Raw genomic sequence first — 1,014,121 nt, 5'->3', positions numbered from 1 at the left:
ATGTGTTTTAACTGTGGGGGGGGGGGGGTGGGCTATGTGGGACACGACACTGATCACCTCTCCCGATTACAGGGAGCTGTGATCAGTGTCAGTGTCAGTAGGCAGAATGTCGAAATGCTTGTTTACATCAGCATTTCCCCATTCTTCCTCTCCGTGAGACGATCATGGGTATCCCCACCAACATCGGGTCCACGGGACCCGTGATCACACTCACAGAGCTTGTGGCGGGCTCGCATGCGATGACATGGCGGCAAATTTAAAGGAACATACCTATACGCCCATTTTCCCGTTCATGCCATTGTGTTGATGTATATCTACATGCGGCAGTCGGCAAGTGGTTAAAATTGCTGCAAGTACAGAAACTTGTTGGTCTGGCCAGAACACCGGTGAGCTGATTACCTCCTGTAGTGAACTGACAATGTTTTCTCTGCTGCACTGAAATCTCAAGAAATGTTGTCAGCCCTGCCCATTAATTCTTTGCAGGACTACAGAACACAATATCCTAGCATCATCTCAATAATATAAGGAGAGGTGTCATGTAGTCCAAAAGGGAAGAATTCAGGCAGAACTAATATCATTGCTGCAGAGGCAGCATTGCAGCTCACTATAGGAAGTTAGAAGCTTAATGGATTTTAGGCAGTTCAACAAGTACTTTTCTGTATTTTTCGGATAGTGTTAAAAAAATCTAATATATATCCACAACCACTATCTTTCATTAAAACCCATCTGAAGTCGTATACCTTTTTTCTCTTTAGAGTTCTGTGCAGGAGTGTGCCAATGTGCTTTTACCAGGCTTAACCTTTCTGGACAGTGCTGATACCAGATTGTGGGCACTGCGGCCCCAGTGCCACTCATCACTGTTCCATCCATGAGTGCCTCCTGAGGCAGCCACCTTATCTGGCTTCATGGAACAAAAGGCCCTAGTTGGCTATAAAATAAAGCTTGTTCCATAGTTTGGCTTTAACAAAAATGTAATGACCATCTAGATCTATTTATGCGTCAAGGAGGCAAATGGGCAAAGATTTATGAAAGGCTGTGGATACTTAATTTCTTCTCACGTCATGGTTGAAGCTATGTATCCAGTGGTTATAATATCTATTGTGGCAAATATTGATATGATTAGATTTGAAATGGGTCTATTGAAAGAGACGATGCCTTTGCCTACTAGTACTTTGTCTTTATGTATAGTATAACATCTGGAAGGGCTTTGCAACATGTTGAATTTAAGTAAAGTAGACTACCTCCCTCCCTGGGTTATGGCAAAGACTTATACAACTGAGCAAAAGGGACCATAGAGACTGGAGTGAGCGGGTAGCAGTGGAGATAATAACAGAAAGGTCTGGGTTACCCAATAAGTATGGGAAGGTAAGGGTAGGGATACAGAAGTGTGGGGAAAGTAAAATGAACAGTAAGAAAAAGAGAAGACAAATAGTAAAGAAAGTAGGGGTAACCCCCCTGCACTGGTTTAACCTAGGCCAGTTAGTTTTAGATTAAAATGTTAAACTCAACTCTGGCAGAGAGATGAGACCCCTATGTGGAGAACGCGGTCATGGTAGGAGAGCGGAAGCATAGTTCCACCAAGTAAATCTCAGAAAAATTTAAATAAAAAAACAATAAGCAGCAGAAGCAGAATATAGCCTTCAAAATCATAAAAATAAACAATATTAACATGAACAGTTGGAGGTGAGGCACCTCTAAGTAGCACAACAACAGAGACATAAGGATTCGGGGTATGAAGCATTGGTACCAACACTACCATTATGCACCTGGTATCCAGGCTTTGATAAAACATGCTCTCTAGGTTTGTTTGTTAGTGGATAGTTCCTTCAGGGAAAGACAGGCATTCAAGTGTAGTAGGCTGGTTCCGATCTGTAGAAGTGGGGAGGTGGAGGGTCCCAAGGTGGGGCAATAGTAAGGTGGTCATGAGTAGAGATGGACGAACTTCCGACGGGGCGTTTTGCGAAAGTTCGCGAACCACAATGTTTGCGGCGGGCCCCATTGACTTCAATGGAGGGCGAAATTTGAAAACCTACAGGTCATATTTCCAGCCACAAATTAATTACTAGCTGTGCACACATAGTCCCACCACATGGCCACTGACATAACACATGTATGCAGTGAGTCTGGGATCAACAACTACAAGCATTCTTTTTTTCTATGTGAAATTTTGACAATTCAGGACTCAGGAGTGCATGAAGGCAATGGAGGAGAGGAAAGGTCAGTAAAGGCTATGAAGAGGGTGCAGAAGATGATCACCAGCACTGTGATATAGAGCACTGACACCAGCACCGTGATAGAGTGCACTGACACCAGCACAGTGATAGAGTGCACTGACACCAGCACAGTGATATAGAGCACTGACACCAGCACTGTGATATAGAACACTGACACCAGCACTGTGATAGAGTCCACTGACACCAGCACAGTGATATAGAGCACTGACACCAGCACCGTGATATAGAGCACTGACACCAGCACCGTGATATAGAGCACTGACACCAGCACCGTGATATAGAGCACTGACACCAGCACCGTGATATAGAGCACTGACACCAGCACTGTGATATAGAACACTGACACCAGCACCATGATAGAGTGCACTGACACCAGCACCGTGATATAGAGCACTGACACCAGCACTGTGATAGAGTGCACTGATACTAGCACCATGATAGAGTGCACTGACACCAGCACCGTGATATAGAGCACTGACACCAGCACCGTGATAGAGTGCACTGACACCAGCACAGTGATAAAGAACACTGACACCAGCACCGTGATAGAGTGCACCGACACCAGCACCGTGATAGAGTGCACCGACACCAGCACCGTGATAGAGTGCACCGACACCAGCACCGTGATAGAGTGCACCGACACCAGCACCGTGATAGAGTGCACTGACACCAGCACCGTGATATAGAGCACTGACACCAGCACAGTGATATAGAGCACTGACACCAGCACAGTGATATAGAGCACTGACACCAGCACCGTAAAAAATTCCTGTGACTCAAGCGGAAGGTATATGGTGGTGGTGGTGTTGGTAGTAGTGTCTTTGGGGGTGCACATAGCAGAGACTGAAGAAGAGGGTGCAGATCGAGAGGATGATGAGGGTGCAGAAGAGTAAGGCTGAGTGAGCCACTCACCCAAGTCTGGTGCATCCTTTGACGCAATCGCACTCACCTTCTGCAATTTGCCACTTTGGCTTAAGTCTGTTGCTCCTGCCCTACCCCTACCACCCTGCGGAAGAGCCTGCCTCATCCTCTGCCTGTCATTTTTTTAAATGACCCTGTGACAAAAGTATTGAGATTAGTGCAGTATATATGTGGAAGAAGGTATATATTACCCCGCCTCAATATGTCGTTTTGGGGGCCACTGGTCTATCACACCAGTTATAATACTTTTTTTTGGATTGCGTTTGTCACTCTTTGTAGTATCGCTGCAGAAACGCTCAGCAGTCACAAAGCTGCACAGTGGAAACACACTATACTATGCTTTCTATATGTGAAAGTATTTTATACGTGTATTACACACCTATATACTGCACACCAAATAGTACACCTATACCAGTCCTTACAAGCACCTTTGTGAACTGAGTAGCTAGTGATGTGCAGACTGTACCTCAGTCCCTACACTGATAAAGAACTGCTGCAGAATAGGTCAGCAGTAGTGCACCAGCTCCCTATATATTGTACAGCTATACCAGTCCTTACAAGGACCTTTGTGAACCGAGTAGCTAGTGATGTGCAGACTGTACCTCAGTCCCTACACTGATAAAGGACTGCTGCAGAATAGGGCAGCAGTAGTGCACCAGCACCCTATATATTGTATAGCTATACCAGTCCTTACAAGGACCTTTGTGAACCAAGTAGCTAGTGATGTGCAGACTGTACCTCAGTCCCTACACTGATAAAGGACTGCTGCAGAATAGGGCAGCAGTAGTGCACCAGCACCCTATATATTGTACAGCTATACCAGTCCTTACAAGGACCTTTGTGAACCAAGTAGCTAGTGATGTGCAGACTGTACCTCAGTCCCTACACTGATAAAGGACTGCTGCAGAATAGGGCAGCAGTAGTGCACCAGCACCCTATATATTGTACAGCTATACCAGTCCTTACAAGGACCTTTGTGAACCGAGTAGCTAGTGATGTGCAGACTGTACCTCAGTCCCTACACTGATAAAGGACCGCTGCAGAATAGGGCAGCAGTCAAGTATAATATTTTTTCTATATTTGGAAGAAAGTATATTATACATGTACAACCCTATATACTGTACTACACCTATACCATACCAGTCCTTAAAAGGACCTTTGTAGACCTAATAGTAACAGCTAGTGATTAAACTGACTGTCCCTGCTGCACTGACAAAAGACAGGCTGCTCCAATCACAAGCACAGCAGTGCATATAACCCTATATACTGTACACCAATACCATGTCCTTAAAAGGACCTTTGTGGACCTAATAGTAACAGCTAGTGATTAAACTGACTGTCCCTGCTGCACTGACAAAAGACAGGCTGCTCCAATCACAAGCACGGCAGTGCACATAACCCTATATACTGTACACCAATACCATGTCCTTGAAAGGACCTTTGTGGACCTAATAGTAACAGCTAGTGATTAAACTGACTGTCCCTGCTGCACACAGCGTCCTGTCCCTCTCTGCACTGACAAAAGACAGGCTGCTGCAACAATCACTAGCACAGCAGTGCACTCAACCCTATATCCTGTACTACACCTATACCATACCAGTCCTTAAAAGGACTTTTGTGGACCTAATAGCTAGCGATTTGTGTCACTGCAGTCTCTCCCTGCTCCACACAGCAACCTCTCCCTATAATGACACAAGAAAGAATGTAAAATGGCCGCCAGATCAGGTCTATTTATAAGTTAGGGGGAATGTCCAATTGTCCATGTGCTGAAATGTCTCCATTGGCTGTCCTGTACCCCATGATGGATGTGTCATCATGGGTCAAAGTTCTTTCACACTGTAAACATATAAGTCTGCCGGGCAATAGTCTGCCGAACGGGGAATCGCGAACACGCAAAATTCTCCGCGAACCGACCGCCGGGCGAACAGTTCGGCCATCCCTAGTCATGAGGTCATCTCCTTTATATTTTGAGGAATGTGAACATGTATGCATTTAATTAGCAAGTATCCTGAAGCATCAGTGGACACGATTCTGATAACGTTTATAGATGCAGTGTCCTCTTTTAGGAGTGTCTCTAGGCAGTGTGGTTGAGAAAAAGGTCCATTAGTATGGTCTTCCATTCACCCCAGGAATGGCTCTAATCTATGTTGTATCAGGTTGTTAGAAAGTTCAAGTTATTGGTTTAGTCATACATATCTTTATGCAGAGCTGTAACAGTTTGTGTATTTTTGTCAACAGTTATGATGAAGAAGTGTTGGGACCTGAAGGCCTAATAAAATTCCATTGGAGGTAGATGTTTAAGCTGGTCTAGGGCAAGAGTTGCCATGTCCGCTAGGTTGGGTAATATTTGAAGGTCTATTTGTAATATTCAGGGGATGAGGGGTGTTAATCTCTAGCCAACCGGTGAAAGGATGTCTGGGGGAGAAAATTTTGGTGGCTTCATGGTTCCCTACCTACACGGATATTTCAGTATTCCGAAATGAGTTTCAAGGCCCTGCTTTAAAGGATTTGTCAAAAACTGTCTCTTGTGTTTTTTTATTTATTTACACTTGGTGAATGGGTAGGGGTACAATGTACCCGATACCCATTAACATGGGGGGGGCAGGATCTGGGGGCCCCTTGTTAAAGGGGCCTTCCAGATTCTAATAAGCCCCCTGAATGCAGACGCCGACAACCCCATTTTGGGGACGAGGCCTTTGTCTTCATCAACATGGGGACATGGTGCTCTGGGGGGCACCCCAAAGCACCCCCCCCATGTTGAGGGCAAGTAACCTGGTAGGGTTCGGGGGGTGCTCGCTCTCCCCCCCCCACCATTCCTGGCCTGCCAGGCTGCTTGCTCAGGATAAGGGTCTGGTATGGATTTATGGGGAGACCCCACGCCAATTGTTTTTTAAATTTAAAATCCATACCAGATCTGAAGGGTATAGACTGTGGGGACCTCACACAGGTTTATTTCATTTTTTTCATCTATTTTGCCAGGCGCCACCAATACATTAAAGCCGCGAGCAAGTTTAAATGACATTTTTTCATTTAGAAATGTCATGCTGCGGCATGTTCTGTACATTGTACAGATGCGCCAATTTACAGGCAGACTAAGTGGACCCCCCAGGCACAATATTTAAAGGAACATTACATTTTTTATTGTTTCACTTTAAGCATAGTTAAAAATCACTGCTCCTTTAAAAACAGTCATTTTAAAAACGTTTTTTTGCATTGATACATGTCCCCTAGGGCAGTATCTGGGTCCCCATACACTTTTTATGGCAATAACTTGCATATAAGCCTTTAAAATGCAGAGTTTTGATTTTTCATGTTCGTGTCCCATAGACTTTAAGGGTTTGTATGTTCGCTAAAACTTTTTGCCTGTTCAAGGTGCGAACTGAACCCCGGGTGTTGGGCCCATCCCTATTCAGTAACAATGACTTTGACTGTGGGGTGTAGGTCCACTGTGCCTGTTGCCTTATGCCGCGTACACACGAGCGGATTGTATGGCGTACTTAGTCCGTCATACAATCCAACGGACAATCCGTCGTAGTTTCCACTGAACGGACTTGACCACACACGGATACACAAACAGTCCGTCGAAAGCTTGCGCGATGACGTGTACAGCACGTACGACGGGACTAGAAATAGGAAGTCCAAGACACAGCAAAGCACCCTTCCGCCGTGTAAATCCTTTCTGGGCATGCGCCATTCTTAGTCCGTCGAACTAGCATACTGACGACCGTATTGTCCCCTGAAACCAAAGTACGACGGACAGATTTTTGGAAAATCCGAAATTCTTAGTACTCCGGACTGCACGCTGAAAAAGTCCGCTGAAGCCCACACACGAGCGGATTGTCCGCTGAAATGTGTTTCAACGGACTAAGTACGTCAAACAGTTCGACCGTGTGTACGCGGCATTAGGGAGTCCTCGTATTCTATTGTTTTTACGGTGACGCCAGTTTTCAAAATTATCATGCAGTAAAAACAGAGTTTGCAGCTGAGCCTCGTGTTTTGTAACGTATTTTGTTGTGAACTGGTTTAGGCTTTAAGTTCACATCTGTCAATTTAGACGTTTCTTCAGTGATTTGCTGCAAATCCTGTATTAGTGCCTAGATTTCTCATTTATACCCCGACTCCAGATTATGTATAAAGCTTTCCATTTCCAAGCAGGTGGATAAGGTTTTAATGTTTTCATTCTCTAGAGGCTGTATATATACAATTTGATAATACTATTGGTTTTTTTTCATGAACTAATAGTTTTTTATTGTAACTAATAGAATGGATTTACAATCTATATATACTTTTACACTGATATAAATAAAATATCAAACTTCTTTTCTGTCTTATCGTGTATTCATATTTGTTATTCAAATGAATTTGAACTCATTATACTATACTTACAGTATAATACAACATAGCAGGTGAGACACTTTCTAGGGGTATCTTTTTTATGTAAATGTATTGCAGGACTCTCTCTACATATGGGTAGAGGAATTGTAAGGAAAGGCTTGCCAATAGACGCGATGACTCCTCTGGACAGACTTCTGTGCACAGGCTAATACATGTTCCCTTTTATGCTCGCAGGAACTGGACACTGGCTAATGCATATTCCTATGCCAGTGCTCTGGAATGGATCAGTGCTGCTTTGTCTTAAGCCTCCTGTGTAGCCTGTGACCCTGTGATTCTGTATCCTGATTCCAGTTGCTGACCTGGCTTGTCTTGACCATTCTCTGAACTCCACCCGCACCGGCTTTTCCCCTGACTTCTGCTTTTGTCTACTCCATTGGCTCCTGCTTTACTGATTAGTTCCAGACCTGGCTTCTTTCCTGACCATACTCCTGCCTGTGCCTTGTACCTGATCCATCCTGTCTGTGTATGACCCGGCCTGACTGACTCTGCTACTCTGCTTGCTGCCACCAGTATCGGCTGCCTACCAGCTCGCCTGCTTGCTGGAGCCATCTGACGACTTTACCTGCCCAGAGTGGACACCTGTCCTACTGCTAACAAGACTTACAGGCACTCGTGCCACTCTGTACTCCTGCCCCTTCTGTCTACATTATCAGAGGCCCTGAGTCAGAGGTAGGTAGAGGGAGATGTCTTCCTCATCATATCAGGCTCTACTACCTGGTACGTGATAGGGATGAGGGTGCAGGATACTCCAAAAACACATGCAGGTGCCATAGAACAAATTTGCAAGCAAAGTTCTGTTCCAGCAGTATTTAATCCTTCAGTAGCAGTCTCCAGTAATGCTGGAAGTAAAGGGGTCCAGCTTATCAGAGACTCTATGCAAGCAGTCACAGTCCTTGCAGCAATCTCTGACTTCAACCCTCAATGTACTTGCACACCTGTAGCTGTGGCTAAAGGTTTTAGTCATGATGTCCAGAAGAAACTTTCCAGCCAGCTTCATTGCAACACTCTCCAATTAAAGAATCTTCTCTCTATCCCAGCTTCCACAGGTGATGTCTTCCAGCAAGTTCCTCTAAAATCCACACATGCTGAGTCCCAACAGCAACAGCTCTACCTGTAACACTCAAGCTGCCTCCGAGGGGGTGGACCCCAAGAGACAGAGCTCTGATCAAACCTCCCCAAACATTTATCTTCTCCCTAGCCACACCTTCTGGCCTCTGACCTCACATAGATTGGCTGAGGTCAGATAAATATTCATAACCCAGTGGCTAACCCTTCTACTCCTATTTCTGAAAGCTTCTTCCAGAGGCAGGCAGGAGAAATGAACAATTAGGCTTAGGGATAGATATGACCAGACCTGCAAAATAAATTGTTGCTCAGCTGGGTACAGCAGAGCCAAAAAACGAAATTAGCCCACCTAGGGCAGGGGCACTACATTACAGCAAAAGCTGCAAATAGGTTTCAAAGGCAAGCCACTTAATGGCACAACCCAAGATAGCCATTGGGAGTCCTATACAGTGGACATACCAGTCTTCAAACAGGCTTCCCTAGAGGCATTAAGTTAGCAAAACTCACCTGGCTGCTTTATTTACTTTTTAAATAAGAAAGTGAGTGGGTGAGCTTATAATCACAGTCTCACTCCTCTGCCCTGAAATTCTGCTCCTCAATTTAGCAGCTGCAGCTAAACAAGCAGCACCCGGCTACATGAATACAGTATATACACAGCTACAACATGCATTGAAAGTGTTTTATGATTAAGGTCCAACAGTAGGCACAAAATAGACAAAATTGGCAGTGCCCTGACTCCATTTGGCACTGCAAGTTTTAATGGCTTGTTAAGTCCAGGGTTTAAAGGCAGAGGCTGCATTAGTTACCTTACTCCTCACTGCTGCAGGCCGCAGTGCTTTCCTCTTTTCCCTGTGCTCTGGGCTGTGGACAGTCCCTCTGCATCCTCAAATATTAATGTATTATTAAATACAGAGCTGCATTCATTTATGTCTGCCAGGTGTTCAACTTTAGGGGAGGGTACATTGGGTAGGTCTGTGCCTATTAGTTGTCAGAGGCAGCTTTTTCTGTATAGTTATTGGTCACACCTAACATCAGTAGAGAAGAAAGGCCTGGGAGCAGGTGGACTGCGAGGGAGCTGGCAGAAGGCCGGCATGACAGTGTAATAAGGGAGAGGCAGGGGTTAAGTTGGAAAGGTTTGGGGCAGTGGGCAGTGAGTCATGGATGGGAGAGGTATAGTTTATTTAAGGGGGAGGTTTTTTTTTCCCGGGCTAAGAAGAAACAGCTAGTGACCAAGGTAGGAAGATTATTTATTTGCAGGTGCTGGGTGTGGACTTTGTCATGGCAGCAGTGAAGTGGCAGTAGTGGTGGTCTTTGTGGGTGGTAACTGACCCATGGATATGGAAATATGGGGGGACTCCGAGGTGGTATGGGCTTCTCCCCCTTTTTGGTGTACAGTTAATGTGGGTTAACTGAAATGGTATGGTAACACTGCGAGTAAGAGTTGTCTTCGGGCTGGATATCACGGCCGTAGGCCTAGTATGGTAAAAGGCCCGCAGTGTGGGATATGGATATAAGTTCATTGGGGAAGTGTCTTCAAAGACCACCGGGTGGAGATACTGAAGTTTGTGTTTGTTGTTGGATATAATGTTAATTTATATAATTATGAATAAATGGCGGCTGTGGCTTGTTTATACTCCAATTAAAGTGTGGCCTCTTCATTTTAAGTTAAGTTATAAAGTCTTGGGGTCTTGGAGTAGATTGGTCAGCAGTCTGGGGGTAGGGTGAGACATCTTATTTACACTGGTCATGCAATCATCTCCTAGACACTTATTTACACATTTTCATAATATTCTCAGGCAGGTTGGAATCTTCTATGTAGAAGCCATGAGTGTAGTAAAGGAGTACTGCTTTCAGTGCCAAACATCGCATGCCTTTGTGCTTCATTGATGGAAATCCAACCCTAAGGCTGCTTTCACACTGGGGCGGGAGCGGCGTCGGCGGTAAAGTGCCGCTATTTTTAGCGGCGCTTTACCATCGTTTTAGCGGCGGTCTGCGGGCGCTAGCGGGGTGGTTTTAACCCCCGCTAGCGGCCAAAAAAAGGTTAAACCCGCCCGCAAAGCGCCGCTGCAGCGGCGCTTTGCCGGCGGTATTGCCGCGGTGTCCCATTGATTTCAATGGGTAGGAGCGGTTTAGGAGCGGTGAATACACCGCTCCTTCACCGCTCCAAAGATGCGGCTAGCAGGACTTTTTTCACCGTCCTGCCAGCGCATCGCTCCAGTGTGAAAGCCCTTCGGCTTTCACACTGGAGTGAAAGGGCCCGGTTTTTTCAGGCGCTACACAGGCGCTATTTTTAGCGCTGTAACGCCTGAATACCGCCCCAGTGTGAAAGCAGCCTAAGAGTGCCTGTTCATCTTGTTAAAAATAATTTTCTTTCCTCTGTATCACTTTGCATAACGCCTATGATATAAAATATAGCAAAATATTGTGAAAATAATAAATTGCTATTGTTATTGTTATTAAAGTTAGCAATGGTTATTCATTTTAGTCCTATAAAGTATCTAGTAGATATCTAGAGGTGCCTGCATGTACATATTTTACAGCGCAACCTAATGCCGTGTACACCCGAACGTTTTTTCCATCAGAATAAACTCTGATGTTTTTTCTGACGGTGTTCCGTCAGAGTTGCGCTGAAACGGATTTGTCTACACGCAATCACACCAATGTCTGATCGTTTAGAACGCAGTGGCATACAGCACGTATGACAGGACTAGAAAAAGGAAGTTCAATAGCCAGTAGCCAATAGCTGCCCCTGCGTTTTTGAATCAGAGGAAGCTCAATCCTGTGATATTGAAGGTGAACAATAATATCTAGGCCTCTCTTAGCAACATCCTTAGCAACATCTTGGGAGTATTCCGGTCAGGCTTCACGAGGTACATTACATCTACAGCAAGGTCATTGTTCAACTTTGGTCAAAGCTACACAGCTTGTTTTTATATACAGACACCCCCAGTTTTTTAGTAAAGGTGAACTATGCCTCATCAGCGCCCATAAGTTCCGCCTCATCAGTGCCCATAAGTGCCACCTCATCAGTGCCCACCAGTTCAGCATATTAGTGCCTATTAGTGCTACCTCATCAGCGCAAAAAATGACTGAGTTACAAAATTTACTGACAGAAAAAAAGTAAAGAAATTTTGGTCTTTGTTTTTTTTTTTTTGTAAAGAATAAAAAACCCAGCAGTAAGTAAATGCCACCAAAAGAAAGCTCTATTTTTGTTAAGAAAATGATAAAAAAATTGTTTGGGTACAGTGTGACTGCACAATTGTCATTCAAAGTGTAACAGTGTTAAAAGCTGAAAAATGGCTTGTGTGGCAAGGGGCTGTGTCCTGCTTCCACTTGTTTAACCACTTGAGGTCCGGGCCATAGCCGAATGACGGCTACAGCACAGACCTCAATTTCCGGAAGGCCGTCATAGGACGGGGAGCGTGCTGTGATCACTGAGTCACTGAGACTCGGGTGATCATCAATCCGAGTAAGGGGCCGGTCCGGCCCCCTTACCATGTGATCAGCTGTCAGCCAATGACAGCTCATCACATGATGTAAACAAAAGCTCGGTAATCGTTTTTTTTCTCCTCACGCTGACAGTGTGAGGAGAAAAAAAAGCCGATCACCGGCTTATGTTAAAGGGACATTGGTCCCGAAGAGGAAGGAACACAGGCACCTCATCTGTGCCAATCAGTACCCCCTGCCAGTGCCACCTGTTATTGCCACCTGCCAGTGCCCACAGTGCCCACCAGTGCCACCTATCAATGCCCATAAGTGCCACCTATCAATGCCCACAAGTGCCACCTATCAATGGTCACCAGTGGTGGCAATCAGTGCCACCTATCAGTGTAAGCAATCGGTGCCCATTATTGCCACCCATCAGTGCCCATCACTGCCACCCATCAGTGCCCATCATTGCCACCTATCAGTGCCCATCACTGCTACCTCATCAGCGTACATCAATGAAGGAGAAAAATTACCCGTTTGCAAAATTTTATGACAAAATATAAAAAAATATAAAAAACATTTTTAAATTCTGTCTTTTTCAATTTTTTACTAAAAATAAAACCACGGAGGTGATCAAATACCAAAAAAAGAAAGCTCTATTTGTGGGGAAAAAATATAAAAATCTAATTTGGGTACAGTGTTGTATAACCGCGCAATTGTCATTCAAATTGCATCAATGCTGAAAGCTGAAAATTGGCCGGGCAAGAGGGGGGTAAGTGCCCAGTAAGCAAGTGATTAATCATGCAGCTGAAATTTTTAGATACCCTATTTTATCGAAACAGCGCAACTGTTCTTTATTGTATATATGTATATATGCTAGTTATGATAGAAAAATGACAAGTCTTTTGTACACCTCAGTATTCTGTTATACAATGCAGATTCAATATTTATTATTCATTTGTTTCGATATTTATGGCGGTTGAGTTTGGGGTCACTGGGTTGGTGAAGAGAGGTTTCCATTTATCCAGCTTGCTTTTTTCAGCTTGGCACTTAGCGACACAAGGCTTGCACAAATTTTTCTCATCTACAAGATGAAGATTTCCAATACATTGGATGACCTCATGTTGTTCTGTCTCCAATTCTTCTTTTGTTGGCAATATAGGATTTCTCTCAGTGTTTAGTTTCTTTAATTTCGGCAATTCAAGGACACCGGGGGGCACTTTAGTAAGCTTGTTGTCAAACAGGCCTATCTCTTCAAGATCTTTAAGGGCACCTATTGCAGTTGGTAGAACATCAATAGCGTTAAGACCAAGATTAAGTTGACGAAGTTTCTTCAGCTGGTTCAGCGCCATAGGAATACCTTTTTCTGTGAGTTTGTTGTTGCTAACATTGAGGTAATGTAGATTTTGAAGCTGCCCTATAGATTCTGGAAGTTTCTTAATCTGATTGCTATGCAGGTCTAACAAGCGAAGGCCTTCAAATTTCTGTATCCAATTAGGCACTTTCTTTATAAAATTTCGACTAAGATCCAGTTCTACCACATCCAAGAGCTTCAACAAGCATTTAGGAAAGAATGAAATCCCCCTCTTAGATAGAACCAGCCTTTTCTTGCCATCAATTGTAATACGGATGGCTTTCTTAGCAGCTTTAAGGGTAATTCTTTTACCCCTGCGGGGACGTTTTCTTTTTCGCATTGTCCTGATCAAAGTAAAAAGGGAGACCAAAAACACTTAGAGCATCTAGAATGATCTAGAAAAACAGTTCATTAACATAAAGCCCCCGTTCACACCGGTGCGACTTGTCATGCAATTTGGACCCTATTGTCAGAAATAGAACTGTTTAAATCGGTGCGACACCAACTTGGCGGTGCCGCACCGATTTGAAAAAGTAGTTCCTGCACTACCTTTGGCGATTTCAGGTGCACAGATGTGAGCCAAGTCACACCTGAAGTCGCACTGACATGCGGGTTTAAAATTGTGTGATTTCAAGTGAAGTCGCACAATTTCAAAGCTGCATTCAGGCCGCGTACACACGGGCGGACTGTTCGCCCAACCTTGTCCGCTGAACAGTGTTTGGGCGGACAGTCCGCTCGTGTGTGGGCTTTCAGCGGACAGTTTCAGCGGACAGTTGGACGGACAAACTCTTTCGGAAATTCCGAAAAACTGTCCGCTGAAACTGTGTTTGAGCGAACAGTCCGCCCGTGTGTGGGCCTGTCCGCTGTACTTTCGAAATGAGCGGACTGTTCCCGCTCGGAAAGTCCGCCCATTTCGAGCGCGTGTACAGGTAGGCGGGGCCCGCGAAGGAGACGTCGCGGGCTCCGCCGCCTGGAATGGGCTTAAAGGGGAACCCCAACGCCGAAAAAAATCGGCGTGGGGGTTCCCCCAAAGTCCACACCAGACCCTTGTCCGAGCACGCTACCCGGCCGGCCAGGAAAGGGGGGCGAGCGAGCGCGCCCCCCCTCCTGAGCCGTACCAGGCCGCGTGCCCTCAACATGGGGGGTGCCTTGGGGAAGGGGGGGCCGCGCGGCCTCCCCACCCCAAAGCACCTTGTCCCCATGTTGATGAGGACAAGGGCCTCTTCCCGACAACCCTGGCCGTTGGTTGTCGGGGTCTGCGGGCGGGGGGCTTATCGGAATCCGGGAGCCCCCTTTAAGAAGGGGGTCCCCGGATACCGGCCCCCCACCCTATGTGAATGAGTATGGGGTACAATGTACCCCTACCCATTCACCTGTGAAATAAAGTACAAAAAAAAAACACAACACAGGGGAAAAAATATTTTATTGCACAGCTCCGGGGGTCTTCCGTCTTCGGGGGTCTTCTCGCCGGACTCCTCCGCTATCTGTGTGTAGCTCTTTTACTAGCGGAGGAGTCCGGCTTTCTTCCTCCCCGCCGCCGGCCTCTTCTCCCGACTTCGGGGGTCTTGTCCCCCTCTTCGGTTCTTCTGCCGGGCCACCGCGCCTTCTTGTAGCTCTTTTACAGGCGGTGGCCCGGTCTTCTGTCGCCGCTGTCGCCGCCGACTTCCGTTCGTGTTCTTCTTCTTGTTCTTCTTGTTCTTCTCCAGGAGATGTTGACACGTCGCTCCCTCCGGCCGGAATGCCAGAGCCGCGCTGTGCGGTCACTTATATAGTGACAATGGGGCGGGGTCACATGGTATATGTCACATGGGTTGGTCACATGGGTTGATGTCACATGGGGACTATGACATCGTAAGGGGGCGGGGTCACCATGTGACCAACCCATGTGACATATACCATGTGACCCCGCCCCATTGTCACTATATAAGTGACCGCACAGCGCGGCTCTGGCATTCCGGCCGGAGGGAGCGACGTGTCAACATCTCCTGGAGAAGAACAAGAAGAAGAAGAAGAACACGAACGGAAGTCGGCGGCGACAGCGGCGACAGAAGACCGGGCCACCGCCTGTAAAAGAGCTACAAGAAGGCGCGGTGGCCCGGCAGAAGAACCGAAGGCGGCGACAGAAGAACGGAAGGCAGCGGCGACAGAAGACCGGGCCACCGCCTGTAAAAGAGCTACAAGAAGGCGCGGTGGCCCGGCAGAAGAACCGAAGAGGGGGACAAGACCCCCGAAGTCGGAAGAAGAGGCCGGCGGCGGGGAGGAAGAAAGCCGGACTCCTCCGCTAGTAAAAGAGCTACACACAGATAGCGGAGGAGTCCGGCGAGAAGACCCCCGAAGACGGAAGACCCCCGGAGCTGTGCAATAAAATATTTTTTCCCCTGTGTTGTGTTTTTTTTTTGTACTTTATTTCACAGGTGAATGGGTAGGGGTACATTGTACCCCATACTCATTCACATAGGGTGGGGGGCCGGTATCCGGGGGCCCCCTTCTTAAAGGGGGCTCCCGGATTCCGATAAGCCCCCCGCCCGCAGACCCCCGACAACCAACGGCCAGGGTTGTCGGGAAGAGGCCCTTGTCCTCATCAACATGGGGACAAGGTGCTTTGGGGTGGGGGGCCGCGCGGCCCCCCTTCCCCAAGGCACCCCCCCATGTTGAGGGCACGCGGCCTGGTACGGCTCAGGAGGGGGGGCGCGCTCGCTCGCCCCCCTTTCCTGGCCGGCCGGGTAGCGTGCTCGGACAAGGGTCTGGTGTGGACTTTGGGGGAACCCCCACGCCGATTTTTTTCGGCGTTGGGGTTCCCCTTTAAGCCCATTCCAGGCGGCGGAGCCCGCGACGTCTCCTTCGCGGGCCCCACCTACCTGTACACGCGCTCGAAATGGGCGGATTTGCCTCCTCCTTACGTGGGCGAGTCCGTTCATTTCAAAAGTTGAGCGAACTGTTTGGCAAACAGCTCGCTCAAACAGTCCGCTCGTGTGTGGGCAAGTCCGCTCATGCAAATTTTGAGCGGACTGTTTGATGAAACTGTTTGACGAACAAGGTTGGGCAAACAGTCCGCGCGTGTGTACGCGGCCTCAGTGTGAACCAGGGCTAAATCCACTTTGCAATGGTCTTTATGGATCTGCTTAGTTATTACACATTTTATACTGTTAAAGAGGAAGTAAACCCTGATGGGTTTACTTCCTCTTTGATTCCCTGCAAAGGTAAAGCATAATGGACTACTATGCATCGCATAGTAGTCCATTATGTGTCACTTACCTGACACAGGAGCCAGCGATGTCACCGCTGTCCCCTGTAGTCTGGCGCATCCATCTTCTCGGTGGGTCTCGCCGCTCCCCCGCTGTCATTCAGCGAAGCCGCGATGACGTCACTCCCACGCATGCGCAAGGGAGCCGCCATGTGCGGCATATTCGCCGTTGACGGTACCGCGCTCAGTGCACCTGCGCGCCGCTGTCTACAGCGCATGAGCCATAGACAGCGGTGCCTGTCTTTTGGCAAATATCTCCTAAACCGTGTAGGTTTAGGAGATACTTCTTGGACCTACAGGTAAGCCTTAATCTAGGCTTACCTGTAGGTCAAAGTGTGTTGTAAGGGTTTACAACCACTTTAAAGCGGAGGTCCACCCTAAAATGGACCTTCCGCTCATCGGAATCCTCCCCCCCTCCGGCGCCACAATTGGCACCTTTCAGGGGGGAGGGGGGTGCAGTTACCTGGATAATCCAGGTAACTGCACCCACTTCCGGGATAGCTGTCTGCGGAAAGGGGCGTAGATTACGCCCCTTTCCGCAAGTGCCCGCCCCCTTCCGCAAGTGCCCCGCTGCCTGCTGGGAAACACACAGATCCCAGAGGCAGCGGGGACCGTCCTTATTGCGCAGCGCAACTCGCGCATGCGCAGTAGGGAACTGGGAAATGAACCTGAAAGGCTCCATTTCCTGATTCCCATACCCAAGATGGCGCCGACATCGCGGGCGCGCTGGACAGGTAAGTGTCACTATTTTAAAAGTCAGCAGCTGCAGTATTTGTAGCTGCTGGCTTTAAAAAAAAAAAAAAACGCGGAGTCCCGGTGGACTCCCGCTTTAAGCAGCCTATATATAATCTTTATTTTTGTTCAACAAGCGGGTTGAAAAATGGACTCAATTCCCTAATGCACACATTTGATGTGGATGGGGGAATCCTCCCACTGAGCTATTGTATTGTATTCCCCACCAGTAGAATACAATGTCCAGCTTTGCCAGCTATAGTTGATCAGTGGATTGACTCCTGTACAACCACCCTGCCCAAACATGGATTCAAATCCAGCTGGTCCCTGCTGAGCTGGGCAAATTTTGATATATGCAGCTTTAGTCCTGGTTCACACGTATGCGACTCAGGAACCAGCTGAACTCCAGTGCAGGTTCCCCCATTACAAGTCACTCGCCGGCGTTTCACACTGACATCTGCGTACCGCTGCGGGTGTCAATGTAAAATTAATGACACTCCCAAAGCGGTTCGCAGATCATGGTGAGAACTGTCAAATGGTGCAAGAATCAGATCACATAGGTGTGAACACCCATACAATCCGATTCCAGTGCGGGCCAAAAAAGGGTCCTGCACCATATTGGTGCGAATGCCATGCGATTTCAGCCATACAGCAATGTGGTACAAATCGCATGTGATGTTTGTGATCGCGCAAGTGTGAACCCAGCCTTAGTGACAACACTAATTATTCATTATTTATTTAGTCTTATAACTTTGCCATTTATCTGAATTCCTTTTCTGCTTACCTCTCTAGTAAAGCCAAACTCAATGTTCCTGTTTCTATCCTACAGCCGAGTATGGGGCCACCTTAGCCTCTGCAGTTGCCGTGGTGCTGCACATGTGATCAACAAGAACACCAGCCATTGGAGGGCTTGAAAGGTTGGTTGAGAGCCAATATAAGCATACTATCAACTGTGACAGTTAAGCCCCGTACACACGATGCGAAAATCGTATGAAAAATGCCGATTTCGAATCGATCGTATGATAATCAGATCGTTAGTACAAAGCTTTCGAGAGCCGATCAGGACAGGTCATCCGATATGATTCTATCGGACACAAATTTGTTTAGTACGATGTCAGATCGTACGATTTTCATTGAATCAGTACAGCTGTCATTCAAAAATGCAATACAAATGCATTACAACACATGAGATCACTTCCGATTTTTTATTCTGTCGTACGAGAATTTTCGTGACTTTAGTAAACTCATCAGATTCAACGTGAGATTAGCATGCAAAAAAAATTAGTCCGATAATCGCATTGTGTATACCGGGCATTAAAGTAACTGTTAAGCCCAAACAAACTATCAGATTTTCTGCTGATTTTTTCCTTCAGATTTACCAAAACCATGTAGTAGAAGGGCCTGCCTGATTGCATACACATTGAAACTCCTGAGGTTTGACCTCATATTATATGGTTTTGGTAAATCTGAAGGAAAAACTCAACAGAAAAACCGATAGTGTGTATGGGGCTTTATTTGAAACATTTTAAAATGGTGTCTTTATTTCCTTGTAGCCTAGGTTCACACTTGTCCGGGTTGGGAATGCTCACAAAATCACATGTATTCCCGACCCCAAGGCGATGCTCCTTAGCAGACTTGTGGATGTTCCATTAATTCTTAATACCTGATCACCCCCACAGATCTGCAAATGCAACTTGGTGTGGCGTGATTTTAAACCACAACTTTTTAAACGATAAGGCAGTGACTTATTTCTTTGCGTTTCTGTGGGTAGGGCAGTGCATTGAAATGAATGGGTTGCCCATCCACAGAACGTAGGTCGCACAAGTGTGGACGTCATGTAAAGGGCTTGTTTAGGCCAGCCTATAATCTGAAACGCAAGCAGGCTGGTGTCCATGGTGGAGAGGCAGTAATGATGCTTTACGCCAATGAAACACAAGGCACTGTTTATCTTTTTTATTTTATTTATTTTTTACTTTATTGAAGTGTCACAAAATGACGGCGAAATGAGTGCGGTGAGTTGCTCTGTATAAAAATGCAGACATGTTCCATTTGTATGCAGCATGCCGCATTTCACTGCATTTTGGTGTCAACAAGGCTCAGCAAAAACAAGTGTTTTCTTTTTGTCCTGGCTTTTTCAGTTTGCATTTTGTGTGACGAAGAACAAGTCACCACAGATGGTGTGAACGAGCCTTAAAGAGTAACTCCGCTTTTGTTGAGAAAAAACATTCTGCCCTGGGTGATCTATGCAATGATTTTAACAAACTTCATTGCAGATTCCTACCTTTTGTTATTCTGAAGAAATCCCTGTATGTTTGTCTGTGTCAATGGGTAAAATTAATGTGAATGGAGGTGATTCCATAATTATCAATCAACTGCTGCACTTGCAGAGGATGCTCAAAATCTGACTTGAATCTTAGTGCAGACTTCTGGGAAAATCAGTGAGCCAATAACACAAGCAGGAAATTACATTTCTGAGGGGCGTTCTGTATACCATCAGTGTACAGAATGCCTCCAGGTAGCTATATTGCATTTTACAGAAAATTAAAAAGGTCATTTTTAATAGCATTCAATTACAATATGACTTGCGTAACAACTGTATACACTTTATATACAGTGAAAAAGTATTCATACCCCTTGACATTTCCACATTTTGTCACGTTACAACCAAAAAAAGTAAATGTATTTTATTGGGATTATGTGATAGACCAACACAAAGTGGCACATAAATTGTGAAGTGGAAGGAAAATGATAAATGGTTTTCAATTTTTTTAACAAATAAATATCTGAAAAGTGTGGCGTACATTTGTATTCAGCCCCCTTTACTCTGATACCCCTAACTAAAATCTAGTGGATTCAATTGCCTTTAGAAGTCACCTAATTAGTAAATAGAATCCACCTGTTTGTAATTTAACTTTAACTGTTCTGTGAAACCCTCAGAGGTTTGTCAGAGAACCTAAGAGAGCAAACAGCATTATGAAGGAAGCAAGAAACACACCAGACAGGTCAGGGATAAAATTGTGGAGAAGTTTAATCACTTGACCACTGGGCACTTAAACCCCCTTAATAACCAGACCAATTTTCAGCTTTCAGTGCTCTCACATTTTGAATGACAATTACTCAGTCATACAACACTGTACCTATATGAAATTTTTTTCCTTTATTTCACACAAATAGAGCTTTCTTTTGGTGGTATTTAATCACCGCTGGGTTTTTTATTTTGTGTGCTATAAAAGAAAAAAGACTGAAAATTCTGTAAAAAAAATTATTTTTCTTCATAAATTTTGGCCAACATTTATACTGCTACATATCTTTAGTAAAAATAAGTACAAATTGGTGGATATTATTTTGTCTTTGTGAAAGTTATAGAGTCCACAAGCTATGGTGCCCCAAAATGACCCCTTTTTGGAAATAAGCCATTCCAAGGTATTTAGAAAGAGGCATGATGAGTTTTTTGAAGTTGTCATTTTTTCCCACAATTCTTTGCAAAATCAAGATTTTGTTTCCTTTCTTTTTTTTCTTCACAAAATTGTCATATTATCAGGGTATTTCTCACACGCAGCATATGCATACCACAAATTACACCCTAAAACACATTCTGTTATTACTCCCGAGTACGGCGATACCACATGTGTGAGACTTTTACATAGCCTGGCCACATACAGAGGCCCAACATGCAGGGAGCATCATCAGGCTTTCTGGAGCACCCAGGCCAATTCTGACATTTCTCCCCTACATGTAAAAATCATCATTTATTTGCTAGAAAATGACATAGAACCCAAAAAATTATATATGTTTTTTAGCAAAGACCCTAGAGAATACAATGGTGATCGTTGCAACTTTTATCTCGCACGGTATTTGCTCAACAATTTTTCGAACGCTTTTTTTTGGAAAAAAACAGTTTTGTGCTTTAAAATAAACAAAACAGTAAAGTTAGCCCAATGTTTTTGCATAATGTGAAAGATGAAGTTATGCCAAGTAAATAGATACCTAACATGTCACCCTTCAAAATTGCACACGCTCGTGGAATGGCGCCAAACGTCGCTACTTAAAAATCCACATAGGCTATGCCTTAAATTTTTTTACTGGTTACATGTTTTGAGTTACAGAGGAGGTCTAGGGCCAAAATTATTGCTCTCGCTCTAACGTTCGCAGCAATACCTCACGTGTGTGGTTTGAACACCGTTTTCATATGTGGGCGGCACATACATATGCATTCACTTCTGCATTTTACTTCATTTACTTTAGTTTTACACTTTTTTCCCCAAAAATAAATTTTTTGATCACTTTTATTCCTATTATAAGGAATGTAAACATCCCTTGTAATATGAATATGGCATGACAGGTCCTCTTTACAGTGAGATATGGGGTCAATAAGACCCCACATCTCACCTCTAGGCTGGGAATCCTGAAATAAAAAAAAAAAAAAAAAAAAAAAACGATTCTGGCTTCAATCATATTGGCGAGCCGGTAGAAGCACCGGAGGGCGGCGGGAGGAGGGCGTTCCCTCTCACCTCCCGTAAGAACGATCAAGCAGCGGAACAGCCGCTATGATAATTCTTATGGTGTAGGGAATCGCCGGTCGAAAAAGCTGATATCTAAGTGATGCCTGTAGCTACACTCATCATTCAGATATCCCCGCACAAAGTCAAGGACAAGCTACACCCACAGTCAAGCTACACCCATCACTCGGGGGGTGAATACAAATGCACATCACACTTTTCATATATATATTTATTTTGTAAAAAATATTAAAACCATTTATCATTTTCCTGCCACTTCACAATTATGTGCCACTTTGTGTTGGTCTATCACATAAAATCCCAATAAAATACATTTGCGTTTTTAGTTGTAACATGACAAAATTTGGAAAATTTCAAGGGGTATGAATTTTTTCTAACAAAAGGGGTGTTACCCTTTAGCCTCATCTCCATAGCAGGGCAAGGTGACAGTGCCTCTGTGCTGCCTTATACCTCATACCCAAAAGTTCTTGTTGGCCATAGAGAAGTAAGGAGCTTTGTGGGGAACACAGTTTCAGCACCTCCAGCACTGAATGTTTATAAATGCAAAAGGTGATGGGGTGTGCTGGAGGGTTTTTTGATGCTGGCTACTAGGGCATCTATTTTGCTGGGGGATCTATTGTTGCAGGTGGGTTCTATTGTTGCTGTGAGGGATCTACTGTTGAGGGAGCGGTCTCCTGATGCTGGCTGCTGGGAGATCTGTTGTTGGGTTGGGGTCTATTGTTACTGGGGCATCTAATGTTGCTGGGGTCTAGTTTTACTGGCTGCAGGGGATCTATTTTACTGATTTTATTGTTATCATTATCACATTCCATACACATTAACGTTTTACTAAAAAAATATACATCATAAAAACTATCAATAAATGGTTTATTGTTGTTCATACTCAATCACTATCAGATTCACTTTCTGTATTCTGCAATAAAAACCTGGTTGATCCTGCTGCTCTCTATCTCCCCCTTCTGTTCATGTCCCCAATTCAGCTAGTGATTTTGCTGCTGTGGTGGCAACTCTGCACATGCTCAGTTTTCAGTGTGATTCCATGCTGAGCATTACTACCCTATCACATCTGAGCAGCCCATGTGACTATAGAGTCACCCATGTAGGTATATACACAGTGATAAATGACATCCCACTCCCTCTCTCCTCCTCCATGCCCACTAACCATCTAAACACAGTGGGGTGGGCTTTTACATGTAGATTAATGGTGGCTTCATCTCCCTCTTATTCTAAGGCTGGAGGGGTGTGACACTGTCTGTGACTGTCAGAAATCCATCCACGCCTTGTTATTTCCATATAATAATAAAGATTTGATTTCAAATATATATTTGTATGCCAATATAAAACAGTTTATTGATATTATTTATTCTTACGCTGTATTCCAAAGGCTGTTTTTTTTGTTGTTGTTATTTTGAACATGTGACCAGCAGCAGAGGACTGGAAGCTCCTCATGCTTATGTTTTCCTGCAGACAGGCTGGGAAAGAGGTGGGTCATGTGACAGCTGTATATCAGTTAGGAAAAAAGTTATTTAGATTTTTTTTTTTAATTGAAATAATTACAGTGCCATCATCCATATATAGAAATAGAAGGGGCAATGTAAATAAACAGTGTAAGTTCAGTATCACTTTAATACCACAAAATGATACTCGGTTCTATATTTTCTAAAAAGGGAGGTAGTGGAAGGTGGGTAAGGGGCGAGACCAAGAGATGGTGTTCATACATGGGTAAGGGGTGGGACAAAGATGGTGTTCATAGATGGGTAGGGGGTGGGACAAAGAGATGGTGTTCATAGATGGGTAGGGGCTGGGACCGAGAGATGGTGTTCATAGATGGGTAGGGGGTGGAACCAAGAGATGGTGTTCATAGATGGGTAGGGGTTGGGACCAAGAGATGGTGTTCATAGATGGGTAGGGGTTGGGACCAAGAGGTGGTGTTCATAGATGGGTAGGGGCTGGGACCGAGAGATGGTGTTCATAGATGGGTAGGGGTTGGGACCAAGAGATGGTGTTCATAGATGGGTAGGGGTTGGGACCAAGAGATGGTGTTCATAGATGGGTAGGGGTTGGGACCAAGAGATGGTGTTCATAGATGGGTAGGGAGTGGGACAAAGAGATGGTGTTCATAGATGGGTAGGGGGCAGAAACAAGGGAGAGTGCCTGAACCTATTCTATGAGAAAAAAAGCCCTGCCATGACCATACCAATATTGATTGATGGCTTTCTAGTTTACAGATATCTCCGCTTCTGTACACATGGTGGACCTTTGTATAAAGGCCCCAGGGGCTCTGTCGTATTATTATATAATTTAGTTGTTTTTTTTTTTTGCTTTTTTTTTAAGTGTTCCCAGTCCAAAAAAGATAAGAAAATTAGGCGTTGAAAAGACAAAACCATTTCTCTGCCACGGAAATTGTATGTAACTGTGTCTTGTTTATTTTATATCACACCATAAAGAGAAATAATTTGCCATAAAAACGTTCGGGTTGTAAGATGAGGGCTTCCTGTCTGGATGTAGAGGAACAAAAAAGTCAATGAAAATTGGATTTTCTATCAAAAACGCCATCCAACTTAGAATTACATTTCTTTTCTTGTCTCATAAAAATGTGATGAAGAACAGCAGAGTGTTCAAGCTGTGAAGTCTTATAAAAAAAAAAAAAACAATAGGGTATTTTTTGGATAAGGAAGGGGCTGCTGGTGCATGCAGATGCTGTGTCTGGGTAATGCAGGTATGCATAGGCCCCCTACCTCTCACTAATTCTTTGTGGTTCTCATCTGATTTAAGAATGAAAATGAAAAGGAGGTCCCGGCTGCTCCCCAGTTTTTAAAGGCTACACATCCTTACATAAGTTTGCATCTCAGAACTTCAGGAAATGTTTTTTAGGCTTTTTCCATGTTGAGTATCTACTGTGTTTCCCTGAAAATAAGACCGGGTCTTATATATATATATTTTTTTTTGGGGTTATGGCAGCTAGGTGCTGCCATAACAACGATATTGTCCTCAAAGTGAGGACGTACATCGGCGTGCGGCAGTCTGGAAGTGGTTAAGGCCCTCCCACTATCATGTTTGCCCACACCCACTTTTTGCAGTGGCGCACTGCATGCGTCGCAGGACACTGCTTTCCCATCATGCCCCTCATTCTCAAGCTCAGAAGTTTATAGGTACGTGCTGTATGTATGGACTCTGCACAGTACCACTTCTCTTGTCTAGTATCCTGGGTTAACAAAAAATCAGTGAGTGTGCTTCCTTCTACAAGATGGTGCCCTTTTCACCTGCCCAGTAATATTGGCTATTACAGTGCACCACCCTGTGATAGGCAGTCCAATGGCAGAGAGCACCGACAGCTGTATTCTGGGGTGGGGGGGGGGGGGGCTGTCCCCTGTCAGAACACAATAGCACAGCAAGGAGATCGCTGTACCAACACAGTGATCTGTCAGGTTTTTTTTTGTTTTTTTTCCGTTCCGCCAGTAGCAGGTTTTAGACTGGACAATAGCAAACCTCACTGTGCAATGTTCATAAAAACTGGAAGAAGGCAAAACTGAAATCAGGTTCATTTTTCAAGAGGATCAGAGAAAATAGAACTAAGTATGTGATTGCTTGATATGAGCAACACATAGCTTTTCCATTTTCCAGTCTTTATGAATTTGGCCCAATTTTTTTTTGTTTAAAAATATATGGCCCTGGGTCGGCGCTAAGGGGTTATACTTTCAGTGTTTAGTTAACTGCTTATGAACCGCCCACCGCACATTTACTGCAGGGTGGGTCCAACTGCGCAAAACAACATACCTGTACACCGTTTCCTCTTCTGGGTCTGGGGCGCACACATGTGTTTGGATACAGCGGGAGCTACTCAGCAGGTCAGGCGGACACCGGGGCCTGCCAATTGTTCACTGCCTATGTAAACAAGGCAGACTGCCGTTCTGTCAGAGAGGAACAGAGAGATCTTGTGTTCCTGCTAATCAGGAATGCAGATGTCTCTCTTACTCCAGTTAAACCATCCCCCACAGAGTTGGACACACAATCCCGACACGTTTTAACCATGTATAGAAGAGATCTTTCCCCCAGAAGAAGACCTCTATTATATATGGTCGAAACATGTCTGGCTTGTTTCAGTATGAATATATATACCTATATCATGCTATGTTTCCTATGTTTACTCAACAGCTGTATCATTATGTATTTATGTTAGCCTCATCCACAGAGCTCATGTTTTAACATATACTAATGTTTGTGTATGAATACTTTTTGTAATAAATATATAGTTCTTCAATCCACTTTGAATTTTTTGCTGCAATACAAAACCCCATGGGGAAACCTTTTCCAATTTACAGCTTATTTTTTTTACTGAACTCAAATACAGTCCATTAAAGTGGTTGTAAACCCTTACAACCAACTTTGACCTACGGGTAAGCCTAGATTAAGGCTTACCTGTAGGTCCAAGAAATATCTCCTAAACCCATACGGTTTAGGAGATATTTACCCGAAGACAGCCACCGCTGTCTACGGCGCATGCGCACTGGGCAAGCCGCAGATCGCGGCGATATGCCGCGAGTGTCGGCTCCCATGCACGGGAGGGACATCATCACAGCGCCGGAGCCACGAGACCTGGAAGTCGCTCCGGGATCCATGGCAGCGGCGAAGAGGAAGACGGAGGACCGCTTCGGGGGCTTCGTTCTCAGGTAAGTTATTCATAATGAGCTAGTATGCTATGCATAGTAGCTCATTATGCCTTTGCCTTACAGGTGTGTAAACAAGCACTGTGTATTCTTCAGTAAAAAACATAACTAAATAAAAATCTTCATTTTTGGTCGGTCATTTACACCTAAATGCACGCAAATGCGCACGTATCACTTTTTTTTGCTTGCAATTGTGAACATTTGTGTGTAAATTTCCATTAACATATTGTGAATGAGAGAATACATTTGCATGAAAATACATGCAAATACATACAAAAAAATAAGCGGCTGAAAAAATAGACGCTCAAACTGGAGTATCGTGTGCAAGAGGCCCAAAAGTGTCACTTCATGTCCAATTTGTCCACCGGAATGTCACAGTCCAGCTAAAAATGATCACCGCCATTACTAGTAAAAATAAAAATGCCATAAAAATATCTCTTATTTTGTAGACGCAATAACTTTTGCGCAAACCAATCAATATATGCTTCTTAGGATTTTTTTAACAAAAATATGTAGCAGAATACATATTGGCCTAAATTGATGAAGAATTTTTTTTTTTTTTTTTTATTGGATGTGTTTTATAGCAGAAAGTAAAAAAAATATATATTATTTTTTTTAAAATTGTCGCTCTTTTTTTGATGATAGAGCAAAAAATAAAAACCACAGAGGTGATCAAATACCACCAAATGAAAGCTTTATTTGTGGGGAAAAAAGACAAATTTTGTTTGGGTTTGCTCTAGTTTTGTACATATTGGGTACACCGTTGCACGACCACCCAATTATCAGTTAAAACAATGCAGTGCCATATCACAAAAAATGGCCTAGTCAATAAGGGGGTGAAACCTCACGGGACTGAAGTGGACAATGATTTGTAGTTTAGACTGGAGAAGATTTGGATCTTCAGTTAATTGCAGTTTATGTCCCCATCGGAGGAATATTTTATCACTCGCTGTACTGTATACTGTATGCTGGTCACCAACACAGGTAATCTCTCCAGTGGGGACACGTTCAGCATAAGAAACACCATTTTAAACCAGGAAAGGAAATTGTTAGAGCTCCTCAAAGTTTTTTTATTGTTTTTTTTTGCATTCTTGACACAAATAGACAGAGATTGTAATCCTTTCCCACTCTATAATGAATTTAAAAGTATCTAATTTTTAAGAGCCCTATTCCAGTAAATAGACCAACCATGATTAAAAAAAAAAAAAAAAAAATGTGACTCTGGCTGCAATACTTACCTTCTATCCAGCACTTTCCTCTGTAGAATTATGATAATGGCCATCTTTTCAGCTGAATGATGCCTAAAAGATGCAGGTGAAGAGAATCCCTTGTGATGCCCTGATCTCAGGGGCTGGATATAAGGCAGGTAGCAAGAGCCAACCAGCTTCATGTGTGTCCAACATCCGATCCAATGTAAATAGCAGTTTCAGTATTAAAAAACATGCAATGATTCTTAAGCCCGCCATTACATAAATAGATCTCGAGGCCACCTCAATAAGCAGGCATTGCAGTGAATGGGGAGACGGCAGCACAACTGACACCACCTAAACCTTTGGCGTATATATGAAGATAGGGATTATCTGGTGTTGCCCACTGAATTTGGAGCTGTATTGAAGACTCCGGCTTACTCCTATCCCTGATCTTCTACGGAGCATATATGGTGCCAGTCCATGCTCAACCACTGGAATTCAAGCCACCGCTCCACACTTGTTATTGAAAAGATCTGGAAAATTATTATCCAAGTCCACATTCATCCTAGGCTGGCGTTTATCTGCACCCCCATCCTGACAGTTGCCTCATCTGCTCATCACATGGAATTACTTTGTTTCGAGCTAAATTATGATCGTACTTATCCTTCTCTCTACCCCTGACGAAGGTGTTAAACTGGAAACGCGTCAGTACCAGGGATTACCATCCACTGGAGAGTACTAGTGTCATTTTTATGTACTGTTATACTTTGCTGTTTTTGTGTTTGTCATATGTACTTAGACTCTAGACGTCTCTTTTTATGTTTGATCATTTGTTTTGATCTGGTATCATTCTTTTTCATGTAATAAATCTTTTTCTACGCACCACAGTGTCTGTGGCCTTTAAAGTCCTATTTAAGGGGGAATATCCTTTTTGTTCTAACTCTTAAGCCTCGTACACACAATCAGATTTTCAGCAGACAAAACCTCTGACTTTTTTTTACGAAGGCTTGCCTACAAACAGCAAGGAATTGTCGGCCAACAAACACGAACGTAGTGATGTACTACGTGGTTTTTCAGATCTTTAGCACCACCCTTTGGGCTCCTTCTGCTAATTTCATGTTAGTAGAAGTTTGGTGAGCGTTGATTTGCGCTTTTCATTTATTTTTTTTTTCAGTTAGTTTCTGAATGGCTGTTCATCAACCAGACATGTTGCGGAATCGAAGGAGATAACGTGTTATTTATTATTGGCCTTGGCGATATTTCTGTGACCCAAGTCCAGTCCAGGAAAAGGAGGAGGATTTCTTAGATCAAAAATTGGTTGCTTTATTAATCGTGACCAATTATGTTATATGCCGTTGCTGCGGGAGTTCCAGGAGAGTAATCCAGATGATTTTCAGAATTATCTCTGGATGATGGACCCCTGCTTTCACCAACTCTTGGCATTGTTGACCCCCTGTATTAAGAAGCAGGACACATGCATGAGGCTTTTATTTTATTTATTTTTATTGAATAATGATTTGATTTGTTATATTTTCAATATTTTTGGATGCATAGAATGCACTTTTTGGTTATCGTATTTATCGGCGTATAAAACGCACCCCAAGTTTAGGAGGGAATTTAAGGAAAAAAACTTTTAGGGGGGAAGTTTAACCACTTAACAACCGGCCCATAGCCGAATGACGGCTACAGGGAGGTTGTTTAACTCTGGGAGGCCGTCATATGATGTCCTTCCAGAATTCCGCTCTCGCGCGCCCCCTGGGGCGCGCACTCGAGAGCATCCGTGGACCCGGCGCATCACGGATCACAGTAAACGGCCGCTCATCGCGGTCGTTTACCACATGATCGATTCATCAAATGACGGAGTGATCACTTGTAAACAAACCGGCGTCATGTTATGACGCCAGTTCCTCCCTCCCCCTCTCTGTACCGATCGGAACAGCGGAGGGGGAAGAGATCGGTGTCAGCAGCGATGTGGGCTGCATCTGCAGTGCCCACATCGCTGCTCACCGAAATTTAACCCCTCAATTCCCTGCCAATACGCTGCAATACTCTGCATTACTCTGCATTACTGTGCAATACTGTGCAATACTCTGCATTACTGTGCAATATTCTGCATTACTGTGCATTACCCTGCAACACTTTGCAAAACACTCTGGAACACACTGCAACACTCTGCCAAGCTCTGCAACACCCGCCAATACCCTGCAACACTCTGCAACGCTCTGCAACACCCGCCAATACCCTGCAACACTCTGCAACACCCGCCGATACCCTTCAACACTCTGCAATGCTCTGCAACACCCGCCAATACCCTGTAACACTCTGCAACACCCGCCAATACCCTGCAACACCCGCCAATACCCTGCAACACTCTGCAATGCTCTGCAACACCCGCCAATACCCTGCAACACTCTGCAATGCTCTGCAACACCCGCCAATACCCTGCACCACTCTGCAATGCTCTGCAACACCCGCCAATATCCTGCAATGCTCTGCAACGCAATACTCTGCAACGCCATACTCTGAGATACCCAGCCATACTCTGATATACCCAGCCATACCCAGCCATAGTCGGTGATACCCTGCAATACCCAGCCATAGACACCCCCCCTCCCCCCGCCCTCCGGTGCTTCTACCGACTCGCCAATACGATCAAAGCCAGAATCTTTTTTTTTTTTTTTTTCAGGCTTCCCAGCTTAGAGGTGAGATGCGGGGTCTTATTGGCCCCATATCTCACTGTAAAGAGGACCTATCATGCTATATTTCTATTACAAGGGATGTTTACATTCCTTGTAATAGGAATAAAAGTGATCAAAAAAATTTTTTGGGGGGAAAAAAAGTCAAACTAAAATAAATAAAATAAAATGAACAATAAATTTTTTTTTTTTTTAAAGCGTCCCTGTCCCCATGTGCTCGCATGCAGAAGCGAACGCATACGTAAGTCCCGCCCACATATGAAAACAGTGTCAAAACCACACATGTGAGGTATCGCTGCGAACGTTAGAGCGAGAGCAATAATTCTAGCCCTAGACCTCCTCTGTAACTCAAAACATATAACCAGTAAAAAAAAATTAAATTGTCGCCTATGGGGATTTTTAAGTAGCGACGTTTGGCGCCATTCCACGAGCGTGTGCAATTTTGAAGAGTGACATGTTAGGTATCTATTTACTCAGCGTAACTTCATCTTTCACATTATGCAAAAATTGGGCTAACTTTACTGTGTTTTTTTTTAATTTTAAGCACAAAACTGTTTTTTTTCCAAAAAAAAGCATTCGAAAAATTGCTGCGCAAATACCGTGCGAGATAAAAAGCAATGACCACCATTGTATTCTCCAGGGTGTTTGCTAAAAAAACATATATAATGTTTTGGGATTCTATGTAATTTTCTAGCAAATAAATGATAATTTTTACATGTAGGAGAGAAATGTCAGAATTGTCCTGGGTGCTCCAGAACGCCTGATGGCGCTCCCTGCATGTTGGGCCTCTGTATGTGGCCACGCTGTGTAAAAGTCTCACACATGTGGTATCGCCGTACTCAGGAGTAATAGCAGAATGTGTTTTGGGGTGTAATTTGTGGTATGCATATGCTGTGTGTGAGAAATAAACTGATAATATGACAATTTTGTGAAAAAAAAAAAAAAAGTAAAAAAAATCTTGATTTTGCAAAGAATTGTGGGAAAAAATGACAATTTCAAAAACTCACCATGCCTCTTACTAAATACCTTGGAATGTCTTCTTTCCAAAAAGGGGTCATTTGGGGGGTATTTGTAATTTTATGGCATGTTAGGGTCTCAAGAATTGAAATAGGCCGTCAGTACTTCAGGTGTGATCAATTTTCAGATATTGGCACCATAGCTTGTGGACTCTATAACTTTCACAAAGACCAAATAATATCCACCAATTTGTACTTATTTTTACCAAAGATATGTAGTAGTATAAATTTTGGCCAAAATTTATGAAGAAAAAATTACTAATCTGCTAAATTTTATAACAAAGAGACAAAGAAAAATTCATTTTTTTACAGAATTTTCTGTATTTTTTCTTTTATAGCACAAAAAATAAAAAAACGAGCGGTGATTAAATACCACCAAAAGAAAGCTCCATTTGTGTGAAAAAAAGGACAAAAATTTCATATAGGTCCAGTGTTGCATGACTGAGTAATTGTCATTCAAAATGTGAGAGCACCGAAAGCTGAAAATTGGTCTGGCTATTAAGGGTGTTTAAGTGCCCAGTGGTCAAGTGGTTAAGGAAAAAAATGTACATTTAAATGCCCATCAATGCAGCCTTGTCAGTGTCATTTGCAGCCTTGTCAGTCATTTGCAGCCTTGTCAGTGTCGTTGCAGGCTTGTTGTTTAAAAATGGCGCCGACGAGCTACAGAGTGGATGTCCTGTGTATCTCGGCGGTGCTCGGTAGCTCTCGGCCGTTCTCGGCGGCTTTCGGCTTTTTTGGGCCACACTCGGCGGCTTTCGGCTTTCCGAAAACAACCGAGAGTGGCTGAAAGCCGCCGAGAACGGCCGAGTGTGGCCGAAACTAGGCGAAAGCCGCAGAGAAGCTCACAACCAGCGGGGGGTCGGTGTAGAACATGCTCCCACGATTTTCCCCTGATTTTAAGGGGAAAAAAGTCTGTGTTATACGCCGATAAATACGGTAAGTTCTATTGGCAGATAGCATGTCTAATTTTTTTTTTTTTTTTTTTTTAATGCACAATAAAAAAATGTAGAGAATAATACTTGGCTCCATCAGTATCACCAGAAAAGTGGCTTCATTATTATCCCATTAAAGAAGAAGAGAATATGCGCTGCATTTCGAGATTTCAAAAATTGCCACATCACAAATGTTAATTCTCCATTACGAACGCTAGTTTACAAGACCGACCGCTTCTGGCTTGTCCTTGCTTCCGAGCATGCTCATTTGTACTTTGGACTTTTGTCTGACGGACTTGTATACACACAATCGGAAAGTCTGACAACAGAAATCTGTCCGCGAAAAATGTATAAGTCTGCCATCCAACATTTGTCTGCGGAAAATCCAACAATTCTCCGATGGAGCATACAAATGGGTAGATTTTCCGCCAACAGTCTGTCATCACACAATTCCTGGAGGGAAAACCAATCGCGTGTACGCGGCTTTATAGTGTGTATGGGGTCTAAGCCTGTCCAGCTCTAACTAAACAGTCAACAGAGTATGATCCCCTTGTCTAATGCAAGTTCCAGCATACTAAATCACAAGTGTTATGAAGACATTTGCACTTTTGCTAGAGACCTCCTCCAAAATTAAAAACTAATTATATATACAGCCTTTGATTGAGCATTACAAATAAAAATATGAGATTAGGGATACCAGAAACAAGAAATAAATACCTAATTCCCTATGAAGGTCTCTGACCAGACGCTGCCATCTGGTGGTGAACACAACTGAATGGATCTTGGTGCTTTGCTTTTAGCAAACAAAATATGATTCTTTACTCTATCTACCTGTCTGTCTATCTATCAAGGGTTTGCCATCAACCATTACTTTTTTTTAAGTGACAAAACAACATGACAAAATGTGTGCATGAATAGGATTATGAATGAACTGGGGAAACCTGGGATGAAGCAGAAAAACATGTCCTGTGGCACGCCATTGCAAAGGGTGTCATTGTCAGTTTGCACTTAGCAGTGGGATTGGCTTAAAGAGTAATTATTAAACAGAATCTGAGCCCAGTCCCTATATACATTGCATGTTTATGCCATAATCTTTGTACCCATAAACCACTCCTATTCACTATGACAAAGCTGACAATCTCACAGAGAAACATAAGACCCCTTTCACACTGAGGCGTTTTTCTGGCGCCTTTGCGCTAAAAATAGCGCCTGAAAAGCTCCTGAAAATTGCTTCCCATTAATTTCAATGGATGCTATTACACTGGGGTGGTGAGCTGGCGGGGCGGTAAAAAAAGTCCTGCAAGCAGCATCTTGGAGCATATTTGGAGTGCTGAAAAAAAGAGCCTCAAAAACGCCTTTTGGCTAAGATCAAGTTTAGTATCTGTTCTTATCAGTTGCCAACAGAGGCGCTGTTCCATCCCTAATAGAGAGGGTTTGGTCAGCACTCACCGATGGTGTAATTAGCATCCGGAAGAACGGTTTCAGTAGGGGCCACGTCGTGCCACCCGACAGTAAACTGGGGGCCGATGCATGGTTGTGTCTGAGCCATCTGAAAGGATGCTCCTGGTGAGGATGGGTGCTGTCACTGGTCTGACCCAGAGGGTCGAGTACCTGGCCTTTTGGCCTGGATTGGGGTAGTTCTAGCCCTGGACAGTTTTTCGGGAGGGAATACCGGCTGCTCCCTACGTGGGGGGGGGGGGGAGCGGTTAGTACTTCCTGAATGTAATTAGGAAGGAGTGAAGGGAGCGACGGTGGAGCCTGATGGTAAAGGGCCCTCACCAAGCTTCCTGATCTTCATGCCTTCCTGTCTAGGGTGGGGGCTGCTGTGGTCCGGACCATGGGTCAGGGCGGTCTTGAAAGCCTATGGAGTATGCGCCCCTGGAGTGGCAGTCCAGGGGTGCCTAAGAATCACTGTGAGTGAGGGTCACTTTGATTTTGGGCACCAAGGTCACTGCACCATAACACGCTTTTTTAGCACCTGCCTCTTGGGCCGGGCCTTTTGGCTGGAGTAATTTTTTATTCCTGGCCGGAGGGCCTGGTCATTGTTTCACACAATGACCACCTTTTCACTCATCTCTCCACTATCCATTTACCACTTTTTATTTATTTTCAGTGTGTGTTTGTCACATCTTGTTTTGTCACTTTGCACGTTTGCTGTGATAAGTAGGGTCACAGGTCCCAGGGCCTGTCCTGAAAGTCTGGGGAGGGGGTGAACATGGCCTTCTGGCTTAGTTCGCCCTCTTCCTTAGGGTTGGGGTCTCCCTTTGGGGGAGCCTCACCTAGTATTTGGGTGGGTCTGTCTCGGCAGACCTTCCAAAGAACGGGGTCTGACTGGTTTCGGCCAGGAAGACCAAGTTTTAAGTGTCCTTGTCCCTGTCAGGAGCTTAACGCCCCAGGGGATTCAGGACAAGGCCCTCTGATTTTAGAGGGCTTGTGTACCCGTCTGCACTTTTTTGTGTCACTCTTTATGTGTGTGCACATTTTTTATGCACCGGGTGAAGTTTTTGAGTGTGTTTTGCACGCCACACAGGCTTTCAAAAGAAAAAAAAAAAAAAGAAGAGCCTCAAAATCCCCCCCCTCCATTGAAATGAATGGGAAGTGTGCAGCAAAATGTTTTCTTTTAGATATATGACTTTAAACCGCTAACACAGCAAAAGCATCACAAAAATGGCCGATGTTTTATGCGCAGTTTTCAAGCGCCTCAGTGTGAAAGGGGTCTAAACCTCACGACAAAGGGTTTTTTAAATATAGCATTTTCAATTACATATGCTTTTCTGCACAAAATATATCACTTTTTCTGGCTGAGGCTACCTTGTACCTTGTAAAGGCTGGAGGTGTTTTACCTTCATACATTCATACATGAAGGTAAAAAACATTCAGTATGCAGCCAGGAGTGGACTGACAACTCATGGGGCCCCCGGGCAATAGGAGATTATGAGGCCCCCAGGCAATCAGAGATTATGGGGCCACACAGTATACACACACAGTATACAATCACATAGTATACACATACATGTACACACAGTATACACAGACATGTTTCTATTGGCTGAGAAGGTACTGGAGAGGTGGGGCAGCTATAATCTCAACATTTTTACACCAAAAGGATGTCAGTAATGGACATTTCAGAGACAGATGTAAAAAAAAACACAGATTTTTACATACTGTCCCTGGTTTTACTGAGGCTGGCAACCCTGATGGGGCCCCCTTGTGTCTCAGGGCCCTCGGGCAGTGCCCAAGTGGTCCAATGGTCAGTCCGCCCCTGTATGCAGCTCCCTCTGAGCCCCTCCTGATACATACCTAAGCCCGATCCCAATCCAACAATGTGCACAAGACCCAAGGCTCTCCCAGGTCTCTCCCTCCTGACTGGCTGAAATGCAGCAGCAGGAGCCATTGGTTCTCGCTGCTGTCAATCACAGTCAGTGAAGCAGGAGCAGGGGTCGGGATTGAGCAGCAACTTTCTTTGTCTTATGGACACAGGAAGCAGCCTTGGGAGCAAGTGCGTATGAGTGCCCCCACAGCAAGCGGCTTGTTATGGGGGCACTCGGCAAGCGGGAGGGGCCCAGAGCACCGTCAGGGGACCTGAGAAGAGAAGGATCGGAGCTGCTCTGTGCAAAACCTCTGCAAAGAGCAGGTAAGAATTACATGTTTGTTTTTGTTTTTTTATAATTTCCTTTACAATCACTTGAAAGTGGAACTGTGCTCCCTCAATCAACATTGACCATTATTCTAGTATTAATGCTTTTGCTGCTATGTGAAAAAACAAATACCCCCCCCCCCCAAAGAAAAATAAGCCCCCGTTACCCTGTTTCTGCACTTGACATTTTCCACATTTTGTTATGTTACAACCAAAAACGTAAATGCATTTTATTGGGATTTGATGTGATAGACCAACACAAAAAGACCAACTTGTGAATTGTGAAGTGGAAGGAAAATAATAAATGTTTTTTACATTTGTATTCAGCCCCCTTTACTCTGATACCCCTAACTAAAATCTAGTGCAGCTCATTGCCTTCAGATAGTCAATCTAATTAGTAAATTGAGTCCACCTGTGTGTAAATTAATCACAGTATAAATACAGCTGTTCTGTGAAGTCCTCTGAGGTTTGGTACAGAACCCTAGTCAACAAATATCATCATGAAGGCCAAGGAACACACCAGACAGGTCAGGGATGAAGTTGTGGAGACCTTTATAGCAGGGTTAGGTTATAAAAAAATATCAGAAAGAGTGTAACACCGCTCAGACTGTGGATAAAGATTTCCTGGTGGGTGCTGGCCCCGGCTCACCAACCGCAAGAGTAATTGAAGAAAAAGGAGATTGGTCGCACATCATGGAAAGGAAGAACTTCTGTAGAATAGTTACTTTATTCTCAAGGTGCCAAAGGACATAGACAGGACATTACAGGAACACTGTGCTTGTTCTTGTGGACAACAGTCCGCTGACCCCCCCCCCCCCCCTTTCCCCTGTAAGCAGAGAGTAAGTACAGTGCCTTGCGAAAGTATTCGGCCCCCTTGAACTTTTCAACCTTTTGCCACATTTCAGGCTTCAAACATAAAGATATACAATTAAAATTTTTTGTGAAGAATCACCAAAAAGTGGGACACAATTGTGAAGTGGAACGAAATCTATTTTTAACTTTTTTAGCAAATAAAAAACTGAAAAGTGGTGTGTGCAAAATTATTCGGCCCCTTTACTTTCAGTGCAGCAAACTCACTCCAGAAGTTCAGCGAGGATCTCTGAATGATCCAATGTTATCCTAAATGACTGATGGTGATAAATAGAATCCACCTCTGTGTAATCAAGTCTCTGTATAAAAGCACCTGCTCTGTGATAGTCTCAGGGCTCTGTTGAAAGTGCAGAGAGCATCATGAAGACCAAGGAACACACCAGGCAGGTCCGTAATACTGTTGTGGAGAAGTTTAAAGCCGGATTTGGATACAAAAAGATTTCCCAAGCTTTAAACATCCCAAGGAGCACTGTGCAAGCGATCATTTTGAAATGGAAGGAGTATCAGACCACTGCAAATCTACCAAGACCTGGCCGTCCCTCTAAACTTTCAGCTCAGACAAGGAGAAGACTGATCATAGATGCAGCCAAGAGGCCCATGATCACTCTGGATGAACTGCAGAGCACTACAGCTGAGGTAGGAGAGTCTGTCCATAGGACAACAATCAGTCATACACTGCACAAATCTGGCCTTTATGGAAGAGCGGCAAGAAGAAAGCCATTTCTCAAAGATATCCATAAAAAGTCTCGTCTAAAGTTTGCCACAAGCCACCTGGGAGACACACCAAACATGTGGAAGAAGGTGCTCTGGTCAGATGAAACCAAAATCGAACTTTTTGCCCACAATGCAAAACGATATGTTTGGCATAAAAGCAACACAGCTCATCACCCTCAACACACCATCCCCACTGTCAAACATGGTGGTGGCAGCATCATGGTTTGGGCCTGCTTTTCTTCAGCAGGGACAGGGAAGATGGTTAAAATTGAGGGGAAGATGGATGCAGCCAAATACAGGACCATTCTGGATGAAAACCTGTTGGAGTCTGCAAAAGACCTGAAACTGGGACGGAGATTTATCTTCTAACAATGATCCCAAACATACAGCAAAATCTACAAAGGAATGGTTCACAAATAAACGTATACAGGTGTTAGAATGGCCAAGTCAAAGTCCAGACCTGAATCCAATCGAGAATCTGTGGAAAGAACTGAAAACTGCTGTTCACAAACGCTCTCCATCCAACCTCCTTGAGCTCGAGCTGTTTTGCAAGGAAGAATGGGCAAGAATTTCAGTCTCTCGATGTGCAAAACTGATAGAGACATACCCCAAGCGACTTGCAGCTGTAATCGCAGCAAAAGGTGGCTCTACAAAGTATTAATGCAAGGGGGCTGAATAATTTTGCACGCCCCACTTTTCATTTTTTTATTAGTTAAAAAAGTTTCAAAAATCCAATAGATTTCGTTCCACTTCACAATTGTGTCCCACTTGTTGGTGATTCTTCACAAAAAATAAAAATGTCATATCTTTATGTTTGAAGCCTGAAATGTGGCAAAAGGTTGAAAAGTTCAAAGGGGCCGAATACTTTCGCAAGGCACTGTATGTACATTCGATGATGGTCTTGGAGAGATAGATTGTGTCTGCTATTTATGTGCATATTACCATATTTATCGGCGTATAACACGCACTTTTTTCCCCTTAAAATCGGGGGAAAATCATGGGTGCGTGTTATACGCCGATCCCCCCGCCGATCTGCCGATCTGCGCTGTCTGTGGAGCACCGCCGACATTTACCGAGCTGAGCCGAGTGTACTGTGTACTCGGCTCCGCTCTCAGTCACGCCCAGTCCCGCCTCCTAGCCTTTACGTCCCACCATTGGCCTGGTGTTGTGTCCATCACAGGAGCCAGGACAAGGGGCGGGTCGGGGGCGTTACTGCGAGCAGAGCCGAGTAGCCGAGTACCCTCGGCTCGGCTCGGTCTATGTCGGCGGCGGGAGGAGCCAAAGATCTCGACGGCGGCGGCGGGAGGAGCCGAAGATCTCAGCGGCGGCGGCGGGAGGAGCCGAAGATCTCGGTGGCGGCGGCGGGAGGAGCCGAAGATCTCGACGGCGGCGGCGGGAGTAGCCGAAGATCTCGGCGGCGGCGGCTGGAGGAGCCGAAGATCTCGACGGGGGCGGCGGGAGGAGCCGAAGATCGCGGTGGGAGGAGCTGAAGATTTCGGCGGCGGCGGTAAATTTAAAACTAACCATACTGCAATTTTGGGAAAGGCTGCAGAGGGACAGTGGAAGGCTGCAGGAGGACAGTGTAGGGCTGCAGGGGGACAGTGTAGGGCTGCAGGGGGACAGTGTAGGGCTGCAGGAGAACAGTGTAGGGCTGCAGGGGGACAGTGTAGGGCTGCAGGGGGACAGTGTAGGGCTGCAGGAGAACAGTGTAGGGCTGCAGGAGAACAGTGTAGGGCTGCAGGAGAACAGTGTAGGGCTGCAGGGGGACAGTGTAGGGCTGCAGGGGGACAGTGTAGGGCTACAGGGGGACAGTGTACGGCTGCAGGAGAACAGTGTAGGGCTGCAGGGGGACAGTGTAGGGCTGCAGGAGAACAGTGTAGGGCTGCAAGGGGACAGTGGAAGGCTACATTGATGGGCATTTAAAATGTAAGGTTTTTTCCTTAAACTTGCCTCCTAAAAGTTTTTTTCCTTAAACGTCCCTCCTAAACTTGGGGTGCTTGTTATACGCCGGCGCGTGTTATACGCCGATAAATACGGTATATACTATTAGTGTGCCATCATTCTGTGGGCTTTGTCTTTCCTCAGTGGTTGTCAAGCTTTGTAGCCCCTGTAGCCCCTATGTCCGCCCGGGAGACCACTGTTGTAATTAATGCACTGCTTTGTCATGTGAGAATTTTTTTATTTTATTTCTGTTTTTGATTATGTTTAGTGAACTATAATATAACTGTTTGATCCTGAGGAAGTGGCGCTATCTGGGAAAGGCATTGACAGTTAACATGGGAAGGATGCTCTGCTAAATATCGCACATTAATCTAGGAAAGCTTGTAAACTATCTTGTCATTCCTCATTGATGTGTTGTCTGTGTCTAGAAACATTGTTTTTTTAAGCAAGTTTTGTATATTTTTGGTAATTAATTATTAATTGGGTAATAAAAGTAAATGTGAATAAACTGCATGAAAGTTTGGTGTATGATATACCTTAAAAATCTGATAATGTTCCTCTATTTTGGTGTAGTTTAAAAATGATGGATGAATGGAGGGATGGGGGGAGTTTGCTTTGAATATTAAAAATGAAATACAGTTTTTGGTTTGTGATGCGCAGATGCAGTGTGGTTCCGCTTTTAAAAAGAACTTAATTGAAACAAGCAACTATTAAGGTAATGAAGAATTTGGTCAGGACTATGTAATATACAACATAGTGTATAGAGTGCTGTGGACAAGAGTAAGGCAGCCCATTAATTAGCAGACATGTGCACACTGAAATATTTTGTTTCAGAATTTCATTTTCATCCGAAAAATACATTTATTTAGTTACTCCCGAAATTTGTTTTTATTTATTTTGTTTAGTTAAAAAATGCATTCGTCCAAAAATCAGAAATAATGAAGGTCGAATCTGTCATTGCAGGCTTATGGTGTCTGTCGAATGTTCTAAGAAGATTCAACGGAGCAGCTAAACTGTACGATGCTGCAATTGTACATTTCCAGCCGAATGTTCCGCCTACAAGCTATAGTAGAATTCTAATTTTGTATGACACTAGTAATAATTATATTTATTCATTATTATTACTAGTCAACCAACATTAGAATTATTCTATAGCCTATGAGCAGAGCATTTGACCATAAATGTCCACTCGTGGTGACTGCTTCGTCGAATCTTCATGTCGAATCTTTTCTCTCATGTCGAATAATCTTGGACTAATAGAGTTAGGTTAGGCACATTCAACCTTTTTTGCTATTGTCTCTATAATGTTGAATCTTTCTCTCTATGTCAAATCTTTTCTCTCTATGTAGAATCATTTTGGACTAATAGAGCTAAGGTTAGGCACATTCAACCACAGGTTCGATGGACACAGATCGCTATTGTCAGCGTCATGTCGAATCTCCTATCTATATTGAACTGTTGTCACAACGAAAATGAAAAAAAAGCATTTGTTTATATTGGATCTTTTGGTTTTCGGATTACACTTACACAAGGATAGGGAAAATTGTAGACACTCACTCAGGATGGACTGGTGTCTTTATTCAACCTTACTAACTATGTAACTATGTAAGTTACATAGTTAGTAAGGTTGAATAAAGACACCAGTCCATCCTGAGTGAGTGTCTACAATTTTCCCTATCCTTGTATATTGCACACTCACATTGGTCCCTACCCTCAAGGAGGCCATGATCCCCATTCATATACTAGGGTCAATTTTGGACAGAAGCCAATTAACCTACCTGCATGTCTTTGGAGTGTGGGAGGAAACCAGAGTACACAGAGGAGACCCACGCAGGCACAGGGAGAACATGCAAACTCCAGGCAGGTAGTGTTGTGGTTGGGATTTGAACCAGTGACCCTTCTTACCGCTAGGTGAGAGTGCTAACCACTACACCACTGTGCCACCACCAATTCTGCACGTTTGTTATCGTTTGTTAACGATAACGAAAATACACGAAATTTGGACGAAAATGCATTTGGATGAAAATAAATGTACATGTCTATTCATTAGTATTTTTTTTTTCATTCATCCAGCGAGGTAACCATATTCCCCTAAGCTCACATTTGAGGTGGATAGCGAAATCCTCCCTGCTGAGCTATTGTATTCTGACAGCAGGGAGAATTCCCAGCCCTAAAAATTCACTGATAAGTGCCGCAGGGTAGCCTGTGGCGCAGATCAAGTGGGGTAAATCCAACAGGGTGCTTGTATAGAAGTCAGTCAGCATACTTTATGCTACCGGTGTGTTGTGAGTTTGGGTTTAGGTCAGATGTGTCTTCACTGGAAGCTTCAGAAGGTTCCATCTATGCAGCAGCTCCCTAGGGAGTCATTGTTACAATATAAACCAAACAATTTAACAACTAGAAGCCAGCTTAAAGAATGTTTTCTTTTAGAGGCACGAGCAAGCAGCAAAAAACAGACTGCCCTTTAGGAGCCACACAATAAGTGCTGAAGGGCCGCATGTGGCTCCAGGGTTGCAGGTTGGACCCAAAGGCTTTAAGGACTTTATTTACCTATTTTTATCTTTTTCATGAAAAAAAAAACATACATAAGTAACATTTTTCCATTTGCAGCTTTTTCCTAAATGACCCAGCCCACTAAAGAGAGCGTAAACTGTATAGAAAACAAAGGTTTTGGCTATGGGTAGAGCTCCAAGAAAAATAGCTCGGTGGTATTGTGTGTTTGTGTATATAATGTTTCAGATTCTGGAGATGCTCAACTTTAATTATGACAGAATATCAAGAGATATGAAAGAATTTTAAAAGGATAGACAAGGGTTGGATGCAATCTGTCTCGTGCCTACAGAGAGCAGGCTGGGAGGACACGAGAGAGTGACAAGTCTGTGTGATGTCAATGCAGGCAGAGAGGAGGGAGAGGGGTGTTTGTTTAATGCCCGGGATAAGTATTGCAGATCATAGAAGATGTCATCTAACATGACAGATGAAAAGCCTTCAGCAGATGAAAAGCTGTGAAAAGCTCAGAGGAAATCTCCAGTAAAATCTGATACAGAGAAATGAAGCTTGGGGTTGTCAGAAGACTTTAGGAAGAACTATGCTCCAATACAAAAGCAAAGTCATGTAGTTAAAGTGGAACACCAACCAAAACATCAGGCTGGAATCATTCCTTTGGGTTTTTGTGCATTTTTACCATATTTGTTTCTCATGGAAATCATTAGAAAGGCATGAAAACACAGCAGAGCTTTTTGTGTCAACGTACATTTTAATGCATATTACAACATGGATTATTATGTGCATGTAGCACTTCTGATGTATAGGCTCTCTGGTTCCTTGTGATAACAACCCTTCAAAAGATGTTTATTTGGGCAACACCCCACAAAGCAAATAACAGCAACAATAAAAACATATATTGGGTACCCAGAACTTGGTTTAAGGGGGGCAAAGTCTATACCTCCTAGGCCCTGAGTTAAGGGAGTGCCCTAAACTTAATATATACGTACATTGTGGCTAAAAGTCACAGTCCCTTCTTATGACCCTCCCATTGGTCAGTGGTATAACGAACGTTGACCGGCGTTGGGGCCCAACACTATGTTGGAGCGCTCTTTAGCTTTTGTAATTCCAAATGAGAAAAGTAGAATAATTCTGAAAACAAAGCCCTGTCATAATATGGTGGTGGCAGATGGTGGCCAGAGGCCTCTCACCACTTGTAAATTTTCCTCCCTCTCTGTAAGTCCGGAACACTGGACGCATGAGAAGGTTAACTCTTGTAGTCTTTGTGGGCAATGGCAGCAGCTCTGAACTCTGTAGCAGCAATCTGGATGAAGCAATAGATAGATATCCCAATACAGATATTCTCTCTTACTGCTGGGCTTTGAAGTCCTAAGGCAGTGATGGCGAACCTTGGCACCCCAGATGTTTTGGAACTACATTTCCCATGATGCTCACCTACACTGCAGAGTGCAAGAGCATCATGGGAAATGTAGTTCCAAAACATCTGGGGTGCCAAGGTTCGCCATCACTGTCCTAAGGTGATGCATTCCTAAGGTGATGCAGCTTTTAGGTCCCACCTTGGCAAGGAAATGAGAAACTGTCTCTTACCAATCATGTTGTACAGTCCTCCACCTGCAACTTCATGGGTCTCTCAGTTCAAGGGCATGGTCCCCTGTTGCTTTTGCAACAGATTGGCCCCAATGTAGGCTAACCATGCCCACTGAGTATGGTACCCATATCAATATTCAAGGAGACATCAGTCACAGTCTGTAGTCAAGAGATGTGAGACCCAAGGTTCCCAGATTTTTGTGGTGCCTTGTCATTAGTTTTTGGTTGAGTCTAATGCACTCTAATTTTAACTTCTGGGTAAAAGTTGTCATATATTCATGCTTTAGCAATTGTTTGTTTTGTGGATATCAAACTGAGTTAAATAGCGAAAATAGGTGCTTTGAAATACCCTCTGGTTTTAGAAGGAGGAGTGCATCACTAATGCCACGCACACACGATCGGAATTCTCGTCGGAAAAAGCACTGATGGTTTTCCTGTCGGAATTCTGATGGAGTTTCGCTCAAAATGTCTGGCCTACACATGGTCACACCAAATTCCGACCACCAAGACAAGTTCAATACCTAGTAGCCAATAGCTTCCATCTCGTAGTTGAATCTGAGCATTCCTGAGTTTTTGCGTGTCGGTATTGCATACACACGATCGGAATTTCCGATAGAAGGTTTTTGAAAAATTGAGGACATGCTATCAAATTTTTGCTGGCGGGAATTCGGACACACGGTCGCATTTTCCGATGAAAAGCTCTCATTGGTCTTTTGCTGGCCAAAATTCTGATCGTGTGGATGCGGCATAAGGTTTTTTTCAGAAGTGGTCTGGTTCTGGTTCTTGGTAGCTGCGGAAGCAGGTTGGGCATAACCACAGACCACATGGGCTGGGCAGCTAGGTACAAATTACCACCAATGAAGGACTTTGTAGCTAGTTTCAACAGCTGATCTATTCCAGGTGAAAAACTCAGGGGTTGATTTACTTAAGGCAAATAGACCACGCACTTTGAAAGTACAGCTGCTCAACAGCTTAGCAAATGAGGGGAAACTCTACTGACTTTCATCCAGGGCCGCTGATAAGCCAGTACAATTGGCCCTGTTGTACCGGGCCCAGCCAGCAGGGGGGGCCCGGGCAATCTGAGCAGAGAATGATAGAAAAAAAAATATATATATTTCTCCAGCCAGCACGAGATGAGTCTGCCCACCGGAGAGGTGAGGAGGGGCAGGCACCACTCAGAGGCTGGAGAGGAGGAGGAGAACACTTTCCAGACAGTAAGTAAACTGAAAGCAGGGGTTGCCTTCAGTTTAACAGCACCGACGGCAGGTAGCCTGCATGTGTGACTTGCTCACATTCCACTCACATCTCTGCTCATGTCCCTTGTGTCAGTGAGGAGAACAGCACCATGGAAGCCTCTCCTACACTGCTATCTACAGATTTCTGCCTCCCAGCAGGATGTCAAACCAATTGGTCTGCTGCTCTGTCATTCAGAGCTGCACCGCCTCCTCCTGACCTCCAGACTGTGCAGGAAATACAATGTGCAGCCTGGAGATTTAAATGTCTGCTGAAGCAAGAGTGGTAAGAGCCAGTGGTCTCACTTGTTACAGCTGTACACTCAACCCTGTTTACCATCAATGGTGTACTGTGATGGAACATGTGAGCAGAGGGGTGCACTGAGGGAAAACGTGTGTAGCGATGACACATATGTACATAAGGAGAAAGCAATGGAACATGTGTACAGTGATAGAACATGTGTGCAGAGGTGTACAGTGATAGAACATGTGTGCAGAGGTGTACAGTGACAGCACATGTGTGAAGAGGTGTACAGTGACAGCACATGTGTGAAGAGGTGTACAGTGACAGCACATGTATGAAGAGGTGTACAGTGACAGCACATGTGTGAAGAGGTGTACAGTGATAGAACATGTGTGCAGAGGTGTACAGTGACAGCACATGTGTGAAGAGGTGTACAGTGACAGCACATGTGTGCAGAGGTGTACAGTGATAGAACATGTGTGAAGAGGTGTACAGTGACAGCACATGTGTGAAGAGGTGTACAGTGACAGCACATGTATGAAGAGGTGTACAGTGACAGCACATGTGTGAAGAGGTGTACAGTGATAGAACATGTGTGCAGAGGTGTACAGTGACAGCACATGTGTGAAGAGGTGTACAGTGACAGCACATGTGTGCAGAGGTGTACAGTGATAGAACATGTGTGAAGAGGTGTACAGTGACAGCACATGTGTGAAGAGGTGTACAGTGACAGCACATGTATGAAGAGGTGTACAGTGACAGCACATGTGTGAAGAGGTGTACAGTGATAGAACATGTGTGCAGAGGTGTACAGTGACAGCACATGTGTGCAGAGGTGTACAGTGATAGAACATGTGTGAAGAGGTGTACAGTGACAGCACATGTGTGAAGAGGTGTACAGTGACAGCACATGTGTGAAGAGGTGTACAGTGACAGCACATGTATGAAGAGGTGTACAGTGACAGCACATGTATGAAGAGGTGTACAGTGACAGCACATGTATGAAGAGGTGTACAGTGACAGCACATGTGTGAAGAGGTGTACAGTGATAGAACATGTGTGCAGAGGTGTACAGTGATAGAACATGTGTGCAGAGGTGTACAGTGACAGCACATGTGTGAAGAGGTGTACAGTGACAGCACATGTGTGAAGAGGTGTACAGTGACAGCACATGTATGAAGAGGTGTACAGTGATAGCACATGTATGAAGAGGTGTACAGTGACAGCACATGTGTGAAGAGGTGTACAGTGACAGCACATGTGTGAAGAGGTGTACAGTGACAGCACATGTATGAAGAGGTGTACAGTGACAGCACATGTGTGAAGAGGTGTACAGTGACAGCACATGTGTGAAGAGGTGTACAGTGACAGCACATGTATGAAGAGGTGTACAGTGACAGCACATGTGTGAAGAGGTGTACAGTGACAGCACATGTGTGAAGAGGTGTACTGTACTTCATATAATGGGGGCCCCCTGTGTGTCCTGAGAACAGTGTACTCATAATGGGCGACCCCCTGTCATGTCATGTGGATGGGGGAGATTTAAAGCGGGAGTCCGCCGGGACTCCGCATTTTTGTTTTTTTTTAAAAGCCAGCAGCTACAAATACTGCAGCTGCTGACTTTTAAAATAGTGACACTTACCTGTCCAGCGCGCCCGCGATGTCGGCAACCGAAGCCGATCTCTCGATCGTCTCTCGGGTGCTGCCGCCGCCATCTTGGGTATGGGAATCAGGAAGTGGAGCCTTTCGGCTTCACTTCCCGGTTCCCTATTGCGCATGCGCGAGTCGCGCTGCGCAATGAAGATGGACCCGCTGCCTCTGGGGTCTGTGTGTTTCCCAGCAGGCAACGGGGGACTTTCGGAAAGGGGCGTAATCTACGCCCCTTTCCGCAGAGAGCTATCCCGGAAGTGGGTGCAGATACCTGTACTGTACAGGTACCTGCACCCCCCTCCCCCCTGAAAGGTGCCAATTGTGGCGCCGGAGGGGGGGGGGGTTCCAATGAGCGGAAGGTCCACTTTAGGGTGGACCTCCGCTTTAACTCTTTATATTGAGAGACCCCTGTGTGTCTTAACTCACTGGGAAGCAGCCAGGGTTGGGGCTGAAGGAGGGACCAGGGGCAGGACCAGGGGTGGGGCTGAAGGAGGGACCAGGGGTGGGGCTGAAGGAGGGACCAGTGATGGGGCTGAAGGGGGCCCCGTCAGGTGGGCTGTAGGGGGCCCAATGATTTCTATCAGCGGCCCTGCTTTCATCATCCAATAATGTGCACGCAAAGAAAATCTATTGGGTATTCTTTGTAACATGAAACTTTGCCTCATATACTAAGCTCTGAAGCAATTGTATTTGCATAGTACAATTGCATTTTCAAAGTGCACAGTCTATTTGCCTTTACTAAATCTACTTATTGGTCATACTCCAAATTAGTTTCCATTCAGTGTTCCCTAACGTGGTTTCCAAGTCCATGTCCTAATTATGTACATAATTGTGGGATGTAAGGGTTGATTTCATCTGTAGCATACTGTACAGGATGGAGATCAGTCCTGGGGAATGTGGGTCATCTTTGAACTTTAATTCGAATGGTGTAAATGATAGCCCATGGCTTGGAATACAAACATTGGAGGAAATTGTGATGCTTGATTTGTAGGGAGCAAAAGATTACATATACATATATATATATATATATATATATATATATATATATATATATATATATATATATATATATATATATATATATATATACATCACACACATTATGTATATATATAGACACACTATATATAAATGTATACCCACATTTTATATATATAGTTTGTACAAAGGTTGTCGGTCGCATTCGGTGGAACGCACGCTGTACACAACGAGGAACCACGAGCATACCACAAAACGATCTGATAAGTGAGCAGCCCCAGTGCCAGGTCGGGCACTGAGTAATGTAAGCAGCCATTTGGCTTTATGTTTTTTAAATTTTCGTTTTAAATAAACAGTATTATGCTATGAGTCCGTATCATATTCCATGTGAGCAGGCATTTACCTGCACAAGCTCAGCTGACTATCTTTTTAATTAAAGTAGTCATTACAATCTGGTAAGGAGACTACTGTATCTTCACGATTGGGTGTCTTCATGCTCAAATCTGTGGTGAAGGGATTTTTCACTAATTTCAGAAGATCTCATTGTATTCTGGCAAATGGATTAAGATGAAGTCTATCACCTGTGGAGTTTAATCACTGCATGGACTTTGACTATATGTGTTTCTCCAGTATCTAATTGGGACTATTTAATTAATTATTTTTGCAATTGTTTTTTGTTTATTATTGTATGTATAGTGGGTTGGTACACCACCCCAATCAAATATGGGTGTTATTGTAGTATTTTTTCACTTATTTAATATAATGTTTAAGATATGAGGTCTTTCCTCTTTTTTTTAAAAAGCGCCCCTATTGTCACCAAATCCCAGCGAATCAAGTTTCTTACTATAGATCCTTTCTAGGGAGGAGCAACTATAAAATTATTACAATATTAGTTTGATAATTAGAGTATTCACAATCAGTATCACAAGTTATTTTAGTAAGTGGTGTGGAGTTTATTTGGAGCTGTTATCAGATGCATGCACACATCTACATAAAGATGGCCTAGGATATAAGAAGATTACCAAGACCCTGAAACTGAGCTGCAACACGGTTGCCAAGGTCCATATAGTGGTTTAACAGGACATCTAGGTTCCACTCAGAACAGGCACATGCTCAGTGTCATATCCAGAGGTTGTCTTTGGGAAATAGACATATGAGGGCTGCCAGCATTGCTGCAGTCGTCAAAGGCGTGGGGGGTCAACCTGTCAGTTCTCCAATCATATGCCCCACACTGCATCAAATTGGTCTGCATGGCTGTCGTTCCAGAAGGAAGTCTCTTCTAAAGTTGATGCACAAGAAAGCCTGCAAACAGTTTGCTGAAGACAAGCAGACTAAGGACATGGATTACTGGAACCATGTCCTTTGGTCTGATGAGACCAAGATGAACTTATTTGGTTCAGATGTTGTCAAGCATGTGTGATGGCAACCAGGTAAGGAGTACAAAGACAAGTGTGTCTTGCCTACAGTCAAGCATGGTGGTGGGAGTATCCTGGTCTGGGGCTGCATTAGTGCTGCCAGCACTGGGGAGCTACAGTTCATTGAGGGAACCATGAATGCCAACATGTACTGTGAGATACTGAAGCAGAGCATGATCCCCTCCCTTCAGAGACTGGCCTGCAGGACAGTATTCCAACATGATGACGACCCCAAACACACCTCCAAGGCGACCACTGCCTTGCTAAAGAAGCTGAGGGTAAAGGCGATGGACTGGCCAAGCATGTCTCCAGACCTAAACCCTATTGAGCATCTGTGGGGCATCCTCAAATGGAAGGTGGAGGAACGCAAGGTCTCTAACATCCACCAGCTCTGTGATGTCATCATGGAGAAGTGGAAGAGGACTCCAGTGGCAGCTTGTGAAGCTCTGGTGAACTCTGTGCCTAAGAAGGTTAAGGCAGTGCTGGAAAATAATGGTGGCCACTCAAAATATTGCCCCTTTGGGCCCAATTTGGTCATTTTCAGTTAGGAGTGTACTCCCTTTTGTTGGTATATATATACATATATATATATATATATATATATATATATATATATATATATATATATATACACATTTTTGTAAATATTTTACTATATCTTTTAATGTGACAACGCTGAAGAAATTACACTTTGCTACAATGTAAAGTATTGAGTGTACAGCTTGTATAACAGTGTGAATTTACTGCCCCCCCAAAAAAATAACTCAACACACAGCCATTATTGTCTAAGCCGCTGGCAAAAAAAGTGAGTACACCCCTAAGAGAAAATGTCTAAATTAGGCCCAATTAGCCATTTTCCCTCCCTGGTGTCATGTGACTCGTTAGTGTTACAAAGTCTCAGGTGTGAATGGGGAGCAGGTGTGGTAAATTTGGTGTAATCACTCTCACTATCTCATACTGGTCACTGGCACCTCATGGCAAAGAACTCTCTGAGGATCTAAAAAAAATTGTTGCTCTACATAAAGATGGCCTAGGCCAGTGATGGCGAACCTTGGCACCCCAGATGTTTTGGAACTACATTTCCCATGATGCTCAAGCACTTTGCAGTGTAGCTGAGCATCATGGGAAATGTAGTTCCAAAACATCTGGGGTGCCAAGGTTTGCCATCACTGGCCTAGGCTATAAGAAAATTGCCAAGACCCCTTAAACTGAGCTGCAGCACGGTGGCTAAGACAATACAGGATTTTAACAGGACAGTATCCACTCGGAACAAGCCTCGCCATGGTCAATCAAAGAAGTTGAGTGCACGTCATATCCAGAGGTTGTCTTTGGGAAATAGACGTACAGTATGAGTGCTGCCAGCATTGCTGCAGAGGTTGAAGTGGTGAAGGGTCAGCCTGTTAGTGATCAGACAATACGCAGCACACTGCATCAAATTGATCTGCATGGCTTTCATCCCAGAAGCCTCTTATAAAGATGATGCACAAGAAAGCCCGCAAACAGTTTGCTGAAGACAAGCAGACTAAGGACATGGATTACTGGAAGCATGTCCTGTGGTCTGATGAGACCAAGATAAACTTATTTGGTTCAGATGGTGTCCAGTGTGTGTGTGGCAGCCAGGTGAGGAGTACAAAGACAAGTGTGTTCTGCCTACAGTCAAGCATGGTGGTGGGAGTGTCATGGTCTGGGGCTGCAGTGCTGCCGGCACTGGGGAGCTACAGTTCATTGAGGTAACCATGAATGCCAACATGTACTGTGACATACTGAAGCAGAACATTAACCCCTCCCCCCTTTGGAGACTAGACAGTAGGGCAGTATTCCAACATGATAACTACCCAAAACACACCTTCCAAACAAGGCAACCACTGCCTTGCTAAAGAAGCTAAAGGTAAAGGTGATGGACTGGCCAAGAATGTCTCCAGACCTAAACCCTATTGAGCATCTGTAGAGCATCCTCAAACAGAAGGCGCCCACACCACAGGGAAACAAGTACCCACCAGGCAGATACTGGGGACCTACAAGAGGCCGCGTTTGTTGCAGGAGCCAAGGAAGCAGGTGGGAAGGAGAAAGGGAAGGGGGAGGAGAGAACTCTCCTCCCCTCCTTCCCCCCTTCCCTTTCTCCTTCCCACCTGCTTCCTTGGCTCCTGCAACAAACTAGACATGTGCAAAAGGAAAAAATTTGTTTAGTTTTGTTTCGTTTTAATTCGTTAATTCATTAATTTCGTTTAGTTATATTCGTTAACTTCCTTAAATTCGTTTTCGGATTTCGTTTAGTTTTCTACCAAATTCGAAAAATCGGCCACATTCGAAAATATTTCAACCAAATTTGAAAATATTTCTACCGGATTCGAAATGATTTCAACATGATTCGACATTATTTCAACCACATTCGAAAATATTTTGTGACCCGACTTTAGGGCCATGTATCTCGGGGTCACTTAGTGCTAGAAACTCCAAATTTGGATATGTTGTAGTGCTAGTACTATTGTGTTTGCATACCAAATTTCTAGCTATAAGTGACCCCGAGATATGTGGCCCCAAAATCGGGTCGCAAAATGTCATTCTCTGCTCTAATAACTAATAACATTTTGTGACCCGAGTTTGGGGCCACATATCTTGGGGTCACTTATAGCTAGAAACCCCAAATTTGGTATGAAAACACAATAATACTAGCACTAAAACATATCCAAATTTGAAGTGTCTAGCTCCAAGTGACCCCGAGATACATGGCCTTAAAGTCGGGTCACAAAATATTTTTGAATACGGTTGAAATAATGTCGAATCATGTTGAAATCATTTCGAATGCAGTTGAAATAATGTCGAATCATGTTGAAATAATTTCGAATGCGGTTGAAATAATTTAGAATCATGTCGAATTCATTCGAATTCATTCGTTATTTTTCTTTCGTATTCGTTGTAATTTGTTATTTTTTTATTCGGACATTCGGATGCATCCGAATGTCCGAAAGATGCAAAATTCAGCCGAATTTCGATTCGTTACGAAACGAATTGCACAAGCCTACAACAAACGCGGCCTCTTGTAATTCCCCAGTACCTGCCTGGTGGATACCTGTTTCCCTGTAGTGTGTGTGCCTTTAGCATTGCAGCGTGGTCCACATCACTGGGCACCAATCGTGGGCATAATCTCTGGAAGCTAGGATGTACAGATGTCAGTGGTAAATATAAAATTTCTAGATGTAATTTACTTTTGGAACTAATATATCTATTGGCTTGTCCTAATATATGTTTTTAAATATTACATAACTCTTTTTAGAAATCTGTATATTTTCCCCCTGAAGGAGACCTGTACTATATGTGGTCGAAACGCGTTGGGCTCTTCTTACATTATGTTCTACAGATACATGGCTATTTTATAATGTTCATGGTTTTGATGTAACATTGAATTGTTTCAACACTGTACAAACTGTATACTATGCATGTCTTCCACTTTTGATTATAAAGCTCATGCCTCGATTGACATTGTTATCTTGTTCAATATTCCTTTGCTAATAAACTATTTTTTATAAAATATTTCAAATTTTTTGCTGCAACACAAAACCCCACAGGGACATTCTCCATATGTTCTACTATATTGCTATAAGGGCGTGCAGCTAAATCCTTGCTTACTTACAGTATCACATTTTTGTTTCTTAATAAAAGAGGGACCTTTTCTAAAAATAAATAAATCTGATGAATGTTGTGTGATGCTTTAGAAATGTATTCATGTAAACTTCTAAAGTTACTGAAAGATCTAATTTAAATTGTATCTATACCGTAAAGCAGTGGTCTCCAAACTGTGGCCCGGGGGCCGGTGGCCTCCCTTTGCTTGTATTTATCTGGCCCTTGGGGCAATTTTTCATCCTCTGACTCCAACAATAGGGCATAATTCCCCCCACTGACACCAACAAAAGGCATAATTCCTCTCAATTACACTAACAATGGGGCATCGTTCCTCCCAATGATACCGACGATGAGGCACAGATCCTCCCAGTGACACCAACGATGGGGCATGATTCTTCCCACCCAACGAAAGCAACAATGGGGCACAGTTCCTCTCACTGACATAAAAAAAGGAGCATTGTTTACTCCCACTAATGCCATTTTCTGCTTCCATTGTCCACATTCTGGCCTCCCTGAACTCTAAAGAACCATAAACTGGTCCTTTGTTTAGAAAGTTTGGAGACCCCCGTTCTAAAGCAACAATATATTGCAGTTTACCATGCCTTAGATGTGGTGCCTGATTTTCAGACTTTTTTCAAACTTGTTTCTTTTCACCCTTCTGCTAGGACAAGATATGACCACGCAACCCTGCCCCTCTTCTATTGTCAATAGCATGACTTGGTTCTGTAATCCTAAGGAAAAAATGGAAATTGATAACAGTCAGCACAATCAGAGAGCACAGGAAGCTATCAGCTCAGAAGAATTCTGGCAGATCAACAGGTATTTTTGTAACTATTGAACAGATATAACACAACTCTTTCAATGGTATAGTTACCAGACCAAAATAGAGCCGGTAAGAGAAGTTTATTGTTAGGGTGTAAATACACTTGGTTAATTCACCCACCTGATGTGTTTTCCATTGAAATAAATATAAAACACATGAAACTGCATATCCGTGCCCGATGATGCATATTTTTACTGTACGTTGTAATACACTTTGGGGTCAAATTTGGGAGGTAAATAACAGACAATAAAATGCAGTAAAATAGCACTTGCGGTAAATTTTTTAAAGTGCAATTCACTAAGAATTTTGCTTTAAATAAGAAATGCAATATTTGTTTGATTGAGTAGTAATTACTGCATTTTTTCATGAGGTAATTTACGGCATAGAGCTAGTTGCTAAGGAGTGGGTCGGGAAGCTTGTCCTTAACAATGGACGGTTTCCCGCTGACAGCTGGATGTAAAAAAAAACATGCCGGCAATTAAAAATTCTGAAAAAAAAAACAGCGTAACCCCCCCCCCAAAAAAAATCCAGACCCTTATCCTGGCCTGTAACTGGCAGGTCAGGAAAAGGGGGAGCGGGGGGGCTCACTCGTCCTCCTGAACCATACCAGGCCACATAGCCTCAACATGGCCACATAGCCTCTGCCCTCCACCCCAAAGCACCTTGTCCGCGTGTTTATGGGGACAAGGGCCTCTCCCCCACAACCCTGGGCTGTGGTTGTGGGGATCTGTAGGCGGGGGGCTTATTGGAATCTGGAAGCCCACTTTAGCAAGGGGGCCCCCAGATCCCGCCCCCCATGTGAATGAGTATTCACAGTCACCCAAAAAAGTGTTGAAGTGAATAAAGACAGTACCAAAGATTTTGACAAAAATCCTTTATTAAAGATAAAAAAAAACCTGTCCCCCGATGTAGATCCATCGTCAATCATGACACCCGCCGCACTGCCGACCTAAAAAAGGAAGAAAAAAATCTCTGCTCGTCACGAACGCTCCAGTGATCTAAGTGACTCTGCGTGTGAAATTTCTTAAATAGCTATGAGGCGGGGCCACCCAGGCTGCTTCTGACAAACACTGCATATGATATTGGCATATAGGCAGGTGCAGTCTACTTTCTCCACTGCAGGTGGTGCTCAACCACAGCGTCCTCAGTGGTTTCTTGGGACACTAGGGAAGCGATCTAGTTGGATGCTATCGCCCCATGTGACTCTAGTGACCATCTTGGGTTAGGTATAATCTATTTAAGACCCTGGCTCCCGGGCTTGGTGTGCACTTTGCATGTGGGTAGTGTAGGGATAGCTCACCCATCTGTCAGGGACAGTATAAGTGGTAGGAAGAGGTTCCAGATGAGTAAGGAAAAGCTGGAAACCTCCCCTTTTGGGCACAGACCGGCCAAGCCTTGTTCCATCCCTCAAGACAGATGCTCATAGTGCATCCAAAACCTGCTGCTACACTGTTTGTTGCAACATACTGTGAGTGCGCCTGTCTGGGTTGTTATCCCTCTGGGTAGCTTTACTTGTTTGAACTACATTTACAATACAGTTCTATTACTGCATCTGGGCTCGCTGCATGCTGCACCACCCCACATGTGGCATAGTCATCAGGATTTGAGCCTGCGTGGGGAGACCTTTTCGTTGATGCGTATCATGAAGTATTTACATGCGTGAAACACTGAAATGCGTTTTGATGCGTTTCTTTTTATTTCAATTTCAAGCAAAAACATAACAGTGTTACTCCAGCCCAACAAGCATGTTAGCAGCCATTCAGAAAAGAGGCAATCTGGTTATATTTGGATCTAAGAAGCTGAGAAACTATAGAAAAGTTTTTCATTAAGACCCGAGATAATCTCTAATGTAGCAATGTGGTAAGCTCGGGTTATTTCCGTCCCGCCTTTGACAGCAACCAAAAGCAAAATGCAAAGAGCGCGCTTTCAATCCTTCGAAACAAAAGAGCAATCATTACCCGGAGCCAGCTACCAAAGCCAAACCGTCTCGTCAGTGTGATGATTGCTGCTAAAGACGAGCAAGAAATCAATCCTGTAAGTCGCTAACATTTGAGTTCTCTGAATGAAAGAGCACGATGTAACGGGGTGATACATAAATTAGAGTCTACACAATTAACTGACTGACAACTTTAATTCCTGCATAGCTGAAGGGGAATTTCCAAATGTAATTTCTTTCTAATTTCCGACGGCTCAAGTTTTACTGCCTGCCTGCTGAATGATAAAAGGAAGATAAGGATAATGATAATAGGACATTTTACTAGACTTGTATACTGATAGTGCTGTGATTAAAGCAGTTTTCTACTTACCGCCAGATTCAGACATTCGCCTCGTCAGCCTCTTTAATAATTAAGAGTATACAGGTTTATATCCAACAGGATTTAGGTTATCATATTATTACTTATTGTTACTTATACCTTATCCCAAACCATATCCAATATTGGGAAGAATACGGGCTGGTACTAACCAGTGTTAATTCCGTCGACTAAAACATTTTAGACGACTGAATATTATTTTAGTCGAATAAAATACGACTCAAACTAAAACAACTGAGATGACTAAAATATGACTAAAACTAAAATTGTATTTTAGTCAAAAGACTAATGCCCTGTACACACGGTCGGACTTCCCGATGGAAAATGTGCGATCGGAACGTGTTGTCGGAAAATCCGATCGTGTGTGGGCTCCATCTGACTTTTTCCGTCGGAATTTCCGAGCAGGATTTAAAATTTTCCGACAACAAAATCCGATCGTTTAACCACTTGCCGACCGCCGCACGACGATGTACGTCCTATTTTTGAAGAGGGATATCTCGATAACGGCAGCAGCTGCTGCCACAACCGAGATATCCATCTCTTCAGGCGGCGGTCGGCTGTACGATAACGGTGGTCTCCGCGGCGGATTCGCTGCGAGATCACCGCTATCGGCGGCGGGAGAGGTGCCACCCCCCCTCCCGCCGCCCTCCCGCCCCTTTCCGCCGCTTACCGGAGCCGTCGGTAGCGGCAGAGGCGATCGGGTCCTCTTCCTAGCTGGGCATAGAGACAAGTGAGGCTAAGATGGCCCCCACTCGTCTCTATACCATAGGAGGGCGGAAGCGACGTCAAAACGTCACTTCCGCCCATACCTCTTAAAGGTATATTTTTTTTAAATGCCAGATTTTTTTTTTTTTTTTTTTTTTTTGCATTTTAGCCCAAATATAAGGTCTTTTGACCCCAGATCTCATATTTAAGAGGACCTGTCATGCTTTTTTATATTACAAGGGATGTTTACATTCCTTGTAATAGGAATAAAAGTGATCCATTTTCATTTTTTTTTTAAAAACAGTGTAAAAAAAAATAAAATTAATTAAAATAAATAATAATACATTTTTTTTTTTTAAAAACACCCCGTCACGACGAGCTTGCGCACAGAAGCGGGCGCATACGTGAGTAGCGCCCGCATATGAAAACGGTGGTCAAACCACACATGTGAGGTATCGCCGCGATCGGTAGAGTGACAGCAATAATTCTAGCCCTAGACTTCCTCTGTAACGCAAAAAATGCAACCTGTAGAATTTTTTAAATGTCGCTTATGGAAATTTTTGAGGCTAAAAGTTTGACGCCATTCCATGAGCGTGACATATTCGGTATCAATTTACTTGGCGTACCATTACCTTTCACAATATAAAGAAAATTGGGCTAATTTTACTGTTGTCTTATTTTTTTATTCAAAAAAGTGCATTTTTTTCCAAAAAAAGTGCGCTTGTAAGACCGCTGCGCAAATACGGTGTAAAAAAAAGTATTTCAATGACCGCCATTTTATTCTCTAGGGTGTTAGAAAAAAAAACAATATAAAATGTTTGGGGGTTCTAAGTAATTTTCTAGCAAAAAAAACTGTTTTAAACATGAAAACAGCAAGTCTGAAAAAGAGGCCTGGTCCTTAAGTGGTTAAGTTCCGATCGTGTGTAGACAGTTCCGACGGACAAAGTGCCACGCATGCTCAGAATAAATTACAAGACAAAAGCTATTGGCTACTGGTCCATTTATATTCCCGTCGTATGTGCTGTACGTCACCGCGTTTCAGAAAGATTGGATTTTCCGACCACTTTGTGCGAGCGCGTGTATGCAAGACAAGTTTGGGCCAAAATCCGTTGAAATTTGACTTCAAAATTAACATTAGTCTGTAGTGCATGTTCATACCTCTATGCCATAATAAATAACATATTCGAATTTTCACTGCAGCAGTATATAATGAGTTTGGAGATTGTAGAGAAATGTTAACTAATGCATTACAATTTAATTACACCTATTAGATTTTAGACAACTAAAATTAGTTTTAGTCAACTAAAATGTACTGGACATTTTAGTTGACTAAAACGTAAGACATTTTATTCGACTAACATGTACTGGAGATTTAGTCGACTAAATACCACTAAAACAATTGCAGAAGACTAAAATGGGACTAAAACTAAAATGCCATTTTAGTCCTAAGTGTACACACAGTCTGACTTTCCGGCTGAAAAAGTCAGACGGAATCATTTCATCTGATATTCTGATCGTGATAGGTGATATAGGGCACATAATCCTTGATAGGTGATACACCCATTTTAAAATGCACATAATCTAAATAAAAACCTACTGGTATACAGACCTATTGGAGGAAATAATTGTTTGGTGCATGTCGTAAGCCCAAAGCGTTTAGTGTATCAAGACACTCTTCAGGGGCAGTTTTGCACCAAAGTCTAAAAAAGAATAAGGATCAAATGAGTAAATATTCAATGTGCATTGTTATAGGGAGGGTATGCATATAGGGGAGGCGAAAGGCCATTCATCCACAATGGATACTCACATGCCAATAAAGTGTGAACCCCATGAGGTCCGTAGTCACAGGCCACCAAATGAGTCAAGTCCGGGAGCTGAGGGAGGAGCTCAAAGAGGGAAGGCCAGGCGCACAGAGAAGTCCCCATATAATAAGTGTGTCCACACTGGGGATAAATAGTGATAATGATAATTAATTGGAGTAATATAAAATATGTGTAAAGTGTAACTAAAAAGTTACTAAAATGCAAAATCGCAAATATGAATATAAGTACCATTGTGGTGAAATGTCTGAAATGAAAGGAGGAAAAGAAGAGGAAGAAAAAGACAAAAAAGGAAAAGGAAAGTGAAAGAAAAAAGAAAAAGAAAGCGGACCCGGACTTGACTCATTTGGTGGCCTGTGACTGCGGACCTCATGGGGTTCACACTCTATTGGCATGTGAGAATCCATTGGGCATGAGTGGCCTTTCGCCTCCGGTATATGCATACCCTCCCTATAACAATGCACATTGAATTTTTACTCATTTTATTCGTATTCCTTTTTAGACTTTGGTGCAAAACTGTCCTGAAGCATGTTTTGATACACAAAAAGCGCCAGGCTTACGACACGCACCAAACAATTATTTCCTCTACTAGGTCTATATATCAGTAGGTTTTTATTTACAAGCTCTGTGATTATGTGCATTTTAAAATCCATGTAGCACCTATCAAGGATTATCTGCTAGACATGTGCACACTGAGTGCCTGACTTAATTTCGGAATTTCGTTTTCGTTCGAAAAATAAATGTATTTAATTACTCCCGAAATTTGTTTTTATTTATTTTTTCATAAAAAAATTGCATTTGCCCAAAAATCCAAATGAATTAAGGACGAATCTGTCATTGAAGGCTTATGGTGTCTGTCGAATGTTTAAAGAAGATTCGGCGGAGCAGCTAAACTCACTGTATGATGCTGCAATCATACATTCCCAGGCGAATATTTTGACTATAAGCTATAGTAGGGTTCTAATGTTGTAAGTCTTCTATGGGGGTTTTTTAAGGCTATTTGCATTGCACACAGGTCATGTTAGCATTAGTATTAAGAAAAAAAAAATTAAGAAAAAAAAATGCCAGGGGGTCCCCCAAAATTCCATACCAGGCCCTTCGGGTCCGGTATGGATATTAAGGGGAACCCCGTGCCAAAAAAAATGGAGTGGGGGTCCCCCTCAAAATCCATACTAGGCCCTTCAGGTCTGGCATGGATTTTAAGCGGAACCCTGCGCCCAAAAAAAATGGCATGGGGGCCCCCCCTCAAAATCCATACCAGCCAGACCCTTACCCGAGCACACAACCTGGCAGGCCGCAGGAAAAGAGGGGGGGGAGAGACCGCCCCCCCCTCCTGAACCGTACCAGGCCACATGCCCTCAACATTGGGAGGATGCTTTGGGATCCCCCAAAAGCACCTTGTTCCCATGTTGATGAGGACAAGGGCCTCATCCCCACAACCCTGGCCGGTGGTTGTGGGGGTCTGTGGGCGGGGGGCTTATCGAAATCTGGAAGCCCCCTTTAACAAGGGGACCCCCAGATCCCGGCCTCCCCCCCTGTGTGAAATGGTAAGGGTACCCCTACCATTTCACCAAAAAAGTGACAAAAGTGTTAAAAATGACAAGAGACAGTTTTTGACAAGTCCTTTATTAAAGTCTCCTTTCATCTTCTTTCTTCTGGTCTTCTTCCTTTCTTCATCCTTCGGTTTCTTCCTCCATCTTCTTCTTCCTCTGATCTTCTTCTTCCTCTGATCCGCTTCTTCTTGCTCCGGTTTCTCATCTGGCATCTTCCTCCACAGCGTCTCTTCTTCGTTCTCGGACTGCTCCGCACAATGGGAGGCTCCCGCTGTGTGACGCTTCTCTTCTTCTAACAGCTCTTATATAACGGAGGGCAGGGCCACCCGGGGACTCCTCCCCCTCTGATGCACAGTTCCATGCCGGACGAGAACAACGGAGCAAGAAGAAGTGGATCGGAGGAAGAAGGAGATGGAGGAAGAAACCGAAGAATGAAAAAAGGAAGAAGACAAGAAGAAAGAAGATGAAAGAAGGCTTTCATAAAGGACTTGTCAAAGACCGTCTCTTGTCATTTTTAACACTTTTGTCACTTTTTTGGTGAAATGGAAGTACCCCCTTACCATTTCACACAGGGGGGAGGCCGGGATCTGGGGGTTCCCTTGTTAAAGGGGGCTTCCAGATTCCGATAAGCCCCCCGCCCGCAGACCCCCACAACCGCCGGCCAGGGTTTTGGGGATGAGGCCCTTGTCCTCATCAACATGGGGACAAGGTGCTTTGGGGGGGATTTCCCAATGTTGAGGGCATGTGGCCTGGTACGGTTCAGAGGGGGGGGATGCTCTCTCGTCCCCCCCTCTTTTTCTGCAGCCTGCCGGGTTGCGTGCTTGGATAAGGGTCTGGTATGGATTTTGAAAGGGACCCGCACGCCACTTTTTTTTTTTGGGGAAGCGGGGTTCCCCTTAATATCCATACCAGACCTGAAGGGCCTGGTATGCTCTTGAAGGGGAACCCATGCCTTTTTTTCTTTTTTTAAATTAAAGTCGCCTGGCCTGCTGGTGACTTAAAGTCGTGTTGTAAGTTGCCTCCCAAAGTCGCGCTGGAAGTTGTGTTGCCCCTGTGTGAATGGACTGTCAATGATACAAGTTCAATAGACACAGATTGTTATTGTCAGAGTCACGTCGAATCTCCTATTCTATATCGAACTGTGTCACAACAAAAACAAAAATAAAGCATTTATTTATGTCGGATCTTTTGTTTTTCGGATTCTGTGCTTTCGTTATCGTTTGTCAAAATGATAATGAAAATACCTGAAATTCAGACGAAAATGCATTCGGACGAAAGCGAATGCACATGTCTATTATCTGCCCTGTATCACCTGGGGGCTTGTTACTCTGTTCACAATGTATCAGTCATGGTGTGTATATGATGTGACTGCTAATCCATACTTGGATAATTATCATGTTACTATGTTATTGTTTACCAATAAAATGGTTTTATATATTGGTGACTGATCCTTTGGCCTCACTTTCTCACCTCATTCAAAGTCCCAAAACCCCTCTTTTTCATATTTATGTTCAGAGACATCTACATTCTCATATTAAAAAATATTAATATAAAATATTAATATTAAGCCAGTTTTGTGATCCAGTTGCACCTGACAGTCAGCATAGCAAGGTCAATGACCCTACTGTTGTCAATTGCAGTTATGCAATAAAGCTTAGTAGAAAGAGTATAGTGGGCGTGGCGCTGCTCTAAAAAATTAGAAAGTTCTAATATTATTTTTACTGACCTCATATACCAAATAGGATAGGATAGCAGGCGCTCGTCTCATGCATTGCTGGGGTGTCGATGCTCGTGCCCAGCGGTCGCAATGAGGGCCCTTACCAATCCCCAACAGATAGATTGGCAGGGGGCAGGCCCCCTGAAATACTCAGGGTCAGTCCAGCTGGGGCAGTGGAGTTCGGGTGGAAGCTGGGGATGGAGTGTTAGGCTGTCGAAGTGCTTTGAAAGTAACCCCCTAGTCTGGGGGGTGAACTCAGGCCTGGGTTCGGGTGCGAATGGGACCCTTCTCATGACACACAGAGGAATCCTGACCAGGAGGCATGGGAACAAGGAGAGGACCGCAGGAGGACACTGCCTCACAAATCTCCAGGGAGGAAGACAGCCACGTGGGCTGGTGAGTGACACACAGTTGGGAGGGTTGAGAGGCAGGCTGAGAGGACTGAGTCAGAGCAGTTTGGGATGGATGCAGAGTCAGTCAAGAGGACTGTGGTGGAAGGGCAGGAGAAGGAGGCGGCTGCAGCCAGGTGGGCTGGCAGTGCCTGAAGAGGTGGTACTGGGAGCAGTAGCCACAAATGGAACATCTGTGCACTAGGACTTTCTTTGCTACACCAAAAGAGCCTTGGGTCCCTGCCTGTAAGGGGCATTTGCTATTGGTCTAGTTGAGCTTTATTAGACCATCCAAACAGTGCCAGCTGATCCTGGGTGTTGTAGTTCCATGAGCAAGTGTTGTGCTGGAGAAGAAGGAGTAGAACGGAAAGCAAGTTTGTGCAGGAGGTGTAGGAATGTATACTGTGCGTATATAGTTGTCCCTGAAGACCTTAATACACTGATCCTGGCTGTGTAGGGTGGGGGATCCCATTCACCAGTGGCTCCTACGGTGGTATCGCTACAAGTGGATGAAAAAGTGCCCCAAGGCTGGATAAAAGCAAGCAAAGGGTGGCATCTGGCCCCGGGCCACAGTTTAGAGACCACTGAGTTGGGCAATGAAGCAGCATCACTACACATCATCTTGCTGTTGCCCCCTGTCCACCTGCTCTCAGTACGAGATTGAGAATACTGCACAAAGCAATAGAGCCTGATGGCCCAGTAGTGCTGCCACCCCCTTTCACACCCAACCTCTTACTGCGCAGGAGATTACAGGAAGCTAATAGGATGGTAGATTGAGGTAGTTAAAACTTTAATATATTACAGCTTGTAAGTACTTAAATGTGGTGCATTTTTGTAGGGCTTTTTACTTTAACTTTAACCTTGGTGATACTTCCAGTAACACACTTCTTGACCTCTTCCATGCATTCAGAGTCCTAGTACTATTACAACGTATTCTCCCTTCAATGCATCACGTTCTTTAATAGAAGGAGAGTGGATGAATGACAGGATCTCCGCCGCCCATTCCCAGAACAGAATGCATTGTGGCAGAACAGTGGTACAAGGTCTCTGAATGGCAGAGTGGGCAGGCGAGTGGTGCAACTCTTCACACTAACAGCGGCTTCTGGTTATCCATACAGCACCGGAAGACAGCTGCTCGGGGGAATATCTGGAGCCTATGAAGTCAGCATGAAGGGGGGATTTTTTCAAGAAGCAGCCTGCAGGACATGGTATACACATTATTACATTTAAAGTGTTACTAAACCCACAACAGTAAAATCTGTTTGTATATGCAGTAAAGCATGCTTGTTATTGTCACTGTGGAACCTAAAAAGGTTAATCCTCTGCATTGTGTAAAAAGGCTGTTTGATCCTGTTTCTCTGAGGGTGTGTCAGTTGTGCCTGGGCACAGCCTAATCCCTCCACATGCATTATCCAGGGGCGGCACCAGGTGGGTGGTTGGCAATGCCAGTGGCCAGTGTAAATGCCCCATTATATTAAAGGCTAGGTTCAGCTGTAGGAACACATTATACCTGTATTTAGGGTATAACGTAATATATGTTCCCAATCAGAGTCTCTTCCCTCTGACAGCAGGTGGCAGTCATGTGTTTTTGAGCTTTGGGGTGCACACCCTAATGAAATAGGCTGCACACACCTATGGATCCTCCCCTTCTTCCGCTGTCCCCAGTCCATCTCCTGATAGTACAGTGCCTTGGGGGCATTCTGCACATGCTCAGTTTGGTGTGTATTGCTAGGGAGCTTTTTGTCTTGGGAGGGTGTGTGTGATCAGCACAGGGAAAATCAGCACTGTCCAGACAGAGGGTCAGGGGTCCTGCCAACTTATAGGACAGTCAGAGTAGAATGAAAATTCCTACAAGCTTTAACCAGACACTGATAGTCACAAGACTGCTATATACTGCTGATGAGAAAATGAAGCAGTTTATATTTACTAAAGTAATTTCATGTCCATGTTCTGTGTACTGTGGGAGACCAAATATAGTGAATGCAGGGTCCTGGGTTTAGTAACACTTTAATTAATGTATTTGGTGCTGAACAAAAAAAAAAAAATCAAACTTTTGCTTTAAAACAAATCATACTGCATTCTAAGACCAAACAATTATTGCTTTGTATTTTTTTCATTTTGCTAAATTATTTGATATTGCATCAAAGCTTTATTTCCTAATAAACATATACATCACAAAGAGATAGCCTTTCCATTGTTTGAAGGAAAGACAACATAGGAAAGGGTAGACTCCTGCTCTGTCCATCAAATTGCTAAATTAAAACACAAGAGCATGACGGTGAAATGTTAATATACCATGAACTACCGTAATGAAAATGTAATGCAAATGTTATGAGTGATTTCAGAAAGGTCATCGTTGGCCCTGTGTGACTCTTCTCCAATGCAAGAGTGGAAGTGGCTAAATTAAGCTGCCATTTACAGATCCGACTCCTGCAGCAGATGCTTAAAGGCTATCTATTGTAAATAAAATCAGATTTTTTTATTATATTTTCATTTATTTTATATTTTATTCTGTATTTTATTTAGGTGTATTTTTATTTAGGATGGTGGCCAGCAAGCCAGAAAGAACAGTATCCAGTTTGAAATAAATCGATCTACAATATTAAGCAGTGTCTGTGCAATACACCAATGATTGTGGATGTACATTTAGCCTTCGGGCATAAATGAAGAATTTGCATTGCTTCATCCACCATCCATAAATGAAGAATGATCCACTTATTTTTTGGATTTGTGATGGAATGAGATGTATGAATAAATTTAGTTCTAAGAAGGTTCTGCTGTACAAAATATAATTCTGTTATAATAATAATAAATATATTGTATTAATATTTCGTTTTTAACAGCATTCACAGCAGATGATGAGCCACAATAAAAAACAAACAAAAAAAAACTCCATCTCATACACTTCTTAGGACCTGTAGCAGTGAGTGCCTTTGCTCATACAAGCAATGCTGTGCTTTCTGGTAAGAGAGCACAGCACGAGTGTACACTTTACCATTCATGTGGGAAACTATTTAATTTTTATTATTAGTTAAAGCGGATATTCAATGTGATTCTTGAACACAGGGGACCCTTCAGCAGGGCCGGGACAAAGTCATCTAGAGCCCAGGGCGACCATATCAAATTGCGCCCCTGTTGGAAGTGAACAAGAAGTAATGTTATATATCTAAAGTTCTACACATCTGTTTGTACAACCGAACTCAGCCATATTGATATTTGCAGTCCCACATGTTTAAAAGGTATAGAGGAATGTGGCAACAAACAGAATCTGTATAGCAAAGGAGTTGTCTTCAGCCCACCTGGTGTGCACGAAGCTTCAAAGAGATTGATGACGAAGACGGCCCAGCGCACATGGACTGCAATACTGTCCACAGAAGCCAATTATGGCAGGACAGTCAGTAATATAAGGAGGGCTGTCATGTGAACACTGATTGGTCCAAAGCAAATGGGACTGGCAGTAGGATGTGGTTTGAATGGTGTGTGTTTATCAAAAAAGGATTTCATCAAAGAGAGCTGTCTCTCTGTTTGCTGCAAGAGCCTGCCATGTGGTGATTCGGCCTACTCTGGGTGATGGCTCCGGCCTAAATCTCATGGTGAAGGCCCTCTCCTGGTCTGAGCCTAGCCAATGCAGCAAAGCCTCACGGAGGACTGTATGATAAGTATCTTTCATATTCTTGTATTATATGTTCTGATTGTAAGCTTTGTGATATTGTAATGTCTTTTTAATACCTTGTTAGCATCCCTAATTTCTTGGAAAATAAATAAGATAGTGTTTTACTAGCAGCAATGTGTGTGTTTTCATAAGTAACTTTATATCAGTGTGCCTAGTAGGGTTTTATAAACTAGAGAACTATGGGTAGAGACAAGGTAATAATAGTTTGTAGAGCACAGAATGTCCTTCAGCCCCCCCCCCCCCCCCATAAGTATTAGCATTATGTGTAAGCCAAAAAAAAACTCCCTTCCAAAAAAAAAGTATACTAATAAGCATGCTCAATTGCTAAGAATAAATTCCCCCTCCTCTCAGTACAAATCCACCCCCCTCCAGAAATTGCCCCACCGAGCAGAAATCTTTGCCCCCTATTAACCCAGCTCAAATTCTCTCTACCCATATGGCTCTAGCACAAATCCCCCCCCCCCCCACAAAAAAGTCCCCCCTCCTAGCACATATCCCCTAACCCTCTATTTACCCATCTAAGCACAAATCCTCTCCCCCAGTCCAAATCCCCCCTTCCAGCACAAAGTCCCCTCCCCAATCTGGTACAAATCCCCCCCCAGCACAGATACCCCCAACCACACCTACTAACACAAATCCTATCCCCCCTCCCAACACAAATCCCCCCAAATCACCATTCCTAGCACACCTCCCTATATTTGCCCTCCTAGAACATTTCTTACCCACTTCCTCCCCCCCAAATTCCACTTCTCAACACAAATCCCCTCCCCCATATCCTTGTGGTGCCCCCCACTTCACATGATACCACAGTGCCCAGGGCAACCGCCCCTCCTGCCCACCGCGATATCAAGCCACCAGGGGGTCATCCATCCCTGCAGTAAATATACCGGACGCCAGGTCCCATAGGGTCCCATAGGGAGTGGCCGGGAACTAACGTAATACCAGAAGTGACGTAAGACTGGCGGAAGACGGCAGACGGACATTTTACTGGAGATCTGTAATTTTTTTATATGAAATGTGAGAGTCTTATTTAACTTTTAACAAATTCAGCTATTTATTGAGATACTACACTATTGGAGGATCCTTTTCCCTTCTTTATTCCTTTTTGAATGAGTGATACATCATTGCAGAGGAGGTGACCTGGCGTCCAGTATAGTTACTGCAGGGATGGATGGCCCCCTGGTGGCTTGATATCTGGGTTCACATCATTTTGCCAGAGAAGTAAAAGCGTGGAAGACCCCCTGGTGGTGGAGAACAAGATAAACAGCAGAATTCCCATAGTTTGATGCGATTCTCACCTCCACCATGCGAGGTGGAGGTGAGAGTTCTGAGAGCCCAGATTTGGATCTTCCTGATTATTTTGTTCTCTTCTATGTGTGGGAACCAGCTTTTTCCATATATACACTGAGACATCTTTTTGATTTACTATTTGAGAGACTTTTCATACCCGAATTGATAAGATGATGCATGTGTTTTATAGTATTTAGAATTGCTATATGCTCTTTTACATCATTTAGAAACGCTACTAGTGACTTACTCCGTGTTGCCTAAAATTATTTATATATTCTAGTTTATTTTTTATATATTACACATTATTTGCGCAGCATCATTATATACTTTATTTATCTATGTAGTATTATGTGAATACTATTAGACCCTGCTGCATATTTATAGCACTTTAGGTGTATTTATACGTGTACACTTTATATCACTTTGAGCACTTTATTACTGATAATAGCACTTTATTATTGATGATACTTACTTATTTGTAGTGCACTGTTTTTTTTTGCTATTAGCACTGAAAACAATAATAAAGTTATAAGGCCTTATTTATTTATCTATTATTTATTTATTTATTTATTTTTTATTATTTATTACACGTAGAATTTCCTCATTTATTTAGTAATGCAAAGGCTATCTACACACATTGTATCAATATCTACTACCTGCCCTGACCTCCAGCTTGTTCCTGGTTATCTATCTCTGCTACCCATCTTGGTCTGTGGCTTGTTCCTGGTTGTCCATCTCTGCTACCCATCCTGACCTCTGTTTTGTTCCCACTTATCCACGTCTGCTGGCCACCCTGACCTCTGGCTTGCTTCTGACCATCCATGTCCACAGCCTGCCCTGATCTCTGGACTATACCCAGTGGCCTTTAACTCACTTAGAGCAGTACCTGCACACAGCAATGCTCAAATGGGGTAACTGCTAAATACCACCTGAATCTAACTTCCAGCTCTTATCTGTTTCAGAGTGGTCCTTGTCCTATTTACTGGACCTTCATCTTCCTGTATGCTCCAGGGTGGCTTCTGCTCCAATAATCCAGTTCCCAGGTCTAACCTGTCCCATATTGCCCTGCTCTATCATGAATCAGCTGTCAGCCTACACTGCTTAGCTAAGCCTACCTCTTCTCTTTAAGTGGAGTTCCAGTAATTTTTGTGTTTATTAAAAGTCAGCAGCTACAAAAAGTGTATCTGCTGACTTTTAATAAACACTCACTTGTCCCAGGATCCAGCACTGTGGCCGACTGAACCCTCGGTTCTCTCTGTTGCCTCTCCCCGGTGCGTTACAAGTGTGGACACTTGGCTATGATACATTACGGCTTCACAGCTGTTTGCGGACTGCTCATGCACGAGTCACGCTGCGCCTCCTCAATGGCCGGACAATCTTCTGGGATCTGTGACGTGTCCCAGAAGATTGCAGGGAGGGAGGGGGAGAGGAGAACCTCCACTTGAGTCACCTAGGTGGCCCAAGCGGAAGTGGGAGCAGGTACCTGTCAAAACTAGGTACCTGCCCCCCCCCCCCAATGTGGCATGTAAGGGGGTCATGAGTGCTTAAAGCGGAACTTCCATGTTTGGGTGGAACTCCGCTTTAACAATGTGGCTAGAGGTTTCACATTGGCATAGTTGGCATCCTGACAGTGAGTTATTAAAACATTTTTTATGTCTTTTATTTAATAATGATACTTAAAATTTCCAGTAACCATGACACTCAAAGATTTCTGTACTTTGCATATAAACTCCCAACAAATGTATTTTTCTGTGATGCAGTTGGCTCACTACTGTTTCCAGCATCTGTTACCAGAACACCAGAAGTGCTCATGTGGCTGTATGTGGCAGATTTTCCCAGTCAGCGCTCAGGACATAGGATGTGATGTTAATATAGATATCACAGAGCTAGAGTACAATTAGCACTAACAAAAATTGGTAATATGTATAAATGGCTGGTAGAGGATATTTTTTTTTCAACAAAAGTACAGGTTCAATTTAAATCCTTCAGCTCCAAGACCTGTATACCCCTTATGGGTGAGATCAACTTTTACATTGCCGATATGGGCCTGTGGATTCAGTATAAATGTTATCATTAAATAATACCAAAGTAAACCATACTGCATATTGGTTTTATTTCAGTAATAATGTGTATTAAAACAATTTAATATAATTAAAGAACACCTTTTTCTTTCTTTTTTTTTTCAAAAGTTCTGCTTCCTGAAAAACTTTTGGTGATTAGAAAAGACCCCTTCAAACTGAATACAATTCAAATTTTAGAATGACTGTATCCAGTAAGAATCCTGAGAAATATGAAATGAACTTTAGTATTTCTGAAATACTTGCATGCGTTCAATAGGATTAAAAGTGTTTTACTAATTTTCGTTTGTACCCCAATGTCTGGTGCAACCTGCTGCAGGGTCCAAAAATAGACAATCTGCATTTATGGAGTCAAGTTGTCCTGATGCTCTTTTTTCACTGTGGTAAAGTCCCAGTGAAACCGTGTACCATGTTCATCACTGAATGCAACTAGATTTCTAGGAATAAAGTCCAAGTGTGAATGCAGCAAACAATTCTTCAGAGAATTCTTGCACCTCATGGTCTTGTATGCTGTAAGAGGTTTGTCAGCCAGCTGAATGTAGTTTGGTGCTCTGTAGTTGCCAAGAAAATTCTCAAGGGCATCCTTTTTCAGGCCCCACTAACAGATCTTTTAACCACTTGGTATTGATCATGTATCTGATTTTTGGACCAACAAAAATGCCCTCCTTAACCTTGACATCAGTTATTCATGCAAACAGCTGTCTCAAATAAAGAAATCCTTCACCTTCTTAGTTCCAAAAATGTTTCACTAATTTTATGTGAGATGGAGGAAAAAACATCTTTGCTGCATCAACAAGTAGGTAATGTGCCATGTTTTTCTGTCCTGGAACCAAAACTCTTTTGTAGTGACCATTTCTTTTTAATGTAACATGACTGTCTTGCATGACAGTCTCATTCACATATGTAAAAATAGTAAAAATAGTACTTTGTAAATCTGAGCTACATTCCTACATTCTCCATCTCCACCAGAGGCGTAACTAGAAACTTCAGGGCCCTGGTGCAAGAAATCATGAAGTTGAGGGGGGGGGGGGGTGTCATCAGTGGCAGCGGTGGTGTTGAGGGGGGTGAGATCAGTGGTAGTGGTGGTGCTACCCCCTCCCACCACCACCTCTGCCGCTTACTGATCCTATCCCCCACCACCACAGATCTCATCCCTACCCCCCATCACCTCTGTTACAGAGGTGATGGGGGGGGGGGGATGGGGATGAGATCTGCGGTGGTCAGGCGCATGCGCGGCAGCTCCGAAGATAGCCGCTTAGACTCGGAGCTCCGTCCCACCCTGGCAGTACGGGACTAATAACGGCGCCCAGAGAGCCAGCAATCGCACGGCGATACCTCCGCAGAGTGACGGAATCCCCGGGGATCTCCCTCCACTTTCGAGGCAGCCCGCTCTCCTCAAGAAGCAGCGAAAATGGCGGCCACGCCTCACCGCTCAGACGCGGCCTACTCGGCCGGGACACAGCTGGCAGTTTCCCCCTCACCTACCCAGCAACAAACGACAGGTACCGTTCATTCTGACCTGGCATCCCCAGCCTCCACAGTGTCCCTACTGGAGCAATCCTTCCCAGATATGGAATTTCCACCCTTAGGAGCCGATCCCCGGTCCCAACACCTACTACAGCCTGGGGATTTGGGCCTGCTGCAGCCGATCAATATGGCTGAACTCTTTGCTAAATTTGCAGATCTTTTGGACAGGGGCTTACATAATACGGCTAACAAAATCACAAATGACATTAAGGCAGACCTCCAGAACATAGGATCTCGCATAGAGACTATTGAATCCAATCTGGATGCCACCATTGCTAGAACAAATCAAAATTCTGCTTGTATACAAGTTTTACAAGAGCAATTAGAAACTGCCAACGCCAAAATAGACGACCTTGAAAACAGAAATAGGAGATGTAACTTTAGAGTCAGGGGACTCCCTGAATCTTACAAGGATGTTCCTGGGACCATACAGGCCTTCATTAAAGCCCTTCACTGGTCAGGATTGCTCTCTGTCTCTCTCCCCCCTTTGGGGCTGAGATTAGGGAGGATTTTGTATTTTTTGCGGGTGGTACTAAGTCCCACCCTGCATCGGGGGTCATGCTTGTCCCCTATCTTTTCTCCTCTGTCATTTTCTATTCCTTTCTCCTGCTTACTTCCTTCTCTTTCTTACCTTTAGAAGTCGACCGGAGGGTGAGCACAAGATCACCACACCTGCACGCTGAAGTCACCAGTTGGTCTGTTGTTTTCGTGGACTATGAGACCACGAATGGTAAGTGCCTTTGTTTATCGGGGACTCCTCACTCCTCTGCTCAATGGCGGTAACTGACCCAGATAAAACGCCCCTTAAGCTGATTTCTCATAATGCCCAAGGTCTAAATTCCCCGGCTAAACGTTGGAAAATATTTCAACATCTCCATTCCCAAAAAGTTGATGTAGCACTTGTACAATAAACCCACTTCCCTAAACGCTTCCATCCTTCCTTTATTCACTCCAAATTCCCTTATTTCTGGCTGGCTAGTGCAGATGATAAAACAAAAGGGGTGGGTATATTTTTTTCACATAGATGCAAATTCTCCTTCAAATCAGAACCCAAAGACCCAAAAGTTAGATATATTCTAGTGATAGGAGAACTGGACGAACACCTATACTCATTCGTTTCATATTATGCTCCCAACAGGGGACAATATGTTTTCTTTAAGCAACTGCTGGACACCGTATCACCTTTATTAGAGGAGACTGTAGTTTTTGGGGTGACTCAAATACGGCATTTGACGTGGGTCTGGACAAAGCGTGCCCGCCGGATAAACGCCTTGTTCGACCCACTAAACAAAGTCTGCGTGTAGCCAAACTGATCTCTCAACACGGGCTGATTGATATTTGGAGAGAAATGAATCCATCCCTGCGGGACTTTACTCATTTCTCCAATCCCCACCAATCTTTCTCGAGAATAGATCACATCTTGGTCACATCCCCTACCATTCCGTTGACAAACAGAGCTTTCATTAAAGACGTGGTCTGGTCAGACCACTCTATGGTGGTCTTGACCTTCCAATGCCCTGGGGTTGTTAAACCCAATAGGAGATGGCGCCTCAAAGAATCTATTTTGAGTGATCCTAGTACAAAAGCAGAGATTGACCTCAAATTTAAAACTTATTTCCAAGTCAACGACACCCCAGAGGTTGGACCCTCATGCCTTTGGGCTGCTCATAAGGCGGTACTCAGAGGGCACCTTATCCAAATTGCATCCCAAATTAACAAAGCACAAAAATCCAAAATTGCCAGATTAGAACGGGAATTCGCAGCTTTATCCAAAAAGCATAAGGCTCACCCCTCTGAGGTTCCCATGTCGGCCCTGGATGAAGCCTGTACTGCTCTAAACTTAGCACTCACCACTAGAGCTGTAAAATGGGTCCGCTGGAATCAATCCCGATTTTACTGTCAAGGTGATAGGATAGGCACGTTTTTAGCACATAGACTTTCCCCAAAAAGCAAACCCACTGCACTTCCCAAAATCAAAATAAACGGTAGTACCCTATCCCAAAACCCCCAACGCATAATGAAACAATTCCATTCCTTCTACCAATCCCTCTATAGTAATAAGGACTGCCCGACGCAAGCGAAGGATCGATCAGTTCCTAAACACGGTACAGAACCCAATCTTGAAAACTACACACCGCCAGATTTTAGATGCCCCCATTTCACAGGAAGAAGTCTGTGCAGTGATCAAACGATTAAAGTCCCACTCTGCTCCTGGCCTGGATGGCTTCTCTGTACCCTATTACAAATCCTTCTCCACCACTCTAGCCCCATACCTGGCTCGATTCTACAATGAGCTCAGGAGAGGGGGTTCCTTAGACACCTCTTCTAATATGGCCTATGTAACGGTTATCCCGAAACCAAATAAGGACCCTAGCGCAGTATCCAACTATAGATCGATTTCCCTTATCAATAATGATCTAAAGATTCTGACTAAAATCCTTGCAGATTGCCTGGCCTCTTTCATTAGTCTATACATCCATAAAGATGAGGTTGGCTTTATACCAGGGCGACAAGGCTCTGACCAGACACGTAGAGCCATTGACCTGATTTCCATTCTAAATTCTAACTGGGATAAGGGGGATCCAAGACAAGGCTGCCTTCTTTCTCTGGACCTGCAAAAGGCTTTCGATTCCATTCACTGGCCATTTATTTTTTCAACTTTACAGCGTTGGGGATTCGGAGAACCCTTTCTCAATGTTCTGCGGGCTCTCTACTCAACCCTCTCAGCCCAGGTGCGTCTGCAAGGATTCTACTCTGAATCTTTCCCCATATTGAGGGGGACAAGACAAGGATGTCCCCTATCCCCACTTATTTTCACCATAGCAATGGAATCTTTAGCAATTTTTATCAGGAATGATCCTAATATCCAGGGCATACCATGCGGCTCACAAACCCACAAATGCGCATTATTTGCGGATGACATCTTACTTTTTGTCTCCTCTCCCCTCACATCTCTCCCTAACATTTGTCGCCTCCTAGATGACTTTGGCTTGGTATCTGGACTCAAGGTTAATTATAACAAATCTCAAGCACTTAACATTAATATTCCGGGCTCACTGCTCTCTAGGCTCCCGGAGAATTTCCGGTTTTCCTGGAATGACTCGTTCATCACATACTTGGGGATAAAACTGGCTCCGAGGGTGGATCTCCTCTACCAAGCTAATTACCAACCACTATACAAAAAACTAGAGGGGGACCTCTCAAGGTGGTCAGGGCTTCCCATGTCCTGGTTAGGAAGGAACAATGCAATCAAGATGACCCTACTCCCGCGTATACTTTATTATTTTAGAACCCTTCCGATCCCAATCAATAAAAGCCAGCTTGGGCACTTCCAAGCCAGAGTCATCAAATTCATTTGGGGGAAAGGCGGCCATAGATTAGCCAAGTCTGTCTTATATAGATCCAGGACAGAGGGGGGGCTGGGTTTGCCAAATTTGCTCTGGTACTTCCAAGCAACACAACTTTCACAGCTCTCCGGGATCTACTCGCGCTGGGAACACCCTGACTGGGTACACATTGAAAGGCTGTCAGTCCCACGTCATACTCTGGACTTCCTCCTATGGAGACCCAGAAAATCCAGACCCCCAATTATGTCACCGACGCTGTCTCACTCATTTACTTTGTGGGACTCCCTAAAAAGTAACACACACCTAATCTCCCCCTTAGAACCCTTGAAACACTTATTACACAACCCAGATTTCTACCCAGGCCTAGACATCAGAGCATTCCATTGGTGGCTGGACAAAGGGCTCTACAGAATAGGACACTTTCTCAGACCTTTGGGCCCTCTAACGAAAGCGTTTTGTGTGAGTAAACTGGATATGCCCAGGTCTGAATTCTTTAGATTCACACAGATTTCCGCGTTTCTTCACAAAAAATGCAGGTCCCTCCCGGAAGGCCCGCAAATTACCCCATATGAACAATGGTGTGGGCAGGGCATCGAGCAGAGGGGTGGGATCTCACTGATTTACAGGGCACTATCATCCAAACAGTCCAAAACCTCATACATGCTGGCCTGGGAAGGCGATTTAGCCCAAACTTGGAACCTGGAGACTTGGCAAAGGAATTTTTCCTGCTCATACAAGGGCATCTTGAATACCGGTCTCATAGAAGCGAGCATAAAAGTTTTCACCAGATGGTACTTAGTACCCACAAAATTGGCTAGCATCTTCCCAACAGCATCTCCTCTTTGTTTTAGGGGCTGTAACCTTAGGGGTGACATGTTTCACGTTTGGTGGTCCTGTCCCAGGATCCGTAACTTTTGGCGTAAAATTTTCTCCTGGATCAGCATAATCACCTCACGGCCTATTCTACCATCTCCCCTCATGGCGCTCCTCAACTTCCCAATCACGGGAGCGTCCAGGATTACACAACGCCTCATCTACTTTATCTTACTGGGTGCCAAGCTCACCCTGGCAAAAGCCTGGAAGACATCTTCGGTGTCACCCAGATTAGCTAAGAAAAAAATTTCTTGGATCATGAATCAAAAAAAGATGGCCGGTATAATCTTGGACTGTTCCGAGAAATTCCATCATACTTGGGAACCTTGGGCTTCTTTTGTTGGAATCACCCTTCCGCACTGATCTCGTTTACACTCCTGATTGACGCTTACCTCTCCGGACAACCTTCTTTATCTTCTTCCTACTTTTATTTTCCTCTCATTTTCACCCCTTTTCTCTTTCCTCCTGTTTGCTTTCCTTTTTCTCTTCCCCCTTTTTTCCTTTTCTCTTATTCCCCCTCCTGTTGGGGGCGCTTCCTTTTGACGATTGAACCCCTCGGGGTTAGGTCACGTTATACGTGATGGTTTCTTGGTTTATACCCTGAGGGGAAGTTTTCTTTTGTTTTTCTGTGACCTTTTTTTTGCCTTTTTGATAGCTTGCGCATAACACCTGGTCTGCACACAGATGCATGCTTCCTAGTTCTCATCTGTTATGTTTAAAATTCATGGTCAGCATAGGTGGCTGAACCAATCCTCCTGCTGGGGGGTTGGGGGGTTGGGGGGAGTTGCCCAGTCGCAGTGTGTTCCCATTTGGGGCGGCGGGGCGTTCTTCCCTAGGCCAATCCCAACCCCAGGCGGAGGATGATAACGAAAGGCCTCCGGGTGCCCACAAGTTGGGAGGCCCCGTTGTCCTTTTATTGATTATGCTGAAGTAATCACATGCTATTAGCCTCAGTCTGGTTTGGTTATCCTTTTGTCTTTTATATTGCACCAATTGTCCTTTACCTGCTTGATGTATCCGACTTCATGGGGGCGTCTTGCCCTGCTGTATTTCTTTATCTCTATGTTTTGTAATCTGTTGTTTTTATAACAAGAAAAAACTATTGAAACGAGATCTGCGGCGGTGGTGGGGTGGGATCAACAAGAGGCAGAGGTGGTGGAGGTTGGGATCGGTTGCACTAGCAATTTGTCACTTACTTAAGAATCGATCCCCCTCAGAAATCCATCACCTTGCCTCCAGGGATGTCTTTGGCTCATGGGGACTCACAGAGGAAGAGCTCCTCTCCTTCACTTGATTGGTGTCAGCTGGTCAGCTGACTTTCTTTTTTCTACATCTACCCCTCCTCCCTACAATGGATTCTCTGTCACTGGAGTGGAGATAGATGGGGTGGTTTAGACTAGTCTCAGCTCTGCCTCTCCTCAGGGTCAGCTGCCAGTAGCCGAACGAATGAACAGACGTGCCACGGGGCTCAGCACAGCACAGCCATGATGGACAGGATGGGCTGAGTTGGGCCCCTCACACTGGCCGATGAATGGGCGGGCATGCCCAGTCACAAGTGCGACTGCTGCAACCCTGATCTCCACAGGTATTCCAGTTGTACTTGGTGTACTGGATGTGCTTCAAAAACAGTTCCATGTTTTTTTCCTATGTTTATTTCGGGTATGGAGCATAGCCAACAGGTATTGCAAATTGCAAAACCAGAACATTTTTGTAAAATGGTATGCGATAAGCATGATAGATTAAATTCAAATTTTATTTTTGTGATTAGCAGTCAAAGGTCTATAAGATACACCATAAGGTATTTAGTAAACAAGATCTTTGTTGTCCAGTGTTATTTTTTTCTATTTTTTTTGTTTATATTAAACTTAAAGTGATGTTTAGTGATGTCTTTTTTTTTGTTCAAAAATAACAAAAATGTTATACTTACCTGCTCTGTACAGTGCTTTTGCACAGAGCAGCCCAGATCCTCTTCTTCTTGAGTCCCTTGCCGGCACCCCTGGTCCCTCCCTCCTGCCGATTGCCCCCACAGCAAGCAGCTTGCTATGGGGGCACCCGAGCTGAGCCGCTGTTTTGTGTGTCCATTCAGACACAGAGTTGCAGCTTGGCCCCACCCCCTCACTTTGAGAGCCAATGGCACCCGCTGCTTTGTCTCAGCCAACCAAAAGTGATGGTTCTGCTGGCCAGAGAACCTGTCGTGGTCGGAGGTAGAGGGGAAGCTTATGCCACTAAGGGCCCATCCTCCTTGTTACCAGGGACACCATGAGTAACTAAAGCAAGTACCAGAGCAGTATTCTCACCAAGAGGGGATGGTGAGGAATTGGGAAAATTCGGCAGGTGTTAAGCCAGGGATTCAGCCAACAGAGGTGACGCTTGTAGAGCAGTCTTGTATGCCAAGCCAGGGACTGAGCATGCCAATGGGGTAATGCTTAAGGAGTATCAGTGATTGCCAAGCTGGGAACCTAGCAGGCAAGCAGGGGTGACGTTTGAGGAAGATACTCAGTGAGAAGATTAGAAGAGCTAAGGAGATCCAGTGGCAGTGGATCAGCGGATCAGCAAGTCTAGGTGATAGACCTGGAGCTCAGTTGAGTGAAGATCGAAAGAGGAGATTGTAGAGGAAGTAAAAGAGTTTTTTGTAACCTTTGTTAGAAACTGTTCAAGATTGTTGCCATAGGAGACAGCCTGTCTACACATGCAGATGTTGCTTCTGGTTGGGTGCCTTTCCTTGCATGGCTGCCTACCTTTAGACGTCAAGGAGTCTGCCAATGACATTGCATGTACTAAAGGGTGTCCTGGCCCTAACCCTCTCTCCCACAGTTCTGTTTAAGAGACAATAAATCTCTTTGCATTCAAGAAGTGTCTGGCACCCATTAATCTGCCTTGCATTGCCTTGTAGCCCACTCTACATAGAAGGATGTCAGCTATCCCAGACTCTGGAGGTGACCATTAGGTCTAGAGAGGCTCAGGAGCGTGGGATGACGTGTGGAGGTGGAGTCAGGAGGCGTGAGTGATTGTTTGGAACTTATGAGATACTGCTCAATTTATTCCATGCTTCATTACCTTTTATGCTCGTTTTTATTCAATAAAATGTGAGTGCAATTTTGGAAAGTGGCTTAGTGCTTTTAAACATTCTACACTATTGGCGATTATTCCTTTTTCCTGAGAGCTGTACAGTATGTAGGTACTTCCTCTAAAGGTCCATACACACGATCAGACTTTTTGACAACAAAGATGCAAATGAGCTGTTTTGGAGCAACATCCGACCGTGTGTACGCTCCATCGGACAAACTTTTTTGGTTTTCATCGGACTTTTGTTGGCTGTGCGAACGGACAAACTTTCTGGCAACAAAAGTCAGATGGAGCAAAGTCTGATCGTGTGTATAGAAAACCATAGGACTTTTTTACAAACAGGCATGCTCAGAACCAATGCAAAAGATCAGACAACAATACAGAAGTTGACCAGGTGGCGGTAAAGAGCAGAAAAACCACATGATTTGGTGAAAGTTGGCTGAAAAAGTCCTGCTGTGTGTATGCAATACAAGTTCAGGGCCGACACCCTTTGTACAAAAATCCAAGGGAAAGTTTGTACAAAGTCCTATCGTGTGTATGAGGCTTAAGGAAGTATACCAGTAAAAAGGATCTTTGTGGAGAACCATTACCTGGTGTGCAAGAATAATTCCCACATGCTATATTGACTCTTTGTGGGTCTCTAATTAAGGTGAGTGTGCATTTCACCAGGTGGTGGAGCACTATACAATGGTGTGGTGGAGCATATAGTGCAGTGATGGCGAACCTTGGCACCCCAGATGTTTTGGAACTACATTTCCCATGATGCTCAGGCACTCTGCAGTGTATTTGAGCATTATGGGAAATGTAGTTCCAAAACATCTGGGGTGCCAAGGTTCGCCATCACTGATATAGTGGATTTAACGATTAAAAGCAGATTGTTTCCTCATGAAGAAGCACTATTGGAGCACCTTTCTATTGGACTGTTGGGACTTTTTCTGTACATCTTTTTGGATAATATTACAATTTCTATTATTTTCACAGAACTTATTCCAGTTAAATTATTTGGCACTTTGTTATGTTGGTATATGGCAGTCATCGCTACTGAAGAATTGATGACAGTTTTACCAATTTTTTTATTTTAAGTTTATTATTTGGGCAGAGCAATCACATATTGTGTGGGAACACATTTATTGATAGCAGCAGCTTTTAGTTAGAGGTTGGCGTTAAGTGGCAGCGCACAGCACTCTCATTACTTTTTTCAATGAAAAATGTAAGTTGTCCCACAGTCCCTTTTAATAGTTCACCAAGGCAGCAGGTGGGTCATTTACAAATATTCCTACACACAAACAAACCTCCCAATCAGTACTTTAAAGATGTGAAATGGCCAAATGAACCTCGATGATGGTCGTGTTTTGAAAGGGTGACCTACACTGTTCCTAGGGGACCCTTCTTCTAGAAACACTTAGGCTAGGTTCACAATTACATGAATTGGATGTGGGTTTTTCTGCATCCAATTCACATTACAGAAGATTGTGACCACTGCCAGCTCTCAATGGAGCCAGTTCACACAGGTCCGGGGCGGCCACGGTCCGGACTTGGAAAGGGTCCTCAGCATCTTTGGCTTCGAATCAGGTGGAAATTCAGGCAGAAATTTGGACCTGATTCGCACCTGAATCGATGTACAAGGTTGCACCGGACCCCCTTGTGGTGAGTCAGGGCACCAAGTGCGAAACCAGCCTTACTCATTTCTGTTAGGTATATGGGCTGGTGTCAGGGGCTACACAACTAAGGCCCTCTAACCACAGATTATGTCTTGCAGATCATTAACATTTGTAAATATCCAATCCAGACAGATATTAATCCTCACTTATTAGTTCACTGATCAGTGCAATAAATGGAAAGCAGACTGGTTACTATGGATTTACCATACATGTCACCGCTGTGGTTTGCTCTTCCTTGCTGAATATGCCCAATTGCTTTGCTAATTCTCTACAAATGAGACATTTGTGCAAACTTGCAGAAATGATCGTTTTCTCCGTGTGACATCTGTCAATCAGCAGAGGCCACATTTCCACTTACATGTCCCTTCTGTCTAGAAGAGGATAAATTATTCATGAAGCATGTCAATTTCATGTGGATGGGCTTGCCTTTCCTGTAGGAGAAGGCTTGTCTTCTTCTGTGTCCGTCAAACTGCCAGGTTAAATAAAACACAGGAGCACAACTGTAGAATAATAATATAGAGTGCAGTGCCGTACTGAAAACGTAATGTAAATGTTATGAATAATTTGGGAAAGGTCACTGTTGGCCCCGTGCGACTCCGCTCTAATCCAGAAAGTGGGTAAATCGATCTGGCATTTGCACATCTTGCTCCTAAAAGTTGTATATTTTATATTTTATATTAAATTTCCTATTTATTTAAAATGTAAAAAAAAAAGTATTTTTTTTAGGTTGTATGAATGAAAATGTATACTTTATAAACTTATAAAATGTATAAATCAGCTCAATACATTCCTGGTGCATCAAAACGGAATGTTTACAAAGTCTTCCCGTTTGTTTTCTTTGGAAAGCAGCCACAGCCTGATTAAAAAAGTCTGTCTCCTACCAGCATGCTATGGAGGATTCTTACTCTATTTGTGGAAGCAGAGATCCCTCTGCAGAGGCACGATTTACCCTCTGCTTAGAGCTGGAGGTCTGCAACAGCAGAGCTCAAGCTCCCTGCTGATTGGAGAGCTATAGCTCTGAATCACCAGGGGGCATGTTGGACCTCTGTAGAGAGATCACTGCTTCCACACAGGGAATGATGGGTAAATCTGTGAAGAATATGTCCATTAATAGAAAAACATCACTAAATCAAATGCTTCGAAGCACTATCCTAATCTATTTTATTATTACTCCATGCTTTGTTCAACACAGACATTTTCCTTTCCACCAGCTGAGATCCATAAAAAAGAAGAAAAAAGACCAATATGGAAAATGATTTTATTTCTGAGAGATGATACAGTTAGTGTGACAAAAATCACACCTTGTAAATTTTGTAGTGCTTTTTACATTTTTTTTTATTATTAAAAACTTTGGTGCCCATTTTTTCATGTATTCATTTATTTGAAGAGAGATCTGTCATTTCATCCAGAATTTACAGTTTTTTTTATTTTATTTTTTATTTTTGAGTACAGTTCAATTACCACAGAAATTCATTATATATTAGTCTTTGTTTCATAAATATACAAGTAAAATATATAATATATATAGCCTACAAGAGGTTCAGAGCTCTGCTCTGACCTATAACATGTACAAATGGAAAGATTTCAGGATTTCGGAATGTACATCAAAGTGTACCTGTCATTAGTGCAGTGTGGGCTTAACCATTTTGATTGCTAAACCAGGGCTTGTTACAGTTAGGCCTATCGTTTCACTAGTAATTCTAAGGCCTGTAGTTATTTCTTAGCTAACTGATTGTTGATTGGCTGAATATTGGTAATGTAGGCAAAATGGCTACCTCATCTGTAAGCTCATGCCTGTGTTTCAAATCTAAGGCCTTCCTTCTTCCTTAAAGAGACATTGTCACCTTTACTATACAGGACAAAGTGACGTCTCTGCAAAGGCCTCTACCAATCTCCTTATACTCATCTTATCTGCACTGTTTGCTCCTCCTTCCTCCATCACAGCATGTGCCGATATTGTCAGTGATGTGAAGGAACAGTAGTGTGACCTCAGTCATGTGACAGTCCACAGGCCTAGTGATTGGCTGCTAAGCCTAGGCACTGTCACAAATGAGGTCACATGCTTCTCCATATTGGAAACTATGGATTGTGTTCCCACATTGGATGGAGGAAGTTAGTATAAGTAGGGAAGGGATTCTTTGCAGGTGCACTGTCCCTTTGCCCTGCATGGACAAGGTGAAATTGCCTCTTTAAAATAAACCTGTGCTTTGCTTATGCAAATCAATTTCTAGCCACCATGCTTACCTTTACTTTGCACCCCACCACTTGGGCTGACCACTGTGTATGCTCCAGTGTGCAATTTAGAGTTTACACGAGGCACAGAAATCACTCCCTGGCCCTATGAGACAGTGCTTAAAACACCAATCATGTGAAAGGTGGGGATAATGAGTCACATGACCCCCATGATCTGATGTTTCTAGGGGGGTTTATGGAGCAGCCAAGGAGCAAGGGAAACATGGGTATATGCATCTGGTGGGACTATCAAGAAGATAAACCATTTTTGTTGGCCCTGCATGGGAAAAGCCCAGGTGTAATTCAAAGGCCAATTCTACAGTTGATCTGTCCGTTTTAGGTGAGCACTTGTGGATTAAAACACCCACAAGCTTCCTGTATCTCAACACTCCATTGGTGAGGTTTCTCAACAGTAGTTTATGTCTCTGTCCATTCCTATAAGTTCACAATGAAGATATCACTCTCATGAAGCTGAAACCCTATATACATTATGTAGGCAAAGGGTTGTGTACACCTGGCCATCACACCTACACTATAAAACCAAAAGTCTCTGGATACCATATTGGGTTCCGGTGCTTCCAGAGAAAGTGAATGCCACATCATACAAAATCAATCACAAAGCCAACTCCATAAAGACATGGTTTCATGAGTTTGCTGTGGCAGAACTTGGGTGCTCTTCAGGAGCTCTGACCTCAACCCTAGTGAACAAACTAATTGTGAGTCAAGTCTTCCTGTCAAACACAGTGCCTGATCTCACTTAAGTTCTTTGGACTGAATGGGTATAAATTCCCACAGACATCTCTAAAGTCCATGGTTTTAGAAAAAGATGTTCAAGAAGCACCTATAGATGTGATGGGGAGGTGTCTACAAATATTAACCACATATTATATCCCTTTATACTTCATTAATCAAATCAAGAGAGTGTACTTGGGTAACTGGGTAGACCTGCTAGTTCAGGTTAGGTATTCTTGTTAACATGTTCCATGAAAGATATGTAAGGCTTTCATGTGATTCCATCACCCTGCATTAATGCAAAACTGAAATATCACTGAATCACACACCTGTCTTTTGGTAATGGCAGAGACAAGATCATCCAGTTAGATTGGTTAGCGGTTCCACCACTGAGTCTAACAAAACAAGCCAGAGAATATGATTCTTTCATAATGGTTGGTGGGAAGTGGTTGAAGCTGGGAGCTCTACAATAAAGATATCACTTCCAGAATCTCCAAAAGATATAAAAAGCCCAAACCCCACCCACTTCATCCTAAAATATCAGTTTCCTGCAGACTGATTATTTTTGTGCTTTTCTTTTTCTGGAAATGTATCTATTGTTTTTTCTCACGCATACCGTATCTCATTATTACAATTTTCTTACAGATTTTGTATTTCCCTCAGAAATCAAATTTTCTAGTAAGATCTTTCTTTTCCCTTTGGATTTTTTTCACTCTCTTCTCTCCCTTTTAATATCAACATTTTCGGCTTTGTGTTACGGCATGTATGCCTAGAGCTACTTTGGCTCCAAGCAGCGCAACATTATAGAGCTTGCTGTAAGGCTTTTCAATTTTCTACTGCGATGGTTTAATCGCCCTCAGTGGAAGTCTTGAAGGACCATCTCCCAGCGTTGACTGATGGCTGTGGTCTCGCACGGGTTGATTACGATCTCGCGGTTGTTCTCATCTGCGTCGCCAATGATTTCCGTATCCAGGCAGAAGTGGGAAGCCATATGTTCAATGTGAGAGCCCACTTTACTCCATCGCTGACAATAAAAAAACAATAAAGAAAGATCTAACTAAACAGAGAATGTACATGCTGATTGTACATATTAAAGTAACCCCAATCACTAAAATATCATAGAAGTATTACCATGTTAATGTAATTTCAAAACAAATTCCTCTATATATTTAAATCTCCACCTTTCATTAAAATAATACATGGTGATTCTGTCATGAAAGTCTTTACTCAGATATTTCCTGTCATAAGGTAACAACGCTCTTTGCCTCTTTCCCAAATGTGCTCCTGAATATGAATACAGGCTTTGAATGGACGCTACAAGGGCCATCACACATTATGCAGGCATGGTCCACTGCTGGCACAATCAGGTAACCAGCCCATAAAAATGCCATGCAACCATTGCTCAAATGCATGTAGACAGGAAAAAGCTAGAGTGCCTGGAGCCTTAAAGTTCCATTTTTAAAAAAAACTATACAGTTACTGTATAAAGTGACATGGAAGTAAATTATTAATTTCACTATTTTTGATTACTAAAACCAGGATTCAATGATAGAAATGGGAAGATCACACACTGGGGTTCATTTACTAAAGGCAAACTGACCGTACACTTTGCAAGTGCAGTTGCGCCAGAGCTTAGTAAGTGAGGTGAGGCTTCTCTTTGCAAAGAATACCCAATCACATGCAAGGAAAATAAAAAAAACTGAATTTTTGCTTGCACATGATTGGATTATGAAAGTCAACAGAGCTTCTGCACATTTACTAAGCTCTGGAGCAACTGCTATTTGTCTTTAGTAAATCAACCCCACTGTGTCCACTTAAAATGTTTTTCCTTTGTTCAAACAGAAGGCACAGAATGCAAGATAAAATTCTGAAACACGTACTGCTGCACACAGTGTTTTGCCACAGAGCACATGTAATTCTCATTTTAGAAATTAAAATAACTTACTATTTACCAGGCTTTAGAAAAAAGAAACTACCATGTATTTTTTAGCAAATACACACTTGTCATTCTCAGTAAAATATTTATTCAAAGCTTTGATGGGTCTGTCACATTTTTACTTGTTGCTTTATATTCTGATTATCGTATTTGTACACACAGATGTGTTAATGTACCCTCTAGTGGTTATCTGTATAGCAGCGCCTTGGATTAGCAGATTAACAGATTTTAGTTTTGGATGGAGGCATGAAGGGCTAGATCCTATGCCAAGTATTTATTGGCAAAGTGACACATTCTCCTTAAGATAGGGCAACATAGAGAAATAAGAATCTGGCATGGTGGCTGCAAAAAAATACCTGCTTCCCATCTCCCTCTTTGCAGGTCAAGAGGACCACCTGCGTTCCTGGAAATAAGGTGTGCACAGACAGACATAGACCCTGCTGGCTTATCTGCTGAACCTGAGTGTAGATCCATTCCTGCAAAATACACAGAAAGTAATATTATTAGTTTGTTGTTGTTGTTATCATCATCATGATCATTTTCAATCCACTCTGTGCATAGAGTAACATGGAGCTCTACCTTGGGGATACAGGCTTGCATGCCTGGTGTGCTGGGCTGCTTATTTCCCAAAAAGGGCAGGTGTTTTTATTTTTTATTTGTTCATTTTTTTACCTTAATTTGTAGCCCTAATATTGCTATGAACTGTCTTTCAGTATTGCACTATTGAGATCTTTAGTGGGCATATTCAGTACTATGAAGAGATTCCTGGGTGACTTCAGCACTTTGGAGAGCTCAAGTGGGCAGATTCAGCACCCTGGAGACCTCCCTGGGCAGATTCAGCACCTTGGAGACCTCCCTGGGCAGATTCAGCACCTTGGAGACCTCCCTGGGTGGATTCAGAACCTCGGAGACCTCCCTGGGTGGATTCAGCACCATGGAGACCTCCATGTGTGGATTCAGCACCATGCAGTCCTCCCTGGTTGGATTCAGGACCCCATGAACATCTACAAAAATAACATTTGCAGATTTGCTAGTGGTGATAGTTATGGTTTGTTAATTAGGGTTACAAAGTGTGTGAATGAAGGGGAAAAAATTGCATTTGTTTTAGACCTTTTAGGACATGAAGCTCCCCAAGTTCCTTTTAAAGTAACAGATGGACCATGGTTAAAGAACAAAACGAGCATTACTGTAAAATGGGCATGCCAGAATATAAATCTGAGCTCTGCCTTTGCTGGCTTGGTCTTAAAGCTTCAGTACATAATGTGCTACTATTCAGGATCAGGAATGTTCCCAGTGAAAGCTAAGGGTGCTCTCACACTAGCAATGTGCCCCCTGGGCTGGTTCGTTTGTGTGCTACAAGTGCTCTGAATCATGCCCAGTATTGGTTAATTGTATTGGACCCAGCACCACATGAAAGAGGTGCTCTCGGGTTCGGTTCACATGTGGTCTGCTTAATTTGCTTAAGTATGAGTGCAAACCATAGCGAAGCTCATTTCTCTCCAAAGAAAGCTGAAGCAGGCATTACTGTTCTGTTTAGTAGAGGAGTGTGCCTGGGAACCATTGTAAGTGTAAGTACTGCCCTTCATAGGTAAGTGTGATTGCAGACCAATGGGGGAGGGGCGAGAACTGAACTCGGGGGTGGTTCAGTTTAACCGGCCCCAGTGTGAGTGCACCCTAAAAAGTCAATACCATCCTGTATGTTTATTCAAACTGAAGTATGATTTGTATGACGCTATGAGTATAAAGATTTGAACCCCGCTTCATCTTCCTGAAATGACCACAGAAGGAGTAACAATGAACAGTGAGCCCACATGGATGTTTAGCTATGTGCATGCCTAATGTATGTCATTAGGAATAGGTAAATTGTGTAATTTAAAAGCGTATTGGATTTCATCTCCCAGTGATCGATATTATTATGCCACATTTAATTGCTGAGCTATTTTTCTAATTGATTTGTAAATCAATGAGAACTACTTATGTCACGTGGAAGATTGAAGCATACTTTAATTAAAACCAAAGTGTCGATATTAGAAAAAGAGGGTATAAAAAGATGAAACTACAGCTTATCAGAGGAATTGAAAGCAGACCCCCCCACCCCCCCAAAAAAAAAAAAGCTATGACAATACAATAAAATAGCTTTAGCTGAAATACATTCAATCAAGAGCTGCGTCCCATCATTATTCTACTTTTTGCTACTAGATGGTGTCAGTCTTTAGGGATGAATGATGGCCAGTGTCATTCAAACCATTTCCATTAAGAATAGGAAGCCACTGGACCTGCCCTTTGACCCTGAGTCATACACACTGCCTGGGCCAACTGCTACTTTACTGTAGGGAATTCACATGTCATTTTGCAAGCACCATTCATAGCAGCAATAAGGTCCACCTACTACCAAAAGGAGCTGTAACATGGATTACATGAAACAATATTTGCATCATTTTAGAGCGATTATAACCTGCCCATACCCAAAACATGACCTGCAACTCTAAGCGAAGCCATAATAAAAAAAAGTCTATTACAGTTGTCCTTTCAGAAACTTTATAAAGATACAAGGATGCATTTCTGACATAATATAAACCGAAAAATACAATTTCAAAAAAAGAGCTCCACCTTTTGTCATTAAAAAGGTCCTCCTTAATGTACATCTAAAGGTTCCCATACAACAGCAAATCATAGGTGCGTGCAGCCGACATACACTCACACTCACGCTCTTATAAATAAATGTAAACAATGATTTTAAAATGTATTAAAACATGGACATGGATGTGTCAGTGGAGCAGTGGATGGTATCAGTATAGCAGTGGAAGGTGTTAATAGTTTTTTATTTATATTGTTGTATTTTTCTATTTATTACAAATTTTTAAATATTTTTTTTTACAATATTCATTTTTTAGCATTTATTAATATTTAGGGAGTGGGCTTTGGTGAAATATCAGAGGTCACAGACCTCTTCTTTGTCTCACTTTTGAGACAGAGAAAGGAATTGAGGACAGAGATTCCCCAGTCTCTTTCTCTGCAGCCTCAAATGCACTGGACAGTGAATGAAGGGGAAATGCTCTGGGCTGAGCGGCTTCCTGTTCATTCACAAACGGAAGCATAGTAAACACAGTAGTCATTGAGAAGTTGTGTATGCTTATACAATGTATTTTTCAAGTGCAGAGATTTAAAGTGCAAAAAGTACTCTGTAAACACAGGTAAATGTCGATATACAGAAGCATTGACATTTAAAAGAATACAGCTGCATGCACCCATTTTCTTACAGTGCCTTGTAAAAGTAATTAACATGGATTGTTTGAGGATTTGCATCATTTAATTTATAGAACATGCGCACACCTTTGAATTTTTTTTTTTATTGTGAAGCAAACAACAAATAGGACAAAATAACAGAAAAAATTAGCTTAACTATTCACCCCCTCAAGTCAATACTTTGTAGAGCCACCTTTTGCGGCTATCACAGCTCCAAGTCGCTTTGGATAAGTGTCTATGAGTTTGCCACATCTTACCACTGGGATTTTTGCCCATTCCACCTTGCAAAACTGCTCCAGCTCCTTCAAGTTGGGTGGTTTAGGCTTGTAAATAGCAATATTTAAGTCTGACCACAGATTTTCCTTTGGATTGAGGTCTGGGCTTTGACTAGGCCATTCCAACACATTTACATGTTTCCCCTTAAACCACTCAAGTGTTGCTTTAGCAGTGTGTTTGGGGTCATTGTCCTGCTGGAAGGTGAACCTCTGTCCTAGCCTCAAATCACACACAGTGTGGTACAGGTTTTGCTCAAGAATATCCCTGTATTTAGCACCATCCATCTTTCCCTCAACTCTGACCAGTTTCCCAGTCCTGACTGCTGAAAAACATCCCCACAGCATGATGCTGCTGCCACCATGTTTCACTGTGGGGATGGTGTTCTTTGGGTGATGTGATGTGTTGGGTTTGCACCAGACATAGCATTTTCTTTGATGGCCAAAAAGTTAAATTTTAGTCTCAACAGACCAGAGCACATTCCGCCATACATTTTGGGACTCTCCCACATGCCTTTTTGCAAAACTCAAAATGTGTCATTTTGTTTTTTGCTGAAAGTAATGGCTTTCTTCTGGCCACTCTGCCATAAAGCCCAACTCTATGGAGCATATGGCTTATTGTCGTCATATGTACAGATACTCCAGTCTCTGCTGTGGAACTCTGCAGCTCCTCCAGAGTTACCTTAGGTCTATGTGCTGCCTCTCTGATTAATGCCCCCCTTGCCCCGATCCGTGAGTTTTGGTGTGCGGCCATCTCTTGGTAGGTTTACTGTTGTGCCATGTTCTTTCCAGTTGGTTATGATAGATTTGATGGTGCTACGAGGGATCATCAAATATTTGGATATTTTTTTATAACCTAACCCTGACTTGTACTTCTCAACAACACTGTCTTTTACTTGTTTGGAGAGTTCCTTGGTCTTCATGGCAGTGTTTGGTTAGTGGTGCCTCTTGCTTAGGTATTGCAGCCTCTGGGGCCTTTCAAAAAGGTGTGTATATCTAATGACAGATCGTGTGACACTTATATTGCACACAGGTGGACATCATTTCACTAATTATGTGACTTCTAAAGGTGATTGGTTGCACCAGAGCTTTTTATGGGCTTCATAACAAAGGGGGTGAATACATACGCACATGCTAATTATCAGTTTTTTATTTCTTAAAAATTAGTTTTATGTATATATTTTTCTAATTTTACTTCACCAACTTAGACTATTGTGTTCTGATTCATCACATATAATTCAGATTTAAAAAAAAAACATTGAACTAAAGACTGTAATGTAACATGTAGCAAGAACCCCCGAATGAGCGGCTGAATTGATTGGGCTTACCGTTACCTTCTTCACCTCGATTTGTGACTAGTGGTTGCCTTGGTAGAAGGCCCAGAAACTTTAGAGACTGATGACAGATCCGCTTAAAGGAGATTTTTATTTACAAAAAACGTAGTTAACGAACAGTCTCTTAGTATAGGATCAGAGGGTTAGTAGGAAAGTTCAGGTATTCTTAGTGTCAAAGTCAATGAATGATAAAGAACTCTCTTACTTTGACTAAATCCAGAGAATAGCCATTCACAGCTGGATGTTCACTCAAGTTGGATTGTCCCTCTCTCACAAGGCCTAGCAACCAACAAGGTGCTTAAATCAGGAACAAGTCTCTGCCACAGAAGTTGTTGTAGAACATGTAGAAATAAGTCTCTGCTACAGACGTTGTTGTAGAACATGAAGGAAACTAGAACTTGTAGAACACTCGTGTGATACCTTGATCTTTCAGCCAGTTTGGCGATACCCAATAGATTGGATTCACTTAGGTCCTTCAGCCTCACCAGGCTCTTGCTAAGAAGCCAACCCATACGTGGCCTTCTTCTGAAGAGTCCTCCCCTGGATAGCTATGAAGTTGCTGGGCCTCTCTAAAACCTGAGACGGCACCGGACCACCTCAGAATCCTTTCTTTAGTTTCCCTGTCTCGGGCTAGCCAGCCCCAAGACATACAGTCGGGTGGATCCGCATCCCAGGCCATAGCCTTCCTGGGGGCTGGTCAGGAGGACCAGGACTATGGAGTCAGAACATACTACTGGACCTTAACTCTGAACCACATGAAATCTGCATCTTAAGTACCCTCTCCCAGAAACAACAGCGAGGGTAACACTCCCACTGGGCAGGCTCTGAGAAAAAGTAACCTTAAAGCACCCAACCATACTGTGGTTCCATCTCTGCCAGAAGAGACAGTGCCCCCCGGTGGCCAGACTGAACACCCTATAGTCCAGTCAAACTGATGCTGAGGTCAAAATTTGGAATAATTATACCCAAACCAAACTGCAGTTCAGGTGTAACATTAAATTTCAAAAACATAGCGCATGCTTTTCAGGAGACGGCGCTACACACAAAATAGGTAAAAAGCCAAGGGGGGGTGAATATTTGTGCAAAGCACTGTATATAGTGGGTTGTACAAGTGACCCGCGACTGACCTTCCAGGCATTGTAAAATGCCTGGAATTTTATTCCAAGCATATTTTCAGCCTCCCACTGTCTGTGTACATTGCTTAGTCTGCTTAGATTCATAATCATAGATTCATAGCCACAGTCACACAGGAGATATGTGTACACCAATATGTCCTTGCTCATTAAAACCAAAAGAAGAGTCGCCACTAAATGATCACCATCAATCAGATCTGAATATAAGGGATATTGAACAGCAAAAGTGAAGTAAATGAAAATCAAAAAATCTAAAATAGGGGTTAATATCCAAGGAAAAGCCAGAGTATATGCTTTAAACATCAATAATCCAAACCATTGGACCAAACAGGAACCATAGAGGAAGAAACATTCAGGGTTCCAATATAGCTGGGGAGGATGGGTGTATGTGATTAAAGCAAACACTTTCCCCTGAATGAGCCAAGCAAAGGTTTGTTTTAAACTTTAGTTTGAAATTTAATTAAATTTTTTGTAATTTGTAAGTAGTCAGAATATCTTTTCCACGTAGGTTCTGTGTGAGTTCTCCCTCTCTGGTAAGTGTCTAATTTCCCCGTATGAGAATTGCGAAACATTTTATTTGCCATGTTGTCAGCTCAGGTTTTACAATGGCTGCTGCTATCTTACAAATGTGACAGCTTTCCCGGGAATGACTGTGATAAATGGCCAATGAAGGAGCATTTACTGAAATGAATTCTTCACACTGATATCTCCGCACAGTACGCATTACTTCGGCTTACATTTACATCTGTGTGAAGAGAATGAAATGAGAGGCTGTCCGCTGAACTTGGAAGAATAAAGAGATCTCATTATCTCATATAACTCTCACATCTGTATTCTTTTAGCCAGAAGCCAACAGAGTCACCAAGAGGCCCTTGTGAAACACAAATTTTTGTTTCCTCCATTGAACTACTGGCCAAGTAAAACCCTTATTCACTATGTATGGATTGACAGATTGAACAGGTTGTAAAGGGCAGTGTCCAAGTTAATGTGACAGTGGGGAGAGAACTCAGCACCCATATAAAATATAAATGTGCTCTTATGCCCCAATGGGGTCTTTGTGCAGCTGCATAGTCTGCGCAGATGCTAGATCTGGCCATGCTTGTACCCATCACATCAATGGATTTTGTATACTCTAACCAGAGCTATATTGACCATAATGGGACACTTGGGCTAGTGCCTAGGGCGTATAATCCTGTTTGTTCCCTAATCCTGTGTACTCCTGTATCTGTGTTTTATAAAACAAATGCCGATTATACCTGATTTCAGAGTGCCACTCAGCACTCACGTGACCATCCGGCTCTTCCATCTCCCGATATGATAACTAGAGTGAGAGGGGCCAAAAATCTCCCGTTGACGTTAGTTGGGAGGAGAGAGGAGAAAGCTAGCCGGTCACATGAGCGCAGAGTGACACTCTGAAATCAGGTATAGACGGCATTTCTTTTTATAAAACACAGAGACAGGGACACACAGGATTAGGAAACAAACAGGATTATATAAAGCATTAACATTCATTTCAGCAACAGGAGGGGGGGGGGGGGTGGTTGGTGGCTGACACAGAGCTGACAGGCAGGGAGGGGAGGAGGTAGGAGGACACAGGAGAGAAGAAAGGAGAGCTGCGGATGATGGAGTATATACTGTGGTTAGTTTACAGAGGGGAGGGCAGAACCAGGCAGGATCAGCCAGGTATTTCAGGTGATTGCAGGGCCAAATTACACAGCACCACTGTGCTCAGGGGAGGGCTGGCAGCCTTAGGCCTGGGGGGAAAGTCCAGTCAAGTGGCCCATTGAACCACTTAATCAGCTAGGTGAGTCCGCTGGTGGGGGGAGGGTGTTAGGTAAGTCCGCTGGTGGGGGGAGGGTGTTAGGTAAGTCCGCTGGTGGGTGGGTGGAGCATTTTAGATAAGTCCACTGGTGGGGGGAGGGTGTTAGGTAAGTCCGCTGGTGGGGGGAGGGTGTTAGGTAAGTCCGCTGGTGGGTGGGGGGAGCATTTTAGATAAGTCCACTGGTGGGGGGGAGGGTGTGGATAAGTCCGCTGGTGGGGGGGGGGGTGTTAGATAAGTCCGCTGGTGGGGGGGAGGGTGTTAGTTAAGTCCGCTGGTGGGGGGAGGGTGTTAGATAAGTCCGCTGGTGGGGGGAGGGTGTTAGATAAGTCCGCTGGTGGGGGGTGTTAGATAAGTCTGCTGGTGGGGGGGAGGGTGTTAGATAAGTCCGCTGGTTGGGGGGGAGGGTGTTAGATAAGTCCACTGGTGGGGGGAGGGTGTTAGATAAGTCTGCTGGTGGGGGGGTGTTAGATAAGTCTGCTGGTGGGGGGGGGGGGGGAGTGTGTTAGATAAGTCCGCTGGTTGGGGGGGAGGGTGTTAGATAAGTCTGCTGGTGGGGGGGAGGCTGTCAAGTCCTCTGGTGGGGGGAGGGTGTTAAGTCCACTGGTGGGGGGGAGGGTGTTAAGTCCGCTGGTGGGGGGGAGGGTGTTAAGTGCGCTGGTTGGGGAGGAGGGTGTTAGATAAGCCCGCTGGTTGGGGGGAGGGTGTTAGATAAGTCCGCTGGTTGGGGGGGAGGGTGTTAAGTCTGCTGGTGGGGGGGAGGGTGTTAAGTCCGCTGGTGGGGGGGAGGGTGTTAGATAAGTCCGCTGGTTGGGGGGAGGGTGTTAAGTCTGCTGGTGGGGGGGAGGGTGTTAAGTCCGCTGGTGGGGGGGAGGGTGTTACGTCCGCTGGTTGGGGGGGAGGGTGTTAGATAAGCCCGCTGGTTGGGGGGGAGGGTGTTAGATAAGTCCGCTGGTTGGGGGGGAGGGTGTTAGATAAGTCCGCTGGTTGGGGGGGAGGGTGTTATGTCCGCTGGTGGGGGGGAGGGTGTTAGATAAGTCCGCTGGTTGGGGGGGAGGGTGTTAAGTCTGCTGGTGGGGGGGAGGGTGTTAAGTCCGCTGGTGGGGGGAGGGTGTTAGATAATGATCCTGAAGCAGGTCTCATCTTCTCTGCAGACTGCAGCGAGCCACTGCTCCCCATAAGCCCAGCAGGTCACGTGTGACGTGGCGTTCTTGACGCCGGGCGTCCCCTCCCCTGACGTGCCACACACCTGGCCTGCCTCTGAGACTCCTGGGAGGTAGGAGTTGTAGTCTGCTGTGCTCACACCAGGGGCGTACCTAGAGCATTTGGCACCCGGGGCGGATCCTATATCTGGCACCCCCCCCCACCATAAAATGTAAAAACACCCACTGTGTCCCCTGCATACCTCTGCATCCTTCAATATCTTTTTGTCACTACTGTGTACCCCCCCTCTCCACAACTGCACCTCTGGACCCCTTTAAATTACACTGCACCCTGTATCTCTGGACTCCTTTACATTACACAGCACCCTGCACCTCCGGACCCCTTTACATTACACAGAACCTTGCACCTAAGGACCCCTTTACATTACACAGGACCTTGCACCTAAGGACCCCTTTACATTACACAGGACCTTGCACCTAAGGACCCCTTTACATTACACAGCAGCCTGCACCTCTGGACCCCTTTACATTACACAGCAGCCTGCACCTCTGGACCCCTTTACATTACACAGCAGCCTGCACCTCTGGACCCCTTTACATTACACAGCTCTTGTACCTCTGGACCCCTTACTTCCTGACCCCTTTACATTACACAGCTCTTGTACCTCTGGACCCCTTACCTCCTGACCCCTTTACATTACACAGCCCTTGTACCTCTGGACCCCTTTACATTACACAGCACCCTGAACCTCTGGACCCCTTTACATTACACAGCCCTTGTACCTCTGGACCCCTTTACATTACACAGCACCCCGCACCTCTGCACCCCTTTACATTACACAGCCCCTCACAGCTCTGGACCCCCTGCATGTTACACAGACCCCCTACAGTGCAGACCCCCCTCCCTACCATACAGACCCCCATCTACAGTGCAGACCCTCCTACAGTACAGACCCCTCCACCCTACAGCACAGACCCCCCTACAGTACAGACTCCCCTACAGTACAGACCCCCCTACAGTGCCGAATCTTCCCCTACAGTACAGACCCCTCCCCCTACAGTGCAGACCCCCCTACAGTGCAGGACCCCTTCTACAGTGCAGGACCCCCTACAGTGCAGGACCCCTTCTACAGTGCAGACCCCCCAACAGTGCAGGACCCCTTCTACAGTGCAGACCCCCCTACAGTGCAGGACCCCCCCTACAGTGCAGACCCCCTCTACAGTGCAGGACCCCTCTACAGTGCAGACCCCCTCTACAGTGCAGACCCCCTCTACAGTGCAGGACCCCCCCTACAGTGCAGGACCCCCCCCTACAGTGCAGACCCCCTCTACAGTGCAGGACCCCTCTACAGTGCAGACCCCCTCTACAGTGCAGGACCCCTCTACAGTGCAGGACCCCCCCTACAGTGCAGACCCCCTCTACAGTGTAGACCCCCTCTACAGTGCAGACCCCCTCTATAGTGCAGGACCCCTCTACAGTGCAGGACCCTCCCCTACAGTGCAGACCCCCTCTACAGTGCAGACCCCCTCTACAGTGCAGGACCCCCCCCCCTACAGTGCAGACCCCATTTACAGTGCAGACACCCTCTACAGTGCAGGACCCCCCTACAGTGCAGGACCCCCCCTACAGTGCAGACCCCCTCTACAGTGCAGACACCCTCTACAGTGCAGGACCCCCTCTACAGTGCAGGACCCCCCCTACAGTGCAGACCCCCTCTACAGTGCAGACCCCCTCTACAGTGCAGACCCCCTCTACAGTGCAGGACCCCCCCCCACAGTGCAGACCCCCTCTACAGTGCAGGACCCCCTCTACAGTGCAGGACCCCCTCTACAGTGCAGGACCCCCCCTACAGTGCAGACCCCCTCTACAGTGCAGACCCCCTCTACAGTGCAGGACCCCCCACAGTAAAGAACCCCCCTATGGACCCATAATGTACCTTGAGCCCAAGGCAGTGGCATTGCAGGGGGAGGTGCGAGCAGCAACCGAGTGGAGTGACATCTGTCGGCTCAGTGATCCAGGACCCGGCGCAATAATCCCCTTCTCTCTGTGGTCACGTGACTCACGTCGCGCCGTTCTGATCAGTCCCGGCAGCGGCTGTCACTCACAGCCGAGCAGAGTGAAGCCGCCTCCCCCTCCTCCTTCATGTCTACACAGTGCTGTGCATGGAGGAGGGGGAGGCAGCTTCACTCTGCTCGGCTGTGAGTGACAGCCGCTGCCCGAGACTGATCAGAACGGAGCGACACAACCACAGAGAGAAGGAGATTATTGAACCGGGTCCCGGCTGCCCGTCACAGCGTAAAAAAAGAAATGAACAAACGGCCAGAGGCTGTTTTAAACATAATGTAGGTGCCGGCCTGGGGGGAAATTTCCACCCTGCCCCCCGGCCCAGCCCGCCCCTGACTGTGCTGTATAACATGCTTTAAAGAAACAGGATTCTTTTATTTTTTTAGGGTAACAAATGCTTTAAAGGAGGCATTATCAAGCCTTTAAGTCGAGTCCCAATATTAAAAATGATACTTACCTGCAGTAGTGGAGAGCATGCTCTCTTGAAAGCATCTTTGAAAGCTTTCAAGTTTGGAAGCTCAGTTTTCTCCTTTTGGGGATCCTCAGACAGTTCTCTGAATGGGCTTCTCTTTACTTCCAGCTACGTGGCCCCCAGCATTATACAGCTTCTTCCTCTTGGTCCTGGGTGAAATACCCCTCCCCCCAATGGCTCCTCAAGACTATATGATGCAGGTATTGGTATAGTTCTTGCAGTGTTGGGTGAAAATGAAGCAAGGGGTGTTACTCCATCTTTTGCTACATTCTCACATAATGCCTCTTCTGTCCCTCACCTGCTATCAATATCCAATGCCTAGTGGGACATGTCTTCGTTGAGCATCTGAACTCACAGCTCATGTAAGGATTCAACAAGGCATATTGACAATGGATGGGGGGTGGATATTTGGATATCCGACATAAAAATATAGAAGCTGTAAAATATTTTTATTTATTTTTTCCTTCTTCTGTCAATAGCTGAAGGATAAATTAGGCAAGATAGCGGTAAAGGGAGGGGTACAAGGGGTGATGAGAGAAATCAGAAGACTATCTATAGTTCAGAAACATGAAACTATCTCTCTTTTGTCTTGGTTGATGGTCTGTATTTTAAAAAGTATCTCTGACAGAGATTTATGAAACACACTCCATGCTGCCTTCAATATAGCATTGTAGCAGTATTTGATCATATAATCACATGACACATGGAGTGGAGCAACATTTAGATCACTTGGATCAGCTTTATTATTGTGACGTGCAACATAAAGTTTACCGCTATAATATTACAAATGGATATAATATTGCAAACATTATACAAGTGCAAATATTGCAATAGTTGGTTGTACAGAGAGGTTTAAAAGAAATTTCCTAAAAGCCTAGGGATATAGTTCATTAATATATTTGTTCTCTCTGGGACCATAAAGGTTCTGATATCCACACCAGTTCTCTAAATGTAAAATGTTAAATGAATACGACAATGGTTAACCATAATAACATATTGGTGCTGCAAAACTCTACCCGGTTATCTTGGCCAGCCTTTTTCAACCAGGGTGCCTTAAGGTTTCTTCAGGGGTGCCTTGGCAAGATGCCTAAAAATGTTTTAAAAATTGTATACAAGCGAGGGGGTGGATGAAGCCTGCCTTTTAGTTACACAAAGCCACAAACTTTCATTATGCACCAGTATGACTTTTCTAGACACTAGCATCCTAACAACCAATGATGAATTCATTTAATAAGGAGGATGTCTGTGGTCTCCACAGCATTCTTGTTTGACCCTCCTGTACCCCTCTCCCTCAGCACTGGGGGGACATTAGCTGGCAGAGGGAGAGAAATTGAGGGAAAAGAAAAACATTGGAATGTTAGTAAGTACCAGTGTGAAAAGTATTTGCTTTGGAAGAATAAGTCAACTCTAACGTTGGGTGTCCTACATGTGTGGATGTTGCTGCACTGTGTAAAACTATTAGAATCTTTTTTTTTTTTTACATTTTCGATCGAGGTGCCTTGAGACTATCCATAATTTTAAAGGGTGTCTTGAGATCGTCTATAATTTTAAAGGGTGCCTCAACTAAAAAAAGGTTGAGAAACACTGATCTGAGTTTACCATTTTTGCTAAACACACTGACAGCGTTAGATCATTATGAAGCTGATGACCCCTCTCATCTGACTGGAGGGAAGTGTGGCCTGTGATCTTCAACAGTATACACAATATCTCACAAAAGTGAGTACACCCCCTTACATGTTTGTAAATATTTTATTATATCTTTTCATGTGACAAGAAATTACACTTTGCTACAAAGTAAAAGAGGGCTAGGCAACCCGGGGCCCTCCAGCTGTTTTGGAACTACATTTCCCATTACTCCCAGAGGCATGGTGGGACTTCTGCTAGAGGGCCCCAGGTGTGTGATGTAAAGTAATTAATGTACAGCTAGTATAACAGTGTAAATTTGCTGTCCCCTCAAAATAGGGCAACAATTCTTTTTCTCAGACCCTCGGAGAGTTCTTTGCCATGAGGTGCCATGTTGAACTTCCAGTGACCAGAGAAAGAGAATGAGAGCAATAACACCAAATTTAACACACCTGCTCCCCATTCACACCTGAAACCTTGTAATAGTAACGAGTCACATGACACCGGAGAGGGAAAATGGCTAACTGGGTCCAATGGGTTCCAATTTGGACATTTTCACTTAGGGGTGTACTCACTTTTGTTGCCAGAGGTTTAGACATTAATGGCTGTGTGTTCACTAACATCCACCAGCTCTGTGATGTTGTCATGTAGGAGTGGAAGAGGACTCCAGTGGTAACCTGTGAAGCTCTGGTGAACTCCATGACCAAGAGGGTGAAGGCAGTGCTGGAAAATAATGGCGGCCACACAAAATATTGACACTTTGGGCCCAATTTGGACATCTTCACTTAGGGGTGTACTCACTTTTGTTGCCAGAGGTTTAGACATTAATGGCTGTGTGTTGAGTTATTTTAAGGGGGACAGAAAATGTACACTGTTATACAAGCTGTACACTCGCTACATTACATTGTAGCAAAGTGTAATTTCTTCAGTATTGTCACATTAAAAGATATAATAAAATATTTTAAAAAATGTGAGGGGTGTACTCCCTTTTGTTAGATACTGTAGATTGATTCCTGAAATTCAATGACTGTCTATATTCTAGGGGTCAAGTTGTATGTTTCCCATATCTTCTCTGAGTCCCTGGAACAAGGATTTCATTAGAAAATAGCTTGCTAAAGAGGTAAATACTCTTTAACTTTTTTAATATTCTATATATTTTTTATATATGCAATGCCTCCCTTTTTGGAATAAAGTATAAAATACAGTTTTTTTTTCTTTTTTTTTTTAAACTAAACTACCCACAAATACAAGGTTACAGAGTTAAGCCTGGTATACACAATCAGATTGTTGGTCAACAAAGCATCAGACTTTTGTCGGAAGGCTGTGTGCCAGGATCTCGTCTTGCATACAAACGATACACAATTGTCGGCCAACAAACACGAACGTAGGGACGTACTATGAGGAATTTCAGCTCTTGAGTGCCACCCTTTGGGCACCTTCTGCTAATGTGGTGTTTGGTGAGCATTGATTTTAAGAATGGTGTTTGTACTATCAACTTTTGTGTGATGGACTTGTGTACAGACTATAGGAAAATCTGACAACAGACCATCGTCTGTAGGAAATTTACTAGCCTGCCATCTAACATTTGTTGGCAGAAAGTTGAACAATTGTCTGATAGAGCATATTACGGCATGCGCCGTAGACAGCGGTGCCTGTCTTTCGCCAAATATCTCCTAAACCGTGTAGGTTTAGGAGATATTTCTTGGACCTACAGGTAAGCCTTAATCTAGGCTTACCTGTAGGTCAAAGTGGTTTGTAAGGGTTTACAACCACTTTAACATCTCAACATTTTTGATTTCTCATCACAATCTGTTTTAGTGAAAATAATCCCCAGAGCAAAGAGAGACTGTGAATCTTCTCTGTGGGAACACATCAATAAAGACTTTACCTCTTACCACTTTATCCAAAAGTGATGTTTTTTTACATCAAAGTTTACTATAAGAAAAAATTGCACATATACATGGAAAAGAGTTCAGTTACAGACATATGCTGTGTATATGCTACTAAATGTCAGCAAAATAGAAACAAGTGAAACTATGCCTTTTAAAACAGTGGGTAGAGATCTATCAAAACAGCAATAGCAAATGAGACTACAGCAATTGCCTGAAGCCTCAAATAGATAACGTGATCTACCACCAAAATCTTGGAGTTTCCCATATAGAATATTCAGAGAGGTGAGAAAAAGTAGAGATAAGAATGTAGGAAGAAAGATAAAGGACAGGGGGTTGTTATATCCTATAGAGGTGTCATGAGGATTTCGGGGGTTTGCTATGAATTCCCAGAAGTCTTCTAGCTACGGTTAAGCGAGTGTTTGCCTGGGTTTTCAAACAAATCCAGGTATATCATTACACTGATTCAATCTGTAAAAAAGGTTGCGAGGAGTCATTCCAAGGTACGACAACAGAGATAATAGTGAATGTGGGTTATCGTAACTCAAGTTTTAATCGTTCGTAGTCCTGAGAGTATCGGAAGACAAACCATGGAGACCAAGTCTTATGGTAACGCTTGATAGCTTCATTGGACTGGGCTACCGTGTCCTCCATTTCACAGATGAAGGCCACCTTAAGTAGTCAGTCTTTCCGTGTGGGGATTTTTGTTGATTTCCAGAAAAGCGGGATGAGGGAGTTATGCCGCGTACACACGACCGGACTTTTCGAGGGACTAGGTCCGACGGTCTTTCAGACTGACTTTCGGCGGAGTTCCGACAGACTTTCCGAATGAACGGACTTGGCCACACACAATCACACCAGTCAACGGACAAGTCGACGGATTCGAACGTGATGACGTACGACCGGACTAGAATAAGGAAGTTCATAGCCAGTAGCCAATAGCTGCCCTAGCGTTGTTTTTTGTCCGTCGGACTAGCATACACACGAATGGATTTCTTGGTCTGGCGGAGTTTCGGTGGAAACATTTAAAACATGTTCTATTTCTAAAGTCTGCCGGATTTTTGGCAAGCAAAGGTCCGATGGAGCCCACACAAGATCGAATTGTCCAACGGACTCGTTCCGTCGGACCTTTGCTGTCAAAAAGTCTGGTCGCGTGTACGCGGCATTAGCCACATTAATTAGGTGTCTAGAGAGGGGATTTTTGTACTTCTTAAGGGAAAAGTTTGAGATGTGAAGCAGACAACAAGCTGCATTAAGCTTAAGATTAGTCTCCGTGATTCGATAGTCTCTTTCACTTTGGACCAGAATGGTGTTAACATTTCACAATGCCACTAAAGGTGTAGCAATGTACCTTTTTCTTTGTTACATCTCCAGCATAGATCTGATGACTGGGGGTACCATTTGTGGATTTTTTCTGGGGTGGCGTACCAATGAGTCAAAATTTTATATGCAGTTTCCTGCATCCGCGTACTGAGAGAAGATTTATGTGACAGGATGCAAGCTCTTTCCCACTGGTGATCCGAGATCGGTATAAAAGTGTTGTTTTTAGTGGAACAATCACCTGTATATTTTTTCCTTAAAACGAGATAAGCGACTTCAAAATTTGAGTTTCTCAGAGTTCATTTTAAAGGCAATGATCTGGTGAGGGTATCTGTCTTCCTGCACATGGGGTTTACATTGTTGCAGAGCAGAAACAGCATTTATCAAATAGGAACATCGCAGCAGATCCATCAGACACACACAAAGCAATAAACGTTTATTGAACGGCTCTGCATCGGCTTGCGGCTGACCTTACACTCGCACCTCAGATGAGCCAGGCAATCTGTTCATCTGCAGCCGCAAGTAATGGGAAACTGGAATTAAACGTATGGCAGTAACAAGTCTGTCTGATGCAGGTTAGTAAATAGAGGATGTAGTGCTGACACAATATATTTCCCATTTTATGATATAATTGGAGGTCAGGCTGAGCTGCGGATTCACTTTATGTGTCAGACAGAGATGCAGCACAACACTTTTGATAAGTATACCTTATAATTCTGCCTTAACTCAGCAGTACACCATGCAAGGGTTTGGGAAATAAAACAGAATCAGCAGTTTCTCGGCCAGTTTAAAAACACCATATTCTTTCTATATCTGGACTGTTTATCTACTGAGCAGTGTATGGATTTATAGCAATGGACACAGGGTTCAGGGAAGTGATAAAAGCTGCCTAATCCATACCCCAGTCACTGACAATTCCCTCATGCCTTTTTTACACCTGAAGCAAAGATGCCCAGACCTAATTTACTGGTGCTAGATTGAGTCAGTTTACTTGGAAATAACGCTATGGCAAATTTTTTATCATAAGCTGGCATGCTGTAAAAAAAAGAAAGAAAGAAAAAAAAAAAAAAGATTTTTGGTTTTTTTACGTGTGTAGCACCCTCTACATAGGTAGGTGCTAGAGAGAGAAGTTTGGTAGGTTAGGTAAATTTAGGCAGGCCTGGCGGGCAGTAAGGACTGTATGTTTATATTTATTGTGGGCTGGGAGAGGCTCAGAGCAGCAGCTGGTGACTCACAGGCAGCATCACTGGGACCTCCCTCTTCCTTCTGGAGGGTTCTGGAAAGAGAGGAGAGGTTGCGCTGTCTGGGGTACTCTAAGGAGCCCTGACCAATCCCCAACTTGGATTGGCAGGGGGCAGGCCTCCTTAAGTACCCACTGTCAGCCCAGCTGGGAAGGAGTTGGTCAGAGCTTGGAGATGGAATGCTAGGCTGTCAGGGCTTTTGAGGGAGCTCCCTAGTCGGGGGGGGGGGTGACCTTTGGCCTGGGCCTCGGGCGCGGATAGAGCCATTCAAGAAAGCGTGAATGTTCTGGACAGGAGGCACAGGAGTGAATCTCCAGGGAGAGGAACAACTGGTCGAAGCCAGGAGAGGGCTGGTGAGTGGCATGCACAGTCGGGAGGACTGGGAGCATGCAGTCTGAGATGGGTGCAGAGCCAGCAGTATGGACTGTGGTGTCATGGGTAGCGGAGAGGGGCAGCTGCAGCCAGGAGGGCTGGCAGGGCCTTAAGATGGGTTATTGGGCTTAGTAACCGAAGTTAGGGCAGCTAGCACCAAGAACTTTTCGTTGCTACACTAAAGAGGCCCGCGTTCACTGCCTGCAAAAGGCAGTTGCTAAGGAGTAATAGTATGCAGTAAGAGTTGTGCTGGAGGAAGAGCGACCTGTATATACCAGAATGCATATAAGTTGTCCCAATTATTTGTTCTAAATTCACTGGGCATCCCATACATCCTCTACCCTATCCAGGTTTCCCCTCAATAAAACATAAAAACAAGCACATGGTGTTGAAGATCTAACTGGTGTTGAAGACCTACTGGTGTTGAAGACCTGGTGTTGAAGACCTACTCAAAGAAGTGGGTCAGGGAAGAGGAAGAATATGTTTATGGTGGTAAAAATCTACTCAGGGAAGTGGCAGAGTAAGTTCCTAGTGGTGAAGATTTGCTCAGGGAGGTAGTAGAATAAGTTCCTGGTGGTGAAGACCTACTCGGGGATGTGGTAGAATAAGTTCTTTGTGATGAAGATCTGTTCAAGGAAGTGGTAGCCTAAATTCTTGGTGCTGAAGATTTGCTCAGGGAGGTAGTAGAATAAGTTCCTGGTGGTGAAGACCTACTCGGGGATGTGGTAGAATAAGTTCCTTGTGATGAAGATTTGCTCAAGGAAGTGGTAGCCTAAATTCTTGGTGCTGAAGATTTGCTCAGGGAGGTCGTAAAATACGTTTTCTGTCTTCGAGTGTCTGAGAGGTGAACACCAGGCTGGGCAGGGTGACAGGTGGGTCACATCACTTAGCAGCCCCTACGGGGGTACCGCTACATATGTAACAGTTTTTAATTGTTATTTGATTTTTTAACAGTGCAATCCACAGTGACAGCTGCAGCCTGCATAAGGCATCGAAGCAGCTGAAGATGGCATGCTTTTTGTAAATAAGCCTCATGTGATCAATGTGATTTGCTGTCATGGTGATCACATCGTCAAGAACCACAATGACGTTGTGTCTTTGATTTACTAAAACTGGAGAGTGAAAAATCTGGTGCAGTTCTGCATAGAAATCAGCTTCCTGTTTTTTTTGTAAAATCTTTATTAAATAATCTGAAGTTAGAAGCTAATTGGCTACCATACACAGCTGCGCCAGATTTTGCACTGACTCTCCATTTTTATTAAATCAAGCCCTGTGTTTTTAACTTTTTTCAAATGACACACACAGAAAGTGAGAGCAGGAACCTTGAGGTGCCTGTGCATAGCATTAGATAGCTCTTAAAACCTGTGGAGCTCTAAACAGTGTTGAAAGTTGAGATCTGGCCCAGTCCCACTTCATTAATGGTCAGCATGGCTGTGTAGTGTTCTTAAAGAACCAGTGAGATGTAGGAGACAGCAGTGGGTGCAGCAGAGGTCAAGTTTGTGAACTGCATCTAAGACTTGCATAAAAGTGTGGAGGATTTGGAGCACCTTTAGTTGCTTGCTTTCCAATTCCATAGGTAGAATAAGTTCCTGGTGTTGAAGACCTACTCAAAGAAGTGGTATATGAATTTCCTGGTGGTCAACAACCGCTCAGGAAAGAGGAAGACTACATTTATGGTGGTAAAAATCTACTCAGGGAAGTGGCAGAGTAAGTTCCTAGTGGTGACTTTTTTCTCAGGGAGGTAGTAGAATAAGTTGATGTGGTAGAATAAGTTCCTTGTGAAGAAAATCTGCTCAAGGAAGTGGTATGTAAGTTCTTGGGGGTGAAGATTTGCTCAGGGAGGTCGTAGAATAAGTTCCTGGTAGTGAAAACCTACTTGGGGGCATGGTAGAGTGGTGATGAAGGTCTACTCAGGGAGGTGGTCAAATATGTTTCTGGTGGTGGAGACCTACCAGGAGCTCCCACCACCTTTAAAGACACTTTCGAGCAAATGCCAGGAATGCAAATGGAGATCCTTTAAGGAGATTTTTAAAATAACTTTCCATAGATATTCTCTTTCTATGAACACCTTTTCTACTTATTTATATTTTCTTGTTTTATTTGATTTTGGAAGCAATTTCGCTTAATTTATGTTTATCACATATCATCAGTTGAATATTACACTAGGATTAGTGCTCATGGAGGTCCTCCTTCTTTGGACACTTTTTTAATTAAAACTTTTTGTTTTATATGTTTTTGAAAGCAATTTTACTTAATTGGTGTTTATCATTTATCACTAGCTGAGTAATATATTAGAATTAGCGCTGTGTATTATTTTTTAAAGTGGTTGTATAGTAAATTTTTTTACTTTTACCTACAGGAAAGCTTACGGTTTAGGAGATATTCCCCTCGCAATGCGCCGCTGACTGCGGCGGTCATGCGTACGGGGATTCTCAGCTGAAAGTCCGGCAGCCCTGTCGGAAAGAAATCTCCTGTGCGCATGCGCGGGAGTGACGATATCGCGGCTCCGGCCACTCACAGCGCCAGAGCCGTGATACCCAGAAGAAACACAGAGGGAACATGTCAGCTCCCTCAGCGTAGATCGGGCCAGATGTCGGGGCCTTGTTCTAAGGTAAGCATTTCATAATGAGCTAGTATGCGGTCCATACTAGCTCATTATGCCTTTTCCTTCGCAGGTCAGGAATAAAAAAAAAAAACTTCAGCAGGTTTACTACCGCTTTAATGCCAGAAATCGCAGATTTAATTTGGGATCAACTCACTTGATAACAGAACTATATTTAGTTCTTGAATGAAAATTGTAGTCAATACCTGAGATTTTTCGGGTACCCCTTTAAGGCTGCTACAAGGTACCAAGTTTAGAGTAGGAGCATCCTCTCCTCCGGTCTTCTGGGACTCAACACATCGCTGTCTCTGCCTGATTAATCCTGATTTCGATAAAGGTTCTGTTGGAATTCTGCAAAACAAACAAGTTCCATAAAGAGCTATAGATAGTGTAGACTCTGTAGAGGAAAGAAACTGGTTTATTGTGAGGTCAGCCATAAATGTCACAATTTTGTCTAGTGTTATGTGTGAGCAATATGAACGCTACACAACTCTACAGAAATCTTCCTGAAACCAGATAATGAATGTTCTATATTCCCTTATGTGAAATTGAGACAGGCCATTGTTAAACCAAAAAGAAAAATGCTTTTGGCTTGTGTTGATAGGCAAACACAGCTTGCTTTTAAATTTAGTACAGAGCACTTCAGAGTTCATTCTGACAAATGGATACAGTAGGTGCATTTGACTTCTTTCAAACTTCACCTGCTTCAAGCTGTTTTTGCATTCCCATGGACTTTTATGGGGAAAAACACAGTTCTGGAGTGAACAAACGCCTAGTGACATAGGACCTAAAGCTTCTTTGGCAAGGAAGATGACCCTATTTTTTATTTTATTTTTTTTGCTACAGGTAAGTAACAGTTATAGGTCTTGTCCCTCTCTGAACATTTTGCTGACCAGTGAGGGAGAAGTGTCAGACTGATGAGCTCATCCCCGTCACTCTGCTCTCTCCTTCTATCACCATGTGCCTTGTTGGGCACTGCAGCACAACAGATTGTCTCCTTTTATTGCCTTGTTGCTTCTCCTAAATTCCCTTAAAACTGAACACTCTAAAAGGGAATTTCCGCTTTGCTTAATCCTTCCCCCCCAATATATTTGCTACTCTGTTCCGACTGAGTAGGTGATCGGAGCAGAAATTCAGCCCCCCCCTGCCCCCCCGCCTGCAGTCTCCTAGAATATGTCACAGGTGCCAGGAGACTGCGGGTCTATTCATAAAGTGCAGCACGACTTGTGCATTTGCAATGCGAACCTAGCTGTAAAGCCACAGGGAGTGTCCTTTTATTAAAAGTCAGCAGCTACAGTGTTTGCTAACTTTTACATATTTTTTTTTACTGGCTGAAAAACCTCTTTAAGCTAAACAAAAAAAAAAAAAGAAAACACTTTTTTTATGATATATTTTAAAATCAGCCAACAAATGCTACCAATACATCTACAAATGTAAGCAGCAATACATAAATTTTTTTATTTTTGGGCTTGGATACACTTTAAAATTCGAAAGCCGCCGGAACACAGTTGAAGTCTATGGGGCATTAACATGAAAAATTAAAAGTGCTCATTTTAAAGGCTTATATGCAAGTTATTGTCATAAAAAGTGTTTGGGGACCTGGGTCCTGCCCCAGAGGACATGTATCAATGCAAAAAAAAGGTTTTAAAAGCTGCAGTTTTTTCGGGAGCAGTGATTTTAATAATGCTTAAAGTGAAACAATAAAAATAGTGAAATATTCCTTTAAATTTTGTCTATAGTATGTCTGTAAAGTGGCACATGTTTCCCATGTTTACAACAGTCCAAGAGCAAAATTACATTTCTAAAGGAAAAAAAAGTCATTTAAAAGTACTAGCGGTAGCGCCGGCAGCTATACGGAATTGTCGGGTCTCTGCAATACTCATAAAAGTCATTGAAAAAAATGGCCTGGGGTTCCCACACAGTGCATTACCAGGCCCTTTGGGTCTGGTATGAATATTAAGGGAAACCCCGACCCAAAAAAACGACGTTACGTAACCAGGTGACCCTGCCCCCTCTGACATCACAGGGAAAGCCATAGGGAAGTCCCCGTGCGTCAGAGGGGGTGGGGTCACTGGGTGGCCCTGCCTTCAGTTATATAAGAACAGTCAGAAGAACAGAAGCGTCACACAGTGGGAACCTCCCATGGATGCGGATCATCCGGTGAACGAAACGGGGAAGAAGACACCGGAGGAAGATGCGGACGAGAAGACCAAAGGAAGAAGCAGAGTATCGGAGGAAGAAGAGGAAGAAGCGGGGGAAGAACAAGGAGGAAGAAAACCGAATGAAGACCAGAAGAAGATGGAAGAAGAAGCGGGGAAAGAAGAAAACATTAATAAAGGAATTGTCAAAAACCTCTCTTGTCTTTTTTAACATTTTTGACACTCTTTTTGTGAAATGGTAGGGGTACATTTGTACCACATTACCATTTCACACAGGGGGGACTGGGATCTGGGGGTCCCCTTGTTCAAGGGGGCTTCCAGATTCTAATAAGCCCCCTGCCTGCAGACCCCACAACCACCGGGCAAGGGTTGTGGGGATGAGGCCCTTCTCCCCATCAACATAGGGACAAGGTGCTTTGGGGGGCGCTGCTACCCCAAAGCACCCTCCCAATGTCGAGGGCATGTGGCCTGGTATGGTTCATGAGGGGGGGTGCTCTCTTGTCCCTCCCTCTTTTCCTGTGGCCTGCCATGTTGCGTGCTCGGATAAAGGTCTGGTATGGATTTTTGGGGGGACCGCACACCATTTTTTTTACATTTTGGTTCGGGGGTTCCCATGACCGACAATTCATTATAGCTGCGAGCAGTTTTAAATTAATTTTTTTCCTTTAGAAATGTAATTTTACTGTCAGACTGTTCTAAACACGGGAAACATGCACCACTTAACAGGCATACTGTAGACACCCCCCAGGTAAGAAATTTAAAGCAATAATACACTTTTATTGTTTCACTTTAAGCATTATTAAAATCACTTCTCCTGAAAAAACTGCTGTTTTTAAAACTTTTTTTGCATTGATATGGGGCAGGACCGAGGTCCTCAAACACTTTTTATGACAATAACTTGCATATAAGCCTTTAAAATTAGCCCGTGTTCGAACACATTTTTTGCCTGTTCGCATGTTCTGGTGCGAGCCAAACGGGGGCTGCCACAGACTGTCATGCAACCATCATTAATGGCAGACCACCAAACAGCCAGTCCCCAGTGTAGCTCTGCAGTTTTGGTTGTTAGGAGCACCAGTGTCCTAATAACCAATGGTGGTTGCATGCCCCAGCATCACAGAATGGAAGTTGAACTTCCTTTGGCCAGACCCACAGCCTGCATCAGCTGCACTCTGATAGGAACACCTGAGATAAGGGAGGACTCTGATGGGGACACCTGATGTAAGGAAGGATTCAGATGGGACATCTGATGTAATGGGGCACTCTGGTGGGGATGCTTGAGGTGAGGGGGCACTGTGATGGTGGTTTATTTTCTTTTAATAGGCATACATTAATTAGTCATAGTACAAACATGAGATAAGGGCCTCTGCTGGAAGAAAAGTTTACTGACCCCTGTTGTAGAGGATGATAGGATGTGCTTGAAAGAGCCCACTGAAAGTTCAAAGTCTAAAGAGAGCAATCCACACATCAACATATTGGAACTGCTCTACTGAAACATATGTGCACATTAATTATTCTCAAGTGAGTACATTCTATTCTCACTGTTTTTGCTATGTACCAATTAAACAGAAACTTTGGCTTACATATAAGCAATTGAGTGTACATACCAGCATCCAAATGTGCCCAGATTAGGCGCTGGCATGCTTAGCATAAGAAATTTGATATTCTCTAATGTTTTGGGTCTATCTGAAAGCTTTTTTTTTTTTTTTTAATATGTACATCAACTAAATTGCACAAAATGCATACTGATAACTCATATATTAAAGCGGCTGTACCCCTAAAAAAAGGGTCCTGTTCCATAGTGCTGTTGCAGTGTAATTTGTCCATTTATTTGATCTAAAATACCTGGTTGATCCTGCCTGTTTCTGTGTCCCTGTGACTGCTCATCCATGATACCGTTGTCATATTACCTGCCTCCGTCAGCCTGTTGTCCTCTCCCCCTCCCTCACTGCCTGTCATTTTGAGTCTGTAGAGAGAGCCAATCTCCTCCCCGCCCCTCCCCTTCCCTCTCTTCCTGACACTATTCTGCTGCAATATAAATCCCAATTACCTGTGTACTCTAAGTTTTAGCAAGATCTAAAGTACTGTGTGTCAGTTTTTTTGAATTATCACCCTAAATGCCTTCTTTCACAGTGCCACTCTGCGGTCATGTGACTTCCCTTTGGTGGTCGGCTGACATCAGATGGGACTCTCAGCCCATCCCACTGCTCTTAGCTATGACTAAGCAACAATGATGTTGTGAAACGTGTCAACTGTTTGTCCTGCTTCTGTTGTCACATGAACGTTGACTATTCATTACAATAAAGGCTTTTATCGGAGTGCAGCTGTCCAGAACCCATTTGTATATAATATGCTGCTCTCCTCAGATCGGGGAAGGAGAGCAGAGTGCGGTCATGTGACCGAAGAGCAGCGCTGTGAAAAAATTTATTTGGGATTATAATAAAAATGAAACTGACACACACCAGATCTTGCTAAAACAGAGAGAATACAAGTAATTGTCTTATGTGACTTCGCAACCACTTTAAGTTGGTTGTATATTTATATAATAAAGGAGAATGTAAAAATCAGTATAAGTAGAAACGCCATGGTGCACACTGGTCTGGGGCTGTCACAATATATAGGCACAAATATACTGCCATCAGCCAAGACAGGTGCCCACATACCTCCCAACATTTTGAGACGGGAATGAGGGACACCTACTAGCAAATGTATGTTGGCTTATGACACGCCCCCCGCCACACCCCCTTAAAGGAGAATTAACCAAAAAAAAGGTTAATCAAATCCACAAGGTTTTTTTTTTTACCACTACTATTCCTTTATATTGGCTTTTGAAATGTACAATTGCGGCAATTTAGAAATTGGATGAAAGATTTAGCACTGAGGAACACTTTTTGAAAGGAAAAAAAGTGATTTTTATATACAACTATATAGATCAGAACAAAATGAGGAACAAATGAGGGGAAAAAAGAGACAGAGGGACATTGGTCCAAATCACGGACAGTCCCTCGAAATCAGGGACAATTGGGAGCTACATGATTTAATATGCGGATCGGAATGGAGGCTCCAATGATAAGACCCGTACATGTCATGCTCATGCAAGCACATAGTACTGTAGAAAATGTATAGAGGAAGCAGAGCAGAGGCTTCAGTATGTGCTGGGTAGAACAATAATAACTGGTACAGGCCTTCAAATGTTTCCTTGTCCCTCTGGAAACAAATAGCTGAAGACTTGGGCCACCCCCCAAATCAGAGGTCATTGTGTGACCTACTGAAATAAGCTGGTTTGCACACCTCTAATCCTAATGAGCAGATCTTTGATTTATTTTCAATTTTTATGAGAAATCTACCTGCATATTGCCAGCAAAAAAGATCAGCATGTCTTTGTTGTGTTTACCACCTGTGTAAAGGGGCTTCTATGCACATCAGATGGGTTTTGCTTTCTGATATAATCAATAGGAAAGCAAAATCTACTTGAAGCAGGTGAAACACAGGTCAAAGGATGTCAATTGCAGTTCAAATGGTCCTACCAATAAATTCCAAATGCCACTGATACAGGCCCATATACTGTTGTAGCATAAAAGGGTGGTGTGCCTTCAAGTTCACCAATGAATGCCCATAGATGATAAACTTTGGCCTTTAAAGGAAACCCCATGATGGGGGCTACCACTGCTGTATTTTTTCTGAAAGCTGGAAACTTCATGATGAAATGCAATATAAAAACATTATTGATTTTATTGTATTTTCTCTATTTTATTCGTGACCTTTGATCTGCATATGACATCTGTTAAAACAACCTTTAGATGAGGGAACACAGCTAAGAATGTACATTGATCTGCACATGTGCTGCAGGCAGTGTATACAAAATAAAAAGCATAAATGGTGGTGTGCCATCACACTAAGCAATAGATGTCTATAAATGACACATTTTGGAAAAAAAAACACTATGATGGGGGCTGCCACTGCTGACCCTTTTCTGAAAATTCTACTTCTCTTGCTGCCATTGTAGTTAAAGCAGTTCAGCAGCCATCTATTAACAAATTAAAGTCAGCAGCTACAAAAACGGTAGCTGCTGACTTTTCATAAACAGACACACCCCTGTCGCAGGATCCAGCAATGTTCTCTCCCAGCTGGTTTCTTCACCAAGCTTCGGTCCCCCTGTGGCATACTAACTGTGGGCAGCTGGCTGTGAATGCTTGCAGCTTCACAGCCGGCTGCTCACTGACCTGTGTTGTGTTCCAGAAGGCTGCAGGGGAAGGAGGGTGTGAGCCATCACGGCAATCTGACTGGATGTGGGGGAGCAGGTACCTGTACCCTTTAATGCTTTCCAAGTCACTGATCCAGGGGAAGTATACAGGTCAAGAGTTCCAAATTTCCTTAAACGGACTGCAGTTTCCAGGTTAATGAAATGATGTAGCCAAAGCACTGGGAAACACTTTTTGATAGATAAATAATGCATTTTATATACAACTATATAGATCACACCAAAATGAGGGACAAATGAGGAGGAAACTGGAAAGAGAGACAGAGGGACTGTTCCGAATGAGGGACAGTCCCTTGAAATCAGGGACAGTTGGGAGCTATGGCACAGGGATATGCAATTAGCGGGCCTCCAGCTGTTGCAAAACTACAAGTCCCATCATGCCTCTGCCTCTGGGTACCATGCTTGTGGTTGTCAAAGTCTTTCTTTGCATCATGGGACTTGTAGTTCTGCAAAAGCTTCAGGTCCGCTAATTGCATATCCCTGAGTAGCATATCCAGTAAGGCTGAAATAAGCAAAACATCCACACTGTCAGTCTATTCTGATTCTGATGCTGTTACAATTCCTTTAAAGACAGCAACACATAAACTCCATTGATGCAGCTGACAATTTATCCTCTCAGTGGGGAAAAATCCTTCTTGATTCGATCAGTGGCATTCATATTAATTTCCTGGATCAGTGGCAGTCATATTAATTCTCTGGATCAATCCCTTTGATGGATCCTACTAACTAATTATAGCTGGAAGTGCTATTTCTCATAAAAAAGGTGGATGGGCTCCAGTCTAAGCAAACCTCACTATAGCTTCTAACGGTAGAGCTGTTTGATAACTGAATAAAAGATAATAAACTCGGCCTTTGGAATTGGGAAGGATGTGTATATGTAAATTAGCTCAACTTTAACCACTTGAGCCCTGGTTGCCATTTAAAAATCTCATAGGGATAGTGATGGCTGGTCTCAGCAGTTTCTGTGGCCCCTTTTGGTTTTATTGTTCAAAAATAAAATAAATTAATTAATTATATATATATATATATATATATATATATATATATATATATATATACACATATAAAATGGATGCGTGGGGGGGGTTGTCATCATGGACAGGTCTATCTATCTTCAGGCTAGGTTCACACCACAGCGATGCGGGAACGCCGCGAATCCGCTGCGTTTTCCCGCATCGCATGACTCCCGCCGGCAGTTCACACTGCTCTATGCGAACGGCTGGGAGTGTCAATGAAAAGTTAATGACACCCCCAGATCCGTCCGCATATCGCAGTGCGATCTGCAGACTCGCACAGGAATCGGATCGCATGGTGTGAACACCCATGCGATCCGATTCTGTTGCGGACCAAAAAAAGGGTCCCGTGCGAGTTTGCTGCGGGAGCGATGCGAATTCAGCCATACTATCTGTATGGCTGAACTCGCATCGCTACGGAGATCGGATGTGATTTGCACTGCAGTGCGGTGAGAATCACATCCGGATCTCCCCCCGCAGCAGTGTGAACCTGGCCTCAAGAACAATTTGGACTCTTAGCCCTGTACACATGGTCAGACACTCCGACAACAAAATCCGTCGGATTTTGTCTGACGGATTTTGTCCAAAACTTGTGTTGCATACACACGGTCGGAGAAAGTTGTCGGAAAATCCGATCGTTCAGAACGTGATGACGTTATTTCATTACGACGGGACTCATTCAGGCTAGTAGCCAATAGCTTTGGTCTAGGAATTTGATCTGAGCATGCGTGGCACTTTGTCCGATCGGAATTCTCTACACAAAATCGGACAACGTCCGATCTGATCATGTTGTCAGAAAGTTTTATAGCCCAGCTCTAAAACTTTTTCCGTTGGATATTCTGATGGAGCCCACACACAGTCGGATTATCTGACAACACGGTTCTATAGGACATTTTCCGTCGGAATGTCCGACCGTGTGTACAAGGGATAAAAGATTGTACATTCTATTGATGGAGTGAGTTAAAATGTCTAGCCAGACTAGTGTTTTTGTTGGTCCTGATATCTGAGAAATGGTTCCTCATTCTGTCACTTAAACGTCTCGTAGTTCTACCCACATATTGGATGTTGCATAGATTGCAGGTGACTAATGCCCCGTACACACGAGCGGACTTTTCGACATCCAAACTCCGACGGACTGAGTCCGGCGGACTATCCGATCGTGTGTGGGCTGCAACGGACTTTAGCGAAGCTAAAGTCTGACGGACTTTAGAAATGAAGCATGCTTTAAATTTTCCCGACGGAACTCCGCCGGACCCGGTCCCCTTTGAAAAATCCGCTCGTGTGTGTGCTACTCCGACGGACTAAAACCGACGCTAGGGCAGCTATTGGCTACTGTCTAGGAACTTCCTACGTCGAATCCAGTCGTACGTCATCACGTTCGACTCCGTCGGAGTTTGGTGTGATGGTGTGTGGTCAAGTCCGTTCGGTCGAAAAGTCCGCCAGAACTCCGTCGGAACTCCGGCGGAACTCCGGCGGAACTCCTTTGGAGGTTTGTCAGACTTAATCCCTCTCGTGTGTACGGGGCATTAGTATACCAACTGTATAATTGCAGTGGAAAAGCCATTTGAACAAAAAATAATGGTATGGGGTCTCCCAAATGATTGCAGAAAGTCCATGGTGGAGGATTAGAAATAGAGAGAGTGGGAGATATCATGTTTCTATGGTGCATGCCCTCTTGGCTACAAATCTGACATCTCGACCCAATATCTTGTGGTACAGTAGCTGTTATCCCTGTGTTAGATAATGAGGGGTTGTGTGAATAAATCAGTCCTAGATGATCTCCTGGTGTAAAGGTGAGCCTGTCTTACATTAGAATTCTTATAGCCACATTCGCAAAGTCTTGTTTCCAATGAGAGAGCTTCCCTATCAAAATCGCTGGGACTGGAGCAATTACCTCTGATCCTGATTAACTGACCATGTAGCCTTAATGGTGTGTGTGGGGTGGCAACTGGATGCATGTAAGAGTGCATTCTTGGATTATGTTTTCTTAAGGCTGCCATTTATCTAATTTCATGCACATGGATATGCTCCATGATGTGTGGCTTATACACCTTTTCCTTTGACATGAAGTTGATGTGTTAAAAGCAGAAAAAATGGGCATCGTAGTTTGTTGTGTATGGGGCTACATACCTGCACATCAGACCCATGCTGACCTGTGTTCACAGCCAAAAGTGCCTATAATGGTCACATGAGTGATTGCCTACTATAATGAATCACATTTTCTTTTATATCCTGTGGGTGGCTGAGTGAGTGTGCATCGCTAACCTGCGGAAGAGATGGCAACAGGATGCAGTATAGAAAGAAGGCAAGCCAGCAGAGGCAAAGTGATGATTTGGGCAAGGTTCTGCTGGGAAACCTTGGGTCCTGCCATTCATGTGGATGTTACTTGACACATACCACCTACCTAAAACATTGTTGCTGACCAAATACACCCCTTTATATAAAGGGCATTGCCTGGTGGCAGTGGCTTTTTGTTAGCAGGATAATGTAACACCATGCACCTACTGGTTTGAGGAACACAAACCATGAGGAACACAAACCAGGAGCCTGAGGTGTGGACATGGCCTTCAAATAAGGGCGGCACAGTGGTGTAGTGGTTATCACTCTCACCTAGCAGTAAAAAGGGTCGCTGGTTCAGATCCCAACCACAACACTACCTGCCTGGAGTTTTCACGTTCTGCCTGTGCCTGCGTGGGTTTCCTGCCACACTCAAAAGACATGCAGGTAGGTTAATTGGTCTCTGTCCAAAATTGGCCCTAGTATTTGAATGGGGACCTTGGATTGTGGGCTCCTTGAGGGTAGGGACCAATGTTAGTGTGGATTGTACAGGGATAGGGACAATGGTAGAACTCGCTCAGGTTGAACTGGATGGACTGGTGTCTTTATTCAACCTTACTAACTATGTAACTATGTAAATTCTCCAGATCTCAATCTATCAAGCTGGAAAAACTAGTGCGATAAATAAATGCCCCACTTTGCAACTTATAGGACTGAAATGATCTGCGACTGATGACTTGGTGCCAGACACCACAGCATACCTTCAGAGGTCTAGTGGCATTTATGCAGCGACGGGTCAGGGCTGTATTGCCAGCAAAAGGGGGGCCTACTCAATATTAGGTGGGGCATCATATGGTTATGGCTGATTGGTGTATAAATATATCCTAAAAAAAAAAACGATTTCCTCCCAAAATGAATTCCCAGATCCCAACAATGATGTCGAATGATCTGGATGACATTTCCGTTCACTGCAGGCATCAAATGCTAACGTAATGTAATGAAATTTTATTTGTGATTGGAAAACCTGTGAAAAATTTGCCATCATGCTAATTTGTGTCCTCTTCGATTTTATCCTTTTTTTTCATTTTTTTATTTAATGCTGCACTTGCAATTCATCCAAACCACTTATTTCCCCTGCGCACGTCACAATGTAGTGTTGAAAGGGGAATAAATCTCTCCTAAAGTAAAATGCATACGTTCACGTTGAGCTTTCCTATTCAGCTACATTGCATAAGCCACATAAATGTGATATTTTAATGAGCAGACTGTTGATTATATTTTACGGTAATTATATGGGGATGTACAAATTAAACTAAAGAAATAAAATTATATGTATCCAAATTTTCTACAAATAGTACAAAAAACAAGGGAGATTTTGTATTAATGTTATTATTGCAGTGTGCTCCATTAACCTTAGGTTTGACAGGTAGTGAGTGACACCTGCAGAACTCTGCAATCAATTTGGGGTTTGCTTAGTCAAGACACCCCGCACTACACCATGACATAAAACTCTGCAGCCTCCCTTACAGAGCGATTGGCAGGCAATGCAGAGTGACCAGCCGTTCCAGGTTTCCGGGCACAGTCCTCAACTTTTAGAGCTGCCCCCATGAAATAAATCCAGGTTTTGTCCCCGGTTAAAAGAATGTGTCCCTAATTTCTTTCCAGCTTTAATAATAGTGCCCAGCCTGGGCAGCTGCCGGATAATCAATTTTAGCAACATTTCTGTGATTAGTCTGGAACAGGAGGAGGAAAGAGAGGGTTGTGTCTGCTCCCGGGTGTGTCCAGGGTAATTGATGATGCCACTTGCCTATATTCTGTGGTTTTCACCGCTCCTCCCCTCGAGGCTTGTGCACACATCTCTACACGGGTACGGTGACAGTACCTCTTTAAGTAGGACTTTTGCTTTTAAAAGTTAAAAATAGCCGACAGGCTCAATTTGCACATGTAATCTGGATTCTGCTGTTTACTTTTTGTAGGCTTCAAATCCACTTTACAGTTCTCAACTTTATTGTGTGTGCATTTACCAGCGATACTCCTGGATTGTACTCATTTTCTGAAGTGTTCCTGTTTAACGTTACAACTGTATCACATACATTTTTAATGTCGGCCTCTCGCTGCCTTTACCGATTTTTAGCAGCTGAAATATTTTGTGCATTGTAGGAAAACATTAGAGCTGCATTGAGTGAAGCTATCCTCGCAAAAATTTTCCGTAGATAGAAATTATATGTGTTACTTGTACAGTACTAAGAAACTGAAACCACCCAGACAGGGTCGGACTGACAACTCATGGAGCCCCCGGGAAATAGGAGATTATGGGGCCCCCATGCAATAGGAGAAGATTATAGGGCCCCGGGCAATAGGAGATTATGGGGCCCTCAGGCAATAGATTAGGGGGCCACACAGTATACACACACACACATACAGTATACACACACAGACACACAATATACACACACACAGAATACACACACAGAATACACATACACACACTGAAAAGGTACTGGAGAGGCAGGGCAGCTATAATATTGGGATTTAAAAAAAAAAACACAAATTTTTACATACTGCCCCTGGTTTTATTGAGGCTGGCAACCCTGATGGGGACCCTTGGTGGCATGGGGCCCTCGGGCAGTGCCCGAGTGCCCAAACGGTCAGTACATTTAAAATGTTCACAATGTGAACTGTTTTGTGGGCATCCTGTTTTAAAGAAAGATTTAATATTGATGATTGAAACAAGACTTTCTCCAACAGGGTTCCATGAAACCCAACGGCCCCTCCAGAGGTTGCTATAAGTTCCTTGAAGAGCAAACAGTGATGGATTGGTCTCCTTTCTACACAGACTAATGTACATGGGCACCTTTCCACCTATTATTAATGTAAGGGGCCATTTCCTCCAATGATGACCAACATAAGAAGGGAACTCTTCCATTGACCACCAGTGTATCGAGAACTTATCGATTGACCACCACTGCAAGGAGGTAACTTATCCGTTGACTACCAATGAGAGTGGAGAACTTATCCACTGACCCCTAATGTAAGGGGAGAACTTATCCATTGACTACCAATGTACAGAGGGAGCTTATCCATTGACCAACACTGTAAATTTGAAATTTATCCAATGCCCTTCTACACTGATCATCAATGAAAGAAAGATCTTTTCATAGACATCCAATGTAATGGGGAATTTCACGATTTACCACTAGGTAACTTTTAAAGTGGTTGTAAACCTCAGTCGTGGAATCTGAGCAAAGTGTGTTTACTTATATGTAGTGTTTACTTATCTCTCTCCAAAGCTCTGAATGTTGTTTCTCTGTGGTGCTTTGTTCCTTTATTATCAGCATGAGTCACTCCTAAGAAGTTTTACGGACATATGAGATAAATTTGTGTCGGGAGTGAGAGGGGGGTAGCTCAGTAGACAGTTCTTCTGCTGTGTGGAGAGGGCGTGTGCCTTTCCTTCCTCCAGTCAGGTCTCACACACTATAACTGCAGCCTCTCTGCCCCCTTCTCTGTGTTCCTGAAAAAATTTTTTAACACTTTTCTGCCCTTTTGAAGGAGTGTAGGGAAGAGGAGGCTGCAGATAAACAGGTAAAACCTATGCACGAGGATTTGTTTAATCTCTGTGTATCATCTGAGACTATTCACTTCACTGGGTACACTTTAAAGCGGTAATAAAAGTTACACAGTCAGGCTGAAAATACATATGTCCATCAAGATGAACCAGGAGACAAAAAAACAGTACAATGATACTCCTGCATCCTCAGAACCGCAAACCACAGTTGATCCAGGGGAATCCCCCCCAAAAAAAAAAAAAAGGATGATCCAATAACTAGCAATAAAAAACATTTTTCCTTATCCCCAAAAGCAATGCTCCAGTGTTGGCTTCTTATCCTTTCTCTGGACAGGTTTCCTGATAGCGGCAATGGCGAACCATGCCTGCGCTATGTTTGTAGTCTCCACCAGTGGCACATGTGATCGAGTGACAACACAGGAGCACTAATGGGAGACAGTTGTCATCCTATAACAGAAAATGCCAGAACAAGGCATGGCAGGATCACCAGATATTTTGTCACATATTCTGTGCATATGTCAAGGCCAAATAGGAAAAAAAATACAGTACATCTTGGCAATACATGGACATTTCCCAGTGTATTCTTCTTTTAAAGTCGATCTGCCAGACTTGCACTCAGCAACTAATATCTATTGTAAGCTGACAAAACACAGCACTTTTGTAGACTGAGTGGTGTCAGGCCTACCTAGTTGTCTTTGATAAGCTTCTCAAACCCACCTACTCTCCCATCTCCGCAACATAAAGGCTAATGATTCTCTAATACCAATATAAGGAGTAGGAGGACTAACTAGACTCCTTTAACCACTTCACACCCACACTATAGCCTAAAGACGGCTGCAGCATGGGCTTAAAATACTGGGAGGGCGTACATGGACATCCTCCCATTCTTGCAGTGCCTTCGCTCCCCCTGCGAGATGCGGGCGGCACGCTCTCTGATCACCAAGTCCTTGGGACTTGGCTGATTAAAGTTCGGAGTAAAGGACCAATCACGGCCTTTTACATTGTGATCAGCTGTCAGTCAATGACATTATACATTGTAAAGAGCTGCCTAAACTGTTTGCGCTATATAAATCGTGTATAATAATAATAATAATAACAGAAGCCTGTTATCTGATTTTTTTTCCCTTATGCTAACAGCTTTTACAGAAGCAGATTGTCGGCTTCTGTAAAAGGGACATTGATCCCACACAATGCAAACCAGTGCTGCTAACCATCGCCCACCAGTGCCACCTACCAGTGCCCATCAGTACTGCTAACCAGTGCCCATCAGTGCTGCTAACCAGTGCCCATCAGTGCTGCTAACCAGTGCCCACCACTGCCACCTACCAGTGCCCATAAGTACTGCTAATCAATGTATTATTTCATATATATTCACACACACATATGTGCGCTTGTAGCATGGACTTCAACAATACATAGAAATATATCAGCTTGGCACCACATGGTAATCTAACAAAATTGATTAATACATTCTATACATTTCTATATATACATATGTCATCTAGGCAGCAAATTGCAAAGGAAATAGGAATGATATAAAAGCAGTAAAAACAGGATTTTAATCAATCCAAGTCATCATCTACAAATTAAATGTGTTTTTACTGCTTTGTAGGGAAAGGTACCCCTTCTCTTAGCCCTTGTGCGCACTGTCAGACATTCCGATGGAAAATGTCCGATCGGACCGTGTTGTCGGATAATCTGACCATGTGTGGGCTCCATCAGACTGTTTCCGTCGGAAGTTTTAGAGCTGGGCTTTAACATTTTCTGACAACATGGTCCGATGGGACTTTGTCTTATAATTTGTAGAGAATTCCGATCGGACAAAGTGCCACGCATGCTCAGATCAAATTCCTAGACCAAAGCTATTGGCTACTAGCTGCCCCACAAGGTTGTTGTGTGAACTGCTGCTGCATCACATTACCCCAAGTTTTCCATTGCCTCTGACTCTGTGAATTATTGCCCCCGCATAACGCTACACCCCACCTACTATCAGTAATCATTGAGCCCTCCCTGCGCCCCCTCCTGGCAGCAGAACACAATAGCACTCCAGGAGGGATTCCCCCATCAACAATGACTGTGTTGATGGGGGGAAACAAGTCAAGCGACTTTGTTTTCTTCCACCTATGGTGGAAGGAAAGAAAATTGAATAATCTATTGGCTGCCTAAAAGACAAAGTCTCCTGCCTCTGCTAGAAGAGAAGAGGGTGTCCTGATTCGGAGGCATTCACCACTAGTGTGGAAACTGATCTGTCTGTTTTCCATGTCTGTTTCAGAACATTAACAGGTTTTGAAGACTATAGAAAGTTGCCCATCACCAGCTGCTGAATGCAAGTGGTGATCATGAATCATTAACTTGCAATACCTAATATTTATTTTAATAAAAAGAAATAAAAAGCAGCATGTTTATTCTTTTTTTTTTCATGGTTTAATACTAATATAGCAAAAAATAATATGATTTATTCCCTGAAACTGGTGTTCTCATCATGAGCATGTGGCCTTGCTGAAAAATGCAAGAGCTTCAATAAAGTACATCCAGGAATATTATTTTACAGGTCACTGAACTGGCACCATTAATAATGTACTGAAAACAGTGCAGAGTACAAGCGCCAGGCAGACACTGAACTGTTATTAATGTGGACAGAGAGTCTGCTTAGTTTAAAAATACACCGCCAGCTCTATATCCAGAATATCTATAAGAATGAACATGTGAAGCAGATAATTGCTTATAATATTTATTGCAATGGTTGCATCTGAACCTGTTTATTCTGCTGTATTATTTAACCTATATACACTATATTACACACACGTGAACATTAATGGCATCCCAGTCTTAGCCCGTAGGGTTCACTATTGAGTTGGCCCACATTTTGCAGCTATAACAGCTTCAACTCTTCTAGGAAGGCTGCCACAAGGTTTAAGTGTGTCTATGGGAATGTTTGACCATTCTTCCAGAAGTGCATTTGTGAGATCAGGCACTGATGCTGGAGAGAAGGCCAGGCTCGCAGTCTCCTCTCTAATTCATCCCAAAGAATGGGGTTGAGATCCGAACTGTGCAGGCCAGTCAAGTTCCCCCACCCCAAGCGCGCTCATCCATGTCTTTATGGACCTTGCTTTGTGCACTGGTGTGCAGTCATGTTGGAACAGGAAGGGACCATCCCCAAACTGCTCCCATAAAGTTGGGAACATGAAATTGTCCAAAATGTCTTGGTATGCTGACGCCTTAAGACTAGGGGACAAAGCCCAAAACAACACCACACCATAATCCCCCCTTCACCAAATGACCAGTGCACAAAGCAAGGTCCATTAAGACATGGATGAGCAAGTTTGGGGTGGAGGAACATGACTGGCCTGCACAGAGTCCTGACCCCTGACCTTCTCATCCACATCAGTGCCTGACCTTACAAATACGTTTCTGGAAGAGTGGCCAAACATTCACATAGGCAAACTCCTAAACAATGTGGACAGCCTTCCCAGAAGAGTTAAAGCTGTTATAGCTGCAAAGGGTGGGCCAACTCAATATTAAATCCTACGGACTAAGACTGAAATGCCATCATGTGTTTGAAAAGGCAGACATCCCGATACTTTTGGTGATATAGTGTATGTCCATGTGCTTTATAAAGCTCTAAACCCACCGAAAACGAAAAAAATAAATTTTGCTTGGCACCATCAACCTGTTGGCAACCTCACAAAGGCAACAGTCACCCAAAAGTAAAATTTAAGTTGTTGTAACTGCACTAAAGGCTTCCTCTGCTGAGTGACAGGTGCTCTTTAGCTGCAGAAAAATCTGATTTATACAAGATTTATAGCTGGGCTTCGATAAACACAGCTAATCGTTAGCAAAATGCAGTGACCTCTTCCGTACAACACAAAATCAATGTGAATGTAATCAAAGGGACTTACTGGAGTTCCGGGTAAACATTCTCCAAATACCACTTAAACGGTCTGCATTTTAAGCTTCTCCGCAATGATAGTCTCTTCTGAATGCTGGAGAGAGCAAGAGTGAGAGGAAGGGAAAGGGAAGAAAAGGGAAAGAAAAAGAGGTGAGAGAGACAGCGGGGCAGAGCAGTCAGGGGAAGAGATAGAGAGAGAGAGATGGGGGTAAAGAGAGAGACAGGAGGGGAGAGATAAAGACAGGTAGAGGGAGAACAAGTAAGAGAGAGATGGGGTGGTTAGGGGCACAGAGGGGCAAATGTAGAAAGAGAGAGAGTGAGAGAGATGTAAACAAAGAAAGAAAGAAAAAGGAGAGATGCAAAGGGAGAAAGAGGGAGTGGGGGACAAAAAAGGGGGGGCAGGGAAGACAGAGGAGGGGGAGACACAGGGGGCAGAGAAGAGGAAGACACAGGGGGGGCAGAGAAAAGGGAGACATGGGGGGCAGAGAAGGGGGAGACATGGGGGGCAGAGAAAGGGGAGACACAGGGGAGACAAACAAGTGGGAGACACAGAGGATACAGAGAAGGGGGAGATATAGTGAGGCAGAGAAGTGGGAGACACATTGGAGAGAGAGAAGGGGGAGAAACACGAGGGACAGAGAAGGGGGAGACACAGAGGAGAGAAAGAGGATGGGGAGCCACAGGGGAGAAAGAAAATGGAGAAACAAAGGGGATAGAGAAGGGCGAGACACGCGGCGGGAGGAGCAGAGAAGGTGAAGACATGGGGGGGGGGGGGCAGAGAAGGGGGAGACACAGTGGAGAAAGAAAAGTGAGAGACACAAGGGGATGGAGAAGGGGTAGACACAGGGGGAGCAGAGAAGGTGCAGACATGGGTGGGGGGGGGGGGGGCAGAGAAAAGGGAAACACAGGGGAGAGAGAGAGAAGGGGGGCAGAGAAGGGGAGACACAGGGGAGACAGAGAAGGTGGAGATACAGGGATGGAAGAGAAGGGAGAGGCACAGAGGCATAGGTGGAGAGGGATGGGATAGAGAAGGAGGGAAAGAGACAGAAAAGAGGGATACAAAGTGAAGCAGAGGGAGAGTGATGGGGTAGACAGTGAAGGAAATAGACATAGAAAAGGGAGACAAGGTGAAGCAGGGTAAGAGACAGGGTAAAGAAAAGAGATGATTAGGGAGAAGACAAAAAGGGGAAAGTGACAATAACAAGAGCGAGACAGTATAAGGAGAAAGGAAAATAAAGAAATAGAAGGAAAAAAAGAACAGAAGGGTATGCAAAGGCAAATAGGAGAGAGATGAGTGATAAGAAAAAAGATGAAGAGAGAGATAGACAAACAGTGATAAACAGAAGGAGAAAGAGAGAAGGAAAGAGATGGCAGAGAGGTAAAGTGACAGCATGGGGGAAAAAGAAAGGCCGCAAGAAAGTGTGAGAGGCAGGAAAAAGACAGAGAGACAAAATGATTAGTATGTGACCAGAAGACAGTTGAAAAAACATTACAAATAGTTCATTCCACCATTCTGACCACATTGACAGGTTCATTATTTATAGGAAGACAATGGTGCTTATCAATCTAAAATCACAACAAAGAAAAATTAAGCTTGTTCTTCGAAGGGACTCTGACGGATTATTGTTTTTAAACTGCCCATGGTACTTCAGGTTAGTAAAACATGGAGCTTGGGAACAGCTGGGGCAGCACAGATGGGTATATGGCTTGCAATCATTTTTATTCATTGTAATAAATATAGTAGAGCACTATACAGGATAAGTTACAACCAATGACTGAACCAACAGTACAGGCAAATAATAACAATGATTTGTATATAGTGGAAATAAAAGGTATAGTTAGAATTGCTGATACCTCTAATATATTCACAGCATGCAGATGGCATTTGATGATTTATATGTAATGCAATAAATCTGTATTAATGTTCACTACCAAAGTGCATAGAAAGGACCAGTAAAGTGATCAGGAGAATACATAAGAGAAGCTAGTGTAGCATGAAGTGTTGGGGGGTCATGCAAGGGAAATGCCCAGGGAGACCCAACTCCAAGAATACACCACTCCACACCACACCACTAAATAGTCAGCAAAGTTCAATCAAAGTCAGAGGCCATGTAGTACATGATCCAGGGCATTCAACTTTGTTGAGTTTATGCATAGACTCTTGAAGTACAGCTGAGAGTTTCTAATTTGTGAAATACCAAGACATTTTATTTTTGACCCATGTTACAGTTGCCATTTTTGAGTTCCATGTTTTTGCTAAATCTGCTTAGCTGCAATAAAAGCAAAATGTAAAAGTTTTAACTAATCTGTCCTTGACCAAAGTCTAGAGTCTAGAGGACGCTGGATACATTTTAAACACCACTTAAGTCTGGGTCGCTCCCTGCTGTCGATTCGATATATAACTTTGGCTGCGACCTGTTCTGGGTTGGCCTGAAAGATTGAACCACTTAGGATACTTTTCACTCCTCTTCCCTTTCTTTCTCCCTAGGCAAGCTCCCCTCTTTTCCTCTCTTCCTGATCTTCTTCTTCCCCCATTTTCCTTCTCTCCTCTCTTTCTCTTTCCCCATTCCCTCCTCCTGGGTGTACAACTACACAGGCAACACTTTTTTTCCTGTGGAATTGTGTTATGTGACCTCAGGGTATTAAATTAGCACACTTTTTGACCTTGGTACAACCTGTACATACCTCTCAAACACAAGCTATCTGCAAATCGACTCCTTTCAAACTAGACTGTTAGTATATTTTAATTTGATCAATGCTTGCAGCCAATTAGCTGCAGCGTTGATTACTGTATTCTGACAGCAGAGGGGTCCCTCTTTCAGAATACAATAGCGCAGTGAGGAGGATTCCTCCATCCACCTTGAGTGTGTGGATGGGGGAATCCGATTTTTTTTTCATCTTTGATTTTGTTAATTCCTTAAGTTACACTGTTGGCTATTACTATAAATGCTGGGGCACCAGAGACTGGTATAGCACACGGGACTGGGTGGAGCTGGGTATGGTATAGGGTGGCAAACTGCAAATCAATGTAATAAAGATGGAGAGACTAGATATAGGTAAAATCTATGTCTGTGGCACTTGAGAGTGCTACATGTAGGTCAGGACACCAGAGACATTCATAACGAGGGATATTTACAATTATAACAGCCTGCCATGCTCCTGAAGACTTATTGGTCGTAAAACGTGACAGAGAAACAGCCGCCGATGCCAAGGTGAAATTAAGTTTGTTTGCTGATTGTTATCTCGGTAATTGACTTGTGATGAAAAATACGGCATGCTATTTAGCATTACATGTTACTAAGAAGACAGCTTAATTGGCTAAAATGCATAATAATATTACCACCGCGACTCCGCGCTAAACGTGATAGCAGTCTCAGGAGACTGCGAGCAGCGGATGCTGAATTATTTATTTATTGCCTGTACGGGTTTTAATTAAAAATATTCAAATGGTTAAAAATTCCAAGAACGATGGGGAGCCGATCTCACTGGCATATAGAAGTGAGAATAAATACTGTACATCTGCTGTTTTATTTCAAGTTCATTTAAGTCAATTAAACGAAGTATAAAACATATCCAAATGATACATATTTCCTTTTTTATTAGGAACACGAGTACATTGGCTGGGGACATGGCCAGTTTTGTGCGGCATGAATTAATTTGTTCCTTAACTCTGAAATGTCATTTATTGTCAAGGCTTGGATTGTTGTTCTATAAAGCATGGAGCGTTAAGAGTCATTTCAGTCCTATAACATTTTCTACCCATCCTCCATTCTCTCCATTATTCACCTTTTTTCCCTGGCTTTTAAGAACTTATGTATACAAGCTTTGAAAGGCAAAGCAAGGCAATGTAAATGTAATACATTGCAAAGCAGCACAAAGGAATGCATTTTCTCCAGATTTTGAGTAATGTGAGCAGTTCAAGTGGATCTCAACATGACCACCGAGATTGTTCAGGCATAACTTTTTTTTTATCCAACAAAAAAGTTTAGTAAATTAAGGTTGGTATACAGCCATTTTCAGTGTTACATTAGGAGACATATCCAAGAATGTATAGAACAAAACAGGTCACATTGAACTCTGCACTCCCACAACATAGAATCACTTTGTCTTTTTTGTTTGTTTGTGCTGTTCCTCACCCCACATTTATAGTCCCAAAAGTCTGTTCATGACCAAGTCCACTGGGGCAAGCCCCGATGTATCCAGCCATGGAGCCCATAAACTCTCATATTTCTGTGTACTTCCCCTATGCTGGTAAATAATGTTATCCAAATGCAACAGTTCTCTGATATTATGAGTCCATTCCCTTACTGTTGGGGGATTCTCTGACTTCCAGTGCACCATGCTCAGTTTCCTGGCCTGGAAAAGCACTCTATGAATGGCCTCCCTGGTGTACATCTCCCATTCATATTCTTCCAGTACTCCCTTTTGATTCCAAAGGTAAAGTTACTTTAAATACCAAATTTACAGTATTCACCACTCCTGCCCAATAAGTATGCAGTTTGGGACAGCTCCATAAGAGGTGAATAAGGTCGCCATGGTCACGTTTACACCTGGTGCAAGTGGCCTCATCCTGCAAATTCATCAGCTGTAGTCTATGCGGTGTGTAATATACCCTTAGTATGATATACAGTTGAGTAATTCATTGAGCTATATTCAGTGAGCAGATGCCTATTGCCTGGAATATCTCCTCCCATTGCTCCCCATCCATCTGGCCTATATCTCTCTCCCACCTCTTCCTCACCTTCAGGGGATGCTGCCCCAGGAAAGATTGTAAAAATATGGCATAACATTGAGAAATAAATCCCTTTTAGGATGCAGCATCTCTGATGAGGCTAAACACTGGGGTTGTTAAGAGATGCTACTCTGATGATCTACTGTGTACCTTAACCGTATGCTAGAGCTGTGAGTAATAGAAATGCATTGAAGTCAGAAGTTTGTATTCCGCCTGCAATGCTACGTAAAGCACCGTTTCAAAATATGTGCTTGAGGTATGTAATCCCATAGGATTTCCATCTGGCCCTTGCCTGCAGCTTGGCCAGTTCAGTGTAGGTGTCGTTAAGCCAAATGGGGCTATACTCAGTGTATCCATCAGCCTGCTGAATGTATTTGCACTTGTTCCACACTTTTTGAATGAGATTGTATGTTGAGTACTTCTTATACGGCTTGGCAAAAGCTAGAGCTTCCAGTGCCGTTGGGATGTAATCTCTACCTATAGTGTACAGCATGATTGCCTGGGATGAACTAGCCGGCTCATTTGTGGGCTCCCTATCTGTCCTGAAACTTCCAATAAGGTGTTGCAGATGTGAAGCCTAGTAATACAAAGTCCCAAAGACCCATCGTCTTTGGGTCTGTGGAGGTATTCTAATTTGATCCCGGGTGATCTATCCTTCCAGATCAAAGTACAGAAGATAGAGTCAACTATTCTAAAGATTTTTAAAGGGCAACCACTGGGGCATTTTGAAGACATTAAAGTAGTTGTGCCATGAGAATCATTTTTATCAGGTTCACTTTGCCAGCCACTAATATGCAGAGGTTGTTCCATGTTTTGAACCTTTCCCTAAACCTTTGAAGTAAGGGTGAGATGTTTAGATGGCTAAAATGCCATGGAATGGAGGTAATCTCGATCCCTAGGTACTTGAAGGATGCTGTAATAGGTACTGGACAGGAAGAGGCCACTGATTGTGTGGCATCCCCATCTGTCAGTAGTAAGTAAGGCAGATTTTGACCAATTGATATGTAAGCCAGAAAAGGTATCAAATTTTATGTTGAGTTGTCATGGCCTCGCACAGGGAAGTGTCAGTATCCCAAAACATGAGTAAGGTGTCATCAGCATATGCCATTACTTTCTCCTGCAGGGTGCCATAACAAAATCCTGTAATATGTGGGTTAGCCCTGATCTCTATGGCCAAAGGCCCAATAACCAGTGCAAAGAGAAGAGGGGACAACGGGCAACCTTGCCTCTTCCCCCTACTCAACGCAAAATCATGTGATAGACAGCCTAAGGCTCTTATAGCAGCCCGTGGCCTACTGTACAGTAGACACACCCATAATGTGTAGATCGGGCCAAACCCAAATTGCCCTAGCACAGCCCACAGGTAATTCCAGTCTATGCTACCGAATTCCTTTGTGGCATCTAGCGACAGCAGAGCCCTGCTCCCTACATTATCCGCAGCGGACTGCAGATTCAGGAATAATCTTCTTAAATTGATGGCTGCAGATTTATTGGGCATAAAACCTGCCTGATTACCATGTATAAAAAAGGTAATAACTTTATTCACCCACATTGCAGCAACAAGATTAGTCCATTAAGGAGTAATATGATGTTTGGTTTTGCCATGGATGGTGGAGGGACTCCACCCTCTAGTGCTGCATTAAACACCCAAAGCAAATGTGGTAGCAAGACAGCGGAATACGGTTTGTATATTTCAATAGGGATCCCATCCTCTCCTGGTGCCTTACAGTTGGGAAATAAACCTACTGCCTCCTGAAATTACTCCACTGTAAGCGGGGCATCCAACCCTTCTTTCTGGATAGTTGTCAGTTTAGGGAATGTCAAGTGATGACGGTATTGGTCCAGGTCTTCCTGCACATAATCACTGCCAGTACAGTATAGACCTTCATAGAATCTTGTCAACTCCTGCATAATTAGCTCAGGAGAGCTGACTAGGGGGCCAGCCCGGGACTTTATTGCTCCTATATCTGGGGACCTCCGGTGTGAGTTTGCTATTCTTGCCAGCATTCGTCCAGTTTTTTCCCCTTCCTCAAAAAATGCCTGTTTAGCAAAAAACCTCTTCTTCTCAGCCGAGGAGAGCACATGCTCATAAGCTGATTGAGCAGCCTGCCATGCCTCCCTAGCTGAGTCAGAAGGGTCTACTATGTACTGTTGTTCCAGTGCCCGCACTCTAGATTCCACCTCAACCTTAAGGGCTGATGAGGCTTGTTTGACTTTGTAAATTTCTGCTATCAACACACCTCTCAAGAAAGCTTTAAATGCCTCCCATTGTTGTATGCACAAAGCCTCCAATCCTGATATGTGAAAAACTCATGCATGCTCCCCTCTATTTTATCAGGAGATTGGAACAGTTTCAACCCAAATGCATTGAATTTCCATGGGGCTTTAGGGAGTGAAGTGGGTCATAAAACCATTATGTGTACTATCAATGGGGAGTGATCAGACACACTACGGAGTCTGGAATTCCAATTTAGACACATACGGGAGCATGCATAAGTTACCCACCCCCAAGTCAATTCTGGACAGGGTACCATGAGATGTAGAAAAGCAGGTAAATTGTTTGACATTAGGGTTGCGGTGGCACCAGATATCCACCCAGCCTACCTCTTGCAACAACCTCACCAAGGGGGTACCCCCAGAGAGGGCAGAGGTGCCAGGGGCCGGGTTTCTATCCAACATAGGATCCAGACAACAATTTATGTCCCCAATGACAAGCAGTGGAACATCCGGCCTATTATCCATGTAGGAAAATAGGAACCAAAGTACCACTGCCGTGAATGAGAGAGGAATGTATACACAGGCAAGGATACACGTCAAAGCACCTAACCAACAAAGAATAAGCACAAATCGCCCTTCCGGGTCAATTTTACTTTTGAGCTCATGGAAGTCCAAGGAGCCATGAACCAAAACACTCACTCCCCTGGAATAAGAGGTGTGAGTGGAGTGGTATTCTCTTCTCACCCAGTTGTTCTGTACACAACTCACCGTCTCCTCAGTCAAATGCGTTTACTGAAAACAAAACCAATTTTTCAGGCACATATGTATCATGGTTCTTTTAAGAGGTGTAGCCTCCTCACATTCTAGGACACTATAGGAATCCCCAACATTCAATAAGGTAAGTCATCATTGTAAGCTGGTGCGTGATTGGCAGTCCAAAATACCATCTGGATACGCAATGTCCTGAGTGTTTCTCGTGTCTTTTATATTGGCCAACTATATCTTCATCTGGGATAACAGCACTGAGGAAACGGCAGCTGAAGAAAAAGAAAAGTTGTTTGCAAACTGCAAACCAAATTAACCATTGTTCTTCCTGCTCCACCTATAGGGCAGAACAGACCTTTGCACCTGCAGTCAAGCGCTGAGGCGCATAGGAAGTCAAAGATTGTAAATTCACAATATGATTTCTGAAGCTCTCATCTTGATCTGTTGAATTATTATGTCCCCCCAGCCAGAAGTTATCTGTAAATCAAGTGTAGAGATTTCCCTCTCCATAATAGTAAGCAGTGAAGATGGGTCACAAATTTCAGCAAAGTGCCTGGGATTTGACATCAATCCTCCGTCCTTCTTGTCCCCATTGTTTCAGTGTTTGCTCATTGCAGTCCAGCCAAATGGATGCATCTTTGGCTGATTCAAAAAATTGTGCCTGTCCTCTCACGGTCACAGTTTAGCTGGATACAGTATGGCATATGACAACTGTAGAAGCCTGAGTCTGCATTTCACATCAAAGAATTTGGCCCTGGTGCCATTATGTTGTATATTAGCATGTTCCCTTGCCTGTCACAGCACCGTTTCTTTGTCACAGTAGTGAAGCAATTTCGCCAGCATGGGCCTGGGTGGCCCCCCAGGTTGTGGCGGGCGAGGTGGCACTCTATGAGCATGTTCCACCGCAAACAGGGGGGAAAAGACATTCTTACCAAATATGTCAAGCAACCAACTTTCCACGTATGCAGTAGGGTCTCTGCCTTCCACCTTTTCAGGCAGTCCTACTATGTGGATATTATTATCCCAATTTAAAAAAAATAAATAAAAAATCCTCAGTTTAGGCCGATTTGCATTCTTCTACATATTTTTGGTAAAAAAAAATCACAATAAGCATATATTGATTGGTTTGCGCAAAAGTTATAACGTTTACAAAAAGGGGATAGATTTATGGCGTATTTATTATTTTTTTTCTACTAGTAATGGCAGCGATCTGTGATTTTTATCTGGACTGCAACATTGCAGCGGACAGATCGGACACTTTTGACACTTTTTTTAAACCATTGACATTTATACAGCGATCAGAGCTATAAATAGCCATTGATTAATATATAAATGTCACTGGCAGGAAAGTGGTTAACACTAGGGGGCGATCAAGGGGTTAAATGTGTTCCATGACTGTGTGTTCTAACTGTGGAAGGATGGGACTGACTGGGGGAGGAGACCGATCTGTGTTCCTATATACTAGGGCACGCGCATTGGCTCCTCAGTGACGTGGCAGGGTGCCCCTCAATGCCGGTGGGAAGCTGAGGATGTCACATGACACCCGCCCAGGATGGGAGATCCCATCTGCGAACGTCATTTGGCAATAGGCAGAAAATGAAGTGGTTAATTGCATCCCAGTCTTAGTCTGTAGGGTTCAATATTGAATTGGTCACCCTTTGCAGCTATAACAGCTGCAACTCTTCTTGGAAGGCTGTCCACAAGGTTTAGTAGTGTGTCTATGACAATGTTTGACCATTCTTCCAGAAGTGCATTTGTGAGGTCAAGCACTGATGTTGGACGAGAAGGCCTGGCTCACAGTCTCCACTAATCCCAAAGGTGTTCCATCAGGTTGAGGTGCAGGCCAATCAAGTTCTTCCATCCCAAACTTGTTCATCCATGTCTTTATGGACCTTGCTTTGTGCACTGGTCCAAATCATTTGGTGGAGGGGACATTATGGTGTGGGGGTTGTTTTTCAGGGGTAAGGCTTGGTCCCTTAGTTCCAGTGAAGGGAACTCTTAAAGCGTCAGCATACCAAGACATTTTGGTCAATTTCAGGCTCCCAACTTTGTGGGAACAGTTTGGGGATGGCCCTTTCCTGTTCCAACATGACTGCGCACCAGTGCAAAAAGCAAGGTCCATAAAGACATGGGTGAGCGAGTTTGGGGTGGAGGAACTTGACTGGCCTGCCCTCAACCTGATAGAACACGTTTGGAATAAATTAGAGCGTAGACTGAGAGCCAGGGCTTCTCGACCAACATCAGTGCCTGATCTCACAAATGCGCTTTTAGAAGAATAGTCAAACATTCCCATAGACACACTCCTAAACCTTGTGGACAGTATTCCCAGAAGAGTTGAAGCTATTACGGCTGCAAAGGGTGGGCCAACTCAGTGGTGAATCCTACAGACTAAGACTGGGATGCCATTAAAGTTCATGTGCGTGTAAAGGCAGGCGTCCAAATACTTTTGGTGATATAGTGTATATTACAATCTGGTTGTACAGTCAAATTCGGATTTACCAAAGCTATGTAATATGAGTGCCTGAAAAAAAGAACTAATATTTTATGGACTTTGCAAGGCACATGAGTACTCTGTCTAAAAGATAATAAGAATTTTGTATTTGGTTTCCACAAATTAGCAGAGATTAAACAATAACGTATATATAGTACAAGGATCATTAAAAAATATATGATATTAATATGGCCCACACTGCCTGATCACTAACATTCTCCAATAAGGCTTATAATTATGTATATAGTACTACAATATAAAATACAAAGCCATTGATTCCGGTATTCAGTATAGGAGATACATTCAATATATTGGGTTATATCCCAGGAATGGTGTCAGGCGTGAGGGTCCAGATTTTTATCTAGCACAGTTGCTCGACATGTTCCACGCTAAAATAGCGCTTCTTCAGGAGAAGTTCACACGTAGGATTAAAATTAGCGGTATGTAAATATTTGTCAGCTTGCTGGTAAGCGAGCGAATAGCACTATAATGGTGTTGGTGGTGGAGGGTCAGTTGCAAATTCACACTGCCATTAGACCCCTCTTATCCAAGAATAGGATTCCACAGGCATCAAACCAATAGTAAAGAAAGTGGCATAGGGTTGGCGCATCGATCAAATATCCCAACGACAATATAACCACATATATTGCGATCTCCTGTGGGGGAGCAGAGGGACCCACTGCGACCCGTTTCTAAGCGTGCCTGACAAAGCTAAACCTAAGGCCATAGGTTGTATGTGGTTATATTGTCGTTGGGATATTTGATCGATGCGCCAACCCTCTGCCACTTTCTTTACTATTGGTTTGATGTGGAATCCTATTCTTGGATAAGAGGGGTCTAATGGGGTCTAATGGCAGTGCACATTTGCGCCACCAACACCATTATAGTGCTATTCGCTCGCTTACCAGCAAGCTGACAAGTATTTACATACCGCTAATTTTAATCCTACGTGTGAACTGCTCCTGAAGAAGCGCTATTTTAGCACGGAACATGTCGAGCTACTGTGCTAGATAAAAATCTGGACCCTCACGCCTGACACCATTCTTGGGATCTAACCCAATATATTGAATGTATCTCCTATACTGAATACCGGAATCAATGGCTTTGTATTATATATTGTAGTACTATATACATAATTATAAGCCTTATTGGAGAATGTTAGTGATCAGGCAGTGTGGGCCATATTAATATCATATATTTTTTAATGAACCTTGTACTATATATACGTTATTGTTTAATCTCTGCTAATTTGTAGAAACCAAATAAAAAATTCTTATCATCTTTTAGACAGAGTACTCATGTGCCTTGCAAAGTCCATAAAATATTAGTTCTTTTTTTCTTGCAATCTATATCGGGACGTTGGCACATTCAAAATGGTCTGTTCGCAGTGTCACCCTGCGATATACACGTTTTAAATCTCACACTTTCTAATTCTCGAATATGAGTGCCTATTTAACCTTTCAAATCAGATAGTATCACATGAGGCAAGCCTTTGTATTACAGTGGTGTGAAAAAGTGTTTGCCCTCATTTCCTGTTCCTTTGCATGTTTGTCACACTTAAGTGTTTCGGAACATCAAACCAATTTAAACAATAAACAATTGATGAAAGCTCAATGATAGAATGGAGTAATTTCTTCCTTGAAAAGGGTTTTGAGTTATTGGAGTTTCTTCTATTGCGTAAGCAAAGGAAGATGGATGTTTTGGACTCTCAAATTAAAGAAATCACCAAAAATTTGGAGTCTCACAAGGAGAGTGAGGAGTTTATTAAATTGTCTGCTGAACTTAAGAATAAACTTATCAAATGGGATTTAGAGATCCAAAATAAGAAAAAGAAAAAATTTGTGAGAGATCTTGATGACTTTGGAGGGGGTAACATTTTTAAGTGGCAAGCAGCCTCTAATTCAGCTACTAACATTAGTCAGAACCCCACAGGTGAGACTAATAAAAACACAGAGAAAGGCCCTCTGAGTGTAGAGCCTATCCATACATATGCTTCACCCCAGCAATTTAGTCAGTTTCCAACACAGGGGAACAATTATGCTCAGGGAAATGGTAGGAGGGGTAAAAACAAACGAGGAAGAGGTAGAGGAGAGAATCGGCAATCATGGCCTATGAGGGATAATCATTATCCCCCCTCTCCTCATTATATAAATCAATCTAATGATTGGAGGACGAATAACCAGTATGGGGAGGGAGGAAGTCAGCAGAGAGGAGGGAGACCTTATTTTCCCCCAGAAAGACCAATACCCACCTATAATAAATATGCACCATTAGCTAACCAGGCACCTTATGGAGGAGGGGATTTTCACAGGAGGCAGGAGCAAGTTCCACCAGTATACAGACCCAATGTTGGGGAATGGTGGAGACAACCTCCTCCTCACACCCCACCCAGTGCGGGTCCTCTCAGGAAACGAAAAGAAAGAGAGGAAAACGAGGGGGTAGGCGACTACAAAAGGCCAAAACCCCAATAGGTATTGGGATCTATAACCTGAGTGGTATTGCATTAAACACTGATGAAATAAAAGTATTAGACAGAGGCTTGAAATTTGCACCCGTAAAAAATTTAAACAAATTCCAGACATATGTGAGTCTTCAGAAATATGTTAGGACCTTGAATATAAAAAAATATTTTTTGTCTAATTCACGTGTAGGCCCCACACGGGGTGGGGTTGACCATTCTAATTTACTTAATAAGTCAATTTTTAACCCTCCTAATGTGGAGAATAAATATATGGAAGTATTTAAAAATATGGTCACAAAAGATCTGGAAGAATTAAGGGTTAAGAAAATTATGGATCCCCAATATATCAAGCGAGGTATGAAGTCTCTAGAAGCACGCAAAGAGATTGTCATAAGGCCCGCAGATAAGGGGGGGGGGGTTTGGTAATTTTAAGTAAGGAGTATTACCAAAGGGAGATGTCCCGACTACTAAATGATGAGGATACGTACAAAATCCTAAATAGAGACCCAATGTTAATGTATAAAGATGAACTGCATTCCATTGTAGAAGATGGAAAAGACCAAAGGATCTTATCCAAAAAGGAAGCAGCATATCTAGACCCTTTGTTTTGTAGAACCCCTATAATATATTTTCTCCCTAAGATCCATAAAGACAGTACCAATCCCCCAGGGAGGCCTATAGTGAACGGTATTGATTCTGTATCTGCTAGATTGGGTCAATATATTGACTTTTTTCTTCAGCCTTTAGTGGTGAATACTCCGGCATACCTAAAAGATACTAAACATATTATACAAATTTTAGAAGAATTGGGATGTTCCCCTTCCAGTATCTTGGTGACAGCTGATGTAGGCTCCCTATACACCATCATAGGTCATGATGACGCTATGACCTCAGTTGAGTGGGCCTTGTCATCATCAGCATTGTCGGGTAGACATCAGGAATTTTTGCTGACTTGTTTAAACTTTTGCCTGAGCCGAAATTATTTTTGGTATGGCAAGGAGTTTTATTTACAGACCAGAGGGGTTGCGATGGGAGCTTGTTTTGCTCCCAGTGTGGCCAACTTATTTATGGCCCACTGGGAGGAAGAAGCAGTTTTTAAACATCGCCCCCCAGAACTGGTGTGCTACCGTAGATTTATAGATGATCTTATTTTGATTTGGGATGGTACTAGATCGTCACTCGATATTTTTATTCAATCATTGGATTCCAATGATAGGAATATTTCGCTCACATGGAATGTGAGTCAAGATCATATAGTCTTTTTGGATCTGGAGATCAACAAAGATTTGGGTAACTTCAGGTTGGTTAACCATTTTAAACCTACTGATCGTAACGCTTATATTCCCCTGGGGAGTTGTCATCACCAATCTTGGTTGTGCAACATCCCCAGGGGACAATTCATTAGGTTACATCGTAATTGTTCGAGGAGTGAGGATTACATATCTCAATCCGATGTGTTGATCTCCAGATTTGAACAAAAGGGATATGATCAGTTGGTCTTGAAGGCAGACTTTGAAAAGGTCAAACAGATTGATAGGACTACTTTAGTCTCCAGTCAACCTAGGGAGACTAATAATAGTGAGCAAAATTTTAGAATGATTTTAGATTACAATGTTCAACACAAAAAATTCGAAAAGATAGTGTCTAAACATTGGTCCATTTTAAAGCAGGACAAAATTTTGGGACCCGTACTACCTACTCGTCCACAGTTTATTTATAAAAAAGCTCCCTCTCTGAGGGACCGTCTTGCTCCCAGCGTTCTTAACCCCCCTATTCCATCAGAGAACCGATTGTTCTCCTTTTTGGGGGGGTTTTATGCTTGTGGGCGGTGCAAGCCGTGTAAGCATTCTAAAGTCAACATTAAGAAACGGAAGAAGTTTCTGGCCTCTGCAACTAATAGGGAATACGATATTCGGCAATTGATTACATGTGACACGATCGGAGTGGTTTACATGTTAGAGTGCGAATGTGGGTTACAATATATAGGACGCACTTCTAGACCTTTACATGTGCGTTTAGCAGAACATGTAGATAATATTAAAAAAGGTCTGAAAACCCACAATGTGTCCCGACACTTTAAACAATTCCATCAGCAAAACCCTAAAGGCCTAAAGTTTTGGGGGATTGAGAGGGTCACAAAACATTGGAGGGGGGGTAATTTCATACGCCAGTTAAGTCGTAGGGAATCTTACTGGATACATGAGACCAATGTATTAATGCCTGGTGGATTGAATGTCGATTTTGATATTAACTGTTTTATTACTGATCGATGATTTTATTGTTTACTTTTTATTGTATTTTTAGTACTATTTAATTTATTGGCTGCAGGTGATGTCACGTTGATATATGTGTATTATACACATTTTAATATTCTTAATTGTTTTTGAATATTAAGTTCGAAACACATCTTTATTTGCATTTTGTAGGAGGTGGACTTTGTAAACTCAAGTTTGGATAAAAAAGTTCATGCTTTGCAATTTAAAAATGTGTTTAATAATGGGGTTCTTTTGTATTGGTACCCATTAAGCAGTTTTTATTTATTTGATTACATTATATACATAAGGGGAAGGGATTCATTGTGGCAACGGCGATGTTTGCAAATATTTATATGATTCCTTTTTTATATTCCGCTCGTTGCTGTGCTCATTTGCATAGTGCGGATAGGCATGATGGGATGAGCCGTTACCATGGTAACGTTTGTTTAAATTCACAAGGGCTTCCCTGAGGTCTTTGCCTGTTATCGTGTAGATTCGTACTACACGACAGGATGTGTTGTTACCTTGGTAACTTTCGTAAACATGGAGAGGCTGTCCGTCACGTCGTGCTCACCGTAAGCGCACTATAGGAACCCCGTATTGTCTATTCATATATCGGGTGTCACGTAGTTTCCGTGTCCGCTGATGAAGTCCCGCCCATAGGGACGTAACGTACGGACGGAGATCACGTGACGTCACCCGCGGTCATTGATCATTTTAAAGATCGTATGAAGCTTCGTTATTGTAAGTGTGTTTTTTATGTATATTCATCATTACAACGTTTTTCTATGGAGAGCACTATGGCCTGTCTTTCTATCCACATGGTCTGAGGAATTGTGAATACTGCTATATACCGATCCAGTGTGGGTATTCCACGAACGTGTCAGTTTATTTGACTCTGAATGGGAGAAAGCTGTGTTTTCGTTTGTGAATCGGTCGGATATTGTCGGAGAGGAGTACAGCGATTGGATGAGTTGATATTTAAGTGCATACGACCCTCTGTAATTTAAAGGGTCCATACGATGAGGTGAGCAGCCAATTTTACCATTGGTGGTGGTCCCCCCCTTGGCACTAAGTCACTTTATGCATGAACTGACTGTATACCACTGAAGATTCCTCACGTGGACTTTTTGACTCAAAAGCTATCTTTGGACTTTTTATTAATTTTAATATGTTAGTAATCATTTTATTTTAGTTAGAGCGCTGTACCATCTGTTTGATACAATTTAAACAATAGTCAAGGACAAAGTAAACACAAAATGCAATTTGTAAATGAAGGTGTTTATTATTAAAGGTGAAAAAAAATCCAAACCATCATGGCCCTGTGTGAAAAAGTGATTGCCCCCTAAACCTAATAACTGGTTGGGCCACACTTAGCAGCAACAACTGCAACCAAGCGTTTGCGATAACGTGCAATGAGGCTTTTACAGCGTCCTGGAGGAATTTTGGCCCACTCATCTTTGCAGAATTGTCCTAATTCAGTTACATTAGAGGGTTTTCAAGCATGAACGGCCTTTTTAAGGTCATACCACAACATCTCAATAGAATTCAGGTCAGGACTTTGGCTAGGCCACTCCAAAGTCTTCATTTTGTTTTTCTTCAGCCATTCGGTGGTGGACTTGCTGGTGTGTTTAGGATCATTGTCCTGCTGCAGAACCCAAGTTCGTTTCAGCTTGAGTACACGAACAGATGGTCGGACATTCTCCTTCAGGATCTCTTGGTAGACAGCAGAATTCATAGTTCCTTTTATCACGGCAAGTCTTCCAGGTCCTGAAGCAGCAAAACAGCCCCAGACCATCACACTACCACCACCATATTTTACTGTTGGTATAATGTTCTTTTTATGAAATGCAGTGTTCCTTCTACGCCAGATATACTTGGACACACACCTTCCAAAGAGTTCCACTTTTGTCTCATCGGTCCACAGAATGTTGTCCCAAAAGTCTTGGGGATCATCAAGATGTGTTGTGGAGAAATTGAGACGAGCCTTGATGTTCTTTTTGCTCAGCAGTGGTTTTCTCCTTGGAACTCTGCCATGCAGGCCATTTTTGCCCAGTCTTTTCCTGATGGTGGAGGCATGAACGCTGACCTTAACTGAGGCAAGTGAGGCCTGCAGTTCCTTGGACGTTGTTGTGGGGTCTTTTGTGACCTCTTGGATGAGTCGTCGCTGCGCTCTTGGGGTAATTTTGGGCGGCCGGCCACTCCTGGGAAGGTTCACCACTGTTCCATGTCATCCATTTGTGGATAATGGCTCTCACTGTGGTTCGCTGGATTCCCAAAGCTTTGGAAATGGCTTTATAACCCTTTCCAGACTGATAGATCTCAATTACTTTCTTTCTCAATTGTTCCTGAATTTCTTTGGGTCTCGGCATGATGTGTAGCTTTTAAGGATCTTCTGGTGGACCTTACTGTGTCAAGCAGCTCCTATTTAAGTGATGCCTTGATTGTGAACAGGTGTGGCAATAATCAGGCCTGGGTGTGGCTAGAGAAATTGAACTCAGGTGTGGACAACCACAGTTATAGTATGTTTTAACAAGGGGGGCAATCACTTTTTCACACAGGGCCATGATGGTTTGGATTTTTTTTCACCTTTAACAATAAACACCTTCATTTACAAATTGCATTTTGTGTTTACTTGTGTTGTCCTTGACTATTGTTTAAATTGGTTTGATGTTCCGAAACACTTAAGTGTGACAAACATGCAAAGGAACAGGAAATGAGGAAGGGGGCAAACACTTTTTCACACCACTGTACATAGTTGTTGGTATAATGTATAAGAGGAGATTTCCCTTAATGGGACACAGACAGTATAAATCAGGGGTCTCAAACTGGCGGCCCTCCAGCTGTTGCTAAACTACAAGTCCCATGATGCATTGCAAGGCTGACAGTTACAAGCATGACTGCCACAGGCAGAGGCATGATGGGACTTGTAGTTTTGCAACAGCTGGAGGGCCACCAGTTTGAAACCCCTGGTATAAATAATTAAATGTTTTCTTTTATTTTGGTATGACTTAATTCAAACCTCTGGCGGGTTTTTTTAATTACAGACATACTGTACTTTAACCCACCAAGTATCCTGACATTGAAGATGTTTCTCAGATAACAGCAGATGCCTTTTTTAGGGGTCTATTTAAAAAAAAAATGCTGTCTAGATCCCTCAAGTATGTCACAAATAATCACCGTAATGTGTTTATTTCCTATGATTGTCAACTCAATCTAGTAGTTATAATGCAGTTTTTTCCTAAAATATCTCAATCAAGAAAACACTACATTGTGGCCACTAGATGGAGCTGATAATTATAGGAAACACAGTACGATAATTGTATGTGGTGACAATGAGAATGCTTAGAGCTTTGTGTGCCGGGCAAGACAACAGCATTAAAGGCTAAAGCGACATAATAAAAAAAATAGCAAACTTTTAGCTTTTATGACAAAAAAAAGAACTGTGAGCTCCCAGCTAAAAATTGGATCCTCTGTCCTAACCATTACTTTCAGACCGGTTTTCTCCCACAGAGGCCAACAATCAGGAATCATTTAACTGCTGGCAGGATAATCTTGCCAAAAAATATATGCCGCAAAAGTGGTATCCCTCTCCTTTGGCTGCATACAATATTTAAATAACCTTCACTGGTTGCCACCGGGAATCTGTAGGCTTCATGTGTGCAGAAGGAAATATTGGAATGGGGACCTGACCGTGACTGATGATTTTGCACACTGTGATTCACTGCAGCTTTAGTGGAGAAGTAGACATCTGAAGACTTTTTTTTTCCATTATAAACCCAGCTGTCAACCGAATCAAAGAAAAATATAAATGATTAAATCTATGAGCGTATGGATCAGCAGAAGAAACCACAGAGCGTAGTATAGTCATGTCTCTACGTTAAAGTGTCACTAGACCTACATCACAAAAACTATCAATAAAATGTCTATTACATGTTATTCCTACTCAGTCAGTATGAGGTTTGTTTTCTATATTCTGCAAAAAAAACCTGGTTGATCCTGCTGCTCTCTAGCTTCACCTTATGTTCATGTCCCCAATTCAGCCAGGAATTTTGTAGCTGTGGTGGCAGCTCTGCACATGCTCAGTTTTTAATTCACATCACATCTGAGCAGCCCATGTGACTATAGAGTCACATATGTGGGCATATACACAATGGTAAATGACAGCCCACTCCTTCCCTCGTCCTCCATGCCCACTAACCAGCTAAACACAATGGGGGGGGTAAGATATTATAAGTAGTTTAACCACTTCCCGACCGCCGCACGACGATGTACATCGACAGAATGGCACGGGCAGGCATAAGGGCTTACATGTACGTCCTTGCCTGCCCGCGGGTCGGGGGCCCGATCGGGCCCCCGCCCGGTGCCCGCGGCGGTCGGTATTCGTTCGGGAGCGATCCCGGATGAGGGGACGGCCATTCATTCATGGCCACCCCCTCGCGATCGCTCCCGACGAATGAAAATCCTCCGTGACATCACTTCCTCTCCTGTAATGTAAACACAGGAGAGGAAGTGATGTAATCTCTCCTCCGTGTCGGTATTTTTCGTTCCGACACCGAGGAGAGAGGATCGGTGAGTTGCACCAACACGACACTACACAGTAGAACATGCCAGGCACACTCACACCCCCCCGATCACCCCCCCAATTACCCCTGCCCCCCAGTCACAGTGACACCAATGTCATTTTTTTTTTTGCATTGGTGTCATTTGTGACTGTAATAACTGTTAGGGCAGTTAGGGTTAGCCCCCTTTAGTTCTAATGTACCCCCCTAACCCCCCCAATAAAGGTTTAACCTCATGATCACCCCCCTTCGCCAGTGTCACTAAGGCTGGGTTCACATTGCAGCGGTTTATGAGAACGAATGTGATTCGCACCGCACTGCAGTGTAAATCACATCCGATCTCTGTGCGATTCGAGTTCAGCCATACAGATAGTATGGCTGAATTCGCATCGCACCCGCCGCAAATTCGCACGGGACCCTTTTTTTGGCCCACAGCAGAATCGGATCGCATGGGTGTTCACACCATGCGATCCGAGTTTGCAGATCGCACTGCGATATGCGAACTGATCTGGGGGTGTCATTAACATTTCACTGACACTCCCAGCAGTTCACATAGGGCAGTGTGAACTGCCGCCGGGAGGCATGCGATGCGGGAACCCGCCGCGGATTCGTGGCGTTCCCGCATCGCTCCAGTGTGAACCCAGCCTAATAAGCGATCGTTTTTCTGATTGCTGTATTAGTGTCACAGGTGAAGCTAGTTAGGCAGGTAGGTATTTAGGTTCGCCGCAGCTTTTTATAGCGCCAGGGACCCCCATATACTACCGCATAAAGCCCCCTGATTGCCCCCTAGTTAACCCTTTCACCAGTGATCACCATATAACTGTTACAGGTGACGCTGGTTGGTTAGTTATTTTTTTATAGTTTCAGGGCACCCGCCATTTATTACCTAGTCTCACTAGTGTACCCCTAAATTTAGGGGTGTCTACTTTCCAAAATGGGGTAATTTGGGGGGGTTTGTGCCATCTTGGCATTTTATGGCCTTCAAAACTGTAACGCCCTTAGAAAGCCTGAAGGCGGTGCTTGGTTTTCGGGGCCCCGTACGCGGCTAGGCTGCCAAAAAGTCCCACATATGTGGTATCCCCGTACTCAGGAGAAGCAGCAGAATTTATTTTGGGGTGTCATTTCACATATGCCCATGGCATGCGTGAGCAATATATCATTTAGTGACAACTTTGTGAAAAAAAAAAAAAAAAAAAAAGTTTGTAATTTTCCCGCAACTTGTGGCAAAATATAAAATATTCCATGGACTCAACATGCCTCTCAGCAAATAGCTTGGGGTGTCTACTTTCTAAAATGGGGTCATTTGTGGGGGTTTTGTGCCATCTTGGCATTTTATGGCCTTCAAAACTGTAATAGGTAGTGAGGAGTGAAGTCAAATATTTACGCCCTTAGAAAACCTAAAGGCGGTTCTTGGTTTTCGGGGCCCCGTACGCGGCTAGGCTCCCAAAAAGTCCCACATATGTGGTATCCCCGTACTCAGGAGAAGCAGCAGAATTTATTTTGGGGTGTCATTTCACATATGCCCATAGCATGTGTGAGCAATATATCATTTAGTGACAACTTTTGTGTAAAAAAAAAAAAATTTTTTTTTTTGTCATTATTCAATCGCTTGAGGCAAAAAAATAAAATATTTAATGGGCTCAACATGCCACTTATCAATTTCCTTAGGGGGTCTACTTTCCAAAATGGGGTCATTTGGGGGGGTTTTGTACTGCCCTGCCATTTTAGCACCTCAAGAAATGAGATAGGCAGTCGTAAACTAAAAGCTGCGTAATTTCCAGAAAACGTACCTTAGTTTGTAGATGTGACAACTTTTGCGCAAACCAATAAATATACAATTATTGACTTTTTTTTTACCAAAGACATGTGGCTGAATACATTTTGGCCTAAATGTATGACTAAAATTGAGTTTATTGGATTTTTCTAATAACAAAAAGTAGAAAATATCATTTTTTTTCAAAATTTGCGGTCTTTTTACGTTTATATCGCAAAAAATAAAAATCGCAGAGTCAGTCAAATACCTTTAAAAGAAAGCTCTATTTGTGGGAAAAAAAGGACGCAAATTTTGTTTGGATACAACATTGCATGACCGCGCAATTACCAGTTAAAGCAGCGCAGTGCCAAATTGTAAAAAGACCTCTGGTCATTTACCAGCAAAATGGTCCGGTCTGAAAGTGGTTAATGGAGGCTTCACCTTCCTCTTAATCTAAGACACAGTCTGGAGGGCCATGACACAGCCTGTTATTTGTACAAAATAATAAATATTTGATTTTAAATATATATTTGTATTCCAATGTAAAACAGTTTATGGATATCAATTATTTATTTTTACTTTGTATTCCAAAGGCTGTTTTTTTTTTTTTTTAACACGTGTCCAGCAGCAGAGGACTAGAAGCTCCTCCTGGTTATGGTTCTCTGGAGACAGGTTGGGAAAGATCTGGGTCATGTGACAGCTGTATATAAATTAGGAAATAGGTACTTAGATGTTTTTCTTTATTAAAATAATTACAGTGCCTTTATTCATATACAGAAAGAGAAGGGACAATGTAAATTACACAGTGTTTGTTTAGTACCACTTTAACCCCTTGATGCTGGGAGGCCGCATACTTGTGTGAATTGCTGTCACTAAAGATGAGCCAAGAGCACGCTCCCAACACAGTTAATGGAGCCTAACCAAAAGCTCCCGAACGCTGCTTGTGATCAGGAGTCTTCAGATTACGTGACCCCCATGACAGCCAATCACGACGGTCTTGTGATCTTAAAGAGGAAGTAAACCCTGATGAGTTTACTTCCTTTTTTTTCCCCTGCAAAGGTAAAGCATAATGGACTACTATGCATCGCATAGTAGCCCATTATGTGTCACTTACCTGACACAGGAGCCAGCAAAGTCGCCGCTGTCCCCTGTAGTCCGCCGCATCCATCTTGCTGTGGCGTCTCGCAGCTCCGCCGCTGTCATTCGGCGAAGCCGCGATGACGTCACTCCGGCGCATGCGCACAGGAGTCGACAAATGCGGCAGCTCCATTCTTGGAACTGCCGCGCTCAGTGCGCCTGCGCGCCGCTGTCTACGGCGCATGCGCCGTAGACAGCGGTGCCCGTTTTCGGGCAAATATCTCCTAAACCATATAGGTTTAGGAGATATTGCTTGGACCTACAGGTAAGCCTTAATCTAGGCTTACCTGTAGGTCAAAGTGGTTTGTAAGGGTTTACAACCACTTTAAGCCCCACCTCCCAGCATCATAAACCTCTTAAAGGACTGGGAGGTGCTGGCGCAAAGAGGTTAATGATCCATTGCTAAATGTTTAGTGTCCTGCAGTTTAGTCACTTGTCTACATAACACTTAATCAGTTTTTCTGATAGCATAGATTTATGGCAAGGATGCAAGTGTATCAGCTATGAAAGTACGGTTCCATAGCCATCTACAAGGGCATCTGGATAATTTGTATTTTGTTGTGACATAGTTCATTGTTTTAGACTCCAGAGGACAGTCATGTGTCTACATTGTAAAGGCATAACTCCATGTTTGGCCCTTTACAGAATAGTCACGTTTCTGCTTTATGGAGGAGGCAAAGTTGAAGGTTTAGTACAAACAAAAGGCCACTGCCCCCACCTATAACTGGCCTTTGAAGCAAGAAGCATATGGAAGGTCGACACATGTCAAACAAAACCAAGGAAATTCCCAGCTAAACTTACTGACCAGTTTGGCACTAACCAAATAGTTCTAACAGTATGCATTAAAACATGGGTTTAGTTTGCACACAAAACACCCCTGTTTTAATGCATACTGCAAGACAGGATAATTTGGATGGTTGCAGGCTGGTTGGTAAGTTGAGCTGGGAATTTCCTTGGTTTTGTTTGACATGTGTCACCCTTCCATGTGCTCCTTGCTGTAAAGGCCAGTTACAGGCAATCCCCAGGTTACAAACAAGATAGGGTCTTTAGGTGTGTTCTTAAGTCTAATTTTTTTGTAAGTAGGAACAGGTACATTTTTAAGTGTAGCTCCAGCCAGAAAAATTATTTTAAAGTTTTTTTTTATAGCATAGAGAAGGGTTAACACCCTTGTAACATTTGTTTTGCTGTCTGTGCCCCTGTTTAGAAGATTTCACCTCACTTTCGGTCCCAACGAGGATTGGATTTTGAAAATTTTGGGTTATTAGGGAGACAAGGATTGGTGCTAAAGCTTCAGTGGAGACATAATAACTCTTACTGGAGTGGATTTCCCTTCCTATGGGTAGATTTCCTCTCACTTCCGGTAGTCTCCCTCTGTTTATAAGTAGGAGTAGTTGTAAGTCGGATGTTTGTAACCCGGGGACCACATGTATAGGTGAGGGCAGTGGCCATTTGTTTGTACTGTTGGAATACTGGTGAGGTGATGCACTGGACACCTTCACTGCCATTGTACTATATCCTGGGTCTCCAGTGCTCCCCTGTGCCTTTAAGGAGGGATGTGCATTATGCATGTGCTTCTACTATGGAGGTTCTCAAAATTTATAGAGTTGGAACTGCAGATAATACTGGGTTGCCGTGGAGTGGCTCTGCAGCTTACCCATGTATTTGCAAATGTGTATAAACTAAACCCTTGTTTTTAAGAATACAGTTGGACAGGATAATTCAGTTGGTTGAGGCTAGTCTGCAAATTAAGCTGGGAATTTTCTTGGTTATGTTTGACATAGTTGCAAGATTAAAGTGATTGTAACGTCTAGTTTAAAAAAAATAAAAATAACAAACATGTAATACTTTCCTGCTCTGTGTAGTGGTTTTGCACAGAGCAGCCCGGATCCTCCTCTTCTCAGGTCCCTCTTCTGTACTCCTGGCCCCTCCCTCCTGTTCAGTGCCCCCACAACAAGTAGCTTGCTATGGGGTCACCCGAGCCGAGTCACAGCTCCCTGTGTCCATTCAGACACAGAGCTTCGACCCGGCCTTGCCCCCTCGCCCCTGATTGGCTAATGGACTTTGATTGACAGCCGTGGGAGCCAATAGCACCGCTGATGTGTCTCAGCCAATCAGGAGGAGAGTCCCAGATGGCTAAGACACTCGTGGACATCGCTGGAGAGAGATGGGGCTCAGGTATGTATTAAGGGGTATTGGGGAGGCTGCTACACACAGAAGGTTTTTTAACTTAATGCATAGAATGCATTAAGATAAAAAAAAAACCTTCTGCCTTTACAATTCCTTTAACCTCTTGCAGGATAGTCATGTGTTACAGAGGAATAACTATGTATAACCTACTGCAGGATTGTTATCTTTTCTGGTAGAAGGGGATTATGGGAAAGATTGCAGAGGTAGCAACATGTGTTACCTTGTTCACAATAATAGTGCTGGGGACAACCAATGCCATTTCAAATCTTATATTCTTCTAAATCCACAGAGGATATGGATTTTAAATCCTGAAGACTCTCTTAACTCTGGAATGCGACTTGATACAATATACTGTAAATCATGTCTCTGTAAATGTGTGTAATGCTATAGATTGGGTCATTGATCATATATACTCAAATGTATAGTGTGCCTTCAATACACCTGAATTATTTATCAAAGGTACTATCCTGCTGTCACAGCTGCCTGCAATGTGATGTAGAAAAGAAGAATTGGAAGTAAAGCTATATTGCGTTCTACTATTTGAAGGAGATAATGGGGTCAGTGGGGACATTAATAATCAGTGCAGAAGATTCTAGTTCAGTGAGGAATGCAGCAGGAAGGCAAAGAGGGAGTAATAAGTGAAACACCAGTATGTTGCAATGAAAACTGAGGTTAAGCTGGAAATGATCTTGTGTTATTTTGTGATGAATTAGCATTAGATGCGGTGTGAATTCACACTGAATTTGCTGCTGATTCGGCCCAGAATCTAAATTGAATCACGTCCACACAAAACCGATTGCGGGGTGTATGTTAAGTTAACGACACCCCACAATTGGTTTGCAAAACGCAGCAGAATTTGCAGAATCGAATCACATAGGTGTGAACAGCCAAGCGATCTGATTCTGATGCAGACAAAAAAGGGTCTGGTACCAGTTTGGTGCGAATGCAAATCAAAGGCTCAAATCGCATCCCACAGACACTGCATGTAATTTGCACAGGAATGTGCTGCGATTCTTGCGTGAATTACATGCAGTGTCTGAACCGCAGCAGTGCGAACCCAGGCTTAAGGTCTTATGGAAGGGACTAACACTAAGGTGCCCAAGCTGCAGCTGGAAGGCAAAATGTCGCCTCTTTGGTGCTTGTATGGTGCTTGGACCCCAGTGGTCTGTAGTGAGAGCATGAGCATTAAAATGTTTGTTACCCTAACACTTCCAATTTCTGATATGTGGCTGATGTACCATGTACTTGTATCAGAAAGTATCCTGTTCTCTTTGTATTGCATCCTTTTTGTGAAATCCCTGGTGTTCCTGCTAGTTCCCTTGCTTTCCTATTAAAAACTGACCACGCTAAGCAGGATAACGCACGATGGTCAGTTCATTAGCTGTGCTGGGAACTTAGCCTGCTCTCCTCCACACTTGCCCTGACATGCCCCTGCTGCACAGCAATTCACTGGGAAGCTCAGTGTACTGCTGTTTCTCCTTCCCCAGCTCTTATGCAGCTGATAACAGAGGAAATGTTGATCATTTATAAAAAGGGAAAATAGGTATGTATAATGTTTTTTTTTTATAGCTAACAAAAATGTTTTGCTTTTCATTTCTATTTTAAACTGAATGAGTTATTTTACAAGGTGATCGTTTACAATCACTTTAATTTGCAAAGAGGTAATAGCAGTTATCTGTACTAGCTCCATGTAACATGCCCCTAGTCTATCATTATCGCCTGCGGAATATCTCCAAACCCAAAGGATGGTCTCCAGTTTACACCCACACAATCATTTTCTCTAGTATGCCTGCAGTCTTTGCAGTCCTCTCTAGAATTACACACTTTATGTTGAACATTATAACTTCTAAGTTGAAAACCACTGGTCTAACCAATGAAGCAGAGACACGCGTGTCAACATATCACCACCTCCTATAAATCTTAGCTCCACCTAACTTTTATAAATCAACTGTAAAGCCCCATACACACTATCAGATTTTCTGCTGATGTATGTCTTCAGATTTACCAAAACTATAATGATATGAAGTCAAACCTTAGGAGTTTCAATTTGAATGCTTTTCGTTTGGCTTTCGTTTCATTTGTTTTTTTGGGGGGTTTTTTCCGGGTAATTCGTTATGATCGCAATTCTTAAATTCGTAAATTTGAAAATTCGTAAATTCAAAAATTCGTAAAAATTCGTAAATTTGTAAATATTCTTAAAAATTCGAAATTTGAAAACCCAAAAATCTGAAATAAACTAGCTAATATTATCTTAACTATTACTAGCTATTACATTATAGGTATTGGAATTTCCTTTCAAATTTGGCTGTTAGTGAATGTAACAAATACAAATTTATACAAAGTTACCATATATACAAAATAACAAATGCTGCTTCTAAACAAATGGAATGGAACAAATTAATAATAATAAATAACAATAATAATAATAAAAATAAACTTTTTATTATTATTATTATTTATTATTAATTTGTTCCATTCCATTTGTTTAGATGTGACATTCGTTATTTCGGATAATTCGTAAAGTTGGATAAATTTGTATTCGTTACGTTCACTAACAGCCAAATTTGAAAGGAAATTCCAATACCTATAATTTAATAGTTAGTAATAGTTAAGTTATTATTAGTTAGTTATTATTTCAGATTTTCAAATTTTTGGGGTTTTCAGATTTTTGGAATTTACACATTTTTTGAATTTACACATTTTCGAATATTCAAATTTACGAATATTCTGAAAAGTTTGTTAAGCAGGTTTTCGTTAATTCTGATATTTCCAAATTAAGGAATTTGTCGAAATTTGTTAAAAAACGAATTTGAAACTAAATAAATTGCACATATTTAATGATAATATGGGAGACAAATACAGCAACAAACACACTCCTTTCCAAAACCAACAATCTCTCGTCACATTCCAAGCAGCACTGAAAAGACCTGGACCAACTCTTTCCCCAGCAGGAAGTCATTCAGGCATCCCACAGTGGGGATAACCTGAGAATGCAACAGAGCTAGGACAGAGCTAAAAATTTTGTGTGCCCACCTCAAAGTACAGATATTGTATATGCAGGGGGTTAAATAGGAATGTGCAAGTAGACATCCTTGATGACTATAGAGGCCAGAAAGTTGTCCATCAAGAGGGAAGAAATGACTAACTTGGCAGATTGCATATGGAATTTTTGAAATCGAAGGAACCTGTTGAGAATATTTAAATGCCTCCTTTTGCCTCAGAGACAGCGGACATGTTGGAGTAGAACCCCTGAAACTCCCCTTTTATGGAACTGGGGCAAAGACCCTTAGTGAAAGGAGTTGCTGGACAGCGGACTAGAGATCTACCCACTTTTGTGGGGAGGGGGGCAAATTTAGAGCATGAAATAGGGTGGAAGCAAGAACCGAAAGTCCAGTTTGTAGCCCCTGGATGAAAAGTCTGAAATGTCCTGTGTCCAAAAGTCTGTGAAGGCCAAAATATGGCCCCGCACTGTGGGGTGAGTTTGTTCCTAGATTTGAGGGGCTTGGAGGTCCAGGTCCTACATCAGTAATTAGATTTTATTTTTAACAGAAATGAAAGGAACTTTTCTTTGTCTGAAGAATTGAAGACATGCCTGCAGGAGGTTTCACCTTTTTCTTCAGGGGTAGGAGGGCACTTACTTACTTACATCCCATAATTTCCTTCATGTAAGTATCAAGAAGTCACCAAGCAGATGTTCTCCTTCAAAGGGCATCCTTGTGAAGCGCTTCTTGTATGGAAGTTCCAAAGACCATTGCTTTAGCCATAGGATCCTCCGCATGTGCACTAAAAGGAGGATCATTCTGGGTATTTGGCAAGGTGTATCTGCCAACTTAGCGCACGGATACGGGCAAGAGCTCCTCTACGTGGAGAACAGACAAATCCATTAGAATGGATACTGCATTATTTCCTTAGACCAGGCCGCTAATGTTTGACAGACATAATCACAATGGCAGGTTGCATAGAAGGACCAGCTAGAGAAAACAATGCCTTGAATGGAGCCTCTAATCTCTTCTTCACAGGGTCCTTGAAAACAAGGACATCTTCAAAATGGAGTGTGGAGGTCTTGTGAGGGCATGCAATGGCTAGTTCCATGACATGAACCCTTGCTAAAGAGGGTATTGCTGTATCGGTAAGCAGAGCATTTAGGAGGGACAAAAAGTTTTTAAGGATAAGGCCAGTCACTATACAGAATAGGCTCTAGGTGTAACTGTACAGGAAATGTTTTGACAGGCCAAGAGCTTTTTTAAGTAACTGGGTCTGTGCAGGCTGCCCCAAGGCAGGGCAGGTGTGCACTGTGTCAACACGTAGAGAAACGGTATTCTTAGGTTTGGGATAGATATCAACTGATTGGGTATCCTTCTGTGAAGAGTCCTTTGAGGCACATGAGGAACTTTCCTCCTCCCCCTTTTCAGGTAGCATAAAAGCTGTAAGAGGAAAATCAAATATGGACTCTGGAAGAGAGGCTGAGACAGCCTGCTTCCTGCCACTCTGATCTGAATCTTCTAATAGGGGTGACAGCCTTCCCATAAATTCAGCCATAGTGGCTGAGAACTCCTTTCTGGACAAAAGGAGGAGAAAGGTACACCAGATTAAGTCCACAAGGCCTCCAAAGAGGGCAGCAACTCAGACTGGAGACAGTGTTCGGGAATATCAGACTGTTAGGGAAAATGCTACAGTCCACATTAGCTGAGTGAGAGCTGGCAAGTCCCAGTGACCCATTCCCCTTGTGTGTATGATCCACCATGTGAGCTTTTATCACACCAGGGGTACTCAAGACCTGTACTGCAGAAAAGTAAGGAGTTGGGCCTTCTATGACCAGGCAGCAAGGCCAAAAATAAGGCAAAGGATCACTGTGCTGTGTAGCCAGGAGAGGCAGGGAATAGGGGCACTAGCCAAATGCATATTCAGGTGGAATGAATGATGTGCATGTACAGCAAGTCAGAGGTGGAGGCTGCACAGACTCAGAGGAGACAGCCCAATCTGCAGAGGAGTGAATGATACACATAGAAGGGAAAAAGTATGCAAAATTCAAAAGTTCAGTGTCTGTTTACTTACTTCACGAGCTTTGACCAAAAGAGGTACAGAACAGTACTCCATAATAACCTCACAGGGACTGAAGTTCAGCCAGATAGGGCTACAGCCCCGACTTACTCTCATGGTCTTGTGGACCCATCAGCTGAGGAACAGATGTTAGGGACTAAGTCCCATCCAGGCCTTTGCCTCCCAGTGTGTTTACTCTGTAAGGGATGTAAAGACATAGGGTTCCAACGGCAGCTGGACCATGGCCCTGGATCTGTACAGCATCCTGCGCACAACGTGTTTCTCTATGTGCCTAGGTGTGTGACAAACTCAGGATTCAAAGTACTGTTACACGTTATCCCAACATCTTCTTTCAGGTGTGGTCAAGGTTACAGTCCCCCAAGGCGCAGCCAAGGAGTCAGCTGATCCAACAAGCTGCAGGATGAAATCTGCAGTGGCTATGAATAGCTTGTGGACTTGTTAGAAAAATGTTAATGCAATAAATGACAAAGGAAAAAATAAAATAACAAGAAAAAGGTTTGCTTCTCTTAGAGAAGAGAAAAGACATCTCTTACTAAGGATTAGGGATGAGCCAAACACCCCCTGGTTCGGTTCGCACCAGAACCTTCGAACGGACCTAAAATTCGTACGAATTTTAGAAACCTATTAAAGTCTATGGGACTCGACGTTCGAAATCTAAAGTGCTAATTTTAAAGGCTAATATGCAAGATATGCAGCAGACAACGCCAGTAATAAGGGGTATCTTCAGGTGTATATTGTGCTGGAGGCACAAAACACCCACTTTAACTCCTGCAGATGCCTGTATTAGAGAACACCAGCAATAAAGGGTAGATACAGGTGTATATTGTGCTGGAGGCACACAACACCCACTAACTCCTGCAGATGCCTTTATTATAGAACACCAGCAATAAAGGGTAGATACAGGTGTATACTGTGCTGGAGGCACACAACACCACTTTAACTTTAAGATGCCTGAGAAAAGAACACACTGTCCCTGCCTATCTAGCTCTTTCCCTGCACGCCGGAACACACTACACAAGGCCGCCACGCTGGCAGCCTTATATAGTGTGGGGCGTGTACTAAACCCCCTGAGCTATAATTGGCCACAGGCATCCTGCCTGTGGCCAATTATGGCTCTCCTCGCTGCCGGCGCTTTGACTGGCCAAGCATGCGGGGTCACAGTGCATGCTTGGCCAATCATGAGCCAGCAATGCACTGCGATGGCGTAGTGCATCGTGGGATGTTCGTGCCACACGAATTTGGTGCGAACGGTCCACAAAGTTCTGAATTCGCCGAACAGACGAACGGCCGATGTTCGAGTCGAACATGCGTTTGAGTCGAACACCGAGCTCATCCCCACTAAGGATATTAGAAAACAACATGCTTGCTGGAAGTTGGAGGGGTTATGCTAGAGCTGTCCTTACAGCTTTGTCTGCCCAAGTCCAATCGCCTGAAGGTCGCTGAATAACCCCTGGCCATGAAATATGATCTTCTGTCCTGTAACGTATGGTTAAGAAAACAATTCTCTTAGGAGCTATTTAAAGCCATTTAAAGCTATTTAAAATATAAAAATATCTTAAATATGAACTTCACTCTGGTTTAAAAAATAAATAAAGGTCAACACCTTCAAATACTGTAAACATAAACACTTTCCATCCATGGAGTCCAGTGCTGTCTTCTCTGCAGTCGATTCTTCACTAGGTGCCACCATTTTGGATTTGGAAGTTGGATGTGACTTCCTGATGTCTCACAGCTAGCTCCCCACTGCGCATGCATGAGGCATAGCAGCGCTGTGGGACTGGTCCACATTGAGACATGTGACGTGCCCCAGGAGGCTGCAGGGGGAAACGGCCAAGAGGACATCATTTTTTCATTCTTGCCTAAGTGAGAATTTGGGAAGTGGGGGCATGTACTGTGCCTGTCAAAAAAGTACTTGCTCCTCCCCCCAAAAATTGAATTGTGTAAGGAAAGAGGGGAGGAGGAGTTCAAGCAGTACTTTAAATTTTGAGTAAAGTTTCCAAGAGACTCATGGGCGACTCCCTTGCCAATGGCTTGTACACAAAGCAAGTGTTTTCAATAAGGTTTTAGTCACTGAACTGGGGTAAGTGTGCAAACAGTAAATGGTCAAAAGTTTGTGGACACCTGACTATCACAGCTACTATATGGCCAAACGTAAATGGACATCCCTCCAGACTACTGAGTTCAGTTGTTTCTAACAAAGGATAATTTAAATTCTACACCATATGAAGACATTTTAGAGAATTGTGTGTCTCCAACCTTATAGCAACAGTTTTGGGAAAGCCCTTTTTGTTCCTGCATGACTGTGTCCCTCTGCACAAAGCCAGCTTCATAAAGACATGGTCTAACCTATGTGGGGTGAAGGCGCTCAGTGGGCCTGCACACATCCCTGACTGCAATCCAACTGAACACGTTTGGGATGACTAGTGAACCAGGTCCTCTCACCTAACATCAATACCTGACCTCACAAATGCCCTTTTGACTTAATGTGCTTATAACACTAAAAAGTAAAAAAAAGTATCCTTTTCTATCATAGCAGGTAAAACAGCACAGTGCATGCTTGTGCTATCTAACCTGCCCCTCTGGAAGCTGTAAAAAATCTGACTGATCCTGACAGTTTCTTTTCTGCCCCCCCCCCCCCTGTAAACTGACCGCGGTTTATCATGACTGCTGAGGCCTGACACCCTGGTCAGTTTATGTGCCAGGGGGAACAGCTCTCCTCTGTCCTCTCCCCCTCCTCTCCCTGCCTGTCAGCTCTGTGTGTCTGTGTGAGCTGTCTCTGCACCCCTTCCTGCCACTATTAGTAGTACATTCAATTTTAACAAATGGCACTGCCTGCCCCTCTCCTTTATCCAGCGGTAATGCACAGTGCAAGTGTTTATTGACAACAAAGCCTCTATATACATTTTTCATATATCTTCAGGCCGGTCACGTGACTCCTGGCCGCTCTGCTGCTCTGATCCAAGGGCCTCAAGAGGGGCTGAGCAGCCAGCACGTCTGTCACACGACCTTCTGGCTGACATCAGAGGGAGAGCTCAACCCCCCCCACTGTAGCTCAGGGATCGGAGTAGCAGAGCGTCCGGGAGGCCTGAAGATCTGTAAAAAAAAAGTATTTAGAGGCATCTATTTCAGTAAACACTTGCACTGTGCATTAATGCTGGATAAAGGAGAGGGGCTGACAGTGAATTATTTTGTTAAGGTTACAACCACTCCAAAATCTTGTGGAAAGCCTTCCCTTCCAAAGAATGGAGGCTGTTATAGCTGCAAAGGGGGTGGGCAAGTTAAATATTAATGACTGTGGTTGTAGAATGGGATGTCCATCAAGCTCATATAGGTTTGGTGGTTAGGTGTCCTCAAACATTTGTCCTATTTAGCATATAAGAACCCAGTAACTGACTTTGGACAGACTGACTCTTTTAGTTAAATTTGTGCAAAGATTTTAATATGGGTGAAATAAATACATTTGGGTCAACAAATATATAAGCATAATTTGTATCCTTTTAGTGCAATTGAATTCTTAAAACACCAACAACAGAAAGTAAGGGTGATATTTTTGTTTCCCGTCAGAAGTTATTATGAAGTATTTTAAGCTCTGCTCAACTGTGTGAAGCTTAATGAACACAGTCCATTAAATCTAATGTAGACATCAGCTGTAAGTGGGTTACAACCTGATTGTTTGCAACATTCCAAATACTTTTACCAGTGATGTAATTCACAGATAATTGGCCTTGCCATCTAATTTATGAATATGGGCTCTCTTGCTTTATTCTATTACCTGGGAGCAATTTGCACAATTAAATCATGTAATACGGTAAATGGGAGCTGTTTGTCTTCGTTTCATACCGCGCTGATGACTAGAAGCACACGCCAATACCTTGGAGCAAATAAAGTACAACAATGCATTATGGGATATGGAGTGGACATAAAACAATATAACATCATAAATTCAAGAGGTATTGCTTAAAGGCAAAGTCCACCTTTTGAAAAAATTTGATAAATTCACCCACTTTAATAAAAAAAAAAAATTACATGTTTGCATTGAAGCCTGCAGCAAGCACATTACAATTGTGGTCAGTGTGTCGTGGGTGCAATGTATAGGCTCCTGCTTTGTTTATATCCCAGCCCCAGGTCAATACAGATGGACCTTCTGTTATGGGGCCAGAGGAAGTAAATATTACGCTACAAGGGGCAGATGAGACTTGTAGCATTCCATTTCAGTTGATATGACTGTGTGGGCAGAGCCACGCACAACTACTGTATGCTAAATTCTTCATTTGAAGTGCTCTAGAATTTCCTGGTAGAGGGCTGTGCTGACTTTGGACTTGATAAAACAAAGTGGACCAACACCAGCAGATGACAAGGCTCCCTAAATCATGACTGACTGTGGAAACTTTACACTGGACCTTGTGCAACTTGGATTCTGTGCATCTCAACTCTTCCTCCAGACTCTGGGACCTTGATTTCCAAATAAAATGCAAAATTGTCTACAGTCAGTGATGATTTGGGGAGACATGTCTTCTGTTGGTGTTGGTCCACTGTGTTTTATCAAGTTCAAAGTCAGCACAACCCTCTACCAGGAAATTCTAGAGCACTTTATGCTTCCATCTGCTGACCAGCTTTATGGAGATGCTGATTTAATTTTCCAGAAGGACTTGGCACCTGCCCACACTGCCAAAAGTACTAATACCAGGTTTAATGATCATGGTATCACTGTGCTTTGATTGGCCAGCAAACTCACCTAACCTAAACCCCATAGAGAATCTGTGGGGTATTGTCAAGGGAAAGATGAGAGACACCAGACCCAAGTTAAGATCGGAGCACCATTTTCCACCCTCAAACCTGCTACCCCAGGATTATTTAGAGACAATAGCTTTCCACCATATTATTGAGGTGTTGATGTTTAATTTTATGAACACTGATTGATTTATCACTTAACGCTTGCCATATAAGTTTTTCATTTGTCTTGGATATCGTTCAACACAGTTGCAGTTTGAAGGCTTTTTGTTATTTGCATGTTTTGTTTTTAGTGCCATCTTGTGCACAGTTCTGTTATTTTTTATTTTACAACTTGTGGCATATAGGTTACAATACCGTTTATAAACAGCGCAGCACCATTCACTATACACACAGATACAGTTTCACAGTCTATGCAGCCTGGTGCAGCAGTCCTGTGGTTTGAAGAAACTGCACTGATCTTTGTCTTCTTTCCCTATAGGTGCCAGAATGGTTTAGAGCATTCCTGATTGGTCAGGATGGACATCAGCCACAGATGCAAATGCAGGGAGGAGGGGGGTGTTGGGTTGAGTTTGGAAGGGGTTTCTTCACCTTTTTATTGGTGAATTTACAGTTTAAATCAGTTTAAATCTGCAAATACACCAGACCCAACAATGCAGACCGCTGCAAAGCAACTTGGGTTTCCATAACACAGTGCAGTGCCACAGACTGTTTGCCTTCATGCCACACCATATTGATGCAGTAATTCAACCAAAAATAGCCTTGACAATGTAAGAATACTATACTGTACATGGACATACTTTTTAGTAAGCCAATATTTCTGTATTAAAAATCCTTTTTTTTATTGGTCTTATGTAATATTAAAATTGTATGAGATATTGAATGTTGAGTTTTCACCATCTGTAAGCCATAATCATCAAAATGAAAAGAAAAACATAAAAGAGTTTCACTTTTTGAATTGAATTTCTGAAATAATTAAATTTTTGATGATATTTACATTTTATGAGATGCACCTGTATCTCTTTACTTCTATCTTCTGCATCACCATCCTTATGGGAAAATTGCTGGAATCCAGTCCATTGCACGAACGTCCTCTTGCATCATGGGCAGAAGATGGGGGTGAGGTCAGAATAAACCCTAACTTTTTTTCTTACAGGCATGGGTGTTTGCAGAATAATTTTAAGGTAATCTATGCTCTGCCTCCTTTCAACAATGTCATGGGGGGGGGGGAGCTTAGCTGTGACTCACAAGTATTTATTTTTAAAGGGGCAGACTTTATTCCAGGTGTGTGCTACGTACAGGGTGCAGATTCCAGGTGTGTGCTATGAAAAGGGTGCAAATTCCAGGCATGTGCTATGTACAGGGTGCAGATTCCAGAGGTGTGCTATGAACAGGGTGCAGATTCCAGGCGTGTGCTATGAACAGGGTACAGATTCCAGGCGTGTGCTATGTACAGGATGCAGATTCCAGGCATGTGCTATGTACAGGGTGCAGATTCCAGGCGTGTGCTATATGCAGGGTGCAGATTCCAGGCGAGTTCTATGTACAGGGTGCAGATTCCAGGCATGTGATATGTACAGGGTGCAAATTCCAGGCATGTGCTATGAACAGGGTTCAGATTCCAAGTGTGTGCTTTGAACAGGGTGCAGATTCCAGGCATGTGCTATGTACAGGGTGCAGATTACAGGCGTATACTAAGCACAGGGTGCAGATTACAGGCGAGTGCTATATACAGGGTGCAGATTCCAGGCGTGTTCTATGTACAGGGTGCTGATTCCAGGCATGTGCTATGTACAGGGTGCAAATTCCAGGCATGTGCTATGAACAGGGTGCAGATTCCAGGCATGTGCTATGTACAGGGTGCAGATTCCAGGCATGTGCTATGTACAGGGTGCAGATTCCAGGCATATGCTATGTACATGGTGCAGATTTCAGGCATGTGCTATGCACAGGGTGCAGATTCCAGGTGTGTGCTATGTAAAGGGTGCAGATTACATGCATGTGCTTTGTACAGGGTTCAGATTCCAGGCATGTGCTATGTACAGGGTGTAGATTCTAGACGTGTGTTATGAACATGGTGGAGATTCCAGGCGTGTGCTATGTACAGGGTACAGATTTCAGGAGTGTGCTATGTACAGGGTGCAGATTCCAGGTGTGTAGTCTGCAGGCGTGTGCTATGTACAGGGTGCAGATTCCAGATGCGTGCAGTGAACAGGGTGTAGATTCCAGGCATGTGCTATGCCAGTATGCATCCTCATGCTCCCCACAGAGTTCTCTTCCCACCACAGAAGAGATCTGTCTAACTCACAGTGGCAGGTCCGGCTCCTGGCACATGCTTCTGTTGATACACGCTGCAGGCTTGAGCGGCTGTGGATAACTGCCCCGCCTCCTCTTCTGTTGTATATGCAGAGCTGGGAGAGCAGGAAGGGTTTTGTGTATACTGACTCCTGATGTTTGAGGCCAGCGTTGGCTAAACACCGGATGATGAAAAGCTCTGCTGACTGAAACCCACAGTGCAATCTTCATTCTTGTGCCATTTGTTGGTACATGGAGAGCATTCCAGCACCCGGCACTGGCTGACACTCTGTGTGCTGCACTCGGCTGATTAGTGTATGTGTACCTGGGCACCACCCCTGTGCCTATGGCGGACACCTTGCCTATACCTAATTCCAGGGTAATGGATCCTCCTCTGTGTTTTTTTGTTTACCAGATCGAATTGGATTGGAGGTAGGCAGGCGTAAATGAACACAAGTCCGTGTACACCCCCGCTGGTCCATAGAAATACATGGAACATGCAATCAGGACCACCTGAAAAACTGACAGATGCACCTGATTGGATCACCAGTGTGAGGGGACTTAAGCAAACTGGTGTTCTACAGATACCACTCAGGAAAAAATAATGAATTTACTTTGTTGACCTCTTCTTCAGCATCATATTTCAATTGCGTTATGTGGCTGCAAGAATAGAATTTGATCAGTACCTTCAGGTATGAAGGAGTATGATATTCACACCCCTTCTTCACATGTGACAGTGCTGATGCTTTGTGATTGGCTCATGGAGATAGCGAAAGATTCCTCAGACTTGTGCAAACAATGACTAGAGTGACACAGAGCTTACACAGGGCTACCTCTCCTTGCTCATGGTGGCAAAACAAGCAGTGGGCGAAGTGAAAGGAAAAGGGAGTCCCGGAGCAAAAATAAAAAATAAGCGGAGGAACAGCATGTCAGAGGTGGACAGTAGGACAGGCAGTTACAGTATAAGGTATCAGTAGCCCTTTAAGGCAGGTGGGGTGGCTAGGGGCTGGGAGGGGTCCCGGGAAGTTTAGGGGGGAGGGTAAGCAGTGAGCAGCCAGTCGGGAGAAGAATGTTAAAGGAGAAGCTTCCCACCCTCCCTATGTTTTGGCGGTGTTCCAATTAGGCTGTCATGGCAGCCTGGCAGTAGGGGGGTCTTTGGAGGAGGAGAAAAAGTCTGGAATATAAAATGGTTGGGACCCATCTGTGGTATGGGGTTCTTGGGTACATTCCAGTAAACGAGGGGTTTAACTAGGATTGAGTAAAATGTAGGTCACTGTGGATGATGAGTATGGTATCTGAGTCGGTGTTTTGCGACTGGAGGCCTAAGTTGGAAAAAAGTTTGTCGCAGTGACCAAGTTGTGTGTCATTGCCCTCAAAGACCACCAAGGTTTAGATACATTTTGGTTGATGGTTATGTTAAATATGTTATTTATCTGAAGTTACATATTTTTTAAATAAAAGTAATGGTAATTTAGGGGTTGGAGGTTATGGTCTAGCAGATTGGGGTAAGGCTGGAGGTTATCTGTCCTTCATATGTCAAGGAATATTTGCTGCCAGGGACAGGGCATTAAAGTGAAACTGTTGTTTTGCCTTACATGAACAAAGCATAGGTTAACTTTATGCTAAGCCAGGCTAGAAATCATGCATATGGCCCAGATGAGAGTAATTTAGGCAAGAATAAGCAGACCTCCTCCTGCCAATTGTTCTTGGTAATAGATTTGCCCATGTATAGTTAGTGTTGGACTTGGCTGATCATATTTTGGCTGATTCTTGCTGAATCTGCTAAACACTGAGCTGTTTGTGACCTTGCTAGCACCACTTGGCTTGATGACAGTCAATTGAAAAATCATAGGGGCAAACAGAATTTGTTTTAGCCAAGCAATGACTACATTCAATCAGATGTAGTCACTGTTTGTGTATTCAAGAAGTCGTAGGTGCCGTGGTTGCGTGAATACATTAGCAGGCAGTGCACATTTCTCCATTTATGCCATTAAAATGGATGTAGAAATCTATTGATTTTCTCTCATTCAATCCATGTAAAGTTAGCGGTGTATGGCTAGCATTATACCTTTACAGGCCCTTTGTATTCAATCTTGCTCAATCATTTTGTAATGTTTAACTATTGCAACCATTGCTTTTATGGTTCACCACCTTGGAATCTTGAAAAGTAAGCAGGAGATTGCCAATGTGGTAAGGTGGAGAGGAGGCAGGGGGACAGCAGGTGTTCTAGCTGCCTGGAAATTGCCCCCATATCTATTATATTCATCATCATATTCTGAATGTCCAGCTGTCTTTACCCACCAACCTGTGTATTCATATAGGCTGATGGCCAACCAAAGTTGATTTGCAAATTATCTTCTTATGTCGTGGAAATTCTGAAAGCAAACTGGTAGGGGGTTCATAGAACTTCAGATAATTTGACAGATAAAACAGTTCACATATGAATTTAGACTGTGTCTTTAGTTGGGCTGAGTGAAACACATGTTTTAATTCACCAAAATTTGGGAGAAAAGCATTGGAGTCCATGGTAAAGAAGAAGTTAAGCTTATTTTGAGGGGTTTTAAGGATAAAATGGGCTTTACATGACTTCTGTGCTTTAGTGAAGCTCCTTTACTATTCAGTACCTGTCTGTGGGCTGGGCTAGGTGTCAGTAATGAAAAGACCCCAGGCGAAACATCTTCTATGAATTTTCTAGTTTATGCAAAAAATAATAAACATTACAACAATGCACTAGTAAGCCCCTAAGTATCTAGAGACAGTATGGCACTTTTACTGTGCTGTAACAAGTTCAATATGCAGAACCTACATGTGCAGTGTGCTCAAGGATTGCTCTTTAAACAGGCCCTCACCCTCTTACATAGTTACATAGTTAGTAAGGTTGAATAAAGACACCAGTCCATCCAGTTCAACCTGAGTGAGTGTCTACAGTTGTCCCTATCCCTGTACATTGCACACTCACGTCAGTCCTTACCCTCAAGGAGCCTACAGTCCAAGGTCTCCATTCATATACTGGGGCCAATTTTGGACAGAAGCCAATTAACCTACCTGCATGTTTTTGGAGCGTGGGAGGAAACCAGAGTACCTGGAGGAAGCCCACGCAGGCACAGGGAGAACATGCAAACTCCAGGCAGGTAGTGTCGTGTTTGGGATTTGAACCAGTGACCCTTTTTACTGCTAAGCGAGAGTACTAACCACTACACCACTGTGCTGCCCTACATGTGCTTGTGACAAAAAAATAGTCACCTTGTCAGTTAGGAACATGGTGTTAGATATTGAGAAAAAAGGAGCATTAACCCTTCATGCAAATGGGCAAAAGAAATGTTTGTATGCCACTGACATGGCTTTATTTATCAACAAAGCCATCTATCACCATGTTATTACCAACATGGTGATCAAAATTGATGGGGCTATTAAAGAATATCTAACTCATATACAAATCTGTATTATATTGCAGCTTACCAGCCCTTAGATGTGGTGTTTTTTTTGTTGTTTTCTATGGACTTTTCTTTCCTTTTCCTTTATTTTCACCTGGTGATTCTGCAAATAACACACATCATGTCCTAGGATGGCTCACTCTCCCACTGTATCTTTGGAGAGAGTCGTGGTGTCACTATAAACATGTCTTCCTTTGTTTGTATCTTTTAAACTGACATATACATTATCTCACAAAAGTGAGTACACCCCTCACTTTTTTGTAAATATTTTATTATATCTTTTCATGTGACAACACTGAAGAAATGACACTTTGCTACAGTGTAAAGTAGTGAGTGTACAGCTTGTATAAGTGTAAATTTGCTGTCCAGGTGTGTTTGGGGTCGTTATGTTGGAATACTGCCCTGCAGCCTAGTCTCCGAAGGGAGGGGATCATGCTCTACTTCAGTATATCACAGTACATGTTGGCATTCATGGTTTCCTCAATGAACTGTAGCTCCCCAGTGCCGGCAGCACTCATGCAGCCCCAGACTATGACACTCCCACCACCATGCTTGACTGTAGGCAAGACACACTTGTCTTTGTACTCCTCACCTGGTTGCCGCCACACACGCTTGACACCATCTGAACTAAATAAGTTTATCTTGGTCTCATCAGACCACAGGACATGGTTCCAGTAATCCATGTCCTTAGTCTGCTTGTCTTCAGCAAACTATTTGCAAGCTTTCATGTGCATCATCTTTAGAAGAGGCTTCCTTCTGGGATGACAGCCAATTTGATGTAGTGTGCGGCGTACGGTCTGAGCAATGACAGGCTGGCCCCCCACCCCTTCAACCTCTGCAGCGATGCTGGCAGCACCCATGCGTCTTTCCCAAAGATGACCTCTGGACACAACTCTGAGCTTATGCACTCAACTTCTTTGGTCGACCATGGTGAGGTCTGTTCTGAGTGGAACGTGTCCTGTTAAACCGTTGTATGGTCTTGCTGCTGCAGCTCAGTTTCAGGGCCTTGGCAATCTTCTTATAGCCTAGGTCATCTTTATATAAAGCAACAATTCCTTTTTCCAGATCCTCAGAGAGTTCTTTGCCATGAGATGCTATGTTGAACTTCCAGTGACCAGTATGAGAGAGTGAGAGCTATAACACCAAATTTAACACACCTGCTCCCCATTCACCTTGTAACACTAACGAGTCACATGACACTGGGGGGGGTGGCTAATTCAGCCCAAATTGGACATTTTCATTTAGGGGTGTACTCACTTTTGTTGCCAGCAGTTTAGACATTAATGGCTGTGTTGAATTATTTTGAGGGGACAGAAAATGTACACTGTTATAAAAGCTGTACACTCCTTTACATTGTAGCAAAGTATAAATTCTTCAGTGTTGTCACGTGAAAAGATATAATAAAATATTTACAAAAATGTGAGGGGTGTATCGGAGATACTGTATTACATTCTTGTTACTAGGTTTAGATATGATTTTAAGAGACTAACACATTTCACCCCTATATTGGAGAAGTTAATATACTTGTTTCTCTGATGGTCCATGACTCCTATCTTCCCTTTGTTCTAACTATAAATACCGTACTGGTGACCCCACAATAGGGATAAAACTTTTTTGAGGAAGGGAATTTAACAAGACACGTAGCTACTCATTAAAAGTAGAAGAAAAGAGGTTTAACCTTAAACTACATAGAGGGTTCTTTACTGTAAGAGCGGCAAAGATGTGGAATTCCCTCCACAGGTGGTGGTCTCAGCGGGGGGCATTGATAGTTTCAAAAAACTATTAGATAAGCACCTAAACGACTGCAACATACAGGGATATACATTGTAATACTGACATATAATCACACACATAGGTTGGACTTGATGGACTTGTGTCTTTTTTCAACCTCACCTACTATGTAACTATGTATGTAACTATTCATTCTCTTTTAGACCGTTCAGCATGCAACACATCTGGAAGTGTAGGGTGCCTGTGTCCCCCAACACTCTGGGTGAGTCCTGTAGTGACCCATGGTTCAGAGAATAGGTCCACAATGTGCAGCTAAAGGCTGCATTAAATGCAGATGAAGGCTGCAGCACTGGAACGTAGGGAAGGCAGGAGACACAGGCCGCTGGAAACATGACTATAATAAAATGCGGTGGGGTCAGAAGCATCTGTGAATCCTTAAATGACATTGCTTTTAATACGGTAGTGTAACAAGAGCTATGATGTGCCATGGTAACAAAAAGCTAGAGACATTTGAATGTCTGATTTGAAAGACAAAACATAAAGGTCCTTTTTACCATCTTACTGAATAAATACTTAGGAGTCTTACTCTTTATTCTATAAAAGAGGCTGGCAGTTCTGTAGATACATACTCTCCATAGGGTCTCCCTTGGGCGGCCGGGCGTGCTGCATAGTAATGGTTTTTGAATTCATCCATCCATACCTCTGCCGTGCGTTTGGTGTTCCTGGAGGGTGACAGAAAAGCACTTATCAGTAATGTTTGCCTTCTATGTCAAAGTTGTCATTGCAGAATACAGACAGCCTTGAAATTACAAACAGATTCACAGTCAGAATAAAATATTTTCACAGCTCCCCACAATCCAGAATAATAATGATGAAAATAAATTGTAACTCCACCCCTAAGGTGATGTTTCTGCTTTGGATGGAGTGGGGAGGGTTTAAACCCTAGATGTGTCTTTAAAGCTGTCAGGGAATCCAACAAGGGAAACCCACCCTATCAATGATAGCCTCAAATTGGAACTTAGGCTATGCTATTGTATCACTGTCAATGCCATGTCCCCTCATATATCCCTGTGTGGAATCACTAGAGGGCACAGGAAACATTATCAATTTACTATAGTAGATTCTTCAAAGGACTGTTCAAAGGATTCACTTACTCCACTAATAAAAGCCACTTGCTGAAACAGGCTGCTCTGGGGATGGGTAATGATCATCAAATACCACTACTGGTGAGATGCATACAAGCGAAGAACCTTATTTTGTGCAGATGATCTCTAATAACACTTTCTATCACAAGGACTAGTAAGGTAATGGACGGCAATTAATTGTAGCACGACCCCCTTGGGGACTGCTTGGATTTACCTGCTCATCTGCATCACCATGACCCTGTAAACATTCCAACCCACCTGACACTCTGGGTTCAGACATCTTTGCACCACCTTGAAGTAATAAGTCAAACAACTCAGTGCGCTTACATTCTATCAACATTTACTGTGTACTTTAAAGAAGATCTAGTTGCACAGAAGAGGTAATCGATCAGCTGAGCTCTGGATAACAGTCCTAGCTCAGCAGAATTCCTCTATAATAATTCAAGTTAAGGCAGTTTGGCAATAACAACATATTATATACAAATATGTACAATACCACTTGAACATGAATACCACTGAAAGGATAAGCAAGAGTTAAGAATTAATTCTGGCAATACTTCTAAAGGGAAACCCAGGCCGGCCTATTTAACCTGTAATCCTAATGAGAGATCAAGCAAACAAGAATGGTATGACTGCCCTTTAAGCAGTAATGACAGTAATGTCCCAGTTGCAGGCCTGATGATCTTCACCGGCAGTCAGAGCTCATTAACTATATCCAATAAGGTGCAGTAACAAGGCAATAGTATTTATTGGGGTTGTTGAGACTAAAGGTGTCTATGTACAGTGTTCAAATAGACAAGGGAAGAGGATGCGTTGGCAGCTGCTTTGCTAGTACCCTGAGCCTGGGTGAGAGAGAATGAGGAGGATGAAGAGGGCTTGGTCATCCACTCTACCAAGTCTTCAGCATGATGCGGCTCAACCCATCCAGCTGCCAAAAATAAGGACAAGCGTGTCCCATGGCCACGTGCTGATGACGATGCACCGCGTCCACGACCAGCACTGTTGTCTCTAGTCACAGTGCCTGCTTGCCCTCTTTTATTGGCTTGTGCCTGTCTGCCTCTCCTTGTTGGCCTTCCAGACATGGTAATGGCCTGCAGGGAGATGGGAAAACCAGCAATGGGGTAGTGTATATTGTGCAGGAGGCACAAAAAACCCACTAACTCCTGCAGATGCCTTTATTATAGAACACCAGCAATAAAGGGCAGATACAGGTGTATATTGTTCTGTGCTGGAGGCACACAACACCCACTAACTCCTACAGATGCCTTTATTATAGAACACCAGCAATAAAGGGTAGATATAGGTGTATACTGTGCTGTGCTGGAGGCACACAACACCAACTAACTCCTGCAGATGGCTCAATTAGAGAAGAGCAATATAGGTAGCTACAGATGTATACTGCGCTAGAGGCACGCAACACTAACTCCTGCAGATGGCAGATGGCTCAATTAGAGAACAGTGACAAAGGGTAGATACAGGTGTATTCTGCGTTGCAGGCACACAGACAACACCCAGTCACCCACTAACTCCTGCAGAGGGCAGATGGCTCAATTAGAGAACTGCAACAAAGGATAGATACAGGTGTATTCTGCAGTGCAGGCACACAGACAACACCCAGTCATCCACTAACTCCTGCAGATGGCAGATGGCTCAATTAGAGAACTGCAACAAAGGGTAGATACAGGTGTATTCTGCGGTGCAGGCACACAGACAACACCCAGTCGCCCACTAACTCCTGCAGATGGCTCAATTAGAGAACAGCAATGAAGGGTAGATACAGGTGTATTCTGTGGTGCAGGCACACAGACAACACTCAGTCGCCCACTAACTCCAGCAGATGGCTCAATTAGAGAACATCAACAATGGGTAGATACAGGTGTATACTGCGGTGCAGGCACACAGACAACACCCAGTCGCCCACTAACTCCTGCAGATGGCAGATGGCTCAATTAGAGAACAGAAACAATGGGTAGATACAGGTGTATTCTGCGGTGCAGGCACACAGACAACACCCAGTCGCCCACTAACTTCTGCAGATGGCAGATGGCTCAATTAGAGAACAGAAACAATGGGTAGATACAGATGTATTCTGTGGTGCAGGCACACAGACAACACCCAGTCGCCCACTAACTCCTGCAGATGGCAGATGGCTCAATTAGAGAACAGCAATTAAGGGTAGATACAGGTGTATTCTGCGGTGCAGGCACACAGACAACACCCAGTCATCCAGTAACTCCTGCAGATGGCAGATGGCTCAATTAGAGAACTGTAACAAAGGGTAGATACAGGTGTATTCTGCGGTGCAGGCACACAGACAACACTCAGTCAAGCACTAACTCCAGCAGATGGCTCAATTAAAGAACAGCAACAATGGGTAGATACAGGTGTATACTGCGGTGCAGGCACACAGACAACACCCAGTCGCCCACTAACTCCTGCAGATGGCAGATGGCTCAATTAGAGAGCAGCAACAATGGGTAGATACAGGTGTATTCTGCTTTGCAGGCACACAGACAACACCCAGTCGCCCACTAACTCCTGCAGATGGCAGATGGCTCAATTAGAGAACAGCAACAATGGGTAGATATAGGTGTATTCTGCGGTGCAGGCACACAGACAACAACCAGTCGCCCACTAACTCCTGCAGATGGCAGATGGCTCAATTAGAGAACAGCAACAATGGGTAGATACAGGTGTATTCTGCGGTGCAGGCACACAGACAACGCCCAGTCGCCCACTAACTCCTGCAGATGGCAGATGGCTCAATTAGAGAACAGCAAAATGGGTAGATACAGGTGTATTCTGCGGTGCAGGCACACAGACAACACTCAGTCGCCCACTAACTCCTGCAGGTGGCAGATGGCTCAATTAGAGAACAGCAACAATGGGTAGATACAGGTGTATTCTGCGGTGCAGGCACACAGACAACACCCAGTCGCCCACTAACTCCTGCAGATGGCAGATGGCTCAATAAGAGAACAGCAACAATGGGTAGATACAAGTGTATTCTGCCGTGCAGGCACACAGACAACACCCAGTCGCCCACTAACTCCTGCAGATGGCAGATGGCCCAATTAGAGAACAGCAACAATGGATAGATACAGGTGTATTCTGCGGTGCAGGCACACAGACAACACCCAGTCGCCCACTAACTCCTGCAGATGGCAGATGGCTCAATTAGAGAACAGCAACAATGGGTAGATACGGATGTATTCTGTGGTGCAGGCACACAGACAACAACCAGTCGCCCACTAACTCCTGCAGATGGCAGATGGCTCAATTAGAGAACAGCAACAATGGGTAGCTACAGGTGTATTCTGCGGTGCAGGCACACAGACAACACACAGTCGCCCACTAACTCCTGCAGATGGCAGATGGCTCAATAAGAGAACAGCAACAATGGGTAGATACAGGTGTATTCTGCCGTGCAGGCACACAGACAACACCCAGTCGCCCACTAACTCCTGCAGATGGCAGATGGCCCAATTAGAGAACAGCAGCAATGGGTAGATACAGGTGTATTCTGCGGTGCAGGCACACAGACAACACCCAGTCGCCCACTAACTCCTGCAGATGGCAGATGGCTCAATTAGAGAACAGCAACAATGGGTAGATACGGATGTATTCTGCGGTGCAGGCACACAGACAACACCTAGTCGCCCACTTACTCCTGCAGATGGCAGATGGCTCAATTAGAGAACAGCAAAATGGGTAGATACAGGTGTATTCTGCGGTGCAGGCACACAGACAACAACCAGTCGCCCACTAACTCCTGCAGATGGCAGATGGCTCAATAAGAGAACAGCAACAATGGGTAGATACAGGTGTATTCTGCCGTGCAGGCACACAGACAACACCCAGTCGCCCACTAACTCCTGCAGATGGCAGATGGCCCAATTAGAGAACAGCAGCAATGGGTAGATACAGGTGTATTCTGCAGGGCAGGCACACAGACAACACCCAGTCGCCCACTAACTCCTGCAGATGGCAGATGGCTCAATTAGAGAACAGCAACAATGGGTAGATACAGGTGTATTCTGCGGTGCAGGCACACAGACAACACCCAGTCGCCCACTAACTCCTGCAGATGGCTCAATTAGAGAACACTCAGAACAGCAATGAAGGGTAGATACAGATGTATTGTGCGGTGAAGACACACAGACAACATCCACTAACTCCTGCAGACGCCGGAACACTACACAAGACCACCGCGCTGGTGGCCTTATATAGTGTGGGGAGTGTACTACACAGCCTGAGCTATAATTGGCCACAGGCATCCTGCCTGTGGCCAATCATGGCTCTCCTCGCTGCCGGCACTGTGATTGGCCAAGCATGTGGGGTCACAGTGCACGCTTGGCCAATCATGAGCCAGCAATGCACTGCGATGATGCAGTGCATTGTGGGCCGTGAGCGCCACGCGAATTTGGCGCGAATGGCTCACAGAGTTCTGGCTTCGCCGAACGGGCGAACAGCTGGTGTTCGAGTCAAACATGCGTTCGACTCCAACACCAAGCTCATCCCTAGTGACTATCACCTGATGCAGAGCACAAAGTGAGAGTTGTCCCACTGCTGAGTTGATGCTGGAGAGATGTCTGACAAACAGCAAGCAGTGCTAGGCCCTTCTCGGCCAAGTTGGAATGTTGTACACCACGTGGTAGGCCGCAGCCTCACTCTCCCTGCATGGAGAGGCCCGTCACACACAAGCCCCAGGAAGAAGAAAGCGTGGGACGGGTCTCTGGCCTCTTTTATAGCTTTTACCAGCAATCTCCCTGATAGAGAAAGGTCCCTGGGATATGTAGTCCAGGTGTATATTCATGCTGAGAGATTTCCATTCTGAGGAACTACTAATCCCACAATCCCTTTGGTTTGGCTCACAAATATGATGTCAGTTAGTGACACTTGGCACTAGAGGGGCAATACGATATATAGAAATGACAGGGAATCGCCATACCTTGCAATTGTAGTCCACATTGCTACATCATTTTATTCCATCCTTCGAAATATTATCAATTTCAATTGGCAAAGATTGATTGTGGAACTGTGACTTATCATGAAGGCAAACCTCTACTCTGGCAGAGAAAACAACATGATCAATGCCTTTGTGAGGGAACTGGAGTGAGTCCTAATTTCCCAAGAGATGGTACAGTTCTAATGCCTTTAGCAAAATCAAGGCTGTTTCAATAGATTATGTTTAGTTTTTGAGTAAAGGCCAAGAGTTCCCTAGAAACTCTGAAACCCAACACACCCTGAGTTGAAAATGATGACCAGTTACTTGGATGTGGGCTCTGACCTGCCCCTCCCGAGCCACATTATTTTTTTCTTTGCCTGCTCACCGCAGTGATGAGCCAATAAGGAGACATAGAAGGGATTGTGCACAAAAGCTAATTGCATGTGCATAAGAGAAGGCCCTGGTTTTGAAGTTCCTGGGATGCTCTATGGCAGCTTTTCTCAGATTTTTTGCTACAGAGCAACCCTTGAAATAATTAGATCTCAGGGAACTCCTGCTAAAATGGTCAGATCTACAGCTCACGGTCCATAATTCAGTCCACACCAGTGGTGTGGTGCACTGGAGACAGGCCCACTTACACTGGTGGTTAGTGGAAAGAATGTTCAATACAATTTTGGCCAGTGTAGTGCCTCCATGGTCACTGGCGCCAGCAGTAACATACCTGGAAGACAAGAGGAGAAGCTATTTGGAGAAGCTCCCATACTGCTGGCTCTGCGGAGCAGGATTGCCATAATTATACAGAAACCATCAGATAGAAGATCACTCTATCACTGCTTTTTGCTCAAGCAACCATAACAGCCTCTGGATGAACCCAAGCATTCCACAGAATCCTGGTTGAGAAAGGCTGCTTTATCTGAATCCCTGTGCAGGCACCTTGGCTGCTATGATACAAAAGTGTTGGTTTTTGCCGGTAGTGGGTTTGCAGGGTATGCTAATTGCCTGTGTGAATGAGGCAGATCTGGTCATACATGTCTCCTCTCTTCCTCTGGCACTACAAGTAGGGCACTTAAGATGAAGGGTGTGACTGTTACTCAGCTCTGCAAGGAAAGGGCACTGGAGGGTAGAATCTTATTTATGCTATGAGAATAAGGTATTGCCAAGCAAAAACTAATTAAAAATGAAAAGACAGAGCAATACAGGACTAAATGGAGAAAAAAAGGTGTGATACTTTAATTAGGCTTTAAGACAAAGTGTAATATTTTTGAAGAAATATTGACAATGTGTAGCATATGTTAAACGGTGGAAGGCGGTGGAGCCTCACCGTTACACGCAGGAAAACTTTGCATGAGATCTGGAAGTTGGAATGTAAATGAGCGTTTCTTCATTAGGCATGCACCTGCTGTTCACTCTCTCAGAAATTAATTATGGCGGGATACGGGAAGATGGCAGAACACTTTCTCCACTGTGTCACACTCACAACACCTGCCATGCAATCTCTGCATAATAATATCTTCTCCCCCCTTCCTTCCAACCTTTGCAGGTGGGCTAGAGAACAGGGCCAGGTCAGGAGAAAGAGCTTCAAAAGAAAAGTTGTCTTTTAGTTTTCTCAATCATCTGTACCAACATAATATTTTAACAAGAAAGCTTGGTTTTGTACTTTTTTTTTTTTTATGCGATTTGGGTATACATGCAGAGCTGCTTTAAAGTGGTTCTAAAGGCAGAAGTTATTTTTTTACCGTAATGCATACTCTGCAACTAGCACCCCCCAGACCCCCTAAATACTTACCGAACCTGATCTCAATCCAGCGATGTGAACAAGAGCAGAGGCACTCTCTCCCTCCTCATTGGCTTAGACACATCAGCAGGAGCCAATGGCGCCAATACTGTCAATCGCAGCCAAAAAGGAGGACGGGGGCGGGGCTGAGCTGCGCTCTGTGTGTCTTATGGGTATTTATATATATATATATATATATATATATATATATATATATATATATTTTTTTTTTTTAGCATACTGTCACTAGTCAGTTTTCCTGATTGCTGCAGCACCATTCATACTGCTCTGGTAACAGTATGCACAAAACAAAAATGTGAAAAAAAAACATTCTTATTAAAACTTAAAATTACTCACCTTACATTCTTCTTACTAAATACATTGGGGTTTCTACTTTCCAAAAATAAGTTATTTTGTAGGTATTTGTGCTGTCCTGGCATGTTAGGGCCTCAAGAAATGGGATGGGCCACCAGGATTGATCAATTTTCAGATATAAAGCTGGTAAAATAAGCATTGAAGACATCACCCTTTTTCTAGGTAAATATATTTCTAAAGGTGCTATTGACATGAAATTTCAACTTCACCACATGTTGATAACAACCCATGCAATCCACACATACAAAGAAACCAAAACAAAAAAGTTCAGAAATTAAGTTATGTGTAATAAAATGGAATAACATAGGGACAAAGTATTGAATACATAAAGAAAGTGAGGTGCAAAAAGGCATGGAAAGTCAAAACACCAGCTGAAATCTATCAGTAATTAGAAAGCAATCCTGCAAATTAATATTAGCTGGTTCAGTCACAACTGATGGCCTGTAAAAAGGTGTCACACAAGAAACATCTCGTGATGGGTAAAAGCAAAGAGCTCTCGCAAGATCTTGGCAACTTTATTGTTGAAAAACATACTGATGGCTACAGAAGGATTTCTAAACGTCTGAATGTTCCAGTGAGCACTGTTGGGGCCATAATCCAGAATTAAAAAGAACATTTCACCATAAATCGGTCACGACCAGGTGCTCCTCACAAGATTTCTGACAGAGGAGTGAAAATAATTATCAGAACAGTTGTCCAAGAGCCAAGGACCACTTGTGGAGAGCTTAAGAAAGACCTGGAATTAGCAGGTACAATTGTTTCAAAGAATACAAAAAGTAATGAACTCAACCTTCATGGCCTGTTTGCACTCCCACCACACAAGACTCCATTGCTGAAGAAAAAGCATGTTGAAGCTCATTTAAAGTTTGATGCGCATCATTTAGACAAGCCTGTGAAATACTGGGAGAATAAAGTCTGGTCAGATGAGACCAAAATTGAACTCTTTGGATGCCATAATACACACCATGTTTGGAGGTCAAATGGCACTGCACATCATCCCAAAAACACCACCATACCAACAGTGAAGTTTGGAGGTGGGAGCATCATGGTGTGGGGCTGTTTTTCAGCATATGGCACTGGCAAACTTCATATCATTGAAGGAAGGATGAATGGAAAAATGTACCAAGACATTCTTGAAAAAAATCTGCCGCCATCTACCAGGATGATGGAGATGGAAGAGAGGGTGGACATTCCACCAAGACAATGATTCCAAACACAAAGCCAAAAGCCAAGGAAACTCTCGATTGGTTTCAAAGAAAGAAAATAAAGCTGTTAGAATGGCTCAGCCAATCACCTGACTTGAATCCAATAGAAAATCTATGGAAAGAAATAAAGATCAGAGTTCACAGAAGAGGCCCACAGAGCCGTCAAGATTTGAAAACGGTTTGTGTTTTGTTCCAAGTATTAAATAGATTTCAGTTAGCGTGTTCAATACTTGTTCCCTGTGATATTCTATTTTATTACATAGAACTTCATTTCTGAACTTATTTGTTTTGGTTTCTTTGTTTGTATGGATTGCATGGGTTGTTACTGACATGTGGTGAAAATGTCATGTCAATAGCAACTTTAGAAATAAATGTACCTAGAAAAATGATGATGTGTTCAATGCTTATTTTCCCCGCTATATACAGTATCTCACAAAAGTGAGTGCACCCCTCACATTTTTGTAAATATTTTATTATACCTTTCATGTGACAACACTGAAGAAATTATACTTTGCTACAATGTAAAGTAGTGGGTGTACAGCTTGTATAACAGTATAGCTGTACCCTCAAAATAATTCAACACACAGCCATTAATGTCTAAACTGCTGGCAACAAAAGTGAGTACGACCCTAAGTGAAAATGTCCAAATTGGGTCCAAAATGTCAATATTTTGGGTGGCCACCATTATTATTCAGCACTGCCTTAACCCTCATGGGCATGGAGTTCACCAGAGCTTCACAGGTTGCCACTGGAGTCCTCTTCCACTCCTCCATGCTCAATAAGGTTTAGGTCTGGAGACATGCTTGGCCAGTCCATCACCTTTACCCTAAGCTTCTTTAGCAAGGCAGTGGTCATCTTGGAGGTGTGTTTGGGGTCATTATCATGTTGGAATACTGCCCTGCGGCCCAGTTTCCGATGGGAGAGGATCATGCTCTGCTTCAGTATGTCACAACATATGTCATGTTGGCATTCATGGTTCCCCCAATGAACTGTAGCTCCCCAGTGGCGGCAGCACTCATGCAGCCCCAGACCATGACACCCCCACCACCATGCTTGACTATAGGCAAGACACACTTGTCTTTGCACTCCTCACCTGGTTCCCGCCACACAAGCTTGATTTCATCTGAACCAAATAAGTTTATCTTGGTCTCATCAGACCACAGGACGCGGTTCCAGTAATCCATGTCCTTAGTCTGTTTGTCTTCAGCAACTTCAGGCTTTCTTGTGCATCATCTTTAGAAAAGGCTTCCTTCTGGGATGACAGCCAGGGAGACCAATTTGATGCAGTGTGCGGTGTATGGTCTGAGCACTGACAAGCTGACCCCTCACCCCTTCAACCTCTGCAGCAATGCTGGCAGCATTCATGCGTCTATCTCCCAAAGACAACCTCTGGATATGACACTGAGCATGTACACTCACCTTCTTTGGTTGACCATGGTGAGGCCTGTTCTGAGTGGAACCTGTCCTGTTAAACTTCTCTATGGTCTTGGCCACCATGCTGCAGCTCAGTTTCAGGGTCTTGGCAATCTTCCTATAGCCAACACCATCTTTATGTAGAGCAACAATTCTTTTTTTCAGATCCTCAGAGAGTTCTCTGCCATGAGGTGCCATGTTGAACTTACAGTGACCAGTATGAGAGAGTGAGAGTGATAACACCAAATTTAACACACCTGCTCCCCATTCACACCTCAGACCTTGTAACACTAACGAGTCACAATTTGGAAATTTTCACTTAGGGGTATACTCACTTTACTTTTTTAGAGCAAATGTACACTGTTATACAAGCTGTGCACGCACTACTTTGCATTGTAGCAAAGTGTCATTTCTTCAGTGTTGTCACATGAAAAGATAAAATAAAATATTCACAAAAATGTGAGGGGTGTACTCACTTTTGTGAGATACTGTAAATACCATAGTTTATAGGCTCTATAACTTTCACACACAAATATTATACACTGATTTGTTTTTTGTTTTTGTTTTTTACTGAAGAAATGTAGTAGAATACATTTTGGTCTAACTTTATGAAGAAAGACTTTTTTTTTTTTTTGCAAAATTTTATAACAGAAACTAAGAAAGTTTTGGTATATTTCCATTTTTATAGCAGCATATAAAAAACACAGTGGTGATAAAATACTACCAAAAGAAAACTCTATCTGTCGCAAAATAAAATGATAAAAAATTTAATTTGGGTACAGTGTTGCATGACCGAGTAATTGTCATTCAAAGTGTAACAGCGTGAAATCTGAAAGTCGGCCTGGGCAGGAAGGGGGTGAAAGTGTCTGGTATTGAAGTGGTTAATGTTATGCTCTATTATTATTGTTGCTCTTGTCTATCTATTCTTTTACTAGCTGAAGAAAGTGACTATAAATAAAGACAAGAGTATTTGCATGAGGAGACAGATATGAAGTGATACGATGTATTTAACCCCTGTCAAGTGGCCTTATGAAAACGTATTGATTTTAATCTTGTAAGGCGAGATAAGAGCAGAAGAAATTGTTTTCTAGATGCTGTTACTTCTTAATTAACAATGTCACAGTGTGTGAAAAATCAATTTCAGAGCTGATTCGACACAGCGATATGCCGCACGCCTGCAAAGGCAAATAATACACAGCTGCGTCCCCGGGCGCTGCGCTCATTACCAGGCAGAGGTAGTAGTGTACCTACTTGATGTACGTGTTGGCGTTGCCCTCAGGAAACACATAGGGATGCTTCTTTCGAAACACATGACCCACCCGACTACATGGGATAATCTCCAGACTTCCCCCGCACATCCACACACGGAATGAGATCTCTGCAAAGACATAAGGATATATTTTAGTTAAAATGCAAAACAAAGCATGTACAAGCAGACCTGTCACCAGATTTATTTTTTCATATTCAGTCTATGCATTCCAAATAGTCTGTCAGTGTAAAGCCTCGTACACACGATCGGATTGTTGGCCAACAAACCCGTGGACAGGGGCGGACTGACCATTCAGCCACTCGGGCACTGCCCGAGGGCCCCCGGGCCACTAGGGGGCCCCATCAGGGTTGCCAGCCTCAGTAAAATCAGGGACAGTATGTAAAAATCTGTGTTTTTTTTACATCTGCCTCTGAAATGTCCATTACTGACATCCTTTTGGTCTAAAAATCCAGAGATTATAGCTTCCCCACCTCTCCAGTACCTTCTCAGCCAATAGAAACATATCTGTGTATACTGTGTGTACATGTACTGTATGTGTAACCTGTGTGATTGTACACTGTGTGTGTGTGTTTGTGTATACTGTGTGGTTTTGCCTGGGGGCCCCATAATCTCCTATTGCCTAGGGGCCCCATGAGTTGTCAGTCCGCCCCTGACCGTGGAATTTTGTTCGAAAAGTGTTGGCTCAAACTTGTCTTGCATACACACAGTAACACAAATGTTGGCCAACAATTACGAACGTAGTGATGTACTAGACATGTTTTTCAGCTCTTTAGCGCCACCCTTTGGGCTTCTTCTGCTAATTTCGTGTTAGTAGAAGTTTGGTGAGCGTTGATTTGCGCTTTTCTTTTCGCATTTTCATTTAGCGCTTTTTAGTTCGCGGTTTTCATTTCATGCTTTTCAGTTCGTTTCTGAACAGTCGTTCGTCACCCAGTCATGTTGTGGAATCGGAGGAGATAACATGCTATTTATTATTGGCCTTGGAGTTATTGCTTTGACATTATTTTTTTGGTTGAATAATGATTTGATTTGGTATATTTTCTATATTTTTGGATGCATAGAATGCACTTTTTGGTTAAGTTCTATTGGAAAATAGCATGTCTAATTTTTTGTTTTTTTATTTTTTTAATGCGCAATAAAAAAATTGTGTAGAATAATACTTGGCTATGTGTTTTACTTCAAATGACAGTTTGGGAGTAGGCAGTTACATTTAAAAAAAATACAATGTAAAATTGACAAGGAACACCAACATAGTTGTATTTTTGTTCTTAAAAACTACAGGATAATGGTGTTGTGGTAACTTGCCCAAATAAAAAAAAAAAAACAACATAATATTATTCTTGATATCACTAGAAAAAAAAAGCCTTTGAAAATTTGTTTGCAATAACTCCATCAGTGTCACCAGCAAAGCAGCTTCATTATTATCCCATTAAAGAAGAAGAGAATTGTGCGCTGCATTTCGAGATTTCATAATTTACCACATCACGAATGTTAATTCTCCATTACAAACGCTAGTTTACAAGACCAAACGCTTCTGCTTCTGAGCATGCGTGTTTGTACTTTGGACTTTTGTCTGACGGACTTGTGTACACATGATTGAAAAGTCTGACAACACACATTTGTTGGCGGAAAATTTGAGAACATGCTAGCCAACATTTGTTGGCGGAAAGTCCGACAACATCTGTCCGATGGAGCATACACAGGGTCGGACTTTCCGCCAACAAGGTCGCATCCAACATTTCCCGTCGGAAAATCCAATCATAACACAGCGCTCATTTTCTGTTTAGAAAACAGTACAAACTCAAAGAGGACAGCTAATCATAGGCGGAGGTGTGCCCAGCCCGGCAGCAGCACATATACAAGGGGGTGGGTATACATGTGGCTGCAGCCGCTTTGACAGCTTCCTGGTGGGCTAGCTTAGACAGGAGCGGACTTGTGTCTGACCATGCCTGAGCTCATCCCTGGTAGTGTTCACAAATGTCTGACACAGATTAGCCCCACATGTCTTCTCTTTCCTTATGACCCAGCCTGATTACTGGAGGAGAAGAAACTGAGGAAATGCTTTCTCCTGTCTGCAGCAAACTGATTGCTTCAACCTAAGCAAAGTCACTGGACAGAAACTCAATTATTTATTTTAAATGATAACTGGCAGAGATTTTTTTAATAAACTGTTGGTGTATATTATAATTATTATTAGCAATTTATATAGTGCCAACAGTTTACACAGTGCTTTACAATGTAAAGGGGGAACAATGTAGAGGGTATAAAAAATAGACTTTACAATCACTTTAACCCTTTTGCTGCCAAGCCATGTGCTCCATTTTTACCCTCAGGTGGCCAGACCATTTTTGCAATTTTTCCTTTGCTTTTTTATTTTTCACTTATAGCTTTCAAAGTTTGTAAAAGACCCCAAACCATATATTTTCCAAAAGCACATGGCCAGTAGAATAAAAAGAAGGTGTTATTGTTGATTTCTAAGGTGCCACGATATTTGCGCAAATGTTTATCAAAACAATATTTTTACAAAAGATCCACTAAAATCATGTCTAGCAAGTAAATACACAGCACATTTTACAAAATTCCAACTAAACATAAAAGCTTAACCTGTGTGAGAGAAAATAAATGTCAAATATTTGTAATTTTTACATTGCGCATTTTTGCAAAATGGTGAAAATCGAAGGTAAACAAGAATGTAAATATCCAAATTTCTCAAAAAAAATCATTTTCCTTTTTCCCTTACAATTTTCAGAATTTGTGAACAACCCCCAAAACCATATATTTTCTGAAAGCACACGATCTCTAAAATAGACCCCGCGGTATTTACGCAAATGTTTATCAAACCAATGTATTCGCAAAAAATACACTAAAAGCATTATTACACAGATAATTTTATAAAATTCCTGCTAAATCCCTACTAAATATAAAAGCTCAACCTGTATGGAGTTAATAAATAACAAAAAAATTTAATTTTTACACTGCACCTTTTTGCAAAATTGTGAAAATCAAATGTATGCAAAAATGATCCAAATTTCTCTAACAATCTGAAGGTTTTAATTTTTCCCTTACAGCTTTCAGAATTTGTGAAAGACCCCAAAAACCATATATTTTCTGAACGCATATGACCTCTAGAATAAAAAGAAGGTACTAGTGATTTTTTAGACCTCGCTGTATTTGCGCAAATGTTTATCAAACCAATATATTCACAACAAATACAGTAAAACCATTAGCAGCAGATAAAACACATCTAATTTTACAAAATTCCTGCTAAATCCTTGCTAAATATAAAAGCTTAACCTGTAAGAAGTTAATAGATAACAAATATTTGTAAATTTTAAATTGGGCCTTTTTGCAAAATGGTGAAAATCGAACATATCCAAAAATTTCTCTAAAAATCTTGAGGTTTTCATTTTTCACTTACAGCTTTCAGAATTTGTAAAAGAGCCCGCAAAACCATATATTTTCTGGCCAATAGAATAAAAAGAACAATATTTGCACAAACAATACACTAAAATCATTAATAGTGTACATAAACACAACATAAAACTCCTCCTAAATTGATACTAAAGCATCGTTTACATGTAGTGTACACCCATGGAGGACCATGTTTACCCACACAGCGATGCACAGATGTCTGTGCATCCCTGTACAGACAGTCCCATTTACATCAATTGGGATGCAACGGCTGCACGGCTTAGCTGTTGTTCCCAATCTGACATCTGTGTGGGTGTGGGTACATGACCCCGAACGCAGACAGTGTGAGCTGAGGGATATGAATGTGGACCTACATGGATGTAAAATTGGGAGCAATGGCTCTGTTAGTGCAGGTGCTACATCCCAAATGACATCAAAGGGACGGCCCTGCACAGATATGAACGTAACACCTGTGCATCCCTGTAAAGGTATGCTGTGTATGCCCTGTGTGAACAAAGCCTTAGGCCCCTTTCACTCAAGCAGACGGATCGGGTCTGAATGTCCGTTTTTCAGGTGGGCTCAATCGGACCACCCATTGTTCTCTATGGAGAGGCTGATGTAAACGGACATGTGTCCGTTTACACCCGCCTGCATCCAAACCAGTCCAGTCCGTTAAAAACAGACGGATGAGGATTCCATTCCCCATCCATCTAGCAGATCAGATTGGATGGTATCAGATGGAAATGGGCAGGCGGTCCATTTCCATCCGACCGCCCCATAGAGAATAGTGGGCTGTGTCCGTGTCCTCTCTGCATCAGCGGAGCGGACCTGTCATCCGCCTGCTCAGCACTAATCAGCGGGGATTAGACACTGAGACTCTAATTGGCTTGAAAAAAAGGTTGGGTTTGGGGGGCAGAGCACTGTTTCCCGAACCCACCCACTTGCGGCAATAGGGAATTAATATTCACTTTTGTCTTCCGGTTTCTTCTCCTGGCCAATTAGGACGGATCGGGTTGGCCGGGAGGAGAAGCTGAGGAAGCCGTGGAGGGGTGAGTGCAGGGGGGACCACCATAGTGGAGGGCTCAGTGCGGGGGAGTGGGGCAACTCTCACTGTGGATGGGTGAGTGCTGGGGGAGGGACCGTCACTGTGGAGGGGTGAGTGCGGGTAGGGAGGTATGTTTGTGGTTTTTGTTTTGTTTTTTTTCTATTTAAATTTTTTTACAGTTATTTTTTTTTGGGGGGGGGAGGGGTCTTTGATGAGATATCAGAGGTCTAAACTAACCCACATATCTTTTTTTTTTTTTGAGACAGAGAAAGGGACTGAAGATAGTCCCTTTCTCTGTAGCACTTTACATTAATGAATGGAACCTGTATAGGGATTCAATTCGTTCATAAACTGACAGTCTGATACATTGTAACACTCGCAATTACAATGATCAGCTGTCAGTGGATATAGGAGAGATACTGCCTATATCCATTGTACTGGGGGGGGGGGGTTGGTAAATACATGTATACCAAACCCCTCAAGCCCTAACTTCACCTCCACCCGCACGACCCCCACCCGCCCCGCTCCTCAGCCTGACAGATTGCTGTGATCAGTGCAGGGAGAAGCTGCAGGCAGCAGGAGGGAAGGAGGGGTGCCGCTTGGAGCGACCATAGATCAGGGGTGCGGGGGCATTATGGGGGGGCGATCTGAGTGATGGGGAGACACATCTGGATCCCCCCCAAGCCCCATGCAGCACCTGAAGCCAATGGGAGTGGCAGAGGAGGGATGTCAACTAATGATGGTGGGGGATTGGGCTGGGGGGGTTGGATTGGGTAGAGGGGGGTAATCAGTGCTGGGGGGGAGAAGGCGTGAAGGGAATAGTAAAGGAGGGGGGCAGTTTTAGAAGAATAGGATCGGCAGGAGGTGAAGTGGCTGTGGGCAGGGAAGTGGCGGCATGGGCGGGGGTGGGCGGTCACATTAGGGGTTAATAACCCTGACCAGCGGGTGGTCGCAGATCAGAAATATAACATTGTTCAGCAGAGTCTGCCGAACAATTCTAATATAAGCTTTTGGTCATTGAAGTGACCATAAGCTTAAAGAACAGGGAGATATGAGATTTACTAAAACTGGATCACTCAGAATCTGGTGCAGTTGTGCATGGTAGCCAATCAGCTTCTAACTTCAGCTTGTTCATTTAGGCTTTGGCAATAAAACCTGGAAGCTGATTGGCGTCTATGCAGAATTGCACCAGATTTTGGACTCTTATGCCGCGTACACACGATCGCACATTCCTTCAACAAAATCCTTGGGATTTTTTCCGACCAATGTTGGCTCAAACTTGTCTTGCATACACACGGTCGCACAAAGTTGTCGGAATTTCCGAACGCCAAGAATGCGACGAGCCGAGAAAAATGAAGTTCAATAGCCAGTGCGGCTCTTCTGCATGATTCCAAGCATGGAATTTTGTGCGTCGGAATTGTGTACACATGATCGGAATGCTTTGTTGTTGGAAAATTTGAAAACCAGATCTCAAATTTTGTGCGACGGAAATTCCGAATGAAACTGTCTGATGGAGCCTACACGCGGTTGGAATGTCCAGCAACAAGCTCCGATCGCACATTTGCCATCGGAAGTCCGACCGTGTGTACGCGTCATAAAGCTTTAGTAAAAAACCCCATTAGTGTTTTAATTGAGACAAGTACACACTATGGAGGGATATGCTTTGTTCATATTTCATGTGTAAGGTTTACAACTACTTTAAAGCTGGTACACACGGGCCAAATATCGGCCAGTATCGCTGGTTCAACAGAAACTGTCAAACATTCAGCCAGTGTATACAGCAGCCTGTCTGACAGGAGCCGGCCTAACATCCTTTTAATATTTTTCATTGGTAGCTTTAGCAAAATAACACCTTGTGATCCTGATATAAAGGTCCTTGTTCGGACATTTCTTGTTATACGGTGATAACACTTTGTCCTTAACTGCAATTGTACAATCGGCCAAGTGAATGCAGATTGAGCAGTTCAAGTTTCAACCAACAAGAAACTTGCCCCAAGAAATACCACGCAGCCATCAGAAAATCAGCAGTATAAAAATGAAAAACTGTATTTTATTAAAGAAGAACTAAAGGCAAAACATTGTATTTTTTATTTTGGATAGAATAAGATAAGATAATAATCCCTGTCGGTTTTTTTGCCATTCGTCATACTTTGGGGAGATTTTCCTTCATTTCCTGTCCCATCGCCAAAACAAGAAGTGAGAGGAAATCCCTCCAAAGTTTGGTAATCTTGGGGTGTCCCCACCCCTAGTATGCTCATTGGAGGATTTCCCCTCTATTACTATTCTGGTGTCAACCAGGTGGGTTTTAATTTTATTTTCACTTTTTATGATACCAGTAAACTAAATGCCAATCAGGATTTCTGTATACCAAGGGGTTAATATAGAATGGTTCTAAAGGTTCTAAATGGTTCTAAAGGCAGAAGCTTTTTTTTATCCTAATGCATTGTATGCATTAAGATAAAAAAAAACTTTTATGCGCACCAGCCCCCCAAACCCCCTACCAATACTTACCTAATCCCCATCTCAATCTAACGATTTTGCACGAGACCCTTGGCTATCCGGGACTCTCCCTCCTGAATGGCTAACAGCATTGGCACCCACTGCTGTCAATCAAAGTCATTGAGCCAATAAGAAGAGAGGGGGCAGGGCGGGGCCAAGTCGTGTCTGAATGGACACATAGAGCAGTGGCTTGGGTGCCCCCATAGGGACATAGGGCCCCCATATGAAGGCAAGCAAGTAGCTTGCCCCATAGCAAGCTGCTTGCTGTGGGGGCAATTGGCAGGAGGGAGGGGCCAGGAGCTTTGAAGAGGCACCCGAGAAGAGGAGGATCTGGGCTGCTCTGTGCAAAAGCACTGCACAGAGCAAGTATAACATGTTTGTTATTTTTAAACAAAGAAAACCCAAGACTTTAATATCACTTTAATAATGTTTTCACACAAGCAGTATTAAACCCAAAACTAAATATATAATATATTGCAGCTTACCAATCGTTAGATATGGTGGCTGCATTCGTTATTTTTTTTATTTTTATTTTTTAAGCGTTCCCTCTGTTTTCACCTGATGATCTGGCCCGTAACATACTTCCTGTATTAAAGTGCCCCCACTCTGGATGAAGGAGCACAAGGGGCACATTTTGACAGCAGCACTGTTAATCTGGGGGGGGGGGGAGTATTAGATGTACTAGCAAATGTAGATACACTAACAAATTGAAGCTGAAGTCCAGTTAATACTTTATAAGCAGTTGCAGAAACCCTTTTTTCTTTTTCGGATAAAGGGTTTACATAAATAAATAAAACATGATAATTGTAAGCACCCCTGGCAGTAATAAATGGTTTGTTTCAAACCTGTAACCGCTACATCTGCTTGATCTGTTGAAAAACAACAGACTTACTAGCCAGATCAACAGGTGAAAATAAAGAAATAAAGCCTTAAAAGAAAAATAAGAATTGGTAAACTGCAATACAGTAAATGTTTGCTTGTGGGTTTAATAGCACTTTAGCACAGCTTTTACCCAAAAGCCACACATTTTCCAAATGTATTAAAAATGCTAATCTTGTGATAATGTTGTGTGAATATCGGGTAAAAACAATAATAGACCCCTTAGGGCCTTTTTCACATGAGCTTTGTCCACTCCATTCAGCAGAGGATCTGTGAGTAGGTCCCCTGCTGAATCCAAGCTGAACTGGATGGAGGTCATTTTTCTACATCTGTGCCTGTTCACTTTGTGTTTGCATTCACACAGCGGGCAGGGACAAACCTACACAGCGGGCAGGGGCAAACCTACACAGCGGGTGGGGGCAAACCTGTGGTGACCCTATAGGAGGCCAGATGTAAAAGGACTTGTGTCCAATTACATCAGGCTAACTCCAAATGACCTATCATGTCTAGGTCCACATGTGGAGGTAAGCAGGTGTAAATGTACAGGTGGACCTGATCGAAAAGTTTGTGTGAAAGGGCCCATACTTCTTTGGGTGATTGGTGGGCAATGCTTTGTAGCCAGAATTCCAAATGCTTTGAGAAAGCAAGCTAACTGCACATGGAACAATCATTGGTTGGGTATGTTTGTCGCCTTATTTAGTGGGATCAGCAATAAAGAAGATTGTCCCACATTTTTAATCTCTTTCTACGGTTACATTATTATATACCAGAGTCAGTCGTACAACTACCTGGCCCACAAATGGTGTGCATTCCCTATATAAATTGTATTCTGCAGCATCTGTTGATACCAAATGAACCCATGCCTTACAGAGGAAGACTAGGATGATTGTATTTCGACTTACTTAACCTCTATGATTTCTGCTAAAGACAGGCTTAGCCCTTGTACACACGGTCAGACATTCCGACAACCAAATCCGTCGGATTTGGTCCAACGGATTTTGTCCGAAACTGTTGTATACACACGGTCGGACAAAGTTGTCAGAAAATCTGATCATACTTAACATGATGACATTATTTCGTTAGGACAGGACTACGTTCAGGCTAGTAGCCAATAGCTTTGGTCTAGGAATTTGATCTGAGCATGCGTGGCACTTTGTCCGATCGGAATTCTCTACACATGATTGGACAAAGTCCGATCGGATCATGTTGTCTGAAAAATTTATAGCCCAGCTGGAAAACTTGGTCTGTCGGATACTCCGACGGAAACAGCTCACACACTGTCGGATTATCCGACAACAAGGTCCTGTCGGACATTGTCCATCGGAATGTCCGACCGTGTGTACAAAGGCTTATACAATCTATAAAATCTTTCCACAGGGCCTGTTATACCCCTCAGCGTCTGGTCAATATCTACCCTCAATCAGACCCCTTGTGCACGAGATGTGCCACTTCCCGCGGCACCTTCTTACACATGGTGTGGTCTTGTCCCATGATTCGACCTTATTGGGAGTGGGTGGTTGACACGCTTAATGATATGTGCGATCTGGCTTTAAGGCAGGACCCTGTTGCTTCTGTTGTTAAGTCACATGGAGGACGTGGAAGTAGATAGATATACTAAGTTTTTTCTTACCTATGTCTTATTTTATGCAAGAAGAGAAATCCTGTTGCATTGGAAGCTACCCACACCTCCTACTACATTCACCTGGGGGAAAGAAATCAATTCAGTTTTACCACTCTATAAAATAACAAATGAAAGTAGGAATTGTCCTAGGAAATTTGATAAGGTGTGGTTTACCTAGATAGTTGTGTATGGCCAGGATGCTTTAGATGGAGTATGAACATTGTCATCACTTGTCCTCCTCCCTCTCCTTCCTCCCTTTTCCTTTCCACCCTATAGTGATCTGTGCAGCTCAGGGCTGGGGGTATGGGAACTCTCTGATAATAAATATACACTAGAAGTTTACCAGGAAACCTAGACCATCCTAACAGTCAGGCATTCCCAATGCCACAGCATCATGGAATGGGTGGGACCAGTCCTTCATGCTGCGGCATTCAGAATGCCTAACTGATAAGAACACAAAACAGGTTTACAAATTCTGGTTTACACTATTTTACACATCTGTTAAAGCAAAGTATATTATTTCAGGAGAAACTTATTTAATAATTCAAGTTCTGCTCTATGGCTAGGTCCAGAGTCTACCAGCTCTACTCCCTTCCTTGCAGCATTGCGCCTGCTAACAGCAGACAGGTCCTCTTTACCAGAGTAATACGCGGTCTTTGTCAAATATCGGTTTTAGTCCCTATTTAAGCTCAGCCATGTCTTGTTCGAATTAGGCGAGCCAGAAAAATATCAGATTCCTGTGTCCTGAGGATTAAGAAGGTTGTGTAACATACGCCAATCCTGATCGCGGCTAAACGAAAGTCACTGAGGCGGCGGCCCCTCCTGACTGCAATAACACCTTATCTACAGACACAGAATGATTCCTCCCCTTCCTCCGCTCATACATTGTATCAAAGAGCAAAAAATTCTTTGAAGTCAGGGGGAGAAAATCTTCCATTAATGAAAACATGTTTCTGTAAGCTTGTGGCACATACAGTACATTGGCTGCTGTATAACACAAGGCTGTAATAAGTCAGATCGGAAGGGCAGATAGTGAATAGCGATATAGATACTGAATTCCATTTTATTTTTTTATATATTATTATGATATGACATGACAGCAGATATACTACTGTATAATACTGAAAATGTTTGGTTCTTCATGACTAGGGTATTAAATATGGCTTTTGCTTAGAAACTGCTATACCAAAAACCCCACCCTTCTGGTATAATAACCACACCACACTAGTTGTGGAGTTAAATTGGCCATAGCAGCCTTTTATTAACCAAAATATATAAATAACAAATTATTAACAAATAATTAACTGATTAATAACATAGTAACCTGAACACACAGTGTATTAAAGAATGGAACCACAAGGTCCTAATAGGCATCAAAGCCAAGACAGTACCTGCGTGTCACTTCTCAGGCCTCTAGCCACAAAACCACCAACTCGGAGACAACTCGCAGGTACACATACCCTAACAGAGAGCTGTGCCTCAGACGGGTCCCTACCCCATACCTTTTGTACCCATCTGAACCTAAAAAAGCCTTGCACCCCGCCAGTCGACATACCCGGCTCCTCACAACCCAATTCCAAACCCAAAATACCCACCAAATGCAGGGCAGGAGGGTGGGAAGTTGTTTCCTGCTTGCTGACCTCTGTCTGAAGACCACCCCCATCCGGTTAACCATCCACTTTCCCCCAAAGCTCCACCCCAGCCATGACAATGCTCCAGTTAGACCTACCGCCTTGCTTAACCAGCAGCAGCTACAACTTATATTACTCCTCCTATACCCAAGCCCCTTTAAAGAGGAAGTAAACCCTGGTGGGTTTTACTTCCTCTTTATTTCCCTGCAAAGGTAAAGCATTATTGGCTACTATGCAGTGCATAGTAGCCCATTATGTGTCACTTACCTGAAACCGAAGCCTGCAATGTCACCACTGTCCCCACTAGCAACGAGCATCCATCTTCACTCCTCTTCCTACCAGGACCGAGATCTCCGGCTCTGTGACTGGCCGGAGTTGCATGATGTCACTCCCGCACATGTACTGGGAAGCTGCCATTCATGGCATGACCCCTATTAGAAACAGCACGATCTGCCCTTTCTAAAGTGTGCATGCGCCGTAGACATCGCTCACAGCTTTTTTTTAAATATCACCTAAACCATGGCTGTTTAGGAGTATTTCCAGCACCTACAGGTAAGCCTTAATATAGGCTTACCTGTAGGTAAAAGTGATTACAGGGTGTACAACCACTTTAACCACTGTCCTCCTGTCCCTCCGTCTATTTTTTGTGGTTTTTCTCCAGGCTTCTCTTTAGGTGCTAGTGGGCCCTTTCAGCAGGACTGTTATTCCTAATAACATACAGTATATTGGTCCTGACTCATCAAGCTGCAATAGCACTAAAGGAGTGCTAAATAGCATTGATTGAAAATTGATATATGCAGTTTAGTGCACTTTAAAGTTTATCTAAAGCTCAAACCTTTTTTATTTATTTCGTTTTTTTTAAGCTTTGAGTAGAGTGGTAGGCATTAGAAACACTGTCAAGTTTTTATTGATGTCTGTGTATGTTTAAGTGAAATTCACCATCTCTGTTTGTTCTGGTGACCATTGTCAATGGGACAGAAATTAATAGGAAATCTAACATTTTGAGTCAACAGAACAGGAACAGTGGAGAATCTTCCTGTGAAGACACTTTTCCTGTGATAACTATCTTAAAAGGAAACTCCCCTTACTTTGAAAAGATTTTCTCTCAATTCCTGTTGTGTCCCCCTACATTGGTAGTCAGTGGAGAACCCCCCCCCCCCCCATAGTGGTGGCCAGTGAGAAGGGCCCCCCTTACATTTGTGGTCAGTGCAGAATGGCCTCTTATTGGTCAGTGGGGAAGGATGCCCTTATGTTGGTGAGCAATGGAGAAGGGCCTTCTATATATATAGGCTTTGAATGCCTCCCAACTCTGAAGAATGTCAGGGTGCTGGTCATGTGTGGTAATAAATTGTTTGTTGAAACTGCTTGTTTAATAGAGGTGTGAGAGGGAAAAGAGGTGAAGCCAGAAGGCATTGAGTTTCCGGGAGACTCTCGGCTAAGTAGTAGGAACTGTAATGTCTAGGTGGATCATTAAGGGAGAGTGATCATAAACTTCTTGAGGAACATATTTAATATCCAATATACTGTATATGTAGGATGTTAATTTTGGAGTGCCTAGGGACGAATCTGTTCTTGACAAAATGGCCCTTTATATTGGTGGTCAATTGAGAAGGGCTTCTTTACCTTCTTGGTTAGTGAAAAGGAGATACTTACATTGGTAGCCAGTGGAGAAGTCTTCTTACAATGGTTGTCAGTGGAGAAGCACCCCCTTGCATTGTTGATCAGTAGACAAGGACTTCCTTTATGTTGGTAGTCAGAGTTGAAGGACTTCCTCTTACACTGGTGGTCAGTTGAGAGGAGCCTCCTTAATTTGATGGTCAGTGGAGAAGGGCCCTTACATTGGTAGTCAGTCTTGTATTGTCATCTTACAGTGGTGGTCAGTGGCGAAGAAATTCTTTACATTGGTGGTCAGCCGAGAAGAGACCCTGACATTGGTGATCAATGGAGAGTTACCCTTTTACATAGGTAGTCTGTAGTGGCCCCTTGGGCTGTGCTGGAGTAGCTCCTCACGAGATTTGTAATGCTCAACGTTGCCACAATTTCACTGGGTTTAACCATAACTTTCACTCACAATATTTAATTTTTATTTATTTTTTTCCAATTCTGTTTTTATTTTCAATTATTATAAAGCATTATACATAATTAAGCAATTTCATACATATGAATATATATTGCTTGCATATATAATAATCACGTTTATTATTTTATTTCCTCTTCCCTCCCTCCCTCCCTCCCTCCAAAGAGAAAAAAAAAAAAAAAAAAAAAAAAAAACAATAAGGAGGAAAAGGGGAAGAATATATATCTGGTTTCTCCCCCTCCTCCACTTCTCACTCCTCTCTCCTCCACAAGTCCCTCCCTCCCCCCTCTTCCCTCCTAATTCCTCAGTCCTTTACCAATTTCCTATGCTGACTCCAAGGAGTCCAGACCGAGAGACACCTTTCATATGTATCTAATTCTTGAGCTAAGAGTATCTCTATTCTCTCTATGTTATCCATTTCTAAAGCCCATTCGTTTATCGTAGGGGATTGGGATGATCGCCAGTGCCGCGGTATCACAGTTCTTGCCGCCGTCAACCAGTATCCCAGAAGATTCTTTTTAACGTTTTTATATGTTCTTGGTAACATAGAAAGAAGGGTGACTTGTGGTGTATTTGGAATTACCTCCCCAGTGATTGTTGTATATAATTGCATAAGCTTTTCCCAAAATCTGAAAATTAGGGGGCATTCCCACCAGATGTGGAGCAATGTACCCTTGTCTCTATGGCACCGCCAACATATATCTGATTTTTCTGGGTATATACGATGGAGTGTCACTGGGCTCCAATACCATCTTGAGAGCAATTTATAATTCGTCTCTTGTGCTTTAATCGACGGTGATAAACAGTGAGTGAAACTAAATGCCTTCTCCCATTCCCCAACCGTAATCTGAGCGCTGATCTCATTAACCCATTTGTTTATATATTCTGGGGGCTCCGGGTGATTTTTTAATGATAAACATCTTATACAGTATTGATATAACATGCTTTGGTTTCTGATCTTGTGTCAAGAGGGTTTCAAGTTCTGTTAAATCTCTACCCAGAGACTTATTTGAATGAATTGTATACCAAAATGACCGCAACTGCCAAAACTCCAACATTTGCATAGGTGATGGTCGCTGTGTAGAGAATAGATTTAATAAAGACGGAATTGTCCCCTGGCTTAGAATATTGCTCAATCTATAATGGGATTCCCTATTCCATATAAGAAAACTTGTCCTATTTAATGCCGGTGGAAAGAAAGGGTTGCCAAATAGAGGTGTCATAGGTCCTTCATAGGAGGAAAGTTCCAATTTTATAGCTGTTTTTCCCCATATATTCAGCACATGGGATGTGAGGGAGGGCATAGACTCTTTCAACTCCTGATTTAAATTGCTATCAGACAGATCTAACCATGGTAACACCTTTAAATCCAGTTGATTTAACCCTTGTTCTATTTTTACCCATTGTTTGGTTTCCGAGCAATAAAACCAGTCTACCAGTCTAGTCAAAACAGCCGAAACATAATAATAATATAAATCAGGTGCACCCGCACCTCCTTTTGTTTTAGGTAATGATAATAATTTCTTTTGTAATCTTGGTTTTTTATGTCCCCAAATAAATTTTGTAAAAGCCGATTGCAGAGTGGAAAAAAATGATCGAGGGACACTAATTGGGATAGTTTGAAAAAAATACAGAAACCGCGGTATTATATCCATTTTCAATATATTAATCCTCCCAAACCATGAATATTGCTTAACATCATATTTTTTTAGATCTTGTAGGGTACGTTGCAGAAGAGGAACATAGTTCATTGAGTATAAATACTTTGAGTCCGGGGTGATTTTAACACCTAAATATTTTACAGCTACAGGGCAAATCCTAAACATAAAATTGGCTCTCAACCTTGCAACCTGTTCGGGTATGAGCGACACGTTGAGAATTTCTGATTTTGATACATTTACTTTAAAATTGCTCAATTTTCCAAACCGCTGGAATTCAGCTAACACAGAGGGAATTGCAATGTGTATTTTTTTTTTTAAACCTTTAATTCTGCCTTTTTATGTGGATTGTGGGGGTCTAATTAAGTGGACCTTACTTGTGTCTGTTTACCACTTCCTTGCCCCTTTCCATAGGCATAAACACAGGCATAAACACAGGCAAATGACTGGCCAGGCATGCATCTAGAAACCACTGTATTGTGCTTCACACCTTCTGCCAAATGCAACTTTAAGTGTTATCTCCTCCGTATGGAACAAAGAACAAAGTAGCAAACACGAGTAACTTGGAATGCTTTAAAAAGTGCGATAGTGTAGAAGGAATAAAGAGCCTTCTTTCATCTGATGCCGACTTCTGCAAAGAAAAATGAAAAACAAAGGTGGAAAAAAAAAAGAGCGCTGTTCCCGCCAGAGGCCTGAAATTCAATCAGAATATTGACTGTGCGAGGGCCTAGCTCCAGATAACACATACATAATAGCTTTCTGCATCCCAGAGGAGGACACATTCACTTGATGAGTCAATAAATTCCCTAGGAAAAAAAAAAATGCAGGAGGTAAAAACTGATTAGGAGGGCTGAGATTTTCATATATTCTGCTGTTCTATAAACCAATTTGTCACTCTCAATATGTCTGCTGCCTGTGACGAGGACAGTGGCCTATTTTCATTAGTCAGGCAGCGCACATCACTGCAGTGAGATGTGTAAATATCTGCAACTACAAGACATGTTTGATTTACAAAGTTCTATATAAAAAACATTTCAACCTATCACACATTGGGGATATATGCGTGTGTTAGCTGTTGGTGACAGGTACACAGCAGGAATTGTAATCATAGTAAATCTATGGCTTTCAAATATTAGAAAAACAATGTTAAAGTGTATCTATCCTTATAAGATATGTTAGAAATTTATATTATGTTGTGTTTCACCACCAGTTTTTCCACAACAAAATCCTAAAATTCAGCACCCAGGGCTTCCTAAGGATGACCCGACAGCGTTTTGTTACCCTTCATGCAGCAGCAGTGTTGTCAATCTACCATGCACGCTTCCACTGTGTGGCATCAGGGAGCTCTGCCCATACATAACTAATGGAGCGTTAAAAGTGTAAGCCAAGGCAGAAAGTAAAAAATATATTGCATATAGTCTTGCAATACAAGGGCATGTTCATGTTTTATTCTTTTTTTTTAAATTCTTTATTTAAGGGTATGCAACATAACACAGTAGTATGACATGACAGCACAGTCCTGACACAGCATGCCAGCAGTGGAATTGGAAATAACATTAGTTGTTAGTAATCAAACTATATACTGTAGCGCTTGGTTGCTACTAGTAACTAACATCGACCATGTCACCCTGCTGCCAGACCTCCATCTATCACTTCTGAGACAATGAACAGTCATTTGCGTTGTTTTGTTTTATTTATTGGGGCATATGACGTGGTTGGAGAAAAGGAAATATGGGATGCCCATAGAACAATTGCTTTGCCCTCATAGCTAAGAATTAGAACAAAAGGTTGAAGCTTGAAGTACTGATGTGCACATAATATCTATAGTTACTTCCCCTGCATAACACCATGCTGACTATTACTCCTCCTCTACGTATCTTCTCCAGACTGTTGCTCCCAGGACTTCTACCCTCCTGCACAATCTTCCACTGTAGATCATTACTTTTCCTGTCACATCATCCTCTTTTGACAAAAGAGACCACTCTGAACAGTCCCAGTTGCTGGCTAGAATTGGTTGCACTGTTACTAGGTCAGGGGTCTACAGTACCTCTCCCCGGTGGCCTAGTAATTTAGAAGAATGTGCTGATTGGTGGACTACTATTCCCAGATAGTTCGGCCTACAAATCCTGTGTCCTCAGGCCGCAGCAGTTTGACACTCTCCCCATAGTCTCTCCTCTGGCCTCGCACCCAGTTCCCCTGGCATGCCTCATCCAGAACTCCACTGTGGTCCACTCACCGACCTCCTCCTGCCCCAAGTCCATGATGGGGAACTTTAACTGGACATATGTTCCGACAGCTTCTCCTCCCTTTCTGTTCCAGAACACTTCATCATAGATCATGTAAAGATGAAGCTCCCTCCCAGCTCTCCCGGGCTCCTCTGCTATGCCTCGCACCCCCCCAGATGGGGATCGGGCCCCTGCCTTGTACTCCATTCTCCATGTCTCCTGGCCCCCCAAGATCAAAACAAACAGGCCTAGCCTGAAGCATAGGCCTGCCCGAATTTACCTGCACTGACAGTTTCCCTTACAAAATCCTCACTCTAGCACCTACCTATGGTAGAGCGTGCTACATTACATTATGTCAATTTGGTGATAAATCATTTCAAACAAGTCAGGGTCATATTCAATACGAAGTAAGACATAACCACGTGTAGATAAATGGTTGTAGGAACATGGCTCCCATGTTCATACTAAGAGGATCAGATCACCTATAGGCACGTATCAGTTGTAAAGTAATGGCAAGAAAATGCTAAATATTTATCCGAAAAATGAAACATGTCCCAATACAGCCAGCGCGTATTGTCTTACTCTGTCTTATCCCTGAGGACCGCAGTGAGGTGTTTCATCCATTGGATATCGTCCACCCTGGCAAACCATTGTGTTATAAGGGGTGGGATTTGTTGTTTCCACATACTGGAAATAAATGCCCTAGTGGCATTCAAAAGATGCTTCAGCAAGGATTTACGGTATCTCTTACTTGACATAGGAGTCAAATTAAGAAGCACTGCAGCAGGGTTGTCAAAGAGAGAGTAGTCTGTAAGTTTGTGCACGATTTGCAGTAACTCTCGCCCCAAGAGGCGATTCTTTAGACAGTCCCAGAAAATTTGAAATATAGTGCCATTCTGGGTGCCACATCTCCAACATAATGGGCTGTGTCCAGGGAAAAGGGATGCCAATACAGCAGGGGTTCGGTAGCAGTGTGTCAAGATTTTGTAAAAGGTCTCCTGATATTTGCTACAGAGGGAAGATTTGTGAGCAAAAATAATATTCGGTTCTTTTGATCTTCTGAAAACGTGGGAAACGTTTAGGTCTCTTTCCCATTTGAGCAAATATGGTGGGTCTTGGTGAGAAGTGACTGTGAGTAAAATACAGTATGAAATGGAGAGAGATGTCCGAATAGGCCCTTCTCCCAAATAAAGGTCTTCAAATGAAGTAGGTTGTCTTTGAAACCCAGACTGATTGGGAAGGGATTGAAGGAAGTAGGTTAGTTGTAAAATTTTCCCCTGGCCCAAAGCTGAAGAGTTGAAAGAACCAAACAGTTCCAATGGGCAGATCCAACCAGATAGACCAATGAAGGATGAAGCTCTGTCTAGGTTCAGATCATGTTGGAGTTAAAAGGCTCTATCAGTCAGAAGGAAGTCTGAGTGACCAATGATGGGAGTCAATGGCGAGGGGAAGCTGGAAGTTGCTGTCAGTTTGTAATATTTAGAATGTTCTATCAAGGTGGATTCAATTAAGGAATGGGGAGGCACTACTCGAGAGTGGTGGACTCCTGTCCAAGGAAGGCTGGCTAGGGAGGCAGTCACTGATTCTTGTTCCAAAGACACCCAAAGTTTGTGAGAGGCGTGTCTACACCAATCCACCACTCTGGTCATATGGACCGCCATACAGTATAAGGCAGGGTCTGGGAGTCCCACACCACCCCTGAACTTAGATCTTTGCAAGAGTGCCCGCTTGAGAGGGGAAGGTTTACCTTGCCAAACATATTGGATGAAGGCTGCTCGGATCTTTTGAAAAAACTTTCATGGCAGTTTGATCGGGAAAGCTTGCAGGAGATATAAGAGACATGGTATGACATTCATTTTTATGACGTTACATCTGCCAAACCAAGAGACTGCCAAGGATTTCCATTTCTCTAAATCTGCAGAGAGGGTAGCCAATAAAGGTTGGAAATTATATTGGAAAATAAGTTGAATATTGGAAGGGATTCTAGTGCCCAGGTACCCATTATCTCTGACAACATTTTTGTGAACAATTTTAGTTCGCAATTAAGTAGGGAGTTGGGCCTATAGCTGGCGAAGAAGAGTGGGTCTTTGCCTGGCTTTGGGATGACCGAGATGCTTGCCCTTAAGAGGTCTGGAGACATGACGTTGCCCTCTAAGATGGCGTTAAAAACCTTGGAAAAATGGAATGCCAATTGTACACAGAAGACTTTGTAGTATGGGGTTGTGAAACCATCCTACCCCGGCACTTTTCCTGCTGGTGATCCAGCTATTGCGTCCAAGAATTCCTCTGCAGAGATACAGTGGTGTGAAAAAGTGTTTGCCCCCTTTCTAATTTCCTGTTCCTTTGCATGTTTGTCACACTTAAGTGTTTCGGAACATCAAACCAATTTAAACAATAGTCAAGGACAACACAAGTAAACACAAAATGCAATTTGTTAATGAAGGGGTTTATTATTAAAGGTGAAAAAAAATCCAAACCATCATGGCCCTGTGTGAAAAAGTGATTGCCCCCCTTGTTAAAACATACTATAACTGTGGTTGTCCACACCTGAGTTCAATTTCTCTAGCCACACCCAGGCCTGATTATTGCCACACCTGTTCACAATCAAGGCATCACTTAAATAGGAGCTGCTTGACACAGTAAGGTCCACCAGAAGATCCTTAAAAGCTACACATCATGCCGAGACCCAAAGAAATTCAGGAACAATTGAGAAAGAAAGTAATTGAGATCTATCAGTCTGGAAAGGGTTATAAAGCCATTTCCAAAGCTTTGGGAATCCAGCGAACCACAGTGAGAGCCATTATCCACAAATGGCGAAGACATGGAACAGTGGTGAACCTTCCCAGGAGTGGCCGGCCGCCCAAAATTACCCCAAGAGCGCAGCGACGACTCATCCAAGAGGTCACAAAAGACCCCACAACAACGTCCAAGGAACTGCAGGCCTCACTTGCCTCAGTTAAGGTCAGCGTTCATGCCTCCACCATCAGGAAAAGACTGGGCAAAAATAGCCTGCATGGCAGAGTTCCAAGGAGAAAACCACTGCTGAGCAAAAAGAACATCAAAGCTCGTCTCAATTTCTCCACAACACATCTTGATGATCCCCAAGACTTTTGGGACAACATTCTGTGGACCGATGAGACAAAAGTGGAACTCTTTGGAAGGTGTGTGTCCAAGTATATCTGGCGTAGAAGGAACACTGCATTTCATAAAAAGAACATTATACCAACAGTAAAATATGGTGGTGGTAGTGTGATGGTCTGGGGCTGTTTTGCTGCTTCAGGACCTGGAAGACTTGCCATGATAAAAGGAACTATGAATTCTGCTGTCTACCAAGAGATCCTGAAGGAGAATGTCCGACCATCTGTTTGTGTACTCAAGCTGAAACGAACTTGGGTTCTGCAGCAGGACAATGATCCTAAACACACCAGCAAGTCCACCACCGAATGGCTGAAGAAAAACAAAATGAAGACTTTGGAGTGGCCTAGCCAAAGTCCTGACCTGAATCCTATTGAGATGTTGTGGTATGACCTTAAAAAGGCCGTTCATGCTCGAAAACCCTCTAATGTAACTGAATTAGGACAATTCTGCAAAGATGAGTGGGCCAAAATTCCTCCAGGACGCTGTAAAAGCCTCATTGCATGTTATCGCAAACGCTTGGTTGCAGTTGTTGCTGCTAAGGGTGGCCCAACCAGTTATTAGGTTTAGGGGGCAATCACTTTTTCACACAGGGCCATGATGGTTTGGAATTTTTTTCACCTTTAATAATAAACACCTTCATTTACAAATTGCATTTTGTGTTTACTTGTGTTGTCCTTGACTATTGTTTAAATTGGTTTGATGTTCCGAAACACTTAAGTGTGACAAACATGCAAAGGAACAGGAAATGAGGAAGGGGGCAAACACTTTTTCACACCACTGTAGGTGCCGATATCAGCTCAACCTTCTCATCAGTGAGTGAAGCCTGGAGGTATGCATAAATCGCTGCAGACTTCTCCAGGGTACAAGCCGTGGCTGGATATGAATGTACGCTATAAAGAAAAGCGTAAAAATCACGGAATGTCTCAGCCATCTCCGGGGATGAATTAATTTTGGTACCCGAAGCAGTGGATATAGCTGTAATGTAGAGTGAATTGCATCGGGTTCATATAGCATTTGCCAGAGACCTACTACACTTATCTCCAAATGTTAGAATGTTCTATGTGCCTTCAAAAGCTTATTTTTGGCCTCTTAATTGTTCCCGAAGCCCATTAAGCTATGCTTCTGCAAGATGATCAGGGCAAGATTTATGTTGTTTTACAAGGTCATGCAATTTGGATAATAAACTGGTTAATGTTTTCTCCTTGTCTTGTTTAACTCTGACCATGTTTAATGAGAACTCCTCATGTATAGCACTTGTGTGCTGACCAAAGGAGAAGAGGGCTAGATACTGAGTCTTTATTGGTCTTGTAGAAAAGTTGCAGTTCTCTCACGACATCTGTTTTAATGTCAGGGTCCTGGAGAAGGATTTGGTGGACCTAGGCATCCGGTGTTGTATAGCTTATTCCAAAGAGAATAAGCAATATTGCCAATGTGGGCACTGAAAACTAGTGGAATCATGGCATGAGAGACAAGGAAAAAGTCTATCCTTGAATATGATCCATGGGGTGGGGAGAAAAAAGTGTAATCCTTTTCCTGCGGGTGGAGAATACACCAAATATCAGCCAATTGATAGCAATGTAAAAGTTCTTTAAAGCGGAGGTCCACCCTAAAGTGGACCTTCCGCTCATTGGAACCCTCCCCCCCTCCAGCACCACAAATGGCACCTTTCAGGAGGGAGGGGGTGCAGGTACCTGTATAGTACAGGTATCTGCACCCACTTCCGGCATAGATTCTGCAGAAGGTACGCCCCTTTCCGCAGAATCTACGCCCCTTTCCGAAGGTCCCCCGCTGCCTGCTGGGAAACACATGGATCCCAGAGACAGCGGGGACCATCCTTATTGCGCAGCGCGACTCGCGCATGCGCAGTAGGGAACCGGCAAATGAAGCCGAAAGGCTCCACTTCCTGATTCCCATACCTAAGATGGCGGTGGCAGCACCCGAGAGACGATCGAGAGATCGGCTTCGGGTGCCGACATCGCGGGCGCGCTGGTCGGGTAAGTGTCATTATTTTAAAAGTCAGCAGCTTCAGTATTTGTAGCTGCTGGCTTTAAAAAAAAAAAAACGGCGGACTCCCGGTGGACTCCCGCTTTAAGTCTAGTTATGGATTTTTGAGATAGGGCTTAAGAACCCATTGATGAATCCTTATGTGGGTCGAGAGTAAGACTGAAATCTCCACCTAACATGAGAGTACCCACAGAAAAGGAGTCCAAAGAGGAAAGACACGACTCAAGCACTGTGAGTTTATTTATGTTTGGTAGATTAGGGCCCTTAACATTCCAGGACAGCAGTTTCAATGTCATCCTGAAGAAATCGGTCCTAGCTGACAATTCTTATGGATGTGTAGGAGGAAGGAGGAGAGGAGTAGCACTAAAAAAAGGGGGGGGGGAGGGGTAGGATAGGTGAGTATAAGGAGGTGGAAAGAAGGGCCAAGAAGCAGTGGAAAGAGATCAGATAGGAAGAAAAAAAAAGAGCAGTGGCAAGCTAGTAGAGATGTAAGAGAAAGAAGATCAAGGAAATGGAAAACAAGAACAAGTACTAAGACTCCACATGGAGATCAACTGCTGTCTTGGGCAGATAAGGCCTAGTGGGGGAAGAGGTAAGGCACTTCAAGGGATGAGCTCCTGGCCACGGACAACTCCCGCGAAGCCCCATATCATATTCCAACCTAAAACAGATCAGCCCTGGTGTGTGATCCTCTCAGTATGACTAAGGAGAGATGAATAGCGGGGGAGAAACTTTTCCTTAAAAGGGATAACATGTAGAGTCCTAACAAGGAAACAGCTATCAAACAGCATAGACAAATAATTTAACCTGCTGTCCCATAGCTATAAGAAAATGTAGTCCGTCCAGGACCATAATCAAAAAGCAAGGAAATGCCCAGGCTTTGGCCATGAACCGTAGTCAAACAGGGATGGCCAAAGTCAGGAAGGAAATGCAAGACAATGTTCCCCAAATGTTCATAAAGCAAACGGTATTCCAGATCACTGGAGGTCTGTCAACGGAGTGGTCTTAAGCAACCCATCCCTAGACAAAAGGCCTGGTGACTCACGTCAACATAACCTGAAAATATAAGTACATCTACATCAAAAGCCAACTATCGGGGGAGAAGAGCTCCCAAGGAGTGCTAAGCAAAGCACCTATCCAGGTTTTGAGCCTGTCAAAAAACAAGGGGGGATGTACCCCCTGTTTACACTCTTGGGTACCTGTATAAAAAGAAAAACATGCACAGATATTGTTGAGTGTATATACTTTGTAACAGGAACCAACATTTAAGAACATAAAAACACTCCGAGAACTCCCCATCCATGCTATATATAACTATCTTTTGTTTCATTGGTATAGGGACTATAGCCTGTGAGAGCTAGAATGCAATTTGCCCCAACGCTAGCTACACCAGCCCTCCCGACTGTCAGAGAGCACATTTACCCGTCATTCTCTCACTGCCTACAGAGGGTAGAAGGTCATGGCAGCAACCAATATGGCAAACTGATCTCTCTATACTGAGATGAGAACAAAAAAAACACAAAACCAAGAGTTTACCATCATCCAGACGGGGAGACATCCCCTGTTGAGTGTCCAGTCTGATTGTCACCTGTCAATCAAGGTGACCGTATCTGTTATGAGACCACCAAGGTGAGTAGAAGTGAGAAAGGTGTGGGAAGGGCGGAGATAGATTCAAAGATCTTGCAGGCGTATCTGGGTCGGTTATTTGGTGTCCGTCCATTGTCCTTGCAAAACTGGACTCACTAAGTGTGAGCCTATGGCACAAGTGAACTGTGAAAGTCTCTGGAAATCATGGATGAACGTCAATGTAGACTTTTAGGATTCACAAGGATGTTGTTGCACTCTTTGCTGGGAGCGATGATTTTTGTGCGATCTCTGTTGCCTGCTGGTTGCAGGGGTTGTGGCGTTGGTGTTTGTTGGTAGAGTGAACGCCAGCCAGTAGGGAATGTTTTATCCTTTTTAAAACCACTCAGCTCCTAAATCCTGTTGTGGGCTGACAACACACTCAAGAACATTACTGAGTTAATTGTCTAGTGTCAGTAGGTCCATTGTGCCTGTCCTTATATATGGTGCATGGTGGTGGCGTGTGTTTCATGCCACTGATGACATAATTTGTGCCAAAAAGCATGAGGCGGAGCCAGAATACATGCCACCACATATGTGCAAATTGCCGCGGCCATGTATGATTCTGGTAATGTGAAGTTGTTTGCTTCGATCTGTAGACTTTTGAGACCCACACTTGCTTTCTGCTATTCTTTGGGAAGATCACCTTTCCCTTCTGCTCTTCATTGGGACTTATATGTTTTCTTCTTATGATGTTTATTTTTATATCATTTGAAATATTATTATTGGCGCAATTTAAATGAGGTGGTGCATCACATTTTGCATGTTTTATATACAGTATGTGTATAATATATTAGTATGTGCATAATTTATTAATTATTTCACTTTTTATTGGTAGACATATTGTTATAGAATAATTTTCAGCGCTGCGCTTGTCATATATTAGCCCTGCCCTATATCTAAACTCCTCAGTAACTCCCATGCTCAGATCTACCACATAAAGGCTAAATCTCATACTAAGAGCTACAGTAAAGGTTATTTAGCAGCTCAGCTTAAACTTCTCCCCCTCACTGCAGTCACTTAATAGTTAATCATTCAACTACTAACAGTGACCCAGAAGCTAAACTCACCCTGCTCCTTCCTCCTAGTAGTGACCCAATATCTATACTTAAAGTGAAACTTCACTCTCTCAATCAATATTGATTATTTTTTATCCTCATGCTGCTAGCATTAGTAAATAGATAGGAAAGTATGTTATATTTACTTGTTTTAAACTTTTTTTTCTACATTTCTGCAGTTACTTCCTGTTTTCTTGCTTAGGCAAATTATGTCAAACATTCCAGGAGTCTTCAGGAGGGGAGGAGAGGGGGGGGGGGGGGGTTTCTCAGCTAAGCACACTCTCTGCACGCATGCTTGAGCTAAGGGCAGATGGATTCCAGGAAATAAATGTCACATGAATCATGTACCCTTACTCAAGATGGCCATAGCCAGAAATGCTAGGGGGGGGGGGGTTGTTTTTCAGAGTGATTCATTAAAGTGGTGGTAAAGCCTCAAGGTTTTTCACCTTAATGCAGTGGCGGCTGGTGGTATTTTTTTTTGGGGGGGTTGCAAACAGTAACCCCCTGTCAGTCAGTCAGATGGGTCTGGAGCCTTTACCCCATCTGGCGGGCAGCGATTCTCTCGGGCGGCAGCTACACTTGCTCGGCAGCAGCTTTCCCTTCCCCTGCTCTCCACGGGCATTGCGGCGGCTTCCATTTCCTCCCTTCTCATTGGCAGGCAATTGGGACTCTTTTCTTTTTGGCCAATCGAAAAACTGGTCTCAAACCTGCTTCTGATTGGCCGGATTGAGGATCAGTGTTTCAATAGCGAATATTCATTTGCTGTTGTAACACCTGGGTGGGCTTGTGGCGCAATGCCCTGCACCACAAGCCCACCGTATTTTGAAGCCTTTTAGAGCCCCCCCCCCCCCCGTTACTGTAATTCACAAGCCGTCCTCCCGGTGGCCGTGGATAGATTAATTCATAGCATAAGCTCTATCTATTCATATAGGGGGTGGCGTGGATAGAAGGGGCCTCAAATAGACGGACAGCCACTTCCTAGAATACATTAAGGTGAAAAAACTTCTGTGCTGCAACTCCCCCCAGACCACCCCTCCTTTTTATTACCTGAGCCCGATCTGATCCAGTGATTTGCATGGTCGCAGTGGCTCCAGCTGCTGTCTCTATCCTCATTGGACAGATTGATGCCAATCAAATACTGTGACACGGGAGTGAGGCGGGGCTGAGTCCCGCTGTCTGTGTTAAATGGACGCAGCAACGGGACTCTGGAGCGAGCCTGCACAGGTGCCCCCAGGGAAAACGGATTTCTGTGGGGTCACCCGATAAAGAGGAGGGGCCAGGAGTTCCAGTGGGGGACCCCAGAAGAAGAGGAGTGGGGCTGATCTATGCAAAACCATTTCACAGAGCACGTAAGTAAAGGCATGTTTGCTTTGAATATTAAAAATTAATTAAATAGCGTTTTTTGTTTGCGGTGCTCAAATGCAGCGAAGAGCCCCTTTAACTCTAGTCTCCTTTCTACACTAACTAAACACTGCTCTCCCTCCCAACAGTGTCTCAGTAGCTCAGTTTACCCTGCTCCGCCCTCCCAGCAGTGATTCAGCAGCTAATCTCTCCCTGCTTTCCCCTCCCAACTGTAGCTCAGCAGCTCAGCTCCCCCTGCTTCCCCGTCTCCCCCCAATAGAGCATCTGCTCTACATTATAGATAGAAAGGCTATACGGTGACTGAGTTGCAGAGCCACAGAAAGGGTTTTTCTTTCAAGACAGCCCTACGAGACTCTTTCTCAACCCACCCAATCAGTACTCACTCACCTAATTGGAGGAAGATTTCCTCTAATCATAAAACAGGACCTCAGTTACACACTATAGTGGAAGGAAATGAGCCAAATCACAGTAAGAATGGTAAGACTATGGCCACCAAGCTGCCACGCTGTTCATTGTTTTATTAAATAAGCCTCATAAATCCTCTCTTTCATTTTATACCATTATTAATGGCTTTTTTCATCTGATTTGAGCTACTGAGCAAAAAAGAAAAAAAAATGGCACCTATCTTGGCTCTTGGAATGCAATTGCGGTGATGGTACCAGCGCGCGCTGCCATATAATGGAATGTGTCAGCGCCTAAACTCCTGGCTTGTTCTGGCTCAGTCATGCAAGGCCTCTCATCCTGACACGAGCCACGCTTCTGTTTTTTCACTAATTCCATTTGTATTGTCACTTTTCTCAGACAGATATGGGCGGCTATTGAATTTTCACCTCATCTCCATCTCATTAAATCTCTGAGCTCCGCTAAAACGTCATACGCAAATCGCCTGCTGAACACGCCAAGCATTTCTGACAGAAACTCACAGAGGGCAGGCGCTGAGTCCAGGTCGTGTCATATTAATAAAGCTGCAAGTTACTTTAATATTCTAAGTTCACACATGTCACAATCGACATTGCTAACAGTGTTATACAGCTCATCACAGGGGTCTTATTAAAGGTACATGAAACAATCAATCCACCCAAAACTTGTATTTTGATATTTTTGGTAGATGCAGGAGAAAAGAAAAGAAAAATAACTGCCCTCTAAGAACTGCAGGCAAACAGCTAAATTGTATATAATAAGCGACCACCTTGTTACCCTACAACTTAGATGAATGAAAATAGAGCTGCTGCCATGAGAGAAGTAAAAGTTGTTATCGATCAAATGTTGACCCCTTACACAAATTTTATAGGGCAAGACAACGCTTGTAACATACACCACCTTTAAATTAAATTATACAATTTACAAACAAAATAAATAAATAATTAAAAAAACTGTATGTAATGACTCCACATATTTTTTGTGCTCTGAATTTCTTCCTAGCCACACATGCTCAGAAGAAATGCGTTTCGTCATACACGTGTGACGTCCTCAGGAGCCTCTACATCTATGACAAAACACGTAGGGTGAGACTTCCAGTTATATCACTTCTGCTTGGCTGTAACGCACGCTGGAAGGCACTGGAGGTTTATAATTTCAATGCAAAATTGAAATACACACATAACGGCTAGTTATAGGTTGGGGCGGTTGCCATTTTTTGTACCATGGGTTGAACTGGGTGCAGAGACGCACTGAGTGCCATTGTGCTTCTGCTGGGCATCACATGAGCTCCCTCCAAACATACCTGCCCTTAAAATGGTTGTAAAGGTAGAAGGTTTTTTTATCTTAATGTAATCTATGCATTAAGATAAAAAGCCTTCTGTATGCAGCAGCCCCCCTCAGCCCCCTAAAACTTACATGAGGTCCATCTAAATCCAGCAATGTTGCACGAGAGACTCGGCTGTCTGGGACTCCCCTCATTGGCTGAGACAGTATTTGCTCCCGTTGCTGTCAAATTCAGTGAGCCAAAGAGGAGAGAAAGGGGGCAGGGCCTAGCCGCAGCTCCGTCGCTGAATGGACACAGGGAGTTGTGGCTCGCCTTGGGTGCCCCCATAGCAAGCTGCTTGGAATGCATATAAGAATACATGGCATCTCATCATGTGCCAAACTTTTACAGCGAGGTATTATGCGTTGTGATAGCATTGGTCAAATTGCGGGTTATAACAGACATTATCACTAGCACTATAATATGAATAATACTAATAATAATTATTTGATCCCCTGCAGTTTGCCCACTTACAAAGAAATGAAGGGTCTATAATTTTTATCATGGGTGTATTTTATTAAAAGAGACAGAATACCAACCAAAAATGCAGAAAACAACACATGATACAAATGTTATAAATTGAGTTGCAGTTCAGTGTGTAAAATAAGTATTTGATCCCCAAGCAAAACATGGCTTAGTACTTGGTGGAGAAACCCTTGTTGGCAAGCACAGAGGTCAGACGTTTCTGGTGGTTGGTTTCCAGGTGTGCACACATCTCAGGAGAGATTTTGGTCCACTTTTCTTTACAGATTTTCTCTAAATCCTTAAAGTGTAAAAGTAAACTCCCCTATCAGCCAAGGAAGCTGCCATCTTTGCCTCTGTTTAATCTACAACTGCCATGATGCTGCGCATGCTGGTCACTCAGCTGCACCGTATCCTGGAACATTATGCTTGTGAGCTTCACATGCCCACAAGCAATATGGAAAATGCCACAACAGCATAATCTAAGTTTCTTTTTGATATAAAAGTGAACATTGTGCGCAAAATTTTTATAAACAAGTGAGTGGTATATGTCATGACCTTAAGATATGCAAAGATAAAAAAAATATATAAGGGACAGTGTAAAAATAAAAAGTAAAACAAATAAGAAAAAAAAAAGTAATGCACCCTGTCCCTCCGTGCTTGCGCGCAGAAGCGAATCTATACGTAAGACGTGCCCGCATATGTTCAAACAACACATGTGAGGTATTGTTAGAGTGAGAGCAATAATTCTAGCAAAAGACCTCCTCTGTAACTCAAAACTGGTAACCTGTAGAAATTTTTAAACATCGCCTATGGAGATTTTTAAGTGTCAAAGTTTGTCGCCATTCCACGAGCGGGTGCAATTTTGAAGCGTGACATTTTGGGTAACAATTTACTCAGCGTAACATAACCTTTACAGTAGAATAAAAAAAAGTCGGGCTAACTTTACTGTTTTCTTATTTTTTAATTCAAATAATTTTCCAAAAAACAAATTGCAAAGACCGCTGCACAAATACGGTGTGACATAAAGTATTGCAACGACCACAGTTTTATTGTCTAGGGTGTCTGAAAAAAATATATAATGTTTGAGGGTTTTAAGTAATTTTCTAGCAAAAAAATAAATGATTTTAACTGGTAAACACCAAGTGTAAAAAATAGGCCGGTCCTTAAGTGGTTAAATTACACCTATGATAAAAAAATGATAAACCCTTCAAATGGGTAAATGTAAAAAATCAGCAGGGGATCAAATAATAATTTTCCCCACTGTAGATAAAGTGCCTTAGCACAACACAACACAGTGGTGTGAATGTTTTGTACACTGGAAAAATAATGAAATGTGGTTTCATGCATTTAAGTGCATTTAGAGCTCATTCAAAATAAATAGGCCGTCTTAACACATTATGTGTCAATGCACAGAAATGTAAGTGTTATGGAGTTAATAGTCCCATCAACACCAAGCTCATTAAAAAGAGTGAAGGAATGGGTTGTATCTTATGCTTAAAAGTAAGTAATAGGTGCATCTCAAAAAATTTGAATATCATCAAAAAGTTAATTTATTTCAGTAATTCAATTTAAAAGGTGAAACTCATATATTATAAAGATTCAGTTCACACATAGTGATATATTTCAAGCATTTCTTTCTTTTAATTTTGATTATGGCTTACAGCTAGTGAAAACCCAAAATTTCGAAATGTTGGCTTACCGAAAAGCATGCCCATGTACAGTATAGTATGCACTCAATACTTAGTCGGGGTTCCTTCCTTTTGCATGAATTACCACATCAATGGCATGGAGGCGATCAACATGTGGCACTTCTGAGGTGTTATGGAAGCTTTGATAGCGGCCTTCAGCTAATCTGCATTGTTGGGTCTGGTGTCTTCATCTTGACAATACCCCACAGATTCTCTATAAGGTTTAGGTTGGGCAAGTTTGCTGGCCAATCAAGCACAGTGATACCATGATCATTAAACCAGGTATTGGTAATTTTGGCAGTGTTGGCACGTACAAAGTCCAGCTGGAAAATGAAATCAGCATCTCCATAAAGATGGTCAGTAGAGGGAAGCTCTAGAATTTTCTTTTAGAGGGCTGCGCTGACTTTGGACTTGATAAAACACAGTGGACCAACACCAGCAGATGACATAGCTACCCAAATCATAACTGACTGTGGAAACTTCACACTGGACCTCATGCAACTTGGATTCTGTGCCTCTCCACTCTTCCTCCAGACTCTGGGACCTTGATTTCCAAATGAAATGCAAAATGTATTTTTATCCAAAAAGAGGATTTTGGACCACTGAGCAACAGTCCCATCCATTTTTTTTTGCTTGAGCCCAGGTAAGACATTTCTGACATTGTTTCAGGAGTGGCTTGACACACGAAATGTGACAGTTGTAACCCATGTCCACAATACGTCTGTGTGTGGCGGCTCTTAAAGCACTGACACCAGCCGTAATCCAGTCCTTGTGAATCTCCCCCAAATTCTTGAAGGGCCTTTGCTTCACAATCCTCTCAAGGCTGTGGTTATCCCTGTTGCTTGTGCACCTTTTTCTACAACACCTTTTCCTTCCATTCAATGTTCCATTAACATGCTTGGATACAACACACTGTGAACAGCCATCTTCTTTAGCAATGACCCTTGGTGCCTTCCCTGCCTTGTGGAGGGTATCAATTACTGTCTTCTGGACAACTGTCAAGTCAGCAGTCTTCCCCATGATTGTGTAACATACTAAACCAGACTGAGAGACCATTTGAGCCAGGTAAGCCAATCAGTAAAATTGTATGAAAAATACCGCTTTCGATGTAACCGTACTATAATCGGCTCGTTAGTACAGAGCTTTCGAACGTTGATCAGGACAGTTCATCTGATATTATTTGATCAGACATGCACAAAAATATTTTTTTGTACAATGCCAGATCGTATGATTTTCGTTTAATCAGTATAGCTGTTGTTCGAAAATGCAATACAAATGCATTACAACACATAACATCACTTCTGAATTTTTAATTCTGTCACATAAGAATTTTCGTGACTAAAGCAAAATCATCAGATTCGATTTGAGATTTGCATGCAAAAAAAACGAAGGATCATTTGTCTGATAAGCTTGCCGTGTTTACCAGGCTTTAGAGTCTCAGGAAACCTTTACAGGTGTTTTGAGTTAATTAGATGATTAGAGTATGATACCATGAGTCTACAATATTGAACTTTTTCACAATATTCAAATTTTCTGAGATACTGGATTTTGGGTTTTCACTAGCTCTAAGTCATAATCATCAAAATGAAAAGAAAGAAATTCTTGAAATATATCACTCTGTGTGTAATGAATCTATACAAGGCTCTGTTCTTGGACCCCTTCTGTATCTACACCTCCTCCCTTGGTCACTTGATAATGCCCACGGCTTCTCATACAACTTATACACCGAAGACACCCAAATCTATCTGTCTACTCCTCACCTCACTCCTTCAGTCTCCTCTCGCATTACTGACTGACATAGCATGGATGTCGGACCACTTCCTTAAACTAAGTATCTATAAAACTGAGCTATTAATATTCCCCCCTGCACATGCCCCCCTCCATGACTTTTCCATCAAAATCAACAATGCAACTATCAGTCCCTCCCCTCATGCCAGGGTACTAGGTGTAATCCTAGACATTTGTCATTTCAGCCTCAAGTTCAATCCTTGTCAAAAGTTAGTAGAATTCACCTCCGTAACATCTTTAAAATTCTCCCCTTTTAACAAATGAAACCACCAAGCTCCTCATTCACTCCCTTGTTATCTCTCGTCTTGAATATTGCAACTCCCTTCTCATTGGCCTACCTCTCCACAGGCTATCTCCTCTTCAGTCTATCATGAATGCTGCTGCCAGACTTATACATCTTACCAACCGCTCAGTGTCTGCCAACCCTCTCCTCCAATCCCTACACTGGCTCCCAATCACCCAGCGAATTCAATTCAAAATACTAACCACAACATGCAAAGCTATTCAAAACTCTGCTCCGAGCTACATCACCAACCTTGTCTCCAAATATCACACAAATCGTCCTGTCCGCTCTTCTCAAGACCTCCTTCTCTCAAGCTCTCTCGTCTCCTCCTCCCATGCTCATCTCCAGGATTTCTCTAGAGCCTCTCCCGTCCTCTGGAACTCACTATACCTCCACCTATCCGGCTATCCCCTACTCTTGCTACCTTCAGGCGATCCCTGAAAATCCCTGAAAACTCATCTCTTCAGGAAAGCCTATCATGTCTCCAATTAATCTTTTACTACTTCCATCAGCTCATTCCCAACAGTTATAACCTTTTGTACCACCAGCCCCACCCTCCTGTATTTTATTGTATTATAACTGTATTGTCTCCCTTTTATATTGTAAAGCGCTGGGTAAACTGTTGCCGCTATATAAATCCTGCATAATAGTAATAATAATATACAATATATGTTTTACTTTTTTAATTGAATTACTGAAATAAATTAACTTTTTGATGATATTCTAATTTTTTGAGATGCACCTGTAGATCAGACCAAAATGAGGGACAAATGAGGAGGAAAGAGGGAACGAGGGACTTTGTTCCAAATCAGGGACAGTCCCTCGAACTCAGGGACAGTTGGGAGCTATGCAGATAAAGTCTCTCTTATGCGGCGTACACACGACTGGACTTTCCGTCAGAATAAACTCTGACGGTCTTTACAACGGAGTTCCTACGGAACAGACTTGTCTACACACGATCACAGTTAGTCAGTTCGTTAGAACGCGATGGCGTACGACGGGACTAGAAAAGAAAGTTCAATAGCCAGTAGCCAATAGCTGCCCTTGCGTCATATTTGGTTCGTCGGACTAGCATACAGACGAACAGTTTTCCCGATAGGAATACATTTTAAAAATGTAAAACATGTTCTACTTCAAAGTCCTTCAGACTTTTTGAGAAAAAAAAAGTCAGCTGAAGCCCACACACGATTAGAATATCCGAAGAAATGATTCCGTCTGACCTTTTCTGACGGAAAGTCTGGTTGTGTGTACGCGGCATTAGCGTGTGAAACAAACTGCAATAGAGAAAAGCAGTGGAAGCGTGTCCTATGACCAAACCCATCACCACCATCATGGGTTCTGTCAAAGGTCAGGAACGTGAAGAGTTTGTACCTCTTGTATAGTCTTGTAGCGCCTGCCAGTGACATTGGTTTCCTATCTTAACAAACTTCACTCCATTGCCTGCTTTGTACTCAAGCTTTCTGGACTTACAGTTCAATCTCAGCTTGCTGATAATGATTGCTGACCTCCCCCTCATTCCCTGTGCAGGTTTTTCTAAAATCCCATACCCTCACACCTGTGTCCTAAATATCTGCTATGCTCATGTGACAAAGTTTCTCCATTTCTGCAGTCCTAACTCCCCACATTAGGCCAAAAGGCCTCGCTTTCCCCTCACAATAAGCTTGCTATCCGTCACATTTAATATTTAGGAAAGCATAGTTGTCAAATAATCATTGACTGAAACAAATTCCTCTTCCTAATGATGATATAATGCATGCTGAAACAAATGTTACCATAACTGGCTTTTTAGCTGTATTTTATCTGCGTCAATACCATTTTCTATCGCAGCGAGATTAGCAAACCAGTTCAGGATTGCCCCAAGGAAACATATTGATTAATGTGCACCAAAAATAAAAAGCCATTTGAATTGATTTACCTTTTTCATAAAGTCAACAGCATGATTTATGTATTTTCTATACTTGTAAAATTCCCACATACCTCTTGGTAAATAGCAATCTGTTTAATGAGCTTTCACAAGACAGGGAATGAATATTTAATAATTCATTTTTTACGAGAGCTTTGAATAACTTTATATTACGTTTGCATATTTACAGGCTACAGACTATGATTACTCTTGTTAAACAGCAATTTACTCTGCAAAGTAGAACGGTAGTTACAGTTACTATGTTGTATCATACCTGAAAGCCTTTCTATTCTCAAGGTAGAAATGAAAGAAATGCAGCTTTCTACTTTACACTACAAATACCAGCATAGTACCTACTAGTAAACAGAGGGGTATACAACCCCAATTCCAAAAAAGTTAGGATGCTGTGTAAAATCCACATAAAAACAGAATGCGATCATTTGTAAATCACATAAACCATTATTTTATTCCCAATAGTAAACATATCAAATGTTAAAACTGAGAAAATGAAACATTTAATGAAAAAAATAAGGTCGTTTGAAATTGATGGCAACACATCTCAAAAAGCTGAGACAGGGCAACAAAAATCTGGCAAGGTAAGGGATACTAACATTGAAGAGCTGGAAGAACATTTTGCAAGAAAATATGTTAATTTACAACAGGTCAGTAACATGATTGGGTATAAAAGATGCATCTTATGCATCTTATAGAATCAGTATCTCAGAAGTAAAGATGGGCATAGGTTCACTAATTTGTGAAAAGCTGCACCTACAAATTGTCGAACAATTTCAGAATAATGTTCCCTAATGTAAAACTGCAAACTCTTTAAATATATAATCTACAGTACATAATATCATCAAACGATTCTGAGAATCTGGAGAAATCTGTGCACAAGGGAAAAGGTCGAAATGCAATATTGGATGCCTGTGAACTTTGGGCCCTCAGGCGGCACTGCAATAACATGACATGACATGACATGGTTCTGTGATGGGCATGATGGGCATCACTGCATGGGCACCATCCAGAAACAACGCCCTCTTCTCTGGGCCAAAGTTTATTAAAATGGTCTGCTGCAAAGTGGAAAACTGTTCTGCGGTCAGACAAATCGAAATTTGACATTCTTTTTGGCAACCATGGGTGCCACATCCTTCAGTCTAAAGAGGAGAGAGATCTTCTGGCTTGCTATCAGCTCTCAGTTCAAAAATCGACATCTCTGATGGTATAGGGGTGCATTAGTGCAAATGGGCAGCTTGCACATCTGGAAAGGCACCATCAATGCTCAAGATACTGTATATCCAGGTTTTAGAGCAGCATATGCGCAAAGAAGAATGAGACAATATTCCTGTCCCAAAATTCCAGCAACTGGTCTCCTCAGTTCTCAGATGTTTACAGAGCTTTGTTAAAAGAAGAGGGGATGATTCACCATGGTAAGCATGGACCTGTTAGTGATTCAGTTTGCATTCACTTTAAATCACCTCTAAGCCATCTCACCTCTTTTTCCCCAAAAATAATTTTTTTTCTAATCTTTTATTATGAACGAGAACTCTCATTAGTTCTAATAATATAGATACATACCTCTAATTCCTCTCTAAATTTTCTAATGTCCTTCATGCTATACAGTACCTGAAAACTGGCCCCATATTTTAGATGTTGCCTTAAAATATGCTCTTACTGGAAAAATACTATATTAGCATCAAGTGTTTTTTTGTTTTGTTTTTGTTTTTTTGCAATTTGTATACACCTTAAAATGTAATTTGGTTTTGTATGAACTGCTGGGCAGTGTACCCCAACAATTGTTTTAGTTTTTGAGAGTATGAAAGAAATAAAACCCTTTTCTGTTTTTTTTTCCTGTTCTACTTGCGAGATTTCCTTTAATTTTTAGCCCTGGAGATGCAACATAAATGAGAGCAACTCTCCCTAAAGTGAGGGGAATTCACATATTAGACTGTTGTCACTAGGAACATTTGTCCCCAATGGACAAATAACCCCCACATCTTGATCTGAGGGTTAGGCTGATGTTTGGGGTTTAGGGTGAGGGTTAGGTTGAAGGTTGGGGTTAAAGATGAGGGTTAGGTTGATGGTTCGGGCTAAGGATGAGGGTTAAGTTGATGGTATGGGTTTAGGATGAGGGTTAGGTTGGTGGTCTAGGTTTAGGATGAGGGTTAGGTTGAAGGTTGGGGCTAAAGTTGAGGGTTATGTTGATGGTCAGGTGTAGGATGAGGGTTAGGTTTATGGATGGGGTTTAGGATGAGGGTTAGGTTGAAGGTTGGGGTTAAAAATGAGGGTTAGGTTGATGATTGGCGTTTAGGATCAGGGTTGGATTGATGTTAGGGGATTTAGGATGAGGGTTAGGTTGATGATCAAGGTTAAGAATGATTAGGGTTAGATTGATGGCTGGGCTGGGGTTTAGTACTAGAGTTAGATCAATGTTACTCTTGCAGCTTGATCTACCTTTTCAGAACACCATGTTCCTCTAATAATTAAAAAAGGGTTCAAGCAGGTACCTGGAAGTGCCTATACTATATTGTGCACAAGCAGATAGCTATAATGACCACATATTCTCCTAAAGAGTCACTTTGCTTTAACAGATTGACTTGTGGTTCCTTTCCACTAAGAATTTAAGGAAATCCATGGTCACCGAATACACTTTATTTTATAACACCAGCATTGTAATAACAATATAAACAATAGTTATATTTGATAATCTAAAATAATAAAAAATATAAGTAGGCTAGAAATAATTGAAATACAATGCTTTAATTAGGTTGGATGGGTAAGATTTCATTCGTTTCTTACCAAAATTCTCTCCTCCCCAGATGTCCATGGCCGTGTCATATTTCCCCAAGTGAATAAACCAGGATTTGTCGATTACAAATAGACCTCCGGCTATGACAGGAGACCTGTGATTTAAGGGTAGAGAGTTGCATTAATCATTCATGTTGGAAAGAACAGTCAACTGTGAAAAATCTGAGATATTCCAAGCATCTGCCCACTTGCATCCTTTTCGTTACCTTTAAACCTATCTGGCATTTTGTAAAAATACATGATTGATATACTGTACATCTATAGGAGCTGGGGTTTTTTTTGTCAAAGGATTTGCTATTTTGTCACACAAGTACTGAACTTTACACAGCCCTGCCACACAGCACATTCAGGTACAGGCAGTCCCCAGGTTACAAACAAGATGGGGACTGTAGGTTTGTTCTTAACCACATCAATACTTGGCACTTAAACACCTTCCTGCCCAGACCAATTTTGAGCTTTCAGCGCTGTCGCACTCTGAATGACAATTGCGCGGTCATGCTACACTGTACCCAAATGAAATTTTTATCATTTTTTTCCCACAAATAGAGCTTTCTTTTGGTGGTATTTGATCACCTCTACGGTTTTTATTTTTTGCTAAACAAATAAAAAGAGACCGAAAATTTTGAAAAGAAATATGTTTTTTTGTTTCAGTTTTAAAACACTGTAAATAAGTAAGTTTTCTCCTTCACTGATGGGCGCTGGTGGGGCGGCACTGATAAGGTGGCACTGATGAGGTGGCACCAATGAAGTGGCACTGATGAGTTGGCATTGATGGGCACTGATATGTGGCACTGATAGGCGGCACTGATGGGCGACACAGATGGACACTGATAGGTGGCACAAATTGGCACTGATAGCTGGCACGGATTGGCATGGATAGGCAGCACGAATGGGCATGGATAGGCGGCACAGATGGGCATGGATAGGCGGCACCAATGGGCATGGATAGGCGGCACAGATGGGCATGGATGGGCGCTGATAGGCGGCATGGATGGGCACTGATAGTTGGCATTGATGGGCACTGATAGGTGGCACGGATGGGCACTGATAGGTGGCACGGATGGGCACTGATAGGTGTTGCTTACTAGTGTTGCATACACACGGTCGGACAAAGTTGTCGGAAAATCCGATCGTTCGGAACGTGATGATGTTCGTTCGTTACAACGGGACTACATTCAGGCTAGTAGCCAATAGCTTTGGTCTCGTAATTTGATCTGAGCATGCGTAGCACTTTGTCCGATTGGAATTCTCTACAAACGATCGGACAAAGTCCGATCGGATCATGTTGTCGGAAAATTTTATATCCAGCTCTCAAACTTTGTTGGTCGGACATTCCGACGGAAAAAGCCAGATTGGAGCCCACACAGGGTCGGATTATCTGACAACATGGTCCGATCGGACATTTTCCATCGGAATTTCCGACCGTGTGTACAAGGGCTTACAGGAGAGAATTTTCCTTCCTAGTGGTAGATTTCCTCTCACTTCCTGTTGTCTCCCTCCGTTTGTAAGTCGGATGTTTGTAACTAGGGGACCGCCTGTAGTTGACCTCACTTTCACTATTAGGCTTCATGTACCCCGTGCCTACATTTACTCAGCTCATTACTCTCTCTTTATGTCAGCACATGTAAATACAACAGAGTCTGACCAGCTCCTTACCCCTTAGTGCTGCTGTTAAAGGGGGTAGTAGAAAGCATGTATCAAGACAAATGTGAGTACCTCCCTAATTGCATTTAAAATGCATATAATAATTTCTTAATGAATAAAAGAACTGAAATAAATGGTGTTTCTTTTTTTATATATATTCACCTGGAATTCAGTTTAGGGACTCAGAATCACACAAAGTCTTAGATTATAATTATTTTATACCATTTATACCAGATATCGGACTCACTTTATTGGCTCTGTAGGATCTGATCGTTTAGCTTTTTGCTCCACAGAGAGTTGTTCCCATTTAAAGTGCAAACTCCAGTCAAATCCTGAAAAAAACAGAGCAGATAATTATTCTTATTATGATTATTTCCAAGTATGGCAAACATGAAACAAACTGTATATTGATTTTATACCAGCTTTACAATATACTGCTGATTCCTCAAGATTCCATGGCACGTTATTTTGCAGGTGTAAAATACCCCCTTTCAGGTCAATCGCTCTGAATATTGTCTCATTGTTCTGACAGTGTACAATTAAAGAGAATGTGCATGAATTTTATTGGCTCATCACTATGATGACAGCCTCTCCGAACATGAAAGAATCAGAAGTGGGTGAAGTCAGGTTTCGGATCATGGGAGTTTATTTCAAATTGAATTTTATAGTGTCATATCATTATAGGTAATGTGAAAGAACCCACTATGTCACATCACTGGTGCTTTATTACATTTCCCCTTTGTTTGGGTTTACTTTAAAGCGGCATTAAACTCAAAAGAAAATTATTATATTGCACCTTACTAAATCTTTTATGCGGTGGCTGCATTTGTTTTCTTTTTTAGGCTTTCTTTCCTTTATTTGCACCTACAGGGCTTACAATCATCAGCTTTAATTTATTCCTATAAACCTTTATCCCAAAATAAAAAAAATCTGTTGCTGTACCTAGCTGTGTAACTGCAGTGTGAGCTGGTGGTTGGCTTCAATTTGATAGTGTATCTAAATCTGCTAGTCCATCTAACTCTCCCACCCCCGATGACAGCTTATATTAAGGCTTACCCTAGGTTCTGGAAATATCTCCTAAACCTCCGTGGTTTAGGAGATATTTACAATAAAGCTATGCGCCAACGTCTATGGCACATGTGCACATTAGAAAGGGCAGATCGTACCGCTTCTAAAGGGGTCATGCCTTTGCAGGGAAATAAAGAGAAAGTAAAACCCAACAGGGTTTACTTCCTCTTTAGCCCCATACACACTATCAGTTTTTCTGCTGAGTTTTTCCTTCAGATTTACCAAAACCATATAATATGAGGTCAAATCTTAGGAGTTGCAATGTGTATGCAATCAGGCAGGCCCTTCTACTACATGGTTTTGGTAAACCTGAAGGAAAAACTCAGCAGAAAAACTGATAGTGTGTATGGGGCTTTTAAGGTCATAGAGTGGACTAGTCAGTCTCTAGACCTTAATTCTATAGAAAATTTATAGAGGGAGCTGAAACTTCGAGTTGCTAAGAGACCTTAAGACCTTAAGTAAGCCAAGAAACCTTAAGGATTCAGAGAAGATCTGTAAAGAAGAGTAGACCAAAATCCCTTCTGACATGTGTGCAAACCTGGTAACCAACTGCAATAAATGTCTTACCTAAGTAATGTTTTGCTTGGGGATCAAATACTTATTTCTTGATCATACATCACGGGACACAGGAGCTTCATTACATAGTGGGTTATATAGGCACCTCTGGTGATTGGACACTGGTTGACCCAATTAAAGAGAATTCCTCCCCTATATAACCCCTCCCATTTGGGAGGCACCTCAGTTTTTTTTCGCCAGTGTCTGGTCGATGGTCACGTAAAACTTAGCTCTATGCGGGTCCCGGCGAGGGCCGAAGGGCTACATCAAACCGGATCCATACCTCGGGCCGATATTTGACTCCCATGATGGTATGGTACCCGGGCCTCGTCTGCCGAAGAAACGAGGTTCTGCCTGTAAGTCCTCTCCATTGGAAGACTGGGCTCTGGGACAACCAGACTTGGGGTACTGTTGACTCAGGGCGCCCGTAAGTTTCTGGCAGAGCTTTTTACATGGCCCAGGTAGGAGGATCTTTTCGTAAGAACCCCAGATACGCCTGAAGGTTGGCTAACAATACCCGCCGTGATGGGTGAAGGCTGGAATTGGTCTGAGATCAGCAATTCCTGCGGCGGGGACAGGTAAGGGAAGTCATCCTATATATTTTTAATATATGAATGGATTTCTTCATTGTGAGTAGTTGTATGTCTTACCTGGTTTCCACCACTAGATGGAGTAAGAGCAGCCTGATGCATACTTACATGCCTTTCAATACAAACACGCTCAGTGAATGCCTGGTTCTCCAGCTACTCACGTCTCCCTTACAGTTCCTGCCACAAGTTAAGGTAAAAAGGGGTCCCATGCAGGTCCAGGGGTCCCACGTTGCTCCCTTTGGGTTCTCCTTCCCCCCCCCGGATCCCGCGGTCCTCGTGCACGCGCGCAGACGCTTGCACGCGCGCCGGGCGCGCTCCCGGCCTAATGGAGGAGGGGGGGGGGGGTGTGGTTGCCAGCTGTGCACGTTTAGTGTGCTCAATGCTGTAGTGCAGGCGCCAAACGGCCGTTTTAAAAAGCCCAGAGCGTCAGGGGACTGTAACTGGACACACAGGAGCTGTGGGCTGTAAGCATCCGTGTGGGATTGGATCCAGGCAAACCTTAACCAGTTGCCGACCGCCGCACGCCGATGTACGTCGGTAGAATGGCACGGGCAGGCATAAGGACATACATGTACGTCCCTTGCCTCCCGCGGGTCGGGGGCCCGATCGGGCCCCCGCCCGGTGCCTGCGGCGGTCGGTTTTCGTCCGGGAGCGATCCGGGACGAGGGGGCGGCCATTCATTCATGGCCACCCCCTCGCGATCGCTCCCGACGAATAGAAATCCCCGGTGACATCACTTCCTCTCCTGTAATGTAAACACAGGAGAGGAAGTGATGTATTCTCTCCTCCGTGTCGGTATTTTTCGTTCCGACACGGAGGAGAGCGGATCGGTGAGTTGCACCAACACTCTACACACACAGTAGAACATGCCAGGCACACTCACACCCCCCCTTTACCCCCCGATCACCCCCCCAATTACCCCTGCCCCCCAGTCACAGTGACACCAATGTCATTTTTTTTTTTTTTGCATTGGTGTCATTTGTGACTGTAATAACTGTTAGGGCAGTTAGGGTTAGCCCCCTTTAGTTCTAATGTACCCCCCTAACCCCCCCAATAAAGGTTTAACCCCGTGATCACCCCCCGTCGCCAGTGTCACTAAGGCTGGGTTCACATTGCAGCGGTTTATGAGAACGAATGTGATTCGCACCGCACTGCAGTGCAAATCACATCCGATCTCTGTGCGATTCGAGTTCAGCCATTCGCCGCACCCGCCACACCCGCCGCACCCGCCGCAAATTCGCACGGGACCCTTTTTTTGGCCCGCAGCAGAATCGGATCGCATGGGTGTTCACACCATGCGATCCGAGTTTGCAGATCGCACTGCGATATGCGAACTGATCTGGGGGTGTCAGTAACATTTCACTGACACTCCCAGCAGTTCGCATAGGGCAGTGTGAACTGCCGCCGGGAGGCATGCGATGCGGGAACCCGCCGCGGATTCGCGGCGTTTCCGCATCGCTCCAGTGTGAACCCAGCCTAATAAGCGATCATTTTTCTGATCGCCGTATTAGTGTCACAGGTGACGCTAGTTAGGCAGGTAGGTATTTAGGTTCGCCGCAGCTTTTTATAGCGCCAGGGACCCCCATATACTACCGCATAAAGCCCCCTGATTGCCCCCTAGTTAACCCTTTCACCAGTGATCACCATATAACTGTTACAGGTGACGCTGGTTGGTTAGTTATTTTTTTATAGTTTCAGGGCACCCGCCATTTATTACCTAATAAAGGTTTAACCCCCTGATCACCCGGCGGGTGTCATTTGTGACTAATAACTGTTAGGGCAGTTAGGGTTAGCCCCCTTTAGTTCTAAGGTACCCCCCTAACCCCCCCAATAAAGGTTTAACCCCGTGATCACCCCCCGTCGCCAGTGTCACTAAGGCTGAGTTCACATTGCAGCGGTTTATGAGAACGGATGTGATTCGCACCGCACTGCAGTGCAAATCACATCCGATCTCTGTGCGATTCGAGTTCAGCCATTCGCCGCACCCGCCGCAAATTCGCACGGGACCCTTTTTTTGGCCCGCAGCAGAATCGGATCGCATGGGTGTTCACACCATGCGATCCGAGTTTGCAGATCGCACTGCGATATGCGAACTGATCTGGGGGTGTCAGTAACATTTCACTGACACTCCCAGCAGTTCGCATAGGGCAGTGTGAACTGCCGCCGGGAGGCATGCGATGCGGGAACCCGCCGCGCATTCGTGGCGTTCCCGCATCGCTCCAGTGTGAACCCAGCCTAATAAGCGATCGTTTTTCTGATCGCTGTATTAGTGTCACAGGTGACGCTAGTTAGGCAGGTAGGTATTTAGGTTCGCTGCAGCTTTTTATAGCGCCAGGGACCCCCATATACTACCGCATAAAGCCCCCTAATTGCCCCCTAGTTAACCCTTTTACCAGTGATCACCATATAACTGTTACAGGTGACGCTGGTTGGTTAGTTATTTTTTTATAGTTTCAGGGCACCCGCCATTTATTACCTAGTCTCACTAGTGTACCCCTAAATTTAGGGGTGTCTACTTTCCAAAATGGGGTCATTTGGGGGGGGTTTGTGCCATCTTGGCATTTTATGGCCTTCAAAACTGTAACGCCCTTAGAAAGCCTGAAGGCGGTGCTTGGTTTTCGGGGCCCCGTACGCGGCTAGGCTCCCAAAAAGTCCCACATATGTGGTATCCCCGTACTCAGGAGAAGCAGCAGAATTTATTTTGGGGTGTCATTTCACATATGCCCATGGCATGTGTGAGCAATATATCATTTAGTGACAACTTTGTGAAAAAAAAAAAAAAAAAAAAAAGTTTGTAATTTTCCCGCAACTTGTGGCAAAATATAAAATATTCCATGGACTCAACATGCCTCTCAGCAAATAGCTTGGGGTGTCTACTTTCTAAAATGGGGTCATTTGTGGGGGTTTTGTGCCATCTTGGCATTTTATGGCCTTCAAAACTGTAATAGGTAGTGAGAAGTGAACTCAAAAATTTACGCCCTTAGAAAGCCTGAAGGCGGTGCTTGGTTTTCGGGGCCCCGTACGCGGCTAGGCTCCCAAAAAGTCCCACATATGTGGTATCCCCGTACTCAGGAGAAGCAGCAGAATTTATTTTGGGGTGTCATTTCACATACGCCCATAGCATGTGTGAGCAATATATCATTTAGTGACAACTTTGTGTAAAAAAAAAAAAAAATTTTTTTTTTGGTCATTATTCAATCGCTTGAGGCAAAAAAATAAAATATTCAATGGGCTCAACATGCCTCTTATCAATTTCCTTAGGGGGTCTACTTTCCAAAATGGGGTCATTTGGGGGGGTTTTGTACTGCCCTGCCTTTTAGCACCTCAAGAAATGAGATAGGCAGTCGTAAACTAAAAGCTGCGTAAATTCCAGAAAACGTACCTTAGTTTGTAGATGTGACAACTTTTGCGCAAACCAATAAATATACAATTATTGACTTTTTTTTTACCAAAGACATGTGGCTGAATACATTTTGGCCTAAATGTATGACTAAAATTGAGTTTATTGGATTTTTCTAATAACAAAAAGTAGAAAATATCATTTTTTTTCAAAATTTGCGGTCTTTTTACGTTTATATCGCAAAAAATAAAAATCGCAGAGGCAATCAAATACCATCAAAAGAAAGCTCTATTTGTGGGAAGAAAAGGACGCAAATTTTGTTTGGGTACAACATTGCATGACCGCGCAATTACCAGTTAAAGCAGCGCAGTGCCAAAGTGTAAAAAGACCTCTGGTCATTTACCAGCAAAATGGTCCGGTCTGAAAGTGCTTAAGACACCTACTCAGCATCAGGTTGTGCAGTTAAGCATATATTGATTTATTGTGAGACTTTAAGCACAACAAGTGATTGCATTTGTACTAGTACCTCTGCTTTGTAGCTTAGGACTATGTCTCCTCGTAAGAGGATTTCAGGGGCAGGTAATAAAAGCACTGGCAAGTCACCGCCTAGGTCCAGGGGTTCCAAAAGTGCCTGTGAATTACCATCCCCCTCTGCAAGACTGGAGCCTGCCTCTCATAACGAGTCAGTGCACCTGTCAGGTTTGCAGCCTCTCCTAATGTCGCAGCCCCGGTTTATATCACTGAGATTCCCTTAGGGCTACATTGGAGGGTTTTGAAGGAAGGATCATTAATTTTATTTTTGCTTCCCTAAAAGATAGCAGGAAAGGGGTAGATCCCCTCCCTCTGCTGAAATCCCTCTCTCAGATAATTGTTCTGAAAATGAGGAGGGATCCCTATCTTTGGATAAGGGATCATGAGCAGTCGGATAAGTCAGAGGAAGAGGAGATAGTCCCCTCCTCCCAGGCACTCAGAAAGCAGGTGCAGTATTATACTGAATTGGTGCGTACCACATTCAGAATGCCGGCTGCTGAAATCGCTACATCCTCTGTCTCTTCCCTGGGAGTCAGGAAAGCCCCACAGACTGCTTGTTCCATCCCAATTCATCCTTTAACGGATAAATTGATGTATGAGGACTGGGGACATCCCGATAAACTGTTTACTCCTCCCAAGAGGTTTTCTATGCATTATCCTGTGGAGGAAAGTTTCACCAAGAAATGGGGGGTCCCATCTGTCGATGCGGCGGTTTTTTGTGTGAATAAAAACCTAGCTTGTCCTTTGGATAAAGCGCAGGTATTTAAGGATCCAGCTGACAAGGGGCTGGAAACCTTATTAAAAGCCTCCTTTTCCAGGGCCGGCGCTGTGGTGCAACCTACAGTCGCAGCCGTGGGGTTGTGTCAGTTCCTCACGGAACAAGTTAAACAGATGTTTGAACTCCTTCCCAGTGAGGAAGTAGAGAAATATGCAGAATTGCCTCACATCTTGTGTTTCATAACTGATGCGATTTTGGATTCTGTCCAACAAGCATCACGTTTGTCCCTCATGTTGGTTCACATGCGAAGGACCCTATGGCTAAAGAATTGGGCTGCTGAGATGTCATGCAAAAAGCATTTGACTGGGTTTCCGTTTAAAGGGGAACGTTTGCTTCTCGTAGAGAGAATGGGGAGAATTAGATAAATCCGTCCAAAATATTTCGGGAGGTAAGTCTACACTCCTTCCAGTCAAAAAGAGCAAACGTCCTTCATTCAGGCGTACTCTTTCTCCCGAAGCATCAAGCTCTAAACAGTGGGGACGGCCTTCCCAGCCCTCCGCTGCTAGAAAGCCTCAGGGCCGAGCCCAGGGACAGAAAAAGACTTGGGGGCGAAAGCCTGCCAAGCAGACCCCCAAGACCTCCTTGTGAAGGGGCGCCCCCGCTCGGCCGAGTGGGGGAAGGCTCCTGCAATTTGCAGGCGCCTGGCGGGAAGAGATTCAGGACAAATGGGTGATCTCTTCAGTATCTCTGGGCTACAAGCTAGAGTTTCAGAAGATTCCACCTTCTCGTTTCTAAGGTCAAGGATCCCCAAGGATCCGATAAAGCAGAAATCGCTATTCCTGGCCTTAGATCAGTTACTATCCCAGGGTGTGATAGTAGAAGTGAGCCCGAAAGATCAGGGTTCAGGTTTACATCCGAATCTCTTCACCGTTCCAAAAACAAACGGAAGTGTCAGACCTATCTTGGATCTGAAAGACTTAAACAGTTTTTTACATATCCAGTCCTTCCGGATGCAGTCAATACGCACTGTGGTCTCCTCCCTGCAAGGAGGAGAATTCATGGCATCAATAGATATCAAAGATGCATATCTCCATGTGCCAATATTTCTCGCACACCAGAAGTTTCTGAAGTTCGTGGTAGAGCAGCGCCATTTTCAATTTGTGGCCCTGCCGTTCGGCCTAGCTACGGCCCCCCGAGTCTTCACGAAGATTCTAGACCCTCTCTTAACAAACCTAAGAGTTCAGGGCATAGCCGTCATGGCTTACCTCGACGACTTGCTTCTCGTAGAGAGAACTACAACGTGCCTGAGTCGCAGCGTCACCAGAACGCTAGAACATCTAGGGCGCCTAGGTTGGATTATAAACCTAGAAAAGTCGTCTTTGCAGCCGACCACCAGGTTGGATTACCTGGGTCTGATTATCGACACCGCTCAGGGCAGGGTGTTCCTTCCAGGGCCAAAGGCCTTGGCCATTGGAGATCTGGTGCGCCTGATTTTGGGCAGAAGATCTTCCTCCATTTGCTTATGTATGAGACTATTGGGAAAAATGGTCGCCTCATTCGAGGCCGTCCCATTCACCCAGTTCCACTCAAGGCCCCTGCAAAGATGCATCCTTGCGATTTGGAACAGGAAGCCCCAATCCCTGGATCTTCCTATGCGTTTATCCCCTCGGGCACGCAAAAGTCTTGTCTGGTGGTTACAAACCAGGAATTTGCTGAAAGGCAAAACTTTTCTTCCCCTCTCATGGAAGATTGTCACAACGGATGCCAGCCTGACAGGCTGGGGAGCCGTGTTGCAGGGAACATGCTCGCAGGGAAAATGGTCTGCGACTGAAAGTCTGCTGCCCATAAATATCTTGGAGATTCGGGCAGTTTACATGGCACTCAGAGAGTGGTCTCACAGACTGCGAGGTTTCCCAGTTCGGATTCAGTCCGACAATGCCACCGCAGTGGCTTATATCAATCACCAGGGCGGTACCAGAAGTCTGGTGGCCCAAAAGGAGGTGAATCGCATACTTGTCTGGGCAGAAGAGCATGTTCCGTGCCTCTCTGCAGTCTTCATCCCAGGAGTGGAGAATTGGCAGGCGGATTATCTCAGCCGCCAGCAGTTGTGCCCAGGAGAATGGGCTCTGCACCCCAATGTGTTTCGAGACATATGTTACAAGTGGGGCACTCCAGACGTGGATCTGTTTGCATCCAGATTCAACAGGAAACTGGACAACTTTGTGTCAAGGACAAGAGATGCACTTGCTCAGGGGTCAGATGCTCTGACGGTTCCCTGGGATCAGTACAATCTGATCTATGCCTTCCCCCCGAGCCCGCTGCTATCGCGGTTCCTGGGAAGGGTCAAGAGGGAGGCGAAGTCGGTCCTTCTAGTGGCCTCGGCTTGGCCCAGGCGACCATGGTTCGCAGAAATCATGAAGTTGGCAGTGGGCAGGCCATGGACCCTCCCTCTCCGGCCAGATCTGCTCTCACAGGGTCCAATTTACCATCCTGCTTTACGCAGTCTGAATTTGACGGTCTGGCTGCTGAGACCCACATCTTGAGAGGCCGTGGTCTTTCGGGGCCAGTCCTTTCCACTCTGGTCAATGCCAGAAAGCCGGCCTCCAGGCGTATCTATTACAAGATCTGGAGGACATATGTTTCCTGGTGTGAACCCAGGAGATGGCATCCTAGAAGGTATGTCATTAGCAGAATCTTGGCCTTTCTCCAATCAGGCCTTGAAATTAATTTGGCCATAAGCACCATCAAGGTGCAGATTTCGGCCCTATCGGTCTTTTTTCAAAGACCGCTTGCATCACATTCCCTAGTACGGGCTTTTATCCAGGGGGCTATGTGGATAAAACCGCCAGTCAAACCTCCGGTATGCCCTTGGGATCTGAATTTGGTTCTCTCGGCCTTAGAAGCCCAACCATTTGAACCTCTGCATCTGGCTTCTTTAGCTCTCTTGACAAAGAAGCTGGTTTTCCTAGTAGCCATATCCACGGCTAGAAGGGTATCAGAATTGGCAGCTCTTTCCTGTAAAGAGCCCTATTTAATTATCCATAAGGACCGAGTGGCTATGCGTCCCAACAGGTCCTTTCTACCTAAGGTGGTTTCAGGTTTCCACCTGAATCAGGATATAATCCTACCATCCTTTTTTCCAAATCCTCAGTCCACAGAGGAAGAATCCTTACACACTTTAGATGTGGTTAGAGCAATCAGTCTTTATCTTCAAGCTACTGCTCAGATAAGAAAAACTGACTGTTTATTTATTCTGCCAGAAGGCCCTAGAAGGGGTCAGGCAGCGTCAAGGTCCACTCTCTCAAGGTGGATCAGACAGGTTATTTCTCAGGCCTATGACTTAAAGGGGAAGATTCCTCCTTTTCAGGTGAAAGCGCACTCTACTAGGGCTGTAAGTGCTTCTTGGGCAGTGCATCACCAGGCCTCCCTGGCTCAGATCTGTAAGGCTGCGACTTGGTCATCAGTCCACACATTCACCAGATTCTATCAGGTGGATGTCAGAGGGCAAGAGGATATCGCCTTCGGGCGCAGTGTACTGCAAGCTGCAGTTTAGGTCCTCAGGTCCCTGGCGGTCTAGATTTATGATCTGTGTCTCCCTCCCCTCAACCTGAGCATTGCTATGGGACATCCCACTATGTAATGAAGCTCCTGTGTCCCGTGATGTATGATCAAGAAAATGGGATTTTTATATACAGCTTACCTGTAAAATCCTTTTCTTGAGAGTACAATTGGGTTTTACGTGGTTTCTTATTGCTTTGCTACAAAACTGAGGTGCCTCCCAAATGGGAGGGGTTATATAGGGGAGGAATTCTCTTTAATTGGGTCAACCAGTGTCCAATCACCAGAGGTGCCTATATAACCCACTATGTAATGAAGCTCCTGTGTCCCGTGATGTACTCTCAAGAAAAGGATTTTACAGGTAAGCTGTATATAAAAATCCCATTTTTACAAATATATCCCAAATTACATGACTTTATTATAGTATTTACCTCTTGTTAATATACCGAGAAGCCTAATTTCCCACTTTTATGCATCTTACTTAACTACAAATCTATTGTATGACTCTTTTTACTGTATTGTATTCAATAAAATATTTGAAAAGACAAATACTTATTTTACTCTGTGGACTGCAACTTTATTTATAGCATTTGTATCATATTTTTTTCCTGATTTTTGGTTGATATTCTGTCTCTATCATTTAAAATACACCTATGATAAAAAAATGATAGACCCTTAATTTCTTTGTAAGTGGGAAAACGTACAAAATCTACAGGGGATCAAAAACATCCAGTAAAATACACGCTACTTAATAACACATCTTGGGGTTAATTTACTAAGATTGGAGAGTGCAAAAACGTCATCATGTTCAATTACGCTATGACAAAAAAAAAACTGGAAGTTGACTGGTTTCCATGCAGAGCTACACCAGATTTTGCACTCTCCGGTTTTTAGATAATCAACCCCCTTCTTTGCCATTTCTAATTGGATACATATTTTACTGTATGCATTGTTGTTGGGCGTTCATCACTGCTACATTTAGAGCCCCAAGACTTTTTTACATGTTAGAGTTTATTGACGAATGGTAGTGGTTGAGGAAATCTTTTATATTTAACAACCTTGATTCCTCCTTTTCCATTTGAGATTATTCTCTCCATTTCTTTGCTTTTTTTTCTCTTTATCTCTTTTTTAAGCTTTCTCTGGATCACTTACTTCCAGATCTCCTCTTTCTGGCTGATGTGAGCGAGAGCTGGTGTTGAGACATGTATATGTTCTGACACAAAGTCACTGCAGTGCAAGCATCTGTTTAATGCGCACCCCAAGGCCTAACCCTGCTAACAGATGTTGATGGATGGTCTTCAGTTACTTTCCTGTAACTTGCAAACCTGACCTACAATCCTGCCCCTCTCTTACCAACCCAGCTTGCCTTGGGATCGGTGTTATCTTCTTCTTATCTGTTATCGACCTTAGCCTGCCTTCTGCCTATGATCTTGCTGCTTTGTTGACTACCCAGTACCAACGTCTATACTTCAACCACACTTTTAAACTATTATCCTGCTTGCTACCATCAACTTGCTTTCCACCTGTTGATCCTGGTCAAAACCAAGACTATTATGCAGTGTCCTTGCGCCACCTCTTATTCCTTGAGCCAAAAATTTTTTTTATGCAACTACAAGCTCCAGGTCATTGAAACTAGACATAAGTGTTGCCTCAAGTTATTCACTTGGCACTGGTGTCACTCCCCACCACCAACTGCATTTTTTTTTGGCTGGAGGTGTAGGAGACTTTTCCTTGTCTACCCTTTTCTTTCTTTATCTCTCCCTTCTCACTTTTTGCGTCTCGTCTCATGCCCACCATCTATCTTCAACTCCCTGTCAAGTGCTAATTCCCATGTGTCAAGTGCTCATCTTCATGTGATTTTACAGGGATACGAGCATAGAAACCTAACCAAACAAGCAAGAATGCATGCACGAATGAGCATTAGCGGATATTAGTGCACACATGCACACCCACAAATCCTGGCGTCCAGCGGCCTATTTAAACTCAAGGTCTGCCTAGCCTCATTGTTGGTTTGTCTTCAGCTCTAGTTCCTGTATGCCGAGTTCCTGAAAGTCTGCTACTTTGTTCCTGACCCAGCTACATCTGACACTATCTGTGTCTACTGCTCATTTGTGTTATCAATCACGGCTTGGACTTCTGACCACGATTGCGCCTTCTGACTTGGTATCCTGCCGCCAGCATGTTACCGACTCCTACCTGTTCCTGACCTTGAAATTGAGCCTAATCCTACACTTGTCTGCCTGGCTGCTACTGAACATAGCTGGTGACCTGGCTCCACACTGCTGCTGGAAGGACTCCTGTGTTTCCAAGCTCAAAGTTCCAGCTTCCTGGCACCTACCCTAGTAGTCCCCATCTCCACTACCAAGGGTGCTTGGATGGGAATTGCGCAAGAGGCCACCATCAACATGCCAGGCTCCATGGTCAGTTATGTGATGCCCTCACAGAACTTTCTCTCCCTTCTTCCTTTTGATACCCTCTCTTCCTTTCCCTTCTCTGTCCTAACATCAAACCCCTAACCAGACCCCCCCACCATCATTTTTTTTTTTTTCTTGTTCTCCTTTCCTCTCTCTTCTCCTCTTCCGTCAGTTCCTCTCTCTCTCTCTGGTCCAAGTCAGCTAAAAATTGTGTCCAGCTCATCTGTAATCTCTTTGCTCTTAGTTCATTATACACACCATTTGTTGGGAGCAGATGTTAGTGTTTTGCCCTCAGCTTCCAGAGTTCACTGAAGCATTTGATTAAAAACTAAATCTTTCTCAAATCAGTAAAACTTGCTACCTTGAGGGAGAGCCCCGACTAGGACATAAAATATAGTTTATGAGCGAGGTAATATTGAGTCTGTTTACGCTTACTCCATTTTAAAGTTCATAGACTTGAGGACTGTCATTTTCACCCTGCATTCACTAGTTAGTGAATTGCTGAACTGGAACAAGCTTATGGAATGTTCTCACCTTCTCCACATCAATAGCTGCATGGTTGTTCCAAGTCAGTACCTCATTAGTTGGAGAAGCCAATGTCAGGTTTACAGCTACAGAGCCTGTATGTTTAGGTCAGTAAAGGCAGATATCATATGGAACAGAACCACCAAGCATGTTCCTAATTACTAATTGTTTTTGGTATATAGACTGTTGACATCAGCTTCTGAAAATGTTAGTACTCTGTCATGCTAATCCAATGGATTCAATTCTTTCTTAATAGCTGGCCTAGAACATGTATGCAGATTATTGTTAGATTTAGCCCTGCATTTAATTCTGCATGCAGATTTATTTTCAGAGGCGTTTGACAGGTGGTGAGGAGGCGATGTGACGGGCGATGTAATGGGGCATTTGCAGTGCTTTCCAATAAACCTAAATAGGTTGCGTAAGGCGGGCTTGGCGCCTGCCAATCATGACATGTTGGAAAATGTTTACTATGGGAGCGAAGCATCGCAACTGCGGCATATGAACACCCCTGTTAACTGCCATTGCAGATTAAGGGAGGGGTGGTTATGGGAATCCCTCCAACCACTAGTATAAATGAGGCCAAGGGGTTTTTGCCAAACAATCAATTTGATTACATCTGTATTTCACTACAGGAATAAGAACCCTGGAGTGTAGTTGATCTGTGTACTTTATAAAGCCTTAATAAAGTGTACAGTAAAACCTCAGATTGAGAGTAACTCTGTTTACGAGCGTTTCGCAATACAAGCTGTTTTTAAAAAAAAATCCTGATTCGGTTTGCGAGCGTTGTCTCACAAGGCGAGCAGGATTCAAGCCTCTGGGGTGTGCTGTACCGCATTTGGCCAGAGGTGCGGGGGTGCCAGTGATGCTCAGAGATGCTCAGAGCCTCTCTGTGACATTCGGAGCCAATTGAGGACACACAGACACCCAGAAACACTTGGTTCTCGAGTGTCTCCGAGTGATCTCTGAGTGTTCCAGAGTATCTCTAGTGCCCTCCCACCTTTGGCCACATGCGGTACTGCATAGACAAGAAGTGGCTGTGGAACGATTTATCTGAGTTTCCATTGATTCCTATAGGGAAACTCGCTTTGATATACAAGTGCTTTGGATTACAAGCATTCTTCTGGAATGGATTATGCTCGTAATCCAAGGTACTACTGTATGTAGAAATACATCTCCTGCTAGCAGCCAAGATAAATATTACTAGGTTATAGAAAATCACAGAAACCCCCTCCATATCTAACACAATTGCGGATCTTAATCAACAATGTGAATTGGAAAAGCTAGAAAAAATATGGTCCCATTGGTTGACGCACCCAAAATGTAAAGTTCACATGTGAATTGTTCTGTTCTAGATTGTTCTATACTGTTTTGAAACATCCAAACTTGATGTGCTGGTGACCCATCCCCTTACCTCCCACATTCCCTATTTCCCCTTCCCCTCCTATAACCCCTTTTCCCTTTCCCTTCCCTCCCCCAACCCTCTATCCTATCCAGGGCTTAAGTCCTGCAGAAACGCATGGGAATGGAGTTCCTGTACTTTTTCCACAACAGGAACTCAGTTCCCGTTAGCAGCCACGTCCTGCATGACTTTGAAGTATGCGAGCTGTGTGGCAGTTGCTACACCAGCAGCCGCCGACACAGCTCGCAATAGTAAGTGCCGCACGCCAGGGGTGGACTGACCATTCAGGCATTGCAAGTAGGGGGCCCCATGACAGCTTCCTCTTTGATCTACCTGTCAATCACAGCTAGCTGATGGGTAGATCAGGTCCCTGCTGCTAAGAGATTGTATTTAGTCAGACCTCTCATGATGCGCTCCTCCCTGCTGGCCATTTCTGATTTTCTGTCTCCTCGTCTCGCCCCCCCCCCCCCCAGTCTCCTGCATACTTGCTCTGTGTGTGCCACTGAATCCCCCCCTCCTCTATCTTCAGTGCCATATGATGAGAGAACCCGGAGGAGGAGCACAGCTATTCTGCTCACAGGACATGCAGGGAGAGAGGTGAGCTGAGAGAGGAACATCAGTTTGGGGTGGTAAGCTGAACACAATACCTGGCAAAATTGAATGCCAGGAGGGAAGTTTATGTGGAAATATGTGAAGGGTTGGAATAGCAGTGAGTGTGTGTTGGAGCCCTGCAGAGTTTTCAGCCCCCCAAGCTAACATACATCTCCTAAGCAGGGACACATCACTATCTCCCCAAGCATTCTGTCCAGATAATGTGCATTTAATTTATGACCTTTCCGTTTAACCCTGTGTTGTAAACTCACCACATAAACACTCTATATACAAAATAACATTTCCCAATAAAGATCAAAACATGATGTTCACATTTGCATGGAAGCACAATTGAATGAATGCTGATTATTCAGAGAATTACCCTATTTATGTTTATTTTTTTATGTACTAACAGTTAAGCTTCATACACACAATATGAAAATTGGATGAAAAATACCACCTTTGAAGCGTTCGTGCATATGAGCGTATCATTTTTTTATTTTTTTTTGGTGGGTGAATGGATCTTGGGTGGGAGTTCCCACACTTTTTCCCCCAGGACTTGACCCCTGATCCTATCCCTCTACATTCATACACTAAATGTAGAAAATGTAAGCACATGTGTCATTACATACATTAACTAACATAATCATATATGTTGCTTGATCGAGATGAGCTAGACTCACTTAAATGCTAGAACCTCTGTTTTTTTTTTTGCACCTGGACTGTTTTACTATCCTTTGTATTAAAAACTCAATAAAAACCTATTAAAAATAAAGTGTATGTACAGCTGAAACTTTTTTTTTTCTCAATTTGGATGTAGTGGGGAAGGGGTATAATACCTATAAAGATTATTATTAACCTGAATAATGTTGCATTTCCCTACTTAAAGTAGTTGTAAAAGAAGAAAGCTTATTATTCTATGCATGAAAGTAAAAATTATTCTGCACGTAGCCCCCCCCCCCCCAGCCCCCCTTATACCTATCTGAGCCCAATCTCAATCCAGCATCGTGCACAAGAGCAGAGGCTCTCTCGGCTCCTCCTATTTATTGGCTCAGACACAGCAGTGGGAGCTATTGGCTCCCACTGCTGTAATACATAGCTAGTAAGGAGGAAGTGGGGGGCAAGGCCAAGCAACACTCTGAGTGTCTTATAAACACATGGAGGTGGCCTACGATCGAGTACGCAGGTATGCTGTGATAGGAAGTGGCTTCTTTTGGTGAAAAACCAGGAGAGCAAAAGTCAAAACCACCGGCAGAAGAGGAGGATCGGGGCTGCTCTGTGCAAAACCAAAATCATATATATATATTTATGGCTGGAGCCCTATGGCCGATATGTATCTGAACAAAACAAGCTTATCATGAGACACCTTATATGAAATGGACCTGAAAGTGTGCCTTGGTCTAATGGACGGTATACCAAAATAAGGGGGCATACCCAGTAATTAGAATAAATGTGATTGAAGAGAAATGTTATAGATAAATGCCCTAAAAAGGGGATGGGAGGGAGGGTATTGCGCACCGGAAACCGACAACTACCACAGGCGAACGGGCTGGTTAAATACCCCCCCGGGCTCCTCCCATAAATTCAGGCCACCATACTGGCCTTCTTACTTATGGCTGGAGCCCTATGGCCGATATGTATCTGAACAAAACAAGCTTATCATGAGACACCTTATATGAAATGGACCTGAAAGTGTGCCTTGGTCTAATGGACGGTATACCAAAATAAGGGGGCAAAACAGTCAGGTAGGGATAAGAGTTTTTATTGTTTCCTGGTTAATCTTTATTGAGCCAGTTGAGTGAATGCTCGTGACATCTCTACCTGTGGGTTAGGGATGTACCGAGTGAAGCAGGCCGACTTCCACCTGCCCAACCTTTTGATGACGTGGTCCGGGACCCCATGCCGGGATGCGGATGAAGCTGCTCCGATGCGGAAGGAGTGGCCGGAATACTCACTGGGATTGAGGAGCAAGTTGCGGAGGAGAATCCTGACATGCTTAATGAATTGGTGGTTAGTTAGTGGTTTGACCGGGAAGGGTAAAAGAGGGCTAGAGTCCGGGAGCTCGGGTAGCTGAGAGAGAAGCTGTGTAAGCACCGCGACCGGGCACCAGGCATTGTTAGTTTTGTAGAGGTGAATGTCTACGCCGGTGCCTGTCTGCTGGGTCTTGGTTATCGGGAGGTGGAGGATGAAATGGTCCTGGTGACGGAGCAGATGACGTCTGCGGAGGACTGGGCTGTGTGGGCTGTTGTGAGGGAACTCACCGGGCCGAAGGAAGCCATAGAAGGCTAGGTAAATGGCTGCCTGTATGACCAGACTGGGGAGAGCACCGAAGGGGTAGCTGGTGAGTATGGTGGACATGTCCCTGAAAATGGAACTGGTGATGGGGAGCCGTTTGACTTTCACTGGCGGCTGTTGTTTTTGGATGCCGCGTAGTATGGCTCGGACAGCGTGGGACGAAAAAACAGAGGGATTGGTAGGATCCTGGATTGAGAGGAAGTGCTGAACGCCAGCTAAATATAAGCGGATGGTGTTAAAAGACAAGGCCAGTTGGTTGTGGCAGTACGAGATGAAGGCTAGTATGTGTCTAGCATCTGTGGGGGTGCCTACTGTGGAGGCAACCAGAAATGTGTTGAAGGCCTTCCAGGCTACCTGGTAGGCTTTCAGAGTATTGTCCGATAAAGAACGGTTGATGAGCTGCGTGGCTCCTAGTAGATGCGGCTTTAGTCCAGGGTCAACTGCGACCAATGCGGGATAGGAGCTGATGCGGTATCTGCACTGGGAACCTGTAGAAAGAAGGACCGGAAATTAAAACGGGACAGGGCGTCAGCTGCGAGGTTATATTTCCCTGGGATAAACATGCAGACAACGTTAAATTGGTGCTGTAGCGACAGCTGCACCAGCCTGCGTAGGAAGGACATCACGGAGGGAGATTTAGACCTGCCTTTATTGACAATTTCGGCTGTGGCCTGATTGTCGGTGGTGAAGCCTACCGTTTGTCCGGACCAGGTAGGGCCCCAGAGCTGGGCGGCTGCAACCATGGGGTAGAGCTCGAAGAGTGAAGAGGATTGACTAAACCCCGGGATCCTAAGAATTTGAGAAGGCCAGGGTCCGGCGAACCAATGGTGGCCAAAAATTGCTGCAAACCCTGTAGAGGCCGCGGCATCTGTGACTACCTGTGGTGAGAGAGGTGAGATGCACGGGATGAAGAGAGAGATGCCATTCCAGTTGGACAGGAACTCGTCCCACATTGCCAGGTCTGCTAAAGCTGCGGTGTCTAGGCAGAGGATTTGATCCGGGTCTTGAGCCTGAGACAGGTAGACCAACAGACGTGATACAAAGGAACGGCCTTGTGGAATAATGCGCATGGCATAGTTGAGCATGCCCAACAGCGACTGCAGCTGTCTCCTTGTACATCCTCTGGTCCGAGTGAATTCGTGGAGTGCCGCCTTGATGCGGGTTAGTTTGTCAAGGGGCAGGCTGGCTTTCATGGAGCTGGTGTCTAAATTGACTCCAAGGAAGGTGATTGAATGTGCGGGTCCTTCCACCTTATGTTCAGCGATGGGAACATTGAGGTTCCCAAAGACGGTCCTTAACTTGTCGAGATCCCTCGGAGGTGTGCCTGGCCGTTCTATCAACAAGAAGTCGTCTAGGTAGTGGATAATTTGCTGACAGCCGACCTTGTGTAAGAGAATCCACTCGAGGGACTGAGCGAACATGTTGAACAGCCACGGGCTGCTTTTGGAGCCGAACGTCAACTTCGTAGCGAAGTAATATTGATCCTTCCACTTAATCCCGTGCCAGCACCAGAGGGACGGGTGGATAGGCAACAGTTTAAAGGCGTCAGATATGTCCGCTTTGGCCAGCCACGCACCTGTGCCTACTTTAAGGATGGCCTGAATTGCCATGTCCACGGAGGAGTACTTTAAGGAGAACTCCTCAGAAGGGATCAAGGAGTTTAAGCTGGGAATGTGAGAAGAACGAGGCGCAGACAGGTCATACACTAAACGGTTTTTATTGGAAAACTTGCCCTTGACAAGCCCAATAGGGCTAACTCTCCACATATTGAAGGGGGGCTGAATGAAGGGGCCTATGACGAAGCCTCGATCCACCTCGTTCTGCAGCAGCAGGTCGATGGCCTGTTCGTCAGAGGCTGCTGAGCGGAGGTTTCTGCACTCGTGGGTTTGGTGGGGTAGGGAGATGAGGCCGGTGTGGAAACCTGAGGTGAAGCCACCGATGAGGAAGGTGGCTAGTGAAGGAGTGGGGTGCGTGTTGAGATAGAAGCCCAGGCAAAGCACATCTATACGGCTTAGTCAAGAGCCTTTGTGCGCTTTGACCTCGCACAAATTTCTGGGGTGTGCCCTGTGGCATATAACGCAGATGTGCAGTAGACGGCACTGGCTGTAATTGCAAGAACCATAGTTAAAGTTATTGCAGATGGCCGCACCCCCAACGGTTCGGACCGTGCGTCCAAACTTGTCCACCTGGTTCTTAGGTGCCGAGCCTGATGGGCCTAGGGCTGCGGCAGAGGTGGAGGGGAACTCTACTGGGCGACTAGCCGGTATGTTGGCGCACCAGGGAGCGGTATGGGTGGAGGACTGGCAGATGGCACACAGGGGTGAACGAAGGCCGGCAAAATGCCGGCAGAATAGTTCCGTATCCATAAGGCTCCAGTCTGTGGGTGACTGGAACTGTGCCAGTTTGGCGGCTGCTTTCGCTGAGAAGGAACGATGGTAATCGTAGAAAGCAAAGCCACCATATTTGTATCCCAGGTCCACCACCGTGTGGAGATACAAATCTAGTTCTACCCTCCTGGCAGGAGAGGCTGAGCAAACGACATCTCTCAGCGTTCCAAAGGCTAGGGTAAACTCGGGGATGGATAGTTTACGGTTCAGCCTGGGGTCCTTAGCTTTGAGGACTACTGATACATCCCCCCAGGTGTAAGCCTTATTCTCTGCCAGGTCATGTACTGAAATGAGCAAGGAGGCAAGGTTAACATCCTTGCCGTCCAAGATGTCCTTCCTAATGCTGGCCGGCACCAGATGTGCTGGACAGACCACGGGACATGTGCCTTCGGTACCTGTTGGTAGTGGAGACGGGACTGAGTCCGGAACCGGGGTGGCTGTGGCTGGGAGTGTTTCTAAGAGGGTCACTCTGGTTTGAACATCCGTGACCGAGCTGGATAGAGACGACACCATGGCATGTAGTTGGCCTATGGCCGTTGAGATGGACTGCAGAGTAGCCTGAGGCGGGGTACTAGGCCCGGCGGTAGCTGGAGGGGTAGAGAGGAGCCTAAACAGCTCTGCTTTCCTAGCTGTGGCTGGGAAGGGGATGCCCCTGCGTCTGAGCTCTGCTGTCAGCCTAGGGATAGTCCAGCCCCTGAAAGACTGTATGCTGTCGCTCACTGAAGGCGGGCGAGGTGACAGGGGGGCAGTAAGGTCTTCGCTGCCGAGCTGGGACATGGCTCCTGATGGATCGTGTCCTAGGAGTGATGTCCTATCTCTTTGGGGAAGATAGATGGACGACCGGAACCTATAAAGGATGACAAAGTCAAGACTGTTTCTCTATTTTCCAAGTGAACCCACCTGTTGCTGGGTACTAAGGCGGAAGCGAACGCGTATACACATATATATTGACGTGTGCCTTAGCGTACATACATATGTGTATCGGTCCGTCTCGCTGTCGCCTTTTCCACTCCTAGCCCTCTTGTTTTTTTTGTTTTTTTTTTACCTGAGAGACAACGTCCAAGCTGGTGCAGGGTGGACCTGCTAAAGTTAGACTGACCTGGAGAGAGAAACAACAGATGATAATTGTTGAAGGAGCCTAACAAGGAAACTGACAAGCGACGTAAGCGGCTGGCTAACACAACTGAAGTGCACCGGTGAGTAGATATTTCTTCGCCACAATTTCTAAGTCATCGCGCCGTTATTTCCCTCATACTTTCTGTTTTCCTTTTGGGGTTTCCTTCTCTTTTTTTTTTTATTTTTTTTTTGGCCGAACGCCAGGCAACCTGTGGAAAAACGAATGAAATGTGGCTGTTCCCTCTGGGGCACGCCGAACCGTATCGATGCATCATAGATGCTACTGGATTCGGGTCGGGGCGCTATAAGTGATCGTGAGATGAAGTATGGTTGCCGTGACAGAGGCACCACTGGTCGTGTCGCTAGCACGACTGACAACAGCACGGACTCTGGAGCACGTACTGAAATGTGGGAAATAACCTGGGGCGAACCGGAACGAATCGGTGCATGCGATCGTGCGACTGGATTCGAACCGGAGCGCGGAATGTGACAGTGAAATGAACTAAAGGACTATTGTCATGACAGAGGCCTGGGACGGCCGGCCACGGACTGAGGCTGGAACCGACCCGGATTTCTGGAGCATGCACTGAAATGAGGCCGAAAAACCTACAAACCTGGGACCGTCCGGACGAGTCGATGCAAGTGAATGCGATCGGACTCGAACCGGGCGTACTAGATGAGGATGAAAATGTTTCCCATGGTAGAGCTACGACTCGGAGAGGACGCGACTCGCGACCGTCAACGAACGGGCTCTAGCGCATGTACCGAAATGAGGCCAACGCAAACTGGGACATGTCGATCGAAACCTGTGCGTTTTGACAAAGCGACTGGTATTGATTCGAACGTGATAGGTGACGTGAAATGACTCCCATGACAGGGCCCGGGTTGGAATGGTAACGAACGGGCTCTGGAGCATGTACTGAAATGAGGCCAAGATCCTTGGGATACGTTGGTCGAACCTGTGCGTTTTTATTTGAAAAGACGACTGGTATCGATTCGAACATAGTAGGTGACGTGAAATGACCCCCCCCCATGACAGAGACCCGGACGGTTGGAGCGAGCGGGCTCTGGAGCATGTACCGAAATGAGGCCGAGTACCTAGGGGCACACCGGGACGAATCGGCGCATTTAGTTTATGCAACTGGATTCGAATCGGAGCGTAGTAAGTGACAGGTGAAATGAAGAAATGGCCTACGTGAGCCAGCTTGTGGCAGAGGCACGAGTCGTTGTGCCGTAAGATACGACTGGCAACGATATGACTGCGGCACACGACAAACAAGATTTAGACAACCAGCTACTAACATGGTATTACAAGCAATATCTACCGAACGACGCCCGTGAAATGAAGGGCGTATGTGGACATGTGCGTTTTGAGTGATAACAACCCGGTATCATCACGAACGATATGACATTTTTGGGGTTTTACGACACTCAAACAAAAAATGGAAAGGAAGGTCAATCGAGACCCCTACCTGTGGCAGTCGAGCCAGCGAGATTGTACAAAACCGGACGGAACACGAGCACTGCGAGACTTCCTAGAAGGGAGACGTTTGTCCGAATGGTAATCAATGGTGATCAACACGCGCTGTCGGCCTAGTGACGTGGTATTGCGCACCGGAAACCGACAACTACCACAGGCGAACGGGCTGGTTAAATACCCCCCCGGGCTCCTCCCATAAATTCAGGCCACCATACTGGCCTTCTTACATATATATATATATATATATATATATATATATATATATATATATATATATATATATATATATAGATATTATTTAGCCTTACTACCAGGATGCAAAATGCAGGGTATTTTTTTCTCCAAGGCATTCATACATGGTTGTGTAACAAGAAGCCATGTTTGTTTATAAATCAGTATGCTATCTTTAATATTATAATTTGCTGGTTTTAGATCAAAGAGAATTTTAAAAAGCCCTGCAAAATGAAATCAGCTATTACAGAGGGAATTTTAAGTTATTGATAGATACGTTTTAAGGAGTCCAGTCAATTAAACAGAAAGGGTATTAAATTAACTATAACATGATGTTAGAGAATGAATTACTATGAATTAATGAAAAAAATACTGTGCAAACCTTCTTATCTGATATATAATATAAAGAGAAGAGAGGGAGAGAAAAAGAGAAGGGGAGAGTTTGATTCTTATGCTGGACATACACTAGTGAATACTAGATACTAGAGAATATTGGTATGAACATTTCTATGAAAATTCTTTTAATAATTGGATAAATGTAATTCGAAAATGTCACCTGTATTTAACATCTGATTTTAAAATTAATATAATTCATGAATGAAAAACACATAGGCTACCCACAAATTTGTTTGAGAATTTTTTTTCATCCTGCTTCTTCAAATTTTCTCATGGTTAAAAATGAACATAGATTTGACCCCACTAACGATTTGAAAATTTTAAAAGAATATTTCTAAAATAAAATGTATACGCATGTAGCACCGTGCTCCTGAAGAGCACGTGCTATGTTTTTGTCAATTTAAATGTTCCTAAGACCATAGTTGGGTTTTAGGGTTAATTGTAGTAAATGATGGTCTCAGTATCAGTTTGGCTGGACTGTATTGTGTTCTGCCTGGCAATAGGTGTGGGTGTCACCTTTGGCCGGCATTTGAACGGAGTTCGGTTGGACGCACTGGGTGCCAATCTTTCTCTGAACCAATCAGTGGGTGCATTGTCTCACTGTGTATTCTGGGAAAGGGTACTTAAGGTACTGAGGTCACATGGCTCGAGGTTCCGGTCCAGAAGTATGTTTTGACTCCATGGTCCTGGTGCTCCTGACCAGCCCCCAGGGGCTCTCATGGCCTAGGGTGCGGATCCATCCGTTTCTGAGTCTCGGGGCTGGCTAGCCCGAGGCACAGTAACTGGAAGGAGGGTTCCAAGGTGGTCCCGTGCCGTCTCGGTTTTGGAGAGGCCCAGCAACTGAAAACACAACCAGGGGAGGACTCTTCAGAAGAGGGCCACGCACAAGGCTGGCTGCTCAGCAAGAGCCTGGAAGCTAAGCTGGAAAGGACACCAGGTGAATCCACACTCGTACGGTATCGCCGGACCGGTGCAAGATACTGGTACCTCAGTTCTCTAATTTCATCCTTCAGTTACAACCAAGTCTGTGAGAGAGGCTTTTCATTCTAAAGTTCTACAACCAAGTCTGTGGCAGAGACTTTGTTTTATATGAATCACCTGTCGGTTGCTAAATTCACCAAAAGGGGATTTATCCGATAATTGTAATATCCAGTTGCAAATGGCTATTCCCTGGATTGCATAGAGAGAGACATTCAAGTGTCAGCACTTCCAAGAGTACCTGAGCTTTACTACCTATACCCTCTATTCCCTACTGAGAGACTGTGTTTTGTTCAACGTTTTGCAAATAAAAAAAAAGTGGATCCAGTGTCAATCTCTGCAGTTCATTGGGCCATCTACCGTGGGAAACCCCTAGACGCACACAAAGTCAAGAAGGTAACGGTAAGCCCAAAAATAATCAGCCGCTCCTTCGAGGGTCAGTGCTACACGTGTATGGCCAGCATAATCCTTTCAAACTGCATGCAGAACTTTTCAACTGCCCAAGGGCCGTAAGAAAGGAGTATTAGGACCATGTGTTGCTCAGAAAGGGGCAATTTGTCATTTGTAGACAGTCCCAGATTTAAAAAGCAAAGGAGGTAGGGCATAGCTCCTAGTGGGTAGGAACTCTGTTGTGGGAGGGGTCTGCAGAGTGCAGGGGTGGGTCAGATCTACTGAAATATGATGCAATCCTATAATCTAGGAATGACTGCATATGTATCATTTATCTCACCTCCTCTCAGGTCCGACGATGCAGCAATGTAGGCAAATGTGTCCAGGTTTATGATGTCAATAACAGGACTCACCACACGGGTCGGGTTCTAAACAGAAAAATACATTCATAAGAACTCAGTATTCCCACAATACTTTGTGCCTCTCCTAATAAGGTATTTAAGGGAAGAACCATTTATGTTGCCCAGAACAGACGGGAAAAATTTTTCTAGTCAACACTGGTATCATGAATGGGAGAAGCTGCATTTTTGCTGTGTAGGTGAGACAATTTTTGTTTCAAGCACTTTGATAAATGAGGGCAAGTGTGACACAGAACCACGTTATCTATTTTGGATCTAATAAGAACTGTCTGTGTTATTGATACCAACCAATCAGCTTGATTATTTCATGTTTCTGGGGCAGACTAGAAAATGAAAGGAAGACACTTATCACTGGTTTTACATTTTCAGACAAGTTTGTGACAACTTTTTGCTGCCTTCTTTGGTTCCTCCATTTCCCCCTCTTTAACATGCTAATAAATATTTGAAATACACATACCATACTTTAGTTCCAATGACATCATCATTGGGGTTCTCTGCTTCTATATGCAATGCAGGCAAATCATGGCTGGTAGGAGTGGCCAGCAGGGTGCTGTACATAGCTCACAGAAAACATCAAAGCACCCTGCTTCAGTCCTCCTCTCAAGCCCTTAGCCCTGATGCAATCAGTAAGCTCGTTCTTGGAAGGAGTTAACCAATTTCCCAAATGCCTTGATAGGCAGGTGTCAATCTGGAGGAGTGGGTAGTCCTAGGCAGACTGTATTTGTATGCAGACCGCACTAGGTAATGCCCACATATGATGCTGAGCCTCCATGATTAATATGATTAAAGGAACTGAAGGGTGGGCCATGGACAGTAAAGCTGGGAAAGAAAGAAAAGACTAGATGATGCCGGGCGTCCTCTAGTCAGGAAATTAGACAGGCCCTGTCTGACTTGCAGCAACTTCTAATGCACATTCTGAGAATCTCACAGTGAGGGAAAATCTCCCCTTCCCCTCCCGCCATCTTCCATTGCTCTCTGGGACTTCCCATCCCACTGGACAGCCAAGCAAAGCCAGGATCGGCTTTGCTTGGCTGTTCGTAAGGCCCCTTTCACACAGGGGCAGTGCAGGCGTCGGCGGTATTTTTAGTGGCGCTTTACCATTGTTTTAGCGGCGGTATGCGGGCGCTAGCGGGACGGTTTTACCCCCGCTAGTGGGCTAAAAAGGGTTAAAACCACCCGCCAAGTGCCGCTGCAGCGGAGCTTTGCCGGTGGTATAGCCGCGCTGCCCCATTGATTTCAATATGTAGGAGCGGTTTAGGAGCGGTAAATACACCGCTCCTTCACCGCTCCAAAGATGCGGCTGGCAGGACTTTTTTCACCGTCCTGCCAGCGCACCTCTCCAGTGTAAAAAGCCCTCCCGCTTTCATACTGGAGTGAAAAGGGCCGTTTTGTTCAGGCGCTATTTTTAGCGATGTAGCGCCTGAAAACCGCCCCAGTGTGAAAGTGGCCTAACGGTAAACCAGAAGCGATGACATGATATCACTTTCAGTTTACTTGGGAACCATTGGCGCCAGTTTTTAAAAAAATCAAAAGCATTCAAAAACACAGATCTTGGTGTTCTGAATGCTTTCAAGTGTAGAGGAAGCATTTGGGGTTTGTATAGACCCCAGATCTCTCCATAAAGAGTACCTGTCAAGTGCTTGTTGCTGTCACAAGGATGTTTACATTTCTTGTAACAGCAATAAAAGCATACCTCCCAACATTCTGAAATGGGAATGTTGGACGCCTATTAGCAAAAGTATGTAGACACAGGACACAACGCCCACTGCCACACCCCCTTAAAGGAGAATTGTCCAAAAAAATGATTGGTTAAACCCACAAGTGCTTTTTATCACTATTACTCCTTTATATTGGCTTTTGAACTTTACAAATGCAGCAATTTAGAAATTGGATGAAATGTTTAGCACTGGGAAATACTTTTTGATAGATAAAAAGTGCATTTTATATACAACTATATAGATCAGACCAAAACGAGGGACAAAGAGGAAAGAGTGACAGAGGGATATTGTTCCAAATCAGAGACAGTACCTCAAAATCAGGGACAGTTGGGAGCTTTGTAAAAGTGATAAAAAAAAATTAAATAAAATTAAAGTAACAGTGTAAAAAAATAAATATAAAAAATTTTAAGTGCGCGATCGCGCATGTCAGTCCCGCACGTATGTAAACAGCAATCGTCCCACACATATGAGGTATCATGGGCAGTAATTCTAGCACTACATCTCCTCTGTAAATCTAACATGGTAACCTGTATAAGCTTTTAAAGCGTCACCTATGGATAGTAAAATTGACAGTTTGTCGCCGTTGCACAGGCATGCACAATTTTAAAGTGGCTGAGATGGGACAAATTTACATGGGGGGGGGGGGGGGGAGGGCATCCATTTTTAATCTTGCCTAGGGCAGCACAAAACACATGCTGGCGGTAACGATCTCCCAAGTAAAAGTTATCTCTTGTTTTCTCACCTCTTTAATACGTTGCAGGAGAGGAGGGAGCCAGTCCTTATTGACTTCACAGTGGCTGTCCAGAAAGGTAAGAACTCCGGCTTTTGCGATGTCTGCCCCTCGGACTCGGGACCGGATCAAACCTGTGCGACAGAAAACTCCACTTAGCAAGGTCTGCATATATAACATAACCCCGGAGTCATTTAAAACCCAACTGCAGCCAAAACTTTTTGAATATTGTTTAAGATAGTGTGGGAAAGGGTTTTCAACTCTGTAACATTTTTACTGTTGTTTCTGTAGCCATTGAATAGATTTTCCCTTACTTGCATTGGAGTCACCAAGACAGGAAGTGACCAAAATCTCCAAAAAGAGCACAGACAGCAGGAATATTTTATCTGGAGTTCGGCTTCAAAGCTCATTTCATCTTCAGACAAAAACATTTTTTTTAGATTTAGACTACTTTGACAATGCTCCCTTGAAAAACACGGGAAAGCGTTTTTCCTGTGTTTTTATTGCATTCTGGTGCGTTTTGCAAATGAAAAAAAAAGAATGTGGGATTTTAAAAAAATGCACCAAAAATGCAACAGTGGGTGCGGTTTTGCCACATTTTTGATGCGGTTTGCATTAATTTCAATAGGAAGGCACATTTTTTTTACCGCACAAAACATACAGCAAGGGGGATTTTACAAAACGCAGTGGACATGCAACTGATTAGTGTGGAGAGTAACGTAGGATTTCATGGTCATGCGTTCATTGTGAAAACTGATAAGTGTAAAAGCAGTCTGAGGGTTGGTTCACACTAGTGTGGGCTGTGCAATCCGCATTTACTCAGGTACGGCAGCTCATTAATTTGAATGGGCTGCTGTGCTGCGTGAACTGCAGAAAAAAGGTGCGTGGACCTTTTTAAAAGTGCAGCCGCAGGTAAACCGCATGGCCTTTTTGATCATGCGGTTTCCCTGTTGTTCCCGCAGCTGCGATCACACTGCTGGCTGAGATGCATTGGGGTGCCATTCAGAATGAACAGCAGCCTTGTGTGTCTCGCTAGAGCAGTGCGATTCAGCTGCAGGTGGTTGCGTGAATCGTTGCGATACACGCAACTAGAACACACAGTATGGGCTAGTGTGAACCTAGCCTTATGCCCCGTACATATGGTCAGACATTCCGACCACAAAATCTGTCTGATTTTTTCCGACGGATTTTGGGCGAAACTAGCCTTGCATACACATGGTCGTACAAAGTTGTCGGAAAGTCCGATCGTTGGGAACGAGGTGACGTTCGTACCGTACGATGGGACTACATAGAGGCCAGTAGCCAATAGCTTTAGTTTCCACATTTTTTCTGACCATGCATGGCACTTTGTGCATTGGAATTCTCTACGCATCGGAAAAAGTCAGACTGGATTTTGTTGTCGGAAAATTTTAGATCCAGCTCTCAAACTTTTTCCGTCCAATAGAGCCCACACACGATCGGATTTTCCGACAATATAATCCGATCTGACTTTTTCCGTCTGAATTTCTGACCGTGTGTATGGGGCATCTGAGTGCGGAAGTGTTAGCCCCCGTACACACGGTCGGAGATCCCAACAACCAAATCCGTTGGAGTTATTCCGACGGATTAATTCCGGAAGAGGTCCGGAAGTGATGTTGCACACACATGGTCGGACTCAGTTGTCGGAAAATCCGATTGTACATAACGTGATGACGTTATTTCGTTAGGATGGGACTACATTCAGGCTAGTAGCCAATAGCTTTGGTCTAGGAATTTGATCTGAGCATGCGTGGCACTTTGTCCGTCAGAGTAGGCTACACATAATCGGAGTATGTCCGATCGGAGCATTTTGTCGGAAAATTTAACCGGCAAGTTGGAAAAGTTGATCCGTCAGATATTCCGACGGAAACAGTCCGATGCAGACCACACACAGTCGGAATATCCAACAAGACGGTCCGATGGGAAACATTCCGTCTGAATCTCCGACCGTGTGTACAAGGGCTAAGGGTTAGAAACTTGGTCTGTGTCCCCATAGAGAGATTTCTTCTCATTTGCTGTACTAGTGATATACATTGGTAGCATTAGAACTTTACTACTGCTGGATATATGATTGAGCTGTGCCTTACCCTATTATTGATTTATCATTATTACAAAAAAAACAAGATAACATTTTTTTCCTATTAATGGATAAAATACTGTAACAACCAGATATTTTCCTTGCAATCATTTTTTTCTGCCACTACAAATCTTCAGTTTGATGGCCAGAATTTGACCCATTTCCCCTGTGCCAAGATCATTCTGAAACCAGGGCAACCTATTACTCCTATCAACATGCTCTTTGCCAGGACATGAACTTATTGGCTTCGTGTGCCAGTCTCTGCTGTACAGAGATTGTAAGAGGCTGATACCAGGTCAAAGCAGGAACTTACACTGTTTGCTTTTAAAACAACACATTAACATTTGCAATATGGCCCGAGACATGTTTCAGGGGTCCAGCCCCCTTTGTCAAGCCCAGGATCAATATTTGACTGCTGGAGGCCAGGAGTTGCAAGAATTTTTGGAGATTTCCACCCATTCCCTCCCCTACTGCAATTTCCATCGGAAAGCTTTACACATGGACACTTTATATACTGTGAGGAGTGCTGTTTAAGGGGTGCATACAGAGTGTGCATGCCTATATGTATTAATGTGAGACTCTGATGGGGACCCTGATGTAAGAAGGGGCTTTGTTGGGGATTTTGATGTAAGGGGTGCTCTGATATGGACACTGATGCAAGGAAGACTCTGATTGGGACCCTGATGTAGGGGGACTTTGAAGGGGACTCTGATGTAAGGAGGACTCTAATGGGGATCCAAATGTAAAGGGAGGGCTCCGATTGGGACCCTGATATAAGGGGAGCTTTGATATATGGGGAACTGTGACGTAAGGCGGGACTCTGATGTAAAGGAGGACTCTGATGGGGATCCTGATATGTGGGGGGGGGGACGCTAATAGGAATCCAGATGTAAGAGGGGGTTCTGATGGGAACCCTGATATAAGGGGGATTTTGATGTAAGGGGGGACCCTGATGTAAAGGAAACTGTGACGGGGACCCTGATGTAGAGGGGGATGCTGATCGGGACTCTGATGAGGATTTTCTTGCGGCCTGCAAATATTTGTAATATATACTACCGTATGTGGCCCTCGTAATAAAACGTTTGCAGACCCCTGGCCTGGAGCATAGCTTTAAAAGCTGCCCGCTGCCACCAAAAATGTAATTTAGTTAATAGCTGTCACTCTTGTCAACTTTCCTGTCCCTGGGAAAGGCAACCCATCCAAAATAAATTGCCTGCCAATGCGCCTTATCATTCTTAGCCCTTGTACACACGGTCGGAGAATCCGTCGGAATGTGTCCTATCGGACCGTGTCATCGGATAATCCGACTGTGTGTGGTATGCATCGGACTGATTCCGTCTGAATATCCGTCGGACCCAATTTTCCAACATGTTGTAAATATTTCCCGACCAACTGGGCCGGTCGGACATACTCCGATCATGTGTAGCGAATTTTGATCGGACCAAGTGCCACGCATGCTCAGATCAAATTCCTACATCAAAGCTATTGGCTACTAGCCTGAATGTAGTCCCATTGTAACGAAATTACGCCATCATGTTCTGAAAGATCAGATTTTTCGACAACTTAGTCCGACCGTGTGTATGCAACAGTTTCGGACAAGATCCGACGGACAAAATCCAACGGAGAAAATCCGATGGATTTGGTTGTCGAAATCTCCGACCGTGTGTACAGGAACTTAAAGTGGTTGTAAACCTCAGACATTAAACCTGAATAAAGGACATCTATCTATAGTGTGTACTTGTCTTAATTAAGAGCACTAAGTGTCATTTCTGTCTGCTGCTTCGTTCCTCTGCTATCAGCATGAATCAATTCAAGTTTTCCTGACACCAAGAGAAAAATTGTGACAGGAGAGGGACCTCCAGCTGATTGACAGCCTCGACTCTATTCCTGTGTGCTGTATGAAGGGATGTGTCTCTTCCCTCCAATCAGCTCTCATTGCTCTGCAGAGTGTGAATTTAGCTCTCCACCCTTTTTTCTGACAGCTCAGACAAGCTTAAAAAATTCTGGACTTTGAATGGATGTAGAGAAGAGAATACGGCAGATAAACAGGTACAACTTATCTAGAAGGATTTGTTTAATCTCTGTGTATCACCCGAGGATAGTTCCTTCACTGGGTATATGTAAAAATCACGCATGACTCTTTTTGTAATAAAAAAACACACAGCAATGTGAGTCTTTGTGCTGGTGGGTTGTCTTAGTGCAGCGTAATGCTATTCAAAATGAAAATCCTATTATGTGCGTTGCCACTCATTGCCTTATACTTTTCCTTCAAAACTCCTTTTTATGCCCTAAATTCCTGTGCTGCCTTTGCTACATCAGCGAGACAGACACAATGGAAGCCATGTTTTATCGCTGTTCCGCTTCCCCTGCACTTTCAGACTCCATAGCAGTCACATATAATTAAGCTCTTGATTCATCTCTCTGTGTTCACTATAACATTATAAAACAGAGACCCAAGCGGTAAGCCGTGTATTTACAGCGACTGTTCTCCAGCTCTATTTATCGAGGTGTATTTTATAAAAACAACTCGGGAGCTATGAAACTTTGCTAGAACATAAAAATGACTTTTAAATTTCCGAATTTGCAAGGTTCGGAGGTAATACGCTTCCTCCCTGTACTTTGCCATCTCAGCAGGACTTGAGGGAGAGGAGGGATTCAAAACTTTCATCTCAACCATTCGTAATGGAGATTTAATGTATAAACTGCATTTTGTGGGACAATAAGGCGCTGCGCTGGATGAAAAAAGTGCTTGTAAAACCTCAAACGCAATTGTTCATATATGATTTTTTTTTTATATGTGAGCGTTTTATTATAATACATTTATTGATGTTATGCAAATACGTTTTTTTTTAGACGACGGAATGCCGGGTGGCCACTTTTCCATGCTGAACGTTCAAAAGTATTTAGAAAAAAAGCACTTTGTTGTTTTTTTTTTTTTTTTATATGAGCCGCTATATTTTCTTACTCTTGCATAATTAAAATACATAATCATGCATACAAAATACCTATTTATATATTTAAATTTATACATATTTATTGATTCTTCTTTAAAGGAATCTTCCGGGTTTATTGATCTCACACTCTTTTTTTTAACTAGCATATACATTTTTGAAAAAGTCCTTTTTATCATTTTAGTAATATATAAATGATCTGGCTAAAGCCGGCCATAGACATTCGAATCATGTATGGGCAGGCTGAATGCACCCAGGATGATTGATCAATCAATTTGGGTACAACCTGCTTGTCAGGTTTTACATGCTATTATTGCTAGCGGCTGTTATAGCCGCTAGCAATAATCACTGTTCTCCCGACAGGCATGGGGGAACACACAATGACTCCAAGGGAGGGATTCCCCATCAACCCGTGGTTGCAGGAAAAAAAATTGCTCTCTATGGCCAGTTATGTATTATTGTGCAAAGAGGATGTAGCGAGGAGCGAGTAGACATTGTCAAAGCCACTTGTCCTGGAGAGATAACAATTGTGTTCAGGTGTAGTACTGTAATCTTATCAATGAGTCCATGAGCCGTCACCCATTGAGAACTTGTCTGCCATCAAAAACATGTTTGTGATTGACAGAGACAGGACCACTATTAGAGATTGTGGGGCCCATACAGCCTGCCTGCAAGGGCCTCCGAATCCCAGTCGCTGCCTTTATATACCTCATTGCACATGCACAGTAATCCCACCAACTGTCTCTCCGAGCAATTAAATAAAATTTCCTTGGGCCCCATCAGTTCAGCAGCAAGGACCAGGGATAGAGAGGAGACTATTTACACATTATCAGGAGCAAGCCCATGTGCTATGGCTCCCAATGATTCCATTGAAGTTCTTCTTTATCATTCTGCCCTGGCTTTAATGTAATTCTTAGGAGCCCCCCAACCATTTCTCTTTTTGTCCCCAGGCCCTCTGCCGAACGAATGGCCTGGGCCACCTACAGTAGGGCCAACTCTATTGACAGCCCTGGACAGAGGTGTCCTGGTAGGAGCCCCCCACTGATCTTCTGGTCTACCAGCACTGCCAATCAGTTCTGAGGCCAGAACTCAGTAATTCTATTAAACTTTCTTTGGGCCCCACAGTTTTCCTATGGAACCCGTAATGAGGTTGGTGATGTTTGGACACTGATGGGACTACATGGACACTCCGTTACGGCCCAGGAACCAGCCATACATCTAGGAGGGCTGAATACACAGAGGCGGCAGCGTGCAGGGAGTGCATGCTGGATACTCCCCTCTGTGAGCATGGAAAGACAATTTGGTGCTGTTCAGCTTTGTCCAGGAGTGTCAGCGAGTGCTGAGATTTATTGAAATTGTATATATGAGTAGCACTGGGATTTTTTCTATATAAAGCTATATAATAATGTAATGCTATTAGATTAGTATTTGGCTCCCTCTAGTGGCCAGAACATTTATACTTTTTGGGACTTTGTTTACACATCAGAACATGCTGTAAAGCATATATATACAGGAAGTGACTTAAAGTTTTATCTGGAAAAGACTTACTTACCCACAGTGCCTCACTTACCTACCCATGAGGTAAAGTGGAAGAACTGCATGCTGGGTAGGGAAATAAAAGGCCAAGCACGGCCATGATTGCTCTCTTCTTCCTGGGACGTGTGACCTGCCTGTAGGGACCTGTGTGGGAGTGTTCTGAAGAGTGCAGCCTGTTCTACACAAAAAAAAGTGGATGCCACTGGAGAGGTGTTGGACACAGAGTGCTGGGACAGCGTGTGACTGGGTCAGAGGATCCAGGAAGCCTGAAGGAGCCTGCCAAGAACTATCGTTCATCTGACAGAGAGGTACGGTGTGTCGGAGCCCCTAGAATCGGGACTGAGATCACAGAGAAGCAGCAGTACCATTGTCTGGGCCTGGTGTGGTGAGAGGGCTGTTGCCCAGAATTTATATAAAGCACTTAAAGTGCTTGTAAACCCTTACAACACACTTTGACCTACAGGTAAGCCTAGATTAAGGCTTACCTGTAGGTCCAAGAAATATCTCCTAAACCTATACAGTATAGGAGATATTTGCCCGAAGAAAGGCACCGCTGTCTACGGCGCACTTAGCACGGCATCGTCAATGACGAAGATGTCGGCTCCCGTGCGCGGCGGAGCTGCAAGACCCCACCGAGAAAATGGATGCGCCGGACTACAGAGGACAGCGGTGACTCCGCTGGCTCCTGTGTCAGGTAAGTGACACATAATGGACTACTATGCGATGCATAGTAGTCCATTATGCTTTGCCTTTGCAGGGAATGAAAGAGGAAGTAAACCCATCAGGGTTTACTTCCTCTTTAACAGGATATAGACTAGTTACACAGTGCTGCTGAGATCTGCATTTCCACAGAACAGTCTCATTTAATTAGACTGTGTTCGTCAGGCCTTAAAGCCTGTACTCCACTAGATATTGACTGACGGTCCAGGTGTATTCTCACAGTAGGAAGTTATAAGTGTGTTGCATGATTGGAGTTGCTGTTATCCACTACTTAATGTTACTTTACCATCTGCTAACCCTCCGGAATACAAATACTGCAGTATAATGGCTAGCTGAAGAAAGAAGACAAGAGACTATACCACTCATTGTAAGGCCTTGTGTTTCTGCTACATGCAAAGGACTGCATTACACCACAGGTGGACCTCTTGATCAATTATACAGTGTTGTATTGTTTTAATAACATTGCATAGTGTGCTGCGGGTTTAGTGTGTCTGCATGGCCGTACTGGAAGAAAGAAAGTGCCCAGTGTCAAGGTCTTATCACCCTGAGCATTAGTCCAACTTGGAGACGTTCCTGCAGGAGTCATTTAAGTAATTCTTGAGTGATAATTATTTACACACACTTAGTTCATTATTGTGTCAAGTCTGTATACCAAAATTGTTATTGTCATTACTGTTTTAGACCAGCTTTCAGTAAACTTACAGTCTTGTTAAGGTATAATTGGCATGAGGCTTGTTTATTCTTATACCCAGGTAATAATAGAGGTACAAAATATGTATGTTGCTATTGTTGGGTTGTTCCTGGTTATTGGGTTTTCACATCAACCCTGTTACACAGCTGTGTCAAGTGGGTTGAGCCAATTCATCGGGGGTGGAAAAGCAGAGTAAAGGCCCAATAAATTACCAGCAGCTCCTTAGGGGATCAGTGCTACATATGGAACTTGTATCCACACCCACCCCCATACCGACAACACTACGCAGCACATCCCTATGTCACTCACGCTAGCCCCCAGTCCCAGCGGCCTTCCCGATCAGTTTTTTGCCTGATTTATACAGTCATCTATATATATATATATATATATATATATATATATATATATATATATATATATACACATATATATATGTGTGTGTGTATATATATATATATATATATATATATATATATATATATATATATATATATATATATATATATATGTATATATATATACCGGTATATATATATATATATATGGAACTGTATTATCTACAAATTAATTGAACACTTACAACTATATGGTTACACATCAGGGCTACATTGAATTACTCATGGAATACCACATTGATCTTAAGAGCAGCAATGCTATTTGAGGACGGTCCAAATTTTTGGGGGGCGAAAAATACTGAACCCCCCCACCCATCAATTGCAGCCTCACTGTGCCCATAAAATGCAGCCACTTGTGCCCATCAAATGCAGCCACTTGTGCCCAAACGCAGCCACTTGTGCCCATCAAATGCAGTCATTTGTGCCCATCAAATGCAGCCACTTGTGCCCATTATATGCAGCCACTTGTGGCCATCAAATGTAGCCACTTGTGCCCATCATATGAAGCCACCTGTGCCCATCATATGCAGCCACTGTGCTCCCCCTGCACGCGTGGCTCTGGTAGCACCGAAGCCCCCCCCCACACACGGCTCTGGCAGAGGGGACTTACCACAGCAGCTCCTCCAGCATGTCTCCAGCGTGTCTCCTCCGTTCCTCCGCTTTTCTTCCTAAGCGCCAGGCATCCAATAGGGTGGCCTTGCGCTTTGACCAACCAGCAAACAGGTCTCTCCTGATTGGCAGGGAGGAAGGTTAGTGTGAAAATAGCAAAAATGTATTTGCCATCGTAACACAATTGGTTGGGATCAGGGAGCATTCTCTGTGCCTTGAGCCCATCCTATTTTGAAGCCTATTAAAGCCTCTGGCTCTAACCAGGTGCTTCAATAAGTATCACCCCCTCCCAGCCCTGCCATAGGAATCCACGCGTCCTGAAATGGGCCGGGTGCATGGATGGGGGGGCGACACCCATGCGCCCACAGTGCATGGACCGCAACTGATTCATACACATAATGGGCCCGTAATCGATTTTTTCATAAAATTGTTTTTCCACTGTGTTTTTACTGTGTCTTCTTGAAACATACTCTGTGAGCTCTTGAACCTCCCTTTCCCCCCTTACTTCCTTTTTCTTGGAACAAGCCGTGCTCGTTGGTTGCAGTCATGTGGACAGCTATATGCCCTCTGCACATCTTATAGTCCATAGTCCCTAGTCAATTTTGGGAGTGAGGAAGAGAGGGTGGATATGTTCTTACATACAGTAGGACCATGGAGAGTGAACATAGCCCTCTCAGGGCTAGTTGACACCATAAAAAGGCACTCCAGATCCAATCTGAAGATGTTTCTGCATGCACGTTTTTTAACGCTTTCCAGTGCATTTCTGGTGCGTTTTGATGGGTTTCCGGATGCATTCCAGGTGCTTTTTTTTCTACTTTTTTCCTGTTTTTTTTTTTTCACTATATAGGGTCCAGTGTGTTTTTTTTATGTGTTCCAGTGCATTCTAGTGCATTTTTGATGTGTTTTACTGCGTTTCAGTACAGTCCAGTGCAGAAAAAACATGTGCTACTTTTTTTTTCTGGAATGGGATAGCCCTGGAACTGACTGCACTGGTGTGAACTATGCCATTGAAAACCATATAACTCACTTTCCATGCATTTTTGATGCAGAAAAAAAAACGCACTGTACTGCATGTTGTGTGAACTGGCCCTGAGCTTACCTGAATTGATTTTGTTTTTTTGTTTGAATTGATTTATTTATTTTTTATTGTCACTTTAACTCTTTCATATTTGATCTTACATTTTTTCTGTCTTTTTGTTTTGTATTTACCATTAATGTGCAAATACTTTCTTTTTTTTAAATTGTTCATTCAATTTTGTAGTATTGCAATAAATTTATGTCAGAATGTAAAAAAAGCCTTCATTTCTTTTGGAATGCCATGTACAAGGAACATAATTTTAGTGTCACTGTAAGCGGTGACTGGTTTGGCGGTATGACGTTTTTACTGCAGTGACACATATGCAAATTCGAATGTCTCTGATTTTGACAGTTATATACCATTACTTAGAAAATTGTTCAGAATTCCTACCTGTTGTTTAAGAGTCCATTAAGCTTTATAAGCAGCAGTCATAGGATAGCGGGCCCTGAATGGAAAGAGACCAGGGCCCAAGATACACCTCATCTTCCACTGTAGGGAATCTAGCAACAGAGGCACGTACAAAATAAAATGGATGTACATCCTAACAATAAATGTCTCTTATTTGCCTTTTTGTCTGTTAAATATACAGCATATCTTCTATACGGATGTACAGAGTTGTTATGTTAGGACAGGAAGTGTGTTACTGGCAGGACCATCCATAGGCATACATCTATACACACATATATACAATCAGATACACGTATACACACACTCAGATATATACAATCAGATACATGTATACACACGTAGCGCCGGGTCCTGACGAGCATATGCCATATGTTTTTGAAAATTAATATTCCTAAAACCACAGTTGGGTTTTGGGGCTAATTTTGCTAAATTATGGTTTCAGTACCAGTCTAGCTGGATTGCATGGGCCCCCTTTGGATGCGGGTGTAGCTGTCACCGCCAGCAAGTATGAGAATGCAGTTTGGCTGGGCATATTGAGTGCCATTGTTTTATCGGAACCAGCCCAGTGGGAGTGTTTTCCTACTGTGCATTCTGGGAGGTGGTATTTAAGGTACTGCGATCACCTGTTTGAGGGTTCTGGTCCAGAAGATTTTTCTATCTGTTTGGTCCTGGTCCTCCTGATCAGCCCTCATGGCCCTCCTGGCATGGGGTGCAGATCCATGCAATTCCAGGCCTCGGGGCTGGATAGCCCAAGGCGAAGCAACTGCAGGGACAGGCCTGAATGGATATGAAGCCTTAATGATCCAAAGGTGGTCCGGTGCCGTCTCATCTAAGGGAGAGGCCCAGCAACTGGAGAAGCAACCAGGGGAGGACACTTCGGGAGAGGGCCGTGCGTACGGCTGGTTTCTCTGAAGGAGCCTGGAGGCTCAGTTGAAGGAGACTTTATGGATCCACATTCATACGGTATCACCTGACCGGCTGAGAGATACTGGTATCACTGGTACCATATGATAGTTCTCTAAATTTGTCTACGTCCCTCAGTTATATCCAAATCTGTGGCAGAGACTTTTCCTTAAGTGTTCTATATCCAAGTCTGTGGCAAAGACTTTGCTTTACTTAGCGCCCTACCGGTTGCTAGGCCTAGTGAGAGGAGGTCTATTGTTGTGAGAATCCAGCTGTGAAAATTTCTCTGGATTTCTTCTATAAGAGACTTTCTATTTTTGTAGTCCAAAAGTACTTGAACTTTCCTCCTAACCCTCTACCCTCCATTAAGAAACTGTGTTATCTTCTAAATAAATAACCTAAAAGAAGATCCAGTGTCAGTTTCTGCATTTCTTTGGGCCATCTACCACGGTAACCCCTAGACGGAGATGAGGTCAAGAAGGTAACGGTAAGCCCAATAAAACCAGCGGCTCCTTCGGGAGTCAGTGCTACACACACATATATACAAACTCAGATATATACAAACAGATACATATATACACACTCAAATATATACAGTCAAATACATGTATACACACATATATACATACACTCAGATATATACAGTCAAATACATGTTTACACACTCAGATACATGCATACACACACTCAGAGATATATAATGTACATATGCTCAGTTATATACATGCACACACACATATATATATATATACATACACTGACATACATACATGCACTCAGATACACACAAACATGCATAGATACACTAGACACAACCACAACATGCTATCAGATGAAACCATACATATGAAGCCTGGTAATGGGCAGCCAGCTTCTCTCCTCCCCTCTCTTTGTTGCTGTTCCCACACTCACAGCCCAGTCCATGCAGCTCTTTCCTCTTCATGCCCACACTCACAGCTCTTCTCCACTAGATCGGTCTGTCAGAGTCAACAGTCCTGAGAGGGCTCCAGTAGCCGGAATTCTAAGCAGAGCATCGGCCACTGTAGCCAGGAGGTTCTGCATCCCTCCACAGAGGCAAACAAGCCCCTTGTAACTAGGTCTGTTTGCATCCAGACAACTACAAATATGTAAATATAGGTGACATTTGGATACATGTAATAGATGCTAGATTCTGATTATACTTTCATGGGAGTGTTGGAAGAATTTTTGAGGGTTCCCTGGTGTCCGGGTGTCAGGAGCCAGAAACCCGGACAGAGGATGTAAAAACGCTATACAGAGGTGGCAATCCTATATAGGCCACATGTAATCTGCTCACATCCTGGAACACATTACCATGTTTTGACCTGCAGATACCATCTTTCAATTATCTGCCACATTTTGTTGTTTTCTATATCTGCTGCTTGAAATAAAACCCACGCTTATGGAAGAAGCGGTGTCTGGTGAGTTCAAGCTATCTGATAAAGACTGTCCGCTGTGATTATATCTGCTTATACAGGCCAGGCATAGAGGTCTCAGCAAGGGATAAGTCACTATTGCAACAGTTGGAGTCAGAATACCTTACTAGGTTAAAGAAAAAAGAGGAGGAAAAATGCACTAGAGTGCATTAAAAACGCATCAAAAAAGGCACTGGAATGTATCAAAACGTGTCAAAAACACACATGCGGAAAAGCAACTGGAATGCATCCGGACTGCATTTCTATGGTGTGAACTGGCCCTTAGGCCTAATATGTTGCATAACTATTCACTCAGCACAACTTCATATTTTATAGTTTATCAAAAATTAGGTAATATATTGCATTTCTGTGCTCCAAATGTAACTTTAATTGCACTAATATAGTGTTATATATAAAAACTGGAACTACCACCATTTTATTCTCCATGGGCTCGGCTTTCAGAAAAAAATATTGTAATGTTTTAGGGTTTTAAGTAATCTTCAGGTCTAAAATCATATTGTAAACATTTGTGCAGAAAAATGCAAAAACAGGTTGGGCAGCAAAGGAGTTAAAAAACCAATACCCAAACCTTCTTCTATTCTTTATAAAAGTTTTTTTTTAGGTTTTGGCTACAGTGCCACTTTAAATCTTCCTGTTAGATGCTTGAAATACACACAAGAAAACTCCAGAAAAATAAATAAAGTCTGCACCAGCTATGAAAGTGACACTTGCCAGAGAACAGAGAAGCGCAGGAGAAGGCCTCCATCATTTTGATAACTAATTTAGCTTGTTCCACTGAGAAGAATCAGACTATGAATTTTAAGCAGATTCTGATCTGCTTTAGTGCACATCGGAGGCGAAAATCTCAAACCGTCACAAAAAGTTCCTTTCAAACTTCCCCTGCTTACAGAACCAGCAGAGACAGGCAGATACATTGGATTAGGTAAGATAACTTGCTGCATAAATTGGTAAAGAAACTGCTGTAGCCCTTCACTAAGTAGACCTATTTATTTAGAAGGATTTTATGACACCCTTCCAAACAAAGAGCTGCATTATGTAACAGTATCAGTATTGACAGAAATGCTATAATATGTATGTGTGTGTATATATATATATGCCCAGTGTCAGGACAAGGTCTTCCAGTGCTCAGTACGAAGATGCCCCAACCCCCCTGCCTCAAGGTGGAATAGCAGGTGGGGTGTGATAAATTGCAATAGTGGTTCGCATTTTATCCTGCAAATAAATATGTGGCTCACGATCATGTAGAAATAAATGCCCCAGCATCAGTGTGAGGGAAAAATGCCCCTGCATGTGTGGTATCACTAGAAGGAAAATGGTCTATGGATTGATTTGGTGGTGGTTTGAAGAGGGAGAGGAGCTGGAAGGGTGTGGGCTTTGTGGGGTGCATTAATCTAGGGGCCTTGTGTGGCTCTGAAGGAGTAAGGCCTCATGCACACGAGACGCAGATGAAACAAAAGCTGAAACGCGCGTTTAGAAACGCGCGTTTTGCCGCGTTTGCATGTCGCGTTTAGACGCGTTTAGACGCGTTTAGACGCGTTTGCGTTTAGACGCGTTTATAAAGATAACATCATGTAGACCCTCCCCAAGCTCTCAAAGCATTTTTTTTAACTATTTCTGCTATTTTGATCAGAGTGAGCAGCAGCAGCATAGAGAGCAGTTGTACACTTGCATTTGCCGTGTCACTTGCCACGGCACCTGCCACAAGTTGTGGATTGTCCACTTGCCACGTCACTTGCCACAAGTTGGGGATTGTCCACTTGCCACATCACCTGCCACGTCACCTGCCACAAATTGTGGATTGTCCACTTGCCACGTCACTTGCCACATCACCTGCCACGTCACTTGCCACGAGATGTGGATTGTCCACTTTCCACGTCATCTGCCATGCCACCTGCCACAAGCTGTGGATTGTCCACTTGCCACGTCACCAGCCACATCACCTGCCACAAGTTGTGGATTGTCTACTTGCCGCGTCACTTGCCACATCACCTGCCACGTCACTTGCCACGTCACCTGCCACAAGTTGTGGATTGTTCACTTGCCACGTCACCTGCCACGTCACCTGCCACAAGTTGTGGATTGTCCACTTGCCACGTCACTTGCCACAAGCTGTGGATTGTCCACTTGCCACATCACTTGCCACGTCACCTGCCACATCACTTGCCACGTCACCTGCCACAAGTTTTGGATTGTCCACTTGCCACGTCACTTGCCACGTCAGCTGCCACGTCACTTGCCACGAGATGTGGATTGTCCACTTTCCACGTCATCTGCCATGCCACCTGCCACAAGCTGTGGATTGTCCACTTGACACGTCACCAGCCACATCACCTGCCACAAGTTGTGGATTGTCCACTTGCCACGTGACTTGCCACATCACCTGCCACGTCACTTGCCACATCACCTGCCACAAGTTGTGGATTGTCTACTTGCCGCGTCACTTGCCACTTCACCTGCCACGTCACTTGCCACGTCACCTGCCACAAGTTGTGGATTGTTCACTTGCCACGTCACCTGCCACGTCACCTGCCACAAGTTGTGGATTGTCCACTTGCCACGTCACTTGCCACAAGCTGTGGATTGTCCACTTGCCACATCACTTGCCACGTCACCTGCCACGTCACTTGCCACGTCACCTGCCACAAGTTTTGGATTGTCCACTTGCCACGTCAGCTGCCACGTCACTTGCCACATCACCTGCCACGTCACCTGCCACAAGTTGTGGATTGTCCACTTGCCACGTCACTTGCCACATCACCTGCCACGTCACTTGCCACGAGATGTGGATTGTCCACTTGCCATGTCACTTGCCACGTCACCTGCCACGTCACTTGCCACGTCACCTGCCACGTCACTTGCCACAAGATGTGGATTGTCCACTTGTCACATCACCTGCCACATCACTTGCCACATCACCTGCCACAAGTTGTGGATTGTCCACTTGCCACGTCACTTGCCACATCACCTGCCACGTCACTTGCCACAAGATGTGGATTGTCCACTTTCCACGTCACCTGCCATGCCATCTGCCACAAGTTGTGGATTGTCCACTTACCACGTCACCAGCCACATCACCTGCCACAAGTTGTGGATTGTCCACTTGCCACACCACTTTCCACGTCACCTGCCACGTCACCTGCCACAAGATGTGGATTGTCCACTTGCCACGTCACCAGCCACATCACCTGCCACAAGTTGTGGATTGTCCACTTGCCACGTCCCTTGCCACGTCACCTGCCACAAGTGGATTGTCCACTTGCCACACCACTTTCCACGTCACCTGCCACGTCACCTGCCACAAGATGTGGATTGTCCACTTGCCACGTCACCAGCCACATCACCTGCCACAAGTTGTGGATTGTCCACTTGCCACGTCCCTTGCCACGTCACCTGCCACAAGTGGATTGTCCACTTGCCACATCACTTGCCACATCACCTGCCACAAATTGTGGATTGTCCACTTGCCACGTCACCTGACACAAGTTGTGGATTGTCCACTCGCCACGTCACTTGCCACATCCCCTGCCACAAGTGGATTGTCCACTTGCCACATCACTTGCCCCATCACCTGCCACAAGTTGTGGATTGTCCACTTGCCACGTCACCTGACACAAGTTGTGGATTGTCCACTCGCCACGTCACTTGCCACATCACCTTCCACAAGTGGATTGTCCACTTGCCACGTCACTTGCCACGTCCCCTGCCACAAGTGGATTGTCCACTTGCCACGTCACTTGCCACGTCACCCGCCACAAGTTATGGATTGTCCACTTGCCACGTCACATGCCAGTCACCTGCCACAAGTTGTTGATTTTCCACTTGCCACGTCACCTGCCAAGTCACTTGCCGCGTCACCTGCCAGGTCACTTGCCACGTCACCTGCCACAAGTTGTCTATTGTCCACTTTCCACGTCACTTGCCACTTCACCTGCCACGTCACTTGCCACAAGTTGTGGATTGTCCACTTGCCACATCACTTGCCACCTGCCATGTCACTTGCCACAAGTTGTGGATTGTCCACTTGCCACGTCACTTGCCACAAGTTGTGGATTGTCCACTTGCAATTGCAATTGTTTAAAATATTTTTCTAATGGTTTTTCATCATTTGCAATCATTTTTGAGATTTTTAATGTAAAAAAAAAGGTCACCTTTAAAAACGCATATAAACGCAAACGCGGCTAAACGCGGTAGCGGCGTTTTGCCGCGTTTTACCGCGTTTTGCCGCGTTTTGCGTCTGAAACGCAGAAATTTTTGTTTCTGAACGCATTTTTTTGCTTCTGGAAAAACGAGATTAAACGCAACTGCATAAAAACGGAAAAAAACGAGACTGTGTGCATGGACACATAGGATAACATTGAATGAGTTCAGGTGCAGTTGAAAAAACTGTCCAACTGCATCTGAACGCGCGTTTAACTGCGTCTCGTGTGCATGAGGCTTAAGGCTTCATTCCCAGGTGCAGCCAGGGGGTAGTAAAACCAGGCGGTTGAGAATTGCTTTACTGCCCCCAGACCTTTACACTAACTCCTGCTCATAGCTGTATACATGCCACAGCAAAACGTAAACAGCATATCACTTTTAATGGATGTTGCTTCCACTGGACGTAACTAATGCAGTTCTATGGTTCTGCGCCACAGCCATGTGCAATGCACATGATTTTGTCGTGGTAGTACAGCAGTACTACTCCTTTATATCAGGGTCCCCAGAATTCCCCTCTACATCGGAGTCTCCCCTTTTAATTAGGGTTCCTGAAACTCCCCCCTTACGTCAGGATCCCCAAAGTCATCTGTCACATCAGGGTCCCTAGTCTTTCCCCCTTACATCACAGTTCTCCCCTTTCATTAGGGTCCTCAAAGTCCTCTCCTTACATCATGGTCCCCAGAGTCCCTCCTTTAAGTAGGGTCTCTAAAGTTACCTCTCTTACCTCAGTGACTCCAGATTGCCCCCTTAAATCAAGGATACCAGATTCTCCCCTCCTTAAATCAGGGTCCCCAGAGTTATCCTTTCACATCAGGTTCCCCAGAGATCCCCCTTAGTTCAGGGTCCCCAGAGACCCCCCTTAGATTGGGGTTTATAGAGTTTCCCCTTAGATCAGGATTACCAGACTCTCCGCTACTTAAATCAGAGACCCCAGAGATACCCTCTCACATCAAGGTCCCCAGAGTTACCCCCTCACATCAAGGTTCTCAGAGATCCCCCTTAGATCAGGGTCCCCAGAGATCCCCCTTACTTCAGGGTTTATAGAGCTCCCCCTTAGATCAGGGTTCCCAGAACTCCCCCTTAGATCAGGCTTACCAGATTCTCCCCTTCGTAAATAAGGGTTACTAGAGCTCCCCCTTAGATCAGGCTTACCAGAGTCTCCCCTCCTTAAATAAGGGTCCCCATGGTCACCCTCTAACATCAGGGTTACCAGATACCTCTCTTGTTAAAACAGGGTACCCAGAGGTACCTCTCACATCAGGGTCCCCAGAGATCCCCCTTAGATCAGGGTCCCCAGAGATCCCCCTTAGATCGGGATTTATAGAGTTTCCCCTTATATCAGGGTTACCAGATTCTCCGCTACTTAAATCAGAGTCCCCAGAGTTACCCTCTCACATCAAGGTCCCAAAGTTACCCCCTCACATCAAGGTCCTCAGAGATCCTCAGAGATCCCCCTTACATCAGGGTTTATAGAGCTCCCCCTTAGATCAGGCTTACCAGATTCTCCCCTCCTTAAATAAGGGTCCCCATGATCACCCTCTAACATCAGGGTTACCAGATTCCTCTCTTGTTAAAACAGAGTACCCAGAGATCCCCCTTAAATCAGGGTCCCAAGAGATCCACCTTAGATCAGGGTCCCCAGATAACCCCCTTATATCGGGGGCCCCAGGGCTCCCTCTTAGATTAGGGTCCATTTTGCCTTGTGATGCAGTGGGACTGTGCTGGAATACTCGCAAAATGCAGTCCCACCGCATCTAGTGTGAACCTAGCCTAAGGCTCACCTTTTGTTTGGATGCACACGTAATGTAATTAGCTGATTCATTCAGAAAGGTCATTTGGGCTTTAATGCCATCCAAAATTCAGGATCAACTCCAGAGACTAGTTCCGAAGGTTGTCACCATCAGGGAACCCATCACGAGAGATGTCCTGAAGCTTTTACATGTGGTACTCCATACACTAGCAGTGATACTGGAACTAATTATCTGAGTTTCCATTCATTCCTACGGGGAAACTCGCTTTGATATACAAGTGTTTTGGATTACAAGCATTCTTCTGGATTGAATTATACTCTTAATCCAAGGTACTACTGTAGACAGAATGTGGCTGCAAAGGGGCCGCAGGAGGTAAGCAGCAATGAAAAAAATGTGACGTTTATTTTCATGGCAATTTTCTTATAACGCAGAGCAAATCAAATGTCATTCAGTTAGGCGTGTTCATCTTTTTTTATTTTCTTGTACCTTACATTGTTGCTGAATTTTTGTTGCTAAACTGAGCATCAAGCACCCCCCCTGTGATGCATTTTCTTCCCCCCCCCAAACAAAGGCGACGCTGCTTGAGACTAGACCGATAAAGTACAAACAACTGTCACTTGTGTTTACATGCATAATTATTACTTTCCAGCCTGTTGGAAGAATTGAATTCAAGCCGTCTAAATTGTTTTTACTGTGGGCTAGATCATCCGGCGACAGCTTTGATCTTGTCTCTACATGAATCATCAGCCTGCGTTTCTTCCTTGCCATGACAGATACGCATGAAATCCGCTGCAGACATTCACTCATTTCGCATTACGGGGTAAAGCAGGCCGACGTAATGTCACACACTAACAGGAAATCCGGCACTGCTCTATTACCGCCAATCCGCCTTGTTAGCGCTGTTTTTTCCGAAACAGAAGGAAATTGATTTTATATCAGGGGCCCAGAAATTGATGGATGATCCAAAACCTCTAAGAGGAATAAAGCGTTGTATTTTACAGCGGGTGCTTTAGCCTCGCCGCATAATGGAATGAGAGATATACAGTGCAAATTACATTTTATACACTGCTAAATTCCCCATACTTCATTTCCACCAGTAAGCCCTAACAGGAAGATAAAAGATATAAGTGGTCTTCATTCATTTCAGGGGACGGGAATGTGGCTTCTTCCTGTTCTTGAGTGGAGGAGCAAAAGCAACGTGAAAATGACCACAAAATAATATTAAAAAAAGAGCACTATATACAGTACAGGGTGGTTACAATTAAATGGGAATTCAAAGTTTTTTTTTTCAGGAGTGCTGTTTATAAATGACACTTCACCGTGATCAGAGTTGTCATTGGACAACCCCGTTCACAGTCACGATGTACAGAGCCAATCAGAGTTGGTCTGTACCTTGTAATCACTGTGAAACAATCACTTGCCATTATCAGTGTAACCACTAGTAGTGTTTACAAATGTTTAGTCCATTCACCTTCTCTGTGAAAAGGCTAAACATCAGGAAGGAAGAACAGCAGATTGAAGGTATACAGTAGAGCTGAACGATTCTGGATAAAATGAGAATCACTATTTTTTTGCTTACAATAAAGATCATGATTCTCGGGGTAACATCATCTTTCACATTACACAAAAAAAAAGGGGTAACTTTACTGTTTAATTTTTTTTAAATTCCTTAAAGTGTATTTTTCCCCATGAAATTGCATTTGAAAGGCCACTGCGCAAATACAGTGTGGCATAAAATTTTGCAATGACTGCCATTTTATTCTCTAGGGTTTCTGCTAAAAAATATATATAATGCTTGGGGGTTATAAGTAATTTTCTAGCAAAAAATACTGATTTTAACTTCAACAACAAATGTCAGAAAAAGGCTTAGTCTTTAAGTGGTTAAACTGGCCTCATTTCCAGACCGAAGTTCATCCCTTTGTTTTAAAAGAACCAAATGATACAATGTTTATAGTTATCTCTAAGCAATTTTGTCCGAGGCTCCTTTTTTTATTCTTTTTTTTTTGACAGCTTAAGATCGTGAAGGGGGTTGAATGGAGATTTTTTAACGATTAAGGGTCCTTTCACACGGGGCGGATCAGTGCTGATCCCCCCCGTGGATATCCGCTTGCTCAGCGGGGATCGCCGGAGCGATCTCCGCTGATTAGGGAGATGACAGGTCTGTCTCTGCACACAGGGACGGACCTGTAACAGTGCCGCTCTCCCCTATGGGAGATCGGGTGACGACGGACCGCAGTGTCTGTCGTCACCCGATCCGATCTGATGATGGATGGAAAAATAGCTTTTTCCTCCGTCACACTTTTTCGGATCGGAGCGGGTCGGATGTCAGCAGACATGTCACCGCTGACATCTGACGTTCCATAGAGCTCTATGGAGTATCCGTTCAGGTCCGCCTGAAAAACTGACAGGCGGGCCTGAACGGATCGGTAGTGTGAAAGGGGCCTAATCGTGCATCTCTAGTATACAGTAGGTGGGGAATCTTAAAGGGCCACTGACCACCAATGATGATGGGATCATTTTTTTAAAGAGAAGCAGTGTTTAAAGTTTCACTGACCATTAGTGCTTGGGTTTTGTGGGGTGGGGGGATTAAAGTGCCACTGAACCCCAATGATTGAAAAGGTAAACAAATAAAAGTTAAATATAAACAAACTATTATGTTTTTGATCTTTTTTTTTTTTTACTTTGAATAGAAACAAATAAACCTGTGGTTAATCACTTTCAGACCGGACCATTTTGCTGGCTTAAGACCAGACCACTTTTTGTGATTCGGCACTGCGTCGCTTTAACTGACAATTGCGCGGTCATGCGACATGGCTCCCAAACAAAATTGACGTCCTTTTTTTCCCACAAATAGAGCTTTCTTTTGGTGGTATTTGATCACCTCTGCAGTTTTTATTTTTTGCGCTATAAACAAAAATAAAGCGACAATTAAAAAAAAAGCATTATTTTTTACCTTTTGTTATAATAAATATCCCCCCAAAATATATAAAAAAAACAGTTTTTTCCCTCAGTTTAGGCCGATACGTATTCTTCTACATATTTTTGGTAAAAAAATCGCAATAATCGATTATTGATTGGTTTGCGCAAAAGTTATAGCGTTTACAAAATAGGGGATAGTTTTATGCCATTTTTATTGATAATAATTTTTTTTACTAATAATGGCAGTGATCAGCGATTTTTACTGTGGCTGCAACATTATGGCGGACACATGGGACATTTTTGACACGTTTTTGGGACTATTGTCATTTTTTACAGCAATCAAATGCACTGATTCCTGTGTTAATGACACTGACAGTGAAGGGGTTAACCAGGGGGTGGCAGTGTAGGGGTTAAGTGTTCCTAGGGGCATGTTACTAACTGTGGGGGGGCTGGGCTTTGTGTTAGTGAACACTGATCTCTGCTCCAATCACATGGAGCAAAGATCAGTGTCACTTGTTGCTAGGCAGAACGGGGAGATGCTGTTTACAACGGCATCTCCCCGTTCAGCCTCCCCATGAGATTATTGCGGGTATCCCCGCGGTGATCGAGTCCGCACGACCCGCGACCGGACTCACGGGGGTCCCGACCGGCATGCGAGCGCGCCACCGCCGGCACGCACCCGATGGCAGGGCGGCATATAGAAATGTACCTGTACGCCAATATGCCTGCCCGTGCCATTCTGCCGACGTACATTGTCGTTTGCCGGTCGGGAAGTGGTTAATAAATACCACCAAAAGAATGCTCTGTCTCAAAAAAAGATATAAAAATAATATGTGTAAATTGAAAACTGAAACTGAAAAGAAAAGACATGGTCACCCTGCACCCTGCCATTTCAGGGCAAAGGGAGGAAAGAGAGGGTGTGTTTAAAGCAGTAGTGAAGGCTGAAACATACCCTACAAGGCAAAGGTATAATAACGTGAAAAGGATAGGGTGGAGTTGCTGGGTGACAAAAAATTGGCGGATAGAAAGGCACAAAATAAGATTCCATTTATCACCACTTTTTCTGTGCAGCATCGTAGCATTAAGCACCTAATACAAAAGCACTGGCATTTACTAACGAGTGACCCAATTCTCTGTGCCATCCTACTGGAGAAACCACAGGTAGTGTTCAAGGGAGCATCCTCTTTGGGCAATCGTGTTGCACCAAGTGTACACGATCTCCCGAGTACTAATAGGTGTTTTTTTCAGAATCTTAAAGGATACTATAAATGTAAAAACTGCCAAGTTTGTACCCTAAATAGGTGTAAGGACAGGAAGATTACCAATTTCGTTTCGACTAGTACATCAAGGTCTTACGAGGTCGAAGCCTTCATCACCTGTTCATCTGAGGGAGTGGTATATTTGATACAGTGCCCTTGTGGCCTCCAATATGTCGGGAGGACCAAAAGGGCGCTGAAGGTGAGACTTAACGAACACATAGGGAACATATGTTTGTTAAGCATCCAGTGTCACGTCACTTTGACCAAATGCACAATAGGGACCCCTCCAATACTTTATATATGGGCATTGACAAGTATAGGCCCCATTGGAGGGGTGGGTCATTGGTCAGGGAGATTTCAAGACAGGAGATGGTGTGTATATACAAACTTAGAACTTATGTCCCATATGGCCTCAATGTGGATACGGATGTTAACGCATTCATTTTTTCGTTATCTTCCTTCCTTTGGGATAATTGATATAGCTATCTGAGGTATATTTGTATTGTACATTGAAGGCTCTAGAAAGATCTTGGTCTATGATAAATGTATTTATTATATGCTTTTGTGAGCCCTCCCTGACGACCTGTGCTCTGGGCCAATGGTTTTTCTTTTTGGGGGATCATACCTCGTGGGACACTATGGGGACAAAGAGGGATAGTGGGGTTATACCCCTATGGTGTTTTTGAGAGGGGGTTCACTCCTCCATATCAATTTAAAGCTATGGGTGATTGAAGGTGACTATTTAAAATTTGTCAATTTTTCTTTATCTGAGTTAATATATAATCAAGGATTAGTGAATAGAAAGAAGTATATGCCTTTGGACATGATCGAACTAATTAAATTGCGGAAGGTGGAAAGGTTGCTTTGATCCCATTTTTTGGAGTGGGTATATTAAGGAGTTATGTATATGAATTTCCAGCTTAGTTTTGGTCCTGTCTTCACCCTTTAAGGGGATTTATTTTATGTATACATTAATTATGTATACAATTTGGTCCATTTGTTGTTTGAATTTAGAGGGGTGGGATACTGACACTTACTCCTTTTGCGTTTTATTTAGCCGTATTTTAATTTATTTTTGTCTGTTTATCATGGGCTGCCCCATATGGGATGTGGACAAGGGAATCTTTGTGTTGATTGGGTGCATTGGGAAGGTGCATCTATGGATGGGAGTGAGGCCCGGATAGAATGTTAGTTCATGTGGGTCGGGTGCGGGGGACCGGGAATTAGCGGAGTGCGCCGCATGTTATTGGTCCTTTGTAGTGTTGTTAGTAAAGCGGAAGTTATTACGGGCCGGATGGAACGGACCGGAAGTTTAGATAATGCGGTGGGCCGGAAGTTGAGCGCAGTACGCTGCGTGTTGTTGGCTCTCCGAGGCACTGTTGTCAACAGTGGAAGTGACGTGGACCGGATGTGACAAACTGGAAGTGGGGCAAAGTGTGCTGCGTTCCATTGAATGTTATCAAGAGATGGGGTAATCCCTGTATTGGATGAAAACTAGACTTGGCCACTACGAAGGTTTATATTGGCCCACTATTTGGATTGGATGGAGGAGTGAACTTGGGAGGCTTCTAGTGAAAAGGAGGATCTGTGTATATGTTTACTAATGAAAACGAGGCCTGGTTTTGGCGGGAATAGCCGAGTGCCCAGAGCGAGGCTTGGAGGGGTAGTGGCATTATAAAAGGAGGTGATGTAGCGTGCCGCTCGTGCCCCTGGATGACGCAATTTTGTTGCGAAACGCTTATGGCTGAGCGATGCGCCAACGTTACCTCGTGTTCGGTGTTCAGGAAGGACGGGTTTGTCCGTGTGCGTTCGGCCGGGGCAACAGACTTAAGGCTCAGAAATTCCATTCACATTAGCCTTCCAAACGTATGAGAGGTATTCTGTGAAGATGTATCCAGCCTTTTGTACATGAAAACGGTGGTGCAAAGCGATTAATAAGGATTCCTTTGGAGTGGGGGACGATTACATACCTATATGCTCATTGTGACCCTCTGTAGTGGGGGGTCATGAATTTCTGGTAAGAAGTGAATTCAGATATATGGTGGTGGATTGAACACTGTTCATCTATGGAGGATTTCCTTTAATCTATTACAGCAGGACTGTTTCTCTGTTCATCAATTTCAATTTTTTATGGAGACTTTTTTGTGTTTCACGGGGTGTTTTAGCAATTGAATTAACTAAATCACGTTATTTGCATTATTCATCACTGAGGTTGTGTTCTGCCCACCTGAGGGTAGGACAGAAAGAATATTACACCATTTGTTTATGTATTTTGGTTTATATTTTCCCCATTGGTTGGGGGTATAATAGAATTGTGTTTATTGTCACATTATCTATATTTACACAGTAGGCTTTTGCCTCATTATACAGTGCACTCAGCGCAGCTTATTTTCTTTTTTTCAAAGGTATAATGTGCTAGTATGCATCACATTATGAAAGACTTACTTATGAAAGACCTACATACTTACTTACGCATCACATTATGAAAGACTTACCTTGAGGAGGCGAGCCCTCCAGCGGCATGCTGTCACTGCTGTCACAGATGCTTAAATCCTCACACTGCCTTCCTTCAGGGTTCACAGGCTGCAATGGCTGAGCCGTGATGACATCACTCCCACGCACGCATAGCACAGGGCTCTGAAGGAACGACGCGGGTATACTGTTCCTTCAGAAATCATGCGCCAGTGATGTCACTGGCTGCTGCTCCCCAGAATATCTCCTATATGGTGCACGTTTAGGAGATATTCATTCTACCTACAGATAGGCTTTATTATAAGCCAACTTGTAGGTTAAAATAACATAGAGCATTTACTACCACTTTAAAGCTAACCTGCCACACCTCCACTCCTTATACTTGGCTGCCTCTAGTGGGCAGTGATTATACTGAGAGAGGTAGATTTAGTGACATAGGGGACAATACCCACCGTTAGTTCACATGTCGGAGACTCTGTCTCACGTCATCCCAGGCCAGTTGAATGCTGGGGACAGACTAGAGAGCATTGGACAGAACAGGACAGTGTCAGGACAAGGTCATCTAGTGCCCAGGGCGAACATACCAAACTGTGCCTCCCCTTCAAGATGTATGAGCTTTATATGTCAGCAAAAAATCTCTCTATACAAACACTGAGCACTAATCTGCATGCTTACCCCCTAAGCATAAATTCCCCCTCCTCCCAGTACATTTCTGCCCTCCTGCTGAAATCTTCCATCTCACCACTAATTTTTGCCCTCCTCATCCCTTAAATTCCCCTAGCTCAGCCCCCCCCCCCCACCACCCAAAAAAATTCTCCCCACCTAGCACAAATCCCCCCTAAAATTTTCCCTAGTACACATCTTCTCCCCACCACTTCAAATCCCCGCTCCCTGGACAAATTCACCCAATTCCACCCCATAGCACAAATCTTCTTCGCCATCCTCCTCCCAACACAAATTCCCCTAAATCACCACTTATACCCCCCCCCCCCCCCACTTCCCCTCCAAGAACAATACTTATCCCCTGCAGCCCCCCAAATTCCCCCTTCCAACAAAAATACCCTCCCCCTCATCTCCTTGTGCTGTCCCACCACCTCACATGATACCACAGTGCCCAGGGCAGCCATCCCTCCTGCCCACCCCTTGTCCCGGCCCTGAAACAGGAGCAGGATAAGCAAGGGCTAAAGACCTCCCAGGCTGGCTGAATCCCACATTTAGATTATATGCACATATGCATTAAATATCTGGTTAATTTCAAAAATGAAGTTCAGCTTTAATTAATATTTATTAATAATTATTTACTTATTAGACACTCTTATCAAGTGTTAACCTTTTCAAATCAATTTTTCTTTATATTTATATATTGCACAGGATGCCAAGAATTGGCCCTGGAAAGTAGAGAAGTGACGCTATTGTTTGGGTTATGGATCACAAAAGAAACAGTTTTTGAGTACTTACTAACCCGTGCCGGGTCCCAGGGTGATCTGTTAAAGAGGGAAAACTGATTTGAAGTTTTCCCAGGATTATTAAATCCTGATATGAATCCATCCCAGAATCCAGAGGCTTTGAGAGGAAAGAGCAGCCTCGAACCCTGATAATAGGTACCGTGGACCTGAAAGGGTTAACCCATCTGCAAGAGAGGTCTGAAAACAGCAGGAAGCAGCCAACAGGTGTCCATAAGGGCTTGTGTGGAACAGGACACAGATGTGAAAGAGCTGTGGGCTGTTTGGCTGCTGAGACCTTTTCTGAACCCCTGGAGCAGGTGGTGACTTTAAACCCTGTTGTGGGACACTTTTTTTTAAAGACATGACTGGTTAGTGATTCAGATCCCCAAAAATCACAATATGTATTTGGTAGCAGCCATAGAAGGTGAGAATTGCAGCAAAACGTTTTTTGTTTTGTTTTAATATTTTTAAATTTTATCTTTTAATTGGCTATTCATTTTTACTGAAGTTTTGGTTTAATAAAACTGTATTACACTTTAGTTTAAAGTCATTTTATAGCTGTTCCAAACACTTTCTGCCAGGATAAAAATTCTTCTGGGCTTATCAACGGCTCCAGAACAATTTTCCCACATTCATCGGATCTCCTTTCTTTCATATAGTTACATAGTAGGTGAGGTTGAAAAAAGACACAAGTCCAACCTATGTGTGTGATTATATGTCAGTATTACATTGTATATCCCTATATGTTGTGGTCATTCGGGTATTTATCGAATAGTTTCTTGAAACTGTCAATGCCCCCCCACTGAGACCCCCGCCTGTGGAAGGGAATTCCACATCCTTGCCGCTCTTACAGTAAAGAACCCTCTACATAGTTTAAGGTTAAACCTCTTTTCTTCTAATTTTAATGAGTGGCCACGAGTCTTGTTAAACTACCTTTTGCGAAAAAGTTTTATCCCTATTGTAGGGTCACCAGTATGGTATTTGTATATTGAAATCCTATCCTCTCTCAAGCGTCTCTTCTCCAGAGAGAATAAGTTCAGTGTTCACAACCTTTCCTCATAACTAATATCCTCCAGACCTTTTATTAGCTTTTTTGCCCTTCTTTGTACTCGCTCCATTTCCAGTATACCCTTCCCGAGGACCGGTGCCCAGAACTGGACAGCATACTCCAGGTGTGGCCGGACCAGAGTCTTGTAGAGCGGGAGAATTATCGTTTTATCTCTGGAGTTAATACCCTTTTTAATGCATGCCAATATTCTCTTTGCTTTGTCAGCAGCAGCTTGGCATTGCATGCCATTGCTGAGCCTATCATCTACTAGGACCCCCAGGTCGTTTTCCATCCAAGATTCCCCCAGAGGTTTTCCCCCCAGTGAGTAGATTGCATTCCTATTTTTGCCACCCAAATGCATTATTTTACATTTTTCTACATTGAACCTCATTTGCCATGTAGTTGCCCACCCCATTCATTTGTTCAGATCTTTTTGCAAGGTTTCCACATCCTGCGGGTAATGCCATGAAATGTTTTTGGTGATTAGCCCATACCTTCCCTCTGGTCGTTGCGTAAGCACTTCACTTTGGGTAACTTGCAGAGAAGTCGGCAGTCATCGGCTGTCAAGACAGAAATAGACAGAAATAGGTGAACTAGTGAAGGAATTTGGGGTAATCTTCATTTTCAAACACTGTAATCATCTGCTTTCTCTTCTCATTCCCTTAGAATTTTTCAATTCATTTTGTATGTTAATGTTTTTTGCTGCTGCAATACAAAAGTGCAAGATTTCAAAATAAATGCCTTCACTGTCTTTGTAAATACAGAGGGTGGGGGGTTTGGTGTTGGGAGGGGGTTAAATTGTTTCATCTTGAAAAAGAAAATAACTTTTTTTAATGACAAAATCATCAAGGAACCTGTGTTTGTCTTAAAAAGAAACATATGTACTACTTTATTTTAAAGTGGTTAGAAAGACTCAAGGTTTTTTATCTTCATGCATTCTGGTTCTGTGCAGCAGCCCCCCTAATACTTACCTAAACTTGATTATCCTCCAGCGCTGTGCAGGGGGGCCTAGGCTCCCCAGGGACTCCCCCCCCCCATTGGCTGAGACATCAGCAGGAGCCACTGGCTCCCACTGCTGTCAATCATAGCCAGTGAGCCAATGAGGATGGAGAGGGGCAAACCTGGTGTGTGAACTGACATGCAGAGCAGCGGGTCAGGAGCAAGCCTGCTGCCTGGGTACCCCCATAGCAAGCTGCTCGCTCTGGGGGCAGGAGGGAGGGGCCAGGAGCTCCGGCAGGGGACTTGAGAAGAGGAGGATCCGGGCTGCTCTGTACAAAACCACTGCACAGAGCAGGTAACATGCTTGTTATTTTAATGTAAAAAAAAGCGTTAATATCACTTTAAGTATAGACAGGTCCATAGTGAAAATATAAAAATTGATCTGCTCTGTAAGGTTACAAAAGCTGATGTAGCCTAGCTCTGAGGAAAGGGGTGCGCCCCCGAAACGTGTTGGCTGTACCGCGTGTTCTGTGCATGTCCATGCATTGTTTTTATGGCCTTTTGTCAGTTGCGTTTTGTGAGTAACCACTTTTAAATAAAACATTTTTATTATTAAATTATCTTGGTAATGCACTAGGTGTGCGTGCCTTCCATTTCTATTTTTCTTACAAAAGCTGATGTGTTTAACAATAAGCTAATGTACTGCTGTAACAAGTATTTCTTCTTCAGTTCATTGCTAGTTTAGGATCATAACAACATTATATGTCTTCCTAAGAATTTGGGTGACAGTAATAAAGCCTGGTACACACATGCTGATTATCAGGTGGTATTGACTGGTTCAACAGAAACCGGCTGACATTCGGGCTGTGTGTACACCAGCCTTGCCTGCTGGAAAACCAGCATCTGATAGGCAACCGACTGGTGCTGGCAGCCAATGGCCAAATCAGTGTTTTCTGGTGGGAGGGCAGTCTCCCATCAGAGCACAATGGCTCAATGGCTGTACTAACATTGTCAAGTTAGTACAGCGAGCTCCTCGGTCCTCAGCCAGTGGGCTGAATGAAAATAAAATGGATAGTATGTACCTGGCTTAAGAGTATCCATCTGTAGGATGAGCGAAGTCATTTCAGAACCATGGAGAGTGTATAGGGACGGTTCATTTATTCATATATGGGAAAATTCTACTACCGTTGTAGGAAGGAGCTCAACTCGTAAGGGTGTGCTGCACATTGCAGTAAAGAGGATCTTTAGCCTGTTCCAAAAAAATAAAGATCACCAGCTACAAATCGCCTTGGCAATCCAACTAAAGTGGGAGTGGATACTTACCAAAACAAGGTAAAACCCCACCACCACAGGGAAAAAAAAATAAAAAAGGGCCAAAAGTGTGTGTGTGGGGTGGGTACGGAACATGAACAACTCAGCTCAATCAGCTTAGAGAAACCCGATAAGCCAATCCATTAATTAAATCCATATTATATCAATTATTTAAAGTTTAAACGCAAAATATTTTTATTAAATTTTTTTAATTAAAAACCCTGTTTTTTGCTGTGTGTGTCCTCTGGGGAATGTTTCTTTTCACTTCCTGTCCAAGTGATACAACAGGAAGTAAGAGGAGATCTCTCCAAAGCGAGAGAACATTTTCTCTTTGACTGCAGTCACCATAACAGGTTTCCTCGATTAACCCTTACCTCTTGTTCCTGTGACAAATCAATAATTGTGGATTTCCCATCACTTTCTGTACTGTGACAATGATCACCAAGACAACATAGAAAGTGAATCACTCCAGCAGGGGCACAGACTGGAAAATTGTCAAGAAATACATGTATTTTTTTTAAGTTAGAGCTAAATACACAGTTAAAATGCATCTATGCAGGGCTGGTGCTACCACTAGGCAAACTAGGCGGCCGCCTAGGGTGCCCTTCTGCCTAGAGCGCCCTGCCCTACTCTGTTCTCTCTGCAGCAAGCAATTAAGTCTCAGCATCAGCAGGCAGCTGCCTCTCTTTTCGCACATAGTGTCAGAGGCGCTGTGGAGTACTATGTCTATGTCCCAACTCCCAAATGAATAGAAACAAGCAAACATTCATTGATGGGCGCTGGTAGGCTACATTTGATGGAAACTGGTAAGGCTACATTTGATGGGCGTTGGTGAGGCTGCATTGATGGGTGTTAGTGAGGCTGCATTAATGAGTGCTGGTGAGGCTGCATTGATGGGCGCAGGTAGGCTGCATTGATGGGCACCAGTGAGGCTGCATTTGATGGGCGTTGGTGAGGCTGCATTTGATGGGTGCTGGTGAGGCTGCATTTGATGGGTGCTGGTGCGGCTACATTTGATGGGCACTTCATTAAAAAGGTGGGGTATACATGGGCAGGGGGGAGGAGGTGGAGTCAGGGGTGGAGCCAAGGGGGTGGCAAAATTAGGGTTCGCCTAGGGTGTCAAAAATCCTTGCACCAGCCCTGCATCTATGGGAACTGCTTCTCCTGCCAAATGAGGTGTACTTCTGCACAGTGATGAACCAGGCACCCCTAGCAGACAGCACAGACAGAACCAACCTTGACTTCCACTGCAGCAACATCACGGCTTAGTCAGGACCACACCAACCTGCTAATAACAGGGCACACTGAGTCATGTCCCTGGTCACTCTGCTCTATCCTCCTCGTGGCACTCTTCACGGTTACTGTATGCACACTGCAGAACATCTGAGATTGTCCCTTCTACTCTCAGAGGAGCACTATGCTGTAGAGAAGTATCCAATGCACTCTTTGTGGAAGCAGTAGTCTCTCTGCAACACTCTACCATACCCCCTGCTGAGTCACAGCTAGAGCCTAGCAATTAGCAAAATGTATTGTTCCTTGCTGAGCGGTGAGCTCTAGCTGTCACTTAGTCGGGGGCATAGGCGTGCGCAGGGGGTGTGCCAGGCACACTCTAATCACCAAAGCCCCCCAACGGGGCTCCTAAAATTTTTTTACAAAAATAAATAAAAGAAGTGAAAATAAAAAACTACTGACGCCATCCACTGCCCTACTGACAAGTCCACTGCTCTACTAACATCGTCTATGTTTTAATACATTTGGGGTGCATACCCTGATGAAATATATTGCGCACACCTATGGTTGGGTGTGTAGAGAGGCAGCTGCTTCCATGGTCCTTCTCACTGGTGTGACATGCAGGGCACATGATTTTCTACTCTCACTTGGGCTGCTTTGCTAACGAAATAATAAGACACTTGGAACCTACTGATTCCCTGCACACTGAATTTATATGAAGCATTTCCCCTAAAACCCTCATTGGGCATTAAGGGCATTTCCCACACGTAGTCTGATGACCACAATGTTCAGCAGCTATTTAGTAAGCTTCAGTGGATAATTACTAAGCATTTAGTAAGCATCAGTCTCCCCGAGTTTGCTAAATGACTGCTGAAGCTGACTAAATGTTTGTCACGGCCAGCGCTTCCATTATCATTTGTATTCAACACTCTCACACTGGAACTAAAGGGTGCTTAGAGGGCTTCAAGAAAGCTGCTTGACTCTTTTCTAAGTGATGGTTTAATGGTGATAAGCTGCTTGATTTACCCCAGTCTGGATTGGGATCGGGACAATCAATGGTAAGCATATGTTTACAAAGGATCCCTGATCTGATGGGCAAACCATTCAAGGACCCAGCAAAGAGGCCTAGCTAGCCATTTCATACAGATACAGATTTCTGTGGACTAAGTCAAAGTATACCATGCAAAGGATGCCATGGTGCCACATTGATTGGTGGGCAAGGAGAAAGATAGGTGATCTTAAAGGTCATGGCTTACCGTGACACATACCTTCACATCATCCCCTTCCGTTGCAGCTTTCTTTATCTGTTAGCATAACATCTTAGCCCTTGTACACATGGTCGGACATTCCGATGGAAAATGTCTGATCGGACCGTGTTGTCAGATAATCCGACCGTGTGTGGGCTCCATCGGACTGTTTCCGTCGGAATATCTGACCGACAAAGTTTTAGAGCTGGGCTATAAAATTTTCCGACAACATAATCCGATGTGACTTTGTCTGATCGTTTGTAGAGAATTCCGATCAAAGTGCCACGCGTGCTCAGATCAAATTCCTAGACCAAAGCTATTGGCTACTAGCCTGAACGTAGTCCCGTCGTAACTAAATTACGTCATCACGTTACGAACGATCAGATTTTCCGACAACTTTGTCTGACCGTGTGTATGCAACACCAGTTTCGGACAAAATCCGTCAGAAAAAATCCTTCGGACAAAATCCAATGGATTTTGTTGTCGGAATGTCCGACCGTGTGTACAAGGGCTTAGAGCTGCAAAAGAAAAATGTGCCCCTACAAGATGTTATGATTACAGGTCTGAATGTGGAGCAGGTAGCAATATATTGCCCAGCCTGTGTCACTGACTATGGGTCCCTCTCCAAGCCAAGTCCCAATTTAGAAGTATTTCCAATCAGAGCTACCAGCCCAACATATCTTTTTTTTCAAATGTTTTATTTAGTTTAGAATAAAAGACAAGACCCAGAGGGCCAAGGTAAGAGAGTAATACAGCAGCCCAACATATCTAATCAGTAATAACCTAGTGGGCAAATGGTCCCTTGCCACCCAGCCCTGTTTTTTTTTTCCTTGCATGTCCCCCTCAGATCTACAGCGACTGCACTTCCAAGTGCACTTTCAGTGCAATTTCAAATGCACTTTGCACTTGTAGTGCAAAGTAGTTTTGCCTTTCGTAAATAACCCCCTATGTCACTTACAGCCACGGAAGTCCCGGAAGGCCAGAAAGAGCCTGGAATCATCCCTATAAGGCAGGGAAGAGGACAAAGAAAGAGGGCATCGGGAGGAGTCTGTTATGGCCTGTGGCCTGGTCGGGAACCTGGAGACTGTGAGTACTGCAGGAACCAGATAAAGTCCCTGAAATGTCGGCTGCCCCTGTGTCATTAGCCATCCTAGTCCAAAAGGAGCCAGTGTTAGAGGAGGTGCACCCCCAGGTGAGCTGGACAGGGAATGCAAGGAAAGGGCCATTGATTGGGGTTCTCTCAGATTGCTGAATTTGAATCCCTGGAGAGACTGGCGGAGTGGTCATCCCCTAGTGATAGTTTAGTGAAGGAATGAGAGATAGGAGGTTCCCAAGTCCTGCAAGTCCAATCTGAGAGTGGAGATGGGCCAGAGTTAGTGGTGGGACCTGAAGAAGCCGCAAGAGCCCTTGTCAGCCACAGACAGCTCTTTTTACACAGACCCTACATATTGTCAGTGAGTTGTGAGGTCCCAAGGTGCCTGTGTCCTGCCGGGAAAAGGAAGAACTAAGGAGCTGCCCAGGTTTTCCCCATTCCATTGGGAGTTACAGAGAAAGGTTGCTCTGGAGTGGGGTCTGGATTACCCATATGTCCTTCCCCAGATTATAGGATGTTGTTGAGAACTCCCGGGGAGAGTGGGAGAATGACATGCTCTGGGACTACTTGCACATCTCCAAGCCCTTTTGGGTGCCAGAGAGCGAGACCTGGACCTGTTTTGAGGACATTTAGCAATGGCAGTTGGGGAGAGCAATCTACAGAGATCGGGTGCTTATTGTGAATACAGGATAGCCTGCGAAGAGCCACTCGGCCTCCACTCAGGAGGAGGGGGGGATAGGAGGAGACTGCCTGACAGTCATTTTTATGCGTGAGCAGACTGTAAGGGACTACAGTTTGCATAAATGTTAAACATGACCATGAACATGATGCATTTTCCAGAACCGGTCAACCACCATAAGGATAATTGTGTTGCCCTGGGAGTTGGGTAACTCCACAATGAAATTCATAGACAGGTGGGTCCAGGGCCTTTCTCCATTGAGTATGGGTTGTAGGAGGCCTACTGGAAGGTGTTGTGCAGTCTTACTCTGAGCACACACAGAACAAGCAGTTATGAAGGCGGTTACATTAGCACATAGACTAGGCCACCAGAATTGTTGGGAAATGGAGTTGATTCTTTAAAGTCTTGGGAGAATGGTAAGTCTGGAGCACAGCAGTACAGATACTCTCAGGGACAAAGCAGCGGTCACAAGGTTTCTCAGGAGGAGCATGGACCTAAGCAGCAAGAATTCTGTCACCCAAAGGAGAAGTGGGACTGGTGTGGACCGTAGCTAGAATACAATCAGGAGGAATCACAGGAACCGGAACCGACTCCATTTTGAAGTGGAGGAAAATTGTTGTGAGAAAGCGTCAGCCCTTATATTCTTAGTACCAGGTAAGAACGAGACAATGTAATTGAAACTTGACGAGAAAAGAGTACATCGCGCCCTTCTGGGAGAGAAGCATTTAGCCTCAGACAAGAATGTGAGATTCTTATGGTCAGAAAGAATGAGAACTAGCACAGTGGTACCTTCAAGGAGATGTCTCCATTCTTTCAGAGCTAAAATGATTGCTAACAGCTCTCTGTCACCAATCTCGTAATTGCACTCCGCAGGTGACAATTTCTTGGAAAAGCTGCTACAAGGATACATAGTGCTCTCAGAAGTAGACAGAAGGGCGTCAACTCCAGTCTCAGAAGCATCAACCTCAGGGATAAAAGGTAACGTAGGATCAGGATGTGCTATCACAGGGGCAGAAACAAATGCAGGCTTGAGACTGTCAAAGGCCTTAATGGACTCCGGAGACCAACTCTGTGGGTTATCGTCCTTTCTAGTCATATCAGTCAGGGGCTTGACTGAATAACGAATAATAGTTAGCAAAGCCAAGAACTTGCTGCAGAGGATGTAAACCCACAAGTCGGGGACACTGTAGGACCGCTGAAAGTTTCTCTGTGTCCATCAAAAAAACAGTAGTTTGCTCTTTATTAGTTTCTAAAGCACACGACAGACATCTGTGTGATGGTTCTCCAGGGGCTTGGAAAATATGGGGATATCGTTGAGATAAAACCACCTTACATAGCTGCACAAATCTCGAAAAACATAGTTAAAGCGGAGGTCCACCCTAAAATGGACCTCCGCTCATCGGAATCCCCCCCCCCTCCGGCGCCACAATCGGCACCTTTCAGGGGGGAGGGGCGTGCAGTTACCTGGATAATCCAGGTAACTGCACCCACTTCCGGGCTAGCTCTCTGCGGAAAGGGGCGTACGTTACGCCCCTTTCCGCAAGCGCCCGCCCCCTTCAGCAAGTGCCCCGCTGCCTGCTGGGAAACACACAGCTCCCAGAGGCAGCGGGGACCGTCCGGATTGCGCCGCGCGGCTCGCGCATGCGCAGTAGGGAACCGGGAAATGAAGCCGAAAGGCTCCATTTCCTGATTCCCATACCCAAGATGGCGGCAGCACGAGCGAGCGATCGGCTTCGGGTGCCGACATCGCGGGCGCGCTGGACAGGTAAGTGTCACTATTTAAAAGTCAGCAGCTGCAGTATTTGTAGCTGCTGGCTTTTAAAAAAAAAAAAAACGCGGAGTCCCGGTGGACTCCCGCTTTAATAGATTCCTGGAAAACTGCCGGGGCATTACAAAGGCCAAAAGGCATTATGAGGTACTCATAATGGCCTGTTCTGGTATTAAATGCAGTTTTCCACTCGCAGCCCTTCTTAATCCTCACAAGATTGTATGCCCCTTTCAAAAGAAGCTTCGTAAAAAAACGCTCCCTTGAAAAACTCTGTAATCAATGTAATCAGATAGGCATTCTTAATCATGAAATTGATACCCCTATAATCAATACAAGGTCTCAGTTCACCACTCTTCTTCTTCACAAAGAAGAAACAGCACCAGCAGGAGATGAGGATTTGTGGATGAAACCTCGAGAAGGTGCGTCTGCAACATACTCCTCCATGGCCTTATCCTCCAAGACCGACAAAAGGTAAATCCGGCTATATGGGGGTATGGCACCAGGTTGAAGGTCAATTGTGCAATCATATGACCGATGTGGAGGCAAACTACCGGTTTGACCTTTGCTAAAATCGCAGTACTCCTCTGGCAGGGAGGAGAGTGAAGAGGTGCACAGGACCTTGGCTACTTTCAGGAAGCATGTCTTACTGCATTGTTGCGACCAGGAGAGAACCTTAGCATGGAGCCAATCAAAAGAGGGGTTGTGCCTCTGTAACCAAGGATAACCAATAACAAGTGGAAACTTAGGTGAGGAAATAACTTGTAATGTAATTATCTCATGATGAAGAGCCCCTACGGCCATGGACAACAGAACGGTCTCATGAGTCACATTGGCAGGCTGTAGAGGTCTCCCGCCAAGAGCCTCAAAGGCAAGTGGAGTATCACGCAGCTGCAGAGAACTTGAGTGCTTCGATAAAAAGGCAGCATCAATGAGCAGGCCTGAAGCCCCAGAGTCGATTAGAGCCCCTATCTCGATGGACGACTCAGTCCAACAAAGGGTAACCGAAGGGAAACCAAAGGGAAACCGAAACCAGGGGCTTATTCTTCTGGATAAACTGGGGATGAAACAATGCCACCTAAGGTCTGTCCGTGACAGGACCTTGAGGTTCGGGCGTTCCCTGGACAGGTAGGACAAGACTTCAAAAAGTGACCTTCCTGGCCACAATAAAGACACAATCTCTCCCTCCTCCTAAGGGTTCTCTCATCTGCAGAGAGACGCATGAAGCCCAAGTGCATGGGTTCACCTTCACTGACCTACTCGGTACCAGGAGGCATGGGAGGTGAGGGAGGCAAGGGTGGGACTGCAAATCTTGGAGACAAATGTACAGGAGGTTTCCGCAAGCGCTCTCTCTGAGTCTGGAGTCAATGAGGATGGCAAACGTGATCAACTTCTCCAGCTCAGTGGGTATATCTCGGGCTGCTATCTCATCCTTGATGGTATCCGAGAGACCATGAGAAAAAGCAGCCACGAGGGCCTCATTGTTCCAAGCAACCTCTGCTGCCAGAGTACAGAATTCAATGGTGTAATCTGCAACAGTTCTTGTACTCTGCTTGATGGAAATGAAGCACTTGGAAGCAGAAGTGGATCATGTGGGAACGTCAAATACCCTTTTAAAAGGAGCCACAAACTCAGGGTAACTCAAGACAACAGGTTTTTCCATGTAACATAGAGGGTTTGTCCAGGCCAAGGCTCTCTCAGAAAGCAAAGATATCACAGAGCCTACTTTTCTTCTGTCTATGGGAAACGCCTGGGGCAGCATCTCAAAGTATATCTCAACCTGCTTGAGAAACCCTCTGCATTGGACTGGATTGCCCCCAAATTGCTGGGAAAGCAGAGCGGAACCAGACATACCTCTTTTAGAGGTAATACTCAAGGCATGTGCCTGCACAGAGACTGGAGCCGCAGCAGGGATGGCCTGAAACACAGGTTGTACCAGAGAATAGGGATGAGCCGAACACCCCCGGTTCGGTTCGCAGCAGAACATGCAAAAAATGTGTTCGCACACGCAAACACAGTTAAAGTCTATGGGACACGAACATGAAAAATCAAAAGTGCTAATTTTAAAGGCTTATATACAAGTTATTGCCATAAAAAGTGTTTGGAGACCTGGGTCCTGCCTCAGGGGACATATATCAATGCAAAAAAAATTCTCTGTATTCTCTGAACAGAAGCATATATACTATACGACCTGCCCTATATACTCTGCAGAAAATTGGGCCTTAGGTGTTGGTGGTACCAGAACACTGTAACCCCTCACAGATACTCTTGTTGGGTGCAGGAATGGGCCCTGCTGTGAAATATTAGATCTAAAATTGTAATTACAATACAGTGCAGCCGTAGTGCAGTTGCTACTACTTTTCTGGTGGTGTACACAGTACACAATACAATGTTGTGTGGTGTTGCAAAACAAAATATACATCATGTCTGGAAGGCCACGTGACATCAGAGGGAGGCGGGGTTGCCCGTTTACGTGACCAAGTGGCCCCACCCTCAGCTATAGCTGTCTTCAGAAGAAGCGTCACTCGGCGGGAGCCTCCCGCGGAGGCGAAGCTGTTGCGGCTTTTTTTTTTTTCCGCTGTTGTCAAACCCAATGACGCAGGCGGCGGGGGGAGGGGCTGATCCTACATTTGGCATCTATGGACGCTGAATGCTGGACTTGGGAGCGTGCCTGCAAGGTAACCCCACAGGAGAACATTTCTCCTAGGTGGTTAAACCCCTGCCACGCCACCTTAAAGGAGAATTATACAAAAAAAAAAAAAAAAAGAGTTAAACCCACAAATGCTTTTTTTTTTACCACTACTATTCCTTTATACTGGCTTCTGAAATTTACAAATGCAGCATATTCGAAACTGGATGAAAGGTTTAACATTGGGAACCACTTTTTGAAATATAAAAAGTGCATTTAATATACAACTATATAGATCAGACCAATATGAGGACAAATAAGGAGGAAAGAGGGACAGAGCGACTTTATCCACAGAGTTCCCATTTTAAATCTGAACTCGCAGAGTTCCCATTAACTGTAAGGGGGAACTCTGGGGACTCTAACATAAGGTATGCTTTGGGAACCCTAATTAAAGGAGGGACACTGAGAACCCCAATATACGGAGAGAACTCTAATGTAAGGGGGAACACTGTGGCCTCTGGTGTAAAGGGGAACTCTGATGTAATGGGTGCTCTAAAAACCCTGATTTACCTTACTGTACTTACTCAGAGGCAGGAGAGAGAAAGGGGGAGACTTCAGTCAAAGAAAGGGATGGATGGTGAGCTCACTCACCCCTTGCCAATCAGCACCTCTCATCCAGATGTATCTGAGGCTGCTGGACTTCAAACTTACAGCCCACACTTTCCTTTACTGAGGCACAGAGCTGGGGTTTGGAGTGTGGGCAGACACAGAGGGGTAGGGGTGGGAAGAAGAGGTACAGATTGAGCCCTCTCTCCCATCTGTCTGTATTTGGGGGGAGGGGTTGTTAGTGCTGGCTTTGGGCAGCATAAAAGAGTGTAACAGACACTCTTGGCTTAGACAACTGCAGCCAGCATCCCTGCTAGGAAGCCATAGTCTGGTCTGAATAATATGTCTGGGTTTCAGGCAGTCTGAAACTTAGACGCATGATTTCAAACCAGAACTGTCTGGATGAATCCTGGACAGGTGGCAACCCTAGGGATGAGTCATAAGAGGGCCAATGAGAGATGCAGGGGCTGCAGAGCTAGGGTTGCCACCTTTTCTTCAAGCCAAACCCGAACACTTTATGGGTATTCTTTTTTTTTTTTGTAGAATAAACTATACATATATTTTGCTATTAAATAACATTTCTAATCATATGAAGTTACATCAGAGTCCACAGAGTTCCCCCTTTTATATCTGAACTTGTAGAGTTTACTTTCACTGAAAGGGGGGACTCTGCAGACTCTGATGTAAGGGCTAACTCTGGGGAATATGACATAAGGGATCCTCTGGGAACCCTGATTTAAGGGGGGACACTGAGAACTCTGATGTATGGAGCAGACTCTGATTGAAGGGGGAACACTGTGGCCTCAGGTGTAAAAGGGAGCTCTGATATAAGGGGTGCTCTGAGAACCCCGATTTACCTTAGTGTACCCACTCAGAGGCAGGAGATAGAAGGAGGAGACTTCAGTCACAGACGGGGATGGATGGTGAGCTCACTCACCCCTTGGCAATCAGCACCTCTCATCCAGGTGTATCTGAGGCTGCTGAACTTCAAATTTCCAACCCACACTTTCCTTTTCTGAGGAGTGTGGGCAGACCCAGAGGGGTAGAGCCGGGAGGAAGAGGTGCAGATCAAGCCCTCTCTCCTCTCCCATCTATATGTGGGGGGATTGTTAGTTCTGGCTTTGCGCAGCATGAAAGAGAGTGTAATAGACACTCTCAGCTTAGACAACTGCAGCCAGCAACCCTGCTGGGAAGCCATAGTCCAGTCTAAATAATGTGTCCGGGTTTCAGGCAGTCTGAAACCTGGACACATGATTCCAAACCCGAACTGTCCGGGTGAATCCTGGACAGGTGGCAACCCTATGCAGAGCTGGAGGCATGCCTCTGTGTTTGTGTAGATCCAGGAAGTGACCAGGCAGCAGCTTCAGCTGCCCACGTTAATATGGCTGCAGCCAGACTCAGTGGAGGGAGATTTCTGCAGCATATTTGGCAAGTACAGAATCACAGTATATATAAAATAATATGCAAAGTGATTGGAGGGAAGCTTCAGAACGGTAAAGATGTTTTTATTATGTCAATTATGTGAGCGGACTGCAGTTCCTGCTTTCACACTGTGCGAAAAAATCTTGAGATATTTCATGCTTTTCCAAAACGTGTTTTGCACTTGTGGTGCCTTTGTCAAAGGCACACCAAACACAGCAAGCAAGACACAGGTTTTTACACGCAGCATAATGCTTGCTTACAAAAATGCACAAAAAAGGTGCAAGAGTTTCATTTGTCACACATAGGGAAGCCCACTGAAATGAATTATCTGCCTTTTGCGTGAAGCAAAACAATGCACAAAAAAGCGATACCTTTTCCTGCATACATGCAGTGTTAAGCCCCATACACACTCAGATTTTCTGCAGATTTTTTCCTGCAGATTTACCAAAACCATATAATATGAGGTCAAACCTTAGGAGTTTCAATTTGTATGCAATCAGGCAGGCCCTTCTACTACATGGTTTTGGTAAACCTGAAGACAAAAATCAGCAGAAAATCTGATGTGTGTATGGGGCTTTAGTAAGCCCTGAGAACCACAGAGCTGCTAGTCTGGTGTAGGGTAACAAATATGGAAGGTGTATATGAATGACACTATCACTATTTGTCTATAGAGTCCTCTGCTTTAACACCAATTCTGATGTGTCCTATTATTATTACAGATTTTTGCTTGTTATATACAGTACTGTATCTACGAAACTGCTATGGAGCATTTTCCTGAACAAAGCAAGGACTCCACTGGCACCTCCAGCTATATAGAATTACATGTTCTGATTTATTACGCAGGGTAAAGTTGTTTTATATGACTCTCATAAATCACGCCCTCTATATAGCAAGAGCATTTTATTATTTCCTTCTGGGCGTGACAATGGAAGAGGTGTTGGAAATGGAATTGTTGTTAGGTGTATTAGGGGAACATTAGACGTTTATGATGATTTATGGGTATCACATAGATAAAAAAAAAAAATTCTTTACATACATTTTTTTTTATAGTTTAGAGGGACAGCCAATTAACCACTTCCGACCGCCTCACGCAGATATACTGCGGCAGAAGGGCACATACAGGCAGATTAATGTACCTGTACGTTGCCCTTTAAGTGGTGGCTTGCAGGCGTGCGCGCACCCACCGGAAGCTCCATGAGTGTGATTGCAGGTCCCGCGGACTCAATGTCTGCTGGGATACCCACGATCGTCTCACAGAGAGGAAGAACAGGGAAATGCTAATGTAAACAAGCAATTCCCCATTCTGCCTAGTGACACTGACATGGATCACGGCTCCCTGTGATCGGGAGCGGTGATCAGTGTCATGTCACACACCCCTCCCCCCACAGTTAGAATCACTCCCTAGGACACACTTAACCTCTGCAACGCCACCTAGTGGTTAACCCCTTCACTGAGAGTCACATTTACAGTAATCAATGCATTTTTAAGTGCACTGATCGCTTTATAAATGTGAATGGTCCCAAAATCACGCCAAAAGTGTCCAATGTGTCTGCCATAATGACGCAGTCCAGATAAAAATCTCTGATCGCTGCCATTACTAGTAAAAAATATATATATTAATAATAAAAATGACATAAAACTATCCCCTATTTTGTAGACGTTATAACTTATGCGCAAACCAATCAATAAACGCTTATTGTGATTTTTTTTTTACCGAAAATATGTAGAAGAATACGTATCGGCCTAAACTGAGGAAAAACTTTTTTTATATATTTTTGGGGGATATTTATTATAGCAAACTGTAAAAAAGAATGTTTTTTTTTCAAAATTGTCTTTTTTTTGTTTATAGCGCAAAAAAATAAAAAACGCACAGGTGATCAAATACCACCAAAAGAAAGCTCTATTTGTGGGGAAAAAAGGGCATCAATTTTGTTTGGGGGTCACGTCGCACAGCCGTGCAATTGTCAGTTAAAGTGACGCAGTGCCGAATCGCAAAAAGTGCTCTAGTCTTTGGCCAGCCAAATGGTCCGGGGCTTTAGTAGTTAAAATACAGCTTTCAAATGAATGAAACAGAATTAAAGGAGACACTTAAGCTCTTTTGGCCATTCTTCTCCTGTGGGTCACAGGGGTGCAGTTAGTGCTACACTCATGTGACCCAGGTTCAACTGACAGTAGGCTAAATCCCGCTGTTAGCCGACAGCGCAGAGCCGATCCAGGCTCTGCAGGGATCCCAACAATAATTTCGGGATCCACTCAGATGTCTGATCAGCAGCCGGCTCAGGCTCTCAGCTAGACATGTGTAATTCCGGATAATTCGTAACTTCGGATAATCTTGTATTCGTTATGTTCACTAACAGCCAAATTTGAAAGGAAATTCCAATACCTATAACTTAATCGTTAGGTATTATTAGTTATTCTTTATTTTCTGATTTGTGCTATAAAAATACATTGATTACTGTAAAAATGTCACTAAGAGGGAAGGGGTTAACACTAGGGGCTGATTAAGGGGTTAATTGTGTTCCCTAGTGTGTGTTCTAACTGAAGGGGGGAGGGGACTGTGTAGAGGAGATGACAGATCGTCTGTTCATACTCTGTATGAACAGACGATCTGTCTCTTCTCCCCTCAGATCCCGGTTTCCTGTGTGCCCCAATCGATCGCGGGAGCCCGGCGGAGATCGCGACTGCTGGGCACTCACATCGGCTCCGTGGGCGAGCAGGGGGCACCCCTAGTGACCACGGACATTACATAACGTTGTTTCGCCCAGCCGTGCCATTCTGCCTCAGTACAACTGCAGCGACTGGTCGGTAAGTGGTTAAAATGTTACTAAACCCAGGACCCTGCATTCACTATATCTGGTCTCCCATAGTGCACAGAACATGGAAATGCAATTATTTTAGTAAATATAAACTGTTAAATACCGTATTTCATCAGCAGTATAAACAGTAGCAGTCTTGTGACTTCTATCAGTGTCTGGTTAAAGCTTGTAAGAGGGGTTTTCATTGTACCCTGATCGTCCTATGAGGCTGCAGGACTCCTGACCCTCTGTCTGGACAGTGCTAATTGGCCTTGTGCTGATCACACACACCATCCCAAGAAAAAAAAAACCCTAAGGCTCTGTTCACACAGGGGGCGACTGCGATCCGACTTCAGGTCGCTCTAGGTCGCCTCAAGTCGCCTCCAAGTCGCGCTGTAGAAAAATGAATGTGAGTCAATGGAGCTGTCTTAATATACGCTACTGCAGTAGCTCCGACTTTAAAAGTAGTACAGGAACACACTATCAGATTTTCTGCTCATTTTTGTCTTCAGATTTACCAAACCCATATAATATGAGGTCAAACCTTAGGAGTTTCAATTTGTATGCAATCAGGCAGGCCCTTCTACTACATGGTTTTGGTAAATCTGAAGACAAAAATCAGCAGATAATCTGATAGTGTGTATGGGGTTAAGCCCCCTTTCACACATACGACTTGTTCCATGATTTTGGACTGCAAAATCCCATAACAAGTCATTCTCCATGATTTTGAATGACTACCATTCATATTGGCATGACTTTAAGTCGTGCCGACTTCAAAGTAGTTCCCGCACTACTTTTTTTCTGAAGTCGGATCAATGTCGGATTCTGTATTAACTCATCCGATTTTGGCATGCAACTTCAGCATAAAGGGGAACTCCACGCCAATTTTATTTTAAAAGAAAAAAACAGCATGGGTTCCCCCTTCATGAGCATACTGGGTCCTTTGGTCTGGTATGGATTTTAAGGGGAAACCCACACTGAAAATGCTGCATGGGGTCCCCCCCAAAATCCATACCAGACCCTTATCCGAGCACCAGTCTGGCCAGTCAGGAAAGGGGGTGGGGAAGAGCAAGCACCCCCCTCCTGAGTCGTACCAGGCCACATGCCCTCAACATGGGGAGTGGGTGCTTTGGGGCAGCGGGGACCCTGCCCCCCACCCCAAAGCACCTTGACCCCATGTTGATGAGGACAAGGGTCCCTTCCTGACAACTCTGGCCGTTGGTTGTCAGTGTCTGCAGGCGGGGGGCCAGGGTTGTCGGGAAGGGGCCCTTGTCCTAATCAACATGGGGGCAAGGTGCTTTGGGGTGGGGGGGCGCAGGGCCCCCTGCCTCAAAGCACCCACCCCCCATGTTAAGGGCATGCGTATATAATCGTATATTGATTGGTTTGCACAAAATTTTTAGCATCTAAAGATTTTGGGATATATTTTTTTTATTGTTTTTTTACTAGTAATGGCGACAATCAGTGATGTATAGCGGGACTGCCATGTTGCGGCAAACATTCTGACACTAACTGACACTTTTTGGGGACCAGTGACACTAATACAGTGATCAGTGCTAAAAAATATGCTGGGAAGGGGTTAACATCAGGGTCAATAAAAGGGTTAACTGTGTGCCTAACCAGTGTTTTACTACACTGTGTGGGAAGTGTTTTTACTAGGGGAAGAGATGGAACCATATCCCTTGAAAAAATTGAATATATTGTAGCTTACCAATCATTAGATGTGATGGCTGTATTTGTTTTCTTTTTTTAGGCCTTTTTCCCTCTGTTTTCACCTGGTGATCTGGTCAGTAACACACCTCTTGCATTAGCGTGCCTCCCCACTCTGGATGAAGGAGCACAGGGACACAGCAGACAGCCGCACTGTTAATTTGGGGAGGGGGTGTGTTCGTTGTACCGGTAGATTTTGATACACTAACGAATTGAAGGCAAACTCCAGCTCACACTGCAGTTACACAAACAATTACAGCAAACTTTTTTTATTTTTATTTTGGGAGGTTTTATGTGAATAAATTAAAACTGATCATTGCACCCCTGTCAGAAGTAAATGGTTTATCTCAACACTCTAAACAAATACATTTGCAGGAAAGCTTGTTCTGTTGAAAAAAACAACAGACTTACTGGCCGGATCACCAGGTGAAAATAAAAGAAAGAAGGCCAAAAAAAAGAAAAGGAATGCCATTATCTAAGCCCTTGTACACACGGTCGGACATTCCGATGGACAATGTCCGATCGGACCGTGTTGTCGGATAATCCGACAGTGTGTGGGCTCCATCGGACTGTTTCCGTCAGAGTATTCGACGGACCAAGTTTTCCAGCTGGGCTATAAAATTTTCCGACAACATGATCCGATCTAACTTTGTCCGATCATGTGTAGAGAATTCCGATCAGACAAAGTGCCACGCATGCTCAGATCAAATTCCTAGACCAAAGCTATTGGCTACTAGCCTGAGCGTAGTCCCGTCCTAACGAAATAATGTCATCACGTTAAGTACGATCGGATTTTCTGACAACTTTGTCCGACTGTGTGTATGCAACAGTTTCGGACAAAATCCGACGGATTTGGTTGTCGGAATGTCCGACCGTGTGTACAAGGGCTAAGAATTTCCAAGCTGCAATATAATACATGTTTGCTTTTGGGGTTAAATACCACTTGAACCAAACCCTTGAAGTATATTTAAAACTGATAATTAAAATCTCATATACAGTATGCTTTAACAAAAAAAATAAAAACCGCTGAGGTGATCTAATACCACCAAAAGAAAGCTCTATTTGTGGGGAAAAAAAGACGTCAATTTTGTTTGGGAGCCACGTTGCACAACCCGCGCAATTGTCAGTTAAAGCGATGCAGTGCCGAATTGCCAAAAGTGCTGTGGTCAGGAAGAGAGTAAATTCTTCCGGGGCTGAAGTGGTTAGCTGATACTTTCCCAGTCATGCAACACTACCCAAACTAAATGTATATCATTGTTTTTTATTTTACACAAATAGAGCTTTCTTTTGGTGGTATTTGATCACCACTGTTTTTTTTTATTTTTTGCAATATAAATGAAAAAAGACCAACATTTTGAAAAAAAAAAAATATATACTTTCTGCTATAAAACATACAATAAAAAAATAAAATAATCACATTTCTTCATAAATTTTGTCCAAAACTTATTCTGCTACATGTTTTAATAAAAAATAAATAAAAATCCTTATAAGTGTATACTGATGTATTGTTTGCGTGGAAGTTATAATGCCAACAAACTATGGTATATATACTGGAATTTTCCAACAAACTATGGTATATATACTGGAATTTTTATATTTTTTATACTACTAATGGTAGTGATCAGCGACTTATAATGGGACTGCAATAGTGAGGCGTGAAATCTGACACTAACTGATGCTGGGGAGGAACTGACTAACTGCCACTGATATCACCAGTGGCATTAATACAGTGATCAGTGATAATACTGTACACTGTCACTGTACTAATGACACTGGCTGGGAAGGGGTTAACATCTAGGGCGATCAAAGGCTTAAATGTGTGCCTAACTATGTGCCATGTGTGTAAAGTGTGTTGTTTTCACTACTAGATCTCTCAATTTCTCATCCTTGCTTTGTATGAATGGGAAACTGACAGATTGCTCACTCTGTACAGAGCTCTGTGTTGTTTACCAACACAGGGCTCTGGGCTGTGATTGTACACAGCCAATCAGCAGATCCCAACTGTGAAATATAGGCCGGGACTTCCTTGCCCTAAACCCGGCAGTAGGCAATGAAGTACATTGCAGGTGGGCAGGTGGGCGATCGCCAAGTGGTTAACTCAGCCAAAACTGGAATAAGGTAGTCCTATCCCAGGGCTGCTTCATGCACACGCTGGGTATGATCATCATTCCAAGCTGCAAAGAAATGGGGGACTCCTTGGTGAAAGGCATTTAGAACTAAATAGTCTTGTTACACTTTCCAGTTTATTAAATTTGTTATCTTTATATGCTCTTATTTAATTAACCACTTCAGCCCCAGAAGGTTTTACCCCCTTCATGACCAGGTCCTTTTTTGCGATACAGCACTACATTATTTTAACTGACAATTGCGTGATCGTGCAGCGCTGTACCCATATTAAATTTACGTCCTTTCTTTTCCCACAAATAGAGCTTTCTTTTGGTGGTATTTGATCACCTCTGCGGTTTTTATTTTTTGTGCTATGAACAAAAAAAGTGACAATTTTGTAAAAATTTGGAAAAAAATAGATATATTTTTTTTACTTGCTGCTATAAAACATATCCAATAAAAAAAATTAAAAAAGCTAATTTCTTCATTAATTTAGGCCAATATGTATTCTGCTACATATTTTTTGAAAAAAATCCCAATAAGCATATATTGATTGGTTTGTGCAAAAGTTATTGTGTCTATAAAACTATGGGCTAGATTTATGGAATTTTTTTATTTTATTTATTATTTATCAGTGATTCTTAGGGGGCTGCAAGTGATTCTCTGGGGAACAAGCGGTGGGTCCCTGCAGACATCGCGTCTGCCAGACCCACTAATTGGCTCCCCCTCTTGTCAAGCAGCGCGTGCCCCCGCTGTCTATTGCATTAATGGCGTACAGGTACGTTGTTTTGTGCAATAGTGCCGCCCTATCAAATTATATCTGCAGTGGGCGGTCTTCAAGAGGTTAAATGTTATATAAATTTAGATTTTAATTAAGAGTGTTTGTGTGATCTCTCTTTGCACATCTCAAAAAAAAAACAAAAAGGTAAACTATGTCATTATCATGATAGAACAGTACTGTAGATTATGGAAATGGAATCCTAACATTGGTATTTTACAGGAAGAAGATCCCAATGTGGATAAGGTAAGAAAGCAAACAAGGGTTACTTTTACATTAGCAATGAATAGTATAATAATATTATCTAATGTAGAGCATACTTCCTAGCTTTTTGAGATAGGAATGAGGGACATCTTTTAGAAAAAGTATGTAGGCATAGGACACACCCCCTTAAAGGAGAATTATACAAAAAATTAGGGCTGTTACTGATTAAAATTTCCATGTTCGATTATTCAATTTTTTAAATCGATTAATCTACTAATTTCGAATAATTATAACGCACATACAGATCCAACTACTTTTAGCTGACCTCCTGGCATTGCAACTCTGCATTAGTCAGTGATAAATGTGGTATACACTATATACAATCACCCGACACTACTTAGTTTCCACAATCCATGACTTAACTTCACAGTTCACACAAATACGTTTTAAATTCAAACTGTAGCAATTTTCCCACAGTAGCGGGACAATCCCTCCACCTCCGGTCTGACTAATCACTCTCACCTTATGGCATGGACCCCTGTGCAAAGAGGTGATCATGCAAGTGGGTATCAAAAGGGTTAACACGGACCATAAATTTCTCTCATGTCTCCTTAGATCTCAGCAAGGACGCCAGGTCATGGGTAGAAAGAAAAGATCTAAGTGCTCACTGCTTAAGTATAAGATTTAATTTTTGTGTTCAAACACAAACTACTCACATAAAGATGATAAAAACACGGCATGTAAAGCCAACAAACGTGTTAGTTCTGTAGGGCAGCAGCGGGTGACGTCATGCGTAGCTCCTCCCCCGTGCGCGTAGCGTTTAATCAGAACTTCGGCGTCACCAGACTCCTCCCCCCTTTCCTTCGTTAGCAGACGGAGGCACTTGGGGAAGGGGGGAGGAGTCCAGTGACATCAATGTCTGTGACGTCACCTGATCTCTGACAGAACTCCCTGAAGATCTGGAAGCCGACGGAGAAAGAATTTTGATCGATCAAAAAAAATGAATCAATTAATCAAGGAATTAATCTTTAATTTCCACAGCCCTACAAAAAATTATTAGTTAAGCCCACAAGTGCTTTTTATTTAACCACTATTATTCCTTCATACTGGTGTTTGATATTTACAAATGCAGCAATCTAGAAATTGGATAAAAAGGTTTAGCACTGGGAAATTTAAATGAGGGACAAATAAGGAGGAAAGAAGGACAGAGGGACATTGTTCCAAATCAGGGACAGACCATCAAAATCAGGGAAAGTTGGGAGCTATGCGTAGAGTAACTTAATATGTAAAGACGGATGTCCTGTACATTGGCTGAACTGATGGCAACGAGATGAGTGTTTTAAGCCTCTCCATGAGTAGAAATGACTTCAGGGTAAGAGACATTTTTACATTACACATTTAACATCTGCCTATGCTCAGTATTCCAACGTTGTCACCTACTAACCAGATCAATCATTCCTATGCTGATTAGGCCTAATACACTGAAATCCTGCCTTGTGCTGGGTCATCTAAGCCATCAAAAGGCTCCCATGTGGCTTTAGAAGCTCTGATGTTGGATTGATCACTTCACTTCCTAAACATACCAGTTTACTATACAATAACCTCCAGCCTTGCAGTTTCCTAGAACGATCAGAGAGCCTATCTGCAATATCATTCTACAGGCATCTACAAGCCGTTAAATTTCTGTACTGCAAGTACGGACGGGTCAGTTGGCAAGAGCTCCGCCATAACGCCCATGGTCTCCATCTGTTTCTGAGCTGTTCTGTGCAGATGGAGTCAGCGATCCAGGCAGATGTCCTGCTTTCCAAACTCAGCGTGTGACGTTGGTGGTCCAGGGATAAATATACAGAGAATGCAGCACACATGTTCTATTACCCTGCAGGATTAAAAGCAATTTTACTGCTCCCAAGCGCTGTCAGCCGCACAATACAACGAATGAATAGCGAATACATTAAACGTACCTATTTACCACGAATGGACAGATAAAACACCCTGGGGTTGCTCTAATCTTTCTGTAATGATTGATATACTACAAGGGGTCAGGTAATACTAGGAGGTCTGGCCTGCAGGATCATGTTATAAAATGACCAGCCACATTTGTGTTTAATGAACAATCTATTTGATATCAATACAATGGAACTATATAATCTTTCAATAAAATATTTGCCTTTTGCTATTCATCTTTGCTACTGTGTATGAAGATACTGCTGGCTGTACTGAATAATTAAAGTGAACCTGTCACATCAAGATCAAGAACTGAGATAAGCCAAAGTCAAAGCTCTGAGGCAGAACAGAGTTGAACATTCCAAAGAGCATATGGCTTTATATTTTATTAAAGGCACTTCCAAGGTGCTTCTATTCAATGCATATACAATATATACAATATATAATATATATATATATATATATATATATATGTACTGAGCAAAATTATAAACGCAACACTTTTGTTCACAAATCTGTCTAAATCTGTGTTAGTGAGCACTTCTCCTTTGCCGAGATAATCCATCCACCTCACAGGTGTGGCATATCAAGATGCTGATTAGACAGCATGATTATAAAATCACAATAAAAGGCCACTCTAAAAAGTGCAGTTTTATTTATGCCACAGATATCACAAGTTTTGAGAGAGCGGGCAATTGGCATGCTGACTGCAGGAATGTCCACCAGAGCTGTTGCCCTTGAATTGAATGTTCATTTTGCTACCATAAGCCGTCTCCAAAGGCGTTTCAGAGAGTTTGGCAGTACATCCAACCGGCCTCACAACCACAGACCACGTGTAACCACACCAGCCCTGAACCTCCACATCCAGCATCTTCACCTCCAAGATCGTCTGAGACCAGCCACCCGGAGAGCTGCTACAACAATCGGTTTGCACAACCAAAGAATTTCTGCACAAACTGTCAGAAACCATCTCAGGGAATCTCATCTGCATGCTCGTCATCCTAATCGGGGTCTTGACCTGACTGCAGTTCGTAACCGACTTGAATGGGAAAATGATCGCAATCGATGGCGTCTGGCACTTTGGAGAGGTGTTCTCTTCATGGATGAATCACGGTTTTCACTGTACAGGGCAGATGGCAGACAGCGTGTTTGGCAACGTGTGGGTGAGCGGTTTGCTGATGTGGATCGAGTGGCCCATGGTGGTGGTAGGGTTATGGTATGGGCAGGCATATCCTATGAGCATGGGTGCATTTTATTGATGGCATTTTGAATGCACAGAGATACTGTGATGAGATCCTGAGTCCCATTGTTGCGCCATCCATGACCATCACCTCATGTTGCACTATGATAATGTACAGCCCCATGTTGCAAGGATCTGTACACAATTCCTGGATGCTGAAAACATCCCAGTTCTTGCATGGCCAGCATACTCACCGGACATGTTATCCATTAAGCATGTTTGGAAGCTCTGGATCAGCGTATATGACAGCCTGTTCCAGTTCCTGCCAATATCCGGCAACTTTGCACAGCCATTCAAGACGAATGGACCAACATTCCACAGGCCACAATCAACAACCTGATCAACTCTATGTGAAGGAGATGTGCTGCATTGCGTGAGGCAAATGGTGGTCACACCAGATACTGACTGGTTTTCGGACCCCGCCATCCCCCCTAATTACACATTTTAGAGTGTCCTTTTCATGTGGCCAGCCTAGGGCAACCTGTGCAATAATCATGCTGTCTAATCAGAATCTGGATATGCCACACCTGTGAGGTGGATGGATTATCTCGGCAAAGGCAAAGTGTTCACTAAAACAGATTTAGACAGATTTGTGAACAATATTTGAGAAAAAAGGCCTTTTGTGTACATAGAAAAAGTCGTAGATCTTTGCGTTCAGCTCATGATATATGTATATATACAGTGAGGGGAAAAATATTTGATCCCCTGCTGATTTTGTACATTTACCCACTTACAAAGAAATGATCAGTTCTATCATTTTAATGGTAGGTTTATTTTAACAGTGAGACAGAATAACAACAAAGAAAATCCTGAAAAACGCATTTCAAAAACGTTATGAATTGATTTGCATTTTAATAAGTGAAATAAGTATTTGACCCCTTTGCAAAACAATACTAAGCAAATGGTCATTAAATAGTAAAATCAGTTCCCCATGATAGAAAAGAAAAATGTCTTATTTCGAGAATCAAGTTAAAAAGTGAAGTGAAACCATATCCAACACCTTCTGAAGTAACCATGTAGTTGCCAGCAAAGTGCTCAGAGGTCAGCCATCCCAGTGAAGTGAACACTCACAAGAGATGATGGCTGCCATTACAACAGCTAATGCGCCTGTTTCCATGTATCAGTCATCCAGTGGAAATGTGAGGATTGCACCCAGTATCTCCGTCCAGCGACACTCCTTGTCAGGATCAGGATAGGGTAAATGAAGCTCACCAGGAGCCAACATAATCCTCATAGTGTAGTACTTTAATATGTATATGTGTACAGCTAAAAGCAATCAAATGTAGAGTAAAATCCTTACATAGAAAGCCACTGTCAACCTGGAGTCGAGCAGCGGCGTGACGTCGGCACTAGTGTCTACTCCCGATGCGTTTCGTCCAATAGGATGTTATCAAGGGGTCCTGATGACTACTGAAAGCAGATAACTCAATGCAGTTCAATACAAGACATAAAAATACATGAAAGTGTGGCAGAACAGAGTGTGTCCATCATTTGAGTCATGCCTGCTGGCAGAGACAGAGGGCACAGAAGAGGTTATTTCCCTCCTTTGAGTCATGTCTGCTGTCCTCCTTTTGTTTCATTCCAGTTTATTTTTTTGCACCAAAGCTATAGAAAGACATCACAGAACATAGAGCGTGCATATGACTCACTAACTGCTGCCTGAAAGTAATAAATATAATTTTTTTTTTCCGGTGCCAATACCACATTCACACAATAAAATATTCTAAACTGCAACCCTGCCTGTCAGACCAATCCAACCAGGTCTTCATTGTGTTCCATAAACAGCATGTATATTGTACTGTGTACAAGGCTTTAGGCAGTGGTGATTGAATGCACTGTATTTACTAAAGTATAATTACCAATCCCTAGCTAATCCCTAGCTAATGCCAGTTCAGATAATAAAGTTTTAAAGGTGTACTTACTGAATATGCTTTTTTTATTATTATTTCAAATAATTTAGGCTTACAAACATGACTGTGAAATTATTAAAATATGAAAACATTATGTCTGTCTGAGACTTGGCTTGTAATTGCCTCCACAAGCCAACTAGATTTTCTAATGTATCTTTTTAAATTATTAAAATAATTTTACCTCTCTCTACACTCGTATATCTAGATAATCACTTTCTAATTTTGACTTTGTATTTTACCATGCTGAAAAGTGTTCTGAAGACTTTTACAGAGCATTTCAATGAATATATTGTTCTATTTCTTATTTCCTGTCTGTAAATAGTGTACATACCTTACAAATGCACAAGTTCACACAGTTCTGCGCCCCTGTGATCCAGATTTAGCTAGGTCTGCTGTCAGCTCACGTCACAGAGCCAGTCCAGGCTCTGCCGAGTTCCCGACAATAATGTTGGGAATCACCCAGATGCCTGACTGACAGCTGGCTCAGCCTTTCAGTGGACTGCTGAGAGCCTGAGCCAGCTACTCTCTCCCCCTCCACAGTCCAGTGTTACAGTAAGAGGAGAGACAGAGTAGAGAGTGGTAACTGACAGTGGACTCGAGAACTGAGCGATCAGTGGTCTTTGATTACTCAGTTCTTGGTGTAGAACAGGTAGGGGACAGCGGCAGAAGCCATCTAGGTAAGTAGGTATGCTTATTTTTTTATACCGCACTTATCTTTTAAAGCTGGTCATACATGGCTCGAATTTTACGCTGCTTACTGCTGAATCAGCCAACATTTGAGCCATAAGTGGCCATCGGCACCACAAAAGTCGATTTCAAAATCAAAGTACCTAGGAGAAAAATTGCCCGCCGAACAGTGACTGCATCCGATCAGGTATTCAGGCATCTGCTGGTGCTGCAGTTGTCTGCATATAATAGCCAGCAGATTCCTCCATGAATACAACATTAAGTTCTAAGCATGCCTGGATACTGTAATAGCTATGTTCACCTTTGGGTCATGTTACACGTTCCATCCATATCTGTAATGTTTCTGCATCCTCTCCTGTGACAGCGGGCGGGGAATCTTTTCCCTGCTCCTGCTGTCACAATCTAAAAACAGAGTGGCCATGTGGGGCTTCGCCAACATGGCAGCATCATTCATTCACAGAGTTCTGTGAATGAAAGATCGACTACGACTACCTTCAGCCACTGCGCCTAACAACTTGACGTTCTCAATGGCATCCTTGTAGTTCATTAATTCATTAATTCTTCCTGCAATTCAGTAACTTCCTGCCCATATCAGAGGTACCGGAAAACAGTGTACTGAGGTTCTGCAGGATCCTGGAATTGAGCTTGAAATCTGCTGATCACATTTATTATTATTTAAAAAAATGTTTAAATAAAAGGACCTTCTCCTTTAAAGTGGCTGCTTCAACATTTACTGCTGCTGAAGAGGGGGTGGGGAAGCAACAGGAATAAAACAGCCTGTGCCATGGGAGCACAGATTAGGGAAAGAGAGAAGAAAACAGAGGTGACAAGACAAACTCTGCTGCCAGAGAGACAAAAAGAGTTACATTTACAAGTAAAGTGTCTTATCCTATTATCCTGATTTTCTCTCCTTCAACAGTTTGAGCCGTAATACTGTCAGCTACTGCAGCCTTCCTCTCTAGCTGAGCCAAGACATGCTCTAGGCTGGAAATGCACAGAAAGTGACATAAAGGGGTTGATTTACTAAAGGCAAATAGATTTTGCACTCTGCAAGAGCAGTTTCTCCATAGCTTAGTAAATGAGGTAAGACTTCCCTTTGAGTACAATTTTTGCTTGCACATGATTGGATGACGGAAGTCAGCAGAGCTTCTGCTCATTTACTAAGCTCTGGAGCAACTGCACTTTGCAAAATGCACAGTCATTTTGCCTTTAGTAAATCAGCCCCATAGTTTTTGAGACCAAGGAGAGGGGAAGAGTTTTCAAAAAGAAAGTGACTGCTTTGGGCTTCAACAAAATGGCAGACTGCAGCAAGAAGAAACAGGAGCAATGCTGGGGGCATTATACATCACACACTAAATTTGGTAGCACAATTATTATTCTGGAATGTATTTTTTTTTTTGTTAAAGAACATTAATTGTTATCAAACTATTATGGATAAAGTTCCACTTTAACAGCCATGACAAAAGGAACCAAATAAAAGAAATGCACTATTAAGGTCATACATACACTTTAACGTGTATGGTATGACATCTATCCATTGTAAACACAGACAAAAACAGAGCAAACGTACAGTGTATCTAAAGGCAAAACTTTTTTGTTTTGGAAAGAATAAAAAAGGGTTAGAACTTAGACCATTGTCACCATCATCGATGGAAAAATCCAAAATTGATGACAGTTGTACAAGATGGAACTTCCCTGATTTTGGAGAGATTTCTTCTCATTTCCTTTTGTATCTACAAAACAGGAGGTGAAAGGAAATCATCCTACACGGGATGGGAATGGGACATGAATGGTGAAAAAACAAATATCATTTTAATTATTTCTTACTCTAGCTAAACTGGAAAATAAGTTTTAAAAAACTTTAACCTAAACTCTAAAAATGTAAAAAAAAATGGCAGCTCATCCTGTACTTTATGGATACAGGTAAAAAAATTACTGATCCACTTTAAATAAACATGTAGAAAAATGTAAGCGCAAGGGGTACTTTAGAATTTTGTGACAGGTAAGATTTGCAGATCTCACTTAAAGTGGTTGTAAACCTCTGGCAAGAAATATGAACAAAGCATATCCCTCTATATAGCATATAGTTACTCAATTCAGAGCACTAAATGTAATTTTTCTTAGCTGCCTTGTTTTGCTGCTATCACTTCTGACAGTTTTTTCTGACACCAATAGATATAAAGGTGACAGGGGATGGAACTCCAGAACACAGTCTGTGATTGACTGCCTCAGCTTGGTTCCTTTGTGCTGTGTGAAGGGGGTGTGTCCCTTCTCTCCAATCAGCTTTTAGAGCTCTCCCCACAGATCTCAAGAATCTAACTGTAGCTCTCTGTTACCTGCTTTCTGAATGCTCAGACAAACTGTATAAACTCTGGACTTTGAACAGCTGTAGAGAAGAGATAGCCACAGATAATCAGGTACAACTTATGTAGGAGGATTTATTTAATCTCCGTGTATCACCTGAATCTAGTCACTTTCAGCTAAATGTAAGGGTTTACAACCACTTTAACCGGTTCCCGACCAGCGCACGACGATGTACGTCGACAGAATGGCACGGGCAGGCATATTGGTGTACAGGTATGTCCAATCTTCAATGCCACCCGCGATCGTCTCACGGGACGGCTGAATGGAGGAAATGCCGTGTAAATTGAATTTCTCCATTCTGCCTAGCAACTAGTGACGCTGATCTCTGCTCCATGTGATTGGAGCAGAGATCAGTGTTCACTAAATGAAAGCCCAACCCCCCCACAATTAGTAACACACCCCTAGGAACACTTAACCCCTACACTGCCACCCACTGGTTAACCCCTTCACTGCCAGTGTCATTTACACAGGAATCACTGCATTTATATAGCAGTGATTACTGTATAAATGACAATGGTCCCAAAAATGTGTCAAAAATGTCCGATGGGTCCCCCACAATGTCGCAGTCGCAATAAAAATTGCTGATCGCCGCCATTACTAGTAAAAAAAAAAAATAATAAAAAATTATTAATAAAAATGCTATAAAACTATCCCTATTTTGTAAACGCTATAACTTTTGCGCAAACCAATCAATAATCGCTTATTGCGATTTTTTTTACCAAAAATATGTAGAAGAATACGTATCGGCCTAAACTGAGGGAAAAAAAAGTTTTTTTATATATTTTTGGGGGATATTTATTATAACAAAAAGTAAAAAATAATGCGTTTTTTTCAAAATTGACGCTCTATTTTTGTTTATAGCGCAAAAAATAAAAACCGCAGGGGTGATCAAATACCACCAAAAGAAAGCTCTATTTGTGGGAAAAAAAGGACGTCAATTTTGTTTGGGAGCCACGTCGCACGACCGCGCAATTGTCAGTTAAAGCGACGCAGTGCCGAATCGCAAAAAGTGGTCTGGTCTTTGACCAGCAAAATGTTCCGGTCTGTAAGTGGTTAATCTTAAAGTGATATTATAGTTTTGTTTTTGTTTTTTAAATAACAAACATGTTATACTTACCTGCTTTGTGCAGTGGTTTTGCACAGAGCAGATTCGATTCTCTTCTGGGTCCCCTGCTGGCACTCCACCTCGAACAGTGACCCTAGAGAAAGCCGCTTGCCCTGGGGGTACCGCTGCGTGCTCGCCCTGAGCCACTGTTCTATGTGTCCATAAGACACATAGAGCTGTGGCTAGGCCCCACGCATTGCTCTCTCCTCATTGGCTCACTGGCTGTGATTAACAGCAGTGGGAGCCAATGGGCTCCTGTTGCTGTCTCAGCCAATGAGGAGGGAGAGTCTCGGGACAGCCGAGGCTATTGTGAACAACGTTGGATGGTAAAGAGTTTAGATGAGTATTGGGGGGCTGTGGGGGTACTATACACAGAAGGTTTTTTTACCTTCATGCATAAAAATCTTTATCCTTTAGAACCACTTTAAAGCAGAGAGTTGTGATGTAAGACTGCTTCATTGATTTAAGATATTAGAGATAGATTTCAAGTGTAACGAAGCGTAACATTCTTTTTTTTAGTTTTGTAGTAGAGTAGAGAGGAATTAGATCCCCTGTTTTTTTGGGGTTTTTTTTTTTGTTTTTTGCTGTCTGTGACCCTATTAGAGAGATTGACCCTCTCTATTTGTCCTGTTGACCATTATCATTGAAAATAAAAGAAAATCCCATATTTTGGGTTGACACCAGAGCAATAATAGAGAGGAAATCTTCCAGTGGGGACACTAGATCTGGTGACCCTGGTGACACATGGGGGTTCCCTCACTTTGGAGGGATTTCTTCTCACTTCCTGTTTTGGCTATGGGACAGGAAGTTAGGAGAAATATTTCTTAACAGTAGATGAAAAAAGCAAAATAAAAACAACAACAGGGGTTATCTCAGAATGAAGCCATTTATTCAATGACTCAATATCTTGGAAGATCCCAGAACACTTTCCTAAAGGCTGTGATGTTAGTATGCAGATATAACTGTAAATGGGTCCGGTGCAAACTCAAAACACACTGACAATATTATATTCTTATATATTATAGTATGTCCATAAAGATACAAAATATGCGGTCCCAGGAACCCCAAATTTTTAAGTTATAGGGATTCTTAGCGGGAAAAAATAGATGAATGGTCGCACACTCCAGATAGATGCCAAACTTTAGTGTAGTATATCAAAAATAAAATCATAACAGCACTAGGAGATAAAAATGTTAACGCGTTTCACACAGGTAATAGCGACTAATCATAAACCATTATTATTACACCATTGTTATGATCAAGCGATGTGAAACGCGTTAACATTTTTATCTCCTGGTGCTCGCTCTGCTGTTATGATTTTATTTTTTATATACTACAATAAAGTCTGACATCCATCCGGAGTGTGCGACCATTCATCCATTTTTTCCTGCTGATCTTAGAGGTGAGCCGGGTGGGCAGCTCTGCCTTGGATGCTATATAAGGCGTGCAAAACCTACACCTTGAGCCATTTTTTCTCATTATTGGACTATAGGGATTCTTAATATATATCTATAGGGCAGGTACCCTCACATCCAAATTTTTAGATGACCAAGAAGAAAGACTGACATTTATACCACTAATGTGTTTTCCTATGTAGCACTACCCCGTAGGAGTTTCAGATGAAAGGGATCCCCCACTCCTGCACAGCCAGGCACACCGAATCTGTCTCACAGAATCAGAGAATAGTCCATAGCTGTTTTTTTTTTTTATTATTATTTCTTAAGAGGTTAATAACTTTATTTGGGATGGGAGGTTATGGGATGCCCACTTGACTTGAACAAGATCTTCAGGGACAACTTCCTATTTACAGGCTCTTATATACAGCCTCCTATATACAGCTCAAATTTCTTTAACCTTCCACCTGCCTACACTTTGTTCCTTTCTTCCTCTGTACAGCTCCTGCTAATTCACTCTTGGTGGAGCTGACAGGCCTATTGTCAGTTTAGTAGCAGCCCATTACAGGCAGGAACACAAAGTCCCTTAAAAATAGCACAACTGGAGTGAAACAGCTACCCTTGTGACCACTGTTTCCAGCACCACTTCTTCAGGCAATGCCAGCCCTCCTGGCTGCCTCTGCCACTTTCACCAGCCCTCCTGGATGCCTCCCTACACCAGTGTCAGGGACTTACTGCAGAAAGATGGAGGTGCGTGCACACGCACACGAGTAGTTCCAGTCCAACGAGGGCAGCAGCGTGTGTGTGCACGCATGCGTGGGAGCACGCACCAGATGCGCGCTCGCTAGATGCTGCTGGGCCTTTAAAAGAACAGCAGCTGCACTTGTGCAGTGCTGTTTGATCTGCAGCTTACCGTGTCCTGAAACAGGTACCTGCTATCTGATTATCTGTATTGACCCGGCTCTGCTGACTTACCTGATATCTCCAATCCTGACCTCGGCTTGCCTTGACTCTGCTAAAGACTCTCATTATTGATATCCTGTTTCCAACCACTGCTTCTTCATCTGATCCTGCTCCAGCCTGCTGCCTTGTTCTGTCTGATTACCTGTTTTGACCTGGCTTGTCTGACCCCACTCCAGCCCGCTACCTTGCTCTGTCTGATTAGCTGTGTTTGACCTGGCTTGTCTCACCCTGCTCCAGCCTGCTGCTGATCCTGCACAATCCAGCTCACCGGGTCGCTGACCTGCATCTGCCTCTGCTGTCATCCACATCCCGGTTCTTCCTGGTGGTTCATCATCTGCCCGTCTGTGCCAGCTACCACAGATCTCACAGGCACTCCTACCTCACTGCGCCCTCGAGGCCACTGTCCCAACTCCAGTGGCTTCTGAGACAGGGCTGTAAGAGAGGTCTCCTCCTACAAATCAGGCTCTACTACAAGGTACGTAACAACCAGTCTGCCTGACTGACTCTTCCTTAGCCCACCCGGCTGACTCAGAGATCTCACAGGGAAAGAAAAGAAGACATAAGTACCCTGCTGTCTTCATGGGAGTGGAGGCTACCAAATGTTGCCCATTTGGTAGCCCACACATTATTGCACTACTCACTCAGTCCTCTCTTGCTTCCGTGCATCCAGGAAGACTTCCTCCTCTGGATTCTTCCAGCACCCAAGCCCCGGCCCAAGGCAGGAAACCCCCCCCCCCACCAGACTAGGGGGCACCCCTGAGGGCAACTGACAGCCTCCTCAACACTGTATCTCTATCTTCCACCCCACTGCCTCTGCTGGCATGGCCCATGTCTATTTAAGAGTTGAACTCAGTCCACTGCCAGCCCACTATATTTAAGGCAGTTCCTCCTAACCCCCACCCTCTGGTTCCAGAAGATTCTCCAACCTTCTAGATCAGGGGGAGGCATCACACAGCTGCCAGGATGATTCATCCAGCCCTGAACTCTAATAAACCCTGACCCAATCAAGACTCACCAGCTTAAAGCGGGAGTCCGCCGTTTTTTGTTTTTTTTAAAGCCAGCAGCTACAAATACTGTAGCTGCTGACTTTTAAAATAATGACTTACCCGCCCAGCGTGCCCACGATGTCAGCACCCGAAGCCGATCTCTCGATCGTCTCTCGGGTGCTGCCGCCGCCATCTTGGGTATGGGAATCAGGAAGTGGAGCCTTTCGGCTTCATTTCCCGGTTCCCTACTGTGCATGTGCGAGTCGCGCTGCGTAATAAGGATGGTCCCCGCTGTCTCTGGGATCTGTGTGTTTCCCAGCAGGCAGCAGGGGACCTTCGGAAAGGGGCGTAGATTCTGCGGAAAGGGGCATAGCTTCTGCAGAATCTACGCTGGAAGTGGGTGCAGATGCCTGTACTGTACAGGTACCTGCACCCCCCTCCCCCCTGAAAGGTGCCAATTGTGGCGCCGGAGGGGGGGAGGGTTCCAATGAGCGGAAGGTCCACTTTAGGGTGGACCTCCGCTTTAACTACGAGTCTGAGTATGGTTTGCCTAAACTCACTTCTAGAACACTACTACAGGGTGCTACACCTATCAAACATACAAAAGGTCGATACAAACTTAGCACACTCTCCCGTTCCAATTTTTAAAACTATATCTCTATTGGCTGACCTCCTATTATAGTCCCTATTTGCATAAGAGTACTTTGCATATTCTCAGATAAGAGTCTTAGGCCATTCAAAAGAAAGTCTAGATTAACCAGCTCAAAAAATGGGCCCACGGCCCACAAAAAATAACGTGGCATAAAAATTCTGTCACTTTTATGTTAGAAAATCCCTGGTATGTGTTCAGTAATATATGCAACACATTTTTCCAAGTAAGTTAATTAGAAAAAGTTGTAATTGTATATATTTATGGCTGAAAATATAAAAACCATAGTGTTCCAACTAATAATGAGCACGGCTTAGATAAAAAATTGACAGAATTACCGCAGAACCGCAGCCACTTTATTATAATGTATAATAAAATATACCTTGATTGCCTTTAGCTTTATTGTGGTACATCTAAAAATAAACCAATAAAACTGGAGGTTCCCTATGTTCATAAGACTAGATATTAATTGAATATACAGAGGGGAAAACAGAAGAAGAAATAGGCCGCGTACACACGGGCGGACTGTTCGCCCAACTTTGTTCGTCAAACAATCCGACAAACAGTCCGCTCAAAATTTGCATGAACGGACTTGACCACACACGATGAACGAACAGTCCGCTGAAAGCGTGCGCGATGACGTGAACGGCACATACGACGGGACGAAAAATACGACGTCCAATACACTGCAATGCAACCTTCGCCGTGTAAATCCTTTCTGAGCATGCGCGAAACTTAGTTTGTCGAACAAGCCTACACACGAGCGGACTGTCCGCTCAAACCAAGTTTCAGCGGACTGTCTTACGGGAATTCCGAAAAACTTTGTTCGTCAGACTGTCCGCTGAAACTGTCCGCTGAAGCCCACACACGAGCGGACTGTCTGCTGAAACACTGTTCAGCGGACAAAGTTGGGCGAACAGTCCGCCCGTGTGTACGCGGCCTTACAGAAATAAAGAGTGAATTTGGGCAGCACAGACAGACCTACAACCCCATGAAGACTGTGGGGCCCTCGAGCAGGGCCGTCTTTAAGGCAGGGCAAAAGGGGCAGCTGCCCTGGGCCCTGTCATTGTTTTGGGGCCCAAAACAGCTGCCTCATACTTGCCAACTATCCAGGTTTAAATAACCTTGTCCCTTGAAGTTTTATTCCTGTGCTGCTTCCCAATATCTCAGTGTGAAGTGCTGGTACTAATGCTGCCCAGCTCTGCCCTATTGTTGTGTGCAGATGGCTCACCTGCAGACCCTGTGTTTACATGTAAATAACCGGCATTCATATGTAAATAGCGGTGACAATACTGATTAAATAGCTGCGGCTGGTGGCATTGATGTGTAAATAAAGGCGGCATTCCTATGTATATCATGCTCCCCTGCTGTGAGGAGGTGATGTGCTGTATCCTCTAGCAACTAATCAGTGAGCCGTAATGTGTGGTGTAACCTCTAGCAACTAGTCAGTAAGCAGTAATGATATGCTGTAACTGCTTGCAACCAATCGCAATTGCTGCCTGATCTGATACGGAAAACTGATTTGAAGTCAAGCTGCTATTTATTATATGTCTCAGAGTAGGTGGAGAGGGACATTGCATGGGGGGGGGCAAGAAAATGTTTGCCCAGGTTCCAATCTATATTAAAGACATCCCTGCCCTCAAGGACTTTCTTGTATAGTGTCCCCAAGCGAGAATAACGAACTCCCAGAGACTCTCTGCTTTCAGTGTGAACTTCACTGCCATAAGGAGGAGAATAAACTCCAAATTCTAAAAAAGTACTTTATACAGGAAAATAGCTGCAGTACCTTATACAGAATTTCACAAAGACCAGAACCATTATTTACCGACTGGGCTAAAATTTATATCACTCAAAAATATTAAAGGGGAACTTTACTCTTTTAATCAGCATTGACTATTTTTAATTCTTTTGCTGCTAACATTCGTAAATAAATAGGAAAATATATAATATTTAATTATTAATTACTAAATAACATTTTTACATTTCTTCAGTTACTTCCTAGTTTCAAGGCCTAGGCAAATGATGTCATAGATCTCAGGAGTCTTCAGGAGGGGAGGGGGGGGGGGTTTCTCAGTTGAGCACACCCTCCTGCCTGCATGCCTGAGCTAAGGGCATATGGATTCCAGGAAGTCAATGCTACATGAATCATCTGCCCTTACTCAAGATGGCCTCAGCAGAAAAGTGATTTCTCAGCAAAATGAAGCATCAAGACATGGATGGATGAGCAAATTTGCTTTGAATATTAAAAAATAATTAAAGGGTGTTTTTTGGATTGTGGTGTTCAGATACAGTATAGTTCTGCTTTAATAAACTGTTAAAAATTGGTACAAAGTTCCCTTCAAAAAATAGAGTGCAGTTTGACCACCAGACAACAAGCCTGCATTCCAAAGAAGACAAGCTCCCTGTCTCTTGATTGAAATCAAATTGCCTGGTGTGATTATTATTATTTATTTATGGTACTTATATAGAGCTGTCAATTTACGCAGCGCTTTTACGTATACATTTACATAGTTACATAGTTACATAGTTAGTCAGGTTGAAAAAGGACACAAGTCCATCCAGTTCAACCACAAAAAAATAAAAAATAAATAATAATAATATCATATAATCCCATATACCCAATTATATAACCACAGTTGATCCAGAGGAAGGCAAAAAAAAACAGCAGAGCATGATCCAATTTGCTAAAGCAGGGGAAAAAATTCCTTCCTGGTCCCCCGAGAGGCAATCAGATTTTCCCCGGAACAACTTTACCTATAAATGTTAGTGCCCAGTTATATTATGTACACTTAGGAAATAATCCAGGCCCTTCTTAAAGAAATCCACTGAGATGGCCAGAACCACCTCTGCAGGGAGTCTATTCCACATTTTCACAGCTCTTACTGTGAAGAAACCTTTCTGTATTTGGAGATGAAATCTCGTTTCCTCTAGACGTAAAGAGTGCTCCCTTGTCCTCTTCGTTGACTGTAAGTGAATAACTCCCAAGTTCACTATATGGATCCCTTATATATTTGTACACGTTGATCATATCCCCCCTTAATCTCCTCTTATCAAGAGTGAATACATTTAGTTCCTCTAATATTTCCTCATAGCTGAGCTCCTCCATGCCTCTTATCAGTTTGGTTGCCCTTCTCTGCACTTTCTCCAGTTCCCAGATATCCTTTTTGAGAACTGGTGCCCAAAACTGAACTGCATATTCCAGATGAGGTCTTACTAATGATTTGAAGAGGGGCCAAAATGATATCTCTCTCTCTGGAGTACATACCTCTCTTAATACAGGAAAGCACTTTGCTCAGCTTGGCATTGCATGCTATTATTGAGCTTATGATCTACCAAAACTCCCAGACCCTTCTCCACTATGGATCCCCCCAGTTGTACTCCCCCTAAAATGTATAATGCATGCATATTCTTAGCCCCCAAGTGCATAACTTTACATTTCTCAACATTAAACCTCATCTGCCACATAGTCGCCCAATTATACAGAGCATTGAGGTTGGCTTGTAAATTGGAGACATCCTGTAAGGACGTTATTCCACTGCATAGCTTGGTGTCATCTGCAAAGACGGAAATGTTACTTTTGATCCCGGACCCAATATCATTTATAAAGATATTAAAAAGTAAGGGTCCCTACCCTCAAGGAGCCCACAATCTAAGGTCCCTAACTCACATTCATACACTGGGGCCAATTTAGACAGAAGCCAATTAACCTACCAGCATGTCTTTGGAGTGTGGGAGGAAACCGGAGTACCCAGAGGAAACCCACGCAGGCACAGGGAGAACATGCAAACTCCAGGCAGGGAGTGTCATGGTTGGGATTCAAACCAGCGACCATTTTTAATGTAGGAGCAAGTAGAAAAAATAATAGAAGGAGAGAAGATGAGGAGAGAGATAAGAAGATGAGGGGAGAGATGAGAAGATGAGAGAGGAGAGAAGAGCAGGGAAGAAGGGCAAGTTGGAAAAGGGGGGAAAAGAGAAAAGAGCAGAGACAAAAACAGAGGGGGGAATGAGGAGGGAATGAGACAAAATAGCAGGAGAGGAGTGAAAGAGGAAAGGAGGAGGCTTGTAGAAAGGAGAAGAGGGGTAGGAATGGGGGAGGAGATGGGAGGATGATATAAGATGAATGAGTAGAATATAGTGGAATATGTGGAAGAGGAAGGAAGCAGAGGGGAGGAATTAAAGAGAAAAGAAGAATAGAAAAGGGAAGAGTACATTAGTGAAAAGGGAACATATAACAGAAAAGGAGAGGACAGGAGGGGAGGATAACAAATAAAACTAAAAGAGAGGAGAGTTGAATGGAGAGGAGTGGAGGGAAGGGTATCAAACAAGAATAGAAGAGAGAGGATGTAAAAAAGAGAGTAGAAATAAGGAGAATAGAAAGGAGAGGAGGCAAGGGGAGGATATACAAGAAAAGGAAAGTAGAATAGAGAGGAGGGGAATGGAAGATAAAAAAAAACGTAGAAGTGAGGTGAGTAGATTGGAGGGAAGGAGGTTGGAGAATATAAAAGAAATGGAGGTTAAAAGGGAGGATAGTAAACCAGAGAGGAGGGGAAGGGAGGATATAAAGAAAAAAGTTATGTCTCTTTATACTACCCCAACGGCAAGAATACGAGTCAACGGCCACCTGTCAAATGCCTTCCCCATCCGAAATGGGACTAGACAAGGCTGCCCTCTTTCCCCCATTTTATTTATCTTAACACTTGAACCCCTCCTGAGAAGGCTCCAAAGTAACACAGATATTAAGGGTGTGCCAGTGCCCGGACACACCCTTAAGTTAGTGGCCTTCGCGGATGATATTCTGCTATTTTTAAGTGACCCCTTGACTTCAATACCAAATTTGCTCAAAGACTTTGAATTCTTCGGCCGAATTTCTAACTTAAAAATTAACTTCTCAAAATCAAATACCCTTAACATATCCCTACCAAAGGAGTTAGTCACACAATGTCAAAATTCCTTCCCGTTTACTTGGAAACAGGATGCCATAACCTACTTAGGGATACAACTGCTCTCGAAACTCCAAGATTTATTCTCAGCTAATTTTCTTCCTGTGTCCCGTACCATAACTGCAGATTTACGCAATTGGGATAGACCCCACTTTTCTTGGTTTGGCCGGGCAGCCATTCTTAAAATGAACGTACTCCCACGGGTTCTCTACCTCCTACAAACTATCCCAATCCAGATCCCTTCCTCTTTTTTCCTAACTCTTAAACGCGCGTTCACTAAATTTCTTTGGAATCACAAACGTCCCAGAATAAATTACACCCAGCTTACGAAACCTAAAAACAAAGGAGGAATTGGCCTTCCGGACCTAAAGAATTACTCTTTAGCTTGCCATTTAGTTAGAATAGTGGACTGGACAACACATGAAACAAATAAAGACTGGGTCATATTAGAGGACTCATTTTCAAACATCCCACTTAAATCCACACCATGGATCTTTCCCTCACATATCCCTAAAACATTAAAAGAACATCCTCTGATCAGAGCAACGCTAAATATTTTCAGGGAAGCGGTTAGGAGATTTAAAATTTCCTCTAACCCAGGACCTTTAACACCTCTTAGGCTTAACCCCGCTTTTCTTCCCGGCATGTCCAGAGATTTTCTTAAAGAAGTATGGCCTTCTCAGGATATCCAAGCCCGTCAGTTCTTCAGAAATGGAGAACTTCTAGACCACATCTCTCTTCCCACTAACACGGAAAATCTTCCTATCCCTAGGTGGACTTATTTCCAAATACGACACTTCCTCAGGGGCACAGACCGAGATGCATCGCTATCTAGACAGCTGACTCCCTTTGAGACTTTATGCTCTCAATCATCACCTCAAAGACATTTAATCTCAGCAACCCACTCTTTACTCTTCTCATCTCTCTCCCCGAAAGAAGGAAAAGCCTGTCAAGCATGGGAAGGGGAACTTCAACTACACTTCCATGAGGAGGATTGGGAAAGAATTCTACTGATTGCTCATAAAGGTTCCCTAAATGTAAATATCTAAGAAAACAATTTCAAACTCCTCTCCAGATGGTATCGAACACCTGACATTATCCACAAATTCCACTCGGAAGTTTCAAATAATTGCTGGAGGTGTCTCAACGAAGTGGGGACACTCTTACATGTCTGGTGGACTTGCCCAAAGCTCCAACAGTTCTGGACCCAGGTACACGCCATAACCTCTTCAATTACGGGCCTTAACATAGAATACTCCCCAGGTCGCATGATATTCCACCACACACACACCCCTGCACATATTTACAGAAAATCCCTTAGCCTACATTTACTTAACGCCGCCAAGTTGTGCATCCCAGCTCACTGGGGTTCCTCTGACATCCCATCCATTCGCGAATGGCTCCATAGAGTGGAGAAGATAGCTGAGATGGAAGAGCTCATACACACAGCAAGGGACTCCCCACACAAATATGCCCAGACTTGGGAAAAATGGACGCACTACTTAACCAATAGGCCGTTATTTAATGATAATAGTGCTGTAGACGCACACAACGCATCTACCTAATCTACCACTTCGCTCCTTCTTTAAGATCCTCATAACTAACTCTGAATGGAAAACACCTCACATCCTTACATATAAAGAGAGAGAAGTCCAGACCAGTACAACTTATCCATATGCCAGATATCCATTTTCGTACATCACTCCATGCACTTGGAGCCTGGGGGAGACCGAGGAGATGCCTCCTTGCCCCATCCACTCTTCTTACCCCTTGCCCTTCCCAACCAACTCTTCTCCCCACTCTTCTTTTCCTTATCCCCCCTTCCCCTTTCTTTACTTCTCTCTCTCTCCTACTATTCCCCTATTCCCTCTAAACACACTCTTCTTTTACTATGCCTTCTTACTAGTCATGACACTACAGATACAGACGTCCCAAACCAATGGAGAGCTAACCGACGACATACGACATTGGAACTATACCCCCGATTTAATTCCCGACGATCACATCTATCGCCCACATGTGACAACCCCTAATACAATAGATATATCCATGCCGATTCATACCCCATTAACAGACGTACACCTCCAACAGCTTCATCTATACAGTCACCTGTTGCTCCAAGAGCCACGATGAGAGACCATTATAATATCCTCTCATATAAACACTATTTCAGATAGGGCTTACCCCTACCCACTTAAGAATTCATAGAGAAAACCATGGCGGTTGTTAATGAAGAACTCTCTGTATTCTGCTGTTGTCATATGTATTGCATACATTATGTTATTATGTAACCCCATGTTACTGTTTTTTTTTGCGAAACTTCCAATAAAACTTTTATGGGAAAAAAAAAAAAAAAAAAAAAAAGGTGAACTGAAGACAGGAGAACCTACTTTAAAAGAGGGAACAGTAAGTAAAAAAACACAGTTTTTTTTTTTATATTTATCTCTTAAAGTGGTTGTAAACCCTTACATATGCCCAGTGAAGAGACTGCCCTCAGGTGATACACAGAGATGAAACAAATCCTCCTACATAAGTTGTACCTGTTTATCTGCCGCCCCATCTCCTCAAAGTGCAGAGAAGCAAAGTAGTAGGCACAAATTAAATGCAGGGGTTGATATACTAAAACTGGAAAGTGCAAAATCTGACAGCTCTGCGTAAAAAGCTTCCAGTTTTTTTTTGTCAAAGCTTAAATGAACAAGCTGAAGTTAGAAGCTGATTGGCTACCATGCACAGCTGCACCAGATTTTGTACTCTACAGTTTTAGTGAATCAATCCCTTACAGCTCTTAGCTGAGACAAGTATACACTATAGAGGGACATGCTTTGTTCATATTCATGTATGATGTTTACAGCCACTTTAAAGTGGCTCTAAGGCCTTAAGGTTTTTCACCTTAACCCCCCTGGCGGTGTTCCCGAGTCTGGCTCTGGGTGAAAATTTAGAACCATTAGCGGTAACCCCGAGCCAGACTCGGGATCGCATTGCAGGATTCACGATGAGTATGCTTACCTTATCCCCTGGATCCATCGATGTCTCCCCGCAGTGCGAGCGACTCGTCCTCCGCTTGATCTATCACGGAGCCGATCTCCGTTCCCTGCAAGCGTTGCAACGCATGGGGACAGAGAACGGCGCTAAATTCAAAAAGTGAAACAAATACATTACATACAGTATAATGTAATCTTACAGATTACATTGCTGTATGTAATTATTTCACATCCCCTTTGTCCCTAGTGGTCTGCCCAGGGCCCTGCATGTAGTTTTATATAATAAAAACTGTTCTTTATGCCTGGAAACTGGAGATTGTCCATAGCAACCAAAACTGTCCCTTTACATCAAAAGTGATTTTAGATCAGCTAGAAAACAGCGATAATAAATTAGAATCACTCGCAGTATTGAGCGATATCGATTTGTGGGGAGATCCGTCATCAAATACTGAAAAGTAATGACAGTGACAATTCTGCAACTGAGCAAATTTCTGTGTTTTTGATTTGTTTACATTATTGAATCATTTTTATTATTATTATATTATTATTTGATATAATTATGTATAGTTATTTATTATATTTTAATTTATGATTTTGTTTTTCAAATTTTATCATACCCGGGATGTCTACTAGACTCTGGTTTGGACAGATTTAAGTGAGTTATTCATAAGAATTACAGGACTACAATATAAGACGCCAAATTTCCATGCAAAACATTGTACCGCTTTCAGCACCTAAAATCTGACATAATCATAGCACCAGGGAGGTTAATGCATTCCTCTATACCAGGCATATGCAATTAGCGGACCTCCAGCTGTTGCACAACTGCAAGTCCCAGGGCTGTCTTTAATATAGATTGGACCCCAGGCAAAAAATTTCTTGGGCCCCCCCCCTCCCCCATGCAATTTTGCTCTCCACCTGCTCTGAGACATACAATAAATAGCAGCTAGACTTAAAATCAGTTTACTGTATCAGATCAGGCAGCAATTGCAATTGGTTGCCAGTGGTTACAGAATATCATTACTGCTTAATGACTGGTTGCTAGACGTTACAGCACACATTACGGCTCACTGATTAGTTGCTAGAGGTTACAGAAAATGATTTCTGCTTGTTAATTGGTTGCTAGAGATTACTGTTAAGTAATACTGCTCACTGATTGGTTTCTAGAGGTTACAGTACATCATCTCCTCACTGCAGGGGAGCATGATACACATATGAATGCCACCTTTATTTACATATCAATGCTGGTAGCTGCATCTATTTACTTAGTAATTCTGCCAATATTTACATACGAATGCTGGGTTATTTACATGTAAACACAGGGTCTGCAGGTGACTCATCTGTACACAATAATAAGGCAGAACTGGCCAGCATTAGTACCATCAATTCACACTGAGATATCAGGACACAGTACAGGACTAAAACTTCAAGGGACAAGGGAATTTACATTGGGATAGTTGGCAAGTATGAGGCAGCTACTTTGGGCCCCACAACAATGACAGGGCCCAGGGCAGCTTCCCCTTTTGCCCTGCCTTAAAGGCGGCCCTGACAAGTCCCATCATGCCTCCGCCTCTGGGTCATGCTTGTGGCTGTCAGTCTTGCTATGCCTCATGGGACTTGTAGTTCTGCAACAGCTGGAGGTCCGCTAATTGCATATCCCTGCTCTATACATTAGGGCAAAAACCTTCTGTGTTGCAGCTCCTCCCTAGACCCCCCCCCCCCTTCTGCCCCCACACCTTCCTTACCTTCTTTCCTTACTAAGCCCATTCCGATCCAGTGATGTGCACAAGTGCAGCAGCTCCTACCGCTGTCTCTCTCCTCATTGGACAAATTGTTAGCAGCAGTGGGGTGGGGCTGAGTCGCACTCTCTGTGTCAATGGAAAGTGGCTTTGCATGGGGGCACCCAATGAAGAGGAAGAGCCTGGAACACCAGCAGGGAACCCCAGAAGAAGAGGATTGGGGCTGCTCTGTGCAAAACCATGGCACAGAGCAGGTAAGTATAGACATTTTTTATTTAAAAACAAGAAGCTTTATAACCACTTTAACTCAATAATGTTGTAGGTTCCTCTTTATATTATTCATATTCTCCTACATAACCATATAATAAACATGGCCCTGTCCCCTTACCAATTCCCTTATGGAGAAAGAGGCAGAGATAAAGAGAAATATCTTGTGGTTCAAACACTGGCATAATAGTAGTTCATTGACTTTCATGACTTTTCATCACAGACTTAAGAGGTATTTAATGAACTAAAAGTTATTAAGCTCATCCATTTTTCAGCCTCTTCCTTCAGAGGAACATTTGTCAGAGTTTTCTATATAGCCCTGCAATCTTTTACTGGGTAAATGTAGCTAAAAATTCTAATTGTCGGGATCTATTCTAGCTGTAAAATGTAATCAATTATTACCTTTCCTTCTCCAGCTCGGAGCAGGAAATATATTGGAGAGCAGAGGAAAGGGGGGAACGAAAGCTTGCTAGTTTACAGAAAATTATTATTTCAGAGATTTTCCTGGCTAATTTAATAAAACCAGAAATGAGCAACAGACGATGTTCAGTAACCCATCGCAACCAATTCTAGACTGCAGTTTACTGCTGTTGTATTTGACAGTGGAACAATGATTGGGTTCTACTATTAACTATAATTATAATTTTAACAAATGTGTATTTGAATAGGCCTGGTAAACAACCCCTTGAATGGCACCGCACAGATGACACCTATTACCAAATCCAGAAAGCACCTAGTACAAGCTAAACTTCTTCTAACCAATGCTAGCCTTCCATTATATCCTCATTTTCAGGCATTCCTCCAACCCATCTTTTTGCAGCAGTTTCTGAAGCTTCCAACTAAGTTAGAAATAGTTACATAGTTACAAAGACACAACTCCATCAAGTCCAACTTATGTCAAGTTAAGATTGGTACATTACATTTTTGCATTGGGAGGCTTCCAGCTTTGTACTTACCAAAACCAAGCGGTTGTAAAGCATTGTCCCCCTGGAGTCACTATCCCTAACCTATCCTTACCATTCACTCCGAGGATGGTCATGAACCAGAAAGTTTGGTAGCAATTATTAACCATACTTCAACCACTAATGCTCTTGACTGTTATTTAAAGGCTGCCTTAGTCACTATTCAAAACCCACTCAAAAGTGAAATTGCCCCAATATTACTCAAGTCCATGCTCAGCACCAGTGGAGGCTGATGCTCAACATTTTGGGGGGGGCAGCAAACCACCCCCCCACTCACACCACCGCTAGCACTAACACCCCCTTCCCCTGTGCGGGAGAAGGACGGGAGGCCATGACCGAACCCTTTCCCCACAGGAGACTGACGAGAGGCCACGATCTCCCCCCCTCCATAATCGTAGGCCTTACCATAAGGAGGCAGATGGGGAAGAATCAGGAAGACAATAGCAAATATTCATTCACTATTGTCACACAACTGGGTGGGCTCACCCTTTTTAAAAGCCAATTAGAGCTCTAATCGCATGCTAAAAAAAAACAAAAAAAACATTGGAATTCATACGCCAGGTGCCCCGCATGTAGATTAGGGGCCTGGGCACATGGATTGGGGGGGTGGCTCCCCTGCTCCCCTAATGGATGGACCGTCACTGCTCAGCATACTTGTTTACATGCATCACTTTCTAGCTGGTCAGATGATTGAGGCTTTGTTCTGCCCCTGCAATGATATTGTTTGCCATTTCTGAAATCAAGGGAGAGATTTTCTTGCTTTTCTGTGCTAATTTATTTGATTAGGAAAGTGACTCGGATTCACACAGAAAAGAAAGTTTGACCTAACTGGGACAATAACCTCAACCAGAGATATCAGATTGTTTCATTCATTTTTGAGCCAGTCCACACTCTATCATGGGTGCTAAATTGGTGGCCCTCCAGCTGTTACAGAACTTTAAGTCCCATGAAGCTGACAAGCAAGGCTGACAGTTACCAGCATGACTCCCAAGGGCTGAGTTCCGCAACAGGAGGGCCACAGGTTGAGCACCTATGCGTATAACTGAACTAGGATGAGTCATGCAAATTGCATTTGCAAAACGCATTGGTAACTTGAAGCCCTGAGCATGTAGGTTGTGTAGCATCCTCTAGGGTGCTACTATAAGTAGTGCAGGTAAATTATAGTCTGGCTCGGGACTAAGCCTGAGCCATGAAATCTGGGTCAGGGTTCATTAAGCCCCATACACATAGATTTTCTGCTGATTTTTTCCTTCAGATTTACCAAAACCATGTAGTAGAAGGGCCTGTCTGATTGCATACAAATTGAAACTCCTAAGGTTTGACCTTATATTATATGGTTTTGGTAAAAATGAATGAAAAAATCAGCAGAAAATCTGATAGTGTGTATGGGGCTTTAGAGTTCAGGGCTGAATTACTCAACCAAGCAGTTCTCTGATGCCTGCCCCTGGTTCTAAAATGTTGGAGAATATTCTAGAAATTAGTGGGCAGAAGCTAGACAGGTTATGTTGCATATTTAGAGGGCCAATCCCTAAGAAGTGGGCCTGGCAGAGAATTAAGTGAGCCCTTAAATAGACATGAGTCATGCCAGCAAGGGAGTCAGGTGGAAGATGGAGATGCAGTGCTCAGGAAGACTGTAGGTGGCCCTTAAGGGACCCCAGACGGGGAGGGCTTTACCTCAGTCTAGAGCTAGGGTGGCTGGTCTGGAACTATCTACCATAGGAGGCAGTTGGAAGGAGGCTTTATGGAAAGGTACTAGGAGCAAGGAAGGACAGTGTGAGTAGATCAGCACGGTGCAGGGACAGAAAAGGGGAGAGACTGCCAGGTCTCTCTTGAAGACAGTGGTGTGTTTAAGTCTTCAGCATTTCCCTGGGAGATCTCCGCTGTGTCAGTCAGGAGGACTGGTGCAGTGTGTCAGTCGGGTAGACTGGGAGGAAGAAGCAGCCAGATGGGCTGGTGAAGTGGCAGCCAGGTGGGTAAGCATTTGCTGCAAAAACTAGAGCTGGGACCAGTGTTCACAGGGGAGCTGAAGGTGTTTCGGGATGCAGATCACTCTACATGTGCTACTCTTCTAAGGGACTGAGCATTCCTAGCCTGCAAGAGGCTGTTGCTAGGCTAACAAAAGACTGTTCGTTCTTAAAGGAGTGAACAGAGTGGAGCTGTGCAAGGGATCAAGTTTTGTGCAGGAGGATTAAGTGGAAGCCGTAAATAAGGAGGACGTTTTCCCTGGTTCTGTTTGTTACTGTCAAGTTGGGCATCCCATAATTCCCATCCCCATACAGGTTATTATCCCCTAATAAAACAACATAGTTCAAGGACTGGTTCAAGTCGAAGATGCTATGTGCCTGGCTGTGCAGCAGTGGGGAAACCTGATATTTGTAACTTCTATGGGGGTAGTTCTACAGTAGTATATGACCTGGAGCTGAGTGAAACTAGGAGGAGGGCCAGAATGACTGTGGCCTACAGAAGAGGTGAAGTATTAGTGGGTGATCTAGAATGATGCAGGCTGCTTAGCAGATTGAAGAGTTCAAGGCAGAAGGTGTGTCCTGTTGTTTTGGTTTGGGGGAGCCTCCTACTTTCTCAAGGTGCTGGGGTATTTGCAGTGATTTTTTGGGGTTTTATGTTGTTAGCTTGCCATTCAAGTTCTTGGTCCTTTTATTTTCTTGTCATAGCAGCATGCAGGGTGTCTATTGGGTCTTTCAGGGTGGTGCAGGGTAAAGAATTGTGGAAATTGTGGGTTGGGCCCATCTGAGGTATGGTTGTCCCTTCCTAGCAATAAGGTGGTAACATCAGGGTATTAATTAGGTGGTATCTGATAGTACATAAGTGGTTAATTGTCCCTGAGCCAGTGTAGTTGTAGCTGGGGGCCTTTGATTGGGTGGCAGATACAACCGGTTAATCGTGAGTATATAGGCTTTCAAAGACCTTACACCTTATTTTCTTGTCATATCAGCAGGCAAGGGATCTATTTGGGTCTTTGAAGGTGGTGCTGGTTAAATAATGGTGGAAAATTGTGGGTTGGGCTCATCTGAGGTATGGGTGTCCCTTCTTAACAATACAGTGATAACATCGGGATATTAATTAGGTTGTATCTGGTAGCACGTAAATGGTTAATTGTCCCTGAGCCGGCGTAGTTGCAGCTGAGGGCTTTTGATTGGGTGGCAGATACAACCGGTTAATCGTGAGTATATAGGCCTTCAAAAACCTTAGACCGAGCATAAGCTGAGGTTGGTTTTATTAGTTATGCATTGACTGTATTATATGCATTAAAGTTGTTTTCTTGTGAATGTTGTATTTAATGGTTTGTAATAAAAGGCTGCTATGGCCATTCAACTCCAAATAAAAATGTGTCGTCTGGTCATTTTGGAAGGGGGGGATTGGTCAAGTGTTTAATGTTTTATAGATAATCAGAGCCTCTGCATTCTGCAGGTGCCTCAGTCATGTGCTTCCTGTACAGATCTGGACTTCATTTTCAATATTAGATTTTATGTGACGCTATTGGCATTTGCAAAGTATTAGCAGTGCCTTCAGAATGTGAAAACTTTGAGAATTTTTGTAAATCCTAGGAGGTATAACAGAATATTTATTTTACTATTATAGTACCATACCACAATGCATGTTTTAAGCCTATTAGATGAAGCAATGAAGATGTTAAACTTACAATTATCGCTGAAGTCATCCACAAGTATTATTTCATGGATAAGGTGCATAGGTGTTCTGTTTAACACACTGCAAAAAGAGAAAAAAAGATGCTAGTTATTTTATTTCAAAATATCAAATATCAGTAGTAGTAGTAGACAGTTACATAGTTCCATGATATATTGGGTTTTAGTGCCAGGAAGATATTGGCAATGTTAGTTTTTTTAGAGAGAGGCGCCATGCCATAAATTCCTTGAACTCAAACACACTTAACCTTGTTTACAGCTAATTATAAATTGGGGTGGTTATCATTTTTGTTTTAAACACACTAAACTACACTGTAAGGCCTCTTTCACACGAGCGGACCAATCGAGTCCAACTGTCAATTTTTAGGTGGACCCAATGGGACCATCCATTACCCTCTATTGAGTGGTGGGTTTCAATAGACATGTGTCCGTTGACACCCTCCAACATCTGATCCTATCCACTAACAACAGACGAATGCGGATCCATTCCTCATCTGCCTAGTGGTCTGTTTACATCTAAACCGCTCTGCATAAGCAGAGCGGACATGGACAAGCCACCTGCCTTCTCCAATGGGACCAGTGGACACATTCTACGCTAAGCAGGTGGACTCTTGGCAGAGTCCACCCCACGTGGAAGGTGCCTAACTCTCTCAATAAATCGGTTTGTAACCCTAACAATGCCTCTTCATAAAAAAAAATAAAAAACACTAAATCACACTCTGCCCCTTCCTGTAATTCAAACTCTAAACTAGCAATAACCGTCTATGCAAGCCTAATACTAACTCTAATGACGTGTACACACGATTGGGCTTTCCGCCTACAAAACTGTGGATTTTTGTTCGAAGGATGTTGGCTCAAACTTGTCTTGTCACACAAATGTTGGCCCAAAATTCTGAACATGAGAACGTGGTGACGTACAAGATGTACGACGAGCTGAGAAAAAGGAAGTTCAATAGCCAGTGCGGCTCCTTCTACTTGATTCTGAGCATGCGTGAACTTTTGTGCGCCGAAATTGTGTACACACGATCGGACTTTCCGCCAACAAAGTAAAGTTGGCTGAAAATTTGAGAACCTGCTCTCAAACATTTGTTGGTGGAAATTCCCACACCAAATGTTCGATGGAGCATACACACAGTCGGACTTTCCGACAACAAGCTCACATCCAACATCCCGTGGAAAAGTCAGTCCGTGTGTATGCGACATAAAACTGACCCTTCGTGTAACCAGAACCGTAACCCTTACCCTAACACTACCCTCATACTGGACCTCAAATTGAACCTACCTGTAAGCCTTAAAATAAGCCTGACACTAACCATCTCTGTTGTAACATTACACTAATCCTTAAAATATCTCTCTCTGTAAACCTAATGCCGCATACACACGACCAGACTTTTCGACGGACTAGGTCTGACGGTCTTCACGACGGACTTTCGGCGGAGGTCCGACAGCTTTCTGAACGAATGGACATGGCCACACACGAACGGACTAAGTCCTTCGAAAGTCTGTTCATTTTGAATATGAGGACGTAAGACAGGACTAAACAAGGAAGTTCAATAGCCAGTAGCCAATAGCTGCACTTCGTCGTATTTGGTCCATCAGACTATCACACAGACGAACGTTTTTTCCTGATTTTTAGTCTGTCGGACTTGAGTCCGTCGGATAGCTTTGAAACATGTTCTACTTCTAGGTCCGTCTGTTTTTTTTTATAAAAAATGGTCAGACTAGCCCACACACGATCATATTGTCCGACGGACTGATCGTGTCGGACCTGGTCTGCCGGAAAGTCCATGCATTACACCACCCTGATTGCAACCTAGGCATTCGTTCCTGGGTGCACCCTGCCCTAAACATATATATGCTAGATTCACCATCCACCCCCGTCCAGCCACAGCAGCTGTCAGTCTCTGGATGTTGCCTTCTGTCTGCCCCTAAACACAGAAGCCTCATACACCTGGGCTAAATTATCAGTGTGCATGGGGCCTTTAGGTCTCTTTCACACAGTCGTTGAAAATAGGGGTCGCTTTCCAAATGCCTAGTAATGTCACTCAAAATGGTTAAAATAGGGAGCAGACAGAGGTGTTCACACTGCAGCATTAGCGTTGCCTCACGTTGCAGAGAGGTAAAAATAGAGCTGCCTGCAAAGTGTGGCAGGTGTTGATGCTTCGCAACTGGCTCCATTCACTTCTATTGAAATGCACCACAAGCGTGCTGTAAATGCACTGTAAACATTCCTATGGCATTTACAGTACATTTATGGTGTGGTTTCAAAGCATTAAAAGTGATCATTTCCCATATTAGCCTTGTACAAAAAAAAACACATCTCACGGGGGGGCGCATTAAAGTAGTTGTAAACCCTCCCCAACTTTGCCCCATGTAAATCAGCATAAAAAAAACCCTAATGAACACTGCTTGTAGATATCTCCTTACTTGCTTATTATTGTTGTAATCCTTGTTGTTTTGTAGAATGAAGTCACTGAGCATGCACAGATCTCCCCTGATTTAAGGCACACTCTCTATGTCTTATCTATCTGTTATCAGGAATTCCTATGGCACACAACACTGAACTCTGCTAATCACTCAGAGCTTCCTCCTACACACCATGTGACCTCACATACAGTCTAAACTGCAGCCATTACTGCAGTCTTATCAGCTGAAGCTGATAAGTCTGACAAAGGGAAAAAATTAGACATTGGCACAAGTAAATACTATGAAATAAACAAGTAAGCTATGAACAGGGAAGCAGGGTTGCCATAGAAACGTTGGATTGAGAAGGAGGCTTGGTTAACAGTACAGGAAGTGCTCAATGTAAGGGTGGAAATACACTCCACTGTGGACTCAGAAAACAATACTTAAGATGGCCCTGCCTAACCCCTGGAAACAAGTTTTTTAAAGTTTCTTTAAACAGTAAGTAATATGTAATTTGGGCTGGATTACAGTGGCTATAGTCTGATAATGACTTATTATAATGGACTAAATGGAAAGAAGCATCAGAGTGGGAGAGTTTACTTGCTCTTTAAAGAGTGTTGCTTAATACAACATGAATGCCATATAACACATCCAAAATGCTCTTTAAAGGAGGAGAAGTACAGCCAAAGCTTGTTTTGATGTACTTCTCATGTGGAACACAGGATTGCAGACCATTCTGCACTTCTGTGACCCGTTTTCAGCAGACAGAGGGCTGAAGCCCACTGTCAGCTGATGTCACAGAGCCGATCCAGGCTGGAGCAAGATCATGACAATATGGTCGGGATCTGCCCACATGTCTGGACCAGCACCCAGCTCAGCCACTCAGCGAGCCGCTGGGAGTCTGAGCCCGCTACTCTCGCCCCTGTCCACAGCCCAGCATTCCAGTGAGTGTGCGGGGGGGGGGGGGGGGCAGAGCAGATGGCAGTGACCAATGGGAAGCCGGTGACTGACAGTCACTGCTCTCTGCTCACGGAGCTCTGAGATTGAGTGATCAGGGGTTTGATTGTTAGTTTTTCAATCTTAGAGCCAATGTGGGAAAGATTTTGCACTGGACTGATGCTGCATCCACCTAGGTAAATATGATTAAAAAAATAAATAATAAAATCCCATACTTCTCTTTTAACGCCATAAGTGTGTTACTACGCAATACGGCTGCTTTAAAATGCAACACCTGTCTGAAAGAGACCTTACTGTACTTTTTTGTCTGATGTTTATACCTCTATGAAAAAAGTCTATCTTCACAATTAATGCTTTTTTGACTTATTGCAGATTAGCAGTAACTCAAATAAAGCTGATGCTGTGATCCTGGGACATAGATTGGGTGAAATACTGTATAAACGGCAACAGGTCCTATTTGCCAGGACAGTTGACACATACTATATTTACCACCCTAAACATTTTGTCCAACCTGTAAATTATTGCATTAATTATTGTACAAAGTCACTTCAAATAAAGAACGAAAAGTAGTGAAAAACACTTGTGGATTTAACTAATCACTCTTTCATATTAATTCTACATTGTTCACATAAATGGAGTCTTTTCCCTACGTTATGCTAAGTTGTAGCCTGGGAAGAATACATAGACTTCAATGTATATTTACCTCTACCAGTCTCTACCTAAAAGAGAAAAAAATTACTTGGGATGGGAAACAAAACGATTTTCCCCAAAAGATAGTTATTTGGATTTATCCCTATAGTCTCAGCAGCTATGGGTTAAGGTTAGTTGATGGTGTACAGAAACACACCGGCTCCATTCTGTATCCAGCAGTCCTACGTATAGGCCCTTAGTGCCATGTGATGAATGCACAAACCTGTACATTTCTGAACATTAGCAGATCAACTTGCCTACTGAATTAATTTTAACTTGCCTCTAGCCACATAACTCCCGCTTTACCCATTCACAGTGCCGGTATGAGATATGTGAAATATTAATTGTACTGAACAACAAAGCCAAGACGACTGCTAAAATAGGCAATTTTCCTTATCTGCTTCCCCTAGAACAGCACGGCGATAAGCAATACACCAAGTTGACTTTAATTTCAGCACGAGGAAATAATCATGTACATTTACTGGCGATAAGCCAACCTTTTCTGTCTGTGCTTTCAATACCTTCTATTCCCAAAAGCGGTATTATCAACCTAAGAAAGATAATACAAATGGCTGGGTCTGACCAATCAATAGGCACATTTAAATTATCCAGGGAAACTAATTAGGTCACAGAAAGTGTGACATATGTTTAAACATATATACGACACTGTATACACTATATGAAGTTATAAAAAATAGAGTTGCCTAAAACATTTATACATTTTAATTAAAACTCTACATTTATTAAAAATGGCTATCGAGGCCATGGATAATGGATATTAAACTGCTGAGCAGAACATTGCTCTCCGGTCTTGGATTGGCTATGGCCACAGCTTGGACAAGCCTATCTACAGGGAAAGGATGGCTTTGGATTAGCTGCATGCCGAGGCTGACTTTAAACCCACTCTACCACTTGGGGTTGTAGAGAGAGCTGGACAAGGATAAGACCTTTCGCTGGCCACCCAGGGACTACCTGAGATCCAGTGACCAACTTCCATGGCTTCTTGTCCATCCCTGTCTGTCTTATTGCAATTGACCTACGGCGGTAAAGATTAAGGCCCCAATGCCTGGTTTATAGATTTTGTTCCACTAGCCAGTATACAGAGTGCACAGGTCATCTTCATATCAATTGTGTTGTTGTGCTGTGAACTGGCATTGCAATTGTTTTCTTAATCAGTTTTTTTCAATAGGATTTATTCCTTTTAATAGCTTCCATTGAAACGTGCAGGGTAAGAGGACCCAAACGATCCAACAGCTCATCCTGGAGTTGTACTACTCTTATTTGCACTCACTTGGTTTGTTATATATACAATTTAAAGCATTTTGTTCATAGGTGTGGGCACGGGGTGTTCCAGATGTGCCTGGGCACACCCTAATCACCCCGTGCAACAGGGCTGCTGATAAGTCAGAAAAGCTGGCCCTCTTGTACCGGGCCTGGGTCCTATCAGTTCAAAAGAGGAGCAGGAGAATGGGCTGTGCTGCCTTATTGCAGACACTGATCGACTTGTTACTCCACCTTGAAGTGATTCCGGCTTTTTCTCCTCACCCTCCCTATGCTGCAGGGGGGTCAGTTCTAGTATCTGTGCCCCAATCCCCCTGCTGTTTAGGCCCGCCTGTGTGCCCCTTTCAAGCACAGTGTTGCTGGCATTCCTCCTCTTCTCTCCCGCTGGCACCTGCTGTGAGAACACAGGGGAATGGTTCAGGATGGAGAGCAGAGAAAGGGGGCGATAAATAAGTCATTTACCACCCCTTCTTTTTCTGAATGTACACAGTGAGCGATCAGTACCGATCACTCCTGTGTCCATTCATTGGTGAAGGGTAGTAGACTGTGTTTACTATTCTTCAGTTTGTGAATTAACAACAAGCCTCAGAGTGCTTCCCCTGAATCTATGTCTTCAGTCTCTTTCTCGGTCCGTAATGTGAAACTTTAAGGGTCTGTTTAAACTTCCTGGTTTTTCAACAAAGCCCCCCAATGAGGCAGTTAATAAATGCAAAGAATAAATAAATATTAAGATTCTAAAAAAAAAAATTAAAAAAATTAAGGACTCATTTACATGTGTTTTGCTCTCTGTAATTTCTGCCCTGGCTGTAAAGTGTAGCGCACCCCACGTAGGAGCTACAAGTGAAATGGGATCCTCCACCCTGCACAGACAGGCACACTGAATTTTCAAAGGTTCCCAGAGTCAGAAAACAGTCCAGTGCTTGTTTTTGTGTTTTTATTGAGGGGATAAAACTTGAATGGGAGTAGGGTATTATGGGATGCCCACTTGATATAGAACAACTCTTCGGGGACAACTTTCCTATGTACACTTGCTTTCAGAAATCCTAACTGGCACACCAATCGTTAATCTGACAAAAAAAGCAACAATCAGATTTTGGAGGAAAAGCCCTTTACAGGCAGAGACCCCTGGTCCCTTGGGTTGTGTAACAAAATACAGTGTCCAGCTTACATCCCTGTGGCTACCGATCCCAGAACCACCTTTTCAGGCACTGCCAGAACCACCTGGCTGCAGCTGCCCCTTTCAATAGCCCATCTGGCTAACTTCTCCTCAGTCCTCCCAGACTGACACACTTACCAGCCCACCTAGCTGACTTCTCCTGGAGACCTCCTGGACCTGTTGACTCTCTCCTGCTGTCCTCACACCTGCTCCTGTGCCTCCAGAAAATGAGTCCTCCTTGTGTTTTAGAGGGTCCCTCCTGAGCCGCAGGCCTGAGGTCACCCCCCCCCCCAGACTAGGGGGCACCCTTAAGGGCCACCGAGAGCCACCTTAGCACTCCATCTCGACCTTCCACCCGACTCCTCCTACTGGCATGGCCCAGAGTATTTAAGAGGTCCCACCCCAAGCAGCTCCTCCTAACCTTCCATCCATTCTTCTGGAAGCTTCTCCAATGTTTCAGCAGTTAGGAGGAGGTACCAGAGATCCTGTTTGATGAGTCATCAAGCCTCCCTGAGTCACTCATCCCTGACCCAGATTCAACCCAGCTTGGCTCTCGGCTAGACTACATGTACCTACACTACAGCTTACCACTATGTACACCTAGCACACAAAGCTAGAGGATAGCAGAAGCTTAGTATAGCAGCCGTGCCATGTGTACACTCCTAGCCACTGCCTCTATTGTTCTGTATTTGAGCTTTGAGGTGCACACCCCAATACAATAAGCTGCACCCACACAGGGCCGTCTTTAATATTGATTGGACTCTGAGCAAGAATTTTCTTGGGCCCCCCCTCATGCAATTTCACTCTCCACCTGCTCTGAGACATACAATAAATAGCAGCTAGACTGAAAATAAGTTTACTGTATCAGATCAGGCAGCGATTGCGATTGGTTGTCATTGGTTACAGCATATCATTACTGCTTAATGCCTGGTTGCTAGAGGTTACAGTAATATATTACGGTTCACTGATTAGTTGCTAGAGGTTACAGCAAATGATTTTTGCTTGTTAATTGGTTTCTAGAGATTAATGTGCAGTAATACTGCTCATTGATTGGTTGCTAGAGGTTACAGCACATCATCTCCTCACTGCAGGGGAGCATCATATGCATATGAATGCCGCCTTTATTTACATATCAATGCCGCTGGCCGCAGCTATTTACTTAGTAATGCCACTGCTATTTACATATGAATGCCGGTTATTTACATGTAAACACAGGGTCTGCAGGTGAGTCATCTGTACACAACAATAGGACAGAGCTGTGTAGCATTAGTACCAGCACTTTACACTGAGATATCGGGACACATCCAAGGACTAAAACTTCAAGGGACAAGGGAATTTAAACTGGGATAGTTAGCAAGTATGGGGCAGCTGCTTTGGGCCCCACAACAATGGCAGGGCCCAGGGCAGCTTCCCCTTTCGCCCTGCCTTAAAGACGGCCCTGCACCCACATATTTTCAATAAATGCAGCTAACAGAATGTTGTTCACACTGCCTGTGCTGCTCCCAGCTATCTCTGTGGACCACACAACTACTTCCTCCTATGTTATGGAGATGAAGAGAGGGGGATGTGTTGTATCCTTTACTACAGTGACAGTACTGCTCCTCCATAGATACAGTAGAATGTGTGAGTGTTGTAGTCCTAGAACAGAAAATGTGTTACTGGAAGGATTACCAAGTGAACATATAGGGAACAAGCCTGCTGCATTTCACTGGCATTCTTTTTGAAAGGAATTCCAATGCATTAAAGTAACGCACATGTGCTGCAGTATGCCACAACATATCATAGTACATAGAGGTGCGTTATGTTACCAATGTTGCATGTGATTTCTGGGATGTTGGTGCATTGGCAGCCCATTATATTCAATGTAAAACATGCTAACGCAACATAACGTGTTAATGCAATGCAAAAAATCTAAATGGTCCCTTATGGATTTACTAGCTGCTACCACTTTTGATCTTATACAGTGCCTTGGAAAAGTATTCATACCCCTTGAAACCGATCACATGTTGTCATGTTACAATCAAAAATGTATATGTAATTTGTTGGGATTTTATGTGATAAACCAAAACACAAAGTGGCATATAATTGTGAAGTGGAAGGAAAATGATAAATGGTTTTCAAAATAGTTTACAAATAAATATCTGAAAAGTGTGGCGTGCATTTGTGTTCAGCCCCCCTGAGACAATACTTTGTAGAACCACGTTTCGCTGAAATTACAGCTGCAAGTCTTTTTGGGGATGTCTCCGCCAACTTTGCACATCTAGAGAGTGAAATTTTTGCCATTCTTCTTTGCAAAATAGCTCAAGTTCTGTCTGATTTGATGTCGAGCGTCTGTGAACAGCAATGCTCAAGTCTTGTCACAGATTCTCAACTGGATTTAGGTCTGGAATTTAACTGGGTCATTCTAACATATAAATATGCTTTGATCTAAACCATTCCATTGTAGCTCCCGCTGTATGTTTAGGGTTGTTGTCCTGCTGGAAGGTGAACCTCCACCCCAGTCTCAAGACTTTTGCAAACTCTAACAGGTTTTCTTCTAAGATTACCCTGTATTTGGCCCTATTCATCTTCCCATCAACTCTGAACAGCTTCCCTGTCCCTGCTGAAGAAAACCATCCCCACCACATGATGTTGCCACCACATCGCGTTTAAGTTCAATAGCCAGTAGCCAATAGCTTCCGTCTCATACTTGCTTCAGAGCATGCGTTGTTTTTGGTACGTCGGAACAGCATACAGACGAGCGGTTTTCCCAAAAAATATAGAACATGTTCTCTTTCTAGGTCCGTCATAATTTTCGACCATAATAAAGTCCGATGGGGCATACACACGGTCGGAATATACAATGAAACGCTCCCGTCTGACTTTTTCTGTCGGAAATTCCGACCGTGCATAAAGGGGGCTGAATACAAATGCATGCCACACTTTTCAAATATTGATTTGTAAAACATTTTGAAAACCATTTATAATTTTCCTTCTACTTCACAATTATGTGCCACTTTGTGTTGGTCTATCAAATCAAATCGCAATAAAAATACATTTTGTTTGGTTTTAACATGACAAAATATGGAAAATTTTAAGGGGGTGAATACTTTTTCAAGCCACTGTGTCAAAAATAGCATTGTATTCAAACACAGTGTCTATCTAAGCTATCCATCTCCACCATAGCAAAATGTTTCTTTCTTTAGCACAGGTGCTTTTTAAATGTCATCATTTTTTAGATACGATAAATGGGGAGATTTTTGCCTGGTATTCAATGCTTCTCTAAAGCTGATTTTAAACACAAAAATTCTAAATCTCTGTCATTTTGTCCTCATCGGCAGAACCCAGCAGTGAGCCTTGTCTATTGTTTAAAAAAGTAATTAGAAAGCTTTTAGTTGAAAGAAAAAAAGGAAAAAAAAAGATGCTGCGCTGTTCATTGCTCGATCCATTTGATGTTTTCGTTCAGTGCCTTGCAGAGCACACATCAGATGGCGGTGCGTATTTGTCGGCCCTCCAGGACGCAGCGATGAGACGGGGAGCTGAGACGGACCATCTGCTTTGATGGGTCGGTGAGCTGTCAAGTGACGTCATTCCTCCACACATCACAAAATGAAGGGGACGCGGGTTACTGGATGGGCGAGATTTACATTATTCTATTTGTGGCTGATGGAAGATTGTCAGTCCCTCGGGGAGGTTATATTTTTACATGCTTTCAGAGAAACATATGTTTGGTATTATAGTCTTCCTGTTATTTCTAATCCCCAGGAAAAAATGGGACTGCGCAATTCTGATTAAGAATTTTGTTTTGGCTGACTTATAAAAATTAGACTACAGAAATCCGGCTTTGTCCCCCCATTAGGCATTTTCACAGTGCTTCCCCTATGACCATAAATCTTTGTGACCTTAACATTCAAAAACTGGGCATTAAATTAGGCTTGATTGACACTAACGTGTTTTTTGATGCATTTTGCATTTTGCAGAAATGCAGGGAAATTTTTTTAACATGGGTTCCTATGGAACACGTTCACATCAATGCATTTCTGTGCACCTGCGTTTTTGGAAAGGGTCGGGACTTTTTTCATGCAAAATGCATCGTTTGGCATGTAATAGAAGTCAATGGACCTGCATCAAAAAACGCAAGTACCGCGTTTTACCGCGTTTTTACCACGATTTTGCCGTGATTTGCATTTTGCGTTTTTTTTCACTGTATATAGCTGGTTGCTAAGCAACCACAGTGTAAAAAACAAAAAAAAATTTAAAAAACGCAAAACGTGGCAAATTCACGGTAAAAACGCGTGTCCAGAACGTGACAAGCAAAAGCACTGCAAAAGCGGTCAAAAGCAACATGCATAGATGTGAATCGAGCCTAAAGGAAGATAAAATGTATATTGTACTGTATACCATAGATACAGTGATTTTAAAAGCAACACAAATAAATATTATCAGAATAATTTTAACCCCATGATGCTGACATAAAACAAAAATGCCTAACTGCACTGGGCTTTTTGCCATAGGGCCGCATATTTGCATACCTTCCCTTGTGCTGGCAGTGCGCCACACAGCCCTGAGAGCTCCGGACCCCATACTAACCACCGGGACCCAGAACTCCCGATTCTGGGTCACCTGATCACTGTGGTAGCCTATGATTGGCTACCACAGTGATCAGTCACTGTGAAGCCTGCCCCTGTGTTTCTCTCTTTGAATGAAAGAGGAAAGATGCACTGTATACAATGTATTTCTCCTTGCAGAGAAAAAAAAAATAGCATGTATAAAAACAAAACAAAAAAAACAAAAAATCTACTTTGATCAAGGTTTGATCTAGGTCAGCACCAACCCTTTCACACTGGGGCAGTGTGGGCGTTAGCGGTAAAGCGCCGCTAAATTAAAATGCTGCTAGTGGGGGGGCACTCTTAATCCCCCTGGGAGGGGTTAAAAAAGGGTTAAAAGCACCCGCTGCTTTCAAAGCAATTTTACAGCGCTTTGAAAGTGGCGCCCATTCATTTCAATGGGCAGGGCCGCCCCAAAGATGCTGTTTGCAGGACTTTTTTTTTCTGTCCTGCAAGCGCACTGCCCCAGTACGAAAGCACTCGGGCTTTCACACTGGGGTTGCATGAGAGGCAGTTTTCAGGTGCTTTACAGGCGATATTTTTATCCCAAAAACGCCTGTAAAGTGCCTCAGTGTCTGTTTTCTTGTCAGGTTGGATGGCAGGCGGGTGTCAGTGAACACATCTCCGCTGACATCCGTCTGTCCATACAGGTCAATGGGTGGCCTGCTTGGATCCGCCTGAAAGATGGACAGGTGGATCTTTGCGGGCTGATGCCACGTACACACGACAGGACTTTCCGGAAGACTAGGGCCGACGGAATCAGTCCGTTGGACAATTCGATCGTGTGTGGGCTAATTTCACATAAAAAAATCCGACGGACCTAGGAATAGAACATGTATCAAATCTGTCCGATGGACTCAATTCCTATCGGGAAAACCGTTTGTCTGTATGCTGGTCCGGCGGAAGCTATTGGCTACTGGCTATTAAACTTCCTTTTTTTAGTCCCGTCTTACGTCATCACGTTCAAAATGAAGGACTTTCAAACAGACTTAGTCCGTTCGTGTGTGGCCAAGTCCATTCGTTCGGAAGGTCCGTCGGAACTCCGCCAAAAGTCTGTCGGGAAGACCGTTGGACCTAGTCTGCCGGAAAGTCCAGCCGTGTGTATGCGGCATGAGTGTCAGTGTGTTTTAGGAAGGAACTAAAAAAAAAAAAAAAGAAGAAGCAAAATGTGCACTATTGTTTCTGGGCTGTACTACGGGCACAAACAACATACACATATGTGGTATCGCTGCAATCGTCACGTCACTACGATTCTGCCCTCAATCTCAAAATTAACTGTAATCACAAAACGCAGGTGCAGCTGTCATTATTTTCAATGGAACCTAAAACATGGTTCCGTTTTGCGGCGATTGTCACACGATTTACTGTTCGGCAAATCACATTGTGTCACCGAAAAAAGGACAGGAGCTTCTTTCGCGGGACAAGCTTCACACGATATGATTTTCTGCAATTGTCATGCGGTTTACTGTGTGGCAATTCACATTGCGTGAAGCTTGTTGCCCAAAAAGGGGCAGAAGCTTCACAAGATGCGATTTGCCATGTGACAATTACAGCAAAACCGCACCACATTTTAGGTGCCATTGAAAATAACGGCACCTGAACCTGTGTTTTGCAATCGCGGGCAGAAACGCAGTAATTCTGCCATGATCCCAAAATGCCCAGGTGTGAATGGAGCTGCCCTAGTTCGCACATATACGATTCAGGATACAAACTCACAGATTCGCATAACAGGCTAGATATTATGAGTTCCTATTGAGGTGGTTCACGCAGATGCGATCCACACGAATTGTGCTTTGAGGGCCTAAAGGGTCCTGTGCAAGTTTGTAGCGGTGCTATACAGACTCACAAGTGATGGAGTAGAGTAGTATGCGGCAATAAGTGCTCAAATAGGATTGTTATTGCCAGTAGTGTTTGCATTGATGTCAATGGGAGGCGTTTTTGCATTGAAGTCAATGGGAGGCATTTTTGCATGTAAGTGAATGGGAGGCATTTTTGCATTTAAGTCAATGAGGCGCGATTTTGCATTGAAGGCAATGAGAGGCAGTTGTGGAGATAGAAAGCAACAGAGAGACAAAATCACACCTGTACTGAAAACGCACAGAAACTGGAATGACATTGCGATTTCAGTAAACATAGGTGTGAAATATAGGTGTCAGAAAGCAATTTCTAGTCACCATGGCAACCTGGCACCTCAGATTTGTCAGGCCCTGCATTATCATGACCAGTAAACTGTAAAAATGAGAAAATATGAAAAATATGAAAAAATGAAATGTTAAGTGTTCATATTACATAGTTTTGGTAAACTAAACTTGATTGTTTCGATTGTATGGTGTAACTGTAAAACCTTAGACGTGGGAATTTTAGTGGTAGGAATCTTCTGATTACCAGCATTCAGAGGTATTAACTTTGCTACAGCCTCTAATCCTTTAGTAAATAAACCCCTGTGTATGTATACCCGGGCTAAAGTAATCTAAGATTTTCCCAATCCAAGAACATATTTTATTTTGATTTTACATATAATCCAACTTCACTCTTCTATCCATCACTAATGCATCTGACTCTGTAATTGTACATTGCACATAATTGCTCCGATTACTTACTTTGCCAATGTAAAATGCGAAAACAACACAAGCTCCACTGCATTTCATTAACAGAGCGGGAAGAAATTTATGGCGCACGGGGGACGTATAAATTTGACTCGTATTTTATTATATTTCGGTCTGCTTGGATGTAAATATTACATAATTTTCAAAGCAGAACTCTTTGAATTGTTCCTGGATTACAAACCCAGCGGGGGTTGTCGAACTTGTAATTCACGCTTAAAATATATACATCTTTCATCAACTGCTTAAGTGTAAAAATCTGTATTTTAGTCTGAAATTGCTGTCGTAAAATTTCTTACCTCTATGATGCTGTTCAACTGCTGGTCTCTAGCCACAAACAAGCAGGGAGCTTGGGTTTTTTTTACAAGCAAGAGATCAGGGGTCAGCAACCTTTTCCACAATTTATAGACATTAGACAACCAAGTGAGCAGTAGAGCACCCTAGAGCTCAGATCAGCCCCAATCCCGGTACCCTCAACCCTCAGACCAGCCCCAGTCCCAGGACCCTCAGTCCTCAGACCAGCCCCAGTCCCAGCACCCTCAGTCCTCAGACCAGCCCCAATCTCAGCATCCTCAGACAAGCCCCAGTCCCTGCACCCTTAGTCCTCAAACCAGCCCCAGTTCCAGCACCCTCAGTCCTCAGACCAGCCCAGTCTCAGCATCCTCAGTCCTCAGACAAGCCCCAGCACTGTCAGTTCTCAGACCATCCCCAGTCCCAGCACCCTTAGTATTCAGACCGGCCCCAGCCCCAGTCCCAGCACCCTTCGTCTTCAGACCAGCCCCAGTCCCAGCCCTCAGTCTTCAGACCAGCCACAGTCTCAGCACCCTCAATCCTCAGACTATCCCCAACACTGTCAGTCCTCAAACCAGCCCCAGCACCCTCAGTCCTCAGACCAACTCTAGTCCCAGCAACCTCAGACCAGCCCCAGTTCCTGCAGCAACAGAAATAATACATTCATACATGTGTAGCTGATGATTCCACTAGAAGAAGGAAAAGGAGCGGGCTTCTTTGCACAATGATGTCCGCAGCTCAAGGTGGGCCTACACTGGTGTGTAATCATGCATTGGTGTGCTGTTAATTGCAAATAATAAATATTGATGAATATTGATGAAATTATCTACGTAGTGACTCTAATGCCGCGTACACAAGATCAGACTATCCAGTGGACTCCAGAGTCCGCCGGACAATCCGCCCGTGTGTGGGCTCCGGCAAACTTTTAGAAAGGAGTTTTGACTCAAAATTGTCCGCCGGACTTCCGCAATCCGGCCGTCTGTGCGCTAGTCCACCGGAAAATGAAATGAACAGACTTGCCCACACACGGTGAAAAGTACGTTCATTTTGAACGTGGCTCCAGGTAGACGGGACTAGCGCAGGAAGTCAATGCCCCCTTATTAAAGGGGGCTCCCGGATTCCTATAAGTCCCCCACCCGCAGACCCCGACAACCAACAGCCAGGGTTGTCGGGAACAGGCCCTTGTCCTCATCAGCATGGAGACAAGGTGCTTTGGGGTGGGGGGACACTGCAAATCACCCCCCATGTTGAGGGCACGCGGCCTGGTGCGGCTCGGGGGGGGGGGGTGCTCGCACGTCCCCACCCCCTTTCCTGACTGGCCAGGCTACATGCTCGGATAAGTGTCTGATATGGACTTTGGGGGGAACCCCGCGCTGTTTTTTCAGCGCAGGGCTTCCCCTTTAAGTCCATACCAGGTGACAGGGCCAGCGAGGTGTCAATCTCGCCGATGGAGGTGGCGACATTGACTTTCTTCGGTAGTCCCGTCTACCTGGAGCCACGTTCAAAATGAACGGACTTTTCTCCGTGTGTGTGCAAGTTCATTTCAAAAGTCCAGCGGACTCCCGCCCAAAGTCTGGCAGATAGTCCGCTGGAACTAGTCCGCTAGAAAAGTCCGGTCATGTGTGGACAGGTCCGCTCGTTCGTAAAGTCCGGCGGACCTCCGCTGCAAAGTCCGGCATTTTGTTCGCCGGACTAAGTCTGCAGGATAGTCCGATGATCCACGGTACAAGGGTAAGGTTGCCGACCTTATCTTGCCGTCGCAGAGGGAGCAGAGGATGGGACATCTCTGGGAGGCCTTGCAGAAAGGTCTGTGCAACGCGTTCCCAGAGACTGGGAGGTAACAAACTACTGGTCCTGGACAACGTGTTGCTGAGGCATCGGTCAGAAGGAGCGGTGGAGAAGGTGGCCTTCTGACCGATGCGTTCAGACAATTTTTTAGTCTGCAGCCCCAAAGTATGATCGGTTCCAGCAACCATCCCCAGCGTCCAATTTACATGGTGCAGGAATACCTAGGGGCAAGGTCAGACTTGGACACCTTCCCCACCGAAAATCCTCTGGCTTACTGGATCTTGAGGATGGATCACTGGCCAGAGCTTGCACAGTATGCAATTGAGCTACTGGCCTGTCCTGCATCCAGCGTTCTTTCGGAATGCACCTTTAGTGCTGCTGGTGGCTTTGTTACCGATCACAGGGTGCGCCTGTCCACCGACTCAGTTGATCGACTGACCTTCATCAAGATGAATCAGTCTTGGATCACCCACAGCTACCAAGCACCTGAAGCTGATGTAACCGAATAATTTTTTTTTAAATATCACATCCCTTCAAGACTGCCTATGCTGATGCTGAGTGACTGTCCTGTTATGTTGATTGTCTATAATCTTCCTCCTCCGCTGATATGTTGGAAGAACATTTTTGGTTCTGGGTGATGCCACCAGTCCTATTTTTCAGCCCCTGTTTAACAGGGGCGTTTAATTATAATTTTTGATGCAATGCTTTGCAGCAGGGCTCATTCCTGCACTACAACTAGAATATAAGGGAGAGGTTTCAGTGTCGTGGCACCAGCACCAGTGCCTAAGGCCCTATTTTTCAGCCCTTGTTTAACAGGGGCGTTTAATTACAATTTTTGATGCAATGTTTTGCAGCCGGGCTCATTCCTGCACTACAACTAGAATATATGGGAGAGGTTTCAGTGTCGTGGCACCAGCACCAGTGCCTAAGGCCCAATTTTTCAGCCCTTGTTTAACAGGGGCATTTAATTACAATTTTTGATGCAATGCTTTGTAGCAGGGCTCATTCCTGCACTACAACTAGAGTATATGGGAGAGGTTGCAGTGTCGTGGCACCAGCACCAGTGCCTAAGGCCCAATTTTTCTGCCCCTGTTTAACATGTAATTACAATTCTTGATATAATATTTCACAGCAGGGCCCGTTCCTGTGCCCCCCGAAAGTAACTGTTGTGGCACCAGCACCATCAAAGGCCCAATTTTTCTACCACCACATGCCAAAAATGGCATGTAATTACAATTCTTGACATAATCGTTCACAGCAGGGCGCTCCAGCGCCAACCAAGAGTCACTTTGAGGGCTTACAATGTTGTGGCAACACCAACACCTTGTTCCGCCATTTCTGCAGAGCATATAGAGCAGGCCCCTACTTTCAAACATCCAACTTACAAACGTCTCCTACTTGAAAACGGAAGGAGACAACAGGAAGTGAGATGAAAAAAGACGGACGGCAAAACAAATTATACAGGGGTGATAACCCTTCCCTATGTTTTCCAAAAAGCTTAAAATAGATTTTTTGACTGGAGCTGCACTTTAAAAATGTACCAGTTGAAAATTACAAACAGATTCTACTTAACACAACAAACCTACACAGTCCCTGTCTTGTTTGCACCGCCTGTATACTGCTGTTCTGAGTATATAGGGCCTGGGGGCCACACGTATTTCCTTTTTTTATTATGGGTACGGGGTTCCCCTTAATATCCGTACAAGACCCAAAGCGGCTGGTAATGGGCAGGGGGGGCTACCCATGCCATTTTTCTCAATGATTTTCATCCATATTGCCGGAACCAGATATAACATTAAAACCGCAAGCAGTTTTAAATGACATTATTTCCGTTAAATGTAATTTTGTGCAGGGACTGTTCTGAACACGGGAAACACGTGGCACTTCACAGGCATACTATAGACACCCCCCAGGCACGATATTTAAAGGAATATTTTTTCACTTTAATCGCCATTAAAATCAGTGCTCCTGCCAAAACTGACATTTTTAAAAACATTTTAGGCATTGACCCATGTCCCCTGGGGCAGGAGCCAGGTCCCCAACCCCTTTTTAGGACAGTATCTTGCATATTAGCCATTAAAATTAGCACTTTTCATTTCGAACGTTCGAGTCCCATAGACTTCAATGGGGTTCTAAAGTTCGTACGAATTTGGGGTCCGTTCAAAAGTTCTGGTGCGAACCGAACCGAGGGGTGTTCGGCTCATCCCTAATTGTGTATCATCACCGTGCTCCAAAACAGAAGGATGGCCGCTTACCAAATGTAATGATCCCACCAAGAGATCATATAAGTGTATTTTTTTCCCAAATCAAAAATGTATTATTTTACAAAAAATATATATATAAAATGAAGCACAGACGCAGTCCTTTAATGCCGCGTACACGCGATCGGAATTCCGGCCAGAAAAAGACTGATGAGAGCTTTTCTTCGGAAAATGCGACTGTGTGTATGCTCCATCGGAATTTAGCTGTCCGAATTTCCGCCAGCCAAAAATTGATAGCATGGTCTCAATTTTCCCAACGGTAATTCTGAACGCGTGTATGCAATTCCGACACGGCAAAAATCATGCATGCTCGGATTCAACTATGAGACAGAAACTATTGGCTATTGAATTTCCTTTTTCTAGTCACGTCGTACGTGTTGTACGTCACCACGTTATAGATCATCGGAATTTGATGTGACCGTGTGTAGGCCAGGCAGCTTGAGCCGAATTCTGTCGGAATTCCGTCGGGAAAACCATCAGAGCTTTTTCCGATGAGAATTCCAATTGTGTGTACGTGGCATTACAATAAAATAAATCACATGCTTCACATAAAACACTGTTTTCGCAAAAAACACACATATAAATCATATTAATGTAGCATTACCCCCATAGGAGACAATGGATGGGATGGGTCCTCTGTTCTGTGCCTCAACCCTCTCAAGAACCACAGCCCCCCGACACACCAGGTGGACTCAGTCTCAGCAGGGTTGCAAGCCTGAGACTGAGAGTGAAGACAACCAGGGGCAGCGCAGGACCACGCACATCACAGATCCTACACCACTGATCACTGAAGGATTTAAGGGAAAGATTGAGGGGGGTCCCCTTTTACAGCAAGCCTCTGCAACAGCATCCTGGGATCTGGTTAGAGGGTTATCAGCACATTATTGACACTGCTAGCAGAAACTGAACCACTGAGAGCAGGACACAATTCTACCAAACCTATACTGTACCCATACCAACCCTATACTGCTGTTATACCAAACTGCATTTGACCCACATCCAAACTACACCGGAACCACACTTATATTGCACCTTGACTGCATCTTTACTGAAACTATACTGCAGGCTGGCATACTAAAACTACTGTTAAGTGCACCATTGCTTTTTAAAGGTTACCAACGATAGCTGGCAGAAGAGCAACATTAATGACTACCCCTCCAGCAAAACCATAGTGCAAGTTTCTTTTGATCCCTTCTCTGCCTAGGCCTAGCATACCGTATTTATCGGCATATAACACGCGCCGGCGTATAACATGCACCCCAAGTTTAGGAGGGAATTTTAAGGGAAAAAACTTTTAGGAGGGAAATTTAAGGAAAAAAAACTTACATTTAAATGCCCATCAATGCAGCCTTATCAGTGTAATTTGCAGCCTTGTCATGTAACCTTGTCCATCATTGCAGCCTTGTCCATCACTGCAGCCTTGTAATGCAGCCTTGTGCATCATTGTCCCCTTGTCAGTGTTCATTTCAGATTTTAAAAATGGCGCAGCTGAGATGTCCTGTGTATCTCGGCGGTGCCCGGTAGTTCTCGGCCACCTTCAGCCGTTCTCGTCAGCTTTCGGCCGATCTCGGCCATTCTCGCGGTCTTCGGCCGCCGAGAAGGGCGGAAGGCGGCCGAAAGCCGCCAAGAACAGCCGAAGGCGGCCGAAAGCCGTGAGAAGGGCCAAAGGCGGCTAAAGAAACAGGGGTGGTAGGTTGCGCTATGGAGCTTGTATGTAAATATAAAATAAAAATGAAATAAAATAGGTAAGAGCAGCCTCTATTAGTATCCACCTGGTGGGGTGGGGAATGTTAAATAGGGGGTTGCTGTGAATAGATCTGGCGCTATACCTATATGTAAAAGTATGTCTCCAGGGACTTATTGGTAAAATAAATTAAAAGTGTTAATTCCACCTAATATATAAGTGACAATGTGCAATGTGCTGTTCTGATACAAAGGATGAAAAATGTAAGGAAAGAATATAAGAAATGTATAAATAAAAGTATTTACCACAACAATAGATATTTGCCAGCGTGCTGGCTGTAGAAATATAAATTGAAAATATGTGCAATGGAAGACTCAAATTTGTGGTCACTTGTTAATGCCTTAAACATATAAAGTGCTGGTGCTAGGTCTAATTAATATATTAGTGACAATGAAATATAAATATGAAATATCAACGCAAAATTAACCATGCTAATTAGTTTAAAGTGCACTAATGTGACGGTAAAGTATATACACGCAGCAAGGAAAATATACAATGAATAAGTGATAGATGTCAATACATCAAGATGACGTCCCAGTGACGAAACGCGTAGGGCGTGGCCTATCGAACACACACTTTCAATACAGACGGCGTGGAAGCCGAACGGAACGCTCGCAGCAGCTTCCTTACTTCCTAAACAGCAACTATTTATGCCATTATCTCTATCTAAAATTGTGAGTAGTTTTAAATATTTGTTTAATAAACTAATTTCCATACGGTATCACACTATGGATGGTCCTCTCTTTTAATATATATACTGTGGCACACTCCACCTGGGAATAACGAGGGATCCCCAGCAGCCCACTAGAAGCAAGCCAGAGAGCGACACAATAGCTTATATTGTGAAGGCTGATCCACCCCGGATGGGGTCCTTTTTCTGGTGAGAGTACAACCTAGAAGTGTCCACAATGCATGAAGAATAGATTTGGATTTATCACATCCCTTCCTCTTATCCACGGGACTAACCCCATTAATCGCACTGCACCAGAGACCTTTTGTTCTATTTTATATATTTTTTAATTAATTTTTTGGACAAATATCCAATATTTTTACATTTAATTTATTTTTATTTTTATTTTTATTTTTATTTTTTACCTTTTCCCCATTTTTTTCCCTCTTTTCTCTTTTTTTTTCACTCCCATTTTTTGGCATGTTCCACTTGATGTATTGACATCTATCACTTATTCATTGTATATTTTCCTTGCTGCATGTATATACTTTACCGTCACATTAGTGCACTTTAAACTAATTAGCATGGTTAATTTTGCGTTGATATTTCATATTTATATTTCATTGTCACTAATATATTAATTAGACCTAGCACCAGCACTTTATATGTTTAAGGCATTAACAAGTGACCACAAATTTGAGTCTTCCATTGCACATATTTTCAATTTATATTTCTACAGCCAGCACGCTGGCAAATATCTATTGTTGTGGTAAATACTTTTATTTATACATTTCTTATATTCTTTCCTTACATTTTTCATCCTTTGTATCAGAACAGCACATTGCACATTGTCACTTATATATTAGGTGGAATTAACACTTTTAATTTATTTTACCAATAAGTCCCTGGAGACATACTTTTACATATAGGTATAGCGCCAGATCTATTCACAGCAACCCCCTATTTAACAAAGGCGGCTAAAAGCTGCCCAGAGCTCAAAAATCATGCAAAAATCGCGGAGGATCAGCGTATAACACGCACCCTCGATTTCCCCCTGATTTTAAGGGGAAAAAAGTGTGTGTTATACGCCGATAAATACGGTAATTACCATTAATGCACTTCGGCAGTATAGTCTCCTGTATTCGGTAAGTCAAACTTTATTCCTGCCCCCTGTGCACTTTAGGTTTCCTTGCTAATTTTTATGCTGATCCAGACGCTAAATGTCATGCTTATTACTAATCACTCTGTATGCTAAATTGCTAAATTGCATTATTGACCTTGTTAATCTATTTTCATGCTTACCTCATTACCCACCATATCAGGTGACAATATATTAAAGTGGTTGTATACTCTTTTTTGTAACTTTTACCTACAGGAAAGCCTATAATAAGGCTTACCTGTAAGTAAAAAAAATATCTCCTAAACCTGTACGGTTTAGGAGATATTCCCCTCGGTATGCGCCGCTGACTGCAGGTATCCGGCAGTGGCCGGCGGCCGGAAAGAAATCTCCGGCGCGCATGCGCGGGAGTGACGATATCGCGGCTCCGGCCACTCACAGCGCCGGAGCCGCGATACCCGGAAGAAACGCCGAGGGAGCATGTCAGCTCCCTCGGCGTGGATCGTGGCAGATGTCGGGGCCTCGTTCTAAGGTAAGTATATCATAATGAGCTAGTATGCGGTGCATTCTAGCTCATTATGCCTTTTGCTTTGCAGGTGTTAAAAAAAAAAAATAGCGGGTTTACTACCGCTTTAAGTTTGCTTTTACTGATGCCGCGTACACACAATCAGAATTTGTCAGAAAAAGCTCTGATGGTTTTCCCGACGGAATTCCGATGGGATTTCACTCAAGCTCTCTTGCATACACACGGTCACACCAAAATTCCGACCGTCGAGAACGCTGTGACGTACAACACGTACTTGAAAAAGGAAGTTCAATAGCCAGTAGCCAATAGCTTCCGTCTCGTAGTTGAATCTGAGCATGTGTGAATTTTTGCGCATCGGAATTGCATACACACGAACGCATTTTCGGATAGGACCTTTTTCTGACCGAAAAATTGAGAACACGTTCTCAATCTTTTGCTGTCCAAAAAGTCTGATGGAGCATACACGTGATCTCATTTTCTAACCAATAGCTCTCATCGGTCTTTTGCTGGCCGAATATCCGATCGTGTGTATGCAGCATAACTGTTTCAATGGTTTTCTTGGACATAGTAATATTACTGGTTACCAGATATTACTTCCAGTGAATTTCTGTGGTAGTGCATGCTTTGTACACTTAACCTGGTGTGTCAGAGTGGCTGAAGTTCTTATGGAGGTTGAGGCAAAAAAACAGAGGACCCATTTTAACCAGTGACCCCTATGGGGGTAGCGCTACACAAACCCAACAGAGGATCTGATCCTTTCTACGCTATCCAAAACGAAAAAATAAATAAAAATTGGCTATACATCCATAAAAACATACAACAAATATCTGCTGACCTCTTTATTTGTACAAAGGTTAATTACTTTTTTCTTCTTATCAGTTCCTGAAAAGCTGTCAAATAAATGGAGACATAAACTGACAATTTGGAGAAAAATGGGAGATGAGTTTATGCAGCGCATATTGTAATTTTAAACCGAGAAGGATAATTTGTCCTCCCACATCTTTCCTCTGTGATTTGCTGGGATGAAATACTGTCAGATGATCGCTTCAGAACAGATGCTGTTTATGCAAATGTGCCGTGTTAATAACAATATCAATCGAAGAATTAAATTCCCTTTTTTGTAGGAACAATGGGGGAGAAGTATTAGCACCCTTGGTGTCTTCCATGCTGATGCATTAATTCTCTTGTTGTCTATAAATATTATTTCTTTTAGTCGCTTTCTCTGCGGCCGGTGGTTTGTACACGCTAATTACTCCGTTGTATTTCTTAGCAGGGTGGATTATATGGCCTGCCAAATAAAATCATTTGCCTGTTTCTGAAGTCCTGATCAATAGTCAGTTGACGAACCTGAGATTTACAAAGAGCTGGAAAGGCCATGACCACCGGTGAGGGGCTATTATGTGTATATTGAGGTCAGTGAGAGCATTTGCTGTCAGCAACCTTATCTACGTCACTGTCATGGTCCTTGGTAGACATGCAATTTTATAGCGGCAAATGATGTGAAAGAAAGAGACCTGTAGGATTTAAATAGAGGATAATAAAAAGAATTGCTAAGCATTACATGTACCTGGTCTCTATGCTGGACTTTCCCTGCCAAAACTAGGTTGATAAAAATATTTTGCCTATATGCCCTGACAAGGGATGAGGTTCAAGTCTGCCACTACCATAGGGTTGTGACGAATCCCCGGTATTTGTGAAGTTTGCAGGTATGCTACATGAAATAAACCACAGCCCATAATGTAGTGAATAGCTTTCCCTGGTTACAACAGCCAATGATTTGAGGTAATAGATAACCTAGCCTCAGGGGTATGTGCTATACATCTCCTGCTGGGTGCCCCAGGTCTCAAGGCCTCTGCACCTGTCCTGACAATTCACTGCAAAAATGTGACAGTGTCCTGTCAAATACTGTCCCCCGTCGGATAGTGTGTGCTGTGTACTGCGCATGCGCAGTACACATGACAAGCAGATTACGAAAATATCCGAAGATGAATGGTGCCGTGATTCCAGGTTCAAGCCCCACCATCCAAGTGGACATAGAGTCAGAATAAAAAGATCCGAGCGAAGCGAGGCTGTGCCCGAAGCGCGGCGAGCAAAGCCCTCTAACTATGTGCAGCCCTATGTCCACTTGGATGGTGGGGCTTGCATCTGGACTCACAGCGCAGGCGCCGTTCATCTTCGGAGATTTTCCGAATCTCCTTGTGCTCCGTACTGCGCAAGAGCTGAGCCTGCGGCGGACAGTAGCTGATAGGAGGACATTTTTGGACAGAACACCAGTGTGCAGAGATGCCAGTGCTCTACATTCCAAGCCATCATTTTAGCTGTGGGCAACATTGCCAGTCCCCAGCCTGTCTCTATAACCCCATACACACTATCAGATTTTCTGCAGATTTTTTCCTTAAGATTTACCAAAACCATATAATATGAGGTCAAACCTTAGGAGTTGCAATATGTATGCATGGTTTTGGTAAATCTGAAGACAAAAATCAGCAGAAAATCTGATAGTGTATATGGGGCTTAAGTGTATTCACAGTGGCCAACAAAGAAGGACTCACTATTCAGCAAACAGAAGTTCGTTTGGATGAAGTGACATGTACATGTTGGAGTTGCATCATTTTCTCCTCCTCCAGCACCACCCACATACAGAATATTGCCTTTACAAGCACATGAACTTTAGTCTGTAGGGTTCAATATTGAGTTGGCCCACCCTTTGCAGCTATAACAGCTTCAACTCTTCTGGGATGGCTGCCCACAGGGTTTAGGAGTGTGTCTATGGGAATGTTTGACAATTCTTCCAAAATTTATGAGGTCAGGCACTGATGTTGGACGAGAAAACTTGGCAATCTCCGCTTTAATTCATCCCAAAGATGTTCTATCGGGTTGAGGTCAGGCCAGTCAAGTTCCTCCACCCCAAACTCGCTCATCCCTGTCTTTATAGACCTTGCTTTGTGCACTGATGTGCATTCATGTTGAAACAGGAAGAGGCCATCTCCAAACTGTTCCCACAAAGTTAGAAGCATGAAATTGTCCAAAATGTCTTGGTATGCTGATACCTTAAGAGTTCCCTTCACTGGAACAAAGGAGCCAAGCCCAACCCCTGAAAAACAACCCTATCAAATAATTTGGACCAGTGCACAAAGCAAGGTCCATAAAGACATGAATGAGTGAGTTTGGGGTGGTGCAACTTGACTGGCCTGCACAGAGTTCTGACCTCAACCCGAAAGAATACCTTTGGGATGAGTTACAGAAGAGACTGCTAGCCAGTCTCTCATCCACATCAGTGCCTGACCTCACAAATGCGCTTCTGGAAGAATAGTCAAACATTCCCATAGACACACTCCTAAACCTTGTGGACAGTCTTCCCAGAAGAGTTGAAGCTGTTATAGCTGTAAAGGGTGGGCCAACTCAATATAGAACCCCAATGGACTTAGACCCCTTTCATACCACGCCACCCATAGCGTCGGCGGTAAAACGCGCTATTTTTAGCAGCGTTTCTACCGTCTGATTTGCAGTGCATTTCGGCCTCTAGCGGGGCACTTTTACGCCCCGTTAGCGGCCGAGAAAGGGTTAAAAATGCCGGTAATATGCTGCAATAGCGGCATTTTGCCGGCGGTATTACAGCGTTGCCCCATTGATTTCAATGGGGAGCAGTGGTGGAGGAGCGGTAAACACACCGCTCCTTCACTGCTCCAAAGAAGCTGCTGGCAGGACTTTTCCGCTGCAGTGTGAAAGCCCTCAGGCTACAGACAATGGTGCAGCTGTTTTAGGGCAGATTGCAGGCGCTATTTCTAACGCTATAGTGCCTGCAAAACGCACTTGGTGTGAAAGGGGTCTAAGCCCCTGTACACATGGTCGGTGATTCTGCCAACCAAATCCGTTGGATTTTGTCCGTCGGATTTAGTCCGACGGATTGTGTCCGAAGCTGTTGCATACACACGGTCGGACTAAGTTGTCGAAAAATCCAATCTTTCAGAACGTGATGACGTAATTTCGTTACGATGGGACTACATTCAGGCTAGTAGCCAATAGCTTTGATGTAGGAATTTGATCTGAGCATGCGTGGCACTTGGTCCGATCAAAATTCGCTACACATGATCGGAGTATGTCCGATCAAACCAGTTGGTCGGGAAATATTTCCAACATGTTGGAAAATTGGGTCCGATGGATATTCGGACGGAATCAGTCCGATGCATAACACACACAGTCCGATAGGACACATTCCGACGGATTCTCCGACCGTGTGTACAAGGGCTAAGACTGGGATGGCTGGTGTCCCGAAACTTTTGACAATATAGTGTATGTTCCTGCTAGTGGGAACAGGAGTGCTATAAAAAATAGGCGCTGCTCATTCCTAGCAGTTTGACCAGCATGCTTCTGCCTGCTGAGCTGCTCACAGAAGAAGAGATCAGAAGAAGATTCAGTATTAGTCTAAGCAAAAATTTGAGTAGTATGGTATTATACTGGACTGTTGGAAAGGGTACTTGGGCTGCTTGATGTATTCATCCAATGCTGCCTGGGCTGTGTCTGATGAATTCGAATTTGTGGTGGGGGTTTAAGATTGAGCAGCGTCTGAGCAGCATCATGCCCCTAATATTTTACATAGGGTGGTATATTCTGAACCCTGCATGTACATTACACACACCTGACCCTTGCAATATGAACATTACACACACCCCTGCCTTATATGCATTACATACACCTGACCCTTTCACTATATACACCGGACCCCTGCCATATGTACTTTCGCATTGTACATTACAAACACTTGACCCCTTCCTTTTGTACATTACACTTACCTGAACCCTATCTTATTTACAGTACATGACACACCTGACCTAAATGTTATACATCGGACTCTGTACATTACACACTCCTGATCCCTGCCCTATGTACATTACCCACTACTGACCTCTGCCCTATGACCAATACCCAAACCTGACCCGGTCCTGAGTTTATCACATACAACTGACCCCTGCTCTATGTTCAATACACATACCTTACCCCTTCCTTATGTACATCACACACACTTGGCCCTGCCTCATGTGCGCAACACACCTTGCCCCTGCCCTATGTACTTTGCAGCTGACCCCTACCCTATGTACAATACAGAAACCTGACCCCTGTACTACATATATTATATTGGGGGTTTAAAGTGATTTTCTAGGATTAAATGCATATTATACCATGTGTGCAAAAAGAAATAAAAAATAATTACCAGTAGACAGGTGGTTATTCCCTATAATCCTGCCCTTACCCCACTGGGCGTTAAAACTCCTTTGGTCACAAATGTCCCTGGCCCCTTTAAGCTCTTTCTTAAAGGTCTCATTTCATCAGTGCTCCACTCTATGTTCTTCTACAGGATTTTGATAAAGTGGAAGCTGGAATCAAATTAGGGTTAAAGAAAAAAATGTAATTTAATTCTTATGGATGACTGAATTATGATTAGATTTCACTTAACAGCCATCTATTATTTTTCTAATCTGCACACATTTGCTATTATATAAAGGCAGAACTTTCAAGCGAGACATTCACTACGACATTTTTTACTACATTTGTCAAACGAGGCAAAATATGTTGACATGTGACTTTAGCAGTTAAAAAAAAAATTCTATTTTTTGTACACTGGAAGGTAGGGAGGAATTTCTCTGCATGCCAAGATGGGGGAGCCTCTGAAATCCATGGAGGGGTTGTGTTTATGCACATTGGAGTTCCTTTTTGTTTAGTAGAGTTGCTGTACACTAGGGGCACATTACAGAGTCCAGTGGAGTGGGCATATAGGTTGGGTGCAACGTGGTGTGTCGGTAATAACACACGCACAGTCCACATGCAATGAAGTACTGGTATTGGAATTATGCAAAGACAGTTCACAAAAAATCCTGAGGGAAACAGCCCAACCGTGAACACTCACTGGTCCAAAGAGAGCAGCTTTCGACCAAACTGACAGTGCCGGGTTAGAAGGGACAGAATGCGTCCTGGCCATCTCATGCCCAAGTGGGAAGATGTTCTGAGCGGTTGCGTGCCCTACGATCTCCCTCCTCATCAGGTACCTTTCCACTCGTTCTGTCTATACCAGATGGGGTACCTGTTCCTACTCTACCTATTCCCAAACTGCGTGCCAAACCTGGGGGCCAGGGCCTTAAATAGGTTCTGAAAATAAATAGAATCCTCGTACCAAAAAAAATTTTTGTGAATAAATAAAGGAAAACTAAAGCTGCTATCCTTTGTGCTAGATATAAAAATTCTGATTAACTAAATTGGTATTACCGCTCAGCAGTGATAAACACCATGCTCACAACATTGACAACAAATATGTGTTAGCAATAATGAAGACGCCTCCTGAAGACGTGATACGAAACGTACGTCGTGGCGCGCCTGGTTACGCAATTCAACCTTTACATCCAGTCACTCTTGTTGTCGGCGGGTAGGGGTGGAACGCACGCCAAGGAACAATCATACGCGGAGTGGATTTCCCATCCAAATATGAGCTCAATAGCCCCAGTGTCGGGCATAGGCACCTTTGAATGTAAGCAGCCACTCTGCATTTGTTTTTATTTATTTTATTTCAATAAATGGGATTACACTATTTAGATCTTTGCATCCTTTTTACATACAACTCCAGTTACCCATATTGGTGGAGAGGAGGTGATCATTTCCTACATGGCCCATTCTGTTTATGGCAGCAAGTGATCTCTTGCACAAGGCGTACTTGACCTTTTTTTTAATCATTAAGGTCAACAACTTCTGGTAAGGAGACATCCATCCCAGAGCACTTTTGGGTGTACAGTGCAGTCGGTGGAGGTGGTCCATCTATATAGCGGGAAGCAGCACTTCTCTTTGCGCTTTGGATTCAAATTTTGCACAGTGAATTTTTTTCTTTATGATTGAAGATAATTTAAGTCTAGGACTTGCAAAGCACTGATGAATGCACATTTCTAATTGTTATCCACTATTTATATATATATTTTTGTAATTTTTTGTAATGTTGATGTATTTGTGGCTTTGGGTGCTTCAAAGTCATTATTGCTAACACATATTCATTGTCATTTGTTGTGAGCATGGTATTTATCACTGCTGAGTGGTAATACTAATTTAGTTAACCAGTGCCCCTCACCATATTTATCTTTAATAGGTTCTACCTGTCCCAAGATGGCTGCTAGAGTCACATGGTGTGGCAGCATCTGATTATCTGGCTTCCCCAGTGATCCAGGTAACCTTATGCCGCGTACACACGGGCGGACTGTATGGCGTACTTAGTTCGTCATACAATCCGACGGACAGTCCGTCGTACTTTCCACTGAACGGACTTGACCACACACGGATACCCAAACAGTCCGTCGAAAGCTTGCGCGATGACGTGTACAGCACGTACGACGGGACTAGAAATAGGAAGTCCAATACACAGCAAAGCACCCTTCCGCCGTGTAAATCCTTTCTGGGCATGCGCCATTCTTAGTCCGTCGAACTAGCATACTGACGAGCGGATTGTCCGCTGAAACCAAAGTACGATGGACAGAATTTCGAAAAATCCAAAATTCTTAGTACGCCGGACTGCACGCTGAAAAAGTCCGCTGAAGCCCACACACGAGCGGACTGTCCGCTGAAATGTGTTTCGACGGACTAAGTACGCCATACAGTCTGCCCGTGTGTACGCGGCAATAGAAGAACCATGTCCCTCTTGACTTCCTCTCTAACTGTCATGCTGGTGCAGATGAGTGCCACCTACAGTGGAGAAAGTAGACTGCACCTACATACGTGCACTTTATAACACTTGTGGTGAGGGGTAACATTGGCACAAAATAACAGGGTCTATCTTATGCACATTGGAGTCGTTCCTCACACTCAGAAGCATCCTTTAACACACTGGGAATTCTCAAGATGTAAATATATTTGCTTTAAAGCAATTTATTCATTAAAGCAGCGCACCCCAACGCATGATATTTGCAAGAGCTTTGTCCACTACAATGTATTGTGTTAAAAAAGCATAACTTCATCACACTGTTGTGCACAGTGTAATGCATGTTAAATTGTGCATTATACTGAGTGTTACCATAAGGTATGAATGGGAAAAGACCATAAACAATGTGCTACTTTACAATTCTTTTAAAACTTTTTCTTCCTAAAATATTTCCCCTGTATATTGTTTCCTCTTCTAGCTGTTCTTTGTTTCAATATCACAATTGTCATATTTTATATATGTTTATTTTGTGTTCCATTTTAGCCAGTGTCCTTGAACAGCGATTTTCTGCAGGTCTTTATGTGTGCTGTGGTCAGTAACTCTCTCCCATGAGCGGAGTACTGTCAGGCCATAATGATTCTTCCTTGGCTGCCGAGTAGGCACGCTTTTTGCTATTCTTGTAATATTATGTGTATCGCTTTATAGTTCTTTTTTTTTTCTTATTGCTGCTGTGAATTTATGGACATTCTGCAGTCTTTCCATAGTATATATATATATATACTATGTGTGTGTTATTTATATATATATATATATATATATATATATATATATATATATATATATATATGTGTGTGTATATACTTTTTTTTCAAGATATATTAGGTGTAACATACTGGTAGAAGTTTAATCATACTGTGTTCCAATTACCTCTTTTCCCCCCTTTCATTTGTATCGCTAGACATGTATTCATATTAGAAAGAATATATGTAAAGAGGTAAGGCTATATCCAGGAAAAAAGTTTCATTGCAATCTATTTTCTGTAACCCACCAGGGAAATGTACAAGAAAGTCGTTTTCCTTGAGAATATTTTATTACATTTATTAACAAAGGTAGAACAAGCTCTGTACAATACGTCTATGGCTAAACGATAGAAGGCGATTTATAAAAATGGAGTGCGTGGCCAAAACATCCCATTAAAGAAAAAAATCTGGTTTTGTGTGGTTGCTGGCAAGTTAACCACTTCAGCCCTGGAAAAATGTACCCCCTTCCTGACCAGAGCGCTTTTTGCGATTCGGCACTGCGTTGCCTTGACTGACAGTTGCGTGGTCGTGCGGCGTTGCACCCAAAAAAAATTGACGTCCTTTTCCCACAAATAGAGATTTCTTTTGGTGGTATTTGATCACCTCTGTGGTTTTTATTTTTTGCACTATAAACAAAAAAAGAGCGACAATTTTGAAAAAAGGCATTATTTTTTACTTTTTGCTATAAAAAATATATAAAAATATATATAAAAAAATATTAATTATTTTTCGCAGTTTAGGCCGATATGTATTCTTCTACATATTTTTGTTAAAAAAATCGCAATAAGCATATACTGATTGGTTTGTGTAAAAGTTATAGCGTCTACAAAAGACTTTTACTAGTAATGGTGGTTTTTATCAGGACTGCGACATTATGGCGGACACATCAGACAATTTTGACATATTTTTGGGACCATTGGCATTTATACAGGGATCAGTGCTATAAAAATGCATTGATTACTGTAAAAATGTCACTGGCAGGTAAGGGGTTAACACTAGGGGGCGATCAAGGGGTTAATTGTGTTCCCTAGTGTGTGTTCTAACTGAAGGGGGGGGGGCTGTGTAGGGGAGATGACAGATCGCTGTTCATACTCTGTATGAACAGACGATCTGTCTCTTCTCTCAGACAACCAGAAACTGTGTTTCCACACACAGATCCTGGTTCTCTGTGTGTCAGCACCAATTGCGGGAGCCTGGCGGTGATCGTAACCGCTGGGCACTCGCGTCGGCTTCGGGGGCGTGTGTGCCTTTAGTGGCCACAGTGCGAAGCGACGTAACATAATGTTGTTTTGCACAGCCATGCCATTCTACCGCAGTACAACTGCGGCGGCTGGTCGGCAAGTGGTTAAATAATAATATGAATTCTTATGTTTCTTGGGCATCAGTTTTTTTTATTTTTCTAGTTTGGGGCATATCAAAATGGTATTAAACCAAACAGCAAATATATATTATATTGCGGCTTACCAATTCTTAGATGTGGTGGCTTCATTCGTTTTCTTTTCTAGGCTTTCTTACTTTTATTTTTACCTTGGAATCTAGCCAGTATGTTGTTTTTCAAAAGAACAAGCTCTCTTGCAGTATGTACCGGTTACAGGGATGAGACAAACCATTTAACATTGTGAAACATGTAGTGTTTCTCCCATACCCCAGTGTCGTCACATGCTCACTAGCGAGATCCCAGAGCCAAATACCTCCATCTCCTCCAGCCACCGAGAGGATCAGCTGGCTTCCTCCAAGGTCATTGCGGTTACCGCAGCTGCACATTCCGCTCAAACAGGACACGCCAAAGACGTTGGAGACCAACCTGGAAGATCTCATATCCCATGAGCCTGCCATCCCTTACTTTGATGTAAGTGTTCGATAACATATCACTGTAACACGAAACCTTGCACTGAGAGGCGCTTTTCTGTTTTTTTTTTCTTATTTAACATTGCCAGGGGTGCCTACAACGATCAGTTTTATTTATGTAAAAACTTTATCCCAAATTTGTTAGTGTATCTAAATCTGTTTGTACATCTAACACTCCCCTCCCCCTAGACTGATAATGCTTCTGTCCAAATGTGCCCCCCATGTTCATTCCTCGAGAGTGGGGGCACTCTAATACAGGAGGTGTGTTACTGGTCAGATCACCAAGTGAAAACAGGGGGAAAAAAAGCCTAAAGGAAGAAAACTCATGCAGCCACCACGTCTAATAATTGTTAATCTGATATATAATACATGTTTGGCTTTTAAGTATTACCACTATATAATATTGTTCATGGATATATTGTTTTTTTTATATGCTGCCACCAGATGGTGATATTGTACACTTTTTATGCTTTTCAGGCTCCTAGCTCCTGTTTTGTTTATAAGCTAACAATGCACAGCCAAATGATTCAGAGGAGTGACTCCTTCCACCTCTCCATCTCTCTGCCTTTTCAGATGGACTGCACCTAGTTCCCATAGGGACAGGCAGTTTGAAAGAAATCTTTTCACTTTTGGATACACAACGGGAAGTAAGAAAATTTCTCTCCAACGTGAGAAAAAAAACCCTCTTAATTGTCATTGGAACAAGGGCTGCTACTGGAAAAATGTCCCTCTATGCTTGTGAAAACTGTAAAATTTGGGATCATCCCATTGCTTTCTCCCCTGGGGACAATGGCCAAGGGTCAAGGGTGAAGGTAAAAGAAATTAAAAAAATAAACATCTCTATACTTACTTGCTTGGGATTGGGCGCGAACCTCATCTTCTCGGCTCCCCCTCTGGCAATCCTGGCCCCTCCTCTCCGTTCAGTGCTTCTCATGGGGGGCACTCATGTGTGCTCGCTCCTGAGCTCCGCTGCTGCATCCATTGAAAGAGACAGCGGGACTCAGCACCACCCCCCACTCCCTCATCACAGGCTTTGATTGACAGCACTGGGAGCCAGTGGCTCTCGGTGCCCCAGCAAAGCCAGCAAGACCCAGAAGTGAGGGGAGAGGAGAGCTGCACAGCGCTAGATCAAATGAGGGCTCAGGTAAGTAAAAGAGAGGGGGATGCTGCTGCCATTTTTTTTTTTACCTTATTGCAAGGAATGTATTAAGGTAAAACATATTTAGGCTTTAGAACCACTGTAAGCAAGGCTCTAATTTATTCATGTGCAGTACTTTACTGCTGGTCTGAAACTGTATGTGATGGATTCAGTGAGGGACCAGCTGAACAACCAGAGCATAGCTTAAGTATAGCTTAATGGGACTGACCATCCATTACAGAAGTGGTTGAGAAGACAAAATAGGAAGAAATTAGACACAACAGAGCTTGTGGATACACAGAAAATGGGAGATAAATAAGCCCCGCCATTGGTGCCCATGGTTTAAAATAGTTCCATCGCTGGTATAGGTGGAAAAAAATGAAGTCCCATTGTTGGTGTTAGAGGGATAAAAACGGTCACATTGTAAGTGTCAGTGGGATAAAATAAGTCTTTTCGTTGGTGGTGTCAGTGGGATAAAAAAAAAGCCTCATCGCTGGTGTCAGTGGGCTAAAATAAGTTTGAACGTTGGTGTCAGGGGGGATGAAAAGAGTCTCATCGTTGGTGTCAGTGGAATAAAATAGGTCCTGTCATTGGTTTTAGTGACAAATATACTTCACACAGTTGGTGTCCATATTTACTTACTTATTACAATGCCCCCTCACTGCTGCCCCTTGCTAGAAGCTGAAGCTATATTTTGACATTTGGGCTGAGGATCACTCTGCCTGACAGTCTGCCATAAGTACCGGATTGGAGCACAGAACATCCCAGCACTTGGCGTGTCAAAAAGATTTGAGACATTTACTGCAGAACGTGGCACCACATCCAATGATAATTGAGCAAAAACAAGAAAAATAAATGACTTTTAAGGTTGCCACTATAATCCCAAATTGGAAAGAGAAATGGTCTCACATTTTACAAAATATATATAATTTATTGAAATCACATAAAAAAAAACACATGATAAGGGGAAAGAACATGAATATGTCTCATAACAGAGAACAGATCAAGAAGCTGAAACAGGAAAACTGCATGGATGACTTGGAGAATGGTTACAAAGTAGTCCTAGAAGGTCCCTTCTGGCTAGAATCCAAGCATACAAAATCATAGTGTTAGCGCCAATGGATCGCTACGCGTTTCGTCAATAGCTTCCTCAGAAGGCCCCATTGAAACATGACAAGAAAAGGAGGAGCATCCATAGAAAAGGAGGAGCATCCATAGAAAAGGAGGAGCATCCATAAAAGGAGCATCCAGAAAAGGTGGAGCATCTATAGAACACAAAGGGCTCAATTTATGCAGCAATGCACCATCATAAGACGAGAAAATAGTGCAGAGGAGAAAAAAAGATAGAGCAAGAAAAATCAAGCTTTAAGGCAGGAATATGCAATTAGTGGACCTCCAGTTGTTGCAAAACTACAAGTCCCATCATGCCTCTGCCACTGGGTGTCATGCTTGTGGCTGTCAGAGTCTTGCTATGCCTCATGGGAATTGTGGTTCTGCAACAGCTGGAGGTCTGCTAATTGCATATCTCTGCTTTAAGGAGTGTAAAAACAGCCTATATTGAGGAGCCTGAATCCAGATAGATGGCAGCTTATGAAACTTGTATATAATAGATATTGCCAATGGGCAGACGTTGATGGTAATCACGCAGCCCTAAGGCCGGCATGTAACGTAACCTATGGCGGTCTGTCCAACTGATTTCCCCAAGATGAAAGGGGGATTGGAGATAAAACGCTAAGCCCTCTGCAAAGAGGTTTGTGCTGAAGTGCCGGTTCTGCGCTGTGTCAGACGTTCCACTGCCTACAAAACATCGGTTATTGCCTCAAACGTGAGATTGGTAATGGCAGCCTACACATTTCTTTGCATACAGTTCATATAATGTAAGCTTCAGCATTCTTAATGTTTACACTGATTTTTTTTGAGAATTTGTTATTTCTCCATAAAAAAAAAAAAAGGTTGGTATTTGTCACTGAGATGTATTTTATCAGTGTTGCTCTTTCCATTCTTTTTTTCTTGTGCTAATTGCTCAGTTTTTCTCCCAACGCACAGGCTGAGACAGCGCAAGGGAAAATGTCACCTGATCCTTTTCACAAACTGTCACATTCCCCACCACCCTCAACCTAACTGTCATTGCGTTGCATTTTCTTTCTTTCTTTTTTTTTCTTTTTTCCATGTTGTATGTTAATTAGCAGCCTTTCAAGCGATAGCCTGCAGTGTCACCTCTAAAAAAGGTAACTTCAATAAAAGTTTCTTATGTGCCTCGCTATCTGGAAGAGCAGGGCTCCCCCTTGTTGCAGCATAGAACTTACCTCCTGATGGTTCTCAGAAGCGTCGATCTCGCCTCGTTGTGAAAAGTAATAATGACGCTTGTGGGTGGAAGATCCGATGAGTAGTGCAATTCTGTACATCTGAAAAGGAGAGAGAAAGCAATTACGCTGTAAGTAAAGCCATCATAGATTTACAGCTCATCATTTCCAAACATAACTTCTGACTAGTTAAAGTCCCATTTATCTCTCAGCAGTAAAGCATCCTCTTTCTTGAAAGGAAACAATTTTCTTACTTTTTTTTTGAAAGCTAGTAAAGCTAAAGTTTAATAGACTGCACTTAGTGCTTACAGCCCAAAAAACTTTTTTGTTGTTTCATTTTGGTAGAAAAAGGAAGAGATAGAAAATGTGTCAGGTTTTTATTACTCTCTGTGTCCCCTGTAGGAAGATTTACCCTCACTTCCTGCTCTGGTGACAATCATTACCAGCACAGGAAGTAAGTGAAATGATTCCAAAGGAGACAGAGACCGTAGTAAAAACCTACAACAATCTACTAAAAAGTGCAGATTCCCCTCTGAGTTCCTGTTCCCATCACTATTTCTCACCATAACAATAAGTAAGGGACACAGACAGCAAAAATTCCCCACTCTACCTATTTAACTCCTTGAAACCGGTGATGTCGGCCCTTTAAGGGGTTTAGAATGCCAGGAGGCAGGGCTGGGCTTATGGTCATGTGACCGCTGTGATTGGCTATCACATGATCAGAAATGATCAATTGCAAGCAGCAAAGGGAGCTTTCCGTTAGCCGCCGGTAACTGTGCTGGGAGTGCATAGGGCGTGCACTCTCGACACAGCTTCATTTACGCTATTGCATGCAAAAGTGCAGCCGATTTCTGCCAAATATTCGCAAATATGTGACCCACCAAGAGGTCACATATTTGCATGCACTCGGCGCAAAAAAGTAAAATATAAAAGTGTAGGTTGGAGTTTCACTTTAACAGTGAAGGTGCTTACATAACAGAACTGTGCATTCTAAGGCTTTTTGTACTGTGGTCTCCAAACTGTGGCCCGAGGGCTGGATGTGGCCCTTCGCTTGACTTTATCCAGCCCTTGTGGCACTATTCCTCCCAATGACACCAATGATGAGGCACAATTCCTCCCATTGATACCAATGATGGGGCACTGTTCCTCCCATTGACACCAATGATGGGGCACTGTTCCTCCCATTGACACCAATGATTGGGCACTGTTCCTCCCATTGACACCAATGATGGGGCACTGTTCCTCCCACTGACACCAATGATGAGGCACAATTCCTCCCATTAATACCAATGATAGGGGCACTGTTCCTCCCATTGAGACCAATGATGGGGCAGCATTCCTTCACCAATACCAATTATGGGAAACTATTTCTCCTCCTACTGACCACAGGTACTATGTACTTGTTTTACTCACTGACCACCAAGCCTGAAACTTTATTTACATTAACTCTGGGGCATTTTCTAGTTCCACTGGCCACAGTCTGGCCCCTGTAATGAGGTATGTTAAACCGGTCTTTTGTTTAGCACGTTTGGAGACTCCTTGCCTTGAGGATATAATGTGATCCCAGCCTTCCTCCAACATACTGAACTAATACAGTTTCTGCTGTCAAAATCAAAATGCATGCAGCAACCCACTAAATATAAACATAAAATAATAACATAAAAGTGAAACTTTGTCCAGTCATTATTCTCTTCTGTCACTTCCACTCATCGTCAATAGGACAAGTACAGGGAAAGCTAAAAACGTATGCCACGTACACTCGACCGGACTTTCCGGCAGACTAGGTCCGATGGGATCAGTCCGTGGGACAATCCGATCGTGTATGGGGTAGTCTGATAATTTTTCGGGGAAAAAAATCAGATGGATCTAGAAATAGAACATGTTTCAAATCTAAAAATAGGGAAAACCGTTGGTCTGGGTGCTGGTCCAACGGACCAAATATGACGCAAGGGCAGCTATTGGCTACTGGCTATTGAACTACCTTGTTTAGTCAGTTTACGTCATCATGTTCAAAACGAACGGACTTTCGAACAGACTTAGTCCATTCGTGTGTGGCCAAGTACGTTAGTTCAGAAAGTCCGTTGGAACTCCACCGAAAATCTATCAGGAAGACCATCGGACCTAGTCTGCCGGAAAGTCCGGTTGTGTGTAAGCGGCATTACAGTTGTAGAGGGGAAATCTTCCTAATGGGAATGTCTGGTATAGTGACAACTGGAAGAATTAATGCACACCGGACATTATTATAGCTGCAGTTTTTGGCATAAGATGTTTTTTTTCTACAGCCAGTAAACTCCCCAGCAGTTTTCCTATGTGTTCATGGACACATAGGCTTTTATCAGCATTTTTTGGCAGGGGTGTTTTCTGGCTGGAAAAAAAAAAACTCCAGAATTAGTGGGTTTTAAGAGATTTTCAGCTGTAAAAACGTTTTAAAACTTTGAAAAACATGTCAATTTGGTGTTAATCCACATTTTTGAGCCATAAGCTTATGTAAAAGTAATCTTTTATAATCTTTTGTTAAAAAAAAGGCTACAGTTAAACAGAAACTGAAAAACGCTACTGCAAAAACGCTGCAAAATTCATTCTACAGCTACAGCTTTCTACAGCTAATGCTACTGGCATTTTTATTTATGTGTTTTATTTATGTCCAGTGTTCATGAGGCCTTAGGGTGAATTCGCACTACAACGGAGACCCACCAGAGCTCTCCATTGCCGGCTGCAATAGGGGGCAGTGTGGTGCAGGATAAAGCGCCTTTTTTTTGTAAACACTTTAGTTGAAGTGTACGAAACTTAAGGCCTCGTGTACACACAATAAGAAATCAGAAGTAAAATTTTATATGATGAACGATTGGCCGATTATCATTAGTATAGAACTTTCGATAGCTGATTCCGACTGATTTTCGGACGACAAAACCCAAAATCGCAAGCTATCAAATTTTTATCGCACTTGAACACCTCTGATTTTCATTTAGTAAGTTCAGTTTTCATCTGAAAAAAAACTTTACCGCAGTTTTTTTGGAGAATGGTGGTGCCCTTTCTAGCCACTGGGTCTTTTGGATAGTTTAGGTCTTTTTTGAGAGGGGGTGCCCTTTTTTGGGATAAGTTAGGTCTTTTTTTGGAGGATGGAGGTGCCTTTCTTGTCCACTGGGTATTTTGGGATGCTTTAGGCCTTTTTTGAAGGGGGAGAGGTGCCCTTTATGGGTCTTATGGGATACTGTAGGCCTTTTTCAGAGGGAAGGAGTGCCCTTTTTGCCCACTGGGTCTTTTAGGACAGTTTAAGCCTTTGTTTGGGCAGGGTTGGCCTCACTGACAGTGAGAAAGTTTACAGCATTGTTGTTTGGGGGAGGGGGAGCCCTTACTCCGGAGTCCTAAATCACACAACTTTGTGCACCAGGGGGCCAGGTACTGCTTGTCTGTTCTCTGTAAAGGGTTAACTCTTCTTCCCCACATTACATCCAGACTACGCATGCTCAGAAACAAAAGAATATATTACAAAACAATTCAAAACATTACATCACTTCTGTAAGTTGTATTCTGTAATACAACAATTTTTGGAAGTTGAGTTACCTCTTCACATTCAATATGAGACTAGCATGCAGCAAAAAACGGACGATTATCCAACCAATAATCTGTACCAGGCTTTACACTTCATTCACGGCAATGTACCACAGCATGATGTGCTGAGCTACCGTACATTGCCAATGCGATTTGACATGGTGCAGACATGCTGCATTTTATTGCAGCATGCTGCAGCGCAGTCCCAGACAGTGTTGCAGTGTGAATGTATAGATAAAGGGCAGGTGTGTCTGGAGGGAGAGTGGGACAGTCTAGGGACATCATTAATACCTCTTGATTGTAGCTGGTGAGGGGAAGAAGGAACTTCTCTGCCTGTAATCAGCATAGCTGTCTGGAGTGAACCAATAGTGATTGGCCACAAGCAATTCTGATTTATCCCCCTCCCGCCCGCCGTATAGTAAAATGATGGTAGACGGTATCCCCTCTCATTCTGGGATGATGTCATATGACGCTGCCCCAGTGTCAGCACTCTTGCGTGCCAACTTGGGCATGCCTTGTTTTTTAGCAAAAAATTAAAAATCCAGTGGTGATTAAATACCACCAAAAGAAAGCTCTATTTGTGGGAAAAAAATATATAAAAATTTCCTTTTGAGTACAGCTTTGCATGTCCGTGCAATTGTCGTTCAAAGTATGACCGCACAGAAAGCTGTCTCAGCCTATCAGTAGGTGTGTACTGGATGGCTGAGGGGATCATGGACATTGCTGGAGAGAGAAGGAGGTCAGGTAGGGAATTGGGGGGTGCTGGGGGGGGGGGGGGCTGCTACACACAGAAGGTTTTTAATCTTGCATTAAGATAAAATGCATTAAGATAAAAAAAACCTTCGGCCTTTACAACTCCTTTAATGCTTGCAATTCCATTGAATACAATTCTTTTACTTTGCTATTCCCATGACAGGAAGTGATTAGGAAATGTCCCCAATGTTAAAAAATATTGGCTGGATTTCAACCTTCTACTGAAAAATTCAGCTGCGGATTCTATCACCCCTGCTTTCACCTCATGCAGGTGATGAAATGTATTTCCACCTCTCCTCACAGCTGTGATGCCAATCCTCACATAGCTCGCAGGTTTAAAAAAACAAAGGAGGGAAAAAAAACTGTTCAAAACGAAAAACTGAAAGTAGTGAGACAATTCCCCCAGGCCAGATTGGCATGGTAGATGTCAGGCCCAGCTCATGACAGTATTTGTTGTATAACCATCAAAGTTTTCATTTAACGTTCTTTCAAAGCTTTGTGGTTGCGGCATCTAAAATTGACTTCCTTCACATCAAAGCTTTTTGCATGGAGCAGCCAAACTAATCTTCTTTACACAAAGAAAAATTTTCTTAAATATTTTATTACTTTCATCAGTTCGTTTGTGTAGCTTTACGAATGCGGCAGCGTCTTACCAAGGAAGATCAGCAACTTTTTAATTATGACATGAGCTGGTATAATGGATTCCACCAATGCTGTGTGTCAGTAGCAATGCTAATGTTTTGCTTATTTCCAAAGGCTGCCAGTCTGGTTAATATTTGAACATCAGAAGGACAGAAGGTAACTTTGGATGTTCTCTCACCACTTTCTTGTGCAATCTTTTTTTATTGGCACAGACAAGCATAGTACAGATATTGGTGGAGATGGTCTTTTTACAGGTTGAAAAGGGGGCATCACACCCACAGTTAGTACTACACAAGTCACAGTTAAATGATTCACAAGATCATAGTGATAGCATTTGAAGTAACACATAACAATTAAGTTACAGAACATTAACAACAAGGGCGTCAGGCCCTATAGGAGAAGAACAGTGAGGGTTACCGGGCATAAATAGGCCCTAAACCAGACATTCCAAAATCGGTAGGGTGCAGAATTAGCACTAGTGATATATACCAAGCAATAGAAGAGAGAAAGTGGGGGTAAAGTAGGAATTGGGGATTTATAGAAGAGAGCGCAAGGACAGTTGCTCACATCTGGGACAGCTACAGGCCACAGCCCTATAGAGGCAAGAGGGAAATTATGACTCTAGCAAGGTGGAATCGAAGCCAGGGGGTATGAAGTTATCTACATGTGGCTGTCAAATCCTTACATGCTTAGAGACTTTGTCAAGCAAGGTCACCTCAATTTTGCTATGAATCATGGCATGTGTTATTCAGTTATACATTTCCATATTCATAGGACCAAGGTTTTTCCAGGCCCTGGCAATGAGTTGTGACCTGCAAGAAAAGTTTCAATTGAGCTCTCGTAAGATTTAAAGAGCAAAGATTCAGGAGCGCAAATGCCAGGTCCGGGTCTATAGGAGTGCCCATCAGGGTTGAATGTATCTGAAATATCTCAACCCAGAAACACTGTACTATTTGGCAGGACCACTAGATGTGGGCATGTGTGCCCCTTTCTTTACTTTCCCGAAAGCTGGCTGGGGGATAATTAGGTACAAATTTAGAGATTCTTGCTGGGACCAGATACCAGCGCATTAAGATCTTATACAGTAATTGGTCTCTAGTGCTACTATGTTCTGAGAAGATGACTTAGTTGTTACCCATATCTCATCCCAGTCTTCCTGCTTCAGGTGTAGATCAACGTCAGCTGCCAATTTAGAGTGTATATAGAGGAGGAGCAAAGGATGTTGAGTTAAGGTGAGAATATAATTTGGGGCATACGGATCTGAGGAGCAGATGCCCCCAAAAGGTTGATAAGGGAGGAGTGTGTCCGGACATAGGGTGCAAAAAATTAAATACCTGGAAGTTATGAAACAATTCTGATGTTGGTAGCTGGTGTTGTTCTCGGAGGGTGGGAAAGGATTTGATACTAGTAGCCATAACCAAATTGCAAATGTTTTTTCTAAACGTAGATGTCTCCACAGATGGAATAAGGTTGAGTCAGTATACAGTTGAAGGAAGGGTCCCCATAAAAGGATATGAAAAAGCAGTGTAGATATTAATTGAAAAGGGTCTTTAAGCTGTAAATTAACTGGACTCCTTACAAACTTCTGTTCCGACCATCTGAGCCGATGAAGGTTGTCAATATTTATCGGGTCTATAGCTATAGCTGCGAGTCCTATCTATACAGCGGACTTGTTAGTGGTATGGTACAGCATGATTTGGGCCAGCTGGGTTGCTTGTTAATATTTGGCAAAGTTGGGTACTCCCAATCCACCAGAAAGTTTGCCACGCATTAGTACTTTTCTGGGGAGTCTATGTTTAACTGTGACTCCACATATTTTCTATGAAGTACCGTAGATGTAAACCCTAACTAGATGACATTTAGTTTGTTAAAAGCAAACTGACATTTATTAAAAATAAAATATTAACATTCACCTATTTTCATATTGTGTTGCATCTCATTGCTGCTGACCTACTGCCACTTTTATTTGCAGCAAGGTGAGATATGCCTTTGTTATGTACAATCACCACTCTATCCAAAATAAATAATGTTTGGCTGAGGTTCCACCTTAAATGTTGGAAACCGGTATTCCGGTTTTGACTTATTGTAAGACATGTTGACAGTTAGAGATGTTCAATGACAAGTCTAAAAGGATGTAAAGTGAAGGGGAAAATAACATAACACATATTTTTGGAGCTTAGACAGCTCTCATAAGATTGGGAACTTCCTGTACATTCAGTGGGTTCTCTGAGTGAGGCATATAAGTCTCAACTCCATCCTTCTGCAGACACAAACTAGTCTACATGCCTGAGTCTCATAGCACAAGCTAAGAGGTCTGAGACATCCCTCTCCAACCATCTTTGACTCCTTCCCAGGGCCTAGAACCAGAGAAACCCCCTTCTGTTTTCTGGTGTGTCTGCATTTGTGCATCCTTTTCACACCACACCCAGCTCCTAAATTTCCAGCCTTCCCAACCACCGCTCACTTTATTGCTACACAGATTCTTTTAGTAGTACACCTGAGAAAAAAAGGAGTCACAGACATCAGAGTGCCCCCAACAAATTATCCCACTCAATGTGGATAATGACAGAACTCTGGATGGCCGCACTCCAATGCTAAAACTATGCTTTATTCAAATAATATTTAGGACACAGAAAATGACATCACAGCGAAAGATGCTAACAGCTGACGCATTTATCAATAAGGCTAGTGCTTACTCATAGCTGGTATTAAATTATCCCACTCCTTCCCCTGAGCAAGCCATATACAAAGAATCCTGCTCCATCATGTCAGGCTAGGTGCAGATAACAAGTAACAGTTCAGGTGTGCTGATTATACAAAGAGTTCAAAGCACATACCATGAGCAGGTCTAAGCAGAGCAGGTCAGCTGGGACTTGTAGTACACCGCTGCAGACGAAGGTAGGTGATTGCTGGACCTTGTAGTTCACTGCTGTAGATGAGGGTAGATGAGTGCTGGACCTTGTAGTTCACTGTTGTAGATGAGGATAGATGATTGCTGGACCTTGTGGTTCACTGCTGCAGATGTGGGTACTAGTAGAATCAGGCAAAGCGTAGTCTAGGCAAGCTGGGTCATACACAGGTAGATCAGAATCCAAACGGTACAGAATCAGAAGCAAGCAAGGAAGGTCAAACAAGCCGGGTCAAACAAGAAAGTCACAGAGCAAATATCAGCTGGATCAAACACAAGTGAACTCTAACACGAGCGCTGACTGAATGCTGATACGGGTGATTTAAACGTGAGCTGGCCAATCACTGTTGTTTCCCAGACACAGGCTGTGTCAGGTGAGTTGTGCTGGGTCCTAAAGGGATTCTAGTACTGACAGTACCCCCCCTTTCTCGAGGGGTTGCTCCTGCACCCCCAGGCTTACTTGGATAACGGAGATGGAACTTCTTCTTAAGTCGATCAGCATGAAGATCACGAGCTGGTACCCAAGATCGATCCTCTGGGCCGAACCCTTTCCAATGAACAAGATATTGTAAGGAATTGCGCACTCGTCTGGAATCAAGAATAAATGCCACTTCATATTCTTGACTGTCCAACACATCCACAGGTTCTGGTTCATTTACTAGGAGGCTGGAATGAACAGGTTTCAACAATGAAACATGAAAGACATTTGGAATGCGCATGGATGGGGGCAGTTTTAATCTGTAGGACACAGGATTAACAATCTCCGAGATTTCATAAGGCCCGATGAATTTTGGGCCAAGCTTTTTAGATAGAACATGCAGGGACAGATTCCGAGATGATAACCACACTTTGTCACCAACTTTATATTCTGGTGCCTTTGAGCGCTTCTTGTCAGCAGTTTTCTTAAAAGCCTGCACAGAGCGGGAAATAGCATGATTTACATCGGACCAGATTTTGGAGAAATGTTTAATCGTGGTGTTGGCATCTGGAACATCAGAGGGCGGAAGATCAAAGGAGCACACACGAGGATGCAACCCGTAAACACAAAAGAAAGGAGAGGTCCCTGTAGATGTGCTGGCACAATTATTAAAGGCAAACTCTGCCCATGGAAGGATGTTGACCCACTCCACCTCATCTTTGGCCATCAGACAACGTACCATCTTCTCTAGAGTCTGATTAGTCCTTTCTGTTTGGCCATTAGTCTCAGGATGATATGCTGAAGAATATGATAATTTAATCCCCAACTGAGAGCAAAGGGCCTTCCAAAACTGAGCTATAAACTGAGAGCCACGGTCAGAGACAATGTTAACTGGTGCCCCATGGAGCCTGAAAATGTGCTTAATGAATAAAGATGCCAGTTCTTTAGCAGATGGAAGCTTCGGAAGCGGAACAAAGTGGGCCATTTTACTGAACCTGTCTACCACCACCCAGATCGTGGAACATCCCTGGGACAGAGGCAAGTCTGTGATAAAGTCCATAGATAAATGGGTCCAGGGACAGGTAGGTATTGGTAGAGGACGAAGGAGACCGGGGGGCTTAGAGGTACTGCTCTTGCTTCTGGCGCAAACTTCACAGGCCTGGACGAAGGCTAACACATCCTGCCTAAGCGATGGCCACCAGAGGTTGCGAGAGACAATCTCAAAAGTTTGTCTAAACCCTGGATGTGCTGCAGGTTTTGATGCATGTACTTGTTGCAATACCTGCAAACGAAGAGCCAGGGGCACAAAGAGCATACCAGGGGGAGTGGAGGGAGGGGCTTCAGCCTGTGCTGGTAACAAGGCCTCAGAGATGTCAGTCTGGGTAAAAGCCAAAATCCTATCCTCAGAGATAATGGGTTGAGGAGGAAGCGGAGGAGGAGACTCTGATAAAAAACTGCGAGACAAGGCATCGGCCTTAATGTTTTTTGGACCTGGTAAATAAGAAATTGTAAAGTCAAATCTGGAGAAGAACAATGACCACCTGGCTTGACGCGAGTTCAGTCTTTTAGCAGAATGGATATATTCAAGGTTTTTGTGGTCAGTCAGAACTATGAATGGATAGCGAGCTCCCTCCAGCCAATGTCTCCATTCCTCTAAAGCTAGCTTTATGGCTAAAAGTTCTCTGTTGCCTATATCGTAATTGCGTTCTGCTGGGGAATATTTACGGGACAAGAAGGCACAAGGGTGGATGGCAGCACTTACAGGATCTTTTTGTGACAAAAGCGCCCCCACTCCTACTTCAGATGCATCTACCTCTACAATAAAAGGTAGCTCAGGAACAGGATGGCGTAGAATTGGTGCAGAGGTAAAGGCTTTCTTTAACTGGGTGAAGGCTGCCTGGGCTTCAGTAGTCCATTTAAATGTACTAGGAGTCTTCCTGGTGAGAGAGGTGATGGGATGTGCAATGGTGGCAAAGTTCTTAATGAATTTTCGATAGAAATTTGCAAAGCCCAGGAAGCGTTGAACTGCCTTCAGGTCTGAAGGTGGTGCCCAGTCTAGAATGGCTTGAACCTTGGCGGGGTCCATGGTGAGGCCTGTGTCAGAAATTAGATAACCCAGGAAAGGTACTTGTTTAACATGGAAAAGACATTTTTCAGGCTTTACAAAAAGGGAGTGAGTCTTTAGTAGGGCTAATACCGAGCAGACATGCTTCTGATGTGTTTCAAGACTGGGAGAGTAAATCAAAATATCGTCTAAATAAACAAGCATGAAGCGACCCATCATGTCACGGAAAATGTCATTCATGAAGTTCTGAAAGACGGCTGGTGCATTCCTGAGGCCGAAAGGCATGACAAGACATTCATAATGACCATCCTTGGTGTTAAAGGCCGTCTTCCATTCATCGCCTGCACGGATTCGCACCAGATTATAGGCTCCCCTTAAATCCAGTTTGGAGAAGATTTTGGCTCCCTGGATTTGAGAGAACAACTCTGTGATGAGAGGGAGAGGATACCGATTGGGAATGGTTATTTTATTTAGGCCTCTGTAATCAACACAAAGTCGCAGTCCTCCATCCTTCTTCGGGACAAAGAAGCATCCTGCTCCTGCGGGAGAAGTGGAGGGACGGATGAAACCCTTAGCTAGGTTTTCCTGGATGTATTCTTGCAAAGCAAGATTCTCTGGTTCAGACAGTGGAAAGACTCTCCCTCGAGGAGGTGTAGTGTCAGGCAAGAGGTCAATGGGACAATCATAACTGCGATGAGGAGGTAAAGTGTCAGCAATTCCTTTAGAAAACACATCCCGAAAGTCCTTATAACAAAGTGGAATCTGTTCTATTCCCACTTGACAGGTATCAAGTCGAACAGGGTGCTGGATGCAGCTCTTTTTACACTGATTGGACCAAGCCAGAATATCTCTTGTTGGCCAGTCAATTACAGGATTGTGCTTCTGAAGCCAAGGAAGGCCTAGGATCAAAGGAGTGGATGGAGAGTCAATGACAAGACAAGAAATCTTCTCCCAATGCAAAGCCCCTAATTGTAACTGGAAAGGGTTGGTGGATTGGAGCACTAGGTCTTGTGAGAGAGGCCGATTATCCACAGAGATCAGGCGGACTGGACAATCTAGAGCATGAGTTTCCAGGGACAAAGAGGTGATCAGAGTTTTATCAATAAAATTCTCAGCTGCTCCAGAATCCACCAAGGCCAGCAGTTCATGAGCCCCTGTCCCAAAGTGAATGACAGCGGGTAAAAGTATACGATTGTCCCCCTGGGGAGATGAGAGTAGACCTAAGGTGACCTCCCCGCAATCACCTAGGTCCTGGCGTTTCCCGGACGTGTAGGGCACGAACGGAGCATATGACCCTTGAGGCCACAGTATAAGCAGAGTCCCATATTACGCCTGCGTTTGTGTTCCTGGGCCGATAACCGGGTGGAGCCTAACTGCATAGGTTCTTCCTCAGATTTGGCACTGGAGATGGAATAATCAGGTGGTAAGGAAGGTATACAGTTTGCCACAGCCATCGTTTGTTCTCGCCTCCTCTCTCGCTGGCGGCGGTCAATTCTAATAGCTAGACACATAGCCTCCTCCAGTGAGGCTGGATAGGAGAAGTTGACCAGAGCGTCTTTAATCGCATCTGAAAGGCCAATTCTAAACTGGCTGCGGAGAGCTGCATCATTCCAGCCAGATTCCGGGGCCCACCTGCGAAACTCTGAGCAATACATTTCAGCTGTGGTAGTTCCTTGTTTTAAGTTACGCAGGGTCGATTCTGCAGTAGCAGCACGATCTGGATCATCATATAGCAACCCAAGGGCTTCAAAGAAGGCATCTACTGTTAGTAAGGCTGGATGGTTAGGTTCCAGGTTAAAGGCCCAAGCCTGGGGGTCACCCTGTAGTAGAGAGATAATGATTTGAACCCTCTGAGTTTCAGGGCCAGACGAGGATGGCCTCAACTTGAAATATAATTTGCAGCTGTTTTTAAAGTTGCAAAACGCTTTACGGTCACCAGAAAACCGGTCGGGCAAAGGAATTTTTGGTTCAGATGGAGTTTTAGTAATAGTGGTAGTAGAAGGAGATTGCACCTTGGTGAGCTCTGTGGCCATTTCCTGAACTTGATGCGATAAACGGCAAAGTTCTTGTGTAAACAACTGAGCCTGTTCAGGATTCATGATAGGTTTCCCTTTATGTATTGGCTCGTGTTAATGTCAGGCTAGGTGCAGATAACAAGTAACAGTTCAGGTGTGCTGATTATACAAAGAGTTCAAAGCACATACCATGAGCAGGTCTAAGCAGAGCAGGTCAGCTGGGACTTGTAGTACACCGCTGCAGACGAAGGTAGGTGATTGCTGGACCTTGTAGTTCACTGCTGTAGATGAGGGTAGATGAGTGCTGGACCTTGTAGTTCACTGTTGTAGATGAGGATAGATGATTGCTGGACCTTGTGGTTCACTGCTGCAGATGTGGGTACTAGTAGAATCAGGCAAAGCGTAGTCTAGGCAAGCTGGGTCATACACAGGTAGATCAGAATCCAAACGGTACAGAATCAGAAGCAAGCAAGGAAGGTCAAACAAGCCGGGTCAAACAAGAAAGTCACAGAGCAAATATCAGCTGGATCAAACACAAGTGAACTCTAACACGAGCGCTGACTGAATGCTGATACGGGTGATTTAAACGTGAGCTGGCCAATCACTGTTGTTTCCCAGACACAGGCTGTGTCAGGTGAGTTGTGCTGGGTCCTAAAGGGATTCTAGTACTGACACATCACTACTTCTAATGAAAGGGTCTACATTGAGAAACCACTGGTGTTAAAGCTTACCAGTGTGGATGCTGTTATTGCCCATGGCAGTCTTATGGCCTGAAAGTGTAAAGGCCTGACAATTGGCCTTCTGGGGCCTAACCACCATCACATATGATAGGGCACCCGTTTCCCAATACCTGAAAGCTTTGCTCCATTACAGCACTGGAGTCAGGAAGAAAGACAGAGATGGGCGAGTATATCTTGTCCTGAATGTGCAAAGTGGCAGTGTCTCTTGGGCAACGTTACTGTAAGTGGAACTAAACCCATGTGCCGGTAATGTAACTGTCACATTGCTCATGCTCTCAATCAAATTGTCAAACCATCAAATGGCTGGCATCATAACTGATCACATGTGAAACATCATGGCAGTTGAAGATCAAACAGAGGTCAAGGTGGCAGCTTTCTTGGCTGAAAACAAAAGTAGTATTTAGTTCCGCTTGAAGATTTATCATAAGCAGGTCACAAACACGTTTTGATCAGCAGATCAGGTACACAATTTTAGCAACAATATAGGTACTCATCAATGGTCAATGCCCACCTTTTTATTTGCATGACCATTTTTCTCCAGAGAAGTCACCACAAACACATATGGTTGCCCTTATTTGCTCTCTCTTTCTACTCAAAACAGAACCCTTCTCCTTAGTTGCTTCCACTGAATGAACTCCACACCTCATCAAAAGAAGCTTTTTTTCCAGACTCGAGAAAATGTTCCATCAGAGTACAGAACCTCCGCAGTGGGAAAGTAAGGTCAAGTCTCTTGAAGACCCTGTACCACTTCCTTACACTGTAAACTTTTGTATCCCTCTTTCCATCACAATTGAACAAAATCCTGAGTTCTCTGTGAGCTTGGCCCAGCTATTGCAGCAAATAAATTGTTAGGCTTAAAACCTTCATCAGTATGATGTATTTAAAGAAAAGTAACCATTCCCGCTGATTGTTTTACAAGCGGAATTACCTCCGCGCTCGCTGACAGTTACATAAATGTGTCACAGAGATATTTTTTTTTTCTAATTTGTTAAACGACAAAACCTCATTATATTTTTATTATCACAGTTTTCCTTGATCGCAGCAAATTCACACTGCGTTCTGCTACGATTCCACTGTCTATTTATGCAGCTTTCAATGCCTATTTTTAACATTGTTACAGCTGCAATTCTTGGCATTGTGCTGTGCGTTCCTATACATTTTAATGTACGTATTGTAAGAGGGAGCTGTCAGCTTGTTTCTTATTAAGTCTGCGGATAAGTGATCACCGTGCATTATAATGTAATGTGTCATAATCGCTCCAGAAAAAAATAGTTCTACCTGAGTGTGAATAATGACATCCATTCAGACTCTTTTCTTATCGTTTTATGATTTTTTTCCACTTTCCACTCACATTTGCAGCTTGGTAAAGCTTGGCTGTCCTTACGTTACAAGACATTTTTTTACAGGCTGGATAATGATGATAAAGTGGCTTTTGACAAGAGTTAAAACATTTGGTTTTGCTGATAGAGTTCACTAAATACAATATGATACATTGGCACAGTCCCGTGAAATTTGATATAGCTGCTTTATAGATATATCAGCTGCTTTAGTGAAATGGAGGACACTGTTATTAGGCTAGCTTAGACCATCTTGCAAAGCTGCCCTGAGACATGTATATACAGTAGATCCCAATCTGGGGAGCATATAAAATATACATAAAGTATATAGTCAAAGGTTTGTGGACAACTGACCATCATACCAATTTGAGCTTTTTGTAGATTCTATTCCATAGCCATTAATATGGAGCTTACTCCTCACACACTTTCACTTTGTAGTTACATTTTCCACTCTTCTGGGAAGGCTTTGTGAGGTCAGGCCCTGATGCTGTAGAAGAAGACCTGGATCTAAATTGGCATTCCAATTCATAGTATGGTTGAGGTCAGGGCTCTGTTCAGGCCACTCAAACTCCTCTGTGCCAAGCTCATCATGTCTTTATAGAGCTGGCTTTGTGCAGAGGGACACAGTTACGCTGGACCAGAATTGGACCTTCACCAAACTGTTGTCACAAGATTTAAGTGCACAATTTGTCTAAAAGGTCTTCATTTACTGGAGCATTAACAAATATCTTCACTGGAAACACCTAAATTCAATTATTTGGAGGGGTATTTGCATTCTTTTCGCCTATTTGTATAGATCAGCCTTTCTCAACCTTTTCAACACAGAGGAACCCTTGAAATAGTTCTCCAGTCTCGGGGAACCCCTGCTAAAATTTAGAAATCTACAACTCATGATACATTAGTGTGATGGTCAGTGGGAAGAATGGTTCTTACACTTGTGGTCATTGGGAAGAATTACCTCCTTAGAGATAGCTAAAAAGATCAATGGTGTCAGTGGGAACTTATCTGAGAGGCAGAAATGGACCAATGCTAAAGGAACCCCTAGCAACCTCTGGAGGAACCCTAGGGTTCCATGGAACCCTGGTTGAGAATCACTGGTATAGATGATGGTCAGGAGTCTACAAACTTTAGGCTTTATAGTGTACCGTAAAGAAAACTTGTTTATAGTATACGAAAAAAAAGGGAAAAACTGCGCTACGGAATACAAATGGTATTGAACGGAAGCTGCAATTCAAATGTACACCAAGAATACACCAAACAGAAATAGAAAAAAGAAAGAACTGCGCTAACCACGAATACCCAAAGTGAGTAGGGTATGTATATGTGCCAGACCCACGATATGGGTCTTAGTATCTTAATGTCTCCAAGACCACCTCCAAAATATAGTGCAAACCATATACAAATAAGTGCAATTTAAATACAAAAACAAACCATAAATGCGTGTCAATAGTGTGAGTTCCCCAAACACAATATGAGTATATCAAACTCAGTGCATATACCTCTAGAAAATAAAAAAATAAAAAAATAGAATAGAATATGAAAAAAATGTTTGCAATTTTTTACATAAATGAACTATCAGGAAAAAAGATTGTATTTAGAGACACTCTATATAATGTCCATATAGTCATATATCAAAAAATAATAATAGAATGTCCATATAGTAAACAAACACCAGTGAAGTAAAGCTTCAAGTGGAGTACAGCAGTGAAGAACAAACTTCAAACAGCTGAGTTATAAGTACACAAATTAGAATCTTCTCCAAAGATGTACTGTGCTTTTCCCATCACCGAATGAGTGAATTGGCTCCTTACCAAATCCAAGCGATCCCCCGTTACAGAGGGTCACCACAGGCGACAATAGTCAAAGGATATCCGGATAGCGATTCCTCCTCAAGCGATCCTGAATCTTTCACGCGATAGGGTTATGGCTGTTATTCCACATATCACTCCCAACTCAACGTGGTATCACATAGGGAAAAACATAGGCTCCAGATAGTGTAAAACCAAATGACTTTAATTTGCAAAAACGAACGTATACACTTACATAAAAGACTTTAAAAGCAGGTTCAAAACAGAAGCGTGCACCGGCCGGATGCACGCCAACGCAGAGACCGACCCGTCCTTCCTGGTCCAAAAAGAACGAACACGACTGGGGTGACATCGACACGTTCGCACCGCCCTACGCGTTTCGTAATAATTTACGTCGTCCAGGGGCACGGGCGGCGTGCGACGTCACCCCTTTTATAACCATCAACTTAACCAAGCCTCGCTTTGGGTCAGCGGCCATCTTAGATATCACTTAAGCATTAGGAATCAATGACCATGGGCCAAGCCTCACTATCAATCACGAACGTCAGATGTGCGTATCCGCAGCGAACGTCCTATGATTGTAGACCATACCTCGTTTCCATACGAACGTCATATGGTCATAAACCAAGCCTCACTTCCAGGTAATGACCCTATTGGAAGAGAGACGTGGCAAATGCCCTCATTTTAAAATACCCTTCCTATGTCCAGAAATAGGGCATAGTGTAGGTCAAAAAGGAGGGTAAACTAAAATAAAAAATCAATAAAACGAAGAATAATAATAAATAATAATAAAATAAAACAAAAAATAAAATGAAGTAAAATATCGCAAATTGGTATAGAGATACACCAAAAAATTATGCGTTTCTTGATGTATTTATATGTCCATCAGATTCAGTTAAGAACTGGGGCTACTGTAAACATGTATTTCAAATACCTTACTGACTCGCGTATTCCCCAGAGATTAGCCTAGGGCATCCCAAACAAATATCAAGGAATGCAATTAAACGTGAATCCCCACATCTAGAGGGCCGCCAAACCCAAAGCCAGGCCTGCCATCCAAAAGGGGCCAAAAAAGGAGAAAAACAAGGATATGTTCTACAATAATATGTACCAAAATAAACAGCAAGAAAAAAGTACAGTAAAATGGTATTTCACAGTAACTGATACAAGAACCGTGGTAGAGAAGCATTATATCAAACAGGTCACCTCAAGAGTTATTAATAAAGGCATTTACATCGGTGTCCACATTAAGGCCAAACGGAACATATGTTTTTAATTTATGGATCCAGGCCATTTCGAGCTTGGATATTTCCCTAACCAGGGACCCTCCCCTCCAGTGGGGCCTATATTTGTCTAAACCGACAAATAGGGTGCCTGATGGGTCTCTCTTATGTGTCTGGTCATAGTGTCTGGACACAGGGTGTTTGTCAAACCCACGTCTGATGTTGCCTATGTGTTCGTTCAACCTGACGCGGAGTGCCCTCTTGGTCCGCCCTATATACTGGAGGCCACAAGGGCACTGTAAAAGGTAAACCACAGCCTCCGAGGAGCAAGTAATGAAAGACTCTATTTCGTATGTTCTAGAGGTGCTTGAGGATGCAATGCTAGAAATCTTAGAGCCCCTATGTGAATTCAGGGTACAAACCTGACAGTTCTTACATTTATAGTAACCAATTAAATTTTGAAAGAAACATCTATTGGCCCTAGGCGGGTCTTGTACACTGGGGGCAATCTTGTTTCCCAGTGAAGAGGCCCCTTTAAAAATTATTTGACAAATTTTTGACAAACACCCTGTGTCCAGACACTATGACCAGACACATAAGAGAGACCCATCAGGCACCCTATTTGTCGGTTTAGACAAATATAGGCCCCACTGGAGGGGAGGGTCCCTGGTTAGGGAAATATCCAAGCTCGAAATGGCCTGGATCCATAAATTAAAAACATATGTTCCGTTTGGCCTTAATGTGGACACCGATGTAAATGCCTTTATTAATAACTCTTGAGGTGACCTGTTTGATATAATGCTTCTCTACCACGGTTCTTGTATCAGTTACTGTGAAATACCATTTTACTGTACTTTTTTCTTGCTGTTTATTTTGGTACATATTATTGTAGAACATATCCTTGTTTTTCTCCTTTTTTGGCCCCTTTTGGATGGCAGGCCTGGCTTTGGGTTTGGCGGCCCTCTAGATGTGGGGATTCACGTTTAATTGCATTCCTTGATATTTGTTTGGGATGCCCTAGGCTAATCTCTGGGAATACGCGAGTCAGTAAGGTATTTGAAATACATGTTTACAGTAGCCCCAGTTCTTAACTGAATCTGATGGACATATAAATACATCAAGAAACGCATAATTTTTTGGTGTATCTCTATACCAATTTGCGATATTTTACTTCATTTTATTTTTTGTTTTATTTTATTATTATTTATTATTATTCTTCGTTTTATTGATTTTTTATTTTAGTTTACCCTCCTTTTTGACCTACACTATGCCCTATTTCTGGACATAGGAAGGGTATTTTAAAATGAGGGCATTTGCCACGTCTCTCTTCCAATAGGGTCATTACCTGGAAGGGAGGCTTGGTTTATGACCATATGACGTTCGTATGGAAACGAGGTATGGTCTACAATCATAGGACGTTCGCTGCGGATACGCACATCTGACGTTCGTGATTGATAGTGAGGCTTGGCCCATGGTCATTGATTCCTAATGCTTAAGTGATATCTAAGATGGCCGCTGACCCAAAGCGAGGCTTGGTTAAGTTGATGGTTATAAAAGGGGTGACGTCGCACACCGCCCGTGCCCCATGACGACGTAAATTATTACGAAACGCGTAGGGCGGTGCGAACGTGTCGACGTCACCCCCAGTCGTGTTCGTTCTTTTTGGACCAGGAAGGACGGGTCGGTCTCTGCGTTGGCGTGCATCCGGCCGGTGCACGCTTCTGTTTTGAACCTGCTTTTAAAGTCTTTTATGTAAGTGTATACGTTCGTTTTTGCAAATTAAAGTCATTTGGTTTTACACTATCTGGAGCCTATGTTTTTCCCTATGTGATACCACGTTGAGTTGGGAGTGATATGTGGAATAACAGCCATAACCCTATCGCGTGAAAGATTCAGGCTTGAGGAGGAATCGCTATCCGGATATCCTTTGACTATTGTCGCCTGTGGTGACCCTCTGTAACGGGGGGTCGCTTGGATTTGGTAAGGAGCCAATTCACTCATTCGGTGATGGGAAAAGCACAGTACATCTTTGGAGAAGATTCTAATTTGTGTACTTATAACTCAGCTGTTTGAAGTTTGTTCTTCACTGCTGTACTCCACTTGAAGCTTTACTTCACTGGTGTTTGTTTACTATATGGACATTCTATTATTATTTTTTGATATATGACTATATGGACATTATATAGAGTGTCTCTAAATACAATCTTTTTTCCTGATAGTTCATTTATGTAAAAAATTGCAAACATTTTTTTCATATTCTATTCTATTTTTTTATTTTTTTATTTTCTAGAGGTATATGCACTGAGTTTGATATACTCATATTGTGTTTGGGGAACTCACACTATTGACACGCATTTATGGTTTGTTTTTGTATTTAAATTGCACTTATTTGTATATGGTTTGCACTATATTTTGGAGGTGGTCTTGGAGACATTAAGATACTAAGACCCATATCGTGGGTCTGGCACATATACATACCCTACTCACTTTGGGTATTCGTGGTTAGCGCAGTTCTTTCTTTGTTTATAGTATAGTGATGCACATGGTTGGTCAGATGAAGCCCTAATTTATTATATAGATTATTATAGACCAGAGGTTAGAGTGACGCTATCTTCTCCTATCCTATCCATTTATGGCAGCAATCTGATGCAGACAACTGATCCTCTTCCATTCCTCTGACCACCCTCACTTTACCTCTCATCTGTGCAGGTAGGTGCCTCTGGATCAAATTCAAACACAACAGGCATTTCTCTTTTTGATGCTGAACTATTACTGAACTTCATATGTGGCACCACAGAATACATTGATGAGAAGATAAGCATCTTGCCCGAATAACAGGTATGCTGCCAGTTTCTGGTTGGATCCCTGATGGACAAAGTACCTTCCTACTCCACTCTTTCCACATATTTCTGCTGCTCCATCATAGTGTTAGGCTTCCTCAGTGGCAGGGCCAGATTTAGAACTTGGGGGGGGCCCAGGGAACCTCAGGTTTGGGGGGCCTCTCTTACACAGAGTTGGTTTACATTCTCAGTGACAGTCACACATTTTCAAAATGCATGACACAATGTAATTTTGAGGTCACACATGTACACACGCAGTTAAGCGTCCAAGGCCTCACCGGGCATGCATTAGTACAGGGGTCTATCAGCCGGCTGGAGTAGCCATATAATCAAAAAACAGTATAGAGAATAAAGTATAAAGAATAGTCCTAGCCACTGCTAAACTAGCGGTGTAATGACCACAAACAGAAGTATCTGGAGCTGTAGCGTCCCAGCAGATCCTGTACTTATGCATGGCCGATGATGTCTTGGACACTTAAATTTAGATATAGACTCTTTTTGATACTGACATGATACGTTTCTGGAGAACGAATACCATTTTTCCTGTCTAAAGCATATGTGAATACACATCACAGTCAAATATACAGGCTAGTGGCCCTTGTTTTGGGTGTTCATATTTGCCTGACGTGGATGTCGATCTCCTGGCCTGATACACATGTGTGGCTCTGACAGACCAATCTCTTTCTCCATTTGGAGGGACAAATCTCGCCATGCTGTTTGGGTGAAGCATTAACATTTGGGATTTAAACCAGTTTTGGAAGTTTCAAGCCCTTTTGGCCCTGAAGAAGATCTGCACTGTGTTTATTTTAAATGCGTTGGACTCTCTGTCTGTTGACAGTTCTGGGCTTTTTCTCTCAGCTGTTTCCATCCCTGCCCCCCCAACATACATATTTTTTTTATTGTCACCTGAATGTCGTTCATTGTTATACATGTTAATAAATTTGTACTTTTTTACAATTAATGTTTGTGGTCCTTTCAAAATCCCAATTTGAAGAACTGTCTTTTTACTTGTTGACCTGTTTATTGAAGATTTGTCTTTTGAGTACTAGTATAGAAAGGGTCAAGCACAGCTTATTATTATTTCATATAATGCAGTGGCATTTTTAGTAACGATCTTATATTAGTTCTATTTTATTCAGTGTAACAATCTTATATTATTTTAGTTTATTTAGTGTAACAATCTGAAAAGGAAATTGGACGGATCCTAGACACCCAGGCAAGGTGATGTCCTGTATGTTATAGGTATTCCAAATGCACCACGCTTGATGCTATGGTATAGATTCTATATCACATTTCTCCATGTTGTACTCCATATCACAGGGGTGCCATGAGATTCTACCTTGCCTAGGGCACCATTTGGCTTCAAAAGTACCTTTTTTTTGTTGTTTGTGCATCTATCTAGAGAAAGACTCAAAATACAAAAAGATCTCTCAAAAGTGGGGGAAATTCCCTCTTAAATCTGGATTCCAGCAGTAAGAGTCAGCGGATCCTTGCAGCTGGGATGACCGGTGCATGTGAATAGTGAAGGACGTTTAGCCTGTACAAAGTATTGACAGGCTAACATTGGCCATTGCTGTTTGAATATATAGTGGGGAAAATAATTATGTGATCCCCTGCAAATTGTAAAGGGTCTTTAATTTTATCATAGGTGTATTTTAAATGATAGAGACAGAATATCAACCAAAAATCCAGAAAAAACACATGGTACAAATGTTATAAATCGAGTTGCAGTTCAGTGAGTAAAATAACTATTTGATCCACAAACAAAACATGACTTAGTACTTGGTGGAGAAATGCTTGTTGGCAAGCACAGAGGTAAGACATTTCTTGTAGTTGGTTACCAGGTTTGCACACGTCTCAGGAGGGATTTTGGTCCACTCTTCTTTACAGGTCTTCTCTAAATCCTTAGGGTTTCTTAGCTGTTACTTGGCAGCTCGTTTCAGCTCCCTGCATACATTTTCTATAGAATTAAGATTTGGAGACTGGCTAGGCCCCTCCATGACCTTAATGTGCTTCGTTGTTGCCTTGGTGGTATGTTTTGGGTAATTTGCATGCTGGAAGACCCATCCACGACCCGTCTTCAGTATTCTGGCTGAAGGGAATGGGTATTAGGGAATGGGTGTCAGAGCCTTGATGCATCTGACTGCATTTAGCCCCGGACACCAAACTGCAGGTAACTGCTTGATGTATAGCTACATGCAAACAGTGATGGCCACTGTCAGCCTATGAATATTTTGTAAAGGGATGAGTGGCCACTGCTATTTGCATGCACCTCTCATTTCAGCTGCACAAATCTGCTGATTCTTGATAATGGTATCTGGTGAATGCGGCTAAACTGCAATGTGAAAGAAGACAGTTGCCAAAATGTATGTTTTGGTACCAAATTAAAGTTTCAGATTTTCCCTAACTTACAAGGACAAATAGAAGGGGTGAATCTATATTGTAACAAAGGGTCTACCCCTTCTCAACTGTATCTAAAAAGATTTGCATTGCATATGCTCTTAGCTAGCTCATTCTGCTCTGACCAATCCACGTTATTTGGACTCTTTGGAACTCTACTCATTGCATTATCAAAGCACTAATTCACACACCTCTTTTATATACAAAACCTACTGCTATAACAGTGTCTTTGTGGTTAGCACTGGGGTCTTCTGCTCAAATACCAACCGGGACACTATCTGCATGGTCTTAGCACATTAGCCTTGCGTTCGTGTGGCTTTCCACAGATACTCCAGTTTCCTCTCACACACTGAAGACATGCTGGTAGAATAAGTGGCTCCTGTCTAAATCGGCCCTAGTATGTGTGTATTTATGTATTTGAGATAAAGAGGTTGATGTAAATGTACAGTATGTAAAACACTGCATAAACTGTCAGTGTGATATACAGGTATATGCCTATAGTAAATACAATCAATTGGCAGGAAATATAATGTTAGATATGATTTGGTTACTTCAGTGGTAACGCTTTTATTCATGTCTTCATGCCGTCGATTTGGACACCACTAGCTAGAGTCAAAGTAGGCCTAAGCCCTAACTGGTTTACACTTCATTTTCCAAAGAGCTGAGTATCATAAACAGTTACCATTTTTTTTTATAAAATACAAATTTCATTTTTCTTTCTCCTATATTCCATTTCAGTGCTGCTGATCCCCTCCAGCCTCTTTCAGCACATTCCTGTACACAAGCACTCACTCCAATGTTGGCAACACATCATTGCTCTGGACCAGTTTCCTGATAGTGACAAGGTGACCAACATGTGTCAGCACAGCCAGATGTAGTATCCGCCAGGAGGAGGATCAGGAGACAGTTGTCACCCCATAACAGGAAGTGCATAAACCTGGACTTTCATGGCAGGATAGCAAGGTATTATTTTAATGAAAGCTGCAAATTTAACATGTGAAATAACATGAATATGTGAAAGCTTATATGAAATTTTACGGCTTGGGTTTACATTTACTGTAAAAGAATAGATGATGAAGAATCAGAAAGGACTAAAAAAGGTTACAGAGTAGGCAGTGTATGGGAGGAAATGAAGATACATTAAAGGGACTTAGAGCACTGAAATGTATTAAAACAGAAGATTCATTATTTTTGACGGGAAGAAAAATCAAGGCTATAATCAGGAGGGATGCAGGAACATAAGGCAAGAACAAATGAAAGTTTATCCAAGACCAGTTCTCTGTCTTCATAAAATGTAATATAAATTATGAACTTCTCAAGTCACTGCGTATTATGCAAATACAGACTGTGGAGATAAATAGCTGGGCTTCCCAAAGACTTTAATATTGGTGTCTTATCAGGAAAACATGGTTTGTAGATCTGTAGTTGTCCATTATTAACCATTTACTCAGTACCACCTTGGAAGTGTTAAAGTGGAAGTAAACTCCCCTATCGTTTTCAGCCAAGGAAGCTGCCATCTTTGCCTCTGTTTAATCTTCCACTGCTATGGTGCTGCACATGTGATTCGTTATGACACCAGCCATTGGATGGTTTGATAGTTTGGCTGAGAGCACAGCCAATGTGCAGTTAGCATTCCCGGCATGCCTTTTTTTTTTAACTGTTTAAATCGATGGGTTTACTTCCAATTTAAAGCGGTAGTAAAGCCCGGCAGGTAAAATGAATATCTGCAAAGCAGTCTGGGAGATATTCACCCTGACTGCAGCTGCTGACATCACCAGCGCATGTGCTCTGAAGATCCGGTATACCACGTCGGACCTTCAGAACTTCTTGCAGGAACTGAGGGCTCCTGCATGGATGAGTGGGAGTGATGTCATCATAGCTCCAGCCCCTCACAGAGCTGGAGCCCGCAAACCAGAAAGAAAGGCCAGGGGAAGATGTCAGCCCTGTCAGTGTTGACTGCACGTTACTGGAAGGACTTAGGTTCTAAGATATTTCATAATGTACTACTATGTGATGCATACATTTCATTTTCCAAAGAACTGTGCATCACCAGTATTGCCAGTAAACTCTGCAACTGATCTTTTCCCCATTACTAACTTTCTATGCCTTGTTCTCTACTGCAGACAACCATCTTGGTGGTAGGACCATGCTTTCGCATGTCAGAGTCGTTCCCACTCCACCCCTCCAATGGCCAGTTATCTCACAACTGATTGATAAATAACCAAAAAGCAGCATGATGGGGTTAAGGAAGCACATATGCACAGAAGGGATGAAGTAGAAGCAGGGAGATCCTTGCACTGCAGGCCCTTGGGTACAGCTTTCTCCCCTACAAGAAGAACAGTGAGCTGTACAGTAGTGATATCACCAAATCTCACTCAAAATCTGGAGAGATGAGCAGAGTAATGCCTTAAATCTTAAATTCCACACTGTAGATATACGTTAATGGGCTCAAGGTACAGGAAGTGCATTGCATATTTTCAGGAGAAATTCAAGACAAAATGTACCAAATTTTTTGCACCATAAGATGCACCCCCCCCCCCCAAAAAAAAGGGGTAAAATGTCCCTGCATCTTATGAAGCAAATACTGACCCCCAACCCCCCCCCCCCCCCATCGCCACATCAGAATATCCGCGCCCGGCCTCTCTGTGGCGGAGAGATGACAGGATGTTAGGTGGATACTTGCAGGGGCATATCATGGGGGAGCAGGGGGAGGCGGTCTGTCCCAGGTGCCAAAACATAGGGGTTGTCAGTGGCATTGCTATGGGGTTGCGCTCCGAACCCAGTTCAGTTGACACCCGCCAGATGTGACATCATCCCGAAAGCAGCAAGAGCCCTGTCTGATTATTTTTTTCAGTAACACCCCCCGGCGCCGTGGACTGGTCCAGTCTCACTTCCTGTTCCTTCCATCAGCAGCTCCTGTCCCCAGTCCTCCTTCCTAGCTGCTGCCCAGGGGTGTATCTGAGGCTGAGAGCCAGCCAGCCAGCCAACCAGAGGGGCTTGTGCGCTGGCATGGTATCCACTGCCCAGTCACCTGAGTTGTTGTGATAGAAGAGGCTGAAGAGATGTTTGTGTCTGCCCTGCCACCATGAGCTGATCTGGGAAGGGAGGAGGTTGCTGTGTCCACCACCACCACCCAGGTATAGTGTAGCTGAGCTGATTTGATACCTATAGTAGCACCACCTATAGTAGTAGTATAATATAAAATATTTTAGTATACCATTTGGTTCAGAATATTTTATTTTCTTGTTTTCCTCCTCTAAAACCTAGGTGTGTCTTATGGTGCGAAAAATACGGTAAATATTTAAGAGTATGGTTCATACACAGGCATAACATATCTAGGTGTTGCCTATAGAAGGTAAATCTTCACTTGAGTTCAGGTCCACTTTAGATGTTAGGCCTCATTCACACCTGAGCGTTTTGTAGCTTGAAGCCTGAAGCCACAAAACGCTGGAGGCGAAAAAATCTATTATTCTCGATGGAGATGGTTCACATCGCCACTCCAAAACACCTGAAGCCAGGAGCTCCAAAACTCCTGAAGCTCAAACAAGTTCTTGGACTTTTTTTAGGCAGAATTGGGTGTTTTTCTGTTTTTTACATTGGTGACCTTTTGACCTGTCCAAAATTGCAGCAAAAACACTTCAAAATCGTGGCAAAAATTGCGGCAAAACGCAGTAAAATCGCGTGATTTTCCGCTTGAAAATGCTACGCTCAGGTGTGAATGGAGCCTTAGGGTTAATTAAATGGGAAATGATCAGGAACATTTCAGTGTCTTTCTTGTATCTGTACATGCTCCCAGCACAAAAAAGCCCCACTCTTATGCCCTGTACACACGATCGGAAATTTCCAACAAAAAAACCGTGGATTTATTTTTTTGCGAAGGATGTTGGCTCAAACTTATCTTGCATACACACGGTCACATAAATGTTGTTGAAAATTCCGAATGTAAGAACGCATACAAGACAGAAGACAAGCCAAGAAAAAGGAAGTTCAATAGCCAGTGCGGCTCCTTCTGCCTGATTTCGAGCATGCGTGAGCTTTTGTGCGACGGACTTGTGTACACACGATCGGAATTTCTGACAACAAGTGAAGTTGTTGGAAAATTTGGGAACCTGCTCTCAAACATTTGTGCACAGAAGTTCCGACAGCAAATGTTCGATGGAGCATACACACGGTCGGATTTTCCGGCAACAAGTTCACATCGAACATTCCCTATCGGATAGTCCGACCGTGTGTACACGGCATTAGAACTGCTAAGTAGAGCTATTAAATGATAGTTCAAATTTTAAAGCAGAATGAAATACTCATGCTGTTCCTTCAGAGTCCTGTGCTGTGAACAGCAGCTCCCATGTGCATGCAAAGTGACATCGCAGCTCGTCCAATTAAAGGGCTGGAGCCCACCAACCCGGAAGGAAGACCAGGTGAAGACAGAAGCCTGGTCAGCAGTGACAGCGCGCCACTGGAGCGCTTAGTTTTAAGGTAAGTTTCACATATTGTGTTGGTATGTGATGCATTTTAGCACATTAGAATTTTGCCTTGCATGTTTATTTATTTTTATTTTTTTTAAAGCCTTTAAGCACGTCAAGCGTTTGAGCATTAATGGATTACATTGGCCAAAAAAGTAATTGTTTCTGGCCATTGAAATGCATTAACACTTGTACGCTCCAAAATGCGTCTAGCGTTTAGATGTGTTTATGTATTTTTTTCTGTTATTCACCTCCTCTCCTGAACGTGCTTTTGATGTGTTTTTTTTTTTTGTTTTTTGGGGTTTTTTTAGCCTGTAAATTTTCCTTTTCCAATCTTTTCACAAGCTTATATTGAGGAAAATTTACAGGTTGAAAAAAAGAAATTGTCAAATGCCTGTACAAGTGGTATTTTTTAAAGCCCAGCATGCATAAGGCCTTAAAGTTACTGAAAGGTCCACTTTCAGCAGATGCTCCAAAGCTCTATTTCAGGCAATTACTAGCTGATATTAAACTAGGTCAAGCATTGAGTGAACAACCCTTGCAGATACACGAGACTTAGCATGTATATTAAAATGCCGTTTCAGTGATTTCTCCCCATTTTCTTGGCTCAGAGCACATTCTGCATCCCAGTCGAACCTCTCCTGGGAGTACTGCTTGCTGACTGTAGTAATTCCATCCAAATTGCCTTTTCCCCTGCAATTATGCGCAGGTCACACACTAGAAATTAAATTGTTGTAACTGATGTAGAATTTATTAATTAGACAGCTTAGAAATATAATAATATGGGTTTTCCAAAGAAGGGTCCTGATCTAGCAGAGGAGCCGGGTCATGTTTTAGATGCAGAACTGTCAAAATGCAGCCAATTATCACTAGGCCTTTGGTTATGTAAGCAGCACTGGAGGGAGATGGAAAGCAGTGTTTTCTCCCAGGGGGGTTAAGTGTTTCAGCCCTTATGAAACGATTTATTTATTCATCCCTGAAAGACTGTTAAGTATGTTGACAGTTGCCCTAAACCGAGACTGCAGAACAAATACATCTCAATTCCTTTAAACTCTGAGTTCCATTGCACCCGTTTTATTTGCAGAAAAGTATAAATTCTTACATATAAAGTGGGGAAAATAATTACCGTATTTGATCCCCTGCAGATTTTGTAAGTTTGACGGGTCTATAATTTTTATCATAGGTGTATGTTAAATGATAGAGACAGAACATATCAACCAAAAATCCAGAAAAAAAAACACAATACAAATTTTATAAATCAAGTTGCAGTTCAGTGAGTAAAATAAGTATTTGATCCCCTACTAACCAACAATCATTCTGGCTTCCACAAACTAGCTTCTGTATTTGCTCATGTGGTACACAGATTAGTTCTGTCAATTTAAGGTGCTAATAATGACAACTCGTTATGTGTATAAAAGACACCTGTCCATAGAATCTCTTTCTTCCATTCAACCCCACGGGGATCCATGGGCAAGACCGAAAACTGTCTAAGTACATCAGGGACAAGATTGTAGACCTGCACAAGGCTGTAATGAGCTACAAGACCATCAGCAAGAAGCTCGGTGAGAAGAAGACAACTATTGGAGTGATTATTCCCAGATGGAAGAAATACAAAATAACCATCAATCGCCCTTGGTCTGGAGCTTCATGCAAGATTTTGCCTCATGGGTTAAGAATGATCATGAGAACAGTGAGTGATCAGCCCAGAACTACACGGGAGGAGCTTGTAAATGATCTCAAGGCAGTTGAGACCACAGTCACAAACCATTGGTAACACAATACGCCTACAAGGTCCCCCTCCTCAAAAAGGCACATGTACAGGTCCATCTGAAGTTTGCCAATGAACATCTAAACGATTCAGGGAAGGATTGGGAGAAAGTGATGTGGTCAGATGAGACCAAAATTGAGATCTTTGGCATTAACTCAACTCGCTGTGTTTTGAGGAAGAAAAAAATGCTAACTATGACCCTAAGAACACCATCCTACAGTCAAACACGGAGGTGGAAACATTATGCTTGGGGACAGTCTCTCTGCTAAATGTGCAGGCTGACTTTGCCCCATTGGGAGCCAATGGGCAGGGCCATGTGTTGTAAAATCTTGGATTGGAACCTTCTTCCCTCAGCCAGAACACTGAAGATGGGTCTTCCAGCAAGACAAAGTCCCAAAACATACAGCCAAGGCAACAAAGGAGTGATTTAAGAAGAAGCATATTAAGGTCATGGAGTGGCCTAGCCAGTCTCCAGATCTTAATCCTTTATGGAGGGAGCTAAAACTTCGAGTTGCCAATCGACAGCCACGAATCCTTAAGGATTTAGAGAAGATCTGTAAAGGAGAGTGGACCAAAATCCCTCCTGAGATGTGTGCAAACCTGGTCACCTACTACAAACAATGTCTTACCTCTGTGCTTGCCAACAAGGGTTTCTCCACCAAGTACTAAGTCATGTTTTGCTTGGGGATCAAATACTTATTTTACTCACTGAACTGCAACTCAATTAAAAACATTTGTATTGTGTGTATTTTGGTTGATATTCTGTCTTTATTATTTGAAATACACCTATGATAAAAATTACAGACCCTTCTTTTTTTTTGTAAGTGGGCAAACTTACAAAATCTGCAGGGGATCAAATATTTTTTTTGTATATACAGTATCTCACAAAAGTGAATCTCACATTTTTGTAAATATTTTATTATATCTTTTCATGTGACAACACTGAAGAATTTGCTACAATGTAATGTAGTGATTGTACAGCTTGTATAAATTTGCTGTCCCCTTAAAATAACTCTGAGCTTGAGACTGATAGATGGGTTCGCTGGCCGAACACTGTCCCTCTCTTACCACCACTGTCTTCTCTTCCAGACCCCCCCTGACACCCCTAAACATTTTGTAAGGTTAGTGCACTCTATTTGTGTCGCTGTACTGTGGACTATTGCACTTCATTGGAAGTCCCCGTCTATACCCTTAGCACAGGTTCTTTCAAGTATTGACCAGGTAATGCTGTCCGAAAAGATCTTTCACACTCTGCATGACTCTGAACACATTTATGACCTGAAGTGGAACCCATGGTTCCTGTTTCGCTTACTGAAGTGATCGCACCTTAGGTTTTTTTATTTTGCTTCTCTTCTCTGTTTACATTTTTTCCTCTTTTTCCTTTGTTTCTCTCTGACTCTCTTTTCCCTCTCTCTCTATCATGATCTTTCTTTGTATTTTGATTATGATGGTCAGCTCATTTAACGTGTCACTCTCTTTACTTTTATAACCTGTTGTTGGATGTAAGACCCATACAGCTATTCAGTTATCAATGGTTTGTCCTGCAGGGTTCTGTTATTTGTTTATCACCTTTTTTGTAACCTTGTCATCCAACTTCCTATGCCAATGTTGTAATATGATTCCTTTTGCTGACTTTGTATTTCTGTTAATAGCTTTAATAAAACCCTTTTTTGAAAACAAAAAAAAATAACTCTGAGGATGAGCCAAACAACCCCCGTTTTTGTTCGCAATAGAACTTGTGAACAGGCAAAAAATTTGGACAAACACACAAACCCCGTTAAAATCTATGGGACACGAACATGAAAAATCAAATGTGCTAATTTTAAAGGCCTATATGCAAGTTATTGTCATAAAAAGTGTTTGGGGACCCGGTTCCTGCCCCAGGGGACATGTATCAATGCAAAAAAAGTCACCCGTTTTTTCGGGAGCAGGGATTTTAATAAGTGAGACAATAAAATGGGATATTCCTATAAATATTGTGTCTGGGGTGTGTCTATAGTATCCCTGTAAAGTGGCACAGTTTTCCCATGTTTAGAACACCAAAGCAAAATTACATTTCTAAAGAAAAAAAAGTCATTTAAAACTGATTGTGGCTGTAATGAATTGTTGGGTCTTGGCAATATAGATAAAACCCATTGAAAAAAATGGCATGGCCTCCGCCCCCCCCCCCCCTCCAGTCCATTACCAGGTCCATTGGGTCTGGTATACATATTAAGGGGAACCCGAACCAAAAAATAAATAAAATTGCATAGGGGTCCCCCCAGAATCCATACCAGGCCCTTCAGGTCTGGTATGGATATTAAGGGGAACTCTGCTCCAATTTTTTTTTTAAATGGGGTAGGAGTCCCCCCAAAATCCATACCAGACCCTTATCCGAGCACATAACCTAGCAGTCCACAGGAAAAGAGTGAGGATGAGTGAGGATGAGAGAGCGCCCACCCCTCCTGAACCGTACTAGGCCACATGCCCTCAACATGGGGGGGATGCTTTGGAGTCACCCCCAAAGCATTGTGTCCCAATGTTGATGGGGACAAGGGCCTCATCCCCACAACCCTTGCCTGGTGGTTGTGAGGTCTGCGGGTGGGGGGCTTATCCGAATCTGGAAGCCCCTTTAACAAGGGCTCCCTACCATTTCACAAAAAAGTGTCAAAAATAGTAAAAAAGACAGGAGACACTTTGGGACAAGCCCTCTATTAAAAAATAAAAATGTCTCGCGATGTAGATCCATCTTGCCCGACGAGCCGGAAAAAAAAGCTGCAAACAGCTCCGGCTCCATGAGAGGATCCCGCTGAATGACGCTTCTTCTCGGTGACAGCTGAGAGTGGGGCCACTCGGTGACGTAAATGGGTGACCCCCCTCTGACACCACATGATGTGGCCTGGTACAGTTCAGGAGGGGGGGCGCTCCTCGCCACCTCTTTTCCTGTGGCCTGCCAGGTTGTGTGCTCGGATAAGGGTCTGGTATGGATTTTGGGGGACCCCTATGCCATTTTTTTTTGTTTGGTGCAGAGTTCCCCTTAATATCCATACCAGACCCGAACTTATGCTCGGGCCGAACCGTTCGCCCATCCCTATAACTCAACACATAGCCATTAATATCTAAACTGCTGGCCATGAAAGTGAGTACACCCCTAAATGAAAATGTCCAAACTGGGCCCAAAGCGTCAATATTGTTTGTGGCCACCATTATTTTCCAGCACTGCCTTAACCCTCTTGGGGATGGAGTTCACCAGAGCTTCACAGGTTGCCACTGAAGTCCTCTTCCACTCCTCCATGACGACATCACAGAGCTGGTGGATGTTAGAGACCTTGCGCTCCTCCACCTTCTGTTAGAGGATGGCCCACAGATACTCAATAGGGTTTAGATCTGAAGACATGCTTGGCCAGTCCATCACCTTTACCCTCAGACCCAAAACAGGGTCATCCAGCATCCAAGGCAAGGATCTAGAATTGTACCCCCCTCCCACACTATTAACAAATGTCATAGAATGGGTGTACCCCCACCCTGCCTCCCCCAGGTATGCCTACATTGCGATCTGCATGCAGTTGCACACCAAAATGAAAAAACTGCAATTTTTGTTTTCATTTGAAGCTTTAGTTCCATTTGAATTTGCAGTATAAGTGACAGTGGTGGCCCGTCCACTGGGGGCACACAACCTATCCATGCCTCCGCCCCCTGATCTACATGCAGGGTGCCGGACGCATGGATTACAATTTTTTTTTTTTAAGCATGTGATTAGAGCCAGAGGTTCTAATAGGCTTCAAAAAAGGTTGGGCAAAAGCCCACCCAATTGTGTGACAATAGCAAATGAATGTTATAACACTGACTCCCGGCCAATCAGAAAGCAGGTCCTGAGACCCGTCACCTGATTGGCGGAAAGGAGATCCAGATTGGCCACCAGGAGGAGGAAGGAGGAGACGCAGAGGAAGCTAGGAAGTAGCCACCCGCAGTCCGGAGAGAATCCTGGAGCGCTGCCTGCGAGATGGGGGGCGCCGTCCGTGACCGGACCGACTGGGGGGATTGGCAGGTAGCGCAAGGTGGATCGTTTAAAGCCCCTCCCCCAACAAAAAAAAACAGCCGCCACTGATAAGTGAGATCAGTAATCCTGATCTGTTAGGCGTCATTATTCTTTTTTTCAGTTTTTGATGCTACAGGTTCACTTTAAGCAACAAGGAAGGGTTTTTTTTTTTGCATTATAGCTAAAACCGAAGCTTCATCTAGCCTTTCATTCAGCATACTCATAATTATTGTGTGTGACAATTACATCCAGAGTAATTGCAACTTAATACCTCTCCACAAGTGAAAATTGCAGCTTTTAGCTGGAAAAGCGTTATAATAATGAACAAAATCCCTTTAGTGATGAGGTTTTTACTACCTCCGGCAAGTGTTGCCTAAACCGCTGACTCCGCACGGAGTGCAATTGGAGGGGCCTAACTGCCATTATGAAGCCGCGGAACACTAAGGAGATTATACGCAACTGGAAATATCATGCTTTTATGTGCAAAGTTTTCTAGGCAGAGGTCACTCACAAACAGGCAAAATCCCAAAACAATTTGAGAATTCCACAAGCTTGTGCTAGATTGAGTATCTTTTCTAGCCCTTTTTCTCCACCTGATTCCCCAATACAAGATTAATAATAAAAAAAACAAAAAACCTCCTTTACATATATGGATGGTGCAGTACCCCTAATCAAACTGTCTACAGAACAAGCATCAGGAGTCATTAAACCATACCGCACAAGTGAGTCTGGCAGAGATAGTTGATTTTCTCAGAATAAACTGAAGATTTACATGTCCTCAGCCACATGCCAAAATGTTCTCATTTGTATCTGATCCAAAGTAATAACCATTGAAAATGTTTGGCTGGTGCGGGCATAAATCAAGTACTCATGTAATTTGTGGAGCTGTAGCTAGCTGTATTTCAGCAAGTCTCTCATGAGTAATTAAACTAAGCTGAACAGGTGTATGAGCGAACAATGGGAGACAATTTGCTCTCCCAAGGTATCATATATGGAACATTGATGACAAGGATTTGTAAGTCTGCGGTCAATGCAGGACTTTAAATTAGATACATCATCAACGAATTGTAAAAGAGCTCCTTTTGTAATCATAGCGTAAGGTAGACATTTTATACACTCACCCACCACTTTATTAGGTGCACTTGTTCAATTGCTTGATAACAAAAATTGGTAGTCAGCCAATCACTGGCAGCAACTCGATGCATTTAGGCATCTAGACGTGGTGAAGATGACTTGCTGAAATTCAAACTGAGCATCAGAATGGGAAAGAAAGGTGATTTAAGTGACTTTGAACATGCCATGGTTGTTGGTGCCAGATGGGCTGGTCTGAGTATTTCAATAATCGTTGATCTACTGGGATTTTCATGCACAACTATCTCTAGGGTTTACAGAGAATGGTCCAAAAAATAGAAAATATCCAGTGAGCGGCAGTTGTGTGGATTAAAATGCCTTGCTGATGTCAGAGGTCAGGGGAGAATGGGCAGACTGGTTTCGAGATAATAGAACGACAAAAGTAACTCAGATAATCACTCGTTACAACCAAGGTGTGTACCACCTGAATGAACAACACATCGAACCTTGAAGCAGATGGGCTACAGCAACAGAAGACCACATCGGGTGCCACTCCAGCTGCGACATTCAGATGGTAGGGTCCGAATTTGACGTAAACAACATGAAAGCATGGATTTATCCTGCCATGTATCAACGGTTTAGGCTGGTGGTGATGGCGTAATGGTGTGGGGGATATTTTCTTGGCACACTTTGAGCATAGTTTAAATGCCACAGCCTACCTGAGTATCGTTGCTGACCATGTCCATTCCTTTATGACTACAGTGTCCCCATCTTCTGATGGCTCCTTCCAGCAGGATTATGTACCATGTCAAAGCTCAAATCATCTCATCACTGGTTTCTTGAACATGACAATGAGGTCACTGGACTCCAATGGCCTCCACAGTCACCAGATCTCAATCCAATAGAGCCCCTTTGGGAGGTGGTGGAATGCTATCATGTCAATATGGATGAAACTCTCTGAGGAATGTTTGCAACACCTCGTTAAATCTATGCCACAAAGAATTAAGGCAGTTCTGAAGGCAAAAGGAGGTCAAACCTGGTACTAGCAAGGTGTACCCAATAAAGTGGCTTGTGAGTGTATATGCATTAAAGTAAGGGACTTTTCTCTCACTTTCCTTACTTGTAAGTTTGCTTAATGTCAGTGACATAGAAATGTTTAAAAAATAATTACACTCATGACATATTTTACATAGTTACATCTTGACTGGGCGTCATAGGATGTCCTTCAGGATAACATGCCGCTGCACGCCCGTGGGGGCACGCATCACGGCGATCGGTGGAGCGGTGTGTCAGTCTGACACACCGCAACACTGATCTCGGTAAAGAGCCTCCAGTGAAAACCCTACAGATCACACTGAGAGGATGTGGTTGGAAGCACCTTAACAACCTTAACGAAAGCAGAAAATTTTATTTTGCAGCAAAAATTCTACAAGGAGGGTGAGAATACACGGCACATGCTGGCTAAGTCCAGTAGAGGCTCCTCCTTCATAGCTGCTGTCCAGGATGTCTCAGGTCAGGTGGTGAATGCCCACTCTGAGGTGATGACGACATTCCTGGCCTTTTATGAAGACTTATATTCCTCTAAGGTCTCATCTGCTCCCACTGCTATCCAGGACTTTCTCTTAGGGTGTACTTTGCAACTCTCTCAGCCTGATAGGGATAAGCTAAATGCCCCTCTCACAAATGACAAATTACTGAAGGCTCCGGCCCTAGGTCAACTGCCTCCATCTATGATGGAGGCTACCATAATTCTTAGACTTAAGCTGGGCAAAGACCCCCTCCTTATGGATTTATACTGACCCATTTCATTGTTAATGACAGACGTGAAACTTTTGGCATGAGTGTTGGCTATTATTCAAAAACTCAGGGTTTATTCCCTCTAGGTCAACAGCGTTAAACATAAGGCATTTATTCCTCAACCTGCAGATCCCGGTGGATAACCCTGGCAATAGGGCGGTGCTATCACTCAATGCTGCCAAAGCTTTCGATAGCATTGAGTTGTCGTACCTGTGGGAGGTCCTGGAGAGGTTTGGATTAGGGGATAACTTCATCAGATGGGTCCAGTTGCTCTACAGTCCCACTGCTAGGCTACACATTAATGGTGATCTCTCTGACCCTTTCCGTCTGTACAGTGAGTGTAACTGCTATTGTTGCTGCTGTTTTTATTTGCTATATTAAAAAATACTACACTATGACTACTACACTGTCTCCTGTGGAGTCATTTTTTACATCCTAGTTCCATCATGAGCAGCCACAGCCACGTTTTTTTAAACATGTATAGCGCCTTACCCTTTATTTCAATATTTTACATACTCCATTATGGCGTAACCCTTGCTACACGAAACTACATAAAATTAGAGGGATTTCAGTCCTGGGAAGCCAAGGGTATTCGCTACATTTCCCAACTCTATAATCAGACCATTTTTAAATCTTTCATGGACTTACAGGAGGAGTTTGGGCTGCCAAAACACAATTTTTATAGATATCTCAAACTTTGGCATGCTTTACAATCACAGGTACAACAGTCCAGGTTAGAACTCATAGAACATTTTTTAATAACTGACATTCTCACCACAGAATAAAAGGGGCATGATCTCACAGATATATAGTACTCTCTCCTTGAGGTCCCGGAATGCAGCTAGACTACTGTGTAGACATAGGTGGGATTGGGGGTAAGGACTGGCAATTATGTTTGCAGTCTATGCCAGCCATCTCAGTCTCACCCTCTCTCAGCTCTCTCATCCTGCACAGAACCTACCATACTCCGGTGATGCTTCATGGATGGGGGGGGGGGGGGGGAGTCCCTTCTGTGCCCCAAATGCAAGGAAGCTAGTGGGGACCTCATACATTTGCTGTGGCACTGCCCCAAACTCTTCAGACTCTTCAGGAAAGCTGTAACCGATATCATATCGTCTGTTTATCAAATCACTGTTCCGTTACACCCAGTTACCTGCTTAGTAGGCGCGGTTGATGAGGAATTTTTTACCCCTCCAATTAATGTGGCAGTATTGAGATTACTGTGTATTGCCTGCAAGCAGATAGCTCGTTTATGGCCATCACTGCATTGTCCAACAACGAAACAGTGGATTGAGCAGGTAAATAACATTCTCATTAAAGAAAAGCTAATGTATCAGCATAGAAATGCTGCTAAAAAGTTTTATAAAATATGGCAACCTTGGCTAGACACTCCAGGCCTAGCACCCTCCCAACTAGTCCTCAGTCGACTTCTTCAAATGTAATCTTATAGCTCCTTGAAACAATTGCTAATTACTCTCACCATACCACAACAATTTGTAAGCTTTAGGTTTGATCACGGAATTAACAATCAATCTAAGTATCCACTCTCTCACTGGCTGGCTAACAGAGATAACCGTTGTAATCCCGTTGTTATGATAAGAATTTCCAGTTAGTTTACCTTCCCGTTGGAAGGTATTTAGTTCATCTACAGTACTTTTGCTTATTTGACTATGATTGTGTCCACTAATCTGTTGTCCGCTCATCATTAGAGTGTACAGTGATAAAACCTGGGAAGGGGTACATCTGTCATAAGTATTCTCTGCTGTGAATGGAAATGGCATATCTTAGCTTTACGTACCCTGAACCATCTCCTGTATAATATACGGTTTAGAATGTATGCGCTGATGATATTTTCTTCTGTGCTATTCTTTTTGTACATCTGATCTTGTGACACAATAAAAGCTTTTTTTTCTGATTTAAAGAAAAACATTGCTACTTTTGTTTCTACTCTATTTCAAATGGATGAGCTTTGATCTGCATATGGCAGGGGTGCCCAAACTTTTGAGGAGTGAGGGCCACTTTAGCGACTTGGTAACTGGTCATGGGCCACAATGAGCAGAGCTGGCAGATAACAGGTCTGTGTGTCCATTCTTCTTATGCAGAGCAGACACGGACACAGCCCGCTCTATTCTATGGGCCCTCCAATCTGTCCAGACAGAAGGGGACAGATCCCCCTTTTGTTTTTTAAGTGGACCGGATTGGAGATAATCAGGTGTAAACAGTCCATTTACATCTGCTGCTCTATAGAGGTGAATGGAGGGTCCGATTGGGTCCACCTGTAAAACAGACAGGGGAATCCAATCGCACCGATCATGTGAAAAGGGCCTAAGGCTGCTTTCACACTGATGCACGGCGGTTTACCTGCATCTCAGCAGACCCCAATCTTCACTTCTTCCTCTGGATTCCTGTAGGTATCGGTGGCTGCTGCTGTTCCCCAGGTGGGTATGACTGGTAGATGCTGCTAGCTGTCATACAGAGCTGGCTGGTCCTGCTTGCGGGTACTGCTGGCTGGTCCTGCTGGCGGTTACTGCTGGCTCTAGTTCCAGCTCTGTCCTTCACATTGATGCTTGGGGATCAGGAACCTTCAGATCAGGCATGCAGACCTGCCATCCAAGAGCAGGAGGTGGCGGCGGTTGGGAACCCCTGGCATATGGTGTCAGTTAAAGCAACCCTTATTAGCGTTCCCTAATCAGCCTAGTTAACAGCTTCTTCCCCTTCTCCCCTTAACTACCATTTTAACTGAGATCATTTTTCAGAGTGGTGGCAATGATACCCACATGACTGAATGAGCTCTTACTGATATACAAAAAACTTGTATAATGTACAATAAAACTATTAGGTAACAAAGAAACTAACATTAATGATTGATATTTTTTGCTTCTGTAACTGTTAAGATATGTTTTACCTTATGGACATCTGTATATGACCTTTTACTCTGTCATTTCTAATTTGAATACTTTGTATTATTTTGTCTACTTGTCTCAATAAAAATAAGACTTAAGAAAATTGCATTGTAGAATAATATACAGCATAAGGCAAACTTGCGAGGCAGACATGCCAGCAAAAGCTGACAGTGTAAAAAAAAAGTGAGGCTGTCATCAAGGACCCTCCATATGTGTTTCCTCATTGGACTTCATAAGGAGCTCAAATTAAGTCAAATGACTGCCCTGATGAAATCCAAAGACAAAACGTGTAGGATGAGTCTTTAGTACAATTATATGTTTTTTAAGGCGATGGCATTGCATGATTCATTCCCAGATAGCAAGTATAACTTGCCAGAAATTTGTGACAGTGTTGAATTGTAAGTCTGTTAACTTATTGCACATTTTCACTGGTAGGTTGTACACTTGCAGAGCACTTGAAGCAGAAGTTATAGTTGATAATTTCCCAATTTGTAGCAAACTTGTTTGGCAAGTCTCTAGCAAGAGCAAAGTTGCAGTGGTGAGTCTACAGCAAGAGCTCTGCAAGTCTACAGCATGAAAATTCAGCCACAGTGACCCCTGTGGTGGGATGACTATTGCACAACATAACTGAACCAGAACTTGCAGCAGACTTGAAGAATGTTTGCAAAGAAAGTTCATCTGGAGTCATGCAATGTGAACTATATATATATATATATAAAACAATGAGCATAATGTACTGGCAAAGACCAATTCCTCTTGATAATTCTATTTAGAACATTTGGGCAAATCACCTATTCCAATTCGGTTGTAACCAAAAAAATATTGCATGATGGCATGATTTCAGGTAAAAGATCCTTTTTCAGATACAACTGTAAATAAATCTTTTAAAATGATCATCATTCAACATTACAATCCACGATCTTCACCTTTTTTATTTTTGGATTCGTGTTTATCTTGCTAACACATCATTTGCTAATTAACACTGATACATCCGCAGCCAGGAGACCCAATAATTACTCTGTTTTCAGTGTGACTGTGATGCAGACACATAGAGGTCTGGGCAATTATCATAATGACCCCATGATGCAGTTGTATCTTTTACAATATCACATTTTAACTTTTTTTCTTAATCAGTTGTATTTTGCATTTTGTTCAGTGATATGGCTCTGTATTACACAGATTTCTGTACTAGTTATAAAGCCGGAATGAAAATGTTTGCTAATTAAACTGTGCAGCTTGATTATATGTAGTTTAATTTGTCTTGGATGCTTGTTGGGTTATCCAGGGGGGTGGGCCATCTCTATAACTGAGTGTCCTTAAAATGAAAGGCTGCTTTAATAACTGTCCCAACTTTAGGAATGACAATTGGGAAAGGGGGAGCAGATGGTGATTTAAGGGGGTGGGGGCTATCAGTCGCCAATGCTCCATCAGACCAATAACTCTACAATCACAAAAGCTCAAGCTCCTTCCTGATTGGAGAGCTCTAGCTTTGACTCATCGGGGATGTGCCAGACCTCTGCTGGGAAACCACTGCTTCCACACTAAGAGGAAGCGTCCTTCTGTCCAGCATGCTGAAGACAGGCTTTTCTACTCAGGCTGTGGCTGCTTTCTAAAGAAAACTGACTGTAAGGGCTAGTGATGGACGAACTTCCGACGGGACGTTTCGCGAACGCGAAACGCGAACGGACACAAACGTTCGCGAAAACGACCGTTCGCCGCGGGCTCCATTGACTTCAATGGGAGGCGAATTTCGCAAACCTTTAGGTCGAATTTGCGGCCACGGGGTAATTATTAGGGGGTAGCACGTAGTCCCACCACCTGGACAATAGCATAATACATGTATGAGGTGAATTTGGGATCGATAACTACAAGCATTTTTTTTTTATTTGGGAAATTGTTCTGACAATTCAGGACTATGGAGCTAATGAAGGCAATGGAGGAGAGGGAAGGTCAGGGACCAGGGTAGGCAAACAAGAGGGTGCAGGAGATACAGAGCACTGACAGCAGCACCGTAATACAGAGCACTGACATCAGCACCGTGACATACAGCGCTGACAGCAGCTCCGTGACATACAGCGCTGACAGCAGCTCCGTGACATACAGCGCTGACAGCAGCTCCGTGACATACAGCGCTGACAGCAGCTCCGTGACATACAGCGCTGACAGCAGCTCCGTGACATACAGCGCTGACAGCAGCACCGTGACATACAGCGCTGACAGCAGCTCCGTGACATACAGCGCTGACAGCAGCTCCGTGACATACAGCGCTGACAGCAGCTCCGTGACATACAGCACTGACAGCAGCTCCGTGACATACAGCGCTGACAGCAGCTCCGTGACATACAGCGCTGACAGCAGCACCGTGACATACAGCGCTGACAGCAGCTCCGTGACATACAGCGCTGACAGCAGCTCCGTGACATACAGCGCTGACAGCAGCTCCGTGACATACAGCGCTGACAGCAGCTCCGTGACATACAGCGCTGACAGCAGCTCCGTGACATACAGCGCTGACAGCAGCTCCGTGACATACAGCGCTGACAGCAGCTCCGTGACATACAGCGCTGACAGCAGCTCCGTGACATACAGCGCTGACAGCAGCTCCGTGACATACAGCGCTGACAGCAGCTCCGTGACATACAGCGCTGACAGCAGCTCCGTGACATACAGCGCTGACAGCAGCTCCGTGACATACAGCGCTGACAGCAGCACCGTGACATACAGCGCTGACAGCAGCTCCGTGACATACAGCGCTGACAGCAGCTCCGTGACATACAGCGCTGACAGCAGCTCCGTGACATACAGCACTGACAGCAGCTCCGTGACATACAGCGCTGACAGCAGCTCCGTGACATACAGCGCTGACAGCAGCACCGTGACATACAGCGCTGACAGCAGCTCCGTGACATACAGCGCTGACAGCAGCTCCGTGACATACAGCGCTGACAGCAGCTCCGTGACATACAGCGCTGACAGCAGCTCCGTGACATACAGCGCTGACAGCAGCTCCGTGACATACAGCGCTGACAGCAGCTCCGTGACATACAGCGCTGACAGCAGCTCCGTGACATACAGCGCTGACAGCAGCTCCGTGACATACAGCGCTGACAGCAGCTCCGTGACATACAGCGCTGACAGCAGCTCCGTGACATACAGCGCTGACAGCAGCACCGTAAGCAGCCCCAGGAGGAAGTCAGCACAGCACAGGGATGGTGTGATCCCCTCATAATAAGAACCCCCAGGAGGAAGTCAGCACAGCACAGGGATGGTGGGAGCCCCTCATAATAAGAACACCCAGGAGGAAGTCAGCACAGCACAGGGATGGTGGGAACCCCTCATAATAAGCAGCCCCAGTAGAAATATGACACCGCTCAACCTCTTCAAAGAGGAGGGTAGGGGCATATAGTACGGTGTGCTTTTTTGGGTCAGGGAAGTGAGCCAAATGAATTAAGAAGGTCTGTGTGCTTGATTCCAAAAATTGTTTATAGACATATACATGGTCTACTGATCACATGTGTTGAATTCCTCCGAGATCCATGCCTCATTCATTTTTAGAAATGTGAGGTAGTTAACACTGTGGTGAGCTAGGCGAGTACGCTTATCGGTCACAATCCCCCCTGCTGCGCTGAACGTCCTTTCGGACAGGACACTGGATGAGGGGCAAGCCAACAGTTCGATTGCAAATTGGGCAAGCTCTGGCCAGAGGTCAAGCCTGCCCACCCAGTAGTCTAGGGGTTCATCACTCCTCAGAGCGTCCACATCGGCCGTTAACCCAATGTAGTCGGACACCTGACGGTCTAGGCGTTCCCTGATGCTGGATCCGGATGACACCTGTCGATGGGTCGGCTGAAAGAATGACCTCATATCCGAAGTCACCAACACATCTTCAAACCGGCCTCTTCTTGCAGGCGCTGTTGGATTGGTACCCGCAAATCCTTCTCTGGGAGTGGGAATTGCTCCTCTGCCAGCGCACGCAAAAGCAGAATGCAGCATTTCTCGAAGCAAGGCCTGGAAGTGCTGCATTCTGACAGCCCTCTGCGACGGCGGTAACATTTCCGCCATTTTGTGTTTGTACCGGGGGTCTAAGTACGTTGCCACCCAGTACTGGTCCTTGACCCTCATGCTTTTTATACGGGGGTCCCTATTAAAACACTGGAGCATGAAGGCCCCCATTTGCACTAAAGTGGAAGCGGTGTGGTGGCCTGGCTCCTGCTCATCATCCAGGATAATGTCGTCCTCTTCATTCTCCTCTCCCCATCCTCGCACAACAGGGATCCCAGAAAGGTTTAAAGCATGCTCTTCTTGCTCCTGCTCATCCGCCCCGGCACCATCCTCCTCTGACTCCTCATCAGACTCCTGTTGTTGACTTGTCTCAGATAGAGTAGCCCCCCCTGGGAATTCATCCAGCATTGCGACTTCCTCATCTTCCCGCTCCTGCTCCTCCACAGCCTGATCAATGACACGACGCAATGCACGCTCCAGAAAGAAGGCATAAGGTACCATGTCACTGATGGCGCCATGGCTGCGACTGACCAGTTTGGTGATCTCCTCAAATGGCCGCAGAAGTCTGCATGTGTCGCGCATGAGCAGCCACTGGCGCGGTGAAAAAAAACCCAGCTCCCCAGAACCGTTTCTTTCGCAGAGTTCATACAGGTAGACGTTAACTGCACGTTTCTGCTGGAGCAGCCTATCAAGCATATAGAAGGTTGAGTTCCATCGCGTCGGGCAATCGCAAATAAGACGTCTGACCGGCAGATGGTGTCGCCGCTGAATGTCAGCAAGGCGAGCCATGGCCGTGTAAGATCTTCTGAAATGGGCCGAGATTTTCCTTGCCTGCCGCAAGATGTCCTGGACCCCAGGGTATTTGACAAGGAATCGCTGCACGACCAAGTTTAAGACGTGTGCCATGCACGGCACGTGCGTGATTTTGCCCTGTTTCAATGCGCTAAGCAGATTGGCACCGTTGTCACACACCACTTTACCAACTGTCAAATTGAGCGGTGTTAGCCACTCATCTGCCTGTGAACGCAAAGCTGAAAGGAGTGCCGGGCCAGTGTGGCTCTTTGCTTCCAGGCACAACAGACGCAGCACGGCATGGCAACGTCTCACCTGGCATGTGGAATAGGTTCTGGGGAGCTTGGGCGGTGCAGTGGAAGAGACGCTAGCAGCGGAAAAGGAGGAGGCAGCTGAGGAGGAGAGGGAGGAGGATGGAGTAGGAGGAGGAGAAGAAGAGTCAGGCCTGCATGCAATCCGTGGCGGTAAAACCAAATCTACACGGGTGCCACGGGTTACATGCTTGACGGCCGTCAGAAGGTTCACCCAGTGGGCAGTAAAACTGATATACCTTCCCTGCCCGTGTTTGCTAGACCACGTGTCTGTGGTCAGATGTATCTTGGCACCGACACTGTGTGCCAGAGATACATTCACTTGCCGCTGAACATGGCCATATAGCTCTGGGATGCCCTTCTCTGAGAAATACTTCCTTCCTGGGACCTTCCATTGTGGTGTTCCAATGGCCACAAATTTGCGAAAGGCCTCCGAGTCCACCAGTTTATATGGCAGTAGTTGGCGGGCTATGAGTTCTGACAAGCCAGCCGCCAACCGTTGGGCAAGAGGGTTATCCGGCGTCATCATTTTTTTACGCTCAAACATTAGGCCCACGGAAGCCTGCCTTTTTGCAGAAAAATGTGAGCTTGGCGTGATGGAAGGTGGAGTGGAGGACAATTGTGAGGAGAGAGGAGAAGGAGAAGTAGAAGACGAGGCTGGACGGTGAGAGCCTGCAGTGTGGCTTTGTGTGTTCCGTTGCTCCCACTGGGCTCGGTGATGGCTGCTCATGTGCCTTCTTAAGGCGGTCGTCCCTAGGTGAGTATTGGGCTTACCGCGACTAACGCGTTGACTGCAAAGATTGCAGATGGCAACGCTATTGTCAGCAGCGGACACGTTAAAAAAAGCCCACACTGCGGAGCCATGTGCCGGTGTCCTGGGAGCGCCAGATGTGACCGTACATGGTCGATGACTCGCTCCTGATACATTTGCAGTCTGCTTTGTCCCTGCTGTGCAATGTAAGTCATTGCTGCTTCTCCTCCCTATCTGCTGGTCCATATCTCCCTCTGAACTCCCCTCCTCTTCCTCTCTTGTGGGCACCCACGTGACATCACTAGACACGTCATCATCAACGTCACCTTCCCCACCGCTATAAGTAGAGTAGGCAGCAACACCGGGGACCAACCTCCTCCTTGGGCTGATCTGGGTACTGGCGTCAGACTGCTGAGTAGCGCTTGTTGCTACCTCCTCTTCCTGATCCAATACCAAGAGTGGCTGCGCATCAGAAATGTCCTCTTGATATGGATCGGAAAATAATTCCAGTGACTCAAGCGGAAGGTATGTGGTGGTGGTGGTGGTGGTCGTGTTGTTGGTGGTAGTGTCTTTGGGGGTGCACATAGCAGAGAGTGAAGAAGAGGGTGCAGATCGAGAGGATGAGGAGGGTGCAGAAGAGTAAGGCTGAGCGAGCCACTCAACCAAGTCTGGTGCATCCTTTAAAGTAATTGAACGCACCTTCTGCAACTTCCCACTTTGGCTCAAGCCTGTTGCTCCTGCCCTACCCCTACCACCCCTGCGGAAGGGCCTGCCTCTTCCTCTGCATGTCATTTTTTAAATGACCCTGTGACAAAACTCTTAGTCCCTATACCGCTGAAGGACTGCTGCAGTATAGGTGAGCGGTCAGCAGTGGTGCACGTCAACCCTATCTATTGTGGACCTATAGCGGTCCTTACAGAACAGCAGACTGTACCGCACTCAAGCCTATGTACCGTAGCACCCTATACCAAGTTACCAGTCCTTATAAGAACTTTTGTGGACCAAGCAGGTTGTGTATTAGTGTTTAGCAGACTGTACGTCAGTCCCTATACCGCTGAAGGACTGCTGCAGTATAGGGCAGCGGTCAGCAGTGGTGCACGTCAACCCTATCTATTGTGGACCGATAGCGGTCCTTACAGAACAGCAGACTGTACCGCACTCAAGCCTATGTACCGTAGCACCCTATACCAAGTTACCAGTCCTTATAAGAACTTTTGTGGACCAAGCAGGTTGTGTGTTAGTGTTTAGCAGACTGTGCGTCAGTCCCTATACCGCTGAAGGACTGCTGCAGTATAGGGCAGCGGTCAGCAGTAGTGCACGGCAACCCTATGTATTGTGGACCGATAGCGGTCCTTACAGAACAGCAGACTGTAACGCACTCAGGCCTATGTACCGTAGCACCCTATACCAAGTTACCAGTCCTTATAAGAACTTTTGTGGACCAAGCAGGTTGTGTGTTAGTGATTAGCAGACTGTACGTCAGTCCCTATACCAATGAAGGACTGCTGCAGTATAGGGCAGCGGTCAGCAGTAGTGCACGGCAACCCTATGTATTGTGGACCGATAGCGGTCCTTACAGAACAGCAGACTGTAACGCACTCAGGCCTATGTACCGTAGCACCCTATACCAAGTTACCAGTCCTTATAAAAACTTTTGTGGACCAAGCAGGTTGTGTGTTAGTGTTTAGCAGACTGTGCGTCAGTCCCTATACCGCTGAAGGACTGCTGCAGTATAGGGCAGCGGTCAGCAGTGGTGCACGTCAACCCTATCTATTGTGGACCGATAGCGGTCCTTACAGAACAGCAGACTGTACCGCACTCAAGCCTATGTACCGTAGCACCCTATACCAAGTTACCAGTCCTTATAAGAACTTTTGTGGACCAAGCAGGTTGTGTATTAGTGTTTAGCAGACTGTACGTCAGTCCCTATACCGCTGAAGGACTGCTGCAGTATAGGGCAGCGGTCAGCAGTAGTGCACGGCAACCCTATGTATTGTGGACCGATAGCGGTCCTTACAGAACAGCAGACTGTACTGCACTCAGGCCTATGTACCGTAGCACCCTATACCAAGTTACCAGTCCTTATAAAAACTTTTGTGGACCAAGCAGGTTGTGTGTTAGTGTTTAGCAGACTGTGCGTCAGTCCCTATACCGCTGAAGGACTGCTGCAGTATAGGGCAGCGGTCAGCAGTAGTGCACGGCAACCCTATGTATTGTGGACCGATAGCGGTCCTTACAGAACAGCAGACTGTAACGCACTCAGGCCTATGTACCGTAGCACCCTATACCAAGTTACCAGTCCTTATAAGAACTTTTGTGGACCAAGCAGGTTGTGTGTTAGTGATTAGCAGACTGTACGTCAGTCCCTATACCAATGAAGGACTGCTGCAGTATAGGGCAGCGGTCAGCAGTAGTGCACGGCAACCCTATGTATTGTGGACCGATAGCGGTCCTTACAGAACAGCAGACTGTACCGCACCCAAGCCTATGTACCGTAGCACCCTAGACAGACCAAGTTACCAGTCCTGATAAAGAGCTTTGTGGAACAAGTGAGTTGTGAATGATTAGCAGACTGCAGCAGAAGGGCAGCAGTCAAGTATAATATTCTTTCTATATTTGGAAGAAAGAATATTATACGTGTACAAGCCTATTACCGTACCACTGATACCAGTCCTGAAAAGAACCTTTGTGGAACTAATAGTAACAGCAAGTCTTTAAAATTATCCTCACTGCCTGACACACTGCTTCCTGCCTGTCCCTATACAAATTGGCAAAAAAGAGTAGGCTGGAACGATTAGCTGGAACAGCTCTTTTGTGGACCTGATAGTAACAGCTAATGATGATGATGATGATGATGATGAAGAAAGACTAATCTGGCTGAGCTGTCCCTAAAATAGCAGCATACAGCGCTCTGTCCCTTTATCTAAACTGACAAAAGAAACTCAGGCTGCTGACCTAACACCTATACCAGTCCTGAAAAGAACTTTTGTGTACCAAATAGCTAGCGTTTTCTCTGTCCCTACTCCACACAGGATCCTTTCCCTACAGTGACAGAAGAAAGAATGTAAAATGGCCACCGGATCGGGTGTATTTATAGGTTAGGGGGAATGTCCAAGTGTCCATGAGCTGTCATGTCTCAATTGGTTGTCCTGTAACACATGATAAACGTGTCACGAAAGGTTAAAGTTCTTGTATACATTAAACACGTAAGTCCGCCGGGGCGAACGACGGAAAAAGGCGTTCGAACCCGCGGACGGCGAAAGTCGGAAATTCGCCGCGAAACGACCGCCGGGCGAACCGTTCGGCCATCACTAGTAAGGGCCAGTTCACACTGGGATCATAGAGGAACATGACTAAACATGTGCGGTTTGTTTAGTTCAGAATTAATATTCGGACAAATTATTTGTTATTCAGAGACTCGGATATATCCGAATACCCAAATTACAATATAAACTAATTTTATGCTCCGAATAACTAAATGAAATTCGAATCTAATTATACATTGAACTCCAGTCGAATTCTAACTACACATACTGCTGAAATCAAAGACTGCGTGTTGTATAAGCCCTTGTACACACGGTCGGAGAATCCGTCGGAATGTGTCCTATCAGACCGCGTTGTCGGATAATCCCGTCGGAATATCCGTCGGACCCAATTTTCCAATTTGTTGGAAATATTTTCCGACAAACTGGTCCGATAGGACATACTCCGACCATGTGTAGAGAATTTTGATCGGACAAAGTGCCACGCATGCTCAGATCAAATTCCTACATCAAAGCTATGTCTGACCGTGGTTATGCAACAGTTTCGGACAAGATCCGATGGACAAAATCCGACGGATTTGGTTGTCGAAATCTCCGACCGTGTGTACAGGGGCTTAGAGTACCATTTCGAAATAATGCTGTAATAATTTTAATAATTTTTGTTAAGCAAAATGTGATTTAACCACTTCATCCCTGGAAGATTTGGCTACTGAATGCCCGGGGCATTTTTTGCGATTCGGCACTGAGTCGCTTTAACTGACAATTGCGTGGTCGTGCGACGTTGCAACCAAACAAAATTGGGGTCCTTTTTTCCCACAAATAGAGCTTACTTTTGGTGGTATTTGATCGTCTCTGGTTTTTATTTTTTGCGCTATAAACAAAAAGAGAGCAACAATTTTGAAAAAAAAAAAACAGTATTTCGTATTTTTTGCTATAATAAATATCCCCATTTTTTTTTTTAAAAAAAGCTATTTTTTTCTCAGTTTAGGCCTACATACTTTTGGTAAAAAAAAAAATAAAAAAAAATCGCAATAAGCATATATTGATTGGTTTGCACAAAAGTTATAGCATCTACAAAATAGGGGATAGATTTATAGCATTTTTATTATTATTTTTTTTTTTACTAGTAATGGCGGCAATCTGCAATTTTTATTAGGACTGCGACATTATGGCGGACACAACGGACACTTTTGACACATTTTTGGGACCATTGGCATTACAGCAATCAGTGCTATAAAAATGCACTGATTACTGTAAAAATTTCACTGGCAGGGAAGGGGTTAACACTAGGGTCGATCAAGGGGTTAATTGTGTTCCCTGTGTATGTTTCTAACTGTAGGGGGAGGGTACTGGCCTAGAGGAAATAACAGATCGTGGTTCCTAGCTATTAGGAACACACGATCTGTCTCTCCTCACAGAACAGAACAGAGCTTTGTGTGTTTACATACACATGTCCCTGTTCTGCCTCTCATGCCCGCGATCGCTCGTAGCCGGCGGTCATCGTGACCGCCGGCCACAAGCATCAGCAGCCCCGTGCGTGCCTGCTATCCCAAACCCGCAAGCTGATGTATAGCTAGGATGGCTCACGGGATCGTGCAGACCTGCCGCAGTATAATGACAGCAGTTGGTCGGCAAGCAGTTAATCATTTAATGAAGATTTTTCTTTTGCCTGTTTTGTCTGAAATAACTAGATTAATTAATCAAAACGAAACAAATTTTTTTTTTTCATCATGCACATGTCTAAACACGACGCACATTCCTTTGTGATTCATTTGCATGGACTATAATCTCAATGGAACATTACATTTAACCGGCCCCCCCCCCAGGCCTATGGGCGAATTACGTCTCTCGTCAATACGGGTGGATGTCATATGACATCCTCCTGGATTGCGAAGCACAGTCACAAGCGAGCTGTCACAAGCTGCATCCACTGGAGCAGCTGTTGACCAATCCCTGTACTGGTCTGCTACCGGTACCATGTAACTGCTGTAACCAATCACAGAAGGTCACATGACAGTTGTAAATAATTGATGGCTTATTTTACAGCCATCAATTGTGTACAATTGTGCTGCTAGCTGTGATTGGCAGTGATCACATGGTACAGACTGGGCCAATCACGGCCCATCTGTGACATGTGACCAGCTGTGGCCAACCATAGCTAATCCCAGCAAAACAAACTAAATGAATCGATTTCATTCAGTAAAATGCTTGCATATAATGAAATTCATTGCTATATGCAAACATAATGCGTAACCAAAAAAACAAACTGATTACTTCCCCGGAGTAGTAATAGGGTAACATTATATTGCTCTGCTCAAAGTGTGTTAAAAAAAAAGGAAAAAAAAGTATAAAATTTGTATTCACTTTTTTTTTCGTTCTGTCACTAGTCAGTGTCCCTGATCACTGTCAAACCCATTATATGATGACGCTGTACTACACTGGTGACAGTGGCGGTCGTGTAAAATTTTTCCTTTTTCAAAGTATGATGACAAAAAATGACAACTTGTCATGCCTCTTACTAAATACATTGGACTGTCTACTTTCCAAAAAGGGGTCACTTTGGGGGCAGTTGTACTGTCTTGACGTTTTTGGGCCTCAAGAAATAAGATGGCTGTCAGTATATCAGGATTGATCAATTTTCAAATAAATACCATAGTTTGCAGACTGTATAACTTTCCTACAGACTAAATAATATACACTGATGTGGGTTATTTTACCAAAGACATGTAGCAGAATATATTTTGGCATAAATTCATTAAGGCCTCTTTCACACTGACGTCCCGTTCAGGCCCGCCTGTCAATTTTTCAGGCGGACCTGAACGGGTGCTCCATAGAGGTCTATGGAGCGTCGGATGTCAGCGGTGACATGTCCGCTGACATCCGACCCGCTCCGATCCGAAAAAGTGTAACGGAGGAAAAAGCTATTTTTCCATCCGTCTGCGGAACGGATCGGATGACGACGGGCACTGCGGTCCGTCGTCATCCGATCTCCCATAGGGGAGAGCGGCGCTGTGACAGGTCCGTCCCTGCGCAGTGTGCAGAGACGGAGCTGTCATCTCCCTGCTCAGCGGGGATCGGCGGAGTGATCCCCGCTGAGCAAAAGGATATCCACGGGGCAGATCAGAACTGATCCGCCCCGTGTGAAAGGACCCTAAGAAAGATTATTCATTTGCTAAATTTTATAACAGAAACAGAGAAAAACATTTTTTTTTTTCAAAATTTTCTGTCTTTTTTTGTTTATTTAGCAAATAAAAAAAAACTGAATGGTGATTAAATACCACCAAAAGAAAGCTCTATTTGTATGAACAAGATTCTTAAAATGTAATTTGGGTACAGTGTTGCATGACCGTGCAATTGTCATTCAAAGTGTGACAGCGCTGAAAGCTGAAAATTGGCCTGGGCAGGAAGGTGGTAAAAGTGCCTGGTATTAAAGTGGTTAAAGAACTCACCACACCAAATCACATAGTTCTGCAGTACCATGCAATTTGGTGCCTGCAAATGCACTGCATTTGTGATCTGCACTTGGAATGCCTCAACCAGTAGTGGCTGCTCCATTAGGGGCCCAGTGGCACTGCCCCCCCAATCCATGCACCTGATCCCTAATCTACATGCAGGGCGCCGGATGCATGGACTTCAATGTTTTTTTTTTTTTTTGAAGCACATGATTATAGCCTGGGGTTCTTATTGGCTTCAAAAAAGGGTGGGCTCGTGGTGCAGAGCACTGCGCCCTGAGCCCTCCCCCCCAGTTGTGTAACAATAGCAAATTGATATTGGCTATTGTCTTCCTGATTCTCCTTCCGGACAATCGGGAAGCAGGTCCTGAGACCCGACTGGCTGAGAGGAGAAGTGACCATATTGGCCACTGATGAGGAGACTGAGGAGGAGAAACAGGCCCGTAACCTAAATAGGGAAAGTGCGGGGTTTGCTGATCAACTGGGTGATGAGGGGCTGAATGACTGACTGAACAGGGGGGCACAGTTATGGTTTGTTTGTTTGCCGGACAGGGCCATCTTTAATGTGGGGCAAAAGGGGCAGCTACCCAGGGCCCTGTCATTGTTGAGGGACCCAAAGCAGCTGCCCCTCTCTCATCCCCAATCCCCCCTCTCTCTCTCATCCCCAATCCCCCTCTCTCTCTCATCTCCAATCCCCCCTCTCTCTCATCTCCAACCCCCCCCTCTCTCTCTCTCTCTTATCTCCAACCCCCCTCTCTCTTTCTCATCCCCAATCCCCCCTCTCTGTCATCCCAATCCCCTCTCAACCCCAAACTCCCCTCTCTCATCCACAATTCCCCTTCTCTCATGCCCCCTCTCTCTCGTATCCCAATCCCCACTTTCTCATCCCCAATCCACCCTCTCTCTCTCTCTCTCAATCCTCCTTCTCTCTCATCCCCAATACCCCCCTTTCTCACCCCCTCTCTCTTTCACCCTCCTCCCCTTCTCTCTCACCCCCTCTCTCTTTCACTCGCCCCCTCTCTCAGAAAGACAAAACCAGAGAAAATCCCCAGCTCAACTCAGCAACCCTATCTCTTCCATCTCTCTCTCCCACACCCCTCTCTATCTCTCTCACCCTTCTCTCTCAAATCACACTCTTACCCCCCTCTTTTTCAACCCCCTCTCTCACCCCTCTTTTTTTTACCCACTTCTCTCTCTCTCTACCCCCTAGCTCACCCTCCCTCTATCTCTCTAACCCCCTACTTCCACTTCCCCTTTCCCTAACCTAACTAAACCCACCCTCCTTGACAGCTGTAGTTCCACGGGTTTCTTCACATCTTCACTATCCTGGCCATGCCTGCACATCAGTGCCCTATAGAATTCTATATGGCTGTGTTCAGAGGCCATTGGAGATGGTCTCATACAAGTCCACAGGGCAGTACTGAGCAGCACAGGCCGGGATAGTGTGGACCAGGCTTTCTCAACCTTTTAACCCTAGAGGAACCCCAAAAATAATTTTCATGTCTCAAGGAACCCTAAAACCAAATCATCAGGGATCAATAGGAACGATGCTCCATATATTCGTGGTCAATAGGAAGAATGTCCCCCTTAAAGTGGTGTTTAGAATGCCACCCTTAAAGACAGCTAAAAAGATATTTGGTGTCATGCTGCTGACTTTGCTAAGTGGTGCTGAACATTAAACTCTGTAAGCATCATCAAATAGGTGGTTCATCAGCCACAGCTCAAGGAACTCTTAGATACCTCTGGAGGAACCCCAGGGTTCCACAGAACCCTGGTTGAGAATGGCTGGTGTAGACTCATTGAGCTGGATGTAAACCATGTGTAGCAGGTGCAGTCTACTGTCTCCACTGCAGGTGGCGCTCAACCACAGGGAATTGTGGGGTCCAACACCCCACCTACAAGCAGAACTGTGGCAAGTGTCTGTGAATGGGTAGGGTGGGTTTGGTTAGGTCAGGGGGAAGGGGCAGAATAGATGAATGCATTTTGTTTTGAAGTGCTGTTATCCTTTAAACCAAACACTGCAATAAAAACTCTATATGGTTGTAGATGGTACTCTAGTCTATAGAATCCTATAGAGCTGTGGGCACTGTACTAAAAATGTTTTAAACTTTAAAAGTCTCAGCTGTGTCCACCCTGGTTGTAACCGAGGTCGGCGGTGCAATTCCTCCTCTCTCATGCTTCTCGGAAATTGAACTGACACTGAAAGCCAGTTGGACCTCAACACATAAATCACATCCTGCAGACTCTGCTTAGTGGCCGTGGAATTGAAGTCATTTTGTTTCATATCTGCTTTCCCCTAAAAGAAAGCCTCGCAGCTCTCTGGTAATAACACCATTCATAGACTGCACTGTCCAATCTTCCCTCTGCCGCTTTCCGCTAATAAAACTTCCACAAGAGGAGACGTAGATGACTTTCTAGAATGGGTACAGATTTCAATCGTGCTGTCAGCTCATTCTGTGACCCCAGGGCAAGTCGTGCCGATTCTGCGGGGATCATAAAACAGATTTGTGCTTCTGCCGCATTCCAGCATGTATGCACAAAGGAGCCAGATTTCATCCTAACTACACAAAAGTTAAAAATAAAGCCCGTCTCTGTTTTAAATAAAGACATAGGGGGAGTTTAAGAAAAATAAAGCATCCAGATTTTAGCGCAGGTGTGCGTGGCAACCAATCAGCTTTTATCTTTAGCTTGTCCAGACAAACTATGAAAATGAAATAAAGAATCTCATTGGTTGTCTGCTCTAGATTCTACCTGTTCCAATTTTGATAAATCGCCCTTAATGCGCCATAATGCTGATGGATTTGGCAAGTTCATTTTCTGGTACGCACTTCTCTATACATGTGCATTGCCAAAAAAATTGTTCGTTTTTGTTTCATTTGTTTTTTTTCGTTTTGCGGGTCATTCGTTATGATCGCAATTAGTAAATTCATACATTCGTGAATTCGTACATTCGTACATTTGTAAATTCGTACATTTTTAGATTAGAAAATTCAGAAATTTGAAAAATGCGAAATTCGAAAATCCGAAAACCCGAAAATTAGAAAATCTGAAATAGTACCGTATATACTCGAGTATAGGCCGACCCGAATATAAGCCGAGGCCCCCAATTTACCCCCAAAAAAACTGGCAAACTTATTGACTCGTGTATAAGCCGAGGGTGAGACATGCCTGTCCATCCCTGTGTGTGTGTCCGTCCATCCCTGTGTGTCCGTCCATCCCTGTGTGTCCGTCCATCCATCCCTGTGTGTGTGTGTGTCCATCCATCCATCCATACCTGTGTGTGTGTGTGTCCATCCATCCATCCATCCCTGTGTGTGTGTGTGTCCATCCATCCATCCATCCCTGTGTGTGTGTGTCTCCATCCATCCATCCATCCCTGTGTGTGTGTGTCTCCATCCATCCATCCCTGTGTGTGTGTGTCTCCATCCATCCATCCATCCCTGTGTGTGTGTGTCTCCATCCATCCATCCCTGTGTGTGTGTGTCCATGTGTGTGTGTGTGTGTGTGTGTGTGTGTGTGTGTGTCCAGCCTACCTGTGTCCCGAGCCTGTGTCCCGAGCCTCCGTCCCGTGCCTTGCCTCCTTGCCTCCGTCCCGTGCCGTGCCTTGCCTCCGTCCCGTGTCGTGCCTTGCCTCCGTCCCGTCCCGTGCCGTGCCGTGCCTTGCCTTGCCTTGCCTTGCCAGGATCGCCGCTCTTCGTCGGCGCCTGTAAAATTCAAAAGCCGCGCCTCCGCCTTCGCCTGTGATAGGCGGAACACTGAATTTCCCAGCAGCCTGTGTTCCGCCTATCACGGACATCGTCTCATCCTCGTCCGTAGTACGAGGATGAGACGATGTCCGTGATAGGCGGAACACAGGCTGCTGGGAAATTCAGTGTTCCGCCTATCACAGGCGAAGGCGGAGCCGGAGGCGCGGCTTTTGAATTATAGAATGGCCGCTGTCTGTCTGCTCGACACGCTGATCGAGCAGGCAGACAGCGATGACTCGAGTATAAGCCGAGGGGGGCACTTTCAGCCTCAAAAAAGAGGCTGAAAATCTCGGCTTATACTCGAGTATATACGGTAACTAACTATTAAATTATAGGTATTGTAATTTCCTTTCAAATTTGGCTGTTAGTGAACGGAATAAATACGAATTTATCGAAAGTTACGAATTATCCGAAATAACAAATGCCGCATCTAAACAAATGGAACGGAACAAATTAATAGTAATAATACAACTTTTTATTATTATTATTATTTATTATTATTAATTCATTACATTCCATTTGTTTGGATACGGCATTCATTATTTCCGATAATTCGTAACAGACACAATTGTATTTGTTACGTTCACTAATGCCGCGTACACACGAGCGGACTGTATGGCGTACTTAGTCCGTCATACAATCCGACGGACAGTCCGTCGTACTTTCCACTGAACGGACTTGACCACACACGGATACACAAACAGTCCGTCGAAAGCTTGCGCGATGACGTGTACAGCACGTACGACGGGACTAGAAATAGGAAGTCCAAGACACAGCAAAGCACCCTTTCCGCCGTGTAAATCCTTTCTGGGCATGCGCCATTCTAAGGCCGCGTACACACGGGCGGACTGTTCGCCCAACTAAGTTTGTCAAACAATCCGACAAACAGTCCGCTCAAAATTTGCATGAACGGACTTGACCACACACGATGAACGAACAGTCCACTGAAAGCGTGCGCGATGACGTGAACGGCACGTACGACAGGACGAGAAATACAACGTCCAATACACTGCAATGCAACCTTCGCCGTGTAAATCCTTTCTGAGCATGCGCGAAACTTAGTTTGTCGAACAAGCCTACACACGAGCGGACTGTCCGCTGAAACCAAGTTTCAGCGGACTGCCTTACGGAAATTCCGAAAAACTTTGTTCGTCAGACTGTCCGCTGAAACTGTCCGCTGAAGCCCACACACGAGCGGACTGTCCGCTGAAACATTGTTCAGCGGACAAAGTTGGGCGAACAGTCCGCCCGTGTGTACGCGGCCTTAGTCCGTCGAACTAGCATACTGACGACCGTATTGTCCGCTGAAACCAAAGCACGACAGACAGAATTTCGAAAAAACCGAAATTCTTAGTACTCCGGACTGCACGCTGAAAAAGTCTGCTGAAGCCCACACACGAGCGGATTGTCCGCTGAAATGTGTTTCGACGGACTAAGTACGCCATACAATCCGCTCGTGTGTACGCGGCATAACAGCCACATTTGAAAGGAAAATCCAATACCTATAATTTAATAGTTAGTAATAGTTTAGTTATTATTAATTATTATTTCAGATTTCTGAATTTCCAAATTTCCAAGTTTACTAATTTACGAATGTGCAAATGTACGAATTTACGAATGTACGAATTTACAAATTTTCGAACATCCGAATTTTAAAATATTCCGAAAAATTAATTAAACGGGTTTTTTGTTAATTCGGATATTTCCAAAATGATGAATTTGTTGAAATTCGTTAAAAAATAACAAATTCGTAACGAAACGAATTGCACATGTCTGCACTTCTCTATCTGCTGACTTGCAAATAACTCTCCAACATGTAACCCTGTAACCCCCCCCCCCCCCCCCATAGAACACATTATTTACTGTTCTCCAACCTATGTTCTGGGGAGTTAATGCATGGCAGGAAGAAGTGACCACCCCAAAGGGTATCGGTTGATAGGCAGCGGTTCAGGCCCCATACACACTATTCGATTTTCTGCAGATTTTTGTCTTCAGATTTACCAAAACCATAAAATATAAGAGCAAACCTTAATGCCCTGTACACACGGTTGGGCTTTCCAACGACAAAATCCGTCGGATTTTTTCCAATGGATTTTGGCCCAAACTTGTCTAGCATACACACAGTCGCACAAAGTTGTCGGAAAATCCCATCGTTCTGAACACGGTGACATAGAACGCATACAACGGGACTATAAATGGGCCAGTAGCCAATAGCTTTCGTCTCGTAATTTATTCTGAGCATGGATGGCACTTTGTCCGTCGGAACTGTCTACACACGATCGGAATTTAAACGATCGGATTTTGTTGTCGGAAAATTTTATATCCGGCTCTCAAACTTTATGTGTCGAAAATTCCGACGGAAAAAGTCCAATGGAGCCCACACACGATCGTATTTTCCAACAACAAGATACGATTGCATATTTTCCGTCAGAAAGTCTGACCGTGTGTACAGGGCATTCGAGTTTTCATTTGTATGCAATCAGGCAGGACCTTCACTACATGGTTTTGGTAAATTATTTTTGGTAAACTGGTTTTGCAGATTGTTCTGCACTCCTGTGACCGCGGGCTTCAGAGGCGTCACAGAGCCGGTCCAGGCTCTGGCAATATCACGACAATGGGATTCGCCCACATATCCGCTCCCGCCCCCTCCACAGCCCAGCGATCCAATGAGCATAGGGGGGCAGAGCAGAGAGCTGCTGACTGCCAGTCTATGGTCATAGAAGAGAGAACAACACTATGTTGAAATCTGATCAAATATGGCTTCACGGATTAAACATTTTCTACCACCTAACTCTGATCACTCGCTTCCCCACTTGCAAGAACATACAGTCCCTGGACTTCATAACAGATTTTACAAAAGTGTCTTTTATGCATTCTAAAAGTGGTAAAGAATGTACCAAATTCATGCCCCTGTCTGGAACTTGTGCATGTCATTGGCTCACGCTGCGCCAATTTTCACTTTCAGACACTTTCGCAAAATCTGGTTGAGCTCGTTTTTCGCTCTGCACTCCAAAAATTAGCTCCGCTTTTACATTTAGTGCATTCAGTGTGATACAATGTAAGAGTGACGCATTTTAGAACAACCTGAATTTGGTGCACAAGTCGTTGTCAGAACCAAAAGTGTTGCAAATGCTTCGTGTATTTTGCGCAATAGATTCAGAATAGGGATTTGCACCAGAAAAGTGGCATAGCAGCTTTATTGAATTCCCCCCAATTTGTCTCCCGGGCCGCACATACAGCGGCTGTGTCTACTCCTTCCTCCTTATTCCCTACTCCCCTTTTTGCTCTTTTAGCCCTGGTTCACAATTTAACTTGCATGTGAATCGCACAGGAACTGTACCGCATATGCAATTCACATGCAATTTAATGTGGTGCAATTTGAGCCCATTCATTTGACATGAGCCCAAATTGCATCGTGCAGGCACTTTCTTTTGTGCCGGAACCTGATCACGTGGTTGTTTTGTACCATGTGATCTGGTGCAGGCAAACCACTGCATTTGGGGTGCCGTTACCATTGTATGGACACCCACAGCGCATCGCAAACACAGTGTAATTGTAATGCAGTGCGGGAAACCTGTGCACCGCACTGCATATGTGTGAACCTAGGCTTACTGTTGCCTTCCTTTTTGTTCAATGAAAGTAACCACCACTGCTACATGTTTGTGTGCAACACAAAGATGACCGTCATCTGTATGATCACACTACTAAATGGCATTTGCTTTCATAAACTATAATTTAAACCACTTATACTCAGGATCTGTGTAGATAAAACACTCTGAAATGACCCCTAGTAGTTCTAGTCATTGCCATCTTGAGTTAGAGTTGATGATTCATGTAGCATTGACTTTCTGGAATCCCCCTGCCCCTAGCTCAGGCATGCAGGAGGATGTGCTTAGCTGAGAAAGTAGCTCCTCCGGATGAAAGGGAAAAAAAGCCATTTAAGACTCCTGTAATGTTTGACATAATTTTGGTCTAGGCCAGAAACAAGAAACATGTAATATACCTTCCGAAATACACTATATTGTCAAAAGTATTGGGGCACCTGCCTTTACACACACATGAACTTTAATGGCATCCCAGTCTTAGTCCATAGGGTTCAATATTGAGTTGGCCCACCCTTTGCAGCTATAACAGCTTCAACTCTTCACGGAAGGATGTCCACAAGGTTAAGGAGTGTGTCTATGGCAGTGATGGCGAACCTTGGCACCCCAGATGTTTTGGAACTACATTTCCCATGATGCTAATGCACTCGGCATTGTAGTTGAGCATCATGGGAAATGTAGTTCCAAAACATCTGGGGTGCCAAGGTTCGCCATCACTGGTCTATGGGAATGCTTGATCATTCTTCCAGAAGCACATTTGTGAAGTCAAGCACTGGTGTGGACGAGAAGGCCTGCCTTACAGTCTCCACTCTAATTCAACCCAAAAGTGTTCTATCGGGTTTAGGTGCAGGCCAGTCAAGTTCTTTCACCCCAAACTCACTCATCTAAGTCTTTATGGGCCTTGTTTGTGCACTGGTATGCAGGCATGTTGGATCAGGAAGGGGCCATCCCCAAACTGTTCCCACAAAATCATGAAGTTGTCCAAAAGGTCTTGGTATGCTGACAACTTAAGAGTTTCCTTCATTGGAACTAAGGGGCCAAGCCCAACCCCACACCATAATCCCCCCTCCAACAAATGATTTGGACCAGTGCACAAAGCAAGGTCCATAAAGACATGAATGAGTGGGTTGGAGGAACTTGACTGGCCTACACAGAGTCCTGACCTCAACCTGATAGAACACCTTTGGGATGAATTAGAGCCGAGACTGTGAGCCAGACCTTCTTGCCCAACTGCGCTTCTGGAAGAATGGTCAAACATTCCCATAGACACCCCCCTAAACCTTGTGGACAGCCTTCCCAGAAGAGTTGAAGCTGTTATATCTGCAAAAGGTGGACCAACTCAATATTCAATTCTACGGACTAAGACTGGGATGCCATTAAAGTTCACGTGCGTGTAAAGGCAGGTGTACCAATACTTTTGACAATATAATGTATATACTAAAGCTGGCAACATAAGGAATAAAAATAGTTAATACTGATTGAAAGAATTTATTTACGCTTTAAATCCTAACTTCATGGCATCTCAATTAAAACATTGCAAGCAGATTTATACTAGTATATTAATAAGCCATAAAATTTAGCATAAGAAATACTGGAAATAAACTGTATGTGGGAGGTATGGGCACATATAATGAAGCTATCATCCCTCTGTTTTATTCATAATGCGACGGCGGACATAAAATTACAGCAACAATTATAAGAGAATTTGTAGCCCAGTTATAAAGAAGGCTCAGAAATTTCCTTCATAGGTCTAAATACAGATCCTCGCTGCGGATGGCCTTTCCCTGCTGTCTCTTCTGTTATGTTAGATCGCAGCGCTCTACACTTACAGTCCGCACGCTGGAGAGGCGTTCAATAGTTTCTGGTAAAAATCAATTCTCCCGGAAGTCAATCTCCATCAGTCTGTCGGTGGGAGAGGAAGTGTGGAGTGACAGCTCTGTTCCCGAGATGTCTCTGTTCTCTTCCTCTCTCGCTCGGCTATCATCTTTCTTCTTCCCCATCCAAGGTCAGCAATAGTTTAAATCTCTATCACCATATAATAGATACGGCACCAAGAGAGCAATGCTTCTTTCACAGACCCATACTTCGTCCTCCGGCAATTCCTCAGAAAGGATGGAGAAATGTGAACACTCTTCACAATGTGGACACATAGAAAGACTTTTTGCTTTTTTTTTTTCACAGGAATTAAAGGAATTTATTTTTCCATTACTGCATTTCGAGGCCAAAATTACAATATATGTGACAAAACCATTAGGTTACCCCCCGTATCTGTAATCTGAATCTTGAAGGCAATTCCTCTTGTGTTACAGAATACTATTGTTATGCCTTGTACACACGGTCAGAAATTCCGACTGAAAATGTTCTGATCGGATTATATTGTCGGAAAATCCGATCGTGTGTGGGCTCTATCAGACTTTTTTCTTCGGAAATTCTGACGGGAAAAAATTTGAGAGCAGGATCTAAAATTTTGCAGTCAAAAAAATCAGATCAGACTTTATCCGTACGTTTGTAGAGAATTCCGATCGGACAAAGTGCCACGCATGTTCAGATTAAATTAGGAGACCAAAGCTATTGGCTTAGCCTTTACGTAGTCCCGTTGTACACAACAAACGTCATCACGATCGGATTTTCCGACAACTTTGTCCGACTGTGTGTATGCAACACCAGTTTCGGACAAAATTAGTCGGAAAAAAATCCGACGGATTTTGTGGTCGGAATGTCCGACCGTGTGTACAAGGCATTAGTCGTTTGTTCCTGCCAGTAGATCTGTTCTTTGGTCCCCTTCCTGTAATAGGGTGACAACGATGTCCGTTCTGCAGTGAGATGGTACAGCACTCTGTGGGATGGGTAGTCTACAGATAGCCGTACACAGCTCATTTTCTTTTGCTTAGCTTTTGAGCAGGACAAGAGAAAACCAATTGATTCCTCCAGCCATGCCAACACCGTGGATGGAGGAATCACCACTGGCAGCTATTGTATCCAGCATCCCTGGTTCCTGTGGCTGTAAGATTATGCAAGCAGTGACTGCATCTGATCCAGCACTGCTTGGTCCATAACTGTGCAACCGGGTCAGTTTTAAATTGACTTCTGTCAGGTCAGGGGGTGCCAGCAGGGCCACCCATAGTTTGAATTTGGCAGATTAACCACTTGCTTACTGGACACTTAAACCCCCCTCCTGCCCATACCAATTTTCAGCTTTCAGCGCTGACGCACTTTGAATGACAATTGCGCAGTCATGCTACACTGTACCCAAATGAAATTGTTATAATTTTTTTGCCCACAAATAGAGCTTTCTTTTGGTGGTATTTAATCACTCCTGGGATTTTTATTTTTTGCTAAACAAACAAAATGTCCAGGCTCTGGAGGGATTTTGACAATATTTCAGTGATCCACCCACCTCCTAGAGCGTGAAACCCTGCGTTGCCCTCTCCCCTGCCTGCTGCTGCAATGAGCACTGGAGGAGCAGAGTGGAGAGCTGGTGACTGACAGTCCGAGAATTGAGTGATCAGCAGTTACATGGCCGCTCAATTTTTGACATTAGATCCGATGTGGGCCAGTTACAGCATCATACCCATGATGAAGCACAGTGGTGACTGTTATAATATATCATTTTTTTTTTCAATGTTCATATTTCTGCTTTAAACCAAAATTCAACTAACACTTTAACCACTTGCCGACCACTGTCAGCAAATATAGGTCGCAGAATGGCACGGCTGGGCAAAGTTACGTACCCATACGTTACTTTGAATGTGCGCCTGCGGCAAGATCCGTGACCGTGCTTGCAGTACCCGCGGATTAGATCGCCGCAGGGATACCCGCAACCGTGTCATGGAGCTGAAGAACAGAGTTCTCCCAGTTCTGCCCAATGACAGGACACTGATCGTCTGCTCTGTCATCGGGAGCAGCGATCAGTGTCACGTCACACACAGCCCCTTCCCCAGACAGTTAGAAACACTCCCCTAGGACACACTTAACCCCCTCCCCGCCCCCTAGTGGTTAACCCCTTCACTGCCAGTGACATTTTTACAGTAATCAATGCAACTTTATAGCATTGATTGTTGTATTAATGCCAATGGTCCCAAAAATGTGTCAAAATTGTCCGATGTGTCCGCAATAATGTCACAGTCACGATAAAAAACGCTGATCGCCGCCATTACTCGTAAAAAAAAAAAATTACTAATAAAAATGCCATAAAACTATCCTTCATTTTGTAGACGCTATAACTTTTGCACAAACCAATCAATAAACGCTTATTGTGATTTTTTTTTTACCAAAAATATGTAGAAGAATATGTATCGACCTAAATTGAGGAAAAAAATTGTTTTTTTTATATATTTTTGGGGGATATTTATTATAGCAAAAAGTAAAAAATAATGTGTTTTTTTTCCAAAATTGTCGCTCTTTTTTTGTTTATAGCGCCAAAAATAAAAACCGCAGAGGTGATCAAATACCACCAAAAGAAAGTTCTATTTGTGAGAAAAAAAGGACGTCAATTTCGTTTGGGAGCCACGTTGCATGGCTGAAGTGGTTAAAGTGGAATTCCAGACTGTTACCTACTCCCACCTCTTTTAACTCCTGTTCTAAATATCCTATAAAAGGAAGATGTCTCTACTCACCTATTTTCAGTCCGCTCTGGTCCAGCCATATGATCTCTCCATCGACCGGCTTCGGTAAAGAGGAAAGATCACCGACAACTGTTGAATCGTCTGAATAATGACATCACCCATAAGGCCCGTACACACGGTTGGACTTTTTGACAACAAACATGCAAATTAGCTGTTTTGAAGCAACATCCGACTGTGTGTATGCTCCATCGGACAAACTTTTTCTGTTTTCATCGGACTTTTGTTGGCTGTGCGAACGGACAAACTTTCTGGCAACAAAAGTCCGATGGAGCAAAGTCCGACCGTGTGTATGCAAAAGCATCGGACTTTTGTACAAGGTACAAACACGCATGCTCAGAACCAATGCAAAAGATCAGACTACAATACAGAAGTTGACCAAAGGTGGCGCTGGAGTCATTGAACGTCCTCTTTTGAAGTGGCGTCAGTACGTTGTGACGTCACTACGTTCGTTTTTGTTGTCAAAAAGTCAGATCGTGTGTATGCAATACAAACTTGTGGACCACGCCCTTTGTACAAAAGTCCATGGGAAAGTTTGTACAAAGTCCGATCGTGTGTATGGGGCTATAGACTTACTATGTGGAATCTGTTGTTGGCTGTCCCTCCTATCCCTTGAAGCCAGAACTTGGAGCCATTCACATGAAAAGACAGGAGAGCCCTGAGAATAAGTATAAGCATCTTCCTTCTTCAAGGCAGTAAGAACAGGAGTTAGGCTGGATTCACACCTATGCATTTTTAGTGCTTTTTGCATTTTGCAGATTTGCTCTACAGAACGTGTTCTATTGGAAACCATGTTAAATGGACTGTAGTGCAAATCTGCAAAATGCAAAAAGCACTAAAAATGCATAGGTGTGAATCCAGCCTTAGAAGAGGGTAGGAGACGTGGTGGCAGCTGGGCCAAAATCCTGTCCATCTCTGCCATAGCTGTTGATTCTTTAGGAGCATGTAAAACTGCCTGCTTCTTCAACTGCCGACCCCCCATTAATGTCCGAGATCCCCACCCCTCCTTAAGTAAACTACCAGACTCCTCCTTTCCTGCTTTTCTCAGCCAATCCTCTCTCCTTCCTGCTTCTACAACTTTAACTTCCTTAACCCATTCATTGCCTCCCCCTTCTCACTCTGTCATGCCAGCCCTTCACCATTTCCATTACATTCCTATCGATCCGGGCCTCACTGATGGATCCACCACTATCCAACCTAAACACAATAAGTAGGAGTCATCTTATATCACTTTTATACTTCACTGAATTTATTGCAATATGTTTCCATTTCATATGTAGTGTACTTTTTATAATAATGAAAAATGTTAATGCAAAAAGAATAAGCTGCTTATCCAAGAGTCAATAACTACCACGCCACATTCATCTGAATAAAACAAATGATTTCAAATAAATACATATTCATTCATTATGCTATTATGTTGAGTTCATTTTCTTGTTCCCAACTGACTTTGTTTGCTGGGCCGCGCACATACAAATTAAACGAATGGTATCTCAAATTCAACCCCAATACAAAAAGAATCTTATTAGAATATTCATGAATAATCAATAAAAAATGAATGGATCCGAATCAATTTTTACAATTCATTATTTTGTTATTTCGAAAGCTTCAAATATTAAAAAAAGGATCAAACTATTGAATCAGGGCATCCGAACGAATACCAAGTAATTTGTTTGTTTCGTTATAATTTATGAAACATATCGACCAGAAATTGTGTTTTTGGCAATTTGCCAATAGGGAAAAGGGTGCCAATAATGGCGCTGAAAATGCATGCGATTTTGCCACGTTTTTTTCTGTGCTTACGGTCTGTTTTTCATAGGTCATGTGTCCCAAAAACCACATAAAAAAATGTAACATGGGTGCATTATTACTACAACGGAAGGGAAAGGGATCAGTGTGAAGACATACATAGAATTTAAAGGGTTGCAGTTTTCTTGAGCTTTTCTTGTGCTAAAGGTGCCAGCAATGGACAACAATAAATTCATATTCATTTAAATACATGATATTAATTAAAAAGTCGAATATAATACATTTATACATAAAAATATATTTTTTTTTAAACTGCTAGTTTCGGTTGCGCCAAGTACATTCTGGATTTTTGGAAATATCCATTCTGTGTGATTTAGAAATTCAGATTCTGCAGATAAGAATTACAAATCCAGAACACATATACAATACAAATTGTAACTTTGTATTTAACTGATTTGCACACCCTGATATATCTACCTGGAGTTTCTGATAGAAAACTCAGGACCATTTAGTTTGCAGCAATGGGGTGATGCGAAGTGTTGGGGTGCTCTGACACAAAAGCCTATGAGTCAGAGATCTTGCTCGTGGCAGCTGTCTGCATTCTAGAAAATAACTTATTTTCAGCCGAATGGAATGAGCATAAGACATGACAGTAATGGAGTTTTACAACCTATCAAAAAGTACAAATTACTTTGCCTGCATCACAAATCTCCGGCTGTAAAATAAGGAACTAAATGGCAAACTAATGTCAAGTGTTACATGGGAGGAAAAAGCAATTAACAGCAGCAGCATGCAGGGTTGTTTAAGGAGAAACTGAACGAGAAAAGCAACAAGAAAATATCAGGTAGCGGCAGAGTGGATTATAACCGATTCATCTGGCGTCAGTGGCAGACTGCAAAGTGCAAGTCCAGCTATGAGATGGGGAAGATTGATGCCTCTGATAAAAAGGAATAGGACTATTTATAACAAATCTCTCATGTATCTTTTTTACAATTGTGACAGCAATCAAACCATCATGTTTCTTGAGAAAAAAAAAATACACTACAATTTCCAACCTTCAATTATATTAGTAAAAGGGATAAAAAGTAAAGTGGTTGCTGCTAATATGGTTGCTTATAAAGCCACACAATTGGGGCTGGTAGCTTTTAGCACCAAAAGTGATGACAATCCGATCATATGTGGGCTAATCCGATCGTTTTTCATTTTAAAAATTTGATGGACCTAGAAATAGAACATGTTTCAAATCTGTCCAACGGACTCAATTTCTATCGGGAAAACCATTCGTCTGTATGCTGGTCCGACGGACCAAATACGACGCAAGGGAAGATATTGTCTACTGGCTATTGAACTTCCTTTTTTAGTCCCGTCTTACGTCATCACGTTCAAAACAGACTTTCGAACGGACTTTGTCCGTTCGCGTGTGGCCAAGTCCGTTTGTTTGGAAGCCCATCAGAACTCCGCTGAAAAGTCAGTCGGGAAGACCGTCGGACCTAGTCTACCAGAAAGTCCGGTTGTGTGTACGCGGCATAACTCTAATGGTGGACATACATGCTTCAATTTCTATATCTGATCGACACGCAGTTCAGTCAAAATTACTAAATCAGAAATGCTCAAACTGTCAGGGCAGAAAATTTTCGCATCAAGATGATTCTGTCATAAATTCAATTGTATTCTGATTGTTTGGATTATGGGGATGCGTGATGCAAACAGAGCTGTAAAGGATAATTTATGATGTCTTCCAACTAATAATCGGATTCCCAGAGAGAAAGAGCTGTGGGACCAAAAGGCTGCTTTCCAGGACTGTGCACCGAGAGAATGCAGGGAGGTCAAGCCTTGAAAAGTAGACCCAGAGCAGGGCAGCCTACCTTATGCCTGATTCCACTCAGGAACTGCGGCTTAGCTTCTATCTACATCCACCCGACTATGGGAACGGCCATTGCCAGAACAAACTGTGTCTGAGAGTTAGCACCTGAGTGGTGAGAGGCCTATTGGCCACGATGTGGTTTGGCTAAGGTATCTAACATTGTACGTAAAGAGAGGAATTCTGTTGAAATTAATTTCTTTACTCTGTTAATTACAAATTTACCATTTGGGAAGCCAATGTTCCTGTTACTATCTGAGAACTAGAACAACCTGGGTCTTTAAAACTCTGGGTCTAGTGGAGCAGTAGGAGCAATTAAACGGGTGTCCTGGAAAGTACAGGAGCAGTGTGACCACATGCAAACAGGGGTATGTCAGAGTCGCAGGATCTAAGGAGCTGCCTGGTCTTCACCAGAGCCACTGGAGTTGTGGATGTTGCGCTGCTAGGCAGGCCCCAGGTTGCGGCTCTCTAACAAACCCATGTAGGCACAGTGCCAGTAAATAGCACACAGGATGGACTCAGGGCACACACAGGATGCAAGAACCAAAGGAAAGACTACAGCAGCTAGCAAGAAGAGACACTAGGGGGAGGACTCAGGGAACAAGCGTGAAGCACAGGAGAGTGTGGAAAGCTGGGTAATAGCCCAGAAAGAGATGGGCACAGCAAGCAGGAATAAAGGGCAAAGCAAAACAACAAAAAACAATGCTGTGGAGAACAGCAACAGAAAACTAAGGGATACATGGACAGAAACCCAAGGAAATATAAGAGCTTGGCAAGAAGGAGAAGAGTCACAGACAGAAAAAACACACAGAATACAAGTGTACTGAAGGAACAGCAAACGCTAGAGAAACAGGGAAGTCCAGCTTCAGCGTGGAGACAAGTTGATCAAACACTAACCCACAGATGCAAACGCTTAATACCTAAGGTTCAGCGTGGATTGGCAAGAACCTGAGCAGCTCGAACAGGGGCTAAATCCTTGCACTGGATCAATGCACACAGAACCGTGACAGTTTTACTGAGATGTAGGGACCCCCTTTGTGTATGAAGAGGATCACCGCTCTCCCACCCACCCCAGCTGTCAGAAAGTTTGAAGCAGCCCTGCCTAGACCATGCCCTTTGATGCATTTTGCCCCACCCACTGGGGCTTCATCATAGGACTACTCCTGGGGGAGTAAAAAGGAAAAATAACACAATAAGGGAGCCCCCAAAGCTGCATAACCCATAAGTATACAACAAAAACACAGGAAATTTCCCCAGGGTTTTTTTTAGCAGCAGAGAGTTGGTGTGAAAATAGTTGATGTAAAAAAATAATTTATTTGACAAACAATAGTAATTCCAAATGAACAATAATACATCATCCATATAGGTAGTGCGACAAATACAGACATGGAACATCACTCATAGCAAAAAACTCTATGTACAAGCATGGTTTGCCAATTGTATTCGTAACATGTATCCACATGAAAAACCCCGATGCATTTCGACCCTTGCGATTTCCGGTCTCTTCAGGGGGATTTATATTCTAGGGAAATGTCAAAATATCTAATTAAAGACTTTGGACAATATAAAAAAATATATATAGGTATAGTATTTCAAATTAAGCAAAAATATGTCTCCATGCATATAGAGATATAGTTACCAATGGGTGTATGAGGACATGAGGACGTGTCGCATGAACCGGCATTGCAGGATTATAGCCATCCAGTGATCCCATCGCTGCCATATGTTCCCCCTGTGCCCTCTGGGTGGGTGCATAGTCCACTGAGCTTACAGGGGGCCACGTTTTGGGACCCAGAGAGGAGGATGGGGGGTAAAACACCTGCAGATGGACATGCAAAAAACTTTTTGTAAAACATCATTAAATAATATTAAATATTAAAGGGAGTATATACAAGTGCTTGGCAGTTATAGGCTTATTACTTGGTAATTAATGAATTCATATTGTAAAAGAATTAAACTAGTTATATATAGCATAGCGTCGTTTTTTCATTAGTTATATTAATTATAAGAGGGATTAGCTGACAGTGAGAAAAAGTGGGTGAAGGATAGGGTGTGGAGATGTGATGGGTGAAGTGAAAATGCATGATGTGAGGTACACTGATGACGGGGCAAGAGGGGTGTGAAAGTGAAAACAAAACCAAACTACTGAAAAAGAAAACTGAAACAACAAAATTGGAAGTGTGAAAAGAATAATGCATGCGTGTGTGTGTGTGTGAGAGGGAAAAAAAAAAGAAAAAAAGGTGGACACTTGAATAAGATGGTGAAAGTGAAATGGATCAAGGTGCCAAACATGAGTGATATGACACTGAATGCTGTCTGCATAAAGTGAGAGAGTAGAATTATGATTATATTACTAAAAAATAATATTGTGTGGGTTAAGTAGTAATGTTAGTAAATGAATGGGTGTCGCATAAGTACAAGGATTACCCAGTAGTGATGGACGAACTTCCGACGGGACGTTTCGCGAACGCGAAACGCGAACGGGCACAAACGTTCGCGAAAACGACCGTTCGCCGCGGGCTCCATTGACTTCAATGGGAGGCGAATTTCGCAAACCTTTAGGTCGAATTTGCGGCCACGGGGTAATTATTAGGGGGTAGCACGTAGTCCCACCACCTGGACAATAGCATAATACATGTATGAGGTGAATTTGGGATCGATAACTACAAGCATTTTTTTTTTATTTGGGAAATTGTTCTGACAATTCAGGACTATGGAGCTAATGAAGGCAATGGAGGAGAGGGAAGGTCAGGGACCAGGGTAGGCAAACAAGAGGGTGCAGGAGATACAGAGCACTGACAGCAGCACCGTAATACAGAGCACTGACATCAGCACCGTGACATACAGCGCTGACAGCAGCTCCGTGACATACAGCGCTGACAGCAGCTCCGTGACATACAGCGCTGACAGCAGCTCCGTGACATACAGCGCTGACAGCAGCTCCGTGACATACAGCGCTGACAGCAGCTCCGTGACATACAGCACTGACAGCAGCTCCGTGACATACAGCGCTGACAGCAGCTCCGTGACATACAGCGCTGACAGCAGCACCGTGACATACAGCGCTGACAGCAGCTCCGTGACATACAGCGCTGACAGCAGCACCGTGACATACAGCGCTGACAGCAGCTCCGTGACATACAGCGCTGACAGCAGCTCCGTGACATACAGCGCTGACAGCAGCACCGTGACATACAGCGCTGACAGCAGCTCCGTGACATACAGCGCTGACAGCAGCTCCGTGACATACAGCGCTGACAGCAGCTCCGTGACATACAGCACTGACAGCAGCTCCGTGACATACAGCGCTGACAGCAGCTCCGTGACATACAGCGCTGACAGCAGCACCGTGACATACAGCGCTGACAGCAGCTCCGTGACATACAGCGCTGACAGCAGCTCCGTGACATACAGCGCTGACAGCAGCTCCGTGACATACAGCGCTGACAGCAGCTCCGTGACATACAGCGCTGACAGCAGCACCGTGACATACAGCGCTGACAGCAGCTCCGTGACATACAGCGCTGACAGCAGCTCCGTGACATACAGCGCTGACAGCAGCTCCGTGACATACAGCACTGACAGCAGCTCCGTGACATACAGCGCTGACAGCAGCTCCGTGACATACAGCGCTGACAGCAGCACCGTGACATACAGCGCTGACAGCAGCTCCGTGACATACAGCGCTGACAGCAGCTCCGTGACATACAGCGCTGACAGCAGCTCCGTGACATACAGCGCTGACAGCAGCTCCGTGACATACAGCGCTGACAGCAGCTCCGTGACATACAGCGCTGACAGCAGCACCGTGACATACAGCGCTGACAGCAGCTCCGTGACATACAGCGCTGACAGCAGCTCCGTGACATACAGCGCTGACAGCAGCTCCGTGACATACAGCGCTGACAGCAGCTCCGTGACATACAGCGCTGACAGCAGCTCCGTGACATACAGCGCTGACAGCAGCACCGTGACATACAGCGCTGACAGCAGCTCCGTGACATACAGCGCTGACAGCAGCTCCGTGACATACAGCGCTGACAGCAGCTCCGTGACATACAGCGCTGACAGCAGCTCCGTGACATACAGCGCTGACAGCAGCTCCGTGACATACAGCGCTGACAGCAGCTCCGTGACATACAGCGCTGACAGCAGCTCCGTGACATACAGCGCTGACAGCAGCTCCGTGACATACAGCGCTGACAGCAGCTCCGTGACATACAGCGCTGACAGCAGCACCGTAAGCAGCCCCAGGAGGAAGTCAGCACAGCACAGGGATGGTGTGATCCCCTCATAATAAGAACCCCCAGGAGGAAGTCAGCACAGCACAGGGATGGTGGGAGCCCCTCATAATAAGAACACCCAGGAGGAAGTCAGCACAGCACAGGGATGGTGGGAACCCCTCATAATAAGCAGCCCCAGTAGAAATATGACACCGCTCAACCTCTTCAAAGAGGAGGGTAGGGGCATATAGTACGGTGTGCTTTTTTGGGTCAGGGAAGTGAGCCAAATGAATTAAGAAGGTCTGTGTGCTTGATTCCAAAAATTGTTTATAGACATATACATGGTCTACTGATCACATGTGTTGAATTCCTCCGAGATCCATGCCTCATTCATTTTTAGAAATGTGAGGTAGTTAACACTGTGGTGAGCTAGGCGAGTACGCTTATCGGTCACAATCCCCCCTGCTGCGCTGAACGTCCTTTCGGACAGGACACTGGATGAGGGGCAAGCCAACAGTTCGATTGCAAATTGGGCAAGCTCTGGCCAGAGGTCAAGCCTGCCCACCCAGTAGTCTAGGGGTTCATCACTCCTCAGAGCGTCCACATCGGCCGTTAACCCAATGTAGTCGGACACCTGACGGTCTAGGCGTTCCCTGATGCTGGATCCGGATGACACCTGTCGATGGGTCGGCTGAAAGAATGACCTCATATCCGAAGTCACCAACACATCTTCAAACCGGCCTCTTCTTGCAGGCGCTGTTGGATTGGTACCCGCAAATCCTTCTCTGGGAGTGGGAATTGCTCCTCTGCCAGCGCACGCAAAAGCAGAATGCAGCATTTCTCGAAGCAAGCCCTGGAAGTGCTGCATTCTGACAGCCCTCTGCGACGGCGGTAACATTTCCGCCATTTTGTGTTTGTACCGGGGGTCTAAGTACGTTGCCACCCAGTACTGGTCCTTGACCCTCATGCTTTTTATACGGGGGTCCCTATTAAAACACTGGAGCATGAAGGCCCCCATTTGCACTAAAGTGGAAGCGGTGTGGTGGCCTGGCTCCTGCTCATCATCCAGGATAATGTCGTCCTCTTCATTCTCCTCTCCCCATCCTCGCACAACAGGGATCCCAGAAAGGTTTAAAGCATGCTCTTCTTGCTCCTGCTCATCCGCCCCGGCACCATCCTCCTCTGACTCCTCATCAGACTCCTGTTGTTGACTTGTCTCAGATAGAGTAGCCCCCCCTGGGAATTCATCCAGCATTGCGACTTCCTCATCTTCCCGCTCCTGCTCCTCCACAGCCTGATCAATGACACGACGCAATGCACGCTCCAGAAAGAAGGCATAAGGTACCATGTCACTGATGGCGCCATGGCTGCGACTGACCAGTTTGGTGATCTCCTCAAATGGCCGCAGAAGTCTGCATGTGTCGCGCATGAGCAGCCACTGGCGCGGTGAAAAAAAACCCAGCTCCCCAGAACCGTTTCTTTCGCAGAGTTCATACAGGTAGACGTTAACTGCACGTTTCTGCTGGAGCAGCCTATCAAGCATATAGAAGGTTGAGTTCCATCGCGTCGGGCAATCGCAAATAAGACGTCTGACCGGCAGATGGTGTCGCCGCTGAATGTCAGCAAGGCGAGCCATGGCCGTGTAAGATCTTCTGAAATGGGCCGAGATTTTCCTTGCCTGCCGCAAGATGTCCTGGACCCCAGGGTATTTGACAAGGAATCGCTGCACGACCAAGTTTAAGACGTGTGCCATGCACGGCACGTGCGTGATTTTGCCCTGTTTCAATGCGCTAAGCAGATTGGCACCGTTGTCACACACCACTTTACCAACTGTCAAATTGAGCGGTGTTAGCCACTCATCTGCCTGTGAACGCAAAGCTGAAAGGAGTGCCGGGCCAGTGTGGCTCTTTGCTTCCAGGCACAACAGACGCAGCACGGCATGGCAACGTCTCACCTGGCATGTGGAATAGGTTCTGGGGAGCTTGGGCGGTGCAGTGGAAGAGACGCTAGCAGCGGAAAAGGAGGAGGCAGCTGAGGAGGAGAGGGAGGAGGATGGAGTAGGAGGAGGAGAAGAAGAGTCAGGCCTGCATGCAATCCGTGGCGGTAAAACCAAATCTACACGGGTGCCACGGGTTACATGCTTGACGGCCGTCAGAAGGTTCACCCAGTGGGCAGTAAAACTGATATACCTTCCCTGCCCGTGTTTGCTAGACCACGTGTCTGTGGTCAGATGTATCTTGGCACCGACACTGTGTGCCAGAGATACATTCACTTGCCGCTGAACATGGCCATATAGCTCTGGGATGCCCTTCTCTGAGAAATACTTCCTTCCTGGGACCTTCCATTGTGGTGTTCCAATGGCCACAAATTTGCGAAAGGCCTCCGAGTCCACCAGTTTATATGGCAGTAGTTGGCGGGCTATGAGTTCTGACAAGCCAGCCGCCAACCGTTGGGCAAGAGGGTTATCCGGCGTCATCATTTTTTTACGCTCAAACATTAGGCCCACGGAAGCCTGCCTTTTTGCAGAAAAATGTGAGCTTGGCGTGATGGAAGGTGGAGTGGAGGACAATTGTGAGGAGAGAGGAGAAGGAGAAGTAGAAGACGAGGCTGGACGGTGAGAGCCTGCAGTGTGGCTTTGTGTGTTCCGTTGCTCCCACTGGGCTCGGTGATGGCTGCTCATGTGCCTTCTTAAGGCGGTCGTCCCTAGGTGAGTATTGGGCTTACCGCGACTAACGCGTTGACTGCAAAGATTGCAGATGGCAACGCTATTGTCAGCAGCGGACACGTTAAAAAAAGCCCACACTGCGGAGCCATGTGCCGGTGTCCTGGGAGCGCCAGATGTGACCGTACATGGTCGATGACTCGCTCCTGATACATTTGCAGTCTGCTTTGTCCCTGCTGTGCAATGTAAGTCATTGCTGCTTCTCCTCCCTATCTGCTGGTCCATATCTCCCTCTGAACTCCCCTCCTCTTCCTCTCTTGTGGGCACCCACGTGACATCACTAGACACGTCATCATCAACGTCACCTTCCCCACCGCTATAAGTAGAGTAGGCAGCAACACCGGGGACCAACCTCCTCCTTGGGCTGATCTGGGTACTGGCGTCAGACTGCTGAGTAGCGCTTGTTGCTGCCTCCTCTTCCTGATCCAATACCAAGAGTGGCTGCGCATCAGAAATGTCCTCTTGATATGGATCGGAAAATAATTCCAGTGACTCAAGCGGAAGGTATGTGGTGGTGGTGGTGGTGGTCGTGTTGTTGGTGGTAGTGTCTTTGGGGGTGCACATAGCAGAGAGTGAAGAAGAGGGTGCAGATCGAGAGGATGAGGAGGGTGCAGAAGAATAAGGCTGAGTGAGCCACTCAACCAAGTCTGGTGCGTCCTTTAAAGTAATTGAACGCACCTTCTGCAACTTCCCACTTTGGCTCAAGGCTGTTGCTCCTGCCCTACCCCTACCACCCCTGCGGAAGGGCCTGCCTCTTCCTCTGCCTGTCATTTTTTAAATCACCCTGTGACAAAACTCTTAGTCCCTATACCGCTGAAGGACTGCTGCAGTATAGGGCAGCGGTCAGCAGTAGTGCACGTCAACCCTATGTATTGTGGACCGATAGCGGTCCTTACAGAACAGCAGACTGTACTGCACTCAGGCCTATGTACCGTAGCACCCTATACCAAGTTACCAGTCCTTATAAAAACTTTTGTGGACCAAGCAGGTTGTGTGTTAGTGATTAGCAGACTGTACGTCAGTCCCTATACCAATGAAGGACTGCTGCAGTATAGGGCAGCGGTCAGCAGTAGTGCACGTCAACCCTATGTATTGTGGACCGATAGCGGTCCTTACAGAACAGCAGACTGTAACGCACTCAGGCCTATGTACCGTAGCACCCTATACCAAGTTACCAGTCCTTATAAGAACTTTTGTGGACCAAGCAGGTTGTGTGTTAGTGATTAGCAGACTGTACGTCAGTCCCTATACCAATGAAGGACTGCTGCAGTATAGGGCAGCGGTCAGCAGTAGTGCACGGCAACCCTATGTATTGTGGACCGATAGCGGTCCTTACAGAACAGCAGACTGTAACGCACTCAGGCCTATGTACCGTAGCACCCTATACCAAGTTACCAGTCCTTATAAGAACTTTTGTGGACCAAGCAGGTTGTGTGTTAGTGTTTAGCAGACTGTGCGTCAGTCCCTATACCGCTGAAGGACTGCTGCAGTATAGGGCAGCGGTCAGCAGTAGTGCACGGCAACCCTATGTATTGTGGACCGATAGCGGTCCTTACAGAACAGCAGACTGTAACGCACTCAGGCCTATGTACCGTAGCACCCTATACCAAGTTACCAGTCCTTATAAGAACTTTTGTGGACCAAGCAGGTTGTGTGTTAGTGTTTAGCAGACTGTGCGTCAGTCCCTATACCGCTGAAGGACTGCTGCAGTATAGGGCAGCGGTCAGCAGTAGTGCACGGCAACCCTATGTATTGTGGACCGATAGCGGTCCTTACAGAACAGCAGACTGTAACGCACTCAGGCCTATGTACCGTAGCACCCTATACCAAGTTACCAGTCCTTATAAGAACTTTTGTGGACCAAGCAGGTTGTGTGTTAGTGATTAGCAGACTGTACGTCAGTCCCTATACCAATGAAGGACTGCTGCAGTATAGGGCAGCGGTCAGCAGTAGTGCACGGCAACCCTATGTATTGTGGACCGATAGCGGTCCTTACAGAACAGCAGACTGTAACGCACTCAGGCCTATGTACCGTAGCACCCTATACCAAGTTACCAGTCCTTATAAGAACTTTTGTGGACCAAGCAGGTTGTGTGTTAGTGATTAGCAGACTGTACGTCAGTCCCTATACCAATGAAGGACTGCTGCAGTATAGGGCAGCGGTCAGCAGTAGTGCACGGCAACCCTATGTATTGTGGACCGATAGCGGTCCTTACAGAACAGCAGACTGTACTGCACTCAGGCCTATGTACCGTAGCACCCTATACCAAGTTACCAGTCCTTATAAGAACTTTTGTGGACCAAGCAGGTTGTGTGTTAGTGTTTAGCAGACTGTGCGTCAGTCCCTATACCGCTGAAGGACTGCTGCAGTATAGGGCAGCGGTCAGCAGTAGTGCACGGCAACCCTATGTATTGTGGACCGATAGCGGTCCTTACAGAACAGCAGACTGTACTGCACTCAGGCCTATGTACCGTAGCACCCTATACCAAGTTACCAGTCCTTATAAGAACTTTTGTGGACCAAGCAGGTTGTGTGTTAGTGTTTAGCAGACTGTGCGTCAGTCCCTATACCGCTGAAGGACTGCTGCAGTATAGGGCAGCGGTCAGCAGTAGTGCACGGCAACCCTATGTATTGTGGACCGATAGCGGTCCTTACAGAACAGCAGACTGTACTGCACTCAGGCCTATGTACCGTAGCACCCTATACCAAGTTACCAGTCCTTATAAAAACTTTTGTGGACCAAGCAGGTTGTGTGTTAGTGTTTAGCAGACTGTGCGTCAGTCCCTATACCGCTGAAGGACTGCTGCAGTATAGGGCAGCGGTCAGCAGTAGTGCACGGCAACCCTATGTATTGTGGACCGATAGCGGTCCTTACAGAACAGCAGACTGTAACGCACTCAGGCCTATGTACCGTAGCACCCTATACCAAGTTACCAGTCCTTATAAGAACTTTTGTGGACCAAGCAGGTTGTGTGTTAGTGTTTAGCAGACTGTGCGTCAGTCCCTATACCGCTGAAGGACTGCTGCAGTATAGGGCAGCGGTCAGCAGTAGTGCACGGCAACCCTATGTATTGTGGACCGATAGCGGTCCTTACAGAACAGCAGACTGTACTGCACTCAGGCCTATGTACCGTAGCACCCTATACCAAGTTACCAGTCCTTATAAGAACTTTTGTGGACCAAGCAGGTTGTGTGTTAGTGTTTAGCAGACTGTGCGTCAGTCCCTATACCGCTGAAGGACTGCTGCAGTATAGGGCAGCGGTCAGCAGTAGTGCACGGCAACCCTATGTATTGTGGACCGATAGCGGTCCTTACAGAACAGCAGACTGTAACGCACTCAGGCCTATGTACCGTAGCACCCTATACCAAGTTACCAGTCCTTATAAGAACTTTTGTGGACCAAGCAGGTTGTGTGTTAGTGATTAGCAGACTGTACGTCAGTCCCTATACCAATGAAGGACTGCTGCAGTATAGGGCAGCGGTCAGCAGTAGTGCACGGCAACCCTATGTATTGTGGACCGATAGCGGTCCTTACAGAACAGCAGACTGTAACGCACTCAGGCCTATGTACCGTAGCACCCTATACCAAGTTACCAGTCCTTATAAGAACTTTTGTGGACCAAGCAGGTTGTGTGTTAGTGATTAGCAGACTGTACGTCAGTCCCTATACCAATGAAGGACTGCTGCAGTATAGGGCAGCGGTCAGCAGTAGTGCACGGCAACCCTATGTATTGTGGACCGATAGCGGTCCTTACAGAACAGCAGACTGTACCGCACCCAAGCCTATGTACCGTAGCACCCTAGACAGACCAAGTTACCAGTCCTGATAAAGAGCTTTGTGGAACAAGTGAGTTGTGAATGATTAGCAGACTGCAGCAGAAGGGCAGCAGTCAAGTATAATATTCTTTCTATATTTGGAAGAAAGAATATTATACGTGTACAAGCCTATTACCGTACCACTGATACCAGTCCTGAAAAGAACCTTTGTGGAACTAATAGTAACAGCAAGTCTTTAAAATTATCCTCACTGCCTGACAACACTGCTTCCTGCCTGTCCCTATACAAATTGGCAAAAAAGAGTAGGCTGGAACGATTAGCTGGAACAGCTCTTTTGTGGACCTGATAGTAACAGCTAATGATGATGATGATGATGATGATGAAGAAAGACTAATCTGGCTGAGCTGTCCCTAAAATAGCAGCATACAGCGCTCTGTCCCTTTATCTAAACTGACAAAAGAAACTCAGGCTGCTGACCTAACACCTATACCAGTCCTGAAAAGAACTTTTGTGTACCAAATAGCTAGCGTTTTCTCTGTCCCTACTCCACACAGGATCCTTTCCCTACAGTGACAGAAGAAAGAATGTAAAATGGCCACCGGATCGGGTGTATTTATAGGTTAGGGGGAATGTCCAAGTGTCCATGAGCTGTCATGTCTCAATTGGTTGTCCTGTAACACATGATAAACGTGTCACGAAAGGTTAAAGTTCTTGTATACATTAAACACGTAAGTCCGCCGGGGCGAACGACGGAAAAAGGCGTTCGAACCCGCGGACGGCGAAAGTCGGAAATTCGCCGCGAAACGACCGCCGGGCGAACCGTTCGGCCATCACTATTACCCAGTCATAATCATTCCAAAAGCTGCACTTACCAAGCACTCCATCAGTCTTGTATTGGTGTATGACAGCACTACCAGGGAACACCTCAGGATCTCCTGGGAGCTGTGGAGTTTTAAAGTATCTGCATGATTTGTCCATTGTCTGCAGGTGTAGGACCCCACCCAATCCACCCTCCCACAGGTCTACAACACCAAAAGGGCGTCGTCCGCATGGTTCCCTCGGCGTTCCGGAAGGCATAAGCCCTGGCCTAAGCCATCGCCTCCGACGCAAAGGCGCGACGTCACTGACAGTCCGGTGGCGATCACGGAATGCCGCCGGCACGGAGAAAGCCCCCCACAGTGGCCCAAAAAGGACTCAACTGTAGGGAAACAAACATTGGGGAGAATCGCAGATAACATCTGCGTCTCCCCACCATGCCGGGAAGCGGGGCGGAAAAGAGGCACCCCCCCAGTGACGTGGGGCTGAACAGAGCGGTTTGCACCAAGCGGATGGGAAAAAAAAGATAGAACACTGCAATGCATGCAAAGTAGTACAAATAAAATGATTTACAGATAATCATATGTTAATATAGGTATATTTTTGGTAGAAGGAGCCAAAGGCATATACAATGCCATCAATTACATAAAAAAGATGGAGGGGGAGGGGGAGGAAAAGAAGATAACTTTTTGCACATCAAGGGAAAGGATATACTCCTATGCTCAAACAGGGATTCCACTTGTCTGAGCTCAAATGCAGGTGCCTTTCATTATAGGCTATTACGCTTTGTATGCGTCCCTTTGTCACCTCGAGGGTGGCTGAAGGAAAAATGCCTGCATTTAGATTTCTCCAAAATTTGGCAGTATGTCTTGGCTCATATTGGGGCTCACATGTGTTAAAAGGGGAAAGAAGTGGGTGTTTAGCCACCCAATTGGTATATGTAAAAAGGAAAAATAACACAATAAGGGAGCCCCCAAAGCTGCATAACCCATAAGCATACAACAAAAACACAGGAAATTCCCCCAGGGGTTTTTATCCCACTCCCTGGGGGAGTGGGATAAAATGCATCAGTAACATGGTTTGGTGGATACATCTAGGCTGAGGCCACATCAAACTTTCTGACAGCATGGGCTTGATGAAAGAGCAGTGATCCTCTTCATACATACATGATCTACTCTCTAAATCAGCACATGGATGCCGCCACCTTTTTATCTGGAAGACCTGGCGAAGAAGCTCCTCACTGCTTATGAGTGGCGCAGTGAGTATTATCTATTGGTCACAATGTAGGAGCACCCTGTTAGAGACTTCATATTCTAGAGAGGGCATTCTCCTATACAGTTAATTATTTAAAGTGCTGTGATCTGATGCTGAGGGAGCCAGGATTTGATATTTTGCTGACCTTGTATTTGTTACATTTTCCTAACCCAACCCTACTCTTTACAGGGCTTTTCATGTTAATAAAGATGATTCTAACTGTTCCAAGTGTTTCAATATTTTTCAAGGCCAAGGTACAGGACAAGTCATCACTGGAGCAGGGTAGATAGACCCACTCAATCCAGCTGCTCCTGTGGGGGTAGTTTTACATAAGCAACATTTTATTACAAGCGATATTCAGTCATTTCAACAGCACCTCCATTGATGTTGTAGAACAACTTGGTTTTTGTAATCAGACCAGATTTCTTCATTAAGTGGGAAATGTGTCCTTTTTTTAATGCAGGACTTTGTGCTCCGCAGCCTGCATTAAGCTGACGGCATTCCACGTAATGTTTTGCAATCTGTCTTGTCTATCTCTCTATTAACACGAATTCCCCAGTTACCAGCCTTCAAGTAAAATACAATCTGGTAAAATAGTGTGAATAATTGCAATACTTAGCAGCTCGGCTTCTAACGCACATTGAAAACATACACAAATTTGCCAGCTAAATGAGTCCATGAAAGTGCAGCATCTGTGCTAGGAGAGAAGTTGGGAGACTATCTGCCTTAGTTGAAAATATTCTGAAAACGTTAAAGCAGACTGATACTGCATGCACTTTGCCAGTACCAGTATACAGGCCCAAAGTCAACTGCACCTAGTTAGCTACAAAGGCCAAGGAAGTCTTAACAGTCTCCAGTCTATTTTTTTGGTTTTGGATAATGTATGGGAAGGGTTAGAACCTTGGGGAGATTTACTAAAACTCTAACATGCAAAATCTGGTGCAGCTCTGCATAGAAATCTATGGGCTTTGCAAGTTTTTTTTTTTGTCAAAGCTTAACCTCCCTGGTGGTATGATTCATTCTGGTTTTAGGTGCTGAAAGCAGTAATTATTTTGCATGGAAATTTGGCGTTTTATATTGTAGTCCTGTAATTCTTAGGAATAACGCTCTTAAATCTGTTCAAACCAGAGTCTAGTAGACATCCCAGGCATGATAAAGTTTATAATATAATAAATAATAATAAAAATTATTCAATAATGTAATAAAATTCTAAAAAACACTGAAAAAGGGACACTTTTTGGTTGCTATAGACAATCTCCAAATTTCAGGCAGAAAAAACTGTATTTATAGTATAAAAGTGCATGCAGGGCAGTGCACAGACCACTAGGGACAAAGGGGGTGTGTATTTTTTAATACAGTACTGTAATCTGTAAGATTACAGTGCTGTGTGTGTTTTGTGTATTTTTACTCTTTTGAATTTGGCGTCGTTCTCCGCTCATGTGCGCCGTAACGTCGCAGGGAACGGAGCTCGGAGGCATTCGGCACTGTGAATCGAGCGGAGGACAGCTCGATCACACAGCGCGTAGGACTTCACTGGATCCAGGGGACAAGGTAAGTAACTCTCCCTGCATCCAGCGATGCGATCCCGAGTGTGGCTCGGGGTTACCGCTCCTGTTAGTAAAATCCCAACCAGAGCCAGACTCGGGATTACTGCTAGGAAGTTTAAATGAACAAGCTCAAGTTAAAAGCTGACTGGCTACCATGTACACCTGCACCAGATTCTGAGTCCTCCAGTTTTAGTAAATCTCTCTCTTGGTGTTCCCATTTAGGGAGAATTATCTTCACTTCATATTACTTCCTAATCCAAAGCACTGGCTACTCTAAAAAGGTGTAGGCAGGTGATAGAGCAGGTACCCTTTAAGGTGCATCCTCCCCCTGAGAGAAGGCTGTGCGTTTAGGCAGGACCAGGGAGGGAGGTGGGCAGACTGCGGAGGAAAAGAAAGAGGCAACATCTGTCTGAGTTCCTGCTGAAGGCATTGTGCTCTGGGGCTCCCCATCCTAGCCAAAGAGATAGAGGAAGAAAATCTTAGAAGCTGACATACCTCTGTCCCTCCCATTTCCTAGCCCAGGAAGAACATCAGGCCTACAGGTAGCGAGTTCTTTCCGCAGGGGCATGAGCAGCCACCAGCAGGGCCTGGGACCAAGGGTTTGTTTACTGTTGGAACTGTGTTGCAGTCTGCAACCCATTGAAGCTATGTGATTAATTGAGGCTTTCAAGTAAAGAACATTAACCACTTCCAGCTTTGTGGCACCTTTATTTGGTTAGAATGCAGCACTGAAGATAGTGAGAGAGAGTTTTACATATGTCACCGGGCTGTCAGGCCTGAGGAAGGTGAGGTCAGCATCTGGAACCCCTGGAAGTGAGGGGGCATAGCCGTGCAGCCAGGAGGGTGGACAGGGGGTCAGTCTACACCCACCACCCACACATTAGGGAGAGTCATGGACAAAGGTATTGTATTGGCCCGAAGGTCGCTATTCGTTGGGGGTCGGCTCGGCTGATCGCTATGGCCATACATGAGGTAGTGCCAATAAAGGTAGTAGGGGTTACAGAAACCTCATTAGTAGCTCTCCATAGCAGTGTAAATTTCAGTCCCCATACTGCTAAAATGCCAATTTAGTTCAGGGTTTGCCTTTTTCTGTAGTAGACCTCATAGCCAGTGCCTTGACACTGACATGAACTAAGCAGCAACATGACGCAGGATTATCAATATTATAGATCAATAATACTTTTTTAATTTTTAATTTACATTTTCATAAGATCCTTTTAAGAATTTTCAGCCCTCCCGCTGCCAGTGTACACAAAGCCAAAGCCATAAAAACATGGTTTGATGAGTCTGTTGTAGAGGAACTTGAATGGCCTGCACAGAGCCCTGACACTGACTGTATTGAACACATAGGGGATGTATTGGAATGTAGATTGTAAGCCAGGTCTTCCCATCCAACATCTGCACTTGAAATCGCAAATGTTATTTTAACTGAATGGATACAAAGTCTCACAGAAACACTCCAAAATCTTGTGGAAAGTCTTCCCAAGAGAGTGAAGTCTGTTACGGCCACAAAGTGGGGCAACTCCATTTATTTTCCCAAGGTTTTGATGTCAAACAAACTGATATAGGTGTGATGGTCAGGTGCCCATTATCAGGGCTGGTCTCAGCCCTTCCTTCTCTGAACTGGTAGCTCAGCTGTCGGCTAATTGCCAGCTCCAATCTCCCCACAGATACTCACCTGTTGATGATATCCTGCTCACCAATCCTGCCTACTTAAGCCGTTCAGCCCAGAGGATCTCTGCCTTCGCCTTGGTCAACATCACAGAGATGCTCTCCTGCATTTCTGTTAAAAGACTTGTATGGCTGACATCCCTTCTGGCTCCAGATCCTGCTTGCTGTTTTACTACACTCCTCTCCAGCTCCCTGACATATGGCTTGTCTGACTATCCATTCCAGTTCCTGAACTCTGGCTATGTTTTGACTATGTTTGTTCTATTTACTTTTATTATTAAACAAGTGTGATTTAACTGTACTTCTGTGTCAGCCTGATTTCATGGTTTCTAACACCCACAAACGTTTGACCATATAGTATAGAAGCAAACCTCACACCTTGTGACCTCCTGTTTGTGATTAGCTAATATATAGATACGCTATATTTCTTATTTACCTAAGACAGTGATGGCGAACCTTGGCACCCCAGATGTTTTGGAACTACATTTCCCATGATCCTCATGCACTCTGCAGTGTAGCTGAGCATCATGGGAAATGTAGTTCCAAAACATCTGGGGTGCCAAGGTTCGCCATCACTGACCTAAGACATAACAAAACAATAATACATTGATTTAATTCTGAATATCACATAAATGTATAACACAAAACAATATATATGCAAACAAATGAATTCGTTATTTTTGGGTTTACACAAAGGTGTCCACAGCCGTGGCTCCTACTTGTAGCTGTATATTGCAGTCAGCTTTGGCAGAGAAGTGCACTTGTAGTGTAAGAACACTCAACACAGTAGAAGGAAAGTGTATTAAAACTGGCACAGACATACAAGACTGCCATAACCGATATTAAAAATACACAAAATGATATACATTTTCACAATGTAAAGGATAGATCCAGCCAAAAGGTTTGTGTTAGAAGCATGAATAATAAAAAGCTATTACAATTAGGAAGTAGAAATGTTCCCCACCCCTACCTGAGAACTAAGATAAGATGATGGCATCGTTCTGCTTTTGCAATCTTTATGGTTAATTTGTAATAAATATGTGCAACTGTCTTACAGAAGTGTACAAGCCCAATTAGAGTTTAGGATGCAGGATGTGCCCTCGTTGCTTCAAAGCTTGAGTCTGCAGAAGTGACACATTTCATCTCCTGAGATATGCAATTCCCAACAAACACTTTGATTTTGTAATCTTTTTTCAAGCAGTACTTGAAAGGGCATCTAGTTACTTGCAAGTTTGGTAACTCTGGAAGTTAAATAAGTTTTTTTTTTTTTTCAGACCTACTGCTCTCATTCTAACTGTTCTAACTGGACCCTCTTTATGGTCTTTAGGACTCCAGATATGGTATAGGAAGAAAGAAAGACTATACAGTGTAATATATGAAATTACCTTATGTACCACAACAGTGCATGCAGTGTCGCTCACAAAACAGCATGAGACACGTGAGCACCAGTAAGAGCCGTCACCACACCAACCGCCATCCACATATGGCGAACACTCACCGTCACATATGCTGCCCAAACATTAAAAGAGAAGTATGGGATTTTTTTTTTTATCCCATAATCATTCTTACCTAGGTGGATGTAGCATCGGACCGATTCTGCATCTGTCTTCCGATGCCTCTTCACTGAGAACCGAGCCACCGAACTGCTCCGATGGCTCATTTCTCTCACCTCCCCGAGCGCAGATCTGCTGCCTGTCAGTCAGCAGCTCTCCTACTCTGCTCCTCCACACTCATTGGAGCGCTGAGCTGTGGAGGGGTACGGAGCGGCTGTTTCAGCAGCTTGCTGAGAGGCTGAGGCGGCTATCAGTCCAGACTCCTAGATTCGGGATGATGCAGTGCCTGGACTGATCTTGGTGACGTCAGCAGAGAGCGGACTTCAGACCGCTCTCTGCTGAAAAACAGGTCACAGGAGTGCAAAACGAATTGCACTCCTGTGACCCATAGGAGAAGCCCAGCCGAATGAGCTCAGGCTGGACTTCTCCTTTAAGCAGCAATAAGGCTATTGTAAATTAGCCATGCAGGCATCACTGAGATCCTTCCAATCACAATACAGGTGCCTCAGGGATGCTTCCAACAGGAATGCAGGTTATGCTAGTATTCTTCCAATATTCTCCAGGGAGGACAGCACAGAGGCTCTCATCCATCACATGTCATAAATCATAGACAAAACATGCCATAAAGTGTAGTGTTTTGTTAACCACTTCCCACCCGGCCAATGCATATATACTGCCGGGTGGGAGCCGTCTACTTCTGATAGGACGTTCAGGAACGTCCTTCAGAAGGAGCGGGATCGCGCGCGTGCGTGCCCGTGCAGCGGCGCGATCCCGATGTGCTCGTGTTACGGCACATCTCAGATCGGCAGGGGGGCTCTGTGATTGGCCCTCCTGATCACATGACGGCCGTGTCAATCACGGCCGTCATGTGATGTAAACAAACAGCCGGTTGCTAGGCAATCGGCTCCTCCTCTCCTCACACAGAAGTCATCGCTGAGGAGAGGAGAGCAGATCGCTGCAGCCGGCTGATGATCAGTGAGTATGAGCTGTTTTTTACAGCTTTTTACTCACTGATCACCAGTCTAGTGTAATACACACAACACACCACACAGTATAAACACAATGTCCCCACATATGTCCCCATAACACACATGTCCCCAAAACATACATGTCCCCAAATAATAAAACACATGTCCCTAATAATAAAAACATGTCCCCCACATATGTCCCACTAAAATCACATGTCCCAATGATTATCTGCACACATATGTATGTGATCACCTGCACACATATGTACATGATCATTTGCGTACATATGTCCGTGATCACACAAACCAATTATTATACACTTAACAGAATTTTTTTTACCAAAAACATGTAGCAGAATACATTTTGGCTTAAATTTATGCCAAAATTTGATTTTATTGGATTTCTTTTAAAATAGAAAAAAGAAAATATTGTTTTTTTTCCAAATTTCTGTTTTTTTTGCGCTTATATCGCAAAAAATAAAAAACGGAGTCGGGAATAAATACCACCAAAATAAAGTTCTATTTGTGCGAACAAAATGATAAAAATTTCATTTGGGTACAGTATAGCATGACCGCGCAATTGTCACTGAAAGCGCTAGAGCGATGAAAGCTGAAAATTGGGCTGGGAAGGAAGGGGGCGAAAGTGCCTTGTATTGAAGTGGTTAAAAAAAAAACTGAAAAAAAAAAAGGTCCAATGCAGTAAGAGCCTCATAAAAACGTAACCAAAAATGACAAAAAGGCAAATAAAAACATGTTACAAAACGTCAACACTCACATATATCGCCACCACCGAGACATCCAGCATGGCAGTGCAGCGTGTGAAGCGTGTCTAGCTGCCCAGCACTTGACACGCTGCGCCGCCATGCTGGATGGATATTGGAAGGATACTAGCATGATCTGCATTGTGATTGGAAGGATCTCTCTGACACCTGAATCGTGACTGGAAGGATCTGTCTGACAACTGCATCCTTGTTGGAAGGATCCCTGTGACACCTGTATTAGGATTGGAAGGATCTCAGTAAATCCTGCATGATTAATTCACAGTAGCCTTATTGCTGTCTAATGTCAGCATATGTGACGGTGAGTGTGCGCTACATGTGGATGGCGGTTGGTGTGGTGACGGCTCTCACTGGTGTTCACATGTCTCACCCTGTTTTGTGAGTGACCATGGATGCACAGTTGTGGTATGCTTTGATCTGATCCATTTTATTGTAGCTCTGGCTCTATGTTTAGGGTTGTTGTCCTGCTGGAAGGTGAACCTCTGCCACCGTCTCAAGTCTTTTGCAGACTCTAACAGGTTTTCTTCTAAGATTGCCCTGTATTTGACTCCATCCAACTTCCCATCAACTCTGACCAGCTTCCCTTTCCCTGCTGAAGAAAAGCAACCCCACAACATGACGCTGCCACCACCACGTTTCACAGTGGGGATGGTGTGTTCAGGGTGATGTACAGTGTTAGTTTTCCGCCACACATAGTGTTTTACTTTTAGGCCAAAAAGTTAAATTTTGGTCTCATCTGACCAGAGCACTTTCTTCCATGTTTGCTGTGTCCCCCACATGGCTTCTCGGAAAAACTGCAAATGCAAAAACTTCTTATGGCTTTCTTTCAACTTCTTGGCACACTTCCATAAAGGCCAGATATGTGGAGTGCACGACTAATAGTTGTCCTGTGGACAGATTCTCCCACCTGAGCTGTGGATCTCTGCAGCTCCTCCAGAGTTACCATGGACCTCTTGGCTGCTTCTCTGATGAATGCTCTCCTTGTCCAGCCTGTCAGTTTAGGTGGACAGCCATGTCTTGGTAGGTTTGCAGTTATGCCATACTCTTTCCATTTTCGGATGATGGATTGAACAGTGCTCTGTGAGATGTTCAAAACTGTGGATATTTTTTTTTTATAACCTAACCCTGCTTTAACATTTCCACAACTTTATCCCTGACCTGTCTGGTGTGTTCCTTGGCCTTCATGATGCTGTTTGTTCACTAAGGTTCTATAAAAAAAAACCCTAAGGGCTTCACAGAACAGCTGTATCTATACTGAGATTAAATTACACACAGGTGGACTCTATTTACTAATTAGGTGACTTCTGAAAGCAATTTGTTCCACTAGATTTTAGTTAGGGGTATCAGAGTAAAGGGGGCTGAATAAAAATGCACATCACATATTTATTTGTAAAACATTTTGAAAACCATTTATCAATTTCCTTCCACCTCAAAATTATGTGCCACTTTGTGTTGGTCTATCACACAAATAACAATAAAATACATTTACGTTTTTGGTTGTAACATGACAAAATGTGGAAAATGTCAAGGGGTATGAATTATTTTTCAAGGCACTGTATCACTGGTTCTTAGTGATTTGCTGCTTAGCCAGTGACCACTATCACAAGGGTTGGGAAACGAGTCCTCAGCCTTGTAAAAGCGTGACCTGAAGCTGCACCTTGGAGTACAGAGAATAAATCCACCTGGCCCTCATAACTATCTAAGTGCCAATGTATAAACATTAGGTCAAGCATTGTCCAACACTGAAAATAACATTTTTGAACAACGCCTTTAATACAAACTTAATGAGCATTGATTATTGGTCTGTAGGGCCTGAAGATTTCGATGTTAAATTGCTTGCAGTGCCGGAAGCCAGAGATAAAACAAAGAAACGTGACCTCATTGAAAGACCTATTCCACCAGCTTCTCAAGTTCGGTCATCGCTATCAGCAAATCAATAGCATGTAAAGATTCCCAAAGTAACTTTCTGTCAAGCAACAAATTCATTTAACAATCAGGAAGCAATCAATACATCCTTCCATTGTAAATATTTACTGGCTTACAGCAAAGAGCATTGATCTGCTCCAGTTTACAAATAAAAGAAACTCAAAGAGAACATAGCATGTAATGGACAACAATTTAATATGAAAATATGCAAACAAAACTGTCTAAAAGGGGATTTGTGGGTAAATGGCATTTTTACATACCTAGAGGTTAAAAGAATATTGTCTACTCTAATGGTGGTTCAGCAAGGCCATTTAATACTTGACCTGTAGATGAAAGCTTGTCCTGCAAGGCAAGCAGATGACAAATGTCTAGGCATCAGTATTGCCTTTGTCTGCCTGCAGTTGAGGTTTCCATATTATTGACTTACCATGATTTGTTTGCCCTGTGCCTCTGTGTTGAAGAAGCCATCTTTGTATGGGCAGGGTTTTGTTCCCTAATGTCAGAGCTACCTTGCAGTGCAGATCCTCAGGTACAGCTTCCTCTCCAGCAAGGAGAACAGTCAGTGAGCAGCACAGTAGTGATATTATTCCATCTGATGAAACTAACAGTCAAAGGAAGCAATGCCTTAGATGATTTCACACTGCGGTTATACACAGTGATGGCCCGTCCATAGAGGGCGCTACCTCCCTTATCCATGCATCTACATATTAGGGCGCCGGACTATGGATTCTAATGCGGGGTGGGTGTTTTTTTGAAGCACCTGATTAGAGCTAGAGGCTCTATTAGGTTTCAAAAAAGGGTGGGCTCAGAAGTTTGTCTCCAAACTTTTCCAGTCAGGGGATAAGAATGGAAAACTGTTGGCCAACCTGGTAGCAGAACCCTCACTCCAAACAATGATTCCTAGAATCCAGACTCACATGGGTGATCAAATTACAGACCCTGAGGGCATACTAAAAGAATTTCACCTCTTCTATAGTAAATTATACGAAGACCCGAACCCCACTTCTACCTATGCCATACTTGATGTTTTGGGAGGAATCACTTTGCCTTCTCTCTCTGAAGAGGACAGAGACACACTAGATAAGCCCCTAACTCGCCTGGAGATAGAAAGTGCGATATACTCCCTACTTAACGACAAATCCCCGAGTCCGGACGGAATGGTACAAGACACACGTGACTTTACTGGTTCCCAGGCTCACTCAACTTTTTGAGGAGTGCCTAGAAAACGAAGAGTTGCCAAAAAGCATGCATCAGGCACACACTGTATTGCTACCCAAACCGGGAAAAGACCCCCTCTGCTGTTCATCCTATAGGTCCATCTCCCCACTGAATTATGACCTTAAGATACTCACTAAGGTGCTTGCCAATAGGATTATGCAGGTGCTACCGTCCCTTGTCAACATGGACCAGACCGGTTTTATTCCTGGCAAATCCATGGACATAAATCTTAGACGAGTCTTCACCCATCTCCAGCTTCCGGCTGAGAAGAATGCCTCTCGGGTCTTGGTATCCCTCGAGAAGGCATTTGACACGGTCAGATGGTCATATATGATGCAGGATCTTGAGGGTTTCAGCTTTGGCCCAAGCTTTCGGAAATGGATCAGTCTACTCTACAAATCCCCAATGGCTGATATTAAACTGAATGGTAAACTTTCACCCTCCTTCCCAATTAGGAGGGGGACGAGGCAGGGGTGCACTCTCTCCCCTGCAATGTTTGCCCTGGTGATGGAGCCTCTGGCAGAGGCCCTGAGGAAGTCAGAGGTGGTGTCTGGGATCCGGGCCGGATCAATAGTTGAGAAATTAGCACTATATGCGGATGACTTAATCCTCTTCCTGCGAGATCCTGGCCCCTCACTTTCAGCGGCACTCCAGATTCTGGACCGCTTTGCTACTCTTTTTGGCCTCCACACCAACTGGAGCAAGTCACTAATTTTTCCCATAGATCCAGGGGCGAGACAGCAGAGTAATTCCAATTTACCTCTACAATGTGCAAATACCATCAGATACCTAGAGATCAATATCTCTCCCAATACCCAGGATTTCAGTAAGCTTAATCTGTCCCCGATACTGCAATGGTGTAAATCTAAACTGGAGGCTTGGCCAAATCTCCCACTAACACTTATAGGAAAAACTAATTTAATTAAAATGAAACTACTCCCGGTGCTATTGTATACTCTAAGGCATTCTCCGGTCTGGATACCCAGAACCCTCTTCCGACAATTAGATTCCCTAATAGCTTCCTTTCTGTGGCAATCGCATTCGGACAGATTTAGCAGGAAAAAATTCTACGCAGGCCCTGGACACAGACTGAAGTCTATGGTAAAAAAAAATTTGCACATGCATAATCTGGAATCGTTTAGAAGAGAAGAGTGGTACCTGGCCTAATGTAATTTGTAACATTATTACCAGGCATTGGCTTTTGCCGGGTCTGTATTATTACAAATTGGTATGATCAAGAGGTAAGGGTGGGTATTTGGTGCACTTGCAACAACACAGTTGGGTACTGTCCATGATAGTTTATTTGCATTGGTAGTTCATTTTTCAAGCTTTTGGGGGCCCATCCCAAACATATCGGTCTACTGTTTGGACCAAGAAAAAGTAGGTACACCCCAAAAGGTTGTCCTGAAAAAAAAAATGTCATTCGTGCAAATAACAAAAAAGTATCATGGGCAGTACTCGACTGTGTTGTTATGACAAATATAATACATAAATGCATTTTTAACAATGCTAATAGTGTTTTTTTCCCCCCAACACTTGCTTACTGTCCCTTAAAACTGCACACAAAAAGATTGCTGTCTGCACTTTTTACTCATCGGTACTCCACTGTTAGGCAAAGCACTTAAATGCGCCACCAGGCTTTTATCAACAACAAAGACCCCTGGAATAATGGCGATGCCACTGAACGCTGAATATCCTGTTACTACGAGTCATTCCTGGAAGTGAGTTTCTGCCAAGTGACATCCTACTCCCAAGGGCACCTTTTTTATTTTTTGTGAAAGACGGGACTGCGACTTGGAGACGGTGTCTAAATAACAGGAACAAGTGTGCATTTGTAATTAGCGAGCAAGGAAGATTAAGTCTAGTGGCGAGGCAGTCGATGTGGAGTACTGGGGGGACGCGATTGTTTTGCCAAGCTGTCTAAGTGCCTGCGCTGCTCCAGATGTCCGCAGCTATTTGCAATTATAGCTTCTGATAAAATAAAGCTGCTTTCATGTGTAAATAGCCTGACTCTCAGAAGGAAGGAAAATGCAGAAGCTTCAAGGCTAGAGAACAAAACAATGCAGAGAGAAAACACAACACAAAATGTCTTGTGCGCAGCGCTATTGTTAAAATGGTCATTATTTCTATAGCAGCGGCGCGGCCTGCAGCCTCTCACTGTGAAGGACAAATTTATTACATGAGCCGCTGACAATACTTACATGTCAGGGGAAAGAGGGTATTGTAGGATGTGAATACAATGCTATATTTTCATTTATGTAGAGTGGTGACATTAAATTGCCAGTGCCGGTAGCATATTTCCGTTAGTGTGCTAATATTCCGTATCTGTATATTCAGAGAGCAATTATTATTGGAAGAGTAACAATGGTATATATATATATATATATATATATGGGAAAATCAATTCTGACATTGTTCTGTTATGAATGCCATGTGTCCCAGAAATACTCTGCACTGCGGGAGGACTCTGTCCGCTCCTCGAACTCTCCTCTCCTGAAATACTCTGCACTGTAGGAGGACTCTGTTCGTTTCTCTAACTCTCCTCTCCTGAAATACTCTGCACTGTGGGAGGACTCTGTCCGCTCCTTGAACTCTCCTCTCCTGAAATACTCTGCATTGTGGGAGGACTCTGTCCATTTCTCTAACTCTCCTCTCCTGAAATACTCTGCACTGTGGGATGACTCTGTCCGCTCCTTGAACTCTCATCTCCTGAAATACTCTGCACTGTGGGAGGACTCTGTCCGTTCCCCTAACTCTCCTCTCATAAAATACTCTGCACTGTGGGAGGACTCTGTCCGTTCCTCTAACTCTCCTCTCCTGAAATACTCTGCACTGTGGGATGACTCTGTCCGCTCCTCGAACTCTCCTCTCCTGAAATACTCTGCACTGTGGGAGGACTCTGTCCGTTCCCCTAACTCTCCTCTCCTGAAATACTCTGCACCGTGGGAGGACTCTGTCCGCTCCTCTAATTCTCCTCTCCTGAAATACTCTGCACTGTGGGAGGACTCTGTCCGTTCCTCTAACTCTCCTCTCCTAAAATACTCTGCACTGTGGGAGGACTCTGTCCGTTCCTCTAACTCTCCTCTCCTGAAATACTCTGCACTGTGGGAGGACTCTGTCCGTTCCTCTAACTCTCCTCTCCTGAAATACTCTGCACTGTGGGAGGACTCTGTCCCTTCTGCTAACTCTCCTCTCCTGAAATTCTCTGCACTGTGGGAGGACTCTGTCCATTCCTCTAACTCTCCTCTCCTGAAATACTCTGCACTGTGGGAGGACTGTCCCTTCCGCTAACTCTCCTCTCCTGAAATACTCTGCGCTGTGGGAGGACTCTGTCCCTTCCGCTAACTCTCCTCTCCTGAAATACTCTGCTCTGCTGGAATACTCTGTCCCTTCCTCTCTCTGGCTCTTCTCTTCTGAAATACTGATCACTGCTGGAGGACTCTGCTCCTTCCTCTACCTAAGGCTTCATGTACACGGGACGTTTTTACAGCCTCTCCTGAACGATTTAACTTTTTTTTATCATTTTTCCCCCCACAAATAGAGCTTTCTTTTGGTGGTATTTGATCACCTCTACGGTTTTTATTTTTTGTTCAATTTTTTTTATATTTTGTCATAAAATTTTGCAAACAGGCAATTTTTCTCCTTCATTGATGTACGCTGATGAGGCGGCAGTGATGGGCACCGATAGGTGGAAGTGATGGGCACTGATGGGTGGCAATAATGGGCACTGATTGCTTACACTGATAGGTGGCACTGATTGGCACCACTAGTAAGCATTGATAGGTGGTATTTGTGGGCATTGATAGGTGGCACTTCTGAGCATTGATAGGTGGTACTTATGGGCACTGGCAGGTGGCAATAACAGGTGGCACTGGCAGGGGGTACTGATTGACACAGATGAGGTGCCTGTGATGCTTCCTCTTCGGGACCGATGTCCCTTTAACATAAGCCGGTGATCTGCCAGCGTGTCAGCGTGAAGAGAAAAAAAAACGATTACAGAGCTTTTGTTTACATCATGTAATCAGCTGTCACTGGCTGACAGCTGATCACATGGTAAGGGGCCAGGATCGGCCCCTTACTCAGATTAGTGATCACTCGAGGCTCAGTGACTCGGTGATCACAGCATAGAATGCATTAAGATAAAAAAAATCTTCTGCCTTTATAACCATTTTCATTTTGATTCAGAGCTGTTTTCATCTCCAGCTGTGTTTGCCCCATGTTGGTGCTATATATCCACACTCTCAATAGTGGCTCTTTACAGTACACAATGTGACAGCATGGTTCCCTGTCATGGTGTATGTGGCCCACAATTCTCAATTAGGCAGGTTGAGGGGCTCCAGAATTTGGAGGAAACTATTTTTTCAGTTTCCTCCATGGTTCGTAGAATCAGGTTTGGGACCTGGAGCTAGGAGATTTCACAGTGATCCAAGTGGGAGGAAATCTACAATCCTGGGATCAGGTTTTAGGAATAGCCAGGACACTGATTGTGTGGTGTGCAGGGTTCTGGGATTTTTGTAGAGTCGTCGTCCCCCCCCCCCCCCCCCCGGAAACAGATTTCTGTGCAGGACAGACTGGGGAGCAGCCATTTGCTTGTATGATGAGATTTAGTTTATGTGACTATGGACTTTGACTTATTCTGTATGAAAGTCAAGTGTCTGGGCAGCAGTAGTCCTTGTAGTTAGATGCCCAAAGTGGCAAGAGTTTATTTTCTGTTTTTGTTTCATCTTGCTGTTTTGACCCCTGCACATTGTGAACACAGACTTTGTAAGTAAACCACACTTTCACCAAGATCCTGCTATCTTGCTGCGCCTTTTTCACTGTGCTGCAACTCATGCAGAGAGCCACGCACAACCAGCTACTGAGCTAATTCCTCACATTCCCAGAATTTTGGCAAATCCTTTCCCACAATGGCGTAGTAGTTGGGGAACCATACCCACCTGATGGCACAGATTACCCAACTACCAAATGACGCCATTGTGGGAAAGATTTTTCCAAAATTCTGTTCAAACACTTAAGTATGGTAGCTCATGAGTAGTGATGTTTGTTAGCTCCAGTAATGTCTTCAAGACTTTAGCTGTTATTCGTGGGTTCTTTTTTTATCTCATTGAGGCTAGGTCCACACCTACTGTATGTGAATTGGATGCGGGTTTCCCCACATCCAATTCGCATAGCAGAATGTGACCGGCTCTCTATGGAGCTGGTTCACATATCTCCGGGGCGGCTGTGGAGCGCACTGCACAGAAACACTGTGTGCCTTTGGCTCCATTTCAGGGTCGAATTCAGGCACAGATTCAGTCCTGATACGGAGAACCGGGACGCACGGCGTTCCTGTGCAATCCGCAGCTGGTTCCAGTGTGAATCGAGCCTCAGGATTCTGCATTGTGCTTTAGGAGTCATCTTGGTTGGACACCAACTTCTAGAAAGCGTAGCCACAGTACTGAACGTCCATTAATAAAAATTATCTGTCAAGTGAAGAATGCCTAAACACTTTGAGATCGCTTTGTGCCCCTTTCCAGCCTTATGCAGATCAACTACTCTTGAATATATGTCTTCAGAGAGCACCTCTTTGTGATACATGGTTCACATCAGCTGATGCTTCTTATGAACAACACTCTTAAAATGTTTGAGTGTCTTTTATTAATCAAAGTAGCTCTAAACCACACCGCAAACTCATTTTAATAATTGGACTCCAAGTGTGCAAACTACTGACTCCAATTAGCTTTTGTTGAAGTAATTCTAGAAAGTCTATAGCCCCGTACACACGATCGGACTTTCCAACAAGAAATGTTCGATTTCAGGCTGTTGTTGGTAAATCCGACCGTGTGTACGCTTCATCAGACAATTTGTTGGGGGAAAGTCCGACAACAAATGTTGGCTAGCAGGTTCTCAAATTTTCCACGGACAAATGTGTGTTGTCAGATTTTCCGAGTGTGTGTACACAAGTCCGTCGGACAAAAGTCTAAAGTACAAACACGCATGCTCAGAAGCAGAAGCGGACGTAAACTAGCGTTCGTAATGGAAAATGAACATTTGTGACGTTGCAAATTATGAAATCTCCAAATGCAGCACACATTCTCTTCTTTAATGGGATAATAATGAAGCTGCTTTGCTGGTGATACTGATGGAGTTATTGCAAACAAATTTTAAAAGGCTTTTTTTTCTAGTGATATCAAGAATAATAATATTTATTTTTATTTTTTTTTATTTTTATTTGGGCAAATTACCACAACACAATTATCCCATAGTTCATAAGATCAAAGATACAACTATGTTGGTGTCCCTTGTCAATTTTACATTGTATTTTTTTAAATGTAACTGCCTACTCCCAAACTGTCATTTGAAGTAAAACACATAGCCAAGTATTATTCTACACAATTTTAGAATTAAGAAAAGAAAACAAATAAAATTAGACATGCTATCTGTCAATAGAATTTAACCAAAAAGTGCATTCTATGCATCCAAAAATATAGAAAATATAACAAATCAAATCATTATTCAACCAAAAAAATAATGTCAAGGCAATAGGCCAATAATAAATATCGCCAAGATCTCCTTAAAGAAAAAAGTACACAAGTGAACAATAATAAAAACAGGAAATCAAAAGAGGGAGCAATAATTCTTGACTATAATAGTCAATACAAAAGTATAGAAAAAATAATCAATAAGCATTGGCACATTTTGTTGAACGACAAAGATTTACATGAGGTTTTACCACCTAGACCACAATTTATATATAGACGTGCCCCAACCTTAAGGGATACGATAGTGAAAAATATACCAGACCCACCCGTAAAGAACTTTACGTTCTTTACGGGAAAAGGGTTCTATCCGTGCAAGAGGTGCTTTGCATGCACAAGAGCAAGTAAACCTAACAAAGTCTTCCAATTCTCGTCCACAAGTACTGGCAACACACACAAAATTAAAGACTTTATATGTTGTAACACAGAGGGTGCCGTATATGTCCTAGAATGTAGCTGCGGCCCCTAAAGTTTTGGGGCATTGTCCCCTATGCTAAACACTGGAGAGGTGGGCACAAAGTGAGGACTTTGAGCCAGATAGAATCAAAGTGGATATTTACCCTTGACACTTTTGTCCCTAGAGGATTGAATGTGGAGTTTGATTTGAATTGTTTTATCAGTAATTTTTAGCGCCCCTTTACCTAGTTCTTCATACTTCTCTCTCCCGCATGATAACTATGTTACATATTTAAATTTTTTAATATTTTTATATATAATACGAGATTCTCTCCTCGTATATAAATCTAGTACATTTCTGATGTTATATGCTCATGAGTATCTAGATGATTTGTAATGTATACGTCATTTCCGCGATCCTCCCCTTTTTTCATTATTTTTAATTGGTTTTAAGTAAATGCTTTTAGTATTTTGGGGTAGTTATTGAATTTTAAATATGGTGGCCTATTTTAGGCCTCCTATACATTATATATATATATATATATACGTTTTAAGTATGTTTTATACATATGCCACCTTTTTTATCTGCTTTTTATATTTGCCTTTGCTATTCAGTTTAGCTAATTTCATTTTATTGCTTTGATTTAGAAATCTAAGTTAATAAAGTGATTTAATAGCATCAAGAGCAGTATATGTTTAAATGTGTTGAAATAAGCCCACTATTGAAGAAACCATCATTCGATAAAGCTTTTTTGCCTCAGGGTATGAACAGATCCCCACCACCAAAGTAATGGCTGCCTCTGAGATAGCCCTGTAGTCTCTAAGAAAATGGCCGCCGGCGTAGCCCTGTATTTCAGTATATAGGGCCTGCCTCCATCTTTGGTATGAGAGCATATAATGTGGTGCCAGGCTAATAGTCTCTGGTACAATTTTATAGTATTATGGACCTGGCGCTTCTATTTATCTATTGTTAGTAAAAAAGTTTTCTATAATTAGTCCTTTTTTTTCCCTTTTTTTCCTTTTTCTGTCCCTGCCCGCTCCATTTATTATAAGCTTCGAGCGCGGCGTGAGAGGTAAACAGAAGGCGGGACATTTTATATCACAATTTTATTTTTTATATTGCATATTTTAGTTGTTACATGTTTTTTTCTATATGCACCTGAATTTACTTATCACCGTATCACTGATGTTGACACTGGAGTTATGCACAGAGGCACTTTGAATCAGTTGATTTTATGCAATGCACAGATGCACTTTTAATGCAATTCTTTCAAGCACTATTGCACTTTTTGTTTTGATATTATTATTTTTGATTGTGTATTACTGTTCGTTTATTTGGTATTGAGGAAGCGCAACACACCTACCCCCCTTTTTTTCATTTTTCACAGTATTGAGAGCCAACTCATATAGTGTTTGCTGCTCCCGTCAGAATAGAACTGTGCCTTCTAATTAATTTGGCCATATAGCGCGGGAGCCTTTGAAATACATATTCAATAATAAATAACATCTCATCCGATTCCGCAACATGTCTGGTTGACGAACGGACGTTCAGAAATGAACTGAAAAACACGAAACGAAAAACGCAAAAAGAAAAGCGCGAATCAACACTCAAACTTCTACTAACACAAAATTTGAATAAGGAGCCCAAAGGGTGGCGCTAAAGAGCTGAAAAACCAAGTAGTATGTCTAGTATGTCACTACGTTCGTTGTTGGCCACCATTTGTGTGACCGTGTGTATGCAAGACAAGTTTGAGCCAACACCCTTTAGACAAAATTCCACGGTTTTGTTGGCCAACAATCCGATCGTGTGTACGAGGCATAACAGTTTACTTACTTTTTCTTCCAGCACTGTGAATGTTTAAAGGCCAACTCTGGGCACAAAAAAAGTTTTCCCATGCAGCGGGGCTGTGCCCACATTGCACGGGTCAACTGCATGTTTTGTCCAGGGAAGAGGAGAAAGCTGTATATTCACCCAATCCTTTGCTACACCGGCAAACACCACTCCCCCACTATCCAGTGGTGGACTGTTCCTGACATCCTTGCAGCCAGAGTAGGTCTATGGGTGTGATGACATCAGGAACAGTCCACCACACAAAACCAAGGGGGGAGGGAGCAGGAGACACAAGGACCAGTCTTGTGTGGGGAGGATCAGGGGATCAGGTAAGTAAATCTCTGTTCTTTTTTTGCCCAAAGTCGGGCTTTAATGGGTGTGCTTATCCATTGTTGTGACTCAGATGAGAATTAGATGACATTTTTACATACTTTTTCATATATATATATATATATATATATATATATATAAAATACACACACATACACAGTTGAGCTAAAAAGTTTGCATGCCCTGGCAAAAATTTGAAATTTTGGCATTAATATTGAAAATATGACTGATGATGCCAAAAAAACTGTCTTTTATTTAAGGATAGTGATCACACGAAGCTATTTATTATCACATAGTTTTTTGGATCCTTTTTAAATCGTAATCATAACAGAAATCACCCAAATGGCCCTGATAAAAAGTTTACATACCCTGGAATGTTTGGCCTTGGTACAGACACAGAAGGTGGCACACACAGGTTAAAATGGCAGTTAAAGGTTAATTTCTCACATTTGTGGCTTTCTAAATCACAATTAGTGTCTGTGTATAAATAGTCAATTAGTTTGTTAGCTCTCACATGGATGCACTAAAGCAAGAGCCCCAGAACGAGGAGTAGCTTGAGCGAGGAGCAGCAGCCCTACCTCGGGTCCCCTTTATCTGCCTCCTAAAGTAAGGAGGCCTCTGATCGCCACTGTCTCCTGTGGGGGGGGGGGGGGTGATCGCCGCTTTCCTGTCTGTCTCCTGCTTGGTGTTGGTTTGTCGCCTCCCCAAAATATTGAGCACCAGCCGCCAGTGGTTAGAAGCTCACAAGATTTCTGGCAGGATCAACAGGTAATGTTTTGCACTTAATAAAAAGATATAGCACGATGCTTGCAAAGGTATGTTTACCAAAACAAAAATAAATAAATAATAGAAGTTTACTTTTAGAATTTGCTTAACGTCTGTAATTTTTTTTATCCTATCCAAAACAAACAAAAGTACGGCTCCTTTCACACTAGTGGTGCCATATGCCCCCCCACCTTTCATATAGTGGATTACGTTTCAGATGGTTAGTGGGTGTTTAGAAGGTGATACTTCCACCTCCCGATGTCTACTTATTTTTTTACCTTTGTTTTTTTTTGTTATTGCTATACGAAACAATTATCTAGCGTGGCTGCGCCACAACTGCAAGAAAATCGCTTGGCTCATGCTTAGGGTGCGGCCACATTCAATTACATAGCAGAGTTTAAAAATCTGCATGTAGGGTTAAAGTGTGAGCGCCATGCTACAAAACATTGCTGCTCTGAGCAGCACAATGTCTGCTTGTAGGCGGGCAGTTGGGGGCCTGTAAAAACATGGATTAACGGTCTCTTTTTACTGCCCCCGGCTGTCTGTGTGAAAGGAGTCTTAGGCTTAAAAAATCAATTTACTTCATTATTACTTATATTTTGCAGTATAGATAATATTCCATATTCAGCCCCTCCATCCAGAGGAGCTTACAGTCTAATGTCCCACCTGCAGTCCATCCGCTGCACTTTTTCTGCTCATTATTGTACATGGTTTATCCTAATAAACGCTACATGCTTGTCATATTGCATTAATTTATTCTGTGTTCAGAAAAATCCATTTTGCAGATTTGCAATTAAGATTTTATAGTCTCTCCCGTGTAGTGATGAGATCGGAGCATGTCCATCTGTGCCTCGGCTAGATTACAGCTCTTTGGATAGTTTGCCTTGTAATTTGTTTTTACAGTTGCACAAGTTTTTTTGGGCAGCGCGTACGGGCTTGGATGGGCCCGAGGCTATTAACAGCCTCTGTTATGAGGCAAGAGGGGGACACATTAATGGAGAGGGATTTCATTTGCCAATTAATCAGAACTGTACTGCAGACAGTGCCCGATCACAATATGTAAATATGGAAGCATTTCTGGCTGACTAATAAAAAAGAGAGCTATAGTATATACATACATTATTTGTTCATTTATTATGTTCAGGATTAAAAATAAATTGTCAAAATGAATTATTATTTTTTAGCTAGTAAATATGAAATAGCACATTTTACTAATTCACATTTACATTTATAGCCAGCAACAGGAGCTTAAGACGAATTTTTCATAAGTTATAAAATTCATAGCTGCTCTGTTGAAGGAAAACATGTATACAGAGCTCAATAACCCTAGCTCCAATTTATAAACAACTAAAGGAGCCCATGGAATGACACATCCACCCCCCCTCCCTGCTCATTTCATGGTTATAATATGGAAGTTCAATCAGGGAACATATGAGAACCTGAAGGTATACAGTTTCTGCTATCCTTTCTGTTTAGAAAACCCATAGTACTCTGAATCCCGTGCCACTGATGCACTCTGTTTCAAATGTTCATTTATAAACAATTTAACACATAGCAACATCATTATAAAAATGTAAATATTTACAGCTGACTTTAAACCACTTTCCTACTGGGCACTTTCACCCCCTTCCTGCCCAGGCCAATTTTCAGCTTTTAGGGTTGTCACACTTTGAATGTCAATTGCAACACTGTACCCAAATGACATTTCTATAATTGTTTTCGCATTAATATAGCTTTCTTTTGGTGGTAATTAATCACTGCTGTGTTTTTTATTTTTTGCTAAACAAACAAAAAAAAGTCATTTTTGGAAAAAACAAACAAAACATGTTTCATCGTTTGTTATAAAATGTTGTAAACAGATAATTTTTTTCCTTCACTGATATGTGCTGATGAGGCTGCACTGATGGCACTGATAGGCGGCACTTATGAGCACTGATAGGTGGCACTGATGGGCACTGATGAGGCGGCACTAATGAGGCAGCACTGATAGGCAGCACTAATGGGCTACGATAGGTGGCACTGATAGGCACTAGTAGGCAGCACTGATATGCGACACTGATGAGGAGGCACTGATTGGCAGCACTGATGGGCACTGTTGGGACTGCACTGATAATCAGACACTGATTTTAAGTGTACATGTCCCTTTAACACAAGCCAGTTATCGGCTCTCTTTTTCTCTACTCACGCTGTCAGTGCGAAGAAAGAAAAAGCTAATAACCAGCTTGTGTTGACATCCGTGATCAGCTGTCATTGGACACAGCTGATCACGTGGTAAAGGGCCACTGTGATTGGCCCTTTATCTCAATCTGTGCTCAGCTGAATCCGAAGCATTCGGCAATCACAGAGTGTGCCGCCCATGCGCCACAGGGGGGAATGCGGGAAGCATGATCACCGAAAGATGATCAAAGTAAGCCCGCGCTGTAGCCATCATTCGGCTATAGTGCAAGCGGGAAGGGGTTAATAGGATAAGTTCACATTTCATAACCTGAATATGAGTGTAACATGTAGTGAGAGTGAATTCCCCCCCAATCCCCGTTGTGACAGCAGACCAGGGATCTTCTCCTCATGTCTGTTGCCACAATTACAAAAAGACGTGGCCGCGCAGGGCTCCACCCACCCACCCGACCGCGTCACTCATTTATAGTTCTCTGTGAATCGAAAACTACAAGGCCAATGAACAACTATGGCTTTGTGATCAATGTCCGATGTATTGGCTTGCTCAAGAGCAAGCCGATACACTAATGCCATGTAAACACGACCGGACTTTCTGGCAGAAAAGGTCAGACGGAATCATTTCATCGGATATTCCGATTATATGTGGGCTTCGTATGACTTTTTTTTAAAAATTCTGACGGACCTAGAAGTAGAACATGTTTTAAATCTTTCCGATCGAATCAATTTCTATCAGGAAAACCGTTCCATCTGTATGCTGTTCCGACGGACCAAAAACGACACAAGGGCAGCTATTGGCTACTGGATATTGAACTTCCTTTTTCTAGTCGTACGTCATCGTGTTCTAAACTAACGGACTTTGGTGTGATCGTGTGTAGGCAAGTCCATATCAGAGGAAGTCCGTCGGAAAAGACCGTGTGTACGTGGCATAACAGATCTGCTGGAGACCTGCATGGCATCAACGACCTGCAAAAAAAAATGTGCATTTATTATTTTTTGTCAAAAGGGGAACTTATGTTGCGTCGCTTGGCCCTGTGGCCACTAGGGGCACGCGCATGCACCCGCTGCACACCTCCCGAGCCAATGCGAGTGCCTGGTGGTCACGATCCCCGCCAGACTCCCGCGATCGCCATTGGGACACGGAGAACCAGGATCTGTGTGTGTAAACACACAGTTTCCAGTTCTCTGAGGGGAGAAGTGAGAGATCATCTGTTCATACAGAGCAAAAACAACGATCTATCTCTTCCCCTACACAGTCCCCCCCCCCCTTCAGTTAGAAACACAATTAACACTTCATCGCCCCCAGTGTTAACCCCATCACTGCCAGTGACATTTTTACAGTAATCAATGCATTTTTATAGCACTGATCTCTGTATTAATGCCAGTGGTCCCAAAAATGTGTCAAAATTGTCCGATGTGTCCGCCATAATGTCGCAGTCCCGATAAAGATCGCAGATTGCCGCCATTACTAGTAAAAAAAAAAATTATAATAAAAATGCCATAAAACTATCCCCTATTTTGTAGACAAACCAATCAATATATGCGTATTGCGATTTTTTTTTTTTTTTACCAAAAATATGTAGAAGAATATGTATCGGCCTAAACTGAGGAATTATTTTTTTTATATATATATATTTTTGTGGAATATTTATTCTAGCAAAAAGTAAAAATATTGTGTTTTTTTTTTCAAAATCGTCGCTCTTTTTTTGTTTATAGTGCAAAAAATAAAAACCGCAGAGGTGATCAAATACCACCAAAAGAAATCTCTATTTGTGGGAAAAAATAGGACGTCAATTTTGTTTGGGAAAAACATTGCACGACCACGCAATTGTCAGTAAAGCGGCACAGTGCCGAATCACAAAAAGTGCTCTGGTCAAGTAGAGGGTAAAATCTTCTGGGGCTGAAGCGGTTAAAGTCTAATTTCAAGCGTTGTGGATAGACTTCATCTTTAGAGTTGTAACTAACGCTGTGTGCTTTAGAGCCTTTTCTCACCGAGCCGGGGGGGGGGGGGGGCGTCGGCGGTAAAGCGGTGCTATTTTAGTGACACTTTTAGCGCCGCTTTACCATCGTTTTAACCCCTCAAAAAGGGGTTAAATCTGCCTGCAAAACACCACCGGAGCGGCGTTTTGCCGGCGTTTTGCCGGCGGTATCGCAGCGCTGCCCCATTGATTTCAATGTGGAACAGCGGTGGGGGAGCGGTGAGTTCACTACTACTTCACCGCTCCAAAGAAGCTGCTGGCAGGACTTTTTGTGAAGCCCTGCCAGTGCACCGCTATTTTTAGCGCTGTAGTGCCTGAAAAATGCTGGCGGTGTGAAAGGGGTCTTACTGAAAGGAGTTTTTAAATAGGTTTAAATACAGACAGAGACCAACCAGTAATTTGTAGGGAGGAAGAGAAGGGTCTCTGTGTGTAAGGGGCTTTAGGGTATTAACCACCTGCCGACCGGGCCATAGCCGAAAGACGGCAACAGCGCTGTTGGCTAAATATGTTGGATGTCCTCACAGAATCTTGCTCCCGCGCGCCCCCTGGGGCCCGCACCCAGGAACATCCGTAACCGCCGGGTACAGAGGACCCAGCGCATCGCGAATCACGGTAAATGGCAGCTGGTCACTTGTAAACAAACCGGCGTCATGACGTGAGTTTATTTACAAGTGATGGTTCCTCCCTCCCCTCTCTGTACCAACCGGTACAGTGAGAGGGGAGAGATGGCAGCAGCGCTGTGGGCTGGATGTGTAGTGCTCATAGCGCTGCTCAGTGACAACACTCTACCAACACTCTGCAATAAATTTTAACAGAAGCAAAGAATATTTTTTTTTACCAAATTTTCTGCCTTTTTTGATTTATAGCGCAAAAAAAAACCCAGCGGTGATTAAATACTAACAAAAGAAAGCTCTATTTTTTGAAAAAAAGGACAAACATTTCATATGGGTACAGTGTTGCATGACTGAGTAATTGTCATTCAAAGTGTGAGAGCACCGAAAGCTGAAAATTGGTCTGGTTAGGGAGGGGGTTTAAGTGCCCAGTGGTCAAGTGGTTAAACAGGTAGACAAGAGCCTAGATCGCCACCTGCTGGATGGAAAGTACACATATGAAAACTTATATAAATTTGTTGAAATTGAGCTGAATGAAATCTTAACTCCAGCCTTTCCTACAGTCTTGCACAGATGTACAAGCTTCTCTCCTGAACTAACTGCCTACTTCACTGCACTCTGAGCTTCTGAGGCAAGGTGCTCAGGAAGCTATGCACAGCACCCTGTTCAGGGCGGTCGTTAATATAGATTGGACCCTGGGCAAAATTTTTCTTGGGCCCCCCCCCCATGCAATTTCCCTCTCCACCTACCCAGAGACATACAATAAATAGCAGCTTGACTTAAAATCAGTTTTCCATATCAGATCAGGCAGCAATTGCAATTGGTTGCCAGCAGTTACAGCATATCATTACTGCTTACTGACTAGTTGCTAGAGGTTACAGCACACATTACGGCTCACTGATTAGTTGCTAGAGGTTACAGCACATCACCTCCTCACAGCAGGGGAGCATGATATACATAGGAATGCCGCCTCTGTTTACATATCAATGCCACCAGCCGCAGCTATTTACTCAGTATTGTCACTGCTATTTACATATGAATACCGGTTATTTACATGTAAACACAGGGTCTGCAGGTGAGTTATCTGCACACAACAATAGGGCAGAGCTGGACAGCATTAGTACCAGCACTTCACACTGAGATATTGGGACACAGCACAGGAATAAAACTTCAAGGGGCAATGGAATTTAAATCTGGATAGTTGGCAAGTATGAGGCCGCTGTTTTGGGCCCCACAACAATGACAGGGCCCAGGGCAGCTGCCCCTTTTGCCCTGCCTTAAAGACGGCCCTGACCCTGTTGGCACCTCCCGCCAGAATACCTCCCAACTTTTTGAGATGGTAATGAGGGACACCTATTAGCAAAAGTATGTAGGCATAGGACACACCCCCTGCCACACCCCAATTAGATTTTTTTTTTACTACTACTATTCCTTTATATTGCCTTTTAGAAATTTGATGAAAGGTTCCGCACTGTGAAAAACTTTTTGAAAGATAAATAGTGAATTTTATATACAGCAATATAGATCAGGCCAAAATGAGGGACAAATGAGAAGGAAAGAGGGACAGAGGGATTTTGTTCCAAATCAGAGACAGTCCCTCGACATCCGGGACAGTCGGGAGCTATGCCCAGAAGCTGTGATCTGTTTGCATTGCATAGAGAAATATAGCAACTCAGTTATGACATCACTGGATCTCACATAAGACATGCAATGAAAAACAGAAAGGCTTTTATTTTTAAGACTTTCATTAGTATGTTGATGAGGGGGGAAAGGAAGAACTGGGGAAGGCAAAATATAGGAAGATTATACTTCAACCTGAAACATTTATAAATGATAAATAAATAAATAAATTCCCTTTAAGATATCTGCTTTTCTGCATTCTATTAATCGTACAGATTCCTATATCTTATGTTTCTCTTTTCTTTATCTTTCCCTGATATCTGATGGTGAAATGGCTGAGTGTTCAGGAGGTCAAAGTCCGTATACTGATCATCTGCGCTGAGACTTTTCCTGCACACGGAAGGTTATGTTTGGTACACAGCGCTGATAATTGGCGTATTGGGCAGACGCAGGCCCATTAGCTAGTTTACCCAGCAGAATGTACTATGAAAAACTGCCATGAGTTCATCAGACAGGAAATTTACAGTATCTATGACTGCATATCTGATTTTCCCATTTTAATTCAGCGAAAAAAATATACACTATATTGTCAAAAGTATTTCACTATTGAGTTGGCCCACCCTTTACAGCTATAGAATAGATAACACATGTACTGTATGTGAGTTGTGAGTTGTTAAGGCTGCACACCCCAATTCATGTAATTAAATAGGAAATCTCTCAAGGGTTTTTTTTAGCTGCAAGATGGTATTTGAGCCAAATAACAATAGTTTCTTTAAAAATAGTAATTCTTTATTTTTATCAAAGTATCAAAACAAAAAAAGAGTGGGTATAAGGCTCCATGCACACTGAAGCTCAAAAAAGCTATCTCTGGACGCCAGATTGCTGGCAGAAAACGCTGGTTGAAAAACCTGCTTTTAACAGCGTTTTATACTAGCGTTTATGAGCGTTTTACAGCATTAGCGTTAATGGGCGTTTTTTATAAAATACACAGAGGACACTCCAAAAATCCCACAATGCATTGAAAAATAGTATGCCGAACACTAATGAACGAGCGTTTATGAGCGTTTACAAGCGTTTATGAGCGTTTATGAGCGTTTGTCGTTTTTTGGCACTGAAAAACGGCACTTTGAACGCGAATTTCTGGCGTTCAGAAAAAAGCCCATGAACTCCACTTCTCATTAAAGCTGAAAAACGTCCATGTGTGCATGGACACATAGGCTAACATAGAGTGGAGTTTATGGGCTTTTACAAAAAACGCCCAAACTCCAATAAACTGCAGTTTATCAGCTTCAGTGTGCATGGAGCCTAAAGCATGAATGCATGGGAGTCATAAAAAGCAACATAAAAATATCTTGTCAACATGGGAAAACCATACATGAACTCATTTTATATATAAAAACTTTTGTAGAGTTTCACATAAATATTTCTATGCGTTTCGACCTGTATAAGTAACGGTCTTCTTCAGGGGAGTTTATTCTATGCGGAAACGAAAGAGTTTGAGTTATACCATTATTATTATTATTATTATTATTATTATTCACGATTTATATAGCGTCAACAGTTTACGCAGTGCTTTACAATGTATAGGGGAGACAACACAATTACAGTACAATACAAAAAGGTACAGGAGAGCCCTGCTCATAGAGCTTACATTCTAAAGGGAGGGGGTGGTGGTACAAAAGGTAATAGCTGCAGAGAATGATTTGATGGGGTGGCTCGGGGACAGACATTTATTTTACATAGTCATTTTATATTATTGTACCAAAGTTGAATGTATATATTTATCAATTCTTGACGAGAAAGCTACATTCCATAGTTAGATGAATTGCTGTTCCTCTAAAAGCACCTCCAGCTTTGGTGACCCCCGTGTGTCCCCAAGAAATCCTCCCGTCCCCGACAGAAGCAGAGACCCCCACCTCCACACAACCTGCAAGGAGTCACCCCTTACTGGGCCTAGAGGAATGTGAGGTCTCGTCAGGAGGGAGGGAGGAGAGGAGCACAGCGGCACCCTCAGATTTCTATATCACAAAATTAAAAAGGGGTTTATTTAGATTGCAGTATGGTCAAGGGGTATCACAGACAAATCGTGTCTAGCCTATTGATTGCCATACTATAAATGACAATGTCATATTTAATTAATTTTAATTATTTAATAATGGTTTGACCCATGGGCGTATATACACACACCCATATGGTCAAACAGCAGTATATTTAAATGTATTAAAAATTTATAATTTTTTTGCTTATACATAGTCTACTTTGGGCCGCGTGATGCACATATGCATCGGCATAACTGGCTTATTAATAATAATAAATTATATACTTAAATATATACAAAAATCTGTTGGATATGAAAGTAATATGAATATAAATTGATTAGGTGACTAGTAAAAACATGTGAAATGTGATACATGAGGATGTAAAAAGACGTGATGAAATAGTTGGTTAATTAATGGGTGAGGTGTAAGTTGAAAAATCATAAAAAAATAAATAATAATAATAATAATAATTCAAAAAAATCAATCAAAAAAAATCATTAAAAAAACCCCACACAAATAAAGTGAAGTGCATAAAATTATATTGTTTGAAAAAAATTGTTTAGGGAGTGTGTAAAAAAGGCAATGCAGTGTTTAGGATATATTCATGAAAAAAATGAATGATTAATTATTTTACCTTCAATCATTCAAAAAGTGATTGAGCTCCTAGGTGAGTGATGTTATTTAGTGTTGCAGCCATTAGAGCCTTACGCCAGCATCTGTAGCTCTAAAAATAAGGTGAAAATACATAAAAATTCTAAATAGGTCTATATTTTAGTTGAATCAAAATGGCCAACAAGCAAAATCTATAAAACAAATGGTCTGTCTGTGTAGCTTACCTTGAGAGATAATATGTGAGTGTGTCCATAGATGACACAGCCTTCCAGGGATCTCAGGCGGATCAACTGGAGGCTGGGTGATATATATATATTCAAATTTTTTGTGAGGAAATTAGCCTCAGCTGCCACAGCACTCATGTCCTCCCCCCTCCCCCCTTAATCCCCCTCATCCCAGCGGCTCCTATCAGCCATTATGGCGTGGCTCCCTTGGCATCCCAGAGAGTATCTAGGATCCCCGGCATCCGCCACTATTGCTGTGGCAACAGCTAGATGCCCCGACGTAGCGTGCACGCATGGAGAGCCCAGCGGGCGCACAACATATAACGTCACGCGCACTCCCAGCAACACCGCAATCACACACAGTGTCGGACACATCCAGCGATGGTCACAGGACGCCACCGGCACATGCAGACTCCATCTAGCGTTGCAAAATTGTATTGCACCACTTTGAGCTTTTCAGAGGGGAACTACTAAAAAGCTGTATCCCTTCCATGTGCCAAAAAGAAGGAGGAGCAAAGAGTACCCAACCCCAGAGGAGGATGGAGAAGTGAGGGAACTGGTGATCGCCAAAGACTAGAGGGCAAGATGAAAAAAAAAAACTTTACAGCTATAACAGCTTCAACTCTTCTGGGAAGGCTTCCACAAGGTTTAGGAGTGTGTCTTTGGGAATGTTTGACCATTCTTCCAGAAGCGCATTTGTGCGGTCAGGCACTGATGTTGGATGAGAAGGCCTGACGCGCAGTCTTTGCTTTAATTCATTCCAAAGGTGTTCTATAGGGTTGAGGTCAGTCAAGTTCCTCCACCCCAAACTCACTCATCCATGTCTTTATGGACCTTGCTTTTTGCACTGGTCCAAATCATTTGGTGGAGGGGGATTATGGTTTGGGGTTGTTTTTCAGGGGTTGGGCTTGGCCACTTAGTTCCAGTGAAGGGAACTCTTAAGAGGTCAGCATACCAAGACATTTTGGGCAATTTAATGTTCCTAAATTTGTGGGAACAGTTTGGGGATGGCCCCTTCCTGTTCTAACATAACTGTGCACCAGTGTACAAAGCAAGGTCCATAAGTAAGTTTGGGGTGGAGAAACTTGACTGGCTTGCTCAGAGTCCTGACCTCAACCCGATAGAACACCTTTGGGATGAATTAGAGTGGAGACTGCCAGCCAGACCTTCTTGTCCAACATTAGTGTCTGACCTCACAAATGCGCTTCTGGAAGAATGGTCAAACATTCCCATAGACACACTCCTAAACCTTGTGGACAGCCTTCCCAGAAGAGTTGAAGCTGTTATAGCTGCAAAGGGTGGGCCAACTCAATATTGAACCCTACGGATTAAGACTGGGATGGAATTAAAGTTCATGTGTGTGTAAAGGCAGGCGTCCCAATGATTTCAGTAATATAGTTTATACAATGGCATAGCTAGCACATGTGGCACCCAGGGCTGGTCATTTTTTGCCTGGATAGGAGGGGGGTTTAACTACCCAGTAAGCAAGTGGTTAAAGCACTTTGAATGTTATGAAGAAGGCCAGTGTTGATCTCTCCTTTTTTTGAATGCTAGGTTTCTGGCTGTCACGTTGACCCTCTTGTTTCAATACTAATGTAAAACAATCTATTCGATAAGAGCTTTTGACTTTTCTGATCTATGTACCTGTTTCAAGTCAATGACCATGAAAATATTCAAGAGAGAGGGGCAGCCACACAGCCAGGCAACTAGCATCTTCTGAAGGACTACAGTAGCAGCTTCTGTATCTTTTTCAGGTCCACTTTAATCTCTGGAGCATATGGAACTGGCAATCTTTCTCAGAGGCATAAACAAAACATCAGCAGCCGAATCCCATTCCCCGACACTGTAATAACTTAGCATTTTTCTGAATTAAGCTGTGCAATATTTTTATTTGACATTGTTATTTGACTGTTTTGCACTTAATGGAAAGATGTTTGGATTTCAACAAGAGTAATAAAAATGAATGGTGATGTACATCATAAAAAGCATTGTTTCTGTTTTGCCTTACACATCATGCTAAATTTTTCATTGTTTGCCAGGCTATTACAATAAAAATACGGAGTTAATTCAGCTCTAAAAGATGGCAATTTAATAGAAACTTTATGACTGATAATTACCAGAACAATCAGAAATGCATTTTTTGAGCCGTTTTCCCGACATCCTCCAAGTTTGATACAGTTATTGCAATCTTTATACTATATATTTTTTTTGTAAGCCATAAATACATAATGTCATCTCTTCCTTCAATGCTGTTCTCTAGAACAATGGCCTAGACATACCCAGCATGCACCCAGGAAACTTGTTATCCTTTGTGACCAGGTCCCGTGGAACATTGTACTGGCTTCAAATTGACAGGTCACCACAAGACACTATTGACCAGTGAAACGGTCAGCGTCTAAGATCTGTATATTCATCCTTAGATTTCATCAGGACGGCAAGGGAGGTGAGGTTTTCACAAGGTTTCATTGGGATCAATTCAATTAGACTCCAATTTTTTTTTTTTTTATTAAAATTACAAACATGTTATACTCACCTGCTCTGTGCAGTGGTTTTGCAGAGAGCGGCCCTGATTCTTCTCTTTTCAGGTCCCCCAGCGGCGCTCCTGGCTCCAACTCTTCTTCGCATGTCTCCATCGGTGAGAACCTCGCTGGTCATCTTTTTTAAAGCCTATTCGAGCCTAAGGCTCTAATCAGGTGCTTCAAAAACACCCCCCGCTGTTGTAATTCAGGCGCCCTGCACCCGAAAAGGGGACGGGCGCCTGAATAGGGGGTGGCAACGGCGGCAATAGATAGATTCATGCAATGCATGAATCTCTATTAGTGATAGAGGGGTGGCAGGAGAGAGGGGGCAGTGCCCGTGCGCCCTTAATGCCCACCACTGTCCAAAAGACACTGAAGATGGTGTTCAAATAACCACAAATCAAGAGACACCCAGGACTGTGCTTCCATCACCAGGGGAAAGGGAGATGGGTACCATGAGATGTGTCATACAGGCAGGAATGCAACCATGGATTGCAGGTGGCGATCTGGGATAGTTGAAGTAAAAACTTGCTGGAATGGCTGTAAGGTGGTCAGCGAGTACTGGAACCAAAGATGCAACCAAGATCTCCCAAGGGCATATGATATCCACAGATCGCTCAACAATTGGCCAAGGATGTAACCAAAATCTCCTCAATGGTATATGAAATCAAATGACCACCCACCAATCAACAGTGGGAGCAATAATCATAAAAGAAAAAAGAGAGAGAGCCTCCACATGGCATAGATCAAACAACGTTTAATAAAAAATGCATACACCGCAACCTATGTGTACAAAAAGGGTGATCACTAAAAAGATATAAAAATGTGTATTGCGCAGTGTATAAAGCTTAGACAAACAGACCGGTTTCGTCCAACAGGACTTCAACCGGGGCATAATCACGCAGTCACTATGAGATGTATTATACAAAAAAACTGGTTGATCCTGCTGCTCTCTGTCTCCCCCCTCCTGTCCATGTCTCCACTGCAGTTGGGGATTTTGCAGCACAGTGTTGGCAGCTCTGCACATGCTCAGTTTTCAGTGAGTTTCTATGATGAGCATTTCCCCTTTATCAAATCTGAGCAGCCCATGAGACTATAGAGTCAAACATGTGGGTGTATACAAACAAAAAAGGTCAGTGCTACTACCCATACATCACATAGATACAGATAGCAGAGCTCCCAGGTGCTCGATCTACAGTCTTTGGCTGAGTAGGTAAATGAGGAAAAGATGATCCGCACTCCAGTTATTGCTCTTAAAATGTGGGTGTATACACAGTGGTAAATGACAGCCCACTCCCTCCCTCCTCCTTCATGCATACAAACCAGCTAAACACAATAGGGGTGGAATATTACACCTAAAAATGATGGAGGCTTCACCTCCCTGTTATTCTAAGACACAAGCTGGAGGGGCGAGGCACAGCCTGTGACTGGCAGAAATGAAATTTATCCACACCATGTCATTGCCAAAAAATAATAAAGATTTGGTTTCAAATATATATGTATATGACAATTTAAAACAGGCTGTTTTTTTGTTTTATTTTTAACATGTGACCAGTAGCAGAGGACTAGAAGCTCTGAGTCTGCCTGTATTAACCATCTTCTGAGAATACTAGCTGTCTGACTTTAATACTTTTTGAGTGACCCCAAACTGAAATCAGTAGGTTCACACTGAAGTTCACATCCTTGTTCCAACCATTTTAACCAAGCAGCTTGCATTTTTGGCAATGGCAGCCCACTCTCCTGGCAGGCTTCTTTTGAGATCCCTCTGCGGTTTAGGAACTTCATACCTTCACAGGTTTACTTTAAGCAAACAATTTAACCATGCGTCATAATTTTTAAGAGTATGTACACACAGCAGGAATAATATGTCTAAAAGTCAAGCAAAGCTAATACGATCTGTAGTGTATAAATCTAATTGGTGCCAGGAAGAAAGAATCTCCTTTTAATCCGAGAGGCAGAGGCTTTACAATTCTGTACAGCAGAGATATCGCACATCTGAGCAAATCATCCTCTTCCCAACATAGAAGGTGACAGCTGACGTAGGTGGAGGAAGCAGAGAATGGGGTATGGCTCTAGAGCTGTTACCAGCTGCTCCGGTGATTAAACGGAACAATAAAGAAAGACAATTCTCGGCAAGTTTTCCAGTTCAGCAAAAGAGAACATCACTGATGTCTAAAAATTACAAAGGAAAAAAAATCCCTAAAAGAAGTTGTTTTCTATTAAAGAGGAACCATCACTTTAAAAAAATGTAATGTTTATTGATAGATTTGATCATAACTTTTTAACCGAATAAAAGGTGATTTTCATCCATTGATGTCCAGCATGTGCTTGCCTAACCCAGTACTAAACCTTAACTAAAGCTGCACCCCAGGAAAGATCTGAAAATTTACATTTGGCACAATATACTTACTGTATTCACATCTCATACCTGATGGGCCTCTAGGGAAGTTTGGCATTATAACATTAAGCAAAACTAAAGGGCAGGGTTATGTCCTGTGTACACAATTCCCCATAAGTATCATCCCTTATACAAATAGTAACCCATATATACTCCAATGCCAAAACTGAAAGAAGGCGGGGGGGGTAGGGAGAGGTATAAAAAAAAATCTGACTTTAAATGAACCTTATACAGACAATAACAATCTTAACAAAATGTAATACCAAATTTTATTACCAAGGTTAAAAAGTATTTGATTTGTATATGGTGGGATCATCAATCAACTCATCATCATTAGTCTGGACATGGCGCTTATGATCAATACATTTCCTTGGGATACATGCCTTAAATTGTGTATAGATGCTGATTCACTTTCTCTCTGGAATATAGATGTAGACCAACCATAATCTCATAGAGCCTTCAAAGTATAGTGGACTGCTTCTTTTAAGATGTAACAATGAGGGAAAGACACTCCAACATCAAAGCCCCATGAAGTATAGAGAGAGCATAATCCCAAAGAAAAGTGAGATGATGTCAGCACCCCCAAACCTGCAATATAAAACTTTCCCTTGCTTCCACAAGCAGCCTAACTCTGTTTTAAAAAAGACAAGTGTAGTCTACTGAAAAAAGATGAAGCCCTAGCCAGTAAAGGAAAGTTATATGTCAGGTTACAGGTTACCGCGTAAAGGAGAGGCATGGGTTTCATTGTTAAAGTGGAGCTCCGCCCCCCCAGCAAAAATTAAAATTCAGCAGCTACAAATACTGTAACTAATGACTTTTACAATTAGGGCCAGTGGCTGCTGGTAGTATATCTTTTTGGGGGTGGGGCGGCAAACAATCCACCTGCCGACACCCACCCCGGTTGGGTCACAGGCCCCCCCCCGCGGTTGATCGGTCACCAGTCCCGCACTTACCCTATCTTGGTCGTGGGCAGAGCTTCTTCCGGGCAGCATCTCCTCCTCCTGGTACTCACCCTGCTTCACCTCCTTCCTCCTCGGCGGCCAATAGGATCGCTTCTCCTCTCTGCACCCCAAGCCCATCCTTTTTTTAAGCCTATTGGAGCTGCTGGCTCTATTCACATGCTTCTAAAAAAAAAAAAAAAAAACCTTTGGAATCTATACGTTCCACACCCGCATGTAAATAAGGGGACTGGATGCATGGATTAGTGGGACGCCCCCATGCACCCTGCATTACGGGCTACCACTGATTAGGGCACTTACCTGTCCAGGCATCCAATGGTATCCTCACCCAAGCCAATTCCTGAATCTGCTCTCGTGTGCTGGCACCGCCATCTCACCATCATCTCAGCTAAGACTTGCATCTGCTCTCTGTGAATGGGCCAGCTGCGGGGAGAAGAAGAAGGAGGGTCGAACTTTTTTAGGTCACTTCACCATGGCTAATAGAGCAGGAAGTGGGAGCGGGTACTTTTCAAAACCAAGCACCTGCTGCCCCCCCAAAAGGTGCCAAATGTGGCACTCTTTTGGGTGGAGCTCTGCTTTAAGGATACTGAGATCATCTCACTTTTGTATTAGTTGAAAAAATGTAAAAGCACGCCAAGCAAGTGACTTCTTGTATTCTGTGTGCAGGGCAGAAGTAACTCAAACAGAACCCCAGCAGGGCCCAGAAGATTGCGGTGATCACTGCAGTAGTGCTCAATACTACAGTGAATTTCATCTTATCCATCAGTTATGAGTAATGCATATTTACATTATGCCAAGTTGAACCAATGAAGGTATGTAATATAGTACATTCCTGGGATTTAGCTTAAAAAATGTGGCAGCTGTCCCAGGCACACCAGGTTATGGGGCCTACCACACCTCCATTGTAGGGGCTCAGATGGACCCTTCCTTGGCTGCAATTTTAAACATTAAAGCCTCCATTTCACATTAAATATTTTATTTTAGACCTAATGATATCAACACTGAGTTTCTATGCTTTTCTGTGTAAAGCAAGCAGGTCATGTGTCAGGTTTCTGGGGTAGTGAGACCTTGCAGAACATGAACTCTGGGTTCCCCAAGGCATGGAATCTAAGTCCCAACCTGCTTTTTCACCAGGGCCCTTGATAGTAGGGATGGACTTGCAGCAAGCTGGGACTAGGTCGCGGCCCCCAGGTATGCCCAGCTGACAATACGGAGACCATTTGCATGTGCAGATGGCAAAAGGCAGAAGGAAATCCAGGAAACAAGCCAAGGTCAGGGTGGGCGGCAGGCAAGCACAAATGGATGATGAAGCCAAGGTCAGTACACGGGAAGTCTGACATTGAATACACAAAACACTAGGCAAACAGGAGCTTAGAGAACTAGGAAGTTGCTCAGGCAACATGGGCTGCGCTGAGCCTGTCATATATAGGGAAGCAAACTAGAAGGCGTGTGGGTAAGTAATAGAAGGGAAAAAAAGCCCACAGTATAACAGGTGACACACTTGGGTGAGCAGAGAAACCAAATAGCACATGTGAATAAAATCACAGGTCTAGCAGAACCACTGTAGCAAGGAGGTAAGAAATATACAGGCAGGAAACTGCAGGCTAAACTATGACATCATGATTTGTGGGAGGGGCAAGCAGGGTGTTGTACATAGCTTTGTAAACAGATCACAACACCCTGCCTCAGTACTTGTGTCAAGAGCCCTCAGTCCTGATGAACGCTGATGTGTCAGCCATGATAAGTTGTACCTGTTGTATACTCTCACCCACAGCCTTCTAAAACTCATAGATCAAAGGCTTTTTGCGGCTCCAGAAGGCAGGGGGCGGAGATCTGATGTCACACACATCACAGAATAGAGAGAACTGAGTGTAATCTGAGACCTGAATGAAGGAAATGAACACATTCTCTCTATACAGTATCATAGGGAAACATTTATAGCCGAGGCTGGGGTAGGGCTGTCTCCTGGGATTCCTTGGTGTCAAGTAGACTATCATAAATGACTCATGCAGATATTAGAGGGAAGAGAGATCAGATTCATAGGAATCATACTAGGTGCTTCAGACTGAGGCAAATACCCACTATAGAAGGATATGCTTTGTTCATTTTTCATTTCAATTGTTCACAACCACTTTAACAATCTCAGTAAGAGTGATGACAGTGTCCAACAAGGTCTGGCCACCCTTGGTAGGACAATATTCAAAACAGCACAAAGGGAGTCCCTAGCACAATTCAAACACTTGTCTTCCCAACCTTCCTGCAAAATTACAAGGACAAAAGTGTGCGACCCTTCCTAATCTCCTGGGTGCTGGACCCAGCTCCTTCTCTTCATTTGCATACAATGCCAGCAGCAATAATAAGGAGGAGTTGGGTGAAAAGGTTAATTAAAAGACGCAGGCGCTGGCAGGGGAAAAATGTCTAGCGTGGCACATTGACAGGTTATGATGTACGATTTAATTAGAAAACATTGATTTGCGATGATCAATCCTCTTTAAATGTTCTACATGTAAAACAAACTAATATGAAGGTTAGCACAGAGGACCTCATTCCCGCAGCTCTAATGACCACAGCCTAGCAGTATAATAATGATTCCATCATAGCCTCTGTCAGTGCTCTATAAACCTCATTTATCCTTAAGGTGGATCTGTACATTGCCCATACCGCACAAGATAGCTGATGATAATGCAACTGACGTTGAAATCCAGCTAATACAGCTAAATTCATAAATGAATACATATACAGTGCTTTGAAAAAGTATTCACACCCCTTGAAATTTTCCACATTTTGTCATGTTACAACCAAAAACGTAAATGTATTTTATTGGGATTTTATGTGATGGACCAACACAAAGTGGCACATAATTGTGAAGTGGAAGGAAAATGATAAATGGTTTTCAATTTTTTTTTATGAATAAACATGTGGAAAGTGTGGCGTGCATTTGTATTCAAGTCTTTTGCAGACTCTAACAGGTTTTCTTCTAAGATTTCCCTGTATTTGACTCCATCCATCATCCCATCAACTCTGACCTTGTCCTTGCTGAAGAAAAGCATTATCACAACATGATTCTGCCACCACCATGTTTCACAGTGGGAATGGTGTGTTCAGGGTGATGTGCAGTGTTAGTTTTCCACCACACATAGCATTTTTCTTTTAGGCCAAATAGTTTATTTTGGTCTCATCTGACCAAAGCTCCTTCTTTCACACATTTGCTGTGCCCCTCACATGGCTTCCCACAAACTGCAAACTGGACATCTTATGGCTTTCTTCTTGCCACTCTTCCATAAAGGCCAGATTTGTGCATGACTAATAGTTGTCCTGTGGACAGATTCTACAGCTCCTCCAGAGTTACCATGGGCCTCTTGGCTGTTTCTCTGATTAGTGCTCTCCTGTTAGTTTAAGTGGATGGCCATGTCTTAGTAGGTTTGCAATTTTTCCTTTTTCGGATGATGGATTGAACAGTGCACCTGTGAGATGTTCAAAGCTTGAGATATTTTTTGATAAATTAACCCTGCTTTAAACTTCTCCAAAACTTTATCTGTGACCTGTCTGGTGTGTTCCTTGGCCTTCATGATGCTCTTTGTTCACTAAGGTTCTCTAATAAACCACAGAGGGCTCCACAGAACAGCTGTATTTATACTGAGATTAAATTACACACAGGTGGGCTGTTTACTAATTAGGTGACTTCTGAAGGCAATTTGTTTTTACTAGATTCTAGTTAGGGGTATCAGAGTAAGGCCCCTTTCACACTTGTACGACTTGTGCTGCGACTTGGGACTGCAAAGTCACATGACAAGTCATTCCTCATGATTTCCAATGACAACCATTCATATTAGTAGGACTTCAAGTTGTGCTGACTTCAAAGTATTCCCTGCACTACGTTGGTCCGACTTGAATGCGAACTGTATGGCCTACTTAGTCCGTCATACAATCCGACGGACAGTCCGTCATACTTTCGAATGAACGGACTTGACCACACACGGATGCACAAACAGTCCGTCGAAAGCTTGCGCGATGACGTGTACAGCACGTACGACGGGACTAGAAATAGGAAGTCCAATACACAGCAATGCAACCTTTCGCCGTGTAAATCCTTTCTGAGCATGCGCCATTCTTAGCCCGTCGAACTAGCCTACTGACGAGCAGATTGTCCGCTGAAACCAAAGTATGACGGACAGTATTTAGAAAAATCCGAAATACTTAGTACGCCAGACTGCACGCTGAAAAAGTCCGCTGAAGCCCACACACGAGCGGACTGTCCGCTGAAATGTGTTTCGACGGACTAAGTAGGCCATACAGTCCGCCCGTGTGTACACGGCTTTACACGCGCATTCCCTGAAATCTCGTCAAAATCGTGGCCGCAATATCACGGCAAAATCACGAGACTTTGAAGTCAGACAAGTGTGAAAGGGGCCTAAGGGGGCTGAATACAAATGACACACTTTGCCTCTAATGCAATGCACTTTTAAATGGACATAGTTTAGGAGTTACATTTTTATAGTGCTGCACTAATTTTGGGATACTTTACTGATACTGTATATCTTTTCACTTTGATATATAACTGTTACTTTGGGATTTTTCAGTTGAATACACAGTTGCAATTTTTTCTAAATATAGAGATTTTATTATTATTTACTATTATTATGATACATGATTTATATAGTACCAAAAGTTTACACAGCACTTTACAACATGAGGGCAGACAGTATAACTATAATACACTTTATTACAGAAGGAATCAGAGCCCTACTCATTAGAGCTTACAATCTAAGAGGAAGGGTCAAGAAATACAAACATTAATAACTGTGGGGGATGAGCTGATGGAGAAAATAAAAGTACAGTTGTTAGGCAGGGGCAGGATAGAGAAGCACGGATTAAGAATGCAATGATATAAGGAGTGCTGGACATGACAGTGTGGATGAGGGACACAGAGGGTTAAGCTTTATGGGTGGAGCTGAGGAAAAAGGTTTGCAGGAAGGAAACGTAGTGTAGGGGAGGGGTCATATAAAAGGGAGGGGTGTGGCTTTAAGGGATCATTCGGAGCCCAGCGTGACACAGAGGAGGCAGTTTTTCGCTGCTCCTCTGCTATGGCTGACCTGGAGGGACTCTTCACGTGGCTGCGACGGGCGGCGGAGGTGCACGGCACGGACTGGCTGCGGGACCGCGTGGGTGACCTGGCGGACGGCGAGGAGGACGGCGGCGGGACAGGTGAGGTGCAGCTGCGCGCACGGAGGTCTCGGCCTCCGGCGCGTTTTTCCCCTGGGCCTACACCTCGGCCACCTCGTGACTCCTGGAGCCCGGGGGAGGACCGTTCGGTCCCCCCGGCAAAACGGCCGGTACTCGGCTCTCCCCGGTCCGGGCGGTCGTTGCGCCGCCGACAGGAGGGGGGCGGGGCTTCGCGGCAGCATGGCAATGGCGCCGGGCCTGAACGGGGCCCTGTGGAGGAGGGGGGGAGTGCGGGTGGCTCGGGGGTTGGGGGTCAGGCGGGGGTGCACATGGCGGGGGATCAGCGGCCTGCGGGCTCAGGAGCTGTGATCCGCGCGGTGGGGGGGCGGGGGGTGCCTCGGGGGGGCCGCATGCGGGAGGGGGGGAGGGCGGGTCGCAGAGGGCCGCCAAGGTGCCTGGCAGGGCCGGTTTCAGACGCCGGCATGGCGGGGGCGGCGGGGGGAGGAGGACATTGCCTGCAGTCCCGGATTGCATGGACCGGAAGGACCGCTCTGAGCACAGGGGGATGGCGGCATCCCCGGTGCGCGCTGGTGAGGTCGGGTCCGAGAGCGAGCTGTCCCAGGAGGAGGAGTCGTCCTTTGCTACGCCCGGACCGGTTCAGGTCGGCGGGGCCCCGGGGGGGCCAGGTAAGTTGCGCGAGTCTACATTGCTGGCGGAAGCTTTGCGTGGTCTGATGGGGGTGTCACAGGGGGGTTCGGGGCCCACGGGGTCCCGGGATGACATGGGGGGGGGGTTTCGGCTGGTCCGTTGGGGGGGGCGGGGCCAGTAGCCTCGGGGGGGCCCGCGGGTCCACTGCAGGAGCTGTTGGAGGGGCTGCAGGCCCTCGTGGGTAAGTTTGCTGGGGGCTCGGGGTCGCCTCAGGTGGGCCCCTGGCTGAGTACTGGGGGGGGCCGGGGGGTCAGAGGCTGTGCCTGCGCGGGACGCACCGCCTGCGGTGGCGTCGGGGAGCGTGGATGCGGAGGCTGGGGGCTCGGGGGTCCCCCCGGTGCCCGCGGACCCGGGGGCGCGGTCCGATCTGGTTAGGCTCGCGGATGCTGCCCGGTGCGAAGTTTATGTTTGCTTCGAGGGCCCGTTGGGGGCGCATTTGAAGCAGGAGGTGAGGGACAAGATCGGCAAGGGTGAGTATGTGGAGATTTTCTCTTTACTCCCCCTCGAGAAGTTTAATTTGGATAGGGTCAAGCCGGACAGTTCCAAGAAGGACGACGAGGAGAAGCGTAGGTATCGGCTGATCCCGCGCACATTTGCGAATTGGCTTCAGGCGTTCGCTATCTTGGCTAGCGTGATAGGGGAAAAGAACCCCGAGCATTGCTCGGCGTTATTTTGTTACCTGGATGCGATTGGTGAGGCTCATCGGGTGTATGGGGGGTTGGCGTGGCTGCGCTATGATGAGCAGTTTCGTCAGCGGAAGGCGGTGCGGGCTGAACTGCGCTGCCGTTTCAAGCGGCGGCACCCACCCCCTGTCCCGCTGTTTCAAAAAGGGTAAGCGCGCCGGCGATGCCGGTCACAAAAGGGATGACGCCGGTGAACCTGGGAAGGATGCTTCCTTTCCTAAATAGGTATCCGGATGGTGAGGCGGCGCGAGGGTTGATTTCGGGCTTTCGGGACGGTTTTAGGATTCCCTGTTCTTTAGAGGGGGTGCCGCCGTTAGCCAGGAATTTGCGCTCGGCTTTAGATCACCCGGGGGTGGTGGATGACAAATTGGGTAAGGAGGTGGCGCTGGGCCGGATGGGCGGGCCTTTCGAAGTACAGCCGTGGGGGGACCTGGTGGTTTCCCCGTTGGGTGTGGTTCCTAAGAAGGAGCCGGGGAAGTTTCGCTTGATTCATCATCTGTCTTTTCCAAAAGGGGGGTCGGTCAATGATTTCATTGACCCGGAGGCGTGTACGGTTTCCTACACTTCTTTTGACGCGGCGGTACGGTGGGTCAGGCGGTATGGTCGTGGGGCTCTCATGGCCAAGGCGGATGTGGAATCGGCGTTTCGACTGCTACCGGTCCACCCGGACAGCTTCCGGCTATTGGGGTGCCATTGGCGGGGCAAGTTTTATGTAGATTTGTGCCTGCCCATGGGTTGTTCCATTTCATGCGCCTATTTTGAAGCTTTTAGCTCATTTTTGGAATGGGTGGTGAGAGATGTTTCGGGCCTGGAGTCGGTCATCCACTATTTGGATGATTTTCTGTGCGTGGGCCCACCTGCCTCCAGTGTGTGTGCGATTCTTCTGTCCACGTTGCAGCACATTGCGGGCAGGTTCGGGGTGCCGTTGGCGGGGGATAAGACGGAAGGCCCGGTTACGGAATTGAGCTTTTTGGGGATAGTGATTGATTCGCTGGCAATGGAGTGTCGATTGCCAGAGAATAAATTACGGGATCTGCAAGCAGAGTTGGCGGGGATGCAGGGCCGGCAGAAGGTTCAGCTTAGGGCCCTGCAGTCCTTGTTGGGCAAGCTGAATTTCGCTTGCCGGATCATCCCTATGGGCCGCGTGTTCTGCCGACGGCTGTCGGGGGCCACCGCCGGGGTGACCGGACCTAACCATTTTGTGCGGTTACGGAAGGAACACAGGGAGGACCTGCGGGCGTGGCATGAATTCTTGGAGTCGTATAACGGGCGGGCCATGTGGATGTCAGGGCCAGTGAGCAACTTCGATGTGGAGTTGGTTACTGACGCGGCTGGGTCTACGGGTTATGGGGCATTTTTTCAGGGCCGGTGGAGTGCTGAACCTTGGCCGCGCTCCTGGGAGGTGGCGGGGTTGTTGGGCAATTTGGTTTTGCTAGAATTATTCCCGGTAGTGTTGGCGTTGGAGCTGTGGGGGGAGGAGTTTTGTAATTTGAAGTTGCGCATCAATTGCGACAACATGGGGGTGGTTCAGGTCGTCAATTGGATGACTGCTTCCTCGCCCCCGGTCATCCGGCTGCTACGGCAGCTGGTTTTTCGATGCTTGCGGCTCAATGTTTACGTTTATGCAGTGCACATACCTGGGGTGGAGAATTCCTTGGCTGACTCGCTCTCTCGTTTTCAGTGGGACAAGTTCCGGCAGCTGGCGCCGGGAGCGGAGGAGTCGGGGGCACCCTGCCCCGGGTGGATGTGGGAGCTGCCCTTGGAATCGCCGCAGGTTGGTTGAAGAGGTCATTGAGTGAGGCTACATGGTCAGCTTATTCCAGGGTGTTGGAGGAATGGTGGGCGTTACTGCGGGAGATTGGACTAGCTGGTCGGGGCTCCGACCAGCGCTGGGTGGTATTGTACTGGGTGGCCCGGAACATAGAAATGGGACTGTCACCTGCGTCTATCGAGCGGAAGCTAGCAGGGTTGGCCTTTTTGTTTAAGATGTGGGGGGAGCCGGACGGGACGAAGGATTTTTGGGTCCGGCAGACGTTGAAGGGGTACAGGAAAGATTGGAAGGGTGGGGATGCGCGCCGGCCGGTGTCGTTTGACAATTTGGTGGCAATTTGTTCTCGGCTGGTGGACGTTTGCTCGTCTGCTTACGAGACCGTTCTGTTTACGGCAGCTTTTTCGTTGGCGTTTTATGGGGCGTTTAGAATAGGGGAGTTGGTGTGACGCTCGAAACGGGTGGCTGGGGGTTTGCTGGATCAGGATGTGCAGGTGGTTGCGGATCGGGTGAGTATACGGTTGCGTAGGTCCAAGACTGATCAACGGGGCAAGGGAGTGGCGATTACGCTGCTTGCCTTTCCGGGCTCGGCTGTGTGCCCCGTGGCGGCGGTACGGGCTTTCCGGGCGGTGCGGCCTGCGGGGGCGGGCCCCTTTTTGGTGCATGCGGAGGGCTCTTTTCTATCCCGGTTTCAGTTTGTGTCGGTTTTTCGGCAATGCCTGAGAGCGGTGGGTTTGGTTGAGCGGGAATATGCGTCACACTCTTTCCGGATCGGGGCGGCAACGGAAGCTGCACGATGTGGGCTGGAGGAGGCGGTAGTTCGCCGGATCGGTAGGTGGGAGTCCCGGAGGTTCCGGTCCTATGTCCGGCCGCAGTTGTTACTGGGGTGATGTGGGGGTGCGGCTGGGGGTGTTGCTTGTTGTTGGGAGTTCTTGGGGGAAGTACTGCGATTGTAACATTACGTTGGTTGTTGTGTTATTTCTTTTGTTTTTATTCCGGATGGAGGTTCTCCACGCCTCGTTTGGATCCTGGGGCATTCGTACGTGTGCTGGGGGGCCAGGAGAGGTGATTCTCTACCAGCAGGCAGGCAATTGGGTATCCCCAGGCGGGTGGCTAGGGTGATGTGGTTGGGGTTCCCGGGTATGCGGTGGGAGCGTGTTATGAGGGAGGTGGAGCGCTTCGCTTTGAGAGACAGGCCCCCGGATGTGCTGGTGGTTCATGCTGGGGGAAACGACCTGGGTGTTCGCAAGGTGAAGGATATTTTAGCGGACATTAAGGCGGACGTGTTGCGCCTGCGAGTCCTGTTCCCGGGCACCATTTTGGTGTGGTCGGACATTGTGGCCAGAACGGTGTGGCGGTGGGCTAGGTCTTTAGCCAGCATTGAGAAGACTAGGATAAGGGTGAATAAGGTGGTTGGGCGGTTTGTGGTGCAGAACGGGGGCATTGTGGTTCGGCATCGGGAGTTGGAGGTGAATGTGGGTCTTTACCTGCGGCAGGATGGGGTTCACCTATCGGATGTGGGGATTGACCTTTGGTCCTTGGGCTTACAGGAGGGGATACAAAAAGCTCTTAGGGTGGGGGGTGGCCCTCAAGGTTGAGGGAGTCACCCTTTCGGGCTGTGGCGGTGTGTTTTCTGGTGGCTTCTGACGGTAGACAGGTACTCAGAAGGGATCTGAGGGTGTGGGGGGCTCATCTAACGATCGGCCCCTCTGGGTATTCCTGAACGTTGGAGGGAATACGGTTATGTTCACTGGCGGAAGTTGTCTCCGACCGGTCACAGGTGGAGGCCTTTGGGAAGTTGGTCAGGTGTACCGCAGTGATTTGGTATTGGCTTAAGTGGGGTCACCGTCAGAGATCACCAGAATGGGCAGTTAATGTTATTTAATGTGGTTTAACCCTTTCATGACTAAGCCTATTTTTGGAATTTGGTGTTTACAAGTTAAAATCCATATTTTTTGCTAGAAAATTACTTGGAACCCCCAAACATTATATATATTTTTTTTAGCAGAGGCTCTAGAGAATAAAACGGCGATTGTTGCAATATTTTATGTCACACGGTATTTGCGCAGTGGTGTTTTAAACGCAACTTTTTGGGAAAAGGGACACTTTCATGAATAAAAAAAAAACAAAACAGTAAAATTAGCCCAATTTTTTTGCGAAATGTGAAAGATAATGTTACGCCGAGTAAATAGATACCAAACATGTCACACTTTATAATTGCGCGCACTTGTAGATTGACGACAAAGTACGGTACCTAAAAATCTCAATAGGCGACGCTTTAAACATTTTTTACGGTTACCAGGTTAGCGTTACAGAGGAGGTCTACTGCTAGAATTATTGCTCTCGCTCTGACGATCGCGGCGATACCTCACATGTGTGACTTGAACACCGTTTACGTACGCGGGCGCGACTTCCGCATGCGTTTTCTTTGCTTCGCGAGCTCGCGGGGACGGCGGGCGCTTTGAAAATTTTTTTTTTATTTTTTTATTTATTTTATTTATTTTTAAATGACTAAATTGTTTAAAAAAAAAAAAAAAAATTTGATCACTTTTATTGCTGTCACAAGGAATGTAAACATCCCTTGTGACAGTAATAGGCGGTGACAGGTACTCTTTATGGAGGGATCGGGGGTCTAAAAGACCCCCCACCCCTCCTTTACACTTCAGTGTATTCAGATCGCCGAAAACGGCGATTCTGAATACCGGATATTTTTTTAAAACCGGCGCCATTGGCAGCCGAGTAAACGGGAAGTGACGTCATGACGTCGCTTCCGTGTTTACGATGAGGAGACTGGAACGAAGCCGATTACGGCTTCGTTCCAGTTCCTCCCCAGCAGCCAGAGCCGACGGATCTTTAATCGGTGCTCCCGATCGAGCGGGAGCACCGGTAACAGCGGCGAGAGGCGGCGGGAGGGGGGGGCGTCCCCTCCCGCTCCTCCGGCATAACAGCCGAGCGGCTTTTAGCCGCATCGGTTGTTATGCCTGGATAGCCAATCGCCTGCTGTAAAAATCGGTACCGGGATGATGCCTGCAGGTGCGGGCATCATCCCGGTATAACCCCCGGAAGCCGAGTACGCAGATGTGCGTACGCTCGGCGGGAAAGGGTTAAAGTTAATAAAGTTATTTATATTTATATATTTATATATATTTATATATTTTCATATTTACAAGTTATTGGAGTGAATTTTGAGTTATGTTTAATAAAGGCTGTTGTGGCCAGTTTACTCCAACCTATGGTGTGGTCTCGTTTCTAATAGGGGAAGGTATGGGTAAGGAATAATATAAGGGGAACATTCAGACTACACTAGTCAAGGCCTCTCTGAAGAGATGAGCTTTTAGGGATTGTCTAAAAGTGGACAGAGTAGGAGAAAGTCGGACAGATTGGGGTAGGGAGTTCCAGAAGATGGGATAGGCTCAGGAGAAGTCCTGGAGGCGAGTATGGGATGAGGTGACAAGGGAGCTACAGAGCAGGAGGTCTTGGGAGGAATGAAAAGAACGATTTGGTTGCTATTTTGAGACTAGGTTAGTGATCTAGCTAGGGGGGTGAGTTGTGCATGGCTTTGTAAGTTGCTGTTAGTATCTTGATATACATATAAGTATAGCACAATTGTACGTTATTCTATTGTCAAGAGGTGGTCTTTATTATATAAAGTTCTAACAGCTGGTCAGTTGACTAACAGGCTATATCATATGGTATTCTGGTAGTAATAGGACTTTAATATTGTTTTTGCCCATATGGTTGAGATTTCTCCCTTTTCCAGTTCAGGTGAAGGGCGGTAGACAAAAGAGGAAGAAAATGGAAACCAGTCTATGGGGATATATATGGTACTACAATATGAACTACAGGCTCATAAAAAAACAATTAAATAGGAAGTAAACTCTCCCACTCTGATGCTTCTTTTCATTTAGTCCATTATAATAAGTAATTATCAAACTATAGCCACTGTAATCCAGCCCAAATCGCATATTACTTACTTTTTAAAGAAACTTTATAAAACTTGTTTCCAGGGGTTAGGCAGCGCCATCTTAAGTATTGTTTTCTGAGTCCACAGTAGAGTGTATTTCGGGCTTTACATTGAGCACTTCCTGTACTGTTAACCAAGCCTCCTTCTCAATCCAACATTTCTATGGAAACCCTGCTTCCCTGCTCATAGCTGACTTGTTTTATTTCATAGTATTTACTTGCACCGATTATCTAGTGTTTGCCTTTGTCAGTCTTATCTGCTTCAGCTGAGAAGACTGCAGTAATGTTGTCCGATGGCAAGGTTTACACTGCATGTGATGTCACATGGTCACACAGGAGTTTACAACCACTTTAATGGAATTATGTATCTATTAAAATAGTGTAAATGTAACAATACAAGAATAGTACTAATGATCCACAGTCCAGAAATGTATACAGTACAGATCAATGCAGGAGATGACCATTTTTTACTTTGTTTCTGCTTTAAAGCGGAGGTCCACCCTAAAGTGGAGCTTCCGCTCATTGGAACCCTCCCCCCCATCCGGCGCCACAATTGGCACCTTTCAGGGGGGAGGGGGGTGCAGGTACCCGTACAGTACAGGTATCTGCACCCACTTCCGGCATAGATTCTGCAGAAGCTACGCCCCTTTCCACAGAATCTACGCCCCTTTCCGAAGGTCCCCCGCTGCCTGCTGGGAAACACACGGATCCCAGAGACAGCGGGGACTATCCTTATTGCGCAGCGCAACTCGCGTATGAGCAGTAGGGAACCGGGAAATGAAGCCGCAAGGCTCCACTTCCTGATTCCCATAGCCAAGATGGCGGCGGCAGCACCCGAGAGACGATCGAGAGATCGGCTTCGGGTGCCGACATCGCGGGTGCGCTGGGTGGGTAAGTGTCCTTATTTTAAAAGTCAGCAGCTGCAGTATTTGTAGCTGCTGGCTTTTAAAAAAAAAAAACGGCGGACTCCCGCTTTAAGCATCAAAACGGATTCTGCATACAGGGCACAGACGTTCTAAACATTTCTAAAATGCAAATGAATGACGATCTGCTAAAATGAAGAGCCCAGAAGGTAATTAGTCATCATCATCTTTCTATATTTAGAGCGCACTGTGACCATGAGAAGTATTTAAACTGTATTAAGTAGTCGGAGATGTAACAGTTGTATAACAAGCAGAGAGAGAGGTACTTGAATTTTTGTCAAATTTTGTGCTAATCCTAATAATTATAATTGAGAGTCGATCTGCCGTAGTCCTCTGTAGAGCTAGCAATCTAATGTCTCTGCCTAGGGGCACTTATGGACTGTTTCTGACATGAAGGGAACCTATCCTGATCTAAAATAAAATAGACACCTATGCGGTGCCAGGCAGTAGTGCATAAATACATCCAGGCACAGGACGTGTATGAGTATTTGGTTAGTTAATGTGGATCTCCCAGTCATTTTATGGGCCCATTGAGACCTATGCTTGGAAGTAACAAGCATTAAAACATGCATTACCTCAACTAACAGCAACACGCATACTGTAATGTGATGTGTTGAAGTGCTATTCATTTTGAATGGCACTCAAATGCACTAAAACAATCCACCCCATTGCAGAGCACCACAACATAAAGTCATTTACTACTATACATAGTTTAACATCATATTTTATATAGTTGTGTCATCTCTGGTATATCAGTCCACAAAGTAAATGATGACCCTACAAGATACCTGAGCAAACATGGCTCTGTCCTTCTGGAGAAAAAAAAAGCAAATCGAGTCAGTAGGAGAACTGTGATCTCTGTAAGAGGTAATGAGATAATACCATAGGTGTGCAAAACCTATTGCATTAGAGTGTGTATCCCTAAGCAGGGCCATCTTTATTATTGATTGGAGCCTGGACAAACATTTTCTTGGGTCCCCCCCCCCCCCAGCACACATTATGGCTCACTGATTATTTGATAGCAATTACAGCTCATGACTTCTGCTTGTTGATTGGTTGCTAGAGATTACAGTACATCAATACTGCTTACTGATTGGTTGCTATAGGTTACTGTACATTATTACTGCTCACTGATTGGTTGCTAGAGGTTACAGGACATCTCCTCACTGTCTGCACACCATGCACTAGGGAGGTGAAGGGACCCATCAATAGACAGAAAACTACTGGGGATCCTAGGACTCCTGGGATAAGTGGCAATGCTGGGGGAAGGGGTGTGTTATCAGTAACAATTATGGGGGGTTGATGGGATCAGTGGAAGTGGTGGGGGGATGGGATTAGTTAGGAGGCAGTACACTGTGGAAAATTCTGAATCATGTAGAGGAAAGCTGGAAAATTTTGGCAAATATATAGTGGGGTATTCTACACTGACCACCAATGTAATGGGGAATTTACAATTACCACCAATGTGAAGGGGGATTTACAGTGACTACCAATATAAAGAGTGATTTTTACACCAATGTAATATGAGCATGTACACCAAACATCAGTGTAGGGGGAATATACAATGATCTCCGTGTTAAGGGGGAATTTACACTGACAAGCATTGTTGAGGAGATATGTACTGACCACCAATGTAAGATGATATTTCTACATCAACCACCAATGTTAGGGGGGATTTACACTGACCACCAATGTAAAGAAGGATTTACACTGACCACTAATGTAAGGGCAATTTTGCACTTACCACCAATGTAAAGGGAAATGTACACTGATCACCAATGTAAAGGGGGATTTTACATTAACAACCAGTAAAGGGGGATTTCTACACTGGCCACCAATGTGAGGGGGAATTTACACTCACCACCAATTTAAAGGTGGCTTCTACATGGACAACTAATGCAAGGGAGGATTCTACCACAAATGCAAGTTTGGATTTTTTTACCAATTACCAATATAAAGAGGAGTTTCTACACTGGCCACCATTGTAATGGGGATTTACACTGACCATTAATGTAATGGGGATTTACACTGACCACTAATGTAATAGGAGCATTCACAGTAACCACCAATGCCAGGAGGGATTTCCACTGACCACCCATGCGAATGAAAGGATTGTACATCAAGCACCAATGTAATGGAAAATTTACACTGACTATCAATGTAACTGACACGTTTGTGTGTGTTGGGATTGGAACGCATACAAAATCGCTTTCCTGACACCACAGAAACATGCTGCCCTTTAGCAGATACACAGCAGTGTCATTAATTGTTAATGACACCCTCATGCATCTGCTGAGATGTGTGTATTCACATGCACCAAAATTCACAGTGCTGATTTTCTTACCATTGCAGAACAGGCTGATGTTAGGCTTAATGACCACAGTTGTAGGCAGGACTTTCAAGCATGCCCATTTACCTCGCCCCTTTACCTCCCCTGTGGGCAGCATTCAGCAGAGGTGATGTTGGATATGACCTCAGGAGGGTATGATATACATATGAATGCCGCTTCTATTTACACTATGATATTGGGACACAGCATGGGATTAAAACTTCCTGGGACAAGGGAATTTAAATTAGGATAGTTGGCAATGAGGCAGCTGCTTTGGGCCCCACAACAATGATGGGCCCATGGCAGCTGCCCATTTTGCCCTGCCTTAAAGACGGCCCAGCCCCTAAGCTCAAATACACATCCCTGTGTGTGTGCTTGTGTGTGTGTGTGTGTGTGTGTGTGTGTGTGTGTGTGTGTGTGTGTGTGTATATATATATATACACACATATACACACAGTATCTTACAAAAGTAAGTACATCCCTCACATTTTTGTAAATATTTTATTATATCTTTTCATGTGACAACACTGAAGATATTACACTTTGGTACAATGTAAAGTAGTGAGTGTACAGCTTGTATAACAGTGTACATTTGCTGTCCCCTCAAATTAACACAACACACAGCCATTAATGTGTAAACCGCTGGCAACAAAAGTGCTTACACATCTAAGTGAAAATGTCTAAATTGGGCAAAATTAGCCATTTTCCCTCCCCAGTGTCATGTGACTTGTTTGTGTTACAAGGTCTCAGGTGTGAATGGGGAGCAGGTGTGTTAAATTTGGTGTTATTGCTCTCACTCTCTCATACTGGTCACTGGAAGTTCAACATGGCACCTCATGGCAAAGAACTCTCTGAGGATCTTCAAAAAAGAATTGCTGCTCTACATGAAGATGGCCTAGGCTATAATAAGATTATCAAGACCCTGAAACTAAGCTGCAGTACGGTGGCCAAGACCATACAGCGATTTAACAGGACAGGTTCCATTCGGAAAGAAGTTGAGTGCACGTGCTCAGCGTCATATTCAGAGGTTGTCTTTGGGAAATACACTAATGACTGCTGCCAGCATTGCTGCAGAGGTTGAAGGGGGGGGGGGGGGGGTCAGCCTATCAGTGCTCAGACCATACACCACACACTGCATCAAATTGGTCTGCATGGCTGTTATCACAGAAGGAAACCTCTTCTAAAGGTGATGCACAAGAAAGCAAGTGTCAGTAGGGCAATGGATGGTGTCAGTAGGGCAATGGACGGTGTCAGTAGGGCAATGGACGGTGTCAGTAGGGCAATGGACGGTGTCAGTAGGGCAATGGAAGGTGTCAGTTGGGCAATGGACGGTGTCAGTAGGGCAATTGAAGGTGTCAGTAGGGCAATGGAAGGTGTCAGTAGGGCAATGGACAGTGTCAATAGGGCAATGGACGGTGTCAATAAGGCAATGGAAGGTGTCAATAAGGCAATGGAAGGTGTCAGTAGAGCAATGGACGGTGTCAGTAGTGCAGTGGACATGTCAGTGGACTTTGGGGAAATTTACACTGCACAGGGTGATTAGGGTGTGCCCAAGCACACCCGGCACACCACCATGCACACACCTATGGGTAATACATATCTACTAGTGTTGCACTTACACAATACTTCGCATGTATGCATTTAACATGAAAAATATCAGATGCTAGGTCCACTTTAAGATGAAAAACTAGACTTGCAGAAAGATAATTTATGTAACTGAAAATGGGTGAAAAATTCCAGTTCCAGAGATTAATTTCCAGGCACTTTCGGTCTGCTACAGCGACCACAAACAACAAGTCACGGGTCAAAAACCCAAATCAAGAAACACATTCATAAGAGCTCAGTGCTGTCAGCAGATACAAGTATGTGAATATATCTACAAGTGATCATGAAGATGAAATGAACTCAGTATAGGTGAACGGGGATCAGGCAGCGATAAAGGAAAGTGTGTCCTTTTCAGGCAATGGAAGGAATGCTGAAGAGGTACAGCACAGGGAAGCCAGTATATAATGTGCATAGCTGTGTGCAGCCTATTGCATTTGGGTGTACACCCCAAAGCTCAAATGCAGAACAGAGGCAGTGGCTAGGGGTGTACACATACTATGAATCACAGCCATGGCAGAAATTAAAGCACATGTAAACAAGTCTTTTATGTTTTTTAATTCTTTTTTTAGAAATTTTATATTTATTTATTTTTACATTTTCAAATGACCCTGTTAAGGGGCTTAGGTTTAAAATCAATGGTGTAAACAGACCCATGATGTCTCCCATTTAAGACTGAGAAAGTGGCTTAGGACATAGATTCAGGAGAAGCACTGTGAGGTTTCCTTTTCATTTACAAACTAAAGCATAGTAAACACATGATCGCTCACACATTCAGAAAAGGGATTTACCGGCCCCTTCTCCCAATCTCCATCCTCAAACACCCTTTTGTGTGCCCACAGGAGTTTCCAGGAGGAGAGGAGAGCCGGTAGAATAAAGTGGGATAAGGGCGCACAGGGGGGCCCAGAAAACAGGGGGATGGGGGATCAGATGCTAGAATGATATCTCCCTATAGCATGGCCAGAGGGAGGGAGTAGAAGAGAAGCCAGAAGCACTTAAGAAGGAGGAACATGTCGGCAATAAGCCAGCACAGCCGGTCCTCCTACTTGGCAGGTGCCCGGACCCCCTTTTGAATTGATAGGGCCCAAGCCTGGTACAGGAAGGCCAGCTGTACTGCTTTACCAGGGGCCCTGGTGCACAGGATGATTAGGGTGTGCCCAGACACACCTGGCACATCTCATGCGCATGTCTATGGTCATGGTAAAGTTTGGAGGGTGTAGTGTACAGCACAGGGAAAACAGTACATAATAAGAAAAAGGCATACAGGGGCACATATTATATTATGGCACAGCCTAGAGGGCATGGAGCCAGAGCCAGCTGCTCCCACTCCCTCTTCTTGAGTCCAGTGTACCAGTGAATGCTGGAATGTTGGAGGGGCAGAGCAGAGAGTGATGACTAACAGTCATTGCTCTCTACTCTAAGCAGACCAAGAACTGAGTGATAATTGGTCATGTGATCACTCAGTTCTCGGTCTTAGAGCCGATGTGGGGCAGCTGTAGCATTGGTGTGATAGAGCACAGAGGTGAGTATGAATGGTCATTTTTATTAATACTTCTCCTTTAAGCTGAACATTTGTTTGAAATTTAAGTTTGATAATATTCCAATTCCAAGAGACATCTCCACTTATCACTATCAGTTATATATTTTACAAATTGTGCAAGCTATAGTACATACAGCAGCTTGAAAAAGTATTCATACTCCTTGAAATTTTCCACATTTTGTCACCAAAAACGTAAATGTATTTTATTAGGATTTTGTGTGATAGACCAACACAAAGTGGCACATAATTGTGAAGTAGAAGGAAAATGATAAATAGTTCTCCACATTTTTCACAAATAAATATATGAAAAGTGCATTTCTATTCAGTCCCCCTGAGTCAATACTTTATAGAACCCCCTTTCACTGCAATTACAGCTGCAAGTCTTTTTTGGGGAGTCTCTACCAGCTTTGCACATCTACAGAGTGACATTTTTGCCCATTTTTCTTTGCTAAATAGCTCAAGCTCTGTTAGATTGGATGGAGAGCATCTGTGAACAGCAATTTTCAAGTCTAGACACAGTTTCTCAATTGGATTTAGATCTGGACTTTGATCTAAACCATTCCATTGTAGCTCTGGCTGCAGGTTTAGGGTTGTTGTCCTACTGGAAGGTAAACCTCCGCCCCAGTCTCAAGTTTTTTGCAGACTCTAACAGGTTTTCTTCTAAGATTGCCCTGTATTTGGCTTCATCCATCTTCCCATCAACTCTGACCAGCTTCCCTGTACCTGCTGAAGAAAAGCATCCCCACAACATTATGCTGCCACCACCATGTTTCACAGTGGGGATGGTGTGTTCAAGGTGATGTGCGGTGTTAGTTTTCCGCCACACATACCATTTTGTTTTTAGGCCAAAAAGTTACATTTTATTCTCATCTGACCAGAGCACCTTCTTCCACATGTTTGTTGTGTCCCCCACATGGCTTCTTACAAACTGCAACTGGGACTCCTTATGGCTTTCTTTCAACAATGGCTTTCTTCTTGCCACTTTTTCATAAAGGCCAGATTCGTGGAGTGCAGGACTAATAGTTGTCCTGTGGACGGATTCTCCCACCTGAGCTGTGGATCTCTGCAGCTCCTCCAGAGTTACCATGGGCCTCTTGGCTGCTTCTCTGATTAATGCTCTCCTTGCCCAGCCTGTCTGTTTAGGTCAGGCCATGTTGTGCCATACTCTTTCCATTTTTCTATGATGGATTGAAGAGTGCTCCGTGAAATGTTCAAAGCTTGGGATATTTTTTGATATCTTAACCCTGCTTTAAATGTCTCCACAACTTTATCCCTGACTTGTCTGGTGTGTTCCTTGGCTTTCATGATGCTGTGTTTTCACTAAGGTTCTCTAACAAACCCCTGAGGGCTTCACAGAAGAGCTGTATTTATACTGAGATTAAATTACACACAGGTGGACTCTATTTACTAATTAGGTGACTTCTGAAGGCAATTGGTTCCACTCAGGGCAGGACTTACCATTGGGCTTGACTGGGCTCAAGCCCATGGGCCCCGCCCAATAGGGGGCCCCGCAGGCCCCACCGAGATACATAGCCAAGTGTACTCGGCTCGGCTCCGCCCACTCGATGATGGACATAACACAGGGACTGGGCATGACTGTGAGCCGAGCACTCTCGGCTACTCTTGGCTCCGCTCGGGACTGCGAGAGGATCCGAGAGCCGCCGAGAGCCATTTTTAAACTTCAAGACTGCAATGACAAGGCTGCAAATGACACTGGGGCAAGGCTACAAATGACACGGACAAGGCTGCAATGACACTGGACAAGGCTGCAGATGGACACTGATAAGGCTGCATTGATGGGCATTTAAATGTAAGTTTTTTTCCCTTAAACTTCCCTCCTAAAAGTTTTTTTCCTTAAAATTCCCTCCTAAACTTGGAGTGCGTGTTATACTCCGGCGCGTGTTATACGCTGATAAATACGGTAATTTATAGACAGTAGGGCCCGAAAGCGACTCAAGCCCAGGGGCCCCCACCACCCTAAGTCCTGCCCTGGTTCCACTAGATTTTAGTTAGGGGTATCAGAGTAAAGGGGGCTGAATACAAATGCACGCCACACTTTTCAAATATTTATTTTTAATAAATTTTGTAAACCATTTATTATTTTCCTTCGACTTCACAATTATTGCCACTTTGTTTTGGTCTATCACATAAAATTAATTTACATTTTTGGTTTTAACATGACAAAATGTGAAAAATTTCAAGGGGTGTGAGTACTTTTTTCAAGGCACTGTAAGAAGGACACGGAGGCCTGTCTCTTTAAAATGAACTTTTCATGTAGAATTCCATGGTAGTCGGCATTTAACACTCCGAACATTTTGTCATCTCCCGACTCAGCCAAAGTCTAACTCTGTTTTTTGTTCCCTATTAATGATACAGAAAATATCCAGTGTTGGAAATTACATTTTTTCATTAGAGCCTTTTCCAGCAGCTCAAGCTCGGCTTTAATAAAAATTTAATTGGGGCTGACTAACTTGGAATTAATAAGGTTTAACCGGCTGTACATGATTCTGCTTTGTCGCCTATTATCACAACAGAACACGGGCCCGTGGCAGGCGATGGAGATGCTGTTATTTAGAAAACCTGAAGTTTTCCGCATATGGAGTCTGGGATCTGTTTGCTGAGCAGATTTTGTTTGTTAGCATAATGTTCGCTGGCATTCGGTGGCAATAATACTTTGTGGAGTTCTCCAAGTACGCATAGGAAACCAATTACAATGTGTGAACGGTCCAAAATGAAACTATGGTGAGAAATAGGAATCAAACTTTAGGTTAGATATTTACATACAGGACATTTTAAACAAACCTACCTACAGATTTTTACCTGCTTCTGTTTTATGCCCCATACACAGGGTCGTTTTTTGCGACTGAAAATGTGCGATCGGATCATGTTGTCGGAAAATCTGATCGTGTGTAGACTTTTTCCGTCGAAATTTCCAAAGCAACAAAGTTTGAGAGCAGGATCTAAAATTTTCCAACAACAAAATCCGATCGTTTAAATTCCGATCGTGTGTAGACAATTCCAACGGACAAAGTGCCACACATGCTTAAAAAAAACTAAGAGACGAAAGCTATTGGCTACTGGCCCGTTTATAGTCCCGACGTACGTGTTATACGTCACCTTGTTCAGAATGATCAGATTTTCCGACAACTTTGTGCGACCGTGTGTATGCAAGACAAGTTTCGGCCAAAATCCGTCGGATTTTGTGGTCGGAATGTCCGACCGTGTGTATGGGGCATAAAGCTCCATGCACACTAGCGAGTGATTGTAAAGTCTTGGGTATTTAAAAAAAAAATACCAAACATGTTATACTTACCTGCTCTGTTGCAGTGGATTTGAACAGAGCAGCCCAGATCCTACTCGTGCCCCCACAGCTAGCAGCTTGCTGTGGGGGCACCTGAGCCAAGCTGCAGCCCCGTGTATCTATTCAAACACTTGAACTGTGCTTTGGCCCCGCCCCCTCTCTCCTGATTGGCTAACTGGCTTTGATTGACAGCCACAAGAGCCAATGGTATTGCAGCTGTGTCCCAGCCACTCAGGAGGGAGAGTCTCGGATGGCCGAGGGACCCGAGTGAGTATTAGGGGGTGCTGGGGAGGCTGCTACACACAGAAGGCTTTTTATCTTAATGCATAGAATGCATTAAGATTAAAAAAAATAAAATAAAAAAACTTCTGCCTTCACAAACACTTTAAGTTCCTAGAATCTGTTATTATTTTTTTCTGCTCCTAGAAGCTAAATAGTGTTATCCTATAGTGTTCATACACATTACTTTAGGCGATTAGCCTTTTTTGAGCTTCAGGGTTTAGGAGCAGAAAAAAAATAGTTTTTGTCAAGTTTTTGGGAGCATTTTGCCTGTGGATAAAAGCTAAATACTCCCATACGCTACTAAATGATACCAAAAAAAACAACTTTTTTTGAGCATTTTTTTTTCTTTATGTACTGTAAAAATGCTAACAAAACGCTAACGCTCCTAAAAGCTCCTAATAGCTACTAAAATGCTACTAGAAGCTAGCACAGAAATCCCAACAGAAAAAGTCAGATGGAGCCCACACACAATCGGAATTTCCGACAACACAATCCGATCACACATTTTCCATCGGAAAGTCCGACCGTGTGTACAGGGCATAACACATTCTGAGCTCACTTTAAAGTGGATATTAACTCACACATGGAACATTTGCTATGTTATAATGAACATGTAGAATGGCAAATTGTGCCTAAGCAGTACCCCGAAAAATCTGGTGCTTCCATTTCTCCTGAAGATGTTATTTGTACCGAAACGCCACGTCGGCTGGGCAGGGCACAGTGTGTGACATTATTATATTTACGTCCATGAGCGCTGGTTACTGATGCAGTTAGCGCCATATTGTATATTGCGAGTATTATTTTAATGTTTTCTGATTTTGCACACAAGCTTTTTTTTTTAAAGCGTATACACTAAAGCCTCATACAAACGATCAGAAATTCTGCCAGCAAAAGTTGGATGTGAGCTTTTGGTCAGAAATTCCGACCGTGTGTATACTCCATCAGACTTTTGCTGGCAGAATTCCAGCCAGCAAAAGCTTGAGAGCAGGTTCTCTATTTTTCGGTCGGAAAAAGTTCTGATGGAAAATTCCAATCGTCTGTACAAATTCCGACGTGCAAAATTCCTACACATACTCGGAAACAATTCAACACATGCTTGGAAGCATTGCACTCAATTTTCTCGGCTCGCCATAAAAGTTCAGAAAACTTTGGTGTGTGTATGCAAGCCAAGCTTGAGCAGAATTCTGTCGGAAAAACTATCCAAGTTTTTTCTGACGGAAAATCCGCTTGTGTGTACGGTGCATAAGATTAAATAGCAGTTTTTAAACAGTATCACACTGTGTACAGTGTGCGTCCTTCTTAATTATATTTTTTGATAATGTTTTTTGAAAATGTCTTGGTGTTTTTAAAAAGCCTCGCTGGAGGTAAATGTTAGGCCGCGTACACACGCGCGGACTGTTGGCCCAACTTTGTCCGTCCAACAGTTTGAGCGAACAGTCCGCTCAAACTTAGCATGGACGGACATGGCCACACACGACGGACGAACAGTTTGCTGAAACCGTGCGCGATGACGTGAACGGCACGTACGACGGGACGAAAAATACGACGTCCTATACACTGCAATGCAACCTTCCGACGTGGAAATCCTTTCTGAGCATGCGCGAGACTTAGTTGGCCGAACAAGTCTACACACGAGCGAACAGTCCGCTGAAACAAGGTTTCAGCGGACAGTTTTTCGGAATTTCCGTAAGACCTTGTTCGGCCAACTGTCCGCTGAAACTGTCTGCTGAAGCCCCACACACGAGCGGACTGTCCGCCCAAACACTGTTCAGCGGACAAGGTTGGGCGAACAGTCCGCGCGTGTGTACGCGGCCTTAGTTTTGCATGTGTGCGCTGTATAATTTTTGTTCTGTTGTATGGTCTTATGGCAGCACCATCTTTATGCATTTTTTTAAGGGTGTGCCCCCCAAATATCTTGTTTGTCTTCTTAATTATATGGTGCATGCGAGAAGAGGTGAAGCGTCAGATGTACGCCCTGAAAACCATCCATGAGGGTCCCGTGAGTCTTCCATGAGATCCTAGGAAAGACATCTGAACGAGTCTGGAGCAGGAAGGAGTGTGGAATGGGGGTACAATGACAAGCACTTTTTGACCTCCTTTACTCTGTATGGGTCATACTAACAGAGTAAGGTTTTTGGCTATGTTTTCTGGAAGTGGTGGCCAAATTGGTTTGCTCGCATCCTGGCACAAGAGAATTTGGATCTTTTGTTTTGACTTTTTAGCACATTATTAGGACCTTTTTTAGGACATAAATTGCATGTGGGGTGTTGTAGATTTAAAGGGACATTACCTATGTTTGATGTTTGTGAACACCGAGGATAGTGGTTTCGATTTTTTATTTTTTTGCAAATCCGTTTATTGAGTTTTAAAACACTTAACAGAAAAAACAACATACATTGGTCATGACGAGTGATAATTTTGGTACGTACAGAATTATCGTATAAGGCAAACAGTTACATGAAACGCGGCAGAGAATTTAAGGCATCACGGTGGTCTCAGCAGGCTGACTCTATGGGTAGGAGGACGGCGTGGGGCTAAAATGTGCATCTCAGAAATATATGTTACATTCACAATTGCAGATTTCTATTTATTAGCAGAAGATAATGGGTTAAGTAGGGTGTGAATCCGAGGCAGTGGAGGCATCCGCTAGCCGTTTGGACCAGATAGGATAGTGCTTTAGATTTCGATTATTATTATCTTCTGTATGTGAGTATTTATGCTGGCAGCTTTCCGTTTACATTTTATTTAATGCGGAGTTTTGATTTATGGTGCATTGGGGTTTATTTACTAAAGACCAATCCACTTTGCTCTACAAGTGCACTGCAAGTGCACTTGGAAGCGCAGTCGCTGTAGACCCGAGGGGGACATGCAATGAAAATAAAAAAAACAGCACTTTTTTTGGTACATGATTGGATGATAGAAATCAGCAGAGCTTCCCCTCATATCTACAGCGACTGCGCTTCCCTTTTATTAAATCAACCCCGATATCACAAATTGTGGGTAGGTTTTTGTGTTTATTAGTGTAGAATTTTTATTTTTTTCACCCTGGACCAGTCTCAGGAGATTAGAAGTTAGATTTGGTGATATCACTACTGTGCTGCTCACGGTTCTTGTTGTTAGAGACTCAGACATGATGAAGCAAAACCCTACCCATACCAAGATGGCCACCTCCATGCAGGTACACAGTGCCAAACAAGGTGCAGTAGATCAGTAATGTGGAAAGGATCAGCTGCAGGAAGCTTTTACCTAAATATAATGACTAGTGACTACCTTATAATTGCAGTGTGAATCCAAGGCACTGCTGCTAACGTGTAAAGAACCAAATGAGAGTGACAGACCAATGATCCAAGAGTCCATAATATTTAATTATTATCAGCTCAGGCAGGATAATGTAAAACATCCAACACATTTTGGAGGCACTGGAACTTCCTCTTTATCAGGGCTCATGCTGCGTAGACATGGATACATGTCAATCGTTTATTAATTTCTCACTCTTCTCTGTTTATTTTTTGTCTAAAGAGTCCTTCGCCCTGTGTAAGCTGCTGTAACAAGAGTGACTTAGATCTGGCATACGGATTTTTTACTTGTGTAGGGGTCCTGCCTTAAAGCGGAGGTCCACCCTAAAATGGACCTCCGCTCATCGGAATCCCCCCCCCCTCCGGCGCCACAATCGGCACCTTTCAGGGGGGAGGGGGGTGCAGTTACCTGGATAATCCAGGTAACTGCACCCACTTCCGGGCTAGCTCTCTGCGGAACGGGCGTAGGTTACGCCCCCGTTCCGCAAGCGCCCGCCCCCTTCAGCAAGTGCCCCGCTGCCTGCTGGGAAACACACAGCTCCCAGAGGCAGCGGGGACCGTCCGGATTGCGCCGCGCGGCTCGCGCATGCGCAGTAGGGAACCGGGAAATGAAGCCGAAAGGCTCCATTTCCTGATTCCCATACCCAAGATGGAGGCGGGACCCGGCAGCCGAGCGAGCGATCGGCTTCGGGTGCCGACATCGCGGGCGCGCTGGACAGGTAAGTGTCACTATTTAAAAGTCAGCAGCTGCAGTATTTGTAGCTGCTGGCTTTAAAAAAAAAAAAAAAAAAACGCGGAGTCCCGGTGGACTCCCGCTTTAAGCTGGGCATAGATGGGTGGAAATTCAGCAGGTTCAGCAGGGACTGGCAGGATTTTGATCCACCTATGGCTGTTTCTGCCCAACAGAAGCCCATCCAATGATGCCGAATGGGAGTGCTGGAAAATCTTTATTTGACCAGTGACTGCAGCGCTGATCAGTGTATTCTGAGAGCAGAAGGGTCCCAGCTGTCAGAATACATCCACCTTGCTTGCTTGGATGGGAGGAATCAATACTTTTTTTTTTCAAAAATACAGGCTGATCAAAAAAAAAAAAAAGAACCATCTATGGGCAGCCAAAGGCTGGTGTGTCCCTAATAGGGATGAGCCGAACACCCCCCGGTTCGGTTCGCACCAGAACTTTCGAACGGACCCCAAATTCGTACGAACTTTAGAACCCCATTGAAGTCTATGGGACTCGAATGTTCGAAATTAAAAGTGCTAATTTTAACAGCTAATATGCAAGATACTGTCCTAAAAAGGGTTTGGGGACCTGGCTCCTGCCCCAGGGGACATGGGTCAATGCCTAAATTTTTTTTAAAAATGGCCGTTTTGGCGGGAGCACTGATTTTAATGACCATTAAACTGAAAAAAAAAAAGTGAAATATTCCTTTAAATATGGTGCCTGAGGGGTGTCTGTAGTATGCCTGTGAAGTGCCACGTGTTTCCCGTGTTTAGAACAGTCCCTGCACAAAATGACATTAAACGGAAATAACATCATTTAAAACTGCTTGCGGTTTTAATGTTATATCTGGTTCCTGCAATATGGTTGAAAATCATTGAGAAAAATGGCATGGGTAGCCCTCCCTGCCCATTACCAGCCCCTTTGGGTCTTCTACGCATATTAAGGGGAACCCCGTACCCATATTAAAAAAAGGAAATGCGTGTGGCCCCCAGGCCCTATATACTCAGAACAGCAGTATACAGGCGGTGCAAACAAGACAGGGACTGTGTAGGTTTGTTGTGTTAAGTTGAATCTGTTTGTAATTTTCAACTGGTACATTTTTAAAGTGTAGCTCCAGTCAAAAAAACGATTTTTAAGCTTTTTGGAAAACATAGGGAAGGGTTATCACCCCTGTATAATTTGTTTTGTCGTCCATCTTTTTTCATCTCACTTGCTCTTGTCTCCTTCCGTTTGCAAGTAGGAGATGTTTGTAAGTTGGATGTTTGAAAGTAGGGGCCTGTCCTATATGCTCTGCAGAAATGGCGGAACAAGGTGTTGGTTTTGCCACAACATTGTAAGCCCTGAAAGTGACTCTTGGTGGGCGCTGGAGCGCCCTGCTGTGAACGATTATATCAAGAATTGTAATTACATGCCATTGTTGAACAGTGGTAGAAAATTTGACCTTTGGTGGTTGTGGTGCTGGTGCCACAACACTATAAGTCCTCACAGTTACTCTGGGTGGGCACAGGAACAAGCCCTCCTGTGAAATATTATATCAAGAATTGTAATTACATGTCCCTGTTAAACAGGGGCAGAAAAATTGGGCCTTAGGCACTGGTGCTGGTGCCACGACACTGCAACCTCTCCCATATACTCTAGTTTTATTGCAAGAATTAGCCCTGCTGCAAAGCATTGCATCAAAAATTGTACTTAAACGCCCCTGTTAAACAGGGGCAGAAAAATTGGGCCTTAGGCACTGGTGCTGGTGCCACCACACTGCAACCTCTCCCATATACTCTAGTTTTATTGCAGGAATTAGCCCTGCTGCAAAGCATTGCATCAAAAATTGTAATTAAACGCCCCTGTTAAACAGGGGCAGAAAAATTGGGCTGATGGCATCACCCAGAACCAGAAATGTTCTTCCAACATATCAGCGGAGGAGGAAGAGGATAGACAATCAACATAACAGGACAGTCACTCAGCATCAGCATAGGCAGTCTTGAAGGGATGTGATATTTCAAAAAAAATTATTCGGTTACATCAGCTTCAGGTGCTTGGTAGCTGTGGGTGATCCAAGACTGATTCATCTTGATGAAGGTCAGTCGATCAACTGAGTCGGTGGACAGGCGCACCCTGTGATCGGTAACAAAGCCACCAGCAGCACTGAAGGTGCATTCCGAAAGAACGCTGGATGCAGGACAGGCCAGTAGCTCAATTGCATACTGTGCAAGCTCTGGCCAGTGATCCATCCTCAAGACCCAGTAAGCCAGAGAATTTTCGGTGGGGAAGGTGTCCAAGTCTGACCTTGCCCCTAGGTGTGGTGCCCCTAAGCTGGCCCCCGGAGGGCATCCTGCCTCGTTGGACATGTGCCTCCTCCTCCTCCTCCTCCTCCTCTCTCCTACCAGGCACCCACGTGGAGTCAGTGCCCTCATCATCCCCTCCCTCTTCATCGCTGTAGCAAACCTGGCAATATGCTGCAGCTTGTGGAACATGACTACCAGATTGCTGTCCTTCTTGAGCATCCCCTCTCTCTGCATTCACGCTACTGCCTTCCTCTAGCTGAGTGTCATCATCAGAGCCTACAAAACACTGGGCATCCTCCTGGAGCATGTACCCAACACTGTGCTCAAAGAGTTCAGGAGACTCCTCAGGAGGACGTGGTGGGTCTAGGGAAGGAGTCACTGATGATGACATTGAGATGAGGGAAGACGATGCGTTGGCAGCTGCTTTGCTAGTACCCTGAGACTGGGTGAGAGAGGATGAGGAGGATGAAGAGGGCTTGGTCATCCACTCTACCAAGTCGTTGGCATGTTGCGGTTCAACATGTCCAGCTGCCGAAAAGAAGGACAAGCGTGTCCCATGGCCACGTGCTGATGACAATGCACCGCGTCCACGACCAGCACTGTTGTCTCTAGACACAGAGCCTGCTTGCCCTCTTTTATCGGCTCGCGCCTGTCTGCCTCTCCTTGCTGGCCTTCCAGACATGGTAATGGCCTGAAGGGAGTTGGGTAAAACAGCAGTTGGGTAGTGTATATTGTGCTGGAGGCACACAACACCCACTAACTCCTGCAGATACCTTTATTATAGAACACCAGAGATAAAGGGGTATACTGTAATGGAGTCACACAACACCCACTAAGCCCTGCAGATGGCTCTATTAGAGAACAGCAATAAAGGGTAGATACAGGTGTATATTGTGCTGGAGGCACACAACACCCACTAACTCCTGCAGATGCCTTTATTATAGAACACCAGAGATAAAGGGGTATATACAGATGTATACTGTGCTGTGCTGGAGGCACACACAACTTCCAATTACTCCTGCAGATGGCAAGTGGCCTCAAATAGAGAAGAGCTATGTAGGTGGATATAGCGGTGTGTACTGGGTACAGAGCACGCAGACAGCACGCACAAGCTCCTAACACTACTGACTGCAAGCTCTATTATAAAAGATAGATCACTAGCTATATAGGTGAGGTGAATATAGCGGTGTATACTGCGGTCAGGGCACGCAAACAAAAACCACTACAGAAGAGCAAGATCGAAAATCGGCCGATAATGATCGGTGTATACTGTGTTGAAGGTACACAGAACACCCACTAACTGCTTCAGACGCCAACACACTACACAAGGCCACCTCGCTGGCGGCCTTATATAGTGTGGGGCGTGTACTACACAGCCTGAGCTATGATTGGCCACAGGCATCCTGCCTGTGGCCAATCATGGCTCTCCTCGCTGCTGGCGCTGTGATTGGCCAAGCATGCGGGGTCACAGTGCATGCTTGGCCAATCATGAGCCAGCAATGCACTGCGATGACGCAGTGCATTGTGGGCCGTGAGCGCCACACGAATTTGGCGCGAACGGCCCATAACGGAATTCGCCGAACGGGCGAACAGCCGATGTACGAGTCGAACGTATGTTCAACTCGAACACGAAGCTCATCCCTAGTCCCTAATTAAGTTTAGTATGGAATGTTGCTAGGCTGTAAGCAGCCTAAACACAGTTTACAATTTTCTAGGCTCTGGAGGCTCTCCTAATCGTGTATTCATTGCTTCTGCCTGTTAGTCTGAAGAAGATGCCAGTAATCAGTGTGGGAAGGACAAGCACTCTTTCACTTATGAATACTTATCTAGCTAATCACAGGGATTCTTGTTCAGGTATAGTTTGGCAAGATAATAAATATTTGGAGCACCATCCGAGAGTATTCTTTACCTGCTTGGCTTCTACCTGGAGAAGATGTATGTCTAGAATAACGTCTACTTGCCTGGGGCATGTATGTACCAGAGGCCCTTGCTGTCTGTTAGAGCGAATATCTGGAGGGAGTTGGACTTATTAAGAGTTTTCATGCTTTCATTCACCACCCATCAGTCAAGGTACCTTTTTTACAAAATAGGGGATAGTTTTATAGCGTTTTTATTAATATATTTTTTTATTGTGACTGCGACATTATGGCGGACACATTGGACATTTTTGACAAATTTTTGGAACCATTGTCATTTATACAGCAATCAGTGCTATTTAAACGCACTGATTCCTGTGTAAATGACACTGGCAGTGAAGGAGTTAACCACTAGAGGGCAGTGTAGGTGTTATGTATGACGTTATGTGTTTTTTTTATTGTAGGGGGCGTGGCCTGGCATGTGATGTCACTGATGGTCCTTCCCTATAAAAGGGAAGAGACGATCGGTGACAGCCACACAGGGAAGCACGGGGAGAGGTTTTTTTTAGACAGACCTCTCCTCGTTCTTCAGCTCTGTGACCCAATCGCGGGACACCAGCAGCAATCGGGTCCGCTGGTCCCACGGCCACGGTCACGGAGCTCAGGACCAGGTCGGGAGCACGCCGCTGGCGGCATGCTCCCAACCCATGGCTGGGCACTTAAAAAGCAACGTATAGGTACGTGCTTGTGTCCAGCTGCGCCATTCTGCCAATGTATATTAGCGTGAGGCGGTCCTTAAGTGGTTAAAGTGAACCTCATCTCTAAAAATAGCATTTTTCTATTTACTGTAAAATCAGAAAGAGAGGACATTAAGGTGGTTGTAAACGCCTACATATACCCAGTGAGGTGACTGGCTTCAGGTGGTACACAGAGATGGAAAAAATCCTCCTACATAAATTGTACCTGTTTATCTGCCGTCTTCTCTTCTCTACATTTGTTCAAAGTGCTACATTTTTAAAGCTTGTCTGAGCTGTCAAAAAAAGGGGGCGAAGAGCTGAAACTATACACTGCAGAGCTCAGTGAGGAGTGCTTTGACAGATTGGAGGGAAAGGACACACTCCCCTTTACAGAGCACACACGAACAGAGCTGAGGCAGTCAATCAGTTGGAGATCCCTCCTGTCACCTTTTATCTCTTGGTGTCAGGAAAACTTGTAGAAGTGATTCTTGCTGATAGCGGAGGAAAGAAGCAGCAGACAGAAATGACAGTTCTGCCAGAAGCCTGCACTAAGATACTAAGTCAGATTTTGGGCATCCCCTGCAACAAAACTTAATTTTTTTGTGAGATACTCCCAAAGGGTAAAAAACAGCTAATGTAGACTCTGCCACTTTGCTCATTAGAACCCTGAAGGTGCAGCAGCTGATTGATCATTTTAAAATCACTCCCATATAGATTCACTCTACACAAAGACACAGAGAAACAAACAGCTATTTTTTTCAGAATAACAAAAATATTTGCAATGTATATAGATCACCAAGAGGGGAATGTTTTTTCTCCAGGGAAGTGGAGCTGCCCTTTAGGAGTCAGTGCCTCTTTAAATCTTAAAAAAAAAATGTTTTTCTTCCTCATTTCTTTTTATCTCGCTATCTATTCCTGACACATTCTTGGCTCCAAATGAGAGAGTTGTCTCTGGCTGCTGGTTTCCTCATGCAGTTACTCAGTGCTGCTCTTTGATGGATGAGTTCTGTTATTTAAAGAGAAATGTTATATTGTCTGTTTTTATTTCCATCGTAACCCCTTCTTGCCCCGAGGGTCACCCTGTGATTTGCATGATACTCAGTGTGACGTGTTAATCTAGCCTTCTCTGCTTCTGTTCCACTGGCTCGACTTTTATCTCCCATAAACTAAAAATACATCAGGACTTAAATTGGAATGAAATTCAAATCATGTTCTATTGTATATTGAGTCATTACTGCAATATTTAATTTAAAGTCAAATTGAACTCAGAGTTAAGTCAGCTAATGCCGCTCAAACGATCAAACAATCGGGTGGAAAAGTCCGGCAAACTCAAGTCCGCCGGACAATCCCCCCGTGTGTAGCCTCCGGCATACTTTTTTGACCCGAAAGTACGGCGGACTTAGAAAGTAGTTTTGCACTCCAATCTTCCCACCGGACTCGCATTTCGGCGGACAATCCGGCCGTGCGTATGCCAGTCCGCCGTACTTTTGAAATGAACAGACTTTTCCCGCCCGGAGAAAAGTCCGCTCATTTCGAGCGGGTCTCCAGGTAGGCGGGGCCCGCGAAGGAGACGTCGCTGGCCCCGCCACCTGGTATGGACTTAAAGGGGAACCCCACCGCCAAAAAAAATCGGCGTGGGGGTTCCCCCCAGGTCCACATCAGACCCTTGTCCGAGCACGCTACCCGGCCGGCCAGGAAAGGGGGGGGACGAGCGAGCGGCCCCCCCTCCTGAGCCGTACCAGGCCACGTGCCCTCAACATGGGGGGTGCCTTGGGGAAGGGGGGGCCGCGCCACCCCAAAGCACCTTGTCCCCAAGTTGATGAGGAAAAGGGCCTCTTCCCGACAACCCTGGCCGTTGGTTGTCGGGGTCTGCGGGCGGGGGGCTTATTGGAATCCGGGAGCCCCCTTTAATAAGGGGGCCCCCGGATACCGGCCCCCCCACCCTATGTGAATGAGTATGGGGTACAATGTACCCCTACCCATTCACTTGTGAAAAAAAGTACAAAAAAAACACAACACAGGGTAAAAATAGTTTATTGCACAGCTCCGGGGGTCTTCCGTCTTCGGGGGTCTTCTCGCCAGACTCCTCCGCTATCTTCTGCTAGCTCTTTTGCTAGCGGAGGAGCCCGGCTTTCTTCCTTGCCGCCGCCCTTCTTCCGACTTCCGGGGTCTTGTCCCCCTCTTCGGTTCTTCTGCCAGGCCACCGGCCACCTTCCTCCAATTTAAGACCTATTCAAAGTATAAGGGCCTCACCAGGTATTCCCAAGCTGGGGAATACCACTTGTTGGAAGTTCTACATCTTAGCAGAACAGACCCCACCAAGTCCCATGGGGATCAGCAACAAACCCTAGCTCCTGTCTTTTCTGGATCTCCACCCCCAACTCTTCCCACCATATGACTCACTCACTATATACAGTATACACTAAGAGGGGGTTTAACTAGTGGCCAAAGCAGAAAGTATACAGAGATCCACTTACACACTGATAAGGTGAGCTTAAGAGGTCGCTTGTATGAAGAAGGCGATGTTGACTTTTTATTAAGACCTGATATCATCAATGCAGTATCATCAATACAGTAATAATAAAAAAGTGTATTTGCCAATATGTGGACTAACATAATAACTAGTCTATACAGTACATGAGAGGATAAACTATCACTCAGCTGCACTGTCTTTTTAAACAAAGCTGATTGGTTATTTCACACAGTAATCTAAAATCCAGGTGGGATCAACAAATGAAAAAGTAAACTCGTTTTGGGTTTAATGGACAATTGGGTTCAATGGACCTTACATGGTTCGCTTTGGCTCTATGATGCAAATCACACAGCTCATTGAACAAAGCAAATCTTGAATTCTCTTTTCACTCCCAATTAGAGTTCTTCAAAAGACTTGCTTGGTAATGCACAGTATTTAGTTTAACAATGTGTAAAAGTAGAGAGGATGGCTGAAGAAGAATTGCACAGAATAGAGACATGATTGACCATTCTACTTGATTGTCATTGACAAACTGTTTCTGAAACGCATAGCAACAATAAAGTTGAGGTTTTTCCCTACAACACATTATATCTTTGTGCGTCTCCATTGTTTTTAGAAGACAAAATCCATCACTGTGTTGGACTATTAAACCCTAAGCCTACCCAAAACAGATATTTAATTTGTTGGTGGATGTTGAGAAATTAAAAGAGAAGGATGGGGTTTATTTTTAAGAATCATACTTACCTAACCCCGCCAGCTCTAACACAGAGAAGTGAGCAATCAAACACTACCAATCGCTTGGTTCTCAGGGCTCCCTTACCAGAGAGCTGCTGACTTTTAGACACCGCTCTCTGCTCTCCCCCACCCCCCGCTCACTGGAACGCTGAGCTGTGGAAGGGCGGGAGAAGCCGGCTCAGCCTCTCAACACTTAGCTGAGAGGCTGAGCCGGGTGCCAGTCCAGGCATGTGGGCAGATCCCAACTTCATTGTCGCTCTCTTGCCCAAACCTGGACCAGCTCTGTTACATCAGTAGACAGAAGGCTTCAGCCCGCTTCATTTCCTGCTTTGGTGAAGATCTCTAAGATACAAGTCAGGTTGCAGGTTCTGCAACAAAAATATAACTCTAAAGACTGAATATTCAGATGTGTTGCATAAGCCCAACTCCAGAAAACATCTAAATACACATATGACATACATATAAGGGACTGGTTTACCTGCCAAAGGATTTGCATTTATGCTCATCGAGTCCTGAGATTTACACAGCTCTGCCACACAATACAGACAAGGCTGACACCATTTCTTGGTTACTGTTAGAAATACAGTGGTGTCATCTATCCACCGTCTCTGTGTTGATTGGGCAGTGAAGGAGCAGCATTACATTGATGAGTCATCCCTCTGCTCACTCTGATCTAAGTGCCTGTCAGCTTGTTCCTCTTCAGCACATTTGCATGCAGCATAGCTGATTGGCTCCCAATTCTGCCCCGCCCTCTCCCAGTGTGAGTGTTATGCCGCGTACACACCATCGGACATTCCGACAACAAAATCCATGGGATTTTTTTCAGACGGATGTTGGCTCAAACTTGTCTTGCATACACACGGTCACAAAATGTTGTCGGAAATTCCGAACGCCAAGAACGCTGTGACGTATGTGTACGATGAGCCGAGAAAGTTGAAGTTCAATAGCCAGTGCGCAATAGGCAATAGGCTCTTCTGCTTGATTCAGAGCATGCGTAGAACTTTGTGCTTCGGAATTGTGCACATGCAATCGGAAATTCCGACAACGGATTTTGTTGTCGGAAAATTTGAGATTCAGATCTCAAATTTTGTGTGTCGGAAACTCAGATGGAAAATGTCCGATGCAGCCAACACACGCTCAGAATTTCAGACAAAAAGCTCCCATCGAACATTTTCCATCGGAAAATCTGACCGTGTGTACGCGGCATTACTAAATGTATATACTATTTATGCATGTTCTTTATAATCGGTAACATACACTGGCCCTTTAAAAATGAATATATTGTTTCGCATGAAAGGGCCCCCCTTTGAAAACATGAATGATGGGCTCCTGCCAAGTAATCACAGATTTTGTAGCAGACCTGTTACAGCATCTATTAAATAAGGAATCCCATGGATATTCACAGATCTGTTCCACGAGGTTTAACAAGTGACAAGATGAAATGGATACAGATATCACCTCTACATGTAACTAAATTAGACAGCTCAGAACTCAGAATAGCAGGACACAGGTTTCAAAAAGTTCACTGTCAAAAAGTTCACTGTTACACTTTGCTTCTTATGAATGAGAAAACAGCATCCTAGGACAACACCTTAAACCCTTACAACAAACTGTACTTATTTGCTACCTCTTGCTCTGTTAAAGTGGTTGTAAACCCCATTCATGAAATTTGACTTAAGCACATGTATAAGTAGTGTTTATTCATCTCTCTCCAAAACTCTAAGGCCGCGTACACACGCGCGGACTGTTCGCCCAACTTTGTCCGTCCAACAGTTTCGGCAAACAGTCCGCTCAAACTTAGCATGGACGGACATGGCCACACACGACGGACGAACAGTTTGCTGAAACCGTGCGCGATGACGTGAACGGCACGTACGACGGGACGAAAAATACGACGTCCTATACACTGCATTATAGCTTTCGGCGTGAAAATCCTTTCTGAGCATGCGCGCAACTTTGTTTGACGAACAAGCCTACACACGAGCGGACTGTTCGCTGAAACAAGGTTTCAGCGGACAGTTTTACGGAATTTCCGAAAAACCTTGTCCGTCCAACTGTCCGCTGAAATTGTCCGCTGAAGGCCCACACACGAGCGGACTGTCCGCCCAAACACTGTTCAGCGGACAAAGTTGGGCGAACAGTCCGCGCGTGTGTACGCGGCCTTAGTGCCGTTTCGTCCTGGACACTGAGGAAGTCACGTGACGCAACGCGCAGGGCATGGCCGAAGTGGACTGGAAATGGCGTGAGAGGTGGAAAAAAGGAGGAGAGTGCTATCCTGTAGCCACAATGGGATCGATGTCACTTGTGAGGTATTACACTGCTCAGTGTCTCCTAGTCACCAGCTGGGATTCTCTGTACCCCCCCCCCCATCCGGGGATGTCTACTTACCCCACTTCCCTCACAACTGGGGAAAAGACACACACCTCTGGGAGGTGACCTTCCCCCAACAACTGCCAACACTGACAGAGAAACCTTCAGAAATTGCTAAAACAAATCCTTTAACACCTCCTCGGGGAGCCCCTGAAGGGCTGCAGGCTCCAGATTTTGTGTCACATGGCTTTGCCCTCCCAGATCTAAGTTGCCCCCCCCCTTCCAAAGCCCCTCTGCCCTGTATGCTATGCCCGGCTGCTGAACTCCTTTCCCATTACAGCACTCTATACTGTTCCTTCTCCACAGGGCTGAAATCACATTCCTTTACAACATTCATGATCTGCACAGGGCGTATCTGCCTACTACAACTACACTGCTGTTCCGACCAGAGAATTTCACAGGTCAGAAGGGCAACATAAAAGCCAGATACACCCTGTGAAGACTGACAGACTGTGTGTAAAGTAATGTGATTGGGGGGGGGGGGGGGCTGTATACAGTTCTGGAATGGGAAAAAAGCTCTGCCAAGTGACCAGTCAGGGTCCCTGTCCTCTGATTTATCACCGGGGATCCCTGTCCTCTGATTCTCCAATGGCGATCCCTGTCCTCTGATGTAAAGAGGAACTCTGGGAACTCAAAACTCTTAAGCCACTTTGAGTATCTTGGCGGGCGGTAGATGTATCTGCACACACGTTGGAGGTAGTGTGGGGGGGGGGGGGGGCAGGTCAACTTTTGCATCGGGGCCCACAAGCTTCAAGCTACGCCTCTGGGGAGAACACTCTCAGCACAGAAACCTTGCCTGCCCCTAGATGCATATGTGCATCTTGTGGATGTAAAAGTCACCCTCGCATATGAGTTATATAGGTAGCAAGAGGTTAAATAAAGAAGAACCCAAACCTCATGGACTCCTGAACAAAGTTCCCATTTTTTAAATCTTTTATCACTGGGGAAGAATATAGAATTGTTCTGACGAGTTCATCATCTGCATTATTCATCCACCATTGCCCATCGGATCATCAATCCATCTCTTCAGTGACTGACTTATTGCAGTCTGTGAAAGGCATTCGCCTCAAGTCATCCCGATACTATAAAATATTAACGCCCACTAATATATGGATAACCATAAGACCATTGTAATGTTACCGGAGCAGAGCCTGGATTAGACCTAATTTACTGAGCTATCCTGTAGCTTTGGGGCATTTTCCTGTAGTAGGACATGAATATTATTTCTTGTATGCACTGTGTATATATTGATTGAGGTGTATGGGCAAAATCTCAAACACTCTCCAGAGACTGCAGTGTGTCTCAAGCTTGTGAATGTCAATTCAGCTTACAGGTTCAAGTAGTGCACAAATGGCATAATTATATGGAATAAATATCGTATATACCGCACACAGACATGAATATTTCCCTTTCAATTATTTAAAGTGGATCTAGCCTCAGATCTAATTTTTCATATTAAAGTGGTCATAAAGGCTGAAGTTTTTTTTACCATCATGCATTCTCTACATGAAGGTATAAAAACCTTCTGCGTGATGCCCACCCACAGCCCCTCCCAATACTTACCTAAGCCAGATCCCAATCCAGTGATGTGCACGAGGGCTGAGGCTCTCTGAAGTCTCTCCTTCCTGATTGGCTGAGATGCAGGATCCATTGGCTTCCACTACTGTCAATTACAGGCAATGAGAAGGGGCAAGGCTGAGCCACGCTCTCTGTGTCTTATGGACACAGCAAGCCAGCTCAGGAGCAAGCACACATGTGTGCCCCCATAGCAAGCTGCTTGCTAGGAGGGCACTCGGCAAGAAGGAGGGCCTTGGAGCACCAGTGGGGAACCTGAGAAGAGGAGGATTGGGGCTGCTCTGTGCAAAATAATTACACAGGTAAGTATGACATTTTTTTTTTGTTTTTTTTACAAACAATTTAAGTGCAGCATGATCAGTATTGTGTAAGTGTAAAGGGTGGGCATTTACAAAGTGATTTTACATACAATGTTGTGAAAAGGTATTTGCCCCTTTCTGATTTTTTTTTTTTTTGCGTATTTGTCACACTTAAATGACTCAGATCATCAAACAAATTTTATTTGTACACAAAGATAACCAGAGTAAATACAAAATACAGTTTTTAAATAATGGTTTCATTTATTAGGGCAAAAACGCTGTCCAAACCTGCCTGGCTTTATATGAAAAAATAATTGCCCCCTAAACCTAATAACTGGTTGTGCCACCCTTGGCGCCAACAACTGCAATCAAGCGTTTGCGATAACTGGCAATGAGTCTTTCATGTTGCTGTGGAGCAATTTTGGCCACCTCGTCTTTGCAGAATTGTTTTAATTTGGTCACATTGGAGGGTTTTCCAGCATGAACGGCCTGTTTAAGGTCATGATACAGCAACTCAATTGAATTTAAGTCCGGGCTTTGACTAGGCCACTCCAAAACCTAAGGCCGTGTACACACGGGCGGACTGTTCGCCCAACTTTGTCCGCTGAACAGTGTTTGGGCGGACAGTCCGCTCGTGTGTGGGCTTTCAGCGGACAGTTTCAGCGGACAGTTTGACGGACAAGGTTTTTCGGAAATTCCGTAAAACTGTCCGCTGAAACCTTGTTTCAACGAACAGTCCGCTCGTGTGTAGGCTTGTTCGTCAAACAAAGTTGCGCGCATGCTCAGAAAGGATTTTCACGCCGAAAGTTATAATGCAGTGTATAGGACGTCGTATTTTTCGTCCCGTCGTACGTGCCGTTCACGTCATCGCGCACGGTTTCAGCAAACTGTTCGTTCGTCGTGTGTGGCCATGTCCGTCCATGCTAATTTTGAGCGGACTGTTTGACGAACAAGGTTGGGCGAACAGTCCGCGCGTGTGTACGCGGCCTAAATGTTGCTTTGTTTGAACCATTTGGAGGTGGACTTGCGTCACTTTGTCAGACAGCTATATTTATGTGCTTTCTTGATTCAACAGGTCTGGCAGTAATCAGGCCTGGGTGTGGCAAGTGAAATTTAACTCAGCTTTCCAAAGAATTGTGGTTAATCACAGTTCATTCATGATTCAGCATGGGAGGGGGCAAATCCGTTTTCACATAGGGCTAGGCAGGCTTGAACAGCTTTCTCCTCTTAATAAATGAAATAATAAAATGGATGGAGAGCGCGGAAAGGGGCGGTAACAATGTAATTTACTAGCCCCTTCCTTTTCTGAATGAACACAGTGAGTGATCAGTACTGATCCCTTGCTTTGTTCATACATAGCTGAAGCATAGTAGGTCGGGTCAGTCGGTCGGTGCACTTACCCCATCCATGACGGGCAATTGCGGGCAGCTTCCACGGACATCACAAGCAGCTTCTCCTTTCCCTGCTCTGCGGCTTCCGTCTCCTCCCTCCCCCTCGGCGAGCAATCAGAATGTTTCTCCTTTCAGCTAATCGGGAAGCGGATCTCAGACCTGCACTTCCTGATTGGCGGAGAGTTGATTAAGTATGAGAATAGCGAATATTCATTCGCTATTCTCACACACCTGGGTGGGCTCCAAGCGCATTCTCAGTCCCCCCGAGCCCACCCTATTTTGAAGCCTATTAGAGCCTCTGGCTCTAATCGGTGCTTCAAAAAACCACCCACCCAGCATTGGAATTCATGCGCCTGAAAGGGGCCGGACGCATGGATATGGGGGGGTGGCGCCGATGGATAGGGAAGGCAGCGCCAATGAACCCTTAGTTCAGTTTATGAATGAACAGGAAGGCTGGTCAGAGCTCTGATTCTGTTCATTGATTCTGTGCAGCTGAGGGTGCAGAAAGGAACCAAGGAACACGTTTCCTCAGTCCCTTTCTCTGCCTCAAAAGTGAAACTTTAGGAGTCTATTTAGACCCCTGATATCTCACTAAAGCCCCCCACACCCCAAAATGCATTGTTGAAAAAAAATATGTAAAAAAAAAAAAAATTGCAACAAATATTTTTTTTAAAAAATATTAAAAAATGTAAAGAACAATAAAAAATAAAATGAAGGGCTTATTAACACCAGTTCTCTGTGTGTGTATGCATATTTTTATGTATCCCTACACACACACACACACACACACACACACACACACACACACACACACACACACACAAACGTGCCTTTGAGCTGTGGAGTGCACACCCTAATGCAATAAGCTGTACACGCCAATGGTAAAAACGTCTGAACGCACCTAAACGTTAGGCACATTTAGCACTTTGTGTTTATTCATTTCAATGGCCAGAATAAATTAGTCAATTATTACAGGAAGCTCCTGTACAGAAGGAAAATGTCACTGGATTACTGCACAGATCTGGAAGAAATACGCAAAGTACACCGAGATTCATATAAGAATACATGACTTGTGTTATGACAATATTTGCTAATCCCCGAGATTACCCTTATCCCACCCCTAATCCAAAACCAACAAAAAAGTTTTGGATTTACACCAGACTGGATTAGAAATATGTATATTTCAATATTTTGTCTCAAAAGCAAAAAAACCCTTTAATAGAAAAATGGGATCAGAAGAAAGATAAAACAAAGAAAAGCACAAAGAAATAAATAGCAATATCCCCAGAACATATCTGATGAGGGAAGGGAGCCGGTGACGAGCGATGAAGCAATCTCTGGATGCCAGGAGAAAAATTCAATAAACTCTTCTTTACCAGACAAGATAAATGGCTACATAATAATATATAAGTATAATGGCAAAAAGAGAAAGTTTTGTAGTTCTAAGAAAACTTCAGAGAACAATAAAAGACTGAATGGAACATCGCAGATTGTTTACCCCAATGGGTTGGGAAACAAAAGTTCAGCTTTACATTTCAGTATTCTGAATAATTCTGATGCTGCGATATATGAACAGGGTGCCCCTGCTTATACATAATTAGGGCTATTTCCACCAATGTACTTTAACCACTTGTCTCCCAAGGTACGTTTATAAACGGCATGGTAGACAGGTAGTGAAATCAAGCTCACAGCTGCTAATGCTGCAGCAAACTTGGTACTGGCTTTAAGAGACCTTTCACATCTAAGCGTAAAAAAATCGCAGGCATAATTGCTTAAAGGGGAGGACCACCCTAAAAAAAAAATGCATAAAAAGGCTCCAAAAATATAAAAAATGTTTTTCACTTACCAGAAATGGCTGTTGCTAGGCAGATCGTCCTAATCTACCTCTTCCTATTCTGCGGTAATCTTCGGTCTTCTCCTCCTCGCGTTGTCTTCTGGTGAATGGGGCACGGTGTGTTGAGAGAACTGTGTGTGTCCCAGAACACAGCGCACCCCATTCACAAGGCGCCGCGTGACTCGTGCATGCGCAGTAGGAAACGGGCAGTGAAGCCACAAGGCTCCATTGCCTGTTTCCCTTACTTTGAATGGCGGCGCTGGGACCCTAGAGCCGAGGGACAGGTCGGCCTCGGGCGGCCGACATCGTGCGCACCCTAGAAAGGAAAGTGCTTATTAAAAATAAAAAATATTAAAAGTCAGCAGCTACAAACATTGTAGCTGCTGACTTTTATTTATTTTTTTTCGCTGGCCCACCACTTTAATTCTGCCTGTAATTCTAGAATGTGCTAACATTGTGACAAAAGCACATCACTCATTTGGGTGCTGCTATTCTTTGTTAAAGTGTTACTAAACCCACAACAGTAAAATCAGTCTGTATATGCAGTAAAGCATGCTTGTTATACTCACTGTGGAACCTAAGGGGTTAATCCTCTGCAATGTGTAAAAAGGCTGTTTGATCCTGTCTTCTCTGATCCTCCCCTCATTCCACTTTCCCCTGATAATTTCCTGATAACACAGAGTCTATGGAGTCAGGCTGCACATGCTCAGTGTGGTGTGTATTGCTAGAGAAGTTTTTTTTTTCTTGGGAGTGTGTATGTGATCAGCACAGGGCCAACAGCACTGTACAGACAGAGGGTCAGGGGTCTTGCAGTCTCATAGGACAGTCAGAAAACTCCAACCAGTGCTTGGCTGAACACTGATAGAAGATACAAACACTGGTCTAACTACTGACGAGAAAAGGTATTTAGTAGTTTATATTTACTAAAATAATTACATTTCGATGGTCTGTGTACTGCAGGAGACCAGATATAGTGAATGCAGACTCCTCGGTTTAGTAACACTTTAATGGCACCCCAAACATACTAAAAAAAATTTTTTTTTGTCAAACAACAAACCAGCCCAAAAAAAAAAACATGCAAAAACACACAATTCAAAAACATGCCAAGGTCGGCTCCAAAAACAGGTTACAGGACCAACTTTGGAATATTATTGTAGGGGAGAGTGGCCCATTTAAATGAATGGTGCTGCTCCAAAAACACGGTACAAAAATTAATGAAAAATGGGATAGGGCTTTCAAAGCGTGCCTTACTGAGGCTATAATAGACCCCCAATTTTTCTATAAAAAGCCACCTGTGCAGGCTATCACATGAGGGGCTTGTTAGCCCCCTTGTTAGCCCCCTTGTGATAGCAATAATGTAGCCAAAAAAAAAGTGTAAAAAAAATAAAAATAAAAAAAAAGAATTTTATCAAATTAATAAAAATAAAATATAACAAAAAATAAATAAATACACGTACCCCAATCACCCCTGTTACAAGCCTATACAAAAATAACAGCATAGGGCAAACATATGTACAATACTGTGCAAAAGTTTTAAGCAGGTGTGAAAAATGCTGCAAAATAAGAATGCTTTCAAAATATATATATTTTAAATGTTATCAATTTACAAAAATGCAAAGTGAGTGAAAAGAAGAAAATCTAAATCAAAACAATATTTGGCTTGACTACCCATTAGCATCAAACCAGCATCAATTCTTACACTTGCACAAAGTCAGAGATTTTGTAGGATTAGAATCAGGTGTATGATTTATCAATTATACCAAGCAGGTGCTAATGATCATCAATTTCATAAGTAGGTTAAAACACAGTCATAAACAGCTGTGTAGGAGGCTTAAAACTGGGTGAGGAACAGTCAGACTCTGCTACTAAGATGAGGTTTGTGTTTCCATGTCTCAGGTCATACACTATGGTAAGACTGAGCACAGTAACAAGATACAAGGTAGTTATAATGCATCAGAAAAGTCTCTCCCAGGCAAAGATTTCAAAGCAGACTGGGGTTTCAAGGTGTTCTGCTCAAGCTCTTTTGAAGAAGCAGAAATAAACTCAGCAGAAATGCAGCAGATGAAAGACACATCAGCATCAGCATTCAACTGCTGGAAACAAGGGGGACCCAAGTCCAACCATCTACTGTCCGCAGAAGTCTGGACAGAGGTGGTCTTCATGAAAGAACTGCAGCCAAAAAAGCCATTCTTCTGATGTGGAAACAAGGCTAAGCAACGCAACTGTGCATGTAAACATAAGAACTGGGGTGCAGAAAAATGACAGCAGGTACTCTGGAATATTTCCAAATCTGAAATATTTGGCTGTAGTAGGAGGCAGTTTGTTGGTGAAGGGCTGGAGAGCGGTACAATAATGAGTGTCTGCAGGCAAAAATGAAGCACTGTGGAGGTTCCTTGCAAGTTTGGGGCTACATTTCTGCAAATGGAGTTGGAGATTTGGTCAGGATCAATGGTGTCCTCAATGCTGAGAAATGAGGCAGATATTTATCTATCATGCCATATCATCAGCGAGCCGTGTGATTGGCCTCACATTTAATCTGCAGCAGAACAACCACCCCAAACATACAGCCATGTCATTAAGAACTATCTTCAGTGTGAAGAAGAACAAAAAATCCTGGAAGTGATGATTTGGTCCCCACAGAGCCCTGATCTCAACATCATCGTGTCTGTCTGGGATTACATGAGGAGACAGAAGAATTTGAGGCAACATACATCCACAGAAGATCTGTAGTTAGTTCTCCAAGATGTTTGGAACAACCTACCTGCCAAGTTTCTTCAAAAACTGCGTGCAAGTGTAACTAGAAGAATTGATGCTGTTTTGAAGGCAAAGGGTGGTCACGCCAAATATTGATTTGATTTGGATATCTCTTCTGTCCATTTACTTTATTTTGTTAATGGATAAAAATAAACAGTTAACACTAATATTTCTGAAAGTATTCTTCATTTACATTTTTTCACACCTGCCTACAACTTTTGCACATTACTATGTATGTAAGCATCAATTGTGCCACAGATGTGAGATATTGTTGCAAGTGTAGGAGTTAGAGCAATAATTCTAGGGCCACAGTTCACAGTTAGCTTAAAGCGGAGTTCTTCTTAAAAAAATAAAATAAAAGTCAGCAGATACAAATACTGCAGCTGCTGACTTAATAATCAGACACTTACCTGTCCCAGGGTCCAGCGATGCGGGCGTATGAAGTCCCGCTCGCCTTCTCCTCTTTTTTGCGGCGTCAGAATTTTAACTGTGGGCGCCCCGCTGTGGTTTCACCGCTGGGCACCCACTGCGCATGTGCGAACCACATGCCGTGACTGGCCGGGCAATCATCTGGGACCTGTGACGTGTCCCAGATGATTGCCCAGAGGGAAGGGGGAGAGATGGACTGACTTCCGGCTCTGCGCAGCCCAACGAAAAAGTGGGAGATGGAACCCTCGTTTTTAAAGGGTTCCCGCTCCCCCCCCCCCCCCCAAAGAAATGATATGCCAAATGTGGCATGTCAGGGGGTCACCTTCCTTAAAGTGCAAGTTCCATTTTTGGGTGGAAATCCACTTTAAAACTGATAAACTGTAAAGTCTTTTAAAGCATCGCCTATGGAGAATTTTGGGTACCATTGATTTTTTTTGCGATTCCACTGGTGTGCGCAGCTTTAAGACTTGACATGTTTGGTATCTATTTACTGTCGGATCTGTTATATTTACAAAAACATTGGGCATAATATTGTGTTTGTTTCCACCAAAATTCAATTTAAGCCCCAAACACACTATCAGATTTTGATTTTTGTCTTCAGATTTACCATTACCATGTACTGCAAGGGCCTGTCTGATTGCATACAAATTGAAACTCCTAAGGTTTGACCTCATATTATATGGTTTTGGTAAATCTTAAGGAAAAAAATCAGCAGGAAATCTGATGTGTATATGGGGCTTAAGTGTATTTTTTCCTGAAACGATGCATTTGATAAATAGCTGTGCAAATATTATGTAACATAAAGAATTGCAATTACTTCCATTTTACTCTCTAGTGTCTCTGCTTTCAGACCATATGTACAATTTGGGAGGTTGTAGAAATCATAAGCGAAAAAATGGGATTTTACCATGTGTGCACAAAATGAAACAATTCCCCCAGTAGACTAGTGGTTCAAGTCGAACTCCAGCCTTCCCTTCAGTCTTGCACAGTTATAGCCCCCGTACACACGGTCGGAGATTCCGACAACCAAATCCGTCTGAGTTATTCCAACGGATTAATTCCGGAAGAGGTCCGGAAGTGATGTTGCATACACACGGTCGGACTAAGTTGTCGGAAAATCCGATTGTACATAACGCGATGACGTTAGTTCGTTACGACGGGACTACTTTCAGGCTAGTAGCAAATAGCTTTGGTCTAGGAATTTGATCTGAGCATGCGTGGCACTTTGTCCGTCGGAGTAGGCTACACATGACCGGAGTATGTCCAATCGGAGCATTTTGTCGGAAAATTTTACCGGCAAATTGGAATAGTTGGTCCGTCGGATATTCCAATGGAAACAGTCCGATGCAGACCACACACAGTCGGAATATCCGACAAAACGGTCCGATAGGACACATTCCGTCGGAATCTCCGACCGTGTGTACAAGGACATACAGGCTCCTCTCCGGTACTGAAATTGCACACTGTGAGCTTCTCACTCTGTGCTGAAACACGTGGTGTGAATTGGCATCATAGGGAACAGGGCTTTGCATCTGAATGGCATTGCATTAGGAATGTGCTGGGCAACATTGCCCAACACCGTTCCAATGCACAGGGTGTGAACAAGGTCTTACATTGGTTGGAATTCACACATATTGTTACTATTTCAATGGCAATACTTCTCATAGCACACCAAATAGTCCACTAAGTTTTCTGTCGCTTACCGTTTGCCTGATCTGCAATATAAGGGGAAATCAGGCTCCCCAAAAGCCTGCAAAGCTGGAAAATTCACCCTCCAAAAAGAGAATTGCAAGGAGCCAGTCAAGTATGCTGCAGTGGAAGAAACATGCTCATAGGAGGAGAGAGAAGAGTGCCATGGAAATGAGATTATCAGTTTGCTGCTCCTCTTGTCACTGTGCAGTCACAGGCTGGTGGAGGGACAAGACATGTAGGGCCGCATTTACATTTTTGTTTGGGGGTGTGGTCACGGTTTTACCGCTCCTCCTTATGCTGCAAAGGGTGTGAGGGGTGGAGTACATATGCTGCAGCAGTGATGCTTTGCATCATGGCACAGCAAGAACTATCTCCGCTGTCACGTTCCGCAGGTGCTACCATCTGCTAAATGTTACCGATTCAACTGAATGTGGGTGCCTGCAACTGCATGCAAGGTTGCGGCACGTTAGCATAAGGTTTAAAGGGTTGAAGTAGGCAGTGATGAGGTGATACAACGCAGATCCCTCTTCAGAGAGCAAAGTTTTTGTAAACTAGCCCTTAGTGTTACTAAATTGCAACAGAAAAAAAAAAATCAGGTTTCCTTCTCTGCCAAATAGGGCTGTGCTGTGTAGCAGAACTGTATACATTTCCAGACAGGATGGACAGAAAAATAACTCCTTTTGAAGGTAAAACAGTTCCCCTATATATATTTTAATTTTTCCTGGAGCTCTGCCTGAATATGTCTCTCTACAGATCTCCTGTTGCATAATTCTGCTTTATGTTGGAATATCAAAGGGCTTCACGCTGAGGACGGGCTCCTTCCTCCAAACAGGACTGCAAAAAATTCCACTTGGTAGGGAATAATTAAAGAGCCTGTGCAGCGGAGGTGCTCCCATCATAGCACAGAGGCTTCTCTCTGACATATCCCAGGGATTAGATCTACAGCCGGAGAATGAATTAGCATTGTCAATGTCTCTGCAGCTGCCGAGCAGAACACGTGTGTAGTCCGAGGCGCAGGTGCGTGTAATGAAATATGCACTACCATCTCACACAGAAAAATTGTCTTCTGTCATATTTGGTTGCAGAGGGGCTATAAACAGAAACATTCATCTTAAAGAACAAATCTAGACAATATTGTGCAGAGACGCAAAATCCCTGACACTTTCTGGCACCCGGGGAATTGAACGTGCCACTTACAACCACCAATACAGGTGAATGTCTGTGCGTTCTAACGCTTGCAGTGTATGTGCATGCACAGGTAAACACTAATCCAGAAGCTATCGGCGTTTCACCCACGCATGCACATGCACTTTTTCTCCCCGAACATGAACGTTCATTGTGGAAGTAAGCAGAAATCCCACCAATGTGGACACAGACAGCAATAAGAGCCTGTCCAAAATGGAAAGAAGAGTACCAAACTATTATACGATCCAGAAATATTTTATTGTTTCTGATAGTCCACCCCTGCACATTTTGGTTCCATCCACCCACCCGCATGTTAAAGTATATGTGGTGTTTAGGCAGGGTTGCTCCTAAATTTACCTGCCAGGTATAGCTACCTTGGTTAATTGTTGAGGATCAATTGATTTCACTCTAAATCTGTAATTGCTGCACTTCTCTCTTTTGCCGCTAGGTGGCTGGGTAGCTGGTGGTATTAGATATGAGAAGGGCAATGCAGGGTCAGATTATGGGTATATGGGGTATCCCAGCCAATGTGCAGGTTTTTTCCTAAACCCATTGGCCTGCTGGGAGAACCTATATAGTTGGATGGAGTCAGGTGTTCGGGGTTCTGTGCCACCTGAACGCTGTCTGGGTGTCAGGGCTGTGCTCAGCCCTTCCTTCTCAGAGCTGGCTGCTCAGCTGTCAGCTAATTGCCAGCTCCTATTGCTCCACAGTTACTCATCTGTAGATGATATCCTGTTTGTCAGTCCTACCTACTTAAGCCATTTAGCCCAGCGGATCTCTGCTTTTGCCTTGGTCAACATCACAGAGACTATCACCTACATACCTGTTTAAGGACTGGCTTTGCTGACATCCCTTCTGGCTCCAGATCCTGCTTGCTGTTCCAATACATTAATCCCTGACTCCTGGCTTGGCTGACTATCTGTTCCAGTTACTGAACTTTGGCTATGTTTTGACTACGTTTGTTCTTTTTTACTTTTATTATTAAACAAGTGTGATTTAACTGTACTCGGTTTGATTTAATGGTTTCTGACACTGGGTGGATGTGTGTTGTACTGCCCGGGCTGCTAGGCCGGAGTTTGGGCCTATCACGGGTACATCTGGCTGCTAGGCTGTCTGAGGGCCTATCCAGAAGCAAGAGAGCAGTGCAGGGTTGGGATTGCGGCTTGCAATCCAACCAAAAGTTACGGTTCTGCCAGGGGGAAGCTGAAACCACTAAGGGACCATCCACCTTATTACCAGGGACCACAATGGGTAGCTGAAGCAAGTCCCGGAGCAGTACTCTTACCAACCGGGGACAGTGAAGAATTGGGAAACTTCAGTGGGTATCAAGTCAAGGACCCAGCCAGCAGAGGTGACACTTGCAGAGCAGCCTTGTGTGTCAAGCCAAGGACCGAGCAGGCCAGTGGGGTGAAGCTTGAGAAGTATCTTGAGTGCCAAGCTAGGGACCGAGCAGAGAAGTGGGGATGATGCTTGAGGAAGATACTACCATGAAGATTGGAGGAGCTCAAGGGATTCAGTGGCAATGAATTAGCAAGTCTAGAGGGAGACCGGGAGCTCAGTGGGTTGAAGAAACTGTTAGAAACTGTTAAAGACTGTTGCCATAGGAGACAGCATGTCTATACATGCAGATGTGGCTTCTTGCTGGATGCCTTTCCCTGCATGGCTGTCTACCTGTAGAACATCTCGGAGACTGGAAATTAACATTGTAACTACCTAAGGGTGTCCTGGCCTTAACCCTCTCTCCCAAAGTTCTGTTCAAGAGAAATAAACTCTCTTTGCATTCAAGAAGTGTCTGGCGCCCATGAATCGAACTTGCATTACACCTACTATGCCTTGCAATCCACATATAGGCAGTCCCCAGGTTACAAACAAGATAGGGTCTGTATGTTTGTTCTTAAGTTGAATCTGTATGCAAGTCCAAACAGGTAATTTTTTTAAGTGTAGCTCCAGCCAAAAAAAATATTTTTAAGCTTTTTGGATAGCTTAGGGAAGGGTTAACACCCCTGTAATGCTTGTTTTGCTGTCTGTGCCCCTGTTCAGAAGATTTCACCTCGCTTTCTGTCCAAATGACAATTGGATTTAGAAAATTTTGGGTTGTCGTGGAAACAAGCCTTGGTGATCAAGCATCGGTGGAGGTACCTTTTTCCCATAATAACTCTTATAGGAGTGAATTTCCCTTCCTAGGGGTAGATTTCCTCTCACTCCCTGTTGTCTCCAAGTTGCAAGTAGGAGTCATTTGTAAGTCGGATGTTTGTAACTAGGGGACCGCCTGTATACAGAAGGATGTCAGACAGCTATCTCTGGCCCTGAAGGCTCTCATTAGACAGAAGGACCTTGCTACATATAACTCAAGGTAAAACTTTTTTTGTTTTTGTTTTGGATAGAGTGGAGAGAAATTAGAACACCGTTCAGGTTATTATTGCTGTCTGTGCTCTCATTAAGGAGATTCACCCTCTCTAGTAGTTCTTTTAGGATTGAAAGTAAAAGATCCAAAATCCAAATTTTTTGGTTGTTCCCCAAAAAGTAATGGAGGGAAAATTGTCCAATGGAGACAATAGTTCTGGTGACCTGGGGATACCCAAGAATTCCCCATAATTTGCAAGGATTTCCTCTCACTTCCTGTTTGGCTATGGGACAGTGGTTATAATGCTCCCTTGCTCTATCCAAAAACAAAAAAAAATGTTGCCTATAGTTCTTAGCTTCTGTTTTAAGATTTGTCAGATTAGTAATTTTTCTCCACTGATGTGCACTAATGAGGCTGGACTGATGGGCACCGATAGGCTTCTCTGATGTGCACTGATGAGGCTGCACTGATGGGCACTGATAAGCTGCACTCATGGACACTGTTAGGCAGCACTGATCTGCACTGATAATAAGTGTAAACAGTGTGCTGACAGCTTTGCGGGTTATTAGCTTTCCTTTCCTCACACAGAGACAGCGCAAAAAAAGGCAAATCTGATTACAAGTGATCAGCTATGATTGGACACAGCTGATCACATGGTAAAGGGTGATTGGCCCTTTTCCGCAATCTGTAATCAGCTGTGTCCTAAGCACACAGCGTTCACAGAGCACATCCAATGTGTGCCCCAGGGGGAGCGCGGGGGGCATGGTTCTGGGAAGACGTCTAATGACGCCCTCTTAGAGTGAGAGCGCCAGGCTGTATTCAACTTTCAGATTTAGCGCAGTATTGAAGTGGTTAATTATATTCTGTAAAAGCCACATAGGATTTTAATCCAATTTGCGTGCTTTTTTACCTTATAAAAATAGCAGTGGCATCATCACTGTGCTGTACATAGCTTGTGCAGAGAGTAGAGCTGTGGGGGTGGTCCAGTAGGCCTCACCCACTACAGGTTGCCTGCAGAAAACTACAGGAAGGGGCGGAGGCACGACCAGTTACCTTGCACAAGGAGAGAGAGTACCAATGACAGGTCTTTATTATAGAAAGTCCCTGCACAGGAGATAAAGTGTCACACTGTATTACTGCACAGATCTGGAACAAATACACAAACAACACCAAGATTCAAGGAAGAATACAGATGGCTTTTGTATTTAGAGTATTTAGACAATATTTGCTTATCGACTTTAAAGAAGAACTTGTGGGGGGGGGGATTAATTTCCCAGCTTGCCTAGGGGTGAGGAGAGCGCAGGTATACTTACCTAATCCGCCGATCCTCCGAGCGCAAGATCACTCCTGCCCCCCCCTACGCTAGTGGTCTTCTGCATGGACTGTTCCTGATGTCACCACACCCACAGACTGGCTTTTGATATGAGGACAACAGGAACAGTGCACTGCTGGGCAATATTCGCTTATGTCACACTGATTCTCCTCCCAGCCAATCAGGAAGCGGGTCCTAAGACCCATTTCACTATTGTCCGAAAAGAGAAGCAATCCTATTGCGCTAGGAGGAGGAGGGAGAAAACACACGGGGAAGCCCCCCCGACCCACGAGCCAACACTGTCTCTAGGGATGGCTCATCCGCAGCAGCTCAGCCACATCCAGCACTCCCTGGCTTGGACAGGGGGGAGGAGGAGGGGAAATCAGAGTGCAATCCCGGGCAGGACATCTGCCTCCTAAGGCCCCTTTCACATGGATGATCCGTTCAGGTCCGCCTGTCAGTTTTTCAGGCAGACCTGAACGGATGTTCCATAGAGGTCTATGGAGCGTCGGTTGTCAGCGGTGACAAGTCCGCTGACATCCGACCCGCTCCGATCCGAAAAAGTATGACGAAGGAAAAAGCTATTTTTCCATCCGTCATCGGATCGGGTGATGACGGACACTGCTTCACCCGATCTCCCATATAGATCTGTATTTGCTTATTGCAGTACAAGTAATACAGCACATATTATATATTCTGTTCCTATTTTCTGATAGTAAGTCTATGGACTTACAATTCCAATGATGGATACAATATACCATTTAGGTGGCATATCCTGCAATAGATTTTTTCACAGAAGTTACACTATTATGATGCTATGTTTGACATACTGCAAGTTATTTTAATACTTTTCATATTATTATGTAAAGTATAAATGTAAAAACATTGCAAGCAAAGTGAAATATAATTTTTTTATCGCCAGGCTTCCAGTGCAAACAATATACCATTCAGGAGGTGTTTCTTGAAATGTATTTTCTCACACCTATCACTGTGCCAATATGCTAGAGAGTGCACACCGACATATCTTTATATACAGTATAAGTCAAAAAATATAGCAAAGAATTGAAAATGGAAGCATTATATGGATGGTGTTCTATCAATAAATGCCCCTGTAAAAATATACAGTTTAGGTGATGAATTCTGGAATTGATTTTCTCACAGCTTTTACTCTGCCTGGATTCAACGTCTGACTTAGAACTCTTTCATACGTGTGGCAGCTCCTACACATTTCTGGTGTTGTTTACAGGTGTTGAGAAGGCGATACTTTTGTATCCCGGATGCTTTTTTTCCCAGCCAGTAGGAGGTTTCTTAATGAAAAAGCGCACCACAACCTCAAGTCAAATGTTTGGCTTGTGGTTGCTGCACAGACCCATTGGTTTCAATGGGCAGGTTTGATAGGCGGTGCCACCTGTCAAATTCGACATTCCAAGTTCGAAATTGCTGCACCACAGCAGTGTGTACACACATGAGCGTCTGTCAGGTTCGTTTGGAGGTGGACATTCAGGTATGGTAAAAACATGGATCACCAAACTGTGTTTACTGCTCTCCTGCTGCCTGTGTGGACCTAGCCTTGCAGTCCTCACCTATTTATCCTTTATACAGGATGTCAGGGATGGGTCTTGGACATCAGATATGCTACCCACTATTTGGGTTGTGCTCCCTTTAAAGTGGGTGACTTGAAGAAATTGTTGAGTACTCGGGGATTTCACCCTTTAAGGGTGAGGGTTTCCAGGGTTGTCCAGTGAAAAAGGAGACAATTGATTTTCTGAAGAAAGCTACTTTATTTTGCTTGTCTTGAAGAAACGAAGACTATGTGCTTTTACCAACATGCTTGGTTAATGATCTCTGCCTCCAATATCACACCATAATAAAAGTATCATCGTAAAGTTTCTTCTAAATAACTTTATAATAAAAGACCAATCAAAGTGCTCACCATACATAGCTGATATATTCCATGCAAACCTGGAAACTATTTTTAAAAAAATTGGCAAATTAAATCAAGAAAACTTGATGTGGACTGACTTGTAATGTCTGGTGTCTTTAATGGCACGGTCGCTTGGTATCCGCTCACTCTCCCGCTGGTTGAACGCGTACAGTCTATAGGGGTCCTCTCCGGGCTTCCATCTCTGGGCGTTCAGGTAACGGCGTTCATCAAACTGGTCCCACAGATCATCCCAATCCACATCTGCATCCTGCAGGCACACAGAGAAAATCCAGAAGATACAGTTAGCTTTCAAACCCACCTTGAGAATGTCTGACACCTGTCAAGTTGAACTGTAAGAGACACAAGTAACTATAATTATTTTACTACCAACATCATAAAGAAATATTATATTTCTTCACAAGGTTGTTGGTATATAGGCAGATTAATCACAAATAATACTCAGCAGGAGTCTTCCTTATTAAAGTCCAGTTGGCATCTAAAAGGCCTCAATAATGGTTTGTGGTCAGTTTTATTTTAGTTTTTAAGTTTTACATTTTTTAATTGACTATTTCTATCTGTTTGTCCCCACTCTTTATATATACAATTTTTGTATTGCAAATAAATATTAGAGGGTTGAATCAATGCTCTATGGATAAGTTTCAACTTGAGCTATTGAGCAGTGTAAACAACAAGATTTTTTTGATCACGAGTTAAAGCTGTACCCCCAGTATGGTTTTATTGCATTGTATCAGCAAGCTGTGGTGTCTGATCTAAATATTACCTTTGGAAGGAACAAGAGAACATCTTTATGTTTTGGAATTATTTGGCATTACCCGTTATCTGAATTTGCACATATTTGCCTATAGGCCCTTTATATGCATTGTGTTTGTACATTGTTTGATTCTATTTCCAATGATTTTAGTGATATTTAATATAATTATTAATTGGCATCTGAAAATTTGTTATATGCTAAGCACTGGGTGATATACGTTTACTTTGTCATTTGTTTTTGATTATTTTATAGCAGTTATTTAGCACTGACAGTACTCTTAATTTTAATATAGATTTTTTTTTCTATTTTCACATTAGATATGTTTACAGCACTAAGTGCTGTGTCACACAAACTAATTAGAGTGTAGAAAAAATAAACTTTCATATTCACACAGCAGCTGTCAAGTTTATTGTAACACATTTAGCATTTTTAAGCACAGACTTATCATACATATTGGATTCATGTATGCCCTAAACCAGCCTTTCTCATCCTTTTAACCCATGAGGAACCCTTGAAGTCTTCAGATCCAGGAAAACCCCTGCTAATACCAAGTCAGTATAAAAAAAATGCCCCTTACATTGGTGCCTAGTAGGAAGAATGCCCTGACATGTGTGGTCAGTAGAAATAATAATCTTACAGTGGTGGCCAATAGGAAGAAGATCATTACAGCTGTGGCCGGTAGGAAGAATGCCCTTACAGTGGTGGCCGGTAATAAGAATGTTCTTACAGTGATGGTAAGTAGGCAGAATGTTCTTACAGTGGTGGCCTGTAAGAATAATGCACTTACATTGGTGGTCAGTAGAAAGAATGCTCTTAGAGTGGTAGCCAGTATGAAGAATGCCCTTACAGTGGTGGCCAGTAGGGATGAACCAAGCACCCCCGGTTCGATTCACAGCAGAACATGTGAACAGGCAAAAAATGTGTTCCAACATGCGAACACCGTTATGTGCCTATGGGACACGAACATGAAAAATCAAAAGTGCTAATTTTAAAGGCTTATATGTCATAAAAAGTGTTTGAGGACCAAGGTTCTGCCCCAGGGATAACGTATCCATGCAAAAAAAAGTTTTAAAAATGTCAGTTTTTTCGGGAGCAGTGATTTTAATAATGCTTAAAGTGAAACAATAAAAGTGAAATACTCCTTTACATTTCCTACGTGGGGGGTGTTGATAGTACGTCTGTAAAGTGGCGCATGTTTCCCGTGTTTAGAACAGTCCGAGAGAAAAATTACATTTCTAAAGGAAAAAAAGTCCCCCCCCCCCCGAACCATACCAGGCCATATGCCCTCAACATGGGAAGGGTGCTTTGGGGTACCCGGTTAAGTAATCGAGTGACCCCGCCCCCTCTGACGCTATGGGAAAGCTATACGGATGTCCCCGTGCATCAGAGGGAGGCGGGGTCAACCGGCGACATCATTGTGTGGCCCCGCCCTCAGTTATAAAAGAGCTTTTACCTGAAGGGCGGTCATTACGGCGGCTGCCTCCAATGGAGGCAGATCGGTGGCGGCTTGTGGCTTTTTTTTTTTTGGTCTGTCAGAGCGAAAGAAGAAGATGGACTTCGTGGGACACTTTTATTTTTTAATAATGGAATTGTGCCAAGCCGTGTCGTGTTTTTTTTTATCATTTTCAGACTTTTTTGTGAAATGGTAGGGGTACCTACCATTTCACACAGGCGGTAGGCCAGGATCTGAGGGTCCCCTTGTTAAAGGGGGCTTCCCGATTCCGATGAGCCCCTCGCCTGCAGACCCCCACAACCACCGCACAAGGGTTGTGGGGATGAGGCCCTTGTCTCCATCAACATGCGGGCAAGGTGTTTTGGGGAGTACCCCAGAGAACCCTCCCCATGTTGAGGGCATGTGGCCTGGTACGGTTCAGGAAGGGGGGGTGCTCTCTCGCCCTCCCCTCTTTTCCTGCAGCCTGCCAGGTTGCGTGCTAAGATAAGGGTCTGGTATGGATTTTTGGGGGGACCCCACGCCATTTTTTTTTTAATTTTGGCATGGGGTTCTCCTCAAAATCCATACCAGACCTGAAGGGCCTAGTATGGAATTTGGGGGGACCTCCACACATTTTTTTTTTTTTTTACATTTTGGTTCGGGGTTCCCCTGTGGGGAAAACCCATGCTGTGTTTTTCAATTACTTTGATGTGTATTGCCGGGACCAACAATTCATTATAGCCGCGAGTACTTTAAAATAACTTTTTGTTCCTTTAGAAATGCTCTCCGACTGTTCTAAACATGGGAAACATGTGCTACTTTACAGGCATACTGTACTATAGACACCCCCCAGGTACAAAATTAAAAGCAATATTTCACTTTTATTGTTTTACTTTAAGGATTATTCAAATCACTGCTCTCAAAAAAAAAAACGCTGTTTTTAAAAGTTTTTTTTGCATTGATACATGTTTCCTGGGGCAAGACCCAGGTCCTCAAACACTTTTCATGACAATAGCATGCATATAAGCCTTTAACCTTTAAGCCTTTGAAATTAGAACTTTTGATTTCTCCTATAGACTTTTAAAGGGTGTTCCACGGCTTTCGAATTTGCCGTAAACACCGCAAACTGTTTGCTATTCGGCGAACACCCGATGTTCGAGTCAAACTTACGTTCGACGCGAACATCGGGCTCATCCCTAGTGGCCAGTAGCAAGGATGTCCTTACAGTAATGGCCAGTAGGAAGAATGTTCTTACAGTGATGGCCAGCAGAAAGAATATCCTTTCAATGGCGACCAGTAGGTAGAATGTCCTTACAGTGATGGTCAGTAGAAAGAATGTTCTTACAGCGATGGCCAGTAGGAAGAATGTTCTTACAGTGGTGCCCCGTAGGGGTAATGCACTTACATTGGTGGTCAGTAGTAGAAAGAATACCCTTACAATGGTGCCCAGTAGGAAGAATCTCCTTACAGTGATGCCCAGTAGAAAGAATACCCTTACATTGGTCGTCAGTTGAAAGAATATCCCTACATAAGTGGCCAGTAGGAGGAATACCCTTACTGTGGAGACCAACAGGATGAATGTCCTTACAGTGGTGGTCAGCAGGAAGAATATCCTTACAATGGTGACCAGTAGGAAGAATGTTCTTACATTGGTGGAGAGTAGAAAGAATACCCTTACAGTAGTGGCAATTTCAAAGAATGCCCTTACAGTGGTGGTCAGATTTCCACTTTTACAGCCAAAAAGATCATTGGTGTTAAGTACCTGGCTCTACCAAGTGGCATTGGCTCTGGAACTATGCAGGCACTACCAAATGGGTGGTCAAGCCACCACCTCTAACAAGCTCCGGAGGAACCCTAGTTAAGAATGGCTTCCTTAAGCAAACACCTAGCAGCTTCTGCTTTTTGTACAGAATTAATGGATGGGCAGATGTATCTGTAAAACAAGCAGGTAAAGGTGTTCTCTGTGTCTCACCACTAATAAAGTTGGATCAGCACCTTGTGATGAATCTCCATGCACTTGTTCTGTTGCATTTCACACAAGAAAGTTTACACTTTTGAGAAGTGCGATATTCATCCGATAATTGATTCTTATTCACTTTGCTGCAGCATATTTATCATGTTAATAAGAGTCTGAAAAGCGTCAATGACACTTTCTATTTATGAGTCTATGAGGGAGAACGCTGTTAAGCAGTCGGCAGTCTCTGAATGCTGACGATAAATAGATTTTTTTAAATGAAAGTGTTTACAGAGCCGTGTTGGAAATGGGCATGTATCCGTGTAGGAATGAATTGGATAAGTGCAGGGCATACATGATAGGGTGGAAGGGGAACCTTACAGCATGGGGTAAACCGTGTAATAAGTGGTCAAGTTATGGTGTTTACCTGGTTGGCTGAAGAGACAGGGTTATGGGAGGAGTGTATTAGCATAGTTTTGCAAGCAGGGGTGTGTCAGAATCAGTTGGAGAAGTGGAGACAGAAGGTGGCTGACTCTCTGGGCGAGGTCCCTAGAGGGCTGTCAGCCAAGCGTGGGAGTGTTTCAGCAGCAGGCGCCGGTCTGTCCCCTGTTGCAGCCCCTTTATCTCTGCAGCAGGGACAACGTGTAGCACATGGTGTCAGCAGCCTTGGGTTCGCATGGTCTGCTCAGGGCCTGTAAGAGCAGCCTGTGGTGGGAGCAGAGCAGAGCCAGGTGCTGGCTGAGGATGCCACAAGGGGCAGAGAGAAGCAGCAGCTGCTCTGCGCACAGGAGCCAGAACTGACAGCCTAGCAGCTGCCTGTGGTGAGAGCTGCAGCCAGGAGATTTCACAGCCGTGCCAGCCAGGGGGTGCTCTGGCCTGAAGGGAGATTCCTGGAGGCAACGAAGGCATCCAGATTCGCGTATGGGGGGCTGATGGTCCAGAGCAGCCTGGTGAGAAAAATCCTTCTGTGTTTTTATATTTTTTCCTCTGTCTCTGTGGGGTTCAGAGCGCTTAAGACAGGGTGCGTTTGGGGGGCTGTGCGTGGCAGTGAGTTTACGTTAGGGAGTCAGTGGCTCTTTAGACCTGCACCGGTTTTGGATCCATGGTTGGTGAGGGAACCACCACCAGTGACTGCGTGGGCTACGCCGCGGGACAGTGTAGGTGGGCCACAGGGTTTCCCCCTCAGGGGTCGCTGGCTGGACAACAGATAGCTAGCGGGCATCTAGAAAGTGACACTGAGGCAGACACAGCAAAAAAAAAAAATGTAATTAAAAAAAATAATAAACGTGAAGGTAAGAATACGACAGGATGACCATTCTACGTTTGCCTTGTGGGACATTTCAGGGCCTTCCGAAATCTGCAATGTGTGTGAAGATCTGGAATAGGTAATAGGTGGCATCTTTTCCTTACACCACTGGGAGAAGTTTGATCTGGATAGGGGCAAGCCGGACAGAAGTAGACAAAAGGGGAGGAGGAGATCTTGCCTGATCCGGCCAAACTTCGCCAATTGTTTTCGGGTGTTGCAATACTATTTCATCAGTGAAAGCCCATTCAGGCCATTCATTTGCAATTATACCATGGTCATCGGCTTTTAGATATAGTGGATGTCATTGACTAGGGCTGGGGATTCATTGTACGAATTTCGGGAAATTCTTACATTTGTGAGGATCCAAAATACGAATTTTTATGCATACGAATTTTGTACAAAATACAAAATCTTGTTTATGAATTTTGGATAATTTTATCATAACAAACTTTCGTTATTAACTAAAGGTTAAAAGCCCAGGAAGTCAGCACAGTACAGGGATGATGGGAGTCCCTCATAATGATAAATTTATAAATTTATCATAACGAGCTTTCGTTATTGTTACGAAAAGTTTACAAACGAAAATTCATATTTCGTACGAAACCGAATTGAATTTCGGACACAAATTACGAATTAGTTTTAATACGAAATGGAACAAAACAAAACAAATGTATTGTATGTCTACCATTTGCTGCAATTTTTAGCTGATAGGCAGGTCTTTCTGTGCTTTTGTTTCTCTTGTATGTTACCGTTGTTTTGTTCAATTCGGTGCATGGTTGCTTATTTGTTTATTACAAGGTGTCATGTGGTATCTTGTCTGTTCATTGGGGCCTTCTTATGTTCTTGGGGAGCTGGGAGATTAGACGTCAGCCCCTTTGGGAGGTAATTGGGTCCCCTCAGGGATAAGGGCTTACCTTTGTGGTTTGGGGTACATGACAGGCTTTGCGAGGCTAGGAGGCTAGTAACACGAGTGTCACCAATTTTTTCTAGGTTAGATAGGCCCCCGGTAGGCTGAGTTTTCCAGGGGGATTATGAATTTTGAATTTGATCGATGTGGTAACTTCTCTGAGATGTTAAAATCATTAGGCGCTTGGAGTTGTGTATTTAAACATGACAGTACCTGGGGGGTGATGGGGTTTATCGCAATGCGGGGGTGACTGCTCTGTGGTTTCTGTGTTTGTAAGATAGGATCTAACATGTCTTTCGGGTTTGGAGGGGCGCACAGGTGTAAGGTTTCACACTTGCGGCGCTGTGGCGGTTTGGGGTCCTTGAAAGGGTGGAAAATCTGGTGTTTAGGGAAAAAGGTGGGGAACCATCAATGGTATGGTGCCCTCTAGTTGGTGGTCCAATAGTGACCAGGTCATGGTAGACCAGTAAAGTGTCTGTCACCTGAGATGGCCCTCGAGGCGGTTTCTTGCGGCTGGGGGCATATCTTAGGTAGTGGGTGCCACAGACACTATGTTTCAGTAATATGGTAACCTTCAAGTACTTCAACCCCAAGTTGACCTGTAATGTTATGTTTTGATTTATTAGGATGTTTTTTTATAATACAAGGCCTTACGGGCATTTAATCCCATTTTGGGTCAAGTGTTTTATTGGGCAGTGGGAGGTATAGCTTTAAAGGCAGGCCAGAGGTTTTTGGTAATTGGTGACCTCTGATCTACCCTAGTCAAGACAGGCTTGGAGCTAGGAATGAAATGGATAAGTGCAGGGCATACATGACAGGATGGAAGGGGAACCTTACAGCGTGGCGTTAACCGTGTAATAAGTGGTCAAGTTATGGTGTTTACCTGATTAGCTGAAGAGACAGTGTTATGGGAGAAGTGTAGGAGCATAGTTTTGCAAGCAGGGGTGTGTCAGAATCAGTTGGAGAAGTGGAGACAGAAGATGAATGCCCTCAATCCCTCCATTTTTTGTTTGGTTACTTTGGGTTGTTGGTGGTTTGTAATGGATGTTGGGCGGTTCAGGGTCCTTGGAAGGGTGGAAAATCTGTTTTTTTGGGAAAAGGGTGGGGAACCATCGTTGGTATGGTGCCCTCTAGTTGGGGGTCCAATAGTGACCAGGTGTCTTGCGGCTGGGGGCATATCTTAGGTAGTGGGTGCAACAGACACTGTGCTTCGGTAATATGGTAACCTTCAAGGACTTCAAACCCAAGTTGACCTGTAATGTTATGTTTTGATTTATTGTTTATAATATAAGCCCTTACGGTCATTTAATCTAATTTTTGGTCAAGTGTTTTATTGGGCAGTGGGAGGTATAGCTTTAAAGGCAGGCCAGAGGTTTTTAGTAATTGATGACCTTTGATCTACCCTAGTCAAGTGTATTGTCAATGTAGAACTTAAAGGGGCTGTCCACATTTTATTATATCCGTTCATAAATCATATGAGGAGCTTTTAATCTGTTAAAATGAGGTTTAGGTACATGCTACTAGGCTGAACACCACATTGGCTTATGTAAGAAAGTTCTAATTTGTTCCAGCACAAGAAGATGCTCCGTTTTATTTTAAAACAGAGAATCACAAAGTGTTTTCCTATATAGCTAGATCATAGATGTCATCTGATGGATTTTGAGGCTCCCAGCTTAGTTAAACCTAAAGAAAGCTTGGTTTGAGTCACACTTTGAACTGTGTTTGACTTCATCCACCCATACCCCTCCCTACTGGAGACCTGGCATATTTGGGTGACTGTGGCTGATTGGTTGCGTGGTATCATTGGATCTCACTCCTTATTCATTTTTTAAATTTCAATCTGACTCTCATGCTCAATCAATGAGCTTGATTCATACATATGTCTATACCTTTAGTAGATGAAATTCCAAGTTTTTCCTGAAGAAGCCATATGGCGAAACATATAGAAATATATACAGTGAATCAATAAGGTGTTTTCATACACCTGTGGATATGGTTGTATTGTATTCATTGATTTTATGATATTGTTCCTTTAAATAAAACATCATATTTTTATAACTATTTTATAACTATTATTTATGTATCTATATCATACACCTATAAAGTCCCATATCCCCCAAATTCTTGTTTTCTGTATTAATGTTTTATAGATGATTTGTAATTTTAGATTTCCTTTAACATGACTGCTGCCTAGGTCCCAATTAGCGTAACACCATGGGATGAAATCCCCCACCACCCTTGCCTTTTACCCCATTAAATAAGACACTAAGCCCTTGTACACACAGTCGGACATTCCGACAACAAAATCCGCTGGATTTTGTCCGACGGACTTTGTCCGAAACTTGTGTTGCATACACACGGTCGGACAAAGTTGTCAGAAAATCTGATCGTACGTAACGTGATGACGTTATTTCGTTATGACGGGACCACGTTCAGGATAGTAGCCAATAGCTTTGGTCTAGGAATTTGATCTGAGCATGCGTGGCGGAATTCTCTACACACAATCGGACAAAGTCCGATCGGATCATGTTGTCAGAAAGTTTTAAAGCCCAGCTCTAAAACTTTGTCCATCGTATATTCCAACGGAAACAGTCCGATGGAGCCCACACACAGTCGGATTCTCCGACAACATGGTCCGATCGGACATTTTCCGTCGGAATGTCCGACCGCGTGTACAAGGGCTTACAACCATTAGGTTGGAAAGTGCAAGGCCACAGCTTTATTAAATTCCAACACATAACATGTTAACATATTTAGCCAGTGCCAGTCACAGTCGTACTGTGAGCACTCAACCACAAGAGGGAAGTGGGCCTGTCCTTACCATCTCTGTACTTAACAATTGCTGGACAGACAGCCTACTTCCAATTTTCCATCAAGGGCATAGCCCATTACAGTAACTTTAACTGCTGGCAAGGTCAAGAAAACCACAGCAAGCTGTGACATACCATAACAGAGGAAAAAGGGGGCAGGAGAGTGGGCAGCTCTTCCAACCAACTCTTCCAGAAAACCCAGAAATCCCTGGGGCACACGTTCCCTGAGCTCAGGCCCATCCCATCCCCTCCCCCATGTTACAACCAATCGTTCCCCTTGTCAGGTACCTAGCCATGCCCCCATCAGTCAAGGCTCCCTTTCACTAGGGAGGGGGCTCTCAAGAGGCCTTCATATCAGTGTGACTTTAAGTTTTATCATTGTGTTCTAATAAAGCCTTTAGAAGCAGCTCTATTGTTCCAGGCATCTTGGAGTTAATGGCAGCACATTACTCAGACGTGTTCCAGTGCTTGATATTAATTACAAGCACAAGGCTCTTCGAAATATTGCATGCTCTGATAGGACCGCTGACAGCCAAAATGCCATTCCCAGAGGAGGATGTACTGTAGCGCTCAGTGCTCTGATAAAGCATTAACTTCTTTGTTATGAAATGTACACATTAAATAACACTTACAGGTCCTAATTATCACTATATTACTTCAGCCGTGAAGAATTACAGTATATACTCAAGGTCTTTCAGTGCCGCATCATCGGACCGCTGAGCTAGAGGAGAAAATTCCAGCAGACACAAATAAGGTGGTTTGATCTGAAATTTGTCAGGCAATTGGGATATGTGGTAAAATACGACAATTGGGCCAATAGTGGTCTGATAAATATATGATAAATGGCCCCAGGGGGAATACTGATTGCCTTATTGGAAAACAAATAGGCCTCTTGCACACTGCTGACTAAAAGCGCTGCGTTTTTAGGCAAACTGATTTTTTTTTTTTTTTACTGATGTAAATGCAGATCATTGTCCTCAAGGTGACTGTACACACAGGTGTGTAAACATGTGCTGTGTATAGATGAGTAAAATAAAAATATATACTGTAGAACACTGCATTGCCGATCAGTACTTTTATATGCCACACTCCCTTCATTAAAATAAAGTTAGAAGAATTTGTATGTGTTTGTATGCATACTTGCAAATCTGCACATGCACTATGCAACCCATCCTTCCGTTTTTCTGCCAGGAAAGTCTGATGTTCATACATACGCCTAAAGTACAGTAGATATAAGATAGGTTTGTAGTGAACTCAAGTCAAAGGGAACTTAGAAAACTTCATACTTAACAACATTTTAGTTTCGGCCCCCCCAGGACACAGTAAAGCCTGCCCACAGTCCACCTCAGGTTCGTCCAGTGACTGGGCGGTTAAGACTAGACCCAACCCACTTAGCGGAGTGGCCTGCCTAAACTGGATTTCTAATAATATAGAGTCCGCTTAATCAAAGTCCCTGATTACTATAATGCAGTGATTCTCAATCTCAGTCCTCAAGTACCCCCAATGGACCATGTTTAGGGAAATTCCCACAGATACAATAGCTCTTATCAATATCATGTCATTGATACTGATTTAAATCAGCTGTGCAAAGTAGGAAAGGAAAACCTGAAAACATGACCTGTTGGGGCTACTTGAGGACTGAGGTTGAGAATCACTGCTATAATGAATGCCTTTGCATTGACCAAATGCGTAAAACCACATATTGCGCATGCGGTAACATTAATTGTTAATGACACCCCAAATGCAGCAAAGCAAGATGTGCAGCAATAGCAGCAAAACATGCAGTTAATTTGTTTATATGATGTCCTCCTGAAAATGTGCTTTGCGTGCCCCAGGGGCTAGCTGCAGTTGGATCTGTCACCTGCTACGTTCACACACTCACAGCAGATCACATGACAATTGCACACAATGGATGGCTTTCATTCATGCCATCCTTGTGTACTATTGTGTTGATCTCTGTGATTGGTCACAGTGATCACATGGTAAATTCAGTAAAAATGGTTGCTTATAGTTACTGAGGGTGTAATGACAGCGGTTATCCTTACTTTTTGATTATGCCCCCTACTTTTAATAGAAGATGGCTATATTTTGATATGAGTGTTATTGAGAATTCCCCCCCCCCCCTTTTTTCCTTTAGGTGTATATGCCCACAGGATATCTGTACTGATCCGTATAGTATTATCTCTCTGGTTATCATAATAAACACTGATGCTGTATATTACCTTTCTGGGTAAATTCTATTAGTAGTTGGCTGGATGCTTCTTTATTGCTTTGTGAGAATAACTTTCCGTTTTTTTTGGGTAAGTGTTATCTCAGTGGCTGCATTTTCTTGGTCCTGACGGTCCTTTTTCTTCCCCCCCCGAATGTGACCTTAGCTCCTCCTGTTGAATTATTTCACCCTCTTCTCTTACTCCCCCCCCCCCCCCTTTTTCTTTTCCTCACTCTCTCCCTTTTGGGAAACTGATAGATTTTTATTGAACAATGTTGAGCTATGTACTGTATGTTATAAACATGATGTATACTATCTGTATTTTGATCATGAAATAATTTATTGATCGTATTGTTCATCAGCTACGATATAATAAAGGTTGAAGTAGAAAAGTGGATCCTTAGAAAGCTCTTCTTGAGCCAAACTCATCAATCAACTTGCTCTTCGTCTTCATGTTCATCTAATGATAGAATTTTCTCACTGTATCTGTAGCTGGTATTGAATGTTTTTATATGATGATATATCTTTTATCCTATAAAATAAAATCATTTTTTTCTGTTTTTTTTTTTTCAGTTTATTTTCTATTGGCTTCTTTTGGCACTCAAAAATCCCCATGTCCCACAGTCTCCTCATGGTAACAACCTGCACACATGGATACCCTTTTCACATCTAGAGTGTCAGAACTGATTTAATGAGCTAAATCGAAATATCCCAAAACGAATTGTTCCCACTCAACTATTGTTGGAACCTAACCCATCTTTGGCCTTTGCTGCCAACTCAAACACCAGTTTTTTCTCTGTAGGCTTGGGCACCTTATTATTAGTAGCACATTTTTTTCCAATTACTAACTAAAACAGGGATAACTGAGCAAGCACACTCCATCAGGTTAGCTCACCAGAATTCAAGAACACGTTTCTAGAGTTTAAGCAAATGTTTCCTGTAAGTTTTGCATGCTTTCCTGGATATAACCCAAGGTTGTCATTTGGCTCTTGTTCCTCCCATTTATTTTATATTTTTTATGCCTTGACTTCCTGAATGTTGTACGACTCTGCCTAAGCACCACCTGCCCCAACTTCTGCCCGGTTTTCCAGCAATGCTACAGTACTTTGATTCAGTTTCTTTTCAATGTTATCGGTTATGGCTTTGAAGGCCATAGCAAAGCCCAAAGCTGCTTTGCAGCATGCCTTGGCAAATACTCTGAATGTTCAGAGGATTACACTTACCACTATGACATGAAAGATCCACATCCATCTGTGCCAACTTTGCTACCTTTGAAACTGTAAGCCAAGTATGTCAAAATTACCAACTGCCCTATATTATATGTATAGTTTTTTTTAAACAAGATATGGAGTCCTTGCAGTTTGTTCAGGCCAGAATGAGAATGAGAGATCCTCATAAAAGATCTAAATTTACCATAAAGCAACATCTGAAGGAGGCATCATTTTGCTGCCAGCTATTTCCCACAGCAGATGTTAGTGTCCAAAACTACTCAAGCTGGTGATTGTAGTGTATGCCAGAGAGGCATCAAGATGCCAGCTGTGTTCTTATTATCCTTCCCATAATTCACTTCGCCCTGGATTACAGCCCATAAACCATGTCTCATCTTGGTCACACTGGTCCTGCGATCTTGGCCTCCCACTGATTTATGAGACGGCGGTGGGAGCGACAAGAGCTGAGATTCTGGTATCATTGCTGGTACATGTGCCGCGCACACACTGTGATTAGATACTGAGATGTTTCCAAGCTGATTAAGTGATACAGCAGCTCACCATTATCATAAATCTTAACTGATAGATGACTACAATTTATCTAGATTGTGAAGTGTTCTAAAGGAGCTGGGATTTAACGAAAGACGCTATTTGCATCTAAACAGGTCACATAACCTTAATGCCATACCAGAAAAACAACAACCCATCTGTGATTTTTTTTTTTTTTAACGTATGTGGTATGCAATAAAGTCTTGCAAACCAGAGCACAGGGACTCCGCAGGAAGTCTGTGATTTATATGCATTTTACTGGTCAGAATTCTGCAGAAATTTGAATTTTCTGCGTAAAGCCCAACTTTGGTACTTTTTTTTTCAGCCTACGAAGCAGATTTGGCTACAATAATCATTTACTAACCACAGTACCTCTTCTTCAATAGGAGTTGTCCTCAGTCTTCTGGGTTTGAATGACACTCACCATCACTAAACTAAAGACTGAGGAAAGACTGAGTACAGGGCATCACTACCCTGTCTCATAAGAATGTGCAATGATACAAAGACCAGAAATGATGTCATCACATCAGCGCCACACGCTGCATTATCCAGGCCCATCCACTGCTGAAAGAAGACTGCAGATGACCCACTCCTGCCAGATAAATAAAGGTAAGTCCTAAAAAAAGCATAATGCCTAAAGAGGAGGAGGGGCTTTAAATAATATACAGTGGATATAAAATGTCTACATACCCCTGTCAGGTTTCTGTGATGTAAAAAAAAAAAAAATTGGACAACAATAAATCATTTTAGACCTTTTCCCGCCTTCAATGTGACCTATAAACTGTACAATTCGGTTGAACAACAAACTGAAATCTTTTAGGTGGAGGGAAGTAAAAATAAAAAAATAAAATAATATGGTTGCATAAGTGTGCACACCCTTAAACTAATACTTTTTTGAAGCACCCTTTGATTGTATTACAGCATTCATTCTTTTTGGGTATGCGTCTGTCAGCATGGCACATCTTGACTTGGCAATATTTGCCCACTTTTCTTTCCAAAACACTCCAAATCTGTCAGATTGTGAGGGCATCTCCTGTGTACAGCCCTCTTCAGATCAACCCACAGATTTTCAATTGGATTCAGGTCTGGGCTCTGGGCTCTGGCTGGGCCATTCCAACACTTTAATCTGAAGCCATTCCTTTGTTGATTTGGATGTATGCTTTGGGTCGTTGTCATTCTGAAAGCTGAAGTTCCCCTTCATGTTCAGCTTTCTAGCAGAAGCCTGAAGGTTTTGTGCCGATATTGACTGGTATTTGGAACTCTTGGTAATTCCCTCTACCTTGACTAAGGCCCCTGTTCCAGCTGAAGAAAAACAGCCCCAAAGCATGATGTTGCCCCCACCATGCTTCACGGTGGGTATGGTGTTCTTTTGGTGATGTGCAGTTTTGTTTGGAATTATGGCCAAACAGTTCAACCTTGGTTTCATCAGACCATAACACATTTTTCCACGTGCTCCTGGTTGACGTCAGATGTGTTTCTGCAAAATTTAGCCAGGCTTGGATGTTTTTCTTTGTACGAAAAGGCTTCCATCTTGCCACTCTACCCCATAACCCAGACATATGAAGAATATGGGAGATTGTCACATGTACCACACAGCCAGTACTTGCCAGATATTCCTGCAGCTCATTTAATGTTGCTGTAGGCCTCTTGGCAGCCTTCCTGACCAGTTTTCTTCTCGTCTTTTCATCAATTTTGGAGGGACGTCCAGTTCTTGGTAATGTCGCTGTTGTGCCATATTTTCTCCACTTGATGATGACTCTCTTCACTGTGTTACATGGTATATCGAATGCCTTGGAAATTATTTTGTACCCTTCTCCTGACTGATACCTTTTAACAATGAGATCCCTCTGATACTTTGGAAGCTCTCTGCGGACCATGGCTTTTGCTGTGGGATGTGACTAAGAAAAAGTCAGGAAAGACCTTCTAGAACAGCTGAACTTTATTTGGGGTTAATCAGAGGAACTTTAAATGATGGCCGGTGTGTACTGATTCCTATTTAACATGAGTTTGAATGTGATTGTTTAATTCTGAATATAGCTACATCCCCAGTTATAAGAGGGTGTGCACACTTATGCAACCACATTATTGTATTTTTTTATTTTTACTTCACCTCCCTAAAAGGTTTCAGTTTGTTTTTCAACTGAGTTGTACAGTCACATTAAAGGTGGAAAAAGTTCTGAAACGATTCATCTTTGTCTCATTTTTTTACATCACAGAAACCTGACATTTTAACAGGGGTGTGTAGACTTTTTATATCCACTGTATATGAGCAGACTTACTTATGAAAGACTTGTATATGCTCCCACATTTAACTTAACTTTCTTTGAGTCCGACTCTTCTGCCTGAGAGTCAGGTGTGACAAGTCACAAGAAGCCAGACATCTGCTGTCATATCAAATGTTGGGCCCGTCACCAGAGTACTGATATTTGACACAGGGACCTGACAGTGTGCGGAGCCAGGTAGTTGACTTGGCATAAACCAAATGACTTCAGGTCACGTCTGACTTCTGAAAAGTTGAAGTATAAAATCCTATACAAAGAAAGTAAACCCAAGTTGGGTGGGGGAAGGGGTATGTTAAGATCCATTTGAATTTTTATACAGTTTGTGCAGAGCTTTACAAAGTGAGGGGCAGACAGTACAGTTACACCCCATTCACACTTGTGCGACTTGTCATGAGACTTTGGACATCAAAGTCACATGACAAGTCATACCCCATGTTTTCCAATGATTATTATATATATTATTATTATACAGGTTTTATATAGCGCCAATAGGTTGCGCAGCGCTTTACAACATGAGGGCAGACATTACAGTTACATTACAATTAGGAATCAGAGGACCCTGCTCGTTAGAGCTTACAATTTAAAAAGGAAGGGTCAATTGATACAAAAGGTAATAGCTGTGGGGGGATGAGCTGATGAAGGAAGTAAAAGAGTGCTAGTTAGAAGCAGGATAGGCTTCTTTGAAGTGAAGTGTTTTCAGGGATTGCCTAAAGATGGATAGATTAGGGGACAGTCGGACAGATTGGGGTAGGGAGTTCCAAAGGATGGGAGAAGCTCTGTAGAAATCCTGGAGGCGAGCATGGGAGGAGTTGACAATGGAGCTAGAGAGCAGGAGGTCTTGAGATGACCGAAGAAAGCGGCTTGGTTGGTATTTTTGGACTAGGTTAGTGATGTAACTAGAGGCAGAGTTATGGATGGCTTTGTAAATTATTGTTAGTATTTTGAATTTTATTCGTTGGGTGAGTGGAAGCCAGTGCAGGGATTGGCAGAGAGGGGTGGAGGACACTGAATGGCTGGTAAGGTGGATGAGTCTGGCAGTGGCGTTCATTATGGACTGAAGGGGGGATAGTCTATGTAAAGGTAAGCCAATGAGGAGGAAATTGCAGTAGTCGAGGAGAGAGATGACCAGGGAGTGAATTCGAAGCTTGGTGGTGTCATTAGATAAAAAGGGGCATATTCTGGAAATGTTGCGGAGGCTGAGGTGGCATGATTTGGACAGGGCTTGTATGTGGGCCTGAAAGGACAGTTCGGAGTCTAAAGCCGCGTACACACGGGCGGACTGTCTGGCCAACTAAGTCCGTCAGACAATCCGACAGACAGTCCGTCCTACTTTCGAATGAACGGACTTGACCACACACGATGAACAAACAGTCCGCTGAAAGCTTGCGCGATGACGTGTACAGCACATACGACGGGACTAGAAATACGACGTCCAATACACTGCAATGCAACCTTTCGCCGTGTAAATCCTTTCTGAGCATGCGCCATACTTAGTCCGTCCAACTTGCCTACTCACGAGCGGACTGTCCGCTGAAACCAAAGTTGGACGGACTGTATTACGGAAATTCCGAAAGACTTAGTCCGCCAGACTGTCCGCTGAAAAAGTCCGCTGAAGCCCACACACGAGCGGACTGTCCGCTGAAATGTGTTTCAGCGGACTAAGTTGGACAGACAGTCCGCCCGTGTGTACGCGGCTTAAGGTTACCCCTAGCACCCTGGCATGTGGGGACGGACTGATAGATGTGCCATTGATCCTGACAGAGAAGTCAGGCAAGGGGGCACGTGGGGGAGGAAATATGGGTGGCACAGTGGTGTAGTGGGTAGCACTTTCACCTAGCAGTAAGAAGGGTTGCTGGTTCAAATCCCAACCACAAGAGCAGGAGCACCACCTGCCTGGAGTTTGCATGTTCTCCCTGTGCCTGCGTGGGTTTCCTCCCACACTCCAAAGACATGCAGGTAGGTTAATTGGATCTTGTCTAAATTGTCCCTAGTATGTATGAATTTGAGTTAGGGACCTTAGATTGTAAGCTCCTTGAGGGTATACTGATGTCAATGTATATGTAAAGTGCTGTGCAAATTGATGGCGCTATATAAGTAACTGAAATAAATAAATAAATAAATTAACAGTTCGGTTTTAGATAGATTAAGTTTGAGGAAGTGGTTTGACATCCAGGCTGATATGTCTGTTAGTAGATCAGTGATGCGTGAGGAGATTGATGGGGTGAGCTGAGGGGCAGAGATAGATTTGGGTGTCATCAGCATATAAATGGTAGTGAAAGTCATGGGAGGCCATCAGCTGACCCAGGGAGGACGTGTAGATCAAGAATAGTAGAGGTCCAAGGACAGAATCTTGAGGGACCCCAATGGAAAGGGGAGTTGGAGAAGAGGAAGTGGAGTTGTAAGTGACACTGAAGGTGCGATGAGATAGGTACTGTAAGATTCAAACCAATGGAGAGTGCAGCCATGGAGACCAAGAAAATTTAGTTTTTTGAGGAGGAGGGGGTGGTCAACTGTATCAGAGGCAGCAGAAAGGTCCAAGAGTAAGAGTATGGAACAATGACCTTTGGTTTTGGCTGTTATTAAGTCGTTTGTGAGTTTTAGGGGGCAGTTTCTGTGGAGTGCTATGGGTGAAAATGATTATCAATGATAACCATTCATATCCTGTATGTGCAACCTAAATTCACAGCAACTTCAAAGTAGTTCATGCACTAATTTGGTCCGACTTTCATGCAACTTGAGGGCGATAGACTTCAATGTTGACCCTCAAAAGTTGCATGAAAGTCGTACCTGAATGTTTTACATGCAATAGTGGTGGAACAGTGGGTCTGATTTTTCAGAGGGACAACAAGTCACATCCAAGTTGCACCCATCCAAAGTTGAATTGAAGTTTCACTCCAAAGTAGTGCGACTTTGGAGTCGTATAACTGTAAATGGAGCCTTAAAATACAATTCAACATATGAAGAATCAGAGGGCCCTGTTCATTAGAGCTTGTGATCTAAAAGGGAGGGGAAAATTTAATAACTGCGGAGGAAGAGCTGATGAAGAAAATAACAAATGTATTTGTTAGGTAGAGGGGGATAGAGTTCTCTATAAGATGAGTATTCAGGGATCACCCAATGGTGGATAGAGTAGGAGATACAATGGACTGACTGGCGCAAGGAGTTCCTGAGGATGGGAGAGGCTCTGGGCAGGGGCGTACCTAGAGCATTTGGCACCCAGGGCCCATCCTATATCTGGCACCCCCCCCCCAACTGTAAAAACACCCACAAAAAAACACCCTCCTCTGCCAAGATCAGTGTTTTTTAATTCTGCTTTCTTTTTTAAATGGCGCTGTTGGCTACCAAGTAAACCGGAAGTGACACTGTGTTGTCGCTTCCAGTTTTCTACATCGGAGACCTGATCAAAGGCAAATTCGGCTTTATTCGGGTTTCTGGCCAGCTGGCTGGTGGCTCAGGTCTGCGGGTGGGATGGGAGACCTGGGCGGAGCTGTGGGGGGATGGGGACGTCCCCTCCCGCTCCTTGTAATAACAGCCAATGCTGTTCATCCATGGTAGCCAGTGACAATAGACGGGACAGGACAGAGGTGTCAGTCACTCAGGTGTGAGCAGATGCCACATTTTTGGACAGATTGTGACAAGGTCAGGAAAGTGGAGAGCTGGACTGGAGCTGCTATGAGGGAGACATCAGAGTGAGAAGGGGAGACAGCCTACAATACAAAGTATGGCCCATACGTTGCATTATCTACTGTCCTCAGGGACAGATCTGATCCAGATATCCCACTGTATGGCGATCTCTGGATCGGATCTGTCCCTGGGGACAGCATTGGCATTGATGATTTGATTCAGATTTGGGAACTGACCTGCTGACAAGGCGTGTTGCTTGCTGGACCGTGGATGGGATCTGATGGCCGCAGGGAAGATGGCAAGATGCCGCTGTGACCTGCTGCTTCCTGGATGGATCTGATGACTGCAAGATGTGGGTGTAAGTCCCCCCCTTTATCAGATACTCTATACCTGGTTTGTGAACACAGCAACACCACCCCCCCCTTATCAGGTAAGCTCAACGCTCAGCTACTCTAGGTGGGTGGTAGACACACAGAAATATACAGCACACACATGCATTCTGCAACCTGTATACAGCACACGCCTGCATTCTGCAACCTGTACATAGCACACGCCTGCATTCTGCAACCTGTATACAGCACACGCCTGGATTCTGCAACCTGTACATAGCAGACGCCTGCATTCTGCAACCTGTATACAGTACACACCTGGATTCTGCAACCTGTACATAGCACATGCCTGCATTCTGCAACCTGTATACAGTACACGCCTGCATTCTGCAACCTGTATACAGCACACGCCTGCATTCTGCAACCTGTACATAGCACACGCCTGCATTCTGCAACCTGTACATAGCACACGCTTGCATTCTGCAACCTGTATACAGTACACGCCTGGATTCTGCAACCTGTACATAGCACACGCCTGCATTCTGCAACCTGTACATAGCATACGCCTGCATTCTGCAACCTGTACATAGCACACGCCTGCATTCTGCAACCTGTATACAGCACACGCCTGGATTCTGCAACCTGTACATAGCACACGCCTGCATTCTGCAACCTGTATACAGTACACGCCTGGATTCTGCAACCTGTACATAGCACACGCCTGGATTCTGCAACCTGTACATAGCACACGCCTGCATTCTGCAACCTGTACATAGCACACGCCTGCATTCTGCAACCTGTATACAGCACACGCCTGCATTCTGCAACCTGTACATAGCACACACCTGCATTCTGCAACCTGTATACAGTACACGCCTGGATTCTGCAACCTGTACATAGCACACGCCTGGATTCTGCAACCTGTACCTAGCACACGCCTGCATTCTGCAACCTGTACATAGCACACGCCTGCATTCTGCAACCTGTATACAGCACACGCCTGGATTCTGCAACCTGTACATAGCACACGCCTGCATTCTGCAACCTGTACATAGCACACGCTTGCATTCTGCAACCTGTATACAGTACACGCCTGGATTCTGCAACCTGTACATAGCACACGCCTGCATTCTGCAACCTGTACATAGCACACGCCTGCATTCTGCAACCTGTATACAGCACACGCCTGGATTCTGCAACCTATACATAGCACACACCTGCATTCTGCAACCTGTATACAGCACACGCCTGCATTCTGCAACCTGTACATAGCACACGCCTGCATTCTGCAACCTGTACATAGCACACGCCTGCATTCTGCAACCTGTACATAGCACACGCCTGCATTCTGCAACCTGTATACAGTACAAGCCTGCATTCTGCAACCTGTATACAGCACACGCCTGCATTCTGCAACCTGTATACAGTACACGCCTGGATTCTGCAACCTGTACATATCACACGCCTGCATTCTGCAACCTGTACATAGCACACGCCTGCATTCTGCAACCTGTACATAGCACACGCCTGCATTCTGCAACCTGTACATAGCACACGCCTGCATTCTGCAACCTGTACATAGCACACGCCTGCATTCTGCAACCTGTATACAGTACACGCCTGCATTCTGCAACCTGTATACAGCACGCGCCTGCATTCTGCAACCTGTATACAGCACACGCCTGCATTCTGCAACCTGTACATAGCACACGCCTGGATTCTGCAACCTGTACATAGCACACGCCTGCATTCTGCAACCTGTACATAGCACACGCCTGCATTCTGCAACCTGTACATAGCACACGCCTGCATTCTGCAACCTGTACATAGCACAATAGCACACGCCTGCATTCTGCACCCCCCCTCATCAGGTCAGCTACAGTATACCTACTACACAGCAACCCCCCCCCCTTCTATGACAGAGCAGCACAGTAAGGATGGCAGGACAGACACACTCCTCCAACGTCTTCTCACAGCTCACACATCCCCTATCACCAGCTCACCTCGGCTCTCAGCTTCAGCTAGGGAGGTTTAGACTCTGGAAGATGATGTGGACACAGAATGTAACAGCAACCACCCCTGCGCTGAATGATGACACACTCAGCTCGGCTGCTCAGCAGTGGTGGGTGGAGCTAGCAGGGGAAAACAGAAACTAGACCATACTATTTCGGCCGCAGTGCTGGGGGTGTTCCAGCTCACAAAAAACTCACAAAAAACAGAGCAGCCAGAGCCAAGGATTCCCTTCAGGATACTGTCAGACTGTCTGAGTGCAGAGTGAACCCCATAGCAATGCCACCCAGCCACTTACACCTCCCTCAATGTGTGGCACCTGGGGCGGAACGCCCCCCCCCCCCCCGCCCCCTGCTTGGTACGCCCCTGGCTCTGGGGAAGTCCTGGAGGTGAGCATGGGAGGAGGTATTGAGAGAGTTAGAGAGCAGGAGGTCTTGGAAGGAGGGTACAGTTTGATTGGTAATTTCAGACTAGGTTTGTGATTTGTAGGTAGCTTTGTAAGTAGTTTGTATTTTGAATTATATTTGTTGGGTGAGTGGAAGCCTCTGGAGGGATAAACAGAGAAGAGTAGAAAACACTGAACGGTTGGTAAGGTGGATGAGTCTGGCAGCAACATTCATAATAGACTGAAGGAGGGATATCCTAGCAGGCCCCACCCACTACAGGCTGCCTATAGAAAACTACAGGAGAGGGCGGAGACAAGACCAGACACCCTGCACAAGGAGAGAGCAGCAATGACTGGTCTTTATTACAGGAAGCTCCTGCACAGAGGAAACGTTTCAAACTGGATTATGGGACAGATCCGGAGGAAATACACAAAGCATGCTGAGATTCAAGTAAGAATACACATGACTCTATTTGCTAATCCTGGAGTTCAGCTTCTAAAATTTTGGATGTCTTATCTACTGAGCTTTGACATTGTGTGACCCCTGGTTGCATTTAGTGATTTGAAAAGCCTTTAATTTTGAAACAATATTCACTTTTCTTTTTTTTTTATTCTGTGTCTCTTTAAGAAAAACAGTTCCTGACCACAAAATAAGAAAAAATAAAAATTATAAGTCCGCAGCGTGCTCTCTCTCCATTAATACATCAATAAAACTCAGCTTTTCTGAGGATTGGGATTAGTACAAAAGCTTTTCAGATCTTGGGGAAATAAAAGTAAAAAACTGAACAGAGTTACAAATGCTTTCCATAATTCACTCGGCCGAGTGAAGGATGGCGGCGGACTGGATTGCATGCTAAATAAACGGAGGCCTGGATCATAAAAGAAAATGATGGCGTTTGGCGCGACACCCGCAGAGAGTTAATGGAGTACACTGAACACTAAGGAGGGCAGTAATTTAACTTTTTAAGGGAAACAGTCCCACGACAAGAATTTCCCCAGTGAAATATTGTGCAAACTTTATAACAGCAATAACTCTGATGTCGAATGAGACCATCCGTCTACAGAATTGGATTTGATATAGACTCCATCTATATCCATCAGCAAAATGTTAGATTCTTTGACAAGTTATTATTGATTCTCTGGTTTGGATTCTTTATTAGGGATCTATTAAAAATGCAATATTTGAATTTTTTATAGCAAACTTGTACAGGAGGTTTGGTAAGTTGCCCCTGGTGCAAGAGTTTGGCACCAAAAAAGGTGTAAATTTGTAAAGTTATATAAAACATGCCCCTCAGCAATTTCCTTGGGGTTTCTACTTTCCAAAATGGGGTCATTTGGGGGGGTTTTGTGCTATCTTGGCATTTTATGGCCTTCGAAACTGTGATAGGTAGTGAGGAGTGAAATCAAAAATTTGCACCCTTAGAAATCCTGAAGGCAGTGATTGGTTTTCGGGGTGCCGTACGTGGCTAGAATTCCAAAAAGTCCCACATATGTGGTATCCCCGTACTCAGGAGAAGCAGCAGAATATATTTTGGGGTGCAATTCCACATATAACTATGACATGTGTAAGCAATATATCATTTATTGACAACTTTTTGTAAACTTTTTTTTTTTGTGTGTCATTATTCAATCACTTGGGACAAAAAAAAAAAGAATATTCAATGGGCTCAACATGCCCCTCAGCAATTTCCTTGGGGTGTCTACTTTCCAAAATGGGGTCATTTGGTGGGTGGGGGGGGGGGGGGGTTGTACTGCCCTGCCATTTTAGCACCTCAAGAAATTAGGTAGTCAGTCATAAATTAAAAGCTGTGTAAATTCCAGAAAATGTACTCTAGTTTGTAGACGCAATAACTTTTGAGCAAACCAATAAATATACGCTTATGGACATTTTTTTTACTAAAGACATGTGGCTGAAAACATTTTGGCCTAAATGTATGACAAAAATTTAGTTTATTCGATTTTTCTTATAACAAAAAGTAGAAAATATCTTTTTTTTTCAAAATTTTCAGTCTTTTTCCTTTTATATCGTAAAAAATTAAAATAGCAGAGGCAATCAAATACCATCAAAAGAAAGCTCTATTTGTGGGAAGAAAAGGACGCAAATTTCGTTTGGGTACAACATTGCATGACCGCGCAATTACCAGTTAAAGCAGTGCAGTGCGAAATTGTAAAAAGACCTCTGGTCTTTAGGCTGACAATTGGTCCGGGGCTTAAGTGGTTAAGAGCACAGAAAACTCAATGTTGGAAGATCCACCATCAATTTTTGTGTCTTGCTTCAATCTGATAGCTGTCCAGTCCAGATCTCGGGCTTCCAATTTTCTTTGACCCTGAATAAGGGGGATACTTACAACCCCCAAAATATGTTGGGTTTACATTGGCTATGTTAAATAGAATATTGCCCTGGACTTTTATATGTGGATCGGAGAGGGGTTCTAGCTTTTCCTAATGCTTCAAAAAAAATTTATTTTTTTTTGGACAGTTCCCTTCAGTTTCTGTCTGTAAAAAACTCATCAGCAGCGTGGGAAGTGATGGGAAATCTCAGAACACAAGATATATGTACAGATCTTACAGGGGTTCATCCCTTCCCCACTATATAAAAGGTTTCAACTTTAAAGGGATTGAAAAGTCCCCGGGTTTTTCATCTTAATGCATTAAGGTGAAAAACCTCTATGCATTAATGTAAAAACCTTTTTTGCTGCAGTCGCCCCCAGAGCCCCTCTTTGTCTTACCTGAACCCATCCATTCCAGCGATGTGCACGGGCTCAGCGGCTCCAGCTGCTGTCACGGGTCCTCATTGAATAGATTAATAGCAGCGGGTGCCATTGACTCTTGCTGCTGTCAATCAAATCCAGTGAGACGGAGCAGGGGGCGGGCCAAGTCCAATGCATACAGCATCGGGACACGAGAGCACACCCAAGCGGGTGCCCCCATGGAAAGCGGCTCTATGTGGGGGCACCCAATGAAGAGGAGGAGCCAGGAGCGCTGGTGGGGCAACCCAGAAGAAGAGGATCTGATCTGCACAAAACCATTACACAGAGCAGGTAAGTATAACATGTTTGTTATCTTTATTAAAAAAAAAAATCTAACTTTTACAAACCCTTTAGGGGTAGTTTACACTTGCTTCAAAACAAGGCTTCAGACAGGCTTTGTTACAGCTCTCTTAATGCCAGTCAAAGCCTGTCACTAAATAAAATAGCTTACAGTCCTGTTTACACCTTGCGTCACTTTGCTTCAAAAATTATACCCCATGTCGCTTTAGTGGTACTTCAAAGCGTCTTAAAGCCTCCATAGAACTCTATGACAATGCTCTCTTGATAATTAAGCTTTAGCTTCGCTTCGTTATGGAGAAATTGCAGGTATGAGATATCCACACACACACAGGGCATCTGTCAAGCTTCAAAAAAGCATCAAAAGAGCATCATGGGAGCATCCCTGACGCTTCACCGAAGCATCACCAAAGCTTTACTGAAGCACCACAGAAGCATCAAAAACACATCATAAAAGCATGTTGAAGCGGTAGGCGCTTTAATGTGTGTTGGAGCCAAAGCAAGTGTAAATGAGTCCTTAAGGGCTTATTTACACTTGCTTCGGCTTCAACAAGGCTTCGCACAGGCTTTGTTAAAGCTCTCTGAATGCTAGTCAAAGCTCCTGTCACTAAATAAAATGGTTAGCTTACAGTCCTGTTTACAACTGCTTTTGCATTGCTTTGCTTCAAAAATGAAACCCCATGTAGCTTCAGTGGTGCCTCAAAGCATCTTCAAATCCTCCATAGAAGTCTATGACAAAGCTCGCTTGAAACCCCACTGAAGCCCCACCAGAAGCCTCATCGAAGCCCCACTGAAGCCCCATCAAAGCCTCATCGAAGCCCCACGAAGCCTCACCAAAGCCCCTCCAAAGCCCCATCGAAGCCTCATTGAAGCCCCGCAAAGCTTCACCAAAGCCCCATCGAAGCCTCATTGAAGGCTTATCAAAGCCCCACAAAGCCTCACCAAAGCCCCACTGAATCCCCATCGAAGCATCAAGCAAAAGCAAGGTGTAAACAGGACTGTAAGCTAACTATTTTATTTAGTGACAGGGGCTTTGACTGGCGTTCAGAGAGCTTTAACAAAACATGTCCGAGGCCATGTTTTGAAGCAAGTGTAAATGAGCCCTTAAAGTGTTTACATCAATGTCCCTGACCTCTTTACTGTCTCTCCATGCATTTTTATACTGCAGCCAAGTTTTTAAAAATGGTGCAAGTGCCTTTTCTTTTGCAGGAAACGCAGAAATTGCAGCCCATTCAAATGACGCAAACGCAGGAAAACTCGCACAAGTGTGAACTTAGGGTTGAGGGATATTGACCCTGCAACTTTCATAATTTCCTGCAAGTTCAGCAGCTGATTGATAATTATAAAATCACTCCCATACAGATCCACTGAGCACATGGACACATACAAACAAACAGCTATTTCTTCAGGTAGGGATCTGCAACAAAGTTTGCTAAAATCCCTGCAATGTACACAGATCAACCGGGGCAAGGGGAGGGGGGGGTTGTTTTTCTCAACTGAAGTGGAGTTACACTTTAACTTGCAGTAATTCTTTCTGCCACTAGATGTCTGCTGAATGACAGTGAGCGTTATTCAACCCAGGTTCCTGGAGCCCAGGTTGTCACAGTCCCTTCCCTTTGGGGAAAACGACATCACATGAGCCCGATCAGCGAGCAAGACTAAGGACCGCCCACCGCAACATAAGAAGATGGTGGACCTGTGATATTATTGGTCTGACTAGAAGTCTGCGGCCGCGTACACACGAGCGGATTGTATGGCCTACTTAGTCCGTCATACAATCCGACGGATAGTCCGTCATACTTTCGAATGAACGGACTTGACCACACACGGATGCACAAACAGTCCGTTGAAAGCTTGCGCGATGACGTGTACAGCACGTACGACGGGACTAGAAATAGGAAGTCCAATACACAGCAATGCACCCTTCCGCCGTGTAAATCCTTTCTGAGCATGCGCCGTTCTTAGTCCGTCGAACTAGCCTACTCACGAGCGGATTGTCCGCTGAAACCAAAGTATGACGGACAGAATTACGGAAAATCCGAAATACTTAGTACGCCAGACTGCATGCTGAAAAAGTCCGCTGAAGCCCACACACGAGCGGACTGTCCGCTGAAATGTGTTTCGACGGACTAAGTAGGCCATACAGTCCGCCCGTGTGTACGCGGCCTGCCAGATTGAAGATGTGTAAGCTTTTTTATAAATGTATTTTTAATTAGCCATGGTGGGCCTCAGGGAGGGAAGTACCCAGGGTTGGGCTTTAAACCACTTAAAGTTCCCTTTAAGAACTAACCAGCAGTACTTGGATCTGCAGCCACCATGTTGTATCGGGGGGATCAAAACCGCTACGCAGCTGTTTTACCGATAGCTATGTGGGTGCAGAAAAAAAAATGCGGCTCGTACTCCGCCTACACCTACTTGGCTAAGACGTCTGCTAATTTCTCAGCGAAGGCGCCCTGCCGCGGCAGCTTATGCATTAAATGACATTATGTAAACAAACGGATTGTTCTGCCTTTCCCCAGCCACCTGACATTTCTCTCTTACATTTTTCCTTAAACACAATAATTTGGTGTCAACTCTTTGAAGACATGCTGATAAATTAGTAGGGATTCTTTACGCTTTCCAACAAAAAAGAAAATAATCAACTCAATGTAATTACTTGTTTGATGTGCATTTGTGTAATTAGAAGCAAATACGCAGTGAAAAAAAAAATACATAAAAATACAAAAACGGTTGCTGACATAAAAAGTAAATAATAACTGGAAGGCTGATTAATGTCAAGGTTTACCTGGTGACTATTGCTTAAACCTTGACCTGTATCATTATAACATCCCATCGATTCACAAAGTTCTCAGTATCGGAAAAATGCTAAAAATGCTAAAAATACACAATTAACCACTTGCCTACAAGGCACTTATTTTTTAATCATTATCTTCGCACAAATAGAGCTTTATTTTGGTGGTATTTAATCACTTCTGGGTTTTTTATTTTTTACAAAAAAAAAAAAAGACCAAAAAATGTGAAAACATATTTTTCTTTTACTTAGTTTCTGTAAATTTTGTAATTCAGTAATTTTTCTCCTTCACTGATGTGCGCTGATGAGGCAGCACTGATAGGTTGAACTGGTGGGCAATGATGAGGTGGCACTTATTAGGTGGCACTGATGAGGAGGCACTGATATGTGGCACTGATAGGCGGCACTGATAGGCACTTTTAGGTGGCACTGATGGGCACTAATAGGTGGCACTGATTGTCACTGATAGGCGGCACTGGTGGGCACTGATAGGCAGCACGGATAGGTGGTACTGATGGGCACTGGTACGCATTGATGGGTGACACTGATGGGCAACACTGATGGGCAGCACTTATAGGCGGGACTGATAGCCAGCACAGACTGGCATCACTAATGGGCACTGATTGGTGGCACTTGTGAGCAGTGGTGGGCACTGATTGCTGGTAGTGGTGGGCACTGATTGCTAACACTGGTGGGCACTCATCGCTGGCATTAATATGTGTACCCTGATTACATGTATAGATGTCTCCTGTGAGGAGATGCCGCTGATCGGCTCTCCTCGCCACACACTGTCAGTGTCAGGCAAGGAGGGCAGATTACTGGCATCTCCGTGTTTACATGTGAATGGCTGTGATTGGACACAGCCGATCACATGGTTAAAGAGCCGCGGACAGAGCTCTTTACAGAGATCGGGGTCGTGCCGTGTTCTAGCAACATAGAGTGGCCACGATCGCTGGACTGCGTGGCGGCAGGGCAGTGCGGCTCTCATTTTGCCCCGCCAACATTTGCCAGTAGGAGGGCGGCAATTAGTTAAAGATGGCGGTTGGAGGGGCAAAATATTCCCTGCAAGCGGAATACATAATAAGTGAGACGAGCAGTAGATGGAAAAAGACAGTGAAAATGGTAAAGAACCACCTGTGTCCCTAGGGTTTGATATCTCACACAGATAACAATAAAACTGTTCACTATCACGATTGTAGATCAGAATTAAAGGAACATTCCATTTTAAGTAACACTTGTTAGAAATGTACATTGAATAAGGGTATGGTCTTTGATATTGGGGGCTGAAAAAGTGCCACACTAAGGGCACTTTCACACTGGGACGGTGAGAGCATCAGCAGTAAAGCGGCGCTCTACTGACATTTTAGTGGCACTTTACTGACGTTTTAGCATTGCTTTTCAGCCACTAGCAGGTGCTTCGGCAGCAGTGCCCATTCATTTCAATGGGCAGGGGTGTTTTAGGAGCAGTGTATCCTAAACTCCCCCAAAGATGCTTCTTGCAGGACTTTTTTAATGTCCCGAAGGCGCACGGCTCCAGTGTGAAAGCACTCTGGCTTTCACACTGGACTGACAGGAGAGGCGCTTTACAGACGATATTTTTAGTGCTAAAACGCCTGTAAAGCATCTCAGTGCGAAAGTAGCTTAAAGGTTACAAATCAATAACTCTTCTGACTCCCACTTCCTTCTACGGCTTCCTCCACATTCCACGTTGGCTACTGCTGCTTCCAGCCGGAGACACTCGGTTTTCCCACGCACACTAGACTCAGGAAACTTGAGCTTCCAGGGATCACTTCCAGATGACTTTGGGGTGACCTTATACATCTTCCACAGATATACCAATATGTCTATTTGTTTTGCCATCCATGAAAGTTGCTCATTGGCTTTCAATAAACCTGCTACACTTAGTCTTGCGCCCCCTTGCATATCAAACGTCAAGAGCAAAAACTGAATATATAACATAGCTTACCAGTCCTTAAATGTGGTGGCTGAATTTGTTTTCTTATTTCATTTTTTTTTTCCTATTTCCTGGTGATCCTTTCAGTAAAAACTTCCTGTCCTGGTGTGGCAGCACTCAATTGTACTGCATCTTTGGAGGAGCAGTGTTGTCACCCTAGGACAGTGGGTACAAACTACAGAACACCTCCCCCTATTTCTGCAGAATAAGCAGGTATTTTTTGCACTTATGGAACAGATATATTAAAACACATTTATTAGAAAATGTAATAGATCAAAAGGGAGCAAATAAGAGAATTTAATCAAGATATACGTGGGGCTGATTTACTAAAGGTCAACAGACACAAGTGCACATAGCAAAGTGCAGTTGCTCCTTGGATGTGATTCGGTATTCTTTGTAAGGTAAAGATTTACCTCATTTACTAAGATCTGGAGCAACTGCACTTGCAGAGTGCAACCATACTTTGCAAAGTGCACATTCTATTTGCCTTAAATGGATGTAAAACCCACTCTCATCCTTTCTAAACTACTGCAATATTGGTTATCTAAAAGGATATACATGCCTCCTGCATGTATACTTATCTGTCAAATGTCTCCCCTCTGTCTGTTATGAGACCCGAAAAACTGCAGATTCTGTGGGTGGGTCTGTTTTCCAGGGCTCAATGTGTAGAGTGGTGATGTCAGTAGACTCCCCGCCCACCTCTACACTCCCCTTATCAACATGCATTTTCTCCTGTGTATTTCTTACACTGAACTTCTGCTATGATCACTATCATCCAGTCAAAACCCAGAAAAGTCCTCACATGACTTCAGCATGCCAAATCATGCTGAGGTGTGGAACAGCCAATCCTTGCAGAGCTGCTGAAGAAAGGAAAGGGAGGGAATTAAAAAATAATGCATGTCTCTTAGGCTAGTGCACAAGATATGTAAATCACCTGTCACTCACAGCAAGGGGGAGGATTTTACAAAGTTTTTCTCTGTTTGTCAAGATTTATCTCACTGAACAATAAAAGAGGATTGCTCAGAGATGGAATAACTCTTTGTGGCAAGACTGGGCTCAAATGATAGCAAATCTTATACTCTACATTATGACATAAAAAAAAAAAAATTGGGTTTACATCCACTTTACGTAAATCAACCCCATAGGCTTTAAAGAAGGCAAGGTGATAATGCCTGTACACCTTGTCCACCCTGCGCAGACATGTATACTTACCTAGCCATGCTCCCTCCGATCTGAAAGAACCCTTGGGCTTTAGGGATCTGTGATGAATTCTGGCCTATATTGAGTTTGTTGAACATTGGGGGGGATTACTAAAACTGGTGCAGCTGTGCATGGTAGCCAATCAGCTTCTAACTACAGCTTGTTTAATTAAACTTTGGCAATAAAACCTGGAAGCTGATTGGTTTATATGCAGAGCTGCACCAAACGTTGCACTCTTCAGTTTTAGTAAATAACCCCCATAGTGTTAAGTGTGATGATGGGGTTGGTCATGTGACTACAGGGATTCAGGATGATTACTATTTCAGGCCAGTTTTTCAGCTGATTGGATTTTATTTTTTCACAATACACTTTCATACAGCAGACAGCAGATTGCACATACTTACCTGTATTGGCCACATTAGAATTCAGAGCCTTCAGCCATGTAGTCATTTTCTGGCCCTCCATGAGCTCTTCTAAGTAAAGTTCCAGGATGATTTTTATATGACAGAAATAAAATTTTAGGGAAGTTTTTCAGCGGCGGCAGTAAAGGATATACACAGTAATTCAGTAGCTGCAAAGCACCAATTCACTGCAAGATTGCCTGGAAATCCTATTACACACTTGATATTTAAATGTGCGGAGTTACTTAAATAAACGCTTGGGCGCATTTCAGGGGCGTTAGTTAGGCGCGACTTATCAAACCCCAAACAGCTTGTGTTGGCTGTCATTGTACCGGGAGAAGCCATTAATGAAATGCAGCCCACCAGCACCGGGGAAAACTTTGCATACAGCTATCGGGACTGTACAAGATGCAATGAAGGTTAGCCTATGATTGCAAGATGACATTCAAGTGTACCTGACACCTCAACAAACTACAGACGTTTAGATTGTATATCATGAACAATTGTTCAGTAATTTGTTTTGTTTTTTCACCTTTTTTGTCATTTGTTGAATCTTACTGCCATTGTTTTCCTGCAGCCTCTTAGCAGCCACTTGCTGCCATGGCATTTTTCTGATGGTGGCAACAGTGGACCATGCCTATGTAATGTATGTTACACTATCTGCTTAAAATACATGTGTGACAGCAGGGGCATTGCTAGGTCTACAAAAGATCTGTGGCTAGAGCCCATAGTAGCGTAGTAAAGAAAGTCATATGCTTGGGCGGGCATACACATGTATATACAGTAATATACGTGTGTTTGTGTATATATCCCCAGAAAGCCCCTCACTTACATCAGGGTCCTCAGAGAACTCCCTCTTACATCAGAGTCCCCAGAGAGCCTCCCCCTTGCATCGGGGCCCCAGAGAGCACCCTCCTCCTTGCATCAGGGCCCCCAGAGAGCCCCCCCACTTACATTAGTGTCCCCAGAGAGCCTCCCCCTTAAATCGGGGTCCCCAGAGAGCCTTCCCCTTGCATCGGGGCCCCAGAGAGCCCCCTCCTCCTTGCATCAGGGCCCCCAGAGAGCCCCCCACTTACATTAGTGTCCCCAGAGAGCCTCCCCCTTAAATCGGGGTCCCCAGAGAGCCTTCCCCTTGCATCAGGGTCCCCAGAGAGCCCCCCCCACTTACATTAGTGTCCCCAGAGAGCCTCCCCATTAAATCAGGGTCCCCATAGAGCCTCCCCTCCCCTTGGTGACCACTGCAGAGACTCTGGGCAAGGGGCCCCAGATTCGGGGCTATAGCCCCAAAAGCCACCCCCTAGCGACACCACTGTGTGACAAGAGGACAACACAGGAAGATACTTGTCACCCAATAACAGAAGGTGCCTGGACAAGGACCTTTATGGCAGGATCACTGGATGAAAGGGGCAAATTTAAAAAGACTGCTGTTTGATTACATTCAATCAATTGGCAATCTTGCTGCTGAATGTGCCCAGTGGGAATGAGTCACTGGTTGTTAGGAAGCTGGCGGGTACTAGCTCCCTAACAACCAGAAGTTGCCACATTTAGCAAGTGGTAATAATACTGCTGCTAAATGTTTCACTTCACTCTGCAGCTCGAGGTTCAATTTTTTTATGAATAAGTCCTGGTTCACAGCAGTGCAGCTTTGAAATCACCTCCAATTTCATTGCGACTTGCAACTTCATTTAACACAAGTCTATGCAAGTTGCAATTAAATCAGAAAAAAAAGTAATGCTGGAAACCGTTTCAAAGTTTCTGTAAGGCCGCGTACACACGCGGGGACTGTTCGCCCAACTTTGTCTGTCAAACAGTTTCAGCAAACAGTCCGCTCAAAATTAGCATGGACGGACATGGCCACACACGACGAACGAACAGTTTACTGAAACCGTGCGCGATGACGTGTACAGCACGTACGACGGGACTAGAAAACGACGTCCTATACACTGCAATGCAAACTTCGGCGTGTAAATCCTTTCTGAGCATGCGCGGAACTTAGTTTGACGAACAAGCCTACACACGAGGGGACTGTTCGCTGAAACAAAGTTTCAGCGGACAGTTTTTCGGAATTTCCGAAAAACCTTGTTCAGCGGACTGTTTGCTGAAACTGTCCGCTGAAAGCCCACACACGAGCGGACTGTCCGCTGAAACACTGTTCAGCGGACAAAGTTGGGCGAACAGTCCCCGCGTGTGTACGCGGCCTAACATGAGTCGCAGCGATTTGAATGGTCCCATTGCCGGCAATGGGGTGTGACTTGTTATGCAATTGGCTAGAGTGAAATTGCATGACAAATCGCACTGGTGTGAATGAAGGCTAAACCCCAATGTGTTGATCAAAGCACATGCAGTGGGAAAAATTAATTATTTGATTCCCTGCAGATTTATTAAGTTTGCCCACTTACAAAGAAATGAAGAATCTATTATTTTTATCACAAGTTAAACCGTGTTACCGTGTTTGAAGGATGAAAAATGTTGACTATGACTCTAAGAACACCATCCCTACAGTCAAACACGGAGGTGGAAACGTCATGCTTTGGGGCTGATTCTCTGCCAAACGTACAGGCCAACTTTGCCACATTATGGGGCCAAGGGACGGAACCATGTATTGCAAAATCTTGGATGAGAACCTTTGTCCCCCAGCCAGGACACCGAAGATGAGCCATGGATAGGTTTTCCAGCATGACAACGACCCAGAACATACCGTCAAGGCAACAAAGGAGTGTCTCAAGAAGAAGCACATTAAAGAGGAACTGCAGTCTGCTCGCATAGTTTGCAATCAAAACAGCTTTGCCATTCTGAAGCTTCCCTCCAACCATTGCATTTTATATTACATATACTGTGATTCTGTACTTGCCAAATATGCTGCAGAAATCTCCCTCTACTAAGTCTGGCTGCATCCATTTTGACTGTGGGCAGCTGAAGCTTTCCTGGATTTACACAATTACACCTCCAGCTCTGCAGCCCTGCGGCTCTCATTGGCCCTCTTATCACTCATCCCCCCTGCTTTCCTGGCAAACTCTCATGAGATTGAGCGAGAGAGAGCTGTGCATGATGTTATAAGCCTAGGCTAATCACCAGACAAGAAACGTGAAGGGGGCTGTATAAGGTATTTACTGGCAGAATAAAAAAAATGTTTTACTATCCAAAGTTAAAACAACAAGGGCAGAAGATTTAATAGATGGAAAATTGAAAAAATGACTGAAGGTCCTCTTTAAGTGGCAGCCAAGAAACCTTAAAGCGCTAGTAAATCCGCTGAAGTTTTCTTTTTTTTTTGACCTGCAAAGGAAAAGGCATAATGAGCTAGTATGCACCGTATACTAGCTCATAATGAAATACTTACCTTAGAACGAGGCTCCGACATCTGGCCCGATCCACGCTGAGGGAGCTGACATGTTCCCTCGGCGTGTCTTCCGGGTATCGTGGCTCCAGCACTGTGAGTGGCCGGAGCCGCGATATCGTCAGATTTCTTTCCGGCAGGGTCCAGCGTCTGCCGGACTTTCAGCCAAGAATCCCCTGTGCGCATGCGCCTCTGCAGTCAGGGGAGGGGAATATCTCCTAAACCGTATAGGTTTTTTTACCTACGGGTAAGCCTTATTATAGGCTTTCCTGTAGGTAAAAGTTCTAGAAATGATTATACAACCGCATTAAGGATTTAGAGAAGACCTGTAAAGAGGAGTGGACCAAACTCCCTCCTGAGATGAGTGCAAACCTGGTCACCAACTACAAGAAACGTCTCACCTCTGTGCTTGCCAACAAGGGTTTCTCCACCAAATACTAAGTCATGTTTTGCTTGGGGATCAAATACTTATTTTACTCACCGAACTGCAACTTAATTTGTAACATTTGTTTTATGTGTTTTTTTTCTGGATTTTTGGTTGATATTCTGTATCTATCATTTAAAATACATCTATGATAAAAATGATAGACCCGTCATTTCCTTGTAAGTGGGCAAACTTACAAAATCTGCATTAAATAATTATTTTTCCCCACTGTATAATAATAATAATAATAATTAAAAAAAAACATCGTAATAACATTGTTACAATGTGTTTATTAATAAAGCCGGCCAGCCTACCTGGAGTGTCTATGGGTATATATTATATATACTGTTTATTTTTATTTTTTTTCAATTACTTGATTTGTTTTATTTCCACTTTTCTAGATAGTCATGTTTTTTATTGTCAAGCTGTGATCAACAAGTCGTATGCTTGGTGATGTTTTTACTGGTTTAGCAGGACATATGGGATTCTTTAGTGGTGTGAAAAGCAAATAACTTGAGAAATCAAACTTAACTGTATGTGAAGCTTCCTTCTGAAGGTGAATGTAGAACAGATGCTACAGATCCAAAGTTAACCAAGCTGAACGCAAGAGATGTAAATCAATCCTCCTCTGAAAGAGGCGTAAAGCGTACCTAAACCCAAGCACTAAAATGTACCGTATTGCGGCTTACTAGTTCTTAGATGTGGTGACTGCATTTGTTTTCTTTCTTTTTTAAGCTTTTCTTTCCCTTTATTCACCTGGCGATCCTGGCAATAACACACTTCTTATAGTGACAACACTCATTCATCATACTACATTATACAGTGCCTTGCGAAAGTATTCGGCCCCCTTGAACTTTTCAACCTTTTGCCACATTTCAGGCTTCAAACATAAAGATATAAAATTTTTATTTTTTGTGAAGAATCACCAACAAGTGGGACACAATTGTGAAGTGGAACGAAATCTATTGGATATTTTAAACTTTTTTAGCAAATTAAAAACTGAAAAGTGGTGCGTGCAAAATTATTCGGCCCCTTTACTTTCAGTGCAGAAAACTCACTCCAGAAGTTCAGCGAGGATCTCTGAATGATCCAATGTTGTCCTAAATGACTTATGGTGATAAATAGAATCCACCTGTGTGTAATCAAGTCTCTGTATAAATGCACCTGCTCTGTGATAGTCTCAGGGTTCTGTTGAAAGCGCAGAGAGCATCATGAAGACCAAGGAACACACCAGGCAGGTCCGTAATACTGTTGTGGAGAAGTTTAAAGCCGGATTTGGATACAAAAAGATTTCCCAAGCTTTAAACATCCCAAGGAGCACTGTGCAAGCGATCATTTTGAAATGGAAGGAGTATCAGACCACTGCAAATCTACCAAGACCCTCTAAACTTTCAGCTCAGACAAGGAGAAGACTGATCAGAGATGCAGCCAAGAGGCCCATGATCACTCTGGATGAACTGCAGAGAACTACAGCTGAGGTGGTAGAGTCTGTCCATAGGACAACAATCAGTCGTACACTGCACAAATCTGGCCTTTATGGAAGAGTGGCAAGAAGAAAGCCATTTCTCAAAGATATCCATAAAAAGTCTCGTCTAAAGTTTGCCACAAGCCACCTGGGAGACACACCAAACATGTGGAAGAAGGTGCTCTGGTCAGATGAAACCAAAATCGAACTTTTTGCCCACAATGCAAAACGATATGTTTGGCGTAAAAGCAACACAGCTCATCACCCTCAACACACCATCCCCACTGTCAAACATGGTGGTGGCAGCATCATGGTTTGGGCCTGCTTTTCTTCAGCAGGGACAGGGAAGATGGTTAAAATTGAGGGGAAGATGGATGCAGCCAAATACAGGACCATTCTGCATGAAAACCTGTTGGAGTCTGCAAAAGACCTGAAACTGGGACGAAGATTTATCTTCCAACAAGACAATGATCCCAAACATACAGCAAAATCTACAAAGGAATGGTTCACAAATAAACGTATCCAGGTGTTAGAATGGCCAAGTCAAAGTCCAGACCTGAATCCAATCGAGAATCTGTGGAAAGAGCAGAAAACTGCTGTTCACAAACGCTCTCCATCCAACCTCACTGAGCTCGAGCTGTTTTGCAAGGAAGAATGGGCAAGAATTTCAGTCTCTCGATGTGCAAAACTGATAGAGACATACCCCAAGCGACTTGCAGCTGTAATCGCAGCAAAAGGTGGCTCTACAAAGTAGTAACGCAAGGGGGCCGAATAATTTTGCACGCCCCACTTTTCATTTTTTTATTAGTTAAAAAAGTTTCAAAAATCCAATAGATTTCATTCCACTTCACAATTGTGTCCCACTTGTTGGTGATTCTTCACAAAAAATAAAAATGTTATATCTTTATGTTTGAAGCCTGAAATGTGGCAAAAGGTTGAAACGTTCAAGGGGGCCGAATACTTTCGCAAGGCACTGTATATGAGAGTTTTGTTGTCATGCTAGAGTAGGAGGTGTGTAAGGACAACCAAACACCTCATCTCTCGTCTCTGTGGGGCGCTGTTCTATTATCCACAATCCACAAAGGGAACGGAGAACAATGCAACTGACAACAGGTCCGCATAGTCAAACAGCACAGGAAGGTATCAGCTTACAAGATTTCTGGAAGGATCAACATTTAATTTATCTGTTTTGCATTTATGAAACAGAGATAACAAAACACTTTTAAAGGTATATTTCAAGTGTTACTAAATCCACAGCAGTACAATCAGTCTGTATATGCAGTAAAGCACGCTTGTTATGCTCGCTGTGGAACCTAAGGGGTTAATCTTCCTCATTGTGTAAAAAGGCTGCTTGAACTTGTATGCACAAGTCCAGATAAGACAGAGCCTTTGGATTCAGGTTGCACATGCTCAGTTTGGTGTCTTGCTATAGAGAGTTTTTTTTTCTGGAAGAGTGCATGTGATCAGCACAAGGCCAATCAGCACTGTCCAGACAGAGTGTCATGAGCCCTGCAGTCTCAAAGGACAGCTCAGTGCAGAATAGGGTTGCCACCTGTCCAGGATTCACCCGGACAGTTTGGGTTTGGAATCATGCGTCCGGGTTTCAGACTGCCTGAAACCCGGACACATTATTTAGACTGGACTATGGCTTCCCAGCAGGGTTGCTGGCTGCAGTTGTCTAAGCTGAGGGTGTCTGTTACCCTTTTTCACACTGCCCAAAGTCAGCACTAACAGTTCCTCCAGCCACACACACATACAGACTGGAGAGGGGAGAGGAGAGAGGGCTTGATCTGCACCTCTTCCCACTACCCCTACCCCTCTGTGTCTACCCACACTCATATCCCCATGTCCTCTCCATACATCAGGGTACTCAGTGTTCCCCCTTAAATCGGGGTTCCCAGAGTTCTCCCTTACATCAGAGTATGCAGAGTCCCCCCTTACAGTGAAAGTGAACTCTGAGAGTTCAGATGTAAAATGGGAACTCTGTGGACTCTTATGTAAAGGGAGACTCTTGTTATTAACTTCTAATGATAAGACATATTTAATAGCAAAATATATGTATAGTTTATACAATAAAAAAAATGCTGTGTGCCACTAAAGTGTTCGGTTTTGACTTGAAGAAAAGGTGGCAACCCTAGTGCAGAATGAAAACTCCTTCTACAAGCTTCACCAGAAACTGGTAGAAATCACAAGACTGCTATATACTGCTGATGAGAAAAGGTATTTAGCAGTTTTTATTTACTAAAATAATTGCAGTTCCAAGTTTTGTGTACCCTGGGAGACCAGATATAGTGAATGCAGGGTCCTGGGTTTAGTAACACTTTAACCTCCCTGGCGGTACGATTATTTCGGATTTTAGGTGCTAAAAGCGGTACCATTATTTTGCATGAAAATTTGGCGTTTTATATTGTAGTCCTGCAATTCTTAGGAATAACTCTCTTAAATCTGTCCAAACCAGAGTCTAGCAGACATCCCGGGTATGATAAAGTTTGAAAAATTAAATCATAAATTATAATATAATAAATAATTATAAATAATTGTACCAAATAATAATATAACAATAATAAAAATTATTCAATAATGTAATCAAATCAAAAACACTGAAATTTGCTCAGTTGCAGAATTGTCACTGTCATTACTTTTCAGTATTTGATGACGGATCTCCCCACAAATCGCTATCGCTCAATTCTGCGAGTGATTCTAATTTATTATCGCTGTTTTCTAGCTGGTCTAAAATCATTTTTGATGTAAAGGGACAGTTTTGGTTGCTATGGGCAATCTCCAGTTTCCAGGCATAAAGAACAGTTTTTATTATATAAAACTGCATGCAGGACACTGGGCAGACCACTAGGGACAACGGGGATGTGAAATAATTACATACAGCAATGTAATCTGTAAGATTACATTATACTGTATGTTTACTGTTTGTTTCACTTTTTGAATTTGGCGCCGATCTCCGTGCCCGTGCGTCGCAACGCTCGCAGGGAACGGAGATCGGGTCTGTGATAGATCGAGCGAAACACGGCTCGCTCGTACAGCGGGGAGACAACGCTGGATGCGAGGGAGAAGGTAAGTAAACCTCCTCCTGGATCCAGCGATGCAGTCCCGAGTCTGACTCGGGGATACCGCTCTTGGTATAAAAAATCCACCCCGAGCCAGACTCGGGAATACCGTCAGGGGGGTTAAGAGACCAAAAAGGCAGCAAATAAGAGAAGGCCTTCATGCACACTGGGCTTAAGAAAATTCCACTTTTTAAAACTTTTGGCATTTTTTTTTCAGCCTGTAAAAGCACCTCTATGTCCATGCACACATAGGCGCTTACAGGTGTATTAGAAGTGGAGCAGTTAAAGGCTGAAAAAAGCCCATCTAAAGTGCATTCAGGAGAGGAGCTGAAGCGCAGAAAAAAACACTGAATGCACCCAAATGCGTTCCCACTCACTTTTTGCGAGTTTTCATGCATTTCTTCACACTGCACATAGGGCAGCCCATCCATTTTTATTGAGCTACCCTATGCTTGATAAACACCTCCAAAAAAAGCTCCTGAACCATTTCGGGCAAGAAGGATTGAGCATTTTTTCAATGCATATTTTTGTGTATTTGTAGCACTTTTGTCGCACGACAAATGCGCATTCGTCAAATGCATTTGGGGAGCTATTAACAATAAACGGCACGACAGGCGGGGACACATGTTTGTAGTGTGTTTCCAAAACACACACAAAAATGTGCGTTCCAGAAACACAAAGGTGTGTATGCAGCCTTAAAGTGATACTAAACACACAGGGGGTTATTTACGAAAGGCAAATCCACTTTTCACTGCAAGTGCACTTGGAAGCGCAGTCTCTCTAAATTTAAGGGGTAGATCTGAAATGAGGGGAAGCTCTGCTGATTTTATCATCCAATCATGTGCAAGCTAAAATGCTGTTTTTTATTTTCCTTGCATGTCCCCCTCGGATTTACAGCGACTTTACTTCCAAGTGCACTTTCAGGGGAAAGTGGAGTTTCCTTTAATAAATAAGCCCCACACTGTTTTATTTACATTGTGCCTATTTATGTATGTGGATGATGGCACTGTAATTATAATAATAAAAACAAACAAACATGTAAATACCTATTTCCTATTGGCTATACAGCTGTCACATGACGCAGATCTTTCCCAGCCTGTCTGCAGGGAAACATAACCAGGAGCAACTTCTAGTTCTCTGCTGCTAAAATAACAAAATAAAAGAACACTGGTCTACCAGGAGAAAGCCTCGGAAATTAAAGTAGCTAAATTTTACCAGAATTTGGTCACTTATAAAGGAAAATGAAGTCCTGAGTATTATTGGATCCAGTTCGCAAGATTCAGCTTCAGGTCAAAATTAAATCAAAATAATTCAAAATGACGAGGGGGATGTGTGATTATGCTCCATAACTTTTCTGCAAAATGTGATATAGCAATGAGAATGGTGGCACACCAATCATTATAAATGTATCTTTTTATTAATACCAATAACATACCTTTCCATTCATCGATTGTTTTTTCATGTAACATTTTCATGCTCCCTCCACACCATTGGGACTGCAAAAGGCATGGAATTTTTTCTTCTTGTTTATCCAATGATGCAGATAAATTGCACATGGAAAACAACGAGGGGCCCAACTCTTGTCCCGATCTCCTATTTTGCATCCAAAATATAGGTGGTATGTCTTTTTTACCACTGCCGTCATACAGTGGAACCTGGGATCACGAGCATAATCCGTTCCAGGAGAATGCTTGTAATCCAAAACACTCGCATATCAAAGCAATTTTCCCCATAGAAGTCTAGGGAAACTAAAATAATTTGTTCTGCGTTGACTTCTATTGCATGCAATACCTCATGTGGCCAGAGGTGGGGGGCACCAGAGAGCCTCGGAAATACTCAGGGACAGCTCGGCTGAACTCAGAAAGGCTCAGAAACACTCGAGAACTGAGTATTTCTGAGTGTTTCCGAGTATTTCCAAGTGATTACAAGTATTTCCAAACGGCTGTTCCGAGTGTCACCGGCGCCCCCGGACCTCTTGCCAAATGTGGTACTGCACACCCCATTAGCTTGAATTCTGCTCGTTTTGAGAGTCAACACTCGCAAACCTAGTCAGAATTGGAAAAAAAAAAAGAAAAAAAGGTGCTCGTCTTTCAAAATGCTCGTTAACCGCATTACTCGTTAACCAAGGTTCCACTGTACTGCACTTTTGAGACGAAAAATGTAACTTCACCAAAAATGTAGCAGAAGTTATCTGTGTTGTTTACACAGTTCCGAGACATCTTGGCTTCTGACAGAAAATATTACACAACTGTTCCTTGGAAATGTTAGGCAATAACACTTTCACAAGCCACCAGATGTAACTCTATGATGCCTAGATCTGACCAAGACAAATGTACCTTGCAATGTAGGGTATATATTATATTATATTAGGTAATAATCTTTAGTCTGAAAGTGAGGATAAATTTATACCCTTCCATGTGGTACCAGTTTCATTGTTCTACCGTACATTGTTGAGAAGTTACAAGCCATCATGATCATCAGACACCTCCTTCCCTTGTAAGAAAATATACTCGCCTGTCTATAAATCTTTATTGTGAAATATTAGACCCCTCTCACACTGAGGCATTTTAGCGCTAAAAATAGTGCCTGTAAAGCACCTGAAAACTGCCTCTCATGCCTCCCCAGTGTAAAAGCCCGAGCGTTTTCACACTGGGGCTGGTGCGGGAAAAAAAGTCCTGCAAGCAACATCTTTGGGGTGGTTTGGGAGTGGTGTATACAGTGCTCCTACACCGCCCCTGCCCATTGGAATAAATGGGCAGCACTTCCGAAGCCGCAACACAGGCAGTTTTAACACTTTCTTCAGCCACTGGTGGGGGTTAAAATAACCCCACTAGCATCCAAAAAGCGCAGTTAAAATGAAGGCAAGGCGTTACTAAAATTAGCGGCTCTTTACCACTAACGGACCCACCACCCCAGTATGAAAGCAGCCTAATAACCTGGTTTCTAATTCATCTAATCAAAATATGTAAGAATTTGCACATTTTATCTCAGATGTCAATATTTTCAAAAATGTGCAGACCAGTGTAATTATAATCATTAAACTCTTTTAAATTGTCCTACAAATATATAATTGAAATCAAATCTTTATTATTTTTTGGCAATAACATGGTGTGGGTGGATTTCTACTGGTCACGCTCCTCCAGCCTATGTCTTAAAATTGCAGGGAGGTGAAGCCTCCTTCAATTTACATGTACTATCCCACCCCCATTGTGTTAAAGCTGGTAAGTGGGCCTGGAGGAGGAGGGAGGGAGCGGACTATCGTTTACCACTGTGTATACGATCACATGTGTGACTATATAGTCACATGGGCTGATCAGATGTGATAGGGAGGAAATGCGCAACAAAGAAACTCACTAGAAACTGAGCATTTGCAGAGCTGCGAATACTGCTCTAGAACTGCATTGGGGACATGGACAGATCTCACTCACTCCTGATCTTTGTGTGTTAGTTACCCCTGGCCCCAGTGTGTTACTCACGCCTGACCACTGTGTGTAATTTACTCCTGACCCCTGATCTCTGTGTGTTACTCACTCTTAACTCCTGTATGTTACTCACTCCCAACACCTGATCCCTGTATGTTACACACTCCTGACCCCTGCCCTCTGTGTGTAAATCACTCCTGACCCCTGTGTGTTACTCACTCCTTAACCTTGACCTCTGTGTGTTACTCACACCTGACCCCTGTCCTCTGTGTGTAACTCACTCCTGATCCCTGTGTGCTACTCACTCTTGACCCCTGTACTCTCTGTGTAACTCACTCCTGACTCCTGTGTGTTATGCACTCCTGACCCCTGGCTCTGCGTGTTACTCAGTCCTGACCCCTGGGTGTTACCCACTCCTGATCCTAGACCTCTGTGTGTAACTCACTCCTGACCCCTGTGCTCTAAATATAACTGTGTGTAATTCACTCCTGACCCCTGTGTGTTACTCACTCCTTAACCTTGACCTCTGTGTTACTCCTGACCCCTGACCTCTGTGTGTTACTGACTCCTAGCCCCTGACCTCTGTGTTACTCACCCCTGACCCCTCTGTGTTACTCACTGCTTAACCTTGACCTCTGTGTGTTACTCCTGACCCCTGACCTCTGTGTGTTACTCACTCCTAACCCCTGACCTCTGTGTGTTACTCACTCCCAACCCCTGAGCTCTGTGTGTTACTCACTCCTAACCCCTGACCTCTGTGTGTTACTCACTCCTAACCCCTGACCTCTCTGTGTTACTCACTCCTAACCCCTGACCTCTCTGTGTTACTGACTCCTGGCCCTTGACCTCTGTGTTACTCATTCCTGACCCCTGCATACCTACCTACACTCTGCCTATTATCTGCTATTCAAGCACAAAGAAAATGCTGTGACCTTTCAGCAAGTTATTAAACTGGTACCGAGTACCTAGGCTTGAAGCCGAAAGAACCAGCATGACAGACAGGCAACTGATATCTGTAGAAAGAGTTCAGCAATGAAAGCTTTTGTATGTCTTCCACAACAGGTCCTCTTTAGTGATTTTCTTTCGCAGGCTCTACTCTGAGCTGTGAATTTCTTCTTCAATCATCCTGAGCACTTCAGCTCACCGTTCAGGAAAAGAATCACCTCCATGGTCCATCATTTAACCTGATGGCAGAGGTTTGACACTGCTAGAGCCGGGCTGTTTAGGATGGCGCAGCATTTGCCTTTCCTCGAAGATCCAAAGCATTTTGCAGGTTAAACTTCAACTCAGAAAACAGTCCACAGCTTTATCCTTTGGAATGACCTCTCATAAACAAGGGCCAGGGCTGCAGGAGCTCTATTTTCTTTTATAAGAACATTGTTATTAGAAGGGATGAAATGTATTGCAGTATGCTATAATGCTGGTGCGTTGCAGCGCACTGAAATGTGCATTGTGCTGCAATTAAAGGAGTTCAATGGCCATAGCATATATTTTATAACATCAGCATTGTAGTAACAATACAAAAATTTTTTATTTTTGACAATCCAATGGGCTTCTTTAAAAAAATTGCCTTTCATGCTGAGTGCTGCCTGTCTGCTGTCCATCTATTTTTCATAACTTGGACTGGATTCCCTGCATGCTTTGCAGCTTCTCCTCTGCTGTTTACTTTCACTCTTTAAGGACTACATATCCCATGGTACCTTACTACCTGTAAGCAGTGATACTTGTACTGACTCCACCTCCTGAGACTCCTTCTCTCAGCGCCTCTGTAGTTTAGAAGGCAAGCTCTGAGAAATGTGTGACACAACAGTGATAGAAGAAATAGTGTCCCACCATTGGTATCAATGGGAGTAATATTGCCCCATTGTTGGTGTCAGTGGGAGGAATAGTGCCCCATCATTGCTGTTAGTGGTAGGCACAGTGCCCCATTGCTGGTGTCATTAGAAGGAATAGTGACCCAACATTGGTATCGTTGGGAGGAATATCGCTATTCCTCCCACCGATACCAATGTTGGGACACTATTCCTTCTAATGACACCAGCAATGGGGCACTATGCCTACCACTAACACCAATGATCAGGCACTATTCCTCCCACTGACACCAACAATGGGGCAATATTATTCCAATTGATACCAATGGTGGGACACTATTTCTTCTAATGCCAACAATGGGTTACCATTCCTACCACTGACACCAATGATGGGGCACTAAAACAGGGACTACTCACAAAGCATAGTGAATATGTTGTTCCACTGAATTCAAATAAGCTAAATGTGTGGGGATCTTCACAAAGTAAGTTTACAATCTTCAAGATCGTTAAGGTTAGGAGGGGGAGGCTAGAAATAATTTAAATACAATGTGGAAAATAATATATGACTTTTGACCATAGATAGGTTTAATTTTGCATTGCAACACACACATACAGTGCATCGCCATGCGGTGCAGTAACAAAAACATTATACCTCAGGGCATGGCACTTGTTATAAGGCGTGTTTTGTATATAAATCATGTTCAAGATTAGAAAATAAAACTTAAAAAGTGTTGTTGTTTTTTTAACCTTTTGTAGGTAAATATTAAATATTTCATATGAATATGTTGTATTTTCCTCTCTAACCAGCAGATAGAGCTGTATGCATCTTTATTCTTAAAGTGGAAGTAAATCTTTTTTTGTAACTTGCACCCACAGGTAAGCCTATGATAAAGTTTACCTGTAGGTACACTAAATATCTCCTAAACCTGCACGGTTTAGGAGATATTCACACTTCATGCAGCCGGTGACTTCACCGGTGCATGCGCTCTGAAGGGACGGCATACCCATGGGATTGACATCATCGCGGTGCAGCCAATCAGACGGCCAGAGGACGCAAGCCCGGAAGAAAGACCGGTTGAAGATAGAAGCCCTGTCAGCGGAGAGAGCGTGCAGCTGGAGGGCTTTGTTCTAAGGTAAGTATTTCATAATGTGCTAGTATGTGATGCACACTAACACATTATTCAATGTTTACTGCAGACTCAGTGGTGGCCCATCCATATGGGATGCCGGGGTGGCACCCTAAAGGGCGCCGGACACATGGATTCCAATTGTTTTTGTTTTTTTTAGAAGCATGTGATTAGAACTAGGGGCTTTAAAGAAGAGTGGGCTGGGGGCACACACTGTGTCCTGAGCCCAGCCCAGTTGTGTGACAATGGTGTATTAATATTCGCTATTGTCTTCCTGATTCTCCTCCAATCAGGAAGCGGGTCCTGAGACCTGATTGGCCAAGAGGAGAAGCGATCATATTGCCCGGCTATTGAGGCTATTTTTCTTTCTTTCGTTCTTTTTCCCACTCTTTTTCTTTCTTTCCTTTCTTTCTTTTTCTTTTTTTCTTTCTCCTGCTCTTTTTCTCTTTCTTTCGGTCTCTTTCTTTTTTTCCTCAATGTATATTTAATTTGCGCGGAGCTCTCCTGTAACTGAACATAGATATTTCTGCCTGGACCTCCAGATCACACGACACTGTGACTTATGCCTCTACTGTGGAGTGATTTAAACTCCAATTTACCATCTCTCTGCAGATACAGTTACAGGAAAGGATCGATAGACCAATAGAAGAGGAGATTAATCATTTTGGACATTTGGGGATTTATTTTTAATGCTACTATATAAACCCAAGAATATCTGTATGGTATAGTAAGCTATAGGTTCCTAGTTTAGTAGGACTTGAGTTTTCCAGATCTGCAAAGTATTTCAGGTGAGGGGCATTAGACAGAGGAATGAGCAGAGTCCTCCAACAGTATTTCAGGAAAGGGGAATAAAGCTGGCCATACACAGCCAGGGGGATGAACAAAAGAAACTGACCCGAATCAGTGTCAGTGTGTGCATGGGGGAATCCTCCCCACTGTTCCATTGTATTCTGACAGTGGGGAGACTCCCCCAATGTCACAATACTCAGATCAGTGCTGCAGTCTATAGCCGACGGAGCTCAGTGGCGGCTGGTGCTCCATTTTTGGGGGGGGGGGGCAGAAAACAAACCCCTGCCCCCTGGTCTGCACTTACCTCATCCATGATCACTTCCCTTCCTGCTTGGCAGAAGCAGTAGGAGTGCAGCCAGGTGGAAAGAGCCAGTTCAACCACCACCGCACATATCACACAAGTGGGTTCGCTCTTGGCGCATGCCAACCCTTTTTTGAAGCCAATTAGAGCCTTAGGCTCTAATCAAGTTTAAAAAAAAAAAAACATTGAATTCCATGCGTCCGGTGCCCTGCATGCAGATTGGGGGGGGGGGGGGTGATAATTGATCACCTCTGCGGTTTTTATTTTTTGCATTATAAACAAAAAAATGCAGACAATTTTGAAAAAATATTTTTTACTTTCTGCTATAAAACATATCTTATAAAAAATGTAAGAAAAGCTACTTTTTTCATAAATTTAGGCCAATATGTATTCTGCTACATATTTTTGGTAAAGAAAAATCCAATAAGCGTATATTGATTGGTTTGCACATACATTATGGCGTCTACAACCTAGGAAATATGTACTGAATTTTTTTTTTTTTTTTTTTTTTTTTTTTTTAACTAGTAATGGTGGCGATCAGCGACTTATAGCAGGACTGCAATATTTGCACTAACTGACATTTTTGACACTTTTTGGAAACCAGTGGCACTAATGCAGTGATCAGTGCTAAAAATATGCACTGTCACTGTACTAATGACACTGGCTGGGGTTAAACATCTAGGGCAATCAAAGCATGAGGTGCTTTTACTAGGGGAAGTGGTCAATTTTATTCCCTGCTTTGTGTGGAAAGATAATCTGTTACTTCTCCACTGACAGGACAGGGCTCTGCCTTGTTTACATAGGCTAAACTCTGTCCTGTGTAAATAAAAGGGAACGTACTTTCATAAATAAAGTTAAAACTGCTATATTCCTTTTCCAGGGAAGACCAAAAATATATTTATTTTCTTTAACTATGAGTCCAATAAGGAAAAAAAATAAAAAGAGTTGATCCCCCCAGCAGGGAGGCAGACTACTATAAAACAGATGTCCTAAGCCATCCCTACTCTATTCAAAACTACAAAAAGAATGATACACTTATGCCGCGTGCACACGACCGGACTTTCCAGGAGAATAGGTCCGACGGTCTTCCTGACTGACTTTTTAGCGGAGTTCCCTTTCGAACGTGATGACGAACGACCGGACTAGAATAAGGAAGTTCATAGCCAGTAGCCAATAGCTGCCCTAGCATCGGTTTTCTTTCGTCGGACTAGCATACAGACGAACGGGTTTTTCGACCAGAATCAAGTCTGTCGGAAAGATTTGAAACATGTTCTAAATCTAAAGTCTGTCTGATTTTTAGACATCAAAGGTCCAATGAAGCCAACACACGATCAAATTTTTCTGGTGGATTCGTTCCATGGACCTTTGCTGTCGAAAAGTTCAGTCTTGTGTACATGGAATTAGATACACTTTAGATAAACTTTAAGGGCCGGTTCACACAGCGAGGCGATGCGAGGCGACACGACTCGCCTCGCTCCCGCAAGTCGCCCCCGTTCTGTACAATGGAACCGTTCTGAGAGGAGCGACTCGAGTCGCTCCGACTCAGAAAAAAGGTTCCTGTACTACTTCTGGGCGACTTCGGGGGCGACTTGCATTGACTTCTATACAGAAGTCCTCTGCAAGTCGCCGCTGAGGTCCCCGCAGGTCGCGGCGAGGCAAGTCGGAGACGCCTCGCCGCGCCTCGCTGTGTGAACCGGCCCTTAAGCTGAAGTTTAGTCTGTATTTTTTTGCTATACTGCACCAATCACCTTAATTATTTGTAATGGTGTAGATTCCATTACCTGCAGTCAGCTGCATTTGGTAAAAAATCTTCCCTGCAGTGCCTCCCGCATACGGTAACTGCTGGATATTGCCCTGAATGTCTGACAGCAACCTCTGCTACTGAGGTAAGTTGCACCACTCGCCTGTCCCTTCAGCTCTCTTCGCATTCCAAAGAACTTATACTATTATTCTCCCAAAATGCATTGCATTCTGTGAATATAGAAGAAGCATGTAAATGATGGAATCTCCCCTGCCCATTTACAGAATGTGATGCATCGTGTGAGAATAATAATTTTAAAAGTATAAATAGTGGAAAGCATAAGGGGGTGGGTGAGCGGCGAAATTTTTCTCAGTAGCAGTGGCTGCTGTTATTTTCACAGCATTGGAATAACTAAAATTTAGCTTTAACCACTTCAGCCCCGGAGCATTTGGCTTGTCAAAGACCAGAGCGTTTTATGTGATTCAGCACTGCGTCACTTTAACTGACAATTGCGCGGTCATGCGACGTGGCTCCCAAACAAAATTGATGTCCTTTTTTTCCCCACAAATAGAGCTTTCTTTTGGTGGTATTTGATCACCCCTGCGGTTTTTATTTTTTGTGCTATAAACAAAAAAAGAGCAACAATTTTGAAAAAAATACACTTTTTTATATATATATATATATATATAAAACATTTTTTCCCTCAGTTTAGGCCGATACGTATTCTTCTACATATTTTTGGTAAAAAAAAAGGAAAAATAGCAATAAGTGTTTATTGATTGGTTTGCGCAAAAGTTATAGCATCTACAAAATAGGGGATAGTTTTATGGCATTTTTATTAATATTTTTTTTTACTAGTAATGACGGCGATCAGCGATTTTTATCGTGACTGCGACATTATGGTGGACACATCGGACACTTTTGGTGCTATTTTGGTACCATTCACATTTATACAGAGATCAGTGCGATTAAAAATGCACTGATTACTGTGTAAATGTAATTGGCAGTGAAGGGGTTAACCGGGGGGGGCGCTGCAGGGGTTAAGTGTGTCCTAGGGAGTGATTCTAACTGTGGATGGGAGGGGCTGTGTGTGACACAACACTGATCACCGCTCCTTATTACAGGGAGCAGTGATCAGTGACAGTGTCACTAGGCAGAACGGAGAAATGCTTGTTTACATTAGCATTTCCCTGTTTTTCCTCTCCGTGAGACGATCGCGGGTATCCTCGCAGACTCGAACCGCGGTCGGACTCACAGAGCTCACGGCAGGCATGTGCATGGGCCACTGGTGGCACACGCACACCTGCTATCCAAACCTCGCAAGATCATGTACAATAATGTGATTTCTCGCAGCAGAGCCAACCTGCCGCAGTAAAACTGTAGTGGCTGGTCCGCAAGCGGTTAAAGGGCTAGTTCAACTTTTCAGACAAAAAGAAAAGGTGAGCTAACATCGTACACCCTCCCAACCCCCCTGGTCCCCGCTGTACTCACCTCCATGTGTGCTGAACTCTCAGTGCCCACGCAGCCTGTGTAGCAGTCCAGGGATTTGAAATCTCCATACTTCTCCCTCTTCTTTCTGCAGGGTTTCTAGGATGGATCAGAGTGATTCTGATTGGTCAGCCCAGGTACAGAGCATCACTCTGATTCATTCTAGAAGTGCTGCAAGGAGAATAGAAAGAGAAGAGTGGGCTGCATAGCCACTGAAAGCTCAGCACCCACAAAGGTAGGTACAGTGGGGACTAGGGATGAGCTTCGTGTTCGAGTCGAACGCATGTTCGACTCGAACATCGGTCGTTCGTGCGTTCGCCGAATTCCGAACGTTTGGGCCGTTCGCGGCAAAATTCGTGTGGCCCACAATGCACTGCGATGGCGCAATGCATTGCTGTCTCACGATTGGCCAAGCATGCACTGTGACCCCGCATGCTTGGCCAATCGCAGCGCCAGTAGCGAGGAGAGCAATGGTTGGCCACAGGCATCCTGCCTGTGGCCAATGATAGCTCAGACTGTGTAGTGCACGCCCCACACTATATAAAGCTGCCTTTCAGGCGGCCTCGTGTAGTGTTTGTTAGCATCTGAAGCAGTGGGTGTTCTGTGTACCTTCAACACAGTTACACACCAATCGTTTTTGGCTGATTTACTATTTTGCTCTTGTGTAGTGGTTACTGTCTGTGCCCTGACCGCAGTATACACCACTATATTCACCTCACCTATATAGCTAGTGATCTAGCTTTAATAATAGAGCTTGCAGTCAGTAGTGTTAGTGCGTGCTGTCTGCGTGCTCTGTACCCAGTACATACCACTATATACACCTACAAAGCTGTTCTCTATTTGAGCCCGATTGTCATTTGCTGGAGTTATTGGAAGTTGTGTGTGCTTCCAGCACAGCACAGTATACATCTGTATATACCCCATTTAACTCTGCTGTTTTCTTGTTATTGTCTGCGTGCCCTGACCGCAGTATACACCGTGATATTCACCTCACCTATATAGCTAGTGGTCCATCTTTAACAATAGAGCTTGCAGTCAGCAGTGTCACTCAGGAGATAGTGCGTGCTGTGTGCCTGCTCTGTACCCAGTACATACCGCTATTATCCACCTACATAGCTGTTCTCTATTTGGGCCCGATTGACATCTGCTGGAGTTATTGGAAGTTGTGTGTGCTTCCAGCACAGCACAGTATACATCTGTATATACCCCTTTAACTCTGCTGTTTTCTTGTTATTGTCTGCGTGCCCTGACCACAGTATACACCGTGATATTCACCTCACCTATATAGCTAGTGGTCCATCTTTAACAATAGAGCTTGCAGTCAGTAGTGTCACTCAGGAGATAGTGCGTGCTGTGTGCCTGCTCTGTACCCAGTACATACCGCTATTATCCACCTACATAGCTGTTCTCTATTTGGGCCCGATTGTCATTTGCTGGAGTTATTGGAAGTTGTGTGTGCCTCCAGCACAGCACAGTATACATCTGTATATACCCCTTTAACTCTGCTGTTTTCTTGTTATTGTCTGCGTGCCCTGACCGCAGTATACACCGTGATATTCACCTCACCTATATAGCTAGTGGTCCATCTTTAACAATAGAGCTTGCAGTCAGTAGTGTCACTCAGGAGATAGTGCGTGCTGTGTGCCTGCTCTGTACCCAGTACATACCGCTATTATCCACCTACATAGCTGTTCTCTATTTGGGCCCGATTGACATCTGCTGGAGTTATTGGAAGTTGTGTGTGCTTCCAGCACAGCACAGTATACATCTGTATATACCCCTTTAACTCTGCTGTTTTCTGGTTATTGTCTGCGTGCCCTGATCGCAGTATACACCGTGATATTCACCTCACCTATATAGCTAGTGGTCTATCTTTAACAATAGAGCTTGCAGTCAGCAGTGTCACTCAGGAGATAGTGCGTGCTGTGTGCCTGCTCTGTACCCAGTACATACCGCTATTATCCACCTACATAGCTGTTCTCTATTTGGGCCCGATTGACATCTGCTGGAGTTATTGGAAGTTGTGTGTGCTTCCAGCACAGCACAGTATACATCTGTATATACCCCTTTAACTCTGCTGTTTTCTGGTTATTGTCTGCGTGCCCTGACCGCAGTATACACCGTGATATTCACCTCACCTATATAGCTAGTGGTCCATCTTTAACAATAGAGCTTGCAGTCAGTAGTGTCACTCAGGAGATAGTGCGTGCTGTGTGCCTGCTCTGTACCCAGTACATACCGCTATTATCCACCTACATAGCTGTTCTCTATTTGGGCCTGATTGGCATCTGCTGGAGTTATTGGAAGTTGTGTGTGCTTCCAGCACAGCACAGTATACATCTGTATATACCCCTTTAACTCTGCTGTTCTATAAAAAAGGCATCTGCAGGAGTTAGTGGGTGTTGTGTGCCTCCAGCACAATATAAACTACCCAACTACTGTTTTACCCAACTCCCTTCAGGCCATTACCATGTCTGGAAGGCCAGCAAGGAGAGGCAGACAGGCGCGAGCCGATAAAAGAGGGCAAGCAGGCTCTGTGTCTAGAGACAACAGTGCTGGTCGTGGACGCGGTGCATTGTCATCAGCACGTGGCCATGGGACATGCTTGTCCTTCTTTTCTGCAGCTGGACATGTTGAACCGCAACATGCCAACGACTTGGTAGAGTGGATGACCAAGCCCTCTTCATCCTCCTCATCCTCTCTCACCCAGTCTCAGGGTAGTAGAAAAGCAGCTGCCAACACATCGTCGTCCCTCCTCTCAATGTCATCATCAGTGACTCCTTCCCTAGACCCACCACGTCCTCCTGAGGAGTCTCCTGAACTCTTTGAGCACAGTGTTGGGTACATGCTCCAGGAGGATGCCCAGTGTTTGGTGGGCTCTGATGATGACACTCAGCTAGAGGAAGGCAGTAGCGTGAGCACAGAGAGAGGGGATGCTCAAGAAGGACAGCAATCTGGCAGTCATGTTCCACAAGCTGCAGCATACTGCCAGGTTTGCTACAGCGATGAAGAGGGAGGGGATGATGAGGGCACTGACTCCACGTGGGTGCCTGGAAGGAGGGAGGAGGAGGAGGAGGAGGAGGAGGAGGAGGCACATGTCCAACGAGGCAGGATGCCCTCCGGGGGCCAGCTTAGGGGCAGCACACCGACTGAATCACACCGCAGAGCTCCGCCTGCGCAGAGCGCTTCCTCTGCGCAGAGCGCTTCCTCTGCGCGTTATTCTAAAAGTTCTTTGGTGTGGGCCTTTTTTGAGACGAGTGCATCAGATCGCACCGCTGCTATTTGCAACATATGTCTCAAGCGTATCTCACGTGGCCAAAACATCAGCCGCTTGGGCACCACATGCTTGACCAGACATATGTTGACCTGCCATGCAGCTCGTTGGCAAGCATACCTCAAAGACCCACACCAAAGAACAAAGCGGACCTCTCCTTGCTCCTCATCAGCTGGCATCTCCAACCCCACTAGACCTTCAGTCCTCTCTGAAACCTGCTCTGAGAGGAATGAAGGTGTAGAATTAGGTGTGTCACAGCCAAGTGCTTCCGGGAACTCTGCTAGTGGTACATCCACGTCCGATTATAGCAGACAAATGTCCCTGCCCCAGCTGCTGGACCGGCGGAAGAAATTTACTCCCAGCCATCCACATGCCCAGCGGTTGAATGCTAGCTTGGCTAAATTGCTAGCACTTCAACTGCTGCCTTTTCAGTTGGTAGACTCGGCCCCCTTCCGTGAGTTTGTACAATGTGCGGTTCCTCAGTGGCAGGTCCCCAAACGCCACTTTTTCTCACGGAAGGCAATTCCGGCTCTCTACCGGCATGTGGAAGGCAATGTCCTTGCCTCGCTGGACAGGGCGGTCAGCGGTAAGGTGCATATTACCGCTGACTCATGGTCCAGCAGGCATGGACAGGGACGTTACCTGTCTTTCACGGCCCATTGGGTCACTCTTCTGGCTGCTGGGAAGGATGCAGGACAAGGTGCAGTAGTATTGGAGGTTGTTCCGCCACCACGCCTCCAAAATGCTACTATTGGTTGTGACACACCTCTCTCCTCCACCCCCTCCTCTTCTTCTTCCTCCATGGCCTCTTCCAGTGCTCTGTCCTCAGAACCAGCGGTGCTCCGTAGGCGTTGCAGGGGCTACGCAAGTACGCAGGCAAAACGATGCCATGCCATGCTTGCGCTGGTTTGTTTGGGGGACAGGAGCCACACTGGGGCGGATGTTTTGTCAGCTCTGCAGGGGCAGGCCGAGAGGTGGTTGACGCCACGCCAGCTTAAGCCAGGAATGGTGGTTTGCGACAATGGCACCAACCTCCTCTCCGCCCTCCGACAGGGACAACTGACCCATGTGCCCTGTGTAGCTCACGTCCTTAACCTGGTGGTGCAGCGGTTCTTGGGCAGGTACCCCGGCTTACAGGATGTCCTGAAACAGGCCAGGAGAGTCTGTGTGCATTTCCGCCGATCATTTAATGCCTGTGCTCGGCTGGCTGAGCTCCAAAAGGAGTTGAACCTGCCCAAGAACCGCCTTATATGTGACATGCCCACCAGGTGGAACTCCACGTTGGCCATGCTGCAGCGGCTGCACACGCAGCAGAGGGCCATCAATGAGTACCTGTGCGACTACGGCACCAGGACAGGGTCAGGGGAGCTTGGTTTTTTCTCACCACGCCAGTGGGGCATGATCAGGGATGCATGCACTGTCCTGTCACCGTTTGAGGAGGCCACAAGGATGGTGAGCAGTGACAGTGCATGCATCAGTGACACTATACCTCTTGTCCACCTCTTGGAGCATACGCTGCGTGGAATAATGGACAGGGCACTTGAGGCAGAACAGAGGCAGGAAGAGGAGGACTTCCTTGCCTCTCAAGGCCCCCTTTATCCAGACAGTCTTCCTGCTGTGCCACCCATCACACAGGAAGAGGGTGAGGAGGAGGAAGAGGAGGAGGAGGATGATTGTGTCAGCATGGAGGTGGAGGCTGGCACTCAGCATCAGCAGCAGCAGTCTTATAGGGATGATTTACAGTCCCAAGAAACACGTGGACTTGTACGTGGCTGGGAGGAGGTAGCTGCGGATCATGTTGTCCTTAGTGACCCAGAGGACTCCGGACCGAATGCCTCAGCTAACCTACGCTGCATGGCCTCCCTGATCCTGCAAAGCCTGCGGAAGGATCCTCGTATTCTTCGGATCAAGGAGAGGGACCATTACTGGCTGGCCACTCTCCTTGATCCACGGTACAAGGGTAAGGTTGCCGACCTTATCTTGCCATCGCAGAGGGAGCAGAGGATGAGACATCTCCAGGAGGCCTTGCAGAAAGCTCTGTGCAACGCGTTCCCAGAGACTGGGAGGTCACAAACTCCTGGTCCTGGACAACGTGTTGCTGAGGCATCAGTCAGAAGGAGCGGTGGAGAAGGTGGCCGTCTGACTGATGCTTTCAGACAATTTTTTAGTCCGCAGCCCCAAGGTATGATTGGTTCCAGCACCCATCGCCAGCGTCTAATTTACATGGTGCAGGAATACCTAGGGGCAAGGTCAGACTTGGACACCTTTCCCACTGAAAATCCTCTGGCTTACTGGGTCTTGAGGATGGATCACTGGCCAGAGCTTGCACAGTATGCAATTGAGCTACTGGCCTGTCCTGCATCCAGCGTTCTTTCGGAACGCACCTTCAGTGCTGCTGGTGGCTTCGTTACCGATCACAGGGTGCGCCTGTCCACCGAATCAGTTGATCGACTGACCTTCATCAAGATGAATCAGTCTTGGATCACCCACAGCTACCAAGCACCTGAAGCTGATGTAACCGAATAATTTTTTTTGAAATACCACATCCCTTCAAGACTGCCTATGCTGATGCTGAGTGACTGTCCTGTTATGTTGATTGTCTATCCTCTTCCTCCTCCGCTGATATGTTGGAAGAACATTTTTGGTTCTGGGTGATGCCAGCAGCCCAATTTTTCTGCCCCTGTTTAACAGGGGCGTTTAAGTACAATTTTTGATGCAATGCTTTGCAGCAGGGCTAATTCCTGCAAAAAAACTAGAGTATATGGCAGAGGTTGCAGTGTGATGGCACCAGTGCCTAAGGCCCAATTTTTCTACCCCTGTTTAACAGGGGCGTTTAAGTACAATTTTTGATGCAATGCTTTGCAGCAGGGCTAATTCCTGCAAAAAAACTAGAGTGTATGGCAGAGGTTGCAGTGTGATGGCACCAGTGCCTAAGGCCCAATTTTTCTGCCCCTGTTTAACAGGGGCGTTTAAGTACAATTTTTGATGCAATGCTTTGCAGCAGGGCTAATTCCTGCAAAAAAACTAGAGTGTATGGCAGAGGTTGCAGTGTGATGGCACCAGTGCCTAAGGCCCAATTTTTCTGCCCCTGTTTAACAGGGGCGTTTAAGTACAATTTTTGATGCAATGCTTTGCAGCAGGGCTAATTCCTGCAATAAAACTAGAGTGTATGGCAGAGGTTGCAGTGTGATGGCACCAGTGCCTAAGGCCCAATTTTTCTGCCCCTGTTTAACAGGGGCGTTTAAGTAAAATTTTTGATGCAATGCTTTGCAGCAGGGCTAATTCCTGCAATAAAACTAGAGTGTATGGCAGAGGTTGCAGTGTGATGGCACCAGTGCCTAAGGCCCAATTTTTCTGCCCCTGTTTAACAGGGGCGTTTAAGTAAAATTTTTGATGCAATGCTTTGCAGCAGGGCTAATTCCTGCAATAAAACTAGAGTGTATGGCAGAGGTTGCAGTGTGATGGCACCAGTGCCTAAGGCCCAATTTTTCTGCCCCTGTTTAACAGGGACATGTAATTACAATTCTTGATATAATATTTCACAGGAGGGCCCCTTCCTGTGCCCACCCAGAGTAACTGTGAGGACTTATAGTGTTGTGGCACCAGCACCACAACCACCAAAGGTCAATTTTTCTACCACTGTTCAACAATGGCATGTAATTACAATTCTTGATATAATCGTTCACAGCAGGGCGCTCCAGCGCCCACCAAGAGTCACTTTGAGGGCTTACAATGTTGTTGCAAAACCAACACCTTGTTCCGCCATTTCTGCAGAGCATATAGGGCAGGCCCCTACTTTCAAACATCCAACTTACAAACATCTCCTACTTGCAAACGGAAGGAGACAACAGCAAGTGAGATGAAAAAAGATGGACGACAAAACAAATTATACAGGGGTGATAACCCTTCCCTATGTTTTCCAAAAAGCTTAAAAATATTTTTTTTGACTGGAGCTACACTTTAAAAATGTACCAGTTGAAAATTACAAACAGATTCAACTTAACACAACAAACCTACACAGTCCCAGTCTTGTTTGCACCGCCTGTATACTGCTGTTCTGAGTATATAGGGCCTGGGGGCCACACGCATTTCCTTTTTTTAATATGGGTACAGGGTTCCCCTTAATATGCGTACAAGACCCAAATAGGCTGGTAATGGGCAGGGAGGGCTACCCATGCCATTTTTCTGAATGATTTTCAACCATATTGCAGGAACCAGATATAACATTAAAACCGCAAGCAGTTTTAAATGGTGTTATTTCCGCTTAATGTCATTTTGTGCAGGGACTGTTCTAAACACGGGAAACACGTGGCACTTCACAGGCATACTACAGACACCCACCAGGCACCATATTTAAAGGAATATTTCACTTTTTTTTTTTCACTTTAATCGTCATTAAAATCAGTACTCCCACCAAATGGTAGTTTTTAAAACTTTTTTTTGCAGTGACCCATGTCCCCTGAGGCAGGAGGCAGGTTGCCAAACCCTTTTTAGGACACTATCTTGCATATTAGCCGTTAAAATTAGCACTTTCCAATTCGAACGTTCGAGTCCCATAGACTTCAATGGGGTTCTAACGTTCGTACCGAACGCGGGGGTCGTTCGCAAGTTCTGGTGCGAACCGAACCGGGGGGTGTTCGGCTCATCCCTAGTGGGGACCAGGGGAGTGAGGAGGGTGTACTGTGTTAGTTCACCTTTTCATTTTTTCTGTAAAGATGAACTAACCCTTTAATTGAACTCTGGTGCCTTGGCACTATGCTTTTCACATCACCATCCTTTTCTTGCCTTGCTAAGTAAACCTTTGTGTGTTACGCATTATGGCATAGAAAACAATAATATCACACACTAAAAACATCAGAATTTTTTACCCAGAAACAAAATCTTCCTCTCACATAGCCTCGAAGGACAATTCTTTTATTTTCACCTTTTAGCAGTAATTTCCAATGTCGGCACCTCATCTCTGCACACATCCACCGAGAGCTATCTCAGGAATTCATATGTAAGCAGCAGAGCAACACTTGCTGTCATTCTGTTGTCAACATAAGATAAGAGAACAACATGTCTTTTTCTGTTGCTGGATGTGGAGTTCATTTGGAGGAATAATCTGCTATTGCGGCTGTTGAGTTGCAACTTATACACAGCAGCACGCAATGCGACCAGTAATTCATGAGGAATGTTCCAGAAAAGAATAATGGGAGCTGCTAAAATTGCAGGCTCTGGAGTTTTATGGCGCGTACACACAATCGGAAATTCTGCCAGCAAAATACAGATGAGAGCTTTTGGTCGGAAAATGCGATCGTGTGTATGCTCCATCGGATTTTTGCTGGCTGATTTTCGGCCAGCAAAAGATTGAGAGCATGTTTTCAGTTTTTCGATCGGAAAAAGTTTCTATCCCAAAATGCGTTAGTGTCTATGCAATTTCGACACGTAAAAACTCACGCATGCTCAGATTAAACTACGAGGCGGAAGCTATTGGCTACTGGCTATCAAACTTCCTTTTTCTAGTCCCGCCATATGTGTTGTATGTCACCGCGCTCTTGACGGTCAGAATTTGGTGTGACCGTGTGTATGCAAGACAGCTTGAGGGAAATCCCGTCGGAATTCCGTTGGGAAAACCATCAGAGCTTTTTCCTACCAAAATTCTGATCGTGCGTACGTGGCAATAGAGTATGGACTAATCATGGAAAACTACTGACACCAATATAGCGTAAATGGTGTACAAGCTCCACCCCCCCCCCCCCCCCCCCCAGGGTGATCCGTTGAGCAAAATGTTACCATTTAGGAGTATATATTATGTGGCTTCTTCTACAGTTTTATATTGCTCAGGCTAGAGAGTGGAGCCTTTTCAGTTAAAATCAGCAGGTGCATCAAAACCAAACGTTTTTCAAAAGTCCTAGACACCTTTCACATGGGCGCCTCCGTTCTGCGGGATCCGCTTGCTTGGCAGAGGATCGCTCTGCTGATGCCCGCTGAGCAGGCGGATGACAGGCCCGTCTCTGCTTACTGAGCAGAGCGGAGATGGACAGAGTCCCGCTCTCCTCTATGGGGAGATCGAATGAAAACAGACCACTTTTCCGTTTTCATCCGATCCACCAGACAGATGGAAAATAGGACCATCATCTGTCTGGTTTTAGCGGAGAGGTCCACCTGAAACTTACATGTGGACCTGAACGGAAAGACCTAATGAAAGTGGCCTAATAGTTCATTTTCATGAGTAGAAAAACCTGTCCCCTGCCGGCATGCTGCAAAGAAAAAAAACCTTTTCAGTGGAAGTTAAAAAAGACACGCAGTCATTCATTGACACTGGAAGAGAAGCAGTAAGACTGTGGAATTCCCTTCCACAAGCAGTGGTATCAGCAAGAAGCGTCAAAATATTTTTAAAAACGATTAGATGGGCACCTTAACGATTGGAACATACAGGGATATGGGAATTACTATTCACATATACACACACACACACCACATGTTGAACTGGATGGACTGGTGTCTTTATTCAACCTTCCCAACTATGTAACTATGTAATCTGGAACAAGCGACTGTCAAGCTCCCATTGGTGAGACTGCCCAGGCACTTACTTTAGATAGTTTGATCCCAATTCCTATTAAGCAGCACCCACTGGTGGGAGCTACTCTGCAGATGACCAGATTCATCTTCAAAAACTCTTCCATCTCTCCACGCCACATGATTTAAATTTTGGGGCCTACTGATTTTCAACCTGGTTACCGGGATCCCCAATCTGTGACGCATCTTCAGTGTCTTTTCGGCTCTTACACTTCTCCCACAACCACTGGCTTATAACGTTTCATGAGATTGCATCTACCTTTTTGCAGGACCTTGACTTTCTCACGATCATACTCTTTGCCCACAAGGCCTCTCTTGCAAGCAGGTACCGGGAAGTGTTATATAAGCTTCTCATGCATTGGTACAGGATGCTCGTAGTACTTCTGTGCATGTTCCCCCAGGTTCTGAACACATGCTGCCATAGTTTGGAATCAGAGGGGACTCTACTTCATATTTTTTGGGAATGCTCAAAATTAAAGGACTTTTGGTCCATGGTGGAACAGACTATCAAAACCATTACAGGTGTGCCCCTCAAAGGAAATCCTGCAAGTTTCCTTCTACATAACACACCACTTTCCAATAAAGGGTACACAAATTCCTTACTGAAATATCTCCTTACTGCAACAAAAGCCTGCATTCCGGCACTGTGGAAAAGCCCTTTACCTCTTAACAAAACGCGTTGGCTTGCCAGGATTACAGAAGTTCAACAAATAGAGAACTTGGTGAAGGTGAAGGAGCATAAGTAGAAATGTTGGAAAATCTAGACTCCTTACTCCTTTTGTAAGGAACAAACGCCATTAGTGTCTTAACCTTCCTAGCTGTAATCCCGAGTCTGGCTCGGGTTGGGATTTTACTAGCATGAGCGGTAACCCAGAGCCAGACTCGGGATCGCATTGCTGGATGCAGGGAGGACACAGGGAGAGTTACTTACCTTGTCCCCTGGATCCAGCAATGTCCTCCGCGCTGTGTGATCGAGCTGTCCTCCGTTCGATTCACAGTGCCAAATGCCGCCAAGCTCCGTTCCCTGCGATGTTACAGCGCACGGGAGCGGAGATCGGCAGCAAATTCAAAAAAGTAAAAAGACACAAAACACACACAGCACTGTAATCTTACAGATTACAGTACTGTATTAAAAAATTACACACCTCCTTTGTCCCTAGTGGTCTGTGCAATGCCCTGCATGCACTTTTATATTATAAATACAGTTTTTTCTGTCAGAAATTTTGAGATTTCCATAGCAACCAAAAAGTGACCCTTTTTCAGTGTTTTAGGATTTGATTACATTATTGAATAATTTTTATTATTCTTTATTATATTATAAACTTTATCATTCCCGGGATGTCTACTAGACTCTGGTTTGAACAGATTTAAGAGAGTTATTCCTAAAGCCCCGTACACACGAGAGGACTTATGTCCGACAGACTTCCGAAGGAGTTCCGTCGGAGTTCTGCCGGAGTTCCGACGGAGTTCTGACTGACTTTTCGGCTGAGCGGACTTGGCCACACACAATCACACTAAACTCCGACGGATTCGAACGTGATGACGTACGACTGGATTCGAATAAGGAAGTTCATAGCCAGTAGCCAATAGCTGCCCTAGCGTCGGTTTTAGTCAGTCGGAATAGCATACACACGAGCGAATTTTTCGAAGGGACCGGGTCCGGCGGAGTTCCTTCGGAAAAATTTGAAGCATGTTCCATATTCTAAAGTCCTTCGGACTTTGGCGAGTCAAAAGTCCGTTGCAGCCCACACACGATCGAATAGTCTGACGGAATCAGTCCGTCGGACTTTGGATGTTGAAAAGTCCGCTCGTGTGTACGGGGCTTAAGAATTACAGGACTACAATATAAAACGCCAAATTTCCATGCAAAATAATTGTACCGCTTTCAGCACCTAAAACCAGAAGGAATCATACCGCCAGGGAGGTTAACAGTACTCCCATCCCCACCAAGGTTTTCATGTTGACCAGAGCTATTGGGCAGTCCAGAAATTGTAATATGAAGGAGAAGGGATCTCACCGCTCCAGGAGAACAGATGCAGGCTGTAAACTGTCTCTTCGGCTGGGAAGCCACAGGTGCTGGCTATTACCACTACCAACAGACGAAAAACAAGCTCTGGACTGCCGCACTCTTCAGAAGACCACTTTCTTTTATTGGAAAATCACATCACAGCTCAACAAACACAGCGAACAAGGAAAAATTGCTGACGTTTCACACTAGCTGTAGTGCTTATTCATAATAAGAAAGTGGTCTTCTGAAGAGTGCGGCAGTCCAGATCTTGTTTTTTGTCTGTTGCTAGAGCTATTGGGCGACTGGCCAGGAGGGCAGGGGGGCTCTCCTCACCCTGCTTTTCATCACTCCCCTATTTCCTTCCTCCCCTCCCTTTCTTTTTCTTTCCCTCTTCCACCCATTATACTATTGTTTGTGTTGATCACTCCAAAGAAATTAAAAATAACAATGAGTAAACTGTATCCTTTCAAAATGTGTACAGAGAGCTTTCTTAAAGTGTTACTAAACCCACAACAGTAAAGTCAATCTGTAAATGCAGTAAAGCATGTTTGTTATACTCACTGTGGAACCTAAGGGTAATCCTCTGCGTTGTGTAAAAAGGCTGCTTGATCTTGTATGCACAGATCCTCCCCTCCCCGCACTGCCCCCCTGGACAAGTCCACATAAGACAGAGCCTTTGGAGTCAGGTTGCACATGCTCAGTTCGGTGTGTATTGCTAGAGAGGTTTTTTTTTCCTTGGGAGAGTGCATGTGATCAGCACAGGGCCAATCAGCACTGCTCAGACAAAGGGTCAGGAGCCCTGCAATCTCATAGTTCAGTATGAAGACTCCTCCTACATGCTTTAACCAGACACTGATAGAAGTCTCAAGACTGCTATATACTGCTGAAGAGAAAAAGTATTTAGCAGTTTATATTTAATAAAATAACTGCATTTCCATGTTTTGTGTAGTGTGGGAGACCAGATATAGTGACCTTGGTTTAGTAAAACTTTAATTGTTCAATTTTCAAATTGTTTACTCCCGAGTTCCATGTTAGGGCCGGTTCACACAGCGAGGCGCGGCGAGGCGTCTCCGACTTGCCTCGCCGCGACCTGCGGGGACCTCAGCGGCGACCTGCAGAGGACTTCTGTATAGAAGTCAATGCAAGTCGCCCCCGAAGTCGCCCAGAAGTAGTACAGGAACCTTTTTTCTGAGTCGGAGCGACTCGAGTCGCTCCTCTCAGAACGGTTCCATTGTACAGAACGGGGGCGACTTGCGGGAGCGAGGCGAGGCGAGCCGTGTCGCCTCGCATCGCCTCGCTGTGTGAACCGGCCCTTACCCCAGTGCTTAGCATTGTTATCTTATGTTCTACTGTTCTATATACACTGGAAACAATGCAATTGATGGAAGTATTATTTTACTTTTGTATATTGTCATACCGATTCTTCTAAATAAAAAATAATAAAAACATTTTTTTAAATACACTACAATGTGCCTCTAACATGCATGTATCCTTTAATCTTACTCCTGATTTATTTTATTCAAAATAAAATTACAAGTAAAAGCAAGTAGGTAAAGGCCATTACAAACACATGAAATGTGTTTTCATATTTGTGTATTTGTACTGAAACTCCTGTTCTACCCAACACTAACATTTTTGTATAATTTATTTAGTGCTCAACCTTTGCCTTGGTGCAAGCTCCCAGCTCTGCTTTTATTGCAAATCCTGTGTGTCCTCTTCTCCATATTCCAGGGATGAATCAATATTCCCACATGCGTTGTGTTTTTCAGCCCCGTTTCTGCAAAGCATTTAAATAACTTGTGGGCATTTTGAACAATTCAGCTGTAAGTGTTGCCTCTCAGGGAGCACACGCCAGCATCCAGTATGTTTTTTTTGTATTCCACACAAATTATTTTAGGTTTTTCTTTTCTTTTTTTTTGATTGTGGTTGATTGTGTAAACAACGGCGTGAATCCTACTGCTTGCTGTTTACTTTGGCAAATGATTTATATGCTGCTGTCTCCTTTGAGCCCCTTTGTGACCCTGGCCCACCGTTCTGTTTGCTAACACAAAGCATGCAATGCCCTGTGAATGAACAATGGCTCTGTGTGAACAATTGCGTGCCAATGTAGATTATATGGAGGAAAATGTCATTCATGTATAACTGGAAGTGAACCAGGGACCTAGCAAGTGAGAACTGTGCGAAGTAAAGTTCAAACATTCAAAGTTTAATGGAAATATATACATTTACATACATATATGTGGACACCTAACCCATATGAGTTTGTTGGACATCCAAACCCCTGGGTATTACATTGTAATATGGAGTTGGCCCTACTCTGCAGCTACAGCAGCCTCCGCTCTCCTGGGAATTTGTGCTAGAAAAGCATTTGAGTGGTTAGGTACTGATGCTGGATGAGACGACCTGAGTAGGGTTGAGGTCAGGGCTCAGGAAAACCAACATACTCACCACATTTAAAGGTCAAGTACAGCCAAAGCTTGTTCTGCACTCCTGTGACCTGTTTTTAGCAGACTGAAGTCCGCCGTCTGTTGACATCACAGAGCTGGTCCAGGCTCAGCAAGATCGTGACAATGGAGTCAGGATCCACCCACATATCTGGACCGGCACCCGACTCTGGCTCTCAGTGAGCCGCTGAGAGCCTGAGCCGGCCACTCCTGCCCCGTCCACAGCCCAGCGCCCGCGGGGGGGGGGGGGGGGGAGCAGAGAGCCGGTGACTGAGAACTGTGGTGGTAGATCACTTGGTTCTCAGTCTTATGCCATACACACACGAGTGGATTTTCCGTCTGAAAAATCTTGGATGGTTTTTCCTACGGAATTCTCCACTGAAGCTTGGCTTGCATACACACGGTCACGGTGACCGTCAAGAACGCGGTGACGTACAACACTACGACAAGCCGAGAAAATGATGTTCAATGCTTCCGAGCATGCATCGAATTGTTTCCAAGCATGTGTAGGAATTTTGCGCATCGGAACTGCTACAGACGATCGGAATTTCCGATCAAACCTTTTTCCGACTTAAAAATCTTTTGCTGGGGGGAATTCGGCCAGCAAAATTCCGATGGAGAATACACACGGTTGTAATTTCCGACCGAAAGCTCTCATCGGTCTTTTGCTGGCCAAATTTCTAATCATGTGTACGCGTCATTAGAGGCACCAATGGACAGATGCAGTGTCATACCAATGCTACATCCAGCTAGGTAAGTATGATTCTGGAAAAAAGTTACCCTATACTTCTCTTTAAAGGACTTGTAAGCTGAAACATATGTTTTTTTGTTTATTGGTTTTGCTATGCCCTTTACACACGGTCGGACATTCCAACGACAAAATCTGTCAGATTTTTTCCGATGGGTTTTGGCCCAAACTTGTTTTACATACACGTTTGCACAGGACATTAAAATGTCAATAAGTTTATACTTTAAGATTGGGATACTAGATAAGCATTCTGATCACTGAAATGGTATACTACCCATGACCAACTGTACCCAATACTTTTTGTCCATTCATAGGAACACCAAACCCTTCTTTAACCTTTAAACAGCCAGAGCAATTTTTGCATTTTTGTTTCTGCACACATATTTGAAAAATCATTTTAGGCCTGAAGATTAGTTAAAACCCCTAAAAATATATATTTTCTGAAATCAGACATGCTGGAGAATAAAATATTGGTAGTTCCAATTTTTTATGTCACACTCAATGGATTATCAAGTGGAAATTTTCAGTACCATATACACTATCATTAAATTTTTGGTAAAATATAAAAGATGAGGTTGCAATGAGTAAATAGATACCTGATATGTCACACTTTAAAATTGTCCGCACCCACAAAATGACAGAAAAATTCAGTACCCTATACTTTCCATAGGCTATGCTGTAAAAGCCCCTACAGGTCATCATTTTAACCCCTTCCTGACCGCCGCACGCCAATATACGTCGGCAGAATGGGCGTACAGGTACGTCCCCTTTAAGATGCATCACTGTGAGCATGTGCCCACTGCGTGTTCTGTGACTCGATGTCCACCGGATGCCCGTGATCGTGTCACGGAGAGGAAAAACGGGGAGATGTCTTTGTAAACAAGGCATTTCCCCGTTCTGCCTAGTGACAAGACAGAGATCAACTGCTCCCTGTCATTGGGAGCAGTGATCGCTGTCATGTGAGTAGTAGCCCATCCCCCCACCCCACAGTTGGAATCACTCCCTAGGACACACAATTAACCCCTTGATTTCCCCCTACTGTTTAACCCCATTCCCCTGCCAGTGTCATTTACACAGTAATCAGTGCATTTTTATAGCACTGATCGCTGTATAAATGACAATGGTCCCGAAATAGTATCAAAACTGTCAGATGTGTCTGCCATAAAGTCGCAGTCACGATAAAAATTGCAGATCACCTCCATTACTAATAAAAAAATTTATAATATAAATGCTAAACTTTTGTACAAACCAAGCAATATACGTGCTTATTGCAAATTTTTTTACCAAAAAATATGTAGAAGAATACATATCGGCCTAAACTGAGGAAATTTTTTTTTTTAATATATATTTTTGGGGGATATTTATTATAGTAAAAAATATTGCTTTTTTTCAAAATTGTTGCTCTTTTTTTGTTTATAGTGCAAAAAGAAAAAACACAGAGGTGATCAAATACCACCAAAAGAAAGCTCTATTTGTGGGGAAAAAATAATATCAATTTTGTTTGGGAGCAATGTCGCATGTCTGCGCAATTGTCAGTTAAACTCAGTGCTGAATAGCAAAAAGTGCTATGGTCAGGAAGGGGGTAAATCCTTCCAGGGATGAAGTGGTTAAAGTTAACTGTGAATAATGGCCCTAGAATTATTGGTCTCACTCAGGGTGCACAGTGATATGTAACACAAAGTGCTATGGTCAGGAAAGGGGTAAATCTTTCCAGGGTTGAAGTGGTTAAAGTTAACTGTGAATAATGGCCATAGAATTATTCGTCTCACTCAGGGTGCGCAGTGATACGTAACATGGGTAGTGCAAGCAACATTTTCATGCGAAGGTTCCCCCCATCCCCCCAACTGGTGTGTATATGTTTATATGTGCATCTACATGGGGGTGGGAAGGGCTCAAAATTATTCACTAAAACTAAATCACATAGGGGATAAAAAGTGTAATTGAAGATAATGAAGCACAGATCACACTCTATTCGCTTGGAAAGTGATATACTTTTGGGATCTTTGCAGCTAGTGGAGATCAGCACACGGATGTTTGCTGGCCTTTTTCCCTTCCATCCAAGTGACATCCACAATGCGGGTCCATGGGTCAGACAACAGAGCCCAGAAAGCATGGTACAGGGAGGGGGGTTTGGCTGGGCCGGTGTAGTTGTGGTGGCAGCTTAACATTTCCTAAAGGGTTTTTTTTTATTTTCAAAGCTGAACTGCAGGCTTGGGCCATCTTGACTCAATGCAAGTATCCATATCTGATATCTGGGGGGGCCTCTGGGGATGCTGTATATCACTGTAGTAGCTCACTGTAGTAGCCAATCTCTGCAGACTAAACACAGGGAGTTGCTCAACACCAATGCTTTTCATAGAACACCTTGTAATTTTTCAGTGAATACAAGATGTTCTCTGCTGGACAAGGTGGAGGTCATGAGGTCATGAGAGGGAGGGTGGAGGTCTCCTCTTCAGTGAATACAAGATGTTCTCTGCTGGACAAGGTGGAGGTCATGAGGTCATGAGAGGGAGGGTGGAGGTCTCCTCTTCAGTGAATACAAGATGTTCTCTGCTGGACAAGGTGGAGGTCATGAGGTCATGAGATGGAGGGCGGAGGTCTCCTCTTCAGTGAATACAAGATGTTCTCTGCTGGACAAGGTGGAGGTCATGAGGTCATGAGAGGGAGGGTGGAGGTCTCCTCTTCAGTGAATACAAGATGTTCTCTGCTGGACAAGGTGGAGGTCATGAGGTCATGAGAGGGAGGGTGGAGGTCTCCTCTTCAGTGAATACAAGATGTTCTCTGCTGGACAAGGTGGAGGACATGAGGTCATGAAAGGGAGGGTGGAGGTCTCCTCTTCTACTCATTCAACCAGAGAATGCCTTGTATTCACCAAAAAATTGAAGATGCTCCAGAATTGGTGGAGGTGGGGAGTGAAGGATCTCCTGTGGTCAGTGTGGAGGGAAGCCACTTGAATAGAACATGAAAGATTGCAGATCGCACTAGATGTAGCTTGGGCTACTACAGTGATTTACAGCATCTCTAGTGGCCCTCCAGATATATATGCATAAATATATTGAATTAAGCTGGCCATGCAAAACATATAATTCCTGAAGTTCAGCTTTAAAAATAAGAGCTCATTTATGAAACACTGTACCTGTTTAATTTACATACTGCCCAAATCATTAGCAAAGAACACTATGCCGAAAACCGAGGTGATAGGTTACGGCTGCTAAGTCTCATTAACAAACTTCTTTAGGCTGACAATACTACATTACTGGCTAAAAATGAGAACTGTTTGAAACACCTGCTCATTAAGATCCAAGAACAAAGGACACAGGTTCATTAAAACTGGAGAAAAGAAAGTGAGCTCAAAACTGATGTCCATAATGACCATTCAAAATCAATTTTTGGTAGATTCTGGAAGGTTAATTATCTAAAGGTTTCTTCTGTCTCTTGTAGACTCTACTGTTTTGTCAATTATGGAGAGCACCCATTCTCACTGCTGGATTTCTATCTATTTTATATTATTGGCAATGTAACAGGAGGAGATGAAATACAGCAGGGCAGGCAGAGGAAAACTATCAGGTGGACAGGAATTATAACTGAGGGAGCTTACTGGTAGACCATCCAGGATATATGAAAAGCCAAAGAATGACTAATCCCTCTAGACGTCACATTTTTTAAAAATAAAGTTTGTTGGGGTGACCCTTTATTTTTCATAAAATATGATTTTTTGGCAGCAATATCACTTTTTTTTCTGGCTTTAATGAAACACCCCTAGTCTTAAAATTAGTTTTCATCTAAAAGCAAACCTGTGCTTCACCCAAGCAAGGCAGAGCAATACGTTTTGTTTTAATACCACCCTCCTCCGCTGCACATGCTTAACTCTTCTTCTTGTAAGTAGACATGTACACTGAAAAATTTGTTCATTTTCGTTTCATTCCTTTTTTATTTATTTTTATTTTTTATAGGTCATTCGTTATGATCGAAATTAGAAAATGCGAAAATTCTGAAAATTTCAAAAATCCGAAATTCGGAAATTCTAAATTTGGAAATTCAGAAATTCAAAAATCTGAAATTCAGAAATGTGAAAATTTGGAAATTTTAAAATCCAAAATAATAATTAACTGCAGGCATACCCCACGTTTAAGTACACAATGGAGTTTATTTACTAAAGATGGAAAGTGCAAAATCAGGATCACTTCTGCATAGAAACCAATGAGCTTCCAGGTTTTATTACCAAAGCTTAATTCAACAAGTCGAGGTTAGAAGCTCATTGGTTTCTATGTAAAAGTGAGCCTGATTTTGCATTTTCAAGTGGGGTATGCCTGTAATAATATCTAACTATTAAATTATAGGTATTTAAATTTCCTTTCAAATTTGGCTGTTAGTGAACATAGCGAATACAAATTTATCCGAAGTTACGAATTATCCAAAATAACAAATGGAACGTAACAAATTAATAACAATAAATAATAATAAAACGTTTTTATTATTATTATTTATTATTATTAATTTGTTACATTGTATTCGTTTAGATATGGCATTCATTCATTTGGATAATTCGTAACTTTGGATAAAATTGTATATGTTACATTCACTAACCACTATTAGCCAAATTTGAAAGGAAATTCCAACACCTATAATTTAATAGTTAGTAATAGTTATTATTATTAGTTAGTTAGTTATTCATTTTCTGATTTTCGATTTTTCAGGCTTTCAAATTTTCAGATTTTTGTTCTTATTTTCTGATTTTCATTCTTTTGAATTTTTGAATTCTCCAATTTTTGGATTTCCGAATTTCTAACTTTCGAATTTTCAGAAAAATTAGTTAAACAGGTTTTCATTCATTTGAATATTTACAAATTAACTCATTTGTTGAATTTGGTTGAAAAAAAAATTCGGAATGAAACTAATTGCACGTCTACTTGTAAGGAAGACTGTTCTGGTTTGCATAATTTTATGTCAACACTGTAACCTACGTTTGGTTCTGTACCTGGAATCTTGGCTGACCACATGTCCCAGCAGGTGGGTATGCCACCAATGGGCTGTTTAAATCTGCATTTTAGGCAAACAGTTAAATCTCTCAATTATTCTTCTCTCTCCTCCTATTAGCATGCTCTTTGCACTGCAGGACAGCTAATTGGTTTCCCATGCTGCTTTTTCCACCTCCAGCCTGTGCTCTGCAAGAAGCTGATACCAAATCAAATTCAAGTACTTACACCACCAACAATTAATAAAAAACAATTGAGGATGTATTCATGACAGCAGATACATTTGTGTATTTATAGTTGTCTAGAGGTTGGATTTAAAACTAAAGTCTGCCAAGAAACAATTTTTAGTAGTTTATCTGCAATCTGCAAACCTGAATCTTTGTCTGGCCCCTGTACTGGCCATCAGCTTCCCCATCGCTTCTCATTGTTTGTTCACCTGTCCCTGTAACTAACTTCTACACGTCTGCTAAATACAATCCTGGTCTGCTGTTATTACACCTTAATGCTTGCTTGTTGTTGATCTCAGCGTGACCTAAGCAGTAAGAGAATCTGTCCTCGGCATCTTAGACTCGTCATAAAGGTACAGTAAGCACCAATTGAAGCTCTCATAGAGATGAGGACTCTCTCCGCAACTCCTCTTGAAAGTGCTGGGCCCATAACCAAATGCCAGCTCTACGACATTGAAGGAAAGAGGATACAGTAACATTCCCCTCTATACCTGGAATAAATGGGTGTTTTCTTTGCTTCCAATGGCCAAACAAATTATTGGGGAAAAAGGCGAGGTTTACCCTACCTTGGGAAAATGCAAGAATTATTTAATCGTAAAGAAGTCAAAAATCATGAAGGTAAAATCCATAATTTTATCCCAGGTGGACAATTTCAAACAGCTCAAATTAGCAATCAGTAACAAAGACATCAACACATCACCTTATCACCTTAGGAGAATGGCTACCAGGAACTTACTGTAAATAAGATCTTCAAGTGCAAAGATGTATCTTTGAGCAGGAAGGCTCAACTTGTTGATATGGCTTTGAATTAAAATTCTGCCAAAGGATGCTGTGAACACTGCAGATTTCTCAAAGAACAAATAAATAACTACTGGACTAGATCAAGACTTTTTCCTGGAAGCTGCCATGACGAGATTTTGACCTCCATACTTTGAACACATCATGCGAAGAGAAGGATCATTAGAGCGATACATCGTGCTTGGCAAAGGTTGAAGACCAACACATAAGAGGCAGCAACGTGACAGACTGATGAGATATTTACAGCTATATTCTCAGCTCTGTCAGTAATTAGCTACTGACTTAAGGTGCACCGAGCATCAGATATATTTTTCGCATTAAGTGCATATATACTATGCTAAGTAACATACGGTATACGTTTTACACTTTCAGGTATTTGTCTGGAACTATGTTCAGTCATCATCCAGGCTCACTATCTATGCAAGATGGATCGTTACACTATACACAATATAAGATCCAAAGACAGCTGCACTCCAAGATTAACCACCTTTATTGATCACACTGGTCTACACATTTTGGGAAATTATCGACCGCCGAAATAAAATGTGGTAATTCTTACACATTTTGATTAGATGCATTAGAAAACAGGTGATAAAGGTGCTGGTTGGCTAAAGTTTTCAAGCTATTTTACAATAAAGATTTATACACATGCAAGTATATTTACCTGCAAGGGAGGGAGGTGTCTGATGATCATGATGCCTCATAACTTCTCAACAAAGTATGGTAGAACAATGAAAACGGTACCACATGGAAGTGTATACATTTATCTTCACTTTGAGACTAAAGATTATTACCTAACTGTAAGTTATTGTTACTATATTGCAAGGTACATTTGTCTTGGTCAGATCTAGGCATCATACAGTTACATCTCGTGGCTTGTGAAAATGCCTAAAATTTCCAAGGAACAGTTGTGTGATATTTTCCCTCAGAAGCCAAGATGCCTCGAAACTGCGTAAACAACACAGATAACTTCTGCTACATTTTTGGTGAGGTTACATTTGCGTCTCAAAAGTGCAGTATGACGGCAGTGGTAAAAAAAGACATACCACGTATATTTTGGATGCAAAAAAAGGAGATCAGGACAAGAGTTGGGCCCCTCATTATTGTTTTATTACATGTGCAACTTATCTGCGTCATTGGCTAAACAAGAAGAACAAGTCCATGCCTTTTCCCAGGCCCAATGGTGTGGAGGTAGCATGAAAATGTTACATGAAAAACCACCAGTTATGTTATTGGTATTGATAAAAAGATACATTTATAATGATTGGTGTGCCACCATTCTCATTGCTATATCACATTTTACAGAAACGTTATGGAGCATAATCACACATCCCCCTCATAATTTTGCTGTATCTTGCAAACTGGAGATAATTAGCCACTTCGTACCCAGGCCAATTCTGATATTTCTCTCCTACATGTAAAATTCATAATTTTTTTGCTAGAAAATTACATAGAACCCCCAAACATTATATATTTTCTTTTAGTTTTTTTTTAGCAAAGACCCTAGAGAATGCAATGCCAGTCGTTGCAACTTTTTACCTCACACGGTATTTGCGCTGCAATTTTTTGAACACGTTTTTTTTCAGAAAAAAAACTGTTTCATGCTTTAAAAAAAAAAAAACAGTAAAGTTTGCACAATTTTTTTGCATAATGTGAAAGATGAATATATGCCGAGTAAATAGATACCCAAAATATCACGCTTTAAAATTGCACTCGCTCGTGGAATGGCGCCAAACTTTGATATTTAAAAATCCCCATATGCGACCCTTTAATATTTTTTACTGGTTACATGTTTTGAGTTACAGAGGAGGTCTAGGTCTAGAATTATTGCTCTCGTGCTAACGTTCGCGGTGATACCTCACATCTGTGGTTTGAACACCGTTTTCATATATGGGCAGGACTTATGTATGCGTTAGCTTCTGCGTATGAGCTCAGTGGGACAGAGGCGCTTAAAAAAAAAAATTGTTATTGTTAATTTAACTTTTTTTTTTTGTTTGACACTTTAAAAAAATAAAAAAATAAATTTGATTACTTTTATCCCTATTATAAAGAATGTAAACATCCCTTGTAATGGGAATATGGCATGATCGCACCTATTTACAGTGAGATATGGGGTCAATAAGCCCCCCCATCTCACCTCTAGGCTGGGAAGCCTAAAATAAAAACAAAAAATGATCATGGCTTCCCAGCCGAGGCGGTGCCGGTTTTTGAATGCAGAAGCCGGGCGTGACGTCATAACATCACGCTTGGCCTCTGAATGATCATAGAGACTCTGGCAACCATCTGGTCTGCCAGGAATCTCTATGATGAACATCTGGGAGCCGGCGGATCCTGTGTCCGACTCACTGATGGAATCGGTGAGTCGGTAGAAACACCAGAGGGCAGCGGGAGGGGGCCGGACATAAGAACGATCAAGCGGCGGAACAGCCGCTATGATCGCTCTTATGGTGCAGGGAATCGCTGGCTGAAAAAGCCAATATCGGAATGATGTCTGTAGCTACAGGCATCATTCAGATATACCCCTGGAAAATCAAGGACGTCCCTGGACGTCCACCCGGCGCGAAATGGTTAATACTCAGAACTTAATTTTCCTTTATTAGTAACCCAATTTTGGTAAAATTTAGCTACTTCCATTTCTGAGGCTTTCTCCTGGTAGACCAGTGTTCTTTTACAATTTTTATATTTTGAACATGTGACCAGCAGCAGAAGACTAGAAGCTCCTCTTGCTTATATTTCCCTACAGACAGGCTGGGAAAGATCTGCATCATGTGACAGCTGTATATCCAATAGGAAATAGAGGAGGAGAAAGGACAATGTAAATTAACGACTTCAATACAGGGCACTTACACCCCCCACCACAATTTTCAGCTTTCAACGCTGTCACTGTTTAAATGACAATTGAGCGGTCATGCTACAATGTCCCCAAACAGAATTATTTTAATTTTTCCCCACAAATAAAGCTTTCTTTTGGTGGTATTTGATCACCTCTGCGTTTTTTATTTTTTGCTAAACAAATAAATAAAGACCTAAAATTTTGAAAAAAAAATGGGCATTGATAGGCGGCACCGATGGGCACTTGTGGGTGGCACTGGTGGGCATTGATCTGCGACACTGAAAGGCTGCACTGATGGGTACTTATGAGTGGAACTGATAGGCAGCACTGCTAAGCGGAACTGCTGATGGCACTGGCCGGAATTGGGGATGGGAGCGCTGATTAGATTCTGCCTGGGCACTTATTGGCATTTCCCTGGTGGTCTAGGGTGGCATACCTGGTGGTCCAGTGTGGTGGCATCTCCCTGGTGGTCCTGACCGCAGCCTGGTGGTTCTGGTTGGGCATCCAAGGGGGGGCTGCACTGATAAACAATCAGCACAGACCCCCCCCCCCCGTAAGGAGAGCAGTGGATTGGCTCTCCTCTACTTGCATCTGTCAGACGTAGGATAAGGCTTAGGCTTTTAGCCGCATTGGTTGTTATCACTAGGAAGCCAACCGCTGGCTCTAACAAATGGTACCAGGGTGATGCCTGCAGCTACAGACCTCACCCCGGTATAACCCCTTCAAAACTAGAAAGCATATTTATGTACAATCGGCATGAAGGGGTTAAAGATAAGGGGCATTTTTTTAACTATACTGTAGCTGTATATTATCACATGTCAGGAATTTAGTCATGCATTACTGAAAAATTCACTTTACTATTGTTCATAAATGACTAGCCAAAAAAGTCACCACTGACTACATAGCACTCATTACACTGAGGTTGTGATTGATACCTTTGGTGTCATTGTATCATCCGCTTCTCATTTTCACTGCATCTTAAAAAAACATCAGACCCGGATTGGACATGGCCTTGGATACCCTTTCAAAATAGATGCCTTCAACGCTTGATGATCAAAAACATGTTGCTTCCAGCTTGCTGTTTGAACATAAAAACCCATCACATAAAATTCAGCTTTCTATGCCTCTTATTAGCGTCAACATATTTTGACAAAAGGGTCTTTCTCTCGCTAATCAATGCAAAAATAAAAGCCTTTTGAAATCAAATATTAATAGAGCAGCCTAATTAAACCTGTAAAAATCCTTTCCCCCCTTCCCCAACGATTCGAAGAAAAGCTTTTAACTCAGCATGGCCATATATGAACAGTCCTCGGTACAGAGAGAGAGTTTCTGTTTAACCAGTTCATTGTGTGATCTGCGCTAATAACAATATTGCGTGGAACGAAAAAACGCCTGTGACAGTTTAATTACAGGCTGGGAGCACATCTGTGCATTGATCGGGACTCGTCTAGACTTCATGTGAGCACATTGGGGAGGTAAACGGCGAACAATTAGAATATAGAATAACAGATGCTAAAGAACAAAGCCCCCAAGGAGCGCTCCTTCGCAGATCTTTGAAGGGTACTGGCGATGGGAGGCCATGGGGTTTTTGCCGGCATACGAGCTTGTTAGTTATTATTTGTCATAAACACGTTCCAGTGAAAACACAACACTCTGTACGCAAATGTATTCTTTTATGGCTACTCTCCGAAGAGCGTACTTATTACACGTGGACATTATTTATTTTTTTACAGGACCGCTGTACCTTTATATCAGTTTTGCAAAATCCACTCTCTAACCCCCCCAAGCCAAACTGCATCAACTACCTCCCCATCTGATTATTTACCTTAAACCAGCCATACACTGGTAGAATTTAGTTTGAAAATGCTTGTTTCCTGAACATTCGACCAGTTCTCTAATGCAAGCAAATTGGCTTTTGTTTTCGACTGTGTGAAAAAATTCTAAGGTTCGGGATGGAAAAGTTTTACCTGGATAAAAAATATTTAAAGCATTAGCATGACAGGTAATCTACTGGGGAATTCATAAGAGGTTATTAGTTGTAACCCGTTTACTTCTCTTACGACAAGATCCCTTTAACAACACCTTTGTCGTAAGTCCCAAAAAAGCGCAAAGCAAAAATTTCCCGCTCAGCTCCATTCATAATTGATACGCCCCACTTATCATTACTTATGAGTCCAGGTGAACTCGCGGTCAGGAGGAAGATACTGCGGAGCTGATGAAAATGTTATTACATAAAGTCCCCTACAGGCATGAACTGTGGCAGAATAGACTCTGTATTCCAGGTCTAAACATTTTCGGGAGCTGTTAAATAAAAGAAGCGTGCTGAAATCTGTGTTGGATTTGCAAGCCTTTTGTCCTCATGCCGTTTGGCATGCAATATACACTCACAAAACTAAATACGTGACAGTGCAGCCCTAATAAACCTATTACACATAATATATATTCAAAGTCCTTTACAGTATAGAAGAAATAGAAAGCTGGATGAAAAGAGAGAAAGTTGATAGTGACGTTCTCCTCTGTGGTGGTAAGAGTGCTCACAGATATTCCTATAGTGCAAGCTTATTCCATGATACCACCACCAGCTAGCCAAACCGCTCACCTCAGATATCAGACACCTGAGCTCACAGATGGGTCAAATGCGCGTTTCTCCACTAACAGTGGTCGTAACTGAAAGTCTGGGTAGGCATATGGGTAGGATGAGATGTCTTGCCACTTTACACAACCTCCCGTTGTTGCTCTCGCTTTCCAACCTCGACTGGCACGTGTCCCTTCTATTGATGTCAGTGGTAGATTGACAGGGGCACCCAGAAAATGTTGCCTCTGTAAACTCCAAATCCCACTACGCAGTCCGCACGTCAACTGCTGTCATCTGCTCCTGTCACAACGGACTGCAATTCGGTCACCAGAGGGAGCCCTCAAGCCTTAGAGTAGACCGTGTATGGGGCATTACAGTACTGACTCTAGAGAAGTAATCATAAAAGGGCTCTAACTGTGCACCTCCTCCATTTATACAACACCCTACATTTTTTCATAGAATGCAAGACGTTATATGTTTGGAGTTGAAAATAAACATCATAAGCTCCCCTCCTCCAATCACAGAATGCCTTGCAATTTTTCTAAATGAAAGACATTTTTTGAATGGAGGAGGTGTGCAGAGAGTGACCCACTATGATCAGTGTACTAGAGCCAGGACTGTAAAATTCTGTGCTGGACATTCAGCAGCTGCAGTGGTGTCTGGGCTGAATGAATGTAAGACACCCATTGTTCTAGGTAATTTAATGTTACCTGGTAAAAACATTCTTTCCAGAGTTCAGCTTTACCTCAACTGATGTACAGAAGAGGACGGCAACTTTTGATTGACATGGCAGGAGAAGTAGAGGAAGAATCCAGCACTCATTAGGATGCACCAGACATGATGGATTACCGATGACATTTATTGGGTCCCTAATGGCATCCCCGCCATCCAACTCGAGAATATTAATACCTCCCAGTTTTAACCAGCCTCTTTTTTTCTACCCTTGAGTTTAAATGAGCCATGCTTAGAGAGCTTTAATGTTTTAAGCAGAACGAAGTAATTTAAAATGCCATTAAAGATAATCCTCTTTGCAGAAGGAAAAATAGCCTGTTCGGTATATGTCACATCAAAATCAGGACACATTCCTATTTCACTGCCTGCTAATATTAACTGCAACCCTGCTTACCCAAACTTAAAGTAAAGCCATCACAAACCTGGAGAATTCAAACTGAGCATCTAATGAAAACTGCATAGGCAGAGGAGATCATTAGTGACCCATGTGTCAAAAAGACCATTGGATCCAGAGATAGAGGCAGATTAGTCATCTGCATGTCTGGCATTTGCTGTAAAAGTCGAGCTTGTCTTCACCCCATCTCACCACTCTATTGCTCTTTAAAGCCCAAGTCTGGGGAAAAAAAGTTTCCCCTCACAGTGGGGCTATGGGGTACTTTGTTGCAGTAAGTGGGCTTAAGCACCAAATCCAGTAGCAATATGGTGTGACCAAATTCCCACATTTTTTGATAATGTGTTTTGAAAATGTCTAGGTGTTTTAAATAAGCCTTGCAGGAGGTAAATGTCTGTTTTGCATGTGTTCGCTGTAATATTTTGTTCTGTTGTGTGGTCTTATGGCTGCACCATCTTTAATGCATCTTTTAGGGTGTGCCCCCCCAAATATCTTGTTTGTCTATTATATGGATTCTGACCAAAATCTTTTGGGTGCGGAGCACCCCACTCCCTCACCAGTGGCTCTCATTAGCGTCCACCTCATGGGTGGAGTCCCCTAGTTCTCCCATATAGAGGAGTGTATTGCTGCCATGGTTTAAAGAAGCAGGATCTCCCAGTTTATGGATAGTGTACGACCCACTAATCATGGGATACTTTGTCGCAGTAAGTGGGCTTAAGCACCATATAGCAATATGGTGTGACCAAATCTCCATATGTTTTGATAAAGTTTTTTGAAAATGTCTAGGTGTTTTAAAGTGGTTGTAAACCAAATCACTTTGACCTACAGGTAAGCCTAGATTAAGGCTTACCTGTAGGTCCAATAAATATCTCCTAAACCTACACGGTTTAGGAGATATTTGCCGAAAGACAGGCACTGCTGTCTACGGCGCATGCGCCGTAGACAGCGGCGCGCAGGCGCACTGAGCACGCCGCAGTTAACGGCGATATGCCGCGAGTGGCGGCTCCCGTGTGCATGCGTGGGAGTGACGTCATTGTGGCTCCAACGAATGACAGCACCAGAGCAGCGAGACCCACCAAGAAGATGGAGGCTTCGGACTACAGGGGACAGAGGTGACATCGCTGGCTCCTGTGTCAGGTAAGTGACAAATAATGGACTACTATGCGATGCATAGTAGTCCATTTTGCTTTACCTTTGCGGGGAATCAAAGAGGAAGTAAACTCATCCGGGTTTACTTCCTCTTTAAATAAGCCTTGCTGGAGGTAAATGTATTTTTTGCATGTGTGCGCTGTAATATTTTGTTCTGTTGTATGGTCTTATGCCTGCACCACCTTTAATGCATCTTTTCGGGTGTGCCCCCCAAATATCTTGTTTTTCTTGAGGAGGGGGACTCTCTATGTTTTGAAGAAGAAAAATGCAGACTATGACCCTAAGAACACCATACCTACAGTCAAGCACAGAGGTGGAAACATTATGCTTTGGGGCTGTTTCTCTGCTAAAGGTATAGGCCGACTTTTGCCACATTGAGGCGCCAAAGAATGGGGCCATATATTGTAAATGAAGAGAACCTTCTGCCTTCAGCCAGAACACTAAAGATGGGTCGTGGATTGGTCTTCCAGCATGACAATGATCTGAAACATCTTACCTGTGTGATTGCCAACAAGGGTTTCTCCACCAAGTACTAAGTCATGTTTTGCTTTTTGGATCAAATACTTATTTTACTCACTGAACTGCAACTCAATTTATAACATTTGTATTGCATTTTTTCTGGACTTTTGGTTGATATTCTGTCTTTATCATTTAAAAACACCTATGATCAAAATAATAGACCGTTCATTTCTTTGTAAGTGGGCAAACTTACAAAATCTGCAGGGGAATCAATTATTTCCCCCACTGTATACAGTATATAGAACCAATCTACATGATAAAAATCAATCTAATGATAAGGATGAAGAGGTACTGTAGCTCCATAGCAGGAAGAGGCAACCCTAACTGCAAAAAAAAAACAAAAAAACGGCCTTGTGCACTAAAGCTGTAGGAAAGCTTAAAAAAACAAAAACAAACCCAAACCCTGCAAGGCTAAGGCATAATTTGCTAGTATGCATTACATACTAGCACATTATGAAAGACTTACCTTGAAACTAAGCACTGTAGAGGCTTCCATATTTACCTGGTCTTCCTTCTGGGTTCGCAGGCTGCAGCCGCTTGAATGCCCGAGCCACAATGACGTCACTCCAGTGCATGCTTGCGGGAGTCATGGCCACGGCGCAGAGCTCTGAAGGAACGGCACAGGTATGCTGTTTGTTCCTTCAGAGCATGCGCCACCTGCTGCTCCCTAGATTATCTCCTGGCAAGGACTTTAGAGCTCTGTTGTCTCTGACTCAAGGGATAGCAGGTGTCAGGGATTATTTAGCTGAACAACCCAGAGAGGATGCAGATCTTTACCAAATCTAATGCCGCGTACACACTATCAAAATTTCAGCCAGCAAAAGACAGATGAGAGCTTTTCATCGGAAAATGCGACCGTGTGTATGCTCCATCGGAATTTAGCTGACCGAATTCCAGCCAGCAAAAATTTGAGAGCAGGTTCTTAATTTTTCCGATGGAAAAATTTTCTATCGTAAATTCTGAACATGTGTATGCAATTCCGATGCGCAAAAACTCACGCCTGCACAGATTCAATTATGAGATGGATGCTATTGGCTACTGGGTATTGAACTTCCTTTTTCTAGTCTCATTGCAGGTGTTGTACGTCACCGCGTTCTTGATGGTCAGAATTTGGTGTGACCATGTGCATGCAAGACAGCTTGAGTGAAATCTCGTCGGAATTCCGTTGGGAAAACCATCAGAGCTTTTTCCGACCAAAATTCCGATTGCGTGTATTATAGTGTGCATGCACATAGGAGTACGACCCTTGGCACATAGCAACATACTGACATTCAATGCAATGGGAGGCTGCCTGCTGTACCCGTGGCTCGCATATGCCAACCTGCGCTCCATACATGCTATATGCCCAATTGCAATCATGTGCTTGAAGCCATGAAGTACTGTCATTGCTGACCTTGTTTTTCAATAGCTTGATCAGAGATTATGGGGCCACACAGTATACACAAACACACACAAACACACAGTATACAATCACACAGTATACACAGACATGTTTCTATTGTCTAAGGTACTGGAGAGGTGGGGCAGCTATAATCTCTGGATTTTTAGACCAAAAGGATGTCAGTAAGGGACATTTCAAAGACAGATGTAAAAAAAACACAGATTTTTACATACTAATGCCTGGTTTTACTGAGGCTGGCAACCTTGATGGGGCCCCCTAGTGGCCCGGGGGCCCTCGGGCAGTGCCCGAGTGGCTGAATGGCCAGTCCGCCCCTGCGGTGCAGTATGACACAACTTACAGGGTTAACACAGGTCTGTTAAATATCCTCTGAATAGTGATCCACCGCAGACTCTTTTCAAAGTGGCGCCCATATGAGCGAGCTCTTAGAGCCTTCTTTATGTCTCTCTTTTAAAAGAGGCTCTAGTGCCTGGCTGTGAACGGGATTCCAGATTCAGCACCACGGACAGAGCACGATGGAAAGGATTGTTCAAAGGAAACAGATGTTTCTAATATGCCATGTAAGTGTCAACTTTATAATTCAAGTTACATTCTCCGGAGATGGGGGAGCATGTCAACAACAAGCCTAGCACAGTGGGTTAGACAGCATACTTCAAACAGGATGACTGTCTTTGGCAAAAAGAACATTCTGTTACTAAATGAAAGCGAGCGTCTTTGCGGCAAGAATTATTCTGAGTCGGAAATAAACTGAAGATAAAAAGTAGCTCCAATGTGTGAAGCGTAATGTGAATTTCAAGATTTGTGAAGGGATAAAAATTGATATACTGTTTATATATATATATATATATATATATATATATATATATATATATATATATATATATATATATAATGTGTTAGAGCTGCACGACTCTGGATAAAATGAGAATCACTAATTCTTTTTGCTTAGAATAAAGACCACGATTCTCTCACAATGCTGAAGAACTTTTTATTTTAAAGATTTAGAACCCCTGAACATTAAGTTATCAAACAAGATGGCAATAAAATAATACATAATACTCTTTGCTTCAATCAAATTTCAAGAAATTTTATGAAAAATAATGTAATGTGAAAAGCAATTAAAAAATGACCATTAAGTTATATTAGGGTCCTTTTTTTTTTAGTACTCGCCGATACCAATTGCCGATACCCAGTTCCGGGACAAGGTCATATAGAGCCCAGGGCGAACATGGCAAACTGCGCCCCCCCTCCCCCATAATATACGAGCATTATGTGACAGCAAAAATCCCCCCTACCCCCGAAAATCGAGCGATAATCTGCATGCTTAGCTCAAATCCTCTAAATCCACATATGCTCACAGCACAATCCCCCCCCCCCCGAAAAAAAAAATTCCCCCTTCCTAGAATAAACCCTTTACCCCTCAAATTTCCCCTCTGAGCACTAACCCCCACCCAAACACACTCCCCCCTTCCCCACACTCCCAGCACAAATTCCCCTTTTCCAAATGTCCCCTCTTAGCATGAATGCTCCCCCCCAATCATCCCTACTATCACAAATCCCTCTCCCCAAAAAAGGTCCCCTCCTGGCGCAAATCATCCTCCCATATTACCTTTTCTAGCAAAAAAAAACCAAATCCCCCATCCTAGCACAAATCCTCTATCCTCTTCCCCCACCTCCCCTCTCAACACAAATCCCACCCAATAACCACTCCTAGCACACCTCTCCAAACTTCCCCTCCTAGAATGATTTTTACCTCCTGACGCCCCCCAAATTCCCCCTCCCAACACAAATCCCTCTCCCCCAATATCCTTGTGGTGCCTCTGAACCTCACATGATACCACAGTGCCCAGGGCAGCCTTCCCTCCTGCCCACCCCTTGTCCCAGCCCTGCCGATACCTACAGCGACTTTTTTATTCAAACTTCAGTTGTCAGCAATGGTACAAAGCATTGAAAAGTTATTTTGCAAATTAAATATTTTTTTTTTATTTTGCGGCTTTTTAAAAAAAAAATTTTTTATATGAAACGTGTAAATATATGTTAAAGGTGTAAAAATATTAATGAACAAAGCAAACAAAAAAAAGTTTTAATTGGTAATAGATTAGAAAATAGAAGTAAATAAAAAAAAAAACAGGAAAATGCTAATTACATGGAGAAGGAGAATAAGGAGTTAATAAGGCTGATTAGCGTAAATTATTGTTTACAGAGGCATTTAATAAAAATAAAAAATAAAAAACACTTTTTTTTTTACTTGACAAAGTTGCTTTAAATTGACTTCATTTACAGACCGCATTTCATCCCTTATATCTGTAAATGAACACAGATGTTCTCAAATTGTTTTGCAGCTGTAAAAACCGACATAGGCCATTCTAATGCACCTAATTAACTAGATGCTGACCGCCGGCCGTCAAATGACGGCCAGGCGGCCCACCTATTGTGGCGGGAGGCCGTCATATGATGGCCTCCCGTTTAAACAGGGAATGCGCGCGATCGTGCGCGCGCATCACTGTTTCTTCGGTGGCGGCGTGTCACGGAGACACTGCTCGCCACCGAAGGGGGTGAACAGCCATTGGTTATGGCTGTTTACCACGTGATCGGCCGTGATGAAGTCACGGCCGATCACAGATGGTTACACCCGACTGTGCACGGCGCATGCGCGCGATCGTGAGCGCACTGCACGTGCACGTCGGTGGCGGCGTGTTCCCCGGGAACACTGCTCGTAACCGACGCTGGTAAACAGCCATTGGCTGGCTGTTTACCCACATGATCGGCTGTGATCCTTTCACAGCCGATCCCTAAAATGTAAACAAACCGCGGTAACGAGATGTTACCGGGTTGTTCTCCCCCTCACACACCGATCGTGTGTGAGGAGGAGATTGCGGTAACATCTCGTTACCGCCTAGTGTACACCAATCACACTGATTGCCTGCCTGCCCCCCCCCCCCAATAAAGAGGACCTGTCACCACCCCTCATAGTACCTGACAATCACAGTCCATCAGAGTACCTGTCACAGTCCATCAGAGTATTTGAGTACCTGTCCCAGCCCATCAGAGTACCCGAGTACCTGTCCCAGCCCATCAGAGTACCCGAGTACCTGTCCCAGCCCATCAGAGTACCCGAGTACCTGTCACAGTTCATCTGAGTACCCGAGTACCTGTCCCAGCCCATCAGAGTACCCGAGTACCTGTCCCGGCCCATCAGAGTACCCGAGTACCTGTCACGGCACACCAGAGTACCCGAGTACCTGTCACGGCACATCAGAGTACCCGAGTACCTGTCACGGCACATCAGAGTACCCGAGTACCTGTCACGGCCCATCAGAGTACCCGAGTACCTGTCACGGCCCATCAGAGTACCCGAGTACCTGTCACGGCCCATCAGAGTACCGGAGTACTTGTCACAGCCAATTAGGGTACCCAAGTACCTGTCGCGGTCCATCAGGGTACCCGAGTACCTTTTCACGGTCCATCAGGGTACCCGAGTACCTGTCACGGTCCATCAGGGTACCCGAGTACCTGTCACGGTCCATCTGAGTACCCGAATATCTGTCACAGCCCATCTGAGTACCCGAGAACCTGTTCCAGTCCATCTGAGTACCCGAGTACCTGTCACAGTCCATCTGTGTACCAGAGTACCTGTCACAGTCCATCTGAGTACCCGAGTACCTGTCACAGTCCATATGAGTACCTGTCACCGCCCTTCAGAGTACCCAAATACCAGTCACCAAACCATCAGAGTACCTGTCACCAGGCCTTCAGAGTACCCGAGTACCTGTCACCAGGCCATCAGAGTACCCGAGTACCTGTCACCAGGCCATCAGAGTACCCGAATACCTGTCACCAGGCCATCAGAGTACCCGAGTACCTGTCACAGTCCATATGAGTACCTGTCACCGCCCTTCAGAGTACCCAAATACCAGTCACCAAACCATCAGAGTACCTGTCACCAGGCCTTCAGAGTACCCGAGTACCTGTCACCAGGCCATCAGAGTACCCGAGTACCTGTCACCAGGCCATCAGAGTACCCGAATACCTGTCACCAGGCCATCAGAGTACCCGAGTACCTGTCACTAGGCCATCAGAGTACCCGAGTACCTGTCACCAGGCCATCAGAGTACCCGAGTACCTGTCACCAGGCCATCAGAGTACCCGAATACCTGTCACCAGGCCATCAGAGTACCAGAGAACCTGTCTCCAGCCCATCAGAGTACCCGAGTACCTATTTGCAGCCCATGTCTCATAGAATATACGTTGGGGTGTTTGCTTTCCAAAATGGGGTCATTTTGTGGGTAACTTCACTGTCCTGGTGCTCCAGGACCTTCAAAAGTGTGATAAGTAGGAATGAAATGAGATGTGTCATTTATGCTCCTAGAACGCCTGAACGTACTACTTTAATGTTCGGCCTCTCTATGTGACCAGGCTGTGTAAAAGTCCTACACATGTGGTATCGCCATACTCGGGAGGAGTAGCAGAATGTATTTTGGGGTGTAATTTTTGCTATATACATGCTATGTGTTAGAAATATCTTATAAATTGACAATTTTGTGTAAAAAAAAAAAATGCGTTTTAATTTTTTTCCACATATTCCAAAAACTTCTGGAAAAAAATTAACCATTCAAAAGACTCATTATGCCTCACAGATTATACGTTGGGGTGTTTGCTTTCCAAAATGGGGTCATTTTATGGGAAATTCCATTGTCCTGGTACTCCAGGGCCTTCAAAAGTGTAATAGGTGGTTGAGAAATGAGATGCGTCATTTTTGCTCGTAGAACGTCTGAAGGTACTACATCAATATTGGTGCTCTGTATGTGGCCAGGCTGTGTAAAAGTCTCACACATATTTTGGGGTGTAATTTGTTGTATGCATATGCTGTGTGTGAGAAATAACCTGATAATATGACAATTTAGTAAAAAAAAATAATAAAAAAAAAATCTTCATTTTGCAAAGAATTGTGGGAAAAAATGACAACTTAAAACAACTCACCATGCTACTTACTTAATACCTTGGAATGTCTACTTTGTAAAAAGGGGTCATTTGGGGGGTATTTGTACTTTCCTGACTTGTTAGTGTCTCAAGAAATGAGATACACCAGATGTACTGAAGGCCTGATCAGAAGTGATCAATTTTCAGTGATTGGCACCATAGTTTGTAGACTCTATAACTTTCACAAAGACCAAATAATATATACTAATGTGGGCTATTTTTACCAAAGATAGGTAACAGCCAACATTTATGAAGAGAAATTACTAATTAGCAAAAATTTATGACAGAAACAAAGAAAAAGGCATTTTTTTCACAAAATGTACATTTTATTTTATTTATAGCACAAAAAATAAAAAACCCACTAGTGATTAAATACCACTAAAAGAAAGCTCTATTTGTGTGGAAAAAAGGACGCCAGTTTCATATGGATACAGTGTTGGATGACTGAGTAATTGTCATTCAAACTGTGAGAGCGCTGAAAATTGGTCTGGTCAGGAAAGGGGTGTAACTGCACTGTATTGAGGTGGTTAAAGTAATCCTATCATGAGAAATATACGAGAGCTGCCATTGCTGATCTCCTTTTGGAAATGCTAGTTGTCTGGCTGTTATGTTTACCCTCTAATTTTAATCACTGACCCAAAACAAGTAGATCAGAGAAAAGTCTCTCCCTCTTTTTCTTATGTTTTTTTTTTCCCTCTTTCACCCTCTCCTCTCTGTCTTTTACCAATCCACCCCCCCCCCCCCCCTCAAGTCAGTTATATATACAATAAGGGCTTTTTTTCAGCAGGATGGTGGCAGAACACAGTTCCAGTACCTCTAGTACATAACATATGTAATGGCAAAGAGGTGTAGTGTTGCTGGCGGATCTATTATTGCTGATGGAGATGTATCATTGCTCTGGGATTCTTATGTCGCTGGGGGATCTACTGTTGAGGGGGGAGGGCCTAAGGGTGCTGGATGCTGGGGGATCTATTGTTGCCAGCAGGGGTTTGTTGTTGCTGTGGCAGATCTATTGTTGCCAGGGTGTTATTTTGTTCCTGGGGGAGGATCCATTGTTGCTGGGAAGGATCTATTGTTGCTGGGGGTCTCTAATCCTTAAACCATTGGTGTGCACAACCTATTGCATTAGGGTTTGCACCCCAAAACTCAAACACAGACTATACCAGGTGTCACTCCTGTCAGCTAAGGACAGGAACTGAGGCTATAATTAACACAGACCCACCAAAATTGGACAATAGAAGATCGGAGAAAACATTGCCTGGTCTGATGAGTCTCGATATCAGTTGTGACCTTCAGATAGTAGGGTCAGAATTTGGCGTAAAAAACATGAAAGCATGGTTCCAACCCGCCTTGTATTAACAGTGCAGGCTGGTGGTGGTGATGGTGTAATAGTGTGGGGGGTATTTTCTTGGCACACTTTGGGCCCTTTAGTACCAATTGAGCATTGTTTAAAAGCCATGGACTTTCTGAGTATTGTTGCTGACCACGTCCATCCCTTTATGACTACAGTGTACCCATCTTCTGATGGCTCCTTCCAGCAGGATAATGCACCACGTCAGAAAGTTCAAATCATCTCACCACTGGTTTCTTGAACATGATAATGAGGTCTCTGTACTCCAATGGCCTCCACAGTCACCAGATCCCAATCCAGTAGAGCACCTTTGGGATCTGGTGGAATGGGAGATTTGCATAATGTATGTGCAGCCGACAAATCTGCAGCAACTGCCTTATCCTGTCATGTTACTATGGATCAAAATCTCTGAGGAATGTTTCCAACACTTTGTTGAATCTATGCCATGCCAGGAATCTATACCATGAAGAATGAAGGCAATTCTGAAGGCAAAGGGGGTGCAACCAGGGGCGGACTGACCATTGGGCTACTCGAGCACTGCCCGAGGGCCCCGAGCCACTAGGGGGCCCCATCAGGGTTGCTAGCCTCAGTAAAACCAAGGACAGTATGTAAAAATCTTTTTTTTTTTTACATCTGTCTCTGAAATGTCCCTAACCGACATCCTTTTGGTCTAAAAATCCTGAGATTATAGCTGGCCCACCTCTCCGGTACCTTCTCAGCCAACAGAAACATGTATGTGTATACTGTGTGTACATGTATGTGTATACTGTGTGATTGTATACTATGTGTGTGTATACTGTGTGGCCCCATAATCTCCGATTGCCCAGGGGCTCCATAATCTCCTATTGCCCGGGGGGCCCCATGAGTTGTCAGTCCACCCCTGGGTCCAACACAGTACTAGCAAGGTGTACCTAATAAAGTAAATGTCTCAAGAGATAAAGTATATGTAGTGGGGCAGTGTACTGTATTTATGGTGAGGCGTGGTATGTGTATAACTGTTGGATATGAGGGGTAAGGTAGTCTATATACGGTTCTTTGCATATCTACCAACTTTTTGAGATAGGAACGAGGAACACCTATTAGCAAAAGTATGTCGGCAAAGGACACACCCCCTGCCACGCCCTCTTAAAGGAGAATTATACAAAGAAAAATGATTAGTTAAACCCACAATTGCTTTTTATTACCACTACTATTCCTTTACACTGGCATTTAAAATTTACAAATGCAGCCATTTAGAAATTGGATGAAAGGTTTAGCACTGTGAGACACTTTGAAAGATAAAAAATGCATTTTATAAACAACTATATAAATCAAACCAAAATGAGGGACAGAGGCATATTGTTCTAAATCAGGGACAGTCCCTCGAAATCAGGGACAGTTAGGAACTATGTGTTTGGTATGGGGGTTACTGCTTGGTATGGGGGAGGAGTTGTGCTTATGTGGTTGCTGGGTATGGCTGGGGCAGAGCTCAAATGATACAATGCTTCACAAATGGAAACCAGCAGAGGGCTCCATCTGCTGGCCAGACAGAGCACTATATAATATTTTTATAGAATATTTTATATTTACTTGACCAAACAAAATTAAGATGTTGCTTTTGTAGCCCTCTTGATAATAAATAAAGAACATATACAGTGTAAAAAAAAAACTACCGTATATGTCCCCTTTAAGTATCCAGTAATAAAAGGTATAATATTTCTGCCACACAAGGCAAAGTGCAGCAAAGAAGCCAATATATTCCAAACAATCTTGAGCCGCACAACAAACACGGTTTCCAGAGGATTGGAAGAGAGCAATAATAACTGACATGTTTCAGGTTCATACCGGCAGCAATAACTAATAATGTCAGGAGAGGACAGTTCTTCATTACATTCGCTGGTCAGGTGCTGTTGTGCAGCTCGGTGTTTATCACATACCAGAATAAAGAACAGGAGACACACTACCGGGAATGAATGTGGTCAGAGGTCGGGGGATCGGCCAGTGTTTGCTGCACCATGGAAGGACATCCAAAATTAGTTACAAACTTTATGGCTGAGCAAAGGAGGCAAGAGTACCTGTCTAATGCCCTGTACACACGGTCGGACATTGCGACAACAAAATCCGTCTGATTTTTTCCGATGGATTTTGGTCCAAACTTGTTTTGCGCACACACGGTCGCACAAAGTTGTCAGAAAATCCGATCGTTCTGAACGCAGTGGTGTAACACATGATGGGACTATAAAGAGGGCAGTAGCCAATAGCTTTTGTCTCGTAATTTTTTCTGAGCATGCGTGGCACTTTGTCCGTCGGAATTGGCTACACACGATCGGAATTTAAACGATCGGATTTTGTTGTTGGAAAATTTTAGACCCAGCTTTCAAACTATGTGTGTCGGAAATTCCGACGGAAAAAGATCGATGGAGCCCACGCACGATTGGATTTTCCAACAACACGATCCGATCCGACATTTTCCCTCAGAAAGTCCGACCGCATGTACAGGGAGAGCCCGCTCAAAGCTTTTATTGTTACACTAAGAAAAACAAAATTAAATTAAAACCGGCTTCCCATTTGCTCCACTCGCTGCTGTTTAACCACTTTCAGACCGGACCATTTTGCTGGCTTAAGACCAGACCACTTTTTGCGATTCGGCACTGCGTCGCTTTAACTGACAATTGCGTGGTAATGCAACGTGGCTCCCAAACAAAATTGATGTTCTTTTTTCAACACAAATAGAGCTTTCTTTTGGTGGTATTTGATCACCCCTGCAGTTTTTATTTTTTGCGCTATAAACAAAAATAGAGCAACAATTTCGAAAAAAAACGCATGATTTTTTACTTTTTGCTATAATAAATATCCCCCAAAAATACATAAAAAAACATTTTTTTCCCTCAGTTCAGGCCGATACGTATTCTTCTACATATTTATGGTAAAAAAAATCGCAAAAAGCGATTATTGATTGGTTTGCGCAAAAGTTATAGCGTTTACAAAATAGGGGATAGTTTTATGGCATTTGTATTAATATTTTTTTTTTTACTAGTAATGTCGGCGATCAGCGATTTTTATTGTGACTGCGACATTGTGGCGGACACATCAGACATTTGACACATTTTTGGGACCATTGGCATTTATACAGAAATCAGTGCTATACAAATGCATTGATTTCTGTGTAAATGACACTGGCAGTGAATGGGTTAACCAGGGGGTGGCAGTGTAGGGGTTAAGTGTTCCTAGGGGTGTGTTACTAACTGTGGGGGGCTGGGCTTTGTGTTAGTGAACACTGATCTCTGCTCCAATCACATGGAGCAGAGATCAGTGTCACTTGTTGCTAGGCAGAACGTTCAGCCTCCCCATGAGATGATCGCGGGTATCCCCGCGGCGATCGAGTCCGCGGGACCCGCAATCGGACTCACGGGGGTCCTGACGGGCACGAGAGTGCGCCGCCGGCTTCGCGGACACGATGGCAGGGCAGCATTTAAAAACGGACGTACCTGTACGCCAATATGCCTGCCCGTGCCATTCTGCCGAAGTACATCGGCGTGGGCCAGTCAAGAACTGGTTAAAGTAGTATTAAATTCACTTTTTACTACAGGTAAGCCTATAATAAAGCTTACCTGTAGCTACCATAGATATCTCCTAAACCTGCACAGTATCACGTCATCGGCACATGCGCACTGAAGCACCGGCTTGTTCGTTTGTTTGTGCCATTGCTTCAGCTGACATGCTGTTACCGGCGGCTCCCGCACATGCGGCTCCAGCCAATCCCTGTGCCGGAGCCGCAATACCCGGAAATAACTCCGGGAGCGAAAACGTCAGCCGGAGCAGTGTATGGAGACTGCTGTGGGGGCTTTGATCTAAGATGAGTATTTCATAATGAGCTAGTATGCATACTAGCTCATTATGCCTTTGTCTTTCAGGTGTTTTTGTTTTTTTTTCCGTTTACAAACACTAAACAGCATTTTTTTATTTTAATACATTAAGCACAATAAAATAAAGCTACCCCAGATAACTATTTGTTACAACTTTCAATACTTTCAATACTGCCGAGTCCTGCTTCCCCAGTACTGCTTCCCTGAACTTCTAGCATTAACATGAAAGAGTTGGACAGTGCAGTCTGTTAGCTTAGAGACGAGAGGGAAGAGCAGGGGAGTGCTATGCAATCCTAGGCTACAGGGCTGTGTGTTTCCCGTGATGCACACAGTGTGGAGAGATATAAATGTAGTCCCTGAATGCAACGTTGGCTCCATAGGATGCTGCAAGAGAAATCAGCCACCTGAAACAGGAGGCATGGCACCCTAAAATAAAAAAAATGGCATTACAATTCTTTAAAAATGTTAAAAAAATATTGAAAAAAAAATAATATTTTTTTTTACTTACCTGAAACCCCTGTTGCTATGCAGTCTTCCTAATCTGCTTCTTCCTATTCCGCAGCGCTTCCTCCTCTTGAGCGAGCAGCCCCATTGTCTTTTGGGACATGTGTGTGTCCCAGAAAACAACAGGGCCATTCACAAAGCGCCGCATGACTTGCGCAGTAGGAAACGGGTAGTGAAGCCGCAAGGCTCCACTGCCTGTTTCCCTTCGTTAAGATGGAGGCGCCGATGGACGGATCGGCCTCGGGTGGCCAACGTCGCAGGCTTGCTGGACAGGCAGCCTCTCAACTGTCCAGCTTAATACTGACATGAAGCTGCACAGGACAATACAGCTGCTGCACTGAAAATGAAACAGCATGTCGCATTTCGCATTAGCCAAAAAAAGCGTAAAAAACGCATCAAATACGCAAAAAGTTCAGGAAAAAACACATCAACTGCAACTTGCATAGATGTGAACTTAGCCTAAAGCCAAAACTTTTTATTGATAAATCCCTGTTATTGGACTCCTATCTCTGTCACATAGAGGATATTCCCCTTCCTTCTGTAATCAAGAAAAAGCATAGATAAAAGAAAACCACCTATAGGTATAATGCTGGAAACCTTTGCCACATCCCAGTACAAATGAGAACATTGCAAAAGGGGGTGCCCCAAGGGATTTTTATGGGAAAAAGATGTTAACCAGAAAAAGAAGTAACAAGCGTATAAAAATATACAAAATGGATTAAATACAAAACAGTAGTAAAGTAGGTACATAGGGTATATAAACCTAAAAAAAATTTGTCATACTGGATCGTTACATAACAGCTATATACCAAAACACACAGGTGATCTCATTGTAGGAGGTCAAATGGAGTGCTTGTGCATAGAAGTCCCTAGGGACTTTACTACTGTTTTGTATTTAATAAATTTTGTATATTTTTATACGCTTGTTACTCTTTTTTCTGGTTAACATCCTTTGCCCATAAAATCCCCCGGGGCACCCTCTTTTGCAAATGCCTTCTGTAATCATAACACATTTCCTGGCCTAATGTGACAATGCCGCTCATCCATGTGAGAGTGAGCATTGTCAACATAGGGGAAAGATAGAAAAAGGAATGCAGCCACCACATTTAAAGTATTTGTTAAGACACACTTACTAGTTACTGGCAGCCCCTCCAATATATTAAGGCAGAACACACTAGATATCTTTTCCAAAAATTAGCATTGTAAATAGCTATTTAGAGCTGTCTTCAGGCCGGTCACATGACCCACGGCCGCTTTTCAGCTCCGATGGATACTGCAGGAGGGGCCGTGATCTCCCTCTGACGTCAGCCGGGTGAGATCACGTGGCCGCTCAGCCTCAGTCACATGACTGGCCTGAAGACAGCTCTAAATAGCTACATACAACACTAGTTTTTGGAAAAGATATATGTGTGCTCTGCCCTAATATATTGGAGGGGCTGCCAGTGACCATTCAATATTTTTTTAGCTATGTACTAATGAGGGACGGGGCGAAGATGGAGACACACAGCAAGTATCTGACAGGGAGGGGAGGAGGAAATGAGGGGGAGAGATGAGAGCAAAGCAGGGCTGCATATGATGGAGGGACGCACTCTGACCACGGTGGTCAGCCCTGATTTTCGTGGTCAGTACACAGAGGGGATACAGGAAGTGGCAGGTTCAGGAAGTATTTTTTTTTTTTACAGTTTAGAGGGGGGTAGATTACACAGCACAATCACTGTGCTGTGTAATCTGCTTTAAGGGACCAGGATATAATTATTATTATTATTTTTTCGGGGGGGAGGGGGATTAACAAACACTTTAAGGACTGAAAAGCTGCAATATATTATATTTTTGTGCATTGGTTAATATACACGTTAGGTTCCATTTTTCTAGCATGGTACCATATAAAGGCTGCTGTGCGTAGGACAGCCTCCTAATAATAAAAACATTAAGCGCACAGCAGCTGACCTAGGACAATATATTTTCCCTCTCTGCCTGAAGGTTGTTAGTCACAGAACGCTCGTGTGGCTGCGGTGTCAAGGCCGGGTTAAATGTATTTTCAAATTGTTTGTGTGTGAGTGACAAATGAGAATTTTGCTGCATAGAACTGAGAACCAAATAACTACAGCCCTCTCCATATATATATAAAAAAAAACATGCATACACAAGAAAAACACACGTGCACACTAAGCAATTTAAAGTGCATGTAAAACCCAATCATGACTAATTGATGTCATGTATATTTGCTGCTTTTTTTTTTTTTCACTTAAAAAGTAAATTGTAATTTTATTCAGGCCATACAATATTTAAAAAAATATATATAAATTTATTTTTTAGCAGCCCAACACATTCATTTTATGTACAGGTTTTTTTGTTGGTTAATGAACACAATTTGGGTAACTGCAGCAGATGAATATTGTTGGAGTTTTTTTTTATTTATTTAATTAATTAATTTAATTTATTTCTATTTTTTTTTTTACATGTATTTCTATTTATTTCTATTTTTCTGGCAGCGCAGGTATTTATTGGTTGATAATGTACATAACCTTTAATTATTTTTTTCAATCAATGTCCGGACACGTCGGACAATTTTGACACATTTTTGGGATCATTGGCATTAATACAGCGATCAGTGCGATTAAAATTGCATTGATTATTGTAAAAATGTCACTGGCAGTGAAGGGGTTAACACTAGGGGGCAGTGTAGGGGTTAATATGTATCCTAGTATGTGTTCTAACTTGAAGGGGGGGAGGGGACTGTGCAGGGAAACTAACAGATCGCTATTCATACTCTGTATGAACAGACGACAATTTACTGCTCAGAGAACTGGAAACTGTGTGTTTACACACACAGCTCCCGGTTCTCTGTGTGCCTCGAGCGATCGTGGGAACCTTCGGCGATTTAGACCACCGGCCACTCGCATCGGCTTGGGGAGCGAGCGGGGGGGGTGCACCCCCTAGTAGCCGTTTATGCTACCGACGTAGCATAACGCCGATTTGCACAGCCGAACCATGCTGCCGCCGTACAACTGCAGCATCTGGTCGGCATGCGGTTAAAGTAAAAGTGTCCAAGCCACTTAAGTTCCACCACACAAAGCTGGTCAAATTATGTCTTTATGGAGCTGACTTTGTACACAGAGGCACACAGTCATAATGGAACAGAAATAGGCCTCCTCCAATCTGTTATCACAAAATTAGATGCCCTCAATCGTCTATAGCCCCTTCACGCTGACTGTATGAAAATTTGCGTTCATGTCTGCAGCTGCATGCATCACCCCGGTACCGTTCTTTAGAACAAGAGGTCGGCTCTTTACTGATAACAACCGATGCCACTTGCCTGTTATCCTAAAGCAGACACCCCCAAGTCTCCAGCAAGGTGCGGGAGCCTCCAGCTTTTCGGGGGCGGCTCCCGGACACCTGCAAGTGCTGCCCGTTAGCCCAGCTGCTGGGCTGATCCTGGGTTGTCCCCTGGATCACAGCCGGGGATGATCGGTGTAGCAGGAGGGAGGGCTGTGAACACCGATCTTCCTGTATAGCTGACAGTCGCCTTTTCTTTTTCTTTTTTTTTGATGCATTTTGGTGATTTTTTTTTTTTTTTTATGTGCAACACCACTTTAACATTACCTTTCACTGGAAACTCCCAATTTTAAACTGGTTGTAAACCTGTGCTGCAGCTGCCCAAGAGCCCCCCTTTTTCTTGCCCGAGCCCGTCTGTTCCAGTGATGAGCACGAGCCCAGCGACTCCAGCTGTTGTCTCCATCCCCATTGGATAGATTGACAACAGCAGGAACCATTGGCTCCTGCTGCTGTCAATCAAATCCAGTGACACTGGAACGGGGGACGAGGCCAAATCCTGCTGTCTGTGTCAATGGACGCAACAGCGGGACTCGTGAGCACGCCCACACGAGTGCCCCCATGGAAAGCGTCTCTCTCTGGGGGCACCCGATGAAGAGGAGGAGCCAGGAGTGCCGCCGAAGGACCCCAGAAGAAGTAGGGCTGCTCAGTGCAAAACCCTTGCACAGAGCAGATAAGTATAACATGTTTTTTGTTTAAAAAAAATAATAAAGAAACCTGTACAATCACTTTAATTATTTGGAATGTTGTCCACTTTTGGACATATATAGGCTGACTCCACCTATAATTTAAAGCTGAACTCTGTGCAAAACATTTTTTTCCCATGAAGTGGGACCGCACTGCACGGGTCAACTGCTTGTTTCTGTCCACCTGCAAATGGCGCTCCCCCATGAACCAGCGTGGACTATCCCTGACATCCTCACATCCAGAGCCATTGTATTGGTGTTATGACATCAGGAAAAGTCCACTGTTCAAGACTGCTAGACAATGGGGGGGCTTGTGCAGGGAGAATCCGAGCATTAGGTAAACCTAATGACCTTGACCCATGCAGTGCACAGCCCCACTACACAGGAGAACTTTTTTTTCCCGGAGTTGGGCTTTAAGCATCATTTTTTACAAGAATTCCGGCGTAAAAGGTTTTCAAGAAAGTTGTTTAATACTTTATAAATGCTTTATAACTTCAACATTCCTCAGACTACTATATGCAAACTGAGATTAAATAACGCTCGGATATATCAGACCTCACCTTAATGTATAAATGTTTGGAAGGCGCTGTAAGTCAAATTGTGCTTTCCTCAATAAGCGGCCAACATGACCTTCACAGACCCCCATAAATCCATCTCTGGAGATCTGCCTGGAATAGAATTCTAACCATGACACTTTGTAAATAAGGTTTCAGTGCAAGAAGCCATTATTTTCCTTCTACCCCCTCATTCCCAACCCATCTAAACAGAGCCTCTGTGCTTTCACGTATGCAAAGAGGTTTTTTTCCCGCTGACATTAATCTGCCGCCTGACTGACAGCTTGATATCCTTTGCTGCCTTCATTTGGAAAGAAAATAACATTGCATTGTTATGCAGGTTCTTCATTCTTGTCAACAGTGTACGGGCTTTGCCATTAATTTGCACGAGGTCTATCGCTGCAATAATCTTCCCTTTATTTATTTTATTCTGCCAGCTGGGTGCCTTGCAGCATAAATGGCATTAAATAGTATATATAGAAAAATCTTCCACAAGAACCTTCCTACATCTCTGAGTTCCTAGGATCATACTAATCTCATCAGACCGGTGATTCCTAACTAATGCTAATAGCTTTCAAATGTAGATGTGAATTTAACTGAATTGCATATAGATTGCTAAAGCTTTATATATCATAAACTGCCATTTAAAAAAAATATATACTTATTTTCACTGTGTTTTTTTATCCTTTGTTGCATGTTAGTGGTGCTGATCTTTTGTAGCCTCTTTGCAACCACTTAAGCCTCGTACACACGATCGGATTTTCCGCAGACAAAACTTCAGACTTTTGTCCGAGGGCGTGCACTTGCATTTTGTCTTGCATACAAATGGCAGGGAATTGTCGGCCAACAAACACGAATGTAGTGACGTACTACGTGTTTTTTCAGCTCTTTAGCGCCACCCTTTGGGCTCCTTCTGCTAATTTTGTGTTAGTAGTAGTTTGGTGAGTGTTGATTCTCACTTTTCAGTTAGTTTCTGAATGGCTGTTCGTCAACCTGACATGTTGTGGAATCAGAGTAAATAACGTGTTATTTATTATTGGCCTTGGAGTTATTGCTTTGACCCAAGTGCAGTCCAAGAGGAGGAATTCTTGGACCAAAAATTGGTTGCTTTATTAATCATGACCAATTATGTCATATGCCTTTGCTGTGGGAGCTCCAGGAGAATAATCCATCATTTTTTGGAATTATCTCCTGATGATGGACCCCTGCTTTCACCAACTCTTGGCATTTTTGACCCCCTATATTAAGAAGCAGGACACATGCATGCAGCTTTTATTTTTTGGTTGCATAATAATGATTTGATTTGTTATATTTTCTATATTTTTGGATGCATAGAATGCACTTTTTGGTTAAGTTCTATTGGCAGATAGCATGTCTAATTTTATTTGTTTTCTTTTAATGCACAATAAAAAAAATTGTGGAGAATAATACTTGGCTATGTGTTTTACTTCAAATGACAGTTTGGGAGTAGACAGTTACATTTAAAAAAAAAATACAATGTAAAATTGACAAGGAACACCAATATAGTTGCATCTTTGATCTTAAAAAACTATGGGATAATGGTGTTGTGGTAACTTGCCCAAAAAAATAAAAAAATAAAAAAGCATAACAATATTATTCTTGATATTACTAGAAAAAAAGCCTTTGAAAATGTGTTTGCAATAACTCCATCAGTATAACCAGCAAAGCAGCTTTTGGCTCGTCCTTGCTTCCGAGCATGTGTGTCTGTACTTTGGACTTTTGCCTGACAGACTTGTGTACACACGCTCAGGAAATCCGACGACAGACATTTGTCCACAGAAAATTTATAAGCCTGCCATCTAACATTTGTCCGCAGGAAATCCGACAACAATTGTCCGATGGAGTATACAAAGGTCGGATTTTCCGCCAACAGCCTGTCATCACACATTTCTTGGTCGCAAAATCCGATTGTGTGTACGCGACTAAACTGTCTCCATGCACCTTAGCAATGGCTGCATAGCATTTCTCATTGCTGATTACCTGATTGTGAAAACAGTGGACTATGTCTGTGTAATGAGTGTTGAAACAGCCACTTGTACACTTCATTGAAACCCATGTGACATGGTGACAATTCTGAGACGGAAGTGTCACCAGCACACCAGGATCTCCAAAACTGGGTCCAAAACTTTAATCACACAAAAAATAAAAGTGACGTTTCGGAGCCACACAGGACCCCTTCATCAGGCATGTGTCACATGCCTGATGAAGGGGTCCTGCGTGGCTCCGAAACATCACTTTTATTTTTTGATACTATACGAATTAAGTTTTGGACCCAGTTTTGGAGGTCCTGGTGGGCTGGTGACACTTCCTTATCATGATGGCAGTCGGTTCCTTTCAGCACCTAATCTAAGATACAGCCGTTTGTGCAGGAACGTGTGCATTGGGAGTATTTTGCAATGGTGACAGTTCTGGAACATAATTGGGAGACAGGGATACAGCGTTGTTGCCCTATAACAGACAAGGACAAGGACCTTCATGGCAGAAGCACTAGGGAATATTTTAATGAAGCTGCAGATTTAAAAATCTTGAAAATGACTTCTAAAATTAACTTTCCCTTTAAAGGAAAAGTATGGACTTTGAAAAAAAAAAATTAAAGCTGTCCCACATAGAGAACTGAGAGATTACATGCCTAGTCACTACTCAGCTCTTGGTCTTCTCAGAGCAGAGAGCAGTGACTGTCAGTCACCGCCTCTCCAGCGCTCACTGGAGCGCCAGGCTGGAAAGAGGCTGAATCCGGTTCTCAGAGACACGTTGAGAGCTGAAGTAGGCTGACAATCAGGCAGCTGGGTGCATCCTGACAATATGGTTGGAATCCTTCCAGAGCCTGGAGTGGCTCTGTAACATTGGCTGATTCTTGGTCATAGGATTTGATTGACAGCAACAGGAGTAAAGGCTCCTGCTACTGCTGAGCTTCCTGTGAGAAGAAGAGAGAGATAAGAGCAGGGCTAGTACCGCAGATGAACACAGCACTGGATTGAGATTGGGCTCGGGTAAGTATTTCAGGGGGGCCTGGGAGGAGCTGACATGGAAAGGCATTTTTACTTTAATACAGAGAAAACCTTTTACCTTTATAATCACAAAATCATTTTACAAGACTGTGGTGTTGAGTCTCTGGGCAATATTTTCCCATGACATGGAACTACACAGGAGATTATTTATTGCCCTCCAGTACAGTGTGGCTTTATAGAAATACATGTACCAGGTCAGCAGGGGATATGTCATTATTCCTGGGTTGTAAGTGATATGCTGAAGCCTACAGTAATGTTTCATTCATGGCAATAAAAGAGATGCTTTTTTTTTTTTTTTATAAATAGATTACCTGGTGCATTTTTTAGAAAAAAGTGCAAGAGGATTATTTTTTATAAAGGAACACTGTACTGTACTAGAATGCAGGATATTGGCTTAGGGGTTTTCACTTTGCAGCACTGGCGTCAAATCCCATCCAGAACACTATCTGCATGGAGTTTGCTTGCTCTCCTTGCACTCAGGTTGCCTCCCATTTGCCAAAGACATGCTGGTAGGTTATTTGGCTCCTGTCTAAATTGGGCCTAGTATGTGTATGTATAAATGTGAGATTGCGACCTTATATTGTAAGCTCCAGGGGGAGGGGAGGAACTGATGTGAATGTATAGTATGTAAAGAACTGCAAAAATTGCTGATGCTATACTGTATATTAATGCCTAGACATGTGCAATTCGTTTCGTTCCGAATTAGTTTTTTAACGAATTTCGACAAATTCGTTAATTCAGAAATATCCGAATTAACGAAAACCCATTTAACTCATTTTTCCAAAAGTAATTCTAAAATTTGTAAATTCGAAAATCTGTAAAAACCCAAAAATTTGATAATCTGAAATAATAACTAACTAATAATATCTTAACTATTACTAACTATTAAATTATAGGTACTGGAATTTCCATTCAAATAAGGAATACGAATTATCTGAAATAACGAATGCCGTATCGAAACGAATGGAACGTATTGAATTAATAATAATAAATAAGAACAATAATATTAAAAATGTTTTATCATTATTATTAATTTATTTCATTCGTTCTGTTACATTTGTTTAGATGCGGCATTCGTTATTTCAGATAATTCATAACTTCTGATAAATTCATATTCGTTATGTTCACTAATAGCCAAATTTGAAAGAAAATTCCAATACCTATAATTGAATTAGTTAATCTTTCGAATTTTCTGATTTTCTTTATTTTCTTATTTACAAATTTACAAATTTTCGAATTTACAATTGCGATCATAACGAATGACCCAAAAAACAAAAAAACAAAATGAAATGAAAACAAAAACAAAACAAACACATTTTTCAGCAGTGCACGTGTCTATTAATGTTAATAAGTGTTATTTGTTAAAGTAATATTAAAGCAGATGTAAACCCGATTCACAAAATTTGAACTGGGCACATATATCTGTAGTGTTTTCTTATCTCTCTTCAAATCCCTAAGTCCCATGGCTTTTTCCTGCTCTGTTCTTCTGTTATCAGCATGATAACTTCTGACAATTTCTCTGTCGACTGCGATAAAACCAGCCTGAATTTTGTGTCTGGGTGGGTGATACAAATAGATTAACTGAGAGCTTGTGTATTCACAGCACAGCTCTGCAAGTCTCTGCCAATGCGGAGGGGGGGGGGGGGGGTGCATTTCCTCTAATCAGCTCTCTCCCAGTGTATACCAATAATCCTCACCAACAAGTGAATCAGGAAGAGAAAATTCTAACACGATGTGCACTTTCTAACAGTATATAAATGAGAAAAGGGTTATTCCTGCGCCTAATCAGGGAAGAATCCGATAATCGTACTGCTGCATACACTGAAATGGGGATGCTTGGGTCCCAATAGCGGAGTAAAGAGGTAAAAAAGTAGTGATGCGCGGTACTATAATAGGGAGTTGGCCTAGGAGGCTTAATAAATTCTATAGGCACTAAGATTGTGCGTGATATATATATTCCCGTATACAGTAAGAGAAAGGTATATAAAAAGTTGTGCGTATTTTTATAAGGGGGTGGTGGACAACTCTCACCACTATAGCATGATGATATTCAAGATAGGAGACAAATGTAATGAGTAAGAAAAAAAAGAAAAAATTGCAATGCTTGGAATAAGTAATCCCTAATGTGATTTTATAACTGACAGAATCGCATAAAGTGCCAGTGCTAGACAATAAATAGAATCATGAAAGTATTAACTACACCATAGATTAAATAAAACAATATATATAAAGCAGTCACAAAGAATAGTGAATCGCAGTGCGATTTGTTCACGCTGACAAAATCGCATAAAGTGCCAGTGCTAAAGGTGAGAAGGTGTGTGGAATATTCTATTACACAATAAGGTAAATAGGATAATATGTATAAAACAATCACCAACTCGATAAAACGTATGTGCAAGAAATGGTGAGTTGTAGCTGCCAGAAGTCGCATAAAGTGCTAGTGTCACAGAAGTGGTAGAACAAGGTCCGTGCGGGTGTTCTCTACCATATAATCATCAAAACAATATTCCTGCGACCGTGAACAGCTCAATAGTTCAATTGTGCAAGAAAATGACAGAAAATCAAAATAAACGCATAAGTAATATTGGTGTTAAGGGAGTAAAAAGAATCCCACAAACTAATCAAAAAACTGTGTGCGATACCTACAAGAAATTATATAAAAAATAACAATAGCATATATCAGAGTGTGACCATTCTGCTTTGTGCGATAAACGGTGGCGATTATGTCAAAAGTCGCATATGTCGACAAATCGCATATAATGTCCGTGTCTGTATATAAGTGCACAGAGCAATATAATCGGTGATGGTGGTGAAAGAGGTGAATATATCCCACGTGGTCCTGTGTGGTTGGAGTATGGGTGTCCCCTTACCTTACAGCTGTAAGGTAACAGCGTGTGATATGTATATCCTCAGAACTCCTGTACTTTATCCCTCGAGGTCTTGTCCCGATATTTACAGATCCTGGTATCCACGGATCCTGGCGTCTCCTGCCTATCACGCTGTGTTGGTCCCTTTAAGTATTTGCTCAGCAGCACTCAGCGTGGGGGGGGGGTGTAGGTTTACCTCGGCAATTGGTGCATATGTAAGGGGTTAAAGAAATAAGGAGGAAGGGAGCCCCATAGTGTAGTAATTCTCAACACATATGATTTATTACAGCAAAACAGTAATGTACTCACAAGCAGACAAGTTTCAAATGCAGTGTATAAACGAGCCTCGAGCTCGATTGCGTCACTTCCGGTAGCGTCCCGACGCGTGTTCGTCACGGTCACGTGACTTCATCAGGGGATATAAAGGTGAAGACAGTAGATATACATGTAAAACTTATGTAGGGAGATTTGTTTCATCTCTGTATCTCTGAGGCTGTTCACTTCACTGGGTATATGAGAGGGTTTACATCCACTTTAAGCCTTCTATTTTTATATTTAAAGTACAACTAAAGGCAAAACTTTTTTTAGTTTTGGACAGAATGGAAATAGATTAGAACATCTGTCAGTTTTTGCTTCCTCTGCCCCCCGTTAGGGAGATTCATCCTCTCTATTTGTCCTGTTTACCATTATAATTGAAATTGAAAGTAAAAGAAAATCCCAAATTTTGGGTTTTCCCCAGAAAAGTAATAGAAGGGAAATCTTCCAATGGGAACACTAGTTCTGGTGACCCGGGGGTCCACAAGGGATTCCCTTAATTTGCAGGGATTTCCTCTCCCTTCCTGTTTTGGCTGTGGGACAGGAAGTGAAGGGAAATCTCCGAAATGGGACAGAGATGGCACAAAAAAAACTGAAAGAGGTTATAACCCTCCCTTACTCTATCCAAAATGGAAAAAAAAAAGTTTTATCTATAGTTCTACATCAAGCTTGCATTTTGTTTCCTGGGCTGGACTGGGCAAGGGGCAGAGAACAGTTCCTATTGAAATCTATGGGGCCAAAAATGTAAGCTGACAAAAGGCTCATATGCTTCTTAGAGTGTAGGGCATAGACAGTGCAAGCAACTGTGCACTGAAATGTGAACAGGCATAATTAGAAACAATGTGTGGAATGAATTGTAAAGTGTATTACAAGTGTAGTACAAGGTCCTGCCTGATTGTACACAAACTGAAAGTGTTTAGATCTGACCTCATATTATATGGTTTTGGTAAATCTAAAGGAAATCTATAGAAGAAAATTGTATAATGTATGGCCAGCCATAGGGTTCTTTTTTTTTGCCTTCTGGATCAACTCTGGGTATTGGATAGTGTATATGGAGGTTTCGAAAAACGATTCAACCTACGGGTTTAACAAATGGAGTACATTTGGATAATTTTGTTTTCTATTATAATTAAATTATTAAAGGGTAACTCCGCTTTCGTGGGGGAAAAAAATATCAAATAAAGAAAAAAATAATATTTTTTATAAATGCAATGCAATATGTCTACATGGGGGTGTTCTGTACACAGAGTGTGTACTGACCACTCTGCAGAAACATCATTTCCTGCTTGTATGATTGGCTCACCAATTTTCCCAGAAGTCTAAAGGGATGCAGGCTCAGTGGCTTTCCTCATTGGTGCCCTGCAGGTGCACAGCTGACTGATAATTATGAAACCACTACCATTAGACCCACTTAACACAGAGGCACATACAAACACAGAGGGATTTCTTTAGATTAAGAAAAGGTAGGAATCTGCAACAAAGGTTGTTATAATCCTTGCAATGTACATAGATCACCCATAGATCACCCAGGGGGAATGTTTTTTTTTTCTCAACAAAAGTTAGAGTTAGAGTTAGAGTTACACTTAAACTATTATTATAGTTTTTATTATTATTATTTATTATTATAAAATATTAAACTATATATATATATATATATATATATATATATATATATATATATATATATATATATATATAGTCAGAAATTCTTCTATTGAGTCTCTGCACCATAGCAGCTAAAAGAAAACCTCAAACACACTAGGTTCAGAAGTGTGCTGCTAGATTCATTTTTTAAATAGTGGATTTTAAATGATACTTTCAATCATTCCTACTAAAGGGCAACAGAGACACCCTTGGACAGCAGCACTGTTTGGAGAGGGAAGTAATAAATACGTGACAAACAAATTAAAGTTCAACTCCAGCTAACACTTTTTCAACAAAACTTTCACATCAATAAATAAAAGGTGATCATAGTAAGCACCTCTGTCAGTGTTAACTGGTTTAACTAAGTCCTCTCATTTTCACTTTTGCTGGACAGCCTGGTCTGTTGAAGCAGAACTAGTCCAAAATGCTTACATCTACTTCAATGGCCTGACCCCCGTAAGGTCCCTTGCTAAGCCCGCATCTTCTCACTGGCTTCTTCTGGGTGCCAATCTTCGACAATCTTAGTTGGTCATTGCGGGATGATGTCACTCCTGCGCATATTATTCTGGATCACACTGTGCTGGAATGTAAACTGAGATGCACATGCGCAGCTCAGTGTATGTCCTAAAGAAGGTAGCCAGCGGGCAGGTAGGGTCATTTTATTGCAGAAGAGACATTACAAGTGTAGTCTGCAATAAAAAGCCTGCCTGTTCTCAGTTTTTTATTTTTAGATTTTAGTTCCACGAGAGTTAAAAAAATAACAGACTTACTGGCCAAAAGGAACAGGTGAAAATAAAGGAAGTGGGACTGTGCAAATGGACTCTGGGGCTGGGGGTGAGCTGTGCACATGGACTCTGGGACTGGGAGTGAGTTGTGCACAATGACTTTGCGGGATGGAGGTGAGTTGTGCACAATGACTCTAAGGAATGGAGGTGAGCTGTGCACACTGACTAAGGAATGGAGGTGAGCTGTACACACTGACTCTAAGGAATGGAGGTGAGCTGTGCACACTGACTCTAAGGAATGGAGGTGAGCTGTACACACTGACTCTAAGGAATGGAGGTGAGCTGTGCACACTGACTCTAAGGAATGGAGGTGAGCTGTGCACACTGACTCTAAGGAATGGAGGTGAGCTGTGCACACTGACTCTAAGGAATGGAGGTGAGCTGTGCACACTTTCTCTGCCATTTGGAAGTGAGCTGTGCTGTCGAGATGTACGCTGTATGGGCACAAATTAAACTCTGTAAACACGGATGACGAATAGACAGTGTGTTTCAGCAATCTAGTCAATAAATAAACCGCGGCTTTGGGAGAACCTTTCTCTCTCTGAAATATATTGGCCACATGTCCACTCTAAAAATTTACTGTAATTGCACCTCTAATTATTTCGGGTAGATGGTGATTTTTCTCAGTCTGTTTTTTTTCCCCATTATGGTTTTATTTCTATATTTTTATAGAGGGATTTGTCTGTACCCATCTTGCACATCTTTTATAACTCCCCACCACCTCCCTTGGGAGCTCATTTACTTGTACAGCTGGGCAGCGAGCTCAAGCCCTCAGAACTCGCAGCTCTTGTCTGCTTCTCCGTCTCCTAACAAGGCTTAAGGCTCTTCCAGCAGAATCAGTATGCAGAGACACTGCTGCATTCCTCATGCCTACTTCATCCTCTTGTAAGTGCTCACGGGACCTATAGAAGTGATAAAATGCTAAACAATAGCGCATCTGTGTGACCTAGATTGCAAAATTATAAAAAAAAGAGGAACACATAGCTGGAGGAGGCAATATTTTTATACTGCGGATATTTCCGTCTCTGTCTCCCATTGCTTTCATTTCTCATCTCGCTTATTGCGTTGTTTACACTTAACGGTATTTACAGGAGAACTCCAGGCTAATTAAAAAGCAGACTACTGTTTTAGCTTGATAAACTGCTGAAATCGCTAAATATATCCGGTGGCCATAATTACTTGTGCCATAAGGAAGGGGGGAGCTAATATGAAGTCAGGTGACTAGCATCTTCAAAGTTTAACAGGCCAATTTATTCCATTTATCCTAAGAAACTTTCCATCCCCAATGACGCCACTTGTTGGTCACCTGGATTTTATACCCGGCCTCACTGACCCATGTTCCTCCAGTTGGCTAACTATGGAGAACTTGCTCAGTGGTCAGGCCCCTCTCTCATTGGATCACTGGAGGATTAATAAACTATCTCACTTCCTCGACTCTCTGCCCAAACCAACCCATTTTGTCAGTTCCTTTGAGGAACTATGCTTAGGTGAGGGACCAATCCGGAGGTCCTTATCAACCTCCTACAAATCCTTGCTAGACCTTCATGCCACTGAAGACCCTTCATTCTTGGCAAAATGAGAGAGTGACTTGCAAGTCACCTTCACAGAACCCCAAAAATAATGTATACTCTTTTTCGCACAGAAATCTTCTCTGTTTAACAAATACCAAGAGACCACATTTAAAATAGTGACGCGCTGGTATAGAACCCCTTCTGAGTTGGCAAAGATATTCCCTCTACGAACTGACCATTGTTGGTGCTGCGGCCTACATATTTTCTGGGATTGCCCTGTGCTCCAAACTTTTTGGCAGCCGGTGCTCAAGCTCATACAGAAATTCACAGACATCTCCCTAAACGATAAATAAAGAAATAAAAAAAAAAAAGGCCAATTTAGCGAGAAGGTGTACGTCTAAATTTGCTCCGATTTCTTTTTGTTGTTTACTTTTTTTTTTCAATTGTTTTCCCTTTGGGTGATTCAGGCAGCAGGAAAAACATTGAAGCAGTTTTTGAAAGGGTCAAATAAAAACTACAGAAGCAAAAAGTTTTTTACCCTAAATTTCTAAACAAATGCCAGTATATTTTCCATTAAAACCAAACACAAACATTTTTAACGACGCTAAATTCTGTTTTAAAAGGAATCTATTCAAGTATTGTGCATTTTTTTTTCTCACACGATTCTCCCATCATTGTTTAGAAAATTGTTTGTTCTTCAAAAAATTTCCATCGTGCACAATCACTCAAATCCGATAGCCGTGCAGAAATTTGTGCTGTGGCTCACTAATGGTGTGAAGTTCAAACGAAAAGTGAATAGATGCAGCATTGAACCGATGCTGCAACCACCTAGGTAAGTATAAATCTGCAAAAACCCCTTACTTCTCTTTTAACTAAAAAAAGTAACTTCTATTGCTCTTAGCCCCTGCCAAATCTCGAAATTCCTTTTTTTTTTTTTTTGCTGCTGTGATCCAGCTTCCAGTAAGAGGGGGCTTACATTTGTTCTCCATGGTCCCACTGTATGTTGGAATGTAGCCACCCTCTCTTGCTCGCTTCTGTGATGAACTAGGGTCTATTGACAATGGGATTTGTAGAGTGGATACAGCAGTGCACAAGACAACAACCAGTGATGGCTGGTGTTTTTTTTTGGGGGGGGGGGGGCAAACACCACTGTTTGCCGGTCAGTCTGGCACTTACCCCATCGTGGCAGCTGGTAGGCAGCATGGTGCAGCGGCTTGGCTCCAAGTCCTCTCTTCCATGGCAGCTTCCAGCTTCTCCCCTTCTCCTCCTAGGCATCCAATAGGATCCTAGGATCCTAGGCATTCAATAGGTCCTTTCAGCCAATCGGGTGACTGGTGTCAAAACCCGCTTCCTGGTTGACCAGGAGGAGGATCAGTGTTACTGAATATTGATTTGCTGTTGTAACACACCTGGGTGGGCTCGGAACTCTCTGCAACCTGAGCCCCACAGTCTGGCTCTAATCAGTGTTTCTAAAAAACCACCCCCCCCCCCGCATTGGGATCCATGCGCCAGTGTCCTGAAAGGGGCCGGAAGCATTGAAGGGGAAAGCAAGATATTTGGGAGCTTGGGTTGGTAAGACATTATAAGAAGGCAGAAGAACATAGAAAGAAATGTATTAAAAAAAAATAAAAAATTACAGGGTCATTAAGTCTTGGATGTGTATGTTTTTTTTTTGGAGAATAAAGAGATCGCTTAGTCTCAGCTTAATGAATTATAGCTTACAGGTCCTTAGATGTGGTGGCTGCTTGTCCTTGGGAAGCTACACTCACTTTACCACTGTATCTATGGAGGGAGCTTTGGTTGTCACCCAGGCTTGTCTTCTTTCTTCACCTCAATTATTTGGACAATAGGAGGAGTAGTTTACAGAAGGAAGAAGGAAAGGTTTGTGCTTTCAGTTGGGTTGACAGAAAGTGACAAAGACTTATTATGAATAGTGAAAATGAATGCAGCCACCACATGTAAGTATCTAAGGGAGGGTAGGGTGCTATATTATATATATATATATATATATATATATATATATATATATACACACACACACACACAAACAGTATACTATGTATACACTGATCAGCCATAACATTATGACCACCCACCTAATATTGAGTATGCCCCCCTTTTGCTAAAACAGCCTTGACCCATTGTGGCATGGACAACAAAGTAACATCCACATGAATGGCAGGACCCAAGGTTTCCCAAGAGAAAATTGCCCAAAGCATCACACTGCCTTTGCAAACTTGCCTTCTTATACTGCATCCTGGTGCCATCTATACTCCAGGTCATACCTGGCCATCTACATGATGTAAAAGAAAACATGATTACCGTATTTATCGGCGTATAACACGCACCCCAAGTTTAAGAGGGAATTTAAAATAAATTTTTTTTTAGGAGGGAAGTTTAAGGAAAAAAACTTACATTTAAATGCCCATCAATGCAGCCTTGTCAGTGTCATTTGCAGCCTTGTCAGTCATTTGCAGCCTTGCATTGCAGCCTTGTCAGTCATTTGCAGCCTTCCATTTATCGTTTAGCCTTTTCAGTCATTTGCAGTCTTTTCAGTGTGTCTTTTCAGTGTGTTTGCCATTTAAAAATGGCGCCGCCGGATGTCCTGTGTATCTTGGTGGCGCTCGGTAGTTCTTGGCGGCTTTCGGGTATTTTCGGCCGCACTTGGCCATTCTCGGCTATTTTCGGCCACACTCGGCCGTTCTCGGCTATTTTCGGCCGTTCTCGGCTATGTTCGCCCACTCCCGGCCGTTGTCGGCGGCTTTCGGCTTTCCAAAAGCCGCCAATAATGGCCGAGTGTGGCTGAAAATAGCCGAGAATGGCCAAAGATAGCCGAGAGCAGCCGAAGATACCCGGAAGTCGCGGAGAACACCAGAAATGATTAGAAACAGCGGGGGATCAGCGTATAACACGCACCCCCGATTTCCCCCTGATTTTAGGGGAGAAAAAGTGCATGTTATACGCCGATAAATACGGTAACCAGAACAGGCCATCTTCTTCCATTGCACCGTAGACCAGTTCTGACGTTCATGTGACCATTGTAGAAGCTTTTGGCTGTGGACATGGGTCACCCTGGGTTTCCCAGCCCCATACACAACAAACTTCGATGCCCATTTTTTTCTGCCTTCACCACATCAACTTCATGGACAAACTGTTCTCCTGCTGCCTAATATATCCCACCAATTTTTACCTGCCATTGTAACAAGATTTTCCCTCTACCTGTCACTGGTCATAATGTTATGGCTGATAGGTGTGTGTGTGTGTGTGTGTGTATATATATATATATAGCCCTCAAATTCTCCACTCTCCTTGCGAGTGGAAAACTGTTGCTGGCGAGAAGCTGGGCTGCCAGGGGGAGTGGGGGCGAGTATTGCCGGGAAGGGGTAGAACGGGAGCCGTTCTACCATCGATCGGCCCAGGGGAAGAGAGCATAGATCACAGGAGCGATAGCCTGCTGTTACAGTTTACATTGCAATTGCCTCTGCTCGTGATTACACACAGCCCCACCCTCCTCACCCTGCACCTGTGATAGACACTGTGATCGACAGAACACGTCCCAGAATTGTACTGGTGTTCTGTCTATCACAGTGTCTTTCACAGGCGCGAGGTCAGGAGGGCGGGGCTGTGTGTAATCACAAGCGGAGGCAATTGCAATGTAAACTGTAACAGCAGGCTATCGCTCCTGTGATCCGGCAGCTTTCCTCTTCCCCATGATGATCCTATGCACAGGTGAGCTGAGGCTGCAATGGTGGGCAGAGTGAGCTGAGGCTGCAATGGTGGGCACAGTGAGCTGAGGCTGCAATGGTGGGCATGGGTGAGCTGAGGCTGCAATGGTGGGTACAGTGAGCTGAGGCTGCAATGTTTGGCACAGTGAGCTGAGGCGAGACTGCAATGGTGGGCACAGTGAGCTGAGGCTGCAATGGTGGGCATAGGGAGCTGAGGCTGCAATGGTGGGCATAGGGAGCTGAGGCTGCAATGGTGGGCACAGGGAGCTGAGGCTGCAATGGTGGGCACAGGTGAGGTGAGGCGAGGCTGCAATGGTGGGCACAGTGAGCTGAGGCTGCATTGGTGGGCACAGTGAGCTGAGGCTGCAATAGTGGGCACAGGTAAGGCTGCAATGGTGGACAAAGGTGAGGATGCAATGGTGGGCACAGGTGAGGTGAGGCGAGGCTGCAATGGTGGGCACAGTGAGCTGAGGCTGCAATGGTGGGCACAGTGAGCTTAGGCTGCAATGGCGGGCACAGTGAGCTGAGGCTGCAATGGTGGGCACAGGTGAGCTGAGGCTGCAATGGTGGGCACAGGTGAGCTGAGGCTGCAATGGTGGGTACAGGTGAGTTGATGGTGAAATGGTGGGCACAGGTGAGGCTGCAATGGTGAACACAGGTGAGGCTGCAATGGTGGGCACAGATGAGCTGAGGCTGCAGCGGTAGGCACAGGTGAACTGAGGGTGAAATGGTGGGCACATCTGAGGCTGCAATGGTGGGCACTGATAAAGTTGTTGTTAATATTTATTTTTGCAACTTAATTCTGCATAGAACATTTAAGTGTAATTTCATGAGATCATTTATGAGGGCATGTATAGGGGCGGAATTAGGGGCGATGCATGGTAGGGATTGGGTTGGGCAACTGGTGGCGAGTAACCCTTAAAACCTGGCTAGTAGCTCAGGACTTGAAATTTTGAGCCCTGTATATATATATATATATATATATATATATATATATATATATATATATATATAGTTAATCTTGGCTTTAGATATCTTTAAAAGATCACTCTCAACTTCCCCAAAAACAGCACTAGCTCTCTTCTCCAGTGACCTCTGGTTATAATGCTGGATCCAATGGGGACCCCATCTTAAACACTGAGGGTTATGGTGTAAGAATTCTCACTAATGTTCTGTCGATCTACAGGTCTGTGGGCAGTTCCCCAGTGGGGCTAATCACAGTGCCAACATTTAAGCAGCTGTAGCAGCACCAAGAGTGACAACACTGCAATGGTTCCACATCAGAAGGAAAAACATAGTCGCCCTATTAAAGGAAGTGCCTGTCCAATGGTTCTACTAGCAGGATCAACAGGTAGTTACAAAATGTTTCAGAGCATACTTAAATAAACAGACTTACTTTTATGGCAGTCTATATAACATATGTGATTTTATGGCTGAATCACAGATCTACTTTAATTAATTGTTAATAAATACCTAAATAAAGTATACATTTTGCTTTAAAGAAAAAAAAGTTAAAAACAAAGTCCTCTGACCAGAATCTCTCCAATCACAATGTAGACCTGGTCAGGAAGGGGTTTAAGAAACATTTCCTCCAACCGTCAGGGGAAGTAACCTTATAGTCACTCTTAAATACAACTCTAAATGACTCCATGCTCTGCTGGCAGTCAGGCCACAAACACTCAGCGAGGGAAAAAAAAAAGACACTTCTCTCTCTCACACTCTCCCTCTTGGGGGACAATAATTAAAGGCACTACTGATTTCATCATAAATTGCAGAGGAGACAGAAAATCTAAATTTCAGTCGGCAATATTCTGCAGCCGCAAAGGTCACCGAGATCTTATGAAACTCCCGAAGGCATTAAAAGTAATATACTGCCAGGGCGAAACATCCGCAAGAGCTTTTTTCTTCATTGTGCCTCGATGAAATAAATAGGAAGCAATTTATAGAGATCGAGGTCGCCGTATCCTTGTCCGCTGGGTAGTGTTAACGCAAAGAAATAAGACATTTTCTTTTGTTCTTTTTTTAGTTTGGGAATGGAACATTAAGATGTCCATTTTCTGCCACAAAGTCAGAAACTAGACTATGATACGGAATTATTGCACTGTATCTGGAGGAAATTCAACACTAACACTGTGCCATCTGAAATAATCTATATTATGTCACATTATTAAGGTAAAGGAATTTTATACTCTACGTAGAGAGGGCTTCTTGCTTTGTAACCAGTGGGGAAAGGTCAGATTTTTATTACCGAGTGATGCACTCAATCAGTAAGAAGTTCTTGTGTTCAAAGGAATGTTGTATACTATATCAATCTTTATAAGGTTAAACTGTTTACTGAAGTTTTCGAGTTAGCCAACCCGTTTTGCGTTCCCTTCATCAGGGCTTTTAATATGAATACGTACAATATATATATATATATATGTGTATATTTATACCAGGTGCATCTCAAAAAAATTGAATATCATCAAAAAGTTAATTTATTTCAGTAATTCAATTCAAAAAGTGAAAAATCATATATTAAATAGATTCAGGTACACACTGAGTGATATATTTCAAGCATTTTTTTCTTTTAACTTTGATGATTATGGCTTACAGCTAGTGAAAACCAAATTCAGTATCTCAGAAAATTTGAATATTACATCAGACCAATAAAAAAAAAGATTTTCAATACAGAAATGTTGGCTTACTGAAAAGTATGTCCATGTACAGTATAGTATGCACTCAATACTTGGTCGGGGCTCCCTTTGCATGAATTACTGCATCAATGCGGCAATCAGCCTGTTGTACTGCTGAGGTGTTATGGAAGCCCAGGTTTCTTTGATAGTGGCCTTCAGCTCATCTTCATTGTTGGTTTTGGTGTCTCTCATCTTCCTCTTGATATTACCCACAGATTCTCTATGATGTTTAGATCAGGCGAGCTTGCTGGCCAATCATGCACAGTGATACCATGATCATTAAACCTGGTATTGGTGCTTTTGGCAGTGTGGGCAGGTGCCAAGTCCAGCTGGAAAATGAAATCAGCATCTCCATAATGCTGGTCAGCAGAGGGAAGAATGAGGTGCTCTAGATTTCCCTGGTAGAGGGCTGTGCTGACTTTGGACTGGATAAAATACAGTGGGCCAACACCAGCAGATGACATTGCTACCCAAATCATTACGAACTGTGGAAAATGTTGCATTTCATTTGGAGATCCAGATCCCAGAGTCTGGAGGAAGAGTCGAGAGGCACAGAATCCAAGTTGAATGAAGTTCGGTGTGACGTTTCCACCATCAGTCATGATTTGGGGAGTCATGTCATCTGCTGGTGTTGGTCCACTGTGTTTTATCAGGTCCAAAGTCAGCCAAAGAGACACCTGACTATGACTAAAACTAAATCAAAACTTGATGTCAAAATTAACACTGGTTGATTATCACAATGGCTAAATCTTTCTGTACTGCATGTTTAAACTTTAATACCATAAATAGTAACATCTTATTCGATTTTTACTCCAGGCGTATATGAGTTTGGAAATTCTAGAGAAATGCTTAAATAATGCATTACAATTTAACTAAACCCATTAGATTTTAGTAGACTAAAATGTCTTAAATTGACTGAAATGTACTGGAGATTATTGTAGACTAAAATACAGCTAAAATTAAACAATTCAGATGACTAAAATACGTCTAAAACTAAAACGACATTTTAATCAAAAGACTATGGCTAAAACTAAATCGAAATTTGAGGTCAAAATGAACACTGCCTTCATCACAGCTATCAATACACATAGAGACCCTGATTTACTAAGGAAAATGAGCATGTTTACGTTACAAAGGGGATTTGTTTTAGTAAATACAGTGAAAATTCACTTTGCGCAAATTCTCAATCATGCGCAAAACAACAAAAACCAGGATATTTGCCTGCACAGGATTGGATGATTGAAATCTGCACAGCTTCCTCACATTCACTAAGTTAAGTAAAATTTGTATGAAAAAGTGAAAAAACTTTCTTTAGTAAATCATGGCTGTTATACCTATTATTAGCCCTAATGAAAGGGGTGCAAATCCCCAAACTATGTTTGCTCTCTGGAGCCATCAATAAACATTCTAACTTTAAAAAGACTCCCATGGTAGGAACATTATTTTACAAATAGGCACTGTCCTCCTAATAGGGGAGCATCCAGGTTCTTTTTTTTTTTTTCTCACCTCATATAAATATATATATATATATATATATATATATATATATATATATATATATATATATATATATATATATATATATATATATATATATATATATATATATACACATACACACATGGGACGTGTGCATAGGTGTGCACAGCCTATCAATAGGTATCAATAGGGCATTGGACAGTGTCAGTAGTTTTTATGTGTATAATTTTTCTACTATTTTTTAGGAGCCCCATTAGGGGGCTTTGGTGAAATATCAGGGGTCTAAACAGGGGAAATCTGTGCTGCACAAGGTGATTAGGGTGTGCCCAGGTACACCTGGCTAACCCTATGCGCATGCCTATGAATGTTGATATCTCTACATTGTTGAGTAGCCTACTACTATTTATAATTCATGCAGGCTAGAACCAGTGCACATAAGCAGCTTATTTTTCAAGAAGTGTTATGAAGTCTCACCAATGGTAGGGGTAATAGAACCCGAGGGGGGTAATAAAGCCTGAAAGCTGATTGATTTCTATGCAAAGGTGCACCAGATTTTACGCTATTCAGTTTGTGCCTATGGTCCTCAACATTGCCCTATCAATGGTGTCCTCAAAGCAGAGAAATACATATGTACATATCCATCATACCATAGCATCAGGGATGCATGTGATTGACCTAAAATTTATTTTGCAGAACGATAACAACTCCAAACATACAGCCATTATCATTAAGAACTATCTTCAGTGTAAAGAAGAACAAGGAGCCCTGTAAGTAATGGTTTGGCCCCCACAGAGCCCTGATCTCAACATCATTGAGTCTGTCTGGGATTGCATGAAGAGACAGAAGGATTTGAGGCAACCTACATCCACATAAGATCTGTGGCTAGCTCCCCAAGATGTTTGGAACAACCTACCTGCCAACTTCCTTAAAGAACTGTAAGTATACCTAGAAGAATTGATGCTGTTTTGAAGCCAACGGGTGGTCACACAAAATATTGATTTGATTTTGACTTTTTTCTCTGTTTACTGACTTTGCATTTTGTAAATTGATAAAAAATAACAATTAAAATATATATTTTTGAAAGCATTCTTACTTTTCAACATTTCTTCACACCTGCCTAAAACTTTTGCACAGTTCTGTCCATATAGATATATATTCAAAGCACAGGCTTCTAAAAACTGAGCTTCATTCTGTTGCCAGCAGACAGTTCCGCTCTGCTACAAAGCTTTTCTCTCCTCTCTATCTGCAAGCCTGAGAGCACATTAAGGATACCAGCTTGAAATTCCTTGAAAATCGATAGAAACCAGAGGCTCATAAATAATTTTACATCAGCATAAAACATAATAAATATTTCTTTATTTCACCACGAGCAGCCATAACCCCTGTGATAGTCTCCTTGAGAATGGAACAGTTTACTGCCAAGACGTGACAAAAATACCAGCGCTCAGGAGAGCGCGGCGATCCAGAGACGTATAGGCTGTTTTATGACAACACCTGGAAAAATTCTCATCTGCTTGTCAGGCAACTCGTAAACAAAATCGGGCCTGCGGAGTCTCGAAGAGGCAGCGAAGCCCCTAGTGTGACCGAAGCGAGGAATTAACCTGTATGGTGGCCTTTTGAAAAATGCCTTTATGTGTTTAAAAATTAAAAGACCAATAGAGGTACAACAGAAGTACATTACCGGGCTTATGTAACAAAAAAAGGTAGCTAATTACTGCAGCCTTAGTCACCCATCCACTAATGCCGGCAAATAATACAGCCTATGCTATAAATGTTTTCACATTTAAGTATGTGAACCGGTGTGCCGTAATAAACAGTAACTGAAAATGCTTAACAATTTACAGCAAAGAAAAAAGTGAGTTCTGCATTGGGGGTGTACCGGGCCTCCCCTACAATCTGGCGGTGGACCGTTCCTCAGCTATGGACTCTGCTTTGGTCTTGATGACATCAGGGTCCTAGACTGCTAGAGCATGGGGGAAAAGAGGCTGCAGGGGCCAGTCTAGAAGCAGAGAGGAGTGGAGGATTGGGTAAGTAAATCTTATTTTTTTGTTCTCCTAGATCAGAGTTCTCCAAACTTTTTAAACAAAGGGCCAGTTTACTGTCCTTCAGATTTTAGGGGGCTGGACTGTGGTCATTGAGAGTAGAAAATGTACCGATGTCAGTGTGAAAAAAATAATGCCCCATCTCTTGTTTCAATGCGAGTACTTGCGCCCCATCATTGGTCTTAGTGGGAGGAATTGTGCCCCTTCATTGATCTTTGGTCTTCATTGCTGGTGTCATTGAGAGAAATTGTGCCTCATCGTTGCTGTCATTTGGAGGATTTGTGCTCCATCATTGATGTTATTGGGCCCCATCATTGGTGTCATTGGGAGGAATCGTGCCCCTTCATTGATCATTGGTCTTCATTGCTGGTGTAATTGAGAGAAAACGTGCCCTATCGTTGTTGTCATTTGGAGGATTTGTGCTCCATCATTGATGTTATTGGGCCCCATCATTGGTGTCATTGGGAGGAATCGTGACCCTTCAGCAGTGTCAGTCGGGGGGACTTATGCTCTATTGTTGGCATCAGTGGATGAAATAGTGCCCCAAGGGCCGGATAAAAGCAAGCAAAGGGCGTTATCTGGTCCCCGGCCTGCAGTTTAGAGACTACTGTCCTAGATTCTAATGCACAATCAAGCCTTACAGTGTGGGCGCAGCTCCACTACAAGAGATCATTTTTTTAGCTGCCTAGAGTTGGGCATAAGGAACGCAATTTCATTAGTAAAGGAAGATCAGCACTGGCCTAGCACACCCAAGGAGCTCTGCTCCCTACAAATACAGCATCAATGCCATTACTATCGATTTAAAGCCTGGCCTGCCTCTCTGTGCCTGCGGCCCATCCACCTCCTGGACTTTTAGAGAGCCCTTTCTTATGTCACTGGCGTTCAGGTGCCTGTCCTCTTCTGAGCATCAGCATAGACCTGCCTGCATCTGCAGAAGAAGTCCTCCCACCTTCCCTCTTCCTCATCCTAGTGGAACCTTTGCGTTTCTGATGGTGCTGGAATTGGGATTGATCTGAGGTCTATATCCTTCTATCTTTGAATGGCATGTCTAATGCTTGTAAATTGACATGTAATGTGGAAAAGGTTGCCAGTCCCTGCTCTAATATCATTACTTCTCTTTTATTTCTTCACACTCTGGAGGTCAGCGGAGGACAGATAACATTTTTTGCCTAGCAGCTTACGCAAAAATCTATTATACAGGTCTCTGGGGCTTTTAGGTAGTACTATAGTTGACTTAAAACTCCCCTGGTGCTCATTTTACAGGAGACTCATAGTATAACATTATAAAAGTAAAACACTGCAAGAGCTACTGTATGTTGTCTAATATAATTCAAAACTCTGATATTTCTGTCATTATTGGGCAATATATGAAACAGAGAGTAAAAGGGTAAACCACATTACTATAATTGATTGTATGTCTTGTGTGATTCTAATGCCGCGTAAACACGATCAAACTATCCGGCGGAAAAGTCCGGCGGAAAAGTCCGGCGGACTCGAGTCCGCCAGACAATCCGCCCGTGTGTGGGCTCCGGCGGACTTTTTTTTACCCAAAATTCCAGCAGACTTAGAAAGTAGCTTTGACTCAAAAATTGTCAGACGGACTCGCAATCCGGCGGACAATACGGCCGTGTGTGTGCTAGTCCGCCGTACTTTTGAAATGAACGGACTTTTCCGCACGGAGAAAAGTCCGTTCATTTTAAGCGCGGCTCCAGGTAGCCGGGACTAGCGAAGGAAGTCATTGTTGTGCCTTCGGCGGCGAGATTGACACGTGGCTGGCCTGGTATGGACTTAAAGGGGAAGCCTATGCTGAAAAAACGGCAAGCGCCCCCCCTTGAGCCATACTAGGCCGCGTGCCCTCAATGTGGGGGTGTGCTTTGGGGAAGGGGGGCCGCGCGGCCCCCTACCCCAAAGCACCTTGTCCCCATGTTGATGAGGACAAGGACCTCTTTCCGACAACCCTGGCCATTGGTTGTCGGGGTCTGCGGGAGGGGGCTTATCGGAATCCGGGAATACAATGTACCCCTACCCATTCACCTGTGAAAAAATGTAAATAAAACACAACAAACAAGGGTTAAAAATAATTTATTGCACAGCTCCGAGGGTCTTCTTCCGTCTTGGGGGGTCTTCTCGCCGGACTCCTCCGCTATCTTCTGCTCTTTTACTAGCGGAGGAGCCCGGCCTTCTTCTTCGTCACCGCCGCCCAGGGGTCTTCTTCTGACTTTGATCCCCCTCTTCGGGGGTCTTGTCCGCCTCTTCGGTTCTTCTTGCCAGGCCTCCGCGCCTTCTTCCAGCTCTTTTACAAGCGGTGGCCCGGTCTTCGATCGCCGCCGCTTTCTCTTCTTGTTCTTTTTCCTTGAGATGTTGACTCAATGCACTCTCTAGCCGCAATGACAGGGACGCGGCGTCTTATATAGGGACATCGACGGGTGATGTCCCCGCACATTATGATGTCACAGTCCCAGAGGATGCTGGGACTGTGACATCATAATGGGCGGGGACATCACCCGGTGACCCCACCCATTGTCCCTATATAAGTCGCCGCGCAACACGTCCCTGTCATTACGGCCAGAGACACAGCGACGAGTCAACATCTCAAGAAGAAAAGAAGAGAAGAACAGAAGGTGGCGAAGACAGCGGCGAAAGAAGAACGGGCCACCGCCAGTAAAAGAGCTGGAAGAAGGAGCGGAGGCCCGGCAAGAAGAAAACGAAGAGGGGGACAAGACCCCCGAAGAGGGGGACAAGACCCCCGAAGTCGGAAGAAGACCCACGGGCGGCGGCGACGAAGAAGAAAGCCGGGCTCCTCCGCGAGTAAAAGAGCTAGCAAAAGAGCAGAAGATAGAGGATGAGTTCGGCGAGAAGACCCCAGAAAAAGGAAGAAGACTCCCGGAGCTGTGCAATCATTTTTTGTTAACCCTTGTGTGTTGTGTTTTATTTACATTTTTTTCACAGGTGAATGGGTAGGTGTACATTGTACCCCATACTCATTCACATAGGGTGGGGGGCCGGTATCCGGGGGCCCCCTTATCATGTATGCATGTATGCTTTGGGTCGTTGTGATGCTGAAAGATGAAGTTCCTCTTCATGTTCAGCTTTATAGCAGAAGCCTGAAGGTTTTGTGCCAATACTGACTGGCATGTACATTACAAGGATTTTACAAACGTTGCAGATTCCTACCTTTATATTCTGAAGAAATCCCTGCGTGTTTGCCTGTGTCCATGTGGTAAGCGAATTTAATGGGAGTGGTTTCATAATTAGCAATCAGCTGCTGCACCAGAAAATTGCAGGGTCTGCATGCCTTTAGGCGTGATTTCCTATAGGGGGTATCTCACCAAAATTACATTTAGTGCAGACTTCTGGGAAAATCATTGAGCCAATCACACAAGCAGGACATTTTTTTTTCTGGGGGGCATTCTGACTTGAGTCGCAATTGTATATGCTATATTCATTTTTTTATTTGAAAAAAAAATTCTCCACGAAAGTGGAGTTACCCTTTAAATGAAGGACCAAAACAGGGGAGATAGAAGATAGATAGATAATTCTTAAATGAAATGTCCCATGTAAAATAAAATAATGACATTTTCCTATATTCACTCAGCTATGTGTGACTAGTATGTAAAAAAAAGTCTCATATTTTTGAATTTACAAAAGTGTTGTTGATGCGCTCCAAGCTCCTTAATGGGAATTTATTTCAGAAACCATTTCCGCACCTTGTAAATTGATCACATTCTCCTACATATCAAAAAAACCTCTCTCCTTTAAGGCCAAGTGTCCAGCCAATCAGAGAAGCCGTATAAAGTAGCCTGATACTTTTTGCCCGTAGCTCCAGAAATTATTAATGTGCTGAGAATGATTTCTATGTGTTTTCAATTTAAATGCTAATAGAGACCTTTAACATAATTTAGTTACTCTTGCATAATCGTTTGTCCAAGCGGCGGCCTGGGTGATCGAGGTGGCCCGCTATCACGCTGGGCTACAAATAATCACACGTTACTCTGTGCAGTTCTTTAAGGTTCCACCAGAGTTGAGCTTAATGTTCAGACTAGCTGTAAGAAAGGATAGCTCACAGAATTTACAGGAAGTTTGTATACAGTATGTATACACAGAGGGAGGTGGTAAAAAAAACTATTATCGCAGCGTTGGGGAGGTGGTACTATGCAGAGATGTATTGGGGTTGTTATAAAACTGCAGATAAATGGGTTGGGTCACTTACTGGAACCAGACTGCTGACCTGTAGCAGTTGCTCAGTTTACATGTATAATGGGGTCATGTCTTCTTTGATTAGCTGCTAGTAAGTCCTAGGTGAGTAACTTCTTCCAAATATATTTGACTAATAACACTACAAGAGCTCAGAAAAGAGTGAGAAACTTCAAAGGTAAAGTGACGGAAAAAAGTATTGGTTCCCCTGCTAATTTTGCACGTTTACCCCCTGACAAAGAAATGATTACAAATTAAAGTTATAAATTGATATGCATTTTAATGAGTGAAATAATTAACTGACCCCTTCACAAAACATGACTTAGGACTTGGTGGCAAAACCTTTGTTGGCAATCACAGAGGTCAGACGTTTCTTGTAGTTGGCCACCTGGTTTGCACACATCTCAGGAGGGATTTTGCCCCACTCCTCTTTGCAGATCCTCTCCAGGTCATCAAGGTTTCAAGCCTGACATTTGGTAACTCGAACCTTCAGCTCCCTCCGCATATTTTCTATGGGATTAAGGCCTGAAGACTGGCTAGGCTACACCAGGACCTTAATGTGATTCTTCTTGAGCCACTCCTTTGTTACCTTGGTTTTGTGTTTTGGGTCATTGTCATGTTGGAATACCCATCCATGACCCATTTTCAATGCCCTGGCTGAGGAAAGGAGGTTCTCACCAAAGATTTGATGGTACATGGCCCCGTCCATTGTCCCTTTGATGCGGTAAAGTTAACCCAAGAATACCATCCCCACGCCAAACATGGAGGTAGTAACATTATGCTTTTGGGGTGTTTTTCTGCTAGGAGGACAGGAGAACTTTACCACATCAAAGGGACAATGGACAGGGCCATGTATATATATATATGTGTGCATTTAATCGTTTTTGCTTTTTTTTGTTTTTTTGTTTTTTAATCTTCAGCCTAAGCTCTTATTTTTCTTTCCAAAGAAAGAAAATAATGAAAAAAGAAAATCAGAGGCATTATTCTCTTGTGTTGATCTCCGCAAACCGCAGAAACAAGATCTGCTAAAGAACGAATATGCTTTAGAGAACGGCAATTTCTTGGCCTAAATATACTTAGTATGTGAGGAGGCCCCCAGGAGACATATATCACTTTCAGCGGAGCAAATATCCTACACATTTTTACAACAAGGGCCAAGAAACAAGAGCGAAAAATGATGGAGTAATCCGTTTCTCAGGATTTATCGAGGCACGTGAGAGGGTTCAGAAAAAAGGTTCAAAGAAAGAGCGTTATGTGATGTTCTTCAAGTGTACAGTATTTGCAACTGTGTCACCATGTAGGAAGATCTGAATTAAAAAGCCACTAAAATTTAAATATTTTATAAACAGATTTAAAGGCCCTTAACATGCCAATTATGCATTAAAAATTGATTGAAGATTTAAAAATAAAGTTTAGCGAAATTTCAAAAAATTCAAAAGATACACCCAAGCACTTAAAACCCCCCCAAAAAATGTTTGAGCACCGTCCAACCTGCGGGCCCCCCACCCCAAAGCACCTTGTCCCCATGTTGATGAGGACAAGGGCCTGACAACCCTGGCTGTTGGGGGGTCCGGGGGTCTCTTCCATCTTCTTTGGTCTCTTCTGACTCCTCTGCTCTCTCTGGCCTCTTTTCTCACTCTACGGCCTTTTCTCCCGAGCTCCTCCACTATTTTCTGCTCTTTTGCAGCTCTTTTTCTAGCGGTGGCCTGGTCTCTTCAGTCGTCTTCTTCCCTGTTCTCTTCTTCCAATGTTAAGGCTAGGTTCACACTATTGCGATGCAGGAACGCCGCGAATCCGCGGCGTTTTCCCGCATCGCTCACCTCCCGCCGGCAGTTCACACTGCCCTATGCGGACGGCTGGGGGTGTCAATGTTATGTTAATGACACCCCCAGATCCGTCGGCATATCGCAGTGCGATCTGCCGACTCGCACAGGAATCGGATCGCATGGTGTGAACCCCCATGCGATCCGATTCCGTTGCGGACCCAAAAAAGGGTCCTGTGCGAGTTTGCTGCGGGACAGCTGCGAGTTCAGCCATACTATCTGTATGGCTGAACTCGCAGTGCTACGGAGATCGGATGTGATTTGCTGTGCGAATCACATCCGGTTCTTCCCCCGCAGCGGTGTGAACCCAGCCTTAAACAACGCTCTCTCCCACTGTAATGCTGTGTGCCCGGTGTGCTACGACTTATATAGGCATGGGGCGGGGTCACTTATGACGGCCCCTTATGACGGCACAGAGAGAGCAGAGGAGTCGGAAGAGATCCCCGAAGACGGAAGAGACCCCCGCAGCTGCCTAATAAACTACTTTAACCCCCCTGGCGGTATTCCCGAGTCTGGCTCGGGGTGGAATTTTTATGCCAAAAGCGTCAACCCCGAGCCAGACTCAGGACTGCATCACTGGACCTTCTCCCTTGGATCCAGCGTTGTCTCCCCGCTGTACAAGCGAGCCGTGTCTCGCTCGATTCATCACATCGCCGATCTCCGTGCCCTGCGAGCGTTTGCGACACACGGGGACGGAGATCGGCGCCAAATTCAAAAAGTGAAACACACAGTATACATATAGTATAATGTAATCTTACAGATTAAATTGCTGTATGTAATTATTTCACATCCCCTTTGTCCCTAGTGGTCTGTCCAGTGTCCTGCATGCAGTTTTATAATATAAAAACTGTTCTTTATGCCTGGAAAATGGAGATTGTCCATAGCAACCAAAACCGTCCCTTTACATCAAAAATGATTTTTGACCAGCTAGAAAACAGTGATAATAAATTATAATCACTCGCAGAATTGAGCGATAGCGATTTGTGGGGAGATCCGTCATAAAATACTGAAAAGTAATGACAGCGACAATTCTGCAACTGAGCAAATTTCTGTGTTTTTGTTTTGATTACATTATTGAATAATTTTTATTATTGTTATATTATTATTTGGTACAATTATTTATAATATTATAATATTATAATTTATGATTTCATTTTTCAAACTTTATCATACCTGGGATATCTGCTAGACTCTGGTTTGGACAGATTTAAGTGAGTTATTGCTAAGAATTACAGGACTACAATATAAAACGCCAAATTTTCATGCAAAATAATGGTACCTCTTTCAGCACCTAAAATCCGAAATAATGTGTTTTTTTATTGACACCTTTTTTCCCCAGACGAATGGGTAGGGGTAAGATGTACCCCATACTTATTCACATAGGGTGGGGGGCCGGGATCTGGGGGCCCCCTTATTAAAGGGGGCTCCCGGATTGCGATAAGTTCCCGCCTGCAGACCCCGACAACCAACGGCCAGGGTTGTCGGGAAGAGGCCCTTGTCCTCATCAACACAGGGACAAGGTGCTTTAGGGTGGGGGGCCCGCAGGGTGGGGGGCCCGCAGGGCGCCCCCCTTCCCCAAAGCACCCTCCCCCCCATGTTGAGGGCATGCGGCAGAGGAGACCGGGAGAAGAATCAGAGACCGGGTTCAGGAGGGGGGGAGCTCACTCATCCCCACCCTCTTTCCTGACTGGCTGGGCTGCGTGCTCAGATAAGGGTCTGGTATGGACCCCCACGCTGTTTTTTTGGTGTTGGATGGTCCCCCTTAAAATCCATACCAGACCTAAGGGGCATTGTCGCCTCTCTCTCGTACTCGCTGCAATAGGAAAATGTGTTTTTCCTATTGCAGTGAGTGCGAGATGTACAGTACCCTGTAGTCAAGAACCAGCACGATAGGATCACGCTGGAAACATTCTCGCAGGCAGGTGCTGTAGCTGCCCTTGCGTTGTATTTGGTCGCTCGGACCGACGAACGGGTTTCCCAATAGAAACTGGGTCCGGCTGAGTTCCGGCAGGAAGATTTAAAACATTTTCCATTTCTAAAGTCTGTCAGATTCTTGGACAGCAAAGGTCCGATGAAGCCCACACAAATCGGCCGACGAATTCGTTCCGTTGAACCTGCTGTTGAAAAGTCTGGTCATGTGTACGTGGCATGAGGGTTGTCTGAGGACCTTTTCCAATGTCTTATTTCAGGTCTGAGAGACAGAATATTAGAACATTCCTGAGACAGGCCAATTAAAATTGGATTTTCCCATTATAAAGAAAACTTCTGCAGCTTCCTAGCATTTACAGAAAGTTAGAAAATGTCACCGGATCAATAAAGAGAATTTGGCTGGGATTTTACTGCAGCAAAGTTTGTTGAGAGCTTTGTTAAACAACACTATGAAATAGCATACACCTAATAAGACAATGCAATTAACACAGATGCTCTCAAAAGCTCAGCAGGGCTTGTTAATATGTTGCCTGCAGCAAATCATTAATGAGCAATTCTAAAAACATCCCAGTACTCTAGTATGGCAATGACAATAATTAAATAAAAACAGACAGTCATTGCCAGGAATTTTTAACACAGCATCAATATATACATATATATATATATATATATATATATATATATATATATATCGCTACCCCCAAAGGGGTTGCTGGTTAAAATGGGTTCTTGCCTAAAAGTACAAAGGCAGCCCACCACCGCAAGCATCAATCCATTCACTCCGGTTTCAATAAACAGTCTGGGGGTTTGTCTTTTTGTAATTTAATGCTAGTAGAACTTATAATGGGAGAGGGGTTGTGGGCATAGGATACGCCAAAACGGTTAGTACGTAATTAGAGGACAGTGTTTACTCTGAGTAACTGTGGATTTTGGCATATGATACCTCACCATAGACTGGCTAGGCCCTGATCAATATACTGGCTGGTAATTAGAATTTTCCCTTCCTATGGTCTAGAAACTTCTTCTAGATGCAGTGGGAAGCAATCAGATTCCCAGCCTGTGAAGCCCTGAACTGAACAGGCCAAACAATCTCTGCTACTTTAATAACAGAAGGAGCCAAAAAACAAATTTATTTAGTTGCCTAAGAGGATTCTACAGCTCTCTTTTTTTCTTTGAAAATTGCAAAATACAAAATATAGGGTGCAACAATAAATATAGGATATAAAAAAAATGACAAACGGGAACTTTTCAACATCAATTTATCTAAATGTGTCACAACTTCATTGTGATAGTGTCTCACCAGGCTGAGATGAAATGGTTTGATTGAAGAGATTGAACACGCTCAAAAGCAATGGAAAAGGGGAAATTAAAGAAGCAAGGGAAGAAAGATACAGGATCGGCATGCATGGGGTAATTGGGGTAAAAAGAAACAAAAAGATATGGCATGGAAGGGGGAACAGGGGGAGGGGCAGTCCCAGGTATGGTGCTAGAATGGCTTGTCCACATGAAATGTATGTCTGGATGAAAAAAAGGATAAAGACAAAAAATGAAAAAACACATGCTATTGGTGGGCTTGTGTCAAGGTCTGGAAATTCTCAGTCCCCATGAAAACAATCCAAGGGGTCCATCTGTTTCTGAAGAAGTCATATTGATGAGTTATCAGTTCCTCTAATCTCATCATCCGGCAGACTTCAGCATATGTGTAAAAGTTTTAGGATTTTTAAATTATGAGCATATCAAGTTAAGGTAAATGAAAACAAAACTCCATTTAAAAGGGAAAACCCCTGTTTTACCAAGAGCTATTAGGGTCACTGCCTATAATTCCTATACATTTTGTGAGAAAGACCCAAGCTGGGTCGAAGGGCATAGCGCTGTTTGTCTTGCACCAGTTGCATACAACACTATCGTGAATTTGACAATTGTGGATCTTCCAGATAATCTGATATTGTCTTCAGTTTATTTAATAGCATTTCAACTAAGTTGAGTTGGAAGATTTCAGTATTGGATGAATAGCCTATTATGTCAGATGCTTGATAGAAGTAATGGACGCATCCTGGTCGTGCAAAGCTGGCCATATATTATACAACTTTCCTATTGAATTTCCTTTAGATTTACCTTCAACTACGTAGTGTAAGGACCAGCCTGGTTGCATACAATGTGTTCTGGTTTGACCTCATATTACCATATTTATCGGCGTATAACACGCACTTTTTTCCCTTAAAATCAGGGGAAAATCGTGGGTGCGTGTTATACTCCGATACCCCGCCGGTCGGGGAAATGAGCGAGCGGAGCCGAGGAACAGAAAGCCGAAGTACACTGGGCTTTACTTGCGTCCTCTCGCAGTCCTGCCCACCTCCACTGATTGCGAGAGGAGCGAGCACCGCTGACATACAGAAAGCCGAATGTACTTCGGCTATCTCGGCTCCTCTCGCAGTCCCGCTCCTGACTGTGAGCAGAGCCGAGACTAGCCGAAGTACACTCGGCTTTCTGTATGTCAGCGGCGCTTGCTCCTCTCACAATCAGTGGAGGTGGGCGGGACTGCGAGAGGAGCTGAGAAAAGCCGAAGTACGCTCGGCTTTCTGTATCCTGGCTCCGCTCGCTCCTCTCCTTCGGCGCCAAATTTAAAACGGGGAAATGCTGCAAAGAGACTGGCAAGGCTGCAAAGGCACTGGGCAAGGCTGCAAAGGTACTGGGCAAGGCTGCAGATGGACACTGGGCACGGCTACAGTGATGGACAAGGCTGCAGATGGACACTGACAAGGATGCATTGATGGGCATTTTAATGGAAGTTTTTTCCTTAAACTTCCCTCCTAAAAGTTTTTTTCCTTAAAATGGGTGCCTGTTATACGCCGATAGATCCGGTATATGGTTTTTGGTAAATCTAAAGGAAAACAGTACAAGAAAATTATATAATGTACAGGCAGCCTTAGAGCACTGCCAGTGCCTGCTATACACTATTCAAGTAGTTTTTTACTGCAAGAGCAATACCCTTGAAGGGTATTGTTTATAAATGGTTTTATCCAAGATTTACACAACTTTCTCACCACGAGAACCTTGGCTGTCTCTGAGCTGCATTTCTTCCCTATATAAGACAATGTGAATGCAAAAATATCTTCAAGTTAGCTAATGCATCTGCCTGAGCAAGAGAACGGCAAATTAAAGCCTTGCTCATCCAGAACTCATACATGAGGCTTTCAGGAAGCTGGTTTTTGAAAGTTTGGACAACTCAAAATTAATATTTCAGTTTTTGGTAGACTCTAACAACTTGAATCATATAATTTGGTAATATATCTTTAAGATCCTTGGGCCAGGTCTAAACACACCACAATAAAATAGAATGGGGTTTTTCTTTCTCTATGGGATTATCAACTTTATTTTAAGGGAACATAAGAATTGGTGACAACACCCAAAATAATTCAAAACTCCAATGTGGGTGGGAACATCTAAAACACTGAAGGTGAATAGGAACACCCACAACTCCAAACTGGGTGAAAACACTAAAAACTTCTAAATGGATGGGAACACCCAAAAGTCAAAGGTAGGAGGGAACAACCAAAACTCCAAAATGGGTGGAAACATAAAATGGTGAAGGTAATTAGGAACAGCCAAAACTGCAAACTGAATGTAGACACCCAGAAGTCCAAGGTGGGTGTAAAAAGACTAAAAACTTCAAAATGGCTGGGAACACCCAAAAGTCAAAAGGTAGCCAAAATTCCAAAATGGATGGAAACAGCCAAAACTCCAGGATAGTGAGGCAGTAGTCATACACTATGATAGTAAAAACTCTTCTGTAGAGAGCTATTTAGGGTGACTGAGAGATTGAGGGTGATTTAGCTCACCGGACTCAACCTACAGCTGAAATCGTACTGGGGGGGGGGAGCTAACGCTCAAAAAATATATCTAAACTGAATCAATAAATTCTCAAATAATCTATACCATGTAATTGTAATTTAAGGTGTAATTCTAAATCTGCAGGTTACATGATCCTGCCATGAAGGACCTTGTTCAGACACTTCCTGTTATAGGGTGAAAACTCTCTGTCCTTGTTTTAAAACTGTGCATGTACATTGGCCCCCTGAAATGGAAACTACCAGTGGCTGTTTTAATACACATTACACCGATATGGTTCACTGTTGTCACTATGAGGAAACCTAGGCTGAGAAATGCCAGTCATCGCTGGGGTACATGTGGACAGGAAGTGGCTACAATGAGGCTGTACTAAATTAGCAGCACTCAGATGTAACAAGGAATAAAAAAAGATGTAAACATGTATAACAAAATGGCAATTGTTTAGTATGTGATTTATCTCAAGTTTACATCATTTAAAGGGAAGAGGTTCTATTGCTTCCATTTTAATTTGCAGTAGTCATTAACTAGCCATTATTCATCCTAAAACATTAGCAGTATCAATTTCTTCCCTAGGCTGTGAGCTTCAGACACCCCCTTAGACATATGTGAACAAAACATCCTACGGGTTTGTGTCATAAAACACCAGAACATATTATCAGTAGCAAATAACATGTTTTTAACCACTTGGGATCCGCGCTATTGCAAAATGACGGCAATAGCGCGGACCCACATTTTCGGGACTACGTCTATTGACGTAGTCCCGGTTACGAGCGGCCTGCGCGCCCCCTGAGGGGCGCGCGCGGCGCGCTCTGTGATCGGCGAGTCCGTGAGACTCGCCTGATCACCGATCCGTGTAAGGGGTCGATCCCGACCCCTTATCACGTGATCAGCTGTCAGCCAATGACAGCTGATCATGTGATAAAACGGAGCCGGTAATCGGCTAGTATTCCTCCTCGCGCTGACAGCGCGAGGAGAAAAAAAAAAAGCCGATCGCCGGCGGCCGTGTTCGGGACATCAGTCCCGATCACGGCCAGCAATGTAAAAGGACACCTGCCCCCTGCCAGTGCCCACCTGCCACCCGCAGTGCCATCCTGAAATAAAGTAAGTGCCCCCCTGTCAGTGCCACCCAGCAGTGCCCATAGTGCCCACAGTGCCACCCAGCAGTGCCCACAGTGCCACCCAGCAGTGCCCACAGTGCCACCCACAGTGCCACCCAGCAGTGCCACCCACAGTGCCACCCAAAATCTGCCTCAGGTGCTGCACCCCAGTGCCGCCCATCAGTGCCCAGCAGTGCCGCCCATCAGTGCCCAGCAGTGCCGCCCATCAGTGCCCAGCAGTGCCACCTATCAGAGCCACCTATCAGTGCCACCTATCAGTGCCCATCAGTCCCATCTATCTGTGGTACCTATCAGTGCCCATCCGTGCCACCCATCCGTGCCACTTATCCGTGCCACCCATCCGTGCCATCTTATCTGTGCCCATCTTTGCCCATCAGTGCCGCCTTATCTGTGCCCATCGGTGCCGCCTTATCTGTGCCTATTAGTGCCACCTTAACTATGCCTATCAGTGCCCACCAGTGCAGCCTATCAGTGCCCACCAATGCAGCCCATCAGTGCCCACCAATGCAGCCCATCAGTGCCCACCAATGCAGCCTATCAGTGCCGCCTAATCAGCGCACTTCAATGAAGGAGAAAAATGACCCGTTTGCTAAATTTTATAACAAACTATTAAAACATGATTTTTTTTTTTTTTTTTTGCATCTTTTTTTGTTTGTTTAGCAAAAAATAAAACTCCGAGCTGTAACTAAATACCACCAAAAGAAAGCTCTATTTGTGGGAAAAAAATGATAAAAAATTCATTTGGGTACAGTGTTGTATGACCGCGTAATTGTCACTCAAAGTGCATCAGCGCTGAAAGCTGAAAATTGGTCTGGGACTGAGGGGGGGTTTAAGTGCCCAGTAAGCAAGTGGTTAATCAGTCCAAAGATGCCAAATATTTCAACAGAAAATCGTTTTAGATCCACTCTCTGGGATGAAGTGTAGAAAACTCACTTGTTCAGCATCAGCAAACGATTAAACAAGCATTTACAAAGGGAACTGGAGGCGAACAAGCCTCATTGCTCCACTGCAGATGCTCGCTGTTAGAGGCAGCGATTCCTCAACACTCGGCTTTGGAAAGCTGAGCAGAACGGCACAGACTGGCAGGTAGCAATGTGTTTCCATGCCTAGGCTAACATCAAGCATCCATATGGCAGTAAACTCCAAGGCTCTTGCTGAGAAAAGCAGAATGTCGAGGGAAGGAGCCTAGCTGAATAAAACAACTTCACGGGAACAGATTGGCTCATCTATACTGGCATAAAGAGATTTGCCAGCTCTGAAAAAGGCAGCAATTAAAGCAAATCCATTTTTTTAAATCTTTTAGTACACACATATATACAAATATGTTATATTTGTATATTTTATATATACAGATAAAATAGCGCATAGGAATGTTTTATATTTACCACTCAATAGCTAATTCTATGAAACAGACTTGATTTTCAGGAGCTATTAAATTAATATCCAAATGACTCAAAGGAAGGACCACACCACCCCTCTTCTAGCTAAGGCAGTGCTCAGCTTTTGTATTAGAATAAACTCATCATTGCTCTAGGATCCCAAGGGTCAGGGTGTCATTGTTGTGAGACCCCAAGTATCAAAGTGCCATTGTTCTGGATCCCAAGTATCAGGGTCATTGTTCTTGGGGCCTCAATTGTTAAAGTGACATTAAAGGCTCATTAAAAAAAAATAACAAACATGTTATACTTACCTGCTTTGTAAGGTGGTTTGCACAGAGCAGCCCTGATCCTCCTCTTGTCAGGTCCCCCCGGAGGTGCTCCTCCTCTTCAGCCAGTGCCCCCAATAGCAAACTGCTTGCTCTGGGGGCACTGGTGAATGCTCGCTCTCGAACCCCACTCCTCCATAAGGCACACCTTCATGCATAGAATACAAAAAAACCTTGAGCCTCTAAAATCACTTTAAGATCTCATTCATCTGAAGGCTAAAGTAGATCACAAGTGGAAGAAAAATAAATCACTCGAATCCCTCCTGCAGCAGTATTGTATGCTGCTAGCAGGGGTACTTCCAAGCAGGCAGAACACAATGATTACTGCTAGTGGCTTCAGCTGCCAGTAGGAATAGTACATAAAAAATCCTACAGGCTGTTTGTACTGAAGTTGAATAATTGATCAACTTGGGTACAACCAGCCTATCCATAGATGGATCAAATCTCAGCCAGTCCCTGATGAACCGGCTGAGATTCAATCAATCTATGACTGGCATAAACATCAGGATGTCAATGGTCTTGGCCGTCAGGTGTCAGTGTGCCATTGTTCTGAAACCCAATTTGTTAAGGTGAAATTGTTCTGGGGTCCATAGTACCAGTGTATCATTGTTCTGAGACCAAGTGTGAATTTGTCTTTTGTCTGGAGAGAATCCAATCTAAAGAAGGGCAACAAAACTAATAATGGGACTGGAGGACTTCAATTATGAAGCATGATTACAAACATTAAAGCGGGATTCCGCTCTTTTTTTATTTTTTTCTTACCTGTCTCACTGGTGGGCGAGTGCTACCTTCGATTGGCATCCACGTCCGGCGTTTATTTGACCCCCGGCGCGACGAATCTTTTCCTCAGGATGACTTATAAAAACCTGCCCTGGCGTTTTCCATTTTAACTGTGGGTGTCTGAAGCCCACAGGCATTTACTTCCTGGTATATGATGACGTCTGGCTCCCAGCATGCTCCGCTCCATCTTGCACATGCTCAGTGAGAGCAGTGACAAGGAAAGAAAAACTTTCATTGTCCCCCATGGATTCTTGGGAAATTTCCCAGGGACCATTGCGAGGGCGATAGCCACGCCTACTCCCACGGGAGGACAACCAGGAAGTCAGCTGAAACATCAGAAATAAAAGGTAAGTAAATAATATTTTTTTTTTTCAGGGTTCGTTTAGGTAAGTATGCTATCTGTTGATTTTAATAACATGAACTTTCATTTTTAGGTACCAAACCACTTTAAACGTATTCTCCCTGGAGAAGAGATGCCTAAGAGGGGATATAATAGTGACAAATATCTTAATGGTGATTCCAACATTGGGAGGAAACTATTCCGTTTCAGGTCATTCAAGAAGACACATAGCCACTCAATGAAGTAGGAGGAAAGCAATTTAACCATAAACTGTGAAAGGGGTTCTTTACTGTTATGCTGTATACACACGGTCAGACTTCCAGCAGAAAAAGTCAGACAGAATCATTTTATCGGATATTCTGATCATGTGTGGGCTTCAGCTGACTTTTCTTTTCGCAAATTCTGATGGACCTAGAAATAGAACATGTTTTAAATCTTTCAGACGGAATCAATTTCTATCGGGAAAACCGTTCGTCTGTATGCTGTTCCGACGGATCAAAAACAACGCAAGAGCAGCTAGTGGCTACTGGCTATTGAACTTCTATTTTCTAGTCCCGTCATACGTGTTGTACGTCACTGCGTTCTAAACGATCGGACTTTGGTGTGACCGTGTGTAGGCAAGTCTGTTTCAGCGGAACTCCATCGGAAAAACCGTAGTATATTCTGATGGAAAAAACGGTCGTGTGTAAGTGGCATTAGAGTGGTAAGGACGTGGAACTCCCTTGCAAAATCGGTGGTTTCAGCAGGAATTGTCACTAACTTCAAAAAAACCTTTAGATGGGCATCTTACTGAACACAATATACAGTGATGTGAGAAGTGGTAGAGACATAAATACAAACACACACACACACAAGTTGAACTACATGGACTGGTGTCTTATTCAACCTTACCAACTATGTAACTATTAGTTTGGGACCCCAAGTGTCGATGTGTCATTGTTCTGGAGTCCCACATGTCACTGCATTATTATTCTGGGGCCCCAGATTTTACAGTATCATTGTTCTAGGACTTCGAAGTGTCGATGTGTTATTGTCATTGTGTGATTATTTTGGGGCTATATTTTCATTCTGGACACAAAGAATCGTGTGTCATTGTTCTAGGACCCCAAATACAGGTAGGTCACTGTTCAGACATCATGTGTAACTGATGACAGTTCATGCATAAAGTAAGCAGAGGACATTGCCATTGGATCATCACAGACGAGCTCTTCTCCTAGTGTGGACCTGTTCAGCTACGGCAAGGCAATGAGTTGCAAACCACAGTATCAAAAATTAAAACTTAGGCGCTAATTACAGAACAGTTAGTACACTTAAGAAGGAAATGCATTTCTCAATGGGGTTATTGTTTTCTTTTCTGAAATAAGAAGGGAGTTTTATTACACGGCCATGTTCTGTTGAATATAAATAGTACTTAGTGGACCTTTTAACCTGTTGGAAATGATACTTTGAGGGGCTTTTCCTACATCCTACATAAAAGGTAAAAGATAGAGAAGAGCTTTGAATAAAATTATTAATAACTATAAAGAACCTTTTTTTTTCTTTAATAAAGAAGCCTAATTACAGAGTAATATGGAAGAGTAGCTGTATTGTGAATGGCAAATCTCTCCCCAATGCTTGATGTTTTCCATTATAATGCACAGTAATGCTCAATTTTTAATAATATTCTTCCTGCGAAGATTTTACCTGTTTACAGATATTGTAAACTGATTACTCTCACTTGGCTTATTTATCTTCTTTAAAAATCCCTTAATGGTTTAAAATTAGAAAGAGAAGAATAAAATATTAATGAAGCTAGTGCTTAACTACTTCAATACAGGGCACTTACACCCCCTTCCAGCCCAAGGCAATTTTCAGCTTTCAGCGTTGTCACTGTTTAAATGACAATTGCACGGTCATGCTACACTGTACCCAAACAGAATTTTTATCAATTTGTTCCCATAAATAGAGCCTTCTTTTGGTGGTATTTGATCACCTCTGCGTTTTTTATTTTTGGTAAACAAATAAAAAAGGCCTAAAATTTTGAAAAGTTTTTCTTTAGTTTCTGTTATAAAATTTTGGAAATAAGAAAGTTTTCTCCTTCACTGATGGGCACTGATAAGGTGGCACTGATGGGCACTGGTAGGCGGCATGATGGGCACTCATAGGTGACACTGAAAGGCTGCACTGCTGGGTAATTATGGGTGGCACTGATAGGCAGCATTGCTGGGCACTGATAGGTGGCACTGTTGGGCACGGATACGTGGCACTGATGGGCAATAATATGCGGCACTGATAGATGGGCATTGATAGGTATCACTGATGGCACTGGCAGGCATTGGGGATGGGCACTGATTGGCATTTCCCTGGTGGTCTAGGGTGGCATACCTGGTGGTCCAGTGTGGTGCCAATCCCTAGTGGTTCTGACAGCATCCTGGTGGTCCTTGGTGGGCATCCGGGGGGTTGCTGAAGTGATAAACAATCAGTACAGACCCCCCTATGTCAGGAGAGCAACTGTTCTGCTCTTCTCTACTCGTGTCTGTCAGGCGCGAATGAGGAAAAGTCGATCAACGGCTCTTCCTGTTTACATCGTGATCAGCCCTGATTGGACACAGCTGATTGTGTGGTAAAGAGCCTCCGTCAGAGGCTCTTTACAGAGATCGGTCTAGAGGTGTGTCAGATTTACACACCGTTCACATATATGTGAATTGGATGCGTTTTGAACTGCACCCCATTCGCACGACATGTGAATCAAACCAGCTTCATATGGAGCTGGTTCACATATATGTGGTGCAGCAGCAGTGCGTTTTCTGAGCACTGCGGTGCGGTTCAGTTGCAAGTTCTAGGCTCATTGCCTTTTATGGGAACACATCTGAATTGCACATCTCTTCTGTTTTGAACACAAATTCGATCAGAAAAAAAAAAAAAAACAGTGTGAGGGGCTTATCCATACCAGGCACTTGCAGGTATGGTAAGGATTTTAAGGGGAACCCCATGCCCAAAATAAAAAATGTAAAAAAAAATACGTGGGCCCCCCCTCCACCAAATACATACCAGAACCTTATCCAAACATGCAGCCTAGCAGGCCAGGAAAGGGGTGGACGAGTAAGCACCCCCCTCCTGACCATACCAGGCCACATGCCCTCAACATAGGGGGTGCTTTGTAGCGGGGGGGCGTTTTTTTCACAATATTTTTTTATTGCTGGTGTTCTTTCAAATAGTGTCCTCTGTCAAAAGTGCCCACACATCATAGGAGCCATTTTTCAATGGGAGATACCATTTGATGGGCAGAATTGAAAGCTATGCAAACAGCAGATGGGCACCGTAGTTGTCATATTGTGCCTCACTGTTGCAGGGTGGGTTTACAGTGTGCTCAAGGTCGGGTTTTGTCTGTGTAGCAGGACGGGTTTGGTGTGTTGAACGACAAGTTTTGCCTGTGTCTTTTCCAGCTCCAAAAATTTGCATCTGAAATGCATCTAAATCGCAGCTGAGCCACTGAACAGCTGCTTTGGTGAAAACTGAAGGAAAAATTGGCACGGGACATGTGTGAACCTAGCCTTTGGGTTACAGATTTTACATAAATAAATAAAATCTGATGATTGTAAGCACCCCAGACTGGCAATGCTGCCAAAAGGTGTCTCTGTTGCTCCTTCATCCAGAGTGGAGGCACTCTAAGCCCTTGTACACACGGTCGGACATTCCGATGGAGAATGTCCAATCGGACCGTGTTGTCGGATAATCCAACCGTGTGTGGGCTTCATCTGACTTTTTCTGTCAGTATGTCCGACCAACAAAGTTTGAGAGCTGGATATAACATTTTCCGACAACATGATCCGATCGTTTGTAGAGAATTCCGATCGGAAAAAGTGCCACGCATGCTCAGATCAAATTCCTAGACCAAAGCTATTGGCTACTAGCCTGAACGTAGTCCCGTCGTAACAAAATAACGTCATCACGTTACGAACGATCGGATTTTCCGATAACTTTGTCCGACCGTGTGTATGCAACACCAGTTTCGGACAAAATCCGTCGAACAAAATCCAACGTGTACAAGGGCTAATACAGCAGGTGCATTACTGGCCGGATCACCAGCTGTAAACAAAGGGAAAAAAAGCCTTAAAAAAAAACTAAAGTAGCCACCACATCTAAAGCCTTCGGAGAATCCGTCGGAATGTGTCCTATCGGACCGTGTCGTCGGATAATCCGACTGTGTGTGGTATGCATCGGACTGATTCCGTCCGAATCTCTGTCGGACCCAATTTTCCAACATGTTGGAAATATTTCCCGACCAACTGGGCCGGTCGGACCTAATCTGTTCATGTGTAGAGCATTTTGATCGGACCAAGTGCCACGCATGCTCAGATCAAATTCCTACATCAAAGCTATTGGCTACTAGCCTGAATCTAGTCCCATCGTAACGAAATTACGTCATCACGTTCTGAAAGATCGGATTTTTCGCCAACTTTGTCCGACCGTGTGTATGCAACAGTTTCGGACAAGATCCGACGGGCAAAATCCGACGGATTTGGTTGTGGAAATCTCCGACCGTGTGTACAGGGGCTAAGGATTAGTAAGCTGCAATATATTAATGTTTGGTTTTGGGTTTAATATCACTTTAATGGTCTGGTTCACTAGAGGACAATGTTCACACCCTGAGATGAATAAATAAACAAAACAGGCTATTTTTGCAATACGACTTTTGGCCAATGAGCCAAAATCCTTTTCACCAGAGCAGCACATCCTCTTCGGATACAAGCTTGTCTCGTATCTGTAATTGAGCGAAGCTCCAGTCCTGCCAACTGGCTGCAGTGAAACCACCAGAACTGATGAAAAAGCTGCTTCATCCCATAACGGGGGGATAAAATCACTTGCACATACAGTAATGTTTGTTTCGCTCATGCACATGTGCTCCTTGGCAGATAACATTTTATGACAAGGCCTTTGTTAGCCCCTTCCCTCAAAACACATTCCACAAAAAGATGGAGCCACAGCATGTTGGCCTCTCATTTCCCTTTCCTTTTAAGCAAAATAATAAACTTCCCAGCGCCCAAAGCTGCTGAAAATCAATTGTGGTTCCAAAGTGAAATCTCATTTCAGTTTTAATTCATTTCATGAACACTTTTGCTGTATTGCAGGCCAGTTGGGCCAATTTGTCATGGAGGACCTCATGTAGGTTGTTTGTTGGGCTATTCAAAGATTAAATGGGGGAAGGAAGAGAAAGCAGTAGAGTACAATGCCTCTCAAAAATGAACAATATGCCCCCTACTCATCCTACATAAAGCTATATTTATAATATTCTATCTGGTCAAAGTGCACCCCAGCTCTGAATCTGAATTTGGCATCTTTGCTTTGTTCATGTAACACACAGCGACTATACTAAACCGAGGTTCCATCTTGGCACCTCACCAATATCTCTGTTGAAGGGTCCTTAGAAGGCTACAAAACATTTCTTCCCTGACCAAATGCCAGGCCAAAGAGCTGTTTTGTACACCAGAGACAGTTTCATCTCCATTGAACCTTCCTAATTTCATGAGAAAATCCTTGGGGGGCAGGACAATACATATCAAAGGCCAGGTGCAAAATTAACCACCACATCCTGGTTTTACATATACAACTATAGCCAAGAAAAGTCTTGGATTGTCATAAATGTGGGACTTTAAAGGTGGATACAATAGATACAAATAGATCAAAGATACAATACAAGATAGAGATTAAAAATCATCTTCATGTTTATCCTAAGCAAAGTAAAAACAGTCTATACATGGCCCAGAAATATTAAAACCTTCACTCCGATATACATCGCATGTATTGGACAAATACGATATCACTCTCTCAAAAGATTTTTTTCATCCTACCAGTGAAAGTGTAGATAATGGTCATTTAATCAACCCTCCAATGTCCCATGTATGAACAATATTTGGCCTATCCAAAATCCACTGCTATGATTGCGTACATATGTCCCAACGTGTTTCGCCAATGAGGCTTCTTCAGGGCAAAGCAGATGAGAGGTTGTGGTGCAAAGTTGTGATTGGAAGAGTAATGACGATGATGACACAGCAGCACATCAAACCAGGCAAAAGATCAACACCACCAAAGTCCCATAGATGTAGATTATAGACAGTGTAACAAAAGGGTTTCAGATGTCTCGGTAAATGTAGTAGTGATGCCAAACAATCTGTTAGCGTGGTCCGAGTAGTGAATTGGTCAGAGTGTAGCCCAGCTCTGAATCTGAATTCAGTATCTTTGCTTTGTTCATACAACACACAGGTATTCCCTTACACTACACTAAACTGAGGATTCCACCTTGACACCCGACACCAAGGTCTCGATTAAAGGTTCCTTAGGAGGCTACAAGGTCTTTGTTCCCTGACCCCCATGCCAAGTCAAATAGCTGTTTTGTACACTGGAGACAGGGTTTCATCTTCCTTGACCCTTTCTAATTTCAGGAGAGCATTTTAAAGATGACAGCTCACAATGCTTGGGGGCAGGACCTCCATCCTCAGAAGACAACACACTGCCCAGATGTAGCTCATGTTTCACAAATTTTTCTAAGTTTTTCCCATTTTATCAAAGCAGAACTGTAGCATGGCTGAGAGTCAGCAACTCTTGTCTTGCCATATGTAAGTATGCATACTAAACTTGTAGATTATGGCAGACAAACTGGTCGTAAATGCTCCAATTTTGTTTAATTAAAATAACAAACATATCACACTTATCTGCTCTGTGCAATGGTCCTTTACTCAGGTCCCCCACTGGTGCACCTATCTCCTCCCCTTTGTCAAGTGTCCCCAAAGCAAGCCCCTTACAATGGGAGCACTGGTTCCCCCCTCCTTCCTCACTGGCTGTGATTGACAGCAGCAGAGGCCATTGGCTTCCACTGCCGTCTCTGAGTAAATGAGGAGGGAGAAAACCAAGAGAGCCTCTGCACTCATTCACATTGCTGGATTGAGATCAGGCTCAGGTAAGTATATTGGGGGGGGGGGGGGGGCTGGCTACCTGCACACAGAATTTTTTTTTACCTTAATGTAGAGAATGCAAAGTAAGATTAAAAAAAAGCTTCTGCCTTTAGAACCACTTTTTAGGGTGGCCATAGGTGGATTTGATCCATTTATGGGCAAACTGGTTGTACTGAAGCTAATCTATTCTGCGACTTCAGTACAGAAGCCAGCAGTGATCATTGTGTTCTGCCATCAGGGAAGGCTTCCCACCAGCAGAACACCATAGAACTGCAGGAGAGATTTCCCCAGCAACACTGACTGACCCATGGTGGAAGGTAAGAAAATTGTATAATCCATGGCTTGCTTTACATTTGCCCTATTCCAATGCTGACAGCTCCTTGATGCCTGTCGATTCTTTAGGGCCACTGTTGTCATTTTCTCTGCTGCTTCTTGCAGCCTGATGCCTTTTCTCTCTGGCCACTGAGCGTCTACTGTTGATGCATTTCCTGCACATGCAAACAGGAGTTACATTTTCTTAGCTCCATCCTCAGAATCTTACAGATGCCAGCAGTGCACACTGCACTGTGCTTGCAGCATGCAAAATGTGTTAAGAGAAAAAGGGAAGTGACATGAAACATCTATTCTACCAAAAAGTTCTACCTCCTCCACTTTAAGTAGAGGACACGTTTGCATTACAGTGCTCTAAAAAAAGGGGCCACATTTGAGCCGCACTGGTTTTAACCAACTGGCGTCCTGGCCAATTCTGACATTTTTTCACATACATTTAAAATCAGCATTTTTTGGCTGAAAAATATTTAGAACCCCTAAATAATATATATTTCCTAAAAGCAGATGCCGTGGAGAATAAAATGGTGGTTGGAGTAAACAGATACATGTTAAGATTTAAAATATTGCACGCCTGTGAAATGGCGACAAACTACCAGACCTAGAAAATTTCAACAGGTGACGCTTTTATAGCCTTAACTGGTTACCAGTTTAGAGTTACACAAGAGGACTGACCCTAGAATTATACAGTGACCAATGCTATAAAAATACACTGATTACTGTGTATATGTCACTGGCAGGGAAGGGGTTAAACACTAGGGAGCGATCAAAGGGTTAAATGTGTTCCCTCAGTGTGTTCTAACTGTAGGGGGGATGGGCTCACTAGAACATGACAGAGATCACTGCTCCCAATCACTGGGAGCAGTAAATTCCTGTCATGTTGCTAAGCAGAACAGGGAAATGCCTTGCTTACATGGGCATCTCCCCGTTCTGCCTCTCCATGTCACGATCACGGGCCACCGGCAGACATCGAGTCCGCAGGACTCGCGGGCGCGCTCCCGAGGTGTGCAGTGGGTGCGCGCTTGCCCGCTACCCACCGATGACGGAGTGGTGCACGGGTACGTCGTTTTGCGCACTCATGCCACTTTGCCAACGTATATCGGCCTGAGACGGTTGGCAAGTGGGTAATACATTTTTTTAATTTTATTTATTTAAATAAATTTTTGTACACTTTTTCTTTCTTTCTTTCGTTTTTTCAACTTCATTGCTATTACAAAGATGAACAATATCACTGGTGATACCTGGACCATTGAAGGGTCCTCTTCATGGAGAGATCTGGGGTCTATTAGACCCCGCTACCTCCATGCCTTTCAAAGCATCCAATCAAACCAAGTTCAGTTTGATTGGCTGCTTCACTGGCAAGTATACAAAGAACCAAAACAAAGTATTACCGTATTTTTCGGACTATAAGGCGCACCGGATTATAAGGCGCACTAGCAACGACCGGCTGATAAAATGGATATTTCCATATATAAGGCGCATCGGACTATAAGGCGCACCGGATTATAAGGCGCACTAGGAACGACCGGCTGATAAAATGGATATTTCCATATATATAAAGCGCATCGGACTATAAGGCGCACGGTCGATTTTGGGAGAAAATTTAGGCTTTTACGTGCGCCTTATAGTCCGAAGGTTTACGTCAAGATGACAGATACTGTTAACAAAGAACTCCAGCGATGTCAACAGGTCATATATAAGGCGCACCGGACTATAAGGCGCACGGTCGTTTTTGGGAGAAAATTTAGGCTTTTACGTGCGCCTTATAGTCCGAAAAATACGGTAGTCACTTTTGGCTTCATTTGTCAAAGAGGAGGGGGAGGAAAGCATGTTCCTCCTGCTTCGTCTTCTCAACCCGACAGTTTGTAGGGGTCCTGTACACCCTGATACAATAGGAGAACCTGGGAATGGAAAGCGAAGCCCCCTTACAAGCCCTGTAAAAGAGACCAGGTGGCTGTAGAGCTGCTCTGATCACTTTTATACAAAAGCCCATTACTGGCTGAAAATTTTGATGTCAGAATCATGGCCACAGCCAATATCCTGGTATAACCACTTGTCATCCAGGACATATATACACTCACCAGCCACTTTATTAGGTACACCTTGTTAGTACCGAGTTTGACCCCTTTCTGCCTTAATTCTTCGTGGCATGCATTCAACAAGGAGGTTTTGGCCCAATTTGACATGATAGCATCACGCAGTTTTGTCGGCTGCACATCCATGGTGCGAACCTTCTGTTCCACCACATCCCAAAGATTGGATTGAGATCTGGTGACTGTGGAGGCTATTGGAGTACCTCAGTGTCATGTTAAAGAAACCAGTGGTGAGATGATTTGATCTTTGTGACATTGGGCATTATTCTGCTGGAAGGAGCCATCAGAAGATGGGAACACTGTAGTCATAAAGGAATGGACATGGTCAGCAACAATACTCAGGTAGGCCGTGGTGTTTAAACAATGCTCAATTGGTACTAAGGGGCCCAAAGTATGCCAAGAAAATATCCCCCACACCATTACACCACCACCATCCTGAACTGTTAATACAAGGTAGGTTGGATCCATGCTTTCATGTTGTTTACACCAAATTCTAACCCTATTATCTGAATGTCACAACTGAAATCAAGGATCATCAGACCAGGTAATGTTTTTTCCAATCTTCTGTTGTCCAATTCTGGTGAGCCTGTGTGAATTGTAGCCACGGTTTCCCGTTCTTAGCGGTCAGGTGTGGCACCCAGTGTGGTCTGCTGCTGCTGTAGCCCATCTGCTTCAAGGTTCGATGTGGTGTGCGTTCAGAGATGGTATTCCGTATACTTTGGCTGTAATGAGTAGTTATTTGAGTTACTGTTGCCTGTCTATCATCTCAAACCAGTCTGCCCATTCTCACTTGGCCTCTGACACCAACAAGGCATTTTCATCCACACAACTGCCACTCACTGGATATTTTCTCTTTTTCGGACCATTCTCTATAAATGCTAGAGATGGTTGTGTATGAAAATCTCAGTAGATCAGCAGTTTTTTAAATACTTAGACCAGCCCGTATGGCACCAACAATCATGCCACGTTCAAAGTCACTTAAATCCCCTTTCTTCCCCATTCTGGTGCTCAGTTTGAACATCAGCATGTCGTCTTCATCATGTCTAGATGCCTAAATGGATTCAGTTGTTGCCATGTGATTAGCTGATTAGCAATTTGATATATATATATATATATATATAAATAAATATATATATATATATATATATATATATATATATATCGAGCCACTATAAACACAGACCTGAGTGTACTAGGCTCAGCTCCTCTCAGCTCCGCTCACAGTCACGCCCAGTACCTGTGTTATGTCCATCATAGGGCGGGACTGGGCATGACTGTGAGTGGAGTCAAGAGGAGCCGAGCCGAGCACACTCGGCTATGTGTATATCGGTGGTGCTCGGCTCCTCTCGGCTCTGCTCACAGTCACGCCCAGTCCCGCCATTGGACCTGTGTTATGAGGAGCCGAGATACACAGGACCGGCTCTGTTTATCTTGGCGGTGCCATATTTAAACATGAAGTGACACTGACAAGGCATCAATGACACTGGACAAGGCTGCAGATGAACACTGATAAGGCTGCAGATAGACACTGATAAGGCTGCAGATAGACACTGATAAAGCTGCACTGGTGGGCATTTAAATGAAAATCTTTGTTTTTTTCCTTAAAATTCCCTACTAAACTTGGAATGCGTGTTATACGCCAATAAATATGGTTTTTATATATATATATATATATATATATATATATATATATATATATATATATATATATATATATATATATATATATATATGTGTATATATATATTTATCTATGCGCATGTATGTGTGTGTACATATGTATGTACGCTGGATGGCAAGCGGTTAAAAATTCTTCTCTAAGTGCACCGAGCCCTGTCCATACCTGTTTTACCAGAGATACTTTTAGTCCCTTAACACACGATGGGCGATTTGGAATTGCGGGAAGAATGTTTTCTGCAACTCTAGGCTGTTCATGAACCGTACTTTGCCGTAACCTTCACACTTTCTGCCTGCAATTTGTCCTAAACTGCCAGACACCATAAACATTATCTCTTCCATCTTCCTATCTCCTGTGTCCATTCACTACCAAGCTCCTTATTACATGTACACTTGACATTTACTGAAGCAATGCATTGTGGGACTTAATATCACACTGCAACCATTCGGCTAGGGCTGTGCTCCACTCGACTACAGCAGTGTGAGCAGGAAGGGGTTAAATCTAAACTTTCTATTGGTTGCAGAATAGTATTGTTTTTAGTTACAAAGTAATAGGCAGCAAAAGAGGAGCGACAGGGAGGAGATCATGAAGGACTCTCAGCAGAAAAGCACATCTTTAATTTATATCACTATGCCAATGGCATGAACATAAAAAAGAATTTTAAAGGATAGTGATTCTAAGTCACAGCAGGTACAATAAAATCAGCAGCCCCAGGTGAAATAAAGGACCGGAACCACACTGCGAAGCACGGACAGAATCAATCACACGTAGAGTGCTCTAATAAGCAAACAAAATAAATCATTGCAAGTTTTTTTATAAAAAAAAAAACTTTTTCTTAAAGTGGATCTATACCTAAAGTGGAACTGAACTGTATTTGAGCAGCCCCAAACTGAAAACACTGTTTAATATTTATTTTTATTTTTATATTTAAAGCAAACTCACCCATCCATCTATGTCTCCACGCTTTATTTTGTTGAAAAATTACTTTGCTGTGGTCATTTGGGTAAGGGCAGATGATTCAAGTAGTATTTACTTCCTGGAATCCGTCTACCCTTAGCTCAGGCATGCAGGCACTAGGATGTGCATAGCTGAGAAAGCCACTTCTTCCCACATCTAGGGGAAAGGAAAAAAAGGTGGCCATGAAGACTCCTGGGATGTGTGATCTAATTTTGTGCCTAGCGTGTAGCAAACTGCGCTAACAAAAAAATAATAATAATAATAAACCTCAAACCACCAGCACTCTGAATACCAAAATATCTAAACACATGCAAAATAGTATGTGGTACTGTTTTCTGTTTTTTTTATATATATTCAATATAATAAATTGCATTCCATTCTCCATATAAACGGTTGTGTGCCCATTAAATGTCCCTTTGGACAAAACGTGTAGGGCTGAGCTTAGCAGTGATGTCATCATGTGGCTTGGATAAGCAGTTGTTTGGGATCTGATTGTTACTACTCTTGCTTACTCTCGTTTGTGAGTATATGGTATATGCTTATATTGTTTTTAAAAATTATAATTTTTATCACATTTTACATAGAAATGAATACATCATTCATGTAACCTTATAGAAGCAAGTCCCTCAATTGTCATTTTACAGGCTATAGTTTAACCAGGCCTTAATATCAAGCAGGGTCTGTCTTAATATTTATAATCCTCATATATTAAAGAGTCTTAAAACACTCATCCAAAAAACAAACAAAAAAAAACAAAAAAACACAGAAACAAGAAAAAAAAATATATATCATTCTTAAAGTGGTTGTAAACCCTTACAGGCCACTTTTACCTACAGATAAGCCTATAATAAGGCTTACCTGTAGGTACTGTAAATATCTCCTAAACATGCACGATTTGGGAGATATTTACCATCATTGGCGCATACACACCAAAGAAAGGGCGCGATCGTGCCATTTCTATAGGGCCATACCGTGACCGCCAGCCACCATAATTTTACTGCTGCAGGTCGGCACGATCCCGCGAGCCGTTGCAGCTATACATCGGCTTGTGGAAATGGGATAGCAGGCGCGCGTACCTGCCGGAGGCAAGCGCCCACTACACAGCAGGGGTGCCCATGCTTGTGGCCGAAGGTCGCAATGACACGGGCACGAGAGACAGAACAAGGACGTGTGGGTGCAAACACACCAATCCCTGTTCTGTTCTGAGTGACAGATTGTGAGTTCCTATTAGCTAGGAATCACAATCCGTGTCACTTCCTCTATATCAGTCCCCTCCCCCTACAGTTAGAAACACAATTAACCCCTTGGTCGCCCCTAGTGTTAACCCCTTCACTGCCAGTGACATTTTTACAGTAATCAGTGCATTTTTATACACATAGCACTGATCGCTGTATAAATGCCAATGGTCCCAAAAATTTGTCAAAAGTGTCTGATGTGTCCGCCATAATATCGTAATCCTGATAAAAATTGCAGATGGCTGCCATTACTAGTAAAAAAAAAATTATAATAATAAAAATACTATTAATCTATCCCCTATTTTGCAGTTGCTATAACTTTTGCGCAAACCAATCAATATACGCTTATTGTATTTTTTTTTATATAAAAAATATGTAGAAGAATACATATTGGACTAAACTGGGGGTATTTATTATAGCCAATAGAACAAAATATTTTTTCAAAATTGTCGCTTTTTTTGTTTATAGCGCATAAAATAACCACAGAGGCAATCAAATACCACCAAAAGAAAGTTCTATTTGTGGGGAAAAAAGGATGTAAATTTTGTTTTGGTGTAATGTCGCCCGACTGCGCAATTGTCAGTTAAAGCGGAAGTTCAGCAAAATTTTTTTTTTAAAGGTCAGCAGCTACAAATACTGCAGTTGCTGACTTACCTGTCCCAGGGTCCAGCGATGTCGGCACCCGAGGCCGAACCGTCCCTCGGTCCTCAGATGCTGCCACTGCCATCTTCGTTAAGGGTATTAGGAAATGAAGCATTGCGGCTTCACTTCCCTTTTCCATAATGCGCAGGCGCGAGTCGCGCTGTGCAATCCAAATGGTCCCTGCTGTCTCTGGGACCCATGTGTGTCACAGCAGACAGCGCGGGAGGACGGGAAGAGGCGTAGACTCCTGTGAGAGTCTATGCTGCTTGGACGTGGATGCAAATAAAACAGGTATCTTAAACAGGTATCTGCACCCCGCTTCCCCCGACAGGTGCCAAATGTGACGCCGGAGTGGGGGAGCATTCCAAAAAGCAGAGGTTCCATTTTTGTGTGAACATCCACTTTAAAGCGGCACAGTGCCGTATTGCAAAAAACGGCCCGGTCGTTCAGCAGCCAAATCTTCCGGGGCTGAAGTGGTTAATCAGCACAAGGGACTGAAATTACAAGCAATGTGAAGTGTCTCTTGTGCTGATAGATGGTCTGTTAGTTGAAATTCTCTAAGCTCACATCCCCACCCACCTCTACAACTATAATCTTCTGGCATGTTGGGGGTTATTATGTTTTATTAAGTTGAGAGACTTGACAGACGCATGTCCTGTCGGCCCCCCTCCTCCATTCATAGAAGCTCCACTCAGTAGCCACACAGTGCTTCTGCCCCACACAGACAAGTGGTGGAATTGGAATCCAAGGCAGTGTTGGGTGATTTAAAACTGTAGTTTTTTTTTTTTAACTGGTGCAACACCATGGAACTGCAGACATTAATCAATATCAGACTTTAGGTCCGCGTTATGCGTCCGTTGAGTATACAGGAGTTCGGTATCTATGGGTTCATTAAAACTCTTACAGAAAAACCGATGAAAGTTTACAGCTTCGAATATTTGCCTGTAGATTTTTTGGTAACAGCTCATTGAGTTTACTACAAAGGTGAAGAGGACTATTTGTTTCCGCTCCATCCAGAGTCAATTACACGCTGGCGGAATGTTCCATTATCTGCAGGATGTGCTGACACTTTACAAGTAGCATCTGCTCCGTGTTATTTCACCTAAGGGTAACACCATACTCCAGTGATTTTAGAATCACCGCACAAGTCTTCCAAGGTCATGCAAGTGGAGCAACTCCAACATTGTGCCAGGAATATGAGTGTGTAATAATGTTCTACTCTGCAGCAGCCCGACTTGTTCTTCACATATTCTGCTATGCAAAGCGGCAGGAGCCGAGTTGGCAACAGACCCTTAAAATGAACCTGTCCGGGTTTGCATTGTTTTCAACCGCTTCCCTCCCGCCGAACGGTGAAGTGGTGGATGGTGTTTTTCTGCAGTGCTGTTTAAAAATGGTACAGCAGAATCACCCTTGGGGTGGCTGTGATGTGAACAGCGACTCTGTACTATGTAATCACAGAGATGACCAATCACAGCAATCACAAATGTACACAGTATACTGTCAACTTTAAGGGTAAATTTAGGCAGACATCTAAATCTCCCTTGGCTCTGAAGCTCGATCCGTGCTCAGATCCCACTCCAGAGGCTGTTGACAGTTGTCTGTTTTAATCCCATTTTTGCAGACAAATGCGCCGCCTTTGGCATTTTGCGGGGCTTCCCCATTGACTTGAATGTGTAGTATTCTGTGAGCTCACCGCCCATCAAGCTCTACAGGTCTGGTCAACCGTGAAGTGAAGCAATGAGGACATGGCAAGTAAACACCCCCATGCACTGCCTATTGCAGTTTAAATAGGGGCGGTTTCCGGGTGGCAAAAACATGGCTCAATTGCGCATTTTTTTCCACCCTCCTACCTCAAGTCTAAATGAGACCTTAAAGGGGTTGTAAACCCTCGTGTTTTTTCACCTTAACCACTTTCAGACCGGCCCATTTTGCTGGCCAAAGACCAGACCACTTTTTGCGATTGGGCACTGCGTCGCTTTAACTGACAATTGCGCGGTCGAGCGACGTGGCTCCCAACCAAAATTGACGTCCTTTTTTTCCCACAAGATTTCTTTTGGTGGTATTTTATCACCCCTGCGTTTTTTATTTTTTGCACTATTAACAAAAAAAGAGCGTCAATTTTGAAAAAAACGCATTATTGTTTACTGTTTGCTATAATAAATATCTCCAAAAATTTATAATTTTTTTGTTCCTTAGTTTAGGCCAAAATGTATTCTTCTACATATTTTTGGTAAAAAAAATTGCAATAAGCGATTATTGATTGGTTTGCGCAAAAGTTATAGCGTTTACAAAATAGGGGATAGTTTTATGGCATTTTTATTAATCTTTTTTTTTTTTACTAATAATGGCGGCGATCAGTGATTTTTATTGTGACTGCGACATTATGGTGGACACACCGGACATTTTTGGGACCATTGTCATTTATACAGCAATCAGTGCTATACAAATGCACTGATTCCTGTGTAAATAACACTGGCAGTGAAGGTGTTAACCATTAGGGGGCAGTGGAGGGGTTAAGTGTGTCCTAGGGGTGTTTTGCTTACTGTGCGGGGGGGGCGTGGCGATGTGTTTTACACATCACTGATCTCTGCTCCAATCACAGGGAGCAGAGATCAGTGACACTGTTGCTAGGCAGAATGGGGAGATGCTTGTTTACTTTAGCATCTCGCGGTTCTTCCTCCCCGTGAGATGATCGCAGGTATCCCCATGCGATCGAGTCTCACGGAGGTCCTGAACAGGCCACATGCGTACACAGTGGCACGATGTCCCAAATTCAAAAGAACAAATCAGTGCAAATACAGAGGTCTTCAGACTCAAAAGGACAGTTAATAAAATGGACAATAAAGAGTCTTCAACACAGAAGTAGAGAGGATCCAGATTCCCAGAATAGAGGGATATGGGCCATGTCTCCCTGGTGTGGTAAAAAGGAGAGGCTTACCAGAAACATATGACCACAATGAAGCGGTCAATATGAGCCTTAGTATGCCATACAGCTCAAATCTCCCAGCCGATACATGGCAGCAGCTCAACAAGATAGATCCATAAAGTTCACCATTACATGGGTATAAAGATAGAAGAAAAAAGGCCAACCATAGTGAAGTTCCACATGTAAACCAGTATTTGTTAAAAGGTATTGCACTTACAAGTCATCTGTATACAGCACACCAGTGTTAAAATCCAAAAACAGACAAAAACATCCAAAATGGCGGCAATAAGATTGCGCATGCGCAGTGTCATGCGTGCTAGTTCCACCTTCAGACAGATTATGCCAACTCGAAGCAATCATGGGTGAAAGGGCAGGGAGATTCCAGCTCACAGCTTGTTATTGACACCCTCAGCTGTGTATGTATCCCCATGAGAATATGTAGAGGGGGTGTGCTCATTGCCTCCACTCAGGTCTCAGATTACACTCAGCTCCCTGCTCTGTGCTGTGCAGTGTGTGACATCAGATCCCCACCCCCTGCCTTCTTACAATCAGAACTGCTGTGTAAACTGTATAATTGGAATGGCTCTAGAGGAGAGATGGCTGCAGAAAAAAGGTACAATTTATATAGGATTTTTTCCTTCTCTGTCTATCACCTGAGGCTAGTCACTTCAGAGGGTATATTTAATGGTTTAAACCCCTTTAGTTTAAGGGCTATGCTACACAGGCTTTTAACGCTCTTGCTACTGAAAGATTTAACCATTAGCTGGCTGTCACCTCATTAGGACAGAATTAAGCAGAAGATTTTTCAAAGCTCAAGAGTGCTACTAATATCGCTAGCAATTAATTGCTAAACAGATGGAGGAAAGGGTTTCCTATAGAGCAAGCTATACAATGCATGTAGCGGTTTGCAGTAAAAATCAATCTTGCATGATCATACCATGCTGTAAACATGTCAATAAGCTACAACATTCTTATAAAAGCTTAAAGTATAACTATAGGGAAAACTTTTTTGTTAGTTCTGGATAGAGTGGAGAGGGATTAGAACACCTGTCAGTTTTTATTGCCCTCTATGCCCCTATTAGGGATCTTCTCCCTCTCTATTTGTCCTGTTTACTATTATAATTGAAAGGTAAAGTAAAAGAAAATCTCAAATGTTGTCCCCGCAAAAGTAATAGAGGGGAAGTCTTCCAATAGGGACACTAGTTCTGGTGACCTAGGGGTCCCCATGGGATTCTCATAATTTTCAGGGATCTCCTCTCACTTCCTGTTGCAGCTATGCGACAGGAAGTGAAGGGAAATCTCCTCAACGGGACACAGAGGGCTGGAAGTGCATAGCACACTCCGTACTAACAATCGGGACCCGGAACTCCTGATTGCGGGTCACCTGATGGCTGTGATAGCCTTTGATTGGCTATCACAGTGATCAGTCACTGTGAAGCCTGCCCCCGTGTTTTCTCTCTCTGTGAATGGAGGAGAGAGATACATTGTATCTCTTTCTTTCCATGCAGAGGAAAAGAAATGAGTAAAGAAAAATAAATAAATAATAATAATAAAAATAACTAGATCCAGGTTTGATCTAGGTCAGTGGCAGGATTAGTGTTTGGGTCACGGTCAGGTTCAAAGGTCAAGGTCAGGATCAAAGGTCAGGGTCAAAGGTCGGGGTCAGTATTTATTTTTTTTGGACACAATATTTTTTTTTAATTAGTATCAGTGTCAGTGTGTTTTAGAAAGGATAAAAAAAAAAAAAAGCAAAATGCGCATTATTGGTTTTGGGCTGTACTATGGGTGTAAACAACAAATAACATACACATATGTGGTATCGCTGCAATCGTCAGGAGCGGGAGAATTTAATGTGGGTTGTTTCTGGTGGAGAGTTATGGCAGCTGCAAGAAATATATAGCTTAATTTAAAAAAAATAGATTTTACTACTTTGGGACAGTTTTCCTTTCATATTAAAAAAAAAATCAGGAGATATCCATAACCATTTACCACCAATTTGTCCTGAAAAAAAAAAGGTATGATCCACCTGGATGCACAAAGCAGTTGTGATGATATGTGTAGTTTTACTAACACATGTCAAGTTGCAAAATTATGCTTAGGCATAAAGATTTGTTTTACCCTTACGCGCGAAGGGTTAAACAATAATCCTCAAGGATATAAATCCACTTTGTGAGCACCTTTGCAGACCCAGATATTACCTTATAAAACTAGCAGTGACATCACCATTGTGCTGTACATAGTCTGTGCAGACAGCAGAGCAATGAAAGGGACCCAGCAGGCTCCTCCCACTACAAGCTTCCTGCAGAAAACTACAGGAGGGGGGCGGAGACAAGACCAGTCACCCTGCACAAGGAGAGAGAGCAACAGTGACCGGTCTTTATTAGAGGAAGCTCCAGCACAGAGGTAAAGTATCACATTGGATTCCTGCACAGATCTGGAAGAAATACAGAAATTACACCAAGATTCAATAAGAATACATATAGTTCTTGCATTTAGTTAATATTTGCTTATCCTGGAGTCTGGCTTTCATTTTAATCAGTAGCTTATACCACTTGTGCGACTCTGGTATCACGTCTAAATTTCCCATATCATCATCACGTTCTGCCTCTAGCGCTAAGCAAGACCACGCTAAGGAAAAATCTAATTATCCAATGCATTTGAGTAAAGAATTAAAATAATTAAAGCTAACCTGGATAATAATTTTACCACTCCGCAGTACTTTAATTGCTTGAAAAGTAGACTGACTGCTTCCTAAATTATCTGGCACGCTCGCAGCCCTGAGCAAGAGATACAAAACCATGCTACAAACAAAGGGATCCCTGTTAGGGCACCGCTCAAATATGTTGAGAAGACGGCCAAGAAATTGTTACCGCTGGTACCCGTCCAGCCGCCAGCCACCAGCCTGTGCAATCCGATTCCCAAGGAAACTGCAATAGAAGATTCATTAAGGAAATCTGACTCAAGTTTGGAAAAGTTCCTGAAGTGTCAGAGCTGCAATCTCCATTTACTTCTTTATGAATACTTTATATTAAATCTATTTAAGCGGATTCAATGGCTTTATTAGTATTATTTGCACTGGTGCTAACTTTAAGAAGCTGGAGTTTTGGCTTTGGGCTTATTGGCAGTAATTCAAATTTTCTAGCATTGTTACATTCTGCATACCAATGAGGTGATAACAAGGAAACTAGTTCCTAATAGTGTTGATGCAGTAGACTAGAGGATCTGGCTATCAATGGTCTTCAAGATTAGCTATGTCTTCTAATCCACAAAACTAGACCCTATAACCATACACAATATGGTGAGCAGGGACTTAAGGAATCAAAAATCCCTCCACAGAGTGCGTAGCACAGTAAAGCCTTCTTAGAACAGAAGGTACTCAGTCATAAGTCTCATTTCATAGTTACATAGTTACTAAGGTTGAATAAAGACACCAGTCCATCCTGAGTGAGTGTCTACAATTGTCCCTATCCCTGTACATTGCACACTGACATCAGTCCCTACCCTCAAGGAGCCCACAATCCAAGGTCCCCATTCATATACTAGGGCCAATTTTGGACAGAAGCCAATTAACCTACCTGCATGTTTTTGGCGTGTGGGAGGAAACCGTAGTACCCGGAGGAAACCCACGCAAGCACAGGGAGAACATGCAAATCACATATCTCACAAGAGGATTATTAATAATTTCAGAGCAATGGGCAGATCCATGCTTTGCACCCTAAGGCTGGCCATAATTGGTCGAATTTCAAAATAATTTTCTTTTGGAAATCAGAAAATGTGTGCGTTTTGTGATCCAATGATACCACCATTGATTTCAAAATTTGACCAACCAAGCCTTTAATTTCACCTCATCTTGCTACAGAAAATTTTCATGGCTGGGAATCTACTTTTCTTTCCGGGAATTTTCTTTTCTTGCACATGGGCATTTCTTTTTTGGATTACATTTCTCGCATGATTCTCCCATCATTGATTATAAAATTGTTTGTTTTTCTAAAAATTTCCAGCATGTCCGATTACCCATTTATTCCGCACTGCATACAGCAGTTTCAGGTTTTTTGGCCACCATCAGTGCAGTGTACGGAAACCATGGCTTCTATGGAGTAGGGCTTGGAAACCAGCAAGACAATATAGCGGTAAATCTGTAAAGCTAAAAGTGCATCTCTAGCCAAAACACTGATACTAAACTCTGGTTTAAAAAAGAAAATCTATTCAAGTATGAATTCTTAAAGTATAACTAAGACCCCTTTCACACTGAGACGCTTTTAGGGCGTTTTAGAGCTAAAAATATTGCCTGTAAAGCACCTTTCATGCCTCCCCAGTGTGAAAGCCTGAGTGCTTTCACATTGGGGTGGTGTGCTTGAAGTATGGGGGAAAAAAGTCCTGCAAGCAGCATTTTTGAGGTGGTGCACACAGCCCCTGGCATTGAAATCAATGGGCAGCGCTGTCGAAGTACCTGCAAAGCACTTAGTCAGTGGCGCTTTTCGCTAGCAGCAGAAAAGTATAACAGCAGTAAAGTGTTGCTAAAACTAGCGGCACTTTACCACTAACGCTCCATCCCAGCCCAGTGTAAAAGTAGCCTTAAGACAAAACTTTTTTTTAGTCTTGGATAGAGTGAAGAGGGATTAGAACACCTGTCAGTTTTTATTGCTGTCTGTGCCCCAGTTAAGGAGATATACCCTCTCTATTTGTCCAGTTTGTCATTATCATTGAAAGCGTTGAGTTGTTCCCAGAAAAGTAATAGAGGGGAAATCCTCCAATAGGGACACTAGTTCTGGTGACCTGGGGGTGTAATGGATTCCTCTTGCTTCCTGTTTTGGCTTTGGGACAGGAAGTGAAGGTAAATCTCCTGAAAGGAGCAAAAATAAACCCTACAGGGATTATAACCCCCCATTACTCTATCCAAAATGAAAAAAATTAAAAGTCAGCAGCTACAAATACTGCAGCAGCTGACTTTTAATAATCCTACACTTACCTGTCCCAGGGTCCAACGATGCGGGGGATCAAAGCCCCGCCCGTCTCCCCCTCAGCTTGGCGGTGCCAGCATTGTAACTGTGGGTGCCCAGCCATGGCTTCATAGCCGGGCACCCACTGCGTATGAGCGAGCAGCGCACTCCGTGACTGGCCGCGCAATCATCTGGGACCTGTGACGTGTGCCAGATGATTGCCTAGAGGGAGGGGGAGAGGTGATCTTCCTTCCGGCGCCGAGGGTGTGCCAGAAGGAAGTGGCAGCTGGAACCCTCTGAAAAGAGGGTATCCGCTTCCCCACCCAAAAAAAAGACATGTCAAATGTGGCATGTCAGGGGGTCACCTTCTCTTAAAGCAGAAGTTCCATTTTTGGATGGAACTCCACTTTAACTAAAAAAAGTACCTTATTTATATTGCTCTCAGCCTTCTTCAAATTCCTTCTTTTGCTGCTAAGATCTGACTTTCTGTAGAGGATGACTATGTTAGTTCTCTATGGTCTCACTGTAGGTCACTCCAAACAAACGAAAGTGAGGGCAAATACAGATGTTTGGAAGTCCATGGAGGACATTGCAATGTGGCAGAAAAAACAGTAAAGCCCCGTACACACAATCGGATTTTCCGATGGAAAATGTTGGATGTGAGGCTGTTGGCGGAAAATCCGACCGTGTGTATGCTCCATCAGACAATTATTTTGGGACTTTCCACCAACAAATGTTGGCTAGCATAGTCTTAAAATTTTCCGCCAATAAATGTGTGTTGTCGAATTTTGCATTAGTGTGTACACAAGTCCTTCAGACAAAAGTCCAAAGTACAAACACGCATGCTCGGAAGCAGAAGCGGTCGGTCTTGTAAACTAGCGTTCGTAATGGAGAATTAACATTCATGACGTGGCAAATTCTGAAATCTCGAAATGCAGCGCACATTCTCTTCTTCTTTAATGGGATAATGAAGCTGCTTTGCTGGTAATACTGATGGAGTTATTGCAAAGAATTGTCAAAGGCTTTTTTTTTAACCACAACACCATTATCCCGTAGTTTTTAAAATCAAAGATACAACTATGTTGGTGTCCCTTGTTAATTTTTTAAATGTAACTGCCTACTCCCAAACTGTCATTTGAAGTAAAACACATAGCCAAGTATTATTCTCCACTATTTTTTTATTGTGCATTAAAAAAGGGAAACAAATAAAATTAGACATGTTATCTGCCAATAGAACTTAACCAAAAAGTGCATTCTATGCATCCAAAAATATAGAAAATATAAATAAATCAAATCAAATCATTATTCAAGCAAAAAAATAATAATGTCAAAGCAATAACTCCAAGGTCAAGAATAAATAACATGTTATCTCCTCCGATTCTGCAACATGTCTACTTGATCGACGGCCGTTCAAAAATGGACTGAAAAGTGTGAAATAAAAAGCGTGAATCAATGCTCACCAAACTTCTACTAACACGAAATTAGCAGAAGGAGCCCAAAAGGTGGCGCTAAAGAGCTGAAAAACAACGTAGTACGTCACTACGTTCGTAATTGTTGGCAAACATTTGTGTGGCCATGCGTATTCAAGACAAGTTTGAGCCAACACCTTTCGGACAAAGTTTTATGGTTTTGTTGTCAGAAAGTCCGATCGTGTGTACGGGGCATTAGAAATTATTTAATTAAAAATTGATTAATGTGTTGCTAAAGTGGTAGTAAAGGTAGAAAGTTTTTCCTACCTTAATACATTCTCTGCATTAAGATAAAAAAAATCTTCTGTGATCAAGATTTGCCACCCCTCCAGCTCCCACTTATACTTACCTGAACCTGATCTTGATCCAGAGATGTGCCTGAGAGCAGCGACCTATCATCACGGCCCGGCCATTCAAGGGGCCCAGAAAGAAAGCTGGTAGAAGATGAAACACCCCGGGACCCTTGGGATCAGTGACAGTACAGCGATGGAGGGCACATTACGACAGGTAAGTCTATCATAATGTGTTAATATGGGGGGAAAACTATCACATTATGGCATATCCTACCTGGGGGTCTACTGTATCTATACAAAAATGTTTTGCCTTTCATTTCTATTTTAAACTGAATGGGTTGTTTTACAAGGTGATCGTTTAGAATCATTTACATTTTTAAAAAATGGCAGTTGTTAATAAAGTCATTTTAATAAAGTCATTCAGTTAGGCTTTACGTTTACTTTAAAATATAATAAATATAACTCACTCCATATTGTAACTGATTTGCACCCCAAAAATAGAGAAGAAGAAAAAAATATTCATTTTTAGCGAAACCCTGGAAGGTCTGAATAATCTCCTGATTTCTCGAAAACAGCATTTCAGCAGCACGTTGGTTTTCATCAACCTTACACTGAGATCCACAATAATTTTACATTTATAAAGAATGCAACTTCAGGAGAGAGACTTCTTCTCCTCATTCGATGCAATCAGCATGGAAGATGGCCATGGTACAGAAATCAATGGGGAATTGGAATAGTTCAGTAAATCAAAGTAACCACTGATAGGTTGTTATGGGTCACCGCACTTAGCGCTACGCCCTCCTGGAAGAGCTAATATCTATTCAAGTGTTTCATAGGGTTCACCTTGTAACTTGATTTTTGCATTTTGTTCTTATTTATGAGTTTTAATTTATTACAACAAAATGCAGATACACCAGCAACAAAGGCACCTTGCTCAGTCTGCGTAGACAATCGGTAATAAGGTTCATTAATCACGGGTTCTGCTGGATTTGTCTTCTGACACAAAGTCGTATATTCATCGGGTTTTTTTTTTTTTTAGTCTTTCAAGCCTTTTTTTTTTTTTTTTTTTTTTTTACATTTCCTTCACGTCTTCTTGTCTTTCATGTTGTTCTCTGATCTACCTATCCCTTTTCATGTCGGATGCTTCTTAAGCAGCTTGACTTTGCCAAGAAACAGCCGAGTTCCTATTAAGTTGCAGCAGCAGATAAACTCGTCTCATGCAGAAAGAGGCAGAGGGAGGTTACACAACCTCATCTGAAGGATTGGGTTTAGTCCTTTACAGAATGATATTGATAAAATAGAACTTTGTTAGAGTCGGGTTGGGAACAAGGTCATCAAGAGGACCTATCATGCCACAGTAGACATAACAATAGCTAGGGAAGCATATACTGTATGATACAGTTTACTGTATCAAAAAAAAAAAATTCACAGGCTAATGTACTAAGACAGCACAAATAATGATATGTAGATTACAACAACCTCTATTAGCCAATATCTGTGGAAGATGAGATCCAATGAAATCCTTGAAGTGGTCTAGCAGCTTGACTCCCTCCAGGGGCGGACTGACCATTCAGCTACTTGGGCACTGCCCGAGGGCCCCGGGCCACTAGGGGGCCCCATCAGGGTTGCCAGCCTCAGTAAAAGCAGGCACAGTATGTAAAAATCTGTTTTTTTTTACATCTGTCTCTGAAATGTCCCTTGCCGACATCCCTTTGGTCTTAGAGATTATAGCTGCCCCACCTCTCCAGTACCTTCTCAGCCAATAGAAACATGTCTGTGTATACTGTGTGTACATGTATATGTATACTGTGTAATTGTATACTGTGTGGCCCCATAATCTCTGATTGCCTGGGAGCCACATAATCTCCTATTGCCCGGGGGCCCCATGAGTTGTCAGTCCGCCCCTGACTCCCCCTGACTTGGCAATTTAGGTCTCCATGCTTCCCCCTTCAAGCACTGGCTCCTTATTTATAATGAGTATAATCATTTCTGAGTACCCAGAACTCTTGAAAAGGGGAGTAGGTGGAAATGAAGGCCTGCATCACTGCTGGGAGGAGGAGCAGAGGGAGCTGAGCTGCTAAATTACTGGCGAGATAGAGAGGCAGTGTGGGCTAGGTTGCTGAAGCACTGATGGAGGGGGAGTAGGGTTGCCACCTGTCCAGGATTCACCTGGACAGTCTGGGTTTTGGACCATCTGTCTGGATTTCAGACTGCATGAAACCCACATTTATTCACACTGAACTGTGGGTAACTGTCCAGTGGCAAGAGGAACACTCTAATACCCCCCCTCCTCCCTCAGTCAGCGGAATAACTGTCCCTCCACAGAGTCGGGCGATCTGTTGATTCGCCACACAGAGCACTAATAAAAAATGGCCCCCTGCCCCTAAGAAGGGAGGAAATTACTCCATCCACCTAATTAGTGTGGATAGAGGAATCCGTTTTTTTGCATTCAATTCACAAATAATATGTATTGGAAGAGTTTTATTTATTTATTTATTTTTAAATATTGTTCTGAGGTTTATACATGTATGTCAGAGACTTACTTGTGGCTTATCATTGTAAGCATATTTTATGGGCATGAGAATGTTCGGGATTGGCTTGCAGAAAAGGTTGCAACCCTAAGGTTGGGGGGGGGCAAGATAGAAGATATGAGCTGCTGGGAGGAGGAGCAGCCACAGCTTAGCTCCTGGGTCCAAGCTGGGAGGAGAAGCAGAAGAAGCTAAGCTTTTAAGTCAATGCTAGGAGCTGAGTGTAGAAGGGGCTCAGCTTCAGAAATATTGCTGAAAGGGGTAGCTATAATTTTAAGACACTACTGGAAGGGGGAAAGCTGGCGAGTGGAACTGCTCAGTCACTGTTGGAGGGTAGCTGATCTGCAAAGAGAGCCTACATGAAGAATATTAGAGCTTCTACTGTGAGATTTGAAGATGAATTGCTCCACAGTGCCTGCAGTTACAGAGGTCAGTAAGGGCATGTTATGATACCTCGGTTGTGGCAACAGCAGCTGCCATTACCGAGATATCCATCTTCAAACTGCCGACGTATATCTACATGAGCTGGTCGAAAAGTCGTTAATGCCTAAATTTAAGAAAAACTATTTGAACTGAGAAAAGTATTTTCTTTTCTAATGTTGCCGTCTATCTGAGGTCCTCATTTTCTTCCAGTCTGATCTTCAGAACACCACAGTTTGTTAAATCTACCAACTTTTGAACTCATCCTGGAATGGCCATACCAAAACTTGCCACGACCTAAACTGGAAGACACCGTGACATGATTAACATGAGTGCCTATATCATACCAGACCTATTACCTTTGTTCAACCTACTATGCAGCAGGGTCTTCCTCCTTAACCACTTCCCGCTCACCATAAAGCAGAATGACAGCTGCAAAGTGGTTAAGTTATCCTGACTAAGCGTCACATGACGTCCAGCAGGATAAGCCGCTCAGGGGGGTGCAGCGCAGCAATCGGTAGTGCGGTGTGTTGCAATGACACACCGCATCTCAGGTCCTGGTAAAGAGCCTATGACGTAACCAGGAAGTGCCGTTTATCAGCTTTTCCTCTACTCGTGCTGACAAGGTGTGAGTAGAGGAGAGCCGATCAGCAGCTCTCCTGAAAGGGTGGGTCTCCACTAGAGCCCACCAGGGATGCCAATCAGTGCCAGTCAGTGCCCATTAGGGATGCCTGTCAGTGCCTCCTCAACAGTGCTGGCTATCAGTGCCATCTATCAGTGCCCCTTAGTGTTGCCCATCAGTGCTGCCTATCAGTGCAGCAAATCAGTGCCACCTATCAGTACCCATCAGTGCGGCCTATGACTGCGGCCTATCAGTGCACATCAGTGCTGCCTATGAGTGCCCATCAGTGCTGCCTATGAGTGCCCATCAGTGCTGCATATCAGTGCCACCTATCAGTGCCACCTATCAGTGGCGCCTATCAGTGCCACCTATCAGTGCCACCTATCAGTGGCCATCAGTGCGGCCTATGAATGCGGCCTATCAGGGCACATCAGTGCTGCCTATGAGTGCCCATCAGTGCTGCATATCAGTGCTACCTATCAGTGCCCATCAGTGCTGCCTATCAGTGCAGCCTATCAGTGCCACCTATCAGTGCCCTTCAGAGTGGCCTATCAGTGCTGCCTATCAGTGCCGCCTATGAGTGCCCATCAGTGCCACCTATCAGTGCCTATCAGTGCTGCATATAAGTGCCTCATCATCAGTGCCCATCAATGCCACCTCAACAGTGCTGCTTCATCAGTGCTGCTTCATCAGTGCTCGTCAGTGCAGCCTTATCAGTGCTCATCAGTGAAGGAGAAAACATACACTTTTCCAAATTTTTATAACAGAAACAAAGAAAAAATTATTTTTTCAAAATTTTCGGTCTCTTTTTATTTGTTTAGCAAATAAAAATCCCAGAGGTGATCAAATACCATCAAAAGAAAGTTCTGTTTGTGGGAACAAAATGATAAAAATGTTGTTTGGGTACAGTGTTGCATGGCCGCGCAATTGTCATTAAAAATGCGACAGTGCTAAAAGCTGAAAATTGGCCAGGGCAGGAAGGGGGTAAAAGTGCCCTGTATTGAAGTGGTTAAGGCTGTTGGTAATATTAATGTTCCACTTTCAAAATCTAAAAGAAAATTGAATAAGAACCCCTACAGCTTCCATTTAATGCTATGCTTATTCTGTACATTTCTAGTCATATTATGTGTGCATTTTTTGAAAATGAGAATGGAAAATGAGCCGGAGAGAGCGAAAGAGAGAACTTTCCCCCACCGGCTCCAAAACGTAATGTATTCCGCTCTCTGAAGGTTCATACATAATAGAGGGGGAAGACTAAAGCATTTAAGGGACATGACAATACACGCTCGCTTGATGTATTATATCTCCTTCAGCAGGAACTGTTACTTTTAGACCAGGAAAAAAGTTCCCTACTAAACACTATCAATCAAATGAGTCTCACTTGCCTGCAAAGAAAGTTCCCACTTTTTAAGGCTTTTCTTCATTTAAAGCACCATACATATAAAGAATCTAAAAGTGCATTGAATTTTGAATCTTCTCTTCTATAGGTTTCCTGCATGGCTAGGAACATTAAACAGAGACAAGCAACCGAAGGCGGATACCCCCCCCCCCCCCCACCCCCCCCAATGCACTGGCAGTGGACTATTCCTCTATGTCATTACGTCCAATGCAAGGCTATCCACCTGCCCTCCGGAAGATTTACTTCAACTGACAATTGCACGATCATGCAACGTTGTACCCAAATATAATTTATGTCCTTTTTCCCAAAAATAGAGCTTTCTTTTGGTGGAATTTGATCACCTCTGCATTTTTTATTTTTTGCACTATAAACAAAAAAAGAATTTTCAGGGGAAAACAAAACAATATTTTTTTACTTTCTTCTATAAAACATATCCAATAAAACATTTTTAAAAATCAAATTTCTTCATAAATTTAGGACAATATGTATTCTGCTACATCATTTTGGTAAAAAAAAAATCCCAAAAATGCGTATATTGATTGGTTTGTGCAAAAGTTACAATCGTCTACAAACGATGGGATATTTTTATTTATTGATTTTACTAGTAATGGCGGCAATCCGTGACTTATAGCAGGACTGCGATATTGCAGCAGACATTCGGACACTAATTGACACTTTTTGGAGACCAGTGACACTAATACAGTGATCAGTGATAAAAATATGCACTCTCACCAGGGCCGTCTTTAAGGCAGGGCAAAAGGGGCAGCTGCCTTTTGCCCTGTCATTTTTGTGGGGCCCAAAGCAGCTGCCTCATACTTGCCAACCATCCCAGTTTAAATTCTCTCGTCCCTTGAAGTTTTAGTCCCTTGCTGTGTGCTGATATCTCAGTGTGAAGTGCTGCTACTAGGGATGAGCTTCGTGTTCGAGTCGAACGTACGTTCGACTCGAACATTGGCTGTTCGTCCGTTCGGCGAAGTCCGAACATTTTGGTCCGTTCGCGCCAAATTCGTGTGGCGCTCACGGCCCACAATGCACTGCGATGGCGCAGTGCATTGCTGGCTCATGATTGGCCAAGCATGCACTGTGACCCCGCATGCTTGGCCAATCACAGCGCCAGCAGCGAGGAGTACGTGCTGTCTGCGTGCTCTGTACCCAGTACATACCGCTATATCCACCTACATAGCTGTTCTCTATTTGAGCCCACTTGCCATCTGCAGGAGTTATTGGAAGTTGTGTGTGCCTCCAGCACAGCACAGTATACATCTGTATATACCCCTTTATCTCTGGTGTTCTATAATAAAGGCATCTGCAGGAGTTAGTGGGTGTTGTGTGCCTCTAGCACAATATAAACTACCCAACTGCTTTTTTACCCAACTCCCTTCAGGCCATTACCATGTCTGGAAGGCCAGCAAGGAGAAGCAGACAGGTGCGAGCCGATAAAAGAGGGCAAGCAGGCTCTGTGTCTAGAGACAACAGTGCCGGTCGTGGACGCGGTGCATTGTCATCAGCACGTGGCCATGGGACACGCTTATCCTTCTTTTCGGCAGCTGGACATGTTGAACCGCAACATGCCAACGACTTGGTAGAGTGGATGACCAAGCCCTCTTCATCCTCTTCATCCTCTCTCATCCAGTCTCAGGGTACTAGCAAAGCAGCTGCCAACGCATCGTCTTCCCTCCTCTCAATGTCATCATCAGTGACTCCTTCCCTAGACCCACCACGTCCTCCTGAGGAGTCTCCTGAACTCTTTGAGCACAGTGTTGGGTACATGCTCCAGGAGGATGCCCAGTGTTTTGTGGGCTCTGATGATGACACTCAGCTAGAGGAAGGCAGTAGCGTGAGCGCAGAGAGAGGGGATGCTCAAGAAGGACAGCAATCTGGCAGTCATGTTCCACAAGCTGCAGCATACTGCCAGGTTTGCTACAGCGATGAAGAGGGAGGGGATGATGAGGGCACTGACTCCACGTGGGTGCCTGGAAGGAGAGAGGAGGAGGAGGAGGCACATGTCCAACGAGGCAGGATGCCATCCGGAGGCCAGCTTAGGGGCAGCACACCGACTGAATCACACCGCAGAGCTCCGCCTGTGCAGAGCGCTGCCTCTGCGCGTTATTCTAAAAGTTCTTTGGTGTGGGCCTTTTTTGAGACGAGTGCATCAGATCGCACCGCTGCTATTTGCAATATATGTCTCAAGCGTATCTCACGTGGCCAAAACATCAGCCGCTTGGGCACCACATGCTTGACCAGACATATGTTGACCTGCCATGCAGCTCGTTGGCAAGCGTACCTCAAAGACCCACACCAAAGAACAAAGCGGACCTCTCCTTGCTCTTCATCAGCTGGCATCTCCAACCACACTAGACCTTCTGTCCTCTCTGAAACCTGCTCTGAGAGGAATGAAGGTGTAGAATTAGGTGTGTCACAGCCAAGTGCTTCCGGGAACTCTGCTAGCGGTACACCCACGTCCGATTATAGCAGGCAAATGTCCCTGCCCCAGCTGCTGGACCGGCGGAAGAAGTTCACTCCCAGCCATCCACATGCCCAGCGGTTGAATGCTAGCTTGGCTAAATTGCTAGCACTTCAACTGCTGCCTTTTCAGTTGGTAGACTCGGCCCCCTTCCGTGAGTTTGTACAATGTGCGGTTCCTCAGTGGCAGGTCCCCAAACGCCACTTTTTCTCACGGAAGGCGATTCCGGCTCTCTACCGGCAGGTGGAAGGCAATGTCCTTGCCTCGCTGGACAGGGCGGTCAGCGGTAAGGTGCATATTACCGCTGACTCATGGTCCAGCAGGCATGGACAGGGACGTTACCTGTCTTTTTCACGGCCCATTGGGTCACTCTTCTGGCAGCTGGGAAGGATGCAGGACAAGGTGCAGTAGTGTTGGAGGTTGTTCCGCCACCACGCCTCCAAAATGCTACTATTGGTTGTGACACACCTCTCTCCTCCACCCCCTCCTCTTCTTCTTCCTCCATGGCCTCTTCCAGTGCTCTGTCCTCAGAACCAGTGGTGCTCCGTAGGCGTTCCAGGGGCTACGCAAGTACGCAGGCAAAACGATGCCATGCCGTGCTTGCGCTGGTTTGTTTGGGGGACAGGAGCCACACTGGGGCGGATGTTTTGTCAGCTCTGCAGGGGCAGGCCGAGAGGTGGTTGACGCCACGCCAGCTTAAGCCAGGAATGGTGGTTTGCGACAATGGCACCAACCTCCTCTCCGCCCTCCGACAGGGACAACTGACCCATGTGCCCTGTGTAGCTCACGTCCATAACCTGGTGGTGCAGCGGTTCTTGGGCAGGTACCCCGGCTTACAGGATGTCCTGAAGCAGGCCAGGAAAGTCTGTGTGCATTTCCGCCGATCATTTAATGCCTGTGCTCGGCTGGCTGAGCTCCAAAAGGAGTTGAACCTGCCCAAGAACCGCCTTATATGTGACATGCCCACCAGATGGAACTCAACATTGGCCATGCTGCAGCGGCTGCACACGCAGCAGAGGGCCATCAATGAGTACCTGTGCGACTACGGCACCAGGACAGGGTCAGGGGAGCTTGGTTTTTTCTCACCACGCCAGTGGGGCATGATCAGGGATGCATGCACTGTCCTGTCACCGTTTGAGGAGGCCACAAGGATGGTGAGCAGTGACAGTGCATGCATCAGTGACACTGTACCTCTTGTCCACCTCTTGGAGCATACGCTGCGTGGAATAAGGGACAGGGCACTTGAGGCAGAACAGAGGCAGGAAGAGGAGGACTTCCTTGCCTCTCAAGGCCCCCTTTATCCAGACAGTGTTCCTGCTGTGCCACCCATCACACAGGAAGAGGATGAGGAGGAGGAAGAGGAGGAGGAAGAGGAGGAGGAGGATGATTGTGTCAGCATGGAGGTGGAGGCTGGCACTCAGCATCAGCAGCAGCAGCAGCAGTCTTGTAGGGATGATTTACAGTCCCAAGAAACACGTGGACTTGTACGTGGCTGGGAGGAGGTAGCTGCGGATCATGTTGTTCTTAGTGACCCAGAGGACTCCGGACCGAATGCCTCAGCTAACCTACGCTGCATGGCCTCCCTGATCCTGCAAAGCCTGCGGAAGGATCCTCGTATTCTTCGGATCAAGAAGAGGGACCATTACTGGCTGGCCACTCTCCTTGATCCACGGTACAAGGGTAAGGTTGCCGACCTTATCTTGCCATCGCAGAGGGAGCAGAGGATGAGACATCTCCGGGAGGCCTTGCAGAAAGGTCTGTGCAACGCGTTCCCAGAGACTGGGAGGTTACAAACTCCTGGTCCTGGACAACGTGTTGCTGAGGCATCGGTCAGAAGGAGCGGTGGAGAAGGTGGCCGTCTGACTGATGCTTTCAGACAATTTTTTAGTCCGCAGCCCCAAGGTATGATCGGTTCCAGCACCCATCGCCAGCGTCTGATTTACATGGTGCAGGAATACCTAGGGGCAAGGTCAGACTTGGACACCTTTCCCACCGAAAATCCTCTGGCTTACTGGGTCTTGAGTGTGGATCACTGGCCAGAGCTTGCACAGTATGCAATTGAGCTACTGGCCTGTCCTGCATCCAGCGTTCTTTCGGAACGCACCTTCAGTGCTGCTGGTGGCTTTGTTACCGATCACAGGGTGCGCCTGTCCACCGAATCAGTTGATCGACTGACCTTCATCAAGATGAATCAGTCTTGGATCACCCACAGCTACCAAGCACCTGAAGCTGATGTAACAGAATAATTTTTTTTGAAATATCACATCCCTTCAAGACTGCCTATGCTGATGCTGAGTGACTGTCCTGTTATGTTGATTGTCTATCCTCTTCCTCCTCCGCTGATATGTTGGAAGAACATTTCTGGTTCTGGTTGATGCCATCAGCCCAATTTTTCTGCCCCTGTTTAACAGGGGCGTTTAAGTACAATTTTTTATGCAATGCTTTGCAGCAGGGCTAATTCCTGCAATCAAACAAGAGTATATGGGAGAGGTAGCAGTGTGGTGGCACCAGCACCAGTGCCTAAGGCCCAATTTTTCTGCCCCTGTTTAACAGGGGCGTTTAATTACAATTTTTGATGCAATGCTTTGCAGCAGGGCTAATTCCTGCAATAAAACTAGAGTATATGGCAGAGGTTGCAGTGTGGTGGCACCAGCACCAGTGCCTAAGGCCCAATTTTTCTGCCCCTGTTTAACAGGGGCGTTTAAGTACAATTTTTGATGCAATGCTTTGCAGCAGGGCTAATTCCTGCAATAAAACTAGAGTATATGGCAGAGGTTGCAGTGTGGTGGCACCAGCACCAGTGCCTAAGGCCCAATTTTTCTGCCCCTGTTTAACAGGGGCGTTTAAGTACAATTTTTGATGCAATGCTTTGCAGCAGGGCTAATTCCTGCAATAAAACTAGAGTATATGGCAGAGGTTGCAGTGTGGTGGCACCAGCACCAGTGCCTAAGGCCCAATTTTTCTGCCCCTGTTTAACAGGGGCGTTTAATTACAATTTTTGATGCAATGCTTTGCAGCAGGGCTAATTCCTGCAATCAAACAAGAGTATATGGGAGAGGTAGCAGTGTGGTGGCACCAGCACCAGTGCCTAAGGCCCAATTTTTCTGCCCCTGTTTAACAGGGGCGTTTAATTACAATTTTTGATGCAATGCTTTGCAGCAGGGCTAATTCCTGCAATAAAACTAGAGTATATGGCAGAGGTTGCAGTGTGGTGGCACCAGCACCAGTGCCTAAGGCCCAATTTTTCTGCCCCTGTTTAACAGGGGCGTTTAAGTACAATTTTTGATGCAATGCTTTGCAGCAGGGCTAATTCCTGCAATAAAACTAGAGTATATGGCAGAGGTTGCAGTGTGGTGGCACCAGCACCAGTGCCTAAGGCCCAATTTTTCTGCCCCTGTTTAACAGGGGCGTTTAAGTACAATTTTTGATGCAATGCTTTGCAGCAGGGCTAATTCCTGCAATAAAACTAGAGTATATGGCAGAGGTTGCAGTGTGGTGGCACCAGCACCAGTGCCTAAGGCCCAATTTTTCTGCACCTGTTTAACAGGGGCGTTTAATTACAATTTTTGATGCAATGCTTTGCAGCAGGGCTAATTCCTGCAATAAAACTAGAGTATATGGCAGAGGTTGCAGTGTGGTGGCACCAGCACCAGTGCCTAAGGCCCAATTTTTCTGCCCCTGTTTAACAGGGGCGTTTAAGTACAATTTTTGATGTAATGCTTTGCAGCAGGGCTAATTCCTGCAATAAAACTAGAGTATATGGCAGAGGTTGCAGTGTGGTGGCACCAGTACCAGTGCCTAAGGCCCAATTTTTCTGCCCCTGTTTAACAGGGGCGTTTAAGTACAATTTTTGATGCAATGCTTTGCAGCAGGGCTAACTCCTGCAATAAAACTAGAGTATATGGAAGAGGTTGCAGTGTGGTGGCACCAGCAGCAGTGCCTAAGGCCAAATTTTTCTGCCCCTGTTTAACAGGGACATGTAATTACAATTCTTGATATAATATTTCACAGGAGGGCCCCTTCCTGTGCCCACCCAGAGTAACGGTGAGGACTTATAGTGTTGTAGCACCAGCACCACAACCACCAAAGGTCAATTTTTCTACCACTGTTCAACAATGGCATGTAATTACAATTCTTGATATAATCGTTCACAGCAGGGCGCTCCAGCGCCCACCAAGAGTCACTTTGAGGGCTTACAATGTTGTGGCAAAACCAACACCTTGTTCCGCCATTTCTGCAGAGCATATAGGGCAGGCCCCTACTTTCAAACATCCAATTTACAAACATCTCCTACTTGCAAATGGAAGGAGACAACAATAAGTGAGATGAAAAAAGATGGACGACAAAACAAATTATACAGGGGTGATAACCCTTCCCTATGTTTTCCAAAAAGCTTAAAAATAGTTTTTTTGACTGGAGCTACACTTTAAAAATGTACCAGTTGAAAATTACAAACAGATTCAACTTAACACAACAAACCTACACAGTCCCTGTCTTGTTTGCACCGCCTGTATACTGCTGTTCTGAGTATACAGGGCCTGGGGGCCACACACATTTCCTTTTTTTAATATGGGTACAGGGTTCCCCTTAATATGCGTACAAGACCTAAAGGGGCTGGTATTGGGCAGGGAGGGCTACCCATGCCATTTTTCTCAATGATTTTCAACCATATTGCAGGAACCAGATATAACATTAAAACCGCAAGCAGTTTTAAATGGTGTTATTTCCGTTTAATGTCATTTTGTGCAGGGACTGTTCTAAACACGGGAAACACGTGGCACTTCACAGGCATACTACACACCCCCCAAGCACCATATTTAAAGGAATATTTCACTTTTTTTTTCACTTTAATCGTCATTAAAATCAGTGCTCCCGCCAAAACGGACATTTTTAAAAACATTTTAGGCATTGACCCATGTCCCCTGGGGCAGAAGCCAGGTCCCCAAACCCTTTTTAGGACAGTATCTTGCATTTTAGCCGTTAAAATTATCACTTTTCATTTCGAACTTTCGAGTCCCATAGACTTCAATGGGGTTCTAACGTTCGTACAAATTTGGGGTCCGTTCGAAAGTTCTGGTGCGAACCGAACCGGGGGGTGTTCGGCTCATCCCTAGCTGCTACTAATGCTGCCCAGCTCTGCTCTATTGTTGTGTACAGATGACTCACCTGCAGACCCTGTGTTTACATGTAAATAACCGTCATTCATATGTAAATAGCAGCGACATGCATATGTAAATAGCTGAGGCCAGCGGCATTGATATGTAAATAAAGGTGGCATTCATATGTATATCATGCCCCCCTGCAGTAAGGAGAAGATGTGCTGTAACCTATAGCAACCAGTGAGCAGTATTACTGTACAATAATCTCTAGCAGCCAATCAACAAACAGAAATCATGTGCTGTAACCTCTAGCAACTAATCAGTGAGCCTTAATGTGTGCTGTAACCTCTAGCAACCAGTCAGTAAGCGGTAATGATATGCTGTAACCTCTGTCAACCAATCGCAATTGCTGCCTGATCTGATACAGTAAACTCATTTTAAGTCTAGCTGCTATTTATTGTATGTCTCAGAGAAGGTGGAGAGCGAAATTGCATGGGGGGGGCCAAGAAAAATTTTGCCCTGGGTCCAATCAATATTGAAGACGGCCCTGACTCTCACTGTACTAATGACACTGGCAGGGAAGAGGATAACATCTAGGGTGATCAAAGGGTTAACTGTGAGCCTAGCCTGTGTTTTCCTAAACTGTGGGAGGTGTTTTTACTAGGGGAAGACATGGATCCTAGTCCCTGCTCTATGTCCCTAGTCCCTGCTCCTGTCCCATGCCTTCCCTACAGATAGACCAGTGATTTGTCTTGTTTACATAGACAGACCACCATTCTGCCTCTCTGCTCGAACACTGGTGGGTGTCGGCGGGCATCGAGTCAGAGGTACCTGCCACTGGGCTCCTGCTGTGTGTGATCGTGTATATATATATATGTGATCCAGCATGCAGGTGCCACCCTGTAGAACTAAAACTGCTATGCTCTATGGGAGTCCGGGTGTAAACGGTCTCTGCTGTCTATTTACACCCAACTGCCCTCCAATTTGATCTGCCTAGATGGATTAGAATGGATCCCCTTCATTTTATATATACAGTATAAATATTGCTATATTATATTATCTGCCAATAACCTAGTATACAGTCTTCATTACATGGTTATATTTAATGTTATTTCCCCCGGTTTATGACATCCTCATGTCAGAGTCTCCACCAGTAAGGGTGCCATGGGAATGATAATCTGTTATCGCAGTTTGTGCATCCTGTTTAAAATCATGGGACCACTCTTGTACTTCTAGAGGTGTTAGGGACAATCAGAGCAATGAGCCTCCAAGGTTACATTTGGTGGGGCTTACTTACTTAGCTCCGCTCGGGCCGTGCATTCCACAGAGCTGCTGACGTCACTTCCGGTCTATCACTGGAACAGGAAACCCGGAAGTGACGTCGTGACTCGGAGGGAAAGCACCGCCCATGTCCTAGGGCTGTGCCAATCTCGATCAAAGCACTATGGGCACCGGGCGGAAGTATTCCGGTGCAATGGATTGCGCCATAAAGCAGGTCAAAAGCCTGCAAATGAAGCGTCTCATCTGCAATCTAGTGATTGCATAGACGTCTCCCTTCCCATAGTGCACCTGCCCGAACACAGTGCACCTTAAAAGACCTTTTATTTAATTTTTTTTTAACCACTTAAATACAGGGCATTTCCACCCCCTTCCTGCCCAGGAAATTTTTCAGCTTTCAGCGCTGTTGCACTTTGAATGACAATTGCGCGGTCATGCTACACTGTACATTTTAATTTTTTATCATTTTTTTTTTTCCCACAAATAGAGCTTTCTTTTGGTGGAATTTGATCACCTCTGCATTTTTTATTTCTTGCGCTATAAACAAAAGAAGAGTGACAAGTTTGAAAAAGAACACAGTATTTTTTACTTTTTTTGCTATAATACACCGGTGGACACATCGGACACTATTGAGACCATTCACATTTATACAGCGATCATAAAAAAGCACTGATTACTGTATAAATGTCATTGGCAGGGAAGGGGTTAACACTGGGGGCACAGAAGGGGTTAAAAGTGTTACCTAGGGAGTGATTCTAACTGTAGGGGAAGGGGACTCACAAGGGGAGGAGGACGATCGGTGTTCCTCTGTACTGGGAACACATGACCGATCTCCTCTCCCCTGACAGGACGTGGATCTGTGTGTTTACACAGGGCACAACGATCTGATTTTTCTCTGCTGCAGTTAAGTAACACTTAGGCAGGCCATACATGATTCATTTTCTTTTATTCAACCAGTGGGTTTAATAAAAGAATATGAATTGATCGCCCCATCCACACACTTGATCTGGATGCGGGTATCCCTTCAGCGGAGCTTTTGTATTGTGATAACGGAGAGGCTTCCCCACCATCACAATAAAGTCATCATGACCACCAGCTATAGCCGGCGGTACTGATCGAGACAAGATGTTCCAACAGGCTGGTTGTATAGAAGTCAATCGAGAGACCTTTGTATAACCAGCCTGCCCATAGATGGATTAAAATTGGGCCGTTCTTGCTGAACCAGCTGAATTTCGATCCATCTATGACCTTGTCTTGTCCCTCCCCAATCTGCAACTGGACAGTGAAAAGAGAAGCAGCAGACCGATGAGATCATCTCTCTGTCACCCATAAGAATAAACAGGATGAGAACAAGACATCTGTGCACTCATGTATTACTGAACGCAGAAAGATCCAATAGAAAAGTAAAAAATCTGGCACCAGAGCATCTTGGCATAAAACAGTTACTTTATTTTATCCATCAAAACGTAAAAAGGAATCAATTCCTGTAACGATCGATGCGTTTCAGCCTCTTACATAGGCTAAAAGTCTGATACTAGGGTCAAATGTAGGTACTTGCACTGCTTGCATTAAAAAATACATTTAGTGATATATTAATGGATACAGAGCTGCATTATTTGGTGTCTTTTATATCTGCCTGGAGTTCAGTTTTAAGTGCAATTTCCATTATAACACTCTCCCATCTCGATTCAGACACCAGGGTTCACTGCACTTGTCCTTTAAGAATGCAAACAAACATTAAAATACATGAATACAAATAGGTCATTAAGTCGGCCCGTTCACCAGTAAGTTAGCAGCAATTCCTTCCCTCTTTATGGCTGGATTATTGCTCTTGATGGGGAAAAGCCATGTGGATCATCAAAACACAATTGCTGACTTATTTGCATATTAAAGGGATCTGTTCTCTGGTATGCTCTGTGAAGATCATTGATAGCAGTAAATTGGAAGATGCTGCAAATCTCTTCAGCGCTGGAGAATCGGATGTTATGCCAGATATAGAATTAAGCTCAATAAGCAGCAGCCTCACTGACACCGCACCCTCTGAGCTCAGAAATGCAGGCAACTGCAACATAAAAATGTCACACGTATTTGCATTAAAGTCCATATAAACACTAACTGGATGACATTTCGTTTGCTAAAGCGTGTATCATTAAAGCTGCTTATTTTTTTGCCTTCACTGGTTCCTCCCTACCCCCTCATTATGCTAATCACATTATTAAAGAAAACCTTTCCATTTTAGTAACTAGGGATATCCTGATATCATTTTTCTTACAGCGAGCACGAGTACCGTCACTTTTCTTATTGTACTCGCCGATACCAATTACCGATACCTGCCGGCGTTTGTTTTGTTTACACTTCAGCTGTCAGCGGGGGAACCCTGCTGACAGCTGAATGAGTGATCGGTTGTTAACTTCTTGCTTAACGGGCACTTAAACCCCCCACCTGCCCAGGCCAATTTTCAGCTTTTAGCGCTGTCACACTTTGAATGACAATTGCACCGTCATGCTACATTGTACTCAAATGACATTTTTATCATTTTTTTCACACAAATGGAGCTTTTGGTGGAATTTAATCACCATTTGGGTTTTCATTTTTTGCTAAACAAACAAAAAAAGACAGACATTTTTGAAAAAACAAAACATGTTTCATAGTTTGTTATAAAATTTTGCAAACAGGTAATTTTTCTCCTTATTTGATATTCTCTGATGAGGCTGCACTGATGGGCTGCACTGATGGGCACAGATAAGGCGACACTCATAGGCAGAGATAAGGCGACACTGATAGGCAGAGATAGGACGACACTGATGGGCTGCACTGATGGGCACAGATAAGGTGACACTGATAGGCACAGATAAGGCAACACTGATAGGCACAGATAGGATGACACCGATGGGCACTGATGGGCTGCACTGATGGGCACAGATAAGGCGACACTCATAGGCACAGATAAGATGACACTGATGGGCACTGATAAGACGGCACTGATGGGCCCTGATGAGTGGCACTGATGGGTGGGACTGATGGGTGGCACTGATGGGCACTGGTAGGTGGTATTGATAGGCAGCACTGGTAATGACGCACTGATTCATTTATAGGTGGCACTGTGGGCACTGATAGGCGGCACTGTGGGCACTGATAGGTCGGCACTGTGGGTACTGATAGATGACACTATGGTCACTGATGGGTGGTACTGTAGGCACTGGTAGGTGGTGCTGGTGGGCACTGGATGTCCCTCTCGTAGCTGCTGGTGATTGGCTTTTTTTTCCTCCTCACACTATCAGCATGAGGAGGAAAAATAACCGATTACCAGCTCTGTTTACATCACATGATCAGCTCTCATTGGCTGACAGCTGATCACAAGGTAAGGGGTCGGGATTGACCCCTTACTACGATCTGTGATCAGGCGAGTCTCATAGACTCGCTGATCACAGAGTGCGCGCCGCACCCTGCAGGAGGCGCGCAGGTCGCTCAAGCATGGAAGGACATCCAGGGAGTAATTGTGCCTCATCATAGGATGTCAGTGGGAGGAATAGTGCGTCCTCATAGGTGTTAGTGGGAGGAATTGTACCCCATTGCAGGTATCAGTGGATGATATAGTGCCCAAGGACTGTATAAAAGCACGCAAAGGGCCGTATCTGGCCCCTGGGCCACAGTTTGGAGTGGAGACCACTGATATAAAACACAGTGAAAAACTTTCAAATATAAATAAATATATATATATATATATATATATATATATATATATATATATATATATATTTTTTTTTTTTTTTTTTTCCAATGCTTTATGCCTTTTCATTATAAGTGTCAAGATTTTCTACTGTTAAAAGGACAAAAGTGTCTCTAAATAAACAAAAAGCTGCATTGACAGACTACAATAAATATGTAGAGCAGCCCTATGTAGCTGTCACAAGGACACACTCCATGTGGATCCTCCTCTTTGTATTATTACAATGCTGACATCTGATCTTTTGTCATTTTCCCACAGCTGCTTTGTTTCTCCCTGAATAAGTTCTCTGTTCATTTCTCATTTCTAAAAGCCAATAAAATCATTAACAAAAATTAGCCCTGGACATAATGGGCACGATTTAGTGAAGCAGAGTAGTAGAGAATTTGAGAATTTCTGCTTTTCAACGTGAATGTTCTTTGTGCTTAAAGTATATGTTACACCGAAGGGCCATTTACCTCTTTGCAGTTAGTCTATGCACATGCTTTATCATGTATTATCTCACATATTAAAGTGGCTGTAAACCCTTACAAACCACTTTGACCTACAGGTAAGCCTAGATTAAGGCTTTCCTGTAGGTCCAAGAAATATCTCCTAAACCTATATGGTTTAGAAGATATTTGCCCGAAAACAGGCACCGCTGTCTACGGCGCATGCGCCGTAGACTGCGGCGTGCAGGCGCACTGAGCGCGGCATTCTCAACGACGGAGCTGCCGCGCATGTCGGCTCCCGTGCGCATGCGCGGGAGTGACGTCATCGCGGCTTCGCCGAATGACAGCGGCGGAACTGCGAGACCCCACCAAGAAGATGGATGCGGCGGACTACAGGGGACAGTGGTGACTTCGCTGGCTCCTGTGTCAGGTAAGTGGCACATAATGGACTACTATGCGATGCATAGTAGTCCATTATGCTTTGTCTTTGCAGGGAATGAAAGAGGAAGTAAACTCATCAGGGTTTACTTCCTCTTTAATGTGCACTGCATTAAAGTGGTGGTAAAGCCTTACATTTCCTCCTACTTACGTTGTACCTGTTTACCTTCACTACATCCGTTCAAAGTGCTGAATTTATAAAGCATGTGTGAGCATTCAGGAAAATGGGGGGCGGAGCACTGAGGTTACACTCTGAGGAGTTCAGTTAAGTGAGGAGAACTCTGACAGCTGATTGGAGGGAAGAGACACACCCCCTTCACACAGCACACAGGAACAGAGCTGAGGCTCTCAGTCAGCTAGAGGTCCCTCCCCTGTTACCATTTTTCTCTTGGTGTCAGGAAAACTTGTCAGAAGTGATTCATACTAATAGCAGAGGAATGAAGCAGCAGACAGAAATAACACTTAGTGCTCTTAATTGAGACAAGTACACACTATAGAGGGATATGCTTTGTTCATATTTCATGTCTGAGGTTTACAACCACTTTAAGGCAACCCATTTAAAATGAATGTACTGCCAACAAACCCTAAAAACCACTTGTACCGCCACCAATGGAGTCACACTCACAGCTTTTATGACCCCCAAATCATAGAAAGGTCATAAAACGCATTTTTGTAGTGTAGACTTCAGTCAACTTCCATATTACTCTCTCATATAACTCTAAAATGATTGGACCGATTATATAAATCATAGCTGTTAAATCCTCATATCAGGAAACTTTATTATCCATTATAGCTCCAAAAATTTGGAGGACTATCCAAAAAAAGAAAATTGCTACTTATAGAGTATAAACGTTTTATTAAGAAGGAATAAGAAAACAACTAACATATTAAAAATGCTTAAAGCATTTGCTACCCCAGCATTTCATATTCCTGATATTTGCCTGCTGTACCATGTACGTTTATGAGAAAGTATCCTACTCTCCTTTTTTTTTTGCTTCCTTTGTGTGAAATCCCTGGTGTTCCTGCCAGTCCCTCTGCTTTCCTGTTAAAAACTGATCACACTAAGCATGAAAGCTCAGCATGGTCAGTTCTTTAGCTGTACTTGGAATTCAGTCTGCTCTCCTCCAATGATCAGACTTGTCCTGACCCCCCCCCCCCCCCGCAGAAACTTTCACTGGGAAGATCAGTGTGCTGTTGCTTCTCCCCCCCCAGCTCTTATCACTTATGATGATCACTTATTAAAAAAAAAAAGGGAAACTAGGTATCTATAATGTTTTTTAATCTATACACAAATGTTTTGCCTTTCATTTTAATTTTAAACTGAATAAGTTCAAGGGGATCGTTTACAATCACTTTAAGTGGCACTAAACTATTCAAAAGCATCATAATATGACTGCTAGCAGACCACAGGATAAGTGCCTATATGTGTGTGTGTGGGGGGGGGGATGTCTATAATCCCCAACCAACACAACGAAAAAATGCCAGTGGGCCTCCTCAGTGTGCCACGTGCATACCTGATGATGTCCCTTCTTGACGCGTTTCGGCATAATGCCTTCGTCAGGAGTTTCTGATGACACACGCACTCATTAAATACTCACACCAAGTATTTCATTTATCCAAGAGGTGACCTATTCCAATCTCTCAATGGTGGTTAATGGGAATAGCGACATCTGATAAAATCAAAAATTTTGACCAAAATTGGCCGACCATTAAACACCAATATCCTCTAATTTCAACAAAAACTACAAATTAAACAAACAATAAAAAACAAAAATCACAATATGTCAGATATTTAACTTTTTTTTCTGTTTACCCACATGGGGATGAACAGGTGTTCCATGCGTTCCCTGCGTGGGCAGTCCCATTACTGTCAATTGAGATGCAGCAGCTTTATGAACACAGCAGCTGCTCCCAATGTGACATGCGTGCGAGTGCGCGGTCCCACGTGTACCTACAGTGTGCCTTAGAATCCGCAGCAAGCCAAATAGAGCCTGCTTCATTTCCTGGCTGGAGGATGTCCAGCATCATCTAGCTCTTTTCTCCCTCCACACATGGCTTCGGTAAAAAGCACCCTCCTGCACAACATCCAAACTGAATTGACTACCTTGGCAGCGCACCTAAACATATATGTGTTTTATGTAGCCACACGCAGCGAGATGTCGATCTGTCACTGGCCTGAATGCTGCTGGATCTCAATGGCTACAAATGGGAGCGACAGCTACAGCTTGACCTACAGAAGGAGAGATTCCATTGGGGCAAATAGGAAGCCTCTCAACGATCCTACCACAGGAGATTTGGACTGATTGTCAGCGACAGGATCACCCATCTGATTTCAGTCTTAATCTGCTAAATTCAATTTTTTAATTGCTAGCATAACTATATGTCATAACTTATCTGTCTTTATATTATTTTAAAAAATAAAGTCCCCAAAACAGCATATACTGGGATAAGAGTAGGAGATTCTGCAGTGTGAACCAATAAGATTCTGTTGCACTGAAGAGCGCTGTCAATCTAACATGTTTCCAGGCACTGGGGACTGCAGCAGCTAACAGTTACGTTTTATTTTTTTTCCTTTTAGTCTGGTAAAGTAGTTGTAAACCCTTACATATATCCAGTGAAGTGACTGGCCTCAAGTGATACACAGAGAGGAAACAAAGTTGTACCTGTTTATCTGCAGCGCTCTCTCTCCTCTTCAGCTGTTCAAACTCCAGAATTTACACAGCACTCCTTAGTTACAGAACGTAGGTGGCAGGGATCTGATGTCAAACACTGCACAGCATAGAGCAGAGAGCTGAGTGTAATCTGAGACCTGAGTGGAGGAAATGGACACACCGCCTCTACATAATCTCATAGGGCAACATGCACATCTGAGGCTGTCAATCACCTGTTGTGTGATGGAGGGGGGCAGTGCCATGTCCCAGAATTGTCTGGTGTCTGCATAACCTTTACAACTGTATTAAGTATACAACTAAACACACTTATTTATATCTGTTCAATATGCGCAAAGAATACCTGTGGATCCGGACAGAAATCTAGTGAGCTGATAACATCCTGTGCTAAAGGTCTGTGTTGATAGCAGTCAGTTACATTTTTCCCAGCCCTCTATGTGCGTTACAGAACCCCCCCTCCCCAACAAGTAATGGTGGCGGTGGAGGTGTCCTGTAGTCTTAACACCTTCTGTCCTAGGGTGACACCACTGCTCCATAGATATGGTACCGTGAGGTTGTCACCTTAATACAGGAAGCGTGTTACTGGCAGAAAAGATTGAATGCAGCCGTCACATCTAAGGACTGATAAGCCACAATATAATATATATATATATATATATATATATATATATATATATATATATATATATATATATATTGTTTTTGTTACGTACATTTTAAACTAGGCTTTTTTTTCCGTGGGGCCGCATATTTGCATATCTCCCTTTGTGTTGGCAGCACGCCGAACGACTCACTCCCTGCACAGAGACCAGGACCTTACCTAGAGCCCCGGGCCCTTACTAACGATCGGGACTCCCAATTCCAGGTCACCTGATCGCTGTGATAGCCTCTGATCATATCATAGTGTGCAGTCACTGTGAAGCCTGCCCTCATGTTTCCTCTCTCTGTGAATAGAGAAGAGAGATACATTCTATCTCCCTCTGTCTCTACAGAGAGAAAATAAAAGTGTGAGTAAAAAATAATAATAATAATAATAAAAATGAAATACAAAAAAATACAAAAAAAAATACCTAGATCAAGGTTTTATCTAAGTCAGTGCCAGAGTTAGTTTTCAGGTCAAGGTCAGGGTCAAAGATCAAGGTCAGGGTAAAGGTCATGGTCAGGATTTTTATTTTTATTTTTAATTAGTGTCAGTGTGTTTTAATCACATCAATACCGGGCATTTTCGCCCCCCTCCCTTCCCAGAACATTTTTCAGCTTTCAATGACAATTGCACGGTCATGCTACGCTGTACCCAAATTAAATTTTTATCATTTTTGCACAAATAGAGCTTTATTTTGGTGGTATTTATTCACGACTCCGTTTTTTATATTTTTGCGATATAAGCGAAAAAAGAGCGGAAATTTGGAAAAAAAACAATATTTTCTTCTTTCTATTTTAAAAGAAATCCAACAAAATCGAATTTTGTCATAAATTTAAGCCAAAATGTATTCTGCTACATGTTTTTGGTAAAAAAAAATCCGTTAAAGCGGAGCTCCACCCTAAAGTGGAGCTTCCGCTCATTGGAACCCTCCCCCCTCCGGCGCCACAATTGGCACCTTTCAGGGGGGAGGGGGGTGCAGGTACCTGTACAGTACAGGTATCTGCACCCACTTCCGGCATAGATATCTGCAGAATCTATGCCCCTTCCACAGAATCTACACCCCTTTCCGCAGGTCCCCCGCTGTCTGCTGGGAAACACATGGATCCCAGAGACAGCAGGGACCATCCTTATTGTGCAGCGCGACTCGCGCATGCGCAGTAGGGAACCGGGAAATAAAGCCGCAAGGCTCCACTTCCTGATTCCCATACCCAAGATGGCGGTGGCAGCACCCGAGAGACGATCGAGAGATCTGCTTCGGGTGCCGACATCGCGGGCACACTGGGCGGGTAAGTGTCCTTATTTTAAAAGTCAGCAGCTGCAGTATTTGTAGCTGCTGGCTTTAAAAAAAAAAAAAACGGCGGAACTCCCGCTTTAAGTGTATAATAATTGGTTTGTGTGAGCAAATGATCATGTACAGATGTGTGCAGGTGATCACGGACATATGTGTGCAGATAATCATTGGGACATGTGATTTTAGTGGGACATATGTGGGGGACATGTGTTTTTATTATTTGGGGACATGTGTGTTTTGGGGTCATTGTGTGGGGACATGTGTGTTTACACTGTGTTGTTGATCAGTGAGTAAAAATCTGTAAAAAAACAGCTCGTATTCACTGATCACCATCCAGCTGCAGCAATCTGCCCTCCTCTCCTCGCTGACAACTTCCGTGTGAGGAGAGGAGAGCCGATTGGCTAGCAACCAGCTCTGTGTTTACATCACATGATGGCTGTGATTGGACACAGCCATCATGTGATCAGGAGGGCCAATCACAGAGCCCTCCTGGCGATTGGAGATGCGCCGTGTCCGGGTGGCACGAGCGCATCAGGATCGCGCCGCTGCGTGGGCACGCGTGCGCACGATCCCCCTCCTTCTGAAGGACGTTCCTGAACGTCCATTCAGAAGGAGAGAGTGCCCACCCGGCCGTATATGTACATTGGCCGGGTGGGAAGTAGTTAAGTAGGATACAAAAAATAAAAATAAAAATGTGCACTATTGTTTCTGGGTTGTACTGCGGGTACACACAACAAATAACATACACATATGTGGTATTGCTGCAATCATCAGGAGCAGGTGAATTTATAATAGGTTGTTCTTTGGCGGTAGGTTATGGCAATAGCAAGAAATATACAGCTAAATTTAAAAAAATTGTTTTACCATTTTGGGCCAGTTTTTCAGGGGGTATCAATTATCATTTACCACCACATGAAAGCCCAATTTGTCCTGAAAAAAACACGGTATAATCCACCTGGATGCAAAAAGAAGTTGTGATGATGGTTTTACTAAAACATGTCAAAGCTGCAAATTGTGCTTAGGCATTAAGATATGTTTTACCCTTAGGCGCGAAGGGGTTAAAGGAGGAGAACAGAGATAACACTTCATTGGTGTCGAGGGGTATATAGAGTCATACAATGTACTGTGAATAAGTGTCATGACAAAAGCGGGTGATATAGGAAAAATAAGCGTTGTCACAGTTTTGGCTATACAGGTAGGACTATGTGAATCGCATTGTTGGCTGAAAAGAATTACGGAATCTGCTGGGTAAATCTGTTGTATATTTTCATATCTGGCAGTGAAAGTTGGCTAAGAAGAGATGTCACAGCTTTGCAGCAAGCATCTTTTTTTTTTTCCGGTGACATGTCGACAGGCATACAGGCAAATCCTCTAAGCGCACCACCCTCACGCTTTAATGCTTCCTTTTTCCACAAAAGCTGAGGTCTGCAAAAATCGCAGTGACAGCTAAATCAATACCTTCACCAGTCCTACCCAATTATCCTGACATAACCTGCTCATAAAAATCCCTCAGCTAAAATAACACCGGCTTCACTTTCCAAGGGCCTTTTTTCGTCTCAGGTATCATTATAGCGGTGTGAGCCGCGCAAATACAATCTATTGCCCCTTTTTTTTCATAATAAAAAGGGTTTTAAGATCCCCGCCTCTTTTTTTTTTTCCCATCAACTCCTACCGTGACTTAAAGGACCAAATTCAATTTCACCGGAAGGCTATTAAGAAAACACGATAAGCTTTTGTGCAAAAAAAATAAAAAAATTAATTTTTCATTAAGAGTAATATGTGAAGGCTTTTATTATGCAAAGTAGGCCTTTGCTCGAATTACAAAGCTTCTTTGCTGCTTCTGAGCCAGGTTAAAATTGCAGCTTTAAACAGTTCGTCTAGCAAGGCGCTTCAGACTTAAACGCTTCTAATTAAAGTCCCTGGTTGGATGACACTGCAATATATAGGTATATATTTTGACAAAAGCTGGCGGGAGCTCAATATATATGTATAAGCATAAAATGGTAAAAAATGCAATAATCTGAGATAAAAAATTCAATCACTTTGGACAAAATAGCTTAGAAGAAGAATTCCAGATATGGAATTTTATACGTAGTTATATTGTTTCAGCTTGGACCAATGTAACGCTGTATATACCATACCTGTGGGATCTCTCTAGAAGCTGTAAATCACTGTAGTCAACACCGTTACTCCAGTGATCTCCACTAGCTTCCGGGTCCCATGCCAAGAGACTGTCCTGATGCATTTTGAACACAGGAGGTTGGCAGAACGCTTCATATTTTCTCAAATTGGATGAGATGGAGAAGCGGTCAGGTGACATCATGCTCTCCACCTCCTCTAATCACAGAAAGCTTTGCATTCATTGGGAAAATGCATAGCATTCTCTGAATGGCACCCGTGCCAAACAGCCAACCTCCTGTTCACAATGTTTTAGGGCAATTATTATTATTATTATTATTCAGGATTTATATAGCGCCAACAGTTTGCGCAGCGCTTTACAATATGAGGGCAGACAGTACACTTACAATACGAATCGATACAGGAGGGATCAGAGGGCCCTGCTCGTTAGAGCTTACAATCTAGAAGGGAGGGTCAAGTTGAAACAAAAGGTTTTAACTGTGGGGGGATGAGCTGATGGAGAAAATGAAAATACAGTTAGGTGGGGGTAGGGTAGGCTTCTCTGAAGAGAAGTGTTTTCAGGGATCGTCTAAAAGCTAATAAAGTAGGAGATAAGCGGACAGATTGGGGTAGGGCATTCCATAGGATTGGGGAGGCTTTGGAAAAGTCCTGGAGGCGAGTATGGGAGGAGGTGATGAGGGAGCTAGAGAGCAGGAGGTCTTGAGAGGAACGAAGAGGACGAGTAGGTTGGTATTTAGAGACTAAGCCAGTGATGTAGCTGGGGGCAGAGTTGTGGATGGCTTTGTATGTAATTGTTAGTATTTTGAATTTAATTCTTTGGCTGAGCGGGAGCCAGTGGAGGGATTGACAGAGAGGGGTAGCAGACACCGAGCGATTGGTAAGGTGGATGAGTCTGGCAGCGGCATTCATAATGGATTGAAGAGGTGCTAGACTATGTAGAGGTAAGCCAGTGAGGAGGGAGTTGCAGTAGTCAAGGCGAGAGATGACCAGCGAGTGAATTAAGAGCTTTGTTGTCTCATTGGTTAGAAAGGGGCGTATTTTGGAGATGTTGCGGAGGTTGAGGCGGCAAGATTTGGACAGTGATTGGATGTGTTGCTTGAAGGAGAGTTCAGAGTCCAAGACTACACCTAGAATCTTGGCATGAGGGGATGGGCTTATGGTTGTGCCATCAATTTTGACAGTGAGATCAGGGGAAGGGGCATATGGGGGAGGAAAAATTATAAGTTCGGTTTTGGATAGATTGATTTTGAGGAAGTGGTGTGACATCCAGACTGATATTTCTGATAGTAAATTAGTGATACGTGAGGAGACAGAGGGAGTGAGCTGAGGGGTAGAGAGATAGATTTGGGTGTCGTCAGCATAGAGGTGGTATTGGAAGCCATGGGAGGCTATCAGTTGACCCAGGGAGGAGGTATAGATTGAAAATAGGAGTGGTCCAAGGACAGAACCTTGGGGGACCCCAACAGAGAAAGGAAGAGGAGAGGAGGAAGTAGAGTTGTAAGAAACGCTAAAGGTGCGGTTGGATAAGTAGGAAGAGAACCATTGTAGAGTACGGTCACAGAGACCAAAGGTGTGGAGTTTTTTGAGAAGGAGGGGGTGGTCAACTGTATCAAAGGCAGCAGAGAGGTCCAGGAGGAGGAGTACAGAATAATGTCGATTGGTTTTGGCCGTTAGTAGATCGTTTGTTAGTTTTAGGAGAGCAGTTTCTGTGGAGTGTTGGGGACGAAATCCAGACTGAAGGGGATCAAGAAGGCCATTATCAGCGAGGTGGTCACTCAGTCGGTTGTAGACCAGACGTTCGAGTAGTTTGGATAAAAAGGGGAGCAAGGAGATGGGGCGTAGGTTGTTAAGATTGGATGGGTCCAGTGAGGGTTTTTTAAGTATGGGTTTGACAAGTGCATGTTTTAGAGAGTTGGGGAAGATGCCAGAAGAGAGTGAGAGATTGAAGATGTGAGTTAGAGAGTGTAGCATAGAGTCAGAGGGTGAACGTAGCATTTGCGAGGGAACAGGATCCAGAGGGCAGGTGGTAAGGTGGACATTACCAAGTAGTTTAGCAACTTCGTCTATAGTGGTGGGGTTGAAAGAGGGAAGTAATGATTGTGACTGTGGGCATGAAGTGTAAAGCGTGGGGGGTATTAGAACAGTAGAGATCTCTGCGCGAATTGTATCAATCTTCTGTTTGAAGTGATTAGCAATCTCCTAGGCAGTGAGTGAGTTGGTGGGTGGAGGTGGTGGAGGACGAAGTAGAGAGTTGAAAGTAGAGAAGAGTTGACGGGGGCGGGATGATAGGTTGCTGATGAGAGTGATAAAATAGTTCTGCTTGGCAGAGAGGAGGCTAGAATTGTAGTTTTGGAGGGCAGATTTATATTGGTTGAAATCTCTCTGAGACTTGGTCTTGCGCCACAGGCGCTCATGAGCACGACTACGTTTTTTCAAACTTCTAGTGACATCTGTTTGCCAAGGTTGAAGGGGTCGGGGCTTGATCCTGTGTGTGGTGAGGGGGGCCAGAGAGTCCAGAGAGGCCAGAAGTGAAGTGTTGTAGACAGAAGTGGCTAGGTTGGTGCAGGATAGGGGTGAGATTTTGTCGTGGAGGTTGTCAAGAGCAGAGTAGAGAAGGGAAGGCTTGAGATGACGTAGGTTTCTGCGGGTAACTTTAATGCGGTTGGAGGGAGAGGAGGTGAAGGAGAGGGAGAGAGTGAAACTAATAAGGTGGTGATCAGAGAGAGGGAATGGATAGTTAGAGAGGTTGCATGGAGTGCAAAGGTGAGAGAAAACGAGGTCAAGGATATTGCCTTCGGAGTGAGTAGGATCATGTATCCACTGTTTCAGGTCAAAGGAGGAGGTTAGGCTGAGAAGTTTGGAAGGAGCAGAGGTGTTAGTATTAATAGGGATGTTGAAGTCCCCGAGAATGATTGTGGGGATTTCAGAAGAAAGAAAGTAGGGTAGCCAGGCAGAGAAGTCATCAAGAAAAGTTGATACTGGTCCAGGGGGCCTGTAGATCACGGCTATTCTTAAAGAAATTGGCGTGAAGAGACGAATGCAGTGTGCTTCGAAAGAGGAGAGTGACAGAGAAGGAGGTGGCTGAAGTACCTGGAAGGTGCTATGTGGGGCTAGAAGGATTCCAACACCTCCTCCCTTATGTCCATTGGATCTGGGGGAGTGAGTCCAAAGAAGCCCACCATGGGATAGGGCCGCAGAAGATGCAGTGTCTGATTCGTGGAGCCAGGTTTCGGTGACGGCGAGTAGGTTAAATGACTTGGTGATAAAGATGTCATGGAGAGAGGTGAGTTTGTTGCAGACAGAGCGGGAGTTCCAAAGAGCACAAGAGAAAGGGAGTCTGGACTTGGGAATCGATTGGCACGGGACCCAAAACCAGGTGGAGAGCACTGGAGTAGTGGTATGTACAACAATAAATTCTTCTATAGGAATTAGAGCTCGTTAATCGTTAAAACATCACGATCTCGATTCACCTCCTCTGACGATCTCTATTGCAGAGTTTGCAGATTCTTTCATATAACAAGTGGAGAGACTTATCTGCTTTCTCAGCTGTCAAAAGAAAACATCCGGGCAGTCTGCCAAGTTTTTAATATGAAACATTGTAACTAAGCTTCCTTCTTAGGTCAAAGGGATAAACTTCTGTTTGTAAAGAAAAAATCTGGGCAGTCTGCCAAGTTTTCAACGTGTAAATGCAGGAAGTTTAACCACTTAAAGTCTAAATCTTTTTCTGACACTTCTTTCTTAAGTTAAAATCAATATTTTTTGCTAGAAAATTACTTGGAACCCCCAAACATTTATATATTTTAGCAGAGAACCTAGGGAATAAAAGGCAATTGCTGCAATATTTTATGTCACACTGTATTTGCCCAGCGGCTTTCAAATGCAATTTTTTGGGGGAAAAATACATGAATAATAATAAATAATAATAAAATAATAATAAATAATAAAATGAATTAAAAAAACAAAAACAAAAAAAACGCTTATCTTCTAAGCAAAAAAATCGTGATTCTCATTTTAGCAAGAATCGTGCAGCTCTAAGCCCTTGTACACACGGTCGGACATTCCGACGGAAAATGTCCGATCGGACCTTGTTGTCGGATAATCCGACCCTGTGTGGGCTCCATCTGACTTTTTCCGTCGGAATGTCTGACCAACAAAGTTTGAGAGCTGGATATAAAATTTTCCGACAACATGATCCGATCGGACTTTTTCCGATTGTTTGTAGACAATTCCGATCGGACAAAGTGCCACGCATGCTCAGATCAAATTACGAGACCAAAGCTATTGGCTACTAGCCTGAACGTGGTCCCGCCGTAACGAACGAACGTCATCACTTTCCGAACGATTGGATTTTCCGACAACTTTGTCCGACCGTGTGTATGCAACACCAGTTTCAGACAAAATCCGTCGGAAAAAATCTGACGGATTTTGTTGTCGGAATGTCCGACCGTGTGTATAAGCGCTAATAGGAATCCCACATGTATGGTATATGTATAGTTACATAGGGCCAAATTGAACCAACGTAACTATGTATAAAATGCCATACCCCAAGCTCTGATTTAAGTACTTGCAGAGGCTAATCTTCCCTGCCTTTGGTAATCTAGAAAATTGAATACAGCAGCAAAAAATGTTGCAAAAAAAAAAAAAAAGAATGTAATAATGTGAACGTCACAATTCAGAGAAGGAAGAAACTTCCCGGCTGGTAAACATTTAAAAAAAGAACTGACAATAGTACTCTCCATTTTAACATATTTCTAGAACTCTGAGTTGTTCCAAAAACTTTTGTGAATGGCAGACTGGTTAAGTGAAGGTTACATTAGAAACGGAATCTCTGCACACATCCTCCATCAATTAACCGGAAATGGGATGGAAATTAAATATTCATTAAGCAACGACTACCTGTAATAAACATGGCGAGTCCCTGAATATTTAATTATGAATAATGCATTTCTAACTGCCGACAGAACAGACAGTGAAGCATTCGTTACCCGCCACGTCTTGCAACAAAAAGCGTCTCAATCAAAGCTGGAGGAAAACACGGCAACGTTCCATAAAATGCAGAGAACAGGCAAGACAAAGGAAAGAAAGAATCTTGTCCAGTCAATATTAATGGATCCATCACTCACCGTTATAATGCAGTGCTGTAATGAAGTGTAATTGGGTGAAATTCATTAATCGTAATTAGACCAGAAAAATTAACAAGCTCCCTTCAATGAGTCTTATATCTGTTCGCTCTTCCCTGGCCATACATAGGAAATGAATGGCTTCTCCGGTCAAGCTGAAATAATAGCATGAGCTGATATAAAACGCCATATACTGTGGAGGGTCTGGGTTCTAGGGCACAACCATTAAGTACATGTAAACCCAATCACTAAAGTCTCAAATACACTTGAGAGAGAGGGGGAAAGAGTGTGGAAGAGGGGGAGAGAGAGAAAGAGAAGAGAGAGAGAGAGAGAGGAAGAGAGGGAGGGAGAGAGAGAGGGGGAGAGAGAAAGAGTGAGAGAGAAAGAGAAGAGAGAGAAAGAGTGTGAGAGAGAGAAAGTGTGGGGAAGAGAGAGAGAGAGGGGGGAGAGAGAAAGAAAGAGAGGGAGAGAGAGAGGGGTAGAGAGGCGTGGGGGAGAGAGAGAAAGAGAGGGAGAGAGAGAGGGAGAGAGAGAGAAAGAGAGAGGGGGAGAGAGAGACAAAGAGAGAGGGAGAGAGAAAGAAAGAGGGGGGAGAAAGAGTGAAAAAAGAGAGAGGGAGAGAGAGAGAAAGAGAGAAAAAAAGAAAGAGAGGGAAGGAGAATTAGAGAGGGAGGGAGAGAGAAAATAAAAGAGGGAGGAAGACAGAGAGAGAGGGAGATAAAGAGGGAGGGTGAAAGAACGAGAGGGGTAAAAAGATTGAGGGAGAGAGAAATAAAAGAGGAAGGGAGAAAGAGAGCAAGAGAAAGAGAGAGTGAAAGAGAGAGAGGGAGAAAAAGAGAAAGAAAGAGGGAGAGAGAAAAATAAAGAGAAAGAGAGAGAGTGAGGAGGGAGAGAGAGGGGGAAGAGACAGAGGGAGAGAGAAAAAGAGAGGTAGAAAGAGAGGGAGAGAAAGAGAAAAAAAAAAGAAAGAGTGAGGAAGAGAGAAAGAGAAAGAAGGAGAGAGAGAGGGAAAAGAGGGAGAGAGAGAGGGAGGAAAGGAAAGGAATGAAGAAAAGAAGAAAGAAAGAAAGAAAAAAAGAAAGAAAGAAAGAAAGAAAGAAAGGACGGAAGTACAGTATGTTTTCCCGCTGGTGCTCAGTAATGGGGACGCCAGTAGGGCTGCAACTAACGATTATTTTCATAATCGATTAGTTGGCTGATTATTGTTTTGATTAATCGGTTAATAACCTTAAAAAAAAAAAAAGTGAGTCAAATTGACGTTCATTTTCAACCACAGTGACGGGACAATTTGGAAATGATAGAAAACTTCTTAGTCAAAGGAATTTTCAGACAATGTATGTGGTTTGTTTCAGCCCTAGATGCCAGCACCAAATCTCACACATCCAGGAGGTGCTCCAATGACCACACCCCTGACAGATTTGCTCCGCCCACTGGAGGGCTTAGCCATAGAGGTCAGGCGGTGTGGTAATTAGAGAAGCGCTCGCAGAGGCCGTCATATACATTTTACATGGACTGGGCTGGGTGAGTGGTGTCTTAAACCTTTTCTACTGGCACATTAAAACATACACATAATTTATATATGTATAATAGATAGATAGATAGATAGATAGATAGATAGATAGATAGATAGATAGATAGATATGTACATGGAGCTGCCATTTTAGCCCATTACATAAGAAGGTTCTGCTAAGTAAAAATGTAAAAGTCATCTCAAAAACTGAATGCAATGTTAACTGTTGTAATCATAATTGAAAATGTGCGTTGAATTGGTTTTCCTTTAAAATAAGTTTAGCATCCATTGAAAAGAATATGTTGACTATAACTAAAGTACATTTCTAAAGTGCCTCGAGCCCTTTAAAAGTTAGCAAATGTTGAAAAACTGACAGGAAAAAGAAGACGATGTATACAAAATCTGTAAAGAGAATATATGGCATCCAGGCAGCTGGAAGACGATCAGCAAAGTAGCGCAGATGGTGCATGTTTGTTGGCAAGAGTTACTCCGGAGGTAGATTTACACGCGAACAACAAAACACCACCCTGCGCTATCATTTCTCACACCTTATTTATTTTTAGACTTTGAATTACAAATTGAACTTGGAAAAGCAAGGAGTAAATAAAATATTTTAAAAAATGCACACTAGAGCTCTACATAACAATGGTTTAAATAATATCAGAAATTTGCAAATATTCGCAAAGGGGGGAAAAAAACATAATTTACATATTTAATTAAAAATAGAATAATCCCCCACCCCCTCCTTCCCAGATATTCTCACCATGTGCAGCAGGGATTATCATAAGTAAGGCTAGGTGTACATTACTGCATGAACCCTAAAGGCACCCCCACACATTGGCAACCCACATGAATTTCTTTGCTCCCGCAGAGTGGCTTCAGTGCTGCGACTGGCTGCGATCATACTCCAGCCTCCACTGTGTACAATGCAGGATCAATGTGCCTGTATTGTATGTAATGATGCAGAGGCTCAGCCCACAGCTTTGGGCAGAGGAAGAGAGCGCTGGAGTGGGTAGACAGGTAAATGATAGAGCCTGCACTGTAGACATAACAGTAGTCCATGCAGTGTGGGGGGTCCCCACTGCAGGGGTGATTTTTAAACATTCCCAGATGGGAATCTTTTAATTGGAGCCATTTATTATTTTAATGAGGCTCTACAGAAAAATTGCTCACATTTTCCCATTTCCACAAGCAAGGCTGTTCATTGACTCCCAACAGCCCATTACTCATTGACTCTGGGGGGGGGGGACTTACTCATCAGTCTTATTCCAACAGAATTGCTCCATCAGACAATTGTTGTCAGATTTTCCGTGGACAAATGTCTGTTGTCTGATTTTCCGAGCGCGTGTACACAAATCCGTCGGACGAAAGTCCAAAGTACAAACACGCATGCTCGGAAGCAAGGACGAGCCAGAAGCGGCCGGTCTTGTAAACTAGCATTCAAAATGGAGAATTAATATTTGTGATGTGGTCAATTATGAAATCTCGAAATGCAGCGCACAATTCTCTTCTTCTTTAATGGGATGATAATGAAGGTGCTTTGCTGGTGATACTGATGGAGTTATTGCAAACAAATTTTCAAAGGCTTTTTTGTTTCTAGTGATATCAAGAATAATATTATTATGATTTTGAGGCAGTCGCGGTGCAAGTTGCGCTGCCTCAGTGTGAATCGAGATGAACCGACATGCTATCTACCAATAGAACTTAACCAAAAAGTGCATTATATGCATCCAAAAATATAGAACATATACCAAATCAAATCATTAATCAACCAAAAAAATAATGTCAAAGCAAAAACTCCAGGGCCAATAATAAATAACATGTTATCTTCTTCGATTCCGCAACATGTCTGGTTGACGAACAGCCTTTCAGAAACTAAATGAAAAGCAATAAACGAAAAGCGCAAAATGAAAAGCGTGAAATGAAAAGCATGAAATGAAAAGCGTTAAATGAAAAGCATGAAATGAAAAGCGTTAAATGAAAAGCGTGAAATGAAAAGCGCGAATCAACACTCACCAAACTTCTACTAACACAAAATTAGCAGAAGGAGCCCAAAGGGTGGCGCCAAGGAGCTGAAAAACCACGTAGTACATCAGTACGTTTGTGTTTGTTGGCTGTTGACAATTCCTTGCCGTTTGTATGCAAGACAAGTTTGGGCCAATGCTCTTGGGACAAAAGTCCATGGTTTTGTTGGCCAGCAATTTAGATCTGTGTAGGAGGCTTAAGAATCAGTCGATCCCAGAGCTGATGAGTTGAGTTTTAGACATTAAAAAGTATACAGCTCTAATGCGGAAGTTAAAGGGGCAGCATCCCCCCAGACCCCCCCCCCTCCTTTTACTTACCTGAACCCGATCATTCCATCGGCAGGGATGAGCACAGCAGCTCCAGCCACTGTCTTGGGTCCTCATTAGCTCCCGCTGCTGTCAATCAAATTCAGTGACTCGGGACCCGGGGGCGGGGCCGAGTCCTGCTGTCTGTGTCAATGGATGCAGCAGAAGGACCCGGGAGCGTGCCTGCACGAGTTCCTCCATGGAATGCAGCTCTCTGTGGGGGCACTAGAGAAGAGGAGGAACCAGGAGCGCCACTGAGGGACCCCAGAAGAGGAGGATCGGGGCCACTAATATACACAATGGTAAATGATAGCCCACTCCCTCCCTCCTCCGCCTCCATGGCCACTAACCAGCTAAATACAATTGGGGTGGGATATTATATGTAGGTGGAAGGAGGATTCACCTCCCCCTTACTCTAAGACACAGGCTGGAGGGGTGTGACACAGTCTGTGATGGCAATAATTTACACACACCATGTTATTGCCAAAAAATAATAAAGATTTGATTTCAAACATATATTTGTATGACAATTCAAAACAGTTTATTGATATGAATTATTTATTTTTACTCTGTATTACAAACATTGTTTTTTTTATTTTTATTTTGAACATTTGACCAGAAGCTCCTACTGCTTATGTTTCCCTGCAGACAGGCTGGGAAAGATCTGGATCATGTGACAGCTATATATCGTTTAGAAAAAAGGTACTTCGATTTTTTTTTTATTTAATTAAAATAATTACAGTGCCATCATCCACATACAGAAATGCAAGGGACAATGTCAATTAAACAGTGTGTGTTAGTATCACTTTAAGGAGCTAAAAAGTCACTAAGCAGCTTGGTCATTTGTGAGTATGCTAAAAAAAAAATGTAAAGAACAAATGTACTGTATTTGTAAATACACGTAATTATGAAACAACATTGCAATAATCAAACTAGCCAAGCTTTTTGGTAAATTATCGAATATCTTTATCATTCACTATGTGCATGTTCAGGTGGCAAAAAAGTGATGGAGAAGGGGCAGGGGATGGAGAAGGGGCAGGGGATGGATAAGGGGCTTTTTGCATACTAAGACTGCAGAGGGTACCCCTGTGTATTCTGCTCACCGCTGGCTGATTACTTAGTGCATATGCTAACCTCCACTGAGCTAACAAAGAGCCCCCACTGTACACCACACCATGCCTCCTGACTGTCCCTTCCCTGAATTGTTAGAATAGTAAAGAAGATAAGTGGTATAAATTTTGCATTTGTTATTGCTTTTGGTATTGTGTTCTAAGATTTATATGACATTTTTCTTTTACGGTTTTAGCTCCCAGGAGACTTAATTTAGGAAACATTATATCTTTTCCAAACAAAAAAATAAAACAAAAAGCAAGCATAGCAGAAGATGCTTGCCTTCAGACTCTCTGGCCTAAAACTAGGTATTATCCTGTCTCAATAGGAGATATGCAAGGTGGAGAAAGGAGAAGGGGGGGGGGAGGTAGCAAGGTGGAGGAGAAAGGCAGGGTATTAGAGGGAGGGAGAAGAGAGAAGAACAGGAGCTGAGCGGAGGAGGAGGCAGAGAGGAGGAGGGAAGCAGAGAGGAAGGGGGAAGTAGAAAAGAGGAGGGAGGCGGGAAGGAAAAGGGAAGCAGAGAAGAGGAGGGAAGTAGAGAAGAGGCGGGAGGCGGGAAGTAAAAGGGAAGAAGAGAAGAGGAGGGAAGTAGAGAAGAGGGGGGAGGCGGGAAGGAAAAAGGAAGCAGAGAAGAGGAGGGAAGTAGAGAAGAGGAGGGAGGCGGAAGGAAAAGGGAAGCAAAGAAGAGGAGGGAAGTAGAGAAGAGGAGGGAGGCGGGAAGGAAAAGGTAAGCAGAGAAGAGGAGGGAGGAAGAAGGAAGCAGAGAAGAGGAGGGAGGAAGAAGGAAGCAGAGGAGAGGAGGGAGGAAGAAGGAAGCAGAGGAGAGGAGGGGGTAGAGAGGAAAAAGGGAATCAGAGAGAAGGAGGCAGGCAGGAAGGAAAGGGGAAGTAGAAAAGAGGAGGGAGGCAGGAAGGTAAAAGGAAACAGAGGAGAGGAAGGAGGCAAGGAGGAAGGGGGAAGCAGAGACAAGGAGGGGGGCAGGGGGAAAGAGGGAAGCAGAGAGGAGGAGGAAGGGAGGAGCAGAGAAGCAGAGAGGAGGAGGGAGAACAGAGGCAGGGAAAAGAGAGATGGCAGGGGGGCGGGGGGAAGGAAGAGTCATTGAAGAGAATAGTGAGCAGAGAGCAGGAGGGAGGAGGAAAGGGGAAGAGGAAGGAGACAGAAAGGAGGGATGCAAGGGGGGAAGTAGGAAGGAAGAGTGTCAGGAGGTAGAGATGAGGGAAGAGGAAATCCAATGCTCTTAGGAAATTTGGTTTTATATATGCATAAGCTATTGACCTCTGTAAACAAATTTTTTTTATGCAAATAGATAAGAAAAACAGGCTAATGTGTGAATAGAAATCTACAGCTCCAGTTACTAGCTGAGAAAAATACAAAATATTCATATGCAATAAATTTAATTTACCTGATTGAAAAAAGCATTTTAAATGTACAGTGCCTTGCAAAAGTGTCCCCCTTGTCCTTTTTTCGTGTTTCACAACCTGGAATTAACATGAATTGTTTGAGGATTTGCATAATTTAATTTACAGAACATGCCCACAACTTTGAAGATGTTTTTTTTTCTTTTTTTATTGTGAAGCAGGCAACAAATAGGACAAAATAACTGAAAAAGTCAATCTGCATAACTATTCACCCCCCCCCCCCCTTTTGTGGCTATTACAGCTCTAAGTTGCTTTGGATAAGTCTCTATGAGCTTGCCACATCTTACCACTGGGATTTTTGCCAATTCCTCCTCCTTCAAGCTCCTCCACAGCTCCTTCAAGTTGGATGGTTTGCACTTGTGAACAGCAATCTTTAAGTCTGACCACAGATTTTCTATTGGATTGAGGTTTGGGCTTTGACTAGACTATTCCAACACATTTACATGTTTCCCCGTAAACCACTCAAATGTTGATTTAGCAGTGTGTTTGGGGGTCATTGTCCTGCTGGAAGGTGAACCTTCTTCCTAGCCTCAAATCACGCACAGAGTGGTACAGGTTTTGCTCAATCAGTCTCATCAGACCAGAGCACATTCCTCCATACATTTTGGGACTCTCCCACATGCCTTTTCGCAAACTCAAAACGTGCCATTTTGTTTTTTTGCTGAAAGTAATGGCTTTCTTCTGGCTACCCTGCCATAAAGCCCAACTCTATGGAGCGTACGGCTTATTGTTGTCCTATATACAGATACCCCAGTCTCTGCTGTGAAACTCTGCAGCTCATCCAGAGTTACCTTAGGTCTCTGTGCTGCCTCTCTGATTAACCACCTCAATACCTTTCACCCCCTTCCTGCCCAAGCCATTTTTCAGCTTTCAGCGCTGTCGCACTTTGAATGACAACTGCGCGGTTATACAACACTGTACCCAAATGAAATCTTTATTATTTTTTACTCACAAATAGAGTTTTCTTTTGGTGGTATTTGATCAACACAAAAACACAACATTGTTTACTTTTTGCTATAATAAATATCCAATTCTTTTTTTTTGATAATTTTCTGCTCAGTTTAGGCCGATATGTGTTCTTCTGCATATTTTTGGTAAAAAAAATCGCAATAAGCGTTTATTGATTGGTTTGTGCAAAAGTTATAGTCTCCAAAATAGGGATAGATTTATAGCATTTTTATTTTTTATTTTCTTTTACTAGTAATGGCGGCGATCTGTGATATTGCGGCGGACACTTTTGACACAATTTTGGGACCATTCACATTTATGCAACGATCCGAGCTATAAAAAAGCATTGATTACTGTGTAAATGCGACTGGCAGGGAAGGGGTTAACACTAGGGGGTGATCAAGGGGTTAAATGTGTATCCTGGAAGTGATTTTAACTGTGGGGGGAGGGGACTGACTGCGGGAGGTGACTGATCTGTGTCCCTATGTACAAGGCACACACCATCAGTCTCCTCTCCACTGACAGGACGTGGATCTGTGTGTTTACACACACAGATCCACGGTCCTGCTCAGTTACTGGGCAATCACCGGTGCCCGGTGGACATCGCGGCCGTCGGGCACACGCATCAGGTCCCTAGTGACGCGGCGGGCACGTGCGCGCCCCATAGTGGCCCGGGAAGCAATCACGTCATATGGTAGCATCCCAGAATGAGAGCTGCCTCATCCCACCGTCATAAGACAGTGGACGGGCAGCTAGTGGTTAATGCCCTCCTGCCCTGGTCTGTGAGTTTTGGTGTCTGATGGCAGGTTTGCTGTTGTGCCATGTTCTTTCCATTTGGTTATGATAGATGTGATGGTGCTCCTAGGGATCATCAAAGATTTGTATTTTTTTTATAACCTAAACCTGACTTGTACTTTTCAACATCATTGTCCCTTACTTGTTTGGAGAGTTTCTTGGTCTTCATGGCAGTGTTTGGTTAGTGGTGCCTCTTGCTTAAGTGTTGCAGCCTCTGGGGCCTTTCAAAATGGTGTGTATATGTAATGACAGATCATGTGACACTTAGATTGCACACAGGTGGACATCATTTCACTGATTATGTGACTTCTGAAGGTTATGGTTGCACCAGAGCTTTATATGGGCTTCATAACAAAGGAGGTAAATACATACGCACATGCCAATTATCATTTTTTTATTTCTGAAAAATATTTTTATGTATATATTTTTCTAATTTTACTTTACTAACTTAGACTATTGTGTTCTGATCCATCACATATAATTCAGATTAAAAAAAAATATTGAACTAAAGGCTGTAATGTAACAAAATAGGTAAAAAGCCAAGGGGGTGAATACTTTTGCAAGGCACCGTATATGTTTTAATAATAATGAAGAAGAAAAAATTGTATAATCAATTTACATTTTAATGTGGAATTACCAGAATCAGAGTTTTATTTTCCTCAACCTTCATCTGAAGTAAAGTTAGTATATACTTTATATATATATATTTATATCTTGCCTTAAAAAAACGTATCTGAAGACAAACAAAGCTTGCTCATGCTGCCAAATACTGCTGCCTCAGCTCTCTGTAATGCTTCCTAGGAACAGGATTTTCGTATGCTGTTTATGCACACGGGAGCTGAAGCTGTGAGCTAGGGATGATAGATTGACTCCAGCAGGCTCTAATCTCCAATGCAGAACAAAGGACTATGGGTAAAAAAAAAAAACACTTTTAAACAAAAAGTATCATGATGGATTACACTTCTAATAACATTTTCTTGATTCTAGAGTACAAGTGTCCGAAAAACAGTCCATTGGTATCTGCACACTGAGCAGTCAGAGCAGTATTGCTTTTTAGCACCGAGGTCCTAGGTTTAGGTCTTATCTAGAAGAAAAGAATGGCCGCACACCAAAGGAACATTCCAATGTGTTTTTATTCCAAAATAGCAAATGACAGCCAACAAGACAGAGTGCCTGAACCCAGGAGGTGACGTGTTTCACACTAACCTGAGTGCTTCATCAGGGCTGTGGTTTGATGTGCAACCATTCTTTTCTTCTCATTGATCATCGGTGGTGAGCCATGGCCTGCACCCAGCACATCCGGACTGCAGTAATTGCTCACCTGGAGCGGCAATTTCCCTCCTTGAACTCTTAGTTTTCTGGGACACTCTCAGTAGGAAATTTATTTTTCACATGTTTGTGCTTTACGTTCTGCTGACAATCTGACGAGAGGAAGAGGAGTGAGTACTGCTGTTAAAAAGAACAATAGCTTGTGCTGGACACGCCTGAACTCAAACATTAAGAGGGGTGACGAGATATCGCTCTATTTTTATATTAAATTGTTACTGTAGAAAATAATTTTATGGAGCATTATTTTGCATCCACATCTATATATAACATAAAATACAGCAAAAATATGCCATACAAAAAGTGACATGTAATTAAAGCTGACCTCCAGTCTTCCCGTCAGTCTTGCACAGTTTTTCAGGTTCTGTTTCCTGTACTGGAACTGCTTACTCTGATTTCACTGCACACTGTGAGCTTCACACAGTGTGCATTAGAAGCTGCAGCAAGTCAGATAGGCTTTACCTCATTTTCTGGTCTGAGGACATCCAGCATCATCTAGCCCGTTCTTTCCCAACCTGACTGTCCCTGGCCAGCCCCTTTCATTAATTGGATTTCAGTTCTTTCAATCATGGAGGCTCAGTATTACATGAGGGCTATACCTACGGTGGTTTGCATCCGGAAAGTATTCACAGCGCTTCACTTTTTCCACAATTTGTTATGTTATAGCCTAATTCCAAAAAGGATTAAATTCATTATTTTCCTCAAAATTCTACAAACAATATCCCATAATGACAACGTGAAAGAAGTTTGTTTGAAATCTTTGCAAATTTATAAAAAATGTAAAAAATCACATATACATAAGTATTTACAGCCTTTGCGTAATACTTTGATGAAGCACTTTTGGCACCTATTACAGCCTCAAGTCTTTTTCAGTATGATTCTACAAGCTTGGCTCACCTATTTTTGGGCAGTTTCTCCCATTCTTCTTTACAGGACCTCTCAAGCTCCATCAGGTTGGATGGGGAGTGTCAGTGCACAGCCATTTTCAGATCTCTCCAGAGATATTCAATCGGGTTTAAGTCTGAGCTCTGGCTGGACCACTCAAGGACATCCACAGAGCTGTCCCGTAGCCACTCCTTGGTTATCTTGGCTGTGTGCTTAGGGTCATTGTCCTGTTGGAAGATGAACCTTCACCCCAGTCTGAGGTCCAGAGCACTCCATCCTGACTAGTCTCCCAGTTCCTGCCATTCAGGACAGAGTTCAATCTTTGTTTCATCAGACCAAAGAATTTTGTTTTTCATGGTCTGAGAGTCCTTCAGGTGCCTTTTGGAAAACTCCAGGCGGGTTGTCATGTACCAGCTTTACTGAGGAGTGGCTTCTGTCTGGCCAATCTACCACAGAGGCCTGACTGGTGGAGTGCTGCAGAGGTTGTTGTTCTTCTGGAAGGTTCTCCTCTCTCCACAGAGAAATGCTAGAGCTCTGTCAGAGTGGCCATCGGGTTCTTGGTCATATCCCTGACTAAGGCCTTTCTTCCCCGATTGCTCAGTTTGGTCGGGCAGCCAGCTATAGGAAGAGTCCTGGTGGTTCCAAACTTCTTCCATTTATGGATGATGGAGGCCACTGTGCTCATTGGGCATTGGGCATTCAATGCTGCAGAAATGTTTTGGTACCCTTCCCCAGATCTGTGCCTCAATAAAATCCTGTCTTTGAGGTCTACAGATAGTTCCTTGGACTTTATGGCTTGGTTTGTGTTCTGACATGCACTGTTAACTGTGGGACCTTTTATAGACAGGTGTGTGACTTTCCAAATCATGTCCAATCAAATGAATTTACCACAGGTGGACGCCAATCAAGTTGTAGAAACATCTCAAGGATGATCCATGGAAACAGGATGTTTTGAGTGTCATGGCAAAGGCTGTGAATAGTTACTTATGTGTTTTTTTTTTTTTTTTTTTTTTTTTTGATAAATTTGCAAAAATTTCAAACAAACTTCTTTCACATTGTCATTATGGGGTATTGTTTGTAGAATTTTGCAGAAAATAATGAATTTAATCAATTTTGGAATAAGGCTGTAATAACAAAATGTGGAAAAAGTGAAGCGCTGTGAATACTTTCCGGATGCACTGCAGCCTGCCTAGGAACAACCATTCCTCCAGGCTGACCCATCAAGGCATTTTGATATTTGCATAACTCCTCCCAAGAGGCAGCCCACTGCTTGCATGAGGACTAAGGACTCTTGATAGGAGTACTAAGGGAGGAGGCGGTGATTTTTTTAGGATATTATGTACGGCACCCCGATGGCCCCTCCCACCAGCCATGCTCTGCCTGCATTGCATAAGGACGCATAGAGACAGATGACAGATGATGATGTCACTGGGTCAATATAATGTAATAAAAATGCAAAGGTTTAATTTAAAATGTCATCAGCTTGTAAATAATTTGGAAAGAAATAATACAAGATTACAATACAGATTAATCTCCTGTTAAAAAAAAAGACTGGCAAAGGAGACACTGGAGAAGTACTAAAGAGAAGCGAGGAATAGATTTGTTAACATAATATGTGTCTGAGGGATTCACATTATGAGGATGAATGTCTTCAGCCATCCGAGACAATTGGCCATCTTTAATTACAAGTAATAAACACAGCTAAATTGTATCCTCTCTGTCGCATCGCTGACACCTGACGTGCAGTACATGTTTCTAAGAAAATCTTACAATCCCCATTACGCCACCTAAAACAAACCCCTACAGCTTATCATAAGCCTTACTTATAGTTATATACAGAGAACTAGCAGCAGTGGCGGTGCATCCATAAGGGCGCACGGGCGCCGCCCCCTCTATCCTGCAACCCGCTCTAGCACCAATAGTTAGATTCATGAATCTATCTATGGTCTCCGCTGCCACCACCTATTCAGGTGCCCAGCCCCTTTTCGGGTGCCGGGCGCCTAAATTACAGTGGCGGGGGGGGGGGGGGGTTGAAGCACCTAATTAGAGCCATAGGCTCTAATAGGCGTCAAAAAAGGTGACCTGCAAGTGCCATGCTGGGCGCTCGCAGGTCACTCAGCTGTGTTATAAAAGCAAATGAATATAAACACTAAACCACCTCTCCGCCAATCAGGTGCTCGGATCTGTTACCGATCACCTGATTGGCTGAAACGACAGGTGCTGTGATTAGACGCCTATCAGGCTTCCGAACATAGCAGAGGATGGGAAGAGAGGACGGGAGAAGACATCGAGGAGCTGTCCCACGAGACAGGGTAAGTGCAGACAGCAGGCGGGGGGCACACTGGCAGCATTTGATATGGCACAATGGGAGCATTTGATATGGCACAGTGGCTGCGTTTGATGGGCACAGTGGCAGCATTTGATGGCACAGTGGGAGCATTTGATATGGCACAGTGGCTGCGTTTGATGTCTGATGAGACCAAGATAAAATGATTTGGTTCAAATGGTGTTAAGCATCCGTGGCAGCAACCAGGTGAGGAGTACAAAGACAAGTACAGTCAAGCATGGTGGTGGGAGTGTCATGGTCTGGGGCTGCATGAGTAATGCCAGCACTGGGAAGCTACAGTTCATTGAGGGAACCATGAATGCCAACATGTACTGTGACATACTGAAGCAGAGCATGATCCCCTCCTTTCAGAGACTGGGCCACAGGACCATGCCCAAGAGGGTTAAGGCAGTGCTGGAAAATAATGGTGGCCACACAAAATATTGACACTTTGGGCCCAATTTGGATATTTTCACTTAGGGGTGTACTCACTTTTGTTACCAGCAGTTTAGACATTAATGGTTGTGTTAAATTATTTTGAGGGAACAGCAAATTTACAGTGTTATACAAGCTGTACACTCACTACTTTACATTGTAGCAAAGTGTCATTTCTTCAGTGTTGTCACTTGAAAAGATAATATAAAATATTTACAAAAATGTGAGGGGTGTACTCACTTTTGTGAGATACTGTATACAGTATTTTCATGCTAATATGTTAGTGTAGTGCTTTCAGGTATTTATTACATCTCATACAGATAATATTATATCCCTGACAATACATTCATCTGTTTATTTTTCTCCACAAGAATAGCGCCATCTTTGTTGGGGCATCATCCAGGGTCACCATTGCTCCCTGGACCAAGATGTCGGCTCAGTGTGTCAATTCATGTAAATTCAGTTGCCTGTACAAATCTTGGCTGTGTTCACAAATGTCTGGCGCAGATCAGCTCCTGTTGCAGCCTCAGATTTACAAACTTGAATCTCCCATTCGACACAATAGCTAAAGAAGGAGCTTTGATGTTCGGAACCCAAGTTCACGGCAATCCTGTCCTTACTGGTTAGGGGGACGCCTTTGGGAAAGATATATAGGATATAGGAAAGTGGGAGGATGTTGTAGGGTTTGCAGCTACCAGTGAGTGGGACAGCGCCATCTTATTCTTCTGTATTGAGGCCAGTGTTCGGAAGGCCAAATAGTCAGTACTGTTGAGTTTCCCCTTAACGGGGAAGCCTATGGTTTTTTTCCACCTGGGAACTGAGACTGATTGCATTCCTCTCTGAGAGAAATGCTGGGCCTTTGGGTAACCCCTTGCTAGGTAATGTGTCCTTCTCTTTTTAATCTGTTCCTCCATCATTTTTGGACTGTATGCAATTCATTCAATCTAAGTACCACCACCATTCTGAATGAATAAGATGTTATTGCGTGCTTACTGAAATTGGAAAATTCCTAAAAGAGAATCTTGTGTGGAGGATCTTTAATGCTAGCTGGACTACTCTTGGGCATGTGCTTGTGTCGTGGGACTTTGCAGGGTCCAAATCCGGGAAACGCAGAAGATTGGGTGGGACCACCTAGGCTCTGGTCAGGTCATGCTGGGTTGCTCTCAAGATTTTCCGGAAACAGAAAAAGTCAAATGTGTGTCATCCATTACTACCGGGAATTCTGGGGCTCCCATGCTAGAGTAAGCCAGTGTAATCCAGTGTGCCATGTGGACTGCCTAAGAGAGGCAAGTATGGGTTGAAGAGTTGAGTTGCCGCTAGAGAAAAAAAAGAGCAATGAGGTGTAAATAAACTGGTGTCAGTGGGAAGAATACTGCCCCATTGTTGGTGTCAATGGCAGGGATTGTGCCCCATCAGCGTCATTGGGAGGAATTTTGTCCCTTCGTTGGTGTCAGTGTTGAGAGATATGCCCCGTTGTAGATGAAAATAGTGCCCCAAGGGACAGAAAAAAGCAAGCAAAGGCCCTCATCTGGCCCCTGGGTTGCAGTTTGGAGACCACTGAGCTAGAGCAAAAAGTGAAGGGAAATCTACCAACATGGTTCAGATGACAACTGCGAAACAAGGGCATTCTCTGAAATTTTCTTTCACTTCTTGTTGGATTTTCATGAAAATAAATAAAGAGACAAAGAAAATAAAATAAACTAATGGGGATTTTAACTCTTCCCTACTCTATCCAAACATTCACATGTATAACTAATGAAATAAAAACACACTGTAGTGTTCCTTTAAATTGAACCTTCTTTTGCCCACTATGCCCACTATGATACAATGCCTTGCAAAAGTATTCACCCCCTTGTCTTTTTACCTATTTTGTTACATTACAGCCTTTCGTTCAATGTTTTTTTAATCTGAATTATATGTGATGGATCAGAACACAATAGTCTAAGTTGGTGAAGTCAAATTAAAAAAATATATACATTAAACAATTTTTCAGAAATAAAAAAACTGATAATTGGCATGTGCGTATGTATTTACCCCCTTTGTTATGAAGCCCATATAAAGCTCTGGTGCAACCAAATACGTTCAGAAGTCACATAATTAGTGAAATGATCTCTACCTGTGTGCAATCTAAGTGTCACATAATCTATCATTACATATACACACCTTTTTGAAAGGCCCCAGAGGCTGCAACACCTAAGCAAGAGGCACCACTAACCAACCACTGCCATGAAGACCAAGAAACTCTCCAAACAAGTAAAAGACAGTGTTGTTGAGAAGTTCAAGTCAGGGTTAGGTTATAAAAAAATATCCAAATATTTGATGATCCCTGGGACCACCATCAAATCTATCATAACCTAATGGAAAGATTATGGCACAACAGCAAACCTGCCAAGAGACGACCGCACACCAAAACTCATGGACCGGGCAAGGAGGACATTAATCAGAGAGGCAGCACAACCTAAGGTAACCCTGGAGGAGCTGCAGAGTTCCACAGCAGAGACCGGAGTATCTGTACATAGGATGACAATAATCCGTACGCTCCATAGAGTTGGGCTTTATGGCCAAGTTGCTAGAAGAAAGCCATTACTTTCAGCAAAAAACGAAATGGCACATTTTGAGTTTTCAAAAAGTTATGGGGGAGACTCACAAAATGCATGGAGGAAGGTGCTCTGGTCTGATCAGAATAAAATTGAACTTTTTGGCCATCAAAGAAAACGCTATGTTTGGCGCAAATGCATCACATCACCCAAAGAACACCAACCCCCCAGTGAAACATGGTGGTGGCAGCATCATGCTGTGGGGATGTTTTTCAGCAGTCGGGACTGAGAAACTGGTCAGAGTTGAGGGAAAGATGGATGGTGCTAAATACAGGGATATTCTTGCGCAAAACCTGTACCACTCTGTAAGTGATTTGAGGCTAGGACGGAGGTTCACCTTCCAGCAGGACAATGACCCCAAACACACTGCTAAAGCAACACTTGATTGGTTTAAAGGGAAACATGTAAATATGTTGGAATGGCCTAGTCAAAGCCCAGACCTCAATCCAATAGAAAATCTGTGGTCAGACTTAAATATTGCTGTTCACAAGAGCAAACCATCCAACTTGAAGGAGCTGGAGCAGTTTTGCAAGGAGGAATGGGCAAAAATCCCAGTGGTAAAATGTGGCAAGCTCATAGAGATTTATCCGAAGCTTGGAGCTGTGATTGTCACAAAAGGTGACTCTACAAAGTCTTGACTTTAGGGGGGTGAATAGTTATGCACATTGACTTTTTCTGTTATTTTGTCCTATTTGTTGTTTGCTTCACAATATAAAAAAAAAATATATATATATATTCAAAGTTGTGTGCATGTTCTGTAAATTAAATGATGCAAATCCTCAAACAATCCATGTTAATTCCATGTTGTGAGGCAACACAACAAGAAAAATTGCAAGGGGGGTGAATACTTTTGCAAGGCACTGTAAGTGTTAAAGGGTCAGTTCCACATTTGTAGTTGGTTAAGCCACGGTCTGTGTAAGTTTCAACACCGTTGACCTATTGATTATACATTTTATATTAATTATGTTTAATAAAACTGTGCTCTTTATTGATCTTGCAAATACATTATCAGTTTGTAACTTTGATTAAGCTTTGATTTGTAGAGGAACCATTTTATTGGAGGGAGTGGCCATGTGAGAAAAATGAATAGGGCAAATGTTGTAACATTTAAATTCCAAATCAATTTTATAAATCAGATGTGCATAAATTTGAATTATTTGTATGGATCACTGGGCTAGACACACAATCAATGTGTCTCCTTTACATTTCTCAGCCACAAGGCTCGAAGCGGCACTTCATCAATTATATACAGTTTAAAAATAACCTTTCCTAACCTTTTTACCCTGAACATTATTTTTAGATTGTGGGACACCCCTGAAATTATTTTCCCCATCTACACCTAATGGAATATTACTGTGATCAGGGAGTTGTAGACATACCAACTTTACGGGAAGCCAGGGTTGGGTCCTAGGTGGTAAATATGTGTCACTGTTATTTGGGTTATGGTTCCTTTAAGGGGACAGGGTTAACCCAACTGCAGGATAGGTCTGAATGGGGAGAAAACAGTCAGCAGGTGCCATGAGGGGTTTTGGGGAAGAAGACACAGTGGTTGAGAGAGCTATGAACTGTTTGGACGCTGAGACACTGCCGGGTGTTTGTGACCTTTTTCCTCGGACCTCCGGAGTAGATGGGGATTTTAAACCCTGTTGTGGCACTAGTCTATGCTGGGGGTGAGCCAAAGCTTTGCTTTGTATTAGAGATGTGCACAACGGAAAAATTTGTTTCGTTGCAGATTCATTCGTTAACCACTTAAGCCCCAGACCATTTGGCTGGCCAAAGACCAGAGCATTTTTTGCTATTCGGCACTGCGTCACTTTCACTAACAATTGCGCGGACACTCGACATGGCTCCCAAACAAAATTGACGTCCTTTTTTCCTCACAAATAGAGCTTTCTTTTGGTGGTATTTGATCGCCTCTGCGGTTTTTATTTTTTGCTCTATGAACAAAACAAGAGCGACAATTTTGAAAAAAACTCAATATTTTTTAATTTTTTGCTATAAAAAATATTCCCCAAAAATATATAAATTTTTTTTTTTTCCCTTAGTTTAGGCTGATATGTATTCTTCTACATATTTTTGGTAAAAAAATTGCAATAACCGTTTATTGATTGGTTTGCGCAAAAGTTATAGCGTCTACAAAATAGGGGATCGTTTTATGGCATTTTATGAATAATTTTTCTTTATTAGTAATGGCGCCGATCTGCGATTTTTATTGTGACTGCGTCATTATGGCAGACAGATCGGACGCTTTTGGCGCTATTTTGGGACCATTCACATTTATACAGCGATCAGTGCGATTAAAAATGCATTGACTACTGTGTAAATGTGACTGAAGGGATTAACCAGGAGGGGGCGCTGCAGGGGTTAAGTGTGTCCTAGAGAGTGATTCTAACTGTGGGGGAGGGGCTAAGTGTGACACGACACTGATCGCCGCTTCTGATCACAGGGAGCTGTGATCAGTGTCAGCGTCACTAGACAGAACCTTCTTCTTCTCCGTGAGACAGTCGCGGGTATCCCCGCGGACTTCCTGCGATCACGCTCATGGCAGGGTCGCACGTGCACTGTTGGCAGCGCGCACAAGTCCAAACGGCGGCAAATTTAAAGAGACGAACGCCCATTTGCCTGTCCATGCCACTCTGCCGACGTAAATGTTCGTGCGGCGGTTGGCAAGTGGTTAAGATAATAATTTTGTTTTATCATATACGTTATATTAGAATAATTTGTTTTCGGAATTTGTTTAGTAAATTCAGATAGTATATTCGTTGTTTTCGAATTGATTTGAATTTTGGAAGACGGCTATATTCCTTCTATTTTATTCTAATCTACTCTATTTTTTCTATTCTATTTTTTTCAATTCTTATCATCATCTTTTTTCACTTTTATACCTTACTGTATTTATTGCAATATGTTTCCATTTCAAATTCAAATTCATTTTCATTTTTTTTTTATTCTTTTTTAAGTTATGTTGTTTTGTTTCGCATTATAATTCATTTTAGTTTCCTTGAAATTTATTACTATTGTGATTCAGAAATTCTGATACATCTGAATCCCTGAATAACATAAACATTTTGTCAGAACTTCAGTTTGTAATGAAACAAATTGCACATGTCTACTTTGTAGCAAAGTTCATGGACTGTTTTGTTTTTTTAAACTGAAGGTAGTTTGTTATACAAAGACACGGCTGGCTAGTGTTCCGGACCCCCACAATATCACTTAACAAATATGTGTAGATATAACAATAAATAAAAGAATAAATAATAAATCTTACCCACAGTAGTTGTGCTGAGTGTAAAATGTACACTCGAGGTCGGTCGGGTGGGCTCTGCAGTAAAACAGGCAGTCACAGTTCACATAGAGTATTGTGTCGTTAGCCATTTACCTGGATTTCCACTTTAATATAAGTTTTAGTACTTTTGAATCATTTAAGGGGGCTTTTACACTTGAACTAAAAACCTATATGTGGAACTGCAACGGGTGGCAGCAATCAGCCAATAAAAGCCAGAGCACCTATTATAAATCCATTTACAGTTCCCCTTACACATTTCAACTTGTTTTTTTTTTTAAACCACAGCAGGATCTGGCTGCATTCCAAACATAAGCCCTGAAGAAGATGTCGGAGTGCCCCTGAAATGCGTTGGAATGTTGATATGATTTTTAACAAATAAAATATATTAACTACTCCATCTCTGATTACTTCTGTCACTCTTGTGCACCAGCATACAGATTAAGCTAAAGTAGAACCCTTGTCTTAGAAGGTTTCCTTTCATGTGAGCAGCCTGAAACTGTATGAACCAAATGAAGACTTCACAAAGGTTTGAGGAACCCTCTGAAGATCTGAATCCAGAGCCACCACAAAACAACAGAAGAGTATCTGCCTTGTGGATTCAGCAGCAATTGGAAAGGAAGGAATTTAAAGCAGAACTAAACTCAATCGCCTATGTTAATCCTTATGCTGCTAACAATAGTAAATAGATAGGGAGGTTTATTATCCATGTGCTGATCGCCATATAGCACTTTTACTGCTACAAGGTGGCAGCTGTGTGCAGAATCATATATACAGTATCACACAAAAGTGAGTACACCCCTTACATTTTTGAAAAATTTTTTTAGATCTTTTCATGTGACAACACTGAAGAAATTACTTTCCTACAATGTAAAGTAGTGAGTGTACAGCTTGCATAACAGTGTAAATTCGCTGTCAAAATAACTCAACAAACAGCCATTAATGTCTAAACCGCTGGCATCCAAAGTGAGTCAAAATGTCCAAATTGGGCCAACAGTGTCAATATTTTGTGTGGCCACCATTATTTTCCAGCACTTCCTTCACCCTCTTGGGCATGAAGTTCACCAGAGCATCACAGGTTGCCACTGAAGTCCTCTTCCACTCCTTCATGACGACATCACAGAGCTGGCGAATGTTAGAGACCTTGTGCTCCTCCACCTTCCATTTGTAGATGCTCCATAGATGCTCAATAGGGTTCACGTCTGGAGACATGCTTGGCCAGTCCATCACCTTTACCCTGAGCTATTTTAGCAAGGCAGTGGTTGCCTTGGAGGTGTGTTTGGGGTCGTTATCATGTTGGAATACTGCCCTGTGGCCCAGTCTCCGAAGGGAGGGGATCATACGCTGCTTTAGTATCTCACAGTACATGTTGGCATTCATGGTGCCCTCAATGAACTGTAGCTCCCCAGTGCTGAAAGCACTCATGCAGCCCCAGCCCATGACACTCCCACCACCATGCTTGACTGTAGGCAAGACACACTTGTCTTTGTACTCCTCACTTGTTTGCCGCCACACGCTTGACACCATCTGAACCAAATAAGTTTATCTTGGTCTCATTAGACCCCAGGACATGATTCCAGTAATCCATGTCCTAAGTCTGCTTGTCTTCAACAATTTGTGGGCTTTCTTGTGCATCATCTTTAGAAAAGGTCCCCTTCTGGGATGACAGCCATACAGACCAATTTGATGCAGTGTGCAGTATGCTGGCAGCACTCATATGTCTAATTCCCAAAGACAACCTCTGGATATGACAATGAGCATGTGCACTCAACTTCTTTGGTCGACCATGGCGAGGCCTGTTCTGAGTGGAACCTGTCCTGTTAAACCGCTGTATGGTCTTGAACATCATGCTGCAGCTCAGTTTCAGGGTTATGGCAATCTTCTTATAGCCTAGGCCATCTTTATGTAGAGCAAAAATTCTTTTTTTCAGATCCTCAGAGAGTTCTTTGCCATGAGGTACCATGTTGAACTTCCAGTGACCAGTATGACAGAGTGAGAGCAATAACACCACATTTAACACACCTGCTCCCCATTCACACCTGGGACCTCATAACACTAATGAGTCACATGACACCAGGGAGGGAAAATGGCTAATTGGGCCCAATTTGGACATTTTCACTTAGGGGTGTACTCACTTTTATTGCCAGCAATTTAGACATTAATGGCTGTGTGTTTAGGTTTTTTGAGAGGACAGCACATTTAGACTGTTATACAAGCTGTACACCCACTATTTTACATTGTAGCAAAGTGTAATACCTTCAGTATTGTCACAACTGCGGGTCCCGGGGACAGAGAGATGAGATATAAACAAGGCTTATCTCAGTTCTGACAGGGGGTAAGGGAGGATTTTGTGTCTCTGCAAAGCAGGGATTAGAAGCGGTCTCTTCCCTTAGTAAAAGCAGCACACTGTGTGCACAAAAACACTGACTAGGCACACAGTTAACCCTTTGATCACCCTAGATGTTTAACCTTTTCCCGGCCAGTGTGATTAGTACAGTGTTAGTGTCACTGGTTCTCCCAAATTGTCAGTCAGTGTCCGATAGTCTTCCGCAATATCGCAGTCCAGCTATAAGCCGCTGATCACCACCATTACTAGCATAAAAAAATAAATAATAATAATTCCATAAATACACTGAGCAAAAATATAAATGTAACACTTTTGTGTTTGCCCCTATTTATCATGAGCTGAACTCAATGATCTATGATGTACACAAAAGGCCTATTTCTCATAAATATTCTTAGTTAGCACTTCTCCTTTGCCGAGATAATCCATCCTCCTCACAGTTGTGGCATATCCAGATGCTGATTAGACAGCATGATTATTGCACATATTATTGCATTTATATTTTTGCTCAGTGTATATCCCATAATTCGTAGATGCTACAACATTCATGTAAACCAATATATATATTTTTATGGATTTTTTGTTACCAAAGGCATGTAGCAGAATACTCATTGGCCTAAATTTATGAAGAAATTAATTTTTTTAATTTTGTTTTATTGATTGTTTTACAGCAGAAAGTAAAACAAATATTGTTTTTTTTTTTTTAATTTACTCTTTTTTTTACAGTGTGAAAAAAAAAAGTGGTGATCAAATACCACCAAAAGAAAGCTCTATTTATGAGAAAAAAAGGACATCAATTTTATTTGGGTATAGTGTTGCATGACCCTGCAATTGTCAGGGTAACGCAGTGCCGTATTGCAAAATGGCCTAGGGGGTAAATCTTCTGGAGGTCAAGTGGTTATATTTATTTGGGGTTTTTTTTGGGGAGGGGGAGTTATTTATTGAAAATTTGCAACTTACAAGCCTCAAACAGAAAGGGAAGAGTTACAAACTTGTAATGTATTTTGTTTTAAACATATTTTCAGTTACTTCCTGGTTTCTGCTCTAAGCAAAAATGATGTCATAAAACCCAGGAGTCTTCATGGGCATTTTCTTCTTTAATCTAGCTTTCTCAGCTAAGCACACCCTCCTGTAAGTATGCCTGAACTAAGGGTAGATGGATTCCAGGAAGTAAATGATACATGAAGCATTTGCTCTTACTCAAAATGGCAACAGCTAGAAAGGGGTAGATCAGGGGTGCCCAACCAGTGGCCCGGGGGCCACATGTGGCCCGCGGAGCCCTTTGATGTGGCCCGCGACTTCCTGCTCCGGGATGGCGGGTTGGCAAGCCCAGATTGCAGGTTGTCTACCCACCATGCCAGAGCATCAGTGTTGTGAATGAAGCCAGTGGTAGAGGAAGCAATCAGCTGCAGAGAAGAGCCGCATAAGCCAATTCTTCCTGTATAGCACCGGCTCCTGTCATAGGTGGAGTGATACCAAAAATTACAGTGTATATATGGACATATCTGTTCTGCAGTGGTTACTGGGCTGCTTTTAAACTGATCCGCAGGTATAGTACAGTGTACCTGCGGTTTACCTGCACTGAGCCATAGACTTCTGGTTTTACCTGTGGGTTTGGCACACGTTCAGAAAGTGCACCACACCTGCAGGATATGATAGAGTTATATGGCAACGTACAGCTAACCTGCAGGAAAGCCACAGGTGCGGGTAGACTGCAGACCATCAGTGTAAAAGTAGCCTTAGGCCCCTTTAACGTGATCTGTCTGACCCAATCAGAGACTCCATTCACCTCTATGGAGTGGCAGATGTAAATAGACTTGTGTCTGTTTACACCTGCCTCCTTCCAATCCGATCTGCTAAAAAAACAGAAAGTGGATCCGTCCCCTTCCATTTGATCAGATGAGAGGGCCCATACAGTAGAGTGGGCTGTGTCTGCTTTGCATATGCAGAGTGAACGCAGAACTGTCATCTGCTCATTGTGGCCCGCGACTGGTTACTAAGTCGCTTAAGTGGCCCTCGCTCTTTAAAAGGTTGCGCACCCCTGGGGTAGATAAACACAGCTTATATTTGTTTTAAACTTTTTTTTTTTTTTTTACATTTCTCAAGTTGCTTCCTGGTTTCTGGTTTGGGCCAAAATGATGTCATACATTCCAGGAGTCTTCATGGGCATTTTTTCTTTTATCTGGAGAAGGGACTTTCTCAGCTAAGCACATCCACCTGTCTATATGCCTGAGCTAAGGGTAGATGGATTCCAGGGAGTAAATGACACATGAATCATCTGCACTTACTCAAAATGGCCATAGCTAGAAATGCAAGGAGGGCAAAAAAAAAAATCAAAAAAACACCCTTAAAAGTGGCATTTTTGCAGCTCAGTGTGCTCTCAACCTCAATCTCAGACCTCTGCTTCGGGAAACTTCAGATTACAGATGGAGGGTTGTTTGCACTCATGCTCGGCGCCTCTATTTACGATTAAAAAAAAGGAAAGAAGGAAAATAGTCACAAAGCCTGTTTCTGCAAAGCCATCATTTGTGGAGTGAAAACTGAACAGCAGAATGGTAAGATGAAAAGAAATCACTTTCACACAAAGGCCAAATTGCAGAACGGCACAAAACATCTCGGGGAAGAAAAATGTCCCATTTCACCGTGAAGTATAATGCAAAAGAACTGAAAGAGGCGCCTATTGTGGAGGAAGAGGGAGTTTGTAGTTAAAGTTCACTGTTGTGGCAACAAAGAAGTGAGACTAATGTGTGACACCATCTGCTAGCAATAATACAGCATGCAGTCTTATCCCGCAACTGCTTCTGCAGATCTTTCTTACATAAGCATTTATATTTACATTTGATTTTACATGATGAGAAAAAGGGTGGAGAAGTAGATGTAATGCACTTCTCAGCTTTGCACAATGCCACATGCTTAACACTGGAGATCTATGTTAAACTCCTGCTCCCCCTCTCAGCAGTGAGCTGGGCTGCTGAGTCACTAATAAGAGGGAGAGCAGGGGAAGCTGAGACGCTAAGTCACTTCTGGGATGGGGGAGCAGCAGCTGCTGCGCTGCTTAAGCCAGCCATAGATGGATCAAAATTGTGGCTGTTTCAGCAGGGACCAGCCGAATTTCTGTTCATCTATGGGGAAACTGGTTGCTCGATCAGTGCCGCTGACTAAAGCCGGTGTTCTGTCAGATAGTGCCCGCTATCGAGAAGTGCCCGAGATGTATGGCGCATGTGCCGTACAAAACAGCACAAAAGCTGATTTTACGAATCGAATTGTGATGGCGCCTGCGCACAATAGCCCACGGAAGAAATTTTTCTGTCAGATTGGGTCTTGCTCTGCCGAGGTGTGTTCATATCAGTGAGGGACGGATTTGGGCAGTGCTGCAAAGATGGGGGTGGATTTTTACTGAATGATGTTTTTATTTTATTCTCTTGTGTCCAGTGGGATTACTGGGTATTCAGGTCCACTACTTGTCAATTTTTTTTTTTTTTTTTTTATAAACATTTTATTGGGGGAAACAAGGGAAATAATACAAGCACATAGGAAAGTAAAGGACATTCCATAATTTCTTACGGGAACCAATAGCCAGTGGCTGAAAAACAGCTAACGTCACAGACAGTTATCAGAGCAGATATGTGAACACTTACAAGTACAATCAATGTGATAGAACTGAACCACGATTACCCTGGAGGGGTGACCTAGCTGGATCATGTTTGGTGCTCAAATAAGGGTGACTCTATTCCCTCTTCGCCGTTGGGGTCCATTCCCCAGGCAACTTCCAGGAGGGCCCAGAATTATGGTGACACTTAGTGAGTACTTGAGGATAGCAGGGTATAATGTACACTTCCAATACTACTCCTGATAATCTATCTCATTAGGGTTCAGACATATTTAAGAGGATGGTCCTCCTTTGGATAGTACAATGTGGAGCTTGGTTCCCGTATTATATCCGTTGAAATACCTGTCTTCCAAGTCTCGGGAATGATTCAGCATGGGAGAGTTGGGGGGGGGGGGGGGGGGTAATTGAAGGTATATGTAAAGTGATCCTCCAGGAGGGGGGATAAGAAAAGAAGAAAGAAAAAAAAAAAACACACGCAAGTGGGGGCAGAAATAGGGGAGAAGTATTAATCCCTACTGACACGGGGAAGAATTTCGCTCTCTACTGACTCATCAACTCTGCCACTTCCCCCACCTCAAAGGCTGCTTTAACATGTTCGTGCGATATTCTGTAAAATAAACCCTGGTTATATTTTTGTTTGTGCCATAATTCCAGTGTATTTTGGGGTGGAAGTAAAATGTTTCCAACAGGTCCAAATTATGTTAAATTTTTGGGTTGTATCTCTGGAGATGTGAATCAGTTCTTCCATATCTGCCATTTTGTTGATCCTATGAAACCAATCTTTCAATGTGGGGACCCTAGGGGAACCCCAGTGGACGGGAATGCATTGTTTCGCTGCGTTAAGCATAAACATTGCCAGTGACTTGTGATAGGTGCCGTGTGGTAGAGGTGACAAATGGAGGAGGCATTGGGCCGGGGTCGCATCTACCTGATAAGATGTCACCTGGGAAGTGATTTGGCAAATTTCCTTCCAGAAAGCCTGTATCAGCGGACACGTCCACCAAATGTGCATAAATGTCCCAATGTCATTCCGGCACCTCCAGCAAGTATTAGTGGCGGAAGGGTAGAATTTTTTAAGGAGAGCGGGTGTGCGATACCATCTTACCTGGATCTTGAACCCGTTCTCTTGTGAGTTCACATTAAGTGATCCTGAGTGGATATTCTGAAATATGTGTCCCCATTGATCATCCGTCACAGTCATCGATAGATCTTCTTCCCACTTCCGGCAGGCCTTGCCCGAACTGGGACGTATATCATCAAATAGGAGGTTATGCGTGATAGCAATAAGATGCCGCTGTGGGGCATTTTGAGTACATAATTTTTCAAAGGTGGTAAGTGGCCTAGAGCAAACAGAGTTTTGTCTATCGATTTTAGGAAGTGTGCGATTAACAGATAAGACCAGGGAGATATGGGCATTTTGTCCATTTGGGTTGCAATGTGTGATGCCGCGCGTAGTGTTCCCGAGTCAAAGAAGTGAAAAGCCTGAACGAGATTTTTCGACCAACTGTTTACAAGGAATTGGGAAGACATACCCGGGGGGAAGTTAGGGTTGAATTTAAGTGGCGTAAGGGGGCCTGGTACCAACGAGAGCTTTGTTTGGAAGCAGGTTTGCTTAAAGCACGTTAAAGTAGGACCTATCAGCGGATGCTGGAATAGTTCCGGCGGGATGTGGGTCTGTTCCAGCCAAGGAATAGTAGCTAGAGTGAGATCGGTGAAAGAGGCTTCTAATGGAATCCAATCCTTGTACTGACTGTGAAGATTCCAGTCTACTATTCTGGATAAATGGATCGCCCTATAGTAATTGTAGATATCGGGGAGGCCGATCCCCCCCAAGAGTTTTGGATAGGTGAGATGTCTGAAGTTAATTCTTGGTGTTTTCCCTCCCCATAGGAATTTGGTGCATACGTTCCTGTAGGACTTAAAAAAGGAGCTAGGCATTTGAATAGGGATTGCCTGAAGCACATACAGCAATCTTGGTAGCACGTTCATCTTTAAAATGGCAGCTCTGCCAAACCATGAGAACGTGGGTTTATTCCATTTGACAAGATCATCTGTTAATTTGCACAGCAAGGGTAAGTGGTTTTTGGTATATAGTTCCTGAGGGGGTGGATTTTTAAATGATGCCTCGTGTTGTGAGGGGCGGATTTTTACATGTTGGGTGCAAATTTTTAAAAGATGGGCACGCCCCACAAGCGTCCAGGAAAAATAGCAGAATACATTTTTTTTTTTGCAGCACTGCCCTTCTTTGCAAAATCCACCCCAATCTTTGCAGCACTGCCCTTCTTTGCAAAATCCACCCCAATCTTTGCAGCCCTGCCCATCATTTAAAAATCTGCCCTCAACATGTACAAATCCACCCCTCACCAACATAAACACGTCTCGCCAGCACCAGGCATAATCCGACAGAAAAATTTCTTCTGTCGGCTATTGTGCGCAGGCACAGTCACAACAGCTGATCGTAAAATCAGCTTTTGTGGTGTTCTGTACGGTGCATGCGCCGTACATCCCGGGCACTTCTCGATAGCGGGCGCTATCCGATAGAACACCGGCAACACTGATCATTGTCTTCTGACATCGGGAATTCTCCCCACTGTCAGAATACAATATCTCCAAATGTGTTGATGGAGGACACAATCAGCTGGTTGAAGGAAAAGAAAATCTATGACCTGCCTTAGACACTGCTGGTAAGAGGGACCTGAGCTGCCAAGTTACTGCTGGGAGGTGGAGCAGGAAGAGCTGGGCTGCAAAGAGAATGACTAGAACTAGGTGCCAATGATGACGTCATATGTGACAAAACACGTTGGGCGGAGCCATGTGCACACGTAACCATGCATGCGTGAATCGTTGTTGGCCATTTTAACTATTGATGAAAGTGTTGTTTCCAGCGTTTTTTGCCTGAATCGTTCTACTATATGTGAGTGTTACCTATTTTATTAAATCATCTTTTATCAATGGTAATACATTATGTGGAATACTCTTTTTTTATGAGATACGGACCCCTAATACACTTGGATACCTGAGTCACAGTACGTAGTGACAGTGGATACCAAGCTCTCTTAGCATTCGGTTGGCTGGAGGAGGAGGTGGCTCTCTACAACTTGATTGGCGGACCTACGTCCCCTGATTATGGACGTGATTTTATCACCTTTTCAGTGGTCGCATGAGTTCTGCTAAACACAACAAGAGCTCTGCTTTCTCTGATGATTTTCACCTTTTATACATGGCTTGTGGGACTGTTACTCCTTGCCCAACCATTTGGACTTTGGAGATTTGGAACTTTCACCATTTACTTGGACACAGGAATCACTGTTGTTATAAAGCAATTCATTTGATTTTTGCATTGTTTTGCACTTTATAGTGTGTGAGATATTTGAGTGCTGCACTGTTCATTATCCACAAAACAAGGTCCATAAAGACATGGATGAGCGATTTTGGGGTGAAGGAACTTGACTGGCCTGCACAGAGTCCTGACCTCAACCCGATAGAACACCTTTGGGATGAATTAGAGCAGAGAATGCGAGCCAGGCCTTCTCGTCCACATCAGTGCCTGACCTCACAAATATACTTCTGGAAGAATGGTCAAACATTCCCATAGACACACTCCTAAACCTTTTGAACAGCCTTCCCAGAAGAGTTGAAGCTGTTATAGCTGCAAAGGGTGGGCCAACTCAATATTGAACCCTACGGACTAAGACTGGCATGCCATTAAAGTTCATGCGTATGTAAAATCAGGCATTCCAATACGTTGTGTAAAATAGCGTGTGTAATGTGTATATATATATATATATATATATATATATATATATATATATATATATATACATACATACACACACACACACACACATACATAAACACACGCACATGTGTGTTTGAGTTTTGGGGGGCACGCCCTAATGCAATAGGTTGTAAACACCTTTGCCTAAAGTCCATATAAAACTACTTCTCTTCACTTCCAGAGTGACAACTCTGCTGTGTGATTTCGCTTAGGGATGTAGAGAGTTGTCAGCCTGTTGAGGAAGTGGAAGCTGAATGAAGTGAAAACAATAGCCGATCAACTCACAGCATTAAAGTGGTTGTAAACCCTTAGGGCCGGTTCACACAGGGGGCGACACGAGGCGACACGACTTGCCGTGCCGCGACCTGACAAGTCGCCCCCGTTCTGTACTACGGAACCGTTCTAAGAGGAGAGACTCGAGTTGCTCCGACTTAGAAAAAAGGTTCCTGTAATACTTTTGGGCGACCTCGGGGCGACTTGCATTGACTTCTATACAGAAGTCATTTGCAAGTCGCCGCTGAGGTCGCGCCAGGTCGCGGCGCGGCAAGTCGTGTCGCCTCGCATCGCCCCCTGTGTGAACCGGCCCTTACAGAACACTTTTCTCTACAGGTAAGCCTATACTAAGGCTTTCCTGTAGGTACTGGAAATATCTCCTAAACCTGCATGATTTAGGAAATCTTTACCATATACGCTTGACCCGATGTCATCGGCACATGCACACTTTAGAAAGGGCACGATCGTCCCACTTCTATAGAGCCCGTGCCGTGACCGCTGGCTACCGCGCATGCGCGGGAGTGACGTCACACGACTCCGGCCAGTAACAGATTCCGCAGCCCCGGAAGGAAGAGGGGTGAAAATGGATGCTTCCACCAGTGGCGCCAGGGACAACGTTTGCAGGTAAGTGCAACGTAATGGACTACTATGCGATGTACACTAGCCCATTATGCTTTTACTTTGCAGGGGAACAAAGAGGAAGTAAAAGCCATCAGGGTTTACTTCCGCTTTAACATGTACTAAAACTGTTACAAGCGATACTCAGAAAACAAAAGTGTCTGTGTTAATGCTACCGACGGATTGCATCATATATGTCATTTTGGTCATATTATATATATAGACAAAACTTTTTTTTTTTTGCTTTATCTTTGGATAGAGTGGAGCTAAATGTTTTATTTAGGTTTTCTGGTCTCCCAGCGATTGTGTCACAGAGCCCCAGAATGGGGAAGTGCCTATATCAGTGATGGTGAACCTTGGCACCCCAGATGTTTTGGAACTACATTTCCCATGATGCTCATGCACTCTGCAGTGTAGGTGAGCATCATGGGAAATGTAGTTCCAAAAAATCTGGAGTGCCAAGGTTCACCATCACTGTCCTATATAAACAAGGCATTTGCCCGTTCTGGCTTGTGTCATGACAGAGATCACTGCTCCCTATCATCGGGAGAGGTGATCGCTGTCATGTGACTTGAAGCCCATCCCCCTCACAGTTAGAATCACTCACACTAAACCCCTTCATCACCCCCTAGTGGTTAACCTCTTTACTGCAAGTGTCAGTTACACAGTAATCAATGCTTTTTTATAGCACTGATCGCTGTATAAATGACAATAGTCCCAAAATAGTGTCAAAAATGTCTGATGTGTCTGCCATAATGTCGCAGTCCCGATAAAAAGCGCAGATCGCCTCCATTACTAATAAAAAAAAATGCCATAAAACTATCCCTTACTTTGTAGACATTAGAACTTTTGCGCAAACCAATCAATATACATTTATTGCAATTTTTTTTACCAAAAATATGTCGAAGAATACATATTGGCCTAAACGGAGAACATTATATATATATATATATATATATATATATATATATATATATATATATATATATGTATATATGTATATATATGTATATATATATATATGTATATATATATATATATATATATATATTTATATTTATTTATTTATTTTTTTGGGGGGTGGGATATTTATTATAGCAAAAAGCAAAAAATATGCATTTTTTTCACGAAAACATTTTTTTTTGTTAATAGCGCAAAAAATAAAAAACACAGAGGTGATCAAATACCACCAAAAGAAAGCTCTATTTGTGGGGGGAAAAAAACGCAATTGTCAGTTAAAGCGACGCAGTGCCAAATTGAGAAAAGTGCTCTGGTCAGGAAGGGGGGCAAATCTTCCGGGGGTGAAGCGGTTAATGATGTATTGATGATTACAGAGCTGCATTATTTGTGTTTTTTATATCTGCCTGGAGTTCAGCTTTATAAAAAATGTAGAGCAATGTTCCTTATAATTGCAATTGCATATTCAATGAACGTACAAGATCAATTTTCCTGAGCTGCAGCTTAGTATTTCCATATAAACTGCAGATAAAATGCATTGCGGTGAAAGGGGCCACCAATACAAACACACAGGAACAATCGGCGTCTTCCAGCAGAGCTGGGGAAAGGTGATGATCCATCCAGAACTCCCGTCATCGCTGGCCCTGTCATCCCCTCACAGTCATTGTTCACATTCTGTGATCTCAGCAGATTTTTCTGTCTGGCCCGCAGCAGCCTGCACACCTTTCCTCCCCGCGGGGCCACAACAGCGACTGATCGATTGGACGCAGATGAGACTCTCTTGGCTGCCTGCAGCCGATGTGTTTGGCAGAGCAACCAACAGACGGGATTTGCCGCAGAATACAAATGTGTGAACTGCTTATGAACTTTTTTTTGAGCTTTTTGAAACTTTTGTAACTTTTTTTAAGTAAAGTTTCACGTTTCTTTTTTTTTTTTTTGTCCATTCAGAATCTATTTTGTACTCCAGTAGATGTAATCCTGATTGGATGCCATAAGGTATTGCACTCAAAATAGATGTATACCCTAACCGAATGACATTTAGGGGGTTATTTATGAAAGGCAAATCCACTTTGCACTGAAAGTGCAATTGAAAGTGCAGTCGCTGTAAATCTAATGCCGCGTACACACGAGCGGACTGTATGGCGTACTTAGTCCGTCAAAACACATTTCAGCGGACAATCCGCTCGTGTGTGGGCTTCAGCTGACTTTTTCAGCGTGCAGTCCGGCGTACTAAGAATTTCGGATTTTTCGAAATTCTGTCCGTCGTACTTTGGTTTCAGCGGACAATTCGCTCATCAGTATGTTAGTTCGACGGACTAAGAATGGCGCATGCCCAGAAAGGATTTGCACGGCGGAAGGGTGCTTTGCTGTGTCTTGGACTTCCTATTTCTAGTCCCGTCGTACGTGCTGTACACGTCATCGCGCAAGCTTTCGACAGACTGTTTGTGCATCCGTGTGTGGTCAAGTTCGTTCAGTGGAAAGTACGACGGACTGTCCGTCGGATTGTATGACGAACTAAGTACGCCATACAGTCCGCTCGTGTGTACGCGGCATTAGGGGTCAATCTGAAATGAGGGGAAGCTCTGCTGATTTTATCATTCAGCATCGTGCAAAATCTGGTGCAGCTCTGCATGTAAACCAATCAGCTTCCAGGTTTTATTATCAAAGCTTAATTGAAAAAGCTGAAGTTAGAAGCTGATTGGCTACCATGCACAGCTGCACCAGAGTCTGAGTGCTCCAGTTTTAGTCAATTCCCCCCAGTGGGGTTGATTTGCTAAAGGCAAATAGACTGTGCACTTTGCAGTTGCACTCTGCAAAATGTAATTCCTCCAGAGCTTAGTAAATGAACAGAAGCTCTTCTGACTTCCATCATCTAATCACGTGCAAGCAAACATTTTTTTCTTTGTAAAGTGATGCTTTACCTCATTTACTAAGCTCTGGAGCAACTGCACTTGCAGTGTCCATAGCATACCCATGTATAAGCCTGGCTATACATTCATAGCTCCCAACTGTCCCCGATTTGAGGGACTGTCCCTGATTTGGAATAAGTCCCCTTGTCCCTCCTCGTTTGTCCCTCATTTTGGTCTTATCTATATAGATGTATAACTTTTTATCTTTCAAAAAGCATTTCCCAATGCTAAACCTTTCATCCAATTTCTAAATTGTTGCATTTGTAAATGTCCAAAGCCAATATAATGGAATAGTAATGGTAAAAAAAAAAAGGACTTGCAGGTTTAACTAATCTTTTTTTTTTTTTTTTTTTGGGATAATTCTCCTTTAACCACTTCGGCTCCGGAAGTGGTTCCTGACCACAGCACTGCATTGCTTTAACTGACAATTGCGCAGTTGTGCGATGCTGTACCCAAATAAGATGTATGTCCTTTTATCCCACAAATACAGCTTTCTTTTGGTGGTATTTGATCACCTCTGCGGTTTTTATTTTTTGCGCTATAAATAAACTAATGCCGACAATTTTGAAAAAAAATAATAATAATATTTTGTACTTTCTGCTATAAAACATAACCAATAAGAAAAAATGTATAAAATCTAATTTCTTCATCAATTTAGGCCAATATGTATTCTGCAACATGTTTTTGGTAAAAAAAATTATATTGAATGGATTTCGCAAAAGTTATAGCGTCTACAAACTATGGGATATATTTATGGACTTTTAATTTATTTTTTGTTTTTACTAGTAATGGCGGTGATCAGCGATTTTTAGCAGGACTGTGACATTGCGGCAGACAAATCTGACACTAAATTACACTTTTTGGGTACACTGTATAAATGACACTGGCAGGCATCTGTCTTTCTTACTAGTAGAACGGCGATCTGCCTTTCTCCAAGCATTTTGGTTTCCACTGCGTCCAATCACAGCGGGAGCAGGACTCCAGCAGCATGTGCCCTAGAGCCCCCGAGAGCCGAAGAGAGGAATCACATACAGGTCCATGATTTTGCGCTTAAGGGACGTCTTGCCGCAGTATTTACATGGGGTGGTCCAGGACAGGATCAAGCAGCCTTTTTACATGTAGCACTGACCCCTGAAGGAGCTGCTGGTTTTATTGGGCTTACTGTTACCTCCTTGTTTGCTTCCTTCTAGGGATTCCCGTGGTAGATGGCCCAAAGAATGTGGAAACTGAAACTGAATCTTCTTTTGGAATATTTATTTGGAACAGAAACAGAGTTTTTCAATAAAGGGTAGAGGGTTAGGAGTAAGTTCAGGTACCTTAGACTGCAAAAATAATGGAAGTCCTTATAGAAAATCCAGAGATTAAAGACTGTTTCACAGCTGGATTTTACAACCCCCGGATAGACCTCCTCTCACTAGGCCTAGCAGCCGGTAGGGTATTCGGCAAAGTCTCTGCCACAGACTTGTGATGTAGACTTAAGCGTTACTGAGGGACATAGATAAATTTAAAGAGCTAACGGTACGGTACCAGGTTCTCTCAGCTGATCCGGCAATACTGTATGTGCTTTGATCCAGGTTGCGTTCTTCAACTAAGCCTCCAGGCTCCTTCAGAGAAGCCAGCCTTGTGGGGCTCCTCAGTTGTTGGGCCTCTCCCTTCAGATGAGATGGCACCGAACCACCCTTGGATCAATAGGCCCCGAAATCCAGTCAGGCCTGTCCCTACAGTCCAGGAGGGCCATGGGGCTGGGTCAGGAGGACCACCAGAACTGAACAGACAGAAAATAGAAAAAAATGGACTCCCTGAACCACGTGGCGTCGGTACCTTAAATACCACCTCCCAGAATGCACAGCAGGAAACACTCCCACTGGGCTGGTTCCGATAAAACAATGGCATTCAATACACCCGGCTAGACTTAGTTTCCACTCTTGCTGGCGGTGACAAGGTCAAGGAGAACCCAGTGCAACCCAGCTGGACTGGTACTGAAACCAGAAATTTAGAGAAACAGCCCCGACTGTGGTGTCAGGCAAATTAACTTTTCAAAAAAACATAGCGCCTGCTCGTCGGGAGCCAGCGCTACATACACAATGCAGAGGATTAACCCCTTACATTCCACAGTGAGTATAACAAGCATGCTTTACTGCATATACAGACTGATTTTACTGTTGTGGGTTTAGTAACACTTTAGTGTGGATCGCTTTTCAGGGAGCGTCAGTCCCTGACGCACATATGAGCGACCCCTTATGGTGTACATAGACTTTATTCTTTGCTCATTACTGAAGTCCTCCACAGCCCTTATTCGTCTGAATGCCCCTCTCTGCCCTCTCTGCAGTTCTGCAATATCCTTTTTGTGAACTGTTGCCCACAATCGCTATCATACAACCCCCAGTGCTGCTTCAGACTAACTGCCACACTCTTTTGGACTCACTTAATCGCGCAGTGACCTCGTTCTCGCCACTGAATTGTACGATGTAAAAAGTAAAGGGTTTCACCCGTCTTGATCTTCAGTGTGACACTTGTGAAAGGCTCCTCGACAATTCTCGTGGTGAGATAACAGAATCCCAGCACTCCAAATTATTGCTATGCAAGGCGTCCGTTTCAAAGAGCTATTGAAAAGAACATTAAAGCCGACACATTCCTCCCCATACAAAGGATCCCGCTTCAAAACAGACGAATTTTCAATAAAATATCTCCCGGGCTCACATTTGGCTGCCGAAAAAGGATAGGCACCTTTTTTATGTATAGATGGTCGGTGAATGAAAAGTAGAAGCTCTGCGTATTGTACAGCAGATATCACAATGACTTACGACCCATGGAGGAAATTTAATAAGCGGCGTTAAATTGATACATTTGTCTGATTGACCCTTACAACTGCAAAGGCGATATTTTCCCAGAGACAGAGACCGTGGATCGCCAGCAGTTCAATTACCAAAAAGCAAAGTGTGCTTCAGCCAAGTCAGTAGATTCACCGTACGACGTGATAGTATATGAGATGACCATGCTGAATAATTGTATAACCATTTTCTAGCCACACATTCTGACTTCTTAACAGCACCCCCAAGCATCTAGCAAACATGAGAGACCTGGGGCACCATCTGTAACTAACTGGACCCTAGTAAGTGGTCCTGGTACCATGTGATCGCTCTGACCAATCACAGTGATCACAATTACAATAATAAGCAAGGCTGTCATTCATCACACCTTGCTTGCTGCTGTGTGATCAATGTGATTGGTCACAGCGATAACATATACCAGAGCCAGAGTGAATCACAGCAAACCTGTACCATGTGATAGCTGTGACCAATCACAGCATCACAATAGTAAGCAAGGTTTCATGAAAGAAACCATTGAATGGTGTTAGAGACTGTTCATCACTGTAATAAGTAGAGTGTAAAAAAAAAAATTCTTCTGAGCAGAGTAGTACAGTGTCATCATGGTAACACTGCACTGCTCTCTTGATAATATGTAAAATAAAAATACATATATACAGTATATCTAGATATCTATATCTAGATATCTAGATATAGATATATAGATAGATATACAGTATCTCAAAAAAGTGAGTACATCCCTCACATTTTTGTAAATATTGTATTATATCTTTTCATGTGACAACGCTGAACAAATGGCACTTTGCTACAATGTAAAGTAGTGAGTGTACAGCTTGTATAACAGTGTAAATTTGCTGTCCCCTCAAAATAACTCAACGCACAGCCATTAATGTCTAAACAGCTGGCAACAAAAACAACAAAAGTGAGTACACCCCTAAGTGAAAATGTCTTAATTGGGCCCAAATTAGCCATTTTCCCTCCCTAGTGTCATGTGACTCATTAGTGTTACAAGGTCTCAGGTGTGAATGGGGAGCAGGTGTGTTAAATTGGTGTTATCACACTCTCATACTGGTCACTGGAAGTTCTACATGGCACCTCATAGTAAAGAATTCAGAGGATCTGAAAAAAAGCATTGTTGCTCTACAGAAAGATGGCCTAAGCTATAAGAAGATTGGCAAGACCCTGAAACTGAGCTGCAGCAGTTTAACAGGACAGGTTCCACTCAGAACAGGCCTCATCATGGTTGACCAAAGAAGTTGAGTGCACGTGCTCAGTGTCCTATCCAGAGGTTGTCATTGGGAAATTTACATATGAGTGCTGCCAGCATTGCCGCTGAGGTTGAAGGGGTGGGGGGTCAGCATGTCAGTGCTCAGACCATATGACACACACTGCATCAAATTGGTCTGCATGGCTGTCATCCCAGAAGGAAGCCTCTTCTAAAGATGATGCACAGGAAAGCCCACAAACAGTTTGCTGAAGAAAGGTAGACTAAGGACATGGATTACTGGAGCTATGTCCTGGGGTCTGATGAGACCAAAATAAACTTATTTGAATCAGATGGTTTCAAGCATGAGTGGCAGCAACCAGGTGAGGAGTACAAAGACAAGTGTGTCTTGCCTACAGTCAAGCATGGTGGTGGGAGTGTCATGGTCTGGAGCTGCATGAGTGCTACTGGCACTGGGAAGCTACAGTTCATTCAGGGAACCATGAATGCCAACATGTACTGTGACATACTGAAGCAGAGCATGATCCCCTCCCTTTGGAGACTGGACCGCAGGGCAGTATTCCAACATGATAACGACCCCAAACACACCTCCAAGATGACCACTGCCTTGCTAAAGAAGCTCAGGGTAAAGGAGATGGACTGACCGAGCATGTCTCCAGACCTAAACCCTATTGAGCATCTTTTTTGGGGCATCCTCAAATGGAAGGTGGAGGAGCACAAGGTCCCTAACATCCACCAGCTCGTAATGTCGTCATGGAGGAGAGGAAGAGGACTCCAGTGGCTACCTGTGAAGCTCTGGTGAATTCCATGCCCAAGAGGGTTAAGGCAGTGTTGGAAAATAATGGTGGCCATACAAAAAATATTGACACTTTGGGCCCAATTCAGACATTTTCACTTAGGGGTGTACTCACTTTTGGTGCCAGCAGTTTAGATATTTATTTATTTTATAAAAAATGCCCTCACCAATAAGTCTTTTTACGATGAAATGTACATTGGATGGCAGACATGCTGACATCATCGCGATACAGTGTAGGTTGGAAGGGCGATTGCATGCCAGCCAGCATTTTTTAGGGGCGTTTTTACTGCTTTCTATGTAAGTGTATTTATTTACTTTTATTAAATTTGATATACGGAATTATGCTATGGTGAGTCTTCTTTCCATTTCCCTGGGATCCCGAGTACTGCCTTTCTGCTTCACGTGCTGCTGTTGAGGGTCCCGGCCTGTTTTATTCAATAAGGGAGTCTACTGTGATCATGGTCTGAGGAGGTGCTGTGGAGATTGATTATGGGCATGAAATCGCTTGTCTTTTGGTAAGCGCATATTTTGTGTGGTGGTGGTCATGATCCTTGGTGTTTTTCGGTTGCACAGAAGTTTGAACACTTTTTTTATTTATAATTTTTTTTATTTATCATTTTTATTTTTACATCATTATTACACTCGTTATTACCACAATTTTTTTTATTATCACTAATATATATTTTTTTAATTTTATATTTATTACTATTAACTTAATATTTTCTATTTTTTCATGGATTCTTATGTATTTTTTCTTTTTATCAATTTAGGTATTTATTAGGTTCTCACTGGACTATTTTTAATTTATTGGACTTTTTTATCACTTCACTGTGATTTTTCAAATTTCATTATTAACACTTGTTATTTATAATTCTTTTTATAAATTATGTTATGTTTGATTTATTAGAGGGGTAGATGAATTTTTCTCACTATTATTGCAATTAATTAATTAATCACTCATAGGTGTTTATACTTAATTTATTTATAGTATTTATGTATGTGCGCAGCTTTTTCCTTTTGTTTCTATCCATATGTAGCACCCTTTAGGCGGGGTTGCTAACAAATTTAGTTTTCCAGGTAGTAATTGTCCTGGCTAATTATTAGGCGAACCACTGACTTCCCCCTAATTCTGGAGTTGCTGCACTTTTCTCTTCTGTCACTAGATGGCACTGTGGTGAGGGACATAAGATCGACAAGATAGCAAAGACAGATCATGAATGGATGGGGTTTCTCAGCCAATAGGCAGGAGCTTCTTTAGTCCCTTGGCCTGCTGGGAGAGCATATTCATTTAGGTGGAGTCAAGTGATCAGGGTTCTGTGCCACCTGGACGGCTGTCTGGATGGACGTGTGTTATGTCGTCCCGCACTGCTAGGCTGGAAGCCTGAGGCCTGTCCCCGGACACCTGGCTGCTAGGCTACCTGAGGCCTATCCAGGAGCAGGAGAAGCAGCGTAGGGTTGGGACTACAGGATTGGAGTCCAACCGAGTTGTGAAGGTTCCACCGGACGGGTAATCAGTTGTGGTCGGAGGTAAAGGGGAAGCAATTTCCACTAAGGGACCATCACCTTATTACCAGAGACTACAATGAGCAAGCTTGAGCAAGTACCAGTGCAGTCTTCTTGCTAGGTGGGGATGGTGAAGAAGTGGGAAAACTTCAGCAAGTGCCAAGTGGGACCCAGCAGGATAGCGGGGGAGATGCTTGAGGAGTATACAGCAGGACAGCTGTGGAAGCAGTGGCGGCCCGCCCATAGGGGGCGCCCGGGCGCCGCCCCCCCTCTCCCTAGGTGTAAAAAAAAAAAAAAAGTTAAAAAAAAAAAAAAGTTTAAAAAAAACTAAAAAAAAAAAAAACGGGCCCTTTAAGACATTTAAAAAAAAAAAAGAAAAAAAAATGTCATTTAACAATTTAACATAGTGTACTGTGGCGCCGGTCACAGTGCACTATGAGAAGCGCCACGTCCATGCAATCACAAGATTGCATCCATGGCGCTTCATTTGCGGGTTAAAAACCCGCCTTGCGGCGCACTGCAGAACGCCGACTAGCTTCCGCCCGTAAAATCACTGTGATTCTACGGACGGGAGCATTGTCATTCTTAGACAGGCAGTCACTTCCGGCTTTCGGCTGCTTCACGAAACCCGGAAGTGACGTAGGCAGCTCCGTTCCTTAGCCCGAGCGGAGCTGCCAGACAGTGAGAGGTGAGTCACCGCATAAAGGCTTTCTAGCCTCTACTTTGTGGAGAATGTTCGTGCATTTAGCTGAATGAATGCAAAAAGCTTTCACAGCCAGAAAGGTTTCCCCAGGCCAGGCAACTTTTGCCGTGGCCAATCAGAGAATGAGCTCTGAAGGGGGAACTCCACGCCAAATTTCTGAAAAAAAATTTGACGTGGGTTCCCCCTCCGAGAGCATACCAGGCCCTTAGGTCTGGTATGGATTCCAAGGGGAACCCCCTACGCCGAAAAAACGGCGTGGGGTCCCCCCCAGATCCACACCAGACCCTTATTCGAGCACGCTACCCGGCCGGCCAGGAAAGGGGGTGGGGACGAGCGGGCGCCCCCCCCTCCTGAGCCGTACCAGGCCGCGTGCCCTCAACATGGGGGGGTGCCTTGGGGGAGGGGGGGCGTGCGGCCCCCCCACCCCAAAGCACCTTGTCCCCATGTTGATGAGGACAAGGGCCTCTTCCCGACAACCCTGGCCGTTGGTTGTCGGGGTCTGCGGGCGGGGGGCTTATCGGAATCCGGGAGCCCCCTTTAATAAGGGGGCCCCGGATACCGGCCCCCCACCCTATGTGAATGAGTATGGGGTACAATGTACCCCTACCCATTCACCTGTGAAAAAAAGTACAAAAAAAAACACAACACAGGGTTAAAATATTTTATTGCACAGCTCCGGGGGTCTTCCGTCTTCGGGGGTCTTCTCGCCGGACTCCTCCGCTATCTTCTTGTAGCTCTTTTGCTAGCGGAGGAGTCCGGCTTTCTTCCTCGCCGCCGGCCTCTTCTCCCGACTTCGGGGGTCTTGTCCCCCTCTTCGGTTCTTCTGCCGGGCCACCGCGCCTTCTTATAGCTCTTTTAGAGGCGGTGGCCCGGTCTTCTGCTGCCGCCGCCGCCGCCGCCGCCCATTCTTCTTCTTCTTCTTCTTCTCCTTCTTCTCCAGGAGATGTTGCCTCGACGATCTCCCTGGCCGGAATGCCAGGGACGCGCTGCGCTGCCACTTTTATAGAAGAACAATGGGGCGGTGTCACATGGGTTGATGTCACATGGGTTGGTCACATGGGTTGATGTCCCATGCCGCCCGCTCGTCCCCACCCCCTTTCCTGGCCGGCCGGGTAGCATGCTCGGATAAGGGTCTGGTGTGGAACTGGGGGGGACCCCCACGCCGTTTTTTCGGCGTAGGGGGTTCCCCTTGGAATCCATACCAGACCTAAGGGCCTGGTATGCTCTCGGAGGGGGAACCCACGTCAAATTTTTTTTCCGATTACATAAGGGGCGTGTTTTATGAGAAGTGGGAGGGGCCAAAATGGTGGGCGGGGTCATGATGGTGGGCGGGGTCTGGCGCCCCCCCATCCAAAAACTTCACCAGCCGCCACTGTGTGGAAGAGCTCAGGAGATCCGGTGACGACTGGGATCTGGAAGTCTAGTGAGAGCCTGGGTGCTCATTGATTGAAGACCTACAGTGGGATACTGTGAGATAATAAATGGACTGGTCTGTGATACCAAGAGTTAGGTACAACTACATTTAGTGAGTGTTACAAGTTCAGTGTCATAGGAGACAGCTGTCCTACTTATACAGACATGGCATCCAGCTGGAGGCCTTTCCCTGTATAGCTGTCTTCCTATAGTGTCTCAGGGTCTGCCAATTAACATTGCATCTACCTAAGGGTGTCCTGGCCCTAACCGGCTCTCCCACAGTTCTTAAGAGACAATAAATCTCTTGTTCGCATTCAAAAAGTGACTGATCCCATCATTTCATCTTGCATTACACCCACCATGCCTGGTAACCCATTTTTCCAGGAGGGTTGTCAACTCTCCCTAACTCTTGAGGTCACCAGTAGGCATCTGGTGGCCCAGGACTCTGCTACACAAAAAAGGGGTCATTTGGGGCTATTTGTACTGTTCTGACATTTTATTTTAATTGGCCTGGGCAGGAAGGGGGTGAAAGTGAGATGATTGATCTTCCTAGTGGAGACACAAATGGCAATATAAAAATACAGTTATGGCTTTAAAGTACTGTAGATGTAAACCCTGACTGGGTCTACAGGACCTTACTGCAGCATGACCACTTGTAGCATCCACGAGGCTTGCATGCAACAGGGTGACAAGGCAGGAGCACAATTGGGAGACCCCATAGTGGTGACCCCATAAGAGGAAGTGTCTGAATAAGGCCCTTGACTGCAGTATGCTTTCATGAGAGTGAAGATTTTATAAAGATTGAAAACTATGTTTGGACCTCTGCTGGCCATGGATGCGAAATGTGGGTATTAAGGTCCACCCTCTTTGCCACCGCACACATTATGTGGAGTTAAGGTATTGGGTTTACTTTTAATTTGATGCATTCCACACCTGACTTTAGGAAGACCCATTTTTTCCAAACCAGCACACCATAGCGCACATCATGGCGTTACCATGTATTGTGGTGTGCTTTAATGCATGTGTATCCAAGGTGCGTTGGGATGCCCTTTACAATAAATGGCACCACAACACGCTAACGTGCGTTAACACAAACATTCCCACAATGCATAGCACCGGAATGGGCCCTGAAACAAGTTGCATCTCCAGACTGCTATGTGTGACCTTCAATCCTGACATCAGCACCACAGCGGCAGGACGCACGCATTATAACCTGTTTTTTTTTTATCGCAAAAACAAGTATATTTTCATTGTCATACTATCTTAAAAAACATAAATATTCTCTCCACATGAAAAGTCAGAATTTAATCTTCAGGAAGTCTCTGGCTATTCTTCCGATCCCTCGGGCGCCCGTAACAGAGAAACAAATAAAACGGGCTGGTTAATGTTTCTGTCTCAGCTGCACAATCACGGATAATAGAAGACAGCAGAACACAGAAAATGACTTGTATAATAAATGTCAAATCCATAAACAATAAAAGCGGCTAACAAGAAGCAAAGAAGATAAGAAGGAGACTCACAAACAAATAAAAAAAGAGGAATATTGACAAGATTGAGTCTGTGGTAGTAAATCTGCGCTTGTAGCGGGAACACAATTACTGACCCATTTGGGGAGATGTACTTAAAGCCTAAACCCAGCCAAATAGGCTAAAGTGATACTAAAGGTAAAAGTTTTTTTTTTTACCTTAATGCATTCTCTGCATTAAGGTAAAAACTTTTTAATAGTGGCTCCCCCCCCCCCGACACATACTCACCTGAACCCGATCTCGGTCCAGTGCTGTGCACATCTGCAGCAGCTCTTCTCCACTCTCCCAGCTCTCACAGGCTTGGCTGAAATCCACGCCAGCCATTGGCTTCTGATGTTGTCAATCAAAACCTGTGAGCAGAGAGTGGGGGGCGGGGCCAAGCCAGGCTGTGTGAATAGACGCAAACAGCCTGGTTTAGGATCAAGCATGCACAAGTGCCCCCAGGGGAAGCAGCCTCCTATGGGGGCACCCGCTGGGAGGGGAGCCAGAAGCTCCAGAATGGGGCCTGAGAAGTAGAGGATCGGGGCTGCTTTGTGCAAAGCCATTGCACAGAGCAGGTAAGTTTGACACGTTTGTTATTTTCAAATAAAAAATCATTTAGGCTTTACAATCACTTTAAAGCTGGACTCCAGGCAGATATAAAAAACACAATTTACAGGCATACCCCACTTGTAAATACACAATAGGGTTTATTTACTAAAGCTGGAAAGTGCAAAATCAGGCTCTCTTCTGCATAGAAACCAATGAGCTTCTAACCCCAGCTTGTTCAATAAAGTTTTGGTAATAAAACCTGGAAGCTCATTGGTTTCTATGCAGAAGTGAGCCTGGTTTTGCACTTTCCAGCTTTAGTAAATAAACCCCATTGCGTACTTAAAAGCGGAGTATGCCTGTATTGATTAATACATCATTAAACAGGTTCTAAAGGCTACATTCTCAGCATTAAGGTGAAAAATAAAACCTTTTGAGTGCAGTTCCCAACCAATCTCGATCCAGTGAGAGCAGCAGCTGTCTCAGCTCTTTCCCTCCTTATAGGCTTAGATACAGCAGCGGGAGTCAATGGCCAATGGTCAATCACAGCCAGTGAGGAGGGAACAAGGGGCTGAGCCACACTATGCGTGTCGATATACATTACAAAGGTACCTCAGATGCAATCCTGACCCAATCCCCCTCTTTTACCCCAACTTAAAGTTACAATAAAAAAAAAAAACATTGACACCAATGTTGGAGTAAAAAATGGCCGTCTCGGCTCCTTTATTAAAACAATAACCAAAAACATACTAAAAACCTTCCTTAACCACTTCACACCCGCTCTATAGCCAAAAGACGGCTACAGAGCGGACGCTAACTGCCGGGAGGGTGTCCCTGGACGTCCTCCTGTAAACATATGAAATCATCTCTCATTGCCGGCTCCCCTCCTCACACAGAGACAGCGTGTGAGGAGGGAGAGCTTCCGTGCTGCAGCTGCAGCGTCAGTGAGTACACACATACACACACACACACACACACACACACACACAGTGAAACACACACGCACAGTGAAACACACACAGTAAAACACACACACAGTGAAACACACACATGCCCACCTGTCCCCAGTGCCACCTATCAGTGCCATCTGTCCCCTGTGCCACCTATCAGTGCCATCTGTCCCCAGTGCCACCTATCAGTGCCATCTGTCCCCAGTGCCACCTTTCAGTGCCATGTGTCCCCAGTGCCACCTATCAATGCCACCTGTCCCCAGTGCCACCTAACAGTGTCATCTGTCCCCAGTACCACCTGTCCCCAGTGCCACCTGTCAGTGTCACCTGTCATCAGTGCCACCTGTCAGTGTCACCTGTCATCAGTGCCACGTATTGGTGCCATCTGTCATCAGTGCCACGTATTAGTGCCATCTGTCATCAGTGCCACATCAGTGTCACGTGACATCAGTCCCACATATTAGTTCCATCTGTCATCGGTGTCAGTGTCAAATCAGTGCCACGTGCCATCAGTGCCCCGTATCAGTGCCATCTGCCATCAGTGCCACGTCAGTGTCACGTGTCACTGTCCTGGTGCTCCAGGGCCTTCAAAAGTGTAATAGGTAGTCAACAAGTTAGATGTGTAATTTATGCTCCTAGAACACGTGATGGCGCTCCCTGCATGTTGGGTCTTCCTAAGTGGCCAGGCTGTGAAAAAGTCCCACACATGTGGTATTGTAATACTCAGGAGGAGTAACAACATTTATTTTGGGGTGTCATTTGTGGTATACACATGTCGTGTGAGAGAAATAACCTATTACAATGACAATTTTGTGGGGAAAAAATAAAAAAAATCCTAATTTTGCAAAGAATTGTGGGAAAAAATGACAACACCAAAAACCTCGCTATGCCTCTTACTAAATACCTTGGAATGTCTACTTTCCAAAAAAGGGTAATTTGGGGGGTATTTGTACTTTCCTGGCTTGTTCGCGTCGCAAGAAATGAGATACCACCAGTACATCAGATGTGATCAATTTTTTATGATTCGCACCACAGCTTGTAGACTCTCTAACTTTCACAAAGACCAAATAATATCCACTAATTTGGGTTATTTTTACCAAAGATATGTAGCAGTATAAATTGTGGCCAAAATTTATGAAGAAAAATTAATAATTTGCAAAATTTTATCACAGAAACAAAGAAAAATGTGTTTTTTTTTCAAAATTTTCGGTCTTTTTTCATTTATAGCGCAAAAAATAAAAAACTCAGAGGTGATCAAATACCACCAAAAGAAAACTCTATTTACGGGAAAAAAAATCATTTGGGTACAGTGTTACATGACTGAGTAATTGTCAAAGTGTGAGAGCACCGAAAGCTGAAAATTGGTCTGGGCAGGAGGGGTGTTTAAGTGCCCTGTAGGCAAGTGGTTAACCACCTCAATACCGGACACTTTCACCCCCTTCCTGCCCAACCCATTTTTCAGCGCTGTCGCATTTTGAATGACAATTGCACGGTTATGCAACGCTGTACCAAAATTCCATTTTTATAAATTTTTCCCTATAAATAGAGCTTTCTTTTGGTGGTATTTGATCACCTCTGCGGTTTTTATTTCGTGCACTATAAACAAAAGAAGAGCGACAAGTTTGAAAAAACACAATATTTTTTACTTTTTGCTATAATAAATATCCTTTTTTTTTTTTTTTTAACTATTTTTTTCCTCAGTTTAGGCTGATATGTATTCTTCTACATATTTTTGGTAAAATAAGGGATAGATTTATAGCATTTATATATATATATTTTTTTTTTTACTAGTAATGGCAGCGATCTGCGATTTTTATTGTGACTTCGACATTGCAGCGGACATATCGGACACTTTTGACACATTTTTGGGACCATTCACATTTATACAGCAATCCGTGCTATAAAAATGCATTGATTACTGTATAAATGTGACTGGCAGGGAAGGAGTTAACACTAGGGGGTGATCAAGGGGTTAAAAATGTGCCCTAAGGAGTGATTCTAACTGTGGGGGGAGGTGACCGATCGGTGTCCCTATGTACAAGGGACACACCATCGGTCTCCTCTCCTCTGACAGGATGTGGATCTGTGTGTTTACACACACAGATCCACTGTCCTGCTCAGTTACTGGGCAAACGCAGGTGCCCGGCGGACATCGCGGCCGCCAGGCACACGCATCGGGACCCCAATCACTTGTGCTACAATGCCCATGTGCTAACAAGGAGCCTAATGATAGAGTGAAAGAGCAGGGCATCAGAGAGATGAAGTTTACTGTCCAATCTCATGTTATAGAAGGGACAAGACCTGTAGGTTTTGCTGAACTGTAGCAAAGAAAAAAACAGGTCTCCTGCCCTGCCAGACATGCTTGTACATGGGTGCAACATGACAAGTCTGGAAATAGTAAAACTCAACAAACTAGGTAGACACTTTCACCTGGTAACCATAGGTCACCAAGGATGGACAGGCAAAGAGAATGGATCTGGGTCATGAACCAGTAGTGATGCACCCATAAAGGGCGCAGGAGCGCCGCCCCCTCTCTCCTGGCACCGCTCTATTACCATAGATAGATTCATGTATTGCATGAATCTATCTATGGTCGCCGTTGACACCCCCTATTCAGGGGTGTTTTTTGGAAGCACCGTAGGCTCTAATAGGCACCCAAAAAGGTGAACAGCGCGTGCAATGCTGAGCATTCGCTGTTCACTCAGTGTTGTGTTAGCAAAGCGAAGGAATTCACTTTGCTAACACTGAACAGCCTCTCATCCAATCAGGTGCTTGGGTTTGTTACCTGTCACCTGATTGGCTGAAACATCAGGCGCTGTAATTGGACGCCTGATAGAGAGGACGGAAGAAGATATCGAGGAGCGTGCAGGACACCGCCGCTGACCCACTGCTATGCAGGTAAGTGCAGGGCGATGCACACTGGCAGCATTTGATGGGGCACAGTAGCGACAATTGATGGGCACACTGGCAGCATTTGATGGGGCACAGCAGCAGAAATTGATGGGTACACTGGCAGCAATTGATGGGGCACAGTAGCAGAAATTGATGGGCACACTGGCAGCAATTGATGGGTACAGTATCTGCGTTTGATGGCACAGTGGCAGCATTTGATGGCGCAGTGGCTGCGCTTGATGGGCACAGTGGCTGCGCTTGATGGACACAGTGGAGGCAACTGATGGGCACGGTAGCTGTGTTTGATGGCACAGTAGCTGTGTTTGATTGCACAGTGGCTGCAATTGATGTTTTTTTTATTCCATTTGTTTGCGCCACCCCCCCCCCCCAAAAAAAAAAATTTGGAGCACCAGCCGCCACTGTCATGAACAATAGTTCATTGTCATCAAGAGGCAGATTTCATTTAGAAATAAGGGGAAAAAAGAGACAATTCCTCCTTCTGGTGGAGGATACAACAAAGATATCACTAAAAAGCTCCACACCAAAACGTGCGATATTGTTTCTCAACATCCAGGCGGCAGATTCCTACAGTATGTGTGGACCCCAGTCATACTCACTCACACTATTTAGGAGGACAGGAAAAGACGGGATAAGGCAAAAATAAGCATCCATCTGTGACCACGCATCAACCATCTTAATTTGGATAGATGAAGCTGCAAAGAAGAGCTTGCAATCAACAAAAGGACTTGGGAAGTTCTGTGGCACGTTTACTAATGTTTGTTAGTATAGCATTCAGAAAAATCATGAGACGTCTCTCTCAAGGCATTAAATGTAATAAGGTGCGTGCCATTCCTATAATTACCTAATTCGTTTAAACTCTTCATTGCCCACCAAGAGAAAACTGCCCACTTGACTTCAACCCGCCTGCCATAAAAGTAATGCTATGCAAATTTGTTTTCTGTCATGTTCATTAGGGATTTTCTCTCTTCCATTATCATGTGTTGGAAAAGAAATTGTCACATCTATATGGATAAGTGGCAACAGACCTCTGAGGGCAAGAGCCGTCCACCTCACTACCCAGAAACACTATTCTTGTGTGTGTGTATTTAGTTGTTTCATTGAAGATGCCTTTAAATGCCAGAGAAGTCCAGGTCTTTCATATTGCTGAACCAAATTTTCATCTTTCATATTGCTAGTGAAAATCAAATTTTATATTACTGACCTTCACGTTCTCCTAGAAAGAAGATAAATGTCTGTCATTTGCTGATCGAACATTCATTTAAGTCAAGGAGCAATCAACATACCAGCCAATACCTGGCATTTAACCTGTAACTCAAGGCAAACAGCTATGTTTACAGTTGAATTTTTTTTTAAATATATATATATATATATATATATATATATATATATATATATATATATACACACACACACACAAGCACACAATTGTATGCAAAAGTTTAGGAACCCCTGACAATTTCCATGGTTGTCATTTATAAATATTTGGGTGTTTGGATCAGCAATTTCATTTTGATCTATCAAATAACTGATGGACACAGTAATATTTCAGTAGTGAAATGAGGTTTATTGGATTAACAAAAAATGCACACTATGCATCAAAACTATATTAGACAGATGCATAAATTTGGCCACCCCAACAGAAAAATCATATAATTATTTAGTAGAGCCTCCTTTAGCAGAAATAGCAGCCTCTAGACACTTCCTCTAGTCCAGTGATGGTGAATCTTGGCACTGTTTTGGAACTACATTTCCCATGATGCTCAAATACACTGCAGAGTACATGAGCACCATGGGAAATGTAGTTCCAAAACATCTGGGGTGCCGAGGTTCACCATCACTGTCTATAGCCTGTAATGAGTGTCTGGATTCTGGATGAATGTATTTTGGACCATTCCTCCTTACAAAACATCTTCAGTTCAGTTAGGATTGATGATTGCCGAGCATGGCCAGCCCGCTACAAATCACCCCACAGATGTTCAATGAGGTCTGAGGACTGGGATGGCCATTCCAGAACATTGTACTTGTTCCTCTGTATAAATGCCCGAGTATATTTTGAGCAGTGTTTTGGGTCGTTGTCTTGTTGAAATATCCAGCCCCGGCGTAACTTCAACTTTGTGACTGATTCCTCAAAATTATTCTCAAGAATCTGCTGATATTGAGTGGAATCCATGTGACCTTCAACCTTAACCAGATTCCCAGTACCAACACTGGCCACACAGCCCCACAGCATGATGGAACCTCCACCAAATTTTACTGTGGCTAGCAAGTGTTTTTCTTGGAATGTTGTGTTCTTTTGGCGCCATGCATAACGCCTCTTGTTATGACCAAATAACTCAATCTTTGTTTCATCAGTTCACAGCACCTTATTCCAAAATGATGCTGGCTTGTCCAAATGTGCGTTTACATACCTCAAGCGACTCCATTTGTGGCTTCTCTCGCATCCCTCTCCCACACACCTTCTCCCTGTGCAAAGTGCGCTGAAGGAAGCACAGTGACACCATCTGCAGAAAGTTGATGTTGTAGGTCTTTGGAGGTGGTCCACGGGCTGTTTTTGACCGTTCTCACCATCCTTCGCCTCTCCAATATTTTCTGTAGCCTGCCACTTCTGGCCCTAACAAGAACTGTGCCTGTGGTCTTCCATTCCCTCATTATGTTCCTCACAGTGGACACTGACAGCTTATATGTCTGCAATAACTTTTTGTAACCTTCCCCGCCTAAACCACAATGTAGAACAATCTTTGTTTTCAGGTCATTTGAGAGTTGTTTTGAGGCCCCCATGTTGCCACTCTTCAGAGGAGAGTCAAAGAGAACAACTTGCAATTGGCCACCTTAAATACCTTTTCTCATGATTGGATGCACCTGTCTATGAAGTTCAAGGCTTAATGAGCCCACCAAACCAATTGTGTGTTCCAATTAATCAGTGCTAAGTAGTTACAGGTACTCAAATCAACAAAATGACAAGGGTGCCCAAATTTATGCACCTGTCTAATTTTGTTTTGATGCATATTACGCATTTTCTGTTAATCATATATATATATATATATATATATATATATATATATATATATATATATTATACATGTTCCAGGTCAGCTACTCACAAGACAGCAAAACAAGGATGAGGATGACAGCTTGTATAGACCAGCAGCAGCAGCTCCCATGTGTCTATTCTGACAGGTTCCCTTTAAGCAAAAGGGTATTTGTTTGTTATGTAATGTAACAGGTCCCAGGTGAACGGCGTGCCTCCCTGCCAGCAATTGTAACACTGTTAATGGAATACGTTGAATTGTTAATTGCCGCTCTAATGAAAGACTGTCTGCAGCTCTGTTTGCTTATAACACACATAAATAAAAGGCTGATTTGCTGAAGGATAAACTGCAGTTATGATGAGCTCATTAGCGATGATGCTGCCATACCTGTCTTAACCCCAGTTTAAGCAAACACAATGGGCTGTAAGGCCGGGTTCAAACTGGTATGACACAACAGTCATCCAACTATGGATCCAACTTTGCCCTGCGACTTAAAGTCCAACATCTGTCCGACTTCAATGAACGGGGATCCGACTTTGATCCCAACAATGCAGGCACTTTGTGTCTGGTAGGAATCATTAGGGGGAACTCCACGCTAAATTTGAAAAAAAAAATGGCATGGGTTCCCCCTCCAAGAGCATAACAGGCCCTACAGTCTATGGATTTTAAGGGGAACCCCCATGCCATTGCGTGCCCCCCCCCCCAAAATCCATACCAAACCCTTATTGGAGCATGCAGCCCAGCAGGTCAGGAAAGGGGGTGAACCATACCAGGCCGCATGCCCTCAACATGGTGGGGGGTGCTTTGGGGCAGGGGAGGTCTTGCGCCCCCCCACCCCAAAGCACCTTTTCCTCATGTTGATGATGACAAGTGCCTCTTCCCGACAACCCTGTCCGTTGGTGGGCAGGGAGCTTATCAGAATCTGTGAGCCCCCTTGAACAGATCCCAGCCCCCCACCCTATGTGAATGAGTATGGGGTACATTGTACCCCTACCCATTCACCTAAAAAAAGTGTCAAAAATTAAACACATAACACATGTTTTTAAAGTAATTTATTAAAGCAGCTCCGTCTCTATTGATCTCTTCTCCCTTCTCCGGCTCTTCTGCCTCCTCCGCTGATGTCTTCTGCCTCTGCCGGTTCTTCTCCCTTCTTCGGGTCTCCTAGCCCTCTCTGGTTCTTCTCCCTCTGTCCGCTGTCTTCTGCCTCCGCTGGGTCTTCTCCGCTGTCTTCTCTCTCTGTTTTTCTTCCGATGTTGATTCAAAGCGCTCAAAGATAGTGGAGAAGACCCAGCAGAGACAGAAGATAGACAAAAGGGGAAGAACTGGAGAGGGCTAGAAGACCTGGAGAAGGGGAAAAAAATGGCAGAGGCAGAAGATATCAGCAGAGGAGGCAGAAGAGCCGGAGAGAAGAGATTGGAAGAGATGCCGGAGCTGCCTTAATAAATTACTTCCAGATTCCGATAAGCCCCCCCACCCACTGACCCTGACAACCAAAGGCCAGGGTTTTTGGGAAGAAGCCCTTGTCCCCATCAACATGGGAGCAAGGTGCTTTGGGGTGGGGACATGGCATCTGGTTGCTGGTGTCACTGCACTGGGGCCCCGTGGGAAGAGGAAAGGGGGTCGTGCATTGAAAGGGAAACTATAATGATACAGACTTTTTTTTTAAAGCTATAGTTTAATCTGTTTATACTTTGCCTTCCCTGTATGATCCCAAATCTCCATAAACATGTAAATGACGTTTGTTTAGTTAATTTTTTCAATTTTCATCATACAGTTAGGTCCATATATATTTGCACACAGGCTTAGGAATCCAGCCTAAGGCTGGATTCACACCTATGCATTTTTAGTGCTTTTTGCATTTTGCAGATTTGCACTACAGAACGTGTTCCATAGGAAACCATGGTGAATGGACTGTAGTGCAAATCTGCAAAATGCACTAAAAATGCATAGGTGTGAATCCAGCCTTATAGCCTAAGGCTGGGTTCACACCTGTGCAGTTTTAGTGCTTTTTGAATTTTGCTCATTTGCACTTCAGTCCATTTAACATTTCCTATGGAACACGTTCTGTAGTGCAAATCTGCAAAATGCAAAAAGCACTAAAAATGCATAAGTGTGAATTCAGCCTAAAGGTCAGTCTGGAGGAGTGAGCGTTCCTAGGCTGACTAAGGCTGGGTTCACACTATTGCTTTTTTTGATGCTTTTTACATTATGCAGAAATGCAGGGAAATTTATTAACATGTTCACATCAATGCATTTTAGTGCCTCTGCGTTTTTGGAAAGGGTCGGGGTTTTTTTTCCCGCAAAATGCACCATTTTGCATGTAATAGAATTCAATGGACCCGCATCCAAAGCGCATACCAGGGCCTCTTCCCGACAACTCTCTTGTGCGGTGGTTGTTGGGGTCTGTGGGCGGGGGGGGGGCTTATCGGAATCTGGAAGCTATCCCGGCCTCCCCCCCCTGTGTGAATGAGTATGGGGTACATCGTACCCTTACCTATTCACCTGGAAAAAAAGTAGTGTAATGTAGTGTTAAAAAATACAGTAGACAGTTTTTGACAAGTCTTTTATTAAAAATCTTCTTCGCCGCTTCTTCCTCCATCTTCTCTCGCATCTTCATCCTCCGGTCTTCTCCTTCTTCCGTTCTTCTTTTTCCAGTGTTCTTCTTCCTCTGCTGCCGCCACCACCACCGCCGCTGCTGCTGCTCCCGCCGCCGACCCTCCTCCGATGCTGCATCCCGCTGATCTTTCGGCGCCGATGTCCTGCATTCCGTAAATAAGGAGGGAGCGTGACAATCGGATTACGTTACCCAGAGGCCACGCCCCGCTGTGACATCACTGCCCAGGACATGATGGGTCCGTGATGTCACAAGGGGGCGTGGCCTCAGAGAAAGAAGAACACCGGACACAGAAGACAGAAGAGCGGAAGAAGGAGAAGACCGGAGATGCGGGAGAAGATGGGGGAAGAAGCGGCGAAGAAGATTTTTAATAAAAGACTTGTCAAAAACTGTCTACTGTATTTTTTAACACTACATTACACTACTTTTTTTCCAGGTGAATAGGTAAGGGTACGATGTACCCCATACTCATTCACACAGGGGGGGGAGGCCGGGATAGCTTCCAGATTCCGATAAGCCCCCCCCCCGCCCACAGACCCCAACAACCACCGCACAAGAGAGTTGTATTTTTGTATTGTATTTTTTTAACACTACACTACCTTTTTTCCAGGTGAATGGGTAGGGGTACAATGTACCCCATACTCATTCACATAGGGGGGCCAGAATCTGGGGGCCCCCTTGTTAAAGGGGGCTTCCAGATTCCAATAAGCCCCCCGCCCGCAGACCCGGACAACCACTGGGCAAGAGTTGTCGGGAAGAGGCCCTTGTCCCCATCAACATGGGGACAAGGTGCTTTGGGGTGGGGGGGTGCAGTGCCCCCCGCCCCAAAGCACCCATCCCCCCATGTTGAGGGCATGTGGCCTGGTATGGTTCAGGAGGGGGGGCGCTCGCTTGTCCCCTCCCTTTCCTGACCTGCCGGGCTGCATGCTCGGATAAGGGTCTGGTATGGATTTTGAGGGGACCCCCACCCCCACGCCATTTTTTTTTCAATTTTGCCGTGGGGGTCCCAAGGGCCTGGTATGGACCTGGGGGGGGGGGGGGCATGTAATTTTTTTCTCCATTTTTTTTTCTCCATTTTATTTCGCCGCCATTTTTTTTTACATGTCAGCTGACAGCTGATGACTCATCAATTGCTAAGGACGCGGCGGCTGGTTCCCGGCCCTCTCCTTAGCAACCAGCTAGATACAGTGTAAAAAAAAAAAAAACACAAATGACGTCAAAATCATTGTATAATCGCTGTAAAAATGCGTGTCCAAAAAAGGGGCAAGCACCGCAAAAAGCACTGCAGAAACGCTCAAAAGCAACATGCAAAGGTGTGAATCGAGCCTAAGGCCTGATTCACACCTATACCTTTTTATTGCTTTTTGCAAATCTACAAAATGCAAAAATCAGTAAAAATGCATAGGTGTGAATCAGGCCTAAATTTTCATGTAGATCATCCTAGGTAACAATCCATGCATAAAAGAACTGAAATCCAATGAATGAAAGCGTCAGTCCAGAAACAGTCAAGCTAGGGAGAAGAGAGCTAGATGATGCTGGATCTGCTGCAATTTCTAATACACTTACACATTCTGTGAGAAGCTCACAGTGTGCAGTGCAATCAGAGTAGGCAAATTCAGTACAGGAGAGGATCATATACAAATACTGTACTAGAGAAAACTGGGGTTCATTTTTAGGGTTCTTCCACAGGGTGGTATAATAGTACATAATGCTGTACAAGGTAATGTATGTCTGGGTCTGTGGTGTCTGGAAGCCACAACTGCCACATGAGCAGACTCTGCAAATGACGTGACATTGCTCATTTCCAGACAGTTTTTCTGATTTCTGGATAACATTAGTGGAGAACACTGGCTGCATGCTTTTCCCAACTTAGCTGAATTAATGAAGAATTGTGGAGCGCCTTGTTCTGTTCTTTTAAAACTGAGATATTGTCAACTTTTAGCGCTAAAAATAAATTAAACCTGCTTAAGGCTAAAGCCATCCTGACATTTTTTACTGTCATTTTACCAGAGAACGTATAGCATTACAATCCGCCCTCGGAATTCTGAAATGCTTCTTTGCATTGCTAAAGTGTCGCCGTCATGGATTTGGTGAAATTAAAGTTTTTTTTGGACTTAATGACTTAGATGCAGTAAAAATGTTTCCTCAATTGCGTTGGCAGCTCACCAAATGATTTCATTACTTGCCTGGAGTGATGTTTTTTTTTTTTTTTTAAGAGTCTATCAGTTTTTTATGTAATTAGGTTAATGGATATACTTTTATTGATGAGCTGTAATGTATTGAAAACCTTATTTTTATGTATAGGTCATAATTATCCTTCTACAGGTTGGTGATCATATTTACTAACTGACGGCTTATCTTCTCACAGTCTTGTATATCCACAGCTATCTTTAGCAAGTGTGTGCTGACTGCAGTGCCTGTCTTTTATTCTGCCACTAGAGGGAGCACATACACAACTGTATATGAACAATATGTATATAATTCGTTTTTATATATATGCTAAAAACATTTTTTTTTTGCTGTGCGCTGCTAAAGAGTTTGGCTTGAAGAAAAAGTGGAAACCCTAGCCTAACCTCACAAATGCGCTTCTGGAAGAATGGTCAAACATTCCCATAGACACACGCTGAAGCTGTTATAGCTGCAAAGGGTGGGCCAACTCAATATTGAACCCTATGGGCTAAGACTGGGATGCCATTAAAGTTTATATGCGTGTAAAGGCAAGTGTCCCAATACTTTTGGTAATATAATGTATATGTGTGCGTATATATATATATATATATATATATATATATATATATATATATATATATATATATATATGTATATATTTATATGCCACTTTGCTACAATGTAAAGTAGTGAGTGTACAGCTTTTATAACAGTGTAAGATTGCTGTCCCCTCAAAATAACTTAACAGACAGCCATTAATGTCTAAACCGCTGGCAGAGACTTATCTAGTAAAAATGGCGCCTATGGCAAGCACTGAAACTGCTCCCCTGTCAAAACATTTGAAACCCATCTTTTAGATAACCTTATAAAAAAAAACAGCTCTCTCTCTCTTTCCCTATCCCTTCCTTCTGTCTTCTTTCTCCCTGCGCTGTCTGTGTATTGGAAGAAAGTGACGTACCCCCCTGTCCTGCTGCATTCATCTGTCATCATACCCCCCCACTCCTCCATTCATTTGCCATTATACCCCCCTCCTCCTCCATTCGTTTGCCATTATACCCCCCTCCTCCTCCATTCGTTTGCCATTATACCCCTCTCCTCCTCCATTCATTTGCATTATACACCCCTTTCCTCCCCCATTCATTTGCATTATTTCCCGCTCCTCCATTCATCTTCCCTCTTGCCCCCCCCCCCTTCTCCTCTAGTCACCTCCCACATATCTCCCCAATCACCTTTCCTATTCCCTGTGTTACCCCCTCTCACTTCTATCCTGCATGCCTCTGGGGCCTGTCCTCGCTCCTTATATGCCCCCCCCTCTCCCCGTTCAGCATGGCTCCTAACTCCTCCTCTAGAGCCTCCCCCCCACACAGACAGTGATAGGTAACCCAAGAGGAAGGAAAAGCAAATCCACAGAAGCCAGGAAGTTGATAGTGAGATACCCTCCCCAGCTGGTAGTGTCTCCTCAGCTTCTCTACCCTGGTGACCCTCTTCTTCCCACCCCAAGTCCAGGGATCGGTTCAGCTTGTCTCCCAGCCTCCGCCAACCCAGCACAGCTCACAGCAAGGCAACCAAAACAGCCAGCCCCTCCATCCTCCCCTCTCCCTCCCAGACACCGCCCCCTACCACCCCGACCCAGGACCACCCCCCCCCCCCCACACACACACACAGCTCACCTAGGGACAGGCATGTGTGAGGAAGGTATGTGCACTTAGTCAGTACTTCTCACACTGTGCAGGGAGAAGGAATACCATTCTCTTTATTGTGCTGGGAAGAGAGGACATGGTGCCAGTTAGTCACCAGAACTCGGTAGGGAAAAAGAGAGCTCCCCCTTCATATGGCGCCCATGGCACTTGCCGTATCTGCCATACGCTGGATACGCCACTGATCACAGGCAACAAAAGCGAGTATACCCCAAGTGAAAATGTCCAAATTGGGCCCAAAGTGTCAATATTTTGTGTGGGCCCTGTTTTTTTTCCAGCACTGCCTTAACCGTCTTGGGCATGGAGTTCACCAGAGCTTCACATGTTGCCACTGGAGTCCTCTTCCACTCCTCCATGATGACAACACAGAGCTGTTGGATGTTAGAGACCTTGCACTTCTCCACCCTCTGTTTAGATGCTCAATAGGGTTTAGGTCTGTAGACATGCTTGGCCAGTCCATCACCTTTACCCTTAGCAAGGCAGTGGTCATCTTGGAGGTATGTTTGAGGCCATTACCATGTTGGAATACTGCCCTGCAGCCCAGTCTCCGAGGGGAGGGGATCATGCTCTGCTTCAGAATGTCACAGTACATGTTGCATTTATGGTTCCCTCAATAAACTATAGCTCCCCAGTGCCGGCAGCACTCATGCAGCCCCAGACCATGACACTCCCACCAACATGTTTGACTGTAGGCAAGACACACTTGTCTTTGTACTCCTCACCTGGTTGCCTCCACGCACGCTTGACACCATCTGAACCAAATATGTTTATCTTGGGCCAGTAATCCATGTTCTTAGTCTGCTTGTCTTCAGCAAACTATTTGTGGGCTTTCTTGTGAATCATCTTTAGAAGAGACTTCCTTTGGGACGAAAGCCATGCAGTGTGTGACGTATGGTCTGAGCACTGACAGGCTGACCCCCCCATCCATTTTTTGTGTAAAAAAGGCTGGTTGAGGATCAATTCACTGTGATTGACCTACCTTACCAGAATGAGTACAGGCTTAAGAATACAGACAAAATGACGCACGCACATTAATATGCATGTGCAGTAGGTATGAAGTGGCCCTTAAAGCTACGGCAGCCATAAATAAATAAATAAAATGGGCTAACAGAGACAAGGACCAGCTGTACAGAAAAAGGAAAGATTTTACAGATCATTAATTGGAGAAGTCACTTTGTTACTTGTTTCAGCTGCAGTTCCTCTTTAAATGGATGACTAGTCAGAGAACTCACATGCTGGCAGGTTAGAGCCCTACAACTCCCATGTGACCTTCCATGGCTGATCGGATCCTGATAAAACACTCGCTGACTCAAGTTTGGAAATTGCAGCTCAGATTGTCGGTGATAAACGGCCGAGGCGGTCACATAACAAGATAACAGCGGTCAAAGTGTTGCACAGGAGTGAAAGTGAACCCTAAATTCTGGGAGCTGAACTCTGAGATGCATTGTTAGAACAGGTAAAGTTACAAGATTAAAGTGAACATGCCAGACATTTTGAATATTTCTGTCCTGTCCAAGGATTAAAATAAGTTATTAAAAAAATATGTGAACAGTGCGATGTGCTGCGATCGACACATCAACACTGCAGTGATCCCACTCCATCGCACCACACACCCACTGTTGCATTGTACCGCAACGACTGGCGTGAATAGACCTGTTTTTGTGGCAGAAATACACTACAGTCCCTTTAACATGTATGCTTTTTTTCTCAGCTGCTATCTTTTTGTAAAGGGTCAGGGACTTTCTTAAATGCAAAACGGTGCGTTTTTGGTTCAATAGACTTCAATGGAGAAGCTGCAGAAAAGCATGTAGTGCGTTTTTTGCCGCAATTTGTGTTTTTTAGGCTGGATTTATGCATTTTTTGTGCTTTTTGCATTTTGCAGATTTGCACTACAGAGCGTGTTCCATAGGAAACCATGGTGAATGGACTGTAGTGCAAATCTACAAAATACAAAAAGCACTAAAAATGCATAGGTGCGAATCCAGCCTTAATCTGCCCAAGAACAAATTGGCCAAAAAAAAAAAAAGCATAAAAAATGCAAACTGCACCAGAACAAGCACAGCAGAAACGGATCAAAAGCAAACTGCAGAGGTGTAAACCAGTCCTGCAGCCTTCACTGTTTTATGCATTTTTTTATATATATATTTTCTGACTGTTGTAGCTCTGATTACTTAATTTGCATGTTCCTGTAAGGCTGGATTCACACCTATGCGTTTTTAGTGCTTTTTGCATTTTGCAGATTTGCACTACAGTCCATTTAACATGGTTTCCTATGGAGCATGTTTGTAGTGTAAATCTGCAAAATGCAAAAAGCACAAAAAATGCATAGGTGTGAATCCAGCCTAAAACTGTATATCCTAATGTGAGTTGATTGCACTGTTTTATTGTGCTTTAGGTGATACTGCCTGGGAGGTAAAGGTTAAAGGGGTTGTAAACCCTGGTGTTTTATTACCTTAATGCATCCTATGCAAATAATGTGAAAACTTCTGATCCTGACCGCCCCCCCCCCCCCCCCCATTTGACTCACCTGAGCCTGTTCATTCCCACTGTGGAGATGCCCTCTACCTCTCTCTGCCCATTGTCTCGGCTCTTGCTTGGATAGATTGATAGCAGCACAGTCATTGGCTCCAACTGCTGTCAATCAATTCCAATGATGTGGGCCCCCGGGGGGCAGGGCCAAGACCAGTATTCTATGTCTATGGGAGCACGCCCGCACGGGGACCCCCCAAAGAGAGCGCTTCTCCTAGGAGGTTTCCCGATGCGAGCAGGAGCCGCGTGCGCCGTTGGGGGACCCCAGAACACGATGAACGGGGCCACTCTGTGCAAAGCAAACTGTACAGTGGAGGTAAATATATGTTTGTTATTTTTAAAAAAAAGAGGATTTAGTAACCCTTTAACTCTGTTGGTCAGGTTTTCCCAAGCTTGTTAGGGAAGTACTGCCCTTTGCTGGGGCAAATACACAAAAAGGGAGGGAACCACCTCTTAGGGGCACCTCAGAGTAAGTAATATGTCCAGAGGTAGAGTTCCAGGTCTCCCCACTTAAAGAACAGAATGCTGCTAAAGATATGAACTACTTCTTGCATTTAATCGCCCCTCCTGTGGGAGCCAGTTGTAATTCCAGGGACATGGATTTTAACACAGCTACATGGAATTTGGGACTTAAAGTGTTACTAAACCCAGGACCCTGCATTCGCTATATCTAATCTCCCACAGTACACAGAACATGGAAATGCAATTGTTTTAGTAAATATAAACTGCTAAATACCTTTTCTCATCAGCAGTTTTGTGACTTCTATCAGTGTCTGGTTAAAGCTTGTAGGAGGAGTTTTCATTCTCCTCAGACTGTCCTATGTGGCTGCAGGATCCCTGACCCTCTATCTGGACAGTGCTGATTGGTCCTGTGCTAATCACATGCACTCTCCCAAGAAAAAAAAAACTCTAGAGCTATACACACCAAACTGAGCATGTGCAGCGTGTACCATAATGCTCTATCGGGATTTGGTTTGGGGAATCAAACAGCCTTTTTACACAATGCAGAGGATTAACCCAATAGGTTCCACAGTGAGTATAACAAGCAATAACACTGCATATACAGACTGATTTTACTGTTGTGGGTTTAGTAACACTTTAAGGACTTTCTCGCTTTTATAAGGTATAACTGACTACCTTGTGGGCATTCAGGGGCACCAGGAGAACAGTTATGAGACACTTAGGGCCGGTTCACACTGCAGGCGAGGCGAGGCGACTCTGACTTGCCTCGCCGCGACCTGCAGTGGCCTCGGCGGCGACTTGCAAATGACTTCTGTATAGAAGTCAATGCAAGTCGCCCCGAGGTCGCCCAAAAGTAGTACAGGAACCTTTTTTCTGAGTCGGAGCGACTCGAGTCGCTCCTCTCAGAACGGTTCCATTGTACAGAACGGGGGCGACTTGCGAGAGCGAGGCGAGGCGAGTCGTGTCGCCTCGCATCGCCCGCTGTGTGAACCGGCTCTTACAGAACATGTACAGAAGTGTTTGCTGAAGATACTATGTGAACTGTTATATTGTTACTATTTGAACAACGTCAGTAAAGAATGTTAAAGTGTTACTAAACCCACAATAGTAAAATCATTCCGCATATAAAAAGTATGCTTGCTATACTCAGTGTGAAACCTAAGGGGTTAATCATCTGCAATGTGTAAAAAGGCTGTTTGATCCTGTCTCTCTGATCCTCCTCTTCTTCCACTATCTCCAAAAAATAACCTCATATTTACAGAGCCAGGGGATGGGCTGCGTATGCTCAGTGTGGGGTGTATCGCTAGAGAGTTTTTTTTGCTTTCTTGGAAGGGTGCATGTGATCAGCACAGGACCAATCAGCACTGTCCAGACAGAGGATCAGGGAGAATGAAAACTACTCCTACAAGCTTTACTAGGAACTGAAATGAGTAACAAGGCTGCTATATACTGCTGATGAGAAAAGGTACTTATCAGCTTATATTTACTAAAATGATTGTATTTCCGTGTACTGTGTGAGACCAGATATAGTGAATGCAGGGTCCTGGGTTTAGTAACACTTTAAGTCCTCATGCACATTGGGCATAAAAAATGCTGCTCATGGAGGTGTTTGGTGTTTTTTCTTTCAGCCAGTAGAAGTAACGCACATCTTCACTCGCATAGAAGCAACACCATCACAAGTCCCTTTTTAGAGAGGAGCCTTCAGGCAGAAAAAAAACTGCTTGATGTGCCTAAGCGCATGCAAACATGCCTAAGCGCAACATTTAAGTGTGTCAAATGATTTTTAAGTGTACATTTTTCTAGTGTTTTGAGAAGAAACACAAACATGTATACAATATTCTCCACAAGAGTGTTTTTTTTTTCTGCTCCTTTTTTCTGCAAGCAGTTCTAGCATTGTTGCTGCTGCCTAGTGTGCATGGACCCTTATTGTTATTCAATTTGGTCTGGTCTGAAGTTACTTGAGACACACTTAAAGGGGTGCAATGCATGTGTGGCGTATCACAAGAACAGAGTTTGGGGACAAGATGAAATAGAGAAGATACAGTGCCAATGTCTAAACTTGCAGTGAAGCTATTCAGAGAAGGCTAGAAGAGTCATTGCTAATGACTACAGTACTAGTGTTGAGTGCATAAGCAGCCAGCCAGTCAGGAAGCGGTGACTTGGCATGGGTGATGGAAGGCCCTGGTAGTGAAGGAGTTTTTGTCCTTCTATACCATTTGGAACCCCCGATACTGGGTCTGATATTGCAGCACAGGGCGTTCTAGGGACCCAGCCTAGGAGTCACAGAAGATGGAGTGAAGTCTCTGGAGAAGAGTTTCCTAGTATTCAAGTGAAACATACGAATCAATGTCACTGGGAGTGAGGCGACAGGTTACTGGGCTGCACTTGTCCACTCTCCTCCCCTTCTTGTTGGTGATCAGGAAAGCGATGTGTATGATGTCACTTCCGGGTCACCCTGTCACTTTCCCTCGCTAGCATAGCTGGGAAGGGATGTATTGCAATGCAATGTGCATTGCAATACATCAGTGGAGCCCAGAGGAGACATGCAGGGTTTTTTAGACCTTTAATGGAGTAATGCGGGACACTGTACACTGGGACTGTGGGATAAAGGTGAAAATGCAGGAATTTACACAGTAAATGAGGAAAACATGATCCATCTCCTCTCTCTGTCTCATCATGGAATTGACCACTAACCTAATATTGAGAGATCCCCCAAAACAGTCCTGACCCATTGAGCCATGAACGCCACTAGACCTCTGAAGGTATGCTCTGGTATCTGACACCAAGTCAGTAGCAGATCCTTTAAATCCTGGGGGTTGCAAGGTGGGACTTGTTTTTTCAGAACATCCTATGAATGCTCAATTGGACTGAGATCTGGAGAATTTGGAGGCCAACTCAACACCCCAAACTCATTATTGTGTTCCTCAATGCATTACGCTGCCTCCACTGGCTTACCTTCTTCCCATACTACATGCTGGTGCCATCCCTTTCCCAGGTAAGTGACATACACGCACTCGCCCATCCACATGATGTAAAAGAAAATATGATTCATCAGACCAGGCTACCTTCTTTCACTGCTCCGCCATCCAGTTCTGATGCTCACGTGCCTGTTGCAGGCTGTGGACATGGGTCAGTATGGGGACCCTGACCAGTCTGCAGCTACGCTGCCTCACATTTTTTCTGCTTTCAACACATTCAGGGACAACATGTTTACTTGCCACCTAATTTATCCCACGACTCCCAAACTAGTTAACCTTTAACAGTTGTAAATGGCTACAAGATGGTACATTCCAGCAAATATTTCAATGCTTTGAATAGCTGTAATATTTGGGCTGTAGTCTGATTGCACACACAACCTGTATGCAGGAATAAAATCCAGTGGCTCATACACCGAGGCTTTCTATGCTGCAATGATAAATGAGAATATGTTCGACCCTAAAAAAAAACATGCATCTCTCTTCAACCTAATTATGTAACTGACATCACAGTGTGGTCTACTTTTATTAAAACTGCAGAAGGTTTGCTGTGACATGTTCATTACCTTGTCCTTGTCTGCCTGCAATCGGTGTCATGTGCTTTACAGCAGACAAAAATAAGTCTCATTGATTTCTATGGAGCCTATCACATTAGCTACTTTTCATCCTCCATACAAATCAATGAGAACTATTTATGTCTGCATTCATCTCCCTTTGCTGTGTCTGGAACATCCAGTGTGAGATAAAAGGGTCACTCCATTCAAAAGTGATTTTTCAGTTTTCAGTAGATGCAGGGGACTTAGTGGTGAACAGTGGCGGCTGGTGGTAATTTATTTTTTATGGGGGTGGGGGGGCAAACAGTGCACCCGTAGCCACCCCCCTGGTCCAGTTGGTCAGGTCCGGAGCACTCACCCCATCTATGGCGGGCATTGCTTCACCCAGGCATCATGGGCGGTGGGCATCATGGGCGGTGAACATCATGGGCTGCAGGCATCACAGGTGGCAGGCATCGCATCATTGCAGCTTCCGTCTCCTCCCTCCTCCTCAATGGCCAATCGGAACACTTCTCCTTTCGGCCAATTGGGAAACGGTCTCATACCTGCTTCCTGATTGGCCGGGAGGAGAATCAGTGTGAAAATAGCGAATATTCATTTGTTCTTGTCACATAACTGGATGGGCTCAGTACGCAGTGCTCTGCGCCCCGAGCCCACCCTTTTTTGAAGCCTATTAGAGCCTGTGGCTCTGATCACGTGCTTTAAAAAAACACCACCCCCATTGGAATCCATGCATCCGGCGTCCTGCATGGGGGTTCCCGTGCGCCCTTAATGGTTGGGCCGCCCCTGCTTTGTATAGATCAGCAGAGCGGAAGACTGCGGGACCCTGGATCAAGATTAGTATTCCTCTTCATGAGATTCACCCTAGAGAAAACCAACACTGCATATGCTGGGGAGATGGGGAACCCACATTTAATGCTCTGGCCAGCCTGGGCAAAGCACATGTTCATTCTTGAAATATGGATACATGGGGGTTATTTACTAAAGAAAAATACACTTTGCAATGCAAGTGCACTTGAAAGTGCACTTGGAAGTAAAGTCGCTGTAGATCCGAGGGGGACATGTAAGGAAAATAAAAAACAGCATTTTAGCTTGCACATGATTGGATTCTAAAATCAGCAGAGCTTCCACTCATTTCAGATCTACCCCTTAGCTTTAGAGCAACTGCACTTCCAAGTGCACTTTCAGTGCAAAGTGGATTTGCCTTTCATAAATAACCCCCACGGTCTTCCTTTACCACTTTACTTCCTACATCCTGGTGGGCTAACATTTGAAAAAATCCAAAGAATGCCTTCAAACCACAGTGTTTGGAATCTCTCGTACCCTGAGTTGGAATCTCTACTGCGAGAGGAGGCCTTGGTTAAACACTTATTCCAAAGTTACAAAGCACTGTTGCCTTGTTGGCTTGGAAAAGCTTCACTCCCAATGGCAGGTGGATGTTTCGGATATGGATGGAGAAGATTGGGAGGAAATCTGGGATTATCACTTCCTTCAGCTGACTGTGTTTAGAGCTAGGCTGATTCAGTTTAAATTGTTGCATAGAGCCTACCTAGCACCCCACAAACTAAATAGAATCTACTCTGAAGCATATCCTGAGAGTTGGCAATGCCATAGTATTAGTGCTGACTTTCACCATATGTTGTGGACATGTCCTAAAATCCATGCCTTCTGGGATGAAGGCACCTGATTTATATCTACTTTAACCACCATCCCTATCCTGATACTGTAGAGGTCTGCTTGCTGAGCTTGGTCAGCTCCCTAGCCTACCACCGAACAACCAAGACTCTTAAGCCGCTTGCACACGGGCTGACTGTATGGCCTACTTAGTCCGTCATACAATCCAACGGACAGTCCGTCCTACTTTCGAATGAACGGACTTGACCACACACGGATGCACAAATAGTCAGTCGAAAGCTTGCGCGATGACGTGTACAGCACGTACGACGGGACTAGAAATAGGAAGTCCAATACACAGCAATGCAACCTTTCGCCGTGTAAATCCTTTCTGAGCATGCGCCATTCTTAGTCCGTCGAACTAGCCTACTGAGGAGCGGATTGTCCGCTGAAACCAAAGTATGACGGACAGTATTTCGAAAAATCCGAAATACTTAGTACGCCAGACTGCACGCTGAAAAAGTCCGCTGAAGCCCACACACGAGCGGACTGTCCGCTGAAATGTGTTTCGACGGACTAAGTAGGCCATACAGTCCGCCCGTGTGTACGCGGCTTTAGTCTGCTCTTGTTCTATGCCAGGAAGGCCGTAGTTGTAAAATGGAAATCACCTGATGCACCCTCCCTCAATTTCTGGAAATCCCTTGTGAACTCAGCTATACGGCTGTATAATGTCACTTATGCTTCCTGAGGTTGCCCTGCTTTTCTAAAGCGTGGAATCGTTTGGATAGGCTCCCCCACCACTAACGAAGTGTAATCATTATAGTTGCCCGTTTGGCAAACGTAGTCGGGGGTGTTAACTGACGCATTATCTTCCTCTGTGTTTCCCTAACCATTTCTGTGATCTTGTAAATGGTGGTTGTCCTTCCTCCCTATTTCATGGGTACATAGAGGGTTATAACTGTTACTCTAACATTTCAGTTGCCATCTTACTCCTTTTTTGGCGGTCCCACCGCAGACGTATTCTAGGTTGATGTGTATATCAAAGGCTCCCGGTGAGCATCTTGCTCGGATGTAAACATCACTTCCGAGCAAGACGCTCACCGGTCTATTGTCAAGCTGTGTGCCTTATTCGTTTTCCTCTTGTGAGTAGACAAATTATATTTTAATAAAAGTGTTGATTTTAAATACTACACTATGGTGGATGCTTTTTACCTGTCCCCTTGAGCCTTTTCGCTGGTAACAACCATGAGGAAATCGGATGAGTCTCTGGCACCGTCAGAAGTCCGCTCTGCAGTTATCCCCCTGACCCTTCCAAGTACTCCCTGCAATATAGTTGTTTTTCTCGCTGCATACCTCGCAGCTGTGAGGTAATTATTTAGTGTAACCAGCACTGGCACGGAATACCACTGGAAGAGAGTTGGCTTGGCACATTGCACTTTAATTTTGATTGAGATATTGCATCCAAATTGCACGATTGGACTATGTATGGGACACTCTATTGAGATTCACTGATTTGCTGCGATTCACTTATTTGCTGCTATTGATTCCTGTTGGAATTTTTTTATTTACGTTTTTGTGTTTATATCACAGATATTTATATTTTTTTCCACACTGCATTTTTTACACTGCATTTTTTAGTGGTTATATGCGTTTGTATGTATTTAGCACATGCATCCTGGATTTTGACACTTGAGTGATGCACAGAGATCTTTAAACCAGTTGTTTTATGCAATGCACAGATGCACTTTTAATGCGATTCCATAAGCACTAAGCACTGTTCTAGTCTATAAGCACTATTGCACTTTTTTCGCCTTGATAGTAACATTTATTTTTATATCTTTATATTTTGTTGTACATTATTATTAGTTCATTTGGTATTTGAGGAAGCGCAACACCCCCCCTGTTTCATTATTCTAGGTTGATGGCTGCTTTCTGTTTTCTAACTGCACTTTTACTTGTAGTTTTGTACCTTTGAGTTGGGGAATGCCCAGAGGCTCTGTTTTGTATACCTTACCTTTCCAAATGAATACAAATAATTAAAAAAAGAAAAAAGGGTCTGCTGCCAACTGTCAAACACAGTAGGGTATCCACAATGGTATGGGCAGCCATCTTTTTGTGACAAAATCTTCACTGCATGTGCATTGGATGCATTGGAGGCCTTACAACAAGCAAGCAATTGATTCAGTTTATTGCTTTTTTTCCTTTTTTTTTGCACCCCAACAGGGATCTCTCTTTTCTTTATAGAACACATCCTTCAAGCCAATGAAAAGCAATGCTCTCGAAACGAACAGCTACTTATTTCAGGTGTCAGGAGACAGCGACGCATAGCGTGAAGAATAAGACAGCCCAGGAATGGATAAGAATGCTCCCCTCCCGCTTCCAGCTACATGTTTGGATAACACTTGACAACATAATAGTGTGTGTCAGAGCAGAGGGTCCCTGGCTGCCTCATTCATCACTTACACCAGAACTTTTTGTTTACTGCATCCATTTAAAGAAATATCATTGAGACATTTATCTCCAAGCAGCCGGGTCTGGGCTGAGATTATATCTGCAATCATTTTCATTGAACAGATTTTTTTTAAATTGTTAAAAATGTTGAATTCCATTTAAGTAATCCTGTTTCTGGCTAGCAAGGGGCTAGAAGAGCAGGATCGGGGGCCACTCTGTGCAATAAAAAAAGGTTACAACCACTTTGACTCATAAAAGTGCCTTCTATTGCTCTCAGCTTCCTCCAAATCTCCAGATTCCTTATTTTGGCTCCTATGATCAGACTTCCTGTTAGGGAGTGTGGCTACGTTGATTTTCCATAAGTCCATTGTATCCTCTGTTGCATGCTCCTGAAATGGACTATAGGAGTGTGCATAGACCAGTGCACATGACTGCAACTAACGTGCACTTCTCATTTTAATAATCTCAAAGAAACAAAAGTGAGAGGGGAATGAAGAGATTCAGGAGCTTGTGGAGGACGTTACAATGAGGCAGAAAAACACAGCAGTTTCCTGAAATGTAGATGACTGGGTCATTAAGTAGTTTATGTGAATGGATTTTTTTTACGTGAATAAGAATATGGTGGAAACGAAAGGCCAGTCATAACAATAGCAGGCACTAAATGGATAATTGTGAAATATATACAACAAAGAAATAAACATAACAATATGTAGGCAACAAACGGGCAATCGGGGACAATATGCAGGCAACAAATGGCCAATTGTGACAACAAACAATTATGACAATATGTGGGCAACAAAGGGGCAATTGTGAAAATATGAGGGCAATAAACAGGTAATCATGACACTATGAGGACAACAAGCTACCAATTGTAACAAAAGCAAGCAACAAATGGTCTTATGTGAAAATATGCAGACAATACACGCCAATGATGACAAGATGTGGACAACAAATGGACAATTGTGACAATATGTGGGCAACAAACAGGCAGTTGAGACAATATGAGGGCAACAAATGGGCAATTATGACAATATATGGGCAACAGATGGGCAGTTAAGACATTATGAAGGCAGCAAATGTGAAATCATTACAATATTTGGGCGGCAAACAGCCAGTCGAGACAAATGAGGGTAACAAATGGACAATTATGACAATATGTGGGCAATAAATGGACAGTTCAGACATTATGAGGGCAACAAATGGGCAATTATGACAATATACTGACAAGAAACAGGATTATGACAATTTGAGGTCAACAAACTGCCAAAATGGAAACAAATGGTCATGCATGCTGTAACTAGTAGTTTCACAAAGACAGTGATATTGTCTTGCTCTATAATTGGTATTACGGCCTATAATGTGGAAAGAAAAGTCTATGGACCCATCCATTAGATGCCTTCCCTGGGCCCACCAGTGTTTTATAATGTCCCTTATTTCAATGCATGTGGGTCCTTGATGCAGGATATAAATATGTGGATCTCTGAATTTCCTCAGAAATATGCAAACAAGAAGGGTCATTCCAGATGCCGCACATTCAACAAAACCCATAGGTAGTGATGGTAAGAGCAGCCTTAGCTCAGCATTGCGCCCAGCCCACTGGCTTTGGTCTTGGTGGACCTCCATGGCTAAGCCCCATAGGCATGGCGAAATGAGTCGGGGATTGCATACGCTCGTGGAATGGCGACAAACTGTGGTACTTAAAAATTTCCATAGGTGACGCTTTAAAATTGTTACAGGTTACAGGGAAGGGCTTGTGCTAGAATTACTGCTCGTGCTCTAACGATCACATCTGCGGTTTGACTACCGTTTATATATGCGGGAGTGACTTACGTATGTGTTCGCTTCTGCACATGAGCACAGAGGGATGAAGCACTTAAAAAAAAAAAAAAGTCTTATTTGTTTTATTTTTTATCTTTACCCTATTCCTTTATTTATTTTTTTGATCACTTTTATTCCTATTACAAGGAATGTGAAAATTCCTAATAAGTGTGCCAGGTCAAAAAGACCCCAGATCTCTGATTTACCCTAAAAGCAAAAAAGAAAACGAATGACATTTTAGCTTTAAGAAAAGAAATCCTGTATATCTGCCTGAGGACTGGAAGTGACATCATAGGTCGCATGGGTCCTCCAAGGGCATAGAGCTGAGTGGGGCTATCTTGCCCTCACTCGACTTCCTGCCTAGCTATTGACTGCACTGGAACGCTTCCGGGCTTACCGACGGCTCCGGTAAGCTCAGAATTCACTGGGAAGTAACGGGATATGAAAGGGAGCTCACGGCGAATGCGTGTTAGCTGTTACCATACCAATGAAATTCAACGTCAAAGTGATGACATACATTTACAGTTAGGCGGTTGGCAAGAGGTTGAGATCTTACATTTGGGGTTTATATATATATATATATATATATATCTTTTTATATTAGTAGTAATTGTCACAAGATTTGATTGACAGAGAGTTATCTGAGAGAGGAGAGAGATTAACGCCATTTTTTGTTTATAGAGCAAAAAATAAAAACCACAGCGGTGATCAAATACCACCAAAAGAAAGCTCTATTTGTGGGAAAAAAGGACGTCAATTTTGCTGGGTAGCCACGTCGCACGACCGCGTAATTGTCAGTCAACGCAGTGTCGAATCACAAAAAGTGCTCTGGTCTTTGGCCAGCCAAATGGTCCGGGGCTTAAGTGGTTAATGCAGGGAATGCATTAAAGTATAACTAAAAGGCAAAACTTTTTTTTTTGTGTTTGATAGACATACCTCTAAACATTTTGAGATGGGAATAAGGGACACCTACTAAAAAACATATGTAGGCATAGGACACACCCCTTGCCACACCCCCTTAAAGGAGAATTAACAAAAAAAAGGTTAAATAAATCCACAAGGACCACTACTATTCTATTATATTGGCTTTTAAAATGTACAAATGCAGCAATTTAGAAATTGGATGAAAGGTTTCGCACTGGGAAACACTTTTAGAAAGATATAAAAGGGCATTTTATATACAACTATACAGATCGGACCAAAATGAGGGACAAATGAGGAGGAATGAGGGACAGAGGGGCGTTGCTCCAAATCAGGGACAGTCCATCGAAATCAGGGACAGTTAGGAGCTATGGACAGAGTGTAGAGGGATTAGAACACCTGTCAGTTTTTATAGCCGCCTGTGCTCCCGCTAAGGAGACTCATCCTCTATTTGTCATGTTTACCATTATCATTGAAAGTGAAAGTAAAAGAAAAACACACATTTTTGGGTTGTTCCCAGAAAAGTATTAGAGGGGAAATCTTCCAATGGGGACACTAGTTCTGGTGACCTGGGGGTCCCCAAGGAATTCCCCTAATTTGCAGGGATTTCCCCTCACATCTTGTTTGGCTATAAGACAGGAAGTGAAGGGAAATAATCTTAATGGGACACAGATGGTGAACAAAATTCTGATAGGGGTTATAACCATCCGTTTCTCTATCCAAAATGAAAAAAATACGTTTCGCCTATAGTTCAACTTTAGGGTAAAAAATGTTTGCCATTTAGAACCAGTTTAAGAATACATACTTAAAGCGGAGTTCCACCCAAAAATTGAACTTCCACTGTCTGGATTCCTCCGCCCTCCGGTGTCACATTTGGCAACTTTCAGGGGGAGGGGGGAGCAGATACCTGTTAATACAGGTATTTGCTCCCACTTCTGGCCAAAGATCACTGTAGTATCCGTGGCAAAATATCCCATGTCCAGCCCCCCTCTGCCCCCCCCTTCTTCTGGGATACACACAGGTCCCAGAAGACAGCAAGGACCACTCAAAACATGCAGTACAACTTGCGCATTCGCGCTAGGCAACCAGGCCGTGAAGCCGCAAGGCTTCACTTCCTGATCCCCCTTATTGAAGATGCCGGTGTCCTGACATATAGCGTCCGGCCATCTAAAAGTGTCCGCCCCGTACTGCGCAGGCGCAGCGCTTGCGCAGTGCGGAGCAGAAGGAGATTCGGAAAATCTCCAAAGATGAACGGCGCCTGCGCCGTGAGTCAAGGTGCAAGCCCCACCATCCAAGTGGACATAGGGCGGCATATATTAGAGGACCCCTCGCCACGCTTCGGACACGGCCTCGCTGCGCTCGGCTCTTTTGATTCTAACTCTATGTCCACTTGGATGGTGGGGCTAGAACCTGGTCTCAGGGCGCAGGCGCCGTTCATCTTCGGCTATTTTCGGAATGTGGTTGTCCTGTGTACTGTGCATGCGCAGTAGACAGTGGACACTATTCGATGGGCAACATTATGTGATAGGACACCGGCGCCTCCACTCGGAGCCGAGGGATGGGTCTCGCAGCTGCAGTATTTGTAGCTGCTGACTTAATTGTTAATTTTTTTTCAGGCGGAACTCCACACTAAAGATTTTTTTTGTAAAACCGGATCATGAAAAAACATTCCTTCCGGGGTTTTAGGAAATGGGGGTGTGGTTGGGCTAAGTCACTACAGGAAATGGAGGACAAGTAGAAGAAACCACAGAGAACGATGGGGGTCACAGGAATCCAACATTCCCCAGCAGTGTGTAGCATGTGACGATCCTTTTGGGCCGCTCAGTGACAGTGTAAAGATTCTATATGTTGTCTCCTTTTGTCTTTTAAAGGAGCCTTTCGATTTTTTAATTTTTTTTGTGTAACGAGTCCTTTTATCAAATATTTTTTGTGCATTCTAACATCAGTTCTGTCTTTTCTCCTAAAAATAGCTGACTTTATGTCATCGTCACGATGCAATTATGCTGAAAATTTCAAAACACTGTAATGGCTCTAATGATTACGTAAACACCGATAACGCGCCTGCAAAATAAGAGATTAAAATGCAGCAACAATGTTGTTTCCAGCTACTTTTCACATGAAAGGGAGAAAAAGCACATTTGGCAAATTGATGCACCTGCAATTTCTATCTCTTTTTTTACATAAAGCATTTGCCAGGGAAAAAATAAAAAATAAAAAGACGCAAAAACAACAAAACAAGATGGGATTTCTCATCCATCCACTACATGACCACTACTTTTCTTGTTCACAATTGTGGAATGAATGATCATTACCCTGGAAATATAAAATGTATTAAGAGAGATTATTTTTTATACTGGAGTGTTTGTCATTTTTTTTATGACTTTCACATTTTTACATGCTTGCTTTGATAGTTTTTTTAACTATTAATCTTTATTGAAGAATTTTAACGATAAATGTTTATTATTGTGTTAAATGTACTATTAAATTATTATTATTAATGTTATACTGTATTTTTATTATTTGCTTATTTTTTTATTCATTATTTAAAAGTATTATTGTGTTAAAGTAGTTCTAAAGGCTCAAGGTTTTTTACCTTCATGCATTCTATTATTTTTTCTCTGTCCTTTGTTGGAATATTGATTTTAATTGAATAATTGTTTTATTGTTGACATCCACCCTCATATGAGGATTGTAGTATATACGTTTTGTCTTTCACTTGTAAGATGTGATGTAATCAAGGCTATATGTCAAAATGCATTAGCTGTTTTTAATTCTGACATACATTCAGCAATAAAGATTTTTCGATGGATCCTGGAGTTGCCAGCTACATTTCTTCTGGACATGAAGGTAAAAAACCTTCTCTGTGAGCAGCCTTCCCCCAATACTCACCTAAGCCCCATCACAATCCAGTGACTTGCACGACAGCCTCGGCTCTTCAGGGACTCTCACTCCTCATTGGCTGATCGCAGCAAGTGAGCCAATGAGGAGAGAGAGGGGGCACGGTCGAGTCGCAGCTCTGTGTGTGAATGGACATGCAGGACAGGGGCTTGGGAGTACACCTGGTCAGGTGCCCCCACAGCAAGCTGCTTGCTATGGTGGCACTCGGCAGGAGGGAGGGGCCTGGAGTGCCAAAGAGGTACCCGAGAAGAGGAGGATCCGGGCTGCTCTGTGCAAAACCAACTGCACAGAGCAGGTAAATCTAACATGTTTGTTTATTTATTTATTTAAATAACAAGCCTTTAATATCACTTTAAAGCGGAGTTCCACCCAAAAATGGAACTTCCGCTTTAACTACTGATGACCCCCTGACATGCCACATTTGGCAGGTCATTTTTTTTGGGTGGGGAGCGGGTACCCAGTTTTGACAGGGACCCAGCTCCCACTTCCTCCCCTGGCACCACGGCGCTGGAAAGAAGTTCACCTCTCCCCCCTCCCTCCCTGCAATCTTCTGGGACACATCTCAGGTCCCAGAAAATTGCCCAGTTAGCTCGCGCATGTCAAGTGTGCGCCCGGCTGTGAAGCCACAGCTGCGCGCCCACAGGTACAATGCCGGCACCGCGGAGAGGAGGGGCAGAGGAGCGGGGCTTTGTGCGCCTGCATCGCTGGACTGTGGGACAGGCAAGAGTCTTTTTATTAAAAGTCGGCAACTACAACTTTTGTAGCTGCTGACTTTTAAATGGGTGGAACTCTGCTTTAAATATTAGCCACCGGCCATATAGTTGCTGACTTTTAATAACTACAATTCATATCTGCTTGAAGGAACAGTCCGCCTTTCTGATCACCCATTATTAGGGTATAACACGGGACATGATCAAATTCCCTTTGGTTTTTAAAGCAGAATGGAAGTTCCACTGTAACAAACAGTGAACAGGCAGGCTTTTATTGCACAGGAGACATTCAATATCTCTTCTATAACAAATTGCCCTACCTGCCTGCCATGTGCAGCTCAGCTTACAGCGATGGGCTGGTCTCTGTGTGCCGGAATGACATCCTCCCACGCCGGCCAATGACGATGGCCAAAGACTGGCACACGGGAGAAGATGCTGGTTCCAGCGAAGGACCATTGAAAAGGGGAGTATTAATGCTTTTAGATCCTCTTTAACAGAACTGTGCAATAAAGTGGAGGTTAGAAAGTTGAGCCAAACCATTTAACACTGATAGGGGTGCTTACAATGATCAGCTTTTAGTCATTTATGGAAAACCTTTATCCCAAAGTGAAAAAATAAAAAAATAAAATGTTTCTATAACTATTCTATAATCTTAAGAAGTGTTAGCTGAAGTTTGGCTTTATTTTTGTTAGCCACTTATGTCATCTCTATCTAAATCTACTATGCAATTTAACATTACCCTTATCAAACTATGCTGCTGTCCAGGGATGTCCCCATTTGCTCCTCCAATCTAAAACAGGAAGTGTGCGGCCAGTACAGCCAAAGACAAATAGCAAAAAATAACCCAAAAAGAAAATGCAGCTCTTACATATACAGTTAAAAAATAACGATATGATTTTAATTAAAAGAGGGTAAACAGGAACACTCACATTTCAAATGTAGATAAAAGGGCTCCTAAGGCCCGCACACACAACAAACATGCAAATTAGCTGTTTTGGAGCAACATCCGACCGTGTGTACGCTCCATCGGGCAAACTTTTTCGGTTTTCATCTGACTTTTGTTGGCTGTGTGAACGGATAAACTTTCTGGCAACAGAAGTCCAATGGAGCAAAGTCTGATCATGTGTACAGAAAACCATAGGACTTTTGTACAAAGTACAAACACGGCCGACGCCCTTTGTACAAAAATCCACAGGAAAGTTTGTACAAAGTCCGATCATGTGTATGAGGCTTTACAAAGACATGGATTAGCGCAATGATTTTGGCAGGACACAATCCAACGTGTTTCATATGCGTAGACATCATCTGGGGTATGACGTCTAAGCAGACGAAACGTGTCGGTCCTGCCAACATCATTGCGCTAATCCATGTCTCTGTAAAAGCCCTTTTATCTATATTTGAAATGTGAATGTTCCTGTTTACCCTCTTTTTAGTAAAATACATGACACTATTATGTGGAACCTTTCTTTCATGTTTGGTTTCATTGTGTGAGTATGTGGATATCCTTTGGTCCTCCTTCCCTCCATGTGAACTTCATTGTATGTTTTACTGTGAACTTGCCAATGACCAGTACCGTTTAGACCCAGAATTGTGATTGTGGTGACCTGGATCTGTGATTGTTAAATGGTGAATATCCCCACAAGCCTGTATGACTTAAGAGGTATATGCCCCTTTAGGCCCACTCTTTCTGGTAAGCCTTCAAACAATTGGTGGTGGTTCCTCTTGCAAGATCTGCTGTCTGTCATGTTTCCACTGGTGCCTCCTGTTCGCATTGATGCCTCCTGTGATGTTAACTTACTGACAGTGTCTATTGACACCAGGACTTTTTGACTCAACCCTTCCCCTCCTGTTTTGTACACTTTTTTCACATTGGTGGACATTTTTTATTTATTTTTTGTTTTGTTTTTATATCCCACTTGTGTTTTCACATATTGTGTTATTTTTGGTCACGCATATACTATCGTTATTTTTCAACTGTATATGCAAGCGCTGCATTTTCTTTTTAGGAAGTGTGTTACTGGCAGGATCATAAGGTAAAAATAAAGGAGAAAAAGGCCTAAAAACAGAAAACGAATGCAGCCACCACATCGAAGAATTACTAAGCTGCAATATATTACATTTTTGTTTTTTGGTTTAGATAACACTTTAAATCGATGTGCTATATGCCAAACTCGTGTTCCATTTTGTTTTTCATTATGTCTTATTTATTTCTCAGGCACCCGCCAGCGATATCACTCATCCCTTGGCACTGGGTTCTCTCGCCCTCCTGTTAAGACAGAATTACTGCCAGTGATTACTAATAATAGAGCTTATTGAAGTGAAGATGTAGCCAAATCACAGCGGCATGAAAGAGTAATGACTTTACTCCGAGTTATACTTGCACCGTTGGAAGATTGCGCCCTCTTCAATCACTGTGTTCGTTGCGACCACGTGCGCCGCATAAGGCGCTCACAATGAGCTGTTAACATCGTCTAGTGTTGATTTTAATAAAACCTCTAATTATACAGTAGCGCTGGAGAAGAGACATCTTCTCTGAGCAATTTCAGGAGATCGAGCCAAAGATACATTATTCATCATTTGCCTTTTTCTGTAACCCAGATATTGCTGCTCATGTTAACCCCTTTACTGCTACAAAGCAGTGGGTGGAGTCTTGATAGGGCAATATCAGCTATACAATGCTAAAAACAAACTGCCCCCCCGCACTCCATCCCTACAAAACTCCCCCCTCCATCCCTACCATTGATTGGTTATAGTAAATATAAATACTCTGTGCAAAACATTCTCTAGTTGGATGAGGTGAGGATTGTGACATCACTGCCCTGCCTCCCCACCTCATCCAATCAGAGAATGCTTTGCACTAATTGAGAAAATGCAAAGAACTATCTGAATGCCACCAGTTCAGAGCTGTCACCCTCCTATGTTTAAAATGCAGCAGCTTGGCACGGCCCCATAGCTCCCAACTGTCCCTGCTTGGCACGGCACCATAGCTTCCAACTGTCCCTGATTTCAAGGGACTGTCCCTGATTTGGCACAATGTCCCTCTGTCCCTCTTCATAGTTTCATAGTTAGTAAGGTTGAATAAAGACACTAGTCCATCCAGTTCAACCTGAGTGAGTGTCTACCCCTATCCCTGTACATTGCACACACACATTGGTACCTACCCTTAAGGAGCCCACAATCTAAGGTCCCCATTCATATACTAGGGCCAATTTTTTAGACAGAAGCCAATTAACCTACCTGCATGTCTTTGGAGTGTGGGAGGAAACCGGAGTACCCAGAGGAAACCCACGCATGCACAGGGAGGACATGCAAACTCCAGGCAGGTAGTGTTGTGGTTGGAATTTGAACCAGCGACCCTTTTTTACTGCTAGGTGAGAGTGCCAACCACTACACCACTGTGCCGCTCTTTCTTCCTCATTTTAGTCTGATCTATATAGTTGTATAAAAAATTTTTATCTTTCAAAAAGTGTTTCCTAGTGCTAAACCTTTCATCCAGTTTCTAATGGATGCATTTGTGAATTTCAAAAGCCAATATAAAGGAATAGTAGTGGTAAAAAAGGTACTTGTAGATTTAAAGCGGAGTTTCAGTCCCCAAGTCAATTTTTTTTTTTAAATGCCGCTGTCATTTGTTAAACTTTATCTGGCACATTTAGGTAGTGCCTATAGTGTTTTCCGGTCAATTTCAGTTTAAAATAAAGAGGCTACCTTGATCTCGGAAGCTGGCAGAGGCCATGTCCACTGTGGGCATCTGAAGCAGTCTGGTATCTATTTCCGGGACTAGGTGAAGCTGGATTCCCAGCATGCACCTCCTGATCTCGTGCCTGCGCAGTAATATCACTGCACGTCGCTCCATCCTCCTGACACGTTGCCGCTGCAACGGTCTGAAAATAACGCGAGATTTCGGCAATAGGCGATTCGCAATGTCTCCTGGGATACATGACGACGCTATCCCAGGAACCCTTGCGAATCGCCTAGTGACATAATCGCCTAGGCGATTAGAGGCAGAAGTCGTGGAGAACAAACTAATAATAAGGTATTTAGAAGCATAAAAAGAAAAAAAATGGCCATCGTGAAAAGTATAAGCTGAGGGCATGCAGCACAGACAAAGTTCAGAAAATGGGTGGAACTCCGCTTTAAGTAATTTATATAATTTATATAATTTAATTAAGATAACAGGTGTCCCTCGTTCCCATTTCAAAAAGTTGGGAGGTATGCAGCACTCAGAAGCAAGTGGAGATCGCTGGAGTAGTGTTGTCTACAGGGATTTCCAGCTTTTGGAGCTCTGCTGTTCAACCTGCAGCCTGAGAGCCGCTTGCAGCCAACGGACACTTTTTGTGTGGCCCTTAGGAACCCTACAGACACTTTTTGTGTGGCCCTTAGGACCCCTACAGACACTAATCTCTTAACCTGGAAATCTTCTTTAAGTGACTCTCCAAGAACCCATTGGAGGGTAGTCCCATTTTCAGCAAAATGCTTAGCCAGAGCCAAAGAGGTCTCTGACTGGTTATTCTACCTGTGCCTCTTGGATGTGTCTTTTTGGAATGACAAAAATGTGGGAAGCTGCCATTGCCAACCTCCTTCTGAAATATAGGTTCCATACCGACCATGTATGCCCCTGAACCCCCACGCTTCACCGGATCCTGACATCATCAAGACCAGAGCAGGAACCATAGCCCTACTCTGGACATGAGGAAGCTGAGGGACAGTCAACCACAAAATCATAGGGGAGCACCACCTGCCAGGGAAGAGGAGGATCAGGTAGATAAAATTGTTTCTCAACTTCCCTAGACAAAATGAGCAAATAACCCTTGCAGTGCGAGCACAACCCCATTGCAAGGGATGATTCTCCATTTGCCCAAAGTTTGGCTTTAGGAGCCGGTTCACACCACAATTTCTGCATTCTGGATGCGTTTCTGTCTTTGACGCATTTTTTTTATGTTTTCCGGTATGTTTTTGATGAGTTCCGTTTTTTTTCACCTCTTTTTTACTTCTTCTCAATTAAGGATATTTTTGTATATTTGCTGCGTCTTGCCGCGTTCCAGATCCGTTCCATACAGAGAAAAGTGCAACATGTTCTAATTTTGTTGACTACACTGGAGGACACTGCACTGATGTCAACTAGAGCCACTGGAATCCATGTTATACACTGCCCATGCATGTTTCATGTAGAATAAAAGCCAGCTAGACTTCATCTGATGTGAGCCAGCCCTTGTAGTGGGAATTCACATTCCCGCATGCATTTTGGACCATTTTCGTTCATTGCGCAAAGGGCAGTCTATTCACCTAAAAGACTGCCCTACGCACAACAAATGCTCATAAAAAGCTCCAAATGTATTTATTTTTTTGCAGTGAAATGTGCCGCATTTTTACACCAAACGTTTGTGGTGTGTTTGCTGTGCAGCAGAACGCGCATCTGCTATCAGCACTTGGGGTGCCATTAACAATTAATGGAACTCCAAGTGATACTTGTTTTACAAAATGCAAATTTTCTGTTGTTTTGTCGCAACGTTCCAGAAACGCCCAGGTGTGAATACAGCCTAAAGGCCTGAACACACAATGAGAATATTGGATGGAAAAAAAACGCATTCAGAGCGATCGTCCAATAATCTATTCATAAGTACCCAGCTTTCATTAACCGATTACAACAGTTCATTTGAAAATATCCAAAAGGGACAAGCACAAAAAAGTTTCTCTTAAAGAGGAAGTAAAGCCTTACTAAACATGAAAATAAAAATAGACCCTGCAAGGCAAAGGCATAATGAGCTAGTATGCTATGCATACTAGCTCATTATGAATAACTTACATGAGATGGAAGCCCCCGAAGCGATCCTCGTTGTCCTCCTCCGACGCCGCCATGATACCCAAAGTGACTTCCGGGTATCGCGGCTCCGGCGCTGTGACTGGCCGAAGCCGTGATGACATCACCCCCACGCATGCGCTTGGGAGACGCCGCTACTGGCATGATTGCCGTTAGCAGCGGCATGCTTAGTGCGCCGCTTTCTACGGCACATACGCCGTAGACAGCGGTGCCTGTCATTTGCAAATATCTCCTAAACCGTGTAGGTTTAGGAGATATTTCTTGGACCTACAGGTAAGCCTTAATCTAGGTTTACCTGTAGGTCAAAGTGGTCTGTAAGGGTTTTCTACCTTTTTAAAGGGGTTGTAAACCTACATGTTTTTTCACATTAATGCATCCTATGTGTCAAGGTGAAAAAACTTCTGTCACTGACCAGCCCCCCTGTTTTACTCACCTGAGCCCGTTTGTTCCCTCGGCGGAGACGCGCTGTACCTCTCTGCCAGGGGTTCTCAGCTATTGATTGGATAGGTTGATAGCAGCGCAGCCATTGGCTCCCGCTGCTGTCAATCAAATCCAATGACGCTGGCGCTGGGGGCGGGGCTAAGTCCGGCATTCTGTGTCTATGGGTGCAAATGTTGGACTCAGGGAACACACCGGCAAGGTAACGCCCTCGGGAGAGCGCTTCTCCTAGGGGGGTTCACCGATGTAAAGATGAGCTGCGAGCACCATTGGGGGACACCAGAAGACGATGATCGGGGCCACACTGTGCAAAACGAACTGCACAGTGGAGGTAAGTATGATATGTTTATTATTTATTTTATTTTTTATTTTTTAAACGAGGGTTTACAACCCTTTTAAGATAGCAGAACATACAATTTTCTTGTAATTAGTATGGTATTTGTATAAAAAAATTGTGGGACCAAGACCACGCATGCTCACAAACGAAAGAATACATTACAATATAATATATTACATCACTTCTGAAGTTGTATTCTATCGTACAAGAATTTTCCTAATTTGATTTTTGATAGGAGACTAGCATGCAAAAAAACAAAAAGGATGATCGTTCTTCCGATATTCTCATTGTGTGCACAAGGCATTTAGTGTCTGCAGTCCTCCATTAAAACCTTTGGATTACAGTTTACATGTTTACTGCTACTACCAGTGTTTTGTTTACTTTAGTTTTTTTTAATAGGGTGATAATTTGTTATAGGGTTACAACACTTTGTGCCCGTCTCCCAAATATGCTTCTGCGTTGTCACATTTGGTTCCAATGAAGACTATAACTGGCCATCATATATTACAAAGGCATGGTCTACTGTTGCCCCCATCAGGTAACTCATCCTGGGACATACCATGCAGCCATTACTGGAGTGCATCGAGATATGAAGTGGCTGCAAAAAGGCTGCCTGAGATCAGCAGCACTGATGTAATAAATGAAGAAATTACAATAATTTATAATAAATGGCACTTTAGAAAAATGAAATATCTTTCAGATAGGATTTACGTTTTTATTAAACAGAATGGTGCTCATTAAAACAAAATGGCATTACCAATATCACCCAATTTTCATCACATGTTTGAGGTTAGAAAAAAAAAATGCCCTTAATAAAAGTGTTTGAACATCAGTAACAATTTATATTTCATTAAATGGGCATCTTTTTTAAGGCACATCTATCCATGTAGAGCGACGGCACAGCTGGGAGCCCCAGGCTGTCATAGCGGGTCCTTTGTCAGTAAACCTGCCAGTGTCAACCGCAACACGCTGCTATCTGAGGTCTCTCCTCACCGCTTGTCTGACACATGGACACAATTAAACAGCTACATTGTCAGCTTTGTAAATTCAGCAAGAAAAAAATGATGAATACAGGCTTTAATGCAATGACGCCTCCTAGGTCTCTGTCAATAAATCTTACAAGCCCAATAAACAGACAGAATTTGCAAGAAATACATTGATGTCAGCTGATTTTTACCCACTTTATCTGATCTTTGCACACAGATCCGGATAGTAGCGTGCATATCAGAATATATCTTCCATATTCTATGAATATATCTTCTGTGGCTGTGTGACTTCTTCATGTCTTACCTTGAAAAAGATTTTATTCTGGTACCTTAGAAAGGAATATGTGTAATGATTATACACAGTATATGAATTATTTTTGTATCTTACATTTTTTCTTTACTGTTCTGTGCATTTGCCTACAGGCCAAGCTGCTCGGACGAGATGGGACAACCTATAACACTACTAGGGGTCAGTGGCGGCTGGTGCTCAAAATTTTTTGGGGGGAGCGCAAACAAAACAAAAAATTCTGAAAAAAATCCCATCAATTGCAGCCTCACTGTACCCCATCAACTGCAGCCACTGTGCCCATCAATTGCCGCCATTTACCATCAAACACAACCACTCCGCCTATCAATTGCCGCCACTGTGCCCATCAATTGCCACCACTGTGCCCATCAAACACAGCCAATTTGCCCATCAAATGCAGTCACTGTGCCCATCAAACGCAGCCAATGTGCCCATCAAATGCAGCCACTGTGCCATATCAAACGCAGTCACTGTGCCATCAAATGCTGCCACTGTGCCCCATAAAATACAGCTACTGTGCCCATCTTATGCAGCCACTGTGTCCCATCAAATGCAGCCACTGTGTAACATTGAATGCAGCCACTGTGCCCATCATATGCAGCCACTGTGCCCATCATATGCAGCCTCACTGTGCCCCATCAAATACAGACTCACTGTGCCCCATCAAATACAGACTCACTGTGCCCCATCAAATACAGACTCGTTGTGCCCCATCAAATGCAGCCTCACTGTGCCCAATCAAATGTAGCCTCACTGTGCCCAATCAAATGTAGCCTCACTGTGCCCAATCAAATGCAGCCTCACTATGACCTATCAAATGCTCCCACTGTGCCCCATCAAATGCAGCCACTATGCCATATCAAATGCTAACAGTGTGCCCCCCGCCCGCTGTCTCTACATACCCTGTCTTGGTGGCGGTGGGACAGCTTCTCTCTTCCCTTCCTCTGCTATGATTGGACCACTGAGCATCCAATCACAGCACCTGTCGCCTGATAGGTGTCCAATCACAGCGCCTGTTTCAGGCAATCAGGTGATGGGTAACAGATCCGAGCACCTGATTGGCGGAGAGGCGGTGTAGTGTTAGGAAAGGGAATATTCATTATATCGCTCGCAGGTAACTTTTTTTGTCGCCTATGGCTCGGCAAGAGTAGAAATGCAGTCTAGCTGGATGCATTGAATGCCACTATTCTCTCTGAACCAGCCCAGTGGGAGTGTTTTCCTGCTGTGCATTCTGGGGGGTGGTATTTAAGGTACCGATGCCACGTGGTTCAGGGTTCCATTTTTTCTTTTCTGTCTGTTGGGTTCTGGTGGTCTTTCTGACCCAACCCCATGGTCCTCCTGGCCTGGAGTGCGGAACCATGCATCCCGAGTCTCGGGGCCAGCTGGCCCAAGGCGATGCAACTGCAGGGACAGGCCAGAGTGAAGTTTCAGGGCCTACTGATCCAAGGGTGGTCCAGTGCCGTCTCATCTGAAAGGAGAGGCCCAGCAACTGAAGAACCCCAGGGGAGGACTCTTCAGAAGAAGGCCGTGCGCAAGGCTGGTTTCTCTGAAGGAGCCTGGAGGCTTAGTTGAAGGACGCAGCCTGGATCAACACACATATGGTATCGCCGGAACGGCTGAGAGAACCTGGTATCATATGTTAGCTCTTTAAATTTATCTACGTCCCTCAGTAACGCTCAAGTCTACAGGCATACCCCACTTTTAAGTACACAATGAGGTTGATTTACTAAAGCTGGAAAGTGCAAAATCAAAACCAATGAGCTTCCAGGTTTTATTGCCAAGCTGGGGTTAGAAGCTCATTGGTTTCTATGCAGAAGTGATCCTGATTTTGCACTTTCCAGCTTTAGTAAATAAACCCCATTGTGTACTTAAAAGTGGAGTATGCCTGTACCTCATAAGTTTGTGGCAGAGACTTTACTGAGTACCCCACCAGCTGCTAGGCCTAGTGAGAGAGATCTATCTTGGGGTTGTTAAATCCAGTTGTGAAACGGTTGCTATTCTCTGGATTTTCTCTAAAGACTTCCATTTTGTGCAATCTAAGTACCTGAACTCACTCCTAACCCTCTACTCTTTATTGAGAGACTCTGTTTTGTTCTAAATAAATAACCCAAAAGAGGATTCAGTTTCAATTTTCACATTCTTTGGGCCATCTACCACGAGAATCCCAAGACGATAAGCCCAAATAAAACCAGCAGCTCCTTAGGGGGTCAGTGCTACATTACATTTCCCTGCGCCCTGTCACATCAGCAAAGGGGCCCAGGAGGCCCAGGAGGTGGGAGCAGAGGGGGGACTTTTTTTTTTTTTGGGGTGTAGGCGGATAAATTCAGGGACACTGTTCATCTGCACCCCGGGGGGTGGAGTCAGGGTTGGTGAAGCCCTATCAGGAAGGCTGTACGGGGCTCCATGATTTCTAACAGCAGCCCTGCATACAAACATACTTAAAGACATGTGATACACATAAAAGAGTTCATATATTGATTACTATCATTATATGTAGTAACCACATAGAAGGATCAGAATATGGTTCTTTAACGTAGCATGGTACACATTCAGGGAAATACAAACACCTCTTCTTCACCTTTCCCTTATGGAAGTCACTGTAGCGGTGCCCTATACATCACCGGGAGCCATTCACACTTCACTGGATACAACGCTCATCTATTTTCTCTGCCGTGTATTAATAGGTTATGTCAGACTCAGAGGGGTCCGACCTCCATAACCCCAAATACAATCGTGATTGTTTATTGCTTCACACTTGCTGTGTATTCTCTGCCATTGCTGCTGGAGAACAACAAGTACCAGCAAACCTGTGTTGCAACTAAAAACCATAGGGCTGGTTAGCATATCCAGAAGCTGACATTTATCTTGTAATAGACATCCGAGGGTTGTACTCAGACCCTTAATGAAATTGTTGGTGTCTTATTTAAGAATAAAAAAAGCCAAATGGCTTATTTAAAGTGGACCCTTCAGTGACTTTACTGTCTGTATGAATACATCCCTGACATGTACAAATGTATAGCAACTTTTTTTTTTTTATTAAAGAGGAACTGCAGTCTGCTCACCCAATGTGTAATAAAAACATCTTTGCCATTCTGAAGCTTCCCTCTAACCACTTTGCATAATATTTTATGTATACTGTGATGATCTGTATTTGCCAAATATGCTGCAGAAATCTCCCTCCACTGAGTCTGGCTGCAGCCATGTTAACTGTGGGTAGCTGAAGCTGCTGCCTGTTCACTTCCTGGATTTACACAGACACACAGAGGCACACCTCCAGCTCTGAAGCCCTGCAGCTCTCATTGGCCCATTTATGACTCACCCCCCCCCCCTTCCTGGAAAACCCGCACAAGAGAGAGAGGTGTGCATGATGTCATAAGCCTAGGCTTATTACCAGACAAGACACATGAAGTAGGCTGTGTAAGGTATTTACTGGCAGAAAAGAATGTTTTACTATCCAAAGTTAAAACAATAAGGGCAGAAGGTTTAATAGAAGGAAAGTTGAAAAAAATGACTGAAGTTCCGCTTAAAAAAAAAAAAAAAAGCTCTGCAGTTTATTATTAAAATTGAGTCCAGTGACTTTTTCCAGGCTGCAACAATGCTACCCGTCGGTTGCAGACAGGAGGAAGTATTCCCAGTCTCCTACCAACCCCCGCAGTTAGTGTAGTTGGTAGAAAGTGGCAAGACCAGAGGCTGCAGCAGGGGCTGATCTGTGTCAGGTATTTGTAAACATCACAGAACTGCACAGGCGTTGCAATTAAAATGATTGTGTCATTTTTCAGCCATCATCTCAGTCTTGGAAGTATATGGTGACCATGGGTGATGCAGATGCCTGAACAAAGATGGCACCATGCTTCTGCATTGCTCTTCTCATAGGTCCTCTTTAATGAACAGGGATGACGGTATCCTCTACAGAGTAAGATCTGCCTGCGCAAAAGTCCCTGCAAGCACTGACTGCTACACAAAACTCTTTCTGCTTCAGCCTCTACACCCCCGAGGAGCGGGCTAGCTGACCACAGCGACTTTCTAGGTATGCTGGGGCTTGTAGTTCTTTGTACCATTATAGAGCATACTAACAGCACAGAGAACAGCGGTATTATGCTGGCCCGCCTGCTAGTACTCCATAGAGCTCTGCTCACACATGTCTGTCTGGCATGAATACCGGTACATTTATGTAACACAGGAAGAATAATAATAATACAAATTGTACTCCAGGCATGGCAGCAACAATATTACAACATTATCATAGAATAACAACAATAAATAAAGAACTAGTAAAAAACATTATTACAATTACTATTATTATTATGATACAAGTAATGGTGATAATGGCCCACTTCTTTAACTGACCTTCACCAATGTAACAACACACCATGTACCACAAACTGCTGCTCTTTGTAGACTATACATTAGCTCTTTGTAGTGCTATACATTACATTCCTCTGAATGTTGCCTTTTGCACACTATGCTATACTTTACATTCTCGAATGCTGCCTATGTATACTGTATATTTATTTAATTCTCCAGACTGCTGCACTATGTATTCTGTGCATTCGCTACATTCCCCAGACTGCTGCTGTATGTACACTGTGCTATACATTACATTCCACCCGACTGCTGCTGTATTTACTCTGTGCTATACATTACATTCCCCAGACTGCTGCTGTATGTACACTGTGCTATACATTACATTCCCCAGACTGCTGCTGTTTGTACACTGTGCTATACATTACATTCCCCAGACTGCTGCTGTAAGTACACTGTGCTATACATTACATTCCCCAGACTGCTGGCCTATGTATGCTGTGCTATGCATTGCATTCCCCAGTCTACAGTCTTATGTAAGCTGTGCTATGCATTACTTTCCCTAGACTGCTGCCCAATACATTCACCAGACTTTAGCCCTATGTAAGCTGTACTATACATTACATTCTCCAGACGTATGCCTTAAGTTACGCTATGCATTACATATACCAGACTGAGGCCCTATGGAAGCTGTGCTTTCTATTACATTCTACACACTGCTGCTATACATTATATTCCCCAGACTGCAGCGCTATACATTACATTTCACAGACTGCTGCCAATGTAAGCTGTGCTATAAGTTACATTCTACAACTGCTGAACTCTGTACACTGCACATTCATACCATTGAAGCTTTAATAAGGAATTTAGTATTTAATCACGGTGCATGAATAGACACGCGTCTACAAATATTATTAATATTAATAGCATCATCATCAACAATGATAATATAATTAACAGTAGTGACTCATATAATTGTGATAGCAGCACACTTCTCTACTGACCACCACTGTCAATGTAATGACACACCACTTATCACAAAGTGCTGCTTTCTATATGCTGTGCTATTCATTACATCATAAAGTGCATTCACCAAGCTGCTACTCTCTACAAACTGTTCTGTAAGTTATATATAATATAGTAAATTCCCCAAAATGTCTACTCCATATGCTATGAGATACATTATATTATTATATATGCTATAAATTAACATTATACAGTCCATTCACTAAACTGCTCCACTCTATATGATGAGCTATACAATATATATTCCATTCCTCAGACTGCTGCACTCCACCCCATATGCTCTGCTATATGCTACATTATATAGTGCATTCCATTCCCCAAACAGCTGTACTCTATATGCTGTGCTATACAGTACACTATGCATTCCATTCCCCAAACCGCTGCACCCCATATGCTGCACTATACATGATATTTTTCAATCCATCCCTCAGACTGTTAAACTCATTGAACCGTATTGTATATACTACTAAGAATTGTTTTAGGAATTCATCCCATTCAGTGAACATGCACATTTCTACTAGTAATAACAATGTAGTGAACAGAAACAACAATAATATTATCACTGTCTATATTAACAAAGTGACAAAATCATGTAACTATTATCGTTATTATTTATTATCATTATTTTCTTCCTAATAAGGTCTGGAAGCAATTTGCACAAACATGGGAAATGTAAAAAAAAAAAAAAAAAAACACCCCAATAGGATAGGAGGCAATAGAGAACAGTGGGGGTGGGGGGGGGGGGCAGACTTTTATCAGCCAGAACTCTGCGGAACTCTCTGAACTCTCAGGATTCCATCAGAGGTTACCAGGGGTTCCTTAATCAGCAACTTCTGCCTCTCAAATAAGTTACCACTGATGCCAAAGATCTTTTCATCTCTCTGTGAGGACATTTTCACACTGACCACCAGTGTAAGGGGTCCCTTGTTTTCTAAACCACCAACCTGGGGGGGGGGGGGGCTTCCCCACTGACTACCAATGTAATGGAGTACTTCACTGACCAACAATACAAGGGGTACAAGACTGACCATTAACATAAGAGGTACTATACTGACCACCAATACAATGGGTAAAACACTGATCACCAACAGAAGGGGTACAAGGCTGACCACCAATACAAGGGGTATAACACGGATCACTAACATAAGTGGTACAAGACTGACCACCAACATAAGAGGTACTATACAGACCATCAATGCAAGGGGTACTACACCAACCACCAATACAAGAGGGTACTATACTGACCACCAATATAAGGGGTACTACACTGACCACCAAAATAAGGGGTACTACACTGACCATTATAAGGAGTACTATACTGACACCAATACGAGGGGTACAACACCGACCACTAGTATAAGGGGTACTAAACTCACCCCTAATATAAGGGGTATCATATTAACCACCAATATAAGGGGTACAACAATGACCACCAATTTAAGGGGTACTACACTCACCCCCAATATAACGGGTACTATACTAACCACCAAAACGAAGGTAGCTACACCAACCATATGATATAAGGTGGTTTACACCAACCACCAATACAAAGTGTACTACAACAATCACTAATATAAGGGGTACTATACCATCCACTAATATAATGGCTACTACAATGACCACTGATATAGGAGTACTACCCTGACTATCAATGTAATGCAACACTACAATGCTTACGCTCTGAGTTTATTTTCTGTTTTTTATTATTATTATTATTAGCTTAATTTTACTATTATTACTGAAATAATTTTGACATTTAGAGCAATAAGTCTACAGTAGATTGTACAGAGATTGCATAGTGCATGGCCAGCTTAAGTCCTAAATGTTATTTCAAGGGTCCCTCCTTGTTAGAAAGTCTGATCTGCTGTTAAAGTTTTCCAACTTCTCCTGTGAACTCTGATCAGATCGGTCAGTGAGAACGGCCGGGTTAGTTAATACAAAGACAAAATTGGTTAAAAAAAAAAGCAGACATTACATTGGAATTCCATTGGTGGGAATCTTGAGGGCTTCCTTCTACCCTCTCCCTAATGTTACTGTATTTACTATTATATTATTACCATATTATTATATTATATTTATGGTATATACAGTATATATGCTGTTATGAATATACTATTATCCTCTCCCTAATGTTACTGTATTTACTATTATATTATATGTATGGTATATACAGTATATATGATGATATGAATATACTATTATTACTGTATTTTTATACTATTATTATATTTATATTATATGACGATGCTTTTGTATTATTACTGTAATTTTTATACTAATATATAAGTATATATCTGATATCTATCTATCTATCTATCTCGCTATATCTATCTATCTATCTATCTATAGATAGATAGAAAATATATATATATATATATATATATATATATATATATATATATATATATATATATAGATAGATAGATAGATAGATATCTATATATACAGTGATGAGAATAATAATACAGGACCTGTATAATACAGTCATATTATATACATAATATATTTTTTATATGTGATTATGTTATATATTATCTAATATAACTGTATTATACAGGTCCTGTATTATTGGTTATCTGCTCATCAGTCACGGTGAGGTGACACTAATATACATTATTTTATTCTTTTAATTCGCTGTTGAGTAGTTGACCCCCCAGTTAGGTGACTGACCAGGTATACCGATCTCAAAAAGGTCTAGTGTGGGGGGTACCCCATGTGGTCTCAGCCCTGGCACTGCCCCCATTGCTCACCCCTTTTATCACCTATCAGGCAGTATAGCCAGCATGGAAGGGTCGCTCCACCCAAAACTCACATTCCCGTTTATGGTGGATGTCAGGAGAGTTACACTGACCTTTTTTTTATATCAAATTCCTTTTTGGACTTTTTAGGGGGACTTTTGCACCTTTGTCGCTGTCACCATTTGGGGGTTCCTCTCTTAGGTCCCTAAAAAGTCCAAAGTGTTGTGGAGTAATACTGGGGTGAGGAGCTGGAAACCCCAAGAACCACAAGCCCTCCAGACTCCCCCTGAGCCCCGGGAGGGTGACACTTGTGCTGGAGAAGTTGGGAGGGATGGCAGTCAGTCTGGTTGGAGGTGACAGGAGTCCAGCCAGCAGGAGGGAGGAGTCGGCACACCTGTCCAGGTGAGGGGAGAGGGGGTCCCCGGGCTTACCTTGGTTCCGTCGCCGTCCGAATCTTCGGCTTCCAACTTCCTCCGGCCGCCCAGTAAGAAGATGAGGATGGCGACCCACACCAGCCCGATCAGTGACAGTACCAGCCGGCGAGCCATCCGCCTCATGGTCCAGGGGGGGTCATGGATGCCCGGTGCCCGCCGCCATGTGTATGCCCCGGATCAGGGTGGAGCTCTCATTCCAGGTAGAGGGAGGGAGGAGGGAGGACGGGCAGAGCGGAGCTGGCACCGAGCTGTGTGCCCGGCTATACCAGCGGAGGAATGACACTGAGACCGAGCAACGGAGCCAGATTGACGGGGGGAGCGGCGCCCCCTGCCGGACACCACCGTCACTGCACCCCCAACCGCAAGACACTCGCTGTGCCCGGCGCTCACCTGGGCAGGTAAGGAGCGGGGTGCCAGGAAAGTGTCCGGGGGCCAGATAGAGAAGTGTTTAAAAAGAGGTAATACGGTGCCCTTAAAAGTATTGATACCCCTTGAAATATTCCACATTTTGTATTACAACCAAAAACGTAAATGTATTTTATGTGATAGACCAACACAAAGTGGCACATAATTGTGAAGTGGAAGGAAAATTATATTCAAATTGTTTTACAAATAAATATCTAAATAGTGTGGTGTGTATTTGTATTCAGCCCCCTTTACTCTGATACCCCTAACTAAAATCGAGTGAACCAATTGCCTTCAGAAGTCACCTAATTATTAAATAGAGTCAACCTGTGTGTAATTTAATCTCATTATAAATACAGCTGTTCTGTGAAGCTCTCAGATTTGTTAGAGAACATTAGTGAACAAACAGCATCATGAAGGCCAAGGAACACACCAGACAGGTCAGGGATAAAGTTGTGAAGAAGTTTAAAGCAGTTTTAGGTTATAAAAAAATATCCCAAGTTTTGAACATCTCACAGAGCTGTTCAATCCATCATCTGAAAATGGAAAGAGTATGGCACAACTGCAAACCTACCAAGACATGACCGTCCACCTAAACCGACAGGCCGGGCAAAGAGAGCATTAATCAGAGAAGCAGCCCTGAGGTCCATGGGAACTCTGGAGGAGCTGCAGAGATCCACAGCTCAGGTGGGAGAATCTGTCCACAAGACAGCTATTATGCCCACGATCGGAATTTCCGACAACAAATCTTCAATGTGAGCTTGTTATCGGAATTTCCTACCGTGTGTAGGCTCTATCGGACGTTTGCTGTCGGAATTTCCGACAACAGATATTTGAGAGCTGGAACTCACATTTTCCGACAACAAAATCCGTTCTCGTAAATTCCGAGCATGTGTACACAATTTCGACGCACAAAGTTCCACGCATGCTCTGAATCTCACAGAAGAGCTGCACTGGCTCTTGAACTTCATTTTTCTCGGCTCGTCGTACGCATTGTACGTCACCGTGTTCTTGGCGATCAGAGTTTCCAACAACATTTGTGCGACCGTGTGTATGCAAGACAAGTTTGAGCCAACATCCATCAGGGAAAAAGAAAATCCGCAGTTTGGTTGTCAGAAATTCCAATCGTCTGCACATGGCATTAGTCATGCACTCCACAAATCTGGCCTTTATGGAAGAGTGGCAAGAAGAAAGCCATTGTTGGAAGAAAGACATTAAGAAGTTCAGTTTGCTATGTGACACGCCAAACATGTGGAAGAAGGTGCTCTGGTGAGATGAGACCAACATTGAACTTTTTGGCCTAAAAGCAAAACGCTATGTGTGGTGGAAAACGAATGCCTCGTACACACGATCGGATTTTCCGACAACTAATGTTGGATGTGAGCTTGTTAGCAGAAAATCTGACCAGTGTATGCTCCATTGAACATTTGTTGTTGGACTTTCCCCCAACAAATGTTGGCTAGCGTGCTCTCATATTTTCCGCCAACAAATGTTTGTTGTTGGATTTTCCAATCGTGTATACACAAGTCCATCGGACAAAAGTCCAAACTACAAACACGCATGCTCGGAATCACGCATCATTATTAAACTTCCTTTTTATCGGCTCGCTGTATGTCTTGTACTCTTGTAAGTTTGTAATTGTTGGCCAACATTTGTATGACAGTGTGTATGCAAGTCAAGTTTGAGCCAACAACCTTCGAACAAAAATCCACGGTTTTGTTGTCGGAAAGTCTGATCTTGTGTACGCGGCATAACACTGCACATCACCCTGAACACACCATCCCCACCGTGAAACATGGTGGTGGCAGCCTCTTGTTGTGGGGATGCTTTTCTTCAACAGGGACAGGGAAGCTGGTCAGAGTTAATGGGAAGATGGATGGAGCCAAATACAGGGCAATCTTAGAGGAAAACCTGTTCTGAGTCTGCTGAAGACTTGAGACTGGGGAAGGAGGTTCACCTTCCAGGTGGACAAGGACCCTGAACTACAGCCAGAGCTAAAATTGAATGGTTCAGACTTAGATCAAAGCATATTCATGTGTTAAAATGGCCCAAAGTCCAGACCTAAATCCAACTGAGAATCTGTGACAAGGCTTGAAAATTGCTGTTCACAGACACTCTCCATCCAATTTGATAGAGCTTGAGATATTTTACAAAGAAGAATGGGCACAATTGTCACTCTCTAGATGTGCAAAGATGGAGACATTCCCAAAAAGACTTGTGGCTGTAATTGCAGCGAAAGGGGGTTCTACAAATTATTGACAAATTTGAAAACCATTTATCATTTTCCTTCCCCTTTACAATTATGTGCCACTTTGTGTTGGTCTATCACATAAAATCCCAATAAAATACATTTACGTTTTTGGTTTTAACATGACAAATTGTGGAAATGTCAAGGGGTATGAATACTTTTTCAAGGCACTGTATATTGCAGCTCGCCAAATATTCCATATAATGGCTGTATTTTCTTTTTAGACTTTTTGTGTCTTTAGTTACACCTGGTGGTCATGCCAGTAAAGGCCGTACACACGATCGGACTTTTTGACAACAAACATGCAAATTAGCTGTTTTGAGGCAACATCTGACCGTGTGTACGCTCCATCGGACAAACTTTTTCGGTTTTCATCTGACTTTTGTTGGCTGTGTGAACGGACAAACTTTTTGACAACATAAGTCCGATGGAGCAAAGTCCGATCGTGTGTACACAAAACCATTGGACTTTTGTACAAAGTACAAACACGCTTGCTCAGAACCAATGCAAAAGATAAGACAACAATACAGAAGTGGACCAAATGGTGGCGCTGGAGTAATTGAAGGTTCTCTTTTGAAGTGTCAACAGTACATTGAAACGTCACTACTTTTGTGTTTGTTGCCTAAAAAGTCAGATCGTGTATATGCAAAACAAATTTACAGCCAATGCCCTTTGTACCAAAGGCCACGGAAAAGCTTGTACAAAGTCTGATCGTGTGTATGAGGCTTAAGTCTGTTTTTCAATTTCCTTTACCAGATCAAACTGTGCTGCAGATGTAGCAGTTAGAGGGCTGAGGCAAACCATTTACCACTGACAAGGGTGCTTACAAATGATCAGGCTTTATTTATTTGTGTGCCTAAGTCCTGAAAAATTGTATGTTAGTGCAAATAAACAATAAAAGTATCACGAACAGTACTCATTTATTCATGTAAAACCTTTATCCCAAAGGAAAGCGCTTATAAAATGTTAGCTGGAGTTTGGCTTTAATTTGTTGGTCACATCTGCTGGTACATTTAACATTGATTTCTCCCAAAAATGACAATGTTGCTGTCCAAAAGGTGTCTCTATTACTCCTCCATACAGAGTGCGGCCATCAAAAGTGTTTTACTGGCCGGATCACTAGGCAAAAAAGTCTAAAAAAGAAAACAAATGCTGCCAGTAACCTGCAATATATTACCTTCCTGTATTTCGGTCTAATGCCGTGTACACACGACCGGACTTTCCGGCAGACTAGGGCCGACGGTCTTCCTGGCGGACTTTCCGAACGAACAGACTTGACCACACACAATCACATCAAAGTCTGATGGATTCGACCGTGATGACGTACGACTGGACTAGAATAAGGAAGTTCATAGCCAGTAGCCAATAGCTGCCCTAGCGTCGGTTTTCGTCCGTTGGACTAGCAGACGAATGGATTTTTAGACCGGATTTGAGTCTGTCGGAAAGATTTGAAACATGTTCTAAATCTAAAGTCCATTGGATTTTTTGACAGCAAAGGTCCGATGAAGCCCACACACGATCGAATTGTCCGGCAGATTTGTTTTCCCTCTGACCTTTGCTGTCAAAGTCTGGCCGTGTGTACACAGCATTATGCTGCTATAAGGTGCCCAGGGGCTATGTAAGGCAGCTAAGGAGACCAGGAGCAGGTTAAGTGCCCAGGGCTAGGTAATGTGCCCAGGTAAGTAGCCCAAATGCTGGGTAAAGAGCCTAAGCCCTTGTACACACTGTCGGATATTCTGACAACCAAATCCGTTGGATTTTGTCCGACGGATTTTGTCCGAAACTGTTGCATACACAAGGTCGGACAAAGTTGTCGGAAAATCCGATTGTACATAACGTGATGACGTTATTTCGTTACGACGGGACTACGTTCAGTCTAGTAGCCAATAGCTTTGGTCTAGGAATTTGATCTGAGCATGCGTGGCACTTTGTCCGTCGGAGTAGGCTATACATGATCGGAGTATGTCCGATCGGAGCATGTTGTCGGAAAATTTTATAGACAAGTTGGAAAACTTGGTCCGTCGGATATTCCGACGGAAACAGTCTGATGGAGACCACACACAGTCGGATTATCCGACAATACGGTCCGATCGGACACATTCCGTCGGAATCTCCGACCGTGTGTACAAGGGCTTAGGCCGCGTACACACGCGGGGACTGTTCGCTCAACTTTGTCCGCTGAACAGTGTTTCGGCGGACAGTCCGCTCGTGTGTGGGCTTTCAGCGGACAGTTTCAGCGGACAGTCTGCTGAACAAAGTTTTTCGGAAATTCCGAAAAACTGTCCGCTGAAACTTTGTTTCAGCGAACAGTCCCCTCGTGTGTAGGCTTGTTCGTCAAACTAAGTTCCGCGCATGCTCAGAAAGGATTTACACGCCGAAGTTTGCATTGCAGTGTATAGGACGTCGTTTTCTAGTCCCGTCGTACGTGCCGCTCACGTGATCGCGCACGGTTTCAGCGGACTGTTCTTTCGTCGTGTGTGGGCAAGTCCGTCCATGCTAATTTTGAGCGGACTGTCCGCTGAAACTGTTTGACGGACAAAGTTGGGCGAACAGTCCCCGCGTGTGTACGTGGCCTTAGAGATAGGTAAGGTGCCCAGGGGCTGCTGGGACCCACACCAACCTTTCCAAAACAATATTAAAAGCCCAATTGATGCCTCTCACCATGATTCACTCTTTACTGGAGCTGAGTTAAATTGGAAGTTTAGTCATTTTTAGTAGCTCGGGAGGCAGGTGAGGAGCCAGGGTCCAGAACTCCAGGAAAGGAGGAGCCCAGTTTAAAGTGCAGAAGTATTGAATCTGGGGCCAGGTAAAGAGCCCAGGGCTAGGTAGCGTATTGGGGGTGGGGGGGGGGGGGCAAGTAAGGAGCTCAGCCGCCAGGTAAAGAGTCCAGGAACTGGGTAAGGTGCCCAGGAGCCCAGGTATTGTGGCTGGGGGCTGGGCCATCTTTAATATTGATTGGACCCTGGGCAAAAAAAATTCTTGGGCCCCCCAGCCCCATGCAATTTTTCTCTCCACCTGTTCTGAGACATACAATAAATAGCAGCTAGACTTAAAATCAGTTTACTGTATCAGATCAGGCAGAAATTGCGATTGGTTGCCAGAGGTTACAGTATATTATTACCGCTTACTGACTGGTTGCTAGAGGTTACAGCACACATTAAGGCTCACTGATTAATTGCTAGAGGTTACAGCACATGATTTCTGCTTGTTGATTGGTTGCTAGAGATTACTGTACAGTAATACTGCTCACTGATTGGTTGCTATAGGTTACAGCACATCTTCTCCTCTTCATCCTCTCACTGCAGGGGGCACATGATAAACATATGAATGCTGCTTTTATTTACATATCAATGCTGTCTACCTCGGCTATTTACCTATGAATGCTTATGTTATTTACATATGATTGATGGTTATTTAAATGTAAACAGTGTTTGCTGGTGAGTCCTCTGTACACAACAATAGGGCAGAGCTGGGCAGCATTAATAGCAGCACTTCACACTGAAATATCGGGACACAGCACAGGACTAAAACTTCAAGGGACAAGGGAATTTAAACTGGTATAGTTGGCAAGTATGAGGCAGCTGCTTTGGGCCTCACAACAATGACAGGGCCCAGGACAGCTGCCCCTTTTGCCCTGCCTTAAAGACGGCCCTGGGGCTGGGTAAAGTGCCCAGTAGGCAGGTAAGGAACTCAGGGTATGCTGGGACCCACACCACCTTTCCATATTATTATTATTATTTCCATATTATTAGAATATTAAAAGCCCAATTGATGCCTCATTATATTGGGAGTTTTAATTCCCCTGAAATTTCAGAAGAAATATGATTTTTGTAATATATCAATGGGAAAGATGAAATTAAAGTGAATCTCTTCCCAGGAAAAATACAATTGTGAATTGGAAGGCCTTTTTTGTTTTTTTGCAGAAAAGACAAACTGGGGGGGATTCATAAAAAAAGTGTCTGAAACAAGTTATTTCTCAGCTGGTGCTGTTGCCCATATCAACCAATCAACCGACCCCCATCTATCTGTTATTTTTTTCAGGCAGCTTAGAAATGTTTTATTGATTCTCCCTGCTTTGTCCATATCCCCCCCCGAGAGGGGAGAAGGGGGGATTCTTTTTATAAAAAAAATTAAATTATGTAAGCAAACCATACACTCCTGCTATGCAGATCATAAAGAAAAGGTTGTACCCACAGGTACTTTTCTCATTCCTAATTTTCCTTTATATAAATTTCATAATAACAAAAGGTAGGAATTTAGAGGTCAGATGATGTACTTAGTGTAATTTAATAACTTTGGTGATGCAAATGGTACATTTTCATAGAGGCCTATATCACACCATAAAGAAGGGGAACTGAGGAGGACAGAAAGGTTGGGTTCCAAAAGGGGGAAAGTCTTTTTAAATAAGGGACTGTTGGGAGCTTTGTAGGTGTCATTTTTAGCATGTCTCTGTACCAATAACTTTTACAATTTTTTTTTTTTTTTTTTTTAGATAGAATGGGGAAGGGTTAAACCCTCTTAGTTAAGCTGCAAACAAAATCACTGCTGGGAGTGGGAGCAAGGGGAGCTCAGATGCTAAATCACAGCTAGGAAGGGGCAGATTTAAGTGACATTTATAATTTCTCACATAAGTGTATGCCATTGTTTCAGTTCATGAGCTCATCTCCTCGCAAGCCAACTTTATCAGCACAATTAAGAGAGTCCCCTCCACCAGAAACTGTCTTTGCTGTCCCTCCGCTCCCCCCTCACTGGAGGAGTTCTTCCCCTGGAGGCTAGGGGAGTCCCTCAGCTCCAGCAGTGCTGGTCCCTGACCGGTTTCACCAATGTCACTCAATGGAGAGTACTTATTGGGATGCTCCAGCCCTGGATCGGCCTCCCTGGCACTTCCCTCTATCCTTCCCAATAGTCACCCATCTACTCGTTTCTAGTGCCTGCACCTCTTTGTCTCCACCCGCCTCTGTACTGGCCCCTGCCGGGTATGTTCCCGGCTCACCTTTAGTATGGAGGGTCTTCTCAGTGCTGACAGTTGCTTCCCTAGATTCAGAGTCTGGGCTTTCAGGGAAACAGTGTGCTTACATTTTGCACAGCGGTATTCACCCTTGATCAGATGATCAAGGAACGCATACATGCCCCAAGATGTACACTGAGTCGCATCTCCACATCCGCCGGGCATCGTATCTACCAATTTAATGAGGATTGGAGATTATACACTGTCCAAATTACCTAACAACCAGCTTCCTAACATTAATACTCAACAATACAATACACAGGTACTCAACAATACAATACACAGGTACTCAACAAGAAAACACACAGGTACTTGCCAAGCACGTGCACTCGCAGCCTACATGCACTCCGAATACAAAGGTACACACACTATTCAGACAACATTCAGTTACTCACAACTAGGGATGAGCTTAGGCGTGTTTGCATGGAACACGTGCAGAGCCTGACAGGAAGTCGGCGCAGCGCTGTGCTAATCACAGGCAGTGAGACATTGCACGATGTGCGGCTGCAGAGATCGGGCAATGTCTCACTGCCTGTGATTAGCACAGCGCTGCACCGACTTCCTGGCGGGCTCTGCACGTGTTCCAGGCGAACACACCTGAGCTCATCCCTACTCACAACACACCGGTACTGCCAAACTCAGGTACAACCTGACACTAATAATCAATGCAGCACTCGTGTAGTTACAATACACTGGTACACACTCACACTACACAGGTACTTTGACCCCTGTTATAACCTGTTTTCCACTCTGGTTTTTAACTCATCACTTAGTCCAGTTCCACTTTGTCTAAGTTCCAGCAAGCAAAAAGGTGGCAGGCTCAAAATTAGAATTAGTTTTACAGAAAGTTATATAGGCCTCAAGCACCCGTGACCAATTAACCACTCCCCTTAATTAGTAGGCTGAAGGAAGAAAAAAAAAAGCTGTTTAAAAAGTGACAGAGCACTAAAAAAGCTGCAAAGCTGCAAGGAACTCCCCCCCCCGCCCCCCCCAAAAAAAAATGCAGCACACCAATCACCAGCAGTGACTTCCGCTGGAAGAAAATTTTACTAACTGGACCTTCATGAATTTTAATTCATTACCCCTCCTTTAGAAGAACAGGATCTTTTTTCTTTTAGGGTTACAACCTCTAGTTATGACCCTTGTCATTTATTTTTGCCATTTGTGTTCTATTGGGGAGATTTCCTTCTATAGCCAAAACAGGAAGTGGAAGGAAATCCCTCCAAACAAGAGGACTCCTTGGTTGACCAGATCTAGTGACAGCATTGGAAGATTTTCCCTTTTTTACTTTTCTGGTGACAACCCAAAATTTAGGATTCACTTTTAGGTCTGACCGACACCACAAAGCGCACAGAATGTGGGTTTCCTGCACCACGTTCTGATATGAATTGGCCCACACTTTCAATGTTAAAGGTGAGCATAGGGTGTGCACAGCCTATTAGAATGTGCATCTCAAAGCTCAAACACATGCATGTGTGCAACAATACACGGTGTCAGTAGGGCAGTGGATGGTGTCAGTAGTTTGTACTTTTTTTATTTTATTATTATTTCTTTTTAAATATTTTAGGAGCCCTGTAATGGGGCTTTGCTAAAATATCATGGGTTTAAACAGGGGAAATCTGCACCACACAGGGTGATTAGGGTGTGCCCTGGCACACCTGACACACCCAGTGCACACGCCTATAAAGGTGAGCATGACAAATAGCGAGAGTGAATCTCCCTAATAGGGACAGAGACAACAAAAATGATCTGACCTAATCCCTCTCTGTTCCAGTCAGAATTAAAAACAAAAAGTTTTGCCTTTAGTTCTACTTTAGAGTACATTCTCCATTAGAATCATTGGAATAACAGATATATAAAATATAATTGGATTGTAATAATAACAAATGCTATTTCTTGCATGTTCCATAGCAGTGTATAAATCAGCGGTGGTGTATTTGTCGTGTCATCGAGTGTTTACTACGCCGCTATTTTAATCTAACATTTCATGTCCTGGAGCTCCGTGTTTTAATGAATTGTCTAATGGGCTGCTCACTTCTCCTACAATTATTTTACATCAATATCACTCTGTAATTGGAAGCTGTCTGCGGATTACAGGATATTATAGGATTAGGACATGTCGTCGGTGAAATCAAATTTAAAAAATATCCAAACACACGTGGGGACTGGTGCTTCCATAAAATGGTAACCTTTCTATAGAAAAATAATATTTTAATTAATTTATTTACCACTTAAACATCAACACCAGCCTTGCCTTCAGTCTTGCACAGGCTCCTCTCCTCTACTGAAATGGCTTACTCTGATTTTACTGCACACTCTGAGCTTCTCATAGTGTGCATTAGAAGCTGCAGCAAGTCAGAGCTCACCATTTCCTGGCTGGAGGAATTCCAGCATCACCTAGCCCATTCCTCACCAGCTGTGCTGTCCATGGCCCAACCCTTTCATTCATTGGATTCCAGTTCTTTCACTCATAGAGGCTCGGCATCAAATCCGAGTGTTACCTAGGAATGCCACGTCACCTGCCACACATTGCGGATTTTCTCTTGCTGTGTCACTTTCCTGCTAAGGTGGTCTCTTGCTGTATCCCAGAGTCAGGCAGCACCTTGCCAGTCAGGCAGAAGAGAGATGATGTTATCTCTCTGCTTCCGGCGGCTACCTGCACAGTGAGGGCAGAACTGCACTGGCCGGGTCCCATATTGACCAGCTGTCCGCTCACCCACAAAGCCGCCCAGCTGCGTGCCCGCACTCACAGCCTCCCGCCCGCTCTCACCCGCAGAGCTGCCCGCTCTCTCACCCGCAGAGCAGCTCGCTCACCCACTCACCCGAATCAGAAGTATAGAGACCCTGTGATGGTGTCAGTGAGTCTAAAATTAGGTAATGAAAATGGAAAGTTATTTTTATTTAAAATTTCCATTAACCTGGTAATGAGGGAGAAGAGGAGGAACCAGGCAAATAAAAATACTAGAAAATTAAAATTTAGCTTCAGTTCCCATAAAGCTGGCACCATCCCTCCTCACCAGTCCAGCATCTGTGCATGTGCCAAAGGGCTCTGCCCAGTCTTCGGGAGCTGGCACAGGCCTTTAGCATATCTGCGCATGCGCTGTCCCTGAGCCTCCAAAACGGTGGTGTCTTCATGCATGAATGGGGAAAGCCTTGCCTCTGCTGGGACCTGAAAGTCCGGAATAGAAACTGGGGGCACACATATACTGTGAGGCAACAGGAATACAACACCATTCTTGCCTGGGCAAGAAAAGAGGAAGTCCTGTGCTGTGCAGCACAAAAAAAGGTGAAAACGCTTAACAAGAAAAAAATCAAATTGTGGGAGAAGTAGGGGGGGCTGGAGCTAGGTGCAAATAGTTTTTTGGAGTTATTGGTTTCTGCTGTCAAAGAAAGAAAGAGAAAAAGAAAGAAGGGAGGGAAGAATGACAAAAGAAAGAAAGGGCGGAAACGAACAAAGGGAAAACAGAGCAAGGAGAAGGAAGGGAAAGGAGGAAAGGAACATAGAAAATATGATGGATGGAAGTAAAGCACGATGATAAGACATGAAGGGAAAACAGAAACAAAGAGAAGACGAAGGAAAGAAAGAAAACAAGAGAGAGTGGGAAGAAAGAAAGAGGAGTGAGTGAAGAAAGGACGAAGGAAAGGGTGAAAAACAGAAAGTGAGAGAAGAAAGAAATAAAGGAGGGATAGAAGAAAGAGAAAGAAAGAAAGAAAGAAAGAAGGGAGAGTAGAAAGAAAGGAGGAAGAGAAGAAAGAGGGAGGGAGGGAAGAAAGAAAGAAAGAGAGAGAAAGAAAGAGGGAAGAAAGAAATTAAGAAAGAGGAGTGAGGGAAGAAAGGACAAAGGAAAGGGTGAAAGAAAGAAAGTGAGAGAAGAAAGAAAGGAGGGAGAGTAGAAAGAAAGGATGAAAGAAAGAAAAAGAAAGAAAGAGAAGAAAAGAAGGGAACACAGAGTGAGGAATAGGGAGGAAAATGAGAGGAGAAACATACAAAAGATGGAAGGAGGGAAGTAAAGAAGGAAGAATAAGTGCTATTTTTCCCATGAAATTATGTTCTCATTGCTTTGTGTTGATGAATATACATCACAATGATAAGACATGAAGAACAGAACAGAAATAAAGATTGAGAGGGAAGGACGAAAGAACGGACGAAGAAAAGAAAGAAAGTGAGAGAGAATGGGAAGAAAAAAAAGAGGGTGAAAGAAAGAAAAGACAAAGCAATAGATGAAAGTGAGAGAGAAGAAGGAAAGAAAGAAAGGAGGTAGGGAAGAAAGTCAGGAAAGAAAGAAAGGATGAAAGAAAGGAACAAAAAAAGGTGAAAACACTTAACAAGAAAAAAATCAAATTGTGGGAGAAGGGGGAGGGCTGGAGCTAGGTGCAAATAGTTTTTTGGAGTTATTGGTTTCTGCTGTCAAAGAAAGAAAGAGAAAAAGAAAGAAGGGAGGGAAGAATGACAAAAGAAAGAAAGGGCGGAAAAGAGGGGTGAAAGAAAGAAAGACATGGAGGGAAGAAATAAAGAAAGGGAGGGAGGGAAGAAAGGAAGAACAAAAGAAAGGAAGGAAGGAAGGGAAAACAGAGCGAGGAATAGGAAGGAAAATGAGGGTAAAGAAGGAAGAATTAATGCAATATATCCCATGAAATGATGTTCTTTGCCCATCTGGGATGATTGCTGTGTGTTGATGAATATATAGCACAATGATAAGACATGAAGGGAAAATAAATGAGAAGGAAAACCAGCACACAGACCAAAGTGAGAATTAATTTCAACTGGAAATGAAAATCTGCATTCGGATAAAATCTTTATCCTCTGGATTAGTCTTAATTAGTACTGATGCCGAGCACATCAAAGGCCTCATTCTGTCTTTGTCGGAGGAAAAAAAGTTTTGAAAGTAATACTGTGAGATAACATGGACTGGATTTGAAGCCGACGGACACACATTCTGAGATTTGTCCTCCATATTGTTATCACTGAAGAGAAACTTAAATTTTGGGTTGCCCAATAACAGGAATAGAGGGGAAATCTTCTAATGGGGCACTAGTTCTGGACATCTAGGGACTTCTCTTACTTTGGAGGGATCTCCTTTCACTTCCTGTTTTGGCTATGGGACATGAAGTAAATAGAAATCTTGCCAGTGGGACATAGATGGCAAAATGAAAAAAGTGACAGGATAAGATTCTTTTATCATATTATATGGACACATTTATTGTATTCTGTAAGTACAACACTAGCTGTATTAGCTCTCACATAGATCACAGTACACCCCTGACAATGCCTTCATCTGCTTTTCTCTCTAGAAGGATCAAACCATCTTTGTTTAGGCATCATCCAGGATCACCATCTACTTCCTGGACAGATAAAAACTCCTGGTGTTTGTGCAGTTTTTGACTCCGACACAGATCAGCCCTTTGTCAGAAAGCAAAGGGGGGGTGCACATCAATGACGACACTGTGTTAAAAATTATTTTTTTCAGGCCACGCAATAAACACAGCCAAATTCCCCTTATGTTTCGCTAGTACAGGCTTAGATTATAAGGACGAGGTATGTTAGAGTGGGACTGTACTACACTGTGGATTGTTGTGTGGCCTGAATGAAATAGTTTTAAGCACAGTGATGTCATAAGTATGCGGACCCTTTGCTTTCTGACACTAGATATACTGAGTGAGGTTGTGCTCTTTGGGCATGCCCACGATTCACCCAGGGATGGAGGAGAGTCAAGAATTTTGGAGCAACATTAATTGCCATTGATTGTACCAAGACCCCTTTCACATTGAGGTGCTTTACAGTCGCTATAACGATAAAAGTAGTGCCTGTAAAGCACCTCTGCTCTCACTCCAATGTGAAAGCCCTTGTTGGTGTGCTGGCAGGACGCTCAAAAAAGTCCTTCAAGAAGCTTCTTTGAGGCGCTTTAGGAGCAGTATATAAAATCAATGGACAGAGCCGGCAAAGTGCCACTGCAGCATTGCTTTGCTCATGCTTTTAACCCTTTTTCGGGCACTAGCGGGGGTTAAAAGCACCCTGCGCAAAAAAGGCGCCGCTAAAACTACGGTAAAGGGTCACCCGGGGCATCTCAGAATGAAAGTGCCCTAAGCCCTTGTACACGCGGTCGGAGAATCTGTCGGAATGAGTCTTATCGGACCGCGTCATCAGATAATCCGACTGTGTGTGGTATGCATCGGACTGATTCCATCCGAATCGCCGTCCGATCCACATTTCCAACATGTTGGAAAGATTTCCCGACCAACTGGGCCGGACGGACCTAATCCGATCATGTGTAGAGCATTTTCATCGGACCAAGTGCCACGCATCCTCAGATCAAATTCCTACATCAAAGCTATTGGCTACTAGCCTGAATGTAGTCCCATCGTAACGAAAATTACGTCATCACGTTCTGAAAGATCTGATTTTTCGCCAACTTGGCCCGACCGTGTGTACGCAACAGTTTCGGACACAATCCGTCGGACTAAATCCGACGGGCAAAATCCGATGGATTTGGTTGGCAAAATCTCCGACCGTGTGTACGTGGGCTTAGAGATCAGCCCTTGCTGCAACCTCTCACCCTGTGACTTCCTATGAAGTTACAATGTACAGTCTGATCACTGAGAGGAGAGGATATTCAGGAAAAGCTTCCTCCTGCCTGCAGCAGACTGATGACATCATCTAAGCCTAGGAAAAGTCACTGGGCTAGAGCTCAAGGTGATAGGAAAATTGCTTATTACATATTTCCTTATTTAACCAGTTGCCGACCGCCGCACGCCGATGTACGTCGGTAGAATGGCACGGGCAGGCATAAGGACATACATGTACGTCCCTTGCCTCCCGCGGGTCGGGGGCCCGATCGGGCCCCCGCCCGGTGCCTGCGGCGGTCGGTTTTCGTCCGGGAGCGATCCGGGACGAGGGGGCGGCCATTCATTCATGGCCACCCCCTCGCGATCGCTCCCGACGAATAGAAATCCCCGGTGACATCACTTCCTCTCCTGTAATGTAAACACAGGAGAGGAAGTGATGTATTCTCTCCTCCGTGTCGGTATTTTTCGTTCCGACACGGAGGAGAGCGGATCGGTGAGTTGCACCAACACTCTACACACACAGTAGAACATGCCAGGCACACTCACACCCCCCCTTTACCCCCCGATCACCCCCCCAATTACCCCTGCCCCCCAGTCACAGTGACACCAATGTCATTTTTTTTATTTATTTTTTTTTTTTTTGCATTGGTGTCATTTGTGACTGTAATAACTGTTAGGGCAGTTAGGGTTAGCCCCCTTTAGTTCTAATGTACCCCCCTAACCCCCCCAATAAAGGTTTAACCCCGTGATCACTAAGGCTGGGTTCACATTGCAGCGGTTTATGAGAACGAATGTGATTCGCACCGCACTGCAGTGCAAATCACATCCGATCTCTGTGCGATTCGAGTTCAGCCATTCGCCGCACCCGCCGCACCCGCCACACCCGCCGCACCCGCCGCAAATTCGCACGGGACCCTTTTTTTGGCCCGCAGCAGAATCGGATCGCATGGGTGTTCACACCATGCGATCCGAGTTTGCAGATCGCACTGCGATATGCGAACTGATCTGGGGGTGTCAGTAACATTTCACTGACACTCCCAGCAGTTCGCATAGGGCAGTGTGAACTGCCGCCGGGAGGCATGCGATGCGGGAACCCGCCGCGGATTCGCGGCGTTTCCGCATCGCTCCAGTGTGAACCCAGCCTAATAAGCGATCATTTTTCTGATCGCCGTATTAGTGTCACAGGTGACGCTAGTTAGTCAGGTAGGTATTTAGGTTCGCCGCAGCTTTTTATAGTGCCAGGGACCCCCATATAAAGCCCCCTGATTGCCCCCTAGTTAACCCTTTCACCAGTGATCACCATATAACTGTTACAGGTGACGCTGGTTGGTTAGTTATTTTTTTATAGTTTCAGGGCACCCGCCATTTATTACCTAATAAAGGTTTAACCCCCTGATCACCCGGCGGGTGTCATTTGTGACTAATAACTGTTAGGGCAGTTAGGGTTAGCCCCCTTTAGTTCTAAGGTACCCCCCTAACCCCCCCAATAAAGGTTTAACCCCGTGATCACCCCCCGTCGCCAGTGTCACTAAGGCTGGGTTCACATTGCAGCGGTTTATGAGAACGGATGTGATTCGCACCGCACTGCAGTGCAAATCACATCCGATCTCTGTGCGATTCGAGTTCAGCCATTCGCCGCACCCGCCGCAAATTCGCACGGGACCCTTTTTTTGGCCCGCAGCAGAATCGGATCGCATGGGTGTTCACACCATGCGATCCGAGTTTGCAGATCGCACTGCGATATGCGAACTGATCTGGGGGTGTCAGTAACATTTCACTGACACTCCCAGCAGTTCGCATAGGGCAGTGTGAACTGCCGCCGGGAGGCATGCGATGCGGGAACCCGCCGCGCATTCGTGGCGTTCCCGCATCGCTCCAGTGTGAACCCAGCCTAATAAGCGATCGTTTTTCTGATCGCTGTATTAGTGTCACAGGTGACGCTAGTTAGGCAGGTAGGTATTTAGGTTCGCTGCAGCTTTTTATAGCGCCAGGGACCCCCATATACTACCGCATAAAGCCCCCTAATTGCCCCCTAGTTAACCCTTTCACCAGTGATCACCATATAACTGTTACAGGTGACGCTGGTTGGTTAGTTATTTTTTTATAGTTTCAGGGCACCCGCCATTTATTACCTAGTCTCACTAGTGTACCCCTAAATTTAGGGGTGTCTACTTTCCAAAATGGGGTCATTTGGGGGGGGTTTGTGCCATCTTGGCATTTTATGGCCTTCAAAACTGTAACGCCCTTAGAAAGCCTGAAGGCGGTGCTTGGTTTTCGGGGCCCCGTACGCGGCTAGGCTCCCAAAAAGTCCCACATATGTGGTATCCTCGTACTCAGGAGAAGCAGCAGAATTTATTTTGGGGTGTCATTTCACATATGCCCATGGCATGCGTGAGCAATATATCATTTAGTGACAACTTTGTGAAAAAAAAAAAAAAAAAAAAAAGTTTGTAATTTTCCCGCAACTTGTGGCAAAATATAAAATATTCCATGGACTCAACATGCCTCTCAGCAAATAGCTTGGGGTGTCTACTTTCTAAAATGGGGTCATTTGTGGGGGTTTTGTGCCATCTTGGCATTTTATGGCCTTCAAAACTGTAATAGGTAGTGAGAAGTGAACTCAAAAATTTACGCCCTTAGAAAGCCTGAAGGCGGTGCTTGGTTTTCGGGGCCCCGTACGCGGCTAGGCTCCCAAAAAGTCCCACATATGTGGTATCCCCGTACTCAGGAGAAGCAGCAGAATTTATTTTGGGGTGTCATTTCACATATGCCCATGGCATGCATGAGCAATATATCATTTAGTGACAACTTTGTTAAAAAAATAAAAAAATAAAAAAAGTTTGTAATTTTCCCGCAACTTGTGGCAAAATATAAAATATTCCATGAACTCAACATGCCTCTCAGCAAATAGCTTGGGGTGTCTACTTTCTAAAATGGGGTCATTTGTGGGGGTTTTGTGCCATCTTGGCATTTTATGGCCTTCAAAACTGTAATAGGTAGTGAGAAGTGAACTCAAAAATTTACGCCCTTAGAAAGCCTGAAGGCGGTGCTTGGTTTTCGGGGCCCCGTACGCGGCTAGGCTCCCAAAAAGTCCCACATATGTGGTATCCCCGTACTCAGGAGAAGCAGCAGAATTTATTTTGGGGTGTCATTTCACATACGCCCATAGCATGTGTGAGCAATATATCATTTAGTGACAACTTTGTGTAAAAAAAAAAAAAAAAATTTTTTTTGTCATTATTCAATCGCTTGAGGCAAAAAAATAAAATATTCAATGGGCTCAACATGCCTCTTATCAATTTCCTTAGGGGGTCTACTTTCCAAAATGGGGTCATTTGGGGGGGTTTTGTACTGCCCTGCCATTTTAGCACCTCAAGAAATGAGATAGGCAGTCGTAAACTAAAAGCTGTGTAAATTCCAGAAAACGTACCTTAGTTTGTAGATGTGACAACTTTTGCGCAAACCAATAAATATACAATTATTGACTTTTTTTTTACCAAAGACATGTGGCTGAATAAATTTTGGCCTAAATGTATGACTAAAATTGAGTTTATTGGATTTTTCTAATAACAAAAAGTAGAAAATATCATTTTTTTTCAAAATTTGCGGTCTTTTTACGTTTATATCGCAAAAAATAAAAATCGCAGAGGCAATCAAATACCATCAAAAGAAAGCTCTATTTGTGGGAAGAAAAGGACGCAAATTTTGTTTGGGTACAACATTGCATGACCGCGCAATTACCAGTTAAAGCAGCGCAGTGCCAAAGTGTAAAAAGACCTCTGGTCATTTACCAGCAAAATGGTCCGGTCTGAAAGTGGTTAAGATTGTCTGGTCGTCTCACAATATTTAACAATGCCTCCAAGGGGCCACAGTAAGACAAAGTCTGGTTACTTTAGCTGAATTCATGCTATAGGAAAGTCATTAAAAGGTCATATTGTTGTTTGCAGTGGGGGTTGGCAATTCCTGACACACAAGTCCTATAAAACAAAGCCAGAACTTGCAATAACTGTCTCATTTAGAGCTGCCATCAGCGTCTGATCATGACCCTCTGCACCATGCCATAGACATAGCTCCCAACTGTCCCTGATTTTGAGGGATTGTCCCTAATTCAGAACAAAGTCCCTCTGTCCCTCTTTATTCCTCATTTGTCCCTCATTTTGGTCTGATCTACACTCACCGACAACTTTATTATGTACACCTTGTTGGTACGGGGCTGGACCCCCTTTTGCCTTCAGAACGGCCTTAAAGGGAGTGTAAACCCTCATGGTTTCTCACCTTACTGCATTTTACGCATTAGGGCAGGGGTGCCCAACCGGTGGCTCGGGGGCCACATGTGGCCCGCGGAGCCCTCTGATGTGGTCCGCAACCTCCTGCTCTGGGATGGCTGGTTGGCAAGCCCAGATCACAGGTTCCCAACCCGGCAACTCAGAGCATCAGTATTATGAATGAAGCTGGCGATAGAGGAAGCAAGCAGTTGTGTAGCAGAGCCAAATAAGACGATACTTCCTGTATAGCACCACCTCCTGTCACAGGCGGAGTGATACCAAATGCACTCTGCCTGGAACGGCAACAGCCGGAGATACCCGAATTGAAGACTGTTATTAAAGGTATGTTTAATTCTATAATCACAGTGTATATATGGGCATATCTGTTCTGCAGTGGTTACCAGGCTGCTTTCAAACTGTACTGAGCCATAGACCTCTGTTATTACCTACGGGTTTGGTGAGCTTTCAGAAAGTGCACAACACCTGCAGGATATAATAGAATTCTATGGCAGCTAACCCCAAGAAAAGCCAGAGGTGCACTGCTCTGGGTAGACCACAGCACATCAGTGTGAAAGCAGCCTTAGGTCCCTTTCACATGATTGTTCCGACCCAATCCGACCTTCTATTCACCTCTGTGGAGCGGCAAATGTAAACAGACTTGTGTCCATTTACACCTACATACCTTCAATCTGATCCGCTAAAAGAAAAAAAACATAAGGGGATCTGTCCTTTTCCATCTGGGCGGATCGGAGGGCCCATAGAGTAGAGTGGGCTGTGTCCACTCTGCATATGTGGAGTGTACACGGACCTGTCATCCACCCACACCACTCATTGTGGCCCGCAACTGGTTACCAAGTCGCTTAAGTGGCCCTTGCTCTTCAAAAGGTTGAGCATCCCTGCATCCCTGCAGCCCCCCGAGCCCCTGTTTTACTTACCTAACCCCGATCTTTCCCTCGCTGGGAATGAGCACACCAGCTCACTTGGTTGGTTGATTGGATAGATTGATGGCAGCGCAGCCATTGGTTCCCTCTGCTGTAAATCAAATCCAATGATGCAAAAAAGGGGGGCAGGGCCGAGTCATGCATTCTGTGTGAATAGACACAGATGTGGGACTCGGGAGCACGCAGGCATGGGTGTCCACCAAGGAGAGTGCTTCTCCAATGGGGACACCCAAAACAGGGAGGAGCCACCAGTGCCACTAAGGGACCCCAGAAGAGGAGACTCAGGGCCACACTGTGCAAAATGAACTGCACAGTGGAGGTAAGTATGACATGTTTTTTTTTTTTTTTAACCACTTGGGTACCGCGCTATTGCCGAATGACGGCATTAGCGCGGACCTAGATTTCCAGGACTACGTCTATTGACGTCGTCCTGGTTACGAGCGGCCTGCGCGCCCCCTGAGGGGCGCGCGCGGCGCGCTCTGTGATCGGCGAGTCCGTGAGACTCGCCTGATCACCGATCCGTGTAAGGGGTCGATCCCGACCCCTTATCACGTGATCAGCTGTCAGCCAATGACAGCTGATCATGTGATAGAACGGAGCCGGTAATCGGCTATTATTCCTCCTCGCGCTGACAGCGCGAGGAGAAAAAAAAAAAGCCGATCACCGGCGGCCGTGATCGGGACATCAGTCCCGATCACGGCCAGCAATGAAAGGCACCACATGCCACCTGCCAGTGCCCACCTGCCTCCCGCAGTGCCATCCTGAAAAATAACAAAGTAAAAGTAAGTGCCCCCCGTCTGTGCCCATAATGCCCACAGTGCCACCCCACAGTGCCACCCACAGTGCCACCCCACAGTGCCACCCCACAGTGCCACCCACAGTGCCACCCAATCTGCCTCAAAGGTGCTGCACCCCAGTGCCGCCCATCAGTGCCCAGCAGTGCCGCCCATCAGTGCCCAGCAGTGCCGCCCATCAGTGCCCAGCAGTGCCACCTATCAGAGCCACCTATCAGTGCCACCTATCAGTGCCCATCAGTCCCATCTATCTGTGGTACCTATCAGTGCCCATCCGTGCCACCCATCCGTGCCACTTATCCGTGCCACCCATCCGTGCCATCTTATCTGTGCCCATCTTTGCCCATCAGTGCCGCCTTATCTGTGCCCATCGGTGCCGCCTTATCTGTGCCTATTAGTGCCGCCTTAACTATGCCTATCAGTGCCCACAAGTGCAGCCTATCAGTGCCCACCAATGCAGCCTATCAGTGCCCACCAATGCAGCCCATCAGTGCCCACCAATGCAGCCTATCAGTGCCGCCTTATCAGCGCACTTCAATGAAGGAGAAAAATGACCCGTTTGCAAAATTTTATAACAAACTATTAAAACATGATTTCTTTTTTTTTTTTTTTTTTGCATCTTTTTTTGTTTGTTTAGCAAAAAATAAAACTCCGAGCTGTAACTAAATACCACCAAAAGAAAGCTCTATTTGTGGGAAAAAAATTATAGAAATTTCATTTGGGTACAGTGTTGTATGCCCGCGCAATTGTCATTCAAAGTGCATCAGCGCTGAAAGCTGAAAATTGGTCTGGGTCTGACCTCAGAGCTCCTGGATAGAGACTGCCATCCACCGCCATCCGGAGCACTAAGAGCACAGCCGACCACCCATCCTTCAGGGGGCTGCTGCTGTGACCACTGGGCAACACCTCGCAGGGTCATTTGAGCTCCGGGAGAGGTGCTGCGGGCCGCCGCGATCTGACAGGGCCGGACGAGCGCCATCTTGGGGCCTACAGACAGGCCGCCGCGCGGCGCACATCTTCGCCGACCTCGCGGCTCACCTGAGCTCATCCTCACAGGGCCGTGGGCCGCGGCTTGTGAGCGGGCCCCGAGCGGTAGTAACCCGCCGCCGAGGACTCCCTCTATGCACCCGGGACGGCGCTGGTGAAACAGGCCGCAGTGAGGCCTTGTAATAGGACGGGCGCCATCTTGGGGCCTACGGCCAGGCCGCTCCGCACCGCCGCCAGACGCAAGGCCTCCAGGCAGCACCTCACACAGGACAGATCCAGGCCACTGTTGGTGAGCCCCTCACTGTGGACAGGACCCGCAGGAGCACACACCGCAACTTGGGCCTACTCCCTGGGCACACAGTGAGTACCACAGAGCCCACGCCACCCCCCCCCCCCCCCCATAGCTGACACTGCCTGGCAACTGGTCCCTGCCAAAGGCTTCCCCATTGGAGAGTACCCCCTGCCGCCCCACCTTGCATGCACTGGGACATTCAGGGAGCTGAAACTGACTGTGGGACAACAAGAGCCAGCAGGCCCACAGATAAGACACCAGCGGCCATCTTGCTACACCCTGCTTGCTTATCCCACTTCTACACCTAACTGAATTTGCTTGAGTCAGCCGTTCAGACCACAAAAAGACCCCAACGAAGACTGTGCTTCAGGTACACCCCACTCAGTCCCTAGACTGCCATACACTCTCAGTAGAGGCAGTGGCCTGGTGCATGGCCTATATGTTGTTGATGTAGGAGAACCCTGATGACCTGGGGACCTGAGTAGTGAAAACGGATCATTTTGACTATGTCAGCGCACTCACGGAGAAGTACACATAACCATACCCTGCGCTCTCTGGGGACCCCACAGAGCAAAACATCATCTGCAAACCTAAGTAAATTTCAATACTCAGGCAGCGGTAAAAATACCAAAAAAGCGCCCCCGCTGAGCAACAGCATTATAGAAGACATGGAGGATGATGAGGTCTCCCTACCGGCCTCTGAAGATTCTGCTGCTGGCGCCAATAAGACTGACCACCTACTCACCTACGCAGCCATGACTGACATTGCAGCTGACATTAAAAGCTCCTTTACAGCAGCAATTACTGACATTAAAACGGAAATTTTGCGCCTAACGGAACAACTGGCAATAACGGACCGGGCAGGGAAAAGAAGAGACAGGGCTCTGATAAGACTGGATGACATTGCTACCACGCATTCCCAACACCTAATTGATATGAACCGGCAAATCGAGGATTTAGACAACCGAGGACGCAGGAACAATATCAGAATTAGAGGAGTGCCTGAGACTGTGCCCCAGGAACAAATTAGGCCGACCCTCACAGCCATATTTAATACCCTCATAGAAAGGCCAGAACAATCCCCTATTGATTTTGACAGGGCGCATAGGGCCTTCAGGCCAAGAGCACAAGACGGAAATCCCCCGAGGGACATCATTTGTTGCCTACCCAACTATTGCTTGAAGGAAGACATTCTTCAGAAGGCCAGGACCAGAGAACGGATTGTGCATGAAGAAGCTGTAATTCAACTCTTCCAGGACTTGTCGCCCATTACACTCAAAAACAGGAGGGCCCTGAAGCCATTGCTGGAGGTGCTACGGCACAAAGGTATAAGCTACAGATGGAAGTTCCCCTTCGCGCTCCAAGCAAATTTCTTGGGAAAACAATATGTGCTTAAAGTACCAGAGGACCTCAACAAATTCTGTAACGACCTTCAGATTGATACCGTGGACCTCCCAGAATGGTATGCGGAATTCCGTCCGCCTCCAGAAATAAACAACCCACAATTCTCACCGGGACCGTCTCATGCGCAGTCACCTTACCAATCCGGTAAACACCGCAGGAACCCAGACAGGAACAGTTTTGAGCCTCCATATCCCTCCAGAAATGCCAGAAGCCCGAGAGGGAGGGACGCGAGGGACTACTGACTTGATGAAGCAGCACACAAGTTCTGAACCTACAAACTGTGAACCCCCGCCACCCTTTGAACAATACGAGCGTGTGATCGCCTAAGGTTAATATGCGCACTGTTAATGCGAGCGCTACACCCGACTGCTAATTGTGACCGCCAAGCATCCCAAGCTGACCTCCAACGTTTGCTTAACCCATCTCTACACCTGCCTCAGGGTGGCTCAGCTACTCCCCTACCTCCCCCCCCCCCCCTTTTTTTTTTTTTTTTTTTTCCCAGCCCCACTTACAGACCAACGCAAAGTTTACCCCCGGTCAGAGCAACCTGCGATCAAGCTTGCACCTCTGCCTCCATCTGAACTGTGAGTACCAATAATCATACTATCTGTTGGCTTCCGGGAACAGCCTGGTACAGTACGCTCCTGACTGAGGCACAACGCCTCGACGGGTACCACCTGCGCTATCCTGATCTCTATGCAGGACACTTTAATCCTACCATCGCGGAGAGCTTTGATACACGCACGGGACTGTAGCTGAGTGGACTTAAGTAGATACCTTAGGCCTTTATCCCTTGCTATCAGGTTCATTGGGCCCGTTAAACTGTAGAATTATTTAATGTTTACTTTCACATACCGGGTTGTGGAGTATTACACTCCCACTTCTAGCTAGCAGTTTGATATGTTTTATCTCTATATGATCTGCAATGTTATTACCTAGGTTTGTTACTCTCTTTGAGTCCCCTCTCTTTGACAATTTTGTAAGTTCTTCGCTGTTATACACTGTTGATAGAGTTTAAGACACTATTTAGTAATTCTGGCATAGCCCAAACGCAGCACCGTCAATCCAGGCGACGTCTCACGCTGCTAAACCTCTATACAAGATTAGCTTTACGCCTGATCCCAGACATCCTACCCTCTTGGGGGGAACTCCCCCCGGCCTGAAGTCTTGGGTCCCCAGGTCCCATCGGACTTTCTTTCAGGGTCACCTACTAGTAGAAACACATCGCGCTACTACATAGCGCAACACGTAACACTACCTTGCTACTGCACCTCCCACTATCCCCCACAGGGGAAGGGTCACCGTACCTTGCAACGAGTCAGACACCAGCCTGACTCCTCCCCCAGGAGGGGCAGAGTGATTTACCCCTTTCCATCACCCTTCACGTCTCACCTCCCCCCTCCCCCTACCCACCTTTACTTCCTACCCGCACAACCACTTTCTAACTCCTACACTATTCCTGCCCGCCTACACCCCACGATCACGACAGGTCCAGATCATTGTTAGACTACTCCGTATCTCTGTACACCCCCCTCGCAAAGCCCCGCCTTCGCCATGGCATATGCTTTCCTAGGGAAAACACCTACCATCCTCTCCCATAATGTGAATGGTCTAAATATACCCGAAAAGAGGTCTAAACTGTTGAGGGAACTAAAAAAAGCCCGACCCTTAGTTGTGTTTTTACAAGAAACTCACTTTAAGAGCGGTAATACCCCTAGACTCACTGACAACACCTTTAACACAGTGTACCACTCCACCAACCCCCTAGCCAAAACTAAAGGAGTGTCCATCCTCCTTCACAAGGATGCGCCCTTTGTGCTGAAGCAACAACTGGCAGACCCTGAGGGACGATTCATATTCCTTAAAGGCTCATGGGAAGGGTCACCTGTAACTTTTGCCAATGTATACTTCCCGAATGTCTCCCATGTATCTTTTTGCAACAAAATTGTAGAGGACCTCAAATGGTTTGCCGAAGGATGTATCCTTCTTGGTGGAGACTTTAATGTTCCCCTCGCACCCCTCAAAGACACTTCGACAGGACATACCCAAGTTCCGTATAGAACGCTCAAGAGAATAAAAGCGCTACTGCAGTCACTGACATTGGTAGATACCTGGAGATCCATGCACCCCACAGACAGGGACTACTCCTTTTTCTCCGCACCACACAAAAAATACTCAAGAATAGACATGATATTCATATCGCAAAGGGACCTTGGCAACCTACTCTCAGCGGAGATAGGCATTATGGCCCTCTCTGACCATGCACCTACATCGGTCACATTACATCTAAAAACACCACACAAGTCCGTATTTAACTGGAGACTGAATTCCTACCTCCTCACCGACCCAATTGTAAAAGATGACATCCTACAAGCCATCAACACTTATTTTGCTCATAACATTGACTCTGACACGACCCCACTGAATAATTGGGAGGCACACAAATCCGTGATTAGAGGCGAACTTATTAAATGGGGAGCCCGGAAAAAGAAGGAAAGGGAAAATGAAATCCATAAGCTCTCCCAACAAATAGCAAATCTTGAACTGCAGCACAAACAATCCCATTCACTTCAAGTAGAACATCAATTAACGCAACATAGGACCGCACTAAGGCTTCTGTTAGACATGAAAATTAAACGCTCCCTATTTTTTAAGAAAAGCATTTTTTATGAATTTGGAGACAAGAGTGGCAAACAATTGGCAAAGGCCCTAAAGGATGCTACGCTATCGAACCGTATCCACGCTCTAAAAGGCAAGGATGGTATTTTAAAACACAACTCTGAAGAAATAGCTGATATGTTCCATGCCTACTATTCTAAACTGTACAAACTACCGGCCCAACACAAACCACCTCACCTAACACACACAAAACAGGATAATATACAGGATTTTCTACAGGATAGCGGACTTCCCTCCCTAACAGCAGAAGATACAAATGCACTTGAGGATCCCATAACTACCACTGAGATTGCGAACGCGATTGCCGACTTGAAAGCAGGGAAGAGCCCTGGACCTGACGGCTTCACTTCGCAATACTACAAAACTTACACTACCGCTCTTATAAAACCCCTCCGCTCAGCCTTTAATTTCTTAGCAAAGAACCAACATGACTCTCCATCCTTTCTCATGGCGCATATAGCGGTAATTCCCAAGCCCAACAAGGAACACACGGATTGTGCAAACTTTCGACCCATTTCACTTTTAAACATAGACCTCAAACTCCTAGCCAAAATCCTAGCGAATAGACTAAAACCCCTTCTAGCGAAAATAATCGGCCCTGAACAAGTGGGATTCATGCCGGGGAGGGAGGCCCGTGACAACACCGTTAAGGCCTTGAACTTAATACATTTTGCACGCAAATCTACCACCGAGGGCATGTTGCTCTCTACCGATGCCGAGAAGGCTTTCGATAGGGTTTCCTGGGATTACATGTTAGCTACGTGCACACATATTGGCCTTGGAGGAAACATGTTGTCATGGATCTCGGCTCTCTATCGGAATCCCCGAGCCAAAATCAAAATTAATAATATTTTCTCAGACCCTATATCCATCCATAACGGTACCCGCCAAGGCTGCCCCCTGTCACCCCTCCTCTTTATCCTAACCCTAGAGCCTCTAATTAGAACAATTAATCTAAACGCTGACATCCAGGGCTTTACGGTAAAAGATAGAGAATACAAAGTTGCTGCCTATGCCGATGACCTCCTGTTTTTTCTCACCAATCCCCACATCTCGATACCTAACCTACACAAAGTATTTCAAACCTTCGGGTACATATCTAACTTTAAAATCAACCAGTCAAAATCGGAAGCCCTGAACCTCACCCTACCGCAAAATATACTTGAAAATCTACAAAACAATCACCCCTACAAATGGGAACGAGGCGCCCTTAAGTATTTGGGCATAAATTTATCTAGTCAACTGGAAAAACTATATGATGCAAACTATAAACCCCTACTTGCCACGATCAAAACAGACCTTCTCAAGTGGAAATCAAAAATGTTCTCTTGGTTTGGTAGGGCCTCGATATTAAAGATGACAGTGCTCCCCAAACTTCTGTACGTATTTAACGCTCTACCAATAAAAATACCAGAACTCTTCTTTAAAACATTAAGCCAAATTCAAAGACAATTTCTATGTGCAGATAAGAAACCTAGAATCCAACTCAGATGTTTAACATTGGCTAAGCGAGATGGGGGCATAGGATTGCCAGACTTCAAAAAGTACCACCAGGCTACCCATATCACGAGAGTGATAGACTGGCATTGCCATGGACTAAATAAAGATTGGGTCCAGCTAGAAAGCAATCTGGCACAATGCAGCACCCTCTACCTCCCATGGTCGCTTCACTCCAGAAGGCCCAAACTTATAGGCCACCCATTAATCAGAACTACAATACAGATTTGGCAGACGCTGGTAAAGTCGCAAAAAATAGCAACAAACCCAGGTCCCCTGACCCCGCTCACAAATAATCCCGAATTCATTCCAGGCCTACACCATAACATGCCACAAAACTTTTTAGTACACACCTGCATGTCAAGTACACGAGTTAAGACATTTGAAACACTAGCCGCAGAGGTGGGGGAGCTGTTTCCTGGATGTTGGTTCTATATCCAGCTAAAGGACTTCCTGGTCAACAACAAACACAAAAATCAATTTTGCCTCCCATTAACTCAGATCGAGCATATATGTCTACAAAGATCACCAATAACGAACACCACTTCTCTTGCATACTCGATGCTAACTCAAGCATCGCAGGCTGACAAAAATAAATTCAAAACAAAGTGGGAACGTGATCTCAAGACCAGCATATCTGAGGAGCAATGGAATAAGGCATGCGTTTTGACACACAAGTGTTCCTTAAGCTCTAAATATCAGGAAATATCCTATAAAATTCTAGCTCAATGGTATATTACACCACAAAAAACCAGGAGATGGTCTCCCTCCGCCTCAGACACATGCTGGAGATGTAAAACAGACACAGGTACCTTTATGCACATATGGTGGGAATGCCCACTAATACAAACCTATTGGGAAACAATCAAATACTGGGTTAAGCATATAACAGAAACTCGCCTGGAATTGAATGCGGCCGCATGCTTGATCAATCTGGTACCCATCAATATATGCCGCTACAAAAAATCGCTGTCCAGACACCTATTCACGGCCGCTAAAACACTAATACCAATCCACTGGAAAACAACTAAAGCCCCGGCCATCACGGACTGGCTAGATAGAGTACAGTATATCTACATGATGGAGGAGATCGTGGCTACCAAACACGAGAATAGCACAAATTTTAACAAAACATGGCAACCATGGCTGGCCTTCACACTCTCCCCTGAATTTCGTGCACTCAAGGATTAATCTCGCCGACACCTCTTGATCCTTAACACGGTGGGGGCAAGGTTTGGTCTGACATAGAGCATCTATAACAAACGGAGTTAGATACAATAGCAAAGGGCTGATCACACCCCACACCCCCCCCTCTTTTTACCCATTTCACCTTCCCCCCTCCTCCCCCTCCCCCCATGACCTCCACACCACATATCCCCAAATAGTGTACGCTACTCACTGTATTCAATCGTGCACTCTCCCCAACTTAGTCACTGACTAAATTAGAACACCATAGCGATGTATTTATATGTTTTGTTGTTTACAGACTGCCTGAAATAATACATGTATTCAAACGTTGACTGTAAACATGATCTTAATTTCAATAAAACCTTTGATTGTGAAAATTGGTCTGGGACTGAGGGGGGTTTAAGTGCCCAGTAAGCAAGTGGTTAAACAAGGGTTTACAACCCCTTTAATTCTTCATGGAATAGATTCAACAAGGTATTGGAAACATTCCAAATCTATATTGACATGATAGATTTACGCAGTTGCTGCAGATTTGGCGGCTGCACATCCATGATGCCAATCTCTACCACATCCCAAAGGCGCTCTGGATTGAGATCTGGTGACTGAGGAGGCCATTGTAGTATAGTGACCTCATTGTCATGTTCAAGAAACCAGTGGTGAGATGATTTGAACTTTGTGACATGGTGCATAATCCTGCTAGAAGGAACCATGATAGGATGGGTAAACTGTAGTCATAAAGGAATGGGCATGGTCAGCAACAATACTCTGGTAGGCAGTGGTACTTAAACAATGCTCAATTGGTACTAAAGAGCCCAAAGTGTGCCAAAAGAATATAACCCCCACACTATTACCCCACCACCACCAGCCTTGATACAAGGCAGAATGGATCCATTCTCTCATGTTTTTTATGCCAAATTCTTTCCCTACCTCTGCATACCTTGGTTGTAACGAGTTGTTATTTGAGATACTGTCGCCTTTTTATCATCTCAAACCAGTCTGCCCATTCTGCTCTGAACTCTGACATCAACAACCTTAGAGACAGTTTTGCGTTAAAATCCCAGTCGATCAGCAGTTTCTGAAATACTCAGACCAGCCCATCTGGCACCAACAACCATGCACTGTAAAAAATATTGTGCTGGGTATACTCAAAAAAATTGAGGCAACTATTTGCATCAGCTTTTTAAGTACTGTCAACTAAACTTATTTTTGTCTGACACATTAGACTTTTCATGTTTTCAACTTTGTTGTTTTAAGTAAAGCCAACTCAATCTTTTTCAGTTTAAGTTAGAAATATATGCCTTAACTTGTCTGGAACTATAGTTTTAAGTAAAGCCAACAAAATTTTTCCAGTTTATAGACCATAGGTTTAAGTAAAGCCAACACAATTTTTCCAGTTTATAGACCATTGGTTTAAGTTAGGAACACGTACATTAACTCATTTATTTCAAGTACTTATATAGCGTCCAGGGGCGGACTGACAACTCATGGGGCCCCCGGGCAATAGGAGATTATGGGGCCCCCAGGCAATCAGAGATTATGGGGCCACACAGTATACACAGACATGATTCTATTGGCTGAGAAGGTACTGGAGAGGTGGGGCAGCTATAATCTCGGGATTTTTAGACCAAAGGGATGTCGGTAAGGGACATTTCAGAGACAAATGTAAAAATAAAACACACATTTTTACATACTGTCCCTGGTTTTACTGAGGCTGGCAACTCTGATGGGGCCCCCTAGTGGCATGGGGCCCTCGGGCAGTGCCCGAGTGGCCCAATGATCAGTCCGCCCCTGATAGCGTCGTCAATTTATATTTACATTGTACATTCAGATCAGACCCTGCCCTCAAGGAGCTTTCAATCTAAGATCCCTAACTCACATGCATACATACAAATACTAGGGCCAAGTTAAACAGAAGCCAATTATCCTACCAGCATGTCTTTAGAGTGTGGGAAGAAGCCTACACCGTCATAGGGTAGACCATGCAAATGTCAGGCAGGTAGTGTCATGGTCAGGATTTGAACCAATGACCCTTTTGCTGCTAGGTGAAAGTGCTAACCACTACAACACTGAGCTATTATTTAATTACTTAGTTACTTACTTAGTAACTTAGTTTTAAGTCATATTAACTTGTAACTTACTCAATTTTTTTAAGTTGGTAAATATTATTTTCCATATGTATTTGATATATGTTTGAAGGTTTTTATATAAAAATAAATACAATAATATGTTTTAAAAAAAAAATAATAGTCTCATGAAACAGGCTTTCAAAACAAATTTTTTATTTATAAAAGTGTTACAAATGTAATATTATTAAAGTGGCATCAAATGTATATGCAAACATTAAAAAAGCCTCTTTCTCAGCTAACAAATCACACATGTATATACAGTATATCTGTAAAAAACATAGAATACAGAATGTATTAACTTTTTTGTTAAGCCTTTTAGGAAAGTAATTTATACTTTAACAACTTCAACCTCTGAAGGATTTGCCCCCTTAATGACCAGGCCATTTTTTGCGATATGGCACTGCGTCACTTTAACTGACAATTGCGTGGTCGCGTGATGCTATACCCAAACAAAATTGACGTCCTTTTTTCCCACAAATAGAGCTTTCTTTTCGTGGTATTTGATCACCTCTGCGATTTTTATTTTTTGCACTATAAACAAAGAAATGACCAACAATTTTGAAGAAAAACTTGTTTACTTTCTTCTATAATACATATACAAAAATAAAACAAAAATAAAAAAATATATATGTGTGCGTGTGCGTGTGTGTATGTATATATATATATATATATATATATATATATATATATATATATATATTATTCATCAGTTTAGGTCGATATATATTCTTCTACATATTTTCGGTAAAAAAATTGCAATAGGCGTATATTGATTGGTTTGCGCAAAAGTTATTGTGTCTACAAACTATGGGATAGATTATTTAAGGACTTTGATCTTTTTTATTGTTTTTACTCGTAATGGCGGCAGTCTGTGATTTTAGTGGGACTGCGACATTGCGGCAGACAAATCTGACCCCAAATTACACTTTTTGGGGACCAGTGACATTATTACATTGATAAGTGCTATAAAAATGCACCGATCAATGTATAAATGACACTGGCAGGGAATGGGTTAACACTAGGAGCGATAAAGGGGTTAAGTGTATTCCCAGGGTGTGCTCTAACTGTAGGGAGGATGGGCTACCAGGGACATGACAGAGATTGCTGTTCCCGATCACTGGGAACAGAAGATCTCAGGCATGACATCTGGCAGAATGGGAAATAGCCTTGTTTACGTAGGCAACTCCCCGTTCTGCCTCTGTACTGAACTTTTGAAGATAGCTTCCCCACAGCCAGGCATGTACTGGCCTACAGGGAGTTTCCCGGTGGGCCGATGGCTCAGTGGGCCGGTTTCAGTGACAGCCTGCCAAGTAATGGCTGCACAGCCCCACACTCAACTTTACACAGTGATGTGTGAAGAATGAGGAAAAATACAGAGGAGAATAAGTGAAATAATAAGAGGTTAGTGAGGACTACTTATGTTATGCGTATAGTTTATATACTGTTTTGTGCTTGCTTGCAAAATTAAAGTGGGCTGGTCTGGATGAAGTCCAGGGCCAAATTTTTGTCCCAGTCCAGCCCTGCCAACAGCTAGCTCTAAAAAGATTTTCTGAAAAACTTCAAAGGTATATTTTAGGTTTTCAGGGTAGCTCAGGCTAAAAGCATAAATGAGTCCCATAATCATTCTTTCTGATACAAAATGAGAGTGCTATATGAAAAAAAAAAAAATACACTATACCAATATGCTTGTTTTCCTACCAATGCAGCATAAATATGGTATATTTGTTTTTGAAATGTAATAACATAGTGCAAAGTAGGCGGGGCTCTAGGTTACATAATCTAATGTGAATGTCCAACTTCTCAAAAACCTCAGCACAGACAAATTGTATAATTGTTTATAAAATGTAATAACGTGGTGCAAAGTGGGAGAGGTTTCATCAACTATAATGCGCAATATCTCTGAAACCAAACCAGCACATACTTTCGTTTTTGCAGCACAAATCAGCACAGATGCAGTGCAAACGAATGTTATCTTTGTTTTTTGCCAAAAATACCCGGAAGTCACAGAGAATGGCAGAAAGGGTTAGAAACGGCGAGGGATCGGCGTATAACACGCACCCCCAATTTCCCCCTGATTTTAGGGAGGAAAGTGCGTGTTATACGCCGATAAATACGCTACCCTTTTTGGAAAGTAGACAGTCCAAGGTATTTACTAAGAGGCATGGAGAGTTCGTTGTAATTAAAATAAGGAAATTAAAAAAAAAAATTCACAATTTTTTTTTTTTTTAACATGCTGTCACCAGTGCAGTACAGTATCATCATATAACGGTGTGGGGGCATTCAGGGACACTTACTGGTGACAGTATGATCAAATATATATATTTTCTTCTTTTTTTTTCATTTTGTATTTAATTTTTTTTTCTTTTTTACAATTTTTTTTAACACACTGTGACCAGAGCACATTGATGTTACCATAGTAACATTGTACTAATCTGGGAAAGTAATTGGTATTTTTTTACACATTATGATTGCTTATAGCAGGGAATTTCATTGCTATAAGCAAGCATTTTACTGAATGAAATCGATTCATTCAGTTTGTGTTGTTGTGATTAGCTGTGATTGGCCAGAGCTAATCACAAAGTAAAGATGGGCTGTGATTGGTCCTGTGTGTACCATGTGATCACAGCTAGCAACACAATTGTATACAATAGATGGCATTAAAGGAAACTATCCATTGTTTACGACTGTCATGTGACCTGCCATGATTGGTCACAGCAGTCACATGGTACTGGCATCGAGCCGATACACTGATCAATCATTAGCTGCGTCCGATGTACACAGTCTGTGACATATTGCGCCACCGTGCAGCCATGCGAGCGCCACCTTCTGGGATGACATTATATGGAGTCCACTCCAAAGGATGAAAGGCCAGCTCAGCCATCAATCTGCTATAGCTTGACGTAAACTACGTTGGCTAGGTTAACGTAAACTATCACGGATCTGTGATATTGTACAAGGATGGCTTTTTAATGATAAAAGCTGTAAAAAGTAACAAATACCTGGTAGTGTAACACTGATACGTTACTTAGCATGTTGCACTTACTAAGAAAAAATAAATCAGATTCTGATATTATTAGGTACACTTTAACCACTCTTACTAGGGGTGCACCGAATGGAAATTTTGGTACCTACAATGTACTTTGCTGAAAACCACAACCGAAAATTACAGTTTTTTAAAAATATTTACATTTTTATATATAATTGTATTATATTTCACTTTGTAATTAATATCATCAATTTAAATTAATATTCATTTATTGTTGGCCATTATTGGCACCTTTAGTGCAAGAAAAGCTCAAGAAAAATGCAGTCTGCAGTCTGACCAACTCTTGTATCATGTCCTCAGTCTCTAACCATCTCTTGTATCAGGTCCACAGTCTCTTACCATCTCTTGTATCATGTCCTCAGTCTCTAACCATCTCTTGTATCAGGTCCACAGTCTCTTACCATCTCTTGTATCATGTCCTCAGTCTCTAACCATCTCTTGTATCAGGTCCACAGTCTCTTACCATCTCTTGTATTATGTCTGCAATCTCTTACTTAAACTTAAACACACTGCTAATAGTATTAGCAAAATTTCCATTTGGTGCATCTCTAGCAGATGTTAGGTGTGACCTCAACAAGTCACCTATTTGTCAGGTTATGTTACCGTTTCCCAATTGTTAGTTAGAGTTCTTATCTGAGCAAAGAGACACAGAAGTATTCAGTATTTCTGCTCAGAAGTCCGTCGTTAACTCTAACTGTCTCTGACTGACTGTGTCTCTGAGGCTTGTTTATTACATCTTTTATAGACAGAAAAGGGCAAACATCAGCAAATGTAAAAAAAACAACATTTTCAAAGTAAAGACAATTCTCCGGGTGTTATCAGCTGATAAGACAATCTTCTGGGCGTAGACTGCTTTTTAGGGCTGATGCGGCCTCTTCTTGATGAGTACGTGACTAAAGATGACTAGTCCTTATTTTAAAGAGAAGGATAGAAAAATATATGTATTTAGTAAAACATAAGGTCAACCATTTTGTATACCTTAATCCTTACATTTCCCCCTTTGACATCACCCCTCCCTCTTGCCCTGGGTCCACCTGAACAAGTTCTAGTCGGCCTATATCCAGAGTACTCTCCCTGACCGCGAGTTGTCAGAGGGGTATACACCCATCCCCCTGGACAGTACCAACATCTAAAATTCAGGAAGAGTGGCTTTTCTGACAGATGGGTGATGTCAAGGATCTAAATCTACCTATCTTCACAAAAGTTCCATCTTTTCCGCATCATTTACCTTGGCTTTCTTGCAAAAGCACATAAACAACTTAAAGCATGCATAAAAGAAAAATACGAATAAGAGCACCACTATAATCGTCATTGCTGCCTTCTTAACCCAAGAGAATAACCCTGAGAAACTAAAAGTTCCACCAAACGGATCCCAGTCGCGACCAATATTTCGGGCCTTCTCTTGTAAATTCTTTACTTCCGTACGGTGTTGTGCAATGATGTCATAATAATCAGGTACCTCAATGCTGGTGTTATGTATCCAAGTACAGCACTCATAGTCCTCAGTAGTTTCACAGAGTCCTGTCAATGCTGCACTCATACTTTCAATTGCTAATTCATGTAATTCTAATTGTTGTCTGATGGCTCTGGTCTCCAGATTTAACTTAGTAATGTCATCAGAGTTTTTCTCCAAAACATCATTAATAATTCCTGTATAGTTATTTAGTCTTTTCATTAAGTCTATACCCCATCCTGTCCAGGACGGGAACCAAACCCATGCCATGTCCTTCTTCAGGAATATTTCTCTTTTACTACGATACCTGAGGGGATATCTAGGGTGCATGCTAGCTTCTAATAGGTGATCACCTCGTTCATCACCTACTACTCCCATTACTGGTACTAAACTTGCGAGGTAGCACCATCCCTGAGCTTTTCTAGGTATCCAAGTATAACATTTATCCTCACAACAGATGTATATATTATTTCCTAGAGCTACTGATCTTGAACTGATATCATTTCTATAACGAGAGGTGTATCCATAGAGGGATAAGTTGGATACTAACCACCTAACATTATTATCCACAATGTTAGTGAGGAAGTCAGATAATGTCTGGTGTGTGCTGGAATTACTGGGATAGAAGCTTCCATTTAATACGACAATGGACAAATTAAACTTGCTGTCTTGGCATTCTCCATTTCCTCCCGTTGTGTTCCCTAAGTTGAAACACCAATCAGGGAAAAAGGCGAGACCATTTGACTTAAACATTACTGTTTCATTAGTATTTGTTCTAATTATGTTAATGCTACTGTTAGCAAGATCAGTATAGTTTATAGGAACTGCCATCAGTGGTATACTTGCTGTGCTGGGGTGTAATTTGCTACAAATCCAACATTTCTCATATCCTGACTTCTGGGCATAAGCATATTTAAACTTCAGTAATAACATTTTTTTAGAAAATCCTTCATCCTTGTGTATTTTATTCTGTGAGGTAACCAAACTATTAGCCAGAATTACTGAAACAATAAAAAGATACATGTTGTCATTTGCCAACTGGCTCCTTTTTACAATGAGAAGCGTGGATCCAGGTAGGTTTCCCTTCCAATTTCACTGAGGTTGCTGTAATCAATAGCACCTGGAAAGGACCTTCAAACCTTGGTTCCAGTGTCTTTCTGGTATGTTTCTTTACATACACATAGTCTCCTGGTTGTAGATCGTGTGTACCTGTGACAGAATTAGGGTCTGGAAGAGAAGAATACACACTCTTGTGGATTTTAGTCAGACGTTGTTGCAACTGTATTACATACGTAGTTAAACTATCACATTGTAATTGCATACTTTGAGGAAAATATAAACCTAATCTAGGTGCACTTCCAAACAGTATTTCATATGGGGATAACCCAGTTTTTCCTGTTGGGGTGTACCTAATAGAGAACAAAGCTAAAGCTAGGCACTCAGGCCATGGTTTGTTCAACTCCTGCATAGCTTTTTGTATTTTCAGCTTGATTGTACCATTTACTCTTTCTACTGATCCTGAACTCTGTGGATGGTAAGGAGTATGAAAACTTTGTTGAACCCCTAACATTGCCATCACATTTTGCATTATTTCTCCCGTGAAATGTGTCCCCCTATCTGATTCTATTGTTTCTGGGAGACCAAACCTAGGTATCAGCTCAGTAATCAGTTTCTTGGCGGTGGCTTTTGCCGTAGCTGATTTCACAGGATAACTTTCTGGCCAGCCTGAAAATAGGCAGATGCACACGAGAACAAATTCAAAGGGGCCGCTCTTAGGCATTTGTATGTAGTCAATCTGCAGTCTCTGAAAGGGATATTGGGCCCGGACCTGATGTTTACGTGGGGTTTTCACTCTCTGTCCTGGGTTATTAATCAGACAGATTTGGCATGCAGCACAGTAGTTCCTTGCAGTACTACTGAATCCAGGGGCTAGCCATCCTTGGCTTACAATCCTATACATAGAATTGGAGCTGACATGAGTGGGTAAGTGAACAGCCGCTGCCATTGCGGGGTATAGAGAAGCAGGTAGGCATATTCTGCCTCCTTCCCTCCATATATTGTCAAGGCCTGGTGCAGCTCCCTCTTTAACCCAACGGTCCTTCTCAATAGCCCCTGCTTGTTCCTGTAGTTCCATTAGCTGCTGCCATGTGGTTTCGGGCATACTCACCTGTACCGTGGCTAAGGTCTCAGGGCTTACTTCCCCTAGAGCTGCCTTCTTTGCAGTTAAATCTGCAAATGCGTTTCCTTTTGCCTCAGTTGTTTTTGCGCTCGTGTGTGCCGCTATCTTCATGATGGCTACTCTTATAACCTTTTGAAGATTGTTCAGGACTCTTTTGATTCCTTCACCATGTTTAACAGGTGTGCCTGCTGCTGTAAGGTAACCTCTAGCTTTCCATATGTGGCCATAATCATGTGCAACACCGTAGGCGTATGCGGAATCAGTGTAAATGTTCCCTTCTTGTCCCTCCAAGTGTTCTAGGGCTTTCTCTAGAGCGGTTAGTTCCGCTTCTTGTGCCGACATGTGTGCTGGTAGTGACTTTGCCTCAATTACCTGTGTGTCCGTTACCACAGCATAACCTGTGTGATATTTACCTTTGTCATCGGCAAATCTACTACCATCTATGTACAGTGTGTGTTCTGCATTTGTAATGGGTATGTCTGTGACATGTGGGAACCCCGTGGTTTCTTGTTCCATAAGTTGAAAACAATCGTGTTCATCAGATGTTATGTCATGAAATGAAAGTGTGTCAGAATCCTGAGTATCTTGTGCTGTGTCTACACCATTATCATCATTACTCCCCCCTGTCAAATCTGTCTGTAATGGTAAAAGCTGTGCTAAGTTAAAAGAAGTGCATCGCTGAAAGGTAACATTGGGGGGTAGGAGCAAAGTGCATTGTAGACGCAGCTGCCTTGCCATTGATATGTGTTTTGGTTGGACCTGTGATAAGATGGCGTGTATGTCATGTGTGGTATGTACCACTACAGGATTGTCTAAGACAATTTCTGAGGATTTGTCAATGATAATTGACACTGCTGCAACTGCTCGTACACAGGACGGTGATCCTCTAGAGACAGGATCGAGAGCCGCCGAGAAGTATGCTACCGGCCTCTGTTTGATGTGTTGTTGTGTCAACACCCCTGTTGCGTGTCCCGTGATTTCAGCAATGTACAAATGAAATGTTTTGGTATAATCAGGGATCCCGATCGCAGGTGCCGAAATTAGTAACCTTTTTAAGGTGCTAAAAGATTCATGACCTGCTTCTGTGAGTACATAGGGTACTATTTTCAAGCAATCATATAATGGCTGCATCAGAGAACTGGCATGTGGTATCCATTGTCTACAATATGATACCATTCCCAGAAACATACGAAGTTGCTTAAAGTTGCGTGGGATATTCATTTGTCTTATGGCCTGGACTCGGTCTTCAGTGAGATGTCGAGTACCCTGGGATATACAGTGGCCCAAAAAGACAACCTTTTTCTGGCATACCTGTAACTTAGTTCTATTCACCTTGCACCCTTTTTCAGCCAGGAATTGTAACAATGATAGAGTGGCTTTTAAACAAGTATCGTTATCCGGACAACATAACAATAGGTCATCTACATATTGCAACAATACACAAGTGTCAGGTGGTTGCCATTCCCCCTATTTTTACTTTTTAAGGTTTAGTCAGTGGGGCATCAGTCAGGAGTCCGTCATAACCACTTATGGGTATGGTGTCACGGGACGTCATGTGTGGAGGGACTACTGAATCAGACAACAGACTGCGTGACGCTCCTGTGTCAACCAAACAAGGAATATGTTTACCTTCCACCTTCATCAACATGTGGAGCATTTTGTTCTCTGATTCAGCTAGGACTGGGGCAAGTCATGCGGTCGGATCGTCCCTATCATTGGTACGCCTCTGTCTGTAGTCCCTCGTGTCTCTGTCCGTGTTTCCTTCCTGTTCGTCTTTTATCCTTTTCCTACAGTCTCTTTTTATATGTCCCACCTTGTTGCAGTAATAACAGGTAAGAGGTTTACGGGAGGAATTCCCTCCTTCATTGACCCGGGCAACAGTGTTAACTCCCGGTGTCCTTCTGGGTTTAGTTTCTGCTAAATCAGCCTCTATGCCTTGTGCTTTCTGCAACAATGTTCCTCTGTCCCGTATGGCTCTCCATTCGGGAGTACATGCCTTCAGTTTGTCACCTATTTGGGGTACTAGTCCTTCCATAAACTGTCGATTGAAAGCCCTAATGGTGACGGGTAAGGCTAAATCTAGACCTTCGTCAGCCATCATGCTTTCCATGTTGAGGTAAAATTCTGTAACAGTCTGACCTGGGGCCTGTTTTATGGGCGCTGTCGAACCCCTTTCCTGCTGTTTCCCTTGGCAAAATTCTCGTAACTGAGCAATAAACAGGGGTCTAGAGTCTATATGACGGGGGTGTATTCCTGGTGGATCTGTGGTAGGATCCCCTTGTGGTCTATGTGGAGCAATTTCATTCATAAATTGATTAAACATCGTTAGTGTCATTTTATGTCTACATATATCTTCCCCATCTTGCCAAGTTGCTTCATGTGTGTCTAGTAATTGTGTCACGAATCTACAGAATGCGGCAGGTTTTGCTACGGGATCAGGAGCATTCTGTATTAATGCCATAAGAGTGTCAGCCGACCAAGGTGTCCATGTCCTCAGAACGACTTGTCGAGTCACTGTAGGTGGCTGTCCTGCTTGACCCGCATTTGGATTATTTACTTGTATTACCCTAGTCCGACTATGGACTGGAGCTAGGGGCTCTGGTCTTTGAGCGCCGCAATGTACACATTCCTGTGCCCAGTCTGGGTTCTGGATACCGCATACTCGGCATACCCATCCTCTTCCTCTTAAGGAAGGATAAAGTTTTGGTCTTTCATTACCTGGTGTGGTAGTGTTATAAGGAGGTGGAGTATCTCCCGTATTTACCCTATCGCCGGGAGCAGAAGGAAGACTTTTGCGTCGGACCTTCAAATCCCATCCACCCTTTTCCTGACAATACTCCCATCCCTCCTCTTTAGCCCTGTTGGAAACCTTAATTAAACATTGTATTTGTGATACCCATCTGTTCTGCAATATCTCTCCCTGTCTGTCTTTCTTTATTTCTTCCCAACCTTCTACACTTAATCCATTTTCTCCATCCATCCCCAATTTCTTGAGAATCCTATTTGTGCCCTGTGCCTTATCCTTCCCATACAACATTGTAATTATGTCTTTAACAGCATAACATTTCTGAGATTCCTCCTGGGGTTTACCATGTGTCTGGCCCATTTTGACAGTCCTGCCTAGGTGGCGTTTGGATCACTTATTAAGTGTCTCGTTGCCTTCTCCTCCTAGGGTGCCAAAATACTAAAAAACCTCTCCTATATGAGATCGAATTACTTTATATGCTAGCCAACTGACAAATATTATGACCAGACTGACAGCTACAACATATACAAGCATTCCCTTTTGGTGGCCAAACACATATGACTAGGTCTCCGGGCTTTGTGGAGACCTTATTTCCGTCCCATTACCATGGAATCTCTCAGCATTCGTTTCTTATTCCTGCTTTATTGAGGCAGTCAGGACTTATACTTTCAACCCGTTTTTAGGCTCATGAATCAAAAAGCGTATATCAAACTTAAGTGTCGGACCCCCAAAGTACTCTTACGAGTTAAGGGCGCATTCCGTTACCCATTGGGATGATATATGTTTCAATTCACACCATACAAACAGGGCTTATCTCATTCACAACAGACAGATGACAAGTAGACAGACAAGAAACAACGGTAACATAAGCCAAAATATTAAGTTCAAGACCCACTTACTACAGAGGTTGGTTTTTACCTGAAGAACAATTCAGACAGATCAGGTGGGCACAAATCTAAGAAGCACAGAGTTTATAAGAAAATAAAGCTTTTCTTACCTGCGCAGGATTTGTCTGTGGTTCTTTGATGTGCCCGACCATTTCGTTCCGTCCTTATGTTCGTTCGCCTCTTGTAGTTTCTTCAGCGAGTCCCTATTCGCGGCGCCAGAAATGTTAGGTGTGACCTCAACAAGTCACCTATTTGTCAGGTTATGTTACCGTTTCCCAATTGTTAGTTAGAGTTCTTATCTGAGCAAAGAGACACAGAAGTATTCAGTATTTCTGCTCAGAAGTCCGTCGTTAACTCTAACTGTCTCTGACTGACTGTGTCTCTGAGGCTTGTTTATTACATCTTTTATAGACAGAAAAGGGCAAACATCAGCAAATGTAAAAAAAACAACATTTTCAAAGTAAAGACAATTCTCCGGGTGTTATCAGCTGATAAGACAATCTTCTGGGCGTAGACTGCTTTTTAGGGCTGATGCGGCCTCTTCTTGATGAGTACGTGACTAAAGATGACTAGTCCTTATTTTAAAGAGAAGGATAGAAAAATATATGTATTTAGTAAAACATAAGGTCAACCATTTTGTATACCTTAATCCTTACACAGACATGATACTGGAGATGGTCAGAGACTGCAGACATGATAAAGAGATCAATGCAACCTCCCCAGTGTCCATCAAATGCAGCCTCACCAAAGTCTGTCAGATGCAGCCTGGCCAGTGCATGTTAGATGCAGCCTACCAGTGCATGTAATGCCACGTACACATGATCGAATTGTCCTGCGTACTTAGTCCAGCAAACAATCCGGCGGATAGTCCGGTGGACTTTCTACCGCACGGACTTGCCCACACACGGACACATGGAAAGTCCGGCGATTGCTAACGCAATGACGTACAGCACGTACGACGGGACTAGAAAAAGGAAGTTCAACAGCCAGTAGCCAATAGCTTCCTTTTCGTACTTGCTTCTGAGCATGCGTCATTCTTAGTCCGCCGGACTAGCATACTCACGAATGTATTGTCCGGTGAAATGCGGTCCGGCGGACTAAGTCACTGGACAATTTGATCGCGTGTACGCGGCATTAGATGCAGCCTTTCACCAGTGCCTGTGAATGCAGCCTGCCTGTGCCCGAATCAGAGCGGCGATCTCCCACTGTGTCACGGAGCTGGATTTGAATTGCCGGGCCACAGTAGCAATGCCCCCTCCTGTGATCACGTCACACTGTTACTACAGCCCAGGCAATTCAAATCCCGCTCCATGACACAGGGAGATCGCCACTTTGTAAGGGGAGGAGGAGGGAGTGTAGGACCAGGAGGACAGGACACTGAGCCACCAGGATGACACCCCGCAATGAGCAGCACCCGGCAGCGCGGCCACCGCTGCTGGGCATGTGCAATAATCTGCTTTTTTTTTTCAATATGCCACAATATGCCGATAATACAAGTTTCGGGTGCCGAAATCTTGGTGCATCCCTAACTTTTATTGTAAAGAAACCCTTCTTAAACTGATGAAATTGACATCCTGTTCACTGCAAGCTCCTTACTGTCTCTTACATACAGGCAGCAATCAAACTTGGCTTGAGAAAAAACTTTTAATTTTTTTTTTTTTACATGATCCACATTGATACACATTAAAGAGGAGAGCCAGTTTAAAAAAAAAACATTTTTAAAAGTCAGCAGCTGCAAACACAGGGAGCCATCCTGGCCAGGAGAACACAGTGATTATTGCTATCTTGGCCGATTCTAACCATCTATGGCCAGCTTTATTAAAGTGGTTGTAAAGCCACTTGTTATGTCTCTACAATCGCATCTGTTAGATAATAACATGTGTCCCACTGTATGTCCTTTATTTAAAAAAAGCTGATTTGTACCTTATATCAGAGCATCTCCCGGCACTCATATGACTCCTCAAATATTGTAGCTGCTGACTTTTACTATTATGCCTCATACACTCCGGTGGACAATCCGCCCGTTTGTAGGCTCCGGCAGACTTTTTTTATCCAAAAGTCCGGCGGACTAAGAAAGTAGTTTTGCACTCCAATCTGTCCACCGGACTCGCATTTCGGCGGACAGTACAGCCGTGTGTGTGCCAGTCCACCGTACTTTTGAAATGAACGGAATTTTCACACCAGGTAGCATCGCTGGCCCCTTCACCTGGTATGGACTTAAAGGGGAATCCCTATGCTGAAAAATCGGCGTGGGGGCCCCCCCAGGTCCATATCAGACCCTTATGCGAGCATGCTACCGGGCCGGCCAGGAAAGGGGGTGGGGACGAGCGAGCGCCCCCCCCCCCCCCCCCCGAGCCGTACCAGGCCGCGTGCCCTCAACATGGGGGTGCCTTTTTTTATGATGAAGAAGGAATGATTTTGAATCTCTGTCATGTCTTCACTCCTGTCTGGGTCCAGGCTAGGTATATTCACACTCTCTTATTATCTCTTATTATCCAGATGACTATTTCAACATTTACAGTCAACAGAACAGGATGGGTGGAAAGATTCCAATGAGGTCACTTCATTCTGTGACAACTGTTCCTGAGTGGAACATCCCTGACTTTGTAGAACTTTCCTCTCACTTCCTGTTGTCCCTGCGGCCCCCCCACCCCAAACCACCTTGTCCCCATGTTGATGAGGACAAGGGCCTCTTCCCGACAACCCTGGCCGTTGGTTGTCGGGGTCTGCGGGCGGGGGGGCTTATCGGAATACGTGAGCCCTATGTGAATGAGTATGGGGTACAATGTACCCCTACCCATTCACCTGTGAAAAAAAGTTGAAAAAAAACACAACACACAAGGGTTAAAATAGTTTATTGCACAGCTCTGGGGGTCTTCTTCCGTCCTTGGGGGTCTTCTCGCCTGACTCCTCCGCTATCTTCTGCTCTTTTGCTAGCTCTTTCACTAGCGGAGGAGCCCAGCTTTCTTCTTCGCTGCCGCCCTCTTTTTCCGACTTCGGGGGTCTTGTCCCCCTCTTCGGTTCTTCTTGGAGACGTGCTCAAAATGAGCGAACTTTCCTCTGCGTGTGTGAGCAAGTCCGTTCATTTCATTTCAAAAGTCCGGCGGACTTAGTACGCCGTATTAGTCTGCCGCAGAAGTACCGTGTGTGGGCAGGTAGCTCGTTCGGAAAGTCCGGCGGAAAGTCCGCCAGACTAAGTACGACGGATAGTCTGCTACGTGTGTACGCAGCATTAGGATACTTACCTGTCCAGGGATCCCACGGTGACCTCTCTCAAGCCGATTATTGAATCAGCTCTCAGATGCTGGCTGATTGGGTAAGGGAAATCAGCAGTGAACCTTGTGGAGTTGAATGGTACTTTAATCAATTCTACAAATGCTATGTCAAAGCTTGCAGTTCACACTGCTCTTATACAATCTGAAGCCCATGTGGAACCAGCCTTAGACTCCTTCTAGTGGTCAACAGCATGTTACATTAGTAAGATTGAATAAAGACACCAGTCCATCCAGTTCAACCTGAGTGAGTGCGTGTCTACAATTGTCCCTATCCCTGTACATTGTGTCCCATTAAGATGCTCATCTATTATATTATGATTTATTTAAGTTACACGTGTGATGCTGTCAATTTATGCAGTGCTCCACACATACATCGCACACTCATAACGGTCGCTACCCTCAAGAAGCCCACAATCCAATGTCCTCAACTCACGTTCATATACTAGGGCCAGTTTTGGACAGAAACCAAATAACCTACCAACATGTCTTTGGAGTATGGGAGGGAACCGGAGTACCCGGAGGATACAGGCACAGGGAGAACATACAAACTCCAGGCAGGTAGTGTTGTGGTTATAATTCAAACAAGTGACCCTTTTTACTGCTAGGCAAGAGTGCTACCCAGTACACCACTGTGCCACCACTGTGCCGCCAAAGAGCTTTATCTAGTAGTGAACACAACTTGTATCCAGGGAGCTCCCTCTATTGGTGAACAGCTGATATCCAAAGCACTCCCTCTAGTGGTAAACAGTTAGTTTCCAAAGTGCTCCCTCTAGTGGTGAACAGCCTGTTTCCAAAGAGCTCCCCCCTAGTGGTGAATAGCTTGTGTCCACAGAGCTCCCTCCAGTGGTGATCTGCCAGTATCCAAAAAGAAGGAAAAAGCTGATAAAGGCATGGTCAGAGGGAGTATCTCTGTGATGTGGGATTTCTGTGAGAGGTAATAAATACCTGGAAGTAGTAGTTATGCACACTACAACTCATAGAAGCTGCTTCCACAGACAAGTGAGCTCTTTTGAGCTTTTACTTTTCTCTGCCTGTTACTGTAACTCCCCTCCATGTTAGCCTATGGGGTAGATTTACTAAAACTGGTGCACTCAGAATCTGGTGCAACTGTGTATGGTAGCCAATCAGCTTCTAAGTTTAGCTTGTTCTATTAACCACTTCAGCCCCGATTTGGCTGCTGAATGACCGGGCCATGTTTTGCGATTCGCCACTGCGTCGCTTTAACTGACAATTGCGCATTCATGCAACGCTGTACCCAGACAAAATTGACGTCCTTTTTTCCCCACAAATAGAGTTTTCTTTTGGTGGCATTTGATCGCCTCTGCGGTTTTTATTTTTTGCGCTATAAACAAAAAAAGAGCGGCAAATTTGAAAAAAACATAATATTTTGTACTTTTTGCTATAATAAATATCCCCCCTTTTTTTTTTTTTAAAGCTATTTTTTTCTCAGTATAGGCCGATATGTATTCTACATATTTTTGGTAATAAAAATCTCAGTAAGCGTATATTGATTGGTTTACGCAAAAGTTATAGCGTCTACAAAATAGGGGATAAATGTATAGCATTTTTATTATTTTTTTTACTAGTAATGGCAGCGATCTGTGATTTTTATCAGGACTGCGACATTATGGCGGACACATCGGACACTTTTGACACATTTTTGGGACCGTTGGCATTTATACAGCGATCCGTGCTATAAAAATGCACTGATTACTGTAAAAATTTCACTGGCAGGGAAGGGGTTAACACTACGGGGCGATCAAGGGATTAACTGTGTTCCCTGTGTGTGTTTCTAACTGTAGGGGGAGGGGACTTACCAGAGGGGATGACAGATCGTGGTTCCTAGCTATTAGGAACTCACGATCTGTCCTTCCTCAAAATAGAACAGGGATTTGTGTGTTTACACACACGTCCCTGTTCTGCCTCTCGTGCCCACATTCGCCACCTGCTATCCTGATCCCGTGAGCAGATGTATAGCTAGGGCAATTTGCAGGATCGTGCCGACCTGCCGCAGTATAATGACGGCGGCTGGTCAGCAAGCGGTTAAGCTTTTACTAGCAGAAGCTGACTAGTTTCTATGCAGTGCTGCACCAGATATCGCATGCTCCAGTTTAAGTAAACAAAAAAACAATGTGTCTATGCACACTACAGGCGTCTTCAGGAGTTTACAAGCAGCCTGTAAGCTCCTGAAAACGCCTGTAGTGTGCATGGACACATAAGCCAACATGGAGGGGAGTTCAAGTGGTTGTAAAGGAACAAGGATTTTCATCTTCATGCATTCTATGTAGGAAGGTAGAAAACCTTCTGTGTGCCCCCCCCCCCAATACTTAACTGAGCCCAATCTCGATCCAGCGATGTCCAGCAGAGCCTTGCCTCTTAGGAGACTCGCAGTGAGCCAACTAGCCAGTGAGCCAATCAGAAGATGGAGGGGGTGGGGCCGAACTGTGGCTTCATGTGTGAATGGACGCACAGGGTCGTGGGTCGGGATTGCACCTGCTTGGGTGTCCCCATTGCAAGCTGCTTGATGTTGGGGCACCCAGCAAAAGAGAGGGGCCAGGGGCGCCGAAGAGGGATCCGAGAAGAGGAGGATCATGGCTGCTCTGTACGAAACCAACTGCACAGAGCATATAAGCATGACATGTTTGTTATTTAAAAAAATAAAAAATAAGACTTCACAATCACTTTGACAGGCAGAGAAAAGTAAGAGCTCAAAACAGCTTAAAATCCTGTCGGAGCAGCTTTTTTGAGCTGCAGTGTGCATGATGCCTTAAAAACATATATAATCATGCGGGGGGCAGGAGCGCCGCACCACTAATGCCTGCGTCCAGCCCCTAATCTACATGCAGGGCGCCGGAGGCAAGGATTCCAATTTTTTTTGTTTTTTCTCGAAGCACATGATTAGAGACAGAGGATCTAATTGGCGTTAAAAAGGCAATAGCAAATTAATATTCGCTATTGTCTTCCTGATTCTCCTTCCAGCCAATCAGGAAGCAGGTCCTGAGACCCAATTGGCTGAGAGGAGAAGCAAACATATTGGCCGCTGAGGAGGAGGAGACGCAGGGGAAGCTGCCGGGAAACTGAGGAGGAGGAGATGCTGTCCTTGACCTAGATGGGGTAAGTGTGGGGTTGGCGGACGGACGGACGGGCGGAGCTGACGGATGAGCAACAGGGGGGACCGGCTGCAGCCTTCTCTCTTCATTCTGACTATTTTAGTCACCTCCACCCACCGATCAGCTCGGAAAACTTTCCTGGGACGGATGATCTGCACACACAGGTAAGAGGACAGCGGTCACTGGGATCACACATGGCTCTGCTAAACTTCCTATCAAAGTCATCAGTTTTGTTTGCCACCCCACCACCAGCTGCCATTGTATACAATACTTAGCACACATGCATAAAACATTAAAAAAATGCATTGGATGTTAAGCCGGCCATACTGTACATGTAGTGAATTTCTTTCCAACCATAAAATTGCAGGAAAGAAATTTGCTCGATCATCAACACGGACACTGTTGATGTGGGAATCCCTCTTTCCGGGCCATTGGCTTCTCCCTGGCGGGGGCGGCATTCTGGACAGTGATAATCGCAGATAAAACCCCAAAGCTCTCAACTGTCCCTGATTTGGAAAAAGTCCATTTGTCCCTCATTCTTCCTCATTTGTCCCTCATTTTGGTCTGATCTATATAGTTGTATAAAAAATCACTATTTATCTTTAAAAAGGGTTTTACAGTGCTCAAACTTTCATCCAATTTCTAAATTGCTCCATTTGAAAATTTCAAAAGCAAATATTAAGGAATGGTAGAGGTAAAAAAAAAAAAAGCAATTGTGGGTTTAACTAATAATTTTTTTGTATAATTCTTCTTTAAGCGGGGCAAGGCGGCGGGGGAGGGGGGGGGGGTCCTATGCCTACATACTTTTGCTAATAGGTGTCCCTCGTTCCTATCTCAGAAAGTTGGGAGGCATGCTGGTTGTACCCAAGTTGATCGATTGATCAACTTAGTACATTCAGCATACCCATACACGGTTCCAATCACGGCCAGTTCCTGCTGAACCGGCCAAGATTCAAACTGTGTATAGCCTCCCTTTGATCCATTTTGATGTCCTATGATAGCCACTGATAGACTGCAAAGCAGGCATCTTCTGCTGTTATCCTTTTGTGTTATCACAGTTTACAATGGACTCTACCATACTTGAGCCACTGAACTTTGATGCCATAGCCCCATTTTCATCGGTCTTTGGTTTTTCAGTAGCTTGCTAACCATTGTATTTTCTGGGTTTGCCTAAGCTAACTGTTTTACCGCAGCCCTAAGGTAATGTTCTGCATTGCAAGCATATAACAACCACTAGTCTAGGTTCACGCCTATGCGTCTTCATTTGATGCATTTTTCAGACATGTTTTTCAGTGCATTTTGCGTTTTTAAACCAGCGTTTTTTTTAATGTGGTTTTGCATGCAGTTTTCATGCATTTTGCATTTTAAATATTTTTTTTCTCTTTTAAAATGCACTATAAAACACACTGTATAAAGCTGGTTGCTAAAGAGGGGGTCGGGGAACCGTATCCTTAGCAACCGATGAGTCAGCTGTCAAGGAGGTTCCCCTGCTGAAAGCTGAACATAAAAAAAACATTGCCAGCAAAAAGTATTTGCAAAAAACAAAACGCTGTTACATAGTTACATAGTAGGTGAGGTTGAAAAAAGACACAAGTCCAACCTATGTGTGTGATTATATGTCAGTATTACATTGTATATCCCTGTATGTTGCAGTCGTTCAGGTGCTTATCTAATAGTTTCTTGAAACTATCAATGCTCCTTGCTGAGACCACCGCCTGTGGAAGGGAATTTCACATCCTTGTCGCTCTTACAGTAAAGAACCCTCTACGTAGTTTAAGGTTAAACCTCTTTTCTTCTAATTTTAATGAGTGGCCACAAGTCTTGTTAAACTCCCTTTTGCGAAAAAGTTTTATCCCTATTGTGGGGTCACCAGTATGGTATTTGTAGATTGAAATTATATCCCCTCTCAAGCGTCTCTTCTCCAGAGGGAATAAGTTCAGTGCTCACAAACTTTCCTCATTACTAATATCCTCCAGACCCTTTATTAGCTTTGTTGCCGTTCTTTGTACTTGCTTCATTTCCAGTACATTTTTAATACATGCCAATATTCTGTTTGCTTTGTTAGCAGCAGCTTGGCATTGCATGCCATTGCTGAGCCTATCATCTACTAGGACCCCCAGGTCCTTTTCCATCCTAGATTCCCCCAGAGGTTCTCCCCCCAGTGTATAGATTTCATTCCTATTTTTGCCACCCAAATGCATTATTTTACATTTTTCTACATTGAACCTCATTTGCCATGTAGTTGCCCACCCCATTAATTTGTTCAGATCTTTTTGCAAGGTTTCCACATCCTGCGGAGAAGTTATTGCCCTGCTTAGCTTAGGATCGTCCGCAAATACAGAGATTGAACTGTTTACCCCCATCCTCCAGGTAGTTTATGAACAAATTAAATAGGATTGGTCCCAGCACAGAACCCTGGGAGACCCCACTACCCACCCCTGACCATTCCTAGTACTCCCCATTTATCACCACCCTCTGAACCCGCCCTTGTAGCTAGTTTTCAATCCATGTACTCACCCTATGGTCCATGCCAATGGACCATATTTTGTACAGTAAATGTTTATGGGGAACTGTGTCAAATGCTTTTACAAAATCCAGATACACCATGCCTACGGGCCTTCCTTTATCTAGCTGGCAACTCACCTCCTCATAGAAGGTTAGTAGATTGGTTTGGCAAGAACGATTCTTCATGAATCTGTGCTGATTACTGCTAATGATACCGTTCTCATTACTAAAATCTTGTATATAGTCCTTTATCGTCCCCACCAAGAGTTTACATACTATTGATGTTAGGCTAAGGCCGCGTACACACGCGGGGACTGTTTGCTCAACTTTGTCCGCTGAACAGTGTTTCGGCGGACAGTCCGCTCGTGTGTGGGCTTTCAGTGGACAGTTTCAGCGGACAGTCTGCTGAACAAAGTTTTTCGGAAATTCCGAAAAACTGTCCGCTGAAACTTTGTTTCAGCGAACAGTCCCCTCGTGTGTAGGCTTGTTCGTCAAACTAAGTTCCGCGCATGCTCAGAAAGGATTTACACGCCGAAGTTTGCATTGCAGTGTATAGGACGTCGTATTTTTCATCCCGTCGTACGTGCCGTTCACGTCATCGCGCACGGTTTCAGCGGACTGTTCGTTCGTCGTGTGTGGGCAAGTCCGTCCATGCTAATTTTGAGCGGACTGTCCGCTGAAACTGTTTGACGGACAAAGTTGAGCGAACAGTCCCCGCGTGTGTACGCGGCCTAACTGGTCTGCAATTCCCAGGGATGTATTTCGGGCCCTTTTTAAATATTGGTGCTACATTGGCTTTTTTCCAATCAGCTGGTACCATTCTAGTCAGTAGATTGAGTTCACTAAGTATCCTTGGGTGCAAACCATCTGGCCCCAGTGATTTATTAATGTTAAGTTTCCCATGTCTAATTTTAATTCTGTCCTCTGTTAACCATGCAGGTGCTTCCTGTGAAGTGTCATGAGGATAAACACTGCAGTTTTGGTTACTGAAGCCCCCCGATTCCCTCGTGAAGACTAAGGAGAAGAATAAATTCAATACCTTCGCCATCTCCTCATCCTTTGTAACCAGATGTCCTTCTTTATGGGGCCAATATGGTCTGTCCTCCCTTTTTTACTATTTACATACTTAAAGAATTTCTTGGGATTATTTTTTCTCCCCTTCGCTATGTGTCTTTCATGTTCTATCTTAGCCATCCTTATTGAACCCTTACATTTCTTGTTGCATTCTTTATAAAGTCTGAATGCTGATGATGATCCCTCAACTTTTTTGAAGGCCTTCTCCTTTGCTTTTATATGCATTTTTACATTGGAGTTAAGCCATCCAGGACTTTTGCTCGCTCTTTTAAATGTATTACCCAATGGGATGCATTAGCTAATGTCCTTATTTAATATGCTCTTATGATAACACTTCCCATCCTTGCTGCTAATCCAAATTGTGATAGCAGATCAGTCTCCCCTTCCTCCCTCAGGTTAGGGGGCCTATAGAATACTCTCAGTATTATTTTACCCTTAGCTTCATCCCTTTGGAGCTCTACACATAAGGATTCCACCTTCTCCCTAACTCCCTTAGTGATGTCATCTCTCACATTCACTTGTACATTACTCTTGATATATAGGCATACCCCTCCCCCTTTTTTACCCTCTCTATCCTTGCAATAAAGGGTATAGCCTTGAAAGAATGACAGAGCAGTGGTAGTTGGAACAATCATTAATTCACGACTGGACTACGCAAACTCGCTTTACATAGGATTACCACAATATCAACTTGCGCGATTACAACTGATCCAAAACACGGCGGCAAGGCTGATAACAGGAAAAAAACCCTGGGAATCCATCTCTCCGTCGCTGAGGAGCTTACATTGGCTAACCGTAAAAAATCGGATCACGTTCAAGACCCTTTGCCTCACCCACAAATGCGTGCATAGAGAAGCTCCGCAATACCTAATGGAGAAAGTAAATCATTACACACCAAACCGCAGTCTTCGATCAAAAACCTCCTCCTCGTGCCCAAAGCCCGGTATAAATCCAAGGGGGATCGGAGATTCACTGTCCAAGGGCCTCGGCTATGGAATGCTCTACCAATCAACATCCGCCTGGAAGAAAATCACCTGGCTTTTAGGAAAACTCAAGACCTTCCTCTTTTAGCAGATGATCAAAGCTCGCCACAGCGCCTAGAGGCGATTCAGATCGCAATGTGCGCTATACAAGTATTTCATTCATTCATTCATTCAATGTTTGACAGCCAATCATGAGAGCTGTTGAACCAGGTCTCTGAAATTCCCACAAAATATAAATCCTCCTTGTACAATAGTATCGTTAGTTCACCCATCTTGTCCGCCAGGCTCCTTGCATTGGTGAACATGCCATGTAGTTTAGACCAGTCGCATATTATCCTCTTATTGGGTGTTCCGAGACTGCAACTAGGACTTGCTACTATACTTACCTTGGGTTTATGTGCTTTGGTCAACCTACCACTAATGCCCCCAATACTACCCTCTGGAATATGTTCCACGCTGATTATCTCTACCTCTGCACCCTCTCCCCCATCGCCTGTTGGGTTCCCCCCAGGTCTATACCAGGCCCCTAGGGTCTAGTATGGATTTGGAGGGGACTCGCCAAAATGTTAAAAAAAATGGCATGGGGTCCCCCAAAAATCCATAGCAGAGCCTTATCCAAGCATGCCGCTCAGCAGGTCGGGAAAGGGAGGGGACGAGCCTGAACCATGCCAGACCTCATATCCTCAACATGGGGGACTCTGTGCCCCCAACCCCAGAGCACCTTGCCCCCATGTTGATGAGGAGAAGGACCTCTTCCTGACAACCCTAGCCAATGGTTGTCGTGGTCTGTGGGTATCGGGTACATCATCCCCCTACCCATTCACCAAAAAGACAGTGAAAAGTAGAAAAAAACAAGAGCCAGTTTTTGACAATTCCTTTATTAGCAAAATAACTCTGAGCTGTCGTCTCTCCCAATGTCGTCTTTCCCGCCACTGTTTTCTCCCCGAGCTGTCATCTCCCAGTATTGTCGTTGTTGTCTTCTTCCTCCTCACCTTCTTCTTCTTCTTCTTCTTCCTCCTCGCGTCGCCGTCGTCTTCTTCTTCCTTGCGGCTGCCCGTTAACCGCTAAAAAACAAAAAGAAGCTGGTCTGGCCATGAAGCTGTCTTCCTCTGTTATGTCCCCCGATGCCCGGTGCCTCTTATATAGGCATGGGGCGTGGCCATCCAATGACTGAGAACCCCTCCTGTGTGACGTCATGCCGTTTTTTGTTTTTTTACATTTTGCCATGTGGGTACCCTCTGAATCTATACTGGACCCAAAGGACGTCAGGGAAACCCCACACTGTTTTTTTCCCAACTTTTTTTGCCAGCAAATCTTTTTTTACATTCAGCTTTCAGCTGGTAATCCCGCTGACTGCTGATGACTCATAGGTTGCCATGACGTGGCGGCCGGCCTCCCGGCCCCCTGCTTAGCAACCAGCTATATGCAGTGGTAAAATAAGAAAAGCAAAACATAAAACACATTAAAAATGCACCACTTGGGTTTCTGGTGCAGCTCCATTGAAGACTATTAGCCGCAAATCGTGGGAAAAAAGTCCCTGACCCTTTCCAAAAACGCACCAGCTGCAAAACGCATAGATTTGAACTAGTACCATAGGAAACCATGTTAAATGGACTGTAGTGCATTTCTAAAAACTGCCAAACGCACTTAAAAATGCATAGGTGTAAACCTAGGGTAAGTTACATCTATAAAAGTTTTTTCAAAAATCATAAATACGTTACACTGTATACCCTGTATGGAAACTGATGGTGAAGCTGGAGCAAATCACTTATCTACAGCAACATTTTAAAAATATCTTTTTGCCCCCATGACAAATAATGCTTTATTTGTATTATTAGAATTTATTGGTGGAGGCTGAGAAACATGTTTTTAAAAAGTGAATTATTTGTATCAGTGGCTGGTTCATTAAAGAGGAGAAAATAATCAGTTTTCATGTCAGTAGCAGGGCCGGGATAAAATAAGGTGAATGATCTATATCGCAGCGAGCAGTTCAGAATTTAATCCGATAGCACAAATTCAATTTATTTAAATTTAATGGTCTGCAACATTTATTGGCGTATGATTGAAACAGTAACTGATTGTACAAAGAACGTCGGAGCACAGCTGCGCCCAGTCGTATTTTGATTTATTTTTAGGCGGCGCATTTCAGAAGATGATTACTGCAGACAGGAAAGGTCGGGGATTGACTTAGGATAACTTTTTTTTTTCTTCAAATAAACCATATAAGCCAACCTACTGAGCTTTTAATGCAACTTACTGCTTTCAGCTGTTGAGGCCATCATCATATGACCCACACTGATGAGTCCGGGATGGCAGAAGCAATGTTATGAGTGAGAATTTGGTTTCACAAAGATGTTCACTTTCTTTGCATATTAATATAGGCACATATGTCCACTTTTGGGGGAAAAAAACTGTAGCGTGCTCCTGTGTAACTTGAAGGTGAAGTTAAAAGCGGAGCTCCAGGCGTCCCCAAAAAATGTAAAGTCTGGAGCTACAAATACTGTAGCTGATGACTTTTAATATAAGGACACTTACCTGTCCAGGGATCCTGCAGTGTTTTCACCCAAGTCGATTCTTCAAGCCTTGTGGCTTCACAGATGGTTTCCTGCTGCTCTGCACTTTGTAAATGATCTTTTAGTCTTCTGGAACCTGTGATATGTTCCAGAGGACTCTAGGGGAAGGAGGGGGCCGAACTCCAGGGCCAGATCGATAGGGCGCATATGACCGGACGTGAGAGTGAGTACCTATGAGCAGGGCCATCTTTAATATTGATTGGACCCTGGGCAAAAAATTTCTTGGGGCCCCCTCCACGCAATTTCACTCTCCACCTGCTTTGAGACATGTAATAAATAGCAGCTAGACTTAAAATCAGTTTAATGTATCAGATCCGGCAGCAATTGAGATTTGTTGCCAGCAGTTACAGCATATCATTACTGCTTACTGACTGGTTGCTAGAGGTTACAGCATACATTTCGGCTCACTGATAAGTTGCTAGAAGATACAACAACTTTTTTCAGCTTCTGAATCGGTTGCTAGAAATTAATTTACAGTATTACTGCTCCCTGATTGGTTACAGCACATCATCTCCTCACTGCAGGGGGGCATGATCTGCATATGAATTCCGCCTTTAATTACATATTAATACCGCTGGCCTCAGCTATTTACTTATGAATGCAGCCGCTATCTACATATGAATGGCGGTTATTTACATGTAAACACAGGGTCTGCAAGTGAGTCATCTGTACACAACAATAAGGCAGAGCTTTAGTGCCAGCATTTCACACTGAGATATTGGGACACAGCAGAGGACTAAAACTTCAAAGGATAAAGGAATTTAAACTGGGATAGTTGTCAAGTAGGAGGCACCAGTTTTGAGCCCCACAACAATGACAGGGCCCAGGGCAGCTGTCCCTTTTGCCCTGCCTTAAAGACGGCCCTGCCTATGAGAACCAGGTACCTGCTTCCCCTTCCCCCAAAAAAGTGGCAATTGAGGGGGGGCAGGACTGTCTTAATGCATGGGCACTGCCCAGGGCCCCAGGATAATCTTGCATTACATTGTACTTTCCAACTGTCCTGGATTTGGTGGGACATCCACACTTTTTATTAAGCTGTCCCAGGATGGCCATGTCCCAGGCAGTGTCCTGTACTTTCCCTGTACTGTTCCTTTCTGCCTTCACACCTGTACTGTACCCTTTGTGTTTATTTAGTCCTTGATTTATGGCATGTTTTCTTATTGTTTTAAATCAATTTTAATGAAAGTACTAATAAATATATGTTTGATTCTATCAACTATTTATACTTTAATTCTTGAGAGTAGGTGTGTAAATTGGGGCAGGATTATCGGGGCCCCAGTGCGTTACTTTGCCCATGATGCTATTAAGATGGCCCGGGGGGGGGGGGGGGGGGGGTATTCCAACAAGCAGAACCTCCCCTTTTGGGTGAGGTTAAACTTTAATCTACTTAGACTTTGCCTTCTCTGATTCCTCCCTCCCCCTTTTCAACTTATTAATGAACTGTATAAATAAAATCTTTTCATTTTCATTGCATATCTTACCGGGTCTCTGTGCTTCTCTATGCAATGCAGGCAGACCACAGCTGCTGGGAAGGGCTGGCAGGCTGTTGTACATACAGTGACGGCTGGTGCTCAAACATTTTGGGGGGGGGGCGCAAACAAACAGAAAAATAAACTGTTAGTAATGCAGGACTGTAATCAGCCATTTATCAGGTGATTATATATCATTACTGCTAGATAAAACTGTGCCCATCAATAGCAGTCTAACTGTGCCCATCGTATGCAGCCTCATTGTGCCCGTCACAGTACGCCAATCACATCCACATTTCAAGTAAAAGGAAAAAAAATCAAGCTTGTGAAAACCGTTGCTCCCTTGAGGTGGTTAAATAACTCTGTAATCAATGGAATCGGGTAGGCATTCTTAATCGTGAAACCATTGAGACCCCTATAATCATTACAAGGTCTCAGTTCACCTCTCTTCTTCTTCATGAAGAAGAATCCAGCACCAGCAGGGGACAAGGATTTGCAGATGAAACCTCAAGAAAGTGCATCTGCAACATACTCCTCCATGGCCTTATTCTCCAAGACTGACAAAGGGTAAACCCAGCCACGAGGGAGTATGGCACCAGGTTGAAGGTCAATTTGACCAATCATATGGCCGGGCGGAGGCAAGCTACCGGCTTGACCTTTGTCAAAGACATCGCTAAAATCGCGATACTCCTCCAGCAGGGAGGGGAGTGAAAAGGTGCACAGGACCTTGGCTACCTCCTGGAAGCATGTCTTACTGCATTGTGGCGACCAGGAGAGAACCTCAGCATGGAGCCAAACAAAAGAGAGGTTGTGCCTCTGTAACCAAGGATAACCAATAATCAACGGAAACTTAGGTGAGAAAATAACTTGGAATTGGATTATCTCATGGTGGAGAGCCCCTACGGCCATAGACAACGGCACGGTCTCATGAGTCACATGGGCAGGCTGTAAGGGTTCTCCTGTCAAGAACCTCAATGGCAAGTGGAGTGTCACGCAGCTGCAGCCGAATCAAGTGCTTCAATACAAAGGCAGCATCAATGAACAGGCCTGCAGCTCCAGAGTCGATTAGTGCCTGTATCTCGACGAATGACTCAGCCCAAGAAAGGGTGACCGAAACCAGAGGCTTATCCTTCTGGATAACAACGCCACCTAAGGTCTGTCCGTGATAGGACCTCAAGGTGCGGGCATTCCCTGGACGGGTAGGACAAGACTTCAAAAGGTGACCTGCCTGGCCACAATAAAGGCACAATCTCTCCCTCCACCTAAAGAGTCCCTCATCTGCAGAGAGGTGAGGGCGGCACGGGTGGGACTGCAAAGCTCAGAGGCAAACATACAGGAGGCTTCCGCAAGCGCTCCTTAAAAGAGTGTCTTTCTCTGAGTCTGCAGTCAATGAGAATGGCAAATGTGATCAACTTCTCCACCTCAGTGGGTATATCTCGGGCTGCTATCTCATCCTTGATGGAATCGGAGAGACCATGAGAAAAAGCAGCCACGAGGCCCTCATTGTTCCAAACAACCTCTGCTACCAGAGTACGGAATTCAATGGTGTAGTCGACAACAGTTCTCATACTCTCTGATGGACATTTGGCAGCAGAAGCGGAGTGCACGGGAACGTCAAATACCCTTTTAAAGGAGGCCACAAACTCAGGGTAACTTAAGACAACAGCTTTTTGCATCCGCCATAGAGGGTTTGCCCAGGCCAAGGCTCTCTCAGAAAGCAAAGATATCACAAAACCTACTTTGCTTCTGTCCTTGGGAAATGCCTGGGGCAGCATCTCAAAGTATATCTCAACCTGGTTGCATTTAACTGGGTAGCTCCCAAATCCCTGGGGAAGCAGAGCGAAACTAGAAATACCTCTCATAGAGGTAATACTCAAAGCGGTGCCTGCACAGAGATTGGTGCAGCAACAGGGACGGCCTGCAACTCAGGTTGTACGGGAGCAGCCACAGTGGGAGATTCCAGGTGAGCCGCGTGACTCAGGAGCATTTGTAACACCATGGCAAACTGATCCTTGCGGTGATCTTGCTCATCCAATCTGGAAAAAATATTACCAACAAGTGGATTGACTGTATCTTCTGAATTCATGGCCTTCAATTATTGTCAGAAACCATGAAATCAGACAGTACAATTAAATCACACTTGTTTAATAATAAAAAAATAAATAGAACAAATGTAATCAAAACATAGCCAGAGTTCAGGAACTGGAACAGATTGTCAGACAAGCCAAACGTTAAGGAGAGGGAGATGAGCGTAGTAAGACAGCAAGCAAGTTCTGGAGCCAGAAGGGATGTCAGCCAAGCAAGTCTTTTAACAGGAATGCAGGAGAGCGTCTCTGTAATGTTGACTAAGGTGAAGGCAGAGCTCCTCTGGGCTGGATGGCTTAAGTAGGCAGGACTGACGAGCAGGACTGACGAGCAGGATATCATCAACAGCTGAGTACCTGTGGAGAGAAAGGAGCTGGCAATTAACCGACAGCTGATCAGCCAGCTCAGAGAAAAAAGGGCTGACAATTTGACGCTGAGAATGTGCACTCAACTTCTTTGTTTGACCATGGGGAGGCCTGTTCTGAGTGGAACCTGTCCTGTTAAACCATGATGTATGATCTTGGCCACTGTGCTGCAGCTCATTTTCAGCATCTTGGCAATCTTCTTATAGCCTAGGCCATCTTTATGTAGAGCATCAATTCTTTTTTTGCCAGATCGTCAGAGAGTTCTTTGCCATGAGGTGCCATGTAGAACTTCCAGTGACCAGTATGAGAGTGTGATAACACCAATTTAACACACCTGCTCCCCATTCACACCTGAGACCTTGTAACACTACCGAGTCACATGACACCGGGGGAGGGAAAATGGCTAATTGGGCCTAATTTTGACATTTTCACTTAGGGGTGTACTCACTTTTGTTGCCAGCGGTTTAGACTTTAATGGTTGTGTGTTTAGTTATTTTGAGGGGACAGCAAATTTAAACTGTTATAGAAGCTGTACACTCCCTACTTTACATTGTAACAAAGCGTCATTACTTCAGTGTTGTCACATGAAAAGATATAATAAAATATTTACAAAAATGTGAGGGATGTACTCACTTTTGTGAGATACTGTGTATACACATACACACACTATATTGTCAAAAGTATTGTGACACCTGCCTTTGACATCCCACCCTTTGCAGCTATAAGCCCTTGTACACGCGGTCGGACATTCCAACAACAAAATCCATCGGATTTTGTCCGAAACTTGTGTTGCATACACACGGCCGGACAAAGTTGTCGGAAAATCCGATCGTACGTAACGTGATGATGTTATTTCGTTACGACGGGACTATGTTCAGGCTAGTAGCCAATAGCTTTGGTCTAGGAATTTGATCTGAGCATGCGTGGCACTTTGTCCGATCTGAATTCTCTACACACAATCGGACAAAGTCCGATCGGATCATGTTGTTGGAAAGTTTTATAGCCCAGCTCTAAAACTTTGTCCGTCGGATATTCCGACGGAAACAGTTCGATGGAGTCCACACACAGTCGGATTATCCGACAACACAGTCCAATCGGACATTTTCTGTCGGAATGTCCGACCCTGTGTACAGGGGCTAAGAGTTTCAAATCTTCTGAGAAGGCTGTCCACAATGTTTGACAATTTTTACAGAAGCGCATTTGTGAGGTCAGGCACTGATTTTGGTCTCAGTCTCTGCTCTAATTCCTCTCAAAGGTGTTCTATCAGGTTGAGGTCAGGAATCTGTGCAGGTCAGTCAAGTTCCCCCACCCCAAACTCGCTCATCCATGTCTTTATGGACCTTGCTGTGTGCACTGGTCCAAATCATTTGGTGGAGAGTGGATTATGGTGTGAGTTTGTTTTTCAGGGGTTGGGCTTGGCCCCTTATTTCCAGTGAAGGGAATGCTTAAAGTGTCAGCATACCAAGACATTTTGGACAATTTTATGCTCCCAACTTTGTGGGAACAGTTTGGGGATGGCCCCCTCCTATTCTAACATGACTGCACACCAGTGCACAAAGCAAGGTTCATAAAGACATGGATAAGTGAGATGACTTCAATGCAATAGAGCACCTTTGGGATGAATTAGAGTGGAGGCTGTGAGCCAGGTCTTCTCATCCAACACCAGTGCCCGACCTCACAAATGCGCTTCTGGAAGAATGGTCAAAAATTCCTATAGATGCACTTCTAAACCTTGTGGACCGCCTTCCCTGGAGAGTTGAAGCTGTTATAGCTACAAAGGATGGGCCAACTCAATGTTGAACCCTTGGATGTCATTAAAGTTCATGTTCGTGTAAGGGCAGGTGTCTCAATACTTTGGCAATACATTGTATGTGTTTCAAGTGCATATTTAGCGGTTTGTCTGGAATTAAAAAGTGGAGGTCTTAAGTTTAATTTTAGATTTCTTCCAACCATCATCTGTGAACATCCTCAAAAACATACCATGACAAGAGTTAACAAATCCTTTAGTTTTGAAAAGTGTTACAGTAATTTTCAAGAAAGAGAGATCTGAAGTAGCTCAAAGCCAGAGAATTAATTTATTTGAAGCATTTGTGCTGAGTGTACAGATAAAAACAGGCTAGCATCAGCTCCCAGTATTGATCTTTGCCCTGCGGAATTAAGCTTATCCAGGGCTTTCGAAGGAGTAAAAATAAATACATTGTAGCAAGGGCTGTTGGGGGGGGGGGGGGGGGGGCAGTTAAAAACTGGAGGTCTGCAGGAGACAGAGGAAAAAATCCAACTCACAATTCTCCCACTTAACTTCCCTGGTTAGGTTATTACTTAATTGGTTCAGCAGAACTTGTATTGACGGGTAGCAGAGAGCGTTGATTTAGCAGACCCTTCGATGGGCGCTGTGCGGAGCGTAGCTGGGGGAGGAGGACGGGGGAGCCATCGATTTTTCCAACGACTGAAAAGCTACTTGTATCTCGTTATGCTTAAGTCATCTCTTTCCCTGCTAATATATTTCTATTTGAAAGACTGCAAGTGTATCAGTCTATCACTAACAGAATTACAATGTAATACAAATGTGCCTTTTATATCTACACCTAACAAGGTATGTGATTTATTTTCCTGTAATTGTATATGACTTGGGATGTATGCCGAGGACACAGTGAGAATATGCACAGGAATCGAGGAACAAAGCAAAATACCTCATCGGAGTGTCATGTCTTTTACATAATGTATATCATTATTTTAGAGGTTTTAATTATATCTTTTTAAATGTAATGTGTTTTTTTATATTTCTTTCTATACATGGGACCCCAAACAAGATAAACAAAAATAAAGCAACAGCTCAGGCTGTAATACTCACCTTTAATTTGGAGTTGCCTACAATAATTATTTTTGCCACAAGATGCCCTCAGTCTCCTGGGTTGAATAAAGCCTAGCCTGAGGACATACTATAAATAATTGGGCGTCATGGCTCCTCCCCCTATGGGTAATCACCACAGCGCCCAGCATAGTATATAGAAACAAAAAATGGCACTATAGGTATTACATAAGCTCTATTCTGTAGACCAGCAGAGGATCTCTCCAGACCAGAAAAGAGGTGAAGAGGAAAAAGACCTATCTTGTCATATATCTGGATGAAGACATCTGAAAAAGGTAAGGATTAAAAAAAATACACTGTGGGGGGGGGGGGGGGGGGACTCCCGGGGAAAGGGAGAGGGATACACTCATATCTCCACTGTATTTATAGGTCCAGTCATTGTTGTTACTAGTCGTGTGCGGTTCATTTTGTTCTGAATTGAAATTCAGACAAATTTTCTATTATTCGGAAATTCGGACCAAAATTTGGACAAAATTCTAATAGTTTTCTAATCTAATTTGAATTTCCAAAGAGAACAAAATAGAATAGATAAATAATGGAATAGCATAGAAAAGAACATAGTAGAATAGAAAAGAATATAATATAATAGAGTTAGACAGAGCAGAATAGAAAATAAAAGAATAGAAACATTAGAATAGAAAACAGGATAGAATAGAAAATAAAATAATTGAGTTTCACAGAACAAAATAAAAGAAAATGATAGAACAGAATAAAATAGAAAATAAAGGAATAGAATAGAATAAAAAATAAAATAGAATAGAACCATCTTTTGAACTTCAAATTTCAAATAGAATAAATCCAAATTCAAATAGAATAGAAAAGAATAGGATAGGATTTTCTATTCAAATAGAATAGAAAAGGTAATAACTGGTGAGCTGATGGAGAAAATGAAAATACAGTTGTTAGGTGTGGGTAGGTTAGGCTTCTCTGAAGAGGGGGGTTTTCAGGGATCGTCTAAAAGATAATAGAGCTGGAGATAAGCGGACAGATTGGGGTAGGGCATTCCATAGGAATGGAGAGGTTTTGGAAAAGTCCTGGAGCCGAGCATGGGAGTAGGTGACGAGGGAGCTAGAGAGCAGGAGGTCTTGAAAGGAACGAAGAGAACAAACAGGTTGGTATTTAGAGACTAGGCTAGTGATGTAGCTGGGGGCTAAATTGTGGATGGCTTCGTAGGTACAGTAGTTAGTATTTTGAATTTAATTCTTTGGCCAAGCAGAAGCCAGTGGAGGGATTGAAAGAGAAGGGTAGCAGACACAGAGCAATTGGTAAGCTGGATGAGTCTGGCAGCACATTCATGATGGTTTGAAGAGGTGATAGACTATGTAGAGGTAAGCCAATGAGAAGGAAGTTGCAGTAGTCTAGGTGAGTGTTGACCAGGGAATGAATTAAGAGCTTTGTTGTGTCATTGGTTAGAAAGGGGCATATTTTGGAGATGTTGCGGAGGTTGAGGTGGAAGGATTTGGACAGTAATTGGACGTGGTGCTTAAAGGAGAGTATAGAGTCCAGGACTTCACCTAGAGCCTTGGCATTTGGGGATGGCCTTATAATTGTGCCATTGATTTTGACAGAGAGATCAGGGGAAGGGGCATATGGGGGAGAAAAAATATAAGTTAGTTTTGGATAGATTGAGTTTGAGGAAGTGGTGTGTTGTCCGGAATGATATATCTGATAGTGATACGTGAGGAGACAGAGGGAGTGAGCTGAGGGGTATAGAAATAGATGTGGGTGTCCTCAGCATAGAGGTGGTATTGGAAGCCATGGGAGGCTATCAGCTGACCCAGGGTGGAGGTGTAGATTGAAAATAGAGGTCCAAGAACAGGACCTTGGGGGGCCCCAACCAAGAAAGGAAAAAGAGAGGAGGAAGTAGAGTTTTAAGAAACACTAAAGGTGCAGTTGGATAAGTAGGAAGAGAACCAGTGAAGAGTACAGTCACGGAGACCAAAGGCGTGGGGTTTTTTGAAAAAGAGGGGGTGGTCAACTGTTTCAAAGGCATCAGAGAGATCCAGGAGTAGGTGTACAGAATAGTGTCAATTGGTTTTGGCCGCTAGTAGATTGTTTGTTAGTTTTAGGAGAGCGGTTTCTGTGGAGTGTTGAGGACGAAATCCAGACTGAAGGGGATCAAGAAGGCTATTATCAGTGAGGTGGACACTCAGTCGGTTGTAGATCAGATGTTCAAGGAGTTTGGATAAGAAGGAGAGCAAGGAGATGGGGCAAAGGTTGTTAAGATTGGATGGGTCCAGTAAAGGCTGTTTAAGTATGGGTCTGACAAGTACGTGTTTTAGAGAGTTGGGGAAGTTGCCAGAAAAGAGGGAGAGATTGAAGATGTGGGTTAGAGAGTGTAGCATAGAGCCAGAGGGCGAACGTAGCATTTGTGAGGGAACAGGATCCAGAGGGCAAGTGGTAAGGTGGACATTAGCAAGTAGTTTAGCAACCTTGTCTATAGTGGTGGGGTTGAAAGAGGGAAGTAATGATTGTACCTGTGGGCATGAAGTGTAAAGCATGGAGGGTATCGGAACAGTAGAGATCTCCTAGTGAATTGTATCGATCTTCTGTTTGAAGTCATTGGCGAGTGAGTTGGCAGGTGGAGGCGGTGGAGGACGAAGTAGAGAGTTGAAGGTAGAGAAGAGTTGACAGGGACGCTATAAGTTGCTAATGAGAATGATAAAAAAGGGATGCCTGGCAGTGAGGAGGCTGGAATTATATTTTTGGAGGGCAGATTTATATTGGTTGAAATCTCTCTGAGACTTAAGCCGCGTATACACGATCAAACAATCCAGTGGAAAAGTCCAGCGGACTCAAGTCCGCCAGACAATCCGCCCGTGTGTGGGCTCCGGCGGACTTTTTTATCCAAAAGTCCGGCGGACTAAGAAAGTAGTTTTGCACTCCAATCTGTCCACCGGACTGGCATTTCGGCGGACAGTACGGACGTTTGGGTAAAAAAAAGTCCGGCGGACTAAGAAAGTAGTTTTGCACATAAATATGTCCGCCGGACTCACACTTCTTCTGTCTTCAGGGGTCTTCTCGCCGGTCTCCTCCGCTATCTTCTGCTAGCTCTTTTACTAGCGGAGGAGCCCAGCTTTCTTCTTCGCCGCCGCCCTCTTCTTCCGACTTTGCGGGTCTTGTCCCCCTCTTCGGTTCTTCTTGCCGGGCCACCGGGCCTTCTTCTAGCTCTTTTACAAGTGGTGGCCTGGTCTTCTCTTCTTCTGTTCTTCTCTTCTTGAGCGGTTGCCTCGTCGCTGTTTCTGGCCACAGTGACAGGCACGCGGCGTGCGGCGACTTATATAGTCCCCGCCCATTTTCATGTCACAATCCCAGCATCCTCTGGCGAGTCCGGCGAGAAGACCCCCAAAGACGAAAGAAGACCCGTGGAGCTGTGCAATAAACTATTTTAACCCTTGTGTGTTGTCTTTTTTTTTTTTTCACAGGTAAATGGGTAGGGGTACATTGTACCCCATACTCATTCACATAGGGTGGGAGGCCGGGATCCGGGGGCCCCCTTATTAAAGGGGGCTCACAGATTCTGATAATCCCCTCGCCCACAGACCCCGACAACCAACGGCCAGGGTTGTCGGGAAGAGGCCCTTGTCCTCATCAACATGGTGACAAGGTGCTTTGGGGTGGGGGGACCGCGTGTCCCCCTCTTCCCCAAAGCACCCCCCATGTTGAGGGCATGCAGCCTGGTACAGCTCAGGAGGGGGGGGGCTCGCTCGTCCCCACCTCCTTTGCTGGCCGGCCGGGTAGCATGCTCGCATAAGGTCTGATATGGACCTAGAGGGGGACCCCCACGCCATTTTTTCGGCGTAGGGCTTCCCCTTTAACTCCATACCAGGTGACAGGGCCAGCGACGCCTCCTTCGCTGGTTCCGGCTACCTGGAGCTGCGCTCAAAATGAACGGACTTTCCTCCGTGTGTGTGGGCGAGTCCGTTCATTTCAAAAGTCCGGCGGACAGTCCGGCGGTTTGTCTGCCAGACTAAGTCCGCTGGATAGTCTGATACGTGTGTACGTGGCATTAGTCTTACCCCACAGGCGCTCGTGAGCACAACTATGTTTTTTTCAGACTTCTAGTATCATCCGTTTGCTAAGGTTGAAGGGGTTGGGGTCTGATTTTGTGTGTAGCAGTGGCGGAATTATAGGGGTCGCTGAGATCGCCATGGCGACCGGGCCCCTTGCTGCAGGGGGCCCTTGAGGGCCCCCTGTACTCTTCGATAGGAGGAACGGCAGGGGCGGCTGACAAAGAGCTCTTTGTCTCCCCCTACAGTGCAGTACCCATCAGGAAGAGCTGAGGTAAAGGACTGTTTTTTTTTATAAGACTGTCTATCTACATGTGTGTGTGTATGTATGTGCATGTATGTGTGTATGTATCTGTATGTATGCATATTTGTTTGCACATATGTATGTATGTGTGTGTGCATGTATGTATGCACATGTATGTATGTGATTATGCATGTATGTGAGTGTGCATGAATGTATGCATATGTATGTAGCACTGACCCCCGAAGGAGCGGCTGCTTTTTCTGGGCTTACCGTTTACCTTCTCCACTTTGTTCTTGTCTAGGGGTTCCCGAGGTTGATGGCCCAATAAACTGCAGAGACCGGCACTTGAATCCCTTTGGGAATTTTTATTTGCATAAAACGTTGAACAAAACACAGTCTCTCAGTTGGGAATAGAGGGTATGGGTAGAAAAGCTCAGGTACTCTTGGAACTGCTGTCACTTGAAATGTCTCTCTGTAGATGATCCAGGGAATAGCCATTCGCAACTGGATATTTCAACTACTGGATAAATCCCTGTTTGTGGATTTAGCAGCCGACAGGTGATTTAAGCTTAGCAAAGTCTTTGCCACAGACTTGATTGTAGAACTTTAAATTAGCACAGAAACTTAGGTGTAACTGAAGGATGAAATTAGGAACTTTCTTACAGTACCAGTATCTTGCAGCCAGTCCGGCGATACCATAAGAATGCGGATTTACTTGGTGTCCTTTCAGTGTAGCTTCCAGGCTCTTACAGAGCCGCCAGCCTCGTGTGTGCCCCTCTTCTGAAGAGTCCTCCCCTGGTTGCGTTTTGAGTTACTGGGCCTCTCCAAACCCTTGAAATCCCCCTTCCAGTTACTGTGCCTCAGACTAGCCAGTCCCGAGACTCGGAAACGGATGGATCCGCACCCCAGGCCATGAGGGCCTCTGGGGGCTGGTCAGGAGGACCATGACCACGGAGTCAGAACATACTTCTGGACCGGAACCCAGAACCACGTGACCTCAGAACCTTAAGTACCCTATCCTGGAATACACAGCGAGACAACACACCCACTGATTGGCTCCGAGAGAGAGATTGGTACCCAATGCGTCCAACCGGACTGCGTTCCAATGCCTGTCAAAGGTGATACTTACACCCATGACCAAGCAGAACATAGTACAGCCCAGCCAAACAGATGCCAAGACCTCAATTTACTGAAAAATTAACCCTAAGACCCAACTATAATTAAAAAAAAACTAAATTTACAAAACATAATGCATGCTCTTCAGGAGCCCGGCACTACATGTATGTATGTGAGTGTGCATGGATGTGCATGTGTTTCTCAGTGGCGATGCATCCATAAGGGCGCACAGGCACCACCCCCTCTGACCAATGGCTATTGGCCTATAGGCTCTAATAGGCTTCAAAATAGGTGAACTGTGAGTGCCATGCTTGGCGCTCATAGTCCATTCAGGTGTTTTAGAAAAGCGAATTAATATTCACTTTCCTAACACAGAACCGCCTCTCCACCAATCAGGTGTGCGGGTCTGTTACCCGTCACCTGATTGGCTGAAACGATAGGCGCGGCAGTTGGACGCCTATCAGGAAAAGAGGACAGAAGATGAGGACGGCAGGAGACGCATGGAGGACCCCGCTCATGGGCGTCACCCGCTGCCCCACTGAGACAGAGTAAGTGCCGGGAAGACGGCGAGTAGGCGGGGGAAATCACAGTGGCAGCATTCGATGGCATAGTTGCCGCATTTCATGGCACACTGGCAGCATTTAATGGGCACATGGCAGCATTTGATGGGAACACTGGCGGCATTTAATGGGCACAGTGGCAGCATTTGATGGGCACAGTGGTGGCGTTTGATGGGCACAGTGGCTGTGTTTGATGGGCACAGTGGCAGCGTTTGATGGGCACAGTGGCGGCATTTGATGGGCACAGTGGCTGCAATTGATGTTGATGGACACAGTGGCTGCAATTGATGTTTTTTTTCAGAATTTTTCAGTTTGCTTGCGCCCCCCTAAAAATTTTGAGCACCGGCCGCCATTGGTTTATATGTGTGTGCATATGTACATTTATATATATATATATATATATATGTGCGTTTTTATATATATGTGTGTGTATTATGTGTGTGTGTGTGTGTGTTTATATATAGTGTATGCACATTTTATGTATGCGCTTTTAATCCTGACCCCCTATATGTGTACAATCAGAACCTCCTGATCGCCTGTTTTAACTTCTTAAATGCATCTTCTTAAATGCATCATCTCTATGCTGCAACTGGATGCAGTGCACACAGTTGCAGGATGGTTGCAGTGCTGCCCCATTCGCCTAGGGCAGTGATGGCGAACCTTGGCACCCCAGATGTTTTAGAACTACATTTCCCATGATGCTCCAGTACACTGCAGAGTGCCAGAGCATCATGGGAAATGTGGTTCCAAAACATCTGGGGTGCCAAGGTTCGCCATCACTGACCTAGGGGTATACTTCAAGGGTGACCTGACTGGAAAAAGATTGAGAAACACTGAAACACTGACATAGAGGAACTGGTCTCTCCATTTTCCTCCTGCAGCCGCTGAATGCCTGTGGAAGGGAGAGGAGGGGAAGCGACTCACTTGCGACCAGGCCCTGGTGTTCCACCACGTGCTCGGAGAAAAGAGTCTGTCTGGGGGTCAGGGGGGCCCTTCATGGTTTCTTGCATTGGGGGCCCTGAGAGTTCTAGTTACGCCACTAGTGTTCAGTGAGGGAGGCCAGTGAGCCCAGTGAACCTAGAAGTAAAGCGTTGTAGACAGAAGTGGCTAGGTTGGTGCAGGATAGGGGTGAGATTCTGTCGTAGAGGTTGTCATTAGCAGAGTAGAGAAGAGAAGGGTTGAGATGACGTAGGTTTCTGCGGGTAACTTTTAGGCGGTTGGAGGGAGAGGAAGTGGAGGAGAGGGAGAGAGTAAAACTAATAAGGTGGTGATCAGAGAGAGGGAATGGATAGTTAGAGAGGTTACATGGAGTGCAAAGGTGAGAAAAAACAAGGGTATTGCCTTCAGATTGAGTAGAAGCGTGTATCCACTGCTTCAGGTCAAAGGAGGAGGTTAGGCTGAGAAGTTTAGAAGTGGCAGGGGTGTTAGTATTAATAGGGATGTTGAAGTCCCCGAGAATGATTGTGGGGATTTCAGAAGAAAGAAAGTTTGGTAGCCAGGCAGAGAAGTTATCAAGGTTGATACTGGTCCAGGGGGCTTCTAGATCACAGCTATCCTTAGAGAAACTGGAATGAAAAGACTAATGCAGTGTGCTTCGAAAGAGGAGAGTGACAGAGAGGGAAAGGTGGAATGTGGTGCTAGAAGGATTCCGACACCTCCTCCCTTACGTCCACTGGATCTGGGGGAGTGAGTCCAGAGAAGACCACAATGGGATAGGGCAGCAGAAGACGTAGTGTCGCATTTGTGAAATCAGGTTTCGGTAATGGCAAGTAGGTTAAATTAGTTGGCGATAAAGAGGTCATGGAGAGAGGTGAGTTTGTTACAGACAGAGCGGGAGTCCCAAAGGTCACAAGAGAAAGGGAGTCTGATCCTGGGAAGATTAGAAATGGGAACTAAATTGTGTTCATTGCGGCTGCTGCCAGAGGGTGCAGGGTGATGGGTGCATGGGGTACAGTTAAATGATGGAGGCCCGGGGTTTGGGGATATATCTCCAGAGGTTAGAAGAAGCAGTGGGGTAAGGGAGGTAATATGGGAGTGGGATTTATATGAATGGACATGCCCGAGGGTCTTGGAGATTTTTTGTGTGTGTGGATTTAGAATTAGTAGGAGTTGGTGGGTGCAGTAATAAGGAGAGGACATAAGTGAGGATGAAATATATATGCTGTGGGGGGGGGGGAGAGGAGTGAAGGAAATATAGTGTAAGGATAGAGAACATAGCTGTCAAAAGGAGTAATAGAGAGTGCATGTTACAAGGAGAAAGAGCTGATGGGGAAAACTAGGTCATCTGATCTCTGTGCAGTGTTTTTCTAAGTATTTTCTTGTGTTCATTTGCTTTGTGCATTCGCTGAAGTGCAGAGCCAGAAGTGCACCCACTTATAGAAATAGCCCTACTTTGAGAAAGAGCCCTTGTTGCAAATGTGCCCCCTGCAAATGCTTCCCCCAACAGAAGCTTATATTTATACTGATAGATATGGGGGTGGGTGCATTTTCAATTAACAATCAGGAGGTAATAAAGGTTGTCTGGTTAACAGGGCAAAATTCTTACTTCAGAAACAGACTAGCAAGAGGGCACTAAAGTTAAAGGGCCATAATTTTGGGTAAGACAAGGGAGATAATAAAGCATTGTAATGTGGACAGGTCTACAGACGGTTAAGCAAAAATAGCATACCAGCAATTATTAAATAGACATAAGCAAAGCAGATAGCAGGTAACTATTTCCGAAAATGGTAATATGACAGAAACGAATAGAATAGAAAGTAAAAGAATAGAATTGACTAATATAGAAAAGAATAGAATACAATAGGAAAAAAAAACAATAGAGCAGAAAGAACTTAACCATCTTGCAAAATTAGAATTTTGAATAGAATAAATTTGAATTCAAATATAATAGTAAAGAATAGAAAATAAAATAATAGAAGAGAATTGACAATACAAAAAATAAGAATAGAATAGAAAGAATATAACAATATAACCGTTTTCTGAAATTTAAATTTTCATTAGAATACAATACAATACAATAGAAAATAATAGAATAGAAAAAAAACAATAGAATAGAATGGAATAGAATAGAAAGAATATAAGTATCTTCCAACATTTTATTTAGAATTGAACTAGATTCAAATGCAATTCAAATTGAATTCGATTTGAATTTGAATGTAATTCGAAAAACTTAAATCGATTTGAATTCAAATAAACAAAACAAATTCTGAAAACGAATAAAATTAATTAAACTAAACACATTTCTGTAAATAACAAATCAAAAAGAAACTAAATTAAACATTTTTTTTCGTTCTGCACATGTCACAGGCTGGATTTCAAATATGTCTGCCTTTGTTCATCTCCATTACATGTGACTGACACATCTGGGAATACCTCTAGACAACAGGCGACTCTCCATCTGAACTGGGCTTGCTGGAATTTGTACGTTTCAGAGTCACCAACCACCCAAGCTTTTCCTAAAAATTATTTTTGAAGGACATTACACAGCAACACTTTGCAATAAATTCCTTCAGAGAGCTTCGTGTTTCTAATGAAAGAAATAGATCCACTACAAGGTCAACATTTACCAAAACTGCCAGCCCTGCCATTAACAAAAATGAGAAAGTGGCCATAAATACATCCGGTCTTGTGCGGTTTTACTGCTTGCAGAACGAATAGAGGCTTTTTACAGAGCAGGAACCCAGATATCGTATAAATCAATTGTTACCTTCCAAATCTTCTCTTTGCTTTTCATTTCCGCTACAATAATTTGAAATTGCCCCACTGAATTGATCCTGGCCAGAGTAACAAAACAAAGAAAAACTAACACTACATTGGGGTTGATGACCCCCAGACTCCAGGAGTCCCAATACTCTGGTATATTTTTTATTTTGTTTTGTATAACTAACATCACTAAAAAAGTTCTTTGATTTTTAACCAGCAATATTTTTTTAAAATATCTAAATAAATATATATATATATATATATATGTAAAAAATCAATAAATGGTGTTGCGCTACCAGATATAAATTATTAAATTAAAGTGCCTAGTGCTTAAATATAACATGAATCACGTGTGTATGTGCAAAACTGTATTGCAGAGGTGCAAACCCCACTAAAATAAATTATATCATAAATATAACAGTCCCTCAAAAAAATAGAAATGAATGCAAATATTCAAAGTGCCTAGCGCCTAAATAAACACAATAAAACTATATCACACTTGCATATTCAAATCTGTAAATTAAATAGTATAGATAGCAACCTCCATATGTGCAATAGTAAAGTGCAAAAAAAATAATCAATAGGCAAATCCAATCAAGTGCATTAAAAACAAGTGAAATCGAGCAAAAATAAATGAATAAAAACCGTGGATCACACAGTGCAAACAAACAAATAAATAAAGTCCATAAACAGGATGAAGTTTGCTGATATTCAGTGACTTATTTAGGTGCCTCTCCAGTGAAAATATAGGTGAAAAATAACCCTCCTGTGCCTCTTCAGTGTTCACAGCACACCAGGTGAAATGGCCCCTTACCTTACTGCTGTAAGGTAAACAGCCGATTAGAGAGATCCAGAGAGTGTATCCCTTTGCTGGCGGATAGTAATACCCCACACGACTGGCGCTAATCAGTCGTTATTTACATGGAGATCTCATAAAGGAAAGAAGGGGGGCTCCAATAGTGAAGTACATAGATACATTTATTTTTGGTTAAAATTGGCAAAAGGTACTCACAAACAGCGGAAAAAAGCCTGCATAGAACAGACGAGCAGACCGCTCGTATTGCGGACGTTACTTCCGGTGTCCTAATTTCCTCATATTCCTACGCGTATCGTCACCTGTCATGTGACTTCATCAGGGAATGGAATGCGGACATACGGAAGTGTCTTTTATACTGTAATGAGCGGCGGCCATTTTCTCGAAGCCGCCCATAGAATAACATTACCGTGGCCATTTTGCTGTGGATTGGACTACACACGCAGCCATTTTTCGCGTGTCCAAATGTATTTGTATTACTAACCTAAACACTGCTCCTCTGCTGGTGTACCCCATTGCTACTGCAGTTTTAATATAACCAGAGAGGGCTCTGCTTTATCCAAACACGGCGTACAGCAGAAAACAATTATTTTGCATGAAAATTTGGCGTTTTATATTGTAGTCCTGTAATTCTTAGGAATAACTCACATAAATCTGTCCAAACCAGAGTCTAGTAAACATCTCGGGTATGATAAAGTTTGAAAAATGAAATCATAAATTATAATATAATAAATAACTATAAATAATTATACTAAATAATAATATAACAATAATAAAAATTATTCAATAAGGTAATCAAATCAAAAACACTGAAATTTTCTCAGTTGCAGAAATGTCACTGTCATTACTTTTCAGTATTTGATGACGGATCTCCCCACAAATCTCTATCGCTCAATTCTGCGAGTGATTCCAATTTATTATCGCTGTTTTCTAGCTGGCCTAAACCCATTTTTGATGTAAAGGGACAGTTTTGGTTGTTATGGACAATCTCCAGTTTCCAGGCATAAATAACAGTTTTTATAATATAAAACTGCATGCAGGACACTGGACAGACCACTAGGGACAAAGGGGATGTGAAATAATTACATACAGCAATGTAATCTGTAAGATTACATTATACTGTAGGTATTCTGTGTGTTTCACTTTTTGAATTTGGCACCGTTCTCCGTCCCCGTGCGTCGCAACGCTCGCAGGGAATGGAAATCGGCTCCGTGATAGATCGAGCGGAGCACGGCTCGCTCGTACAGCGGGGGGACATCACTGGATCCACGGGAGAAGGTAAGTAACATCTCTCTGCATTCAGCGATGCGGTCCAGAGTCTGGCTCGGGGTTACCGCTTTTGAGATAAAATCTCCACCCCGAGCCAGACTTGGGAATACCGCCGGGGGGTTAACTACCCCACCACATTTATGGACATCTGATCATCGTCTCCTATGAGACAAACCCACAAAGATACCTCCATCCTGAGGATAGTCGGGTGATCCTGTTCCAGCAATCTGAGGGTTCCAGTGTTTATTGCCATTAGTTGTTCAAACAACACAAGCCTGTTTGACCTGCACAACATACGTTCTTGTGGGTTCAAACGCTCCGGTAAGCCTCCTAACTTTCGGTGGTGGTACCCTTCACTTTAAGCCATACATCCTGGTTCACTGTTTTGGATACTCACATGAAGTTTTGAAGTATATTTTGTATAGTGTCACCTTGATTTTTCTTGGACATTCATTATTTGTTATAGTGTATATCACATTTGCACATGTTCTTTTGTTTTTGTGAATATTTGGGTTCATTACCCGTTTGATATACGTGTCACATCATGTATTTTTAGAGTGCTACACTATTTGTTTTCTTTTGTTTTGCTATTTATCCAATTTGCTGTGTTAGCTGTTGTTTACAAAAGCGAAGCACAGTATTGCTTGTTACACTACATACTGAAGCAGAGCATGATCCCCTCCCTTTGGAGACTGGGGCGCAGGCCTCCAAGACGACCACTGGAGGTGCGCAAGGTCTCTAACATCCACCAGCTCTGTGATGTCATCATGGAGGAGTAGAAGAGAACTCCAGCGGCAACCTGTGAAGCTCTGGTGAACTCCATGACCAAGAGGGTTAAAGCAGTTTTGGAAAATAATGGTGGCCACACAAAATATTGACACTTTGGGCCCAGTCTGGACATTTTCACTTAGGGTGTACTCACTTTTGTTGCCAGGGGTTTAGCCATTAATGGATGTGTGTTGAGTTATTTTGAGGGGACAGCAGATTTACACTGTTATACAAGCTGTACACTCACTACATTGTAGCAAAGTGTAATTTCTTCAGTGTTCTGAGAAACTATGTGTATAGTGTAGCTGTAGAAGAATGGGGAAGAAGGACACGGAGGGCGGCTGGAGGAGGAGGATACAGGGAACAGTCGGGGATGATCCGTGCAACAGGAGGGGCAGCTGTGATCACTGATCTCCTTGTATAGCTTTTTAGCTGACAGCCATGGGAGGGAGAGAAGGAGAAGGGACTACAACATATTGCCTCCTTACCATATACTAGATGCCCTCTTTAAAAGCAGTTCACTGTGGATCGCTGTTTAGAGGGATGATGTTTTTTAAAAGTGGGAGTTTATTAAAGTGGTTGTAAAGGCTCAAGGTTTTTTACCCTCATGCATTCTATTCAGTGTGCAGTAGCCCCCCTAATACTGTATTTACCCGAGCCCCATCTTGATCCAGCAATGCGCACAAGAGCAGAGGCTCTCCCACTTCTCTTCCTCCTCATTGGTGAGACAGCAGCGGGAGCCATTGGCTCCCACTACTGTCAATCACAGCCAGTGAGCCAATAAGGAGAGTGTGAGGGGGAGGGGGGACGAGCTATGCTTAGTGTGTGAATGGACACACAGTGCAGCGGCTGGGAGAGAGCCTGCTCAGGTGCCTCATAGCAAGCTATCTGATATGGGGGAACTCGGTAGGAGGGAGGGGCCAGGAGACCCGGCGGGGGACCAGAGAAGAGGATTGGGGCTGATCAGTGCAAAACCACTGCACAGAGAAGGTAAGAATGACATATTTGTTATTTTTTTTTAAAAAAGTTGTCTTTAATATCACTTTAATGTTTTAAGTATTTTATAGGATTTCAGAGTTTGCTTTATTAATTCTTGCAAATTTCCATAAAAAATATAAGAGCTGGAAATTTTTCACTCATTTTCCATGGAACATATTATCATTTTGTGTGTATTTTTACAACAAAATAGTCAATTGATTGCACACGACAATATAAATGATGACATGAGTGCCATATAATCCTTCTCCTCTCCCTTACTAATCGTTGTATCTGGCCATTGCAACAGCAATTGTAAGTTCTCTGCCGTGAAAATAGTTACTTCTACATTGAAGCGCATGGTTCGTATTCAGATTTTATATTAATAGATCATTGCATCATGCACTATGCAGAATTTTATAGCTCTAACCTTTGATTGATCTAGTCTCTCCCATCTGTTTATATCTGTGTATATCTGTTGAAATAGCTTTGGTTTGTGTTTTTTCAGGCATTAAAACATATGGTGTCTCCTTTTTGCATTTTTTTCCTGTTTCCAGCAGATATTTACAATCTTGGTATTTATTTGAGTTTAGCCCAGATTAGTGGGTTCTATATCTCCAAAATGCACTGGCTCCTCCATTGTCACTACCATTAAACAGTTGAGTGCCAGGAGATTAATGAAATATATATATATATATATATATATAAAATCTTTTTCACATAAATAGAGATTTATTTCGGTGCTATTTGATCACCACTGGATTTTTTATTATATAAATAAAAAAAGACCAAAACTTTTGAAAAAAAGCAATATTTTCTACTTTCTGTTATAAAATATCAAAAATAAATAAAACTTCTTCATGAATGTAGGGCACAATGTATTCTGCTACCGTACTGCTACTTTGGTAAAAAAAAAAGTGTATATTAATTGGTTTGTGTGACAGTTATAGCGTCTACAAACTATGGTATACTGTATATATTTAAAAATTGATCAATTGATCAATTCTGATGTACTGATGGGCGATCTAATTTCTTGAGTCCCCTTAAATGTCAGGACAGGGCAAATACCACCCAAATTACCCCTTTTTGGGAAGTGGATAGTCTGAGGTATTTAGAAAGAGGCATGGTATTTTTTTTGTCACAATTTTTAGAATTATAAAATTACATAAATGTTTTATTTATTTTTATTTTTTTATTTTTTTTACAGCAGTACAGCATCATCATGTGACTAGTGTGGTGGTGATCAGGGACAGTATGTTAAAAACTAATAATTTTTTATTAAAATTTTAACATTATTTTTATATTTTTTTAAATTATTTTTTTATACATACTTTCATAGTCACCATAGTAACACTGTACTACTCTGATGGGAGTGATTAGGGATTTTGCTTTTGAACAATTTGCATTTCTACAATGCTGATCACCGTAACAACAATGTTTTTAACTTTCGTGAATGGGTTATATTCATAACAGCTGTGATTACTAGTGATTGGCTACAGCTAATCACATGGCACAGGTACCATGTGATAGCTGTGGGCTAATCACAGCATCATTGTATGGGAAGAGCAACTGTTATGAATGACATTCATTCATAACAGCTTTGTCATAGATCCCACCTATCCCATATTTTGAGGGACTGTCCCTCACTCAAAAAAAAGTCACTCTGTCCCTCTCTCCTCCTCACTTGTCCTTTATTTTGGTCTGATCTATATACTGTATTTATTGGTGTATAACACACACTGTTTTACCCTTAAAATCAGGGGAAATCGTTGGTGCACGCTATTCGCCGATCCCCCGTGAGCCTCTCGGCAGCTTTCAGCTGCTTTCGGCGGCTTTCGGGCATTCTCGCCGGCTTTCGGCCACTCTCACAGTCCCGCATGAGCCACCGAGAGCAGCTGAGTGTGGCCAAAAGCCGCTGAGAACGACCGAGTGCTGTGTATCTTGGCGGCGCCATTTTTAAACAGCAAGGCTGCAATGCAATTCTGCAAATGACACTGACAAGGCTGCAAATGACACTGACAAGGCTGCAGTTGGACACTGACAAGACTGCATTGGTGGGCATTTACATGTAAGTTTTTTTTCCTTAAACTTCCCTTCCTAAAAGTTTTTTTCCTAAGGCCGCGTACACACGCGGGGACTGTTCGCCCAACTTTGTCCGTCAAACAGTTTCATCAAACAGTCCGCTCAAAATTAGCATGGACGGACATGGCCATACACGACGAACGAACAGTTCGCTGAAACCGTGCGCGATGACGTATGTCACGTACGACGGGACTAGAAATAGGAGGTCCAAGGCACAGCAAAGCACCCTTTGGGCTCCTTCTGCTGACTTTGCGTTAGTAGAAGTTTGGTTAGAGACGATTCGCGCTTTTCAGACTTCAGCTTAATTTGTCCGTTCACTGCGGCGCAGTCTACCTGTGAGGTTTGTATCTGTCTTTCGGTACGCGTGGATCAGTTGTACCTGTTATTAGGCGCTTCTGGTCCGCTCGTTTCTGGGTTTCAGGTCGTTCTTCATAGGTCTGGCTGTTCTTCAGTGCGTTCAGTTGAGCTTGTCTGTCCAGCCGACCGTTTCAAAGCCATGGAGTGTGGACGTACTCGGGAACGAGTTCGTGCTATATGGGGGCTTGGTGTTGGGGTTAATACTTTGACCCGAGCCCAGTCTGTGAACAGGGTGAGGAGGAGTTCATGGACAAAGAATTGGTTGCGCCAGCGTGACCAATTCTCGCATATGTCTTTACTCCGTGAGATCCGTGAGAATAATCCTGATGATTTCAGGAATTATCTCAGGATGACGGACCCCGTTTTTCACCGTCTGCTGGCTTTGCTGACCCCTTATATCAGCAGGCAGGATACCTGCATGCGGCAAGCCATCACTCCGGAGCAGAGGCTCGTCGCCACGTTGCGCTACTTGGCGACAGGGAGAAGCCTTCAGGACCTCAAGTTCTCGACAGGCATCTCCCCCCAGGCTCTGGGGATCATTATTCCAGAGACCTGTTCTGCCATTATTCGGGTCCTGCAGAAGGAATATATGAAGGTAAGTTTGTTCTTTTAATATTGCATTAAATGTGTTATATGCATTGTATGTTTGTATTCATTTCATCATGACTTTTAATATCCATGACAGGAATATGATGTGAATGTCCCCTTTATATGAATGCATGCAAATTTTTTTTTTTTTTTTTGTGTCATTTTTTTTTCTTTAAATGTTTTTTTTTTTTTTTTCTTTAAATGTTGTTTTTTTTTTTGGTGTCATTTTTTTTAGCTTTTTACCTTTTTTGTGTATACACCCTGTGTGTGGGGAGAGAGAGAGAGAGATATATAGAGAGAGATATATAGAGAGAGATATATAGAGAGAGATATAGAGAGAGAGATATAGAGAGAGAGATATAGAGAGTAGTGATGGCCGAACGGTTCGCCCGGCGGTCGTTTCGCGGCGAATTTCCGACATTCGCGGTCCGCACGTTCGAACGCCTTTTTCCGTCGTTCGCCGCGGCGGACTTACGTGTTTAATGTATACAAGAACTTTAACCTTTGGTGACACGTTTATCATGTGATACAGGACAGCCAATTGAGACATGACAGCACATGGACACTTGTACATTCCCCCTAACCTATAAATACACCCGATCCGGTGGCCATTTTACATTCTTTCTTCTGTTACGATAGGGACAGGTTCCTGTGTGGAGTAGGGAGAGATAAACCACTAGCTATTTGGTACACAAAAGTTCTTTTCAGGACTGGTATAGGTGTTAGGTGTTGATAGGTTTGCTGTGCTGCTGATTCTTGCAGCAGCCTGAGTGTCTTTTGTTAGTTTAGAGAAAGGGAAAGGACGGTGTATGCTACAGGGACAGCCAGATTAGTCTTTCATCATCATCATCATCATCATCATCATTAGCTGTTACTATCAAGGTCCACAAAAGAGCTGTTCCAGTAACCACTAATCGTTCTCTTTTTTTGCCAATTTGTATAGGGACAGGAAGGAAGCAGTGTTGTCAGGCAGTGAGGGTAATTTTAAAGACTTGCTGTTATTATTAGTTCCACAAAGGTTCTTTTCAGGACTGGTATCAGTGGTACAGTAATAGGCTTGTACATGTATAATATTCTTTCTTCCAAATATAGAAAGGATATTATACTTGACTGCTGCCCTTCTGCTGCAGTCTGCTAAACATTCACAACTCACTTGTTCCACAAAAGTTCTTATAAGGACTGGTAACTTGGTATAGGGTGCTACGGTACATAGGCTTGAGTGCGGTACAGTCTGCTGTTCTGTAAGGACCGCTATCGGTCCACAATAGATAGGGTTGACGTGCACCACTGCTGACCGCTGCCCTATACTGCAGCAGTCCTTCAGCGGTATAGGGACTGACGTACAGTCTGCTAATCACTAACACACAACCTGCTTGTTCCACAAAAGTTCTTATAAGGACTGGTAACTTGGTATAGGGTGCTACGGTACATAGGCTTGAGTGCGGTACAGTCTGCTGTTCTGTAAGGACCGCTATCGGTCCACAATAGATAGGGTTGACGTGCACCACTGCTGACCGCTGCCCTATACTGCAGCAGTCCTTCAGCGGTATAGGGACTGACGTACAGTCTGCTAAACACTAATACACAACCTGCTTGGTCCACAAAAGTTCTTATAAGGACTGGTAACTTGGTATAGGGTGCTACGGTACATAGGCTTGAGTGCGGTACAGTCTGCTGTTCTGTAAGGACCGCTATCGGTCCACAATAGATAGGGTTGACGTGCACCACTGCTGACCGCTGCCCTATACTGCAGCAGTCCTTCAGCGGTATAGGGACTGACGTACAGTCTGCTAAACACTAATACACAACCTGCTTGGTCCACAAAAGTTCTTATAAGGACTGGTAACTTGGTATAGGGTGCTACGGTACATAGGCTTGAGTGCGGTACAGTCTGCTGTTCTGTAAGGACCGCTATCGGTCCACAATAGATAGGGTTGACGTGCACCACTGCTGACCGCTCACCTATACTGCAGCAGTCCTTCAGCGGTATAGGGACTGACGTACAGTCTGCTAATCACTAACACACAACCTGCTTGTTCCACAAAAGTTCTTATAAGGACTGGTAACTTGGTATAGGGTGCTACGGTACATAGGCTTGAGTGCGGTACAGTCTGCTGTTCTGTAAGGACCGCTATCGGTCCACAATAGATAGGGTTGACGTGCACCACTGCTGACCGCTGCCCTATACTGCAGCAGTCCTTCAGCGGTATAGGGACTGACGTACAGTCTGCTAATCACTAACACACAACCTGCTTGTTCCACAAAAGTTCTTATAAGGACTGGTAACTTGGTATAGGGTGCTACGGTACATAGGCTTGAGTGCGGTACAGTCTGCTGTTCTGTAAGGACCGCTATCGGTCCACAATAGATAGGGTTGACGTGCACCACTGCTGACCGCTGCCCTATACTGCAGCAGTCCTTCAGCGGTATAGGGACTGACGTACAGTCTGCTAAACACTAATACACAACCTGCTTGGTCCACAAAAGTTCTTATAAGGACTGGTAACTTGGTATAGGGTGCTACGGTACATAGGCTTGAGTGCGGTACAGTCTGCTGTTCTGTAAGGACCGCTATAGGTCCACAATAGATAGGGTTGACGTGCACCACTGCTGACCGCTCACCTATACTGCAGCAGTCCTTCAGCGGTATAGGGACTGACGTACAGTCTGCTAATCACTAACACACAACCTGCTTGTTCCACAAAAGTTCTTATAAGGACTGGTAACTTGGTATAGGGTGCTACGGTACATAGGCTTGAGTGCGGTACAGTCTGCTGTTCTGTAAGGACCGCTATCGGTCCACAATAGATAGGGTTGACGTGCACCACTGCTGACCGCTGCCCTATACTGCAGCAGTCCTTCAGCGGTATAGGGACTGACGTACAGTCTGCTAAACACTAATACACAACCTGCTTGGTCCACAAAAGTTCTTATAAGGACTGGTAACTTGGTATAGGGTGCTACGGTACATAGGCTTGAGTGCGGTACAGTCTGCTGTTCTGTAAGGACCGCTATCGGTCCACAATAGATAGGGTTGACGTGCACCACTGCTGACCGCTCACCTATACTGCAGCAGTCCTTCAGCGGTATAGGGACTGACGTACAGTCTGCTAATCACTAACACACAACCTGCTTGTTCCACAAAAGTTCTTATAAGGACTGGTAACTTGGTATAGGGTGCTACGGTACATAGGCTTGAGTGCGGTACAGTCTGCTGTTCTGTAAGGACCGCTATCGGTCCACAATAGATAGGGTTGACGTGCACCACTGCTGACCGCTGCCCTATACTGCAGCAGTCCTTCAGCGGTATAGGGACTGACGTACAGTCTGCTAAACACTAATACACAACCTGCTTGTTCCACAAAAGTTCTTATAAGGACTGGTAACTTGGTATAGGGTGCTACGGTACATAGGCTTGAGTGCGGTACAGTCTGCTGTTCTGTAAGGACCGCTATCGGTCCACAATAGATAGGGTTGACGTGCACCACTGCTGACCGCTCACCTATACTGCAGCAGTCCTTCAGCGGTATAGGGACTGACGTACAGTCTGCTAATCACTAACACACAACCTTCTTGTTCCACAAAAGTTCTTATAAGGACTGGTAACTTGGTATAGGGTGCTACGGTACATAGGCTTGAGTGCGGTACAGTCTGCTGTTCTGTAAGGACCGCTATCGGTCCACAATAGATAGGGTTGACGTGCACCACTGCTGACCGCTGCCCTATACTGCAGCAGTCCTTCAGCGGTATAGGGACTGACGTACAGTCTGCTAAACACTAATACACAACCTGCTTGGTCCACAAAAGTTCTTATAAGGACTGGTAACTTGGTATAGGGTGCTACGGTACATAGGCTTGAGTGCGGTACAGTCTGCTGTTCTGTAAGGACCGCTATAGGTCCACAATAGATAGGGTTGACGTGCACCACTGCTGACCGCTCACCTATACTGCAGCAGTCCTTCAGCGGTATAGGGACTAAGAGTTTTGTCACAGGGTCATTTAAAAAATGACATGCAGAGGAAGAGGCAGGCCCTTCCGCAGGGGTGGTAGGGGTAGGGCAGGAGCAACAGGCTTGAGCCAAAGTGGGAAGTTGCAGAAGGTGCGTTCAATTACTTTAAAGGATGCACCAGACTTGGTTGAGTGGCTCGCTCAGCCTTACTCTTCTGCACCCTCCTCATCCTCTCGATCTGCACCCTCTTCTTCACTCTCTGCTATGTGCACCCCCAAAGACACTACCACCAACAACACGACCACCACCACCACCACCACATACCTTCCGCTTGAGTCACTGGAATTATTTTCCGATCCATATCAAGAGGACATTTCTGATGCGCAGCCACTCTTGGTATTGGATCAGGAAGAGGAGGTAGCAACAAGCGCTACTCAGCAGTCTGACGCCAGTACCCAGATCAGCCCAAGGAGGAGGTTGGTCCCCGGTGTTGCTGCCTACTCCGAGATCTCTACTTATAGCGGTGGGGAAGGTGACGTTGATGATGACGTGTCTAGTGATGTCACGTGGGTGCCCACAAGAGAGGAAGAGGAGGGGAGTTCAGAGGGAGATATGGACCAGCAGATAGGGAGGAGAAGCAGCAATGACTTACATTGCACAGCAGGGACAAAGCAGACTGCAAATGTATCAGGAGCGAGTCATCGACCATGTACGGTCACATCTGGCGCTCCCAGGACACCGGCACATGGCTCCGCAGTGTGGGCTTTTTTTAACGTGTCCGCTGCTGACAATAGCGTTGCCATCTGCAATCTTTGCAGTCAACGCGTTAGTCGCGGTAAGCCCAATACTCACCTAGGGACGACCGCCTTAAGAAGGCACATGAGCAGCCATCACCGAGCCCAGTGGGAGCAACGGAACACACAAAGCCACACTGCAGGCTCTCACCGTCCAGCCTCGTCTTCTACTTCTCCTTCTCCTCTCTCCTCACAATTGTCCTCCACTCCACCTTCCATCACGCCAAGCTCACATTTTTCTGCAAAAAGGCAGGCTTCCGTGGGCCTAATGTTTGAGCGTAAAAAAATGATGATGCCGGATAACCCTCTTGCCCAACGGTTGGCGGCTGGCTTGTCAGAACTCATAGCCCGCCAACTACTGCCATATAAACTGGTGGACTCGGAGGCCTTTCGCAAATTTGTGGCCATTGGAACACCACAATGGAAGGTCCCAGGAAGGAAGTATTTCTCAGAGAAGGGCATCCCAGAGCTATATGGCCATGTTCAGCGGCAAGTGAATGTATCTCTGGCACACAGTGTCGGTGCCAAGATACATCTGACCACAGACACGTGGTCTAGCAAACACGGGCAGGGAAGGTATATCAGTTTTACTGCCCACTGGGTGAACCTTCTGACGGCCGTCAAGCATGTAACCCGTGGCACCCGTGTAGATTTGGTTTTACCGCCACGGATTGCATGCAGGCCTGACTCTTCTTCTCCTCCTCCTACTCCATCCTCCTCCCTCTCCTCCTCAGCTGCCTCCTCCTTTTCCGCTGCTAGCGTCTCTTCCACTGCACCGCCCAAGCTCCCCAGAACCTATTCCACATGCCAGGTGAGACGTTGCCATGCCGTGCTGCGTCTGTTGTGCCTGGAAGCAAAGAGCCACACTGGCCCGGCACTCCTTTCAGCTTTGCGTTCACAGGCAGATGAGTGGCTAACACCGCTCAATTTGACAGTTGGTAAAGTGGTGTGTGACAACGGTGCCAATCTGCTTAGCGCATTGAAACAGGGCAAAATCACGCACGTGCCGTGCATGGCACACGTCTTAAACTTGGTCGTGCAGCGATTCCTTGTCAAATACCCTGGGGTCCAGGACATCTTGCGGCAGGCAAGGAAAATCTCGGCCCATTTCAGAAGATCTTACACGGCCATGGCTCGCCTTGCTGACATTCAGCGGCGACACCATCTGCCGGTCAGACGTCTTATTTGCGATTGCCCGACGCGATGGAACTCAACCTTCTATATGCTTGATAGGCTGCTCCAGCAGAAACGTGCAGTTAACGTCTACCTGTATGAACTCTGCGAAAGAAACGGTTCTGGGGAGCTGGGTTTTTTTTCACCGCGCCAGTGGCTGCTCATGCGCGACACATGCAGACTTCTGCGGCCATTTGAGGAGATCACCAAACTGGTCAGTCGCAGCCATGGCGCCATCAGTGACATGGTACCTTATGCCTTCTTTCTGGAGCGTGCATTGCGTCGTGTCATTGATCAGGCTGTGGAGGAGCAGGAGCGGGAAGATGAGGAAGTCGCAATGCTGGATGAATTCCCAGGGGGGGCTACTCTATCTGAGACAAGTCAACAACAGGAGTCTGATGAGGAGTCAGAGGAGGATGGTGCCGGGGCGGATGAGCAGGAGCAAGAAGAGCATGCTTTAAACCTTTCTGGGATCCCTGTTGTGCGAGGATGGGGAGAGGAGAATGAAGAGGACGACATTATCCTGGATGATGAGCAGGAGCCAGGCCACCACACCGCTTCCACTTTAGTGCAAATGGGGGCCTTCATGCTCCAGTGTTTTAATAGGGACCCCCGTATAAAAAGCATGAGGGTCAAGGACCAGTACTGGGTGGCAACGTACTTAGACCCCCGGTACAAACACAAAATGGCGGAAATGTTACCGCCGTCGCAGAGGGCTGTCAGAATGCAGCACTTCCAGGCCTTGCTTCGAGAAATGCTGCATTCTGCTTTTGCGTGCGCTGGCAGAGGAGCAATTCCCACTCCCAGAGAAGGATTTGCGGGTACCAATCCAACAGCGCCTGCAAGAAGAGGCCGGTTTGAAGATGTGTTGGTGACTTCGGATATGAGGTCATTCTTTCAGCCGACCCATCGACAGGTGTCATCCGGATCCAGCATCAGGGAACGCCTAGACCGTCAGGTGTCCGACTACATTGGGTTAACGGCCGATGTGGACGCTCTGAGGAGTGATGAACCCCTAGACTACTGGGTGGGCAGGCTTGACCTCTGGCCAGAGCTTGCCCAATTTGCAATCGAACTGTTGGCTTGCCCCTCATCCAGTGTCCTGTCCGAAAGGACGTTCAGCGCAGCAGGGGGGATTGTGACCGATAAGCGTACTCGCCTAGCTCACCACAGTGTTAACTACCTCACATTTCTAAAAATGAATGAGGCATGGATCTCGGAGGAATTCAACACATGTGACCAGTAGACCATGTATATGTCTATAAACTATTTTTTTAATCAAGCACACAGACCTTCTTAATTCATTTGGCTCACTTCCTTGACCCAAAAAAGCACACCGTACTATATGCCCCTACCCTCCTCTTTGAAGAGGTTGAGCGGTGTCATATTTCTACTGGGGCTGCTTATGATATCCCTGTGCTGTGCTGACTTCCTCCTGGGGGTTCTTATTATGAAGGGATCACACTATCCCTGTGCTGTGCTGACTTCCTCCTGGGGGTTCTTATTATGAGGGGATCACACCATCCCTGTGCTGTGCTGACTTCCTCCTGGGGCTGCTTACGGTGCTGCTGTCAGTGCTGTATGTCACGGTGCTGCTGTCAGCGCTGTATGTCACGGTGCTGCTGTCAGCGCTGTATGTCACGGTGCTGCTGTCAGCGCTGTATGTCACGGTGCTGCTGTCAGCGCTGTATGTCACGGTGCTGCTGTCAGCGCTGTATGTCACGGTGCTGCTGTCAGCGCTGTATGTCACGGTGCTGCTGTCAGCGCTGTATGTCACGGTGCTGCTGTCAGCGCTGTATGTCACGGTGCTGCTGTCAGCGCTGTATGTCACGGTGCTGCTGTCAGCGCTGTATGTCACGGTGCTGCTGTCAGCGCTGTATGTCACGGTGCTGCTGTCAGCGCTGTATGTCACGGTGCTGCTGTCAGTGCTCTGTATTACGGTGCTGCTGTCAGATGCCTCTATCACGGTGCATGTGTCATTCCGGTATGTCACGCTGCTGGTGATCATCTCCTGCACCCTCTTCTTTGCCTACCCTGGTCCCTGACCTTCCCTCTCCTCCATTGCCTTCATTAGCTCCATAGTCCTGAATTGTTAGAACAATTTCCCAAATAAAATAAAAATGCTTGTAGTTATCGATCCCAAATTCACCTCATACATGTATTATGTCATTGTCCAGATGGTGGGACTACGTTTTACCCCCTAATAATTACCACGTGGCCGCAAATTCGACATGAAGGTTTGCAAAGTTCGCCTCCCATTGAAGTCAATGGGGCCCGCGGCGAACGTTCGGTTTCGCGAACGTTTGGGTCCGTTCGCATTTCGCGTTCGCGAAACGTCCCGTCGGAAGTTCGTCCATCACTAATAGAGAGAGAGATATATAGATATATAGAGAGAGATATATAGAGAGAGATATATAGATATAGATATATAGATATAGATATATAGAGAGAGATAGATATATAGATATAGATATATAGAGAGAGATAGATATATAGATATAGATAGATATAGATATATATAGATATAGATATATAGATATATATAGATATAGATATATATAGATATAGATATAGATATATATATAGATATAGATATATAGATAGAGATATGGATTGTCAACTCATTAATTATTCCCCCCACTCAAATTTGTTTCATGTGTTGTATACTTAGTCCCCCCCCCCCCACCCCACTTACCCACCTAATTTATGTCCCCTGGTCCATCAGAGAGCTGATTAATCTGTGAATTGGTCCGCCTACTTTGTGTCTTTTTTTTTCTTAAATTTTTTTTTTTTGTGTCATTTTTTTTTTCTTTAAATGTTTTTTTTTTTTTTTTGTGTCATTTTTTTGTTAGCTTTTTACCTTTTTTGTGTATACACCCTGTGTGGAGAGAGAGAGAGATATATAGAGAGAGATATATAGAGAGAGATATATAGAGAGAGATATGGATTGTCAACTCATTAATTATTCCCCCCACTCAAATTTGTTTCATGTGTTGTATACTTAGTAATTAGTCCCCACCCCACTCAAATTTGTTTCATGTGTTGTATACTTAGTAATTAGTCCCCACCCCACTCAAATTTGTTTCATGTGTTGTATACTTAGTAATTAGTCCCCACCCCACTCAAATTTGTTTCATGTGTTATATAATTAGTAATTAGTCCCCACCCCACTCAAATTTGTTTCATGTGTTGTATACTTAGTAATTAGTCCCCCCCCCCCCACCCCACTTACCCACCTAATTTATGTCCCCTGGTCCATCAGAGGGCTGATTAATCTGTGAATTGGTCCGCCTACTTTTTTTTTTTTTTTTTTTTTGGCAGAAAACAAATTTGCAAGATTTCTGTTTAACTGTTGTTCCAAAATGTTTTTGAATTTTATTTGTTATGAATTGTTTTTATTTCATGACTAATTTTTTTTTTTTGTTTCATGTGTTTGACTCCCCAGCTTCCTTCAACGCCACAGGAATGGCAGACTGTAGCTTCCCAGTTCGCTGCCCGTTGGGACTTCCCCAACTGCGGAGGGGCCATCGACGGGAAACATGTGAGGATTGTGCCCCCACCCCATTCGGGGTCCTACTATTGGAATTATAAGGGGTTCCATAGTGTGGTGCTAATGGCGGTGGTGTCGGCACAATGTGACTTCCTTTATGTGGATGTGGGGAAGAACGGCCAGATGTCTGACGGAGGAGTCTTTAGGCAGACCGAGTTCTGCCACCGTCTTACCACTGGTGGCCTGGACTTGCCACCAGATGCCGAAAATGTGGAGGGGCTCCCGTTTGTGTTTCTGGCTGATGAAGCGTTCGGGCTGAGTGAACATCTCATGAGACCCTTCCCCCAAAGGACCCTCACCCCGGAGAGGAGGATTTTTAATTACCGGCTGGCCAGAGCAAGAAGGGTTGTGGAGAGTGCCTTTGGCATTATGGCCAGCCGGTTCCGTCTGTTACTGACAGCCATCAACCTGGCAGAATATAAACTCAACTATGTTATTCTGTGCTGCTGCATTCTTCACAATTTTCTAAGGAAATTTTCTGGTAACCAGTACCTGCAGCCTATTGGGCCTGAGGCCGGACTCAGGCTTCCAGAACTGACAGGGCTGGATCATGCCCTTCCTGGCTTAGCCCCCCAAACAGCACGTGAGGTGCGTGACCGCTATGTCAGCTATTTTAATGGTAGGGGGGCTATTCCAATGCCAGCTGACCAATAAAAAAATCTTTTTCTTGAAATATGTCTTGTCTGTTCAAATTTTGAAGTTTGGTTCTTGTTTGCTTTTCACGTTGCTTGTATCCTACATTGTCCTAATTCAGGGATATGCAATTGGCCAACCTCCGGCTGGTGCAAAACTACAAGTCAATCATGCCTCTGGGTCTCATGCTTGTGGCTGTCAGTCTTGCTATGCTTCATGGGACTTGTAGTTCTGCAACAGCTGGATTTCCACTAATTGCATATTCCTGTCCTAGTGCATTTGTATAGCAAAGTGGTTTTTGACAATAGGAAATAAGGCCCTTTGTGACAGAAAACACAAAATGACTTCACAAACTGGTATTGAGTATTGAAAGAAGTAGACACACCCATTTTTTTTTTTTTTTTGATTTTTTAATAGTGCACATTCCAACCAGTGCCTCTTATTTAGATCTTTTATTTTTTTTTTGTGTTTTTTTTTTTTTTTAATTCTTTTTTTTTTTTTTTTTGGGGAAATTGTTTTTTTAAAATTATTTTTTTTTATATTTTTTTTTTGTTTTTATAAATTATTTTTTTTTTTCTTTTTTTTTTCTTTTTTGGTACACATAGAAATATATAAATACCGTATATACTCGAGTATAAATAAATGGGGGGTGGGTTGCGCTATGGAACCTTAAGAGTGAATAAAAGTGTAAAGGTAAGAGCAGCCTCTATTGATTTCCACCCGGGGGTGGAAAGGTGCAGAAACAAAGGGAAATAATAGATGTGGCGCTATACCTATATGTGGGGGTTACCATTAAGTTGGTATATAAAATATGTGAACAAAAGTGTGCTAAATGTGTTAGTCAATTTTCACATGTGTGAGAGTAATTCCTAACGTGCTGGTTAGTTTTGGGCAGAGATAATATATATTTACCAGCGTGCTGGTTCAAAAACCAAAATTATGAAAAAACAAAAAACAAAAATACAAAAAATATATAAAAAATATCCAAAAAATAATAAACACACAATAATGCACAACAGTTGCAATAGATCACGGTATGGCAAATCCTGTGACTTTCTTATGCTATACTTATCTCTATAGCAATATGCAATGCTAAAGTGCAGGTGCGAATAAATTCATATGAAACAGAAAGTTGGGACTAGGTGTGGTACCTGGTAAAATGACCGTGAGAAAAATATAGTAAAGTGCCACAAAATAATAAAATATCACAGTGGTAGTATAAACTGGTATTAAGTCTGCTAGTGATGCTATATAAAAATTAATAAAATTAATATGAAACCTAAATACCATACACATAAAGCATAAATGTAATAAAATAATAAAATAATATAATGCAAAGGATTAGAAAAATAGAGATAGAAATATGCAAAAAACGTGCAAAAAATAGTGCAAAAGATGTGCAAAAAATGCAGGCAAATTGTAAACATTAGACGTGATGAAGCAAGTCTCTATTAGGTGGCGGAAAAATCCGCAGGTGCAAAAAGGAGGGGAGTGATGTTTTCCAATCGTGTTCTTCACATTCGGTGGCTTAAAAGGGTATTAAATTATTATGCTCTCACCGGAAGGAGGACCCCATCCGGGGTGGATCAACTTTCACAATATTAGCTATTGTGCGGCTCTCTGGCTTCCTTCAGCTGTAAAGGTTAGGGATCCCTCGTTCCTCCGTGAGTGCAATATGCCACGTTTATATAGAGTAGAGAAGAGGCACATCCATAGTGTGATACCGTTTTAAAAATTTGTTTATTGCAGCAAATAGGTAAAAAATACTCACAAACAAGTAGTTTAAAAGTGCGGTAGTGTGTACAGCTTTAAAATTCCCGCTCTGCAATCTCCGTCTGAGCTCGAGGTGTACGCTGCCTGGCCACGCCCTACGCGTTTCGTCACACGGACGTCATCTGGAGCGCTCCAGATGACGTCCGTGTGACGAAACGCGTAGGGCGTGGCCAGGCAGCGTACACCTCGAGCTCAGACGGAGATTGCAGAGCGGGAATTTTAAAGCTGTACACACTACCGCACTTTTAAACTACTTGTTTGTGAGTATTTTTAAAACGGTATCACACTATGGATGTGCCTCTTCTCTACTCTATATAAACGTGGCATATTGCACTCACGGAGGAACGAGGGATCCCTAACCTTTACAGCTGAAGGAAGCCAGAGAGCCGCACAATAGCTAATATTGTGAAAGTTGATCCACCCCGGATGGGGTCCTCCTTCCGGTGAGAGCATAATAATTTAATACCCTTTTAAGCCACCGAATGTGAAGAACACGATTGGAAAACATCACTCCCCTCCTTTTTGCACCTGCGGATTTTTCCGCCACCTAATAGAGACTTGCTTCATCACGTCTAATGTTTACAATTTGCCTGCATTTTTTGCACATCTTTTGCACTATTTTTTGCACGTTTTTTGCATATTTCTATCTCTATTTTTCTAATCCTTTGCATTATATTATTTTATTATTTTATTACATTTATGCTTTATGTGTATGGTATTTAGGTTTCATATTAATTTTATTAATTTTTATATAGCATCACTAGCAGACTTAATACCAGTTTATACTACCACTGTGATATTTTATTATTTTGTGGCACTTTACTATATTTTTCTCACGGTCATTTTACCAGGTACCACACCTAGTCCCAACTTTCTGTTTCATATGAATTTATTCGCACCTGCACTTTAGCATTGCATATTGCTATAGAGATAAGTATAGCATAAGAAAGTCACAGGATTTGCCATACCGTGATCTATTGCAACTGTTGTGCATTATTGTGTGTTTATTATTTTTTGGATATTTTTTATATATTTTTTGTATTTTTGTTTTTTGTTTTTTCATAATTTTGGTTTTTGAACCAGCACGCTGGTAAATATATATTATCTCTGCCCAAAACTAACCAGCACATACTCGAGTATAGGCCGACCCGAATATAAGCCGAGGCCCCCAATTTACCCCCAAAAAAACTGGCAAACTTATTGACTCGTGTATAAGCCGAGGGTGAGACATGCCTGTCCATCCCTGTGTGTGTGTCCGTCCATCCCTGTGTGTCCGTCCATCCCTGTGTGTCCGTCCATCCATCCCTGTGTGTGTGTGTGTCCATCCATCCATCCATCCCTGTGTGTGTGTGTGTGTCCATCCATCCATCCATCCCTGTGTGTGTGTGTGTCCATCCATCCATCCATCCCTGTGTGTGTGTGTCTCCATCCATCCATCCATCCCTGTGTGTGTGTGTCTCCATCCATCCATCCCTGTGTGTGTGTGTCTCCATCCATCCATCCCTGTGTGTGTGTGTATCCATCCATCCCTGTGTGTGTGTGTCTCCATCCATCCATCCCTGTGTGTGTGTGTCCATGTGTGTGTGTGTGTGTGTGTGTGTGTGTGTGTGTGTGTGTGTGTGTGTCCAGCCTACCTGTGTCCCGAGCCTGTGTCCCGAGCCTCCGTCCCGTGCCTTGCCTCCTTGCCTCCGTCCCGTGCCTCCTTGCCTCCGTCCCGTGCCGTGCCTTGCCTCCTTGCCTCCGTCCCGTGTCGTGCCTTGCCTCCGTCCCGTGTCGTGCCTTGCCTCCGTCCCGTCCCGTGCCGTGCCGTGCCTTGCCTTGCCTTGCCTCCGTCCCGTGCCTTGCCAGGATCGCCGCTCTTCGTCGGCGCCTCGGCGGCCATTCTAAAATTCAAAAGCCGCGCCTCCGCCTTCGCCTGTGATAGGCGGAACACTGAATTTCCCAGCAGCCTGTGTTCCGCCTATCAAGGACATCGTCTCATCCTCGTCCGTAGTACGAGGATGAGCGGATGTCCGTGATAGGCGGAACACTGACTGCTGGGAAATTCAGTGTTCCGCCTATCACAGGTGAAGGCGGAGGCGGAGGCGCGGCTTTTGAATTTTAGAATGTCCGCTGTCTGTCTGCTCGACACGCTGATCGAGCAGTCAGACAGCGATGACTCGAGTATAAGCCGAGGGGGGCACTTTCAGCCTCAAAAAAGAGGCTGAAAATCTCGGCTTATACTCGAGTATATACGGTATATCAAAAATGCAATTATCACAAAAATAAAAAAAATAAAATCAGATTTTTAACTATTTACATAAAACAAGGGGTAAAGCCAAATTTTGAAGATGCACACCAAAAATTGGTAATGTCAACATGTGCTATGTACCATCATGAGTGATCAATGGACGTGTTTGGTGTGTGCAATCCCTTCCTCTCACATACTAGAAGGGTTTGCAAACACCAAATGCGTCCATTGCGATCCTCTGATGGCACATAGCACATGTTGACACACCGTGTGCATCTTCAAAATTTGGCCTCTAAAAACTCTGTTTTTAAAACATTAAAAACGTTTTTACAAGGGAATGAAGAACATGATCGATTGGGTTTTAGGGAAAAGGGGCTTAGATTCTCCCTAAAACATCGATCATGTTCTTCATTCCCTGCCTCATAGTGACCAGTTCTCTTTGAATATTGAGAATCTGGTTCTCCATCCGGTCAATCTGCCCATTCCAGGCCATGATGTCACCAATTAGCCTCTGGGCACTGTCCGCTGAAAATGGCTCCACGGCTTCTCCAACCACAACCAGATCATCACCTAAAAACATGTGTAGATAAAAAATTGGTTAAAATATACAGCCATTAATTGTTTACCTTAAGCTGGGTTGTCAGACACTCACTTTCACTTTGTGGGGTGTGTAACTCCACCTGCTCTTCCTCCTCCACATCTAGCCCTGGGCTGGGCTCATCCAGTGGAGCTACGGAGCTTGGTCCAGCGGAGGATACCGAGCTTGGCTGCTCCCTCGAGGACACTGGGCTGGGCAGCTCCAATACTGATGCGGGGCTGGATGGCTCCATCACCGACACGGGGCTGGGGCTGGGGCTGGGGCTAATTGCCCAATCAGGCTGGTGAGGTCGGGGGGTCCTGGGCTGCTCCGCCTCTTGTCTGAGTCTTTGTTTCCCTATGAGAATGAAAAAAAAAAAAAAAAAAAATACTTTTAAGCATAGTGATATTTGAGTTCAGAAATTTGAATATGAAACATTGGTTTGAAGTGGTGTAAAATTATTAGCTGGTTATTACAAGATCCTAGTTTAATACATCCTTAAAATGACTTTTTTTTAGTTAGGCTGTGTTCAGACTGCTGCGATGTGTGAACGCTGCAAATCTACTGTGGTTTCACGCATCGCATGCGCAGCTCGCACTGCCCTATGTGACCTGCTGGGAGTATCAGTGTAAAGTTTTATTGACACCTCCAAATTAGTTCTCATTTCACAGTGCAATCTTTAAACTCGGACAGGAATCGGACCACATGGTGTGAACACCCATGTGATCCGATTCGGCTGTGGACTAAAAAAAGGGCCATGTACAAGTTTGGGCCGGATGCAATGCAAATTCAGCCATACTATATGTATGGCTGAAATCGCATCACACAGAGATCACATGTGATTTGCACTGCAGTGCGGTGCAAATCACATTTGATCTCGTACATTGCAGCAATGTGAACCTAGCCTTTAACCAAACTGTGATACTGTATATCTTTTGTCCAAGTTTCACAGATGGACACACTCGAATCAACGCCTGGAGTACCTGTGTGTGATTATGTCAAAAATGTTCTATGAAGGCCCAAACTACAATTATAAAAATTTCCTAGTCCAGATGTTGAACCAGCATTTTATCTATCTATCTCATTTTTTTAATTGAGTCTACATTGCACTGAATAAATTTATGAAACTTTAGTAAAAATTTATATCCTATAAACTGAGCGTGACAATTCAGTTTATCATGAACAATACAAAAAAAATAATAACTAATTAAAATCTAATCCAACACCAGATAAATTTACACCATACACAAATTCATGCTATTTACGCCCACATATACGAACAACCATATGTGCCATATTTTCATAAACTACCTACACGAACGATTAATATAAAATCCGCCAGATCTACAGTCACTATCTACACGAACGATTACGCTCAAATCCGCAAGTTTTACATACACTATCTACACGAACGGCTAGGATCAAATCCGCCAGATTTACATACACTATCCACACGAACGCCTACGATCAAATCCGCCAGATTTACATACACTATCCACACGAACGATTACGATCAAATCAAACGATTACGTCCGACAGTCACGAGAAACGCGGAGTTTACTCACTTTTTTTCAGGACCTTTTTGATGCGGTAATATTGGTCCGGCTCCCTGGACTTGATGTCCGACCATCGTTTCCGCAGCTGGTCCTTTCCTCTTCGTACCCCAAATTTTGTCTCCAAGGCTGTGACTACCTCGTCCAAGATGGCGCTTTTTCGGACATTAGGTTTTGGGTAAGGGCCATGTTCCCCATCATAGTCCTCCCTTTTAAGGATAGCCACCATCTCCACCATCTCTTCGAAGGCCATATTGGTGGCCTTATATCTCCTCCTTGGTCCTGAAGCATGGGGCCCATGGCTTTCCTCCGCGCTGCTCACGCTGCTAATTGAACTTGCATCCGCCATTTTCTACTCTCATACACCCACAGCGGAAGGAGGGTAAAAGGGGCGGGGAAACACGGTCGCAAGGAACGTCAGGGGCGGGCGACGCAGGCGGAGCCTGAGCGCATGCGCCGTATATAAAGCGTTACCGCGAGGCCGTGCGCTTGTCCGAACGGGAGCAGCGAGTGCTACACGCGACGGTAAGATAGTTATCATTTTATTTTCGGTTGATTTAAAGCCTGCGTTAGGGATATGCATATTGAATTTTATTCTTATTGATGTTTAATTGATTTCTATGTGGGTTGGTGGTTGAGTGGGCTTGGTGTTTTGTGTGGTAGTGTGGGGGTGGGTGTATAGGGGGTGGGGCTAGTGTGTGTGTGTGTGTGTGTGTGGGGCAGTAGTGTGTGTAGAGTGTGTGTGTGTGTGTGTGTGTGTGTGTGTGTGTGTGTGTGTTTGTGTGTGTGGGAGGGGTAGTGTGTGTGTGTGTGTGTGTATGGGGCAGTAGTGTGTGTAGAGTGTGTGTGTGGGGGGGGGGGGGAGTGTTTGTGTGTGTGGGAGGGGTAGTGTGTATGTGGGGAGGTAGTATGTGTGTGTGTGTGTGTGTGTGTGTGTGTGTGTGTGTGTGTGTGTGTGGGGTACTGTGTGTGTGTGTGTGTGTGTGTGTGTGGGGGGGGGGGGGGGGGGGTAGTGTGTGTGTGTGTGTGTGGGTTAGCGTGTGTAGTAGTGTGTGTCTCGCCTACATTGTCACAATATAGTGTGCATTTGGTCTGACTTTTTTATTTTTTTGGTTGTTTTTTTCTTTTTAATTTTTTTTTCAGAAAATGCAAAAGTATACTGCAGATCCCTTTAAGGAGGAGGCCTTCCTTTCAACCTTTCTTGATTTAGTGGAGTCGCACAGCAATCTGTGGGATACAAAACACCCCCAATACCCAATCCGTGCTGCCCGGAAGAAGACACTGGAGACAGTTTTGGCGTTTGTGAAAACCCGAGTCCCCCAGGCAGACATTGACTTTGTGAACAACAAAATTAAGAACCTGCGTAGCGTGTATAGGCGGGAGCAAAGAAAGATCCTAGAGTCCCAAACATCAGGATCAGCAGCAGGTCAGGTCTATGTACCTAGGCTGTGGTATTATGACAGGCTGCGTTTTCTGGATGACACGTCAGAAGCCAGGCCGTCACTTTCGGCTCTTCCGTCTACCCGTCCCTCCACCCTTCCCTCCGCCTCAGGTGAGCCATCCCTGGAAGATCCAGACCCTTCCTTGCTGGACGAAGTTGATGCGCCCAGCTGGAGCCAGGTATATTTTAGTTTCTAAAGTTTGGATTGCTCAAATATTAATGATGTAAAGTTCAATGTTTGAATTGCTTCCAAATCTAGGATTTCATCACAAATTAAATTAGATAGAAGGATACAGTAGTTTACACAAATGTGGCTCAAATCTTGGTGAACTGATGGAAAAATGATGGTGTCAAAATGATAGCCTTTTGTATTTCAAGACAAATGTATTTGCAAGTGAGAACTGTAAAATTGTTACTGATTGCTGATTTCTAAATATAGACATATTTTAGTTAGTGATTGTTTTTTTTTTTTACACAGGATGAGCTCACCCAGGAGGAGGCCGGGACCAGTGGTATGGAGGAGGAGGCCGGGACCAGCCAAACACAGGAGCTAGCTGGGCCCAGCAGGAGTCGGACTGAAAGCCAGGTCCCTCCCCTCCACCTAGCCAGCAAAAGGCCCAGGAGGATGGGCCGTACAGAGGAGGAGTCCTTGGTGCTGATACGGCAAGCCACACAGATTTTGTCCAAACCCCCCAATCCGGAGGAGGCCTATGCCACTTATCTGGCTAGCAAGCTCCAAGAAATGGACAAGCCACAAAGAAACTTGTGTGAGGCAATCTTTTTTGATGCCATACAACGGGGTCTGAAGGGTGAGCTCACACCCACCACCAAGATTTACAACTCAGACCCTACTGCTCCTCCTCCTCCTCCTCCTCCTCCTCCTCCTCCTACCACAACTCCACCACCAGAGGCACAGCCTCCAGCGACGCGTGGAGGGAAGGCTAGACGGAAGAGTCGCAGGTGACTGCCTGGCTTCAGTCTGCTCTGAAAGAAGACGCAGGCTGTTGTAGTACCACAGTCTGGGGACATAGATCTCATCTGCTGCTGTTCCTGGTCTTTGGGATTCTAGGACCTAGTTGTGCTCCCTATGTACATGCTACGCAGGTTCGGAATTTTGGTGTCCACTCACTTGATGTGTGCCTGGGGGACAAAAGGCTTCACAAACGTCAAAATTGTCTCCAGTGTTGCCTCCCTCTTGTTTTTTTTTGGTTCTGAGGGAAAATAAAAATTTATTATTTCCCAAAAATCTTGTATGTTTTTTTTTTTTTTTTTTTTTTTTTTTCAATATTTTTGTATAATTTTGGCTTAAAAAACAAAGTTTATTTGTGAGTAGGCAGATACATGTCAAAAGACTCTGGGGGTTATTTACAAAACACACGTTCATGTAAATATGCTAACTTCAAGTGCAATTTTTAAAGCACTGCAAGTGCACTTGGAAGTGCAGTCGCTGTAAATGTGAGGCTTAACATTTGAAATGAGGGGAAGCTCTGCTGATTTTGAACATGCAATCATGTGTAAGCTAAAATGCTGGTTTGGGTATCTATCTATCTATCTATCTATCTATCTATCTATCTATCTATCTATCTATCTATCTATCTATCTCTACTTGCATAGTCCTGCTTGGCCCAAAAAAATGCAAGTCCATCTTGTTTCAAACCCCCCACCAAAAAAAAAAAAAAAAATGACAATAGTAGTTCCAAAAATATATAGTAATAGATAAATTCTATTTTTTTTCTGAAATAAATATATATATATATATATATATATTTTTTTTTTTCATAGTTTTTTTTGTTTGTTTTTTTTTAAATTTGGAATATATTTTTTCTATAATTGGAAGATTAATCATAGGATGAGGATGAATAAAAACATGTAGTATAACTCTGTGTGAATATAAGCAGCAAAGCTACTTCACTTTTCTTGCATTACGAAGAAGGAAAGAACGGGCTATATTAAAAAACCACAAAATTAGCAGCATGACGAATATGCTAGCTTCAATACGAACACTAGTTTTACAAGACCGAGCGCTTCCGCCCTTTAAATTCTTTCTGAGTATGCGCGGAACTTAGTTTGACGAACAAGCCTACACACGAGGGGACTGTTCGCTGAAACCAAGTTTCAGCGGACAGTTTTTCGGAATTTCCGAAAAACTTTGTTCAGCAGACTGTTCGCTGAAACTGTCCGCTGAAAGCCCACACACGGGCGGACTGTCCGCCCAAACACTGTTCAGCGGACAAAGTTGGGCGAACAGTCCCCGCGTGTGTACGCGGCCTTAAAATTCCCTCCTAAACTTGGAGTGTGTGTTATACGTTGGCGCGAGCTATACGCCGATAAATACAGTAGTTGTATATAGACATGTGCAGTTCATTTAGTTCCAAAATCGTTGTTCGACGAAATTCGACAAATTTGTAAATATTCGAATTGACGAAAGCCGTTTAACAAATTTTTCCAAAATTTGAAAATTCACAAATTCGGAAATTTGGAAATTGAAAATTCAAAAATCGGAAATTCAGAAGATTCGAAAATTCGGAAATTTGAAAATCCAAAAATTGAAGGTTCAGAAATGAGAAGATTTGGAAATGCGGAAATTCAATAATCCGAAAATTAGAAAGTCCTAAAATTTGAAATAATAACTAACTAATAATAACTATTACTACCTATTAAATTATAGGTAATAGGAAGTTGGAATTTCCTTTCAAATGTGGCTGTTAGTGAACATAATGAATAAAAATGTATCCAAAGTTCCGAATTATCCGAAATAATGAATGCTGCATCTAAACGAATGGAGTGTAACAAATTAATAACAATAATAATAAAAACGTTTTATTATTATTATTTATTATTATTAATTTGTTACGTTCCATTTGTTTAGATGCAGCATTCTTTATTTCAGATCATTTGTAACTTCAGATAAATTCGTATTAGTTACATTCACTAACAGCCAAATTTGAAAGGAAATTCCAATACCTATAATGTAATAGTTAGTTGTTATTAGTTAGTTATTATATTGGATTTAACAATTTGAATTTTTAGAAATTTTAGAATTCTCAGCGCGTTTTTTCCCCACGTTTCTTATAGCAATAAAAACCTAAAAGGGTACCTACCCTTTCCATACTCAACAACAAAATTACATTTTTGGTCAGTTCTATGTAAACATTTGCTTTAAATGCGCAGGGCAATACACCAAGCATATTTTACTCACTAGATGCACATTTTCACCTGTCCTTAACCACTTCCCACCCGGCCTATAGCAGAATGACAGCTGGGCGGTTGTTCCATTATCCTGACCAGACGTCATATGACGTCTTTCAGGATAACCCCTAGCGAGCGCCTGCGGGGGCACGCAGTGAGACAATCAGGGACATCGCATGTCCCTCGGACACAGCCCTTCAGTGATCATCAATGAAATTGGGTATTTACCACATGATCGCCTGTGTCAAATCACAGCCGGTCACATTTGTAAACAGAATCTGAGGCATGCACCGCGGCGATCGGGGATGGCACGTGTCCCACGGACATAGCCCTTCCCTGTTCAGAGTAAAAAGCCAATGAAATTGTCTGTTTACCACGTGACTGGCTGTGTCCAATCACAGCCGGTCACAAATTTAAACACTGAGAGCGGTTACTGTCTGATCCCTGCTCTCTCCTCACACGTCAATTGTTTGAGGAGAGAGCAGGAATCAGTGAGTGAGTGCACAACACGCCCCCCCCCCAAAAAAAGAGAACCTGTCAGAAGTTCTGTCAGTCCATCTGGATCTGTCACAGCCCGTCTGTCACACAGGACCTACACCAGTACCGCCATCGTTACCATCACCTGGCCCACCATCAGTACCGCCACACAGGCCCATCACTAATACTGCCATCCATATATACACACAGGCCTGCCACTAATACCGCCATCGTTATATCCATACAGGCCCACCACTAGTAACGCCATCGGTACTGCCACACAGGCCCACCACTAATGATGCCATTGGTATATCCATTAAGGCCCACCACTAGTACTGCCATCGGTACCGCCCCACACAGGCCCGCCACCAGTACCGTCACACAGGCCCTCCAATAAGTACTGTCATCATGTCCCAAAGGGTTTACACACCTGAGGAGGCATATGCCATCCTTACCATGTCGGAATGATGAGCACAGCGGTGAGCTCCCATCATCCGATTCTGGTTCGGAGTACGAGCCAGTAGAGGGTAGTGGATCGGAGTCAAAGGAGGAAACCGTCCCTCCTAAAAGAATAAATGAAACATAGAAAGTTTGACACTACCTGAAATTATAACAGTAATAAAACCCAAACCACATCCCACAATAAAGAAAAAGATTAGTAGGGATGCCCCAGGGATTGTATGGGTAAGGGTTTAGTTGAGAGTAAGGTGGTGAGAAGTATATAGAAAGGTAGTCAAAATGTATTTATACCAAAATATACATAAAAAACATTATTATAAAAACAATGCTGGTCATATATACAATACGATATGCAGCTATATTCTGAAGCATAAGAGAAAATCTCCAAGTAAGAAGCACAAATCAATTATATGGTTTTCAGAAGACCCAACATGTTTAGGAGTTAATTGCTAAATTCCATCTTCAGAGGTTGAAGATAGGCTGTATAGTTTAATATAAAAGTACATGAGAGAAATTTTTTTTTTTAGTTTCAAAGTTTTTATTGATTTTAAAGTTAGTACCTACAAACGTAGGTAAGGAGCGTTGTTTGTTAAGATGGTCACAATACAACCAGGTATAGTGATAGTTACAGCATACCGTAATGGTAAAAAAACATTTACAACAAATTAACTGTAAGCAATCGTATTCAGATTCTGCGTTGGTATGTTCTCCTCTCCTCGACACCCCATTCGGAAGCTAACTGTGTTCCAGGATAGGAGGACCTGTCACAATAAGTTGTTGCTCGCTAAAAATTCAGGTGATAGTAAAGCTAAGTGGGAGATAGAGGAAAGTATAATATCCACAAGCACTTACATTCCAGGAAGCCGTAAACTAGAAAGAGTTTTTTATGAGAAAATTTGATATAAACAAATGGTACATATGCAAAGAATGGGAAAACACACATTATGGCAGTTATTGGGAGGCAGTTATTTTGAATATAAAAACACTTACTAATAATGACCATGCGGTATATGGATGCGCATACACATATGGAGCTGTTCACAAGGCTGGTGCGACACTCCATTTTTGTAACCACCAAACGTGTTAACAGGATTGAATAATGGTAGATATTTGGGGGTGTATCGATCTAGGGGAAGTTAGCATCTGTCAAAAATGTTGATTGAAAAGTGGCAATGAACACCAGGAACCATCCTTAAAAGTCACGGTGCACAAACGTACGTTGACATCCACAAGGATGCAGTATATAATTGGATATAAGTAAATTGCCCAGACAGTACAAAATGAATCAATATTGTTATAATCCATAATGGATATTTAATAGTGTGGTAATGAATAAAAAAGCTGCCTAAATACAGCATTACATGCCAGCAATAAAGGCTATGTCTTGATGCCGGCATACAATACGTGGATTAAACATGAAGAAACCATACATTGGTAAGTAGCATGTACGAAGGCAACAATGAGTAAAGGATCAAAAATAATTGATCAAAAAGTCATAGCCCTCAGGGATTCTCATGATACCAAATTGCATAGCTGAGTGTACTCAGCTCGGCTCCACTCACAGTCACGCCCAGTCCCTCCCTATGATGGACATAACACAGGGACTGGGTGTGACTGTGAGCCGAGCCGAGTACACTCGGCTACTCTTGGCTCTGCTCAGGACTGCGAGAGGACCCGAGAGCCGCTGTAACAACATATTCGGCAACCCATCGCAGTTTGCTACGGAAGTGACGTTCCGTTGCCGTCATCTTGCTACACCCCACACTCATCCACAGTAAGGATACACTAAGAAGGGGTAAGAAGGGGTAAAGAGGACATGTTGTTACACCCACTGGAGTTTTGCATTTTAGACGTATTTATAACATTAAAGTTAGTATATAGTAAAATACAGTACTTACAACTCTGTCTGACTACTTGGATGTTGAATTTTAAAAGCAGCGAACTTCTATCAGATTAGCAAACCTGTGAGATGAGCAGGGTTGCCACTGCTTTTAAAATTCAAGATCTAAGCAGTCAGATGGAGTTCTAAGTCCTGTATTTTACTATATAAACTGACTTTACTGTTATAAATATGTGTAAAATGCTAAACTCCAGTGGGTGTAACAACATATCTGCTTTACCCTTTCTTAGCGTATCTTTACTGTGGACGAGTGTAGGGTGTACCAAGATGGTGGCTACAGAACATCACTTCCGTAGCAAACTGAGATGGGTTGCGCCATTTTTAAATTACAAGACTGCAATGACAAGGCTGCAAATGACACTGGACAAGGCTGCAGATGGATGGACAAGGCTGCAGATGGACACTGATAAGGCTACATTGATGGGCATTTAAATGTAAGTTTTTTCCTTCAACTTCCCTCCTAAAAGTTTTTTTCCTTAAAATTCCCTCCTAAACTTGGAGTGCATGTTATATGCTGGAGCGTGTTATACGCTGATAAATACAGCAATGTATAGAAGGTAGGGCCCAAAAATGACTCAAGCCCAGGGCCCCCCCCCCCACCCTAAGTCCTGCCCTGTCTGTGGCAAATCTGATTCTGTGAGACTAAAGAAGCATTCTACAGGGCTATTGAGCTGGCTAGGGGGTATGTCAGAAGGCTGATCCCCTGGCCGAGCAGCGGCCAGCGTCACCGCATACTAGGACACAGCAACGTCAGGCGTTGCAAGGCTGCCGACACGGAGATAAGGGAGGAAGTCCCAGGCAGACGGAGAGAGGCAAACTGCGCATGCACAAGCCAGAATACTAGCTGCCAAGTTTTTTCCTTCAACTTCCCTCCTAAAAGTTTTTTTCCTTAAAATTCCCTCCTAAACTTGGAGTGCATGTTATATGCTGGAGCGTGTTATACGCTGATAAATACAGCAATGTATAGAAGGTAGGGCCCAAAAATGACTCAAGCCCAGGGCCCCCCCCCCCACCCTAAGTCCTGCCCTGTCTGTGGCAAATCTGATTCTGTGAGACTAAAGAAGCATTCTACAGGGCTATTGAGCTGGCTAGGGGGTATGTCAGAAGGCTGATCCCCTGGCCGAGCAGCGGCCAGCGTCACCGCATACTAGGACACAGCAACGTCAGGCGTTGCAAGGCTGCCGACACGGAGATAAGGGAGGAAGTCCCAGGCAGACGGAGAGAGGCAAACTGCACATGCACAAGCCAGAATACTAGCTGCCAGTCAACCAGACAGCCTGGGAGAATATGCCCACAGAATGTCCTGAGACCAGAACATGTCAGGGGGCCTCCCCGTTACAGGGGACACCAACATGGTGCGCACATGGACTGGATTAACAGTAGTTGTGGAAGGGGCCATAGCTGGTTTTAATAGGCAAGAATGAGCAAAAGAAGGGAGCATGGAAACTGAAAAGATAAAAAGAAGCTAAGACAGTAATTATGGTCAAAAAGTTAAAACAATTAGTGTGTTTAACATGCATTTGGATTAAACAAAAATAACCTAATAAAGAACATCCACATGTAAAGGTATGTTTGTAGAATGTACATACTACTATAACAACGTATTACAATTGCATGGACACAGTGAATAAATAGTGAAGCGTCTCATGGCATACAAACAGGTTGATAACTAAAGATAAAGTTAGCATACTGGAATATTAATAGAGAAAAGAGGGGAAAATGAGATGAAACAAGTGATGAAGATAAACAATGTTTATTGCATATTCCTTTCAAAACCCCCTGATGAAAACCCCTGTAGAAATGGTTTGAAATTAAAGACTTCATTTAAACCTGGGGGTGAAATCACATTCAAATTTGAGATCCATTTCAGTTCTCGCTGGAGGAGAATCTTATTTAGATCTCCTTCTAATGGGGATTGATGTAGGCGGTCTAATACAAGTATGGTAATCTTGGTAAAACAGTTATTATGGACTAAGGCCACATGTCGTCCCAAAGGGAGGTCTGGGTTGCTGGTTTTCATTGCTGTTATGTGGTGATAAAGCCTTTTCCATAGCTTTTGGATCCTTTTCCAATATAATAACAGCCACATTCACACGGTAGTAAATATATGACAAATGTGGTCTGGCAATTAGCGTAATGCTTAGGGGAAAAGATCCAACCATTTGGTAATTGCGGATTTAAATTTGTATTCATGTACCAGGAATAGCCACAGGTACCACATGGAAAGGTACCCAGGCTTTTACAAGGGTCACCCCGTCAATTTCCCTTAAAATCACTTTTCACCAAGAGGTCCCCTACCGTCTGAATGTGACAAGGGGGTAGGGGGAGCAAATGGTCCTATTGTGGGTTCTGAAATCAGAATATGCCAATACCTGCTAATAATTTGTTTCACTTGTACATGCGAATTGGAAAAGGTAGTGATAATTCTAGTATATGTATTGGAAGCAGATGCTTCCTTTTTATGGGAAAATAATAAATCATATCCGCTTTTGTTGACCACTCTATTAAATGCTCGTTTTAGGCATGTATGGCTATAGCCTCTTTCCAAAAGTCGACTTTTTCGATTCTTAGCCTAATGTGAAATCTGAGTTGTATGAACAATTATGCTTGATTCGTAAGAATTGGCTATAAGAAACTGAATTTATCAAAGGTCTAGGGTGGAAACTGGTAATGCTGGACGGTTTTACCTGTCGTAGGTTTCCTATATAGCTTGCATGATAACACATTATTAGGATCTTTGAAAATTTCGATGTCCAAAAAGGTTATTTTGGTGGTGTCATGAACCATTGGGAATTTTAGGTTAAATTCATGTTGATTTAATGCAATTAGGAACTAATGCAGCAGGTTTGCAGGACCATCTCACAGGATGAAGATGTCATCTATGTACCTGTACCACATAATGATGTGGCATGCGTACATAGAGAGGTCCGCATCCTTGAATAGGGTTCGTTCCCACTCCCCCAGGTACAGGTTCATGTAGCCAGGGGCATAACAAGTGCCCATAGCTAAGCCTCGTACCTGGAGGTAGTATTGGTCATTAAAGGTAAATACATTGTGTTCAAGTATGAACCTCAATGCCAACAAAATAAATTTGTTAAATGGTTCATTGTGATGACTGGTTTGGGACAGGATTTTTCCAATACAGGCCAAACTTCTATTGTGAGGTATGGAGCTGTAGAGGGTTTCTACATCGATAGTAACTAGGGTAGAATTACTAGCTACCTGATTTTTCCGCCAATTATTTGTAAGCGATCAATAGTGTCACGTACATAGGAAGGTAGAGAGGATACAAAAGGTCTAAAATGCTTGTCAACCACTTTTGAGAAATTCTCGGTGATCAAGCCATTACCCGAGACAATCTGTCTTAACGGGGGGTTCTAAATAGTTTTTATGAATCTTGGAAAGGGAGTAAAAGTTAGGTATTGTTGGAAAGGGTATACGGATGAATCTCCAAAGCTGTTTAGAAATCACGTTAGTTGATCATTTCAGGTCTAATTGGTTGATACCAGGCTGGATTATTAAGTATTTTGGTACACATGAGTACATAATTCTCATTGTCCACAAGGACAATGTTTCCCCCTTTGTCCGAGGGTTTTATTGTCAGGTTCCAATTACATTATAGATCCTTTAGTGCTGATTTTTCATTGGGGGCCAAGTTTTCCCGTGGATGGGTGGTAACGTCCAGGCTTTTGCTGTCTCAACATGTTAGTTACAGGAATGTGACAATTCCATGATTAGTGCTTGAGGCAGGGTACATATCTGATTGTTTCTTTAAATTGGTAAAGATACGCGGTAAAGAGGAACTAGTGGAGGGGTTATCAACCTGATTAAAAAGCGATTCCAGATCAATGATGTCAATTAGGTCTCTGGTATCACTTTCTTCCAAAAGAGCATTAAGGTTTGTTAATGCCTGCCATTCACTGAGGGAGCGGCCTGCATCAATTCCAAATTGATCCTTGTCATACATGCTTTGCAGCTGAAGTTTACGTGTAAACAAATGTAAATCTTTAATGGTTTCAAATGGGTCAACCTTATGGTTTGGACAAAATGTTAGTCCTTTCGATAAAACAGAAATTCCATCCAAGGTAAGGGAATGGGAAGACAGGTTGATAACATTCAATTGGGGCAACACATCACTGGGTTAAGAGATAGAAGTATCTAAACTGGGGGAGCTGGAGGGTTGCCTGGATTTCTGTGAAAAAACAAATCAGGAATTTTGACATGGGAAAGGGATGTAGCCTCGGTCCCATTAGGTCCCAACTATATAATCTTTATGGACAATCAGCTACATACCGTATACAGAGCTGTGGTCTGGCAGTGGTACGCAGACTCCCTGTCCCATTCCCAGAACAAAATCTAAATCAGGCTGCTCAGTCAATCACAGGACGCTTTGTATACTTATGAATGCATACAAGACAACCTCTAGCTGCCTAGGTGGAGATTGTGATGTCACTTCACTCCAGGCAATCAGAGGAAGCCTTGTGCTTATTCATAAATTACAAAGTTCTCTGTGAATGGCTGGGCGGTGCTCAGGCTTCTAGGTGGGGCCTAATGCTGGGGGGATAACCCAGCTGGTAGAGATTACACACACAGTACTTGGTGTTGTTTTACATCTTGGAAATTGTATTCGTGATAACAATGTTAAAGTAGAACTAAACCCATCAACTTACTTTAACTTCAACTTAGTTTAAAAAACTGTTAAATTCCCAGCATGCCGGGAATGCTAACTGTCACATTTGCTTGGGTCCTCAACCAAACTGTCAAACCACAACATCAAATGGCTGGTGTCATAACTAATCACGTGTACAGCACCAATGGCAACTGCAAATTATACGGAGGCTTGGATGGCAGCCTTCTTGGCTGAAAAGGATAGCAGAGTTTAGTTCTTTCTATGCAGACAGTTTCTATAGGCACTAATATTTAGGCAACATAGTAGTGATTGTCCATACAACTTCCAATAGGCCAGTCAGTAATGGCACAGTATTGTAGGGTGAAAGTATTACCAGGCTAGCCTATTGTACCAGAGGACAGCTTCCACTGGAAACTGGTGAACTTCAGTGTACTGCAATGACATTCTATGCTTCTGAAGGGAGCCCCAGTTCACTGCTCCATTGGCCACCAGAACGTCCACTGTGAACAAGAGATGTCCCTGCACTGACTCTGCTCGATCAGGAACCTCTCCCTGCACTGGTTACTCTCTCCAAAAATGGTGTCCCAGTTTCTCACCTACCACATGTTCCAGGCATGTCCGAATCTCCTGGACACCCTATTTTATAGAGTCCCACTTTTATAGAGCATCCAGTCTGACTGCTGCAATCTCTGTGACAACTACAAAATTTGTAAACAAAGACTCCTGCTTCATCTGTACAGTGGCACAGCACCACTTACTTGATGGAGATCAAGTTGTACCTGCCTACAGCCTGACTCAATTCTGCTGCTGGAATGGGATGGGAAGTTCCTGTACCGCTGCCAGAACACAGCACCATATGTAGCTGATGCATACAATTTATACAGTGTTGTTGGGGAATTTCTCAGTAATTTAAATTGTTTGGGCAAAACTAAAGTGAAAAGAAACCTGGAGTTAGGCTTTTAACTCTGAGGCATTTGAATTAATTGAGATGCAATTATTGAACAAGCTTACTGGCTCTGGCAAGGCTGCTCACGTGAAACAAGACTCCCCTGCAATGAATATTACGAATGTCACTCAATGCATAAAAAATGCAACAGGAGCGGCACACCAGGGAGATAGGAGAGTCCCAAGTGTTTTATTGGTTCTTTAGCAAGATTACACAAAACAGTCAAGGCATTTTGGGGTCATAATAGTTCTTCATAAGGGCTTAAAACATTATCAGAAATTAAATGGACTCACATTGCACTTTAATAGACATACAGTATCTCACAATAGTGAGTACACCCCTCATATTTTTGTAAACATTTTATTATATCTTTTCATGTGTTAACACTGAAGAAATGACACTTTGCTACAATGTAAAGTAGTGAGTGTACAGCGTGTATAACAGTGTAAATTTGCTGTCCCCTTAAAATAACTCAACACACAGACATGAATATCTCTAAACCACTGGCAACAAAAGTGAGTACACCCCTAAGTGCAAATGTCCAAATTGGGCCCAAAGTGTCAATATTTTGTGTGGCCACCATTATTTTCCAGCACTGCCTTTAACCGTCTTAGGCAAAGAGTTCACCAGAGCGTCACAGGTTGCCACTGGAGTCCTCTTCCACTCCTCCATGCTGACATCACAGAGCTGGTGGATATTAGAGACCTTGCGCTCATCCGCCTTCCATTTGAGGATGCCCCACAGATGCTAAATAGGGTTTAGGTCTGGAAAAAAAAGCTTGGCCAGTCTATGACCTTTAACCTCAGCATCTTTAGCAATTCATTGGTCATCTTGGAGGTGTGTTTGGGGTTGTTATCTTGTTCGAATACTGCCTTGTGGCCTAGTCTCTGAAGGGAGGGGATCATGGTCTGCTTCAGTATGTCACAGTACATGTTGGCATTCATGGTTCCCTCAATGAACTGTAGCTCCCCAGTGCCGGTAACACTCATGCAGCCCCAGACCATGATGCTCCCACCACCATGCTTGATTGTAGGCAAGACACACTTGTCTTTGTACTCCTCACCTGGTTGCTGCCACACACGCTTGACACCATCTGATCCAAATACGTTTTCCATACGTTTCCCAAAGACAACCTCTGCATATGACACTGGGCACATGTACTCAACTTCTTTGGTCGACTGTGGCGAGGCCTGTTCTGAGTGGAACCTGTCCTGTTAAACCGCTGTATGGTCTTGGCCACTGTACTGCAGCTCAATTTCAGGGTCTTGGCAATCATTTTATAGCCTAGGCCATCTTTATGTAGAGCAACTATTCTTTTTTTCAGATCCTCAGAGAGTTCTTTGCCATGAGGTGCCATGTTGAACTTCCAGTGACCAGTATGAAACAGTGAGAGTGAAATAACATCAAATTTAACACACCTGCTCCCCATTCACACCTAAGACCTTGTTACACGAACAAGTCACCTGACACTGGGAAAGGGAAAATGGCTAATTGGGACAAATTTGGACATTTTCACTTAGAGGTGTACTCACTTTTGTTGCTAGTGGTTTAGACATTAATGGCTGTGTGTTGAGTTATTTTGAGGGGACAGCAAATTCACTGTTATACAAGCTGTACACTCAGTAATTTACATTGTAGCAAAGTGTTGTCCCATGAAAAGAATCCAAATAATACAATATTTACAAAAATGCAAGGGGTGTACTCACTTTTGTGAGATACCGTATGTGGACAGTATCTCAATCAGTGAAGTGATAGGCCAGTGTTAGCGGCAGTCAACTAAAAACTTTAGTTATATGTTTTTACTTACTGTCACTAATATTTGGGATAAGCTGAGCATACCTGGGTTTGGTCTGAGGCAGGTTTTTCGAACATAACAGGCGTTCAGGTGTTAAATGCAAACCCCATCAAAGTTAAAGGGAGCTGAAAAAAACTGCATAGGGTTCCCCCAAATTCAATACCAAACCCTTGAGATTGCCAGGTGAAAACAAAGGGAAAAAGGCCTGAAAGGAGAACTCTTAAATTAAGTGGCATTTGGCAGTTGATAGATATATACTTTCTGTTTTGCCGACATATTTTTTTTATGGGGACTTTTAGTGCACCTTCAAAAGCCACCAAAAAAAACAACTTAATTTCCCTTTCCTCCTTGACTCCAATAAATAGTGAATTTTTGCTGAAGTTTTCTATTTTTGGCAGCATTTCTTTAAGCACTAAACCCCTAAATTGTACTCATCCCTAATCTGATTGTTTCTCACCAAAAATCGATCGGCTAGGGATGTCTAGTCCTTCTGTTGTCTATAGCTATGAGGATTGTTGTCCGTTCCACTGCTTTCTTTCCCCTATTTTATTTGTTTTCTAATCTGCAGAACATCATCTTTATAGTGTTTTTTTTCTCTTCGGTCTTGTGATGAATGAGGCCACAAATCTTGTCAATATATTGCCAAAAGCTGAAAGAAAATGAAATAAATGCAATTACTTAGCTTCAGACTGTAATGATTTCATTTAAAACGTGTTTCGAGCCATAAAGCTCGTTTTGTTCGAGGGTGTTTGACTTCCCTTTTAAATCATGTATACACAAGAATAAAAGGTGTTTTATGTCAATAGCACTTTAATTCTGTCGGCAGTGTGTTTGGTATACTAATTACCTCCTCATTGTCTTTTCTCTGGGTTGGAATGATTCCGTGCTTGATTCATTCTGATGGCTTGTGAGGTCTTACAGACAGGAGGAAGATCGTTTTTGGTCTAGTTCTGTACAAATGGATTTACAAGTAACATGTCTGTTATCATTATCGCAAATTTCCAGTCTCATTTTCCAAGTGGCTGTTGAGGGAGCAAGTCAAGTATTCAAGGGCCCTCTTATTCCTATGCATTGCCAGTAATGTGCCCATTACAATAACTCATGGAAGTGCATCATACATGCATCAGTGCATTTCATTGCCATTCATTTCCAATGAAATGGTAACACACTACTGTTAGTTGTGATGCACTACATTACCAAAAAATGGCTCAAGCCCAATTTTGTATTGCCATGATGCATTTGTAGGGGTAGGGGGGGTAGGTGATGGTGTGATCATCACACCCTCCATGGTTCCCTCCTGATTGGGTGCCATGTAAGGGTCACATGATAGACCTACCCCAGGGTGGGTTCTTCTGGGCTACACTAGCACTTTGTACAGGGTCACTGTGTTGCACATGGGCAGTGGCAGCTGGTGCTCAAAATTTATTGGGAGGAGGGGCGCGCAAAGTGAAAAAATAAAAACATCAACTGCAGCCACTGTTCCCATCAAATGCAGCCACTGTGTGCCCATCAAATGCAGCCACTGTGCCCATCAAATGCAGCCACTGTGCCCATCAAATGTAGTCACTATACCCATAAATTGCTGCCACTGTGCCATCAAACACAGCTACTGTACCCATCAATTGCTGCTAGTGTGCCCATCAATTGCTGCTACTGTGCCCCATCAGTTGCCACTACTGTGCACCATCAATTGCTGCCAATGTACCCCATCAATTGCCACTACTGTGCCCCATCAATTGCCACTACTGTGCTCCATCAGTTCCTGCCAGTGTGCCCATCAATTGCTGCTACTGAGCCCCATCAAATGCTGCCCGGGAGCCGGGACTTACCTGTCTCACAGCAGGTCATGGTGGCGCCCTCCACGTCCACGCTCCTCGATGTCTCTGGTCCTCTCTATCAGGGGTCCAATTACAGCACCTGTTGTTTCAGCCAATCAGGTGACAGGTAACCAGACCCGAGCACCCGATTGGCTGAGAGGCAGGTCAGTGTTAGCAAAGAGATTTATTCGCTTTCCTAACACAACACTGAGTAAACAGCGAACGCACAGCATCGTGCCCACTGTTTACCATTTTGGAAGCCTATTAGAGCCCATGGCTCTAGTCAGGTGCTTCCAAAAAAAACCCCACCACTGTAATTCAGGTGCCCGCCACCCGACAAGGGGCCGGACACCTGAATAGGGGGGACTATATGGGGAGACAGAGGGGACAGGAGAGAGGGGGGGGCGCTCTCTGCTCCCCTCTGTACTCTTGCCAGCAAAAGAGAAAGCTAAACTGGCTGCCCGACGGCGTCCTGCCAACTGATGATGTCACCAGCTGCTAAGGACTTGCTGGCAAGGGTACAGACAGGAGCAGAGAGTGGGGACAGGTGCCGGCACAGCTCTCTGCCTCCTCTGCACACAGGAGTTAACTGTGCGCTCTCCCTCCTGTTAACAGTTAAGAGAGGATTGCTGGGATCTCAGGAAGGAGAGGAGCTGGGGGGGGGGGGGGATAGAAAGCACGACCCACACCTCCCCCTGGCTCTCTCCCATGGGGTGGGGGGGGGGTTGTGCTAAAAGGGAGGTTTTGGCGGTTGTGTTTGGGGGAAGATTAGGTGGGGTTGTGCTAGGAGGGGGAGGTTTAAGCTGGGAGGGTGATTTGGGTGGGGGGTGTGCTAAGGGGGGGATTGGGGGGTCGTGCTAGGAGGGGAGATTAGGTGGGGTTGTGCTAGAAGGAGGAGGTTTATTCGGGGAGGGTCAGGGCAGCCATCAGAAATTTTTTGGGCCCCTTACACAGCTTTGGGCCTGCCCCCCCCCGAGCCTGACCATCAACATTCCCAAGGGCTTGCCCATGGGCTGTCCTACTGAATCCACACTCCGGCCACCTCATCTGTACGCACTCAGCCCCCCCAATCCTGTATATATGTCAGTGCCCCCCACACACCTATATATATATATATATATATATATATATATATATATATATATATATATATATATATATATGTCAGCCCTCCCCACACACCTGCATATATGTCAGTGCCCTCCCACACACCTATATATGTCAGCTCCTCCACACACCTGCCTATATGTAAGTGCCCCCACACACCTGTATATGTCAGCCCACACACACCTCTATATATGTCATACTTGTAAAGAAGGTCTTCCTACCTGGTCCCAGCCCGTTTTAAAAAAAAAAGACCTGTTGCTGAGAAGCTCAGTACAAATCACACCAGGGGTTCACATACACATAGTAGCCAGAGGTGGCAGTAAAGAGCTTGATGAGACAAGAACAGTAGAAGCTGTGAGATCATTTCTGTAATGCACAGCACGGCTCCTCTTCACCAGTCCTGCCTTCTTCTGTTCCGGGCGGGCCCCTTGGACCCCAGGACCCCTTATGGCAGCCCTGGGGAGGAGGATTTGGGTTGGTGGGCTGTGCTAGGAAGGGGAATTTGGTGGCATTGTGCTTGGGGGGGGGGGGGGTTTGTTGGGGTTGTGCTAGGAGGGGGGTTTGTGCTGGGAAGGTGATTTGGATAAGGGAGGGTTATGTCATTCCACGCACCGTGTCATCGAGACCATGGAGTCTGGATCCGCTGGGTGCCTGGACTGACACCCGGCTCGGCCTCTCCACAAGCCGCTGAGAGCCTGAGATGGCCGCTCTGCCCCCTCCAGCTTAGCACTCCAATAAGGATGGAGAAAGAAGAGCAGAGAGCTGTGGCTGACAATCTGCATCTCTCTGCTCATGGAGCTGTGAAACCGGAGTGATTGGCGGGGTTCGATAACTCAGTTCTCAGTGAAGAGGTGCTGGGGGACAGATGCAGAGAATCTAGAGAATAAAATGGCGATTGCTGCAATATTTTACGCTGCACTGTATTTATACAGTGGTTTTTCAAACGCAATTTTTTGGTAAAAAATACACTTTCGTGAATTTAAAAAAACTAAACAGTAAAGTTAGCCCAATTTTTTTGTATAATGTGAAAGATGATGTTACACTGAGTAAATAGATACCTAACATGTCATGGTTTGAAATTGCGCACACTCATGGAATGACGACAAACTGCCTAAAAATCTCCATAGGCGTCACATTAAAAAAAAAATGGTTACCAGGTTAAAGTTACATAGGAGGTCCAGTACTAGAATTATTGCTCTCGCTCTGATAATTGTGGCGATACCTCGCATGTGTGATTTGAACACCGTTTACATATGTGGGCGTGACTTACGTGTGCGTTTTCTTTGCTGCGTGAGCTCGCAGGGACGGGGGCACTTTAAAAAAAAATTCTTATTTATTTTTATATTTTTACATTGTCACTTTAAAAAAAAAAATTGATCACTTTTATTGCTGTCACAATTAATGTACAGGTACTCTTTATGGAGGGATCGGGGGTCTAAAAGACCCCAAATTAGCTTTACTTTGACTTTACAGTATGCTGTGCAATGTGTGGTTTCATATCCCCGCCCCCTACCTCCTGGAGCTGAGAAATGCTGTGTAAATTTTAGACTTTGAACAGTTGTAGAGAAGAGAAGGCTGCAGATAAACTGGTATAAGTTATGTAGGAGGATTTGTTTAATCTCTGTACATCATCTGAGGCCAGTTACTTGGGTATACATAAGGGTATGCAACCTTTAGGTATATAATCAATTTTCCTTCCAGGTACATTTTTGAAGTACCTGAAGTCAGTACAAGGAAACAAAGCTTATATCTAATCACCTGAGCTGGCTTTTTTCGGCAATGTCCACTTTAATAAGTCTTCTTGTAGCGTTAGAGATAACCTCTGCATAAAAGTCATGGTTGCGAAGACTCGATTTAGAATGGGTATTTGACGGCTGAGGGAGTCCTCTTCTATATCCCACCCCATTGTTGTTCATCCTCTTTAACATTCGCTTCCTTCAGCTCTGACATAGGCAGAAACTAGATACACTACATTACCTCCGGATTTACAAAGCAAGGAGAAAGAACATTTCTGCAGAGCTAGGCAAGATCGGAATGAGATAAAAGCAATAAAATGTCAAAGACAACGCAATTCTGCAAATATTATTTTTACATATTGCTCCGCCGCTGCTTCGTCTACAGATGGAGTGTAATTTGATTTCACTTGTAGTTGTAGGATAACAGTCAAAGGAGATCTGTGACGATGCACACATGCAGGCTTATTTGATAGAACAGTGTATGGAGCAACGTGCTAAATGTTACCAGTCGGAACCTATCCTGTACTAATGGTTTCTCAGTCAAGGGAATTCTAATTGGTTGATGTCCACTTTGCCATGTGTATTGAACATCCAAATAATGTTGTTTTAACCACTTCATGTCCTTGGGCAATTTTAAAACGTGGCGGGCTTGTAGTGGTTAAAATGAGCTTAGTTTGGTGTGATATTTTTCAATCGGTGATTGACTGTTAGCAGCTTCATTAGTTGCAAGGGAGACACTGGGGATCCATTAGACTCCTAAGGTCTCCATAAAAAATATCTGCGCATTCACCTTGCAAAAGCAATAAAGTTAAGTTAAAAAAAAAAGTGTCAAAAAAATGTAAATTCTTCTAAAATATATACAAATAAAATAAATATATAAATGTAAAAAACAAAAATGTAAAAAAAATTTTTTAAAAAAAATGTAAAACACCCCTGTCCCCCTGTGCATACATTCAAATGATCGTTGAATGAGTGCCATAATTCTAGGGCCATAACTCACGGTTATAACCTATAACGCAAAACTAATAACCTCTAAAGGCTTTTAAATCATCGACTATGGAAAATTCTATGTACCATAGTTTTCACCATTCCACAGGCACATGGAATCAAGTCTTTAAATGTTTGGCAGCAATTTACCAGACACCACATATTATATTGTGATTGTGTGCACTAAAATACATTTTAGTGTATTTTGTCCTTAAAATACAGTTTGATTGATAAACAAGCTGTGCAAATATCGTGCTACTTAAAAAAAAAATGCAGCAACCAACATTTTATTCTCCAAGGCTTCTGCTTTTCAGAAAATATATAATGTAAAACAGTAGAGGGGAAATCTTCCAATGTTGACATTTGTTCTGGTGACAACCAGGGATTCTTTCACTTTGGAGTTTGCTCTCACTTGCTGTTTTGGCTATGGGACAGGAAGTGAAAGGAAATCTTCCCACTGTTACAAAAAAACTGACAGGGGTTATAACCCTCCCTTACTTTATTCAAAATAAAAAAAAACTAAACGTTACCTTTAGATATACTTTAAAACCGGGCATACATGGATCAAAATTTGACCGGTTCAGCAGGGACCAGTTAAACTTCGATCCATTTGTGGGCAGTTCATTTATACAGAAAGAGATCTACTGAGCGACTTCTATACAACCATCCTGTCAGATTTTTGTTGATCAATCAGCATCGACAGCTATAGCCAGCAGTGCTGATCAGTATATTCTGATGACAGGGAAGTTTCTCCGCTGTCAGAATACAATAGCACAGCGGAGAGGATTCCCCCATCCACCCCGAAGACCAGCAGAGGAAGGTGTTGGTGAGGTCAATGGACAGAAAATAGTACATAAAACCAAGGGATCCGACCAACGCTGGACATTGAAAATGCTAAAATAATGCCCAGAAGTAAGTAGGGTTCCTACTCATCTTAAAGCGGAGGTCCACCCTAAAATGGACCTCCGCTCATCGGAACCCCCCCCCCCTCCGGCGCCACAATCGGCACCTTTCAGGGGGGAGGGGGGTGCAGTTACCTGGATAATCCAGGTAACTGCACCCACTTCCGGGCTAGCTCTCTGCGGAAAGGGGCGTACGTTACGCCCCTTTCCGCAAGCGCCCGCCCCCTTCAGCAAGTGCCCCGCTGCCTGCTGGGAAACACACAGCTCCCAGAGGCAGCGGGGACCGTCCGGATTGCGCCGCGCGGCTCGCGCATGCGCAGTAGGGAACCGGGAAATGAAGCCGAAAGGCTCCATTTCCTGATTCCCATACCCAAGATGGCGGCGGCACGAGCGAGCGATCGGCTTCGGGTGCCGACATCGCGGGCGCGCTGGACAGGTAAGTGTCACTATTTAAAAGTCAGCAGCTGCAGTATTTGTAGCTGCTGGCTTTTAAAAAAAAAAAACGGTGGACTCCCGCTTTAAATTGATATTGTGGTATCCTCGGAACAAAGAGTCTATACAAAATACTAAACAGGGACATAGAGGGGGTTATTTACTAAAGGCAAGTCCACTTTGCACTGCAAGTGCACTTGAAAGTGCACTTGGAAGTAAAGTTGCTGTAGATCCGAGGATACGAGGAAAATAAAAAACAGCATTTTAGCTTGCACATGATTGGATGATAAAATCAGCAGAGCTTCCCCTCATTTCAGATCTACCCCTTAGATTTAGAGAGAGTGCACTTTCAAGTGCACTTGCAGTGCAAAGTGGATTTGCCTTTCGTAAGTAACCCCCAAAGTCTACTGTATAAAGTAGCTCCACATAAGGACAGGACAGGAGTCTCGCACCCAAAATTTAAAAAGTACAAAAAATAAAATATCAAATACAGAAATAAAGTAACTGAACGGCCTCCACCACTTACCATAAAAACCACATGACAACTTTGTCACATATAAAGACAATGGCCAGGGCTCACGGTTAGGGATGGCCTTGCGGTTCGCCCGGCGGTCGGTTTGCGGCGAACTTTGCTCGTTCGCGATTCACCAAACCGGCGGACTTCTGGCATTGTTCGCGCGGCAGACATATGCGTTTACATTGTGAAAGAACTTTGACCCATGATGACACAGCCATCATGGGGTACAGGACAGCCAACTGAGACATTTCAGCACATGGACAATTGGACATAGCCCCTACCTTATAAATAGACCTGATCTGGCCGGCCATTTTACATTCTGTCTTTTGTCAGTGTAGGGACAGGACGCTGTTTGGAGCAGGGACAGTCAGTTTAATCACTAGCTATTACTATTAAGTCCACAAAGGTTGTTTTAAGGACTGGTATAGGTGTACAGTATATAGGGTTGTGTAATACACTTAGAATATACTTTCTTTCAAGTATATTGTGCACTGCTGACTGCTGTGCTGCTGAGTGCTTGCTGACCGATTCTGCAGCTGTCTTTTATCAGTGTAGGGAGGGACAGTTTGGTGTTTGGAGCAGGGACAGTGTGCAAATCACTGGCTACTAGGTCCACACAGGTCCTTTTAAGGACTGGTATAGGTGTACAGTATATAGGGTTGTACACGTATAATATACTTTCTTTCAAATATAGAAAGCATATTATATATCACGGTGCTGGTGTCAGTGCTCTCTATCACGGTGCTGGTGTCAGTGCTCTCGATCACGGTGCTGGTGTCAGTGCTCTCGATCACGGTGCTGGTGTCAGTGCTCTCGAGCACGGTGCTGGTGTCAGTGCTCTCTATCACGGTGCTGGTGTCAGTGCTTTCTATCTCGGTGCTGGTGTCAGTGCTCTCTATCTCGGTGCTGGTGTCAGTGCTCAGTCTCTATCGCGGTGCTGGTGTCAGTGTTCTATCTCAGTGCTGGTGTCAGTGAGGGAAATAGCAGCAGAGAAGCTAATCAGTAGGCAGTGCCAGCACCATGGCTGAGGATCAACACTGGACTGGCAACTCAGTGGAGCCCTGCATAAGTGGGGGTAAGGGCCGGGCAGATGGAGGGGCTCAAGGCCAGGTTGGCACACTGGGACACTGGCACAGGACTGCTCTGCCCTGACTGTGGCACTGATCATCCCCTGCACCCCCTTAATAGCCTGGCCTGACCTTGCCTCTCCTCCATGGCCTTCATGCACTCCTGAATTGTCAAAATTTCACAGATAAAAAAATAATGCTTGTTGTTGTCGATCCCAGATTCACTTAATACTTTTGTTATGTCAGTGTCCATGTTGTGGGACTGTGTGTGCACAGCTAGTAAGTATTTTGTGGCTGAAAGAATTACCTGGAGGTTTTTAAGGTTTGCCTGCCATTAAAGTCAATGGGGTCCACCGCAAACTTTGCGATTCGCAAACTTTTGGCCGCGTTCGTGAAACATCCCGTCGGATGTTCGTCCATCACTACTCATGGTCACGCCAACACTCACATATTTACTGACTATAGATGTTATTCTGTGGATAAGAACCTGAGGTCTGACAGACCTACAGAATAGGGATATAGCCTGGATAAGTGCTGGGAGTCACTTGAACCTTGGCCTGTCAATAGACAGAGCCTGTTAGAGGAAAGACAAGTAAAATCCCCTTTATTTCCATTTCAAGAGCATTTATATATCACATATTGATCTGCAATATAAGAAAACTGTAACAGAATGATTTACTAGTGTAGGGACCAGTGGCGGCTGGTCCAGTCGGTCGGATCATCAGGAACACCAGCACTTACCCCATCTAAGGCGGGTAGTGCTTCACCTGGGGGACGGGCGGTGGGAGGTGGCTTCTTCTTTCCCTGCTCTCCTCCGCTGGCATAACGGTGGCTTCCGCCATGCGTCTGCTCACTCCTCCCAGAACGTTTCTCCTTTGGGCCATTTGGGAAACGGGTCTCAGAATCCCTTCCTGACTGGCTGGGAGGAGAATCATGAAGACAATAGCAAATATTAATTCGCTATTGTCACACAACTGGGTGGGATCAGGGTGCAGAGCCCCAAGTCCACCCTTTTTCAGGGGTCCACCCTTTGTTCAGGGGTGCGCTATGTGCAGAATTCAGGGATGCGCTATGTGCAGAGTTCAGGGATGCGCTATGTGCAGAGTGCAGAGTTCAGGGGTGTGCTATGGCAGAGCTCAGGAGTACACTATGTGCAGAGTTCAGGGGTGCATTTGGCCGGCACCAGGGGTTAAAGGGGCAATAAATACTAGGAGCACTTCATGTGCGGAGTTCAGGGATGTGCTATGTGCAGAGTTTAGGGATGCGTTAGGGATGCGCTATGTGCAGAGTGCAGAATTCAGGGATGCACTATGTGCAGAGTTCAGGGATGTGCTGTGTGCAGAGTGCAGAGTTCAGGGGTGCGCTATGTGCAGAGTTCAGGGGTGCGCTATGTGCAGAGTTCAGGGGTGCGCTATGTGCAGACTGCAGGGTTTAGGGGTGTGCTTTGTACATAGTGCAGAGCTCCGGGGTGCGCTACATGCAGAGTACAGAGAGCAGTGTTTAGGAGTGCCCTATATACAGAGTGCAGGGTTTAGGGATTTGCTATGAACAGTGAGCAGGGTTCAGCTCTCTTTCACTGGCTCTTCACATCTCTCTTCCACCCCTCCCCCTTGGTGCGAGGGCCACATGAAATGGCCTGGAGGGCCGGGTTCGGACTGTGGACCTTGCGTTTCACACATAATGTAAGCTGAACTGCGCATACACAGCTCAGCTCACATGCTGGAGATCACTGTGAGTAGGTAGGTAGGTTTATTTTGTTGCAGAACAGACATTGCATGTCTCTACTGCAATAGCAGCCTGCAGAATATTAAAACGATGACTTCAGTTCTTTCTGTACTAAGGTTCCTTTTTCATATCTTCTTCTGTTATTCAATCACAACTTATAAAATTTTCCTAACCCAGCCCATTTAAATGTACTAAAATACACAAACCAAACAAATATTTTACCAAAAGTGTGATAAAATAAGCTCCGGTTTAAAGACAAAGCCTAATCTAAATCATGTTTTTTTTTTTGTTTTGTTTTTTAAAGATTAGTTTGCTAATGCAGCATTTGCATGCAAATGAGATTCCTCTTCCACACTCCCAGTGAAAATAACACTCAATTACATGAAATATTTTACTGTATATGTGTTTGTTGAACTTTGCGTTGTATTTCATAGACTATGCCCCTCACAGAATGGCTAGGAAATTAATAGTGAAAGTGATATACAGACATATTTATTATCAGCGAAAAGAAGTCCTCTCTCTGAGTCAAATATTATACAAATCCCATAAATTAAAATTGTTGCCACTGCAGCGCTATGAAGGAGCCAGCAGGATACTTGGCACAGATCCGGGTATATCTTTGGAGTTTAGTTACTGACAGAGAAGAGACAAGAAGCCTTTACACCCTAAGGAAGGATTTTCAGCCTGTTAATTACATCAGAGCTCAAGAATAAAAAGAATCTTCCGGGTTTGCAGATTATAATTATACCGTCTCATGAATATGCATTAGCTATCTGCATCCACAAACTAAGTCGCATGACTGTAAAACCTTGGCACAGAGAAAAAAAAAAAAAAAGAAGATGAAAAAGTTGTTTTCTGCCTAAAATAGCAAATGGAAAGAAAAAAAATTAAAGGTGGATTGAGCAGCAATTAAACGGTGTCCTAGAATGTTCTGAGATGTGGGCAGAAATTTGCTGAATAGCACAGGTTTGTAGCAAGGCTGACATGCTGACTTCACAGGACTTGCGCTGCATTTGTAATGGGTACAAGGAGGAGGTTAAAGGAGATTTAGCCCTGGCCAGAATGATGACAATTATTCTAAATCCCTTTTTTGTCACAGTTTTTTAATCCTTTGTTACAGCTTGGTGCTGCCGGTCTATATTTGCAACCACTTTCTGTCTACATGTATTCCAGGGATAGCTACATGGCATTTCTCAGGACGGGTTTCTTGATGTGACAACATTGGACAATGCCAGCATAATGTGTTGAAAGGCAACTTGCAGTCTCTCTTAAAAGCCTGTGACATAATGACAATGCCGGAACACAACTGGAAGACAGTGTTGTCACCCTACAACAGGAAGCCCCTCATGGCACCATCTAGCATTTATGCAAAAGATGCAGATTGAAAAGTATTAAAAATTACTTTTATTTCAGCAAAAATCTTCCCTTAAAGTGGATGTAAACCCGAATTCTTTTTTTTTTTTTTATGCCATAATGTAGAGTATAAGATTTCCTATCATTTGAGCCCAGTCTTGCCACAAAGAGTTTATCCAGCTCTGAGCAATCCTCTTTTATTGTTCAGTGAGATAAATATTGACAAACAGAGAAAAAAATTGTCAAATCCTCCCCCTTGCTGTGAGTGACAGGTGATTTACATATCTTCTGCCCTAGCCAAAGAGACATGCTTATTGTTTAATTCCCTCCCACTCCTTTCTTCTACTGCTCTGCGAGGATTGGATGTTTCACACCTCAGCATGATTGGGCATGCTGAAGTCATGTGGTTACTTTCCTGTCTTTTCACTGGATGTTAGAGATCATAGCAGAAATTCAGTGTAAGAAATACACAGGAGAAAATGCATATTGACAAGGGGAGTGTAGAGGTGGGTGGGGAGTCTACTGACATCAGGACTCCACCCACCAAGCTCGAGACAACAGACCCACCCACACAATCTGCAGTTTTTCGGGTCTCATAACAGACAGAGGGGAGACATTTGACAGGTAAAGATACATGCAGGAGGCATGTATATCCGTATAGATAACCCCTATGGCAGTAGTTTAGAAGGGATGACATTGGGTTTACATCCACTTCAAGTGCATTTAATATATACTCACTGGCCACTTTATTAAAAACACCTTGCTAGTACTCGGTTGGACCCCCTTCTGCCTTCAGAACTTCCTTAGATTTTTGTGGTATAGATTCAACAAGGTGTTGGAAAAATTCCTCCGAGATTTTGGTCCATATTGACATGATAGCATCACATAATTGCTGCAGATTTGTTGGCTGCACATACATACTTCCCAACTTTTTCAGATGGGAATGAGGGACACCTATCAGCAAAAGTATGCAGGCATAGGACACACCCCTTGTCACGCCCCCTTAACGGACAATTGTACAAAAAAAATCAAGATTGGTTAAACCCACAAGTGCTTTTTTTTTACCACTACTTACTTGGAATTTACAAATGCAACAATTTAGAAATAAGATGAAAGGTTTAGCACTGGAAAACACTTTTTAATAAATAAAAAGTGGATTTTATATACAACTATATAGATCAGACCAAAATGACCAAAATGAGGGACAAATGAGGAGGGATGAGGCACAGAGGGACATTGCTCCAAATCAAGGAAAGTCCTTTGAAATCAGTTGGGAGCTATGTGCACATCTATGATGCAAATTTCCTGTACCACTACATTCCAAAGGTAGGATGACCAGACATCCCCGGGCTGAGGACACTGTCCTCGGACCAAGTCTGTTTTTGTCCCCGGATTGGATTTGAACAGGGGCTGGGGCAATTTCAAAGACAGAAAAAATAAATAAATGCAGCCCTGCTGAAACATAACTTCTATCTACTGACTGTAGGGGAAATGGTTCAATCACAAAGGCTACTGTGAACATGCTCAATATGAATATCCTCTGTCATAAGACGGCCATTAATAGGTGCGGTTCATCTTCAAAGAGGGTATGCAACTTCAAGTGATGGATCTCAAATAGCAATGTGTATTAAATACTCTTACCCTAAACTGTGGACCCACACACACATACGGTGGTGAATCTAGCAGGCATGTGAGACAATCCTCTCAGGTGGATCCTCAAACCGATCGTCCAGGTGAAATGGTAGGGCTTCAAATCTCATGTGAAGAGGAATGACATCATGACTTCTCATATACTGGATATCCCGCTTCCAGAATACCGTAGCAGTGCCAAAACGGTTAATCGCACCCAAATGGTGTATGGGAAAAAGACAAGAAAAAAGGCCTCTATATATAGTAGGTCACTCCGATACAAAATGGATGTATTAAAAAATATAACAGCATACAAAATGAAATAAAATCAAAAACCGGTCTTGTGCACAAATCAGTACATCACCAAATCAAAAAAGCGTGGTAATACAGCCAGCAGGCTTTGTACCCAACATGTTTCGTATAATAATACTTCTACTGGGGCATAACCTTGCTGTTTGATCCCACGCCATATATATAACAACCATATAAATTATAAAATAAGAGTCAGCTGTTGTTTCTAAGATGGTCCCATGCTGTGTCCAGTCAGAAGCCTTACACAACGCATTGTAGCATACATTGCTGACACTAAAACTTTTTAAAACACACCGCCTGGCTTGTGTGTCATCACATCGTCACGTCAGTGTCACCTAGGAGATGTGTGCGCTCCAAGCCTCAGACTCAACTTACGTGTGTCAAAATAGACATGGGGAGCATGCCCAAATCACGCAATAGGTCGAACCTCCCCCAAAAGGGGTGTCTGCGTTCCAAATCTTGTTTACATCTCGTGCATATCGCAGTGATTCAAGGGAAAATAACGTGGCAAGCATTGTATTGAGGCAGGTAATTTCCGGGCGTCATTACATCATCCCACTGCGCCAACAGGAAACCAAGCCTCATTCTTAACTCCAATCAGGGATAAATAAAATCTAAAATTGTGACACTAATGAAGCGCTGCGAAAAATTAAAACCACGGGTCATTATACATACCAGGCGGAACTATGCTCAGCAAATCCCGATGGGATTTGCGGAAAAAAATAAAAAAGTTTTTATAAAAACTAACAAAACCTCACGGACCATAATACTATCATTATAAATGAAATTAACATGCAGCAAACAGAACCATCTGAGGAAAAACAAAGACGGAGATACATGACCAAGCAACAATATCAAGAATGATTATTCATCCTTCCAAAATAAACAATTAGCACAAAAAAAAAGTAATCCTTATGACTTGTTAATAAAAGCATTAATGTCCCAATCCTGGTTTAATCCATAAGGAAAATAACTCTTCAGCTGGTAAATCCAAAAGGTTTCCAATTTGGAAACTCTTCTCACTTTAGACTTTCCCCTCCAATGTGGGGTGAATCTATCAATAACCTGAAATTTAGTCCCAAAAGAGTTCCTACCATGTACTTGTAAATAGTGCTTGGGTACACTGTGATTTGTGACTCCAGCCTTAATATTAGCAATATGTTCGTTCACCCTAACAGAAAAAGTTCTAATAGTGCATCCGACATATTGCAATTTGCATGGGCAAGTAATCAGGTATACAATGAATTGTGTAGTGCAGGTGGTAAAGCACTTCATATGGTAAATAGTCGATGTAATGGTGGATGTAAACTTATCAATCTTACTGCAGCACAATGTATTGTGCATACAGACATTACATTTTTTACAAGGATAGAAGCCCTTGGAATCCTGCATGAACACTGGCTTTACAGGTGATTTGACCACATTGGGAGCAATATGACTTTTCAATGATGGGGCCTCCCTATAGATACCTCAGGCTTTATCTGGAAGAACAGGAGCTAAATGTGGATCATTCTTTAGAACGCTCCAATGACTATTAAATATACTTTTGATATGTTTAGATTGAATGGAAAACTGGATCACAAAGGACCATTTAAATTTATCATCGGGTGCTTTCCTAGTTTGTACTTTAGTTAGGGCAGACCTATCCAAAGATGAGACCCAATGTATTTCCTCATCAATGGCATTGAGCAGGTAACCCTTATCCACAAGCCTGGTTTTCAAAACTTCCCCTTGAGTTAGGAAATCTGAAAGATCCGTACAGTTCCTTCTGATACGTAACAATTGGCTGCGTGGTACGGATTTAAGCCATGGACCAAAATGGCAGCTATCTGTGGGAATATATCCGTTATGGTCGGTAGGTTTAAAGTAAGTCTTAGTAACCAACCGATGTTCCACAACAGATATATCTAGAAAGTGTATCTGTGTAGAGCTGAGATCATAAGTCAAACTCAGGGCCGGTGCTACCACTAGGCAAACTAGGCAGCCGCCTAGGGTGCTCTGCTGCCTAGGGCGCCTGGCCACTGGTGTTCCTACTCTCTTCTCTCTGCAGCAAGCAACTAAGTCTCAGCATCAGCAGGCAATCCGTTTGCACATAGTGTCAGAGGTGCAGCAGCGGCAGAGGACTGTGTCTATATCCCGACAGCCGAATGAATGGAAGCAAAGAAACATTCATTGATGGGCACTGGTAGGCTGCATTAATGGGCACTGGTAGGTTGCATTTATGGGCGCAGATAGGCTGCATTGATGGGCGCAGATAGGCTGCATTGTTGGGCGCAAATAGGCTGCATTGTTGGGCGCAGATAGGCTGCATTGTTGGGCGCAGATAGGCTGCATTGATGGGCGCAGATAGGCTGCATTGATGGGCGCAGATAGGCTGCATTGATGGGCGCAGATAGGCTGCATTGATGGGCGCAGATAGGCTGCATTGATGGGCGCTGGTGAGGCTGCATTTGATGGTCGCTGATGAGGCTGCATTTAATGGGCGATTCATGAGCAGGGCAAAGGGGGTGGAGTCAGGGGTAGTGCCAAGGGGGGGGGGCGGCAAAATAAGGTTTTGCCTAGGGTGTCAAAAATCCTTGCACCAACCCTGGTCAAACTGATACCCATATCATTATCATTAAGGGTGACCATAAACTCGTGTAAGAATTCCTGGTCACCCTTCCATAGGAGGAGGACGTCGTCTATGTAATGAGCCCACAGCGCCAACTCAGGGTGACATAGGACATAGACGACATCCTCCTCCCATAGGGCCATGAAGAGGTTAGCAAGACTGGGGGCAACTTTAGCCCCCATAGCTACAACCGTCTTCTGTAAGAAAAATTGTTCTCCATAGCAGAAGTAATTGCTTTCCGTAGCAAAACGGAGCAACTCCATGTAAGTTTGTTGAATACCTGGGATAGACCCCTTATTCTTAAGAAAATGTTCAACTGCTGCCAAACCTAATCTGTGTGGTATACATGTGTAAAGAGATGTTACATCTGCGGTAACCAATAAGAAATCTTGGTGGGAGTTAATACTTTCCAGTAGGCATATAGTATCGCCTGTATCCTTCAAATATGAAGGGATAGCCCGGACCAATGGCTGTAAATGAAAAACGATATAGCTACCTATCTGTGAACTGACGGAGCCTATACCGCTAACTATTGGTCTCCCCGGGGGGTTGGTCGTATTTTTATGGACCTTAGGGAGATAGTACATAATCGGTATACAGGGAGCTACTGGGACAAGAAAATCTTTGTCTTTCCTATTCAGGATTCCTAATTGGAAACCCTTATTAACCAACTCAATTAAACGGTTCCTCAAAACATTTGTGTGATCACAAGGTAGTGCTGCATATGTATCTGTATCTGCAAGAATACGACACATTTCGGCATGATAATCAAATCTATCAAGGATTACCAATCCACCCCCCTTATCAGCGGGTCTGATAATTAGATCCAAAGAGACTTTAGACCAACCCTCAAATTAAGGTGGTCATAAAATCGTTTTTGGGTAACGCATCTAAATCTCTCAACACTAAATCCCTAAAGACCTTAATTGAAGGTGCTGTGGTGTTCGGAGGATTAAAGAGGGAAGGATTAGATAGGCTGTAATGAACGAACCCATCATCCTCATTCAAAATGGGCTTTGGTTCACTTGGATTAGCAATGAAATGGCGTTGTATAATTAATTGTCGAACATACTTATGGATATCAATGAACGTCTCAAACTTGTTGAGTTTTTTTGACAGAACAAATTTGACTTAAATTAAAAATACCACTAGTATCTAAGGCCTCTTTCTTTTTCCTGGTATGCCTACCCCCTCTGCTTCCTCGTTTCCTTTTGCTTTTTGCTTGGGTCCAACCAGTTCCCTGGGAAAATCCTTAGTGGTGGAGGGACCAGGATATGGATGATTGTAATTATATGGTGATTTGTTAAAATTGTCAAAATCTCTGTCTGCATTGGGTTGATAAACATTGAAGTCATCCCTGAATCGATTCTCCCCCAACGGAGAGAATCAGTTCTGGGTATGTATCGGAGTGTATTGGGGATAATGTGGTTGCTGATAGTATCCTCTCTGACCTGAAGGAGGATCATAAGGTGGTCTATTATAAGCAACCTGGTCTTGGTGACAATAACTGTCATTGTTCCCATACTGGGAATTTCTACCACGGTTCCTCCCGTCCCTGCCCCTATTACGGTAGCCACGAGCATCCCTTGGTGGTTGTTTGGGCATGTAACCCATTCTGTTAGATCCCCTTGGGGCCATGGGGGTGCACGCAGGTTCTAAGTTATTTCCTGATGCCAATGGCGGGGCATGGATCCTATAACTGGATGCGTCATTATTTCCAACTGGTAATGATGTATTCATATGGACCTGACTCGATCCCTCATTGGACGATATAACATAATTTTTTTGCCAATTAAACACTAATTTTGTCTTATAGTCATTCACATCACGTGTATATTTTTTCTGCTTTTTTACACCTTTTTCTTCCTTTTCCGGAAGACTTTTTAAATTGGATGAGAGGGTAATGTATTCCGAAGATGATTTAAATGGAAGAAGCTTTTCTCTCAACCCCTTAATCTCAGTATCTATGTTCAATAATTTCTCCCTTTTTTTTCTCTACCAGGAAAATCAGGACCTGATGCTTGCCTCGTTAAAGTAACGAAACCAGGACTCAGTCTCAAGGTCACCCTGTTGGGGGTGGATATCCCACCTCAAACCCCTTGGGACCACCCCTTCCTTAGAGTATTGCTCCAGGAAGGCGATGTCCCAATTGAGATGAATCTCTGTGACCGTGAGGTTTTTCAACCACATAAATAAACCTCCTATTTCTGTGTTAGTGTTTAAAACAACAAAAACTCCCTCCGTATTCAACGAATGGGACATTCTATATTCAAATACATCTGTCTTTATGCAATGGGTGGTTGGTGCAGCAACTAATGGCAATCAAAGTGAGAAAACAAACAAAACAAAATATAATTGCGCAACCAAAGTGAAAAAAATTAAGTGAAATGCAGCAGCCAGCATCAACAACGATTGAATTGCATAAACAGAAAAAACTAAAAAATGCAGCGCTGCTGAAAAATAACCTCTATCTAGTGACTGTAGGGGAAATGGTTCAATCACAAAATAAATATAATATCAATCATGTGCACTATACAACATCATAAAGTGAATCAACGCATCAAAATCTCTGTATACACAGTTCTGAAGGCTACTTCAGTCTCTGTGAACATGCTCAATATGAATATCCTCTGTCATAAGACGGCAATTAATAGGTGCGGTACATCTTCAAAGAGGGTATGCAACGTCAAGTGATGGATCTCAAATAGCAATGTGTATTAAATATTCTTACCCTAAACTGTGAACCCACACACACATATGGTGGTGAATCTAGCAGGCATGTGAGACAATCCTCTCAGGTGGATCCTCAATTGTGCTAATTGTTTATTTCGGAATGTTGAATAATCATTCTTGATATTGTTGCTTGGTCATGTATCTCTGTCTTTGTTTTTCCTCAGATGGTTCCGTTTGCTGCATGTTAATTTCATTTATAATGATAGTATTACGGTCTGTGAGGTTTCGTTAGTTTTTATAAAAACTTTTTTTATTTTTTTGCGCAAATCTGTTGGGATTTGCTGAGCATAGTTCCACCTGGTATCTATAAGGACCCAGTGGTTTTATTTTTTCCCAGCGCTCCATTAGTGTCACAGTTTTAGATTTTATTTATCCCTGATTGGAATTAAGAATGAGGCTTGGTTTCATTTGTTTCCTGTTGGTGCACTGGGATGATGTAATGACGCCCAGAAATGACCTGCCTCAATACAATGCTTGCCGCGTTATTTTTCCTGCGCTAGTTGTAAACAAGGTTTGAACGCACACACCCCTTTTGAGGGAGGTTCGACCTATTGCGTGATTTGCGCACGCTCCCCACGTCTATTTTGACGCACGTGAGTTGAGTCTGAGGCTTGGAACCCACGCATCTCCTAGGCGACACTGACGTGATGATGCGTTGACAGACAAGCCAGGCGGTGTGTTTTAAAAAGTTTTAGCCCTTGTACACACGGTCGGAGATTCCGACAACCAAATCCGTCTGAGTTATTCGGACGGATTAATTCCGGAAGAGGTCCGGAAGTGATGCTGCATACACACGGTCGGACCAAGTTGTCGGAAAATCCGATTGTACATAACGTGATGACGTTATTTCGTTACGACGGGACTACGTTCAGGCTAGTAGCCAATAGCTTTGGTCTAGGAATTTGATCTGAGCATGCGTGGCACTTTGTCCATCGGAGTAGGCTACACATGATCGGAGTATGTCCGATCGGAGCATTTTTTCTGAAAATTTTACCGGCAAGTTGGAAAAGTTGGTCCGTCAGATATTCCGACGGAAACAGTCCGATGCAAACCACACACAGTCGGGATATCTGACAAAACGGTCCGGTAGGAAAGATTCCGACGGAATCTCCAACCGTGTGTACAAGGGCTTAGATTTAGAAATGTATGCTACAATACGTTGTGTAAGGTTTCTGATTGGACACAGCATGGGACCATCTTAAAAACAACAGCTGACTCTTATTTTATAATTTATATGGTTGTTATATATATGGCGTGGGATCAAACAGCAAGGTTATGCCCCAGTAGAAGTATTATTATACGAAACATGTCGGTCACAAAGCCTGCTGGCTGTATTACCACGCTTTTTTGATTCGGTGATGTACTGATTTGTGCACAAGACCGGTTTTTGATTTTATTTGATTTTGTATGCTGTTATATTTTTTAATAAATCCATTTTGCACCGGAGTGACCTACTCTATATAGAGGTCTTTTTCCTTGTCTTTTTCCCATACACCATTTTGGTGCGATTAACCATTTTGGCATTGATACTGTATTCTGGAAGCGGGATATCCAGTATATGAGAAGTCGTGATGTCCTCCTCTTCACATGAGATTTGAAGCCCTACCATTTCACCTGGACGATCGGTTTGAGGATCCACCTGAGAGGATTGTCTCACATGCCTGCTAGATTCATCACCGTATGTGTGTGTGGGTCCACAGTTTAGGGTAAGAATATTTAATACACATTGCTATTTGAGATCCATCACTTGAAGTTGCATACCCTCTTTGAAGATGAACCGCACCTATTAATTGTCGTCTTATCACAGAGGATATTCATATTGAGCATGTTCACAGAGACTTTATGCTATTTGAAGTAGCCTTCAGAGCTGTGTATACAGAGACTTTGATGTGTTGATTCACTTTATGATGTTGTATAGTGCACATGATTGATAGTATATTTATTTTGTGATTGAACCATTTCCCCTACAGTCACTAGATAGAGGTTATGTTTCAGCAGCGCTGCATTTTTTATTTTTTTCTGTTTATGCAATTCAATCGTTGTTGATGCTGGCTGCTGCATTTCACTTTTTCACTCTGGTTGCGCAATTATATTTGGTTTTGTCCAATTTCAAAGACAGTCAGTGCAGAATAAAAAAAAAAATCTGAATTACAACCCCCCCCCCCCCCCCCCCCCGCGGCAGGCTCCTACTAGCTTAGGGGAGTGTATTTTTTTCCATTATCTGTGCCCCATTTTGATGATCATGTGCTGGTCGGAGCGAAGGGAATATTTCTCAGTTTCGGATGATGCATGCCCATCCAGCTCTGCTCGCATGTTCTTCTGCCTTGGCTCAAGTCCCGGCCAACCGCCTGCCTGCTTATCTCCTTGCCTTCCCTGGCGGAGTGATTTTCCTCCACTCCCCACCCAGTAGCAGCCGCCAGCCGGGGCCCGGAGAGTAAGACTTGACAGGCTGTGAGGCAGGCGTCAGCAGCGATGGGCAGAAATTACTAGTAAAAGAAAAAAAAAATATGTCCCCGGATTTCATTTTAAAAATCTGGTCACCTTACCCAAAGGTGCTCTAATGGATTGAGATCTGGTGACTGTGGCAGTATAGTACAGTACAGTGACCTCATTGTCATGTTCAAGAAACCAGTGATTATATGAGCTTTGTGACATGGTGCATTATCCTGCTTGGAGGAGCCACCAGAAGATGGGTACACTGTAGCCATAAAGGGATGGACATGGTCAAAAACAATACTCAGGAAAGCCTAGGCATTTAAACAATGCTCAATTTGTACTAAGGGGTCCAAAGTGTGGCAAGAAAACATCCCGAACACCTTTACAGCAGCACCCTGAACCGTTGATACAAGGCAGGCTGGACCCTTACTTTCATGTTTACGCCAAATTCTGACCCTACCATCTGAATGTCGCAACTAAAACGGAGACTCATCAGACCAGGCAAAGTTTTTCCAATCTTCTATTGTCCAATTTTGGTGAGCTGGTGTGTGTTGTAACCTCAGTTTCCTCTTCTTAGCTGACAGGAGTGGCACCCAGTGTGGTCTTCTGTTGCTGTAGCCCATCTGCTTCAAGTTTCGATGTGTTGTGTATTCAGAGACAGTATTCTGCATTCCTTGGTTGTAACGAGTGGTTATTTGAGTTACTGTTGCCTTTTTATCATCTGCCCATTTTCCTTTGACCTCTGGCGTCAACTAGGCATTTTCGTCCACATAACTGCTGCACACTGGATATTTTCTTTTTTTTGGACCATTCTCTGTAAACCTTAGAGATGGCTGTGCATGAAAATCTCAGTAGATAAGCATTGCATGGCAGGGAGAGGGAAGGAGGGGAAAAAGAAAAGGGTGATTTTTCAGCGGTGCAAAATATAACAAAACTGAAACAAAGTATAATAAAAATTCATATTAATTTATTAATATACATTTCTGGCTGTGACCCCACTTGTGGGGATGGAGCTGGTTTGCTAACCGGCCTGCCTACATTCGTCTCCGCTCTCCACAGTAGTGGAAATCGGACACGGCCATCCCCCCGTTGCTAACCGTTGTTGGCAACCGCCTAGCTGGTAGTTGTATTCGCCAGCACAGCGGAATGTTGGGATATGTAGTTCTGTTGTCGGCGCTGCTAGCCCTGCACATGCGCAGTGCCTTCCCCATATTGTCCGCATCGAGCCGGTGACGTCAGACGCCGGCTCGATGGATGGGGGAAATATAAGCAGCACTGTCTATTGCTTTTTTGCATGCATGATTAGATTTCTGGTTGCCACAATGCTGGATTGCTACCCTCTGGTAACTCATATTTTGCTCTTTGGACACACTTTTTATTATCACTACTATACATTCTTTGTAGTATACATTTTAATCTTATTGAGGCTTTTGCCCTATTTCCTCATATAATTGAGGTTATTGTATCATTTATTATATACTAATTTTAGCATATTTGATGTATTCTTCTAGTACCCTTTTTTCATTTTTCGTTTCATTTATCTATCATTTACTTATCCTTTTAGCGCTGACTTACCCCATCTGTGTCCTCCGTAAGGCTTGACGGCCTCTGATTTGGCCTGGTGGATGCAAATATTTCCATCTTGTTGTCGATTCCTGGTTTGCGGTCTGCTTGGCGATAGGCGGTAAGCGCCATCTTGAGATCTCACACACTGGGGTTGTTATATGTAGTTATATGTAATTTTGTTGCTTTTTGATTATATTGTATACTGATATGCATTTTCATTTTCATAACAATTTTGCTTGTGGTTTTTGTATATTAATTTTCTATTAAATTTATTGTTAGTTGCACATTTCCCCTGAAGAAGCGTATTGCGAAACATGTTGGGAACGAGTGCTATCAGCCTGTCAACTCTTACTTCTGGGATCCCTCCAGTCCAGTAATAATGCGCACTCTGCTTTCTGTATTTCTGTATACTATATTTGATGCTATAGTGCTTTTTAATGTATATTAATAAATTAATATGAATTTTTATTATACTTTGTTTCAGTTTTGTTATATTTTGCACCGCTGAAAAATCCCCCTTTTCTTTTTCCCCTCCTTCCCCCTCCCTGCCATGCAATTCTATATATATTAGGGGATGAGGTGCCTATTTCTTTATGGTGTCACTGGGTTGGTTGGACCAAATCGTTTCTATTTCAGTAGATAAACAGTTTCTGAAATACTGTGACCAGCCCTTCTGGCAGCAAAAACCATGCCATGTTCAAAGTCACTTAAATCCCCTTTCTTCACCATTCTGATGCTCATTTCGACTTCAGAAAGTCATCTTCACCACATCTAGATGCCTAAATGCTTTGAGTTACTGTTATGTGATTGGCTGATTAGCACTTTGTTACCAAGCATTTGAACAGGTGCAGCTAATAAAGTGGCTGGTGAGTGTATTTTTTTCATATGATTTAAAAGTATCCTTTATGTAAACATCCAAATTCCTGAAACCATTGGTGGGTGTCACCATATTGGTAGACTCAGAACTGTCACTGAACTGACACTCTATAGCAGGGATATGCAATTAGTGGACCTCCAGCTGTTGCAAAACTACAACTCCCATCATGCTCTGCCTCTGGGTGTCATGCTTGTAGTTGTCAGAGTTATGCTATGCCTCATGGGACTGGTAGTTCTGCAACAGCTGGAGGTCCGCTAATTGCATATCCCAGCTCTATAGTATTCGCCTTCGCTCTGCCCCTGGCTGCCACTTAAAAGATTATGTAAGAAGGTAAATGGAAGGGTGCAGAAGCTGGGCCAGAACAGAAAGTAATTAGACACTCTCAGAAGAAGAGAGCTATAGCTTGCAAGGAAGGAAGGGGGTGTCCTAGGAATTGACTCTTTGCTGAGTAGTTGAATTTTCTCGCAAGTTCAGAGGCGCATTGCAAGTCATTTTTCTGTGCTTTACCTTAAAATTGATGCTGGTAAGATGGAATCTACTTTGCTTAGCAGGGGATCTGTCTGCTGAGTAGAGCAGAGCGGGTGGATGACAAGTCCGTGTCCACTCTGTTTATGCAGAGCGGACATAGACACAGACCACCCTGCTCTATGGGTGGTCGGGTGTAAACAGACTGGCTGCTCATTTACCGACTGCCCTTTGATCTGCCTGGTCAGAGGGGAATGGATCCTCTTCCATTTTTTTATTTTTTTTAGCAGACTGGATTGGATTGGAGGTAGGTAGGTAACAAGAGTCCATTTACACCTACCAGTCCATAGAATTACATAGGCCATCTGATCAGGTCCACCTGAAACACTGTCAGGCAGACCTGATCAAGTCTTCCGTGTGAAAGAGGCCTAAAGCTTATGTAAAATTTTAGTGATTGAGTTTATACATACTTTAATGTGCTTTGAGTTTGCAAAGGCAGATTCTCTGGAGGGTTCTAAAACATGACACATTCTGTATATGTCTCGAACAGGGCCACCTCAGGTCATATCTACCATCACTTCTGCTGAATTCTGCCCACAGGGGAGGTAAAGGACATGCTTGAAGTCCTGACTGCAACTGTGGTCATTAAGGCTAATATCAGCCTGTTCTGCAAAGGTCAGCAAATTGGAGGCGGAACCCTTTTTCAAAATAACATGGTACCACAGCACCTTGAATTTTGGTGGATGTGAATACCCACATCTCAGCAGATGTGTGAGGGTGTCAGAGAAATTATCTCAGAGAAAGTACGGAATAGCTGATGAGCTGTGAAGTGTTAATCTGTTTGAAAAGCTGATGACATGATGAAATGAAATGAACTGAGAGTGCTGTGCCTTGAAAGTGTATAAAGTATAACGGATTAAGTATAGAGCAAATCATTTATAGTCTCTTTCCAGTTTGTGCCTTAAGATCACTTTCCCAGGGTCATAAAGACTGAAGGGGGACGAGAAAAGAAACCTGGAAGGAAAAGAAAAAGGGACGGCTAATGATAAAGAATAATTCAATAATTAAAATAAAGGGAGACAGGAAAAGGAAAGGACTGTATTTCGCAAAGAACTGTATCCATAAGGACAGGTATCCCCCCACCCTTTCCTCTGTTATGGGGTTGGATCTTTTTTTTATGTTTTGTTTTGTTGTGTGTCATCATTGAGCATCTATTTCAGGTCATTCTCTTCCCTATCTATTGGCTCTCATTTGAACTAGGTCCCTTTACCCTTTTTATTTATTTTTTTCTGTGCTGCGGGGAGACTGCCCAGAAGAGGGGTGGGGAGGAAATTTTAGGGAAACGTATATAGTGGTAAAAGGTTGGAACGGGGTTCTTTAAACAACGATAAGCATACCGTGAGCATACCCCAGGCGGGCAGGAAGACCGGAGAGTATATATCACCCCAAGTTCCCATCTAAGGTTCAGAGGCCACTGAAGTGAAGGTAGAGACCCCTTTTTGGTGCCCCTCCTTGCCCCTCCTTTGTGTCCCAGAGGAGAAGGGAGGAAAGGAAAGGGTGAGGACAGAAAAGGAAAGGGGGGGGGGGGGGATAAGCAGGTTTCCTGGTGTTAGAGAAGTATACCTCCTGAGTATACATAAGAGAATTCATAAGACCCGGAGACAGTTCTAGCCAAAGGGGAAAAAGGAAAGAAAAAAAGGAGATCATCCTGGGGAGGAAAAAACTAATAAAAGGGAATATGAAAGAAAGGTCCCAAAAAGCGAAATAATCTAAAACCACAAAAGAGAGCTTAAATTCGAGTACGATTCAGAAATATTTAAAGGAAGTGAGCTCAAAAAGTCCCGGAGTGGAAAGAAAGCAACAGGGGGCAAAAGAGAAGAAGAAAGAGCTAGAGAAACCAAAAGAGGTTCTGGGAGACAATTCTAGGGAGGATACGGCAATGGACATGGAACTCAATGCAGGCAAAATGGAAGAACAGAGAAATATTGCTCAAATCCCAACGAAAGTGGAAATGATGGAAATGTTTGCTAAATTAGAAAATTCAATTAAAATAGAGATCACAAATGTAAGGATGGATATGGGCCATTTGCTGAGGAGAGTTGAAGGAACTAACAGGAAAACAGGCCCAGGAAATATTAGATTTAAAAACACAAGTAAGAAAAATGCAAACGGATCATAGGGATAATTTATATAAGTTGGAAGAACAGGAAAATCAAAGTAGACGCCAAAATCTGAGGATCAGAGCATTACCAGAAAAACAGGGGTAGGACTTGATGGTAAAAATGAAAAAAATATTTAATCCAATACTAGAAAGAGGGGAAGGAGACGACCTAAAGATCGACTGGGTGCATAGGGTGAGGAAGCCCCCAGGTCTGAGAGAAGAGGTACCCCGAGACGTGATCATTAAATTTCACCTCTTTGAGGATAAAACTAAGACGGACTACCCCCTTTACAGTATGAGGGATCGGCTTTACAAGTGTTTACAGACTTATCGGCAGGAACCCTGGCCCGGAGAAGACAATTAAAACCTCTGCTGGAACAAATGAGATTGGCCAACATTAAATATAGCTGGGTTTTTCCTGCATCCCTATTAGTACAGAAAGATGGAAGAACAATCAGACTAAAGTTCCTAGATGATCTGGAGGACTTTTGTAACAAGTTAGATATTCCAGTCCCAAACATTCTTAGATGACCACGAAAAGATTATTGATAGTCGAAGAAGGACATCGGTGGAGATTATAACGGACTTTTTAAAAAAAATTCTAAAAATAATGCGGAGATGAGGGAGGGGAGGGTGGGGGAGGATTGGGAATGTAGATTAGGTGGAGTTGGGGAGGCTGAAGGTTCACGAGGGGCCCCGGGTCATCACTCTGTGTCCGCTCACGCCCTCCTCATCACCCCATGTGAGTGGGAGGATGGGGGGGGCTTAGACATGGGAGGCCGCGGTCGGAGTCGCACCCTAGAAGGCAAAGTTTGCAAGATGGGAATGGATTGGATTCCCATCTGTAGAACTGAGGCCTGGATATGGCCGGGGGGAGGGGGGAGGGGAGAGGAAGGGGGGTGAGGGGGGAGGGGAGGGAGAAGATGTACCTTGCAGAATCAAATAAAAAACAATAATAGGCAGGACTTAGGTTGGACGCATTGTACCCCACTGGAAAGTTATAGATGACAGAAGTAAATTTTATGACATATAATGTTAAAGGTCTAAATTCTCCAGCTAAGATGTATAAAATATTAAAGGAACTGCAGCAGTATAGAGCAGAAGTGGTGTTTCTTCAGGAGACCCATTTATCTCAGGATACAAATATTAAGCTATACTCTGAAGACTTCCCGACTTGGTTTTATGGGGATTCACCCACAAGGAGGGCTAAGGGAGTGGAAATTGGGTTTGAGAAACAGACAAGGTTTAAGTTGGGTGACAGGATGACAAACCCTGAGGGCCGATCATTGTTTTTGAAGGGAAGATTAGGTGACAGGACCTTTACCCTGGCAAATGTATACTGCCCAAATAAAAACCCCATAAGATATCTGAAACAGGTCTTGGTAAGGTTTGCAGACTTTAAGACAGGTGAGGTTATACTAGCTGGAGAATTTAATTTTGTATGGATCCGTCTTTGTATAGTACGTCCCGGGCACAGGGGACAAGTAAGACTTTATTAAAAATGATTAAACTCAGGATGAGACAATGTCAAATGATGGATGTGTGGAGGTTGCAACATGATAAAATACATAACTATACCTTTTTCTCCCCTGTGCATGGGACATACTCAAGACTGGACTACATAATGGTCGATCATAGACTGATGGATCTAGTGAGGGAAACTAAGATAGGAATATCTACACTGTCAGACCATTCCCCTGTATCAATGAGGATGAGGATACCGGGGACACAAAGACAACCATTCACTTGGCGATTAAACGAGAATCTCTTACAAGATGAGAAAGTTGCAGAGGTAATACAGAAAGAAATAGAATTCTATTTCTTGATTAATGATATGGGCGAAATTTCGGGTGCCACCCTATGGGAGGCACACAAAGCATATATTAGGGGAGTACTTATCTCCATTGGCGCAGGGAAAAAAAAGAAAGAATAAAAAAATGAACATCTTAGCTGAAGAGATCCATAGATTAGAACAAGGCCATAAAAAACAAAAGGGCCAACATCAGGAACTCTTTCATTTACTGGTAAATAAGAGAGACGAACTTAAAGATATGACGGAACAGGAATTAAGTGGGACATTTAATAGAAGAGCAAGAGAGAGATACCAATGGGGAAATAAAACTAGTAAATATCTAGCAAGAAAGTTAAAAAAGAAGAGAGAGATTCATTTTATTGAAAAAATTCTAAATAAGAATGGGGGGATGGTACACACAAGGAGATAGCGGAGGTGTTCAGGAACTATTATGAAGCTCTCTATTCTGTAGGACAGAAAGGTTAACAAGATACAGGGAAAAAGGAGAAAATCAAAGAATTCCTGAATAATGCTAAGTTACCTCTTCTGTTAGAGAGCGATAGACTCAATTTGGATAGACCTATTACAGAAGAGGAAATTTACAAAGCACTGAAAGACTCAGCCCCTGGTAAAAGCCCTGGACCAGACGGGTTTACGACCTTCTACCTTAAAAAATACAAGGAGATCTTAGTTCCAAAGCTTTGCCAGTACATGAATGGTTTAGGTACAAAGTTTGAAATGGGAGGAGAGGCTCTGCTAGCTTCAATAACGGTGATTTTGAAGGAGGGTAAGGACAGCATGCTTTGTTCTAATTACAGGCCCATAGCCTTACTGAACGCAGATACTAAACTATATACCAAGGTTAAACAAAGAAGATACCAACAAGTCAGACTTTTAAGGCATGGAAGCAAATAGGAAAGTAGAAAAAATATATATATTTTATTGAAAAATGCAATATCATAACAGTGTTAAAAACAATATGAAAATAATATGAAATTATATAATTTGTACATTGAGCCATTGTGCGTCACGTCTACACTTCCTCAGGACATGGAAAAAGGTTCAAAGACGTAGCAAGAGAGAACAACAATAAATCTCACTATCTTCAAATGAGCTGTGCCTCAAGTACAAATGTCGTAGCAACCAGGACAGATCCAAATATATGGAGCGGTCAACTACACTGTGATAGAGTGGACAGCAAGTGGCACATTCTGATGCGTACAAACAGAAATTGATAGTTGCTTATAGCAGAGGCAGGAAAGAAGTCTCAGTCAGTAAATTGCCATCAATGGGGACGGCCAATAGGGGACATAATGCACAGCATTGGGCTGTCTCCCAGGGGTATGCCTTCATTGTCTCCATAAAAATACTTTTACCTTTAGTCTTTATATGCTGTTTGGCCATAATGTGTCACCAGCATCTACTAAGCTTTATGTGGATGGGATTATGTCCTCTATTGGCTGTCCCTATTCATGGTAATTTACTGACTCCATATATTTGGATCTGTCCTGGTTGCTACGACATTTGTACTTGAGGCGCAGCTCATTTGAAGATAGTGAAATTTATTGCTGTTCTCTCTTGCTACATCTTTGAACCTTTTTCCGTGTCCTGAGGAAGCCTTTATGGCGAAACGCGTAGACGCGACGCACAAGGGCTCAATGTACAAATTATATAATTTCATATGATTTTTATATTGTTTTGAAAGCTGTTATGATATTGCATTTTTCAATAAAATATATATATTTTTTCTACTTTACTATTTGCTTCCATGCCTTAAAAGTCCGACCTGTTGGTATCTATTTGGTATCTTCTTTGTTTTCCCTTGATACATTACGGATGTGGCATTGTGGGTGCTCCCTCCTTCCTATTTCCTATATGCCAAGGTTCTAGCATCTAGGCTGAAGGAAAGGATGACCGACCTGGTACATCCGGATCAGATCAGATTCATACCCGGAAGAGAAGGTAGGGACAATGGAGTGCGGTCATTGCTCCTCATTGCTCCTCGTTCAGGCTCTAAAAATGAATGGGTCCCCAGGTCTATTCCTGTCGATGGATGCTGAGAAAGCTTTCGACAGGGTAGACTGGGAACTCATGTTAAAAATGCTCGAAGTTATGGGTATTGGCCCGAATATGATCCAATGGATTGAAGTATTGTATAACCACCCTCAGGCATTGGTAAAGGTGAACAGGGGTGCCCGCTGTCGCCTCTCTTGTTCATATTGTCCCTCAAATCTTTCTTGGCATCCATCCAAAACAACTCAGATATCAACGGGATTAGGGTGGGGGAAGAAGAGCACAAACTCGCAGCATATGCCAATGATGTGCTGTTTTATATTTCTAATCCAAGGATTACGATCCCGAACATGCTGAGGATATTGGAAAAATATGGAGAAATCTCAAATTTAAAAATTAACCCCAGCAAATCCGAAATCTTAAACATCAATATCAGTAAACAGGAAGAAGCAAAAATTTTAAAAGAATTCCCTTTCCCATGGCGAAAGGAGATAAAATATTTGGGAGTCAGACTATCGGATACTATAAGGAAAATATACGCAATAAATTATATCCCCCTATTAGATGAAATCAAGAGGGAAATAAAAAAAATCTCAACATGTCCCCTCTCTTGGATAGGGCAGATTAATGCGGTTAAGATGGTGCTGGCCCCAAAGATCCTATATCACTCCCTCAAATATAAAAGGGCTAATTTCAAAGTATATATGGCACAACAAAAAAAACGAGATTTGCATTCAAGGTATTGAGTAGAGGGAAAAAACAGGGGGGCCTAGCTGTCCCGGACTTCAAAAAGTGTCACAATGCGGTGGCACTTACATGGGTGGTGGAATGGGCAAAAGAGGTAAATAATAAGAGATGGGTTAGCATAGAAAAGGTAATGAGCAGCACATAATTAGGCCACATAATTTGGAACCCTCCTCAGCACAGGTTATTGGGACCAAACACACGAAATAACACGCACTTCACTAAAAATATGGAATAAGATTGACGCACAAAATAAATGGACTTACAATTCACCTCTGATTTTCCTAAAGGAAAACTACTATTTTGCACCAGGGAAAAGGGTAGTTGGAGGTAACTGGATAACAAAAGAAAATACACAACTAAAAAGACATAATACACAGAGGTAAAATAAGCACTTTTCAAGTACTGAGTTTGGACACGGAATTAATGAGGATTGATGTGTAGCAGTACCTCCAGTTAAGTCAATTTATATAGAAATTGCCCCATCCAATTAGAAGTGATGAAGAATACAGGCCATTGGAGCAGCTTTGTTTAAGTGAAAAATAATATAGCGCAAATATATAAAATCCAATCAGAGGGGGACGACCTGGAGGACCCGCCCTACATTAAAAAATGGGAAAATGAATTGGGGACACAATGTAGTGCACACACTGTGAAGAAAATATTGAAACTAATACACTGTTCGGCGGTAGATAATAAGATGATTGAGACGAACTATAAGGTGGTACGCGACACCAGACAAAGTAAGCAGATTTCTACCAGAGCAATCCCCAGAGTGCTAGCGAGGGTGCAAGGCAATCGGAAACAATGGCCCATATATGGTGGGATTGTCCCACTATAAAAAAATACTGGAGGGAGGTCTTGCGTTTAGATCCTTGGACATGTCTGTTCCACGGGACAGAGTGTTCTGTTAGACAATATAAAACCTTTATAATTCCTCTCCTGCTTAATGCTGCTAAAAGCTTAATCCCCAAAAAAAATGGCGGGAAGCCGATAGCCCTAAAATACGGGATTGAATATTTCGTGTAAATGAAATACAAAACTTGGAGTGTCTAGATGACAGGTGGGAGGAAATAGAAGAAGGCAAGGGTCGAAAGGATAAATGGGCAATATGGAAAGGGTTTAAAAATACATGGAGATATGTTGAGAAGATTATACGATAAATAGTGGGACACAAGGCCTAGTAAGACATGGTAAGAATAGACAAAATAACTGGCTTTTAGAGATTATTGCAAGGAGGGGATGGCGGGGGGATGGGTGGTAAAATAACAAAAAGTATGTTTTGTATATATTGCAAGATATAAGCAAATTTATGTTTTCTTTTGAATGATGTATTTTTTTTTAAATTAAATAAAGATTAAAAAAAAAAAAATTAATGCCACTGTTGTGTATCTATAAAAGGGCAGCTCGTTTCTGTGGTGTCAGGAAAGAACAGGCCCGGAGCAGAAGGGAACCTAGGTGCAGGGCCCACATGACTGGGGGTTGCTGGGCAGTCTGTAAGGGGGTTATGGACATTTATTTTACTAAGGGGGCCATTGGTGCTATGTAGCGGTAGGGGTGCGGCCTGGAGGCTGGGTTGGTCGCGGGGGGGGGGGTAATAGCTCTCAGTGGGGATCAGCAGAAGAAAGGAGACCAGCATAGGAAGTGTTTCTTTCCCCTTCCCTGTGCTGCTGATGACATGGAACACTTGGACTCGGATGCGGAGGAGCTTACGGCAGCTGGGGTCCAGATGGGACCTCTTCAGGGATCCGGAGGTCTGGCTATGTGGACGGTTTCCCCTAGCCAGCCTGGTAAGTCTGTAACTGTATCTTTGTCCCTGTGAGCATGGTGTCTGTGTCTGCGTCTTCACCTGTGGTCCCTATTGCTGTTTCTCCTGTTTCGGCACCTATCATGGTGTCTGAGGACAGGAGGGGGGCGCTGGCTAGTGGGCTGGGCTCTCCCTGGGCTGGTGGGGGGTCCGGTGTACTGGGGATGGCGGGTTCTGAGGATGCTGTCCTGCCCTATTTGCTGATGGCTCTGGTCTCCGGCTACAGGGATCTTGTGGGAAGGGGATCTGTGGTGGGTCTCCTTGCTCCTGCGGTCTCACCGGTTGTGGCCTGGACAGCAGCGATGGATGGGCGGACGTCCGTTATGGCACCGCCTTTGCTGCCGACAGTGGTGCAGACAACCACCAGTTTCTACTGCTTCTTCAAATATCACTTTTGGACATACTGCTCCTTTATGTACATTAGAGGTACAAAGGGGCCATTTTGGAAGCAAGAAGACAGAGGGATGCGGATTCAAAAACTGAACAGATGACTAATATGCAATTTTCTTTTCAGGTTTCCTTTTCATTATAGTAAAAAATCTAACTAACTCACTATTCAGAATGAAATGATAGAGATCTCAGCACAGAAGATTAATGTGAAGGGAATTCTTCCAGCATGGACAAATAACTGAGGTTGAAGCTTCAAATGATGTCCTGTCACGGCATTCCACTGTGCAAGATTATATGTTGCAGGACTGCACAGTTCGCCAGACTAGAATTTACAAAACCTTTTTCAGCAATAAGAGGTCAGAGAAGGATGCAACAATTGAACCCATCAGCATGAGTGGCTTTGTGCATGATGTTAAAAGCAACATGTGATTTTACTAAATCACAAAGGATATCCACCACCTAGCAGGCTATGTTCAACACTGGCAAAACATTTCTAGATATCTATATAAATAAAATTGAAAGTGAGAGCAAGCAGATATTTCACCAATCTTTGCTAAGTGAAACATGGGTTGACGTTTAAAGCAGAATCTACCTTTTTCAGTCTTTCTTATGCCCCGTACACACGAGCGGACTTTTCAACATCCAAAGTCCGTCAGACCGAGTCCGTCAGACTATCCGATCGTGTGTGGGCTGCAACGGACTTTAGCTTCGCAAAAGTCTGACGGACTTTAGAAATGAAGCATGCTTCAAATTTTCCCGACGGAACTCCGCCGGACCCGGTCCCCTTCGAAAACTCCGCTCGTGTGTATGCTACTCCGACAGACTAAAACCGACGCTAGGGCAGCTATTGGCTACTGGCTATGAACTTCCTTATTCGAGTCGGGTCGTACGTCATCACGTTCGAATCCGTCGGAGTTTAGTGTGATCGTGTGTGGCCAAGTCCGTTCGGCCGAAAAGTCTGTCAGAACTCCGTCGGAACTCCGGCAGAACTCCTTTGGAAGTCTGTCGGACATAAGTCCTCTCGTGTGTACGGGGCATTAGTCTTCTGGCTGGTCCAATGACATCACAGGTCCTTCCTCCACCATTGGTGGTTTTTACTCCTGCACTGAATGGGCAGTTAGGTGAGTATTAGTTGAGTGCAGTCATTTTCTGAACCTAGCTCCCCTCTCTCTCTTTTGTTCATTTTATACAACCTCTAATTTACAAATAAATATTTAATACATGGCAGACATAGCTTCCTATCATGAGGCAGGTTTTGTCTGATTAACACATTTGACAGAGCCATCCAATAAGAGATGAGCTACTGTGACAACTCATTTACACAGCCCGTTACACACATGCACGAGTCGAGTTGCGCCTCCTCAGGGGCCGGGCAATCTTCTGCGACCTGTGAAGTGTCCCAGAAGATTGCAGGGAGGGGGAAAGGAGAACTTCCGCTTGAGTCACCTAGGTGTCCCGAGTGAAAGTGGGAGTGGGGTACCCATCAAAACTAGGTACCTGATCCTCCCCCTCAAAAAGTTACATGCTAAATGTGGCATAGAAGGGGTTGAGGAGTGTTTAAAGCAGAACTTTCACTTTTGTGTGGAACTCCAGAGGGTTATTTTTGCAGTGCTATTTTTACACGGCACGGCAGAAATAAATGCCTACCACTTTTCTGCTTGTTAAAGTACAACAGTAGACAAGTGGTTAAAGTATTTGATGGCCTTTTATATGGGGGGTATACCTAATAATGAATAATGTAGCATAAAAAGAGTTAATTGTGTGCAATTTGCTATCATTAAAAACTTCACATTATATACTATGGTAAGACATGGCAGAAAATAATAAGGGTTTAGCTTGCCAAGAATGAAAGCCCAGATTGCCCAGTAGATGCTTTAATTCGGCTTACAGAAGTAAGACGATTGGCAGCTGCCCAAGAATATTTTATTAGAATAGAACTAGAAGATATTTAACTCACTGGATGTTTGGAAATGCAAATACTTCTCCCTATACAGATACTGTGATATTGGCTAGTTCAAGGCCGTTATGTTGTCTCTTTTCTCCACAGGGGTACAATCAAGACCGAATGTTCATCTCTGGAGCCTGTAGGCCAGGGACAAGATCACGCCTGCCTGATCTGGCGGTCCTGTAACAAAAAGTCAAGGGGGCATAATGCCAACACTGTGTGCCAGTCACTGGTACTCTGTTGCACAATTTGACAGAGATGTGGGAAATGAGTAATCCCTGTTCACTTGGCACTCTTCTGTATCATGGGTCAGTCACTACCCGTAAGTAAAGCCTGACACTTAGCCCTGAGGCAGTACATGAATAAGCAGGAAAAGCCAGTATGTATTAGGCTGTCATTAAATTAGAATGGTTAAATAGGACCTGTGCCTCTTTATGTCAGGTTTCCCTATCAGAGCCCCTCATCACATCAGGGTCCCCATCAAAGTTCCCACTTACATTAGGGTCCCCAACAGAGTGCCCCTTACATTAATTTTCCCCATCAGAGTCCCCCTTTACATTAGTTGTCTTAATCAATAGCCCCATCAGAATGGACTTTTACATCAACTATTGGCATCAGGATGTCACTGTGCTCCACTTGCTCCCCTCAGTGCTTCTTTACATCAGCAGTCCCCTTCATAGTATCCTCATACATCAAATGTCCTCATGAGGGTGTCCTCTTACATAAACTTCCCCCATCACAGTGTCCTTTTACATCAACTGTCCCTATCAGAGTACCTCCTTACATTAACTGTCCCTATCAAAGTACTCCTTTACATCAACTGTCCCCATCAAAGTGCCTCCTGACATTACCTGCCCCTATCAAAGTACTCCTTTACATCAAATGTCCCCATCAGAATGCCCCCTTATAAACTGTTCCCCTCATACTGGCTTATGGATTAGTGGATGTACTCTCTGGGACTTGAGGGGTACAACTGAAATCTGGGAGGTGCAGCAGACCCCTAGATCTGGGTCTGCTGTAGGCACACAACCTTTGGTTATCCTTCTGCCACGAACTGTCGTTTTGTATAAAACACTTTAGAAGATTATATTAATGGGCGAATAGTCGTACATGAGATGTATGTATTTCTGCTGATAGGAATACATTTGTGGATGGAATATCATACAGGACCTCTTTGCTTTGGTGTCAAAGATCTATTGACCAGTAGTCTGACATACCTGGGAAGTGAAGATACTTCAGGTGGCCGAAGCTCTTGAATAGAGCACAAAAAAGAAGGACATTGAGACCCTCCTTTTACTCTGATAGTCACTTTAAACCAGCAGGTAGTCAATTCCCCAGAGGCATTTGAATGTAAAAGCTTAATTTCTGCATGGAATATACCTTTAAAAAAAAAAGTATTTTACAGAAATCACACCCTTGATTGTTTTGTAGAATCTCCGAGAACGAATAGTTTAGTTTATATTAAGACGCTCCATCAAGGTGAATTACAGCTATGGCATTATGTAAAAAATGTATGCATTATTTTAATGGCACAAGCAAGCTGTCTTCTTAATGCATCCTCTTAGCACTGCCTTCAGAAAGGAACACCAGAAAAAAATCCATCTCGCACAGCTCTACTGATGGATCCTTTTGTTCAAAGCTACTTTTTTTTCCTCTCTCGGAGTTTCATTCACTTAGCCGGGCTGCATCAATTTAATATCCTTCCTTAGAGACGTGGTATTAGCAGCTTAATGATGAAGTACATCGCCTCTGGCGTCTGCAAAGCAGTCGCATCATCCAAAAATGGAAATTGTTTTCATTAATTACGCAAAAAAAAAAAATAGGCTAATTTATATTTTGTTTTAATTTAAGGTAAAAAGGAAACAGGCGCAAGCATAGGCAATGTGTTGTCTGTCAGCCAATGAACTGCTAATTCTATCCAGAAAACATTAATTTTGTGCTAAAGTCTGTGCTTTTGGTTATTTGTATTTGCGTCCCCCCACTCCCTGCATTTTACAAGTCAATACTAGTTTTATATGTGCTTTTCATTACTTGTACACAACATTTATTACCAGATTAATCAATAAATAGCCAACTGTTTTGGACACCTGACTATCACATCTATGAGAACTTATTGAACATCCCATTCCAAAACCATGGGCATTAATATGGTGATCAGTGGCAGCTCGTCCAGTAGGGGCACACGGGCACCGCCTCTCCTATCTATGCGTCCAGCCTCCTGATCTACATGCTAGGTGCCAGATGCATTGATTCCAATCAGGTGTTTGAGAGGCTCTAAGGCTCGGTTCACACAGGGGCGACTTGTCCAGACGACTTAGCCACCTGACAAGTCGCACTCCATTCTGTACTATGGAACCGTTCTAATAGGAGCGACTCAAGTCGCTCCGACTTAGAAAAAAGGTTCCTGTACTACTTTTGGGGCGACTTCAGGCGACTTGCATTGACTTCTATACAGAAGTCATTTTGCAAGCTGCCGCTGAAGTCGTGTGCAGGTCGCGTCTGTGAGTCGCGCTGCAAGTCGTGCCGCCCCTGTGTGAACCGAGCCTAATAGGCTTCAAAAAAGGGTTGGCTCAGGACACAGAGCACTGCAATCGAAGCCCGCCCAGTTTTGTGACAATAGCGAATGAGTATTCGCTATTGCAACACAAATTCTCCTACTGGCCAATCAGGAAGCAGGTCATGAGACCCGTCACCTGATTGGCCGAAAGGAGATCTGATCAGATTGGCGACCAGGAGGAGGAGGGAAGAGATGCAGGGGAATCGAGAGAGCAGCTGCCCGGAGTGAAGCCGCCCTGAGATGGGGTAAGTGCGGGGCCCTGACTTACTGATCGACCGGGGAGGGGGTGAGTGTGTGCCGTCCATGACCCAACCACCTGGTGATTGTTTCCGCCCCCCCAAAAAAATAAAAATAAACCAGCAGCCACTGATGGTGATAGCCCCCCTCCACTTCTCTGGGAAGACTTTTCACAAGAACTTGGAGAATGTGGGCAGATCAGGGTGACATGTGATCGTCACTTCCTCCATGTTTCCCTCCTCATTGGGTGCCAAGCAAGGGTCACATGAGAGGCTTACCCTGTGGTGGGTTCTTCTGTGCTACGCTAGGTACTTTAAAGTACAGGGTCACTGCCATACACATAGGGTACCTTTACTTGAGCCATGCTTACGACCTGGTAGATGGCAAATATGAACGTACTCTAGTAAACTCTCTTGATGTCATATACACCAACACAGTCACTTGTGAATTTAGGAAGGACACACAGAGCCAATGCCCTCTCCACCTTTCCAACGTATCACCGCCACCTCACTCCCAGTAATGTTATGGGGTCCTGATGTGCACCTAGTGTGGACTCCATGCATGTACTTCACTTCACTTAACTCTTTCTCTTCCGTACCTGTGTACAAGGTTAGGGCCCTGGCTGTGCAAATTACCCTGGGTAACCACGTTTGCATGTCCCACTATATGAACTCCTTGTACTGATGTCTTTAAAACCCAGTCTGTTTAATGACCTGAGCTGAAGACTTTATGTACTGATTAACTACATTCCATCCCATTAATATCTGCAGACCAGGAAAAGGCAACGTTTCAAAAGCTTTACTTCATAAATTAACATGATGACAATCACATGTATCTGTTCGGAATAAGGTACAGACATTCCTCTAGCATCTAAAAAACAAAGTGTTCCGCTGCAGCCTATCCCAACTATACCCACAAGTGTGGGATCAGTGAAGGAATATGAGAAATTTATATATGGGTAAGATTGGCGCTGCTAAATGTTACCAATGTGACAGAGCATGTTAATAAAAAATCCATGGAAAATTACATTAAAAATAGAATGAAAAAAAAAAAGTTGTACTGTCACTTTAAGACATAATCATATAAGGTGCAAATGTATTAAATGTGCAAACACACTTAATAACGTGTTCAAAAAAATTATCAATGAGTATGTGTCCAACAAGTGTCCATTTCTTTAGTGAGTCCAAAGTGCATAGATCAGCAAAAGAACATCAACATATAGAATCCATTTAATTTTAAAGTTCATAAAAAATAGTGGTAAAGCGAAAATATTATTTTAATCAACAAATTTGGTGACTCTTCACACAGCAGGTCAAAGGGATGTACCCCTGCAGTCATAAAAGGCCTCAAAATGGAGTCAGCTCTTTGTCGTGCGTTTCCTCTTTGACATCCACGATCGTTCAATGCACTCATATATATAGATGAATAAGAAAAAAGAGGATCCCATTGTGTAAATCTGTAAATAATAGGTTATTGCATAAAAGTTTAGTAAAAAGCACTGTCACTAGTGCCAAAAGGTAGTACATGATTTACAAAAAAATTGTCTGGGACGTCTTGCGTTCCACAGACCAGAAACTCCAAAAACGGAAGGGACGCAGTGACGTTGTAAGTTTTCCCTACGCGTTTCGTCATGCAGACGTCATCAGGAGTGGAGCCTTCTTCGTACACCTCATGCCCTTTATACCATGCAGTTGCCCAGCAATGTGCCCATAGCAGTCCACCACTGGAAAGAGGAAAGAGCCTATTCTCAGCAGAGTCCATGATCAGGAAAGTACATTAAGATGATGCTCCAATACTTTGGTGGCTTCATGAAGGACTGCATGTCTCAGCAATCCTCCTACATTGCAGAAGCTTCCCGGACACAGACGAGTAGCAGGGAATCGGGAATAGCAACACTCTCCTACATCTTGCTGGCTGTCTCTGTCTTTCCTCCCATACAGACTGTGTGTGCAAGTCTTTTCTCTCTCTCAGAGGCCTAAACGGAAGTGGGAGCAGGTACCTGTCAAACCCCCCCCCCCCCAAAAAAAAAGCCCATTTCCTGAAGAGGAGGGAGAAGTGCTTACAGCGGAACTTCACCTTGGGTGGATTGGGTGATTGATTGATGATCAATGTCCTGATTATCAGTGTAGATGTGTGGATTTGCTGGCTATCGGCTCTCCTCTCCTCACACGCTGTCAACATGGGGAGAGGAACCCCGATAACCGCCAAATCCTGTTTACACTGTGATAAGCTGTAATTGAACACAGCTGATCACATGGTAAAGAGCTGCTGTGATTGGCTCTTTATCACAATCTGTTATTAGCTGTGTCTCAAACATACAGCAGTCACAGATGCCTGCAGATGCGCATCGCAGGGGCCATGCGAGAAGCGTGATCACAGAAGGACATCATATAACGCCCTCCCGTCAATGAGCGACCACACATTCAGTTATAGCACGATCGTGAAGAGGTCAAGAAAGAAAGATAGAGAATAGAGAAGATGCAGTACAAATGTCTATTATGCAGTGAAGCTATTAGTAGGAGGCTATATTACCAGTGCTAATGACTACAGTACAGTAGTGTTAAGTGTATAAGCAGCCAGAGTTGTGGCAGAACAGAAAACGTGTCATCACCAGCAGCTCCTGTGAGGGTAAGCGATAGTATATATAGACGATAGTGTATATAGTTATATATCTGTTTCAGGACTCTATAGTTTCCCTTTAAAAAAAAAAAAAGCTTACTGAGCAAGTCATGGGCTATGAAAAGGCAAGCATAAAAAGCAGAATAAAGCAGATCCCATGCAGCATATGTCAATACTCAGCTGCAGGAATTAGGCACGCAAAAAAATCTTCATTAGTATAAACAAGCGTTCAGAATGAATTTACATAAAATTCAATTAACTCAATCAGTGGGAAATAAAAAGCACTCTTAAAATATGTATTAAAATAGAACATATTTCATGGGGGAAAGAAATGAAAACTTGTGTCAATCTGTGTTTAGTCGAATGTTATTATGTTAATTTAAAAGGTCTTTTTATTGCGTAGGCGCGGTGACAAATGAGATCACGCAACGCATCTTGGTGAAATCTTGTTAACGAGCTGCCTGGGGTAGACTTAATAACAGAGGAATTGGCAAATGCAGTCTTATTTAAAGCTGAACTTCAAGCAAACAGCTAAATACATACATAGACGCTGCTTTTTCTTTACACAGATCAGTCAGTTGGGTCACTTTTCCTATAGCAGTTAAACAAAAGAGCCTGATCAGCTTCCCACCCTAGATCTGTTCTTAAATCATTTACCAGTGGAGGCTGGTGCTCCATCTTTTGAGGGGGCAGCAAATAAACCCCCCCAGCCCGCTCGCCAGCCACGCACTTACCCCATCCAGGTCGTGAGCAGCTTTCCGACTTCTCCTCCCGGCCAATCCAATCACTTCTCCTCCGGGCCAATCTGGCCACTTCTTCTCCCCACCAATCCGGGTGCTTCTCCTCCTGACCAATCCGGTTTTAGGGCCCACTTTCTGTCCTGATTGGCAAGGGGGAGAGGCAGAAAGACAATAGCGAATGTTGATTCGGTAATGTCACATGTGCTTTGCGTCCCAAGCCCATGGGGCCCATGGTCCCAAGCGGCATTTTAAGAGGGGCGAGATCTGCCTGTGGGACTATTGTAAAAGGCTGCCTGTGAGACAGTTTCACACTGAGCAGATCTTTTTGCTTGCAAGAGCCACTGAGTGTGTGACACTGTAATGTAATGTAACTGAATGCAGAGAGAGACCAGCTGTCACAATTGAGCATTGATGTTGGGGTGGGCGGACCCAGCAGCTATCAAACATCAGCCAATGGGATGAGATCTGGGCGGGCCGCTACATGTTTGTGGCCCGCCCCCTTTCTTAAGCAGCCCAATCATTGGCTGGTGTTTGATAGCTGCTGGGTCCAGCCCATCCCAGGCTCCGCCCACCCCTGACATATTCGCTGAATTTTGACAGCTGGTGTCTCTCTACATTCAGTTACTTTACATGACAGTGTCACACACAGTTTCACTAAGCATCAATATCGGCTCAGTGTGAAACTCCCTCTCTTCTGTCAGTGCCAATCAGTGCCGCCTGTCAGTGCCAATCAATGCCACCTGCCAGTGCCAGTGTTTCTAATCAGTGCCACCTGCCAGTGTTTCCAATCAATGCCACCTGCCAGTGCCACCTGTCAGTGCCAGTGTTTCCAATCAGTGCCACCTATCAGTGCCAATCAGTGCCACCTGCCAGTGCCAGTGTTTCCAATCGGTGCCACCTGTGAGTGCAGATCAGTACCACGTGGCACTGGACTGGCACTGACAAGTGGCACTGATTGGCACTGTTTCCAGTCAGTGCCAGTGTTTTCCAATCAGTGCCAATCAGTGCCAGGCAATGATAATCAGTGTTTCCAGTCAGTTCCACCTGTCAGTTCCAATCAGTGCACTGATTGGCACTGACAGGTGGCACTGATTGGAAATGGTGCCAGTGTTTCCAATTAGTGTCACCTGTCAGTGCCAATTAGTGCCACCTAATTGTGCCAACCAATGCCACCTATCAATGTCAGTGTTTCAAATCAGTGCCACCTACCAGTGCCAATCAGTGCTGCCAATCAGTGCCACTTATCGGTGCTCATCAGTGCTGCCAATGTATGCCCATGTGTGCCATCTGTCAGGACCCATCAGTGCTAACCATTGGTGCTGCCTATCAGTGCTGACAATTAGTGCCCATCAGTGCTGCCAATCAGTGCCACTAAATGCTACCAATCAGTGCTGCCTATTAGTGCCATTAGTGCTGCCAATCAGGGCCCATCAGTGCTGCCTATCAATGCCAATCAGTGCAAGTGTCACTTATCCGTAGCAATCATTGTTGCATGTTCATGCTTCCTGTCAATGCCAATCAGTGCACTGAGTGCAGGGATGGGGCGATAAACTCAGCAGCCAGGAACATTGTCCATGGGGGGCTGGCCTGGGGGGGGGGGGCACAACTGAAATCTGTTGATGTTTATTAATCCCAAATGCCGATCTTTAGTATAATAGGTAATCACCACACTACTATTTACAATAAACTACTGGAGGTAAAATAAAAAAAGTGTCAGTAAAAGGCCTGGCGTTAAGCACTGTTATGTGTTCCCACACCATAAAAAAAAGTGCAGCTCTAACTTACTGATCAATAACTTAACAATAACGGTGGAATCCTCTAATGTATGAAAATCTCAATAGGCTTCAATATTACGACAATATCGGTCTCTGATACGCAACTTCACCTATAATACCCATAAAACTGAAAACAAGACTTAGGCCGCGTAAATACGGGCGGATTGTCTGCCCAACTTAGTCCGCTGAACCGTGTTTCAGCGGACAATCCGCTCGTGTGTGGGCTTCAGCGGACTTTTTCAGCGGACAGTCTGACGGACTAAGTCTTTCGGAATTTCCGTAATTTTTTCCGTCCAAACTTGGTTTTGTCCGTCCAAACTTGGTTTCAGCGGACAGTCCGCTCGTGTGCAGGCAAGTTGGACGGACTAAGTATGGCGCATGCTCAGAAAGGATTTACACGGCCGAAGGTTGCATTGCAGTGTATTGGACGTCGTTTTTCTAGTCCCGTCGTACGTGCTGTACACGTCATCGCACAAGCTTTCAGCGGATTGTCTGTTCATCGTGTGTGGTCAAGTCCGTTCATTCAAATGTTGGACGGACTGTCTGTCGGATTGTCTGACGAACTTAGTTGGGCAGACAATCCGCCCGTGTGTACGCGGCCATACTGTATAAAATGAAGCTGAGCAGGAATGGTGGAAACCCCTCCTATAGATATTGGCTATAAAAAAATGTATTTATTAGGCCAATATGTATTCTGCTACATATTTTTGGTTAAAAAAGATCCGCAATAAGCGTATATTTTTGAAAGCTAAATAGTGCATTTTATATAAAAACTACATAAATCAGACCAAAATGAGGGACAAATGAGGAGGAAAGAGGGATTTTGTTCCAGATCAGAGACAGTCCCTTGAAATCAGGGACAGTTGGGAGCTATGGTGCAATGGCCTGCCTGATTTGATATAAATTCATTGGATTGGTCAGTTGGATGCTCCTGTTCCATATTTCTGATAAATCGAAAGGAAATCAGGCCCCATTCACATCTCTGCGTAGCAGGAAGTTACATTCCTAAATGCATTTTTTGGGGCGTTTGGGAGCGTTTTCGCTCGTCACGCATAGGGCGGCCCATTCACTAGAATCATAGCTGCCAACAATCCCGATTTTGGGCCTCTTGTCCCGATTTAATCTTGTCCCGATTATTTTCCTGGGATTTTGCTGTAGTCCCGGGAAAATCTGGAATGTTTTTGGCTAAAAACGGCAACGGCTACACAAAAATGGCCTCCATTGCCGCCATGAGTGTTGTTTTCCCTTGTGTTCAGTGCAGAGGAAAGGGGCAGCCAAACAGCTTCTCTTTTCAGTGTACAAGTAGAAAATTCTATTGTACACTAAAGCCTATTGGCCTCAGGGATTGGCGACCCCTCCCTGCTCTCCACTGAACACAAGGAAATGTTCAGCCTCCACCCGCTGCCGCCAACCCTCTGCCCCCGTGTGTCCGACGAGCAGGGACACAGTCACACTAATGGAAGGACTGGGGTTCCTCTAGATGGGGACACTGATGGTCCTGGCTCCCCCCCTTGCACCCCCCCATGTCACCACCATACCTGCATCCCCCTCCCCAGTGTCACCACCATACCTGCACACCCCTCCCCAGTGTCACCACCATACCTGCACCCCCTCCCCCGTGTCAACACCATACCTGTACCCCACTCCCCCGCGTCAACAACATGCGTGCACCCGCCTCCCCCCATGTCAACACCATGTTTGCCTCCCCCTCCCACATGTCAACACCATGCCTGCACCTGCCTCCCCTCATGACAACACCATGCCTGCATCCCCCTCCCCCATGTCAACACCATGCCTGCGTCCCCCTCCTCCCCATATCAACACCATGCCTGTACCCCCTCCCCCAAGTCACCACAATACCTGCACCCCCTCCGGCCTTGTCACCACCATGCCTACAGCTCCTCCGGCCTAGTCACCACCATGCCTGCACCCCCCAGGTCACCATCATGCCTGCACCTGCTAATCACCACCATGCCTCCACCCTTCCCCAAGTCAGCCTATAACACCCCAAGTCACCATGCCTCTACCCACACACCTCTCCCCCCTTGTCACCACTCTTCAGGAGATGTAGCTAGACTGAAGCCAACACTCCGCTGGGGGCACTGATTTGAGGCACTCTGCTGGGGACACCTGAGGTAAGAGGTACTCCGCTGTGGAAAACTGACCGCTGGGGACACCTGATGTAAGAAGCTTACTGCTGGGGAAACCTGATGTAAGAGGCTTACCGCTGGGGACACCTGATGTAAGAGGTACTGTACTGGGGATACCTGATGTAATGAGGCACTCCTGCTGGGAATGCCTGATGAAAGGAGGCACTCCGCTGGGGACACCTGATGTAAGGGTAGACTCTGCTGGGGGCACCTGATGTAAGAGGTACTGTACTGGGGACACCTGATTAAAAGGCACTCCACTGGGGATACCTGATGTAAGAGGTACTGTACTGGGGACACCTGATGTAAGGAGGCACTCCTGCTGGGAATGCCTGATGGAAGGAATCACTCCGCTGGGGACATCTGATGTAAGGATGGACTCTGCTGGGGGCACCCGATGCAAGGACAGACTCTGCTGGGGGCATCTGATGGCATCTGGTGGCAGGCATCGTGGCAGGTGACACAGTCAGGGCCCCCACTGATTCTGCATTATGGTGAGTTGAATGATTTCATTTTATATTACAATGTAATAATAGAAATAATGCGCTTCAATCATCCTGATATCATAACAACCATGGTGCCGGGATGATTGAAGCACTAACACCGGGTGTTTGGAGTATCTTTATCTGCTGATTGTTAAACTCTGGAATACACATATTGCTATTGTGGTGTAGGATCTGGGGCTGCTGTCTCCCCATCCCTCTCTTTCTTCCCCCCTTTCGCCCTTTCCCCGTTTCCCTCTCCATCCCTCATTCATCTCAGACTCTAACTACACCCCCTGCGAGCCACGGCCATTTAAGCCATGCCCACTATTTGCGTAAATCACGCCCATTTTTCAATGCACCACAATTTTTATTTTTCCTATGCCATGCATACAAACGAAAGCCCCGTCCCCTAATTATAATGTGACCCCCGCCTACAGCCAAAAAAAGTGTCCCTACATTTTTTTTTATAATGTTGGCAACTATGCTAGAATGGGCTGCCCTACACACAACACAAAAAGAAGCTCCAGAACTTTTTTCAGAGTGGAGCGGGTGTGTTTTAAAACCTTGCATTTAATGTGAGGTTTGCCATGTGTTCGGAAACACACAGATGTGAATGGAGCCTCATTACTCTTGTGTAAAGAAACTAATTTCAGTTTCAGGGCTTATTCACACCTAGCGCAGTCAGAGCACACATTTTTTGGCTCGTTTTTTCCCTGTGACATGCATAGGGCAGCCCATTAATTTCAGTAAACGGCCCCACACATGGCAAAGTAGCTCATGGGACATTTTGGAGTGTTGCAGCTTGCACATTTTTTACTGTACATTTTGCTGTGGCTGTCACTCATTTTTTTCAAATTTCATGTGTGTTTGCTTATGCCTTTGGTGTGCTGTTAACCATAAATAGCACTGAAAGTGCAACTAGTTCATTTTAGGTGTATAAATGTGGCCATTATACAATCTGACTGTAAAATCTCTGTACGATCTTCTTTAGACTTACCAAAACTATATAATAGGAGGAAACACCATCTATCCAATCCCTCTGTATCCAATCAGGCAGGCTGTCACAATCAGTGATCAGGCTCAAGGAACAGTTGCTATAGCAGTAGCGGAACTACCACCAACCAGCCTGGATAGGTACACTGGCAGTTACGCTGGTGGATGACGCAAGCTCACCTGAGATGCAGAGTCTAAGTACTAACTGGTTTCCAGTATAATTTTTTGTAGCAGGTCCTGGTCCACAGGATCCCCCTGACAGAAGGTGAGCAAGCCGGGGTCCAGTAAGCTGGTAGGGATCAAACAGAAGCGTAGTCAGTAAACAAGCCAAAGGTCAATGATGAGTAGTTGCCGGTTGGGATCAGGCAGATACATAGTCAAGGGTTGATAACGAATGGTAGCAAAATATGAATGGCAGCAGGGAAGACAGGAGCAAAATACTGGCTGGAGGGAGCACAATAATCTGGCAAATAGGAAGTGCAGAGACATGGCTTAAATCAGCAAGTTCAAGAGAGGGGCAAAAAGTTCAGGGTTCAAGCCAAACAAGGTTCAAGCTCAGCAAGAAGTGACATTGCCTAGCACAGCAGAGGTTCTGGGTTCAAATGCAGGCCCTGATACAGATTGATTGCTCTCAGCTCCTGCACACTCTGCCAGATGAATGATCTACGCAAGATGAAGGTAAGTTAAAAAAAAAAAAGAATTAATCTCTGCCTGTGTATTTAGAGAGTACAGTGATTATTGATTGCATTGGAAAAACGTGTATCTGCAGAGAGGAGTAGGAACGATCTCCTGGCAAATGCAGGGTGTGTGTTAATGAGGTCAGCTGGTGAATAAACATGTGCATTTAATTTTGTTACTAATTGAAATTCGGACAAAATTTTTGTTATTTGGAGATTCGGATGTATCTGAATTTCCAAATGACAATAGTAACAAATTTCACCTAATATTAAATAAATTATAATGAAACTATTTGAATTTTAAAATGTATTTGAATTCCAAATGGAAACGTATTACAATAAATACAGTAAGGCTTAAATACGAAATAAGATGATGATTCCTACTTAGGCTGCTTTGTAGAATAGAAAAGAATAGAATAAGACAAAATACAATAGAATAAAACACAATGGAATAGAATAGAATAAAACAGAGTAGCATAGAATAAAACAGAATAGGAAATAATGGTATAGACTAGAATAGAATAGAAAAAATAGAATAGAAAATAAAAGAATAGAATAGAAAAAATACAAAAGAATATAATAGAATAGAATGAAAAAGAACGAATAAAGCTGTCTTCCGAAATTCGAATGTCAAATTTCAGAATTTGTATTCCAAATTTCAAAATACGAATTTAAGAAGATGGCGATATTCATTCATTCTATTTTATGTTTTTTATTCTATTATTTTGTTTATTCTTTTCTATTCTATTATGTTTTATTCTATTCTATTAATTTAATTTCTAATCTATTCTACTTTATTCTATGTTATTTTTTTCTATTCTTTTATTTCCTATTCCATTCTGTTTTATTCTGTTATGTTCTATTCTATTATATTCCTTTATTCCCTATTCTTTTCTATTTTGTTTCATTATATTCTAGTTTTTATTTCCCATTCTATTATAATTTATTTTATTATATTCCTTTATTGGTTATTCTATTATATTCTGTGCTATTCTATTCTTATATATTCTATTCTATTATAATCAATTTGCTTCTATCCTTTTATATGCTATTCCTTTCTATTGTATTCTATAAAACAGCCTAAGTAGGAATCATCATCTTATTTCAATTTGATACCTTATTGAACAAATTGCAATATGTTTCCATGTGGGAATCCTATTCATTCTATTATAATACTATGTCCCTCCTGCATTAAAACTCTTTACCTGCCTGTGTGTCCTGTACAGTGAGCTGCGAATGTGAAATTGGTTTTGTTCACCTCTAGACAGAATGAACAGTTAACCCATGCAGTGCAGGCACAGCCCCACTACATGGGAAAAAAAAATTGCGCGGAGTTGGACTTTGAATGTAAGGCTTCGTTCACATCTAGGCGCCCCGAAACGCGGGTAGAATCACTTTGATTCTGCTGTGATCCCAAATCACAGCAAATTGCGGGATGCCCGTGTGATCCCCATCACCTCCAATGGCACCCCAATTGCAGCACAATTTTACACCAATTGTCGCCTGACAAATCGCGGTAAAATTGTGCAAAAAGAATCCAGGAAAGTCTGTCGCCCAAAAGAAGTTCAAGAACTTCTTTTGGGCAGCAGGCGTCCCACGATTCTGTTTTACGCGATTTTACGGCGTTTCGTCGGGTGACAATCACAGCAAAATCGCGCCGCAGTCGGCGCAGCATTGGAAGTAACAAGGAACGCATGGGCATACCGTGATTTGTCGTGTTTCAGGATCATGGGCAGAATTGGTGTGATTCTACCCACGATCCGGGGCACCGAGATGTGAACGGAGCCTAACTCTTTTGGTAAACGGTTAAATCAGTGGGTTTAGTTCAGTTCTAAAAGTATAAAACGACCAAAGCTGCCATATGCAAACAACAGGTAACTGTTGATGCAGCTAAAAACTATTTTTTTTTTTATGTTGTTTTTTTTTTCTACACGTACCCCCATTTGTCATCTGAGAAATATTTCCAGAGCACAGCGTTAGCATCCATCCCGCCCGCCATGCTCAATTCTCTCCATCTAATGTATACCGTACTGTACATTGTGCTTGTTTACATCTGAAAGCAAAACAAAAGCTATTGAATTGCCGCTGTAGAAAATTTATTTATTCTGAATGATTGTGCGACAATGCTGACAGATGTTTTGTTTCCGTTTCCATTTGTTTGCTTTGTGTTGATAATGTTTACATGTTAAAGGTGAGGAGTCTGTTGCCGTAGCAACCACGAGCCCAGAGGGGGTCCAGGCAGGTACGTGCGTTGATTGAGCCAAGCAAAAGCAGTTTTGACACCATTTCATTTTTTTAAGCGTTTCGTCAAAGCCCAATTTTGTTAGAGGCGGGTACACAGAGTTGCAATGACAGCCAAAAAACAGGGGCTTGAATTCTCCTTCTTGGTTTAATATTGTACTGTTTGCAATCCAAACCATTTCTTTTCACGGATAGTCACATTTTCTGCTTTATTTAACCACCTCGCGCCCGCCCTATAGCCGAATGATGGCCTTAGAGCAGGCGCTTTCGTCTGGGTGGCCGTCCCTGGACGTCCTGTTGTTTACTTCCGCAATGCGCGCCGCCGCGGACGTGCATCGCGGAAGTTCTTTGTTTGCCGTGTCCCCCGGAGACAGGCAAACACAGATCACTGTAAACGGCCAATCACAGCGGCCATTTACAGCGCGATCGGCGTGTCCAATGTGAGATGATCTCATATGTAAACATATGAGATCATCTCTCAGCGCCGCTCTCCCTCCTCACACAGCGTGTGAGAGGGGAGAGATGAACGGCTGCAGCGGCCGTAAGTGTAAGAAAAAAAAAGTTAAAAAAAGTGCCATCCTCCCCCAGTGCCATCCTGCCCCAGTGCCATCCTGCCCCAGTGCTATCCTGCCCCAGTGCCATCCTGCCCCAGTGCCATCCGCCCCAGTGCCATCCTGCCCCAGTGCCATCCTGCCCCAGTGCCATCTGCCCCAGTGCCATCCTGCCCCAGTGCCATCCACCCCAGTGCCATCCGCCCCAGTGCCATCCACCCCAGTTCCATCCACCCCAGTGCTACCTGGCCCCAGTGCCACCTGTTAGTGCTATCTGTCCCCAGTGCCACCTGTTGTCAGTGCCACGTATAAGTGCCATCTGTCATCAGTACCACGTGTCATCAGTGCCACATAGTGCCATCTGTCATCAGTGCCATCTGTCATCAGTGCCACATATTAGTGCCATCTGTCATCAGTGCCACGTATCAGTGCCATTTGTCATCAGTGCCACCTGTCAGTGTCACGTGCCATCTGTTGTCAGTGTCACGTGTCATCAATGCCACTTATCAGTGCCATCTGTCATCAGTGTCACGCATCATTGGTGCCATGTATTAGTGCCATCTGTCATCGGTGGCGCGTATTAGTGCCACGTATTAGTGCCATCTGTCATCACTGCCACGTATTAGTGCCACGTGTCATCAGTGCTACGTATTAGTGCCACGTGTCATCAGTGCCACGTATAAGTGCCACGTGTCATCAGTGCCACGTATTAGTCCCACATGTCATCAGTGCCACGTATAAGTGCCACATGTCATCAGTGCCACGTATAAGTGCCACGTGTCATCAGTGCCACGTATAAGTGCCATCTGTCATCAGTGCCACATACTAGTGCCATCTGTCATCAGTGCCACGTGTCCTCAGTGCCACGTATAAGTGTCATCATTGCCACGTATCAGTGCCATCTGTCATCAGTGTCACGTGTCATTGTCCTGGTGCTCCAGGGCCTTCAAAAGTGTAATAAGTAGTCAACGAATTAGATGTGTAATTTATGCTCCTAGAACACGAGATGGCGCTCCCTGCATGTTGGGCCTCTCTATGTGGCCAGGCTGTGAAAAAGTTCCACGCATGTGGTATTGTAATACTCAAAAGGAGTAGCAGAATTTTTTTGGGGGTGTCATTTGTGGTATACACGTGCCATGTGAGAGAAATAACCTATTACAATGACAATTTTGTGGGGAAAAAAATGAAAAATCTTATTTTGCAAAGAATTGTGGGAAAAAAATGACAACATCAAAAAGCTCACTATGCCTCTTACTAAATACCTTGGAATGTCTACTTTCCAAAAAGGGGTAATTTGGGGGGTAATTGTACTTTCCTGACTTGTTCGGGTCACAAGAAGTGAGATCGGCCACCAGTACATCAGATGTGATCAATTTTGTGCGATTCGCACCACAGCTTGTAGACTCTCTAACTTTCACAAGGACCAAATAATATCCACTAATTTGGGTTATTTTTACCAAAGATATGTAGCAGTATAAATTGTGGCCAAAATTTATGAAGAAAAATTAATAATTTGCATAATTCTGTTACAGAAACAAAGAAATATGCGTTTTTTTTTCAAAATTTTCGGTCTTTTTTCATTTATAGCGCAAAAAATAAAAACTCCAGAGGTGATCAAATACCACCAAAAGAAAGCTCTATTTGTGGGAAAAAAAGGACAAAAAATTCATTTGGGTACAGTGTTGCATGACTGAGTAATTGTCATTCAAAGTGTGAGAGCACCGAAAGCTGAAAATTGGTCTGGGCAGGAAGGGTGTTTAAGTGCCCAGTAAGCAAGTGGTTAATAAGTCTGCCGAGAGTGAAGTGTTTGTATACAAATTGCATTAAATTTCAGGATTGCTTTATTCAGAGCAGTAGCAGATTGTTCTGTTTGGTTTCTGTGGGCTGTTTGAATTTGCACATAGTCTTTGTTTTATTCAATAAGCCCTTGTAATTCTTTCCATCTTTCCCATTCTGTTTACTTTCAGATTCCTTCCCTTCCATTTCATAACACTTCCCAATCTCTGCTTTGCATTGTCATCCTTTTTCCATAATTTCCAGTAAACCCAACTCTAATGTCTCCATTTAGTTTTTTTTTTTATTCTTAAAACCCAACTCCAGCCAAAACTTTTTTGTGGAAAATACCTAAAACCTCTTTACTGAAAATCCCTAAAACCACCCTAATTTTGCCTTTGTCTCTAATAGATTTTGCTGAAATTCCTGTCAAATGCCAATTTCGAACAAGCAAAAATAGGGAATTTAGCTTTTCCTAGGCTCGCTGATGTCAACCCATCAAAAAGTTAGACATTAGAAAAAAGTTTTCGCTCCAGGTCAGTCCACACTTGCCCACTGCAAAGGAGTTCCCATCCAACTGGTTGCTGACAACTAGTCCAAAAATGTGGATAGGTGACGGCGCACCTCAGTTCCGTGCAATATTCTTATTTATGCTTTAAACGTCACAAAGCACCCGCTGGCATGAATCGCAGAAAAAATCACAGCTCCTATTGTATCTGTTGGGCCATGTTTTAAAGTAGAACTATAGGTAAAACTTTTTTTTTTTCCATTTTGGATAGAGTAATGGAGGGTTACAACCCCTGTCAGTTATTTTTTTTCTTTTTGCCATCAGCATTCCATAGGAGAGATTTACCTTGACTTCAGTCACAGTCAAGACAGAAAGTGAGAGGAAATCCCTGCAAATTAAGGGAATCCCTCAGCACCCCCCTCCCCCAGGTCTCCATAACTATCCAAAACTAGTGTCCCCATTGAAAAATGTCACCTTTATTTATTTTCTGAGGACTGTGACGGAACTGTCCAGCACCCAGCTTAGGTGCCTCCCTCCAGATATATAGCTTCCTCCAGTCTGGACCTAGGAACCAGGTATTATAGCTGAGCACCCAAGACTAGGCGACACTAGCTCAGATGCAAACTTGAACTCTTTATTGTAAATTAATACAGAATATATAGCACACCAGATCAGGTAGGGCCTGATCACATTACCCTAACAATACAAACTGTAAACATGAATATAATTAACATAGCTAAGGAAAAGCCAACATACACATAAACATTAAGCTAATTAAACAACTAGCCACCTAAGTGGCTCAGTGCCCATCCAGACAATTCAGCACCAAGCCCACAGCATTGTAATCAAAGTATATTATCATAAGCATAAACACCCACCATGGTTCGTTAACAAGGTACAGTGGTCACAATATTAATTAAATCTCCAAGAGATGATCAGACAGACAGAAACAATAGGTGACTCAATTGACAATGGCAATGCACACCTAGGAGGCACAGAACGGGAGAGACATACATAACAAAAAACACATAACTTAGACCCCAGTATCAGATTGCTTTGAGTTGATCATATTAACATCTGCTCCGAGTCTATCAGTCTAAAGCAGTCATTGCTTTGGGCACAAATGACCCAAATCTGTGTGTTTAGGGGGGACATGGACCCAAATCCGAAGCTAGACCACTCCGAGGGTCCCCCAGACACACACCTCCCAAAGAGTAGTTTCTGTTATTTTCACCTTTCAATGATAATGGTAAACAGAACAAATAGAGAGGGAGAATCTCCCTAACAGGGGCACAGATGACAAAAAAAAAACTTGACAGAGTTTCTAATGAACTCCATCCAAAAAATAAAAATAAAGTTTTGCCGTTTGCTATACTTCAAGTGTTACTGTTGGAATACGTTGTTTATGTATTTTTGTGCAACAGCTACAGATATATTCTTTAACCCAGGGGTAGGCAACCTTGGCACTCCAGCTGCGGTGAAAATACAAGTCCCATGAGACATTGCAAAACCCTGACAATGACAGGTATGACTCTTATGCCCTGTACCCACAGTCGGACTTTCCGACAGAAAATGTGCGATCGGATTGAGTTGTCGGAAATTCTGATCGTATGTGGGCTCCATCTGACTTTTTCCATCTGAATTTCTGACACACACCGTTTGAGAGCTGGATCTAAAATTTTCCGACAACAAAATCCGATCCTTTAAATTCCGATCAAGTGTAGACAAACCCGGTGCACAAAGTGCAATGCATGCTCAGAATAAATTACGAGACGAAAACTATTGGCTACTGGCCTCTTTATAGTCCCAACGTACTTGTTTTAAGTCACCTCATTCTGAACGATCGGATTTTCTGACAACTTTGTGCGACCGAGTGTATGCAAGACAAGTTTGGGCCAAAATCCTTCAGAAAAAATCCGACAGATTTTGTCATCGGAATGTCCGACTGTGTGACAGGGCATTAGGGGCAGAGGCATGATGGGATTTGTAGTTTCACCACAGCTCGAGTGTCAAACTTCCCTACCCCTGCTTTAACCAGTAAATGGCAGTGTTTATAAGTTTGAAGCTGCATCTGTGGTAAACTCTAAGTCTTTTCTTTGATAATAAAGTTCCTGTTTCCTGTCTTCAGTTAAGCAGCTAACCCATGTGGACCATGCACTGTCTGTTCTGTAAGGCTGCTATATACAGGATTTCTAAGAGTTACAACAATTACAAGTCCAACTCCCCTCTCCCTATCTGCACCTGTCTTTTAAAATGATAATATACTAAATATACTAACAAAATATTCCTTTAAAAGCCCACAATATTTTATTCCTGTTTATATTAAAACAGTGTTAAAAGCACATTTTACAGAATTGCATGCCACTGCTCAGTGCTTTACTTCTTTGAATACAGATTTCGTAACACTAACCTCCTACAATCCCAAAACCTCCTGCTGGGCTCATATATCTACTTCATAATGTTAAGTATTCAGTTATCTTTCAATTCTCCAGCTGATAATTGCAGAGGAATGAGATCACTTCTCAACGATTTTCCCAGATATTAAATCTACTTCCTTGGGAGAAAAAAAGGTAGCAGATTATATGGATTTTGCATTCAGCCAGTCAATTACACAATCCAGTCTCGCCCACCTAATAAGTGGAAAGGGGGGGGCCGCTGGAGATATGAAGATCTTTAGAGGCCAGAGTGCCCACAGAATATTATATTAGTGGACATCTGCAGGATGAAATCCAGAAGTCAAAATATAATATCTATAGCCCTTCACACAGCATTATGTCAATTGTTTTTTTATTTTGTTTTTATATTGCTTGCTTGATTACATGGCCAGTAGATTCCATCCACAACCTTGGGGATCACTATCAGTATTGTAATGCACATAAAATGTGTTCAACCAGAAGATATTTAGTTGCATGACTTTGAAGAAAGATGACAAACGGTTTCCATCAATGGTCTTTTTTTTAATATAGTGACGTGTATGGGTCATTCTGTGCAACACTACTGTGAGCCTAGGCATTAAGTAGGGGCAGGAAGAGTTGGGAAATCTCTCTTTTTTGGGTTAAAAAAACTGCTACTGAACCCTTTTTTTTCAGTAAAACAGGGAGGGGTTAGAACCCTTGTCAGGTTATTTTTACTATCAAGAAGGAATGGATTGGAGGCACTGGGTCCAAAGTGAATTTGCTTTTGCAGTATAGAGTGGAACATGTCAAGTGTTGTGACTCACGTTATAAAAATAAACCTTTGGGAGGTACTTAAGAGGAACTTCTACTTGATTTTTTTTAAATCACTTGCCCTTCCCCTTCATGACCAGGCCATTTTTTGCTTTTTGACCCTGCGTTACTTTAACTGACAATTGCGCGGTCATACAACGCTGTACAAATGAAATTTATATAATTTTTTTCACACAAATAGAGCTCTATTTTGGCGGTATTTGATCAACACTGGGTTTTTAATTTTTTGTGATATAAATGTAAAAAAAAAAAAAAAATGGGGGAAAAAAACATATTTTTTATTTTCTGCTATACAGCATACCCAATAAAAAAAATGTAAAAAAAAATCAAAAATCTAATTTCTTTATAAATTTAGGCCTGTATGTATTCTGCTACATATTTTTGGTCAAAACAATCCCAGTAAGCATATATTGATTGGTTTACGTGAACGTTATAGCATCTACAAACTATAGTATATATACGGGAATATTTATTTATTTTTTTATACTAGCAATGGCGGCGGTTAGTGACTTATAGCAGGACTGTGATAGTAATGCAGGCAGTCTGACACTAACTGACACTTCGTGGGAACCAGTGACAATAATACAGTGATCAGTGCTAAAAAATGTAATTGTCACTGTACTAATGACAAAGGGGGAAAAAAGCCATCCTAAACCTAGGGGTAAAGTCCACAGGTAGGGTGACACAGCGGTTATAAACGGGCAAACATGGCTTTCCCTTTGAGGCTAGAAAGATAAAGTTTATTACCAAAAAGTTAAAAATGTGTAAAATCACATATCAAAAATTCTAAGTGACGCGTGAGTTTCCTGCAGACATTGCCTACTGCTGCGTAGTAGCTTTCCATGACCAGCGGGCTGACCAGCGAGAACTTAGGGATTAGGGATGAGCCGAACACCCCCGGTTCGGTTCGCACCAGAACTTTCGAACGGACCCCAAATTCGAACGAACTTTAGAACCCCATTGAAGTCTATGGGACTCGAACGTTTGAAATTAAAAGTGCTAATTTTAACGGCTAATATGCAAGATACTGTCCTAAAAAGGGTTTGGGGACCTGGCTCCTGCCCCACGGGACATGGGTCAATACCTAAAATGTTTTTAAAAATGGCCGTTTTGGCGGGAGCACTGATTTTAATGACGATTAAAGTGAAAAAAAAAGTGAAATATTCCTTTAAATATGGTGCCTGGGGGGTGTCTGTAGTATGCCTGTGAAGTGCCACGTGTTTCCTGTGTTTAGAACAGTCCCTGCACAAAATGACATTAAACGGAAATAACACCATTTAAAACTGCTTGCGGTTTTAATGTTATATCTGGTTCCTGCAATATGGTTGAAAATCATTGAGAAAAATGGCATGGGTAGCCCTCCCTGCCCATTACCAGCCTGTTTGGGTCTTGTACGCATATTAAGGGGAACCCTGTACCCATATTAAAAAAAGGAAATGCGTGTGGCCCCCAGGCCCTATATACTCAGAACAGCAGTATACAGGCGGTGCAAACAAGACAGGGACTGTGTAGGTTTGTTGTGTTAAGTTGAATCTGTTTGTAATTTTCAACTGGTACATTTTTAAAGTGTAGCTCCAGTCAAAAAAACTATTTTTAAGCTTTTTGGAAAACATAGGGAAGGGTTATCACCCCTGTATAATTTGTTTTGTCGTCCATCTTTTTTCATCTCACTTGCTGTTGTCTCCTTCCGTTTGCAAGTAGGAGATGTTTGTAAATTGGATGTTTGAAAGTAGGGGCCTGCCCTATATGCTCTGCAGAAATGGCGGAACAAGGTGTTGGTTTTGCCACAACATTGTAAGCCCTCAAAGTGACTCTTGGTGGGCGCTGGAGCGCCCTGCTGTGAACGATTATATCAAGAATTGTAATTACATGCCATTGTTGAACAGTGGTAGAAAAATTTACCTTTGGTGGTTGTGGTGCTGGTGCCACAACACTATAAGTCCTCACCGTTACTCTGGGTGGGCACAGGAAGAGGCCCTCCTGTGAAATATTATATCAAGAATTGTAATTACATGTCCCTGTTAAACAGGGGCAGAAAAATTTGGCCTTAGGCACTGCTGCTGGTGCCACCACACTGCAACCTCTTCCATATACTCTAGTTTTATTGCAGGAATTAGCCCTGCTGCAAAGCATTGCATCAAAAATTGTACTTAAACGCCCCTGTTAAACAGGGGCAGAAAAATTGGGCCTTAGGCACTGGTGCTGGTGCCACCACACTGCAACCTCTGCCATATACTCTAGTTTTATTGCAGGAATTAGCCCTGCTGCAAAGCATTGCATCAAAAATTGTAATTAAACGCCCCTGTTAAACAGGGGCAGAAAAATTGGGCCTTAGGCACTGGTGCTGGTGCCACCACACTGCAACCTCTCCCATATACTCTTGTTTGATTGCAGGAATTAGCCCTGCTGCAAAGCATTGCATCAAAAATTGTAATTAAATGCCCCTGTTAAACAGGGGCAGAAAAATTGGGCCTTAGGCACTGGTGCTGGTGCCACCACACTGCAACCTCTGCCATATACTCTAGTTTTATTGCAGGAATTAGCCCTGCTGCAAAGCATTGCATCAAAAATTTTAATTAAACGCCCCTGTTAAACAGGGGCAGAAAAATTGGGCCTTAGGCACTGGTGCTGGTGCCACCACACTGCAACCTCTGCTATATACTCTAGTTTGATTGCAGGAATTAGCCCTGCTGCAAAGCATTGCATCAAAAATTGTACTTAAACGCCCCTGTTAAACAGGGGAAGAAAAATTGGGCTGATGGCATCAACCAGAACCAGAAATGTTCTTCCAACATATCAGCGGAGGAGGAAGAGGATAGACAATCAACATAACAGGACAGTCACTCAGCATCAGCATAGGCAGTCTTGAAGGGATGTGATATTTAAAAAAAAATTATTCTGTCACATCATCTTCAGGTGCTTGGTAGCTGTGGGTGATCCAAGACTGATTCATCTTGATGAAGGTCAGTCGATCAACTGATTCGGTGGACAGGCGCACCCTGTGATCGGTAACAAAGCCACCAGCAGCACTGAAGGTGCGTTCCGAAAGAACGCTGGATGCAGGACAGGCCAGTAGCTCAATTGCATACTGTGCAAGCTCTGGCCAGTGATCCATCCTCAAGACCCAGTAAGCCAGAGGATTTTCGGTGGGAAAGGTGTCCAAGTCTGACCTTGCCCCTAGGTATTCCTGCACCATGTAAATCAGACGCTGGCGATGGGTGCTGGAACCGATCATACCTTGGGACTAAAAAATTGTCTGTAAGCATCAGTCAGACGGCCACCTTCTCCACCGCTCCTTCTGACCGATGCCTCAGCAACACGTTGTCCAGGACCAGGAGTTTGTAACCTCCCAGTCTCTGGGAACGTGTTGCACAGACCTTTCTACAAGGCCTCCCGGAGATGTCTCATCCTCTGCTCCCTCTGCGATGGCAAGATAAGGTTGGCAACCTTACCCTTGTACCGTGGATCAAGGAGAGTGGCCAGCCAGTAATGGTCCCTCTCCTTGATCCGAAGAATACGAGGATCCTTCCGCAGGCTTTGCAGGATCAGGGAGGCCATGCAGCGTAGGTTAGCTGAGGCATTCGGTCCGGAGTCCTCTGGGTCACTTAGGACAACATGATCCGCAGCTACCTCCTCCCAGCCACGTACAAGTCCACGTGTTTCTTGGGACTGTAAATCATCCCTACAAGACTGCTGCTGCTGCTGCTGATGCTGATGCTGAGTGCCAGCCTCCAACTCCATGCTGACACAATCATCCTCCTCCTCCTCTTCCTCCTCCTCATCCTCTTCCTGTGTGATGGGTGGCACAGCAGGAACACTGTCTGGATAAAGGGGGCCTTGAGAGGCAAGGAAGTCCTCCTCTTCCTGCCTCTGTTCTGCCTCAAGTGCCCTGTCCATTATTCCATGCAGCGTATGCTCCAAGAGGTGGACAAGAGGTACAGTGTCACTGATGCATGCACTGTCACTGCTCACCATCCTTGTGGCCTCCTCAAACGGTGACAGGACAGTGCATGCATCCCTGATCATGCCCCACTGGCGTGGTGAGAAAAAACCGAGCTCCCCTGACCCTGTCCTGGTGCCGTAGTCGCACAGGTACTCATTGATGGCCCTCTGCTGCGTGTGCAGCCGCTGCAGCATGGCCAATGTTGAGTTCCATCTGGTGGGCATGTCACATATAAGGCGGTTCTTGGGCAGGTTCAACTCCTTTTGGAGCTCAGCCAGCCGAGCACAGGCATTAAATGATCGGCGGAAATGCACACAGACTTTCCTGGCCTGCTTCAGGACATCCTGTAAGCCGGGGTACCTGCCCAAGAACCGCTGCACCACCAGGTTAAGGACGTGAGCTACACAGGGCACATGGGTCAGTTGTCCCTGTCGGAGGGCGGAGAGGAGGTTGGTGCCATTGTCGCAAACCACCATTCCTGGCTTAAGCTGGCGTGGCGTCAACCACCTCTTGGCCTGCCCCTGCAGAGCTGACAAAACATCCGCCCCAGTGTGGCTCCTGTCCCCCAAACAAACCAGCGCAAGCACGGCATGGCATCGTTTTGCCTGCGTACTTGCGTAGCCCCTGGAACGCCTACGGAGCACCGCTGGTTCTGAGGACAGAGCACTGGAAGAGGCCATAGAGGAAGAAGAAGAGGAGGGGGTGGAGGAGAGAGGTGTGTCACAACCAATAGTAGCATTTTGGAGGCGTGGTGGTGGAACAACCTCCAACACTACTGCACCTTGTCCTGCATCCTTCCCAGCTGCCAGAAGAGTGACCCAATGGGCCGTGAAAGACAGGTAACGTCCCTGTCCATGCCTGCTGGACCATGAGTCAGTGGTAATATGCACCTTACCGCTGACCGCCCTGTCCAGCGAGGCAAGGACATTGCCTTCCACATGCCGGTAGAGAGCCGGAATCGCCTTCCGTGAGAAAAAGTGGCGTTTGGGGACCTGCCACTGAGGAACCGCACATTGTACAAACTCACGGAAGGGGGCCGAGTCTACCAACTGAAAAGGCAGCAGTTGAAGTGCTAGCAATTTAGCCAAGCTAGCATTCAACTGCTGGGCATGTGGATGGCTGGGAGTGAACTTCTTTCGCCGGTCCAGCAGCTGGGGCAGGGACATTTGCCTGCTATAATCGGACGTGGGTGTACCGCTAGCAGAGTTCCCCGAAGCACTTGGCTGTGGCACACCTAATTCTACACCTTCATTCCTCTCAGAGCAGGTTTCAGAGAGGACTGAAGGTCTAGTGGGGTTGGAGATGCCAGCTGATGAGGAGCAAGGAGAGGTCCGCTTTGTTCTTTGGTGTGGGTCTTTGAGGTACGCTTGCCAACGAGCTGCATGGCAGGTCAACATATGTCTTTTCAAGCATGTGGTGCCCAAGCGGCTGATGTTTTGGCCACGTGAGATACGCTTGAGACATATGTTGCAAATAGCAGCGGTGCGATCTGATGCACTCGTCTCAAAAAAGGCCCACACCAAAGAACTTTTAGAATAATGCGCAGAGGCAGCGCTCTGCACAGGCGGAGCTCTGCGGTGTGATTCAGTCGGTGTGCTGCCCCTAAGCTGGCCCCCGGAGGGCATCCTGCCTCGTTGGACATGTGCCTCCTCCTCCTCCTCCTCCTCCTCTCTCCTTCCAGGCACCCACGTGGAGTCAGTGCCCTCATCATCCCCTCCCTCTTCATCGCTGTAGCAAACCTGGCAGTATGCTGCAGCTTGTGGAACATGACTGCCAGATTGCTGTCCTTCTTGAGCATCCCCTCTCTCTGCACTCACGCTACTGCCTTTCTCTAGCTGAGTGTCATCATCAGAGCCCACAAAACACTGGGCATCCTCCCAAAGAGTTCAGGAGACTCCCAGGAGGACGTGGTGGATCTAGGGAAGGAGTCACTGATGATGACATTGAGAGGAGGGAAGACGATGCGTTGGCAGCTGCTTTGCTAGTACCCCGAGACTGGGTGAGAGAGGATGAGGAGGATGAAGAGGGCTTGGTCATCCACTCTACCAAGTCGTTGGCATGTTGCGGTTCAACATGTCCAGCTGCCGAAAAGAAGGACAAGCGTGTCCCATGGCCACGTGCTGATGACAATGCACCGCGTCCACAACCAGCACTGTTGTCTCTAGACACAGAGCCTGCTTGCCCTCTTTTATCGGCTCGCGCCTGTCTGCCTCTCCTTGCTGGCCTTCCAGACATGGTAATGGCCTGAAGGGAGTTGGGTAAAAAAGCAGTTGGGTAGTGTATATTGTGCTAGAGGCACACAACACCCACTAACTCCTGCAGATGCCTTTATTATAGAACACCAGAGATAAAGGGGTATATACAGATGTATACTGTGCTGTGCTGGAAGCACACACAACTTCCAATAACTCCTGCAGATGGCAAGTGGGCTCAAATAGAGAACAGCTATGTAGGTGGATATAGCGGTATGTACTGGGTACAGAGCACGCAGACAGCACGCACTATCTCCAAACACTACTGACTGCAAGCTCTATTATAAAAGATAGATCACTAGCTATATAGGTGAGGTGAATATAGCGGTGTATACTGCGGTCATGGCACGCAGACAACAACCACTACACAACAGCAAGATCGAAAATCGTCCGAAAACGATCGGTGTGTACTGTGTTGAAGGTACACAGAACACCCACTAACTCCTGCAGATGCCTTTATTATAGAACACCAGAGATAAAGGGGTATATACAGATGTATACTGTGCTGTGCTGGAGGCACACACAACTTCCAATAACTCCTGCAGATGGCAAGTGGGCTCAAATAGAGAACAGCTATGTAGGTGGATATAGCGGTATGTACTGGGTACAGAGCACGCAGACAGCACGCACTATCTCCTAACACTACTGACTGCAAGCTCTATTATAAAAGATAGATCACTAGCTATATAGGTGAGGTGAATATAGCGGTGTATACTGCGGTCAGGGCACGCAGACAATAACCACTACACAACAGCAAGATCGAAAATTGGCCAAAAACGATCGGTGTGTACTGTGTTGAAGGTACACAGAACACCCACTGCTTCAGACGCCAACACACTACACAAGGCCGCCGCGCTGGCGGCCTTATATAGTGTGGGGCGTGCACTACACAGCCTGAGCTATGATTGGCCACAGGCATCCTGCCTGTGGCCAATCATGGCTCTCCTCGCTGCTGGCGCTGCGATTGGCCAAGCATGCGGGGTCACAGTGCATGCTTGGCCAATCATGAGCCAGCAATGCACTGCGCCATCACAGTGCATTGTGGGCCGTGAGCGCCACACGAATTTGGCGCGAACGGACCAAAATGTTCGGACTTCGCCGAACGGACGAACAGCCAATGTTCGAGTCGAACGTATGTTCGACTCGAACACGAAGCTCATCCCTATTGGAGATGGAGCTACCACAGAAGACCAGCAGATGCCATTGGCCAACAGCGCAGTAGACATTATAAAGGTTGTGAACTCGTGCTGGTGCGTTAAGGTCGGCTCACTTCCTATAAATTAGCTATCTTGACTTCCAAAGCCGTACCTTACCTGCACCCGCACTCCCATGTGGATGTTTATCAACAAGCTCATTCTAGATCAATCCGGGAGGCTGCATCTTCTTGCTGTGGTACACTATTGATATGAGTTATGAACTAATGATGGTATGCAAGTGGGGGATGGACTTGACATGCTGTTACCTACAGCCATCTCTCTAGGTGTACAGGCTGTCTATGACACTGGTGCCTTTTAAGTGGAAGTCCAAACACATTCCATGTCTCTGGACATTACAGCAGCTTGGGCAATATAATTGCTATGCATTCACATCTGAGTTTGAATTAACCTTGATCTTCTTCATAGTGGGTCGCTCAGCCCTGACAAGTTGATAGACTTGACAGGTCAGTGAATACAGCTTGCCTTGCCTCAGAGCTCTGTGTTTACTGTGAGATGCTTTTATAAGACCCCCTACCCAGAAGTGCTGGTTCACATTTTAGGAACGTGATCCAGCACACTGGAGCCACTCTGCCACCATACTCATACGTGAGGCAGTTGGCAAGTTTTAAAGTCAATAGCTACAAATACTATAGCAGACTTTTAAAAATCAGATACTTGCCAGTGAAGTCTAGTGCTGACTTCCTGCAGTCAGTTCTTCTTACCGCTGTGGGTCACCGGTGCCACCATCATGGATATGGGAAGCTGGGTTTGGCTTTTTGAGGAACCACAGCTGGCTTCCCACTGCTCAGGTGTTGCATTGTGAATGGTCCTGCAGCCTCCTGGGACATCCCAGAAGGCTGCGGGAGGGGAAGGGGCCGGGGCAGGCAAGGGACATCCCCATTGTCTAGGCAAGGATTGTGGAAGTGGGAACAGGTACCCATAAAATTCGGTACTCATTCCCCCCCCTCAAAAAAGAGACAACCTGACACTCAGTTACAGGCTGGGGGGAGGGGGAGAACCAGTGGGACTTCACTCTTTCAACTAAAGTTCCCCTTTGAGCAGTGGTGGCCCATCTATTAGGGGTGCCCGGGCTCTCCTTGCCACCCCTCCTATATGAATAATAGATAGATTCATGCATAGCATGGATCTATCCATGGCTGCCGCAGTCACCTCCTGTTCATGGGTCTGGCCCCTTTCAGGGAACCAGGTGCATGAATTACAGCGGCCAGGTTTTTTTTTAAGCACGTGTTTAGCGCCAGAGGCTCTAATAGGCCTAAAAATAGGGTGAGCTTAGGTCGCAGAGAGTGTGCTCCAATCCGACCCAGGTGTGTTACAACAGAAAATGAAGATTCGCTGATGAAACACTGATCCTCGCTCCGGCCAATCAAAAGTGAGTGTGAGACCGAGACCCATTTTCCGATTGCCCGTAAACAGAAGACTTGATTGTCCGCTGAGGAGGCGGGAGGAAACAGAAGCCATCGCCGCCATCCCGTGATGACCAGGAGAACGGGAGGCCATTGCCGCTAAGCAGGGGAAGCTGCAGTGATGGGGTAAGTGCTACCTACCGACCCGACTGATGGAGGGGGGGACTTGGCATACTGTTTGCCACCCCCCCAAAAAAACTAAAAACATTCCACCGGCCGCCACTGCCCACTGCCTTTGAGATAAAACTGGAGAGATTTAGAAAAGAAAAAGCTCCACAGATACAAGAAATGGGATGAACACTGCCCAACAAAGTTATGGATGGCAATAAAGATTTGATAGAAGGATTTACTTTTTACAAGTCTATTTGAAGCAAAAAAGTTTGGACTTTTTTTATTCCCATCTTGCTGTTTTCTGTCTCCTTCTTTATATCTTTCCATCTTTTCATTCACAAATCCCTTTCCTTTCTTTTTATTTTCTCTTTCTTTACTTTGACATGTTCCTTATGTTATGTTACACACACTTGTGGTCTGTGTCTGTCGGTTTCCTTTTGTTATTTTCCTCCCTCCATTTCTTGTTTGCTCTTCTCTCGTCATTTCACTGTAGTTTTTTTTCCTTCTCTTACTTACCTTCTCTTGTCTGCTGTTTATTACATATCCTTATTTTTTCTTCCACCCTCTACTCTATGATGTTGTTTATTTGCTTTCTATTTCCTATTTTCCACTACTGTACATCTAATATGTTACCTTCCTCTCATTTAGGTCACTTTCCATTTTCTTTGTTGTTGTATACATTGTTTTGTTTATCTCCTTTTCTAAAATAGCCCCTACCACACAGTTTTTTTTGTTTCTTCCTTTCCATTCTTCTCCCTTCCTGCTACTCTCCTTTCTTTCCATTCTCTTACTTGCCTCTACTTTCTTTCCATTGCTTGCCCTGTCTTCTACCACCCTTTGTTTCCATTTCTCACTCATCCCTCTACTTTGTTTCTATTCCATTTCTCCCCCTTCCTTCTATCTCCCATACTTTTAAATTCCCTCCCTTCCTTCTACTTTTCTTCCATTCTATTCTTTTCCCCTCCTGCTACCCTCCTTTCTTTCTATTTTTATACTTCCCTCTACCTCCCTTTCCAGTACTCTCCCTATCTTTTACCACCCTTTCTTTCCATTTATCACATACCCCTCTACTTCCCATCCTTCCTTTCAATTTCTCTGACTTCCTTCTACCTTCCTTCCTTTCTATTTATCACTTTCCCCTGTACTTCCCTTCTATTTAATTTGTCTCCCTTTATTCCTTTCCAATTATCACCTATCCCTCTACTTCCCTTTCTTTCTATTTATCACCATCCCTTCTACTTCCTTCCTTTCCATTTCTCACCCATCCTTCTAATTTCCTTCCTTTCCAATTCTTACCTTTACCTCTAGCACCCTTCCTTACCCATTTTTAAACCCTCCTTTCTATTCTCTTCCTTCCCTCTATTTCCTTATTTTTCCATTTCTCTCTCTTCACTCCAATGCCCTTTCCTTCCATCCTTTCCCTTTCTTCTAACTCCCTTCTGTCCAATTCTCTACTTTTAATTCACCTTCCTTCCATTTCAATTAATTATTTTCCCTTTACCTCTAAACCTTTCCATTCCCCTCGGTTCCATCTGCCTCTTCCTCTCCCTTCCTCCCTTCCTTTTCATTCTTTTCCCTTCTCTCCACCCTTCTTTCTATTTTGTCCCATCCCTTTGCCTCCCTTCTTCATTTTTTCCACTCCCTCTAACCCTCTTACTTTATATTCTCTCTCTTCTCTTTACTTTCACTTCCCTCTGTCCCCATTCCTTTTCATTCTTCTCCTTTTTTTCTGCTGTTCTTAGTATTTTTTTCTCCCATTTTTTCTGCCTGGTTGTCCTTACATGTCTTCTACTTATTTCTAGGACCAGATTTCCATGAGTGGAGCCTATAGACACACAACCTTTGCTGTCCAAAGCAATACCTTTCTGCTGTATTTGTATGCAGTCAGGCAAGCCCTTGCACTACAAGTTGAAGATAAATCTAAAGGAAATTGAATAAGAAAATTGCATAATGTATGGCCAGATTAAGTTTATATATAAAGGATCTTCTTTTGCCAGACAGTATAGCAAGAGAAAAAGAACCCTGTATATTACATGACCAGACTGAATACATCAACAAAAGTTAAGTACCGTATTTTTCGGACGATAAGGCGCACCGGATTATAAGGCGCACTAGCAACGACCGGCTAATATAATGGATATTTCCATATATAAGGCGCATCGGACTATAAGGCGCACTGGATTATAAGGCGCATTTAATGAAACACAACTCGGATGCGGTACTGTAAGTCAAATTTTATTCAACTCTTTAGCAATAACCATAAAATGGTCTATAACAATAACTCTTAACACTGTTCAATTAAATACAAAACCAGACACTCACTTTTTCACTTTATTCTTCAATAACTCTTAACACTGTTCAGTTACCGGTGAATACCGTACAAAACCAGACACTCACTTTTTCACTTTATTCTTCTCCCGCAAATCCATCAAATTCTTCATCTTCAGTGTCTGAGTTTAACAATTGGGCGATTTCGGCATCAAGCACGCCCGTATCCCTCTCATCATTCTCATCAGTATCCGAGTCAGGCTCGTTGCTGTCATCGGTACCGGTACTTAGCTGTTCAGTGATAATTCCGGACTTCTTGAAAGCTCGGATTACACTGGTGACTGATACCTTCGCCCAGGCATCCACGATCCACTGGCAGATAGTGGCGTAACTCGCCCGGCGTTGCCTCCCTGTGTTGGTGAATGTGTGTTCGCCTTCTGTCATCCAATGCTCCCACGCAGCTCGCAGTTTAACTTTAAACGACCTGTTGACACCTATATCTAGTGGCTGCAGTTCTTTGGTTAATCCACCCGGAATGATGGCAAGCACCGAATTAGTTTTCTTCACTTGGGCTTTGACAGTATCTGTCAGATGGGCGCGCATGGAGTCACAGACCAATAGGGATGGAGATTCGTGGAAAAAGCCACCCGGTCTCTTGACGTAAACCTCTCTCAGCCACTCACTCATCTTCTCCTCGTCCATCCAGCCCTTCGGGTTAGCCTTGATGATGATGCCAACCGGAAACTTTTCTTTTGGCAGAGTCTTCCTCTTGAAAATTACCATGGGTGGTAGTTTCTGGCCATTAGCCTGGCAACCGAGAACTACAGTGAAGGATGACTTTTCGTTTCCTGTAGTGCGTATAGATACCGTACTGGTCCCTGTTCTCTCGACAGTACGGTTTACAGGGATATCAAAGGTAAGGGGGACCTCGTCCATGTTGGTGATGTGCTCTGGTCGGATTTTCTGTTCATTGATCTTGTTCTTGCAGTAGGTATGGAAAATGGCCAGCTTTTCTTCGTAATCCTTTGGCAGTTGCTGTGACATAGTGGTTCTTGTGCGGATAGAGAGATTCCGCCTTTTCATGAAACGGAAGCACCAAGAGGGACCTCCTCGAAAGTCGTTGATCTCCATGTCGCGTGCGATCGCTGTTGCTTTGAGTCGAATAGAGACAGTAGAGACGCTTCTACCTGCGGTTCTCTGTTCAATAACCCACTGTTCAATTTTGTCCTCCAACCGTGGCCATCTTGCTTTGTTTCCTCGGAAACTCAGTTTGGTCTTCTTTACCTGGCGCAGGGCATCTTCTTGCTTCCTCCACTTTCGTACCATTGATTCATTAATGTTGAATTCTCTCGCAGCTACTCTATTTCCATGCTCTACTGCATGACTGATAGCCTTCAGTTTGAAATCCGCTTCGTAAGCATGTCTCTTAACAGGAGCCATTTTTGGGGCAGCGGGTATACCGTAGAAAATGAACGAATGAATGCGCACACCTCCTGACTAAGATGGCCGTAATGCCCAATCCAAGCAGTGCAGCTTCGTGAGCATTACGGCCATCTTAGTCAGGAGGTGTGCGCATTCATTCGTTCATTTTCTACGGTATACCCGCTGCCCCAAAAATGGCTCCTGTTAAGAGACATGCTTACGAAGCGGATTTCAAACTCATCGCTATCAGTCACGCAGTAGAACAACCTGAGAGAGGTTTACGGTACGTCAGTTTACGGTAAGAGACCGGGTGGCTTTTTCCACGAATCTCCATCCCTATTGATCTGTGACTCCATGCGCGCCCATCTGACAGATACTGTTAAAGCCCAAGTGAAGAAAACGAATTCGGTGCTTGCCATCATGTCAACAGGTCATATATAAGGCGCACCGGATTATAAGGCGCACGGTCGATTTTGTGAGAAAATTTAGGCTTTTACGTGCGCCTTATAGTCCGAAAAATACGGTATATAAAATAAGCATAAACTACTCACAAGGGTCCCCTGGTGGGTGGGGTGGGGGCAGGGGATTGTAGAAGGGATTGGCTGGAAGACTAGGGTTGAAGGAGTTTATCCTGAATTCAGCTTTAAAGTGCCACACTCCCACTGCCTGAAAGTCCTATTCATTCTTTGTTTGTCTGGTGTTGCAAGTACAGGAACTGGGGAAATAACACAGGGTTGTAAATGATAGAAGATATTTGAAAAATTAAGCTGAAAAAGGATAATTTTGTGCACTTTGCTAAAAGCATACAATGTTGTTATTTACCTCACAGTTGTGCATTGTAATAACATGCAGTTTAGAAGTATAGGCTAAGCCATTAAGCTAGATAAAAAGGCCTATTGCTAATGTTTTGCACTTTTCTGATGGCCATTGTATTATGGGATGTAGATGATGACACGGGAGGCCTAATAATACCAGATTGTTCACACGGAATATGTTGCCATGTGGTTTCCTCATTTTTGAAAGAAGTAAAATGTGATGAAAATATATTGTTTTCAGTAGAACCTGTTGAGTTGCAGTGCACAGTGACAAATGACTGTTTTTGTCTTGTCTTGACCACCATGTAGGCAAGTTTCTTCCATCCAGTAATGGAGTCGAGGCTCAGAGGAACGTTGTTCCTTTGCAGACTCCATATATATCTCAGGGAGAATAGCTATCTGACTAGATGCTGCCATCCCTCGTGACCTGCGGTGGCCATCTTATGTGGAGCAGTTCTTTTAAAAAGGAGTGCCCGACTCAATTTGGTGTGCTTTTTGCAAGTGGCTAGGTCAGGGACAGGACCTTGATTGTTAGGGTGACCACTTAGGGATACCACTGATTTCTTATCCTCATCCTGATTTCCAGAATTAAAGGAAAGAGTAAGTGGGGTTGGTCAGGAGAATTGGGCCCACATCTCTAAATGCAACGCACTAGAAAAGGATCCCCCTTAGTGGGACTTTACCGACCCAAGTGTTCACATAGTCATAAGTACCAGTAAATAGGTAAGTGTGTCCATCAATTTAACCCAGGGAGGCCTGTATCCCGTAGGTGGATAGTACCCAAGTGAGATACAGCGAGATCTGGCGATAAGCGCCACCGGGGAGAAATGCGACAAAACATGCAGTCCGATGACAGAAAAAGTAGGATTGAAATGTAAATGAAGTACAGACTCCATGGGCACAAGATATATTAATATATTGAAATAGTAAATTAAAATATATCTGGTATGACTATGTCATGTAAGTGGGCGTCCTAATGGTGGGCTTGCTGTATAACATACTATTATAGACTAAATATATTAAAACCTACAAATATAATAGTTGTAGAAATACTAAAGAATATATATATAATATATATATATATATATATATATATATATATATATATATATATATATATATATATATATATATATATATATATATATATATATATATATATATATATATATATATATATATATATTATCTCACAAAAGTTAGTACACCCCTCACATATTTGTAAATATTTTATTAGACCTTTTCATATAACAACACTGAAGAAATGACACTTTGCTACAAAGTATAGTAGTGAGTGTACAGCTTGTATAACAGTGTGAATTTGCTGCCCCCTCAAAATAACTCAACAGACAGCAATCAATGTCTGCATTGCTGCAGAGGTTGAAGGGATGGGGGGGGGGATCAGCCTGTCAGTGATCAGACCATACACCGCACACTGCATCAAGTTGTCCCAGAAGGAAGCCTCTTCTAAAGATGATGCACAAGAAAACATGAGCACTAGGGAGCTGCAGTTCATTGAGGGAACCATGAATGCCAACATATACTGTGATATACTGAAGAAGAGCCTGAACCCCCTTCCTTTGGAGACTGGGCCACAGGGCAGTAATCCAACATGATAATGACCCCAAGCACACCTCCAAGACGACCACTGCCTTGATAAAGAAGCTGAGGGTAAAGGTGATGGACTGGTCAAGCATGTCTCCCAACCTAAACCCTATTGAGCATCTGTGGGGCATCCTCAAACGGAAGGTGGAGGAGGGCAAGGTCATCACGACAGTCCATGGAACAAGTAGAATCTTTGTTATATGTTTGACTCTTGCATCATGTTGTCGGGTTTTGTATTTCAGCCATTATTGCTGCTCATGTTTTTAACTATTTAATTATTTGTTAAAGTCCCACTAAGGGGGATCCTTTTCTAGTGCATCCTGATTTCCAGAGCAGTTACAGGAGTCCTCTGTTCAGCACAGATGTGTCAGTCACACAAACACTTTAATGGTGTGAAGCAATTTTTTTATTTTTTTTTAGGGGGCACACTGTGGACTCTGGTGTAAAAGGGAACTCTGATGTAAGGGGGTTTCTACTCACCACAGCCCCCAGTTACATCAAAGTTCCTAGCATTCCACCTTAAATCTAGGGTTCCCAATGCCCCCTTACAGGCTCAGGCATTGGCACCTTTCATCCAAGATGTATCTTCTGGCTACTGGGCTTCAAATTTCCAGCCCACACATCGCTTTTCTGAGGCACAGCATGGGAATTGGGTGGGCCGACACAGAGGGGCAGGAGGAGGAGGAACAGATAAAGCCTTCTCACCTCTCCTGTGCATGCATGGGGGGAGTGGTTATAGGTGAACTGTGCCAGCTCTGGGCAGTGTGAGAGAGAGTGTTACAGACAGTCGACTTAGACAACTGCCTCCAGACTTTGACTGTGTGCATACCTAAACACTCGGCAGTTGTGATACTGGGTTACTTGGGGAGCCAGCCATGGTCCAGCCTGCATAATGTATCTGGGTTTCGGGCGGCCTGAAAACTGGACATTTGATTCAAAACCCGGGTGGTATGGGTACCACATCCCCTGGTCCTACCCACAGTTTACAAAGTAAATTCAATTAAACCTTAATGCAACACAAAGCAAACCAACATGTAACAAACAGTGTGCAAGATGCATGCATTTATTTTTTGAATCCAGCTTCTTCCTTATATCGACTGTGATTATTTGATAGAGCTGGAACAGGACTGGTGTCATGTACAAAGACCTACACTACAAGGTGCATATACTTGCAAAACTTCAGCAAAAAGAAACAGCAAAACACTAGGAAAAATCACTGATTCTGTTTTAGCAAATTTCTGTAGGTTTCTCTGTCAGTTTTGATAGGCGTTGGGGGAAGGTCTCCTCCCAGAGGTGTGTGTCTTTTCCCCAGTTGTCAGGGAAGTGGGGTAATCGGACATCCGGGGGGGGGGGGGGGGGGTACAGAGAATCCCAGATGGTGACTAGGAGACACTGAGCGGTGTCTTACCTTGCCAGTGACATTGGTCCCATCATAGCTACAGGACAGCACTCTCCTCCTCTTAACTCGCTGAACTGGGTTACTATTCCATGTTGCCAGCACACAGGACAGACATTTCCCCATCCTGGGCTGTTCTCACCCCGTGCTCCTCTCCATTCAGGAAATGACCCACAGCTTCTCCCCAGCCAATGAGAACAGAGGGGTGTGGACAGTGGAAGGCAAAGTGGAAGCCCAGGTATGGAGCATGACTGTGGAGCCCTAGGGCAGATCGGAGCTGGACTTTGTGGAGGATATGATAATATGACAGGGAGGCTGCAGGGGTCCCTTGGAGCTAAGGACAGGGCTCTGATTGTGACCGCTGCAACCCCTTATGCTACGCACATGCTTAACACCATCCAGAAGAAGGAAAACTTTGGGGGCTGCAATGGTCCCCAGCAGTGTGGGCTATGTAATATGATAAGTTCCCACTGCATCCATTTCAAAATAAATTTGATATTTTACCTTTCAGGCCCAGGTGATCATTGAAGAGAGCAATGTTCTACCCTACGGCTGAGCTTAACATTTAGCCTCTCTGTAATCCTTACACCAGCCCTTCCTGTAACACGAACCCTCCTTGCAATACTAACATTAACTCTCCCTGTAACCTTAACACCAACTCTCCTGTAACGCTAGCCTCCTTGTAATTCTAACGCTAACCCTCCCTGTAACCCCTAAACTGACTCTCCCTGCAACTCTCTCTTTAAGCCTTTCTGCAATCCTAACACTTCCCATCTCTGTAATCCTCACACAAATTCATCATGTACCACTAATCCTTACTGTAGCCCATCCCTCTAAGCCTTCCTGAAATCCTAACACTAACCCTACCTGTAATCATATCACTAATCCTCCTTATAACACTAACACCCCCTTGTCAGTCAGTCAGGGCCCCGCACTTACCCCATCTTGCGGGCACGGCTCTGGGTGCTGTCTCTGTTCCCTAGCATCTCCTCCCTCCTCCTCCTGGTGGCCAATCCGATCATATCTTCTTTGACCCTCTTCCTGATTGGCCGCAAGGAGAATCAGTGTTACAATAGCGAATATTCATTAGCAAGAAAATTTGAAGGAGCAGGGTGTATATTTTTTCTAACAGTAAATGTGTTTTTTATTCAGGAAAGTCCATTCACTTACAAAATCAAATGTTGAAAGCAATGTTTTGAACACACTTTCAAACAACATTTGTCAAGTCAATGTACTGATAAGAATTTTTGTATAAATGTTTGTATAGGCCAGGCATGTCCAAAGTCCGGCCCGCGGGCCAATCGCGGCCCACGGTCCAGTTTTGAGCGGCCCGCCTGGTAATCTAAACATATATATCTTTTGTGGCCCCCGACGATCTCCCAGCGCCGGGGCCACAAAAGATATATAGTCTGGCTGCATTGGAGATAGGAGGCTGTACGAGCGCTGTGCACACAGGAGTATTTCCTGTTTACACTGCAGCCTCTGTAATAGGAAGTCCCATCTCCGCCATTGGATGACTGTTCTGTCCATCAAAGGAGGCGGGACTTTCTCTTAAAGAGGCCACTGTGAAAACAGGAGATTCTCCTGTTCTTTGGCGCTCGTCCAGCCCCCTCCATGTCCCCTCCAAGGCTGCACTGATGGCAATGGTAAGTACATTCCTGGCTAATAGTGAGTGAAATCCTGGCAATGGTGGCTGCATTCCTGGCAATAGTGAGTGAAATCCTGGCAATGGTGGCTGCATTCCTGGCAATAGTAAGTGAAATCCTGGCTAATGGTGGCTGCATTCCTGGCAATAGTAAGTGAAATCCTGGCTAATGGTGGCTGCATTCCTGGCAATAGTAAGTGAAATCCTGGCTAATGGTGGCTGCATTCCTGGCAATAGTGAGTGAAATCCTGGCAATGGTGGCTGCATTCCTGGCAATAGTGAGTGAAATCCTGGCAATGGTGGCTGCATTCCTGGCAACAGTGAGTGAAATCCTGGCAATGATGGCTGCATTCCTGGCAATAGTAAGTGAAATCCTGGCTAATGGTGGCTGCATTCCTGGCAATAGTTTGGGAAATCCTGGCAATGGTGGCTGCATTCCTGGCAATAGTGAGTGAAATCCTAGCAATGGTGGCTGCATTCCTGGCAATAGTATGGGAAATCCTGGCAATGGTGGCTGCATTCCTGGCAATAGTGAGTGAAATCCTGGCTAATGGTGGCTGCATTCCTGGCAATAGTGAGTGAAATCCTGGCAATGGTGGCTGCATTCCTGGCAATAGTGAGTGAAATCCTGGCTAATGGTGGCTGCATTCCTGGCAATAGTGAGTGAAATCCTGGCTAATGGTGGCTGCATTCCTGGCTAATGGTGGCTGCATTCCTGGCTAATGGTGGCTGCATTCCTGGCTAATAGTGAGTGAAATCCTGGCAATGGTGGCTGCATTCCTGGCTAATGGTGGCTGAAATCCTGGCTAATGGTGGCTGAAATCCTGGCTAATGGTGGCTGCATTCCTGGCTAATGGTGGCTGCATTCCTTACTAATGGTGGCTGAAATCCTGGCTAATGGTGGCTGCATTCCTGGCTAATGGTGGGTGCATTCCTGGCAATGGTGGGTGCATTCCTGGCAATGGTGGGAGCGCAGATGGGCACTGACCCTTATTTTGCTTCAGAGTTTTTTATTTAAAATTGTAAGTTTTTTTTTTCCTGAAACTTCCCTCTTATTCGCCAATAAATACGGTAATCCAAATAACACGCCCGAGCTCATCTCTTCAACACACACAGCCACAAAGGCAAGAGAATTCTTGTTGGGCCGTGTATTAGTGTTCGAACGAACACACTTAGACCGATTTTTAATGGTTCAAAGAATGTCAGGCAAAATGGTCGGCCCTCATGCATGTTCACTTCATCAAATCTGGCCCTCTTTGAAAAAAGTTTGGACACCCCTGGTATAGGCGTTCTTTCAAAGAGCTACTAGAGTATAAACACATTTTCAGCAACATGGAGAGCTACTGCCGGTGTTCTGTCAAAATAGCCAACTCGTCGAAATCTCCAATCACCTCACTTCCGGTTACTCTAGAGCATCAGCAATTGGAGATTTGGATGAGTCGCTGTTTTGACACAACATCGGCAAGCATATACATTCCGGTACATGATATTATGAGCAGACATCGTTAGTCCGCCTGATACTAACCAACAACATGGCCGTCTCCAAGGCAGCGACAACTTTTTCCTCCTTAGCCGCTGTCAAAACAACAAACTCTTTGTGTACCAGAGTGTAGGCGCTTGCCGGAGTTGTGTCAAAACAGCAACTTGTCCAAATCTCCAATTACTGATGCTGTAGAGTAACCTGAAGTGAGGTGATTGGAGATGTCGATGAGTTGTCTGTTTTGACAAAACACCGGCAGCAGCTCTCCATGGTGCTGAAAATCTGATGCTGTAGACGTAACTGGAAGTGATGTGATTGGAGATTTTGAAGAATTGGCTATTTTGACAGAACACGCATTGTAAGTAAGGTAAATATGACTAGGGAATGCAGGGTGAGGGCCCTCAAATATCACATGAGCGAACATCAGTAAGAGCTTGTTCACATGTGCTTTGATGTCTTTAAGAGTGATCTGTGTTTGAATTGCTTTTCAGAGAGAATTTGACAGGTGGTAAGAAGGCATTGTATCATTGTATGTTTGAATAATCACCTTGTAGATACAGTAATATAGTATTATTTGCTGACAAACAATGTGAAAAAATCTTTTGTTATAAGAAAAAGTGTACTGTCTATTTCAAAAAAAGTCTCTCATTTTCTGTGCATATCAAGTCACAGAGAAATAAATGCAATGGCAGCTGTCACTGACACCTGTCTACTAGCATTGCGATGTGGTGATTATGTCATAGCTACAACAGAGATCACATAATTGGAAACCACACAGGTTCCTGATCAGTAGCAATATCAGCGATATTGTGGTGTTACAGCTAGAAGCACGTAGCGCTGCATGTTCATAGCTGTAAAGGGAAATGGATATTAACATTGCCACTGCATGGGGCATCATGCTGAGGAATGTTATTCTGCAATCTGCAAAGAAGGGTTACTGTATATGTATATCCTAAACTTTTTTTATGATGAAGAAGGAATGATTTTGAAACTCTGTCATGTCTTCACTCTTGTCTGGGTCCAGGCTAGGTATATTCACACTCTCTTATTATCCAGATGACTATTGTCACTAAGACAAAAAGTGAGGGGAATTTCAACATTTACAGTCAGCAGAACAGGATGGGTGGAAAGATTCCAATGAGGTCACTTCATTCTGTGACAACTGTTCCTGAGTATGAGTATTGGGGTACCATGTACCCCTACCCATTCACCTGGTGAAAAAAAGTGTAAAGAAAAAAACACAACACATGTTTTTAAAATAATTTATTGCACAGCTCTGGTGGTCTTTCGTCTTCTCGCTGGACTCCTCCACTATCTTCTGCTAGCTCTTTTACTAGCGGAGGAGCCCGGCTTTCTTCTTCATCGTCACCGCCGCCTTCCGGGGTCTTCTTCCGACTTCGGGGGTCTTGTCCCCCTCTTCAGTTCTTCTTACCAGGCCTCCGCTTTCTTCTTCCAGCCGGGCCAGAAGACCGGCCACCGCTAGTAAAAGAGCTGGAAGAAGATACGGTCTTTACTCCGTATGTGGGCAAATCCATTAATTTCAAAAGTCCGGCAGACTACCGCAATAGTCCGGTGGTTTGTCCGCCGGACCTATTCTGCCGGAAAAGTCCAGTTTTGTGTGGGCAGGTCTGCTCGTTCGGAAAGTCCAGCGGACCTCCGCTGCAAAGTCCGGCGGTTTGTCCGATCGTGTGTACGCGGCATAATTGTAGCAATATGGTTACATTTAATGAAGGTACAACATTTAGCAACTCACATGGTTGATGATTAAAAGAGGCACATCTAAGTATGCAGGCATCTGGGGTAAAGCTGTCCACATAAACCATCCTCCTCACCGCCATCAGCGCCATCCCTTCCACTCTGCGCTCCACGAGCGGTTCAAGCCACGCTTTCAGATCGCTCTGTTGTGTAAAGCCATCAGCCAAATGATCAGACCAGTGGTGATCATTTAGACAAGGTCTCAGGAATCTCTCCGTAGTTTCTAATGGGCTTAAGGAGCCTGCGGTGTAGCCATCTTGGCTTGTCTTGGGTACCTTCTTTCTGGAGGTCATAGACTGGCACTCCTGGAATGGGTTGCTGTAACACAACTTCCTCCCAAGGAGTTTGTAGCTTCCCCTGCTGATGTGCATCTTTGCGCCGAATCAGGACTCTGTCTTCAGGTCTCTCATAGACCTCTTTTCTTTTCTTCCCATTCTACCTTCTCATTCTACCCAATTTCGAATCCTTAATAAACTGTTGGACTTCTGACAGCTGTTGCCTCCATTCTCGAATCCAAGATGCTGGAGTATATTTTAGTTCTTCAGTGCACTGTATAGTTATATTAGCAGACCACTTCAGCCAAGTAATGGGACCATCTGGTTCATTTTTCATGGGCCAGTCCTCTCAACAGTTGTATTAGGATACGATTAAATCTTTCACTTGCTTCATTACCCCTTGGATGGTATGGGGTCATGTGTCTTTTGACACCTAAGGAGCAGCATCACTCCTGGAAGAACACACTTTGATCAGAATGTATTTTCTGAGGGCAGCCATAAGGGAGACAAAAGCGCTTCCATACTGTTTGAGCTGCAGTCTTTGCAGTCTGGTCACGAGCAGCACAGATACTGCAAACTTGGTGAAGTGGTCCACCATCACCCGACATGTCCAGTGTGAGGAAGTTAACTGTTAGCACTTCCAATGGGGCAGATGTGCTCCAAGTCATGGGACTCACCTGGGCTTCAGCCCCCTTTGTCACTGAGCATACCAAGCAGTGCTGACTTACTTGCTCAATCCACTGCAAGAGCCGCACACACATAGCTTGCCTTTTGAACCAAGCAAAAGTCTTGTGGACACCCCAATGTCCTACCTCCACATGAATTCTTTCTGTCAATGGTCAAGTTCAGTGACAGTATGACCTGCCAGGTTTCTGATGAGTCATGGGGGAACATTATCCTGTGATACAATACGCTATCTTTTAAGATGAGAGGGGACGACTCACTCAACAGTTTCTGTGTTTCTGATAGCAGTTTTGACCTTTCTCTTCTACTAGGCCACCGCTGTAGCTGCACTGCCTCTTTTATTGGGGCAGTCACGGGGTCATCCTTCTGTATCTCTGCCCTATTGTACTCTTCCAGTACGTGGATGAGGTCTACCCCTGGTCTACTCTTAGGTCATGCCCCTATCAAGGGTGTGTAGCACTGACCCCCGAAGGAGCTGCTGGTTTTATTTGGGCCTGCACTCTGCTAATAAACCCCACTAACTTGCCTCACTCCCCTTGACATAGCTGTGGTGCAATACAATACAGTACAATATAGTATAACACAATATACCTTTATTGTCTTCTCATGATCCACTGGCTCCACCTGCTGGGAGAAAGCAATACTCCACACAACGGGGTACTTAACCAAAGTGTATTTTACTGTATATATTGGTAAACAGGTGATTACAGCAATTGTACTGTCATGCCAATATAGAATGATATATTCTACAATATATACGTGAGATCTCACTTAAAGTACTCAGTCTTTAGTCTTCATGTCTTCAATAGCAATGATAATTTCTTATAATTTGTAATCCAAGGGTTAAAGTAATTAAAGTTGAGTCAAGGGTGATCCTAGTGTTGCTTCTGTAATTATAATACAATACTTGAGATGCGATAGTTAGTAGGCCTTATGCCTGCCTAGTGTCAGTTGCTATACTCCTCCTCCATGGATCCCAGTGAGGTCTGTATATAAGTCTGACTAGGTGCAAAGTTTAGAAAACTGTGGGCCGCAAACCGCTCACCAACTGGATCGGAAGCTCGGTATGGTAACTTTGGTCCGGTGTTTGCAGCTTGCTTCTACGTCAGCCGGCTCCGTCACTCCCTTTGCGATGGGTCGACCTGGTCTTCCGATGCTCAAATGAGTGTCTCTGGATATTCCCAATCAGATCACTGTGTCTCTGGCACTTCAGGTCACTCACACAATCAAGAAGAGTTGCGCTCCTTAAGGGCAATAGGCCGCTTCCTCCGGGAGGCCTCCTCACAAGTCCTCACAGTGAGGCCATGCATTCCCAAGAGAGCTAAGATGGCCGCTCGGTGTCCTTTTATGTCCTACCCAGCATGCAGTGCAAGAGAGGGTGTCCATGGGTAAGTCACCCGGCATCCTGGGTAAAAAGGTCAACTCTCCAGTGTAAATAACAGTCACTTCCTGTACCAAGTTCAATGCTTTGATAAAGCAAAAATCATTTAAGTCTACTATCAGTGTTTGGCCGCTAGATGGCGTCAAACACTAAGCAATAGAAACATCCATAGACTTCCATTATAAATGCTAATACACATTAGTAGACAAGGATACCAGCGCTACAGATGGAATCTATACTTCTTCTGCCTCCTCATCAACATCTCACTGTAATTGTGCTGAGGGGTATCGGCCACCTGGTTACCTTTTGCTGGGTGGTAATGCAAGGAGAAGTCAAATTTCACTAGACGTGCCGCCCATCTTTGTTCCAGAGCACCGAGTTTAGCTGTCTGGAGATATACTAAGGAATTGTTATCTGTTAAGACTTTGAACCTTGCTCCAGTGAGATACTCTGTAAAATGTTCTGTGACGGCCCATACCAATGCTAACAGTTCCAGCTTGAATGAGCTGTAGTCTGCAGGGTTTCTCAGTTGCAAGAAGGCTGTGAATGGCATAAGCAATAACCCTTTCCTCACCATCTTGCACTTGTGAGAGCACAGCCCCCAGGCCCTGGTCACTGGCATCAGTCTATAGTTGGAAGGGAAGAAAGAAATCAGTGAAAGCCAATACAGGGGCTGATGTTAACTGCTGCTTTAAGACCTCAAGTGCTTTTCCGGTCCCCATTCCACCTTCTTGTGGCCACCTTTCTGGTCTACTCCTTTTAGTAACTTCTGGAGGGGAGCAGCATGATGAGCGTAGTGCTTGATGAAACGTTGATAGTGCCCTGCTAACCCTAGGAAGGCATTAGCTTCAGTCACAGTTTTTGGGGCTTTTCACTCCTGTATGAACTTGATCTTATGGGTTGGGATTTACTCCTTGTTTGGAGATGACATGTTCTAGATATTCAATCTCATGTTTAAACAGGTGGCATTTCTTTGGTTTAAGCTACAACCCATACTGGTGTAGCCGGGCTAGCACAGCCTCTAAGTGGGCAAGGTGTTCTATAAAAGGTGGCAGAGAACACAAGTATATCATCAAGATAAATCAGAATGCTATCTAAGTTCATGTCTCGCAGACAATGCTCCATTGTCCTCTGGAAGGTAGCTGGTGCATTGTTTAACCCGAAAAGGCATCCCTTTGAACTGCCATAGTCCCATAGGAGTGATGAAAGCAGTTTTTGGGCGATCTGCTTTGGCGACAGGAATCTGCCAATACCCACTGGCAAGGTCAAGAGTAGAAAATAACTTGACTTTCCCTAGGGCAGTTAGGGACTCTTCAATTCATGGTAGAGGATAGGCATCTCTAGTAGTGACAGAAATCAACCATCTATAACCTACACAGAAACGGAGGGTGCCATCCTTTTTTTGCACTAAGATGATGAGAGCTGCCCATGGGTTCTTGCTATCTTCAATTACATTGTTGCATCATTTGTTCCAACATCTGCTTTACTTCCTGATAAAGGCTTCTGTAGCACTCCTGGGTGGCTGGACTCTCTCCTGTGGAGATCTCATGTTCAATCCCATTGCTACAGCCCAGGACAAAATCCCCCTGTGAAAACACCTCTGACCACCTATCCACCAATCTCCTTACTGCTTCTGATTGAGTGGGTGACAGTTCCTCAGTGGACAGCTGTAGAACTGGGAGTATCTGTTCTTCTGCCCATGCTTGGTCTGTTCCTGCTGACCATTTGACAACATTCACTTTTGCGACATAGCTCCATCCATGGAAATTCTGGAGCTCTATGTGGTCCACTTTAGGAGTGATCACACCTGTTACCAGGGCCAGCTCTGCCACTGGTGTCCCTAGGGGCAGGCGAAGTGGAATCGATTTGCTGTTACGCATCCTAACTAACAGAGTGCCTTGCCAAACTACGGTGAGGGTTCTAGCAACAAATGCTGCCATATCTGAGGGTAAGGGTTCCACTAGGACTGGGACGCCTTGCAGCCAATGGCATGATCCAACATTCATGGGAAGTATAAGCTCTTGGCAGGGAGGAATTACGATTCCTGTTCCAAAGGGAACCCTCACAACTCCAGATTTTCCCTTGATGTTTGCCGTACTTGAGGCAGAGTCCTTTAGCGCTTTCAAGGCATAAAGCAGTTTTCTGACCTCCATCAGGTGGTCCCAGGTGGGTAGGGCAACGTTTCAAAAGCTCAGGCTTCATGTTCTGAATGATATTCATGCCCAATATAACCTTTTGCTGTTCTTCCCTGGACCGCTTGGGTGACCGCCACACCTTTTTGGCCAAGGTCCTGCCCCCACAGTTTTACTTTCATCCAGGTAATTCCAACCACTTCTATGGGAAGTTCTTGGCAGCTGTCAGTGAAATCCATGGAGTATACTGACTTATTTTCTTCTTTGGGAAGTACCACTGGAACAAAGATTCGGGTAGAATAGTGACTTGCAACCCAGTGTCAAAGAGGCACTCGATCTCTTGGCCATCAAAGTATCCATGCACCACAGGGCAATTGACCACCATGTCTTCTGTGTGTGACTGGGGTGTCATTCCACTGGGTCGCCCCACTGCTTCACTCGTAGCGGCCGGACATTTTTGGTTTAATGGCTCCCTCTGTATTCTATCAGGGGAATCTCTCAAGCAATGCCCCTTTTTCTGACAGCCCCAACATGAGGAGAGTGACCTCTCTTGTCTAGATCATCTCCCGGAGGTTGTTTGCTTTCTCCAGGAAGGGGTGTAGTCACTTGGATTGTCTTGTCTGTGCCTCAGAGCTGGACCATCCCTTCTGTCAGTTTGTGGATGGCAGCCTCACATGAAGCGGTTTATTCAGTTTGTGGCGATTTGTATGCTTTATAGCTTATGCTGGCCACGAGGACGTCCGTACTGGCATGTCTCTGCTCTGTACACGGGATAGCTGCCTCTAATATTTCATGGAATTTTAAACTTGGGTCACTTCTGTCCTTTTCTTGTAACTTTTCCTTGACTTTGTCAGACAGAAGCCCATCAACAAACTGATCCTTCAGCCAACCGTCTGTGTCACTCCACCCAGTGCGTCCTGGTCTCTGCCTTTCCTTGCAGCAGACATCAGCTGCTATATCCTGCAATTCCAGGGCGTACTGTATAATGGATTCTCCCTCTCTCTGCTTCCTACTGATAAAGCGAGTCCTAATGTCTCCTAATGCAACCATTGGAGTGTACATTGCTTTCAAGTGGCTGATTATCTTGTCCAGTGAATCCTTGTCCTCTGCTGGAAGGTGCAGAATTAACTTCCTTGCTTTCCCTTCAAGGGCGTTAATGGCCAGATCTGCCTGGTGTGCGGTTGGAACCCCATATGTCCATATCAAGCCCTTAAATCTCCTAATCCATTCATCTAAATCCAGATATTTTTTTTTTGTTTTTGTTGTGGTTTTTTGTTTTTGGGATAGATACAAGATGGTATATGTAAATGAGAAGTTGGGAATGATACACTGTTTTAAACTGTCTTGTTTGTTATAAAAATCAATACAAATTTGAATTATAAAAAAAAAAATCCTGATCTGGTCCTGAGTACTTAGGTAGCTGTTGCAGTAGCAATCCTGCCAGCAATAGGGAAGTAATGGCAGACTGTTTAACTTCCTCAGTACAGCAGCCAGCTGACTCTGCCGTTGTGCTGCTCCCCTCACTACTGACTGACATAGCTGATCCTGTTTTGTGACGCCAAGTGTTGTGTAATGGTATCAGCCAAATGATCAGACCAGTGGTTATATGCCATTTCTACTTTACTAATCAATGAAGGTCATCATAACATTGCATAGTGGATATAATTTGAGAAAGGTGGTGCAGTATAGAACATTGATATAACAGTAGAAATTAGAACAATTCTACAAATGGCCACTAGATGGCAGTAGAGTTCATGCGTTCAGTTCAACTTCTGAAAGAGAGAGAGAAGACATTAGTGCTCACATGTCCACCTTATGAAGAAAGGTTCTGGGAAAGCTCCTGGCTGGGTTGATCTGTGACTGGCACAGACTAAACCCTGGCACTGCAGCTGTTGTCTTTGGTCAGGCGGTTCTGGTGGATGAAGATTGGCCCACCCCACTGCATGGAGAGCCTCTCCACATGGACTGTAGCAAAGTCCTCTCCAGTGACTGGGGCTTATATAGATGCTGCGTGCCCGCACACTAGACTTAACAGGGGAGAACCTAGCACCTGGGATTGTGGGAGTTTGAATTTAAGGGACCTGCACCTGACTGTAGATAAAGAGGCACTCCGCCACAGCTCTACTGCAGGGTAGTCTTTCCAGTCATGATTGCAGAGTGACAGAGATGAGAGCCTGCGGTGTGGGGGATGGTCTATGTGGACAGCTTTACGGATGCTTGCATACTTAGATGTGCCTCTTTTAATCATCAACCATGCGAGTTTCTAAATGTTGTACTTTCATTAAATTTAACCATATTGCTACACTTAGAGGCGCCTCTCCTCTCTTTTATACTCTGTAGCTCCTGATAGATTTTGCTTCTAATCCCCTTGTGGAGGCGGCCATTTGTGGATGGACATTTTATCGTTGCACAACCTATCACATTGCTATAATGTTGTTATATGGACTATAAACTGAAGGACCGATGAATAAATGGTTGTGGAAGGAATCATTTGAGTTGCCATTATTTCTTATGGGGAAATTTGCTTTGATATACAAGTGCTTTGGATTACAAGCATGTTTCCGGAACAAATTATGCTCGCAATCCAAGGTTTTACTGTGTGTGTGTGTGTGTGTGTGTGTGTGTGTGTGTGTGTGTATATATATATATATATATATATATATTAAATTTACGGCCGCTATTTATTTTTTATTTTTTTATAGAACTTCAGAAGATATGAGATACAAACTATAGAGCACAGAGGTAATTGGAAACACTTCCTGTGCAAACTCCATTTGTATTGATTTGTACATCATTATTGATTTGGACTACCTTTTTAGATTTGCACTACAACAGTTTTGAAGATTGGCATCTATGTCCTGATGAAGCAGTCTTTGCGAAATGCGTATAACGAATAACAATTTGTAAAGGTAAACAGTTTTCTAAGTGCATTCTTTTATGATATGTTTGAGGTGTTTCCCACCTCTTTTTAAAGTTTGTACAATAAATTTGTGATTTTATTAATTCATGTACTTGTATAAATTCTATGTAATATTTGGTCTTCTGGGGGTTAGGACCAAAGTCCCATTTTTCTCTATGTCTACTGTGCTTTTAAATGTTTCTCACTCTATCCAAAACTGAAAAAAGCTTTAACTATATATGCTTTAAAGAGAAGACCCCCCCCCCCATCTTACCATTTTCATTCAATTCTATATATAGCACTCATCGCCAAAGGGGCTGCTGGGAATAATACAGGTCTCCCGTACCTAGTAAGAAAATGCCAGGCCCAGTTACCAGTTCCAGAGCACACCAACAAAATTTAGGCTTAGTCTAGGGGTGTCATTTTTAAGAATAATGCAGTACTTGAACATAGACGGGTAGAGGGATGAGGGTACAAAAAACGAAAAACATATGCAGGTACAGGAGGACAAATTCTCAAGCAAAATCTTTCAGTTGCAGCCTTAAGTATTTCTGGGGGTAAAGTGGACAGCCGGCTAGTCTGAGTCTCTCTAAGACCAATGACAGTCCTTGCAGTAACCTCTGGTGGCACACCTGGAGTTCTAGACAAAAGGTCCTACTCACAATGTCCAGACATAGCTCCCAACCAGCTTCCCTCCAACACTCTTCAGTGAAAGGGATCCTTCTCCAGCCCGGCTTCCTAAAGTAACATCTGCTGTACATATTTATTCTATATGGAGCTAAAATAAATTTGGACTTATTGAAAAGCATGTATGGATTTGCTGATTTTCTTCTATTCATTTACTTCGTTAGCAGCTGAGCGACTGCTCATCCTGCACCTGACAGCTCAGGAGGATCTCTACATAATCTGGAGTAGTAGCACGATTTTCTTCTTGTGACTTCCTAAAGTAGTATCCTCCAGCAGATTTCTTTCAAGCTCTCAGCCAAGTACAGCCTGAGGCCTAACAGCAGCATATTTTTAGCAGCACAGGCTACCTCCCAAGGGCTGAGGCCCCAGAAGAAGAGAGTTCTGAAAAGCACTATCAAATATTTATCTTCTCCCCAGCCTCCTTCTGGGTGCCACCTCCCATTTATTGCCTGAGGACAGATAAATATTCCTAACCCAGTGGCTGACCCTCCTAGTGTATTTCTGGAAGCTTTTTCCAGAGGCAGCCAAGAGCAATCAACCTACAGATTTAGGAATACACCTGATCAGACTTAAAAAATAGATTGCTGCTCAGCTGGATACAGCAGAGCTAAAAAGGATTTTTTATCCAGCCTAGGGCAAAGCGCTACATATATTTCAGACCTGGTGATACCATCACTGTGTCTTTCTGCTTCTCTATGCAATGCATGCAAAACATGGCAACTGGGAGGGGACAGAAAGGTCCCGTACAAAGCTATCTAAAAACAACCCAGACTCTCTTCTCTTGAGAGCCCTAAGCCCTGATGCAGTGAGCTGGCTTTTGGAAATAGTTATACAGACATCAAATGAATTCATGATAGGCTGTCAGTTTGGAAGAATGGCCATTTATATGCAGGCCCTGAATGCAAATCACACTAGGTAACACCTATATGTGATGCTGAGCCTCGGCGATTGACTAGATGATGCTGGGTGTCCTCCATCCAGGAAATATACTGCAGCTTCTAATGCACACTATGAGAAGCTCACAGTGTGCAGTGAAATCATAGTGTGCAAATTCAGTACAGGAGAGGAGGCTGTACAACTATGCAAGACTGAAGGGAAGGCTAGAGTTCAGCTTTAACCAGGGCTGGGACAAGGAGTGGACAGGAGGGACAGCTTCCCTGGGCGCTGTGGTTTCATGTAAGGTGAGGTGCGAGGGGATTGAGGAGGAGGGCATTTGTGTTGGGAGGGGCAATGTGGGGGGCAGCAGGGGGTAAGAATTGCTAGGAGTGGACAAAAGATGTGTACTTTGAGGTGAAGTGTGATAGGTGGAGGATCTGTGCTAGGAGGGGTGGGTTGTTTGGGAGGGGCATTTGTGTTGGGAGGATTTAGGGGATGGGGGGAAAAGATTTGTGCTGGGTGGGGGGATTTTCAGCAGGGGGTGGATTTGTACTGGGTGAATTTATGTTCAGGGGGAAAGCATGCAGATTATTGCTCAGTTTTTTTTAGAGGGGGGGGGGGGTGAAGTGTGGCATGTTCGCCCTGTACTCTAGGTGACCTTTTCCCAGGAATCGGCTTTATCACAAATGATTCTGGATATAGGATGTAGATGATCGCTGGGTTTGTATATTAGCATCCCTAACAAAGACAAGAAGGGTTAACAGGTTTTATTTAGGCATCTAAAGCCTGCCATTAGAAAGTGCTTACATCGGAGTCCTTCCTAAACACTCTGTGCTCTATCTGAACACAGGCGGTACAGCAAATTATACGAGTTATTTTCTGATAAATGTCATCTAATGGAAATTCTGGTTATTGACAACCAAGCCGGTCCGCGGAGATTGTATTTGTTGAATATCATTAACATCTTTCCCATTTCCAATGCTTCTGCCTCCATTTTGTTACGTTGTGAAATGTGTTGATTTGGCATATTTCTTTTCACATTACTGGCTCAGCGTTTAATATCCGAAGATGCCAGCCTTGCATAAACTTCTCCTGCACTCGGCGCACATTAAAATGACTTCCAGAGGCCTTCCCATTTATGAATGATTTCCAGCACCCCCCTTATTTATCAACAACAAACAGTTCAAATGAGATTAAGGAGGCAGAACAGGTAAATGTCTTTTCAGCTGCTGGAAAATCACTTTTAAATGTACTTTTATACTTTCTTTAGATATATAATAGATTATATCAGAGGCGTAAATAGAACCTTTAAGGCCCGGGTGCAAGAAACCATGAAGGGCTCCTCTGACCCCCAGCTGGGCCCTTCTCTACAAGCCTGAGGGCAAGTGTGACCCTGGTCATTTTGCTACTGGTGTCAGCAGTTTTTTTGTTTTGTTATTTGTTTAACCCCTTGCCGTCCGGCTCACGCCGATATACATCAGCAGAATGGCACATACAGGCATATTAACGTACCGTATTTATCGGCGTATAACACGCACTTTTTCCCCCTTAAAATCGGGGGAAAGTCATGGGTGCGTGTTATACGCCGATCCCCAATGTCTGTGAGGCTAAAATACTGAGCGCCGCCGAAAAAGACCGAGTGGCGCCGAAAAAGACCGAGCCATCTGCTCGGCTCCGCTCGTAGTCCCGCCTCCCTGCTGTTTCTGGAGCGAGCGCTGGCGAAAAAGACCGAGCCGACTCTACTGTGTACTCGGCTTGGCTTTCGGCAGCGCTCGCTCCAGAAACAGCAGGGAGGCGGGACTACGAGCGGAGCCGAGCAGACGGCTCGGTCTTTTTTGGCGCCGCTCGCTCGGTCTGTCTCGGCGGCGGGATATTTAAACATGGGCAAGGCTGCAAACGGCGCTGGGCGAGCTGGAAATGACACTGGCAAGCTGCAATTGACACTCTGCAAGGTTGCAAACAGCGGTGGGCAAGCTGCAAATGACACTGATCATTCTGCAATTATGGACAAGGCTGCAGATGCACACTGATAAGGCTGCATTGACGGGCATTTAAATGTACGTTTTTTTCCCTTAAACTTCCCTCCTAAAACTTTTTTCCTTAAAATGCCCCCCTAAACTTGGGGTGCGTGTTATACGCCGGTGCGTGTTATACCCCGATAAATACTGTACTTGTATGTTGCCCTTTAAGAAGCAGCATTGTGGGCGTGTGCATGCGGGCCTGCTGCAAGCTCCGTGAGGTGATGTCCATGGGGATACCCGCGATCGTCTCATGGTGAGGAATAATAGGGAAATGCTAATGTAAACAAGCATTTCCCCATTCTTCCTAGTGACAGGACACTGATCACAGTTCCCTAAAACAGTTATTAATAAAAATGCCATAAAACTATCCCCTATTTTGTAGACGCTATAACTTTTGTGCAAACTTTTGTGGCTGCCAGGATGTGTGAGGGCATATCCAGAAGTAAGAGGGCAGTGCAGGGTTGGAACTGCGGCTTGCCATCCAACCAAAAGTGATGGTTCTGCCGGCCGGAGAACCTGTTGTGGTCAGAGGTAGAAGGGAAGCTGTCACCACTAAGGGACCAACCACCTTTACCAGGGACCACAGTGAGTAACTGAAGCAAGTACCGAGGCAGTGTTCTCACCGAACGGGCATGGTGGAGAATCTGGAAACTTCTGGCAGTGATCAAGTCAGGGACCCAACCAGTGGAGATGACGCTTGTGTCAAGCCAGGGACCGACCTGGTAATCAGGGGTGAAGCTTGAAGGGTATCCAAAGTGCCAAGCTAGGAACCCAGCAGGGAAGCGTGGATGAGGCAGAAGGTCCGATGAGAGACCAGGAGCTCAAGGGGCTGAAGAACTACAAGTAGAAGTTGTAGTAAAGTTGAGAGAACTGTTATGTTTGAATTAGGAACTGTTAAGTACTGTAGCTAAAGAGGACAGCAAGCCTGCACGTGCAGAAGTGGCACCTTGCTGGGGCCTTTCCCTGTACTGCTGTCCTCTTATTGAAGCCTTGGAGTCTGCCTTTTGAAATTGCAACTACTTAGGGGTGTCCTGGCCCCAACCCAGTTTCCCTTGCAAAATATAAAAAGACTGTTAAAAGAAATAAAACGTCTTTTTCATCCAAGAAGTGTCTGGCGCCCAATGACTTTTACCCTCTTTACACCCACTATGCCTCACAACCCACTACGTATTGAAGGATGTCAGCGGTCTGTGGCCTTGAAGGTTCTGATTAGACTGGAGGTTATAAATTCTGCTACAGTTACAATTTTATTTTTTTATTATTTTTTTACAATTTGTATAGGAGACCCTGGTGTTAATAGTTTTTTTTATTATTATTTTATTTTTTATTATGTTTTACAATTAGATTTTTTTAATTCTTTTTTTTTTTTTACAATTTGATTTTAGCAGCCCTGTTGGGGGCTTTGGTGAAAAATGTAGGGGTCTAAACAGACCTCAGATGTTTTACCTTTGAGACAGAGAAAGGAGATTGACGACAAAGCCCTCAATCTTAATTTCTGCAGCCTCAGCTGCACAGAGTGAATGGACAGGCATAGCTCTGCGCAGAGTTTTCCATTCATTCACAAATTGAAGCATAGTAGACACAATTTACTATGCTTTAGTTATGAATGAACAGAGTCAGTGATCGGTACTGATCTATTGTTGATGGAGTGGTCTATTGTTGCTGGGATGGTCTTTTGTTGCTGGTGAGGGATCTATTGTTGATGGAGTGGTCTATTGTTGCTGGGATGGTCTATTGTTGCTGGTGGAGGATCTATTGTCACCGGGGGGGGGGCAATTGTTGCTGGAGTGATACTGTTGAGGGGGGGTCTATTGTTGCTGGAAAGTCTATTGTTACTGATGGGAGTCTATTATTGCTGGGGTGGATCTGCCTGTTGGGTTGAATGAAAAAACACTTATAGTGTGCACTAGGCTTAAGCCTGGCGTTTTTCAAAAGAACTAGCTCTCTTGCACTTACAGGGTGAGATAAAAAAAACATTTACCACTGGCAGAGGTGCTTACAATGATCAACTTTTATTTACTTGCCTTATTTACTTACTGAAAAACCTTAATCCAAAAAGGTAAACAACGTTTTTGCTGTAAGTGATTAAAACGTGTGAGCTGGAGTTTGGCTTTAATTGGTTTAGTGTATCTAAATATGCTAGTACATCTACCACTACAGCCCCCCCCCCCCCCCACAATGCTGCTGTCCAAAGGTGCCCATGTGCTTCTTCATCCAGAGTGAGGGCAGGTACAGGAGGTGTGTTACTGGCCAGCTGAACACCTGGTGAGAACAAAAACAGAAAACTAATGCAGCCACCACATTTAATGGTTGCTACACTGCAATATATATATTTTTTTGGTTTGGGGTTAATACTGCTTTAAATCTGCAGTTTAATTTAAAGAGGAAGTAAACCCTCCTGCAAAAATAAAAATAAAAACACACCCTGCAAGATAAAGGCATAATGAGCTAGTATGCATAGCCTACTAGCCCATTATGAATTACTTACCCGAGAACGAATCCCCTGCAACCATCCTCGTCTCCCTCTCAGGCCGCCCACACGTCGCCCGGGGCTTGCTTCCGGGTATCACAGCTCCGGCTGTTATATCCTATTGCCAAAGATCCCTTTGTGATCAAAGGGATCCTTGGCAATAGGGTATAACAGATTTGGTGGATCTGTAGTGTTCTGTGAGCCTCTTCTATACCAACCTGTGACTCATTGTTTGGTGGCTACTCCCCCATCCTTGGATTCCATCAAGAGAGGTCTGGAGCTCCTGAGGACATTGTGGATCGTTTCCTTTTAGCCAAAGGACCATCTGTGACCTGCCGCATCGTTCCTGAATGATCGAGGATTTACCTGTTCATGCTCGGTAGACCTGGTGTTGTCCACATGCAGGTCCATTGGCTCTGGTAAGAGTATCCATCTTTTACATACCTGTTTGATGTCACTGTCTTCAGATGCCCATCGGATCTTCCTCTGTCTTTCTATAATATGAACCATTGTATCTGTGATTGACACATCGATCTTTGAGATTGAACTATTTTTCATTTTTTATATTCGTATTTAGTCTCCATGGACATTTACTGTGCTTCACCTGTTTGGGTGTTGTTATTTTAACACAGTGTTTTTCAGGAACAAATTTTTTGCACTTTTTGTTTTTTTACAGTATATCAGTACTGTTCTTATTGTTAGTGCTACATTGTTATTCTCCATTCCAGGAGGAAGCCTCGTCTAAAGAGGATGCACAAGAAAGCCTGCAAACAGTTTTTTGAAGACAAGCAGACTAAGCTAAGGACATGGATTACTGGAACCATGTCCTGTGGTCTGATGAGACCAAGATAAACTTATTTGGTTCAGATGGTGTCAAGCGTGTCTGGTGGCAACCAGGTGAGGAGTACAAAGACAAGTGTGTGTTGCCTACAGTCAAGCATGGTGGTGCGAGTGTCATGGTCTGGGGCTGCATGAGTGCTGCCGACACTGGGGAGCTACAGTTCATTGAGGGAGCCATGAATGCCAACATGTACTGGGACATACTGAAGCAGAGCATTATTCCCTCCCTTTGGAGACTGGGTCGCAGGGCAGTATTCCAACATGATAACGACCCCAAACACACCTCCAAGACAACTACTGCCTTGCTAAAGAAGCTGAGGGTAAAGGCAATGGACTGGCCAAGCATGTCTCCAGACTTAAACCCTATTGAGCATCTGTGGGGCATCCTTAAACGGAAGGTGGAGGAGCGCAAGGTCTCTAACATCCACCAGCTCTGTGATGTCGTCATGGAGGAGTGGAAGAGGACTCCAGTGGCAACCTGTGAAGCTCTGGTGAGCTCCATGCCCAAGAGGGTTAAGGCAGTGCTGAAAAATAATGGTGGCTACACAAAATATTGACACTTCGGACATTTTTACTTATGCCGCGTACACACAACCGTTTTTTCCATCAGAATATACTCTGACGGTCTTTCCGATGGAGTTCCGCTGAAATGGACTTGCCTACACACAATCACACCAAAGTCCGTTCGTTTAGAACATGATGACGTATGACGGGACTAGAAAAAAAAAGTTCAATAGCCAGTAGCCAATAGCTGCTCTTGCGTTGTTTTTGGTCCGTCGGAATAGCATACAGACGAACGGTTTTCCCGTTAGAAATTGATTCCATCGGAAAGATTTAAAACATGTTTTATTTCTATATGTCCATCAGAATTTTTGAAAAAAAAAGTCCAGTGAAGCCCACACATGATCGGAATGTCCAATGAAATGATTCCGTCTGACTTTTTCTGCCGGAAAGTCCGACCGTGTGTACACGGCATTAGGGGTGTACACTTTTGTTGCCAGCTGTTTAGACATTATTGGCTGTGTGTTGAGTAATTTTGAGAGGGCAGAAAATTTGCACTGTTATACAAGCTGTGCACTCACTACTTTACATTGTAGCAAAGTGTTATTTCTTCAGTGTTGTCACATGAAAAGATATAATAACATATTTACAAAAATGTGAGGAGTGCACTAATTTTGTGAGAATATGTTTATATATGAATACACCACCTGAATATAGAGTATACACTGAATATATAGTCTATCCTAAACGCAGAATATATATATAGACTGTATATATATATCAAATAGACTGCCTGCGCTTCCTGAATATAGAGTATACATTGAATATATAGTCTACAAAGTGGAAGTTCCGGGCCAAAGTCATCACTTGGGATCAGTTCCTGTGCGACTGGAATGGCATCTCCATGTTCATTCCACATTTAACGAGCTGGTCTCTCGAGTGTTTCTGGCACTGCTGACTCAGCTGGTTTTTGGCCATCTTTGGACATGTGTAGTTGGCCCCCAGGAGTTTTTCCATCTGCTCTAGTTTGCGCATATTTCGGCATATGTCCACTATTTGCCCAATGCTGGCACTAACAGTCACATTGGGACTGGTTGGTCAGGGAGCTCAGTGTTTTTTCTTATGGATGGTTGAGTCACAGCCATTATTAACCTCCCTGGCGGTGATCCCGAGTCTGGCTCGGGCTGGGATTTCAGTACCACGAGCGGTAACCCTGAGCCAGACTCGGGATTGCATCGCTGGATACAGGCAGAGGTTACTTACCTTGTACCTTGGATCCAGCGATGTCCTCCGCGCTGTGTGAGCGAACTGTCCCTTTATGTCAAAAGTGATTTTAGACCAGCTAGAAAACAGTGATAATAAATTATAATCACTTGCAGAATTGAGCGATAGCGATTTGTGGGGAAATTCGTCATCAAACACTAAATCTAATGACAGCGACAATTCTGCAAATGAGCAAATTTCAGTGTTTTTGGATTTGATTACATTATTGAATAATTTCTATTATTATTTATTATCATTATTTATTATATTATAAATTTTATCATACCCGGGATGTCTGCTAGACTCTGGTTTGGACAGATTTAAGAGAGTTATTCCTAAGAATTGCAGGCCTACAATATAAAACGCCAAATTTCCATGCAAAGTAATTGTACCGCTTTCAGCACCTAAAATCAGAACTAATCATACCGCCAGGGAGGTTAAGGTAGTTTGGGGTCCCTTCTCGTCATGTCCTTCATGCGTAGGTTTTGACATGGCCAGGCCTGACGTACTGGTTTCACATCCTGAGAGGGTTTAACAGTGCGAATCACGATGGTGCAGCCAATGCATTATCCCGACTTAATCTTCCTTTGTACCAAGGGTGGGAGTTTTTATCCGCCATCAAGTGTATCTATCAGGGTCCAGCAAACTCTCAACTTCCCAATAACAAGCATAGACAGACAGACCAGGGGTCAGTGGTATTATTTACAAGAACAACAGTGACTGGTGTCCAATTGGAGTGTTTGATCTTCTCTGCAATCATTTTGCAGTGGTTCGTCTGGACAGCTCTTGCTCCCTTTTTCCATGCATCTATGAGCAGTTCATTCTCATGTTTAGGTTTACTCGCCAAATTAGGCTCAAATCCAAAACCATTTTCTGCACATTTGTTTACAATCAGAGCAGCTTTCGCTGGTTCCAAACAGGGGGCCCCTTTTTCATACCCTCAAGTACATGGGGCGCTGGTATTCCTCCTGTTATAGTTGAAACATGCTGGAACCCTATACTGAAGTAATCCTGGTATTCGCTACTTCACTAGACTGTTGTTACGTGCCCTATCATCAAGCTTTCATATGACACCTACTTTGTGTCTTTTTTTTCCTCTTTTAGGTGTACCGACCAGCTAGGCCAAATCACAGGTCTTGGTGGTTAGGGTTATCGCATTCCCTAGTGAAGACTCTGACTACAAGTTAGAAGGCTAGCCTGTATTTGTAGAAAGAGTCTGAGGGGTATATATCCCTCCTCCTCTGTCTAGGGCTACTTTGGCTCGTTTTCATGGTTCCCACTTACCCGTTTCCTCCAATCTTTCATATATACATATACACACTGTACATTTTTCATATTCATACATTCAGGGTATGCCCTCTTTTAGGCATACTGACCAGCTAGGTCAAGGCACACCTCAGGTCTTGGTGGTTAGGGTGATCGCATTTTCCAAGTGAAGACTCTGACTACAAATATCAAGTACACTGCAACTAACTAACCCACCTGCCTAATCTAGCTCAAGTTTTCTCTCTGTACACGCCAACAACACTACACACGGATGCTGTGTAAACAGCCTTACATAGTGTGGGGCATGGACTTAGTCCCCCTGAGCCATGATTGGCCAAAGGCACCCCGCCTTTGGCCAATTATGATTCTCTCTGCAGAGCGCGCTGTGATTTGCCAAAGCATGCAGGTCAGGTGCATGCTTTGGCCAGTCATCAGACGCTAATGCACTGCGATCTCACAGTGCATTATGGGGCATTCCACAGCACTCCAATTTCCCGCGAACGCCCAATAATGTTCGCTGTTTGGCGAAAAGGTGAACATCGAGCTCATCCCTAGTTGTCACCCTTTCACATGTACTTCTGATGAAGGCATACAAGTGGCCGTTCATTACACAGACATGGTCCACTGTTGTCACCATCAGGAAACCCACTCCAAAAATCGCCATGGCTGGAGTGCATGTAGACAGGAAGTGGCTGTAAATATGTGTCAGGAGGTCAGCAACACTGAGATACAACAAAGGATAAAAAAAAAAAAAAAGTAAGTGGTTTATTATGATACACAGCACTTTAGTAGACTGTCATTCAGTTAGGGATTACATTTACTTTAACTGACGCTCACGCTGTATATGGCAGAAAACAGAGAGCTGTATTTGGCGCTATGAAGGCGTTAGAAAAAACAAGAGGTGAAATCTTCTGAAATCTGAACAATCTTTAAGGGGCAGCCAGTGAATTGCCAGTGTATTATGCCGCGTGGCGAGCGGCGATTGTCCCGCTGATAAGAAGCACATCAGACACCGCACTCTCGCCATTACACACAGAGAACCAAAGCACAAAAGCTTGATGTGCACTTCAAACTGAGATGCTCTCAGAGACTCCACAGGGCTCTGCATGCTTCATTACCTTTCATGCAATTGTTTTGTTAACACTGTCAGTTCTGTTTCTTTGCAGCTTTTTTTTTTTTTTGCTGGGAGGCGGAGATATGTATCTAGAGAAATAAAATACTCTAAGAAATAAATCCTCAAATGCAGTAATGTACATTTAATACCATAAAATAGATCATAATATCTAAAGCAGCATTCCATGCACATAAACATGAGAAAAAACACGCATATATAAAGCACTGGTGTAACGCTCTGCGCTGAAATCCCTGAATATGAAAAATAGTGGGAGGACATGCATAAGTATGCTGGTTCATCAATAGCAACAATAAAAATATATTGTAGAGGTAAAAATTGAATAAAAAATTAAAAAACAAAAAGCAAAAGTTTTTGTAAAAAAAATCAAGCGATCAAAGTCTTGAAATAAACGAGTTGACCATGGATTTCTAGGGGGTGCGCCCCTGTCAACTCTGAAACAAAAGCTGAAAAGGAAGCGAAGACGCTTCAGGCGCAGGCTGGGGGAAGGAGGGAGGGTGCAGCATGGAGGTTTTTATTTTATCTATTGTTTAGCTGATGTCCCCAAGAAAGCAGGGAGAACGGATCCAAGCATGCAGAGGAGGGCGCAACGATGAGCAGATTCTGATTGCAAGTGTGTGCAGGCAGTGAGCGCAACGCTGTGCGGGGGACAAAGGAGGCCAGGGTGAAGGAGGCTCCCCACTGGTTGCTGCAGCTGCCGCCACCACCGCAAGTCCTGCTGGAGATATGCTCCTGGCTGCATAGGACACACACAACTAATTCTCCTGTCCCTGATACTGCAGGACCATGTGGGGGGAATATATGGAGGGATTGTGTGTGTGATGGGGAGGGGGGTGATCAGAATGGAGTGATCTGGTGGGGTATCTGGAGGTGTGATCAGAGTGGAGGGATTGGGGGGGGGAGAATCAGGGGGTGTGATCAGAGTGGAGGGATGGAGGGATCGGGGATGTGATCAGAGTGGAGAGATGGGGGGAAATCAGGGGGTGTGATTAGAGTGGAAGGATAGAGGGGGATCAAGGGTGAGATCAAAGTGGAAGGATCTGGTGGAATATCTGGAGGTTTTATCAGAGTGGAAGGATGGGGGGGGGGGGGGGGCAGGGTGTGTGATCAGAGTGGAGGGATGGGGGGAATCAGGGGGTGTGATCAGAGTGGAGGGATGGAGGGATCGGGGATGTGATCAGAGTGGAGGGATGTGGTGGGGGATCCAGCGGTGTGATTAGAGTGGAGGGATCAGGGGGGTCAGGGCGTGTGATCAGAGTAGAAGGATGGGGGGGATCTGGGGGTGTGATTAGAGTGGGGGGATCTGGGGGGGTGATCAGAGTGGAGGGATCTGGGGGCATCTGGAAGTGTGATCAGAGTTGAGGGATCTGGGGGTATCTGGAGGTGTGATCAGGGTGGAGGAATCTGGTGGGGGATTTGGAGGTGTGATCAGAGTGGAGGGATCTGCGAGCATCTGGAAGTGGGATCAGAGTGGAAGGATCTGGTGGGGGATTTGGAGATGTGATCAGATTGGAGGTATCTGGTGGAGGATTTGGAGGTGTGATCAGAGTGGAATGATCTGGGGGCATCTGGAGGTGTGATCAGGGTGGAGGGATCTGGTGGGGGGTTTGGAGGTGTGATCAGAGTGGAGGGATCTGGTGGAGGATTTGGAGGTGTGATCAGAGTGGAAGGATCTGGGTGCATCTGGAAGTGTAATTAGAGTGGAGGGATCTGGAGGCATCTGGAGGTGTAATCAGAGTGGAGGGATCTGTTGGGGGATTTGGAGGTGTGATCATAGTGGAGGGATCTGCAGGCATCTGGAGGTGTGATCAGAGTGGAAGGATGGAGGATATAGGGGTGTGATCAGATTGGACTGATCTGAGGATGTGATCAGAGTGGAGGGCTCTGATCTGGTGGGGTATCTGGAGATGTGATCAGAGTGGGGGATCTGGAGGTGTGATCATAGTGGAGGGATGGGGGGGGGGGCTGGAGGTGTAATTAGAATGGAGGGGTGGGGTTGGGATCTAGAGTGTAATCAGAGTGGAGGGATCTGGTGGGGGACCTGCGGATGGTCAGAGTGGATGGAATCTGGGGGTGTGATCAGAGTGGTGTAATCTAGGGGTGTAATCAGGGTGGAGGAATCTGAGGTGGGGGGTACCTGGGGGGGTGTGATCAGAGTAGGGCTATCTGGGGGGGGGGTGATCAGGGTGGGGGTATTGGGGGGGTGTGATCAGGGTGGGGTCATTGGGGGGGTAATCCGAGTGGGGGTAGCTGGGGGTGTGATCAGGATGGGGGTATCTCAGGGTGTGATAATAGTGAACCCTGAACAAGGAGAGAGATCAGCAGTGACCGGTCTTTATTACAGGAAGCTCCTGCACAGAGGCAAAGTTTCACACTGGATTATAGAAAACAGCTGTGGGGCACATAGGCAGGCTCGCTCCCAAGCCGCTGCGTTGCTTGTCCATTCACACACAGACCCACAGCTTGGCCCTGCCCCCTCTCTCTCCTCATTGGCTCACTGGCTGTGATTGACTCCCTCTGATGTCTCAGCCAATGAGGAGGGAGAATCCCTGGAGAGCCAAGGTTCTCGTGCAAATTGCTGAATCGCGATAGAATGCATGAAGATAAAAGCCTTTAGCCTTTAGATTCACTTTAAAGCAGTTCTTCGGTCCCTCCCCCACAAAAAAAATTTAAAGTCAGCAGCTACAAATCCTCTCAGACCCTCTGCTTTTCCCAGTGTGGTCAGTTTTCTAGTGGTACTGGGAACACAGCCTGCCCATTTTCCAATGATCAGACTTTTGCTGTTTGTCCACCCCCCCCCCCCCCCCCCACCCCAACTTCTCAAATCCCCCTACAGTTGTGCTCATAAGTTTACATAACCTGTCATAATTTATGATTTAGCAGTTCATGCAAGACAGCCCAAGAGGAAGAGAAGATAAAGAGCCTCATCCAGACATACCACAAAAGACTTCAAGCTGTCATTGATGTTAAAGGGGGCAATACACGGTATTAAGAACTGGGGTATGTAAACTTTTGATCAGGGTCAATTGGGTAGTTTCTGTTGTCATTATGATTTAAAAAGAGTAAACACAGTTGATTGATAATAAATGGCTTCAGCCAAACACTAACCATGAGTGAAAGAAAATGTTTTGTGTTATCATTCATATTCTCAGAAAAATGTCCATGAAATCATAAATTCTGCCAGGGCATGTAAACTTATGAGCACAACTGTTTTTAGCTGGCAGCATAGGTCATGTGATTACTTAAAAAATAGTTATTTATTATATATATATTTATCGGTGTATAACACGCACCTTCAATTTAAGAGGGAAGTTTAAGGAAAAAACGTTTTTTTTTAAATAAACCACTTTGAAGCAAAATAATGGTCAGTGCCCATCAATGCAGCCTGATTAGTGCCCATCTGTAGCCTCAATGCAGCCTGATCTGTGCCCGTTTGTAGCCTCAATGCAGCCTAATCTGTGCTCATCTGCAGCCTAAATAATGCCCATCTGCAGCTTCACCATCTCTCATCAATGCAGTGCAGGAAACCACCCAGCTGTCATCTCCTGTTTACTCAGCTCTCAGGCCGCGTACACACGGGCGGACTGTCTGGCCAACTAAGTCCGTCAGACAATCAGACAGACAGTCCGTCCTACTTTTGAATGAACGGACTTGACCACACACGATGAACAGACAGTCCGCTGAAAGCTTGCGCGATGACGTGTACAGCACGTACGACGGGACTAGAAATACGACGTCCAATACACTGCAATGCAACCTTCGGCCGTGTAAATCCTTTCTGAGCATGCGCCATACTTAGTCCGTCCAACTAGCCTACTCACGAGCGGACTGTCCGCTGAAACCAAAGTTGGACGGACAATATTATGGAAATTCCGAAAGACTTAGTCCGCCAGACTGTCCCCTGAAAAAGTCCGCTGAAGCCCACACACGAGCGGACTAAGTTGGACAGACAGTCCGCCCGTGTGTACACGGCCTCAGTCGGCAGTCACATACACAGTCCCACCTCCGCCACCGGCATTGAACCAGCTCCTGTCTAGACAGAACACTGGTCCAATGTCGGTGGCAGAGGCGGAACTGTGTGTGTGACGTGGGAGCCGAGTTAGAGCCAAGAGTCGAGTAAACAGGAGATGACGGCTCAGTGAATTCCAGCTCTCGTCCTTCTCCTTCTCTTCCAAGGTACACTATGGGCGTATAACACGCACCCGTGATTTGCCCCCTATTTTCAGGGGGAGAAGGTGCATTTTATATGCCGATAAATACAGTATATATAAACAAATGTTTTGCTTTTCATTTCTATTTTAAACTGAATGGGTTGTTTTACCAGGTAAGGTTTTCACACACATACCCATTGGAACATTTACCCTCACCCTCTATTCTGGCGTCTTTAATTTCCTATTACTTTGTGTAAAAAAATGTAAAAAAAGACAATGGTCGCAGGACGGATACAGAGATAAATCTCCCCAGCAAGATCACAGTAAGGGCCGGTTCACACTGCAGGCGAGGCGAGGCGACTCCGACTTGCCTCGCCGCAACCTGCAGCGGCCTCGGCGGCGACTTGCAAATGACTTCTGTATAGAAGTCAATGCAAGTCGCCCCGAGGTCGCCCAAAAGTAGTACAGGAACCTTTTTTCTGAGTCGGAGCGACTCGAGTCGCTCCTCTCAGAACGGTTCCATTGTACAGAACGGGGGCGACTTGCGAGAGCGAGGCGAGTCGTGTCGCCTCGCATCGCCCGCTGTGTGAACCGGCTCTAACAAAGACCTTACCACATATTCAACGCTCGCATACTAAAAACAAAAAAGTCACATCTTTTCAATGGTTCATTAGGAATTTACATAGAGGACTGAAAAATGTCTGATCCATGGCTATGACCGTGATGACGGCAATGACACAAACCAGAAGACACAGTTACAATTTGCATCATTGTTGTGGAAATTTTATGAAGATGTATTTTAATATGTATTGTCATAAGTGTCTCCCAGTGTTAGTACTCCCACTGGTTGAGATCCGTTTGGTAGTAGAAAGCTCCTTGGGGATGTAGAAAACTGTTTGCGGAGTGGGGACATGTCCACCAGCAGAGGGCGTCGGGGGGGGGGGGGGATGTGTTCGCTCTGCAAAGACATTATCGATTTAGCGGAAATGCACTCGTGTCACCCCTGTGTGCCCGATTAACATATTTGTGGTGCCATGAGCATACACCTGCAGATAATCTCTCATCCACAAAGACAGTAGTATAGTCTGCTTTGCTTTGTTCTCTGAACAATGCAGAATAAGGATTCACGAACAAAGGATAAGAGCGGGATTCTTTCAATCGTTGTGGTCAGGAGAGGTGTTCATGATCTCAGGCTTCCTGTGATACAGAGACAGGGGCTGGAGATTGTACACACTGCCCCCGCCCAGATACGCCCATAAGACTCCCCTAGTTATTGTTGTATTGGTTGTTGTATAAATTCATTTCTCCTGTGTTGACATTCACATCCTGTTTTGTTACATCCTGTGTTGTCATATCCTTATTTGGTTATATCCTGTGAGGTCACATCCTGTGTAGGAGGTGATTGGCTATTGGAGGCTGGGCTTCCAGTTTGTGGCTTCCTGTTTGTGTGTGAATAAAAGAACCAGTGAACTGCTTGGTAAGGCAGTCATGCTGAAATGAGGATATAAGAATGTGGTAATGTCTGTTTACTGGGGAAAGGGGGAGACATGAGTTGCTTGAGGATGCATTATGCCAAAAGACTGGATGGGTGCTTAACCACTTGCTTACTGGGCACTTAAACACCATTCTGCCCAGACCAATTTTCAGCTTTCAGTGCTCTCACAATTTGAATGACAATTACTCAGTCATGCAACACTGTACCCAAATGAATTTTTTGTCCTTTTTTTCCCACAAATAGAGCTTTCTTTTGGTGGTATTTGATCACCTCTGGGGTTTTTATTTTTTGCGCTATAAATGAAAAAAGACCGAAAATTTTGAAAAAAAACGCATATTTCTTTGTTTCTGTGACAAAATTATGCAAATTATTAATTTTTCTTCATAAATTTTGGTCACAATTTATACTGCTACATATCTTTCGTAAAAATAACCCAAATTAGTGGATATTATTTGGTCTTTGTGAAAGTTAGAGCGTCTACAAGCTGTGGTGCGAATCGCACAAAATTGATCACATCTGATGTACTGGTGGCCTATCTCGCTTCTTGTGACCCGAACAAGTCAGAAAAGTACAAATACCCCCCAAATGACCCCTTTTTGGAAAGTAGACATTCCAAGGTATTTAGTAAGAGGCATGGTGAGCTTTTTGATGTTGTCATTTTTTTCCCACAATTCTTTGCAAAATTAAGATTTTTCATTATTTTTTTTTTTCTCCACAAAATTGTCATTGTAATAGGTTATTTCTCTCACGTGGCATGTGTATACCACAAATGATACCCCCCAAAAAATTCTGCTACTCCTCCTGAGTATTACAATACCACATGTGTGTGACTTTTTCACAGCCTGGCCACATAGAGAGGCCCAACATGCAGGTAGCGCCATCATGTGTTCTAGGAACATAAATTACACATCTAACTTGTTGACTATTTATTACACTTTTGAAGCACCAGGACAATGACACGTGACACTGATGACAGATGGCACTGATACGTGGCAATGATGACACTTATACGTGGCACTGATGACAGGTGGCACTGATGACAGATGGCACTAATATGTGGCACTGATGACAGATGGCACTAATATGTGGCACTGATGACGCGTGGCACTTATACGTGGCACTGATGACACGTGGCACTAATACGTGGCACTGAAGACACGTGGCACTGAAACGTGGCACTGATGACAGATGGCACTAATACGTGGCACTAATATGTGCCACCGATGACAGATGGCACTAATACATGGCACCGATGACGCGTGACACTGATGACAGATGGCACTGATAAGTGGCATTGATGACACGTGACACTGACAACAGATGGCACGTGACACTGACAGGTGGCACTGATGACAAATGGCACTGATACATGGCACTGATGACAGATGGCACTATGTGGCACTGACGACACGTGGCACTGACGACACGTGGCACTGGGGGCAGGTGGCACTGGGGGCAGGTAGCACTGGGGGCAGGTAGCACTGGGGTGGATGGCACTGGGGGCAGGTAGCACTGGGGTGGATGGCTCTGGGGGCAGGTAGCACTGGGGTGGATGGCACTGGGGGCAGGTAGCACTGGGGTGGATGGCACTGGGGGCAGGTAGCACTGGGGTGGATGGCACTGGGGCGGATGGCACTGGGGCGGATGGCACTGGGGCGGATGGCACTGGGGGTGGATGGCACTGCTGGGGGTGGATGGCACTGCTGGGGGAGGATGGCACTGCTAGGGGAGGATGGCACTTTATTTTATTTTTTAACTTTTTTTTCTCTCACAGGCAGAACGGCTGCCGCTGCAGCCGTTCATCTCTCCCCTCTCGCACTGTCTGTGCGAGGAAGGAGAGCGGCGCTGAGAGATGATCTCATATGTAAACATATGAGATCATCTCCCATTGGACACGCCGATCACGCTGTAAACGGCCGCTGTGATTGGCCGTTTACAGCGATCTGTGTTTGCCTGTCCCCGGGGGACACGGCGAACACAGAACTTCCGCGATGCGCGCCCGCGGCGGCGCGCATTGCGGAAGTAAACATCACGCCGTCCAGGGACGGCAACCCGGACGAAGGCGCCTGCTCTACGGCCGTCATTCGGCCATAGGGCGGGCGCGAGGAGGTTAATAGCGCAAGAGTATAGTGGGTTTATCCACGACAGTTGTTTGGCGACCCAGGTAGGAGTGAACAGAAACTCCTTCACAATCGGATCATTAGGCTGTGTGATGTGGTAGGTAGACGATGTGCGATTCGTTTCGTATGAATCGAAAATTCGTAGGAAATTCCGGAAATTCGTACATTCGTACAAATCCAAAATACTAATTTTTATGCATATGAATTCCGTACGAAATACGAAATTTCGGATCCAAATTAACAGAATTGTGACTGGTGTTTTGTTCACCAATCAGAGGAAGTCAGCACAGCACAGGGATAGTGGGAACCCCTCATAATGGGCACAGCGGGTGTACACTCAGACTCGGGAACTCGGCACAGGGATGGTGGGAACCCCTCATAATGGACACAGTAGGTGTACACTCAGACCCGGGAACTCAGCACAGGGATGGTGGGAATCCCTCATAATAGACACAGCGGTTGTACAGACCTGGGAACTCAGCACAAGGATGGTGGGTACCCCTGATAATGATAAATTCATCATAACGAACATTCGTAATTGTTACGAAAAGTTAACAAACCTAAAAGTTAAAAAGCCAGGAAGTCAGCACAGGGATGGTGGGAACCCCCCATAATGATAAATTCATCATAAAGAACTTTCGTTATTTTTATGAAAAGTTATCGAAACTAAAGGTTAAAAACCCAGGAAGTCAGCACAGCACAGGGATGGTGGGAGCCCCTCATAATGATAAATTCATCATAACAAACTTTCGCTATTTTAACTAAAAGTTTAAGAATCTAACGAAAATTCGTATTCGTACGAATCCAAATTGAATTTTGTACACAAATTACGAAATACTATTTTTTTTTTCTTACGAAACTAAATGGAACGAAACTAAACAATGTCTAGTGTTAGGTAGGTTCTGTTTTGCAAAAGAACGCATTTTTCAACTTTCGGTTTAATGCCGGGATTTTTAGTGTATGTTTGTTATATGTAAGTAACCGTATGTTGTCAGTATGAATTGGGATTATTTATCTCTGCTATGGGACTCATTTGGTGCAGCCTGGAATGTGTGTGTGGCTGACAATTGAATTTGTTTTAGGGCTGCCATGCGGCTTGGGGGAGGGGAAACCAGTATTGTTGATGGTCCTAGGTATCTGTTGACCTTCCAACTTTCAGGACAAAGTTATGTGTAATAAGTCCAGTGAACTACTTGTTAAGGCAGTCGTGCTGAGATGAGGACGTAAGAATGTGTTAATGTCTGTTTACTGGGGAAAGGGGGAGACATAGGTTACTTAAAGGGGTTGTAAAGGTAAATGTTTTTTCACCTTAATGCATTCTATGCATTAAGGTGAAAAAACATCTGACAGTGTCTGCTCCCCCAGCCCCCCCGTTTTACTTACCTCACCCCTCGAAAGTCCCGCGCTCGTCCCCGACGTCCTTTCCACCATTCAGCCTGGCCGCTGATTGGCTGCAGTGGATGGATGGAAAGCAGCGCAGCCATTGGCTCGCGCTGCTGTCAATCACATCCACTGACGCGGAGCGCTGGGGGGCAGGGCCGTGTGATACAGCGAGCGGCTAAAGCCGCCGGCTGTATCACGGGAGCGCGCCGCAGATGCTTCTCACCATGCGAGGGAGCTCGCATGAACGTGAGAAGCATCTGCGGGAGGAAGCCGAGACAGCCGCCGAGGGACCCCAGAAGAGCAGGTTCGGGGCCACTCTGTGCAAAACGAGCTGCACAGTGGAGGTAAGTATAACATGTTTGTTATTTTAAATAAAAAAAAAATTCACTTTACAATCCCTTTAAGGATGCATTATACCAAAGGGCTGGGTGGGCGCTTAATAGCGCAAGAGTATAGTGGGTTTATCCACAATGTTTTTTCTTATTATTGGACCTTATGGAAGACTAGGTCTCCCCAGGTGGCCTTCTTTACACAAAAAAGTCCATTCACAACTGAAAATAGTATAAAAAGATAATTTATTAAATAGATAATAAAAATAGATTGGCACCGTTATAATGAAATAATTTTTAGATGTAAAAAACAATAAGTCACAGACACAAATTACCAGTAGACACATAAATCAAATCTAATAAAAAACACATACAAATATAACAAATGAAAAGGAGAGATACAAAAAACAAATACACAAAGAATTCTGAATTATACAGAAATGAAAACACTAAACAGTAGTGGCATAAAATAACCAAAAACATACAAAATATATATTCACAGTTTTTTTGGGTACAGTATACTTTTAATTAATGTATTGTAAACAATTCTAAATGTGCGTAATTGTATATGTTTTTGTTATTGTTGGTAGACTGCATTAGACAGGTAGGTTTGTTTCGTTGACTGCAGATACACTACAGAAGACAGATACTACAGGCATACTAGAGGAAATGGTCAGAGACTGTGGAAATGCTGTATGAAATGGTCAGAAACTCCAGACATATTACAGGAGATAGTCAGAGACTTCAGACATCCTACAGGAGAGAGTCAGAGACTGCAGACATACTACAGAAGATGGTCCGTGAATGCAGACATCCTACAGGATATGGTCAGAGCCTGCAGGCCTACTACAGGAGATGGTCAGAGCCTGCAGGCCTACTACAGGAGATGGTCAGAGCCTGCAGGCCTACTACAGGAGATGGTCAGAGCCTGCAGGCCTACTACAGGAGATGGTCAGAGCCTGCAGGCCTACTGCAGGAGATGGTCAGAGCCTGCAGATATACTACATGACATGGTCGGAGCCTGCAGATACACTACATGAGATGGTCGGAGCCTGCAGATACACTACATGAGATGGTTGGAGCCTGCAGATATAATACAAGACATGATCAGAGCATTCAGATATACTACAGGAAAAAGCCAGAGCCTGCAGATACACTACAGGAGATGGCCAAAGCCTGCAAATATACTCCCAGAGCCTGTAGATATACTACATATATACTACCATGAACATACTACAGGAGATAGTCAGGGACTGCAGGCCTTCTACAGAAGATGGTCAGAGACTGTGGACATGCTACAGGTGTGGTTGGAGATTGAGAATAAGCTTTAGGACACAGAGACTAAAGACACATTACATGAAACTGCTACAGATAACTGCCAGTACATCTTACATATTAATTCAATATTCATCAAAAAAGCTGAATTCACAGTGAAATACTGTAGGTATTCAGTACATAAATATATTATAAACAGACCTAAAAACTGAACAAGGAACCTCTAATTCCTATAGCCCAGAACCAGCATCCTATGAAATATTTGAATACATTGTATAACATGTATGTACATTTCTCTGGTTATAAGGTACATCTGCACGCCATGAGTGTATACACATTTCTCATGTATGTTACAGTCAGTTGCACTTCTAATGAAGCTGGAAATGCAGCAGAAGTTGCTGGATGGTGATCTGCGTGTCGCTGCACGGTTCCTCACTTATTAAACTGCTTCGGAGGCTCTGCACATTTGTTCCACTCTCGTGGGCATCGAGTTGTTTTTTTCTGCAGAAAACAAACATTAAAGATTTAAATGAAGAGTCCGGGGCCTGCTCGGTTCAGCACCAAGGCGCACAGGAGATGACAAACACGAGGGGGCCTTGCTGAGTCTACGCTCGGATATGCCAAATTTAACTCTGATGGGTTTAAGCAGCCGGCTTTCTCTGTTAGTTAACAAATTTATAATTCTGTTTGTGTCTACTTCAAACGCGGCAAACTTTCTTTTTTTTTTTTTACTGTCCATCTTTCAAGTATTAGAGATATTTTGGACAGATGAAATTATTTCAGAAGTTTCTGAACTGCAGTTCCCCAAGGTGCCCCTGTCTGAGAAAATAACAACAGGTTATGGTGGACTTAAAAGTAAGTACATTTTTTTGTCCATACATTTTTTGTGTGTCACAAGTGTGCACTTACTTTTGCTCTTCTGTGACCCCAAGCCAGCTGAGAGCAGGTTTTTGCCCTCTAGCAACTGATGTAACTGAACCACTCCAGGCTCGGAAGTGATCCCAACAATATTGCCGGGATCCACCCGGCTGTCTGATTGACCACTGGCTATACCTCTGAGTGCCCGGCTGAAGCCAGGGGCCACTTGCGCCCACCTAACCCCTCCCCTGTCTGGAGCACCAGAGGAGCAGAGCAGAGAATGGTGACAGACAGTCACAGCTCTCCGCACTGAGCAGACTGAGAACTGGGCGATTAGTGGTCAAGTGTTCGCTCAGTTTTCAGGCTTAGAGCCGACGTGGGATGGCACCCTGATGTTACAACATAAAATTGAGTATGGATTTCAGTTTTTTTTTTTACAAACCAATACTTCTCCTTTAGTGGGGGTATTTATAAATGTTTTCATACAACCTTCATCGAAGATTCACTTTTTTTCTTGGTGGATTTAGTTGAAAAACTGCATTCTGGGTGAAAGCTGTCTGAAAGGGGTTGTAAACCCTTGTTTTTTGTTTTTTTTAATAACAAACATTTCAAACAAACTCCACTGTGCAGTTCATTTTGCACAGAGTGGCCCCAACCCACCTGTTCTGGGGTTCCCCTGGTGGCGCTATCAGTTCCTCCCTGCATCGGTAAACCCCCTAGGAGAAGCAATCTCCCTGGGGGTTACCATGCGGGTGTGCTCCCGAGCTCAGAATTTGTGCCCATAGACACAGAATGCCGGACTCGGCCCCGCCCCCCCACGCCCGCGTCATTGGAGTTGACTTACAGCAGTGGGAGCCAATGGTTGTGCTGCCATCAATCTATCCAATGAAGAGCCAAGACAACGGGCAGAGAGGGAGAGCACGTCTCCGCCAAGGGAACAAATGGGCTCAGGTGAGTAAAACGGGGGGCTGGTCCGTATCAGAAGTTTTTTCACCTTACTGCATGGGATGATGCATTAAGGTGAAAAAACACAAGGGTACAACCCCTTTAATCTTGTGTGAAAATATCTTTAAATAGATCCCAAAGGATATCTCTGGGCAAAACCTTTTTTTTTTAACTGAAATCAAAATTCTGAGCTAATACATCTAAGAGAATTTTGAAAGTATTTAGAGTATTGGATTAAAAATCAGTGGTCTAAAATATTAGATCAGAATTTGGATTTCAGCTGGAAGGTCTAAAATATTAGATAACAATTCTGATTATAGCTCAGAAGTATGAAATTCTGAT

General features: G+C 43.8%; 1 protein-coding gene, 1 long non-coding RNA gene and 1 pseudogene across 2 annotated transcripts; all 3 read right to left on the bottom strand.

Annotated features, from left to right (window-relative positions):
• Positions 1–12,994: 12,994 nt before the first annotated feature.
• On the bottom strand, positions 12,995–13,738 carry LOC143990071 (leucine-rich repeat-containing protein 18 pseudogene; annotated as a pseudogene).
• A 67,129-nt stretch (positions 13,739–80,867) lies between these two features.
• Positions 80,868–797,546, bottom strand: GALNT14 (polypeptide N-acetylgalactosaminyltransferase 14). The gene is made up of 15 exons (XM_077485880.1): positions 797,254–797,546; positions 522,099–522,268; positions 354,233–354,331; positions 318,389–318,456; positions 270,580–270,645; positions 242,167–242,288; positions 239,628–239,715; positions 214,973–215,057; positions 213,073–213,176; positions 176,159–176,285; positions 164,677–164,769; positions 122,246–122,329; positions 105,281–105,425; positions 84,880–84,999; positions 80,868–83,611 (listed from the first exon to the last, which is right to left on the bottom strand). Exons 1-15 carry the CDS (start codon positions 797,377–797,379, stop codon positions 83,444–83,446), a joined length of 1,665 nt encoding a protein of 554 aa, XP_077342006.1. The 5' UTR covers positions 797,380–797,546; the 3' UTR covers positions 80,868–83,443.
• A 33,865-nt stretch (positions 797,547–831,411) lies between these two features.
• On the bottom strand, positions 831,412–838,593 carry LOC143987268 (uncharacterized). Its single transcript, XR_013276622.1, has 2 exons — positions 838,076–838,593; positions 831,412–831,609 (listed from the first exon to the last, which is right to left on the bottom strand). It is a non-coding gene; the product is annotated as an uncharacterized LOC143987268 (long non-coding RNA).
• Positions 838,594–1,014,121: the final 175,528 nt, after the last annotated feature.

The sequence above is a fragment of the Lithobates pipiens genome, unplaced genomic scaffold (genome assembly GCF_037356315.1).
Source record: "Lithobates pipiens isolate NorthernLeopardFrog02 unplaced genomic scaffold, aLitPip1_a1.2 Scaffold_18, whole genome shotgun sequence".
Taxonomy (NCBI): domain Eukaryota; kingdom Metazoa; phylum Chordata; class Amphibia; order Anura; family Ranidae; genus Lithobates; species Lithobates pipiens.
The sequence above is the reverse complement of the archived record's forward strand: the minus strand, read 5'-3'. Positions and strand labels throughout refer to the sequence as shown.

What these genes read in the sequence shown, in the direction of transcription:
- GALNT14 (XM_077485880.1), bottom strand. Translation starts at nt 797,379, where the DNA reads ATGAGGCGGATGGCTCGCCGGCTGGTACTGTCACTGATCGGGCTGGTG. An exon ending in GGATGACTTCAGCGATAATT is followed by an intron (nt 270,646 to 318,388) that starts GTAAGTTTAACA and finishes CTGTCTTGACAG; the next exon opens with CCGATGACTGCCGACTTCTC. An exon ending in CTGGGGAGGAGAGAATTTTG is followed by an intron (nt 176,286 to 213,072) that starts GTAAGAAACGAA and finishes ATGTCTTTGCAG; the next exon opens with AGATCTCATTCCGTGTGTGG.